At 42.8% G+C, this 941,156-nt stretch overlaps 10 protein-coding genes, 2 long non-coding RNA genes and 1 pseudogene across 30 annotated transcripts; 5 read left to right on the top strand and 8 right to left on the bottom strand.

Annotated features, from left to right (window-relative positions):
• The first annotated feature begins 4,632 nt into the window (after positions 1 to 4,632).
• On the top strand, positions 4,633 to 45,935 carry SLC1A3 (solute carrier family 1 member 3). The gene is made up of 10 exons (XM_079994919.1): positions 4,633 to 4,858; positions 6,491 to 6,780; positions 23,091 to 23,228; positions 36,420 to 36,624; positions 38,936 to 38,978; positions 39,134 to 39,429; positions 39,783 to 40,016; positions 41,503 to 41,697; positions 44,351 to 44,485; positions 45,060 to 45,935. Exons 2-10 carry the CDS (start codon positions 6,600 to 6,602, stop codon positions 45,262 to 45,264), a joined length of 1,632 nt encoding a protein of 543 aa, XP_079851045.1. The 5' UTR covers positions 4,633 to 4,858; positions 6,491 to 6,599; the 3' UTR covers positions 45,265 to 45,935.
• Positions 45,936 to 50,689: 4,754 nt separating this feature from the next.
• LOC307226383 (ragulator complex protein LAMTOR5 pseudogene) lies at positions 50,690 to 51,400 on the bottom strand (annotated as a pseudogene). The gene has a single exon. The product of its transcript is annotated as a ragulator complex protein LAMTOR5 pseudogene (transcript).
• An 8,514-nt stretch (positions 51,401 to 59,914) lies between these two features.
• On the bottom strand, positions 59,915 to 93,275 carry LOC307226402. Of its 3 annotated transcripts, XR_013843371.1 has the most exons (6): positions 92,580 to 93,275; positions 83,392 to 83,614; positions 80,113 to 80,184; positions 77,343 to 77,451; positions 65,541 to 65,639; positions 59,915 to 60,434 (listed from the first exon to the last, which is right to left on the bottom strand). It is a non-coding gene; the product is annotated as an uncharacterized lncRNA (long non-coding RNA). The 3 variants fall into 3 exon arrangements; XR_013843372.1 differs by lacking the exons at positions 59,915 to 60,434; positions 65,541 to 65,639; positions 77,343 to 77,451 and having other exon boundaries at positions 78,784 to 80,184; XR_013843373.1 differs by lacking the exons at positions 59,915 to 60,434; positions 65,541 to 65,639; positions 77,343 to 77,451; positions 92,580 to 93,275 and adding an exon at positions 86,916 to 87,603 and having other exon boundaries at positions 78,784 to 80,184.
• Positions 93,276 to 93,620: 345 nt separating this feature from the next.
• Positions 93,621 to 216,847, top strand: NIPBL (NIPBL cohesin loading factor). Of its 3 annotated transcripts, none has more exons than XM_079994647.1 (47): positions 93,621 to 94,253; positions 148,455 to 148,598; positions 149,491 to 149,656; positions 151,098 to 151,228; positions 152,999 to 153,098; positions 154,503 to 154,654; positions 156,343 to 156,494; positions 157,759 to 157,852; positions 167,486 to 168,118; positions 175,170 to 176,678; positions 179,522 to 179,704; positions 181,787 to 181,990; positions 182,806 to 182,877; positions 182,983 to 183,072; positions 184,338 to 184,441; positions 185,068 to 185,154; positions 187,649 to 187,880; positions 189,286 to 189,437; positions 189,870 to 189,950; positions 191,257 to 191,357; positions 192,603 to 192,741; positions 193,607 to 193,689; positions 194,691 to 194,823; positions 195,409 to 195,552; positions 196,122 to 196,211; positions 197,684 to 197,898; positions 198,015 to 198,117; positions 199,678 to 199,776; positions 199,878 to 200,024; positions 200,367 to 200,501; positions 201,003 to 201,101; positions 202,445 to 202,498; positions 203,467 to 203,575; positions 204,683 to 204,819; positions 205,739 to 205,879; positions 206,197 to 206,290; positions 206,390 to 206,544; positions 206,713 to 206,803; positions 207,638 to 207,811; positions 209,118 to 209,308; positions 209,829 to 209,936; positions 210,582 to 210,782; positions 211,839 to 211,985; positions 212,995 to 213,287; positions 213,912 to 214,086; positions 215,150 to 215,376; positions 215,877 to 216,020. In XM_079994647.1, exons 2-47 carry the CDS (start codon positions 148,535 to 148,537, stop codon positions 215,881 to 215,883), a joined length of 7,998 nt encoding a protein of 2,665 aa, XP_079850773.1. In that variant the 5' UTR covers positions 93,621 to 94,253; positions 148,455 to 148,534; the 3' UTR covers positions 215,884 to 216,020. The 3 variants fall into 3 exon arrangements, with proteins under 3 accessions (XP_079850773.1, XP_079850772.1, XP_079850774.1); XM_079994646.1 differs by having other exon boundaries at positions 93,627 to 94,253; positions 215,150 to 215,335; positions 215,877 to 216,847; XM_079994648.1 differs by lacking the exon at positions 167,486 to 168,118 and having other exon boundaries at positions 93,630 to 94,253; positions 215,150 to 215,335; positions 215,877 to 216,847.
• Positions 216,848 to 220,368: 3,521 nt separating this feature from the next.
• On the bottom strand, positions 220,369 to 242,489 carry LOC307226184 (ciliogenesis and planar polarity effector 1-like). 7 transcript variants are annotated; one of them, XM_079994718.1, is made up of 26 exons: positions 242,361 to 242,489; positions 241,419 to 241,499; positions 240,412 to 240,592; positions 239,110 to 239,400; positions 238,267 to 238,995; positions 237,484 to 237,653; positions 236,522 to 236,636; positions 236,070 to 236,150; positions 233,373 to 233,424; positions 232,279 to 232,377; positions 231,782 to 231,880; positions 230,822 to 230,920; positions 229,561 to 229,673; positions 229,225 to 229,420; positions 228,777 to 229,018; positions 228,579 to 228,660; positions 227,820 to 227,978; positions 226,903 to 226,936; positions 226,505 to 226,636; positions 225,729 to 225,894; positions 224,793 to 224,854; positions 223,932 to 224,096; positions 223,213 to 223,310; positions 222,954 to 223,076; positions 221,420 to 221,562; positions 220,369 to 220,845 (listed from the first exon to the last, which is right to left on the bottom strand). In XM_079994718.1, the coding sequence occupies exons 2-26, from the start codon at positions 241,436 to 241,438 to the stop codon at positions 220,705 to 220,707; spliced, it is 3,792 nt and encodes a 1,263-aa protein (XP_079850844.1). In that variant the 5' UTR covers positions 241,439 to 241,499; positions 242,361 to 242,489; the 3' UTR covers positions 220,369 to 220,704. The 7 variants fall into 7 exon arrangements, with proteins under 7 accessions (XP_079850844.1, XP_079850843.1, XP_079850848.1 ...); XM_079994717.1 differs by having other exon boundaries at positions 228,777 to 229,021; positions 242,361 to 242,488; XM_079994722.1 differs by lacking the exon at positions 227,820 to 227,978 and having other exon boundaries at positions 228,777 to 229,021.
• A 122-nt stretch (positions 242,490 to 242,611) lies between these two features.
• On the bottom strand, positions 242,612 to 265,246 carry LOC307226172 (ciliogenesis and planar polarity effector 1-like). The gene is made up of 21 exons (XM_079994678.1): positions 265,228 to 265,246; positions 264,572 to 264,821; positions 263,609 to 263,767; positions 261,881 to 262,626; positions 260,444 to 260,655; positions 258,682 to 258,762; positions 257,722 to 257,880; positions 256,818 to 256,973; positions 256,024 to 256,252; positions 255,016 to 255,155; positions 253,797 to 254,014; positions 253,367 to 253,531; positions 252,158 to 252,296; positions 251,006 to 251,115; positions 250,004 to 250,165; positions 249,745 to 249,853; positions 249,178 to 249,496; positions 246,518 to 247,436; positions 244,514 to 244,665; positions 244,239 to 244,396; positions 242,612 to 243,081 (listed from the first exon to the last, which is right to left on the bottom strand). Exons 2-21 carry the CDS (start codon positions 264,803 to 264,805, stop codon positions 242,981 to 242,983), a joined length of 4,668 nt encoding a protein of 1,555 aa, XP_079850804.1. The 5' UTR covers positions 264,806 to 264,821; positions 265,228 to 265,246; the 3' UTR covers positions 242,612 to 242,980.
• Positions 264,808 to 270,753, bottom strand: LOC307226302 (ciliogenesis and planar polarity effector 1-like). Its single transcript, XM_079995027.1, has 9 exons — positions 270,614 to 270,753; positions 269,311 to 269,443; positions 268,823 to 268,942; positions 267,776 to 268,002; positions 266,879 to 266,985; positions 266,178 to 266,334; positions 265,706 to 265,809; positions 265,434 to 265,616; positions 264,808 to 265,283 (listed from the first exon to the last, which is right to left on the bottom strand). The coding sequence occupies exons 1-9, from the start codon at positions 270,692 to 270,694 to the stop codon at positions 265,178 to 265,180; spliced, it is 1,218 nt and encodes a 405-aa protein (XP_079851153.1). The 5' UTR covers positions 270,695 to 270,753; the 3' UTR covers positions 264,808 to 265,177.
• Positions 270,754 to 273,658: 2,905 nt separating this feature from the next.
• On the bottom strand, positions 273,659 to 311,370 carry NUP155 (nucleoporin 155). Of its 2 annotated transcripts, XM_079994685.1 has the most exons (35): positions 311,120 to 311,362; positions 307,403 to 307,540; positions 305,794 to 305,890; positions 305,551 to 305,621; positions 305,061 to 305,153; positions 303,787 to 303,957; positions 302,884 to 302,985; positions 302,398 to 302,471; positions 301,789 to 301,880; positions 301,554 to 301,651; positions 300,503 to 300,655; positions 300,254 to 300,354; positions 299,211 to 299,381; positions 296,833 to 296,943; positions 295,810 to 295,904; positions 293,653 to 293,741; positions 291,189 to 291,251; positions 290,950 to 291,100; positions 290,626 to 290,692; positions 288,886 to 289,004; positions 288,115 to 288,218; positions 286,891 to 287,024; positions 285,689 to 285,880; positions 285,058 to 285,196; positions 283,729 to 283,864; positions 282,270 to 282,423; positions 281,287 to 281,391; positions 280,998 to 281,152; positions 279,363 to 279,492; positions 278,666 to 278,779; positions 278,143 to 278,263; positions 277,449 to 277,559; positions 275,648 to 275,784; positions 274,689 to 274,795; positions 273,659 to 274,065 (listed from the first exon to the last, which is right to left on the bottom strand). In XM_079994685.1, the coding sequence occupies exons 1-35, from the start codon at positions 311,256 to 311,258 to the stop codon at positions 273,927 to 273,929; spliced, it is 4,173 nt and encodes a 1,390-aa protein (XP_079850811.1). In that variant the 5' UTR covers positions 311,259 to 311,362; the 3' UTR covers positions 273,659 to 273,926. The 2 variants fall into 2 exon arrangements, with proteins under 2 accessions (XP_079850811.1, XP_079850812.1); XM_079994686.1 differs by lacking the exons at positions 273,659 to 274,065; positions 274,689 to 274,795; positions 275,648 to 275,784; ... (2 more) ...; positions 278,666 to 278,779; positions 279,363 to 279,492 and adding an exon at positions 279,499 to 279,694 and having other exon boundaries at positions 311,120 to 311,370.
• A 1,006-nt stretch (positions 311,371 to 312,376) lies between these two features.
• WDR70 (WD repeat domain 70) lies at positions 312,377 to 432,244 on the top strand. The gene is made up of 18 exons (XM_079994872.1): positions 312,377 to 312,479; positions 313,347 to 313,409; positions 315,154 to 315,237; positions 316,932 to 317,040; positions 319,199 to 319,376; positions 337,508 to 337,567; positions 339,343 to 339,476; positions 343,710 to 343,863; positions 344,936 to 345,012; positions 383,105 to 383,279; positions 393,779 to 393,878; positions 398,407 to 398,491; positions 400,541 to 400,679; positions 419,825 to 419,925; positions 422,426 to 422,505; positions 423,856 to 423,972; positions 425,159 to 425,321; positions 431,952 to 432,244. Exons 1-18 carry the CDS (start codon positions 312,455 to 312,457, stop codon positions 432,037 to 432,039), a joined length of 1,932 nt encoding a protein of 643 aa, XP_079850998.1. The 5' UTR covers positions 312,377 to 312,454; the 3' UTR covers positions 432,040 to 432,244.
• Positions 432,245 to 445,339: 13,095 nt separating this feature from the next.
• GDNF (glial cell derived neurotrophic factor) lies at positions 445,340 to 477,745 on the bottom strand. 2 transcript variants are annotated; one of them, XR_013843356.1, is made up of 4 exons: positions 477,487 to 477,620; positions 460,702 to 460,884; positions 448,954 to 451,907; positions 445,340 to 448,848 (listed from the first exon to the last, which is right to left on the bottom strand). XR_013843356.1 is itself a non-coding variant. In XM_079995135.1 (3 exons), exons 2-3 carry the CDS (start codon positions 460,856 to 460,858, stop codon positions 451,414 to 451,416), a joined length of 651 nt encoding a protein of 216 aa, XP_079851261.1. In that variant the 5' UTR covers positions 460,859 to 460,884; positions 477,487 to 477,745; the 3' UTR covers positions 445,340 to 451,413. The 2 variants fall into 2 exon arrangements, 1 of the variants encoding a protein (XP_079851261.1); XM_079995135.1 differs by having other exon boundaries at positions 445,340 to 451,907; positions 477,487 to 477,745.
• Positions 477,746 to 673,027: 195,282 nt separating this feature from the next.
• EGFLAM (EGF like, fibronectin type III and laminin G domains) lies at positions 673,028 to 785,472 on the top strand. Of its 2 annotated transcripts, XM_079994757.1 has the most exons (23): positions 673,028 to 673,503; positions 707,377 to 707,486; positions 709,433 to 709,516; positions 713,056 to 713,082; positions 715,382 to 715,499; positions 716,160 to 716,295; positions 724,009 to 724,175; positions 731,310 to 731,425; positions 736,010 to 736,352; positions 736,698 to 736,798; positions 740,264 to 740,364; positions 741,477 to 741,621; positions 743,441 to 743,630; positions 752,344 to 752,469; positions 754,172 to 754,415; positions 760,216 to 760,327; positions 760,616 to 760,732; positions 763,221 to 763,401; positions 771,644 to 771,722; positions 778,969 to 779,112; positions 781,274 to 781,357; positions 782,661 to 782,764; positions 783,422 to 785,472. In XM_079994757.1, exons 1-23 carry the CDS (start codon positions 673,392 to 673,394, stop codon positions 783,574 to 783,576), a joined length of 3,096 nt encoding a protein of 1,031 aa, XP_079850883.1. In that variant the 5' UTR covers positions 673,028 to 673,391; the 3' UTR covers positions 783,577 to 785,472. The 2 variants fall into 2 exon arrangements, with proteins under 2 accessions (XP_079850883.1, XP_079850884.1); XM_079994758.1 differs by lacking the exons at positions 673,028 to 673,503; positions 707,377 to 707,486 and adding an exon at positions 708,285 to 708,524.
• Positions 785,473 to 786,160: 688 nt separating this feature from the next.
• On the bottom strand, positions 786,161 to 890,981 carry LIFR (LIF receptor subunit alpha). Of its 5 annotated transcripts, none has more exons than XM_079994743.1 (20): positions 890,882 to 890,981; positions 840,753 to 840,915; positions 833,929 to 834,052; positions 830,401 to 830,546; positions 828,129 to 828,292; positions 827,380 to 827,554; positions 826,569 to 826,832; positions 824,833 to 824,965; positions 822,637 to 822,800; positions 820,137 to 820,273; positions 819,005 to 819,185; positions 812,155 to 812,225; positions 810,753 to 810,966; positions 806,392 to 806,568; positions 804,223 to 804,324; positions 801,973 to 802,140; positions 796,531 to 796,689; positions 795,342 to 795,435; positions 794,190 to 794,265; positions 786,161 to 793,155 (listed from the first exon to the last, which is right to left on the bottom strand). In XM_079994743.1, the coding sequence occupies exons 2-20, from the start codon at positions 840,835 to 840,837 to the stop codon at positions 792,517 to 792,519; spliced, it is 3,273 nt and encodes a 1,090-aa protein (XP_079850869.1). In that variant the 5' UTR covers positions 840,838 to 840,915; positions 890,882 to 890,981; the 3' UTR covers positions 786,161 to 792,516. The 5 variants fall into 5 exon arrangements, with proteins under 5 accessions (XP_079850869.1, XP_079850872.1, XP_079850868.1 ...); XM_079994746.1 differs by lacking the exon at positions 890,882 to 890,981 and adding an exon at positions 883,808 to 884,236 and having other exon boundaries at positions 819,005 to 819,176; positions 820,131 to 820,273; XM_079994742.1 differs by lacking the exon at positions 890,882 to 890,981 and adding an exon at positions 883,808 to 884,235.
• A 2,757-nt stretch (positions 890,982 to 893,738) lies between these two features.
• Positions 893,739 to 904,587, top strand: LOC307226468. The gene is made up of 2 exons (XR_013843455.1): positions 893,739 to 893,899; positions 904,121 to 904,587. It is a non-coding gene; the product is annotated as an uncharacterized lncRNA (long non-coding RNA).
• Positions 904,588 to 941,156: the final 36,569 nt, after the last annotated feature.

Here is a 941,156-nt window from a genome sequence, read left to right as displayed (position 1 = left end):
GCATACAATGAACTTTTCCCCTTTTTGGCTGAGTAGTTTAAATGACTTGTGTAGTTTAAATGACTTGGCTGAGTAGTTTAAATGACTTGTGTCCTTTACATACACAACATTGTCGCTGCTCAAAAAAGCAAATTGCATTCAAGAAGAATCTGAGTCCCCCTCCACTACTCTAACTAGTTCACACCATTACATGCATAAACTGCAATTCTCAACAGATTTGTCTCAAATTTGTCCACCTTGTGTCACAGTCAACATGCAGATATTCCACACCAAACTTGAGATCAGTTGGCCACATCATCTGGGTATGGTAAACAATTAGAGGTTATTGGGGGTTTGTGTGTGTGTGTGTGTGTGTGTGTGTGTGTTCAAATGGTGCCTCTAAACTTGACATGAGCCCACAGTGTGACGCGGCAGCTAAAAAAGCCAATGCAATTCTGGGCTGCATCAATAGGAGTATAGCATCTAGATCAAGGGAAGTAATAGTGCCACTGTATTCTGCTCTGGTCAGACCTCACCTGGAGTACTGTGTCCAGTTCTGGGCACCACAGTTCAAGAAGGACACTGACAAACTGGAACGTGTCCAGAGGAGGGCAACCAAAATGGTCAAAGGCCTGGAAACGATGCCTTATGAGGAATGGCTAAGGGAGCTGGGCATGTTTAGCCTGGAGAAGAGGAGGTTAAGGGGTGATATGATAGCCATGTTCAAATATATAAAAGGATGTCACATAGAGGAGGGAGAAAGGTTGTTTTCTGCTGCTCCAGAGAAGCGGACACGGAGCAATGGCTCCAAACTACAAGAAAGAAGATTCCACCTAAACATTAGGAAGAACTTCCTGACAGTAAGAGCTGTTCGACAGTGGAATTTGCTGCCAAGGAGTGTGGTGGAGTCTCCTTCTTTGGAGGTCTTTAAGCAGAGGCTTGACAACCATACGTCAGGAGTGCTCTGATGGTGTTTCCTGCTTGGCAGGGGGTTGGACTCAATGGCCCTTGTGGTCTCTTCCAACTCTATGATTCTATGATTCTAAAGCACAGGGATGGGCCCTGCAGATGGTGTTGGAGTACAACTCCCATCATTCCTAAGCATTACCCATGCTGGCTGGGGATGAAGGGAGTTGGAGTCCAGCGACATCTAGAGTGTTACTGGTTCATCATCCCTGTTCCCACAGACTTTCAATGGGTTGCACACTTCCAATTTCAATTATGACTGCTAGCGAAAAGTATTGTTTGCTAGCTTCCTAGTCTAAAATCATTCCATCTATTGGTAAATTCATGTGGCACTTTCTGATTTTGCAGTCCATTCTGATTGCTTCCTAAATCCTCCATAGTTTACCATCTTATCTGTAACGCACCAGCACCTTTGCAAATGACTTTGTCAACAAACATTGTTAAAGAAATCAGTAAATAATGCCAATGCCAGATTTTTAAAAATTGATCTTATCAGCCAATACTGTCAGTGATGCTGTCAGGGATGGTGTATAGGGAGATTTTTAATGTTTGATGTTGATGTTTTACTGTGTTTGATGTTTTGATTTGGTTCGCCAGATACTCCATTCCTTTCCCACCCATGGCCAGCCCAATACATTTTGCTGCCTGAGCCTGAGACATTCTATATACACAAAATTCTATATACAGAGGCCAACTGGGCTAGCATTTAATCTGGCTTCAACACTAACATAGCAGCACATATGAGGCTTGCCTTTGCCATGCAGAGCTATCTGTATGGTACACACACTTTGCTGATGCTTGAGCTACCTCACTCTGCCTAACAATAGAGCTGGCCCCACACCTACCCCAGTTCTGATTCAGTTTGATTATTTTCTGGACAGACACTCAGGTTGCAATCCTGTGCCCTTACCTGGGAGTGAACCTTACTGAACTTCTAAGTAGGCATATCTAGGGTTGTTTTGTCAGTGTCTTTTGGCTACTGGGCAAACTGGAAAAGGTTTGGAAAAGGGCAATCAAAATTATCACCTTCCCTGTAAGGAAAGCTTACAACATTTCAGGCTTTTTGAGTTTAGACATGATAGAGGCATACACAATTACTTCTCCGTATCCACTTTCTTCACTTCATGCATAATGTTCTTCTATAAGACTCAGGGACATGCAGTGAAGCTGAAGTATGGAAGATTCAGGGCAGACAAAATAAATTAATTCTTAACGCAGTGCATACTGCTTTGGGGGGTTTTGCTTTTGTTTTACTGTCAAGTAGTATATAAACATTATGAAATAAATAAATAAATAAATAAATAAATAAATAAAATAGTAAAACTATGACATTTGCTCTCACAAGGGGTAGTAATGGCCCCCAACATAGCTTAAACTGAGAGAAACCTTCCTCCCTCTTACCTTCCTTGACTCTGCCCATTAACTATGTTGCCATCCTCTTGACTTTTGTGCTACCTTTCCTGATCTGCAATATACATTCTTCCATTATTGCGAACAACAAAACTCTGGTTATATGTCTACTGCTATTTTAGGATTCATTCTACTGCTATTTGCTAGTTAGGTAAAGGTAAAGGGACCCCTGACCATTAGGTCCAGTCGTGGGCCGACTCTGGGGTTGCGGTACTCATCTCACTTTATTGGCCGAGGGAGCCGGCGTACAGCTTCCGGGTCATGTGGCCAGCATGACTAAGCCGCTTCTGGCGAACCAGAGCAGCGCACGGAAACGCCGTTTACCTTCCCGCCGGAGCGGTACCTATTTATCTACTTGCACTTTGACATGCTTTCGAATTGCTAGGTTGGCAGGAGCAGGGACCGAGCAATGGGAGCTCACCCCGTCACGGGGATTCAAACTGCCGACCTTCTGATCGGCAAGTCCTAGGCTCTGTGGTTTAACCCACAGTGCCACCCGCGTCCCTATTTGCTAGTTAAAAAGGTAAAGGTACCCCTGCCCGTACGGGCCAGTCTTGACAGACTCTGGGGTTGTGCGCCCATCTCACTTAAGAGGCCAGGGGCCAGCGCTGTCCAGAGACACTTCCGGGTCACGTGGCCAGTGTGACATCGCTGCTCTGGCCAGAGCCAGAGCCAGAGCCGCACACGGAAACGCCGTTTACCTTCCCGCTGGTAAGCGGTCCCTATTTATCTACTTGCACCCGGAGGTGCTTTCGAACTGCTAGGTTGGCAGGCGCTGGGACCGAGCCTTTGGCTAAAACTGTGATACTCCAGAAACAAGCACTATGATTGTTATAGATCTTTATTTTGTGAACCACACTGAGAACTACGAGTGAAAGGGTGGCATGCAAATTTAATAAATGAAATTCAGGGCAGGTAAGGCTATCTCTCCATGGCTCCTAGCCACAATGGCTATACTCTGCCTCCATGATTGAGGACAGTATGTTTCTGAATACCAGTTGCCAGAAACTGCAGAAAGGGCGAGTGCTGGTGCCTATTGGATTCCCATAAATATCTGGTTGGCCACTGTGAGAACAGGATACTTATCCAGATGAGCCATTGACCAGATCCATCAGAACTAGTCTTGTGTTCTTACATAAAGCACTCTTATATCAGTTTAGCAGTCGTGGAGAAGCCCGGGAACTGTAGTTTGTGATGAATGTTGGGAAATATAGCGCTCTTAACAAACCACAGTTCCCAAGATTCTTTGGGGGGAATCAATGACTTCTTAAGTGATATGAGAGTGCTTTAAATGTATGGTATGGATGTGACCTCAGGGAAGAAGTTTGCAGTTATAGAGGTATGCATTTTTTTTCCATGACTCAGAGAGTAAAAATAAATATGGAAATGTCTTATGAGTGGCCTGAAGGAGCCACCAGCATTCCTCTTAAACTTTGTGCAACGTCTCACTAGGCATCTTCAAACGCGCTCATTCTTTGGAAGTCTGCATCCTGGGTGCGCAGTAAATTAAAGCAAAAGAGAAACTTCGAAGCAGCTGTCCTTTCCCTGGTTACCTTTCACGCCTTCCTAAAGCGCTGAAAGTTTCGGCTGGGCTTGAATTTGCTTCGGGAGGCTTTTAAAAGAAAACGTTGACAGAACAAGCCCTGTCTTGAATGCAGCGTAACGACGAGTCACGGGAGAGGGCAGGGAGACCAAAAGGAAGAAGAGCCCTCTGTGCTTCTGTTGACTTTTCCCTTGTCCTGGTCCTGCTCACTCCTGAGAAATCGCAGACAGGTTACTCGCCCTCTGGGGCAGCTTTCACAGAGCACTGATTTCACACGCACACACAAATAAAAATACCAACACGTTTCCTGACCTCCTACAGGAAGGCTTGAAAAGAGAGCGCACACTTGCACCACATTATTATTATTATTATTATTATTATTATTAATAATAAATAATAATAATAATAATAATAATAATAATAATAATAATAATAATAATAATAATAATAATAATAATCCTAAAAGGATAGCTGCATGTATATAATGCTGCATAACGCTATCTGGAGACCCAGAAATCTCGTTTGGCAAGGCGACGAAAGAAAGAGGAGAGGCTTGCGCGCTCGCCATTCTCTCCCAGGTCCAGAGTTTGCATTTCCAAGGAAGCTGAACTGACAAAGCGTGAAAGTGGCCTAAAAGTGGGGCGGGGGGCGCACAAAGGAAAGCCACCCCGACTGCGGAGCGCGGAGGCTCATCAGTATTCGCCAGGCTCGCTTCCCAGCGCCCCTCGGCGCCGCCGCCGCCGCCTGCGCGCACACAGATTTGCCCGGCGCGGCTCCTCCCCTTTCCTTAACTTGCTGCGCTTCTAAGTTGCCTCCGGCAGAGTCCCAGCCTGCGCCCCCGGCCCACCTTCTCGCTCCCGCTTCCCCGGACAGCTTCCGACCCTCTCCTCGTGGACTCCGCTCGATCCGGAGGGAATCTCGCCTCTTGCCTCCCGCCCGCTTCGCTCGGAGTCTGGAAAGGTGAGCGCGCGCTCTCGATCTCGAATTGTAAGGTTGCAAAGGGGTCCGAAGCCCCTTTAGTGCGTTGATCTTTTGCGCGACGTGGGGCTCGAACCCGCGACCCCGAGGTTAAGAGTCTCGCTGTGCTATCCCTTCTCCAGTTGCATATGCCTTCCTCTCCCCTTGGCACCCCCCCCGGTCCTTTCCTGCCTCAGTGGATGCTGTCTTCCTTTGGGGTACTCCTTGCACCCTGGGTATCGATACGGACAGGTTAGGAGGGGGGGCTCCTGATTTGGGAGATGCGGGAGAAGAGCGACTGTTTCTTTAACAGCGTAATAACCTGTGAAGTGTTGCCTTGGAAAGGTAAGTTCCCCGAAGTTCAGTGGGACCGGTTTCCAAAAAAAGGTGTATAGGGTTGCAGCTCTGGTTAAAAAAATAAACACCTTACAAATAGTTCTGCACAGGATTTCCCCGCCCCAAAACATATCCTTCCATAACCAGCTGACAGAGGGAAACTTTAATTTGTTCTAAATAATGCAGAAATTAATATTTCAATGTGGCTGAGAGGATGAATGTTTCAGCGGGTACTTGTGAGAAACTTTATTAAAACTTCTATGGTTTGCGGTAGCTGGGAACCAGCAGCTACTAGAGATGTTAAGCAGTTGATACAATTGGAAAATCATGTTGTCTGTGCCCAGCTTCTCATCATTTCTAATCTTTTGTGAGTCAGCCTCATAACTTTTGCAGTGGGAGACGCGAACAGCTGTCTTAAATACTATGATCAAACGTGGAAGGTGAAGTTGGATTTAAGTCAAAGATTAAAAAAACAAACCAATCACGCACACCTTTAGAATCAGGTGTTTGATGTGTGGGCTGCAGTACAGCAAAATATTAGTATTTGTGAGTGTAAATGTGTAATAAGCAAGCAGTGTCCCTCTAATAGGGGTTTAAACTCTAATTTGTCCTGTTTTGAGTTGATATGCAGACTACAGGATACCTGTGGGTGGGAAAATGTCTAAGAGCAACCTTCTTAAATACAGCAGATGAATGGATTGCATGCTTTTGTTTGGTGTCATGTACAAGATAATGCAAATTACTCATATACTGTCAACAGAGAACTAAAAATGATTTGCACAAAAGCTGTGAAATTTGGCTAAAGTGTGGTATGATTTCCCCCCCCCAATAAACAATAATAAGTAATTTGATCTGAAATAGATTTTTAAAGCAACCATAAGATATCCTGACGCAACGCAGCCAAATTTAAGTCCTGTTGCATTTAGTGGGGGTGCTAAACCAGTTATTTAATCTAAGCACTGGAACTTTGAGGATGCATTGATATGCTGCTTAGCTGAGCTCCAATGAACACAGTGCAGTTCATATCTGAATAAACACGCATACCGTTGTGCCCTAAAATAGCTGGATTGTGTCCGCGCCCCTCTTCATACAAGTGACTCTATTCTGCTATGTTGTGATGTACCGGTAAATTATTCGATATTGGCTACAATGCCTTTATTTTTTTTATTATTATTATTATTAGTTTGTTTTTTAAAAAATGTTTGCATAAAAGAGTTGAAAGTTGGGTTTCTACTGCATGGTTTTGAAGGCAGTTATTGAAAACTCGGCTTTCTCAATCTCTCTCTCTCTCTCTTTTAGGATTTTTGTTGTCACTGATCAAGGAAAAGGAGTTTTCACACACACCCCTCCCCACCACAGAGATTTTAACAGCAGCAAATCTATAAAGTAGAGGCGTTGTGAGCTATAGATGACTAAAAGTAACGGTGAAGACACGAGGTCAGGCAACAGGATGGAGCGCATTCAGCAAGGAGTCCGGAAACGTACTCTCCTGGCAAAGAAGAAAGTGCAGAGCATCACAAAGGATGATGTCAAAAGTTACTTACTGAGGAATTTTTTTGTGCTCTTCACCATCATTGCTGTCATTGTCGGTGAGTAATTTTGACTGAGGCAACAAATCTTGAAAAAACATCACCTTTCTTCCCCGTTGAGAAGAACTTGCCGGCTTGGAAAGTTTTCTATCCAAACACTCTGGGTTGTTCAGGAGTTGGTGAAAGTTTCCCTGTTGATGCTCAGGTTTGCAGTTCTGACTGCAGTTGCACTGCTCCGTGTTTTAAGTCAGTAGAGCTCAAAGGGGGTTGAATCAGAAGGAAAATGGTTGAGTTATTTTACTGATTCCTTTAAAAAAAGCCCTTAATTAGAAGCAGCTTTTTATGAGCCCTTAATCCGTCTTAACAATTAAAGAAAATTGGCTACTGCCTCAGCGCAATTTCCCAAGGGTGTGTTTCTCTTACGTATTTATTTACTATATTTTTATCCTGCTTCTCAGACCTTTTCAGACAACTATTGTCTCCCCAAGCAGCTCACTTCAATAAAAAGAGAGTGAAAGAGGCCAGCCATCAGACTTGCAATCTAAAAAGGCAGGACTCAAAAGGGAAGAGGAGTAAAGGGAAAGAAAGGCAGAGGAGAGGAAATCAGTTACTTGAGGCCAGAACGAAGTGTTGAGTTATAAGCATTTGTTATACCCTGTTTGGGTCAGGCTGATCTTGCTTTGCTGGTGTTTGTGCTTAAATTCCAGTTGGTAGCTCTTAGAGCAAAGTTTCCAGTGTCTCTTAATTTTGAACAAAGTCAAGATCCAAAAATGAGAACATAACAGCCTTAATATTAAGCTATTTCCCCCCTCACAGTTAAAGAATTACAGCCACAAAGCCAAGGTCAGGAGTTTATGGTTTGTTTGGTTTTGGATTTATTTTTAGAAATCTGTGTGTTACTCATGCAATTCAGTAGCTATTAAGATATATACCTGCATAATGGTTATGCAAGGTAACCTGATTGGGTTTTGTTTACCAAGCCAATTAGGGCAATGTTTGCACTTTTTATATATTTTGAATATCTCCGGTGAGATGAAAGAAAAAAGTTGGCTTGGGAATTTTCCTTGCTGTGTTTACAATCCATCCAAATATATATATATATATATTTTTTAAAAAAACCTTCAGATAAGAATTTATAGTGGCCTGAATCCACAGAACTGTGTGGTCGCTAGTTTTACAAGGCAAGGAGACTTTGGGCTGGTAGTCCCCATTTGCCTCATGGCAAATCTCTTTTTGAAACATTAAAAAGATACAGCGTTCTCATCCACCATTCAAATGAAAAACCATTTTGATCCCACCAGGCCCGTCCAACTCCTTAGGCACGCCTAAAGTAGCTCTCTGAGCCATCGCTGTCGGGTTCCTTTTGTGAGAAAATATTTTTATAGGAAGAAAAGAATTCACGAAAGTGTGGTGTGTATGAAAATATTTGATTTATGGGGTTCTGCTTTCTGCAAACAAAAATCATTTGCACTCTGGAGAGTCGCATTCTTTATTTTGGAGAGCATCAGGTGTTGGCTATTATTAAAAGCAAGACAGAAAGGCTGTCGAATACAGCGAAAGAGGCTGACCCAGCTTGCTTCCCAAACCTCTGCAAAGATTGCACATCACGGATATATTCCTGTGGGAATTTCACAAGGATATTAATAGGGGTGTCTGGTTCGGTGAGAAGACGCACAGAATCCCAGACCACTTTCCCAAAGTTTGCACTACGTGCAGATTGTGTCCCAAGCTTTCCACCCTTTTCTTCATTACATTTTAATGGCCCAGTTGGGTGTGAACCAATGCAGTTGGGCTTCCAAGCGAAAACTTCTAGTTAATTTTAATTTTAGAAAAATTAGTACCCCCAAGGATGGGTATTGGAACTTGTTCTTTTAACTTGTTCGTGAATGACTTAAGAGTTCCACGCTGGGAATAATTAGAAAAAGGAATTTAAAATAAAACTACTGATATCATAATGTTGTTATACAAATGTATGGTGTGGCTGCACTAGGAATACTATTTATAATTCTGGTCACCTCACCGCAAAAGGGATATTGTAGAGTTGGGAAAGGTTCAGAAATGGGCAACCAAAATGGTCAAGGGGATAGGGTGACTCCCCTAGATTGCAGTGTGTGTGACGTTTTGATTTGGTTTAGAGAAAAGGCAAGTAAGAGGTGTCATGAAAGAAGTTTATAAAAAGGATGCATAACATGGAGAAAATGGGGGGGGGGGGTTATCCCATTCATAAGACTAGAAGAGGCACGTCCAACAGGTAGATCGTGATCTACCAGTAGATCACTGGACATCTTTGGTAGATCACTGGTAGATCACTGGCTCCCCTCAAACAACTTTGACCTGAACCCCACAAAAACAGGGCTTCCCCACCTAAGAAAAGCTAAACAACTTTGACCCGAACCCCGCAAAAGGGAGTAGATCACTGCCAGTTTTTAACTGTGAGTAGATTGCAGCTTCTTGGGAGTTGGCTACCCCTTCTCTAGAACATAGACCTCCAATGAGGCTGATCATTGGAAGATTCAGCACAAATAAAATGAATACTTCTTCATGTGGTGCATAGTTAAACTATGAAACTTGTTCCCACAGGAGGCCGTGGTGGCTACCAACTTAGACGGCTTTAAAAGGGTTCGGAAAATTTGTGGAGGTGACAGCTATTGATGGCTACCAGCCATGATGGTTTTTCTCTGCCTCCATGGTTGGAGACAGTAATGTCATTGAATCCCAGTTGCTGGAAACAACAGGAGTGGAGAACGTTCTTGTGTTTGGGTCCCGTTCCCTGGTTTCCCACTGGCATCTGGTTTGCTAGACTAGATGGGCCATTGGCCTGAACCTGCAGTCTCTTCTTCTTGTACCTGGGAACGTGCCTCACTGAATTCAGTGGGGCTTGAATAGACCTATGTAAGGCTATTCTGCAAATAAGGTCTACAGGATGTCACTGTTTAGGTATTGGAAATGGAACCATCAGAATCCTAATTGTTTCTATGTGGATACACCCTTCTTTAAAAAAAAATATTGGTGAGCAATTTTAAGAATTGCATTTCCCTCAGAATGCAAAGACTGTCTCACACGCCTTTCAGGAAATCTCTCTTCGGGCATTGAATAGGCTTAGATTTGCATGGTTTTAACAGATTCTCAATCTAGCACCATCATATATATATGCCCTTAGATTGGTCCCCTATAGAATCATAGACTAATGGATGGATATTATCTAACACACACACACACATTTTGTTGTGGAACTCTAAGCAATCACAAAAATTGTCTGGAAATCTATACCAACAATTATTAAGAGTGGCTACAGAATTAGGGGTGATAGCTTCAATGGGCAAAACTTTCTGCATTATAAAAAGGAACCAAAAGGACAGGTGGGTTCGCTTAAAGAAAGTCCTTTCGTGCCCAGTTCCTCTAAGGATAACTTAGATTCACCTGCTGTGCACTCCCCCCGCCCAAAAAAAGAGAGATTCTGTAAGCTCTGTATGGGGTGTGGGATGAGCCGTTGTTTTCCCCAGAACCAAGCTGCAAGCTGAACATCAGAACCAACAGCTATTTTTGTTTGGTCGCAGTAAAACAGAAAGCGACATTGTACATGTTTGAGAAACCACTGGGAATGATTTCGTATGAGCTGCTTCCTGTCTTGTCAGTCATATTGGACAGCATGGAACCTTGAATTGCAGCATTCGAAGTTTTGATGTGCAATCTTTCTAGCGTGCTAACATATTCTGAAATGTCTATTACAATTTGGAAATGAGCCTTTCTAGTGCCCCCCCCTCCAAAAAAAACCAGAATGATGTTGGTAGAATTGCAGGTCTTGGCATACAATCTCACAGAAAGACTTCTTCAAATGGTTCACTGGAGGACTTAGTTTAAGTAACTTAACTTTGCGGGGCGGGATCCATACAGTAGCAGTGCCTATACAGTGATTTAACTTTTGAATTTTGCGGAAATCTTCCTCCTCTTTAAGAAAAAGAGAGGGAGAAAGAAGACGAGAAAAAGAATGTTTCTGATACAAGGACTTATTTGTTGAATTTAATTGTGTGTTGGAATTTCTATACCGCTTAACGTTTTAAAATACATGAGCAATGTGCATTTTAAAACCTGGAATTACGGTATATGCAAAATACAAAACGGAAAAAGAGCAAAATATCTTCAACAGCATGGGCAACTATGGCAGGGAAGGCCTACATGAATAAGAAAGCTTGAAGCATAGGTCTAAAACATAGCAATGTAGACACTGGTCAGATATCCATTCTATAAAATAGTGTAATAAAGTCCAATCAGCAATATATGATAGTCTTAAGATGTTTATTTGCAGACTAATTTAGTTTGTTTCACTTGTAAAATATATAATTTTGTACCATGGACGTTTTGTAAATGGATCAACCGCGCCAATTGCAATGCAATCTTACACTGTCATCTTCTGGAATCCTATGAGTTTGGGTTTTCTCTCTCTTTCTGCATGGATATTGTCTATTTTAATCAGGAATGCATCGAGCAAGAATGGGGGACCCGCGGGCCATCAGGTGGTGTTAGACTCAGCTCCTATCAGCCTTAGATTTGTGGTCAGTGGTCAGGGATGATGGAAGTTGGAGTCCAACAGCTTCTGTAGGGTCACAGGTTCTGTAACCTTGGTGCAGAGCATTGAGAATTCCTTTCTGAAAAGGAGAACCTTTCCTACTGGTCATGATTCTTTGGGGTGAAGGGATGAAAACTGGAAAGAAGTGGTGAGGGAAAGGATGGATATTTATACTTCACAGAGGAGCGCTATTTCTAAATAGAGGGCTGAGCTTGAGTTAAGGGCACTTTGCACCGTCAGGCAAAACCAAAGAGGAGGAGGAGACCTAAAGGTTAACATCAGGATGAAAATATTTTTCTCATATAAGGAATATTTTGGTGGGTTTCATAAATGCACAGTAAAATGGAAGCAAAGATGCTGTGTGTGATGAGCAATCTGAATTGTGAGTGCCAGCAGCATGATAACTATGTAAATATTCAGCCAGGCAATCCTCATTACAGCCACTGCTAATTCATGGTGACTAGCAGGATCAGTACAGTGGTACCTCTGGTTACATACTTAATTTGTTCTGGAGGTCCGTTCTTAACCTGAAAGTGTTCTTAACCTGAAACACCACTTTAGCTAATGGGGCCTCCTGCTGCCATCGCGCCGTCGGAGCACGATTTCTGTTCTCATCCTGAAGCAAAGTTCTTAACCCGAGGTACTATTTCTGGGTTAGCGGAGTCTGTAACCTAAAGTGTATGTATCCTGAGGTACCACTGTATAGGGAAAAGTCTCATGTTCCTGTGGCTAGACCCAGCACCAAGCAGCAATGGTAGCATAGAACTTGAAGCACCTAAAGCAAGGGGCACTTCATTTTGCAGATGCTTTAAGGGATAGCAGTTCTGCTGTGATGAGGCTGTAGCTGCCACCTGTAATGATTCTTCTATCTTGTCTGGTCTAGCAGTGAACAACAGAATCATAGAATCGTAGAATTGGAAGGGACCCTGAGGATCATCTGGTCCAGCGGTTCTCAACCTGTGGGTCCCCAGATGTTGCTGGACTACAACTCCCATCATCCCTGAGCTCTGGCCCCACAGGTTGAGAAAGGCTGATCTAGTCCAACCCCTTGCAATTCTCAACTAAAGCATCCATGACAGATGGCCACCCAACCTCTGCTTAAAAAGGAAGGAGATTCCGCCACCTTCCGAGGGAGTCCCAGCCAGCATGGCAATGGTCTGGGCAGATGGGATCCAATCGCATCTAGAGAGTCACGGGTTTCTCATCTATGCTCTAGCCAAAACTTTGCCATTTTTCTCTTTCTTTGGACCAGGTAGTAATAAACTCCACCTACAATCAGTAAGAAATACCTCCTCCATTTTATAATCACTAACCTGCTGTGAGGCAAAGTGAGGCTAAGAGGCAGTGAGGGGCTCAAGGAGACCACATGAACTTTATGGCTGAACATAGATTTGGACATGGATCGCCTTGTGTGACACTTATCATCTGCACCACATTGATTCTCTAAATTTTAATGCGCCATGATTCCTATAAATACCTCCCAGATAGCCAGGTCAGTTCCGTCTCAACTTATCTAAGAGATGTTGCCTTTAGCAGCTCTTGTTTTGATTTACTGCTTGCCTCGTCTCCAACCAGCTGACCTCCAACATAGTTTATTTTTGCTTACTCTGTATGGAGAAAGCTCTGACTTCAGTGTGAGACTTAAGTTTGGCATCATGTTTTGCTCAGATTTTAGCACCTGGTTTCACTTAGGGCTTAAGGCCTCAAAAGAGCATTAGAACTGGTTACCTTTCTGGAACAATTTGCCTTAGCTCCAGTTTAACCAATTAGCACAGACTGATTGCAAGCTTAATTTAAGTAACTCCTTTCATCGTTTGTGAAAGGTTGAAAACTATTACAGCTGAACTAGAAACATCAAGTTGTACATTCAGTTAACTTAGTATAACATTGTAATCCTTTGAGTTCTGTCTCTTGTGCCTTCTTCCTTTCCCCCTTGATGTACATTACAAAGGCTCAATCCATTAAGGCTCCCCAGAACTTGTTGGACTCCTTCTCCCACCAGCCTCATTCAGCATGGTCAATGGTCAGGATTCATGGGCATTGGTCCAGTTTGGTGGGTACTTGAGGCTCCCAGGGGAAGCTGGCAATGCTGAGGTAAAGAAGAGAGAGTGTGTACAGAACCTTGGACAGCTCCAAGGGGCCCTACTAATGCAGCTACTGGAGATGATGTCCCTTGTGGGGCCAACCAGAACCTTATGTAGGCTGACCAGACCTGTCGTGTGCTAGGCTTTACCTCCCTGAAAGAGCAGGCTGTCTGGTTGAAGAGTCGTCACCTTATATTGCAGTCTATGGCTTCTGTGAGACTAGGGAGACAGATGTTCTGCAGGGGCTTTTCCTCTGAGTCAAGGTATGGTGGTAGAGATGTGTTCTCTGGGGCCCTGAATGAGGTGCTGGTGTTCTTCCCTCAAGGAAGATGCCAGAACCTTCTCCTCAACAGTCCCCACTATGCATGGCTGGGTCCCCAAGTCATTAGTTATGACAGAGTTCAAGTCCAGTAATATTTAGAGGGATGCAAGTTCCCCATCAAGAGCTTGGACTAGCTTCCTTATGAAGAAACATTTGGGATGCTTCTTAGTTTAGGGGCGGCAACTACATCACTGAAGTTTATGACATTATGAAAATTCTGGAGTGAGTTTATTTGGTGGTTTAGAGGGAGGCAAAGAGGAAGAGCCCCTGCTTATGAAATGCACCAACACTACAATATTTTCAGTACCAGCTCAAGACTTTCCTTTTCTCACAAGTATTTGATGTCACTGTCTTTTGTGCCAGCTATTTTTTTCAGATTTTGGTTTGGTTCTTTGGATGATGTTCCTAGCAGGGCATGGTTACATTTTTCTTTCCTTGTCTAGTTATTCTTCACATGGAATAACATACAGAACTGATCCCAAGATGGTGCTGTGTTGCTAAATAAGACAGATTGTTCGAGATTGGGTTTTGACAGAGAACAGCCTTGCAATAGCTATTAGCTAGGAAAGTTAGCAAGATGTTAACGATCTTTGTATTACCTACTATCTAGAGGTATACTATCCTGTTTTTGTAATATACATATGATTACTGAATGCTGGAACAAACAGTAACAGAGAACAGTCATGTTAGGTTTCCAGGGGTATCATCTTGGCTGCTGAGTGAGATGATAATTTAGCACCACCAGCAATTATTATATTATTAGTTTCCACAGAAAGCCCTTCAATTGCCCTAATAAGGAGGGAGTTGTTTTATTGCAAGCTCATGCTTATTTGTGTGATACTTGACTTCATACAGTATATTTTGATTATTTTTCATAATGAATAAGAAGAATGCAATAGTTTGCTAATAGTGGCCTGGTTCACAACCACACCGTGGGTGGTCTTCAGGGCCATGTCTTGGCTTTGCATGCTGTGGTTCCCTCTCTCATTTCCTGCTTCATGATAACTATAAATTGCCATGATGACTAATAGGGCAAACTAATGGGGTTTCTAAAATACTGCTATCTTATTGGAACTCCCAGCAATCTCCTAACCAAAGTCTACACCTTCTTAGCTCCAGAAAAACAGTAGCCTATTGGGCACTCCCAGATCATTCCCTGGGCTTTGAGCAAACTATTGTTATTATCAGAATTGGAAAGTCAGTTCAAATTGATATCCCATTCTCAAAACCAAGCTGTAGTTTGAAACCACCATAATTTTAAAAAATTGGGATGTCTTGTCAAACTGTAGTTATTGCAAACCAAAGAGGGAATTGGTGCATAAAAAGGCAGGAAAGAAAGGAGGGGGTTACACAAAAGCCTGAAGAACAGTCCGGGTAGACAAAGCTTGGTTTGGCTGCAACATCTGAACTTATCCACTGAATTGGATGTGTATGTTTATCAAAGGGAGTGAAAAGAATTGGGCAAAACTGAAATAAAACCAAGCTAAATCTTACTGGTATTGGACTTCCTTAAAGGATCTAAGTGGGTTATATGTGTAATAAATAAATGGCGCAAGGAGGTATTATATTATATTACCCTTTCATTCTCTCTGCATAGTGCACCTCTTTTAAATAGTTTATCCTTCCAGCCATAAATTGATCTTTCTCGTTAGTTTTTGTCCATGTTCTTCCAGCTGGTTTATTTTGGATAGGAAGCATCATTATTTCTACTAAGATAACACATCTCTGACACTTCCCTGCACAAGAGGACATCATTTTGGATGACATATCAAAACGAATTCCATCTCAAGTTTGCATTGCTTTTAAAAACCACTCCTCCTTTTGCTTCCTGTCTCCCATTGTATCCTACCTGGATCCTTTGGGTCTTATGAGAGTTCCAAAAATCTAGACCAGTCAGCTGCTAAATACATTTTATTGTGGTAAAATAATTATTTTAAATTATGTAGGACTGCTAGCTTTACTCATCATAATCAGTAGATTAACAAACTAAGCAATCCTACACAATGCTTTCCGGGAAGTAAGCCCTATTGAAGTTGGTGAGACTTACAAATCTAAGATTGTCCTGCACAGGTTTAACTGATGTGAATTAGTGCCACAAATTTAAACAGATGCAGGACAACTCAAAGAGGCATGTATTTTTTAAAAATAAAAATCCAGACTGAAAAAACAAGCAACAATAAACAAAATCGGCAGGATTACATCTTGTAATTACTAACAGAAGGCAATGCATGTAACATATTTTTCATCTCTGTGTAGGTAAACATTTATGTAACCTCCATTGGCAACTTGGACCTTTTCTGTATTCTTCATCATAATATTACAGTGTATATTTAGTCTCTTTTCCATCATTTGGAGAGAGGCTGTAATAAATGCTGCTGCATGTGTCCCTGATTTGCATGTGAGATAAAATCAAACTACACTATATGAAAATATAATATTTTATCTTTGCCTCCAGCTAATTTAAGTTGGTACATGATTATTATTTTTTCTGCCAGGGCTTTTTGCCACAGCTCACTGTACCAAGAAGACACTGTTAAAAGTTCTGCAGTTGCCCAATTTTGTGCTTATTACCCTGCAAGCAGCCATGTAGTCTTTGGGCTCAGATGTGTTGTTGAAATATGAAAGGAAAAAGAAAACATTAAAAATAGCCTTCTGAGCTGTAGTTTTGGTTTTTTTGACTTTAAATTATATTCCCCTTTTCTTGGGTCAGAAAGAAAAGCTGGTTTTAGTTCATTGGATAGGTGGTAGACACCTAAAAGAGGGATCAGACAATGTGGTTCCTTCTATGTAATGTTGAACTACAACTCCCAGGCAGCATGGCCAGTGGCCAAAGATGATATGGGTTGTAGTCCAACAACATATGGAGGGCACCCTATTGGTTAAAGGTAAAGGTAAAGGTACCCCTGCCCATATGGGCCAGTCTTGACAGACTCTGGGGTTGTGCGCCCATCTCACTCAAGAGGCCAGGGGCCAGCGCTGTCCGGAGACACTTCCGGGTCACGTGGCCAGCGTGACATCACTGCTCTGGCGAGCCAGAGCCGCACACGGAAACGCCGTTTACCTTCCTGCTGGTAAGCGGTCCCTATTTATCTACTTGCACCCGGAGGTGCTTTCGAACTGCTAGGTTGGCAGGCGCTGGGACCGAGCAGCGGGAGCGCACCCCGCCACAGGGATTTGAACCGCCGACCTTTCGATCGGCAAGTCCTAGGCACTGAGGCTTTAACCCACAGCGCCACCTGCGTCCCACCCTATTGGTTACCTTGATCTAAATGTATATGAGGCTGTTCAGAGGTTTGGGCTAAAGTGTCACCAACAGATCACTAAAATGCAGGACTCCGTTATCACCTATTCATCTGAGTCAGATGGGGTGATGGATGTGCTGAATGGGTGCCTGGAATCAGTAATGGTCTGAATGATGGGGTAAGAAACTGAAGCAAAATACCAATGTTGGAAATCCTGCCAATTGAGTGTTTTAATGGATCTGGATGGGGTTGCACTTCCCCTGAAAGACCAGTTTTGCAGCTTAGGAGGACTGTTAGCTCTGGCCCTTACTTTAGATGCCCAAGTGCTATCAGGGGAATGATTTTGCTTTCTCCAGCTCCAGACCCTCTTGTCACACTTACCCATTGCCCTAGGTGAAGATTTGGCTGCTACGATGTATTGGGGCTCTCCTTGGAAACATCCCCGTGTTCAGAACATGGCCACCACATAATTGATCGGCATGGGTAGCTTTCTGTTGTTAAAACAATGCTTACCGGTTTCCGGTTACCAGATTCAGTTCAAGGAGCTGATGTTAACATATAAAGTCCTATATGTCTTGTCACCTGAATCCATTGGCTCAGGTTGGGTTCTGTGTATTTTTATCGCCACAGTTGTGTTTCAGACAGTGTTGTATCGGGAAATAAATAAATGGCACCTACACCAAAATAGGGCTCAAATGCTAGACATTGCCTGCAACTTTGGAATATAAAGGGGCAAAGTTGACATGACATTTATCACATTGTTTAAAGGGGGGGAATCTTCCATGTCTTGGGCTCATGTTATCTGAAGGACTGCCCGTTCCAAACCTCCCTGTTCTTTAAAGTCCACCCCTGAGGCCCTGTTCTCAGTGCCATCACCATCACAGGTGAGGCAGGTATCAATCAGATATACCACAGAAACACCATATAGATTTTAACATTAATAATTATTTTTAAATGCTGTGTATGGTTGGAGAAAGCCAGGTACCTTCAAATGCCTTGTAAGGATCATGTTTGGTATTTCTAGAAAGAGTCCATTAATAAAACGTTGTGCCTGCTAGACCAAGTCTTTTGTGTGACCTCAGTCCTGTTCCCTCCTTCTCCGTCATGAAATTCTCTTCATGATCAAGCTTTTAAATTGTGCAGAGTCCAGCAGACTCTGCACTGCAGACATTCAGCCGGAAGCCATGTTGGGCTGACATTGATAACAAGATGGAGGGTGGAGAATCGAGGAGCATCCCCCCCCCCACTTTTCACAAGTGGGTAGGGTTTTAGTAAGGTATTTGTGGCAGAGGGTAAGGTGCAAATAAGTGGGCTAGTAATGTTTGTGTGAATGTGGACGGGCAAGGGTTTTTTGTCATATAGTCTTGCTAATGATGCACAGCTCTGTTACTTCCCCCCCCCCCACCTGAGTTAGGAGAGGCAAGGCAACTTCTTGGTCAGTTTGTGGTTCCAGTAATAGACTGTAAACTGAGGGCCAATGAGCTGATAAGATGGTGGCCCTGTGAATTGAAGGTTCCAGCGTCTGGGAATTGGGCAGGTTCTGAATGGGGTTGCAGCCCCCTATAAGGAATAGCTACGTAGTCTGTTGGTACTCTTCAATCTAGCATTGCCAATGGAAATGCTGGTAGCCTCCATAGGGTTTGAAGCGCTCTTGGCTAGCTTTAGCTGGTGTGCCATCTTGGGCCATTCCTAGCCAGGGATAACTTGGCCACAGTGATCCATGCAGTGGTAACTTCACAAATTGATTATTGCAGTGCACTCTGTGTGGGGCTGCCGACTGAAGCAGGCTGGTGAGTACATGTCACACCAGTTCTAAAATAGCTGCAATGGCTACCAGTGTACTACCAAGCCACGTTCAAGGTGCTTGTGTTGACATAAAGCCCTACACTGCTTCAGACCAGGATACCCGATGGAGTCCTTATGCACCTTATGCACCTGCCCTTGCTGTAAAACTGGCTGGGATGCTCTCCTTTGCCAAGTATGCATTGTGCAGCAACAAGTGAGGGGGCTTTGTCATCTGTGGCACCTCGATTTGTGGAGTGCTCTCCCCTCAGTGACAGGTGGCTTCTCGTCTGTGGAATGCTTTCCTCAGTTAGGTCTGCCTGGTGCCTTCATCAACATCCTTTAGGCTACCAGGCTAAAATGTCTATCATCTCTCATTGTAATCAAAAGATGGATGATGGACAAGTTGGCTGAAGGACTATTGGAGAAAAGGTTCTAGGTGCTTTAGTTTTCATTATTTCTCTGCTGGGTTTCCATGTGGGTTATTGAAATGGTTTTATTGACATTTATTGTTTTGTACATTATCCCTCCTCCCTTCGTGTGAGTCTCTTAGAGACTTTTTTGGACTAAGAGACTAGCAAGTCAATTCAAATAAATAAATGTTAAAAACAACAACCTTGATCGTTATCCACCACCTATTATAAACATTTTAATTTACATAGACTGGGTTAATTGGAGGTGGAATTAGCTGGATTATTTTCACAGATGTGATAATTTTGTTACTGTTGTATGTAGATGGTTATTTTCATTGCTTGTCTACTTCTTTTTTAATTATTTGCTCTTGGATTTGTTTTAAATGAAAAATGTGATACGATTTTAATAGAATAAAAGAGGATGCAATGTAGCCACATGGTTTCATTGCTGTTCAGGAGTCTCACAGAACCCAGTTGTTTGACCCATAGACGTTTCATAGGATAGAAAAAGCAAATATTCAGCCAGGCATCCCCAACCTGCAGCCCTCCAGATGTTTTGGCCTACAACTCCCATGATCCCTAGCTAACAGGACCAGTGGTCAGGGATGATGGGAATTGTAGTCCAAAACATCTGGAGGGCTGAAGGTTGGGGATGCCTGGGATAGGCTTTTAGGTGTGATCAGAGTTTGGTAAAAGATCTGATTTTGGATAAGCAAGTTTACATGCAGCAATCTATTGAATGCTTGCCTCGAAATTGGCTTATAGTTCTGTAGTTGTATCATTCTGTAATTATTCAAATGATGTGCTTATTGTTTGTCATCATCTTGCATGGCCTATGGTCAAGCAAATAGAAGTATTACCAAGCTGTAACTAATAACATAGCAGAGCTGCCTTTTAAAAACTCACTTAAACCTAATATCTGTCCATTAACATGAAAAAGTATAAAATGGAATAATAAGGCTTTATATTTTATTCTGTTCTTTTTGGTGGTTATATACAGCTAAATCTTTTAAGTGCATTTATAATTCTGCATTATATTAAAACTGGAATAAATTGTTCTCCAGAAAACAATCAGGGCATGGATTGGTGTTTTTTTTTTTTAATTATATGAAAATATGTGCTTCTTCTGTGCTCTCTCGGAATATTTTCTACCCCACTGATGTGAAAGGTCAAGGCAAAGCCTGTAGAACAGCTTTGGGGTATTTCTTACAAGCCTTTGTTCCTTTGAAAGGCTCACAAATTATTTGGAAACCTGAAACTCTTACTGAAAAGGGCTTGCTCCAGGTCTAGTCAATTTACGTCTGATACTTTAGTGTGCTAAGTTCCTCTTAAGTGATACTCAGCACCTCCATTTTTCTGTAGAGTACAGTTGTACTGTTGAGGGTCAAACAGCTCATGACAATTATCATGTTGTTTGCTCCTGAGTGCAGGATTTCTTTTTGCAGAAATAGCCAGCATAAGGGGTCCAGTCTGGGTTGGGATCCCAGAGCAGAAGACAGGGTGCTTTAGTCCTTTATCTCCTGCTGTGTTCCAGATCTGGATTTAGGGACTTTTTTCATCCTGAGGGCCGTATACTCTCCCAGGCACTCTTCTGAGGGCCACATGCCCATGGCGGGCCAAGGACAGAGGAAACAACAGGTGGAGCGATGCATTCAAAATTTACCTATGCGCAGTAGGCTAGTTTCTACAAGCACATACCCAGGAAACAGGATGAGCTACAGCTCAGCTATGAAATCTGAAGTGTGTTATCTATGTTGTGCAGAAAGGTGTGCTGTGAGAGTTGTTGTTGTTTAGTCATTTAGTCGTGTCCGACTCTTCGTGACCCCATGGACCAGAGCACTCCAGCCACTCCTGTCTTCCACTGCCTCCCGCAGTTTGGTCAAAACTTTTATATGCCTGTTGTCTTTGTCCATGGAGTTTTCTTGGCAGGGATACTGGAGTGGCTTTCCGGTTCCTGCTCCAGGTGGATCACGTTTGGTCAAAACTCTCCACTATGACCTGTCCATCTTGGGTGACCCTGCACGGCATAGCTCCCAGCTTCTCTGAGTTATTCAAGCCCCTTCGCCACGGCAAGGCAGTGATCCATGAAGGGGGCTATGAGAGAGACTGTAGCAAAAGGAAATTTGTAACAAAGCATCCATCAGCATCCAACATCTTCAGATGGGTGAAGCCCTTCTTACGCACAAACTGTGTTCACATCAGCAAGATGCAAAAAAAAAAAAAAGCTTATGGACCCTGAATTTGCTAAGAGTTTTCTGCATATCTGGGCTATTTCTGGATTCTGTCTGAAACACACACTGATATGTGGGAGTGGAAATGCACGCAGCATCTTTTTGCTCTTCTGCCCAAAGTTGCACATTTAGCATAGTTAGGAACTTAGCACACAGCTGTTGCACATTGCAGAGTTTGTAATTTAAAGTTGTCCTTCCATAGCCACTGGAGCAAGTTGCCCATTACACTTGGCACAGATATATGTCCTTGGGGGCAATCCAGGCTGGTGCACAGGACCACCTTGCGTGTGCTGGCCATAGTGCTGAGCAAAACATCAAGGATTCCTTGAGGTGAACGTGCCTCATGACCTATTTAGGATGAGAAGGGAGAATCACTACAGAGAGGTCTGAAAAGATTATTTCCAAGCTTCTGTAAGCAGGGCACTCATGTGTGGTGACCTTCAGTGCAAGTCAAGTTACTGTAATGAAATAAAAGTTTGTGAGGTTTTGTCTTCAGGGGCAAGCCCCATGCAAGTGAACTCAGAGCATGCTTGTACTATGGACAAGCAGGTTTAATGGCCACTGCCTTGGTCCAAGGAACCTTGCATAAATAGCATAACTAGAGGAAGGTCAGGATTGTGGTTCATGATTGCTAAGGTGTTGATGAGGAAATACAAAGTTACCTTAAATGTGTTCAGGTCTAGTGTAAGGAAGGAATTTGCTGGGTATGCCCGGAACATTTGTCCACCTTCTTTGAGAAATCTTGGAGAACAGGTGAGGTAGCACAGGACTGGAGACAGGTAAATGTTGTCCCAGTCTCCAAAAAGGGGAGAAGGGAAGAGTTAAAGGAAAATATTTTGATACTGGTGGAGAATATAATGGAATGGCAGATGAAGGTGATGGACTTCATGGAATTGGCAGAAATGACTGGCAGAATCCGAGACCAGGGAGAAGAGTTGGTGGAAGAAGATTGGAAGAAATTTAAAGATTATCTACAGAAATATTGTAAAATTAAGGAATGTTAGAAAGATGTTGGAATGAAGTTACATTTCTTTAGCAGAAATGTTATAAAGAATTAAGTACAATAGATTGTAATTGGATTAAAGGAAAAAAATAATGTTAGAATTTGTTAAGTTAAATGATAGGACAGAAATTTGAGGAAGATGGAAAGGATTTGCTGAAACAATTAATCGAAGTGGAAGACAAAAAAAGGGAGGTGTGAGGAGGTCGCTGAAACAAGTAAAAGAAAGTTAATAACATTGAAAGTATTGGTTGTATTTCTTTTTTCTTTTTTTCTTTTTTAATTGTTTTTGTTTTATTTTTGTTATGTATATGTAATATTTTTGTCTTTGTATTGTATTGTATGGCTTTGTTATGTTTAATTCTTTTTTCTTTTTTCTTTCTGTAACTTTCAAAACTTTAATAAATATTAATTTTTTTTAAAAAAAGAGAATATAATGGAGACAATTTATAAGCATATTGATAATAATGCAGTGATTGGTAGGAGTCAGCATGGATTTGTATCCCAACAGATTAATGTTACCTTCCTTTTTATTGGGTTACTAGTTTAGTGGATTGTAGGAATTCTGTGGATATAATTTATCTTGATTTCAGCAAAGTATTTGATAGTTTGAAAGTTTGTTGAGTCTATGCTCAGAGCTTCCGTGAGCCTCCTTTCAGTTGACCCTGAATACATGCAATTTGTGACAAAGATGGTAGTCTCATTTTTTTTTCCTTACTTTCTCCCCAGGTATCATCCTTGGATTTGGTCTTCGGTCATACCACTTCAGCTACCGAGAAGTGAAGTACTTTTCCTTCCCAGGCGAACTCTTAATGAGAATGTTGCAGATGCTGGTTTTGCCTCTCATTGTATCCAGCTTAGTAACAGGTACACCCTTACCTTTTCCCTTTTTCTGTTTTGCAGCAGCTGCTGCTTTCTCTTTCCCTTTTGCCAATGTGTTGATAAAGAGAAAGAAATGCTTACAGCCGAGTGCATGAAAGATGGCAAACTCCAGGATTCAGATACTTGGTAAAATAATTCAGGGGCCATCAACATGGTACCTCTGGGTGCAGTGGTCCCCTTGGGGTCTTCCCTTGGCACAACAAAGCCTTTGAGTACCCCCTCTCAATGAGCACCCCTTGGTGACAAAGTGGTGGTTACCTTTTTATCCCTTGAAAAATACATAGAGCTGAAGGAGGGAGTTGTAAGAGTGATGCTCTTTCCCACTTCCTCTTTCAGCTCATTAACTCCACTGGGTCTGACTTTTACGCAGCTCCCTTGGAAAGGTGAGGTGTGGGCTGATTCAAGGAAGGGGGAAAGAATTGACCAAAATGAGGAGTAGCTTAAAAAAACCAAATGTGCCCACTGGCTTAAAAGTATTGGTGACCTCTGCAGTAATACACCATGAGAATTATGAGGAAAGAAATTGAAAATAAAATTCCTTTATATATAGATGCTTTACATGCAGAAGGTCCCATGTTGAGTTTCTGACATCATTTAAAAGGGCAAATTATACTTGATGAGAAAGATCTCTCTCTGCCTGAGATCTTAGAAAGTGGCTACCATTCAAAGGAACGATATTGAGACAGGTGAGTAAATTGTCTGACCTGGTCTAAGCTTCTTTGTCTAAAAACACTGACAGTCAGCAGCAAGGCTGGCTGATTTCACAGAAATTGCTCGGAAACATACCTGCACATTTTGCTTCATAACTTTCTTTCTAAGAGAGCTATAGACCTACTTGCTGAAAAAAGTAAATCTCAGAATCAGGGCCTCCTCCCTGGGGCTGCCAATGAAGGCCTTTGCAAGGCCATGGCAACCCTTACAACAACAACAACAACAACAACAACAAGAACAACAACAACAAGAACAACAACAATAATAATAATAATAATAATAATAATAATAATAATAAATTTTATTTATATCCCGCCCTCCCCAGCCGAAGCCGGGCTCAGGGCGGCTAACAACACTAAAACAGTACAACATTAAAAACATTATAAAAATTAATTAAAATCAAAATTGATGGCAACCATAAACTAAAGTTTTGTAAAGATTGCCAAAGGAGGGAGTCAGGCTGTGCCCTGACCAAAGGCCAGGTGGAACAGCTCTGTCTTGCAGGCCCTGCGGAAAGATGTCAAGTCCTGCAGGGCCCTTGTTTCTTGTGACAGAGCGTTCCACCAAGTCGGGGCCAGTACTGAAAAGGCCCTGGCTCTGGTTGAGGCCAGCCTAACCTCTCTGAGGCCTGGGACCTTCAAGGTGTTTTTATTTGAAGACCATAAGTTCCTCTGTGGGGCATACCAGGAGAGGCGGTCCCGTAGGTACGAGCGCCCTAGGCCATATAGGGCTTTGAAGGTTAAAACCAGCACCTTAAACCTGATCCTGTACTCCACCGGGAGCCAGTGCAGCTGGTATAGCACCGGATGAATGTGATCTCTAAGCGAAGACCCCGTAAGGAGTCTCGCTGCGACATTCTGCACCCGCTGGAGTTTCTGGGTCAGTCTCGAGGGCAGCCCCACGTAGAGCGAGTTACAATAATCCAGTCTGGAGGTGACCGTTGCGTGGATCACAGTGGCTAGGTCAGGGCGAGAGAGGTAAGGAGCCAACTGCTTAGCTTGGCGGAGATGAAAAAATGCCGCCTTTGTTATAGCTGCAATCTGCGCCTCCATGGAGAGGGAGGTATCGAAGATTACACCCAAACTCTTAACGGACGGTGCTGGCACTAATTGCACCCCCGCAAGAGATGGGAGTTGCCCCCTCAGTCCCATGTCGTCCCGTCCCAGCCAGAGGACCTCTGTCTTCGAAGGATTTAACTTCAACCGGCTCCCACGTAACCATCCAGCCACAGCCTCCAAGCATCTGATCAGTGTGTCTGGGGCCGAGTCAGGGTGGCCGTCCATCAACAGATAGAGTTGGGTGTCATCAGCATACTGATAGCAGCCCAGCCCAAAACTCCGGACAAGCTGGGCGAGGGGGCGCATAAAGATGTTAAAAAGCATCGGGGAGAGTATCGCACCCTGGGGCACACCACACACCAAGGAGTGGCGGGATGACAATTCCCCCCCAAGCGCCACCCTCTGTCGCCGACCAGAGAGAAACGAGCGCAGCCTTTGAAGGACTGTGCCCTGGATCCCCACGTCGGCAAGGCGGTGGTCCAGGAGTTCGTGATCGACCATGTCGAAGGCTGCTGACAGGTCTAGAAGAATCAGCAGCCCCGATCCGCCTCGATCCAGCTGCCTGCGGAGATCATCTGTTAGGGCGACCAGAGCCGTCTCGGTCCCATGACCAACGCGGAAGCCAGACTGGAATGGATCCAGAGCTGATGTTTCATCCAGAAACCTACCAAGCTGTTCAGCAACCGCTCTCTCAATCACCTTACCCAGGAATGGAAGATTCGAAACCGGGCGGTAATTGGATAGATCTAAGGGATCTAATGATGTTTTCTTTAAGAGCGGGCGCACCACTGCCTCCTTCAGTTCCCCTGGGAATGTCCCAGTGCCAAGGGACAGATTGATGATATCCCCCAGTGGGGGCCCGCACCTCGTCTGGACACGCTCTAATCAGCCAGGACGGGCACGGGTCGAGAGGACAAGTGGTGGGCTTTCCAGCTCGGAGGAGTCTGTCCACATCGGCTGGGGATATCCGGTCAAAGTGGTCCAATACTGAACCCGAGGACAGTCGAGGGGCCTCCAGTTCCTTTATTGTATCCAAATTGGCAGGGAGGTCATGGCGGAGCAACAGGACCTTCTCCGCAAAAAAGCTCGCAAATGCCTCAAAGCTGTGTGTCAAATTGTTATTTAAATTTGGCTGTCCTTCGAGGGACGTTAAAGACCGAATTATGCTAAATAATTGCGCAGGGTGAGAGCTAGCGGATGCAATGGAGGCCGAGAAGTAGGACTTCTTAGCGGCCTTCACTGCCATCTCGTAGGTTTTCATAAAAACCCTATAAGATGTTCTTGAAGCTCCGTCATGGACACCCCGCCATACTCGCTCTAGCCGTCCGAGGTCCCGCTTCATTTTCCGGAGCTCCTCGGTAAACCAGGGAGCCCGGTTTCTGCGGGGTCGCAGAGGGCGCTTAGGTGCGATCTCATTGATGGCTGCCAGGAGCTGGGTGTTCCAGGCCTCAACAAGCTCAGTCAATGAGTCGCCAGGGGGAGAAAGGTCCCGCAAGGCTTGACAGAATCTATCAGGGTCCATCAGCCTCTGCGGGCGAGCCCAAATCGGCTCGCCACCTAAGCAGGGTGGGGGTGGAACGTCAATCCTGGCTTTCAGAGCATAGTGATCAGACCATGGCACCTTCATCGAAGGAAACATGATCACATCTATACCGACGCCAAAGATCAGATCCAGCGTGTGGCCTGCTTGATGTGTGGGGCCCGAAACAAACTGGGAGAGCCCTAGTGTCGCCATGGAAGACACCAGGTCCAGAGCCTGTGAGGAGGGAGTGGCATCAGCATGGATGTTGAAGTCCCCCAATACCAATAGGTTAGGGAACTCCAAGGCCCAGCCGGCCACCGCCTCCAGCAGGCCTGACAGGGTGGCTGCTGGTGCGCTAGGTGGCCAGTACACCAGCCAGACAGCCAAGCTCACCTCGGAGCCCCACACTAGGCCAACACATTCAATGCCGGGGATCGATGGCGATGGTAGAGCCCTGAAAGAACAATCTTCCCGGATTAATAACGCCACCCCTCCCCCCCGGCCCACAGTCCGCGACTGGTGGAAGACGGAGAAACTTGGGGGCGCCATCTCTCGTAAGGTAACAGTATCCCCTTCGCGCACCCAGGTCTCAGTCACACATGCCAGGTCAACCCCCTGCGAGGTGAAGAAATCTCGCAGGGTGGCGGTTTTGTTGCCTATAGACCTGGCATTGCACAACACCAGTGACGGAGGTGAGTAATCCTTGCTCACCCTACCCTCGTCTCTCGGGATGGGGCGCAGATTGGAAGGGGTACGAGCATATCCGTATCTCGATCCCCTTCGCCTATGACATCTGCCCCCACCGCCATACAAGAGAAGGAAATATTTTTTCAGAGCTGAAGTTGTCTTTGGTCATACCAAATATGCTCATGTTTTACTCCTCTGCTTTATTTCATATTGTTACACATACCCCAGTCTCTGAGTAGTGAGAGGTTTCGGGGGTTCTAGTGTGAGCCCTGGGGTTAGTTATCTTGGAATGAAGGCCGCAAGAGAATGATGGCATTTCTGTGATAGCAAGGTTTTGTTTATACATACAGTGGTACCTCGGGTTACAAACACCTCGGGTTACAAACACTTTGAGTTACAGACTCCACTAACCTGGAAGTAGCACCTCGGGTTAAGAACTTTACCTCAGGATGAGAACAGAAATCACGCAGCAGCAGGAGGCCCCATTAGCTAAAGTGGTACCTCAGGTTAAGAACGGTTTCAGGTTAAGAATGGACCTCCGGAACGAATTAAGTTCGTAACCAGAGGTGCCGCTGTATTTATACAGGCTGAGCGTAAGTAGAAGAATGGAAGAATGTGGAAGACATTTTAGCCACAACAAACCCTCTCTGCTGCCACAAATGACAAAGCCAGGGAAATTAGGATTTATACACCCCTCCTAAAAATAAATTAATAAATAGGTCTGCTGCGTAGATAGTGCTTTGAGTATTTTGACTTGTAACAAAAATATAAGACTATTTTATGATACTGCATAAAAATCTTCTCATCTGCTTTGTGTGACTGCAATAATATTTTTAAAACAGAAAATATCCTTCCCTCCTTCCTCCACCCTTTTATAAATACAACAAATATCAGAGGGAGGAAAAAGACCCATCGCTGAACCAAGAATGGTGCGAGGGATGAGTGGCAGTGGGGTGGTTGGCAAGAAAACAGGATGGTTTCCACTTTCCTTGAGCAGGGAGGACAGAGTGGCTTTATCAATGGCTAGAAGTATCTTTGTAGACAGTATTGATGTCCATATGCTGTTGTCTGCAGAAGGCAGCTAGTTTGTAAAGGGAATGAGGTCAGTTGTCCAGTGTGAATAGGTAAGGATTCTTCGTTCTGATGTTTCAACACAAGTTGTTTGGCTGCTTCGCATGGTGCAAAGAATCCATTTCTTTTGTCTGGATACAAAGTCTCATTGAGGCAATACAACTTAGCAGTAAGTCTTTTGAGGGCCATTGGATTGTGGCCCATCTCTCCTCACAAACTACCTTCTCAAAGTGATTCTCTATGAAAAGATAGATGGATCAGTCTATTTTGGCTCCATGTCATTTTTGCATCTGTTCCTTCATAAGCTTATTCCATTTCTGCACTAATCTGTGTTTTTTTTAATTGCATCAGAAGTCATGTTTAAATACATATTGGAATATGAATCTTTGGATGCATTTTCTCACAAAGTACACATTTATACTTGTATAAATGCTTTACAAAAATAGCTGAGAACTGTGTTGCAATATTCAGAGCAGTGTGAAATCTGAAAGATAACTGTCCTGTTCTCATTTTGCAGAGGCTGGGGGTAGGCGAGTGAAAATCAACTCTGTTTTTAAATAGAGCATTCCTCAAGCACCCCCACCTCTGAGAAATCTAGTTGCTAACCTTGGGCATATGTTAGATTCCCCCCCCCCCCGAACTTGATTTTTTATTTTTTTATTTTTTTTAAATGCAAGTTACTTGCATGAAATGGCAGATCTTTGCTCATTTCTGTTTGTTTTGTGGTGTTCTATACTAATCTTGATACAAGGTGTTTCTGAGATATAGCAATAGATATGCAACCTGTTCCCCACATTCCCATTCAGTGAGAAACTCCAGAACCAGCACTTCAGGACTGAGAGTTGAGCTAGTCATGACAATAAATGTCATGCATTGCATTTCAGCCTTTTGAACTCCACTGGTGGAGAGAGCAAGTTTAACCACGATGCAGGGAAGAGGTCCTGTACTGTTGAAAGTCCTGCCCCTGGAAAGCTGTTTTTTTTTTCCCTTAAGCAGAGGGACATTTAATTATTAAAACATTTTTATATGGTGCTCCACGTTTTTCCTCCCATACCAAATAGCAGCTTGAGATGGAGCTCTCCCAGTGGTTGTTCTCAGGAGCAGTTTGTGTGTCATTTGACCAATTCTGAGACCATGAAGTTTCAAGTCACTGCACTGAGGCATGAAGACTAGGGTATTTCTTTCCTTTCTCCTGCACCCTGCGATTGTTCTGCCTTCTCACTGCACCTTCGTGTTTCCCCATTCCATGCACTCTCAGATGCTCCAGCAATGATTACTCTTTTTCTGAGAGTAAGTGATGAGTGTCATTGTGGCCACAAAACTCCCTTCCCTTATGCCACGTGACTCTACCGGACCTAAATTTCTCTCCCAGGAACAGCAGGAGTTCCTTGCTGAACTTGATGTGTGGCTGCATTCAGAAAGCACCGTTGCCGCAACCGACAGCATTTCCAACAAGGCCATGAACTCTGACCCTCATTTCCAGGGGTCAGAAAGTTGCGCCTGATTCTGGAGTGGGAAATCTGGTTTTTCTGTGACACCATGACCCCTGCCTGCAGCTATAGGAGAAAAATTCCATGGCTCATGTTTCAGGGGAATGACATCTTGCTGGTTTTAGTTCTGAGTCCATCTCTAAGCATCAGTCTTATCATCAGCGAAAATCTAGACCTGGAAGAACCAACAGCATTTGGAAGAGATTGTCCAGGGCTGAGCTGAAATGGCCTCCCCAGTTTTGCCACCTCATTCAGAAGCTTTGCATTCAGGAAGGTCATTTTGATGATTTCTGTGGCACAGAAGTGAGGGGGCTGACATAGAGAGTAATTGCTATTGGTGACCAGACTGTTTCCTAGTGTGGGGCGATCCCCATTTTGCCTCCAGGACTTCCTAGATTGAGGGCAGTAGGTCACCACATAGTGTCACCATTGAGTCAATGAGAGTGAGGGCAATACTTCCTGCTGTGACTCTTGGAAGTTGGAGGATGGCAATGCCAGCAACCAGCCACTGGAATTCCAAGGAACACCATTGTCATCATCACCAGGACAGTAAAACAGATGATGGGTAAACCAAGAAGGATGGTGGTCTTGGGAAATCTCGGCCCTCACTCAGAGCTCCCAAATCCTGAGCCAAGAGTTCTTTTAAAAGAATGTTTGACTTGGCCCTTGTTAATGTGGAAGTCCCAAATTTATACCCTGTCCCAGTATCACGGTCCAGTTCAAGGGCGATCAAAGTCCTGGCAGGGAACGTCAGGACCGGGGGCAAGATGGCGGGGTGGGAGCAGGAACGAGGGTCCAGAAGCCAGGAGTCAGGAAGTCAAGGGTCCGAAGATCAAGAAGCCATGAAGTCAAAGGTCCGAGGATCAAGAAGCAAGGAGTTATGAAGTCAAGGGTCTGAGGATCAAGAAGCAAGAAGTCACAAAGTCAAGGGTCTGAGGATCAAGAAGCAGGGAGTCAAGAAGCCAAGGTTCAAGGATCAGGAAGCAAGAAGCCAAACTCAGCAAGGCAGGAAGCGTGTTGCTGTGGCAAAGAGCCAAAGGGAAATGCTGACCTTATATCCCTTCCCAGCTCTTGCCACCAGGTTCTGTGAGTTACCAATTGGCCTCACCTGTGCGGCCATGCCTTGCCTCTTCAGAACAAACTTAGGAAGGCCCCAGTCCTGCAAAGCCCTATTGGTCACAGGGCCTGGCTCCTGCACGCACACCTGACACCCAGTCTCAAACTTACTAAGTAGTCTTAGCCAAGCTTTTATCTTTCAGCCTCAACCACTCATCTTCAGCATGAGGATAATAATGCTAATCTATCTTTTAGAGTTCTTGTAATAATTATTAGTATAAGATATACTAATCCTTGCAATTTATGGTCCTCTGAGCATAAGAAAGCCCATCAGCTGCATATTGCAATATGCTCCACTTTCCATTGAAACCTCCTGCTTTGTGTTTTGCAGTTCCAGAAACTTTATTTTTTTATTTTCTTTGAGAAAATGTGCATCCTGCACTTTCACTGGAAAAACAGTGCTCAGTTTATGGTGGACTGCAGTACACAGAGGGTGCACTGCTTTCAGCCTGTCGAGTTGCAAGTTGTGTGAGTTGTACAATTGGAGCATTTTGAGAAAGCATTTCATAGATACGAAGCTGACTCTATAGTTTGGTCATACAAATCCATCACTGGTTGCAACTCCAGCAAGCCCTGGGGGCTCGCTCAGCACCCACTCTGTGGGGCCTTGTACGCAACTTCTGGGTCTCATCTGAGGCCTTGGGGGGGCCTTGAAAGGGGTGTCCTAGGCTTCGCAGGGCCTCCAACATCACTTCCGGGGGTGATGTAAAGCCATGACTTCATGTTATAACAACACCGCTGGGCACCCATGATCTGGGGCCCAAGTCAGCGCCCCGAAATCCTTTTGTTCCTGACTGGGGAATTTGATGTGGGAGAGAGGGTAACCCCAGCCAAATGAACATAATGATCTTTCAAGCCAAAGATGGCTACCCTTGCAGATATTGTTGAACATTGACTCCCAGCAGCCCTAGCTAGAATGATCAATGGTCAGGGATGATGGGAGTTGTAGTCTAACAACACGTACAAGTGTCTGCTATTTCCATGCATCAAGAATCTGCTTCTGATGTATTATTTTTACAAGTGTATTAATTTTCTGCTTTAATTGCTCTGCATCCCAAGTGACCATGCCGTTTGACTGGCTTAATAAGTTACTATGATGAACTCTCCTCTAATTAAACTAAAGCAATTCACCGCATTACATCATGCTTATTTAGCATTAGGAGGGCCAACAAAATCATCAACTGGAAGTTCTTTTTTCAGAAGCAAATCGCCTTTAATAGTGGGTGACTGGTGTGAGTGTGCATGCGCCCCTTTCCCCCCTCCCTGCCAACACTCATTTCTTCTTCTTTTTGTGAATGAGCAACTTTAAACCTTCTTGTGAGATGGGGGGGAAATGCTAATCAAGATGTCACGTCCATAAAAGGATGGCCTTTTCAGGTCTCCACTAAGCAGGTATCAGCTGTGTTTTGTTCCTGTAAAAAAAATAAAATTGTGCTGCTATTCTCTGTGCTCCTGCACTTCTGATTCTTGGCACTGGGACAGTAAGTTCTTTGTGCTCTGGTATTACAATGAGGCTCCCAAAGAGAAAGAGCCTTGGTCCGAGGCTGTCAGCTGTTACTAATCACTGTTCTATGGCTTGCTGTGAATCTCTGCGAGTCCTTACCTCTTGCTCTGCTTAGCACACATAAAGAAGATAAATTACGCCTTTAGTTTCCCTTCAAAAAGCATATTGTGTGGCACATTCCAATACAGTGAGCAAAAGACGGAATCATGCAAAGAGTTAAATTAGTATCTAAACAGCCCCCGCAGCAGGGCTTTGCCCTGGCAGATGTGAGGAACAGGAAATGTACTGTTGGGCTGGGCATCCAAAAAGTTCCTTGTTGCTTTGCACTTGACAAGTTTCAGAGGATAAATCAGTTGCAGCTCAAAGCACAGCATGTCTGGATTTTATTTGGAGCCTGCCTATGCTCTTCAGCTATAGAACCTGGCTTCAGTGCCAAGGGCAGAGTTACGGAAGGTGATGATAAAAAGACAAGAGTGAATCTGAGCATGTACAAAATTATCTCTAAGTAATCACAGTCTCTCCACAAAACATGGCATTGGGGAACCTGTCTGAGGGCAAGAGGCCTTGACCCCGGTGAAAGATTCCTGAACCGTGGTCCAAATGAAAATATCTCTACATCATCTTCATTGGAGCTCTCTTTGTATTACATAGCGTACATGGCTAATGCCAAGTTCGTTTTGCTTTGTTTATATTAAACAGGGTTAACAATGACAGCAATTAAAATTAAAATACCTGGCTAAATAACGTTTTTGTCTGGCACCAAAATATAGCAACTTAGGCACCTAGTGAGCCTTTTAAGGGAGGGCATTCCAGAATTGGGTTTCTATTAGCAAATTAGTAGCTGCTTTGTCATTAATCCTCCAAATAATTCGGAAATACAGTTTGCAGATCAAATTTTACACTGACTGCTTACTATTTGATAATTTCCTCTACACCTGGATCCCATAAGTATAGGGAACACTTCAGCATGTCAACCTGGCATTTTCAGCAGCTAAAAGTGTTGGTTTTTAAAATTTTGTTGGACGCTATAGGTATAATATGCCAGCGATACAATATCCATAGGTTTATCATGAGAGCTCAGTGAAGAATATTACAGGTGGACCATCACACTCCACTGGTGGGCCGCCAACTAATTTCTTTTCACTTGATAGTTGCTGAGATTTTGATCCTGCCAAGGCACTTTTAATGTTCTTATACAGTGGTACCTCGGGTTAAGTACTTAATTCATTCCAGAGGTCCGTACTTAACCTGAAACTGTTCTTAACCTGAAGCACCACTTTAGCTAATGGGGCCTCCCACTGCCGCCACGCCGCTAGAGCACGATTTCTGTTCTCATCCTGAAGCAAAGTTCTTAACCTGAAGCACTATTTCTGGGTTAGGTGAGTCTGTAAGCTGAAGCGTATGTAACCTGAAGCGTATGTAACCTGAGGTACCACTGTACACCTTTCAGGAATGTTTACTGAGGAAATAGGAAACATACAATGATCTACCAGTCTTCTGAAGAGTTTCAAACAACCCTATTAAAAAAAATCTAGAGTAATTAGGAGCATCCCAGGGAAACAAGGGACTTACATTAAAAATATATGGCATACACTAAAAACAGTAAAGCAATTCAGGTGCTATGAATAAGGGACAGTGAACACGTGATGGGGGCAAGTTTGGTTGAGCACACTAGCTGCATCCCATCTCTCATCCTCTTCATCACCTTCCAACTGCTGGAATGTGGTTGTCTAAAGCATGGACCTTTTTATATCTGCAGAGGCTCCCTGTGTATCTTAAAATGCTTTTGTTTTGTTTTTTAAAATGCTATCAGAGGACTGTTGTCCTTTGTCTGGAATGACAACAGACCTCCTGGTTGACAGAGTCTAGGCTAGGATTAGCTAGCTGTGATAGGTGTTCCTTCAGACTTGTACTAGCTGTGTTCTTCACATCCTGCTCTGATCATGAGCAGAAGTCCACAAGGATGGATAGTCTACCACAGCCTTTCCCCAACTGAAGTCCTCTAGATGTTGTGGACTGCAGTTCCCATCATCCATGACCATTGTCCCTTCTACTGGGAGCTGAAAGGAGGTGGCATCCAAAACATCTGGAGGGCACCAGCTTGGACAAGGCTGGTCTAGCAGACCAGGTCAGAGTCACTGGATCTCATATACTTCCCAAAAAATCAGCAAAGCCTTTACTGCTCCTGGAGCTGATTACCTCTCCCATGCTTTACCCACTTCCTGAAAAGTGGCAGTTCTTAACACTACTCTGCTTCTCACTTAACTCCCACCTGGTGCCCTGCCTGCAGCAATAAGCAGGAATCAGGGAGCAGAAGACCCCACTAATAACTCAAGGGGCTGATTAGTTCAGATAGAACTCTTGTCCTGTGTCTCTTTCATCTCTATTTAAATGTGGAATTTCCTCTGCACCTGTAATCAAGTATCTGCTGGAGCACTGATGAAGGTTTCACTCCCACAAGTTAAGATGCTTGAAGGATGGGTATGAAGCCAGAGGAAGAGAGGACAGAGGGTGAAGAAAGAGCCGTGAGTGGAAGGGAGCATTTTCCCCATCCTTTGGACCACCTGGGAAACTCATCAAATCTGCTGCACCTGGAACTGGGTGTGGAGAGTGCAGCTGTGGGCAGCCTAAGGAGGTACCATCCTCCTTGGGTATGTCCATAAAAAGCAAGTCCAGAGTGAGAGACTAGGGTGATGTCAGCTGTTTCCAGGAACTCTTTTCATTGTGAGACTTTTGTGGGTGAGCTGAGAGTTTCTTTGGACCCTGGGCGAGAACCTGGAGGCAGAGAGGAAGGGGTGTCAGAAGGAAAATGAATTGATATTTTTATATATTACAAACTTTATATTAATGTAACATTTTTATGTGTAGCTGTGTGTTTTTGTAATATCTGCTTAAGTTGCCTGTTGTTTCAGCTTTCTGTACACTGCTTGGAGATATTTTTTAATATATTAAGCACTATAGAAATTAAATAATCAATACATATATTAGAAAGTATATGGAAATAGTAAAAGATTATACCAGCTCAATATTTTTGGGTAATAGCATCTACAGCCTGTGTATAATGTGATGTTTTTACTATATGTTTTTAATATATATTCATGCATTTCTTTGTACAATTTTTAAATTACAATTTGTGAATTATAATAGTTTGTACAATTTTTGGGAACCAGTTCTTTCGTAAATAAGAAATTACAACATAAGAAGTTCGAGCACAAAATAATTGTGTTATATAGCATTTGCAACGCATTCCGAAAACAGACATACCATCTCTCCCAATCCAAGGGAAGTTCATGTGTATCAAGGGAGAGAGGAGAAGCTTTTATCTCCCCTGCAGTTGTGCTGTTATAAAGCACCCCATGTCTCAAATTTCAAGGGAGAAATGTAACATAAGAGGGAAGGAAGTCACTTTATATCAAGCCAGACCATTGGGCCATCTACATCAGCACCGTCAACACTGAAGTGGGATAGCTCAGTCGGTAGAGCACAAGACTCTTAATCTCAGCGTTGTGGGTTTGAGCCCCATGTTGGGCAAAACACTCCTGCATTGCCGGGGGCTGGACTACATGATCCATGTGGTCCCTTCCAAATCCATGATTCTATGATACCTGAAGTTGCTTGGGATTGAATCTGTGGGTGGGGAGCCAGTTGCTCTATCACTGAACTATGATCCTTCCCTCTTTGGACTGTAGCTCCATGAGAGAACATCTGCTTTCATGTTCAGAAGCATTCTATCTTTGATACTGTTGATAATATAGCCATCGTGACTAGTAGTCACGGATAGCTTTATTCTTCCATTTGTCTCATCCTCTTTTAAAGCCATCAGAGCTGGTGGCTGTAAGTTGTGGGAGCAAATTCCGTAATTTAACAACACGCTCTGAGAAGAAATACTTATTTTTCTGAAAGCCACGCCATTCCTCAGGGTTCTAGTATTACAAGAATGCTTATTCTAGTATGTGTATTCACAGTTTTTTTGTGATGTACAGACTCTAGTTTCACTCTCGTGCTTCTATTTGCTAGGAGTTGCTGCCCTGGACAGCAAAGCATCAGGGAAGATGGGGCTCCGAGCCGTCGTCTACTACATGAGCACCACGATCATTGCTGTCCTGATTGGAATTATCATGGTGGTCATCATCCATCCAGGGAAAGGATCGAAGGAAAAAATGCATCGAGAAGGCAAGATTGTGCGAGTGACAGCCGCAGATGCCTTTCTGGACTTGATCAGGTAAAAATGCATTTTCTGTCGCATAAGCAGGATAATGAAAGTTACAGCATATGACTGAATTTATTAACACCCAGAGCTATCAATCTCTTTTCTCTTCAAAATGACATCCCCGGCTCAGAAATAACTTGTAAACATAGACAACCCCCCCCCCAAGGCTTATTGATCAGGCTTTTTAAGCTTCTTAACAATGTCCTGTGGGGTTTACTAATGAGATTTGAAGCAATTCATAATTCCCCCATTCGGGGTCAGCCCTACTATTAGGCAGAGTAATATGGCTGCCTCAGGAAACATAATTGAGGAGGTGGTATTCACCCACCATTTCCCCTGAGTTCCCTAAGCTGGTCTACTCTGCACTATTGAAACTCTCCTGCTATGCTCAGTGTGGTGGAGGATATTGTCCCATCAACAGTATTGAAGTAAGATTCAGGGGCCAGCCACCTTTGATCTCAATAGTAGAGCAATGGCTTTCCATGCGGACAGTACCAGGCTCAATCCCTGGCATTTCCAAGCAAAGCTGGGAATGTCCCATCTGGAACCATGGAGAGGTGCTGCATGTTGATGCTAGATGGACCTATGGCCTGACTTGTTTAAATAGCAGCTTCCTATGTTCCAGGGCTGGGACGCGGGTGGCGCTGTGGGTTAAACCACAGAGCCTAGGATTTGCTGATCAGAAGGTCAGCGGTTCGAATCCCCGTGACGGGGTGAGCTCCCATTGCTCGGTCCCTGCTCCTGCCAACCTAGCAGTTCGAAAGCATGTCAAAGTGCAAGTAGATAAATAGGTACTGCTCTGGAGGGAAGGTAAATGGCGTTTCCGTGCGCTACTCTGGTTCGCCAGAAGCAGCTTAGTCATGCTGGCCACATGACCCGGAAGCTGCATGCCAGCTCCCTCGGCCAGTCAAGCGAGATGAGCGCCGCAACCCCAGAGTCGGTCACAACTGGACCTAATGGTCAGGGGTCCCTTTACCTTTACCTTTATGTTCCAGGGCTCCAGTCTGATTCTGTATGTAGAATGGAAAAGTAAAAGAAGAAGGTAGTTAGCGTAGGACTCATTGACATAATAAAAGGATGTCTGTGGCTTTTTTTAAGTTTAGAATTTTATAGTACTGACTCAAATAAAATTTCACATAGAATTTTTAATATGGAAAGATTACAGTAGGACTTGGTTCTAACTTCCTGTTGTGGACATTTCATTCTGGAAATCATTAAGGCCAGTGTACAAAAATGTTGTGGATTGTGATATGTGGATTTGGGGGACACCATCTTATCCTTTGTGTTAGCAAAACGCCTTAGGCAGACCTGCCCCAATTCTCCCCACAGCTGTGCCTTCGAAAAGCATGTGAGGAATTTGAGAATTTCTTCTGTGGGTTGACTGTGAACCTGTTGGAACTGTGATTTCAAACAATGTTCTGGCTCTAAGTTTTGGAGAGCCTCTTTCTATACCCTTCTCCTTCAGCGGCGTTACTTTCTCACTGCAAAAGTGTTGTTTATATTCTGAATCAAGGAAGACATGTATTTATTATTTCTACTGTCTAACCAAGGTAAACTTGAGGCGGGGTAGATTTGCAGCATGCTCCTGCGCAAAAGGTTGAGGAGAAAATTCGCTGAGATTAATTTGGTGAATTGCAAAGAAGTAGCAGTCTTTTTAAAAAAGAAAAGAAAAAAGAGAGAGTAAATTGATGCTAGTTCAGTGTGTGCTAAGCCAGTGTGGTGTAGTGGTTGAGAGCGGTAGTCTTGTAATCTGGGGAACTGGGTTCGCGTCCCCGCTCCTCCACATGCAGCTGCTGGGTGACCTTGGGCCAGTCACACTTCCTTGAAGTCTCTCAGCCCCACTCACCTCACAGAGTGTTTGTTGTGGGGGAGGAAGGGAAAGGAGAATGTTAGCCGCTTTGAGACTCCTTAAAGGGAGTGAAAGGCGGGATATCAAATCCAAACTCTTCTTCTTCTTCTAGTTCAATATACTGCTGAGACCATATGCCTGTGGTAGAATACATGTCTCATATTCAGTCCCTGACATCCTCCATTAAGAGGATCAAGTAGCAAATGATGGGAAACACCTCTGCCCAAAGAACCACTGCAAGTCACTATAGATCATCACTAGGTGGACAAACAATCTGACCTAGTATGTTATGGAAGCTTCTTATGAGAAGAACGTAAGAAGAATCCTATTGGGTCAGGCCAAATAGATGACCATGGAGCCCCACCCTATACATAGTGCCTTTGATGTAAACCCCACCAGCTTCAATAGGGCTTCATCTTGAAATGATAGAAGATGTGTACTATTCCTCAAATAGTTGTTGTTCTTTCTTCACAGAAACATGTTCCCTCCGAATCTGGTGGAAGCCTGCTTTAAACAGGTAACAATGTGTGGTTTTAATTACACCTATCTCCATCCGGGAGCTTCAAGTAAATCTTCTGATCAGATGCAACTGAGTAGTCTTAGCCATTATGTTTTTGTAATGCCTAGAAAAGACACGGCTATAACGTCTCTCCTTTTCCCCATCTCTCACAGTTCAAAACAAACTATGAGGAACGGACACCTAGTATAGCAGTTGACTCAAACGAAACATCTGTCCTTGCTGGCATTATAAACAATGTGTCCGAAGCAATGGAAAACCTAACTCAGTTGAAAAAGGAGATGATCCCTGTTCCAGGGGCTGTAAATGGAGTAAATGCACTTGGACTGGTTGTGTTCTCAATCAGCTTTGGACTGGTGATAGGGAACATGAAGGAGCAAGGACGAGCATTGAGAGAATTCTTTGATAGCCTTAATGAGGCTATCATGCGCCTCGTATCACTAATCATGTGGTAGGTGTTGAATGCTACGTTTGTTGATCTATCTAGCACCATCCGTGTGCATGGCATTTTACAGAATACAAGAGGAAATATCCCTTCCCTGCCTAACGTTCTCCATTTATTTGCCATTAATTTCCAGTGCATCTAAATAACAGAACAATCTCATGCATGTTTGCTTGGAAGTAAGTTCCTCTCTATTCGGTGAAGCTTACTCTCATGTAAATGTGTTTAGGATTTCAGCCTTAGCCCCCTTGGAATGTGTCAGGAAATTTCTGAGTGTGTGCAAATAGCACCACCAAAATATACACTCCTAGGCTTCTCATTGGATAGTCGTATATTATATTAACTGTGTGATTTGTTTGTAGGTATGCACCACTTGGTATCCTGTTTTTGATTGCTGGAAAAATTGTTGAGATGGAAGATATGGGTGTGATTGGAGGGCAGCTTGCCATGTATACTGTTACTGTCATCATTGGCTTGCTCATCCATGCTATTGTAGTGCTGCCTTTACTCTACTTCCTCATCACTCGAAAGAACCCTTGGGTTTTCATTGGAGGATTGCTGCAAGCTCTCATCACAGCCCTGGGAACATCTTCAAGGTAGGAATATTCATAGCCAGATCGAGTTTGATTTTGAGTAGAATTTTGAGTTACTGAGTTTGAGTTACTGAGGTAAAGGGACCCCTGACCATTAGGTCCAGTCGTGGCCGACTGTGGGATTGTGGCGCTCATCTCGCTTTACTGGCTGAAGGAGCCGGCGTACAGCTTCCGGGTCATGTGGCCAGCATGACTAAGCCGCTTCTGGCGAACCAGAGCAGCTCACGGAAACACCGTTTACCTTCCCGCCAGAGTGGTACCTATTGATCTACTTGCACTTTGATGTGCATTTGAACTGCTAGGTGGGCAGGAGCAGGGACTGATAAGCGGGAGCTCACCCCGTCGCGGGGATTCGAACCGTACACCATTTTAATAACTCCACTTTTGCCTCAACCCAGCTCTAGTCATGTTTTACAAAGGGAATTAAACATGACAAGCTGTACCAGTGTATGGACAGGGAACTGCATTTCAGTTCACATAACGTTTACAGCGGTGCATTGAGTTTAGGCCAGGAGTGGAGAACCTGATGCCTTCCAGGTGTTGGTGGACTATAGCGCCCATCAAACCTGACCACTGACTATGCTGGCTTGGGCTAATGGAAGCTGAAGCCCAGCAACTTCTGGAGGGCCAGAGATTTCACATTTGGGTGCACATACCAATAATAATAATAATAATTAATAATAATAATTTATTATTTATACCCCGCCCATCTGGCTGGGCCTCCCCAGCCACTCTGGGCGGCTTCCATAGAAACCAAAAACACAGTAAAATATCACACGTTAAAAACTTCCCTGAACAGGGCTGCCTTAAGATGTCTTCTGAATGTCAGGTAGTTGTTTATCGCTTTGACATCTGCTGGAAGGGCGTTCCACAGGGCGGGCGCCACTACCGAGAAGGCCCTCTGCCTGGTTCCCTGTAACTTGGCCTCTCGCAGTGAGGGAACTGCCAGAAGGCCCTCGGCGCTGGACCTCAGCGTCCGGGCAGAATGATGGGGGTGGAGACATCCAATTTACACTCATGGGTCTACTCTGAGATGGACTAGCATTGGATACAGCCCATGGTTCCTGATCCAGTAAGTGAGCATCTGGAGCTACTTTATATCCAGTGCTATCTACTTTGGCACTAGCTTTCCAAATCTAAGGCTTTCAACTGAAATGACAGGGTGTGAACCAGGACACATCTGCAGGCAGCTCATGAGATTCACCACTGAGGTATGGGCTCTACCAATAACACACAGGCACCCAACTATGTGGGGAGATGCTCTTAGCTAGATTGGGGCACTGGCACACAGTTGAACATGTGAACTAATTTCATTTAAATAATAATATTTTTGTAGGTAATTTGAGGAGACAGGAAATCTCTGTCTGCCATCCTTATTCTGGGTGGCTCCATAATGTCAACAATAATGTGTATAACCATCATCCATATCAATGTTACCTGCCATTTTCGATGAGTTAATTTTTCTCCATTTCCCCCCTTTTGGCTTTAGTTCTGCCACCTTGCCGATCACATTTAGGTGTTTGGAAGAGAATAATGGAGTAGATAAACGCATTACAAGATTTGTGCTTCCTGTGGGTGCAACTATTAACATGGATGGTACAGCTTTGTATGAGGCACTGGCTGCAATTTTCATTGCACAGGTTAATAACATGGACCTCAACTTTGGACAGATTATCACAATCAGGTTTGTAAATGTTGCAAAACCTTAGACGTTTGCATGGGCTGCTTTTTGCATCACATGGTAGTGGGAAAGACATGTGATAGGAGCCGCAGTATATTTCAGCTGCGCTCTCTGTGTACCTCATTATGCCCATGATTGAAAACATTGTCTGTCAGAGCTGCCTCTAGGTCCCAGCTCACAGAGGACCAATGCTAGGCTGTAGTTATGTACAAAAGTCTTTATTGAGGTTCAGTTTCCATTTCAAAGCCGTAGCGCGCAGCTCTACGTCTTAAAGCCTAGACCGGCGAAGTACCGTCTGAGTCTCCTCCCCTATGACACCAGTTTAAGATCCTAGCTCTGCTCCACCTTTTACGCTGCTCTCTCCTCCTCTGGGTCCTCCTGCCCGCTGGGGCATTGCCCTTTCTGGACTCTTCCGACGCTGAGTCGCTTAGCTCCTCCCCCTCCCTCCTGCGGGCTTTAGGACCCGGTTCCCAATCCTCACTCTCTGCTGTCCCGCGCTCCTGTACATTTGAACTTGCCTCTCGCGCCAGCCCAGTGACCTTTCTCCTAACCGTTACACTGCTTCTGTCACTGCTTCCCTCTTCCGGGATACTGGCCGGATCTGACCTCTCCTCCGTTGTCTGACTCCCTGATGGAGGTGTGGTCAGCCCTGCCTTATCTTCTCTCCCTGGTGGGGAATGCACTGGCCCCGATCCTTGGGACTCTTCCCCCCCACTCTGCTCTGGTGGGGAAGCTGGTCCTGATTTCCAACTACTGCTCTGGGAGTCCCTGCTGCCCCCTTGCTCCTGGGGCGTTCCCCTTGGGAACCCCCTACCCCTGGCCACTGGCGCCCCCTTCTGTGAATCTTCCGATTCGCTGGAGAGGCTCGTGGAATCCCTCGGTCCACTGTCCTCTTCTCCTATGCTCCCCTCGGATTCCTTCCCCTCGCTCTCCATCTCCTCTCCTCCCTGTGCCTCTGCTCCTGAACCCCTGACATTGTCATTATGAGTTAGCTCCAGATTTTGTAAATCCACTGAAAGCAATCGGATTTAAATCATCACTTAACATAGTGAAGTATCTCACTTCCAGGGTATCACAATATAGCCCTCACAAGCTAGACTGCACAAGGAAGAAGAAAGAAAAGGATTGCCATAATGTTGAATAAAATGGGGGTCCTTGAATAACTTAATGATTCAGGCTGAAATTTTATGCACATTTACCTGGGAGCAAGTCCCATTGAACTCACTTCTGAGTAGGCATGCATAGGATTGGGCTATAATTCTCTCCCATTGAAATAGATCCCTTTTTATCAACACAGTTCAGCATACTTCATTGAGCTTGTTCTATATTCATTTGAGAAAATCTTCAGTAATTCCTGTAACTTTAGTACTTTTCCATAAGTATAATCAGGGGTAAAGAGTAAATGATCATTCCTTGAATATCGTTGTTATCATCAGATTTTATTGGTCAACCAAATACAGGTTATAGGCAAAAGCAAGCACACGTCTCAAAAACATATTATAGCACATATGTTTAAAGCATTATAATACACATATCAGTTTAATCTGCACTTTGCACCACAAGTGTATGCATGTTTGCTCAGAAGTAAGTCCCAGTGAGTTCAGTGAGACTTGCCTCCAGATAAGTGTATATAGGATTACTGCACAGTCTTAATCAGCTACAGCAGGGGTGGTGGAGAACCTCCAGTCTGTGGGACAAATCTGGCCATTCCTAACAAACCACACCCATCTGATGTCATATGCAGTATTACATCAGGTGTGGGGTAGCTCTGCATGTGACTACAAAGGAACATTTGGGAGCTTGAAGTGAGCTCCTGGTTGTTCCTTTGCAGAAGCTAGGTGTGCCCCAATCAGTCATCAGCCGAGTTTTTCCCCTCCGTTTTATTAGCAGTTTCAATGTAAACCACTTTGTGCTACTAATCCCTGCACAAAGCAGGCTTGAATTAACCACCCATCAGCTGAGTTCAGGGACACAGGAAAGTGCTTTGCCAGCCTTCTGCTCAGTGCAACAACTGGATGGCACCACATCGTGGAGCAGAGAGGTGTCCTTGATGACTGATCTGGCTCAGGCTTTTTGAACTTGTTGCCTTCCAGCTGGCTGTGCTGGCTAGAGAGCCAGTGTGGTGTAGTGGTTAAGAGCGGTAGTCTCGTAATCTGGTAAACCGGGTTCGCTTCCCCACTCCTCCACATGCAGCTGCTGGGTGACCTTGGGCTAGTCACACTTCTCTGAAGTCTCTCAGCCCCACTCACCTCGCAGAGTGTTTGTTGTTGGGGAGGAAGGAAAAGGAGAATGTTAGCCACTTTGAGACTCCTTCGGGTAGTGATTTAGCGGGATATCAAATCAAAACCCTTCTTCTTCTAGATGGGAGTTTTAGTCTAAAACATCTGGACAGCTCCAGGTTAGGAAAGGCTGGTCTAAACTATGTGCAAATTTTTCTCATAAGACATGAAGGAAGGCGGTGGAAACATTTTTGTAAGATGATAGATAGATAGATAGATAGATAGATAGATAGATGATAGATAGATAGATAGATAGATAGATAGATAGATAGATAGATGATAGATAGATGACAGATAGAACAAAAACACAACCTATGTGTGTGTTTAAAAATTAAAAGCTCTGTGTGATTGTTTTGGTGTCTCCTTTCTCTGAACAGCATTACGGCTACAGCAGCCAGCATTGGTGCAGCAGGAATTCCTCAGGCTGGCCTCGTCACTATGGTGATCGTATTGACATCTGTTGGTTTGCCTACAGACGATATCACCCTTATCATTGCAGTGGATTGGTTTTTGTGAGTATTTCTGCAGTGTAAAGTATAGGCTAGTGGGCATTCATGAAAACTGAACTTGCAAGTCATTTTAGTTCATTTCCCCATGAATGTTTTACCAATATTCAGTTGTATTGCATAGGATATAAAAAATTACCATTTTAACTGCAAAGCAAGCCAGCACCCATTAGGATGTTCTCCATGCCCTGAAAGTATTGTGTTTCTCAAATCTCTGCTCACTCAAGAAGCTTTCTGGATGACGTTGTGCCAGAAACATACTTTGTTTCATCTGTCCTACTTCATAGGGTTGTTGTGCTGGGGGAAAGGATAGCCCCTTCGCACCACTCCATGGGCCACAGGTTAAGATCAGGTGGAAGTGTTACAAATAAATTTATTTATATACAATTGCATGTTTTGTTTTGTTTTGTTTTGTTTTGTTTTGTTACTTGAGTATAGAATTGCAATGTTAAATACACTGCAGATTACATCTCCCTTTCCTAATTTCAGTGAATCAGTGTAATAATGTACTGTGTAATCTGTTGGGGTTTTGGAGGGCTGGGACTGCCTAGCTTGTTTAAATCTGCAAATTGTTCTATAGGGATCGTCTGCGTACCACCACCAACGTTTTGGGAGACTCTATCGGCGCAGGGATTGTAGAACACTTATCGCGGCATGAGTTGAGGAGCAAGGATGCTGAGATGGGTAACTCTGTGATAGAGGAGAATGAAATGAAGAAGCCTTACCAGCTGATCTCCCAAGAGAACGAGAATGAAAAGCCCTTAGACAGTGAAACCAAGATGTAATGTAGAGGAACGATACAAAGCACTAGATACGCAGAAAGCGTACAATTCCTCCAATCTTTTCTGTAACTTGTCCGTTTGTTCCTCATCTCTCTCTATATATACAAGCAGAGCACTGAAGAAGTTTAGGGCTTAACTAGACATGATGAGAGACGTGAGGTTATATCCAGTGGTGTCACTCAGCTCTTGTTAAGGCTTCCATCAGCAAGAAGGGAAGCTATTTTCAGCCATTTCCTCATAGGTCTAGAGCCCCTCTCACACCCTATATCTGCTCCTGAGAGTTGTGGAACCCTCCAGTGCAGCTTAGGGAAGTGCGTCCTTCCTCATTTCGCTGATGGAAGCTTCACTGTCAGTTCAGTGACTTTACTGGATAAAACCCATGGTGGCTACATGCAAGGTCTCTTCGCTCCCTTCTCCTTGTGCTTGCATCTAGGTAAGCACGACACGTATTGTGATGTCATCACTGTGTGCATCGCCCTGCATTCAGTCCTGTGTGGCCAGAGGAGGGCAATGCACAGCACAATGACATCATTCCACGTGGTATGTTTACCTGGATAAAGGTTTCAGGTGGCATGTGGAAGGAGAGGGGAAAGAAGATTGAATGGCTCCAGCGCTACAGCTACTGTAATGTCTAGTTAAGTTCTTGCTGAAAAATATACCCTATTACTTAGTAATGAATGTGTTATATGATTGTATCCCATTAAAATAATAATAAGACAAAATACCAAGCATACAACATTATGATATGATGTGATGTGCTATGGGGATGGGATATATTGTGTAATCAAATTACCAAGAATATTCAAATGCACATGTTGCATAGTCCTGTAAATGTGATCTCACTTTATGTAAGCTGAAGCAGCAAAGCAGACAAGAAATCTTGAAAAGGGGGGTTGTTTGTTTGTTTGACTGTTACACATTCTTCACACCAGGAAGGCTGTAATCCTATACACATTTATCTGGGAGTAAGTCCTACTGAATTTAATGGACCTTACTCCTGAGTAGACACATATAGGATTGCATTGTAAATTTACTTTTTTAAACCTGATGCTATTCTCCAGAAAAGTGAGTAGCAAATTTTGGTTTCTCTTTTTAAATATATTATTTCCTTATTTTATTGCTATTGGAGCACTAAAAATAGGGACACTGATTTTTGTTTTAAATACATGGACAATATGTCCCACAACTTGCTCTAGTTACCATCTAAGCAGAAAAGGATGTATCATAGTTTCATTTCTACCTAATGGGATATTTTAGGATCAGGAAAGGCTTCCTGGTACTGTGCACCTTCAAGTCCCATTTAATTCCTAGATCATGAACCTAGAAAAATGCATTTGTGTATGTGTAACATTACTGTTCCTCTTTTGGATTATGGCATTACTACTTAACACAAGTACTGTTACCTATGCGCACTGTCTTTTCAGGATCAGAGATCTAATATACGCATGCACTTTGGAACATAAACTGTCTTCATCCCTTCATTACAGGGGGCGGGATATTAAACTGTTGATACCACATCAGTGTGGGCATTTTTGAAATAACCTAGGTGTCCCCCTCCCACCGGACATAATTATCCAGCCACTTACCTAACTCTGAACATTCCATTGATTTAACTAGATCAGGCCTGCACAAGTTGTGATCCACCAAACTGAATGTAGCCCACCAGTAATGATAGTTCAAGAAACTTGTTGCTGTTGCTGCACACGACAGATCACAGAAACAGGGGGATTATCAAGCATCAGACCGATAGCGAGCTACGTTTGGCTTTGTCGTGAAGGCCTGTCCTAAATCTCTAGCTGCCCAGTGAGTTGAGTTTGACATGCATTTTAACTTTCGATGGGAGTTGGGATCCTAAGTGACACTTTATAAAGGCATATCAGTTTTATACCCACTCAAGTGTGTACTTTAGCTGGTGCTGATAATTCTATTAAAGATCCCTAGCCCCCGCCCCCTCAAAAAGAGGTACTTATTAGGATAGTTTAAGTCTGTGTGACACAGATACAACCTGCTTATCATCTCACTTCTAACTGCTGTACAGGGCTCATTAAAGCTGGCCACCTAAAGGTGAAAAGATAGTGGTTTTTCCGAACCATTTGTTTTCAGGGCAGGCACTGTGAGTTCGAGCCACTTCTGCACAGTTAAAATGTTTGCCCGTCTTCACCCTTGCCTATCTACTTTGTGTCAGAGATTTTCCGATTGAAAGAAGCACTTATAGACTAAGAGGTAGAAAGCAGAACGCACAGAGCATCTGACAGGGTTCAGTAACATTTCCACTGTCATATTGGAACTGCAGGGGACAGGAGAATGCTTTCAAACAGGGTGATTTTCCAATTAATTTGGTCTGTTTCGTTGTCTTGCTAAACAAAAGAAATTGTTGCCAAATGCATTTTTTCCCAACATTGGGGTTACAAGGGAAGAGGGGGGGTTTTTTTCCATTCCACTGCCAAGTTCTCCATACTAGCAACACCCCTGATGTAGGGGGAGTAATAGAATAGTGAAGCTAATGTGGTGCTCAATTACTTTTAGTAGGAAGAATATTAAAAAAAAACAAAAACACAGCAGGATAGCAAATACGTTGAATAAATATTGAAAATATAAGAGAGGATTTTTAAAGAGCAATATTATAAGTCTTCTTCTGGGAGTAAGAGGCAGGGCAGATTTTACACACTGAGGTGAGATCCATATATTATCATTGATTATTTTTCCTGCTCCAATCTTTACTCCCCGATGAAGCCCATTTATGAAAAAGAAAAGAATGATTTATATATATATATATATTTACATGCATTGCCATAGCAGTCAAACGGGAAAGGTTTATGGATGTGAAACAGGGATGGTGTGCTGTACTGTAGATATATATACACACACAAACTAGTTGCATAGTCTATGGGGGTTGGGGAATTAATAGTAGTTCTGTGAGGTAGGTACAATATATTTCTTGTGTTACAGCTGCCACTCAACCATTTCAATGTAATTTTTGTCCCTGAGAGTTCATTATTCATATGGTCACAGATTTTGAAGGCAAAGAACCCTGAGAATTGCAAGACCGTCTCAGCTAAATCTTAATAGGCTATGAAGTTAAACTTTGATTTTTTTGTTACCTCGCTTCCCTTCACAAAGTGGCCAGAATTAACCTAACACTACAGTCTTCCTTAATTTGTATGGGAGAAGGGGGGTTTGAAGCAGTAGTGAAGGTGGTCTGTATAGATACAGATTTGTGAATTAGATGCAAACTGGGTGTGCAGCTGAGGCTGGATGCTGGAGACCTCCATTGTTATACACATTCTACTGCAATGCACACATGTGTTTGTGTGCAAAACAGATGAGTTCAAATGTATGTGTAATCATGGCATCAGTATCACAAGAGCATTGTGAAGGCAGAGGTCCTTCCTCACCACAAAATTCCTAGTAGTTTTGCCCCATAAACCATCCTTTCCTCCTTGTCCCATGTTGGATCTGTGCATCTGTAGAAACCAAAAGTATGTTCAGGATAGACTGGCAGATAGTGCATGCTTCCTGCATGCACTTCCATGGGAGTGCAGAAGGTAGCATCAGAAAGCTGGACCATCAGAGAGCAATTCAATATGAGGCTCCTCCCTATGCCAACAGTGCCACTGTTTCCGGAAGTGAGGAGGAGCCTTACTATCAGCTCTTTCCACTTGGCCCAAACCCATCTCATATCCTCTTTTCACTGTACGAAATTGCCTTGCCAAGCTGATAAGAAGCCCGTCTGATGAATGGCCCACGGACACCAGTTGTGCAGTTAGGCAATCACTGATCTTATGGGATGTAGTTCTTTAGAAGATAACAGGTTGTATCCAGTAGAGCATGAAGTGAATCGTTCCATCAGCATAAGGATTGACACTTGTGCAATAGAACTTCCCCCCCCCCTCCCACCATGCACCCACTAAATCTGTCCTGGAGGTTTTTCCCCAACCCTCTGGAGCAGATTTGGGGATGGCACAGGGCATGCACAGGAGGAGAACATTAGACAAGCCCACTGGATCAAGCCAGTGGACCATCTGGTTCTGCATGCTGTTCTCAGAGGGGCCGACCAGATACCTGTGGGAAGCCTGCAAGTTGGACAGCACTCTGCCCACCTCCAATTCCCAGCAACTGGAGGAGGGGGAAAGTTCTGTTGCACAAGTGTCAATCGTTACGCTAACAGAACAAGTGCATTGGATGCTGCTCAATGTATACTGCTTCACTTCAGAATGTGGTAAACCAGCTCAGCTGCATCTGAAAGCCCTCCTGGTGTAGTGGTTAAGAGCGGTGGACTCGTAATCTGGTGAACTGGGTTCGATTCCCCGCTCCTCCACATGCAGCTGCTGGGTGACCTTGGGCTAGACACACTTCTCTGAAGTCTCTCAGCCTCACTCACCTCACAGAGTGTTTGTTGTGGGGGAGGAAGGGAAAGGAGATTGGGTAGTGATAAAGCGGGATATCAACTCCAAACTCTTCTTCTTCTACTACTTACTCTGCTGAATGGGACGATGGACTTCTCCAAAATCCTGCCCTGACAAAACCACTGACCACCAAGGGTTTTCTGGAATGTAGAGGAGATCTTTGGTTCAAAAATGTGACCTGTGAATAAAACTTGCAGACACACATCCTACAAAATGTGAAGTGGACAAATTCTCAGAATGCTGGACACAGGCGGTCTTTCTTTGGACTGATGAGGCAGGCTCCTTATTCCACAAGTTGCAGATCCTACTCACTTAGCTTGTCCTTGAGCACTTTCCTTATAGAAAGTGGATAGGAGTTAACCCAGTGCATTCAGGAATTGGAGGTGTTTTAAACAATGCAAAGCTCTTGGGTCATCTCTAACTGAATGCAGTAATGGATGCTCCTTTTTATTATATTTCTTACTTGTGCTAACAGAAAGGAAAACTAGATTACAGACAGGCATCTTCTGACATGTAACTAGAGATATTTTTTATAGAAATACTGTATTCAGTATGTGTGTACAAAAGTTAATATTAGATTATATGGAGTAACTTTTTAATTACATTTTTGCTTTTGATTGGATACTATTTTTTTGGAAATACACTGCAAAGAAGATTTCGTGTTAAAGGTTGTCCTTCCGTAACATCACTGTAGGGGGGGGGATGTGTTACAAAGCATGACAGCTTTTAAAATATTTTTTACACTAACTTTGTTTCTTACAGAAATCAGGTACCATAGAACAATCTCTATTCCCTGCCCACTCTGGGTTGGCAGCTGGGTGCACCCAGTGTGGCTTGAGAAATATTACTTTGTAGATGTATTTTCAATAAAAAAAATAGTTTTACATTTTTATTTTTGAACTGTGTGGTGTTTTGCCTTTCAGAGAATAATGGGACTCTTCGCCTTGTTGTGCATAAATTAATTCCAGTTCTTCTTCTTTTTAAGCCAAACAGTAGTGAACAAGCAGTCTGTTCTGGTTTATTTATTGATTTATTTAGTATTGGGAACACCTGAGAAGGTGCTCTCCCAAGCCACGTAACAGGAAAACAGTCCACATCTGATAATATGAAATGGCACAAGTTCAGAACAATTAATATTCCATACCAACTTGGGAGAATGTTTACAGTCCAATCCCAACTAGATTCTGCCTAGTGATACTGGATATTCAACCTATACTAATCTGCAGAAGAGTATTCCACAAAGGTGCATTGTTGAAGAGCAAGGAGTATTGTGGATGTATTGTGGTTAAGATGCCATTTTGTGAACTGCCACTGTGATGCCATCATGCTTCTGGATCATGATATTGCCATGATCCAGAAATTCATGATATTCTGGATCATGATATTGCCAGTATCTGACTCAAGGCACACTATAGGAATATCTGTTGGATCAGACGTCAACTTGGGTGTTTGCTGGGATAGAACAGATATCACACCTGCATGTTCATCTGAGAGGGTACCACGACAGTCCAGGTTTAGGCCCCAGGAATCAGTGCACAGGGCTCCTGCAATTGAGGGGTTCTTCATTGTGATTTCTAAACGATGCTCCAACACCCCCTCCATCTTGCTGAGCACCACCTCCCAGTTCTTCTATTGAAGTGAATCTTAGACTTTTCACGATGTTAGGCACCAAGATGGAAAATGAGGTGTAATGTTGCCACATATCTTATTTTCTCTAAACAAGTCTTGTATACCATATAGTAGGAAAGAGGGACTTTTTTGGCTCCACAGGCCAGATCGTTATCTGGCTCCACCCCTACAGGCCAACTTTGACAGGTGGGTGGGAGAATCCAACTGTCAATCAGATGGTGTCATTATGACATCATAAAAATGATGTCATGATTCCCAAGCACCTAGGACAGGGGCAGGAATAAAAAGCCCACTTTTTGCAGACATCCGCTCTGAGAGAACATCCCCTGTTTATGGCATTCCCCCCACACCCCTGTAAAACATGACCATTTTTGTTGAGGGTGGGGCTTTTAACTATAGTGCAGAGATATATCCCATCAGAAATAGGTGGTATTGAAATGAAAGTTTTCAATTGAAATGGAAGTCTCTTTCCATAGTGTCTGTCCTTAACTAATATGGCCACTCTTATTTAGCCACATTTATGATTCTCACCTTTCATGCGAGTGCTTTAACAGGCAACCACAGAGGAACAGAGAGCAAAGTTGTCTCTGCAGAATTGGCTGCTCTTGCCACCACACAAACTGATCTGGCAAACCAAGCCTCGCCTCACATGAACTTAATGTAAAACTACACTTACGCAAGTAGAATAGCACACCAAACTATCATAGAATTGATGAGCTGGATTCCTGAGGTGGAAAGTGGGAGACTCCAAACACCACTCAAACTTGGCATATGTTCTGAATGCATCACATGAGAATGGCAGACAACATGAGGTGAGTGTAATGTTTCAGCTCAGCATAATTTCCAAGTACTTGCATTTTGAGATCATGAGTCGACTCACTGGACTTCACCTACAACTGGGAATGTATATCCCACACCTGGGAACCCTGGTTGTTATACAAAGCTTGTTGTATGGAACTACAGCTGGACTGGGACCATATTTTAAATGCAAAAGAGATTAAGTTGGTTGGTACAAGGCATAGATTCTGTATGTTAAAACCTTAATTTTATTAATGTTGAAGATATACTGCTCTCCGTGCTATTAAAATGTTTGCGGGTGTTGGGGAAGCATTTTCAGTCTAAGGGCTGCAACTCTTTGGGGTCAACCTTCTGGACTGCATGCCAGAGGCAAAAATGAGCAGAACTGATTTGACTTTTACCTTGTATACTAGTCTACATTCCACCCATGCAGAATCCAGCAGTTTCTACACACATACACACACCTCCATCCAGGCAAGAAAGAGGCATTATTATAAATTAATGCCATGTTCTATTCAGGCAAAAAAAACCTGTTGAATAGTGTGTGGAGCAGAACCATGGTGTGTGTGTGTGTGTGTGTGTGTGTGTGTGTGTGTGTGTGTAGTCCTGTGGAGGGTGGGGGTGGGCCTAGGAAGATGACATGGCTTGAGAAGATGCTTGAGGGCTCGATGTAGAGGCTGGGAGGGTTGCATTCAGCCTGTGGACCAGAGGTTCATCACCCTTGAACTAAACCTTGGAGAATCATATGACAGCTTTGCTGACACTGGGCTGTAGACATCAGCCATCGTTAATAGTTATATATAATTTGTTAATAGTTATATATAATTATCTGTTTTTGTGTCTGTGATGGTTCTAGGGGTTGCTCGTGCGTAAATCGGCGCCACACCTGGCTGGGTTGCCTGAGTGAACCTTTTCTGTCCGGACAGCCACTCGCCCGTGGCTGTCTCAATTGCTGGCAGAATCCATCAGTGGGCGTTTCTTGAACTTCCAGCAAAGAAGCTCTTTGACGCCTAGTCTCCGCCTACTCTCCCTGCGCGGAAGCCTTCTGCGCAAGGAGGGTGTGGGCAGCGGAGGACGCGTGCTCTCCCCGCTGGTCCCCGGCAAGGAGTCGTGGGACCGCCTCGCTGACTCCCCCATCTGCCCCCCTTCTCCTGACAGTGTCTGTAACCTGAAACAAGAAAAGTGCACTCTCTCACTTGGACTAATTAAATTATGGTTCATGATGACAACCAACAAGATAATGTACAACTAATGAATGTGGGGAGGGAGAGCTAACATATCCCAATATATGTGGAGCCCTTGAATTGCTTACCAACATTCTGTTGTACTGTTGTATATCATATTTTGACAACTCTGTAAAAGAAATTTTCTTCACAGTCTATATAACCCATCATATAGTGACAGTAAATTTCAGGAGCAGCCTTTTTACCAGGTCTGTTTCCATATAATAAGAGAGCACATGTTCTGTGCTTGTTAAGAACATAAGAGAAGCCCTGCTGAATTGAATCAAACGCATATCTAGGTCAACATTCTGTTTCCCCCAGTGGCCAACCAGATGCCAATGGGACGCTTACTCAGAAGTAAGTCTCACTAGTCCAATGGGACTTGTTCTCAAGTTACTGAACATGCACAGGACTGGGATGCATGTAGTGATGGGTGAATCCCCCCCCCAGTTCACTTCAGAATTGGATCATCAGTTGTGTGCGTCATGCGAGAGCCTACAAGAAAAGTTACCTCCCTCCCAAGTGTGCTGAAATGACACACAGTATTGGTTGTAACTTATCATTTCTGTAAAGTTAATCTATTTTTTGCCCAAGTCATGGACACTAATCACAGCTCAGAACATAAGAGCCTGCTGGATCAGACCAACAGATCTTCTGGTTCAGCCTCTTGCTCTTATGGTGGGCCACCTGGGGGAAGCTTGCAAGGAGGACCGAACAGAGCTCCGACAGAACCACATGTGCAAAATCTTGTTTTTCCATTCCAATATACTGAAGTATTGGGGAGGACATGGTGCTACAGGAACGTTGCCAGCAGCTGAATTTTGTACAGCAAACTTGATGAAGATTAACCTTGCTAGCATCAGTTGCTCAACATGTTTCCATCCAGTTCCATTTTCTTGTGTTAGAGTTCAAGCTATTCTTACTCCTTCAGATAAATCTCAGCAAGGTATCTTTGGACAAAAGACAGTAGTCAAGGGCTTGCCTAAATTATCGTTTAAATGTGTTGTATAAAATTGGGTTAGCTCTGATGTGCACTTTTTTAATTGGTTCATTCCCACTACATGGAAGGGTTTTGCCTATTAAATTGTCTAATGCATAAATCACTTGTGGCAGGCGGAAACCCCCTGGCTGCCTTGTCATGGCTTTTTGTTTTGTTTTGTTTTTTGGATAAGGTTCAAAAAAAGATATCAAATTCAGATTCCTGAATGCTAACTGCAGATGCAGACAAGCAACAACGTCTTCACAAGAAATTGTACCCCAGAAAAACCCTTTGTTTAAAAGAGCAGCTACAATTCTACAGATGTGTGTTCGGCCAACTAAAGAACAACAAAAAGGAGGAAAGTCTTCGTTCAAAGCCAACAGTGCTTTCAGTGGCCGTCAATCTCTGCTCTCTTCCAGACGACCTGTGTTTTGAGCATTCAGCCTGACTTGCTCGCACAAAACTGGCACAGGGGTTAGACTGTGTGTGGTCTTTAGTGAACGTTCATTTGCATTTGCTTGCAGAAAAGTTGTACAACAATGAACATTCATCCTTAGCTCTTTGTGCAATGTTTATACATCTTCCCACTATTCATTCAGCCCAAGATTTCCAGTGCATTTCCCTATCACTTTCCTAACTGAAAAAAGTCCATTTTTAAGAAGTGGATTTGTTGCACCAGAGCAAAGGTAACAAACGTGATGCCCTCCAGATGCTGTTGGACTCCAATGCCTACCAGCCCCAGCTAGCATGGTCAATGGTCAGGGAAGTAGTCCAACAATATCTGGAGGGCACCCTGTTGCACGTGAGCAACAGGGCATATTAATCCAATTTAATTGGGCGGTTCGAATCCCTGCAATGGGGTGAGCTCCCATTGCTCAGTCCCTGCTCCTGCCAACCTAGCAGTTCGAAAACATGTCAAAGTGCAAGTAGATAAATAGGTACCACTCCAGCGGGTGTTTCCGTGTGCTGCTCTCATTCGCCAGAAGTGGCTTAGTCATGCTGGCCACATGACCCAGAAGCTGTACGCCAGCTCCCTCGGCCAATAAAGCGAGATGAGCAACGCAACCCCCGAGTCGGTCACGACTGGGCCTAATAGTCAGGGGCCCCTTTACCTTTAAATGTCCAAAAAGGTATTGGAAACTCTTCTGCATAATACTGATAGTCTATAAGTGACCTTATACTTATACCACAGACTTTACCTACCTGATGCCTTCCAGATGTTTTGAATTACAGACTCCCCTCAGCACCAACCAGCATGGAATCAGGTTGGTAAAGGCTACCATACAATATATGTTTAATTTTTCTCTAAGAACACTATTTTCAGTTATACTGACTGATTGATAGGATTTATATTCCCCTTTTCAACTAAGACAGGTTCCCAAAGCAATGAAAATTACATTTGCTATGTAACTGACAAGAGCACTTCCTTGTCAGAAAGCAGAATTCATATGGATGGTTTGAATTAAACTGGAAGCAAGTTTACTGGTGACACACACAAACCTGAACATAGAGCTCCCCATCATTTAGTTATTTATTTTATTGTATTATTTATTACCCTGATCTTCCTCTGAAGAGCTTTCCAAGCAGCTTATGGTATAGTTCCAAAGTGGGCTATCTGGAATACCCCCTATCAGGGATAAGAAAGCTGTAGCCCATCAGATGTTGCTAGATTCCCAGTCAGTCCCAGTCAGCATGACCAGTGATGAGGGATGAATGGAACTGTAGTCCAATAACATAAGAAGGGCCACAGATTCTCCACCTCTAAGGTTAGTAGATGCCTAGACCTGCTTAAGTTAATAGTCGAACATCATCATGTGACTTCAGAGGAGTTGATGGAGAAAATGGGTGGAACAGTTCCACTTCTGAAAATATACATTTGCTAGAATGTAATGGATGGGGTTTGGCTTACAAGAACTCTGTGTCAAAATGTGGGATATTAATAAGAAAGAAAGAAAGCAAACAAACAAACAAACAAACAAACAAACAAATGAGCATGAGCTTACCTTACCTACTGAACTTTAAGTAACTTTAAAAATCCGTTGTGTGCCATATACTAGGGCAGACTATCTGTCCATTTAGCTTAGGATGGTGACTAGCAGTGACTCTGTGGAGTCTCAGGAAGAAGCTTTTTCTTAATACCTTCTACCTGTTTCCTTTTTCCTCCTTAAGTGCCAGGGATTCCAAAGCTGGGAGATTCTGCATTCAATGCATATGCTGTACCACTAATCTTCAGTCATTCCCTTTTGCTGGATGCAGCATGAACTTAAAAAAAAATGTCCCTCCTTTCCCAGAGTGCATACATGCAACTAAGCAGAGCCCCAGCAGTGCAAGTATACCTCCAATCTATTACTTGTGGATGTGGTAGCATGTCTATTGTCATTAAGAGGGAATTTGTAGGGGTCTGGTATAAAGCATGCAGGCTGGGTCATGCTTTGGCTGATTCCGGGGGTGTGGATGACATAGTTAATGCTGTGGGATAATTCACAAAAACAGTTAACATGAATAACCACTGAGCATGTTATGAGACACTCCCACCCTGCTAGGCTGTTCTCTGGTTTAGGAGCATGCTTCCTCCTATGTATATATATATGAAAGACAGGTGATGAAACAGCCATTTTCCCCTCCAGAAAGCATTTATTCCATCTCAATTAAGAAGACTATTAACAGGCCCCACCTCTTCTCTAAACAGAAATGCTAGCTCTCACTAGTTCACTGAAACAACCATATCCTGCTGTGCCATTGCAGTTCACTTAAAGGAACAGAGGAAAGAACTGGAAGATGAAACACAGCAAACTGAATCCATCACTGATTCTATGTGTACTGTCAGTCAAGTGTGTTGTTGCTGCTGTTAATTAAATTTGTATACCGTCCTTCATCTGAAGATCACAGGCAGTTAACAACATAAAAGTATAAAATGAGAACACAAAATACACAACCACCATCACCACCAATAACCTCCTCCCACAAGCACACTTAAAAGGCCATAGGATGTTAATCAGCCAAAGGCCTGGTTGTAAAGAAATGTTTTTGTTATACATACATATTGTTGCATACCTGGCATTTGTGGTATAGTAGAGAAGTGAGGCTCCTTCCTGGATCAGTGTTGTGGCAAAGGGGCTTTAATAACTCAGAGAAGCTATGAGCTATGCCGTGCAGGGCCACCCAAGACGGACAGGTCGTAGTGGAGAGTTTCGACTAAATGTGATGCACCTGGAGCAGGAACCGGCAAGCCACTCCAGTATCCCTGCCAAGAAAACTCCATGGACAAAGACAACAGGCCAACATGAGTTTGAGCTACCAACACGAGTTTGACCAAACTGCGGGAGGCAGTAGAAGACAGGAGTGCCTGGAGTGCTCTGGTCCATGGGGGTCACGAAGAGTCGGACACGACTAAACGACTAAACAACAACAACAAAGAGAAGTGAGGAGGACCTTAACACACAGCCACAGGGAAACATAATGTGCTGATACAAAGGAGCAACAAAAAACATATGGACATAGTAACAAAAGAAGCTGCCTTAGACTGAGCTGGATCAATTGGTCCATCTAGTTCAGTCTTGTCTGCAATGGCTGGCAGTAACTCTCCATAATTCCAAGCAGGTGAGATGCTGGAGATTGAATCTGTGACATTCTGTTCTACCCCTTGAGCTATAACTTTCCCCCCCACAGGACTTGCAATATAAGGATTGCATATAACCAACAGTCAAGAAGCAAGGTGCAGTGCACCCAATAATGAGTGTTTGGCTTGCATCCTTGGCTCCTTGTGCCTTTGCATCACATGTCTTCTGTGTACACAGAAAGCCTGATACATGTCTAGTCCTCCCTTGCTGGACTCAAGTTATTATGCTGAATTTTGTTTGCAGTGGCCGGGTTGAGAAGTAGCAAATTTTACCTACAAACCAACTACATAGTATTCTGAAAACTGGGTTGCTGTTAGCGTTTGGCCCAACTTTAAAAAGTGGGTGGTTGTCAGTATGAGGATGAGTGGCAGACGCTTTTTAGATACAATCACTGTACCTGTTAAACAGTTAAACTCCTAAACAGTCCCTCCTTCCTGGAATAAAGGGCTCAAGCAATTCTGTTGTGTTTCAATAGGGCTTTTATGTGGGAGCAGGGGTACATAATGAGCACCCTATTCAGAACAAGAGTTTGTGTCTGTGTAACAGCATGCGGGAAGGATAAAGGAGAGAGCTCATTCATGTGGAAAAATCAATTATGGGCCCAGCAAAGTGCTTCTGTTCCCCGGTGTGAAGGACTGTACTTGAGAGAGAGGGAAATCAAGAATGAGGCTTGTGCTCCAGTGTAGTTGCAAATGCTGAGATATTCCGTTTTACTCCTCTTCTGCCATATAACATCCCACCGCAACAGGGAAATTCAACATGCACATGCCAAACACTTATTAGCATCCGCTTTCTTACTTGCTGTGTGATCTGTGTTGTTCAGTATAGAGCCCCTGCTCCCCTTTGCATTTCCCTTCAGTGTACAGGGGTGGGGAAATGTTCAGAGTGTCAGAACAGAGTAAAGAGAAGGAGGAAGGCAGAGGTCACAAGGTGTAAGCTGAGCCTGGACAGAGTTACTTTCCGTCACCACTGAGTAACTGCAAACACACCCTCCAGAAGACTGTCATTTCTCTCTAATCAAGAAGAATGGAAGTTGTCACTTGCAGGTAGCCTTCAGTCCTGGCACATCCTCAGTTCAGGAGTGCAAACAATGGTGTGTGTGTTAATTACCTGCCGTTTTGGAACTATGTATTATCTTGTGCTGTTTTTGCATATTACTTAGATCAGGTCAAACTTTTATTGCTTGTGGCCAAAGGCCTTTGCAAACGTCCAAACAGGCTTAAAAACAGACAAAGAATCACATTTGCAATTGTAAATACTGTACTGAAAACACTATGTATATAAAATATAGTAAATATAAGCCAGAACCAAGGGATTTTTTTAAAGCAATACAAGAAATATTTTTTTAAAAAACCTAATAGAATCATCATCAAGTTATCATCAAATACAATTATCATCAAATCTCTGAAGCACTTATTCACAGATCCTACTCAGTATCTGACAAAACCTATAATATCTTCTGGGATCTGTGTGTGTTTGTGTGTAATTCCATTAAAACAGTATCCTGAAACTTGAAAAGGGGTCCCAAAGCATACTTGAGAGTGTGTTGGTTTAGCAGGGGCTTTGCATTAATGTAAAGTTAAGGGGTCACCTGTCCATATGAAATCTTAGCGTATGGAATTCTGTGCTATGAAAATATTGTTCATATTATTTAGCAAATCACTGAAAACAGTCCAATATGCAATTAACTATTTTGTATTTTTCAAAATATTTTAAATAAATAATTTTAAAATGTTTAATAGACTATTTATCTTTGCATTAAGCCAAGGCGAAGCAAACCACCCAAACAACAGCCAAATAATACAACCTAACTTACACGAGGTTGATATGAGTATAACTGCAAGAAAGGAGAACAATGTACACCACTTTGAGCTTTTTGCAGAAATGAGAAAAAGTTATACCCTACTGGAGGAAGTTAACTATAGTAATGTAACATGTAAATATAAAATCACCACTAAAACCATTAGTGATTTATTGTAAATAACTGCAAGTAAAATTATTACTTATTTATTGCTGTATATACAGGATGATACTGTATGATCAAGCCATTGCTCACTTGTACAGAAATTTCTGGTTGCTGCCAGAATAATCTGGGGCTGCTGATGTGCAGAAGGAATTAAAACAGACATTTTCTAAATGACTTTTAAAAGGGAAGCAACCTAAAGTTGTATTTGAAGATACATAGCAATGAGTTCGGGAACAATGTCCTAATTTTACAGCACTTTCTTCCTTGACAAATAACTTGCACTGCCTTGTATAATTTATACATTTTTGAAAAGGGCTGAACTTGGCCCGGAAGAACAATGAGACAAGATGTTAGAATGTTTCCCAAGTTCCTTGAACTGAGTTAGTGATGATGAGCGTCAGTCTCTCCAGCTTGGTCAGAACAGGTGCACGGTTTCCTTCACCTTTCTGTGCCAGTTCTCATTTATCTTCAACTTCGTGGCCTCATAGTCTCTTCTAATCCTGTCTCTGCCAAACTGCATAGTTATTTCATGACTTGCATGAATGAAGGAGCCTAGTAGAAAGAGACCACCCATTATGCATTAATTTATGGACGAAATCCAGGATGTAAAACCAGGACTTGGGTAGAAAAAGGGCTATGACACTGAACCACTGTAGCTCCTGTAAAGAGGTCAGGGGGTGGGAGTGGGGAGAAACTATTCAATCTCTGCCAGGGTTTCATTCCCCCTGCTCCACCCCCACATATCCCACAATATCATTCAGCTTCAAAACCATCAGCTGCGACTACCCGCTCCCCCTGCCCTCCATATCCCTGCCACATTTCCCAACAAGTTGGTTTATACTGCCACCATGTGGCAAACTGCTTTTATCTCAAAGCAAACTGAAAATCAAGGCAGACAGACATTCTATACTTCAGGTTAAGAACTTAATTCATTCCGGAGGTCCATTCTTAACCTGAAACTGTTCTTAACCTGAGGTACCACTTTAGCTAATGGGACCTCCCGCTGCTGCCACACGATTTCTGTTCTCATCCTGAAGCAAAGTTCTTAACCCGAGGTACTATTTCTGGGTTAGCGGAGTCTGTAACCTGAAGCGTCTGTAACCCGAGGTACCACTGTACTGAAAAGCAGCAGAAACCAGAGAGAGTTCTGGAGAGCTCAAAACTTTATGCAATAATTTGTGACATATTGGCTAATAAGGGAGTAAAATTTCTGCAATCGTCTGAGAGAAGTTGCAAAGTCATTATTATATTTTTATTCCATGCTTCCACCAAATAGCTTTGGGAGGGATAGATGGTGTCCTCTACAGATGGACAGATCCATCTATTTCTGGTCCTTGCCAATTTCACAAGTGTTGGTGAAATTCTTATGGCTTTTCTGATGTTCTTAAGTTTATTCATAAGTGTGTTGCATTGCATTCCTGCATGTATGTGCAATTTAAATTTAAAGAAGAAATATAATTAAAGTACATTATTCCAACCTTTGGTCTCTGTTAAAAACCACAATTTTCCTCTTGGTTCCCTCACTCCCAGCTTTACTCAAACTTCTGCCATTGTTTTAAACCACCACTTTCCCTCGCTCACTCCCATGCCATGGCTACTGCTGTTGTGCAACCTTCACTTTTGCTCTCCTACCGCATTCTGTAGTCATGCAAATCCAGAATTGTGATGAGACACTACAAATCCTCTGATGTGGGCTGCATTCTGACTTTTTTTGATATAGAGAGAGACTTTTTTTGAACCAACTGCATCACAAAATTAATAGAACTGAAGATAATTTGATTCTGATGTACACATTAGCCCAGGAGATACATACCAGATCGGTTCACCTTGGAATTTAAGGAAATCAAATTCCTCAAGCATCCCTAGAGTTACAGGGGCAGGCAACCCAGGCCCAAAAGGCACTGCACTAAGGAACCACAGGCTATTTACTCAATCTCACTTGCAACCTCACCACCACCACAAACATTATTTCATCTGAACCTCCCCATATAAAGGAGTTAGTACCTGAATTTGCTTATTTTTCTCTTCCATCGTTTCTTTTTCTTTTTGTATCATGTCTTTTTGATTCTGTACATTAAATCCATGCAATATCACACATAGTTTTACCTGATCTTGGCTGTGAGTTGTGGAAGACCTGTTCCCTGCCTTATAGGCCTTTTCTCTGGCCTTGGAGGGCAAGGCCCTGACTGGCTCCAGCTACAAAAGCTGCTGAACACACTCTTAGGCTGTGGCATTGTTTAAGGTGGTTAGTTGGCATTTTTTGAGGGGGGTTTGATAAGTTAATGATATTGATGTCCGTATCATTATTTTTAGATCTTATTATTTATGTGGAAATTGCTTCAATTTGGTTGTGTACTTTTTGATGTGTTTTATTTATTCTTTATTACTTTTTATGTTTGTAGTTGTTTAGTCATTTAGTCATGTCCGACTCTTCGTGACCCCATGGACCAGAGCACGCCGGGCACTGCCTCCCGCAGTTTGGTCAAACTCATGCTGGTAGCTTCGAGAACACTGTCCAACCAATCTCGTCTTCTGTCGTCCCCTTCTCCTTGTGCCCTCCATCTTTCCCAACATCAGGGTCTTTTCCAGGGAGTCTTCTCTTCTCATGAGGTGGCCAAAGTATTAGAGTCTCAGCTTCAGGATCTGTCCTTCCAGTGAACACTCAGGGCTGATTTCCTTGCAGCAGGGGACTCTCTGATCTTCTTGCAGCAGCCGACTCTCAAAAGTCTCCTCCAGCACCATAATTCAAAAGCATCAATTCTTCGGCAATCAGTTTGGGATTGTGCAAATCTTGTCATGTTGTAAGCCAACTTGAGCACAGTTTTAACTATGGAAAGGTGGCATATAAATAAAATGATGACAATAAATGGGAAAAATAGTAGCAGCAGAGGTACAACCTTGAACTGCTGCACCAGCAATAGCCATTAGTGCCAAATGTAGCATAGCACTAAGAGAAAGAGGGACATGCAGAATCAGAAAAAGGGACAACACACACCTCCACATGGGGTGACCAGAAGCGAAAGTGCTAGACTCCATTGGTTTCCTTGGTTTCCTTGATGCTGGGATTTTTTTTTGTCCCCCCCCCCCCAAGTGCCCTCATGATGCTTTCTCTGGATTTCTTGGACGATGATCACTGGATGAATAAGCAGCAGTGGCTGTATGGAGCCTGCATTTCACAGAGGAGATCTATTCTTAATTGATCGTATCAAGGAGCCAATCAGAGTGGGCGAAATTGTGGTCTTTAGCAGAGTCAGCAAACCTTGGGGGGGCAGTCCACTGTCCCTCAGACCTTGTAGGGGGCTGGACTATATTTTTTGGTGGGGATGAACGAATTCCTATGCCCCACAAATAACCCAGAGATGCATTTTAAATAAAACGACACATTCTACTCATGTAAAAACACACTGATTCCCGGACCATCTGCAGTCCGGATTTAGAAGGCAATTGGGCCAGATCCGGCCCCCAGGCCTTAGTTTGCCTATCCATGGTCTTTAGGATAGAAGGAAGCAGCATCTTAGCAACCCCTGCCGGTGCCTGAGGCAGACCAGCACTCTCCCGCCCCCCCCCCCAACTGCCCCCGCCGCTGGCTAGCTACCCTACTGGAAGGAAGGGCAATTCCAATAGCGCATCAGGCTTAGAAAATTCATGAAAAACAAAACGGAGACATCAACTTATTGACGAAGAGTGATAATAACACTGTTGATGACAGAGACTTGTACAAGCAAGGCCAGCACTTGGTGGAGAAGAAAGACATAGTGGGGTGAGCAAGAGAATTTGTGGCATACATTGCAACAGTGACCACTCTCCTTTTTCTACTGAGCTTGTTTGTGCTATAGTGCACTGAGAGTAGCCTGCAACCCAGGGAGGCCAACTGGAGATGTCGTTTACTCTGAGTAGACAGTGGGGTGTGATGTATGCACATTTCACTGCTTCTTAACCAAGCTCGGTTTGGCTTTTGTTTTTGTTTTTCTACAGCAGTGTAACAGCAGAGTTGATCTCGGTATTTTCGACAGTTTGCCACGTTTTAGCATTTTTGTACATCAGTGAATTTTTATATTAAAAGATTTAAGAAAAAACAATACCCCTCTACCGTTAGGATATTCCAGCATCCCAACATCTACATCATAAAAAAAAAAAAAAAACATTTTGGCTGCCATTCCACCTAATTTCTGCAGGACCAGGCAACCAGCAATTACAGTGTTTTATTGCAGCCCTTGTGGGCCACGATATACAACTGCTGGGATTCATTTAGCTTGGTAGGTAGGTCACCATTTTTGTAGGCCTGGAGCATATTAATAACTGCAAGATAACTCTAAGCACAGTATCTATGAAACAGTGGAATACGGTGACATTTTTCATAGGGGAACAGTTAGGGCCAGAGGTGCCAGCTTGTGAGGGCGATGGAGGGGGTGGGGCATGTGGGCACCGCACCTCCCTCCCTAAGCCAGACAGAAGCTTCCCAGGAAGGAGGCACTAAGCTTTAATATTTTAATACTCTTAATTTACCAGGAACATTTAGGGGACAAGCCTAGTCCCCCTAGTCCACTGACCGCACACCACTGCTATGAAACTAAGCAAACTCTTGAAATCACCTACACATTTCTGTTCAAGAGCTATTTTTAAGTCTACTATTCTGTTGTAGCTATTTCTAATACTCTTGTTCATGGTTACATCTCATAGGAATTCAGCTGTTCCCTGCTCCCCCCGCCCCCAAAGACACAGCTGTGGGCCTTCCTCCTTACTGTCATTATATTATTTTACCAAACTTAGCCCATGGAGTCCATAGGCTGTTATGCAAAAATAAAAATATTACTTTACTGCTCTCTTATCTTGCCACGCGGATGTTTTCATGATCTTTTCTGTTGTGGCAATTTTACCTTTGAAAATTGGTTTCTCCACTTCACTATGGCAGGGCCTAAAGGATATTTTGTTTATAAACTTCCCCTCTCCATCCATTCCTTCCCAGAGGGGCACCAAGCTCCCTTGCTAACAGCTTTGTAACTGCTCTTGCATCAGTTCAGCAACCTAAGTCTGTACACCTATTGACAGAATGTGATGAAATTGCTGGTGCTTCTGATGCAAGGCCTTAGGCCCTTGGTGGCCAACGGCATCAATCCACTGTTTCAATGGTTGCAGCTGAGCCTGGTTTGGTACAAGTTAATGGCACAGAAAAGGCACTCCCAGGGACCTTACACTTCTCATTAACAAGCTTGCTGCCTTGTTACTGGCCCTTCTGTGTGCCTTTAACAGCAGGCAGACACACAGAGAGATGAAGCTTTTCCTACCATTTATCTCCCAGCCAGGAAAAGCTGTATTTTCCCCCCTGACAGCAGAGTGCCAGTTCCCCTTAGCAACAACAGTCTCTCTACAGCAGAAAAGATGCTGTGAATGTGGTTCCAGAATGGCAGGATCCATGCATATGAAATACCAAATGCAATGTCTTTAGTGTTTGCAACAGGTTCAAGTCAGCAAAGCCCCTACTATTCCATCTTTATTCATTTTTACTTATTTCACAGCTGGGGTTGGGCTTTTGAGGGACACTGCGCTTCCTCACATTGTCACCCTGGGCAACTAACTCTTTTGACTTCCTGTAAATAAATCTTTGGCTGTCTCACCTTCCATCAGGAAAAATCCTATACAAAGTGGGGAATCCTATACAAATTGGTCTTGTTCTCACCATCATTCCTGGTTCCTGGGCCAATTAGACTTCAGCAAGCCCTGAATGACATAAGGCACCAGAGCAGAGCAACTACACCTCTGTTAAATAACAAACAACATTAGCATTTAAATGGAGATTGCCCAGGAGCCAGGCAGCCCAGTCAGAATACACAAACAGTTCCTAGAAGGGCCTGTTCAGGAGAAAGGTATGATTGTGTGAGAAGTACCAGTAATTAATAAAAGCTAAGCATACAGACATACAGGTTAAGCTCCTCAAAAGTAGTTCGGATACTGTAGAAAAAAGCCTGGACCAACAAACAGAGAATCATTGCAATTAAATAATAAATCAGCACAGACCTCCCAGTGCTTAGATTTTTGGCAACCTTCTCCTACTTTAGGTACAGGGAACTTCTCTGGCCAATGCTCACAGATGATGGGAAGACATACTCTGTCCATCATTAGCTAAACAGCTATAGGTTTCCTGATCTACTTGCAGTGTCTACCCTACCTCTGTCATGAAAGAAGGCTGGTCTTTGGTTAAAGAGGGGAGGGACAAGGGTGAGTAGTTAATGCTGAACACCCTCTGCAGGCAGAAAATAGCCTACACCCTTCCAGGGTGTCCAAATTCTCTGACTACCCTCCCCTTCAAATATCAACTTGTTAGATGCATAATTGTTTTTATCTTAACTTTAAAAATAATAATCTTGACCCAAACAAAGCCCCTTCTGGAGGTTCCCTCACTGCGAGAAGCCAAGTTACAGGGAACCAGGCAGAGGGCCTTCTCGGTAGTGGCGCCCTCCCACCAAATGTCAAAGAGAACAACAACTACCAGACTTTTAGAAGACATCTGAAGGCAGCCCTGTTTAGGGAAGCTTTTAATGTTTGATGCATTACGGTATTTTAATATTTTGTTGGAAGCCGCCCAGAGTGGCTGGGGAAGTCCAGCCAGATGGGTAGGATATAAATTATTATTATTATTATTATTATTATACAAGTCAGGCTGTGGTTCCATCTGGCTCATTATTGCCTGCACTGACTGCAGAGGCTTTCCAGGGTTCCAAACAAGGAACATCCCCAGCCCTGTCTGGGACTGATCATGGGATCTTCTGCAGATGCTCTACCAATGAGCTACAGTCCTTCCCCTAAAAAACAATAGTGGAAATCAGTATATGGCCACTTCCAAACATAAAACGTGTATAATTCAGTGTATGCTCTCGTCACCAAGTAGAATGATATGTTCTGAAATGTGAACAAATGAATACCTCTCAGTTGATGGATTAGAACTATCAGATGCACAAGCAGCAACTGAAAAGGAATGCCGTGCATTCAAGAAGTTCCTGAACAAAGGTCTGCAAATTTGCAAGGGTGATCTAAAATGGAGCTAACTTTAATCAAAACTTAAGCTAAATCTAATGAAAACCTAATGATGGTAAGATCCCCCCCCCTGTTTTTTCTTTCTCTTTTTGCTGTGGTAGAATGCAAAAAACAAACAAACCTGACTCCATATTTATCAAAGGCAAAAGTTTTCATTCTCCAGCCAACAACCTCCCCCATTTCAATTCCTGAAGAAAACACTGCTTGCAAGGGACTTGGTCATTTTACATTTATTTTAAAGACCTGAAATGCACCTAGGCCTTGAGGAGTGTGATGCTGGTGTTGTTTTATAAAAAGCAAAAGCACACATTTTGTTTGGACTTTATTCAGAAGCCTTAAGCGATGAAGCTTTATACTGGGAGACAAAAGTGTTAAAATTCAGTTTGATTGAATGGTTACCAGAAATTCAATTTACTTTCAGGGAAATACCGTATTTTTCGCTCTATAAGACGCACCAGACCATAAGACGCACCTAGTTTTTGGAGGAGGAAAACAAGAAAAAATAAATAATATTCTGCATCTCAGAAGCCAGAACAGCAAGAGGGATCGCTGCGTAGTGAAAGCAGCGCTCCCTCTCGCTGTTCTGGCTTCTGGGATAGCTGTGCAGCCTGCATTTGCTCCATAAGACGCACACATATTTCCCCTTACTTTTTGGGAGGGAAAAAGTGAGTCTTATAGAGCAAAAAATACGGTACTCTTAAGGAAATGTGTGCACATGCACCAACCAACAGTCTTCCAAGTCTACCATTTCTGCCCTGTACTTTCTCCCCTTCTTGTCTAGTCACTCTCCTGATAGTGGAAATCATAGTCACCAATCCACTTTCAACCAAGCGTGACAAATTAGTCAAATCCCAACACAACTTTTTCTTACTGACAAAAGAAACAGTGGAGTACAGTATTAAGCAGCACACTAGAATGGACTCATTAAACAAATATAGCCACCAGTCAATTGGAAACAGCATCATCTTCATTAAAACAGAGGCCTAAAATTGGGAGATGTAAAAAGAGGTCATATTGAGGGCATGGCCTGCTGTCACAGTTTACATTAAGTAAGTACATTATTTTGTCTCTAATGTGGGGTTGTGGGGTGTGTGTGTGGATGCATATGGCTGCATGTGGTATGTAATCGGGGAAAGAGCCATTTTGAAAAATATTGATAATTTCTATAAATGAACTGGTGAATTCCTACTTCAGGCTCAGGACTGCAATACCTCAAGGACTGCTTATCTCCATATGAAGCTGCCCAGACCCTGAGATCATCTTCTAAGGCCCTCTTCATGTGCCTCCTCCATAAGAGGTCTGGAGGGTGGCAACATGAGAACGGGCCTTTTCGACAGTGGTTCCTCACTTCTGGAATGCCCTCCCCAGGGAGATTTGGTTGGCATCTTCATTATACACAATTAGGGACCAAGCAAAAACATTCCTCTTTAACCAGGCTGAAAAAACATCTTATGCCCTTTTAAAATGTGTTGTGAGAGGGGGGATTATTGGGTTGTCTTTCTTTTTATTATGTATTTTGTGTTTTTTATATTGTGATTTTATGTTGTGAACCACTCTAAGATCTACAGGTATAGGGTGGTATAATAAACAAACAAACAAACAAACAAACAAACAAACAAACATCTCAAACTCAGAGCTACTTCACACATGCATTTTACCACTGGGTAACTGCTTCATCAAGTGATGGCTGGGTTGTTTATTTAATATTATTTATTAAATATTAAAAATATTTTTAACTATTGATTTTAGTGTTGATTTTTGTGCACAGGCATGGTCCTCACAATAAACGGATTTGATTTAATATTATCTATCTATCTATCTATCTAACTACCAATAGACTGCCTTCTCAAAAAACAGATTTCTTTAAGTAGTTTACACAAAATAACTACCCTTCTCCAAATGACTCCACAGTAGTGTACAAAAGCTTGAATAAATGTAATTCTCATAGCATAAATAAGTTTAAAAACAACAAATGAGCAAAAAGCAGCAGCAGCAGAATAAGTGTTATACATGCAAGTGAACTACATGGTTTGGGGGCAAAGGGGGGAGATACCCCTTTGTTACCGTATATGCTGGGGGGTGTCTTCCAGTCATTCATTCATTCATTCATTCATTCATACAAAAAGTGCAATAGTCTTTTACCAACTTGCCATATTATCATCCCAGTGAATTCTGAGCAACAAAATCTCTTTTTGGGGAGGGCAGAGTCCACTGTGCTCACTAGCAGGCTGCAGTGCAAGATGCTTGGCTGAGATCACAGAGATAACTAGGAGAGGTATCATAGCTCAGTGGCAGAGCATGTGCCTTGCATGCAAAAAATGTCTCTGGCATCTCCAGCTAATGGATCAGATAAACAGGTAGGTGGTGGGAAATACTTCTGCCAAGCACCCTGGAGAACCTTAACCAGTCGGAGTAAACAATTCTGGGCTAGACTGGCAAGTAGTCCAGCCCGGCAGCTGCCCATGCTGCATACAGTATGGGCTTCCAACTAGCTCCAGATGACCACAATAACTTTAAAAAAGCCAAAGAACCCTAACATTTAAATAGGCCATTAAGGTAAAGGTAAAAGGACCCCTGGCCATTAGGTCCAGTCATGGCTGACTCTGGGGTTGCGGCGCTCATCTTGCTTTATTGGCTGAGGGAGCCGGCGTACAGCTTCCGGGTCATGTGGCCAGCATGACTAAGCAGCTTCTGGTGAACCAGAGCAGCGCACGGAAATGCCGTTTACCTTCCCGCCGGAGTGGTACCTATTGATCTACTTGCACTTTGATGTGCTTTCGAACTGCTAGGTTGGCAGGAGCAGGGCTGAGCAACGGGAGCTCACCCCGTCGCAGGGATTCGAACCGCCGACCTTCTGATCGGCAAGTCCTAGGCTCTGTGGTTTAACCCACAGCGCCACCCACGTCCCTAAATAGGCCATTAGAACAGGACAAAAGCCTTTCTTGGAATCAACACGTTAATGCCTCTTAGAGTATTATGCACAGCATTAGGCATACACAGTGGGAGTAAATCCTACTTGCATGGGGAGCTGACCACACATTGTTGCACACCAAAGAACTCTCTTCCTGCTGTACAGGCTCAGTGGGGTTTTTTACATTTCAAATGACAGCAAACCTATTGATGCACCCAGACACTTAATTTTCCATATACTGTAGCAACTGGCAGAATGAGGTATTTAATACAATTGTGAAAAGGTGATAAGATCACACACAGAAACAGACATTTTGGGTACTGATTGCATGGTATTGCAGAGAAATTCAATTGAGCAGAATTCTGATGGGAACAAAGGCTTAGTTTCTTCATCAAGAAAGCTGTTTGTTAATACCATACTGGAAGGCAACTGAGTGGGGAGGACAGGACTGAACTGGTGTCCAATGTTGCCTTCTGACTGCTTTGCAAGCAAATGCTCTCCACTTCTGTTAAAATTAGTTTTGAAATACCAAGATGCACCACCAGAGGGCAATGATAAAGGATGCTTGGCATTTCACTCCCCACTGCATCCCGAATCAATCTGGGTTTAACTTCTCTTTCAAAATTATTTAAATATCAGCTTTTCCCTATTCAGCTAATGGGCTCTCTGTCCAGCTTCACCTAGGACTGAAAAGACCCTGATATCACCTTGCTAGAGACTTTTCCATATAGAGTTAAAAAGCAGCAGAATAACAGGAACAATTTAAAAGGATGGCAATCAAGGCACCCCAGGTTGTGACAAAACTGCAAGGCTTTAACAATTCCTTCTGATGACTAATCACCGGTTTTGCATCCTGAGGAGACAACCAGGTACTTGCAGTATATGTTTACTGAGAGTTGTGGGGCTATCTGAAGCCTCTGCAAAGAAAGCTTCTATACCTGTGCTCCTAGGAAAGTAAAATCTGATTATATGCACCCAAAAATGTGTTCTTTTCTTTAAATTGATTCAGATATATTTCTTTCAGCCTGATTGGGTCATTTCCACTTTTGTAGAAGCTCATTTAGAAATGAGCTTCTACCCCCACCCCACCCCATTTTGGATCTGCCCTGTAGACTCCTTCCCCACTCCCACCTGTACCTAAGTTGTTAACTTATTTAAAGACCTTCCCCCCCTGCTTTCAGCTCAATAAACAGAAATGAAGCAGTTGAAATGCCCCCTCTGGCATGGAGATAAGTGATGGGAGAAAATTTCCTGCCAAATCTGAGTGCCCTTTTGCTGTTCAAGGCACAGGAACAGAGGCAGTAAGAAATTTGGTGATTCTTCCCTCATCCAACCTTGGTTGCATTTTAATTTTGGATTTTGACGGCTACATGTTTGATTTTGTTATTCACCATTTAGAATTTTGGGAATATTTCTTTGTTACTTTCTGCCTCAACAAAATTGGACTTATCAACTAATTTCCATATATTCCACCTCCCTTTTTATCAGAGTCAGTCCCCATTTTCTGGGGTTTCTCCTAGGTGAGACACTGCTCATGTTTTGCCCCATCAGAGAAATGTTGCAGGATACATTTACATTTTTATTTGTTAATGTGTATACATACACATGTGCTACAGTGTATACTCTCCCACCCAGACAAAACATACTTTTTGCTATAAGAAAAGCGACAGGAAAAAAGGCACTGGAAAGTGTGGGGTTACACTTGCTTGATACAATATTGTCTAACCTCCCCGCAGACAAATCAGAATGAATGCTAGGTTATCTGGAAGTGACCAGAATCTCAGAGCAGATGCATCTCAATAATAGCACATTCAGGAAGCTCCCTTACTCTAGATCCAAATATCTTTCTTAGAATCATAGAGTTGGAAGAGACCACAAGGGCCATCGAGTCCAACCCCCTGCCAAGCAGGAAACACCATCAGAGCACTCCTGACATATGGTTGTCAAGCCTCTGCTTAAAGACCTCCAAAGAAGGAGACTCCACCACACTCCTTGGCAGCAAATTCCACTGTCGAACAGCTCTTGCTGTCAGGAAGTTCTTCCTAATGTTTAGGTGGAATCTTTTTTCTTGTAGTTTGGATCCATTGCTCCGTGTCCGCTTTTCTGGAGCAGCAGAAAACAACCTTTCTCCCTCCTCTATGTGACATCCTTTTATATATTTGAACATGGCTATCATATCACCCCTTTCTAGTCCAGTATTGTCTACTTTGACAAATGGTGGTTTCACAAGGTCTTTCCCATCACCTGCTACTGGGTCTCCTGTGCTATCCCTTGGTTGGAGATGCCAGAGATTGCATGGGAATTTCATGGAAAGTATGTATTCTGCTAGGGAGCTATGACCCTTCCTCAATGCACACACATTAATTAAAGATGTCAGCATATAGCTTTCCTTATATCTTCTGCATTGTTATATTTATAGTTAGCTAATATTGCTACGGTGACCCCTGTTAAGAAACAGGGGGTTTGTCAATTTCTCAACCAACTCTTGCCCCATTGTCTAATAGTCATTGGGGACGCAGGTGGCGCTGTGGGTTAAAGCCTCAGCGCCTAGGGCTTGCCGATCGAAAAGTCGGCGGTTCGAATCCCTGCGGCGGGGTGCGCTCCCGCTGCTCGGTCCCAGCGCCTGCCAACCTAGCAGTTCGAAAGCACCTCCGGGTGCAAGTAGAAAAATAGGGACCGCTTACCAGCGGGAAGGTAAACAGCGTTTCCGTGTGCGGCTCTGGCTCTGGCTCTGGCTCTGGCCAGAGCAGCGATGTCACGCTGGCCACGTGACCCGGAAGTGTCTCCGGACAGCGCTGGCCCCTGGCCTCTTAAGTGAGATGGGCGCACAACCCCAGAGTCTGTCAAGACTGGCCCGTACGGGCAGGGGTACCTTTACCTTTTACCTTTAATGCAGACATGGGAACCTCAGATATAGCAAGCAAGCTATTTCTTTGTTCCTGTGCTGGGCTATCCAGTGCAAGGTACTTCTGCATAAGGCAAAGATAGGCATTGTGTAATCCTAACCATGTATAAAAAGGTAAAGGTAAAGGGACCCCTGACCATTAGGTCCAGTCGCGGACGACTCTGGGGTTGCGGTGCTCATCTCACTTTATTGGCCGAGGGAGACGGTGTACAGCTTCTGGGTTATGTGGCCAGCATGACTAAGCCGCTTCTGGCGAACCAGAGCTGCACATGGAAATGCTGTTTACCTTCCCGCTGGAGCGGTACCTATTTATCTACTTGCACTTTGACGTGCTTTTGAACTGCTAGGTTGGCAGGAGCTGGGACCGAGTAATGGGAGTTCACCCCTTCACGGGGATTCGAACCACCAACCTTCTGATCAGCAAGCCCTAAGCTCTGTGGTTTAACCCACAGCACTACCCACGTCCCCTTTCCATGTATACTCAAATATAAATCCTGTCGAATTCCATGGGGCTTACTCCCAGATAAAGAGAGTTAGTAATGTAGCCTAAGACAATAGAGAGACATCTACTTCTCCCCTTCAGTTATATAATTTCAACCTAGGCACTCCTTTAACCTGTTCTAAAAGTTAGATAGCTAGAACACACCTGTCATCTGAAGCAGCCACTCTTCTCCTGGTGAGGGACTTTTGTTGTTAAGGGAAACCTGCCAGGAGAAGCACACCTGACAGGTGCAGATGGCTCCCTAATCCTCTTTTATCTTGCAGAGGCAAGCAGGCACCTGGCCTGCTGACTTCTCCCTCTCCATTGTCACAGCCCTTAATACATTTGACCCCCACCCATCCCAAGCTGTTAACACCCCCTGCTCTGCCCTGCTATTTGAGTCTTTGGAAAGAAAGCCAGTAGCCTGAGGGCGAGGCCATTCAAAGCCAAACACGCAGGTGTCTGAGCAGTTTTATCTGTTCTGCCTCAGGGCCATCAAATGTGATGGGGACAGCTATGTTTGTCGTTCATGTGTAAAAGGGGCATATTGAAATGAATGACAGTGGATGGCCATTGGGATGTGTTGATTGCTTCCAAATAGCTATGGGAATATACTGGGTTTCTGAATGGCTAGAAATGAAAGTAAACTGAGTGGCCACTGGGAAAGAAGAAAGGCATTCTAAAGGCCAGGATTAGCCAAAAATAATTATGGTGATGGGCTTCCCCTGTTGTGAGGAGGAAATGAATGGATGAAGCTTTGAAGTGGTCTGTGACTAGTAGCTCAAATTCAAAAGGTGTGGCAAGACAAGGAATGCGTGATTGTTTAGTTTTCTTACCTATGCTTATCAATTAGAGCAAGCTGGAGTGTGATCGTCTCTTTTGCTGTGTAACCCCTTTGTAGTTATTTGGTTCTAACATTTCAAACTGCTTACTTCAACTGTCAAGCAGGGACAGAATACCCAAAATAAGAAGAGTGACTGCTGAAGAGAATCAGTAGAAGCACTTATCTCCTTTTATGTAAGGAGTTTTCTACTTCACACCAGCAGGCGTAAATGGTAAAATGTCTCTAAGATTGTTTGCTTTTGCAAAAGGCTACATTTCAGCTGGCTGAATAAGAGCCTTTATTAGGCATGTGTTTAACAAGTTGAACCTACACATATTTACTCAGAAGGTGCTGTGGGTTAAACAACAAAGCCTAGGGCTTGCAGATCAGAAGGTCGGCAGTTCGAATCCCTGCGACGGGGTGAGCTCCTGTTGCTAAAACCCTGCTCCTGCCAACCTAGCAATTCGAAAGCATGAAGGACAAGTAGATAAATAGGTACTGCTCTGGCAGAAAGATAAACGGCATTTCTGTGCACTGCTCTGGTTCGCCAGAAGCTGCTTAGTCATGCTGGCCACATGACCTGGAAGCTGTACGCCGGCTCCCTTGGCCAATAAAGCGAGATGAGTGCCGCAACCCCAGGGTCGCCCGCGACTGGACCTAATGGTCAGGGGTCCCTTTACCTTTTACTATGGAGTTCACTGGAGATTACTTTCAAATAAGCATCCATAGGATTGCAGTCATACAATCAAAATATAGTTATGAGCAGCTGGAAGTTAGACTGCTTTGTAATTGGAATATGGCAGTTTCCCCATCCACCCATTGTTTGAACTGAACAATGAACTGTGTACTGACGACCTTCTGATCAGCAAGCCTAAGAGGCTCAGTGGTTTAGACCACAGTGCCATCCGCTCGCAAGCTCTTTTACCTTTACCTAGACTGCTTTGTAATTGGAATATGGCAGTTTTCCCATCCACCCATTGTTTGAACTGAACTGAACTGAGAGTTTTATTTTCTCTCTCTCTCTCTCTTTTTTAAAATGAAACTTTCTGGGCTAATGCAGTGGTTCTCAAACTCTTTTTCTCTGGGGCAAGCTTTCAGAATAAAACTGTGCTTGTGCCACAGTGAATTTTTTTTTATTGATAAGATAAACATTGGAGAACGCAATGCCACCCAATGCTATTCCTGTTTGCATTAAAATCATAGTAGTCATAGCCAGATTATTTGTATTCAGCTTTTTGGTATATTAAGTGTGCTGGGATTTCTGGTTATGCGAGGGGTCTCCTAACAACTCTCAGTGCCCTTAAACTACGGTTCCCAGGATTCTTTAGGGGAAGCCACTTTCGTTCATATGGTATAAGAGTCTTGGGGGGGGGGGGTGAGCCATGATTGTTCAAGTAGTATAAAAGTGCCCCAAATTTACAGTGTGAATGCGATCCCAATTATAGTCAAGGTCTCTCATACACAAACACATGCCTGTTACTATATAAAAGACAATTCAGAACAATTTAGTAATAAATGACTAATAAAATAACATAGCTAGACAATTAAGAATGCTTATTACCAGCAAGGGCAAAGTGAAGCTCACTCTGGCCTGAGCAGTAGTAGCAACTGCAGAAGCAAGTCCTTAGCACCTGGTGTAATAATAATAATAATAATAATAATAATTTATTTATACCCTGCCCACTCTGGGCGGCTTCCAACAAAACACTAAAATACAATAACCTATTGAACATTAAAAGCTTCCCTAAACAGGGCTGCCTTCAGATGTCTTCTAAAAGTTTGTTTTAAAAGTTTGTTACTAGGAAAAGAATGAGAAAGACTTCAGGCTTAACGTAAAATGTCTGGTAGCAAAGCTCTCTCTTCTGGTGATGGTGGGAAAAGCAGCAGCAGAATGAGCCCTTTAGAAAAACTGTGAAGAGGGCAAATATTAATAGGAACAGGGTAAAACACCCTGTGTCCATGGGAGTAGCTAAGGGGGGGCCAGGGGGGCAGCTGCCTCTGAATCAATATAAAGGTAAAGGGACCCCTGACCATTAGGTCCAGTCATGGCCGACTCTGGGGTTGCGGCGCTCATCTTGCTTTATTGGCCGAGGGAGCCGGCGTACAGCTTTCGGGTCTTGTGGCCAGCATGACTAAGCCGCTTCTGGCAAACCAGAGCAGCGCACGGAAATGCCGTTTACCTTCCCACCGGAGCAGTACCTATTTATCTACTTGCACTTTGACATGCTTTCGAACTGCTAGGTTGGCAGGAGCAGGGACCGAGCAATGGGAGCTCACCCTGTTGCGGGGATTCGAACCACCGACCTTCTGATCGGCAAGTCCTAGGCTCTGTGGTTTAGACCACAACGCCACCTGCATCCCCTGAATCAATATAAATCAATACAAATCTGAGGTTCTGCCCCCCCAAAAAAAACCTGCCCCCTAAGAAAAAATCCTGGCTATGCCCATGCTGCGCTCTATGATTAGTGGCAGGTTGCAATGGTGATGGTAAACCACAGCGTTCTTAAGAAGAGTATCCCTAGGTAACTGTGCACAGGAATCCAGCCTTATTGTCTAAATGTGCTTAGGACTGCAACCTTGAGTTCTGATCCTATATATGTTTACTCATAGAAGCAAATCCAGTTGAGTTTAGCATGGTTATACGCAAGTAAGTAGCTCTAGAAATGTATTGGGCATCAGGTTCTGAATATGTTTTCCTAGGAGAGGATCCCTATGGATAATGTGGTAAGGCTTTGTGCCACTTGAAAACAATGGACAGCTCATATAAAATATGCCAACATTTAATTTTCTAAATTATAGAGGAATGTATGATATGAAGGCATTTGTACTTTGCCAGTGGAAGTCAAAAGCTACAGCTGATGGAGCATGTGTGAAAAGAACATGTTATTTCCATAGTTGCTACTTTTGATCCATGTTATTTCCACAGTTGATATGTCACCCTAACTGTATCTACTCAGCTGTGGCAATGTGCAGGAAGCATCCAGTACATACAAAACAGTAAATTACATCCTTAACACAATTCTGTAATGCCCACAGAGAAAGCATTAAGCGAAAAACAAACCAAGCATTAGCATGTTATGAAATAAAAATGGGAGAAATTAAGCCTGCATCACTGAAGTGCAAATAAACACAAAAGGAACAGATGCTCAGACCAAAAATGGGTTGTAGGCACAAGAATATGGGCACAATTAACTGCAGGTGCAAAACCAGAGACCCAGCTGCAAAACTCCCATGTTTTCACACTGAGATATATATTTTTGTCGGGGTACTCAGTCCCATGCAACATATTAGCAAGTGTTAATATTCACCAAACATGATCTTGGGCAGCCAGGTCCTATGGTCCAGCTAAAATGGAAATCCTTGGGAACCAATGTTTCTTCATTTCAAAATCTCTCTCTTGTGCTAATGATCAGAAAGCTGTTGAGTAAGATAATGTGTATTATTATTATTATTATTATTATTATTATTATTATTATTAATATACTGCCCTAAACCCTGAGGTTTCAGGGCAGTTCACATAAAAAGATCACAGTATATAAAATTAAAATAAAAGCAAAAACCAAATAATACCTCCTGTATCACAGGAGTAGAAATTTGACAACTTTTCAGCAGGCTAAAGGTGGAGTGGCAAGGGCTACAGGCAGGGAGCCTTTTACAGAAGGTTGCTTCTCCTACTATGCAACCCCAATTTTTGAATTGTGGCAGGGGAATCATGCACACAGGACACATTTGTGCATGCAGTTTCCTATCCAGATGGGAAAAGGCACATGGAAGCCAGCTTCCATGTATATAGAGCTCTAGCTGGCTCCGGGTAAAGGGATTCAGATATAGATTAATAACTGATAAAGTTAATCAGATTTTGAAATAATAATTATGAAGTTTGTCAGATCCCCTATTATATTGTCCAGATATTGAACTGTATCCAATTGTGATTTGTAAATAATCTCTATCTCTCTTGTGGCTACCACTATTGCATCATGTGAGCACACACGTGTAATACATGAAGAATGATGTATATTGCTGGCAATCTATTTATCTAACCCAGAGATCAGCAAACTTTTTCCACTGTCCCTCAGAGCTTGTGGGGGGCCAGAATAAATTTTGGGGGGAAATCCCCCTGACTCGCCCCTCCCTTCTCCACAGCACTGGACGAGCCCCGGTGGCTGTTTACCTGTGCCTTGCGAGTGGCAGGGGCTGGCGGCTGCACGATGAGTGGTGTGAAAGGGCTGTCTCCGGAGAGGGGCTGCTAAAAATGGCACTCAGCCAACCGCGGTTCAACAAAGCCCAGCCTCCTTCCTCCTCTAGGCAGGGCGGGGAGAAGCCAGGAGGGAGGGAGGAGATGCCGCTGCCATGGTGTGTATGAGGGAAGGGGGGTAATGGAGCAGCCTCAATGATCAGAATCCCCACACTGATCCACGCGGCGATTCCTGGACTGTCCGTGGGCCAGATCCACAAGGCAATTGGGCCGGCTCCGGCTCCGGCTCCCGGGCCTTAGCTTGCCAACCCATGATCTAACCCCCTGCTGTAGAGCACCTTATGCCTGCACAAGCGACGCTGACACAAAACCCCACACATAAAGTAAAATAGAAACATCGCCACCCAACCCACCATGGCCCCTCCACCTCTTCCCCCCTTTTTCTTCCTAATGTAACACTAATGTCTCAACAAATGAATCTGATCTGTAGAAAATGTAACTTGGAAAAAAAGAGACATTGCACATACTTTTGTAAACCAAGAAATCTTTAATAAAAAATACATTTTAAAAAATGGAGGTGAGGTATGAAGAAGTGTGAGATTAAAACAAATGTTCAATATAACAACAAGGCAAGAAATGGTTCTTGTTTCTTCTGGAATGATGTTGTCCATCAATGAGTTTTTAGAATCTAATTGATGCCATAAGGTTTCAGGGTGGGGGGATAGTAATAATGATCTACTATGCTACCAAGAGCAATAGAATGAAGAAATCAAAGTCTGCAGGAGGTGATAATAGAACTGTAACAACAATAGTTTCTCAGCACCCCAATAACCAAATAACCCATTTATAAATTAGTGCAGACTGTTAATATAGAATGTATGCTCTACATTGTATGTCAGACAAGTTATCGTGTGGATTCTAGCTTAATTCAGTGCCCTTATGTACACTTTTAATTCAACGTCCTTTTCTACTTGCTGACTCTTGAGACTATTAGCTCTACAAATGTCATGCATTATTTGCACAGCCAAATAGAACTTTGCTTTGTTCATCTTATCAGATATACTATTCTCTTCTGGTCTCTATTAAGCATTCAAATTCACATGACTTTGTTTACACAAAGCTGTGACATACTGATCTATCAATGTCTCTCTTGAGAATTGATTTCATGTACAAACAATGCTAGCTTTGGACACAGATTACACCATTCTTTTCCTCTTTATATACTGGGCTTTTAGCTTTTGCTGCAGGTATGAAGTTCCTAAACTGAAGAGAATAAAGCTACCTGGAAAGTTAATAAAAGAAAACAAATCTAGACCAGGGGTACCCAATTTATGTATTTTTGAAGGCGTTTCTATCATCAAATATGTATGTTTGCAAACATATATAACCTAAAAGCAAGATAGGATAGAACACTGAAGTTGAAAACATTCGTCTTTTCCTTACAAATTAAAATGTGGGTAAACTTTTTATGTTGCTGCTTAATTAAAATTGGGTAGGGGCAGCAACATTCACCATCAGCATGGCAAAACACGTCTGCAGTGTATTCATGTCCATGTGTGATGACAAGGCTTGCCCTATAATGAGAAATGAATCTGAGGAATCTAATGCTGCTCATCCAAGCTCACTGTGGAAAAATAAAGGAAGTAGGAGTTCATGAGCATTCTCCAGTGACATCTTCTGCTGTCTCATATCTAAGTCGTTGGCTAAGTTGTTGGCAGAGGGATAGTGGCTTGCTGGACTAAAGCAAGCACAACCCTGCTTGAAACAGGCTGTGAGCAGGGCTGTCCTTGCACCAATCCAGCTTGTAGCAGCTTTTGGTGATCACTCCTGCTTGAAATGTGCACATCACCTCTACTAACAACTGAACAAGGCTCCAGCCTCACATGATGTATCTGTTGCATTTGTCAACCCTCCATGAGTGCTGAACTGAGGCTGTATTCATATAACTATGTTATCTGCAAAAAATCAATAAATAACATTTTTAAAGGCTTGTCCTAGTCAATATCATTAAAGTGAAATATTTGCAGTGACACTGTCATTGTTTTTTAGTGTGTGTTGTTGTTTGTCTTTTCAAATTTTACAAAAGAAAATGTAATACTTATAACATTGATTATCCTTTCTCCCGAGGCCAGCATAAAATGTGTGAATATGCTAGCAAAATTAATATTTCATTAAAGGAAGGATTACATTTCTCATACAGTTACAGCTACACATGTAAGTTAAATTATTTGAACTATGATTTTGGCAATGTTATATGCTTGGGTAATTTTCAGCTTCTGGTTGCATAGTGCAAGGTAATGAATCAGCATTAGAACAGGCTGTCAGAATGCTTTCACATGGTTCTAGAACACACATTATTTAGGACAGGTTCTGAAGACAGGCTTATTAAAGCTAAGGCATCTACATCTGGGCAGTGCCTGAATGAGAAGACCATTTGCATTCCTAACCAATTTCACTGGCTGGCACAGAAATAGGACTTCAGACACAGATCTTAGATTGCCAGCAGGATCACGCGGATGCAGGGTGCAAACTATTTAAGAATTAAAAGTTAATGACGAGAGCCCGGGTGCTGGTGAACAGCTGGAAGTGAAGCCCCACCATGGGCAAGAACGAGGCATGGAGACCCCCCCCCCCCCCGGATGGAGGCAGTCCTGGAGCAGCGCTCCAACCTGATTTCCTGCTTCCTGGTGACTCAAGCCCTGACACCCAGGTGGCTGTGTTTTGCATTAAGTTTCTGAATCATCTTTGAGAGACTGCCACCACCCCCAACCCCCAGCACTGAAGCAACCAAAGCTAAGCCATGCTGCTCCAGATAGGGCCGCAGCTGTCTTAGCTGTCAACTTTTCCCTTTTCTTGCGAGGAATCCTATTATGAATGAGGGAATTTCCCTTTAAAAAAGCAAAATGTTGACAGCTATGGCTGATATACAAGCCTGAGAAGGTAGAATGCACTCCTTGCCACAACTGCTACCTGTACCTCCCAGACAGTAATGATACCTAGATACCTGTTTGTCTTGTTAACTATAAAACACCTAGATACCTGATTAAGAAACAATTTTCCAAATTAATTGATATTGTTATAATTTGGCTATCATTGGGGGGAATATTGGAAAATTAATAAAAACTTATTTGTCGAAGAAGAAACAATTTTCCATATGCCATAAACTAGTGTTTCTGGGGGAATAATAATTGTTGCTGTAACGTGAGCACTTCTACAAGGCTTTTAAAATAGTCCTCAGTTTCTTATATGCCTTATTTATACACTGCACTTTCTGAATAAATAAAAATTACTGCTGAAGGAAATCACTAAAGGGCTATTACTATTTAAAGTACTTTTGTCAACATTTTATCTACTTTCAACAGACATGGCTATTCCTTAAAATAGTATGTTGTATAATAGAAACAGCTATTAATCACAATATGTAATTATAAAGATGTACTGCCAGACCAGTACTTAAATGTACCATTGAACCATTATTTAAACCTCATTGGAATTAATGAGAAGTACAGAATAATATTTAAATTGTATAAAAGCTCAAATTCTTGTCACTTTTTTGCCTCTCTCAGTATTAAAACTTTTATTCAGAAGTATGTTGCCAACCTCACAGATTATCAGATACTATGTTGGAATATGGCTGCAAGGAGGACCCATACTGATTTCATTAGACATTGAGTTAATGAGTTTTGCTATAATTCAGTGGATCTAGTGACAAATAGGTATAGCTTCCTAGCATTTATAATTAATACACTGGGAATCCATGACTTTCTGTATGTATGATATTCAGCAACATACACATTCAGATTATATGCTTTTGATGACACACTCTTTGATCACATGCTATGGAAGGAAGAGCATAAACAATCTGAGTGAATAGTGAAAAAATCACTGATACAGTAATTGTATTCTCCAGTGTCTTAAATTGGTGGTTTTCAAACTATTCCTAAGAACCCTGGGATTCCTCGGGATCTTCTCAGGAGGTTCTTAGTGTGAAAATCAGCAATGTCAGAAAGACATCTTATTCACCACTACTGAACTTCCTCTATGACCAGGGAAGGGGGACCTGTCACTGACTTCAGTTCCCATCAGCTCCAGCCAGCATGTTCAGGGATGATGGGAGTTGTAGTCCAGCAATATCTGTTGAGCTGTAAATTCCCCACCCATATCCTACAATGTCTTATATTGAGAAAACACTGGACACATTATAGTGCTCAAGAGTCCATTTTGAGGATGAGCAATTACCTAAACCTTTGTGGCTTCACTGGCACTCTAGAACAGGATAGCAATGGAATGCTCTCCAGATATTGTTCTATTACAACTCCTATCAGCCCCAGCCAGCATAGCCAATGGGTCAGGGATGAAAAGAGTTGTAGTCCAACAACATCTGGTAGACAAAATATTGGCTACCCCTGTTCTAGAATGCTTTGCCACATATAGGGCTTCTGCAAGCAGGACCCAGCAACAAAATTATGCAGTATGGACATCTTCTGTTCATGGTTTCAGCTACTCCAATCCATTCTTCCTTCCAGTTTTCTGTCCCCCCCCCAACTGACCCCAAAGTCTGTATTTAGTGTCTAGTGAGCATTCTCAGTCCTCATTGACTTGGGTTTCTTCCTCCATTTTTATGTTTTTTTTAGGGCAGGTACTACATCAAAGTCATTGATTTCTCCATTGATGTCTATGGCAGCTATCTGAAGTTCCTTGGAACATTTTCAAATCATTTTTTTGGTGTGGAACAGGAATAATAATAATAATTTTATTATTTATACCCACCCATCTGGCTGGGTTTCCTCAGCCACTCTGGGCGGCTTCCAACAGGATGTTAAAAACACACTAAAAGGTCAACATTAAAAACTTCCCTAAACAGGGCTGCTTTCAGATGTCTTCCAAAAGTCTGGTAGTTGTTTATTTCCTTGACATCTGATGGGCATTCCACAGGGTGGGCGCCACTACCAATAAGACCCTCTGCCTGGTTCCCTGTAACCTCATGTCTCGCAGTGAGGACTAGTCCTGTCCTATGACAACTTGCAAAGGTTGCAGTACTCTGAAAATACCACGGCTTGTCTTTCTACACCATTGGTTTTGCTTTATTTATTTGACATTTCTGCCTCCTCCTCCCCCCAGTTGGCATGTATGGTAGGTTAGGGAAAGAGGTCATGACTTACCCCAGGCTATGCGGTGGCTATGTGACTAAGCAGGGACTTGAATGCGGGTCTCACCCACTCTTGCCCAACATTTATCCACTTCATCCAAGTTGGTTCTTGTATAGTTATCAAGATTATTTGATGAATGCAAATCTTCTCTCTAGAAGGTGAATGTCACTACAAAGCTAGCAGAAGTGCTGATATATTTGCAATCAATGTTTCCCATCACAGAATGGGGATTTCCCTAATCAGAAGAAAGGTATAAATATAGCATTGAGCTGGTGAACCATTGCAGCTAAGAATATGAACAATGAACTTAGGTCCCCTGCTTCAAATTTCACCTTGGCCTTAAACTCTCTAGGCTACATTAGGCAAACCACAACCTCTCAGCCTCTGCCCTGCATCTGCAATATGGGGATAACTGACCTACTTAGAGAGTTGTTTTAAGAATAGGGTATGAAACAATTCACCCATGGAAGATGTTTTATTCTACTTTAGTTTGTTATTTTGATCTAAATGGGAATATATTGCTTTTCTATAACTTCTGCAACTTTTAAAACCATTTTCCATCTTAAAACTATTTTCCATCATCAGCCTAGATAGCTCAGTTGGTTAGAGCGTGGTGGTGACAACGCCAAAGTTGCAGGTTCAATCCTCATATGGGACAGTTGCATATTCCTGCATTGCAGATGTAGGACTAAATGATCCTCAGGTTTCCTTCCAACTCTATGATTCTAATAAACTTTTATCTTCTTTCATAAACCTATGTAGTCTCAGCTTGCTGTAAGCACTCTCATGCCTGGAAACCATATCTTGTGTTACCTTGAGAGGCTTCAGGGAGACCCCAGGGGAGAGTTTAAGCTGATTCATAAGGGGTAGCCTGGTATATACACTCTCCCCTTTTATCTGGTAGCAATGACTTGTTTAAAGTGGAAGAGTGGACTGAGCATAGGGGTACACTGTGTTTGCTAGGAACACTTTCCCCTCAGACAGAACAGGACGTAGGGTGGCCCACCACTTCTAATACTCCCTTTCCAATACCCCTTTCCCTGAGTAGCACAGGAAATAGGGGATCCTGCAGGAGGCACCATCACAATGGTACGCAATGCGCTCTGGGATCCTTCAGGTGAGCAAAACTTTTTTGCAATTCAATATGTTATGTATCTTCAGGTAGAACAGAATCATGAGTGCTGATAGCATCTTTATCTGTTTAACGTTATAGCTGGGAGCTGTTATGCTCTGAAGCTGCTCACTGGCACTGTCTGTCAAACCCACTGCCTCAGCTTTCAAAAAGCTGTACTTGTCAGTTTTCATATTAAGCACATATCACATGGTAAATCAGATGGTTGAAGAAAAACAATCAGTACCAACCCCCCCTCAAAAAAACCCCAGATTTTGTTGCCAAGCAGTGGTGATTCAGCCAAAGCAGAAAACCTATGAAACATTATAAAAGGTAAAGGGACCCCTGACCATTAGGTCCAGTCGTGACCAACTCTGGGGTTACGGCACTCATCTCACTTTATTGGCCAAGGGAGCCGGCATACAGCTTCCGGGTCATGTGGCCAGCATGACTAAGCCGCTTCTGGCGAACCAGAGCAGCACACGGAAACGTCATTTACCTTCCCGCTAGAGCGGTACCTATTTATCTACTCGCACTTTGATGTGCTTTTGAACTGCTAGGTCGGAAGGAGCAGGGACCGAGCAACGGGAGCTCACCATGTCACGGGGATTTGAACCGCTGACCTTCTGATCGGCAAGCCCTAGGCTCTGTGGTTTAACCCGCAGTGCCACCTGCGTCCCCATGAAACATTATAGAATGGTATAAAAGCATATGTGGGGTTTTCTTTTTTAAGCCAGTTTGTCTGTCACTTGCTCTCACTGCTCATTTGCAGCTGTGGATCTCCTTTATCAGGACAGTTAAGGATTTAACATTCCATACAACTGCTACTAGCACTGATTATTTTTCATATTGTAATGGCAGGTTAGATACTTCACAAAACAACAAATGATGTGCTCCCTCTTCCATTTCAACCCCCTTTCACAAAACTCTACTTTCTCTATCCTTCATGCTCCCCATCCATCACTGTGGTCATTGCTTCAGTTAGAAGTGAGATTGCAGCCACATATAACGTTTTCATTAGATTGTATCACCTATATATGGACTGTTGGCAATTTAGACTGCAATTCAAAGTCCACTTACCCATGAATAAGCCCTACTGAATTCAATTGGACTTACTTCTGAGTAGACATGGTTCAGATTGCAGCTTGCATGATGAGACCTTGTTGGAGGGGTTTGTCAAACATTTGGACATTGGAAAGAGTGTAAATGCAAAGTATAATTAAGCCATACTAGTAACCTTTGATGAAAGGTATTTAGGCCCTGCTCCAGGTTTTAGGAACACTGGATGAGTTTCTATTGGTGGTACTGCCAGACTTCCCCTCTCCCAAACAAGTAAACAGTCAGGTAGGCTTACCTGTTGGCAGTGATGTAAAGAGCTAGGAGACAAGTGACCACTGATTAGCAGCTTGTAGCTGACACATTTTATCTTCCACAGCACTGTTAGAGATTAAATGTGGCAGCTGCCAGGCACCCACCTGAGCTAAGTATCCCTTTAGCTCCCAGGCCATTACAGTGATACCCTGGCAGGTAAGCACACCTGGTGGAGTCGCTGCCAAGTGATGGCTGGGGATGGTGACAGACATCTAGGCAAAGCATCAGCTCAGCTATCCCCTGCTGGAGTGTGTGGCTGGTAGCAATTGCCCCCGTATGCTGAACACCAATGCTGGGCTTGTAGATGCTGTTGCTGGCCAAAAAAACTTCAGTATTTTTTTTTTAAGATTCAGCATTTGATTTTTAAAAGACTATTCTAAAAGAGTCAGGATAGTATAGTGGTTAGAGTGTCAGACTAGGGCTCAGGAGACCCCCAATCAAATCCCCCCTCAGCCATGAAGCTCACTAGGTGTCCTTGGCCAGCTACTATTTCTCAGCCTAACCTACCTCACAGGGTTATTATGAGGATAAAGTGTGTGGGGGGGAGTCAACACTGTCTTGAGCTCCTACCAGGAAAAGTGGGATGTGAAAATCTAATTAATAAAATGGGGGATAAATAAATAAAAAAACTCTGAAGAAAGTTAGATGAAAACGAATTGTTCCATCTGTAATACATGTTAACACCCCCCCTTACATATTTGTAGTTATTTGTAACATCCAAAGGGATGTCAAAAGATTTGAGTTTCCCCACCCCATTAGCTATGGCTGTTCATATGCCATGTGTTCTGCTAAAGTAAAAGGCATTACCAAACACCTCTCATCTTTTGTTTATTATAATTAAACTGGAGTCACTTTTACATAAATATCTGCAGTTTCCCCTTCAGTGATTTGAAGTTACAGGTACACGATTCATGGAATATAGCCTAACAGCTCAATCCTCTGTCTTTCTCAGATAAAAAGTCCCATCATGTTCAGTGGGACTGACTGTTAGCCAAGTGTGGCTAATGAGTTGAGCCTGACTTGAGAGTAGACTCCATTTCTTAGTGGTACTTACTTTTGAGTAAACAAGCATGGGATCAGGTTGCACGTCTGATATGAATTACTGGGTACCAGACTTTTCATCTTATTTTCTTAATTTACTTTTTAAAGAACTGAAACTTAGTTAATGGGAGATATAAAGTACTGTCTGCCTAAGGAAAATGTGTCCTAGTGGTGATATTAGACAAAAAGCATGAAAAATGTTTTTCAAAACACTAGAGTGCATAAAGCATTAATGAACATTAATGTCTAGAACTGCATATATTACATGAAAAAGGATGTGTATGTGTTTAAATTACAAATCACATTCTTTATGTTGTTATGGTTTTTTGGGTTTATTTTTTTTAAATAGCAGTTCTGTTTTTTAAAAAATCACATCATGGAGTGACATATGTTTCTGAATACACAAATTAATGTTTAAAAGACTATGAGAATCTTTAAAAGCCAATAATTTCTTTAAAATCTCATATTAAGTGTGATCTAGCTGTCTGATTCTTGGGTTCTGTATGCTTTGGCACAACAGAAGAAACAGAATCATTTTTCTTCATACTCCTGAGAGAAACTTCACTGGACCGTACCATTACCCAGATAAAAAAGGAAGATGGCTTATTGTTACCCATTAATTTGCATATTTCTTTTTTAAAAAATGTTATAAATGAATCCATAATACCATTGTAAAAATGTTAAAGTATACATCTATGAAATAAAATGGTCAAACCTGAGGTAAATATTTGAGGGCAAATATGGACTCTTTCCTAAAAGGAGTTCAGTGGCCCAGTCCGTAGTCTGAGGGGAATAGAAAGGCGAAGGATTTCTTCAAGTCAAAGGGCCACTCTGGAAATCTTACAGGGCTTCATAGTTATATCTTAGGAGACTTTATGAGTCCCTCTTAATTATTTTGAGGATATAGCATATTGTAAGGTCTGTTGGGAGCGCCATTTGACATCAATATCACTATTCCCGCCGCCCCCCCCCCCCTACAATTCAAGCAAGGGTAATTTCCAGATTTTCTTCGTGATAATGAGATAAAAAAGGGAACTATCAAGAGGGACATTTGCTTAAATGTTGTTCACTGCTTTGCGTATTTGTAATTAAAAGGTGGTTTTGAAGTGTATTTAATGAGCAAGCATTAGATATTCAGCCCATATGAGAGATAAGGATTACCTTCTGAGTAAATGAAGGCAATGAGCAGGTGAGGAGAGAGTAATTTCTAAACACACCTAATATAAAATGAGTAAAACACATAGTTGTGGGTTTCGTTTTTTTAAAAAAATGATTAATCACGTGAAATTAGTTCTCTGAAGTCCTATGGGGCAGTTGTTCTCTTAATCCTTGCTAAGTTCTATAGGATTTAAATATTTTTGATTTTTTTTTAAAGGTACTCTGAGATGTTTGGCTGGATCATATGGGTTTACCTAATGATGGGCCTTTTGTTTATGTGCTTCCAGAATGGCTGAAAATTTTAATAATGTAGTGCTATGGATGTCTACTCAGAAGTAAGACCCATTAAGAACCATTAAATTCAATGGAGCTTACCATCATGCAAGTGTATATAGAATTTCAGACTTAAATCAATTCAGGATTTTAATGTTTGTATGTTGTTTTATCGTATATTTGAATGCTGCTTATTTTTTTATGATATTATGCAATCTAGAATTTTTCTCAGATAAAAAATTTATAGGTACTAGATGCAGAATAGACTCACTGAAATAAATGGACAAGTTACTGGACTCGATTTATTTCAGTACATCTACTCTGAGAATGACTAAAATCTCACCATTATTAGCAATTGGTGACTGGTTTTTCATTGTTCAAGGGAAATTGAGAGTCGGTTATAAGCACTGTTATCACATATTAAAACTTTTAAACATTCTATTTTAGGTATTATTACCTAAAACATGGATTTGCAGTGCAGCATTTTTGTGGAAGAATAAAGAATCACAAATTTATGACAAGGTAAGGAGGAAGCAAGAAAAGGTAAGAAAATACAAATGTTTTTCTGTCTGAAACTTCCAACATTCAGCTTCATAGGATGGCCCCAAGTATTATGAGAAAGTGAGAAAAATTTCACTTTCTCCACAGTATGCATAATATAATGTCTCCTAATAACCCTTCCTTTTCAAATGAAAAAAGCCCAAAATGATGTTTTCAACACAGGGGAATTGCTCCAGCCGCTTGATAATTTCAATTGTCCTTTTCCAGTTGCATGAATTCAGGAGAAGGTGTCACCCCCCCCCCCCGGGCATGGAGGGTGGTAAAGTAGGCCCAGACCCAAGGACATGATAGAGTCCTACTCCTTCTCATGGGATATTAATTGTGTGGGGAAATTAAATGTCCAAAGAGGGTTATTGTATTCTAAAAACATTACACCATGACAAATAGAAGAATGTGTTCAAAATGCAAAAAAAAAGAAAAAAAAAGAATATTTTTCTGCTCCGCTGCATGAATATTTTGACATATTTACACAAAGTAACTATGAAACTATCTTAGATAACACTCAATTCTTATTACTTTAAATTATTCCATTAACCCAAGTATTTCCTAAACTTGCAAAACGCTATACAAATGCAAATTAATCATCTTCAATTCCAGATTATATTCCAGTCTAAAAAGCTATTTGTTGATACATTTGTACATGTAAGGCAAGCAAAGCAGGTATGCAATGAGTGAAAACCTTATTATAAAATATTGGACATGTAGGTTTGTACCAGTCAAGTTGTCACTGTAGTAGTTGAAAAGCATTAGAGTAGTATATGGATTAGCTATTTACCATCTAAATAAAAGTTAAATGTATTTTAACTTGTTAGTCTTTATGGCGCCAGAAAACTCTTTGTTGCACTTAAATTGCTCCATTTGTATCCCAAGGTTAGAATAGCACTTTATCCTGTGAAATTGCAAATTCCAGTGGGTTAGGTGTGTTAGTGTATAAAAGCAAATACAAAAAGGATCATGTGACACCTTAAAGACTAAAAAAATGTATTGTGTTCATGAATGCTGTTGCCTGAGTCTTTACCTTTAAAGTAAAGGACTATTATTTGGGCTTCTTGCAAGCTAGGCTTGGTTAACTTGCCCAAGGCTACACTGTGAATTTCAGAGTCAAGTAAGAATTTGAACCCAGATTTTGGTATTCCAACTCAACACTCTCTTAGTGAGGGTATTACTCATTTTGTACTACTGATACGACTGGTGTAATGTTTCTGACATCTAGAAGTAACAAAAGGCTCAGTAGTTTAGATCAGGGGTCGGCAACCTAAGGCCCATGGGCTGGAAGCAGCCCGCAGAGGTCGTTCAAGCGGCCCACAAACAGAGCTGCCCGCTCACGTGCTGTGATAAACTGGCGCAGTGTGGCACAGGGACCCGCTTCTGCGGTGCCAGAAATTAAACCTGCGCATGCGCAGAAATTCAAAATTGTGTCTGCGCAGACACAGATGCCGAAAATTGCACGGGCGCATGATCCAGCCCAGGGAGGGATCTCTGCCGGACCGATCCGGCCCAGGCAAGATAAACCTTGCTGACCCCTGGTTTAGACCGCAGCACCACCCACTTGGTGGTTTGAATCCGAGTGACGGAGTTTGCTCTTGCTGCTCTGTCCCAGCTCCCGCCAACCTTAGCAGTTCAAAGCATGCCAACGTGAGTAGATAAGTAGGAACCGCTGCAGCGGGATGGTAAGCAGCATTTCTGTGCACTCTGGCACTCGTCACAGTGTCCTGCTGTGCCAGAAGTGGTATAGTCATGCTGGCCACATGACCCTTAATGCTGTCTGTGGACAAATGCCAGCTACCTTGGCCTGAAGCGAGATGAGCGTCGCACCCCATAGTCAAATTTGACTGGACTTAACCGTCCAGTGGTCCTTTACCTTTAGAAGTATCAATTTCAATAGAATTTTTTTTTAAATTGAAATTCTTATATTAAATTATGCAAAAGGTATAACAGGTCTAGGAGCTTTGGTCACCAGGTAATAATATGCTTAATACATTCAGAAACAACTTTGTAAATAGGCTGTAGCTCTGCAACTCATGATATTATATATGATGCTCAGTACAGTATTTATGTTGTTCACCCTGCATCTAAACTTTCAGAGCGGTGCTGATTTCTGTATTAATTACAGGGCAGCATGGATATGTTAGTGTCTGTTTCTGGATTCATTTTCAGAATACAGTTCTGCAAATAAGGGAATTTCCTGCTAAGGTTGCCTAGAAATAACTCAAAAGTTTTCTGGGCTTTTTGTGCTTTTTCCACAGGAGGGCACAATTTGGCTCTTTACATTTATACTTAGTATGAACAGTCTACATTTTAAAAAGGAAATCCTGACTGCACAAGGCAAAGTGTATCTGAGCAGATATTTTTTGGATCTGCCTTATTAAAATATATTAATATTTCAATATTTGAGAAAACCACATTTAACTAAACTTGTTTTGTTATAGTCTTCAAACTATGTTTTAATGTATAGACCTGACTGAATGAAAACCTGTAGAGGGTGGTACTACTCAGAGTAGACCCACTGAAATTAATGAATATGACTAAGTTAGGTCCATGAATTTACTTAGGTTTATTTAAGTAACACCCTAAATTTAAATTTAAGAGCACAACTACATACGGTTTATGACCAAACAAGTATTTAGCTTGTAAATAATTTACAGATGAAATATGAGATTAATTCTTATGCTTTTTTTGCAACATACTTTAAATTGCCCGCAAATACTTTTTACCAACATTTTTCTCAGAATACATCTTATGTGAAGAAATTAAATTCATAACATTTTAACCTATATATTTTATACAAGACAGGTATTCTGGATTTTTTATCAAAAAAATTCACCATACCATAATTCCCAAACATATAGTAAACGAAGAATTTAATGACACTTTTAGTTAATGGAGAAATACGTTACCCCTAAGTTTCTGCACCGAAACAATCTGCTTGTGGGTATACTACTGCTTTGGTATCTAGGACCTGCTACCTGTAATAATACTTGAAAACACATACAATTTAAAAAGTTAGTCTCTTCTCTACAAACTGTGCAATTATTTTTCAGGATAAATGATACCTAACACGTTTGGGTCACTACCTGGCAAATATGTCTAATTTTGTCTTTACTAAATCTCTTTGAAACAAATGAAACTGAATTTTCATGTCCAATATGATCCTACACATATTTAGTCAGGAAGTCCTACTGTGTTCAGTGGGAATCATTCCCAGGTAAGTGTGTATGGCATTAGTCATGACTAACTGTAGCAGGATTCTAGGTCTTTAAATCTGGAGTATATGTATATTTATTTCCTTATATTCAAAGACTTACAACCCAGAATGTTACAAGTAGCTAAAATCATATTCCTATAGCACAATATGCATAATCTTAAAACTATACCCTTAAAACTATACCCATCTACACACAAGAACATCTTGTTTGTATGTGCTCTTTTGAAACAGGGCCATAGTGCCTAATTTCTGGCAGAGGGTGGCCCTGGATTACTACATTCAAACAACTACATGAGGTTGAGCTCTGAGCATTATGGAAAACTGACTCAAGTAGAAATACTGTATTTAAAAATTGGCACCTTGATTATATTTGGGGAGTTTGAGAGCTCCAAAGCACTGGAAAAAAGCAGGCATTTAAGCCAATTTATATGAATTCCATTTCGTTCCTATTCCATAATCTCACAAACTAAAACAATTTACCTGAAGAGAAAATAGATAGGCTTTCAAGTCCGTCAATGTCCCCTTCTTCCAAGGCTGCCTTCTCAACCCATTATTACACTATTTGCAAGAAATCTGTCAACAACCATCTCAATTTTCCAGCGAAGGAGCCTTCATTTCAATATCACGGATTCCCCCCTCAACGCTATTTCAGAAAACACGGTTTTGGAAAAGCATGCCCATCTGGAAACCAGAATTTTCAGCAGTGAGAACTTCAAATCCGACGATATGGCGATCAGGATCAACACCTTATAAAAGCACACATGCAAGCACGAACGAGAAATTTAATAAAAGAAAACCAGGCGTAAGCAGAAACAAGCTTCCAATATTCCATCTGGATATGAAAGAATGCAGCAGGTATTCCCCCACCCCCCTTTTCTAAATTTCCACTCATCCTCTTCCTTGGGAGTTCTTCGTATTTTCAATCCTCTTCATGTGGCTTTTATCATTTTTAAAAGATAGAAAAAAATGGACAATTTATTTTGCTGAAGTATTTCAGTCGTGTGCCTCATCTTGACAGTTCGTAGATCTTCTCCTCGTAACATCAGGCCTTTATTTGCAAACTCCAGCCTTCCGTATATACATACAGCAAAAGAGAGGAGTGGGGGAAAGAAAGAAAGAAAGAAAAACGGATAAAAAGAGAACAGCAAAGCACCCATATACGCAACTCGGAGCTGCCATCAGACTGAAAAGGCTCCCCAGCGAGTGCATGGATGGATCTCTCGGCTTAGGCAGGCAGGAAAGCAGTGAGCAAGCGAAACAGAAGCAGCAACAGAAGAAGGAGAGGGAGAGAGAAAAAGGGGAGGTTGTTGGTGTTTGGCGCCGGTGGAGGGAGTCATTCCTACAGCTGCACTTCCGGTCGGCATTTTGTTCTGAGAGGGAGCGAGACCGACGCTCACATTCACGCAGGCTCCTTTTCCCCTCTCTCTCTTCTCTCTCTCCTCCCTCCCCATCTCCTCCCTCCCCGGTACCGACTCACCGTGGCCTAAGCAGTCCCCTCCCTGCCCCGCCCCACCCGCCCGCGTACACAGAGGAGGCGGAGAGGCGGCGGCGGTGGTGACGGCGGCGGAAGAGAAGGAACAAGCCGCGGCAGAGGAGATTCCCCCTCCTCCCTCCTCCCTCCCTCCCGCTCGCTCGCTCCTCTCCTCCCTCCCTTCCCGGGGTTGGTCGGTCGGTCGGTCGGTCGTTCGGTGCGTGAGGTGTTTATCGAATCCGGCTCGGCCCCGGCCCGTGTGGATGTTGGCGGCGTGAATCGGGCTTGGTGGGAGGACGACGGCAAGGAGGGGAAGGAAGAAGAAGAAGAAGAGGAGGAGGAGGAGGAAGAAGAAGAAGAAGAAGAAGAGGACGGCGGCGGCGGCGGCGGCGGGGAGGACGGCAAAGACGACGACGGCGGCGGCGACTTAAGGGATTCGCTTCGGCCGCTCCCGCCCGTCCCCGGCTCTACATGTTCGCTGCACTGAGGAGGAGACGGAAGAGGAGCCAGCCCCCCTCCCGGCCCGGATTATTGTTGTTATATTATCTCCCCTCCTCCTCTCGCTCCGCGGCGGCCCAGCGGCGGATCCTCTGAGGAGGGAGGGGGGCGGATTTTTCTCCTTCCTCCTTCCCCCCCCCGCCACCGCTTGGCTTTCGGTTGGCTTCAGACGGTGTTTTGCTCAGGTAAAAGCCCCCCTCTTCCCCCCCTTTCAGGTTTCTCCTCTTCCTCCTCCTCCGCGAAAGGGAAGCCGCGAGCTGGGCCTCCTCTTAGGCGAGGCGGCCCAGTCAGGGGAATTAGCCTTTTCGGCCGGTGTGGGAAAAAGGAGAGGAGTGGGGCGGCGGGGGTGAGGGGAAGAGAAATAATGAGTGGCAGCCGAGGGGTGGGGGGTGTTTTCACGTTTCTCCCCGCCTCCGCCTCCTCCCGGGGTTTGGCGGAGGAGAGAATGGTTTCTGCCGAGCTGCTGGAGGAGCCCAAGCCCGGAGGAGGGCGCAGGCCCAGCGGCCAGCGCGTTCACTCCAGCTCGGGGATTAGAGAGGCGAGGTGGCTCCTGTGTGACAGGCCTCGGCGCCCGAGAGCAAGAGCGGGGAGGAGGAAACAATACAGTTGGAGCAGAGGCCGGGGCACCGAACCTGTGCCATATTTACAACTTCACACCGGCGGGCTGAGCTGAGGGAGGAAGGAGGGGAAAGAAAAGGTCCCAGCCAAATCGCGCGGGGTGGCGGAGAGAGAGAGAGACGGGCGCTCCCACGCGCTCCCTGTGTATGGTTGGCAGCAACTATGTTTCCTTCGAACCTTCGTTGCTCAATCCCGACGGTTCAGATAGTTGGAGTGTACACGGCAAATTTGTTTGGCTGGAGAGGTGATTAATTGTCGCTGGCTCTGTGCAAGGCCTTTCGAATGCGTTCACTACTACTACTGCTACTACTACTGCGTTGATAAAATAAAGGTAGCCCTTTCTGGATGACTGACAGAACGCAAACACCTGCCCAACTCTCAACGTACACTGGCTGCAGCGTGTGCCACCTTTATTTCCCTTTTTTCCATCTCGCTTTCCATAAAAAGATAAATAGTTAGCTGTTGTTGCTCCATGGGAACTAAAACGTTGATACTTTGCAACCACGGATGCCTAAACATCTATGTGGTTGATTGCCACTGTAAAGGCCAAAAACCTTAAATTTGGAATCTCCTCATCAATTGTAGTTAAGCCTGCGGTCCTAAAACATACATGTTGAAGGAAGTGCTACTGAAGTCGATGCAGCATACTTCTGAGTAAACATGTTTAGGATTGGGCTGAGAAATGGGTCAAAATTGTGCAGAATTAGACTGAAGTTTTAATATTTTAAAAACGAAAGTAGATCAATTTCAAATCCATAGGTATTGATTGCGTCCAGGCTGTTTGTGTAATTGGGTGATGCCTCTGTCACTTATCTGAAAGTTTGTTAAGCCTCCTAACATTAAACGGTAGCATATGTAGCATTTTAAAAGATACATATAGAATATTTTGGAAATTATAGATTTATAAATGTTGTTTTAATAGAATGAAATTGTTCCGCATAGCTATGAAGAACTACATTTCATCTGGTTGTGATAGCTATTTTTATATTGCTAGTTGCCAAATGATGTCTTTCAATGATGGTTAGAGCATAGCAACATTTCATAGTGCTAGCTTTCATGATGTTGTAAGTGTTGTATTTGTATTGGAAGTTAGCTGTTATTTAGTGCTTCTCATAAGTAAAGTAACTTTTGTTGTTGTTCATAGAGTACTATTGTGAATTTATGGCTCCTCATACATGTTAATATAGTGACGTTAATATAGCTGTCACACAGAAGGCGTGTTTTTAATGCTGTGAATCTGTGTAGTAGTCAGCAATGTGTCCGTGATTTGTATTGGTCAGGCAGCAGTTTGAATTTTAAAAAGCTTGAAGATCCTGCTGAGCCCCAAACCTGGCCTCCCTCCCTCCCACTAATCTGCCATTCCTGTCTTTGTGCTGCCTGGGCCTGTTAGACACTGTTTGCAACAGGGCCTCAGGCCTATATGCACGGGAGAGGAACCATTTTCAGTTTGAAAAAGCAGCTTTTATTTCTGAACTTTATGAATTGCTGAGCGAGACATGTCGTTTCTAATTGTGCCCGTGTGTGTAACTGAATCTTTGTTTTCCCTAAGCTGTGGTGTATGTAGAGGCATAGGTCTAGTTTACAGGAAAGAAAGGACTGTATGGAAAATAGTTGTACTTGATTGTTTTTCATCATCAGAAAGCGACACTAGATCTGATAATTCTTTTGTCACTTAAGTTACACACAATATGATTTTGCTTAAATTGCGAGATGTTTCTGATCACATTTTGTATAATTCCAGCAAGTTATTTATTTTAGTTCAAGATTTAATTATGAACTAATTTCCTATAGCCACACATTCTCCTACTGCTGTCTTTTACTTTATTCAAAGATTTTGTGTGTTTTGAAGGTGATCATGTAATATATGGAATATGGAAAATTCAGCAGACTTTTTCTACATGTATTCTATGATTTGTATTATTATTTGACCATATTTTTATTTTTATTTATATGAGATTACAAAGTCTCCAGCTTTTTTAAAAAATACCAAGCAGTGGACAGAAAACTTAAAATAGTCTCTAGAAATACTGAACAATTATTTCTTCATTGAATTTCTTGGTTAAATATGTGTGATTAGGATGCCTTAGCTAATAAGCAAATCTTTGTTTCTTGCTTCCTAAAAATTTATATATGATGTACACTTTCCATTTTTTTAGTTCTTGAATAGTTTTTTAATGAAAAGTTCATAAAATAAAATAAGTGCTAAAACACTTACTGTACTTTGTTTTAACAAAGTATAAAACATATCTAATTTTGCAAATATATAATCTTAAATTGAAACTGATTCAGTTCTGTTAAAATTAATGAAAAGGAGATGATTCATATACTGGCTTGTGAACAGGATTTTACTTGTGTAAGCCTTACATTTTATCAAAAAGACACTGCTCTCTCTCCCCCCCCCCCAATTTCTCTAAGCATTTGGGAATGGTGAATGTGTTTTTTGAAAACTGCACATATAGGGATGCATTTTAAATGGTGTGTAAAACTTTAAATTGTGTCACAGGTAACTGCATTTTAGCAGAGTATTACATGTGTTCTATTTTTAATAGTTTTAATTTAAGAAAAAAGTTAACAAATTAGTTTAAACCTTTATTCTAACATTGGAGCTACACATTCTGGCACTACCATATGCCCACACACTTTTGCTCCCCATTTACTTTGTTGAAATGACATACATTCTAACTGCATGGATTAAGTGTGGAATCAATGCCATATATGCACTCAATCTAGGTCAAGGACAATGCCCCTTTATTGTATCTGGTGCCCAGGACAATGCACTTCTAATCCTAAATGGGCAATAAGATGTGCCCATTCACATCTTGTATACTTTATACATATGATGAAACTAGTTAATGCTGAGTAGGGTGAATAATTTACTGTGAATAAAATTATTTCATTAACCTACATTGGCATTTTTAGAGATTAGTAATTTAGTGTTATACTGTACTTTGCAGTATAGAAATCTTTACTGGACTTAAGTATGCAAGTTAGTGATTCTTCGAAATGCTTTCTTAAGCATTGGTTCTGAACAGATCTGCTTAGAAATAGGTTCCATTGGAACTGGTGTGACTTGCTTCCATGTTTTCAAGTCAGAATTGGAGTTTTCCATTGTAAGGCATTTGTATATATGACTGTGGACAGGGCTGGGGAAATTGCATGGGTTGGATGCAGAATTGCTCTTCCATTATCTGAAAGTCTTCTGTTAGAGGAAGAGGGGAGGTGATCTTTGCCCATTTCCCACCCACCCACCCACCCACCCCACCAGCCACCATCACTTCATTTTCCCAGGGAGTCTCCTGACCTTCCAGAACAGATGTTTTGAAGGTACAGATGACTGCAGGGGGAATTAGCAAAAATAATCTCACCCTCTTTTGCCTTCAAAAGCATCCAGTTAGCATAATTCCATTCTGCTGCAAGTTTGCATGAGCTTAGGAACTTTTTAGCCCTGCTGAAAGCTTGGGGCTTAAATTTGCATTGACTGCTAAATATTGCTGAAGTTTGGGAATAATAATAATTTTTCAAATAAGTTGAGTGTGGTAGTTTTCTTCATATCATTCTTGGTTTTAGATTTTCCAGACTTACTATTTTGTTTTCCCAGATGTAGCTATTGAAAAATTAGGCATTTCACCAGGCTTGGAAATGACACAAGTTGCTAGTGCAGTACTCAGCAAAAGTTTTACTAACCTGTCTGTCACTGCCTGAAAGCAAAATGAAGAAACTAACTTCTGGCTTACAGAGCTCCCCTGCCTGATCACCTTCTGGAATTTATTTTACTTATTTATAAAAAATATTGATGAGTTGCCTTTTGGTCAAAAACAGCTTGCAAGGCAGGTTATAGTTTATTTATTTTTAAATAGCTTCTAATTATTAGCTTTAGTAATTAATGAGAGCCAGTGTGGTGTAGTGGTTAAGAGCAGTAGACTCGTAATCTGGGGAACTGGGTTCGCGTCTCAACTCCTCCACATGCAGCTGCTGGGCGACCTTGGGCCAGTCACACTTCTCTGATGTCTCTCAGCCCCAATCACCTCACAGAGTGTTTGTTGTGGGGGAGGAAGGGAAAGGAGAATGTTAGCTGCTTTGAGACTCCTTTGGGTAGTGATAAAGCGGGATATCAAATCCAAACTCCTCTTCTTCTTCATAACAATTCTATAACAGTGCTTTAAATTTTGGGTTTTTATACATTCTTATTCAGCCTTACTTTTGAATGACTGTTGATATCACTGTCATCTAGCATTGGAGCCAAGAAATGAAAAAAAGAGCTAGGGCTAGGCTATGGAGGAGGCAGTCACTGCTCTATCATAGGAGGGTAGTATGCCACTCAGGACTTCTCCTTATGCAGCTTCAGCAGGCTAGTGGAAAACTGTGCAGATGGTATAAATACTTTTTGGGGCATGGGATGTTTCGGAATTTGAGTTGTAGACCAACAGTTTGCAAGCCTGGCCTCCTGGAGTGGGTAGTAGTTGTCCCTTGAGGAGCATCTGAACTGTATGTGCAGTTGGCCAAGCACTACTGCTGGCTCTGCATGCAGCCCTAAATTAAATACTCTCCTTTGAGGCTGTGTGCACTTTTTTTTACCCTTTTCTCAAGGGTTCACAGCTCTTTAGAGGAGGTGAAAAGTAGGAAGAGCCATACTTTCAACTTAAAATGGCAGCAACTTGTCCACGCCCCCTGCTGTGTTTTCCTTTTTGCTCTCTCTTCCATCTGGTTCTGAACCAGAACACCCATAAGCTAAGATCCATGATAGCACCATACTGTTTGTCTGTAGGAAACACAGCATGTGTCTGTCTTTTCTATACCAGTATGGCAGAAATGTTGACAATAGTGGCCTTCCCTGGCTTTTTAAATGCCTTCTGGGCTTGACTGATGGCATGGTTAACTTGTGACAACCTACCTCTTTAGCATAACACCTTGGGCACACAGCAGAGTCTTGAGGCAGCAGTATTGTGTTGACTATGTCCAGAAGGTAAAAGCCCAACAATATTCAGTGAATTTTCAACTTGGCAATGTTAGTGGGTGGGGAGGGAGATTGGGATTGAGCAGAACAATAGAATCTTAATACTGTACAATTCTTAAAAAGAGGGAAATGCTGAAGCCCTTCCCATGGCCATCTACAACGAATAGCAAATTGAAATACAACTCCTTCTGCAGTCTGATGCAACTATACTGAACGTGTGGAGTGAAGGAGAAACAGTACTTGGTAGCAGCAGGTATTGGATTAGTTCATGCTTCTCATTACTGACACATGCTTCAGTCAAAACCACTATTCAGCTATTCACTGTGCGGAGCCTCTGAAAATGCTGCCATGTAGTAGTGTTTGAAATGTGAGCAGTGTCTGAAAACACCCCACAGTGGGGGAGATTCAAATGATCAGCTTTCACCCAGGAGTTGAACCTTGGGAAAAAATAGGTTTCACTACTCTTTGGTTTGACCCATATTTTCTAATGTTCTGGTTTAGTTCCAGTTCAGTATCAGTTTTTGCACACTACCAAGACTAGACATTAGCTTTAAATAATAAGTAATGTGTTGTAGTACTTTAAACTAGCTCAAAAGCATTTCATGCAGATTAATGTTATCTACTCTTATGCTTACAATGCAGCTTTTGTGCAATGCTGAATAACTTCATTTTAAAACAAAAACACATCCAGTGGGCCTTTTGAACCACTCCCTCCAATTTCCACTGCAGTCCTTGGATCATTCAAAAAGCTGTCCTTGATAGTAAGGGGTGCCTCTCAAGTAAAGCTCCAGCTGATTGGATGGAAAAACTGGAATACTTTGTGTGCCCATAATTGCTTATGTATGTGAATAGTGTCTTTTGTTTTCAGTTGCTTGTGTGCATTAATATATATATTTTATTATTTATTAAATTTGTATGCCAGCCCTCATCCATAGATTTCAGGGTGCTTCACAACATAAAGTTACAATATTAAAACCACAAAATGCATAGTAAAAATAAGAGCAACAACAAATCAAGAATCCTCCCTTCCACAACACATTTGAAAGGTCATCAGATGTCAATCAGCCAAAGGCCTGGTTGAAAAGGAATGTTTTTCCCCTGGTAGCTAAAGGTATATAATGAAGACACCAGCTGAATCTCCCTGGAGAGAGCATTCCACAAACAGGGAGCCACTGCAGAAAAGGCCTATTCTTGTGTGGCCACCCTCAGAACATTTTGTGGAGGAGGCACACAAAGAAGGGGTACATATGCTTCAGGTTACATACGCTAAAGAGGATGTTCTCAGTATTCGAAACTCCCATTGTTCTAGGCACATTTTGCGACAGGGAATTTCATTAGTGCGAGCAGTTTCTGACCTCTGGGCACAGTACTGCTCCTAAGATTTCAGATTAAAACTGCAGAGTGCTTCCGCACTTAAAACAGCTTCCCTACTTCCAGCTTCTCTCTGAAGACTGGAGAAGAGACCCTCTTAAGAATATTAGTGAGGTGGATGGGGGAAGGACTAGCCCATGTGAAAAGTGAACATATTTTAGTTGAGGTTCATTCATTTTCAACTTTGTATTGTTATTTAAAAAGTGCACCTGCACATTCCGTTGTTGCACCCTAACCTATGGCTTGTTTTAACATTGGTTTCGTATTATGTCTGAACCCCCCCTTTTTTTAAACCAGCATACCCTAGCTAGAAAGGCACAGAACAAGAGTGCTTGCATGGCCAAGTGATGCTTTCTGGTTCTGTTCCAGATAAGTCCTTGTCCTGACTCTGCCAGGCAACAGGTCTTTTTCCTGCCTACCTCTTCCAGATCAAGCCTTTCCTCTCCAACCAGACCATGACTGCTTTTCAAGGAGAGGGGAAAATTTAAAGGAATTGTTATTCTATCTTACTAACACCTATGCAAGGCTGCATGTCAAAGCACTAATAAAATGATACCAAGCTATCCCAGTAGTTAAGGCTACTTACATTAAAATTAATAACTTTTTGTAGGGACAATATAGTGTCCTTTCTTACCATACATATATGTGCATGCACACAGATGAGAAGAATGTGCTGGCAGGTATCCTTCCAAGATGATGGGCTATCATTCCACTAGAGTTCTAGCAGAACCTGCCTGTCAATCATCTGATGTAAAAATAATCCCACCTGTCAAAGTTGTGGGGACAGATTACAGTCTAACCTGTTGGACTTCTGAAACAATTGCAAGAGAGGTTTATTTCCTTCATGTTTTGCATGTGGGCTTCTCAGCAGTATTGCGGTTGGCCACCATGGGAAATAGGATGCTGGACTAGACAGATTTTTGTCTGAGCAGGATTCTTATGAAGTCGCTGGGATATGAATAGTAAAATTATTTACTGCAAAGTAAACTCTATGGAATTGCTTCAGACTTGGTATGTTTCATGCAAAGAACACTATAGTGACCTAGATCTAGCACAGAGGCAAAATGTGGTGAGACAGTTTTTCAGGTATGCGTAAGTTTTTGAACTCTTGTGTTGGAGGCAGGTTAGCTATTGCCTCTCAAGGTACTTAAAAAACTATTAAAATTTTTCAATCAGAAAAAATGTTTCTGCTTGCATAGGTACAGAAGAAGCTATGTGGTTCTAAATTTACTTACCGTAATCAATGGCCAAGACATATCACTTTATGTTATTATATGCTGTTAACCATCTTAACTTTTCTTTGCACCTCCCATTATAACTAAATATTTTCACAAGGATAAATGTCAATACAAGAACACATTAGAGGAATCATGATGTGGTGTTTAAAAATGGGTTGCTAAAGAGTCAACTCCTTAGCACACTCCCCCCACCACCTCCAACTGCACTGATTTTATCAGCAGATAAAAAAAATTAAAGTAGAGGCAGCAATGGATTGCAAAAACTCTCCAGACAGCTCAGCATTCTGAGGGGGCAAATCATCCCCTTCCTGGTCATCAGACTGATCACTTGAAAAGTAGGGAGGGGCATTAACCCATCCAGCTGATCCGCATGTATCTGAGGAGGGGAGACTGTGCAGGACTAGCATGCAGCTGCAAACGTGTACAGTGGTACCTCGGGTTACATATGCTTCAGGTTACAGACTCCGCTAACCCAGAAATAGTACATCGGGTTAAGAACTTTGCTTCAGGATGAGAACATAAATTGTGCTCTGGCGGCGCGGCAGCAGCAGGAGGCCCCACTAGTTAAAGTGGTGCTTCAGGTTAAGAACAGTTTCAGGTTAAGAACGAACCTCCAGAAGGAATTAAGTACTTAACCCGAGGCTGAGGGTGATTATGACCCTAGAGCCAGAAAGTTTAGCTACCCCTGCTCTAAAATATCTGTTATGATCCCTGTGAAGCTTTTGAAGTGAATTTTTAATTTACTAGGAACCTCTTTATAAATAGAATTTTCTGCACAAAGTGAGCATACGTATAAATAAATACCCTCCTGCAATACCTGTTAAGTGAGTAAGTAGACAGGCTTATGTGGTGGTATATACTACAGTATAGTTAAACTGGTATGTCTTTTTGTTGCACTTCTTTCTAAGGTATCCAAGAACTGCTTCATAACCTTACTTGCTCGAGTTTATTTTGTCCTCTTTTGATACAGTAGTTTTTGTTTGTTACCAGCCTCTTCTGTGCCTTTAGCTGTAATTAAAGTAGGAAATGTGCACTATAAGAATTGGGAATTCTCTTCAGAAACTGGTATAGTTAGATTAAAACTTTAGCTGTATGGAACATCAGATTGCATGTGCATTAATGAACATGGTAGATGCAACAAGATACTTACTGCATGGTTTCATGCATGGTTTTTTTCAATCTCAAATCTTGTTAGGGGTCATACAATTTGAGAGAAATAGAATTCTTATTTATATTGACATTTTTGACATTTTTACAGAGTTTTGAAATGTTCTTGGCAGTCCCATGAAGTTGATGGGTACTCTTATTTCAGTTATGGGAACAACTTTCTGAGAATTAACAAAGGCCAGCAAGGTCCACTGCCTATAGTGGGTTGTACTACAGGCTTTTGTTACTAATAACATGTTTGAGTTTCTGAACAACTGTGACGTCTGGAAACAATTTTCTTACTAAAAATATCTTAAATCAAAGGTGCAATTCTTTGCATTCTAATATGAGAAAGTAGATGAAAAAATGTTGAATTTGTATTTACTTAGATTACAATAAGGTGAATGTTTTCAGGCTAATTATTTTCTGAGCTTTACATGGTCCCTAGTTGCTCTATATAAGAACCCTGATTAGGGTTAAATGTCTGCCTTTAGTTTATAAAAAGGCATATATCTTACAGAGAAGATAGATATTCACTATTACTGGGTGAGAAAGTGTTAACTCTACATTTCCCTAAATGGTATATTGAAAATCTACTTGACATCCATTACTTTTAAAAATTTTGCTGGCTGCAACTTGGTAGACGCCTCCTTCAGTAAATGTTGAGGTGAATTCTTCTGCAATTAAACAGATGCTTCTGCAAGGACAGGTGTAAATCTTACACCAGTCCCAGCTTGCAAAACACACATTACAGGTCTTTATTACAGGATATCAAGGGCACATGCTCCTGTGTATATGTTGAAGTTAGAGGGTGGCATGCATATGAAGGATTTTTGCTTTGTGTAGAAATATATTAAAGGAATTACATGAACACATATTAAGAGATTTAAGAGTTTAGTCTTCATGATTTTCAGATTCAGAGTTCACTTTTAATCAGAAGCTGCAGTATGGACTTTCTCTATTTTATTGTACACAGCCATTTTTTCTCTAAGGTAATGAGATACAAAGGAGGGTAGAATCCTCTAGTTATATACAAGATATCACTTTTAACAGGGAAAGCATAATATGTGTACAGTAGATATACAGTCTTCCACACAGAAGAAGGGGCAAATCATACATTGCACATTGCCTCATAAACCATAAAAATAGGACCAAGCCTACTTTTTCAGGCCTGGTCTTGGCTCTGGTTTCCCCAGGCTTTTGTAGGGATGGGAGTGGGAGCATCAGAAGTACGTTTTGTGAGTGTGTAGGGGAAGCTGACAGGAGCTGCGAAGCATCCAGATCATAAACATTTTCAATCTTACTTCTGGGGAATGATTTGGTCTGATCATTCAAAAGAGGAAGACATAGTTCTATGCACTGAGACTGCAGGGGCACATGAGAGCAATTCAGAGAAGCCAAAGCGCTGTAGGGTAAAACATATCTGCCTAAGATATTTGGAAAGAGACAGTGTGTAGAGGTAGGCCAAATGCTAGAAGCTTGTGAGCCAAGATGGGTGAGCTGGAGTCATTGGCATAATAAATATAGTAGGCCTAATATAAAGTATAACAAGCTAGAAATCCCAAAACGGGTGGACTTCACATAATTGCTGAGAAGTGATTGGGTGGAGTAGTTAGGACTGGAAATATACTATTGTCTATCTTTTCAAAATGTCCAGGGTAGACTTGAGATGGAGAATGAAATCAAAGAAGTGTGGTAGTAATGGGTGACCTGCATAGACTTGTACATGCATGTTCTATTCATGACAGGTAACATTTCTAGATGCCCTGAATGACTGCGCTTGAGCCATTAGTTGGGGCAACCAACCAGTGGTGATTCTGGACGTAAGTCTTAAGTGATGCCTAGGAGGACCTGGTGCAAGATGTAAGTGTTGAACCTATTGTAACAGTAACCATAGTGCTATTAAATTCAACATACTTGTTGAATTTTGCCAACATACATGTTGGACAGGTTGTCAAGAAAATCAAACAGGCATTTTCGACTTGAGGAAACTTCCCCAAAATGACAGGATTGATTAAAAAAAAGGAAGTTCAAAGGAAAAGTGGAGGGACAGTCTCTCTGAAATGCTTGGGCTGTGTTAAAAAATCAGTAATAGAAGCTAAGCTCTAATGTATATCACAAATCAGGAAATATTCCACCACAGCCAAAAGCATACCAGCATGTATAATGAGCAGAGTCCTGGAAACCTAACAGAGGCAAGAAGGTTTCCTTCAGTAGCATCCTGTGTGAGAGGCAGGGAAGGGAAGATCTCCCAGGGTGGGAGGCTGGGAGAAGAAAGGGAAGCTCCCAGGTGAGAGCAGGGAGGGTCCACCCCCTTTTTTGTGGGACAAGGAATAAGATCTGCCTCTGCTAGAGGCAGCCCTGCTCAGAGAGGTTTTTAATGTTTTGAGTATTTTTGTGTGTTTTAATACAGTCGTACCTTGCTTTTCAAACAGCTTAGTTCCTGAATATTTTGGCTCCCGAACGTCACAAACCTGGAAGTGACTGTTCCAGTTTGCGAACTATTTTTGGAAGCCGAACGTCTCCCGGGGCTTCTGCGGCTTCTGATTGGCTGCAGGAGCTTCCTGCAGCCAATAAGAAGCTGCGGTTTGGTTTTCGAACGTTTTGGAAGTCGAACAGACTTCCGGAATGGATTCTGTTTGACTTCCAAGGTATGACTGTACTTCGTTGAAAGCTGCCCAGAGTAGCTGGGGCAACCCAGTCAGATGGGCAGCATATAAATACTAAAATAATAATAAGTGTGTCCCTGAGGACAGAAGGGCTCAAAAAGTTCTTCCTGTGGTGACTTCTCCCTGCTCTCCATTTATTTACAGATAGGTAGCCGTGTTGGTCTGCCATAGTCAAAACGTTTTGTCCATTTATTTATTTATCTTTCAACCATGCTCCCAAGGTTGTAATTGCGTGAGTAAATTGTGTATGTGGCAGGCACAGTGTACTCCCCCCCCTTTTTTTTGTGCACTGTACTTATACATAAACATGCAAAGGATTCTGGTCACTTGTGGTGCACAGTCAGACTGTGATTTTAATAACAGGAAATTATGAAGCTGTACCATTGAGCTGTTCTGGAGCATCTAACATTCTTGCAGTTAATATTCTAATATTTACACTCAGTCAGTGTTTGAAGTTCACCAGGCGCCAGGCGCATTTTGCTCCTGGTTGTTAGCCACTTGCAACCAAGTGAAGATGTCAGGGCACCAGGCGTCTGACTTCTCTACCATCTGGAGGTGCAAGCCTGGGGGTCCTTGCATTTTGGCTGGTTTCCCACACTAGTAACACATCCTGTAGAATTCTATCTGTTATTTTTTATCTGCACAATGAATTCTAGGAATTAAAAAGTTGTATTGAAAAATACAGCTTTCAAGCCATCTAGCCCATAAATGGAAACCAGGCATTCTGTTTTGGCGACTGTAACCCTGCTTTAGGGAATCATTTGGTGCCTATCTTATAAATCTGTTTTTCTAACACTGCACACAGCATAACACTGGTAGGGAAACTGAAGAAACTGTGTCTGTGCAATGCAATTACTTTCCATTTTTTAATGTTCCAATCTAATGAATAAAAATATGGGTTCATTCGCTTTAATAATTTTCACATGCTATATAAATACTCTGCATGTACACATGTGCATATCATATAATTTTCAGTTGGAAAAATAACCACAAAACATGCATAGATAAATTTAATATAACAAGTCAGTGGCTTCAGTAGGTTAACAGCAAAGCAGCAGATTACTTTGTAGGAGGCAGTGTACATTTCTTTTTTCTCTAAAAAAGCTTGAACTTTTTCCTAACAGAGACAACAACTTTAAAGAAATAGGAAAATGATTTATTGACCTCTTTGAAACAATTCTGTTATCAGTCTGAGTAAACAGAATGTCATATACCATTTAATTCCCTAAACAAAGAACCAGGATGTAGCACAGCAGTAATGCATGGTGGTTGGAGGGGGAATAGCCAGTAACTATAGTGGTCAGGCTATAGCATCCACACTAGTAAGACAGAGCCTCTATCATGGTTATCTGCTTTGCTGAAGTTAACTACACTTAAAACACATTTAAGTAGTGGACATACTGTGGTGTTTGTCATTGTAACCAACTTGTACAGGTTTGTATATTATGAGATAGGCAGTACAATTCTGTGCTGGGAGATATTTATATAAGGTAAGGTGGAAGAGGGGGACGCAGGTGGCGCTGTGGGTTAAAGCCTCAGCGCCTAGGGCTTGCCGATCGAAAGGTTGGTGGTTCGAATCCCTGCGGTGGGGTGCGCTCCCGCTGCTCGGTCCCAGCGCCTGCCAACCTAGCAGTTCGAAAGCACCTACGGGTGCAAGTAGATAAATAGGGACCGCTTACCAGCGGGAAGGTAAACGGCGTTTCCGTGTGCGGCTCTGGCTTGCCAGAGCAGCGATGTCACGCTGGCCACGTGACCCGGAAGTGTCTTCGGACAGCGCTGGCCCCTGGCCTCTTAAGTGAGATGGGCGCACAACCCCAGAGTCTGTCAAGACTGGCCCGTACGGGCAGGGGTACCTTTACCTTTACTAAGGTGGAAGAGAATGAGAAAGGGATGGATTTCTGGAGTGTGTTGTGTGCTTGTTTGGATATTCAAGACAGCTGGATTTGGAGGGAGAAAGAGAAGGGTGACTAGTGTAAATGCTGAGGGGTAGTGGGTAGAGTAGGCAGAATAGGATAGGATTAGGATTTGCAGTAGGGATAGAGTTATAAGCATGTGTTAGGAAATCTTCTTTGGCGATAACCCGTAGTCGAGTAAGATTGTCTTCCATGAACATGGTCTTAACAGTGAGGTTATGAAATATAAAGTATGCAAACACTGTTATGGAAAACAAACCATACAGCTTTTGCTATAATAAGGATTTCTTCATTCAAACCACTTCTCAAATTTGGCCAAGCTATTAAGGCTGTGACAAAGTCAGCCAGAGATATTTGTATCTGTATGGTGGCAGCAGAATACAAGTAGTTAGGAGATTGTTTAAGGTTATAGAAGCTTGCTGCTGGGAGCCCTATAAGGCAAATAGGTACGGTATGTGGGACACAGGAATATTGAGAGAACCCTTGCCAGGCAAAAAGGGGATTGGCAATTTGAATTAGTACCCACTTGCTCTAAGTGGTAGGCTTGGGCAAGGGAGGGTTATGACTCATGCTTTCACACATTGAGGTTATGGGACTTGGTTGTCTGTATCCATCCTATGAAACAAAATATTGGGACATATATATGTACACACACACACACACACACATTGCAGCATATTCTCAGTCCCTAGCCAGCCTAGAAAAGGAGTTCATCCTGTTCAGGCCTCTGAGAAATTCAGCAAAACAGAAAGGAGAGGAAATCTTTCTTATTTCCTAACCCTTTGAGGCCTTCCTCTTTTGTGCTATATAGTGCTCAGGGTTGGTTGCCAGTGCCAAACGTGAATATTTTTAATAGCTATATAGCAAATGTGGGAAAGTTCTATTGAGTAGGAAAGGAAAACTATCCTTCCACTGAAATTTCCATGTAATGGCTATCTATACTGAACCAAAACACCTTTTGTGATTTTTATGACGAGATAAAGTCCTGCATTCAGATCATCATTTGGGTGAGGCTCAGGGTTTCAAAATGCGCAGGTAGCATTCATGAATACAGGAAGCTCATATAGGAAGCTTCATATAGTTGCCCACTGCAACTGGAGGATGATGGTAAGCATGAGTGGATAGAGCTTGGGTGCTCATCCCTGCTGCCTCCTCACATTTTTCTTTGCAGTATATGTCCACAGCAGCCATTACATTTAGCCAGAGGTAGCCAGCATAGTGCTATTGAGATGTTGCTTGACTACAACTCCAATCAACTCTTACCATTGGTCATGCTAGGAAAGCTTGATGGCAGTTGTAGTCCAACAGTTGGAGGGTCCCCTGTTGGCTACTCCTGCAGTCTATTGGCGTGGGAGAGAGATGGGACTGTAGGCCCTTTGCATCTGCTGTGCTGAAACCAGCAGCGTTTAGCTCCACTTCTTGAAATATATCTTTTTCAGTTGGATATTATAAGAACTCTCTAAGGAATAATGTCTGAGATTATTTTTATTATTTTCTTCCACTCAATCCCATTTTGTTTCTGTAATGTTTTTAGACAATCCTTTCCTTCAGGTTTCTAGTCTTATCACTGATATTTGTATGCTCCGCTATGAGTCTTTTTGGCTGAAGAGCAGGATAAAAATGTTTCAAATAATTAAATAGTTGGTAAGCCCACAGTGGGTTTGAATCTCCATGTCAAACTTTACATCTGATCACACAGACTCTCATTGGTATTATGCATTAATGGATATTCATGATAGCCATAATTAATTTGCAAATATTATGGCTATAGATTATCAACATTTGAAAATTGAACTAAAAGAGATGTAATCTGTTGCCATGCCTGTAATGAGAGAAGTGACGCTAGAGGGTCATTAAGGACAGTCCATGCCTTAAACTAGGACTAGGCCAGTGAAAACCTGTTTTTTACCTTATTAAGTCATAGTAACTCCTGAAGTGAGTGAGGATTAGAAGTGAAAAATGCACTGTGCTTCTTAACCATGATTTGGAACACCTTCAATGTTTAGCATCTAATTCTGTATATTGTATCTTAATTACTTGAAAGTGTAAAATTGCAGGACTTACTAATGAGCTATGTTGCCAATTTGATTCCTGTGAGATGAATGGAATACAGATAGCAAAACTCCCTGTTTATTTACATAAACATCATTGTACAGAAAGTGTGTAGGTGTACTAATGCATTAGTAATGCTGAATATACTAAAAGTTTGAGCCCTCTTGATTTTTCTTAGAAGTGCTTGCAGTCTTCTGCAAATTTACAATCCTGATTCACCTAGTTACCGGTGATGTCTTAAGTTGATGGCTACCTCTGAAAATATAGGCAGGCTTCTCTCCCTGTGAAAGCTGAGTATAGCAGTGTTTTAGCTATTAACTGCATGCCTGGTTTCTGTCTCTTCAAACTCAGTCTTTTATGTACAAAATGTACAGATACAGTTTTCAAGTTTGAGAGTCTTGCTGAAAGCAGATTAGCAAAATATAGTAATTGATGATGGGGCAAAGCTCCTGAGACATTATTGGTAGGAAGCAAATAATGGGTTGAGATGGAAAAGTTAACACTGCATGCATTCCCACTCCCCCCCCCCCCAAAAAAAAAATTAAGTATACTGAGGGGTTGAATGATTTTTCTTGCTATGCTGTGGTTGTAAATAAAAAATGGGGCCAGTGAAAGAGTATGCCAAGTGCATTGTCACAGCAAGTAATATCAGCAGAGTTCTGAAACTGGGTATATGTGCAGAAAGAAACTTAAGTGTGAGAAATATATGTAACCAAAGCTGCAGTTCTGTGCATACTCCATTGAATAACATGGGGCTTGCTTCTGAGTAAATATGATAAGTTAGTTAGACCAGTCTTTCCCAAACTGCTGCCCTCCAGTTGTTTAAAGATTTAAGATGTAAATACATTGCTGTATAACAAATCAGAAATAGTCTAAACTAGATAAGTGGCAGAAATAAGCAGCAATTAAAATTAATAGAACAAATCAATATTATTTACGGTTAAAGACTGAGAAGTGCAGGCCAGTTCTAACCTGGCATCTAGAAGGCAGTACAGCGGATAGCAAATATTTAAGGGCAGGGAGTTCCGTGGTTGGTATGCCACTGCAGAGAAAACCCTGTCCCTGTGAACAACCATCCCATCTCTGTAGATGTGTGATCTTGAATAAGGATCTTGGCTAATGAGTGTGTTCACATGGAAACAAATTCCAAAACTATAGTCGTAGAATGTCTAAGCCTTCTCTTGCTGCTTCTTTACGTAGCATTTTACTGACTTTGAGTAGCTTTTTGCTTTTAGGGTAAAGTTAATAATGTCTTGCCTCTGATTTAATATAACTGCAGAAGGAGTAGGTGGTGACAGCTGGAAATGTAAACTTAAGTTTGCAAGGTTCATCATTTCAGTAGCCATGATTCTAACCAGGTTGGATTATAATTGTTTGTGACCATAGATTTTTGTTTGTTTGTTTGTTTATGGATATATGTATCAGGCCTGGGCGATGTATCGATAAATCGCCCAGGACCAGTATGAGTGCGATGGTGTCTTTACCTGGTGGTATATCGTGGGTGAAACTGATGCCGTTCCTGAGTCCCTCTGCTACCAGCATTCCTTTCAGTATTGGGCTGCTGGTAGCAGAGGGACTCAGGAGCAGCAGTGGTTGCATGCACGACATACTGCCAGATGAAGCCGCCATCACACTCTGTTCCTCATACTGCAGAGGGAGGACAAAGTTGCATCAGAGGGCCGCTACAGCTTGTTCCTTCCTCAGCTTCTTTAAACTGCTCTGCTAAGGCATGGGCAGCCATGCACTCCTCAGTGGAGCAGTTTAAAGAAGCCACCAACTGCCTCCGGTTTGTGAGAGCCAGAGGTGTTTGTGGGCTCTCCATTAAACTGCTCCCCCTCAGCTAAGTGAGCCTTGATGCCTTGCATGTGAGCTGGAGAGGCACCAGGGCTCACTCAGCTGGGGGGAGGAGCTTTCAAGCCCCCCCCCCCCCCAGATAAGCAGCGCAAATAAGCCCCGATGTCCCTCTAGCTCACCTCATGTTGTCCTACAACATTGAGTGTGGCCCAGATAAATGATCTTCATTTAGGAGTTCCTGGTCAGAGCACTGGAATAGAGCTGATCCCTATGGAAAGTAGGACTTGCAATCAATGCTGAATTTAAATTCAGTGCCAGATGCCAAGTGCATTTGAAGCACACTCCTGATTCTTCCTTTGAAGTCTTGAGTTGCCTCCAGCCGAACCCAGTTTCCCACTGCAGCCCTGTTGTTAATGTTTTGCAAGACATCAGTTGCTTGGGAAATTTCTGAAGAATATTGTTATTACTGAGTTAGATTTTCTTTTCCTATATTAGACATTAATATCAGTGGTGTATTCTGTATGGAATAGTGAGTAGACATCTGGCTGTGGTCTCTGTAGAAATTGAAGGCCTGGGAAAATCCAGAAGGCAGGCTGAGTGATGTTAAATTCTCAAGAATAATCTTTTGGAGAATATTCTCTAGAATATTCTGGATTAATGAGAATTTTCATTTAAAATAGGAGAATATTCATCTGAATGCATTGAAAATGATATAATTTTAATGCATTGAAATTGATATAATTAGTTAACATACATGTTTATTCGTGGGTAAACTTGTTCAGATGGCAACCAAAAACTGTACAGTCATACCTCTTGTTACGTTTGCTTCAGGTTGCGAGTTTTCAGGTTGCATCCTGCGGTGACCCGGAAGTACCGGAAAGGGTTACTTCCGGGTTTCGCTGCTCGCGCATGTGCAGACGTGCAAAATGACATCACGCACATGCGCAGAAGCGGGGAATCGCGACACATACAGACGCGGGTTGTGTTCCTTTCATGTTGCGAACGGGGCTCCAGAACGGATCCCATTGACAACCAGAGGTACCACTGTACAGATACTTTTATTCAATGGGGCAATGCAGTAAATTCATATTCTTTGATTTTTTGCACCAAACTTGAAATTTAAAATTCAACATGAATGACTCATGTTAATCTGTAAGCCTGCCACTAACTGTATATTTACCATCAACTTTGAATTCTAATTATGTTGTGTATGTATGAAAAGCAGCTTTTAAAGTAAAAGGAATATTAAAAAAAACTCAGGTCTGCATCTACATGGTACAGTATTTTTAGTCCAACATTAATAAAATCAATATAAAGTTTAAAATAAATGCTATTATTTCCAGAAAATAAAACACAAATAACCAGTAATGACATATAAAAAAGAAGCCATTAACATTAAATATATTATCATTATATGATAATATATTTCAGTATGTCAGTCTCTGGTGAATGGCACCTTGTACCATTGAATGGCACTGCAAAAACCAGTTACTGGCAGTAAATAAAAATATAGAAAAGCCAACTGTTTAAATCAAGGCCACCTCACATGCTGTTACACATAATTGTATAAGCCTAGGTACTTGAAGTGTATAAAGCATTAAAGCTACTTTCTGTAGAAAAAAAAGTCACATTGTATGGCCAAGGGTATAGAATTGCTAAGAATAAGGTCACACCAAAATAGAAAATTGGGACGCGGGTGGCGCTGTGGTCTAAATCACTGAGCCTAGGGCCTGCTGATTGGAAGGTCGGTGGTTTGAATCCCTGCAACGGGGTGAGCTCCCATTGCTCAGTCCCAGCTTCTGCCAACCTAGCAATGTGAAAGCATGTCAAAGTGCAAGTAGTTAAATAGGTACCGCTCCAGCGGGAAGGTAAACAGCGTTTCCATGCGCTGCTCTGGTTTCGCCAGAAGCGGCTTAGTCACGCTGGCCACGTGACCCGGAAAAACTGTCTGCGGACAAACGTCAGCTCCCTTAGCCAGTAAAGCAAGATGAGCGCCGCAACCCCAGAGTCGTTCGCGACTGGATTTAACTGTCAGGGGTCCTTTACCTTTACCTTTTTAAAATAGAGAAAAGACTAGTTGAAATACATACGAATTCAAATGTTCATCAAATTAAATGAATAGCATTTTTAAAACTAAAAAAAAAAGTTTTCTGTAGCTCACATTTCAGAACTGCCAATGGTGAATGACACAATGCCCAGTAATGCAACTGAATAATAATAAAAAATTGCTCATTACTTACACTGGAAATATCACAGCTTGACTTACTATTTACTAGATTTTTTAAATGTGGGTTGTAAAACTGGGTCTTACATTAGAATTTACAGTTTGTGGAGAATATTCACCGGAGAATTTTCTAGCAGAGAGTATTCTCGAGAATATTCTCATTCTCAAGAATATTCTCACCTCGCATCAATAGGCAGGCTGTCCCCATCTTTTTCCAGAGCCATGAAGGGCTAAATAGAGAAGAACATGAATGAAGTTAATCTTTTTGTAAAGCAGTGTCTGAAAATAATACTGAGCTGTGGAAAAACTCTTAGATCAAAATTCAAATGTAGTAATTTTGGTGATAAACAGTGTTTCTCCTGCATTTGACAGAGTTTACCAGCAATCAACAAACTCTTGATCCTGGAAAAGTACTTTCTAATGTTACAGAATGCAAAGCATCTTCGGGTATTTGACCCAGGGGTGCAATCTATGAGCATGTGGAACATTGGTTGTGTCACCTGCTGGCAAGGTGTTCTATAATACAGCCCCTCTCTTATCTTGCCTCAAAATCTTTCACCTTTTTCATTAAGTTAAAGAAAGAAGCTGATGAATGTTTATAAATGTTCATACATAATTAAAGAATAGTATAAATTAACATGTGAATGAGTTAGGAATATCTTTAATTCATGCAAACTTTATTTTTTCTAAAATCCCATGAAGCTCAGCATGAAAATTTAGTATCTAATCTTTCAGATGCTGATCCATAACACACCATGTTAAACCATAGTTTAAAAACAAGCTATGATTTCATGATTATGCATGCTGCTCAAAAGCTTCTTTGAAATATCCCCCTCCCCCTAATTCCTGCTTCTGCTGATTTTCAGACAAAATAATACAGAACCTTTGTTGTTGCATTGCTCAAAACCAGGCTCATGGTTTGAGCAGTAAACCCAAAACAACCCTTGGTTACTGCTTACGGATTTTTTTTTTTTGGGGGGGGGAGCAAACTATGAGTCTGGGTTCAGATGATGTGAAAAGCTGGATTGAGTCTTGTTTTTTCCAGTGCTTCAGAAGTGGAGAAGGAGCACTGTAGAAACTTTCAAGTAGCATGCATGAGAATGCTGTTCACTTTAAGCCATTAGCTTTAAACTATGGTTAAATGTGATGTGTGAACTGGCCACTGATTGAAATTAGACACATAGCTATTTCTTTTCAGTGATTCTAGTATTTCTCCCCAATGATATATTTACTGGGATGGAGGGAAGTATAAATAATAAGGGTTCAGGATAGCTAGATTTTTCTACAGTTATTACGATATTTGCAGCCTCATCCCAGAAGCTGTCCCAGAAACTCCAGCGTGTGCAGAATGCTGCAGCGAGGCTCCTCACGGGGTCTCTGCCATGGGAGCATATTCACCCAGTGCTTTTCAAGCTGCACTGGCTCCTGGTGGAGTACAGGGTCAGATTTAAGGTGCTGCTTTTGACTTTAAAGCCCTTCACGGCCTAGGACCCTCGTACTTATGGGACCGCCTCTCCTGGTATGCCCCACGGAGAGCCTCAAGGTCCATAAATAGCAACACCCTAGTGGTCCCGGGCCCCAAGGAAGTTAGATTAGCTTCAACCAGAGCCAGGGCCTTTTCAACTCTGGCTCCGGCCTGGTGGAACGCTCTGTCTCATGAGACCAGGGCCCTGCGGGATCTGATTTCTTTCCGCAGGGCCTGTAAGACAGAGTTGTTCCGCCTGACCTTTGGCTTGGAGGAATTTGATTCCCTCCCTCTCTTTCTTTTTTCTTTTCCTTCTCCTTCTGCGATAAGGCTACATTTTAATATTTTAATGTTTCAATATTTTAATGTATTTTAATTTTGTTTTTAAGTTGTAATCATTCAACTTGTTTTTATTATTGCTTGTAAGTCGCTCTGAGCCCAGCCTTGGCTGGGGAGGGCAGGGTATAAATAAAAATTATTATTATTATTATTATCCATGTATACTTATTCTGAAGCAAGTTCCACTGAGTTCAGTGATGCTTATTCATAAGTACAGTGGTACCTCAGGTTACAGACGCTAACCCGGAAGTAGTACCTCAGGTTAAGAACTTTGCTTCAGGATGAGAACAAATTGTGCAGCGGTGACGGCGTGGCAGCAGCGAGAGGCCCCATTAGCTAAAGTGGTACCTCAGGTTAAGAACAGTTTCAGGTTAAGAACGGACCTCCAAAATGAATTACGTTCTTAACCCGAGGTACCACTGTAATCGTAGTCTTTCAGTGTGTTGTGGTGGTATACCAGGGAAGAGTTCAGTGGTAATTGTAACATTTTTAGTAAATACTCAAACTTATGGCTGTTGCTTAATTATGTTTAAAGGATTTTTATTTTCCGAGCCTTTTCCTCTAAAAGCATAATTTTCTTTAGCTACTGCATGACAACACTTAGCTTTCTCTATTACTGTTTACATTAAGAGTTAATACAGTATCCCCTGACAATGTCAGGGTTTTTTTTGGATGGGGAGTGAAGAATTGGGCGGCATTTTTCTCAATGGTTTAACAATTCTGGAAGTTACTTGGAATACATCTTAATCCCAAACAACAGTACAATCCTTTATAACTCTACTAAATCCCGTTGTATTGAATGAGGATTACTCAAATATTAGTGCTGTATAGGATTACAGCCTAAATATACTTTAAACAAAATGTAAATATTTATAAACTCATTGGAACTATGCTTATGTTAATTTGTCTAAAACCATCTAGAACAGATATGAATAGCAAAATTCTTGTAGGCAGAGCATGACAATAACCGTGTAGGCTATTGTCACCTGGTCACTTTAATCCATTTGAATCTCCTTTGTTCTGCAGCTTAACCAGCTGGAAATGGGTATCCATTTTGCGCAAATGGAGAATTTTAGAGTGCCTAGCTGTAGTAAAAGCCACACAAATATTCTTCTGTGCTTTCCGGTGCACCTGAATGATGGTAGTTTGGTGGCTCAGGGCCAGTTTTGATCTTTCAGTAATTCATGCATCATACATCAAGTCATCTGAAATCATATATTACTTGAGGTTTAAATATGTAAGAGAAAGTGTATAACACTTGGATCTGTATTGCCCAGATACATTAACAAATAAATACATATATAATAAAACACCAAATAATTCATTGTATGCCACAGCCTGTCTTTTTAAAGTTTTGGTGCTTAGCCATCTCTTAGATTTCTCTCAGCAGCTATATTTTCTTACTATTCCTTCTGGAATAATTCCCCCTCAGCACAATTTGGAATCTTTTCAACAACTAATTATTCTTGCTTGAGTATTTTGAAGCCACACTGTCAGGGAATGTATTTGCCATTCTGTTCTTTTAAAATGTTATTTAACTAGCTTTAAGTAAAGATGGATAACATTAATAAACTTGTTTCTTTTCCATAAAGGTAAGTGAGCACTGGCTTTTTATTCAGAAGCTGAATTCTTGCATGGTGAGCTTTTCCCTTTATTTGTGCAGCACGTGCGTGCGTGCGTACACACACACATTTATGATGTTACATGCTTTTGGGAAATATCTACTGCAGCTGTTTCCATTTCCCCAGTTATTAAAAATATTTATTACCTGAAACTTTTGAAACTTTGGGTGCTGGATTCATGTTGGGTTTAAGATGACATACGAAGGCATGAATATAAATATAAGGACACATTTGGAGTACTGTGTCTAGTTTTTGATGTCACTGCCTTTGAGAAGAGCTGCATAATAGGCAGTTATATGGGAAAACAATGAAGGAGCTGGTTATGTTAAGCTCAGAAAAGGTTAGCAGTTTACCAAATAAGATTGTAGGATTTTTTTTGCTCATACATTCCATGCAAAAGCTGGGCAAGTGTCTGCTGAATATAATTGATATATGTGGTACTCTGCCTCTACCAGAACTTTGGACTGGTGGAATCCCTTTAACAATTTTTCTTTCTTTCTGTGTTGATCACTAAAACGTTAGGATAATATAAGAATTTAAAACTGACATGGCATTCCCTTTTGTTTGTTGTTGTTGTTTAGTTGTTTAGTCGTGTCCAACTCTTCATGACCCCATGGACCAGAGCACGCCAGGCCCTCCTGTCTTCCCTTTTATTAGGCCAACCTAAATATCACAAAGTAGTGTGCAGATTTTCAAGTTCTTCAGAACTCTTTAGCAAACTGGATGGTAAATGGGGGCAGGAATGTGGGGAGCAAAAAACAAAACAAAAACAAACACTTATTGGCTGATGTTGAAGCCATGGAGTCTCTATCAAGTCATAGTCTTAAAATGGAATTGGAAGGAGGTAGTACACATACAAATAAGGTGAAGCTATTTAGGTGCTCTGCAGGTATCTGGTTGCAAAAGGCATGTTGGGAACAAGCATAAAATGACTGATTCCACATCTTTGAAAATAAAAAGAATGGCTGTTACCCATATTGTCTCATTAGCCAAACACATTTCTGTTTTAATTTGATTTTATTTGGGAGTATTTATAGACCTACGAATCAAAGTTCTTGAGGTGTCTTATAGTATACTTAAAATTCACCTAAGTTTTCAAAAAGGTAGAAAAAGTTGTTAATACCTGGGAAAATATAAACTCATTGGTGCATTTGTGCCTTTTGTGAATGGTTGTCTCTTAGTGAAATTATTTTTATTGAGCTTAGACCATTTTTCACTTCATGACTTCTAAAATAGTGGCATATGTTGAATATAGGATGTAGTAAAGTTGCCTGGCGTGCTCTGGTCCATGGGGTAACGAAGTCGGACACGACTAAACTACTAAACAACAACAAAGGTTGCGCTGTGTGTGTTGCTGCTCTGAGTTTTTCCACTTTATTTTTTAAAAACAATTTGGCATGCAATTATTCTGTCATCAAATGTTGATTTTATTGTAGTGAGAGGATTAGTAGTGGTATTCTAATGTAGGTATGTTCTGATATTGCACTACAGGAAGGCAAACAACTCTATTCCAGTTCCCAATATGCGGTGTCACTTTAGTGTGTTCAAGAAAGACTATCTGAGGCATAGTTGTGGGAGGACATCTATCTCCACTCCCTAGATGCTGGAGTCCGGGCACACCCATACACAGACACCACAATGACAGGCACTTTGCTAGTTGTAAATAAAACTAGTAGCTGAGTCATCAGGGGGAAGGGCTACATGTGTAACACTTTGTGTCACTGGTTTCCTGTCACTTTCTCCTGTATTTTTGAAAGTCTCAAAGTTGCCTAGTTGTATGATCCAGCAAGATATTGCATAGAAGCTTACTTTACCAGCAGCTGAAGACTTTTACTTCAGAATAGCAAGGGCACTGAATTGAGATCTGCTGAATAAAAGTGAATTCTCATTTTCTAGTACATTTCCACGAAACATGTTTAGAGTGGAAAAACCACCCAAGGTTGAAGGTTATATCTAATGTAAATGAAGGAAGAATTTGGTTCTGGTTTTTTTGTTTTTGTTTTTTTCAGTGCAGTCTTAAGTGCTAAAGCAGTGTCAGTACAAAAGTTTATTGTTCCTGGGGCCAGTTAAAGTTACCAAGCTTACTATATAAAGCACAATATACATTCATGGTACTGTTAAAAAACTAAATTAACAAACATTTTAATTAGCAGTTCTCTGTTTAAAAAGCTGTGAATTGTTCTTGTGAAAGAGCCTTGTCTGTCCTGCATCATTGTTATTATTGTTGTTGTTATTTTATTTATTTATGCCCCACCTTTTCCCCAGACTAGGAATCAAGACAGCTCGAACAAATTAAAACACAAATAAAATACAAAAAGCTAAAAACCACATAAAATATAGGCATTAAAAAGTAATTAAACTCTAATAGAATTGATACAATAAAATTATTAAAATACAAATAATAAAAACAAAAATAGTACAGTACTATTAAAAACCCATTCCTTTAAAAAAAACCATGTCATTTTATGTTATATAGTGTATGTACAGTACTTGGTATCCATTATCTTCTGCAATCTGAAACTGCCTTTGATTTAGTACTTACTGCTTGCTAATAACATGACTAGAAATGGAAATTATATAGCTGGTTTTTGAATTTTCTTACTTTTATAAGAAACTAGGGCAGCCTTTTGGAGATTGTGCAGACAGTGGAAATTGTATAGTAGTATATGATTTTGTTCCTTAAACTGGGTGAAAAACTTACTCCTTGTTAGACTGTGTAGAAGTGATGAATGGTTTCTTAATTCTGCAACCTCTGTGGGGCTATTTGTATGGGGTTAGTGCACAACATACATACAGCTCCAGTGGGGAAACCCTTACAACCAATCCAGCTGGTTACACAAAACCTCAAAAGAAAGGGAAAGAGTTTCACATGCTATTTCTTCATGCTTCCTATAGTTTTGAGGAGCTCAGCAGATTCCTTCCTTATCTGCCTCTTTCTCCTCCTGACCCTTTTAGGTACATCTCAAAGCCACATCTTACTTCTTTCACCCCCACCTGTAAGCTCCTCTCCTGGCTGGGAACTGTTTCAGGCTTCTGCAGTTGTAACCTTGGGGGCCCTTTCTCAGAGTTCAGTTGCTATAAAGTTGCTACTTCCGTTGCTGGGCCTGTTCCTGCATCCCAGGATCTCCTTAGAATGCATGTACTTCTGATGTCCCACAAGAGCTAAAAAATACTCTTGAAATATTACCTTTCATTATTACTTTTATTCCATTAAAAATAGAAGTACAATCTATTTCAGTATAAATCAGAGAGAGATGGAGTGAAATTGATGTTTTGGATGGGGGAAGTGCCTGAGTGACAACCTTAGCCAAATCATAGTCTCCTCGTCTAGGCTTTTTCACAAGGCTATTTTGAGATAAACGACATTAAAGATGACAAAGCTTTTTCAATACTGTACTAGAAAGTGACATTCTTTGACCAGTATCCTATATAGCAGTGATGGGGAATCTGTGGCCCTCTAGATGTTGTTTCAGTGGGTATGGCTAGGGAAAAAGGGAGTAGGAATCCCAGCAACATGTAGACTCTGAAAAGTCTCAATACTTCAATTAAGATATTGTCAATAGCAGGAAAGGTTTAAGGATGGGAATATATGACAGCAGAGAACAACACCAGCTGCAGCAGTTACTAATATACCTTTTTGAAAATATTTGGTAGTATTTCCATTTACCTTTCTGAATGATTTCAAACTATCCAGCTTTGAAATATCTGCTTTTGCTACTTCCCTTATAAGCTTATTTCATTGCTAGAAATATCCACAATAGGGCAACATCCACAGCTTGTGCTGATAATCATAAAAAGCAGCCTGCTTTCTGAAATGAGCCTCTGCAGGGGCACAAACTCTGTTTTCTGTTAGTTAAGATGACTGATGTGTCTTAGTCCAGTGGGCAGGGGCAGTGGCGTAGCGTGGGTTGTCAGCACCCGGGGCAAGGCAAGTAATTTGCACCCCCTAACCCGTGGATTTGCGCCCCCTAACCCTAACCCTAACCCCCAGATGTTGCGCCCGGTGCGGCCGGGCCCCCCTGCACCCCCCACGCTACGCCACTGGGCAGGGGTGACACACATTTTCATGATCTTCCTTAAAAAGCTCTTTGGAATGTGAACAGCGGGAGACCAGGGTCCCTTCAGTGTTTTGCTAGTTAATCTGTTCTGAGGGTACATGCTGTTAACAGGAACAAGAGAGTCTTGTGGTACTCCTTGGACTTCGTCTGAAACCAGTCTCCCTCTTTTTGGTGAAGTTGCTTGGAAGCAATAGAGACTACTTTCTCTGTATTGGAGATTAGCAAATTTAACTCTTAAGCGGCAGGTAGAAATTAAGAGAGGTTTGGTTTATTCATAAAAATGGAAACATTCAGCCCTGGGTTGTGTATACTCCATTTTCAAAATACTTTTTATCCTGTACAAAGGAAATTGAACAGATTTACACAATTTCTCCTATATAATTCTTTAATATGTCACATAATTCTGGTTTTGCTACTGATGGAGGAGAAAAAATTCTTAGAAAGTTGATGTGCATTCTGACCTGTTTAAGTATTTTAAATTTTTGTATGTTTTAAACTATTGTTGTAAATCGTCCAGGGATGTTATTGTTTTGTATTTTTGTAAACTGCTTTGAGGTGGTGGTGGTGGTTGTTTTGTTTTTACTATCAAACTGTGTAGATTTTATGAAATAGATAAATAAAATGCTGTGCAGAGAGAATTCCTGCCTCTTGGAGGAAAGTAATTTATTTATTTAAAGACTTTATACCCCATCCTTCAATATATATATTTTCATAGCAGCTTAGCATAACTAATCATTCTAAAAAGATAAATCTTTTCTAACGCAACCCAGCAGTAAAGCAGGAAGGGAAAATAGTTAGCAATGATGAAACCATCACAGAATGGTTAAAAATTAAGTGTGGGTAGTTTTGGCTGATGCTAAAAATACATCTGTAGACACAAGGTAAAACCTTCCTGGGGAGAGCTTTCCACAAGTGAAAGCTGTAAAGTTGGGGAATCTAGAAATAGGGCCTTGCATGAATATTTTATTTATTTGTATACTTCATTTTATTCTACTAGTAAAATACATAGTTTGCTTTCAGATTTCAAATGCAAGGCCACTCTTGGGAACATTGATTGATCTAAGAGTAGAATCTGAATGGCTTGAATACTTAGGAATAAAAATAATAAAAACAATACTTTTGTTTTACAGAGGAAATATTTTTATCTTAGAAAATTGCAAGTTAGATGTACTGACTCCCTTTAAAATCAAGTTATAAATGACAATTTCTCCCATCAGTGTTATAATTTGAATACTATTTTAAACTATAATTTTGAAGTATTTTAATAACCAATCAGTTTAGTTGTGTGTGTGATTGAGTGCAGTACAGATATGGCGCAGTTCTTGAAAACATTATAAATGTATATTTCTGGGCTGGTACTACAAATAATGCTTCAAGAATGATAGTACTTGTTTCTAGAATGTGCTATTAATGGGACAGTATATGTTAATTGTTGGCAATTAGTTGGCCAGTGGTCCAGTCTAGTACCAAGTATTGGAGAAGTGGGCTCATTCTTTCCTGTGACTGTTCACCTGCATCAAATAGAATGATGGATGAGCTTAGCAGGTAGAATGATCTTCAGGCAGCCCTCCCCCCTTTTTTTTACTTCTGGCTACCAGGTGCATATTGTAGGTAGAAGTTACAATCATGTGGAATGCAATCCAGTGGTCAGTGGGATTACTCACACACAAAATGTTCATCAAACGTATCTTTCCAAACACCTTTGCTACACAGACATCAATGCCAACAGAACCAAACTGAAAAAGCAACTTCTCACATTCATTCAATTCCCTTTTGAATATAATCTTGGCTGAGAAGTTGTGCTTGTAGTTGAAGAAGGATGTCTACAATACCATTCAGTGCATGTGAAATTAGTTATAAATTATCAATATGGGATCCTTTAGCCTGTGCAGTAGCAATTCTTCAGGAGAATATTAAAACAAGTTAATTAGGTATTTTATTTAAAAATGCTCATTTGCAAATTACTCATAAGTAGGCCCATTGACCTCTGTGGGACCTGCATGCCTCATCAGGGCTCTGTGAACAGGTTACTTGCAAACTTCCATGCAACTTCTACCTGCAGTATGCAGGTATTTTGGCCCTATCCAGTGCAAAGCTTTCAAATTATTCTTCATGGTGTTGGGTGATAAGTGAATTTTTAATTTTTTTGCTCTATAACAGCCTATTGTCTGATGTTTTATCAATATTATTTATTTATTTATTTATTTATTTATTTATTTATTTCTGTTGGGAGCCACCCAGAGTGGCTCAGGAAGCCCAGCCAGATGGGCAGGTTATAAATTTTAGCTGTACTAATTGTGTCAACTAGAGATAGTCCCAACCCTGCAAGATTCCCTGAATTGAGATGCAGAGTATATGTTGTACCATGTACTTAAAACTGGTGTTCGTGCACTAAGACTTGGCTTCTGTTGCTTCCCCTTCCCTATGACCATTCATTCATTGCTGTTGTGGAATCTTATTATTGGAGCTTCTTTGAGGGACTTCTGCAAACCTGATACCTTTCATGCTGTGCCTTCATATTCATAGGAGGTACAGCTGCTTTCTTACTCAATCATCATTTCATTTCCCTTACTCCTCAATATTTTCATAGATACTTTACTCTTCCCCATATTATTAGTAAAGCCTGTATTTTGCAGAGATGGGGGTATAAATGTAAGGTAAAGGTAAAGGACCCTTGACAGTTAAGTCCAGTCACAAACAACTCTGGGGTTGTGGCGCTCATCTTGCTTTACTGGCCGAGGGAGCCGACGTTTGTCCGCAGACAGTTTTTCCGGGTCATGTGGCCAGCATGACTAAGCTGCTTCTGGCAAAACCAGAGCAGCGCATGGAAACGCCGTTTACCTTCCCGTTGGAGTGGTACCTATTTACCTACTTGCACTTTGACGTGCTTTCAAACTGCTAGGTTGGCAGGAGCTGGGACTGAGCAATTGGAGCTCACCCCATCGCGAGAATTCGAACCGCCGACCTTCCGATCAGCAACCCCTAGGCTCAGTGGTTTAGACCACAGTGAAAAGTGTATACCCAAGCTTATGACAAGCTTATGATGAAATCTTGTGTCCCCCCCCCCCAGTAAATTAATTGGTTTAATGCTAGAAGTAGTACTGCATGTTTTAGTGACAATTCTGTGATTGTTGCAGAACGTGGAAATTTGAAAGTACATAAGAGTTTCTCATTTGGGTTAAATATTAGGTAGCAGATAATGATTTAAATACTCCTAAATCTGGCAGTGATTTCCTGTTTTCTTGGCTTTTGAAAAAAAAAAAAAACCTTCCTACAAGAGTGGCATGACTGAATAAAAAATAATACATTTCAAAGTGTCCAGAAGGTGGAGGATTTTAATAGTACTGTAGCATGAAACTGCCTGCCTGCCTGCCCTACGGTGTACTAAGAATTTGCTCATTAGATGCATGCTTGTAGGAAACTTGCTTCAACTCTTGAGAAGGTTGGCAGAAAGTAAAGAGGTTCTATGGCTTTCTGGTTGTTGTAACTTATAAAGTGGAGTTTAAAGCAGAAATAAACTTATTTTAAGGGAGCTAAATATGTGACCCCCCCTCTCTGTGTGTGTGTATGAGAGAGGGGTGGGGGAGAGAAAGAAAGAAAGAGAAAGAAAGAGCCCCAGTGGTATCTCAGGTTACATACGCTTACAGATGCTTCAGGTTACAAACTCCGCTAACCCAGAAATAGTACCTTGGGTTAAGAACTTTGCTTCAGGATGAGAACAGAAATTGTGCTCTGGTGGTGCGGTGGCAGCAGGAGGCCCCATTAGCTAAAGTGGTGCTTCAAGTTAAGAACAGTTTCAGGTTAAGAACGGACCTCCGGAACGAATTAAGTACTTAACCCGAGGTACCACTGTATTGTATAAACCAGTGGTTTTCAAAGGGTTTGGTGTGCCACACTGGCAAGGATGGCAAGGCGAGGATGGCAAGTGTGGTAGGAAGTTTCAAGGACAAAGAAACATATAAACATTTTAATGTAGTATAGTATAGTTTCAAAATATATTTTTAATTTGCAAAATATGGATAAACATCTTTTCAACATGAGAGCATCAAATGATACTGAGGACAATCCTAGATGTGATCTAGAATCACTATTCAAACAGTGTTGGAGAAGGTGCATTTATAACTATACTTTGGGAATGATTCATGTTCTTGTGTAACCACATTGTTTTATACTTTCTGGATGTCCAACCATCATATTAGTAAGTAGTTTTGTTCTATGTAATAAATCAACCACTGCCAGTAGTTGTTTCTTTTTGTTTTCCAATGTATTTCTTATCAATAAAACAGTCAGTGTGCCACAAGCAAATTTTTATTCTGAAAGTGTGGCCTGTAGAGAAAAGTTAGAGAAGCAGTGGTATAAACAAAGGTTATAATACAGATTCAGCCTGTGAAACTTATTTCCTGTGATGTTGTGATTACAACTGGTGTATATTGTTTAGAAAGGATTAGATGGCTACTATCCATCATAGTCAAAAGCACAATCTCAATACAGTGGACCCTCTGGATACGAACCTAATTTGTCCCGGGGGTCTGTACTTACCCCAAAAAGTCTGTATCAAGAGGCACCGTTTCTGCGCATGTGTGTGATGCAATAGAGCGCTTCTGTGCATGCGCACGGGGCGAAACCCGTAAGTATACACTTCCATGTTTTCCACGTTCGTAACTCGAACATTACCCGAAGGTGATGTAACCCGAGGTACCACTGTATTCAGAGAGTAAATACCTCTAGACATCAAAGCTGTTATGCCAGGCATGGCCAAACTTGGCCCTCCGCTGTTTTGGGACTACAATAATAATAATAATAATAATTTATTATTTATACCCCGCCCATCTGGCTGGGCCTCCCCAGCCACTCTGGGCGGCTTCCATAGAAAGCAAAAATACAATAAAATATCACACGTTAAAAACTTCCCTGAACAGGGCTGCCTTAAGATGTCTTCTGAATGTCAGGTAGTTGTTAATCGCTTTGACATCTGCTGGAAGGGCGTTCCACAGGGCGGGCGCCACTACCGAGAAGGCCCTCTGCCTGGTTCCCTGTAGCTTTACTTCTCGCAGTGAGGGAACCGCCAGAAGGCCCTCGGCGCTAGACCTCAGCGTCCGGGCAGAATGATGGGGGTGGAGACGCTCCTTCAGGTATACTGGACCGAGGCCGTTTAGGGCTTTAAAGGTCAGCACCAACACTTTGAATTGTGCTCGGAAACGTACTGGGAGCCAATGTAGGTCTTTCAAGACCGGTGTTATATGGTCTCGGCGGCCGCTCCCAGTCACCAGTCTAGCTGCCGCATTCTGGATTAGTTGTAGTTTCCGAGTCACCTTCAAAGGTAGCCCCACGTAGAGTGCATTGCAGTAGTCCAAGCGGGAGATAACCAGAGCATGCACCACTCTGGCGAGACAGTCCACAGGCAGATAGGGTCTCAGCCTACGTACCAGATGGAGCTGGTAAACAGCTGCCCTGGACACAGATTTGATCTGTGCCTCCATGGACAGCTGTGAGTCCAAAATGACTCCCAGGCTGCGCACCTGGTCCTTCAGGGGCACAGTTACCCCATTCAGGACCAGGGAATTCTCCACACCTGCCCGCCTCCTGTCCCCCAAAAACAGCACTTCTGTCTTGTCAGGATTCAACCTCAATCTGTTAGCCGCCATCCATCCTCCAACCGCCTCCAGACACTCACAATTCCCATCATCCCTGACCACTGGTCCTGTTAGTTAGGGATGATTGGAGTTGTAGTCCCAAAACATCTGGAGGGCCAAGTTTGGCCATGCCTGTGTTATGCCATTAATGAGATTGGTATGTCAATCTTCTTCCTCTGTATTTTCTCTGCTGCATATACTTGAATACTACGTGTGTGCAGTGGCTTGCCTGACAACTTTTTATTAATTAGAAACCTTATATACAACACTGAGTTGTATCCACATTGTATGTACCTTGGCTGCCACTTTGACAGAAACACTGTTCCTGTGCACAAATGTGTGGAAGGTATTCCTGAGGTTTAGCAGTCAGTTGGTGTCTTACCTAGGTTTTTTTTTTGAAAAAATGCTTTTCATGTTGTTGATTATGGTATATTGAAAAATGTAATAGATTTGCAAAAAATCAATAAAAATATAAACAGTAAAGTACACAGTCGGCAAAAGTTGGTTGGCGTTCTGATTGACTGAATTAAGAACTGGCATTTCAGTAAATGTGGTGGTATAAAGTTCTGGACTGCAGTCTTGTACTAAAGATTTGTAAGAAGTTATTGTTGCTAAGGTTTAATTCCAAAGCTCACTGTATCATATTTAGAATTCTGAATACTGCTACTTTGTCTGTCTGTCTGTCTGTCTGTCTGTCTATCTGTCTATCTGTCTATCTATCTATCTATCTATCTATCTGCAGTGTAAATGTTTACTTCGGCCAATTTAATTCTGCCTCTTGTGCTTTTAAGGGCTGACCAGTCTAACTAATTTTATAGACTTGTGAGGAAGTTTAAACACTTGAAAACTAAATGTATAAAAGTTACCAAAAATAGAAAATTATACTAGTCTAAGGCCCTGGTGTTCTAAATTTAGTCCTGGATAGATGCCAGAGGACTTGTGGCAGTTTTAAATATGATGATACCTTGACAAGTTGTTTGTAAAAGACACCCATTTCAGTATAACCTACTTCTGGCCACTTAGCTTTTACTACATTTTGCATTGATATGCAAGACTAACACAGCCTCAAGAGACTTAGGTTTTTAAAACACCTTTTTAAAGATGTGCATCTGTATCCTGCCCCAGGCATGTTTACTCAAAGAATTCCATTGGACTTGCTCCCAGGTATTTCTGCATAGGGTTAAAGCCTTAGGCTGAGATAGTTACATCTTGTGTGTAAAGTTCATTGAATATGAATTTCAGGGTATGAAGAAGACATTATAAAACTCTTTCAGATTGTAGGAGCAGAAGGAATATTAAAATAATGAGGTAACACAAGTTGGAGAGTATAAAAAGATAAAGCAAAGTTATTACACGGAGAAGAACAGTTGCTGAGTTTTTTCTTAGTGCAAGATGCACAGAATTAATACTCATTTGAATGAATAGTGCCCTTTTGAAATCATTTGTGTTTTGTGATGGTGTGTTCATAGGACTTTTTATGCTGAAGAATGCTAGGAAAAGGTTTCACTGCAATCCTATGCATGTTAGCTCTGTAGTAAGTCCCATTGTGTTCAATAAAGCTTAGTCTCTTGTAAGTGTGTCTAAGATAGCAGCTTTGTTTACATGCCTGTTCCTTTAACAGAAAAGGTGTTATCTTGTTTGTTGTATGGTGTATTTTAGCTCTTTTCTTGCATTCTCTTTCTAACATGAAATACCACATTATGCATCTGCCAGAAATTCACAGGTCATTGCAATGTAGCTTCCATAGACCTTTTTCTTTTGTTTATGTGAGCAGCCTTGTTTCCTCTTCCACAAGGGGGCAGAGTAATATTTCAATTCAAAAGAGCCTAGTGAACAGCTGCTGCATTTCAAAGTTGTAAGAATGCCCTGCCCACTTAAGAAACAGGCAGCTGAGCCAGGCTGGAACTTAAAGGAGAATGTTACAGGAGGAATCAAAGATGAAAAACTCAGTCTTATTTGTGTCTCCTTATGATTGCATGTATGTGGTTAGGGCTTAATTTAAAGTTTGCATGTTAAGTCTATCAAATTATGGGTAAATAGTGAATTGAGTTGCCCAGTTAATCATAGTGAATCTGAGAGAGATTAATTTATTCTGTTGATAAGCAAATGCAAGCTTTCAAGCATCTAAGATGTTGTCTAGAGGAAAAGTAAAATAAATAATTACAGTGCAATAATAAGCATGTTTATTCAGAATTAAGTCCCATTGAATTCACAGTGGGATTTACTCCCAACTGAGTTTGTTAGAGTTGCTGCCTAAGCGTTAGACTTAATGCATGGGGGGGGGGCTTTCTTATGAATAGATATGCATAGGATTGTAGCCTGCTGCAGATTTTGTTCAGTGGCGTGACCATGATCCAGTACATCTATAAAACTAGTTTCATGTACCCAAGGGAACTTGAGTTATATGTTTATTAAAACAGTAGCCTTCCCCCCACCATATGACATTTTGGGGGTTCTGATACTCTGCTGCTTCTTTCCTAAGCAATGAGTACATATTTTTGAATGGCTTTCATTATATACCTTACCCTTCTGAACAGGATGTATCTGTCTAGTATGAATGGGTGGGAGAGACAATGGCAAGAGACTCTCTAGATGTAGTGGGACTCCATTTCCCATCAGCCCCAGCCGGCATGACCAATGGTCAGGCATGATGAGTTGTATCTAACCCTTCGCAAGCAGAGTTCTACTTATATAATGAGATTTCCTCTTTCCCTTCCAATCCTTTATCTGCACCTGCCCAAAATCTGATCTGGAGAGCTCCGCACCTCCCTGGAGCAGATTTTGAGGCACAAGCAGGAGAGAGAAGTTCCATAGCACAAACTGTTGTGTGGGTTGAATGGCAGTGTTAGATGCAACTCAACAACATCTGGCAATGGATTCTCTACGCCTGCTCTAGACTTAAGTTCTAGCAGTGAGTTTTAGGATACCACATGCCTCTGTACAATCACTCTAATTATTTATATTATGTGTCCTTGTTTATTCCCTAAATTCACTAGGTTTGCATATAGACTTGTGAGAATTTCCCACTGCACCATCAATATCTGTATGCTCCCTTTTTAGTTCTTAAGGTATCACCACATTCTTCCCTGTTTTGAATTTGTTACATTGGTCATCTAGCTTGTTCTTGCATGGCTTTTCTTTTACAAATAGCCTGATGAGGTAGGGAATCTGGATCAGCCTCATGACACAAGAAAGGGGAATTTTAAACATCTGTCCCTGCCATGGTACCAGCTGGAATTGCTCCCCCACACCATAACTTTGCACCTATTGTAGATAGCAAGCCGGGGGGGGGGGATTCTGATAGTGACCACAGCATGGGTAAAAAGTTCAATCCTCTTTCTCTCACACCACCGTCCCATTCAGATCCCCACTACTACCTACTTTTTACTGAAAAATGAACAAACACACAAAGGCAAATTCATTGGCAACTCTTGTATCTTGTCTGTCCCTAAATGAAGGCTTTCCCCTGAGATTTTTGGTTCTGTGTCATGTCTTTATCTAGGCCAAAGCCTTATTCTGCTCCAAAAGCACGCTTCATTGGAATTAAATTTGATTTCAGTTTTGTATTCCAAGTTTAATTCATCAGATTGCAGTTTTAGGCTGGTATCCTATCCATTTTTACTTGGAAATAAGTCTTATTGAAGTAAGTGGGACACATAGTTGCATATTGTTATACTGTAAGTCTTTAAAAATGCAACTTTAAGTAGCAGGCCTCTTGAGTTGAATAAGGGTGGGAAGTGTTAGCAGCTTTGTGCTAACATAGTACATTGGTTCTTTTCTCCCTTTGGGATAGGTTTGATTTAAATGTATGTGAAATGATGGGGGGCTTAGATAACAGCCTGCCTAGAGAGCCAGGCCTAGGACCTGAGAGACCAGGGTTAACATTCTTACTCTGCTTGAATATCACTGGGTGATGTTGGTTTAGCCTTGCCTCTCAACCTAACTTACCTCACAGGGTAGTGTGAGGATAAAATGAGGAACAGGAGAATCATGTGTGCTAGCTTGAGGTCTTTGGAAGGAAGGTGGGATATAAAGGTATTTATAAAATAAGACTTTTAGCTCTAAAGTGTTTAGAAACTAGTAATACTGTAAGGTACAGTTGTTAGCATTTTGTCTCTTTGGGAAATGTAAAATCTGCATCTGTTTATCTATAAAAGGTACAATAATCATAATGTGGTGTGTGTAAAATCTCAAATTAGGGTAACCTCATAACGTCTTAACTCACTTTGGAAAGTGCTTGAGTGAGGAAGCCTGGTTGACGTTAAAACAGAAATAGAAATAAATTTCTGAATGTATTTTGCTGATTAACTTGGTGGCAAATCTTATTGTCTTAAACTTTTGGGGAGAATGAAGTGCCATCAGTATGAGACCAGCTGCTTGTTTGTCCTTAGTTTCCAGGCTACATAGGTGTATTCTGTGTGTCTGAGATTTCATTGCTGATGACACTGTGAGGTTTTCACATTGCAGGCTAAAACAGCTTGTGTTTTGTTGTTGTTGTTGTTGTACAAATGCTTAATTTTTTTCAGTACTCTTTAGTGAGTAAAATGTGTTTATATTAGTCATTTTTTCTTTGTTGTTTATAATACTTTTAGTTCCCATACATATTTTAACTGGATGTTCCAATGCAGCCATGGATGGTATTTCCTGACATGTTTTCATATCTGATCAGAATTTTTCATTTTTATTTCATAGATTGGTCATTAGCTTTGTAAAATATGAAGAAAATATTCTATTTTGAATAAATCAATTTGATTAAAAAAGCTATGAGATTGTAAATGTTTTCATGTTCCTTATCTTTGCTGCTGCTGATACTATATCTATTGGACAGATGTTACAAAATTCCTGAGATATGTTTGCAGGCTGGATATATTTGCAAGCTCTTTATTTTGCCATTTAAAGTGTTTAAATACTTGAAATATGTTTCCAAGTATTTGAACTGCTTCTGGATTCATGCATCCATCTTTGAACATGTAAAGTGCACTTCTTAAAAAAAAAAGTTTTTATTTTAAAATGACCTGACACCATCTGATCCACTGGTAAAACACTGGCCTATAGAAAATTTTGGCCAGAACAAAAAGTTAGAGGGAGAAGCAAACCATAACTCTGGTTCGAATGTCATGCTGAGCTAAACTGCATGGCTTGTTCGTACTACTAGCATAGGGACAAAGTCCTGCTCATTCAGAGTAATCTATTAATTACGGCTTGCTTCGACATGCGATGTGTCGTTTTTTAAGTGTTGGGTTTCAGTTTCACGTAGGCCTCTTATCTGTTTAAGTTTATCATCAATAATAGTTAAATGGCAAGAGGAAAATCTTTATTAAAACGATTGTAGGCTTTTCGTTTGCATGTTTTTTCAAGGGAGGAAAGCATGACCACTGCTTAGTGGTGGTAAAAATAGGTATATTTTATAGCATCATGATGTGTGCTTAGTTTTAGTAAATGAATACTTGTTAGTAAACACTGCAACTGTTTATATATATGATTAAACTATATATTTAGAAACAAAGTGCAGATGGGGGTCCATTTTGCATGCATTCAGTTGACATCCAACCTCTGATGTATGAGTTCTATTGAACCCAGAAAAGGACAGAATGGGGTGGGGCATGGGCATAGCCAGGATTTTTGTCAGGGGGCAGGCTTTTGTTAGGGGGGAGGCAGAACCTCAGATTTGTATTGATTTTGATTGATTTTGAGGGGCAGCTGCCACCCTGCTCTCCGGCTAAGCCATTGGGTGGGGTATAAAGAGGCATAATGGGGCAGGGTGGACTTACATGTGCTCTGCTGAAACACATGGGGGGCCAGGAGTGTAACCCCCAAACAAATTGGGGGTTGCCTATATACATACATGTATATTTTAATATTCAATAAATGAACCGTATTCAATTATTTGGGTCTAACCAGAGGATTCAGTTGTTCTGCCAGTTCCAGTATGGAAAGCTAATTTTGCAACATGAACATGATTTTTGCAAGTATGAACATAAATTGTGTAAATCAATCTAATCTCATAAATATTTCACTCTTTGAGCTAGTCAGGAAACAATGCTGTTCATATTAGAAGAGATGCTCATGAAAATCAAAGGGGCAGGTTACTGTAAAGAGTGAGACATTTTGCTTGGCTGTTGAAAATCCCTGGTTTCCTGCTACATGTATGAGCCTTCATGAGCTGTACGGAAGAAGGCTAAGGAAAGCTTTTATTCTGCTTGAAATAACCAGCAGTTCCTTGTTAAGTCTGGACTCAGGAGCGTTGGTTTCTTTAAGTCAGGGTGGCTAACCTGTGGTCTGTGGATGTTCCATTCCCAGCTAACTTCAGCCAGCATGGCCAGCCTTCAGGGATTATGGAAGCTGTAACTTAGCAACATATGAAACGGCCACAGGTTAGCCAGTCCTGCTTTAAACATTGGTTTGTTAGAAGAAATTGTGATACCAAAAGGTTTACCCAGATGTGGTGAAGGAAAAGAGGGTCTGTGATGCTACAGTATGTGTTGTTATCTAGGGAGTGGTTGTAGAGCATGCATAGCTCCAAGCAGTAGAAGTCAGCAGGGTAGCACAAGTAGAGTGGTGTTGCTTACCTGCCTTGTCACTGCCAGTAACTGAGAGGGGGAGCAGTGAAGCTTTGGGATCTTAGTACAGTGTGGCATGGTGGCAGGAGTATTGGATTGGCTCTGCCACTGCCTCAGCTGCCTGCACCTCACCCCTCTCAGGAACTGGGAGTGACACCAGTGTTTAGAAGGCAGGTGAGCTGCATTGTCCTGTTTGTGCCACCTCACCAACTGCTACTGGCTCCAAGCAATATTTGCCAGGAGACTGCAGTGTTGAGGTAACCAGAGGGTAGTTAAATTGTGGAGAAGGAAGGGAGACACATGAAGCTGGGAAAGCGGGGGGTTGGGGTGGGGAATCCAGTTCTCCCATGATCTATCAAAGTGTATTTTATTGATGCAGAAGCCCATCCCACCAAAGCAGCTGCGATTTGTAATCAGAAACTAGTGGACTGGGTTTAGTTTATAGACTGAACAGTCCAACTAAATAGGGAATGAAGGCAAGAATTCCTTGCTGTCTGAGGCTCCTTGTTTCTAGGGCATATGTCAGTGGGGTGGCCTAAAAGAAACATTAGCTGCAGGAGACAGTATGGCATTGAGGCACAGGGGAACTGATAGCTTGCCATTCAGAACTATCATGGAAGCTTTGCATAATCCTGGCACCCAGGCAACACCTGTAGCTCCTACTAGGAGTTAGCTAGTATATTATGATTACTTTTTGTTTGATTTATTTGTCTCCTAATACAAAATGTTTCTGGTGACTTACATACACAGTTTTAACAAACAACAACCATAAAGTTTGACAATAGAAGAAAATACGGACTTTTAAATTGCTAAATATATCAAAGGGATTGCTTACCTTTTATAAAGTTGTTTAAACCCTATGTGTGTTTGGATTTCAGACTCTCATACTAGATCATTACATGATTGAACTTTTGTGGTTTTAGATTGTGGCTTGGTCAGAAACCAAAGCTTCAAGAAAATGTAGCTCACTGAGTTCATGCATGATGGAGAACAAGTGGTTAGTTTAGAAGTAGAAGCAGAAGCTTCCAGTTGCAAAAGGAGGGGAGAGTGCTTAAGGCCAAGGCTTGTTCATGCATTGGGTGATCATGGTTTCCTATTCTGTCTGAAACAGCCCTATATCACCTCTATCCAAGAAATCAAGACATCAGTGAGTCTGAGAGATGCAGGAATAATCTTGGCAGCCAACAGTGTTCCCTCCCATACAACGTTACATCCTTTTATTGTCTCCCTACCCCCTTATGAACTGGCAGAATCATGGAGCCCTGTGGGGAGAGTATCTCACAGAAGATTTGCAATCCTTTCTTATAGAGGAAGAAAAAAGCCCAATGGACGGAGCTGACTTCTTCCTTACCTGGATAGCTTTGAGAATGGAAAGGAGGGCATCCGATCAGAGGTGTGGCAGGCATGTTCAAACTTCATGCAGGGGCAGCAGAGCAAGGAGGAATTTCTTTAAGCATGGAAAGCAGGAAATAAACCTATAGCTGCCTCCCCCCCATGCTTTCATAGCATCTCAAGTTCTGGTGGGTGTCTGTGAGCATGTTGGGGATCTCAGCTTTACTGGCAGTTGTTCTCAAAAGTTTCAGACTAGAGTGTTTCCCAGCACTATCTGGAGTTGATAGAGTTAAGGGATAGAAAAACAAATTTGGGAATTGTAAGCGTAAATGGAGTATCTGAAGCATGGTAAAAAAAAAAAAATCATTCATTTAAGTCACCTTTCCAAACTCTTAGTATTGTATATCGAAAGCATGTAAAAAATAACAAAATAGCAGCAAACAACAGAATTGTGTACAAGACTGCATAGACAGTAATATCAAAAATGTTCCTGAGCCAAGTGCAACTCTGCACTGTTTGAAAAGGAAAATTTGAGAGGTTAGGAAGAGAATCCAGGAGGTTTAGGTGGGTTTAATAGGTCAGGCATTATTAGGAATAAATGGAAATCTGTACTCTGCTGGTTCAACCCCCACTCCCTTTCTAGATCAGATCCTGCTTGCATGCGTCTCACAAGCATCTTGTGCCTGTGCTTTTCCTATCTGCATTTACTTAGGAATAAGTCCCACTAGTAGAGTTTACTTCTGTGAAGGCATATGGAGGAAGAGTCTCAGCTCAGTGGTAAAGCATCTACTTTGCATGCAGAATGTCGGAGATTCAGTCCCCAGCATTCCTAGGTAGGGCTGGGAGAGAACTCTGTCTGAAATCCTGGAGAAAACTGCCAGTCAAGTGATTCATCTGCCAAGAGTGAGATGTTTAGTTTGGCCATTGAAAGTCCCTTATTTCCTGCTACATCTGTCAAGTGGAACATCTGTGTCTCTGTCATTAGAAACAGAGTGCATGGTCTAATGCTATATCAGAAAAAAAAACAAAGAGATTACATGCATTGGATAATAGAAATGATGTAGACAATTTTGTTGAAATATGGCCTCCATTTATAAAATACTTTCCTGATGATCCTGAAGAATAGCAATTATTAAAATCACAGATTGGACTTTGGCAAACTTGGCTCCTCTCTTTTTGGTAATTGTTATATATAAAACGATATATTAAATAATATAAAATAAATATATAATATATAAAACTATATATTAAATCAATAAATCTATATATTTATTGAAACGAAAAAGAAAAAGAAAGAAAGAAAGTGTGTACTGTATATATGTCAGTTCCCTCCCCCAACTCCTCCCCTCTTGAGCATTTTCTTTTGGGTGTATGGTAATTGTCTTAAATCTCTTGAGTCAAAGGCTTTTTAATTGCCTTCTAAGGTGGCAGACACCTTCCTTTCATGCAGTGATGCAGTTACTGAACCCTGCACCCACCTGGTAAGCCCTCCTTAATTGGCTCTTGAAAAGCCACGCTAGGTAAGGGTCAAGAGGGCCAGCCAAGGCACAACTCCAAGTACCCTGTCCACATCATCCAGCCCCAAGGTCTTAAATGACTTTCATAAATCTGGATAAGGTTTTGGAGACTTCAGCAGGACCCATCAAATGCTTGAAATCCACATTGTTATGGAGATGAGTGATTTTCAAAGTGCCTAGGTTACAGAAGGCTGCAGTGGAAAGCAACGTAAGCCTTGGCTTCCACACCATAGGCAGAATTATGTGCTCTAATGTATTTTGGGTCATCTTCATTGCAGGTTTTCTGCCATTTGTGCTCTAGCTATTGTCCACCCTGTTTCATTGGGAGTACCAAAGACAGCATTGGTGTGGTGGGAGGTCTACAACGTTGGTTCAGTTGTGCTGTTGGCCTATCACATCTCACTATTCCACAGTTGAGACTAGGGCATGTTAAAATATCTTAAATGACCAGAAGCCAAAATCAGTTTCTTCCAGTTCTCTTTGTATTTTCCAGTCTATTTAAATATGCCAGCATAATTCGCCCCCCCCCGGCACTAAGCTATCTGGAGCCATGTTTAACTACTCTACCATATTTACAGTGGGGTACTAAGAATAGATCTTCCCAACTGTTTCATTTATGCTAATTGGATGAAGCTGGTGGATGACATTGTTCTATGTTAGCAACTGAGTAGAGAAACAAGTTGTAAAACTTACAACAGATTAGCATGGAGTATATGTTTGTGTCACAGGGCTCAAAAAGGGGACCCCTGACCATTAGGTCCAGTCACAGACGACTCTGGGGTTGCAGTGCTCATCTCGCTTTACTGGCTGCTTCTGGCGAAACCAGAGCAGCACACGGAAACGCTGTTTACCTTCCCACCAGAGCGGTACCTATTTATCTGTTTGCACTTTGATGTGCGTTCGAACTGCTAGGTGGGCAGGAGCTGGGACCGAGCAATGGGAGCTCATCCCATCGCAGGGATTTGAACCGCTGACCTTCTGATCGGCAAGCCCTAGGCTCTGTGGTTTAGACCACAGTGCCAACCCCCGCAGGGCTCATAAGCATACCTAAATGTGCAGTCTTCAATGAGTTGTTCTCTGCTTTCCTTTGTTGCATGGTAAGATTACACAGCATTTGTAAGTGGTGTTACATCTAGGACTTCCATGGAGGTTCCATGGAAATTTTTTTGCTGAATATTCTCACTCTCATTTCTCTGCTTTTTAACTGGGGTAAAAATATCCCTTGCTCCTGTCTATAAAAGACAAATGATTGATCTGTCTGCCATTCCATGAAATATGATTATGAAAATCAATTTAGAGATTGGCAATTGGGGAATTTGAAGCATTTAGATTCTGAAAGGGAGGAAGATGACAAAAAAGGGGAGGGGAATCGTCTGTGGGCAACGCATGGGGCAAAAGGAAAGAGTATTGTGTAGAAGACACACAAAATGCAGAAGATAGTTAAGTAGACTTTCAGTACTATAGTGCAGAGTGTACATCTGTTATACCCACTAAGACTTTATAAAACACACTGAGGCATCACAGAGAATGGCTAGAAAAACTGCCACTTACCTCTTGGGGAATCGTGCAACAATATATTCAGAGGCATCAAAATAGGTGCAGGGTGGACCTGTCATGCCAAACTTGATGATGTTCCACCCAGTGGGATGGTGATATCTTGACACTGTTTGGAACTGTCATGCTAAGTTATATTTTGGTCCACATTCTTGATTTAAAAAGGTGGTTGGCACCATTAACAAAGACTGCCACCTTCACCTTGGGAACCCTTGTTCATAAACATGAATGCACATATTTTGAAGATGGTGGTACAAATAAAATATTTATATTTACATTCCTGAAATAATAGAATTCTTAGACTGGTTGAGAACCGGAGAAGCATGAAAGGAACTCTGCTGTTGCAGTGAGGTTTCTTTGACTTCCCGCATTATCCTACTGCATACTCCTAAAAGCCAGTCCAGAAATTTGAAGGACCCTCTAGGGGATTGCAGTGGGACAGGGCAGAATTTGGGGTTGGGCTGCCTTCCTTGAGTAGTTGTTCTTGTTGTTAGCAGTATCCATCTGTCTCTGGAGACAGTAGAGGAGTGTGCTTTTGGGGGGATGTGTGTGTAAAATCTAACTGTTGGAAGGTTGAAGTATCTGCTGTGGCTGTAGAGACCAATATGGGAAAGACATATTTTGTTGCAGCTGTGGCAGATGAAAGCGTTCAGTTCTGTTGTTGCAGGTGTACTATGACGTTTCTTCTTTCTGTGCTCTTCCCAGTAGTCATTCCTCCTCTAGTCTCTGGTGTGGATACATGACCTGACTATCTGCCGCCAGGCACTGAGGTCATCTGCAAGGGGTTCCCATAGGGTTGGCTTGGTGTTGGCAGCCTTCATGTCACATGCTTTGTAGACATATTTGTAATGCAGAGTTGGTTTGCCAGTGGGCCTGATGCCTGAAACCTGCTCCCCGTAAAGCACATCCTTTGGGATCCTGCCATCCTTGGGAACTTTGCCATCAGAAAGGCACGTAAATTTATGCAAGATCCAAACCATTGTGTTCTAAATGTACTGAGTGCTGTTCATATTTTTAAAATTGTAAAATTGTTTTATTTTACATCAGGTACATAGCTAGATTATATTACAGTTGGACCAGTTCAATATAACACAATCTTTATCTTGTTTAGAAACTACTACACAGGTGTATTTCAAATGTGCTACCTGGATATACAATATTTTGAATGTATAATCACATGACACTTCTTTTTATTCTAGTAATTTTCCTTATATTATCTGAAACTTAAAATAAGATGGTAGCCTGGGATCTCTCCTTTTAATATGTTGTTGGTATCTGGTAGCTTTTCACTTGAGCTTTTATAAGGTTGTATTTGAAAAATAATTAGGAGTCTCAAAACAAGTAATGCAGAAATGTTCTGAATATTTACCAGGATCTACAAATAAAAGTATTTATTCCTTTTTGTCTTTTAAATTGATCCCTTGACAAAGATTGGAAGAGTAACATCTTTTGATATATGTATAGACTAGATATTGATCCTTGAATGGCCACCAGGGGGCATTGCTGCATTCATTGGAATAGAACTTGCCGTGAAGTTTTCACAATAGTTGTAGCTGCTCTATTTGATGTTTAATATGGTGAAAAGGAAGTTGTTACTGCTTTTGCAGCACTGGCAAATCTGAAAAGTGACCAAAGGTTAGAGTGGCAAAGGAATTAACAGATATGAGTAAAGTATCTTATGCAATTCTATATAAGAATTGTATGGTTTCATCCATAGAGACATGTGGAAGGTGCCTATGAATCTGTGAGCAAAGGTGTGAAATTATTTTGACTCTGATTGCCACTGTATAGATTTGTAGTAAGCCAATTATTGAGATTGTGGTTTGATATGGGATATGATATAGCATCTGTTTACAATTTTTCCATCCTTGTGTGCAGTGCTCTGCAGAGGCCCCCGTTCTACCTTAACTCTCATTAAACAACTCTCCTTTCCCCTGCATACTCCTTTCTACCATATATCAGGTGCTGCGCCTCCCTTTGTTTAATTGTTGTTAGATAGTACTGTTTTATTCTGATGTGATTTTAACCAGTCTAAACTGCATTGAATGATGTATTCACATTTAATGTGAGGCAATTGTTTTTGTTAGTTTGCTTAATACATTTACTTTGAAGACTATTTAAAGATTTAGCAAATCTTTTTGCCTTTATGAAAATAGTATCATTTTCAGTATTGGTGTTTTCATTTGTTTTCAAGTACAGTAAAAAATAAAAAATGACTAAATCTATGTTCTGTTCTCACCCCTCCCCATTATTATGACAGTAGAGTGCCTTAGAGGCTAGCTGTGATTCTGAGAACTTGGAAGGATAACAGCTGTCTGTGGATCTCCCTATCCACTGAACACTGATAGATGGGCTCCAACTGCTTCAGATAATACTTGGGGCTGCTTATATATTCCTAGCAACAAATTACAGAGGCGTAGCTCTGTTAGTCTGTTTTTAACCAGAGCTCACTTTGACAAATACATCTTTGTAAATAAGATGACTCTTCATTGTTCATGGTGGTTGTGTCCTAGCTGAAATAGTGGTTTCTTTCAATGATTTTTGGAGTTGCATCACTGAGTAGCATGCCTAGATAGGAACTCTCCAATTTACACTAGGTGTCGTACTGGCTTAAACAACAACAACCACCACTAATGACATAATTTGTTTAAAAAGTTACATTTTCTGGTACAGGCAAATTTGAAACAGGTAGGGATTTCCTATATTCAATATAAAATTGAATTGTTCTAGAAATTATCATGTAGCTAGCAGTGTGATCAGACTGGAACTGCCTGGTAGAAAATAACAAATAGAGACCTTGTAACAAAGTGTTGCAATGTATCCCTGCAAGGCCTGTGCAGAGCTCTGTCTGAAGCCTGGGGTGGGCTTCTTGGCTGCAAGGGCCTGATCCCTGTTGTGCATAATGCTTGTAGCAAAGGGAACTAGACACCCCTGCCCCCAGCAAAAAGAGAGTTAGCATCAAATATAGTATCCCCTGTTGTTCTTGTGTGAACATTATTTTTTTTAATTTTTGAACGTTTTAAAGTGCAACCCAGCTTATTATACATGTGACTGATTGTTGAATTTGTTTTGAGCAGAAATCTTAGAGGGTTAATTTTAAGAGGATTACATTGGTTGTGACATCTAATGCAGGCTAGATAAGGTTTGCAAACCTCAAAATTATAAGAGAATATGGACTATATACATTAATAATAATAATAATAATTCATTACTGCTAATCAAATAACTAGTTTTCTATGTAAAAGAAAAGCATTGAAAACAATAACTGACTGAGTTTGTTTTATATTTAGTTATTTATTTACCTGCTCATCATTTAAACCAATTCCACAGCAGGATACACCATAAAAATATGTAATATGTAATAAAATACACAATCTGAAAATCAAACCGCTGCAATAATACATCACATTTTCATAGCAGCACTATGGAAACAGTAAAACATCTCCAGTCATTTTAACTAAATGCCTGAATAAATAAATAAATAAATCTTTAAAAGAAAGCTAAACATATCAGGGTTTGCATCAACCTGATTCTTGAGGGGAGGGCATTCCAGTTATGATTAGGGCTTGGTGATGTCTGGTTTTCAATATCACAATATATCACTAGCTAAACACTGCAGTATCTCAATATATCATGATGTCTGAAATAAGGCTGGAACTTTTGGGGAAAAATAAAAATCTAAATTTGATGCATTTAATTAAATGAAAATTTACTCAGTGATAGCATGTTAAACTAAATCATTAAAGACTTCTGGAGAATATATTACTGTTCTGTTAAGGGTCTTATATACCCATAGCAACACCCTGTACTTGGCTCCATAACACATTGGGAACTGTTGTAGATCAGTGTTAGAAAGTCAGGTGGACAATCTAGGTGCCACCTGGCACCTGAAAACCAGGTCACAGGTGGCCAGCCAGCCTCTGCTTCAAAACCTCCGAGGGAGGACAATGTACCACCTACCAAGGGAGTCATTTCCATCTTCGAACAGCTCTTACTGTCAGAAAGTTCTTCCTGTTGATTGGCCAGAATCTCCTTTCTTGTTACTTGAAGCCATTCATTTGGATCCTGCCCCCTCCAGAACAAGAGAAAACATACTGCCCCATCTTCCATGTGACACTCCATCAGATATTTGAAAGTGGCTACCCTGTTTCCTTTCAGTCTCCTCTTTTCCAGGCTAAACATACCCAGCTCCCTTAACCATTCCTTATAAGGCTTGGTTTCCAGACCCTTGATAATCTTGGTTGACCTCCTTTGCAGTTATTCCAGCTTGTTAATATCCTTCTTAAATGGTGGCACCCAGAACACCCAGGACACAGTACTCCAGGCATGGTCTGACCAAGACAGAATAGAGTGGGACTATGACACTATAGAGGGACGCAGGTGGCGCTGTGGGTTAAAGCCTCAGCGCCTAGGACTTGCCGATCGAAAGGTCGGCGGTTCGAATCCCTGCGGCGGGGTGCGCTCCCGCTGCTCGGTCCCAGCGCCTGCCAACCTAGCAGTTCGAAAGCACCTCCGGGTGCAAGTAGATAAATAGGGACTGCTTACCAGCGGGAAGGTAAACGGCGTTTCCGTGTGCGGCTCTGGCTCGCCAGAGCAGCGATGTCACGCTGGCCACGTGACCCGGAAGTGTCTCCGGACAGCGCTGGCCCCTGGCCTCTTAAGTGAGATGGGCGCACAACCCCAGAGTCTGTCAAGACTGGCCCGTACGGGCAGGGGTACCTTTACCTTTTATGACACTATATTTTTGTTGGTGCAGCCTAGAATAGCCTTAGCTTTTTGCTGTTGCATCACACTGTTGACTCATTTTAAGCTTGTGGTCTACTAACACCCGTAGATCCTTTTTGCATGTACTACTGGCAAGCCAGGTGTCCCCCATCTTATATTTGTGCAGTTGGTTCTTCCTAAGTGCAGAACCTTACATTTGTCCCCAATGAAATTCATTCTTGTGTGTATGTAGCTCTGCATGTATGTAGCTCTACTCACTACTATAATATAGTGTATATATATTTATATATTTTGTGCTTTTTTAAAAAATTAAAAATATGTATTCTTTATATTGAGCCACACTAATAAAAAAGATGTCAAATTATGTGTTACTTACTAAGTCTTTATAGTGTTTATCCTCCAAGAAACTCAAAATAATTTCATGGATGCCTCTCATATTATTTTATTTATTATGTACTATATTTATATCCTGCCAAGTTGGAATTCAAGGCGGCTTACAACATTTAAAAACATCAGTTGTAGAATAAATAATAGTAAAAATGATACTTAAAATACACCACAATATATCTAAAACCAGCAATTTGAACTGACAGCAGCCCAGACATCAGCATTGTCTGCACCTTAGTTTCCAAATGCATAAAGCCTTTACTGTAGAAGTAAATTGATGCATCCTTGCCTGAACAGAAGCAGGAGCCAAGCCACATTGATCTTATCCATTGATCTTATCCGAAGAGGAAACTTTGTTTGCTGATCGGAATCTCCATACCACAGGAAGAGTCTAATAAACATGGCTTTAAGGCACACACCTTGCCTCTTGCTAGGCAGAGTAGAGACCCTGATAATCGTTCTTAGCCTGATACCTGTGCTGCATCTCTGTTCTGCCTAGCAAGAGGCATGGGTGTGTGCCTTAAAGCCGCATGGATCTTTTGGGGGGAAAGCAGGGAAGCTGGGTCTCTACTTTGCCTAGCAAGAGAAGGGAAACTTATTATTAATGCTGGGTCTGTCTCTACCAAGAGGCATGGGATTTATTCCTTGCAGACTGTGCAGGCAGAAAGCAGCTTTTACTGCAAAGAGGTGGCAGGGGCTTATGCTGCTTAGAGGTAGCAAGGGCTTATGCCTTGCAGATCTGGCAGGAAAGGGCCATTTACTTTGCAGTAAAGGCTTTACTTTGCTGTAAAGTGCTGCTTCCTGCCTGCTAGGTCTGCAAGGCCAGCTGGGCAGTGCATTCTTGATACAGGGTGAAAAAATATGAAAACTTTATCACAGTCTGGAGTTCATACCTGTAAGGAACAAAGTATGGATATATTGCTCACCTCTAGTTATGATGCCACTGTACATCTTTGTGGCACAATTAAGAGATATCAGATAACGGATTGGTATATAGTGGAAAAGGTGATCTAGCAAATATCCTAGGCCCAGTGTTAGAAAAGAATACAAAGATGAAAAATGGATGAACTGCAGCTAAAATATCATGTTCATTTTTCGCATGGTCTAGTCCTTCCCTTGCCTACCCCCCTAATATTCTTAAGAGGGTCTCTTCTCCAGTCTTCAGAGAGTAACTGGAAGTGAGGAGGCAGAAAAAGCTCCTCCTTTCTTTCCACTTTGCAGTTTTAAATTGAAATCTTAGGTGCAGTGCACCCAGAACTCAGAAACTGCTCGTGCTAATGAAATTCCCTGTTGCAAAATGCACCTAGAACAATGGGAATTTCAAATACTGCCTAGGCCCTAAGTTGCATTGGGCTTTGTAAGTCACCTCAGGCACCTTGAACCTGGATTTGTAGCTAACTGGCAGCCAGTGCAGTTTCTGTAGTACTGGTGTTATGTTTGTGACTAGACACCTGCCTTGCCACAGTGTTCTGCACCAGTTACAACTTTTTGAACCAAATCAAAAGACTCCCCCATATAAAACACCTTGCAATAATCTAGTCATAAAGTAACCAATGGAAGAACCACTGTAGCTATGAAACAGAAACAGTTACAGATGAAGTACTAACCGGAGGTGGTAAAAAGGCACTTCTCACCATGGAAGTAGCTTGTGCCTTCATGGGCGATTCTAGATTTATAGGTGACACAATAGTTGCACATTTATTACTGAGGAAAATTATTTATAAATAGCATAGACATCTTGTTTTACCTGATGGAAAAACACTGTTCTGCTCTGTCGCTGCAGAACTTCTATAAAGTTCTGGGCATTCCGTATCAAAGTAAGGGATTTTGCTTAGCACCCTCATGTGGGTAGAGGGAAAGCAAAAACAAACAATTTATTTTACAATTCTATCCCTGATCTCTCAGAAAATAATATTTGAAATACAAAACAGGGATCTGGATTGCATAATGCCAAAGTTTTGGACAATGCTCTTAACTAGTATAAAAGTTATATTCAGTTGCAAATCAATATGTGTCAACTGTTATAGCAAACAATTGGAATATGTGTTTGTTCAGGAACTTGTATTATATGGTGGCGGGGGGGCAGGGCGGGGGGGGGGAGATACTTGATTTATACCAATTATTATTTGATGTACTTTTCTGATATTCACTGATTTTAAATATATTGATCTATTCACTTTTGAGTTTTTGTACTGACAGCAGTTGCTTATACCTCTTTAAGATGACTGCTAGTGCTGCCTCATGCCATGTTTGCTAACAGTTTTGTCTTATTTCACCTGTTGCATTCAGAATTTCACACAAGTATTACAAGAATTGCTGTACAGTAACTTTGATCTGAGACTATAGTATAGCATGCGCCCTCTTGTGGACAAATCCATATTTATACTTAGACACGTGCATGTGTAAGGATTATACTTTTGAATGATATAATTAAATGGAAGCCCTTTTCCTATAACTTGTTTTATGAAAAGAAGATGACTTAATTTCTGTCTTATATGGATCAAAATGGATCAAAATAACCACAGAGAATCAGCTGTATCAGTAAAACTGCTTACATTCTTACATATTAAAAAAATATTTTCCTCAATCTTCAAATTTATTTCTTCTTCTTAAAAATACACAGTTCTAGCTGCAGAAGGTATACTGTGATAGTGAAGGGCATATGGAAATCTGCTTTAATACTGTCTGCTCTGATGACTGGCCAGGTTCTCCAGCAGAGGTCTTTCCCATTACATTCAATTTAATCATGTAACTGGAGATTGAATTAGGAACCTTCTGCGTGCTAAACCTTTGCTCTGCTACTGAACAACAGCCTTTTTCTTTACCCTCAGATGTCTCTAGCGCAGTTATATTTGTTATATTGTAAATTCAAAGCCTACCAGCAACTGGACAAAAATAAGAGCAAAATAAGCTGTCATTTTTCATCATATAACTGATTCTTATGTATGTTATACTTTTGTTTGGATCTGTAATTGCCTTGTTCATTTTTGGGTAACAGCCTTTAAAGCTGCCAGTTGTAATTAGCATCCTGAATTAGGAATTTACGTAGCAATGAGATGGATATGGTCCATGCCAAGTAAGTCTTGAATAGTAAGGTGAAACCCAGCATTGAGATGGAATATAACAGCATTTTCTCTTAGTACATTTTAATTATTTACAACAAAATACCTTCATGTTGGTTGATTACTGTGTAAAATTACAGTAATGATTGGTCTGGCATCATCATTGGAGACAGCAAACACTGACCTTTGGGGGGCTGGAAGCATTTGAGGAATCTAATGCACCCTACTTTGTCCTATCAAGACTTTGATCTTAAACTGGTGGGCTGGGACCCACTCCTGGGTCATGGCATGATCTAAGGTGGGTCACAAGAGCAGCACTACCACTGTATAAATATATGGGAGGGGATTCTTTAGTGTTTCATTTCTAATGGGTGTTGAAATGTGGTATTCATCTGGTTATCTCCTGCTTGGACTACTGCAATGCGCTCTACGTGGGGCTACCTTTGAAGGTGACCCGGAAACTACAACTAATCCAGAATGCAACAGCCAGACTGGTGACTGGGAGCGGCCGCCGAGACCATATAACACTGGTCTTGAAAAACCTACATTGGCTCCCAGTACGTTTCCGAGCACAATTCAAAGTTTTGGTGCTGACCTTTAAAGCCCTAAACGGTCTCGGTCCAGTATACCTGAAGGAGCGTCTCCACCCCCATCGTTCTACCCGGACACTGAGGTCCAGCACCGAGGGCCTTCTGGCGGTTCCCTCACTGCGAGAAGCCAAGTTACAGGGAACCAGGCAGAGGGCCTTCTCAGTAGTGGCGCCCTCCCTGTGGAACGCCCTCCCACCAGATGTCAAAGAGAACAACAACTACCAGACTTTTAGAAGACATCTGAAGGCAGCCCTGTTTAGGGAAGCTTTTAATGTTTAATGTATCACAGTATTTTAATATTCTTTTGGAAGCCGCCCAGAGTGGCTGGGGAAACCCAGCCAGATGGGCGGCGTATAAATAATAAATAATAATAATAATAATAATAATTATTATTATTATTATTATTATTATTAACTGTATGAAACTGAATGTGACTTGTCTAGATGAACATTCTCTAATTAGCCCCCATCCTGAAATTACACTATATTTGTTCTGTAAGTTGTCTGCAGAAAGGTAATCTAAACAGTTTCTGTTATAACACCATTGTCCTGATCTAGCTACGATCTTCAGCTGTTAAAAAATAGAGATAAATGCGGCATATACAGTTCCCCAATCTGATCTGTCTTCCCTTTGCTAGTCAGTAACTGGCCTGTGTGATGTATGGTGTATGTATTTTTGTGCTTTATGGTTTATTAACTTCTAAATAGCAGTAGATCGCCATCTCCCTGTAAGTTCCACAGTGATTATTGTGCAAAAGTTGCCTTTTGATATTCTAGAAGACATTCTGCAGATGTGTGGAGATTAGTGAAACTAGCTAGGCATTAACTATAGATGTAAAAACAAATGCTCTTATTTCCAGCCTTTCACTTATTTCGATTTGTCATGTGCTCTGTATGGCTAAGAAACTTCATAGTATTGTGTTTTGTTAAATGGTCAGAATGTATAATTAAAACTTACTCGACATTAAAGGCTTTATTTCACACTATGTAGAGATAAACCCAAGTTTGTGACCAAGCGTATGTACATCAGGGCCCAAGTGATTTCCAATACTTTTTTAAGAGTCACATTTACACTTCAGATGTGCAATTAACTTACTTTATCTGCACATTAAAGAAAACAAATGTGTGAAAGGAAACTTTTTTACCTTGCTGATTTATAGTAATGGTTCATCAAGAAGTAACTGCTTTCACATGTTAATTATTTAATCTAGAGGATCACTAGAGGCATGTGATTAGATTTTTCTAATTTCCGAACTGTGCAGGTAAATACACAAAACTGAATAACCTACACAAATTTTAATTGGCCACATGTTGTTGGGTTTTTTTTGGGAGGGGGGGTCGACTGGTGACTTTACAAACCTAGAAGAAGGTGTCATCCATGTAATGTCTATCTACAAAATCATGGCAGTTGTTTTCCTTGTGTTGATGAAATCAATAGATTCTTTACTTCTTTTTTTTACTATAGTTGCTGTAAGAATAATAAAGTTCAGTAAAATTATTTTTTTACATACTTGGGAACTTCTTGGTGGTTCTTTGCAAAATAAGTATTTCTTTCTCATTCCAGTGCTTGGGAGATGGGAAGTAATGATAGCTGGCATCCGAACTAAGATCTGTGTGTAGGCACTACCATCCCAACATTTCAGGATGAATGGGGATATGCCTCATGTTCCCATCACTACTCTTGCAGGGATTGCTAGTCTCACAGACCGTAAGTATCTCTCTTGAGTTTTGTTGCAATTCATTAATTAACCCATTTGGGGAGCAAAATTCTGAATTGCACATTTATTTTTATGGTGGGGTGGGTTTAGTTTCTTTAAACTCTCTCAGCCCTTTGGCATTTTATGGGTTTCTCTTTGTCTGTGAATAAAAGTTGGAGGGGTATTGGGCAGATGACCATATGGCCTTTGTGGAATCTGGTTCCTACTAAAGAATGCTTTATTCATAATTTAATAAAAACTTTGAGATTGAAACCTGCATAGTGAAATTCAGCTGCTACTCTATAATCTCTAAACTGCCTACCTTCTTCTTGGGCAGAAGGATGACATTAAAGGTTCCTTTGTTCTGGTTTGAAATGAAAGCTGCAGCACCTTACTAGGCTCCCTTTGTGGGTGGGTGGTCACCTGCACACTCCTAGGTTCTTCATGTGAGAAGATAGTAGGGATTAGGAAATGCCTTGTTTAGAGCATTGTTGATTTAGCTTTTGTGAAGTGAAATTGACAGGACATATGAAACAAAATATATTCCAGGGATATATTTACTGAAGTAAGGAGAGTGCCTAAACACCCCCCAAATTCATTTTTGAAGGTCTATGCAACAGGGCACTGGTGCAGGTGGAACTGATAGTTTGACTGGTATGCATTTTTCTTAATAGTGAAACTAGTTTTGAAATTAATGCATCTAGTTCAGTTATGGCATAGGTTTTGGCACTGGCAAAATACTGATTGTCATTAATGATGTACTAGGCACTGTAACTGAGCACATTGCCAATCACAATCTGCACAATGCTCAAATTAGCAATGGGAAGTGGGGAGAAATGCTTTCTAAAACATTTATGTATTGGTGGAATCATGCAATTTTTTTTTTTACTCTTTTCAAAATAGTTTTGAACCAGCTTCCTCTTCCATCACCTTTACCTGCTACAACTACAAAAAGCTTGCTCTTTAATGGACGAATTGCAGAAGAGGTGAACTGCCTTTTGGCCTGTAGAGATGAAAATCTGGTTTCACAGCTTGTGCACAGCCTCAACCAGGTTTCAACAGATCATATGTACGTATTAAAAGTCACTTCACAAATTAATGTCAAAAAGTTTCAGTATAAACTATAGTAGAGGCAGGTTATAGATATTACTGTGTTGTTCTGTCCTAATAGAATGCAAGATTCTGTAATTATTGAACATGGCTGTATATTTTTCAGCAACAGATGGCCACTTATCTATTATTGTGCTGGATTGGATGCCAGCAATAAACTTCAGATTTGGTGCTGTAGAAACTAATTTCAAAGAAGGTGGTTCGAATGGATTTTAAACGTAAGAATTATTTTAGAGAACAGGGCACTTAATCAGTGGCCTTGTACTGACAAGATTAAACATCTCACCAGGGTCTTCACCCAATTATAATTTATTTGGGGAGATGCAGAAGAGGTCTGGATAAAAATGTACGTATTAGTTCTGAACAATTTTTAAGGTTTCATAGAGAAAAAATTCTACTTAGGAAAGAGTTCTGGTCTGGGGAAAAGTGGCCCTAACATGAACTCCTAATGAATGTGTGGCTTATTGACCTGATGAAAATAGAGTGAAGACAATATATTAAGTGTTTAAGCAAAGTAATCTTATGGGCAGGAGATAGAACAGTAGTGTAGGTGAGCTTAAGTATCCTGTCCGTTGACCTGCTTTTGGCATGTGAAAGCTGTATTTAATTTAGAGATGTATAATCCATATTTTTTTAAAGCTTGCTTTGAAGAGGAGGTCATAACCAGCTGGCACAGTGTGTTCCCATGACCCTGAGCTGGGCCTAATCATAACAACTTGATCAAAAGTCCTGTAGGCATTTTTCATAGCTTCTCAAATAAAATAGATCAGATCTGGTGCTCAGTTCTAAAGACAGCCAAGATGGTTGCTCTGATGCCAATTATTGACAGGCAAAATTGAGACAGGCGAAGTGTCTTTCTAATCAGAAACACAGTTGCCAGTATCGAGCCCAAAAGAACAATATAAAGTTGAAAATTTAGCTTCAGAATAAATTGGACAGAGGAATTGGTCAGACAAAACAAGATAACAGGTAGCAACACAAAACTGGTTGTGTAGAGAAAATTGAGTAGATTCCATCCATAATTTACAGGATAGCTTACACAAAGATTTAGAGTGACTCTTCATCTTGTAGGATTGCTGTATTATTCATTGATACATCACATTAACCACGATGAGCAAAGGATTATTTATTTTTGACAATTTACATACTGCTTAATTACAATTGTCTCTCAGTGATGTACAAGTAACAATACAATGATTTCCAGAACTCACTGATTCTGGTTGTAACTGTCCAGAGTGCTGCCCGTGTACTCTGCCATAGAAACATGAGTTGCAACAGTTCCCATTGGAAAGAAAATAGGATATGTGTTAATAATCTTGTACAAATTGCCAGTTTAGTAACTTCCTGTATTTTTGAAAAAAAAATCTCATCAGTCCCTGTTTGTTTATCTCCAATGCCAGAGAACTGAAAGATAACCTTGGCAGTGATGATCCAGAAGGAGATATACCAGTCTTGCTGCAGGCTGTCCTGGCAAGGAATCCTAATGTTTTCAGGGAGAAAAGCATGCAAAACAGATACGGGGTACAAAGTGGTGAGAGTTTTTATTCATTTTATTATTTCTAAGCAAGATATTATGCAGCTGTGTTACTTTTCATTGTGATACTCTAAACTGATTGTGGATACAATTCAGATTCTTATAGTTGGTTTTCTGTTATTATATGAAAATGTGCTGTGATTCAGATGAATCATAGAATCATAGAGTTGGAAGAGACCACAAGGGCCATCGAGTCCAACCCCCTGCCAAGCAGGAAACACCATCAGAGCACTCCTGACATATGGTTGTCAAGCCTCTGCTTAAAGACCTCCAAAGAAGGAGACTCCACCACACTCCTTGGCAGCAAATTCCACTGTCGAACAGCTCTTACTGTCAGGAAGTTCTTCCTAATGTTTAGGTGGAATCTTTTTTCTTGTAGCTTGGAACCATTGCTCCGTGTCCGCTTCTCTGGAGCAGCAGAAAACAACCTTTCTCCCTCCTCTATGTGACATCCTTTTATATATTTGAACATGGTATCATATCACCCCTTAACCTCCTCTTCTCCAGGCTAAACATGCCCAGCTCCCTTAGCCATTCCTCATAAGGCATCGTTTCCAGGCCTTTGACCATTTTGGTTGCCCTCCTCTGGACACGTTCCAGTTTGTCAGTGTCCTTCTTGAACTGTGGTGCCCAGAACTGGACACAGTACTCCAGGTGAGGTCTGACCAGAGCAGAATACAGTGGCACTATTACTTCCCTTGATCTAGATGCTATACTCCTATTGATGCAGCCCAGAATTGCATTGGCTTTTTTAGCTGCCGCGTCACACTGTGGGCTCATGTCAAGTTTGTGGTCAACCAAGACTCCTAGATCCTTTTCACATGTACTGCTCTCAAGCCAGGTGTCACCCATCTTGTATTTGTGCCTCTCATTTTTTTTGCCCAAGTGCAATACTTTACATTTCTCCCTGTTAAAATTCATCTTGTTTGTTTTGGTCCAGTTCTCTAATCTGTCAGATGAATTAGACACAAGAGCATTCAGTTTCAAACAAGTGCATCTGTTCCTAGGGGAGTTACTTTTTTATGTTCTTCTGCAGTGCCTAGTATACCACTGGATCTAAGTAAATGTTAAGTAGTACAGCCACTTGAGGTTTATCCCGAGCCAAGTGTTTCAAGGTAGCAACCCAGTCAGATGGTCAGGGTGCTAATAATAATAATAATAACAATAATAATAATAGTAATAATAATAATAATAATAATAATAATGTGATTATTATTAGCATAATATCTGACAAACTTTTGCTTTGGCCATTGCTCCATTTCCTCTGGAAGTACTGAGGAGATGAAAAGATGTAGCAAAGTGGTAGCTCTAAACTTGCCCATACATTAGTAAGTTTAAATTATGGTGTGGATTCGAAACTATGCACATTATGATTTTGTGTGTATTGTCTGAATGGAACTATTGCTTTCTGACCTGTAAAATAAAGGGGAGGTATAGTATATTACTTTTTCTTTCAGCAGTAATCCAGTATTTCATGTGTGCTACATTAAGATAAGCACCTGTAACTGCTCTGAAAAATTGCAGAAAGCTGTAGGGCTATGTATGCTGCTGAGAATGGATTTTGAGATGCTGGCCAATTGTGTGTGTGTGTGTGTGTGAGAGAGAGAGAGAGAGAGAGAGATGTTGCTCAGATACCATTGTCATATGCACAAATGTGCATAGATATTTTGTAGTAGTTATGACAACTGGAAAACAAAGCATTGGATTAAATATACAAGTAAGTAGATACTTTGATGTGACTTCTAAAACCTTTTGTTTTGTTTTAAGGAATGATGATGCCGCAGTACAAACTGTCTCAGAATTCCATGCATGGTAGTCCTGCATCTTCCAATTATCAGCAAACCACTATCTCTCATAGCCCTTCCAGGTAAATGAAGTTTGTAACATAGGATTATAATTTTTTAAGCCTGTATATAAAACCTATTTAATATTTTGAGTAAGGACTACTGTTTTTCTAAATATTGAAGTGAGGCACTTTGAACCCCAGACAAAACGCATAACTAGATGAACCATAAAAATGGCATACAGTATGATGCCAGGCTGTAGGGGTAGGATTCAGTAGAGTGTGCATCCAGAATTCAGATACTCAACACTGAGTCCCCAAACTCTCAGAACTGTCTCAGTTACACCTGAAGTAATCCCCGCCCCCCCAGCAAACGTCCTTATTGGCAGTTCTCATTTCAACCTTTCCCTTAACAATTGATGCAATATGGGGGTTTAAGCAGCAGTTCACAAGATTATTGCAGGGATGTACATAAACAGAAATTCTGATAGATTTTACGAAATTGCAATTGATTCTCTGTTAAGAAATGTCAGTGAAATAGTAATTTGGACTGCAAAAATTAAAATGAACTTATGAAACGCACAAGGACTGTTCTCCAAATATTTGGCAATAAAAGGAATTATTTGATATTTAATGCAAGGTGTGTTGACTTACTAAGGTCTTGGTATTATGCATACAATGCACTTAAAATGCCAGGAAAACTTTTTAGTGCCTTCAATTATAATTTGAGGAGTTATTAGGAAATGCATAGTGTAATCAGTTAGAAAAGGTTGCTAGTATATACATGGACAAGGAAAGTAGTTAAGCACAGTTTATGACATTGGTTTTGAGATTTTCTGTAAGCAGCTTTTACTCAACAGCAGTGCTCACAATTTTATAGTGCTTGCACTTCTTTTTCCAATTTTCATTTACTTGTGTAAAGAAAAGGAGGAAGTTTCTTAATCTTTATAAATTCATTAGTCAGACTTGGTTTTTCTAAAATTTTATACAGGGTTCATTACAGATATTAATGAATAATATATGGTGATATTTAAACAAATCTATTTTAGATTCTCACAGTCTGATCCCCTTGCTCTATCTAAATTATTCGAGGCATATTTGAAAAACCAGTCTGCCAGTAGACGCTCCACAAGGACTTTCACTAGTGCAACCGGACCCCTCCCCCCATTGACTCTTGGGGTGTGGGATGGAAGAGCTCTCCAGACTGTGTCAGGGGAGGAGACTGTGAACCATTCCTCCCTGGGATAATACTGGTCTTTCCAACAGTACAGGACTATTTTAAGAATTTCCTCCTCTGGGAGATCTATATGGCCCTACCATGAGTTGAAGAAGCTTTCTCCTCATGGAAGAGCACCTGTGAATCCAATCCATTAATTACTAGGAATTGTATTATCTGTTTATTGCATTGCATAACATCTGTGAAACTATTTGAGGAAAATCATGTTTAGATTGATGTTCATATATGCTTTGTTTGGATTTTATTTACAGTCGATTTGTGCCACCACAAACAAGCTCTGGTAATAGATTTATGGCACCACAAAACAGCCCTGTGCCTAGTCCATATGCTCCTCAAAGCCCTGCAGGATATTTGCCATATTCACACCCTCCAAGTTACACGCCTCACCCGCAGATACAGCAAGGTATTTATTTTCTCTGTGTCTTTGGAATATATATATGTACAGAGTTGGTTTTTGTCACTGTATCACATTCTGATATACTATTCAATCTAAGTACTTCTTCTTACATCAGAAATTCATACCTTACAACTGGTGAGCATATGGATAATGAAGAAAATATTCAAATGTGCTGCTGGTGACTGATTGTACTTCTAAGAATTAATCTTGAGCATTAAAACTCTTTCAGTTGCACTCTAAAACAAAATACCAATACCAAAATACCAAAATACCAAAATACAGACAATAAGATGGAATAATTGCTCCCATTTTTATTTCATAGAATGTATTATGTGTACACAAATTATTCTCTTTAAAATAGAGAGTTATAGTTAGCTAATTTTTCTCTAAACCTTTATTTCCACCTATTTGATAACACAACTTGCAGTTTATAAACTACAGTAAGTGTAAAACTTTAATCTTCAGAATAATTAATTTTATAACTATGAGTTAAAGCTTGAAGACACGAATTAGTTATGTCAGACCTTTATTTTAACAGTGTTACTATTAACAGAATTGTAAGTAAAACAACAACAATTTTAATTACAATTCTGTAAGTTTATATTATATTATATTAATTATATTATATTATGTTATTATTATTATTATACCCTGTGTTTCTGGGGGGCTTCCGACACATATAAAAACATAGTAAAACAAAAGCTGGTGCAACGAAAGTATAGGCTGCAAACAGGTGATTTTTTAATAAATATTCAAAACAATTCCAATGGAAATTCGTACTTTATATGCTGTTCCTGATCATATGTTTCACACAAACATTAAAGTGTACATGTCAGCAATGGATGCAAAATTTTAAATGTTCATGGGCTGTTGTCATGCACTTCAGTTATATGGTGAAATAGCAAAGAACAGAGTTCCAGTTTGGGTGAAGATAGAAAATGTGTTGCTACAAAAATAGGAAAGTGGCTTAAACAGTTATATGTGTATGAGAGGGTAGGGGATGGAAGTGGGGAAAAGCTCACATTTTCCATTTAATGAATGGGGAGCAGTGCTTGTGATCCAGAAAGCTACAGTGGAGGCCTAAGTGCAGTGGAGAAACTCAAAATACAGTTGTTTTGGGTCAAAGAAGGGTAGAATGAATGGCAAGGTCAGGGAAACAGAGAAGACAGCAAAAGGGGAAAGTAGAAATGTTAATAATTATCTCTCCAAAGCAGGGAGATGGCATAGGAATGGACTTCCTGGGATTCACAGTGACTCAAAAGTTAAGGTTTGGGGTTCTTTTTTAAAGTTTTTGAAGCAGTGAAATACAATATATGGTATTGCCATACACTCTTGAGTTTCTTAACATCAAGAGGATGCCGAGGATGACTTCAAGGCAGAACACCTTAGTAACCATTAAGCAGACGGAATTGACATACAGAAAAAAACCCACAACTCTCCCATGCCTCACAGGTGTATTGGGGTCAAAGTCTGTGTGGAGCTTAGGGAAAATTTAGTTTAGGAACCATATTCATCTAGTCAGTCTTACAATTTGTGGAATACTAGTTCTCAAAATCTGATCTCTGAAATATGTTTTTAGTTAAAGAAAACATAGAAACCACACTGATTAAATATAAATATGAAATCTGTGCTTGAAAATTTATGCTAGAAAATATTTAAACGTATGCATTCACTCTTCTCTTCTCTTATTTCAGCTTCAGTATCCAGTCCCATTGGGATGAGGAATATACATGAAAATAAAGTTACAAGTCAGTTGTCAGGCAATTCAGCTAATCACCATGCTGATAATTCTAGACATGGCTCAAGTGAAGACTACCTGCAAATGGTGCACAGAATAAGCAGTGAAGTATGTAACAGAACATTTTAATGTTTTATAAACATTAAGGCACTGTTCCCTGAAAATAAATAAGTGTGTGTGTGTGTCTATGTGTCTATCATGTATTGTGAGTGTGTCTGTGTGCGTGTGTGTTAGGTACCTATGCTGTACATTAATTTTTGAAAGATGGAAAATTTTGTGCATACAGTTAAAACTTTAGCCCAACTTCAGACTTTGTCTCCAGTCTGATTTTATAAATTAGTTTACTGAAAATGATACAGAGCAGTAGAAACATTGCCTTTGGGTGCTTCTGTTTAATACTGTGCTTGAATGACATATATTTTATGGTAAAGCATTCCTGTAATACTTTTGGTCAAGTAACCTACAAAATGAGATTAGTATTGCTGATCCATAGTATGATGGTTTTTAAAGGAATACTTAAGCTTGTGTGATAACTTGTTGAATTCTTAGTTCCTCTCACTTTCTGGTATGTTTCACATATTTTGAAAGCTTTTTTGGGTGCAGGGAGGGCATGATGCAATGTGAAACTGTTTTCAGATTCTCAGGGAAATAGCTCCACATTGCATTTACTTTGAAAATGCATCACTGTAGCCTTAAACTGTTGATGGTGAGCCAGAGCCTTTTCATTCCCCTGGATGTGAGAAAAATGGAGTATCCCTCCTCGTCCTCTTGTAGTACTGGTTTTCCTCCCCAGCTTCCTCCAAGCTCTTAAAAAAAAGCGGGAGAAAGAGATGGAGGAGTCTTTTCTTCTCAATTGAGACTAAGAAATGTTTTTCTCTTTAGCCTATGATTTGAACCACAAAATTTAGTAATGCTTTGTTCATAATTCTTAACTTTCATAGCTTGATTGTACTACTGTCTGATGAATGCTTTTATTTTCATATACAGTGGTACCTTGGGTTACAAACACCTTTGGTTACAAACACTTCAGTTACAGATTCCTCTAACCCGGAAGTAATACCTCGGGTTAAGAACTTTACCTCAGGATGAGAACAGAAATCGCGCACCAGTGGCGTGATGGCAGTGGGAGGCCCCATTAGCTAAAGTGGTACCTCAGGTTAAGAACGGTTTCAGGTTAAGAACAGACCTCCAGAACGAATTAAGTTCATAACCAGAGGTACCACTGTAAAATGAAGTCCTTGTTGTTGCTAATATGTGGCATGACAGAGAAATTGCACTGGTAATTATCCTTGTGGCAACTTCATAAAAAACAAAAACTGGAAGTCATTGAAAAAATTGCTCCTTTCTAATAATCCACTAATATGATCCCTAGGAGGGTGATTCTTCAGTAAGGAACACTGCATCATTTTCCTTGAGATCACCACAGTCCGTATGTTCTCCTGCTGGAAGTGATGGAACCCCTAAAGGTAACTGTATGACTCTTTGATACTGTTGTAGATAAGAAACCTAGATCTGTGCCAAAAGTTCAGGACAAAGAAAGTTCAGGACAGAAAACTTTTGGATTTCTAACAAGAACAGGACTATGTTAGATGAAAGACTAACTCAATAATAACTTTTGATACACCTTGAAAATTGACAGTCTTTCAGCACATTGCCCATGTGGAGGGCTAAAGTGTATTTCAAGAGAGAGGCTGTTTCACTGTATCATAGTTTATAGTTTATTTTTAAGAAAATATAAATAATATGGCGCATTTATTCTGGATATTCCTGGTTACCTTCTACATAAAAAAAACCTCCAGGTTTCAGATTCATAACTGTTTATACCTTTCATAACCCTCATACTGCTTAGAGTTTTGGCCTATCAAGCAGAATGCAGCTTGCAAAGCCATCTGTTTTTCCTCCCTCCCTCTTTTCTTTTTATTTTACAGTGATGGGAAGGGCTTGGAGGGCCACCTGGTCTGATGCCTATAACTTAAATGAAGCCTTTTCCAATATGCCTTTTACTACAGCTCCCATCAGCTCTAATCATCATGGTCGGAGTTGGAGTTGATGGGAGTTTTAGAGGTTGGGCACGTCTGGCTTTAGTGGGTCACAGGTTTTGCAGGCCTGCCTCACAGAGTTGGAAAAAATAAATATCAGGATTCTTTACCCTACTTCCTGCCCTCAAAAATTGTTATTCACGCTTGGTCAACACTAATTCCTGATGAAACTGAAAATCCAAAAAGTTGAAAAAATAATTCCAATTAGAAGTTTCAAAAAACTAAGAACATGTACTTTTTGTCAGTTCATGTTCACTATGTACTTTCTTCTTCATGATACCATTAATTTTTTAGTCACATTGTTGGGAAAGAAACATGTTTAGACCACTTGTTGGCTTAATAGTTTAGCTGAGCTCATATATAGTTAGTTGCTGTACAACCTGAAGAATTTATAATATTCGGTTACATCTTTTGTTGAATGCAACTCCTCTTTCTTTCCTTTACATCATAAAGATATTGTATGTGGGAAATGTCTTCTATGTACATTAATGTGTTTGAATGTGTGGCAGACTGCTTTCTAATATTTTCTGAAGTTACAGAACTCCAGCACTGCCTGTCTTAAATAAAACCTTTATCTCTATTGTTGATGTATAGTGCTATAATCCCCCCCCCCATAGTATTGCTGCCCTTCTACCAGTGTTAATTAATTTTTGCGATGATAGATAAAGCTCCCTTTATCCCTGGCAGTTAAATGCATCACTAAATAAGAAGGTCACCCGTGCAATCTAGGCAAGGAGAAGGGTGTTCCATAACATGAGAATCCCAACACCAAGAGCACGTTTTGTTCTTCATCCTATTTATTTTCAACCTGTTTAGTGACAAGATGTACATTAAGAGTGCTAGTAAGGGGCAGATTGAGTTGACCGTAGAGATTATTACTGGACAAAGAAGGCAGCCCCTTAGGTAATACCAGTCAGATATAGATAGTATCTAAAAAAGAAATTATTCTATGTTTATAATGTTTATGTTTTTGTTTATAATCTGCACTTTCATAAAATATAGCTGTGTAGATTACAACACATAAAATATGATGAAATCAATCTTAAAAACAGACATAATGCATAATTAAAAATATCGACAGATACTGGTTGATTAAAAAGAAAAAATCAGCCTGCCTAAACAGTACTGTTTTCAGAATACTTCTGAAGGCAAGCGGGAATGGTTCTCCTTGAACTGCTACAGGTGTGCAGTTTAAAGGACAGGGCCTCCCACACTAAAGGCTTTGACTTTGAGGCCCTCCTGTTGAGGCCCTCCATCTCACTGTGGAATGATTGCAAAGGGCCGTTGACACAATTTTTACCAAGTTAACTCAAAGCGACTTACAATATATAAACAAATGCATACATTAAAACTGGAATAAAAAAAACTCCAAAAATATGAAAGTCAGTTTTTCAAAAGCTGGAAAAAAACATCCCACCCATTCAAGGAAGCCATAGATAATTAAAACCCAAATGCCTTTTTTTTTTTTTTGGCTGGAGCCTAAAGATATGTGATGGTAGCACCAGCTGAGTTTCTCTGGGGAGAGCATTCCACAAGTGAGGAACTACTACTGAGAAGGCCCATTCTCATGATTCCACTCTCTGGACCTCCCATGGAGCAGGGTGGATGGGTGGGTACCTGAAGAAGGGCCTCAGATTATGATTACATGTTCCAGGTCAGTACATATGGGGAAAGGTGGTCCTTAGTCACATAAAGCTTTATAGGTCAAAACCAGCACTTCGAATTGGGCCTGGAAACTAATTGGGAGCCAGTAAAGTTGGGTCAGGATTGGTTTTATGGGCTCAGATTGTCGTGTACTTGTGAGCAAATTGGTTGCTAAATTGTGCACCAGCTGCAGTTTCCAAACTGCATTCAAAGGCAGCCCCACATATAATGCATGGTAGTAATCTAATGTATAGATCAACAGAGCATAGACAACAGAAGTTGGACTAAAGGTAAAAGGTAAAGGACCCCTGGACGGTTAAGTCCAGTCAAAGGTGTCTATGTGGTGCAGCGCTCATTTCGTTCCAGCCAAGGTAGCCGGCATTTGTCTACTAGCACTGGTGTGCTTTCGAACTGCTATGTTGGCAGAAGCAGGGACAGAACAATTGGATCTCACCCCATTGCACGGATTCGAACCACCGACCAACTGATCGGCAAGCCCAAGAAGCTCAGTGATTCAGACCACAGTGCTACCCGCTGTTGGACTATCCATGTCCAGATAGGGGAGTAACTGGACCTCCTGTTGAAACTGATGGAAGCAGCATGACCAAGACCACTTGAGCTTCAAGTGAAAGTAATGGATCCAGAAGTACCACCAAGCTATGAACCTGCTCCTTCAGAGGGAATGTAACCCTATCCAGAGCAGGCTACCTTCCATTCACCAGTCTAGGTAACCACCCACTAATGGTGCTTCAGTCTTCTCTGGTTTGAGCTTCAGTTTATTGGCTCTCATCCAGTCTATTAATGAGGCAAGACATTGGTCCAGCATATCCACTGCTGCAGCTGAAGATATAAAGATGAGCTGTGCGTCAATAGCATATTGCTGATAATGCACTCAAGACTTGAGATGACCCCACTCAGTGATTTCCTGCAGATGTCGAACAACATGGGGGATTAATCTGAACTCTGTGGAACCCCACATTGAAGACTCCATGGGACCGGATGACACTCTCCAAGCACCACCTTCTGGAAACAATCATCCAAGTAGTATTGGAACTACTACACAGTGATGCCACCTACCCCCAACTCATACAGCCATTCCAGAAAGATAACGTGGTCAGTGGTATTGAAAGCTGAGATTAAAGACAAATAATGGGCACACACACTCCATTCTCCCAACAGAAGTCAAAATACAGGATGACCAAAGCAGTTTCCATCAGGATCCCTAAGTCTCAAAAGGCAGACTATCTTAATCGCTCCCTCACCCTTGCAGTGGGGATACTGCTAGCTTCACTAGGAAGTCCAATCTTCACAAGGAAGTGGTCTGACCATGACAACAGAGTCACAGAGACACCTACTCGCTGCTATTTGTAGACCACCCCTTTCCCCACTTGGAGCAAAGACAAAGTAAAGGGTATCTGAGACAGCTGCCTTGGAGGCCATGAAATTGTGAGCTGCTCCAACTGCAGGCTTGGCATGGTTGTTGAAATCATCCAGAATTATTGTCTGAGATTCCTACAACACCAAGTCCAAGACTTGCTCAGTCAGGGCAGCTTGGTGGGTGGTACAACAACAGCATGCCTAATGTGTCCCTAAGACCCAGAGTCAGATGCAGACCCTCTGGTCCAGCCCTGGGGCATAGAGATTTCCCGAAGAGGGAGAATGAACTTTGATGAACCACAGTAATCCCATCTCTCTAGCCTGGGTTGGTGCTGCACTGAGTACACAGTGGGACAGAACTGGGAAAGATATGGCTCACCCTTCTCTCCTGCTCACACCTTATTGTGAAAAGGATTTTGTGGAGTTGGAAAACATTCAGAAAAGGGCAACCAAAATGATCAAGGGGATAGAGCGAATCCTCTATGAGGAAAGGTTCAAGATTTGGGACTTCATAGTTTACAAAAAATGTGACTAAGAGGTTCCATGATAGAAGTTTATAAAATTATGCATGGCATGGAGAAAGTGGATATAGGAAAGTTTTTCTCCCTCTCTCATAACATTAGAACTTGTAGACATACAAAGAAGCTGAATGCTGGAAGATTCAGGAAATGTAAAACGAGTACTTCTTTACATATTGCACCATTAAACTAAGGAATTAACTTCCACAGGAGGCAGTGATGGCTATCATCTTGGATGGCTTTAAAAGAGGATTTGACAAGTTCAGGAGAGGGAGTCAGTAGAGCTTTCAATGGTACTAGCGATGATGGCTGTGCCATCAGTAATGGTTATGAATACTAGTTTTTGGAAACTACAGGAGGGAATGGTGCTCTTGTGCTTGGGTCCTGCTTGTTGGTTTCCCACAGGCATCTGATTGGCTACTGTGAGAACAGGTTGCTGGACTAGATAGGTCATTTAACTGATCCAGCAGGCTCTTCTTATATTCTTTTTTCTTGGTAATGCACACCCTGGTCAGCACCTTTATCAACAATTAGATCATGTGTGAGCATGGTCTTATTATTCATTAACCTAGAATTTAGCAACAGCACCACTTAGCTATTGAGCACAGTGGATAAGCACCCAACAGTGTCATGGGGCTGTGGAGAGGCAGATACAAGCACCAGATGCAATCTGTCTCCATTGTCTGCACCCTTTGTGATGCCTACCATTCCCTTCGATTCCCATTATTAAATGGTGCGTGTTTATTCCATACTTTTAAAAAGCATCTTCCATTATTTTCTTTGCCTTAGCTTGTTTAACTGATACTTTCTGAGAAGTGGTTGAAAAATGGAATAGTTGTGATTTGATACCAAGTTCCAGCATTAAAAGTCCAGCTATTTGACATCCAAGAATAGGTGGGCACTAGATGAAGAAATAAAGCCTAAATAATCACAAGCTAATCAAATGGTTAGCATTTGTCCTAACATATTTGCAGATCTTGCATGATAGGAGCCATATATGTTGATCATATTTTACAGTTGGCATTAGAAGAAGCTTAATGGGAATGGATAACCACTACTTTGCTTGTAGGTGGCAGACAATCTTTTTTCTTCAAAGGCTTGACTATTAGTTTAAATTTATATCACCCTTTTGTTGCACTGTATTAGACCAAGGCATGCCTTTAATACCATTATTTTAAAAAATGGCAGGCTAGTTCTTACCCCTAAAATATTAGAGAGGGATGTGTGTGTGTATTCATTCATCCACGCCTGGTTGGCTCTTTCAACAATCCAGTGGTACCTCGTGTTACGTACCGTCCCCCTTACAAATGCTGCAGGTTATGCACTCTGCTAACCCGGAAGTAGATGCCCCTTGTTGTGACCTTTGCCCCGGGATGCGAGTGGAAGTTGCGCTCCGGCGGCACGACAGCAGCGGGAGGCGCCATTAGAGAAAGCACGCCTCATGTTACAAGCGGTTTCCTGTTACGAATGGACCTCCGGAACGGATTAAGTGTGTAACACGAGGTACCACTGTACTTCTATTCTGCCCTAATAATTTGCTACGGGTAAGTAATTTCTATTTCAGGAATTAGATCTATTCCTGATCATTCTTGAAAAGAAGTAAAAGTGTTGATGCTAACAAACCCAATTTTTTGACTTTAAGAATGTTTCCGTTTGTCCTGATTCAGGGAAAATTCTGAAACGGACTTCTGTATGTTAATGTTATGCAGAGGCTCATCCAGGCTCACTCAAACTGGCTGAATTTTTATACACACATTGGGATGTGGATGTTCACTGAGGCACCACTTGCTATGCGTGACTAGTTTTCTGTGGGTAGAGCTGGAACCAGGGCCTTTAGCTCTTGTGTTTCCTTTATAAGGAAAGTTTGAATTGGTTAACCAGTGTATGAAGACTGATAGCAAACTTTAAATGCTTATTAATTTTGTTTCAACCCTTGAGTGGCATTAAGTTTATAATATGCTGCCTTGTAAATTAGATCTTTACAGTGTCTGTTATGCTGCATGTATGCTGCAGAGATGATCCGTTCTCTAGCTCAACGTGATCGTCAGGTGTATTTAAATTGTTATGCCTTGAAATGGAGGCAAGGTTGACTAGATTGATTATCTCCATAGGGTTTGTATTCTGCAAATCTGCTGATCTTCTAGAATTTCTAGACTGGTGGAAACCATTCTGCCTTGGAAAAAGTTGTTAGGGATGGAATAAGAATATCAACACTTTGTAGGGGTCACACTTTTTTCAAGAGTGAAGAGCAGCATCAGTCCACAAACATGAAGAATGATCAGGCGTTTTCCTCATGATAAAAATAAAGGAGAAATAAAAGAAAATCCTGTATGGCATGTAAAACTTTGTTTCTTGGTGCCTTGCCTTCACCTTATATCACATTTTAAATAGAAGATGGGCCTTTTCAATGAACTTATATATTTACTTGGAGACTCTTGAACAGGTCTTTGGCCGTAATAAATTATTATTATTATTATTATTATTATTATTATTATTATTATTACTATTACTATTACTATTACTATTACTATTATTACTATTATTACTATTATTACTATTATTAGACATTAAATATTGCCCCTAGAAGTTTCTGGCTTGCCTGAGGACCACTTAGTTATTAATACTAGATAAACTTTGTTATACTTTTATTCCAAATAATTAAAAAAAGGACTTGTACTAATATAATTGAGAAGGCATTTAACTGACTATAGAATAATAACTCATTTAACTCTATGGAATAATAGTTTGGGGGTCATCTGTACTTGGACAATATACTCACTGAAACATATTGTAATAGTTTGTGTGACTAGTGACTCCTCAATACTAAATCAACAAAGTTTTTATTCTTTCATTCATTGCCATGCAGAAAAAGCTGACATGTTTTGGATTCCAGTGTGTTGTTACATGGGATATTCAATGTTCTATATATACAAGTCTGTGAATTAATTTCCGGATACTAGGTGAGGGCTTGAAAAGTCCCTTCCAACTGTGACCAGTCCCATCTAAAGGGGGAAAAGAAAAATGAAGGCGCCATCTGGAGTGATTTGTTTCTTCAATTAGTGGAAATATCAATATAGTGGCAAAACTTACACTTTTAGGATCCCCAAATATGTACTATATTGTCACACTTTTATGGATGGGGAAACATCACAGTGAAGGTGAATTTCAACTATAGAGACTGCAGAACATTTGCTTAATAGAGGTGAAGCACCATCCTGAGACTCACAGGATCATCTTAAGAGAAGACTTATTAGTAATTTGGGGAAAAGAAGCATAAATACCAAAGTGATGTAGATTTACTACCTGACTAGTGGATTATCTATTAACAAGCAAACTGATGGAGCAGTGAGCCTTTGCAAAGTTTTGGATTATTCCTGAACTTGAAAGTTGCTGATACCAAAGAAGCTGAGTCACCTGTTGTTGGATGTATTGAGGCTGCACATGAACATGAGGCTAGAGAAGCAATTGAAAATGTCCCTGCTCATGGGAGAGTGCTTGGCTAAGGATAAATCACTCATAGACGCTATCAGACAGATCATGCTTCCTAGTGAAATATCTGGAAAAGGGGGCTCTTGCATCTCTGTAGAGTATACTTACAAGTTGAATTGATGCCTGGTCATCAACACAATCCAAATTTCTGCAAGCCCCACCTACAATCATCTGCAAAAGCATTCTTCAGAAGACAAGACTGTTTATAACCATCCTAAATTCAGCAAAATTCTCTACTGGTAACTTAAATAACAAATATTGCAACAGCTCAGAGTTAGATGGGACCTAACTGAGTCAACTAGCCCAACTCGCTTTCTGGTAAAAGATAACTGTATGTAAAGCATCCTTATTTGATGCTTATCATTGAAAAAAATAATAATAGGAGAGGAATTCTTCAATCTTCCTCTTCAGCTTTTTAAATTGCTGGATTTATTGTATCACAAAATAGCGGAGCAGTAAGGATCCCTAATTAAAAAAAAGCTAATTGCTTTCTGAGAATGAGTTCATATAAGTACTTTGAGTGCTGTTATATTAAATAGTGTGTGTTTATCTGATGTTCTAACTGTGCAGCCTTCTCAGATGTACTTAAAAAACACACACACACCCTAAGATGTAGAGCAAAATTTAGAATGTGGTTGGTGATTCCTGAAGTTCAGCGCTAGTGGGTAATCCCTGTGACACTTCCCCCTGGGGCTGCAAGCCCTTTTTGCAGCAACAGTTCTGCCCTAGAGAAGTAAATGATTCCTTTGGAATATAGAGTTTGGGGCATTACAGATTAATCACTATTAATAGATTGTGTCTCATGCAGAAACATGTTATCAAGGCTCACAAATTTACAGGCTGGAAGAAATGCTGGAAAAATGGCAGTAAATAACTACAAAAATGCAAAGGGAAAGAAGATGAATAAAGCACACACAGAGAGGCAGAGATCCATGTTTTTAATGTGGACTCTATTTTAAATTTAACATTATTGCATTACTTAATTTGAGTTTGAATATGACTTCTGTTAGTTACTTCACAGAATGTGACCTATCTGCTACTGTGTTAAAGCATTCAGTTGCTGGCAGTACCATGAACTACTACAGGTTCTCTATCACTGTGCTTCACTAGCTGAAAATACAGCAGTGGCATACAATTTAATCACCTTTTCTACCTCTGTACTTAAGTAGAGGAAGAACCTTATATGAGGAAATTGTTGTGGATGTTAAACTTTGTGTGTTACTTCAGACACTTTTTAGATATCACAGGAGGGTAGTGGGTAGTGTGTCAGTGCAAATGAATGCTTTTAATTAGTATAGGATGTAATGGCAAATGGACTTTACCAACATCTTTCACATAACTGGGCAATCTTGGGGGGTGGGGGTTAGTTAACAAACAATAACAGTAGGCAACATGGCAAAAGCAATACTTTCAGCTGTTTGTAAGTAGAAAATGTATTGGTATGTAAAAATTATGCCAGACTCATGTGAGAGGCCTGTTCCAGTTGCTGAAAGAGGCAAAACCAGCTAATCTATTAGAGTCATTTTCCTTTCTCAGATCCTTAAGAGTAGGGAACTCACATGATGCTGCATGTGTGTATGTGTGTATGGATGTGTGTTAGTTGCAATCCGATTTGCCTGTCTACAGCTCATTATTTTGGGCTTTGATCACTGGACCATAGTGAGAAGCTAGCTATCTTTAAACTTTGTTCTCCCCTATGGCCTTGGATGCATTTTGATTAACTCCATTCTTTAATAGTTGAAGCCCTGCCCCGGTTGAGCACAGTCCCAAAATGTTTTCTACCTCTTGGTACCTCTCATGTTAGATGTGGATTGCTAAATTGCTAGGAGTTACAGGCATCTTTTACTGCAGATATTATAGGTGGGTTGTAGTGAATATTACAGACCTCAATATTCCTCTAAACTGAGTTTTTGCCATTTTGTAAGTGCAAATATCTGTACAAGTACAAATTACTAATAAAGACTATTTTTGTGTGCTTTCATAGAAATGTGAACCAACATAACTGTTCAGTTTTTCTGAATTATTATTCTAGGATCAAGACCACCTTTAATACTTCAGTCTCAGCCTCCACCTTACTCATCACCTAGAGATGTTCCCCCAGACATATTATTAGATTCTCCTGAAAGAAAGCAAAAGAAACAAAAGAAAATGAAGTTAGGCAAGGATGAAAAAGACCAGACTGAAAAAGCTGCAATGTATGATATCATTAGCTCTCCATCTAAGGACTCTACTAAACTTACGTTAAGACTTACTCGTGTAAGATCTTCAGATATGGACCAGCAGGATGATATGCTTTCTGGTTTGGAAAACAGTAACGTGTCAGAAGGGGACATTTCCTTTAATGTGCAGTATCCAGGACAGACTTCTAAAACACCAGTTACTCCACAGGATATTAATCGCCCATTAAATGCTGCTCAGTGTTTGCCGCAGCATGAACAAACAGCATTCCTTCAGGCACAACAAGTGCCTGTTTTACAACCGAACACTTCAGTTTCTGCAAAACAACCTCAAAATCCTTTGGTACAGACGCATCAACAGGTTTCACAACATGGAACTATCACGCCATATGATGAAGTAGAATTGGATGCATTGGCTGAAATTGAACGGATAGAACGGGAATCAGCTATTGAAAGGGAACGGTTTTCAAAAGAAGTGCAAGACAAAGGTAAAACTGTTGCGTATGTGCTGTATTTATATTTAATCAAATTTCCTATCCCCTAGAAGTCCTTGAAAATAAACCATAATCTCCATATAAAATCACATTCTTAGTACAAAGTTGGTGATTAGTGGTGTCTGAATATTTAGAGAACAAACTTGTAGTGTGACAAATCTCTCTTAAACCGAAAAGGAATACAATTTAGGTTGTAATCTTGTGTATACTCACTTGGAGATAAGTGCTACTGAACTCAATTGGATTGACATAGGATAGGGCTGTTTACTGTAACTTGCATTTCTCTTCTCAAGAGTAGAGCAGGGGATAAGGGAAAAGCTTTGTAATTGATGATAGCCACTTTTTGCAGCATTCATCCTGTAATGCATTTGTTAAGGTGGGCAGACTTTCAGCTTGCAGGATCTGGTTTTTGTGTGTGTATATTTGCCAGAGCCAGTTACAACATACTGGTGGTGAATCTAGTTGGAAAAAATGTGGCTGGAGCTGGACAAAATTGCAGTGACCTTCCTTTATCAGTAGACATTTACATCTGAACCACACACCAGAGACTTAACATCACACAAAGATCTTGTTACAGTGATTGCATTTAGTATATTATTTTTCTAAACATCATAATCCAATGCTGATCGATTCTCCCTTGTACTCCCCCCTCATTACCTCAAGTGATGAGAAATAAGAAGAAAAGAAGGGAGGGAGAGAATGGAACTAATATCAATCCTGTGCTTGTTTAACCACAAATAAAACTAGTAACATCTTGCATTATCAAAATAACAGACTTGCGAACCTACTCTACTTGTAAAACTAAATTAATTCATTTTAGGAGATACATCTAATATCTACCCAATGCATATATAGTCAGAAATGTCACCAAGATATGAGTGATTGAAAGCCATACTAGAACTAGGTTGAACAATTTCATAAAAGTAAGATAGCAGATCACCAGAGTTCGTCGCCATCAGTCCTGGAGAGCAATTATTTGCATGTTTACTTAGAAATGTAACTTTGTATTCAGTTGAGCTTAGTTTCAAGTAAGTGTGCTATTCCCCCCCCCCCAGATTTTTAGTTAGTAGATAGAGTGGGAGTTATATTTAGGGGGGAAGTAGGATTTTTTTGAGGAAGGAAGTGGAAGAGTAGGAAGAGAAGAAGAAAATATGAAATAGGCAGCTCCTAAGTTGGTACAAGTTTAGCTCTGTCACCAAGAGGGTAGAACTGCATGCACTTTGGGCAAGTTATTGGTGGGGAGGCAGGTGCAAAGAGAGGAAAAGTTTATGGGCAGCACTTCTCTCAAATAGAACAAACTCTCAAGTTTCATCACAATTAAGGCTGCAGGCACAGCTCTCCAACTTCTCCAGGCTAGTGCAAGGCAAACTTTCTCCTTGCAAGGGGGAGAAGATAGGGAGGCAAAAGAGAGGGAAAACAGCTGTGGCTCCTGCATATGGATTCTCACTTCTGTTCTATGGATGGATGCTTAACATGCTTGGGAATGAGAGGGGAATTTGATCAAATAGTTGCTCTCACCTCAGAATTTTGCTAGTTGGTACCCCAAGCAATTTTTTTGTCTCCATCTGGGCTGCTAACTTTGCCTCATCAGAAGCAACTTAGTTACTCTTATTCTGGCCTTTTGAACAGGTGCAGATCCGCAGTTAGGGTAAAAATGCTGTTGGACATGTGCACAAAGCAGCAATAAAAGAAAGATCATGCCAAGTCTCTCAGGGGAGACTATTGGCAGGCAAAAATCATCATGATTGACATTTTACCTTGCAGTGTTCTGCTTGCCTCCACACTGAGATAATAGAAATGGCTGTTGCTGTTCAGTATGGGAATATCCATGTAGCCTACTTACATTTCATTGTTAAATCATTTTGGCAGCATTTCCTCAACATTTGCTTCATGGAGAAATGGAAAGACAACCAAATCTACTGAATTGTTGGATAGTCAATACTAGTAAAAGACATAGGAAAAGGGCTCCTTCTTTATTTTAAAAGTTGTCTGAACGCTAGCTTATACCTTTGAAATTCTTTTTTCCAATAGCTTGTGATACATATTTGGGCTGACACCAATAAGTTAATCACCAGTTCTAGTTGCAAACAGGGATATCTTCAAATAGCATAGAGCCGTCTAAGGGTCCATTGACAAAGAGTTGCCTGCAATTTCAGTTGTTACGTTTTATCCATAATTCGTTAAAATTGGACATCTTAAGTAATTCGGCAGAGCATTGTTAACATACATCACCACCAGTTTTCTAAATCTGAAATATCTAGGCGGTATAAGATATCAGTGATACCGTGGTTTGTAAATACAAACACTTACATTAGTTCTTCTGAAATCAGTGTAGATGACATATTGTTTTAGTTCCATTGGTCCAGTGAAATAGTCCAATCAGCATACATGCTGCCTCTTTTTTTCTTTGAAATGACAGCTCAGTAAATTTTATAGCACCTGATAAGACCATGGGAATTGCCCTTGTTTGTTGTGTCTTTGCCAGTATGGACAATGGAGGAATGTTTCTCTCTTCTGGGTTAAACCTAGAGCTGGGACAATGGGTGCAATGCACACATTCCTTGCAGCTGCTGCAGATGTGGGAGAGAGGTGTCAGATGCTATAGTAAAAGGAATGCTTTCCATACCCTGTGAGATTGAGAAGATGTTAAATAGATGGTGCTATGGGAAGGATAGGTAGCAGGTAGAGCAGAACTTTTCAAACTGTGTGTTGTGACACGTCAGCATATTGGCTGTGGTGTGTCTCGTGAATGCTCTCCGTGCTCCTACCGGGGCTGGAAAGTGGTTAGTTTAACCTCCAATTTGTTAAAAAAACTGATTTACTGTGTTGCAAAATTATGCATGTCTAAAAAGTGTGTCACCAACATGAAAAGTTTGGGAGTGCCTTTCCCTAATAATCTGATGCAATCACTGTTGTGCCATAGATAAGAATGCCATGTCCTGCATAATTTACTACAACAGTAGAGCTATATTTCAGTAATGGAAGCCCGTACCATACCAGGTCACTATTTCAGCTGTCAGAATACACCAAGTGTGTGATACAAAGTCTAAAATTCCTTTTCCCTTTAATGAAGCTTTAATCTGTTTTAATGGTTTAGCATAATTATGTTTCAAAGTGTTGATTGGCATTACTTGTATACAAATCCAGTGTTTCTTTTTTCTCTTTTAAATCTAATACTTTTACTAAATTTATCAGATCATTCTCACTTATGTATTCTTACAGCTGGTTCAGAAACGTGTGTTACATCTTAATGTTAGTGACACAATATAAAGGTGTCCTGAAATCGGCTTCCTAATCATTACAAATCCATATTTACCTTTTTTTGCTTTTTTATAAACATTTTTTTTAAAAAAAACATTCTGCTTTCCCCTTCCCCCAACCCATTCCCAGATATTTGGGATATGTAAACTAAAAATGCTACTGTAATGTGTGGGTTGCGCTTTTCAAGGTATGTTGAGGAAAGCTTAACAGTCAGAACAAATCTTGTGCCCAGTTAGATATACTTAAAAGATCTAGTAGCCCAGGAGATCTGATTTATATCTGTATCATAGCAGCTTTTAGCCTTGCCACATTGTCTACTAGTGAGAGCTTGAGAAAAATGAACTGGAAGATACCACTGTAAGTTTGATACTGTTAATTGAAAATTCATTTACTGAGTAAAAATACACAGATCATCATCAAATTGTTTGACTATCCATCAACATTCTGCATGAGTCAGTGCAGCTTCTATTAATTATGTGGCTCAAGGAATGGATAATATATAAAATCTGATTCATAAATTACAGAACATAGGATAAGTTGAGATTCTGGATGATCTCAGATTGGAGGGCTGGTTGTTGTTGTTTTAGTGAGGTAAATCCAGGGGTCCGTAATGATTGAATAGATCCTGGAGATAGTGGGCTAGGCAACATAACTCGAGCAAATAATGAACAAATAATAATGAGCAAAGTTTTAGGTGGGCATTGATGGACTGTGAGTCAGTATGTGTAAAAATGCATGCATTTAGAATAACATAGTTCCAAGCCATGATTGAAGTCCTGTGCTGAGATTCCTTATCCAATGAAAGGAGAAGAAATTGGTTTGACTTACAGAAATGTAGATCTGATTTAAAACAACTGAAAAGCTACATATGTCCACAACCTTTTTGAATGGTTCGATCCACCGAGTGTGTGTTGAAGTCTCCACACACCTTTCACACACAAAGCCAGACAGTTGCATCATCACTGTTTTAAGCTTCTTCCAGTTTTCTGTTGTATGTAGGAAATTCTATCCAAAATTCCACAAATTAAGAAATTTCTAGAGATTATAAGACTTCTCTTAATTTCATTCTGGTATGCACATGCCTATAAGTGAACAAAAAGGAAGTGGCCATGTTTTATGTTGTGCTGTTTTCTGTGGTGTGTTTGCCATCTTTAAATATTGAGCTTCAAGGATCTCATTTCCTAGGATTATATATGATCTGATTTGAGTCACTTTGATCTTTGATTCAATGAAAAGTCAAAGAATCTGATTACATCCTTCAGAGGTAATTGTTTAACTATTAACTATTTCCTTCTACTAGTGTCTCACTCTTTTTCTTATCAGGAGATGGATTTAATGCATATTTTTTTAAAGACAGTTTAAAAGTCCACTATTGGTAGTTTTGTAATCTAAACTAGTTGTATGCAAATGATCTATTGTAATTCTCAACCCTATTTATGGACAGAGAAATTGGGGATGGGAAAGGGGGAATAAGCATTTCATCATCTTTCTGGAGAGAGGAGAAATGGGATTAGGGTTGCCATTATAAATTTAGTTATATCTATTGAAACACAACCGCAACATGTTGCTAATGAATGTGATAAATATATTATAATTGGTAGTAGAATGTCATCCAGAGTTTACAATTTCCAAGTAATATCCAAATAATATATATTGGTTCATAACCAAACAGTTACTGTAAAGAGTTACTGGTGAGGAACACCATGATGCAGGCAGGATGCCTTTCAATGCCCAAGAAGTATTGTGGTGGGTGCTCCAACGTAACGAATTCAACAGCAATAAGCAAACAAGCAGTACAGTATTGGATCAACTGTTTTGAACTAGACACTTCGTCAGCTGATAATGAAATTAAAGACATTACTTACAGTGAATGACAACAAAAATAATACTGAGCAACCTGCATATTAAATAAGGAATAAGGAATACATACCAAGTAGTTTTTTTAGAATATCCATACAGGTAAATATAGTACTTGTGGATCAGAGCTCACTAATCAGTGTAGCTAACGGATACTGATACAACCTATGTAAGAACTTACAAAGCAGTAGTATAGCTTGTTTTTCTCATTAATACCCCCACTGCTGTTGCAAGAAACTGTTGGCAGCCTGGCCACCATTTTGCATTCTTAACATTGCCTGGACCTAACACCATTCCAAGGCATTGTAGAAGGAAAAAGTGTTCACCACAAAAAATGGTGGAGAGCATTCAGATAAAATTTTCAAAGTGACATATTTTTCTGGGTGAAATCTCCAAGTTCTTTCAGAAAAAAAGGCTTTTGAGAAATTTTGGTTCAACTAAAATTGTTGTAATTAGGGATACAAACAAATGCATGCCAGGAGAACCAAAATAATGAGGTTTTACATGTACAGGTGTATAATGTCTGTTTACCTTCTGATTCCCCAAGCCACTCTGCCTTGGCAAAACTCGTTCTCCTGAGGACTGTAAAAATAGGTGGGTTGTCATGCTGACCACAAGACATGGCTGATGGTCTGAGTTCTGATTGCTGGACTATAATTTCTGTAGTCCTAAAAATCTGCACAAGAGCTATAGATTTATTAATGAACTTTGTGACTGTTGAATACTAGTAATTTCTTTCTTTGGCACTATCCAATCACCCAGACACTGGCGTACTCTATGCTCAGTCAAGTAGGAGGCAGGATTTCTCTGTGCAATGATTTTCTTTCCACCTTCACTTTTATAGTGCTATGGTACTTGTCTTTCAGAAATTGGGTTTTCCTCCACCTTTTCCACCACTGCTGCAGTGGCCAGGACTAAAGAGACCTAGTTTAGCTACCTTTAGTTTTTTAAGTTCCTTACTTTGGGGGCAGGGGAGGGTTTACTAGAGAATGATGGATGGTGTTCCTCATAGAGATGGCACTGCCTACTGGAAGGAACAGGCAGGTTCACTGAAGCCTTTTGCCTCCTCTCCAGTGGGAGGAGTGATCCCTCACACCAGACTGACTTTTCCTGCCTGCAGTTGGTGATGATTGAGTCTCCTTGCTCTCTGTTGAGTACTTGCCTTTTCTTGGTCTGGTGCTTTTCCTATTGTATATTTTTGAATTGGTGATGTTTTTGTTTTTGTTTTTATTTTTACTTTGCTTCCTCCTCTCCCTCTTTGGTGCTACTACAGTTGGTTGTTTGTTTACTTCCCTTTTGTTGCCCCAAATTGTGGGCTGTTTGTTTAGGAATAAGCAGCCACAGAACTAAAATAGAAAATGAAAGTAACCACCAGAACAGGTGAAGTCTTAGCTCAACCCCATGCAAGGGGGCGGGGGAGGAGGGAATCAAATCCTATCATTTCCCACTGATACATTTGGAAATAAGCATTGCCTAGCAGTTCTTGCATTGGCAGGCAGCAGAACTCAGGGCTCCCCCTGGTGGATGTCAGGAATTTTGTAAAAGCTCATTGCTAACCACAAATCTTTTAGACAGAATACAGTGGTACCTCAGGTTACAGATGCTTCAGGTTACAGATGTAATTCAGAATCATATTTATTCCTCAAAGAATATTTATTTAATGAATGTTGAATGAAATTTAATTATTTCCTGTTCTTGCTGGTATAATTGGTTCTATCTTGCTGTAGATGATTCAAACATAATTTAGTGTGACTGTTTTGTTTTTAAATCTCAGTAGCTTTCCCTAATTCATTTTAAGTTATATTGTTTTCTACAGCAGTCCAGTTATGTGGCATAGTCAATGAACATACAAAAATGCATATTTTTCATTTCCTTGATATATTCACTAAAATGAAGATTTTTAATTTATTCTTTCTTTGATTTGCAGATAAGCCTTTGAAGAAACGAAAACAAGATTCCTATCCACAGGAGGCTGGAGGTGCTACTGGAGGAAATAAACCAGCTTCTCAGGAGACAGGTTCTGCAGGAAATGGGTCGAGGCCAGCCTTGATGGTTAGTATTGATCTACAACAAGCAGGACGGGCGGACTCTCAGGCAACTGCTACTCAGGACTCTGACATCATCAAAAAGCCTGAAGAGATAAAGCAGTGTAACGATGGTTCTGTTTTTGTTCCTCAAGAGGATGTTATTGGAGTACTTAAACTAAAATCTGAAAACCACCCTGACATCCCTAGGAAAAAGTCAGATTCCGAAGGTGTAAAGGTGGAAATACAACACAATGAAAACAAACAAGCAGAAGTGCAGCAAAATGAGAGTAAACGGATAGAAACTAAACACACTGAAAGCAAGCAAGCAGAAATTAAACATGAGAGCAAACATGAGAGTAGACAGGTGGATGTGAAACCAAATGAGAGCAAGCAGAATAATGGCAAACAGGAAATAAGGCAACGACCTGAGACTCCAAAACAGAAAAATGAAGTGAGGCCAGATACTCCAAAACAGAAAAATGAAGGCAGGCCAGAAACCCCAAAGCAGAAGAATGAAGGCAGGCCAGAAACCCCCAAACACAGACATGAAAACAGGCGGGATTCTGGTAAATCATCTTCAGAAAAGAAGCCTGATATATCTAAATATAAAATGGACATGAAATCTGATCCTTCCAGAGTGAAATCTGAAAGGCCTGATGCATTAAAACAGAGGACAGATGGACGTTCAGTTTCTGACTCTCTAAGACGGGATCATGATAACCTTAAACAAAAATCTGAGGACAGGGGTGAATCAGAAAGACACAGAGGAGATTCATCCAAGCTGAGAAGACCTGAGTATTTGAGGTCTTCGAGTAAGGGCGAGCATGACTCTAAATATATCATTAAATGTGATAACACAAAACCTGAAAAACTAGACAGAAAACACAGGCATGAGTCTGGTGAGTCCCGGGATAGGCTGTCATCTGGGGATCAGAGACCAAGACCTGACAGCCCTCGTATTAAACAAGAAAGTAAAAGTGATATTGGTAAATTAAGGCCAGATAGACCGGGTTTTAAATCACACAACAGTAAAGATGAACGAAGGACAGATGGTAATAAGAGCAAAATGGATAGTAACAAAGCACACACAGACAATAAAGCGGAATTTCCCAGTTATTTGTTGGGGGGAAGATCAGGGGCTTTGAAACACTTTATCATTCCAAAAATCAAACGTGATAAAGATGGTAATGTCATGCACGAAGCAAGGAAATCAGAAATTAAGGGTGAACCGAAGGACAAAGTTGAGAAGATTGGGCTTGTGGAGGATCTAACTAAAGGAGCTAAACCAGTTGTTGTTCTGCAGAAGCTTTCTTTGGATGATGTACAAAAAATTATTAAAGATAGAGAAGACAAATCTAGAAGCTCTTGTTTTAAACCTAACAAGAACAAGTCATCCAGATCAAACAAAGGTAAGTTTTCAAGTTTTTATCCATTATGTTTAATATCGTGGTGTGTTTTATTCTAAATTTTAATTTTGGTAGAGAGGGTTTTTCTTCTTGTTGTTGCTGTTGTTGCGAGCCATGACTTTCCTAAATCATTTTGTGTAAACATATTAGGGATTGTTTTGTATTAGATTGTACTTACATAGCTTGATTATCCAAAAAGGTTGTTTAACAAAGATAAAAGTATTGTAGGTGTTGATTTTCTACCCCACAGGAAAAGTACATGTTTTTATTTCAGCCTAGCTGTGGAATCGAGTTTATTATATATTTACTTGGGCGTTATTTCTTAGGGTTCCTAGCTTTCATCTTTGGTGGTAACCTGCTGCATTTTTCAGAAAAATAGTAAAATACAATACTATGTTTTATCCAGCTAAGTATAACCAATGTGGATTTTTAATGGGTCTAAATTAGTCATGTCTTTAAATTTCAGTGGGTCTACACTGAGTATGACCAATATTAGCTTGGTATAATGAAACAAACATGGCTCTAAAAATTCCAGGTGTAGTCTTGTCCTAAAGTTGGAATTTCACAGAAGTCACCAATCTGCCTAGATTTCGGGAAATAATGATTACACAATCATTTCCCTGTTTAATACTTTATCAACAAAGTATACTTGGATCAAAACAGATAAAAGAAAACAAAGAGGGAAAAAATCATGATTTAGTAGGTTTGTGAAAATAAAATGGTATTTGGTGCTGAGAAGGCATTGCAGTAAGTGCCAGCTGGAATTCTTTGTGGAGGAAGTATGCCACTATCAAGAAGATTCTTTCACTTGTAGCCACCTGCTGAATGAAGCTCAGTTGACAGAAGCACACAAAGAAGAGCCACAGATGAAGATTTAGTGCTAACTGTTTAATTCTGCATATCAACCTAAAAAGTGGAACTTAATTTGTTTTTGTAGATATTGTACAGTATAAGCAGATGATCAGCCATGTACACCTAGTTAACCATGTTCAGCTTGTTTTGCCTTTCTGTTCTTGTCCAGGTTGTAGCTAATTTACTCATTTCTATACATGGTAGTCCTTTCTCAGTTATTAGTATCCTTTCCTTTAAAGGTTTTTGCTCAACATGATACTATTATATTGCACACATGTGTAACTATAATTAATGCAAATTTCAAAAATATATATATGAAGGCATCAATGTATTATATGTCTTTATTTCTGTAAACATTAGCTGAATGTAGAAGAGTGGCTAGCTTTCAATCTATGTTTGGTTGCAAAATATTGATCTATACTTAAACAGAGCAATTACTGTATGGTCACTGATGCTGGAACTACAACTCCCATTTTAGCATTAAAAAATTTGGCTATATTCACATGTCCATGATAAGCTATGTTCCTCAGCACAAGGAGGGAGGAGCAGAGTAGGTATAATGGGCTTATGCATGGTACACCATGGTTTCTGGCTCACTGTGATATGTGAATGTTGTCATTATTGTCCTCATTTAAGGCCTACAGTTGGGATTATTTATTTATTTCATTGTCACTTCAAAAAATGAACTGTTTCCTTTCACAGATGTGCCTGAGACAATAGTAACTAAGCTGTAAAACAAGCATACTTCGATAGTTAGTGTAAAACTGGTTTATTTAAATAGTTCTTGATCTATAACTAATATCTGGGTCAGAGACTTTAATTTGAGCACATGAACGGATTTCATGACAGATGTGTTAAACATTTTAGATAACTGAACAATCTAGAGGGTGGAGGTATGCATCAGGTGGTCAAAGTGGGAGAAGAGGTGTCTGTGAGTTTTATCTCAACCTCAGTCATTTGTTCTGTTAGAGAAGGGTAATGCCTCATTTCTCATAACTGGAGAAAGATCCTTGTTTTCACAGTGGTTATGTTGCAGCTCACTGTGGATAAATAGTACAGGAGAGGAGCAGAGACTAGAGAGGATGATCTGATTTAGCATGCTTACTTTGCTTGTATTCAGTAAACAAAGTTAAAAACTTTGAAACTGCCAAGCTTACCTTATGCCTTCTTTGCATTTGACATTCTTTCATTGCTCTTAATGAACATATGAAATAGAAAATTTTCCAACGCTTTCTTTTTCTCTAGGAAATTTTTCATTTCCCACATCATTCGAAGGTGACTCCCAGAAAGTTTTTATGGGGGCGGGGAGGCTCACCAAAAGTTGGAGAGAGGCACCTTTTGTGAGCAGAAACTTGTGGGAGGCACCTTCACCCAGTGTTCAGCAGTTACTGTCAGCTGCTTGCAACATAGCTCACTGTGTTAAGGCTTTGCTGAGGGCAGGAGGGGGCATGTCCTTGAATTGAACCATAGTATTGATGTATTTGCCACTTGTTTGTACAGTATGCTTGTTATAAATGATGCCAGCGTATCTAAAGATGCACATAAAATTGCTCTGCTATAAGTTGGGAATATCCATTTTGTCAACATAACTAGCTTTTCAAAGTTGCCTTCATCTGATTACATGCACAGTCTGCTTATATATGCAAATATGAAATGGGTAATGAATGGGTGCAAATAAAACATTGTGTATTGTGCTTATGAAGAGTCATGCTGAAGCAGGCTGCTTCTGAGAGGGAGATGATCTTTTAAAGTTTTATTTTTTGCAAACAAGAGCTGTTGATTGATTTGATATTTTAATTAACAATTTGTACTTTAAAGTTTGAATTAGGTCTTTTTGCTGATAATGCTGTGTGTTGCTAGTTGCTATAACTTTTTAAGTTTTAGAAACTATATTGTGATACCGTGTGAAAGGACAGGTGAAAGTGCTAATCAATACATGCAAATATTAATTTGTTTAGAACCTTATTCACTCACAGTGTACTCTTCATTGATAGGTAGCATAGATCAGTCAGTGTTAAAGGAATTACCTCCAGAACTCCTAGCAGAAATTGAATCTACCATGCCTCTCTGTGAACGAGTGAAAATGAACAAACGTAAGCGTAGCACAGTAAATGAAAAACCAAAATACGCTGAAATCAGTTCTGATGATGACAATGACAGTGAAGTGGCTTTTGAAAGTAAGTAGAGTGGTGATTTCTCATTTTGATAATGGTGATATATTGTGTTAAAAATGGTTTGTGGTGTCTTCCTAATCAGTCCTGCCAGATGAGCAAGGATGAGGCCAGGGTAGTTCACATGGGGGGGGGGGTACCAAGTAGGTGTACACACTCCCAGCATTCTGTGGTCTTCATTGAGTAACCCAGTGTCTGAAGTAAATCACTTCCTGATTCAGCTATGTAACCTGCAGTCTCACATTTTGAGTACCTTAGATAAAAGCAAATAGGAGCTGAGACAGAATTTAGCCACTGGCTCTCCTTCACAAGTCTGGATGGTTTTCTTGTGTGTAGGGTACTGTAGACATATTGAGGAAACTATAGTAGGCTGTGTTGAGGTATGCTGGTGTAGTATGGCAACTCTTGGGGAGATAACTTAGACAAGGCATAGGCAAACTCAGCCCTCCAGATGTTTTGGGACTACAATTCCCATCATCCCTGACCACTGGTCCTCTTAGCTAGGGATGATGAGAGTTGTAGTCCCAAAACATCTGGAGAGCTGAGTTTGCCTATGCCTGACTTAGACAAAGGTCACTTAATAGGAACTCACTACAGTACAGAGATAAACGCAGTCATGGAAATCATACATGGCTCTTTTTCTTTAAACAGTAAACAAATTTATTTTGAGAACTCATCTGTGGTGCTTCAGGAAATTGTGTTTTATAGAAAAATTAATCACCTTTAATGAACTAGTTGGGCTGAAAAAGATGGCTTACTATGTTTTCCTTCCCTTCCTAGAAACTGAGCAAAAAGTGAACAAAATGTAAAGAAACATCAGAAGAAAGGTTTTATGGTTCAGTGGAAGGGTTTGAAAAATTTTGGAGTGGAAAATAACATGCACATTTCTACTTCTGGGTTCCTGTCCTACTACTTTCATGGTGCTACAGATATGCTTTATTTACAAGAAGATAAAATGAATAGGCCCCTAAACAAAGTGTTTAGGAATTTAATTGTATTTCCAAAACAAAATTAAAAGAATTAGGGGAAAATGGAAAATAATAATACAGATAATGGTGTCCTTGGTCTTGAAATGAAAATCAGAGTTTTAGCTAAAAAGTATACCTTTCAGTAACTGAAGCTAGAGATACACAGTTTTATCCAGTCAAGGAACACTAATTTCAACCAATAGGCAATTTATAAAGAGTAAGAGGGAGAAAAGGCATAGGAGAGAAATTCAAACTTACATTTTGAAACTTTTCTGGAACATACTAATTTTCTTATTAAGGGAGAGGCAAAAGAAGAAAGGTTGCAGAAGTTTGATGGAATAAGAGACATTAGGTCTATCAAGAAGAGGGTCAGATTAATGTAGAGTCCAGGCAGGAACATCAATATATATATTTTTAAGGGCCCCCCGCCAACTTTTGAGAGCCTGAAAAGTGAGAATCAGACATATAAACTGAACACCTGATGAGATTTGGAGCCAGGGATGAAAACGGTAAAGAAGAGAGAACATGTTTGTTTCAGTGAGCAAGAGAAATAATGTAAGTAAAGGAATTCTGGAACAGCATCAAGGTTTCAGAGAAGTGGCTGGCACACAAGTCAGTTCTGCATGCACATCTGGGATGTTGCTGCTTAATTAAAAAAAAAAAAAAACTACCACTAGCACTAACTCAAACAAACAAACAAACAAAAACAACCCACACTTCAGCCTATATATTTAGCTGTGGGAATTTCTGAAGTGAAAACAGCAAATGAAAGTCAGACATCAACCATAATAATAGTTCATACAGATCTTGACCCAAAAATCGAAGGTGAGAGATGAAGCCCAGGTAAGCACAGCAATATGTTAGACAAGAAATAAAAGGTTGAAAAAGCTTTTGGGAGCAGAAACAGGAAAGGATGGGCTTCCGTGTTTCTGTATATTGAATACTGTGCTTGAAAACTTTCAGTACAATTTAGCAACTTGAGCTTTATCAGTTTGTCCTCCATGATTACTACTGCACCAAGAAAGAAGTGAAAACATGCTTGTGAATTGCTCCTAGCTGGAAGATAAGTTGAGTTTCTTTAAACTGGACTTTGCATTCATAACAGTGTGTTAATTTCTAGCTTCTCGGAAAAGGCATAAAAAGGATAGAGAGGATGATAAAGCTTGGCAATATGAAGAACATGACAGACGAGCTTCTGGAGAACATAAAAGGAGTAGCCACTATCATGAAGGAAGGAGGAGCTCTGGTAGCAGTCGATATCGCAATCGTAGTCCAGAAGACTCAGATGTAGATGATTATTCTCCCCCTCCTAGCCTCAGTGAGGGTAATTATCACACCACTGTTAAACTTGCTCTCACATTAGTGATAATTTTTTTCTAAGGCTTAATTTTTAAAAAAGTATTCTTAAAAAGCTGACTTATTGACAGATAGTTTTAAAGTTGTATTGGTCATATTGAATGTCATGATAAACTATACTTTATAGTGACAGGAAGAAGCCTAGTCTCCCCTGGCTTGTATTCCCCTCTACTTCAGTATGTCCCCAAGAAGGAGTGTGGAAGTTTTTGAGATTGATTAAATGTGACATCTACCTGAACCTAAGAATTACTGCATTCACACGATGAAATCTTGGCTTAATAAGCCACAATAATACATGAGCTGCATGTACTTACACATAGCCCCCGTGTCACTTCTCCTTTTATGTAGGCAACAAAACAAACCAGGAAGCTGCAATTGCCCATAGCTTTCCATTCATGTGAACCAGGAACTATGGTTAATGACTTTGAAAAAAGTCAGGATTTGGAAGTCAAACATGGTTTGAATTTGGATTGTGATCCTGGCTTGCTTGGAAGCTGTTAACCTTGGCTGTGAAGCTAGTTTATTTCAACAACCCATAATTAAGATTAACTTCAGTTTAGGGTTTGGACATAATGCTAAGCTTCAGGTAACTGAAAGCGGAAGCAAAAGTTTCCTGTCTCCTCTCACAGCCATGCAGCAGGAGGAGAGGAGAGCATATGAGCCAGGGAGGAGGCTGGGCTCATTCCCATCTCCATAAACCATGATTATAGTGATGTCTGAACACAATCTTTGCATTACCATATAAGAAAGCATTTGTGGAAATGTTCCATTTTGTATTTTAAGTGGCTAGAAAAATGAAGAAAAGAGAGAAACAAAAGAAGAGGAAAGCTTATGAACCAAAGCTAACACCAGAAGGTAAAGTTGCTGCCGCTGTTGTTTACTACCTTTAATGTCTTTGCCATTGTTAGTTGCCATTAATTGATCATGGCTCAAATATACTATACTTCATATTTTTATTAGAAATGATGGATTCGTCTACCTTCAAGAGGTTCAGCGCTTCAGTAGAAAATATTTTGGACAATTTGGAAGACATGGATTATACTGCGTTTGGTAAATAACCCTTTTCCTATCAAATGATACATAGATGACTATATATATTGGCCTTTTTTGACTGACAGATTTAGTGGACTTGAACATTATTTTCCTAAAACTCCCCCTCCCCATGGCACCGCTTGAGAATTCAAGAAAGAATAGTCATTGCAACCAGCACAAAAATTCCTGTTTAGACAGGGTGGAATGTGTTGCTTAGACTTTTGTTCTGAAATTCAGGGTTTTTTTTACCCAACTTTTGCCAGGGATCTCTAACTGCTGTACTTGCAGACATTGGCTATGTTTAAACATCATTTACACCTTAATTGTTTTATGCAATTGAGCATTGTACCGGTGGAGTCACCACTTCACTCCTCCTGCTTTCTTGGCTGCACCAGGAGCAGCTTGTTGTGTCATCTAGACCCAGGCTTGTGGTTTGTTTCTCACTAAATAAACCATGAATAGTAGCTAAGTCATCTTTCTGTGTACCACTTGTGTTTCGTCAGGGGGGAAACAAAATGTGAGCCAAGGTTTGCTTGACAACATGCCAATGCTTATGATTTGTTTCCAGCATTCAAGTCACACAGAAGGATCAAAGCCAAGACTTTTGAGCAGCATGCAGAAGCACACTGCTCATTCATATTAAACCATGGAATGGCATAGGGGGTCCCCCTGGATCACGAACCTTAGATTGTGGTCTTGTTAGCCTGCTTGATAATTCAACCCTGCTCAAAATAGCTTCAGTTTCTGTCATCACAAAAATTTAAAGTTCATAACTTCTCAATTCCTCTGCAGTGTTTCAGTGGACCAATTGAATGGAGCTGATCTATGGAGCAGTTTGAGAAATTCTGAGCTAGGTTTTGAGAGACAATCTTCTAGCCTATACTTCTGTAGTTGAGAGGGATGGAGAAAATAGCTGGGCTCACATTCTTCGTAATCACATCTCCCAAACTGTGATGCATTTCTGCAACAAAAATATGCTTATTAAAAAGCATATATTTGGGGAGACTGTGCACAAAAATGCGTATATTAAGAAAAATTGCATACAAAAAGTATATATTAGGTGAAATGCACATGAAAATGCACACAGATTATTAGTGGACTTTAAAAAAATGCAAACTGATACACAACTAAGGTGAATGGAAGACTGGAAAAATAAGGAGCAAAGATAAAATAAAAACAGCAGCTCTAACTTTCTTGAGATATTGATGTCTATCTTTAAAATGGCTCTGTCATGCTGCTGCATTGAAAAGAAAAACTAAATCTTTCAATTTCTTCTTCTTTAGGAGACGATGATGAAATTCCTCAGGAGTTTTTATTGGGAAAGCATCAACTTAGTGAATTGGGCAGTGAATCTGCTAAAATTAAGGCAATGGGCATTATGGACAGGGTAAGTTATTGCTGCCTTAAAAATGAAGAATGCAGCAGATTTTTGTTCACAGAGGGATTCTTCAACAAATATTTTTCATCTGGAAGAGATGTTACCTGAGACCTCTTTTAATCTCCAGGGCATTTGGGACGAAATGTAAAAGACAAGTGTGCATTTATTATTTGTTTTGGTAACTCACAACTTATACACATTCAGCTTTATGCTCTTGGCAAATTAAGAAATTAAAATAAATTAAAAAGATGGCAAAAATGGGGTGAGCATCCAGGAAAAACCCGTTTGGGAAGCCCACCCACTCAAGAACCCCATGGGTTTTTACAATACATTATTTTGGCTTTAGGCACTATCTGGAACGTAATCCCAATGTAACGTGAGAGTTGCCCGCAGTCTAGTCCGAGCTCTGTCTGGGCACTAGGAGACAGTCCCTGCCCTCCAAATCCTAACCTTGAGCTGAACTAGGATCTACTTCCAATTTTATTTGGAGCCATTACTTTTTTAATTGGCAAGTGAAAGGAAGGATACGCAATTTGAGGATGAAAGACACTACTCTGTTTATAAGTCCAAATGGTGGACATAGAGATTATCATATCCATGAAGGATAATTGGTAGATAAAATGTTCTGTTTTTAGCTTTCAACAGAAAAAACAGTGAAAGTCCTGAACATATTGGAGAAGAACATTCAAGATGGTTCAAAGCTTTCTACTCTTCTTAACCATGTAAGTTGCTAAATGATGCTAGTATCATTGTATTTATTTTATACATTAATTGAGAGGCTAGAAATAGCCTCTCCAGCTCTCCTTCTGAACTGGAGACTGCACCTGAGGAATCCTAATAAGGCTGGTTCAGATGGCATGGAGTATACTGTGACATTGCTACCAACCTCAGCTGAGAATGTCACATAGAGAAAATAATATCTAGTCTAAGTAACTTACTAGGAAGTCATTTCTACAGAGAGCCTCTTTAAATTGAAATAGAGGTTCCACTAGTCTAGGTATGCACAACTCAAATAACCACAAAGGATTTGTTTATATTTTATCAACAGGACATCACTGATACGTTAACTGAAGACAAGCATCATGTTATAATTTTAACTAGCCAGTGTTCTCTTTAGCTAATTTTTTGACCTTTCTTTTCTCCATGTCCCATACTGCTGTTTATTATCTCTCTCCAAGTAGAGACTTTTCTCTTTCTTTATACCACCATAGAACTTCATTCTCCTCTCTAGCCTCCCCACTTTCTGCTCCCATTTCCAAATACCTTTGTATCCCATTTGTTACCTTTCTGTTTTCTCTGCAGTCTGTATACTTTTCTGTATTCCCTCTGTACCCGATGTATTACTTCCCCCACCAACTTTCTCTTCCCATTACCTAGGCTTCTGTGCATCACATTTTGTTACTTTTTTCTGCCTCAAATCTGTTTCCTTCTCCCTACCCCCCTCCATTCCATTTACTTCTCCCTGACCTCTTCTACTCTTCCTTCTTAATGTTGGTGGCTGCAGTGCAAAAGGCTTTCACTCACTTAGCAATGCACACACTGAGGGAATCACAGATGCTAACCAGAGCTATTTGTATTTACTCTAGCAGAAGACTGGGGCTACCTTTCTTGAATTTGACACTGAAAGTGTAAAGTCTAAACATAAAGGTAAAGGTAAAGGTACCCCTGCCCGTACGGGCCAGTCTTGACAGACTCTGGGGTTGTGCGCCCATCTCACTTAAGAGGCCAGGGGCCAGCGCTGTCCGGAGACACTTCCGGGTCACGTGGCCAGCGTGACATCGCTGCTCTGGCCAGAGCCAGAGCCAGAGCCGCACACGGAAACGCCGTTTACCTTCCCGCTGGTAAGCGGTCCCTATTTATCTACTTGCACCCGGAGGTGCTTTCGAACTGCTAGGTTGGCAGGCACTGGGACCGAGCAGCGGGAGCGCACCCCGCCGCAGGGATTCGAACCGCCGACCTTTCGATCGGCAAGTCCTAGGCGCTGAGGCTTTAACCCACAGCGCCACCTGCGTCCCTAAAGTCTAAACATACATCTGTGGAAAACAGGAATTCTGGACCTCTCAAGTCTAGAGTTGGCACATGCCTGCCCTCTAGTGTCCAATTTTTATTTTGAAATGTAAACTCACCTGAAGGCTTGGGATGGACAATTTACATACATGCATATTGCTCTATATTTCTCAATCAGTGATATGTCTGCATGTTTTTTTGTTCTCAAAGGCCTTTTTCCATTATTGTAACTAACTTCTGTGACTGACTTGGGTCAAGATCTACATTCTATTTTTTCTCTTTCTGTTGGTTTGCCTAGAGCAGTGGTAGTTAGCCTTTTTATACCTACCGGCCACTAATGCATCTTTCTTGATGGTAAAATTTCCTTACCACCCACCAGTGCTCAGTGGAAGGAGGATTCAGCTTGTGCCGTAGAACCCCCTACCGCCCACCTAGAATCCTGAAACGCCCACTTGTGGGCAGCAGGGACCAGGTTGACAACCCCTGGCCTAAAGGAATACTGTAGCAAAGTGCTGTGACCTCTATATAATGCCTTATCCACATTATGCTAAATTCCACAGAATTAGACTTTAGAGTGACTTGTTTACCTTCCACTTTGAGAGAGAGTTAATGCTCTTACTTTCCTGTTACTGGAAATAGCTGAATGCTCTTGCATTGGAAATTCAGATTCCTTAGTTGGAACAGGAGCTCTTCCAGAGTGACTTTTCCCTGTTTTTGTGTTGCTTCTTCCTTCCTGACATGGTTTCCTACTTGGTTAACAGAAGATGGAAAAGAGCAGAATTTTTTAAATCAGAAATGATGCTCTATAAGAGTTCATCTCAATGGGTGAAGAAATACTGAGTAAGGCTCCAATACTGCCATGAACAGTGTGAGCCTCACTCACTGTTGTCATTCTGCAGGGTCATTTTGGGTGACGGTTACTAACCAGAAAAAAATCCCTGGCTGATTAGATGCAAGAGCACAGCTGGTGAAAAAGTTGGCAACTGTACTTCAGGAAGAGTTTTTCTGAGATTGTAGCATTGTGCAATATATCACAGAGATTCCTGGTTTGTATTTGGCTATTAGGAGGTTTTAAAATACGAGTAATCACTAAACTTTTTCATATTGATATATTAACTATTTCTGCGTAAACTTTGCTCACATTTATTTTCTCTGATTGCTTTTTAAAAATGTTTTCTTTTAAACTTAGCACTCTGAATTTTTCTGCAGAATAACGACACTGAAGATGAGGAAAGATTATGGAGAGACTTGATCATGGAGAGAGTCACAAAATCTGCAGATGCCTGTCTTACAGCTATCAACATTATGACATCACCCAACATGCCCAAAGCTGTATATATTGAAGATGTAATAGAAAGAGTTATTCAATACACTAAATTTCACTTACAGAACACACTTTATCCTCAGTATGATCCTGTTTACCGATTGGACCCTCATGGTGGTTAGTATAACAGATATATTTCTTGCTTTTTGAAATCATACTATTGTAGAGAATATACAGGCAGATCCAAAATCATCATCTCCTCCTCCTTCCTCCTCCTCCTCCTCCTTTATACTCCGCCCATCTGGCTGGGTTTCCCCAAACACTCTAATGTAAAGTAAGCCTTCTCAAATTTACTTAGATATATTTTGTTTACAGTATTGATATCCCGCCTTTCTGTTCCACCACTGGTGTGCCCAGAGTGTCTGCCAACAACAAATTTAAAAATATAGAGAGAGATCTGCTAAAATAAATTAATACTGCCAAGTATATGTGGTGTAATGGAAAAAAGGGAACTGTTGATATTCTGGTCCCAGATTGCTTGGAGTTTTAAAGGTCACTATCAATACCTTGAATTGAGACTGGCAACAAGTGAAGCTCAGACAAGTGTAAAACAATTTGATTGACTACCTGGCAGCTCATTTTGGAGCAATTGAAAGGACAGCCCCATAAGAACATATGAATGGCCTTGCTGGAACAGACCAGTGGTTCATCTCGTCCAGCATCCTCTGCTCAGAGTTACCAATCAGATGCCCATAGGAAGCTCACAAGCAGAATCTGAACACAATACCACTATCTCCTCCTGTGGTTTCCAGCAACTGGTACTGAGAAGCCTATTGCTTCCAACTGTGTAGACATTCCAGCTAGATGGTCTATCAATATATAGCTGTTGATAGACCCATGCAAAGCACATCACAGCAGTCTCTTTTCTTTTTCATGATGCTCTTCTTGTATTTTTCAAAATACTGGCTTGTGCTTTAGAGGGTTCCCATTGCTATCTGTGCCAGCTGCAACTTAAAGTATAAGTTGCATTTTCCCTGAAAATGTTGACTGGGAAAATCCTGTTGGGATCTGAATAGTCTGAAATTATTTGGTGTCCTGTCATAATTGATTTGAGTAAATTTAATTTGCATACTTAATGGTGTAAAAGCTTCATTAAGTGTTCCCTTCAGAAGGTCTCTTTCCTCTCATACATACAATACATATAATCAACTTGATTTATTATAGTCAACTTGGTTGACTATACAGTGGTACCTCTGGTTACGAACTTAATTTGTTCCGGAGGTCCATTCTTAACCTGAAACTGTTCTTAACCTGAGGTACCACTTTAGCTAATGGGGCTTCGCACTGCGGATACGTGATTTTTGTTCTCATCCTGGGGCAAAGTTCTTAACCTAAGGTACTACTTCTGGGTTAGCAGAGTTTGTAACCCGAAGTGTTTGTAACCTGAGGTGTTTGTAACCCGAGGTACCACTGTATTTCATCTTGGGAGATAAGAGAAATATATGAGCTTGGTGAGGAGCAGCTTTATATCTAATACGGTGCTAAATTTCTAAAAAATGTGTCTTGTTTTAAAATTTACTAGGTGGTGTATTAAGCTCAAAAGCAAAGCGTGCCAAGTGTTCTACCCATAAGCAAAGAGTAATCGTGATGTTATACAACAAAATTTGTGATATTGTTAGCAGTTTGGCTGAACTGTTGGAGATACAGCTTCTTACTGACACCACTATTCTTCAGGTAAGTTTGATCCATTTTATCCAGATTTCTCTTCCCCCTTCTGCACACACACAGGTCTAAAGTTCTTCTCCAGTGGATATTTTTTTTCTTTTACAAGCAGTAATGATGAAACTTCTTAAATTTAAGCTACTAGATTTTAAAAATTATTTTATAAGGCAACTTGGACAGTCAGTTATGAATATATATTATATGGAAAATATATGAATCTTTGAAGAACAATAACTACAAAATACCCAAGGAAAACAAATGTGTTTTTCTGTCTTAAATCTGAGGTCCTTTTCATCCCTGTTGTATGCTACTGCGACTAGTATGGGAATTGGAGAACACAATTAAAAAGATGATGATCAGAGGTCTTTTTCTGTTGAAAAGATTTTATTTTCGTTTTTCAAGCATTATGAGAATTTATGTATATATTTCCTTTTCTGTTAATAGGTTTCTTCAATGGGGATAACACCTTTTTTTGTAGAAAATGTCAGTGAACTTCAGTTATGCGCCATCAAACTTGTCACTGCAGTAAGCACACCTTTTAACCAATATTTAATTGTACAGAAATGAATGACTTCTTGTGGTGTTGTTGGTTTTTAAAGGAACCTTTGTGGGGGGTGGCTTTCATGAATTACTTAATCTGGTCCTGATCATGCCCTCACTTCTAACTTTGCCTGGCAACAGGTTCTTTTCCCCACTGAACTACTTCTCAATAAGCTTTGCCTCATAACCCAGATTGCTGCTGGTTTGTGAGAAAAGTATAACAACGCCACTGATCTTTCATGCCATTATTTACCTTAATTGTTACAAGGAAGGATATGATGGCAGGAGCACTGCCGATCAAACAAATCTATTACTTTGATAGTAGGCAAGGGTTAAGGAATTATGTTACTGAGACCATGTCTGATGTGTCTATGATGGGACACTAACTTGATTTGGGGCATGCTGAGAGTAGCTGAAAACCTGCAAGGAGATATCCCTGAGAGAGAAATCTCATTGCTATAGCAAATGCAGATTGGTCTGATTTTTAATTTCTTTTGAAGCAGTGTAGATTAGGACAGCAGCTTTAAAGCAGCTACTGTATTTTTCCATGTATAACACGCCCCCATATATAAGACGACCTCTATTTTGGGGGACTCCAATGTAAGAAAATGGGGGGATTGCCTAGGGTTGCTGAGCTTTTTTGGGGGGAGTGCCAAAAATCACTAACCTGACTGACAAATGCTACAAATGCTACAAATCGCAAGTGTCGCCAAAGCCACAAAGCGTCTGTTCACTTGCCGACAGAAGCCGGCATTCGCACGCCCAATTGCCGCAGCGACAGCCCATCCACAGCAGCCCTTGCCGCAGCCACCAGTCACCCACCAAATCGCCGTTGACAAGCTCCTGCTCGTGGCTGCAACCAATAGCCCATCTCCCCTCTGCACTATGCATGTATAAGACGACCCCAGATTTTTAACATTATTTTAGAGTAAAAAAACCTTGTCTTATTCACGAAAAAGTACGGTGATTAGTCCAGCCTGATGGCTCAGTGTGTGAACAACTTGGTGAGCCTCACTAGGTTTGAAAGTTTACTTAGAAAACAATTTGAGTTGGTATTTTAAACTAATGTTAGTAGTACCTTTTCCAAAATAATTTTAAACCATTTAATACATTTACATTAATACCACTTTTCTGGATTCATACCTCTTGGCTATAGATATTGATTGGTAATAGGAAAATAACTTTATGTTTTAATAAGTGTGTATGTGTGTTTGTAATATGTTTTGTATTTTGGACAGCAAAATAAACAGGAAATAAAATACATATAATAACCATAATGAACTTTTTTCAGGTCTTCTCAAGATATGAAAAGCATAGGCAGTTGATATTAGAAGAAATTTTCACTTCACTTGCAAGGTTACCAACCAGCAAAAGAAGTCTGAGGAACTTCAGGTAATGTACAGTGCTAATTTCTCTCTCCCTCTCCTCCCATCTTTTGAAGAAGTCTGGATTTTTAAAGACATTTTATTGTTAACTGCCTGCTTCAAGGGGCATGCTAAGCCAAACTATGTCTTCATAATTGCAGGGTTGGGATTTGAATCTAAGGTGCAATTTCAGATTTTGCATACAAGGTTTGTGGCTGTTGGGAGAGTAGAAAACACATCAAATGTCAGATGAGGGAAAACTCCTACCATCCCCTACTTTTTGCTTGATTTTTTTCATTTTTTTGTTAATATGGCTTAACTGAATATTGGTTAACGAAATGCCAGTGAGGTTTAGTGGACTAAGACTAGGCAAGCATCTATTCCAATCCCCACTCCACCATGAAACTTCCTGGGTGACCTGCACTAGCTACTATTACAGCCCAATGTACATCACAGATTTGATGAGATGATAAAAGAGGGGTGGAGCATAGCATAGGATCAAGCCATGCAAAGCATGCCATTCTGAATGCTATAAAAGAAGGGTGGGATAACATTGAAGGAAGGAGATGTATGAGTGTGAGGCGGGAATGCTTAAATCAGGCATGGGGAAAGTTTGGCCTGCTGACCAAATTAGACCCAGCAGGTCTAGTTTGGCCTACAAGGCTGTTTTCCCCATGCCATACACCTCCTGTCAATCTGTATCTACACCCAGTATTAGGTTTAGGACAGGTAAAGACATTACTGCAAAGGAACAACCAAAAGCCTTGAAGAGCACTCCCAGTTGTTCCATAGCACTTGGGAGCTGCTGATCCCTTCTGAAGGTGTGGGTTGCTGTCATAGCTCAAGGGTGATGACTGCAATCTCCACTGGGGTTCCTGATTCAAAGCTTTCACATGCAGTTGATGCATGCTGAAATTGGGGCTTGAATTCAGCATCAACTCCAAGTCCTGCTTTTGTCAGGGGTCTTCCTCTACAACCTTGCTTGTAGTCAAGCTGGGCTGTAGAGGAAAAAAGTTCCCACCCCTGGCTTAAATCATGTAGCTTCAAAGAAAAGTGATACACTTCTGTTGGATCAACTTTTGTTCCAGAAATGTACTGCTCTTTGGGGGAAGCTTATTGCTTAGTTTGAATGCAAAATCACATCTCTATTGTGGGAATAAGATTTGAGATCATTGTAATAATTGAAGCCAATTGAAAAAAATGCCAGGGGTTTTAGTGTTTTCCACTGGGTTCATTTTTAACGTTAGTAAAATAGGTTTGTGTTTTTCAACAGACTGAACAGCAGTGACACTGATGGTGAACCTATGTATATTCAAATGGTGACTGCACTGGTGCTACAACTAATTCAGTGTGTTGTGCATCTACCATCAGGCGAGAAGGACTCTAATTCTGAAGAGGAGTCAAATAAGAAGGTGAAAAATGCTTTAGATTTATGAAGATATATGTATTTAGCATATGTTCATATAGTTCTTACCGTTATCATCATGAATTCATGGAATGCTGGGCCAGTGATGGGTCGGGCATGGAATGTGGGGAAAGAGCAAAGGGGGAAATCTCAGTTGGTGACACTTGAAGGAGAAGTTGAAAAGGCACTGAAGAGAGAGGAAGCAAGTAAACACAATATATCAGAGAGGAAGAAAAGTGAACCTGGGCAACAGAGCAGATAGACTGAAAGAACTGTGAGAAATGAATATTCAACTAACTGTGTTAACTGAGGTTGAGCTATTTGATGACATTGTTCGTTGGCTGAGTGAATTATATTTTGTTTTTAAGATAATGAAGTAGCGGATTTACCGAGTCTAATGCACCATCGAATCTAATGAGCGCCTCAGTTTTCAGAACATTGAAACCAAAAAAAGTATTTGCTGGTGAATGTACTGTATTGGCCTGAATTTAAGCTTCACTTTCCCCCCAAATTCCAACCATGAAAAGTTAAGGTGCAGCTTAGATTCGCAACCTGCAGTATGCAGCCAGGAGCGCAGGGCAAACAGCGCCCGCCTCGCGCGTAGTGCAGCTTATATTCGGGTGTGGCTTATATTCAGGCCAATATGGTAAATGTGCCATCAAATCTAATGTGCACCTTAATTTTCACAGTGTAATTTGTCCAAAAAAGGTGAGCGTTAGGTTCAAGTAAATACGGTATTGTTCATGTTCATTACTCAAAAGTGATTGCAGGGTTGCATCTCCTTGTTCATAGTTGAGAAACGTATGTATTATACTTGCTGTTGCATAAATCACAACACACATTCAGTAAGCAGGCGCTGTGTTCATTTTCAGGTGGACCAGGATGTCCTCATTACAAACTCATATGAAACAGCCATGAGAACAGCACAAAACTTCCTTTCCATTTTTCTCAAGAAGTGAGTAGAATTCAACTGTTCATCTGTTATAAGTTTTATTTCTGTGTTGCTGTCCATGCAGGGCTTTGTCTCCTTCCACTTGCTCAAGAGGCAGGGATCATGCTAAATATTACCCTTACCTCCCTTATTAAACTCTTACAATTCTATAATTCTTTCTTTCTCCCTGGAGAATATCAGGAATTATCCCACTCTACCAAAGACCTATGGCATAAATTGGTTGTGTTCAGAGCTCTCAAAATAGACATCTTAACACACATCATTGTTCAGAAAATTTTATAGCCTTTTTGTTTCCTTCCACCCTCCCTGGTGAAAGAAGTATCTACTTCCACCATTGCTTAGTAGATCAAGTTTTGCATTCCTCTAGCATACAAAGCAGAACACATCCCTGTTTCATTCATCATCATCGTACTTTCCATCAGGGCTGCAGTTCCCTCAGCATCCCTGTCATCAAATGCTCCAATGTCAGATCTGTTGGACAGTTATCACAGTCTGGATATCTGCCTACACAGAGAAAGGAACATTGGGACTTTCCTTCTCAAAATGTCCAGAGGCATTCAGAATCAATCCAAAACACTCATTCAGTGGCTGGCATTCAGTGGCAATAATCTATTTTCTAGGACTACATGCAGACACTTCTGCATCATAAACAACCCTTCCCTCGTAGTTTCTCTTACCTTTGTCCCTCCCTCAATTCCGGATAACTCTTGACATTTATGAGCTTGTCCATGGTGAAACTGGGAGGGGCTTGTTCCGGGGAGGCAAAAATGTGTGAGTGCTTTTATATTTAGCGCTCATTAACCTGGCATCAAAAGGATGTTAAGGCATACTTCTTTTCCCCGATATGATTATCAGGCTTGCTACTGTTATATTGTTCCACATTTATGATTATATATATAGTGCCAGAAAATTCTCACTTAAAATGTAAAAGAAAAATCTAGGATTGATTGAAAGGTGAATTCACTATGTCTTATTTTCCCCTTTTCATTGCTTTCTTCAAACAGATGTGGTAGCAAGCAAGGGGAAGAAGATTATAGGCCACTCTTTGAGAACTTTGTTCAGGATCTCCTTTCCACGGTCAACAAACCAGAGTGGCCAGCTGCGGAGTTACTACTTAGTCTATTGGGAAGACTGTTGGTAAGATGCTTGGATTTTTGAAGCAATAATTCTGCTTCACTTTTAATAATGGCTTGCTTATTTTGATGTAAGTTGTGAAAATAGTCTTATTGTACTGAATCTGCGTGTTGCATGCAGTGCAATGTGCTTTGAGCTGGTGTAGACTTAATATAAGAGTGATCCTTAACTAGGATGAGGGATGAAGAACAGGCAATTTCACTCCTTTTCCTACCATTTCTTCTTTTAGACTTTGAATTTTTCTCCCTCCTTCTCTATTATCACTGTTCCATGTTAAGTCTCACCAGTGTTAAACATGGTTACAGAAATGGACTCCAGATTTCAAAAGCTGTGTTTGAAGTATCCTTGAGTTAATGTTGGTCAACTGTAAATATATGCTAAATGAGAAGCAGAAGAAATTTTCTTACAAATGGAGAGAGGATGGGGAAGTTCAGGCTTTTGATATGAAGTGGCCTGAATTATATGTGAAATGCTAAATAATGTTACTGAACTCTTCCCATTATTGTAGGAGAGGATCAAGCAATATTGTCTTGAAATGTGAGGGGAATAAAAATGAAGTTTATATATTTTTTTCTTTCGTTTTCTTAGGTCCATCAATTTAGTAATAAATCTACAGAGATGGCTTTGAGGGTGGCATCTCTCGACTATCTTGGTACCGTAGCAGCACGGCTGCGGAAAGATGCAGTCACTAGCAAAATGGATCAAGGATCTATAGCTCGAATTTTAAAACAGGTTTGAGTGAAGTTATTGTTGATTATTTTAAGGCAGGTTTCAGTGTAGAGATTAGTGTCCATAAAATATTTGGAGTAACATCCCATACAAAACACTAATGAGAAAAAATAGCATTGTGAGATTTCTTCTTTGTGTTACTCTCAAAAATCAAGAGTGCTTTTGACCTCTCATTTTGATTAGTTTACCCTTAAAATATAAGTCTGTGGCAGTTGCCTCTGGGAGCATTCAGCTGTTAGCTGGGGTGATGTGGGAGGTGGAGGGTGAGGGGGAAGAGACAACATTTAATTTCATGGCAAAATAAAAATTTGCTGCAGAAGAAGCAGCCCAACAGGTTTGCTGGGAGATGGTGTTTCACACACTTACTACTAATTGATTGTGCGTATGACGACTTTGTTTGATACCTTTTATTTTTGTTGTGTGTTAACATGTTGTGTGTGACATATTGATGCTCCCAGGGTGTTTTGTAATTTGTTTACATTAAAGTGTGTTTAGATCAAATTGATCCAAGTTAGTGTGTTCTGATATTGGAAAGGGTGTGAATTTTATTTAAAATATATTGTGTATTACAGGTCTCAGGAGGGGATGATGAAATCCAGCAACTGCAAAAGGCACTGTTAGATTATTTGGAAGAAAATACAGAAACTGATGCAGCACTAGTGGTATGTTGTAGTTGTTTAAGTGAAAGTCTGCTTAACCCTTTCTGTCTTGAAGGCCACATCAATTGTAGGCCAACCCCTTGAGGGTGGTATGTCCATGTTGGGCATAGCCAAAGTTTGCAGAAAGAAATCACATGCACGCGCACACCCACCCACACACCATGGTGCTGCATTGGAAAGGAAGGTCTTTTGCTTACCTTGCAAATGTGCTGTCTTGTTCCCTTTTAAGCTGAGTGAGTAAGGTCTTGGGAGACCTTAAGCCTTTCTCCCTTAGCACACCAATAGAGGAGGTGGCACAAAGGCTACTGCCTTTGAAACTTTGAAACTGCAACTAAGTTAGATACACAGGCATCAAAAGTTAAACATATAGATGTATGGACATCTAAAAGGTTATGTAGAGATTGATACCAACAGTTATAAAGTTCATGTTACTTGTAGCTTTCTGATATGAGGCAAAAAACTGGCAAATTGTATTACTCTAGTGTTTTTCCCTGCTGAGCTTTACATGTCAGTGTTTTAGTATTACATGCAAATTGCCTCTTTTTACTATAAACTGTTTTCTGCTTCATACACACCCAGTGTTAGGAAGTTTGGGGGCAGTCCTGACAAGCTCCTGCACTAAAAATTTACCACTACACCACTGTTCAGTATAAAAATGCTCGTTCTTCCAATTTGGCAATACTTTTCTTCTTTTTAAAGTTTGTGGGGTTGTAATATAACCTAAGAAAGAGATGACAGAACCACATTTGAGTGCCTCTGTCCATGATAATACAGGACTGCTTACATGATAGGAAGCAGAGTCAATGACAATTGTGGTATATTCCCCATAAAGGAGAAGGGCCACATCTCAAGGCATAGCACATGCTTTACATTCAGAAGACCCCAGGTTGAATTTGTCATTGACTCTGCTTCCTATCATGTAAGCAGTTCTGTATTATCATGGACAGAGGCACTCTGGGTAGGTGAAGAGTAGGCCCTAACACTTTTATGATGGTCACATTTAATAAGCAGTTGAGGAACACATTCATTTATCATAGACTCTAAAAATCAATTTATAATTGTTTTATCATGTTTTGTAGTGTAAATAATCCAGGAGTTAAAGTGTGTTTGCAAACTGAAAATGACTTTGTACATGAAAATGACTTTGGAGTAAATTCAACTATATGCAACTCAAAATACAGTTGATAAATTCAGCTATATGTAATTCAAAATGTAGTTGGCTTGGAATATGGAAATGCCCTGCTTCATTTCCAGTAACAAGAACTTAGATCAATATATTCTAAAATACTAGTGTCTTACTTATTGAAGAAAATCTATATCCCTCCTTTCTGTTGCTGTAAAAATACTCAAGGCATCTTTCATCAATTAAAAATATACTAAATAAGCATATCCAACAAACAATATGAGGAATGAAACACTTTCTGACATTGTCCTTTTTGGGATTTATTTTCCCACACTCTCTCCTGCTGCACCAGTTTTCTCGGAAATTTTATATAGCACAGTGGTTTCGGGACACTACTATGGAGACTGAGAAAGCAATGAAAACTCAGAAGGATGATGATTCATCTGAAGGAACACACCATGCAAAAGAAATCGAGACAACGGGACAAATCATGCACAGAGCAGAAAGTCGCAAAAAATTTCTTCGCAACATCATTAAAACGGCACCTTCTCAGTTCAGTACATTAAGGTGAGTTCCACAGATAGCTCATTTTTATTTACTAAACAACATTTGGTGTTCATGTATTGCCATATTCTTCTGTTGATAAGCAAATGCTAAAGTAATATTCTACCACTTCATTACAGGATGAATTCTGATACTGTGGACTATGAAGATGCTTGCTTGATTGTTCGCTACTTGGCCTCTATGAGGCCGTTTGCCCAGAGCTTCGATATTTATTTGACACAGGTAAACTGTGCCAGAAGTCTTAGTGAAATACAGTTGGCTTCCTGGTTCCAAACGCTTATGCGGTAGTGTGCAATATCTGTTCATTGTTAAGCGCAGGTATTTAATAGGTCGTGGTAACACCACATGCTTCCATAATTATGTATCAATTCCACAACATTTTTCTTTATCCTGCATGCATTTCACACCTCCTTGAACTCTTTATTTCATCTTTGCATTTTTGTAACAAGAACCTTAAGTTAAAAAGGTGTCTTAAAAGGATAATGGTCCTTTGCCTACATATACTTTATTTGCATTCTTGAATTTTAAGGATATTACCTCATAAAGTGTATATTCACACATCATAGTAGAGCAGCTTAATAACTCAAAATAGAAAATAGTTTTAGTAGTTTGCTTGCAGTGCATGGTACTGCCATGATGAATGTTGTAATTTAGTAGCTTGATTATATTAATACTTAATAGGAATGCAAGCATGTTTGAATGGGTCACCACGTTAGGCCTCCAGAAATACAAGCGTACTCCTACTTTGTTTAATTTTTTGGCCTTCATTGTGGTTCTTGACCAGAGTGGATTAAAAAAGCAGAAAGAATAATGAAATAGCTACTATGGAGGACTTGATCCAAAATTATCACAAAAAAATCAAAAGAAAACACATATTTAGATGCCTCTTTAACGAAGGCATTATCAACAAGCAAGCAGTTATATTTTATATCACTCTGGGCACAATCCACCTAACATTGCTATTGCACAGCCTCCATTCATTTCAAGGGGCAGGCCCTCCACAAATCCACTTACAAATGTCCCTCACCCAGGCTCAGTGCTGTGGCCTAGATGTTCTCTTTACCTTCTTCCTGACCATATTTGATACAAGCAGCCAAGGCTCACTGTAGTGAGTTCCAATGCACTGCTGCATCTGCCCAACAGTGGTATAGACAGGATAGTCTATTTTCCTTGCCCCAAAATCATGCATCTTTGGTGAGGAGGAAGTGCTTTCTCTGTGATGGCCAATGAAAATCCTACCCTCTTACAGTTCAGCCAGCCGTAATATTCTCTGGAGTGGTCTTCAATTCACATCATTCTTGAGAAGTGTCACAGGTAATGGATGCACCTGCCCACCCCATAAGTGAATCAAGTGGGACACAGGGTGCCCCTACCCAGTCTCCTTTTAGAATAAGCTGGGCTTTGGAGCAGGCAAACACTTTCTGCTTCTGCCAGTTTCAAATGTCAGCAAGACGTAAGGCACCTCTTGCCCCCAGTCCTCCACATATGCAAGTGTGCACATGTTCAAGGATTTGAAGGAGGGGAATATTGGCTATTTCAAATAATGGCTTGGCTACTGAATTGTGGCAAAACATGTGGACCTTTCACATGGAGTGAAATGGGGTGGTGCAATTAATATGTTTGACTGAGTGCCCCTTTGGTGAGGTTATATTAGATTTCTGGTAGCTGGTTTTTCATTTTACTTCAATTCTAGCATGTTTCCTCACTTCATTTTTGTTCGTTAAACATTGTGTGCTACTTTTCAAAAGCAAATAAAATGCCATTTTTTTGTTTTCTTATTAGATTCTGCGTGTGCTTGGTGAAAATGCAATTGCTGTTCGAACAAAAGCCATGAAGTGTTTGTCTGAGGTTGTTGCTGTAGATCCCAGCATTCTAGCCAGGGTAAACAAAGAAAACACTCTGTAACCATACACACATTTTTCTCACAAGCATCTTTTATGGTTTCCCTCACTTTGTGTTTCTTTCTTGCTTGTTGCTTATAGCTTGACATGCAACGTGGTGTCCATGGACGGTTGATGGACAATTCCACTAGTGTACGAGAAGCAGCCGTGGAATTACTTGGTCGGTTTGTGCTTTGTCGACCACAGCTTGCTGAACAGTATTATGACATGCTGATTGAGCGAATACTGGTATGGCTACTTTTAAATACTAACATTTTATAAGTTCAATTTTTACATAGCTCTTTATAATGAAGATAAATATGATGGTCCTCTGTTCACCTCTGTTGAAACATAGTTTCTGACAAGCATCTCAAATGGTGATAGTGAGCATTAAGAAGATTTTTTCTCCATTTGTAAGGATTTTACACTAAGTGTTTTAGTTTATTAATCATGGTACTGTGTGGTCATGTTTTAATAGACATTATATTCGTTATCTGTTGCTAATCAGCTTATTATAGCTGCCCTATGTGTTGGGTAACATGCTTATTTTTTTTTTCAGTATTAAATTTTTTCTTTCTTCTCCTTCTTCAGGATACTGGTATTAGTGTCAGAAAAAGAGTCATAAAGATTCTTAGGGATATCTGCATTGAACAACCAACATTTCCCAAAATTACAGAAATGTGTGTGAAAATGATTCGCAGAGTCAACGATGAAGAAGGCATTAAGGTACAGTAAACAAATCACTTACTACAGGGGTGAGCAGCCTCTGACCTGTGGGCCCATCTTGGTCGGCAGGGGTTCCAGTTTTGCCTGTGAGGCCATTTCCCTCAAACCAGGCCCACCTTTCCATCTGCTGAAGTCATGGCATGCTGCTAAGGCAGGATTAAACCCTGTCCTCATGCCTATCAGCTGACATCCTGCCTTAGCAGCATGCCATGTTTCCAGCAAGTAACAGGATTGTGCAGCAGGGACAGTGGGACTGAGCAGGGATTAAAGCACTTCTCAAAAGCAGTGTTTGAATCTCCTGTGAGCAGTGGGTGGTTGCTGCTTCAGCAAGGTGGAGGTTGCTTGACTGAGGCTATATTGGTGCTGATTTCCCTTTCATTCAAGTTGAGCTGCTAGTGATGTGTGTCTAGTGGATTGTGCTTTTTGTAGACTCTTGTTGGTAGTTTAGAGACGGTGGCAAGCTACTTTTACCTAATCAATAGCTATCCATTTTATTTCCAGAAACTGGTAAATGAGACATTCCAGAAGCTGTGGTTTACTCCAACTCCCCATAATGACAAAGAAGCAATGACCAGGAAAATATTGAACATTACAGATGTGGTATGAGAGTTCTATTGTTCGCATTGACTAATGTATCAATTGTGATAAATTGAGTTGTATCTGACATGTTCTAATTTTGTTATTGTCCTTGACATGATTGGTGATTATACTCTGTCCCTAGTATTGGTTTATTCATTGAAGGCTGAGAGTTCTCATACTGTAGCGCTTAAGCAAATGTTGCAGTTTGTAGCACACATCTCTCTTGATACTTGTAAAATACTCTGGGTCTTGTGAGGTTCCCTATAACTGATCAACTATTTTAGTATAGCATGTATGTAGGATTGAAGTTGATTAAGTAAACATAACGTTAAATAGATTCGAATGTTTTCAAGAGAATTTAACAATACTCCTACAGTACAGTGGTACCTCGAGTTACAAACGCCTCAGGTTACAAATGCTTCAGGTTACAAACTCCGCTAACCTGAAAGAATTACTTCGAGTTGCCCCAGAATGAGAACGGAAATCGTGTGCCGGTGGCGCAGTGGTAGCAAGAGGCCCCATTAGTGGAAGCACGCCTCTAGTTAAGAACAGTTTCAGGTTAAGAATGGACCTCCGGAGCGAATTAAGTTCATAACTAGAGGTACCACTGTACTTACAATATTTTTATAGTTTTCATTTATATAAAGCAGATTTTGTGTTTATTTGACATTGTTTCCAAAAACATATTTGGTCTGCATTGGTCTTAAGTTGATGATTAATGAACCTAGATGGTGTTTCAAATATTTGAGATGCTATTCAGAAATCTATTAGTACTATGAATGAGCATGTCACTTTACAGAGCCTAATAGGAAAGAGAGCCCTGCTCCAAAAATATTGTAGGTTAGACAGAGTGAAGGGACAGTAACATAAAGCAATAGCCATAAGGTTAGAAAAAACTTACATTTGGTATATTACTATTGTGGTTGGCGCTTTGGTCTAAACCACTGAGCCTCTTGGGCTTGCCGATAGAAGGTCAGCAGTTCAAATCTGCGTGACAGGGTGAGCTCCCGTTGCTCTCTCCCAGCTTCTGCCAACCCAGCAGTTCTAAAGCACACTAGCACAAGTAGATAAATAGGTACCACTGCGGTGGGAAGGTAAATGGAGTTTACGTGCGTTTTGGCTTCCATCATGGTGTTCTGTTGTGCCAGAAGCGGTTTAGTCATGTTGGCCACATGACCCGGAAAGCTGTCTGTGGACAAACACTGACTCCCTTGGCCTGAAGCGAGATGAGAGCCGCACCCCATAGTCACCTTTGACTGGACTTAACTGTCCAGGAGTCCTTTACCTTTTCTTATTGATGTTTTAATATTCACATATGTTACTGTAGAAAAGTTACATGCAAATGAATTTTCATTTTCTCTTAGGTTGCAGCTTGTAGAGATACAGGGTATGATTGGTTTGAACAGCTTCTTCAAAATGTAAGTAACTGTTCAGATAACTTAATTTTTTCTAAAAATGGAACTCCCTCAGTTTGAGGTTTATACTGAATGGGGTAGGCTGTGGAGTGGGAATTTGAAGGCGAAGGTGGATTCTTGAGGTTGCTTTCACAAATGGGAGCAAGACCTTTTTGGGAAGCCATTTCAGAGAGGGGGGGGGGTTGCCAGGAGGGTGTGAGGAAATTCACCCTCCTCCAACCCCACTACGCACACTTTTCTTTTGCTCCAGTGCACTGCTTGCAAATTATTGGCCTATTGACAGTTGCTTCCCATGTGTGGCAGAAATATACCATATTTTTCGCCCTATAGGACACACTTTTTCCCCTCCAAAAATGAAGGGGAAATGTGTGTGCGTCCTATGGGGCGAATGCAGACTTTCGCTGAAGCCTGGAGAGCGAGAGGGGTCGGTGCGCACCAACCCCTCTGCTCTGCAGGCTTCGCGGACCTCTCCACAAGCAGCGGGAGTGCTCCCGCTGCTTGCGGAGAGTTGCTTGCATGCAGAAGCCTGCGCGCGCTGAGCTCAGCGCGTCCAGGCTTCGCGGATCTCTCCACAAGCAGCGGGAGCGCTCCCACTGCTTGCGGAGAGTTGCTTGCATGCAGAAGCCTGTGCGCGCTGAGCTCAGCGTGTCCAGGCTTCGCGGACCTCTCCGCAAGCAGCGGGAGCCAGCGCTGGGCTCCCACGGCTTGCAGAGAGCTGCCTGTTTGGGGGCTGGGGCGGGGGAAGCTCGGGCCTCCCCCGCCCCAGCCCCACGCCTGGGGGGGGAAAATAATTTTTTCCTCTTTATTTCCCCCCCAAAAAACTAGGTGCGCCTTATGGGACGGTGCGTCCTATAGGGCGAAAAATACGGTAGTTCTTTGCTATTTTTACATGCTTTCTTATGAAGATGGCTTGTATATTCTCAGAATCTATCCATGAGTATCAACATTGTCCACATTGTTTATCTTTGTAGTTGCTAAAATCTGAAGAAGATGCTTCATATAAGCCTGTAAAGAAAGCCTGTACTCAGCTTGTGGATAATTTGGTTGAACACATTCTGAAGTATGAAGAATCTCTGGCAGGTAAAACAGTTATTTACATTCCATTCATAAGCTATGTAGAATTTTTGGTGGGTAGCAGAGCTCCAGGTGGAATTCAAATTACCCTTCCACATGACTGTATGAATTATTGCAGAAGTGTGTTCATATATAAACCTCATGTAGTGAGGTGTGTGCCTCCAACACTCTTAGCTTTCAGGAGGAATTGGAGAACATTCCTGTCTACCCAGGCATTTGGTGGCTAAAGAATACTGTATGGGCCAGCCTGAGATCACTGGATTAAATATTTTTACCTGTAACTTTTTAGGTATTTTTAACGGTAACTGTTTTAGAATGCTTTTTAAAATTTGTTGTGGATGAGTTTGTTGTCTTGGTCCCCTTAGAGGGGAAGAGTGGCAGATAAAGTCAATAAATGAAATACACTTGATCATGTGATTGTGTAGCTAGAAAGCAGGTACAGGAGGACTTGTTCACATTGAGCGAAAGCTTCTTATGACCCAGCCTTCAGAACTATATCCATTACAAAATGAAGCACACAGTGCACATTTTATGGTCTTAAACTGAATTGCAATAGTTCTGTACTTGTGAAATCAAAATAATGTTCCCATGGAAGCTTTGAGTGTTGCAGGGGAAGCAGATGTTGTCATGTCAAACCAGAAAGTAGACAGGAACAGGATAATAGACAGCTCCAAGGGGGCACTGTTGGATGAAACATTCTCCTCCTAAGGCATCTACACCTTGCTGGTGGAGCTGGCTGGTTTGTTAAAGGGCCCTTGCCTTATTTTGTAGCCTTTGACTTCTGCAAGACGGAAGTACAGTAGGGCACTCATCCTCGAGTCAGAGGAGGATGGTAGCACTGTGCCCTCTGATGGGTGAAGGGGGGCAAATGAGATATTCACAGTTCTCCCCTCCCCAGGAAGCAGCATATGGACCTGGCCATTGCAAGCAGCTTCGGTTCTAATTCTGCTTGTTGATTTAATTGTCCATAATATATCCAGGACACACATGATACTAAATAATACTAACAACAGTTTTTGTATATTTGAACATCTTAATGGAATATTAGTTAAGTGTGTTTGTGTGTGCATATGTATATACATGTATGCTTACATTTTTTTCTTTATTTTTCAGATTCCGATAATAAGGGTGTGAATTCAAGTTGCTTGGTAGCTTGCATAACCACTTTGTTCTTATTCAGCAAAATCAGGCCCCAGTTAATGGTCAAACATGCCATGACCATGCAGCCATATCTTACCACTAAATGCAGTGTAAGTACTCCCTACTGTTTCCCCACATTGCCTCTGCTTATGTTATATGAAACTCATGATTTGAAGTGAAAATTGGAAGCAACAAAGTTATTGGCTTTCCCTATTGGCTTTTAGGCACCAGGCGTAGGTAACCTATTTCCAGGGGAATTTGGGGTTGCCCTGATTTACTCCTTTTTTATATATATTGGTTAGCTGCATAGGAAACAGTTGCAAACATCTTGCTGCTTTTAAATTTGCAAACTGGAGATCACGGGTTGGGGAAAAGGTTGATAGTCCTCTTGTGCCTCAGAAAGCATTCCTTTTCAGGCAGATGACTCTTCTTTAATTCAGGGTAGTTTCAAACCTTATGTGCCCAATAAGTTTGTATGGTCTCCAATACTTCCCTCGGCAAATGGGTAAAGTGTGATAACATGCAGAGTGTGTGTGTACACATCAGAAGGGACCTTATTAGACAAATATCTCTACATGTTAGTCATATATGCCTTTTATGTTTGCTTCAGGGCAGTTTCAGCTCCAGGTTTTGGAGATGGTTTCCAAGCCCCACGCCCAGTAAGCCTACCTCCTCACTGCAGCAGGTCTAGGGGGCCCTTTACAGTGAGCTCTGTTGGCGTGTTGGCCCTTGTCATATGCCCATTTGTGTCAACCCTTGCTGATGATAGTTTAACATTTATTTATTTATTTATTTATTTATTTATTTATTTATTTATTTATTATAAAGTTGCTAACTGTTTAAACTCACATACTGGCAACTGTTTTTTCTATCTGCAATATAATTTTTAATATTCCATTCAAGGTGTATTTGTAAACAGATGGAATTGATCACTAGGAGTGATTGTTACTCACTTTATTCAGATAACGTAGTAGTATAACAGAACATGAAGAGTGTAGAAGCTTAACCATATGCAATGTTTTTCTGTAGAGTCAAAATGATTTCATGGTGATCTGCAACGTTGCAAAAATTTTAGAATTAGTAGTGCCACTGATGGAACATCCGAGTGAGACTTTCCTTGCTACTATTGAAGAAGATCTCATGAAGCTTATAATCAAATATGGCATGACAGTAAGGTTTAATTTCTACTTCAAACTCATTTTGCATTAGCATGGTACTCATGTTAAATATGACTTGACTTCATATTTTTGTAATGGTTTTTACTGCACTTTATTATCATTAGTCTTCTTATAGAGATGTTAGTTTTCGTATAGAAAAGAAAGCTAGAAATATAGTAGAATAAAATTGTATTCTCATAATAGCCGCAGGGCTTTCAGCTTTTGGCATTTGCTAAAATAAGAGCAAGATGTTGATTTCTCCACTGACTGCTTTGTATTGTCTTAGAAATTACTTCTAACAAAATCTAATGTGTTCTGCTTTGTTTCTAGGTAGTGCAACACTGTGTCAGCTGTCTTGGGGCTGTTGTAAACAAGGTCACTCAGAATTACAAATTTGTATGGGCCTGCTTTAATAGATACTATGGTGAGTAAATTTTTATGCAGAATTTTCATTATTTTAAAGTTAATTAAACATCTAATAGGAAAAGAAACTATGAAGACAAGTATTCTTCATTTTTTGCAGGTGCACTTTCAAAATTAAAAAGTCAGCATCAAGAAGACCCAAACAGCACTATACTTACAGCAAATAAACCAGCACTCCTTAGATCCCTTTTCACTGTTGGTGCACTGTGTCGGCATTTTGATTTTGATCAAGAAGATTTTAAAGGCAACAGCAAGGTAAACATTCAGTATTTATTTGCTTACTACTACATTTGGATAGACTGACATTTTGGGGAAAAATAAACTTAGATGAGCAGATTTTCCTATGTGATTACTTTTTAAATGAATGAAAATTTTCTCAAGCTTTCCCCCCTGAATTATCCACATTGTTTCCCCTTTAAATAGGTTAACATTAAGGATAAAGTACTTGAGCTGCTGATGTATTTTACCAAACATTCAGATGAGGAGGTACAAACAAAAGCCATTATTGGTCTAGGTAAGAACATCAAAATACTGTGGTATTAGATGCACACAGATTTGCCTATAGTGGAATTCTGCTACCAAAGTTTGGTTGATGGAAGTAGGAAAGAGAGCTTCTGCTGATTTCTGCTTTCCCCTGCAGCCTCCTACATGCCCCTCCATCTGCTCCAGAGAGTTGGTGGATGGCAGGTGGAATTGGAAATTTGCAAGGGAAAGGGGAAATTGGTGGGAAAATGCCTCCTGTCTCCTCCTCCAGAAGTAACCTGCACTGGATTGAAGTTGCTTTGATGAATAGCAATTACCTTTGCATTTGTTGAACAGACACTCAGGATTACTTATGAGTTCTTGGTTATGATGATTCAGAGCAATTGCTAATTAAATATAGGCAGTGACCATTTTGTGCTGACATGAGGTCCTTTTGGATCCAGAAGGGGGCGGAACAGGGGCAGGACAGGATAATATGCACTCTGCTGACACACACAGGGGCCAGGAATGGAACCCCTATGCAGAATGGTCGCCACCTGTACAGTATTCCATGAGGATTTGCTTCTGTGTTGAAATAGATTATTGTAAGGGTTTGATTCTATGCAAGCAAGTTTTACACTTCAGATAAATTCTAATGCTTCTAAAATGGGTTAGTACCCACTTTATGTATCTATATACTTTTTGTGTCCTGTCGTAAGGCAGCTGATACTATTCCACAATTTGGCACAGTATCTTTTCAAAAGGAATTTGAAATTAAGGTTCCTGCAAATATGAATGTGGCCCCATTATAAACACTCAGGACTTTCTTTTAAAATCTGCTTCAGTAAAAGGATATACCAAATTGTATCATCTTATTTTCTTTCAGGGTTTGCATTCATACAACACCCAGGTCTAATGTTTGAACAAGAAGTGAAAACATTATACAACAGCATACTCTCTGATAAGAACAGCTCAGTAAACTTAAAAATCCAGGTGTTAAAAAATCTCCAAACATACCTCCAAGAGGAAGATACACGGATGCAGCAGGCAGATAGAGAATGTGAGTGATGAGCATTGTTGCACTTTAAGTAAACATTTTAAAGAAGTAATTAATATCAAGTAACTGCAACTTAGTTTTCAGTTCCATCTCTGATGTTGTTTTCACAAAGAGCTTTCTGTGCATTGAAAACTTTACAGATAATGGGATAACAAATTAGGAAAGATCTATACGTGCAGCAGAATGAAATGGTTGAATGCAGTTTAAGCAGTAAACCTCAGGTGTATAATCACATTTTGAATGCACCCCCAAAGTAAAAACATATTTGCAAGAAGAAAAGTGGCATAGCAGTGAAAGGGCTGTGCCAGAACCATATGTGTGTTGCTTTTCAGAGAAGGTTTCTTGAGAGGGAGCATTAAAAGCATAGCAACTACCACCTGAAGTATGAAGTGGTACAGTCTGCTCTTCCACTTTAGCCTTTTTCATATGTAGAAAAGGACTTAAACAATGGCTGTTAAAAGTAGTTTCTCCATCATTGGAGGCAGCTACCCTGGAGTGGATTACTCCTCCCACTTGCTTCAGCAGGCGGGGCTTATGCAAATTATTCAAAGAACCTTTGTCAATGGCAGTTGCAAAAGTAACTGCTGTTTTCCAGTTTCTCACCTACTTGCTCTAGAGTGATGGGGCTTCTGAGGAGCTCTGGCTCAGTTTTCAACGATACTTAGATTTTTTTCGAGCAATTGCTTCAAACTTTTCCTTCCCTCCTAAACTTGGAATTGGCAGTTTCTTTTAGAAGAAAGACTTGTCTGGATAGTTAAACTAGAAGGCACTTCCCCTTCCAGTCTTTCTGCTACCTCTGTAGTAAACCACAACAGAAATGATATTGTGTGGCTTCATATGCTGAAATAAGCAATGCTTTTCTCCTGTAGCGGTAATGAAACTTTAAGCATTTGCAGCTGAAAACAACCAAGAAGTTTATGCGCCTCCATGTTTTTGACACAGGTATCAAGCTTGGGCTTAAACTGTATCTTTTGATCTTCAGCGGTGATGGTGTTTCTCAAGAGGCCTTTCAGTCATCCCAATTAGTGAGGAGGCACATGCTGAAATGTTGTCATGTTATGCTGATGAAATGAGTTAGTAGGGAAGAAGGAGATGCTGTTTCTGTGTTTCCAGCAAAGCATACAAATATTGGACCAGGGATTTGGTTAGGAAGGAGTTAAGCAGTACCACTAAAAATTGCTGCCCATACCTTAGGAAGGCTGTTTCCAACCTGTGTTCCATATAGTAGGAAAAACCATATACTTGTATGTATATAATGTGATAAAAAGTGTTGATAAAACATCTCCTTTGGTTTCTGTTTTTTTCATAGGGAAAAAGGTAGCAAAGCAGGAAGATCTGAAAGAAATGGGTGATATTTCCTCAGGGATGAGCAGCTCTATCATGCAGCTCTATCTCAAACAGGTCCTTGAGGCATTCTTTCACACGCAGTCCAGCGTTCGTCATTTCGCACTCAATGTTATTGCACTGACATTAAACCAGGGTCTTATCCATCCAGTTCAGGTATGCAATTGCATAATTTGGGCTGCTATCCTATATACACCTGCTTTGGAGTAAAATAAAAAAACGTATTCACAAAAACCTTTTGGACTTCTTAATCTGCAAATTGATTTACGTTTTCAGTAATACATCAATGAGCTGTTTACTTGCAGACTTATAGACAATGACACAGGAACTGGTGGTTTTCTTTCATAGAATCTGTAATCTTTTAAGAGGTGCTCCAGAAAAGGTTCAAAGTTTCAAAAACTACCACCTGGTTAAACTGTTGTGCTATTATTTGAGTGACTTCGTCAGATATTTTTGTTTCTACCTTGCGGTTCTTAACTGAAATCAAGAAGTAAATTACACAGTTTTCACAGTGTAGCTTTGTGGTGTTCACATAGCCTTTCCAGACCTCTTTTTATGGTGCTCTGCAGGCTATGGATATTTGTAGCATGTCAAACATGTACAATATAAAAGGAGGAAAATATAGACATTTGCAGGCATATGTGAAGATTTTACAATGTTTCTATCTCTCTTTCAGTGTGTGCCATACTTAATAGCTATGGGCACAGATCCAGAGCCTTCTATGAGGAACAAAGCAGACCAGCAGCTGGTGGAGATTGACAAAAAATATGCTGGATTTATTCATGTATGTATGCTTCTGTTTGTTGTGCTTATTTTTGTTCCTTTCCAGTGAAGCCATTCAGTAATTACTTCCAAAATGGGGAACCAACCAACAAACCAGTCATTTATTATATGGTCACAGACCTGCTAATAAAATGGGGAACGGTGGTGGAATGTATTTACTGACTAGGATCTTCAAGTACAATTTGATCTGACGTTAAATCCTCTTTTGGAAGTAATGACCAACTGTAGTTTACATTTATCAAGATCTGTGCACAGGGAAGAGATGATGCCTGATGCACAATCCTAGCTTGCTAAATTGTGGTTAACAAACTGGGAATGTAGATATGAACTCTGCCTCAATTCACAGTATAACAAAAATGCTTGCATTGCAACTAGAATAGCTTTGGAAAACACACATATATTTTCTCTTCCTTGGCCTAGAAAGTCTACAAATATTAAAAACACAAATAATCCCCCTAACTGCAACATGTATACCAATGTGTCAAAATTGTGCATGTTTGCTATAAAAAAGCAAATGATTTGTAAATTGTTCAGTAGAAAGCTATTGGGGAAACTGAAACAGGTAACTTTGAGCTCAAATCTTTGTGGCAACCTCTTTCTGTTTGTCCTAAGCAAAATTAAGACTTATAAATGTTTTTAACTTCAGATGAAAGCAGTGGCTGGTATGAAGATGTCATACCAGGTACAGCAAGCAATCAACACTTGCCGTAAAGATCCTGTGAGGGGCTTTAGGCATGATGAATCCAGCAGTGCTTTGTGCTCACACCTTTACTCCATGATCCGAGGAAACCGACAACACCGACGAGCCTTTCTCATTTCCTTACTCAACCTCTTTGATGACACAGCTGTGAGTCTAATGCAGACCTTTTCTATACGCTTTTAAAAAAGTGCTTTTGATGAAGTATGATCTGCTTTGGAGAGGATATTTGGTTTTGAAAATAGTATAAAAGTTGCAGTATAATAGCTACATAGAAATTAAGTAGTGACATGTTGAATTTTGGCATTTTTTTATTTCTTTCATTGTCTTGAGCAGCCGTCCCCAATCATGTGCCCTCCAGATGTTTTAGACTACAATTCCCATCATCCTTAACCATTGGTTATGCTAGCTGGGGTTGATGGGAATCCAAATCATCTGGAGGGCACCAGGTTGGGGGAGGCTGGCCTGGAGAATTGCTAACAAAAATGAAGATGCATTCCCCCTACACAGTGCTAAACTTGATTCAATAATATTCATAGGTTTTCCTAAATGTGGGATTCCATCCTTAGGGTTAACAAGGCAGTTGCTTGGTCAGATTTAAGTTTTCACTTCTTCTCCTTGACAGGAGTGAAACCCATCCCTCTCTCTTCCCACAATGCTTTGTGGCTTTCCTGGTTCATCTTAGCTTCCTTCCAATGCCAAAAGAGCTCTCTGTTTTTTTTGGCACAGCCCCTGTATTTATAGATGGAGTGGGTAGAGGCACCAGGAGACAGAATCCATTCCTTCTGTGATGTTTCAGTGGTTACAATTGCAAGAGTTTTTCATGCTCATAACTTGGAATAGGCATAATGGTTAGTATTCAAAGTAGTGGGAATCCACTACTTTGCCTTTGCACAACGGAATCTCCTCCATGCCGTCTAAATGTGCCAACTCTGTAGGGCTGAGATGTCTTCAGCCACCCCCCAAAAAAGAATCTATTGGGACAGGGCTGAGTCTACCAATCTTGAGGGGCCAGGTCTTGCAATGGTGGTGGGCCTTGTGGCACACGCGATGAAACACGTGGAAATCCCCCCTCCCCCAAAAAATGTTGGGTGGAACTCACTGGATACTGTATTCAAGGAGCAAGAATGTGGCATGGAGCTCATTGAGCACAGAAATGATTGTATATGTGTATCTGTCTATTATTATTTTCTTCTACTTCCACAGAAAACGGAGGTGAATCAGCTTTTGTACATAGCAGACAATCTAGCCTGTTTTCCTTACCAAACCCAGGAAGAGCCACTTTTTATAATGCACCATATAGACATCACATTATCAGTTTCTGGTAGTAACCTTCTCCAGTCATTTAAGGAGGTAAGTGGAGTTATATTATACAACATTACCTCCCTCTTCCACAAAAATAGCTGTTTACTTGGCCGTTTTCCTATGTCCTGAAGGCTGAAATTTCAATTCAGTGGAGCTGGGTCAAGATATTAACTAATATGCATGAAATTTCAGATATAGCTATATAATCCCTAGTTTAGTAAGATAAGACCTTCGGAGCAGGCACTTAAAAAAAAAAGTTTATGAACCACCCTACTGCCCTATACTCCACTGGGCTTCCTGGGTCCTGGAAAGTCTGTCTATGTGAAGAAAATGAGACTAGGCCGAGTAGATTAGGCCTTGCCTTGCCTTCACCCCATCCCCTGCGTGCAGCCGATTTTTCTTCATTTTATTGCTGTGGGTGTTTTCTTTGTTTTGTCTTGGTAAACCACTTTGCAGGTTTTTTAAAAATAATTTTTATTAAATAAATAAACAATAAATAAATATAAGCCAAAACACAACCCATCCTGTAGATTTAAGTATCTGTCCATAGTTGACTACTTGTTGTCAGAGGCCCAGAATCCACATTCCTTTGTAAGAAAATATGAAATAACAGAAAACTATTTTTGCAGGGGGGGGGGAGAAAAGAAAAAAAAATCAGTGGGGGGGGGGAGTGACAATGAACCCTATTGCTGTTTTCCGAATGTGCCACGAATCTTGTGCCTACCAGCTGGGGCCCTGCACCCCCACTGCAGATTTACCACCCATACATTAAAAAAGAAATGCTGCAACCATGCAAGGGGCTGCTGATAATCAAGTTAAGCAGTCCTTTGTCTTGTAGGATGCATTGACTGTATTCTGAGTTGAATATTTAATAGCTTAGATGTGCGTGTAGTTCATCCTTTGAGTCTGCTTTCCCAAAATCTCGCCACTTATTTCCCTTGATTGGTAGTTCATACTGGTGAATGACTACATGTCAGAACGGTCTTCAAATCCCTTTTTATAATATATTGATAATGGTGTTTGCTATTTTTCTAAACTACCTGCCATTTTCTTTCAGTCTATGGTGAAATATAAAAAAGAAAGGAAGCAATCATCTGATGAAGAGAGTGAGAGTGAAAGTAACAGTGAAAGTGACAGCGACAGTGAGGAGGAAGTTCACAAACCCCGAAAGTTGCGAAAACGTGCAGAGTCTGATTCAGATACTGATGAAGAGAATGATATAAATGCTGTCATGAAATGTTTGCCAGACAATTCAGCTCCTCTCATTGAATTTGCAAATGTTTCCCAGGGCATATTGTTGCTGTTGATGTTAAAACAGCATTTGAAGAACCTCTGTGGATTTTCTGACAGGTGAGGAGCATTCAAGTTTTGCTTACTTTATCTCAGGAGTGGGGAAGCTTTTCAGTTTGCATTCTTCTGCGAGCAACTTCTAGGGTGTGCATGGCAGTGATGGGTGGGGCTGGAAGCAAAACTTGGAGCAAGAGATGTGACTCTTACAATAGGCTACATTCCAGCCATGCGAAAGTCAGATCTTTCCTCTTGTACACCCAGCCCATCTCTCCAACCTTTATTCAGGCAAGCAAGAACTATTATCACAGTTCAGGTGCATTTTAGCCAAGTGAAAGCTCTCAAGAAAGGCATGCAGTAAGGCTGGCGAGGAGTGTGGCTGAGGAGAGGCCTGGGGACTGGAAGGCCACATTTTGCTGGTGGGCTTGAGGTTTCCTACATCTGTTTTATCTGATCATTCCCTGTGATCACATTATTGAGGTTTTGTTACGGATTGAACTCAAAACTTGGGTGAATTCTGCATAATGCAGATGCATCTAGCAAAACCTAGTGCCATAATGTTTGTGTTATATAACACTAAGAATTTTGACCTAAGGGACTCAGTAGAATTGCTTATAGATTCTACTTTCAAAGGATGTGGGGAAATCTTACTAACTTCAAGCATTCGTTTTGTTTTCTTGATAACAGTAAAATTCAGAAATACTCTCCCTCTGAATCGGCAAAAGTATACGATAAAACAATAAACAGGAAGGCAGGAATTCATTTCCATCCAAAACAGACGCTAGACTTCCTTCGAAGTGATATGGCTCATTCCAAGCTCACAGATGAAGTGAAGAGGAATATAGTCAAACAGTACTTAGATGTAAGTATTGAGAGCCTGCACAATTTTACTGCCTATCAACTTCATTATAAAAACGCTTGAACTCTGTTCTGAAATACTTTTAAGTTTTTGTTATTTAGAAGGTGAAATATGAAGAGCAGTGGCTGCAGGCTGAAATTGTTTTTTTTCTTCAGAGGTGAGGAATGGAGTATGCTGACTTCTTCCACTGCAAGTTGCCCTCTTCAGTTTGCTTGCTGAAGATATGTGTATCTAATGCACAGAACTAGGCAAATTAGAGGCTGTTGGATGAGCTGCAGGTTGCATCATTTTTCCATTGACAGTGCAATGTCATTGGGTTGGGCTGTCACAGTGAGCTTGAGATGGTCCATGCAAAAATTAAAGTGTAGGCTCAAGCTACATGTGACATCACAGAATTTGCCACTGAGCACAAGCTTTTGCTTTCACACATTACCAGCATACACTAGTGTGCTGTTGTCCCGATCTGGGTTGGGGCGCCCCATGCCTTCAATCTGCATTATGGGCTGCAGGGGAGTCTGTTCATTCTACTGGGATTTTTCTACCTAATGCAAATTTCATACATGGGCCTGGCCCAGAAATGGACCACAGAGCAGGCAAAGAATCAAAAGACTCCCTCTTGGGTTTGAGTTGGTGTGGTGCTAGCAAAATTTCCCCACAATTGCCAACATTGAGGCTCTAACAGTGGAGTAGCGTGGGGGGTGCAGGGGGGGCCGGCCGCACCGGGCGCAACATCTGGGCGTTAGCGATAGGGATAGGGTTAGGGGGCGCAAATCCAGGGTTAGGGGACGCAAATTACTTGCCTTGCCCCGGGTGCTGACAACCCACGCTACGCCACTGGGCTCTAATATGTAAGAAATCTAAAACCTTACCCCTTTAAGGCCTATTAAGGAAGAGAACAATCTTTGCTTTCTCCAAGAAAAGATGTGTCACATGCTACTAAATTGATAGTGTACTCCACAAATTGTCTTAAGGTCACTCCCATAAGGCTTCCTTCCTTTTTTTCTTTTCTGTTTTCATAACTCATTTTAAGGTGGCGCCTAATCTTCTTTCCAATATCCTTTCTTAGTTCAAACTTCTCATGGAACACTTGGATCCTGATGAAGAAGAGGAAGACGGAGAAGTGTCAGCTAGCACAAATGCTCGCAACAAAGCTATTACCTCGCTGCTCGGAGGAGGCAGCCCTAAAAACAATGCAGCTGAGACAGAGGATGATGAGAGTGATGGGGAGGATAGAGGAGGAGGCACTTCAGGGGTGAGGCGGAGGAGGAGTCAACGTATTTCGCAGCGTATTACGTAAAATGATTTTATGTGCTTATAAATGTCAGTCTATAATAAAATGTACACTGAGTAATGTAATCAATATGGAAAAAAAAAACCATTTTGTAGATAGAAATTCTTAACCGTTTATACACCTTTTTGTAGAAAGTTCTAACAAAAACAATAAAAAACATAGAAGAGATTTTATCTAGCATAAAGTTTAATTTTCCTTTGGAATGTACTGTGTGTATCCTTTTTATTGTTGCCAAGTTTTTATGTAGCTTTATGATTCATTTGTACATATAATTTTATATATCAATAAGAGTTAAAAGACACGGGTACAATTTAATATGTGATTTTGCAAGGATGTTAACCCCTTGGCGCTGGCGGTCGCGGTGCGTCTCATTGCCGGCAATGGAATGTGTGCCGGGAAATCCCAACTCCCGGCGTCAAGGGATTAAAAGCAATAAAAGCAATAATTTCACTCAAGTTCTTTTGTGTAACACTTGGTCTTTTTTCCCCTCCCAATGTTTTAGTCATTGAGAAGGTCAAAACGAAATTCAGACTCTACGGAGTTGGCAGCACAGATGAATGAAAGTGTTGATGTCATGGATGTCATCGCTATTTGCTGTCCAAAGTACAAAGATCGACCACAAATTGCAAGAGTAGTACAGAAAACCAGCAATGGCTTCAGTGTTCAGTGGATGGCAGGCTCCTACAGTGGCTCCTGGACTGAGGCTAAGCGCCGTGATGGCCGCAAACTGGTGCCTTGGGTAGACACTATTAAAGAGTCAGACATTATTTACAAAAAAATTGCTCTAACGAGTGCTAATAAGCTGACTAATAAAGTGGTTCAGACTTTACGATCGTTGTATGCCGCCAAGGATGGAACTTCCAGCTAATGCATTTGTACATGCAGCCAAATTTTACAGGAAATGAAATAACAGAAAAAAACTTGAAATATCAACTTTCTGGCAAAAAAAAATCATTTTAATGAAGAGTAAGAATGACACCTGGGATGCAGGAAACAGAAGGAAATGTTTGGTAAACATTTTTGTGGGAGCTTCCTTCGCTGTTGTGCAGCAGAAACTTCTCAGTTCATTTTTACTCCCACTGTATAATAGTTTAACAAAAATTGTTTATATCTTGGAAAAAAACCTTTCTGTTTTAAAAAAAAATAAACAAGTGAATGTTGGAAATTAGTCTGTTAATGTTCTTAATAAAGTGTTCTTGGAGTTTAACCTAGCAGCGGATGGCTTTCTTTAGCTTAGCCCAGTTTCCAGGGAAGCATTGTTTTTCCAGGCTGTAAAATGGCAGAATCTCCTGGATATATAATTTATTCTGTTGGGGGGGAAAGCATGCAGTATCTATGACCTATCTGCAGGAGGAGTTTTTGTAAATGTAGATTTTGATGTATTAGGTCACCCTGAAATAATACAAGAAAAGGGATCCCCAGCAAATCTGGTGGAACGAATACTGCAATAAATTTTTTTACTTCTCTTTGTTACTTGTCTGTTTCCATTTGAATTTCTTATTGTAAAGATCTGTTTAAATCCATTTATATTATTTTGCAGTCTTTTATGTAAAATTTACTATATCAGTGGTTTTCAAAGCAAGACATAAATATTGTTTATACAGTTTGTATAGGCTGACTTCTGAATAATTGGTATCTTTTATTTTTATCCCTTAAAAGGGTGTAAACACAAGTTAACTCCAGGGTTTTATTGTATCCTGCAATATTTAGTATTAACTATATATGATTTAGCACTGTGCCAAACACATTTTCAAGAGTACATTTTGATATAAAAAGAAACTATAGTTTATGCCTTGTATGCTTCAATTTCTTTCTAATGCTGTCTATATAGCAATGTTCAAAATTTGAGTGGGGGTGGGAACAGCCATCACACTCGCCTGAGAAACTAGCAATGGATATATTTCACTTGGTTAGGAGATCAGACTGCTCTTGACCAGGAACAATGTATGTGACCCAAGAACACCACCTGTGCGTTAGGATCCTATTGTTGGATATATTTTTATGTGAACCAGAAAATCCTAGCTGCACTAGTGGTATTTTCACTTAACTGAATTACAGTAATAGGGTGCAAATATCAGAGGAGTAAATACGGATTTGTAACTGATTAATTGTGCTAATATGTTCGTAAGTTATTCTCTAAAAGTTAGGGGTCAGAACACTTGGTTGTATTGTAGTTACCTGAAATATCTTTTCACCTTTTACACAGCAGAAATACTACTTAAAACTCTGGAGTGGTTGCTTCAATATCTCTCATCACCAGGTTTAAAAGCAGCTTGACTTTCTGGATAGTAATATCTCCCCCCTCCCCATATTAACGTACAGAAAAGAAATTAATAGCATCCAAATAATTAGCAGAGAACTACTTTAAAGTCTTTGTTTTCAAGCTTGTATAGAAGTGGATGTTCATCAAACAAACAATTTTGGGATGCATTTATTTTATTCTGCAAAATTGGAGATATGGTGGGGTGGGATTTTTATTACATCAGTTTACAGAACTCTAGTGTGCTACTTGATCTGTTAGGAACAGTAGAATAATATTCAAATCCTACATTTTCTTAAACAGAATTCAAGAATTAAACCAACATGACTAATTCTTCATCAGAATCCATTTAATAATTTTCATTTCCTCCTATTTGTTTTCTGTTGTACTGCAGTTTAGTGCTAATTTAGTCTTTTAAGTTGGGAAAGCAAATGTTATTTTAGTCAATGGGTTTCTTTTACTTGTTCTTTATAAAACCATGCTGATGGTTAGTAAGTCAAATCTACCCTGTAGGTCTGCTTTCCCCAACCCTAGTGCCTTCTAGATGTTTTGGTTTACAGTTTTTGAGTTTTAGATGGAAGTTGCAGTGCAAAACATATAGAGGGATCGACGGGGAAGGCTTCTCTCTAGGTGCTCACAAATTGGTTTTAATACTTCCTTATTACTTTATTATTCCTTATTACCTTCCTGGGTAGAATTAATATCTTAGTGGTTAAACTTGTGTTTCTCTGGAATACAATTTAACAGCAAAAATGTTTGGAATTTCATGTTAATATATTCCCATTGCTAATTAAGATTGTTCCTTGCAGCAACTATTCCAGGATATTTTGAGTTTACACAGAACTGATTCAAAGTTGTTTACTGTGTTTCCAGCACAAGCTCCTAAGGGGAGCAGGTATTGTTAATGGTGAGTGGATTATATGTTGTCTTGCTTCTGGAGGGGCATCAAAAATTGTAATAAATTCCACCTACTCCTTTTACATATACAAGCAAAACTGTTGAATAAGAAAATATGGATGTTTGATATATCTTTATACAGTCTGAATCTTGCAATCTCTGACCATTGATGAGCGCTTGACAAGAGAAATCAATCTTTGGAGAATTTGATAAGGACAGCAATACTATTTTCAGGAATGGTGCCTTGGAACTGGGCAGAGCAAAGGGTATTCCTCCCTTCTGAGTTAAAGTTTACTTTTTATTAAAGGTTGGCTTATGTTTTTCTTCAAATATACCCCTTCAGCCTCCAGGTAATTTCTGCAAAGATAGCAAGTACCACTGGAGGCAAACAGCAATTCTGTACAGGGTTATATGCTTTGGGATGCCACCTGAGTACTCCTCACAGGTAAGAATGTGAGTCCAACAGACACTCTTAAACTCTTCGTTTAGATGATTTATAACATGAATAGGAAAACATGTTGCCCTCCAGATATTGTCAAGACTCTAGCTCTCATCAACACCAGCTAGCATGGCCAATAGGGATTGTGGGAGTTGTTGTCAAGCACACACGGTTTCTAACTTGTTGCCCTGTATATATTGCTGAACATCCCTCTATTAATCTGGATTTTCCTTTTAAGAATGTTGTTTCAAAGATCAAGTTCCGACTCTTAGTTATTCAGAATTCCCTCTTTGGGGACTTCCTGCCTCACAGCCTGTAATCCCATTTTAAATGTAAACAGGTGGCACAATGGCTCTTAACCTGAAGGCTGGTGGCCTGAGCCCACCCAGGGACAGCTATGGGCAGGATTCCTGCATTGAATGGGGGGGGGGGGTTTGGACTAGATGACCCTCCATGGTCCCTTCCAACTCTATACTTATAGGAGGTTGTGTTGTATATACTGTAGGGTATATAGGGATGAAATGAGATCCAAGGGAAGATAGATTGCCCAGCTGAGGATAGAGGTACTTTTACAAGACTTCTCTCCCCCCCCCCCCACCGCTATCTCTTGTGCTAATGTTTTGTGTGTGTAGTATCACAGCCTAAATTTTAACTCCCATTCTACCAATTTCTGTCTCAGATGTAATTCTTGCACATCTGCCCTTCTAATGGAGTAAGGTACAATCGGTGTTGTGCCTTGCATTCACAGCACAGTGGACTGTAGGAACTAGTATTTTGTAAATGGTCACGGGAGACACGTGGCGCTGTGGGTTAAACTGCAGAGCATAGGGCTTGCTGATCAGAAGGTTGGTGGTTCGAATCCCGGCGACGGGGTGAGCTCCTGTTGCTCGGTCCCTGCTCCTGCCCACCTAGCGGTTCGAAAGCACGTCAAAGTGCAAGTAGATAAATAGGTACCGCTCTGGCGGGAAGGTAAACGGCGTTTCCGTGCACTGCTCTGGTTCGCCAGAAGCGGCTTAGTCATGCTGGCCACATGACCCGGAAGCTGTACGCCGGCTCCCTCAGCCAACAAAGCAAGATGAGCGTCGCAACCCCAGTCCGCAACTGGACCTAACAGTCAGGGGTCCCTTTACCTAAATGGTCACAGTAGGCCTAACATAGAAGGTGACTATGGACTAGGTGGGCAGCATCAGTCATAGTCTTCAAAGCAACTGAACAACAAAACCTTGTTGCGTCATTCAATTGTAATGGCCTTTGAGGACATACAATAAAGCTGTGACTGTGATTGACCTGCCAGAATCATCTTCTGCAAAAACACCATTTGAAAGTATTAAACAGCAAAAAAATTATTACATTACTACAAACTGCTACTTAAATAATTATAAAACATGATTCAGGATCTTAGGTATGAATTATCTTTTTAATCACTGTGCAACTATGGCTATTTAAATTTTGCTATTTAAATACTGCTTTCAGAAACTATGAATCTTGTCTTCTTTGCCCAATATACCAAACATAAGTATGTTCCAAGAAGCCTAAGTATATGTGGTATTGTACTGGTCTGCATAATTCCGTGATTTTGCTTTTATATGCTAGCTTATTGGTTAGGAAAGAAGTGTTATTTGCTTAGAATTTTGCCATAATATTATGCCATGATGGTCAGCTATCAGATATTTTTCCAAATAATATTGGGCCTACTTTCCTTTTAAAGGGCAGAACATCCAAGAAATTCTGGTTTTATTTTTCTTCCACATTTGCTACCATAGCCTCCACTGCATTCCAGTCAAGCTTACTGAGGATGCTGCTAGTACTTTCAGACACACTGTCCAAGTTATTAAGGCTGGCAATGGAGCAAGCATCTTCATGAGGCAAAGACTCCTGTGGAGATATAAAAGGTAATCAATGACAGGAGTGTGTGAGATACAGCTTAGCGAGCCAGACTAAGCTCCCCAAAGTGCTTTCTTCACCAACTTTATACTGACACCACCAACTGCCAGGATCTCATTTCCCCCCTCTCCTCCTCTACTCTGACTTACAGTCTACCAAATTCCATATTTCCTCTCAGAGGGTGGTCGAAACATTCAAGATAGCCACTCCTTTGGAGCAGCAGCCAGGTCCTGCTTTAACAGCAGGAGAATAATTATTCTGCCTGCCCAGCATTGCTGTCCATAATGCCAGCAAAGACCACCTTATTTGGAGTTTCTGTGAGCTCACACCGTTTCAGCTTCTCTTCCCCCTCTCCCAGAAACCCACCAGGGACAGTAGGGTGGGTGCATCCTATGCTGCCATGATCCCTTCCACCAGTGGCTTGGGCTGGCACCTTCCTCCAGTTATCATGTCTGCATTTTTAGCCAGCAGTGTCGGGTGCATTTGCATAGAAGAGGGGATTAAAACAAAGTGACTGTCCCATATACGCAGAATGAGTAATGGCTAATTATGTTTCCACCCTTGCCTTGAAATGGGAATTAGAACCGCCATACAGTATCCTCTGGATCTCATCAGGAATGCTCCAAACACTCATGACATCGTCTTCACTCTCCTCATTTGTGCGAGTTGTTGTGTCAGTGTCTTGGAACTTTCTCTGCTCATCAGAAGCTGCAAGAGAGCACATTCTTTATTTGCAAGTATTTCTTTCCTTCAGTTATCTCTTGTTAATTGGTGTTCTGGACCTAAATTCTGCAACCTTTATCCCCCTTGCTCCCAAAGTCAGATTTTCCACCTGCTCTAGAATATCTAATATGGGCTACTGAGTCCTCTTATTCATTCTACCCAATTATAACTGTCTTAGAGTCACCCCTGCCATGGTACACTTTGGGGCCTACTGTTCTCTGCTTATAGTTCCAAGTTCACAGAAGAGAGATGCAGCAAAATGAATCTGTTACAAATGGAAAGAATAAAGAGTCTGTAATCAGTGCATGCTAGCGGGACGCAGGTGGCGCTGTGGGTTAAAGCCTCAGCGCCTAGGACTTGCCGATCGAAAGGTCGGCGGTTCGAATCCCTGCGGCGGGGTGCGCTCCCACTGCTCGGTCCCAGCGCCTGCCAACCTAGCAGTTCGAAAGCACCTCCGGGTGCAAGTAGATAAATAGGGACCGCTTACCAGCGGGAAGGTAAACGGCATTTCCGTGTGTGGCTCTGGCTCGCCAGAGCAGCGATGTCACGCTGGCCACGTGACCCGGAAGTGTCTCCGGACAGCGCTGGCCCCTGGCCTCTTAAGTGAGATGGGCGCACAACCCCAGAGTCTGTCAAGACTGGCCCGTACGGGCAGGGGTACCTTTACCTTTACCTTTAATCAGTGCATGCAGTATTACAACTTAACCCTCAACCGTTTACTATTTGAAGCAAGATGTGCTACAAAGCGATGCAATATAAACTTCTCAACACAGCAAACTTTACTGTATTGAACGAAGTCAAAAGCCCTCAATCTCTAATCAAGGGACTGCACCACAAAGCTCTGCTCCCATAGCCTCCTCCATTATGTTGGTCTTGACAGTGATGCCCACTGGACATGCCTCTAAATGGTGTAATTACCAAGTACAAATTTGGCTACTTTGTTACGTTGAAATGGTATTCATCTCAAACATCATTATTTTCCTCAAAGGCTCAGAAGGTTCTGCACAGGCACAAAAAGTGCTTTTGAATTTATCTATTGTTACACCAAGTTCAAGACCCTAGTTACGGCTTGCACAGCTAGTCAAATACAGCAAACATTTTTAAAACTCCTTCAACTGTTGGGAAGTTCACTCGCATTTCCAAGTCTTGGGGAAGCTGTCCAGACCAAGTTCTGGAAAGGCTCCCAACTCCAGCAAACAGCATTGGTAAAGACTTTTCATTATCCAGCTCTTTAGTTAAACCCCTAACCTATGTATTTTGGACTTTTTAAGCTTATAATAAGACAAAAAACTTTCCTTCCAGAAGTTTCAGTGTTCACTGCAGGAAAGCAGAGATGAGCAGCAATGAACAGTGTGAGAACTGGTTCAATAACAAACCTTGACTTTTCAAGTCAAGCCTGTGACTTGACCACTGTTGCAGGTGTCTTCTGCTTTTCCACCACATCTCCCCTTGATGGGATTCTGGTCCCTTTCTTCTGTATGGAGTTTGGGATAGTCGGCCTTGAGCAGAAATGACACAAAATACCCAATTTATGGATCAGGAATTGGAAAGCACAACTATATAACAACCCCCCCCCCCCCGCCCAAATAGTTCAGTGCAATCTGGGCATTGTGGCCATCTCATTTCCATTCTTACCTTTCCTTGGAGTTATGCCACAAGACAGACTGGAAAAGGATCTCGTCTGACTCAAACTACCTTTGGAAGCAACCTTCCTCCTTGCACCGTGGCAACTTCTACAAGGGATATACCATATTTCTATCATAGCAATACTGGTTTCAGAAATAATATACAAAAGTGCATGAAAATGGCTTCTCATAACATTAGCAGGGTCCATGCTGGGGCTAATCATGTAACATTACAATACCATTGTGTCTGTAATGACAACCATGTGCCACCGCCGTGTTTAAATGGTTCATTTTTGCAATGAGGAGTTGGCATAAGGCAGATTTCCAACTACTGAGAAAACCATATCAAACTATTTGGCTTTCTATGCAAGTATTATCTACAGCAAATAACTGATTCCATCATCTTACCAATTCAACTTGAGATGACAGGGATTGAACCTGGGATCTTTACATATAAAGTAGATCCTCTACCACTAAGTTAGGTTCCCTTTTGGCTGTTAGCACTGGAAGTAGCACAGATATCCACAACAATCTCCATTTGCTGAAGAGCAAACTACTAACATGCATATTTGAGTGTGTGTGTGTGCGTAGTTAACTCTAGCCATCCATGCTGCGGTTCTGACCCAGATGGTGGGGGAAGCAGCAGCTAATATTTTTGTCTATTGGCCTCAATTGGTCTTACTTCTGAGCTGGGGAAATTAAAGACATTGGGGAGCTTGTATACTTTACCCTCCAGCGGAAGCAATATGTGGTCTCTTGAAATCATGAGGTGATCTTGTTTTAGATAGTGAGTCAAAGTCACTTGAAGGAAGTTTCACAGTGTCAGACAACAGCTCATGCATCAGAGTGAGGGCTTCAGAGACTCTAATGTTATGATGCTCAGAAAACAAGGCTCTGAAGGGAGTAAAAACAAGATGCCTATTATTTAAGCCTATTACAAGTTTTGTTTCTTTACTGACATTTCGTCTAGTTTAAAGAAGAAAACAGCCTATCTAACATTTGGGGGAAAGCAGAGAGGGATCCAAATTCATCTATGGGCCTTAAACTGTACAACCCTGCTGTATAACTTCCCCAGAGAAACAGTACAGACAGCAATATACAACTTTTAGATGTACCATCTTTCCCCCTTTTCTGAGTCATAAGTTTCTGCCCAAGGCCTTTTTTTCAGCAGATCATCAGGGCTAGAGCTTCATATCCAGGCCTAAGACAATTGTCCTTATGTATTCGATCTTATTTCCGGGCAGGTGACTGAAAGGTCTATATGGAGAAATCCCATGTTTTCTCCCCCACACCAACAGGGCTTTACAGAATGACAGGGCGACATCACAGTTGGGCCCAATGCTTAGGATCCAGCAGCCAGTGGCATTTCTGCCCATCCACACGTCCAGTGAGTGGGCAGAAGGGGAGCTCCATGCCAATAGAGTGACATCAGCTGGTGGCTGCTGGGAAGCTACAGAGGCCAGCAGGGCTGACATAGACACCTCAGCCGGATCCAAACTCCATCCCCTGCCCAGGGTAAAGGGATTGGCAGTCACATACACCAGAACAAAATAAAGGGAAAGGCTGGAATGGCACCGAGTGATAACTTACTTATTTTTTTCACATTTCTTTTTCTGCTGTAATTTAATATCCTGTGTTGTGATTCCAAGTGGCTATACAAGAAAGGTAAACGGTTACTAAAATTATCTTCTCTTTCCAGTCTTCATAATTGGTTACACATTCATCATAAGTGCTTTTTCAGAGCTAGGATTTTGGAACTGTGCCCAAATGGAAAAGTGAGGTGTGGCCACTCGACAAATAAAAACTATGCAACTGGTTGCCTCCGAACATTTCAAGCCAACAAACGTGGTCCACAACTATACTTTCAACTGACACAACCTATGAGAATTTTCAGACAACTGCTGGGGTGGGGTGGGGGTGACTGAATGGGTCAGAGGTCTGGTAAATGCATCTTTGCATGATGGAGTGATGTCTGCTGCCCTTACAGAATCACAGAATTGTAGAGTTGGAAGAGACCCCAGTGGTCATCTAGTCTAAAGCTCGGCATAGACAACCCCCCCTCCCAAATTTGGCTGCATGTTCCCTGTCTTTCTTGGGCTGTAGGAGAAGCTAATCCATACTCAATGCACTGTTCACTCCAACCAGAAAATAAATGAATGGAATGTGTGAAGGACAAAGAGAAAAGAGTATCTCTACTCATTTTGGTCTACCCACTATTGGTATGTTAGGCCACCCTTGGATTAAAGGATCAGGCTATGTGATCAACCCCTCCCCCCACTCCCCACCCCTTCTCATATTTTATCCCACAAATAAATAAGCTTTGATCATTTCTGTATCTGAACCAGCCTCAAATGAATCCAGTTAATTTTAAATCTGTAATAGATTGTACAGAAAAATGTAGAATTTGCAGCGGACGCTGATTAGGGCATTCATATTTGAGAACGACGTCTTAACACATTTTAAAAATGCTTTTCTACATTGAATTGTTACAGCCACATGATCACAATACAATGTAAGTAGTCTTACCATTTTTCTTCTAAAATGAAATGGATTGTGTTCTTTTGCCCTTTGTTCAGCCAGCGTTTGCAGATACTCAGCTAGCCTTTCCTTTCGCTTTCTTTTCATCCAAGTGTGTAACTCTTTTCTCTCCTTTTCTGTTTTACGTGAATGCCCACTCACTACACTGGAGAGGCTGGAATACAGGACAAAACTCAGACATAATTAACACATACTTCAAATAATTAGATGAAACAACATTTAAAAGCATGTAAAAGTAGCATAGCAATATATATGTCTGTTTTGATCTCAAAGGACTACCAAGTTTCCAAAAATATCAAGTACATGGAAAACAAAAGTTAGTCCACAACTCAAATTGGATTTGGACCTCTCTCAAGGTAACACTATTAAATCCACATCCACGGATGGCATGGAGACCATTTTTGGTGTTGCGCTGGCTGGGACATGCGCCCCCCCCCCAAAGTCATGGTCCATCGCTGGATAATGGTGGGGATGGGGTGGGGATGTTGTCCCACAATGCCACCTGACCGGTTAAGGTAAACAGACATCTATCACAAATCTCAGTAAAGGTTTAGCTGTTATTATTTACTTACTGCCTGCCTTCCAGTGAGCTCAATGTGGCATACATGGTTCTACCCTACAAGGTAGGTTAGATATAGATAATGACAGGTCCAAATTCACCCAGTGAACTTTATGGCTGAGTGGAGATTTGAACCTTGATTTTCCAAGGTGTATCCTAACCTCTAACCACTCTACCACAATGTCACAGGTCATGTAGCAATTACCTGGATATTTTTTTTGCTTGTGTTTCTGTGAGACCCAGCTCTGAAGCAGAAATGCCACCCTCAAGTAGAAGGTCGGCAATGATGTCAGAAACACCACTCAAGCCAGTGATCTGCAGAGGATCTTCTGAAAAACTATTTTAAAAAAGCAATTACATTATTGCAAATAGGAAAAATATACCACTTCTAGAAAAAACTAGGGAGTCAAATTTGATGGTACATTAAATGTATAATTGCAATTTCATACCTTTACTTAAACAAACAAAAGCATCTATGGAGACTTTCAATTTGGATCAGGACTTTGGGAGGGCAGGTGTTTTTTAACCCTTCCTCCCAAAGGCTATTTTCCCATGTCCAGTTCTCCAGACAAATCTCCTGTTTCAATATTTTCTCATACATACCTCTCATCCAATTCTTCTGATCTAACATTAATATCTGCAAAAAGAAACAGAATTTATTGACAGCATAGATTGTAGAAGAGAAATGCACCATAAGATACAACCAACATGGGATACTGTACAAATACATTAGGACAGAAATAGGAAAGGTGTGATCCTGTAGATGCTGTTGGATGGTAACTCCCGTCAGCCTAATGTCAGGGATCTTGGGAGTTGCAGTGTTTGGATTTGCTAAGTAGTCATGAATAGTTTATACCTTTGTATTTAGACAGTATTACAGTATTCAGGACAACTACCAAGTTTAGTGTTAAAACCATAGCATAAGTCATCACTAAAAAAGCACTGTGAGGACACTACTCTAAAATAAACCATTAAAGCATTGCAGGGCCAGCCCACATAATTTAAAAAGCCACACTTCAAATGCCTCTCATTAGATGATGAACAGCACAATCCTACAGACCTTAGTGATCCTACAATTATGTTTTACAAGGGCTCAACCATCCATCTGTGGTACAATGCCATTAAGAAAAATGATTTATGCAACGCTCTCATGCCAAGCCTTTGTCTAGCTCTGTAAGGAATAGAGGTAAAACAGGGCACCTCATATGGGGGATTATGGAGGAGTAAATATAATATTCTGCCCATTTCTTTTTAATATGCAAAGATCAGAGAAAGCAGAATGCAGAACAGAGGTAACAGCATAGGAAAGAACAATTTCCCAACCAGGCTCAACTTTACTATCTCACACAGATCCATGCCACTTTCCTCATATATGACTAAATGAAATGGCAAAGTCAGAAATGTCATGGAAGCAGAACTATTCCACATATCATGATGAAATGAGGCTACTATACAAAGAATGCTAACTAAAAATAGTAAGCAGCATGATTATAGAATAATCAACAAGTAGGGAATGGTACCAGAAGATGATTTTTTGATTCTGGGAAGATTAGAAGCTGATGCTGAAGGAGAAGCAGAGGGTGTTTGCAAAGCAATGTAGTTAGTTTGAAATGATTCCGTTCCTAAACTCCTTTCCTCCTCTGTATAATTCTCCACAATCACACGGGTTGAATAGCGCTCTGTTTCAACAAAAGGATAATTGAAGCCAAATGAGTGCACATTGATTTTTAGAAGCAATAAAACACATTTTTACAATATGTTCAGAGGAGCAACCGTGTGAATCTCTTGTAGCAAAAACAGGAAAGGGTCTTGTGACACTTACAAGGGTTTTTAAAAACAAAAATCCAGTGTTAATCATGCTCAGAGTTTACCCATTGAACTTAATGGACTTAAGTCTATTAAACTTACATAGATCTGCTCTGTGTGACTTAGGGTATTATCCAACTACCAAGTTCATTATGGGCATAAGCTTTTGTTGGCAATAGTCTCATTCAGATGCATGAAATGAACCAATACATTTATTAGGTCTTGAAGGTATCATAAGACACTTCCTTATTTTTGCAGTATTTCGATACATTTGGAATATTTTACCCTTTCCCAATGCTCCCTACACTGTTTTATTCATTTCAAAATATTTTATCCAGCAAAACCTCTCCCCATCCATCTCATCCTCACAAACTCCTACCATTCTCACCCTGAGCCCACATCCCTTCCACTCCTGCTGCTGACAATTATTTTCAACTTTCCATAGATCAGCCAGTAGAACCAACAAGACCCACCTTCTTTGGAAACTTTAACACCTGGGGCAAAGAATGAGATGTCATCCTCTCCTGTACCTACATCTTCTACAGTGTCCACAACCTGAAAAAAAGGAGAGAGACCACAAAGCCACACTTGAAACATAAATATTTCTCCAATCTTTAACACAGGCACAAAAAAGTTTTGAGCAGAAGGAAGCATATAAAACATAAACCTACCAGTTTAGTACTGCTAAATTCTTTTTCTATTCTTTCTGCCACGTTCTGTAGGGCCAGTAGCTGCCTATCCATTTCCTGTAGCTTGGCAGAAATGTGCTTTCTGCTCATTTTTCTGGCCAATGGTCCAGTGGAGGAAGCAGTGCTGAAATCCTCGTTCAGGAGGTTCAATGTTAGACGATCACCAGGAATCTCTGTCTCTGCTGGCTTGGGTGGCGCTTGGGGTGATTCCGTTTGAAGAAGATCTCCTTTGTATCAAAAAAGTGGGGGAAATGCTTTTTCATTAACTGCTAGAAACACAATATACAACAATGAACGCTACAGCTTTGCAGGAAGAACTTAAAGTGTGTTTTGAAGGGGTGCACATTCTCAGAGGAATTGTTCAATTAACAACATCAAAAGGATCCGGTTTTAAAAGTGAATATTTTGAAATAAAATGAAAATTGTTCACCTTCTGTCTCAAATTCTTCAGGTGGAATTGTATTGGTAACAGATGCTGCCATGTGATGCAATTTTGCAGAAGCTGGGAATTCAGACTTCATAGGCTGAGTGGCAATGTGTTTTGGAACAGACTCAGAAATATCTGGCATGTTTTTCAGAAGATCACCATCTTCTATATCAATCACATTGATAAACTTCCGTCCAGTCTAAACCGCATCAAAAAGACCAATATTAAATTATTAAATGAAATTAGTGAACGACTCCCCCTTCAGTGGATGCATGAATATAACACACATGTTGTATCTATGTACTGCTGCATTAGCAGCACATATTTCTCATAACTTACCAAATCAGATGTAATATCAGATGAGGATTCCTCATTTCCTGATTCAGCAGGGAAAGTAAGGTTCAAGTACACATCTGGTGGCAATGCCTGGGGAACACTTGCAGGTAAAAGGTCTGTGTGAAGAAAAAGAAACTGCTAAGTCACCATGGGCAGTAAATATCCAGGAATGCTGGAAAATATATTTGGACACAGTAGCAATAGGACTGATAAGAACATTGAAAACCTGAATATCCTATGACAGTAATGTATTTTCCTCCTGTGCTGAGCAGTGGGGGTTAGTTACCATATTGTCTCCCGCATACCACTGGGCATACTGGCTGAGGCTGATGGGAGCTGAAGTCCAACAACACATGAAGAGTCACAGGTTCCCCATCCTTGTACTACAAGTGGGAATGAGCCTCATGCGTCTCTCCCAGAAGAGGGATTCTGGCAGAGTTTACTTGACTGATGGTGCTCATTTCCATCAGAAAAACTTTAATTAGGTTTTCAAGGGCCTAACTGCACTAGATGCAGCAAAAGCCTCATTTGAGCGCTAGTATTTCTTCCTTTTTTTGGTTAAAAGCAACCATAGAGGACCTGTGATTCTGTTTGGAGCAGCAGCCCTGGGGGAGTGGGTTAACCCTTTACCTATCAAGACAAATACAGTGGTACCTCGGTTTAAGAACAGCCCTGTTTACGAACTCCGCAAAACCGGAATCCAAACGGTGGAAGGTGGAAGTACGCCTCGGTTTCAGAACGGATTCGGTTTAAGAATGGACTTCAGGAATGGATTAAGTTCGTAAACCGAGGTACCACTGTAACTGCTTTCAAAGGGAGAAAAGACTGCTTTCAAAGACAGAAAATTAAATGGGAAAGTTAAACCCTCTCCTCCACAAGCACGTTCTCAGTAGAAAACAACAACATGATGTGTGATGGGGAGTCCATTCACTTAATAATAACATATGAAATACAAATACAAAATTTGCTCAAAAGTTTTTTTTCTAAGGTCTTCACAGAAGGCAAAGACTAAATATTAACTTCTTAGCTATCTCTGAAAAACAAATGACAATAAAAGAGGGTACGTAAGTGAAAAACGTGGTTCATCAACATTTCTTTGCCAATAAAAATCAACATGAACTTTATGTCCATATTAACTGGGGGGGGGGCAGTCTCATACTATAAATATATATGGATTCTAAATCAGTAAAATAAAGTTTCTTTTCTAAAGGAAGATACAATGTACACATATAAAAAAATCAACATGGACAGACTGATGGCACACCTGCTACAGACGCAGAAGCAGGAGTGATTGGTTGATTTTTACCAGATTCAGAAACGACTTCTTCCGAGATGGTTTGCATATCCTCAAAAGGTTTAACAACTTGATTGATAAAATAAAGAAAAGTCAAGATGAATCAATAGCAGGAAAACACATTCTATTCTTTATTAAAATACAGGGATTTCTGAGGATATTTTGAATAATTTGGCCTTAGGCGAGCAAGTGAATTACTTGAAAATTAATTTAAGATAAAAAGAAATTAAAAATAACTCTAAAGATACATGGTTGGATCCAGAGGAGTCCCTACAGGGACTGTCAGTTCAACAGATCTGTCTACTCATTTGCCAGTTCTTCCTCCACCCTACAGCAGGGTTGGCTAACCTGTAGGGCATGTCTGACTTCCCAAGCAGTTTCTGGTGTTCTTCAATTTATCTTATTAAAAGGCAATGCTGAGAAACTTTTCAAAAATTATTTTTCACCAGCACGTGGCGCTGTTGAACACCACACCTAATAGGCTGAACCCCATCCTCAGATCTCATAAGCAAGGAGGGGACATTATAGCACCACATTTTATTTTTCCAAAGGGCCCTTCTCCCTCTGGTGTGGAAACTTGGCTACTGTGACAACAGGATGCTGGACTAGATGGGCCACTGGTCTGATCCAGCAGGTTAGTCTTGCATTCCGGAGTTCCTGTTTCCTCTCCTTCTAACAACAGCACCACAGATTTGTGCATGCACTGACATATGGTCCTTGGAGGGGCAGCAAACAATGTGGCCCATCTTCAAAAAAGGTTAGTTCCTTGCAACACCTCCCACACTATTCTCCAACACCCAGAGCAAATTTTTAGTCATCCCAGGAGACTTTGGGAAAAGTGGAACCCACCCAGAATGAACACATTTGAAAAACAAACAAGCAAGCAAAAAACCCCAACATTTCATACAAACAGACTGAAAGAAAGCACACCTGTTACAGACGCAGAAGCAGTGGTGATTGGTTGATTTTTATCAGGTTCAGAAACTATTTCATCTGAGACAGTTTGTACATCTTGATGTGATTTATTAACTTGATTGGTAAGAAAAAAGTAAAATCAAGATCAATCAAGTAAGAAAAAAGTAAAATCAAGATCAATCAACAGAAAGGCAAAACAAAACATTGTTACTTATTGAAGGAGGATTATTTCTGGTGGAAGGATCGAAGGACTTGGTCTGACGAGGACAAATTTCATACACAATGCTTAACATTGCAAAAATGATTGATTGCTATTTCTTCCACAATTCTTAGGCTGTAATCCTAAACACACCCAGAAGTCACACTGAACTCAATGTGACTTAGTTCTGAGTAGACATGCATAGGATTATGCTGCTAGGAGATATTCTAATATAAATTAACTTAGAGGAAAGCAATTTAGCTGCAAATGCTAAAAAAGCAACAACATAACAATTTCCGGGAGGTTATTTTACCAGGATCTGTATTTGTAGAGGCATCTTGAAGATCTGCAATTCTTTTTCTTACAGAAGCTAAGTAATGTAGTCCTGCTGAAGAAATAACTGCCTCCGGGTCTAAGAGGGAGGAATACATAATTACTATCCACATCAAAATTAGTAGGGGAAAAAAACTATTTCAATAGCTTTTGCTAATTTCATTGTCTCAGCTGTACAATTAAAAATGAAGAAAACATAAAATTATATTTAATAATGATTAGAGAAACATTTTTGCATATGTAGGTGCGTTAGGTGAATCCTGCTCTTATATCCATTATAAATTTAATCATATTTCTACAGATAGGAAACTGATGCCAGGAAATAGTGGTTTATTTCAAAATGAATCCACAAAAGCAGTGAATGCATGTAAAGTTATGACTGCCAATTCATTCCAAAGTTCTTTGTATCTACTGGATCATGCTAAATATCACTGTCATTCAAGATGAATACCACAGGTTGTTTTCCATCTTACTCCTATTCAGAGCAGGCCAATAGAAATTACCGCATTTTTGCTCTATAAGACGCACCAGACCTAGTTTTTTGGAAGCGGAAAACAAGGAGAAAAAAATTCTGAATCCCATAAGCCAGGACAGCCAGTGGGATCGCTGCGCTACGATCCCGCTGGCTGTCCTGGCTTCTTGCTTAGCCGCGTGCAGCCTCTCCCAGGCAAGGGGAGCCTTCATCCCCTGCCTGGGAGAGGCTGCATGCGGCTAAGGCTCCCCAAAGAGCCGCACTCCCTTTAAAGAGCGTGCAGAGTGTGTGTGCGGCTCTTGGGGGCTTTTCCCCGAGGAGGGAAAAGGGCAGTCCTTCCACGCGGCGCTTTAAAGGGAGCACTGAGCAGAGCCTCCCGCCTGCATTCGCTCCATAAGACACACACACATTTCCCCTTACTTTTTACGAGGAGAAAAGTGCGTCTTATAGAGCGAAAAATACGGTAACAGGTATGACTAAATTCATTTATTTCAATGGATCTACTCTAAGTAGGACTTAATTGGATACAACCTCATATTTCAATAGAATGGACAGGTCATAACTGGATCTTCCATTTTTAACAGTTTTGTTGAAATACTCACTCAGTAAGGAGCCACCATCATTGAGGTCATAGCTGAATTCTGTTTGATTATCCTGACAGAAGAATAAATATGATTAAATTCATATAGGTTCAACTGCTGCTAACATATTTCAAGATACTAATATTATTTCAATACAGTATGCTTAAATAAGAAACAGATAAGTGTGCAACTCCTTTTGATTAAGAGATCATACATAACTTTCTATAACTTTCTTACAAATTATTATTTTAAATTCGATTTGCTTCTGTGATTCCCATCATCGTTTTAAAATATACCTAGGAAGCATTTGAGGGAGGGAAATTAAATAGGTTTTGTTCTGATTAGTCCATCCTATCTGGAAGATCTACTGGATACACAATTGAAAAAATATGTATGTTAACATTGCTTACTTCATAGAGTCTTATAATTGTTCTGCCAGAGTATAATAATAATAATTTTATTATTTATACCCTGCTCATCTGGCTGGGTTTCCCAGCTGGGCTGTTCTGTTGGCTGAGCTGTTTTGTCTATATGCCTTCCCTTTTTCTTTATCCAGAGTTAACTTTAACAGGTCGGCATCCAAGTTTGTCTCCTACTCAGAATAGGCAGGAACATGTGGGGCTACCTTTGAAGGTGACCCGGAAACTACAACTAATCCAGAATGTGGCAGCTGGACTGATGACTGGGAGTGGCCACCAAGACCACACAGCACCGGTCCTGAAAGACCTACATTGGCTCCCAGTACGTTTCCAAGCACAATTCAAAGTGCTGGTGTTGACCTTTAAAGCCCTAAATGGCCTTGGCCCAGTATACCTGAAGGAGCGTCTCCACCCCCATCATTCAGCCCGGACACTGAGATCCAGCTCCGAGGGCCTTCTGGCAGTTCCCTCCCTGCGAGAAGTAAGGTTACAGGGAACCAGGCAGAGGGCCTTCTTGGTAGTGGCACCTGGCCTGTGGAACGCCCTCCCAGCAGATGTGAAGGAAATAAACAACTACAGTGGTGCCTCGCAAGACGAAAAGAATCCGTTCCGCGATTCTCTTCGTCTAGCGGTTTTTTCATCTTGCGAAGCAAGCCCATTGACGGCTTAGCGGATTAGCGCTATTAGCGGCTTAGCGGCTTATCAGCTTAGCGGATCAGCTGATAAGCGGCTTAGCGGCTTAGAAAAAGGGGGGGGAGGAAAAAAAAGTCGGAAAAACTCGCAAGACATTTCGTCTTGCAAAGCAAGCCCATAGAGAAATTCGTTTTGCGAAGCACCTCCAAAATGGAAAACCCTTTCGTCTAGCAGGTTTTTCGTCTTGCGAGGCGTTCGTCTTGCGGGGCACCACTGTATCTGACTTTTAGAAGACATCTGAAGGCAGCCCTGCTTAGGGAAGTTGTTAATGTTTGATGTTTTATCGTGTTTTTAATATTCTGTTGGGAGCTGCCCAGAGTGGCTGGGGAAACCCAGCCAGATGGGCGGGGTATAAATAATAATTATATTATTATTATTATTATTATTATTATTATTATTATTATTATTATTATTATTATTATTTCTTGGTTCTGGAGGCGCTACCCCTGCTTCCTTTTCTGCCCTGCCCAGGATCAGACCTATTATCATATCAGTGTCATTTCTGCTCAGAATTTAGCTGCTCTTTTCTCACTATGAGACTCTATACAGTGGTGCCTCGCAAGACGAAATTAATTCGTTCCGCAAGTTTTTTCTTCTTGCGAGTTTTTCGTCTTGCGAAGCACGGTTTCCCATAGGAATGCATTGAAAATTAATCAATGCGTTCCTATGGAAACCGCCTTCAGACCAGGTCCGGGGACAGTCTGTCCCCCAACCTCTTCTGAAGGCTGGGAGGGGGGGGGGGACAAGAGCTTTTCTTCCCACCGCCAGCCTTCAGAAGGCTGTTCTGAAGGCTGCCGGGGGGAAGAAAAGCCCTTCTCCCCACCTCCTGCCCCGCAAGCTCCGGGGACAGGAGGGCTTTGCTGCCGCCCGCCAGCATTTTAAAAGCCCCCAGGACAGCAAAGACTTTCGCCCACCGGCTGCCTTCAGAAGACCTCCGCTGTCCCGGGGGCTTTTAAAATGCTGGCGGGCGGCAGCAAAGCCTTCGCTGCCGCCCGCCAGCATTTTAAAATCGCCCCGGGACAGCGGAGGTCTTCTGAAGGCAGGCGGTGGGCGAAAGTCTTTGCTCCCCCCCGCCTGCCTTCAAAAGCCGTCCGGGATAGCGGAGAAATGCGCTGCACTTCTCCGCTATCCCGGGAAGGCAGGCGGGGGGGAGCAAAGACTTTTGCCCCCCGCCGGCCTTCAGAAGAGGTCCAGGACCTCTTCTGAAGGCCGGCGGTGGGCGAAAGTCTTTGCTCCCGACGGCCAGCATTTTAAAAGCGGTCCGGGATAGCGGGAAAGCGCAGCGCGCGCCTCCCTGCTATCCCGAAACGCTTTTCAAATGCTGGCGGTGGGGATCAAAGCCTTTCGGCCCCCGCCGGCCTTCCTGGACCTCTTCTGAAGGCCGGAGGGGGGTGAAAGGCTTTGATCCCCACCGCCAGCATTTAAAAGAGGTCCCCGGAGATTTCCCGGGGAAAGCAAGCCCATAGGGAAATTCGTCTTGCGGAACGACTCAAAAACGGAAAACTCTTTCGTCTTGCGAGTTTTTCGTTTTGCGAGGCGTTCGTCTTGCGAGGCACCACTGTACTTAATCTGTATAGTTTTTTGTGTTGCTGTTGTTGTTGTTAACCTTTTCACTAGCTGCACATATCTCTTGTTCTCCCTTCATCTGCTCCACAGCCGTTATTGGCAGGACAATGTCACCTGAAACCTAAGGAAAAGAAATGCAGACATGTTCACATGGGTGGTAGCTCAGGCAGACCTATTTACTGAGCATTTGTGCTGATTTGTTAGCAGGGAGGTTATATGACAATAAGCTTTGAACCTGGTTTCCTCACAGGGTCTTCATCCCACACTTTTCAATGAATTTTCTCGTTACTTTCCTAACCACAAAAAGCCTGTTTCTTTTTTATAGTGGATTTGTTGCGCTAGGGCAGAAGAGCATTTCAATTGTGCAAATCTAAATCTCCCACTATGTGCTTGAATCCCTCTTGCTGAATACCGACAGCTTGGAAGTGCTCATTAAAGCAAATAAGACAGTCAACAAGATAATTATGAGTCAGAATTGCTGTATCACTATACCTTTGCTTGCTCGACAATATCAGCTGAAACAACGGAGCCATCTTGTTGAAAAGTCACAGTTGCTTTCTTCCTTTCTTGCTTTTCTTTGATCTGTTTCTTGACACGCCTCCTCTGCCTATTATTACATTAGCATTTCAACAACATTCTGATAATTCTCTCTTTGTATTTAGGCAAATAGCAAAGTCCATCAACTGAGCAACCTAGGGATGGCACTAGTATTAAGGGACTCGCAGAAAATACAAATACCACCTGGTAAGCCTCTTTATATGTCCAAGTGTTCCCTGAGATGGACTCATCTGAAAACAGCAGCAGGCAGCTGGGAAGTGGCTGTTTTATTTACTTTTACCACTTAATACCACAGTACAACAGAGATACAAATAATTAATTTTGTGTCTCAGGAGCATGTTTAAAAAAAGGAAGCAAAAATGGGCAAGTTATACACACTCAAATGACCATGAAACTGGAGCACAATACCCTGCCTGCCTCACCCTGTGGTGTTTTGCACGGTAAATTGTGCCTATGGAGGTTTCAATATTTGATAGGAGAATTACTGTGAGTAGTTCCTCTCCAGGCTCATTAGGGATCAGAGACAATTCCCACACTTTTAAGAAGCAGGGAACTTGTGGGGCTGAAGCCTCCTTCTTTAAAACAAAACATGTAAAATAACAAAAGAGAAACAAGACTGATGCTTAAGCTTGGTGGGCTAAAAGGAACAAGAGACAGCAAACCAGAGTTTATGAAGTTTCTGTGGATCCTAATCCAGACTAAAGCTTGCTATCTTGCCTCTGATTTTGCAGAAGAAACCCCTGTTTCTGAACCACTATAACTAGAAGGGATAAATTATATGTGTTTTGTAATTTATTATCAGCCCATAGTCACTGCCTTTTTTTTACGTTAAGTTCACCAAAACTGATATGATCACATTTAGATAGATTGGTATGATCAGTACTATTTGTTCTTACCTTTTTTTATTATTCATATCTTGTCTCACTTCACGCGGTTTAAAGTTAGCTTTTAATAACTGAATCTTTTCAGGATGGTCTTTAACCCCAATGTGGGGGACTTGGACAACCTGGCGGCTTTGCTCAAATGCAATGAGATTCTGAAGTGGGATGAGTTTTGGCGTTTGAAACTGTTTAGGAAAGAAAGCAGAATTTGATAATTATGTGAATAATGTATTTTTCCCAAATTGGATGATGACTTTGAAAAGCAAAAGAGGTCAGACTCTGATAATACTGAAAGACGTTCAAATTCCACTAATGTAAATGAAAACAACAATCAAAGGAAGGAGGAATGTTTATTAAGACATACTTAATTCTTATGCATACTTAATTCTTTTAAAGCAGAGATGGAGACTCTGTGCCCCTCCAGATGTTGCTGGATTCCAGCTCCCATCAGTCACAGCCAACATGGTCATTGCTCAAGGATAATGGGAGTCAAAGTCAGCGACATCTAGAGGGCTACCAATTCCCCATCCCTGTTTTAAAGGAAAGGTTAAATTATTTAACTAAAATATTTGTTATTTCTTAAGTTGATATCCTCCAAAGGATGCCCAGCAGCAAACAGTTCACTAATAAAAATACAAATGAAAATAAAAAACATAACATCGAAAACCAACAAAACATATAAAACATCTGAAGCAAATTTCAGAGTGGATATAACCAAATCATGTGTCTAGACAGGCTGATCAAAACACAAAAATTTTCAAAAGATATCTTTATGCATGCTTATATAGAATCAATTACCTTGGTGAGTGGAGGTAAATTAGTGTAAAGCAATGGCATTCCTGTCTGCGAAAAGGGGTCTATGGAATCAAAGTTCTTTTCCGAAAGTTTAGCAGGCGGCATAGTGGATGGATGCTTGTATTGTGAGTAGGGCTTCAGATAAAGCAAAGGAATTGGTGCAAAATTTTGGTAAGTTTTATGCAAGGGAATCCCATTGTCAACCAGTGGCTTCTCTGCCTTTAGATGTGCATGAAGGTGTTGAGAAGGCGCCATATTTTCTTTTTTCTCATATTCATCCAAATTAACATGGTTGGAATGACCCTTATTTACAGTTTCTAACCAACGGCCTGCCTGATCATAGTTGTTCAAATTTATGTGTTCTGTTGTTCCTTTGTACTCTGGCATCTGTACACCTTGAGGACTCTTCACCAGAGGAGGAGGTACACCCCAGGCTTCTCTTTGTTTTGGGAATGGTCCATTGAAAACTTTTGGGGTTTTTACTGGGCAGATATTGAGCGGCTGGAACTGAAAGTCAGGTTTAAGTTTAAGCAAAGGAAGCCCACTTGCATTATTTAAGGGTTTTGAAACTGGAATAAGCTTAGGTATCTTCTCAGCATTTAGGGAAACGGATAATAAAGGTAATGGTCTGGCTGGAACCTGATGAAGCAAGTTTTGAAATGGTGGAATCTGGCTTGTTCCATTGGTCTGGCCCTCTGGTAAGCTTGAAGAATCACTGATGTGCAGTGGATTCTAAATGAGAGAAAAATATACTGTCACAAGGTGAAGAGACATTGGCTTAATGTAGTAGATGAAGACCCTAAATGAATTATAACTTTACATTTAAAAGGGCAACTCTCTACTTACTGAAGTATCTCCATTATGACTTTGATAATGCAAGCTGTTTTTCTCCTGAGAACTGGTGTTTTTCTTAGTGACATCACTACTGTTTTCTAGAGTTGTCATCTCTTTTACTGGCAAGTCATACGTTACAAGTTTTGGAGGAGTCCTATTGACATCAGTGCTGCCAGTGTTTGAAGCCTGGTTTCTTCCCAACTGAAAGGACTGTGATTGTTGCATCTGCTGTGACATATTTGGCAAGTTGGCAAATGATGATCCTACTACTTGCATGAGACTCATAAAGTTGATCTGCTGCAGCTAGAATATAAACCGAAATCATGACAAAAAAACCCCTACGAATTCATAATATTCTTATTCTATTGCACTGACTCAGCAAAGTGCAGTTATCTAGGAAGGCAAAAGTTTCTATATTTTAGTGAAATAATACCAGCTGAATAATACCAAGCATTCTGCTCAGGAACATCATATTTCACAAGCACAATTTTGTCCTGTGCAATTATTGCAAGTAATTTATTGTAGATGCAGAATTTTCACCAATATATGAATAAATGAAACAGTACACAGTCTTGCTCAACAGGTCATCTCAAGTCACATCAGACTCCCACACTGCTCAAAAACGCCTCCTTCATGTGCATAGTTAAACCTCAGTTGTCAAACATAATCCGTTCTGGATGCCCCTTCGGCTTCCAAAACATTCAACAACTGAGGCGTCACTTCCGATTGGTTGCAAGAGCTTCTTGCACTCAAGCGGAAGCCCCGTCGGACGTTCGACTTCTGAAAAATGTTTGAAAACCAGAGCATTTACATCCAGGCTTTTGGCATTCGGGAGCCGAAATGTTCCAAAACCTCAGGAGCCAAGGTCTGACTGTACTTAAAGTGTGGATTGTACCCATTCGCCCCACTCCCAAGAGGGCTGCCACCAGCTCTAACCCAACCTCTTAACATTCAGCAGAGCACTGGAAAGAAGTTCCTATGTGCATAAAGCTGAAAGTGCCTACAGGGAACCCTGATCTCATAGGATTCATGCAAATGCACAAAGCACAGGCAAGTATTGCAAGGACAGTAGCCACAGTCCCCCTCCCTGCATTAAACAAATATGTGGGGAGGCGAGTATTTGAACCCCCATCTGTGTCTGCCCCAGAAGCTGCCCGAGTACCATATGTAACCCACTCTGAGGAACAACCTGATGAATTAGTGAATCGTACACAAACAAACAAGGAACTTCTTCTGCTATAAGTGTTTCGGACATGTCCCCCAGAAGAATTCTAGCAGGATCTGGAGCACTTTTTCATAATGAATATTTTTTACCTGAACCAATTTAAACATTTCATCTTGCAGCATTTGCCTAACAGCATCTGAAACGTTCGGTGGTTGTTCCGTCGGTAAAGTAGTGTTAACTTCTTCGTTCTTTGGAACAAGAGGACTACTTGGAGGAACACTTGACACTGCAGTGAAAGAAGCCCGTTCATCTGAGACCGCAAGCTGTACGCTGCAGAAGCAGAGGGGAAATATACCTGAGGCAAACTAACTTGTAAAATACCTAGATTCTGATCACTTCACATAAATACTCCTAATCTGATATATTGTTTGCCCCCCAATCTTTCTACTGCTGGAGACAGTAACTTTGGCCATTTAGAGGAATATAAAGATGTGACTAAGAGTTTTGTTTTGTCTGACAGCTTGTCATTTGCATACTTAACACAGTAGACTAGGAAATATTTTTAGTGATTTTTCTCATTAACAATTAGAAATGTGCTTATAAATATACAATCAATATGTCATACCATGCTGTCTTTTACGGGCTCAAAATGGCTAATAGTTTTTTCTTTAAAGCATATTATCTACAAAATTGCTACTTTAATCAACCACTGTGAAAAAGACAGAAAAAGTAGGCTGTACTTAAGATACTTGATCCTTAATGCTGATAAGACATGAGATGTTAAATGAGTATTGACACAAGGAAATGGAGTTCAATTTGGAATTTAGTACTGGTAGTACCTACTAGAATACCTAGCAGTTCCTTAAACATCTACCAACCTAAAATCAAGCAGATAGTGCCTGTTTAGAATGTGTGGCCTGGGAGACTCAATCCCCTGCCTTAAGTGCCACTGACATTGAAAAGCAGGTTATCTGACTGAACCCTTATGAATCCAGGCTCAAAAGTAAATTGAATTGCTTAGCCACTACCTGTATGCAGTACCAGACAATGGGTTGCAAAACGTATGAAGCAGCCAACGTATCTTTAATTATAACTTCAACTTGTGACAGATGACCTTATGCTCAATATTTAAAAAGAGCTTCTTAGTTTCTTTTACCTAGTAGTTTCTGACTTCATTTCAGGGCAAAATGAGCATGGAGTGTTACTGGGAGTTGTCTCGCATTTTGTATGGTAAATACTGTAAAGAGAGAAAATATATCAGGATTTTTTCATCACGTTAGGTATCTTGATTTGAATGCATGTCAATTATTTTAAGAGAAGTTATACTTCTTTATTCCTTTGATCCTACTTAAAACAGAATCGGCCAATTCAGAGGGTGCTTGCTGGCCCCACATATTCAAGTGGGGGTGGAATGTCTGTATTATGTCATATGCTCATAAAAGCTGGCCTGCTTTGTTGGATCAAATGAAGTAGTTCTGTTCAGACTAGTGCAACTGATTTTCTCCTCCATCTTTTCCCTCTGTGCACTCCCTAATTCTCTTCTAGGTTGCCACCCACTCCACTGCCAAAGCTCTGAAAACAATTTTGGGAGAGACACAGGGAGAGGAAGTTCCGTTGGCAGAGTGGAAGTCCTTGCACAAACAGAAGGACTGCAACTTTCACTGCAACATCTGAAGGAAAGTGACACAGTATGGTGTCCCAGGAAATAGAATTACTGAAAGTTCTAATAAAATCAGAGGAAGGGGTAGAGGAGGGAAGGGAATCTCCAAGAGATACAGTTCTTTGTACACATTAACTGGTTTTTTTTTGGACTGGGGCCCTTGCAAACAAGGAAGTGACCAATGGCCAAGATACCAAAGCAAAGAGGTGTCTTTTGAGCACCCTTCCAATAATTTTTGTGCTAGGTTGTTTTTTCAAAAAATCAAGTTTAGATTCATGTAAATCTGCAGGAGTCTGATAAAACTAAACTGCACTTTTAAGTAGTACATTCTTTCTTTGATGACAAATTTAATGTCAGGTATCTAAACTTCCATTAAACTAGAAAATAGTTAAAGCACAATTTTATTTTATTTTAAATTAAGGATATAATTTCTCTCACTTATCCAGCTTGGTAAATTTTTCCTCCAATGTTTCTGTCAATGGATCTTCTTGTGGATATTCAACATCTGATGCAGATGGCTGCTGTAATTTTAAAAAAGGCTTTTAAGTGCATTTGAGCATGTTAGCATGCAATTGTCTCACAGAAACACCTTATTTAAATCTATATAGTCCAATGGTGACTGCTTGGATCCTTACGGCTTCCGCTGATGAGTGCCCAGCACTAGAAATGTGTCTGGTTTTCTTTGTTACTAGTGGTGGGGAAATTCTTAAGACCTGCTTCAAGACCCAGAAGGAGCAGAAAAAGATGTTGGGGGTGGAGTGGGAAAAGGAGGAGCTGCTGAGGTAAAAAATGAGCTTTTTGGTTTTATACGGTTAAATGGAAAATATCCAGGTAAAACTCAGGAGAGGGAGAGAGAGAAAACAAAAGGTAAGGTGAAGATCCCAAGGAGGATGTGCTCTGAGCTGACACAGGAAACAGACTGAGCCTCAACAGGCAGAAAAGAGCAAAGACTTTGAAGTTTAGGTATTATTTGTTTGCAAGCTTTAGGGCATGCAATGCAACCTGCTTAGAGACCTCTGGCAACCATAAGAGAATGTGCACGTTCAAGTGAATATATTTTACTCATTGCTGTGGTAACTTGCCTCTTTCTTTCGTTGTACTGATTTAATGCTGACAGAAATGGTAGGGCTCTTTGAAACTGCAAACGGATCTTCATGCTCTTTAAAATAAAAGGCACATAAAGAGAAACTAAATCACTATGGGAACAATCCAGTCTATTGCCATCCCTTCCCAGCTGTAAACACCCCTGCTCCATGCAGATTATCAACTGATTATCCCTTAAAAGTGTGTATATTTCAAGGCCAGTGGGATCTGCTACAAAATATCCTAAGAAGAGTACTCTTCTTAGGCCTGGAGCAGGAACCTGGTAGTACTGTTCTGGCTGCTTGTGGGATAGGGTGTTTCAGGAGTGGGGAAGGAATAAAGAGCACTTCCTATTTTCCTTCCAGCTCTCCCAAGCCTTCCCCTCAAACCTACTGTACAGTGATATACTGGGAGCAGGGGCATATCATTCTGAAAAAGACACTAACCCCCCACTACCATTTACTAGAAACTGCCAAGGGCTTCCTCTGCCCTTTATTTTCCTTCATTCCACTTCCTTTTAACTGACATATGAACAATATGTGCCTCCAATTGCTCTCAGCCACGTTTTATATTTTCATAATGGTTGCAGGGACCACCTGAAAGTGCTGTGAGAGCCACTATTTGTAAGCAACTGGCTTAGGCTTTAACTATAGATAAAAAGCATAGCTAGAGGCTGAATATTAGAGTATGAATTCTGGAGAAACAGCAGGCTTTTGTGTTATTCTAGCAGTTTTACTAGTTTAAGCAGATATATAGGTCTTTGTTACAGGAAGGTATTGTATTAAAATTTGTGTAAAATAGCAACGTAATATTATGTATGTGGATATCTGTAGAATTAAAAGGTAAAGGACTCCTGACAGTTCAGTTGCGAACAACTCTGGGGTTGCGGTGCTCATCTCGCTTTACTGGCCGAGGGAGCTGATGTTTGTCCACAGACAGTTTTTCGGGGTCATGTGGCCAGTATGACTAAGCCGCTTCTGGCAAAACCAGAGCAGTGCACGGAAACGCCGTTTACCTTCCCGCCGGAGCGGTACCTATTTATCTACTTGCACTTTGACATGCTTTTGAACTGCTAGGTTGGCAGGAGCTGGGACAGAGCAACGGAGCTCACCCCGTTGTGGGGATTTGAACCGCCAACCTTTCGATCGGCAAGTCCAAGAAGGCTCAGTGGTTTAGACCACAGCGCCACCTGCGTTAAAAAGAATTATTTTAATTAATTTAAATTTAACTAACCTTCATTTTCAGATGTCACATCTTCATTTGATATGTATCCCCCTATTTCTTCTGTCAGAAGTTTGACAGGATTTCTTTCTTCAATCTCCACACCACGTGTCAAAGGATGATCCTTGAAATTAATTTCTTTCTTCTCAGACTGCTTTTCATGTAAGGTCCTATACATGGGAAAAGATTGCAAGAACTGAAGACTTCAGACTGTAGACAGCCTTTCTTAGCATCATGCTCCAGCTCCTGACATTCTAAGCTCTTACATGAGACTGAACAATTATTACCCTGAAAGACTTTCAAAAGGTTCGCCAAAGGCATGTCCATCTTGGATACCAACTGGAGTCCCAACTGATGGAGAATAGCCTGTATCCACACTGATGTCTTTCTCTAGTTTGGTTCTAATAGCTGAAGTACTTGCATACTGTTTGTGTCGTTTCTAAACACAAAACAAAACAGAACACACATATAATTTCTATGTAAATACATGACTAGCAATAATGTTTCATCACCAGCAATGCCCCACAATCTCTCTATATATATTAATGCCTTTATCTAGCAAGGAAGATCTGCCTGCCTAAGGAGAATGGTGAGCATGCAACCAATTTGGATCCACAGAACTGGATGTGGACTTCTGATATAGATTCCCCTCTGTGGCATTAACAGTGGAGTACAACTTGCTATATGCTACTAGATCTAGATAGAGTTTGAAGTTGATGTCCCTCCCATATCAAATTTGTTCCTGCGAGCATGTTAAGCGTATCAAACTTGTTCTTTATACAAGGCTTTGCTCTACTTAGTTATTATTAAACTTCTCAAATTAAATGCAAAGCAATGAGTTCAATGGCCAAATTGTTCATATAGTATGGTATTTAGATACATTAGAAATATTACATGTCAAAACTTTAATTATATAAATACCATAGCCCTAGTATTTCTCACTCAGGTCTTCAAGGCAGTCAAAGTGCATCACAGAAAGAACTTGTATGTTTATGGAATGTCTGTGATCTCCTAGCAACGGAACTATAGGCAGTTACTTCACATTCTAAACACTCAGCCAGCATAAAAGCATGTTATGCAATCAACAACAAAGAAAGCATGACAGCATTTGCTATAAGTATTTTGAATTATATTTCAACACTGAGGCAGACCTATCTACAGTGCATTCACCTAAAATACGTCTCTCATGAAATATGTGATTATCTACATTGTCTCCTAAAGATACAGCTGAACATTATAGTATTTTCATGTTCCTCATCCCTGTTGGTGACTCCACTTTCCTTTTTTATAAACAATTCTAGAATCCTAGAATTGTTGGATTAATAGATTTGGCAGGTACCCCAAAGATAATCTAATCCAACCTCCTGCAGTGCAGGAATCTCAACTACAGCATCCATGAGAGACGGCTACACAACCTCTGCTTCAAAACATCCAAGGAAGGAGAGTCCATCACCTTCCGAGGGGGGTCCTATTCCACTTTCTAACAGCTCTTACTGTCAGAAAGTTCTTTCTGATGTTCAGTCAGCATGTGTTGCCTTGTGCTACTCTCTCAAGATGGAACAGGGCTTAATACATGCAACTGGGAACATACAAGAACATTGTACAGACAGTTTAGCACATCATAATTTTCTACCACTCCTGGGGGGTGGGGAATTGTATCCATATTTCCAACACATCGCAAGAACAGTGTGCACTAGTTGCTCCAAGTGGTTGCCGACTGGACAATTAGAAGTCAGCTCATTGTGGGATCTGGTAGGAGTGTGGATTCTGAAAATGACCCATGTCCGATTCGTACAACAGTCCAGGAAATGCAAGTCTGATGAGTCTGCTTCATGAGTCACATTTTCTAAATTCATCCCTCACCCCGACACAGAAATGAGTCCAACTGAGTTCAGTGTTGTTTACTCCCAAGAATGTGTGAATAGGTTTGCAGCCTAAATATGGCACAGTGTGGAACAAATAATAAATTAAAGCCCCCCAACTACACTACAGCTTAGAAAGTGTTTATCCCCCTTAATACATACAAAAAGTTGGGGAGAAGTCTGAGTGACTGTATACATTGTTGCTCACAATGGATATTATTAATGAGATTCTTACATTTGGGAGATTCTTACATTTGGGAGAAGTTACATTTAAAATAAGATAAAGAGTGCAAATATTCCCAAGGCAAGTATTTGGAGCTAGGAAATGTCCACTCTAAATTTGTGGTCTTTCTGTATCCAGATTTTATTTGTACATTGATGCATATTAGCTAGCAACCAAACCTGGTGGGTTTAATTTCTCTTACTTACCCAAAGATGGATATTTTGATTTTGTGATTCACTGGAGAAATTTTGCTCTAAAAGCCACAACGATGTAAGTATGGCAGATGCAGATGTTTTTACATGCATCATTGGCTGGCATTCCTGAAATGGCTCTGTGGAGATGGGATCATAAAGCAGTCTTCTATCAGACCATCTGATCATCCATTCAAGCAAGCGAGCTACGTTGTTAAATTTAAAGTTCATGTCTGGAGTTGGTTCTGTTCTTTGTAGAATATTGGTTACCTGAACTGCTTTGTAGATATATCTATTAACAGGAGCTGTTTGGGAGGAAGAAGTTTGTTCAGACAAACGCTGAGTGAATACAGGCGCAAGAGTTTTTTCTTTACAGGAATCTCGTGCACCATAAATTGATTGCTGGCTTAGACCAAATAATCCTCTTCTTGCAGTGAGTCTCATCACTGAGTCACAAACAGAAGTCTCAAGCACAGCTGGTTTATTAGAAACCTTTTTCTTATCATCACACAAAGGATCCAGATTAGCAGCACTGGGATCAAAAACAGGAGCGTAGCAAGAACCAGCCCTAAAAACTTGTTGGCCTTTATTTCTGATCTGTCGACGTTTCAGTGTTGTATGAACATCAAAAAGGAAAGAGTTGAGTTCATGTTCCCTAAGGAGTGTGGAAAAGCTCCTCAGAAAAGGAATCATAGAGTCTTTATGATTGATCAGATCTCTTTCAAGCATGTATGTTAAAAAGAGATCTAAAAACTTAACGTATTCGTCATCATCACGTTCAAATTCCCATTCACCGACTAGAGGCAAAACATGTTGATTGGTTAAGTCTTTGCAGTTCTCTTTTATAATACTTTTCCCTTCTACATTTAAGTCTTTTAGCTTTTCAGTACTTCTATCGTATCCAGTCAATTCTCCTGCACAGTTGGACACTTCTCTACAAGAAATCACAACAAACAGATTAGAAAGGGCAATCCACTAACAAATTACCTCTTTTTCTTGAAAAACACAAGGGCCACCAACCTGGTAGCCACAGATTCTGCGTTAGAAATCCTTACACTATTATTAGAATACCAGATGAAAATAGTCCTGCACCAATTATAGTGGTACTTCAGGTTACAAATACCTCGGGATACAAACACTTCAGGTTACAGACTCCACTAACCCGGAAGTAGTACCTCGGGTTAAGAACTTTATCTCAGGACGAGAACAGAAATTGCGCGCCAGCCGTGGCAGACCCCATTAGATAAAGTGGTAACTCAGATTAAGAACGGTTTAAGGTTAAGAACGGACCTCTGGAACGAATTAAGTTCATAACCAGAGGTACCACTGTATAGCTATCAAACTAATGTCAACTAATTGTGTGGAATCCAATTGTTAACTGAAACTGAAAGGATTATTAATTATACCTTAATATGATCATTTCATAACATTTTTAAAATGTCTTTCTGGTAGGGAAACAACATTTTTCAATCCATGGAGGCTGACAGTAGACTCACACAATGTTGGGCAGGCTACAAATAAAATTATTATTATTATTATTATTATTAATAATAATAATAATAATAATAATAATTGTCAGGGGCTCAGGAGCAGAGGCACAGGGAAGAGAGGAGATGGAGAGCGAAGGGGAAGAATCCGAGGGGAGCGTAGGAGAAGAGGACAGTGGACCGAGGGATTCCATGAGCCTCTCCAGCGAATCGGAAGATTCACAGAAGGGGGCGCCAGTGGCCAGGGGTAGGGGGTTCCCAAGGGGAACGCCCCAGGAGCAAGGGGGCAGCAGGGACTCCCAGAGCAGTAGTTGGAAATCAGGACCAGCTTCCCCACCAGAGCAGAGTGGGGGGGAAGAGTCCCAAGTATCGGGGCCAGTGCATTCCCCACCAGGGAGAGAAGACGAGGCAGGGCTGACCACGCCTCCATCAGAAAGTCGGACAACGGAGGGGAGGTCAGATCCGGCCAGTATCCCGGAAGAGGGAAGCAGTGACCGAAGTAGTGTAACGGTTAGGAGAAAGGTCACTGGGTTGGCGCGAGAGGCAAGTTCAAATGTACAGGAGCGCGGGACAGCAGAGAATGAGGATTGGGAACCGGGTCCTAAAGCCCGCAGGAGGCAGGGGGAGGAGCTAAGCGACTCAGCGTCGGAAGAGTCCAGAAAGGGCAATGCCCCAGCGGGCAGGAGGACCCAGAGGAGGAGAGAGCAGCGTAAAAGGTGGAGCAGAGCTAGGATCTTAAACTGGTGTCAGAGGGGAGGAGACTCAGATGGGACTTCGCCGATCTAGGGTTTAAGACGTAGGGCTGCGCGCTGCGGCTTTGAAATGGAAATTGAACTTCAATAAAGACTTTTGTACATTACGACAGCCTAGCGTTGGTCCTCTGAGCTGGGACCTAGAGGCAGCTCTGACAATAATAATAATAATAATAATAATAATAATAATAATAATTACTCCTCTGCTAAGTTTCCATGTAGTTCCCACACTGATGGAGCTACAGAAGCAGAATTGCTTGTTACTATCCAATGCACCCCTACCTGGGAATACACTCCACTGAATACAGTGCAGCTTATTTCCAATTAACCATGCAGAGAAGTTACATTGGACTTTTCTTGACTGCCCAAGTATTAACTGGCTATGAAGGGCTGGAAGGTGAAATGAACTATATTCAGCAGTATCATAAACTCATACTTGTGATGTTCTTGCATCTGAGAAGAAATGTGCCTTCTTGTTTCTTCCATCAGCAAAGCTTCTGAGATTGAGTCTGCTGTTTCAGCATCACTATAAACCTGAGAGTTTCCCAGATCTGAAATTGTGCTTCTGCTTAGACTAGTTCCCAAAGAAAATCTATCATAGCAATAAGCTTCAGGATCTTGTGTCTCCTCTTCTGGTGGCTCCCAGATGCTTCTTTGATGGGGTCCTATATTCCTTATCACACGCTTTAATGTTTTCATATTCACTTTGTGCGAAGCCTGTATTACAACAGACATTATTTCTTCATTGTTGGGACCTAATCAAAGAGACATGAGATTTGTTACTATGCTTTTTCTACAGAGACTACAGTATATGTAAACAAATACATACAAAATGCCTTTCAAATAACATATGACCCTTTGAACATTTCCACCCTTTGAACATTCCACCACTTTCCAAGGAAGGGGTGGTTTTTTGGTTTGCTTTGTGTTTTTTTTTTTTTTAAAAGAAAAATGCGGATAAGTTAGTTGTCCACTTTGTTTTCTTCATCACCACTAATGGTACCTTTGACTACGCAGTGTCTAAGTCGCTGGTGCAGAGCATTATATTTATCTCTTAATGGGACTCTTACATCATCAGGGTTTGGAAATGCTTTCACCAAAATTTCTGCCACCTGTACAAAAGAACAATGTCAATATAATTTTAAGCTACTTAACATAGGTTCTGGAAGATCTACACACAACAACAAACACGAAAAAGAAAATATTAATAAAGGAAGCTAAACTCTGTAATCCCCTATAATTTCTGATCTAGGTAATATTACCTTTTTGGTTGGTGGTAATTCTCCAGTAAGGCTTAAAATGATATCCTGTACAAGTTCTTCAACATTCATGAACCTAGCAAAAGGGAGCATTCGGCAAGCCCACTCCAATGCACTGAAAGAGTGTTCAAGTATACAGGCATCAAATTCAGTTGTCTTACATTCCTAAAGAAATAACACAAAGCAATAGGTGTAAAAGTCTCAAACTACCTGTGATGGCAGCAGACCTGTTTGTTTAAACCTCGGTATGTCCCAATAACATATAAAATGTGGAATTGGGTTCAAGTCCCAACTTTAGGAGCAAAAAGGAGAGCATAGGTTAGGAAAACTAAACTCTCCCCCTCCACAAGCTTCCCTTCCTCCACATTTCCCCCAGATGATACTCAACACTAGAAGCAAGTTCAACTGGAAGATACATGAACATGTTCTCTGTTTCTTTTGGGTCCTTGAGAGATGTGTGCAGCTTCTCACCTGGCAAGCCCCAGGTAAACAGAGGACATGCCTGAAGACTTGGAGACTGTCTTCAGTTCTGATGCTTCTATGTCCCCCACCCCACAAACACTCAGAAAATTTAGAGGAAGGGCTATAGCTCAGGGGAATAACATCTACTTTGAATGCAGAAGGTGGTAGGTTCAATCCTCAGCATCTCCAGGTAGGATTGTAAGAGACTACTGACAATAGTGAGCTAGATGGACTACTGGTTTCACTCAGCATAAGGCAGCTTCCTAAGCATGCCTGAGAGTGCAGGCTGTGGAAAGAGTTCAGCACTGCTACAAACTCTGCTTTGGCTTTTAAAACTGGACACATACACCCATTTTACAAGTGAGTGGGGTGGATCTGGGCTAAAACTAAGATGTCTGCATTGTATCTATATTCTGAGCCTCAGTCCTGGCTGTTGTTTTTTTTTAGCACAAACATGTCATTTATAAGATGGCCATTTAAGAGCAATGGAGAGATGACAGTATAGTTGCCTATGATGTTAAAGTTCTATGCTATTAATATTACCTTCTGATTTTCCAAGTTCTCTCTTGCAGTTTGGTACCGTCTGCAACTGTCAGATAATCTTTCACGAACATGAAACATCCAACACAATGCACATAGTTCTCTGAAGCATGCTGTGAGAGGAAGCCAGTGAGATAAAGTTTTGATCAAGCAAGAGAACAAGAATGTTGTAAAATAAATATAAATTATCAACATTTTCACTAAAAATCATTAACTTATAAGTGGCAGTATCTAAACAAAATGTTGGTTTTAAAAAATGATCTTTGCTCACAGACTATTGTAGCAGCATGTTTTGTCAATAAGCTTCAATTGGAAATACTAATTTTTAAGTATATTCCTCATCCTATGGGCAAGCAATATTTGATAGACTTTCCTGGGGGAAAAGACAGGATTAGTACATAAAAGGGAAACAAAGATTTAGGTGATAAAGTGGTTCATTGCACCTTCCAGGTTCTTAAATAAATCTGACCACATTCCCAGATTTGGGGTAAATTAAAGTAGCCTACAAACTCCTATAGCTTATAATGGTGCATTCATGTTGGAATACAATTTTGCATCAGGTGGCATTTCATCAAGGGAGAGGAAAATCAAATGTTTTTCTGCAAAATTCACATTGATCAGACTACATTCACTTTAGATGTCTTCAGGAAGCTTCATGAACTTCAATTCAGCACTGTTTCATGACATAAAAGCCCCCAAAGAAAAAATGATTCTTTACATGTGGGGACTGAACTGGCTGTGCTTCGCAAGAGGTTCCTTCTAACTTTGATGAATACACCCTTAAAGTACTTCTAGTGGACAGACCTGTCTATTGACTGAAAGTCAACATGAAAAGAACTGGAGCTGAGAATCTGACTCTTTGTTTTTATACTCTTTTCAACAACAGGTCAAATATTATATTTAGTACATCATTTTCAAGTCTTAGGAGAACAAAGGTAGCTTTCACAGTAAGTGATCAGTAAAATGGCAAGGAGCTGGAACAAAGGGTCTTTGCTATTTTCTAGGCTCATTGGCTAAACTAGTAGACAAATACCTTCAGAACGAAGGGTGGGTGTTTCAAAAGGACCATTGTGAATAGGCATTGCCACTCCAACTTGACCTTTTACTCCATTTCAACAATTTACAGCATCTGTGCACTTTTCTCTAGATACAAACCTATAGTTTTACATGAAACACTGTCAAGTTCATGATCACCAGAAGATGTAGGCCTTAAGAACACCGTATGACATTTAGAATAATTAAGCAAATTTTCTGGAAGAGCACCTAATGAGGGAAGAGCACCTTTCTTGCGAATCTGAAAGAGTGGAAAAAGCAAAGGTTACAAGAGAGCAATTTAGATCAGTGTTTCCCAACCTTGATGCTCCAGCTGTTTTTGAACTACAACTCCCATAATCCCTAGCTAGCAGGACCAGTGGTCAGGGATGATGGAAAGTGTAGTCCGAAAACAGCTGGAGACTCAAGGTTAGGAAACACTGATTTAGATAAACAAGTGTTCCTGAAAAGACAGAGGTGTTATGTGTCCCAAGTTCTCATTTCTGAGACGTCTGGACATTGTTACATGGCGAGCCAGCACCAGCGCAGCACACGGAAACACCATTTACCTTACCACTTTAAAGCGGTACCTATTTAACTACTTGCACTTAGAGGTGCTTTTGAACTGCTAGGTGGGCAGGAGCTGGGACTGAAAGACGGGAGCTCACCCCGCCGCGGGGATTCGAACCGCCGACCATTACAATTGGCAAGTCCTAGGCACTGAGGTTTTACCCATAGCGCCACCCGTGTCCCTCTCCATGCTTTACTTTGTTGCATATTTTAATTTTAAATCTTTGCTGGGGTTCTCACACCAAAGAGTTCTTGCCCCAAACCTGGATCTAGGGAACCAGGAATTCTCCTTTTTATAACATTCCCCCCCTTTCCAACCAACATTTAAAGCCCCAAATATCTGAAAGACTTGCCTCCCTCCTTACAGACCCTTTTGAGTGCCAAGATTGACAGAGGGGGCCCACTTGGTACTTTCTCTGCCCTCATAGGCTTGAGGGCTAGAAGCCCAGGAGAGGGCATTTTCTGCAGTGGCCCCTAAGCTGTGGAACTCACTCCCCCCCCCCCCGAGGTGCATCTGGCACTTCATTATACACCTCCCACCAAATGCTAAATCTGCACCACTTTACCCTGGCTATTGACACTTGAGGTGCATTTTATAGATCCCACCTTACATTTATTTCATAAAATTTATTCACCACGTAAAGTGGTTTACAAAAAGATAAAACAATAAAATCAATAAAAAATCACAACCACACTTAGCAGCTTACAAAAGTTAGTTATTATCAGTTATAAGAAAAGTTTAAAGCAATTTCATCAGTATACCTTTTGCATTATTTTCCATGCCCGTTTCAGCTGCACAATATACCACTGAGCAGCAGGGAAAGAACAGTGTGCTGCCCGAAAAAGGAGAAGAATTCGCTGAACAACTCCAGACACCTTCTGCCGACAAACTCTCTCCATTCTTAATGCTAAATCAATGTGTTCTTCCTAAATATTGCAAAATTAAAAGGGGATAAAGGGTATGGCAATGAACAATGAAAATGAGTGCAATGCAGATTCTCCACTCAATTATCTCCACCCTAACCCTTTTTCTTTATTTATGGCTGGAATTCTAAGAAAAGCTTAATGGGCTCCCCCAAAAATACACCCCCCCCAAAAGCAGGATGGATTCAAAATCCAAAAGCAAAAGAAACAGTGGGTCAAGTGTAGACAAAATAGAAGAAACAACCAATTGGCTTCCAAATATACTTACTTCACCAGGAAATGATGGTTGAGGACAATATAAGGGTGGTGCAGGAAGATATAAGCCATCAGGCACCAAACCACAAAACTTTTTGCTCAGGTCTTTGGCAGAGTCCAGCAAAAGTTGAAATGTCTCTGACAGTATGTCTGTTTCTGCCATAACAGCTGCTTTCAGTATTTCTTCTATTGAACTAAAAATTACATTTACATCTTCCTCTTCAATAGGATCTAAAGACAGACAGCAGAGGAAGTAATAAAGCAAATGCAATAATAATGCTTCCTATCAATGCTTAATAGCACTGGGGGGATAGTGCTCTATGGGACCCTATAACATAACCACCATGGGCTCAAAGAGCAGTTTGCTAATACTAATCTCTGGACATGAGTTTGCAAGTAGGATGAAAACCAAGGTGACACAATGCCCTGGATGCTCCAGCAGGATACTGTGGTTAATGGTATCAAAATCTCAGGTAGAAGAAACAGTCACACTCCTCCTGTCTCATCTCTCTCCTGATGAAGGTAATTCCTCAGGGCAACTAATGATGATTCAGTCCCAAATCTGAGCCTAAACCCAGAATGAAATGGATCTATTCTAGACAATTTGCTTCCTCCAGAAACATCTGTAGATAGATGCTCTGCCATGACCCAAGATACCTTATTCCAAAATGGAGTGTTAGCATGTTGATGACAGCTGCTGCATTTCATTGGGTCCAGGGCTGGCTTTTCAATGAGTGGACAGAGTATTGCTTCTTTCAAGACTGTGGGTACCATGCCATCAATATGTCACCCAGGCCTACTGCTATCTTACAAAGTTCTATATGCATGCATGAGGCAATCTCTGAGTATGTGCATGGTACTCTTGCTTGCACACAGATTTACCTTATTACAACCTATTGAGGCTACTTCATATAATTTTTTTGGCTAGGCTAGAGCCTTTCTTCCATACAGCTACGTGAGTCCCACATAAAGACAGATCTTCCATCTCAATGAGAATTGAATCATAGTTCATATAAAAAATGCAGAAGAGTGGAAAGGAATAACATGGACACGCAGAAACTCTGACTAGATAATTAAACAAATGGCATTCACATTAGCATCTCTGGCCTAGCATCTCTGGTGATTCCCTGGTCATGGAAAAGGGTCATATATTTGCATGAAATCATAGCATTTCCACAAATGTGTTAAAAAACAACTTCAAGAAAATGAACTCAGATGTATAAATTGCACACCTGTGAACTGTTTGCATTTGGGGTCTCCTTCATTTGATGTTTCACTGTTGACTGGCTTGCCCAAAAAAGATTGTAATTTTTCTTGAAAGATTTGTGTTGGAGTCAAGTGCAATGGCATGCAGAATTCGACTTTTTGTGACCTGAGAGTGAATCAAGAAAAAGTGATTAGCTTGTCTCTAACTGTTGTTCTCTGAATGACTTTTGTGCAGTCATATATGGGATCTATGGAAGTACAGTGACAATTCAAAGTTTGAGAGGCACAGAGAACATCTGTATTGTGTAATGATCTGAAGGGCTTTAGGACTAGTTCTTTCCCACTTGGTATTTTTGATACTTTCAAATGGCGGACACAGATACTTCATAATTGGTGACCAGAGGGCTAATGACTGCTTTGCTCAACTGATGTTACAATAAGGATACGAGACATCCCTGTTTCCCAGGGACAGTTCTCGGATTTACAAATCAGTCCGCATACAAAATCCATTGAAGTTGAGAAGTGTCCCCGAATTCATTGAAAAAAATCTAGTAACCTTATGTTACAATTACTGCAGCTATCATGTTACAATTACTACAGCTATCAGTTAGATGCACCACCACTGGAATTATAGAATGGAAGGCACCACTGTCATTATCAAGCTATGTCCATATGGCACTCCTGGGAACTATGCCTTTCAGTTAATAGATGTAAATTATCTGTCCTAATCATTCCACCACCCAATAATACTGCACTCCTTGCAGAGCCCTCCTATCTCTATGTGAAAGAATCAGGTTGAGGGCAGGAGTCAAAGAAGCAAAGAACATATCTTTTTCCAAACTACTATTGTCCAAATCACCAACACAAGACAATGTCATCTTTCTTCTTTTACAAAAATAGGGATAATAAAAGATAGATATAAAGACATTCAGTTAATTTTATTGTAAATAGTAGATATTATATGTCTATAACATGACAAACAACGAAATAACACTGCAGCATGCAGTTCTGTAATTTATACACACACAACTTACGTTGGGAAGCCACTGCTACTTTGACAATACAGTTGATAAGCCACCCCAACTGAAACAGCCATTTTCCAGTCTCCAAGTTTATGTGCTAGCCACACAGCTTCCGGAATTAGTCCACCAACAAGCAACAAATCAAGAGCATATTCAACCGTCCAGACGCACGAGAGACCATGGTCCCTAACTGCATTGGTGACTATGGAGTGCTGCAGTGGAACAATACGAAGACACCTGTCTAAGATACAAAGGAAGTTTATTAGTTATCTATGTTTGCTTTGTTGTATAACTGATTCCTGTATGATTTCCAAAGGAGTTCTACACATCTTTAAGTGGAAAATCCCCTGCGTTCCACGCAAATTATTACTCGCAAGTAAGTGTGAATTACAGTCTTCATAATGCAATGTATCATTCAGACCATGCTTTTTGTGGGAATTACCATGACTCTTGATTTTTGCTGTTCTTCCCTTTCCCCACTTATTTTTAATTGTTTGTGCTAGAACAGAAATGTGAATGCACCTCAAAAACTCATAATGAGAAATGCATTCATAAAGGAAAGTCAATCTTCACTCAAAAAATTACACAAGAGAAGGAAGGATTATCACTCCAATGTGTGTGGGGGGGGGGCAAGGTTAGAGTTTTTATAAGATGAGCCTGAGACAAGAGACTCTAAACTAATATAAAAATGGCAGATATGAAATTTTGAGGAAAACTCTTCTCCCACTAACATCAATGGAGCTTAGAAATCCTAACTCTGTCTGGATGATAGTAAACCAGAACATGTGACAGCATTAACAGAATACCTTGTCTGATATGAAGCGGGGGTAAAACATCAACATTATGTGGAGGAAGCACATAAAGTGGTTCATTAGTGAAGTAAGCTGCCATGAATCGTGCCAGAGACCGAACCACTGCTAATATAGCTTCAGTATGAACATCTGTTATCATCTGCTCAGCACCTAAAAAGAGTTTAAAGAGTCTTATATAAACAAAATATCTGCTATAGAAATAAAAAGTTATAACTGATAAATTCAAGCCTATCAACCCTCATTGCTACTGAAGGCAAAGGTACATTATATATTGTGCTGAAATAATTCTTTGATCTTTCCAAAATAAAACCCTAGAAGCCTCTTTCGTACATCAACTTTGCCTTCCTGCATGATGACAACTCATACGTAAGCTTCACTCTGTAGAATTCCTTTAGTAAGAATTCAATGACAATAAAACTTGATTAACTGTGCAATCTTACATATATTTACTGAGGTACAAGTCCCACTAAGTCCAACAGGACTTACTTTTTAAAAAGTGTATATATGATTACAATGTTATACTTGATTACACCAAACTATAGTTATTAAATCACAGCCAGATATTAAGCTTGAAGGACAATATCTCATTCAAACTAATGGGACTTTTAAATCTGACCTTTTAACCAGCTTGCTAACTATAAAAGACAGCTGTTTGTCACCATACCTCTACAATTCTGAGGGAAAGATATATTTAAAATAAAGGGTTCTTAAAGGGACTTTTAAAAATTAAGCAACTAACAGATGCTTAGTCAAGTCTTAAATAAAAATTCTATAATCACTATAAAACAACAAACCACTCTATTGCAATAATGTTACAGTTTTAAATAATGGGATAAAATGACAAATTTTGTTACACATCATTCATTTAACTATACTAGGATATTCCACATTCACATACCTGACACATCATCCCTTTCAGAAATTTGAGTTCTTTTTAGAAGCTCGCTTACTAGATGATCGCACAGACCCTGAGCCTCATTTACATTGTAGTGATATAGATGGCAATATAATATAGCAAGATAATATCGAGTTTGAAGAAAAGGTATTCTCTTTCCTCCTGTATTAAAAAGCGAAATAATTATCCAGTTAAAAATATAAACCCTGGAGATGTAATGAAAAATAAACCCAACCTATATGAGTGTACTAAGGTCTCCTCACCCACCCACAGATATACTATCACATTCAGAAGGAATAAATAAGGTGAATAGGATTATACAGGACCAAAATCAACTCCACTGAATTTTTTTTCAGAGTTAATGTTAACAGTAACTCAAACATGAATGGGTCCATATTGTTTGAATAATGCTCTTCAACTCCAGTACTTCAAAAGACACAAAGCAAAGAGAAGTTGAACAGGTAAAGGTTCTCTAGTTACTGTGACAGAAGAAATGCAACTGTCAAACCTAACATTTGCTTTAATTTATTGCATTTATATCCCAGCCTTCCTCCAAGAAGCTCAGAACGCTGTATGTGGGATCCCTCTACAAACAACAACACCTTAACGAATGCTAAGGTGATAAGCAGTGATTGGCACAACATCACATATGAAGCTTTGTAGTTGAGTGGACATTTGAATATGAATCTTCCCAGTTTTACTCTTAATACTGTAAAGTAGGGTTGCCATTTTTCAAAAAGTTAAAACTCAGATACAAATGTTGTTGAGCTTCTCTTGCAAAATCTATAACAACAACAATGAAGTTATTGCGCTATTTCGCAGGAAATTCGCCAAAATCTAGACTTCTGACATTGGTTGCCATATATCCGGATTTCTCCAGATATTTCAGTGATTTCTGCCCAGACACTGCTTCTGACTGCAGTATTCCAGTGAGAATAAGCTTAGAGTTTCTTATTACCTTACCTTTTCCTTTTATTTCTTGAAGAGCTCTCTCCCATGCCTCCACTGATTCTTTATAAGACCCTATTAGAAATTGCTCCTCACCTAAATAAATAAATAAATTTCAGCCAATATTCAATACATTTCTTAACATATAATAAAAGGGTAAGGCTGTTGTCACACAGCAGTTCACTTGACTGCTAAGGGATGCTGCTGCTAACTAATGTGATGTCGAACTACTGAGAGCTGCTGGACCATGACAGCAGCATTGGAGACTGTCTTGTCTTAAGGTGGAAGAGAGACAGAATCAAGCGGACAAGCAATCCAGGGAGGAATATTCAGGATAGTCTAGGGCAGCTCCCAAGCAACTATCCTACTCTGCTGCTGTCCACCTCACAGTGATGACAGCATTTTGGCCTCAGCACTGGAGTGTGTGGATGAAAGAGAAGAGAGAAATTGATGTAGCATGAAGGCCCCAGTGAAATGCAGAGGAACTCTTCCAAGGGAGCTGGAGGGGAGTGGAGAGTGGTCTGCAGTGCTCTAAAGGGAGTAGGTGGATTTGGCAAGATCCAAGAGGGTGGAGGATTTGGATACATAAAAAGCATCATAAAACTGCCACAATGTTCAATGCTACCCTCAGCTGCAAGCTGTAAAACATATTATTTTAATCACAGTATATTTTTGGAGAAAGGAAACAAATTTTAAATTGTCAGGTTTCTAGACCAGAAATTTTGTTATTTATTAATTAGAAATGTTTCTAATTAATCAGGTTTATTAGTTAATTAGAAATGTTTGGGACAATGTCCCTACAAAGCAGTTTCTAGCAACAGGGAAAATAATTACAATAAAACGTGTAAACTACAAATAAAAGCTAAAGAAAAAGTAAAATACAATCTTTATTAAGAGTCATCTTATTTGCCCTTATTGAAATCAGAACTGCCTCGAGAAATCAGTTCAGGGATTACACAACCTCCCCAGGATTAGTTCACTCAAACATATCACAGTGGTGTGTCATTTGCATAATAACAACAGCTTGGCACAAACACCAGATGACCTTTCCAAGCAGTTTTATGCAGATGTTAAAATGTATAAGGAACAAGCTAAAAAAACAACCCTGCAGCCAAGGGATAGAGTAGTCTCCCAGCCCCACCTTCTGGACATGCTCCCCCAGAAGGGATCAGAGCACTGTAACATCCTTGCCGCAATTCCTACTCTGGCAAAGCAACTCATAAGCATACAATAGTCAATGGTATTGAAAATCATTGGTTCCAGGAGAACCAGCAGGGCCACATTAGGGTGATGGAGGCAGCTGCAAACTGAGCTGAAATAGAATGAAGAATTCAGTATAATGCCACACTCTCTGGACTTGAGATGCCACCACCTTTTCAAGTACCTTGCTAAGAAACTTGATACTGGATAATAACTATTAATTTCAGTAAAATCTAAATTGCTTTTTTTAAGAGAAGTAAAATTATTGCCACTTCAAAGCAGTATGGACATCTTTACCCAAACAGGATAAACCATCTGAAGGTTCAAAATGGAAGGTCACTTCCGTTATGTATCACAACAACGTAATGCTTCCCAACTATTGGCTAAGCAAACTCTAAATGCTAATTTAACTGACATACTAAAACATGTGCAATTACAAAATTAATAAAATACGGAGCTGACTTTTTGTCCCACTCATTATTATTGCAGAAGAATAGTATCAAAATTAAGTTGAAGCTCAGGAAATTGTCCACTGTTACAAAAATCAACTGATCACAGTGTTCTGCATGATACTAACCAATCACAGAGTTGAGTTTCAGTATTCGTTCTAATCTTTCTCCTGAAGACTGTAAAATTGCCTGTGTATGACTTGCCAGTGCTTCAACGGTTGGTCCTTCATATGTAATTTGTATTTCAGTTACTGGCTTGCTTGACTTATGCGCTTTTCTCCTTAACTGTGTCCAGTACCAAAGGACATGCTTATATAACAGTTGCCACATTACAATTACCCTGAAGTTCAAAAAGAATCAAATATTTACAATAAAAGTCAGATCAGAGAAAATTAGTGATGCTAATATGCTAGGAAATAATGCCTTAATATTTGCAGATTATGTTTTAAATCACTTATCAGTGAATTAAACTAGTAAATCAGTTTATTAACCCTATCAGATACTTCAGTGCATTATCACAATTTTAATGGTGTCCTACTTTTATTTACCTTCTGTTAAATTTATTATTACTAATTGTGGTGAAAAAAATAACTCCCAAGATTTCCCTGCTAAATATACTGTACATAAATTTACTATGATCAAGATAGATAAAAGTTAAAAAAAACTTAATAACTCAACAACACTAAACTTCTATAGAATGTGGATTTCTGAGGTGTTAATGTTTATGTAAAGGACACAGAAAAAGTCTACTTAAACATTAATTACATTGTATCTGCAACATTTTTCCTTAGCCATAAAGTAATCTCTTATAAGATTGGATACCACTGACAACTGTAGCCCATTTAACTAAAAGCCAGATAAGGAAGCTATTATCCAAGTAATAATTAACAATGGCATATGTATGGTGGGTGCAACTTTTTGAATTTTTGCGTTGACCATCTAGGCCTAAGTAAGAACTTTTAAGATCCTATGAAAAAACTCCTCTCCCATCCCTTAGAAATCCAGCAAAGTCTAATATCACACAATGTCACAAAAAAGCTTTAGAACTATCCCTCTTAGAATGGCAGTCAATGACTAGCACATACTGTATGCAATATCTTTAATTTGATTGGGTGTTTTATTTTAATTGCAATAGCTACCCAAGACCCTGGAAAGGAGTAGGAAAGAAACTGAATAAACAAAGGCAATAATATATTTTGCAACTCCCATTTTATGCAATACAGCACAATGGTTGGGATCCAAAGAACCATGGAAATAATTCTGAGCCCAATAAAGGGTGAACACAGATTCTTTTGAGCAGCAGCTTTGAATGAGATGAGGGGAGAGTTATAACACAGCATGAAGACCAACTGTTAAAAAAAATGTTATATTTGATTGGTACGTGTAAACCACACCTAAAATACCCTTACCTTTAAAAAAAAATCTGGCCAATGGCAGTCTTCTTATTTTGTTCAGAATTCAAGTAATCCAATAATCTCTATTTCTTTCATTCAATACAAATTTTAAAAAATATTTAAATACAATTACAAATTATAAAAATAAGTTTTCAAACAGATAATAAATACCTCTTTTCTGAATTGTTGGACAGGTTTACAGCTGGAGGAGAGAGCTTCAGTATGCAATTCAATGCACAGAAATGCTGGTGGCTGCTCCAATCTATAGCTTGAAACACAGACACAATTATGGAATCAAACTCCACCTGATTATTAACATCTGGGGCTGCTGGAAGTATCTCATACTGAGGTGCGTTCTTGCCATTTAAAAAATGAGTAACCATCTTCAGCAGAGAGAAGCCTCCCAAAAGATTATTGGAGAACAGTTGGTTTTGTTGTTCCACAAGCATCAGTTTTAGGGCCTGAAATGTGAACTTCATCAAATGTCCCAGAATTTGTCTATGCTTACCCTCCCAACTTAGAAGAGACAAAAATTGCTGGAAACATTTTAACACTGACTGTATCCAGGTACAATTCCGGACAGGGTGATCTAAATGTGCAACATTAAGTTTTGCATACTGGAGAATGTTAAAAAAGTATATAATGCAACGTATGGTACAATTTAACAAAGTGTCTCTTTCTTGCACGTTTCTTGAAATCCCTACTCTCCAAGCTGCAATTAGATTTTTTTGGATATGGTTCAGTTCCAAAGCTGTGTCATCTTCTTCTCCTGTTGCATCCATTGCGTGAATGGTGTCAAACATGGATGCAAATTCCAACCGGCCTTCATCAGTGACAAAAGTATCTCCTTTTTGGCTCCCCAAAATAAAGGAATAACTCTGAATCAACTTGTCACAATCTGATTCTTCTTCATAATCCTAAATTGAAGATAACATTACTCATTATCTGATACATGTGAATTTTATCACACATTTGTATAAAGAAGTATCCCACATAACTGTTTCACAGGTACTAGTGAAAAATGTTGCACAATAAATATGTGGAGCTATGTCACTCAATGTAAAACTTAACATATAATCCAGGCTACTGTTATGGTCCATTTTGACATGTCTTGTATCGTATAGAGATGGATGAGGATCCATAGATCTTTCCCAATGCAAACTAAACCTTAACAGCTAGGCTGCAGATACATGTCAAACCAAACTCAAAACAACTGCAATCATTTCACCAGAACAAAGCAATCCCAGTGTTTGGGGCACATACAGTTCCACATTACAGACTTTGCCATGAAATGGGGAACTGTTTGCACCCTAGTCATTAGTATTTGCTTTGTGAACATATAAGGGATTTATGGTTGCATCTCACAGTAGTTCTACTAGTCTACTAGTAGACCAATTAAAATTAATGGACATGACAGATCTATTAATTTCAATGGGTCTAATCCTGAGCATAATTCAGCTGGCTACAATAGCTATTATTCCATAATACCCATCAATTAACAAGATAAATCAATTATATGAGATGGAGGCTGATAACTCAAAATGAGGTGAAGGGTAGGTTTCTTGTCTTGTTGGTGATGTGAAGTACATAATGGTTTGACATGCATTCAAGAAAATGAAGGGCATATTTCTACTTAGAACAAAAGTGAAATTGCCATCACAAGCCAAGCTAGGAGTCCCAAGTCATAAATTGGCTTATAAGCACATATATGGAGGAAGTGGGAACCTTATTTTATTATTATAGGTATCATATCAGGATTTATTTATTTTTAAAGATGTCTTCCATGCAACAGAGCCGACATCTATGCAGATCAGAAGAACAAATATATGTGTTATATACTATTATTCTAATTCATGTTGCATTATATCAAGAAACTAGCATCAAAGGAAACTTGAATACCTGCAAGTGTGTTACTTCTCCATTTAGCTCTACGGTTTCCTCCTCTTCTTGCAGAAATTTTGGAATGGTAGAGAAAGCAGAGCTCTGACTTTGATTGTGTTGTAACAGATTAGCTTTTAAGGAGGACAGTGATTGCAATGGCAGCCTTTTCTCCTTGGACTGTGGGAAACAATGTGTTAGTTTTATTATCCTATTTTTATATTCTGAACATCTGAAAGATATTGATGAATGTGATGCTGAAGCTGACAGTGCAGATGGATCACAAAAAATATTTCAAGAGATGAAACTTTTAAAAGAACATGATTAAGATGGACTTGCTGGGCAGTAAAAACAGCCTAATCTATATTTAATATCTAAGATGTTTATAAATACAGACTGCAGTTTTATACACTTATAATTGGAAATTTTGTCTTATTTCTCAGTACATACACAGAGAATGATTTGACAGGGTCAAGGAAGAGGAACTTGTTGGAAACATCTTAGCAAAATATCAATAAATATATACTAGACTACCAGGAGATAAGCATGCGAAAACAGAAACTTTTAAAGACTTCAGATTATTATTGAGATTATATTTGTGTTTGTGTGTGTGGCGGCATTGATTTGCTTGGATGTCATTACCGAAAAACCCTTCTCGCTCTTACCAACCTTGCTTCTGATGTTATTTTGAGAAGGGCACTGGACAATGATCTTGGCAGATAGGCTGGCTAGTGTGAACATTGTGGGTGCTTTATTCCACATCACACAATTGAAGAGATTCAAACACTTCATTCTGAACAGAAACCTAAAATTAACTTTCCTTCTCAACACTGAGTAGGCTAAAGCAATGTAAGTATTTAATTATGGAATAAGTGAATTGTCCTAATGTGACTAATTAATAATGTCTAGAACCAATTCCAGGCAAGAATCTAAGAACTATACTATTAAACCTATGTTGCAGTAGAAAACCAAATGAAACAATACCTTAGATTTAATCAAGCTGTGGTGCAGTTTTTCAAGCCTCTGGGCTGAATCAAGCAGCAAAGACCTCATATATGCCGAGGGTGAGAAACCATCATAAAATTTAAGAACGGTGATTATATACCCATCAGAGGCAATGAAGAAGGGTAAACTTGGATGTGATGCTACAGAAAATCTCTGCCTCATTAGATCCCCTTCAGAGGCTGATGAATCATTAGAATGATTCAGGTCTTGCATCAAAGAGTTCTGTGATCTAACAGATAAAATACTAAATTATCAGAAAAGTAAAGTAAATGCAGTTCTGTAACACAAAAGACCCTGATGTTGGGAAAGATTAAGGGCACAAGGAGAATGGGACGACAGAGGATGAGATGGTTGGACAGTGTTCTTGAAGCTACCAACATGAGTCTGACCAAACTGCGGGAGGCAGTGGAAGACAGGAGTGCCTGGTCCATGGGGTCACAAAGAGTCGGACATGACTAAACAATGTAACACAAAATCCAGCTCAGATTAATATCTTCTCCTACACTAGCACAGCAGTTGCCAATCTGGTGCCCTTGAAATGTTTTGGGCTACAACCCTCATTAACTCCACTCAGTACAGTCATGCTTAAAAATACATAATTGATCCTAATAGTGGCTTAAATAATTTGTACTTACATGATGAAAATGTCATTTGTTCAGCAGGAAAAGCCATTATAAGAAATAGGAGAGAACTATGAATGAGAAACAAGATATTGAGAAGAAAGACACAGAAAAAGCAAAAGAATTATTTGAAAGGTGAAACATTTAAAAGAGAAGAAATGAACGAAAGAAAGAAAGATATGAGCAAATGAATTTAATAAACCACATTATGACTGTCTCACCTGTATGTTATTAGTGGATGTAGAGGAATAAATTCTGCTGGTCCAAATTCTACAGAGCAACCATATGTTACTAAAGTAAGCAATTCACCCAAACAAGTCATTAAGATCAGTGACCCACGTTTTAACATACAAGCCAAAAAAAAGCTATCATGAGTCCAGCTCATGTCAGCAATCCAATAGGATCTAAAACAAAAGAACAAATATCACCTTCAGACACCAGTATCCAGCTATCCAAATATGATTCTGAAAATTCTGAAAAATACTATACTAACCTTATAAACTTTGACTGAATTTTGTGTTTCTTACTACCACAACCTTTAAGGCTACCAGAAACTGCAATGAAATTTGCTGTGCTCATAAACAAAATCTGAGTTGCCTGAATTTAAAAAAAAAAATGACAAAAGAAAGAATGGTTAAACTGCATGCAAACCAAGCAACATAAATTATAATGATTAATTAACACTTCACAGCACATATATAGCTTTCATTAGAAACTTACTGGAATAATCTAACATATATAGCACATATAACTTCAATTGCTGAATGTGCTGATCTGAAGCACTGATGTACGGTAAATAACACAATACAAAAGTACTGCAGACTCCTTCTCTAATTCCTTGTTTTTATTACTAGCCCCTTGCTGAAGTATGAAGGTAACCCAGAAGACTGATTTGCAGCATCACACTTAATATACTTTACAGTATTAACAAGATCACTTTTGCTTTATACTACTAATATTTGTACCTGTAAATCCTTCTGGTTGACACCTATTGCTAGAACAAGCCCATCATTTGAAAATGCAGTAAGCAAAGCACCTCTTGATTTTATTGGCTTACAATGGGGAGCCAAACTAGACAAAGAACATGTCCGCTGTGTCCAGTGTATCAGAAATGGAAAAGAGCTACATAAAACAAAAATATATATAGATAAGAACATAAAAGGAAACATTATTTCTGTAAGTTAAGTGGCTGGTTTCCCTGTAACACTAAAGCATAGATACATGACCTTGAACAGGCTTGAACAAAGCCTCTGTCCTCCTGTCTGGCCAGGAGAACTTTGGTAGAGTTTAGTTTAGCAGTATGCACCAACCACATGACTCAGCTCAAATCCTGATTCAGTGCTTTGGAAAACAGCACACTTTAGCATGGACTATTTCATGCCCAATTTGGCTCGGGTACAAATCCCAGTTTCGAAAAATAAAAGAATCTTGTATCCCTGTTCCATATTATGGGGAAATTTTAAAAACATCAACCTTTTTCAGCATAAGTTGCAATCCTACTGTACATTCAATCCCTGCACAAATAAAAACACCTTAATTAATGCAGAATTATTTTTCTTGAATAAACTATCTACATGTTATTCAAATGATGTGGCAGCAAACATTGAAGTTTTAAAACCAAGTCTTAAAAACCTATATTAAAATTGAATTAATGATTTAATCTTACCAAGCAATCTTTAAACCGTTCTCTTGCCATTTAATTTCCAAAAGTGTCAGCATTAAATGCTCCTGAGAATAAAATGCAAAACAACACAAGCAGCAGTCCCCCAGCATCTGCAAATGAATCAAAATAATGCTTAATAACTCTACTTGGATTTCTTAAATGACTCATATACAAGCCATATTTTAAGGTCAAATCAGCTGAAAGCAATTAACATTTCACCACATGGTTTATATAATTCGCATGGAGCAAGAGAATATATAAAACATAAGCTTTCACATCTTACACCTTGATGATTTAAGCAAAAATTACATTGAGATTTTGTGTTCATGCAGTATTATAGTGAGGTCTATTTTTTGTTGTCTAGGCATAAATAGGATAGGGTATATTTACTATTGCCCTGTGCACAAATCATGAGGACACTTCTACTGCAGGCACATATGGTGAGGATCAAGATACCAGACACTGATTTGTCATAGACCATCCTTGTCCCACAGAAGCCTCAAAATTAAAAGCAAATGTTCACTTAAGGTGTTGTTGTTGTTTAGTCGTTTAGTCATGTCCAACTCTTCGTGACACCATGGACCAGAGCATGCCAGGCACTTCTGTCTTCCACTGCCTCCCGCAGTTTACTTAAGGTAAACTTAAGGTAGCTAGTAACAAATGCACACTGCCTTTTGGGATTGTGCACCACCAACTCAAGATGCCTTGTTAAGGACTCAATCCAACCCAGGCCATGTGAAAATCTCACCTAAATCACCCTTATTTGCCTCATAATTCAGAAAGTACATAGAGCTGGTGAACTTCTACTTTCCACTACTTTTCCATAACAGAAAGGTCACTATGCATTTTACATACACAGCTTACTGAATCTATATAAACTAGACCGATTTTATTGTTTACCTCATTTTGGATGAAGTCAACACTCACTGACGTTTCTTTCTCTTCAACAGATGGTAATACAACTGACGCGTCAGGAATAATTTGTGACCACTGTCCCATTACACAACCTTTAGATGGTGTACTTTTACATTCCTCACTTTCCCATAGAAAGATACTGGCAGTTGGCGTAGTGAGAAGAACCTTATTTCCATCACCAGAAACATATAGGTATAATCTCATTGAACAGTCTAGAAAATAATGTTGTGTTAATGCAGCATCTCATTCTTTACATGATCTATCCAAAAAACATTGACAGTTTTAATAGTTTTTGACATTAGCTACTGTGCTAACTTTTTATTGTATAAAAGTCAATGAACACAATACAAAGATTAAACCTAGGATATCATGTTTAGTACTTATAATAGCACAGAACAAAGAAAGCCTAGCATATTTCACTAAGAAGCAGTATAATATTTTTATTGCCCTAAACATGATTATGATTACCTTCTAAAACAGGGGTATGGAACCTCTCAACCATGGGTCAATCTTGGCCTGCCAAAGGGTCCAAATAAGGCCCATTATGCCATTTCCCGCCAAACACACCCATCAGACCATTGGCTGATGTCAGCTGATATGTGGGGTTCAATCCTGCTAGGTGCTGCGTCCTCAGCACATTCCCTGGTATGAATGCCCTGGTGGGTGGAACTGCCCAACTATCAGTCACGTGACATCATGACAGCTGATCATTGATAGGTGGGTGGCCATGCCCACTAACCAAAGTTGGCCCATGAGCGACAGGGGTGATAAAGATCTGGCCCACTGGGCCAAAAAGCTTCTCTATCCCTGTTCTATAAAAAATACATTATATATGCTAAGGTTTAGCTTAACATGTCATTTCTCTTTGAAATATAAACACTATTAAATAACTCAGAAAGTCATGAATAAAAGCAACATTTTCATTTTTAGTTGTTAAATGATAAGCAAAATTGTAATGTTTGATAAAACCTTTTTTTTAACAAAATAAACGGGAGAAAGGAAAATGTTAATCAAAATATTGAATATTCCTACCTTGTGCTGCTAAAACCACCTTTTTACATTCTTCAGCTGCCGAGACAGTTTTTATAGTGTCTTGGTCTTTGTTCCAAAGAAAGAGTTCTCCTGTTTTAACTATTCCTGCCAACCAAGCTCCTGTTTGATTAAGGAGAATTTTGTTGTTCAAAGTGCAACATTTTAGACAAATAGTACTATTTCATGCATATTTACTCAGATGGGAGTAAACTAGGTTCAGTTAGCTTACTCCCAGGGAAACATGCATTAGACTACACTATTCCCCCCCCCCCTTTCGTCCCAAGTCGTTACATAGTTTTAAATCAGAACTATATTGAAGGTAAAGTGGTAGCAGTGGAAACCCTTTACTTGTTTATTTATTTAAGATACTTAGATACTGCCCTCACAAAGTAGAGAGCCAGTACATTTTTAATTGTCAGAAACACAATTCATTTAAATAAATTCAAAAAATAAAATCATGCAACAACTTGTTAGTGCTAATACTTAACCATTTCTTGAAGTTGTTAAGACAACAACATTCTTCAGCAAGGGATGTAACTGGGGGATCTTCTTTGTCCTCCCCGAAAGCAGATTAATTTCATTTATACTTTTGTCATCTAAAAGAAAAACAGCCTCCTTTTCCTATTATAAAGAAAGAAAGCCTTTTATTCAGGTACCTACTTCCACATTTTTCCTGAAAACTAATACCTGAATAAGCACAACTACTGTATACAGTGGTACCTTGGGTTACGAACTTAATTCGTCCTGGAGGTCCGTTCTTAACCCGAAAGCATTCTTAACCTCAGGCATGCTTTCGCTAATGGGACCTCCCGCTGTTGCTGTGCCACCAGCGCACAATTTACATTCTTATCCTGGGGCAAAGTTTATAACCCGAGGTACTACTTCCGGGCTAGCGGAGCTTGTAACCCAAAGTGTTTGTAACCTGAGGTACTACTGTAATGCTAGAATTACAGAAACAGAAGCACAAAATTGTAAAAAAAAAACCACACCATGCTTGCATTCCAATGCCTTATGTATACAGAACTTTTGCTCACGCTTACAAAAAGACAGTTCCCCACTGCTAAAAGGGTCTTTTGCATATCACAGAAAAGATGTAACATAGAAGTTCCTACATAGGAGGACTAAGAGAACACTGCAGCTGCTTCCCCGAGTGGCTGAGACTTGTTTGACAACAAAGAGAAACCATGTCATTAGTGTAATCAGCCCAGACCTCTACCAATAGATTCAGTGATCACCTTCTGCGACAATTTTTGAACACCTGCTGAAAATTCTTCTATTCCACCAGGCCTATGCAGGCAATTAAGAATTAATCCTTCCACAATGTTTATTGATACTTGTTTTTAACTTTTTACACTTTTATTGTATGGTTTTTATCTTTTTAATCTTGTAAAGTGCATTGATGTATTTTTATAATTTAGCTGTATACTTTTTTTTGTATAAATAGATGAATAAAGGAATGGACAGTGTCTTTTAACATATGGAAACAAATCATATGAAAACTAAGATTAACAGAATTCCTACACATTTATTTATTTATTTTATATGTAAAGAATTTAAATCCTGTGAAACGAAGTGGCAGTTGCAGACATAACCATAATACGTCCCTGTATTTCCTAACAAATCTGTATTTTTATTACTGGTCTCTAAAGGATGAGTTCTTTGCAATATAACCAAACACAGAACACAATTTAATCAAGCACTTTTAAGTACTATTTACTTCAGCCAGGAGGCGGAATTCTAGAGGTGTTGTGCCCCTACTGTATCATACAAAAATAGCAGATGATTGATTACCTGTCCCAGCCAAGTGATTTGAGGCCATGGCTTCCTTTGCTTGATACATGTAGAAGTTAGAACTTCCAGTTTAATTTCCATGATTATTAAAAGGTAGGTTAGCCATTAAACTTTTCAAAAAGGGAACGTCGTTTTACATGACTGTAAAAAAAAGAAGCACATAACTATAGAGACATTCAAATTTATAGAACAACTTCTATCACATTAATGTACACCATTGTAAAAAGAATGTAAGAGAAACTGTTGGATCAGACCAAAGGCCTATGTAGTGTAGCATCTTGTCTCACATAGAACATCTTGTCTCCTGCTGTTGTTCTCCAATGACTGCATACCGCCTCTAATCCTGGAAGCAGCATATGGTCATAATGACTAATAACCGTTATCCACCATCAATTAGTCTAATCCTTAAAGCAAAATTGGTGGCAGTCACTACATCTTATGCTAGTGAAGGGTGAAATTTAACTATGAGTTGCCGCTGTGTTAAAAAGCATTTCACACCCTGGGGTTCGAGCACTGAGAAAAGGATACTTGATACACCTTTATCATGTCCCACCCTTGCTCATCTCCTCCCCGCTAACTTTTCCTCATAAGGAAATTGCTCTAGCCTTGATTATTTTGATGTTATTTTCGGGGACAGAGGCATTTGCTGTTATCAAGCGCAGTCTGTCTACTTTCACGTAGGGGGTTGGGGAGTGTGGGCAAAAACAAAACAAAGAGCGGTTAAGAGGGACCACAAAACCCATAACTGGATCGGGGAGCAGGATAAGCATCCGTTCCCTACACAGGGGAGGTTGGTACTTCTGTCAGCAATGAACCTTTCCCAGCTCCGCGATATCCCTTCCGAGAGACAGCAACAGATTTATTATATACTGTATTCCAAGTGCTATCAGTATTATCAATATTTATTCAATTTATATGCCGCCCTTCACCTGAGGATCCCAGGGCGGTTTCCAGCATCCAGGCACAGAAATACGTAACAATAAAGCAATGATCCACCAGGTCACAGATTGTTTAGTTAGAATAACTGCACCATTAGAGATTTTAGACAATATACAAAGCTGCCGACCAGCTTTGTCTGCCTACCCCCTCTCTCCATACATACAGTAGATAGATAGACAGACAGACAGACAGACAGATGAAGCTGCCGACCAGCTTTGCCTGCCCCCCCCCCCCCATATAAAGGAAGCTTTGCCTGCCTCCCCCACTCAACCTTGGGCATGTAGGTTCAGTCCACCCCCGGCTGGATAAGGGATAAGCGCATTTTTGTGGGAAATAGAGAGGTCGAGCAGGGTCGGGGGGGGGGGAGAGCTCTTCCCTAGCCGCCTCCTTTTCCTCATAGCGGGCGCCGCCTTCGCGGACCCACCGTGCGCGTCGTCGTCTCGTCACCGTCTCCCTGCCCCCCCTCAGCACCAACGGTTATCCCAACTGCCTCCCGAGCGTCCAACCGCTGGGGTGGGGGAGGAGCTGAGCGACCGAATGCGCATGCGTCGCTCGGCGACCGTTGAAACGGGAGTCAAGAGTCGGCGGTTAACGGGCGGAGATGGGAGGCTGCGCCGCCCCGTCTTTTATATCGTTTGGGTCGTCGCTCCAGCCCGCTTTCTAGCCCCCTGCGCTGGGTTCGCAGGGCTTGCAGATTCCAGACGCGCCTCCTCTCCAAAAAGGCTTTGTGGCACCTTAAAAAGCTGGGTTAGGATGCTAGTGGTTTCTCAGACGCCGTTGAACTACAACTCCCATCATCCTTGCTGCGCGCAGGGCTTGATGGGAGCTGGAGTCCAACGATATCTGAAGGGATTTCCCCATCCTTGGTCTCAAGAGACTTAAATTTTGGCTTCGACCCTCGAAAGCCTTGCGTCGGAATAAAATTTGCTTAGCTTTTAAGGTGCCACAGGACTGTGCAAGTCAGGGATCAGCAAACTTTTTCAGCAAGCGCCAGAAGAAGGAAAAAATGAACAAATTCCGATGCCCCACAAATAACCCAGAGATGCAATATATATAAAAGGACATATTTTACTCATTTCCGGACCGTCCGCGGGCCGGATTTAGGAGATTGAGCCGGAGCCGCCCCTGGGCCTTAGTTTGCCTACCCATGGTGTGTAAGTTATGCAGGGCTCCTTTAAGACACGCCCCCACCCGTAACATTTTCTTAATTGTTGTAGGGACTCGTGTGTTTCAGAAAGCCCATGCAGTGAAGTACAGTTTGCCTCTCTGGTAAGTGTGCACAAGATTTCTATCCTATGTATATTCTATATATGCATATATATATATATATATATATATAGGAGCAAGTCTTACTGAGTTTAATTAAGTTTGGTCTAAGGTAAGTGGATATATAAGCAATACATACAGCAACATATACAAATACATAAAACACACACACAAACCTTACTAGTTCACCCAATATAGGCCTTAAGAGCAGCCTTGTTAAAATATTTAAATCTCCCAGCTGAGACAATGATCGGGTATTTGATTAACTTTTTACTAAAGGACAGGTGCTCTGGCACCTTCTAAAAAAGTGACATGCTTTGCCTTTAGAGCAGCAATTTTAAGGAGAAAAAAATGTGGGGATTATAAATTAAATTATTCAGGAAAGCAAACTTAAACACATCTTAAAAAATGATTTCCTGTTCTCAATGTCTTCTACCTGAGGCCACTAGGGTTGGAGTTCTTAATCAATTAAAGATATATCCTGATTGAGTACATGTGCTTATAAAAACTGCAGATTTCAGGCCTGTTCTCACTTTCTTACTCCTAAGAGAATAACTTTTCTAAGATTATGCATGATACAGCATGTGTGCAACATCTAAACCAGGGCCCTCCAAGATGTTGGGTTTCCTCGCAAGCCACACTTTCCAGCTCTCCCACCACTTCCAATTTCCCGGCACCATACGTGTCCAGTCGTGCCCAAGTGGGGAGTTGCCTGTAATTGCCATTTATAATCCTAAACCTCTTTTTCATAGCAAACTCTCAAATACATAGCTGTATGATTTCCACTTTTATGTCTAAGCACGTTGTGTAAATTCTATGCAAAATTAATAGAGAAACCCATTTTAAAAATAATTTTAATTGCCAGGGCAAGATTATACAATGCATTTTAATCCAAAGCATATAAAACTGTTTCACTGCTAGAAAAATTTAGTAGTAAAAAAAGAGAAACAACCTGCCATTCTGCATTCTATGTGAGGTTAGTTAAGAACAGACAACACAGAACTATGATAAGCTCCACAGCTTGTTTTAATGCTTTAATAAGCATTTGCCTTTTCAGATTCCAGTGCAGTGACAGTTCATTCCACCTGAAGAAATAGTTGTGCATCACTCAATGAAGCCGTTCTAATTTAGCCTGTAGAGATTTAAAGTTTCCTGTAATTGTCTGTACAGCGAGTGTTGGACTTATGGACTGCAGTTCAACAAGGTAACAGCTAACAGCATCCAAGCAAATATTTGTGAATCGCCGCCTAAAGAGAAAGAAAGAAAGCAATTAGTTTTAGTTTATTGTTAGGATACAGAGGCCCAAAACTATAGTTAGGGTCAGTGATCTTCTGCAACAAAGCTGGCAATGGGATATGCTGGTGGTTGTAGCGAGATGTGTCAGTTCTGAGCGAGATGTATACAATTTAGTATGGTAAGCTCCTTCAGCAGTCTGCCTTCTTTGCTTATGTTACTTTATAAATCACCACTTACATTATTTATTAATTAAATTTCTATACTGCCCCTCATATAAGGTTTACAGGGCTGTTTATAATATAAAAACACAGAGTAACAAACAAAAACACAAACCCCACCACAAACACAATTTAAAAGGCAATAGATTGTTTAACTGGCCAAATGCCAGGCAGAAGAGGAATATTTTTCCTCGCGCCTAAAGATATGTAATGAAGATGCCTGGTGAGTCACCCTGGTGAGAGCATTCCACAAGCGGTAAAGGTCCGTTCTCTTGAGGCCACCCTCCAGGCCTCTTGCAGAAAAGGCACACATAGAAGGGTCTCAGATGATGATAGCAGAGTCCAGATCAGTTCATCTGGCAACCATTTCCAGCATATGTTAAGTCTATTTACAGCATCTGCATTCAAAGAAGTACCTTTCAAAGGCAAGAATTTTGTTAGGCTCTTGCACAAATGCTGATAATAACACATGGATGCATTCCAAAAGGTGCAAAGGCTTCTTCATTTTACTCCAGTATGGATCCTGTAAAGAAAAAAGAAAAATACATGACAATTTGGAAATTATTCATCAACATCTTGAGTGTACTACAGAGTGCCTCATAATACCCATTCTGCATTTGAAAGAACTTAATTATTTGCCTAGTGAGATCAAGCAGGCTCCAATTTAAAATGGCTCCTGCTTGTGGCATCACCAGTCTTGTTTTTAAAGAAAATGAAAGAAACTGAGTAGGGGGAGGGGTAGAAATGGGGGTAAAAAAAGAGTAACAAGGTATTTTTAAACCTTTAATCATTGTATACAAGGCCAGTATGTTGGTAGGTGTGGCATTTTCACCCATTGGGTGAACTGCACTTGTAAAATTCAAGTCTTATATATAGCTATTAAAAATACAGGAGCCTGTGGAAAAGTAGGTGGCAATAGGCTTGACAGCTGGACCTTACTAGATATGATACAGATGAGTGTAAATACAGCTGTGCCAGATAAGATGTGACTTGGCTGCAAAAGCAGACTGAAGGGGCTAACTTGGTCCCCACCTGCATATAAGACAATGGGGGGGGGGGGAGAGGCAGCAACAAATGAAGTAGTAGCGAACAAAGGTCCTCAACACAACCTCAGAAGCAGCCGAGGCAGCAAGTTGGTATTCTACGGACCAATTTAATGAGCTCATAGAGTCACAATCTACTACATGAGGATCAATGCCTACTAACTACAAACACATTTTGAATGTCTGGCCCAGTACAAACCTAGAATTTTCTTCCTGTTAGTATCTCAGCAGTGATATGCCTTTAAAAAACTGGTATTCTGTGGTGCACCCCCATCATTTGTGATGATATGGAATTTAAACAACAAGAAAATATGCCAAGTTTTTCCTCTTACCCGTGCTTTGAATAGGTGATCATATACTTCAAGAAGTCTTGGTAGCGGCACACCAATTTCTTGCATTGTGTAAGTTACAAAACCTACATCCCAGTTCAAAGAACAAACTTGTTGTTCTAGATATTGCACTAAGAAATCTAAGGAGGAAGAATAGTGGCCAGTGAGATGCAAATCATTTGTTGCAAAGTTTAGTTGCTATTCTTTCTTTTATATACCTGTGAATTCGTTCACTTAGTCAACCTGACAGGAAATCTACTCAGTAGATGTTTTAAAAAACAGGACACAGTGCAATACAGAAAGTTCTGAAGAGACTGTTTGAGGACTGACCATTTGACTTCCTAGTTCACAACAACAACTAGTTCTAGTTCAGCGATAACCAAAGGCATTCTGCTCTTTTCAAGTTTGGCTTGAGAGAAATGACTGTAAAAGCTGTTTGCCTCACCTCCATGTGTACAGAGTGATGACTATAGGCGAGGACAAAATCCCTGCTACCCTAAGTTCAAGAAAAATGGGACCTATGCAACTGCATACCCATTTCTGGGACCTATGGAGGCCATAAAGAAGAATGTGTATTTTCAATACTCAGGGTATGACTCAACTGCATATGAGGGCATTACCTCTAAATGGAAAATTGTGTGCACCTTCCACATACCGTATTTTTCGCCCCATAGGACGCACCTAGTTTTTTTTTGGGGGGGGGGGAAATGAAGGAAAAAAAATTATTTCCCCCCCAGGCATGGGGCTGGCGTGGGGGAAGCCCGAGCTTCCCCCGACCCCAGACCCCAAAACAGCCTACTATCCGTAAGCCTGGGGAGACCAGCGAGCCCGAGGCTTTGGAATGCAGGCAGCCCGGGAGCGCAGGCAGCTCTGCGCAACCCTCCGGAGCCCGCACAGAGCTTCCTGAAGCCTGGAGAGCGAGAGGGATCGGTGCACACCAACACCTCTCTCTCCAGTTTTCAGCGAAAGTCTGTATTCGCCCCATAGGACGCACACACATTTCCCCTTCATTTTTGGAGGGGAAAAATGCGTCCTATAGGGCGAAAAATACGGTACTTATAACACTGCTCCTGTGCTCCACATGGTCACTGCCTACAGTTACTTCTAATTCTGTTCAGAGTAATTCAGATGTTGCTTTGAGCCTGGGTACATGCAGAATCTATTTGAAACTAATGGATATGCACAGAAGCCTCCTCACAATCAAAGCACATTCTTCCTTCTATTTTGCAGTCTTCTAAGAGCATTCAGTCAAATGCATATTCAAGGTGCTTTTGGGAGGGCTCCAAGTGGAGTTTATATGTCTCAGGACAGGCCTTGTGTGGAAGCTACATCCTTCATCATGCATCCTTTTTATTTCTATGCTGCCTTTTCATAGTTAAAGCCATGTTCAAGGCAACTTACAATATGAAAATAATTACATAATTACAAACATAGCAAAAGTAGTCTAAACAATAAAACAGCAAAAACAACACATCAAAATTGAACAATTTCCATATAAATAATAAGATCTAAAAGACAGAAATAAATTAATATAAATAACAGCAACACCACCCCAAACCCCAGCCCAAGTCTTTTAAATCTCACACATTCAGGCAAATTCTTAAGTAGGGCTTCTCCTCCCACCCACCCTTTTAATAAATATTTTATATGGAATTTGACAGCTCAGTACTTGATAATACAGAAGGTACTGACTTTGATCTAACATAGACTCTTGGAAGAATTATTGCATTTATTTCCTATTTTTGTTTTATTCTGTTCTTTTATTTTTCAGTATCTCCAAATATATTTAATTTGAATTATATACCTAATGGAAAATAGCGAGGTGTCCCAGCATAGATTTTGCCAAGCATTACCATCTTCAGGCTAAGAGCCTGCATTCTGTCAGGAGCACTCATAGTCACACTGTCACTCAGCGCTGAAATAGAAAAGACACTCTTTTAGAAGATCAATTAAATGCTTGCATTTATGTTATTTCCATTTTCAACATGCAGAACCAACTAAAAAAAATAATCATGTCAATTTACCCTCCTACAGGTAGGCTATGAATGAGTTTCCAGTTTCATAGGACTCTAGATGGTTTTTTAAAAAAAATTCTGGTGTTACAAATTATGCTCTCTCTGGGCTAAGAACACAGAAACCATGACACCAAGCTTTTTGGGAGAGTTGTGGAATGTTTACTGTTAATAATAAAAGAAGTAGGATGTAATGAACTCATAAATAAAGCCTAGACCCTTCCTTTGCAAGGTGTTTGTGTTTTTTTTTTGCTAATGAATTTGACAGCCTGCTTGCTGAAGAAGGTTAAGCTACTCCGCCAAGTCTATGCAGATCATATTCTTGCTAATAAACAGTTGACTCCAACTTGCATGGTGTGATTTACTCCCAGCTCACTCCTGTCAATTCCTTCCCACCCCACAAACTGGACTGAAGAGCAACACAGAAGTGAGTCATTCCATAATGTTGTGTGCTTTTAGGCATCTCTTCTAAGTACTTGAACCTACCTTTATCAATTATTTCTTGCCAAAGTGTCTGCACTAAGATAGGATCCGAATGACCAGCGCAATGAATAATAGCCAGTTTACATTCCGAGAGTTTGAATGGATCAGCAAATTCCCCATAAAGCTGCAATTTAAAAACAAGTTTGATCATTCACATAGATCAAATGCAGAATGAAGTATAAATGGATTAACAGGCAGTTTACAGACATTAAACAAAATATTGAATAGCATACCTATACCCTAAATAACAAATAACAGATAGTGCATATTTCTTGTGGAGTTCCGTTATGTATATGAGTGTTTTTCACACACAAAAGTGATGACTGCTAAAGACAGCACACAACAGTGTATTATAAAAGAACTAAAATGAAATGAAATATGTAAAATAAAAGACTTTTAAAAAACCTGGTGAGGCAGAGCAATTTTTCTTGATTAAGTGGAAAACATGGTTTGCGAGATATCAGATGAATTTTTTGCACAATACAGAGAAGCCTGGGAATGTTCGTTATTATTACTATAAGATCACCTTGCTAATTTCCATCAACTCGGAATCCAGCTGGGAAATGGCATCTTGTACTGAGGAATGATGAGAACACTGACGGAGTAATGCTTCCTGTATTTGAAACTGAATCCTTGCAACCTGGTTAAAAATTACAATAGTCTTTAATTAAAAGCTCAGTGAACGTCAGCAGCCACCTACAATTAGTTCCAACACAAAACATTTCACTTCTTACAATGACTATATATGCACACAACACATATGGACTCTGAACTCGGCAATTCAAAATAGCTGACTAGGTCTATATAGGCAAAGTTATTCCTTCAGATTAACAGGATACCAAGATGTTTGGGGCTTTATAAGTCAACTAAACCATAAACTAGGCCAGTAGCAAACTGGAAGCCATTTCAGCCACTGTGTTACACAATAATGGTAGGTTGCTTGAGTTAGAATGAAGCCGACACAATTGAGGTGGCCTCGTTATGAGTGCTTATTTTAGCTACCTAAATACCACATAGTTACCAAAGTTTGTAAGTGCTGCCCATAAACAGTACATAGACATATTTACAGATAAAATCAATTAATTATTAAAAACAGGAAGCTGATCTAAAATGCCTATTTTAATATTTTATTTCAGCTGTTGAAATCTCCCAGGAACACAGTCCTGGGTTCTCCAGCATCACCCCTGACCACCTCCACCAGCTAAATTAATTATCGTACTTACTTCCATTTTCTCTTCCAATTCATGCAAAAATTCACCATCTGCAGCTATTGGTGAGATGGCTGTGGAACTCTTAGCACTCAAAATGGCACGCGCAATATATTCAAGACGCTGCTGAAGTGAGATCTCAGTGCTGTTAAATGACATAATGATGTGACTAATATGGTAGCTTCTATGAGCAATTATCACAAGAATGTTAGCCGTTTTCAATATTTTAATCTAGTTCTTCAGTCTGTCTATTTCTCTGCAGTACGTTATTCTTTGTCTAACTGCTCTAACACCATTACTCCTGTATCTCCTCGCATCTTGCACCTTGGTCATTTCTTCTATACCATCTAGAAATACATAGAAACCAATAAAAATTCAGTTTTAGAAATGTTACATACAGATGCATGGTCTGATAACGTGGTCAAAACTTATCAACTGCTATCAACAATAAATTTCCTCAAATGTAAATGCTTTTATGTTAGCAGCTACAGCCACATCCTATGCTACTGGAGTCCCGCACACTGTATGCCCTGGAAAAAATGCTTCCTTGTTGGTGTCTTTAAGAAAACATTGCTACTTCTTTAAGGCTAGTTGAGATTATACCTTGGGCATGATCGGGAGTAAGTTTGAATCACTCTCCTCACCCATAGATAGCCAAAAGAATCTCCAGAGGGGGGCTGCAATCTCTCTTCCTCCTATTTCAGGTGGGGCGCTGAAAAAAGGTCATTCCCAGTATAGAAACAAGGTGATCTCTTCCTCCACTGGCAGCAGCTCAGGACCAGGAAAGAGAGGTTGCAGGATGGATAGGAACCTTCCACAAGCCACATCTGGCCCATAGGCTGGAACAGGCATAGTCAAACTTGGCCCTAGCTAACAGGACCAGGGGTCAGGGATGATGGGAACTGTAGTCCCAAAACATCTGGAGGGCCGAGTTTGCCTATGCCTGGGCTGAAGAGTCTCCATCCCCCTCTACATGCATACTCAGAAAAAGCTCTTATAAGTTCAAGGTGTGCCTAGGATTGCAGCCTGAACCCTAAGTCCAGTTCTGCACAACATGAATTGCATAATTAATTTTATGTTCATATACGTGATTGCATTCAAACAGAATTAAGCCCCTGATTTACCTGCAGATCCATTTCAAAGCTTTCAATAACGCTACACAATTTGTGGATCCACCAGTCAAACACAGCTCAACAGCCAGCCATGTATGACGACTCATCGGGGGGTCAGTAATCTTGTTTTTCAGGCAAACATGGGGATGCAATCACAGGAAGATCGTCAAACACGTTGAGCCCCCAATACCTGGTCAGTAGGCTTGTTCAGTTTGATCAGGCATGGCCAAACTTGGCCCTCCAGCTGTTTTGGAACTACAACTCCCACCATCCCTAGCTAACAGGACCAGTAGTCAGGGATGATAGGAATTGTAGTCCCAAAACAGCTGGAGGGCCAAGTTTGGCCATGCCTGAGTTTGATGGATCACAAGTTCTGTTCTACCTTAGTGTCATAAAGATTTGTTTTTGCAAAAATTGTAGCATAAGTAAATAACTAAAGAAGATAGGAAGTACTTCAGCCTGCCCTGGGACCTTACAGTGAAGACTGAGCAATCAATCAATAAATAAGATGCAATTACTGATAACGAGCTACCCTTACCTATGCATGTCTGCCAATTTTGCAAGTACTCTGGCTGCATTACTAAAACTTCCATTTTTCTCAAAAAACCTCCACAGAAGATCCATATAGCGAACTTTGTTTTGATCAACTTTGGCCATACGTGCCAAATATGGCTCCAGAAAGGGAGAGTTTATCTGCAGGAATCAAGGGAGTAAAGGGAAAGTCCTATTAGCTTGCTAATGCAGTGCTTTATGAAATGTGACGATGAAGTTGTGTATCTACATTGTATTTATTTATCTTCATCAACTTGGTCTGTGACCTTACTTACTTGCAGCAGTTTATCTGACAGATCAGCTTGGACCAACCAGCTGTAAAGAGCAATACTAAAAAGTTCATCCGTAGAACGCTGGGCCAATTTTAGCATTTGTTCAAACTGCAATGAGAGAAGGGGAGGGAATTGAAAAAGATCTCTAGCAGTATATTTTTATTACACTTCTAGTACTACTAGGTGTTTCCTATGCACTAGTTTAAATTCCTCTAATGAATAATACAGGTGAAGGTTTTTATAATCTTTTTATATGCAACAACAGCTGCCAGGGTAGTGATTGCTACTAAATGAAAATCTCAGGACACACCAACAATGGAAGAGTGGATTTGTAAATTAAATGAGTATATAGAATTGGCAAAATTAACTTCAATTATAAGATATCAATCAAATCAAGTTAAGAATGGAGTGGAAGTATTTCGAAGATTATATGTCAAAATATTGTTCTAAAAATGACATGCTAAGAGGCTTAGAATAAAAATGTAGCAATAACAAAACCAATAAAGAAAGAAGGAAGAATCAGAATTTAACAAAAATATTTTATTAAAGAATGCAAGGGGAGAAAGGTAGAAAGAAATAAAGAAGTCGAATTGCTGTGGAGGGAAGTAGAGGGTTTTATAATTAGGTGTATAATTATGCAGCTGTTGTTTTATGTGAGGGAATCATTGGGAATTTTGGTTGTTATGTATATATGTTAAGTTTCAATAATGATCTTTGAAAAAATAATAATAAAGCTGAAGGTTATTAAACTGTACTAACAGCTTCACAATAAATTTGCAGTAAGTTAGTAGTCTGGATCTGAAAAAACATACATGTCCTGAAGGGAATTTTATCGAATAGCAGGCCCTTCCTGGGCCTACTCAAGGCCTTCCTTCGGCTTAGCTAAAGCAGTTCTTTGACTCCTGGATATTAGATTTATGACTAGTTTAAAAGTACTTCCTGGGCAAAGTTAATGGCAATTCAGTGTATGCCATGTTTTTTCTTACATGATGTCCTGCTTCTTCATTGCTTAGCATATTGGGATCTGATGTCAAGACAGGAGGACCAGGTTTTTTGGGCACGCTGGGAGACTGCGGAGCAGCTTTACTTTGATTGACTAACTCCTGGAGAGTGTCCGTGATGCACTTATAGCTGTTTAGCCTGCAAAAAAGTAGAAACCACAGGAAAATTACTCGTAAGCAAAAACTTCCAAGCACCCACAGCAACAATTTACTGTCTTGCATATGCATGTTATTTTGTGCAAGACAGTAGAAGCTTTGACTCTTAACATCACTTCCTAGATTGCCAGAGGCTGGAATGGCTGTAGAAAATATGCAGGAATTTGTCTGCAATTCAAAATAATTAGTGGATAAAGCAACATAAAAAAACACACACCGAGGACCTACTCTGTCACTCTTCCTTGGTTACACATCTGTGGGGGCGGGGGGGGGGGAATGACAATGGTGAATCTTAAAAATTTGGACCCTTTCCATTTCTCAGGAAGGTAAAAAATAAACATCACAATTGGTCACTTTTTATTTTGACATTAAAAAAACCCCTCTACAAGATATTAAAGTGTATGTAGTTTTTGTAATTTTAAGTAGCCATTTTTACCATCAATGTGCCTTTTTTCTATTTGTGCTCACAAATACAGCTTTTGTTGTATTTAAGGCTACAAAGCCTGGAGAGGGGAGTCCCGGTGCCTCAGGTTAAGCCCAGCCCAGGTAGAGGGAACCTTAAGGCACTCCACTCTTCCTTTTGGCTACTTTATTTCCAAAAATCCACAACCTCGTAAAACAACTGCTAACATCTCTGTCCTAAAACTCACTTTGGGTTTTAGTAAAGCAAACAGTCTAATTTGTCAGCGCCTAAATGTTATCGAGCATCAGAACAACTTGGCCACAATAAGGAAATTTTGCCCATGGTATGAATATTTTCCACCTACCCATTTCGACTCTCTGGCACCCTATCTGCATAACCTAGCAATTCTAAAATACAGATGTGCCTTTACTCTCGCAAGATTGAATGTGTTGCCCTCGGCTGTACTTGAGGGATGATTCCAAGAGATTCCACACGAAAAACGCTTATGTCCCTGTGGAGATGGCAGCACCAAATCGGTGGCGCATGCCTTTCTTTATAAAGATTTGAGGAATGAGATTATCACCCCTCTTTTATTGTCCATTCCAGGTCGCCCAGTCACTGCCACAGTGTCCTTTCTCTTGGCAGATCAAGATGAGCAAGTGACAGCAAAGGCTGCAAGGTTTTTAGCTGGGACAATTAGAATAAGATCCACTGCTTGACTATTGATTCAAAACCTAAAATGTGTTTTATATAATTGACTTTTTATTTTTTGTATAACATATTGTTGTTTTATTGCTATGGCCGATGGCTGACGCAAATAAAGATTCATTCATTCATTCATTCATTCTGTCCTGAAGAACATTTCAATTGTATCCCCAAACTTGCCTTTCCTGGAAAGCCTGACATCCAACAACATCTTCCTCTGGTTCTCCATTTTTGTAATAATGGAGTCCAAGACCTTGGGGATCTTTCTTCTCTGCAGCCATGAGAGAAAGCTCTACCACACCCTCATAGAAACGTACTTGAGATTAAAAAGAAAAGAAAAATACATTAACAGAGATAAGAGTGAACATAATACTACAGAACATTGACAAAATGAATACAACCTATTTCAAATTAGAAAATGTGAAGTCCTAATTCTAATTATCTGATGCTGTGGGCTGCAGGGGCAGCTGTGCATCTACCCACATTCTGAAAACTACATATGTCCCTCTGTGAAGCCCGGAAAACTAGGTTTTCTCAATTTTTCAGTATTTTCTGCAAGGACAGTATAATTCGAACAAATGCAAAACCACGAGTACTGTGTGATTAGTTTCCGAAACCCTCAATTCACGTATTAAGTGTTACACAAATGATATCAGATTTCTCAAATGATAAAATATGCCTGTTGCACACAAACATAAAAATTACAGGGAATCTGAATTTTATTTGAAGGTCGAGGAGGAAATGGTGTCTGGCCATGAAACCAAACAAAAGTCACAGTTACCCTGCTTGCAACTTCATTCTTCCAGGAAAGAGACAGGAGTTAAGGAGTGGGAGAGGGTGAAACGCAGACATCAGGTTGGTTTGGAGTAGCCAAAGTTGGCAGCTGGAGCACACTCTCGCTCCGTGATTCCTATCTCTTCCTCTTATTTTAAAAAATCTGTTCTGCAAAAAGCAGGAGACCTGCATCTGTTCACTGCAGAGGCAGAAGAAAGAATAGTTTCAGAGAAGACGTGGGAAGGTGCCTCCAGTTGCAAGGACCCAGCCAGTCTTTCTTCAGAAGAGCCTGTCTCCTGGTGAAGAGCGCAGAAAGCACATCAGCGTTCTGGGCCACTGGGTGGCAGCAGATAGGGAAAAATATGTGTTCTTTAGTGTTGTATTGCATTTTTTTCTAACTGTGATGTATGTGCATCACTTCCTATACTGTTTAATACTGATATTCCTGTAGCAGTTGGTCTGCAGAAAGAAAGATAAGTTGATCAGTAGACCCACTGAAATTATGCTCCTAAATCATGTCCCTTTCTTTCAATGGGTGGGATTCAACTAAGTTATACTCAGAGTACACCCACTGAAATTAAAGAACATGACTAAGCTAGGTCCATTACTTTCAATGGGTCTACTCTGAGTAAAACCTAGCTGAATACCACCCACTGGGTCTACTCCAAGGATGACTTAACACTGGAAACAACACTATATTCATAAAGTTAAAGTTCAGTGATGCTTGTAACTCACCTTGCCTGTACTGTGCACAGACATTGGCAAGATCTACCTGTGTGCTAATCTGTTGATATTCTTTCAGTGACTCTCTTAGCATCTTCTCTTTTTCAGATTTGTTCTGAACTTGTCGGGATCGCTGAAGTAGTTCATTTGCCTAGTAAGACACAAGTATAGATCAAAGTCTGCATTCTTCATTTGAACTTCACACACTGAACATTCAGTGGGAAGCCAAGGCCTATAGCAGCTTTGCACTGCATGTTGATTTACTGAGATGGAGGTTGAAGCATCCCTCACACTTAACAAAGTCAATAAATTCTTCTACTTCCTGGCCAGAAGTGATACTTTTTGTCTAGGAAATTATTATTGTGCTAAGCAGTTCCCTTATCCTTCTACAAATTGTAACACTCATCTTTCAATTATTTTCTTAAAATGAGCGCAGTAGTTTAATATTAAATATTTTCCAGTGACAACTGATAAATCTTAACACTTCTATATGTGTATTATTCTGAGCACAGCATGACACAATGCAATTCTCATATTATATTGCCCTCACTAGATGCAGAAATAGCATGCTAATGCACACACACAACCAAACAAAAAAAACCCTACACCCTTACTTCTTCTCATATTGGTTACTATACCATACCTTGGAACAGATAGCATCATCTGTGCTGTAGAGCAGCGGGCAGATGTCTTGTAAATGTGAACTAATCCCATCAACAGCAGCATGGTCTCTGATGTAACAGTTGATGAGGGATGCAATAAGGGCTCCAGTTAGCTCTCTATCTCTAATTACCAAGTCTCTGAAAGTAGTCACCTTCAGGTGTTCCTGAAGCTCCTATGGAAAAAGCACATCCCCAATTTTTACTGTAAATGCTTTTTTCTTGTTTAAATTTCATAAGAGAGAAATCCTGCTGCATTTACATTACAACAAACCATCAAGGACAGCATAACTTACAGCACACGTTATCTTTTTTTAAAATATGCATAAGATTAAAATAACTTTGATAATGTCAGCAGAGAAGGGCACAACCTGCAAACCACCCTCTACATCTGTGTGAAACTCTGTTTTAATAAACCAATATAAGAACTCGCATCATAATTAAAAATGATTTTGGTACTTTCCAGGTTGCCTTTTAAAATAGTGAGGCACTCTGAAATACTTAAAAGACTGCAAAACCACTAAGTGATCCCTATTGTCCAGAATATCCCAATGTTCTGCTTTGAGCAATAAAACTCCTATGTCTTCCAGGTCAAGAAGCAATGAGTGATCAAAGGCTGATCAATCGCCAAATATTTGTGGAATAGTTTATCTGCATTGTAATATTGCAAACAGTTTTGCCTAACAATTTAACTTGGAAGGTACTGGTTCAATAAAGCTCAAAAGGAAGGTTTGGACAATTAATGATTGGGAGTTGCTGCGCCATTAAACTTCAGGTAACAGACTTGGACAACATCTCGGATTGGAATGGAGTCAGAGGAAGCTGCGCTGATAAAAATACAGTTGGAAAAATATATACTAACAAAGCTGTATTCGATGGATGAAAGTACATGATGTTTGACATGATTGAGAATCGTGGACTCGGGGACGGAGAATTACAAAGTGTCAAAATCGAGATGTGGAAAATATGGCAACAACGAGAGGTAGGACTGAGATGTGGAGAGATGCTTCAGAGATCCAGACTGTGGAGAGCTCCGAAAAATTAATAACTATAATTTGGTCTTTTTTCTTTTAGTTTTTTAATTGGAGTATTATGATTGGATATATTAATTGGATGTTTTTAATTGGAAAATCAGTAAAAATGATTTAAAAATAAAAGAAGAAGCAAGGAGTGTTGTGGCACATACCTTCTGAAGTTCACCCACAACAATGTTGAACTGATGCTCACAAAGAAGCTTCCACAGTGCCAAAGCCTGGCAGGTCTTCCGAACAAGTTGCTGGATGCCTTGAAGGGAGGCCTTCTCTGCTAATTGTGCCTCCGCTGTAAAAGTGAAATGGACACAGCTGAATTATAACTTATTTCTATCCCCTGAACATGTCTCTCACACACAAGGGTGAATGTGTCAAGTAACAGGTGCTTTCACAAAACGTTTTCAAGCACTAGAAACAAAGAACTATGTGGCATGAAGGGATTGCTAGGCTTAACCAGCTCTAACACTTCTCTACTAGGTAGGGTTTAAGCAATCCCTAATACGGTAATGCAAGGGACGCGGGTGGCGCTGTGGGTTAAACCATAAAGCCTAGGACTTGCCAATCAGAAGGTCGGTGGTTCGAATCCCTGCGACAGGGTGAGCTCCCGCTGCTCGGTCCCTGCTCCTGCCAACCTGGCAGTTCGAAAGCACGTCAATATGCAAGTAGATAAATAGGTACCGCTCCGGCGGGAAGGTAAACGGCGTTTCCATGTGCTGCTCTGGTTCGCCAGAAGCAGCTTAGTCATGCTGGCCACATGACCCGGAAGCTGTCTGCAGACAAATGCAGGCTCCCTCGCCCTATAGAGCGAGATGAGCGCGCAACCCCAGAGTCGGTCACGACTGGACCTAATGGTCAGGGGTCCCTTTACCTTTACCTTAATATGGTAATGCAGTCATAATAAATAACAAGATGGAAAAAAATCTTTATTAATAATTCCAATGGCACCTTGAAGATCAATTAAATATAAGCTTTCAAGGTATGAGCTTTCATGTGTAATACACACTTCGTCAGATACTCTGAAGCAGAGGTTGCTTCAACCTTATAACTGTTGATGACTGTTATGGCAGTTGGTTCCACAGTGAAGGACAAGGAATTTTTAAAGGGATAGATGACCAAAATTAGCTTTAGTATGTATAATGGGACATGAATCCAATATCTCTATTCAGATCAGGTCTCTCCATAGTTTTTAGTTTGGTAATGAGTTGTAATTCAGCAACTTCTCTTTCAAGTTGCTATTTCTATTTCTAGCCTCTCTCTTTCAAACAGTCTCAAAATATTCACTGTTTACTATTAAAGCTAGAAAGAAATTGTCCCCATGTATTTTTCTTCAAAGATACATGCTAAAGAAGAGAGAAAATAAAAAAGAGCTATTTATCTACCATGAAACTTTCTCTGGAGCTCTTGCTGCAGTTGCTGAGAACTTCCACCATCAGACCGCATGAATCCGAGTAATCGCTGCTGCAGGTTAGCTGAGGTGGCAAAGCTTTTTCATGAAAAACAAGGGGAAAACGTATACAGTGTATAAATAGGGTATGGTGTGTTGGGGCCGTCGCATGCGAAATATACAGTAGTAAAATCTGGTTTAGATAGCAGAAGCTGTTTAATATGTTAACAGTGAACTCAGATTCACCATCCTTTTAAGCATCCTTCAAAGCACCTAAGTCCGGTTATCTTAATTTTGTCAGGGAAAGGCCCTCTAATAAGAAGACTTAGAGACAGGTAGGGCAAACGAGTTCTACTTTGTATTTGCTGACCTTGAGTCTCCCATAGGGCTGTGAGCCCTAAATTAAAGTGCTCTGGGAGTTATTAGGAAGCTATTCTAGACCAGGAGTCTGGCGTAAGTCAGTTTAGTACCTATGGCCTGAGGATTGGCAGGTTAATGCACAGTCCCTTTTTGGTCCCCCAAAGTCCTCATTTGTGGTTTCTGATTAAACTGTGGCTGAAAACTGGCCTAAGCTGTATTTTGTAAGCTGCTATAGAGACCTATCAAGTTGGATAATATATCTGCTATAAAGACCACAAATATCCATCCATAAATACTGGAGATACACATGTTTTCTAAGGGAACAACTCAAACTTTCATACCAGTTATCTGTACAACACAACTGTCAACCACCAATGCTTGTTTTCCTCAACACCCTTAATCTTACCTGGGATTTCTAAGGGATCCTAGTGCTGCAAATTGTGAATTCCTATCCAAAAATTCCTGCAGCCCTTTTAATTCTTGTAGTACAGTTTCTAACACTTGTGGTGGAACACTGCTTTCAACCTAAACAAGAAAGAGGTTAACTGAAATGAACATATTTGAAACTAACCAATTTTAACTTATTCTAAATTTCTGTTCTTGGAGGTTTCTGGGTAGATGACTAGGAAGTGAATCCTCCTGTAACCAGGAAAAGTCACTGTTAGGAAATGTTGCTTTTCAAAACCTTTTGAGCTGCAGTCAGACAGGGGAAAAAGGGAAGACCACAAGTTTCTCCTTTCCCCTGTGCATGAAAACAGAACTGCAGAGGAAGCCACTCCTTACGAGGGAGATGGGGGATAAAAAGGCAAACCTTTTAGTTGCTGCTGAACCAATTCTGTGCAGCTCTGGACAAGCTGAGAAAGCTCTTTGCTGTGATGATCAGGAAGAGCTGGTGTTGGGCCTGAATCTCCCTTTATGGTGCAACTTCCTGATACCAGCCTTGCCTAGTTACTAGTTACACTTCCCAATCATCAAGACTGCCCTATCCCAGAACCTCCAGAGAAACACACCTGACAACAGGTAAACAGAATCCAGATCTATGTTTACACAAATAACTGCTTTTCTAAGCTTACACATTGTGAAGAATCAAGAGATTAACTTTCAAACTGGTCCTTTCTCCAAAAATTGGGTTTCGTAGTAATGGGGTTTTTTTTGAGATCACCAAGAGGGAGAATTCAAATTTGCAACCACCACCACCTTGAAGTGGAAAACCTACCACTTGATTCTGCAAAATTAAGCTACTAATATTTTTGGGAGAGGGATGGTTGAACCCTTCTATATGACAAGCTGTTTTTCTATCTGAAGAGAATTTGGGCGAGGAGTAGAATTCAAAGATGAAACTTGCTATTCATCTTTATCAGGAGTTGGCAAAGTTTTTGTGGCTTGGGTCTGTTCACTGTCCCGCAGACACAGCAGTGGGCTGGAGTGCGCGCATGCACACATGCGCAACCGCTATTTCCGGCACTCCTTGCAGCGAGGAGGAGGCATGCACAGCTTCCCATTGGTTGCAGGAGCTTCCTGCAGCCAATGGGAAGCCGGCCAGCGTCGCGGAAGGCGGTCCCTGTTCTGCTCTGCACCGGTTTAGCGCAGCGCACAGGAGCCGACTAAGCGGGCGGCGGGGTTCCATGGGCCAGTCAGACCCCTATGGGCCACTTGTGGCCCATGGGCCTTAGGTTGCTGACCCCTGATCTTTATTATCATCAGCATTTGAGTTTAAAGGCTTGCACTTACTATGAATATATTACTCACCCGCCCCCCCAAGCTCTAAATACGCCTATACTAAGAATGGCACAACAGTGAAGTGATGGGTTTGGATCTGGCACCCACTGTTATCAAAGAAGATCAAAGGTTACAGTCATCTCCGCTGATTCATGCTGGTACAAAGTTCCAGCCAAACCTATTAAACCCAATGATTACAGGGACAAACATGTTCTTCCCTTCTAAATCCATCTTCCTGAAAGGAAGAAAATAATAATACGGTTCTTATGCAGTGTGGTGCTTTGTGATGGCACACTGACCAATAGTCACCATGTTGATTTCCTTCATATATAGACATCAACACCAGTATTAACCCCAAACTACCAACTACCCCTAGAAACTTCATGTAAGATTCCAAAAACAGCCATTAATACTCATCAGTACTTACAGCTACAACCTCTCGATTGCCACTCTTGAAAACTCTCTCCACAACTATACTTCCATCCCAAATGTTTCTGGAAAGCAAGAAAATACAGTTTTGAAGTTTCATGTAATCAGCACATGATGACACTGGAAGCTTCTGCTTCCCTTTTAAGTTTAACCACAGCTTAGTGTGCTGTGAAACCCTAAACCGTGATTAATCTTATCCATATTTAGTGGAAGCATACCAACACCATTTGAAGTTGGTTGTTTCCACCAACCACAGTTAAGATAAACTTCGTTTTGTCAGGTTATAACAACATGTATCCTCACCTTTCCATAAATAACTTACCCTATGATCCGAGAGAAATATATGCAGATACCATTGTGCTTTCCAGAAAACACTATCTCGGGGCACATTATGCCACTAAGAGAAGCACTGGGTTGAGACATATGACTGCTTGAAGTGAACACTGGAGTTGACATGGTTGGAGGATGCAGACCTGGAACATAAACTCAATTTTTAAAAAAAAGACAGAAGCAAGATTATAAGTATTAGAGAAATACATTTAAATAATTAAAAGGAAATACCTTGGGCTGGTGTTGCCAAAAAGCTTGGATTAGGGTAGGGGCTACTAGCAGACATAGGAGAACCTAATATAAGAAGAGCAATGCATACTATAAAGCAACCATAAAGCAGTAATACACAGTCCAACAAGAAAACAGGAACCCACCAATAGCATACAAATTGATCCAACAGCCCCCTCAAGCACACAAACATTGCGGTCAACTATAGGCAACCATCCACACCCTACCCCCCCATGTCTATCTCACCACCCACAAAAACCAATAAATGAACAGAAATAGAACTGACCCACGTGAAGCTAACGAAAAACCCTTATGCATACACGATGTAGAAGAATGAGTTTACTATCCCCCTTCTCCCCTCCCCCAACTTTATACTGTCCATAACGAGTCTCACATCAAATATGAATGATCTGTAGAAAGTATTCTATGAACTGAAAGAAGAGATGCTGTATGTACTTTTGTAACCCAAGAAAATCTTCAATAAAAACAATTGTCAAAAAGCAATAATCAGAGCACAGCTTTAAGAGATTACAATATAAAACCAGGGAGTTTGAGGCAGGGAGAAGGGATCATTTTTATTCAGTAATTGTCTGCCATCCACAGTTTGCTATGAGATGCCACTGGCAGAGATGGATTACAGTTCAAGACATACTGAAAGAATTTAGAGGGATGGGCATATCTTTGCATCAGGCGTGGGAAAGGGTGAAGGAAAGAGAAAATTAGTTCCCCCCCTCAAATCTTCATTTATTGTTATCACTATTTCAACGCTTACATATTGTAGATATAAAATATGAAGGTTTATGTTGCTAAATTGATCTGTATACTAAAACAGTTCAAAGTACTGCCAATTTCCTCTTCTTTCAGCATGGGAAGGGCATTTGTACAGTAAGTATAAATGCACTTCTGAATCATGAACTCAACAGTAGTGAATGACTACTAAAGCTACACGAGTGGGTGCAAGTGGATGGAATGCGTTTAATAATAATAATAATAATAATAATAATAATTTATTATTTGTACCCCGCCCATCTGGCTGGGTTTCCGCAGCCACTCTGGGCGGCTTCCAACAAAGATGAAAAATACACTAAAATGTCACATATTAAAAACTTCCCTGAACAGGGCTGCCTTCAGATGTCTTCTGAATGTTAGGTAGTTGTTTATCGCTTTGACATCTGATGGGAGGGCATTCCACAGGGTGGACGCCACTACCGAGAAGGCCCTCTGCCTGGTTCCCTGTAACTTGGCCTCTCGCAGTGAGAGAACCGCCAGAAGGCCCTCGGAGCTGGACCTCAGTGTCCGGGCAGAACGATGGGGGAGGAGACGCTCCTTCAGATATACTGGACCGAGGCCATTTAGGGCTTTAAAGGTCAGCACGAACACTTTGAATTGTGCTCGGAAACGTACTGGGAGCCAATGTAGGTCTTTCAAGACCGGTGTTATATGGTCTCGGCGGCCGCTCCCAGTCACCAGTCTAGCTGCCGCATTCTGGATTAGTTGTAGTTTCCGGGTCACCTTCAAAGGTAGCCCCACGTAGAGCGCATTGCAGTAGTCCAAGCGGGAGATAACCAGAGCATGTACCACTCTGGCGAGACAGTCTGCAGGCAGATAGGGTCTCAGCCTACGTACCAGATGGAGCTGGTAAACAGCTGCCCTGGATACAGATTTGACCTGTGCCTCCATGGACAGCTGTGAGTCCAAAATGACTCCCAGGCTGCGCACCTGGTCCTTCAGGGGCACAGTTACCCCATTCAGGACCAGGGAATCCTCCACACCTGCCCGCCTCCTGTCCCCCAAAAACAGTACTTCTGTCTTGTCAGGATTCAACCTCAATCTGTTAGCCGCCATCCATCCTCCAACCGCTTCCAGACACTCACGCAGGACCTTCACCGCCTTCACTGGTTCTGATTTAAAAGAGAGGTAGAGCTGGGTATCATCTGCATACTGATGAACACCCAGCCCAAACCTCCTGATGATCTCTCCCAGTGGCTGCATGTAAATGTTGAAAAGCATGGGGGAGAGGACAGAACCCTGAGGCACCCCACAAGTGAGAGCCCAGGGGTCTGAACACTCATCCCCCACCACCACTTTCTGAACACGGCCCAGGAGGAAGGAGCGGAACCACTGTATGACAGTGCCCCCAGCTCCCAGCCCCTCAAGACGGTCCAGAAGGATGTTATGGTCGATGGTATCAAACGCCGCTGAGAGATCCAGCAGAACTAGGAAACAGCTCTCACCTTTGTCCCTAGCCCGCCGGAGATCATCAACCAGTGCGACCAAGGCAGTTTCAGTCCCATGATGAGGCCTGAATCCCGACTGGAAGGGATCCAAATGGTCCGCTTCTTCCAGGCGTGCCTGGAGTTGTTCAGCAACCACTCGCTCAATCACCTTGCCCAAGAATGGAAGGTTTGCAAAATAAAAGGTAAAAAAAACCTCTTGCCTAAAAGTACTGACTATATTTGCTGCTTACCAGGTGGAACAGGAGATTCCAGTGCGTACCCAACATTACTTGGAGGCGGCAGGGTGGATGGAAATCGCATCTGTGTTTCACCACCATATCTGAGATTCACAAAATTAAAACAACTGTATCAACGCTGCAATCAGTTCTCAGATTATTTTTAAGCAGTCAAACAGTCAATAAATACTTCTTTAGGTGGTTGAATTGTGAAGCATATGTAAAAAAATAGCTTGTCCACTGTTTAATGTTATGTCTAAACCCTATAATGGTGTGTCAAGGGGACCCTCTGGCCCATGGGCCAAATTAGTAAGGTAAAGGGACCCCTGACCATTAGGTCCAGTCATGGCCGACTCTGGGGTTGTGGCACTCATCTCGCTTTACTGGCCGAGGGAGCTTCCGGGTCATGTGGCCAGCATGACTAAGCTGCTTCTGGCGAACCAGAGCTGCGCACGGAAACGCCGTTAAACTTCCCGCTGGAGTGGTACCTATTTATCTATTTGCACTTTGACATGCTTTCGAACTGCTAGGTTGGCAGGAGCAGGGACCAAGCAACAGGAGCTCACCCCGTCATGGGGATTCGAACCACCGACCTTCTGATCGGCAAGTCCTAGGCTCTGTGGTTTAACCCACAGCGTCACCCACGTCCCTTATGGGCCAAATTAGGACTGCCAAAACAGTTTTTCCTTAACCATGCCCACCTGCCCCACAGCTAACCATCAGGTGTGAAACAGGACAAAAGGGTGGCAGCAAAGGAACAACTGGAAGTTTAAAGTGTGCTTTCAAGTGCTCTTTGGCAAGCAGCACTCAATCAAGCCCTGCTGGGATTGGCTGCACTAGGGAGCTCCCCATGTGTAGATCAGCTGGTGAATGCTGATAGCAAGCCCCCTTGAAACTTTTAGTTCCTGCCATAATAACCCTGCTAATAAGCCCTAGCTCCATTCCACATGCTGCTGTGCCAGAGCCTTGCTGTTCATGACATCTGAACTAGGGTTTGTGGTTTGCTTCCCTCAAAGAAACCACATGAAGTAAGCCATGAACAAACCTTGGTTACTATTCACAAACCATTAGGCTGGCTTTGGGTGTCACAACAAATCAGACCCTGACATAGGAGCCAACTCCTAGGGGCCACGAGGGCTTTGGCCCCCACAAAGTTGATGGGCATTGCCATTAAAATGGTGTATGTGAACTGTGTAATGTGATCAATTATGCAGGGTGGGGCTTACCGGGGCCCCACAATATTTCATTCAAGTTGGCACCCCTGAACCCTGACTTTGTTTTACAGTTGGACAGCAGCAGAAGTGGAGCAAGAACTTTTCAGCAGTGTGCATTAGCATTCTGTGGGTTCATGCTAAACAAAAGTTTGTTTTTACCTACAGTTTAATGTGACACGCAGATTGGGCCTCTGTGGCTAACCTTAAAAGGTAAAGGGACCCCTGACCATTAGGTCCAGTCGTGACCGACTCTGGGGTTGCGGCGCTCATCTCGCTTTATTGGCTGAGGGAGCTGGCGTACAGCTTCCGGGTCATGTGGCCAGCATGACTAAGCCGCTTCTGGTGAACCAGAGCAGCGCATGGAAATGCCATTTACCTTCCTGCCGGAGCGGTACCTATTTATCTACTTGCACTTTGATGTGCTTTCGAACTGCTAGGTTGGCAGGAGCGGGGACCGAGCAACGGGAGCTCACCCCGTCGCGGGGATTCAAACCACCGACCTTCTGATCAGCAAGTCCTAGGCTCTGTGGTTTAACCCACAGTGCCACCTGTGTCCCTATGGCTAACCTTAGCTATGGTTTATTAAAGCAAGTCAGTTTCATAAACCATGGTTTGAAGTTGGCTTGTTTTATTAAACAAGGCCACTGTGTGCCTACTAATTAAATATGAAAAATGTAATTTCAACACAAATTAGAACTAAGATGCTGCTTTCCCTAAACTATTTTTCTCAAGAGTGAGGTACAAAGAGGCATGATCATATCTTAAATCTATAATGACAAAATGAAACATAGCACAATAGTTACTGAGAAACAGGAATCAGCCATGAAACTTTATGCAATGCTTAGTTTTAACAGTTCATATGTTCCAACCAGAGTCCAGCGCAACCCATTTACTGCTGGGATACCATAGATTTTTAAAGTATAATCTCTTGGCATAATGCAGATATGAATAATTTTACCTGAAAAATGCTCGAGTGGCCCAAACAGATACTTCTCTATCACAAGCAGCAGAAGAACAGGCAAGTATTAGGCAAGTAGCACAAGCCTGCTCTTCCTGTAAGAACCATCATTAAAAAATATCAGTAAAAATGACAGAACAATCTTGGTGCAGTTTTAATGAAATGAGGAGCAAGGGGACTAAAGGGTAACTTGTCTATTTAGAAGGAAGTCCTACTGACACCAATGGGGCCCATATAAGGGTGTAAATAACTGCAGCCAGTAACATGGTGTTGCTACCAGATGTTAGGTATATATCTAGAAGTCATCACTATAGTGGAGAAGCATGCTGAACAGGTACATTTTTAACTGTCTTACTTGTCCAACACAATTAATAACACACTTACAGAATCTATTAAGATAAAATAGGGTGATGGCCACTAATCAAGACAGCGTCAAAACAAACGAACAAACAAAAACATAATGGAGGCTAACTATTAACTACTGGTAAAGGTAAAGGGACCCCTGAACATTAGGTCCAGTCATGGCCGACTCTGGGGTTGTGGCGCTCATCTTGCTTTATTGGCTGAGGGAGCCGGCGTACAGCTTCCGGGTCATGTGGCCAGCATGACTAAGCCGCTTCTGGTGAACCAGAGCACTGCACGGAAACGCCGTTTACCTTCCCACCGGAGCGGTACCTATTTATCTACTTGCACTTTGACGTGCTTTCAAACTGCTAGGTTGGCAGGAGCGGGGACCGAGCAACGGGAGCTCACCCCGTCGCAGGGATTCGAACCGCCGACCTTCTGATCGGCAAGTCCTAGGCTCTGTGGTTTAACCCACAACGCCACCCGCGTCCCTTATTAGCCACTGAGAGACACCTAAACTGAGTCTCAGATGGCCCCCCCCCCAGTTTCTTACATAGCCAGCAAGGGATCACTATCACTATCATAACTTGCTTCTGAGCTCCCCACTGCTAGAGGTAGCATGTTGAACCCCTAGTTCTATCTTTGGCCTAATATAGGAAGGAAAAGTTAAATTCTCACCGGGTGCAGTTTGAAAAATCTTTCAATCTCTTCTCCATCACCTCCTGCATTGCACACAAAAAGATGTCGCAGCTGATCTACTGGTCTGAGTTTATGAAACATAAAACTCCCCTAAAGAAAAACAGAACATTTTTTATTTATTTCATGGTGATTTCTATAGCATTTTTATTGGCCAAAATAATTTACACTTCTTACACCTTATTCATCTTTATGACAGCCCTATAAGGAAAGTCATTAATAATTATATTTTTAAAAAATGCAGAACGGTTTATAAAGAAGTGGCATGCTCCAGGCCAGGCACCCCCAAACTCAGCCCTCCAGATGTTTTGGGACTACAATTCCCATCATCCCTGACCACTGGTCCTGTTAGCTAGGGATGATGGGAGTTGTAGTCCCAAAACACCTGGAGGGCCAAGTTTGAGGATGCCTGCTCCAGGCTGTCCAGAAAGTCCTTGGCCAAGGTTTGAACCTGTAATGTTCCCAAGCAGCTATAATATACAACGAAGAACAATATTTAAGCTACAGTAAAGGGCTGGGGGGGGGGGGAATCTTCTCCCATGCCTTTATTTGAGGTAAAGGTAGAGCCTAGTTTCAGAGATATTTGAAACAACCTCAATATATCAGAGCTGTACCTCAAACCTTTTCATAGCTAGGTAATTAACATAGCCACTTGTGCTACATACAGGACTGGAGGGTAGGGCTTAAGCTTGATCTTCTCACTTTTAGAAATTAAGTACAGTCCTCTCATGTCTGAATTCTCTATCATATAGAGCCAGCATATTAAGAAAGTTTTATTTTGCATCTACATTTTGCATCTACAAAATAAATACAATGTTCCATGTTTAACAATTATGATTAACACATATACATTAAAAGGCTCTAACAAAGATGTTTCAAAGGAATAAATTACTGGAGTAAGAAAGAATAATACATCAGTATAGAGTCATAGAAGTGTAGAGTTGGAATGAAGAAGAGTTTGGATTTGATATCCCGCCTTTCACTCCCTTTCAGGAGTCTCAAAGCGGCTAACATTCTCCTTTCCCTTCCTCCCCCACAACAAACACTCTGTGAGGTGAGTGGGGCAGAGAGACTTCAAAGAAGTGTGACTAGCCCAAGGTCACCCAGCAGCTGCATGTGGAGGAGCGGAGACTCGAACCCGGTTCCCCAGATTACAAGACTACCGCTCTTAACCACTACACCACACCGAGGGTCCTCTAGTCTAACCCCTGCAATACAGGAATCTTTTTGCCCAGCTTGGGGCCTGAACCCACGACCCTGATCTTAAGAGTCTCATGTTCTACCAGCCTGAGTAGACAATTAATCCAGATTATGTATGTACACATATGAAGTTACCGTATTGGCCTGAATATAAGCCGCACCCGAATATAAGCCGTACCTTTGAAACTGGAGGGGAGGGGGAGAAAATACCCAAATATAAGCTGCTCCATTCCTCGCTGCTCCTGTCTGCATACCGTAAGGTCATGAATATAAGCCACACTTTAACTTTTCATGGTCAGAATTTGGGGGGAAAGTGAGGCTTATATTCAGGCCAGTAAAAGGTAAAGGTAAAGGTACCTGACAGACTCTGGGGTTGTGCGCCCATCTCACTTAAGAGGCCAGGGGCCAGCGCTGTCCGGAGACACTTCCGGGTCACGTGGCCAGCGTGACATCGCTGCTCTGGCGAGCCAGAGCCGCACACGGAAACGCCGTTTACCTTCCCGCTGGTAAGCGGTCCCTATTTATCTACTTGCACCCGGAGGTGCTTTCGAACTGCTAGGTTGGCAGGCGCTGGGACCGAGCAGCGGGAGCGCACCCCGCCGCAGGGATTCGAACCGCCGACCTTTCGATCGGCAAGTCCTAGGCGCTGAGGCTTTAACCCACAGCGCCACCTGCGTCAGGCCAGTACTTCCCCCCAATTCCTTCCCAGAAAAGGTAGTTTGCAAAGTCAGTGGCTTATATCCACTGTCACTCATCTGATGGTACTGCTTCAGTCAGTGGAAGAAGGAGAGAGGCAATTTTAAGAGATTCCTTCCTATAATTCATCCACATCCAAAATATGCTCTGGAAGGTTCCCCATTACCTCTGAGCAGATTTCAGAAGTGGGGTGTGGGATAAATGGCCAAAGGTGCTTCTCTCTTACTTTTACCGATGAAAGCCTTACTATCAGCTGACCCGACAACATGGGATACAACCAAGTGGTAGGACGCCAGAATGATTTCAGACAAGAAGAAAAAAAAAACCACATCAGGATGTAAGAGATCAAATTAATTTCTAAACAGAGATTAAGAGCTTCTGAAAATGTCACGTGAGGTTCAGTTTCATCTTCCTCCTCTTTCTCTATTTTTATTTTATTTTAAGCAAGCAGTTGTACTACAAACCTGTGCCGAAAGGAGAACAAATTTCTTTGGCGGTAGCATATGCTGTTGTACAACTACAGGATAGTCAGTTATGGGAATTAGATCTTTATTCAGAGGTGTTACTATCTTCTGAGCTTTGTGATCATCTATCGCAGAAAGAGCCCAAGAATGTCCATCCACATGTGTCTTTGTCTGAAATAAGACAGTAAAGAGTAAAAAAATTATAAAAGAGTAACTTGCTTTCCAATCATATGCTTCAGCTATAACAAGATTATTGTACCTCTGACTGCAGCAGAGGAAGCTAGTTGTCCTATCTTTCCAGCTGCCAATTATAATTCTATCCTTCATAGCCTCTGCAGTATTACTGTACCATAGCTGGATCAGGATGTAAAAATATAAAGGTAAGCTAAAGGTCCTCTGGACGGTTAAGTCCAGTCAAAGGCGACTATGGGGTTGTGGTGCTCATCTCGTTTTCAGGCTGAGGGAGCCGGTGTTTGTCCACAGACAACTTTCTGGGTCATGTGCCCAGCATGACTAAACTGCTTCTGGCACAACGGAACACTGTGACAAAAACCAGAGCACATGGAAACACTGTTTACCTTCCTGCCACAGAGGTACCTATTTATCTACTTGCACTGCATGCTTTTGAACTGCTAAGTTGGCAGGAGCTGGGACAGAGCAACAGGAGCTCACTTTGTTGTGGGGATTCGAACTGCCAACCTTCCGATCGGCAAGCCCAAGAGGCTCAGTGGTTTAGATCATAGCGCCATCCATGTCCCTGAATCAGGATGTACTTCCCACCAGGCAATTAAATCTATGGCTGCATCCCCCCCCCCAATAATTTGAAGTCAGTATCAGAAAGGTGAAAAGCTGGTCACAACTTGTGATATGGCCTTGCAACAAGAAGCAGTAAGGTGTCAAAAGGGGAAGTATCAGAAGTAGAAAACATTTGAACTCTTACACAGATTTATGAAGAGAGAATAAAGAAATCTAGGTAGGCAAAACTATCATCTCTCACAACAGCTATTACTTTCAAAATAACCTAGCAAAATATAAAGAATTACCTGTGTTTCCATCATTGGCTTTTGGAAAGGAAAAGAATCATGATTAACACACCACAATATATCATTATCCTCATTTTCTGAAGCAGCCATTAGCAGAACACCTGAAAATATAATAATAATTTATTAAGAAATGCTGAATCTGAAACCTAAAATCGAGTCTTATGATTCATCACTTTCTATAGGACAAAATAGCCTAAATTGGACAAAGGACTCTTAAATTACTGATAAAAACTCATCTCCAGAAATTACCTTTGCTATAAAGAGCTTGGTGCACCTTTGATGGCTTTTCCACATTAGAAGCAGCAGAAAATCCTGGAGGCAGGCGGATGTGAACCAACGTTAATGTTGAAGGACGTGAAAAAGGATGCTTGAATGGGCATGTACTAAAATACATCCGTACACCTAAGAAAAAAACACAAGATACTCCATTAACAGTATAAACGTATTTCATAAAAGGGTTGCAGTACAATCCCATACCTGTCTACTCAGCGCTTTTTTTCTAGAAACCATGAAGTTGTTACAGTAAGTGACACACTTTTTAACAACAACAAAGAAGAAGTGCCGTACTGCATAACCTTCAAAACCCCCTGAAAAGCATTGTGTCTACTTCAAAATTAGTCCCATTGAGTTGAATGGGGCTTGCCTTCCAGTTAATAGTCTTGGATCACAGCATTAATGTGTCTGAAGTATTCTGTTCAGATACGGAACTATTGAACAGCAACGACACAGACTGCTTCATTTTCCCCATTTAAAGGTAATGACATGAATGATAATAGAAACCTGGTTATTTCTAATTTATCCACACTTTTTAATTCCTCTTCACACAAGCTTCTTGACCCCCCCAGACCCTTTAGGATTACTAGGATACTATGATGCTGTGATCCTATACCCTATTGGCTCCCTTCTTTGCCTATCTTCTTCCTTTCAGTACCCTGTTGCTAGTTAGTTTCTTCCAGTTTGCAGGCACTCCACTCTCTAGGCCAGTTCAGATTCTAGACTGGGTAGAGATACTAACTGGGTTGTGATACTACCCACTTCCCCACCAACATGTTATCCATGTCTCCCTTCTACCATGCACCAGAAATGATTGCATGAATCAAGCTATTCTACATAGAGGCCACCACATGCAGTGCCTGCCTTATGTAGCACGTTATGTTCCTGACGTTATGTTATATAGAATAGAGGGGAGGGACATGTACCTGCTCATTCACCATGTGAGCAGGCTTGCCACCCAGTAAGTTTTTGAACCAGGGCACAGACACGGTACGTAGCGTTATAGAAAAGGATACTGAATTCTTACCTGCATGAGTGATTGCCAATAACTGGCAATCAATGGATTCAGAATTTTCAATCACTGCTATCTGAACAATAGGCTTAAACACAGAACGGTCTATGGTCCTAAAAGAAAACCAAGATATCAGCATGTGTACATGCAAGATCTTTTTCCAAGTAAACAAAATGATCTAATAATAAGAAATGTAATAAGAGATTAAAGTCAGCTCCTCAAGCATAATACCTTTTTGTAGATATTTTACCTGGCAATCTTTCCAGCTGCAGCCACAATAGCATTCTGAGAAACAGAAGCAACCCTCACCATCCCTTGACCATCTGGACCTAAATCATAAACCTGCAATTTAATTATATTGCTTTTAGTGGGTTTACTATGAATTCACTTAACATTATCTTTTGCAATGCCTACCGCAAATACGTCAGGAGGCAAGTTAGTTCTGAAATGAAAGATGGCAGCTGCACTGCACTCCAAGGTGAGTAGTTCATTGGACAGAAACACAAGAGAATCTTCTTTTATTGAATGCAGGTGGGATGTTGGAATAAGCTTGGATAGAGTACAAAGCCATAAAAACAAATAGAGGAGGTGAAAGGATGCAGAGTGAAGGAACTTGTAGTACATTTGCATAGTGAACAGGAAAATAGCAGGCACAGGACTGACAGCTAAAAGGAAGAGGATAACTTTATGTTGGGCAGGTGAGACAAAGAATAAGTGCGCAAAGTACAGACAATGGTATTTGCAAGGCTGGATTAGAACTGTGTTATACGGTAAGTTCCCATCAATGTAATGAAGTTAGCATTGATGTGAACCTAAATTTGTGAATAACAGGGGAAACAGAATGTATCAAAAGGCATACCTGTATCACACCTTTCTCAGAGCGTGTGTATAAGATGTTTCGGGAATTGTCAATGGCAATTTGAACAATGGGATCTGCAATTTGAGAATAAAAACCCAGAATCAACTGCTTAAAGTCTGTCAACATTTGGTATTGAGAAATAGAGACTTTCATTCATAATGTCCAGAAGATATCAGTGGACGATCAAAACTTTTTTTTCTTACCTAAGCACTTCAAATTTCAAACTTAAGACTAGCCGAATTACCCAAGTGTCTTAAGAGCATGTTTGTATTGTATTTGCATTGGTTAAACTGCTTTAGCAATAAAAGGCAGTAATTTAGTAGCACAAATCTTGAAAGAAAGCAATCAACCTAATGATTCATTTATGTAAATGAAACATTTAAGTGAGCTAGAGGTGCCAGACATTTGTAACATATTATCAAACACAAATACATCTTTATTTTATTTTAATATTGGTATTTTAAACATGGATTTTACATCCCTTACCATCTTCTGAGAATGTGAACTGGAGCAACGATGGAACAAGGAAAGAAAGGGTGCTCTTTGAATGATTGATCTTCCTACAACGCTGGCTAAACCAGCCAGCCTCTGCCTACAAAAATAAAAAAAAACCCACTAGAATTGGATTATTATGCAAACCCATAGAATACTTTACTTGACCCATCTAGTTATCATTGAATTCCCAACATTATTAAGCAGCCTAACTAGTCCTGGCCCCCAGATCTTTGCAGATAAACAGTGTGCTCTACTCCAGCACCAGCAGTCTGTACTTTGAAAGAGAAGTCATTTTATAAAGTTCCATTTTAAAAGTTCCAAATCCTCAAGAGTTTATAACTCCATATTTTTCTTTCACTTTGACTGGACCCCAATCTTACATAAGGACAACTGTAAATCTGCTTTATATCACAGAGTAAGCCAGCATAATATTACTGTACTTCAGATTCAATAGCACATGTGTTGATGTGCCAGCTCTAAGCACATGTGTGTTGATGAAGCAGGTATGAGACTTGACCTTTTGATTGCTGGCAGAATTCAAGAAGGAAGCTTGGTCTTTTGAGAACTAGCCAGTTTGTGGCCTCTTTGATGCAGGCCATAGAATAAACTCAACAGTATTGAGTTATTGTCTGCCACTAACAAAAATACTTAAACATCAGATGCTTCTTTGCTAGGATTCCTAAGATAATTGAAGATGACTCAGATTCAGTACATTCTTTGCAATGAACAAGAATATTTATTAAGTTAGCAGGAGTTCCAGACTAACATTTATGCACTAAGAAACTCACTACTCTCTTTCAAATAAATGAAGCAATATAGAAGAGAAAGAAGTGAGGCATCAAGAGCAATGTACTTTCCATCCATCCCCCAGTATCCATCTCTAGCAGATTTCACTTGCCTGATAAGCAATTTCATACAAACAACCATCTTTGCCAGCCAAGAAGATACGCCCATTTTCAGAAGAAGTTATCGTCAGCAGATAGGTGTTATCGGTAGGCAGTGAGTAGAGCGGGTCTGGAAGAAGCTGCATTCCACCAGACATGCTATCATTGAGGGATCCAGAACCTGATTATATATATATATATATGTTATTTTATTTGTTGACTACTTTAACTAAAATGATTTCAAGAAATAAGGAAGACCTAACATTGAGTTTGTATATCATGAACTCTTAAGTGCTATTTTCTAAAAGTTGATAGGTTTGCTACTAAGGCACCAATCCTAAATCCTCAGAATAAATGAGATTGAGCCAAAATTCTCTTATGTTGAAAAACATAGTTCTTAAGAGTTCAAATTTCATTTCTCCCCAGTAATCAAACATGCTTAATTCACAATGCCAATTTCCCCCCCCCCCCTATTTATGCTATTAAAAGTATATACTCCAGATATAACAAAGTAGTAAATTTTCTAAAAACACGTTATCTTGAGCATGTATGTGTGTTTTTACACGAAGACTTATCTCAGCGTAAAACTTATTTACTCTCAGGCCTCATCTACACTACGCGTTTAAAGCTGTAACATACCACTTTAAACAGTCATAGTTTCCTCCAAGGCATGTTGGGAACTGCATTTTGTTAAAGGTGTTGAGAGTTGCTAGAACAGGCTTCCTCAACCTCAGCCCTCCAGATGTTTTTTGCCTACAACTCCCATGATCCCTAGCTAACAGGACCAGTGGTCAGGGATGATGGGAATTGTAGTCTCAAAAAACATCTGGAGGGCCGAGGTTGAGGAAGCCTGCGCTAAAAGATCCCTATTCCATTCACAGGACTACATTTCCCAGAGTTCCCTGGGAAGACAGCTTGATTGAGAAACCACTCTGGAAACTGCAGCTCTGTGAGAGGAATAGGGGTCTCATAACTCTCAGCTTCCTTAACAAATTACATTTTCCATGATACTTTAAAGTGGCATGATACTGTTTTATATGTATAGTTCAGGTGGGGCCTCTAAAAGCTTAATCGGCCATTATTTCATTCTACCACCGCCTCATTCCCGCAGCTCCACCAACGATCAAGTTGGTTGTGTCTAGCCAGGCACTTGTGTTGGTAAGGTAGCGAGCTGAATCAAAGAGGAGCCAGTTGCATTAAACAGTCACCAGCTGGTAGCAGCAAGTTCCTCCAAATTTCTTTCCCTATCTCTTCATGAAAGCAAGCATGTGAATACCCAATTACCTCCTTGCAAGGTTGCATAGCTTAGTCCTAGAATGACTATATCCACAGGAGTAGCCAAAACGAGCAGGTGCCGTATATGTGGTTGAAAGACTCCTGTGAGTAAAGAAAGCAGAAGACGACTTGTCAATATAAGGGGGGGGGGGAACCACCTCTAAATAACATGCTACTTGTCATAATCAAGATCTAGGAGAGTGAAGAGGTATATGCACTAATTCCTGTCAGTCAGGAAATATCATTTCATGTCTTTTAACTGCTATTTTCCCAATCCTACAGTAATTTCAGCAATGAAACCTCAAAAATAGAAGGTATATTTATGCAACATTTATCTTTGGGGTAATTATGCGCACAGCATGATAATATTCAAAAGGCCGAGTATGTAAGACACTTTCTAATACAGAACAGACACCAACAAAGCAGACAAATGAAAGCTTGTTCTCAGGATAAAGATAAAATGATTTTTCCCAAGCGTATCTTGTCCACAGCCTATTACCTGCTTTTGGTTTCACCAGTCCCACTGCAAGGATGGTTTCACTAAGGCCATCAAAATAAGCGAGGTCCCCACTGCAATGAACAGAAAAGGTTACATGAAATCATTGAGTACTTAATTTCTCAAACAGTGAATGAAATTGTTAAAAGCAGCAATCCATTACTTACACAAACCTTTTCTTATTAACCAATTTTGAGATTACCATACCCAAAAACTCCCTAGACAAAAATCATTTATCTTACATACCCATCTTCGTACTGCCACATAAAAATGTCACTGTCAATGGTCAGCCAGGCCCTGCTAATTTCAGGAAACACTCCCATCATACAATTGCATTGCATATCTGAAGTATCCAGATTTAAGGATAAAATGCACCAAGGCAAGATATGCAATTCTGCATTACGTTACGTTTGCAATCAGGGAAGGGGAGGGGAGGATAGGGATAAGTGTAGAATTCCACAGCTCAGTATTATAAATGTAAAGTCACAACATACGTAGCAATTATTTTATTACGCAAATGCTCAGTTGATAAGACTCCCGAATCTTGATTTGTATGAACATAAAAGAACATTCATGTCTTTCCACAGAGAAAGAATGAATTTATTTCAAGCTAGGAGATAGTATGACCAGGAGCCTTGATTTCTTTTTTACAATGTTTAATTTACATTTAGCAATCCAGGGATGGATAGAGAGAATGTCAAACAGAATAAATGGAGGTTCTTTTACATGACACTAAGCAGTCTGAAGTGCAGTCATACCTCTAGTTGCAATAGGTTCATGTTGCGGATTTTTGGGTTGCGAACACGGCAAACCCAGAAGCGTTCTGCGTGCTTCATGCATGCGCACTCTGTGCAGGAGCACTCTATTGCGTCACACGCACAAGCGGCACTCTACTTACGGACTTTTCGGGGTGCGAATGGCACCCTGGAACAGTTCAGATCCGTAAGTAGAGGTACCACTGTAGTACCAAGCATTTTTTATTACTGTTTAAAACACAGAATTCCAAGCAATAAAATTAAATTTTAACAGCAGAATGCCATACTGATTATTATGCAAATGTTTCCTAATAATCATTTGTGTGCACAAAAGCCATGTTCTATTCCATTTCTATCATTTCATTCATCATGCCTGGAAGCCCCAGCACAGTACAGATCACAGATGGGGAATCTGTGGCCTTCCAATATGTTGCTGAAGTACAATTCCCATAACTCCTGGCTGTTGGCCATGGTGGCTGGGGTTGACAGGAGCTTGAATCCAACTATATTGGAAAGGCCACAGCTTCACCACTTCTGCCCTAAATGAAAGGCTGAGAATGGATGGAGGGCAAAGTGTGAAAAGCCAACACCTTTGGAGCAAGAGGCTGGCTGCCATCCACTTTTTACTGCTCCAGTCCCTCACCATGCTGTGCTTCTTGGTCTGCTGCTATTGCAACCTCTTTTGATACTGAAGGGGAAAAAGCGACATTGGAAACTAAAAATTGGGGTTCTTTAAAAAAGAGACTACCTTAGGCCACACATCCAATGATCATTTAACTGCTATAACTGTACTAGTGTCTAGGCAGCAACAACTACCTGTAGTAGAATTGGAGGCAACAGCAGAGGTGTAATGGTGGGTGAAATAAAGTAGAAGGGATGCCCAATTCCCAGCTGGGCACAAGTAGCTATGAGGAAGAGAAAAGGGAGAAAGATGGGTGGGGGAGAAGAAAACAGCAACCAACAAGAGATGACCTTGTCAGATGGGAAGAAGGCTGGAATGAATAGGGATTAGCCAGCAGCCTAAAGCCCATCCTTTATCCCCCATGGCCTTCATCTCACAAGATTTAATGTGCCTTTCACTTGTATTAAAATTAGGATACGTCCAAATTGCTCAACCAGTTCAGGGGGCAGAGGAACTCTCCGAATTGAACTTATCTCTGGAAGATTGGGAATTGAAAGAAAGCCAGGTCCTTGTAATGGGTAATCCATATCTGACATCCCAGAAACAGTGGGGCTACCTGCAAATGTGAAAAAGTAAAATAATTAGAAGTAATAGAAACAAACAAAATGCTTGGATATTTTCACTTTAATTGAATACAGTATTTTCTTTAACCCCTAGAGACTTATTCCCCCCCCCCAGTATATGAAATGCAAGTGCTTTTCTCTATAAACCTAGGAATCAATTAATGCTCATACATCTTTAAGAAAATCAAGGGCTGTTAAACAAGGGCTGTTTGGAGTGAAACCATTTCCAGTACAGAAGTTCTACTATATTTGCATAGCTTTGACATACTATTTTAAAGTTGCTTGATAGAGATTAAATGCTAGTTATTGCCTTCAAACGAACCAACTAATGATTATAATGTATTCTTGTTTCTATTTGTTATCATCAAGATAAGCATGAATGACTATTGAAAGCTTTATATTTGTTTTATCAATTCTGTTTAGCCTGGAAGGAAAAGGTAAGGCTGCCTGAAAATACACCGCTCTCCTGATCTTAACTGAAAAAAACCTAAAGATTTTTGAATACTGAATTTTATTGCCCTAATTTTAGTCTTATAAAAAGGAACGCATCAGAAGATGGCAGTTGAATAACATAAGGTACGGCAAGATAATGGCTTATTGTATATATCGTAAGTGGAATATTGGGGAATGAAGGGAGGAAGATTTTTGTAGAATCTTAAGCTATTAAAGACAAAGCACCTGTCCCCAAAATAACCTAGTAATGAGACCATTACTGTACATTCATATGTGTATAACCAGTATAGAACAAATGTACCTGGTAGTAGCACTATAACATTTGGTGTGAACCCCAGCTTGCAAGAAGTACAAAATGATTAGCACTAGACATTAGAGATTAACCAGATTATTGCCAGCACAATGAATTAAAATAGCAGCAGGTAAAACATAGTGACAAAGGATTCCATCAATACAAAGCTAAGTGGACTAAATACTGTATATATTAAAATCTGCTAAAAAGCCACCAATGAAGAGGCCAGGATGTGGGGCCAACAATGAAAGGGACCTGTCCTTGGTACCCATCAATCTATGTTCTTGGTGGTAGAAAAGAGAGTAGCGCCTATGAGGCTAATCTCAGGGCCTGGGCAAGTTCACACAGCTGCAGGTGGCCCTCCAAGTTACATGGCCACAAACCTTTCATGGCTTTAAAAGTTACCTTAAGTTTGAACTCTAAAGCATATTACTATAGCCCTATCTAGTCTAGTTTGTGCAACAGACCCCGATCTATTTGTTCAAATAGACCAGTTCTCCATTTACAATCAAAAGCTGATGAAGGGCTTTACTATATACCTGGATATATACAGCAGTCTTCCTTACTAAGAACATTTCCATCATGTCTGGGTACCAAAAGAGTTGCAGGATGGAGCAGAAGGCCCCACCACCTTCATTTAGGCCCAACTCTTCAGAAAGAATCAGAGCCACAGTAAGTCTTACTTTGGAAGTGGTGATAACACTGATTTGCAATGCTTTTACCATTGCTATTATGACAGTATTCTACTTCAATCATACCTCGGGTTACAGACGCATCAGGTTGCATTTTTTTTGGGGGGGTTACGGACTGCTGAAACCCGGAAGTACTGGAATGGGTTACTTCCGGGTTTCGGTGGTTGTGCATGCGCAGAAGCGCTAAATCGTGCTTTGCACATGCACCGAATCGCAACCCGCGTGTGAGCAGATGCGCCGCTGCGGGTTGCGAACGCTGCGGGTTGCGAATGTGCATCCTGCACGGATCACATTCGCAACCTGAGCGTCCACTGTACTGCCAGGCAAAAACGTTCTTCAGCCAGGCCTTGGGCTGGTTAACATTCTATGTCCTTTTAAATGTGTTTGTGGAAGGGGGTGTTATGAGTCTGTCTTGTTTTCGTTCTTGTTTTTATTGTGTATGCTGTGTTTTTATGTTGTGAACCTCGCTGAGTTCTTCAGATGATGACAATTTGATGACAATTCTTCAGATGATGACAATTCTTCAGATGTATACAATTTTAAAAAGAATATTTTAACTTGTTTTAAATGTTACTATTACTTACTGAATTTGTTGGCCACTTTATTTAGCACAAGGAAACGCAAAGCGACTTACAAATGCTGCAAGCCTCCATTGGTATTTGTCCATCTCAAAGGGACAGCTAACAAATTCCCTCACTAAACAGTGATTCAACAAAGTCATGAACCTTTTTCTGCCTTTTTCCAGCTATTTTCTGAAAACTGGAGAAGAGACCTTTTTAAGAATATTAAGGGGGTGGGCAGGGGAAGGACTAGACCACGTGAAAAATGAACATAATATTCGAGCTGCAGTTCATTCATGTTCAGGTTTGTACTGTATTCTTATTATGCGAAAAACACATTGCTGCACCCATAACCTAGGTTTAAGGTGCCATTTAGCTCCTAGTTTCATGGCTGGGAAACCCAGCCAGATGGGCAGAGTATTATTATTAAGAATAATAATGGTACAGTGGTACCTTGGTTCTCAAACACCTTGGTACTCAAACAACTTGGAACCTGAACACTGCAAACCCGGAAGTGTTCCGGTTCGCAAACCTTTTTCGGAAGCCGAACATGCTCCGTTTTGAGTGCCACACTTCCGTTTTGAGTGTTACGCTGCGGTCTGGCTGTTTTTGCTATTTATTTTACGTTTTTGTGGCTCTTTTTGTTTTGTTTTTGTGACTGTGTGGAACCCAGTTCATCTACTGACTGATTGTGTGGCTGCAGTACATTGTTTACTACTTTCACTTTATGGATCAACAGTTTCGTTAAGATAGTAAAATTCATGTTTAACTGCTGTTTTAGGGGTGGTTTTTAAATGTTTGGAATGGATCGATCCATTTTGCATTACATTGGACGCTTGGGTTGTGAACGTGATCCGTGCGGGATGCACGTTCGCAACCCAGTGGTGCGTCTGCGCACGAGCGGGTTGCATTTTGGCATTTCTGCGCATGCGCAAAGCACGATTTAGCACTCCTGTGCATGCGCGACTGCCGGTACTTCCGGGTTTCGGCAGTCTGTAACCTGAAAAAATGCAACCTGAAGTGTCTGAAACTCGAGGTATGACTGTACTTTCTATGGGAAAGCGTGCCTTGGTTTTAGAACACTTTGGTTTTGGAACAGACTTCCAGAACGGATTAAGTTTGAGAACCAACGTACCACTGTACAGTGGTACCTCAGGTTTAGAACTTGATTTGTCCTGGAGGTCTGTTCTTAACCTGAAACTGTACTTAACCTGAAGCACCACTTTAGCTAATGGGGCCTCCTGCTGCTGCTACGCTGCCGCTGCACGATTTCTGTTCTCATCCTGAAGCAAAGTTCTTAACCCGAGGTACTATTTCTGGGTTAGTGGAGTCTGTAACATGAAGCGTATGTAACCCGAGGTACTACTGTACAAGTATCTCAGTTCCTAACCCTGGGCTACAGTTCCCGCCAGCCCTGCAACTTCAGGAGGGCACCAGGGGGTGTGGGGTGAAGTGGGCGGGTGGGAGCCTGGCACTGAGGCTGGCAGCGCACACGGGAGACCGTAAAGGGGGAGGAGGGCAGAAAAGGAGAGAGAGAGAGACCCCCCCCCCCCGAGCCTTTCCCGCCCGGCTTACTAGGCGCCGGCACCGCCAGCAACTCGGAGAGGTCTGGGTAGCAGCGGTCTTCTTGGATCTGCCGGTCGATGATGCGCCCCGCATTCTCCAGCGCCTCCTGCAAGGCCGGAGCGGCCGCCGGGCTGAGAGCGACCGGCATGGCGAGATGGAGGTGGAGAAGGCGGCGGCGGCGGCGGCGACGTCGAACCCAAGCCGAGCTTTCCTTCCCCCCTCAGCAGAGCCGAAGCAAGGCCAGGACTGCGCTCCGTCGCGCCCGCGCGCCCAATCCCGGCATCCACCGCGCGGGCGCGGGAGACACGAAGACGCGACCCGTAGAGATAGGAAGAAAAAGGGGTAGAGTGATCCTCGTACGTACACTTCCGGGCTTCCGATACTGTGTGGATTTTTGGGGGGGTTGGGGTTGGGTGCGGCGGGGAATATCTCTCACGAGAGAGAAAGCGACCGTAGAGAAATAAGTATTCTGAGTAAAATGAACGCGAGGAAACGATTTCGTTTATTCAGGAGAAAATGCACAGTAACTGATTTCAGTGGAGCTTACTTGTTGCAGCCCATTCATATCCATGTGTTCATTCAGAAATCCAGCCGAGAAAGTGTGGCATTACTGCATAGGATTGCATACACGACAGGTGTTGGGTTTGACGTTGTCTTTCTGATGTTCTTCCCCCTGCCCCCGAGTCTATGCTGCGGTTTTTAAATTTGATGTAACGCCCTGAGCCCTAGGGTAGGCTAAAACAAATGTAGATTTATTTAGTTTTTGAATTTCAGCGAGGCTCGCTGCACAACAAATGCGCATCGCATGAAGCGCGATCCTGTGCCCACTCACAAGTAATCCTAGGTCAGCCTCACTGAATTGCGCTGTCAAATAAGGTTGCAGCCTTGTATATGGTGCATTGCTTACAAAAGAATACTGATATTTTGGGAAAGGGGGTCTTGCGTGCGGGGTAAATAGTTATTTGTTCTACTGTTGCTCGACGTTACGTGTTGCTTTCGCCACCTTTTGCAGTAAGAGTTACAGACCCAAAAATGACAAATACCTGCACAGCTGAATACATTTTTGTTATTCTAGATACTACCCTCGAAAATAAATAAACATATGCAAACGAAATATACCAGGGTTGTAACCCTGAAACTGAAACTAAGCAGTACGTAGTTCGATTATCAACCCCGCAAGTCCTGGGCATACAGTAGTTATTTCTCCCTCCGACCACCAGGGGTCTCACTCTGGCAGCCATCGAGCGGAAGTGGCTTTCTCTCGCTCAGCCGCCGCTTCCTGCTGGTCGGGCAACTTGCCTGTGTTGATGTTCCTGGAGAAGGGAAGTGCGGGTTGCTTTCTGGATGGAGCAGGTGGGAGCAGAGAACGGTGAGTAGCGGGCCCGGCCAGGCTTCCCTTGGAGGTTCTGCCGGTCTTGGGTAGGAAGAGGAAGCACTGAGCGCTCATCTGGTCCTGAATGGGGTAACTGTGCCACTGAAGAACCAGGTGCGCAGCCTGGGAGGCATTCTGGACTCACAGCTGTCCATGGAGGCGCAGGTCATTTCTGTGTCCAGGGCAGCTGTTTATCAGCTCCATCTGGTACGCAGGCTGAGACCCTATCTGCCTGCAGACTGTCTCGCCAAAGTGGTGCATGCTCTGGTTATCTCTCGCTTGGACTACTGCAACGGGCTCTATGTGGGGCCACCTTTGAAGGTGACCTGGAAGCTACAACTAATCCAGAATGCGGCAGCTAGACTGTGACTGGGAGCGGCCGCCGAGACCACATAACACCAGTCTTGAAAGACCTACACTGGCTCCCAGTACGTTTCCGAGCACAATTCAAAGTGTTGGTGTTGACCTTTAAAGCCCTAAACGGCCTCGGTCCAGTATACCTGAAGGAGCGTCTCCACCCCCATCGTTCTACCCAGACACTGAGGTCCAGCGCCGAGGGCCTTCTGGCGGTTCCCTCGCTACAAGAAGCCAAGTTACAGGGAACCAGGCAGAGGGCCTTCTCGGTAGTGGCACCAGCCCTGTGGAACGTCCTCCCACCAGATGTCAAAGAGAAAAATAACTACCAAACTTTTAGAAGACATCTGAAGGCAGCCCTGTTTAGGGAAGTTTTTAATGTTTAAAAGGTTATTGTATTTTAGTGTTCTGTTGGAAGCCACCCAGAGTGGCTGGGGAAACCCAGTCAGATGGGCGGGGTATAAATAATAAATTGTTATTATTATATTACGTATTATTCTTTCTTCGCAGATGCTGAGCCGGTGGCAGGACCCGACCCAGAGCTGGCAGCTACGATGGGCTTCTCAGGCTTCGGTGAGTGAGAGGCTTCCCTTGAGGCAGAGCTTTGCATGCTGTGGATCCCAGGTTCAGTCTAGTTATCATCATCATAATTTATATCCGTGATTCCCAACGTGGGGTACACGCCCCATGAGGGGGCAATTAGATTTTTAAGGGGTGCAATTCGAGAATGAGTTATTAACAGTTAATAACCCTTTCGGCTTCCTCCACGTGAATAGTTCACTTTTTGAATAATAAGAATTATATGTCACGGGGGGCATCAGGATTTTAGAGATGCTTAGGTGGGGCATGGCCAAAAAAAGGTTGGGAACCACTGATTTATATACTGCACCTCCCTTCGTACGTGGATCACAGGGTGCTTTACAGTATGAAAATGAAGTCGGGTCAAGGTGCAGTTATGTTTAGGAGTATCCCCTGGAGAGCCACTGCATGTTAGTGAGGGAAATACTGAGGTAGGGCAGTAAGGCAGTTTCCTACATTTCTCCCACATCCATATGGGTCTACAACTGTGAGGTTGCAATTCTGCACAAGGCACATGGAGGGTGGTGCAAGCTTTCAGACGTGTAGATGTCACCAGCTGCGTACTGTCACCACCTCACTTTTGCTGAGGGTCAACATCTTGCCTCTGACCTTGTGCTGAGCTTCAGAGAAGTCCAGGAACGTTGCTGAATTGCCTGTGAAATGCTGCACAGTGTCAGCATTTGAACACTTGGCCTTATCCTGATGTGAGAGTGTGTATCTCAGAAGGTGGTGAACTCCACTTCGTTGGAGGATTTTAAACAGAGATTGGATGGCCATCTGTCAGGGATCCTTTAGAGATGATTCCTGCATTGCAGGAGGCTGGACCCTACAATTCTATGATTTTATGACCTGTAGTTGTACTGAACTACAGAATGTTTCTAAAGCTTATTCCAAAGTAGAGTGTTCCACCTATCAGTTTGTGCTGGAGCAGGTGTTGGCCAATTATATATATATATAGAGAGAGAGAGAGAGAGAGAGAGTTGATGCCTATTGTCCTGGCAAATGTCATAATGGCTACCTTTTAGTACCACAAGGTTTCTTACTGGTGGAGACAAGACAAACTGTTCCTCCTGGTCCTTCTTCCCAGAATGTTCTTCTGCTTCCTCTCAATGTTCCTCTTATATGTGTGGCCACAACAAATAAAACTGAGAGTTGTATATACAGTGTGCGCATGTACATTTTCTCTAATCTATGTGTCATGTTGGAGACAATGGTGGGAGCTGCTCAGTTAAGGTGCGTGGGGGACATTTTACTTTATGGATGTTTCCAGGCATAAGGAACCCCCAGAACAGGTTTAGGAGGCATATGGAGGGGTGAGAAGTGGGGAAATGGCCTGTTGCATGAGCAGGCCTTGTTCCGTGCACATACACTTCACTTATCGCTAGGTTCAATTCCACCCAATATGTTTGATCATTAAAATACTATTGCAAAAGTGTAGTAAGCTTATACACAGCTTATAATGCCCTCTGTACACAGCTTGTAGACTTTTGGGAGGCATCTGGTTGGAAACAAGATGTTGGACTAGATGGCACTTTGGTCTTGTCCAACAGGACTCTTGTGTACTTAAGAGTAAGTTGTTGCATACAAATGTTTTCTCATGTCAATGCATTCAGTTCTCACTGATTTTCATGCTTTCATTTGTATTTTTATAAATTTCTCAGGAATACTCCGCCTGCCCCTTTTCATGTAAGCTAAACGCTTAGGAAATCACTTCCTTATTTTTTCCCTCATCCCTTAGGAAAGAAAGCTCGAACATTTGACTTCAATGCAATGTTTGAACAAACTCGAAGAACTGCTGTGGAAAGAAGTAGGAAGATCCTGGGTGAGAGAGGCTATTTCATATCAAGGGTTTGATTTGCCCTTCATTTAATTTATAGCTCAGAGTACCTTCTGGCAGTTTTCCTTAAATGTTAATAGCTTTGTTAATAGCTCACAACGTAAGGAAATATAAAGTGGTTTGAAGGGTGACTGAATAAAAATGGCACGGTAAACACGGAATGAGTAAAAATTGCATGGTAAACATTATTTATTAAATCATTACCCACCTTTCACCTTAACGTCTCAGGGCAGCTTACAACATTAAAACACAACATTAAAATCATTTTAAAATAACTTTAAAAACAACAACAGCACAGACCAAAGCAATCCACACCTCGCCACAAATAAATGTTCCAAAAAGGTTGTAAAGTAATACTTTTTATAGGCAGCTTTGCGCTAAGTGCCTGCTTCTTAAAGAGGTGCTGCAAAGTTAAAAGGGATGGGAGGTAGTTTCTTTGGGGCAGTGCCTGGGAGGTAGAGGGACTTTGGTTCCTGGGTCCTGGAACTTTTCTCCTCTGCCTCCAGCTGCACCAGCTGTCAGTAGAAATCCTTGCAAAAAGATCTAGCAGCCATGTTCTTTTAGCTGTTGGCAGAGGCCAGAGTATCTCAATTGCACTCATTTTTGTGAGCCCAACATAAAAGTACATCAAACCCATGCTCACAGCTGCATACTTTCCTTCCTTTTACAGACAGTAGTCTCAGGGCTTCAGGATGTGATTTTTTTTTCAGTGGGAAAACAATGTAGTGAGAAAAGGCTTAAGCTCCAGAATGAGCTCCCCTCCACACTTTCTGTGGCTGTTTTATGTAAAAGAATGGGCAGTTGGATACATCTCTTCAACCACATGCTTAACAGAAGAGTGTATTTTTTTTTAAAGGGGGGTAGTAACCATTTCCTCAGTCTTCCTTGGCTCTAGCTACCAGAAAGCAGCTGAAATGAAAACATCCTAAAAGGTGCAGAATCTTTGGCAAGTTCCCCAGTTAAGGAATAGACTAAATAACTTGACATTTTTGATTTTCCAGGCAAACCTAAAGCCTTTCAGTTCTCTGGAGGGGTTGGTTTTACTGTAGCCTGGTTCTGAAAATGAAAGGTAGCTGATTTAATTCATAGACTTTCTAAGTAGAAAATCTCTCTGCAAAAGATAGGAGAGTGATACCAAACTATGGCATACCACTTGTACATCTCACTTTCCTTCCCTTCCCCCTGCAGCAGTTCATGAGCCCCCTCTGAAATGGATGAGGGAATGGACAGATGGCTTCAGAGAGCAGGGAGGAGAGGAATGGGAGGTCCTATGACATCTGTTATGATGTTGGATCTTGCCCAGAAACTTGAAAGACTCTGTTTTCTTTTCTTGTGAAGCTTACCTTTATGGGCAGGGGTAGGCAACGTGTGGCCCTCCAATGTTGTTAAAAACTCCTTTAAGCCATACCCACCATGGCCAGTGACCAAGGATGATGGGAGATGAAGTCCAGCAACATCTGGAGGGCCAAAGGTTTGCCACCACTGCCTTATATCAGCAGATACCATGAAAACTAGGGCATGTTAGTCTATGACTGTTTGATCTTCAGTGTTAAAGGTTGGGTTTTTAAAAAAAAAAAAATGAGTTGAATTATCATCATTCCAGACATCTTAAAACCCATCTTAAAACCCAAGACTTCAGAATTGGCACCAAATTTCTTCTTTGTACTTTATTTATTCAGAAGAGCGTGAGAAAAAGGCAGCTGAGAAAGAAAAAGAAATTGAAAGCCGGTGTGAAGGTATTGATTCTTCAGCCGCATCCTTATGCCCAGTAGTGAAAACATCTTCTAAGTAAGTAGATATAATAGAAACATTTGGCTCTATATCTTTTTTCTGGTAGAATGAGAGACACTTTTCATGCAAGATGGCACTGCGTTGTATACCATATTACTTAACAACCAATGTTTGGAGTTAGCTGACACACTTTTCAAGAACAGTCTGGTTTGATTTTCAAGTGTTTCGTATGCCTGGACATTCTCTGGGCAGGCAGCAATAGCTGTTGCCAGCAGTGATAGAAAAAGGCTGTAGTCTTTATGTGCACTTACTAGGAAATAAGCTCCAATAAGTGTGAATGTCAACAGTGCAAACCTATGCGTGGTCAAAGCTTTGCTTTAGCATTTAAAGCCATGAGCAACTTGAATCCAGGTTATCGAAGGGACCACCACACCCGATACAGTGGTACCTCGGGTTAAGTACTTAATTCGTTCCAGAGGTCTGTTCTTAACCTGAAACACCACTTTAGCTAATGGGGCCTCCTGCTGCTGCCACGGAGCCTGATTTCTGTTCTCATCCTGAAGCAAAGTTCTTAACCCGAGGTAATATTTCTGGGTTAGCGGAGTATGTAACCTGAAGCGTATGTAACCCGAGCTACCACTGTATATGCCTGTCTGACAACTGCATTTCTCAGATAGGGCATTGCCAAGAGTACCACCTGCTGGCACCGTTCTCCTTCTTGCTGAAAAGGTGCTGGCTGGAAAGCTAGGACACAGAAGCTCTTTTACCACATTTGCAGCCATTTTGGTTTATACAGCGGTACCTCTGGATGCGAACAGGATCCGTTCCGGAGCCCCGTTCACATCCTGAAGTTAATGCGTGTGACGTCATTTTGAGCGTCTGCACATGCGCGAGCGGCGAAACCCGGAAGTAACGCGTTCCGTTACTTCCGGGTCACCACGGAGCATAACCTGAAAACGCTCAACCTGAAGCGACTTCAACCCGAGGTATGACTGTACTTTGCTACTCGCAGGATTGAGGCCAGGGGCTACTGCCACCGAGGCAGAAGGAGATGATCACACATCTTGCGAGAAGGGTCATAGCTCAGTGGTAGAGCACCTGCTTTGCTTGCAGAAGGTCCTAGGTTCAACCCAGCATCTCCAGGTAGGGCTGAGAAACATTTCCTGCCTGAATCCCTGGAGAGGCACTGCTAGTTAGTGCTGACCAGTGTTCTTTAACTTTCAGTGCTCACATGATGTTGAATGAATTCCTATGCCCCACAAATCACCCAGAGATGCATTTTAAATAAAAGGACACATTCTACTCATGTAAAAACACGAGGCAGGCCCCACAAATAACCCAGAGATGCATTTTAAATAAAAGGAAACATTCTGCTCGTGTAAAAACACGCTGATTCCTGGACCGTCTGTGGGCCGGATTTAGAAGGCAATTGGGCTGGATCCGGCCCCTGGGCCTTAGTTTGCCTACCTGTGATCTTAAGGTTAGTAAAGGTAAAGGGACCCCTGACCATTAGGTCCAGTCGTGGCCGACTCTGGGGTTGCGGTGCTCATCTCACTTTATTGGCCAAGGGAGCCGGCGTACAGCTTCCGGGTCATGTGGCCAGCATGACTAAGCCGCTCCTGGCGAACCAGAGCAGCGCATGGAAACGGCGTTTACCTTCCCGCCGGAGCAGTACCTATTTATCTACTTGCACTTTGACGTGCTTTCGAACTGCTAGGTTGGCAGGAGCAGGGACTGAGCAACGGGAGCTCACCCCATCGCGGGGATTCGAACCGCCAACCTTCTGATCGGCAAGTCCTAGGCTCTGTGGTTTAACCCACAGCACCACCCGTGTCCCCGATTTTAAGGTTAACTAGCCACTTAAGGTTAAAGAACACTTGTCTACACAAACTGGCAGTGGCTCTCCAGGGTTCCATACAGGATATCTAACCACATCTGGGGACCCAAAGTTGAAGAATATTAGTATAGACAATACTGAGCTTCATAGAAAAATGCTTTGATTCCATATAAGGCAGTTCCCTACATTCCTACCCCTCTCGCCCACCCTGCACTGGCTGCCAGATACGGTGTCCTCCGTTCACCAGTCTGTGGCACAACGTAGGCAAATGTGTTGGGGAGAAAATGGTAGGCTGGGGACTTCAGCAATGAGCCCACAGAGGCAGGTGCCATGAAAAAGACCCCTGCCACTATACATCTCATATTTTTGTTCGCCTAGGGATTCATCTGGTAGTGAAAGTGACGACAGCTCAGATGAAGAACCAATTGGCCCCCCTTTGCCACCCCAAGGGTCAGTGGAAGATTCCGATGATGAACTCATTGGCCCTCCGCTGCCTCCTGGATATAAGGGCAGTGATGAGGAGGATGACGAGGACAACATCCTGGAAGAAGATGAGGTCAGTTTTTATTCTCTGCTGTGTCGTCTTCTGTTTTTGTGTTGATTGCTTGCACTTTGCATCTGATTTGCAAAGGAGATAATCACCTGGGAATTGTAAAGGTAAAGGGACTCCTGACCATTAGGTCCAATCGTGGACGACTCTGGGGTTGCGGCGCTCATCTCGCTTTATTGGCCGAGGGAGCCGGCGTACAGCTTCTGGGTCATGTGGCCAGCATGACTAAGCCACTTCTGGCAAACCAGAGCAGCGCACGGAAACGCTGTTTACCTTCCCGCCGGAGCAGTACCTATTTATCTACTTGCACTTTGAGGTGCTTTCGAACTGCTAGGTTGGCAGGAGCAGGGACCGAGCAACAGGAGCTCACCCCGTCGCGGGGATTCGAACCGCTGACCTTCTGATCGACAAGTCCTTCTTACTAAACTTATGGGAAATTGAGACTGTTGGGAGTCAGCTCCAGGCAGCTTGATCAGTGGTCAGGGTTGATGGGAGTTGTAGTTCAGGAACATATGGCAGGCCACAGGTTCCCCTCCCTGCTCTAGGTGGTGCTGTTGATCTATTTTGGGATGTAGGAGTTCACCACAGTTTCATATTGCAAAGTTTCTCAAACTGTTAATTGTTTGTAGTTCTTGTTTTGGACTCTTAATTTGTTCCCTTTTATTTCCATGTAGTGGTTCATATGGATGTTTCCTTAGGACATCCATAGTATTGTAATGCTTGCTTCGAGAAATAATTCAACAAGTGTTTGCTTCTTTAAAGACCAATGGTTTTAAGTTTTAGGTAGATTTATACTAGCTACTCACTTTTAGGTGTTCACATTTCGAAGAAGAGAAGTTTTGCTTAGTTTCCTTAGAAAAGCAGGTTTCCGCTTCTTGAGCATTATTTTAATACGGTTTGATCCTCAGTTGAAGGGACATTAAACGTAAAAGAAATTGTTAGTTTTGCAGCTGTTCTCTAATACTTTAACACACATATATTGTTTATAGGTGGATTCAACTGATTTCCTTTTCCTTTTTCTTTGTTTCTCCCTCTCCTGGATTGTAATTCATTGAACATTCTCCCATGAACAGAATTTTTGAGCTCTCTTTAAGATATGGGTAAATGTCTGCAGTCATCATTCACAGCTGTATAAAGTAATATGTGCACCTTTTAAAAAAAGGAATACAAAAACCTTATAAGCGAAAAGTAACATGTTCAACTTCCTTTCACAAATCATACCAAATTGCTTTCCCCAAAGGAACACAGCAGTCATAAAGTTAAGATTCATTTTTTAAACATCACTTTTATGAGGCTGTTACTTGATTGAATCATATGTAAACCTTTCAATTTAACCCCCGACGGGTATTCTGAGTGACAATTTTGAACGTTAGTGCTATTTAACATTTTTGCTACATTTTTGGAAATACCATTTGTGAAGATTTATTGATGGTATGTTGTTTTACTGTGTAGGTATTATAGAAAAAAAATGTTTGAATGCAATGAAGCCTTAAAGGGATAGCCATTCATTTACTGTACAGTGGTACCTCGGTTTACATACGCTTCAGGTTACATACGCTTCAGGTTACAGACTCCACTAACCCAGAAATATTACCTCAGGTTAAGAACTTTGCTTCAGGATGAGAACAGAAATTGTGCAGCAGCGGCACGGCAGCAGCAGGAGGCCCCATTAGCTAAAGTGGTGCTTCAGGTTAAGAACAGTTTCAGGTTAAGAACAGACCTACAGGTACCACTGTATTTTTAATACTTAAAAGTAGTTGTGTATAATCTGATGCAAAACTGATGTCAGTGTTTGACGCAACATGGTTTAATTCTGTTCCTTTTGCACAACAAAGGAACTAAATGGCTTGGAAGCCACAGTTTTTAGTTATTTTGCTTTTCTTTTCTTTATAAAGTCACTGGTAACAGTTAAAAAAGATTTTTATCCCTGTAACCAGTGCTTTTTTCCTTAAAAAAAAAAGTTTCATATTCCTACTCATATTGAAATACTGCCCCTCAATGAGGCCAAACTTAGATTCGCAAAATGTTTAGTGGTATGCGTACCCCTGTGTCCCCCCCAGACAAAAAAGCACTGCCTGTAACAGTCACTAAACTAGTTTTCTTAATTTTTGCTTTCAGCTAACAAATTTGTTTCATAACCTTTGCATGGAGTGTTTTCAGTTTTTCTCTGCTCAAATATGTGCCGAAATTGGTACTAAAGATGAAGGCTGTGACTGTCATTTGGTAGTGATGTGGGCAGGAGTTAGTGGGACAGGCTGGCTATGTGGGTAAAGATGCAAGGATGCTCACTTATTTATTTTTTATTCTTTTTTTAAAGAAAGATGTCTGTATTTCCATCTTAGAAGTGTAGGTGGCTTTCTATCTGTCTATCTAAAACCATGGCATAAAACAGAGAAAGAGAGACTGACAAACACATCAAGTATAATAAGGCAGGGAGATTTTAAATTAGTGGATTGGCAAAGAAGAAAGATCTTATGCAGGTTTTATTCTTCACTAGTTGAAAGATTTATTATTACTATTATTGCATAATATCATCAACATTAATCTCCATGAGAACAAGGTTGAATGGTTTGTCATTCAACATTTTTCTTTCCATCCCCAAAACAGATTCAGATCGACCCACGTTGTCACTGCAGTTGTCTCATCCGTACGATTTTTGTCAGGAGTTTAGTGGAAAAGGAATTCTACGTCTGTTTACAATCAGCTGTGCCGTTTTGACCCTACAATAATCAGATCAATTCCTGTTTTCTGCTGTTCAGAAAAAAGGCACTTTCTTATTGTAAGGCTGGTACGCAAATGCGTTTCAGGCTGCCTGTTTCTGAGGAGTTTTGCTCCTCATTCAGTAGGTTAGTTTGCAATAAGTTGCTTGTAGCATTGGGGCTGGGTGCTAGGGTTGGTTCTACAGCTCTAAACAACTACTATTAAGAACTATATCAGTTTCACTTTGTTCATTATTATTAGTTTTAAAGCTGTAATGCATGCAAAATTATTTTACCCGAAGTGTTATTTTAAGTACCCTCATAGCTGACTTGCACAAAAATGCACAATGCGGTGGAATGTGTATCCTAGGTGTGATTTTCACATATGCATTTCATTTAAGATACGGCTGAAAGATTGAAAGAAGCATTGAGGACAAAGCTGGCGTTTGTCCAGGGTGGCATTTGCTGTTTGCTGTGGCTTTGAAGTTGAATAAACCTGCAATCATTTATTGATTGAAAACATGTTACTCTGGGAATGTGGAGAGATTTGGAAGTAGGACTTACTTGAGTGGAACACTAGGATTTTCACTGAACAGGGAAGTGATGGTGGTGAACAGGGCATAACAGGAAGATTGTTTGGTAGTACTCAGGGTTGTACCTCAGAGTGGGTACAAAACCAAGGAGAAGCCTAGGAAGGAAAGCAGCTCTTCCTAGACTGTAGAAGATGTTCAAGGAGGGTAGACTAGAAGCTACCTTCAGCCTGATGCTGTGGGGCTCAAGGGCAGATGCTTAGCCATCTAGCAGTCCCTATTCCTTCTCTTCTCCAAGTGAGGTTCAAGCACTTTATCATTTCAGCAGAAGAAAGGCCCTGTTGGATCAGGCCAAAGGTCCATCTAGTCCAGTATCCTGTTCCCACAGTGGCCAACCAGATACCCATGCAGGACATGAGTGCCATAGCAGTCTCCCCACTTGTGCTCCCCAAAAACTGGTACTCAGAGGCATACCTCATCCAGCTGTGGATGAAAAGCATGGCCATCATGGATGGTAACCCCTGATGGAATTATATTCCATGAATCTATCTAATCCATGTTTTTTAAAGCAATCCAAGTTGGTGGCCATCACTACCACTTGTAAGAGCAAGTTCCAGAGTTTTAACTATGTTAACTTTTGTCTGTCCTGAATCTTTCAACATTCAGTTTACTTGGATATCTGAATTCTAGTAAAATGAGAGCAGGAGAAAAAATTAACACTATTCACTTTGTTCATTCCATGCACAATCTTATACACTTCTATCATTATATCCCTCCTTACCTCCCCCCCTAAATCCATATGTTCCACATAGAGGGAGTTGCTCCAGCCCCTTGATCATTCTGGTTGTCCTTTTCTGAACCTTTTCCAGCTCCACAACATCCTTTGGGAGGTGAGGCAACTAGAACTGGGATTCTTGACTAACACAGTCTAGGGCAGTCTCCACACACATGCTTTGTTCTCTTCCTCCTCCACCATGTCGCCTCATTAGGGTCTGAAAACAGTCCTGCCATTCCACTCAAGTCTGAATTCCAAATTCCCATCCCTTTCAAGCTTGTCACATTTACAAGAAAGGACTGGATCATACTAAGCTTGGTCCATGCCTTCCCATAACTAAAGGAATCAAAGAACTTAATAGCAAGAATAAATTAAAAAAATTGTCCAGTAGCACCTTAGAGACCAACTAAGTTTGTTCTGGGTATACTAAGCTTTCGTGTGCATGCACATTTATTCAGATACCAAGCTTATACCCAGAACAAACTTAGTTGGTCTCTAAGGTGCTACAGGACAATGTTATTATTTATGTTGACTGCGTCAGACCAACACGGCGACCTACATGAATGTAATAGCAGGAAGTTTGCATTTGACCCTGATTCTCAGCTAATGTGGATCAAGTCCACCAGGGCTGCAAACAACTTGCAGCCTCTGAGAGGTAACAACCCTGTAAATGCAGAAGTGGGACCCTGAGTTAATGGGGGTTCCAGAGAGGGTCATATTCAGCTATGATAATTTGCCAAAATAACACTTGCATGAGATGCTTGTTATGTACAGTAGGAGGAGAACATCACTGGTGGGGTGTGGTAATGATGGAAGGGAATGATTGGTACACCAGTCAGCAGTGTGGGCCCCAGACTAAGGGCTGGTATGTAGTGTTAAAACTAAAGATCAGTGTGCATGGAATATAAATACATTTGTTAATCCTGCATCTGCTACCCCTTATCTTTCATCGAAAGAACCAAGCCCATATCCAAACATGCACAGCTCTGGCAAGCTGGAGTTGTAATGGTGCTTGGTAATACAGTCCACAATGATCAAACTGAACCTGTGTCATTGTTCTCATTGAAGTGGCATTTGCAGAGATGAGGAGCTCAGAATAAAACACCAGTATCACTTGACCTGGTCTTTGTGAAGACGAGATGGCTTACGGTACAAGCACTGGGCTTGAAATACTGCACTTGGATAACCTAGAAATTATTTTACTCCATATGGAGTAGGATAGGCCATGCTGTACAGTGTTTGAAACTCCCATTGTTCTAGACATACTATGCAATAGAGAATTTTATTAGTGCGAGCTGTTTCTGAGCTCTGGGTGCAGTACTGTGCCTAAGATTTCAGGTTAAAACAGCAGAGTGGAAGGAAAGGAGGACTTTTTTTCTGCCTCCCCACTTCCAGCTACTCTCTGAAGACTAGAGAAGAGACCCTCTTAAGAATATTGGAGGGGGGGGGTGAGTGAGCAGGGAAAGGACTAGATCATGTGAAAAATTAGCATAATATTTTAGCTGCAGTTCGTTCATTTTCAGTTTTGTATTCTTGTTATAAGAAAAGCACGCCTAGACATTCTGTTGTTGCACCCATAACCTAGGTTTAAGGTGCCATTTAGCTCCTAGCTTTCATATCTCAGTTTCTAACACTGATGCTGTATAGAAGTTCTGGCAGAAGAGTCTGTGCTTGTGTATGCATGAATAAGTGATACAGAAAGGTAGGAATGGGCTGCTTTAAGGCCATTATTGTATGATTCAGTACAGGGCAGGAGTAGGGAACCTGCAGCTATCCAAATGTTGGTGGACGCTGGTCCATGTTGGTCCATGCTGGCTGAGACTGTTGGAGGCTGGAGTGGGACAGGACCTCCAGCCCTGGCTCCAATATCAGATTCTTAACAAATAATGTGAATTTACAGGTGAAACTCGGAAAATTAGAATATCGTGGAAAAGTTCATTTATTTCAGTAATTCAACTTAAAAGGTGAAACTAATATATGAGATAGACTCATGACATGCAAAGCGAGATATGTCAAGCCTGTATTTGTTAATAATTGTGATGATCATGGCATACAGCTGATGAAAACCCCAAATTAATAATCTCAGAAAATTAGAATATTAAATGAAATCAGCAAAACAAGGATTGCAAATAGACCAATATTGGACATTTGAGAAGTAGAAGCATGCATATGTACTCAGTACTTCGTTTGGGCCCCTTTTGCATCAATTACTGCCTCAATGCGGCGTGGCATGGATGCTATCAGCCTGTGGCACTGCTGAAGTGTTATGGAAGACCAGGATGCTTCAATAGCAGCCTTCAGCTCTTCTGCATTGCTCGGTCTCATGTCTCTCATCTGTCTCTTGGCAATTCCCCATAGATTCTCTATGGGGTTCAGGTCAGGTGAGTTGGCTGGCCAATCAAGCACAGTAATCCCATGGGCATTGAACCAGGTTTTGGTACTTTTGGCAGTGTGGGCAGGTGCCAAAGTCCTGCTGGAAATGAAGTCAGCATCCCCATAAAGCTCATCTGTGGAGGGAAGCATGAAGTGCTCCAAAATCTTCTGGTAGACGGCTGTGTTGACCCCGGACTTAATGAAGCACAGTGGACCAACACCAGCTGATGACATTATCTGAGATTGTTAATTTGGGGTTTTCATCAGCTGTACGCCATGTTCATCACAATTATAACAAATAAAGGCTTGACATATCTCGCTTTGCATGTCATGAGTCTATCTCATATATTAGTTTCACCTTTTAAGTTGAATTACTGAAATAAATGAACTTTTCCACGATATTCTAATTTCCACCTGTATGTAGCATAGTGGTTAAGCCGACGCTCACATAATTGAGACTGAGCTACATTGAATATAGGGGGACATATTTCTGAGTGCACAGGATTGGGCTTCACAAAACTGAATCGAACCAGGAAGTTTCTGATTCAAATATCACCCTATTTATTAATTAGTTAATCAAAGTACTAAACTCTTCTCCCTCTCCCATGTGCAATGTGAGGATAATGGTTACCTAACTTTACAAGGCTGTTGTCAGGATCGCTGAGATGATGTTTTAGAGCAGGGATGGGAAACTTGTGGTCCTCCAGATGTTGGACTACAGCTGCTGTCATCACTGACCATTGGCCATGCTGATTAGAGTTGGAGTTGAACAACATCTGGAAAGTCACAAGTTCCCCATTGGTGCTTTAAACACTCTAAAGTACTATAAATGTAAAATAGGCTCTCCGGATATGGGATTTTGAGTTCTTCAAAGGAAAAGTAGGGTATTGGAGGAATAAACAAATAAGAGAAATAACAAAATAATTATGTTTATGGCATAACTAATATAACTAATTACTTAAAAAGGTAAAGGACCCCTGACAGTTAAGTCCAGTCGCGAACGACTCTGGGGTTGTGGCGCTCATCTCGCTTTACTGGCCGAGGGAGGCGACGTTTGTCTGCAGACAGTTTTTCTGGGTCATGTGGCCAGCATGACTAAGCCACTTCTCATGAAACCAGAGCAGTGCAGGGAAACACCGTTTACCCTTTCGCCAGAGTGGTACTTATTTATCTATTTGCACTTTGACGTGCTTTCAAACTGCTAAACTAATTACTTACCTACAGATTAAAATATAGCAATATTTGAACAGCAATTATTCCCAATTAATTTTGCTCCACTCAGAGAGATACCTGTTTTTAAAAACGTTTAAGAAAAACTGCAAGTTCCACAGGGCAAATGAAATTTATAAAATGAAATTATGGATTTCCATAATGCAAATGGGCAGAAATCATTTGGTGTCAACCCCTGTAACATCACTGATGGAAATAAATGAGAATCTGGAACCTCAGGCCTGAGGGTCATAGGCATCTCTGTCTGACCCTCTGCACTTTTTCCAGACTACACCGTTCTCCTTCTAGTCCTGCTTTTCATTCTCCTTGAGTGTTTTTGCATGGCTGGAATGTGTCCTTGAATTCTTGATAATTCTGCTTGCTTCTTGGATGCAGGATGGAGAGGAGTATGTGCTTTCTATCGGCCTATATGGGACCAGCACGGGTGACCGGGCCTGGCAAATATTTAATATTCCTACCTTCATGGCTATGATTCGTGGGTTGGCCACTTAATTTTATTTTGATTTTACTGTGATTTTGAGCTGTGTTTTAATCAATTGTTTGATTTTGTGTTTTTAATGTATTATATATTTGGTGTTAGCCTCCCTGAGCCCGGCCTTGGCCGGGGAGGGCGGGGTATAAATAAAATTTATTATTGTTGTTGTTATTATTATTATCATTATTATGTGTGGAAGCTAGCTTACTGTACAAAGGTAACGTTGAAATGTGTTGCTTTCTCCAATTTTGCATGTCCCCATGCCCAGTAGATTAGCCAAAAGGGAATGGTTCCCCACCCCTGTACGAGAGGATTGCAGCCTTAAAGAGTTTTTTTGTGTGAAGCTTGGGCCTCGCAGGTCTATAACAATATTTCCCTTCTATACAGACAATGCTGGTCATCTAGCCATTTATTTTGTCATATCCCATTACATAGAAATGTGCTGTTATACGGCTGTTCATAATGTGGGTTAAATATTAATGTTTTGAAGGCAATTTATGGGTGGCATGGGAGAATTACTAATCAAAACAGTAATAGGATTGGAACCAGCTGTGCATGCTCCACATGAAATTGCCCTTCCTTCCTTCCTTCCTGCAGTATGTCAGGCATTTTTCCAAGGGTTTAAAAATACCTGTGAGAGGTTTTGTGAATTTGCCATTTAAATCTTTCCACTTAGCTCTGATATCTTACTTGATGAACTGAAATGTATTTCTGTCGCTAGTTTCTGTCAGGGCTGGAATGGGTAATTGGGTAGATTTAATTAGAAACCTTTTGAGTTTTTTAGGGTTTCTTTAAGGTGTCCCAGATAAACCGTGGAGCAGAATTTTACAATACTGAACCTGTATGCATGTAATGCCACACTAAACCATGGTTTTGCATGAACAAGTGAATGTGTGGATTCCCAGAGCAAAGAGTGCTATGCTCCTTCCCCAGTCCTGCTGCTGTTGCCATACTACCAGGCTAAGGCATAGTTTGGCTTAGGGTTGTGTCTGAACCCAGGCTTTTGGTTTGTCTCCTCCGACAAACCACCAGTGGTAAACCAAGAACAAACTCTGATTACAGCTCATAGATTGCCCGGAGCAAAACAAGTCACCAAACGCCCTTGGGCGCATGTACTTTCCCCTTCCTTCCATTACTGTTACCCTCTGTTTGTGAAAATTAGTCCATTGCCATTCGGGCTAACTTACTTCTATCTGATAAAAGTGTGTGAATCGCCCCCTTTTAATTTGCGGAAATAGCTTACAGATAACCTTTGGTCTGTTTCTTGTTTATCATATAGGAGGGAATCAGGAGCAGCAGTGGCCCCAAAGCAATAATTTCAGCCTGGTCTTTGACCACATCTTCCTTCCTACTTTTTGGTTTAGTTCAGGCACCCCCAAACTCAGCCCTCCAGATGTTTTGGGACTACAATTCCCATCATCCCTGACCACTGGTCCTGTTAGCTAGGGATGATGGGAGTTGTAGTCCCAAAACATCTGGAGGGCTGAGTTTGAAGATACCTGGTTTAGTTAATAGCTGTCTATAGCTATTGGCTTGCGGCTCATACTCTTCTAGCTGCTAGGAATTCACATTAATGCCTCAACAGTTTGCTCCTTCCCTTGCTCCTATGCTTAAACACAGCTTAATTGTTTTGTTTTCCAAGCTTTGATCAGTTTTAGCAGGAAGTTCTATTTGTGATCATGCATCAGCTGTGTCTGATAAAGCAGAGAAGAATGGTTATTAGCCTTGGAATTATATAAAGCATTGATCACTGCAGTACCGTAGTACAGACTGAAAGCATTTTAAATTAGATTTTATTTTTGATGTCCACCCCAAAACATAATTTAATATAAGTTAATGGGGTTAGCAAGAAATTAGGTGATACAGTGCCAGTTATTTAGAATGGCAAACAAAAACAGTCTGGTTACGATTGCTGGTATGTTCAAACCTTGCCTCTGCGTCAGAGCCTTTTTGACTCCAGAGGCCAGATCCTTATTAGAATCTAGGCTTTTGGGCCAAATTTGACAGATGGGTGCTGCTATTCAGCCCCAATCAACATCATATTAGGAAAATTATAAGTATGTTGCATGTGGGGTTGGATCATTTTCTGTTGGTGACTGGAAGTAGACACTTTCTTGAGCTTGTTCGCACATAGCAATAATGTATGTTCAGTTTGTTACATGAACAAGTTGGTGTGATCCTCTGGCTTATGCGATCCTATTCGTCTTCATGGGAATAAGAGATTGAAAGTATCTGTTCCTGGATTGTGGCAAACCATGATTTGAGGGTGTGTCCAAACTTGGAAAATGAGAGGTAGCCCCAACCATAGTTCAAATGAACAGTGGTAGTGTGCTACCTCGCAAGACGAATGCCTTGTAAGACGAAAAACTCGCAAGACGGAAGAGTTTTTCGTTTTTTGAGTTGCTTCGCAAGACGGATTTCCCTATGGGCTTGCTTCGCAAGACGAAAACGTCTTGCAAGTTTGTTTCCTTTGTCTTGCAAGTTTGTTTCCTTTTTCTTGAAACTGTGCATTCAGGGGGTGCAGTTGCGACTTGACTTTGAGGAGCAACTCATAGCACGCGGTGTGGTAGCCTTTTTTGAGGTTTTTGAAGACTTTGGTGATTTTTGAAGCTTTTCCAAAATCCGTGCTTCGCAAGACGAAAAACATCGCAAGACGAAAAAACTCGCAGAACGAATTAATTTCGTCTTGCGAGGTACCACTGTATACAAATTTAACAAATAAAATAAAACATTCCAGGATATCAGGTTTCAGGATGGTAGACTATAGGTTAACATTAGTAGAGCATTGGTAACAGTAAGATCGCTTTGTAGAAGGTTATTAAGCAATGACTGGGCAGCCATATGTTAAGAGTTTTCTACCTCTGGATATTCTTCACTGAGCCTGGAATTCATTGATACATTTCCTCAGATATATTTCATCAGTTAAAGCACAACAGCAAACCATGGTTTGTTACTATTCCAGAACAGTAAAAAGGTAAAGGTAAAGGACCCTTGGACAGTTAAGTCCACTCAAAGGCGACTATGGTGTTGTGGCGCTCATCTCACTTTCAGGCCCAGGGAACCGGCGTTTGTCCACAGACAGCTTTCCGGGTCATGTGGCCAGCATGACTAAACCGCTTCTGGCACAACGGAACACCGTGACAGAAACCAAAGAGCACGGAACGCTGTTTACCTTCCTGCCACAGCTGTACCCATTTATCTACTTGCACTGGTGTGCTTCCATACTGCTAGGTTGGCAGGAGCTGGGGCAGAGCAACGGGAGCTCACCCCGTTGCGGGGATTCAAACCACCAACCTTCTGATCAGCAAGCCCAAGAGGCTCAGTGGTTTAGATCACAGTGCCACCCATGTCCCTTTTTCAGGAACAGTAGCTTCAATAGTCTTATGTGCCAGCCCAGGGCTCGTACTGACGCTGTAACAGTCAACTAAGGTGGATTGCTATGTCTGAACCAGACCACTAAAATGTGATAGATATTTGTAAACCCCCCAGTCCTGCATTGTATGCATCTCTCTATATATCTGGCATGTGAGGTATATGATCAGTGAGATGTGACCTGGCTTCTGGTTGTGACCTCTGCTACTGTATTAGTTGGTTTGGCTAATGCTGTGTAGTCAGTGTGTTTTGATGTGCCCTCTGTTTGAATTCCACCAGAAGCATTGGACAAGAGTGGCTGATTTAACCCTTCTTTTAATAATAATAATAATAATAATAATAATTTATTATTTGTACCCCGCCCATCTGGCTGGGTTTCCCCAGCCACTCTGGGCGGCTTCCAACAGAGATGAAAAATACACTAAAATGTCACATATTAAAAACTTCCCTGAACAGGGCTGCCTTCAGATGTTTTCTGAATGTTAGGTAGTTGTCCATCGCCTTGACATCCGATGGGAGGGCATTCCACAGGGCGGGCGCCACCACCGAGAAGGCCCTCTGCCTGGTTCCCTGCAACTTGGCCTCTCGCAGTGAGGGAACCGCCAGAAGGCCCTCGGAGCTGGACCTCAGTGTCCGGGCAGACCGATGGGGGAGGAGACGCTCCTTCAGATATACTGGACCGAGGCCATTTAGGGCTTTAAAGGTCAGCACCAACACTTTGAATTGTGCTCGGAAATGTACTGGGAGCCAATGTAGGTCTTTCAAGACCGGTGTTATATGGTCTCGGCGGCCACTCCCAGTCACCAGTCTAGCTGCCGCATTCTGGATTAGTTGTAGTTTCCGGGTCACCTTCAAAGGTAGCCCCACGTAGAGCGCATTGCAGTAGTCCAAGCGGGAGATAACCAGAGCATGTACCACTCTGGCGAGACAGTCTGCAGGCAGATAGGGTCTCAGCCTACGTACCAGATGGAGCTGGTAAACAGCTGCCCTGGATACAGATTTGACCTGTGCCTCCATGGACAGCTGTGAGTCCAAAATGACTCCCAGGCTGCGCACCTGGTCCTTCAGGGGCACAGTTACCCCATTCAGGACCAGGGAATCCTCCACACCTGCCCGCCTCCTGTCCCCCAAAAACAGTACTTCTGTCTTGTCAGGATTCAACCTCAATCTGTTAGCCGCCATCCATCCTCCAACCGCTTCCAGACACTCACACAGGACCTTTACCGCCTTCACTGGTTCTGATTTAAAAGAGAGGTAGAGCTGGGTATCATCTGCATACTGATGAACACCCAGCCCAAACCTCCTGATGATCCCTCCCAGCGGCTGCATGTAGATGTTGAAAAGCATGGGGGAGAGGACAGAACCCTGAGGCACCCCACAAGTGAGAGCCCAGGGGTCTGAACACTCATCCCCCACCACCACTTTCTGAACACGGCCCAGGAGGAAGGAGCGGAACCACTGTATGACAGTGCCCCCAGCTCCCAGCCCCTCAAGACGGTCCAGAAGGATGTCATGGACGATGGTATCAAACGCCGCTGAGAGATCCAGCAGAACTAGGAAACAGCTCTCACCTTTGTCCCTAGCCCGCCGGAGATCATCAACCAGTGCGACCAAGGCAGTTTCAGTCCCATGATGAGGCCTGAATCCCGACTGGAAGGGATCCAAATGGTCCGCTTCTTCCAGGCGTGCCTGGAGTTGTTCAGCAACCACTCGCTCAATCACCTTGCCCAAGAATGGAAGATTTGAGACTGGGCGATAATTGGCCATCGTGGCCGCATCTAGAGATGGTTTTTTAAGAAGCGGTTTGATAACCGCCTCTTTCAGCGGGTCTGGGAAGGCTCCCTCACGGAGGGAAGCATTCACCACCTCACGAAGCCCATCGCCCAGTCCTTCCCGGCTAGCTTTTATAAGCCAGGATGGGCAAGGATCCAGGAGACAGGTGGTTGGCTTCACTCGTCCAAGCAGCCTGTCCACATCCTCGGAGGTAACAGATTGGAATTGATCCCACTCAACTTGACTAGACAGAACTCTAGCACTCTCCCGCCCTGGCCCTGCTCCCACGGTGGATCTGAGCGATTTTATCTGCGATTTTATCTGCGATTTTATCTGCAAAAAACTTTGCAAAATCATTGCAGGAGAACATGTGGCGCGTACTGGGCCCCGATGTTACAGGTGGTTCCGCTAAATTGTGAACCACCTGAAAGAGTCTCCTGCTGCTGTTTTCTGCAGATGCAATAGAGGCGGTGAAGAAAGTCTTCTTCGCCGTCGCTATCGCCACTTGGTAGGCTCGACGTTGAGCTCTAACCTGTGTCCGGTCAGATTCAGAATGGGTTATCCGCCACCGGCGCTCTAGCCGTCTCAACGATTGTTTCATTGCCCTCAGATCCGTGGAAAACCACGGGGCTCTCCGGGCTCCATGCAATCGGAGAGGGCGCTTCGGAGCCAAACAGTCAATAGCCCTGGTTAACTCCACATTCCAGCGGGCCACCAGGGAATCGGCTGAAAGGCCATCAACATGGGATAAAGCATCCCCTACCACTCTCTGGAAACCATTTGGATCCATTAAGTGGCGGGGGCGGACCATCCGAATCGGTCCCACCTCCCTGCAGAGGGGATGGGTCGCAGAGAAGTCCAGTTGCACCAGGAAGTGGTCTGACCATGGCACTTCTTTCATTTCACTTTTACTTAGTGTCAGATCACCAACATCCGTAGAGGTAAACACCAGGTCCAAGGCATGTCCGCGGCTATGGGTTGGGCCAGACTTATTCAGGGACAGCCCCATGGAGGCCATGCTTTCCACGAAGTCCCGAGCGGCCCCTTGTAAGGTCGTGTCGGCATGGATGTTAAAATCCCCTAGGACGACCAAGCTAGGTGTCTCCAGGAGAACATCCGCCACGACCTGAAGCAGCTCGGGCAGGGAATCCTTGGTGCAGCGGGGAGGTCGGTACACCAAAAGGAATCCTGTACTGCCCCTATTGCCCAGCTTCCAGAACATGCACTCAGAAAACTGGGTCTTCCCAATAGGACGCCTGGTGCAAACTAATGACTTCCTAAAAATCACTGCAACCCCCCCTCCCCGCCCACATGACCTGGGTTGCTGTGCGTAAGAGAAACCTGGTGGACAAGCAGCGGCAAGGACAGGCCCATCTGCTTCATCCAACCAAGTCTCTGTTACACATGCCAGGTCAAGTCCTCCATCCATGATCAAGTCATGGATGGCAGTGGTCTTATGAATCATTGACCTGGCATTGCACAGCAACACTTTCAGGTCATGTGGGTATAAAACTCAGTTGCTTGATGTTAAAGGCCAAGGCCACGGAGATGCTCATCCTTTCTACCAACTTGCAACCTATGATACTGTGTTTTGTTCCCTGCCCACAGCCCGCCAGCATTCTGTGGCCACTAAGCATACTCAGTCCTCCTTGGGGTCCCTATTTCCAGGGTTTGATTTTTCAGTCAAGGGTTTTGTTTTGTTTTGTTTTCAACAACTGCAAACCTTGGTGCTTCCTTGTGCCACCTCATGTGGACAATGGAAATAGAAGGATCATGTGAAATTATAAGTGACCTCAATAGAGGTTCTTACCACTGTTAGTCAGGCTAATGGCAACACTCACTGGAAGAGAGTACCTTCTGTCACAGAAGTCATCACTCGTTAAAATATACTACCTAAATGTTTTCCTTGGGATCCCAATATATTCTCCTTTTGGATACATCTCAACTTGCAACTGAAATTCTGTTCATATATAGGCATTTTTTGGGTGGGCATGGAGATATTTATAGTATATTCTATAATTTAGGAACTTTGGAGTTACTAAAAGGGAACGGGTCACGCCGATTCTTCATAAATATTTGGCTGTTATTAAGAGATGTTTTGCCAAGCCATGTCCTGGGAGGTTGTTATCTTAATTTTTGTTTTGATTGAACAGTTTTGTTTAAAACTCCGGAATCCCTTGGACTGTGCAGCTAATGTTCTCTCTCTCAAGAATGTACTTCAGGCAACTTGCTCTTGGAATTCCAGGGATAAATTTGCATGTTTGGGGTTGTTGTTTTTTATGACGTGCAGGTGGCAGTTGCAGATGTCGCTTGATATCTGTATGATGGGATTTGATCCTTGGCACAGCTTAAAAGGTCTATTACTTGAGCTTCTTTGCTCCCTTTGGCTCCAGCCTCCTCACAGTGCATGGAGCTATTGGCAAGCTAGTCAAAGGCACCTGTTTAGAGCTCATTCTTCTGTCATGTTTGCTTTCTGTACTTATTTATATAAAGTTTTATAACCCACCGTTCTTGCCCTGTCGTCTTTTCAAATACTTGTGTGTGTTCTTATTTCCTGCCTCTTACTTTCCCCCGGGTTCACCTGGGCCTGCCTTCCCCATTATGGTGCCTTGCAGATGTTTCAGATTACAACTCCCATCAATTCCAGTCATGATCATGCTGGCTAGAGATGTTATAGTCCAAGATATCTGAAGGGCATCACATTGGGGAAGGCTGACCTGAGTTTCCTCTGACACTGTACTTTTTGAAGATTCTTGTTGGTAGCCATCAGTTGGCAAGTAACCATAGCCATACAACTTTGCATTAGTATACTGGGCGTATGCATGCAGGTGAACGAAGTGGTCTGCGCTGCTTTCAGCCTGGAGGTGGGGTACATATAACTTTTGAAGGCTCTCACATTTTTGAAGGCAAAAAAACTTGAGCTGATTCTACGGTAAAGTCCAATTTGCTGGTTAAATGTTGTTTTTGTTGTGGCCCTGGTTTGTTGTAATTGATTGTATGACTGGCTTGCTGAGGGGTAGCACAAAGAATTAGGAGACAAGATGGAGGAGAAGAGAGAATTGAGAAAGCTTAGGTTCTGTTTGGATTAAAAGCAACAATCTGAAGATGTCTAAATGTGTTTGGCTGGAAGAGCTTGTGATTCAAGGCCCCGCCACCCGCTTGGGGATGAGAAAGACACATGGACACAGTATATTAGGTTAATGGGCTAAAAAAAGGCCACAACTTTATTGATTACCGCATGTGAGGGGTATTGGATAAAACAACAGAGCGTGACTCCACCCCCTCAGGGAGGGGTGAGTCTAACAAGGGTTAACCACCAGTGGGAGGAGCCTGTTGATTCAAATACAACTGAAAGCTCCCCCTGATGTCACCGGGGGTCGTGCCATGGCCCTAGCCACCAGCAAGGGCGTCGGACAGGATCCACGACCGCCGGATTCCTTTACTGGAATACCCATAAAGCGGAGAGGTAGGCGATGGCCACACCCTGCCCTCCTATACACAAACATAATTCAATGCCTAACCGCCAACACCTAAAAGTTGTGACAATTTGCTACGAGGTAGGCGAAAAACCAAGTGGCTGGTGCCAATTTGCCAGTTGGATAAAAACTCCTACAGGCCCCTTGAACAACCAAGACGACCAACCACAGGTCCATATCAATGTCAAGAACCAAGCAATGAACTACAGTGGTACCTCGGGTTACATACGCTTCAGGTTACATACACTTCAGGTTACACAGTCCACTAAGCCAGAAATAGTGCTTCGGGTTAAGAACTTTGCTTCAGGATAAGAACAGAAATCGTGCTCCGGCGGCACGGCGGCAGCAGGAGGCCCCATTAGCTAAAGTGGTGCTTCAGGTTAAGAACAGTTTCAGGTTAAGTACGGACCTCTGGAACGAATTAAGTACTTAACCCGAGGTACCACTGTAAAGGGAGGGTGGGTGGGTGATCTGACGAAAACCAGAAGCAAAATGAAAGGGAAGTGCTGCTGCGGCCACATTTGAGTGGCTCAACCCTCCACCTGATTGGTTGGCTACCTGGGGGCGAGGCGTGGCAGCCAGGCCAGCTGGGCCAGGGGCCGGAACGCCCCCTGCCAATGTGGGAAATGGCTCCTGCTCACAACTCCTTCCCTCTGTGAGGAGGAGAGGCTTTCTCAGTCTGGATTGGTGGGAAGTGAATAGGGGTTCTTTTTCAGTTAGGTGCTAGTGAGCTGTTTATTCAGTTGGAGGGATTGGGCTGTTAGCGAAGGAAGTGGAAAGAAGAGCTTTTTTGAGGGACAGATATGAGAAAGGGCTGTATTTCACTAGCAAGCAACCCAGGTTCAATCCCTGGCATCTCCAGGTAGGGTTGGAACAGACTCCTGACTAAAGCAGTGGTGAAGTGTGCGAGAAGGCCACGGGGCAGTTGCCCTGGGCACAAAATGAATAGGGTGTCAACATTTCAACACTCCAGTGCTGCTCTCTTCTGTTGCTGAGCTCCACTGAAAACAGCTTCTCCATGCGAACCAGGAAGTGACCTCTCCAGACAACCAAACTTCTTTTCTTATCTCTCTCTCACAGACATGTGCACAAACACTTATGTTGATCATAGGTAATTGCGACAATCCTGAAATAAAAGATCCACCAAAATCTGCACTCATTATTTATGAAGCTGGGAAAGGCAATCATGACTTTGAAAGGCATTGGAAATGTACTTGAGGCTGCAAGCCAGTTCCTATTTACCTGGGAGTAAGCCAATTGAGCTCATTGGATCTTACTTTTGAGTAGACATGTATAGGCGTACACTTTGGTATTCCATGAGAATTCGTAAACCCCCCCCCCCCCAAAAAAAAAATTCTGTAATGTGTTTTATCGTGCAGAAGACCTTTTATGTGTATAAATAAATATTTTTCTTAACGGTATTATCCTCCTTAGGATCCTGTCAAGAAGATTCCTGACTCACATGAAATTACACTGCATCATGGGACAAAAACAGTAAGTGTCTTGGCATCTATGTTGTCCATCCATGTTGACCAGCTGACATAATTAATATTATTGTATTAATTAATTAATTTTCCCTCCCTTCATCAGGAGGTTCAGAGCAGGTTAGAACAATTGAAAATTAGGTTACAGTCACAGGAATAGGGTGGGCCCTGAAAACACACTTCTTGGGAGTAAAGAGGTATGTCTTTTGTACTCGCTGAAAGCTGTATAGTGAAGAAGACACACCTCTGTTGGAGAGGGAACTCTACAGGTAAAGGTAAAGGACCCCTGGATGGCTAAGTCCAGTCAAAGGCGACTATGGGGTGTGGCACTCATCTCGCTTTCAGGCTGAGGGATTCGGTGTTTCTCCACAGACAGCTTTCCGGGTCATGTGGCCAACATGACTAAACCGCTTCTGGTGCAATGGAACATCGTGACGGAAGCCAGAACTCATGGAAACACTGTTTACTTTTCTGCCGCAGCAGTACCTATTTATCTATTTGCACTGGCATGCTTTCGAACTGCTAGGTTGGCAGAAGCTGGGACAGAGCAGTGGGAGCTCACCCTGTCACGGGGATTTGAACCACCATTCTTCTGATCAGCAAGCCCAAGAGGCTCAGTGGTTTAGACTACAGCACCATCCACGTCCCATGGAAACTCTACAACTTGGGGTCTGGTCAGGCCTGGATGGGTGATGTGACTTCCTGGGGACCACACCTACATTGGCTTGGGTTCCATGATGGGGAAAAAAAAGATGGGATGTTAATTGAAGATAGATGGATACTTTTTGTGAATAGTTCTCACTGTGCTTGGTAGTCAAACCAAGTTTGCTGCTAACCTCCCCACACACCCCACTCCATGATTTGCTACCCAGAGGCAAGTTTTAAGGACCACTGTTTCCTTCAGCCGACTCTCCGACTCTCATGTAAGGTCCATTTGCTGAGACTCCCATCTGTATCTCTTCAAACTAATGAATTTAAGCTGTTGATGACTGTGTTCCTGTGCAGCTGAGAAATATCAGAAAAGATTTCCCACGTTGAAGATCCTTTCCAGAAACCTAATTAATTTTCCAGTTGCCTTGCCTGTAACAGGAGTGGTTTTCCCACTGAAACTGCAGGGATAAATTTTCTCCTGACAGTTTTGACATGTAGGTGAGCAGTGGAAAGTGTTACATAATCAGCTGAGATACTATAAGTGTCATGTTTTCTGTACTTACAGTTTACAGCTGCTTCAGCTGTATACGCAGTGATTGTCTAATGTGGTTTTGTCATCTGTGGCGCTCAGTATATAGTGCGCTCCATTTGGAATAGTCTAATTTGCAAGCCATTTTGTGTCACAAAAGGAAGAGGCAGGATGGTGCTGGCCTAAGGAGTATTGTAATATTAAAGGTGCCACATTCTTTTAGCAAATGAAAATAACAGGATAAGTCAGACCAGAATTTTTTGTATTGTGTTCAATACTCTGCAGTACGATAAGGGCAACTGAGTACATTCCCATCTTCTGCATTTATGGGGTGCCTTGCAGGGATCTTCAGAGGGCCCAAGTGAAGCTTTAATTCCTCACTCATGCAGGATTGAAACTATCAGAAACATGAATTAAACCCCCCATTTCAGACATAACATGAGTGCACACACTGGAGGAGAGAATGAATCATGCAGGACATTTTCTAAAATATGCCATTGATGCAAGCTTTCGTTTACTTAAAATATTACATCGAAAGGCTCCTGAAAGCTAAATGGATCTCTTCTTGGATGTTCAGGTAATGGTTTGTTTGCTTTGCTTTCTAGGTCTCTGCTTTAGGACTGGATCCCTCGGGTGCTCGTTTGATAACTGGAGGCTACGACTATGATGTTAGATTTTGGGATTTTGCTGGAATGGATGCATCTCTTCAAGCTTTTCGATCTTTGCAACCATGCGAATGGTACATCCTGATGTTTCTCTCTTCCAACTCCCTCCCAACTTACACCAGAACAATTTAATAGCAACTCTGTGTAGCAGTATTCACCAAACTGGTGCCCTTTTGATGTTGTTGGACTACATCTGCCTCGGGCAGCATAATGCATAAATCTGAGGTGGTGCAACTTGTATTTGATCACTACTACTAGGTTGGTGGTAGAGTCTGGAACAACTTTTCAAAAATTACTTGTTGCAGTTCTCATAGCTGCCAAACTAAGTTTGAAGAAACGCTACCAGGGTGGATAAAAATCAACGATTTAAAAATATATATATATTAAAAATCAGATTCTTTTAAGTTTAATTTGGATTTTTGTATTTAAATTGGATTTTTAAAATAAAATGCTTTGGGAGGAAAAATCTTTCTAAAGATAGTTTTCTATTTAAGTTACATTATACTCCAAAGACTATTCATCAGGAAATAAGGATTTATTTTAAGTTTTTCATGTGTCCTAAAACTCAGTCTAAGTTTTGTTTTTAAAAAAATGTTTAACCACATCAGTTAAACATGGATACATATGCTATAATGTTATCGTTTTAGTTAAATAAATTGTTTAAATTGTTGTTAAAGAAATGATTAGTTTTCTCCTTCCAATAAAATACAGCAGAAAAGTTGTCCAAATATAAACAGATAACTTGTTAAACCTCACAATAATTTCATAATTATCTGCCTATGTATTTCTAATAGTATAACCATATCAATAATTTTTGATATAACTGTAAAAACTACTCTGAAAATTTATCATTCAAAAAATGAAACCTTCATCTGGTTGTAAATATTAAGATTATACCAGCAGGAATGAGTGTTTTGTTAAAAAAAAAAATGATTTAAATCAAGACTTACTGACAAGTGATTTAAATCATGATTTAAATTGATTTGATTTAAATGAAATCCACCCTGAGTGCTACTAAACATTTCAGACACAGCCCTCCTTTGCAGAGTGTATATTGCCTCTCCTTTTACCCGCAGAACTGATCTTATAAATCCTTACTGCTTTATTTACTCCTCAATTTAGGGAAAAATATATATAAAAAGGCCTAAGGAAAAAAGAGTAAGCAAACGCACTGAATTTACTTGAGTATTTTTTTTTTTAAGTGAAATAATTATAACAGCAGTAGTTCTGATAAATCTGGTGCAAGTTCATACCATGTGCTTTTCATTTGTGGGATCCTTTACAGGGGCGTTTAGAGGTTTTTCTATGGCCCAGCTAGTTAGGAGAATTCGTTCATAGGCCTGCAATTTTTTTTTTCCTTAAGGGAAAGCTTTTGGTTTTTGTGGTTCCCTCGGTAGCACAGGCTTGTATTTCATGCAAGACATGGTTTGTTTGGGAAATAATCTTCAGGAGAGGAACGGTTGCTTCCTCATCCACTTTGCACCTGACACTGTACCGTACTTGTTACAAGGGATTTCCATTCTTCTATACTGGAGGTGAGGATGTCTGTATTCTTTTATACTAGGGCCACCATGCCCAATGGTTAGCAATAGCAAGAGTTGTCCAGCAACATCTGAAGGGCCACAGGATCTCTATCCCTATTTGGGAGCTTGCTTTCATCTTCTGCAGAAGCTTCTGAATGAACACTTACCGTATTTTTTGCTCTGTAAGATGCACTTTTCCCCACCTAAAAAGTAATGGGAAATGTGTGTGCGCCTTATGGAGCGAATGCAGGCTGCGCGGCTATCCCAGAAGCTAGAACAGCGAGAGGGATCGCTGCGTAGCGCTCCCTCTCTTTGTTCTAGCTTCTGGCTTAGCCCCTCAGTCCCTTCCCCCACCTCCCGGGAAAGCCCCCAAGAGCTGCGCTCCCTTTAAAGAGCCGTGCGGAGCTTGTGTCCCCAAGGAGAAAAAGCCTGCAAGCGCGCCGCACACATGCTCCACGTGGCTCATGAAAGGGAGCGCTTTTTCCCCCTTGCATTTCCCCTCTAAAAAATAGGTGCCTCTTATGGTCAGGTGTGTCTTATGGAGCGAAAAATACGGTAAATATTTTTGGGCCAGTTGTGTGATGGAAGACCCTCTTTGGACTTAAGTAGTAAAACAGGGACACGGGCGGCTCTGTGAGTTAAACCACAGAGCCTAGGGCTTGCTGATCAGAAGGTTGGCAGTTCGAATCCCTGCGACGGGGTGAGCTCCCGTTGCTCAGTCCCTGCTCCTGCCAACCTAGCAGTTCGAAAGCATGTCAAAGTGCAAGTAGATAAATAGGTACCGCTCCCGCAGGGAGGTAAACGGCGTTTCCGTGCGCTACTCTGGTTCACCAGAAGCAGCTTAGTCATGCTGGCCACATGACCCGGAAACTGTACAGTACGCCAGCTCCCTTGGCCAATAAAGCGAGATGAGCGCCGCAACCCCAGAGTTGGCCATGACTGGACCTAATGGTCAGGGGTCCCTTTACCTTTACTAGTAAAACAGTCCTCATGATTCCAGAGCAGAGCCGCACGTGCTAGTATTGTAGTGGAGGAATGTGGATTGCCATCACTTTATTCTAGCAACATTTTCACACCAAATCCTCAAACTTCTTGTTGAACCAAAGAAAACTTTGGTAGCATTGCAGGAGCGCCTTCCAAGAGGGGGAAGCTCAGTAAATGAATATGGCAATGTATGAGACCTTTAGGGCTTTCATTGTCTGTACTTAATGTCAACATTAAATATTGATTTAATGGTTTTAATTTCGGCTGACGGGTATAAGATGAGTAGCATCCTGCACCAAAACTTGGCTAGTCCAGCTGACTTCATTCTACATTTTTCTTAAGTTTGGAAAACTGGTGAGGGGGGTGGAATTAAGCATGAACGTAGCTTTTAAGGGGGGGAAAGGGTTTTTAAAAGCTACAGTCGACTCACAACTTGCAAACATTTAACTTGCACAATCACAGCTTTATGCACTTGGCAGCCAACTGGCTGTGATCACACAAATTAAATTTACGCAAGGTGGAGAGCGGCTCCCATCATCCCCAGCCAATGTGGCCAATAGTTAAGGGAAAAAAGGGGGTTGTGGTTCAAAACATCTGACTGTCAGTGGATCCCCAACATCTCTAGTAGTAGTCTTTCTCAGGCCTAGCAGGGATGCAACCTGGGACTTTTTGCATGCGAAGCATGGGCTCTGCCATTGAGATATGGCCTTCGTCTTGTTGGATCACTGTTGGGAAGGTCTTTTTTAATTGTGCTTGTTAGGAGCAAGTCCAAGATAAAACAATTTTGATTTCAGTTAGTTGGCCTAGAATAGTGACTGCCATTCTTGAAGGAATTGGCACAAAGGGTGGTACACAGCACAAATGAACTTCCCCTCCCTTTCCTCTCTCCCCCCCAAATCTGTTCTGGGTTTCCCCCCGGATTTCAGTAGGGGCACAGGAAGAGGAGAGGGGAAAGTAAGTTGCGCTGAGCAAGCAGAAATCCTTGTGCTAGCACAACTACTTTATTGGATACCATCCCAAATGTCAGCCTGCAATTCCGGGAAGAAGAAATGTATATATTTTGTGACATCAATTGAGGATTAGTAATGTGATAGCGACGTACATAAAATGTAATTTGACATCTGTTGGTAGAGGAGCCTAAACAAATGGTTGTTGAGATTGCAGGTTAGCTTTTTAATATGGTTTTGGGTCTCATAGCTTATGATGCATTTGCTGTTGTTTGTCCCTTTGAATTGCTGTTGTGTTAATTTGGGGTCCAGTCTTGTCTACATGCAGGTGGGTTAAGCTAGGGAGTGAATTAACTGTCCACAGGGATACGCAACTAGGTTTCCATCATCCTGTGGGCTTCACTAAACAGCAGATGTCTATTAACACGGCTCTAATTGTGTGTGTTAATTGCATTGCATAGATTTATATTGTTATTGGCTGAAATCCAGGGATTCGCATGTGTACTAGAGTCTTCAGACCCACTGGAAGCTCGTTTGAGTTTAGAAAGCAAACTTCTTTCTTCAAAGTATTCAACCTGAAAGAAGTTTGGGGAATTTTGGCTGCTGGGAGCTTCCACAGGAAACATTCATTGGATTACGGTCAGTGTAGCTACATTCAAGTAGTTAGATCTTACCATTTATGATCCAGGTTTTTTGTTAGTGGGTTGCTTTCAAATGAAGTACTATTTCCTGGTAGAAAAGTGGTGGCAAACATTACTTCGTTTTATGTTTTCGAAAATGGGCACAGCCCTCCAGTGCTCTGACACAGTGTAAACAGTAATGCTGTTTGAAACTTCATCCCTTAATTTTTCAGCCACCAGATCAAGTCTCTGCAGTACAGCAGCACAGGGGATGTCATTCTTGTTGTTGCGGGCAACTCCCAAGCCAAAGTCCTTGACAGAGATGGCTTCCCTGTAATGGAGTGTGTAAAAGGAGACCAGTACATTGTAGACATGGCAAACACCAAGGTAAGCAAAGGAATGCTGAACTTGAGCAGTGTGACTTTCCATACCATTTCCCTGTTCTCAGGGGAGGTTAAGGAAATGCTTCTTGCTCCTCTGAATGAAGGATAGTGAGGAACTTGCAGGAGCATGTAGAAACTATTCTGCTGGGCATGTTTGCTGCTCCACTCATTTTTGCCTTTGGGGGTGAAAAAGTGTCCCTTTTCCTGCATTAAGAGGAACCAGCTAAATACAGATTAGTTACACAGTCCTGGCACGTTTGTAGGGAAATACAGTGGTACCTCGCATTGAGAACTTAATTCGTTCTGGAGGTCCGTTCTTAACCTGAAACTGTTCTTAACCTGAAGCACCACTTTAGCTAATGGGGCCTCCCACTGCCGCCACAACGCTGGAGCACAATTTCTGTTCTCATCCTGAAGCAAAGTTCTTAACCCGAGGTACTATTTCTGGGTTAGCGGAGCCTGGAACCTGAGGCGTCTGTAACCTGAGCTACCACTGTAATCAAACAACTGCAAAAGGGTGTGAAAAGGGCAAAAACAGCATGAGCAGAGCAGGAAAACTGCAAAAATGGCGGGAAAAGAGCGGGAAAATGGCTAGCAATCCCAGGAGGCTTTGCACCAAACTTTGAGACCTGTGGAGAGTTGGAAGTTTGAGGAAGGAGGTTTTGAGGCAATTGGAGGGCGCTTACAGGCTTTTTAGATTGTGTTCCCCACTATATTCACGTATATGTGTGGTACCCCAGAATGTAATCTCCATGTTATTGAGGAAACACCTGTATAGTTGTAGTGATTTATATATACTACTACTAGTAGTAGTGCTTTATATAGATGTTGAAATGGAATAAGCAGAGATGAAAGAAGGTACAGCTTGGGGCGGAAAAGTTGACAACTCTTAAATGTAAAATACCTGTGTATTGTAGCTTTGGTGTGGGCTATTGATGAAACAGTTTGCAGAACACATCATTGTATTTAATAATGAGGGTACCCAGTGCCTGCCAACTGAAATGTCAAAAAAGGAAGGCAACAAAAATAATTCTGCCTGGAGTTTTAATATGCACACCTTTGCTTCCCTTTTCTAGGGACACACAGCAATGCTGAATTCAGGATGTTGGCATCCCAAAATAAAGGAGGAATTTTTGACATGTTCCAATGATGGGTGAGTGTTGCTGCCAGACTTTGTTTTCTCTTTTGGCTTTCTATTTCTGTGCTGAATTCCTCCCACTCAGTCATTCACTCGGCAGAATTTATTATAGAGGTCAAGGATTAACTAGACCTGGTGTCTAAGCTGTGTTATCAGTATTTGTACTCTGAAGCCGTCTTAAAAATTCCTCATAGATTGTAGCCCTTAAGTTATAAAGTGCAGTTCATACATTGCATCAAGGCAAGGTTCGAGTTTAGAAGTTTTTAGTATTTAATGCTGTATTGTTTTTAACACTTGATTGGAAGCCGCCCAGAGTGGCTGGGGAAACTCAGCCAGATGGGCGGGGTATAAATAATAAATTATTATTATTATTAGAAATGCGTAGGCCAAGCCTGGTTTCTCTGCTTTGTTTCTCCATCCACTTAGCCCTTGCTTCTGTGATGTAGGAGCTCATAGGAGCAGTGTGAGAGCCATAACTTAAAACCATGGTTTATCATTTCAAAACCATGGTTTTTTTTATTTCAACCATTAGTCCAAATCATAGTTTGAAAATCCTGTTTTCTGAAGCGCTCTTCAGTTGCTCACCCCACCCCTCTGTTCTCTGTTGCCTATTCCCAACACTTTCCTTTTGTGGGGGAGGTGTGTGTATGTGTGTGAATGTCAATTGAGGTAGAGAAGGTTTCCTGTTGCAGGTGTTCAGCTTCCAATGCATGGAGGGTGGTTGTGCAAAGGAGAGGGACCTGAATGTCCCTGTTTTCCTCCTCACTCAAAGGGCATAAAACCCGAAGAGGGTTTGATTCTGGTTTGCCAACTAAATACAATGCTGAAATAATATTTAAGCTCATTTTAACCATGTTTTTCAGTTATGTCTGGGGAGAATGGTGGGGGTTGTTTTTAAAGATGGTTTCCCCAACCTGGAGCTCCATATTAGCTCCAATATACACATGGAACTCCTGTTCTCAAGGGCTTCGTTTAGCTTCAGTGGTGTGTACCACTACTATGGGTGGCGCTGTGGGTAAAACCTCAGTGGCTAGGACTTGCTGATCGTATGGTCGGCGGTTCGAATCCCTGCGGCGGGGTGAGCTCCCGTCGTTCGGTCCCAGCTCCTGCCCACCTAGCAGTTCGAAAGCACCCCTTATTTATCACCCAAGTAGATAAATAAGTACCGCTTTATAGCGGGAAGGTAAACGGCGTTTTCGTGTGCTGCGCTGGTGCCGGCTCACCAGCTGCAGCTTCGTCACGCTGGCCACGTGACCCGGAAGTGTCTTCGGATGGCGCCGGCTCATGGCCTCTAGAGCGAGATGAGCACACAATCCTAGAGGCGGACACGACTGGCCCGTACAGGCAGAGGTACCTTTACCTTACTTACCACTACTAGTGTGCAAAAGGATGCTCTGTCCATTAAAATGAAGGAGGCAACCCTGTGTTCAGGAATCCCTATGTCTGAAAAGCTAAGTACCTAAAATACTGTGATGGGAAAGTTTGAGGTGACTGTTATAAATCAATAACAAAACTGAGTGTGTTTGGAGTACCTCTTCTTTTAAAATTCAGATATAAAGAGCATCTGCTGTGCCCTGGTAGCACAAGGATATCCACTTGCACAACAGGACTACCACCCCCACCCCCATTCCTCCTATCTATGCATGTCCCACACCATCCCAAAATCTGCTCCAGAGGGTTGAGGGAACCCCTAGAACAGATTTAATGGACTCATAGGGGGAGGAGAGGTGGAGAACATTGTATTGCTGTAGGAGAAGTCCTTGTTCTGACAGAACGAAAGACTTAGCACTACGTTGGATTCCACCCAAAAGAAATTCAGTTCCAAGCACAGAAAGTGAGGGGGAAGTTTAACATCTCAATAGCTGCTAAGATTAGATCTTATAACTTCTGTCTCTTAGGATTACAAGTAGTAAAGTATTTTTCTATTCCGTCACTTTTTAAAAAGTGGACATTTTTCTTAGCAGGGCTGCTCTTGACAGTGAAAAATAAGAAACTGTATAGTCCAGACTTTCCCGTTTTCTCCGTATAAGCATGTCTTTAGCAGTTATACCAAATATGGGTTCAAGGAACGCTTAATGTTGAAACTGCTATCCTGATAAAGTGACTAAAATACATGGGAGCAGTGATATAAATGGATGTATAATTATGTTTCCAAAGACACTAAATTGCATTACTTAATAAGAAAGGTATTTGAAACTATTCTCTGCTAGCAGTAAGTGTCTCTTGTGCCAAGAATTGGGACTTAAGGTGCAAAAATGTAAAACCATAACAGACCTTTTATAGATTAACAGTAGTCATTTGTCACAGTGACAGAGCTACTTTCCGTACTAATTGGAGTGCAATGTTCTTGCTCAGAAATTAGCTGTGCCCTATGCAGGGATCTGTCCAAGCACTGCTGGAAGAAACAGTATACTGAAGGGGGGGGGGGTGTTGGGGTTTTTTTGCCAGGGAGGCATGTTATCATGTCTTCTAAGCTGCAAATGATCTGATACTTAGTCAATTTAATATGAGAATTGGGAAACAATAGGATTGGATGCAAAGACTTTGTTAGGAGTGCGGAAACTTAGGATTCATCCCATGGCTTCTAGCCAATGGGTGTCCTTCCATGATGGCTTCAGTGGAGCCTTCTGCAAGTGAAAGAGCCGTTTCCCTTCCTCCTGCAATCTCCTCTAACACACCTGGCACTGTTCTGTGTAGAGTTCTCAAACTGGAGCAGATTATTGGGGAGCGAAGGTGGCCCAAAATCACCTTGGCCCCTATTCTACCGACAGAAGCCTCCACCTGATCAAAAAAAACCCCTTCAGTTGGTGGGACACTGGTTGGATACAAATTATCGTTCTTACTCAAATCTTCAAATATCTAAAGGGCTTTCACATGGAAGATGGAGCAAGCTTGTTTTCTCCTGCTTTGGAGGGTAGGACCAAACCGATGGATCCAAGTTTCAAGGAGATTCCAACTAAGGATCAGGAAGAACTTTCTGACAGTAAGAGCTGTTCAGCTGCGGAACGGACTCCCTCAGACTCTCCTTCCTTGGAGAGTTTTTAAGTAGAGGTTGGATGGCCATCTGTCATGGATGCTTTAGTTGAGTTTACTGCATTGCAGAGGGTTGGACTAGATGACTCTCAGGGTCCCTTCCAAATCTACAATTCTATAATTTTACTTGTTGACATTTATATTGACGGTATAATCAACAGCAGAAAGAGCATTAAGGCTGCAGTTTATAAAAGGTCTCGGATCAAAAGAGTGTGGCTATTTCTGAAGCTGGTCTGCCCAAGACTTAGCATGTAAGCTGTATACATGGTGCAGCATCTCTCTGGTTCCCACAGTGCTGTGCTTTCATTGCAGTTATATCTTCATATGGGACAAAGTAGAATAATCAAGTTCTGAATGTGTGTTCTTGTGTGCGTTTGCATAGATAGATAGCTAATAGCTAAACTTACGCTTTGTCATTCATTCAGTCCTTTACATAGGGCTGCAAGGTTCCTTATTAAAATGATTTGACTTGGTCGCCTGCAACTTGCAATTACTATGGCTCCTTCCTTCTCCATTTTCACCACTGCCTTAATCTGTGGCCTGGTCTGCACAGCACATTCAGCCAAGCTATGGCTCACCAGTACCACAGAGAAATGCTTGCAGCTGCTTCGCTCTTTCCTGGGACTGTTTACTTCTGCACCAATCTGAACCTAAGTATGAGCCGTAGCCAAGAAATACTTCAGCAGGTCATGCGAACCAGATCAATGTAAAAAACCCAATCCCCCCCCTTTGAGGTTTGTTTATGGATAAACCTAGTTTCATATCCTGATTATTAATGCAGTTACTGCAATTTGAACAGCATTGTCTGTACCTGCATGCTATACCTGCAAGGGCAAATGAATCTTTCTATATATTCATAGTGTACGTATTATTCCTTTAGCCCTGAGCTGAGGATTTGCCTTTGCAGACAATTTTCACACCAACTACTGCAGCCCTAGCCCTGGAAGTGGTGCAGAAATGATTGGTAACAAATTGGACTTCCCTTTTTTCATTTGGGCATTTCATTATATTCAAACTGAGTATTGCATATTATTTTTGGATTAATTCATACAGGATGAGCCACAATATACCTTCCATTTTGTGTGTCAATTATGTGTAAGTTTCTTTATCATTGAAGCCTATATGAGGAGTGTTATTTCATATGCTGGCTACTGGGTGGTGCTCAAGCATTAAAAATCAGTTCTCACTTTTCCCAGGGAACTAGTCTCAACACGGCAAAGCCTTCTGGTTTCCATCGGCCACAGGAATCGAAATCTCAGAGTTGTTCCCAAAGTCTCTATTTTTCTTGGCAGTCTGTTCTCAGAGGGGCTAATGGAAACAAATGCCTACTTACAATGTTCCTTGAGTTAATGTGGTTACTGTTCCAGCAAATTAGGCTTCATTATTATTATTATAACCTATAATCTATGGGATGTGGCTTTTGTTTTGAAGGACACAATCAATTTTATCTTGTTTTCAGAAATATAACTACAGCTAATGTTTAATAAGGCAACAGAAAACAAACAGGAACTGGCTAGCATTTGGGTCACATATATCAAATAGTCATGGAGCAGGCAGGTGTGTGTGCATAGATGCACACATATAGCCACATACATACCTACAGTACCTATGTTGCGTTGTGATGCCTATGTAGTTAAAGCTGGACTGCTGACAAACAAAATGGGGATATGCTGAGTGACAACATAATGTTGAGTGATGGTTAGAGAGAGACAACCTGGATGGGAGTTGGAATGGAGTATCCTAGAAATGGGTAGGGCTAATTGGCTGAAACTTCAACAGGAATACTCCCTCCCCACTGCAATATGAATTAGTACCTCTGATGTTCAAGCAGGGTAGTAAAGGTAAAGGGACCCCTGACCATTAGGTCCAGTCGTGGACAACTCTGGGGTTGCGGCGTTCATCTCGCTTTATTGGCCGAGGGAGCCGGCGAACAGCTTCCGGGTCATATGGCCAGCAAGACTAAGCCACTTCTAGTGAATCAGAGCAGCACACGGAAATGCCGTTTACCTTCCCGCCAGAGTGGTACCTATTTATCTACCGTATTTTTCGCCCTATAGGACGCACCGGCCCATAGGACACACCTAGGTTTTTTTTGGGGGGGGGGGGAATAAAGTAAAAAAAAAATTATTCCCCCCCCCCCAGCCTCGGATATCTGCCCGAAGTACAGGGCACTCTGCTTCAGCGCACCCCGCTCGCCATGCAGCAGGCTGCTATCTGCAGCCTAGGGAGCCCGGCGAGAACTCCCACAGGGCTCCCTAGGCTGCGGATGTCTGCCCGAAGCGTGGGCGCTTGCTTCGGCACGGTCCGGGCAGCAGGCTGCTATCCGCAGCCTAGGGAGCCCTGTGGGAACTCCCGCAGGCTCCCCAGGCTTGCTGATAGCTTCCTGAAGCGTGGAGAGCGAGAGGGGTCAGTGCGCACCGACCCCTCTCTCTCTCCATGTTTCAGTGAAAGCCTGCATTCGCCCGATAGGACGCACACAGATTTCCCCTTCATTTTTGGAGGGGAAAAAGTGCGTCCTATAGGGCGAAAAATATGGTACTTGCACTTTGACGTGCTTTCGGACTGCTAGGTTGGCAGAAGCAGGGACCGAGCAATGGGAACTCACCCCGTCGTGGGGATTCAAACCACCGACCTTCTGATCAGCAAGTCCTAGGCTCTGTGGTTTAACCCACAGCGTCACCCGCGTCCCTTCAAGCAGGGTAAATGTGTGCAAATTTTTTGGAAACGGAAGTCATTAAGGTCCATATTCCCTAAGCTTTTCTCTTGCCATTATTTTAAATTGGCAGCCATTTAAGATGAGCAGAAAATTCATCCATATGGCAAAGACCCATACTCTCTCACTAAAACAGCGGAAGGAGAAACTTCACAAGTGAAGGGGTGCTGTGTGTGTTTGTTGTCAGCATTTATAGAGCTTTGTGCAATGTCCAAATTACGTTGTCTGCTGTCCTTGCCCATAAGGAGTTGTAGTCCGTGTACTGCAGTTAGAATGGCTCACAGAGAACAGCTTGTCTAAGGCCACCTGTTGAGCTCACTAGCAGAGGTGAGATTCATCTGGGAGAATTTCAGATTTGTAGCTCAAACTGCTGATTGCTATGCTACACCCTACTTTTTTCTAAGGGGCGTACATAGAATTTCCCAGTTACCTCCCATCTAGGTAGCTTGTAGCATCAGGCACACTTAGCTTCAGCAGCAGAACTGTAACATGGGCCAAGACTTGAGCAGCTTCTTGTGGTCTTCATATATTGTGATAAAAATAGTGGGTGGTGCATTGTGGAAGGTATGGGACACCTTGGGCCTAGAAGACAAATACAACCCTCTGGGGTCTCTGCATGGCTCTTGGGCCTCTTCCCAGGTTATGCCTCTCGCTCCCCAGGCTGCCTCTCTCACTGGTCCTGTTTCCCACCCCAAGTAGTTTAGCCAGGCTGGTATGTGACCTTGAACTCTGACAGTGCCTCCTACTTGTCCAGATGGAGGATGGAGAGGGGTGTGTGTAGAAACAAGCCTACTGTACAATGGTAAAATTGCCATTCGTTGCTCCACCCGCCACCAACATGTGGCCCTTGGAAAGTTGCCCAGAAAGGAATGTGTCTGAAAAAGATTCCCCAGTCTTGCATTGTGGCCCAGCATCTACTGCCGCTGTAACAAACACAGCACAGACACAACATCTCTATATAATGGTGCTATACTGCACTACCAAAACAATGATGCAGCCTAACTGTTGCTGTGCCATAAACTTTTGTACCTATCCAGTTACTTCTCTTTCAGGTTCCCAATCAGGATCAGATGATCCCAGGATCAAGTGATCCTAGGCCATCAAACGATCCCAGACAGAAGCTGATGTGTTCTAAAACTTGTGCTCATATGCTTGAATTGCGAGACTAACATGGTTGAGAAGGAAATGGCGAAGCGTCCCTGGAACAGACCTGTTTTGTTTTTGTTTTGACATTTAAGGGTTAGAACTGAGAGACGTAGCAACTAGTTAAAAAGGGGGAGGGGGAATAAAACTGGGTCCAAGCACAGCTGTTGCAGTGCACACGTGTCAGTCATTTTTGAATTTGGTTTAATCCCACCTGCTTTTGCTCTAGCGGTAATAGTACGCTTATTCTGTGCTGTATTAAATTAAAATGCAACATCAGCTCATTTCTTCTTTTTAACATAGACTAATGTTTTTCTGTTGGACATCAGCAAGCGTGGACAACGAAACCTTCTGCACGTAGCATAGGTTAGTTTCTCACATTACCAGCTGAGGGCCCCCCAGTGTTGTAAATGATTGCTGATGAACTTAAACATGCCCAGAATAAAACAGCACCTGTTTAAATATTGAAAGTTAACCAGATGCTGGTTCTGAGAGTTGCTCGGTGGCGGCTGGGGAGAACCTTCAGTACCTTTCTGTCTGTAAGTTTTTAATCGATGGCCACCCAAGTTCTTAGTAATAAATCAGATACTTTGATGCATAGCTCTTTTACTCACCATTGATTTTGTCCTTGTAAGCATTTCAGATAATGACTTTCCTAGCTAACAATGGCTTTAATACCCAAAAGTTGTGCTGCCGTAAAATCTCTGACAAAGTCGGACTTCAGCACGTTAATATTTATAGCTCTTCTAGCATGTAATCATCCCTGAAGTCTTTCCACTGTTTTCTGGACTGGGCCAGTGAAGATCTGCACAGGATCTTGCAGCTGGGCCAGCAAATATCTCACCAACTATAGCAGGGGTGAGAAACCTCTGGCCCTCCAGATATTGCTGGACTACACTCCCATCATCCTCTGACCACCAACCATGCTACCTGAGGCTACCATCACAGGTTCCTCATCTCTAAATCTGAGAACTGGAATGTAAATGTAGCAGGCTTTAGCCAGAATGAATTGTTTTTGTTTGTTTTATTTACCTTATCATCAGAATTAAAATGATTTTCTTCAGTGGTTTGCAAACTACCTTGTGTAGTAGCATAAGGACTCCTATAACAGCAAAATGGGCATCGCTATGATCAGAACGCTGCTATGTTTCCTCAAAATTTTCACAAAAGGTGCCTATCACCAGCTTGCTAGTCAGAGTTATAGGAAATAATAGCAGCTTACAAATGTATGCACAGTAAGCAGTTGTTTTATTAAGTGGGAAAGTGTTTATAGGTGCTACCTGTTTTTCACAGGAAAAGTTGGCTTCTATTTATATGGAAAAATATTTCGAGATGTTTCTGCGGGGCGTTGATTTTGTGCATGTTGAAAATCCTCGTATATTTGAAATGTTTAATGTGATTTGGCCTATTTTCCTTTCCAGACATGACATCAAGCTCCTCAGTGAGGAGAATACGCTCATGTCCCCAGCACATCCAATCCTGGAAAGTGTGGAATTTTCCAAACTTTGTGTGTGAGGTTATATTTAGGACTGCACCAGTAATGAATGTGTGTTTCTTGGGAATTGGTAAACATCTTTAAGTGCTGCTATTTGAAACACAGCAATAAACAAAATAATTTATAGAGTTCTAAAAGTCCCAGGCTTTCATGTAAAAACAAAATTGGAATATGAGATGAATCATCAGGGGTTTTTCGATTTTTATCTGGCTTTTTTCTTACCACACATGGGATGTCTATTTTTGTGAATAAGCAAGATGGAGCTGAGTGATATTAAATTCCCACACAGCAGGTGTTCTATGTCCCTAGCCTCTCTCTCCTTGCCCTCACCCCCTCTTTCAGAAATGGAATTGCAGCCAACCTTGAAATTTAGCAGTCTTGAGTTTTGTGATTTGTCATCGGAGCCAGTAGTGTGGTTTATCTTGCAGCTGGTTTATTGTAAGAAAGTTCCTTTACCGGATCTCGCTCTTTCCATCTCTTAGCCACCCAACTTAACACTTGGACTTCTTTTTTTAATAGCATTCCTTGAAAATGTTTATCTCCAACTTCCGAGGACTGTATCAATAATGGCATCTGGAACTAGGGTTTTCATATATGTGTGTGTATGTATTTAATTTAATTTAATACATTTGTTAGTAAAGGTAAATGTACCCCTAACCATTAGGTCCAGTCGCAGATGACTCTGGGGTTGCGGCGCTCATCTCACTCTGTAGGCTGAGGGAGCCGGCGTTTATCCGCAGACAGCTTCCAGGTCATGTGGCCAGCATGACTAAGCTGCTTCTGGCAAAACCAGAGCTCCCGGAAGCCGTTTACCTTCCCGCCGGAGCTACTTGCACTTGACATGCTTTCGAACTGCTAGGTGGGCAGGAGCAGGGACCGAACAATGGGAGCTCACCCTGTCGCAGGGATTTGAACCGCCGACCTTCTGATCAGCAAGCCCTAGGCTCTGTGGTTTAGACCACAGGGCCACCCAGGTCCCTCTAGTACATTTGTTACCTCTCAAGGAATTATGGGGTATACACATGCTTCCCTGTACCCTTCCATGTTACCTCACAACTCTCCTGTGAGATAGACAAGAACTGTATCTCCAGGTGAAGGGAGCAGGTTTAGTCCCCATTTGCTTTCTTCCATACCAGCGACCGATTTCATAGAAAGCTACCTTATACCAGATCAAACTACTTGCTCTTCCCCTGGTTGTCATTCATATCTGAAGTAAAGAGAAGTAAAGCACTGTATTTGGGTACAGTTCTGCTTTGGCTGCAAAACTCATCCTGTACCCGTGGCAGTGAGTTTCTTGGCTGCCTATGACAAGGATCCTTCAAAAGATACAGCGGAAGTGATGTGCACTGCAACCCCCCAGGGGCTCTTTGCAGTGCACTAACCCCTCCCACCACAAACTTAGGAAAGTGCTGCAGCTCAATTTTAGATGATAGGATTTGTGTGTGGAATGTCCCGACTTCCCATAAATAGGCAACAGGGGATGTGAAATACCTCTTCCAGAAAGCCTGGAGAGCTACTTGTTTTCAGGACAGACAACACTGGGATAAATGTATAAAGCATCTAGAATCATACAGTGTTAGAGTTGGAAGGGACCCCAAAGGTCATCTAGTCCAACCCCCTGCAAAGCAAGAATCTCAGCTAAAGCATCCATGACAGATGGCCATCCAACCCTCCAAGGATGGAGAGTCTACCAACTTCTGGGGGAGTCAACAGCTCTCATTGTCAGAAAGTTCTTCCGGACGTTTAGTCAGAATCTCATTTCTTGTAACTTGAATCCATTGGTTCAGGGCCTACCCTCCAGAGCAGGAGAAAACAAGCGTGCTCCATCTTCCATGTGATAGCCCTTGAGATATTTGAAGATGGAGTCCAGATCTCTCCTCGGTTTCCTCTTTTCCAGGCTAAGCATACCCAGCTCCCTCAACCGTTCCTCATAAGTTTTAGTTTCCAGACCCTTGAGCATCTTGGTCAACCTCCCCTGCACACATTCCAGCTTGTCAATGACTTGCTATATGGCAACTTCCTATCTTCACGACTTTTGACCTATCATAAAAATGGACATTTTGCTAGCATTTGAGCCAGTGGACACTGGCCTCTTGGGGTGTATGGGGCACTGCCCCACAAACCTCAGTCTCCCCTCCATTAGCCCTCACCTGCCAGGCTTACCATCAGTTCAGCAGATGGTACTGCCTGTCACCTTGTGCCTCTTAGGTCTCAGTGTCACCCCTTGTGGAGCCCAGGAGGGAGGAGAACAAGGACAAAACTAGGATGAGTTGCCTCTGACGCTCATTGTCTCTGTCTCTGTCCATTGGCTCTGACTTCATTTACCCTACCTTCCACCCTACCAATTCCTGTGGGCACAATCCACCGCTGCTTTGAATAAGGATGCTCTTTTCTGAGTGTCCCCTCAATCTGAAGTTTAGAGGGTAGCCTCAAGAGAGGGCCTTTTTTAGTGGCATCCCCTTCCAAGTTGCCCTTAGGAAACTGTCTGACATCCACTTTGTCTGACTTCTCAGTGCCGTTCTAAGACATTTTTGTTCATTCTCATTATTTTAGTCGCTCTGGTATGGTTATTGGTTCAGTTCCGTCAGTTGTTGGATGTTTTTAGCTCCTTCCAATATCATTGTGCTGGTGTTTTTGTATTTGGGTTTTATGCTGAGTTGGATTAATTGTGCATTGTAGCATGGTTAAATTACACTTTATTTCTTAAATGCCTAAATTGTTAATTTGATGAGGCATTTAACACGTATAAGTAGCAAACAGATACCTGATCCTAAAGGGAAAACCTCCAGTGCATCTTCATCGAAAACGAAAGCCATTTTGCTTCATTCATTGTGGTCAGGTGTCTAAAATCAGTCCCCAATACAGCACCACCCTCATAATTGTTTGCAAAGCGAGGCAAGTTTAGAACAGTCAAGTGAATTAGATTGTGACAGTCTCGGAAAGAGAAAACAAAACTTTCAGTTTGCTGTTGCTCCATTTTCACCATGCAGATGATTTCTGCAACCATGACCATGGTGCACAAAAGCTGGAGATGAAAGTTATTAGTCTGAACACCTCCTGCGTCATCACAGTGTTATACAAACATTTTGTGCTCTGTACACAGCTAATGCTGGCCAGGCTGTAGTTTTCTGAGCAGCTGGACTAGTAGAGAAGTCACGCCAAGGCCAATACCAGACATTTGAATAAACAGCACATATCATTGGTTTTTGTTTAGATTACAGCATTTGTCTTCACCATTTCAAGACCACCTGACAAGGAGCACAGGCAGTTAAACTACTACATGTCTGTTGGTACTCTAAGCTTTTGTTTTTAAGAGGAAGATCACTTTGATTTAATGGGCAATCCTGAAGTTCTTTGCACTTCTCCATTTATTCCCATTTGGGCCAATGATAGTATTGAGAGGCATCTGTGTGATCTAAACCAGCATCTGTGTGATCTATTTAAGGCTTCCGTCTTGCCTGGGAGTAAGTCCCATTCGGCTCATGAGACTTATCTCTAGAGAAAATATGCTTGGGATTGTGTTTAGACCTTGGAGATTGAAAGACCACTAGGTCCTACAGTGTGAAAATGGTTCATTTGCTATGTTTTTCAATCTCTTGCTTCTTCCAAAAAAGATTAGGGTGGCATGCACAATTCCCTCCCTCCCTCCCTCCCTCCTTCCAGCACTCATTGATCCTTACAGCAATGCTGTAAAGTAGTTTAGGTTGAGAGAGAGGGTGACAGGCTCAAGGTCACTCAGTCAACTTCATGGTTAAGTGGAGTTTTGAACCTGGGGCTTCCCAGTCATAGTTAGACACTTGAACCACTATGCTACACTCACTCATGTAGCTCACAGATTGATTTAGAACCGAACCCAGTGGGAGGTTTCTCTTTGATACCTCTGCAAAGAGTATTCTTGCAAATGAATCATAGCAAGAAATTTGAAGGTAACAAGGATGATCAAGCAATGGGACATGGTGTTATTGCAATTCAATGAGAATCAGCAAAACCTGAATATAAGTGCTGTGATGTTTTAGAGCTTTATGTTTAGCTCTTTGTTAAATAATTTTAAAGAATCTTACTAAAATGAAAATTTTTAAAAAGGGTCCCACCAAGTGCCCCATAAGCCAGGAAACTGAAGCCCACACTGCAAGGTGAGCATCCATCTGTCTCAGGAGAGAATGGAGGAGTGCGCCCAGTTGTGCTCCTGAAGATGTGTTATGGCGTTGCTTCTCTCTGAGCTTTTCCCAGCAGTCATTCTTCCTGCAAGACAAGATTGTAATACAGGGATGGTAAGATGGAGCAAAAATTACTGACAAACCCCGGCTTTCTATGTGGTTAACATGCAGAGAAAGATATTATGTAGGCCATCACTGCTTCCCTTGCTTGTGTGTTACATCTTGCATCCATTGGTTAGGACACTGGTGGGAGCAAGTTGCGCTACTTATCAGCCGTTGGGTGGAGTGATGCCAGCAGGCTTTCCTTTTATTGTCACCAAAAGGGATAGGTGGTTTTTCTAAGCAAAAAACAGAAAATTCCTCAGCAGCCTCAGCAGGCTCTCTGTGGCTGTAGCACGGAGACCAATAAGCAGTCGAGAGCAGTTAACCCAGCTGCAGTTCTGAGCCTCTCTGCTCTCCAGGACCAGAAGGACCAGGAATTGGAAACATGTGTTCTACTACTGAGTTACGGCTTCCTTTGAGTCCTAAAGGATGTGAGTCCGATACTTTCTTTCCAGAAGTGTGCTAAGGAATTGCAAAGTGGAATGTGTTAATGCCCTATAAAAGGTTGGGTTCTTTAGCTTTAAACACCCTTGGTGCCTGGTTCATTTTATGTTTAATGCACACATGTTTTAACTTGCCTCTTGTAGGACCACTGTGTGACTCAAATGTATACACCAAGACCCCTTTACATCAGTGGTTCAGACAGCTTTGTGCACCCAGCAGGGACCCTGGATAGAGTTGTCTCCTCTGCTGAAGTAACCTGAAAAGCCCTTTCACATGCTAGACCTTCTGGACTGGCACTGCATTTCTTACCGACCCATTGCTGAGTTAGACACAGACATATCTCTACAGAATCCTTTTTCCTGACCCTCTAAGGCTTCATTCTAGCTGAATCTAAGTTTTAGCAGTTTGCAGCTGCAGTCGTGGTGAAGAAACTTGAGTCAACCACTATTGCTGGTTGATCTTACCTTAGATTCTGCATTACAAGTCTAACTATTATATGTTCATCAGATAGCAAAGCACAAAAATAGAATTTTAGTTTTTCAGTTTTGAAGTTATAGCTGAAGCCTTAGAGGACATTGTTTTGATTTGGAAACAGCAGAGAAAGAGTTAATTTCACAAAATGCAATTTTTGAAATGACATTAAATAGTATTCCTGGAGGCCCTTGGCTTAATGCTATGAAAATTCAGTGTGTGTGTGTATCTCTGCTTTTTATCTCCGGTTGTCTTACTGAGGCTTTATTCGTTCTGCATATTTTAATCATGCATTTGGGAACACTTTCCCAGGATTTGCAGTACTTTTTTCAGTGGTCCTGAAGAATATATACAACTGTTGCTGAAAAGATGAGCAAGTTCTTGTTTTTAAAGGGCGGGGGTTAGCCTTGGAATGATTTTGTTGGGTTTTTTATATATCAAAAAGTATGTGCATTAGGTTAGGTGCAGTCCAGAGAACGATAAGTACACTCGCCCCATTGAAATACATGCTAGATCTTTAAAAGTCTGCTTCTAAGCATTGTCACTGCAGAATGTCCCCGTCCCCGTCCCCCCGACCCCAATCATACCTGTTAGTAGTAGTATAACTTGTTCATCTAATCAAATTCTCAAGTGTATCAGGAAAATAAATGCAATTGCCAGCATGGCAAAAGAGCATATTCTCACTTCAAATGGGAAAGTTCTGGTAGATTGCATGTTGCACCAACACTCTGATCCCTGTTTAGAAATCTTAAGAGCTACAGGCTTAAATACAAACACAAACTTATGTGTTAACCTAAATATCGTGGCCTTTCTCTAGGTGATAGTCACACTGTGTATTTTTCTTCCTTTTAACATGTATGACTACATCCAAACATTTGCTGATTGAATTCAGTGTGTTAACTTTGTTTGAAAACTATAAGTTAGTTTGCATGCATCTAAAAACTAGTTAGCCTATTCTTTGCCAGAGATGCATATGGGGTCTACTATTGCCAGCATGCTCTGTACCTCTTATTGCCAATAAGGCAATATGGCAGGTGGAATGCATGGTGAATCTATTTGAAAAAAAGAATAGAAGGAAAAAGCTCGCAGTTCTGTGTGAGTTCTATGCCTGAGGTGGTTGCAAGTGCAAGGGAACATCCCCCTTGGCACTCCAACGACTCAGGACCCAGAATCTTGAAGAATTGCACCTCTGTAGTGACATGTGGTTATATGCAGATTTACATAGAATACATGCTTGGGGCTATGTATAGGCTTGGTAACAATTTTATACACACACAAAATAGGTTTGGGGTCAATCTAAAGCTTCAAACAACTTTGCAATTCTTGAAATCTCAGATCTGGGGAAAAACCAGACCAAATTGTTTTGCCAAATAAATTGGTAATCTAGAGATTATTACCAAGCCTACGCATGTTCTGATCACACATTACAGGCAGAGGGCCTTCTCGGTAGTGGCGCCCACCCTGCAAAACACCCTCCCATCAGATGTCAAGGAAATAAACAAGTACCTGACTTTTGGAAGACATCTGAAGGCAGCCCTATTTAGGGAGATTTTTAATGTTTGATGTTTTGTTGTATTTTTAATACCTGTTGGAAGCCACCCAGGGTGGCTGGGGAGACGCGGCCAGATGGGCAGAGTGTAAGTAATAAATTATTATTACTATTATTATTACATGTAAACGTGCATGCAAACAAATGTCACAATGGAGGTGTGTTTTTTCCAAGATCCTAGCGTCATGACGCACCAGGAAGACGTTGCCTTGCATTTTATTCACAGAGGGGAAATTACAGAGTCTGATCTGACTAAAAGTCAGTTTTCCATTTACTGAAAAAGGTAGAAAAAGTAAGTGCAAAATACCAAGGCAGTTAATCAGTGTAATGTTCATGCAGAGTTCCCATATATCACCTGCTTAAACTTGTTTATTTCTTTGGGGAGGGTGACAGACAGACAGACAGACAGACAGACAGTAGGGAAGCTTATAGGTACCATTACAATGGGAGGCAAGAAGCACTAGACGTCTTGCAGGTTGTACACAATAAGAAAACTTGAAATCCAAATTGCATGGGTTTGGACCACGTGAGAGCAGCAAGGCAGAGCACCTCAGTAGCAAGATGAAATGCTTTTAATAGTACATCATGTTCTTCTTTATTTTTTATTGTATTGCTGCCTAAAATACTGTGTTAGGTGTCTTAGGGAGGTGTTAACAGTTTTACTGGCCTTTCTGCACCTTAGGATGTTTCTAGTCTAAACCCTCAAATTACTCTACACGGCCTTTTGAAACAAAAGCGATATGATGGATGCTCTGCACTTTGGTTCATTCTGCGGCAGTGGAAACTTTACGGTCAAATCTCTCCTTATTGAGATGTACGTCCATGGGTGTCAGTGTGATTTAGCATCTACTGGCAAATGTTCCGCTCTCCCAGAGTTGAACTCTGAGATAAGATGCAGATCTTCCTTCATCATCGTAAAACTACTAGACTGTGTCCGTTCTTTCTACCCAAAATAAATACCTGGCTTGTAGTACTTTATTTCTTCTGTTGTGCAAATGATCAGGCACAAGGTTAGTAGGAAACACAAAGTGAGTAAGTGTATGAAAGCACCAAATAGTGCTTTCAAGACCAACCACTGTGTGTGTGTGTGTGTGTGTGTGTGTGTGTATGCACACGCTAAAATGCTGGAACCAAACACACTTGTAGCTGAGAATTAAAGTGAAAGCTAGATGACTGCTGTGTTGTCATCTAAATTCACATACCCTGAGCCAAAGCAGGCCAGAGCCCTGACCGCGCTGAGTGCAAGTGGTTTCTGTACAAGTGGTTGGTAGGGCAAACTGCAACAGTCGGGTGCAGAAACCAGAGTAGTGATTCACATCTGAGAGAGGAAATATTCATCCACTATAAAGATCGGTAGCATATAACCTCTAATATTTGTGCTTACGCAAGGCACATCTTGAGTAGAGCAGTGGATAGCCCCAAGCAGTTCCAGTTTTCTGCACATAGTGGGGTTCTGTGTGTTGACTGGATGCAACTTTGTGATTATAGACCAGAAGAAGACCATATTTTCCTCTTTTTTAATCACATAAACATCTGCTGGATCTGGCCATTGGCCCATTTGTCCAACACCTGGATCTCACAGTGGCCAACCAGATGCCTATGGAAAACCTGAAAGTAGGGCCACAGCACTGTAGCACTCTTCTCACTTGTGAAAGGCATGCTCTGGCAGTGGAACATTGATTTGGTGACTAGTAGCCATTGATAGCCTCTCCTGGATAGTGTTGTTAGCTGTTTGCCACTATCCACCTCTCTCCTGCCAGAATGGCATAGGAAAAAGTATTTGGGAAACATCATAAGCTATAGCGTGTTGGTTAAATCTCTCTCTTACACACACATGCACACACACACACACACACACACACACAAACAAACAAACACATACACGCAACAATTATTAACACTCCCATGTTTTGTTGTTGTTCCTCAGATGCACCTACCTCTAAGGCCATTATGAGATAGTACGTTGCTTTTTGCAACTATCTGCTGGCAGCTGCTTCAGCCTTGCTGTGTGAATCTTGCACTTTCCTTTCCTGAAATATGAAACCGCAGCCTGGTCTTGTTTTTTGTCATTTATATCAATTCACACACACACACACACACACACACACCCTGACCACAGCTCCTGAAGGTTTCTGCCAAAGTTCCCTTAAATGGAGATCACAGCCTAGCAGGTGGTGTAGACAATTGCCATTGGAATTGCAGGAGTGGACAGCTGCAAACTCTCCCTCCCCATGATCTGTCCCCCCAGTTCTCCCCACACCTCCAATGGCTTTTTAAAAAGTGTAAATAGCCATTGTGCTTTTAACATTACATCTAGTTTGGCTTGGAGCAGCTTGCTGGGTAATACAGGAAGTTGCTTTCAGAAAGGGATAGAGGTTTTCACACAGTCTTCAGATGCCAGCTATTATATGGAAATCAAGCCACAAACCACTCCATTAACTTGCCCGAAAAGAGAACATTTGAAGCTGGGTGGTAATTACCCAGAGCCTCGCTACTGCCTTCTTAAGGGCAGCTGTCAGCACTCCCTCGAGGAGGTGGTCACAACTTCTGAGGTTCACGCACGCAGCCCAGACTTGAAATATTTCAGCAGCTGGGAAGGACAGGGATCAAGGAGACAAGCGATAGGTCTCATCCTCCCAAGCAGATAGGCCGTATCGTCAGGTTCTAGAACTTAAAGCCACTGGGTAGCTTCCAACAAGAGATTAAAAATACATTAAAAAATCAGTCATTAAAAAGCTTCCCTAAGCAGGGCTGCCTTCAGATGTCTTCTAAAAGTCAGATAGTTGTTTATTTCCTTGACACCTGATGGGAGGGTGTTTCACAGGGCGGGCGCCACCACCAAGAAGGCCCTCTGCCTGGTTCCCTGTAACATCACTTCTCACAGTGAGGGAACCGCCAGAAGGCCCTCGGAGCTAGGGGGTGGAGATCATGGATGTGATCAGCTTTATCTGCAAAATACATAGCTAATCCTTCACAGCAGACCTTTGGATTTTGCTTCCCCCATTTATATGTACATTTAGCAGAGAACTCATTAAGACTGCATACCCAACAAGCTGTCCTGGTGCACAGAACTGTGAATCATTACTCACTTTCACTGTTTTGGCCGTTGTTGAGTGTTGCATGTTTACAAAAGGTTTAGTAAAGCTATTTTTGTCTTTATAAACTATGTATGTTTATGTGATTTTCTAAGGTTTGCCTTGATTAAAATGTTAGCTGCTGGACTGAAAAAGGTCCTTATGGAACAGCTTGCATTTTGAGATAGTTACATACTTTGAACTGCACATTTTTTATATAGAAAAATACACACATTAAAGACTGTAAAGGGGGGGAGAGACCTTCTCCATCATGCTTCATGAAAACGATCTTTCTAAATACAGTAATGTGAGAGAAGGCTCAGACTGATGAGAAGTCCATTGAGCTGGATCTTTTCCCTAACAAAATCACCAAGCGCTTGCCTCTGTGCATGTTTTGTTTTCAAGCCACGTGAAAGAAATGTAGTCATGTCATTTTAAATAGTTGCATTTATAAATATCAAAGGCACAGTTGATCCCTTCCATGCATGCACAGTTCTTAGAGGAGGAGCAGATACCAACAGAGGACTTTCCCTGTTGAGTTCTTTCCCTGTTGACCCTTGTCTGAGCACATGTACTTCCAGGCACACTGTAATGCATGCCGGGAAGCCTATGAACGTCCCCTGTTCTGGTAGCACTGTGTGGGCATAACCTGTACATACATAAGTTTCTGTAGGAGGTTTGCCTGGACTTCCCTTTGCTGATAATGACTGGGTACATTGTCATGCACCCAGCACAATGTGCACCTTCCCAAAGGAAGTAAGGTAAAAGGACTGTGTTTGTTACCTAGAATGTCTCCTTTTTAAGGGACAGGTCAGCTAAGTTGTAGATAGGGTATTGATATGAGATTTTAGCTAATGATTAGTGGTTTGGAAAACGAGTCAATCGTAGTAAACTTAATAAATAATAAAATTAGCATATTGTGTTACTCTTCTTTTCTGGAAAGGTGTCCAGTACTAACTACATCAAGCAGACTAATCAACATGGTGGTGGTTGCTCTTATAAATAAGTTAATGGCTGGAGTAACACGATGACATATACTCAGTACTCGGATTAATAAATGATAAACCCTTTTTCTATTGCCAAAGGGAAGTAAACTATCTTATAGTGATGGCAACCAGCAGGGCATTTGACTGGATTATATCGAGGATCATTGCTTCAGTCCTGGTTGGGTGTAGTTATGACCACCTCGGTCATATCATCATCTTCTTCTTTTGGCAATGCTTTTATTTTCACTTCATTATGCATCAAAAGCAATAGTAACGGCAACAAAGAGAAAGAGAAATATCAGAGCAAAAAAGGAAGAAAAAGAAAGGAGGGCTATGAGGAGAGAGAGGGAAAGGAATCATATTTAAATACAATTGCCCTTCATAAGCATAGCATCCAGGAATGTTTTTCCAAAGGAATCAATGAGAAGAGGGCAGCATGATTGTTTTCCTTTTCTTTAATATATTCAATAAATGGATGCCAAACTTTAAAAAAAGTTGTCCATTTTTGGCATGGTGTAGTGGTTAAGAGTGGTGGACTCGTAATCTGGGGAACCGGATTCGCTTCTCCGCTCCTCCACATGCAGCTGCAGGGTGACCTTAGGCTAGTCACACTTCTTTGAAGTCTCTCAGCCTCACTCACCTCACAGAGTGTTTGTTGTGGTGGAGGAAGAAGGGAAAGGAGAATGTTAGCCACTTTGAGACTCCTTAGGGTAGTGAGAAAGCGGGATATCAAATCCAAACTCTTCTTCGGTTTCTGAGCCATCCAGTAAGGATAAAAGGGTCATCATCAGGTCCATAGGTAAAGAATGGGATGTGATGTGGCCTATTTCATAAAATATTTTCTTCCAGAAACACTGAATAACAGGGCAAATCCATCACATATGGGAACATGTACACATCCCTCCATACCCCCTACAGGAAGCTGGACTTGTTTAAGTAATTCTTCTCAGGGTGTGGGAGGGCACAGGTACCACTTGTGGATAACCTTATATGCATTCTCCAAATGCATGCCGAGATGGTGTGAAATAAAGGTTTGTCCCACTTTTCTGAGTCAATAGTTTCCCATAGTTGTTTTACGGTATCTGTGGAACCCAATGAGGCTGCCAATAGAATCCAATATATATTGCAGAGCAATCCTGTATCACATACTGAATTTTGTCTTAACATATTTTCAGAACTAGTCACGTTGCATGAGCCCAGACTTCAGGGTTAGAAAGTCTGATGGAGAATTTCATGGTTCTGAATCCATGAATGTGGTATTCTTGAATATTTTTCTTTCAGTAATTCTCTTGTCACTGGAGTAGTGTTTCTGTAGAAATCACTGATTCTGTTATAACCAGAAATCACTGATTCTGTTATATCCCGGGCTTTAAATTGTTGCATCTTATCTTGGAAGTAAAATCCTGGATTATGTAAAAAAGGAGATTCATTCGGTTATTGTATGCAACTGGTAGCAAGTACTGCCAATCTCTCAGGCAAGATGTGGGGAAAGGTTTTGTATCTATGTTTAATGATAATATTTGCCTGTAAGAATCCAGTTGTTCATCATCTTCATCTGGTTTGGGTAGCATTGTAATGATAAGAGTACCTGGGATGGGTCCACCTCACCTAATAGCATTAAACAAAACACCTAGAAAGCGGGAGAGCTCCGTGTTGTATTTTTTTATTATATTCTCCTATATAGCCATCACTGCCAGGAGCCTTTCCAGGTTTCAGATTCTTTATTGCGCTGAGGATATCTGAATGATCGGTTTAAATATTCCATGTGGACTCTGTCCAGTTAACATACCCTCAATTTGTCCAGGCATATACTTGCTGTCTCCAAATTTGTATCAAAATTTTAATATAATTTTCCAAAACGTTGTGTAAAACAATTCACTATATGTTTGGTTTGATATACTTTCCCACCCCACCCCCATTTTTCAAAGGGCATAAATGGTGCGATTTTTCATTTCTGTTTTAATTTATTCTCTCCAGCACTGTTGTTTGCTTGCTGCATCCACATAAGTCCTGGTGTTAGTTCTAGATTGCCCATTTACCCATGTAAAGGACTCTGAAGTTGGGACTAAAGTGAGTGGCATTAGAGGAGATATACGGTAGTTCTGCTGCCTGTAGCTTTCTGTGAAATGTCCTATTTTCTAGCAGTGCATCAAAAGCCACCATGTTAATCCTTTAATTTAATTCAGATGCTAAATGTTAGCCATGTGTGTTGATTTCATGGCCAGACTCATTTTGTTTGCTAAAACGATAAATATAATGTTTTCCTTTTGATCCAGGTTTGTAGTTTACATATCTGGAGCATTCTCCGTTTATCAGCGGTAGATTTTTTAAAGCTGCTATTGGAAAACAAGAGAACCCACTTAGCCTGAATCACAGAATCAAGCCTTTTTATAATTGGATCCCAGATGTCTTCATATAGAGCTCTGAAAAACATGCCTCTTGAAAACTCAGTGACGTCGTCAACATTCAGTCGCACATTTAATCAAAAGCTTTCGGGTGCCTTTTGTATTTTCATTGGTGGTTGCATTTTTTAAAGTTGTGGATTGGACTTTGCAGCACATAGTTTTCCCCATTCATTCAGCTGTAAATGGAGACATGATGAATTGCTGGGATAGCCAAAAACAGTGGGGATCTCTTTGTGAACAGAACAGAGAGCCCTGATGTATGCTGAGTGTACCAGCCCATAAATGGTCCATGTTACTCTGGACAGATTTTTATAGGGAGACCCGATATGCAAGAAAGAGTGAGAAAAGGTGTCTCTCTTCGGCTGATTGCTTTCAGCTTTAAGCCACGGCTGCTTTACTCTGTTCTCTTTCCCATTCTTGTGAATGACACCTGGAGCAGAATGTTCTTTGTCAAAGATGGTGCAAAACATAACACAGCAAGGGCCAGGCTATTCTTGCTGTGTAAATAGCACTGGCACGGAGTGTCCCAGTTTGATTGGCCATCTAGGTCAACCAAGTAGGACTCCAGTTCTGCCTCACCACCTGTGGGAAAGGAAGGAGGCACCATGGAAATGCAGCATTGCCAGGGCAAAAGACAGTGGAAGAGTCCGATAATATCAAATAGCAATTTCAGTTTTCTGAGCACTGCTGCTTATGTAGCCAAAATGGCACCTTCCCCACCCCACACTCAAATGAGAGGTTTTTAGCCTGGTTGAAGGAACATGAGACCTACAGAAGTACAGGAGATTGCAATAAAGAATTTTCAGGCGAACCTCCTTTTCAACCACCCAATGAGGACTGAGTGCTGTGCAATACTGACTGTTCTGGGAGGGCAGAAAACCAGTGGAGAGGGGGAGTGGAATGGAATATTTTAAGGAGTCTGGGTGCAAGCCAGCTAGCCATGAATCAGAGCATCCTGGACTGCAAAATCTTATGGCAGATACCACTTCATTACTAAGAATATTTATGCTACTTGGGGAGGTGGTTCTCATAATTGTGATTATTTTCTTGTGATTTGGCTGATTGTACTGTGTTTTTACTTTTCTTATCTTTTATTGATTGCAATCAACGCTTATTCTTTTCTCTATCTCTGCAAGTTGTTTTGAAGCTTTGGTGTAAGGGGATAAATGAATTGAATTAATAATAAATAATAACCGTGTCAAGATAATTGCAGTATCAAATCAAAAGAGATTAAGGGATCTCCTCCAGATTCCTAAAAGATGCCGTTGTCCTTATTTAGGTGGACTAACTGGACTGTCAACTGGGAAAATGTAAATAAGGTCCTGGGTTTTGTTATCTGGACAAGAATTCTCCAATGCTGCTGCTGCTGATAATAATTATAATAATGATTATTTTATTGTTTATATGCCACCCATCTGACTGGGTTGCCCCAGCCACTCTGGACAGCTTGCAGCAAAGTATAAGTACACCATAAGGCATCAAACAAGAAAAACTTCCTTATGCAGGGCTGTCTTCAATGTTGACTTTTCCATATGTAGTTGGTACATTTTAGACAGTGCTTAATTGCTGTCAATGATGGCACTTTACTAGTAAGCCTCAGTGAAATGTACTAATGCAGTGATATGGTTGAGTTGTAAGTATTTATACTGGCTTATGTCAGCATCTGGGTGGCATTAAACCTGTTTAATCATTGGAGATGCCCAGGACGTGTATTTGCTTAACGAAAGAAAGAATAAAGAAAGTGGTAGACATTTGCTTTTAATTATTGGCAAAAGACACACTAAGGCCAGTGTCCAAGCATGATTTCTCTGGCTTGGTACAAACTTGTAAAATGGACCACTCTTTCCCTTGGGATCCTGTGTCTGAAAAACTGGAAAATCAGTTGCTGGCCACCTGATTTGTATTTCTAGACAAACCCTGGCAGTATGGCATGTTTTGTATATTCATCATACACAATGCCCTTTGGGTGCTGTTTCCTGACCTTAGGATCTAGTGTCAATTCTTCTGTGCCCCTTGGAGACCAGAGGTCTATAACATTTGCTCACATACAGCCTGGTACCCATGAATCCTGATAGCAACCGTGGCTCTAATTGGCCCTCAAGCCTCAGTGTCCCTGATGCTTATAGTGCTTGTTCCTCCATCTTGCTACTGGTCAGCTTCAACATCCCTTTGGTTTCTTCTGCTTATGCAGAGAAAATGGCCGGTGAAACTATAGGGATTTGTAATCTTTCAGAGAGCACATAAGGGGGCACACATTTTCTCTCGCCGTCCTTTTCCTTTGCTTCTTCTGACATTGCTCTTGATTTTGTTTCTAACGGAGTGTTGTTTTTTTGGAGACCTGAGCACCCCATATAGATACAGGGAAACAGATTTGAATATCCTCAAGCATCACCTACAATTTGGCCTCATGTTAATGGGGTTGTAGTCTCACCCATCTCCCCAAACCTAGCAAAGTGTACCCACACTAGTTCTTGCTCGATCCCTGCATGAGGGTGGAAGCATGTGCACAAGGACTTTCGCATGTTTTCGTTTCACAGAATTGCGCTTCCCCTTGCCTTCTGCACTTCTTCAGATGGTTTGCTGGATGCAGAACCCACGTTTAATCTCAAACTGCAATAAGGAACTCCTTTTAAAAAAAATTTTTAATCATGCATGCGTGTTTTTCTCCCATGTACGAAGGAGGGCAGGCTAGGATTTGTGCATTTTCAGTTGCTGAATTTTATGACAGGAGCAGGTTGCCATGCACAGCCCAAAAAGCAATGGCTACCAAAATAGCTTTGTCTACACAACTACCTAAAAACAAAGAATTTTTTTCTTCCTTTTCATCTGGTCACTTCTCCCTCTCCCCTCCCCCCCTCTCCCTCTCCCTATCTTTTTCTTTGGATTTCTTTTTAAAGAAATAAAAATAATAATTAGTGGTGGTAACGCCAGTGTGGCTCACTTTTGCAATGGGGCAGGGGCACAGCCCACTTGTAGACCGTCTCCCAGCCACTGAAAACCAGTCTTCTTCCATATTTATTTATTTATTTAGAAAATCTATTGGCTGTCTTTTACACTATAAACAGCACTCACTCACAAAAATTAAAAGAGTAATACAAATAAATAAATAAATTACTCCTTTAAAGGTACCCCTGCCCGTACGGGCCAGTCTTGACAGACTCTGGGGTTGTGCGCCCATCTCACTTAAGAGGTCAGGGGCCAGCGCTGTCCGGAGACACTTCTGGGTCACGTGGCCAGCGTGACATCGCTGCTCTGGCCAGAGCCAGAGCCAGAGCCAGAACCGCACACGGAAACGCTGTTTACCTTCCCGCTGGTAAGCGGTCCCTATTTATCTACTTGCACCCGGAGGTGCTTTCGAACTGCTAGGTTGGCAGGCGCTGGGACCGAGCAGCGGGAGCGCACCCCGCCGCAGGGATTCGAACCGCTGACCTTTCGATCGGCAAGCCCTAGGCGCTGAGGCTTTAACCCACAGCGCCACCTGCATCCCCACACAGTTATATACCTACTGCTATATGGATTGAATGGCTCATATTTTGATTTCATTTCAAATAGCTAGAAACGGTTGGCTCTTCTTTTGGCTGAAGACATACTCTGAATGAACTCTTTTCTTGTGTGGCTGGTTTCAAGGTGGAAGAAGGCTGTGCAGTGAACTGAGAGGGATTTGGGAACAGATGAGATTTTAGGGCTAGAGGCAAACAAAACCCTGGCACATCACAAAAATAATGTGTTTCCTCTCCAGGGACAGTAGCAGACACATTGCTTAGGGCCCTACGAGGACCTATTTCCATTTTATATCTTTTTAAAATGTGGCTGTGTGAAACTGGGAACTTTATTTTTCAACAAAGTGTATTTACCTTAATGAATAACAAGAGTAGTGGTGATTATGCTATTGATAATAGTGTGTGTATGCTATTGATAATAGTGTGGGACGCGGGTGGCGCTGTGGGTTAAACCACAGAACCTAGGACTTGCTGATCAGAAGGTCGGTGGTTCGAATCCCCATGACGGGGTGAGCTCCCATTGCTCGGTCCCTGCTCCTGCCAACCTAGCAGTTCGAAAGCACGTCAAAGTGCAAATAGATCAATAGGTACCGCTTCAGCGGGAAGGTAAATGGCGTTTCCTTTCGCTGCTCTGGTTCACCAGAAGCAGCTTAGTCATGCTGGCCACATGACCCGGAAGATGTACGCCGGCTCCCTCGGCCAATAAAGCGAGATGAGCGCCGCAACCCCAGAGTTGGCCACGACTGGACCTAATGGTCAGGGGTCCCTTTACCCTTTACCTTTAATGGTGCACGCGCGCGCGCACACACACACACACACACACACATTTCCCAATTCCTTTTAAACCTTAAAATCTCTTAAGCTTGGACATACAGTTTAGATTTGCCCTCTAAAAACTGGAATAAATCTGGGTGGGTGTTTGTTCAAGCTTGAGTTAAGTAAGGCACGCGTTCTATAATGTAGCAGTATGATCAAGTGTTGTCAAAAATATGCTTTTCTCTTCTTAGCCTTTAGCAACTCTCGCCATTGCTTTTGACAGCCCTTCTGTTTATCTTCATTCCAAAGCTCTTCTGCATTTGGGATCAATTCACTGGAGACTCCAGATCCTGTGGAGATCTTCTAGAGACAATATTTGGCTTTTGAGAATATAAATGTTGATAATTATCCATTTGAATTCTTGCCTTTGTGCTTCAGGCGACAATCCTGAAGCTACTCCTGCCAAAGTAGGATCTGTTTCAGGAATGTAGCCTTAGGAGCTCTCTTGATCTTCCAGGCTCTCAAGGTCTTTCTACACAAAGCATGCTCTAAATTCATTGTGCAGTAAGCCATCCATACAGCACCAACCGTGCCCTGCTCAGATGTAAAGGAGGCAAGTGATAGTTATACTGCTGTTTGACCCCCCCCCCCCCACTTTTTCATAAACTTATACCAGCACAGTGGGGAGGATGTACATCCTGCCATTAACTTTAAAAGGAAGAGGATTGTCATTTGATTTAAATAATTTTTAGTTGCTTAATCACATTCCTGCTGACTGGTTAAATTTAAATGAATGTTCTTTTGGGGATATTGAAAAAAGTGTTGTTGGTGCTGTCTGTCTGAGAATTCCTGGATGACAGGATTCAAGTTTGGGGCAAGTCCTCTTTGGTGAGACAACTCCAGCAGAGATTTAGAGTCACTAAGTATTCAGCAAAATAAAGCATGGAAATATAGGCTGTTAGACCTTTAAAATAGGCCCTTTTAAGTGAGTTCCAAAATTACCCTCTTCCCCCAACATAGGAAAAACCCACATGTTCGGCAAATTGAAAACTGGTTTACCTACAGACTCTTCAAAGGTCATGTTCATGTGCTTTTCCATGCATTAGTCAGAAAAGTTGCACAGGCAGTAAAACTTAGCTTAGTTACAAAGTGATGAAAGTTCCTAGATCAGTGGTACAGGAATTCAGTAGTAGCTGCTTGAGCTTGTGGTTGAGCACGAGCAACCAGCTTCAACCTCTTCACATGCTAAACTTCTCAGGTAGACTTGGGTTACAACAATAAGCTTGATTACCCCTTTCCTCGCAAGGTAAGCGCACACTAAGAGGATGATCTTCAGACCATCCTAAATATCTTCACAGAGGCTTATAAAAAGCTTGGCCTATCGCTCAACATCCAAAAAACCAAAGTTCTACACCAACAAGCACAAAACAACCCCTCTGCAGTGCCACAAATCCAATTCAATGGTGCATCCATCACTACTTCTACCTGAGCAGTTATCTTTCCACAAGGGCTGACATTGATGCTGAAATCCAGCATCGCCTGAGCTCTGCGAGTGCAGCTTTTTCCCAACTGAAGCACAGAATGTTTGAGGACCAAGACATTCGCAGGGAAATCAAAATGCTTGTTTACAAAGCTATTGTACCACCAACCATACTGTATGCTTGTGAAACATGGACCACTTATCAATGCCAACTACAACTCCTTGAAAGATTCCATCAACAGTGTCTCCAAAAAAGTTTACATATCACTTAGGAAGACAGACAAAGTAATGACAGTGTATTGGAAGAAGCAAAGATCACCAGTGTCATAGCAATGATTCTTCAACGTCAACTTCATTAGACTGGTCATGTTGTTTGGATGTCTGATTATCATCTTCCAAACCAACTACTCTGTTATGAACTGGTGGTCAACAAAAGAGGTTTAAAGACTCTCTCAAGTCAAATCTTTAAAAATGTAGTATAAACACCGACAACTGAGAAACATTGGCCTGTGAGTGCTCCAATTGGAAAACAGCCTTTACCAAAGGTGTCATAGGCTTTGATGACGCTTGTACTCAGGACGAAAGGGAGAAACGTGCTAAGAGGAAGGAACGCTTGGCAAACCCTCACCATGATCAACTCCCGCCCGGAAACCTATGTCCACACTGTGGAATGACTTGTGAATCCACAATTGTCCTCTGCAGTCACTTACAGACTCCCTGTGTTCATGGAAGACAATCTTACTCAGTTATGAGTGGAAGAAGAAGGAAGGGAACATTATATCGCCAAGCCTGACACAACAGCTTACTCTATGGTATTATCCCCTTCATGCATTAATTGGACTTAATCATGTTGTTTAAACAAGAATTTACAACTTAATGAACCAATGGTGCTGCTCATTGTTAAAAAAGAAATATCATATTTCATATTTCCTTCTTTTTCCATTGCAATAACACCATAATTAAATAATGGTAAATAATTTCTCTCTTTATGTAAAATAATTGATTTCACTAGGTTAGCATCTACTTTGGGTTGTAATCTGGTATGTATGTACACAAACCACTGACCCAAAAGAAAAGAAAAAAGTATACAGTACTGCAGAATGTTATTCTTCTATTGCCTTCACCCCCTTGGTGGAGTTCTTGATTTCTGCTCATTGTTAGCATAATTGCCTGTGATGTTGAGTTATAAGATGGCAGCATATGGGGCTGAAAAAACAAATTGCTAATGCCTACATTTGTTGGCTTACAGAATTCCTTTTGAGAGCTTTCTGTTATCGCCTATGGTAATGGCTGTTTCATGTTATCCTCAGTCAAAAGTTCTGATCTGGGTGGTGATAATTCTAAACCCAGATGAACTGCAAAACTATTTACAGCCTTAACTAATTGGGATCTTTAGAAGCCATCCTGTTTTTTCAGTGATTCACTCTTACTTTCTCTGCCTCACGCAAAGCTATATCTGAGTAACTTCCCACTGTTGATGGTAACCAGAGCTGAACTTCCTGTATCAAACTTCCCCTTTGACCAAAGCTTAATGTATCCCTTATAGAGATGACTTACATCCTATTTTTCTTATCCAGAAGATTCGTTTTAAATATGTTGACCTCTCTTGCGTCCCTTTACCCAAAATCAAATCACTGCATCTCTTTCTGGGAGGCATTAGCCAAACTCCATGTATTTTACAGCAATAATAATAATAAAACAATAGATTTCAGGAGTACTGATTTATAGATTGAGAAGGCATGCTTTTTTCCTATATGGAGTGTTACTGGCAAAGATCTCCAAAGCAGACAGTGCCCTTTAGTAATTTGTCTCATATAGCAAATAATGCCAAACACAAGTATATCAAAGGATTTGGTTGATCAGATTTGATGACTAGGTGAATAAAATTGGAGTAGAAGAGAGCTGTATCAAACTAAAAGTTGAGCTATAAAAAGAGGATACAAAAGTTCAGCTTCAACAGTAAATCTTTGAAGGCTAAAAATCTGAAAATTGCTGTAATACACAAAAGAATGGCAGCATGTAGTGTGTCAGAAAGTATTTGAAATCTTAAATGCAAATCATCTTTATGGTTGTTTCTGTCATCTGGTGACCCCTTCCATTATTTTCTGTAAACCTTGCTGCTGGGTGAGTCAATATCTTCACTGGTATGAAAATTGGGTTGGTCATAAAAGGGCAAAGTTAGAATATACATTACACTTAGTCAAATAAAACATTAGCGTAGCAGTCCGTCCAGATGTTGCGGAACAACAGCTCCCATCAGCCCTAGCAATCGTGGCCAATGGCCAGTGGTGGTTGGGTTTCAGTTTAGCAACCTCTGGTGGACCAAAGATTCCCCACACTTGCATCAATGAATGGGAGATGGTGTGTGGCAACAATAAATATTTCAGGAGTTGTCTGTAACATTTTTATCATTTTGCACCTGCAGACCATGCCAAGAATAATAAAGAGTATCCTTTAATTATATATAGAAGCTCATTTGCCTCTTATGTTAACATTGGGGTAGTCTTTGTAGATTTCAAAGGATCAGTGTAGCTTGTCGAATGGGAATTCACAGTTAGTTGCAGCTTCTGTAACCCCAGATGTATATTATGGCCTATTTGCATGTCGTATTAAACTGAGGGTGGGGAAACTATTATAGGCCAAGAGCCAAATTTGCTCACTGGCAACTCTCACCTTTATACTTACTCCATCTTTTTTCTTAGTGTTTCAAGGCAACTTGATAGCTAGCACCATTGTATCGGTTGAAAAGAGATTGGAGGGGCAGTTGCCCATCCAGCTCAAACCTTAAGCCACACTGGTGAAAGATTGAGTTCTGGTGATCAACTAAAAATGTTTTATCACTAGTTCTTCTAATTTTAAAGATGCACTCCATGCAGTTCTCATAAAGCATGGCACATTTGTGAGTTTCAGTTAATTACTTACTTTGTTTAAGGCATTCCTTAGAAGTTTTATTGACTATTTCTCTGTAGTTGTCACCACTCCATTAGACTTTATGACTCTCTTTGGTGTAATAAAACTAATTAGCTATATAAAACAAGCAAGTGGATCCTGTTCTGTAAAGTCTTCTCATAAATAACCATCCTTTTAAAGCCTCTTAAGGCGTCTCTGCTCTGTGTGTTTTTCTTCAGATAAATGTGAAGAATTGACAAATACATTTTGTCATCCTTATCTCCTAAGAATTCCTCTATCCAAAGCCTATGAAACTCTGCACTTGAATGTTTGTGGGAGCTGTTAAATGAACCGATGGTGTTGAATGTTTGTGGCTGACTTAGAAGTTCCCCATTTTGAGACCATATTGAATGCTGCCTTACTCAACTGCAGTTCATGACCAGAGTGGCCCATATGCTAACAAAGCCTGTTGCAGTGTTTGGGGGACTTCGGAAGTCCACAGTTGTGCAGGAGGAGTAATCCCAAGGCAGCTTTGGTCCAGTTTTTGAAAGGGCTCTTCTAGCAAGGAAAGATGCAACATCATGGACATATCCCATTTGGACCACTATCTAACACGCATCTCCTTTATCTTCAGCTTGTGCAGAAGATGCTGAGTTAATTTGGGGGCCTAGTAGTGAACAAGTGTCAGATATGTTTCACCAGTTGTCTGATTTGGCTGCCTTGTTCAAAGACTAAAACTGGGTTAGGCATTATACTGTTAAGATTATTCTTAAGCAGTGGTTCTGATTTACTGTAACTGTTGAGGTTGTCTCCTTGGACGGAATATCTTACTGCTGTTCTGTTCTGTTCTGTTTTTTCTTAACCTGTTTTGCATATGGTTAGGAATGGGTTTTTCTTTTCTAATATGGTTCAAATTAGCTTAATTTCAATCAGATGCATCATTTTTGGGTATGTAGTTTACTCAGAGTATCTATTGCCAGACAAGTATGGAAAGCTCCTCTGGCGTTTACTGTAGTTTCAGGGTATTTATTCCTTCTGTCCTGAGTGCAGAACAGCATCCTGCAAGTGGGTTTAAAAATGGGTTTAAAAAAATAACAACAAATGAATATTGGAAGACCATTTCATAAAAAATTCTCACTACTTTGGGGCAGTTAGGGAACATCTCCCGTTGATCCTTTTGTGGTATTCGAAAAGGAACGTGTAGACTGAAACGTCAGATCTCTGAAAACCAAATGCTAAAATACAGCAGCTTTCCAAACTGAAGAGTGCTTGGAGCAAATTGTAATACATTGTATAGTGGTTAGTGTCGGACTAGGACCTGAGAAACCATGACTCAACCTTGAAGCTCATTTCTCAGCCTGACCTACCTCAAAGGGTTCTTGTGGAGATAAGATGAGATGGGGAGAACCATGTACAGTGGTACCTCAGGTTACATACGCTTCAGGTTACAGACTCCACTAACCCAGAAATAGTGCTTCAGGTTAAGAACTTTGCTTCAGGAGGAGAACAGAAATTATGCTCCGGCGGCCAAGCAGCAGCAGGAGGCCCCATTAGCTAAAGTGGTGCTTCAGGTTAAGAACAGTTTCAGGTTAAGTACGGACCTCCGGAACAAATTAAGTACTCAACCCGAGGTACCACTGTATATTATCTTGAGCTCCTTGGAGAAAAAGTGGAATAGGAATGTGAGAAATAAATAGTGTGGCCTGCGTTGTTTGCAACTTGCATCACACCATTTACTATTCACCCATTTGCATTCTAGTACTTTTCACCTTTCTGTGATACACTCAAACCAGCTCCCAGGAATCTTCTGCAACCTTGTCCCTAGCATCATCTGTCTATTTCCCAATTACACAGGTGTTTCAGTTGGCTTACAGTTTTCCATCTCATTATGTTTAGTTGTATGTGGGCTTGATTAAATTTATGTTGGGGTGGGTGGGAGGAGAGTCACACTTTGGCAGTGAGAAAATAAAGCTCCATAAATCCAGGGCATACTGGACATATGTCTTTTTATTGTGTCTCTTTTATACATTACAGTATGCGGAGTATGCTACATGGGTAATGGGTCTTTGTAAAATCAAAAGAAACACAAATTTGAAGAGCTTAAAACTGAACTCAGTAAGAGAGTCAGCTGTTTCCAGAAATTATTTACATTCTCTGATCATGAATATGTCCCCATTACCTTCCAAGAGAGCATTTCAATCCCTTTTAAAATTGCTTTGAATCACTCTTTGGCAATAAGAAGCATTTCACAAAATCTGTTTTGCAGATGTGGAATCTACCGCTTTTAAAAAGCCAGTTACACGTAAAATGGGTTTGCATTGTGGATTACGTGTCAGCCCTTCCAGCTGAAGAGTAATTTTGTAGATCTTCAGACTTTTCAATGTGAGTTTTTGTTTTCAGTCCGTGACACAGGCGCAAAATTGAATTTAAATGCCCTCTGTTTTGATGACTGCCTTCAATCGAATGTGTGATTAATTTTGGCATATTTTTCTGATGTTTACTTTTCAGCAATGCGGGCATCACCCCCATGCCTCATTTTCTTTTGAGCAGTGCATGAGCTTTATTAATTCCTTTACTAATCCTCTTTACAAAACAACAGACTCCAGTGGTTTGGCCTTCGTCCGTTCAGTAACAAATTTATTATGCTTTATTTATTTCTAGTTTCGCTGCATTCTGCTTGTTTATTTATTTGATATGTTTATATACCACTTTTCCACCATGGAACTGAAGGAGAAGACCCAGGCTGGTTTAGCCTCAGGAAGGTAGTTGCATCCTCTCAAAGTTTAAGGAGACAAGCATCAGTTGCACACTAAGAGAAATGAGCGTGGGCAGGGCAGTGTGTTAAATGTATGAGAAAGCAAAGGTGGGTGTGGGGGTGCTGCACCCTCAGACCCTATTTTTTACCTTCCTCAGTCCCATCCTTATAACTGTTGGTCACCATGGGGATATGGACTGGAAGTGTAGACCATGAGCATTGGCCCCATGCCCACAGCATCTGCAAGGCAGCTGATTACAGAAGGGAACTGCAAATTGACCAGCAGAACTTGCTGGTCAGTACCTCCTTGGGCTGAGGAATCAGGTGGCCTTGGGAAGGCAGTGATGCTCTTCTTCTGGCTGATAAGTGTATGGCTGAAGTAAGCCTTTGAGCGGTTTCTTCTCTTCCCTTAAGCTGGTTCCTCTTTCATTTATCTTATGCCTGCTGTGCTGGCTTGGTTTGTATCTTCTTCATGCTTTTTGAAGTGCCCCCCCATACCCATAACTTCCTCTGGACCCTGAGTGAGAGGCAAGAAAGGGAAAATCTCCCCGGTTAAGAGACTGGGAGATGAAAGGAAAGTTCTCAGGTGAGAGCTGGAAGAGCCTGCCTCCTTCTGTGTGGGACAAGGGTTACCTTTGAGAGAGGGCTCTGCATTTTCTTTTCCCTTTCTCTTTCTCTATTTTGTTTTTATTTAGATTAGCTACTTTTATTTTATTGTGTTGTGAAAGATCTTTGATAAAATCTTAGGAGAAGAAAGAAAGAAAGAAAGAAAGAAAGAAAGAAAGAAAGAAACTTCCTCCATAGACCAATAGGTATGGATGTACAGTGGTGCCCCGCAAGACGAATGCCTCGCAAGATGGAAAACTCGCTAGACGAAAGAGTTTTCCGTTTTGGAAGTGCTTCGCAAAACGAATTTCCTATGGGCTTGCTTCGCAAGACGAAAATGTCTTGCGAGTTCCTGCGGTTTTTCCCGCCTCCCCCCCTTTTTCTAAGCCGCTTATCCGCTAAACCGCTAAAAGCCACTAAGCCGCTAATAGCGCTAAGCCGCTAAGCCGTCAATGGGCTTGCTTTGCAAGACGAAAAAACCGCTAGACGAAGAGACTAGCGGAACGGATTCTTTTCGTCTTGTGAGGCACCACTGTAACTCCCAGTGATACTCCTGTAGCTTCCTGGAGTAATAGGCATTGCCTGTTGGTATGTCAAAACAATAGCTTTTGTCATTGACTGGAAGATCCATCATTAATGGCTTCATTTTTCAGGATGCCCATATATGAAATGCATAGTAGTTGCGCCTCATGTACAGATTATGAAGGGCTGAAATGCATATACTGTATGGGTTGCCAGAGGCTTTTCTGTTTGGCCAGCCCAAATAATTCTTGGCATCTAACTATATACAGTTTGTGTGCCTCATAACTTGTATGAATTTGCTAGTGTGTGGTCCAGCTGTTGGGTATGCCCAATTTTGTTTTGCAAAACCTACTAGAAATCCGACTCTTGGTCTTTGCTCAGACAGCCTTATCTTCTTGGTAGATGGCTGCCTTGATACAGTAGTAGCATTTGACTTGGCAAAATACCTGATAAACTGTATTCTTGGATCCCAAGTCTTGGTTGTGTAGTCTAAACAAATGACCTTTGTCCAACGTGCTCTTTGATTCATTTCTTTATAATTAATTATCTCCTCTCCCTGCCAAATATTGAAATGTTTTTATTCATTGGATGCCAGAAGACGTTTGAGTTAAAGTCTGGAAGAAATTCAGCATTCTGAAAGGATGGAAGTCTGTTGTGTATAGGAATATTTAGCCAGTCCACCTGTATTTATGTCCTTCTCCATTCCCATTCCTGCTCTTTCAGCTGTTTTATGTAAGAAACAGTAAAATCTGGCGGTGGGGGTATGTCTATATATCTCTTCATAAAGCTTATATCTTGCCATTTGCCTAAGGTCCCAGAGTGGATTACAGCACTGAAAATATAAAACAGTGCACATAAAATAATAGAATATCAGCAATACAGTTATATCTGAGTGGTGTGTACACCTTTACTAACCTAGAGTTCTCAGGATATTTGGGGCCATAACTCCTATAATTCCCAACCATTATGTTAAAGTTCTTTATGAACTCGTTGTCAAATATATAAACCCAGTATTGCTCCACAACTCTCCTGTTCAGTTCTCTCCATTCCCCACTGAAAGCAGTCTTTGTCCACATCCCTCCATCCATCCCCCACCCCAGTAACATTTTGCTGGATTCCTGGGCATGTTGAAAAGATAAGCAGCTAGCAGGCCCACACATGTTGCCAAAATGGCAACTTGCCTGGCCATTAGGCCAGCGCAGATACTTTTCAGTGATTTTTTAAAATCTAAATTGGCATTGGATGACTAGTTTGCGACAGTGGCGTAGCATGGGTTGTCAGCACCCGGGGCAAGGCGAGTAATTTGCGCCCCCTAACCCGTGGATTTGCGCCCCCTAACCCTAACCCCAGATGTTGCGCCCGGTGCGGCCGGCCCCCCCTGCACCCCCCACACTACGCCACTGGTTTGCGAGAAGGACAAATGAGCAGTAAGTGGTTTGAACTGCTGCAGATGTGATGAAAAGCATCTCCTAAGGGTCACAGGCAAGATGCTACCCATGGGTAGCTATGCTTCACAATCCTCTAAGCTTTGCGCAGCTCCATCCTACTTATTTGTTTATTCATCTAATATTTCTGAGCCCTACCTTTTATGAAAAGCTTCATTGCAAGACAGCTCACAAAAACAAATTAATAAATAATATCTGATGCCGTACATTCCTTGGGTATAACAATATTTATGCATGAAGATGTTGATCTGTATGAGAGCCAGTGTGGTGTAGTGGTTAAGAGCGGTAGCCTCAGAATCTGGTGAACCAGGTTCGCGTCTCCGCTCCTCCACATGCAGCTGCTGGGTGACCTTGGGCCAGTCACACTTCTCTGAAGTCTCTCAGCCCCACTCACCTCACAGAGTGTTTGTTGTGGGGGAGGAAGGGAAAGGAGAATGTTAGCCGCTTTGAGACTCCTTTGGGTAGTGATAAAGCAGGATATCAAATCCAAACTACTACTACTACTACTACTACTACTACTACTACTCTTCTTCTTCTTCTTCTTCTTCTTCTTCTTCTTCTTCTTCTTCTTCTTCTCGTTATGTACCCCCTTCATGTGAAACTAATGCATTACTAGGTCCTTGGGCAGTCTCTGTTTTCTGGTATGCAGCTCTGAGTATATCACTAAGTATATTTTCCCTGTTGGGGGGGGGGATAGCTTTTGGATATACCTTTCAGTATATACTCGATTCCCTTTTCTTTCAGCAGCCTATCCAGATATAAAAGGTTGATGGATGGGTTTTGAGTTTGCAGCTGCTCTATAATAAGCACACCTGATTCATGGTGAGGTGGTTTGAACTGAAGCCTTGGCATTCTGTTGCAAATTCTTAAAACAGTCACAGGGTGCTTCCAGATGTGCTGCTTACGCAGAGAAAATGCAGTTGTAACAACACACTTCCTGATGTAATTATGCCATCATTTTTCTAATCACAAAACGCCTGGGAAGTTGCACTGGAAAGTGTGAGATAATAACCACTAGCTGGCATTGTTGAATGACCCTCATGTGAACATATCAGCTGAGTTGTATAACCTCCACACAAGTTTTGTGTGAGCGGACCAACATGAATGCTCAACGAACAGCTGGTCTGGACACTCCCACAATCCATACTACTCATATAGCTTACTTCGGCAGCCAATGAAGGACAGGTTGTTACAGGGCTTTTGGGTACATCTAAGGCCATCTTAAGGGACGCGGGTGGCACTGTGGGTTAAACCACAGAGCCTAGGGCTTGCTGATCAGAAGGTTGGCGGTTCGAATCCCCGCAACGGGGTGAGCTCCCGTTGCTCGGTCCCTGCTCCTTCCAACCTAGCAGTTCAAAAGCACGTCAAAGTGCAAGTAGATAAATAGGTACTGCTCCGGCGGGAAGGTAAACAGTGTTTCTGTGCGCTGCTCTGGTTCGCCAGAAGCGGCTTAGTCATGCTGGCCACATAACCCGGAAGCTGTACGCCGGCTCCCTCAGCCAATAAAGCAAGATGAGCGCCCCAACCCCAGAGTTGACCACGACTGGACCTGATGGTCAGGGGTCCCTTTACCTTTAAGGCCATCTTGCCCATCTGTGGAACTTCAGGTCCTCTGTTGGAGCAATCCATGGTGGGTGTGGTGACCCTTGAGAACTATTGTACTACTCCCACCTTGTAGCAGCAAATATTCCCTGGGCAATCGCCAGGGCTACCTTGCTTACAATGCCTTATTCTCTGTGGGTCATTCTTTAGATTGAAGTGCCAACAGTGACCCAGAGAGCCCTTAGGAGTGCCGCCGTCACTTGGATGCAGCTGTCTTAGGCAGCTGCTGCCATCTGGAACTAGTAGCTAGCTAGATACCAAAAACACTAATCCACTGCCCCTCCTGATCTGCTGCTTGCGACAAGGGAATTACCTGGGCAGCCTTAACCAGTTTGCCTTTATTTTTGTACTTGGTGGAATATGGTCTACCTTCTGTAGCACAGCAAAGCAGACCATCTAACCAGACCTGCTAGATCAGCACTGTTCAATTACAGTAATGTTCTGTGTCTGCAGCAGGCCATTACAGCCTAATGAGGAATAATTGGTCAACTTTGCACTTAATCTCACAGGCATAGATTGATCACTGCAACATCAAACTAAGTAATTATTCAAGTTAATGTAAACAGAGAAGAGGTGGGGGAGGGAGGCATTGTAGCTATTTTCACACACACTGAACACATGGAGAGGTGAGCAGGATTGCACCCACTGCCCCTGCTCTCAACTGCCACATGTTCAACTGGTGCTGTGAATAGATACGTTCTCTGCACTATTGTAAATAAATTTCTTAGTAACTTCCTTTCTTTGCAATTTTATTCTCCTCTTCTCTTAACATTACAGGCTGGGAGATGCATTGTTTTATTATGCACTCCTAGGTTTTCAGTATTAAGCATGCATTTAAAAGAATTACCGGTACATAAAATGACATTGCGGTTGTGGTTTGTTTGCATCATAAAGAAATTGGGCTTTTCAAAACAACTAGGATTAATTTCACCTTTTAAACTGTTTGGCAAACCATTATTTTCTGTTGATCTCTTCCTTAGGACTGTGAGGACATGGGATGTTACCAATGACAAAAAGCACAAAGGTGTGTTTAAACCACGGTCAGCCCAAGGTAAACGGGTGATTCCCACAAGCTGCACCTACAGCAGAGATGGCAAACTCATTGCAGCTGGTTGCCAAGATGGGTCCATACAGATCTGGGATAGGAATATGAATGTAAGTGGCCATCTTTTTTCATACACCAACTGTGAAAATGGGAAGTGCTGAATGTGTAACCTGGTGAAATCCCTTAAGGCTTTTTTTTTTTGACTTAAAGTTATGCAGTCCCTTCCAACTATACCACCTTCATATATGCTGGCAAACAAATGTTATTGATTCAGGTGGCTATTCTTTTCAAGCAATATTCAATAAAATGAAGGTTTTTTTGGCGTTTTCCATCTTAACAATGGCCATTTCAAACATCCATTGCTGGCAAACGTTGGGGCTATACACTCCCTCTCCCCTTCCCCATGCCCTCAAGATCTTCATGTGTTTCCAAACCAAGTTCTTCATTATGTCTGGAATGGGAAAATATTTTTTAAAACTTTGCTAACTAATCAGGATTAGTTTCAAATGTGAAATTGCAGAACTAGAATGCATCTGCAGACTTGACTCTATGAAATTCAGATTTAACAGACTTAACTTTTTGTTGCTGTTTTTTTGTCCCCACTGCTATCCGCACTAAAATTTGCTCACTAAAACTAGAAGCAGGCTGGAACCCCTGTATTTCCTTGTGAAGTTGTGTACAATGATGCTGAAAAGTCTCTGGTTGAAAATGCACTATGGATTAAATTACACAAGCAAAGATAGAGAGGGTGATTTTTTTCATTAAGGGGCATCTGCAGTAGCCTGACCATCAGATGATACTCTGGCCAAATGGCGCTGAAATTTCACGTCTTTTCTGCTTATACATAAACACCTGAAAAGGTGAGCATGCACACCTGTGTACGGTGTCATTCCTAAGGCACACAGAAGTTCATGCAGAGAAAGACATGAATAAGCAGACTATTAGGAATGCCACTGTTAACTCTACACCAGGAAACTTAATATTTGAATACTGTCTGCATTTACATCAACAGCCGCACAGGTGATGAAAGCCAGCCTCTGAAAAAATTATTATTCTGTTGGAACAAGTTTACACTTCCTTAAAGCTTCATGCCATTAAGAAGTTTTACTAGGTTTATACTCGAAATAATAACAGAAATAAAAAGCTGGCAATCAAAATTAGTCAGAATTTAGCTGGACTAACGTTATTGTAGGCTTGTGGCTGAATATTTATGATAATGTAACCCCTTTCACTTCCTGTACACCTCCCTTTTTGAAACAGTATGAAAGATTGAATAGGTTGATATTGCCGTACTAAATTATGTGACATCATTGTTCTCCCAGATCATTTACTTTAACAGCCAGTGTTGTGGAGAAGCTTTGCCCTACCTTCAAGGATTTACTGTGTACACTTTTTATTATTTAAAGAGGAAGGATTCTTGCTTAATTATCGGGATCAAAAGGTTTGTTATAATAAATGAAACACAGTTAACCTGCAGACAGTGCAAGTAGTTGGGAAGTAGAGCACTGCTACAAGTCAAAGGGAAGGGTAATAGCCATGCTAAAGAGTCAGGGATTGCCTCCTTGCTCATTTGAAATTTACGTACTGAGTTTTTTTTTTAAAATGCTTTGAGCTTCTTTTTTACAATCAATCAAAATGATTGATTGATTGATTGATTGATTGATTGAATTTATATACCGCCCTATACCCAGAAGTCTCAGGGCGGTTCACATAAAAAGATCACAGTATACAAAATAAAAATAAATGCAATAATGCAATAATACACCCCCCCCCCAAGAGCCACATTTTAAAAGGATATTGGATGTTGATCAGGTCAACCAAAGGCCTGGTTAAAAAGGAAGGTTTTTTGCCTGGCACCCGAAGCTGTATAATGAAGGTGCCAGGCGAGCTTTCCTAAATGTCTAAAGTGGCAAACAATAATAAAACACAATAAAATAAAATAACGAAGCAAACTATTTTTTTTAAGTCATGCTCTTCAGTAACGCGTAGCCTACAAGTTGTAAAAAGCAAGGGAATGGTCTCACTCAATGATCAAGCACTGAGGAGAAGGCAACCTTGCTGACTTGTAGCCCATTACTAGGGCTTGAGTCATGCACCAGAAATATTTATTCTGTCGTGAAGCTTCACTGTTACAGAAAAGAGAATGGCTGGGAGGAGGGGGCTTACTGAAGCAGTTCTCATAGAGTGCCTTCCCCTATTGCTCCATTTTCCATTGACCTCTGGCCCATCAGCCTGGAATAAATTCAAGACTTTCTTGAATTTTAATAAAGGAAGGATAATATGACATCAAGAGGAGATAACCAAGAAGCTAACCAGAGTTCTGTTATATGTGTGCTTCTCTTCAAAGAAGAATGCCTCTTTGCAAAACTTTCTCTGATAGTTCACATCCAGGTTTTCCATTGTGTCACAAAAACTTCATTAGTTTTACTTCTGGTTCACCAAGAGCACAGTTGTGCGCATGCATAGTTTATGAAAGCATTCTGTATAACGAAATAATAAACCGTATGTGAAAAGTTCGAACAGTCTCCACAGACTTCGCATTTTCGTTTTCATTGAGTCATCGACGTTTTTTGGAAACTTGATTCACCCATTTTTTACCCTTGTGTAAAATAATACCTGTTAAGTCATTATTTTTATTATTATTGCAATTCCCCCAATTTCTATGTTACAGTTAAAATTAGGTGACAACTCTCCCCTTCTGACCTCCTAGAGAATAGAGAGGCAAACCTGTGGTGTTTCTCTTTTCCCCTCCAAAAGGGTAAAGAGAACACTTCTTGTTACAGATCCCAAACATGAGAAGATTCCTTTCAGATGCAGAGGATCATCTAGTCTAACATCCTGTTTGAGAGCAATCTGCCGGATGCCTCTGGGAAACGCATAAGCAGAGCATTGAAGAGCAATAGCCCTTGCCCGCTGCTGGCATTTTGTGACATACTGCCTTGACATACAGTGGTACCTCAGGTTACATACACTTCAGGTTACAGACTCCGTTAACCCAGAAATAGTGCTTCAGGTTAAGAACTTTGCTTCAGGATGAGAACAGAAATCGTGTTCCGGCGGTGCGGCGGCAGCAGGAGGCCCCATTAGCTAAAGTGGTGTTTCAGGTTAAGAACAGTTTCAGGTTAAGTACGGACCTCCGGAACGAATTAAGTACTTAACCTGAGGTACCACTGTACTGCAGGCTCCACATAGCCAGCATGAGACGTGGCCAATGATATACCATGAATTTGTATAAACATCTCTTATTTCATCATGTGGGTGGCCATCACCAGATCTTGTAGGTGTGAATTCCACAAATTAATTGTGCATCATATGAATTATTTCCCTTTGTCCTGCCCTAAATAAACTGAGGAGGAAACACCTCTCTCCTATATATACATCTGATTTTTAAAAGAGTTGTAAATTTGTAGATGTGGCAGATGTGTCGTAACTGGACAGCACACAAACATGTACAGTGCTATGCATTTTTAATTATGCTTTCTCTGTATAGTTTATAGTTTTGGTGGGCTCCATAATATTATAATGGTTACAGAAATGAGTCTGCCACTTGTGTTCCGCTTCGTTTCATTTCTTTTTTTAATGATAAAATAACACAAAAAATAGGAATGTAAATACTTCAAATACTTTCATCAGATTGTTCTTGAGTTTTCCTTCAGGTTGAATTTTGCCTTGCATCACCCAGTTGGAAATACTATTATTTACAATGCAAATTATCCAGTAAATTAACAAGGTGTTTGACTGTTGGTCAGGTTTACTGCAGTCAAAACTACTAACAATGAGGAAAAACACCCTTTCTGCCTTTGTTTGCATGACAAACTGATGGTTTCATAGAGCCTTTGAAGAGTACCTAGCTACATCTGGAAATTTCTTGAGTAAATATAAGATGAAAGGCATCCAAATAGACAGTATATTTTCCTCGCAAGCTCAAGGTAAAGTTTCCATATCCACAATTATCCCACACTTCTTTTTCCAGAGGTATGTGTGCCAGACCTCTGCTACAGAACCTGAAAAATTGCATACAGCATGCCAGAAGCAAATATTAACATTTTTTCCCCTGCATACATCTGGTCCGGCTTCTACTTCCTAGCCTGAAAATAATGCCATATGATCATCCTATGCTCCTCCCTCTGGCTAAGATTAAAAAGGACACTGTTCTATTTCTAAATGCATTCTCTCTTATATAATAAACAGTTTACACTAAGGTGCTATCCAACTGTTTGTATTAGCTAATACAGTGACAAGAGGCAGTGCCGAAGCTTGAGCTCTGTCGCCTCGTAACAAAAATAACTCAGTCAGACCTCTTTAAGCACTATCCGAGAGCAGTGCAGGTTCCCCTTTGTTTTCAGCTACAAATAACCTCCCTTGGGAAAGGAAGCAATGTTTATACCTTTCTGTGTCCAGTTCATACATGGAGAGGGGAGGGAGAATGATATTTTGGCTTTTCAGCCCTTTTCTTGTTTTGGATTTGAGAATAAAATGGATCGAGAGAGAAAAAAGAAAAGTGAGACCTTAGATTCACATGGAGGGAACCTGCCATAACCCAATCACTGAAGATGATGGTTATTCAGTTATCTTTCCCAAACTGACAACATAACTCGTTGTACGCTTCATGTCCTTGGGTGATAGCTTTGGGCAGGTTTTGGGTGGTATCCAACTGCTGTATTTTTCGCTCCATAAGACACATTTTTTCCTCCTAAAAAGTAAGGGAAAATGTCTGTGCGTCTTATGGAGTGAATGCGTGGTCCCTGGAGCCGAATTGCCCAGGGGCAAAAAGCAGATCATGCTTCTTCTTTTTTTAGAAAGAGGGAAGGGGGTGTTGAAACAAAGCCGCTGAGCAGCTGATCAGCAAGCAATCAGGAGGGGAGATAAGGGACTCTAGCATTAAAGGAGGCTGCCATAGCATGAACTACAAAAACCATACATCCACTGTTTCGATCAGAATATTATTTTTCTTGTTTTCCTCCTCTAAAAACTAGGTGCGTCTTATGGTCGGGTGCGTCTTATGGAGCGAAAAATACGGTGTCTTGTTCCATCAGTGCAATGATCTTTGTTTATGCAGCAGAGCTTCCCCCTCCCCTCCTTCTGTTCTAGGGATTCCCCAAATCCATTGAAGGATTTTGAGTGGGAGTGCAGGGCATACACAGGGATTGGAAAGGAGAGTTTCCTGCACAAGTGAAAATCCTTGCACCTATGGAATGAGCTAGTTCCATTCCCAGCCCCCACACGTGTTGGCAGAGCATGGATATGCATGCCCCGCCCCATTCTGTCCTCTTCCTGGTCCAAAAAGACCCACACACCAGCAATCACACGTCAGTTGGACATGCCTAAAATGGCCATCGCCTGTATAGCACCGAGCCCAGTGAGCAGAGAGGTCTTGTGTTCTTAGGACTCTTGTTGAGAGAAAGAGGATGCAGACAGAAACCTGGCCTGCTAAGTCCTACATCTTTTTAAGGCATTGGTGGCTCAACCATGCAAGCAAATTGGGCAAGCGCTTGGGGTGCCAAAATTCCAGGGGTGCCTTCTTCAGCTTTACCTACATGTCTTAGAGAGATCAATGTGCATTTGTACACAGAGGCTGCTTGGCAGCTCATCCACTGAGCAATCTGCCTTGGATTCCAGAAGATAATACTGAGATACAGCTGCTCTATACTGGCCACAGTTGCAAAGGAAGGCAGTGAAGGTGATGAGCATTACCAGTGAAAATAAGACAAATAAGATTTGGGTCACCTCTTGATCTTGAATGGACTTTTGTTATACTACGCAGTGTGTAGTATTTGCTCAAGGCAGTGATGGCCAAACAGCCCTCTAGCTGTTTTTGGACTACAACTCCCATCATCCCTAGCTAACAGGACTAGTGGTGAGGGATGATGGGAACTGTAGTCCCAAAACAGCTGGAGGGCCAAGTTTGGTCATCACTGGTTTAAGGTAACAAAAAGCTGTGGGTTAGCCCTGCTTTAAGAGGCCCACCATAGTGTATAAGAACATAGGCTGATGTGTGAGAATACACAGAGCGTGACAGTGTTCAACACCAACCCAAACAGAGGCATGTTTGTAAAATAGCATATAAATAAAGTAGCTCAGACCTCTGCTACATAGAAACTCAAGAACTGGGAATAATGACTTTGGCGTTTGGACTGTTGATAACGGTTTTAGGTTCACACTTTTTGTTTTTTCACACAATAACGAGAAACATTCCCTGAGAGCTGAGGTGGAATGTACAGTATCGTTTCCAGATTTTGCTGCAAACGGTGGCCTATAAAAATTGATGTTTCAAAATAACAGCTCTTAACATATTCTGATGAAGTTGTTGGGCTTGTATTTTGTTTTAATGAGTTTTTAAAACATATTTTAGTTGTGTGCTTCAGATTATTTGAACTTTTATAATTTAGGTTAGCGGGTATTTAACCCAAAAGCAAGCAGATTAGAGAATTCAGCTTAGTGCTACAAGAGGAGAAAATGACATGGCTTGATATGTCTATTTCCTGAATATTGATTTACAGCAGGGAGTGAGGATCCTATGGCTCTCCATATGTTGTTGAACAGCAACTCCCATCATCCCTGACCAGAGGCCATGCTGGCTGGGGTTGATGGGAGTTGTAGTTCCAATCTGGAGGTTCCTCATCCCAGGTTCCCCATCCCAGTTTTGCAACATCAGTCAGTTCGTTTGCTAGTTCCCATTTTGTGGGGAAATGAAAGAGACCACAAGGTGTTTTATCCGCCATCTCAGTTTGTACGCGGCACTGTGGTCTAAACCACTGAGCCTCTTGGGCTTGCCAATCAGAAGGTTGGTGATTCAAATCCCCGCAACGGGGTGAGCTCCCATTGCGTGGTCCCAGCTCCTGCCAACCTAGCAGTTCGAAAGCACACCCCTTCCAAAAAGTGCAAGTAGATAAATAGGTACCACTCCAGTGGGAAGGTAAACGGCGTTTCCGTGCACTGCTCTGGTTTCGCCAGAAGCGGCTTAGTCATACTGGCCACATGACCTGGAAAAACTGTCTGCAGACAAATGCCAGCTCCCTCAGCCTGTAAAGCAAGATGAGCGCCGCAACCCCAGAGTTGTCTGTGACCTGACTTAACTGTCAGGGGTCCTTTACCTTTACCTTAAAAGGACTAGCACATCTAACACGTCCCTCTCAGTTTTGTGAGAAAGGTTCAGCTGAGAGGCAATGAGCTTCTTGGCTGAGTGGGACTTTGAGTCCACTCCTCTAACTAATACACTACACTGGCTGCCAGTATGATGAGTAAAGCTATGTATGATTTTATATATGATGTGATACTATATGATGACATCCGAGGTTTTTTATATTGTAAACTTTTTCCAAAATAATCTTTTGAAAATAGTAGTGTCTTAGAACTGATAGATGGGATGTGGGTGGCGCGGTGGGTTAAACCACAGAGCCTAGGACTTGCCGATCGGAAGGTCAGCGGTTCGAATCCCCACGACAGGGTGAGCTCCCGTTGCTCAGTCCCTGCTCCTGCCAACCTAGCAGTTCAAAAGCACGTCAAAGTGCAAGTAGATAAATAGGTACCGTTCCGGCGGGAAGGTAAACGGCATCTCCGTGCACTGCTCTGGTTTGCCAGAAGTGGCTTAGTCATGCTGGCCACATGACCTGGAAGCTGTACGCCTGCTCCCTCGGCCAATAAAGCAAGATGAGCACCGCAACCCCAGAGTCAGCCATGACTGGACCTAATGGTCAGGCGTCCCTTTACCTTAGAACTGATAGATAAGGATCTTGCTAGAGAAGTAATTGTTTTTGCTATAAAATGAATTATTTCTGAATGCTCATATTCTAGTTACTCATCAAACTACAGTAGCAGAAACAAAACTCTTCCTTGTGTAACTATTCCTTCATGTGCCCCCCTTTTGCTAAATATAACAAAGCATTTCTCCCCACGATGTTGCTACTACATGAAGCTTGCTTTTCAGCAGATGTTGATTCTAGGCAGAGAGGTGGAAGGGACAGAGTGTTTTCCAGCTGTCTTTTATTTAACATATGACTTGTAGTGATGCTACGCAGACTGAAACCAGATAGAACTCTTTCTAGAAGCAAGTTATTCTTTCCCTTAGATACAGAGTTAAATGTAGTGCTGTATGTAATCCATGTATGTATAGCCCATGTATGCTTAAATGCAGCATGGACTTAGGCTCATGACATTAGGCCCCTAATTCACCAAGGCTGGCAGACATAGGAGCCAGGTCCTTGGACCAGTAGGAAGGAAGGAAGAATGTGAAACTCTGATTGGAGAACTGAGCTGTAGGTGAAGCCAGGAGTGGGGAACCTCACTAATGTGGCCATCCAGACTTCTCTACATGGTTCTCGGAACTCTTTCAAGGCCACACCCCCTCTTCCCAGGCCACACCCCTTACTGGCATGGCTTTCCATCTTCCTTGAGTTTTTTGGCCTGGCTAGAATATGTCCTTGAACTCTGCTAATGCCTCTCGCTGGTCTGGATGGAGGTCAGAGAAGGACCTGTGAGTTTGTGTAGAAACTAATTTACTGTAAAAGGTAAAAATTACATTCATCACTCCACCTATTTTTGCACGTGGCCTTCAGAAGATTGTCCCACCCTGCCTTAAGCCTAAGGGAAGCCTCCTCATAAACAGCAAGCCAGCCAAATTCTTAAAGAGAGCAGAAATAACTGTATTTTGCTGCCAAGTAGAAATGAGAATCTAACCATTTCTTCACTCTCTGGATTTTGATTCAGTGGAGCAGATTCTCCTCATCACTGGATAGGACAATGGACTTGCCAAATTTTTCTGCATGTAGTATGTGGTAAGCTAATCTGAACTTGCCCAGTGGCGCAATGCCCATGAGAAGCATTTTATATAAAGTATTTAAACCACAGTATATCATAGGACTGGATTTCCATAATAATGGCCAAACAAAAGGTTAAACTGGGGATTAAAAGCATAATTTAGAGAGGGAATGGTGAGAACTTGCTACTTTTATGTGTGCGGACATTTTTCATGTAGAGTGCAAAAATAAAGAAAGGCCAGTTGAACACTTTCCAGAAACTCTATTTTTTATTAATGATATTTATTGTTTCATGTTGGCCAATTAGCATTATCATTTTTTAGAGATACAGACGCTTTACGAGACATCCAAATATTTTACATAGGATTTCATTTTTAAAAAAACTGCACAGATGATATTTCACCCGGCTGTTTGGAGAACATTTCCCCATAAAATAGTTTTGGCTGCTTAACTATCAATAGTCAGCCATATTTTTTCTTGGATATGAATTTACAAATATTGCAAAATGGTGGACTTTTGGGGGCAGTAATATATTTTCTCTTGTCTCTTTTACAGATAACTTGCTTCTCAGCTGGTAATTTTCTATATCAGGGTAGTCAACATGGCATTCTCCCGATGTTCCTTGACTACAATGCCCATCACCCCTGACTATTGACCATTCTAGCAGAGTGTGATGGGAGTTGTAGTCAAGCAACATATTGAGGGCACCACATTGACTACCTCTGCTCCTTTGCAGCTTCACCCATTACACAATGATAACTAATGACACTCATTCATTTTAATTTATCGTATTTCTATCCCACACAGTGCAGCCTATATGGGCCTGTCTCAAGTTCTCCCAGCAGCATATGAGATAATTTGGGCTTCCATGTGGCCAAGATGTAAACCATGGTTTGAAGTTAACTGAAAGTTGTAACGTATTCCAAAGCTGTTAACCATGGTTTTCCAGTTTAGATGAGATGGGAAACTACAGTTAATGGAAGTCTTTTTAAGTTTGCTTGCTCCCACTGCGAATGAAGCATGTGCAGCCAAAAAACTTATCAAGAATAAGCCAAGATATGATCATCTTAACTCTCTTAATAACTCAATTTAAGTGTTCGGGATTATTCTTAGATAAAAATTCAGAGACCTTTCTAAATGAGAGGTCTGGTAAAAATGAGTTTATAAATGAATAGTTCACCTTCTAATTAGTATGAGACTTATTGTTTGAAATATATTTTAGTACTGCTTAGGAGAACATCATTTTTCAAGACAAAGGAAGTATTCCCAAAGTTGCATACTGCTGAAGCCAAATGGCATTCAAACTCAAGAATATTTGTTCTAAATCTTTAACCCAGGCTTTTTGGCAGGTCTTGGTTTGGCATGTGAATTTCCCCCGTCTTTTGCTGCTTTCAAGATACATCCAAAAAGACAGATGATATATTTTGTAATCTTAAATCTTATAAACCTGGTGTAGGAAGGATGAGAATACTGTCTCTTGATTAAAAAAAAGAAGTATTTTTGTATCTTAGTCATGCATACTTGCCTTTAACTCACATAAAAGGGAGTGATATCCAGGTATTAATATCACTTGGTTGCATTACTTTTTTCTGGACTGTAAAGCTAAATAATTGGAAATGTTACAACTTCTTCCCACCCCAAATATACTAAAAGTACATAAAAGGTGTTGGACAAGTATTGATGGACATCAGCTGTAGCTCTGTTCCCCCGTCTCACCCAAGATTTTTACATTGCTTGGCTGTTTTTTTTAATCCAGCAAATGCAATAAAGGGCATTTGATGTTCTGAAGGAACCAGGTGTGTACAATCTAAAAGTAGCAAAGCTTTTTAATATTTTATTTTCTTCACAAACAGGTTCATACCAAGTTCCACTGCAGGCAGGCACATGCTCCAGGCAGTGACACTTCATGCTTGACATTTTCCTATGATGGTACAGTTCTTGCCAGTCGCGGAGGTAAGTGACCATATTTCCTTCCATGTGTGCTGCTGAATACAAATGAGGCTAAAGTTTGTGCTTAACACGTGCAGCAGAACTTGGTGCTGCTTGCAGATTTTGGTGGGATCTTATCCACCATTTCTTATTCATTTGTCTTTTTCCCCTGGGCCTGGTCCTCACAACTATCAAGAGGGAGAGCACAAGGCCGGTGCGCCATCTCCTCAATCTTATCACTGTTTGCATGCTAAGAAAGGGCAGGTAACTGTGCAAAAACGGTAAAGTGGTGGTAGAGGAGGTCAGGGGTCATCAGTGAGACCTCTTGTCAGGTGCCAGCATGGTTGCGTGTAAACTGACTGCGCAGAGAGGGCGTGGGCAAAGGGGGACCTGCCTCCCCCTCACTTTGCTCAGGCTCGGCGTTGCAGCTCTCTCTAGCATCCTCCTAGCCCTGCATCCCTTCCCCACTGGAGGCGTGGCTTCCCTCCTCTCCGGAGGAAGAGCTGCTTCGCAGGATCTTCGGAGGCTCCCTGTAACACAACTGCTCTTCCACCTCTTGCCTCTGAGCTGATGGCAGTTCCCTGACATCCCTGCAGTCGTGTGGCCCTTGTTGTTGTTTAGTCGTGTCCGACTCTTTGTGACCCCATGGACCAGAGCACGCCAGGCACTCCTGTCTTCCACTGCCTCCCACAGTTTGGTCAAACTCATGCTGGTAGCTTCGAGAACACTATCCAACCATCTTGTCTTCTGTCGTCCCCTTCTCCTTGTGCCCTCCATCTTTCCCAGCATCAGGGTCTTTTCCAGGGAGTCTTCTCTTCTCATGAGGTGGCCAAAGTATTGGAGCCTCAGCTTCACAATCTGTCCTTCCAGTGAGCACTCAGGGCTGATTTCCTTAAGAATGGATAGGTTTGATCTTCTTGCAGTCCATGGGACTCTCAAGAGTCTCCTCCAGCACCATAATTCAAAAGCTTCGATTCTTTGGCGATCAGCCTTCTTTATGGTCCAGCTTTCACTTCCATACATCACTACAGGGAAAACCATAGCTTTTACTGTACGGACCTTTGTTGGCAAGGTGATGTCTCTACTTTTTAAGATGCTTAAAAAGTACCTATGGCCTTAAAAAGTACCTTTGGCCCTTAACAAATACCAAAGGAAGCTGATGTTGGGCCTGGCAGGACATGTTACCAGAAACACAGGGTACAACCAAAACAAAAGACCCATGTTAAGTTCCTCCTTCCCCACGCTTGCAACTATCCAAATGGCATTATGATGAACCTTTCCCCAGCAGCACTGGTGTTGTCTGGTGTCAGGACGTGAGCAAAGTTTAACTAGTTACAGAGTGAGGTATGGCAGACCACACCAGGCTGCCATTTTCAGCAGCAACCCTGTGTCTCTGATTACACACACTTCAGTTGTGCAACAGGGTAGAACAGTAAGACGTGCTCATAATTCATCTTGAAGGTAGTGTGTGCCGAATTAATTTACTTTCGCGGATGTCCTGTCAAATTTTGCATTTATAGTTTCTAAAGAATTGTGACTGTTTTATTTCACCTCTGTTGATTCCCGCCCCGCTCCAAACCCCCATGCTGCAACCCTCAACCATCCCCAGAATGTCGTAGGTAGCCAGGTGGCTGTTCATAAATAAATTAGGATCTAACCCAGATGCTTTGCTTTGATCTAAAATCATTTTGAAATTGGGTGTTTAGTGTGCAGGTTCAAAAGCTGCTTTAAAAATCACGCTGCCTCAGATTGGTAAGCGTAATAGTAGGTCATTTTTAATACGTACTAAAAAAAAAAGTGAGAGCGCATTTGTGCTTTTGGTAATGTAAGTATTTCTCTGGACCTTTACCAGCAAAAGCAGATGTGTATTCAGCAGTCAGTCTTAGATTAGCGCACCTGCCCAAATGCAAGGGATCAAAGAGGAGATCATGTTTGGGGGAATAGGAACTTGCAGTGAAACCCTGATTATATTCCTTGGTCTGCGATGCAGTTTGCCTGTCGGATATGAGAGAACTAAGACAGAGCTCAGCTGCAGACACAAGGGAGAAGGAACAACAGAAGAATTGCTTATGAATGTTCCCAGTTTCATTACCATTGAGAGTATGCTTGTAACTTGACAGAAATGCAAGAAAGTGATGTCTAAAGATCCACTTCTGACCCTGAGAATAGGTCTTAGAAAGCATCTTTGGATATGTTTTTTGCAGCACAGTAATAAAAGATGATTCAGTAATGAATGAGTAGCTTGATCATAAAAGCGAGGCTGGATTAATTGTTAGGTGTCCTATCTTCTTGCTGACATGATAAAAATTTACAAAGTTTACATGTCTTGTCGCTTTACATTAAAATTATCATGTATCATGTATCATGGCCATAGCCCTGTCTGGTAGTTTTTATTATTTATTAATTTAGAGCGTTTGTATCCCACTCTTCTGCCCAAATGGCTCCTGGAGTAATTTACCCGTAATCAACAATGTATACAGTTTGATGTGATGCAGAACAAAGAAGCTTTTCCTAACATATTTGTTTAAACGTTAGTAACAATCGTCCCATAAGTCCTCCAGAGAGACGATTGTGTCAAGGTTTAGTCTGTCAAGGCCAAAGAACCCTTGATTGCAGTTTGTTACTCTGAGAAGCATATTTGAACAGTTGCCAGATAGGCTGTTGTTCTGCAAACATTTTTTTTAAGCTGAATTACTTAGCTTTTATGTTGCAATGTGGGATGCAGTTAGAAATTGTAACCCGAATTGCTATTAGGATTAAGACATAAGTTACATGTTGTCATTCTGTCATACTCAGTTGCTTGGTCAGTAAGAGGATTTGTCATGTCCTTGCCTCGCATGTAGAGCCTTTCTTCCTTAGTCTGCATTCCCTTGCCCCGCTCATGGGCTCTGGGATCTCAGAATCAATATTTTTTCCACGAACTGCCAGATCGGGACAAGCTCTGAGGGTACTGTAGGGCCTCTGCTAGCAAGAAAACCTGGCTAGAGCAATGACTCGGCTGTCCTGGATTTAGGATTGCTACTGATTGAGGTAGAGTCCCACTCTACAATTATGTGCCCTTAATAGCTGTGTCCCCAACCTATTCTTGGGGAACCCCCCAAAGTGACACCTTTTGTCTGGAGTCAAGAGGGTAAAGGTAAAGGACCCCTGGACGGTTAAGTCCAGGCAAAGGCGACTATGGGGTTGCGGCGCTCATCTCGCTTTCAGGCCGAGGGAGCCGACGTTTGTCCACAGACAGTTTTCCGGGTCATGTCGCCTGTATGACTAAACCGCTACTGGTGCACGGAGGACTGTGACGAGTGCCAGAGCGCACAGAAACACTGTTTACCTTCCTGTCGCAGCGGTACCTATTTATCTACTAGCACTGGTGTGCTTTCAAACTGTTAGGTTGGCAGAAGCTGTGACAGAGCTCACCCTGTCATGCGTATTCAAACCGCTGACCTTCCGATCGGCAAACCCAAGCGGCTCAGTGGTTTAGAGCACAGCGCCACCCGTGACCCTGGTGAGGGTTATGCCTGCTTTATGAAGGGAAGCAGCATCCCTTAAGCAATTGTCCACCACAGTGATGGGATCATTCTCCTACCCACCCTTCTCTATGCAAGAAGGGAGCCCTTTCAGATATTTGATGCTTAATTCATTTAGCTTTTTTAAAAAAGTTTTTGTTTCTATATGCCTCCTGAAAATATAGTAAGTTCACCAGCAATTCAAAATTTCCATGTACTCCTATCAGAGTTCCTGTCAGTCTTCCATTGTGTCATTAGCCAGGAGACCTCAGAATTAATGGCACTGAAGAACTGCCCAGCAGAATAGAGAATTTGGAGAGGGTCTATGACTTGGTTCAGACATAATGGGAAACCATGGTTTTCCCATTATAAGTAAAAATTCTAGGCTGCTTCTTTCATTTTTTAAACTAATTACAGTCTCTTGAGATGTCTGAAGTCAAAACTACAGGTTCTTTAAGAACAAACCAGGCTCTGAAACTATGGTTTGAACCTGCTATTTTTCTCATCAAACATTGTTTAAACAAACCACCAGGAAATCTTTAAATCTTTCACTTTAAATTTAATTTTAAAGTGAAAGCAGACACATTCAGTCACCTAATCACAGATACGAAAGAGGAGGGGCAGAGAATTTCTAGAAACCACAGCTCTCTATGACTTGAACTTGCAACAGGAAGCTGCGGTTTCCCAGTATGCCTGGACTGACACATATCCCAGTGTGGAGAGCAAGAAATCAGAAATACTTTTGGCTGAAAAGAATTCAAAACTCCAACTTCCTCACTTGCCTTGAACAAATAAATGTCTGTTATATGGCAATTTTTGATAAATTGATTTAAAAAAATGTTGTTTTGCTTTTACTGATCTCTCTTTCTCTCTTTGCTGAGGGTATTGGGAAATAAAGAATGCCATTCCTCTAAAAGTTTGGGAGAAAACCATTAGAAATATTGGTGGGGCAGGGGCAGTTTCTACATTGGCCTTTGTAATATTATAGGAAAGGAATAGAGTGTTTTTCTTCATCGTTGCTTATTAGGTCTTCATTTTATATTTCATAGGTGATGATACTTTAAAAACGTGGGACATCAGGAAGTTTAAAACACCTCTGAATTCAGTTGTTGGTCTACCTAGCTTCTTCCCAATGTAAGTACCTTTTTGATTTAAGATACAAGGAATTACGTGCTGGTGTCAGTGAAGATTGATTCAGTGAGGTACAGCTTCTTGTTGAACCAATCTTGTTGAATAGATTGCACTCACCATGTGCCCAGCTCACCAAAAAACTTGAGTAGTAACTTGTGATAGTGATTTTGTCTAGACCTCCGACTGTTGGTGCCCAGAAATGTTAAGGATTTGGCCTTTGATTTCCCCCTTGCTCTTATTTCTAATACTGATGCCATGTTCTGTTAATTGTTTGTGCCTGAGATAGTGGACTTCTCCTTCCTCTCCCCAATGTCCCCTTAATCTACTCTAGAAATTAATCCAGAGAATCTGTCCTGCTGAACAGATTTTGCTCCTCTTGCTGATATTCACCTCTTAATTTATTAAGTTCTACTGTCGTGGTTATTCAGTGGTATGACATATATGTCATGGAACTAGCTCCCTTGTAATTCTGGGTTTGTTGGGGTTGGGATACATTTGTCCATGGAAAAGTGCATGATATTATTAAAAACGTTAGCAGGGTTGACATAAACATGAGCAGTAAGAAATTTAAAGGAATTTTAAAGGATAATTTCGTAAAAAAAAAAAAATTGGATGTGCAGTATGAATACAATAGAAAAATAAGAAATCGCAGAAAGGGAGGGGGGAAGTAGTAGAAAACATTATATGTTTTGTGTAGATTTATATTCATTGCTAAAGGTTGTAAAATGGGAAAACTAAAAATTATATATGTGTTTGTGCATGATACAGTGGTACCTTGGTTCTCAAACTTAATCTGTTCCAGATGTCCGTTCCAGAACCAAAGCATTCCAAAACCAAGGCATGCTTCCCCATAGAAAGTAATGCAAAATGGATTAATCCGCTCAGACTTTTAAAAACAACCCCTAAAACAGCAATTTTAACATGAATTTTACTATCTAACGAGAACAGTGATCCATAAAATGAAAGCAATAAACAATGTACTGTAGTCACACAATCAATCATTATCAGTCAATCAGTAGATGAACTGGGTTCTACACAGTCACAAAAACAAAACAAAAAAGCCGCAAAAACAAAAAGCAAAATAAATAGCAAAAACAGACAGACCTCAGCGTAACACTCAAAACGGAAGTGTAACACTCAAAACGGAAGCGTGGCACTAAAAACGGAGCACGTTTGGTTTGCAAACCAGAAGACTTACTGCTGGGTTTGCAGTGTTTGGGTTCCAAGTTGTTTGAGTACCAAGGCGTTTGAGAACCAAGGTACCACTGTATTAGGTCCAGTGTAGACCCACCTCTCACTCCCTCCAAAGCTGACCTGCAAGTTAAGAAACAGCCTCAGGAGTCTTCCCTCTCCTTTTCCCTTGTTGATCTTAACTATGGTTTGCCATTTTACTTGCATCCTGGGTTTAAAATCTGTGCTACATCTTTAAAGCCAACTAGACAAGGGAATTGACATTGGGAGAGGAAGACTGGCTTCCAGCTTGCATTTTTCAGGAAGTCAGAATTACATCTCCACAGTACACTAGGGTTACTGTGCTAGAGCTCTTTAAGCTTGTAATGCAAATTGATTTTTGCATGCTGTTTTTGCTCCCTGCTTTAGCTCATGTACACCACTTATCTCAAAGTCTGAGATTAATTTTGAAGAATGTAAAAAGAAAGCACTATTTAGTCTTGAGAGTGGACTTTGACATTTTGGAACATTTGTTCCTTGCTTTGAGAGAAGAGAAGGGAAACAATATTGGAAAATACCCCTGTTTACAAGTTCACATTGTTATGTAAAATAGATGGGTATGATGTTGAAAATGGATATTTTGACCTACTTATTCAGATTTTGAAATTTTCTGATTGTTGTACGCTAGACCTTACCCCCTTTCCAGTGCTGAAATCTTTTCGAGACATCTCATTCTGTTGGTTTTGCCAATTTTGCATATTGGAACACAGCTGTGATTTTAGTTGTCATACATAATTAAGGGTTTGCCACAGAGTTTGACATAATACATAAATAAGATTTCAAGGAAACCAATTCATCTGTTCTATACTTTATTTTCAACAGGGCCGACTGCTGTTTCAGCCCAGATGATAAACTACTTGTTACTGGTACTTCTGTTAAGAAAGGAGTTGGAAATGGAAAACTTCTCTTTTTTGAGCGTGAGACATTTAAGAAAGTGTATGAGATAGATGTCACAGATGCGGTAAGCCAGAGTTCACTGTATTACTTGATTTGTTGCTTTTATTCATACATGAAAAAGGATTATGTTGTCACTTTGGTATGTATAATTATAATTGATGTCGTTTTTAGCATATAGGCATATAATTAAATGCATAGTTGAGATTCTGTAAGATCAGGATACCCTAGTGGTACCTCGGGTTATAGACGCTTCAGGTTACAGACGCTTCAAGTTACAGACTCCGCTAACCCAGAAATAGTACCTGGGGTTAAGAACTTTGCTTCAGCATGAGAACAGAAATCGTGTGGCGGCAGCGGGAGGCCCCATTAGCTAAAGTGGTACCTCAGGTTAAGAACAGTTTCAGGTTAAGAACGGACCTCCAGAACGAATTAAGTTATTAACCCAAGATACCACTGTACCATGCTAGTTTTGGTAACTGCATAGTCTCTTACGATAAAAAAAAAATTAACAATAATAAATGATTTCAATAAGATAAGCAACAGGCACAATACCTGAGTCCCACAAATCGTGGGCAGTCATGGGACTTCAGAGGGCTCTTGCTCTTTTGTAAACTAGATCACATTAGCAGGCATATATGTGAGTTTGGGTGCATAAGTACAGTTACTCAAATTCAGCATTTTACATTTATTCTTGTCCTGCTTGCCTCGCACTGCACCGTAGGATTGTACAAGTGCAGAATTGTATATCATACTGCATTTACAATAATTTTTCAAACTGTCCCTCTTTGCTGGTGCCTTTGAGCAGAGGGGGAACTGATTAAATAAATAAGTTAAGAAAGCCAAATTGTGCTTGGATGATTATAATGGTGATGATTATAAATCTAGCTTTATATAAAGAGATGAAGGAATATCCTGGATTTAAATTACAGAACAGTTCCTTTAGCAGTTGGTATGAACAATTTCTAAACCCCACGCTCATTCCTACCTCCATAATCAGATCAGTTAGTGACATGAGAGGGTTTTTTCCCCACCCTTGCCTACCAATATATGTTGCCCTATTCACTGGACTAAGTATTTTGTAGACACCTTAATGCTACGTACCTTGTTTTCCCCTCTTCTTTACTTGTGATAATTTCTGAATTGTGGAATTTGTATTCTTGGGGCACTCTACCTGGGAACCAAGGGACTTGTTGGGGGTAGCTAGAAGGTTGAATTCTATACCCATTCAGTACCTTTCAGCCATACATAGCTCTTCAGGCTTCCACAATAACTTAATAACTAAACTAGAATTAAGATTTAGTGCAAGAGAAGGGAGGGCAGGAGAATGCCAGTGAACTGTGCATTTAATCTATGAGCAAAACAGCAGGGCTTATTAAATTAAATGATAAACCATCCTAATGGGTTCAGCACATGAAATGGGATGCAAGAGAACATTATTGTGTCACATTCAAACATTATAGGAAATACTCTTTGAACAGCTGTTTAGTTTTACCCAATCAGACTGGGGAGAGGGGGGTGGGTCCAGACAATATAGATAATTTTAAAATGCTTAAAGGCAGTAAACTTAATCTTTAAAACTGCTTGGTAAATAGCCAGTAGATTTTGGCCTGCAAATGAACCTGATGTTTAATAGAAGCTTAATGGCTACTTTAAATGCTTGACCAAAGTGATGTCTAGCATTCCTTTCTGTCATACCAAGCAAGCCTTTGTTCACCTCTTTTCTTTTTTTTTGGGGGGGGGGAGTACATTATTATTCCAGGCTTCTGTTGTTTTCTTTGTATAGGCTAGCTTGAGTGCTTGCAGGCCTATCCAGAAGACACTTTGCCAGTGCAGTCTATTCTGAAGTGAATAGGGCATGAACAAAGCTAAGCCAAACCATGGCATATTATGAATGAGCAAACATGCAGGCTTCCATAGAGAAGATGACAGCCGCTTTGCTGCTCCTCTGGTCCTGTTGCTGCTGTGTGCTAAGCCATGGCTTGACTTCACAGTACAGTGGCACCTCGGGTTAAGTACTTAATTCGTTCTGGAAGTCCGTACTTAACCTGAAACTGTTCTTAACCTGAAGCACCACTTTAGCTAATGGGACTTCTTGCTGCTGCTGCTGCCACACTGCCGGAGCACGATTTCTGTTCTCATCCTGAAGCAAAGTTCTTAACCTGAAGCTATATTTCTGGGTTAGCAGAGTCTGTAACCTGAAGTGTATGTAACCTGAAGCATATGTAATGATCTTGGGTTCATGGTCTGTCTCACTCCACACAAACTATGAGCTATAGCCAATGTTTGTTCTATGACTTACCATGTCTGTAGCTTGAACACCATCGTCATTGCATGACTGTGGTACAAATTCATAGTACTACTTGTAAGAAATGGCAAAAACTTGTTAAGCAGCCTTATATCAAGTCATGCCGCTGATAATAACCTTTTATAGAGGATATTCTCATCTGTACCAAATAAGGTAACGTTTGTTTCCTAGCTCTTTTATTAGTTCGAAATACTTACAGGCCAGGGCTCAGCCTCAGTTTTGAAGACAGTTTTCAATGTACAGTGGTACCTCAGATTAAGTACTTAATTCGTTCCGGAGGTCCGTACTTAACCTGAAACTGTTCTTAACCTGAAGCACCACTTTAGCTAATGGGGCCTCCTGCTGCTGCTATGCCGCTGGAGCACGATTTCTGTTCTCATCCTGAAGCAAAGTTCTTAACCTGAAGCACTATTTCTAGGTTAGCGGAGTGTGTAACCTGAAGCGTATGTAACCTGAAACGTATGTAACCTGAAGCGTATGTAACCTGAGGTACCACTGTATAGTAAAAACCCATACAAGATGTTAACTCCTAAAACCAGAGTAATAAAAGCAGCAGCAGCAAGAACAACTGTTTGAAAATGCACTTAAAACCAGAAAAAGACACACTTAAAATGTCCTAAGCTCCAGTAAAAGGTGGCATAGATAAATGCTCTGAGATCCTTCTCTGCATGCTACCTCCAAGGGAGGTTGGAAGTGAAAGATCAGGCCTTTTCTGTGTGGCCCCCTTTCTGTGAAATTCCCTCCCCAAGGAGGCCTGCTTAGTGTCAACTTTGTCATTGTTTTGATGCCAAGCAAAGCTGGTTTTCCCCCACCCCCAACCGCGATCAGTTGTTTGTGTTGTTTTGGTATTCCATCTAAGATGGGGCTTGGGTGGTTATGTCATGGTACTGTATTTTTGAATATGTTTTCAGCATGTGTATGTGGTGTTACTCTGTTTTTACTTTGTGTAAATCCCAGTGCAAAAAATCCTGAAGGGAAGTGATACATAAATTTAATAAACTTAACCTCTGAGGAAGATCTTAATTAATCAGGCAGATAAAATGCAAGTATGTAACATTTCTTCAAACAGATACTTGATGAAGCATATATACATATATTTATTTCATAAAATTTATATATCGCTTGATTGTAGAAAACCTCAAAGCAGTTTACAAAAGATTAAGATCAAGAAAATTCACAACCATACAGTACTTTATAACATTCAAAAGTTAAAATACTAAAACAAATTAAAATTACCTCAACTTTTCTTGTAGGCATATAAGTTCATTATATAAGACCTACAGTTCCCAGTGTTGCTGAATGCAATTAAAATGTTCCCCATATTGTTGGTTCTAAGAGTTCGAAGGATAGTGTGTTTTACAAAAAAAATTCCTAAGACAGATACGCTGGTGTTTTTTCCTAGCCGTTGAACATTTTAAAGCTGGTGAGAGTATTGTGGATAACTTTTCAACTCCCACCTTATTTATTGTAGTTGGCTAATTGCATAGGATGGGCTCCAAAGGAGCTTCACACTTGAGTTATTTGGTTTGTCCATTTCTAGGCAAAGGTTTAGCATAATATTTTAATGTGCAGACAGTCTGTCTATTCCACAGGGGTAATAATGGACATTCCTACTCATCTCAATGGACTAGTCATGCATTTTGGGAACAGAATGATGGTGGTATATTTTTTCCAGCCTTACGTTACAAGTATTTTAAAATGAATCCATTTAAAATAAATTATTTTACAATCTTGGAAGCTTTGTATGCCAATGGGAGTTGGAAGAGTGACTGAAAAAAATAGTTTCTAGCCAGCTTTAGGACAGATAACAGCAGCATTGAAATGTTAGTTGTATGAAGTACAGAACATTAAAGTGCTGTTAGTTAAATTAATTATTCTTGTGCACATCTGTTTGATTTAAAGCTATTGTCTACTCTGGAAGCAGTGCTGTTAACCACGTAAGAGCAATTACTGTCTCTTACAAGATAATGTAAAACACGGATGGCATGCTGTGGCCAGTTGGATTAGGGCGCCCATCGTGTCTGACCTTTGGCCTTGTGGGTGGGGCTGATTGGAGCTGCAGTCCATCAACTGGAGGGCCACAAGGTCACCATTGCTGATGTAAAAGGTGCTGTTGAGAGGTCTTATTGGCTGACTGGAGAGACCAGCTGGTTTGTAATTGCTAATGTATATGGCCCATGTCACTGTGGTGTCCGGCCATGCCATTTTAGGCACTTAAGATATCTGCTTTCTCGTTGCTGACTACGTCAGACTCAGCAGCACAACTGCCATAGTTTGGAAGTAAAGACAACCAGGGCAAAGGTATTGCTTGTAACTGGGCACCCTAGCACAATATTGTTGTTGTTGTTGTTATTAAAATTTATTTATACATACAGTGGTACCTCGCAAGACGAATGCCTCGAAAGACGAAAAACTCGCAAAACGAAAGAGTTTTTTGTTTTTTGAGTTGCTTCGCAAGACAGATTTCCCTATGGGCTTGCTTCGCAAGACGAAAACATCTTGCAAGTTTGCTTCCTTTGTCTTGCAAGCTTGTTTCCTTTTTCTTAAAACCGTGCATTCACTTCGAGGAGCAACTCATAGCACGTGGTGTGGTAGCCTTTTTTGAGGTTTTTGAAGACTTTGGTGATTTTTGAAGCTTTTCCAAAGTCCGTGCTTCGCAAGACGAAAAAATCGCAAGACGAAAAAATTCACGGAACGAATTAATTTCGTCTTGCGAGGCACCACTTTACATACATACATGGGGACACGGATGGCGCGGTGGGTTAAACCACAGAGCCTAGGACTTGCTGATCAGAAGGTTGGCGGTTCGAATCCCCGCAACAGGGTGAGCTCCTGTTACTGGGTCCCTGCTCTTGCCAACCTAGCAGTTCGAAAGCACGTCAAAGTGCAAGTAGATAAATAGGTACCACTCCGGTGGGAAGGTAAATGGCGTTTCTGTGCGCTGCTCTGGTTCGCCAGAAGTGGCTTAGTCATGGCCACATGACCCGGAAGTTGTACGCCGGCTCCCCTTTACCCTTTACATACATGCATACATACATACCCCACCCATCTGGCTGGGTTTCCCCAGCCACTCTGGACAGTTCCCAACAGTGGTACCTAGTGTCACGTACCGTCCCCCTTACGAATGCTTCAGATTATGAGTAAATGCTCCCAGTTGCAAACTTTGCCCTGGGATGTGAGCGGTAGTCGCACGCCGGCAGCAGCGGGAAGTGCCATTAGTGAAGGTGCACCTCATGTTACGAGCAGTTTCGGGCTACAAATGGACCTCCGGAACGGATTACCATATTTTTCACACCATAGGATGCACCGGACAATAGGACGCACCTTGTTTTAGAGGGGGGAGAACAAGAAAAAAAAATCTCCCCCTCTCTGCCCAGCGTCCCTTCAGCGAAGCGGCAGGGGGCGCTGCGCAGAGAGGGGGAGAATTTTCCCCCTCTTGTTTTCACGCTCTAAAACAAGGTGCCGTTCAGGCGGCTACCCTGGAAGCCTGGAGAGCCAGGAAGCCTGTGCACCGACCCCTCTCCCTCTCCAGGCTTCAGGTTCCTTTCGACCTGCTCTTTGGGGCTGGCGGGGGAAGCCCACCACCAGCCCCAAAGAGCAGGTCAGGGAGCTGCGGAAAGACGCAGCGGAGAGGCTGCTGCCATAGTCGCGCGTCACCTCTCCAGCTGGGAGAGGGTCGTGGGGCTATGGCTTCTTTAGCCCCTCACATGCTCTCCCAGCTGGAGAGGTGGCGCGCGGCTAAAGAGGATCCTGCCATAGCCGTGCGTCACCTCTCCAGCCGGGAGAGGGTCACGGGGGGCTTCTTTAGCCCCGCGCACTCTCTCCCGGCTGGAGAGGTGATGCACGGCTATAGAGGCTCCTTCCATAGCCGCGCGTCACCTCTCCAGCCAGGAGAGGGTCGCGGGGCTATGGTGTCTTCGCTCCATAGGACGCACACACATTTCCCCTTCATTTTTGAAGGGGAAAAAGTGCGTCCTATAGAGCAAAAAATACAGTAAGTTTGTAACCGGAGGTACCACTGTATTAATGATAATAATAATAATAATAATAATAATAATAATAATAATAATTAAAAAAAAAAAAAAAACATCAAACTTCCCTAAACAGGGCTGCCTTCAGATGTCTTCTAAGAGTCAGTTAGTTGTTTATTTCCTTGACGTCTGATGGGAGGGTGTTCCCATGTTCTTGGGAGCTGTAAACACGGACACACAGTTGACTTGAATGGGGAGTGAATGAGGGAGAGGGTTGGATCTTAGAGGAGCCCAAGCCACAAATGTGTCTGTTGCACACTAGAAGAAGCTCACATTTTCTGCTGGAAGAAATTCTACTCTATCCAGAAGAGAAAGAGTTAAGGGCAGGGGGAACAGTAGGGGTTCTAGGTGCCCAGAGAGGGGCTGCTGAGCCTTCCTCTGCAGCACAGGAAGGAATGAGACTTACTACTACCTTCATTCAGAGCAGAGAAAGTTGTATAAATGAATATACCTCTCCTCTTCCTGAATATCTCAAAGCACAATCCATGTGATTATCTCATTTTAAGCTGACTGCAAACCTGTGAGATAAGATGTTCTCACAGACAGAAGCTTCTCAAAGGCCTTGCAATGATCTTAATGGCTGATTGGGGACTTGAATCTAATTTTCCCAATTCTGGACGAAACTTTTTGGTCAGCTTACTACACTAGCTACAGGATTATGCCATGCCAGGGCCTAACTGGAATCTCATCTGTGTTACAGCATGTCTTAGCACCTTACAATGTTTTATTTTCTTTCATTCATAACTTGCCCATTCCACAGACATTTTTTAAAACCTGAATTTGTAGTATGTAAAAGTGAGGGCTGAATACATGTTTCCTATCATAAAATTCCCCTTCATGGATCACTGCCTTGCCGTGGCGAAGGGGCTTGAAGAACTCAGAGAAGCTATGAACTATGCCGAGCAGGGCACCCAAGATGAACAGGTCATAGTGGAGAGTTTTGACCAAATGTGATCCACCTGGAGGAGGAACATTATATAGGAGGCAGCAACGAAAACCATCCCAATGAAAAGGAAATGCAAGAAAGCAAAGTGGCTGTCCAATGAGGCCTTACAAATAGCGGGGGAGAGAAGGCAAGCAAAATGCAAGGGAGATCGTGAAACATACAGGAAATTGAATGCAGATTTCCAAAGAATAGCAAGGAGAGACAAGAAGACCTTCTTAAACAAGCAATGCAAAGAAATAGAGGAAAGCAATAGAATGGGAAGAACCAGAGATCTGTTCAAGAAAATTGGAGATATGAAAGGAACATTTCGTACAAAGATTTCCATAATAAAGGACAAAAGTGGAAAGGACCTAACAGAAGCAGAAGACATCAAGAAGAGGTGGCAAGAATACACAGAGGAATTATACCAGAAAGAAACGGATGTCTCATATACCACAGGTAGTGTGGTTGCTGACCTTGAGCCAGACATCCTGGAGAGTGAAGTCAAATGGGCCTTAGAAAGCACTGCAAATAACAAGGCCAGTGGAAGTGATGGTATTCCAGCTGAACTATTTAAAATTTTAAAAGATGATGCTGTTAAGGTGCTACACTCAATATGCCAGCAAGTTTGGAAAACTCAGCAGTGGCCAGAAGATTGGAGAAGATCAGTCTACATCCCAATCCCAAAGAAGGGCAGTGCCAAAGAATGCTCCAACTATCGCACAATTGCACTAATTTCTCACGCTAGCAAGGTTATGCTTAAAATTCTACAAGGAAGGCTCAAGCAGTATGTGGACCGAGAACTCCCAGAAGTGCAAGCTGGATTTAGAAGAGGCAGAGGAACCAGAGACCAAATTGCAAACATGCGCTGGATTATGGAGAAAGCTAGAGAGTTCCAGAAAGACATTTACTTCTGCTTCATTGACTATGCAAAAGCCTTTGACTGTGTCGACCATGGCAAACTATGGCAAGTTCTTAAAGAAATGGGAGTGCCTGATCACCTCATCTGTCTCCTGAGAAATCTCTATGTGGGACAAGAAGCTACAGTTAGAACTGGATATGGAACAACTGACTGGTTCAAAATTGGGAAAGGAGTACGACAAGGCTGCATTTTGTCTCCCTGCTTATTTAACTTATATGCAGAATTCATCATGCGAAAGGCTGGGCTGGATGAATCCCTAGCCGGAATTAAGATTGCCGGAAGAAATATCAACAACCTCAGATATGCAGATGACACAACCTTGATGGCAGAAAGTGAGGAGGAATTAAAGAACCTTTTATTGAGGGTGAAAGAGGAGAGTGCAAAATATGGTCTGAAGCTCAACATCAAAAAAACGAAGATCATGGCTACTGGTCCCATCACCTCCTGGCAAATAGAAGGGGAAGAAATGGAGGCAGTGAGAGATTTTACTTTCTTGGGCTCCATGATCACTGCAGATGGTGACAGCAGCCACGAAATTAAAAGACGCCTGCTTCTTGGGAGAAGGGCAATGACAGGCCTAGACAGCATCTTGAGAAGTAGAGACATCACCTTGCCAACAAAGGTCCGTATAGTTAAAGCTATGGTTTTCCCAGTAGTGATGTATGGAAGTGAGAGCTGGACCATAAAGAAGGCTGATCGCCGAAGAATTGATGCTTTTGAATTATGGTGCTGGAGGAGACTCTTGAGAGTCCCTTGGACTGCAAGAAGATCAAACCTCTCCATTCTGAAGGAAATCAGCCCTGAGTGCTCACTGGAAGGACAGATTGTGAAGCTGAGGCTCCAGTACTTTGGCCACCTCATGAGAAGAGAAGACTCCCTGGAGAAGACCCTGATGTTGGGAAAGATGGAGGGCACAAGGAGAAGGGGGCGACAGAGGACGAGATGGTTGGATAGTGTTTTCGAGGTTACCAGCATGAGTCTGACCAAGCTGCGGGGGGCAGTGGAGGACAGGAGTGCCTGGCGTTCTCTGGTCCATGGGGTCACGAAGAGTCGGACACGACTAAATGACTAAACAATAACAACATCATAAAATTACTATGAAATGTTAGGTTCTTTCAGGTTTTTTCATCCCCTTGTAACCACTACAGCAATATTAAATAGTGAAATACTATCATACTGGTATGCTTGCTTATGATTCTGATGCCGCAGTTTCTCTGAGGAGCATTAAATTCTGTGGCTAACATATGAAACGATTGTATGCAGTGTTAGTGAACATTCTAGAGCTCCTCAGACTTCCATAATCCATTGAGGCTCATTGTGCTCCCTGGAAGACTACTCCGGGAGGTTGAGGGATTTTCCTAAGCACAAGGGACTGCAGTGGGCAGGAAAACACCAGCCCATCTTGGAATATGCCTAAGGTGTTTCCAGGCATGCACAGGACTCTTGGATCCCTGCCTATAAAAACCGTGTTTAAATCTAGAGTTCATTTACTGTCCTCCTGTTCACCCAAGGAAAGTTCAACGTGTGTATATGTGTGTATGTGTATATATAAAGCAGAATGTCAATGCTTGATCATCGCTGTCAAAATGTCTCTTTACGTGTTCCGAGTCTTTGGCGCTTATCTCACTGCACGGGCAGCCAAGTGCAGCAAATCAGAACAGTCTTCTTCAAACAGGCCCCACCACATTGCCTCATCACCACTGAGGCAGAAAGCAAAATTGGCACTTGTAAGGCAAGCGTGTAAAGCCGAAACGTTTTCTTAGCAGCAGTTGTTGCTGACAGTTTTATGTCTTTCCGATCCATGGTGGAGACCTAAACTAGACATCTTAAACCATCAAACCAGTGCCAGATAAGCCACAGTGCTAATGGGTTTTTCCTTTTAAGAAAAACAAATGACTTATCAAAGACAGTAGATATAGACTGTTTGGGATAGGTGGAGCAGTCAAATGTGACAAAGTTCTGTATTCCTAAACTTCAAAGAGCCTATGTGTTCAGCCCCACAAAGTTCAGGATTGTCATTAGGCCAAAGGTCTAGTGCTGCCTTCTCCTGACATCAGCATTCCTCCTTCCTTTGGTTTGGTCCGATCCCTGTTTTGTCTGGCAATGGCAGCTTGGGTGCTGTTTTTTTCAGATAGAGGAAGGCTTTTAGGTAGAGCTGGTGTACCATTAGTCTCCATTTCACAAGTTTTCCCACAAAATTGTCATCCTCTCACAGCATCTTAGCACTGTGTCCTCTCTGTGCTTGAAATGCAGGCTGATCCATACATAACACTAAGCCATGGTTTGCTTAACAGATCACCAGTTAACCATGAGCTGTCCACAGGCAATAAAAGAAACCATGGCGTCTTTCTTCTTAATCTGGTTTCTTTTTCAGCTGCTCATGCCCTTGTAGTTTGAGTATCTGGAGTGGGGTGGCCCAACAAACCATGGTTAAGGAAGGCGCTGAGTCTGCATGTAAAACCAAACCATAGTAAAACAAACAAAAGTTTGTAACCCAATAAATAAACTATGGCTTCAGATCACGTTTTGTTGGCAGTGAAGATGCTGGACAAGGCACATAACACATTATATGCAAACCAGTCCCCTGAAATCTACAGAAAACTTAAAGGAGGGAATTTGTGTACTGTTTGACATCTCTGCCAGAGAGCATAGGTGCTTGTGTTGCTGGCAAGCAGAACAAAATAAATACCTAATGCAAAGACTTTTTCATCTGGCTGGAAATGCTTCTTAAATTAAAAATGTATTCTGTTGTTTCCAACTGTATATGCATACATACCTCCACAAGTCAGCTATATTACTATCTTAAGGCTGCAATCCTATATCCACTTTTCAGGGTGTTCCCCACAGGACTTAATTCTGAGCAGATAAATATAGGATTGCTCTGTAAGAGTGGTATACTATTCCCACCCCCCCTTTACTGATAAATCTTGCTATATTCCAATTTCAGTCCAAGTTTTCATAGTTATCTCCCACTCTCCTCTCTTTGGCTTGGTTGTCTTTTACCACTGGAACATTTCAGCCAATACTGACAGCAGGATGGAAGAGTGAGCAAATTTCATAATCCCTTTCCATCACATTTAGATTTTAAGGCCATCTGTAACGGAAAGGAGTCAAATAGAACAAACATGCTTTCTCCAAAATGCAGACTACTGCAGCTGAAAAAAAGCCTCAGGCCTTTGCTTCTTGGCTCATAGCCTAAGCTTAAGGCAAGTGTGGCTGTCATATGACATCACCAGTAGGTTTTTTTAATAAAAAACAACAACGTGTTTAGTATAGACTTCAGCCAAATGTGAATGGACATATTTTTTTAAAAAATCATTTCAAAGCCAGCTAATCCAACTTCTTTAAGCAGTTGACAAGTTCCGCATGTATGACTACAACTATTAGTTAAGTTTATAAATTCAGTTAATTCTCAACTTATTTCTCATTGTAGAGATTTAACAGATTATCCTCTTCCAAATTCTCGCTGTAGATTTTTTTACCATGAGTAGTCTAGACTCTTGAGCTCTGGGTGATGTTTTCTTTTTAGGGTAGAGTTTGACACCAGATTCTCCCAGATGTCAGCCTTAAACAATACTGGGCTGGACAAACAAGCATAGCTGTCAACTTTCAGATTTGAAAATAAGGGATCAGCAGCCTCACCTGTCCCAGGGACAGTCTATGGGATATCTAACAATCTGGGATAGCAGTGGGAAGCTGTGGGAAACGGCGCTGGAATAAGGGAATTTCCCGCAAAAAAAGGCAAGGTTGACAGCTATGCAGACAAGGAAAGAGAAAATGAATACAAGACTAATTCCTGTAGTACCATTCTATATCCCAGTGTTAAATGTGAACTGATTCAGTGTCTTTTATTAAACCAATTTCTCTTTAAAATCAATGAAGCAAGTTTTTTCATTTAATGAAAACTGACAGTTTTCACTCTTAAAATCATTTTTTCCTTCAATGCTAGGTGATGTTTAACAAACGTTCATGCCCCTGCTGTAGAACTATGAAGGGTTAGTAGTGCTCTGCAGATGTTGTAGGACTCTTTAACTCCCATAATCCTGGCTGTTGACTTTCCTAGCTGGGGTTGATCAGTGTTGGAGGCCAAGAATATCTGGAGGCATACCCCGGGGGGGAGGGGGGAACCAATGGCAAGTTACAGTAGGTACTTTGACCTAGTTTTCACAAACAGGCAGAGATCGACCTGTGCATGGACTGTACCAATTCAGATTGGAAGTGGGACTTTGGTGATCAGCATGCACCTCCACTTTCTTCTCTCCCCCTCCCCAAATCTCTGCATTTTGGAAACTGTGAAGATAGCTGGAAGACTTAGCGAAAGCCTTTTCCCCGACTTGCTAGCTTTCTGCATTCAGGGATTCAAAAAGAGAAGAGAAACATTGAAACATGTGGAATGGTACAATCCTCTGCCCATCTGTGAGAACTAAGCCTCTGTTAATTGGATTACAGAAGGTTCCGCCTTGCCAGTAGGAGTCAACTTACAAAAGTCCTTCTTGAGACAAGGCAGTAAAAGAGAGAACTATTCCCTTTGGGAATGTAATGATGAAGCATAAAAATGCCCTGCATTTTACAGGCTTGTCAGCCCAATAAAAGGTATCAACTTGCTTGTTTTACAAGCTTATCCTTCTGTGGGAGCAACACATCTCTTGAGACCCTTTTATACAGTGAAGGCTAAACTATTTGGTATTTTAACACGGAGCCACTTTAGCATTCAAATAACTTAACTTCCACTGATGGGTGATGCTCACATGGGATGAAAATGCTGTTGGGCTATACATGAAGGAAGTTGCAAAAGTCAATACATATGGGAGATTTTCAATTGGTTTTACCCTTCCAGCTGCAGCTCCCTGCATGTAATGTCCAGAAGGTCTTCTGGGGTTGCTTTTTGAAGGGTGCCAGGGGAATATTGCCAGATGGGGAAGATGCAGCCCTTTAGATCAGCTTTCTCCAAGCTGGTGCCTTTCAGATACTTTGGACTACAGTCCCATAAGCCCCAGCTAGCACAACTATGGCTTGGGTAATAATAATAATAAATTTTATTTATACCCCCCCTCCCCGGCCAGAGCCGGGCTCAGGGCGGCTAACACCAGTAAAATTACAGTAAGAACATAATGGGGGGGGGAACCAATTTAAAATACAGGTTAAAATGCAGTTTAAAATGCACCCTCATTTTAAAAGTAGCCCATAGATCACAACCATAAGGGGAGGGAAACATAAGGGTCAGACTGAGTCCAAGCCAAAGGCCAGGCGGAACAGCTTTGTCTTGCAGGCCCTGCGGAAAGATGTCAAGTCCTGCAGGGCCCTAGTCTCTTGTGACAGAGTGTTCCAGCAAGTCAGGGCCAGTACTGAAAAGGCCCTGGCCCTAGTTGAGACCAATCTAACCACCTTGCGGCTTGGGACCTCCAAAATGTTGTCATTTGTGGACCTTAAGGTCCTCTGCGGGGCATACCAGGAGAGGCGGTCCCATAGGTATGTGGTAGCAAGCTAATAGACACAAATGAGCACAGAACCTATGCTCTGTGGTAGCATATGATGCCTTTCTAAAACATGGCAGGAGAATCACAAAAATCCAGTACATTTTGCATAGAGAAGCATGTGCATATTGCTTGCATAGTGGGTTAGATCAGGTACAGTAGAGGTACAATATTTCTTTCTCTTAAACAGCTGGGTAGTATTCAGAAACTAGCTAGCAAAGTGTTTGGGGTTGTTACTGGATTCCGCCATAGTTAAACTGGGAAACACTTGTGGCTGGGGCTGCTTCAAGATGAAAGGTTAGCAGAACTGATACTGGCGCAACTGCAAATTGGGGTGGAGAACCCTTTTCACCCGGAGGGCTGCATTTCCTTCTGGGCAACCATTCGGGGGCCACATGCTAATTGCAGTAGGCTAGTTTTGACACACACTTAACAGATTTCTCCCTGTCCTCCATCCACAGCAGCAAAAGACATTAGCAAAGGGCAAATTATAGCCAGGCAAAACCACACAAAGCAAGGCCAGAGAAGGGTGTAGCCCGAGAGAGTTCTGAGGGCCAGAGGGAGATGTCTGGAGAGCCATGCTTCGCCCCCAGCAATGAAGCTCCCTTTTGTTCCTTTCAGGAGCTGGAATTGTCCTCATTCACAATCCCCAGAATATTTTATAGTATTAGAGCTATATTAGGAAACAGTCAATCCATGTATGTTTGAAACACAACAGTAGTGTCATTTATACTATGAGAGGAAATGGTAAAAGGGCACTTTTAAACCACTGGAAAAGCACAGCAATAATCTGCTTTAAGGAAATCTGTAATAGCATTCTGACAATAGAATTTTACACTGCATCTTCAGGTATAGCTAATACTTACTGTTTCTGAGTTCCAAATTCGCAGAGCCGCAAACTAACAAGTGGGGCCAGAGGGTTAACCAAATGTTTTGCGCTGGTTTATGCAAAACACTATAAATCTTCCTCCAGTTGATTTTGCACAAGAAGGAAAATCTGATTGCAGAAGTGCCTCGGATCCTGTGACTTGCTTTTAATTACAGTGCTTACAATTCTGACTCAGCTCATTTGTCTCTTGGGTGCAGTTGAAATTCAAACATCAGCTGCCTCATTTGCAGCATTATTACAGAACTCCCAAGTAAAAAGGAAGTAAAGCATTTCACTCTTCCTAACACACTGCTATAGGCTTAAATGGAGTACAGATTCAAGACTGTAATTTATTTGTTGTTTAAATTTATGACTCGCTTCACATGAGACATCAGGAAGTGATTTACAGTATAATAATGTATGTAAAAAAGATGGATGGGTAGGTAGGTAGATATTTAAAACAATTGCATACATTAAACTTTTTCTAAGGTAAAGGTAAAGGTACCCCTGCCCGTACGGGCCAGTCTTGACAGACTCTGGGGTTGTGCGCCCATCTCACTTAAGAGGCCAGGGGCCAGCGCTGTCCGGAGACACTTCCGGGTCACGTGGCCAGCGTGACATCGCTGCTCTGGCCAGAGCCAGAGCCAGAGCTGCACACGGAAACGCCGTTTACCTTCCCGCCGGTAAGCGGTCCCTATTTATCTACTTGCACCCGGAGGTGCTTTCGAACTGCTAGGTTGGCAGGCGCTGGGACCGAGCAGCGGGAGCGCACCCCGCCGCAGGGATTCGAACCGCCAACCTTTCGATCGGCAAGCCCTAGGCGCTGAGGCTTTAACCCACAGCACCACCTGCGTCCCTAAACTTTTTCTAGAAAACACTTAAAACATTTGGAAACAACAATACAGTGGTTAAGTACTTAATTCGTTCCGGACGTCCATTTTTAACCTGAAACTGTTCTTAACCTGAAGCACCACTTTAGCTAATGGGGCCTCCTGCTGCTGCCACGCGATTTCTGTTCTCATGCTGAAGCAAAGTTCTTAAACCGAGGTACTATTTCTGGGTTAGCGGAGTCTGTAACCTATAGCGTCTGTAACCTGAAGCGTATGTAACCCGAGGTACCACTGTAGCACATACATAAAATCAGTTTTAATCCAAAACAATATCCAGTTGGGATGGAGATTTTACCAGGTTAGTTGAAAGAGGAACATCTTTCGTATGCACCAAAAATACAACAGAGATCTCCAGGATGCCTTCTGTAGAACACAGTGTCTGTAGGGACTAAGGCAATATTTCTCGACACAAGCTATATGGGGCTTTGTACAACAATACCAGCACTTCGAACCTAGCCTGGGACCTGATTGGCAGCCAGTGCAATTCTTTCAACCATTGCACAATACAGTGGCAACATTTCGCCCCAGTGAGCAGTCAGTTCACTACAGGGCTGCCTCAAGTGCAGCCCCACTTACAGCACATTGGAGTAATCCAATCTGGAGGTTATCAGTCCATGGACAAGAGTGGTCAGGCTATTGCCATCCAGAAATGAGCATAGCAGTATTACCAACTGCAGGCACTCCTGAGGTCATCTGGGCCTCTAGTGACAGAGATGGGTCCTGGTGCATTTCCAGACTACAAACCTGCTCCTTCAGGGGGAATACAACCCCACCGAAAGCAGGCAATTGGCCAACTGTCCAGTAAACAAACAGAAATGGGAGGTCTTTCTACCAGTTCCTGTTAATTCTGTTACCATAAGATGCCTCACTAAAATACATTGAATAACATCAATGAACTGACGACACCTAGCTCTGTGTTTTTAACTTTTTATGAAGTCCGGGAACACTAATCTGGTCTTGAACCTGTGCCTGACAGCTGTATTTATCTGGAAGAGGGTGTTAAGGGAGGCTTTGCAGTGGTAGAAAAGGCTGGTCACTTCAAAGCAATTCTTAATCATCATGGGCAAACCAGGAAAGGGACCATTTGCAAGACTACAGTACAGTGGTACCTCGGGTTACATATGCTTCAGGTTACATACACTTCAGGTTACAGACTCCACTAACCCAGAAATAGTACCTCGAGTTAAGAACTTTGCTTCAGGATGAGAACAGAAATCGTGCTCCAGCAGCACGGCAGCAGCAGGAGGCCCCATTAGCTAAAGTGGTGCTTCAGGTTAAGAACAGTTTCAGGTTAAGAACAGACCTCCAGAACGAATTAAGTACTTAACCCGAGGTACCACTGTACATATTAAGAAAAGGCACACTTTCCTTTTTTGCATTTCCTAATGTTCCATTTTATTTTATTAGAATATTTGCATCCCACACTTTCAGGCAGGAAGCGCTACATAGCTGAAATCCCAGTGCACATCTAAAGAAACAGCCACAACAGTGTTGTTCAATGAGTTGCAAGCAGAAGCAACCATTTTAGGCTCAAGAGGTCCACAGTTTCTCTTGTTGTGCTTGCAGTGGAAAGTGTTCCACCAGCCTAAGCTTCCTCCTCGCTTTGGAGATGGAGAGGTGCAGGGATTGTGGAGGACATCAGAGTGGGTGGTGCAACTATGGGGATGATCCTTGCCTTCTTCATGGATGAGAGGAAGGCTGGAGTTTTTGGTGGTGCACTTCAGAGATGCTCAGAAGCATAGTGTTAAAACGACAAACAACGAGCTTCCTCCTGATCTTGGAACTGGAGACAGAAGCTGGAAATTTTCTTCAGGTTGCATGAGGCCTTATGAGATTAGTTTTGTCCCTTTTTTGGTTTGAAGCTGGGGAAGAGAGGCCTGGTATGGTGTTCTTCCTGTGCCTCTGAAGTGCTCTAAGTGCACTAACTTCAGAAGTGCAACATGATTCCAGAAATGATGTCACCACAACTGTCTCAAGCTCAAAGGTAGGGAGGGAACCAGGGGATTGTGTCAGGGAACTGCCATCAGCTCAGAGACGAGAGATGGAAGGGCAGTTGTGTTATAGGGAGCCTCCGAAAATCTTGCGAAGCAGTTCCTCTTCCGGCGAGGAGGAAAGCCCCACCTCCAGTGGAGAAGAAGTGCAGGGCAAGGGGATGCTAGGGAGAGCCTTAACGCTGAGCCTGAGCAAGCCGGAGAGGCGGGAAGCACGCCCTTGCCAATGCCCATTCTGCGCAGTAGTCTTTGGCGCAGGGAGGGGTGGAAAAGGCTGGTGGTGACGTGACTTTTATGCTGGGGGAGGTACAAAAACCAACCACTCCCAGATTCTGCTAGCGATTGAGACAGACATGAACTTACGATGCTCTTCACTGTAAATAGTTTGCACCAAGAATAAAGCCTGTAAAAAACAGGTCGGGGTCCTGCCTCGTTACTCTCGAGCAACCACCACAGCCATCTGACAGATTGTCTCTGATTTTACACTGCAAATCCAAGAGACAGTGCAAGTTGAGAGAGCTACCCCTACCTTTTGGGGAAGGGGCAAATGTCAGGAAACAACAGGGTTGGCCAAAATGTGTAGAACCTTTTTAGGTAATTAATAATAGTCTTCATACTGTGTATAATTACATCATTAAAGCAAAGCCATTAAAGCAAAGCAGCACGGGACTGGAAGAAAAAGAACTCGTATCTAAAACAGATATCCCTATACTTCAAACATTCCCAGCAGATTCTTGCATGAGTGCCCAGTTGCAAACACAGATTATGCTTTACTACTCCAAATTTTGAAGAATATTTGATAGGATAGCAAAAGCTGTTCTCTAATATCACTTTTTTTTTAAACAAGCATATTTTAGCTGACCTGATTATTCACATAAATATTTTCTGGGAGAATATTAACAGAACTATTTCCATATTTTTTTTTAAAAAAAATGTTTTTATTGAATTTCCAAATTAACAAATGCAAGAGAGAGAAAACAAATTTCTCGAACATACACAAACAAGAGTAAACAGAAATAATTGGGATCTAGGAATTCATCCATTTCATGTCTGTTTCCTTATTGTTATATATTATGTCTAAATTAATTTACTTTGCTGTACATGCAAGCAAATGAACCATATTTAACATTCAAACAAACTAGAAATGAGGTCAAAATTGGGGAAAGGTAGGATTGTTGGCCAAATGGTTTAGAAATTGGCAATATGATATGCCTACAGAGTCCCTTTGGTCTACAAAGTGGGAATCCTATAACAGAATGCCTTAAAAGGCTCCAAAGTCGTATTAAATTTAATTTAGGCTTCCCAGTTAGAATAAAATTGTATTTTATGTTCCCTTATTAAATAAGTTATGTGGCTTTTACAATCTAGCTTGTTACCCTAAATTTGGAAGCCCCCTTTTCCTTTCCATCTGGCACAAGATCATGGTTAGTGGTGCATATTGTATTTCCAAATGGTCTGCTTGCTTACTACTGCTGGTTTAGGAATTTCCTATCTTGCAGAGGGAAAAAAGGATCCCTTGGAGGGGGGTGGTTGTTTTAGACTTTTATTTGCCACCTGAACAGCAGTTGCTGTGGAAGTATGTTGTATGGTGTAGAAGTAAGTAAGTAAATGATCATTGGTTTCTACACATGTAATTGACTGAGTCTTTGTGGCTTAAGGGTCTTGTGCACCTCTTGAGTATTACCTGAAGATAAATATAGGTGAAATGTGATAAAATAAAAGGGAAGCTCCCCCTAAAACTGGGTATTGTCCTGGCTTTCAGAACTAAAAAATCGCTAACCAAGAACTAATGTTACTTTTCAGAGTGTTGTCCGTTGTCTCTGGCATCCAAAGCTGAATCAAATCATGGTTGGTACAGGGAATGGATTGGCTAAAGTATACTATGACCCCTTCAAGAGTCAAAGGTATTTAATTAATTGCATCTGAACCTTATTTCTTAAAATGTATAAATGCTTGCTTAGATGCGAGATTTCTTTGAATTCACTGTTTCTTCTTAAAAGGTGAGGAGCGGGGAATGGTCGCTTGTGTTTTCCAGTTTTCCTTTTTTGTATATTTATTTATTCAGTTTTACATATAAAGGAAAGCCAACAGTCCCAGATGACTGAGAGTCGTGGTCAAAAAGATAATTACAAATCATTTTCAGTAGTTTGTGTTTTCAAACTGGCCGTGTTTCCCATTGGAACTTAGTATTGCTTTTTTTTAAATTTCTGGAATCCCGTTTCTGAAATGTTGCACCGCTGACACATTGTGCCTGCTCCAATTCAGCGATCCCAACTTTATAAACTATGGTTTATTAAGCTGAGAATGAGCATCGTGTGCATGCATTCCCTATGCACTCCTCCTGTCTCAACCTGGCTTCAGTGCTTGTATCTTGGTTACTTTAAACAAGAGTTTTCCGTTATGAAATTGGAAACTGTGGTTTAATCTTGGACTCCAAACCATGATACGAAACCAGGATGTTTACAGTCTGATGCTGTCTCTGAGGAGGCCCTCCTGGAGACCTCACTGCTATCATTTAGGCGCCAGACAAAAATTCCTGTTTTCCCAAAGCTTTTTAAGAGCTGCTAATGTGAGCATTTAAAAGAAAAAAAAAGAAAAAAAATCTTAGAGCTGTTTTGATTTTCCTGTCTAAATAGGCTGCTGCTGTTTTAGTTTGCCATATTAGTTTGTGTGCTTTATTTAATTATTTTTATCATTACTCTTAAATTGTATTTTTGTTTTGTATCTTGCACCTCTGTTGGCCACCATGGGAACATGCATTTATGTTGAAGGCGCAGGGTATAAATTACGTAAATAGATTTACATGCGTTATAAAAGAATTGCAAGAGGGTGCAAAGCATTTTGATACACCCTTAATTTGTCGACTTAATATATAACTAAATAAACTTACTCAGTGGATTTAGGCTAAGCAGCAAGTGCTCCCAGTTTGCATGTTTGTGATCTACATATGCAGCTGTGCTCTTACTCAAGAAGACATTAAGGAAACATGGGCAAATTCCTGTTCTTTCCCACTGTTTTGGCAGCCTCTTCTCATTAGCTTTGCATCAAAAAGGCAGTAAACGTGAAAGTGAAATATAGATGGTTCAGCTGACTCCCCCCCCCCACTACTCTTTCCTCCTTTTAGTGTAAATTTTTAATATTCTCCCTGATTCTGGACAAAAAGGTCTGTCTGCAAAGCCTTACTAGCATCCCTTAGTCTTGTCCCCTCTAGCAACCACAAAAATAAGTTTTTATTTGCCCAGGTGCTGCTTTGCAACCCAGACTGCAAAAAAAAAAAAAAAAAATGTTTTCTCCAGCATAACGGACAGCCCCCTTTAACGACCTGAACTTTATGGGTCGAAAGGAACCTGCTTCTACAATAAGCCTGACCGAAGATGCAAATATAACCCAACTTCATGGTCTCTAACGTTGTCTCAAATATGTGACTCTGCAAGCCAGACACCCAGCCGTCCTTTGTTCTTACGAGGATTATATATAGTTCTACTTTAGGGATAAAAGGGACGCAGGTGGCGCTGTGGGTTAAACCACAGAGCCTAGGACTTGCCGATCAGAAGGTCAGCGGTTCGAATCCCCACGATGGTGTGAGCTCCCGTTGCTTGGCCCCTGCTCCTGCCAACCTAGCAGTTCGAAAGTACGTCAAAGTGCAAGTAGATAAATAGGTACCGCTCCAGTGGGAAGGTAAATCGCATTTCCGTGCTCTGGTTTGCCAGACGAGGCTTAGTCATGCTGGCCACATGACCCAGAAGCTGTATGCCGGCTCCCTTGGCCAATAAAGCGAGATGAGCGCCGCAACCCCAGAGTCGGCCACGACTGGACCTGATGGTCAGGGGTCCCTTTACCTTTACTTTAGGGATAGGACACTTGCGGCCCTCCAGTGTTGCTGGTGCTCAACAATTCCCACCAGCCCCAGCCAGCATGGCCAAAGGTCAGGAATGGTGAGCACATCCAAACAGCCACAGATTCGGATCACACACACACACACACACACACACACAGAGAGAGAGAGAGAGAGAGAGAGAGAGAGAGAGAGACTACAACTAACAATAAGATGACTGCACACCCATGTATTTACATGGAGGAAGGGAGAGATGAAAAGGAACAGAGAGTTGATAGATGCTTTACCCTGGCCGTTCTCCACCTGCAGTGGGGTGAGCCTAAAGGAAGAGATTCAAGAGGGTTCTTGGCAGACAGATTACCTCAAAATACTGATTTAAGATCAAATTCATTTTGTGACAAAAAATTTGCCACTCATATTTAGAGGGGTGAGTCCCAGTGGGGACTTGCTTCCAAGTAAACGTATATTACGATGGTCCTGTAAAAACAGCTTCTGAACTTCGCCAGTACTTCTTTTCAACTCTTTGCATGCAAGTTCTTGTACTATTATTCTTTTTTAATCCTCTCTAGGGGAGCAAAATTGTGTGTTGTAAAGACAAAAAGAAAAGAAAGGCAGGCTGAGACCCTCACGCAGGATTACATTATAACACGTAAGTAACTCTTAAAGTAACTGTTTATTTAAATACATAATTTTAACTCTCTGTACATTATGGCTCAGATCTAGTGGGCTACAAGGCCCTTGTTTAAAACCAGAATCCTGCCAATCAGCAGGAAGGAGTCAGGGAAGACTTAAATTGGCCACACTCCTCCCCAAAACCCAAATGTTGGCTTTTTAGCTTTTAAAGGGTGCTCTGCTCATTTCGTCCCAATGACAGGACTGAACAACAGAGCAGAGCAGCAACTTAGCCTGACATTCTTCAGTCTTTCTGAGAAGTGGTGACGGCTGTGCTATGAGCCCCATCCTCTAAGTGGGACTTAACCCCACCAGCAAAAGTGTATTGCCACTCTAGCAAAGTAAATTGTAAGTGGGAATCTCAGTTTTTCATCCTCCGGCTACTTAAGATGCATCATTTTCACCTGTGGAGATGAGGCATTGACTTTTCAAGGAGAGCCGTTTTACTTCATTATTCCTCAGGAAGCCTTCGTTCCACATATGGAAATGGTTTTTATAGTTAACCTCAAATGTTTTATGCAAAATTGTGTAGCTTGCCACTTGCCAGCAAAAGTTTGACTTTTCACGCTTCACGTAACGTGCAGATGTAAGAAATAACTGTTTATTCCTAAGGTTCTGAAGCCGTCCAAAGCCAGAATGTACTTTTATTAAGGGTAATAAACTTAAGAAAAGCTGAATTAGGCTGCATCAGCAACACTTGCGTATCAGATTTGTGCCCATGCATAACCATTCTGAGCGTTCCTGAATGAAAACACCAGAGCTTTTTATCCCTTTATCTATGTAAGCAAGAGGAATTATCAGAGTTCAAGGGCATATTCCATCCAGACCAAAGCCCTTGAGGGCAGCATGGAGCAGGGCTGGTAAAAGCTGGGGCCTGGGGAGAAGGGGTATGGCCTGGGATAGGGCTGTTGCTAGGGAGAGTCTTAAAGTTCAGATTTAAGAGAGTCCCCAGGCCTGAGGTTTCCACTCCTGAATTATGGGGAGATGTGGAGAACCAGACACCAGGGCTTCTGTAATGTTTGGCTTTATTTTCTTTTAACTAACCATTTCACTTGCACCTGAGCATACCTGCCAAGTTTGTATATACAGTTACCAAGCCATGTATGATTGTCCGTGCACAGGTGAGGAATCTGTGGCATTAGACTACAGGTCCTATCATCCTATCCTCTAGCTGCTATACTACAGCTCCTATTATCCCTGGCTTTTGACTATGCTGGCTCAGGCTGGTGAAAGTTGTTCAAGGTCATCTGGAGGGCCATAGGTCCCCTTCCAACTTCTTTAAGTTCACTATCTCTTAAGTAAAATAATAATATTATTATTATTTTAGCTCATGCACTTCCGATGTTTCGCGAACCACGCCAGCGGAGTACAAGAAAGCAGCTGGAAAAGGATAGACTGGATCCCATGAAATCTCACAAACCTGAACCTCCGGTAGCAGGACCAGGTAACCAGAATTTCTACATTTTGAAAGCAAAACATTGCTAAGGCCATTTGTGTGTTTCTTTGCGGAAGACTGAATCATCTCTGTAACTCTGTTACAGGCTTGTAGATGCTGATGCAACTTCTCATTTGTGTAGACGCGGGTGGCGCTGTGGGTAAAAGCCTCGGCGCCTAGGGCTTGCTGATCAAAAGGTCGGCGGTTCGAATCCCCGCGGCGGGGTGCGCTCCCGCTGCTCGGTCCCAGCACCTGCCAACCTAGCAGTTCGAAAGCACCCCCGGGTGCAAGTAGATAAATAGGGACCACTTACTGGTGGGAAGGTAAACGGCGTTTCCGTGTGCTGCGCTGGCTCACCAGATGCAGCTTTGTCACGCTGGCCACGTGACCCGGAAGTGTCTTTGGACAGCGCTGGCCCCCGGCCTCTTGAGTGAGATGGGCGCACAACCCCAGAGTCTGTCAAGACTGGCCTGTACGGGCAGGGGTACCTTTACCTTTACCTTACAGTCGTAAGGGACATGGGTGGCGCTGTGGGTTAAACCACAGAGCCTTGGGCTTGCTGATCAGAAGGTCGGCGGTTCGAATCCCCACAATGGGGTGAGCTCCTGTTGCTCGGTCCCAGCTCCTGCCAACCTAGCAGTTCAAACGCACATCAAAGTGCAAGTAGATAAATAGGTACCGCTCCGGCGGGAAGGTAAACGGCGTTTCCGTGCACTGCTCTGGTTCACCAGAAGCAGCTTAGTCATGCTGGCCACATGACCTGGAAGCTGTACACCAGCTCCCTCTGCCAATAAAGCGAGATGAGCACCGCAACCCCAGAGTCGGCCACGACTGGACCTAATGGTCAGGGGTCCCTTTACCTTTACCTTTACAGTCGTACCTTGGAAGTCGAACGGAATCTGTTCTGGAAGGCCGTTTGACTTCCAAAACGTTCGGAAACCAAAGTACGGCTTCTGATTGACTGCAGGAAGCTCCTGCAACCAATCGGAAGCCCAGTCGGACGTTTGGCTTCCAAAAATAGTTCACAAACTGGAACAGTCACTTCTGGGTTTGCGACGTTCAGGAGCCAAACGTTTGACTGCTAAGCTGTTTGGAAACCAATGTACGACTGTAGTTTTCCCTTCATCTTTTCTGTTTGCTCTTTTTTTTTCTTCGCTTGCCACTTTGCACATCTGTTCATTCTCTCCTATTTTAGGTCGTGGTGGGCGTGTCGGAACTCATGGCGGGACTCTGTCTTCATACATAGTCAAGAATATTGCACTGGATAAAACCGATGATAGCAACCCCCGGGAGGCCATTTTACGGCACGCAAAGGAAGCGGAGGAGAGCCCGTATTGGGTTGCTCCAGCATATTCTAAGTAAGGAACCTTTCTTAAGTGTGGGGGGCGGGGGGTAAAACCCATATGCAAATATGTCTTAAAGCCCTGGTGAGCTTGAACATAAGCAGAAGACCTGTTTAACAACACTATTCTCTGCCTCTTTTTTTGGAGTGTTGCCACTAATGTAGAAAACGGATAGGATGTCAGCTTTTTTTTAAAAAAAAGGAAACCTAGTTTCTAACCCATTTGAATGCTACTTGAGTAAAATAGAATTAGAACTTAAAAATATATATTTGTGTTTTTTTAAAAAAACCCACCCAGATAGTTGTCTGTGGACAAACGCCGGCTCCCTCAGCCTGAAAGCAAGATGAGCGTCGCAACCCCATAGTCGCCTTTGACTGGACTTAACCATCCAGGGATCCTTTACCTTTTACATATGTTATTTAATTTTTGCATAAACTGGCCATCACTTTTGCAGATACGGGGATGTTGCAGAAATTAGGATGTTTTTCTCACAGAACCGTACGCCACACCATGCTCACAAAGCACTGCATGGTTTTTACAGAAGCATGAATGACCAGTTGAACGAATTTGCTGCTTGTAAATTATTTCTCTCCTCTGTGACATGTCCAGCAATCTTTTCGTAAAAACAGTGGGTTTTGCATTTGCTGGATTTCAGCAAGAATTTGCTTTTCTTAGCCTTCTACAATGCCGAGTGCATAGCCAGTTCTGTATAGATAAATAATATATATGAATATTTACATATAAACACCTCAGACTATGGTGCCCCTTTAGTCTTTATCACTTTAAGTCCCTTTTTCTTGGGTTCATCCCAAGGCACTGCTGCAATACAGTGGTGCCCCGCAAGACGAACGCCTCGCAAGATGAAAAACTCGCTAGACGAAAGAGTTTTCCGTCTTTTGAGGTGCTTCGCAAGACGAATTTCCCTATGGGCTTGCTTTGCAAGACGAAATGTCTTGCGAGTTCTTGCGAGTTTTTTCCCTCCCCCCCTTTTTCTAAGCCGCTAATAGCCGCTAAACCGCTAATAGTGCTAATCCGCTAAGCCGCTAATAGCCGTGCTTCGCAAGACGAAAAAACTGCAAGACGAAGAGACTTGCGGAACGGATTAATTTCGTCTTGCAAGGCACCACTGTATTTAAAAGCCAGCGCCAGTATGGCCCGGACCAATCAAACGACTCTTTACCAGTTAACCTGCCACTCAGCTTGACCCTGATTGGGTGATAAGAACTCATCCAACGGTCGCCACCTATAGTGTGGTGCAGCTGTTAACTTTATAACCGTTGTGGACTGGGCCCTACACTGCTCATGTAAAGAGCTAAAGGATGCTTATGAAAACCATTGCAATGGAAGCTGTTCATAAGGCCCAGTCATACTTTTCTTCCTGCCACAGCTATTTCCTCTTGACTTTCCTTGAGTGCACCCTTAACAAACGACAGTTCTCCGAATCTTGCGGGGGTGAAAATATGCTTTAAATGTGTGGCGTGTATGCCACCTATATTTTGGTAGTTTTATTGTGCCTGCTTCATTTCAAAATGTGTGGGTTCTATTGGTATTTTTGATAAATATTTTTTCCTATTTATGTAAAGCACTTGGACTAAGACGATGAGGCGGTCCGTACTATTTGTTAAATAGAAATAACAAGTCCCCTCACTCAAGAACTAAGCTAGCAGATAACTCAGGCTTCAATTATATACCCTCCTAAACTGAATCGCCATGTATAGGATAGCACAGTTAATGAATAAGACTCTGAAGGGCAATTTGATTGACCTAGTAAGACTTTGTGTTTCCAGTGGTGGGGAACCGCTCACTTGCTCCAACAGACAGGACTATGCAAGTAAGACGTATCTGCCATCCTCTGTGTGAGAAAAAGCCTCTCCCAGTTCAAGTCTTGCCTAGCTATAAGGGGCACGCTGCCTCTAAGGACATCGCTGGTGCAGCTACTGTTTCTTACGGGGGAGATAAAATGTACCAATGCCTTAATTTTCTTCTCGTTAAGAACATAATTTGCACGTCCCCTTATCTGAAAAACCGTGCGTCCATTTCATTCCATCGCATTAATAGAGATCCCTAGTGTGTGTTTGGTGTCGCATCTTCCTCAATGATTAGATTTCATCCTTGACACCTGCAGTGTAATGAACATGAAAGTTTTAAAACGCAGAAGTAATTCAGAAGGCTCACTGTGCCCAGTGGGTGGCTCACATTACGGTTTCTTGTTAGGAGTGTAGCTAGGCGTGAAGTAGACAGGAGGCAAGTTGAGCACACTGCTCATGCACACATCAGATAGCAACACTGGGCGGGTGTGGGTGTGCTGCTGTTGGGACAATAACTAGCAGGTAGGATATGCAGCCTCGTTGCAAAAAAACTACCATGATTTCTGCATTGTAGAGCTTGTTTTAGGACTTGCCGATCAGAAAGTCGGCGGTTCGAATCTCCACGATGGGGTGAGCTCCCGTTGCTCGGTCCCTGCTCCTGCCAACCTAGCAGTTCGAAAGCACATCAAAGTGCAAGTAGATAAATAGGTACCGCTCTGGCGCGAAGGTAAACGGCATTTCCGTGTGCTGCTCTGGTTCGCCAGAAGCGGCTTAGTCATGACCCGGAAGCTGTACGCCAGCTCCCTCGGCCAATAAAGCGAGATGAATGCCACAACCCCAGAGTCGGCCACGACTGAACGTAATGGTCAGGGGCCCCTTTACCTTTACCTTTAACTAATCTCTCTGGTGTCCAGGTTATACAAATTACATGCAATGAAAAGCATAAGTGTCAGGGAACTGCCATTGGAGCTTCAGGTGGTGGAGGGGCTCCAGGAAGCTAGGAGACCCTCGGATGCTGAGGAGGGAACCAGCAGGGGGAGAGGGAGAGTTTCAGCTGAAACCGAGTCGGAGGAACGGCTCCGAGACGCTTCCAGTGAGAACAGCGGGGAGAGCTCAGGACCTCCCCTTGGGATGCCTACTCTGCGCAGGAAGCTGTCACGTAGAGAATCAAGGCGTAGAGTTTCTGTCAAGGAACTCTTACGTTGGAAGAAATTCCGGAAACGCCCACTGACGGATTCTGCCAGCGATTAAGGGAGCCATGCACCGATGGCTCCGCGGAGAGGGAGAGTTTTGAAACTGATTACAAAACTCTGAGAGTCTAAGCGCTCACGCACAAGCAGCCCCATATCTCATTACAATAAGCAAAGTTTCTTATGGTCTTTCTTGCGCACTTTTTCAGCTGTTATGGGTATTCACCAAGCCCCACTTACTAACGGAGAAGACTTGAAATCCCCCAGTGAAGATTTTGAATTAAGCCCAGGTGCCAAAACATTAAGGGGTGTGAGTCAGTGGCGTAGGACTGATTCTCTTGTGATCTATTCCTCCCACAACTGAACCAAGTTGGTGAATTACAATGGCAAAAAGAATCCATTTTGGGGATCATTAGTAATGGGATCAAAAATAAAACAGCCAATATCAAAATGCCTTCATGTTAATCTATGGTGCAACCACACTTGGAATATAGTACACAGTATTTGGTTGCTTGCATATAAAAAATGATATTGTTTAGCACAAAGTGGGGAGAAGAGGTGGGGCAGCAGTGAGCCATCTCCCAGCTTCTTCCAAATCTGTTAAATGTTTTTGAGAGATCCCTGCAATTACTTTTGCACTGACCCTTAATGAGAAAGCATGATCAGATTTTAAGGAATTTTTATCCTTACCTTTTTAATTGCCTTGTGTTTTGCCCATTTCTTAAAGTTTGGGCAGGGCACTAATAGTTCCGCTTTTGTCATTTCTGTTAGAAATTATGTGTGAATTCTGGAGGAAAGTCCCCTTTCCCCCAATTCATAGCAGTAGCACCAAATTATTGAACCATGGCTTTAATTGACAAAGGCTCCCCTGTAGGCTCACCGCCAAGAAAGTTGTGGTTTACTCTTGCATATTAACTCTCAAGTAGCGGAAGCAACTTATGAATGCTAAACCAAGTGAGCAGCAATAACCTATGGCTTTGAAATTACCCTAAAGCATCTGATCTGATTTCATCCTCTGAAATACTAGAGGAAGATGTATGTGTTCTCTCCCTCAGGTGTGATACAGCCTGCTGAAGCGTTGCTCACATTTCCCATCTGTGGCAGGCCAAAAAGTAGGCAGTGTGGACCAACTCATTCTTAGAAGTGTCAGTGAATAAGAATTGCAGCTCGATGTGTTTCGGAATCTAGGTTCCTTTTTCAGTAGCAATCATTCAAGTCCTATGGAATTGCAGAAGCAGCTTGCACTAATACTGCTCCTGATCTGGCACCATGAGAACAAATTTTTGCATTGTTTTTGGTTTGTCTCCCTCCTTTTCTTTTTTGTTTGGGCAAAGGTGGCAGCAGGGTTGGTACCAGTGGTAGATCATCAGTGCTCTTGGTGTAGAGGCCAAGGGGGGAGGAAGAAGCTGCTCTATGACGAGTCAGATTATGGTCCAGCCAAATGGATCAAAGCTTTCTGTGCTGGCTCTTAGAGGTCATTAGTGGACATAATCTGGCAATATTGCACATCCTCTGCCCTGCCTAAGAGTTCTGAGATTTATCCTCTGTGCAGCAGTCTTGTGGTTTGCACAGATTGCATCCTGCAGAATAGTCTGCACCCAGAAGTTTCCTTTAATGCCTGAGCAGGCCTTGCTGAATCTGAGTGAAGGTCTTTCATTACTGGGGTTCAGTATGTCAAGTTGGCTACAGTGCTTTTTTTCCTTTTTAATCGCAGCACTTAGATACTTAGTTGTTCGAAAGCGGCAAGTGGTGAGTTCAGGGTGGGGTCCTTATCAAATCTGTTTGGCAAAAGCAGTCCTTAGCCAGAGAGAAAAGCACAGTCTTGGGCTCTTATTGTCCTTACAGACTGCCAAGGTAACTGAAACTACTTAGTACTTTATGTCCTTCTGATGTTGTAAAAAATACTACTGCGCAAAAGCCAAAACAACACTAGCTTGCCTTTTATTAATTACATGCTGGAGTGTGTTCAGCAACGATGCAGTTTTGTAGTAACATTCTGCGCTGCTTGGAGATTCCTGACCAATTTTTAAGTGTGAAAATTAACTAAGCACTGGTTAAAATGGAAAATGTTTGTGGAATCAAAGTATTAAAAAATAGTTTGCTGAGCATGTAATGCTTTCGTTGTTGTCGTTGTTTTCAAACATCCGGTGGTGACTTGGTGTAAATTTATTTATATGCTGGCAGTGTCTTGGTCCAACTTCCAATCCGTTGAGTTTGTGTGCTGGGTACAATATGTGTTCATATGAAATTAGTTGTTTTCGTTTTCCAGCAGCTGCCAAAACGCAGTGCAATTAGTGAGCAAATGCCATGAGACGTGTGCACTGTTTCTAATGTGCACCTTTAATGTGTATTTCCGTCTCTTCTCTTAACTGCATTCCAACTGGAAAGTCAACAGAGTTCAGCAGGCGAGGAGTAGAAACTTCTCATTCAACCAGAACAGTGGTACCTCTAGATACGAACGGGATCCATTCCGGAGCCCCATTCGCATCTAGAGGTAAATGTATCTAGCGACGGCACGTCTGTGCATGCGTGCGTCGCTTTTCGCAGCTTCTGTGCATGCACGTGACGTCATTTTGAGCATCTGCGCATGTGCAAGCGGTGAAACTCGGAAGTAACGCACTCCATTACTTCCGGGTTGCCACGGAGCGCAACTCAAACATGCTCAACTCGAAGCATATTTAACCCGAGGTATGACTGTACAGTGGTACCTTGGGTTACATACACTTCAGGTTACAGACACCGCTAACCCAGAAATAGTGCTTCAGGTTAAGAACTTTGCTTCAGGATGAGAACAGAAATTGTGCTCTGGCAGCGCGGTGGCAGTAGGAGGTCTCATTAGCTAAAGTGGTGCTTCAGGTTAAGAACAGTTTCAGGTTAAGTACAGACCTCTGGAACGAATTAAGTACTTAACCTGAGGTACCACTGTAGTTCAACTTGCCCTGGGCAGAGACTAGACCAGGGATGGGGAATCCTTGGCTCTCCAGAAGATGTTGGAGTTTCAACTCCCATCAGTCCCTGACATCATAACCAACAGGGATGAAAGGAACTGTAGTCCAGCTTCATCTGGAGGGCATCAGGTTAGCTACCCTTGAACGAGACTGAGGAAGTGTGGTATATCTTGGAAGCTGTATAGCAAGCAGTGCAGTTGTATATGTAATTGGCTGTCTGAGACCACCAGATTTCCAGGAGGACTCCAATCGGTGTTGTGTCATGACCCTAGAGTTAGATTCCCCTTTGCCAGGGGGTGAAGGACTCTGAATAAGAAGGGGAATTGTGAGGAGGGGCACTTCCAGAAGATGAGTCTGTGGTACCAGTGCCACTCCATTTTCCCCATCCCTGGCTGAGATAGTGAACAAACTTTAAAGAGCTGTCCCACAAAAATAAAAACCCTGGAAGACTGGAAAAATACCAGAGACAACAGTGCAATTAAATAACTTGAATGAGATACAAAATTGAAATGAGGCAGATTGCCCCAATCACACCACACAGCAGTACTGAAAGATCTTTGTTGGTTTGCAGCGCGTTTGTTTCCAGACTCCATTCAAAGCACTGGTTTTGGCCTCTGAAGCCCTGCATGGGTAAACACAAAGTTGTTAACTTCTGCAGAGCTCCTTTTTAATCGTCATTCTTCTTTAATATCTTTTTAGGACCCAGCCAAAAGCAGTTTTTGCAGAAGTAGAATCAGACGAAGATGAAACAGATGACAAGCCAGAGTGGAAAAAACGTAAAATTTGAAGAATTTAAATTGGAAAAGGCTCACAAAGGATTTGGTTTCTTTTTCCTTATGCAAGAGCAGATTCCTGCTTTTCTCGCACAAGGCTATTTTCACCAATGTGAAAGACTATAATTGCCGTAAAGTGACATAGATTTGTTTAGCATTACATTTGCATTTTGTAAGGGAGCTGAGTTCATAAATAAAAGCTTATTTTTAAACTATGAATTCTTTAAAAGCCTATGTGGTGTTTTTTTATATATAAAAAAATACTAGACTAGATAATCCCTGTCTTGGAAAAAAAATGGATGCTATAGTTATCTTCTTACCCTCATGTGACTTTTCAGGTGGTGTGACATATCTCCTAAAGACTACAGGGTACTTGTCATAATGATAGTATCAGCTAGAACAATTTAAGTGGCAGTCTTATACACACTTATCTGAGATAAAATCCGATTAATGGGGCTTGCCTTTGAGTAGATATGTATTGGATTACACTCCATATTTGTTTTTAATAACAGATATGCTTTTATTTATTCTAATGCATATAAAATGTGCATCAAGAATTGTATAGAATATTGTATCATTGACAAATGTGTTTATATCAACTATATCAGAACTAAATATTTCTTCAATAGAATGTATATTTTCATTTTCTATGTGCAGCATATATTGTATCAGACCTATAAATTATTACTCTGTACCAGGAGGCAATAACATCTTTTCTGCATTGCTTATATTTAGTGTATGGCTCTGCCTCAGATTGTGTGTGTGTGTGTGTACACACACTGATAACACTAAGTTTTGAGTTGTGATAGCAATTGCCCTATTTATGTTGAAAGTGCTGTAACATCTATCAGAATTTCCAGTGTGTCCATATTTTCTCCCTCAAGTTGATGCTTCCAGCAGTATATGAAACTGCATAAGGCATAGGGCATTACCACTTCTGGGGGGCAAAGAATGGTGGATACATCCAAGAGGCTGGCTTAATTTAAAAAAAATATATTAAATTAATTTATTTTTAATTTTAGTTTTTTTAAAAAAAAAATTCCAAGGCACATACATGCCAGTTCTTTGCATGGTGCATTAGTGTGCCCTAGCATAGTTTGGGTATCAAAGAATAATAGAATTGTAGAGTTGAAAGGGACCCCAATGGTCATCTAGTTGAACCCCCTGCAATGCAGGAATCTCAGCTAAAGCATCAATGGCAGATGGTCAGCCAACCTCTGCTTAAAAACCTCCATGTAAGGAAGAAACCGTTCCACTGTTGAGCAGCTCTTACTGTCAGAAAGTTCTTCCCAATGTTTAGTCGGAATCTCCTTTCTGGTTAATTGAAGCCATTGGTTTTAGTCCTACCCTCCTGAGCAGCAGAAAACAAGCTTGTTCCCTCTTCCATGTGACAGCCCTTGAGATATTTAAAGATGGCTATCATATCTCCTTTTCCAGGCTAAACATACGCAGCTCCTTCAACAGGGCACCTGGTTAAATACACAAAGCAGAAGATAGAAAGGGTAGTTTTCTAGTTGGCTAATACTTTATACAGTAGCATAATATACATGATCAATGTTTCATGTAAGCTATTATCTTTCTGTGTTTGTTGTCCAAATGGAACAAGATGGAATCATGATGCTTTTCGAGTTTTCATTTGTTTAGAACAAGTTGTCCCTCCATTTTAAATAGTTCCAATCCCACAAAAGCATATGGAGGTGACTTGAGGACTACATTAACTGGGTCTGACGTGAAACAGCGTAGTTCAAGGTCCCTAATTATCCTTCTGTTTCTTAGAACATTTACACTTAATTCACTTACAATGATTAGTGGTTCATCAAGTGCTCTTTCTCTTCACTTTTGGAATTAGGATTGCCTGTTTTCCTAAAGACCGTCTTCCAGCTGGATGGATCTTTGATCTAAAAGGCTGCATCACTTAACCCAGTTTCCTTGTTAGTTTTTGGCAAGCAGTTCTCCTTAAAACCTTGAAAATAAGATTCCTGACAGCTAAAACAACCTGAAAGGTGGGTTCACTAGAAGTTCAAGTTTCCCTTTTACTTATTGATAAGATCAACTAAAATGCAAGGAGCAGGGAAGTTAGTGTCAACCACACGTGCATCTTGGACTTCTAAAATCCTTAGCAAAGCACTTGACCCTCCAAAAAAATAATAATCTGAAGGCCCTTTCAGGTGCATGTATGGCCTGAGGAACAGCAGGTCTGCCTGTTTTCTGGCCACAAATTGGTGAACACATCTGCAACTTGCCTACAAACTTACATACTTCATATCATCAGAAATCCAGTGTCATTTGTGGATGTCGGAGGTCCCCTAGAGTTGTGTTGCAGCCACATGAAGGCACATGATCCGGAAAAATTGTCTGTGGAGCAGGCAAACACTTGCTCCCTCGGCCTGTAAAGCGAGATGAGCACCGCAACCCCAGAGTTGTTCGTGACTGGACTTAACTGGGGTCCCTTTACTTTACCTTTTACTTGAGACAGATTGACAGTCCTGCTTCTTGAAATGTGACAGAATGCTTTTCTATTGCTCTGGTATGAAGTGCATAGTAGAATATCGTATTAAGAACTTTGCCCCCCACCCCCGGTATAATTAGAGAGCAAGCAAGCCAGTTTTGGAACTGTGCATTGTCTTTGGCGATCAAACTTATTTGTTCAAAGTTGCACATACAGTCTGCGAGAAAACAGGTGCCCCCAGAAAGCCTCACAACACCACCCTTGTTTGGTAATATCCTTGTTTCTAGGTCAGCACTTGGTGCTATGTTGTCATGACACATGTACATGTGTTATTTATCCTAGAACTTCCTATTACTGTTTTTCACAGTTGGAAATGCAGTGTTGGAAGGCTTTGCTTCGCATCATGTAAACAGTTTCACGGATGCTTCGAACGAAACAATATGCAATTGTTTGTAAAGGTTGGTTGGATACTTGGCTTGCCAACTGCATTAAAACCCTGCACGCTTTTGTGGGAAAATACATTTTTACCCAAACAATTAGGGGAAAGCAACATTGATGGGTTGTTATGAAACTACAGCAGTTGGGGCCGGCACACCCATGAGGCAAAGTGAGGTGACTGCCTCAGACAGCAGGAATCACAGGGGCAGTATCCTGGTGTAGATCTATATTCCCCACCCCACCCCCACTTGTTCAGCAGAAATGTGAAGCCCTGCATAGAAATTGGGAAGGAGGAGACAGAGGTGCCATTTTGTGTTCGCTTCAACAGTCAACACTATTGCATTTTAAGAATTAACTCAATGCACATAGTTTGTCATGAAGTAATTCTGAAAGTGTGTTCCATCATGCACCAATGTAAAAAAATAAGGGTAAGTTTCAAAGTAAAGGGTTGAATCTAATGGCGCCCTTAAAAAGCTTTCCTTTTTGGAATTATAGGGACAGAACTACACAAAATGTATAGAAATTTATTCTTGTATGCGACTACAATGGTAAGAATGTTACTTGCCCAAAAATGGAAAAAAGAAGAAGTCCCGGCAAAAGAAGAATGGATACAAAAAATTATGGAACATGGAGAAATGGCAAACCTTACTGGAAGAATGAGGAAGCAAGATAACAAACTTTTCATAAAAGAATGAAAATGGTTTATTGAATATTTACAAATAAACTGTAAACAGATAAGAACATTGGCAGGATTATTGTAATAACCTGCAGTTTTATAAGAGTATATATGCGAAGTAGATGAATAAATGAGTAAGTTAAGTCAATTTGAAATATGTAGAAAATGTAAAAAATAAATTTAAGGAACCGCAGAAAGAGAGGAAAGGATGTTGAATTTTGAAATGTTAAAATGATTGTAAAATTATTAAAATGTATAAAATTGAAAATCACAAATATTAATAATAAAGAATTAAATTAAAAAAGAAAATATATAATGGCACCTTTTCTGCTCATGGAAAGGAGCCTTCTGAATCCACCTCATGGTATTATTTTTAAACTTTTAAGTTACTATTTTCCCTATGAGCCAATGCTTCTAAGCCAAGAGTGTTTGGTTTGAAAGCTATCTGGGAATGATTCTGTGTGATGTAACTTTGTTCCCAGAGGATGGCAAAAGCAGCAAGCACCTCTTTGGCACTGATGGTAAGTCCCCCTTACTCCAATTTCACCCATGTAGCACACAGCCCCAAATCACAGAAATGATCCTCCTTTTTACCTGCTCACAAATAAGGTAGCAAAATGCAGGAGGCCTTGGGTTCAGCCCCAGCATGCAGCAGAATGAGGACTACCAGTGGGGAGATCAATTTTTTGAGAGCTTCCCTATGGAAGAAAATCAAGGACAGCAAGGAGGAGGCTGGAATGGAACTTTTCTCTACGATGTGCTACCTTGGGGGGGGGGGTTGCAAGGAGGATTTACATATATTTTAAAAATGTGATCCCCCACCATAATTTGCAGTTTGAAGTGGTACAATGTGTATTCTAAGCATCTGGTTCATTTGCATGTGTAATAGACCAGGTCTTCATCTAAGGAAGATGTACAGCAAAAGTGAAAGAATAATGAAAGGCTGTGTCTCAGGGTATCCGGTCCCAAGTTCAATGCCTGGCATCTGTAGTCTTGAAACCTCGGCTTGTCCTTATTGAGCTAGCTGGATCATTGATCTGACTCAGAATAAGGCAACTTCCTGTGCTTCTAAGAATCAATCCTTTCCCCTCTTCCTTTTAGGTTAGCATTAGTCATTTCCATGCAGCTGTTAAGACTTACATATTCTCATATTGTTCAGATGAAAATAATGAACGAACGACGACAATGATGATAGTATCCAAGTATCACTGCAATGCTGTGGGAAAAGAAAAGGATACTAGATGGAAATCAAGAGAGAGGATGGCTTATCTGTTGTTTTTTTAATTTTTTTATTGATTTTCACAAAATTATAAACAAAACAAACAAGTAAACAAATATGGATCATAACCTTATTAAAATTACACTTATTAACATTGTTAAGTGACTTCCTCGCTTCCCCTTGGTTGAATTTCCATGCACTTCCTTTTAATGGTTTTCCAAATCAAAGTTCTTATGAAATTTAACTAAAACATTAACATCCTTATATCTTTTAATTTTAAAATTAAACATATTGATTCATCACTTAACTTATATGAAATCCTAAGCCAATTAAATATCTGCAAGCTATTTCCAATTAATTTAATTTTACATATTTAACTAAATAATCATTAAATTTTGTCCATTCTTCCTGATACTCCTCCTCCTTCTGGTCGCGGACTCTTCCGGTTAGGTTGGCTAGCTCCGAAAACGCCATCCTCTTCATCTGCCATTCTTCCACCGTAGGTAATTCTTGCGTTTTCCACTTTTTCACTAATAAAATTTGAGCGGCAGTTGTGGCATACAAAAATAAATTAACATCTTTCTTGGGCAATTCCAAACCTGTTATTCCAAGAAGAAAGGCCTCTGGTTTCTTTATAAATGTATATTTCAACATTTTTTTCAATTCAGAAGCCTTTCACCTTGGGGCAGGTCCACCACATGTGATAAAAAGTTCCTTCAAGAGGATGGCTTATCTGAAACATGGGGAGCAGGACTGGCATCACCACCTGTTTATTTGGGTACCTGCCTGAGCCCTGCAGGTCAACCATTGACTCCTGTTCTGAACCCTCTTTTAGATCCTTTTTTAAAGACAGGTGCTAGCTACCTTTTAAAATTTCTCACAGTATCCCTGGCACAGCATCCCTCTAGATCATTATGGAAAATGCAAATGGTAGCTAATCCCAGCCAGCCGCCGCCGCTGCTGAAAACATTGCTGCCTCTGCTACCTCTGCTCACTACCTGCTTCCATTTGCCGTTGCTCCCAGGTAAGCTCCCAGGGGCCACTGATGAAGGAAGTGCCCACTTTGCCAAGGACTCTCAAATTTGGAGCCTGCCCTGATGAGGAAAGACTAAACTCAAGAGTACCCTAAACTCATCTGAAAATAAATTTTGGGTTTTGAGGGTCCCGTTTCCGAACATCCTGCACCAGCGGTTCAAACCTATACTGATCACACATAATATTTGCGTGAAAGCAAATGCAATAATTTGTTTTTGTTTTTTTGCATGGAGCACATCAAACAAAGCTATAACAAGACATAAAAAACATCACCGGAGACAGATGAGTCTCAGCTTTTTAAGCCATTTCCCTGTTTTTTACTCGGCACCAAATGTGGATAAGAAATAAGAATATTGTGACTATTTATTAAACACATTTCTGACCTATCCTTCATTCGAAACATTTGACACAGAAATAGATAAAACTACAGCTGATACAATAAAGCCTTCAAAACAGCTAAAATAACACACCAAAAGCAAGGTGAAACCAAGCAGGAGACTTTAAATACTCAATTCACATATCTCCTTCTTAACTCGGTCCTCTAAAAAACCAACAACAACCTGGGAGAACAGGTACAATTGGGCTGTTGCTTTTTCTCCTGGAGGCTGGTCTAATTGAGTTGCTTCATTTTAACTAGAAACCCATTATAGGCTGGTCTGCATATTCTGTTTGCAAGTACTGTACTGTGAACTGCGAGATGTAGGGGCAATGGCATGTGAGCACATCTCAGAGGTGAGGCCATCGATAACACATGGAGAAAGGGCAGGGTTCCAACTCTTGCACATGAAGGCTACTTTTCACAGGTAGCAAGAGATGAGGGATGCGGGTGGTGCTGTGGGTTAAACCACAGAGCCTAGGACTTGCTGATCAGAAGGTCGGCAGTTCGAATCCCTGCAACGGGGTGAGCTTCCGTTGCTCAGTCCCTGCTCCTGCCAACCTAGCAGTTTGAAAGCATGTCAAAAGTGCAAGTAGATAAATAGGTACCGCTCCGGCGGGAAGGTAAACGGCGTTTCCGTGCAGTGCTCTGGTTCACCAGAAGTGGCTTAGTCATGCTGGCCACATGACCTGGAAGCTGTATGCCGGCTCCCTCGGCCAATAAAGCGAGATGAGCGCCGCAACCCCAGAGTCGGTCACGACTGGACCTAATGGTCAGGGATCCCTTTACCTTTAAGAGATGAGAGGACTCCGTGTCAACATTTGTCTTGTCCTTTGCCCCTCATATTTAAGAAAGAGATGAGCAAGCAGGAAGATAAGACCGTTGCATGAAATTCAACCTCCTCTTCCACATCCACGATTTTAAACCGACTAATGTTACAGTTATGAGGATAGCTAAGAGTGGAAGAAAAGTGTCAGGGACATATTTTGATAACATACAAAAAAACCCCACCACCACCCCTAACTTTGTATTGGAAAATGGGAGCAGCCCTATCGCTTTATACAGATGAACATAAAGTGAAATTGAAATCAACAAATTAGGAACAGCCACTCGTGACTTGTAAGACATTGTCCAATTGTACAACAATAACTCAGAGCCTAAAATTAGGGGGTTGCGTAAGAGATCCACGTTTGCTTGAATAGCTCCTGTGTTGGGTTGCTGATGTCACCCATCTGTACTGATCCCTTCATTATTGTAGGGCTTAGTCAGGGAACAGGGCAGATTGAAGAGTCATGAAATCATAGCCCAATTAAGCATCAGCGAAGTACCAAGCAGACGACTGATATTTAACAGACATGAGCGATAACACCATTGCGATGAGCCAAAGGTCTCCCAGCTTGCCCATTACTGGAATTGCTTCAGGGGCTGGTGCTCTCTTTGTTTCATGTTTGAAATATGGAATATTTTTGCTATTTTTGCAATTTTGAACTATCAAACAGAAGCAGGGATTGGCTTCTGTGAATGATGTGGGTTTATTGGGTTATTATGTAGGTTATTGAGGTGGTTTTGGGGGCGCATAGTACCCAATACCCAGTTACAGAGACCCCAAATCCCCTTTCCAAGAATTTCCCAAGATTTTAATAGGATGTTTGTTCCCACAATAGATCATTATTGTTGAGTTGCATTTCAAGCACACTAGGAGGGGGGTGCTTATCCTGAGAGCTGATTATGCTGGGGGACAGGACAAGAAACCCTGGGCAGGCATTTTGTATCCATGTATCCCCCGTTGAAATTCACATGCTCTAGAGATGCATTGAACCCACCACCCAGATATGACCTCTAGTGCATATCTGTGTGCATGCTGTCAATACCATAAATAGCCATTCCCAACACCCATCGAAAAGCAAAATAGGGACAATGTCATATCAGGTGGCAGAAAACAGGGATTTCCCCTGGTTAGCAAGGACAGCAGAAGCATATAAAAACTTGAAGTGACTATGATACCCCCCCCTCTTTAAAATTTACAATTGCCACTCTCTTCACAAGTATTTTGAAGTGCAACTGGGATAAAATATCGATGCCTGCATCCTTCATATTTGATACCCAGCATGTACAATCTGATAGTCATAGCCAACTATTTAAAATGCCTTAAGCACGAGCTTTTAGGAAAGCAACTAGGTTAGAGTGAGTGCAGAAGGAGGGGAAATTCTGTGGTATTGAGTAATGAACAGGGAATTAAAAAGAAGTAAGTCAGCTCCTCCACTTCCTGAGGAATGAGACTTGACAGTTTACAAAGAGCTGGTAATAAAACCCATGACTGAATGAGCACCAGAGGATGGGCTTTGACATGAAGCAATGCATTAGTGGTGAAGCCATCGCAATATTCGGTAACTGAGCCCAAGGAATATATTGGCAGAGGGGGGTACATTTGCATTTGGGGCAGGTGTTACTATACATTGGAGAAAAAAACTTGATGTGGTTTAGTTTTAAAGTACATTTTAGGGTTCGGTGTTAAGGTGTCTGGAAGCGTAAATGAAATCTATGTTTTGGGTTCCCAAGACAAGTTAACTTAAGGAAATCCATGGAAAGAAATGTTGCTATTCAGACCTCCCACCTGCAGTCCCCTGAGTCAATTCTGTGCAACATTTCTCTGATGGAAATAGGGACAATCTTGTTCAACAACAACAACAAATTGTATTATTTATACCCCGCCCATCTGACTGGGTTGCCCCATCCACTCTGGGCGATTTCCAACTTATATAAACATAATAAAACATTAAACATTTTTTTAAAAATCCCTATATAGGACTGTTTCTAGATGTCTGCTAATGGTTGTATAGTTACTTGTCTTCTTGGCTCGGGGGTTGCACAACTCCACACATTTCTCTGATGAAAATAGGGACGTCCTAAGGAAAACGGCAATAGGGACGTCCTAAGGAAAATAGAGTCACTTTGAAGGTCTGTGAGGCCCCTCCCACATTGCTAAGGAGGGCTCCCTGACCCTCTGGAGAGGCTTTTCTGAAGGTGCAACAGGAAGGATGTTGTCAGAAACTTTCCTTTTATGGACTTCCTGAAGCTAACATCTAAAGATCCAAGCATATGAGTCTCATGTTGAAGAACATCACAGTTTAGAAGATCCCAAACCCATGTTTTAATATAGTTATTTAGGTAGCTAGATGTTTTTATCATGCCCTTCCTCCAAGGAGTTCGGGGTAGCATAGACTATCTCCCTTCTTATCCTTACAGCAACCCTGTGAGGTAGGCAAGTCCAAGAGATTGGGTGATTTTGGGCCAGCCACCATGGGTTTCATGGCTGAGCTAATCACTCAACTCAAAGCCCAGTTCTAATATGTTCTGATTGCAACTGAAGGGAATTAGACACATGCTTAACTCTCTAGCTGATTTTAATGGGACTTTAAAAAGCTTGCTTTGTCTGAAATGTTCCCTATGTTGATATTTGTAAGTCCTGGAAATAGAAAACTTAAACTTACTTTGGTCAGATTTCGTACATATCTTTTGTTGCTGTGATTTCCCATTGGAAAGCCTTCCACCTGCCTACTCAAGAGTAATGTCTTGGGAGGATATGGGACACAGCATTGTTGTAGTAAGCATTTTATTTTCCCTCTTCCTTCTTCCTTTCTCCCCTTTCCCTTCATTCCGTCTTTACACTTATTACATACATTATATTTCTGTCCTTTGCATGTAAATGTTCTCTCATGTGAAAATAACAGTAACGGTCTTTTTGAAAGGAAAAGGAGAAAAGGTTTATAGACGACAAATTGCCTGCAACAAGGAAACCATATGTCTTTTGCTGCCCTGTAGCGTAGTACAAATGAATGGTTGTGTTTGTGTTTTGTTTAGACATTTTTGTCACCACCTCCTGTCCCCTTTAGACAAAGGCGCTTTAAAACAACTAACACAATACGAGGAGTAGAACAGAATCAGATCAAATAATCTAAGCGCACCACAAAAACAATACAAATCAGGAGGTCAAAGAACATAAATAAATTGGGAAGAGGCCTGTGAAACTACAAACAAAAATGTTCAGATGTTGGTGGAATTCAATGTATAAGGGCACTAGTTGGGTCTTTCAAAGGGGAGAAATCTTGAAAACTGCAGCTGACACAGCACTTTACCTTGTACCAACTTTACTTCAGATTGTGGTGTGAAATGCTGATCTGAGTATATGTCAGGGGTGGGGAGTCTGAACACTCCCCAGGCCAGGCACCGCACCTCTCTGATCCTTCTTTGCACCCCATGTTTTTGCCTGACTGGAATGTGCCCTTAAACTTTTATGGATGGGATCTAGAAAGGAGGGGAGGGAGGGAGGGAGGGAGGGAGGGAGAGGGAGAGGGAGAGGGAGAGGGAGAGAGAGAGAGAGAGAGAGAGAGAGCCTTCAATGCAAAGATAAATTTTGCATTTACTGCCCTTCCCACATTTTGCAGCAATTTGTGCATTTTTACAAAAATCCTTATGAAAAGCTATCGGCGTTTTAGTGTTGATTTCTAATAAACACATTTTATATGCAGTTTTGACTAATGTGCACATGTTAGCAAGCAGTTTCCTCTAACACAACACATTTCTCTCTGCTATTGTCAATAATATATATTTGTGCACTTTCCCGTGATCTATGCATTGTTGGTAAACGTTGTTTGCTTGGCAAACTGCATAGCAAATTTCAGATAAGTGTGAATTTCGCCTAAGCGTGGATTTTGAAGAATGGTTGCGTTTCGCTTCTCCTGCCGTTTTACAATGTGCAGATTCGCTTGGCTTGGCTTCAAAGGAGTTGAATTTTGCCCCCCATCCCTAAATGACACACAGGTGTCCAGAGCCATTTCTCTTGTTCTACTGTCACCTCTGCTCAAGCAGGGTTTTGCAGCTTTATGGAAAGAAACCTGCAGAACTGATTTGCTAGAGATGCTCTAGGCGGACGCTGCACACTCTGAGCAAATAACAATGTCCATTTCATGCCACCATCAATTATCTGAAAGAAAGCTGGTGGGGTGGAACCAGCAACAACTATCATTTAGTCCTAGCCTGGCAGCACGAGATCAAAGGAACAGCTTGAATTTAACTTGGAAATAATTCATCAGGAGCCATTTATGTAACTGAAGAGTTTTACTTGTCAGGCCCAGCAAAGGACAAACGAGATGTGTTTGGCATTGACCCAATCCCACCCCCATCTTTTGAAGGACAGAACAAGGTAGTGCCTGGTGAAGGCCAGTGATTTCATAATAGGAGAATCCAAGGGCTTAAATGCTGTCCTAATACACACACAAACACACACACACACACACACACACACACACGCCCCTGAGCAACACTTTGGAACTTGGGAAAGCTCCTTTTTAACTGTTGGTTTCAAAGCTGCCAATTGTCAGAGCTCCCTGGAAAGTTCACAACGCACTTTAGCAGGCATGTCCATTTCCAGTGTCGGCCTCCTCCGAATATTAAGGAATTTGAAACGTAGTTCCTTGAACGTGACAGCACTTTATGTTCCAGAGTCCTAATTACACTCACACACAAACACTGCTACTTGCCAAATGAAAACCAGAGCAAATGCATATATCATGACAGCGTTAAAACTGCAGGAGGTGCATTTGAGTTGACTGTTTCAAGCCTATCTTGGCTTGGGTCTCTGGCTTCGGCTGTCTTGCCCGAATTCTGCGGCAAAACCTCTTTGGGATCAGTGTCTTTAAGCAGTGTCTGAGCTGGGGAATGATTAGCTGCTGCATAAATCTGATTCTCACAAATATTATTTTTGAATTCTTTAGGATCTGAATTGGACCTGATGGTGTCAGTCAACCAAGCGTGAGATCATTCTTCCTTCATTGCATCATTTCACAGTTCTGCAAAGAACTGCTTTAAAATGGCCCAGTCAAATGGAATGGCCTCAATGTGCCATTCATGAGGCACTAATTTTTAGTGATTTGTGATCACTATTCCACTTGAATCCTACATGGAGCACTCATTATGAGCTTTCACCACAAATGACTTGTGGGATATATAACCAACATGCTTAAGTCTACTTAATGCATTAAGGGGTTAAGACCATAGAGTAAGCTCTCCTGCCAGACTTGGCTCACCTTGGGAGGGACTAGGTAATGAAGCCTTTGTTCTTCAGTCTGAGAAGCTCAACGTGTGGTTGCTCCAAGCTCAGATCGCATGGCTCTCACAAACCATTCTTGAGTTCTATTCCCAATAATTTAGAAACTTTTACCACTTTGGAACTAAACTAAGTTTTACTGCCTCTGCAGCTTTTTCTGACTGCTGCATGGACAAGCACATGAACCTGACCTTTGAAGAGTTTGTAAGTAAACCATTTTTTAACTTACTAAAGGTGTGGTTGTTTCCTATGCTGGGGAAAAAGGGGAGTTTCTAACTCAGAAAGGTATGTTTTGAAGGTCTGACAGCCTATATCCCACATTTTACTTCACTGCACATTTTGTGGTTTTAAACCTCTGCTGGAGTTCTCTCACCAAAGACCACTTGTCCCAAACTTGAATCTTGGCATCCAGGAAATTTTCTCTTTTATATCTACTTTTATCTTGAACCAACATGACTGGGGCTGGGGTGAACTATAGATTTTGGGTTGTTTTAAAATGGTTTACATTGCCTCAAAATATCTTGGTCCATATACTTTATTGCAGTGTTGTTGTTTTTTTGTTGGGAACAGTAATACATGAATTAGCAGGTAGGAATGTGTTGCCTAAGATCCTCTTCAGTGTCTGCCAAGGGTCCTGAAGGCACTTGACCTCTGACTATTGCCCTATCTGCTCTATGCATTTAAGGCAGTATCACACTGTTGTAAATAGTCATGGCTTCCCCCAAAGACTCCAGGGAACATAAGAAGATGCCTTACACTGAATCAGACCCAGTGGTCCATCTAGTTCAGTGTTGTCTGCACGGACTGGCAGCAGCTCTCCAAGATTTCAAGCAGGATTCTCTCCCAACCCTACCTGTGATTGGGCATTCTCATACTTCTCATCTGTAGCAGAAGGGGAATGGTGGAAAAAGACAGAAATCTGGCTGGACTTGATACTCTGCTCACATCTCAGATTGAAAAAGGACAAAGAAAAGTCATTAGTAAAGTAGTGCATGAATGAAGATTAAGGCCCATGTAACAATAGAAATGAGCTTTATTTCATAAAAAGTTTATAAAATGCATATTGTACAAAAATAAAGTCTGTAGAGAACTTTGGTTGGTTAACACAAATGTTTGAGACGTAAATTGGTGGTAAAGTTAAAATCCCAAAAGAAAAATGCTCTCTTGTTTTTGACGTTGATTTTACGCGGAGAAAAAAAATCACAAACTTTACCCTTTTTGTAGTTTCCGAATGTTAGCATTAGGCTGCCATTAGAGGTTGAGACCCTGGAAGAAAAGCTGATGGAGCAAACTATCAACTGTTAGCGAAGGCTCACTGAAAATGCTCAACTGACTCTGGTTAAGGTGCTGAAAGCTAATCTGAGCAAACAGTATGACTCAGCGATCAGGCTTTGTGCAGCCAGCACTATGCTAAGTGGCCAATGCAGACTAGAGTGAAGGTGAACATAAGAGTACGAACCAATATTCTTACACTATCAGACTGCATGTTCTAAGCGGAGCATTTATTCTAATTTAAAGCAAGTGTTGTCCTACACTTCCCAGTACATTTCTCCCAAGCAGCCATAATTTCACAACCTGAATTTGCTCATATGACACTGAATCCCACCCCAAAATAGTCACAGTCTGGAAGTGCCCAAATGTTGCCTAAAGGACTGCTATTAACATCACACACATTAATTTCAAACTGAATGTGAGTGACCTTGTCTGAGTTGCAGCCTGATGTGTTGACTTAGGACAGGCATAGAGAAACTCGGCCCTCCAGATGTTTTTGGTCTACAACGCCCATGATCCCTAGATAACAGGACCAGTGGTCAGGGATGATGGGAACTGTAGTCCCAAAACATCTGGAGGACCAAGTTTGCCTATGCCTGACTTAGGAGAACAAGTCATTTAAGCACAACACATCCCAAAAGGACAATTGATCAGAAAACACCCTGGCTGAATCTGGGTTTTCTATGGGTTCATCTTAGGAAGCAAAACAATCTTGGCTTGCTAAAAAGAACAAGCAGGATTTGTGATATGTCTAGACCAACATTTTTTCATGCAATTGGATGCAAATATAATTTTTTTGCAGGAAGGAGTGTGTGTGCATGATCTGTGTTGTCTGGATGGTGCAAAAGTGTGTGTCTGGTTGTCTGGTGCATTGTCTGTCCTCATGACCATTGTCTATTTTTGACATCAGAGTCTTTCCTTGGACAGAGTCCAGCTTAATTAAGGGCCCTTGGTTTCAGTGGAGTGTTAAGCATGTGTATAAATGCCACCCACTGAAACCAATGGAACAGGATCAAAGATGTGATCCACAGCAAAGAGAAGCAAAACTAGTAAAAAAAAAAGAAATGTGAAAAGAGTTCCTGACCTGGATGCACTCTTGGTGACTTTTTTCAATATATTTAGAGCTCTTGCTATAGAAACCATCTCTTTTCTTTTGTAAAAAAAAGTTCATTATGCAACCCTTGCATACCAAAGAATGCTGCTGTAGATTCAGCAAAGCACATGCATACTCTGATGCTCTTTGACTTAAAAATAACATGCTTACATGTATTTTTCCACATAGGACTAATTGCCGTTGAATATATCTTAGTTCTAAATTAGATCATTCATCTCTCTGCTTCATGCACCATCTTGGAAGGCCATATAAAACCTGGTGGTCTTCTGCTTTGACTACTAAACTCATTAAATACAGGAGACATTGATTTGATACCTTGTAAGGGATTGCTTTCTCCAAGGTTAGGCAATTGCCAATAAATAGATGCTTTTGCTGCAACAAAGGGGGTTTGTGAATTTCTACCAGAAGGATAGAATGAGTTGGTCCTCCTAGTATGAAATGCCCCAAAAGCTGCAAGATTTAAGAGGCATCCCAGTTTTAACTTGGGGGGTGGTGAGCCTGGATGTACATGCAGTTCATACCTGCACTCCATAGCCAACTCATGCTGGCAAAATAAATGTGTGAGTGGCTTTGCTGTCACCTCCCTCTGCACATCAACCCTGGGCAGCAATTAATGCAAGCCAGAGGCAAGTAAGAAAAAGTGCTTGCTTCGTGTCCTGTTAAGTGATAGGGAGCTGCTACGTACATTTGCTGAAAGAGACAACTTTAAGAAGGGCAGGGAGGGAAATTTCATTAAGGACTAAATCGGAATTAATTATTGACATTAATGAGGACTGCCCATAGCTCAGTGGTAGCGTCAAGGTTTTGAATGCACAACATCTCAGGTTCAATTTCTTTCTCATCTAGGGCGACAACTTATGCATCACCAAAAACAGAAAAGAAAGAGGAACTCTGAAAAAGGGGGGGGGGAGGAGATAGGTTTGCATAACATTTGCATATGCTAATTGATATGTATAGATGAGGTATAGCAGCAATACATCAATAGGTACAATACCTAGTGTCATAAAATGAGAAGGCAAAAAGAGCCCTATTAGAAATATATATATATTAAATTACTCTGCTTTTTAGAATAACATTTTCAGCAACTAACGCCATATTTTAAAGCCCAAGCCTTTTGCAAGGCTGCAGAAACATGTCAAATTTATCAGCACAGGTATAAAGCTTAAGTGCTCTGGAATCTTTCCAGCCATATTATGCTCTTCATTAAGGGTGATGTAACAGTAACTTTAAAACAAAACAAAACTATCAACTCTCTGCAAACCTGCTTCATTGGTGATAAAATAAAGCTTATGGGGACTGGTTAAATTCCATCTGACGAAGAAAATGGTTCAAAATCTGTTGATGGGGACCATCCAGCCAAAAAGTGAGGACTTTCAACTCCAGGTCAGTGCAGTGGGGACAAGGTTTTAAATACATGCTTAATTCTCCCATTGAAGTCAATGGGAATTCCATTTAACAGGATTATACTTTCCCCTACCCATTATTCTAGCTAATGTTACATAGTATTTTGGGGGGTGTTAATGATGAGGTTGTGGACTCTGATCCAAGCTCTAATCAGCTGCAATTGTTTGTGGTCCTGGATGGGGATTTGCATTCAAATATGTTTCAAAAAGACTTAGGTGAGCATCACTTCTAAATACGCTTGAGCATCCAGAGTTTCATCTACAGAAGCTTCATGCACATAAGCCTGAATTCATGGTTACATCTCCTTATTTTGGATTGGGGTGATCAATCATCGATTGATTGATGGCGCTCCCCGCTCCAGCAGAACTTGCAACTAGTTGAATGAGTTCAGTAATGAAACACATCGCCATGTACGGGGGAGGGATGACGAAGATGCAAAGGACTTGAACCCAAGTCTTTTTCCGTGCTCCCCAGATCTTCCTCCTCTGCTGCCCTTTTTTAATCTAAAAAAAACACCAACACTTTACTTTGCTTACAGGGCTGCTGCACTTGCTGTAAAGTACTCTGTTGGTGATACCCTAGGCATCCATCATCTTAATTTGCTCATAAACCTAAATTTTCATCTATACATATCAATTAGCATATGCAAATTTTATGTACTTTTCTGTCACAGGCCTGTGTCTTGAGTATTTAAAGTACCTAGGACTGCATTCAATAGTTCCAGGAGTGCAACACTAGCAGACAGATGAATTTTAATGTTGTACGACAGAGGGATTCTCCATACCAACTAGTGGAAACCTATTGCACAGTCTATTGTGCACCAGATTTGATTGTGCAACAAAGCTACCAGCAATCTGCTTATGCTTTCTCTTGCACAACAATGCTCCACTGACACCAAACAAGAATACCGCCAAGACCGTGTGTGTGTGTGTGTGTGTGTGTGTGTGTGTGTGTGTGTAGAGGTACTACAGAACTGGCCTATCAGTTGTGAGGTGGTTCTGTGCTTTTCATTTAAAAGGTAAAGTAAGTGATTTTTTTTTTAAAGTTAGCATTTCATATATCAACCATGGACCGTTGTTCCCAGCATCTGTGTCTCATTGTTAACTTTGGCACCTGTTTTGAAGAAAGAAGCTTTAATAAATAAAGGAAAGGAAACTCAAGACCGAACCATAATAAATAATCATCATCATAATAACTTAAATCTCAATAAATATTTTCTCTAGATTTGTCTCTGACCGGATGCATTGCACCAAGTAGTCTTTGTTCACTCACGACGACCTCAAATAGAAATGTAGTCCTTTAAGTAAGTGACCTTTAGTCCTTTTTGTAAACCAAGAAGAAAAAAAGATCCACACTTTTTTTTCATGGCGCGGCCGAGGCAGGAGCAAGTGGTTAAAAACACAACTTGTATTCAGAGAGAAGATGAAAAGAAAACTCTTATTTCTCCCCCAATTCCGATAATCGTGCTTGAGTTCAATTCACAACCTTTGTGTTGGAACTGCTTTTCAAGAGTGTGTGGAATTTTAGCTAGCTAACTGGAAGCCCTGCTCTCCAATATACCAACAGTGCAATCCTCTTCATATCTACTAAAAAAACCAAATCTCAACAAGATCAATGGGCCTTATCCCCACGTAAGCAGGTATCGAATGGCAGGCTAAAAATATTTTTGCTGACACCTTAGGCTTGCTACTCAGGTTACCTCTGTGGTGTGAGAGCTTTGAGAGTGCCACGACTTCCTGCTCCACCAGGTAACATGAGACACCCAGTACAGTGGTACCTCAGGTTACATACGCTTCAGATTACATATGCTTCAGGTTACAGACTCCACTAACCCAGAAATATTACCTCAGGTTAAGAACTTTGCTTTAGGATGAGAACACAAATCATGCTCTGGTGGCACGGCGGCAGCAGGAGGCCCCATTAGCTAAAGTGGTGCTTCAGGTTAAGAACAGTTTCAGGTGAAGAACGGACCTCCGGAACGAGGTACTTAACCTGAGGTACTACTGTACATGGAAAGTCTGTTCCTCTCCATTCTCACGTTAACCTAGTTTTGTGAAAGCTGATACTGTTGAGCAGAGAAGCTACAGCATAGCTGGGGGGGTTCTCCTGACTCTGACGGTGCAAGAAGGAGAGGACTTCATAATATCCTGGTGGGAACATACAGGAGTGCTGCTGCTGTGGTTTCTATAATACCAGGGGATGCTGCAGGCACGCCAACTCTAGGGAGCAGAGGTGCCATCAGCCCCCTCAATATTCCTTAGCGGGGAGTTCAGCCCCCCAAATATTAAAGGGATGGAAGAGGCTAAGCCGCCAAGCATGGTCAAAAGGCAGGTTCCTTCTGGGCATGAGAGAGAGGAGGAGCTGCAGCCAGCGAAGCTGTACAGCACTGGGCAAGGCCTCCTGCCAATGATGCCTCACCTCCTGGTGATGCGTGTCGCACGCACATGACATCACAGGCACGCGCCTGAACCTCCCCAATTGTTGACCCAAGGCAGTGCCTGGGGCAAGCTGAGTAGCAGGCTTAAGAGTCCCACATTCTACTACCTTGCTACTTAACTTCTTTCCATTTTCCCACCTGCTCTGCCTCAAGTGGCAAATCCGCCATTGATATTTGCCGTTGAAATTCGCCGGCAGGTATTTGCACCTGTCGTTTTAACTGCTTTTTGTGTTTTAACTTTTTTCTATGCTTTAAATCATTGTTGTATTTTTTTTTTTTTTAGCGAACATCTTATCTTTTTTTGTAAACCACTTTGAGGATTCTGTGACAATCTAGCCGTGTATAAATTTTTATGGAATAAATAAATAAATAAAGGATCCCCCGCCCCTCTGCCCAATATTTTAGGGTCAAGGCCAGTGGTGGGTGGTTGTTACTTCCAATTCCATAACAGGAAAAAAAAACAAAGAGGAGCAGAGCAAGTTATCTGACAGAGATTGTGTTGTTAAGCACCTGCTTTGCCAGGGTTTGCTAACAGTGGATCGCCTTAAAGCAAATGTTGTAAGTCTCTTCCATCCATCTTGGATCTCTGCCCCTGAGCATTGATGCTTATTTGCCTTCCTGTAGAAACAAAACGCCCCAGCGGTTGTATCCTATCCAATTCTCCTGTGTTGGATTTCTAACAACCAGGCTCCCACAATTATTATCATCATTATTATATTTAGATTGATTTATATCCCGTCTTCTTCTTGTTGTTCTCCCATATGCTTGGTCCTCTTGCCTTCCTCTGAAGCCATCATTCCATCATCTTGGGAGCCTTGGACCCTTCTTTAGCAGGAATGCAATATCAAACCCAAAAAGGATGTCAGACACACCCACATCTTTTTGCGGAATGTTTTTTCAGTATGTGGTAAGTGGATAGGTCATCATCCAAAAACGAAACATCATCATCGTACGCAATGGGTCTGCAACAAGGCTGTGGTCTGATTTTGTCACTGGCCAACTTTCTGTTTTGGGTTAAATTGTTTAAAATTTGGTCATACACGGTTACAGCGGACTCGCAGGAACCACTACAATACCGGAAAATCAACTCTTCTTTGGTGTTGTATCCCAAGCCCAAGTCAGTCACATTTAAGTGCATCTCAGTTAAGACACAATCCCGGTTTCTTCCCTTCGGATCTCTCCGTCCTTTTCTGCTGCTGGAATTATTATTGTTCTTTGCTGCACGTTGACGGTTTCTTTCCCTTTTGGAGCTATATGGCGTTGGTTTATCTGGTGACCTCTTCAGGATTTTTATAGTGGCTTGAATGAAATCTTCTACGTCACCAAGCCGCTTGGGATAATCCTCAGAAATATTAGCTGTTTTGAAAATACAGAAAGAAAATAGTTTGTCAGATGAACGTATATTGGGAAGAAGAACCTCTTTTTTTATACAGGCGTGTATATATGTATATGTGTGTATGTGTGTCTATCTGTCTGTCTGTCTGTCTGTCTGTCTGTCTGTCTATACAGTCGCATCTTGGTTGTCGAACAGAATCCATTCTGGAAATCCGTTCGACTTCCAAAGATGTTTGAAAATGAAGGCACAGCTTCTGATTGGCTGAAGGAGCTTCCTGCAGCCAATCAGAAGCCACGTAAGCTGTGTCGGACGTTCAGGTTCCAAAGAACATTGGCAAACTGGAACACTCACTCTGGGTTTGTGGCGTTCAGGAGCCAAAACGTTCAAGTCGCAAGGCATTTGGAATCAAGGTATGACTGTAGTACACACACACACACACACACACACACACACACACACACACAGAGAGAGAGTGTGGTGTAGTGGTTAAGAGTGGTGGACTCGTAATCTGGGGAACAGGGTTTGCATCTCTGCTCCTCCACATGCAGCTGCTGGGTGGCCTTGGGCTAGTAACACTTCTTTGAAGTCTCTCAGCCCCAATCACCTCACAGAGTGTTTGTTGTGGGGGAAGAAGGGAAAGGAGAATGTTAGCCGCTTTGAGACTCCTTCGGGTAATGATAAAGCTGGATATCAAATTCAAACTCTTCACACACACACACACACACACAGAGAGAGAGAGAGAGAGAGAGAGAGAGAGAGAGAGAGGCATATTTTATATTCTTGCATGCTTTCTCTCTGAATGCATAATTCTTCTCAGAACATTATTTAAATGCATCTTTTGATAATTGCGGCTGCGATCCTATGCACACTCACCTGGGAGCAAGTCTGAATGAGCTCAATGCATAGGACTGGTTTGTAGCTCAGTTCAGACCTGCACGTTAGAGCAAGAGGAGCAGGCCAGCTCACCTAGAAATTCACCATGGTAGCATTCCTCAAGCATCCTTTCTCTGCAATGTATGAACCATGTTCCCCATCATGCATTGGGAGGTTGTATTTGGATCCAACCCATCTTCCCTCTGCATCTTCCATTCTTCTTGGTGTGCCATGAGCAGAATAGCTTTAGAGAGGACTGTACCCTAAATCAAAAGAGGCTTGGGGGCTGAATGTGGCTCTGCAAGCCTCTCTAGCGGACCTTTGGGCACATCCACTTCTGGCCCTACCTTACATTCCCTTGCATGCTTTTCCTTGGACACTGATAATGTCTCTTTGTTGAATATGGTTAAAGTGAGAAGTGCCATCTTCTTAGTTACTCTGAAAGATTTTGAAGCATTTTGTAAGGCACCAACCAGATCTTAAGCACATTTGGGCTTGTAAATGTGACCATCCTTTTATCAGTGGGAAAAAGCCCTCTTTGCACTACACTCAGGCTAACCCTATCTTGTTAAATATGTGTTTGCCTAGCTTAACATTAAGAGAGATAATTTGCTTTATGAACAAAACTTGATTGTCCCCCTCTTAAAAGAGCAAATCCAAACAAAGTTGTGTTGGGGTGTGTGTGTTATAGTTATTGTTTTTGACATTGATACGTATTTTTGTGTTTTTATGTTGTAAACCGCCATGAGATCCTCAGATAGAGAATTAGTGTAGAAAATAAAATAAAATAAAATAAAATAAAATAAAATAAAATAAAATAAAATAAAATAAAATAAATAAATAAATAAATAAATAAATAAATAAATGGGACTGCACTTTCTTCAAAGAAAATGCTTTTTAAAAGAAAAAATATTGCATGGTCATGGTGAGGAATGTGTGCTGGTCTTTAATTGGGGTACAGTTTAGGGAGGGTTGTAGCAGGGGAGATTGTTGCTGTTACTGATTAATTTTTTGTATCCTTATTTTGAAACCTTGCTTTGATTTATGTGGAAATTGTTCAGTTTGGTTGTGTACTTTTTGATGTGTTTTGTTCATTGTTTTTGACTACCATGGTTATATTTGTAACTATGTAATTTGTTTCATGCTGTAAGCCACCTTGAGCATGGTTTTAGCTGTGGAAAGGTGGCATACAAATACATGCGGCCCCCAAGAAGTTGTGCAGAAGAGAATCTGGCCCTTGAGCTGAAAAAGTGCTCCCCGGCCTTGCCTTAAACAAATATCCTTCCTGCCCTCCCTGACCCCAGTATATTTAGATGTTCATCAACCGCTGGCCTGTGAAAGTGCATGAAATCAATGAGCCGTTCTCATCTTTTCACCTTCCCGCAGCCTGGTTTGAAATGAGCAGACGTAGCAGGCTAGGAAGCAGAATATAATACTCGCGTTACAAGCCCTTCTCAGTAATGGACGTTACCAGAAAGGAATCAAAATTCACCTGTTGGCCTTCTGAAATGGTGACGGGGCTTAAGCAATTAAAGGAACTTCTCGTATTAAGAAGAGGCTTCGTGCACGGCTTGGGTGAAATGGAGACCCATCAGCGGCATTCGTTAACGGAATATAACATCAAAGATGCTGAGATCAAATAATCTTTAAATGATTAATGGTGTTCAGGTTCATTATCTTCCTTGCTGGCTCACCAGTGTGTCAGAGGAAGAACAGAGGGCAACCTTTCCTCCATCTTAGAATTCCCACAAAATCTGACACTCTCCCTGGTTTCCTCTCTCTCTCGCTCTCTCAGGTGGCATGTTTAATGTCCTGAGGCAGGACTGGAACAAGCCAATACTTTGGGGCGGGAGGAATCAGAACTGAAGTCGCTTAGTTAGTTGTCCCCCTCCACCATTATGGTTCCAGTTGCATCTCCCTTATCAGGTGAGAGGGAGAGGCAGAAACAGGCTGGTTTTAAACTCCAGCCTACAGATTATTTTGAAACATTCATTATATCTGGAGTTTAAAACCAGCCTGTTTCTGCCTCTCCCTCTCACCTGATAAGGGAGATGCAACTGGAACTGCAACTTTAAAGCTCATACATTTAAAGAACCATGGGAACTGTAGTTTATCCCTTGGAGAGCTATGATTCTCAGGACCATTAGTATAAACTGCAGTTCCCAGGGGAAGTTGTGCGTTTTAAATACCTGGTGTGTAAGCAGCCATAATCTCACACTTTAGTCCAAGAAAATTGGAGGGGGGGGGTCTACAAGAGCTGGGTTTAAATCTCTCCTCAACCACTGTCTAAAATCTCCATCTGCATGAATTATATTCTTATGTTATTTATTTATTGAATTTCTTAACTGCCCTTCACCATAAGATCAAAGGGCAGGTGTGTAGGTAGGTAGGTAGATACAGATAAATCTCAACACATTAAAATCAGATTATGATTGCAGGGTCCAGGTCAGTTCATATGGGGGAGGTGTTCCTTGGGGTATTTATTACAGGTAAGATGGCCCTGAAAACACTTCTCGGATGTCAATGGCCAGGTAAAGAGATGTGTCTTTTGTACTCACTGAAAGCTGTATATTGAAGAAGTGAGACACACCTCTGTTGGAGAGGGAACTCTACAGGTAAAGGTAAAGGACCTCTGGATGGTTAGGTCCAGTTCAAAGGCAACTATGGGGTATGGCACTCATCTCGCTTCAGGCCGAGGGAGCCAGAGTTTGTCCACAGACAGCTTTCCAGGTCATGTGGCCAGCATGACTAAACCACGTCTGGTGCAATGGGACTCCGTGACAGGTTCCAGAGTGCATGGGAACACTGTTTACCTAACACACCACAGTGGTACCTATTTATCTATTTGCACTGGTCTGCTTTCGAACTGCTAGGTTGGCAGAAGCTAGGAGAGAGCAATGGGAACTCACCACCGTTGAGCGGATTCAAATCGGCAAGCCCAAGAGGCTCAGTGGTTAAGACCTATATTTACCTTTTACTTATGACATCATCCAGCATGAACGACCCTTAATTTAAACCTACCCAGACCCGATGACCATTATCTGAGAACTTTCTTCATGTGCCTTCTCTACAAGAGGTCCAAAGGGTGGCAACACAAGAACAGGCCGTTTCTGCAGTGGCTCCCCATTTGTGAAAAGGTTTCCCCAGGGATGTTTGGATTTTTATCTTGTATTTTTATGAACTGCCCTGAAATCTACAGATGAAGGGCAGTATACAAATGTAATACAGTGGTACCTCAGGTTAAGTACTTAATTCGTTCCGGAGGTCCGTTCTTAACCTGAAACTGTTCTTAACCTGAAGCACCACTTTAGCTAATGGGGCCTCCTGCTGTCGCCACGCCGCCAGAGAATGATTTCTGTTCTCATCCTGAAGCAAAGTTCTTAACCTGAAGCACTATTTCTGGAGTCTGTAACCTGAAGCGTATGTAACCCAAAAGTACCACTGTAAATACTAATAAAATAACCTGAAGCACTATTTCTGGAGTCTGTAACCTGAAGCGTACATAACCCAAAAGTACCACTGTAAATACTAATAAAATAATTTTAAATAGAAGCAGGGGAACTATCTGGAGGTTAATATTGATGGAAATATTTTACATTTATAAATCTCAAATGATATCTGACAATGGAAGAACCCGCCATCTAAAGCTGAGACAACCCCAGCGACACCTCAAGTGTGGCGATGGTGGAGATGTCTGATTTTCATGAAAGGGCCGGGCAAGGGAGAAAGTGATAAAATATCCCCACTCCTCCCAGTTTTCTTCAGGTATCAGAGCCCAGGTACAGGAAGGAGGTGGCATTGGGGATACAGACCGTAAGATGCAGGAGGCCTTGGTACTTTTCACACCCCTAAAAATTGCCCCTCCACACCCAATATATCCTACTTGGGCAGACCAGGGTTTAAACAAAAATACAGTGTACAGTGGTACCTTGGGATGCGAACGGGATCCATTCCGGAGCCCCGTTCGCATCCTGAACAGAACGTAAGACACGACTGCAAGTGCTGCGTTTTGCTGCCTCTGCGCATGCAAACGATGTCTGCGCATGCGTGAGCAGCAAAACCCGGAAGTAACGCGCTCCGTTACTTCCAGGTTGCTGCGGAGCGCAACCCAAAAAATACTTATTCTGAAGCGTATTTATCCCGAGGTATTACTGTACTGAATTTCCATATTGGAAACCAACATCCAAATCCCCGCTCTGTTATGAAGCTTAATTTCCTAAGCACAAGCAGGATCTCATTCAGGAAGTGAGAGGGTATTTATATCTGCCCAATCAAGCCACGGTCTACCCGCAGGTGGATGCATATAGCCCTAGTTGGATGAGCGCTTAGCGGCTGCAAGCGCTGCTGCCCATGCAGTTCCTCCCCTCGATCTGGCTGCCAGGACTGCATGCACAGAGCCCTGTTAGGAAATAAGCGATAATGCCAGGCAGCTATTTGGGGGGATGCCGGACAGGGGAGGGGAGGGGAAGCACTGGATTTAGTTCTGCTTCTGCCTACTGAACAGCTGATCGGCATGATTCTTTCATTGTGCACGGACAGACTTGGCCGCCCGGTGAAAATGCCGTCTGATATGTGCCTATGTGTGTGTGGTCTTCACCTGTTGCCCGCTACTTCCTCCCAGAGTACACTTGATTCCCCCTCGGACACGCAGCCGCCGGACTGCATGTCGGCCTGCATGGCGCAGGAAAGGGCTTTGATGAAGCACTGAAGGAAGTTGCCACCTGTCCGCCTCTGCTCCTTGCAAGCCATTGTGAGAGGCAAAGGAAGCTTTCGACACATGGCGAAGAACGGTATCTTCAGGCCGCTTATGCGAATGGCAAACAGAATAACAGAATTTTGCAAGGCGACCCAAATTCTGCTTGCAGAATAAATTGCGCACGCAGGAAACACTATGCAGATGTGCGTCCTTTTTTTTGCATAGGCAGGTCAGTCAGCCATGAGTAAAAGAAAGAAATTCAGTAGCTGAGAGCTACAAAACTGGAATGTTTGATTTTGCAGTAAAACAGTTTAGGGAGCAAAGGCCCATTAATGGTTCTGCACCAATCCAGAGGCAGATCTCGGTTGGAGTGCGGCAGGACTCTGTCCTAGACCCTGTGCTTGTCAACTTTTTTTTAATGACATGATTTGGATAAGAGTATAAAGGGAATGCTTTTCAAATTTCCAATGACATGAAGCTGGGGAGGGACAGAAAACAGAGACCAAATGGCCTTGACTGGCTGGCACGCCACGCCAAGGCCAACAGGATGAACTTTGAGAAGGCTGCTCCATCACCTTTTATATGGGGAGCGAATTTGACCCACAGAGCAGCAGTTCTCAACCTGTGGGTTCCCAGATGTTGTTGGACTACAACTCCCATCATCCCTGAGCTCTGGCCTTGCTAGCTAGGGGTGATGGGAGTAGCTGGCCTTCCATAGAGGAAGACTCTTGGGCTCCCTTTTGCATAGAGAAGGGTGGGTATGACAACGATCCCATCACTGTGGTGGACAATTGCTTAAGGGAAGCTGCTTCCCTTCATAGAGCAGGCATTACTCTCACAAGGGTCGTGGGTGGCGCTGTGCTCTAAACCACTGAGCCCCTTGGGTTTGCTGATCAGAAGGTCGGCGGTTTGAATCCGCATGACAGGGTGAGCTCCCGCTGCTCTGTCACAGCTTCTGCCAACCTAGCAGTTTGAAAGCACACCAGTGCAAGTAGATAAATAGGTACCACTGCGGTGGGAAGGTAAATGGTGTTTCCGTGCATTCTGGCTTCTGTCAGTGTTCCGTTGTGCCAGAAGTGGTTTAGCCTCTGCAATGACCCATTCACCCCACTTTTGGAGCCATGAAGAAAGAACCAGTCACTTGGGGGCCAAGTAGGAATTTTGGGATCAACCTCCTATTGGCCTTGATATTTTGTGTGAGACAGTGGTATATAAATACTTTTATGAATTAAAATAAGGCTGCCAAAGGTGGCTTCTGAAGGAAGGGCGACATGAGATTACATAGGATCTCCTATCTACTTTCATAAGAAAAGAAAAGCGAGTTCACAAGACACCAAAGCATTCCTTCGTCTACGCTCTGGGGCAGAGGGTGAGCAGGGTGGAAGGAGAAGGGAATGGAGACAGTTAGGTCTTTTGGTCAACGTGCATCATTCCTTGAAAGGAAATGTGGCTTCTCTCCAAAACGTGAAGAGGGAAACCCAGGAAAGATTCCAGTGGGAAGAGAGCGAGAGAGGAGGAGGATCAGACGAGGCAGAAAGCGAAAGAATGCAGATGTGGTTTTGCATCTGCTGGGAAGATGCTGAGAAGGCAAAAGAGGCTTGAGAATCCCTCTCTCTCACAGGAAAGCAACAGTGGAGAGGATTGTGTGATTTGCAGCAACAATAATTACCCTGGGAGCACAGTGCCCTATGCGCTGCAATGAGCATGGGTGGCCTGCGGAGAAGGGAAGTGGGCGTATGTGGCATATTCTGGGCAGGCCCGTGAACCTGACTGTGGCCCGCTCAGTCTTGTAGTCTGCTGCGTGCTTCTTTCCATCTTCTTTATATGTCCAACTGTCCTTTGTCAACAACAAATTGTCACTGTTTTTTGTGTTGAATATATGCTAAATGGTAATTTATGGACCTAATAGGTATCTAAAGCACTTTGCACATATGATGTTTCATATGAGCCTACACAACACAAAACACTGTTGCTGTATGTAGGTATGTGGGTTTTATTTTATTTGTTTTTTATCTTATATTTTGGAAATGTACATCCCGTTTTTTATTCCTTTAACTTTTTTGGGGGGCCCCAAGAGAGTGGGGCCCTAAGCTATAGCTTGTTTAGCTTATACACAAATCCGGCACTAGGCCGCTGGACATTAGGGACCAGCTTTCAACTTCACATTTAGATACTACTACTAAATGTAGCTAACCCTTTTGGTCTCCTACTCATTTTGCTCCACTGATGTGGAGGGGAACTGGACTGTCAGTAATTTGCGGCAATCCTATTTCTGGTATCTGGCGCTTCTAGGTGATTTGGCATATTGATATGCTAGAGACACAGTTTGCTTATTGCACCCTGAAAAGCATCAAATCTGCACAAGCCTTCAGTTTGCACCTAGATGTGGGATTCTTTGTCATAGCCTAATTGAGCCCAGTTAGCTGATGGACTTTGAATTTAAGCCCAAGAAGCATTGTTCCGCCTCCCAGCCATTGGTGTGTCTCCTTCCGCTTGGTGAGCTCTGACTCATTCTCCACGAACAAAAGCTGCCACCTCATTGACTTCATTAGGGATGCTTTGCACTCAGCAGTGCCGCCAGATTTCAAAACAAACAGACAGAGGTTTGCCCTTCCTTGTATTCATGCAGAGGAAGCGGCAAGTATACTGAAAGTACACATGTTCCTGATTATTCGCAATGGCAAGAATGCTGATGGAATCACTAGAGTTAAGGAATCCCAGCACTCCTTTGGAACCAGGCATGTAGAGACTTCTGGTTCACATCCAACCTCCTCATAAGAAAGAGGAGAGGGCAAGCAAGTAGAGAAGTCAGTGGTGGCCCCACAAGAGGACACCTGTGAATCTTTTTGGTTTTATAGCAATTGGACTACCATGGCGTCTAATCTCTAGTAAGGTATCCTCAACAACCTCACCAGGCTACCATTCCCAAAGTCTAAAACCACCAAACACAGTGATAACCATATGTGTGAACACTCAGACCCAATGAGTTTCATGGTGAATGAGTCAGCCTAGTCCTCTTAACTCCCAGTGGCTTCTGCACGACTAGGCCTGAGCCGTCAGTCATGCTTGCAACATTTCTGCTTTTAGGTTTAGCTCTCTCTCAGCTCTAGGCTGGGAAAGGAGTAACCCTCCCAGGAGAGCTGGTTAAACAAATGTCCAGACCTGGTGCCAGGACAACCAAAAGCATTTTTTTCAGCAGTTAAGACAGATAGAAGTTGAAAGGAGGAAAGGGAACTTTTTCTTACAGTCCATTTGGCCAGCATAAGGAGTCAGCAGCCGGTTGGAGGTGTGATCGTCTTCAGTTCCCTCTAGCACTGAGCGGGTCTGGCCATCAGGAAGAGGAAAGGTGGAGATTGTGTTGAGTAGCAACATGCAGACAGCCACCACATCCCATAACTTCATCTTAGATTTCCTTCCAGCACAGGACCCTGGCAAACAGGAGAGAGACATGACATTAGCTTTTGCATCTTCTCCATTCATCCCATCCACACTGCTCCATGGCTCAGTGGCAGAGCATCTGAACGCAGAGAAAATTCTTCAATGCCCAGCATCTCCAAGTAGGGCTGGGGGAGACTTCCTGCCTGAAACCCCAGAAAGCCGCTGCCTGTCTGTGCACTATACTGAGCTAGATAGACCAGTAGTGTGGCTTATATGTTCTTATGCCATGTGCCAATCCCTGGCCTCTATCTCATATCCCCATCTTGGCAGTCTGCTTTAAAGCACCAAGTCTTCTGGGGCTAGAACGCTGCCGTTTCCATCTTCCCTTACAATAACAAACACAGTGCTTGGCGCTGAGGCCATGTTTATTAGAAGCAAGCAATAACTCGTCTTGCTGGCCCTGGTTCTGTGACTCAGCTGCTGGTCAGGGAGGAGAAAGGAGGTGGGCACTCGCTTTAAAGAGCCATTGAAAGGAACCCAACAATGTCTTCTCAAAGGCTGCTGCCAGACAGTGGATCTGTTCAGGTGCTAACTGTTGATGGCAAACCTCAAAGGCCTTCCCTGGTCTCTGTTTCTATGTTCCAAACCTTACGCTTTGTCTTTAAACCGAGCTTGGAGCAGACAACCCTTCAGATACACAGCAAACACCAACACACACACACACACACACCCTGCTCCATCAACAGCACCCTCCCAAGTGACACGAGCGCTTGAGTTTCCCTCACACCCATTGCCAGCATGTCTGGTTACTGTGTTCATACAGGAGAGAAAGTGTCATGAATACTATTTTTGAAAAATCAACCGTACCTTTTAGTATCATTGTTTATTCATTTCCACTCCACCTTCCTCCCTTGCAAGGAGCTCAAGGTGGTGTACATGTCTCTCCCCTTCCTCATTTAATTCTCACAACAACCCTGTGAGGTAGGTTAGCTAAGAGGCAGTGACAGCCCAAGGCCACCCAGCGAATGGGGATTCAAACCCTGGTCTCCCAGCTCTGACACTCGAACCAGGCAGTGGCGTAGCGTGGGGGGTGCAGGGGGGGCCGGCCGCACCGGGCGCAACATCTGGGGGTTAGGGTTAGGGGGCGCAAATCCACGGGTTAGGGGGCGCAAATCCATGGGTTAGGGGGCGCAAATTACTTGCCTTGCCCCGGGTGCTGACAACCCACACTACGCCACTGTAACCAGGCTGCACATTTATATTAGAGACACAGGAAATCTAAAAGCTAACGAACAAAAAGCAGCCGAGGTAAATGTCACGTGTAAAAACAATCATGCAGAGCTTTCTGCAGCACTTGACTGGCCTGTCTTCAGCCCCATGAAGTAATAATTGAGCGCACACAGAGCATCCTTCTCTCATAATGAGCAGCCCACTCAGGGCCGCCCAAGGCACTGGGCTGCCTGAGGCCTCTCCCCGGCCTTAAGGGTGCATTCATGATTATTTATGCTCAGGATTATATCAGGTTGGAGGAGGGAAGAATGATTATTGGTTTGTAGGGTTTTTTGTTCTTGCTTTTATCATGTATTTTGTGCTTTTATATTGTATTTTTTTACGTTGTGAACCATCCTGAGATCTGAGGCTGATGGGTGGCATAGAAATTTAATAAATAATAATAATAATCAATCTGCTTCAAAATAGCATTTGTATGGGCAAAAGTTTCAGGGTGGACATACCGCTTCATTTCCAATCAGAACATGGCAGCAGGACATTTTGCATATTAAGTTTTAATCCAAACATGCATGTAGAACCTTTTCTTCAATTACATGGGATTGGAAATGGGGGGGGGGGACCCAACACCCCCCAAATGCAACCAAACAAGAGAGATTTAAACATCATATACATAAAAACATGGAACTTGTTTCAGCCATGTTTAAGCATAGTGCTTAAAAATCACTATTCTTTTTTAAAAAATCATTGTATTTTGCAGAATTTTAGCACAATTTTCTCCTATTACAGACATTTCTGTAAGACTTCTACCCAATATATTCATATTTGTGCAAACAATTTTGCCCAACAGAATGCATTTTTGTCCATCATATTTTTACTAACGCCTGCATTTTAAAGTGCAGCTCCCTGATACATGCATTTTGGACTCACTGTTTAGTTAGAGGACTGTTACAAAATACAGAGAAGTGCAAATTTCAATTGATAGCTGTGTTTCAGTTCTTGTACTGGTTCGAGAAGTGCAAATTACAGTGGTACCTCGGGTTAAGTACCGGTACTTAATTCATTCCGGAGGTCTGTACTTAACATGAAACTGTTCTTAACCCGAAGCACCACTTTAGCTCATGAGGCCTCCTGCTGCCACCGCTGCACGATTTCTGTTCTCATCCTGAAGCAAAGTTCTTAACCCGAGGTACTATTTCTGGGTTAGCGGAGTCTGTAACCTGAAGCGTATGTAACCTGAAGCGTATGTAACCCGAGGTACCACTGTACATGCTTCCTCGTTAAAATGCAAAATGTTAGAATATCTCTTCTGCCCCATTGCCAGTAGTGGGTTGGGCAACATGTGTGTGTTGCAACAACTAATGTGGTTTTAAGTGCTTTAGCCGAAAGCTTCCAAGTTTGTGGCGAACAAGAAAAAGGAAGAGTTGGGAATGGCCCAATGGAAATAATCAGTAGAAAGGCTCTGACCTGGGTCTTCTTACTCTCATGGTAGAAATGACCCCCTCCTGAGTAGGATGCCTGCTCAGAACTGTGCAGATAATCTTGCTCTCTCAGCAAGTGGAAGCAACGTAATACTGTACTGGCAAGGCAGGTAAGCCAAAAAGCCCCATTGTGTCCCACTGACCGCTACTGTTAGTTGCTATGGGAGAGACCCTTTGCACATGCTCAAACTGGACTCCCCACTGTGCATTAGCACTGGGATTCAGAACAGCTTCCGTAGCTTAAGGTTTGCCCCTGGTTCCGCATGTTTTCGATATTTTTTTTTTTTTATAAAAGGGGGAATTCAGATTGGGTTACATTTAAAGGGCCTTTGATACGTAAACTTTACAGAAAGTGGGATACTTTGGCTTTCACATCAAAGTAGCAGTGATTTGGCAACTTTCAGTCATAAAGTGTTATATAGGCACCAGTCGGGCCTGGTAAAGTGAAGAGAGAAAGAGGGAGGGAGGGAAGGGAAGGGAGAACAGGAGGAGGCATCTGCAAAACTGGAAGGACGTGTAACTGTCTCTTGGCTGAGTTTTCCTATCCTAGTTGAAACTATTATCCGCCTTGCAAACGGGCAATCTGGGACCAATCAGGCATTTCCCATCCTTTCAGCTTGCTCACCAAGAGCAGGCTGGTGTGTGGACTGCATTAAATTCCACTGTAAATATTTCAGAACATAGTTCTAGCAGAGAGGCATTTCTGTCTTTCTTGGAAAGTTCTGCCCAAGCGGATCTGAGGTCAGGGGCAAAGGAAACCGGAGCACTTGCAGGTGCTTAATTAGAGCCAGGGTGGATCCCCTCCCCACCCCTGCAAGCAAACCTGTTTACACTGTAAAAAAAAAAAAAAAAGAGGACTCATTTCTGCAAGGCTTAGTTAGTTCTGCCACAATAAAAAAATCAGCACTATTACGCTTGTGCAGAGTGCCTTTCCCTCACCACTGGGTAACCACAAGCAGTATCCTTGGAGCTCTGATTAGGGCTTCTAAGGCAAAGGACACAAATGAATTCTACACGAACAGGAGATCCGACACTTCTGGATTTCAGCGGGATTACAGCATTATCTACAGCCCCTTGAAGATGAGACATTTGGATTTGACCACTTTGGCAGCACATCCTGAACAAATTTTGTTGTTGTTGTTGTTTAGTCGTTTAGTCGTGTCCGACTCTTCGTGACCCCATGGACCAGAGAACGCCAGGCCTGAACAAATTAGACTAGCATAAATGACACATGGCACGTAAAGGCAGCTTTCCCCCTCTGTGGGATTTCAAACACCCGTGTTTACCCTTGCTAGTCTTATTAATTCTGGTAGAATTCTACCACATATTGGGTTAAGAGTTCCTTTTGGTGCTGCCCTGGAATCTTTATGTATGTAACATTGGGGGAAGAGGCCCATTTGCACATTTGGGATGTGCATTTGGGTGGCACCAGAGAAGACACAATGGGTCGATTTTCATGCAGCTGACACCAGTAAGTGAAGGCCTGTGCATCTTTTATGCACAAAAAGTGTCACTGTGTTTAAAAGGGCTGGGACATCCATGAAGCAGACTGAGGTAATCACCTTGAGTGGCAGAAGCCAATGGACATTGTCAGGGCCGGATTTAGGTTGAATGAGGCCCTAAGCTACTGGAGGTAATGGGGCCCTTTATATGCCCAGCTGCCCTTCGTCAACAACAAATTGCCGCTGTTTTTTGTGTTGAATATATGCTATATGATGATTTATGGACCTAATAGGTATCTAAAGCCATTGGCACATGCAAAATGTAGGCACCCTATATATAGAAATGAGAAACCAGTGATATTTTATAGAGCAGGACTAGCCCATTACTGACATCACAGGAGCCTACACAACAGGATACACTGTTGCTGTATGTAGCTTTTATTTTATTTGTTTTTTATCTTATATTTTGGAAATGTACATCCAGTTTTTTTTCTTTATTTTTTGGGGGGGCCCCCCAAGAGACTGGGGCCCTAAGCTATTGCTTGTTTAGCTTATACATAAGTCTGGCACTGGATACTGCCATGGGCATTATGTTCCACTGCCATCATGCGCCCTTCTCCTTCAGCTGCTGCCCCTCTCTGGATTCGGCGGCAGCAGCTTCCAACCTCTGGCCTGTCTTTTGGCTGCGGCTTTCAGCTGCGGCTTTCGGTAATCCAAAGCTGGAAACTGAAGCCAAAGCCAAGCCAAAGCTGGAGATGAGGTCTAAAGGTGCTTTTGGCTTGGTCTCAGGCTTTGGGTTTCTGAAAGCCTAAGCTTAAGCCCACAGCATAGATGTCAACATTTCCCTTTTTTTAAGGGAAATTCCCTTATTCCGAATAGTATTCCTTGCAAGAAAAGGGAAAAGTTGACAGCTATGGCCCACAGTCCAAGCTGGCTTGGCACATTTCCATATCAGTTTGCATTTTTAAAAAAATCCTCGTGGAACTATATCAGCTATTTAGTGTACGTTTCCTAACATACACATCTTTCTACACAATTGTGCCCAATTCCACTGCCCCAAATCTTTGGATCTAGCCCTCCACATCAGGGTTAATGAACAAGATTCCTGGTGTCTTGAGCTGCACTGTAAATCAGGCACTATGTCTGTGAGGTGAAAGCAGGTGGAAGAAGCTGTGGGTTCCTTGTCTCCTCCTGCATAAAGGAATTTAAAGTAAAAGCTATGCTGGTCACTAACTCTTAGTACAAGTATCACTTTTTGAGTTCTGGTCTGGCAACTCTGAGACCTTGTGCAAGAATAAAAACTCCCAAGTCTTTAACAGGTGTAAGTCTCCTTCATCTCCAGGCAGCCAGAATTAAAACAGATCATCTTGAATTTGCATGCATTGTGTTATGTGTGTCAATAAAAAATCAAAACCCACCAAAAAACCAACACCTCCATTGGCAGACTGCATAGTAAACAAAAAAACCTGTACATCTCCAGTGCTCATCAACACTTCAAAAATGCTCAGTCAATGTATAGATCCTTGCTGCTTCTTCATATAAAACCAAGGATGACAACAAAACTAACCACCGTACACATTTGTGGTCATCAAGGTGACCTATGATTCCATGGTTAATTTTATTCATTTTTATTTATTGAATTTGTATACCGCCCTTCTTCTGAGGGACACAGGGCAGTTCACAATATAAAAACACAAATATAATATAGTAACGAACAAAAACTAACAATCTGTTTCCCTTTCATGACACTCAAAATCAACTCCCTGGTCTCCTCACTCTCCCTAACAGGTTTACTTTGGCTTACTTTGGACCAATCATCTTCAAAAGCACTAAAGCTTTTAAAAATTAATTTAAACTCCCAGTTCTTCTTAACTGGCTAGTGGGGTGGGCTGTCTGACTAAGAACATCTGTACACTCCCAAAAATACATTATCTGCCTTATCCAAGTTTAACCATCATGGCTGGACCAAAGGATTCCGGGAACTGTCACCTGGTGGTTGTGCTGAGGATTTTACATTAATGTTCCCTAGTCCCAACTCACAGAACTGCACTTTCTAGGAATTGTTATTTAAAGCTGTCTGAGCTGTGGATATAGCCTATCAAAGTCAATGAGATCATTTGTCTCCTCAAAAGAGGCTCTGCAAAGAAAGTGGGAAAGAACACCAATCAGCTGCAGCTTTGCTGTAAAGACAGTGATGATGGAAGCTGCAGTTGCTGAATTTTTAGCCATGATGCAGTTGATCTTTTACCCATCAGGTGGCAACTCTAAGCAGCTCCAGTGATAGCAGGCAGTGACAAAGACAGAATGCTGCCTTGTATTGATTCTTATCCTATCTACAGTGGTATCTCGGGTTACATACGCTTCAGGTTACAGACTCCGCTAACCCAGAAATAGTGCTTCAGGTTAAGAACTTTGCTTCAGGATGAGAACAGAAATCGTGCTCCGGAGGCGCAGCAGGAGGCCCCATTAGCTAAAGTGGTGCTTCAGGTTAAGAACAGTTTCAGGTTAAGTACGGACCTCCGGAACGAATTAAGTACTTAACCTGAGGTACCACTGTAACACAGTACACTGTAACACAGTACAGTGGTACCTCTACTTACAAACTTAATTCATTCCAGAGGTCCGTTCTTCACCTGAAACTGTTCTTAACTAGAGTTGTGCTTCTGTTAATGGGGCCTCTTGCTGCTGCTGTGCTGCTGGCACACGATTTCCGTTCTCATCCTGAGGCAAAGTTCTCAACTTGAGGTAACTCTTCCAGGTTAGCGGAGTTTGTAACCTGAAGCGTTTGTAACCTGAGGCATTTGTAACTTGGGGTATCATTGTATTGTGCCAGGCAGAAGCTCTCTGGGTCTTTGGGCAGAGGTCTTTCCTTTATCAACTACCTGGTCATCGATCTGGAGATGCCACAGAATGAACTTGGGTTCTTCTGCAATGCAAAGCGACATGGCCTTTCTCCTTATATAAATGACTGGTTTTTGGTGCTCCCCCTCAAAAAAGGGGGGCATTAAGGTACCAGATGTCCTTATCAACATGCCACTTGAAATTAAGTCCTACATTTCCAAGTACGGTAACATGTTTAGGGCCAAAAAAAGCAAGAACTGCGCATCTTTTCATTGTTCACATGAGAAACTCTGCAAAAATTGGTGGATCTACTTGACAGTACACAACTTGAAGCATCACTTCACACAGTATGCATAAGATCGCTTTTGCATTTCATAGTATTTGATCTAGAAGAAGTACCGTTCTCTTGGTCTTTATACTTAAAATGACCATGGTATACTAGACCATGGGTAGGCAACCTAAGGCCTGGGGGCCGGATCTGGCCCAATCACCTTCTAAATCTGGCCTGCGGGCGGTCCAGGAATCAAGGTGTTTTTACATGAGAAGAATGTGCCCTTTTATTTAAAATGCATCTCTGAGTTATTTGTGGGGCCTGCCTGGTGTTTTTACATGAGTAGAATGTGTGCTTTTATTTAAAATGCCTCTCTGAGTTATTTGTGGGGCATAGGAATTTGTTCATATTTTTTTTCAAAATACAGTCCGGCCCCCCACAAGGTCTGAGGGACAGTGGACCGGCCCCCTGCTGAAAAAGTTTGCTGACCCCTGTGACTAGACTATCTGCCTTTATAATGGAAAACACTTGATAACAGAGCATGTCTTCTAGGGCTCCTGGTGAATCAGGGGAAGCCACATTGATCCATTCAAAATCCTTCTTTGCAAAAGCCTTAGGACAGGGGTGCCCAAACTTTTTTCAAAGAGGGCCAGATTTGATGAAGTGAACATGTGTGAGGGCCGACCAAAGTTGACCTTTTTTTAGGATTGAAGTTTACCCCAAAGTTGTGGAGCTTTCTTTTGGATTTAACCCCAAAGTTGTTGAGGGTTTTTTTAAAGATTGAACTTGTTGAACTTTTTCTACAATTTTGCCCCAAAGTTGTTGAGCTTTTTTTTAGAATTTTACCCCAGGACATATACTCCCATGGGGGCCAGATTAAATAGACTGGCAGGCCGGATAAGCCCCTATATTTAATCTCAACAACTCTCTACTTCAGGTGAAGGTCAAGATGGTGTCTCCCATGCCATGGATGAACATGGACTGCCTGGGAGTTCAGCGCTGGTGATGAGGCAGAGTTCTCCACTAAACCTAAAGGCAGCAGGCTAGCTTAAGCTACTGTAGGGCAGGGGAATTGGCACCTGTCTGTTGCTGGGAATCATAAGCAGGGGTGGTGCTGATGGGCTGAAGTCCTGCTTTTGGGCATCTGGTTGGCCACCATGACAGCAGGATGCTGGACTCAATGGGTCATTACTGACCTGATCCAGCAGACTCTGCTTATGTTCACCTGCAGGACCCTGTCCGATAGCACCTTGCTGCTGTCCCTCATTGTCTGCCACCTGAGATTGCCAGCTGACTTTGCCTAATAAGAAGGCTGGCCCTACCCTAGAATAATTTTGTGGAAAAGAAAAAGGGTATACAGTAGTTTAAACCCCAGCACCCCTGTTTAACAGGTTGTGGTTACAGCTCTAGAAAGACAACCTCTCAGGTCATCTGAAATGAAAACTTAGGAGAAAGCTCAGTGGTAAGCTAGTTCTTTGCATTGTTCAGCATTGCTTAGCCTGAAATGTCCATAGAATGCAATGTCATAGCTTTCCTGGACAACTGGTCCCATTATTCAATAGTTTGCATAGTTAGGATACCCAATCCAATCCTGCTGTGGAGCCCACTGATGAAATGCTGACATGTCTAACATTTGACCAATGCTCTCTGGCACAGTTTTGCAGAGTAGAACTTCCTGGGAATGTGTGCCCTGTGCTATTTCCCCCAGTATATTTACCTCCCCCTTTTTACCTTCTTTTTGCAAACAAGCTATCCAGTTATTTCCCTGATCTGGTTCATCAAATGGAACAACCAAGAGCCACCTGAAAACAAATACATATCAAGAGGACAAGGCTGTGAATAGACCTTGGATGGAACAAACTATTGGTTAAGTTGAACTCCTCTTGGAAGCTCAAACATTGATCTTTATTGTTTTAATAATAAAATAATAATAGTAATTTATTATTCCAACAAAATATTAAAAATACAATAAGATGTTCACTTGAAAATGTTGTATGGGCATGACAAAATGTCTGCTTTCAGCCACTAATATGAAAGATGCATCTTTCTAAAGATGTTAATTTCTAAAGATGTTACCGTATTTTTCACTCTATAGGACGCACCGGACCATAGGAGGGGGAGAACAGGAAAAAAATAATTCTCCCCCTCTCTGCTCAGTGCCCCTTCAGCGAAGTGGGGGGAGAAACAGAGCCCCTTCCATTTCTCCTCCCTCTTCACTGAAGGGGCGCTGCGCAGAGAGGGAAAACTGTGCAGCGCCTCTCCAGCGAAGCCTGGAGAGCAAGAGGGATCGGTGTGCACCGACCCCTTTCACTCTCCAGACTTCAGGCGCCTATCCACAAGCCTTTGGAGTGCAGCAGAAACTCCTGCTGCGCTCCGGGGGCTTCAGGCAGCTTCAGCGAAAGCAATGTGAAGCCTCCGGAGCGTGCGGGGAGCTCTCCCTCTGCGCTTCAGAGGCTCCGCGTTGCTATCGCTGAAGCCAAGGAGCCTGCATTCGCTCCATAGGATGCGCACACATTTCCCCTTCATTTTTGGAGGGGGAAAAGTGTGTCCTATAGAGCGAAAAATACGGTAATCTTTAGAGCTCAACATGGGCCGGTGTTTCATAAGCTCAATCTTTGCTTTGTATGAATGCTCCTTTACAACAGTATAAATGGATGGTCTTGACTCCAACCTCTTCTTAATAGTGTGGAGCAAAACAGGATTGCCCTTTATCACCACTTTTCTTTGTTCTCTCTATCAAGCCACTAGCAATGTTTGTTAGAAACAATGCGAAAATAGTGGGTGTAACAATAAATGGGAGATTGCATACTATCAGCTTTTTCGTCGATGACATCGCCCTTATGTTATCTAAACCAGAAACCAGAAACTGCAACACCTGGGCTTGCAAAGGAACAGAAGTACTATGGCAAGGTTACAAGACTGCAAATAAATGAGCCTAAATCTGAAATTATGTGTTTAGGTACTCCATTGCAATCTCAGGCTAATACAAAGCACATTACTGGTTTTAAAAGTTGTCCTCAAAAACTTAAGTACTTGGGGGACTTCCGGGTCGGCGCCATCGCCGAATGGCGGACTCCCTCCGAGCTCCGGAGGGAGTCGGCTGGGTAGGGGTCGGGTCCTGCCGTGCCGGCGACGCGGGGACCCTCAAAAACCATGGGCGGAGATGCCCATGGACTTGGTGACTCGGCGGGCACCGTTTGCGCCCCCCCGACCCGCGAAGGAGCCTTTTTAAAGGCTGTGGAGCGGGTAACAGGGGGTGTGTGGTGTGGTGCTGTGAGTCCAATGCTTCCCCTGCCCAGCGAAGCCGCATGCCATTCGGCGGAGAGCAACGACTTCTTCTTTGAAAATTTCGGATTTGGACTAAAAGGAACAACCCGTGAGTAAATTGATTGGACTTAAAAGGGAAATTTGATCTTTGAATTTGGAGCGAGCGGGGGGAGTGCAAAAAGAAAGTCCGCCCCCCCTGTTGTAGATGGCTCAACGCAAGGATTTGACAACTAAGATCGAGAGATGAACTTGTTTACCTGAAAAAAAAAAATTAACTTCACGAAGGGAAATTACAATAATTGTGCTGGAGGAGAAGACTGATTTGTGGGAACTAAAATGCAACCCCCCCGGGAACCGGGAACGATCCGCTATGAGAGACTGGTGAAGAGACACAGAAACTTTGACAGCTGTCAAAGTAGCTGTCAAAGCAGGAAAATAAAAGAGAACTTTGTTACGATGGCTTTGCTGGTTAGATTTGTTACAATTTGGACATAAATTATTGGAAATAAAGGCAACAAGTTATTTGACTTTTGGGTCTGATTTTGAAAGAAATTAAGTTACCATATTCCCTCTAGAGGGAGGCTGGGACATTGCAACAGTAGCAGCAAGTGGAAAAATACTATGAATTTGAGCAGGATCTGTTATCTCTTGGGAAAGCTGCAAAAACGAAGCATTATTTTGTCTACAGAGGTTTCTATACTAAAGGAGACAATGGATTTATCTATTGAAGAAAGGAAGGGACTTGACGCAAGTTATGTTCCTGAATAACAAAAGCCTCTGTGGAGAACAAGAAGTTTCTGAATTAGAAGGTTTCTGCAGCAGAACAGGAAAAAGCAACCTGAGGAATAAGAGCTGGACCAAATTTGAAGCCGGAGTATTTGGAACATCCAGACTTTAAAAGGACCAAGAAATAGAATTTAAGTTAGACTCTTAAACATAGAGGTCTGAATGGAAGAACAATGACTTTTTCTGAGAGTTTTTTCGAGATTGGACTTTCTGAAATTAAAAGCTATCAAAAGACGGCAAAGTGGAGTTGAGATATAGACGTGGATACACCAGGCTGGCAGTAGACAATGGATGAACTTTGGGGATTGGAACCGGGGAATGGGGGGGGGGGGGAGATTTGGAATCCAAAGGCTGTAAAATTATATATTATTTCTTTCTTTTCTTTTTTCATGTTTGTTGTTTGAAAATAGGGGAATTCGTGGAAGGGAAATGGGGTCGATCTTAGGGAATTATATAAAATATAAGGAGAAATGGTTCATTAAGATAAATAAGATAAATTAATTTGGAATAAATGGGTTATTTAAAATTACAAATAAGGTTTTAAAATTTGGGGTAAGAATCTGTGGAATCAATTTAAGGGAAATGGAATACAAGAGGGGGAGGGGGGGGGGAAGTCCGGGAAAGATGCCACTGAAACCAAGTGTAAATCATATTTGTTTTTTCTTTCTTTCTTGCTATCTTTCCTTTTTATTCTGGAAATTTTTTAATAAATATTATTAAAAAAAAAAACTTAAGTACTTGGTACTAAAAACCTGCATTCCTCAAAGAGGGCAAATTTTGCACTTCTGCTAACACAAATCAGACAGGAATTGAAGTCTTGGGAAGAGCTACACCTTTCTTGGGCTGACCACATTCCAAAGTTCCCCTATCTGTTTCAACTTTGGCCAATAGCTACAATGCCTAAAGAACTTAAGGCCTGACAATGCCTACTAGGCAAATTCACCAAGACAAGACAGCTTGTCTGTGTGATAGAATTCTATACAGTAACAGAAGCTGAGCTGATTTGGGAGTGCCACACTTAGAACATGCATTATAGGGTGATTTAGCTAAATTTTCCAATGTGATCCTACTTTATATATTATAGGCTGTTAATAGGTTGTTTCTTAATGTTGTTGTAAATGTGGTAAACATTTGGGGAAAATGTTTCATTTTCATTCTTTTTTTAAAAAAGAGCAAGCTTTAAAGAGTAACACAGGGCTCTCAAAATAAAGTGAACAAGAGACTGCATATCTAAACTACTAGGAACTAGGGCACTCAAATCCAGTGCGTATTTACTGCTTGTAGCCATAGACCTTTGCAAACAAGGGCATTCATCAGTGGGCCAGTGTATATATTCATATTTGCAATGAGGTAGTTAAACATGCAAAAAACACTGCAAAAAGCTTCCTTCAAGGCTCGCCTTGGCAATCTACAGTTTCTAAAAGTTCTGCTCTGGTCCAGAATGCCTGCCAGGATATCTGCTTCCTCATCCAATCCCACTGCTTTCCAGCCAAGGTGTTGCAAGGGCTAGTTGTGGTTGGTGGGTGATGAGGGGAAAGCGTTCTGTACAGACTCAGAGCTGCTGTCCTCCTTTGCCATCCTTTCATATCCCATGGCTGAGCCACCGAGTCCAGCACAGAGATGCACTTCAAAGGGAGGCAGCCCTTGGACCCAACCAGGACTTTTTGCTCTCTGAAGTGGAGCCCTAGGGCACCTCCCTTCACCCCTCCCAGCTAGGGCCAACACTTTAAAAAAGCCTTAATGCACTATTCAGACACCAGTTCATGCCTTCAGTGCTTTTATGGTGTGTCACTATCCCTCATGTATACCTCAGTAACTCTCCAGGCAGGCCTAGTAACCAAACCAAACACAGCTATTCTTTTTTTATTGCACTTATATTCCACCTTTTCCTCCAAGGAGCTAAAAGCGATGCACATGGTTCTCCCTCCCCTCGTTTGATTCTCTGCAATGACCCTGAGAGGTAAGTGACTGGCCCAAGGTCACCCAGTGAGTATCATGGCAGAGAGGGGAATCAAACTCAGCTCTCCCAGGTCCTAATCAAGACACTCTAATCGGCTCTTGACCTCCTATGTGCTTGACAACTCTCCTGTTCTTGCAGCTTCAGACAAGCAACAAACACCAGAACTTGACCGCGTTCCTGATGGGCCGCCGCACACTTTGTGGACCACAAGTTGTGCAATCCTGCTTCGGTTAGTGCTCAGGTGAAATTACCATTTCAAGCCTATCACTAGAGGGCAGTCCACACCTACTTTGGCTTTGCTGGGTTTGCAGCATCCGGCCCCTCCCCTTTCCTCAATATTTTTGGAGGGATGTCCCTGCTCCCCCCCCCCATTGTATAACTTTGGGAAGCCAAGCTGCCCCATCACCATGGAAACCATTTAAAAAACCCCAACCCTAATCAAATTATTACAGTACTCTTTTGCACATGCAAATCTCTTAACAGGGCAAAGAGAGGGAGAGAGATACCTTTGACCAATTCCGGACTTAATACCTCAAGCAGGTTAAATCTATATAAACAAATTGCACGCAATCTTCTCACAAAAGCCTATCTGTGTGAATGGCTCTTATTTTCAGCCCACCTCTTGGTGGTGCGGTCTTATACATTTCCCAATATGAGTCTATTGCAGGGGGAGGGGAGAATTAAAAAAAAATATATATTGTGGCACTTTAAAGACCAGCTCATTTTATTTATGACAAATAAATAGCTTTCATCCAATGCACCTGGCCAAGTGTAGTCCATGAAAGTGTCTGCCTTAATTATGTAAATATATTATTATTGGTCTTTAAGATGCGACTAGACCTTTTGGTGATTTTATGCGTATATACTCCCAAGAAAGAGTTACTACTCTTGAATTCTGGGTAACATGCCCAAGCAGCTTATAACTCTCCGCATTCCAAGTCAAATGGCAGTAGACCCCCTCCCACCTGTCACTGGCCCTAAAATCGAAAACATCCCTGGATGGGATCAGTGGGAAGATTCTGATGCAGGATGGAACCCAGTTTTGGGCTCCTTCTCTGGGCATTTCCTACCCTCTCCTGCTCTAGGGTGCTAATAACCTGTGCCCAACAACTTTGAATATGCATTAACTACCTCCTCCAGATTCACACCTCTAACGAACTACCTTCTTTAATTCCGGGGGGGGGGAATCGTGTCCCTTCTCTCTCTCCAGAGAGATCACGCACCTCTCCAAAATGTGTTGCCTCTGCGTCGCTCGGTGGCGGCTCCTGATCTCCTACCAACCCCACGGAAATCTTTAGGGAAATAAGGTGGCTCGGGCAATTGCAACCCAAGCTCGCTTTCCCTTGGGATCGCGACGCTCCCAGAGCATTCCCGACCTTTGCCGAGGATTTCTCCTCGGAGGGGAAAGGTGAGCGAGTCCCTGCCTCGATGCAAGGCGGCGATGCTGGGCGTGTTCCCCATTCCCAGTGGGAGGAGAAGAGGGCGATCGAAGCGCGCGTCGCCGTCGGATAAGCGCTGCTTCGGACACGTTTCTAGGCGCAAGAAGAGGCGCTGGCTCGGCGGGGCTGATGTTGCCGTCCCAGCACGAGCAGGATCGGGATCAGGAAACTCTGGGCCTCTGGAGAGAGGCGATTATGGGAGCAAGCTCGGTTCTCGATTCCCACAAGAGGTGCCCAGCTCACGTCTGGGGAAAACCCGTCCAGCGCACTTTTTCTTTCTTTCCATGAGCTTTGGTTTCTTTTCCCCACACGATCGGCGGACGCTAGTCGGAGGCTGCTAGTTTAAGGGAAAGGACAATCCACGGTGAGACGGCAGAGCTGACAGCCAGGGAAAAGTTTAGGCGACCGCTTAAGCGTCTATCCCTCTTGAGGGTTTTCGTGGCACTAAGCTGGTTTGCGATTTAAATGCTTTGTGGAGCGCACGGTCCCTTGACTCGCCTTTCCGCAGCCCTTCCGTTCAGCACCGACGCTCGGCACTGGAAAAGTCTTATTTTACGCATTTCCAGGATCAATTCCCCCAGGGACACCTTAAGCCCCTTACATCCTAGCGAAACCAGAGAGATATTTTCCAGGGACACCAAGGATGGACGAACCTGGCTGAAAACCTAGAACGATTTACCTGGGAGTACGTCCCACTGAACTCAGTGTGGTCCTACTTCTGTGTAAACATGTCTTGTTATTCAAGGATGCAAAAAATGTCGCCCTTCACTCTTGAAGCTGAGGAAAACCTTGGCATAACAGGGAGGATCTGAGAGACAAGTGTTCAAACCCCCCACTCAACTTGAAACTCTCACCAGGCGACCCTTTGGCCGGTAACGGTCTCTCAGTCTAATCTACCTCACAGGGATGTTGTTAGACTAAAGCGGGAGAGGTAAACCATATATATCGCTTTGGTCCAAGGGAGAATAAGGAGACAAATTTAATTCCTCCACATTTGAAGCTCTCCAGAGGAAGCGTCTTTTCAGGTGAGCAGACCGACGGCAAAATATTTAGAGCTGCAGGGCGAGGACTTATTGTAATTGCACACTTTCCTGGGAGTAAGCCCCACTGAAGACAGTGGGTCTCCCTTCTGAATAAATAGACATAGGATCCGGGTTCAGATAACCCCAGCCATACTGATTTGGATCTGAGGTGGTGTTGCGAGTGGCCTTATATAGCAAAGAAGCGCATTCTCCAGAAATCTAAGCAACCGTTGCGTCTGGCTGCCAGAGGCGCACCAGTGGAGAGCTATGGGGGCAGGACCCCAGTTCTGTCCAGATCTCACAAGGCTTTCTCTCAACTTCGGCCCGACGTAACTGCGTAAGGACTGCCAAACAGTTATTTGGAACGCGCTCATCACCTTCACTATTTTTTTTTGAGAAGTTCAACAGTGAAGTTAAACTAACCCGCTTGAAATGACCAGAGGATGAGTCTATACTTCTAAAACGAGCTGGTGCCATAAGACCTCCCTGGGGATTTCCCAAATGCCCCCCCCCCCCGGCAGGCAAAGGAGCCCACTTAACCAACGCGAGATGGCGGGATGGAGACAGAAACAACCCACTCTCCAAGAAAATAATGATAAAAAACCCCACTTTTAACTCTTGCAAGTTTCCCCTCCTTTTTTGTTAGAGGGCCCTCGCTACTGGCGCTCTTGAAATGTTACCACCCGACTCTTCTGGTTTAGACCCCTGGATTGCGGCGGAGCCAGAATAACCAGGGCGGAGTTCTCAAGGTGGGGGAGGTGGGGATAAGCCGCCCCAAAACTCCTCTCCTCGGAGCAGGCGAGTCTCTCCCCGCCCCCATCCCAGGCCCCTCAACCAGCCAGACCATCGCTGCGCAACTCCCTGAGCTCCCCAGCCCAGAGGGGCGGTTTCCCTGGAGAGCCCTCCCCCTGCTTACCTCGGATCTGGTCTCTTCCGACCCAAGGGTGACATGAACGCCCGGGATCCACGGCTCTCCGGCTCAGAGATGCATGTGGAGCCCGGGGCGCGGAGATCCTCGAAGTGGGTGGGCGATGTGGGGTGGGGTGGGGAGAAGAGCCTTGCTCGCAATCCAGGCGGGGGAGGGAGCTGTTGCCGCCGCCGCCGCCCCGCGCCCTCCCCCCGCCGCAGCCCCGCAGGTGCAGCCGGGGGGCGCCGCGCCTTCCCCACGCCTTGCGCTGCGCCCGATCCAAAGCTTCAAGGTAGACGGCGCGAGAAACTCGCCTGGCCGCGGGGCGCGCCGCCTGTCAGTCGCAACTGGCCCTGGAGCCTACAGTTCAGAAGGAGAAGAAGCAGCAGCAGCCGCTGGCCGGACGCCGGAGAGAGACACCCCACCCACAGCGGCGGGGAGTCCAGTGAAGACATCGGGGGGCCCCGGCCACGCCGGCTGCTCCAGGGAGAAGAGGTGGGGAGGGGAGAGGGCGGGGCGCGGGGCGCACCCAAGGGAGACAAGGGCCCCGGAAGTGGAGGGTCCCAGGAAGGCTGGGCGGGGAGAAAGGGGACTCAGAAGCCAGCAAAGCTGCGTCCTCCCCGAGGGCAAGTCAAAGCTTGGCAGATAGATCCATGTGGAGTGATGCGCTGCGCCACCAGAGGCTCGTGCAAAATCCAGACGCCGAGTCTTTCCCGCCCTCCCCTCGCGTCCTCCTCTTCCAACACCACCAAGCACCACCACCAGGTCACTGTAAGATCCTCTGGAATCGACGTGGAGGGGGCAAGCGAGAGAAGAAGAAAGGCTCTCCTGCCGCCGGAGGTCTAGCTCCGCTCGCACGCCAGGGGGCAGAGGAGGGCGCGCTCGAGCCGTCCCAAGCGCACGCCGAGAGCTCTCTTTGCCAGGGGGAGACGGCCCGCGAGATGCCTTTATAGGCTTGGCGCTCGGTGACGCGGCCCCCATCGCCGCCTCTGATTCGCCTGCGGACCTAAACACACGCACACTCACACACACACACACACGCGAGAGCGCTTCTCCTTTCTCTTGCTGGCGCTCCCCCGCCTCCCCCGCGCGCGCCCCGTCCAGCATCAAACAACACCAGGAGATCCAGCGAATAGCTCTTGGCTGAAGTCAGCGGCTCGACATAGCGTGCGTATTCCATGGCCAGCCGCGCGAAGGAGGCTTCTGAAGTTGGCCCGGCGTCTTGGGCTCGCATTTGCTTTGCTGATGTAACCCAACGCCGCACTTTGGTGCAAGCCGCCCGAGGGGCGTTGGGCAGCCGGACTCCCCCTCCCGCCCGCCCGCCCGCCCGCCGCAGGCAGCCCTGTCCCCAATTCCAGAGCGCTCGCATCATTCATGGCTAAAGGGGCAGGTCGACGGAGACGGCTGCTGCCATCGCTTGCTGCCACCGAAGATATGCTTCTTTCCTGTCGCCTCTTCAATATCTTATTGTTCTCCGGTTGGGGGGGGGGATACACAGGTAGATGGGACGGAGAGAAGAGGCAAGATCAATAAAGTTGCACAAATGGGGAAAGCCCAGGAATAAACTTCTTTGCAAAGCCTCGCCCATGTCCAGGAAACCCCGCCCCTAATCGCAGATGGTGCATAAATCAGTGGCTTGTGTTGCACGTGGCCAGAGGCATTGCAACAAGCCCTTGGGCTAAGTTGGAGGAGGAGTGGGGAAGAGAAAATTAAAGAAAGACTCATCTAACCATCACCTGGGAGTTTCTGCCCAGGTTGTTTGAAAGCACTTTTGGATTTGCACACACTGTTTTGCATGCAGGGTTAAGCATTGATTGAAAGAAGGAGATACTTTGAAACTGAATGCTAACTGCTTGGTGTTTACACCAGGGAGATGACCAGAGGGGAAGGACAAAACTACCTCAACAAGCTCCAAAGCTTGTATCCAACACTCATCCCATAAACTACTATTGCTCTGATGGACCTTGGTGAACTATTAGGGTTCCATAACCCTGAAGGACAAATATTAGTATTTGAAATGGACAGAATAGTCTGAGCAGGTGTGGTGTAGTGGTTAGTATTGGACTAGGACCTGGGAGACCAGGGTTCAAATCCCCACTCAGGCCGTGAAGCTCCCTAGGTGACTGTGGTCCATTCACTGCCTCTCAGCCTTGCCTACGTTACAGGGTTTCTATAGGAATTAAAAGAGGAAAGGTGGGCTATGAATGCAATAAATAAATGCAAAAATAAATAAGCAGTCTGGGGGAGTGTTATCAAGACTCTTGGTCCCAAAGAATCCACCCTCTCGTTTCTTGCCGTGTGACACAGCTCCATGCCAACATTGTCTTGATGGCAAAATGACATTTTGGGACCTTGTGTATGTAAGGCAGATGTTCTACCACTGATCTACAACCCTAATGCAGTTTTTCTTTTTAAAACTTAGCTTCTTTTTTTTAAAAAAAAAAACCCTAAAGGCTGTAATCCTATAACGCTTTCCTTGGAGTAAGTCTCATTGAACTCATGTGTCCATTCATAGAACTGCACCTTAAGTCGCTCAGCATGCGATGTATAGAAAGTCTGGAGAATCAGGCAGCTTATTCTCGTCACACACTTTAAAGAACTTTCTACTGCAACAATGTTTAAAAGTGACTAATTGAATATAACTGTAAACAGCTGCCAAATGTTGCTACTGTTCTAGTTGCCATTTGCCTCTGCCACATCGTTGCCTTTTCACTGCTGCCTCAAACTCCATAGGGATCTTGGCACTTTTGCTGGGAATTCGTCGCAATCCCTCCCACAGGATAGCTGTTGCGATACCACCATCACACAGAAGTCTGGGGAATATTCCTTTACAGAGTTCAGAAAGAGAGCAGGAAGTATATCAAGGGGCAATGGAAATTAGTGGAATAGTTTTTAAAATATGTGTTGATGTCTTGCTAGAATGCATGATTTGGGTGATTGCTGTACCATCACTTAAAGTGCATGTTGATTGCACAAAAAGCTTTCTGAGGCAGAATCAATTTATGGCAGCCTAGCTCAGTCCTGAACCCTCCAGATGCTTTGACCCATACTTCCCGTCATCCCTGGCTATTAACCATGCTGGCTAGGGCCTGATGGGAGTTGTGGTCCAACAACATCTGAAGGGCACCAAGTTGCTTAACTGAGTTGAGTAAGAGCTATTCCACCCTTTATAAAACACCTAGCCCTGGTCAGCTGCAGCTAGGCTCGTGTACTTGTACATTTGACACAATTCTTTACAATTTTAGGGCTATTCATGCATATTATGAAAAGATCTCAGGGAATGTCTTAAATTAGGGCAATTTGTGTGACTGGAGAAAACAAGAATGAGTCAAAAGAAATGAGTGTGCACACGCTTATGATCAATGATGCCTCCGTCGTACCACTTTCAGCTCTCTGAAAAAAGCTATTGTCTGTCTCCAGACATACCCTGAATGCAGTGGATTTTTGAGGGACATGGGCTGTGAATGAACAGAGCCTTTTTGGGGTCATCACTAAGGCTAGATCAGGAGGTTTACTTCATGTTGAAAATGCTGTATAACTAAGTCCTCCATCACCAGTGGGAAATTTGGGGAAGCAGAGGTGGTGGTGCTCAGTTTAACAATGTCCAGAGGTGGGAAACCTCTCCAGATGTTCCTGGACTCCAGCTCCCATCAGCTTTCACTATTGACCAGGCTAGCTGGGGCTGATGGGAACTGGAGCCCAGCAACTTATGGAGGTGTCACAGGTTCCTCACCCCTACTTTAGCTGAAAATTTTCCTACTATCTTTTAAGAGCAAGACAGTGAACAATGCATACGGAATACTGAAATAATAGGCAGTCTAATTAGTAGCTGTTATGCAACCACAGTAATGCAAAAAATGGCATTTGGTTTCCTGGAAAGACCTCTAGCACAAGTACCCAGTATCCTCACAGACAATGGAGAAAAATACATTATATAACTCTGTAGTCTTGAGCAGACATAATCCTGGCATTAATCAAATTGGGTATTAAAAATCTGGGAGCGGGCTATGGACTACCCCCCTCCCTACCATCTTCCCATCTCCAAGTCTGGCATGAATTCTTTCCTCTTTTTCTTATCAGCCTCAATCATGGTTCAGGGTTCCAACAGCACCCTAAAGTCTGTTTTTAAACCCAGGTTAAAATGGGGGAGCTGATTAGAATAGATGCACAGGTAATGCTGAACCATTACCGCCTCCTTTGGAAGTGAGTTCCGTAGTTTAACTTTGTGCAGTGTGAGAAAGTACCTTCTTTTGTGCTGAATCTTCCAACATTCAGCTTTATTGGATGTCTACAAGTTCTAGCATTATGGGGGAGGGATGAATACTTTTCTCGATCCATTGTCTCTTATGCCGTGCTTTGTTTTACAAACTTCAGTGATGTCACCCCTTACTTGGTTTTCCTCTAAACCAGCCTTTCTCAACTTGTGGGTCCCCAGATCTTGTTGAACTACAACTCCCATCACCCCTAGCTAGCAAGGCCAGAGCTCAAGGATGATGGGAGTTGTAGTCCAACAACATCTGGGGACCCACAGGTTGAGAACCGCTGCAACTAAAAAGGTCAACTGCTGCCACCTTTCCTCATAGGGGAAATACCTGAGGTTGAGGCATTCCCAAGGGCCAGTTTGTGATGTAAGAGAACAATGGATTTTGTGGTGCAATGGAATGGGGACACACGCATACTAAATCCTGCCCATTTGTGACACTCGCTTGGTAATCTGAGGCTAGTCACTGTCTCTCAGTTTAAGATGTATCTCAGCCTCACTGGGAGGATAATCAGTTCTTTTCTTGGAGAAAATCTAGGTTATTAATGTCAAAACCAATAACTATGTTTGCATGGACTAAGCACCCAATCTCCAGAATGATCATTGTCTGGACTGGAGATGTGCTACTGAAATGCTTTGCAAACTACTAGCCTTAACTTGGAACTAGCATAGAAGGCAATAAAAGCATTGATCTTCCTCCATTTTTATGCTGGGAGGGAAGGAGTGGGTTTATCTCCTCTGGTAGCCTGCTTGCAATCTGTCCCTTCTCTGCCAGCACACTTATTCGCCTACGTGGAATTCCTTGTCACCTGCGGCTACCAGGCTAGTGGTTAATTACAAGGCTGCCGTAATACAATAGCGGTGATTTGTTTCTGGTCTTGTGGAAGGGTTTTAATGGTATTTGAATCAAGGAAGCAGAGAGATAATTTAGGCTGTTCAGGAGAGCACCGTAGATCCAGACAGATGAGCCAAGCAGAAGACCCCCTAAACAAAAGATGAGATAATCTGTTATTCATGGCACCATTTTCATACTGTTCTCATCCTAAGCCAATGGTCGGAGTTTGACAGATCTGAAGTTTGACAGATCATGCAAAGCCAAGTACCATTCTGTGGAATGCAGGTAACGTTATATCTCCCAGGCCACTTAGGACTAGAGCTGCCAAGAATTCTCCAAAATGTTCCTCTGCAAATTTTAATGTTAAATTTTCCAGAAGTTCTCTGAGTGCTCCAATATTTGGTGGAAAATACGACAACAATCTGATGTCTTTCTTTTACACAATAGGTGGTGCAATCCCATACTCACCTGCCTGGGAATAAGTACCACTGAAGTCAATGGGAGTTAGGTTAAAATAGACATGTATATGATGGCACTGTTAATAACCATATTTGACAGGACTTTATAGCCGACAAGCAATGGCGTGTTGGGATGCGGGTGGCGCTGTGGGTTAAACCACAGAGCCTAGGACTTGCCAATCAAAAGGTCACGGTTCGAATCCCTGCGACGGGGTGAGCTCCCATTGCTTGGTCCCTGCTCCTGCCAACCTAGCAGTTCGAAAGCACGTCAAAGTGCAAGTAGATAAATAGATACCGCTCCGGCGGGAAGGTAAACGACGTTTCCGTGCGCTGCTCTGGTTCGCCAGAAGCTGCTTAGTCATGCTGGCCACATGACCCAGAAGCTGTACGCTGGCTCCCTCAGCCAATAAAGCGAGATGAGCGCCACAACCCCAGAGTCGGCCACGACTGGACCTAATGGTCAGGGGTCCCTTTACCTTTACCTATCTTATAGACATACCATCTTATAGGCATACCATTTCATCACTGCTAGTTGCGTGCCAAGGCCCTGTGCCCCACAGTTCCCCATTAATTAATAACACAGAGAGACAAGTATTTAGGATTGCTTACAAACTCAAATGATTACAAACATAGTCCATTTTGGGTGGCCTTCCACTTCTGTGCAAGTATGGTCATTTTCTGGCAGGTGCATAGCTGACCAAGGTCTTCATTTTTTAATCCCTTGCTCTCTCTTACATGAATTGGTTTGTCTCATTGACAAACCATATTTTGGAAATTCTGCTTTATTACAGTTTCAAGACAGGTGTATCGTGAGCAGGTAGGGCTGTGAGAATTGCACCTATGACTGTCATGAAGAGACTCTGCACTTCTGAATTTGCCACTACACTACTGACTGAGACTAAGGAGGAGGAGGAGGCTGACACGCAGTTCCTTCCCTGGACTGGAAGTACGTCATAAGGCAGACAGCTGGGGTCTGGCTGGGGGTCAGTGGAGGTTGCTTGGGCAGTGCCCCACTTGTCATGGTTTTTTTTTTCCAATTCATGGAAGGGCATTTTGCCAAGTTGCCTTTGTCCATTGGTGCTCTTTCAGTCCCAATGTTCTTTATTCTAGCCTTCCTTCCCTTTCATGGAATTTCTTAAAAATGCTATTTGATCTCCATGGTGTTTTAACATTACTTTTCCCCATTGAGTACAAAGCATTATTATTTTACTGCATATCAGTGACAAGACATTTGGAGAGTTTCCTTGTCTTTGCTTTGCTGTGAGGAGCTTGACCCCTGGCTCTGAGAGGGTGTGTATTCAGAAAACAAACTTCATACTTTGTTATGGCAGCTGAGATGATTAGATGCCAGAAGGAGTGAGTATGTAGAATAAAATGAGGTGGGGCTTCACTAAGGATGGCTATTATATGGTGGACACCAAGGCTCCTTTGAAAGTACAGATAGTGGACACCTGCCATATTTCAACAGGGAAATTGTTCCACAGAACAGGGGCAGCCACACTAAAAGCCCTGCTCTTAGATACCGCAGGGTGGGCTTTTGAGATCTTTGGAAACACTCCTCTATCTGAAGCACTCTCAGGTCTTCATAAAACAGTATATAAATGTTGGAATTGGTTGTTATTTTGAAACCACAGATAGTACCATACATGGATATTTGACAAGCGGAAACATTGCAAAATGTAGGTGTCCTTACACATGGATATAGATTTGCCTGAACAGTAATGCACCATAAGAAATGATTCTTGCATAGCAAAAGTGGCAGTGTCTTTACACAGGCTGGCTTTCCAAATTCTCCAGCCCGTGGGGCGTCAGTGGGTCTTTAATGACTTATCGTGCCACAACATGCGACTGCTTGGCCCCTGGGAGCGTCTCCTCATTCATGGTCGTTAAGCCAGAATGAGGTGATGCTGGTTAAACAGAAATAGCAGGTTCTAAATAGCTGGCCTATTAAAACATCTTCATTCAGAATAGTCCGTGATAGGATTTGTCATATGATCGTCCCCTGGCTTTAAAACACAGGTGTGAGAAATGATCTTCCGTATTGCCAATGTGAGCTTGATTTAGACTCGTTTTGTCCACAGTAGCTGTGGACAAAAGAAGGGCTTCTACTTCTGATAGATGCAGTGACGCAAATTGAATATACGGTTCTTTGGATAAACACAATAGGATACTCTTGATTTTTTAAATGCGTGCAGTTAAAACAGCAACGAATAGATATCTCAAGGTGCCATATCTTTAAATATTCCAAAAACAAGATGTGTATTTATTATTATTTCTCTAAAATGTTATTATAAGCATTAGGAGAAACTTTCTAATGGTAAGGGCTGTTGATGATGGAGCAGATTGCCTTGGGAGATGTTGGGCTCTCCTTGCCTGGAGTTTTCTTTAAGGAGGTTGTTGGCTACCCTGCTGCCAGGGATGCTGTAAAGTTACAACCATGCATTGCAGATGCTGGAAGAGAGACCAGTGGCATCCCTGTTCTTCTGTTGCCACCCTCCAGACCTATAGTGGAAGGGGCACACAAAGAAGGGCCTCAGATGATGGTTGCAGGGTCTAGGTTGGTTCATATGGAGAGAGGTGGTCCTTGAGGTATTGCGGTCCTGAGCCATTTATGGCTTTATAGGTCAAAATCAACTAATTGGCAGCCAGTGTTGGTGTTATATGCTCAGATACAATTGTTGGGAATCAACAGCAGGAATGGGCCATTGTGGTTCTGCTTAGAGGTTTCCTATGGGGACCTGGTTGGTCAGTGTGATGCTAAACTGGACAAGCCTTTGGTCTAATGCAGCAGGGCTCTTCTTACATCCTTGTTTCTCAGGTTGCACTTGTCCTTCATCAGTAGCCATCATGCCTGAAAACAAGGGTGTCAGCACATTTCCCATAATTTGTTACTTCTCTTGGCAATATTCTCTCATTTGGCAATGGACTGTTGCTGAATTCTTGTCATTTCTGATTATACTGACCATGGGGCTTCTTTCACATTCCTCAGCTGCTCATTCACGTTATTTGGAGTTTCTTCCAATAATCACTAGAAGAGAGTTTACTCTATTGTTCAACAACTGTTGCTCTTCGTGGCAAAGTTCCTGATCTTTTGCTACCCTCTGTGCTTGTTCTTCCTCTGTTTTTCTGTCTGCTGTTATGGCAGCCTCAATCAGCAGACTTCTTGTCTCCTTTGCTAAAACACCAAGATCCACCTTCTGTTTTTATATCTATGGAAAGCTCTCAGCCATTTGCTGTGCTGCTTGGTTCATCTGACACAGCAGGCCAAGTGCAAACATTGGACGATCTCCTTGTATCTGTTCTTTCCTCTCGTGTATTTGAAACCTGGGGTTTGCCACAGGCTGAAAGGAGCACATACAGAACCAGCCAAAAATGGTCAATAGCAATGGGGGAGAAATTTGATTCACTTTGCACTTTCTGAAACCATTTGCAGACTGAAACACAGTCATCTTTCAAAATCCCCATTTCTACATATGTTTTAATGCAGTTCTCCAGTCAAATGTGGATAAAAATGCATGCAAAGTGTCCATAAAAATGCATATGTTAGTGAAAACAACATACAGGAATGCATTCTATTTGTGAAAATTATACAGATATCTATGATCTTAATAGTGTCCAATGAGTGGTGTATGGTCTCATGTTTAAATGCAGATGCTGTAACTCAGCAGTGGTAGTTCATTTTGGATTCTGGGCTTAATGATGCTATGGGAACTCTTCTTTAGATTATAACATATTTTACTCCCCACTTCAAATTGCGGAAAACCAGCCCTGCTGTGCTTGGTGGGGGCGGGGCACTGGACCTCAGCCCCAAACGCCTGCTCCAATGGCATTACTGCAGCTAAGAAGAAGACTTGCTTTATCAGCCAACAGTCCCAGGTTGAATCCCTGCATCTCCAGTTAAAGAGCTCAGATACTGATGTGATGGCAAAGACCTCTTGAAATATACTCAGAGTTGAGTGTGAATTTCATGCTCTTTATTCAGCTCATAGTAGCAATGAATGAATCTTTCCCCAAAACGTCTAGCTATATATACATTATTTACACAATGGGCCCTGCGTGATTGGCTAATTCCAGGCTGCTCCTGTAGGCCAATCAGGTTGCGGATTCACCTCCTCCAGAAGCCTGATTGGCTGCTCCTGCAGGCCAATCAGGTCACTGATTCACTTCCATCTGGAGCTGGATTGGGTGGCTCCTGCAGACCAATCAGACTGCTGCATTCTAGATCCTATTGTTCTAAGATTCAACCCTTCTATTGTTCTAGGATTGCAACCCTGAACTTACAAAACTACTGGGTCTTGGGGAGAAGATTCCAATCTCATGTCTACCCTCACAGCAGTTCTGAATGTGCTGAGAGGTATAGATGGATGTATAGATTTTTTTAAGGCAGGGGTGGCGACTTGCAGCTCTCTCCAGCTATGTTTGATGTTTTATTGTGTTTTTAATATTCTGTTGGGAGCTGCTCAGAGTGGCTGGGGAAACCCAGCCAGATGGACAGGGTATAAATAATAAATTATATCATCATCATCATTATTCCTGGAATACAAGTCCCAGCAGCCCCAGGCAGCATTCCCAGTGGTCAGGTGGACCTGTAAAAGGGTAAAAGAGTACTGGGAAATAATTCATAATGAATTTAAAAAATGTACTTTTCCAACAACAACAACAGCACAGAGTCCTTTTTGTTGGGGATAATTCAGATGGAAATTCCCAGGTGTCAAAAAAGGTTATTTATGTATGCCACTACTGTGGCCCGTGTTTTGCTAGCCCAAAAATGGAAAACGAACGAGGTCTCAACTAAAGAAGAATGGCAACTTAAACTGATGGAATATGTGCAGCTTGTGGACCTAACACATAGAATAAGAGAAAAAGAACATATGTTTAGAGAAGACTGGAAAATGCTTATTGAATATATGGGGGGAAATTGTATACACTTGAAAACGTTGGAAGCATTAAGATAAATTCAACAGTGTAAACAAGTTTTGATGGATGTAATAATGGAATATTGAATGGTTTAGTTAATGTAAAATATGCAGGGATTTATGATATGCAAAATGAACCATGGAAAGAGAAGCAGGGAAGTCACTGACATTTTAAGGTTGTTTAAATGAATATTCCAAATTGTAAAATTTAATTTAAAAAATATACAAAAAAAGGAATGGTGTGAACATTCCAAAATTTAGGGTGGTGCAGGAGGTTCTTCTGCACAGGGCACTGAGCTAAGGGGGTTCAAAATTGAGAAGATCCACAATAGAGAAGATCCATTTGGAGGCGCCAAAATTTGGTCTCGGACAGGGTGCCATATTATGAAAGATTACCCAAGTCTGCCCCTGGGAGTGAATTGTTGTCTAGCGACATCTGGAGGGTCCCTGGTTCCCGAACGCTGATTTGGAGGCCAACACTGATTTCCCACCCTGCCTTTCAACAGGTTCTGAAGGCGGCTTACGTTGAAGCATTGAATTTACCTCAGCCGCTGTCTGAAGTTGTCTTGTCCAGTAACAGAAACATCACATGAAGCTGCTGGTTGTGTGTGTTTATCTCTTAGTCTATCATTCTAAGTATAGGGTGAGCCAAAACAGCCCATTCGTATAGATTACATTGTGGTTGTGCCTCCCCCTCCCCCACCACTTCTCCTTCATGTAGCTTCATGGAATGGCCAGTTCTGTACTGACATTGTTCACATTAACCTGCTCAAGAGGAACAAGGCAGTTTATAAGCAACTGTTTTGGGCAGAAAGAAAAGAAAACAAAAAACCCCAAAACAGTCAACGCAGGGGGCAAATCTCTGCAATTAGTGCCGATCCCAAAATTTGGACTTTTTTGACATTAAACATGGACTTTCATTTGGCATACGGTGGCTTGACCACTAATGACGGAAAAAGCCATTGGCTTTTGGGTTGCTTTTCATTTTCCACCAGTGTTTGGGTAGAATTTGCACTTCCCCTCTAAATCTGGAGCTGTTCCTGGAATTAATGAGGGAAAAGAGAAAGACTCAAATCAGAAGACTACATATTTTGTTTGTCTACATGACTGAGCCATTTTTATTTCCTTACATACCAACCATTTAACCTCAAGATGACCTTAATGTAGGCAAAAAGGAGTACTTATATACAAGAGTTAGCAAGCAATAAACAAGAAGCCTAGTTTTGAACAATAAGAGAGAGGAAAAGGAAGAAGCACTCTCTTCCTTGACTTCACAAACCCTATATTTTACTGGATACAAGTAAACGGCTTTGAGACTAACCATAATGTGGAAATTAGACAGTGGGAAGCTCTGATGACAGTGTCCTTTAGTTCGGTGATCACTCGTGATATAGCTTCTGCTACATCTGTATAGTAAAGCATGAGAGACAGAGATTACAGTAAGTGTCAAGGAATGTTCTAGCTATATATACATATACATATATGTTGTGGAAGGATGCAATGCAGCAAAAATGAACAGCGCCATCTAAGTGTGCTTTGTTAATCCAGGTTTCTTGATTGTCTACATTATCCAAAACACATAAAAACCATTGGCAACCGTGCTGTTCCGTTAGAAAACACTCCAAATACCACAATACTTGTATTAGGACCAGGTAGGAACATAGGGACGCGGGTGGCGCTGTGGGTGAAACCACAGAGCCTAGGACTTGCCGATCAGAAGGTCGGTGGTTCGAATCCCTGCGACGGGGTGAGCTCCCATTGCTTGGTCCCTGCTCCTGCCAACCTAGCAGTTCGAAAGCACGTCAAAGTGCAAATAGATAAATAGGTATCGCTCTGGCGGGAAGGTAAAGGCTTTTCCATGCGCTGTTCTGGTTCGCCAGAAGCAGCTTAGTCATGCTGGCCACATAACCTGGAAGCTGTATGCTGGCTCCCTCGACCAGTAATGAGATGAGCGCTGCAATCCCAGAGTTGGCCATGACTGGACCTAATAGTCAGGGGTCCCTTTACCTTTACCTTTACCTAGGAACATAGGAAGTTACCTGACTAGAGGATAGCTCAGTCAGTAGAGCATGAGATTCTTAATCTCAGGGTCCTTGGTTTCAGCCCCATGTTGGGCAAAATATTCCTGCATTGCAGGCATTTGGACTAGATAATCCTCATGGTCCCTTCCAACTCAATGGACCAGTTTGCACATCACATTTAACAAGCCATGGTTTAATGCTGGACTAGATGGGCCATTGGCCTGATCCAGCAAACTCTTCTTATATTCTTATGCTAAACAAACAAACAAACAAACACAATTCTACCATGAATCACTTCAGACAGAATGTTTTCATGTAGATGAAATCAAGTGATCTCTCTCTCTCTCCCTTCCTATGCATTCATGTGAACCAGCTATGCTGTTTACCATTAAAGCACCAGACCGAGAGTGTGGGAATATTCCATAGATGCACCCTCAGTGAACTGGGAACATTGTGGGATGGTACTAGAGCTGCAGCAGGGAGGCACCAGCTGAGAGGCTTCCTTTGGAGTGTGGAAGACCCCCACCGTGTGCCAGAAGACATAAGGCTCCCATTGTGTCCTCAATTGGCCTCATTATGGAGTGAAGCCTGCGCTTAATTTTTTAGTCAACATGAGCATACCCAGATAATAAGGCACTCACTTGAAATGTCTGTAAGCAGCTTCTTTTGTAATCTATTTGCCCTTTCTGCCTGTGGTTTAAACTTTGGCATATACTGTAGCAAATGTAACCAAATGTCAGTTATGTGCCCCGAGGCAAAACCCGAAAAATTAAACTTGATACCCATGCACTGATTGATCTGGCTGCAGACATACACATCTGCTGGAGTGAATTGCATCAATGAAGGCGACAGCATTTTGCTTCTTTCCTGTATTAATGACGGGCAGGATTAATTTATCACCATGTAAAAATGGATTGATTGCTTTGCCACACCAATTTATGGAAGATTTCGAGGTTTTATGACTTCAAACTGATCCCTTTTCGACATAATCACCCAGAATTATCGGACCTGAATACTTCTTGTCATTAAAATAATCACTTCCAATCAAAACAATTATTCGACATGGCATTTTACCCCCACCAACTTCTTCTAAAATACTCCACACAACCGTACATGTGAACAAAAACGTAAAAAAAGACATGTGGCCATAGCTCAAAAACTTGACCTGATTGAGCAAAACCAATGTGATTTTTCGATTCAGTGCATCAGATTCGTCCTAAATCAACTGAAAAAACGCAGACAACAAATTTGTTGTTGACCAGTGTTACAAAAGGCGTGTAAAGGACAGATAAAATGAAGATCTGTCACTTGTAGGAGCTGATAATTTAATTGACAATTTTTGAATTACAGCATTATTTTAACCAACTGGAACAGTGAAAACAATTGAGTGAAAGCTTGATCTTATGCATATGCTATTGGAAATAAATCTCCCTGATTTCAGTGGGGCTTCCCTCAAACTAAAAAGAACTAAAAAGGGATTTCAGCCTGAGACCTTTTCCGAGCATTGGAATGAAATTGAGACGGATTTTAGGCATGAGGCTTTAATTGGTGCTGAACGTCTCTTGAGCAATTTATGCTGATGGCTGGTAGTGTGGAAAAGAGAGATCTGTAATGCAAATTAGCATTATTACTAGTGTAGGTTTCAGATGCACCTTACAAAGTAATTTTTGCAGCAAGGATTGTTTTAAGCCTTTTGTGTGGAAAAGCTCTTCATCACAATTTATGTATGGTTTTTTTTTGTTTTTTTAAAAATGAATATACAACCATGCTTTCAAATAAATGCAAAGAAAACAGAAATAAGAATAAGAACCAGAGAGTATAAATAGGAAGAATATAATGAAAAATCACACTAGCAGCAGCAAGAACTTAGAACTTAGAGCTAGCATTAGAACTTTAAAAGTCCTGGGAGAATGAAAGTGTTTTTATGACACAAAAAATATACCAATATTGGTTCCAGGCAAATAATGTTAAGTGGTATGGGTGGCTTAATTTCTGGTTCCATCTGCCTTACATGACCTGGCAAAGGCACAGTGAAGGTGTGTCCAGTACTTTGGTGTGGTTTTTTTTTGGAAATCATTTTTATTGGTTTTACAAATACAAAGTTACAAACAAAAAAATCAAAAAAGTATATCCATATAAAGAGATTCCTCCGAAACTCAAGTCTGCCCCCCATCTCCTTGCCATTTTAAACATATTCTTCCATACTCCAATTTTTATACTCCATGGTAATTATTACACTACAAGTGAAATCAAATTCCTGCCAATGTTTCCATCTGCTTACAGTGGTCTCCTAAGTAACTTATAATTTTGTCCCATTCTTTTATAAAGTTTTTGTCCTCTTGGTTTCTGAGTTTTCCAGTCAGCTTTGCCATCTCAGCATAGTCCATCAGCTTGGTTTGCCATTCCTCTCTGCTAGAGACTTTGTCTTCTTTCCATCTCTGGGCTAGTAACATCCAGGCATCAGCTGGTCCATACACAAAAAAGTCTTTTCTGCTTCTTTGGAATGCTGATACCTGTACTTCCTAACAAAAATGCTTCTGGTTTTATAACAAAGGTTATTTTAAACATCCCCCCCCACACATTTGATTATATATCATCTCCCAGAAAGCTTTTGTTACCTTACAAGTCCACCACACATGATAAAAGGTACATTCCTTTTCTAGTACTTGTGGCAAGTTGATACAGGTCTTTCTTCTGGTTCAGTTAACTAAATCACATGGATTTCTTTTTTTTTTCTGCATAATTTTTATTGTTTTTTAAATCATAACAAACAAGAAAGTAAAACAATTTACGCCTTGTTATCACAGATTTCTTTCTATAAGACTTCCTTCAGCTCCCCCTGAAATCATCCATACGCTAATTTAACAAATTCACACAAATCCTAGCTTATATTGACATTATTTTCTCTTTCCTTCTTTTTCTCTTTAGACAATATTCCAACCTTTTCACAGAGCTTTTTTAAACCCAACTAGCGTTATCTGACCTTCACTTATATTTTCCAGATATTCCACAAATTTCCCCCAGTCCTCAATGAACCTTTGGTCTTTTAAATATCTAATTTTCCCCGTCAATCTGTCCATCTCCGCGTATTCTAGTAGTTTTGCTCTCCATTCCTCAAGCGTCGGTATGGATTTCATTGGGACGCAGAGGCAGCGGGAATATGGATGATTATTTTCCATAAGGTAAATTTCCCCACAAGTGTGCACATTACTGACATTACGGGTAGAGCTGCTGACATTCTCTACATCAGGGGTAGGCAACCTAAGGTCTGTGGGCCAGATGTGGTCCAATCACATTCTCAGTCTGGTCTATGATGGTCCGGGAATCATCATGTTTTTACATGAGTAGAATGTGTCCTTTTATTTAAAATGCATCTCTGGGTTATTTGTGGGGCCTGCCTGGTGTTTTTACATGAGTAGAATGTGTGCTTTTATTTAAAATGCATCTCTGGGTTATTTGTGGGGCATAGGAATTCGTTCACCCCCCCCAAAAAAAAATATAGTCCGGCCCACCACATGGTCTGAGGGATGGTGGACCGGCACATGGCTGAAAAAGGTTGCTGACCCCTGCTCTACATGCTGCAAAGCAGTTAGCAGAATTCCCAATGTGATCTTGCTGCTTCTTTTGTTTAAGTCTGCCTTGACACCATTAGAGGGTGGCGAAACTGCCTCTGGGTAGCTGTCCATCTGGGTGATATGGTCAGTGTTTTCCTGAATGTAAAGATTTTGGTGCACATATAAAACTCTTCTTCATCAGCTGAGTTAAGGTAGCAGAAGAAAGGGTTTTATTGTTGTTGTTTTAAAAAAAATACTTTTTAAATGACATTCAGGTCTAAGGGTTGTTGCTCTGTTAATAAGCAAAAGCTTCCCATGGTAGCTGGATATTGGCCTATGCCTGACAACATACAGGGAATTCAAGTCTTTGTTTAAAATCCCTTATTTTAGAGGTAGTCAAATTATTGGCAGCAAGAGCTGTGTGGGTGTTGAGAAGCAGTGAAGAAAAAGAAATCCTGGGTTATTAGACTTTTATCTCTGTTACGCTGGCATAAATCTGGAGTAATTTCCTGGAAGGCAATGGAATTTGCTCCAGGTTAATGTGGAGCAGAATCCACTTCTTAGTCTCAAACTATCGTTTTCACTAAGTGAATATATTAGATAATTATATGACTTCCCATAAAGTGATGGAGTAGTCTTCTAGCTGTAATTACACCAAACTCTGTAAGAGTTAAGAGTTAGAGTTAGAGTTAGTTAGAGTTAGAAAGGGAGAGAGAGAAAGAGAAAGAGAAAAAAAAAATGAAGGGCAGTTTTCTCTCTCTCTGTGTTTTTTTTTTTTAAAAAAACACTAAACCCACACAATAGAAGTTCCAAACAGAAAATTCAAAAAATTGCAAAATGTCTGACAGGATTGATGCTGTGACAGGGTACAGTGTGAGGGCTGGGCTGTGACCAGCAATCTGAGGTAAGCCAGGAGCCAAGAATAAGAAGCTGTGGGACAAGCCAGAAACAAGGGCCAAAAGAACTAAGTTGGAACTGAAGGACAAACCAGAGTCAAAGAACAAGCCAGGGTTGAGGAACAAACCATAGGTCAGAACTGAAGAACAAACCAGAAGTTAAGAAAGCGGAGCGAGCCAGAATGCAGGATGAAAGAGTAACCAGGCTATAATATTCAAGCAAGTTCCAACTGTAACGGGAAGTCATTTATTTATTGAGCCCCATGTTGGGCAAAAAGATTCCTGCATTTCAGGGGGTTGGACTGGATGACCCTCAGGGTCCCTTCCAGCTCCAGAGTTCAATGATTCTATGAAAACAGAGTAAATCAAGAGGAAGGAGTCCAAAAATCCATCAAAACAAATGGCATGCAATCAGCAAATTCACTGGGTTAATAATAATATTTTTTTGGGGGGCCTTTTTATGATTTTGGGGAATGCAGGTGGCGCTGTGAGTTAAAGCCTCAGCGCCTAGGGCTTGCCGATCGAAAGGTCGGCGGTTCGAATCCCTGCGGCGGGGTGCGCTCCCGCTGCTCGGTCCCAGCGCCTGCCAACCTAGCAGTTCGAAAGCACCTCCGGGTGCAAGTAGATAAATAGGGACCGCTTACCAGCGGGAAGGTAAACGGTGTTTCCGTGTGCGGCTCTGGCTCGCCAGAGCAGCGATGTCACGCTGGCCACGTGACCCGGAAGTGTCTCCGGACAGCGCTGGCCCCTGGCCTCTTAAGTGAGATGGGCGCACAACCCCAGAGTCTGTCAAGACTGGCCCGTACGGGCAGGGGTACCTTTACCTTTACCTTTACCTTTTATGATTTTGTGTGCCACACTGAGCACAGATCATGTAGATGAGCAGGACAAAAATAAGAGCAAAAAGATACATAAATAAAATGGACCAAAACACCACCTTACCTGCATTTCATGTCAGTTCTGAAGGATGGGTACATGTAGAAATTTCTTAACACACATTAGTAAGGGGGGGGGGGACGCTGTTCTTTCCTACAGAACTGGTCCTTATATCTGAATAGGGGTGGGGACTTGCTTAATTCTCTTGTCTATCTCCCACACAGCTGCTCTTCATAACTTGCACCATATACGTGCGTTTTGTACTTGGGTATCAGAATTCGAAGGCAAATGTCACCCCTTTAAATTAAGAAAAGATTTAACGGCAGGGCATGGCTATGCTATACTATATGTAGTAATGTATACCGAGTGAGTGCAAGATCTAAAAATACATTGAATGTTGATCCGTATTTTGGATAAGTACAGAGTAATGCCCGAACTATTTACATAGTGTTTTGTTTCACTTTGCCTGGGAGGAAGTTAGTTTTTAAAAAATAAAAATTAAATGAACTTTGTGCTGGTTGGATTCATAGGGCATTCTTTTCCTATATGTGCAATCATCTGACTTGCTCTTGAACAAATGGAAAGGAGGGTAGGATTGATATGTGGACTATGTGTGTCAGGAGAAATGGCTTCCTAGAATATGTTCTGCGATCATAGCTGTAAACCAGGAATCCTGTAGGTCAGAGGCTGGCTTTCTGTGCCAACCAGGGTTCTTTCAGGAGGATGGGACTGTGGGAACACTTGCACAAAAATCTCCAGAATCTTCCTAGTAGAGGAGTCAGGTGACATTAGATGGCCAATCCCATGCCACTGTGTGAAACCAAGCTCTTTGAGCTGGTCCCTTCCCTTAGACTGGACAACTTCTTGCTGAAGGAGTACACCAGGTCCTCTTTGAGCTGCCAGATCTGCCTTTCACCCCAGTTGGCTTCCGCCTGCCTACTGCCTGTCCTTGGGCCTGAGCACTTGGCAGAATTCTGAAAAGAGAAGAGAACCTATAAGGCAGGGGTCAGCAAACTTTTTCAGCAGGGGGCCGGTCCACTGTCCCTCAGACCTTATGGGGGGCCGGACTATATTTTGAAAAATAATAATGAATGAATTCCTATGCCCCACAAATCACCCAAAGATGCATTTTAAATAAAAGCACACATTCTACTCATGTAAAAACACACTGATTCCTGGACCATCCACGGGCCGGATTTAGAAGGCGATTGGGCCGGATCTGGCCCCTGGGCCTTAGTTTGCCCACCCATGCTATAAGGTATGCATTGTACGGTTGACTCCCAGTAGGGCGCAGAAGGGGATTGGATCAGGGAGTGCTTCCTGAAATAGACCTTGATTTGAGCTGTCAAAATGGGATTCTCAAAATGGAGTTTATGCTGTACAACCTGGGTAAATTGGAACATGGCAAGGACACATGGCAGGCAACTATTTGGCACCCTTTCCAGGAATGGCCAAAATGTTTGGACAGTCCTGATGTAAGCTGGAACAATCTGCTTGGAAGACATTACTAACTCCATGTTTTCCCTTTCAGGACAGGGTGAAAGCCAGTCTAGCAGTCTCTTCAGATTGATGCTGAAGAGTGTGTGGATAGTGTCATTTCATAGTTTGGTCGCTAGGTGGTGCTGGACTTAGTTGTATCTGGGTGGCATCAGAAATATTGTATAGTTATTATACTCTTGTTTAAGAGAGACCATAAAGTTCTTGTCTAGCTTCCATGACAAGTAGATTGTGAGGATATTAAAGGGGAAGGGGAAAGGAACTCAGAAGGGGGCAGAATAGGGCAGGGCAGAACGGGCTTATGCACGACCACTGATGTACACAATGACCCAAAATGAAATCCCAGTACAAATGGGGACTTGCCTGTAGTCCTGTTATTCAAGGCCTTATTACTATTGTCAGAAAGAAAATTCTTGTGCCATTTTAAAAAGACCTGTGCGATTAACCAAAATGGTGTAAAAAGGGGATCTTGTTATTGTGACGGCAAAAATTTGGGAGTGAGAATTTGCGTTTAGTGTTTTTTTTTAAAGGATTGGAGGTACATCAGGCTAGGATGTCATAGCCTACACGCAACATGCTCAGAAGCCACAACACGTACTATTAAGAATTTTGATAAGGTGCCAGCCAGGCACCACTGGCAGAATAATTTACTGTAATTCAGAGGATGAAACAAACTTGGATTAGGAAACACTGGGATGCGTGTATATTGTGATCTCAGCAGAGAAGGCAGGTAAGAATGGAAACCAGTAATTGCCTAGCAAATAGACAGAGGAAGGATCTTCTAGGCAACACGGGCTGTACTATATACTTTATACACATTGTTTTCCATTCCTTTCCTGCATGCAATTTGTGTACCATTTGCCTGAATGAAGCAGGTGCCAAAGGACAGCTGATACTGCAGACTTGAACCAGAAGGACCTAATTAAGTGGCACATCATTCCTTCCTGGCCAGTAGAAGCTGCAGACAAGTCTGAGTTGCCTGGAGTAGCAGGGAGAATGAATGGGCCTCTGAGTGGTTTCCTGGCCCAAGTTCCTCCCCTACGATTCCTGACACCAGTAGGGTGGCTGGATTAAAGGTCGTGGAAGCAAAATTGAAGAGACGTGGGCTTTTGTCTTGAGTGTGTGTGGTGGTGGTCCAAAGCAGGCCTTTTGCATGGAGAACTGAAGCTTCTCTCTCGGCCTTTACAGTCTTCCAGTCTGTAAAATGGAAATAATAGTCAGCTACTCCCCAGATTGGGACACGGGTGGCATAGTGGGTTAAACCACAGAGCCTAGGACTTGCTGATCAGAAGGTTGGCAGTTTGAATCCCCGCGACGGGGTGAGCTCCCATTGCTCAGTCCCTGCTCCTGCCAACCTAGCAGTTCGAAAGCACGTCAAAGTGCAAGTAGATAAATTGGTACCGCTCGAGCGGGAAGGTAAATGGCATTTCTGTGCACTGCTCTGGTTCACCAGAAGCGGCTTAGTCATGCTGGCCACATGACCCGGAAGCTGTACACCAGCTCCCTTGGCCAATAAAGCAAGATGAGTGCCGCAACCCCAGAGTCGGCCACGACTGGACCTAACGGTCAGGGGTCCCTTTACCTTTACCTTTACTCCCCAGACTGGTTGCCATACTACTGTTAATAACTTCATAGGCTAGCTTTCTTTTCACTGATTTTAACTTAGTTTGTCAGCTAGTGCTTTCAACATTATGCACTGAGTTTGTTCGAATGGGATTTTATTGATTTCATATATCTATAATATTAAGAGCTGTATGGAAGTCATGCTTTGCTCTCATTCAAAAGCAGGACCCCTCCCTTAAGCATCCATCCAGAGGTCCCATGTGTGTGTGGAGGGGGGGGGGGCTGTGAGTCATAGCATGGCTGGGACAGGCAGATGAAGAGGCCTTTTGAGTCTCTGGTGTCTGCCCTGGCCTATTATTTCAGCATGTTGGTGCAGGTCTCACTTTTCCCATTACAATTTTGCATTCAGTGCTTCTCAAACTTATCCGAAACCGCAGAAGCTAGGAAACTTTCCTGTTTTAAATTCCAGCAAGTCCCTGGAACTAATCTCACTTCTCTCACAAACTCATCAGCACCATCTTCATCTCAGCAGATCGTACAAGATTATTGGATACACACATAATCCTTAACAAAGAACAGTATAGAGCAGCTAAAACCACAGATCAGGCTTACCTCTTGCCAACGCATGACTGAGCTGCCTGAGCAAATAACTATTTGCTTCATGCCGAAATGATAATGGAGAAGGTGTTCCATGTCACAAAGCACCTCCATCACCATATAATGTGCCTCTACCAACAATGGGAAGCAGGGAAGAGGCTCCTGTGAAGATCTGCTTTCCAAGGGCTAAACTATGGGTGGCAGTGGCAGAGATGTGCGTTTAAAAACGGATCCGTTGAAGTGTTGAAAATGGGGGACTGCTTTTAATAGTGAAAGGATGGAGGATGGGAAGTTGCAGAAACTTCATCCCACTCATAATTTGCCTCCTCCTCCCCACACTTCTCTTGCATACCTCAATGGCAGAGCTTGGCTGCAGGAAAAAAGACGTCTATAGGCCTCACCTAAATACCATTTTGATGCTAAAAACAGACACACACCCCTTTTGAAACAAATCTATGTTTAGGCTGACATACTACCTCAGTCGTTCAGTCTTTAAGGAGATAAGATAGCTGGACAGGGTTATTATAGTTATTATAATGTTGTAACTGGGACCTTGGGGTGAAGGGCGGGCAATAAACAAACAAACAATTTTGTTATTTGTACCCTGCCCATCTGAATGGGTTGCTCCAGACACTTTGGGCAGCTTCCAGCATATACATGAAATATAGTAAGATCAAAAACTTTTTTTATACAGGGCTGCCTTCAGATGTCTTCTAACAATTGTATGGTTAATCAATGAATTCACAAAATAATAATATTTCTCAAGCTGTATAAAAAAATAAAATAATTGTCCAGTAGCACCTTGGAGACCAGCTAAGTTTGTTCTGGGTATAAGCTTTTGTGTGCATGTGGCGCTGTGGGTTAAACCACAGAGCCTAGGACTTGCCGATCAGAAGGTTGGCGATTCGAATCCCCACGACGGGGTGAGCTCCCGTTGCTCAGTCCCTGCTCCTGCCAACCTAGCAGTTCGAAAGCATGCCAAAGTGCAAGTAGATAAATAGGTACCACTCCAGCAGGAAGGTAAACGGCGTTTCCGTGCGCCGCTCTGGTTCGCCAGAAGCGGCTTAGTCATGCTGGCCGCATGACCCGGAAGCTGTACGCTGGCTCCCTCGGCCAATAAGGCGAGATGAGCGCTGCAACCCCAGAGTCGGCCACGACTGGACCTGATGGTCAGGGGTCCCTTTAGTTTAATAAGTTTGTTCTGGGTATAAACTTTCGTGTTCATGTACACTTCTTCAGATACACTGAAACAGAAGACAGCAGACCCGCCCTCCCACTATATATAAGAGTCTGGTGACTTCTGTTTCAGTGTTGGTCTCTAAGGTGCTACTGGACAATTTATAATTTTTTAAAATATATTTTGACTGCGTCAGACCAACACGGCTACCTACCTGAATCTATTTCTCAAGCTGTCTGTCTGTCAGCAGAATAGTGGGCTGCCCATTCTTCCATCTAGATCACTGGCAGGTCAGTGCAGGGCCACTTGGAGGAGGGGTGGAGATGTAAAGAAGTGAGCAATTCCTCCTCACCCAAAATAGCCTAATAACAAATCCCAGTACCAGAGCCTCCACTCTTTCCACACCCTTCTCTAGCACCTGGGCTGGTAATTGGAAGGAAGATTTTACTTTGAAATGGAATCAGATTTGCCACTGGAGAGCCTCCAAACTGATTCATAATCTAGACCTGGGACAATGGGGGAATGTGACCCTCTAGATATTGTTGGACTTCAACTCACATCAGCAACAGCCATTGAGAGGATGGAAGATGGACTCAATAACAATATCGGGAGGGCAACAGATTCCTTGCCTAGATAATATGCGGTTGTGAAATACCTAAACCTAGGAAAATATTTATTTAAGTATTTATGTCCAGCTTTTTCAGGCAAATAACCTCCACAATGCAGCTTGCAATAGAGTCAAACTGGCGTAGCTAACTTTTTAAATGGTATGACGAACGCTTGCCATAAAAACTATTTTATACATAGGAAAGACATTAAACTTAAGAAAACAGCATTAAAAAACCTGAACGCATTATTTAATGTCTTGCTGACTTGCACCGGATTTGTAGTTTACCGCCAGAATAAAGCAAACATTTCCTGACGCAATCTGTGTGGGAAGATAAGATAATGGGAACAAGGAAGAACTACAAGGAAACCAGGTTCTAAAGTATTTTGTAAGTGTGAATGGTGGTGGAAAGAATTTAGATTCTTTTATTCTCTTTGCATGAACTGGATTGGGATTCTCCTTTTAATCACTCCATGATGTAACTTTCTGCTTTCTGCTTGCATTTATTTATGAGTGCTAGACAGTTACCACATAAGAACCCATAGGCTGCCACAACAGCAACATACACAAACAAGTGAGCATTCCTAGGACCTCCAACAGGAGGCAGCAGGAGGCACCTGAGTTGCCCCCAAAGATGTCACCCAGCACCTTGGTGAAAAGTGGTGCAGAATTTGGGACCAGAAGTCCAGGTGACCATTCCACAGAATGAGTAGGAGGGTCCCAAAATGCACCAGAGCTGACTTACTGCACACTGAAGTATGTGAAATAACCCACATTGCTATCTAAAAGGGGGCATTTGAAATAAGTACTGTAGCATATATTTCCATCTGCATCTCCCATAGGACCACTAGCATCAATAGATACTGGATGGTCAAGAGGTGTTGGGATTGCAGTATTCCCTGACTCTTCTGACTAGCTTACCAGGAGACCATTTGGGGGGTTCGTCTTGAGTAGTACAGTGGTACCTCGGGTTAAGAACTTAATTCGTTTCGGAGGTCCATTCTTAACCTGAAACTGTTCTTAACCTGAAGCACCACTTTAGCTAATGGGGCCTCCTGCTGCCGCCGTGCTGCTGCTGAATGATTTCTGTTCTCACCCTGAAGCAAAGTTCTTAACCCAAGGTACTATTTCTGGGTTAGCGGAGTCTGTAACCTGAAGCATATGTAACCTGAAGTGTATGTAACCTGAGGTACCACTGTAGTAATAATACAGGTCATCTACAGGTCAACAAAATCAGTATGGATTTCACCTCTGCACCTGAGGCAGAGAGAACGAAGGTGAAAGAGATGTGGGGAAATAGAAATGTCATCTCTTCAGGTCAAAGTTGGTTTGCCATTTTGCTGAAGATCTTGCTGTGTAGTTAAACTGTGTAGTTGGATGCCAAGAGATTTACCAGAAAGAGCAGGTCATTCCAGTGCTCTGTGTAAAGGCCAGCAATGATTACGATAGCTACTGTTCTGGCATGGGCTGATAGGAGGGGAAATGGATTTAGGCCTCCTAATGGAAACCCCCAAAGAGAAAAGTGTCTGTTGTGACACGCAACAGATTTAACTTAAGCTTGTGCCCCATGCCACGGATAGCTCTGCTTAATATCTGCAGAGCTGCTGGACTCCTGTCAGACTGCCCCAGGCAGATCTCCTGGATTCCAACGGACGCAGGGTGTGTTGGAGCTTCGAGGCACCAACTTTATGACGGTCTCAGCAAAGGGATTTCTGGGTTTCTGTTGTTGTGTTTTGAAAGTGACCTATCTGGTCTCGGGATTAGTTTTTAATGCCCATGAAAGAAATTACTGAAGCATGTGGCATCCTGATAACAGACATGCAATTCTCCACAAAGTAGAAGATATTCTGGCTATCTGGACCCAGGCAGCAAGTGTTTGAAGTCTCGGCTTCAACTGAAAAATGTCGTCCCGTGTTTTCCCACTTCCCTGAGATGTAGGAATTTCTAAGAGCAGCATTTTATGGAGTCAGTTTCTTTGAGACAAGAGAGTGCTGGAGACTTACAATGGTCTCATGTGACTCCCAAGTCAAGGAGATAAGTAACCATGCAACCTTTAGAAGACATATGAAGGCAGCCCTATATAGAGATTTTTTTTTTTTAAGTGTAATGTTTTATTATATTTTTATATATGTTGGAAGCTGCCCAGAGTGGCTGGGACAACCCAGTCAGATGGGTAGGATATAAATAATAAAATGATGATGATGATGGATTAGGACGTCCCTATTATCATTGGAGAAATGTTGGAGGGTATGTAACATCTGTTTATTGTTCGTCATATAGAGTACAGGGAAAGCAAGCAAGCATCCAGACAATGCTAGAAAGTACTCCAATAATTAAGGACTGTTTGCCAATAATCTGGTTATTTTTTTAAGTTTTGGTTAAGGATATGTGATTGTGAGTCTGGCTCTACTCACTTTTGAGTCAGGCCCTTCCCAGCTCTGGGTTTGGCTCCACTTTCTGCTCGAGTGCAGCTCTCTTGCATTGAAAATGGTATCCTACTCCTGAGATAGCAGCTAACTTTAACTTTAAAAGGCCCAGGTCTGGCAGTATGGCTCACACCTTTTCATGTTCTGATCCAATTCCAGAGTGCATAGGGAAAGTGGCAAGGCTGGAGGCGAGGCGAGGCTAGCTGAAGGTTGCTGGACCATGGACAGCTCCAAATGAGCAACTTGTTCCAACAAAGGTTTGGATCAGACTAAGGCTTTTAATGTCTCAGTCTCCAGACTACCTCGTCCAGGCTCCACCCCTTGAGAGAACTTAAAGGGCCAACCCTGTGGCCTGAAGACAGGCACTCCTCCTTCATTCCTTGACCTCCCTCCTGATGTGCTTCCAGCATGAGGGGACTGCTGGTGTGCAATGGGAGGCATCTGGTTCTCAAGTGTCCACGAGGGCCAGACACTGGACCTATATGCCCTGGTGGTCTTGGAGGTTCCACTTGGAGTTCTTGTCCAACCCCCTCCAGCACAATGGCATCCCTATCTTCTGCAATCAGCTGTGAGACCTGACTCAGAACTGGCTCCCCACCTGGTGCTCCTGAAACCCCTGACTCTGTGTCCAGTTCACTGTTGGATACAGGGTTCTTGACACCTTTAAAGTGTATTTGTGTGTCTTATAAACCAGTGCAGAGGAAAAGAATACCCAACTTCTTCAAGATATTTAGCTGTTGGAAGCTGATCGGAAGAGGGCTTCACCAGTGAAATCTGGTGTCAGCAAGAGATCAGGTGGAAATCGATGGTGTTAGAAGCTTATGAAGTGGAAGAGGAGAAAAATATAGACAAGATACATAGTTGGTTTCAATATCAATGCAGGACCTCAAGTACCAAGAAGCCAGATTTGTGTAGTAGCAATCAGAGTGTCAGGCTAGGACTGTGGAGACTCAGGTTCACGTTCCCACTCAGCCATTAAGCTTACTTGGGGTGCTATTCAAATAAACAATTGTGTGAGCAGAACAACTTCTGCTTGTGCAACAGGACTTTACACCCTATTCCTCCCATACCTGTTTTCTTTTTATGCAAAGCCAGTCAGTTCTCTTGCATTGGCTACCCAGGGGACTAGAATTATTGAATGATTAATGTCAGCTGAGTATTTTGCATGTGACTTTCTGTTGTTTTGAAAAATGAAATATTGGCCCACGTATTCTGAATTTCCTAAATTAAAAAGGTAAGAAACTTTTCTTGCAACAACATTTCCTATTCCAGACCCCATTTTCCTCATTTGCCTTGGCATTCCCTTTGACTTTCGGAAAAGGGAAGGCCTGGTTTTCTGATATCGTTCTGCTAATTCATTTTAAATCAATTGCTCTTTGCTGGCTGTCCTAAGTGAAACTATTCTTTGATATACTGCCATTGCCAATTCCATTTATTTTAATGAAAATATTGTGCCCCATGTAGTCCATGGTAACAATTTATAATATTTTGGTTTCTGAATTACCGAGTGAAGGAGGGACATATTCTACGGGGCTGCAATTCCACCTAGCACCCATTAACCTTGTCATAGGAGCCTCCAGCATACTTGCTAAGTTTACTGGCTCTCTGGAGAATGGCTGTCAGGCCATTGTCCTCATGCTCAGCCAGTTTCCTCACAGGCATTAAAATTAAAAATAGAGGGAGATAGACAAACCGGGAGACTGGCAAGCCTCTTTCCCTGCTTCCAGAATGGATTTCTCTCTCTCTTCCTCTTCACATAGAAAGGTCTGGCTTGGCAGCCCTAAACCATGTGGAATAAATTAAGGGTACATGTATGGTTTTTAGGGATGTACTCTTGGTGCATATTTCAGTTCCATGTGCTGTCCACCCCATATAGTTTCAGAGAATATCAGACCATCAGCACATCTATTGCAATCCACATTCCAGAAGGATATTATCAAAACCCACACTGAAGCCCTTTTTGCTTCTTGCTTTTCGAGGGCTGATTCTACTATTAGAGTGAAAGCTGCTTTATACTGAGTCCCATATGCTGACCCCACTCCTGTGTTTTCTGTTGCAGATATTAAAACTACACAGCATGAAGCAATCGTATGCATAAAGGTTGACTCCTTTTGGAATAAAAATAGTCCCAACCCATAAGTATTATTCAAAGCTTTACTAACCAGAACTTCTTCAAAAACAGGTACAAATCAAACAGTGATACACCCAGAAAGTTGTACATATAATTGAATCACAATTGGAGCTGAAATCAATTGTCTGTCTCTCCCACAGCCTGCATTAGCTTGCATCTAGCCTAAGGCTATGCAGTTCCTTGAGAGGCTTCATTATGCCATCCTTCTCTCACTGTGCCAGGGAACAAAAGATGCAAAGGCCAACTCTCCTCATAATGGCAGATTTGCAACTGAGTACTTTACTCACATGATCTAAGGTTAAACACACATGTGAAGGCTAACAGAGAACATCAACAGTTGATTATAAACTCAGCCAGAAGCTAAGAGAGAGATCTTTTTAGCTTAGCATACTCCAATGGAATTTTCCAACGTTAAACCCTTAGCAACATACATTCTCCATTTCAGTGTGCAATTAAACTTAGCATTTCCCACCACCTCCCTTGCTATCCATGTCTTGTGGAAGAAGGGAAATCTGCCAATTATGTGTAGGTTAGCTGGAACCTTGACTGCAGGGTGCCAGCTCATGTTGAGTAAGCTTCTGCTCTGCAGGCATGCCTTGAGTGTGTGGACAGAGAGGCACATGACAGCAGTGGCAGGACTGGGTAGGGATGGGAGAGGAAGTTTGCATTTAAATGCAAGTCTACCTAATATTCGGTGGGTGGTGCTGTGGGTTAAACCACAGAGCCAAGGACTTGCCGATCAGAAGGTCGGTGGTTCAATTCCCCACGACGGGGTGAGCTCCCGTTGCTCGGTCCCCGCTCCTGCCAACCTAGCAGTTCGAAAGCACACCAAAGTGCAAGTAGATAAATAGGTACCGCTCCGGCGGGAAGGTAAATGGTGTTTCCGTGCGCTGCTCTGGTTCGCCAGAAGCGGCTTAGTCATGCTGGCCACATGACCTGGAAGCTGTATGCCGGCTCTCTCAGCCAGTAAAGCGAGATGAGCGACGCAACCCCAGAGTCGGTCACAACTGGACCCAATGGTCAGGGGTCCCTTTACTTTACCTACCTAACATTCACTTCTAAAACATTAGGTGAACCAAAACATAGCCACCCATCAAAATTCACACACCTCTGAAATTTGCAATGTAGTTTTTCAGTCAAGTAAGGAGTACACAAATGCATATACTAAGATTAAGTGTACATAGTAATACTGGTTTCTGGGGGAAGCAGAATGGAGCTGGCTGAAGGTAAACTGAGATTGGTAGGGCAATGTCCTAATGAGGTAGGCTCCCCGATTTCAACCCTTTCAGGGGGTAGCGCCCCAGGAGTTGCCCCAGGGTGCTGCATGCGGACTTGGGACCTGTGCATATGAGTCCTAAGACACCACAGCTTGCTATTTCACACATCACAGCTGCTGAGGTATATTTTGAGCTGTTGGTGATATATTATGTTTTTGCAGCGCATCTTCCACTTAAGGGACAAATGCTATGACGGCTTTCGGTGCCAGGGAGGCTGTTGCAGAGTAAATGGGAACAGCATACACCAGGTAGCAAAGAGCCCTTCAGCAACAAGTAATATTGGAGGGAATGGCAGTCTTGTTGAAACAATATATGTGAAATGTTTTGAATGCTCAGGTAAGCTGCTCTATAGATAAACAATCTCTTCGAGAAACAAGTATCCTTTAACATGCACATTTAGTGGAATTTTTCTCTCTGGGATTAGTAACTTCTGTGGTGGATGGTTGAGGACAAAGCTTGATTTATCTTAATTTTCTCCCTTCAAGTTCCCCCTTACTCGTTACTGGCCTTTCCGGTGGAGAAAAACTAGAACGGCGGAGGAAGAGACCCCATGTAAAACCGAACATGTGATTTCAGTAATCGTTGCTGAGTCTCCCTTCATTATTATTGTACAAATAGAGACATTTGAGCTTGGCACCAGCAATCCAGAGCTGATATGTGTATTGTTGCCTTCTGCTCTATGATGGCACCATCCTTGGAATAACTTCTCACTCAGCGATGATGTGGATGGTGTCTCCTGTCAGTGTGATGGATGAATCTTAGTTGCTTTTATGGGCATGCAGACGAGAGAAAGTCCAGCTCTGAATGCACATGTGCAGTCACAGACGCCAGTTGTAACGATGAGAGAGGAGGGCACAAGGTGCCTTATATGCCGGGCGCCTCGCAGCCCGACAAGCATGACGCCTTTAGTCCATCAGTAACTATGCCTTGCAAGGTGATAATTCTGCTGGACTTCAGGGTGGCCTTTACTGCATCCTTATAATGCTTCAGCTGCTCACCTCTCTTTATGCTAATCAGACTGTAACTCAGGGGAGGCATGTGAGCTGACTTTTCAGTCAAGCAGCTTCATGATTCCTTACGTCACGTTTCCAATTCCGAGATATCACCGTTACCCCGAAACTTTGGCTCAATTCAGGCATTACCTAAGCAACTTGGCTACTGCCTGAAAAAAATGCTTCTGTGTGGTTGGGGGATCCCAACCTGTTGCAGCCATAACATATGCAAGAGCCAATCACTGTGGGTTTACTTGATCATGTGGTAACTTCCCATGCCAACCAAGGTGAGGATTACTGTTCTGGGGAGTGACCGGGTGAGCTGGGTTAAAAGATGACTGGTGTCAGACGAGCATGCTCAGGGCTATTTTTTCAGCTGGAAATCGCCAGAACTAAGGGACGCGGGTGGCGCTGTGGTCTAAACCACAGAGCCTAGGGCTTGCCGATCAGAAGGTCGGTGGTTTGAATCCCCGCGACGGGGTTGCTCGGTCCCTGCTCCTGTCCACCTAGCAGTTCGAAAGCACGTCAAAGTGCAAGTAGATAAATAGGTACGGCTCCGGCGGGAAGGTAAACGGCATTTCCGTGCGCTGCTCTGGTTCGCCAGAAGCGGCTTAGTCATGCTGGCCACATGACCCGGGAGTGGTATGCCAGCTCCCTTGGCCAGTAAAGTGAGATGAGCGCCGCAACCCCAGAGTCGTCTGCCACTGGACCCTTAACCCTTAACCTTAAAGTTCTGACACCTCTCAGGTGGGTGCCATTGCCATAGGAGAACAAGAGAAGTGTTCATGGTGAGTTCTGGCACCCCTTTTTCTTGAATAATAGCACTGAGCATGCTTATTACGACCTCTTCTCTCCCTCCCCACCAAGCACTGTGGGATCGAATCCCAAGAAATCATCTACACACATACGTACACAAAGTTCACATATTGAATCAACCATGTTTCTATTGCCATGCCTAGAGGAAGACCAACAACTGGATAGTTTAGACACACACAACTGGTCCTGGCCAAGTACTGGCAGGACCCCAGCAGACTCCATTGCCAATGCCTGGTTAATTCCCCGCTTAAAAGAAATTGGTGCTCTGACCAACACCAGGTGGCTGGGTCTGGCAGCAGCTGTTTTAATGTAATGTACCATCACTCCAGAAGATTGCCGGAAATTAAAATGGCAGCTCCCCACCTGGCACGGATTGAAGCACTAATACTGCTGTCACTGCTGCCAGGTAAAAGCTAGGGTTCACCCACGAAGGAGCGGAGAACCACTGGCATAGGGGGGAGCTTACAAGAAGATGCTTTGGAGCCAGCACTACCCTCTCCTCTCCCCTGCACTCTCCCCAAATTGACTTAGAGGTGGTGGTTGGGAGAACCCTTGGAACAGCATGCCGGGGGAGGAGAGGGCAGAATGTTCCTCCAGGCAAGCAGAAATGTTCATCCTGGCAGAGCAATCTGCTTAGCGCTGTGCTATATTCCTCCCATTAATTTCAGTGGGTCTGCTGTGAGTAAAACTTAGTTGAACACCACCCAATATCAACTGCATGTTTGTCTGATTTTCATCAGGACAGTAGCATTCATGGAAAGGAGATTTAATCCTTCCCTCCCTGGCCATGATTCTGAAAAAAGGGGCTCCTGTGTTGCTATGGGCATCAGGGAAAGAGCTCTCATTGGTGTCAGTGGGAACCTTCCCCCTGCTAAGGTGCATAGCAGTGCAGGGATGACTGTTGTTAGGATTTTGGCAGGGAAGTGAAGGGTTTATCCTCCCACCCATGTACCCTGCAGTACTGATGAAAATTGTCCCCCATGCTTGCTGTTAAGTTGTAAAAAATGCACCCTGATGTAGCTCTGTTTTAGCATCACACACAATTAAGCTTGTAAATATGCTTACATATGCTTCTGGCCGCTACTTCTGTTGCAAAGACAGAAGTAGCGGACAGAGGCATATGTAAGCATATTTACAAGTGTTTATTAAGCATTACAACAAAGGAAAAACATGTCTGTTTCCCTTCGTGTCCAAGCAAACAGCATAGGCAAAAGCTATATACAACAGAAGTTCCCAGCAGACTGTGCTGGAAGTAAACAGACATGTGACACACAACAACTCCACATGCCTGTTCTAAAGGTGGAACGGATATCCTAACAGTTTGGTCCTTATAGTCCCCCTCAACCCTTTCTATTTGTGGTTTGCCCTACAGCAGCCTTCCCAAACCTGGTACCTTCCAAATGCTTTGGACTACAACTCCTTTCAGTCCTAGTCAGAATGACCAACGGTGAGAGATGATGGGAGTTGTGGTCCAAAACATCTGGGGAACATTGGGAAGGTTTATAAAGCCAAAGAAATGCTGTAAGAAGAAGGACCTGGAAAGAACCAAGAGAGCCTGAGTCAGCTATTGTTTTGAGAACTTCTTTTACCTTAGGATGACAAGCATTTAGATAAAGTCACTTTCACTCATGAGCTGACCATCCATTCTTGAGTGAGCATAATTAAGCTTACTAAAAGCAGAACTACCCTGGCCAATGTTAAGGACGTTGTCAATCATAACAGCATTCTACAAAAGAAGACTGCCAATGGTGCAAAATTTTGTCTGCGACCTTGAGTGGTACATTATTAACGAAATACAAGAATGGCCTAAAAAATGCCCTGGCAGGCAGGTTCAATTGATCCTTAACCGATTCTAAAAGGTCAAAGGCATTATCGTCCCCCGAGCAGTGTGACTGGCTGGTTACTGAATCTCTTCTCAGATTATGCATCAGCAATGGGCAACTCTGGGTAGAAACCAATTCATAAACAATTGATGTGCTGGACGCACCTCTTGTTTCTCATGTGACGTTTCCATTGAAAAAAAATGACTGTTGCTGCATGCTGGAGTCAAAGGTACAACTAAATGAGTACATTTAGCTGTGCAGAAGATATTTGCTCCATTACAAAGTAAATTTTAGTAGGGTGATGCTTTGCTGAATAGAAACTGCGAGAAGGAAATCCTTATCCAATTTCCCAGTGCAGCAAGACTATGTGTTTCCCATGTTTGCTTTCACATTTGGATGACTTTGCCACAGTGATGTAAAGCTAAGTGAGCAAGCTGGAAGACACGACCAGAAAACAATGCTATGTCTTGATTTCCTAAGAAACCCATTCATTTCAGCATCATTATTGCTCACTAAGACTTAGTCTGCATTCCTTCCTCATTGAAAAATCACTGCTGTTGCGGTGGTGGATTCAGAAAATATTTTGAGGTGAGCTGATCAAAACTGTACCCAGCATAGTCGCTGCACCATATATTTGTACAGGCATTATGATATTGGCAGTTTCACTTTCAGTCCCTTCCTAACAATGCCTAAAAATGGAATTTGCCACAGTTTCAATGAGCTATTCGCCCCAGCCTCAATATATTTTTCCTGGTCAGACCCAACTTGTTCAGACCTAATTACGGTAGCATTTATGTGAAATTAGGACCTCTTGTCCCAATATATATCATATTCCACTCAAATACATTGAGTCACACCTACCTCTGGGTCATTTATGAGCAGATGAAAAAGCACCAGTCCCCATATAGATCCTATGGGGGCCCTACTTGTTACATCCCTCCATTGTGGGAACTGCCCATTTATTCTGAGACTCTGCTCTTTAACTAGTTGCTGATTCATAAGAAGGGATGTAAGAAGGCATTGCTTTTTCTTTCTGCCCTGCATTTGTTGCAAGCGGAACTCTTTCTATTCCGCTGCAGTTCATATTCCTCCAAAACCAACATTATTGGTCTCATTGTGTGCTGTGATGAAATTACAGTGGACACTCAGGTTGTGAACATGATCCATGCGGGATGCACATTCACAACCCACAGCGTCCGCAACCCACAGCGGCGCTTCTGCGCACGTGCGGGTTGTGATTCGGTGCTTCTGTGCATGCGCAAAGCGCAATTTAGTGCTTCTGTGCATGCACGACTGCCGAAACCTGGAAGTAACCTGTTCTGGTACTTCTGGGTTTCGGCAGTCTGCAACCTGAAGCATCTGTGACCTGAGGTAACCTGAGGACTGAACACAATTAATGTAATTTATGCAGTTTATTATGGGAATGACATAAGTTGCGTTGTCATGTTATTCCACCTCATGTATTTCAGTGCAAAGGAAACACAATGCAATGGGAGAGAAAACAAAACCAACTGCATGTTGTTTGTGTCCAGACAGCAGCAACAGAAGCAGCAGCAGCAGCAACAACAGTGAATGCCGATTGTTTTTGCTAGATTCATTTCCATTCTGGACACAGCACAAATAAGCAAACATTGGCAATTTCTGCTCCCATTTCTGTTTTCATCAAAAATTCTCTGTTATCCCTATCAATAAGAGGATCTGTTCTTTTATCCCATGATTCGCTGAGCTTGCAGAGGAGTCTTTGGTGACGGATTCTATCGAAAGTGTTTTGAAAGTCCCTAGTACACAATGTATACTGGGTCAACCTTTTCCACATTTGACTGGGGAGGAAGGTTGGCTGCTTTTTGGTTTTTATAAAACACATAATTTTGTGCTGCATTCCTCAGCATCACCCAAGCATGTAGATACCTCCCTGTTGATTCTAAGCAACCCTGTTTGGCTCCGGTTCTGCTGGGATTTAGCGAATTTGGCCTGTTGTGAGAGGATGCCTCCTATTTATTTAGTATATCTAGATATGCTTTGGCAGAGAAGCATCTACATTCTGTTTATACACCAGGCCTTCCATATCTATGGTTTCTAACAAGAGCAGGTTCCTTTGCTCATCAGACCAATTGCAGCCACTGTTTCACTTCGGTCTCCTCCCCACAGGACCTGTGTATTTATGAAAGGGCAGCGAAAAGATCGCTACAAGAAAAATGGCCACTCTTTTAACAAAAACCTTGATAAAAAACTAGGTATCTACAAGCCAGTGTTAGCGGAGGTTAGATGAAAACGCACAGAGCTGATTAATATTCTGCTCAAATTCTCAAATAGATTTAGGTAGGCAAGTCCACCAATTAAGGTGTGTAATTTGAGGTGATCAGGTGATGCATAAATATTCTCTCCCCATGACATGATAGGCTTGCAAGCAGGCCTAAGGGGATAATCACTCTTTAATTTCATTCTCCTGCTCTAGCACTGCCTCGCCGCATGACCTTGGGTAAAGCAACAGAGCTTTCCCCCAGAGATAAAACCAGATCCAGCTGTCCCAGACTGTAGTCTGTCTGTCTTTGCTGCTGTCGGAATCCTGTGTGCATTCAGGTAGCAATTTCATACAAAGCCCCCCATTCAAGTGAACGGGATGTCAGGACAAGCCGAGTGTATCCAGTTGCACCGAGTAAGTGCACTGATTTGGCTCTGCAGGGCACGACACTTCAATAGGCAGCAACACTGTTAACATTGTTGATACTACTGCGGCTGTAATTAGAGGTCTGGATATAGAGTTCCATTAGGACAAATGTGGGAAATGTACAGCTCCATCCCAATGCAATTGTTTTAGGTCCTCGTCCGTGTGCTTCAAGAGAAGAACGAAATTCAGTGTGGACTTAAAAAAATCAAATAAACTAGGGGATTTCATTAGAGTTGCAGGTGGTTGCTTGGCTTCTTATTTCCACCCCCTCCACTTCAAACTCAAAAGTTCCTCCCACTCTTGATTGATGCAGAAGAGCGAAGGAAGCTGCGCCCTCTAGGGTCTCAGGCAGCGGTCCTTCCCATCACCTGCTACTAGATCCTTTGAACTGGAGATGCCAGGATTTGACATTGGGCAGGGGTCGGCAAAGTTTTTGTGGCTTGGGCCGATTCACGGTCCCGCAGACGCCACGGTGGGCTGGAGTGAGCGTGTAACACGCATGTGCAAACCCTATTTTCGCCGTCCCTTCTGGTGCAGAGGAGGCGTGCAAAGCTTCCCATTGGCTGCAGGAAGTCCCTGCTGCCAATGGAAAGCCAGCAAGCATCATGGAAGGCGGTCCCCGCTCTGCTCCGTGCCAGTTTAGCGTGGTGCACGGGAGCCAACCGAGCAGGCGGCGGGGGCACCGAGTGGGTGGCTGGGATCCATGAGCCGCTTAAACGACCCTCATGGGCCGCTTGTGGCCCATGGGCCTTAGGTTGCTGACCCCTGACCTTGTGCTTTCTGCTTGCAAAGTATGAGCTTGACCAGTGAACTAGGGTCAGTCACTTCCTTTTTAATCTTCTTTGCTGCTGCTCACTTTCTCCGGTTCTTCCAAGATGCCTCCTTGAGGCTGGAACGAAACAATTCATCAAGTGCAGCAATTGAACAAAAGTCCAGTTGCATGTCGTTCCCACCACCACCTCATGAGGGGAAGATTAGGGATTTCGTCTGCAATTGAATAAGAAGCAGCCTAATCCGCACTTCTCAAATGCAAAGCAAAGCACAATTATCCTTTGAAATTGCACTTCTCTGAATTTTGTGATGTGGTTCCCCAACCAAATGATTTGTACAGAACTGCATATATTGGTGGAAAGTCTGAAATGTACATATTAGAGGAAAATTACAAACAAAAATGCATCATATTAAATGCACCACATTGCAAAATTGCTTGGGGAAAAATGTTCACAATAGTCAGAACTGCACAAAAAATGTGTACATGTGGAGAAATTTGTACAAAAATGTTGCTGAATTTCCACAAGGACTTTCTTTTTAAAATGCAGAAATGTGGAGATCCGAACTTGAGATAGGAAAAATGAGAAAGTGAGAGAAACCAAAACTGACAAATTCATGCATCGCTCAGGAAAATCATGTAAGCTTGGTTGCCATGTGAGCAGATGCTCATGCAGAATGCCCAATTTATTTAATTAAAACATTTATAGCCTTCATTTTTGGTCTGGGTTCCACAAACTAACAGAACCAATGTTAAAAACAGTACATAAAATCAATAACCATATGACTTAAGGAAACAACAATCAAACAAACCAGTAGCACAAAGCCAAGAAAAAGAATGTAATGGAAGATTATTTGAACAAAAACCAACCCAGCATAACTCAAAAAATCCAGAAGGAATCTTCTTCAGCCTCAAGCTGAGATAGGTAAGACAATGAGGAGGGGGTTAGAGAAAATGTCCCCCAAGAAAGAGTTATTGTTGTCATTGCTGGTGCCACTACCTGTGTAGGGACAAGGTTCCTCTGCCAAACTATTTCAGTGCTGTCCCCTCTCACTTTCAGCTGAACTTATGGGTTGCATCTAGAAAGCCCATCAAGTTCCTTGCATCTCTAGCTGAAAAGCTTCCCTAGACATTGGAGAGCTACTACAACTAGGACTAGATAGGGTTGTGTCAGGGACCGTGCTGAGGAGGGCTGTGCTGAGGAAGAATGATGGGAGCCACCCCCTCCTCCTGATCCTGATCCTGAATCTTCCCAGGAGCAGGAGGACAGTATAGATTTGGAACTGTGGTTTGCAGAGGGGCATAGTTCAGAAGGCAGAAGCTGGGAAAGACCGGATGGGGAACAGCAAGCAGAAGAAAAAACTAGAAGAGAGAGAGAGTTAACAGATTCACAGTCTCTGGATAGTATCCACCCCACTTCCCCAAGGTCACGGAGAGCTCAGAAAGTGTCAGAACAGAAAGTTCAGAGGCTACAAGCTCAGGTTAAAAGACATAGGAGTGATGTAGATTAATAGGGATGGAAGGGGGAGTGAACCTTAACTGGGAGCACCGCCATTCTGGGTAGATGCTTTCGCTGTGTTTATTAAAGAAACTAATTGGCAGGAAATCCCTTTCATTTGATCTGCTCATTTACAGTCACGGGGGAGGAAGCTGATTCCCTGAAGCCTGGCAGGTTGGCTAGACAGGGCAATGGGCTTAAGGCAGCTCCTTATACATCTGCTTTGGTTACTATCAAATATAGAGACGTGGGTGGCGCTGTGGGTAAAACCTCAGTGCCTAGGACTTGCCGATCGTATAGTCGGTGGTTCGAATCCCCATGGCGGGGTGAGCTCCCGTCTTTCGGTCCCAGCTCCTGCCCACCTAGCAGTTCGAAAGCACCCCTAAGTGCAAGTAGATAAATAGGGACCGCTTTATAGTGGGAAGGTAAACGGTGTTTCCGTGTGGTGCGCTGGTGCTGGCTCGCCAGAGCAGCTTCTTCACGCTGGCCACGTGACCTGGAAGTGTCTGCGGACAGCGCTGGCTCCTGGCCTCTTAAGTGAGATGAGCGTGCAACCCTAGAGTTGGACACGGCTGGCCCGTACGGGTAGGGGTACCTTTTTATACATCTGCTTTGGTTACTATCTCCTATTAAAGTAAAGACAAGGGGTGGTATTCAACAAAGTTTGACTTAGAGTGGACCCATTGGAATGAATGAACCTAAGTTAGGTCCATTAATTTCAACAGGTCTACTCAATAGTAAAACTTAGTTGAATACTCCTCATACGCCTAAAGCCTTTCCAGAATATGTCCACCTCCTCCCTCTGTATGAAATATAGGATAGATTACTTGCATCCTGATGTCACAGTGTTGTGTGTTTCCTCACCTTCTACCTGTGGCAGCCAATAATAACATGATGACTTCAATATCCTGCATTGATTTGCACCTGTGAATGGGCCATTGCAGCTATGTCACCACAGACAGTATTGCCACACAACACTTTTCAATGGAGTCAGTTCACGGATTCAGCTGCTGCCAATTAAGTGCACATGGTAAAGAAGTGTTGTGATATCCAGCTCTGTATACATTCATGTGTGAACCAAGTCAAGTGCACACAAATCACATGGCATATGCAAATAAATCATGTGCAGTGTCCAACCAACTTGTTTCATCAGGGCAAGAATTTACAATTGCACAACAGAACTCCCTCCCAGCGGCCATTAAATATGTTCTGGGGCTCCCCCCCACAACTCTCCGAAGCAGAAATGGGGCACCCATAGTGAGGGGTGGGGGGAAAGCATAAATCCTTGTGCCAATGGATTGAGCTAGGTATAGATGTTGTTGTTTAGTCGTTTAGTCATGTCCGACTCTTTGTGACTCCATGGACCAGAGCATGCCAGGCCCTCATGGCATACAGACACATGAAACCCAATTTCATCTTTCCTCAAGTAATCTTTGGGTTCTTGGCAGTTACCTGTGACACTGGGTTTGGGACCAGTTCTGAGAAAGAATCTTTTGTCCTTACAAGGAAGTGTTAAGGCAAGGGTAAGTTAATCATGAATAATTATGCCTTGAACAAGCTAAGTGATATTGCAAAAGGCTAGTCAAAGCAGCCATGCTCTTTGTTAACAGTATTTATTAATTTAGCATTTGACCAAAGTCCTTGCTTAAAACGACAGAATACGTTCCCTGGGGTATTGTTGGCCAAAAAAATAACAGCGCAAAAGCTCTTTCCAGTCCTCCTGCTTTATTTACTCTCTCTCTCTCTTTTCACATGGCAGAGAAAAGGAAAAGATTTATACTGTGGTTTCAAAGAACAAACCCCAAATGTGTGATGAGGGAGATGCAGAATGGAGAGGGGAGGATTAGCGGTTACTGCCTTTCCTGCCACCATCCTTCTCCACTCACTCAGAAAATAAAGAAATATTTGGACAGGAAGTGCTTAACTTCCCTAAGGGAGGACTACTTCCACCCTGAGCCAATGAGGTATTACAGGTCATGTCAAGTGAGGTCAAGCAAGTGCTTCTAACCTCTAGTGTTCTGTTGATTTATTCTGTCAGCTGTTAGTTGACAGGCAGCTCAAGATCCCAAGTGCAGGAGTATTAGAGCAGTGTAAAATGACGGGAGGATGTTGGTTTAAATAAGGCTGTGCCACGTTAAACTGGAAGACACACTGTGTGTCCTGCTGGGTGATTATGGATATCATTATGTATGATGAATGAATGGTATTTAACACAGTCACATGTTGTTGTTGTTGTTGTTGTCGTTAAAACTATCTTCTAAGGAGCCTCAAGGCAATTCCACTAAAGTTGAGTAAAAGCAGTTAAAAACAAAAAAAAAAAATGAATGCATTTACCATACAAAGTAGACACTCATGGTAAAGACCCATTCATCCAGTTGGGAAAGCCTGTCAACACATAATTGTTGCAGGTAGTGGGGTCCTTCCTGTATCCTGATGGGAATGATATTCCACAAAACAGAGGCAGCCACCCTAAAAGCCCTGCTTCAAGTTACTGTGGAGCGTGGCCAATGTATTGTGCCATATCCTCCTCTGAGGAACACCGTTTTGCAACAACGCATCCTTTCATTTGTTCACATCCCATGGAGGACAAAGGAGGGGAGAAATGATGGCGAGGAGAGGGAGGGAAGACACACTAGATACCTGTCACTGTGGTGATGATGACTGGGGGACAAAGATCCATGTGTCCGGTCTGACCTATCAAGACACTTGAGGCACCTGAGGTGAACCACAAAATGGCAACCCATACCCTAGGTCAGGGAAGAAGAGATGAGTGAAGATCATCACAAAGGGGAAGGGGTCAAATCAACCTTACCCAATGGTTGAAGTGGGAACCAGAGGCCATTACAAGAGGGAAGGGGATTCACTCTGAATCACCCTGGGCAGGTGCAGACCCCAGCAGACCCCAGAGGGCACACCCCCATTTCCTCTCTAGGGGGAGTGGGAGAAGACCAGCAGACCTCCTATTCACCAAGAGGCTACTGTAGAAGCAGCATGGGGAGCTGCCAAGGAGGCAGCAGAACATGCCACAAAAGCAGCAGGCGATGCTTTGGGGCCAAATTTGCAGACACCTCACCTTGCTTCTCGGTGGATCAGCTCTGAAACAAATTTGGTTTGGTCAGTCAGATATCGGAACCTATGGACTTGAGTGAGGATATAGTTAAAAATAACAATCATAATCATCACTAGGGAGTAGGTTCCACAAATGGGGAGGCAAGACCAAAAAGGCACTACCTTCCCTGCTGATTGTAGGGCCAGTCATAAGGGCATAATTGATGTATGCACATACTTAAGTGTTTTCCCAGTGTTTTCCAATGAACTTTAAATTGGTTCAGCATGTCTGGATTGTGACCAATGTGCATTTAAAAATGAAAGACAGTCCACCGTTTTATGTTTTTTTATTTCATAGACCTAAGAACACTGGTGGCCTAGAAACAGCTCTACAGCAGAATATTGCAAGACTGGGATCATTTTGTGAACTATATTTTATTACTCAGCAGAAAATGCATGCACTGAGAACAAATGCTGTCATGACCAGGTCATAGTACAAAACAATGCATTTCCAGAAGACCTGACAAGACTGGTCTTTAGAAGCGTTTTCAATGTGGTTAAAATAAACAAGGTATTTCCTGCAACCAGGGAAAAAAAGATGCCTTATGAATTGTACGACCACTAATTAATTGTCATTGTTGAAGTTTCCCCAAACCCTATTCCTACTAAGAGACTTACCGTATTTTTCGCTCTATAAGATGCACCAGACCACAAGACACATCTAGTTTTTGGAGGAGGAAAACAAGAAAAATAATAATCTGAATCTCAGAAGCCAGAACAGCAAGAGGGATCACTGCCCAGTGAAAGCAGCGATCCCTCTTGCTGTTCTGACTTCTGGGATAGCTGTGTAGCCTGCATTCACTCCATAAGACGCACATACATTTCCCCTTACTTTTTAGGAGGGAAAAAGTGAGTCTTATAGAGCAAAAAATACGGTAAATTGCAAGTATCCACAATCTTATTCATATGGACCAGTCACATCAGTAATTAATGCTTGTGGAACTGTAAGCATATTTGATGTAGAAATGAAAAGTCATTGGATCACAAAGTTATTGTTTGAAGGTGCTGTGCACAAAGACTATTGGCCTCGGCTATCTTATGCCACATGCCTCTGAGCTTTTCCTTCTGCACAACCATTGTAAATGGTGCTATACTGTGCTATACTGTGTTAGGCTGCAAGGCCATTCAACAGAATCGACCTGCTATGCTGACCTGACCCCACCACTGAGTTCAACCTCATTGCTGAGCGATTTGATACCTGGTTTTTCACCTGCATTCTTGGATGGAGGCTTAATTATTCCACACTGAAAGGTAACACTATATAACATTATATTAATAACAGACAGGTTCTGACATTATCTTTGGCCATTGCGCCTTGAACCCAGCGGAAGGGCCCCTCACACCCCATCCTAGAAACACTGCGAGAAATTGTTGGTACCTAAGCTTTGAGTGGCATTAAAGAAATCATGTAGACATCAGACAATAGATCAGATAAAAGCAATCTGAATGCTGACTAAGTGCTCAGATACCTAGGTGACGGGAGCAGAACAGGAAGGGGTCCACTTAGAATGGGGTAATATTGAGTGGGTAAAGAATGCCTGGTATTGTTGCAGTGCCAAGATTTCAGTCTCACCTGCCAATCTGAAACATTGTCGACTTTGTTCCTTGATCAAGTGTTTTCATTGTTATATTAGGAGAATGTCTCTTTCTCGGGGAGAAAGTCACCAGATGGCCTATTTTAAGTTGCAATCTCCTCTGCTACAGTACATTAATGTGGGTATATGAGTGTTTATTTCCCCATTGACTGCCAAATCAGCAGGCCCCACTCGTGTGAGGATCTCCTCCAGTGCATCTCCTCCCCTGTCAGTGGGACCTGTTGTCAGGGATGAGTCTAGGCTTGGTCACTGCCAGTGGCCTCTAGCACAAATTCCCAAGGTTGTGTTCACACGGCAGATTTTAAAATGGCTGAGCAGCAATTCTATTTCCCCAGGAAATGTAGATTTGTGAACAGGGCTAATGATCTGTGTGAAGGAGAATTATTGCCCAAGGAATGCCTGATGCATCAGCTCAGGGACATTTGGCTGCACAAGATCATTTCCTTTCTCTCTCTCCTGTCCCTGTGGGCCCCACACCCTTCTCCAAACCTGTGGAGCAGATTTGGGGAGGGTGTGGGACATATGGGGACAGGAGATGAGGAAGCTGCATTGCAGAAGTGGACATTGCTGTCCTAAAAAAATTGAATGCATTGGTTACCGCCTAATAGTAATACTAATAATACCAAAACACTATTCTTTGCAGATAAAGTCACAGTGCTTAACATGAGATAAAAACTCATCTCTGCCCTCAATCTGTTCTAGAAATAAGATGCATGTGTGCTTTGTTCAAAACCCTAGGCATATCCAGATTTGGTGGCAACTTCCTATTTTCTCCAACTGTTAAGATTTCTTATTATTCTTTGAAGGCTTGCTGTAATTGTTGCTTTTCTTTTTACTGTACAGTAAGGGGGTTCACATAGACTCCCTCACTTGTTGAAAGAACCCGTGAGAGGGTTGCAGGACTGCCACACTCCTCAAACTCAGGCTAACACCATGCACAGAACATTCCATCATCCCAGTGATTTGTAACAATATTTTGACTTATGTGCTTTATCTGCAGCAGCTAGACTGGTGACTGGGAGCGGCTGCCGAGACCATATAACACTGGTCTTGAAAGACCTACATTGGCTCTCAGTATGTTTCCGAGCACAATTCAAAGTGCTGGTGCTGACCTTTAAAGCCCTAAACGGCCTCAGCCCAGTATACCTGAAGGAATGTCTCCACCCCCATCGTTCTGTCCGGACACTGAGATCCAGCGCCGAGGGCCTTCTGGCGGTTCCCTCACTGCGAGAAGCAAAGTTACAGGGAACCAGGCAGAAGGCTTTCTTGGTAGTGGCACCCACCCTGTGGAACACCCTCCCACCAGGTGTAAAAGAGAACAACTACTACCAGACTTTAAGAAAACATCTGAAGGCAGCCCTGTTTAGGGAAGCTTTTAATGTTTGATGGATTACTGTATTTTAATATTTTGTTGGAAGCCGCCCAGAGTGGCTGGGGAAACCCAGCCAGCTGGGCGGGGTAATAATAATAATAATAATAATAATAATAATAATCATCATCATCATCTGGGTCATTTGCTTCCAGGCCCATTAAAATAAGCAGTTTTAATTGTGTTCACCTGCTGCTATTACATTACATTACATTTCAATTGTCCTTTTTTCAGTTTTACATTCTTCCATCAAGGGAAACCCCAGTCTTTCATATGAACTTCATTGTCAGATATCTCTTTCTCCTGCTTCTGGCTTAGCATTGTTGTACGCAACTAACCCTGAAGGAAGCTGTTTCCTGGAGAGACCAAACAATGACCATACTTGTCAGTAGTCACCACAACCTCATTGCTGGATCTTTTAGGGCCTTGCGTAAGTCATCTTCTGCCTGCATGCTGATAAACAAATGACTCAGTGAGTAATTATCCCTCCATTCCATAATCCCTACCCCTCTCCATGGTCTACTCTGTTTCTTATTACACAGCTGCTGGGGTAGGGGTTGCACAATAACTCCTTACTGGTGTCATGGGTCCATATGTAAAAGCTGTGGATATCTGTGACTCAAGTTCCTTACCAATATGTATTAAAAAGTCATTAATGACCTTTCAGAATGCCTGTGGTGGCCTTGCAATTTTTAATCTGTAACTCACCATCTAGTTTTCCCCCTTAATTATAAGAAATATGTGGCCTATTTTAACTACATTGAAAAAATATCTGGGCATCATTGTTGTCTTCTGAGCGGACAAGCTTTTATTAATACTATTTATTCTTTGTGCTTTAACTTACAACTGATTGATAAATACAATGATTGCAATTGTGTAATATTATTGCAAGAGCTGGTGGAATCTCTACACATTTGTACCTTATGAAAAGGAATTATTACCTCTCCTTTTGATTATTCATCCCAACTATGTCAGATGCTCTCTTGTAGCTCTCTATTTACTCTTGCATCTTTGACCTTAGTTACACAATAGCAAGCAAGTTTAAATGCCATGGCTTCCTTGAAAGAACACTGGGAACTGTAATTTTGTAAGGGTGCTAAGTATTCCTTTAGGGACGCGGGTGGCATTGTGGGTTAAACCACAGAGCCTAGGACTTGCCGATCAGAAGGTTGGTGGTTCAAATCCCCGCAACGGGGTGAGCTCCCGTTGCTCGGTCCCTGCTCCCGCCAACCTAGCGGTTCGAAAGCACGTCAAAGTGCAAGTAGATAAATAGGTACTGCTCCGACAGGAAGGTAAACGGTGTTTCCATGCGCTGCTCTGGTTTGCCAGAAGTAGCTTAGTCATGCTGGCCACATGACCCAGAAGCTGTACGCTGGCTCCCTCGGCCAATAAAGTGAGATGAGTGCCGCAACCCCAGAGTTGGCCACGACTGGACCTAATGGTCAGGGGTCCCTTTACCTTTATCTTTAAGTATTCCCTTTATCTTCAGCTCCCCAACCGAAATATCAGTTCCCAGAGTTCCCAGGGTTCAAATTACTTTAAGCCTTAACTACCAACCAAGTGCTCTCCAGACTCCCATCAGGGCTGGGGAAGCTGTGAACCTCCTGATGTTGTTGGACTCTGATTCCCATCAGCCCTAGCAGCATGACCAGTGTTCAGGCATGATGGGGTTGTGGTCCAAAACTTCTGAAGGCTACACTGCACTGTAAATGAGGAATGGGGACCCACTGACCCTTCAGATGCTGACGGACTACAACTCTCACCATCCCTGACCAGTATAATGGACAAAGGTTGGAATCTAGAAACATCTAGAGGGCACCATGTTGACTACCCCTATTGTAGGTGTGCACTTTGTTTTCTAGCCTCAAAGTAAATACATATCTTAAGTAGGCCCAAGAGTAATAGCTATGTCACTGTACATTTGTTAGCCTGTCATTTTTCCAGGGATGGGCTAACACAGCTATATCTCATGCCTCCACCACTGCTGTTAGGCCCCCACATCATATCCTAAAAGCACAGCTCTAGACTGCAGATATCAATGGAGATGACTGTGCAATTGAATTTGTAGAAGAAAAAAATAGAATTCGCAGAGCCTGCAAGATGAAATAACAGAATTAACAGCAAACTGGCGGTTGGGCAAAGTCCAGGATAGAAAACCAAGGATAAGGCAGTTTCTTCAAAGTCACTGCAAGATTAGTCAATAAAGAGTTTCCTTTCCATGTAGAAGGTCAAACATCAAGACAGGAATTTAATTTGGGCTGCAGTGAAGACGCATTGACCTGAAGATGTTTGTGTCATCTTGATAGAGTCAGCTGATGTAGCTGGTTCAAATGTGCTGTTTTCTAATGTAATATACAGTCTTCTCATGTGGAACATAGGAAGCTGTCTTGTACTAAGGCAGGCCATTGGTCATCTAGCTCAATTTTGTCTACACTATCTGGAGATGATGGGGATTGAATCTGGGATTCTTAGCACCCAAAGCATGGGCTCTGCCACTGATCCATGACCCTTCTCCAACCAATGTGATATTTCTGCCTCAAAACTTGACTGTGTGTGCCTATGTGGTTGGTGATTTGAAACCTCTCACATGGCCCACACAAAAAGCTTATATGTTTGAGAGAATGTCTGCCCTAGCTTTCAGTCAGGTCCTGATCCACACAGATATTTTCATGTATTCACCTCTTCCTCCGAGTAGCCTCATGAGCAACTAGCCAGACATATTGTTGTGATGACTCTGAAGTTCCTGGCTTGGCTTGATTGTCCCCTGCTCCCATAGTCCTGGAGAAGCTGATGGGAGAGTCTGTGAGCCAGTTAGGTACCTCCAGTCCTGGGGCAGGAATGACCAGGTCTGCTATCTCCTCAGGATCATTCTGGACAGTGTGAAGATCTGCAGGAGACTCAAACTCCCCTTGCTCATCATCTGAGGAGACCTTCTGTTCAAGGTCTGGGCAGCGCTAAACTCTGACATCAGTTCTGGGTCTGGTCAGCAGTGCAACCCAGGAACCACATGTGCATTGTCTTGGGCTCCATGATGAAAAAAAGCTAGGATATAAATATAAAATAATAATAATAATAATAATAATAATAATAATAATAATGCTTACTTCACCTGATGGGCACTGGAGTTCAACAGCATTTGGAATTTACCACTTGGCTATCCCTGCTCTAGATCAACCATCCACAACCTTGAGCCCTCCAGATGTTTTGAACTATCAGCCCTAGTCAGCATGGCAATTGTCAGGGATGATGGGAGCTATAGTACCAAAACAGCTGGAGCACATCAGGTTGGGAAAGGCCGCTCTAGAAACACACTGAATCAATTTCACAGCTCTCTTGCCACAAGCCTAGGTCATCTCAAATGCACCATGCCTGCAATTTGTACCCTATTATATTGTAATTCATTTAGCAGCAAGGGCTTTTACTATTTCAAGAGGGAGCACAAGCAGTTCCCATCAGAAGTGACTTGACTTGTCAAATGTAAGTGCTATCATTATCATCATTATTTCAATGGTAAGATGAGCTGCTGATATTGTCAACCAGGCATTTTTCTCCTGGAGTTAGACTGCAAGAAAACATTCAAGAAAGTGAAATAATAATGTTGAATGTTATCAAGTTTAAATTAGACTTTGTGTAATATTGATTTTGGTGCTGGAAGAGACTCTTGAGAGTCCCATGGAATGCAAGAAGATCAAACCTATCCATTCTTAAGGAAATCAGCCCTGAGTGCTTACTGGAAGGACAGATCGTGAAGCTGAGGCTCCAATACTTTGGCCACCTCATGAGAAGAGAAGACTCCCTGGAAAAGACCCTGATGTTGGGAAAGATGGAGGGCACAAGGAGAAGGGGACGACAGAGGACGAGATGGTTGGACAGCATTCTCAAAGCTACAAACATGAGTCTGACCAAACTGCAGGAGGCAATGGAAGACAGGAGTGCCTGGCGTGCTCTGGTCCATGGGGTCAAGAAGAGTCGGACATGGCTAAACGACTAAACAACAACATAATATTGATTTTGGTAAGTTTAATCAAGAAGAGGCCACACTGAAGAGATGGGTTTTTTCACCCTTGGAGTGGACAACAATTTGTAATGCATGCAACTTTTCTTCTCCTCCCATTGATCTTAAAAAATGGCAAATCATAGGGAGCCATGTTTTGGAGGAAGATATAATTTTTAAAAAAACAAATGCCTGGCTGAAACCCTGTCCTATCCCAGAATTCTTCATTCCATTCTCTCCCCCCTCCAACAGCCAGTCAATATCCCATAGCCACTGGCATGCTGTTTTTGAGTGTCCTCCCAGGTTTATTTTCCTAAAGATTTGTTGTACGTCTGCAAATACTGGAGTTCCCCTAAACACAGGAGGAGGAGTTTGGATTTGATATCCTGCTTTATCACTACCCTAAGGAGTCTCAAAGTGGCTAACAAGCTCCTTTCCCCTCCTCGCCCACAACAAACACTCTGTGAGGTGTGTGAGGCTGAGAGACTTCAGAGAAGTGTGACTAGCCCAAGGTCACCCAGCAGCTGCATGTGGAGGAGCGGGGAATCAAACCCAGTTCACCAGATTACGAGTCCACTGCTCTTAACCACTACACCACACTGGCTCTCTATAGGAACATAGGGAACTGCTTTATGCTGAGTCAGGCCACTGGTACATTTAGCTTAATATTGTCTACACTGACTGGCAGCCGCTCTCCATGATTTTAGACAGCGGACATTCCTAGCCCTATCTGGAGATGCTGTGAATTGAACCCAGGATTTTTGCAGACAAAGCAGCTGCTCACCCATACCTCTCTTGTGTCTGTTGATCTCGCTCTCTTGAGCATGGTTGGTGTCATTCTGGCTACATAAGCAACGCCACTCACAGCCTGGACACTGAAAATATACAGAATTATGATTGGATTTTGCTCCGTGTTTAAGGGCTGGCTTCCTGGAAGAAGGATTATCGTCACTACAAACAAGGCAATTGATTTCCCTCCAAATTCTGTCCTGCACAAATGCGCCGACATAAATATTTGCACCAGCACAGCAGTTTGGAGGATTACAGCTGAGGAAGTTTTGAGTTAAAGTCCCAATTTTGGTTTGTCATATGGGAAAGATCAATCATTAGATTTTGGGAGGAAACCTCTGAGGAAATGCTGATCATTTGACAAATCAGATTACTAGAATGAGTTTTCCGTTGAGTCCTGAGATAAGTTGTGTGGAGTGTCTCTCTGCTTCTTAGAATGTTTTGTAGATTTCCAAGTCATAGCAAAGCCATTCCAATAAATAATAACTTTTCTTTAACAGATTCATGCAGTGTCAACAGTAAATGGAACCTCCATCTTTGAACGGCCAACTGTGGATTAACAACTAAACCAGGGAAGGGGAACTTGTGGCTTCCAGAAGTGTTGGATAACAACCTGCAAAAGTCCCAGCCAGCATGACCATTGGTCAAGGAACAGGTGATGGGAGATATAATCTAACTTTAGGAGAAAAACAAATACATTCCCTTCTCTTGAGTTTGTAGCAGTGGGGCAGTGGTGGGGGTGGGAGGGAATGGATGGATGGATGGATGGATGGATGCTGACGAAGCAACAGGCTTTAATGAGCAAGGAGAGCTTGTGACAGGGAGCAGCTCAGACTTAGCAGCTGAAGGGGAGGAGGCAAGAGGCTACAGGAGAATCCTAGGAATCTGCCTCTCCTACTGTGAGAAGCTTCCTTCCTCCCTTGACTCCAAGGACACACAAGACAATGCGTAAGGGGGAACAGAGATTACAGGTGCCCCAATGCAGTTTAAGGCTGCTTGGGAAACATCAGGCAGAGAAGGAGACCTAGAGAAAGTAGAAGGCTACTGGAGGGACACACAGTGGCAAGTCTCGAGGTCCCAAATTTCAGCAGCACCCTGTGCAGCACCAAAATTTGGTGCCCCTCCTCCTCTTGCACTCCATTCTAAAACGTAGTTGGGGTGCCCCAAGGATTGGCGCCCAGTGCAATTGAACTGGTTGCACTCCCCAAAATCAGCCCTTTGGGGACACAGTTCTCAAGCAGGAACAGGAAAAAAAATGATACAAAATAAAGAAGCATAGTTCCTTGATTTTGCAGTCAAAGTGGCAGCCTCCAGACAGGCCCAGAAAGCATAGTCAATGGACAGAAGTGATGGGAGTTGTAGTGCAGCAACATCGGGAAGGCATCCTATTGGCTCCCCTTGTCATAATTTATTCAGCTCGCAGAATTCAGCTAGACTTGGCAGAGAACACATTTCAGTGCATTTGGCTTCTGCGTGTAAAAAGTAGCTGCAGGAATAAGGTCTCAGCACAGTGGAATGGAAGACATCAGCTGATTTCTTGGACACTATGGGACTGACACCATCAGCTGAATCTGTGGAAGGGGGAATACAGTGAAATGCTACTACAGTTACATTCCAGTAGTACGTCTGCTCATTTGCCAAAAGGGGGAAATTCATGAATAATATGATTGTGTTGATGTCCATTCTAAACGCTTCTTTGTCTCTGCTCCAACTCTGAGATAATAAAAATGAGGGAGTTTATTTCTGGCAGCATTCCCCCATCATTTTGTGGATGCTCTGGGGATTAAAATTGTATTTATTAAGAAGTGCTATAAATTCTAGCCGTTAAAACTGGTGACTGGCTTGTTAACCGCAAAAGCTGGCTGCTTTCTCATGCCATTTTAAACTGCTAGCGGGACGGGGGAGGAATCTTTTTGTTCCATGCAATTATTCCTTCTGTTTTTTTTAATGTAAATATTACACAAGGAAACTCTCGTAAGTATTTGCACTATTTGGTTTCCTTAACTTTTGGGTAGATATTACAATTTTCATGAGATTCAAATAGAATTCACCAACCATTCTGAAAATTCAATAGTTTTATATTCCATTGCTTCTTGGTGATCACTATCTGAACACATTTTCAGCCGACTGAAGTGTAGCATAGTTACAGTTGCCAGTGATTATATGTGTTCAGAATATAAGGTATTTCTTGGGCATGAGTTTGCTTTGAACAGTTTCCTTGATCAAATATATCCCAGCCACTCTCCAAAGAAACCTAGGCAGCATACATGGAGGCTTAACATTCAGGTTATGAAAATGACAAATTTCCTCTTCAAAAAGCATAGATGTTTTCAGATTGATATTTCTGAGGGCCCCAGCTTCAAACTTAATCCTGCTCTTCCCCTCACCGCAGAGAGGTCCCATTGAAAATGTCCCCCCACTCTAGAAAGCTGCTATTAGAACCAGAAAACAAGCTATTTCCTCATGTGACAAATAGCAGCTTCTGGGATGAGGGTTCCCACACATCAGGAAGAGGAGAACTAACCCTTGTTGTTTAGTTGTTTAGTCGTGTCCGACTCTTCGTGAGCCCCTGGACCAGAGCACGCCAGGCACTCCTGTCTTCCACTGCCTCCCGCAGTTTGGTCAAACTCATGCTGGTAGCTTCAAGAACACTATCCAACCATCTTGTCCTCTGTCGTCTCCTTCTCCTCGTGCCCTCAATCTTCCCCAACATCAGGGTCTTTTCCAGGGAGTCTTCTCTTCTCATGAGGTGGCCAAAGTATTGGAGCCTCAGCTTCAGGATCTGTCCTTCCAGTGAGCATTCAGGGCTGATTTCCTTAAGAATGGATCGGTTTGATCTTCTTGCAGTTTATGGGACTCTCAAGAGTCTCCTCCAGCACCATAATTCAAAAGCATCTATTCTTCGGCGATCAGCCTTCCTAACCCTACCCATGGCCATTATCATTAAAGGGGGAAAAACAAGACATGTTAAAATGCAATCATTCATTTAACCTCATGCTCTTTGGGTCTTATGTCTGGTTTTCATCTAGCAAAACAGCATGCATGGGTCGCAGCAAGGCGAAAACTCCAGAATCTCCTGATGCAGTGGAAGAGAAGGCAAATGTATCCAATCCCTGCATAGTCCTGCTCTTCATCCACATAGTCTCTCTTACCTGTTTATGCAAGTAGGTTTCCAAGCATGCCACAAAGTTGGGAGAAAAGGGAGTATGACATCACCAGGCTGGGAACAAAACAAAGCAAAACCAGGGTGGGAACAAGTGGGAGCAGCCATCACAGCCTTATTTCCCCCTTTTTAGTATTATTTTTCACTTTTCCATTGAGCTCAGTGGGAAGGAAATTCCTTGCACCAGTTCCAAGGTCAATGTAAAGTTGGGGGTATGGTCATGGTTTGGAGGGGCATAGGATGTGGTGCAAGTTTGCTTCCCCAATTTCCTCTGCAGTGTGTTCACCTTGCCCGTAACTCTGGCCCATTTATCTGTTCTGCCAGTGCATTTTCACCGGTGCAGCAAATGTACCAACAGAGCGTTCCACTGGCATATTGTGTTAGTGGTAGAGGTATATCTGGTGTTGCCGTATCCTATAGTTCATCAGATGGTGCATCTCAAGTTTAGGACCATACCCTTAATCCATTAACCACTTAGACTGCAGTCCTATTCATGCTTGCCTGCGAGTAATCCACATCTACCCTTCTTCTGAGTAGACAGCTGTAGGATTGCACTGTGCATCAATGAAAACACACCTGAGTTATTGACTAAGCTTTCTTTAATTGGATGACAGTCCTAAAACACAAAGATCTGAAGAATGTTTTATCTTTTCCTATATTTTCAGTTACTAATATGCCCACAAAGCGGGATGTCTGGTCTTGAATTCAATATAACTTCTGTGACACGATCCCCCAAAGTCCTTTGGCTGCTTTCTTAAGTCATATAAACCTTTCAGATTTCACAAGCCATTTATATTTATTTGCACGTTCTCTGAAACATTTCCCATTCCTACCACTTTTATCCTCAATGACTAACCAACAGATAATTCATCCCACTCTATATCATCAGACTCTTTGATCTACACTGTTGCAACAGCTATCATACCCCCATCAGTCTTCTCTATATTACGTACCCATGGCCCTTTTAAATTCTCATTTAACCTTGTATTCCAGGTCATTTATCATTTTTGCTGCTCTTCTTTGAACTGCCTCCAATTCATCTTTCTCATTTTCTTTCAGCCAGAATGTAAAGAAGCAGCACGGCAAACAAACATGTTGACTTGATGAGAATATTTACCTGATATGCTTTGTGTTTCTTACCACTGTAATAAAATAGAAGCCTTCCTTTTTATTTGCTCCTGAATTGTTGAGTGACTCCAGGTAATTTATCACATGTTGAAGCCCACAGACATTGTTGCGGCCGATCTGCTCAGGATGAGGTCTTGCATTCTCTGTTTATTGCCTAGGATAGGATACTTGGCTTGCTATGAGCCTGATAAACCACTTCCTCCCTTAACTTCCTTCCTGGACTTTAAGCTCTGCTGAAGAGAATACCTGTGTCTTGACTCAAAACTTTCAGGCACCAAGTCTTGTGCAAGGACTCATGGAAGAATCAGCAAAGTTTGAAAATTCTGCCCACCCATTAAGATATTGGGGGAGGGGGGTTCTGCTCCACATCCTATAACCAGTACCTGGCCCTGAAATCTGCTCTTTTGGAAATCCTATTTAGCTCCTTCTGTCTTTGCCTCCAGATTCTAGAAAAATTGTCGAAACTGTTGTTTTCAGATGTACTGCCTGATCTATCGAGCAGTTGCTCGTTTGGGTCTGGATATCAGAATGTATATATCTTCTAAGTAAGTAAGTAAGTAAGTAAGTAAGTAAGAAGTAAGTAAGTAAATAAGTAAGTAAGTAAGTAAGTAAGTAAATAGACAGACAGACAGACAGACAGATAGATGGATGGATGGATGGATTTATGGTGTATGCACTGTTAAAAGACTTAAGCAAATGCATTTATGCCTTGCAGGCAATCAGCAGCCCAAGCAGTAGGCGGATATGATTATGCATATCTTCTTCTTCTTCTTCTTCTTCTTCTTCTTCTTCTTCTTCTTCTTCTTCTTCTTCTTCTTCTTCATTTTATTTGTATGCTGCCTTTCCACAGTTAAAACAATGCTCAAGGTGGCTTACGATATGAAAAGCTTTACATAGTTACAAACATAGCAAAGTAGTCATAAAGCTAAATAAAACACATCAAAAACTACATAACCAAACCGAACAATTTCCACATAAAAATAAAGATACAAAAAAATTGAATTGAAAGGTTAGTGGGCAATGACATTGTATGTCTCACATCGAATCTGAGCATCATTCCCAGTGCTTGGGATGCTACTTCCTCTTAAGGGATTCAGAAAACCCCCATCACACTTTCTAAAAACACTAGGTGGGCTCATCCTTTCTGAAGTCTCCAAGAAATCCCACAGTTTCCTGGAACTCCTCTTAAAAATCACCACCCTAGAACCAAGTCCACTGAACCCTAGTGAGGGTGGTTTCAGCCTGGCTTATCAGCTTTCCCCCCAGCTGATGGGCTCTTTCAGTGTCTCCTAACATCAAGTCAATTTTAAACCACTGGTCAGATCATAGAGATGCTGCTGTACTTTTTATTACCTCCTTCACCTTGTTTCAGAAGTATCATTACGCAAGAAGTCCTTTTTATAAAATCTTCCAGAAACATCTGGAATCAGTCATCTGAGATTAATTATGTAAAAAAAAAAAAATGTTGCATTTCAAAGCCCAGCTTCCCAGACTCCTGCAATATGAATGGCTTTGTGCTGCCCTCTGCATGCTGGCATCGTCTTAAAAAGCCAAATCGTTCTGGAAAACATTGTTCAAACTTAATAGGCAAATCATTATTTTCCTTTGAAATGAGATACAAAGCAATATCTTTCATTTGAGCAAGTTTCTCCCTCCCCTTAAAAAGGCTTCCAGTAAACTGATTCGTTTTTCATTGGAATTGAAATGTATTAGTTAAATATTATATTTAAAACACCAACACGCACGCACACACAATATTTAACTAATAAATTACAATGGTTTAGCAGATCAAAGTATCTCAGTTTATGTGACATATGAGGGTATCACTATTGATGGCCCTGATCCAAAATATTATATAAGGAGCAGGGATTCCAACCTCCCTGTAAAAAGCTATCTGCTACAAACAACATCAGATGTGTTCGGTTACACGAGTCAGAAATCTGAAATCTTTTGTCATGACTTTTGCTTTTGTCCTGAGCTTCTGTTGCATGAAGTCAGAAAGAGAAGCCTCATTTCCCCATAAACTGTTCCATGTTAAACCAAGCTGCATAACACAGAGATAAAATTCATGGCACATTGTACTTCAGCCCACACAGAGGATTTTCTTGAGGAAATTTGAAAATGCGTCTTTCATAATTTTGGAAACTGAAGTGTGCAAATGATAAGAAATTGAGGATTTTAAGGTTTCTTCTTCCCTATAAGATCTACATTCTGCTTCTCCACTGTGCTGTAAGTTACAGTCCAGTGTATTTGTCATTTTTGCAGTGCAAATAAATAAATAAATGCATAAATAATGGCATTATCAGGGGAACCCCCCCCCATTAAAGTCAGCAATTTATATCCTGCACTTAATCTAAAGATCTCAGGAAGGGTAAGAGCATTCTGTAAAATAACCAGAATGATAGAATAAAACAATAAAAGTCCCTCCACATAAAATCACATTTGTGTTTCACACCTCACAGCTGAACTTGTCCACTAAAGTACCAAATGCTTGCACGAAGAGCTGTTTTTAGCCGGCTTAAATGAAGCTGTTTTGAAAGAGCTGTGGATTTCACTGTGTGGTGAAAATTGTCTGTAGGAAAAGTAGAATGAACTGCTAATAGCAGTTTTTTTCTATTATGGTGAGGAGTCATGTTGTCAGTGTAGTCATTGGCTTCTTCCAAAAAAATATTTTATTCATTTTTGGGTTGCATTTTTGTCAGCATCCCAGCTTAAGCGTGGATGTTTTGTGCTGAGGCTAATTCGTTTCAGCTGATATTTATTGGCAAACGGTTCCCGAACTCAGTGAAAATAAACACAAATGTAAGGGCAGGACTTTTGATGTAGGAGTATTCATTTTTTAAAAAAATAGCAGTTCGTAAAGAGCAACAACCACTGCAGCCACACAACGTTATCTTATTATCACTCGCTCAGATAAGATTTAGTTGTGCATCATATCAACAAAGTCAAGTGCAAAGGAGTCAGACAAGGGGAACACATTGCAACAATACCAGCAGACTCTTGCTATCCTCCACCCCTTGTTTGGTGGGAATAGCTTTTGATGGGGCTCAAAGGTCCACGTATGCAACATCTAGTTTGCTCTGTCAAGCAGTGTCTGGGTTGCATCATAGCCACAAGTCTGGATTGAACCAGGAACTGGCAGTCATGGGACCAGCCTGTAGTCAAGACTGAAGACCAGGGGAGGACTGAAGGGCAAACCAAGATCACAGCATAATCCGGAACTCAGGACTTGCACCCATTTCAAAGAGCTGTATTAGCGCCCCCAAACCACTTCTCCCGTGTTTGATCCCACCATGACAATGGCATTGTGTCACCACACACATATACTCCATATACTCCATAGTCCCCAGTGGTCTACCTTCATGCTGCCTTGCCTTTTCTCCTACCGCTCAGCTCCCAGCTCTCGTCTAAACTCACAACCTTACCCAGATAATTGGAGACAGTTTTATAGGGTAAATTTTGCCTATTTTGCCAACCCCTACACACACCTCTAATAATCAAGGGTGAAGGGACACAGCAGAGCTCAGGAACAATTTATTGCTCAAGCAGTGCCCAAGAGGAAGCCCTCTTAGATGCCTTCTTGATGAGGAAGTTCAAATGTAATGCAGCCTTATAGCTAGCTTTTCTTGTTAGGTGGGATAGCCACATTCTAGGTGGAGTCCTTTTGTAGCAAAGATGGATAGCACTAGCCAACCCCCCCCCCCCTAATGGAAAGGATGGGAGGGCCGGGCCAGGAGATGAGAAAGGCAATGACTTCCCCCCTCACTCCTCCTCCATGTAAAGAGTGTGTTGACTATGTCATAACCTAATGGGCTATGCCAGAGGTGCAGAAAATCCAGCCCGTGAGCAAATTTGGGGCCAGCAGGCTTCCCCATTTGGCCTGCAAGGCTGTTTTGAGCAAGCCACACCCATCCTCCCTATACTTATGTCATAATTGATTAACCAAAATGGCGGGTTGTTGGGAGCCTTTGAAGCACGGCACAAAGCAGGGACCCTGTACTTAGCAGAATTGTTCCCCATTCCAATCAGCGAACGTGAAGGCAGAGTGTGGGCACACCAAAACTGCTGTCATGTTTGTGTTTTTCCCCATAATTGTCTGATTATTCTGCTGTAACCTACTCTGAGGGCTTGATCTTGAATGAGGAAAAAACTAGACAAGGAAGAGAGACAGACAGATTGATTGATTAATGGGCTCTCTTTCTGCCACTCCCCCAGTAATCATAACAAGGGGCAATTTGCTAGTCTTCACATAGCAAGGACAGTGAGCAGCTGACACACTAAACCAATGTCAGCCATGAAGAGTTCTGAATTTTCAATGGATTTTGTTTACTTGAAAGAACCAAACCAAACCAAGAAGTGATAGCCAGTTTAAATTCCCCAAAGCTAAAAGTGTGTTATTCTTGGGGTTAGGTTAAGAAACAGCATAATCTGGCATTCATTAAGCTTAAAGTGAAAACTAACATCTGTCTCTTATGAGTGAGGGATAGGGTCTCATTTTTATATCTCTTCATATTTGGAAACAATACTTTCCCTAGAAAATTATGGTTTTGTGCCGTTCAGGAAAATGACATGAAACACGACAGTAATTCAGCAATACCATATTAGCTACACCATATTAGTAGGATCTGCTTAATGGAAAATGCAAACATGTGAAGTGCTCAGTTTAGAATTTCTCTTAAAAACCCAAGCCTGTATGTGACCCGCTGGGATAGTTCTAACTCCTTTGTTTCATATTCCGTTAAAACCCACATGCACCTACTACAGGAACTTTGGCTGACCTGTTCCCTGATTCATCACTGACAAGAAAATCAAGAGACAAATACAGTGTTAATAGAATTCGTTTTGCTACTGGAGCACCTGAAGTACAGGCAAAATGCCAATGGCCTCACAAGTAAGGATGTAAGAAGGCATGGTTTTCTTGCATGTGGCACTGTTTCCCTCCCACTGCAGTTCATCTTTCCTCCAAAACTTCACCATTTGCGTCGCTGTTCCTCTATGGCAAAATTGCATAACTTACAGAATTTACATAATACTTAAGTTATGTTGTCATTGCGTTACTCTACCCCATTCATTTCAGTGCAGAAGAACTACATTGCAGATGTGTGTGTGTGTGTGTGTGTGGCATAATCAAGTACGTATCATTTGCAGACTAGAAGCAACAACAGCAGTAAATACCAATTTTCTTCACTGGACTGATTTCCGTTCCAGACATGGAACGAATAAACAAACATTGGCAATTTCTGCTTCTGTTTTCATTGGAATTCTCCCACAGCCCTACTCCCAAGAGATGCTGAGCATAGAGTGCATAGAGCACATTGCAGTCATCTAAGCGGGAGATAACCAGAGTGTGTACCACTCTGGTGAGAGGTATGCAGGCAGGTAGGGTCTCAATTGGAGAACAGCCTTTACCAAAGGTGTCATGGGCTTTGAAGACACTCGAACTCAGGAAGCAAGGGAGAAACGTGCTAAGAGGAAGGCACGCTTGGCAAATCCACACTATGATCAACTCCCACCTGGAAACCTATGTCCCCACAGTGGAAGGACGTGTGGATCCAGAATTGGCCTCCATAGTCACTTACGGACTCATTGTTAAAACCGTGTTTATGGATGACAATCTTACTCGGCTACGAGTGATTGCCAAAGAAGAAGAAGAGAAGAAGACCAGATGGAGCTTGTAGACAGAACTGACCTGCACCTTCATGGACAGCTGTGAGTCCAAAACTTCACCCAGGCTGTGCACCTGGTCATTCAGGGGCACAGTTACCCCATTAAGGACCAGGGAGTGCTGGGAGGAGCTGGGAGGACCACGGGGAGGAGCGAATGCCATGAGAGAGAAGAAATGCCATGGTGCATTTGTAACAGTGAAACTGGGCACCTTCATCTGCCCCAGTTGCAATAAAACATGTCTCTTCCGCATTGGTCTCTACAGCCATAAAGTTAAAGGTAAAGGGACCCCTGACCATTAGGTCCAGTTTGTGACCGACTCTGGGGTTGCAGCGCTCATCTTGCTTTATTGGCCAAGGGAGCTGGCGTTTGTCTGCAGACAGTTTCCGGGTCATGTGGCAAGCATGACTAAGCCGCTTCTGGTGGACCAGAGCAGCGCACAGAAACGCCGTTTACCTTCCCGCCGGAGCGGTACCTATTTATCTACTTGCACTTTGACATGCTTTCGAACTGCTAGGTTGGCAGGAGCACGGACTGAGCAACGGGAGCTCACCCCATCGTGGGGATTTGAACCACCGACCTTCTCATTGGCAAGTCCTAGGCTCTGTGGTTTAACCCACAGCGCCACCTGCATCCCTTCTCTACAGCCATAGGAGGCATTGTAACTCTCCAATGGTTTCACTTTACCTTGGATGGTGTATTCTTCCATTTTCTTTTGAGAAAGATGGATGTCAACAACTCTCCTCACTGAAATGCCCCCCTCCTGAAGCTTCTATTTGCTTTGCTGAGCAAATCGAACAAATGCCCCATTTCCCCTAAAAACATGCCCTCAGTTCCATTTTGGAAATGAAACACTGTCCAAGATTTAGAAAGCATTTTGCACCTTCTTCTCTTCTGACTCAATGTGAAGCTGGCCTCAAAGCTCAGGCCGTTCCAGTAACACAAAAGTTACATTTTAAAACTTGGAGAGAGGCTAAAACACTATACAACCGCTGCGTAATACAGACCAGTGGATTTGGCTCAATTCTTGGAAAACAGCTTGTTAAGGAACAAGCTATTTTGATTAAGAGTTTTCGCTCTCAATAGATGTTTCTGTATGTTTTCAATTGCATTGGTAAAATGTACTCGGATGCCTTTGAAGGAACTATTCAAATCCGTCCTGTCAAAATGTATTTGGGGTTCCTGTTATCTCAACAATCCTGGGATATTTTTTTTTTTATTAAAAAAACAACACATCAGAGTTTCAGAGGTTTTTTGCTCATATTTTGGAAGTAAGGCTGTATTGGTAAATCCTGACTTCTCTGGTTTCTTCAAATTATGCACCATGCATATGAAGTCTAGAATGTTCAGCGTGTCTTTTACACTTAGGGCTATGTATAGCCGGCACAAGGGGGATCTGCAACAAAATGTTGCCCCTCTTCAGGTTTCTAGGCAGCCAGCCAGGACCTCCATTCCTTCTCCAGCTTGGTTTCCCATGTCTTTCTCCACAACTGGCACTCAGCATTCTCTAGCCACTGAGCAGCTTGTTGCTGGAGGTTTCTTGTTTTCTTTTGTTTGACTCTTGAAGGGGGTCTTTGCCACTTCTGCAATCTTCAGGGCAGCCCTGAGCATGCTGATACTAGACCAAAATCCCTTCCTCATTTTGTGAAGCTATTCTCTCCACCACCACCTGCCCCTGGCAGCCAGATGAGGAGGGGTTTTTGGTTTCGTTCAAGGTGGCAGGAGAAATTTATCTGAAATTCTTCGTGTGGAGGGTTTAGTCCACCTTGCACTTTCAAAGACCCTTCCTGCTTTAAAAGCAAAGGTGTCACCAGAGGCAAAATAACTACAGTGCTACTTTGGGTTACAGACGCTTCAGGTTACAGACACTTCAGGTTACAGACTCCGCTAACCCAGAAATAGTACCTCAGGTTAAGAACTTTGCTTCAGGATGAGACAGAAATCGTGTGGTGGTGGTGCAGCGGCAGCGGGAGGCCCCATTAGCTAAAGTGGTATCTCAGGTTAAGAACAGTTTCAGGTTAAGAACGGACCTCCAGAACGAAGTCCTTAACCCGAGGTACCACTGTACTTGAAGGGGAGGGGAGGTGGTGCGAGTGTTTATATTCAATAATACAACTTCACGGTGGCGTGAACTCATAATACAACTTCATGAACTCATGAACCAACTTCATGGTGGCAAAAGATGAAATTAAAGAAGGGTTCGTCTTGTATAGAGTAGCAGAACCATGGAAATCAATGTGACTGAAGTTAGCCATTGGTTTCAATGGGTTTTGCTCTAAACATAATGGTTAAGTCTGCATCCAACCTGACATTATTTTATACTACTACTACTAATAATAATAAATCTTAATACTAGCCAAAACTACTTGGGGTGTCTTGGATGCCTTTATTTTGCTATTAGTGTACCAAATTACTGCTGAGCGATTGGCTTCCTGTTCTTCCTAAACATTTTAAAGATCTCAGCTCCAAACTGATTTAATTAAAGGTGGATCAACTTCCAGTAGCAGTGGCAGAGCTGAAATTACATAGGGAAAGGATTTGTGATGCAGCCACTGAAATATCATGAACAAACCATACACCTGTTTTCAATATACCTAATGGCTGGCTTTTATTCGTGTGTGTGTGTGTGTGTGTGTGTGTGTGTGTGTGTGTATCACATAACTTAAACTGGGGAATTGTCCCTTCAGCATATTTTCCCTGTAAATGGATGAAGAGTATAGACAGGCAGAAATGAGGAAATGTTCATTCCAATTTGAAGATGAAGGATGGGAAGAACAATAGCATTTGACGTGCCAAACAGCAGAGATTGAAAGTTGGCTTGAAATGTATGATGGAAAGGGAACAGGAAATATTGTTGCTGAAAGTGGAACTGAAAAAGGTCAGCAGCCTGAGCTAAATTCAGACATTCAGATCCTACTTCCAATAAATGTGCATAGGGAGGGCAAGCGCCCAGCATGTACATTAACATAATCCCTGAGTGGAGCCCCTGCAGGTATATCTGTACTTGGAGAGGGCTATTTTCATGTGAAGAAGACAATACATCTTAACTGATCCAGCCTAATGTGTTCGGGGAGGGAGTGTGCACAACTGTCCCCCCACAGGGGCGGACTTTGGTAAACTTTGATAGAATGGCACCCTGAGTGAGGCCAAAATTTGGTGCCCCAAAATGGATCTTCTCTGTGATGGCTTCTCAATGTTGTGCCCCCTTGGCTTGACACGGTGTACAAGGGAACAGCCTGCACCACCCTACATCTGGCGCTGCTCCTCACAAATCCCATTTGCAGGTACACACATTAAACTACTAAATCATTCCATCGTGTTATTTCACTCCCATCTCTTCAGATTGAACCATTAAGAGGGCTGGCTGCATCCAGATGCATCCATCCCCATGAATACTTGTAAGGCTAACAGAGGCAGGGTAAAATTCTTGCAGATTTTTGATCAGAATTAACACATTGAATTGGGCCCCAAAAACTATTGGCGAAATTGTTGCCACAGAAATTTGCACTATCTGCAATTTCTGGACCATCTTTGAGGGCACTCCTGCACACCACACAGAGTGTATTATAGCAGTACAAGCTGGAGAAGCTCAGTTAGCTTCTATAGTGGCATGGGCAGAGAAGTTTACATACACTGACTGTGCTGTCTTAACATCTGAAAGGGGCCTTGATGAAAATCGATTTTGTGTCCCATTTTGTGTCCATGTTGGTCCCAATAGGAACATATAATAACTGCATTCAAAGGGATGGCAGGGATCAGTGCCGGATTTACGTATAAGCTAAACAAGCTATAGCTTAGGGCCCCCCTCCCCCCCATATACTTCTTCTTAATTGTATTTCACTGTTAATATACTTCTTAATTGCATTTCAGCTCAACAATTACTCTGATAAAATACATATTTTGTTATGTGCAAATGGCTTAGATACCTATTAGGACCATAAATTACCATATAGCATATATTCAACACAAAAACCAGCAACAATTTGTTGTTGACAAAGGACAGCTGGACATATAAAGGGCCCCATTAGCTTCAGTAGCTTAGGGCCTCACCAAACCTAAATCCAGCCCTGGCAAGGGTCATGAACTGTTTAATACTGGATGAGGGATTCGTCCTTGTTGCACAGAGGAACAGGCATATTTGCTGTTGTATTTTGGCAAACCTCCTCTTTCTACATGTCCTTGGTCAAGAATCGAACCAATGATGTAGTAAGAAAAAGCAACTAGCCCTGCAGTTCTTTTCTAGTTAATATGACGATATCTTACCCAAGCAGGGACACAGGTGGCACTGTGGTCTAAACCACTGAGCCTCTTGGGCTTAACGACTAGAAGTTTGGCGGTTTGAATCCGCACGATGGGGTGAGCTCCCGTTGCTCTGTCCTAGCTTCTGCCAACCTAGCAGTTCAAAAGCACACAAGTACAAGTAGATAAATTGGTACCGCTGCGACGAGAAGGTAAATGGTGTTTCCATGTGCGCTGGCACTCGTCACAGTGTCCCATTGTGCCAGAAACAGTTTAGTCATGCTGGCCACATGACCCGCTAAGCTGTCTGTGGACAAACACCGGCTACCTCGGCCTGAAAGCGAGATGAGCGCCATACCCCATAGTCACCCTTGACTGGACTTAACCATCCAGGGGTCCTTACCTTTTTTTTAACCCTTTTTACCTTTTTTTTTTACCCTAGTATCAGAAATGGTTCCAGTGGCATAGATAGTGAAGAAACTGAGTTGTTGCACTGACTCTGATAAACAGCAATAGCAAATGCAGACAGTAGTCATGACAATCAAGACTGAGCAGTAGACTTCAAAGGGAGACGAACATTCTGGGACTCTGAGATCACAGCAGATCAGGAAGAATTGTAGGGTTTTTTTCCTTATTATTATTTCTTTTGGAACAATGAGGAAAATAGGCCACATATTGGTTCCTGGCTCACAGATTGGGTGTTGCTGGCTGCAAAATTTTCAAATCTTAAAAATATTTTTATTCTATTGTTATTATGTCATGAGCATGTTTTGTTTGATCTTGGCGGAGAGATACTCAGAGAGGGTGGGGGACACAACTCAACCATTCAAGCACATTCAACAATTGGAAACATATTGAAAATCCTTTTTATTTCCTTCCAGAAAGACCAGTAAGAGCCTACTGACTCTAACCAGTGGAGCTATCCACTTGGATTAAACATAGCAACAGTCGAATCTTGGGGTTACCAATGCATGGATGTGCATTGTGGCCAGACCATCCCTATCCAACAACAGTTGTAGTTGGCAGACGAGCCATAGCCGGTGAAAGGCACTCCTGGGCACAGAGGCCTGTTATGGGATGTTATGGAGGTTCAAGCTGTAGTCTGAAAGAATGGTTTGCCTTGCCAGTAGTGCATTTTGGCAAGGTCTCAGTGGTCAACATACTATCAGAAGAAAAAGGAAGAAGCCGGAATTTATCGTCCTTAATCATCGCTCTTTTTCATTTAGAAAAAATGTACTTTTTTGGGGGGTGGGGGGAATTACACTGCAGATCAAATAGTGAATGATAATTCATTCCAGGCCACTGCGGGGAATTAAAATGCCAACTCCGAGCTGCCCTTGGAGCACTGTCGCCACCATGGCCAAATATGCTTGAAGGGAACACACAAGGCAGCACTTTGCTTAAACCAGGACTTGGCCCTGCAAATTCTGGCTGAATGTTGCTACTTGGCCAATTCTCTTGGTTCCAGTCTGGAACCAATATCCAGCCCTGCTTCTCTGCATGCCTGGAGGGGTCCTTGCCCGTTACATCACCATCCTGTTTTGGCGTGCCAGACTTTTAGCAGAGGCTGTTGTGACGCATCATGCGCATGAAATATTGAAAGAAAACTTTTGATTTCTTGTGAAATGGTAGGTTACTTTGAAGAGGACAATTGGCATTGACATTCCTTGTAGGAGAAACCCCTAATTTAGTGTAGGTGTGTGATTTTGGCCACAGTATTTCAAAGATGAACTGGATCAGATTTTGGGCACAACTGAATTTGGATATATCAGGGTATTTTGGGAGGTTGGTGCAACTGGTGCTATAACTGACATGAAATTTCATTCACAGCCGTTATTCTATCCCCAAACAAATGGTGCAAGTGTCCTATGGGATATTTTACATATTACAATTTCAATAGAGGAGCCTAATCAGTTGTCCCCTATGCTAGAAGAGTCCACGTCACAAATATGGTTCAATTCATTACTGAGTTACTATTGTCACCCATACAAACAAAAAACTTAAACAAGGGCGAAACTCATTTATCCTTTTTAGAATGACCCGCCTTTTAGTAAGAAATCAATAGTTTTAATATTCTGTGCAGGTGGAATTGCAAAACAGGCCCTAATGAGGTTAACAAATGTTCACTTCATTTGATCACAAGGCTAGTAAATCCCCAAAATGGCAAAAAAGCCAAACCTACACACTTTTCTCCAAAGGATCAACACAACACATTCATGCAATGAACACAATTTGAGCATTCCATGCACACAAACCACCATATATGGACACAACTGCCCTCGCTATACAGTCCAGAACAGAGATGGGTGGATGGGTTTTCCAGTATCAAAACATCTCGGAAGAGGCAGTTTTTGGATCTGCAGAGGCAGACCGACCAACAAAATCCAGTCATCTCCAGATTTTGGCATTCTCTCTACTCACTACAGATATTAGGCATCCACACACACTTTTAAAGAAACACTAAAGTTGATGGTACAGTATCTCTGGAAGTCTTCCTTTTATAGAAGCCTTTTGTAAAGCTTACAGTGTGTCTTGATTAATAGGCTTTCTCTGTATTGTGTCATGATTTCTATGTATTGTATGGGTTTTCTTTGTGATTTTTTTCATGCTTTATGAAAGAAGGCTGTGTAAACACAGGTGGGCTGGATGAATGATCTCATATTAGTTAACATATACAGGGATTTTTATAGGGGGGAAAAAGATCAAATGACAGGACACTATCATAATTATTTCTCATTTTGTTGTAGCTGAGACTACCCTTTTCACGACTGGCATAGATAACACTTGCAAGGGAAGCCAGATATGCCCTGCCACGGACGTGACTGTGATGCAAATACGATACACCTGCTGTTCTGAGAATAAAGTAGCTGTCAGCAGATCTGCACATGCCTTTCTTTAATATCTACCTGAGTTTCCTCGGCAGTCTACAGGCCATTGAAACAGAAATATGATACAAAAATTAAATGATTAAAAAAAACTCCAAACCCAATGAAACCAATGATTATGAGCTAAAACAAACTCAAGCATAACAACTGAAAACATAATGCACTAAAGCAGATGATTGTATTGTAAGTAAAAGGCCTGCATACCTAAAAGTTTATAGAGTGGATGGGTAATCCATAAATTGGATGCCACCACTTGAAAGGTCCTGATTGCCAGTCACCTCACGTCATTAGGAGGAAGGACCACATGAAGGTTTTCTGATGAAGATCTCAAGACCTGGACAAGTATATATCGGAGAAGGCAATTTCATACCAATGAAAATAGGGACGTCCTTTTCAACTACTACTAATACTTATTATTATTATTATTAGCCCATCCATCTGACTCAGTTGCCCCAGCTACTCTGGGCAGCTATCAACATATATAAAAACATAATAAAACATTAAACATTAAAAAAAACTTTCCTATGCAGGACTGCCTTCAGATGTCTTCTAAAGGTTGTATAGCTACTTATCTCCTTGGCTTGGGGAGGGGGGAGTGTCACATAATTCCATACCCTCCAACATTCCTCTGATGAAAATAGGGACGTCCTAAGGAAAAGCGGGACATTCCAGGATAAAATCAGAAACCGGGACTGTCCTGGAAAATAGAGACACTTGGAGAGACTGAATAACTATTCAGAAGACCACTGGTACACTGCTTGTCCCACCACATGAGAGCCAGTGTGGTGTAGTGGTTAAGAGCGGTAGTCTCGTAATCTGGGGAACCGGGTTCACGTCTCCGCTCCTCCACATGCAGCTGCTGGGTGACCTTGGGCCAGTCACACTTCTTTGAAGTCTCTCAGCCCCACTCACCTCACAGAGTGTTTGTTGTGGGGGAGGAAGGGAAAGGAGAATGTTAGCCGCTTTGAGACTCCTGAAGGGGAGTGAAAGGCGGGATATCAAATCCAAAACTCTTCTTCACATCCCCACAGGAAAACCAGGACACAGGAGAAACAACATTCTCCCCACTTGACCTGCACAGCAACTGGAATGCAGAGGAGCTAGACCTGTGGAGATAGCATGAGGTAGCTGAGGTAGCGCAAAGCAAGATACACTCTCTCCCCTCCCTCATGTGGATTCAGGAGAGGTGAGGGTAGCAGTGAAGTCCTCCCTCTTGGCAGAAGCAGCAGGAGAGACTCGCCATACATCTGCTGACTCCAGTGCTAAACGCAATACGAGAGCATTACTAGCTGCTGCTCCTGCAAGTCCTTCACATGTGCCAGAGGACTCTGGAGAGGAGGGAGGTGGAGGTGGAAGCTTCAGAGAAGGCAGAAGCAGCTCCCCGCTCAAAAATCTAGAATGAAACAGCACCTCTCTAGATCTGCCTGCAATTCGCAGGCAGTTTCAGGAAAGGGGAGGTAGGCTACGAGCTGCTGGTTGTTTTCACCAGTGGGCTTGAAATATACTCGGAGTCGAGGGTGGATTTCATGCTCTTTATTCAGCTCATAGTGGTGAGGAGGAATGGAAGTTCCCCCACAATATCTGGTTTATATACATTATTTACACAATGGGCTGCACGTGACTGGCTAATTCCGGGATTCTCCTGTAGGCCAATCAGGTTGTGGATTCACTTCCACCTGGAGCTGGATTGGGTGGCTCCTGCTGACCAATCATACTGCTGCATTGTTCTAGGACCAATCAGACTGCTGCATTCTGAATCCTATTGTTCTAGGACCCATAAGACTGCTGCATTTTGGATCCTATTGTTCTAGGACCAATCAGACTGCTGCATTTTGGATCCTATTCAATTCAGTACATAACAGGGCTGGAGAGCTCCTGGGGTGGTTGCATGTAGATTTGTTAAGATCTGGCATGATCTTAAGCTCTTTGCATTTTCTTTGTCTGGAAAACTGTTACATGCTCTTTTGAATGGTGTGTGGATACACAGGAGATAACGTATCTTTTCTCCATGCTCCTCTTCCTCCTCTCTCAGCTGCCTGCTTTGGGACTATTTAAGCATTCTGCATTTCTTTTGCGGGCTCAACATACAATGGGAAGGTTGCAATCCCATCCCGCAAAGGTCATGGCGGAATTGGTTTTACATCATTTTAATTGTTTCTCCTATTTCAGAGAGTGATTTTGTTGACTTTTGGCCTTACAGCTTCGGTGCTCATATTTAGACAGATGTGAAAAGCAATGGGGACTTCGGCCGGCATTTAAGACGGCCAGGAAGACCCAGACATTCTTGCAAACTGACGCAATCGAGTCATTACTGCTGATTGCAAAAAGAGACCCCCAAAGACCCTCTTATCTCATTGTCTCTTCCTTTTCCTAAAAATGCATGGCTGTAATTGCAAGAAGCCACCAAACACCATCTGGTTGTTTGGTCGGATTGCTGTTCACAGGTAAAGCAGGAGATAAGGGACTTTGGGTGGGTGGGAGGACACACAATTCAAACAACACTAAAAATCACAACTACAACTACTGGTGAAGCTTTTTTTAAGTTTAGAAAGAAAAGGTGGAACACGACTAAAGTCTGTAAAATTGGTCAAGGGGGTGCAGAAAATGTACATGTTAAAAAGGACTGCATGTTAAAAAGCAAGAGTTTTTCTAGAAATATTTAGAGCATCCAAATTTGCAACTTGCCCATCTAAGCAATAGGAAACACAGTTGTGATACAGTTGTGACTTGTGGCAGAAGTAGGATTGGAAACCAAGCTTGTTCAGCTCAGAGCAGCAACTTTGCCAAATGCGTAGACCCTAAACCCGCACTGAGGTTGAATTGCACCCGGGTGCCCTTCTACGGATCGGGGGTACATTTGTGCATAATTTGCATTATTTCTTGCAGGTGTAGCACTTCAGATGCACCACAGCGGCCTGCTAAGTCTGCACAGTGATGTGACTGTGGTGTGTTAATCTGTGCCGTGACACAGCCTTGGTCCTGCACCACATTGTTCCCTTTAAAACAGGTACATTTCATCCCAGGACAGTCTGTCCCATCACAACACCAGGCCAGGCGCAGGTGCAGGGACAACTTATGCTCCCTTTTCCTTTCTTCATCAGCTGTGACCACAGAACCTTGGAACGCGATGAAAACCGTTCTCCAGGCAACTTTCCCCCCCTCCAGACCCAACCCTTTCCAAATTCCCGTTTTCCTTCTGCGGTCTGATGCCATTTACTTGCACTTTGAAATGCATCTGCATGCAATCCTCTTTTGTAACGCAAACAAGGGTGAAGCTATGAAACATCGTATAGCTGTCATAATAGCACAAGATGCCTCTTGCCTCATGGGCTCGCTTTTTTGTTTTTGTTTCTGAAGCAATGCGTGCATCTGAGAGGCGTTTCTCTTGGGGAGACAGCTGCACATCTATGCAGCCATTAGTCAGGCGTGTTAAGGATAGGACTGAAGACAAAGAGGGAACTTTGAGAGAACAATATCAGACAGGCGGGAAGAAAAAGGTCATGGTGTGCTTTCGAACAGCAGAAAAAGACCAAAGGAAAAATGGCACGTGCTGAACAGGACAATGAATTTCCCCCAAGTTCTCTTCAGGGCTTCCCTTTAGTTTTTTATTATTATTATTATTATTATTATTATTATTATTATTATTATTATTCAGAATGCATGAACCACCTGAATGGTGTGCGAAAACACACCTGGAAACCAATGTCCCCACTGTGGAAGGACAGGTGGATACAGAATTGGCCTCCACAGTCACTTACGGACTCACTGTTAAAACCGTGTTTATGGAAGACAATCTTACTCGGCTACGAGTGATTGCCAAAGAAGAAGAAGAAAAGTTAATACGAGTAACAAAAAAATATTGAAAACATGAATTCATCAAGAAGCAAAAACTGACAGGGGGAAACCCTCAAAACAGCCCATTGAGGACTGAGCATTCTCCATGCCCATGAAATGCTGTTGGGGGGAAGAGAACATTAAATGGAATATCCTGGAAAAGGGGGCAGCTGGCTAGATCCCTGAACAGGAGCATTCTGTACTGCAACATTTTGTTGTAGGTCCCCTTTTTATATATATGCGCACCAGAAACAGTTAAGTTACGCATCCCCACTCCACCCCCGCATTCTGAAGTGGAACAGTCCAGGAACAGTTCTGTGACCTCTTCTGCCTTTATGAGGACAGATGCAACGGTCCCATTTTATTTCAGTGCTACTTCTTCCCAAGAAAGTGTGCTTAGGATTGTTGCTGCTGCAGCAGCAGGCCCACCAAAATCAGCAGTAGGAAGGCTCTAAAATAAGGGGCTGGAAGATTGCAGAGATGAATTGGGTCCTGATTGACGGAGGAGACCATGTTAAAAATAATTAGTAGCAAATGCTAACTGTCTGTGCTCTGCAAAAAAAAAAAAAGTAAATAAAAAATAGCAACATATCCTTCCTGTGAGGAGAACATATAATATGCAACAGAACACATAATATGCAACAGAGGTTTGTCAGAAAAGAATGAAAGCAAAATTCAATGAGCAGCCTCCGCAGCTAAAGATTATGCCAGGATGTCTTCTGGTTTAGGAGAGCAAGTCATCAAAAGTGTACAGCAGGTTCAGATGTTTGCAGACAAGCACTCATGATTAGAGTGTGTGGAAAGAACCCCCACACTGCTCAAACTGATGGCATTTGTTTTGGAAGATGTGTACTGCTTATGAAATACAGTGGTACCTCAGGTTACAGATGCTTCAGGTTACAGACGCTTCAGGTTACAGACTCTGCTAACCCAGAAATAGTAAAAGGTAAAGGTAAAGGGACCCCTGACCATTAGGTCCAGTCGTGGCCGACTCTGGGAATGCGGCGCTCATCTCACTCTAAAGGCCGATGGAGCTGGTGTACAGCTTCCGGGTCATGTGGCCAGCATGACTAAGCCACTTCTGGCAAACCAGAGCAGCACACGGAAATGCCGTTTACCTTCGAACCAGAGCGGTACCTATTTATCTACTTGCACTTGGACGTGCTTTCGAACTGCTAGGTTGGCAGGAGCAGGGACCGAGCAATGGGAACTCACCTCATTGCAGGGAATCGAACCGCCAACCTTCTGATCGGCAAGCCCTAAGCTCTGTGGTTTAACCCACAGTGCCAACCCAGAAATAGTACCTTGGGTTAAAAACGTTGCTTCAGGATGGGAACAGAAATTGCACGGCAGCAGCGGGAGGCCCCATTAGCTAAAGTGGTGCTTCAGGTTAAGAACAGTTTCAGATTAAGAACGGACCTCCGGAACGAATTAAGTACTTAAGATGAGGTACCACTGTAGTTAACATGTGTTAGATGGGTGAGATGCAATCAGTACAGAAGGATGGAAAGAATTTAGCGCTAGGATTATACAGCCTTTAATCTGGCAAATTACAATTTCTTTCTAGCCCCAAATCCATTAGTTGACCTCATGTCACTGCAACCACAGCTACAACCATTGAAATATTTATTATGATTAAATATGGAGTTGGTAAACAGTTCAATAATGCCTGATTATTCAGTAATGCCTTATTACTGCCATTCACAGTTTTACTCAGCAATTTCAGTTTTCAGAATGGGGGCGGAAAGCAAAATCCCAACATTGGTTTTGAAAGTAAACCATGCCACACTTTATTGGGAGATCATATAATTAGTAGTAGTAGTAGTTGTAACAACAACAACAACAACAACAACAACAATAATTTTATTATTTATGCACCGCCCATCTGGTTTGCATTTCCCCAGCCATTCTGGGTGGCTTAAAACATACCTAAAAACATAATAAAAACCTCAATCCTTAAAAACTTCCCTAAACAGGGCTGCCTTCAGATGTCTTCTAAAAATCAGATAGTTGTTTATTTCCTTAACATCTGAAGGGAAGGCATTCCACAGAAATAATAATAATAATAATAATAATAATAATAATAATAATTGCTTTTAAATGGGGCTATTAGATATCTTGCTTGAGCACTGAGCTGAAAAGAGAGCATGTGGAAGCCAAGCTTCAATTTCCCTCCTGTGTGCACAGCAATTTCGTCCTCTCAATTATTTCCACTCCTCTGAATTTACAAAGCCTCTGTTGTGTACAGCCTCACTTTCTAGATAAAAATAAATCCAGTGCTCTTTGTCACTTAAGATCTATCAGCATATTAACGGGATCAGTTGTGAAGTTTGGATAATACTTAATTGCTCTTCATAATTTTTTTAAAATCCTAATTGACATGCAACTGAGGCACTGCAAAGTTCAGAGCTCAGAAATAGTTGCTTAGCTCCCTCTTGAGTCCACATGGAAGCTTTTAGATAGAAATAATTCTCTTCTTCTTCCTTCCATGGGCTGCTGTCTGGTTTTGTTTAATTTTGTTATACAGTGAGTAAGTGTTCTAATACGACTGAGTTCCAAAGCTTCTTTATTCCATTCCTGAAGTTGCAGCCCTTCAAACTTAAGGCTTCACTGATGAAATTCTGAGCACTTCTAGCAAGTATTATTATTAATAATAATAATAATAATCACTTATATCATTCCAGGGCTAAAGAACTCAGCCTAGTGCTTTTTTTCTAATTGTGGCTGGTGGGGCGGCTGGAGTGGGGGGAGAAGATTGCCAAATCACAATTTTAAGGTGGGTGGCAAAAATAACAATAAATCAAGGGGAAGGAGTGCCACTATTTTGTAGAGAAGGTGGCAGAGGGTTCAGCTAGTGGAGGCAGCCTCCCCTGCATCATTCCCGCTCCCTGCCACCCCAGCGATGGGAATGGACATAGCCTCATTCCCGCTGGACATTTTGCAGAAAGAGAATGCCCTGCCACTAGGCTGCTCTTTGTAGCTCTGCTGCTGGATTATTTAGAAAAGAAAAGAAAGGGGGAACCTGCTACCAACAATTTGAAAAATGGCACACCTCCATCGCCCCCACATTTTTATTTTTCACCACCCAAAAGGGGGCGCTCCTATGCCTGCCTCTTCTCTTGATATTCACTTGTGCCTGTGGTGGGAAGAATGCTACCTCTGTTCGGAAAATTCTCCCTCCTACACTCTGGCCAGTGACCAAAATAAATCAACTCATTAATTCATTCTCCCTCCTGTCACATGCAAGACAGGTGCCATCTTCTTGCCACTTCCTGAAGTCCATCCTTTCGCAATAAGGCTTTGAGGCGAATGTCTTTGTCCCGATCTTTTTCTGCATTGGATTTGAAGGGACCCTGAAGGCCATGTACTCCAAACCTCTGCAAAAATCTCAACTAGAGCACCCCTGACAGTTGGCCATCCAACCTCTGCTTAAAAACATCCAATGAAAGAGACTCCACAACCTCCTGGGGGAGACCATTTCTCTGCCAAATAACTCTCATTGCCAGAAAGTTCTTCCTGATGTTTAGTTGCAATCTCCTTTCTTGCTAATTGAATCCATTGGTTCGGGTCCGACCCTCTGGAGCAGGAGAAAACGAGCTTGTTCCCTCTTCTAGTTATTTGAAGAAAGCTATCACATCTCCTCTCAGTCTCCTCTTTCCCAGGCTAAACATACGCAGCTCCCTCAACAGTTCCTCGTAAGGCTTGGTTTCCAGACTCTCCTCTGCACCTTCCTCTGCACACGTTCCAGCTTGTCAATATACTTCTTAAATTGTGGTGCCCAGAACTGGATACAGTATTTCATCTGTGATCTGACCAAGGCAGAATAGAGTGGGACAAAGACTTCCCCTGAACTGGACACTATACTTCTGTTGATGCAGCCTAGAATAGCATGAGCTTTTTTTTGCTGCTGCATCACACTGGTGACTCATGTTTAAGCTTGTGGTCTACTAAGACACCTAAGACACCTACTGGCAAGTCTATATCTATATCTATCTATCTATCATCTATCTATCTATATCTATCTATCTATCTATCATCTATCTATCTATCTATCTATCTATCTATCTATCTATATCTATCTATCTATCTATCATCTATCTATCTATCTATCATCTATCTATCTATCTATCTATCTATCATCTATCTATCTATCTATCTAACATCTATCATCTATCTATCTATCTATCATCTATCTATCATCTATCTATCTATCATCTATAACTATCTATCTAGCTATCTATTTATCTATATCTATCTATCTATCTATCTATCTATCTATCTATCTATCATCATCTATCTATCTATCTATCTATCTATCTATCTATCAATCATCTATCATCTATATATCTTCTATCTATCCAAATATTGTTTTAATTGTTTTTAGGTATGTTTTTATTGTCAAATTGCACTGAGATTTTTCAGAGTAAAGTGATTCACAAATTAAACAAACAAATAAATAATATCGCCTCCCCCTCCCTGTTCTTCTCTCTCCCTCCCTCCCTCCCTCCCTCCCTCCCTCCCTTTCTCTCTCTGTCTCTCTCTCTCTCTCTCATACACACCATGCAAGTATGGTAAGTACTGAAACTCAACACCCACACTCCCAAGGCTCTTTGCCTCTCTGAATGTTACATAAAGAATTCAAATGAGAAGGTGCTCCGTGATCAGAATGAACAAGATGGCTGAGCCGTTTCCCGCCCCTCCCCTCCCCAGCCCTGCTACCCCCAATTCTCTCTCCTGTATGATCATATCAGGGCTGTATGCCGGGCCCTTGCAAATAGACAAGAAATTGGCAAAAGGGTTAATTCCATTATAGCCTGAAACAGATGGACAGGACAAAAGCTGAGGCACTTGTTGCCTGTCAGCCCAGAGGACAAGAGATTGCCTTGGGGAAGAACAAGCTCTACACCTGGGCTAGAGAACTGGAATCAGTCCCAGACACAGATTTTTTTTTTTTTAATGTTTCCTCTTTCCACTCTCCCTCCACCCCTTTCAACAAGCATGATTATTTTTCCCAAGTGGGGGGGAAAAAAGCTGTCTTTTAATTTTTGTTGTTGTTGTTCCATTCAATCTTGCTATCGTTTAGAAAAAAATCAGTTCCCATATGCATAATCTTTATGCATCCTGAAAAGAGTCAGATAGATGTATAGGCTTCAGAGAAATTCATTCCTTAATTCTTACGTCTGCTTTTGCATCTGCATTCTGTTGCTGCCTGACAACTATGGAAACATTTTGATGTTATTATGCCAGGGTTGATGAGGGGCCTTTTTTTTTTTTAGCCTATATCAGGGTTGCGGAAAACAGAAGTGAAAGGAATGAAACCCAACCAGCAGTCATGGCATTCATTATGCAAAATAAGTAATGCAATATTTTCTCTAATAGGCTAATGGCTGCTGAGGTGTTCTTGGCAGCCATTCTTTTCTCCAGGGGCCCAGTCAGCCCGTTCATGAGTGATCAGACTCTCTAATACATTTGGTGCCACCTAGGTAAAAGGTAAAGGACCCCTGGACGGTTAAGTCCAGTCAATGGCGACTATGGTGTTGCGGCGCTCATCGTGCTTTCAGGCCGAGGGAGCCGGCATTTGTTCACAGACAGCTTTCCGGGTCATGTGGCCAGCAGGACTAAACCACTACTGGCGCATGGAGGAGGACCGTGACGGAAGCCAGAGTGCACGGAAACACCATTTACCTTCCTGCCACAGCAGCACCTATTTATTTGCTACTTGCACTGGCGTGCTTTCAAACTGCTAGGTTGGCAGGAGCTGGGACCAAGCAACAGGAGCTCACTCCATCTAGGGGATTCGAACTGCCGACCTTCCGATCGGCAAGCCCAAGTGGTTTAGACTAGGGGACTCATGGGGGTCGTTTAACCAGCCCACGAGCTGCCCGCTCGGTGAGTCCCCGTGCACTGCGCTAAACCAGCGCAACACAGAGTGGGGATTCGTTTCTGCAGCGCTGGAAATCGCGTCTGCGCATGCACAGATGCCGGAGATCGCGTCTACACAGATGCCAGAAATCACGGGCAGGTGCGATCTGGCCCACAGAAGGATCTCTGCTGGAGTGAACTGGCCAGGGGTGGCAAACCTTGCCGACCCCTGGTTTAGACCACAGCACCACCTAGAAAAAAGAGATACTCAGTTATACAGCACACCCAATTGGACACAGCCAGGCCATTGCATACAGCACCAAAAGAGAGGTAATATTTTAAGTTACACCAGCAACAACTCTACCTGACCATGTATCCATTCGCCTGCTAAATGATCACTGTCATTTATTTTACTACTACAGATTTTTACCAATATTAGTTCTTTTGGCTCTTTTTTTTAAAAAAAGGAAGATTTTAAGAATTTTATAAGCATGGGGTGAAAAGTTGCTGAAAAGTGTAAATAAAGTAATTACTGCAAATGCTGCCACTATGCCAAAGTCTGAAAAGGGGGTCCTTAAGGAATTTGTTATTTGCAAATTCTGATTGGATCTGTATCTAATATTGTGGACACAGTTATCAAAACACAGTTACAAACCATGCAAAAATGCTTATTTTAGGACGGAGATTGGGAATTTGACCGGGCTGGAAGGCTGGAGGGTTTGGGTCCCCCACCCCTTGCAGGCCAATTTGATAGAAGCCACCTGTCAATCATCTGACATAACATCAGGTATACCATAACATCAGATAAAGCATCTCCCATTGCAGACAGACTTGAATTCAGCGTTGGCAAAGGAAAAAATGATTTCCTTTGCAGCCTGGCTTATGTTGTGGTGCCGAGGATGATGATGGGTTATAACAATTTAAAATTCATAATTAAAAACATTTAAAAGAAATTTCACATATATATCAGGTGTCAAAGGCCAGGGTAAAGAGGTGTGTTTTCACCAAAAGCTGTATAGTAAAGATGCCAGGAATATCTCTACATTCAAGTCAGGCTTAAAAAAATAAAAAATAAAAATGATTCTTTGCACAGTTCAGCTTCACTTGTAAGTCTCTGAGAGTGTCAGTTGCTGAGGCCAGTCTTAGGTTCAAATCTTCTCTCATTCATGAAGTTTAGTGACCTTGGTCTGTCTGTCTGTCTGTCTGTCTGTCTGTCTGTCTGTCTGTCTGTCTTTCTCTCTTTCTCTGCCTAAAGCTATTTCTACAACTCTGAACTTCTCAGGGAAATGGGAGTGTGGGGTGTGGAGAATCAAAATTCTATAAACAAAACTGAAACACACCTATCCTTCAAAATCCAGATTTTTCTGAATTTTGCTATGCTGCTTTCCAGCCAGGTGGTGAGTACAAACAATGCATATTCGTGGGTAAAGTGAGCATTAAAAATACACACAGGTGTATACAACATAAAAAACAAATTACATTATGGGAAACTGCTTTGCAACAAATGTGTATGTCAGGCAAAATTGCTGACAGGAGGAAAAAATCACACTAAAATGGGTGATGAATTTTCATGATTCATTAGCATTTTCATGAGGACTATTCTTCTTCTTCTTCTTCTTCTTCTTCTTCTTCTTCTTCAGCAAAATAATAGAGAAATACAGAGAACTGAACTTAAGATAGGAAAAATGAGAAACCAAAATCGTCAGATTTGCCTATTCCTACTTCTGAGTAAATGTGTCATGAGTGTCCAGACAGTGGTGGTGAAATTACTTGGTGCAATAATGCCCTGAGAGATTGTATGTTGAGCTAGACATTAATGTGTGACGGGGTTACATGATGGGAGGCTGCCATACTCAGCAATAACCCCACCAAAAACACACATCATTAATTGTGGCATTGCTCGACAATGGAAACAGCAGGGCTCATCAGCTTTTGTATGTGGGTAAGTTCTAATGAGTTTTCAGAAACTAGATTCAGAGGCAAAAGCCTGGCCAAGTTATGTAAATGAGACTTTGAGTAGACAGTTTAATGCCAGCCAGCTTTCATTGCAGCAAAGTTAAAACCAAAATTCAATTATACTTCTGAGGCTTGGGGAGAAGCCATAGCTCCATGGTAGAGTGCATTATTTGCATGTATAAGGACCTAGTCCTTGACATCTTCATCAAATGGATCTAGGCAGGACTTCTTGGAGTGCTACTGCTAATCGGTGCAGCCACCACTGGGTTAAAACCTAATGGACAAATGGCGTGACTCAGTAGAAGACCTTTTTTATTTCATGACTCAGAAGTCAGTAAATTAAATGTGCATGGGTTTCCTGGTAATAGTAACAGCAAGTGAGTTTGGAGCCATTCCATATCCTGTGTAGATGATGCTTTGCATTAAACATGCATGGAAATATATTAGTGGCTTCAGGGAAAGACATGAGATAGGTATGTCGCTGCATCAATGGTGGGAAGATGATGCAGTAATGGTGAGTTGTGGAATTTCTGGGTTTTTTTTATAAAGAGTTATATGCATGTAGGTCTCTTTGTTGGATAGACTTGGGGAATTGTGGAAGCTAATTTGACACCTAGCTTGGGACTGGCTTGTATTTCTTTTTTATGAATGTTGCTCTTTGATTCCTTTAGTCATCTGAAGCCAGACTTTTGGGTCATTTTGGGCATGACTAGAGTGATCATTTATATGATACAATATAACCTTGTGAGTAGTTGTGGACTTCAAAATGAGAATTTGGATAGATGATCAGCGACATCATCCCTGGATGACTATAAGGAAATAATGATTCTCATCTGCCAACCTGATGCCCTCTAGATATTTTTGGGTGACCCCAACCAGCATGGCTAATGGTTAAGCTGCAGCCCAAATCATCTCAAGGGCACCAGGTTGGTGATGTTTGCTGTACCTGATTAGTTATATAGGTCACAACCTGGCTGTGCAAACCGGAAGTATGAATTCATTATGGATCTTTCTATCCAACTGTGGTCTGAACATTTTGGGCCCATGTGATAAAGATGCAACCTTTCTTTTTTTTGAATAGGTGTTTACTGAGTTTTAGAAAGCAACATACGAAAAAGACAAATGATAAAGAAACAAAGAACGACGACTGTGTGGAGCACATTATTGCAGCTAGAATAAAATAAGCAGAAGGTTCAATACACTCTTGCATACACACTAATAAAATAGATTCCTTGAAGGGATGTTTTGGAAGTAAGTCACATGTTGATAAGGTAGCCTTGTCACGCAGATGAATGTGTTATTAGGGGCTTATGTAGTGTGCTGCTTTTATTTATAAAGATATAAACTGAGAACATACAACATCAAAATGGACTTGTTTCATAATCCCTCTTAGAACCCTTCTATGATGGGAGGAATGCTCAGATGAGGCGATGTCTTACTGTACATTAAAAGTGCTAAGTTGTATTCTCCATGTATTTCCCAAGTTTATGAAATATTTCAGATAACTCCATTCATGTTGCAGATTGAAGGCTGATTTCATGTAGTCACTGTTCACATTTCATATTCCCAGAATTCAAAAAGTATTAAAATTGGCTTCCGATTTTTCTTTCCCTTTTTTTGTTTCACTACCCAGTTCCAAGACTTCCCTGCTAGATTCTGCTGCCACCCCCTCCCTTGACTAATCTATTCCCCAAAGATAACTGTACTACATTTTCTTGCCAACTTGGTTGGTTTTCTTTTCTTTTCTTGGCATTTTGTGCCCCCCACCACCTATTGGGGAATCTCATTAGCTTCTTCGCTGTTTCATCTTCTTTTTCTAAAGGTGAGGATAAAAAGCAACAAGGTTTCCTATGTGCCCTGATAACGCGGGTATAAATGAATCTGAATTTATTCTCAATGTCGTCAGAACAGTTATTGCAAGGTGAATAACCTGTGTGTCTGGAGTCCTGGTCTCATTAAAACACAGATTATTCTCCTCCCCCTTCCAAAAGGCAGGGAAAGGTTGGCAAGTGAGGGGGGGGGGAGGCGATTGATTGATGGATTGCATTTATATACCGCCTTTCTGCCAAACCTCCCAAGATAGTTTGCAATTTGAATACTGCAAAAGTATTTTTAGGCCCCCTTTAGGAGCTGATAGCACCAACTCTCTGGCCTGGGCTTTCTCACAACACCTGCCATTTTTGAAGATTGATCCGGACAAGGTTCTGGATTGGCTTGAAATAGATCAGTGCTCCCCTCCATGTAATTCCCCATATCTTGTGACAGGCTGTGTATGGCTTGGAAAGTCATAAGTTGTGCAGGCCTGCCTGCCGTTGGAGATGATTTTGCATGGATTTAAACTAGTTGGCAAACTAGTTTGGCTGTACAAACATGCCAGCCTGATGGTTAAAGGTTAAGATGTTTGAGGCAGCATGTCTGAAGCAAGGGTCTTGTTGCTTATCATTGCAAAGAATTGAGGAATCTCAGAGGCTTGGGACAAAACTCTGGGGCCATTTAAAGTCATTATAGGGTCCTTAAAAAAAACACCAATAACAAGAATATTGACGTCAATAAAATACTTGAGCTATGTGAACTAATCCTCAGGAGAGCAAAAATGTCATATGAATGGAGCTGATTAGAAAAGGGGAAAAATGTTAAGGACTAATTGTCTTGCTATGTCAAATAGCTGACCTTTGAAAGGGGCACCCAAAATATAATTGAGAAATATTTGATGGATGAAAGCTTGTTCTATTTGGCTTTTGCTATTAATCAGATTTCTCGTACAAAAAGCAAGATTTACTTGCCTATAATGAAATGCAGCTTTGCTGATCACTATTTTCAACTTAAAATAGTCTCTGGTTTAGGTCAAACTGTGCTGGGCATTTTGACATTTCCACAATATTTAATTAACTAGAGTGGACAGAGCACTTAAAGAGAGGGGGCAAACAAGGTAAGTGGTGTAAACAAATTCTATGGTAGTTTATTGTATTCTTTTAGTATTCTCTGTGTGTTTATTAAAGGCTGATTGCTACAGATGAGTTTTCTGAGCAGGACTTGTTTGTTCTTCATTGACTTTTACGCCATCAAAATGTTGAGGCATTTTGTGCATGCTGACTTTGCGTGACAGTAAATCTGGCCCTGGCTTCATCCTTCTTCGTACATTACAAGCTGTGGATCCGTCTTGTTGTGAAGGTGTCTTGAGCATGTGATTCAGGCAGCGTAAAAGAACAAGAAAGGAAGAGTTCCTTTACATCACACCAATGTGTTAGCTTTTGCTATCTATTGACATTTTATTTTCCCACATGGTTATGAAAAGCGCGAGTTCAAATTTCTCAGTCCCCATTGCCCATCTGCCCTTCATGCTGATGGACCTCTGACAGAAACCTTGCAACCATGCCAAAATGCTGAGCTATTTAAAAGCTTGCTAGGTTAACAACAACCCTAAGATTCCTTTTCTCTGTGTACATGGCATGTTGATTTGAGAAAAATGAAGCTTAAAAGCAGTCTTTGGTGCCTGATTATGTACTGAGGCCTTGCAAAAGAGGGCCCTCAAGATGTTTTGGACTATAACTACCATCAACCTCTTCCAGCAGAGCTGGATTGGACCAGGGTTGGTGAGACCTGGCCTCAAACCCTTCTGCTGTCATGAAACTGGTTGACCTGCAGCCAGGTGCTGTCTGTTAGTACAGTGGTACCTTGGGTTACATACGCTTCAGGTTACAAACGCTTAAGCTTACAGACTCCACTAACCCAGAAATAGTACCTCGGGTTAAGAACAGTTTCAGGTTAAGCATGGACCTCCGAAACGAATTAAGTTCTTAACCTGAGGTACCACTGTATTAGTATTAGTATTAGTATTAGTATTAGTATTAGTATTAGTATTAGTATTAATATTAGTATTAGTATTAGTATTAGTAAGTGCTTTTTTCAGCTGGAGAGCGCAGTTCCGTCACCTTTCAGATGGACACCATTACAGGCCAGTGCTTTCCCTACCTGCTCCTTGCCTTTACGTACTTATGAGAAGCCCAAAATGAACATTTCAAGTCAAAACGAAAGCTGGCCAGCATGTACAAGTCTACACTTTCTTTAGATCTATGACTCCAACTAGCTCCTAGCTGCTCCTAGTCATGATTGGTCAAGCTATGGGATGGGGCCAATTCTTATTTCCTTTTCTTCATTCTGAAACAGCGTCAGCTTGGATTCTGAAGTCCTCCAGCACTTCAAGGTTTGCTTAGCAAGGTTGTAGCGCAGTATGGCGAATGTCACACTAACAACACCCCCATTATTTACCTGACAGGGTTGTTGTATAGAGCTATAAAATGAAGAGATAAAATGAAGACCACCCTAACTGGTCTATACTGTCTGCAGAATTTCTATGTATATGATGTTCCACATTTGTAACATGTGTCCCCCAACAACTCTGCCAAGAAAAGCCAGAAGTGTTGTTCAAAATCTGAGGAAGTAAGAAAGGTAATAGACTGTGTTTGGGGAATCTGGAACACCTTGTCTGGGAAAAAGCTCCCTAATAATATCTCTTTCTCTTAGGAATTGCAATGGAGAAAACACAAATAAGTGTGTTTGTGGCAGCCGCCATCAAATAACTGAATCCCTTCACACCTATTTGCATCTTTATAATGCCCACCAACTGACATGTAGCTCCTAAGCTCATTCAGACTGTTACCTAGCAACCAAGAGACCTCAGTACTGAAGGCTGAAATACTCATGTTTGGAGGGGCCATGCGTAAGGGCCAGTGATTGCCATGTGTGAGGCTTGAGAGAAGTATCATAAGCCTGGCTTCTGTCTAAATCCGAGGCCCCTCTTCTTCCAGAAGTCTTATATAAATAGACAGGACAGGTTGAGTTAAATCAGTTTATCCAAATGTATACAACAGGTTCAGAGCATCTGATATTTATTTTATCACTTCAGCACTCTGATTATGGTGGTTACAGAATGAGAAGAGGCAGCAGGTCCTTATGGGTTGAGGGTCTGAGATGCTCATAGGCTGATGCTCACAGGAAAGAAAGTAATGGAGAGGAACTGTGGGACTTGACTGAGAGGGGGTGGCTGTGCTCAGAAGGGGTGAGGAGGAGCATTGGGCAGAAGCTTGGAGAAGGTTGTCCAGCGGAACATAAGAAGAACCCTACAGAACCACAAAACACAGCATCTTGTTTCCCCTGATGGTCAATCACCTGTCTCTTGAAAGTCCATAAGCAGGACATGGGGGCAGTGGACTCATCCTGATCTCTGAGCCTGCAGATAGCTACCATTCATGGAGGATAAAACCATTAAGGACATTAAGTCATGATGGCTATATTTCCTCCATTATCAGAGGCAATATGCCTTTGAATGTCAGTTGCAGAGGAGAATGTTGCTGTACTCATGTCCTACCTTTGGGCTTCATATGGTCTGATCCAGCAAGTATAGCCATCTTATAGCCATCATGATCAGTAGCCTATGGGTATTTCCAGATGGGTGGCTCCTAGCAGCACTATTCAAATAGTGACCCTACAAGAAGAATCTCACTTGACTCTCTACACCATTGGGAGTATTCCACTTTTTCTATGTGTGTGTCCCACTATGTTCCATCCACACCAGTGGGTTTGACATAACTGGTGTAGGTAGAGCCATCTGAAGCTTACCACATATTCACTCTGAGAATATTACCTTGCGGTGGGCACCGTATTATAGCCATTTTTTGTTTAATATCGCTCTTTTAAGCATCACAAAAACATCATTGCTTTTATTGTTGTTTTTCAGTGAAGGTGAGATAGACCACTATAACACCATATGACTATAATGTTATTTAATACAACAACAACCTTTATTGTCACTGCCATTTTAGCCACAATGGTTAACGATGTTTTGATTTGCTGGAAGCTGCCCAGAGTGCTTGGGGCAACCCAGTCAGGTGTATGGCATCTAAATAAATTGTAGTTGTTGTTTTTAATATACCGCCCTTCATCATAAGATCCCTTCCCACAGACACATTTAAAAGCTTGCAGAATATTTAATCAGCCAAAGGCCTGTTTGAAGAGGCATGTTATCTAGCCTGGCACCTAAAAATATAATAAATATTATTATGGGGGTAATCGTGGAGGACTTTAAAATTTTTCTTAAAAACAAAACACATTATAATGTTATTGATTTTTATCTTTTATTAAAAGAAGACATTTATATATATTATTTTAGCACTGGTCTGAAGATGCAGAAAATAAACAACAGCAGCAAGAATACTTATCGCAAAACATTGGAAGACACAAGATTTGCCCACCCGGGAAGAATGGCAGATGCAAGTAATAGACTACATGGAGATGGCAGAAATGACTGGCAGAATCCAAGACCTGGGAGAAGAGGCGGTGGAAGAGGACTGGAAGAAGTTTAAAGACTACCTGCAGAGACATTGTAAAATTTATGAATGCTAAAATGATGTTGGATTTAAAAATAATATGGCATTAGTGATACAGGTTGAAAAGTTATGTAAAAAATGTAAATTGAAGAAGGGTGAAAGACTAAAGTTATATTATGTCAAAAGTAAATAATACGTCAAAGGCGTTTAAATAGAAGGAGGAAGGATTGGAGACATAATAGAATGATTCTAATAATCAGAAATGAGTTTTGAAAGAGGGTAAGGATTTGCTGTATCTGACTGGGTAAAGAGGAACACAAAAAAAGGGAGGTGTGAGGAAGTCAAGAAAGAAAGTTCTGTAAACATGAATTTAAAAGCTGGAATTTTTATTTCTAATTTTTTCTTTTAATTTTTTTTTCTTTTCTTTTGTATTTCTGTATTTTATTTTTCTTATCTGTTCTACGTGATTGTTTTTGTTTTTCTTACTTTTGTGGTTGTTATGTTTTTTCTATTTTGTAAAAGCAAATAAATATATATTTTTTTTAAAAAAAAATGAAGATGCAGAAAATATATCAAATGCCTGCTAAACTCTTACAGAAAGATGAAAGAGTGTGGCAATAGTGCTACTCTTCTGTTCTTCTAGGCTGGACTTTCTGTGACCTGAAGAAATGTGGAAGAAACACAGGGAAAGGACGCCCCGCAAGATAGTGAATGAAGCATTGCAATTCACAGTAAATTCCTAGCTGGTTGTACTAACAGAAGCCAGGACAAGGATTTCCACTAGTGCAATAGGACTTCCCTCCTACTTCCTCCAGTGCCGTCCTCAAATCTGTTCTGGAAGGTAGGGGAAACACCCAAAACAACATGCAGGAAGATGAGAGGTGAGATTGCTCCATAGGGTACTGACAGATCCATCTTTTTAGTGCTATTTTGAATATAACCTCTAGCATGGAAGTAGCTATTGACAGCTGTGTCTTCCAAGGATATCTGTGTCTTCCAGACACAACAAGAGGGAGGAAAACCTCATGTACTGCGTAATCTCACTTCCTTTTTTGGTTTCTCCCAGTTCATGATGACACCCTACAAAGACGCACATGCCAACATATCTCAGACATAATTATCCTTTATCTACTTACATTCCAGACAATTGCTCATCATCGGACCAATTCAGTGTTGGCTTTCCAGCAGAATGCACAAAGAAATAGCGTGGCTAACTTCAGCATGGAATTTTAGCAGGTTTAATAATCATTATTAATGTCATAACTTCTTTCTTAAATGAAGCTGGTGTTCTTTAGTTGTTGTAGTAGCAGTTGCCGAGACATTACTCAAAATGAAGCGTGTTAATGTACTTATGTAGCTGAAGTTGCAGAATGCTGATGAGTAATAGCACTGAGATGGGAGAGAAATTCCTCTCTTATCACTGTTCCAAAATACACACTTGGTGGAACTTGCAGATCCTATGATTATACTCCCTTCTGCAAGTCTCTTTGTTTTATTCATATTGGGTTGATCTATGGATCCATGAAAAGCTGGTTTCTGAAGGGTCAGGGAACACCACAGAACAAGATTTAAGATGGTACCAAGGGTGGCAGTTGAAAAGAAACAATGAATGGAAGTGCATTTCACTTGGATATAGGGCTCTGTGGGTCTCAGCTCTGGATTTATTCTGTTTATTATGGAAAAGTTGTTTGTGGGCACTGGAGAACCAGAAGAAAATTGAAACCTCTAATGTCCACAAGAAGTTGTGCTATGCAATGGAATTAAATGTGTTTTGAGTTGAACTTTACATAATTGCGATGCTTTCAAAGCAACAATAAAGGCTGTGCGTTTCATTCATAGACACTTTACCAATTAGTCATAACACCAAACACATAAATGCACCAAAATAATATAACCAGTTCATAAACAATTTAAATGGTTTTTAACATGAAATTACATGAAATACTGGATTGTATTCAATGTTGCAAAGGTGAATGTTCTATAAACACAAGGATTTCTCTTTGCGTGGACAGGGGGAGTCCCCCAAACCCTGGGCGGCCCCCGTGTGGAATAACGACTCAAGACAACGTGCTATGGGATTAAAATTGGCCTCAACTTTATTATGTTTCAGATGTGGGTAGACCTTGGCTCAGGGACTGGGCGTTTATCCTTCCCATTCCACCACCGGGGATTTGGGGAACATCAGGGTTATCCAGAGTGTGTGGGGGGGATGGGCTGGCTCTGGAAAACATATGTTCAAGCAGAGAGAGCCTGCCCCTGTTATGCCGCTGTTGCAGGGTAGAGCAATGATGACCTCTAGGTGTACGGCCAAACCCTCACCTCAAAACAACCTCTTTAATGGGGAACCCTGGTTTCGCCGCCGCGAAGAGAAGGGGGGGGCGTGGGTCACTGCTACACGCCCACCCCCATTTAGGGAAGATAGACTAAAGGATTCTACCCAAGGCCTGATACTGCCAAAGTTGTGACATTTTGCTACGGAAAAGGCAAACCTGCCAATGCAGGAGAATTCCTTTCCGGCCCTTCAACAGTGACCTTGACGTAGAGCGCCTGCGTACCTGTGGAGAAAAGGTTAACCTGCAAAAGAATTGAGGGTGGGAGAGGCTCTGGAGCCAACTGACGACTCCCAGGTAAGATCCTCCCCCCATTGTGTGGGCAGGTGGTCCCTCCCCCTACCTGGCCTGATCACCTTGGCAATGCCTCCCCAGGCAGGATTGGGCAACTGGCCGAGGTAGGCGGAGACCTCCAGGTATCCCACCTGGGGGAAGGTGAAGCCAAGCCTGTGCTAATGGTGCCGCATAGGGTCCTGGGGACTGCACACGATCTCGCAAAGGGTGCCCCCCATTTAATGTGGGGAGCGATCATTCTGCAATAGAATATTTCCCCCTTATCTCCTTCCCCCACCATCTGAATCTGTCCAGGGTTTCCCCCCAACTCTCCAGAACAGATCTGGAGATGGCATGGGGAGCACATGGGAGAGGAAGGGAGGAAATCCCATTCCATTAATGCTAATCCTTGTGTCAGCACAAATATTTTGTTAAATACTGCCCATCAGCAACCAATCAATTAACGAATTAAGCTTGTTCCACAAAAAGTTCTTCAAGTGACTCACAACATATTTAAAGACATAAGCATACATTAAAATTTAACATTTAATATAAACACATTTACACAAAATATACAGTCGCACAAAAACAATGCTATTCATAAAAAATAAACAATGCAACCCACACATGCCTACCTATATCAGCAACAGAAAGCTTTGGCGGCAGAGCTGACAACAGAAAACTTCATTGCAGTCCACCTTCCATATTAAAACAAGAATCAAATTTAATAACAGGCACATGGTTTTAATCTAGTAGTCAGCAAACAATCCCCTTTAACTTCTAACATGTTCAGATCTGCCTAATCCCATGGCTTCAGCTTTGAGGAGTCATTAGCCAAAATAGTAGGAGCAGGTCCATCTAATCTTCACCATCATTGCTGCCAGTTCCTTTGTTACTTTCATGACCCATGCTTAGGGGGCCATTACCATATCAAGAAGCTGCCCCGCTTGGACTACTGCAATGCGCTCTACGTGGGGCTACCTTTGAAGGTGACCCGGAACCTACAACTAATCCAGAATGCAGCAGCTAGACTGGTGACTGGGGGCGGCCACTGAGACCACATAACACCGGTCTTGAAAGACCTACATTGGCTCCCTGTATGTTTCCGAGCACAATTCAAAGTGTTGGTGCTGACCTTTAAAGCCCTAAATGGCCTTGGCCCAGTATACCTGAAGGAGCGTATCCACCCCCATCGTTCTGCCCGGATGCTGAGGTCCAGCTCCAAGGGCCTTCTGGCGGTTCCCTCACTGCGAGAAGCAAAGCTACAGGGAACCTGGCAGAGGGCCTTCTCGGTAGTGGTGCCTGCCCTGTGGAACGCCCTCCCATCAGATGTCAAAGAGATAAACAACTACCTGACATTTAGAAGACATCTGAAGTTTTTAGAAGACATCTGAAGTTCAGGGAAGTTTTTAATGTGTGACATTTTGATGTATTTTTAATCTTTGTTGGAAGCCGCCCAGAGCGGCTGGGGAAACCCAGCCAGATGCCTGTGGTACAAATAATAAATTATTATTATTATTATTATTATTATTATTATTATTATTATTATTATTATTTTCCCCTGCAATCAGGGCTTTATCTGGCTGCAACTCACCAGAACTCAGTTCTGGCACCTCTCAGGTGGGCACCACTGCCATAATAAGAGAAGGGAGGTGTTCACCTCTTTTTCTAGAAAAATAGCTCTGCTGGCAATCAAATCCTTGCTGGATCCAAGAATTAGCATATAGACTCTCTCTCTCTCTCTCTCTCTCTCTCTCTCTCTCTCTCTCTCTCTCACACACACACACACACACACACACCACTGCAACTCATAACACTATAGACTATTGCTACTTAGAATCATAGCAATGGAAAGGATCCCGGGACTCATCTAGTTCAACCCTCTACAATTCAGGAATCCCAGCTAAAGCATCCATGACAGATGGCCATCCAACCTCTGCCGAAAAACCTCTACTAAAAAGCATACTCCTGTGTTTTCAGAACAGAACATAGACCCTGCTGGTCATAGAGAAAAAACAGCGGGGAGAAATGGATGTTTGGTACTAGTACCGTATTAGTGATGATTGTGGCACATAAACTGTAGTGATATTGGCAGCCTGTGAAATAACCAACGGTGCCGAGGGAACCTCGAGTGTAGCAACTGTCAGCATCGCCCTTGAGCCAGTGTACCAACTGGACTCATGCACTACAGCCCCGACTGGGCTAGGCGAGCTGGGTAGCACTGCCAGAGACCTCCTTTCCCACAGGAACAGGTCACAGTGCTGTGGACTCACAGCTTGGAGCTGAGAGCACCGGATTCACTGTCTCAATAATGCAGTCGTTGCGCAGCAGCGTTTTGCAGAGTCTTGCAGACTATAAACCACTCGGAGAGCAGCTCTGTAAAATATCTTCCTTTATTCTATAACTACAGCTATAATGCTATACTCTGAGTGCCTGCAGCTGCTCTTAGCAGCAATCTTATCTATAAACACGATCTCTTGCACTCTCTCTCCGACACACTGACTGACTCTCTCTCTCACACACACCGATGTGGTGCTGGGCAGAATAAGTAGATAGCAGGACACGCCTCCTCCTCTCTGGAGAGTCAGCAGAGACCTCAGGAGATTCTTGGATATGGGAGGGGTGAAATCGTCCTTGATCCGTGCCTCAGGCCTCACATTCCAAGGCCACCATCCAGCTCAGTGTTAGGCACACTTAAGCCCATTGATTTCAATGGGCTTAAAGCATGCTTAACTCTGGGTTGGGTTCTGGTCCAACTGTATAGCAACCTATTTGCTTTTCTTCCTCCTCCATTTTTTCACTGCCTCTTTAAAGAAATGTGTCTAAAAATATCATGCAAGATAAAAAGAAACCAGTCAGCTACTGTAAACAGCCAGTAGTTCAAAAGGTTCCCAATACAGTGGTACCTCGGTTTACATACGCTTCAGGTTACAGACACTTCAGGTTACAGACTCCGCTAACCCAGAAATAGTACCTCAGGTTAAGAACTTTGCTTCAGGATGAGAACAGAAATCGTGTGGCGGCAGTGGGAGGCCCCATTAGCTAAAGTGGTACCTCAGCTTAAGAATAGTTTCAGGTTAAGAATGGACCTCCAGAACGAATTAAGTTCTTAACACGAGGTACTACTGTACTACACTTTCCCTCAGTACAGACACTCTCCTCTGCCTCAGCATCCTTTTTTAGGACACTGTTGGTCCTAAATAAAATGAATGTTGACCCAAAGCAGCAAATCACCTTCCTCAGTAAGTACAGAAGCCTGCAGACTCTTACTTGTAATGGGCAATATTGAATGCTTCCTTGGGCCACATTCAGAGCTCCTATATCTTCAGTTAATTCTTAGTTGCCAACCCAAATCTCACTTCTTCCTCTATGCTGCCTAGAAACAACCTTTTCAAGAAATGGGAAAGGAGGGCATAAGAGAGAGAGAGGCGCACACAAGTGTGCCATGATCAGTGCCGGCCCTACCATTAGTCAAAGTGGGGCAAATGACTCAGGTTTGAGGGAGCTAAGGGGTAGGGGTGGGAGCAGCAGGGAGCTGGAAGAGGACAGAACAATGTGTTCCCTGTGGCCTGCTCCATGTCCCCTAAGCTAGCCTGCTTTTCCTGAGGTGCCATGGAGGAAACTGCTGCACCACCAGTGCTGAAGTTAATATTTAACTTTGAGTCTGTGGGTGGGGGTGTCATATTGAAAATGTTTTAGGTAAGGGATACTTTAATGTGACTGTAACCAGGTGTTTTTGCTTCATTTATTTGCTCAATGATATTCCTTTGCACTGCATCACCATAAACCTCTGTACAGTCTGTGGTAGTACACTTTCCTTATTTGTCTGTAACACATACAGACTGAAATACTTGAATTGTGTTGTTGCAGCTACGCGGGTGGTGCTGTGGGTTAAACCACAGAGCCTAGGACTTGCCGATCAGAAGGTCAGCGGTTTGAATCCCTGCGACGGGGTGAGCTCCCATTGCTCGGTCCCTGCTCCTGTCAACCTAGCAGTTCGAAAGCACGTCAAAGTGCAAGTAGATAAATAGGTATCGCTCTGGCAGGAAGGTAAACAGCGTTTCCGTGCGCTGCTCCGGTTTGCCAGAAGCGGCTTAGTCATGCTGGCTACATGACCCGGAAGCTGTACACTGGCTCCCTGTGCCAATGAAGCGAGATGAGCGCAACAACCCCAGAGTCGGCCACGACTGGACCCAATGGTCAGGGGTCCTTTAGCTATCTGTAAGTTTTTCTTAAAAAAATTGTGCATCTGTTTGCCACCCTGAGCTTCTTCGGGAGGAAGAGTGGGATATAAATTAATAACAATAGCAATAATATATATAAAAATAATGAAGCACTCACTCTACAACTTGTACACACAAAAACTGAGCTAAGTAGGTAAAAGTTGAATGATTCAATATTCATTAGGAATGTTGCAGCTTACTCAATGTATGCTTTCCTTTAGATGTGCAGGAAGACAATCTGGCTAAAACATGTTAATGTGCTGGATGTAATGACTATAACAAGTGGTTTATGGGCTTTTAAACTACATCATTTTTTTTGTGTTTTGTTTTCAACTGCCTGGTCATTAGACTGCAGAGATAACCCTTAAGTGGTTTGAGCTGATGATGAAGACAATTAATCCAATATTTATCTTTGGCATAAAGCACTGGAGACAAATAGTGACTTTGGCTCAAAGCTCACACATCCCTCCAATTTTTTAAGAAGGTTAAGCCCAAAGACTTCAAGTAAAAGCCCTATAAAAATATATTTCCATTTGTACGGTATTTGCTGATTTATGATGAAATCCAGTCTGTAGTCTTAGCAGATTTAACACAGCTGTGTGATCCTGGAAAATGTCATATCCTGAGTATTCTTAATTTTTTTGCTCATTGGATTTTTATGAAAACGTATGTCCTACTATGGTACGCAAGGAAGCTTGTTCTACCCTATTAATCTCTCTCTCTCCGTCCTTCTCCCCACCCCTCAATTACTTGAATGTTGTAAGAGTCTGTCATCAATGAGATGGACCAGTCTGGTTGATGGCAAATCCTAGAGGAAACTGCTCAGAATAACATGCAAAGCTAAAGCATTTTAAAAGGAAAGGAAAGGACATTATGTTTGCTTTCTTTTTAAGATGGTTGTCGCTAGTTTTTAATTTATCCCACAGCCTAAATTCCCAAGGAAGCCAAGACCGCAAACACTTGGCATATCAATAAAGTTCTACAAGAATGGCCCACACATGGAAATTTTAAAAGAAAATGTTTTTCCTCACAATGAGCAGAGAGGGAATATAATTGGTACTGGAGGTATCTGCTGTTATAATTCCAAACTGAGTGTCCAATCTAAATGAATGAGTTCCATCATTAATGATGTTTTCCAGAGTGGTTTCTTTTGATTAGGTGTGACTAACACACTTGACACTTAATTGCTCATCTTGGCTAAACAGAGGATGAGCCAAAGTGAAATGTTAAATGTCTGTGCCATCCATGAACTTTAATTAGAGTCAGTATGGCATCGTGGTTAGAGTGTTGGATTAGGACCTGGGAGACTAGGGTTCAAATCCCCACAAAACCATGAAGTCCACTGGGTGATCTAGGGCCAGCAATCATCTCTCAGCCTAACCTACCTCACAGGGTTACTGCGAGGATCAAATGAGAAGGTGTGAACTATGCACACCTTCAGCTCCTTGGTGGAAAGGTGGAGTGGAAAGGCAAGCAATCAACCATTCATAGAGTCATAGAACTGTAGAGTTGGAAGGGATACCAAGAGTCATGCAGAAATCTCAACTAAAGCATCCATGGCAGATGGCCATCCAAGCTCTGCTTAAAAACTTGCAGTGAAGGAGAGTCTACAACCTCCTGAGGGACTCTGTCCTGCTGTCAAACAGCTCTTTCTGATGTTTAATCAGAATCTCCTTTCTTGTAACGTGAAGCTACTGGTTCAGTCCTACACCCAAGAACAGGAGAAATCAAGCTTGCTCCATCTTCCATGTGACAACCCTTAAGATAATTGAAGATGGCTATCATATCTCCTCTCAGTTTTCTCTTTTCCAAGCTAAACATACCTAGCTCCTTCAACCATTCCTCATAAAGCTTGGTTTCCAGACCCAGTTCCCTACTGTACACATGTTCCAACTTGTCAATATCCTACTTAAATAGTGGCGTCCAGAACTGGACACAGTATTCCAGGTGTGGTCTGACCCAGGCAGAATACAATGGTTCTATTTTTTCCTTTAATCTGGACACTATACTTCTATTGATGCAGCCTAGAATAGCATTGGCTTTTTGATGCTGGATCACATTGTTGACTTATGTTAAACTTGTGGTCCACCAAGACCTCTAGATCTTTTTCACATGGACTGCTAGTAAGCCAGGTGTCCCCATCTGCAGCTGGTTCTTCCTGCCTAAATGCAGAACCTGGCATTTGTCCCTATTGAAATTTATTTTCTTAGTTTGGGCCCAGTTAAGGTCATTTTGAATCACAATTCTGTATTCTGCAGCATTAGCTACCCCTTCCAGTTTGGTGTCATCTGCAGATTTGATGAGCATCCCCTCAATTCCTCCATCCAAATTGTTTATAAAGATTTTGAAAAACAATAGGCTCAGTTTCACACATCTGCTAGCCAATCAGGGAAATGAGGCAGAATCAGGAAGTAGGAAAAGTACAAAACCATCTCTATGGTAAGATGATTGTAATGTAAATCTGTGTGTGTGTCCTCAGCCTTAGAGGCTGAATTCAGCCCTCCAGGTTTCTCTGTTCAGGAGCCTCACCAGGCCACATCTTACACTGGCGCTGCTCCATACTGACCCAGATTGCTTTTGACTGCATAGAATGTATCCATTACAAAGAATGTGTCCTAAGAATCCCTCTTGCTTGCTTGGGTGCATGTGGAAACTTCTGACTTCTGTATGGCTGCTGCTCTGCCCACTTTTGTCTCTGGCCAAATCCGCCACTGGCCTGCAACCTCTGGAAGTTTGCCCATGCAAGACGAAGAAGGTTCTCAACCAATAATAAAATGGTTAAGTGGCTGCCCGAGGAGCAAGATATGGTGAGCAGAGGCCGTTTTAGGGGGCGCTGCAGGGGACACCACCGTTACTATTTAGAATGGGGTATGAGAGGCAGGGGGCGCCAAATTTCTCACTGGGCACCCCTGAAATTTCAGACCCTCAAAGTCTTCCACTGTACTGAGAAATAGCATTGGGCAAACTGTCAAGATTTGTCAATCATCACCAGGCCAAGTAATCCATTGTGGAAGCTGAAGATGGACCTACAACGATACACATGGAAGCATGGAACTACTTACTGATATTTTTTGTGGTAGGTAGGGAATGGTGAAATAATTGGAAAGATTGGAGATGCACTTACATAAATGCTAAAACAAAATACATAGGAAAACTGCTTATTCTTCCCTAGCAAGAGCCATTTCCTTCCCCCAATAGTTCACATTTGTCTCCATCTTTTTTAAAAATACTACTACTACTACTACTACTACTACTACTATGTTCTGTGTAATTGTATCCAGGTTTTCCTCTTTTCCTCTTGTGCTCCCCCAAATTGTGTTTTTGACTAATTCCCTTCAATCTTGTTTGATCATATAGACTAGAATCTCATCAGATTTTTGTGTGCTTCCATTTAAAAATCCATTGGGTGACCAGTTGCTCCAGAAATTCAAAGGATGTTACATTTCCTTTTAAGAAAATACAAGAAAGTGTAGTAAGCTTTATATCATGTAAAGACAGCATGGTGCTGGAATGATTCATACCTGTTCTGTATAAACTGTGTTACTTAAGTTTAAATATTTTGATTTACACTATATTTAGAACTGGCAAGCTGCCAATCAAGCTAATTCCTGTTGCCATTCTAAAAAGGGCACAATAAAGGTCAGGTAATTCACTTGATCCAAGAAAACAAGTGTAACTGCAAAAATCCAAGAGTTGTGCTTTAAAAAATAATAACTCAATGCATGTCAATTTATGAAGCTTGATGAAAATCTGCAAAAGATAGTTTATCAAAATGGAGTTTGGTGTCAAAATCTGTAACTCTGCTGAGTACTTTTACTTAGGCCAGTTTAGGCTACCATGGGGCAACAATCTGATCCTAATCAATCTGAATTTGATTCACAGATCTGTGTGAGCAGTAGTACTCAGGTAATATGAATCTTTTCTTCCTCCTGAACAGATTGTCATTGGTAAACAGGAAAATGTACTGAGCAAAACTCAGAGTTAAGTGCACTCAAATGTCTCGTTGAAATTGTATTGATTACAACAAAAGTCCTAACCAATTGCAATTCTAATGTTAATTGGTAGCATATGACTCTGAGCTGATTTTTACTAAATCAGTTTCTAAATTGTGTAATGTGTTTATCTGCATATCTAGCGTGCTTGCAAAATCACATGCCGGCAAACTGAGGTTGTGCAATTAAAGTTGATTTGGAGGTCTTGCTCCCCCCCCCCCCAAAGACTGGGCTACTTTTTGCTATAAAGAAAGTGATAGCAATATGCACTTGAAAGCACTTGCTTGGTGCGTGATGAAGCAGCATATACTCTCCCTGCAAACGAAGACTGATTTATTCTCAATAAAAAGGTTCCCTGGAAGTGACCACAGTTCTAGAAGGGAGGAAGTGGAGAATAGTTGATGCAGCCCCGATTATTTAAAGTCGCACCTTGGCTAAAGATGTAAGAAAGTGTCATGGGTCCTGTGAAGGTGGCGGTCAGATCTGAGAGTTAGATTTGGAGGACTCTAGAGAGGGTTCCAACATGGAGGTGGTTAGCAGATGCCAAACCCCAAGGGATGTCTGATCCCGGGGGAAGGTCCCAGCAGGATAGGCTTAGGCAAACTCTCAGACGTGTCAGAGAAGAGTGGAGGAACACACAAGGCCAAGACTTGCCTGGCCTCATTCCTTTCACCATAAACTGTGGCTTATTGTGAAGTCTGAACTCCATATAGTGGGTCTGTTAGCAATTATTATATTTTAGATACCCACCCTGCCTTACACACACATATATGAGCAAACTGAATACAGTTGTACCTTGGATCCCAAAAGCCCTGGAACTTGGATGTTTTGGCTCCTGAACACTGCAAACCCGGAAACTGATTGTTTCAGTTTGCAAACGTTCTTTTGGAACCTGAACATCTGACAGGACTTCCATGGCTTCTGATTGGCTGCAAGAGCTTCCTGCAGCCAATCAGAAGCCATGATTTGGTTTTCAAACGTTTTGGAAGTCGAATGGATATCTGGAATGGATTCCATTCGACTTCCAAGGTCCGACTGTACTGGTTCACCAGCCAGCTCCTTTAACGGAAAAATGACTAAAAGTTGTGTATTTCATCCTTCAACTTCTAAAAACCCATTTTCCCCCAGAAGGTCTGATAACTACTAAAGAGACTGAAGTTTTGGAGGTGTGATTCTGATACTATGGGATGCTAGGCAATAGGGACCCTCAACTACTACTCCCCACCCCCACCCCTGTCAAACTGAACTACACTGAAAACTTGCAGAACTTGTTTTTCAGAGCTCACCTCAGGAGAGTAAAAGGTATGTTTGAATTCAGTGCGGTGAGGATACTTTCAGCATACTTCCACTGTTCTTGAAATGTTATGTCTGACTTCACCGCAGAAGTAAACATTGGGACCTTGCTAGCAATTTGCCTTATTGACTCCTGAATAAACCAGAAATAGCCTCTATGTGAGCATTTCATCTAATGAAATTTAGGGTTGCAATCATCATGAAATTAGACACTAATGTGAGTCAGGAGAAAAGAGGTGTTTAATGGACTTTTCAACATGTAACAAAAATAATAGGGAAGATACATGAGAATACAACAAAAGCATATATCATACCCATATCTGTGCCAGTTGTTTCTTTGTTTGTTTGTCACTTTATTCAAAACTTTCCCAGGCTATCACCTCACACAGTTACTTTCCTGAAGTTTGACGTCTGCCAAAATGTGTTCTTCCTTAAGACTTGGCAGCTTGTGAAAATGCCATTTGAACAATTTAACTGTATGTAAACATAAAAGACCAGCTCCCCCATTCCGGCTTTCCACAATTAAAAAACAACAACACAAAAAACACCATCACTTTCTCCACTATGGCATGTGTGAAGATTTGAAAGCTACCTTTTAAATTAACACGCTATGCAGGTTAAAAACAAAAACAAAAAACACACAACCAAACAACAACAGCATGTGGGATTAAAATGTACTTTTTGAAATAATGCTCCAAGAATGGAGATTCTGTGGGCATTGCAGAAAATTCCACAAAATGTCCATTCTGTATGATGCAGCAGACAGAAGTAATTGAATGAGTTCCAGTCTGAACATCTCCAGATGTTTCAAAGCCATTGTGTAGAGTATCTTGCAAGCAAAAGAGAGGACATGCTATAAAAAGTAATGATATGTTGCAGCTTCTTTTCCACGTGTAGTTTCCTATTTTTGTAATATTTTGTACATTCTCGGTCTTCTGTTTGTTTCAGCAACCACAAACACTCCCCTGGAGTTTCCTAGCTTGCTCTGGGAGAGGACCAAGTCAATTTCGAAATGCTCTGCAACATGTAACACTCTGCAGTGAAGGTAGAGGAACTTTGCAGTCCCATTTTGATTCATTGTGGGATGCCAGATGCCAAAGGAGGGCAGGATACCTGCATGTGCAATACTTTTGCAGAAGGGAGAATTTCCATTTCAGCAACTTCAGGTTTCCTTACCATTGCTTCACCTTCCAACCCAGGAGCTACTTTATACTGCGTCATTGGTCTATCCAGCTCTACTGAGTCTACCCTGGGTGTGGCTGAAAGCCCACAATGCCATTGCCTGGTTGAACCTAAGGAGGTTTGGGACTGTGACACTTCCTGGGGAGCACTTCTATGATGCCTTCAGTTCCATAATGGAAAGAAGGTAGAATATAAATGTAAGAAAATAACATAAATGAATTACATTGGCTGGTAGCAGCTCTCTGGGTTTTTAGGTAGGTGTACTTCCTAGCCCAGAGGACACAGGTGGCGCTGTGGTCTAAACCACAGAGCCTAGGGCTTGCTGATCAGAAGGTCGGCGGTTTGAATCCCCGTGAAGGGGTGAGCTCCTGTTGCTCGGTCCCTGCTCCTGCCAACCTAGCAGTTCGAAAGCACGTCAAAGTGCAAGTAAATAAATAGGAACCGCTCCGGCGGGAAGGTAAACGGTGTTTCTGTGCGTTGCTCTGGTTTGCCAGAAGCAGCTTAGTCATGCTGGCCACATGACCCGGAAACTGTACGCCAGCTCCCTCAGCCAATAAAGCGAGATGAGCGCCGCAACCCCAGAGTCGGTCACAACTGGACCTAATGGTCAGGGGTCCCTTTACTTCCTAGCCCGTTGTTGAAAGACTGGATATTGCACTAAAGGTGGAGGAACTATGTCATCAGTTGCAGCTGATCCCACTACCATTGCCCAAAAGATTTCAGTGGGATTATTGGCAGCCAGCCTCATCCTGAAGGGGTGTCTCCACCTCCATCGTTCAGCCTGGACACTGAGGTCCAGCTCCAAGGGCATCTGCCCTGTGGAACGCCCTCCCATCAGATGTCAAGGAAATAAACAATTATCTGACTTTTAGAAGACATCTGAAGGCAGCCCTATTTAGGGAAGTTTTTAATGTTGGATGTTTTATTGTGCTTGTTTTGCTGGAAGCTACCCAGAGTGGCTGGGGCAACCCAGTCAGATGGGCGGCATATAAATAATAAAATTATTAGAATCATAGAATCATAGAGTTGGAAGAGACCACAAGGGCCATCGAGTCCAACCCCCTGCCAAGCAGGAAACTATAAAGGAAACATGGAATCATAGAATTGTAGAGTTGGAAGGGACCACCAAGGGTCATCTAGTCCAACCCCTGCAATGCAGGAATCTTTCACCCAGCATGGGGCTCAAACCCACAACCCTGTTATCCTTGCAGCAACTAAAGACTTTGCCAGAGGGGGCCCTTTGAAATCCCTGGAACGGCTTGCATTGACTTGAGCAGGCTTTGAATAAGTCTGTGATGGCTTCACTTTGACTAAACATAGAAAAGAGATTCCAAACAACCCTGTTATCGTTGCAGCAACTAAAGACTCCCAGCACCAGATCATGCTGTCGGGCACTCTTTCATCTTCTTCAGAAGACACCAGGCAAGAAGAGCAATACCAGCCACCTTTGTTTGTTGGTATTATCATATTTATATCCCATTTTTCATTAAAGGTAGTACAGTGGATGCTCAGGTTGCGAACGTGATCCGTGCAGCAGGCACGTTAGCAACCTGCAGTGTTCGCAACCTGCAGCACCACGTCTGCACACATGCAGGTTGTGATTCGGTGCTTCTGTGCATGCGCAAAGCGCGATTTAGTGTTTCTGTGCATGCGTGAGCACCGAAACCTGGAAGTAACCCATTCCAGTATTTCCAGGTTCGGCGCAGTGCACAACCTGAAAGTGCGCAAGAAGCATCTGTAACCCGAGGTATGACTGCATATGTGCTTTCATCTCGCTCCCATAAAAATGATTTCAGGTTCTGACAGATGTGCAGGGACAAAGATGAAAAATGGCAATGCTGAATTGGAACGGATGCTTTTGATGTTGTTGTTTAAATCCACATGGTCAGGTTGACTGGTGTGATGGAACCAAAGGAAGGCTCTGGATAGTGGCTTACGCCATTGATAAGATCTGTGATTTTTGCTGCCAGCTGGTTACATGAAACACCACCCAGCTCACACCTGAATTTCCTTTCACTTCAAGCCTTTGCCAGAGGGGGCCCTTTGAAATCCCTGGAATGGCTTGCATTGACTTGAGCAGGCTTTGAATAAGTCTGTGATGGCTTCACTTTGACTAAACATAGAAAAGAGATTCCAAACAGTCCAGCCTGGAAGAGTGATAGAATTTGTTCCCATAACTGTCATCCTTACGATAAACCGAATTAGCGTGGTTCTGCAGCCACCGGGCATCTTGTAAACTGCAGCGAACACGAAAGCTGCACAAGTATTAATATTTACATACCGCCCGGACACTCGGCATGATTGCCGTGTGCTGTGCTTGCTTGGGCTCTGTTCTTTCCAAGAAATGCCAGAGGGAATTATTTGAGCACTACCCCTACCACCATTGCCCCTGTCAAATCTGGGCAGAGATAAGAGTCCGCCTCCTTGTACAGAATCCAAGGGCATTGCTGAAATGCCAGGGCTGTGAGGGAGAACGGGAGGGGAAATGTTACTGTGCTCTGAGTCTGGGCAGTAAGGCAAAAGATTGAGCTAAGGTACAATGAACAGCAACAACTGGGACCTGCAACAAAATCTTGCCTGTGACAGAACACCACCATCCCTCTCCACATCAGAAAGTTGTCAAGCCCAGTCTGAGCAAGGGATGGGCCAATTTGACTGTTCATTTGTGGGTGAACATATCAGACGACACAGCGATTCTTCAAACAGCTCTTAGAATCATAGAATCATAGAATCATAGAGTTGGAAGAGACCACAAGGGCCATTGAGTCCAACCCCCTGCCAAGCAGGAAACACCATCAGAGCACTCCTGACATATGGTTGTCAAGCCTCTGTTTAAAGACCTCCAAAGAAGGAGACTCCACCACACTCCTTGGCAGCAAATTCCACTGTCGAACAGCTCTTACTGTCAGGAAGTTCTTCCTAATGTTTAGGTGGAATCTTCTTTCTTGTAGCTTGGAACCATTGCTCCGTGTCCGCTTCTCTGGAGCAGCAGAATACAACCTTTCTCCCTCCTCTATGTGACATCCTTTTATATATTTGAACATGGCTATCATATCACCCCTTAACCTCCTCTTCTCCAGGCTAAACATGCCCAGCTCCCTTAGCCGTTCCTCATAAGGCATCGTTTCCAGGCCTTTGACCATTTTGGTTGCCCTCCTCTGGACACGTTCCAGTTTGTCAGTGTCCTTCTTGAACTGTGGTGCCCAGAACTGGACACAGTACTCCAGGTGAGGTCTGACCAGAGCAGAATACAGTGGCACTATTACTTCCCTTGATCTCGATGCTATACTCCTTGTTTATTCTTGTTTATTCACAGGCCAGAACAGAACTGAACTGAAGGGTTCAGCCAGCCTGCTTATATAGAGCTCCACTAGAACGCAACAGTAACCATTTTCTGTAACTATCCAATCACTGAACGTCACTTTCAATCCCTTATTTGCATATGTGGACCTGAGTGAAAACTATCTACAGTATCCCCCTGCTGGCCCAGGGGGAGATCTTCAGTACATAACATTGACAATTCAGGCTTCTCTCACTTTCTCACATTATAATGCAGGGGTCATTTTAAAGTCCTCATGAAAATCCATTAGCATTTTGGTGCAAATTTCTCCTAATTTGCACATTTTTGTATGCTACTGTCCCCAACACAAACATTTTTTTGCAAAGCCATTTCCCCTAATATACAGTACTAGAAGTTTTAATATTATATTTACTACATATCTCTGCAACCCACCACATGCATTTTTGCACACATTACTTGGCTGCAGAATTCAGAGAAGTGTGAATTTCAGAGGGCGGTTGTGTCTCAGTTTGGCGCATGCCCATTGGGTAAGTTCCCCTTTAAATGCAAACTGAATCAAAATTCTCCCCCATTCCTAGACTCTGAGCAACTTGTTCCTTGAATGGAGGTCCAGCTGCTCTCATACTGGACTTCCCTGCAAAACCCCCAGCCTCAACACGTCCTCTGAATCTGCAGTTTTCCAAAAGAAGAACAAGCATGTCTCTTTTTCTTTGTCAAATGTTAAGAAGGTCTGCACTTCTAACTGTCTCGATGTTTAAAAGGGAAAGGTTTACCCCCAGGAAAGGGTTGCAGTGAGTGGCAGTTTCCTCTCTTCCGCTACTTTCACAACAGTAAAATATTTCTGTGGAAATTCTATAGTCGCATTCTGCAAGGCATTCTGGGTAAACATGGGTCACAGACAAATTATAAACACCGTGACCTTTGTGAGGGAATGGCTAGAAAAACTATGGGAGGGAGGCCTTTTATCAGGGGGCAGAGAGTTCGCCACATCACATACTCTAAGCTTTTATATATACATTCCTAAAAGAGGTTTAGTGACGGCAGTCTTCCATTATAGGTAGAGCCTGGGTACTCATCATGTGTTGAAGGTAAACACCCAGACCAGATATTTGACCACCAAAGCACTGCTTTTTTTTCATGCACTGAGTGGGTATTTCATTTCACACTTCATGCACAGCTTCCTCCTTTGAGAGGAAAGTTGGTTTTGTTTTGTAAAGAGAAAACAGGTTTCACTTTGGATATCTTTTCCAAAGCATGTCTGTTAATGTGTGCCAACCTGCCCTGAAGGCATTTAGAGTGGTCTACTAAGTTTCATCTTCACAACAACCCTATAAAGTAGGCAAGGCTGAGAGAGGACAACTTGCCCCAAAGCCCCAAATAATCTCCCTAGTCCTAGTCCAGAATACTGCCCACTGTCTCACCATAGACATCTGTAGGCATTTGCTCATTTATGGCAGAGATACTCTTGCTGTTTTGGTGTTGCAGATTTTTTTTTTGTTCAATTAACTAGATTTATATACTGCTTTATTTTATATTTTTATATTTATTTTAAACTAATATTGCCTTGCATGAAACAATAAAAAGATTCATTAAAATACTGATAAAATCAAATTGAAGAAACAAGTAGATACAATAAAATATAAACATAAAATATAAACTCAAGAGTTTTAAAAGCAAATACTCATCATGAAATTACATGTCCGAGTCGGCTTGCCTAAGCAAAAAGGGCTTTAGCAGGTGTTGAAAAGGGTAGAATTATTACTATACAGCCTTCAGATATTTGCTAATCCACCACCTGTGTCATTTCCCCTAGGTATCCTTACACTGGGTGACACACAGCCATATACAGTGGTACCTCATGTTACATGCGCTTCAGGTTACATACGCTTCAGGTTACAGACTCCGCTAACCCAGAAATATTACCTCAGGTTAAGAACTTTGCTTCAGGATGAGAACAGAAATCGTGCAGCGGCAGCAGGAGGCCCCATTAGAGAAAGTGGTGCTTCAGGTTAAGAACAGTTTCAGGTTAAGAACAGACCTCTGGAACGAATTAAGTTCTTAACCTGAGGTACCACTGTACTGTATATCCATGGCAGGCTTCTCCACACGAATTAGGATGCCTGAACACATGGTACAGTCTCTGTGCATAAATTTGCATTTGCACAGGCTTCCCCTTTGGAGGAAAGACGGCAACAGTTTATCATTGTCACTTATGCATGTATCATCACAAATTAATCTCTCCTCCCTACTGCTGCCTTGTTACAGAATGCTTCTAGTGAGAAAACTGCAGGAAGAACAGAGTGGACCAGGGACCCCACTGGGTGAAATAAATGGCCTAACAACCATCCCTGTGGTTGACAGAGTCAGCCAAGAATCCCAGATGGTCTCAGCTTAGAACTCAGCTATGAGAAGGTGAGCAATAGATGTTCACGAAGACTTGAAAGTCATCGAAGAACCCAATCAAACTTGTTGATGTGCATGTCTGTGTTTGGGAGGGATTTCTTGTCTTTCGGTTAAGATAACCTTTCTAGACCTGAGGTGTCTAATTCCAGTGGTTTAGTCAAGTTTCTTATTTCCTAATTACGGTTAATCGCATTCAGTCTGTAGGTCAATTTATGCACCTTAGTGTGCTTTCGACAGAGATTTGCTCTGTTTGTAATATGCTGAACTAAGGCGATTGATCCAAATAATCCCAGATGTTGGGATGCGAAGAATAAAATAGCATCTGCAATGGGGCGATATTCTTTTGGTTTTTCCCAAGACAAAATGGTGAGAGCAATTGCTTTTAAATGTGTGAAATTTTGATGCTCCTTTGAAACATTTGTCAGGCAAGTCAGAACCGGTGATTTCCCTTGAAAATACAAATCAGATATCAAGACTTCGAAATAAAAATAGACTTCATGCTGTCTGCTTCTCCTTTTTGTTAGTTATTTCAAAGTGTCAACATTACCTATCAAGCTTTGAAATGAACACCCTCCTAGGATAAATGGCTGAAGTTAACACCTCTGTAGGCACTGGTGATGTCTGCTTTAGATCCCTGAACTACCGAATGGATTGCTTTAAAGGTTGGAGGTTATCTTCCCATGCAACAGAGCAAATCGCTCTCTTTCTTCAAAGAAGTTCTGCTTTCTGTGGTGAAAAATGTTGGGAGGGAAGCCCCCGTTGGGCACCTTTTTCAATTGTTTAGCTTGAACATAACAGGTTGCAGCACTCAGCTCGATAATCTGTGATGGAATTAGACATTTGCTTCTTTGCTGCAAACAGGCATTGCTATTAGGAGCGTCTCCACCCCCATCGTTCAGCCCAGACAAAGATCCAGCACCGAGGGCCTTCTGGCGGTTCCCTCATTGCAGGAAGTGAGGTTACAGGGAACCAGACAGAGGGCCTTCTCGGTAGTGGCGCCCGCCCTGTAGGACACCTTCCCTTCAGATGTGAAGGAAATAAGCAGCTATCTTCTTTTTTAAAGACATCTGAAGGCAGCCCTGTTTAGGAAAGTTTTTAATATTTAATGCTGTATTGTTTTTAACACTTGATTGGAAGCCGCCCAGAGTGGCTGGGGAAACTCAGCCAGATGGGTGGGGTATAAATAATAAATTGTTACTATTATTATTATTATTATTATTATTATTAGACAACATGCAATGTAAAGACCATCATGTCCCACCGAGTTATAGCGCTATGGTTCGCTTTCCTCTTGAACCGGGGTTCTCTCCTTTTTTTTAGTGGTTGTCTAAAGCAAGATTCAAAGCAAATTTGGAGGCTCCCCCTCAGGGCAGTCAGTTACAGAAACTCTGAGGGCTAAAACAAGAGTTTTGACAATACTTGGTAGATTTCTCAGTGAAGTTTTGTCACCCATAAAACAACAATACCATCAAGAATAGAGAGGCACCCGCTTCAGGCAAATGATTTGGTGTGTCTGGAAAAGGCAGCAAATTGGTAATACTTTATTGTATATGTATCTTTTCTGCAAAGGAGGGGGAGAAGTCCTTTTTGGACCTGGGGAACTGTGCAACTTGACTTGTGGAGGGGTGCACAGCACCATTTGCTGGGTCTCAGGCCAGGCCAGCAAATACATATTTGAAACCTGCCTGCTTCTCTGTCCCACCCACTTCACTTCAGTCATCTGTCCCTCTATCTCTTTCTCTCTCTCTCCAGTAGGAATGGGAGGGAAAGTTGATTCCGTTTGCGTTAAAAGGCAAATCCAACTAATTTGCATGTTCTGAAACAACATGCAAACTGAAACACATTCATCCTCTGAAATTCATACTTCTCTGAATTTTGCAATGCAGTTCTGCAGCCAAGCAATGTGTACACCAATGCATAGAAATACAAAGTAGTCAAAATAACGTATTATATTGGGGGAAATTGAGTTGCCTAAATGGAAACGCTGCCATACAACAATGGGTATATGAGGATACATGTGCCCTAAAACGCGGGTAACTTCCATGGGGACTATTTTTTAAGCAAACTGTTCTGCAAATGTGGAGAACTGCAGTTAAGAAACTGAAAGAAACCAAAATATTTGCCCACCCCTGCTCCTCCGAGTGAGTCATGTGTCAATTCCCAGCCCCCACCTCACACCTCTTAAAAGTAAGCAAATTTCCCTGTCCTTTCCCTGCTCATCAGAAAATGTATCTCATCTCTCAGAGCTGACAGGTATCTGTCAGAAGTACCAAGATATGTGGAGCCAAGGGACTCTGAATGCCTAGTTTTCATCCGCCCAATACCACTTAAAGCACCTAGAATTCACAGAAAAATAAACAGGGAAACGAGTAAGAGCAAGTAGCTATGGAATAGGCAGGGATGAGGCAGGAATGATACTATTTACAAAAAATAAAATAAATAAAAGCAATCTGCCGGAAGGAAACTGCACCGAGTAATAGGGCTTACTCCCAGGTAAGTATAGGATTGTAGTCTAATTTGTGGTTTCTAGCTTACTCTTAGAACCAGACTAGATATTCAGCTAAGCCCTGGAGCCCAGGTCTCCAAGGAGCGTCTGACAGAGGCAGTGGTGCAGTATGGAGGAGTTTGGAGGAGCGAGTTGCATGGAGAAGTGCTTAATCCATGTACCACCCGCTGCATTCCTCCAGTGTTCCCCTCTCCAGCCATTTCCCCCCCTCAGCTGCAGTTCCCATGTGTGTTTCCTGTGTGGGTGGGAAAAGCAGCTGGGGTAAGTTGCATGGGAAAAGCAATGGATATGAGAATGCCTCTGCTTCCTTGCCTCTGCTTCTCCATTCTAAGTCACCAGGGTTGTGCATAGCCCTCTCCTATCTAGATGGTCACCCCGGACTGAGCCAGATGATACCCAACCTGGATCCAGCCCAGATCAGTTTGCGTTGGGTGGGTATAATGTTTAGTGCACTGGAAGAAGCAAAGATCACCAGTGTTGAAGCAAGGATACTTCAACATCAACATCGTTGGACTGGCCATGTTGTGCAGATGCCTGATGATCGTCTTCCAAAGCAACTACAGTGGTACTTCGGGTTAAGTACTTAATTCGTTCTGCATGTCCATTCTTCCCCTGAAACTGTTCTTAACCTGAAGCACCACTTTAGCTAATGGGGCCTCCTGCTGCCACCACACTGCTGGAGCACTATTTCTGTTCTCATCCTGAAGCAAAGTTCTTAACCTGAGGTACTATTTCTGGGTTAGCGGAGTCTGTAACCTGAAGTGTATGTAACCCGAGGTAATCTACTCCAAACTTAAAAACGGTAAGTGTAATGCTGATGGTCAACAAAGACTCTCTTAAAAATGTAGTATAAACACTGACAACTGGGAAACACTGGCCTGCGAGCGCTCCAATTAGAGAACACCCTTTACCAAAGGTGTCATGGGTTTTGGAGACGCTTGAACTCAGGACGAAAGGGAGAAATGCGCTAAGAGGAAGGTACATTTGGCAAACCCTCACCATGATCAACTCCCACCTGGAAACCTATGTCCCCACTGTGGAAGGACGTGTGGATCCAGAATTGGCCTCCACACAGGGGCGAATGAAGGCGTCATGACACCCGGGGTGGCAAACCGCTATGTACAGCGCATGTGCGATGTCACTACATACAGTGCATGTGCTGTATGTAGCGCCACAGCACATGTGGCATACATAGTGGTTTGCTGCCGCCGCTCCAGCCATGAACGGAGGATCCTCCACATGCAGCTGCGCGATGGCTGCTCAAGATGCCGTGAGCCCCCACGGGGTGCCTTATTGTCACCCCCCCAGACATGGCAACCAGGGCGCCCCGCCCCCCATTGCAATGCCACTGCTTCCACAGTCACTTACGGACTCACTGTTAAAACCATGTTCATGGAAGACAATCTTACTCGGCTACGAGTGATCGCCAAAGAAGAAGAAGAATGCTTAATAAAGGTTTTTAAGCCCTAATTAAACATATAGGTGGGAGTGGCCAGGGAAGAAGGAAGCGCTACATCTCTTTCCATATCTCTTGACCTCACTGCAAGCAGGAGGCTTGAGTCCTTCTGAGTGCAATTTGTAATGTGCAATTTCAAGAAACACACACACACACACACATGCACACAGTATTGCTGGATCATATGAAAAAAGTAAAACTACATTAGGGCTATACCTTTACAAAGCACGCTAAGATATCACAAAACAACGTGCAAGCGTTTGAGTACTCCAGCATTCTTCTTCATACTAGGTGGTAAACAGTGCAGAGATAGAACATCTTGGTTTAATACACACCCAGTGCTGGCTCAAGGTGTCCCACAGCAGCCAAGATTTTCTCCTCACACGTGCTTTCTTTGCCCTCTAGCCCAGGGGTCAGCAAACTTTTTCAGCAGGGGCTGGTCCACTGTCCCTCAGACCTTGTGGGGGGCCAGACTATATTTTGAAAAAAAGAAGAATAATGAATTCCTATGCCCCACAAATTACCCAGAGATGCATTTTAAATAAAAGGACACTTTCTACTCTTGTAAAAACACGCTGATTCCTGGACTGTCTGCGGACCGGATTGAGAAGATGATTGGGCCAGATCCGGCCCCTGGGCCTTAGTTTGCCTACCCATGCTCTAGCCTGATGAAGAGTTCTGGAGAACTCAAAAACTTTCTACTTTGTGGTATTTTGGTTGACCTAATAATACCCACCAATATATTGCCCTAATGTGTTTTGTTGTTGTTGTTTATTTCAAGGGGGAGGATGTTTAGACTGAGCTAAATGGGAACCTGGGACGCAGGTGGCGCTGTGGGTTAAAGCCTCAGCGCCTAGGGCTTGCCGATCGAAAGGTCGGCGGTTCGAATCCCTGCGGCGGGGTGCGCTCCCGCTGCTCGGTCCCAGCGCCTGCCAACCTAGCAGTTCAAAAGCACCTCCGGGTGCAAGTAGATAAATAGGGACTGCTTACCAGCGGGAAGGTAAACGGCGTTTCCGTGTGCGGCTCTGGCTCTGGCTCTGGCTCTGGCCAGAGCAGCGATGTCACGCTGGCCACGTGACCCGGAAGTGTCTCCGGACAGCGCTGGCCCCTGGCCTCTTAAGTGAGATGGGCGCACAACCCCAGAGTCTGTCAAGACTGGCCCGTATGGAAAGAAAACATTATGAAAATGATCTATCGGTGGTACATGACCCCAGTCAAGCTTGCAAAAATTTATCACTTGCCTAACAATAAGTGTTGGAAATGTAATGAGACTGAAGGCACTTTTTACCACCTTTGGTGGACCTGCCCAAAGGTTAAAGCTTTCTGGGAAATGATCTATAATGAAATTAAGAAGGTCCTTAGGTGGACTTTTCCTAAGAAACCAGAGGCTTTTCTCTTGGGCATGGTTGGCCAATTGGTGTTAAAGAAGGATAGGATTTTCTTTATGTATGCCACTACAGCAGCAAGAATTCTACTGGCAAAGTATTGGAAGATGCAAGAACTACCTACTCTGGAAGAATGGCAAGCAAAGGTGATGGACTTTATGGGACTGGCTGAGATGACGGGCAGAATCCGCGACCAGGGGAAGGAGACAGTGGAAGAGGACTGGAAGAAATTTAAAATATATCTTAAAAACTATTGCAAAATTGAGGAATGTTAAGATGTCAGGGGCTAAGAGGTAGAGAATTGCAGCAGTAACTAAAAAACTAAAGGAAATTTTATGAAAGGGAATTAAGATAATTGACTAAAGGGTTGCTAGAGAATCACTAAACAAGGATGCAGAGATGGGGAGGTATGGGGAAGTCAAAAGAAAGAAGGGTATGAAATGATGATTTTGAAGTTATATTGGTTTAATTGTTTTGTGTGTTTTGATTTTCTTGTTTTTCTTCTGTTTGTCTTGTTTTGTTTTTATTATGTGTTTGAAAAACGAATAAAAATTATTTTAAAAAAAAAAGACTGGCCCGTATGGGCAGGGGTACCTTTACCTTTACCTTTAAATGGGAACCTCAAGAAAAGGCTGCCTTATATTTTTATAGTGATTTTGATATTGCTCATTTATTGCATTTTGATATTACTATTTGTTTTTTTCATGCAGGATAATGTTTTGTTATGGGGCAGCACAGAGATGAAACATATTATCATCAATAAAACACATGCATAGAAAAACACCCAAATTATTTCTGTTTGGAGACAAACTGACCTATCTTATATTTTGGAAGGGCCTTCGATCATTGCTGCGTCGTCCTTTATGAAACTGCCAGAGAGAGACAGTCATTTGCTTGGTGAGCTCAGCCCATCCAGAGTGTAAGCTAGAAAAGGCTTTGCAGTGACCCACAACAGCCTTTTCCAGATGGCATCTTGTACCCGCTGGAGGGACTTCTCATTAAATGGCTGATTGGGTGCTAGCTGGTGTGCTGGGGAAGGGGAAGCTGTTTTTTTATTGCTGGCTGGAGATCAAGGGCTTTTTTGAATATTGCAGTGTCTATTTAGGAAGCGTATTTGTTTACACAGCCCTTGACAGCTGTGGTGTTAACAGGAGGGCAGCTCTCACTTAAAGGCACAGGATGAAGCAGACTTTGTGGGACTGCTTGTTCCCTATCACTCTTCTGTGCCTCTGTGATATGCGGGAATGAAGGACGTACCTTTAAAAAAATGAGATGCAAAGGTATTGCGAGACTTTGAGGATTCCGGGTTTTAGGAAACAGTGCAGAAATCCATTCAAAACAATATAGAATCACAGAGTCGAACCTTAATGATGGTACAGTTACGGAAGGGTGAGAAATTTTGTTCACTTTGCAGTTAAAGGCAAACCTAACCAAATTCACATTTCCTGAAACAGTATACAAATGTTGTACAGTATATTGCAATGCAGCCACCTTTTGAAATTCTCTGGGTTTTGCAATGCAGGTAGTCATCCAGGTAATATATACGAAGTTGCTATAGTAGGGTAAACTCAAATGAAGTGAAAAAGCATACATTAGTAAGCATAACATACAAAATGCATTATATTAGGGAATTTGGCTTGCAAAAATATTCACAGTGGGCAATACTGCACACACACACACACACACACACACACACAAACACACACACACACACACACACACAGAGCTTTTTTCTGAGGAGATGCAGGGGTACGCATACCCCTAAACATTTTTTGAATATTTGTACTTTTGTCCATTTACTGTATTTATTTTTCCCAATTTGAACTACAAAATGGTGATTTTCTTGAGTCAAAATGAGAGCACCCCTAAACATTTTTTTAGAAAAAAAGTGCTAAATAAATTTGCACTAAAATGCTGATGAATATTCATAAGGCCCATGATTTTTAAAAAATTGCAAACTGATATGGAAATATGAATTGGTATTGCAGCACTTTAAACTATTATTATTATTATTATTATTATTATTATTATTATTATTCCAATTTATATACTGCCCTTTATCCAAAGATCTTATGGCAGTGTGCAGCATAAGAAACAAATTACAAAACATCAGTGCAAAAAACATAAAAAAACATAGTAAAGGGCATACCGGCAGAGTAAAATAATCATCATAAAAACAGTCCTCTCCCCCACACTTTCGCAAATGTATGGTGTGAATGTGGCCCTGGTCTTCGCAGATCACATCCGTCCATGGCTGACCCATTTCCCATACCCTCTTCAAGTGCTTTTGCCTGGCTGAAATATATTCTGGAACCGCAATAATGCCTCTTTTCTTACCTGGTTGGAGACACGTAGAAACCACTTATTTTTGTATTGCTGGAATATTGCTTCATGTGCAAGGGTAAGGATCACATCTTTTGCTCTGCCCACTGTTTGCCACTGTATGTGTCACCCAATTCTCCAAACGATGAAATACTCTGGGGGTACCTGCACTTTACCCAAGGTTTGGTTTCCTTGGAATGAAGGTCAGTGGAGACTGTGATGTCTTTATGATATATTGCTTTATGTACACATGTAGACAACCTGAACATAGCATTCCAATAAATATTGCTTCTCTATTAGATTTCCAGAGAAGCCCCAAAGCCCAGCAAAGGACAAGACATGTTTCTGTGTCCTCCAGCATTCAGCTTCGACCTTTCACACACACAACAATCCTGGCTATTGTTTTTTCTACAAACCAACCAGCTGAGGGGTGGGAGAAAGGCTCACCCATTTATTCTATGGCACAGAACAACTTCTTTGGATATTCTCAATTGTGGTACTTAACTAGCCAGCCAAAGCCATTACTTTGACAAACAAAGTGGTCTGCCAGGCTTCCTCTACCCTCACAATCCCTGGTTTTGGAAGGATCCCAGGGTGTCATTCAGACAGACCTCCCCAAACTCATAACACTATCACAAAGTTTTTATTATTAAACGCTGTGCAGTGGTACCTTGGATTAAGTACTTAATTTGTTCCGGAGGTCCGTTCTTAACCTGAAACTGTTCTTAACTTGAAGCACCACATTAGCTAATGGGGCCTCCTGCTGCTGCCACGCCACTGCTCATCCTGAAGCAAAATTCTTAACCTGAGGTACTATTTCTGGGTTAGCGGAGTCTGTAACCTGAAGCGTCTGTAACCTGAAGTGTATGTAACCTGAGGTACCACTGTAGTCACCTTTCTACAGGAAACCTGTCCACAAGGTGAGTTTAGAAATAACATAAAAATGCTTCCACATGGTAAAAACCATGACTGTAAAATGAGTGAAAATATTAAAACAATAAAGGCAAGAAAGTTCTCCTAGGCTCAGGGGGGCTGGCTGCTAAGTAAGTGTGTGAAAGCGTGCAGTCTCTCTGGGATTCAAGAAACTTATTTTTTAAACTTATGACTGTTATAATTGGGGGGGGACACACCTGCAACTAGAACCCACGTCCAACTTCTGCCGCCTTTCCCCTCCTGCTCCTGACAACCTTGAACAAGAGCAGAACATATAGCAGAAGAAAAAAATGGCGGGAAATGGTTTGCTTGTTATTTGTGTGCACGAGTCTGCTAAGGCTGCAAGAGCGGGGCGAGTTGAAACCCTGTGAATTTTTTCATCGCAGGTGTCAGCCCCTTTAGGGTTTTCCAGAGTCCCAAAGGAATTCTTCCACTCAAAACCTGATAGTTTCCCCCCCTCGTCAACCTTCTGCCCTTCTCTTTAAGGCAGTTACAGATCAGACCGAATGTTTGTGCAACAGCAGACAAAGAGCACATGCCTGCGTTAAGAAACCTTTTGGGGAATGATTTATATCCTAGACACATTACGCAGTGACCCACAAAAGTCACTGATATATTACTGCAAGACTGGAGGCAAATGGAGCATTTTGGAATGATCTGCCAAGTGATTTATACTTCGAGGCCCAAAGGAGGTCAGAGCCTGAGAGGTTCATTTGATATAATCCAAGAGCAGCTGATTGTGAGTTATTATTAATTAATTATTATTACTAACAATAATTGTTCCTTTTAAAACAACATTTCTTTATTTTAGACCTGTTGTTTTCCATCTTTTCCCCATCGGAGACCCTTTTCCACACAAACTCAACTGCTGAGAAACCCTGCGATATCTGCCGTAGAAACCACAGGGCAGAGGATTCTGGGTGATATAATAATAATAATAATAATAATAATAATAATAATAATAATAATAATTTATTTATACCCCACCCATCTGGCTGGGCTTCCCCAGCCCCTCTGGGTGGCTTCCAACAAAATATTAAAATACAGTAATGCATCAAACATTAAAAGCGTCCCTAAACAGGGCTGCCTTCAGATGTCTTCTAAAAGTCTGATAGCTGTTGTTCTCTTTGACATCTGGTGGGAGGGCGTTCCACAGGGAGGGCGCCACTACCAAGAAGGCCCTCTGCCTGGTTCCCTGTAACTTGGCTTCTTGCAGTGAGGGAACCGCCAGAAGGCCCTTGGCGCTGGACCTCAGTGTCCGGGTAGAACAATGGGACTGGAGACTCTCCTTCAGATATATTCTGAGGTCCATATTTTGTTCCTCCGGAGTATTGCTAGAATCTTCTCACCCTCACCATCACCTTCTGCAAACTAAGGGTCAAACTATACATTGTGTTTAATATGTAGCCTTGGACCACAGCTTATCGGGGAGTTTTGATCCTCCTCAGGCATGACATCCCAAATCTCGCACCACATGTAGGAATGGGGGAGAAATTCATTTGCATGCCACTGGGTCAAGTTTAAGATCTTGCAATTGGCATAGAAAGCCCTGAACAACTTGGGACCTGGCTACCTTGGTACCAGGTCTTGCTCTGTATACCCTTCTTACTTCAGTCCTAAGGAGAGATATGCTTAGTGGTGCTGTGTGCTCCTGAGGTGCCTCTTATGTCCACTAAACCCCAGACTTTTAGGGAGGCTGTGTCTGCCCTTTGGAATGCACTCCCAGTGAACACCAGACAGGCACCTACAGTACTGGCATTCAGGTACCTGCTCAAAGCTCATCTATTCACCCAGGCTTTCCTGAGGTGTGATAACAGCTATGCTGATGTATTGATTTCATCTATTGATTTGTCATGCATTTTGTATATGCTTTAGATATGGAAGGTTATTGTTGATTTTGCGCTGTTCACCGCCATGGTATTTCCCCCCTAATGTTGGCAGTACAGACTCCCCCTCTTTCTGCAAATTAATAAAAATATATGTCCAAGCAGAGCAAAGAAAGCCCTTAACGCACATAATTCACGCTATCCTGAAACAGATGGGGAAGGCAATTCATACCCTTCATCTGGAAGTGTTTGGGAGAGTTTTAGCTCATGTAAAGCTTTTCCACAAATGCTGCTGTTTCTTGGGACTGCCACAAATCAGTTTGTGACAAACTGTGCACTGTGTCCTTGGCAGGAGGTGGGGAAATGACTTGTGTGACTCATTTAAAAGTGCTTGTAAAAAGATTTAAAACAAAACAAAAACCACCTCTGGCTGTTTAAGAAAAGTGTTGTCTAGGTATCTTTTAGCATCTCTTCATTGCTATGTAAATTGGCTAGACACAAACCCTAGACATAAGCTATCATGGCAGCAAAAATATGTTTTGCCTAAAGTATCTAGGTCAAATCAAATCAAGCCTGGAGCGTTATTTTGGGTGTATTCTGTGACATGTTATTGAAACAATAATAGTGATTTTATGGTGGATTTATTTTGTCTCTTTGTTGTTCTCTATTGTTTCCCCAATGCTACCATATTATTTCTGCCTGGAGGTGCTATAGCATAACAAAAGTGGAGTGGGGGGGGGAACCCCACTTGCCCCCCAAATTTATGGAATTTCAGCAGGAAGTTACAGGGCACACTCGGACTGGAAATGAAGCAGCTTGACCACCTCAAAACCTTTGAAGGCACAAAGAGTTTTGAAAGAGGGATCGTGTTTGACCACTTTGAAATCATCATGAGCACACATAATCAAGAATGCATAATTTTTAAAAAGTCTACTGGGGCCCAGGGTAGTACAGAGCCAGTGGAGACAGAGTATTTAGACAGATTTCTAACATTTCTTTTGCAATACAGTACCTGTTGCATTCTAGAATTATGTCTTTTTCCATTCATATACCACAATATCACACTAACTTTTCAATGGCGGAAATGAACTGTATGCTGGGATAAAAAAAAAAAAAAAGGTAAAGGATGCCTGACAGTTAAGTCCAGTCATAGACGACTCTGGGGTTGCAGCGCTCATCTCGCTTTACAGGCCATGGAAGCCGGCGTTTGTCCGCAGACAGTTTTTCCGGGTCATGTGGCCAGCATGACTAAGCCACTTCTGGCGCAACGGAACACCGAAACCGGAGCGGCGCATGGAAACACCGTTTACCTTCATGCCAGAGCAGTACCTATTTATCTACTTGCACTTATATCTTTATTTTGGCATGCTTTCTAACTGCTAGGTTGGCAGGAACAGGGACTGAGCAACAGGAGCTCACCCTGTTGCGGGGATTCAAACTGCCGACCTTCTGATGACAAGCCCAAGAGGCTCAGTGGTTTAGACCACAGCGCCACCCATGTCCCTATTTATGCTGGGATACCTCCTCCTATTTTGTCAATGTGAAATTCCTGCGATTTTCTGAGTTAGGGATATTATAAACATATTTTTTTCTGGAAACAACACGGAAATGAGTGCAAACCTTCTGATTCCACTGGATTTCCAGAAGTGGCTCTTATGTCATGTGGAAGATCACATAAAACACGAAAATGCACATGTAAGGAAATTTGAAGATGGAGTAAAATGTATCTGAATGCATCCATTGTCTATCTACACTGCAATGCTTTCAATGAATAAGTGTGTGAGTGCATATTGGAATGTGCATCAGCTATCCTAAATATAATTTAGTTTGGATTGTGGCTGAATCGGGCTTTGAAGGGCAGGAATTTTTAAAAATTGCATTATTTGCATAAAGATCTCATTAAAAATCTGATGCGAAAGCCACAAAGACCTTGCAGGATTAGCTGCCTGAAATGTTAAAATACCTGCATACAGTGAGAGATTTATCCATAGAAAACTGAATGCTTGTTAGATAGGTGCTATGGCTTCTGCACCAACTCTTTGACCACTTGACAATGAAAAATAATAATAATAATAATAATAATAATAATAATAATAATAATAATAATATCGCATCCCTCAAAGCAAACACAATGCAAGCATGTAAAACACTGCAGGGTGAATTTTACTACCTCAAATGATCACGAAGATGGGGAGGTGGATTCCTGATGTGGGAAGCAGAAGATCTCAACTGCCTGAGATGGAGATTACAAGCAAATATAAATACAATGTAAAAATGGACTTGCACACATGGTAAGTCCACATCTAGACTGACTCGTGTAGGGTTGATGTGAGGATAAAATGAAATAAGGACATAATGTAACCTTCCTGGAGCACTTGGAATAGGAGAAGAAAGTGCTCTGAATAAATTATTTCATAGCTACAGCATGCATGCACATAACACACTTATTTTTGGCTTATACTAGTAGGCCTTCTAGTTATTCCCATGAAACTCATGCAGTACCTATTTGCCAATCATGAATACTGATTGCTGGCATTTACTAGATTCAATCCCTTGCCTTTTTGACTGTTTCTCTTTGGCTGGCTCAATGATGCCTGTGTTAGGCTGGAATCCTATATGTAAAGTGGGACTGTGGACTTTCTGAGTAGAAACACACAGCATGGCTTGTTAAAGTGTTTTCTTCAGGTGCGGTAGCGTTTTAATTTCAAACGTGCTAGCATCTACGCTTGGTTAAAAAGTGGATTTCGCAATGCTGTTTGACATGACACAAATCTGGAAATTTCAAACAAATGATTACGTGATAATCCAAAACTACATGTGTCTAACACCTAAATATCTCTTTATGTTATTATTTTTTTTAAAGGATGAGCTATGTCCAGAATATGCCCCTTTCAAAGAGATATTTCAGCCCCAGCTCCTCCAAGGCCACAGAAGAATGCCTTATATCAATTAAATATAGTCTCTGCAGATTGATTCTCCACTAGAACCATAGGTGCCAGTTCCAGGTGGCTGAGTGCAGGATCCTACCATAACATTGCTTTGTACACCCAAGGAGATGCTTAGGTCAGATTTCATGCTTGGGCCGACTATGTAATAAAACTTTGGCTGACAGCTGTGTTTCTTGGATATGATTAAAACAAGGCAGCTCCTAGGAAAGCCATTTTTTGCAGCTTCCTTTAAACTTTTCTAATGTTTGTTAGGTTCCATATTCAAAAAACTATCCAAGCACCTGCTTAATTGCTCCTGGCGTCATCTGGATGTGTATTTTAAGTGCTTTTCTGAACCAAGGCCTAAGAAGCTTTCAGCACCAGCAAGTTCGAATTCTGTTGTCACAAGTTTGCTTAATTACTTTGGCAAATCAAGAAATGTGTCCAAATCTCTTTTCAGCATTCTTTATTCAGCCTCCCCCACAGCTGATTCCTCTTAAACTAGAAGGAGCCTCAGATGTGCCTAAAATATATGCGGGTATTCTTGAGATTCTCCTGCCAAGATTGAGCCATAAATAGTTTTTCTTTGACCAACTAAATCTTACAGACAGGACAAAAAGGAAGATGGGCATTTGCCAGAGATGGTCATATAATGAACTCTCTGATGTCATCTTTTACAAAATAAATTAAGTTGCTCAACTTTTATGGATTGTCAAGCCCAGTATAATGCTCAAGGCTAGTTTCCACCTCTTTGTCACTTGCTACTTTAATATCAAGTGATGACTCACTCACATTTGGTGAATGAATGGTCCCACATGAGTAGTCACAACTGACACACAAAAAAGAGGAAATACATCATAAAAAGGACACTGATTTGCATAAAATTTGCAATGCTGTTGAACATTTAGAAATCATTACTGTGATTTAAATGGATACATGCCCTGACTCTTACCCCAAGACATGCAAGCAGAGGCTCTTAATTGTAAATAAGAAAGATTTTTTTCCAGGCAAATATAGTTAACGGGCTCAGCAGCAGATGCAAACCTTAGGAGTGGTGATTGAGGATTTCAAGAGCAGGGCAAGAGGTTCAGAACCGGGTGGAAGCAATGAAGATGTCCCAACAAGTTTCCCTGCCCCTCCTGCCAACTTCTACGGATGAGGCGTGCTGCACTCACTCGTAATACTCTCTTGCTTTATGGGAATGTCACTATTGGAAGCATGTAGTCCTGTGGGTGGGTGGGTGGATCTGCTCCTATCTGCAAAGATGGCACCTGGTTCTACGTGACAAAGCTGCACCCTCCTGTTCAGGCTCTTGTTGAGTCATGGCCACCTCCAGTTTAGCTTCCCACCTTGGGTGATCAAAGCCCCCTCCAGCTCCAGTGAGACCCTCTGTCCCACAGGAAGGGGAGAGCCAGCATCCCTGCTCACCTTTCCAAAGTGACTGGAAGGGAGAGGTCCCCTCCCCATCTTTAATCCAGACATCCATCATCCTCTTTCTCCTTCTCCTTCTCCTGCTTTGGAGCCCCTGTTGAGAGGTAGTGTGGTGTATGTCAGGAGTTCAGCCTACACTCGAGTAGGACTCTGGCAGACTGGCATGTTCCCTCCCTCCTGGTCAATTGTTCGGGAGCTTCATAAGCTTTCTTCAGCCCGAACATCACAGCGACCAATGCCAACCAACACCGGCACACTTAGAGATCTTCAGAGTCTTCACAGCTTTTCATAACAGACCTCAGCAACTCAGATTTGGCTAATCTACTTTATTTACATATAAACACACACAGAGCACTGCAACATGGCTCCCTCTCTCTCTAGCATCAGACAGCAAAGAGAAAAGGAACAAAGGACAATAGTCCCACTTCACGGAACACAGTAACATAAACATCCTGTCTCCATCACATCCCAGTCTGTGGAGTCAAAACATACACCGTCATGTGATAGACAAAAATCCCATGACTCCAATCATGGATCAGATTACTGGAGTAGACCAGGGTTCAAATCCCCACTCAAGCCACAAAGCCCACTTGGGTGACCTTGGGCCAGTCACACTCTCTCAGCCTGACCAACCTCACAGGGTTGTTGTCAGGATAAAAATGGAGAAGGGAATTGTGTACTACCTTAGACTCCTTTGAGAAAAGGCAGGGTGTGACTGTAAGAAGTAAGTAAATAAATAAATAGTAAGCTAATTGTGTGTGGGGTTTTTTTTGGGGGGGGGACTGTTGGGTCACAGGTGTGGCACAGGGGGACTGTTGGGTCACAGGTGTGGCACCAAGGATTAGCCCTGCCCATGTGTTGCAACCCTGAATCAAAAATGGGGGAAAGTGGAAGAAATACTGCTAGGGGGGAGGCTGACAAAAGAAGAAATGATCACCAAAAATCAGGCAGGGGAACTACTACCAACAGTGGTTGCTTCTGCTGAATTTCCTAGATTCCCCTCTCCCCAATCAGAGAGCCAGTGTGGTGTAGTGGCCTCGGAATCTGGTGAACCGGGTTCGCGTCTCAGCTCCTCCACATGCAGCTGCTGGGTGATCTTGGGCCAGTCACACTTCTTTGAAGTCTCTCAGCCCCACTCACCTCACAGAGTGTTTGTTGTGGGGGAGGAAGGGAAAGGAGAATGTTAGCAGCTTTGAGACTCCTTAGGGTAGTGATAAAGCGAGATATCAAATCCAAACTCCAAACTCCTCCCCATGCCACAGCCCACCTCATACAGCAAGGCCCACCAACCCTCAGGGGATCCTTTCGGGAGAGGCTGTGGGGACTCCCAATAGATGAGGGAATGGGAAATTCAGTTCCAATTTGCCCCGTGACACTCGCATTTCCCTGGATCCATCCCATTTAAAATATACATTAAGTAGTAGCAATTGTAATGTTAGTTTCAGCAGCAGGAATAAATCACGGCCCTTTCCTAACTGAGATCTCTTCCACTCATTCATCCTTGTTGATTTCTCCCCTTAGGAAGGGGTGGTGGGAATACTTAGTACTTTCTAAAACAAACTTGCGCAGTGGGTGAGAGGAAGCTGTCGTTTAAACCTCTAATTTATAGGCAGGCAACACCTCCCCTAAATATTAGCTGTATTTTGCATCTGAACATGTGCAATCTATTAAAAGAGAAGATTCAGAGACCTTGGCCTGCGTATTCTTCTCACATGGACAGGAAATGGAAAGAAGAATTTTCTACATACTCTATTGGTTATAATACTTTTATTAGATTCCAAGATAAATGTATATATATAATCGATGGTGCCTGCTTCATCCCACGAAGGGGCTATTGTAAGTCATGCAATTCTTATAAAACAGTCAGTGAAGGGAGCAGACTTGAGACACAAATGGTTTTATTGGAGGATTGTTTTTTAAAAAAAGAATTTGTACTTTTTGTATTTAGTTTCGTCTGTACAGTATCTTGTACACGTCTTTGGTGGCTTATAAGAGTTGTTTATAAATTAACGGTGGTTTATAAATTAATGGTGTAGAGTGGTTTATAAATTAATGAAATAAATAAATAATACTCAGCTTTCCTGCATCAGAAAAGGCGTCGGTTCTTAATGTATACAAAAGTCCCAGCGTGAAGAACAACAATTTCAATACAACAACAATATCAGTATCCACAAAATCAGAAAAACACAAATATAAAAACAGTTTAACATCATGAGTCTATCAGCTGAATACCACTGGGATCTTCTGAAAACCTGCATAAAAACGCCATTAAAATGCCAACTAAATTTCGAGGGGCAAGGAGTTCCAAAGCCACATCTAGAGCCTGTTCTGCTACATGTGTTGGGTCACTGAGAAGTTGAGAAGGCCCTGTGGTTGTCATGTCAAGCACGCTATTAAGCATGTGTTTTTGCCCTTTTCTGTAGTGTGAAGTATATTGGTTGATAGACATGCAAATAGATATGAGGTAAGAATGGGTGTCAGGGAGGAAGGGGACATTGAATTTACCGTATGTACTGCCCTATACCCCCCCGGGGGTCTCAGGGCGGCTCACAGAATAAAATCAAGACATAAAATCACCAAACACCCAACAAAAATAAAACAACAACCCAATAGCCCCCCCCCAGGTGAAAGGGTTCAGGTTTTCCAAATATGGGCTATCACCTCTCCACCCTTTTCAGCTTTCTGGTGGTATTTCTCCCACCTGCAATGGATGAGAAGTTAAGGAATACAGTAGATGGACAGGTCAACTGGCTAAGGCCCATGCTGCATGAAAGACCTTATTCCCTCATATGAACCTGCCCAGGTTTTGAGATCTTCAGGGAAGACCCTTCTCTCGCTCCCACGCCCCTCACAAACATGTTTGGTGGAGACATAGGAGAAGACCTTCTTGGTAGCTGCTTCCAGACTTTGGGACTCCTTCCTGAGAGAAGCTAGACTGGCTTGCTCCTAGTCCTTCCACTGGTAGGGGAAGACTTTCTTGTTCCAACAGGCTTTGGGGTACTATGATATTTTTTTAAATTTGTTTGATTTTGATGGGGATAGATGATAGATAGATAGATAGATAGATAGATAGATGGATGATAGATGATAGATGAAAGATAGATAGATAGTTTTAATTCTATCAATATTTAACTGGGTTTTTTAAAAAATGATTTCCCCTTTATGTCTTTAGTTGTTCTTATTTTTATCTGTAAGCCACCTTCAGTACCTGTAAAGCAAAATGTGGGGTCTAAAACAACAACAACATTAACAACAATAACTTGCATAGGTTTAGAATGTTAATCCAGACCTAAGTGGGCATGAACTGTCAAAATGTAAACCTCTTTGAGATACATTCCATTTACTAGGTTTCCAGACTTTGTTATAGTAAGCATTCTCAAGGCAAAAAAACAACCATTCTTAAGTTACATGATCTAAGATACACTTTATTTTTATCCCACTAGAAAAGAATAGAGGAATGTGCTGAAGATTCAGTTCATTTGGCCCACATTCAATTGGCTCTGAATATTCGAATCTTGACTCGCAACCCTACTGTTTCTGTGACATTGGTCGTTCCCAAACTTAGCAACACCTACTTAGCAATTTCCCTCTCCCCTTTCCCTTCTCATAACATTTTTGGGCAAGGTTCTTGAGAGGGTAGCTGCCAACTAGATCTAGCTACTTTTGGAAGAGACAGATTTTCTAGATCCCTTTCGATCAGAATTCAGGTGTGGTTTGGGTACAGAAACTGTCTTGGTCACCCTGTACAATGACTTGTGTTGGGAAGAAGACAGAGGGGGTACGACTCAGTTGATGCTCACTGATCTCTTGGCAGCTTTCAATACCACTGACTATGGTACCCTTTTGGAAAAAAAACTGTTTGAATTGGGTACGAGAGACACTGCATTGTGGTAGTTCCATTCTTACTTAGATGACCGATTCCATAAGGTGGTTGGAAATCTTGTCACACTGTTGGTTAAAATGTTTAAGGAACATCTTTTGTCTCAATCCTAATGAACCAATAAATTCCAATACACTTATAATTACCAGTTTGGTCCAGAGTCTGTATTTCAGTCCCATCATGTACCCCAGAGTTTGGTACTGAGTATCCTTTCTTCCAGACTTAATGTGTAACATTAAACATTTTTTCAAATCAACATCACATCTGGACATCATTGCTAATAATTTGGTAACTTCCAGAAATCCTTTTGTTGCATTGTTCCCTTGGAATGGTTGTTAACATTTTTGTTTTATGTCTCCTAACAGCTAAATGTTCTTGGTTATTTTATTAATGACTGAATTTTAAATTCAAATTTGTAATATTTTTACTTTCTTATTGAAAGGAATGGAAGAGTAATGTGATTCACTTTAATGGACTGTGACCGTACAATTTCCCCACAGCTTCCTTGTGTAAAGGGAACACATTGAAGGGAAATACCAATGACTGCCTCTTTCCACATGAGCTTACCCAGACTCTGAGATCATCCTCTGAGGCCCTTCTTCATGTGCCTCCTCCATGAGAGGTCCAGAGTATGGCCACACGAAAATGGGCCTTTTCTGCAGTGGCTCCCTGTAAGTTTGACTGGCACCTTCATTATACACCTTTAGGTTCTGGGCAAAAACGTTCCTCTTTAACCAGGCCTTTGGCTGATTGACATCAGATGCCCTTTTAAATATGCTTTGGAAGGGAGGGGGAGGGTGTTTTGGATGTCTTTGTCTTTGTCTTTATTATTCTTATTATGTATTTTGTATTTTTTAATATTGTAGTTTTATATTGTGAACAGCCCTGAGATCTACGGGTATAAGGTGTTATACAATTTGTAATCGTCATCATCATCAGGGCTGTCTTAAGTATATGCGGCGCTGAGGTACGAAGATCTGCCCGATGCCCCCCCCCCGGTTGCCCAGTCCCAGGCGCGCAGGAGGGCGGAGCCAGCTGGCCACCTCAGCGTCTTGCTGGCTCAGTCGCCCCCAAACTCACAGCAGCAGAAGAGCCCGCTGCTGTGCTCCAACTGATGGGTGGGCTCTTCCCTGGACTCAACTCTCAGGCCCTGGACTCTTGGCCTGGCACCCCTGAGAGCCCGGCATCTAGGTGCCCTGCACCCCTAGCGCCTATGGATAAGACGGCCCTCATCATCATCATCATCATCATCATCATCTTTACTTTTGTGAAGTAGGCTAGTTTCTACTCACTTACAAGCCTCTCTCTGTTCTCCATCCAAGGCAAGGGACATCATTAGAGTTTGAGGACACATTCCAGCTGTTTCAATGGTGCTTGACTACTGGTCCTTATATGTCACAGTGCTGCAGCAGAGCTGCTTAAGTAGGCAAGCATAGATCCTGCATTGCTATGAAAGATTTCCCGGGATAAAATCTTTAAAAAGCATTTAACAATATCCCTGAAAGAGGGCATCGCAACTCTTGAACAATGCGTTCCAGGAAATAAAACACCAAAATGATCCTGATATTTGTTTTGTTAGGTTTCCCTTCGCTTTTGACCTTTAAAGGGACACTGCTGCCACCCTCTGGGTGGGCGGAGGAGAAAATCTCAAAGCCATAATTTCCCCTCAGCTCTTCTTTTTTGTTTTCCCCCCACAAATGAATTGCAAGCAAGTTAGAGGGGATGTGAACTGAAACGACCCCCAGACACATTTGATTTTCATTAGGCTAAAAAGCTGTCAGCGGTTGTTATTAAAAGAGAAACAGTTTTGCTGTGGAAAACCTAAGAGTTGTTTACTTCTCCTTCATTCAATAGGGTTCCCAGCTTTTAAAAGGCAAAATTTCTGATATCTGGGTGTGGGCTGAGTCACAGAAAACTCTCCCTATTTTATTTCTTTATTTTTATGCCTTACAAATCCCCTGTTATTAAGCAATGCCATTTCATTGACAAATAACAGGTGGAGCCAAAGCAACAGACAGGACATTATGAAGCAGAAGGATGAGATCAAACTCTGAATCATGTACACTTGATCAAGAATCCAATGAAAATAGTTTTAAATAAGAAATTTGAATAGAAATACCTCAGTAACATATAATAGATAAACCTGGAAAAACACTGTAGCTGGATAAATAAACAACTTATAAAAACTGTACAAAACGTTGATCTTCAAAGCATTTTGACTTTGAAGTCTTCTTCAGTGTTCCTAATCGCATGTACAGTGGTACCTCGGGTTACATACGCTTCAGGTTACATACGCTTCAGGTTACAGACTCCGCTAACCCAGAAATAGTGCTTCAGGTTAAGAACTTTGCTTCAGGATGAGAACAGAAATTGTGCTCCGGTGGCACGGCAGCAGCAGGAGGTCCCATTAGCTAAAGTGGTGCTTCAGGTTAAGAACAGTTTCAGGTTAAGTACGGACCTCCGGAACGAATTAAGTACTTAACCCGAGGTACCACTGTATATTTATTTGTCCACTGTTTAGCACAAATACCAAATATCAAATGGCTATTAAAAAGGGAGTGGGCAACTAAGAAATAAGATAAGTGAGAAAAATATGTGAAGTAACATTACCAGTCATGGCTAACAATAATGCTATCTGTCTATAAAGCACCTTGTACACATATATTCTTCAGAATAAATGCTCAAACAATTGTGGTTACAATAGGAGCCTCCAAAGTTTGTCCAAAATTAGACCAAATGCTTACCTAACTGTTCATTATTATTTTTGTTCCTCTTTATTAAATTTGTATACCACCAGCCGTAGATCTCAGGGTGGTTCACAACATAAAAACACAAGATAAAAGCACAAAATACATAATAAAAACAATAAAAGAAAACACAAACCAATAACCCCTGCCTGGTTTATAATGTCATTTTGCTGTCTACGGACAAGTGACTCTTTGAGCTAATTTTGGATAATCTTTAGATGTTCCTATTGGCAGTGGGGAAATCGAAAAGAAGATTAGAAGAAAAGAAAAACGGAAGATTCACTTATTTTTGAATTGTCCCCTGAATTCTTGCCTGAGCTTTGTGTTCCGTTATTTATAATTTCTAGCCGTTGCTTGGCTTTGGCACAATTTTTGTTTTTTAACAACCACCCATTCATTTCCCTAAAAACCACACATTCAGTCTGAAACTGTCCAACTCAACTCATTTTCTGGTTTATACCTAGCTCTCAAAATCCATTGAATAAAATCTGTCCCGCAGGGTTTTTAAAGGAAGCTCACTGATTGCCTCTACTTTTCACTGACAGTGAGTCATATATTAAATGTCCTCAGAGACGAGAGGAACACGTGCAGAACTGTTGCTTTTCGAGGTCCTAGAAGTCTGGTCAGGAATGCGATGAAACCAAACCTTGTAATTTCCTTGAATGAATTCAGAGCGATAGAGCAGTAACATTAAGTATTTCAGAGGATTACTGGATTTTGGATCCTCTGCATGTGAGTTCTTAAATGGTTTCCTCACACATTTGTGGAATCTCCCCCAGCCATGCTACGTTCAAAGAGTGTACAGTATACCTGTGTAGGCAACAGCCGAGCTGTACAACAGAACAGGTGAAACACACTTTTACACAAACACTTGGGTGTGTGTAGAGACAGCTTGAACTTAAGCTATGTGTAACATTTTCACACCCTCCGTATCTCTCCAAAAACGATTCTATTATTTTTCCTCAGACTGGTTTTCCCTCAGGATATCCCTACCACCTACATAAAGTATGATAATTAATGGATATTATTATTATTGTTGTGAGAAAGCAGAACCCTCTGAACAGTGACCAGATGAGGGACCACCTGGGAACCACATGTCTGTTGAATTGGATTCCATGATGGAAGAAAGCAGGATATAAATGTAAGAAAATAAATAGCACAATCCAATGCAATGCAATTATTGCTTAGCAATCTTTTACCCAACGGAGATCAAAAGGAAGCTTAATTTATTTGAAAGTCATTGCTGGAGGTCTAATCCCCAAAGAATGGATCATAATTATTATTTTTTTTGTGGGTGTGTCTGATTATATCACTCTGGCATTGAATACAGAGATGGATTAACAAACTGTTACTGTAATTTTGTGCTTCCATTAAATCCAGCAGGAATCTTTACAGTTTCTCATTTTCCCACTCTTAAGTTCCCCGCATTCCCACATCACTTTGTGATAGGCTGGAGAATTGCATTGCAAAATCTGGAAAAGTACAAAATTTGTTTCACATATTTTTTCCAGAAAGTGTGAATTAGGTAGATTTGCTTTTAAATGCTAACTGAATCAAATTTATCCCCCGTCCCTATAAAGCAATGCCTATATTTGCATTATAACAACTGATAAACACAGAGGATGATCTAGCGGGCTGATGAAGTGCATGACAAATTAGACGCGGCTCACACTTTAAAGTTGAATAGCGCCATTGACATCAAGGAGACTTTTCTGGAAGAGTTTGAGACTTGTAGCCCACAGCCATTTTCAGAAAGCTCTAAGGCTCTGAGACCACCTTCAGGAAGCTCTTTGTAATACGAAACTCTTTGTTCCATGCAAAGCTTTGGCTTCCCAAGAGCATCTCTCCAGCGGAAGTTCAGCATTGTCAGGTGGTGTGAAAGGACATTCCACAGTCCAGTGATCTGCATCTGTTCTTACACAGCAATTCATTTGGGTATTAATATTTGCTGAACAAAGGGCAATATATTTTACCTTTTTTAAAAAATAATAACCATCATTTTTAAACCCGTCCATGTAAAGGAAGAGGTTTTTCTGAGTCTGGGGTGATGGATTTATTTAATTAACACAGAGGCTGAACACACTTACTAGCGAGTAAGCCCCTCTGAACACAGAGTTGTGTTGCATATTTCATCTACTTTTCATCTAGTTTTTAGCAAACATTTATTGAATATTGTTCTTTCTGTTCTTTATTGTTTTTAAGTTAACTGCTAATATATATTTACTTTATTGAGTGGTGTGTTTTAATTAATTAATTAATGTGCATAGGATTCTGCTGTCAGAAAACTTGGTCTGGAAATGCTTTATATAAATGATAAATTTAGCAAAATGACAGATGTCTTTAATTCAGTTTTTGAATCTCACAGGTCTTCTAAAAGAAAGAGTATAGAAATACCTCTGTATTTTCAGAGGTTACTAAACATGGTCGAGGGACCTAAGGATACATGTGACCTATTCATTTTTAAAGGGTAGTATCCAATTGGTGTCACCCTGTTGATGGAATAAATCCATCAGTAGGACATCTCTCTCTCTCTCTCTCTCTCTCTCTCTCTCTCTCTCTCTCTCTCTCTGTGTGTGTGTGTGTGTGTGTGTGTGTGTCTAGCATCTTTTAGTAATTCTTCCTCTCAACCTTTAAATCCCTTTTCTGTCCCAAAAATCTTCTCTGGAAGATCCCTCTAACCCTCTAGAGTAGATTTAGAAGGGCTGGGGGTGGCGTGGGGGGAGAGGGTACAGTGGAGACGATCCCTGAAAAGTGCCTTCTCCACAGTTCTGTTGCCTTCTGCTGGCAGTATACTGTTTTTGTGGAAAACACAGTTTTCGCAAGTTTTGCATCAACAATGTTTGGGTGGGTCAAGGGCCATTCTGTTGTCTCTGCATGAGGTGGCATTGAGCTACAGCCCGATTCGCTCCCTTCTCTTCTGTCTCAAGTTGTTGCTCTCCCCTCTGATGAACACTGGGCTTTGATTCCTAGACTCACAACACAATGAGCCACATTGTTGCTTCAAAGCAAACTTGCGGGTCAATTCGATGAACACTGCCGGGGTGGAGGGTGAGGGGAGCTCTCTCTCTCTGTGTGTTTGAGTGTGTGTGTTTAGGGGGTAGGAAACTCCTTCACAGAGAAGCCCTTACAGAGCTGAGACGACTGAGTCACCAGCTAACCCACACAAACAACTTGCGTTTGCAAAAGTCCCATTGACTATGGCGGGATTACTCCATGGGTTGAGAGGACAGAAGCTATAATGAGTCAGGAAGTAAACACAGGACTGGTGTCTCAGAAGAGTAGGGCTGCTATATTTATCCTCCGTCTCATGATTTGCAAGACTGTATTATTATTTTTATTAGTGCTGCCCACTGTTTTGCACCACGGCACACAACCAGAGGACAAGAAACTTGATTCAGCCATTGTGTGCAGAGCCTATTTTTAACATCTTTAGTACTAGACCCGCATGGGTCAGGCGGAGAGGAGGAGGGACTCAGTCAGCAGAAGAAGTTGCTGATGGCATGCAAATACTGCTGATGCTTGCCCTGGAATTTATTTAATTTATTAAATGTTCCTCCTACCCTTCCTTCCAAAGGAGTCCAGGCCAGCAAACCATCAAACGATGCCATTAAATATTCCGTATATTTAAAGCCATGGTTTTCCCAGTAGTGATGTATGGAAGTGAGAGCTGGACCATAAAGAAGGCTGATCGCCAAAGTATTGATGCTTTTGAATTATGGTGCTGGAGGAGACTCTTGAGAGTCCCATGGACTGCAAGAAGATCAAACCTATCCATTCTGAAGGAAATCAGCCCTGAGTGCTCACTGGAAGGACAGATAGTGAAGCTGAGGCTCCAATACTTTGGCCACCTCATGAGAAGAGAAGACTCCCTGGAAAAGACCCTGATGCTGGGAAAGATGGAGGGCACAAGGGGAAGGGGACGACAGAAGACAAGATGGTTGGGTAGTGTTCTCGAAGCTACCAGCATGAGTCTGGCCAAACTGCGGGAGGCAGTGGAAGATAGGAGTGCCTGGCGCGCTCTGGTCCATGGGGTCATGAAGACTAAACGACTAAACAACAACAACAACAACAAATATTTCAGCAGTGGCGAAGGAGGAAAGCAAGCAAGCAAATCAGTTCTTGAATTCATAGGTGTGCTTTAGGAAGCTCTCCCCCCCCTAAAAAAAAACCCCTAGCATTTTTGAAAAACACATTTGTGAAGATATACAGGCGTTATTGAGGACCAAACACATTTACTAGGAAGCACAGTTTGGTCAATGGCCCTCATTCTGTTAATGGCAGCTCTGAATATAGGGAGTTGGAAACAGACTAGAAATGGCCCTATCAGAGTAGGTCACTGGGGCAGCACTGAAATGAAACCCCCCTTTTAGCTTTTAAACAATCAATAGAAAGTCATTACTGGCTTTGGGCAGCGCTCTGCGGATTTCCCACTGGTGACTGTAGCCAACAGAGTATTTCAGCTCGCAACACATTGTGTGCCCTGGAAAGACTTTTGAGAGAGATTGAGTAGTTGTGAGACTCTTCTTCCTCACAACTACTTCACCCCCAGCAGCGTTCTGGATGAGGCAGGGGGTTCCACTCCTTAGGTGTGGCCACAGACCTCCTCCTCCTGTGTCCCAACCAACCATGCATGCCACCATCATGACACAAATAAGAGCTTTGCCATCTTAGAGAATGAGTATGTATGAACGGAGAATGTGATCCCAAGCTGCTTAGGTTTTTAAAGATAATTGCTAGGCCTCCAACTCCTATCGACCCCAACTAGCCAGGACAAAGGCTGAAGATTGTGGAAGTTGTAGTCCACCGACATCTGGCGCGCCAAGGGTTTTCCATTCCCATTGTTGCTGTTATTTAATGTTTTGCTTTGAAAATCTAAGCCTGAAGTATTCTATATATGTGAACCGCCCTGAGACTTGCAGGTATAGGGCGATTTATAAACTCAACAAATAAATAAATAAAATTATATGTTTCAAAAGCAGTGTCGTAGCTACAGGGAAGGGGGCGTGCTGGCCAGGTTTTTTGCCCTGGGTGAAGCCTCCAGAGGGGTGCCATTGAAGCTCCCAGCCTCTGTGTGTGTGTGTGTGTGTGTGTGTGTGTGTGTGTGTATGTATGCAAATGCACATGGGTGGGTGTGCCAAACTGGGTTTTGACCCGGGTGAAAGAAAGCCCAGTTTCACCCCTGTCAAAAGCTCATCTCTTGATGATTCTGATGTGCCCCCTATAAAATACTGTCAGTGTCACTGCATATTTCTGCCCCTGCCCCATTTTTCTTAAACATTAAAAACTAACATTTGTAGATGCAGGTGGCACTGTGGGTTAAACCACAGAGCCTAGACTTGCCGATCAGAAGGTTGGCAGTTCGAATCCCCGCAGCGGGGTGAGCTCCCATTGCTCGGTCCCAGCTCCTGCCAACCTAACAGTTCGAAAGCACATCAAAGTGCAAGTAGATAAATAGGTACTGCTCTGGTGGGAAGGTAAATGGCATTTCCGTGCGCTGCTCTGGTTCGCCAGAAGTGGCTTAGTCATGCTTGCCACATGATCCGGAAGCTCCTTCAGCCAATAAAGCGAGATGAGCGCCGCAACCCTAGAGTCGGTCATGACTGGACCTAATGGTCAAGGGTCCCTTTACCTTTTCTAATCCTATCATACTGAAATAAAATATCAGGTGTCAAACATTTGAAACTCACTGTTGGCTGGAAAACCCACAGAATCCTTGCCCAATATTTGAATATTCAGATATTTTTAAACAATGTTACAGAGGAAAATATGTGGGAACAAATCCCACTGGCTTTATATTTTTCATTGTGTGGTCCTACCATGGATTTTACTACCGCTCTTATCTCCATGCTGACAGCATGCTCAGCAGTGCCTGTCTTTCCCATTCCCCAAAAAACTTCACAAAAACTTCGTTAAGAGGTCTTAGCAGGCTCACTGAGAATTTTCAGAGGACTTAAAGAGGAAAAAACGAAACAAAAACACAAAGCTGTCTTTATTCATATGGGCCACCAAGTCTGCCACAAACATGACACCTCCAGCTAATGTACATTTCCTCTGAGATAATGTGGGAGATCTCCTCATTGCCCTCTCCCAAGCAAAATCTATATTTATAATGCACAGTATCAAATTTAGAGACAACTGCAAGAATTGAAGCAGCAGTCCAACACAATATTTTAATTCTTGTCCGATGTTAGCGCACGAGTTTAAGCAAAACAAGACCCTTCTGTCGGATCCCCCCCCCTCCTTTGCCCCCATTCCTGGGGCAAAATATAATGCTCAACTAGCGTTCTCTTTGCCTGGGGATTGCTTTTGTGGAATCAGGATAAAATGTGGTGCTCAGTTGCTAAACTAATGGAGAACTAAGTAGAGAAAACCATTAGTTGCTGTGTGCAATATAGATTTGCTGGGACTTTCGTAGAAGAGTCATTTAGCATGACGCATGCTGACTGCGAGTGGGATTAAGGCTTCTCCTGGCATTCCTTTGTAAATACCAGCCCACGTTCTTGCAGCCAGACTCATGCGCTGATGACTGGAGCATCTGTAACGAGACAAAGGATTTCCATACCCCAAAACACTTTCATTCATTTTCAGAAACTAATGACAGGCATTTCTGGGAATGGACTCACAATTTCTGACTCAATTATGGAAGAAATTAGATTAGAAGGTAGGCTGTCCTTCAAGGAGAGGATTGAACGGTGCCATTGTTGTTAAGCGTTCAGAGACAGACTGTCAACAACCCCATCCGTGACCCAGGAGACTTCCATGGAGCCGTGTGCTCTGGCTTAGCACTGTTGTGAACCACAAGCCCAAAGTTTCACAACCAATTAGGTCCTGCATTTCTCTGATTGACAACGTAAGTCTTAATCTTGGATGGGAAAACCCAGCTGTTTCCCATGAAGACTGGATACGTTTACAGAGATTCTGGCAAGTTGCTTCTTGTCATCAGAGGATGGTAGCTCAAGAACCACCCCTGACCATATGAACCTACCTGGACCATGAGATAATATTTCGAGGCCCTTCACATGAGAGCTCCAGAGGGTGACAACATGAGAACAAGGACATGGGGAATGCACTTCCTGGGAAGGTTTGGCTGCCACTTTCATTACACACCTTTAGGTGTCCGGCAAAAACATTCCTGTTTATCCAGACCTTTGGCTGATATACTCCCAATGCCCTTTTAAATGTGCTGTGGAAGGGGGGTTATTGGTTTGTTTCTGTTCCTATTTTATTATTAATTTTGTGCTTTTATATTATAATTTAGGAAAGTTTTTAATGTTTGATGTTTTATTCTGTTTAATATTCTGTTGGGAGCTGCCGAAAGTAGCTGGGGAAACCCAGCCAGATGGGTGGGGTATAAATAATAATAATAATAATAGTAATAATAATAATAATAATAATGATGATGATGATGATGATGATGTTGTTCCCTGAGATCTTGGGATATAGGGCAGCATGCAAATTTGATAAATAAAATAAATAATAATAGGGGTAGAATATGGCCAGCAGACTTATTGCCACCATGGACAGCCCTATCCTCCGTGAATTTATCTAATTATTATTTTATTATTTATTCCCTAAATCTGGACAGATTTGTTGAGCTTTTTCTTTTTCTTTTCTTTTTTGAGGGGAACACATTTGGTTTTCCCAGACATTATGCCAAATTGGCTGAGACATGTCTGGGAAAACCCAAACACATGGCAACCCTAATTTATTGAATTTATATACTGCTTTATACCCGCAGGTCTCTGGGCAGTTCACAGAATGATCCTCTTTTAAAGTCATCCAAGTTGGTGGCTGTCACTGCCTTTTGTGGGAGTGAATTCCATAGTGTAACTATGTGCTGCGTGAACAAGTCTTTTGTTTGTCCTGAACCTCCCGGCATTCATCTTCATTGGATGCCTGCTTGTTGGCTTCCTTGATAGTGCATCTGTTTGGCCACTATGGAAAATAGGATGCTGGATTAGAGAATATTTTGTCTGATCCAACAGGGCTGTTCTTTTCTTCTAAGCTATGTTGAGAAAAAGTTCACCAGAACAAGACAGTTTGAGCATATAACACCAATCCTGGCACAATTGCACTGGCTGCCGATTAGTTTCTTCTTTTCTTATCTCTGCGGCTACGATCTCCTGGGTGACGTGGATGTTAGAATTCCTGCTCCATGATTGCAGTCATGGGATTGTTGTCTATCACATGACGGTGTATGTTTTGACTCCACAGAGTGGGAAGTGACAGAGAGAGGATGTTTGTGTTACTGTGTTCCGTGAAGTGGGACTATTGTCCTTTGTTCTTTCTCTTTGCTGCTTGATGCTAGCAAGAGAGAGGGAGCCATGTTGCAGTGCTCGGTGTGTGTTTATATGTAAATAAAGTAGATTAGCCAAAATGCTGAGTTGCTGAGGTCTGTTACGCAAGCTGCGAAGACTCTGCGGATCCCTAAGTGTTGGCATCGGTCGCTGTGATGTTCAGGCAGAAGAAAGCTTTTGAAGCTCCCTAACGATTGACCAGGACGGAGGGAACATGCCAGTCGGGCATGTGTCTCTGCCAGGGTCCTTCTCGAGAATAGGATAAGCTCCTGACAACGGACATTGTTAGGCAGTTGAATGTGCAGGCATACTCCATTTCCCTCCCACCCCCTCCACATGGCCCCAGGCACTGGCGACCCATGCTGTGCCACTGGCTGAAGATCAGATTAGCCCACGGTTACCAAATTAGTCCATGGCTAAGTTAGGATTCATAACTCTTCTAACTGGATTCCAGCGCACATCAGTTAATAAATATGTCATGCAATGTTTTGGCAGTAACCCTGTGGAAACTTGTCTCCAAAGCCTTTCTCTAAAGCAGTGGTGGGAAACATGTGGTCTTCTAGATAGTCAGTATCCCTGAACATTTGCCATGCTGATGGGCAGTTGAGTCCAACAAGATCTAGAAGGCCACAAGGTTCCTCAACCCATCTTCAAAGAAAGCTCCCATGGGAGCAAGCCAATTCCAGGATTTGGAGATGCGTATTAAGCTACAGTTCACTGTGTCAGACCATTTGTCCCAGGTACTGATTGACAGAGACTCTTCAGGCTCTCAGCAGAATTCGTTTGCCGTGCTGCTATACAAGAACCTTTCAACTGGAGATTGAACTTAGCACTTCCTGCATGCGGAATAAATGCTCTAAAATGGAATTATGTCTCTCCATGATATATTTTGCTTTTACTTTCATTGCTTCGTGATGTGTACGCATATGACACTGTATTAATTATAACACTATCTTGGAAAGGCAGAGATACTTCAAAGCAAATTGAGGTATTGCCAGGAACATAACGATTTTGTACTTGAGACCAGTGTCATTTAGCAACTCTTGCTTAATTCAAGACAACAACTGGCTCCAAACTCAGTAGATAAAGGAATTTCCATACGTGTGTGTGTGTGTGTGTGTGTGTGTGTGTGTAGGATCTAGATATCATTTCTCAAGGACACGCTGTCTTGTGTGCGTTTTCCAAACATTCAAAAAGCAACATTTTGCACATGGAAAAATGCAATTAGGAAAACAGGAAGCTGCCTTGTTCTGTGCCAGATCATTGGTTCATCCAGTTTAGTCATGTCTGTGCTGGACTGGAGATTTCCCAGATGTAGGGCACTGGACCTCAAGAACTTCTGTATGCAAAGCAGATGCTTAGGCTACAGCCCTTTTTGCTGAAGATGGTGCACATGCAATGGTATGAGTGTCACTCGTGTATATCAGATATGAAGAGACTACATAAGAAATTTGCTGCTGCATCAAGCGAAGGATCTATCTCACCCAGATGAGTCTGGGATATTTAAAAGCAGGAGATAAAGACAACTACGCTCCCTGTTTGTTGCTAACATTTGACATTCAGAGACATAGTGCTCCTGTTCTCATTCCTTTCTGATTTATTTTGTTCAAATCTTTGAAGCTGAAGTCTCACCCCATACCAGAGAACTCAGCAAAGTATACATCCAGCTGCCTATTGTCTAGTGACTGGCTGCTTCCTCTGCATGTGACAATTTGTGCAGGCTTGCTCCAAACCATGTTATACCTGCTTTGAAAGGTGAGTTGTTGTTGTTTAGTCATTTGGTCGTGTCCGACTCTTCGTGACCCCATGGACCAGAGCACGCCAGGCACTCCTATCTTCCACTGCCTCCCGCAATTTGGTCAAACTCATGCTGGTAGCTTCGAGAACACTGTCCAACCATCTTGTCCTCTGTCGTCCCCTTCTCCTTGTGCCCTCCATATTTCCCAACATCAGGGTCTTTTCCAGGGAGTCTTCTCTTCTCATGAGGTGGCCAAAGTATTGGAGTCTCAGCTTCAGGTTCTGTCCTTCCAGTGAGCACTCAGGGCTGATTTCCTTCAGAATGGATAGGTTTGATCTTCTTGCAGTCCATGGGACTCTCAAGAGTCTCCTCCAGCACCATAATTCAAAAGCATCAATTCTTCGGCAATCAGCCTTCTTTATGGTCCAGCTCTCACTTCCATACATCACTACTGGGAAAACCATAGCTTTAACTATATGGACCTTTGTTGGCAAGGTGATGTCTCTGCCTTTTCTTTTTTAATGTATGAGTAGTCATACATCAATGTAACCAATAAACAATGCTGAAATCTTACAGCCTCTTACCTAAGAGCCTTGCTGTACTCTGTGGGATTTATTTCTGAGAAGGCGTGTCATGTATGGCACTGCATGGTAAAACTACATGCTATACCACAGGTAAGCATTAAGAACATAAGAAGAGCCTGTTGGATCAGGCCAAATAGCATTTAAAACTGAAGTATCTTAAACCAATTATTCCAAATTAAAATGTGCTGTATTTGCAACGTTCATGATAAAACACATTTGCGATGCAGCTGTTTAGAATTGTCAGAAAGCATACCCGGGGCGCAGTGTGTCCTTTTTGATTTTCATTGTGTTTTTATATGTTGTGTTTTAAATTCAGTTTAGAAAACAATTTATAATAGCAATTAAAGGCAGCAAAATGAAAAGAGTACAAAAATGAAACTAGTCCATCATGTTGTTGTTGTTGTTGTTGTTGTTGTTGTTTCATACCCCGTCTTTTTCCCTGATGGGACTCAAGGTGACTTACAGAGAAAAACAAGAATTGCCAAAAAGATAGAAAAACCAATAATTAAAAACTAATTAAACATGAATAGAATTAAAGCTATATACATATATAAAATCTGTTTAAAACATACAAATAATTACAATAAAAGCAGAATGGGGCCCTTTAATTAAAAGTAGCCAGTTCCCGAAAGCCTGTTGGAACAAGAATGTAGAGCTGTACGTAAGTCGAAGTTCCATTGTAATGCAAAATGGATCAATCCATTCCAGACTTTTAAAAACAACCCCTAAGTCAGCAATTTAACATGCATTTTACTATCTAACGAGACCACTGATCCATAAAATGAAAGCAAGAAACAATGTACTACAGCCACACCATCAATCTATCAGTAGCTGAACTGGGTTCCACACAGTCACAAAAACAAAACGAAGAAGCCACAAAAACAAAAACGCAAAATAAATAGCAAAAACAGACAGACCTCAGCGTAACACTCAAAATGGAATTGTGGCACTCAAATCGGAAGCGTAACACTCAAAACGGAGGATGTTCGGCTTCTGAAAAAAGAGTTCGCAAACCGGAACACTTACTTCCGGGTTTGCAGTGTTTGGGTTCCAAGTTGTTTGAGTACCAAGGCGTTTGAGAACCAAAGTATCACTGTACACCACATCTACTTTAAGGGCAACCAACAGTAAATTGGGAACACCTTATGATGTCCCCCCAACCCTGTCCTGAATGCTACCATCCCCTTGTACCATATTTTAAACGGCATATGAAATGCCTTCGTTTCAAAAGAGAGTTTGCCACCCAGGGCTGTTGCTTTTTGACATTGTGGGGCAGCCCCCCCTTTTTGTTTACTTTTAGAGATGGAGAGGGAGGTGTTTGGCTGATATGCGGTCAGTCTTAAATATGTTTTATTGAGATGCTGCTGCTTTAAATTGTAAGGGTTATTTTTACTGTCTTCTTTGCATTTGCACTGACCTTTGTGAGCTGCTGCAGGGAGGGACTCTTTTTTTTAAAAGTCTACAGAGAAATAAACTCTAATTAAAACTATAACATGATAGGCACTCCCCTGCCTGAAACTCTCCTGAGCCCATGAAACTAGTTGGGTAGTTCTTTGGCTCTAGGCCAGAGCCTTACGCCACCATATTAGGATGATGTGATACGTGCCTTTATTGCTGATTAAAAATAAGTGTTCCGTAAGCGAAAACAAAGCTGAAAACTGTGGAGCGTCCTAGCAAGCACCTAATTAGCTCCTCTGTGAACTATAATAGGTTTACACATGCTAAGGAGGAAATATTCAGGATTGGTGAGGTTTTCTTTTGTGTTTTGCGAGGATCATCGTTTGTGTTCTGTAAGGGTGTCACCCATATCAAAACGTGGTTGTATGTACCCATCTGCCCTTGTGTCACCATTTTGACCCACCGGACCCCCCCCTTTCCCCTGCCATCTCTAGAGAGGCTGGGAGAGTGTTTCGGATCGCTGGCCTGCAATGTGATTCATCCTGGGATAAGCTAAAGTCAGATGCAAGGGGATATGGTCCCGCCGCTGAGAGCTATGTTATCATGGTCTATGCCTATAATGCTATCCCTTACAACCATCTCAATTTGATCTGTACATCCGGATTTTGTAACCTCATTTTATAACTGTTCCTCTGTCCCTAATTCCATCCTGTAGAGTTCTGAGGACATGTAACAAGAAGCCACTCAACTACTTTCCCCTCGCTGCTCTGGGCCAGTGTCACCTGCTGTTTTGGCATCACCACCCAGGCATGCGCTGCCGCACTCCCCACTGGAATGTCAGCTCGACGTTTGAGATTCACACCCGCACTCGGAGTGCAGGGAGGGTTGGCTTCTGGAGCCAGGGCTGGTGTTTGGGAGCACATAAAAGCCCCGGAGTCCCCTCGCTCTTTGGCAGGACTTCAAGGGCTCTCTCAACGAAGAGGATCTTGACAGCATACTTGTAAACTCCACAGGCCCCAGGGGGGCTCAAACGCCACAATATTTATGCTAGGCGGTTGGGATCGTCCAAATGCTTGGCCTGTTATGCAGACATAGGTCTCCTGGTAAGAACCAGCATTTCTGACACCTGTTAATTGGCATTTAAAAGCATAAAGACTGTCAGAAGTCAATAAGGGGAAACGGAGCACAGCGACATTTGTTCTTCCTCTACTCGATGAAACAAAGGGGGAGGGGGAAAATATTGTTTTAGAACTCTTTGCATAAGTGAGGGACCTGTCATAACAAACTGGAGAAAATAGGTTTCCCAATATCTTTTCTGCCAGGGTCAGAAAAAATATATATATAGGCTGCAGTCATCCTACACCCATTTAACTGGAAGCTAGCCCCATTGAGAACAACCGGATTTCTTTGTGGATAGATATGTATGAGGTTTCTTTCTCATTGGGCATGTAATTGTTCACTTTGATAGTAAACAGATGGCGTGAAAGTACTTCCATATGGACAAAATAGTTAATCTATTAAAGCTGGGTTTTGTATGTTTGTCTTTTTTAAAAAAAATAATTTTCTTCATAAGCATTCTGTGAACTAACCTAGTGTTTGCCCCATTTGACAGAAGTGGACTGAGTCTGGGAGACAGTGGACTGATCACAGACACACATAGGTGAACTGGACTTTGAATCCAGGTTTACATGTCTGAGGTTGCTCCAAGGCCAAATGAACAAAAGGCTGTGCCCATTTAGAGGGACTCTTTTGCACTCAAGCACAAAAACTGCCCTTCTGCTAATGATGCCATTACAACAAGGCCATAGCTAGTGAGTGACAGGGATGCAAAACCCAATAAGCCAATCATCAATAGGGTGATCAGATGGGGGAAAGGACTGAGGTACAGCCCCTCTTCAGCACCCTGGGTGCCAACAGGGTGGCCAGGTGGGAAAAGGACAGGGCACAAGTTCAACATCTGGCACTTCCAGTGAAAAGGATCAGGTGGTGAGAAAGGCCTGGAGACCTAATGCCAGCCAGAGTGACCAGTACTGAGTTAGAAAGGTTCTTGCTGAATATACAGTAGCTTCATCTGAGGGTCCCAGGATGTATTCTGAACCTTGTGTGTTTTGTGCAAGACATGGCCGCCACCTTCTTTTTAAAAATATGATTTTCTATGTTATCATCCTCCATGTCCCCCACTTCCTTTTCTGTTTTATTTTTGCTGCAGCTTTTTAGGTTTTCTTATTTGCAATGCATTGTTTAATTCACTGTGGTGGCGGGATAAAAACAGCCTGTCCACAAATCATTTTCAAGGGCTGTTCACCACCGATATATATAAAATTCACATATCTTAATACCAGTGAGTAACAAAAAACAATGTTTCCTTTTGGTTTAAATACCCAGTGCTGGATGTAGGACTTGATGTGAGCCAGGGCAAGGTTCTCAAGGTTTGGAAGATATAAAGCAGTAATAATAATAATAATAATAATAATAATAATAATAATAAATTTTATTTATATCCCGCCCTCCCCAGCCGAAGCCGGGCTCAGGGCGGCTAACAACATTAAAACAGTGTGACATTATAAAACGTTATAAAATGAATTAAAATCAAAATTGATGGCAACCATAAACTAAAGCTTTGTAAAGATTGCCAGAGGAGGGGGTCAGGCTGCGCCCTGACCAAATGCCAGGTGGAACAGCTCTGTCTTGCAGGCCCTGCGGAAAGATGTCAAGTCCTGCAGGGCCCTTGTCTCTTGTGACAGAGCGTTCCACCAGGTTGGAGCCGCAGCCGAAAAAGCCCTGGCTCTAGTTGAGGCCAGCCTAACCTCTCTGAGGCCTGGGACCCTCAAGGTGTTTTTATTTGAAGATCGTAAGTTCCTCTGTGGGGCATACCAGGAGAGGCGGTCCCGTAGGTACGAGGGCCCTAGGCCGTATAGGGCTTTGAAGGTTAAAACCAGCACCTTAAACCTGATCCTGTACTCCACCGGGAGCCAGTGCAGCTGGTATAGCACCGGATGAATGTGATCTCTAGGCGAGGACCCCGTAAGGAGTCTCGCTGCGGCATTCTGCACCCGCTGGAGTTTCTGGGTCAGTCTCAAGGGCAGCCCCACGTAGAGCGAGTTACAATAATCCAGTCTGGAGGTGACCGTCGCGTGGATCACAGTGGCTAGGTCAGGGCGAGAGAGGTAAGGAGCCAACTGCTTAGCTTGGCGGAGATGAAAAAATGCCGCCTTTGTTGTAGCTGCAATCTGCGCCTCCATGGAGAGGGAGGTATCGAAGATTACACCCAAACTCTTAACGGACGGTGCTGGCACTAATTGCACCCCCGCAAGAGATGGGAGTTGCCCCCTCAGTCCCATGTCGTCCCGTCCCAGCCAGAGGACCTCTGTCTTCGAAGGATTTAACTTCAGCCGGCTCCCACGTAACCATCCAGCCACAGCCTCCAAGCATCTGATCAGTGTGTCTGGGGCCGAGTCCGGGTGGCCGTCCATCAACAAATAGAGTTGGGTGTCATCAGCATACTGATGGCAGCCCAGCCCAAAACTGCGTCCGTAGGCAAAGCACATTTTCACCACCTCTGAGAAACCAGTCACATGGCACATAGTCAAACTATGGTATTCACGACCACAATATGTGGTGATAAAGGGAATGCATGAATAAGATAGTGAGGTTGTACATGCCAACCCTGCCAACATTCCTACTACGATTCTTCTTCTTCTTTACCCTTTATCCTACGGTCCCCGGACAGGTTACAACAATTATAACCCAATGCTAATATCAATGTTAAAAGACTTAAAACCACAGAAATAAGGTAGGTTTAGTGCTTTTCTTCTGGCAGTACTCAATGGTACACAGTACCGGCACCTTCCCCCCGTTCCCCCAAATCTTGCAGCAGTGGACAAGGCCCAGAGCTTTTGGTGTGTGTGGAAAGAGGGGAAAAGAAGAAAACTGGGACGCAGGGGTGGATGTAGCCTTGCTGCTGTGAGGGGATGGGACAGGGCGTCTGTCTGTCTGTCTGGTTTGTTGGGCAGCGGACATTTTTTTGTATGGGGAGTGTCCTTCTATGTGCCTCCTGTAAATAGGGCAGCAGAAGGCAAATTAGGAACCCGGTGAGTACGGGCATATTTTTTTCTAGAAAAAAATTACATCCTAAAAAATCACATCATGGCTAAGGGTAGGGTGGGTGCATGGGGAATGTGAGGTTTAATGTGAGGTCAAGGTGGCACAAACCAGAGGGGCAGCACACATGTCCCCATGTCCCCTACATGTGTCTTCCCCCCCTCACAGCCCCCATGGTTTGCTTGAGGGCCTGGAGAAAGCTATAGATGGTTTTAGGTAAAGGTAAAGGGACCCCTGACCATTAGGAGCAGTCGTGGCCAACTCTGGGGTAGTAGCAACTTATCTCACTTTATTGGCCGAGGGAGCCGGCGTACAGCTTCCGGGTGGCCAGCATGACTAAGCCGCTTCTGGCGAACCAGAGCAGCGCACGGAAACGCCGTTTACCTTCCCACTGGAGCAGTACTTATTTATCTACTTGCACTTTGACGTGCTTTCGAACTGCTAGGTTGGCAGGAGCAGGGACTGAGTAATGGGAGCTCACCCCGTTGTGGGGATTCGAACCACTGACCTTCTGTTCGGCAAGTCCTAGGCTCTGTGGTTTAACCCACAGCACCACCTGCGTCCCCCATGGATGGTTTTAAAAGGGGATTCAATGGCTACCCATGGCCAGGGTCAAAGGTTAGCATGGGTGAGAGGTCAGAAATGGTGCAGGGTAAAAGGATTCACCTCAGACCACCAATACTGACTCTCTCATGCCTTTTATTTTAATGTGTGCGTTTTAAAGCTCACACTATCCAATTCTATACAAGCGGTTGGTGTTAATTTTTGGCCCTGTGTTTCGGCAGGGCAATTTGTACTTGGGCTTTGCGCAGCTAGGCCTGACTTTGTTTTTGTTTTGTTTTTTGCCCTGCCCATGGGTTTGCTCCACGCTGCACCAGTGGAAGCCTATCTTCAGCTGAAGTTTTGTTTTTGCAGAAAGGAGGGAGGTGGGGTTACCCATGTCCTCCTGGCCATAGATTGGGTGAGCTGCTGATGCTGTAAGTGGAGGACAAGCTGTGGGGCTGGCCTTCAAGTAAAGGCATGTTAGTCTCTGGGCCTCCTTGAGTTACAGCTTGCTGAGCAACAGAGGCTGAATAGGTCTGCAGGAAAGTCAGGTAAGCTTATGGGTCTAGCAGGCGGTTAACCTGACCATTTGGATGGAACAATGCGAGAATCCTTAAATCCTTAAAAATCCTTAAAAAAACAAAACCCACAGCAATTCTACATAGGTGGGGAAGTGAAGATTGATTTCACAAACTGGAAGTTGAGAGAGAGCAGATGTGGAGTAGGGCAGAGCAGCTTACCGGGGGGGAGAGAAGATTGGGATGTTGGCTGGTAGGTCTTAGCCGAATAATAATAAAAAAGTTGCAGATGTGACTAGGAATGGTGGGACTAACAAAGCAGAAACCATTCAGCAAAGCAACCTGTTTTCGGTCGCATCGTGAGGTGATGGTGGTGGGAAGGAAAAGATGGACAAGATTGGTATCTGTATGGGACAAGGTAACTTGCTAAAATGTTGACCCCAGCAAGGGGTGCGGAAAAGAGAAATACATTTGGCTAGTATTGTATTAAAGGGAATCTTTCTCAAGCCTTAGTTTAGGACCATTGACTTTCACATCTCCCCTATTGCTGTTGCCCCTCCCCGTTTTCTATCACCTCGGTGTTAAGGTTCCCCATTCACCAGCGTGCTGTGAACTATGAAGCCATTTAAAACAGAGGCAGACCACAAGCACATCAATTGCACCTGGATACGATTCTCCCGGGTCTCAGGAAGAGGCCTTTCACATCTCTCTGAGATTCGGTGGTCATCAAAATTGATCAGCATGCAGGTCAGGGGTTTTTACTTCTCAGTTCTGGCCCCTCCTTAAGCTCTTGTGAAGTCCCACGGGCAACGAGTGTGTGTTTACCTCTACCTAAAAGCTAGCAGGTGACGACCAAGTTAAAATACACTTTGTGATATAATGTAGCATGCAGAGTTAGTGTTTCCCTATCCCTTGGGGAGTTAGGGAGGAAAAGGGGAAAAGGACAAAATGGACATTTAAAGGAGTAGAAAACAAGCAGGGAAAAAAGACAACCTAAGCATCCCATTTTGGCTTAAGTGAAATAAGCTAAATAATTCTCCAAACTGCATCGATAGTCCAGGTTGACAAAGAAATCATTGCAACTTCAGTTGTCAGAATCAACTGTTGGAATGAACCGTGCATTTGGCCTCTCGTAAAGAGATCCTGTTTCAAGCTGTGTGCAAACTTTGGAAAGCTTTCCCGCGCTGGTTTCCCATCGGCTCAAATTTTCTGGGTACGCAAAAGACTAAATATATTCTTTTGAAACGAAAGCTAGGAATTTGGAGCATGGATTTGGAACCGTCGTTCTGCAGCTAGGATAAAAACCCCAACATCTGAATGTATGTACCACCAGCACTCCTACTCCTACTACTACCACTACTACAATTACACTTAACCCCACTTAGGAAAAATCAACCCATTCATTGAACTGATGCACCTCTCACTGCAGTGGAATTGCACTCTCGAAAAACCTGTTTGAGTGACAACGAGATGCAGAGCCTAAGTATAGTTGGGCCTCAAGCCATCTTCTCAGTCATCTAATCTCATAAAATGCATCCAAAGTATGTCTTACTATGAAAACCATCTTGTAACTTTGATCACTGAAAAACAGCTACGTGGAAGTCCCCGAGACTCCTGAAATAAATCTACCCTGTCCCAGATTTTTTTCTGGCTCAGTAGGAGCATGAAACCTTTGAACAGGGAGAGTGCTATTTCTTAAAGTTACACCTGCAAACACAGTCCTATCCCAGTTATGTCCGCTCAACAATATTGAGACTGTATTTGTGTACTGCTTTCCTTTACTTCTGAAAACAAGATGCTTCACTCAAGATGCTACCAGTATGTTCTTGTGTTAAACTAAGGTAAAGGTAAAGGGACCCCTGACCATTAGGTCCAGTCGTGACCAACTCTGGGGTTGTGGCGCTCATCTTGCTTTACTGGCTGAGGGAGCCGGCGTTTGTCCGCAGACAGCTTCCGGGTCATGTGGCCAGCATGACTAAGCCGCTTCTGGCGAACCAGAGCAGTGCACGGAAATGCCATTTACCTTCCCACTGGAGCGGTACTGTCAGGGAACTGACATCGTAGCGAGAGGTGGAGGCAAGGCTCCCGAGCGATGCAGGAGAGGGGACCAGCAGAGGGGAAGGAATTCAGCGCAACACCAGCAGAGAAGGGAGGGAGACGGAGGATTCGGAGAGGGGTCTCCAAGACTCTTCGCCCGAAACTAGTGGAGAGAGCGCAGGCACACCTCTGCCCAGTCCTTCCTTGCGCAGAAGAGTTCCGCGCAGGGAGAGTAGGCGGAGATTGGGTGTCAAACAGCTTCTATGCTGGAAGAGGTTCAAGAAACGCCCACTCACGGATTCTGCAAGCGACTGACCGGCCACGGAGTGGAGGGCTGTCAGCCAAAGCATGGTTGGCCAGGCAATATAACTAAAACTGAAGGCAACTTACGCACAAGTAACCCCTTATAACCATTACAGGTACCTATTTATCTACTTACACTTTGACGTGCTTTCGAACTGGCAGGAGCAGGGACCGAGCAACGGAAGCTCACCCTGTCGCGGGGATTTGAACTGCTGATCTTCTGATCGGCAAGCCCTAGCCTCTGTGGTTTAACCCACAGCGCCACCCACGTTAAAATCCTAAGCATATATAATTGGAAGACGTTTGCACTATACTCTCAACTATTAAGTTATAAATTTGCATTTATACCCCACTTCTCCAAGGAACTCAAGTGGCAAGCATTTGTTTTTCTCTCCACCCCCCTCCAATAATACAAACTTTCCCCTCACAATAATCCTGTGAGGTGCATCAGACTGAGAGAGAAAATGATTGGCCCAGTGTCACTCTGTGAGCTCAATCCAATCCAAGGAAGAAATCAGAGGGCAAGTGCACTCCCTTCCGCACTTAACCAAGAATTGCAAGTAGACACAGTTTTTGTACTAATAATTGCAAATATTAGTAGAATCATTAGTGTCCTGCTGGGTTTAATCTATTAAACCTTGCGGGCATGGTAATAACTGATTCTTCTTCTGTGTTGCTCTGTTGAGTGACCTCCCTTATCAACCAACAGTAACCTCTGAGCTTTATAAGGCTAAAGTCGCTCAATGCACCTTCTGAGAAAACGTATATAAGATTCCACTGTTGGGCTTTGATCCTGGCACACTTACCTGAGCCGAGTAAGTCCTATTAAACACACTGGGATTTACAGCTAAGTGTAGATACGGATAGGGTTGCACCCAAAGTTAAGAGATTTTATGTATTTTAATTTATGTAGTCTTATTAGAGCACATTATAAATGGTTTTCGTTAGGTTCATTAATAAGATTTCTGAAGCATTACAAGATTTGCCTGTTTCTGTTCTTCTGAGGAAAAGTTCTCACCTTGATTTGAAATCACCTGTCAAATCTTGAACAGTGGGCTGAAAGAGTACCTTCACTACCTAAATAACTCCATGCAGATGTAGCATACAAAACCTGTGTCTTTGACTCAGGAATCCTTCAACACTTGCGTGAGAGACTCTGTAAGTTCTGAAGGAACAAACATGCATTATTCCTGATAGCTATTTCCATAGGGAATATACATTTCAGACCTGTTGTTGTTGTTGTTTTATTAAAATTTGTATACTGCCCTAATCCAAAGATCCCAGGGTGGTTCACAAAAGAAAAATACAAAATGAGAATTCAAAATATCTTTGGGGGGAATTTTTGTAACTTGTAACTTTAAGTGCAATATAGGCATAGATATATCTAATCAACTAATTAGACAACTTCCAGCTTCAATGTGATTTACGAGACAGCACACACATGGCTTGTCAGAATACAATAGGTTTTTCCCCTTTGTCTTTCTTGGTCTTAATTTTTGCTTGAACCTGTAAGCATAATAGACACATTTATTTCCAGCTGTTCAGTCACTGGTTGAACCAATGCTTATTATCTCATTGGATCAGTGTCCATGAAAAGAACACACTTCTCATTCAGGGTTTAAGAATAGACAAGCAGGTGCGGGGAAAGAACCACACAAACAACCAGAACTTTGACTGCTCTTTTTCTTTCCAGCAATTTCCACTACCAAAGAGACTAACCACCTTTGAAGAACGTCCCTTATCTCTTCAGCACAGGGAACCCAAGCGGCAAGTAGAGTAAGCAAAAGCCGCTGTGCATTTCTGTCTGTTTGGGAGAGGAGTTTAACTCAGTCTCCCACACTGCTTTCAGTGTGGATTCCTGTGAAATACAGATGACACATTGGAGAGGCAATTTTTGATGGAGTCATGACAAGGATAGAAAGAGAGAGGGGGACTTAACTATTGACTCCTCAGTCCCCACATTTGGAGGACTGTGTACATTACAAGGGACACGGGTGGCACTGTGGGTGAAACCACAGAGCCTAGGACTTGCCGATCAGAAGGTCGGCGGTTTGAATCCCCGCAACGGGGTGAGCTCCCGTTGCTTGGTCCCAGGTCCTGCCAACCTAGCAGTTTGAAAGCACGTCAAAATGCAAGTAGATAAATAGGTACCACTCTGGTGGGAAGGTAAACGGCATTTCCATGCGCTGCTCTGGTTCACCAGAAGCGGCTTAGTCATGCTGGCCACATGACCCGGAAGCTATACGCCGGCTCCCTCAGCCAATAAAGCGAGATGAGCGCTGCAACCCCAGAGTCGGTCATGACCGGACCTAACGGGCAGGGGTCCCTTTACCTTTACCTTACTTCCTAGCCCATTGTTGAAAGACTGGAAATTGCACAACTGGATCTAATGGTCAGGGGTCCATTTACCTTTACCTTATACATTACAAACCAAGCATGTTAACTGTGTCCACACAATTAATGTTGTGCCTAGTTTGAACCCATCTCTCGGCTTTTAATCGTGGCCTATCAATATTGGTATCTTGGGCCAGGTGGTGGATGGAGAAGACTTTGGTGGTCAGCGACCCAACTTGCACATAACCCCACAGCTAGGTATGAATGCTCCTGCCAACCTAGCAGTTCAAAAGCATGCCCCAAAGTGCAAGTAGATAAACAGGTACCGCTCCGGTGGGAAGGTAAACGGCGTTTCCGTGAGCTGCTCTGGTTTCGGTGTTCCATTTTGCCAGAAGTGGCTTAGTCATGCTGGCCACATGACCCAGAAAAACTGTCTGCGGACAAAGGCCGGCTTCCTTGGCCTGTAAAGCAAGATGATCGCCACAACCCCAGAGTCATCTGTGACTGGACTTAACTGTCAGGGGTCACCTTTACCTTTTTAAGTATGAATGAGGAGGTGCACAGGGTGAAAAATCATAGTCGTATTGCTCCTCCCGTGAACCCGCTGCCATGGTTTGGCTTGTCATTAGGTGCTAGCCCAGACTCATTGTCCCTCTTGCTCCTTACAAACCACGAGTGATAAGCCAAGAGCAAACCTTGGCTGTAGCTTATGGTTTGTTTGTCTCACAATGGAGCGAGACAAACCATGAGCCTAGGTTCACATGTAATGGCTTGGCTGTGACATGGCAGCGGCAGGACAAAATAAAGGGCAAGACAGTTCCATGGTGCTCAGTGAATAAGGAGTGCCCCTAGGCGGTGGCCAATGAAACCTCTGGCACATAGTGGCTTAGCTAACTAATATATGGCAGCTGTTGAGTGCTTGTTTATCATATGTTAGATCCTTTCACCTGTTTCTGTGCCTTCCACGTGAATCCCACTGTGGGAGCAAAAGCTGTGGTGCTGTGGGAAAGAACGGGCTTCTGAATCCACCGAGGCTTAAAACCATTCCCATGCGCTGCTCATGTTTACTGTGGATAATCAGTGCCCTCTAGTGAGCTGGAACAGCAAAGGCAGCGTCACCTTTCAATCGCTGTCGCTTGTTTTATCAAAGTGGCTTAGTGCCACTTGGGGAAGGTTTGCAGTTCAGTGGTAGAGTATCTGCTTTGAATACAGCAGGTCTCTTTTCCCTTTGGGAAATGATTTATAACGAGCTTAAGAAAATGTTCAAATGCTCCTTCCCTAAAAAACCTGGAGCCTTCCTGCTAGGAATTATGGGTAATGAAATCCCAAAAAAGTTCAGGAGAGTCTTTATGTATGTTACAGTCGCTGCCAGAATCCTAATCGCAAAAGGCTGGAAGGGAGAGGATATCCCATCTAAATTAGACTGGCAAAATAAAATAAGAGAGTACGCTGAACTGGCGAGATTATCAGCAAGGCTAAGAGACGTTACAGATGAAAAATTTACTAGAGAGTGGGGTATATACAGAGTCTATGTAAAAGAACATTGTCAATAGATCAATCTGTTGGTGGGTTTCTATTGAGCTTCGGTGTGTAAATAGGATAATTTTACAAAATAAAATCTATAGTAAGTTAAATAACATGGAGAAAGTAAAGTTTAAGTACGTTTTTAAGGAAATTAATTTGGGAACGCAAGGGGAAGATTGGAGGTCTTGTCAAATCTAATCACAAATGGATGTACAAAGCAAGTATTAGTTAAAGAATGAATAATTTTTTATTTTTTATTTCTCATTTTGTGTATAACATCTATGATACATTTCTGTTATAAAGTTTTCAACTTCAACTATTCTAAATGCAAAAAAGAAAAAAAAATGCAGCAAGTCTCAGGTTCAAAACCCAGTATTCCTGTGTTCCTAATGCCAATCCTGTCTCTGCCTGTGCCAGGGAAACCTGTGGCAGTTTGCAATTGCCTTTCACCCTCCACTGTTCCCCTTCCAATAATCCCATTAGCTTTATTATTATTATCATTATTATTACATACTATAATCATTACATTTTGCAGTAGTCTCAGAAATAAATTCAATTCAAGTTCTTAGATGTTGTTGTTACAGATCAATTTTTATTAAAGGGAGGGGCGATACGGGGCCCTCCAGATGTTGCTGGACTCCAACTTTCATCAGCTTTGACCATTGGTCATGCTGGCTGGGACGGATGGGAGTTGTCAGGTCTGCCCCACACTCACTTTTGCACTTACTAATTCTCTGCAACATGTTTCCGCCAAGAAGAGAGGCCAGTGTGCAAGGTGTGATCACACGCTTTGTTCACAATCACATTTCTATTTTTACTGGTGTTGATAATATACAGAATAAGCTGCATGTACGTTGTCACAAATTGCTTTCCATTCGTGCCCTCCTGTCTTTCGGTTAACTTCACTTCGAGATTACTTTATCTCACTGGCCATTGCTTTCTGCCAAACCATTCCGAAGAAGGCCAGAAGGGCTTTGTCTCAAACCAGGAGACAGCTTGAGTCTCTCCCCACTCCTGGTGTCAGATCATGCCCTGAGCCTTTGCTGTGTCCTGAAACCTGCCCAATCTTGCGGTTTGGGTGCTGTCTGCCCTGCGTTTCTCTGTTCCTCATCCGGTCCAAACTTACATCCCTGGCTCTTGGTCCAGCTATTCGGCTTATGTCCCCATGAGCCCCTGGCACGTACATATGTGCTTCCGCAGGATGACGATGGAGGGCGAAATTAATCAGCCTGATTTAGCCTATCATTAAGTTTCTCTGCTGTTTTTCTCTGCTGGCCCCTGTTTGAATCATCTTACCTGATGTACTCTGTGTCGTCCTGTGGAGATTTTCAGGTGCTTTCCCCTTAGGGAACCTTCCTCTGCGAAGGAACCCCCAGTACTGATTCTGGGGCATAGTTTAAGGTGTGTGCTCACTTTACACGACGCAGCATTAAACAAAAGAGTCACACACATGCAAGGATTACTACTCTCGCAACAGGACTTTCCTCATCCTGTACGTGCCCTTTCCCATCTAAATATGTTCTGGAGGGTTAGCGGAAAACCTCAGAACAGATTTAGAGAGGGAGAGAGAATGTTTTGTTTCGTAAAGATAATTCCTTGCCCTGACAGAACCAGCAACGTAGAGTTAATGTTGAATGCAGGTTCTGGCGACACCATTTCCCTTCATGAACTGAGACAGCCTCCATAGAAAACACCCAACATGCTTCTCTATTCCTACTTATAGCAGAGTAGGAACTTTTAGATTCCAAGCCTCTCAGAAGCCAAAGCCCTCTGTTTTTCTACTTAGTAAAGTGCCATGCATGTTGATGGTCCAGTTCATCTGTAAGATCCTGTAGTAAGGCAGCTGCAGTCAGACAGCTTTTCAGAGATTCTCATCTGCTATTGCTGAAAAGCTTCCAAGGTACCCATGTTTCCTTGAACCACACTTGGGGAGCCCCTGTCAAATAAGAAATCACATTTTAATTTTGTGTGATACTCCATTATCCTATTATTGATTTTTCTGTAAGGAATGAACTTGCACATTCTTGCTGCCTCATTCAAAATTGGTGGATTAGATGACTTGAGGTCTTATGATTCTCCAGGGCTTCCTCCCAATTACCTGTTTATTGAACATTCGTCCTGGTTTGGTTTTTTTTTTGCCCAAACTTACGCAGAGGTCATCCAATGTCTGCACTTTACTGAGCATTCATTTTGATTTGTTGGTGGGGATTCTACAGCAGTGAGCACTCACCCTGATTTGTTTGCCCATTGGTTATGCACCTTCCCATCAAGCATCCATTTATTCCACACTTTTTAGTGAACTGAATTTTCCTATCACTGACAACAAAAAGCCTGTGGCCCCCCCTCGAAGTTGATAACTTGCACCCAGTCACTTTAATCTATTTTAATTGCACAAATCTAAATTTCCAGTGTGCAACAGAATCCCTCCCATAAAATACTGACAGTCTGGAGGTGATCCAGGACTAAAAAGGGAACAGGATCCAATCAGTTTTGCATATATGCTACTAGGAGTCCTGAAGGACATGGTTCCTAACTTGAAATGAACATCCTTGAGACCTTTGTACTCACAGACTCATTTGTATTTAGCAATAGAAATGGTCAGATCGTAAATAAAACCTTAGAAGGTTGTGAAGAGAGGAAAAGGCTGTGTAGTTCAATTTCTCACTGCAAGATGGAACCTTTGACCACAGACTGAGCTGTGTGATCCAGAACACGGCCTTTGGAACTAAATGTGTATCAGTGCACATGCTGGAAGGCTGTGCTTCTCCAGATCTCTCATGCAAATGAGCCACCTCTCATCCTACAGCAGAAGGTGGGGAAAAATCATTTAAAAGCCTAAGATTATTAGCTAATTTGTGTTGGGCAACGAGAGTCATGCCCAGTCCTAAATATGGCAGTAAGCCTGAACTTAAGGGACGCGGGTGGCACTGTGGGTAAAACCTCAGCACCTAGGACTTGCCGATCGTATGGTCGGCGGTTCGAATCCCCGCAGCGGAGTGAGCTCCCGTCATTCGGTCCCAGCTCCTGCCCACCTAGCAGTTCGAAAGGACCCTTAAGTGCAAGTAGGACCCTTAAGTGCTGGCCACGTGACCCGGAAGTGTCTTCGGACAGCACTGGCCCCCGGCCTCTTAAGCGAGATGGGCACACAACCCCAGAGTCGGTCACGACTGGCCCGTACGGGCAGGGGTACCTTTACCTTTACCTTTAAGCCTGAACTTGAGCAGAACTCATCCATGTGTGCTAGTCCAAACCAACTAGCGTTATGTAGCTGTGGCTGTTTCTGAAGCCCCAGAGGAAGTAAGCACACATCTACTGCAAAAGATAAGTGACATATAATGCAAGGCTAAATCTCAGTTTAATATACCAAGATACGAATGAGCATTTTGCCTGTACATTAAGCTCCTTCATTCCTGGCACAAAACAAGTGAACCAGGAAGTCTCTAATTAACCATAGGTTCTCATTTTTTTTGAAGCAAGAAACAATGGTCTAACCAACTTCAAAATGTGGTTTAATACCCTGGCTAGTCTGAAGCTAGAATAATAGTTTCTTGGTTTGGATGAAACAGGAAACCGTGGTTAATTAGAGGCTTCCTGGTTTGATTGTTTGTGTTGCAAATGGGCTGCCTCTGCAGTCAAAAGTCTTGTTCATATCTCAGCATCTTAAGCTGAGATGCGATTGTCCGAACTGGGCCAATGACATCGCTTTAACTCAGGAAGTTCAAGATTATCCTCCCATGGCATTTAAGGAACCTAGGCAGGCATTCCTGATTCCAGTTGCCGCATACATGAGATACTTCCAGCAGCTGGCCCTCATACCTTTTATAGGATCGGATTCAGCCTTCCTTGCATGGTGCACAGAATGAAAGTCCGGTCTAGGATTTAACTGTACCTGGTAGGGATCCAGTCTGCAAACAATAACGTCTGTGTGAAGCTCGGCCAGCCTTGCTGGAGCTTGCTGAACACGGTCTTGGTTGCCATTTCTGCAAGCTGTTCACTCTGCACATTGCTCTGCAAATCCCTATCCCTGATCTCAGATTGCATCCCCTAAATAACATAGTGGGGGGTGGGGGCTGAGATCTAGTGGCATGTCCTGAATGCTGTTTTGCTAGAAGAAAGATGACTATCTTATCGGGTAAAGTTTCTTTTTCTCTCTGCATCCTACACTGGGCTGCTTTAAGTGCCTGGATAAATCACTCAGCCAAGCCATTAGTTCCTGGGTGGCAAGAAGACAGATATCATGTGCTTAGCTGTCAGTCTGGAGGTGAGAACATCGGACAACTGTGCGGGCAGGACATCCTCAGCTAAGGACCTTACACTGTGGAACTCACTTCCTCTGGCAGAAGATCAAAGGCAGATCTTTATCCCTCAGGGCATGGCACCGGGTTTATCTTTTGGGCCAAGTCTTTGAATTATTTTAATGTGTTGTTTATTGGTGGCTTGCAATATGTTGCAAGCCCAAAAAAGGTTTCAGATACATCTAACACATTGGGATTATAGCTGAGCCTGGGGTGGAGTTAGGATTTCGCTGAGATAATTTCTGAAAAGATTCCAAGAATGTTAGAAATTGGCCGGGGTGGGCGGGGTGTTTGGTGCATTAGAATGAGCGGTTATTTCATACCGATTTTGGAGGGGAGGGGGCGGAAGGAAGGTGGAGAGTGGAGGAACGTGCTGAAGTAAATACGGTGGGACCTCAGGCACTGGCTGCGTCGACACAAGTAGTTTTCTTCTTCAAAGTATACAGTCTTCTATGCTCATTAACTCATTTTTTTCTGTTCTTACTGGGAAATCACCCAAGAAACACTAATAGCATGCTGAACATTGTGACTTGATGCTATGTAGTTCTGAGTCCTGCGCACAGGGCCACCCGCCTGTCCACATTGTTGTTTCACTACACTCCTCAAAGTGTATTATGGGCTAGTACCCCACCATGACAGCATCTTAAAAAGCAGAGACATCACTTTGCCAGCAAAGGTCCGTATAGTTAAAGCTATGGTTTTCCCAGTAGTGATGTATGGAAGTGAGAGCTGGACCATAAAGAAGGCTGACCGCCGAAGAATTGATGCTTTTGAATTACGGTGCTGGAGGAGACTCTTGAGAGTCCCATGGACTGCAAGAAGATCAAACCTATTCATTCTGAAGGAAATCAGTACTGAGTGCTCACTGGGAGGACAGATTGTGAAGCTGAGGCTCCAATACTTTGGCCACCTCATGAGAAGAGAAAACTCCCTAGAAAAGACCCTGATGTTGGGAAAGATTGAGGGCACAAGGAGAAGGGGACGACAGAGGACGAGATGGTTGGATAGTGTTCTCGAAGCTACCAGCATGAGTTTGACCAAACTGTGGGACGCGGGAGAAGACAGGAGTGCCTGGCGTGCTCTGGTCCATGGGGTCACGAAGAGTCGGACACGACTAAACAACTAAACAACAACACCCCACCATGGCTGAGTACTGTGCACACTTTGCACCTCCACGTGTTGACTAGGGCTAATGGGATGTAGAGTCCAACCATGCCTGGGGAGCCGTAGTCTAGCCACCCCTTCCGTATGGTGTCTGCATTCATTGCAGGGGCAAAGAAAATTGGACTTCGTTGGCCACGTGGAACAATCCCACAGTCTCCTCATTGCATATCCACACTTCTGCCTTGTTGACATTAAGCCATGTTTGAAGATGCTTCCATGATCATGTGTTTCTTTGGTTAGAGAAGAGAGAAGGGGACTGCCAGCACATGAAAGCATCCTGACACACAGAAGGTGTTGCATATGCAGGCTCCTACTGTTTGTTTAAATCTGTCTTGTTAGTTGCTAAAAAGATGGGGCTATTGGGCTATAAAGGCAACTGCTTGCAAATGACTGCTGACTGTCATTGAAAAGCTGGGTCCTTTGCTGTTTTATGAATGGGCAACTGCATTTGAGGCTGTGAACAGTAGCAAACCAGTGAGGGAAAAGATGAGACTGTAGCTAATCCATGAGACTTGTTTCTCTGTTAATCTGCATTTTTTATTTATTTAAAAATTCCACATTTTAGTGCTTTTTTTCTAAACACTCACCCTCAAAAATACACATCTCTAAATGTATTTTCCACCAATATATTCACAGTCACAAGTTTTTAAGGCTTATAGTTCAATTTTCTTATTCTTTAAATTATTAAATGGAGTTCTTATTTCCTTGGATACACATTTTAAGTCTATTTAATTAATATATTGATTGGGCTATTGGGCTATAAAGGCAACTGCTTGCAAATGACTGCTGACTGTCATTGAAAAGCTGGGTCCCTTGCTGTTTTATGAATGGGCAACTGCATTTGAGGCTGTGAACAGTAGCAAACCAGTGAGGGAAAAGATGAGACTGTAGCTAATCCATGAGACTTGTTTCTCTGTTAATCTGCATTTTTTATTTATTTAAAAATTCCACATTTTAGTGCTTTTTTTCTAAACACTCACCCTCAAAAATACACATCCCTAAATGTATTTTCCACCAATATATTCACAGTCACAAGTTTTTAAGGCTTATAGTTCAATTTTCTTATTCTTTAAATTATTAAATGGAGTTCTTATTTCCTTGGATACACATTTTAAGTCTATTTAATTAATATATTGATTGTTAAATTCCACTCTGATCATTTCTATCATTTTTGTAAAGAGCTATGCAGAAATTCTGGTTTTAGTATGCTGGCTGTTTGGCTGTAATAATAAACATTCATTCGCTTCTGAATTTATTTCGTCTTGAAATACACATTTTAAAATATAGTTTGGTAATTTTGTTTTGAGTCTTGTGTGTTGGTGCATTTGGGAGTTGTAAAACCTGGGCGGGTAAGTTCCAGTTTGCACATTAAGTCTGGGACGTGTGGAATGGGTCAGTTCATGTTGCAATTTTTATCTTTTAACCAGCTCTAGGAAAATATGAAATTTTGGGGAGCGCTGAAAGGAACTTCTTTGGCTCTCAAAGGCATATCCATATTTTTGGTATATTGTAAGCAAAAGTACAGACAATAAAAATGTGCACCAATTAAATACGTAAATGACAATGAATAGCTAAGTATAATATAGTATTACACACACACACACACACACACACACACTGTATTTTTCCGTGTATAAGACTATATTTTCCCCTTTAATTTTTAAAGTTTAAAATTGGGGGGTGTCTTATACACAGAAAAATACAGTATATCTATATATATCTATATGTATAATATATAGTATAGTATATAGAATATATAGTATATTCAGTCTATATACAGTCTATATATACTATACTATATATATAGTATGTAGTCTAGTCTAGTCTAGTCTATAGAATATATAGGGTATTCAGCCAATGGGTATAATTTTTTTTTTATAAAGCTAGACTATTTTTATAATCCAAATAAAGTAAAAGTTCACTGGCGCTGAATAGGCATTTGCTAATCCTTGTACTTTCTTATTCCAGTTAGAACTAAACTTTCTTCTATGCAATTGTTATCTTTGTCTGCCTTCTGTCAAAAGTTTGTCAGGAACTTTTGCCATCCAAGAATCTACGGATGATGTTAAAGAGCTTTTCCATTATTATTTTTTTACACATCACCACAGCAGGAAAGGCCCATTCTCGTGTTGCCACCCTCCAGACCTCTCACAGGGGAACCACATGAAGAAGAGTTTCTGGTTGGTTCATATGGGGAGAGGGGGTCCTTGAGGTACTGCGATCCTGAGCTGACTTAATCACTCAAAACCAGCACTTTGAATTGAGACCAGAAACTGACATCTAAAGATCTCTGATGCCAATGGTATAGAATGGATTGTGTTGCATATTTCTGCAGCTGTTGCTACCCTTGGTTATGAACATGCGAGAAAGAAATAGGATGAGAACAACATAATATTGATAGCACTGATCACTGCCTCAAAAATGGTTCCCCAAGAATGGGGAAACCCAGCCAGGGGCAGGGTATAAATAATAAAATTATTATTATTATTATTATTATTATTATTATTATTATTATTATTATTATTATTATTCCATCCCAAATATACGGTATGGTTTTTAAAAATAAAAAATAAAAATAAAAAATAAAAATCTCTTAGGCTTTTTTTGTAACTTTATGTATCACTTCCCACAAGAAGTCTCAAAGTGATTACAACAAGATTAAAATACAATAACAAAAACACATAAACATGTTTTTAAAATGCGTTCTCTCTCTTTCTGTTTACAACGTACAATGCATATTCATTACGGCTGTTTCAAGTGCAGCAACACAGTACTAATATTGTGTATTAATCTTCGATGAGGCATTGAAGATGTTGGCTTGCGGGAGTGTGAAGTTGGTGAGGAGGCAACAACATTTTGCAGGAGGAATTTGGTGTTGGTTTTTGGCTTGGGCATGTACACAAACACTGCTGAAGGCCTCTGAGGGCTGGACTCAGTCCACACCTTGCAGGTTACCCACAAGCGATTCAGGATATAGCTATTCCACAGACATTTAATCTGTTTTCCTTCTTGGGAGACACTGTGAATTGCTTGTCCTGGAAGGAAGCTGGTGATTACTCATTAAAAATTCTCATTAGCTTTCCCAAACTGCAGTTCCCAGGTCAGATTCTTTCAGAGAAGCCATGGCTATTAAATTGGTATAAAGCCAAATACAGTGGTACCTCGGGTTAAGAACTTAATTTGTTCCAGAGGTCCATTCTTAACCTGAAACTGTTCTTAACCTGAGGTACCACTTTAGCTAATGGGGCCGCCGCCGTGTGATTTCTGTTCTCATCCTGAAGCAAAGTTCTTAACCCGAGGTATTATTTCTGGGTTAGCTGAGTCTGTAACCTGAAACGTCTGTAACCTGTTGTTGTTGTTGTTTAGTCGTTTAGTTCGTGACCCCATGGACCAGAGCACGCCAGGCACTCCTGTCTTCTACCACGTCCCACAGTTTGGTCAAACTCATGCTGGTAGCTTCCAGAACACTATCCAACCATCTCGTCCTCTGTCGTCTGCTTCTCCTTGTGCCCTCAATCTTTCCCAACATCAGGGTCTTTTCTAGGGAGTTTTCTCTTCTCATGAGGTGGCCAAAGTATTGGAGCCTCAGCTTCAGGATCTGTCCTCCCAGTGAGCACTCAGGACTGATTTCCTTCAGAATGAATAGGTTTGATCTTCTTGCAGTCCATGGGACTCTCAAGAGTCTCCTCCAGCACCATAATTCAAAAGCATCAGTTCTTCGGCGATCAGCCTTCTTTATGGTCCAGCTCTCACTTCCATACATCACTACTGGGAAAACTGTATATGTTTGTAGAATGGCTCCCCCCTTATTCTCTCTCTCTCTCTCTCTCTCAACACACACACACACACACACACACACACACACTTCCATCTATATTTCTCTTACAGTGGTATATTGGGTTATGAACTTAATTAATTCCAGAGCTCTGTTCTTAACCCAAAGCCGTTCTTAACTTGAGGTGCGCTTTCGCTAATGGGGCCTCTTGTTGCTGCTGAGCCGCTGGCGTGCGATTTCTGTTCTCGTTCTGGGGCAAAGTTCTCAACCCGAGGTACTACTTCCGGGTTAGTGGAGTTTGTAACCCGAAGTGTTTGTAACCTGAAGCGAGGTACCACTGTATTGTGGTTCTAAACAGGGGGTCAATATTGCAAATGGCTCTTGGGGTACATTTCCATTTATTTATTAAATCTATCAGATTTTCCTTGGAAAGGGAAAACCTGGATAGATGGGGCAAAATGTGGGCTGGCATTGTGTGGATGTGGCAAAAAACCCCCCAAAACCCCCACACCTGTGCATGCGTGAGGAGCACCCATGCCAAAACTGACATCCTTTGGGAAGCACCCTTAGTAGCAGATCCTGCAGCTGATATTTTTCATTTCTGTCCACTAGATGTCAGACAAAGGCAACAGATCTCTGCCATTCCCTTGCTTAGACTCTCCTTTCATTCATTAGGTCCGTTGATGACTTTTTTTAAAAATAATTTTTATTAAGTTTTGCAATTTTATATTCATCACAATAACACTAGATCAAGAAAAAAGAAACCTACAATTCCCAATCTCCCCCACCCGCCTCACGACTTCCCTCAACTTCCTCTTCTGGTTCTTTTCACAATAACTTCTACTGTCTGGTGTTTGTGTGTGTGTGTGTGTGTGTGTGTGTATAAAAATATCGTAATTATTTTCACATTGTCTCTTACACTTTACTTAAATTCATATTATCACATCTTAATCTCTATGTTTGTTTTGTTAATTCTAAGTGTTTACTCAAACCATGCTATTGAGTCCACTTCTTTACAATGCTTCTGTAAGTACAACATAAATGGTTCCCAGTCTTTTTTAAAGTCTCTATTGTCCTTGTCTCTAAGTTTTCCAGTTAACATTGCCATTTCAGCATACTCCATCAGTTTTTCTTGCCATTCTTCTTTAGTTGGTATCTTGTGATTTTTCCATTTTTGTGCTAGTAATATTCTGGCCGCTGTTGTAGCATACATAAATAATTTCTTCTGCTCTTTTTGCAAGTGTTGACCTGTAATGCCTAACAAAAACGCTCAAAAGTTATCTTAAGCATTCTTTTCATTTCATTATAAACCATTTCCCTTTTTTATTATATTTTACCATTCCACCACATATGGAAAACGTGCCTTCTTTTTCTTTACACTTCCAACACTTATTGGAGCCTGTTTTGTACATTTCTTGCCATTTTTACAGACATCATATACCATCGATACATCATTTTCATATAATTCTCTTTCAACAATATACAGTCAGTAAATTTTAGATTCACTTACCAAAATTTTCCCCAGTCTTCCATTAGTATGTTATGTCCTAAGTCTTGTGCCAGGTCTGTTGATAAATCTTGCCCAGTGCGATGAACATGAGTTTCCATCCATCTATATGTAGGCACAACAAACCTGGCATGAAAAAGATGGCAACGCCTTTGAATCTGCTGTTGCAACAGATGTGGTAGAGTTTATGAACAACTTTGACGAAGGAGAAGAAGCCCCTCCCAATTCTACAATGGCAGAGAGTAGTGTCTATAATAATCAGTTCAAATGCACAGCAAACAAGTTATTGGTCTTTTTTTTGTAGGAACTTGCTAGATATAGTTTTGCATCAAATCACTCTTGCCCTTGTGACTGAAATAAAACATTGCGTTTTTTTACTGAAACAATGGAGATTAGGGGGAAGCTCTGTCAATAGCAAAACACCTGTGTTCAAAATCGCTTCTTCCTGGTGTGGATTTCGGTTCGTGTTCTTAGCATTTCCATTGACAGAGCTTTCTTCCATTGGTAGACTAAACCATTTCTTAACCAGCTGTACTCAGAAGTAAGTCCTATTGAATTTAATGGTGCTTATTCCTAGGTAATCAGGATTAGGATTCCAGCCCCTGTTACCTGCTTCTGAGTAGTAGTGCAGTAGGGTGAGTATGGATTCTATGCATTACATGGTTTTATGGTAATGTGCTTGACTTTGCTTATTCCAAAATGTAGTAAGCCAGTCTTGTTCATGCTTCTGAGTGTCTATAACCCTGCACTTCTGTCCTGAAGTCCTGCCTTGATGGCACCACTGTCTCTGAATATCAGATGCCAAGGAGACCTATCAGGGGTTGGCAGTATCTCATATTCTGCTCGTGAGCTTGAATAGGCACCTAGTTGAATGCTGCTGCTCTGATCCATCAAGTTATTTTGTTTGCTTGCCGTAAGTTAGAATAGGTGCTGTAAGAAAGCTGTTTTTTGAGAGATGCAACTGCAGCCAGTAACCTTTGACAGATAAACTTCGATATAACCCCGTTGGCATTTTCCAGCCAAAGATGAGGATTTCAGTTTTCCATTGCAGCTATAGGTGTTTCATCAGGCATATGGATAATTATATAATTACATGTTTTTCTCTGTACTCGCTGAGCTGCAAATTGTGACAAAATGTCAGCTTTCTCGATGCCGCATAGCTGGCACTTACAGTAATTGGAACTATCTTGGCTATGGTGTTGTGGTACAGCCATTTTATGTGTTGGTATTTTTCAGTATTTTCACTTTTTCAGTTCATAGATTTAATTTAATAAATTTCATTGTCTCTCTCTGGTCTCTTCTCCCACACACACAGAAGATGGACTGTAGGTAGTTTAGTGCTTTGCAAAAGATTCCGGATTCAAACTGAACATCTATATGGAGGATTGGAAAATGTTCTGGTCTGAAACATTGAAGAATTGCTGGCAAACAATACAGGCCTAGGTTTTCCCAAACTTGAGTGCTGACAAAGATTATTGCCCCTGAGGTAGGGATTTCTGGTTCATAAAATCTGTCAAACAACTGTAAAATATTATAGGCACTTTGAAAATTTATCTCTCTCTTGTTTTATTATTGTATTCTGTGCCTCTCTCCATTTTTATTTCCTTTTCCTTTTGAACTGCAGCTCCCATCCTCTCTGACCATTGGCCATGCTGGCTAGTGCTGATGGGAGATTGAGTTCAAGAACTTGTGGGTGGCCACAGATTTCCCACCCCTTTTGGACCAGTTGCCATTTTTCTAGGTTCAAAGTCATGTTGTTGTTGTTTAGTCGTTTAGTCGTGTCCGACTCTTCGTGAGCCCATGGACCAGAGCACGCCAGGCACTCCTGTCTTCCACTGCCTCCTGCAGTTTGGTGAAACCCATGCTGGTAGCTTTGAGAACACTGTCCAACCATCTTGTCCTCTGTCATCGACTTCTCCTTGTGCCCTCCATCTTTCCCAACATCAGGGTCTTTTCCAGGGAGTCTTCTTTTCTCATGAGGTGGCCAAAGTATTGGAGTCTTAGCTTCAGGATCTGTCCTTCCAGTGAGCACTCAAGGCTGATTTCCTTCAGAATGGATAGGTTTGATCTTCTTGCAGTCCATGGGACTCTCAAGAGTCTCCTCCAGCACCATAATTCAAAAGCATCAATTCTTTAGCGATCAGCCTTCTTTATGCAAAAGTCATTACACCTCTAAATACCAGCTGCTGGAGAACAACTGAGCGAAAGCTGTTGCCCTTGTGTCCTGCTTGTGGTCTTTCCAAAAGCATCCATTTCACCTTTATCAGAAGCAGGAGCTGTGGGCTAGACGTGCAAGAATCTGATCAGGCAGGGATCAGCTTATCACTTTTCCAAAAGTAAGAAAAGTATAATCTTTATTGGTTTTCAACAAAATAAAATGTAACAACTTTAATAACAACCCCACAGAGTATTTGAACATTTCATATACAGCTTTATTAACTTTTCTCCCCCCCTCCCCAGAACTGTAGCACCAAAGATTTGCCAGAAGCATCGTCCAATGGTGAGATATCAAATCAATAATAATGTTTCCAAAAGGGTTTCTGTATGCTCAGAGGCCATCCAGAAATCAGAAATTCAGAGAATGGAACCATGTTTTTATAAAGTCATCATTTTGTTGCTGTTTTTGCAGCCCCTCTGATTGTGGTGCATATTAACCTCTCAAATAGAACTAATTTCCAAACCCACACAACCCCTTCATTGATCGTAGGGCCCAGCTGAGACACCCAGTGTTGTGAAATTGTAATTCTTGCTTTCAGCCCAAGGAAGCTCATTAGCTCCCTAGTTCTTGTGGTTTTATTAAGTTGCTCCCTGGTAGCTATTTACATGAACTTTGGCGTCCTTGAGCTCGGTCACAAGTTTTCTCACTCGATAGTTAACGCTGGCCATCTGCCTTTGTCATTTTATCTTTTTCACTTCCATCACAGAACGCATCCTTGTTTATTTGCACTTGTTTATTTGCAATAAAGCCTGCTGGTTTTCTAATTTTAACACGGCTTGCTTTACATGTTGGTAGGCCGAGCTTCTTCTGCTGTTGATAAGATCTATGCATGATTAATACTGAATGTGATGCTACGTTTGTCCTCAATTCTTGGAGCAGATTTAAATTTTGCTGAGGTTTACTTCAAATGGGAAAGCGCCAAGTTTGTGGAACTCCAATATGTATTGGGAAATATATTCATAACTGGCACCCTCAGTCACATCACTCTGTTTTTTGATCTCACTGGGCTTTGAAGTTTTTCATTCCTTTTACACTGGCAAATCTCACTCTCTGTCCACAAAAATGAAATGCTATTATCACTGCATGGTTGATCTGCTGTAAGACAAACGAGCCTTATTTTCTTTGCTGCAGATGTCACGTTGATTTGAGAACATTACCTGCTCATTAAAACTACTGGTTTAATTGCAAACTTGATATTGTTCAGAAATTAACAAAATTAATCAACACATGCTTCCAAACCAAGTTCTTAAGCATCACTGGTGCATAACCCATGATTAGCATGCAGTTCGAAAATAGGATTGGCTCCATTTTAATAGGTTAGCTGCAGGCAAAATACTATGTTTGAGCAATCATCTCCAGATGGACCGTTTTGGAAAATGGCAGCTGTTGCCAAATGAAGTCCACTGCAATTTGGTCCTATTTTGACCAGCGTAACAAACATGACATTTCACCCAAAAGGAGCATTTTCCCATAAGCTTAGCTATATGGCACTCCTGTTTTGCAGCCACTAGAGCTGAAAGCATATTTCGACAGTAAGGATCCTTCCATAATGTCACAATTTTTGGTTGGGATTCAATCACATACCGGCAATTTACGATTGCACAATTTGGAGCTTTTGTGCAGCAAATATGCTTCCCCTACCCCCAGAGGGGGAAAATAATTTTTTGTATTAAGGAAATCCCCTGAAAAGTATGGGAAGATGCTTCCTTGATGCAACATAGCTTCCCTGCACATGAATCAGAATGAATGCCCAATAAACATCCAGCATTGCTTAACGTCCCATTAATCTTTGTGCAAACAAATCAGGGTGGATACTCAATAAGCAGGTTATCTGTGGCCCCTAAAAACTCAACCTTCTCTGTAGGCTTTCTGCATAGCTCCTACTAGCAGGTGCAAATATTTTAATATCAAAAAGCTTTCCCTGGCTATCAGTTGTACTTGCTGACCTGCAGAAATGCTGCTTTTAGTTGGCTTTGGGATTCTGTCTCCCTTTTTACTGTGCCAATTCTGTTGTGTTTAGTCAATAAACATATTTTAATATTTTTATTTTCTGCATGTCCATGACCGTACTGTATGTAGTGTGTGTTTTTGCCATCTTCGTATATATCCAAAAATTTCTACCTGTCTGGATCTCATTCAGCCCAGGTACAGAAGTTTATTCAGAAGACATCTTAAGGCAGCCCTGTTCAGGGAAGTTTTTAACGTGTGATATTTGAGTGTATTTTTTGTTTCTATGGAAGCCGCCCAGAGTGGCTGGGGAGGCCCAGCCATATGGGCGGGGTATAAATTATAATTATAATTATAATTATAATTATAATTATAATTATAATTATAATTATAATTATAACTATTATTGTTGTTGTTGTTGTTGTTGTTGTTATTGTTGTTGTTGTTGTTGTTGTTGTTGTTGTTATTATTATTTTGGAGGGCTGGGTTTCAAAACCTTTGCATCTGGTGATCTGCTGCCTATACACATAATCTTTTCCATTTCATGACTAGTAAGCTGATGAAGGCAATCCTTATCTTCTTCTCATGGGTGGTTATAAATTGCTTTTTGTCAGGATTCTTTTCCTTTCTTTGTTTTGAAAATTTACACATCTTCCAATCAAGCCATTCTCAAGCCTGCTTACAAGTGATAGGTCATAAAACAGAATCTGCAAAACTCATTCATACACACACAACACTCAGCAACCATTAGTCTCTTGACTGATGGATGGTCTGGGGTGTCCTTTCCACCTCTCTCTGGTCCTTGAATTCTCTGATCCTTGAGCAACTGGAGGTTGTAGTGAGCATCTTTCTGGCAAGCCTCAGGGAACCAATTTCCTTGGAGCTGCTCCTTCTCTGGCCATGGCATTCATTCTGGGAGAAGCAGAGGCCACGTTCTAGTGGTGGTGGGGAGCCAGACTCCAGAGGCAAAATGGGCAGAGCAATAAATGCAAATGTTAACTTTGTACAGTAGGCTAGTTTCTGTCAGGAATAGGACCCTGGCAGAGACACATGCCCAACTGGCATGTTCTCTCCCTCCTGGTCGATCGTTCAGGAGCTTCAAAAGCTTTCTTCTGCCCAAACATCACAGCAACTGATGCCAACAGACATCGGCACATTTAGGGATCCACAGAGTCTTTGCAGCTTGCGTAACAGACCCCAGCAACTTAGCATTTTGGCTAATCTACTTTATTTACATATAAACATACACGGAGCACTGCAACATGGCTACCTCTCTCTCGAGCATCAGACAGCAAAGAGAATGAACAAAGGACAATAGTCCCACTTCATGGAACACAGTAACACAAACATCCTGTCTCCATCACTTCCCACTTTGTCGAGTCAAAACATATACTGTCATGTGATAGACAACAATCCCATGACTGCAATCACGGAGCAGGAATTCTAACAGTTTCTACACATGCTCAAACGTCCATCTCTTTTCTCCATTCAGACAAGCAGGAGACACCAGCGTTCAATAATTCATTTGAGCCAGGCAAAAACACCCAATGAGGGCGTGAAGCTGCATCAGTTAGGGGTGTGTCTTGGGGAAAGTCCTAAAGGATGGACAGAGAGACCTTCAGCCCCCAGGTTTATAGTACCCTGGAGGCTGCATAGCTGGCTGATTGGGAGGAACCCCCCCCAAAAAAAAATCCGGTCTCCTAGGAGGAGGGGATCTGTTGCAGGATTTTGTTGCACTGCTACTTAAGAAAGGCACATTTTGAAGCTAGTTTATATGTTCTGCACTTCAGGGGTAGCAAAATAATGTTGGGGGCATGAAGTACAAATATGAGTGCAGTCGCTTCATTGTTACAAAGTGAGGTGCGCAATACTACATGGAAAGTTAGCTGAATGTTATTGTCTAGCCAGATGGAACCCTTTGGAATAAAGAAAATAATAAAACGAGGAAAACTGTGGCAGGGGGGCAATTAAACCACAATATCTTGTATCTCTGGTGGAGAGAAGCTTTGCAATGTATAATGTACATCAATTGCTGCAGGATTCTACCAACCTGTAATCACTACAGATGATTATCTTGGCTGCAATATTGCATATTAGAGGGATGGTTGGCAGTATATATGTTGCTTTCCTCTGACTGCTGCATCCTTTTAATTTCCCTTTCCTTTTATTTATCTATGCTTAAATCGTTGTCCCTCTTTGTGTGCTGAAAAGCCCATTGAGATTTGGTTCGCAGGGAAAACGCTAGAAGAAATAAACGTTTTTATCAAAAAAAAGTGTTGTTTTTAAATGTTAGTCATATTGCCCATTGATTTGATTTTTATTGCTCTCCAAACTCACAAGCCACTTTAAAAGCAAATTCTTATATCCTTAACACCAAATAAACAAGAAAGGAATGAATAATATATTTTATTTATGTTGCTTTCCACAAGTTCAGTCTGAGCCCACTGGGCACTGATTTAATTTTCATTGCGCTGTGTTGCTAGCAGTTATACATCTATAATCTCCCACGCAGTGAGATGTTTGTATTGATGCTGGTTCCCTGTCTGCCCCACAGTTCCGCACTCCCATCATATTCACAGATGTTGATCTGAGTTCACCCTGACAATAAACTTCTGAAACAATGCCATATTATACACCCATCACTGTATTTTCACCCACAGCTCTTGAAATACCTACACATAAATGTGGGAATGGAGTGAAGAGGCTGTCCACAGGCCCCCTCAGCTTGTGTGTATATGAGAGGGAATAAATGCCCTGTTGTTTGGCTCCAGCACCTGATCGCCAGAAGCAAGACCTGCATTAAAATAAAAAGTTGCAGGACAGAGTTTCTCAGCAGTCCAGCCACTCAATTCCACAGCCACTGAGCATTCTCGGTTCTTATTGAGCTGCTTTTGTTTGGGGTTCCTCTCTCTGGTTGAGGAAGAGCCTTGGCTTATTGGCAGAACATCTGCTTTGCATGAGGAGCATGTCAGGAGTTCAGCTTACACTCGAGTAGGACCCTGGCGGAGACACATGCCCGACTGGCATGTTCCCTTCCTCCTGGTTGATCATTCGGGAGCTTCATAAGCTTTCTTCAGCCCGAACATCACAGCGACCGATGCCAACCGACACCGGCACACTTAGGGATCCGCAGAGTTTGCACAACTTGTGTGACAGACCACAGCAACTCAGCATTTTGGCTAATTTACTTTATTTACATATAAACACACATGGAGCTCTGCAACATGGCTCCCTCTCTCTCTAGCATCAGACAGCAAAGAGAAAAAGAACAAAGGACAATAGTCTCACTTCACAGAACACAGTAACACAAACATCCTGTCTCCGTCACTTCCCACTCTGTGGAGTCAAAACATATACCATCATGTGATAGACAACAATCCCATGACTGCAATCATGGAGCAGGAATTCTAACAGAGCATTCCTGGTTCAACCACTGGCATCTCCAGGTAAGGCAGAGAGGAACCCTGGGCTGAAATGCCAGAGAGCCAGTCAGCCAGTGTAGACCGTGCTGAGACTAATGGATCAAGAGCTTTGTTATAAGGCAGCTTCCTATGCTCCTGTGTGATTTTTGTTTCTAAAGCCTTGTACTTCAGCAATCCCAGACAGCTGACAGTGTTGAGGGGTGGATGGAATAGAATTGGCTGTATCTTTGAACAGGAGCTCTCTGTAGCACAATGCATGGTTCAGATCCCACTTCTGACTTCCACCCCACCAACACGACAGCTATCTTGGTTTTAGCTGGCTTTTCTACACGGCATCCCATTCGGAGGGGAAGTTGAGTGACAATTTTGTACTTAAGGCAATGGCTCAGTTACTTCCCACCTCCCTTGCTCCCCGTAGCCTTTTATCATATTTTCGGACAAGTTTCAGAGAAGCTGCTGCTGTAAAAGGTTTCGTTTCAATTGCCTGCCACTGATCAGCATAGTTGAGGGGGCTACAGTTTATGAGGAGAGCTAATTGCCTTTCACACTGTGCGGGGATGATGTTAATTTAGGAGATGCTGCTGAGACAAAAAGCTGGCTGATCAAGGAGTGAAACTGATCGAGATACTTTAGATCCATACGGTTGGGATTTTAGTCTATCGCTGGGAAGTTTAAAGTTCATCTTTGATAACATTCCCTCTCAGTCACAGGCTGTAGAATAATTTTTTTTTTTTAAAAAAAAGAAAATTAAACTAAACTCGCCATATGATTGCATTATTTAAGCAAGTTAGTTTCTACATATAAGTCCATTCAGATTTTGCTTGCATATTTTGCCCCCGTGTGAAACTCCCTTTTGGAGAACAAAGTCAACTTTTTAATGACTGTTAGGACTGAAGCTGAATTTTGCAGTGAGTGGTTCTAGAATGCAACTCATCTCAGCCTATTGATGGAGTGTTCTGCGGGCTCCAACATCCCACATTTCCTCCTCCAATCATACCCTGCCCCTGTTTGAGACAAAAACATCTGTCTCAGCCTCTTATATTTCAGTGCAGTCCTAGCCCAAACGAAGCCAATGAATGCCATTAATTTTAATGGACCAGAATGGTATCCTGGCTGCACTAGTATCTCATTTTTCCAGTTTCTGCCGTGTTCTTTTGGGAGTAGCCAAGGTGGTGTTCGTGGGTGCCAAAATGCCTGCCAGGGCCTCCAATGACAGCTGTGAAAGGGTCTCAGTAAAAAAATCCACTCAAAGTCTACAATCCATAAGATAATGTTTGCTTTTCCTGCTCAGTTTTTGTTTGCACTGGCTCAGCCTATCCTACATTCAACACACACAGAAACTTAAACATGCCAAATTTCATTCGATGTCAGGATTGGACACCCACCTTCCCCTTCATTTTGAACTGAGGAGAGATGCAAAGAACTTCTGTGAGCAAGTGTGGCGTGGGAGGGGCTATCATTCATTTGGTGACCCTTTTGTGTTCTGCATGCTGCCATGGTAGACCATTTTTTGACTGATGCCCACGGCACATTCTTAAAATCCCAGATGTTCCCAACTTGCTCCAAAAGGTCAGCTACCCTCTATCTTGATATTATCTCTGTTCTTGATGGGTTGCTATCATTGTTGCCTGTCATTGTGGGCACCCAGATCAGCGCTTTTTCTGTGGTGGCACCCCAGTAGTAGAACACCCTTCATTTGGAGGCACAGATTAATCAGGCTGGGATAGCTGGGATAGCAGGCTTGTTGGTTTTTGAATGTCTGGTGTAGATTTTTTCAATTTCGTTGTTTTGTATGGGACAATGACAATAAAGATTATCGTATCATATTGTATCGTAGATGACCATGTCACTGATGGGCATCCATCACATAACTCACTTACCGGTATTTCCTCAATTCTTTGGAGGTATATTATTATTATTATTATTATTATTATTATTATTATTATTAATTGCTGATTGTTAGCATACCTTAACAAATGTGTTATTCCCATCTGTATTTTATTAGATATTAGGAATATGGAAGCTGTTTTTGACAACCAATGAGTATACCAATCAACAGTTCTACTATACATTATATTCTCCAGCGAAAGAGTTTTTTTGCAAAACAATGACTCCTCTCACCACACCAAGCATGTACAGATGCAGAATACAATGTGGGATTGTGTTGAAGGGATGCTTAATAGTGCTGGTCTATGTATTTCATCAGCTATATGTGGAAAAGGAGGAGGGGAATGAACTATGAAATTTATACCAAGAACAAGACACGTTTCTCAAATTCAGAAGCTGTTATTAAATAGGGATCAGGGTGCAAAATCCTATTTTATTCAAGGAAATGAGCTCTTGTTGGAGGGAAATAATACAGAAAATACAGCACTATTGTGCAAAATAAGAGTTACTAAGATGAACATATGGGAATAGCTAGCCAGCTCCTTAACTCTTTAATGGGTAGGCCTTCCATAAGCCATGCAATGTGATATTGTGGTGTGTTCAGACCTGCCTTTCTGTAATCTGCTAAAATAAAGCATATGAGATCTCTCATTTGCTGCACTTCTCAGCTTTAATTTAAAGAAATATCTTTTTATTCTCTCAAGACCCTGTGCATTTTTTTTCTTGCTTTTACATTGAGCCGTAGACTTTTACTCTGTTTTTATTGAGATATGATGAGATTACCAAACCCAGTCAAGCCCTGTTCAGGAGGATAGGAGGCTGTTCCTATAATGTTCATCTGTCTAGGGTACTGATGGAGAACCTGTGACCTTCCGGCATCCTGACTAGGACTGAGGAGAGTTGAGAGACCAACAACATCTGGAAGGCTATGGGTTCTTCATCCCTGGTGTAGTGTCATGTTTCCTACTCTGGGTGCAAGAGGGCCTGGATTCAAATCCTGAGCGTGCTCACGTGCCCTGTGGAAAAGAGAGTCAAATCAGAGTATACAACACTGTTCTTGATGTGCTTCAGAATCCGTGATATGGAGAAAGTGGGGAAAGCTGTGGGTGAAGTCAAGTATTGCTGCACATCCAGTGTAATGCTGCTCCTTCATGGTTATTTTTTTTTTATAATATATTTTTATTTAATTATCCAAAAACAGGTACATATGTATTTGTAACAATAAATAAATAAAAATTTCAAAATAATAGAAAGAAAAAGGGTGACCCTTCTCTGAGAAACAATACAGTGCTACCTCAGGTTAAGTACATAATTCGTTCCGGAGGTCCGTTCTTAACCTGAAACTGTTCTTAACCTGAAGCACCACTTTAGCTAATGGGGCCTCCTGCTGCTGCCGCACCGCCGGAGCACGGTTTCTGTTCTCATCCTGAAGCAAAGTTCTTATCCTGAAGCACTATTTCTGGGTTAGCGGAGTCTGTAACCTGAAGTGTATGTAACCTGAAGCGTATGTAACCGGAGGTACCACTGTATGCTGTTGCCATAAACTTTTATTCTATTCATCATCAATCATAGAATCACAGAACTGTAGAGTTGGAAGGGACCCTGTGAGTCATCTAGTCCTACCCCCTGGAATGCAGGAGTCTCAGCGAAAGCATCCATGACAGATGGCCATCCAACCGCTGCTTAAAAATTTGTCACCACTTGTCCTGAACTGGCAGGATGACAGGGAGGAGGAAGAGGAACCCAGCGAGAGGTTTAGCCATGACTGGGACACACTGGGGTAAGCAGAGAGGATGGGGAAGGAAGTACAGGATGACAGAGAATGGTGATGGGATCAGTGCACAGGAACCAGAGCAGCAGGTCCCAGAGCCAGGGGATCCCTGAGCCCACAAACACGACAGGCTCAGAAGCATAGGGGAGGAGTGCTCTAGAAGGCTGAGGCAGCCAAGCTCATTAGCTGGCCAGGTGGGGCTCGCTAGCTCTGTGAAATATACTTGGAGTCGAGAGTGGATTTCATGCTCTTTATTCAGCTCATAGTGGTGAGGAGGAATGGAAGTTCCCCCAGGATGTCTGCTTTATATACATTATTTACACAATGGGCCCCACGTGATTGGCTAATTCCGGGATTCTCCTGTAGGCCAATCAGGTTGAGGATTCACTTCTACCTGGAGCTGGATTGGGTGGCTTGTGTGGACCAATCAGACTGCTGCATTCTGGATCCTACTGTTCTAGGAGACCAATCAGACTGCTGCATTTTGGATCCTATTCAACTCAGTACATAACACTCTGGGAGGTGGGTTGTGATTCCTCAGCTAGAGTAGGCTTGGAACAGGTGAGGGTCATATACCTCATCAAGCGCAGATGCTGCAATCAGCATGCAAAGTATAAAGGAAAGCAGAGCTGAGCTGAGGTGCCTGCTCAACTGCCCATGTTGATGGACCTTGGCTTGGTTGCTCCTGGACCTTTCTGGGACTGTGTTTGGTGTTTGACTCTCGGCTGTATCCTGACTGCTAGACTTCAGACTTGGGCTACTTGGATTGACCCTGGACTGTGTTTCCTGACCCTTGGACCTTGGAATTTGCTTGGGCGGATTGACCCCTAGTTTTTGAACTTTGGTCTTGGCATACAGGCTTGCTGCCGGGTAGGCCGGGGGTTCAGGACATTGCTGCTCGTTGTCAGGTATCAGGTGATCTAAATACTGGCAGATCTTGCTGGGAGAGTCTCTCGTGCCCTCCTTGGAGATACTGCGGGTTCAACTTGGGTCCTTCTACCTGCAAAGGAAGTTGCCACCGAGCTGCAGCCCTTTCCTGACACAACATGCCATGCTCTAGTTTCTCCCATGTCTGGTGTGGCAGCAACAGGAGAAGGGGAGAAGTGGGAACTTTTAAGCACAGCTCTTGCCGCTTCAAGCTGCATCAGACCACGGTTAGTTCTAAACAATGGTTTCGTTTACTGGAGTGAGACATCACCTAAAAACTGTAGCTGCTTGTAGTCAGGCAGAGATTGAGCGTAATGAGGCACTAGGTTAAGCTTCATTTGCAAATCATCTTCCCATGGCAACTGCAAAGCAGTCCAATTGCCAGTGTCCAGCACCATTAAGACTGTATACATCTGTGACACTTGACCTCTGGTATTGTGGCCATAAGAAGTAATCATATGTTCAGAAGCAGTTGGACTTCAAGCAGCCTGCTTCTTAATAACTTACTTGGCTATAAAGGAGCCCACTTGCTGAAGCGGCAGCCAGCTGCCCTCTGTCCCTCCAGGATTTATTATTTCATCATTTGTGTTGCATTGTTGAGTTTCTGCTGGGGAGGAAACATTATAAAGGGTAGGCTATTACCATCCATGATACGATGCAAGCAGCTACTACAGCACCTTGCTGGTACCATAGCATCAGACTGATCGTGTTTCTAACTGCAATGTCTTTCAGACCTACACCAACTCCCAGTACGTTTCCGAGCACAATTCAAAGTGTTGGTGCTTACCTTTAAAGCCCTAAACAGCCTCGGTCCAGTATACCTGAAGGAGCGTCTCCACTCCCGTCGTTCTGCCTGGACACTGAGGTCCAGTGCCGAGGGCTTTCTGGCGGTTCCCTCACTGCGAGAAGCCAAGTTACAGGGAACCAGGCAGAGGGCCTTCTCGGTAGTGGCACCTGCCCTGTGGAACACCCTCCCACCAGATGTCAAAGAGAAAAACAACTACCAGACTTTTAGAAGACATCTGAACGCAGCCCTGTTTAGGGAAGCTTTTAATGCTTAATAGGTTATTGTATTTTAGTGTTCTGCTGGAAGCCGCCCAGAGTGGCTGGGGTATAAATAAATAAATTATTATTATTATTATTATTAGTCCTATAAGTTCTTACCTAAAAATTACTGATATTGCTGCACCATTAGCCACCCACAGCTCTCTGGCCTTTCACAGTCCATAAGTCTATTCAGTGCAGAGCCTATCTTTTCTTCCTCATTCCGTATTTCAGATTTGCTGGGGAATCTGGTATATCGGATGCATCTCAGTAACAATAAGGGAAATACAGGGGAAGGAATGTGGCTCAGTGGGAGAGCATCTGCTTTGCATGCAGAAGGTCTCAGGTTCGATCCCCGGTAATGACCCCTGCTTGAAACCCCGGAGAGCTGCTGCCAGTCAGTGTCGACAAAATTCTGACCTAGATTGATCAATGGCTTGTCTCAGTACAAAGCAGCTTTGAGAGAGGAAGAGGAGATGATTGTTGTATGTGCATCCTCCCTAAAGCAGAAAAAAGGGGTTTCTTACACAGAGAAGCAAAGGAGTGGGGTTGGGAGACAGTAAACAATTACTATTATAACTTGATTTGGCAGTATGTACCACTGAGAAGTTATGACCCTCAGTGACCCCCTTATGGGAAAATGAGAGTGATTTGTTTGTTTGCTTGCTTGCTTACGTTCCTTACAAGGGCTCCTGCAGTGGAGTGCAACATTGCTAACATTAAAAGAATAGAAAACAATTTAAAACCATAGATTAAATGCCTATAGCATAATCAACCGAACCAGCATGTTTTAAATCAAACAGCAACAACAAACTGCCAGGAAACTCTGTAGCTCCCTAACAAGATCTGACTCTAAATCTAGGATCTGGGAGGCGTGAGGGTTCAAATCCCCACTCAGCCATAAAGCACACTGGCAGACCTTGAGCCAATCACAGCCTTCCCCAAAGGTGTTACAATGCTACAATAAAAATAAAAATAACTGACTGAAATTTGTAAGACATTCAGCCATGCTTACTTCTCTGGGAGTGAGTTTCAAAGGGAGGCTTCTTGGTGGTACCACATAGGTTTCTAGTTTAAAGTTCAGATCTCTGCTATTCCATAACAGTTGGCAGTTTGTCTGTTGTTGTTTTTTTAAAGTTGTTATAAAAATTCAACTGCATTTTAGTGAACATCTCTCCAGGTATACATTTTTTTAAAAGCATTTTTTCCTAATATAATATTTTTTTCTATTATATTTTCACTAAAATGCCCATTGTGAGGCTGGGACAAGGGATAAGATCTATGTTTGATAGATGGCTTTGTATTTTTTTTTTATTCCCTTCCACTTTCTCTCTTCGTTTATTTCCTATTTTCTTTCTTTTTATTTAGATTAGTTTGGTTTTTATTGGACGTCAAAAAGTTTCAATGCAAACATTATTATTTTTTTTAAAAAGTCCAAATGCTTGTGCACATGCCTGGGAAAAATAAGGCCTCAATCGTAAACAGATTTTTAAAGGAATGATTCCCATTGAACTCGGTGCGAATGACTTCTCAGTTTTAAGATGTGTCAGAATATTGTGTACTTCTCTAGGTTAAAAGCCAATGAAGATTTAGGCTGCTGACACAAATGGGAAAGGGAAAGAATGCCCCACCCTAACAATGACCCTCCGGAAAAGGTAAGCAAGCAAGACACTCTTTTATGTTGCATTTTCGGCTGCGCATGGTGTGTTGGCCATTTCCAGTCTCCAGCAGGGAAGTGTGTTAGAACTCCCTCTGGCTTAACCTCCCGATGATCATATATCTGCACTGACTCTGACCTTCCACAGATCCCCTTGGGATGAAAGGGGATTAATTCTCCCTGCTAACTTCAGTCTCTGAGGCAGTTGCTCGAACGCTAGTGAGCTGTACGAGATGAGGGGCTCCACTCTGACACCAGATATCAGTTCTCATCTGTTCTGACACCAGATCACTCTGTATATTTGAAATAGCTTTGGGGGATATGACCCCAGCTTATGTGGCTTAGCAATCTGTCTCTGTGAATAATGGATTTCTTTGAAATTATAGTCCTTTAAAAGAAATTAATTGAATGTGCTTTAAGGAAGTTTGGGTGCCTGTGCGGTGTGCATGTGCGTTCGAAATCCTGCTGTGCAAGGTTGGGAAAAGTCACTGTGCGAAGACTACATCACCCAGTTAATTTCCGCCTACCTGCCTGGGAGCACCCTTATTTTTCTTTGAATGTAGGAATACTGGTATACCTGATCCAATGAGAAATGGGTTACACAAGTGCACATCAGTTATGTTCCAAAATGTAGATATCAGCTCACAGTAGCCTAACAGGAGACCAGAATGATTGGTGACATTATTCACCAGGGTTAGAATAAAGAATATGGGGACATTAGCAGAACTGTAATCTGACGCTCATTTCTCTACACACTGCACTCGGAAATGTGGCTAGATAACTATTCTCCTATGCAGGTGGCGCTGTGGACTAAACCACAGAACCTAGGACTTGCCGATCAGAAGGTCGGCGGTTCAAATCCCCGCGACGGGGTGAGCTCCTGTTGCTCGGTCCCAGCTCCTGCCAACATAGCAGTTCGAAAGCACGTCAAAGTGCAAGTAGATAAATAGGTACCGCTCCGGCGGGAAGATAAACGGCGTTTCCATGCGCTGCTCTGGTTTGCCAGAAGCGGCTTAGTCATGCTGGCCACATGACCCGGAAGCCATACGCCGGCTCCCTCGGCCAATAAAGCGAGATGAGCGCCACAACCCCAGAGTCAGTCACGACTGCTCCTAATGGTCAGGGGTCCCTTTACCTTTACCTATTCTTGCCTCTTAAGTGCTGCCTTCAATCCAGGGGCGGAGCAAGGTGGGGGTGGATCGTCCCGGGTGGTGTCATCTCCGAGGGGAGGGGGTGACATTCAGCGTGCCAATCCATCTGGGGAGGGGGGGAGCTGCGGTGTTCCCCCCTTCCCCCTTTAGTTTGACAGCCTTGTGCTCCGAGCTGCTGGAGGACCAACTACCAACTTTGGCCAACCCTCCCCAACAACTCCTGGCAAGATCAACAACTCCTGGCAAGATCACAGGCCGTCTTTTTATACTGTGAGTAGATTGCAGTCTCTTGGGAGTCCAACTAGATTACAGTGTGTAGGGGGGTGGGTGACAAGAAATTTTCGACACCGGGTACCCCCTGACCTTGCTACACCACTGCTTCAATTCCGCCTCACTTGAGTGGCAATGAAATGGGTTGTTTCTTATTCCACTTTATGAATCCCATTCCCCCCACCACAAACACACTTTTGTTCCTGTTTTGGCTGCTCTTTTTCTCTCTCCCTTGCCCTCATTTGCCTGAAGGTTGTTTTTGGTAATGAATTTTTTTTGGAAAGAGTTTTATCACACTTTATCATTTGCAGCGATCACTTTTATTAGTTATTATGCTAAAATGTACCTTGTGCATATTGAGCTCTCTATAAAACCTCAAGGTCCTAAAATTGTTATTGTTAACAGAGAAGCAAACCAACACACACAGTGTACAAGACCCTGAAAGTGAGAAGGAGTTTATATACGTTATATGACAACAATACTTACGGCGTAGTCCTGCAGCACAGCCTGCAAATCTATTCCTTAGAGAGCACGAGGGAGGTGTATAATATGTGTGCTCATTTATCTTTTAGTGTTTTCAACAACAGGAAGACCAAATCGAATCCCGGAATGTTTGTTATTGAGTGGGCCCCTGCAAGAGAACAAGACCATTTTAAACATTTCTTCCTATCCCTCTAAAGTTTATTGCCCATCCAAACAAGAAGTTGCAACTCTGTCCATATGTTAGGTCTGTGAAGGGGTAAAAGTAAAGGGTAAAGGGACCCCTGACCATTAGGTCCAGTCGTGGCCGACTCTGGGGTTGCGGTGCTCATCTCGCTTTATTGGCCAAGGGAGCCGGCGTACAGCTTCCGGGTCATGTGGGCAGCATGACTAAGCCACTTCTGGCGAACCAGAGCAGTGCACGGAAACGCCGTTTACGTTCCCGCCAAAGCGGTACCTATTTATCTACTTGCACTTTGACATGCTTTTGAACTGCTAGGTTGGCAGGAGCTGGGACCAAACAACAGGAGCTCACCCCGTCATGGGGTTTCGAACCGCGACCTTCTGATCAGCAAGTCCTAGGCTCTGTGGTTTAACCCACAGCGCCACCCGCGTTGCTTAGCCCATCCAAACAAGAAGTTGCAACTCTGTCCATATGTTAGGTCTGTGAAGGCGTAACATACCTTGATGATGCCTGGCTTCCCATGGCCCACACCCTGCAAACCCACACTTTAGCATGGACATCTGGGTTGAGAAACCCTATTCTCGCCCAGCCTTCCAGGATCTGAGGATGCCTATGTTGCTGTTCTACCTCCACTTTCCATCTGTTAAGTATAATTAACTGGCACTGAAATGGAAAATGCTTGTATGTATGTTGCTTTGGTGGGTGCACAGTTCATTAATGCACAAGCAGCAGCATCGCAATGGTACCTTTAATAGTTTATAGACGAGGGGCAGAAGCATGGGAAGGGCCTACAGCTCAATGGCAGAGCACCTCCTTTGCATTCAGAAGGTCCCAGGTTCAGTCCTTGTCATCTCCTCTTAAAATACAGGTGATGGGAATGACATCTTCCTCAAACTCTGGAGAGCCACTGCTAATCAGAGAAGATAATGCTGGTCTAGATGGATTAATAGTCTGATTCAGCATTACAGGGCAATTTCCTATGTTCCATCTCCCTGTATTTTACAATCCGCAGAGCTTTTCCCGTGTCCTTCAGAAATCAATAGTTTCACTAGTAAGTTCACTCTGCAAAACAGCACTTCTTGCATCTCAACAGCATCTAAATGTGTTGCCCTGAGTGCTTGATTTTTAGAAACGTGGCTGCATTTGTCAATGCAAAATTCTGCCAGTGGAAACTTGCACCTTGCAGTATAGCACACACTTCACTTTCTCCCTCTGAGAATGGACAAGCGGTTTCAAAAATACACCAGGACATTTTTAACATATGCACAGCCCCACCATGAACTGTACAAAGACAAAAAAAAATTGAGATCATGTCATCTCATTTATGTTTAATTATAGGTGCCTTCAAATAACCGTTGTACATCTGTGTCATACCACTGTGGTCCTCTCCATCTTAGCACTGGGAGCTCCTCCTTGCCCTCTCTGAAACATAAAATGAATACTGTAGAGTTAATTCCGCCTGTCCCTGGAACTCGATAAAGCCTCCGAGAAGCTTTTGAAATATCATAAAACTGAAAAAGGACCTTTTTTTATTTATAAAAAAGTAGTTTTTCATGTTTGCCTCAAAAGAGTAATAATGCCTTTTTAAAAAGAAATAGTTGGTTGCAAGATCTAATCAATACACCATTAAGTTACTGACAGAACTGAGATAAGATTACATGGTGAAGAAATTGTGAAACCTTTTACTTTTCCCATTTTCAGAAAGGAGAACCTAGGAAAGCATTTACTTTTTTTGCAAAAACTTCATATCAGCAACCCAAGGTAATCTCGCTTCTTTACTCGCACCAGAAGAGTCCATCTGGGGTTCAGGTGGCGCAAAAGGACAAGGATTGTAATAGTTTCAGTATATCTGATTTCCCCAACCTGGTGCCCTCCAGATAATTTGGACCACAACTGCATCAATAGGAGTATAGCATCTAGATCAAGGGAAGTAATAGTGCCACTGTATTCTGCTCTGGTCAGACCTCACCTGGAGTACTGTGTCCAGTTCTGGGCACCACAGTTCAAGAAGGACACTGACAAACTGGAACTGGAGGGCAACCAAAATGGTCAAAGGCCTGGAAACGATGCCTTATGAGGAACGGCTAAGGGAGCTGGGCATGTTTAGCCTGGAGAAGAGGAGGTTAAGGGGTGATATGATAGCCATGTTCAAATATATAAAAGGATGTCACATAGAGGAGGGAGAAAGGTTGTTTTCTGCTGCTCCAGAGAAGCGGACATGGAGCAATGGTTCCAAGCTACAAGAAAGAAGATTCCACCTAAACATTAGGAAGAACTTCCTGACAGTAAGAGCTGTTCGACAGTGGAATTTGCTGGCAAGGAGTGTGGTGGAGTCTCCTTCTTTGGAGGTCCTTAAGCAGAGGCTTGACAACCATATGTCAGGAGTGCTCTGATGGTGTTTTCTGCTTGGCAGGGGGTTGGACTCAATGGCCCTTGTGGTCTCTTCCAACTCTATGATTCTATGATTCCCATCAACCCCGCTGGCCACTGTTATTTGGGATGGGTAAAATCATTTTTTGAGCTTCCCAACTGGCTATGAATTGGTACTTTCAATAAATAAAAGCCAGTTTCAGCCAGTTTACAGTTAATTCAAATATTTTAGCAGAGTATTTTGTTTGTTTTCATTTATATCCAACCTTTTCCCCCACCCTGAAACCAAAGGCTGGTTCCCTGGTGGTCACCCATCTTGACACTGACCAGATGCAGACCTGCTTAGCTTTAACTTAGTGATGTTTGCATGTGCCCTCACACCCAATTGTGGGATGTTTTATGCGTTAGTTCCTTGGCATAACAGAATGAGATGAAGATTTCATTGGGTAAACTAATACTCAAAATGCTAGAAAGAAAACCTCCTGCTTTCACATACATAGACCTTCAGTTGTGGGCATGGAAAATAGGAAAGGAGAGATTTAATTGGCCACTGTGGGTGGGTGTTGGCAGAATGTGGCTCTATTTTCAGAAGAAAAGAAAGGCAAACCCACCTTACTCCTCCTCCTTCTCCTCCCCAAAATTCTTCTGTGGCTTTTTGCAATCTCACCCACAAAGAGGAGCAGAAAGATTACTCAGGAGCATCTCAACTGAGGTTGCCTACAGAGGAACAGATCTGCTGGGAAAACATGCATATGCAATGTTCCCATGGTGTAGGGATGGACTGTGAAATTTGAATGTGTCCACATTTAAAGTCAAACCTACCCAGTGCTTTTTTTCTGGGGGTACGCATGCCCCTAAACATTTTGTGAATCTTTGTACTTTTGTCCATTTACTGTACAGTGGTACCTCTGGTTACGTACTTAATTCATTCCGGAGGTCCGTTCTTAACCTGAAACTGTTCTTAACCTGAAGAACCACTTTAGCTAATGGAGCCTCCTGCTGCTGCGATTTCTGTTCTCATCCTGAAGCAAAGTTCTTAACCCGAGGTAGCAATGATTAGTAGCAATGATGGGTGATGAACAGGGTGATGGGTTAGGGGAGTCTGTAACCTGAAGCGTATGTAACCTGAAGCGTATGTAACCCGAGGTACCACTGTATTAATTTTTCCCAATTTGAAGTATAAAATGGTGATTTTCTTGAGTCAAAATGAGAGTACTCCTAAACATATTTTTTTTTAGAAAAAAGCACTGTACCTATCTAAATCAGTTTCTGAAACAATATAAGAACCAAAACACAATTGTCTTTCAAAATTTGCATTTCTCTGAATTTTGTAATGCATTTTTACCTCCCGCAAAGTAATATGTTAAAAAAAATGTGTATGCTAGGGTAAAGTGTGCATAAAAATGCATATGGTATTGAATATGACATACAAAAATCCATTATACTAGGGAAAATTGCTTTGCAAAAAGTTGTATATTAAGCTAAAGTGTATACAAAAAATGTGCATGTTAGAAATTTGCACTAAAATAATGATGAATGTTCAAGAGGACCTTTGGGGGACAGGGAAGAGGACATATCTCAGGAAAATACCTGCAGCATTTGCATGGGCTATTATTATGAATGTAAGAAGGCAGTGATTTCTGTTCTGGCTGATATTTGTCACCGACGTTTCCATTCTGCTGCAGTTTGGCTTCCTCCCAAAGCCCCATTATTTGTCTTACTGCCTACTGTGATGTCATTAATTACAAAATTCCACACCATTCATTTAATTGCAAAGGAGATTTCAGAAAAAATGGGGGAGGGGAGTCAATACTTGCGTATAATTCACAGATTATTATTATTATTATTATTATTATTAAGAAACCAACAGCTAATATAGATCATGTTTGCTTGACTGACTTCTGTTATTGACTGCCAGTCAACAAGCAAACTACAGCTTGTTTCTGCTCCTAAGTCCATTTAGAATGGAGTTTTCTGTTATCCTGAGCTGTAATATTTGTCTTACAAATTCCCTGGCCTTTTTAGAGGAATTGGGTTTCAGGACCCTCCAACTTTTTTTTTACAACCTGCAACCATCACATATAAACTCCAGCACTACTGCGTCTACAGACTGCCCTACGGTTATAGTTTTAAGAGTTTAAAGCTGCTTTGAGGGTGGAACTGCATTATGCCCTAGTAAAAATGTATTTCCAAATTTCATAGCTGCCAAGGTAACATGAATACAGGGCATTTGGTAATTTACAGGGGAGGATTGGCACTAAGAAACTGTGCCTAACTCTCTTCCATCCACTAGCAATGGTAGGCGATTAGTAGCAATGATGGGTGATGAACAGATGACTGACAGACGCTATCAGACATGTTAAGTCTTGTGGCAGAAATAGAATACAACTGGTATAAAACCTTCAGGTCATGCTGTGATGTAGGCTGTACAATGGTGGGAACAATCTTCTGAACTGAATTTGCTGTCAACTCTTAGAGCAACGGAGCCAGGAACTCTTGCTGGTACACTAGCCTATTTCTTCAGTTTGAGGAGGGCCAGGAAGAGAATGGAGAGAGAGGAAAGAGGGCTGCGCCTTGTCATCTGTTCAGAATGGGGCAACAGAGCTCTTTCACCAAGCATTCTGGACGTAAGGGACTCCTTACACAGAGACATTTATTTCAGCTTTGCTTAGTATGAACTCTGGGAAATGGAAATTGGTTTCCAAAGCAAGAAAAGTAAATAACAAAGGTAAAGGTAAAGGGGCCCCTGACCATCAGGTCCAGTTGTGGATGACTCTGGGGTTGCGGTGCTCATCTCGCTTTATTGGCCGAGGGAGTCGGCGTACAGCTTCCAGGTCATGTGGCCAGCATGACTAAGCCGCTTCTGGCGAACCAGAGCAGCACACGGAAACGCCGTTTACCTTCCCGCCGGAGCAGTACCTATTTATCTACTTGCACTCTGATGTGGTTTCGAACTGCTAGGTTGGCAGGAGCAGGGACCGAGCAACGGCAGCTCACCCCGTCGCGGGGATTCGAACTGCCAACCTTCTGATCGGCAAGCCCTAGACTCTGTGGTTTAGACCACAGTGCCACCCGGGTCCCTAAGCTAAGCTCATCTAAAAAAACAAAAACAAAAATCCAAACCCTCAACAACAACAAACACTTTGTCAGTTCTTTGCAGCTCGAGAAGAAGAAATAACAGACAGAAGCTTGCTTTTTGAGTCACATATCTGAGATACCATGCTGTGCTTTGGATGAAACTAATTTGAAGCTTATTGAACCTTCCTTTTTTCATTGCTGTTGGCATATCCAAGTTCAGGTCCTACAGACACAATATTCTGCATCTACCTCATTCTTTGATTTTATTTCTTGCCTTTCCTGGTCCCAGAGGTAAATAGTGGACTTGTACCAGCAGATTTAAAAATAAATAAATAAAGACAACCTTTTAATGTATGACAGTAGAACTCTAAAGCTTCTCAAGAGACTTACTATTATTAGGGACCTTAAGTTCTGCAAAGACCTCAATTGCATCTTTTGCTTTCTGCTGAGAGCATTCTCCTACCCCCACCCCATTCTCACATTACACTGGTGATGTAGGAAATGCTGCATTGCTGATCCTTCACCATTTGGGTAACATTATGTGTCCTGGGACACAGGGGAGGGCCTATTTTGCTGCATCTCCCTACACCAACATCTCTCCTCCAGGTTAATGTTGGCATGGGATGGATCTGCAGCTTAGGTTCTACCTACAGAGCCTGGGACTTCTGGCAGAGCAAGGATCAGCCCTGCCATTGTAACTTGAGCCCAGTTTGTGTTGTCCTGTCTGTATACCAAGCAACAGCAGCAAGGGAATGCAGGAAGGCCTTATCTGTGATAGCTCCTGAGCTTGTCTAAGGAAACCTGGATGTTCTCCAGAAGCACTAAAAGGTTGCTCAGTTTGGCCAAGCATTTAGTTGCAGGAGATTGGCAAGTGATTCCTTTTGATGTAGTGTATTAGAATCTTAGAAATTTATGAAGCTGCTTTCTGCTGAATCAGACCACAGGTCTCAGTAGTCTGCTCTGGCTCAGTAGTCTGCTCTGGCTGGCAGTAGTTCTCCAGGGTTTCAGGCAACCCTACCTGGAAAAGCCACGGATTGAACCTCAGATCTTGCACATGCAAGGCTATGCTCTTAACACTAAGCTACAGTCCTTCCAATGAAACATATGTTTTCTCTCTTTATACAATGTTCTGGTCTTCTATTATTTTTAAGTTGTTACATGCCCTGAACCTTTGAGTTGATTATTTTTTTTAAAAAAAAACTAAAACTAAATTTTGTGCAGGGGAAATATTATTGCAAAGAGGTGGATCAACTTGGTATCACTGCAGATCTCTGGAATCAAGTAATTTGTAGGACTCCCTTGTTCTGTCTGTCTTTTTGCCTGAGCCCTCTGCAGTGGTGATGGAGGCTGGCTCACATTGCAGGTTTCCCTGTATTAGTCACATTGACATAATCTTCACCATCCTGAGTCCAAGGTTTGTGACAACTCAATGAAAGATGTTCATGCAATGTGCAAGTACACACATATATTGTATTAACACAGACCATAATAGAAGATGGGGATACGGAATAGGGAGCAGTTAATGAGCCTTCAACCAAACCTCTCGGTTGTGCGTGTGTCCACCACTCCACTCCACTGTATGCTAAAGTTGTTGCCTGCTAGGGATGTAGACTGTGTCCTGGAGAATGCTGGACTTCCTCAGTAAGTAACGTTAGGGCAGGACTCAGGCTGATGTCCAGAGCCCCACCTAGCAGGAGAGCTTTCTGGCTCACAACATTATGAGGAAGTGAAGAAATACATGACCATCTGCCCTGCCTCCCCACACAGCTAGTAAGACCATTATCAGCAGACCCTAAAATCACTTAGCTCCACCACTGCACGTGATAGGCAACAGTGGAAGCCAACAAGCCTAGCCAGGGCCAGCCTAAGGCATTTTGGCACCTGAGGCGAACCACTAAATGGCAACTGCTGGGGAAGAAGATCTACATCAGGAGCAAGGAGACAGCAGCACCTCCCATTTGCCAAGAGGCCATTGTAGAGATGGCATTGGGGCAGCTGTCAAAGAACAGCAGGCAGTGTATTTGTGAGATGCCAGATCTACTGCCCTTGTGGATCTTGCCACCTGAGACGGTTGTCTCACCTTGCCTCATGGGTGGACTGGCCCTGGGCCTAGCCTACAGTCTGCGTAAACTTTGTGAGATGTGAAACAAGAGAGCAGTCAAGTACAACATTTCTAGAGTTTACACATGGGGAGGAATGTTTGTCCAGCCAGCAGGTAAACTTCCTGTTTCCTTCTGGGCTGGGACAGACTTCCTCTGCATGTGACTAGAGGTGGACGTGGCCTCACCTGTGCAGGTAACGACAAAAGCACAGGGCAGGGCAGCCATCTTTCTCTCTTTGACTACATGCATTGAAGAAGCAACATCTGCTTAGCTTCCAGCCAAGAGAGGACAAAGGGACTGTCTTCTTATGAGATAGTTTCCAGGTTTATGTTACTTTTCTAAGCTAAGTCTGCCTTCTGGGATCTGAATGTGAACAGAATGTGAGTAAACTCTTTTTATAATTTTATAGAAGACTGTGTCGTGTCTTGTCTTTTATGAGGGAATAAAGGGAAAATACCAGAACAGTTATTATAGAGGCTTTAGCGAGCTTGAGCAAATGCATTCGCTGCAAGTTTAAAAAGGGGAATGTTACTCTGCTAAATTGTAAATTTGTTAACACAAGTTGGAAAGGCTATAATCAAACAATATATCCTCCCCTGCATCCCTGAACATTCCCACAAACTTTGTGTGTGATCTCAAACAGTAGTAAGGAACTTCAGGCTCAGGCCTTTTCATCTGGCTCCTGGGGCTCTCTCCAGGAGTCTCAACTCAAGCATCCATGACAGAAGAAGAAGAAGAGGAGGAGGAGGAGGAGTTTGGATTTGATATCCCACTTTATCACTACCCAAAGGAGTCTCAAAGCGGCTAACATTCCACTTTCCCTTCCTCCCCCACAACAAACACTGTGAGGTGAGTGGGGCTGAGAGACCTCAGAGAAGTGTGACTAGCCCAAGGTTACCCAGCAGCTGCATGTGGAGGAGCGGAGACACAAACCCGGTTCCCCAGATTACGAGACTACCGCTCTTAACCACTATACCACACTGGCTCTCCAACAGGTGGCTATCCAACCTCTGCTTAAAAACCTCCAAGGAAGGAGAGCCCACCACCTCCCAATGAAGTCCATTCCACTGTCAAACGGCTCTTACCGCCAGAAAGCTCTCCCTGAAGTTTAGTCTTCCTGATGTTTACATGAATCAAATGTGCCTTTGAACCCTGATAATGCCTCTTATCTGCATGGATGAGGATAGAGATGTGTCGGTACAAACTACCATATTAAAGGGGGAAAACTACATTCAGTGCTCCACCCCCTTTTTTCTGTGGGCTCGGCCTACACTTGAGTAGGACCCTGCCAAAGACACATGCCCGACTGGCATGTTCTCTCCCTCCTGGTCAATCGTTCGGGAGCTTCAAAAGCTTTCTTCAGCCCAAACATCACAGCGACTGATGCCAACCGACACCGGTACACTTAGGGATCCGTAGAGTTTGTGCAACTTGTGTGACAGACCTCAGCAACTCAGCATTTTGACTAATCTACTTTATTTACATATAAACACACATGGAGCACTGCAACATGGCTCCCTCTCTCTCTAGCATCGGACAGCAAAGAGAAAAAGATAAAGGACAATAGTCCCACTTCACGGAACACAGTAACACATACATCCTGTCTCCTTCCACTCTGAGGAGTCAAAACATATACTGTCATGTGACAGACAATCCCATGACTTCAATCATGGAACAGGAATTCTAACAGCCTACAGTCTGTGTAAACTTTGTTTGTGCTCTCAAACAGGCCCACCCATCACTGGGTGACACACCCAGCTCTGAAGATTGCCCAAAAGTAAATGCAACCCATGAGCTGAAAAGTGTTCTCCACTCCTTCTCTAGAGCATTCCCCAGAATCTTTTGCAAAATATAAGGGATACATGACAGATACGCAGAGGTTGACAAGTTGGATGTGGAAAGGATTCCCTGAAGCTAGGAAGTTCGAAAACCACTTCCCCATTTTTGTGCCTGAGTGCAAGAGTGACTAATTCATTTCATCTAATAGTTTTTTTTTTACTCTCAGTGCTTTAGTGCAATGAATAGCGTAAGATAAACTCCACCTGTGTTTATAGCACTGACTCAGACGGTTCTTTCACCAAGCTCTTTCCCAAGACAGAGATGTGCCTGTTTTTCCATCCATCACAAAATGAAATTTCTTGTAAGCCTGCTGGACACACTGCTATTCCTTTTAAGCCACAGGCTGCCCACTTAGCCACCCACAGGATAAGACTTCCTGATTTTGCCGGACTGTTTTCAACTAAATATCCTGTTGTGTGGGATTAAAAGCAAGCCCTTCCAGAGCAAACAGTCTCCAAAACGTTGAGGGATAAAACCAGGTGTACAGCGCTGAAATAAAGCAATTAATATGCAGCCGGATAACAGCTCAAGCTTTTGTTTTTTTAAAAAATTGCTTTATGAAAAAAACATTATTGAACTCTGCAGAATGAAATGGAAATTAGGGGGTTTGGTAATTGGTATCACTCCTCCCCCAAATATACAGCTCTGGCATCTTTCTTTTTTTTTTTTTTAAATATATTTTTGCTGCTTGCTTCTACAAATGCTGTTATTTTAATTGGCACTGTGGAAACGCACTGACTTTTGGAATGGCACTAGCATTTCCTGTGCAATGATTATTGCAGGTCTAATGTAGCCAGACAGAAGGTCGTGCGTGCATCAACTTCAGAGGCTATGAGTCAGGTCTGTGAGGCAAGGAGCCTATACCAGTAAGGCTTGGAGAAGCCTATTAACATACATTTTGAGCTGCTGTTTCGCTGTGACTCGGTGGCAGAACACATGCTCTGAATGCAGAAGGTTCCAGGTTCAATCCCTAGCATATTCAGGGAGCACTGGGAAAGATTTCTGCCTGAAACCCTGCCAGTCAGTGTTGACTAATGCTGTGATTTTTTCCTCCCTGCATTCTCCGCTGTTTCTTCTCCCATCAATCAATTAATATCACATTCAAAAATATCAAAGGGGGGATCCTCACAGGTGGGGAACAGGGTTTTTGTCATATTTCTGCTGCTTTTGGGGGTGCTTGTGATTGTCCTTTCTCTCATTCTGCAGACATCTCACCAGGCCTGTGGCTCAATGGTAGAGCATCCATTTTGCAGGCCTAAGGTGCCAGGTTCAATCCTAGGCTGGAAATGTCCCTTGTCTTAAATCTCTCACCTGAAACTGCCCCTTGCCCGCTACAGCCTGCAAGATGGGTGAAATATACTCAGAGTCGCAAAGTGATTTCATGCTCTTTATTCAGCTCATAGTGGTGAGGAGGAATGAATGAAAGTCCCCTCAAGGTATCTGCTTTATATACATTATTTACACAATGGGCTGCACATGATTGGCTAATTCCGGAATTCTACTGTAAGCCAATCAGGTTGTGGATTCACTTCTATCTGGAGCATGATTGGGTAGTTCCTGCCAACCAATCATACTGCTGCATTGTTCTAGGACCAATCAGACTGCTGCATTCTGAATCCTATTGTTCTAGGACCAATCAGGCTGCTGCCTTTTGGATCCTATTGTTCTAGGGCCAATCAGACTGCTGCAGTTTGGATCCTATTCAACCCAGTACATAACACCCCTCCCCTCTAAGTTCCAGTCCTGCCCGGGAGGTCGCATTCATAGTCCTCGAGGTACGCCAGCGGCCTACGTGTGCGTTGCGGCCTGGGGTGTTCCCTGGTCCGGGGTTCAGGTTCTGGCTCGTGTTCCAAGGATGCTGGCTGTGATGGGGCTGTTTGGTCTGGCGCAACCGGCTCACTCAGTCGTGGTTCTGGTTCCAGTGTCCTTTCGGCCTCGCAGGTCCTCTCTGTATTTACTGATTCTGCCTCTCCTGCTGGCCCCTCGTGCTCTATGGGCCTCACTGCCCCTCTGTTCCCTTGGGACTCCTCTGCCCTTTCCTCCTCCTGGTTTTCTCCTGGGAATCGTCGCCGTATCTGGTCGCAGTGGCGGCGCCAGCATTGCCCCCCATCCGTTAGCACCTCATACGACACAGGGCCAGTGACCCTGGTGACTGTGGCGGGTACCCATGCTGGGCCTGCCCCAAAATTCTTTGCGTACACTGGGTCCTGAGCCTCGAAGGTCCGGGGGTTCTTGCCTTCCCCCACCACTGCCTCATCCTGAGCTCTATCGGGGTGAAGGCGGTCCAATCTGATTGCAAGGTGCCGACCCATTAGTAGTTCAGCGGGGCTCCGGCCAGTCGTTGAGCTGGGGGTGCTGTGCTGTGCTAGAAGGAATGTGGCAAGGCGGTACTCCCAATCCCCTTGTGTCATACGGCGAAGGGTGTCCTTGGTGGTCCGCACCATGCGTTCTGCTTGGCCATTGGTGGCAGGGTGGAATGGCGCCGAACGGATGTGGCGGATGGCGTTCTTCGTTGTGAAGGTTTGGAATTCTCCTGACGTAAATGCAGTCCCATTGTCTGAGACGAGAGTGTCAGGGAGCCCGTGGGTTGCAAACAGCCTGCGTAGTACCCGGATGGCTGCGGACGTAGAAGTGGACGGTACCAGTGCGACTTCCAGCCATTTGGTGTAGGAGTCCACCACTATGAAGAATGTTTTCCCCTGAAAGGGGCCAGCGAAGTCCACATGCAGGCGTGACCATGGTGCTCGGGCGGACTCCCAGGACTGGACTGGGGCCCTTGGGGGATCTGGGTGGGATTCTTGGCAGGCCTGGCAGTGTTTGACCCAGGCCTCTATCTCTCCGTCGATCTCCGGCCACCACACATAACTCCTGGCAAGGGCCTTCATTCTTACTACCCCTGGGTGTGTCTCGTGTAGGGCTGTGAGGACCCTTTTGCGGAGGGGCTGGGGAACAACGACCCTGCTTCCCCATAACAGGCACCCCTTGTGGGCCGACAGTTCATGTTTGCGGGTTGTGTAGCCGGCGAATTCTGGCCCAGGGCTGCTGCTGGGCCATCCCCTCCACACCCAGTCCAGGACCCGGGAGATGGCCCTATCTTTCTTGGAATGGTGTGCAACTTCTTGTGCCTGAATGGGGCGGTCAGGAAGCAGCTCCAGGCTCATAACCTCTTGTGCAGGTGCTGGGTCGGGGCCTGTTTCCAGTAGTGGTAGCCTGCTGAGGGCGTCCGCATGGCCCATCGCCTTCCCCGGACGGTGAATCAGTGCATACTGGTAGCTGGCAAGGAAAATTGACCACCTGAGGACGCGAGGAGACAGCACTTGGGGGGTCTGCTTTTCAGGGGCAAACAAGCCAAGCAACGGCTTGTGGTCAGTCACCACGGTGAAGGGCCGCCCGTACAAGAAATCATGGAATTTTTTTACTCCCTTCATGATTGCCAGACCCTCCTTGTCGATTTGCGAGTAGTTCCGCTCGGTTGCGTTGAGTGTCTGGGAAAAGTATGCCACTGGTACCTCTCTTCCATCCGGGAGTTGGTGTCCCAGGACAGCGCCAATTCCATAGGGCGAGGCGTCGCATGCTAGCACCACCGGCAGCCTCTCGTCAAAGTGTGCCAAGACCGAGTTTGAGACAAGCAAGTCCTTGACTGCCTGGAATGCGGCCTCCTGGCGCTGGCCCCACACCCAAGGGGCCCGCTTGTCCAGGAGTCTGTGTAGGGGCTCCGCTACCGCCGCCTTGTGGGGAAGGAAGGAATGGTAAAAGTTCAATAGTCCCAAGAAGGCCTGAAGTTCAGTCTTGTTCTTGGGCGCTGGGGCATCACAAATGGCCCGTACCTTGTCCCCAGTCGGGTGGACCCCTTCTGCGTCCACCATAAATCCCAGAAAGTCCACCTGAGGCACTCCTAGTAGACATTTTTCCCGCTTCACCTTGAGACCCGCCGTCTGGAAACGGTGCAGAACGGTGCGGAGGCGGTCCTCAAACTCCTCTGGTGTGGGCCCGGCAATCAACACATCATCGAAGAAGGGGGCGACGCCAGGAATCCCTTTAAGTAGAGAGTCCATTAGATTCTGGAATATGCCTGGTGCCACGCTGATACCGAATTGCAGCCGCTTTACCCTGAATGCTCCTCTGTGCGTCACAATCATCTGTGCCTCTGCTGTGGCCTCATCTACTGGCAGCTGTTGATATGCTTGGGCCAAGTCCAGCTTGCCAAAAATTTTCGACCCAGCCAGGGTGGCAAGAACATGGCTGACCACTGGCACTGGGTATGCATGGGCCGTAAGGGCCTTGTTTATGGTACATTTGTAGTCTGCGCAGATGCGGACCGAACCATTAGGCTTGACGGGTGTGACAATTGGGGTTTCCCAGGGGGCATTAGGCACCGGCTCCAGCACTCCTTGCTCCACAAGCCGGTCCAATTCCTCGTCTATACGGGGTTTCAGGGCGAACGGGACCCGGCGGGCCTTGAGCCTGACCGGTCGTACTGCGGGGTCAAGCTGTAGAGCAATGGGGGGGCCCGTATACTGTCCCAATTTCCCATCAAAAACCCCCGGAAATTCCTTGCATATGGCGTCCACGTCCACTTGTAAGCTAGTGTGGTTCACCCCGGTGACGGCTAGCCCCAGTGGTCCAAACCATGCCAATCCCAGTAAGCTAATGTAGGGGCCCTTGACCACCAGCAATTCCAGTTGCCGCGTCCGCCCTCGGTATTGCACCCTGAAGGTCCCCACCCCCATTGTGGGGACCTTACGTTTCTGGAAGTCCCGGAGGGTGAATGGGGCCGGCCTGAGTTTGGGACCCCCAGTAGGACACAGTTTCCTTAAGGTCCTTGCCGAGATTATGGATAGAGTTGAACCCGTGTCAAGCTCCATGCGGCATGGGGCCCCCTCTATCTGTACGTCAACATAAATTTTCTCTACGTTGGGGTGGGGCAACTGGTATACCTGGAAGTCCGTGAGCTCAGTCGAGTTGCCTTGGTGCGTTGGGCCCCGGGACCTGGGGCTCTTGGATTGGTCATCTGATGCCTGGTGTCGGGTGGGCCGAGCCCGACACACCCGGGCGATGTGTCCCGATTTTCTGCACTGCCTGCACTCTGCGTTGCGGAAACGGCAGGTCCTCCTCTCGTGACTTTCTCCGCAGCTTGCGCAGTTCCCTCCTTCTCGTCGAGGCAGCTGTGGTATGTGGGCTGCTTGAGTGTGCTGCTGTACTCGGTGCACCTCCTCCCTGTTGGATCCTGAGTCGTCGGTGAGGTCTTCATGGTGGACCCTCGGTTGGGATGGCTGGCTCGGCCGTGCCACTTGCGTCGACCTCTCGGCAGCTTCCGTTGCCAGGGCCTCCTCCAGAGCGACCTGGAACGTTAGGTCCTTCTTAGCGTAGAGGCGTCGTTGCAGCTTCTCATCCCTCAGGCCACCGACGAGGCGGTCACGAAGCATGTTCTCCAGCTCTGAGAAGTTGCAGAACCGGGCGGCTTGGTGGAGAGAGGTCACAAACCCAGTTATGGTTTCCCCAGGGGCTTGCCGCTTTGCGTAGAAGGCATTTCGACGAGCCACCACTGAGGGCTGCGGCGAAAAGTGCCCCTTCAGCTGTTCCATTATTGTTTTGTATGGAACAGTAGCGACGTCTTCAGGCGCAAGGAGAGCCCGGGCGATTTCAAACGTCTCCTCTCCGCAGACGCTGAAGAATATTGCCCTCTTCTTGGCGTCTTCTTCATCGGTGACCCCTTTGGCTTCTAGGAGGAAGGTGAAACGGGAGGCGTATGCTTCCCAGTCTCCAGATGCTGGGTTGAACGGTGAAAAGCTGCTGTTGGTTGCCATTCTGAGTTCCTTGTGTCCCGGAGCTGAAGCCTGGATACACGGTGCGAGGCAGCGATGCAGCAGGTGGCGGTGCTGCGGTGCTGTGTGTGGCAGTCAGCTCAGCGGGATCCCACCTTCGTCGCCAGTGAAATATACTCAGAGTCGCAAAGTGATTTCATGCTCTTTATTCAGCTCATAGTGGTGAGGAGGAATGAATGAAAGTCCCCTCAAGGTATCTGCTTTATATACATTATTTACACAATGGGCTGCACATGATTGGCTAATTCCGGAATTCTACTGTAAGCCAATCAGGTTGTGGATTCACTTCTATCTGGAGCATGATTGGGTAGTTCCTGCCAACCAATCATACTGCTGCATTGTTCTAGGACCAATCAGACTGCTGCATTCTGAATCCTATTGTTCTAGGACCAATCAGGCTGCTGCCTTTTGGATCCTATTGTTCTAGGGCCAATCAGACTGCTGCAGTTTGGATCCCATTCAACCCAGTACATAACAATGGGACTAGCTTTTTAACCATAAATTGGTTTACCTGCTTTTGTATTTCATTTTAGCCTGAATCAGTTTTGTGTACCGAAATGTCTGTCCTACAGTTTAATCTGCTTTTGGAGGTTCCACTCTAAATATGATGTGTAGGGTAGCTTAATGTTTTCCCCATCAATTGTTTATGCAGTAATTTTCTTTACGACGACAACAAAAAGGGAAAACTTTTAAAAAGTTGTGATTAAGGAGCTGTGGTGGAGATGGGTTAGTGACATCACAGGTAGCAGCCAACAGGTACCCGCTTCAACAGTTTCCCCCCAAGCTGTTGGAAACAGGCCAAATCAGGTTTGTTTCTTAGTTTTTGCATTCAACTTGGAGCAGAAAAATATATGTCCATTTGCAGAGCAGTAAAATGATCACCCCATTTACAGCTATACATCTTACAAGTGAGAGGGGAAGATGGTTAGCTGTTTACTTTGTGGAAAGGGACTAGCAGGAGACTTCCGCTCCGACACAGCTTTCTGTGCAGTGCAATCACTTCTGCGCTTGCATCTGGCTGCCAGCTGGATTCCCTGCTGGAGCAATGTTGTGAAGATTCCCTGGGAGCCTTGCAAAGTGGCTGTGTGTGCAGCCACCTAGGGAATTGGTGCTTTTCAAACACCGGGAATGTATTTCCACAGGAACCTCGGCAGTAAAATATTTCACCTCTTGTACCGTTTGAAAATCGCCACTACGGTAGCGATCAGATGGCTGCTGTCCATTTCAGCATTTTGCCTACATGCTGAGATGAAAGGCAGCTTTTGTCCTATTGTCAGTGTTGACTGGTGCCCACAGGACCTGGTAGAACCTGCTAGACTATAATGGTGTGTTTTTGGCCAATGAGGTCATGGACTGTGTTCAGGCTGTTCAGTCCTGTCCCCTGTCTCTCCCCCCCCCCATCCTTCCTTGCAAAGATACTGTGGGTACTCAATTTTTACTGGCTTGCAGGCATGTTTTTAGGAGCTGGTTTGGAGGCCCACACCCTAGCTCTTTCGTACCAGACCCCAGATCTTTTGCTCCTCATTCCCTCTTCAAACTTATTTTTACAACTGGGCTTAGAACAATGAACTTGACTATTCCCCATCTCCCTTCCTTTCTGCTAGATGCATCTGAAATTTGAGCAAGATTATGATGGCATAATTCCACTGGTAGCTTACATTAATTAGCAGAAGGTTAGGGACTGAAAATCCAACGGTCTTGTCTACTTGATCATCACTTCTGAGGGATGTCAATTTACAAGCAAGAGATGTAAAGGTATTATATGAGGATAATGCATCCTCTTAAGCTTGAGGTAAGCTTCCTCCTTAAAGGGACATCCCCCTACTCATGTTTTAGTCTGCACAAACAGCAGATGAGGTGGTTCCTGAGCTGACTGACCACTTCAGAAGGCCCTTGGGAGATCATATTATTGAATTCTGCTCTCATTGTGCTGTCTAAGGGGGATTAACAAATGGCACCTGCTACCTCAATTCAAGGTCAATTTGCTTTGGCACCTGAGACACAAAATCCTACAAGCACCTCCCTCTCCCTGGCAACAGAAATATAGCAATAATACATTAAATAACCAACAATTTGTTCCCTTTTCCTGACACTCCAAATCTGCAACCACTTCGCCTTACCTCATAGTAGGGCTGGTCTAAGGGATGCAGGTGGCGTTGTGGTCTAAACCACTGAGCCTAGGGCTTGCCAATCGAAAGGTCGGCAGTTTGAATCCCTGTGACGGGGTGAGCTCCCGTTGTTTGGTCCCTGCTCCTGCCAACCTAGCAGTTTGAAAGCAAGTGCAAGTAGATAAATAGGTACCACTCCGGCGGGAAGGTAAACAGTGTTTCCGTGTGCTGCTCTGGTTTCGCCAGAAGTGGCTTAGTCATGCTGGCCACATGACCCGGAAAAACTGTTTGCGGACAAACGTCGGCTCCCTCGGCCAGTAAAGCAAGATGAGCGACGCAACCCCACAGTCATCCGCGACTGGACTTAATGGTCAGGGGTCCCTTTACCTTTACTTTTAGGGCTGGTCTAGTCTCCTTTTGATACAAACACTCCCCGTATAGAAAACTAAATGTCAGGAACGAGTATGCTAATTTTGTATGAACAAAATAAACCTGCAGTTTGAAATCATTCTGCTAATGTACAGCGTTACCACATCTCCAGTTGCACATGTGAGCTTGGTTTGTCTTGCCAACTTTCATTTCCCCCCCTTGCCTTCCCCATCTTGTTCATGCAGCATGGGGGTCTATTCCTGAGTGGCATTCAATTAGGTTTTAGTCGTAGCAGACCTACTGAAATTAATGGACATAACTTAAGCTGGGTACACACTCCTGCTTATTCTGCATCCAGTGTGCTCTTACCACTGGATTGCGAAGTGGTGTACACATATGGCTAGCCACAATCCATATCTATTCTGTATCTATCCTGTTGTTTCCCATACTGTATTTTTATGTCTCTCCCACCCTGCCCCCCGGAAACCAGCTTCAAACCGAACTGAAGAACAACCCACCTGTGTTTTAAGCTGGTAATGTGTACACAACCATAGTCAATGGGTCTGCTCTGATGAGTTAAAGCTTAATTGAATACCACTCCTGGTTCCCTATGGATTCAGGTTACCTTCCCCCATTCCTATTCTCCAGCTTGTTGTTGTTGTCCTCCTTGCTACTAATCTGTATGGAAGTTACTATATTAGTCTGAGTGGCCAAAGTGGATTCAGCTTCCATCTGGAAAGATTAAACCTCGTTTATCTGCTTAACTCAGTATCCGCTAGGACACTTAACAACTCAATTCCCTAACCATATTTACTTGGGCATCAGCCCCATTCATTTCAATGGGACTTATTTGCAAGTATTTGAGCTTACGGTTGCAACCCTAGCCTTCTGTCGCTCATATCCCTGTGCCAAAAGTTAGCAGAATCTCAAATCCAAGATAAACTCAGTGGTAAAAATTTGCTATTAAAAATCCCAGTGGGTTCAGGTCTAGAGCAGAGGTAAGGAACTTCTGGGTCATGGGCTGGATGCAACCCTTGGAGGATTCACACCTGACCCACAGGGCCTCTCCTGCTTTACCCTGTTCCTCATCCTCAGCATCCGTTTCTTCTCATTCAGCCGGAAAACAACAAATTACAGGTTCCTGGAAAGGATTGGAGAAACAGAAGAACACTTGAGACAACTTAAAAAAGTGTAATCCCTTCCTCTCCCATGTGAAGTGATATAGCCCACTCTATCACCACAAGACTCTACCACGTTCTTCAGCTGCAAGCTCAGAACAGGCTTCAAATTAAGCCCAGGAGAGATGGGAGCTGATTGTGCATTCTCTGTTTTGCAGGAAGTATTTTAGATCAGATCTTCTGCAGAGAAGGTGGGGGAGGGCGGTGGAACCCAGAGTATGTTACGGATTGAGTGGCAGGTTCACAATTCTAATAATGCCCTTTGGGAAGTGATCTGAGCTTTTCTGAAGGAGTGGCATTGCAGAGCTTCTGGGCAGGAAAAAAAAAAAGGTAATTTCATTTCAAACAGTGAGGGGCTGATACTTCCACAACTAGTAAGTGTCCCTTATTGTGTGGGGAAGTTTCTAATGTGCAATATGGCTCATTGTCCACAAGATTTATAGTACAATCCTATACGTGTCTACTTACAAGTAGGTCCCACTGAGTTCAACAGGGCATATTCCCATATAAATGGGTAATGGACTGCAACCTTGAAAGTGCTATAATTTCAGCTTGTTTAATTCAGCACAATATTTTTCACTTAGGAAGTTTATTTTGTGTTGCCTGCAGCGTGAATACTTTATTATTATTTTATTTAAGGCTCGCTTCTGCTTTCTGTCCCATGCTTGCAGTTATGCAGACATAGTGCAAGAGAAACTCAAAAACATGTTTTAATATCATGTGTGATGTAGAAAATGCCTACAATTTCCCCTAGGGGGTAGACTATTATGAAAGCCTCTCTGAGAAGTTTGGTTTGGCTCTGGGAGACTGTGGTTTAAAAAAGCCAGGCGCATAAATCCACTTCTGCCACTGGATTCCACTAGCAGCCTTGGGCAAGTCTCATTACCTTTCCGAGTTGCGAGCTGGAAAGAGAGACTAAAAAAAATTATTCTGAAGGTAAATGTCATATGGTCCTAAAAATCATTAGCCACCTTTGTTTTGTTTATTTTCCTAAGGGGGGATACATATTTAAATAAAAATAATGAATTAAACTAGCCCCATGGGCGTAGCCAAGGGGGCAAGGAGGGGCAGCTCTCCCCCAATCAATAAAAACACGTATCAAACTGAGGTTCTGGCCCCCTAACAAAAAGTCTGCCCCCCCTAAAAGCCTGGCTACGCCCATGAATAACCCTTTGAAACTGGAACGTTTCAAATGAAGAGTAGGGAGGGGGCATTAATTTGGCAATTGTTCTACGGGGAAACTGGAGGAGCGGAGGAGAAATCTAAGGGAACGTTTGAGGAGAGGCAGCGTGTTTTTGGAGAAGGGACTCTGCCACGGAAAGTGGGGGGCTCGGGGAAAGAGCCGGGTGTGGTGGTGGAAAGGGCAGCCAACGGCTCTGCTCTTACTGCGAGAGGGAACCGGCCGTTTTGCGCGGTGAGCGTTTGGAAATGCGCGCTCCGCTGCGGCGCACAGTGATCGACGGGTCATCTTCCGCAGGGGGGCGTCGCTGGATCGCTCCTCAGAGGGAGGTGGGCGTCGTGTTGGATCCATCCTCTCAGAGACGATCCCGGGGGCGGAGTGGGGCGCAAGTGTGTGTGTGGAAAGGCAGTTAAGAGGCGCCTCATCCATTCGTTATAGTCGCTGTGCGCCTTCGCATTACTGGGGATTCTTCTAATCCCATCAAAGGGCAGGTCCCCGCCCTGTTGCGTGCGTAAAAACCGTGCTGGTTGCTCCGTGCCAGACCCACTTAAACCCGTCTGGCTTCCACAGACGCCGGACTCGCGACTGATCGTCCTCGCCCCCGCTTGCAACCCAGCACAAAGCTCCTCCCCGATTACCATAATCTCTAGGATCTTTTGGAGCGTCGTTACCACGGATTGCAAAACCAGCCCTTCAGCGCGCTCTGCTCAACTTGCTCAAACTTTGCTTAAAATCATAATCATCCCCCCCCCACACACATCGCAGCCGGTGTGTTTTGTTGGAAACAGGCCAATCCGATTTGAGCCAAAATGGATTTACACTGCCGGTCTCGTTGCAGCTCCCGCCGCCTGCTTTGGGTCCTGCTGGCTTGTTGCATCGGACCCTTAACCGCAAACAGAAGAAACATCCCAAGGAGGCAAGGTAAGAAAGAAAGAAAGAAAGAAAGAAAGAAAGAAGGAAAGAAAGAAAGAGGGGCGCGCCAAACTCTCGCCGACTCCACTGTCCTTTCTCGTTTCTGAGTCCCTGGGCATCTTTTGGGAAGATCAAAAAAGTGCGAAGGAATCGCAGGCACGCGCCTGCTTGCCCTGCTACGTGGTGCGCATAGGTGGTGGGTGGACGGGGAAAAGTTAAAAATAAAAACAAATTAAAAATAAAGGGCTCCCCCGCCCTGCCAAGTAACGCGCGCGCTCTTAAGAGACGCACTTAAGCCCATTCGATCCCGTATCCTCGAACACCTACTCGCCACCACCAGCTCCTGCTGCGTAAATCTTAGCGGTCTGGGGAAGCCACTGTTTTGGGTTTCGTTTTCATTTTAGCCCCCCGAAGAACGGCTGAGAGTTCAGACAGAGTCCATGTGATCTCAATTACTAGGCATTGGCGAGGGAGAGAGCAAAAGGTGGGGCGGGGAGTTCCATGCCTTTAAAAGACCCATTATTTAATCCATATTGTCAAAACAGCTTCTCCATTTCCTGTTGGGAAAAGAACAATCGGACGAGTCATCTCTCCCCCCCCCCCACAAATTCCACCCCCCCCCCGGTTTATTACGCGTAAAACAAATGAAAAAGGAGCCGAGGCAAATTGTAGGAAAGAACATCCATTTGTTTTAGGTCATTTCCACCCCAAAAATTCCTGAGTTCATCAGCGACTCCCGGGAGAAGAGTATGTTTATGGTTTTAACTAAAATTCATTAAAAAGAAAAGGCATTAGCAGATGTGTCTTATGGTATTAATGATCTATGCGAACACTGGGAAAATATGCTGCTAGTTCAGAGTTTACATCAAGCTTTGAGACAGACAAGTCAGGCTTATTCCAATGTGATGTTTTACTAGAAAGAAAAGTTGAAGGGATTTGTAATCTTCCTGTCCTCTGTCTCCCAGTGGTGCTCCTTTGCCTTTTAAAAAATAACAGCTGAGTCTTTGTAAGGCAGAAATTCAACCAGGTAAGTTTCTCCCCACCAACACCCCTCTTGTGGAAAAAGTTGACCCTGTTGAATTTCTGTCTGACTTCAGTTGCTAAAGAAGCAGAAACTCCACTCTGTGGTCTGATCCGTTTTACTCCAGCTGATTTCTTTCTAGCTAGCAAGTTCTGCTTTAAAAGTAAGTGGCTTTTTTGTCAAAAGTTATTTGTCATTTTCTCCTTTAATTGGAAGCGAGAATGCTCTGGGTATTAGAAACATTAGTACCTGGCTGATTAATATTTTAGTGGTTCATGATACTCCATTTAAAAATTAACTTTTTCTCCTGCCCTCTCATTAAAGACAGGCTCATTATACCACTTGCTTTTCCTGTTACTTGTTTCCATGCTAAACGGAGTCTGTGTAACACAAGCTCTTGGGAGACATGCCCCTTATTCTGTTTCATTCATTTCAAAAGTGATAGCTGATGTGAATGCCTGCCTGCCTAGTATTAGGTTCTCTGTCATCTTATTGTACAAAATGTCAGTGTGTTAATTGGATAGGGCTTCTGTACTCGCCTTCCGTACAATCCGTGTTTCCTTTTGCAGATAGCAACAGAAAGTCTGGGATGATTAGGCAAATAGAAATATTAACAAAAATAGTAGGACTTCAGAAATGTAGATTGTTCCACTAGAAAGTAAGGTATCTCATAGACGTTGCCTAGCCCAACTCTTTAGAGTTATGCCTAAGTGGTAGAGCAATGGTCTACATAGAGGTTTTAGGTTCAACCCCTGAAATCTGCAGGTAGGTGTAGGAACCCAGCATGGAGAGTTACTGCCAGTCACTGAAAACCCTTTTGGACCTGGCATTGCCAAACCATCCCCATGGCTCAACTTCGACAGGTGGGTGGGGCAACCTTTCTGCCAATCACCTGGTGCCATTCTTGTTCTGTCAGCTGGGTTTTCCCATCCACCTGTCTGTGTGACTTGTGCAACACACCCCAAGCACCCTATAGCCAGCTAGTTGCCAGGTGCTTGGGAACCACAGCACAAGGGGCTTTGCTAGCCCTATGGAAGCCGCGAATATAGGGTCACACAACTAATCCAGCAGGGTTAACTGTCCGGCAGTTGATGGGTGGTTACCTCAGTGCTGCTTTTTGCAGGGATGGCCTGTGCACTCAAATTTCCCATGGCTCAGCCTGTCACATGTAATTTCAGATGTAGGGCAGATGGGCATTGTTTGGAGTAAACAAGCTTTGTGGGCCAAATTGCGCAGTGCCAAATTTGGTCCATGGGCCAGATATTCCGCACCCTAGGTGAACACCATGGGTAGCCAACCTAGTGCCTTCTAGATGTTGTTGGCCAGCTCTCCCTTCATCCCTCACCATTGGCATGGGAGCTGTAGTTTTGTTGAACAATATCTAGAGCCCAGCCATATTGTGCTGGATGGACCAGTGGTCTGACTTAAACTATACCTGGGAAATGTTGAGCTCAGATGAGCTCACAAAGCAGTCTTGCGGATGGCACCAGTATATGCTTATTCTGAAGTGCAGTATTGTTGATGCACCTGTTACTTATTCAGACAGCATCTCCACTTTGGACTCAAATGTGGAGAATTAGGACATCCATGCTTATAGACCTCCCATATGAGGGAGAACCCTAACCGGGTCAGGAGCTCAATGCATTCGTGTTGGCATGCAGATAGACACCCTTCTCACATGTGCAAAATGGATGGGGTGTTTATTTGGCCATTAGGTACATTGTTGGGTACAAAGTTAAGCTGCATGACTTTCATGCATCCTTTAAACATCTGAGGGATTGTCTGAAATCCCTTCATTATGGACAAGAATTCTACCACTTGGTCTTACCTGTTCTTATATTTAAAAACTCTTTCCTGTTATGCAACTTAAAAGCGTGTTGTGTTGAAACTTGAGATTCTTGCTTTTCCATCAGCTTCTTTCAGTAAATATAATGCAAGTTCTCTGTTTTCTTTATGGAGACATTTGAAAACTACTCGTTTGGATACTTTGTAAGCAGCTGTGAAGGGAGGAACACATAATAACTTCTGCACATTTGTTAAGTGATTCAGTACCCCTCTTTCAAAAAATTGTGGTTGGTTACTGCTGCATTCATGGAGTTGGACTTATTGATGACCCTTGGGGTCCCTTCCAGCACTACAGTTCTGTGATTCTATGTAGCCAAACTCTTGTTTGGGGAGGGGGGGGGTCATACTTAACCAAGGATAGCTCAGTTGGTAGAGCAGGAGGCTCTGGATCTCAGGGTCATAGGTTCAAGCCCCACGTTGGGCAGAAGATTCCTGTGTTGGACTATAGATAACCCTTGTGGTCCCTTTCAACACTACAATTCTATGATTCAGTGGTAGAGCACATGTTTTGCATGCAGAAGGTCCTATGCTCAATCTCGAGCATCTCCTGTTAAAAGGATCAAGTAGCCAATGATGGGAAAGTCCACTTGCTGAGACCCTGGAAGGCTATTTCACTAATGGTCTGACTCAGTACAGTGGTACCTCCGGTTGTGCACAGGATCCGTTCCAGAGCTCCGGTCGGATCCCGAGGAATTTGCAACCGGAGGTGCTTGTTCTGTGCATGTGCGTGCTTCTGCGCATGTGCGCGTGGTGAAACTCGGAAAAATAATTCCGGGATTGCTGCATACATAACCCGAAGGATATGCAATCACAGGTGTGCGTATCCAGAGGTACCACTGTATAATGCTTTTCTTACTGTATGCGCTCACATTACAGCCTACGAGGCTTCTAGGCTTTTGCGTCTAGTCCAAACTTTACTGTAATTTCCCTAGAGACCATGAGTTAGCACATCCCGTCATGCAGCTGCAATATTAGTATTATTGCTGGTGAAATGCCCACCAGATAACATAAGGCAAGTTTATGTTTTAAAGCTGGAGAATGTCTCTTGACTAACAAGTAGACTTTGCTGTTTGTGCAAAACCTTTGACAATTAAGAAGCCTACACATTTAACCCCTTCCCAGGGAATCAGTACTGTACTTATCTACCCTGATTGTTGCCCATTTCTGAAGGACTATGTTCAATCTTAGCCATTTGATTACAGGCCTGTTCAGCGGGGCAGTCATTTCCTCCCACTTTTAAAAAGAGTGAACTGTTTTGACATGCAAATAGGTACAGTTGTACCTTGGTTTACAACCACAATCCATTCCGGAGGTCTGTTTGTAAACCAAAACAGGTTATAACCCAAGGTGCGCTTTTGCCAATGGGGCCTCCCAAAAATTTTTGTTCGTAATCCCCCCCCCCAAAGGGTTGTAGTCCAAAAAAAAAAAAAAAGGTTGCAAATGGGACACGCACTTCTGGGTTTGACATGTTTGTAATCCAAAGCGTATGCAAACCAAGACGTATGCAAACCAAGGTACCACTGTACTGAGAAGAGGACAAAGATTGGGATAATGGCTGTTGATGCCCTGATGGTTGCCCTAAATCAGCTACTTGCTGTAGTGCTTTCATATGAAGTTCCTAAAAAGGGCGTAGGGTTTCAAATGACTCTCATGTGTTGACAAATAGAGAGAGGACTCATGTCTGCTGACCATGCTCCTTGCTGGCTGCTTGTTTGACAGAAGTGTGAAGGCGCCATATGCGCTTCTCCACCTGAGCAGAACCTTGGACCACTTAAGCCCTTTCCTGTTCTTACTGTTTCACAGCTGGTCTTCGGTAGCATGCTGGATTTGCAATCCATTTAGGAAGACTGAGGGGGACCACTTGCATGGGCTTATTCAGAAGTGCTTAATTTCTTTTCTTTTTAAGTGCTTGGCTTGGAAGTCAGGTCGTACCTCCTGATCCCAGACGTGTGCTGTCTAGCAACAGCCACCTATTGGGATGGGAGAAAGTGTACATTTGTATATATTCAGAAACATTTTATTTTGCCTTGCTGCTTCACACGAATAACGTCTTTTTGAACCCAAGTTCCACGGGACTGAGCTGTGTTGATCTCTGGCACAAATCAAGCCCCGCTTTTAAGCCTCAATACTTGCACATAACACACACATAATCATATTGATCATCTGAGGGTCCAGACTGGATGACATGATGCGTACACTCTGGTTTAAGTGGCCTGTGCTTTGGTGACTGCAGAATTGAACCCTGGAGCATTTGGGATGCTAAACAATGAGGATTTTTATGTCCATGTACAGCAGCTCCTTTAAAGCATAAAGATGGGGCTTTCATGGACGGGCAGTTTTTGTAAACTTCGTTGGGGCTCTTGAAAGAGACTCTTAAGGATACATAAAAGGCCTTCAGAATCTAATGCTACTTTTGATCTGTAGCAGAATCCCTACTGACGTCAGTGAGTCTTTTGCATAGGGATCAAGGGCACGGGGTTTGGTCCTTGATGTTGAAATAGTAGAGAGCCAGATTAAAATGATCTTTGCACTTGGAATGAATAGATTTGGAGGCAAAATGCAGGCTCTGATGAAACATCTGAGGAGGATGCTCACTGCCATAGTTGGGGGCCCACTGCACTGGGCACATATTTGCAAGCATGAGTTAAATGCATGAGAGCTGCATAAGAGCATGGTGGTTTAAAGAAATATATACATTAGTTAGTTAGGAAGTATAGGGAAGTTTTTAAAAATGTTTTATTGTGTTTTTATATATGTTGGAAGCCGCCCAGAGTGTCTGGGGGAACCGCCCAGTCAGATGGGTCTCTATTTTTACAAATAATAAGATGATGATGACGACGATGAACATTTAAAGCTTTGCTTCATGCAGGGATGTCACAGGCTCAGTACAGTGGTACCTCGGGTTACATACGCTTCAGGTTACAGACTCCGCTAACCCAGAAATAGTACCTCGGGTTAAGAACTTTGCTTCAGGATGAGAACAGAAATTGCGCGGCGTGGCGGCAGCGGGAGGCCCCATTAGCTAAAGTGGTGTCTCAGGTTAAGAACAGTTTCAGGTTAAGAACGGACCTCCAGAACGAATTAAGTTCTGTACACACAAACTGTGGCTTAGTGTGACTGCGCAAGCTCTTATATGAGATATTGAGGCTGCTTCACTCATCCAGTTCTTCTGCTGTGCTGCTGTGAGATAAGCCATGGCTTAGCATGTTGTCTGAACCCAGCCTCCTGTTTCCTCTAGACAGACCATGAATCCAGGTTTGGATGACATGCTAACCCAAACCTTGGCTTAGTTTATAGCAGCAGCAGGACTAGAAGGGGAGTAAAGTGGCTTCTACCTCCTTTTCCGTGAGCCCACATACTCACATGTTCATGCTAAGCCTTGGGTTTTTCCCCTTTATACATACATGCTTCCTTCCAGCTGAGGCTACATTTCACGCAGAGGGCTTTAGTCCACAAAGGCAGATGCTGCAATAAATTGGTTTGTCTTTAAGGTGCTGCAAGATGATTATTTTTCTGTTACACCATCCCTCTGAAATTTAAAAATTATGGCATTCCGGTGTACTGTTTGCTTGTGACTTCTGCTAGTTTCAAATCCTAGGCTCCGTGAAGTGAGCCAAAAGTCTTAATGGATCAGTCAGCGTAATTAATTGGGTCAGGTCATTCATTAATTTGCAGGATAAAATATGCATTTCAGTCGGATTCTGTTTGGAGATTCATCTGTTGTGAAGGGGTGCTGAGATAACCTATATTCATCTTCCTGAATCGAGTGAAGGGATAGAGTGGGCCATGTTCCAATCAACGATACTATGAATTGAAAGATTGTATCTTAATGTCTTTAGGATGATTTTCTACATACTAAGCATTTTGTTTGGGATATTAAGAGAAACTTTGCGGATTTTTAAAGAAATGTACTTGACTTTCCTTGAAATAGTTTAATTTTTTACTTGGAATAACTAAGTGGTTGATTAAAAAGAAGACAGTTAATCAGTCAGTCATCAGTAGCTGTGATAGCATTGCAATGAGAAAGGAAAGACTCACCTGTTGCATGAAAACAGCATTTTTTTTTTAATAGGCTGATGTAACCCAGTGATTAGTTTGTGCAAATTCTACACAAGAACTCTGCAGAAAAGACAGCAATCTCCTGTAATATAGTACTATCACACATTATGCTTTTATACATAAGCCTGAAACTTTAATATGAAAAAGTGTGAATTAAACAAACACATATTTGCAAACAGGCGTATTAAACAGGATTTCTCGGCAGAGAGCCAGGATTGATGGCAGCTCATTGTTCATACACAGCCTTGTACTTTTCCCCTTATCTTCAATGCACCAGAGGATTAGATCAAAACTTCTACTTCCACTTTTAAATAAGCCACAGTTCCTTGTGATGTGTGAACTCAGAGAACTGTGTTTTGCTTAAATTATGAGTGCCAAAAAGCCAAGGGTTTAAGCCGCAGCAAACCATAGCTCTCTAAGTTGTGAAACCACAGTTTAGTTTAAAACCAGAGGTGGATTCTTCCAGTGCTCTCGTTTGGTGCATCAAAGAGGTGAGGGAAGGAGGGTTTGCTGTGGAAACCATGGAATCTCATAAACATCTAAACTGTGGCAACATGTAAAATGGCCCCAAGTTAACATGAAATGCTGGTGCAAGGACTTAAGGGCTTGGGTGCAGGGAAGTTTTATTGGTAAAGGTTAAAAGGTAAAGGACCCCTGGATGGTTAAGTCCAGTGCTCATCTCGCTTTCAGGCCAAGGGAGCTGGCGTTTGTCCACAGACTTCTTTCCGGGTTATGTGGCCAGCATGACTAAACTGCTTCTGGGGCAGCAGAACACCGTGACAGAAACCAGAGCATATGGAAATGCTGTTTACCTCCCCACCACAGCAGTACCTATTTATGCCCTAGCATGCTTTTGAACTGCTAAGTTGGCAGGAGCTGGGACAGAGCAATGGGAGCTCACTCTGTCACGGGGATTCAAACTGCCGACCTTCTGATCGGTAAGCCCAAGAGGCTCGTGGTTTAGACCACAGCGCCACCCACACCATGAATTGTATTACCAGGCAAGGATCCATGCAAGGAGATTGGAGTTAGGGTATTAATGATGCAGAGGAACAACACAATTGCTGGAGAGCAAAGTTGCTCCATTATGCATTGTCTGTGAGTTTCTCATAGTTGAGTTTCTATGGTTCTCATAGTGAGTTTCTCATAGTTGGCGATTGCTGAATGCCCCAGAGGGGTCCTTGGTCTGATGTTGAAATGCATGGTTTCTGAATTAGAGGTTTCTTCTTCAACCTAGCCACAATGCTTTGCAAAATGTGTACACCTTTTTCAGAGGTCTCAGAATGGGATTAGCTCCATAATGACAGGTCCTCAGTTGTTTTCCCAACACCCTCCTCTCCTACCAACTGCCACACACCTTGCCCAATGTGAGGTTGGAAAGAGCTGCTACTTACAGTGGTACCTCAGGTTACAGACACTTCAGGTTACAGACACTTCAGGTTACAGACTCCGCTAACCCAGAAATAGTACCTTGGGTTAAGAACTTTGCTTCAGGATGAGAACAGAAATTGTGCGGCAGTGGCGCAGTGGCAGTGGGAGGCCCCATTAGCTAAAGTGGTACCTCTGGTTAAGAACAGTTTCAGGTTAAGAATGGACCTCCAGAACAAATTAAGTTCGTAACCTGAGGTACCACTGTATTCTTTTTTTCTGACACCTCACAGACTGCACCAAGGAAAATAATGGCAGTTAAAATTGCTTATCGCAAGCTTGAGTAGTCACTCTGAATTCCAATTCTGTGAGATTACTCCAGAGTAAGAGGTTTACAGATTGACAGTTCTATTTCAGTGGAAGTTTGTATTAGTTGAGCTCATCATAATTTGGCTTATCCAGAGTACCAAGCCTTATTCCCAGTCTGGTAAATTTGGCCTATTTTGCTCATTAGGGCATAACTTGCTTGCAAAGTTCAGGTCCTTTCAAAAAATGTTTTGGTCAAACAATAGTGTAAAGGAAGAAACAAAATTATAAGCTGAGTCATATTGTTGGTCATTTGCTGTTGTGCAAACAGCACAGTTGGAGGCATAATACTTAAGAGCAGGCTGAGCTTAAAGCTTTTATTGGACAGATGGCTAATTTTACTGGCCTGACCTCAAGGATCTAGCTCTGTGATCCCTGGTTAGCTCAATAGATGCCAGTAAATACTAGGATAATTGAGATGGACAGTGTTTGTGAATTAAATGGCCATCAGCTGCAGAGACAGGCAGTAAAATAAAGGGACAAATGAGAAACTGCTTTTAACGTTTCTCTAGCTTCTGATGTATTAAAAATACACTTTTTGGGGGAGGAGGGGAAAGGCCCATATTTGAGCATTGTCCACTAAAAAAAGATATGTTAGCTGGTTGATGCCAAAGTGTTGCTGTAAGTCAGAGAGATGCTTTGGGGCTGTAACGCAGGCTTGCCTACGGCCACCTGTCAGTTTAAGATGCCCCTGTATCTCTTTTCCCCCTCCATCCTATCTTAGCAGAGAAGTCATTTTGCTGTCAATCACAAGAATGGGTCCCATCTAGCAGGGAGGTGGAGGAATCCAATGGTAGTTAACACTGTGATAACCCATCTCCCAACTTCCCAAAGGTGTGAAACCATCAAAACCATTGTATTACACACGAGGAGACCAGTACCCTGTTTGTAAGTCACTGAAATTCATAGAATCATACAGTTGGAAGGGACTCCATGGGACAACCAGCCCAGGCCTTTTGCAATGCAGGAATTCTGACCATAGCTGTCCCTGTGTGGGCTGGAACCACTAACCTTCTGGTTAGATGCACTGACCCACTGCACCACAGTAGGATTAAACTGAATGTCTGTGTTTTAAAGTACCATTCTGGTTTTACATTCCTCCTGCCTTTTCTATTCTAAATAATCTTCACACCAAGGGATACTGCCAGACTCATGTGCCTAGATAGTCACGATTCCTGCTATGTCATGGGCATATGAGTGGGGTTGGGCAGAGAAAATTCAGCCACCTTGGGCTCTGGAGAAAGGTAAGCTGGATGCTCTCTCTGTTTCCCCTTTTAAGATTCCTGGAAAGTTCTCCTGTCCAGGGACAGAGGGAACTTAAAAGGGAGTGGCAACCTACTTGAAAGCACACAACTGGCCTACGCAGACTGGCTGTCATGGAAATAAATGAGGAGAAAAGGTATTCCCCACTCTGCCACCACTAGAAGATGGACATACAGTGTGACCTGACCTAGGGCAGCATCCTTTGTTCTTGGGGTGGTCTGATATTTAAGAGAAGGTGCTTGTGTTGACATGGACTTATCTGTCCATCTGCTTCATCTGTTCATCATGAATGGGTCACAAAAAGGATGTCTGGGAAGGACTTTCCAGACGTCCTTTTTGTGGCCCATTCATGATGATTCGTGCCCACAGTGCTGTCAGGGCTGTCAGAAACAATCCCACTGTCAACACTGTGGGTTATATTCAACTAAGTCATAAGAACAGAAGAGGAGCCTACTGGATCAGGCCAGTGATCCACTTAGTCCAACGTCCTGTTCTCACAGCGTCCATCCAGATGTCTGTGGGAATGTCTGCAAGCTGCCATGATTGCGACAACACTCTGCTCACCTCCGATTCCCAGCATCGTTGTCCACCATGAATTTGTCCAATCCTCTCTTAAAATCATCCAGGTTGGTGGCTATCCTTAGTTTAACTGTGTTTCAGCCCTACTCAGAGTAGACCCATTGCAACTACAGTCATACCTCAGGTTGAATATGCTTCAGGTTGAGCGTTTTCAGGTTACGCTCCATGGCGACCCAGAAGTAACGGAATTCGTTACTTCCGGGTTTCGCCGCATGTACAGACGCTCAAAATGACATCACGCGCATGTGCGGAAGTGGTGAATCGTGGCCTCTGCAGATGCGGGTTGCGTTCACTTCAGGATGCGAACAGGGCTCCGGAACGGATCCCGTTCGCATCCAGAGGTACCACTGTAATGGACTAAAGTTAGGCTCTACTCTGAGCAGTCTTCACATTGGATGCAACCCTGTTTGTGCCTACAGATGTTTGGGGAGCAGTCTAACTGCTTCATTTCCAATTAGTGTGTGTCCCATAACATCCTGCTGGAATCCCATAACTTTTCCTACTAGAAATGTTCTGCTTTCATTGCACTGTAGTCCCTCTGGACAACCATAACATGACAGCCCTGGGGAAGCACTGCAGCACAAACTAAAGCGGGATAAATCCACCACTAAGGCGCTATTCTTGTGTCAAAAACACGTAGCAGAAAACACCCGCAATAAAACACTTTTCTGGTGGAGCCCATAAAGCAGCTTCTTATAGAAGATTCCTTCCTTGGAGGGGGTTCGACTAGATAACCCTCATGGTCTCTTCCAACTGTACAATTGTATGGTTCTGCTATCCATTTCTTCTCATGCCAGCTTCAATCCAAATTTAGGAAAAACTGAAATTTAAACTGGTAATGTGTACAGAGCCAAAGTGTGTGTGTGTGTTCCTTCTTTGCAGAGGTTTGCTTCATTGCATACTCTGTATATAATACCACAGCACTTATCTACTGGAGCCATTATCCCTTAAGACACCTGTTTTCTCCTATTTGTCTTTAATTTTGTTTCTGCTTTGTTTACCTTCTTGGCTCCGCTTCCAGTGAAGTCCTTATGAGTGGCAGAAAAACATTTAGAAGACTCTTTGCAGATGAAGGCTGCAACCTGCCCTCGTCTCCCCCACTTGCAGCTCAATTTAGGGAAGGCTAAACCCCAGGAGAGAAACTGCAGCCGTGTGCAATTTAAATCCCACCTACACTATTCCAAAGGCTATTGGAATTGTGGGGTTTTCTGAGAAGGCTTCGATTGAGTCCCTGCTGTGAAATATCGTTTTCAATAAGCTGAGTACAGAGATCATTCAGGTAGCTACGCAGCTCTGTTTCAGTCCTGCTGTTTATCATATGTTGAATGGTTAAAAAAAAGTGAAAGGCACCTATCATTTACCTGGAGGAGAGGCAGCCCCAGAAAACAGGGGAAAGCAGCAACAAGTGAAGAGGTAGTACCTAATTCTGAAAAATAATAATTGTTGAATGTAAATTGCCCAATGCATTTTATTTCTTCCTCACAAATAACAAATAGCAAGGCGAAAGAGATGTTGAAATGAGTGCAGGTAATTGCTTTAGGGTGGTTTTTTGGTTTTTTTGCATTATTTTCAAAATCTGCATGTTTATTTGAGAGCCTCGGTTTGAGATTCTGCTTCTACTTTCTTTTAAACAACAACAACAAAAATCTCATGTACAGAGACATCAAAAGGAAGTGGGCGGACAGACAAGACAGCAAGGACTGTTGCTTCCCTGGTTTGCTCTTTTAATACTGATAGACAAAGTGAGTTAATGCAGGAATTGCATCTGGAAAAGGTCAAATTGAGAGTGGCAATAAAACTAGTCCCTTTTCAGTAATGAGATTTGACCTTGAAAGGGCTTGATGGAGTAAAAGGAGTAGCCAAGCTCACCTTGTAGTTTTTCTCTCGCTCCCCCTCCCCCCATAAGTTCTTCTGCTCAGAATCTTGCTGGCGTACACAGATCAATTTTGTAACCCCCAAGAAACAAGCGACTGAGAGAGAAATCTATTTCTGAAGGTGGGGGGAGGGGGAAAATCAGCTGTAAAAATAAATGCCACAAATGCAGCTTGCTAAAATTAAACTCCAAGATCAAAAACCCTTGTGGGTCCGATTCGAAACCTCTTGATGGCTGCTGGACTCATTCTGAACATTTATTTATAGTCATATTTGAAATGCATTATGGATGAGGAAAAAGGAAGTCAAGCACAATTTTAAAAAGGGCAAAATGAAACTGTAGCTGTCAGGAATCTGGCTATATCAATAAGTGAAATAGACTTAAGTTCCCCAAAGACTAGAATATTTCTATCCTTATTTCCACCGTGTTTCTATATAATTGCCAGTGGTGTTCATTGCTTAATATTCATGCTGTTCCTTCACTTTAGCTTTGCGCTCGGCTGCCGTTTTGCGCATTCTTTCCAAATCTCATTGGATGGTTTGTTGAAGTAGTTGAAAAACACAGCATTCACCATGTGTAATAATAATCACAATAATCATAATAATGAGGCTTAATAGTGCTGTAATTGTGTGCAGGCAGTGAGAGAACAGTTCCCTTAGGGTGACTTAAACTGTACACTGTTCACTCTCTAGCTCATTGCAGTTTCCTCCATAACAAAATATTCTAATGTTAAAACCACAACAGGGCAAGGTAAAGAAAATGCAAACCATATTAAGGCACTCAAGAGCAACTGTGTATTAGAGATAATGGACACACAGCAAAGCCTCAAAATTAACTTCCAAGCTTCTCAGGAATGAATCCCAATAGCTAAGAAGGAATTACAACACACCAAGGGAGGATGCTCGCACTCCAGATATGCCCTGATTGTATGTTCACCCCTTTATTTGTGGTGATCGGTACCCAAATCAACAACTAGGTTTGTCTGTGCAGGTACAGTGTGATTCCATGGGGCTATTTTAGCCCCTGGGCAACTTAACTGTTGCTCCTATCAATGAACAGTAGTTGCTCCTTTCTAGTGATGCTTGAGGAATTCAAGTTCTGTGAATTTCATCGTGAATTGACCTGATATACACTTCCCAGACTGGTAGGCAGATTGTAAGATACCAATTCTTCAGATCTCACTTTTTTCTGAATTCTTGTGGTGGAAAAGAAAAAAGTACCAAAATGTCTTTTAAAAACGTGCAATTTAGGACAAACCATGTTTAGAAACGTGTGCATTGGTATTTAAATGTGCATTTTCTGATATTTAAGTATGATTTTTAATGCAGATTTCTTTGGGGTTTTTTTATAATCACGGTTAAACGGGAAAGAACAGGCTTAGGAATGAACACTTGTGAAATTGACAGGGCCAAGAAATAGATGGATGAGTCAGTCCCTACTCCTTACTGCAGCTCCATAGGTTAGTTCTCCCCTCTTGTGGGAGCACGGGTGGTGCTGTGGTCTAAACCACTGAGCCTCTTGGGCTTGCCGATTGGAAGGTCAGTGGTTTGAATCCCTGCAACGGGGTGAGCTCCCATTGCTCTGTCCCAGCTCCTGCCAACCTAGCAGTTTGAAAGCACACCAGTGCAAGTAGATAAATAGGTACTTCTATGGCAGGAAGGTAAACAGCGTTTCTGTGCATTCTGGTTGCTGTCACGGTGTCCCATTGTGCCAGAAGCGGTTTAGTCATGTTGGCCTCATGACCCGGAAAGCTGTCTGTGGACAAAACACCGGTTCCCTTGACCTGAAAGCAAGATGAACGCCACAACCTCAGTTGCCTTTGACTGGACTTAACCATCCAGGGGTCCTTTACCTCTCACCTCTTGTGGTTTCCAGCAACTGGTATTCAGAAGCAGTGTTGCCTCTGCCATGGGTACCAACTTGAATAAAACAGCACAGGCAGGTAAGCCCTGCTCCACAAAATCGATGAGAAGATGCATACCATTTGAATGGCAATGCCCATCAACGTTTGGGGCCCCAGTCCCCTCAGTTTGGGGGGGATTGCAGGGACCTCGACCCCTAGGAATTAGCTCTTGTGCCTCTGGCTGTGGAGGCAGAGCCTGACCATCATGGTTAGTAGCCACTGATAGTCTCACCCTCTGCTGCTTTGCTGTGTCAGGTGGGTTATTGGGTGTTGTAATCCAAGATCCCCGGAGGATAACCCAGTTGGGGAAGGCTCCTGTAAGTGGTACAGCCCTAGTTCAAACTGTTCCTGTACTGCAGGGATGTCCAACCGGTCAACTGCGATCTACCAGTTGATCGCAGGTCATCCCTGGTTGATCTCGTGATCCTGATTGATATCCCAAAAACAACAACAACAAAACAACTCTGGTTGATACAATGGGTAGATAACTGCCAGGTTTTTTCCCCTAGTGGGAGTAGTTTTCCCAGTAGTGATGTATGGAAGTAAGAGCTGGACCATAAAGAAGGCTGATCGCCGAAGAATTGATGCCTTTGAATTATGGTGCTGGAGGAGACTCTTGAGAGTCCCATGGACTGCAAGAAGATCAAACCTATCCATGCTTAAGGAAATCAGCCCTGACTGCTCACTGGACGGACAGATCGTGAAGCTGAGACTCCAATACTTTAGCCACCTCATGAGAAGAGAAGACTCCCTGGAAAAGATCCTGATGTTGGGAAAGATGGAGGGCACAAGGAGAAGGGGATAACAGAGGACGAGATGGTTGGACAGTGTTCTCAAAGCTACCAGCATGAGTCTGACCAAACTGCAGGAGGCAGTGGAAGACAGGCGTGCCTGGCGTGCTCTGGTCCATGGGGTCAAGAAGAGTCGGACACAACTAAATGACTAAACAACAACAACAACAGATTGCAGTCTCTTGGAAGTTGGACATCCTTGCTGTACTGTATCACTTCATACTACAGGTGAAGGGAGGATGATATGATTTCACGCTCCTCCACATAAAAACACCTTGCACACCCACAAAAAGCAGCTAGGATAAGGGTTATAGCCCTTTTGTCCACCTGGCACACCAGTATTCTATGGCCAATGATTTGCTTTAATGGGGAAGTCTTCCAGTTTAATGGGAGAATGGCTCCGCCACCTGCAATTCAAAGCTGTGCTACCAAAGAGCAGTTGACGTAGATCAGGCCACAGGAGGAGACTTTTAGCAACCTTTGCTGACACACTCAAGTCACAGCTTCTTCTCTTAAAAATTACATTCGCTTTCTATTCCTTAGGTTTGTAAGTTTCCACCGGCTGTCCTCCTAGTTGTCATCTTGAGAGATCTTGAGTAGCAGAGCTGGGAAAGGCCTTCCCCAGAGAGAGAATAAGTTTCACGATGTGCTGCCAATTAGGGCTGACAGTCGTGTCCTAGCTGGAGTCTTGGTCTAACTTTGCTTATGTCACAAATGGCCTTTGTTCCAAAGGGAGTGGGTGACGGGTGGAAGCCACAATGTTCGGACTGTAAAGCAGCACCCAGTAATACTTCATGGTTAGAACTGTTCTCCGTTCTCAGACGAGTGGCAGGAAATTATGTGGTGAGTGTGAAAAAATGCCACATCGGAGGTGGGCGAGAAAATGGCCTCTGCTGCAGAAATGCTCAAGAACAGCTTCTAGTGACTGATGTTTGCTTGGGAGTGTCGCTCCTTTGTGTCAGCTGAGACTTTGGGTCTGAGGCGAATGCCTGTTAAAAAACAAACAAGACAGACAAATGTCATTCCAGCATTGATTTTGGCATTCAGGTGGAGTTCTACAACTTATTCTAGTGAGGTTGCAGATTGGTTCTTGTTGCTATGTTTGTTTATTCTGCACGCTGACTTTGCTTCCTATCATGTCAATGTTAGAATTCCTGCTCCATGATTGCAGTCATGGGATTGTTGTCTTTCACATGACGGTGTATGTTTTGACTCCACAGAGCGGGAAGTGATGGAGACAGGATGTTTGTGTTACTGTGTCCCATGAAGTGGGACTATTGTCCTTTGTTCATTCTCTTTGCTGTCTGCTGCTAGAGAGAGAGGGAGCCATGTTGCAATGTTCCGTGTCTGTTTATATGTAAATAGATTAGCCAAAATGCTGAGTTGCTGAGGTCTGTAACGCAAGCTGCGAAGACTCTGCGGATCCCTAAGTGTGCCGATGTCTGTTGGCATTGGTTGCTGTGATGTTTGGGCTGAAGAAAGTTTTTGAAGCTCCCGAACGATCGACCAGGAGGGAGAGAACATGTCAGTTGGGCGTGTGTCTCTTACTCAAGAGTAGGACTAGTTCCTGACAGTCACATGCATGCTACTTATCTGTATACAGTTTGTGGAATATATATATATATATATATATATATATATATATATATATAATTTTCACTGTTACAAATTTTTCACATTCACACTGAGGCGAAACAGGAATGTGCGCCCCCACCGTGCCCCCCCTGCAGCCTGAAATTGGTGAGAGGAGGGTGTTCCAGTGGAAGCGGCGGAGCAGGTGGGGCTCCGCCTAAGGCAGCCTCTTACCCCACCTCATGGGTGGGCCGGTGCTGTTCTACACACGCCCCTCCCCGCCTCCAGGCAAGCAAGAATGACCAGAGTTCATGGAAACAGCCCATCCAGATAAAAACACTCAAGGAGGATGCCAACCAGGTGTGTGACTTGGGGAGAGCCCTGAGGATCATGTAGAGAAGCCTGGGTGAGCTGTGCTTGGTTCCTGAGCCTGAGGTTCCCCATCTCAGATTCAGAGGAAGATGGAGAGAAAAGCCCATAAACTTGATAGCCAATGTCAACGTGTGAGGAACTTAATAAGAACATTTATGAAATGTCTTACAGGTTCATCCATAACCCAAGATAGCCGATTTCTGTATTTACTCATGGGTAGTTCTAAGCTTCAGTGTTCAGGAAGTCATAATTACGTTTCGCAGCGCAACCTCCCTCCCTTGTAGGAAGTCGGGCTTTGTAATAAAATCAGCACCTCTAGCAGTGAGGGCTTTGGGGCTGTGGAGTTTTGGCATGGCAGGCAGCATTTTCCAAAAAGAGATGTAACATTTTTAACATCTCTCATCTTTTTTTAAAAAAAGTAATTTTCTTTTCATATAGTGAAACCGTGGGCAATATATTTTATGACAACTTAATTAGAGTTTGGCTGAGCCTCTGAGACTAGATGAAATTGCTTTGTAGGCCAGATTTGGCCTTTGGACTGCAAATTAACCATCCCTAGTGTAAAGATTTTTTATTATTATTATATAGGAAATTACTGAAATCTATTATTTCTTATGTATTGTAGCGGATTAATTATTTAGCACTACAGTATATAATATGGCATGCTTTACATCCCTTTTTCTCAGTCAGGCTGCAATGCTATGTCCACCTATCCAGGAATAGGCACCATTAAACTCAATAGGGCTTTGTTGTTGTTGTTGTTTAGTCGTTTAGTCGTGTCAGACTCTTCGTGACCCCATGGACCAGAGCACGCCAGGCACTCCTGTTTTCCACTGCCTCCCGCAGTTTGGTCAGACTCATGTTTGTAGCTTCAAGAACACTGTCCAACCATCTTGTCCTCTGTCGTCCCCTTCTCCTTGTGCCCTCCATCTTTCCCAACACCAGGGTCTTTTCCAGGGAGCCTTCTCTTCTCATGAGGTGGCCAAAGTATTGGAGCCTCAGCTTCAGGATCTGTCCTTCCAGTGAGCACCCAGGGCTGATTTCCTTCAGAATGGATAGGTTTGATCTTCTTGCAGTCCATGGGACTCTCAAGAGTCTCCTCCAGCACCATAATTCAAAAGCATCAATTCTTCGGCGATTAGCCTTCTTTATGGTCCAGCTCTCACTTCCATACATCGCTACTGGGAAAACCATAGCTTTTACTATACGGACCTTTGCTGGCAAGGTGATGTCTCTGCTTTTTAAGATGCTGTCTAGGTTTGTCATTGCTTTTCTCCCAAGAATCGGGCGTCTTTTAATTTTGTGGCTGCTGTCACCATCTGCAGTGATCATGGAGCCCAAGAAAGTAAAGTCACTCACTGCCTCCATTTCTTCCCCTTCTATTTGCCAGGAGGTGATCGGCCCAGTGGCCATGATCTTTGTTTTTTTGATGTTGAGCTTCAGACCATATTTTGCACTTTCCTCTTTCACCCTCATTAAAAGGTTCTTTAATTCCTCCTCACTTTCTGCCATCAAGGTTGTGTCATCTGCATATCTGAGGTTGTTGATATTTCTTCCGGCAATCTTAATTCCTGCTAGGGATTCATCCAGCCTAGCCTTTCGTATGATGAATTCTGCATATAAGTGGTAGAAATCTGCAGAAGGTCGCAGGTTCAATTCCTGGCACCTCCCAGGTAGGGCTGAGAATGTTCTCTGTCTGATAACCCAGAGAACGACTGCTTCCCAATGTAGGCAGCACTGAACTAGACAGATCTGTTTAAGACAGCTTTCTAGGTTCCTTGTGACTGCACTACAAGTATCTTTCTTTGTTTAAGGTTAGGAGTCTAATTCACCTGAAGAAGAAGAGAAGAGTTTGGATTTTATATCCCGCCTTTCACTCCCTTTAAGGAGTCTCAAAGCGGCTAACATTCTCCTTTCCCTTCCTCCCCCACAACAAACACTCTGTGAGGTGAGTGGGGCTGAGAGACTTCAAAGAAGTGTGACTGGCCCAAGGTCACCCAGCAGCTGCATGTGGAGGAGCGGAGACGCGAACCTGGTTCCCCAGGATTACGAGACTACCGCTCTTAACCACTACACCACACTGGCTCACCAACAGATAAATCGTATCAGTTGTTTGCTGATTGGCTATTTGGAAATATTTGACCATGGTCAAATATTCCATGGAACTAAGACAGGGCTTGCAAGTGATGCAAGTCTGTTTTGTTACTATTAGAAACGCATGGCTTACACTTGTTGGCTACTTTTCTAATTTAGAAATGTACGATGCTGTAGGAAATAGCAGCAGGGAAGCCTGGGATTTGTAAACTACTCTACCTCCTTATTCAGGTTGGGAAACAGTTTTCGTTTTACAGTGGTACCTCGGGTTGAGTACTTAATTCGTTCCGGAGGTCTGTTCTTAACCTGAAACTGTTCTTAACCTGAGGTACCACTTTAGCTAATGGGGCCTCCCGCTGCCGCTGCTCGATTTCTGTTCTCATCCTGAAGCAAAGTTCTTAACCCGAGGTACTATTTCTGGGTTAGCGGAGTCTGTAACCTGAAGCGTACGTAAGCTGAAGCGTATGTAATCCGAGGTACCACTGTATTTTCATTTCGCTTTTAATTTGCATACCACCTTTCTATATTACTAGACACAAGGCGATTTACAAGCTGAAGAAACAACGATCACACACCTTATAGCAATCTGATGCAATACAAAAAAGGTCATATTAAAAACATTACTTTGAAATAAACAACTTACATCAAATTAAGTATTCTTCAATAATTCATTAGAATAAAACAGTACACGATAAAATTAAATATCAGGAAATAATTAAACAACTTCAATCTCAGCAGTTACAATAAATAATTATGAAACTATAATCAAAAAAACCAGCAGCAAGTCGCAAAGCATAAATACCACAATGCATACAAAACCATGTAGAAGGATCAGATTGAGAAACAAAGACACATACATTTATCAAAACAGGAAATTACAGGTGGCTCATTAGCAAATGACTGGGCAGAGCTTTTCAAACTTTTCCTGTTGGTGGTACACTTTTTAGACCTGTATCATTTCACAGCACAGTAATTTAGTTTTACTAGCAAACCAGAGGTTAAACTAACCCCTTTCCAGCCCTGGGAGGAGTGCAGGGAGTGGTCGCACAACACACCTACACACTGCAGCCGACACACTAACGTGTCGCGATACACAGTTTGGAAAGCTCTGCTCTAGTGAGTAAAGGAGTAAGAAGACACCAATTTCCTTTCTGCTTGGCATTTGTTGCATGCAGTGCTGTTTCCATTTTGCTGCAGTTTGGCTTCTTCTGACAAAAACTTCATTATTCACCCTGCTTTCCACGATGGCGAAATTTTACATAATTGATTGCACAGTTAATTTTGTTGTCATTACATTATTCCACACTATTCATTTTACTGCGAAGGAAAGGCAGTGCAAATTGGTAATAATAATAATAATCAGTCACATATTGTTATGTATTGCTTGCAGACTGAAAACAGCAGCAGTGATTACTGATCCTATTTGCTAGATTAGTTTCCATTCTGAACATGAGAGGAACAAGCAAATGCTGGCAATTTGCACAGCTGTTTTCATCAGAATTCCCCAGCACTGCTATTAGTGATCATCCCCTATTATTATTATTATTATTATTATTATTATTTATTTGCAAAGGGGTTGAGACTAGAAGGACAATGTAGCACCAGAGCCTTTTAAACCTAGAACTGATTCCAGGGTGGTCTGGTTCCAGTTTGCAATGGGTATGTTCGAATTTTAATTGCAAAGCATTGCATTTGAGGTGAGAGACTGCATCTTCCGTTAGGACCGCTTCGTATATGCGATTAACCACTTGATGTTGCAGTAGCCAAGGCAAGAACAGTCATGTGCGAACCAGTCCTAAGAAGCCAGGTCACTCTTTTACCACCAAAGCAGCTCCTTAGCTGCTGCTTCCTCTGTTGAGCTCCCTGTAGCTGCACTCATGTGGAAAAGGGTTTACAGAACTGGAGGCACTGAATGAAGAAATACGTTTTCTGTGATGAATTCATTTCAGTAAAATACTGCTCCGTGGAGCCCTGTATCGCTACTTGCCAAGCCTGTGAAGAACTGTTTCTGTCAGCTGGTAATCTTATCTGAGCCCTTTCAGAAACTGGGAGCTTAAAAGATGCATGCACACCACAGACTCCAATGTTATTATTGCCAGAGGCAACTCTTTCTAGATTTGAAAATCCAGTACCAGCTAAGTCAGATATGTACCTCAGAAACATGGTTTACCATGGTCTCCCGAACTCTTCCCATAAAACAGTTTAAGAGATTAACCTTTCTGAGGAGCAAGGGGCAGTTAAAGGGAAAGACATTGGTGTTGTTCCTCTCCTCAATGGGTTTTTTTTTTTTTTTAGCAGTGCCCTGTAGTGGCTAGAGGGTTAAATTTGGCTTTGGGACTGAATTCAAACCCCTCTTCAACCACAAAGCTTGTTTGTTGACCTTGGACAGAGAGGATTGCCAATGCAACACCTACGGGTGCCCGGGTGCCCACCGCTACTTCCTATGGCACGCACAAAAGAGGTTAGCAAATACCCCCTCAGAAATTCACAATGCATGACAGACGGTTGGCTCTTCCTGTTCCTTTCCTGTTTGCACTGGTTTGGCATCTCTTACACTGAAATCAGCACCTGCTTCCATATGCCCACATTAAATCTAGCAGAGGGTGGCCAACTATTTGAGTCCAGAGCATTGATATATACAGTGGTACTTCGGGTTAAGTACTTAATTTGTTCTGGAGGTCCGTTCTTAACCTGAAACTGTTCTTAACCTGAAGCACCACTTTAGCTAATGGGGCCTCCTGCTGCCACCGCGCCGCCGGAGCACAGTTTCTGTTCTCATCCTGAAGCAAAGTTCTTAACCTGAAGCACTGTTTCTGAGTTAGTGGAGTCTGTAACCTGAAGCGTATGTAACCTGAAGCGTATGTAACCCGAGGTACCACTGTATATAAAATTGAGCCCATTACATCTTGGGGGCGGGGGCAGGCAGTTTACCTGTGAGAGCACCTTACCCCATATATGCCCACTTGACCACTTTGATCCGCAAAACTGGCACTGTTACAGGTGCCACATAATACCCCATCCATCTTTGTAAGAAATCACTTGTTTAGTGGGGCAGCAAATACATTTTGGAACTCCCTTGCCTACAGCCATCCTGCTAAAAATCCTGTTTCCGTCTACCCAGTCTAAGTCTACCCAGACATGTGGAGAGTGTTTTTTGTTTATTGCTGATCTTAATCTTTTATATGTTCTAAATAGTTGTTTTTAACTGTTTTTACCCACAATTTTGACGGGACGCGGGTGGCGCTGTGGGTAAAACCTCAGCGCCTAGGACTTGCCGATCGCATGGTCAGCGGTTCGAATCCCCGTGGCGGGGTGCGCTCCCATCGCTCAGTCCCAGCGCCTGCCAACCTAGCAGTTCGAAAGCACCCCCGGGTGCAAGCAGATAAATAAGGACCGCTTACTAGCAGGAAGGTAAATGGCATTTCCGTGTGATGTGCTGGCTCGCCAGATGCAGCTTCGTCACGCTGGCCACGTGACCCGGAAGTGTCTGCAGACAGCGCTGGCTCCCGGCCTCTAGAGTTAGATGATCGCACAACTCTAGAGTCTGGCAAGACTGGCCCGTACGGGCAGGGGTACCTTTACCTTTACCTTACCCACAATTTTATTGCCTCACTCATTTGTAAACTGCTTGGAGGGTTGTTGCTTTTTTGTTTGTTTTTACAGTCAAGCAGTGTATAAATTTATTGAAATGAATACATAAATAATTTCGCTAGGTGCCAGGATTGGATCCCAACCCTCACATCTTTGTTCTGAACAGAGAAGGGACACAAAGAGCTTCTCTCTGCCTTCCCAACCCATCCAAGTGATGGCATGGCTAGTGGAGAGGTGCCCTCACCATTTTTCAGTCCTCTCTCTCTCTCTCTCGCTGCTTCTTTAGGTGCAGTAGTAGTAGTAGTAGTAGTAGTAGTAATGATGATAGTAAAATTTATTTATACCCTATCCATCTGGCTGGGTTTCCCCAGCTACTCTGGGTGGCTTCCAACAAAATATTAAAAATACAATAAAACATCAGACATTAAAAACTTCCCTAAACAGGGCTGCCTTCAGATGTCTTCTAAAAGTCAGATAGTTTATTTTCTTGACATCTGATGGGAGGGCATTCCACAGGGTGGGTGCCACTACCAAAAAGGTCTTGTGCCTGGTTCCCTGCAACCTCACTACTCACAGTGAGGGAACTGCCAGAAGGCCCTCGGAACTGGACCTCAGTGTCCGGGCTGAACAATGGGGGGTGGAGACGCTCCTTCAGGTATACTGGTAGGCTTCTTGTGTTACGCCACACACCCAAAGCAGCCATTTTGTATCATGGACCATCTGTCTAACTTGGCATAAGGCGCCTTCCTATATTCCTGCTGGTACTACAAAGAGTAGACATTCTTCCAAGGGGAAAAAAAGCTCAGCTTATCATAGAATCATAGAGTTGGAAAGGACCGTAAGGGTCATTTAGTCCAGCCCCCTGCAATGCAGGAATCGTTTGCCCAACGTGGGGCTTGAACCCACAACCTTGAGATCCAGAGCTCTACCAATTGAGCTAGCCAAAAAACTACAACAACAAAACACCTAGACAAACTTGTGGAAACTGCAAACTTTACATATCTCATGAAGATACACAACTTCTGAAATGAATTTCAAGTTTTAATTATACCCTATGCTGTTTGAACAAGAAAAATAGGCACTTAAAATTGCTAGCACCTGTTTGTGTGAAATCTCCTGCTACCTAATGTGCATTAGGAACATTAGGGAATTCTGTAGATTGGTGAATATTTTCTCAAAATAGAAGAGGCACTGCGAGTGTACACAGTGTGTTGTTTTCAAATTCACGAGACGATGGCATGCCAAAAACATTAGTCTAAGTATCTTTTGGAAAAAAAACAGAGCTAGCTTCAACCTCCCAAAACACATTGGAGATGTTCTTAGAACTTACACAGCTAAATATGATCATTAACGGGAAAAGGTTACAAGTATAGCAGAACTCTGAACTTTACTACTGCAACTAGAGATAATTTCAAGCCATGGAGTTTAGATATTTCAAGAGATTCTCTGTTGCTGGTTGACTGACCAAACCCAAAGAGACCCACTAACCCAAACTCACTCATGGTTCCTCATCATCCTAGGAAATATGAAAAGTGAGGTGTCGCAGAGTTCTGTCTGGGTCTTGTTGTTCAACATCTTTATAAATGACTTGGATAAAGATATTAAGGAGATGCTCATCCAATTTGCAGATGACACCAAACCGGGAGGGGTAGCTAATGTCACTGTAGACAGAGTTAGGATTCAAGATGACCTTAACAGGTTGGAGAACTGGACCACAGCTAATGAAATAAATTTCAATAGGGAAAAATGTCACATTCTACTCTTAGGCAGGAAGAACCAGCTGCACAAATCGAAGATGGGGGACACCTGACTTGGCAGTAGTACATGTGAAAAGGATCTGGGGGCTTAGTAGACCACAAGCTTTGCATGAGTCCACTGTGTAATGCAGCAGCAAAAAAAAAGCTAATGCTATTCTAGGCTGCACCATCAGAAGTATAGTATTCAAGATCAAGAAAAGTCATAATACTGCTCTATTCTGTCTTGGTCAGACCACACTTGAAGTACTGTGTCCAGGTGCCACAATTTAAGAAGGATATCGACAAGCTGGAAAGTGTGTAGAAGAGGGCTACCAAAATGGTGAAGGGTCTGGAAGCCAGGCATTATGAGGAACGGTTGAGGGAGTTGGGTATGTTTAGCCTGGACAAGAGGATACCAAGAAGTGATATGATAGCCATCTTCAAATACCTAAAGGGAAGATGGAGCAAGCTTGTTAGATCCTGCTCCAAACCAATGGATTCAAGTTACAAGAAAGGAGATTCCATCTGAACATCAGGTAGAACTTTATGATGGTAATTGCTGTTCAACAGTGGAATGGACTCCCATGGGAGGTTGTGGACTCTGCTTCATTGAAGGTTTTCAAGCAGAGGTTGGATGACCATCTGTCATGGATGCTTTAGTTGAGATTCCTGCATTGCGGGGGGTTGGACTTGATGCTCTTTGGGGTTGCTTCCAACTCTGTGATTCTTGGAATTTGAAGGTTTGATGCAGCTTCATTTGTTAAGCACTCAACCTTCCTACCTCAACCATGAAAACTAGTCACTGTCTGGATTTAACATGGAGATTGCCCAGCCTTACAACATTTCAAGTCTTCCATTAAACAGGCTTTCAAATTATAACAATATGATTAAAGGGGATGGCAGTCATGTAAAAGGTTAAAGCATGTGCTGCCTGTTTTCAAATTGCTTATTTCCTAGCTAAGAATGGAATTATGCAATCATGTTTTTTAAGTTGGTCTATTACAGCTGTCTGGCTGCCATCAACATGCTTTGCAGCAGCAGCAGTGTCTGAGAAATCTTTGGGATTTTCTTCTTACTCATTACATCTGAGCTGTGGTCATTCAAAGACACGCAGGAGAAGAGAACATTTCACATCCCCTGCTCCATTTTGGATTTCTGGACCTTAATTTCTGCCCCACCCCGCTATTTTGCCTTGGAATCTCCATCTTTGTTTCTTTAACCCAGCCGGATGTGTTTTTACTTTCACATTTTATTGAAATGCTTTCGTCTCCTCTCCATCTCCCTTCCCTCTTTACTTCTATTTTCTACTCTCCATCTCCCTTCCCTCTTTACTTCTATTTTCTACTGTTATTGTTGAAAACTGCTGTGCTGCAGCAGAAGGGTGAGGTGGAAGTTTAACAAGCACAATAAATAAACAAATAAACTACCGTAAATAAACTGCTGTACTAAATAAACTGTTGTACTAAACTTACCCACTGCCAGAAGTGTTGTAATACTGGTATACTAGGTCCAGTCGTGACCGACTCTGGGGTTGCGGCACTCATCTCGCTTTATTGGCCAAGAGAGCCGGCGTACAGCTTCCGGGTCATGTGGCCAGCATGACTAAGCCACTTCTGGCGAATCAGAGCAGTGCACGGAAACACCTTTTACCTTCCCGCAAGAGCAGTACCTATTTATCTACTTGCACTTTGACGTGCTTTCAAATTGCTAGGTTGCCAGGAGCAGGGACCAAACAAGGGGAGCTCACCCCGTCGCGGGGATTCGAACCACCGACCTTCTGGTCATCAAGTCCTAGGCTCTGTGGTTTAACCCACAGCGCCACCCGTGTCCCGCTATACACACCTCATTAATCAAGAATATTCTTGAGAATATTCTCCAAAAGATTATTCTCAGGAATTTAACATCACTACCCATGGGGAGTCTCAAGGGCCAGACAGAGAAGCATGGGGAATCACATTTGTCTTTGGAGTGTGAGGTTTCCAACCTCTAAATTGAAGACACCCCCCCCCCCCGGCCCCATTGGCCTGTGAACAAATTTGGGAAAGTTTGATAAAGCTCGTACTACATTGATAGCTCAGATTAAGAACTTAATTCATTCTGGAGGTCCGTTCTTAACCTGAAACTGTTCTTAACCTGAAGCACCACTTTAGCTAATGGGGCCTCCTGCTGCTGCCATGCTACTGGAACACGATTTCTGTTCTCATCCTGAAGCAAAATTCTTAACCTGAGGTAATATTTCTGGGTTAGAGGAGTCTGCAACCTGAAGCGTCTGTAACCTGAAGCATATGTAACCCGAGGTACCACTGTACATTTGAGACTGGCACAGCAATCATGTTTCTCCTTAATCCTTTGCTGCAGCTCACTTCCATCCCTCTAAGCTCCCTTCCCACAAATTCTCCCATAGCAGTAAACAATCAGATAAATTATTTAAAAGTCCCAAATGTCATCTCTCTGCTTGCTTTCCCTCCCCATCTCCGAACATCTTGTTGCTGATCAATACCGGTGAGTATTTGTATGGTGTTAAGTTTTGTGTTTAGCTGAAGATCAAATGTTTGTGGAAATGACAAGAGCAAACCTGATGGAAGCCTCATCTCACGTTTTCCAAAGTGACCTTTAAGATAACTTCATTTCACCTGGCATTTTTGTTAGAATTGGTTGAAAAGCCCTCTCTTTGCAGCTTTCCACCTCTGTCACAACAGATAAGGTCGGCAATATCATTAGCTTGCAGAAAATAAAAGTGGTGTTTGTGTACCTATAAAGACCTTTTGCCAAGAAAATTGTTATCTAAGAGGTCTCTATAGAATGTGCTTTTGGTTCTGAGATCATATTCTTTGATCACTTTTAAGTCCTTTTAAAGAAATGTAAGCCCTTTATTTTGGTTTCACTTCCTATTAAATATAAACCTCCCATTCTATGGATTAATACTGAAATATTTAAAGAACAGAGAAGAGTAGCCTTGACTCTTTAGTTACTTGGTCTCCATATATCAAGATGCTCATGCTCTAAGATCAGCATATGAGGTGATGGTCAATATGAGGAAGGTCGGGTAATAGGGCCTTTTCAGTGGTGGCTCCTTGCATGTGGAATTCTCCCTGAAGTGCATCTGGCTCCACCTCTTTATAGTTTTAGGCAGCTATGCTCCTGCTCCTGGAAGGCATTTGAAGGCAAAGAGACCTGACTGCCCCTGCTGTTCTCAATAATTGTTCTTTACTGACGTGTTATATGTTTTTAAGGATTGTGACTTTTCTATAATCTGTTTTCCTGCTGTAAACTGCCCTTATGCAAATGGCAGAATATATATTATGTAATTACATAAAAATCGTAAATGAGGGGTGGGAAATCTCAGGGCTTGGCACCAAAGGTGGCCCTCCAAACTTCTTTATCTGGCCCTCAGGACTCACCCCAGGCACCTACTCTCACTGCCCTTGGGATGATAAATTTTTTGGCCCAGTATACCTGAAGGAGTGTCTCCACCCCCATTGTTCAGCCCGGACACTGAGGTCCAGCTCCGAGGGCCTTCTGGCGGATCCCTCCCTGCAAGAAGTGAAGCTACAGGGAACCAGGCAGAGGGCCTTCTCGGTGGTGGCGCCCGCCCTGTGGAATGCCCTCCCATCACATGTCAAGGAAATAAACTACTGTATCTGACTTTTAGAAGACATCTGAAGGCAGCCCTGTTTTGAGATGTTGTTAATGTTTGATCTTTTATTGTGTTTTTAATATCCTGTTGGAAGCCGCCCAGAATGGCAAGCCAGCCAGATGGGCAGGGAATAAATAATAAAAATACTATTATCATTTATAGGAGGTTAGAACATCCAACCAGAGCCACACATGAAGTCTTGCAATATGTCAACAGGTTAAGTGTTTGTTTGCATATGCTATATCAGGATACTAGCTTATGGCGAAATTGTCACTATGCAATTACCAGGTGAAGACTTTGAATTTGTGTTTCATAAACAAAGCTAACATCTGCCAGCCCTGCCCAATATTTGCAGTTGACATCCATTCATTGTTCCTAATGTACTGATGCAATAGAAGATTTCACACCCCAAAAATTACGCACTGGAAATTTTTCCACTTTACATCACTGGGCAGGGCTTCTGTTGGTTGCTGTATTATTAAACTTGATGGAACAATGGTCTTAATTGGTATAAGGCAGCTTCCTCTGTATTGGAACATTAGCTTCCAGTATTTTAACTTGGTATTAAAGGTAAAGGTAAAGGGACCCCTGACCATTAGGTCCAGTCGTGGCCGACTCTGGGGTTGCGGCACTCATCTCGCTTTATTGGCCGAGGGAGCCGGCGTACAGCTTCTGGGTCATGTGGCCAGCATGACTAAGCCGCTTCTGGCAAACCAGAGCAGCTCACGGAAACGGCGTTTACCTTCCTGCTGGAGCAGTACCTATTTATCTACTTGCACTTTGATGTGCTTTCGATTTTCACCCACCAAATGCACAAGGACATTTCTCCTAACCCTGCCATGCTGTTCCTATGCTGTTGAAAGAAGAGGCTGTTGATAGTACTGTTGTAAATAGCACCATCTGTATTTTCAGATTGGTCCAAGAGAAATAAATTTTAAAATAAAGTATGTAAAACATGCCTGTACCTGTGACCTACTAGTCACCTGTGGCGAGTAAGAATTGTGCCCTGGCAATCAGGCAGAGAACCGTTTGTGTATCGGAAAACAGCTATGAAATAATGGGGATTAGTTTGAGGTCTGATCAATTTAATTCATTGCTGAAGTTATTTTGATGAGAACTGTCTATGTGCTGGATAGATTCCCTGCCTTAATTTTTTTTTTAATTATTAGCTGCTAAAATTGGACTAATCCGGCACAGCAGTAATTCCAGCAATCGTGGAGGGGCCAAAATGGTCAAATTGATAGATGAGGTTTACCAAAGAAGCAGATCTAATCTCTTGCTGAACCGAGAGAACATTGGACTCATTCATTTTATACCAGAAGCACACATTGGATTGGATACCTGTTCCCTGATCCCACTTGTTCTGTGAAGGGAAATAGGTGTACACACACATCTGTGCAGGGGTGGAAAGTCTGAATAGAGCCTGCACAGGTAGGCTAAGCTCCTGCAATCGACCTGAAAGGTGAGGGTGGAACACCCATTAAAAAGCCACCCAGATTTACTCCAAGGATTTCAGATGCTATATGCATGCTATATACCATGCATAGGTCTATCAAATGGGTGAGCAGGACAGGCTAATAATAATAATAATAATAATAATAATAATAATAATAATAATGCTCTCTCTCTATATATGTATACACACACAATAATAATTTTATTAATAATAATTGATATACAGCTTAATACCATGTCTTAGTTCCTAAGCAGTGTACAATATGGATAGAGCACACATCATAAAAGCAGTTCTAATGAACTGTAACATCGTAAAAAGATTCCAGTGTGATGGGCAGGATCATCCAATCCAACCTATGATTATATAAAGATCGGAATCTCTCTTGATAATATAAATCTTTTTGATTGATTTTTTAAAAAAGAATTAGTATCTATTCTCCTTTTACTCACCTAATATAAACATGTGTGTTGACTAGCAATGGTTTTAATGGGCTACTAATGTTTGAGCATTTTATTTCCAAGACAGGAAAATAAATAAATGTGCAGGTAGATGGAACTTGTGATATGAACAGCTTTAAGCTTTCTTCTAGCCGGAAAATAACTGGACAAGCTCTACTGATTCTTTACTAGCTGAGGATGTGTGTGTGTGTTGCATAATCTCTCCCTCACCCCCAATATTCATTCTTTCTTTGATGGTCTTGCCAAGGATAACCAGCAATTAACCAGGAAGGTCTGTTAGCTTCAGCAACAAAGGGGTCCTATGATAAAAATCATAAAAGATCCATGGCAATGATGAAATGAACACCCATGGCAAACCTTTCAGACCGAAAAAAAGCTGAAACACTGGGCAAGCTGCTCCTATGATTGCAGTTGATGTGCATCAGGGATAGCCAACCTGGTGCCCTCCTGATGTTAAGATTACAGCTCCCATAGCCACTGACCATTGGATAAGTTGGCAGCAGCTGATGGGATCTGGAGTTCAACAAAATCTGAAGGGCATATGTTGGTTAAGCCTGATGTACAGGGTAGAGTGGCTACATTCTGGAAACATGATGGGATATGTGGATGTCTGAGTTTGAACAATCTATCTCTCTTCCCAGGGATCGGTAGCTCTGTTAGTGTTGTAGCTCTGTGAAAGGAATAGGAGCCTCCTAACATCTCTCAGTAAGGGTGGCGCTGTGGGTTAAACCAGAGAGCCTAGGGCTTGCTGATCAGAAGGTCGACGGTTCGAACCCCCGCAACGGGGTGAGCTCCCATTGCTCGGTCCCTGCTCCTGCCAACCTAGCAGTTTGAAAGCACGTCAAAGTGCAAGTAGATAAATGGGTACCGCTCCGGCAGGAAGGTAAACGTCATTTCCGTGCACTGCTCTGGTTCACCAGAAGCGGCTTAGTCATGCTGGCCACATGATCCGGAAGCTGTACGCCGGTTCCTTCAGCCAATAAAGCGAGATGAGTGCCGCAACCCCAGAGTCATCCGCAACTGGACCTAATGGTCAGGGGTCCCTTTGCCTTTACCTAGCATCTCTCAGTATCCTTGACAAACTGCAGCTTGGAGGAAGCTGTGGCTGTTTAAAGCGGTATCATAGGGCTTTAAAGGTATGGTGTGAACATGGTCTTTGGCTGTGTACAGATTACCGGCTTGAAATGCAGTGAGGTCGCTTTTCCACGGTGAATTTCAAGTTAAATTTGCTTGTCACCGTGTGCATCGGAGTGGTATTCAGTGCAGCCTGAACGAGGATATCATGCTCAAGTCAGATTGGACTGCATCGAAACAGCATTTCACCAGAGACTACAGGATAGCTCTGTGTCCCTGGGTAACGCCATGTGTTCACAGATTCAAAAACAAACAGTGGGAGCGGAGGACTGGTGCCACAGTAACTGGTAATGTGTACACAGCTTTAGGATTACTAGGAAAGTGGCAACTCTGCACCATATGGTTCTAAAACGAGAGCTGAGCATTTTAGAATTCTGAGTACAGTTAACAGAATAACTCAAATATGGCTCGAGGATATTGGATGGATTCGGTTCATATGATCACTTTGCATCCACTGTGAGATAATTATTACTCAATCAAATCTCAAAACTTCATGTAAGCTAAATAGATATCACAGCAAGTGTGTTATGTCTTTAGGCTTCTGTGCGTAAGAAAAGGTAATACATATCTACCCACTGAGTGAGTCCAATATGGTGCTTGGGCAAGGACGATTATTAAATGTAGGGGCCAGATTGAGACTACCAGCCCAGCTGTCCAAGACGCATGTGTCAGAGCTGCCTCCAGGTCCCAGCTCACAGAGGACCAACGCTAGGCTGTAGTTCTGTACAAAAGTCTTTATTGAGGTTCAGTTTCCATTTTAAAGCCGCAGCGCGCAGCTCTACGTCTCAACCCTAGACCGGCGAAGTCCCGTCTGAGTCTCCGCCCCTTCCACACCAGTTTAAGACTCTCGCCTTGCTCCACCTCTTCCTAAGTTCCTTTCTCCTCTGGGCCCTCCTGCCCGCTAGGGTTTCATCCTTCCTGGACTCCTCTGACGCTGACCCTGATGATTCTTCCCCCTCCTTCCGGCGGGCTTTAGGACCTGGTTCCCTATCCGGGCTACCTTCTGTGCCGCTCGCCTGTACATTTGAACTTGGCGTGCGCGCCCAGCCTGCAACTTTCCTCTTGACCGTTCCCTCGCTCTCCGATGGAGGCGTGGCCACCCCTGACTCCTCTTCTCTCGCTGGTGGTGAATATGTGGGCTCTGATACCTGGGACTCCTCCCCCCCACTACGCTCTGGTGGGGAAGCTGGTCCTGATTTCCAACTGCTGCTCTGGGAGTCCCCGCTGGCCCCTTGTTTCTGGGGTGTCCCCCTTGGGTCCCCCCTTGCCCTGCCCATCGGCGCCCCCTTCTGTGAATCTTCCGATTCGCTGGAGAGGCTCATGGAATCTCTCGGGCTGCTGTCATCTTCTCCTACGCTGCCCTCGGATTGCTCCCCCTCGCTCTCCATCTCCTCTCCTCCCTGCGCTCCCGCTGAGTCCCTGACAGCATGGTTCTGCTCTGCTTGTCTTTTTCCATTGACACGTCCCACATGGTGGTTTGGGGTGTGAACGAAAATAAATCCCAGTTCAGGGTATTGTCTACTGCACCTCTTGGGTAAGCTGTTAAAATCTGAAACTTCCAGTGTAAAGAAGCAGCACCACTGTACAAGTCTAGGAACACATGAAGCAGCCTTATGCTGAGTCTCAGACTATTGGTCCATCTAGTTCAGTATTGTCTACATGGAGTGGCAAGGTCTCTCTGGAGTTTAAGATAGGACATTCCCAGCCCCTTCCTGGAGAAGCTTTGGACCTTTTGGACCTGGGACCTTCTACATGCAGAGCAGATGGTCTACCACCAAGCTTTGACCTAGTTTGAAAGCTGCTGCTCTACCCCTGAGCTACAGTCCAGTCTATCCCATTCAGTTTAGTGGTCCTCCAAGGTAGGTTTAAGTATGCAGGCTGCCATATCTGCAGCTCCACAGCTTGCAACACGAAGGATGGAGTGGGGTGGTTCTTCTTGGGTTGTTGTTGGTTTTTTTTGGCTACAGTAGCTCTCTGACTAGGGGACACGGGTGGCTCTGTGGGTTAAACCACAGAGCCTAGGACTTGCTGATCAGAAGGTCGGCGGTTCAAATCCCCGCGACAGAGTGAGCTCCCATTTCTCGGTCCCAGCTCCTGCCAACCTAGCAGTTCGAAAGCATGTCAAAGTGCAAGTAGATAAATAGGTACCACTCTGGTGGGAAGGTAAACGGTGTTTCCATGCGCTGCTCTGGTTCGCCGGAAGCGATTTAGTCATGCTGGCCACATGACCTGGAAGCTGTACGCTGGCTCCCTCGGGCCAATAAAGCGAGATGAGCGCCGCAACCCCAGAGTCGGTCATGACTGGACCTAATGGTCAGGGGTCCCTTTACCTTTACCTAGCTCTCTGACTGGTGCAACAACAGGCCTAGATAAGGCTCCTTGCTGACACTTGCCAGAACCCAGCAACTTTAACCTCTCACAACCCCCCAAATGCCCCATTTGGGTGGTTTACACTAGTTTTCACCCATCCACAGTTTGGGCAGGTGCATCAAGGAGTTCCAGGGTGGCAAAGGCCTTACACTGGCACAGCAGGGCAAGGCTGGATGGAGCAGTATTGCCACCTTGTCGAAATGCCCCCCAGTCCAGCAATTCTGGGGTCTGAGCTGCTCTGCCCACATCTTAATTTTTTTTCCGGGAGGGCTTTCCTAAAAATAGAGGAGATTCAGCTGCCTGCCCCCCCCCGCCGTGCACTTTTTGTCCTCAGTATACAAACAATATTTTTATACCCTACAGCTTCTTGTGCTTTGCTATTTCTTTGCCACAGATAGGCTGGGGCCACCTCTGGATATAACCCTGGATTCGCTGAACTGCACGGCATTTAGTATACAATGGAGAATGCCTCGGCAGCATGCAAGTTCCATCACCGGGTATACTGTGAGTACCTTTCTATTTTGGCTATGCAAGGAGGTATTCCTGTGTCTCCAGGGCTCCAGGGCTGGATTTTGGTTTGATGAGGCCCTAAGCTACTGAAGGTAATGGGGCCCTTTCTATGCCCAGCTGTCCTTTGTCAACAACAAATTGTCACTGTTTTTTGTGTTGAATATATGCTACATGGTAATTTATGGACCTAATAGGTATCTAAAGCCATTTGCACATAACAAAATATGTACATCATAGGAGCCTACACAACACAAAACACTGTTCCTGTATGTAGGCTTTATTTTATTTGTTTTTTATCTTATATTTTGGAAAAGTACATTTGGTTTTTTGCCCTTTAAATTTTGGGGGGACCCCCAAGAGAGTGGGGCCCTAAGCTATAGCTTGTTTAGCTTATACGTAAATGCGGCACTGAGTGTCTCAATAGCTCATGGTGTCATGTTTATGTGACTACAGAATTTGAATTCCCAGTGATACACATTCAGGGAGGAATTCGGCGTCATGCTCTTGTGACCATTCTTTGGCACAAGTTGCATATACTTTGAACCCTGAGCTTGTTGTGGATGTGCAGCCAGCTTTTTTTAGCTGAATGAGCCCAGGAGCAACCCCTTCTTCTCTTTCCAGTAAAAGCTGGCTGTGCCGAGTTCTGATTGGCTGGACCTTGTGACCAATCAGAATACCTCTTCTGTGCAGACTGCAGATTGGCTGGCTCTCAGAGGAATCACAAAAGTGCTTTCCTAACCAGAGCAATGTTTCCAGTTTGGCCAGTGATCAAGGACAGTAGGAACTGTATTCCAACAACATCTGGAAGGCTGCAGGCTCTCCACCCCTGATTTAAACTGTTAAAGGAAAAAGAGTCCTGTTCCTTGCAGAATTTGGTACTCCAATTGAAGAACTGACTCTGTGCATACTTTTAAATAATTATGATATCATGGGCACAATGTTATTCCTAAAGCGCTCTCCAATAAATAAGAAACAAGACAAACCCTGACCTCCAGGCTTGCAGTAAACATAGGGAAAGGACACACAGGAAAGGTCATGCCTGATTTTGTGTAGGGCTGCCACCTGCAGTTCTGCCTAAGATACTGTCACTTTAAAATCTGCAGGGCTAAGAAAAAGCCCAGCAGGTCTGGGTTTCTTTGCTGCTGTATATGCAGCCGAAGTCTTTGGTGGTCCAGCTGTCCAAACTCTCCTGGGCATGTTTAAGCTGGGTTGGATTTCAAGCAGATGGGATGTAGCACACAGCAGGCAGCATTAATCTGAAAATCTAAGGGCAGGGGAATCCAAAACTACCATACGTTTTGCCTTTCAAAGGATTATGGTGCAGTAGCCTAGTAAAGGGTGTGAGAACCCTGATCTTGTTTTGTTAAGTATGGTTTGGTTTCCTGTTCGCTTTCGTATTTTATCTGTCTAATAGTTCTTACAGAGCCAGGCAACCACACTCCACAGTATCTTTAGGCTTAGGTATCCCCCTTTCCCCTCTGACCCTTTCAAAACTAGCACCTCCCCTATATTTTGATGAAATGAGAGAGTTAACACTTCGCTCTCCCAACTGCAAGTTTTCCTCCGTAAAGGGCCCTCCAGGATCACAATTTGGCTTGAAAAAATGTTGCTGTGATATAAACCCAAATCAGTGTTATTTTTTTAGAAAAACAATGTTGGAGCTCACCTGCTCTCTTAGAATCTGGCAACCTAAAAGCAACACACTCCTCCACTCCTTTTGCGCCAAGAAGAGTATCCCACCACAATTGGACATGTGTGTGTGTGTGTGTGTGTGTGTGTGTAGAGGTACTCCGCCTGTCAGAGCCAATAAAAGGCTCCTTTCAAGCCTAATTGCCTTGGGGGTAAAAGCTGAGTTGAACGTCGATATTGCTTATACTCGCAATGCTTCATTTCACTGCCATTCTTACTAGTTTACCTAACCTAACCAATATATTTTAAAGGTCTATTACACCGAGTTCAAGGCAGATAAACCAATTAAACAGCAGTCCCATGATGTGCCTCTTAGCCTGGACATGCTCAGTATGGTGAGTATTTGATATTAAGCATATACAAATGCTTGGGGGTTCTTGTAGGTCAGTTTAACTGATCAATGGAATTTTTTCAACACATGGGCTCTGCTTAGATCAATAAAGTCTGGAGCAGTGTTTCTCAAACTTGGGTCCCCAGCAGTTTCTGGACTACAACACCCATCATCCCTAGCCAGCAGGACCAGTAGTGAGGGATGATGGGAGTTGTAGTCCAAAACACCTGGAACAACGCCATTTTGTTCCCATAGACTTGAGTATCATGGCTAAATGACAGCTTTCCATTTGCTCTGGAAGGTCAGACCATGGCCTGGCTCACCCATCACATTAAACCATAGTTTAAAATAAACTATGCAGCATGCTAGTGCATTCTTTTGAAAAGTTCCTGCTCCTCCACTCCTGCTGCTACCGCTCCACAAGGAAACAAACCAATGTTTGGCCCTGCTGCGATATCAAAAACTTCTGGAGGGAGAGAGGGGAACCTGCCCTGTTGTATATCGGGGGGGGGGGGGGCTGTGTGGAGAGAGTCTCCTTCTTTAAATTCCTGGGAGTTTATCTTAGTGAGGACCTCACTTGGAAAATCTACATAACTCAGGTGGTCAGAAAGGCCCAACAGAGACTCCATTTCCTCAGGATCTTGCAAAAGAATAATGTTAAACAACTGATAAACTCCTTTTACCGGTCTGCAATAGAAAGTGTCCTTTCATATTGTATAACAGTGTGGTATGCTGGCCTTACAGCCATGGACAGAAAGTCTCTACAGAGGGTGGTGAATACAGCACATGATATCATGGGGCAGGAGATATAGAAGTATAATCAGCCGTACCAACAGGCTAAAAAATAGCTTCTATCCGTGGGCTGTTAGGCTGTTGAACGAAAAATAACAGCGAAATTGACTTGCGAGGTGGTGTGTTGTTTGATAAGACATTGAGGGTTTGGGGGGGAGCTCGTTTAATTTCATTGTACACAGGTTGTACAATGACAATAAAGGTATTTATTATCATCATCATCATCATCATCATCATCATCATCATTAGGTCCTGGTTTGTTTCTCTCTAAACAAACCAAGAGGTAGTAACCAAGGTTTCTTCTTGGCTTAGTACTCTTGCTTTTTTCAGGGAAATGAAATCACAAGCCCAGCTATGTCACAGCAAGAGAGATATCTCCGTGACACTATGCAGCAGGGCTGCATAGGGAACTTTTAAACAGCATACACAAGCACTCCACTTGTTCACTTAAACCATGGTTTAATGTGCCAGGTAAAGTGGGCTTGTTTGCCACTCTAGCCTGTTTCTGTCTCTGTGACAGTACCTGCAAAGTTAGGGTGACCAAGTGCAAAACAGGGTGCCTGCATCTTTTAATAGGTGTGCAAAACAGCATATTCTAGCTCTCATGACAAGCAATACTTGCTGAATTTCCCTTATCATGCACAACTCTCAAAGGTACTGGTGTCTTGTCCTTTTTTGCAGCTGACCACCCTATTCAATGTAGAGTTGCCATCTGCATCTACTCCACTCTTATGACATTTGTTGTTGCATAATATGGAGAAATCCAACAAGTTTCTCTCTCTGCATCCCTCTGTTTTGGGAGGAGCTGCACCTACTGCATCTCTCGGTGCCATGCAACTGTTAAAAAGCCCCAGCAGACTTGACATTACTAGACATAATTGTGTGTTCTATAAGAAAACTAATGTCTGACTTTACTATTATCTTCCATTTTTGTTTTTTTCTATTCTCTCTCTCTCTCTCTCTCTCTCTCTCTCTCTCACACACACACACACACACACACACACAGACAGTATAGTTTCAGAAATTGTAATCTGGGGAACATGGCTTTCTAAATTAAAAACATGTGGTAGCCTTGTTACAAATTGACTTTAAGTATGGCATTTTAATTAAAGAGACATCTGCATGTGTGTGGAAAAATATACGAGTAAGTGAACAGCTCTGTTGGTCCTTCCCAGTGAACTGTGCCATGTGGGACCGATCAGAGCTCTTCCGTGCACAAAGTCTTTCTATTATATTATATATTATATATTATATTATATATATAATATTATATATTATATTATATTATATTATATTGTATTGTTTTAATTAGTGTTTTCATAGTTGTTCTGATTTTGTGTGGAGTGCCCTACCTGGGTGGATGGAGCTGCCAAGTAATTTTCGTTGTCCCCGAGAGGGGGCAATGACAATAAAGATTATTATCTTATTATTAGATTATTATCTTAGGGTGTGCTCAGGCCCATTTTTATGCAGCAGGAATGGAAAAGTAAGTGGGTGAACAAAAGCAAGCTATGAACTGCAATCCTGCTTGCTTTGTGTGCTAACAGGACTTGATCCTTGTGGGTGGAATTTTAAAATAGCAGACACCGATGCTCCTGTTTGCTAGTGTATAATTCCTGTCTTATAAGTTTATTATTTGAAGAGAAATTCTCATACCCCTAAAAGTAGTGAGGCCTTTAAAAGAGGATTAGACAAATTCATTCAGGGTAAGTTTGTGTTCTGCCTCAGCTGTCAGAGGCAGTATATATCCCTGAATAACAGTTGCTGAGAACCACAAGTGAGAAGAAGAAGTAGAGGAGTTTGGATTTGATATCCCGCTTTATCACTACCCGAAGGAGTCTCAAAGTCTCCTTTCCCTTCCTCCCCCACAATAAACACTCTGTGAGCTGAGTGAGGCTGAGAGACTTCAGAGAAGTGTGACTAGCCCAAGGTCACCCAGCAGCTGCATGTGGAGGAGCGGGGAAGTGAACCCAGTTCACCAGATTACGAGTCTACCACTCTTAACCACTACACCAGTTGTGTTGTTGCAGTTAGGTATTGTTTTGGGGCTTCCCATAGGCATCTGGTTGGCCACACTGAGAACAGGATTCCGGGCTAGATGCCTTATTCTTAGAGACACCAAGCCTTGCGTGAGCATATGTTGCAAAATGGCAAGTGATGGAAATACCCCAGGGAAGACCAGGCCCCAAATTTCTGCATTTCCGTCTCTTGGCACCTTCTTTTCTTTGCATTGTGTTTTCTTGTGTCTTTTTCGGCATCCTTGCTCCCTTCTCAGGGTCCCACTTCAGAAGGAAAGGGGGTTTGCTTCACTCTTTTCTGCTGCCTCCTCTTGTTCTGACCTAGGGTTGCCAGCTGGTTGGCTCCTGTGCATTTGCTATGCAGAAATCAGTGGCTGACACTTCAGTGGCGTGGAGTTAAATATTGCCACTTGCCTGGAAGTTTGATTCAGCTCACATTTAAAAGTGAGCTTATCTAATATTCACTTTCAGGAACCATTCGTGAGCCATCCTTCAGTGTTCATTCTTTTCTTACTTTTGAGATACAGTTCTCCAGCCAAGTAATGTGTACAAAAACACAATTTCTAGGGTAAATGTAAATGTATATGTTTTTTGAAAATAGCATATAACATGTATTATATTAGGGAATACTGCTTTGCAAAAACATGCGTATTGCAGCCAATATGTTTAATCCGATATGTTTATTTAATTATGGCACTTCATTAAGAAGTTCTTTTTCTTTTCCTTCTACCAGGGTCAAATGGATGGGCAAGCCATTTTTGTAAGTATTATATTTCCGGAGATTATTTTTTTGCATTTCTGGGCAAAGTGGCCAATTTCCACTTACCTTTTCCAAACCCAGGCACAGCATTCATGCCCAGTATTCTCCATTCTGGTAAATGACTAGATAGAAATGCCTCTGTTGTTCTTCCTCCTTCCTCCCTCAAGAGAGATGGATGGTTGTTGCTGGTGGAAAAAACAAGGGGTCTCAGTAGCCAGAACATGTGTGCCTGAGAACTTGGACCGTGGAGTCCAAATCCCGACTTTAGTAGAGAAAGCCATTTTCTTTTCTCTCCATCCCTCATTGACCTGGGGGTGAAAATGAAGAAGCCATGGCAAGGTCTTCATGTGAATCTTTCTGACAAATGCAAAGAGAGAGAGTTAAAAGAAGGGGGGTGGAGAGAAGAACACAATGAGATTTGGCAGACAAATCATTAGTTTTCTGCACCTGGAAATAGAATTTCAAGCTGTTCTGAAGTTTTATGCAATTTTCCATGTACTGTGAGTAAGATTTTAGGTATCTGCAAACAAGAGGAAGAGCACTGACAAAGTTTGCAGAAATGATTCTGATGTGTCATAACTGAATTTTCCAAGTGCTCTTACTTCAAGTCATTTTAGCCATCAATATGCATCCGTTAGACTAGTCCTAGACTGTGATTTACCACTGACAGAGACTGGGACACAGGGACTCTCCATGGCAAGTAGGGGCAGAATGCCTATGACATTCACCTCAGATTTAGCAGTGCTGAGCTCTGTTATCCAAAGGACAGACTAAAACGTACAACCTGGGTTCTGTTTGGTAAAAATGTCAGCACATCTGTTTCCATTGTGTCCTTGTGGGCGTCAGTGAAGTTAGAATTTCTCTTCGCACTGCTGTGGGTTTAAAATTAAACTAGATCGTGCACTCAGTTGCCTTTGATGCTGTAGGAGGATGTGGCGTAACTTTGCTTTTGACAGCAAACCTCTGTCAGTGGCAAATTTACTTCCAGCACAGACGTCGGAACTGTGCTGAGAGATGGGTGTAGGTCAAACAGATACGACTCCCTCAGGAGAATTTTTCAGGGGAAATGCTTGACCTTACTTGTAGTTGTTTACACACTCAAAAAGAAAAGAAAAGGCACCCTCTAATTGGAACCCAGAACTGGATGAAGTGCTGATCATGGGATTGCTACCAACAACACCAGTCCTGTGTTGAATTTCTCTTTCCTTCCTTAACCTAGTATCCTCCTGATGTTTTCGATTACAACTCTCATAATTCCTGGCTGGGGCTTATGGGAGTTGTAGTTGAAAACAGCAAGAAGGTGCCAGATTTGGGAAGGTTGCACTAGCCATCACATAGTTAAGGAAATAATAATAACAATTTATTATTTATACCCCACCCATCTGGCTGGGTTTCCCCAGCCCCTCTGGGCGGCTCCCAACAGAGTATTAAAAACACGATAAAAGATCAGACATTAAAAACTTCCCTAAACAGGGCTGTCTTCAGGTGTCTTCTGAAAGCCCGGTAGTTGTTCATTTCCTTGATGGGAGGGCGTTCACAAGGTGGGCGCCACTACTGAGAAGGCCCTCTGCCTGAAATCTAGGATGTGACCTCATCATACACATTTTGGCACTCTGGTCTATATTTTTGGCTGCTGCTTGCATTGGGAAGAGACCTGCAGAAACTCACAATGTGATGATATCATGTCTTGCATTTCCTTTACTACCCATTATGGGGAGAAGGCGAGGACATAAAGGACTTGGGGATGGTGATCCAAAGGACTGCCTTCCTCCACATGAGCCTTCTTGAACTTTATTTAAGTCCTACTTCCAGGCCCACTGCCATTTGAGAGAGGCCTTCTTGGTTGTGGCCCTTTACATTTTGGAATACCCTCTCCTGAGAAGTTGAGATTTTTAAAAAAAGCTTTGCCTAGACATTTCCTCAAGTCAGATAGTTACAATTTTTATTGCTGTTTTAGCCTGGGTTTATTCTTGGTTGGTGCTGCTCCTGTACTTTAATGTTGTTTTATAGTGGAAGACTTCTTATTGGATAGTTTTGTTCTTTTAAGTGTGGAAGTTTTAGTTGCTTAGTGTTATTCTTAACTGTGTGCTGCCTTGGTTGCTGAAGGGTGGCTTAAACATCCCCTTAATAAGAAAATGAACAAATTCAGCCTGAAGTTGCCATTTCTAGCAGAAAGAGGATTTGTCTAACTCTGCTGGACCACACAAGATTTTACTTATAATCAAACAGTTATTTGTATTTTTTAAAAAATACATATATACATATATATATATTTCTCCCCAATTTATATTTCAAACAGGAAGTTGTCATTGGAGATTTGAAGCCGGGCACTTTCCACCGTGTAAGTGTAGGAGCTTACGGCTGGGCAGGAAAAGGCAGACCCAGCATGCCCAGAAATGTAACGACTTTATCGCAAGGTAAAAGCTGTGCGAATAGCTTGCTATTGTGGATGCCGGTTGGGGCAGAGATAATCCCAGGCATTGTGTTTTGCTGGCAGGCGAATGCATGCTGACAACGAGAGGGTACAGCGTGCAAATTGCGGATGGGGATGGAGGGGATGAAGATTTCAGAAGTACTGCTGGTGAGAGGGCAAGATGTAGATGTATTGGCAAAACAGCCAGGAGTGCTATTAAAGATTTAAAAGGAGAAATGCAGCCTGATGTGGTTTCTTGGCACCTTCGTAAACTTCCTTGAAATGTCTCCACAAGGGCATCGAAGCATTTGCTTTGCTTCATACAGTTTCTGGTCTGCAAGGCTGCCTCCTTGTCACAGCCAGGCACTTCGTTGACCTGGAGATGCCAGGAGTTGGACCTGGGACCTTTGGAATGAAAAAAATGCGCTCTCTCACTGTCCTGTGGCACTAACTACAGCCACTAGGTGTAGGGGAAAGAAAGTGGGTTGTAGGTACTGGAAGTAATAGTGAACTATGGAAGCCAACAAAAGATTCTGATGAGATGTCCAGTTCCTTTAAAAATATAGTTGTATAGATGTGTTTGCCACAGCAAGAAGTACTTTCTGGGATTCTCCAAAGTGACCGATGACATCCATATGGTATGATTGCTCTTCTTCTGTTTTAGATAAGTGCATGCCTCCAGATCCACCATACCAGCCTCAAGTGCTGGTCGTTTCTGACTCAGAAGTTGCTCTGTCGTGGAAACCAGGACCCAGTGAAGGAAGTTCCCCAATTCAGTACTACACAGTGGAATTCATAAGGTGATTTTGCTTACAGGATGCACATTTGCGTACACTCTTGGCTCACACGGGTTGAAATCTATTTCAGACTGGTATCCTTATTCTAGGTGGAAGTTGGTTCTCATTTATTCATTCATTCAAATGGCTGGGTCCCAAAGAAAGCTCCTTCCCTTCTTATGTCCTTTTGATGCTTTTCATGTGCTCCTCTTTGGACAGCGAGAGCATACAGAGGACATAATCAGAGTCCTGCTGGATCAGACCAAAGGCTCAACTAGTCCAGCCTTCTGGACTGACCAGCCACGGGCCTATGGTAAGCCCGCAAGCAAGACCAGAGGCATAGTGCCTCTGATAATGGAGGTAATTTGTAGCCATTGGGACCATCAGCCATTTCTGTTGCTCTCTACAACTCCTTTTCCTCTGGAGACTCCTGGAAACCTCAGCATCCTTCCAAAGCTTTGCAAAACTATGTTATTTCTCCTAGCTTTCAGTGGTTGTGAGTTTAGGGATATATAACTCCATGCTCTAGTTGTTTGAAATAGGTGTTTCATATTATTGCATTCACCTGTGAGCATCAGCAAGCTCACCTGTTTAGATGTCATGCTGGAAATGAGCAGGAAGTGGATTCATGGCCCCTTGGCTGCCAAATCTTCTGAGGTCTCAGTTGTCCTTGGCAGCCTTATGCCAGGCAGGTGAGTGGGAACTTAGAAAAGAGTGAATGGGTACATTTTGTTAAGTTCAATATACAGATGATTGCCTTGACACCTTGTTTATGCAAGTCAGTTAAGCAGGTGTGGTGCCATTTGGTGAACACAGATGGACAACAGCTGTGCTTTTCATGAATGTGATTTATTTTGTTAACCACCTTCAGGATAGCCATTTTATGTTTGTTTGCAAATCGTTGTCTGGGTCACGGTCATCTTGCATTTCCAGGAAAATGTGAAATGCTCAAAGCCATCATAATAACGTTTTGCTTAGAAATGCGACTTTCGCATTTCATTACATGATTTACCTGAATGCATATGGTGCTAAATACTAGTCAAGGCAGCTTGCCTTCTGCAAGACATATATTTGTGGTCACTGCTAGAGATGTTTCTTCTCCCGTTGTGATGATTGTTAAAGGTGTAATGGCCATTTGCTATGAAAAGTAAAAATCTGTTAGACCGATTCTGGAAGGTGTTTGGTGGAAAGGCACTCCTACGCACTTTCATTATATCTTACATGAGACTATCTTGTTTCTGACTCGTGTTCCTGGCTGCCACTGCAGATCACCTCCCAGTCTGAGCATCAATCAGCTATGTGAAACAGGGAACTCCCCCACATATACACCTGCATCCCATTGTATATCTATATTGTCTTGTTCCCTACCAAAGTGCTGGCTCTTATTGTGCATTTGACTATTAGATGGAAAAATATCCAAGGTTCAGACTTACATAGTAATTAGGTTACCTTGGACAAATTTCAGCTTTCTATCCATTTTGGAAATGTCCTAACCATTTTGCTATATCCATGAGCCATTCATGTTGAATACATCTATTTATATATCTCTCTATGTATTTCATTCTTGGTTTATTTGTGTAAGACAGTTGCCATCTTAAAGCAAGTTAAATATTCTCCATTTGAATTAAGATATTTTGTTCTGACTTGTTTTTATTTTTTAAAAATTATGTTTATTATGTGTACCACCCAGAACGCCAGTAAATCACTTCTAAATGCTTGTCCCCATTGTGTTCATAAGAGGAGCTTTGGTGCTTTTGCGCAGTTTTCTCTGCTATCAATTCAGATATATTCAAGTCAGCTTAAGACATTTTAGTTTTGCGAATGACTTTATCTAAGTGGTTTCCAAATTCACCCTGTGTGTATGTAACCCCATTCTGAAACTTGTGTTTTCCCATGACCCAAGGCTGCATCTTGTTTTGGAAGCCAAGAAACTGTAAATTAAACGTGTTTTACTGCACTGACATTATTCTCTTGTGCAACTCATGGCTTTTTGGTGGTCTGTAGGGATTAGACTGGATTTCATGTGGATCCTGTATCTTTGACCCCCCAAATTGTTACCCTACCATCCAGAAATTCATTGTGTGCTGTAACATTAAATCAGTTGTCCTGAAACCCCCCTTTTAAAAACACAATGCACATAATGGCTGAGACAAAAAGACAGTTAAGTAGCCATAGAATGGGACATGGACAGGATGTTGGGAGATGAAGGGTTGTGTGTGGGGTGTGTGGGTGGATGTGTGGGTGTGAGAGAGAGGTTCTGAAATTTTCTCTATTAGAATAAGGTCTGGAAACATTTGCATCTTCTGCAGTTTCATGTCCATTCTGAGGTACATATGAAACTCCTAAGCATGCAAGTGCTTCGTGTCCATTGATAGGGAGCATATGCAAACAGATCCTTATGTAGAGCTGCATGATTTGTAATTTATTTTTATTTCACAAGATTTATATACAGCTTGGTTGTAATGTAGACACAGGTTTGAGGATCGGGACATTCGCAAGGAAACCAAAATGCTTGTTTACAAAGCTATTGTACTTACTGTACGCTTGTGAAACACGAACCACTTCTAAATGCCATCTCCAGCTCCTCGAAAGATTCCATCAATGGTGTCTCCGAAAAAATGTACACATCGCTTGGGAAGACAGGTGAACTAATGCCAGTGTACTGGAAGAAGCAAAGATCACCAGTGTCGAAGTAATGATTCTTCAACATCAACTTCGTTGGACTGGTCATGATGTGTGGATACCTGACTATTGTCTTCCAAAGCTACTACTCTATTCCGAACTTAAAAATGGAAAGTGTAATGGTGGTGGTCAACAAAAGAGGTTTAAGGACTCTCTCAGTGCAAAAAAAAAAAAGTAGCATAAACACCGGTAACTGGGAAACACTGGCCTGCGAGCGCTCCAATTGGAGAACAGCCTTTACCAAAGGTGTCATGGGCTTTGAAGACGCTTGAACTCAGGACGAAAAGGAGAAATGTGCTAAGAGGAAGGCACACTTGGCAAACCCTCACCGTGATGAACTCCCACCCAGAAACGTATGACCCCACTGTGGAAGGACGTGTGGATCCAGAATTGGCCTCCACAGTCACTTACGGACTCACTTTTAAAACCATGTTTATGGAAGACAATTTTACCCAGCTACGAGTGATCGCCTAAGAAGACGTAGTAGACACATGTGCATTCATGACTGTGATAGCATATGTGCTTTTTTTGCTACATATGAATTTTAGATTTCTTTTATGTGTAGTGCAACCTTATACATGTCTACTGAAGCAACTCCTGTTGAACTTAATTGGACTTCTAGGTTTAGAACTGTACCCTAGTAAAGCAGCAGAGACAGGATATCATAATTAGGCTTTGGAAGTCTGGGATCACACCCTGTAAAGCCATGATTTTTTCCACTTTTGGTCTTTGTTCAGAAAATACTATACCCTACTGACTGTCTGGGTAGACAAATAAGACGAGGGCTAAAGTGTGCATATGTACTCTAAGCTATATGAAGATTGATGAAAACGAAAGGAAACTGTACAAGATGAGATGGATGCTGACATTGTTAGCATAATTTCCATCTTCCTTGCCCAGCTTTGGAGAAACAGGTCTAATAAAATATGGGAATATGTAATTTGTAACATTCTGTGAATTACACCATAGGCAGAGTATTTTTCATAGTTGTGAATTCACCGTTACTGACATTCAACTAATTACTAGGATTCATAGAAGTGCAAGAACAGGGCCCTCCCCAAACTGAGCTTGTTGGTTCAGCTAAGCGTAAGCCCTGCATTATGGACTTGAGAATTATATGTATCAGATTGCTAGCAGATGTTTTTACAGGGAAATTATTCTCCCACATTTCCAAAAGGAAGAATAAAGAAGTCTAAACATTGCACTTTTGCATCAGGGGAAAAAAAAGAACCTCTTTCCAAATTTTCAGTTGGACATTAATCAGAAGGAATGGTTGTAAAGGGAAAAAGCAGATGGTACGTGTAAGATAAAATGGTAGGAGATAAAATTCTCCTCCCAGATACACCTGCAGGTGTTTGGTATGTTGTAGTTCATATATTTGTAGTTGGCGCTTCAACACTGTTACAGAATTTCTATCAAGGCCATTTGAGAGCCAAAATTGTTCCTCAAAGCCTTCTGGATGATTTGTTCAGTGGGGCGTCTTAAGATGCTATATTATAGTATTTTGGCCTTAAAGCTTTATAGGCTGTTTGGTGCATATATATATATATATAGAGAGAGAGAGAGAGAGAGATATCAAACAGCAGCTTAAAATGGGGCTGCATGCACACATTTTATTCTAGAATCAAAGTAAACCACATACAGTGGTACCTTGGTTAACGAACTTAATCCGTTCCGGAAGTCTGTTCTTACACCAAAGCGTTCTTAAACCAAGGCATGCTTTCGCATAGCAGCAGGGGACTCAATTTAAAAATGGAACACGCTCAACAGGAAGCGGAACATGTTCTGCTTCCAAGACAAAGTTTACAAACCAAAACACCTACTTCCAGGTTTGCAGCGTTCTTAATCCAAGTTGTTCATAAGCTAAGCTGTTCTTAAACCAAGGTACCACTGTACTTGTATTTTCCATGTAGTCCGCAGACAATCTAAATCAACTGCATAGTTTTTGCCCCCCAAAAGCACCTTATGAGAAACTGGCTTCATTCCGAAAGCAGAAGCTGATGGGAGATTGATTTACATTTCTTCACAGTGTGCCCATTTGAGAACAGATGAAAAATGATATAGGTGTTCCCGGCAATGGGAGTTGTATCCACAGCAGCCCAGTGACATGGGTGGCCATATACCAAGATTGCCATCACCGCTTCCGCTTTGCATGTGCAAGGAAAAATAGGCATGCATAACCTAATCAAGGAGAGAGTGTTCAAACATGTATCAAGTAGCCAGGCCCACCCTTGTGGACAGCTGGATCTAGATTGGAATCAGCACATTGAGGATAAATGTGAATGATTCTGGATTGAGAAAAACTACATTTTTGTGTCCCCAACGGTTTAGTGTGTAAATGACCACAGATTGCCTTCAGTTATCTGTTTCCTTCCTGTCCCATGAGCAGTTGGCATTGTATGTAGAATGCCATTTTAAGAAGAAGCTGTATTAAAGAGTGGGGGGGGGGACCATCCACCTATAAAAACGAAGACTGCTGTTAAACAAATAAAAGTGAACAGATGCTCTTAATTAGTAGAAATGGTGGAGGCCCTCAGTTTGTATAAAAATTAAAAGTTGAGTGTTCAGGTAGGTGCACATCATTAGGCCATCTTTTTCTTCTTAGCATTGGGGAAGCAACATGTCTGGAGAACATTTATTTTCTTAGAACCGCCACAGAGGTTTAAGACAAGACAATATTTTAGAGGTGAGTCATCCTTCCTTGGGCTGTTGTGTAGAGGTTTTTCCTTTGGTCTCCTGTGACCAGAGAATTTGGTTTCTCCAGTTCACAGAGTACTGACCAAGCTGAAACAGAACAGTTCCAAATTAGGTCCACCCTTCTTGCTCAACTGAAATGACCCTCGAGGAGTGATACTGGCCGATAAAAGAATTTTGGCAGCCCTTGCTAGGCTCCAAATAAATAAGGAATACACAGCCTGCCTGCCTTGGACTGTTGTTTTCATTAGAATATTGCCAGAGTTGTTTGCAACTAGTTCTGCATATAAACAATAGTAGATCTGAACCTTGGAGGTTATTTCCTGCCATAAATATTACAAGGATATGGGGTGGACAGCAGCTTTATTTTCCCTTTAGATGTCATTTCAGTCCTTGTTATTTTCAAGCACTTCAACTGGAAAGACTTCAGTGGGATGATGTGGGGTGTTCTCCTGTTTGCCTCCCTGCCCCATAAAAGTGTGGGAGATGCCCCATAGAAGACAGTATAGCCCCTCCAGCATTGTAGCTGGGTTCCTGACGTGCCAGTCCTCCTTCATTTCTCCCATTAACATCTCCCAGCCGCTGCTGCTTTTTTGAATAAAATTTTATTAAAGCTTTTCCATGATACAATAAAAGAAAAGGAACTGATCTAAATGAAAACAAAAGCAAGGAGAGAAAGAGAAAATAAGCCACCAAAGGAAAATAAAAATATTCAAATCAAAAAGGAAAGTGAAGATCAGAAGAAAAACAAAAAGGGACTTCCAGTTTTCCATCTGTTTGTTACATAAAAGAAATGATTCAAAATATTCACTCTAGAACAGGGGTTGGCAAGGTTTACCTCGCTTGGGCTGGTTCACTCCTGCAAAGATCGCTCTGTGGGCTGGATCGTGTCTGTGCAGATGCGATTTCCAGCATTGCAGAAGCAAGTCCCCGCTCCGTGCTGCGCCAGTTTAGCGCAGCGCGCAGGGACTCACTGAGTGGGCGGCTCAGTTCGGGGGTGGCTTGTGGGCCATTTAAACGACCCCCATGGGCTGCAGGTTGCTGACCCCTGCTCTAGTATGACACCTAGTTGATCTGCTTTCTGTTAGGCAATATTTTCCCAGCCTTCAACCTAATTTGATTGATTTATTTTCCTTTTTGAACAAAAAGCCCAAGAGGGCTTCTCTAATTATTATTAACAAATGTCAGCAGTAATTTTCTCTAATCAATCAACTTTGTCTCCAATAACTTCAATCATTCCTCCAAGTCTTTCCATCTTTCTCTCTGCTGTGATCCTATATTAAAATAATGTTCCACCGTTCTTTACTTAGTATGTATTCATTAGTTCACACCCAGTTCTGTATGTTCCATTCCCATTTCTAATTACACCATTTCCCTGTGTGGTTTCTCTTCTGTTTCTTCCTGGGAATATCCCACATACTGTAGCCTGGTTGGCATTGTCCCATGGCAGGGCCTTCTTAGTGATGGCTCCCCATTAGTGGCATGCCCTCCTTGGTAAGGTGTGTGCACCCCTCTTTTGCACACTATTGACATTCAGGAGAAAGTTAAAAGCATTCCTGTTCACCCAGGCATGTGATGGATGAAAGAGACTCTTCCTGGCAACCTCAGCATTCTTAGTTCTAAGGTTATGTGGTTGTGAGCTGCACAACTTTGCAATGGCATCCCTTGGAGGTTGTTCTTAATCTTTTTGCCTCCATGGTAGGAATTTGTTCATTTTTAGAGTTCCCTTATTTTGACATTTCTCATTGAAATGAAGGGTCTGGGAGTTGAGAGAGGTCCCTCTCCTCTTTACAGAGCAGCTGGAGGCTGTTTCCAAGTCCCAAGGACCCTAATCCCCATGCTAGCTATCTTCCTTTCTTTGAGAAGAACAGACATTCACTGGCAAGTACAACATTTCTGTTCTGGTAGGCAGAATGGATCAAAGTATATTTCTGTAGCTACAGTCATAGCTAAATCAATACCGTACACGCCTGTATCATAAGTCACAGGGGATCATTTTTACATTTTGAACCTGGGTACAAAAAATATCCAATGATGTTTGATTTCAGTATTTCATATTTGGCATAGGTGGTATGCAGTATTTTACCATCATATTTGGTAGCTTATAGGAAATGTTCACTGTCTGGGTTTTTTCCTTTTTTGACATGGAATTGTTCGTGGGATTTAATGTGTGGTGTTTACTTAATATCAGAACATCCAGGAGACACCAGTATATTTACAGCAGTCAAATTTCATAGCTGTAATTCCAGTTAGAATGACAAGTTCGGTAAATCTCTTAACATTTGCAAATATTTGGCTTCAGCTGATTCAACTTGGCCGATTTGAATTACACCTTGTGTCTTCTTTGCTCATCCTAATCAGACCTGATCTCGACGCCAATTGGACAGTAATTAGAGAGCAGATCCAAATGGACTCCATGGTTCTGAAGGGTCTCACTCCAAACAACAAGTACCAGTTTGCAGTCCGAGCGGCAAATTCATATGGATCCAGCCTGCCTAGTACTCCCAGTGACGCTATCAGAATGTTCAGTGAGTAGAATATCCTTCTTTGATTGTTTGGCTCTTAAAATATTCACCGTGGCGGAGAACTCTCTTTAGCCACTGATGGTATTTTTTAAACACTCCCTTCTTCCCTGTTCCTTTGCTCCCTGAATCTGGCCTCGCCGACTACCTGGAGGTTAGCAGCTTCCAGAATTCTGTAAAAGTGAAGCCATGGGTGCAATTAAAGGAAGCCCCAGGCTAAAAAACAGTCTCACGCTTCTCCCTTGCAACCACAGAATTCTCATTTTTTTGTTTTATAGCAGCTACATACGGAATTGATAAGCAAGCATCTTAGGGAGAAGGAACACAGACAGCCCTGGCATTCACTTTCTCCTGCAGTTCTTTAAAACGGAATTGTATATATTGCGTGCACAATTTGAAAACGACTACAGAAAAAGACCAAAGTAAATCTGTAATGCTGCGATAGAAGGTTGGAGGTACTTGCACAACTCTGAGCACTGACTGAGGGGCGGGTAATGGGATGAGCCAGTTTGCGTCTGTTTTTGGATCAGATGTTGTGGAGTGAACATTGGACTCTTTTATTGTTGTTGTTGTTGTGTGCGCATGTGCGAGGGTTCTTGTCTCTTCAGCCTTTGGCTATCCTGCCTGCATGCCTTGAATTTTGAAAACCCCCACACTCTTTGAGGATGCAAGAGCAGAAATAAAAGCTATGTGAAGTATAACTACCTGCTACCAAAACCAGCAGTCCATTCTTGTATAGCTTACCCCGGGGCCCCCTGATGACTCTATTCTGGTTGTTTCCCTACCCCACTTCATGTCACTGGCTGTCTTTGCTGTGAGGAAAGTCGACTGTAGTGCATGGCCAGCCCTACCATTAGACAGAGGGACCGAGGTTCTTCAAGTGGCAGATTCTGCAGGCAGGGAGAAGGGTTGTGGAACAGAACGGTGTGTGTCATGTGACTCACCCTGTGCACCATTAGCTGGTATGCAGTGAAAGATGCTGTCCCATTACCTGTGTAGGAGGTGAGGTCGCATCTGCTTCCCGTCCGGCTTCCGAAACGTTCAAAAACCGAGGTGCGGCTTCCCATTGATTGTAAGAGCTTCTTGCACTCAGGGGAAGCCGTGTTGCACGTTCAGGTTCCGAAAAACGTTCAAAAATGGAAGCATTGACTTCCAGGTTTTCGGCGTTCGAGAACTGAAATGTACAACAACAGAGGCATTCACAAACTGAGATTCCACTGTACATTTAAAACACTCTTGTACCATTTTAACAGTCATGGAGAAACCTGGGAACTGCAATTTGTTGAGGGTGCTGAGAAGTACAGATCTGTGAGGTCATCACCCTTAGCTCCCAGGACTCTTTGGGGGAAGCCATGGCTGTTAAAGTGGTGTCAGAGTGCTTTAAATGGTTTACAGATATGGAACCAGGGGAGCCTCCATCTTGTCCTTCATTGCAGGCAGGAAATCGCTAGGGGTATCCCTGACGTAATGGCGTCAAAACACAGAGAAGTTCATGGAGGAGTGGGGAGTTTTGACGGGGGTACCATTTCTTGTTGAATACCATCCTCTGTGTGGACAAAAATGAAAACTGGCCACAGGTTCAGGATGAAGCTGAGCAGAAGGATTCATTAAAAAACCATGGTGAGTTTGGGAAGGGGAGCAGTATTCTGAATTATCAGACTTGCAATGTTAAACCTCAATTCTGTTGGGGTGGGTTTTGTTAGCAGTGCTATTTTTTAATCCAAGCTTCCTTTTCATGCCAGCCTCTTTCATCTCCTGTGGTCTTGGCCTTCATTCCTTGGTCCCAGTGGGACAACTTCGTTGCAAGTTGTGCAGAATCTTTAGAATTATGGTACTCGTTGAAGTTTCTTGGGTTTAAATTTAACTTCTGAACAGAATGTTTATGGAAACCTCTTCCAGGTACAGTCTGCTCCATGGAATTTGTAGTCTGGAATTCCTCACGGAAGGTCATCTGTCTTTGTTGCTGGACACATGCTCTTCCCACATCCTGTTTATCTTTAGACATAATTTTTTCAAATCCTTCTGTATCCAAAGATAGATGTCTTTTCCTCTGCTGTTTTGGGTATGATTGGCTCCTCTTAACACAGAAGCTCAGTTATAGCTTATCACAATAACAATAATAATGCTGTACAGTGGTACATTGGGTTACATACGCTTCAGGTTACATACGCTTCAGATTACAGACTCCGCTAACCCACAAATATTGCTTCAGGTTAAGAACTTTGCTTCAGGATGAGAACAGAAATTGTGCTTCGGCGGTGCGGCAGCAGCAGGAGGCCCCATTAGCTAAAGTGGTGCTTCAGGTAAAGAACAGTTTCAGGTTAAGTACGGACCTCCAGAACGAATTAAGTACTTAACCCGAGGTACCACTGTATAACAACAATAATATTGATATGTATGATATATAAAAAGCCACTTTCTGTTAGGTGCTCGTATAGTGGCGGCCCATGAACTGGAGCAGGCATCCCCAAACTCAGCCCTCCAGATGTTTTGGGACTACAATTTCCATCATCCCTGCCCACTGGTCCTGTTAGCTAGGGATGATGGGAGTTGCAGTCCCAAAACATCTGGAGGGCCGAGTCTGGGGGTGCCTGAACTAGAGGGAACCTGCCAGATCTCTCCCATGAATCTGCAATCTGGGCCCAGAGCTATCTTGAACCATGCATTCTGACTATGCAAGAATATCTAGATTGCTTTGTTGTGTGTGTGGTCTGGGAGAGAATGGAGTGTTGTGGTGTTCTTCACAGGACCACAACCTCTGAGTGTTCTCAGTTCCCTCCCATGTTAAGAAACAGGGCTTGTAGCCACTCTTGGTCTCTGCTCTTGGATCTAAGCCCCCTGATTCATCATGGAGGAAGATTGAGGACAACCTATCGTTCCCTGTCTTTTTCTAAAAGCCAAATAACAATTATTACAATCTTTTCCCAGGTTTTTTTTTTGTTTGTTTTTTTGCTCCTCCTCTTGCACCCAGGCTGTTTCTCTTTGTTTGGCCCTTCCTCAGCTTCTTCTGTTACTTATGAAGCAGAATCAGCCCCAGTCATTCCCTTGCTTCTCTAGACTCACATTCTTTCATCACACCTGAGCTTAATTTTAGGCAGCTGCTGTCGGTGGGGAGCCAAAATGCACTGGCATCTCTTGGACGTATCACAGGCATATTTATTCATATATTAATTTTTTCTGTTAGGTATTTATTATTCTCTCCCCAGTTGGGATTCAGGGTGGCTTCCAACATTTAAAAATAGCATTCTAAAACACAAAGTAATGAAAGCAAACTAGCTCAGAACAATAGCTAAAATACACCAAAACCTGCAATTACAATACTTTTTTTTGCCCTGACAGCAGCCCAGTGATCAACACTGTCTGCTCCTTAGTTTTCAAAGACCTGAACAGGATAGGGAAAGGATAGCAAAAAGGGAGTCAGTCTTATTTCTCCTGGGAGAGAATTCCATAATATGAAAGCAGCCCCGTTCTCAGCTGAGGATCCTAGCACCCGGGCAGGTGTGAACAGGGAGAGGCAATCTCACAGGTAGCCTGGGCCCAAGTGTTTGAGTGTGTCTTGTGTGTATGTGTTTTGCTACTTTGGATATGCAGCCTTCTGACCATTTTACCCTTGCTTGTGTAACTTAGAGATAAGCCACTTGGGGCTATGGAGAAACAGGTTTTGTTCTCAAAGGCTGGAATCAGAAAGTCACTGTGTGCAGGAGGGGCATTTAACTCATTCTGAGTCATATCTCCATGCTAATCCATACATTTGCTTTCTAGAGAGAGGAATAGTTGCCATTCACTCCTATAGGGAATAGTAACAAGCAGCTCATGGAAACTTGATTATAAGGAAGGAAGAAGCTGCCTTCTGTCACTGATTCTTGATAGCTTGGCCTTCAGGGACTATGTGTGTTTGTGAAACATATCTCTGTCCATTGCATTTGCCCAGAGGTCTTTGCAGTGTACAAGCCCCTAGCCTCTGCTTTTGTTTTGGTGGGGTAAGCAGTATTTGGTGGTGGTGGTTTGGTTTTATTGACATTTAAGTTAATCATTACCAGATAGCTCAGTTGGTTAGAGCATGGTGCTGATAATGCCAAGGTTGCAGGATTGATCCCCATATAGGACAGCTGCATTGCAATGAGTTGGAGTAGGTGGAGCCTTCCAATTCTTCCAACCCCTTCCAACAATTCTATGAAGGACCTGGTGCGCAACCTGGGAGTCATTCTGGACTCACAGCTGTCCATGGAGGTGCAGGTCGATTCTGTGTCCAAGGCAGCTGTTTACCAGCTCCATCTGGTACGCAGGCTGAGACTCTACCTGCCTGCAGACTGTCTCCCAGAGTGGTGCATGCTCTGGTTATCTCTCGCTTGGAGTACTGCAATGCGCTCTATGTGCGGCTACCTTTGAAGGTGACCCGGAAACTACAACTAATCCAGAATGCGGCAGCTAGACTGGTGACTGGGAGCGGCCGCTGAGACCATATAACATTGGTCTTGAAAGATCTACATTGGCTCCCAGTATGTTTTGGAGCACAATTCAAACCAATGGTGCTGACCTTTAAAGCCCTAAACGGCCTCGGTCCAGCATACCTGAAGGGGCGTCTCCACCCCCATCATTCTGCCCGGACACTGAGGTCTAGCGCCAAGGGCCTTCTGGCGGTTCCCTCACTGTGAGAAGCCAAATTACAGGGAACCAGGCAGAGGGCCTTCTCGGTAGTGGCGCCTGCCCTGTGGAACGCCCTCCCATCAGATGTCGAAGAAATAAACAAATATATGACATTTAGAAGACATCTGAAGGCAGCCCTGTTTAGGGAAGTTTTCAATGACTGAGGTTTTAATGCATTTTTAATCTTTTGTTGGAAGCTGCCCAGAGTGGCTGGGGAAGCCCAGCCAGATGGGTGGGGTATTAAATAATAAATTATTATTATGATTATGATTCTGTGTCCTCTGAGCAGTTCACATAGCAGAGCAGGACATCTGGCTTCTTCTCCACTGTCAAGGCCAGTAAATTACCCATCAACTGGAGTAGAAGAGGCTGGTCTTTCTGCTTAGTTTTAGCCATGAAGCAAAGCTACCTTGTATAGACTTAAAACGCAATGATTTCCCAGACGTAAGTGGTGTAAGCTTGTGACATTGGACTCTTCATGAAAAGGCATTGTAAGCTGTTGATCAATACTCAGTTGCCACCTAATTAGCATCAGCACGAGGTTTTTTCAGCTCCCTATTTATTTTAACAGGGTTGATTTGCTATAACCTAATCCTTGATTATTTGGAGAGAGGCTTCCTTTCTCAATGTCTCCCCTGCAGGGCTTTCAATTAATTACGGGCGCAGGATTACAAGGATGGTAGGACATCTTAGGTTGGTGTCGGGTCATTGCAAGATCAAGACTTTGTAAATGAAATACTGCATGCCCTTAACAGCTGTCGCCCACTTTTTTTGGATTTCTGGAATTGCCATTACTTTAACAGTTAACCGATCAGTTGCCCATTATGATCTAGTGAGCTCTTCCATCAGTTGCATAAAACTTCATCTCATTCTCACTCTAGGAATAATAGTAGAGCCTTTTACAAATATCCCTGCTTTCTTACAGAGACAGGGCTATTTTATGGCACTGTTGCGTTGCATGACATGATCCGAGAGAGGAAATGAGAGAACACAAAGAGCTGAAAACACTACGGGGGGTTAGATAGCTTCATCTTCATGTGTGAAGACACCAAAATAGGAGGAGACTGTAAAAACACATGGCCATGACACTTACAAGCTGCATCATTGCTTGCGTTAAAAAAAAAAATCTCTTCAGCTAACAACATAAAGAGTTGATGTATTCTTTGCAGCTGAAACTTTTTCCGCAGGCTTGGAGAAGTAAGATGAAAACTATTTCTGACTGTGGGTCCATGTTTTCCAACTTACATTGGTCTGAAACAGTATTATTCTCATCATTATAATAAAACTGAGTACAGTGGTACCTCTGGTTACGAACTTAATTTGTTCCGGAGGTCCGTTTCTGGTTGTTGTTTTTTTTAATGTACCGCTTTTCTTAAATGTAATCGAAAGCCCACAAGTAAAAACACAACTGAAAATATAACAGTACAATAAAGGATCAAAAGGCAGCTAAAGAGATAAAAGTTGTAAAAAGCAGAATTAATGCAGCCATATGTAAGAGAGAGAAATGTTAACATCTAGAAATGCTTTGTGCACAGGTACTTGGCTATCAGAAAAATGAATGAAATGAATAAATTTCCTGCTCCTGAAAAAAATCATCAGGATTTTGAAATGAGGAATGAAATGAGACATTTTAGGCTGTTCTAATGCTCTATCAATATCCAAAAGTGAAATATTCCCCTGTGAGCTAAGGCTGTCTTGCAGGGCTCTACCCTCACTTGATGTTCTCTTCAAGGAGCAAAGGCCTGATATTTAAGGACATTTGAGTAGAAATTAGGCAGCCGTCAGCAGAGCTGTAGCTACCGGGGGGATGGGGACGCTAGCTGGGTTTTTTGAAACCTCCAGAGGCTCCCAGCCTGTTTGTGTGTGTATATGTGTAATGGTTCTAGGGGTTGCTCGTGCGTAAATCAACGCCACACCTGGCTGGGTTGCCTGAGTGAACCCTTTCTGTCCGGACAGCCACTCATCCGTGGCTGTCTCAATCACTGGCAGAATCCGTCAGTGGGCGTTTCTTGAACTTCTTCCAGCAAAGAAGCTCTTTGACGCCTAGTCTCCGCCTACTCTCCCTGCGCGGAAGCCTTCTGCGCAGGGAGGGTGTGGGCAGCGGAGGACCCGTGCTCTCCCCGCTGGTCTCTGGCGAAGAGTCATGGAGCCACCTCGCCGATTCCCGTATCTGCCCCCCTTCTCCACTGGTGCTACGCTGATTTCCTTCCCCAGAAGATGGGCTGCTTCTCTCCCTCCCGGGACGCTCTCCAGAATCCCTCTGGAGCCCTCCCTCTCCCTCTGGCTCCGATGGCAGTTCCCTGACAATATGCAAATGCAAGGGTGTGTGTGTGTGTGTGTGTGTGTGTGTGTCAAACTGGGTCTTTGACCCGGGTGAAATAAAGCCTAGTTTCGCCCTGTCTTCAGGACCCTTTAACCACATTGTTCTATTTCACATATACCATGTGACTGAAACAATATGTGTATGTGGCTATACCAACTTTATCTTCACAGACCTGGAAGAGTTAGGGAGTGGAAGCTACGGTCATCGTTACATTACAGAATCTGGACTTGGAGACGACGAAGGAGCTGACCTCGATGATTCAGACTACGATATTTACATTGACGAGGTAAAGCTAAAAGTGCCACTCTGGTCTTTAGGTCCCTCAAAATATTTTGGGGGGAGGTTAAAGTGTTTAGGTCTGAAAAAAAATAGGGTAAAAATGTATAATCTCATGCACATTCCGATGACATAATACGTCTTTCTCTGTATGTTGGGGGTGAGGAACCTTTTTTGTCCTGAGGGCCGCAATCCTCCAAGGGACAACCTTCTGTGGGCCACATGCCACTGGTGGGCGTGGCCAGAGGCAAAAGTGGGTGTGTCAGAGATTCTTGTCTTTGTTTTGTCGGTTGTTGCATGCTGGCCATGCAAAAGCCAGAGGTTTTTAACACACACATAACGGCCTCCATTCTCCATCCAGGCAACAAAATGCATTACAGTGGTACCCCGGGTTACATATGCTTCAGGTTACAGACTCTGCTAACCCAGAAATATTACCTCGGGTTAAGAACTTTGCTTCAGGATGAGAACAGAAATCGTGCTCCAGTGGCACGGCAGCAGCAGGAGGCCCCATTAGCTAAAGTGGTGCTTCAGGTTAAGAACAGTTTCAGGTGAAGAATGGACCTCCGGAATGAATTAAGTACTTAACCCGAGGTACCACTGTATTACAATGCAGAGGCACATTCCTTCCATGCAAAAGCACTCTAGAAGGGTGCTGTTCAGGGATGGGGCAGCAGTTCCAAGAGACAGATAAGAGAGACGTATTTGTCTCCTGGCCTGAGTTTTCCCACCCCGCTGTATGTCTTCATTTGCTTTGGTCTCACTGACTCCTTTTGCTTCCTCGTGTGATCACATGAAGCCATATCCTTTTTCAGAAAACAATGTGTGTTCACTGGGTGTGTGGAGGAGAGCCTGTTTGAGTGCAGCAGAAGGACTGTGAAGAACCTACTCTGTACATGCAGTTGGGGAGCCTGCTTTTTGCCAGACATGTAAAGCTGCCTGGCCATGGATCTTTGTCACAAAATGTAGAGAAAGGGGGAAGTCTGAGGAAGATGCATGGAAGATCCAGTATATAGGATCTGGAGTGGCCCAATTAGTTCTAGTGAAAATTGAGGGGAAACGTTTTTAAAACTGGAATAGTCTTAGCCTTGCAAGGGAATACAGAAAACAAAGAGGAAAGTATTTTTAAAGATAATAAAAGCCTGTATAACTGTATCTAACCAAAACTGTTCATGGGACCAGTCTTCTGGCTCAAAACAGCAGGCTCAAAATAAAAGTAAGAGAGAGAAAGGAATGCCAGGAACAGCTTTAAAAACTGGAGGTGAAGCATCCTCAAAGCAAGACATCACTTCTTCTTGCAAAGAGAAGGCAAACAGCCAAGCTGAGCTCTAGGAATCCCCAGCACAAACAGAAACCTGCCAGCAAAATCGGAGTGAAGCAATAATAAGAGGAAGAAGAAAGGAGCTCAAATGCTGAAGGGTAGCCATTTTGATCTCCCCAACACATCCAAATGTTATACTGGTTTGCTTTATCTTGCCCCTTCTTTTTCTCACATAAGTTCAGTTTTTCTCTGTTAGATTCAGGGGGGAAGACACCTGCAGAAACAGTTTTCCATTATTTTGGGGTATCAGGGTATTCTTGAGGCTAATCAGGGTACATGGAGACTCATGAAACTGGCTGAAAGCCACTAGCCATAATTCTTGTATCTTCTTCACACGGGTAAATGATCTCAGCTCAACTAAGGCTGGGCCAGACTTCCTGCTTCCCACGCTCTAGAAAGGCCACCCCAGCGCAGCCAGCCATGCAACTTGAATAATCTTCACACTGGCCCATGATCTCAGTTTGACTAAATCCTGGCCAGCTTTTCTGCTTCTCATGTATCAATGGGGCAGAAGATGCAATTCTACCCTTAAAGGTAAAGGTAAAAGGACCCCTGACCATTAGGTCCAGTCGCGGACGACTCTGGGGTTGTGGCCTTCATCTCGCTTTACTGGCTGAGGGAGCCGGCATACAGCTTCTGGGTCATGTGGCCAGCATGACTAAGCCTCTTCTGGCTAACCAGAGCAGCGCATGGAAATGCCATGTACCTTCCCACCGGAGCGGTACCTATTTATCTATTTGCACTTTGACATGCTTTTGAACTGCTAGGTTTGCAGGAGCAGGGACCAAGCAATGGGAGCTCATCCCATCATGAGGATTCGAACCGCGATCTTCTGATCAGCAAGCCCTAGGCTCTGTGGTTTAGACCACAGTGCCACCCGCATCCCAATTCTGCCCTTAAACTTGCTTAGACAAGGGTTCGTGAGCAAACACTGCTCCCATTCCACTCCATAGCTCTCTAGGGCTCTTGACTTCATCTTGCATGCAAACAACAACAACAAGGTTTTTCAAAAGGATCCTTCCAGTCCGAATGACTGGGCATTAAAATGGTCAATGTGGTTCTGTGTTGGTCAGTGCAAAGTGATGTGCTCTGGGGCAAAATATTTAAATTTCACATGTAAACAAATGAGGTCTCAACTGGGCTTGACAAACCAGGAACAAGATGGAGTTGTGGTGGATAGCTCAGTGAAATCATTGTCCGTTTTGGAGAGACCCCTTTGGCGCTTCCCCTGATCCCTCTCTGTTTATATCAACTTGTCAGGGGTTCAGGAGCAGAGACACAGGGGAGAGAGGAAACGGAGAGCGAAGGGGAAGAATCTGAGGGCAGCGTAGGGGAGTATGACAGTGGCCCGAGAGATTCCATGAGCTTCTCCAGCGATTCAGAAGATTCCCAGAGGGGGGCGCCGATGGCCAGGGCAAGGGGGGTCCCAGGGGGGACACACCAGAAGCAAGGGGCCAGCGGGGACTCCCAAAGCAGCAGCGGGAGATCAGGACCAGTTCCCCCACCAGAGCGGAGTGGGGGGGAAGAGTCCCATGAATCAGGGCCAGCGTCTCCTCCAGTAGGGAGAGAAGATGAGTCAGAGCTGGCCACGCCTCCATCGCAGAGTGAGGGAATGGAGGGGAAGTCAGGTCCAGCTAGCCCCCCCCCCCCGAGGGGGGAAGCAGTGACAGGAGCAGTGTAACGGTCAGGAGGAAGGTTGCTGGCTGGGCGCGCGCGCCAAGTTCAAATGTACAGGCGCGCGGGACAGCAGGAAGCACGGATTGGGAGCCAGGTCCTAAAGCACGCCGGAGGCAGGGGGAAGAATCCGGGGACTCAGCATCAGAAGAGTCCAGAAAGGGCAACACCCCAGCGGACAGGCGGACCCAGAGGAGGAAAGAGCAGAGGAGGTGGTGGAGCAAGGCTAGAGTCTTAAACTGGTGTCTGGGGGGGTGGAGATTCAGACGGAGCTTCAGCGGTCTAGGGTTTAAGACGTAGGGCTGCACGCCACGGCTTTGAAATCGAAACTGCGTTTCAATAAAGACTTTTGTATATAACAACAGACTGGCGTTGGTCCTTTGTGAGCTGGGACCTAGGGCAGCCCTGACACAACTGGAATCATTTTGTGTTTTTTGCCTGCTGTACGGCAGCTGTGGTGGTGGGGAAACAACAGGTTTCATGCCAGGTATCATTAGGCAAGAGATCAAAATAAAGATGCCAGTATCACAAGGCCTGTGCACAAGTCTACGGCATGACCACACTTTGAATCCTGTGTATCATTTTTGTTTGTTGCGTCTCAAAAAGGATATTGTAGAGCCAGGACAAGTGCAGAAAAGGGATACTAAAGAAATCAAGTCTCTGGAGCAACTTCCCCTACAAGGAAAGGTTATGACATTTGGAGTTAGTTTAGAAGAAGGTGAGTGAGGAAGGAAATTATAATGCTGTATAAAATTATGCACGGTTTGTAGAAGTGGATATAGAGGGGTAGGAGAGCTGGGGGGGGGGCGGGAATCACATTTGCCAGCCAATACACACTTTTGGTTTCAGACAGTACATGGGTAGACAAGTCTAAAAAGCCTGGGGCACAAATTTTCATGGCCCTCTAGTGGCTATGGTGGCTCATTTACCAGAAGTAATGTATTTAGTATACATTACTCTGGTAGTGAAGGGACGCGGGTGGTGCTGTGGGTTAAACCACAGAACCTAGGACTTGCTGATCAGAAGGTTGGCGGTTCGAAAGCACATCAAAGTGCAAGTAGATGAATAGGTACCGCTCTGGTGGGAAGGTAAACGGTGTTTCCGTGCACTGCTCTGGTTCGCCAGAAGCTGCTTAGTCATGCTGGCCACATGACCCAGAAGCTGTACGCCGGCTCCTTCAGCCAGTAAAGTGAGATGAGCGCCACAACCCAAGAGTTGGCCACAACTGGACCTAATGGTCAGGGGTCACTTTACCTTTACCTTACTCTGGAAGTGTATACAGTGGTACCTTGGTTTTCAAGTGTCTTGGAAGCCGAACATTTTGGTTTTCAAACGCCAAAAATGCAGAAGTAAATGCTTCCATTTTTGAACGCACCTAGGAAGTCGAACAGCTTTCTCTGCATGTTTTTCGATTTTCTCAATTGAACTTGCAGCCAGCCCTTTGCGCCTGGGTTTTTGAATGTTTCGGAAGTCGAGCGGTCTTCCAGAATGGATTACGTTCGAGAACCGAGGTACCACTGTACTTGATTCTGACCAAACTAAACCAAAATCTGTAGTTAATTATGCTAAACTTACTTTTACCTTTCCGTCTTTCATCAGCTGAAACCACTTCCTGCTATCAAAGGTGGCAACAGGAAATTTTTGGTTGAAACCAAGCTCACGCAGGAGTCTAACGCAAGGCTTCTTTCTAGACTGCTTTCATCGACTTCCTCTCCTATTAGTTCCCCTACAACAACTACTCTGCCGCCACGTACCACCACAGCAACCAGCATTACTGCCAAGGCCACCAGGTGGAACAATGGAGCTTCGGTGGTGCGGCAGTCTGACCTGTCCTGCGATGAAACCATCTGCTCTACCGACAGCTTCTGTGTCAATGATTACGAGCGGAGTGGTTCTCGCTGCCACTGCAACCTTGGCAAAGGAGGAGAAAGTTGCTCAGAAGGTTGGTTTACTTTGGTATTTGCAGTGTATGCTCTGCAAGTTGTTTTTACCCGGGGAGATTTGCAAAAGAGCATCCTGTATGTTTGGTTTAGGAGTAGTGGACATACAGGGAACAGTTGGGAAAGGGTTATGGGCAGGTGGTAAGCTATAGAAAAATCTTGGGCGTTAGCTGGTGTGGGTTCTTTGAAACCTAAGGCTGTGAAAAGCTAAAGGGAAGGCAGAGCCAGACTGTCAGATGTGGCTGAGAAAGAAAATTTCAATAGAAAATGCCTTTTCTAATTCTTAAATGTGTCTATTTATTTGGAGGTGAACTGCTAAGCAATATGTTCTTATTGTTCTCTTCCAGATGTTAGTATTCAGTATCCTCAGTTCTTTGGCTACTCATACATGACCTTTGAACCTCTGAAAAATTCCTACCAGACATTCCAAATTACTCTCGAATTTCGGGTAAGTGTGTATGACCTTGAATCCACAAAGCCCTGTTAAATAATGGGTTACATTTTGACTCCTGGGAAGAATAGTCAACTGGAAAGTTTTGCAAAGCACCCCTTCTCCTGAAGCAGCAAGGTTTTAAGGAATGAAATAAAGGAGAGCTGTGGAACAGTGGCTTGGCGCTCCTCGTGCTTATTGAGAAAGAAAGAAATTTGAAGCTTATTGGAGAAATTGTATCAAACTAGAACCAGTAGAATATTGTGCTGGAAGCCATTTGAGGCCAAGTTAGGATTCTCTCAAGGAGACTCAAAACGTGACTGGGCTGGGGTGTGATGATGCAATTGCTTTGATATGATGATGATGATGATGATGATGATGATGATGATTTAATCAGCTTCTTACTTGCCCTTTACCATGGGGTCTCAGGACAGGTTACAACAATATTAAAATACTGTACTAAAAACAGTTAAAGCATATTGCCATAAAAATAACAAGCGTGAGTTCTCAAATATTTATCACAAGCATCAAATGCCAGGGGTAAAGAGGTGAGTCTTCAGAATCTGACAAAAACTACTTAATGAGAGGGCCAGGTGTATCTCTGTGGAGAGGGAGTTCCTCTCCGAGGCCGCCATCCCTGAACATCTGAAGGCAGTGAAACAACCAAGATGGCCCCTTCTGCGGAATGTAACACCTGAGAAGGGTTTGTAGGGATAGAGATGCACTGCCAGAGATTTCAGTTTGTTTACGATTTTTTTAATAATCTTTTTTATTGATTTTCAAAAATATAAACAACATAAAACAGTTCAGAATCCAAATATTGAGATTACTCTGAATCTCCTGACTTCCCCCCTCCATCCCTTCCATGGGTCCTTTTGATTCTATTTTCAGCTGCATATCAATACTTCTCAGTGTTTTCATCTTCCTAGGTTATCTATACGTTCTGTTAGATTACAAGTGTATTTAAAATCCTGCTAATGTTTTGGCCAGCTTACAATGATTTTGTATATACGTTACAGTGGTATCTCGGGTTACATACGCTTCAGGTTACATACGCTTCAGGTTACAGACTCTGCTAACCCAGAAATAGTACCTCAGGTTAAGAACTTTGCTTCAGGATGAGAATAGAAATCGGGCTCCAGCGGCGCAGCAGCGGGAGGCCCCTTTAGCTTAAGTGGTGCTTCAGGTTAAGAACAGTTTCAGGTTAAGAACGGAATGAATTAAGTACTTAACCCGAGGTACCACTGTACAAGCATTTCCCATTCTTTTTAAAATTTCTTGCCTGGAGCTTCCCAGTTAATTTTGCCATTTTGGCATAGTCCATCAACTTGATTTGCCATTCTTCTCTGGTCGGGGCTGCCTCTTCCTTCCATCTAGTTGTTTAAGACTTTAAAAACTTCGATGTGAGCACCTTGAATTGTGCCTGAACAACCTCCTCAGATCAGGGTGGTGCTGGCAATGCTGATTCCTCTTGTGCTTGGAGCGTGTTGCCTGAGGGTGTTTCTTTGGTCATATCTCGTCCTAATACGTCCTCCAAATCTCCAGACTTGTTGTCTTGAAGATGGGGAATCAGACCCCCCCCCACCTGTGTATAAACGTTGAAGTCAGTCACAGGTCCCAAATATTAGAAACAGTGTTTTAACTTACATATCTGACCAATCACACTGTTGCTTTATTGCTATGGCCCTAGAAACACGTGTTTGTGTGTGTGTGTGTGTGTGTGTGTGTGTGTACTGATTGAATTATATTTTAAGGGTGTTACTGTTTTTCCCCCTTTTGTTTTCAGCATTTTTTGGAATCATACTGGTCCGTTACCATATTATTGAATTTTTATGCTTGTATTTTCTCCAGCGCTTTAACTGGACATCATTCAGAAAGGTGACTTTTAAACATTTAAATAAATAGAGTAACATATAATAGGTTAGTAAGAAAAGCAGGGCCAAGGAAGCATAAAGGCACAAGCCATCCATGTTGAAGGTCTCCCGTTCAAGAGCTTTTGAGGGGCAGTAACCGACCCTTTGAGCTTTAGCAGTTATAGGCAGGAGCACAGTTAACACAGAGACATTGCTTTAGCAACTGTTAAGACTAACCTTTTCACGCATCATTTTACTCCCAATTTTGTCAGATGATGATGATTATTTTTTGCCCCAAAGTCAGATCATTTATTTGAAGCAGCTTTGGTATTGCTGGTTTTTCTTAAATAGAATATTGAACAGTTATGAATGTAACTTTGCATCTTATTTGCATTCAAGGGGAGTTAATGGAAGCAAAACTGAGTTCCCGGTGCAAATCTGAGATGCGCATCTCTGTACATCCCTTGTATAAAGCATGCGCTCCTTTGTTTGGAGAGCATTCTGAGACGTCATAGCAACCATCAGTCCGTTTTTGCTTGGTTCACTACCCATGAGACTCAAACCTGAGTCACCTTAGCTTTGATAGTCTAGTGAGAAGCAAGAAATGGCAGACCCATTCCTTTCAAAACAAAATCACTCCCCATCTCTCATACTTTTTGTATTTTAGGGCATGTATTTTAGGGTCCTGTGTCTTAGCTATTTTTGTTTTTATCTGTAAGCCACCTTGAGTCCCATCAAAGAAAACAGTGGATATATGTGTGTGTGTGTGTGTGTGTGTGTGCGCGCGCATGTATGTAACAATATGAAATATAATAATAGCAATCACTCCAAGCAGAGAGTTGCAATTGCTGCAGCATCAGAAGGGATCCTGGGACATGTTTCTTTGGTTATGTGACCAAGCTATCACTATGCTGTGGTGGCTAGAAGGACTGGGCTTGTGACCAAGCTCAAATCCTTTCTCAGCTGTGGAATTCCTATTGATGTTGCCTAACCTACCCTTGCCAACAAAGGTCCGTATAGTTAAAGCTGTGGTTTTCCCAGTAGTGGTGTATGGAAGTGAAAGCTGGACCATAAAGAAGGCTGATCACCAAAGAATTGATGCTTTTGAATTATGGTGCTGGAGGAGACTCTTGAGAGTCCCATGGACTGCAAGAAGATCAAACCTCTCCATTCTGAAGGAAACCAGCCCTGAGTGCTCACTGGAAGGACAGATCGTGAAGCTGAGGCTCCAATACTTTGGCCACCTCATGAGAAGAGAAAACTCCCTGGAAAAGACCCTGATGTTGGGAAAGATGGAGGGCACAAGGAGAAGGGGACGACAGAGGACGAGATGGTTGGATAGTGTTCTCGAAGCTACCAGCATGAGTTTGACCAAAGTGCAGGAGGCAGTGGAAGACAGGAATGCTTGGTGTGCTCTGGTCCATGGGGTCACAAAGAGTCGGACACGACTAAACAACTAAACAACAACAACACAACAACAAACCTACCTCAAGTGGCAGTTACTAGGATCAAAATAGGGTGCTGTGTGCACTGCTCTGAGCAATTTAGAAGAGTTTTGGAATAAACAACAAATGAATAGAACAACTTGGGCTGACCTCATTTATATTTTTGTGTGCTTCTGTATTCCCAGGCTGAAGCGGAAGATGGTTTGCTTCTGTACTGTGGAGAGAATGAACATGGGCGTGGGGACTTCATGTCTGTGGCAGTCATCAGACGAAGCATTCAGTTCAGGTAAGAACTACAGAACGATGCCAGTGGAACTTTGGAGGCTTGGCTCCATGTCTGTAATACAAACATTGTCATATCCTTAGTGAAGCTTTGGAGAGAGCTCCTCAGGTGATGCCTTGGCCAAGCTTCTATTTAGCTACTCTCCTGGCTGCCCCTGGTTGGGTACACATTGCCTGGAGGCAACCAAGCAGAGATGTTTTTAATAACTGAGAGGGAGGAAGAGAAAACAGGCTCCTGCTCCCTTTTCAGACTTCTAGAGTGCCACAAATGAGTAGCAATTGGCATGGGCGATGTTGCTGATGTTGCCTGTTTTGAGCATATACAGCTAGATTCTTTTCAGGAGGACGTCTCTGTGAATGAGATATGTTGCAAGTATAAGGGCGCAGGCAGTGATCTCTCAGAAACCTACTTATTTTCTTTTAATCACACCCAAGTGATGGATGCCAAGCAAAGGGGGAAAGAGCACATTTCACACATGTGTGTCTTTGTGTTGGCTGGCTGCTGAAGCCTCCTTGTCAGTCAGCTCCACCAGCAGCTTGAGTTTCATATAAAGAAAGCTGGTATTATTAATACAGGCCTACCTCTCACCAGGGAGCCAGGAGAATTCCCAAGATAAATTATTGTGATAGCAGTAAGTCAGATTCTAATCCTGTGCATCTCCAAAACCATTTTTGAAATGTGTTGGTTTCTTGTTTATATATGTGATATATTTTCCTGTCTGTAGCCAGAGGATGTGAAAAGCTCAAACTCCTCTCTGTGGGGAAAGGAAAGAGATTAAAGAAAACTCCCTCTCTTTCTCCTTCTCCCTCTCCCTTTTTGTCCATAATAAAAGAAGGTTAGATATAAGCGTCCAGTGAACAGCCTTGGAGTACGAGAGAAGATTGCATCATCAAAGCTAAATAGGTGTGGACCCGGTTACTAATCTGGATGGGAGACCACTTAGTGTGTTGTTTTAAATTAAAATATATGCTTAGTTGTTATAAAGAGATAAATGTGATCTCATACACTGCTTTTGAATGTTAAAAAGAAGTGGAGCACAGTCTTGAGGGAAGATCCTTTAGAGTGAGCTAAGTTTGGTCATTTCCTGAGAGGTTGTCCTATTGTCCTGTTGTCAGGTTCAACTGTGGTACTGGAATTGCAGTAATTACAAGCGAGAACAAAGTGAAGCTGGGTAATTGGCACAGTGTGACTGTGTTCAGAGATGGACTGGATGGATGGCTTAGGCTGGATAACAACCGTCCAGTTTCTGGTAAATCCCAGGTGAGTCATATACCGTTTATGAAAGGGAATACTCTTTTTAAAGTGTTTTGGCAGTGGGAAGGTGCTGGAGTGCCAGGGAGTCCCCAGAGCCAGGAATGGCCAACTCACCCCTTATTCTGGGAACCAGAGCAGCCCAATGTAGTTGTGTCTTGTGACTCTTCCGGGGATGTTTGGAGAGTCCTTAGTGGTCTCCGTCCCCCATCTTCCCACATGTCACTACGTACACCTGTTGCTTCATTTTTACCTCTAGGATTAAATCACTCTAAAATATCCCAAAATCAACAGCTGCACCCACCTACCAAATTGAAGAGTCTGTCAAATATTATAAATGGTGAAATGTATGCAAGGTACCACCTTATAAGTCTGCTGGCTTCCAATGTCTAAATCGGCCGACGACCCTAGAATGTTAAAAAGACTGTTTGCAGTAACTTTGCTGGATAATTGAGATGTTAATGTAGGGGTGAGATAAGCCTAATTTGAATTTGTTTATCAAAAAATAATTAATGGTTTATTAAGCAACTGCAGAGAATTGCCATCAGGGAGCTAAATTGTGAAAACCTGTTTGGTTCAAGCTTTGAATGCCTTTCCTAGCTGATATTATAGTCAGCCTGTTTCATTTAATTCTATTTTATTTTTCATTTCACTTCACTTTATTTTTACTTCACTTCACTTCACTTTACATGGCTATGAAGAATCCATAGCAAAAGGCTCAGGGGTTTGACGTGCGGCTCTCTAGCTGCTGTTGGACTTTAACCTCCATCCACGCCAGCCGCCATGTGCAACGGTCAGGGCTAGTGGAAGTTGCAGTCCAGCAACACCTGCGGCCTACAGGTTCCACACCTGTGCATTAGCTGAAGCAGGGATCAAAGCCCGTCTCTCCAGCTTCCTGACAGAAGAGGCAGTGTGTCATCCGGAGAGCACACCTTCTCCTCACCCCAAATGAAAACATTTTAACACACTTCAATGTATATGTATAGGGTCTTGCTTCCAGAACTAATGCAGTGTATTGGACCTGCATGTTTCTTTTCCTTAGAAACAAAACTTCGAGCCATTAAAACTATATCTGGATTACAATTTGCTTGGGGCATCTGAGAACCAGGTAAAACTGCTTGGAAGGTTTTCTGTGGTTTTCCTTCTCTGCCCCGGATGTGTGACTAGTAAATTGCCTCCCTTCCTCAAATCCTGGAGGTGGGCGTGTTTTGAAGCTGTTTCTTATCGCAAGGCACTGAATTCTCTAGTTATGATGTTGCCCAAGGCATGGACTGAAGGCACATTATGCAGCATAATTGCTAAAGCTAAGGAAGTTCTGAGTTTGGTCAGGCTAAGAACATAAGACAAGCTCTGCTGGATCAGACCAAAGGCCCATCTGGCCAGCATTCTGTACTCGGAGTGGCCAACGAGAAACACATGGGAAGCACACAACTGGGGTCAGAGCACTACCCCACTCTCCTTCTCATGATCACCACCCAGTAAGTGGTATTCACTATCACAGACGGGGCCAGCCCTATCGTTGGACAGAGTGATGCAGCTGTGGCACATAGTGATGGAGGAAGAGCAGACAGGAGAGTGTGAGCCATGCAGCCACCTAAGCTTAGCCCCCTGCTCTCAGGTGTAACTCTTGTCTCCAGTTTTGAAATAAGAGCTATTCTGGCCAATTTCTGCACATGGAATGGGGAGTTTCCATCTTGGTTTCTACCTTAACGTCTTGGGCCAGCCCTGGAAAGAAAAGTGAGATCTCTAAAAGCTCTAAATAAATTAACAGGTCTAATTATCCTCCTTCAGCCAAATTTCCTATCAGTGTTTCCACCCCACTTTCTAGGGTCAATACAGCAAAATTACTTTCCGGACTCCCTTCTATCTTGGAGGTGCTCCTACTGCCTACTGGCTAGTGAGGTCTGCAGGCATCAATCGTGGCTTTCAAGGCTGTGTCCAGGCACTCACAATCAATGGGAAGATCATGGACATGCGGCCCTGGCCTCTGGGGAAAGCTCTTAGTGGGGCAGATGTCGGTAAGTGTGGTCTTATTCTCATCCTTGTCCATGAGAGAGAGAAACGGGTTGCTTCCTTCTATATAGAAAAGCTAACCATCTCTGTCCAGTCATGGTTTAAGTTTAACCTTGCCCTGCCTTAGAGCTACATTTTGTTTGCTTTCGTAAATTTTAAAATGGGCACAACAGGAAGCCTTGACAACAGAGCCTTGACAAAATGGGAGCTTTCTTAGAAAGGGGGCTGGCTGTTGCAGGTAACTAATAATATTTTTATTTTATTTTCTTTTTCTAAGTGCACAAGCTAAAATAAGACGTGAAAAAACCAAAAATCTTATAGACATTTCATGATTGTTATTGCAGCTTAAACTTAACCTAATGCTGCATTTGTAAAAATGAATTCTAAATACCATTCAATTTGTCTATGGCGAGTCTACTTTTGTACGCAATTTGTTTGTGTGTTTGCAAGATTGTACATATCTTCTATCCATTCATTGAAGGGAGCTGCATTTTTATTTTTCCAGTTCATCAATACCTGTCTTTTTGCTGGAGTAAGGGCGCAGAGAGTCCCTTTGTTAGGTTCCATGTACTGGATATAAAATTCAGAAAATGAATAATCTTGACTGAGATAGGCCAGCATGCACACGGCACCCCAAACTCACTTGCTCTCAGGTTCCCTGTGTCCAGCCTGATTTGTACCCCACTCCATGGTAAACCTCACTAGCCTAGACTCCTGCTGACATTTGCCAGCACCTTTTGTGGTCTCTAGCCTGGAAAAGAAGTCCTTGGTGAGCCACAGCTTCCTGTACATGCTGCTCAGGCCTGGTCTGCCCATGAGGCAGACTGAAGCATCTCCCTCAGGATGCAGAATCCCATGGGCTGGTGCCCCCACAGGCACCCTGCCCTGACACCACTGGGATCACATGATCCCATCTTCCCTTTTCTCCTCAGCCTGCAGAATGGAATGGGGCATGCTTGGTGCTTCTACTCAGGCCAAATGTCTTTCGTCCTAACCTGCCTCATGAAACCTGACCTGAGCCATTGGGTCGAGGCAACCAAGAAATATAAATTAACAAAAGCCTCACATTGCTCACCTGACTGAAAGGTTTGCCCAAGTGACTGCACCTTGTTAGTGGTAGAAATGGCTGTAAATCCTGGTTTCAAGTCTAATGTTTCTTAGGTAACAAGCTCAACCTTCCCCACCCCCTTCTTTATTTTTACAGCTGGCCTCAAAAGAGGCCACTGGCCTGCGTCAGACATAATAGCAGTTGCTGCACTACCTTCTGGATAAAAACACCAGAGATCTATGAGATACAAAAATAAAGCTAATAGATTGGCCTGGAAAGGAGGCAGTGAAGAAAACAAGGTCTTGGAGAAGCACGAAGGGTCGATTTCATGACAGAGTGAGAATCTGTGGAATACATGCAGAGTTTGGAACATATCAAAAGTTCCTTCTGATCTGTATTGGTTCCTAGATTTCAGCTTTTGCAGCCCCCAATACCACAGTTGCTTCAGCAGCTGCTTTCACTTCAAACTAACAACTCTTTTGGGGTGTTTTTATGTGTGGCCATCGGTGACCTGATGCCAAATAACGAAAAGGAAAAGTGTGAACGATGCTACTTGCAGCAGCAATGTGGTGGGGGAGCACATTAGGGTGATCTTGGTACTTCCCAGGGGATGGTGCTGAATTAATTTCTCTTTAAAAAGATGCTGAGCACCAGTGGTGGCCTCACCTCCTTCATAGCCATGGCTGCCAAAGGCAATGGCATGCTCCTCAGTCATGTGGCCTTCACTGAGCTATCAATGGCTACTAGTCATGATGGCTATCCTCTGCCTCCCTGGTTGGAATACCAGTTGCCGGAAGAGGGCTCTTGTGTTTGAGGGTTTCCCACGGGCATCTGGTTGGCCACTGTGAGAACAGGATGCTGGACTAGATGGGCCATTCGTCCAATACAGCAGACCCCTCTTTGGAGCTGCTGGTGCTGTGTGAAAGACCGGCACTGTTGGGGTCACCACCACCAAACTCTCCTTTGCCAGGCTGAGCATGTGCCACAGCAGTATCTGCAGCAACCTCCATCTCTCACTCCAGTGCTGCAGAAGGTGTTCCATTGCTGATAAGGGCAGTTTCCTAATCCGTTCCCCCAACCCCATTTTCCCTGGGAGACACCGTTATACGTAGGGCTTGCCTCTGAAGATGGTTCAGAAACTTCAGCTAGTGCAGAATTCAGCGACCAGGTCGCTCACCGGAACAAGGCGGTTTGGGCATATTACACCGATCCTGGTCCGACTGCACTGGTGTATCTTCTAGGGCCAGATCTGATCCTCAAAGGAGTATGCACTTGCCCTCCAGTTGCCAGTCTCATAAGTTCTTTCAGAAGAAGTCAAGGGCATTAGCTATGGGTCTTTGGAAGTGGGGCTGAAGCCAGTGACCCATTCACATCCTTCCCATTGGCCCTCCCATGAAGCTAGTTTTATTTAGGTAAAGGTAAAGGTACCCCTGCCCGTACGGGCCAGTCTTGCCAGACTCTGGGGTTGATGCGCCCATCTCACTCAAGAGGCCGGGGGCCAGCGCTGTCCGGAGACACTTCCGGGTCACGTGGCCAGCGTGACATCGCTGCTCTGGCGAGCCAGAGCCGCACACGGAAACGCCGTTTACCTTCCCACTAGTAAGCGGTCCCTATTTATCTACTTGCACCCGGGGGTGCTTTCGAACTGCTAGGCTGGCAGGCGCTGGGACCGAACGACGGGAGCGCTCCCCGCCGCAGGGATTCGAACCACCGACCTTTCGATCGGCAAGCCCTAGGCACTGAGGCTTTTACCCACAGCGCCACCTGCGTCCCCCAGTTTTATTTAGTTACTTATTAAAAGGGTATATACAGTCCCATTTTTTTCTCCAGTGCTCTTGGAGTTCGGGGAGGGGGTATTCTTAGGCTGGATACTTAAGGTAAAATGGTAAGATCTGAGAAACCCACCTCTTCACAGCGACAGTTTTCTTAGATTTGGAAGAATTTCATTCTTTATAGAAAGCACGTAGGGCTGCGAAGGTTGTCTTTCAAAATTCAGACAGCCGTTCAGTTTAGCTTCTTGCAGCATTCATTAAATTAAGAATGAGATTGTATACAGCTCATGTTTTGCATTGTCCAAGAAGTCCTGAATGCCCCGGTTTGAAGATTAAAGTGATAATGTTGATTTGAGTGAACAGATGGGAAGAGAAGAGTGATCAATTGATGGCATGTCTCTCGAAAAGGTCTTTGATTGGATTAATGGGCTTTTATTCGTAAACCCTGATAACTCAATTCAGTCCCCTCAACGCTTCCTTTTCAGCAAGTTGTCAAGGCTGTCTTTCAGTCTTTAGAATTTCTTGCTAGTGGCATTTCTATCAACTCATTCATCAGTCTTTAGGGAAGAGATGAGTTGGGATTTTATTAGCATAGAAGTCAAGACAGGTTGGTTGACAGGCTCTGCACACTTACCTGGGATGAAGCCACACTGGAACTCAGTGGAGCTTACATCTGAGGAGACAGGCCTGGGGTTTCACTGTCAAGTCATTCATTGTTGCCTGAAATGGGTGGGGATCCTGTGGATTATCACCACAAACAGTTTTTTAATAGAGCCCCAGACGGAATTTTGGAGATAATTCAAATTCTCTGGCAATGTTAACAGCTACAGATGGACCCTGAAGCCAGACTTATGGGCTTCTAAGCCCAAGGAGCCTCCAAATGACTACTCAGTGGGTGGGGCCTGTGACAAACAGCCCCACATGGCTGCAAGACCTCATGCTGGTTGCCTGGGGTCCAAGACTACCCAGGGCCCACAAAGTGTTTTGTTAGTTGTTACAAAATTCTTCCTTCTTCTTTTAAATATAGTATAGTCAGAGTGGCCAGCTAAGCATCTAGAGAGGCTATTTTATTTTATTTTATTTTATTTATTTTAAATAATATGTTCTTAGGCACTTCTGCAATGGAAGAGTGTTTATTCCCAAGTAAATGCATTCAGTTAAAGCTATGGTTTTCCCAGTAGTGATGTATGGAAGTGAGAGCTAGACCATAAAGAAGGCTGATCGCCGAAGAATTGATGCTTTTGAATTATGGTGCTGGAGGAGACTCTTGAGTACTGCAAGAAGATCAAACCTATCCATTCTGAAGGAAACCAGCCCTGAGTGCTCACTGGAAGGACAGATTGTGAAGCTGAGGCTCCAATACTTTGGCCACCTCATGAGAAGGGAAGACTCCCTGGAAAAGACCCTGGTGTCGCGAAAGATGGAGGGCACAACAAATGCATTCAGCACAAGGGAGGAGGAAGCAAACTCTGCATGATGGTGGAAATCTGGATTGACAAACCTTATTGATTGATTGTCTCTGATATAACAGGAATGTAGGAGCAATTAAAAAGCATGGGATGTTGGAGCAGATGGGAGAAGAGAAGTGTTAATTGTATGCTGTCTTCAGACACAGCTCTCTGACATTATGCAGTGAGGACCTTTCGGTGCCACAGCAGAGAGAGAGAGAACCTTCATCTCTTCCAATGCCCACGATCACTGCCGCCCATGCCAACCCTTGGATGCCCAGTGACTGTGTTGGTTCCTGGAAGGGCGGGCTGGGTGACCAGACCAGATGGAGAACCTGCTTTATTTTGTCTATGCCTGTCCTATAAAGCTCAGCAGGGACTGTGGTGCAGCTCATTCTTCTCACTGTCTGGAGGTGTCACACTATGGCATCCACCTAAGCTTAGCAGCTGCCACTAACCCTGGTACTGCTGCATCCCATAGAGTTGTGGTGATTTCCAACTCATGCCTGGACTTCATGTGTGGGATGGGAGTCTCCTGAACCACATGCCAGGATTCACGTTGGCCCCAAAGGGCTCTGTCACCCTGGTAAGGCCCCAAAGCCCAGGGTCTATGTTTACCTAACTGCACCACTGTCCTCTGGGAACCATCTGAGGAGACATTGCCAAGACTGCTTGTCCTTCCTGCTTTTGGGGAGAGAGGCACTGCAAAAATCCTTCTTCCTATCCTGAAAGAAGCTCTTCTTCTTCTTCAAAGGTTAAATTGCAGACCCTGCCTCTTGAGAGTTTTGAGAAATCTGGGTAGTGGCTTAGCTTTAAAGTTACTAGCAACTCCCATAGGTGACAAGCCCCAATCCACTTGTGATATAATTATGGAATATCCTCAGGGGGGGGAAAACCTTTTCATTGCCAAGAACAAAGTTGCTTCTCTAAGGAATTCAGCCTTGCTTCATGTTTGTGATCGATCCTGGAAATCAGTTAGGGGAGAGCATGAGCTCTGTTGTTGCTGCCACATGTGTGCAAAAGGAATTCAAAAAGGAATTCAAGTCTAGTCCTTATAGTTGCCAGAGCTGGGGCTTAACTCCTGCGTTGGAGAAGCAAACTCTCTCTGTATTTTATTTCTCCCATTTTTTTATGTTCCCATTCAAGCTATGTCCGTGGGTCGTCTATAGCTGGACATAGGCTTCTAATAGATTTTGAGAGCCAGTGTGGTGTGATGGTTAGAGTGTTGCACTAGGAGCTGGGGGAGCAGGGTTCGAATCCCCACTCAGCCATGAAGCTCACTGGGTGACCTTGGGCCAGTCACCATCTCTTAGCCTAACCTATCTCACAGGGTTGTTGTGAGGATGAAATGGGGAGCAGGAGAACCTAGGAGAGCCTAGGAAGATAAAGGTGACATAATACTATTAATACTAATAATGCCAAGGCAGGTTTGTATAGATGCAGGCAGTTCGCTGTGGGTTAAATCACAGAGCCTAGGACTTGCTGATCAGAAGGTCGGCGGTTTGAATCCCCGTGATGGGGTGAGCTCCCGTTGCTCGGTCCCTGCTCCTGCCAACCTAGCAGTTCGAAAGCATGAAGTGCAAGTAGATAAATAGGTACCGCTCCAGCGGGAAGGTAAACGGCATTTCCGTGCTCTCGCCAGAAGCGGCTTAGTCATGCTGGCCACATGACCAGCATGACATGTGGCCAGTCATGCTGGCCACATGTATGCCAGCTTCCTTGGCCAATAAAGCAAGATGAGCGCCGCAACCCCAGAGTCGGCCATGACTGGACCTAATGGTCAGGGGTCCCTTTACCTTTCCCTTTATCATTGAGATACTGGCAAGTCTTAAGATGCAAGCTGCACATGACAAGTGTGGTCCATGATTAGATTGCCTGATAACTTCTACATTCACTAAAAGCAGCCATGACTGCTCCACGAACTATTTGGTCTGGGGCCATGGTGCAAGGCAGATTGTTGCATGACTGACAGATTCCCATGACAAAAGTAACTTCCCCTGCACACATAACTGTGGGTCAGGGAGAAGGATTCTAGCCTAGACCTGTGCCAAGTTAAGGCTAACTTGAGCTGTTATGGCACCAAGTCTGGTTGTTAAAGATGTAACATACTCCTCCTAGTGTCTCTAGTACTAACTAATACACATACTTTACTGCAGCTAAATACTTTGTGATGCTAATTATTCTTTCGGAATTGAAATACAGTGGTGCCCCGCAAGACGAACGCCTCGCAAGATGGAAAACCCGCTAGACGAAAGGGTTTTCTGTTTTGGAGGCGCTTCGCAAAACGAATTTCCCTATGGGCTTGCTTCGCAGGACGAAAATGTCTTGCGAGTTCCTGCGGGTTTTTTTCCCTTTCCCCCCACCTTTTCCTAAGCCGCTAAGCCGCTTATCAGCTGATCCGCTGATAAGCCGCTTAACAGCTGATCGCTAAAAGCCGCTAAACCGCTAAAAGCGCCAATCCGCTAAGCTGTCAATGGGCTTGCTTTGCAAGACGAAAAAACCGCTATACGAAGAGCCTCACAGAACGGATTAATTTCGTCTTGCGAGGCACCACTGTAATGCAGATTTGCGGCAATGGGTTTGAACTATACCTATGTTTTTTCAAGTGATACCAGGAGTTTGGGCCTCTCCCTTCAATTGGCTTGATATTCTAGGTTAGATATCGTCTGAACCCATGCATTCAGTCATGTTACACTGACTCTTGGAAGATGCCACTTCCAAGCTATTCTGGTGGTGCCTTTCGAGATTTTCATTTAAGCAGCCTAAATATAGAGACTTAAAAATGAATAGGCTGTAGAAATGCTGCTGTTTGTGCAGATTTCTGCTTGCACAACAGATACTCCCCTTCCTGACCTCTCCCCTGCAGCCCCCAGCACACCCTCAAAATCTGCTCCAGAGAAATGAGGGACTCTCTGGAGCAGATTTTCAGGGAACACAGGGAGAAGAGGGGAAGGAGAAGTCTTGTTGTGCAAGCAGAACTCCACTCATGACCCAGTGGTCAACTGGGTGAGCATAAATTGCAGCAGACTATTGTTGGACTAAGGGACGTGGGGGGCGCTGTGAGTTAAACCACAGAGCCTAGGGCTTGCCGATCAGAAGGTCGGTGGTTCGAATCCCCACGATGGGGTGAGCTCCCGTTGCTCGGTCCCTGCTCCTGCCAACCTAGCAGTTCGAAAGCACGTCAAAGGGCAAGTAGATAAATAGGTACCGCTCCAGTGGGAAGGTAAACGGCGTTTCCATGCACTGCTCTGGTTTGCCAGAAGCGGCTTAGTCGTGCTGGCCACATGACCCGGAAGCTGTACACCGGCTCCTTCGGCCAATAAAGCGAGATGAGTTCTGCAACCCCAGAGTTGGTCACGACTGGACCTAATGGTCAGGGGTCTCTTTACCTTTTATTGTTGGACTTGTGTTCCTCCTTGACTATGAAGCTCCCTTTGTGGCTTTGTGCCAGTCACTCTCTGCAGCTGTCATTCAACTTTTCACCTTCTCAAGTGTTTTAGGGGAATTATTTGGTTATTACGTTTTAATTCCTACCTCTTAAAACCCCTTTGAGGCATTATTTATCACAAGGAAACAAATTGCTTACCGTATTCATATTTCTTTTGCTAGGATGTTTATCTGTGGATCTGTGTCTTCTTTAACTCAGCTCTCTACTGTGCTGTGGGGAAGAACAGTGTAAATTACTACCGCATATTTTTTTTTTTAAAAAAAGAGAAACACCTTAACTGCACATTTCACAAGATGATGTGTGCTGAAATATTTAAATGCTCCTCAGAAGTATCTTTGAGGCATTCTCATCTGTCAGTCTTCTGACAGTTTCTGTGCTGTTACCTCCAGCCATCTTCCTGTGAGATGGCAAGATGATAGAGATGTTGATTATAAAAGCCCGTATGTTGACAATATGGATTACCTGCCACACAGATGGAACTGTTAACAGTGTAGCAGCAGCTAATAAGCTTAGACCCTGCTGCTTAACACCTCCAGCTCTTACTACAGCTTCCCCCAAATGCAGAAGGAACAAAACAGCACTTAAGATAATTGAGGTTAAACAACAGAGAGAGAGAGAGAGAGAGAGAGAGAGAGAGAGAGAGATGGTACTTGCGTTGTAAACAGTCTGGCAGTGTGTGGAGATTTGAGCAACCTGACCAAGAAAAAAAAAACCTAATGAAAAGTGGGAGACACCACCAGTCTGTTTGGCAAGTGATCACTTCTGGAAAGTCAATGCAATTAGTTCCTGTTGCTGCCATTTTGTAAAGCCTCGGTGGCCTGCAGCTCAGCCACTTAATCCGGTGCTTAGACTTAACGCGTTGCCTGGGAAAAGATGCATTTACGTGGCAGATCTGGCGCAGATCTCTGTGTGCGTAAGTGATCAAAAACAAGTAGCTCAATTAACCCATCCTTCGGGTACCTTGAATGACAAATCAGTGCGTGTGTTGTTTTCTCCTTTTAGGTGAATGCAGCAGTGGAATTTGCGATGAGGCTTCCTGCATAAATGGTGGCACTTGCACAGCGAGCAAGGCGGACAGGTACATCTGCCTGTGCCCGCTTGGATTTAAAGGGCGCCACTGCGAAGAAGGTGAGAGGAGGACTTGCTGTGGATCTCTGCAGTTGGATGCCAGCATTTGGTGTGTTTTATGGCAGTGGTGTCTTAAGCGATGCCTCCAGATGTTGTTGGACTACAAATCCCATCACCCACCTCCGTTGACCCTTTATGCTTTGGGTGATCATAGTTGGAGTTCAACAAAGTCTGGAGGTCTTTTCACTGGCTACCCCCTGTTACTACAGGCTGTGTCTGCACCCAGTTTAATCAGGAACTGTTTGACTGACTTGCACAACTAACATCCCATAGTTGAAACAAAATAAAAAAATTCCTTCCAGTAGCACCTTAAAGACCAACTAAGTTAGTTCTTGGTATGAGCTTTCGTGTGCATGCATACTTCTTCAGATACACTGAAACAGAAGTCACCAGACCCTTCTATATAGTGAGAAGGTGGGGAGGGGTATTACTCAGAAGGGTGGTGGGATTGGGTGATTGGCAGATAGCTGTGATGAGCCTGTTGACGACTCTTAACGACTGCAATAGGTCTTACAGGAAAAAGCAAGGGGTGAGAAGGTGAAAATTGGCTTTGTCATGTATAATGAGATAAGAATCCAATGTCTTTGTTCAGACCAGGTTTCTCCATGGTTTTAAGTTTGGTAATAAGTTGCAATTCAGCAGCTTCTCTTTCCAGTCTATTTCTGAAATTCCTTTGTAATAGAACAGCTACTTTGAGATCTTGTATAGAATGTCCTGGGAGATTGAAGTGTTCTCCTACTGGTTTCTCTGTCTTGTGGTTCCTGATGTCAGATTTATGTCCATTTATTCTTTGGCGTAAGGTTTGGCCTGTTTGTCCAATACAGAGAGCTCCCATAGTTGGTTGGCTACACACTGGTTTAATGCTGCTTTGTACCTCACCACTGTGGTTTGCTTGCAATTTAGAATCTCTTACATTATTTCTGCTTTCTGAAGTCCTGCTTTCTTTCCTCTTCCTGCCTTCTCTTTTGTTACTCAAGTGTGGAATGCTACACACACAAACTTCCCTACATTCATGGCATCCCTGTCCAAAACAACGTCATACGCGAGTGATCATACTGACCTGGTAGTTTTCTATTGTTTCCAGGCCTAAGCAAGTGATTTCTCTGCTACATTTTCACATCATTCAGTTCTGTATCAATTGGGGGAACTTTCATAAATGCCTGTTTATATCCCTTTGCCTCCCAGTTACGATTGAAATGGAGCTTGCTTCACTTGTGGTTAAGAAAAAAAATCTACGGAAACCATACTGACCATAAATGGGTAAGGTGGAGTACCTGATGTCCGTGTGGACAAACCCCGGTTTCCTACATAATGGATAGCAAAGTGCTATAAGTGACATGGCCTTCTCTAGCCTGCTGCCTTTGAGATATTTTGGACTACAGCTCCCATCATCCCTGACATGCTGTCTGATACTGATTGGAATTGTAAACATCTGGAGGACCCTAGGTTGTGGAAAGCTAGACTACACAGATGTGTGCTATTAAAAATTATTATTAGTTGTATAATAAACCATCTCATTTGTAGGTTTCTGAAACAGCTTTGGGCTGTTTTGTAAGTTCTTTATCACTATTTGTGATAGTGTTTCAATTTTATATGTGGTATGGTTTCTAGTATTGCTTTCTACAATGAAGTTTGAAGTTGAAGTAGACTTTGTTTTCTTGAGGGATTTTAAGTAATGTGTTTGCTTGCCCTGGTTTTTCAGCTTTCATTCTCATCATACCTCAGTTCAACGAGACTTTGAAATCCTTTGCCACCATCCCCTGGCCTTTGGAACCACAGAACTACCTTTCCTTCATGGAGTTTGAGGTCACCTTTCGTCCCGATTCGGCCGATGGTGCCCTTTTGTACAGCTTTGACACAGGCAGCAAAGACTTCCTGTCCATTAGCATGGCAGACGGCTATGTGGAGTTCAGGTTTGACTGTGGTTCAGGAACTGCTGTAATCAGGTAAATGCAATTTACTAATTATTTCTAGAATTAATTAGCCATAATTTTTTTTGGCTGTAAAAAGTATCTGTAATTCTATACTAAAAATAAAAATACGATGGGTGGAATCCAAAGTAGCGCATCCCCCCGAAATTTTTTCTTTGGGTTACCACAACCCTTTGTAGCAAATTTGGGGAGGAGAGGGGCACAGTTCCCATTGCACAAATGGAAATACATGTGCTGATGGGATGGGCTAGACGAATACCTCCCCTGGAATGCAAGTTGTCCACCAATGTCATAAACTGTGGTTATTTTCATGGGAAGAAGCTTCCCCTGGTCTCATGTGCTCCTTCCTCTTCCAGCACAGCAATGATAAGTACCATATTTTTCACTCCATAAGATGCACTTTCCTCCTCCTAAAAAGCAAGGGGAAATGTGTGTGCGTCTTACGGAGCGAATGCAGGCGGGAGGCTCTGCTCAGCGCTCCCTTTAAAGAGCCGCATGGAGCGTGTGTGTGGCTCTTGGGGGCTTTTCCTGAGGAGGGAGAAGGGCTGCCTTGGGGGAGCCTTAGCCGCACACAGCCTCTCGTGGGCAGGGGATGAAGGCTCCCCTTGCCCGGAAGAGGCTGTGCGTGGCCAAGCAAGAAGCCAGGAGATCAGGTAGAACCTTGTGCACCTGAGTAATTGGGGCATGGGGATTGCCTTGTTTCCTTCATGAGAAACCAGGTCATCATAAACCATGGATATTCATGGCATCCCCCAAAGCATCCAGTTTATTGTGAAGTGGCCTGCCCCTATTCCTTACTGCTTCCTTTGTGCTAGCAAATATGAAATTATTAAGCGTTCATAACCTGAATTTTCAGCACACACATCCACTAGTGCACTTCACAGAGAACCAATGGCCCATATGACTCTTCAACTCATAGAACTTCCTACAGAACATTCTATCTAGTCATTATGTAACCACTAGGTAATACTATGGAAGACCCACGTTTTCTTATTTTTCTCTTCCCTCCTTGTTTCTTTTTGTTTTGTATCATAACTGCTAGTCTTTATTTCGAACTGTAAACTGCCTTGTCAGAAAGGCAGTATATAAATTAAAAAATGCAAATCGCCATAGTGTCATGGTGTGCACAAGTTTTCAACATATTTCACACCACCTGAACCTTTTAACTTGAAGATGTCGAGGACTGAACACGGGATCTTTTGCATACAAAACATGGTGTGTGGTCCTCACCCCCGTCTTAGCTATGGCCTTGGATAATTGTAACACTAATTGCTGAAAGCGGACGCCTTCCATGACAGAGATCTGTGCAGGAAAGAGGACATAATGTGCATATTGCTCATTATTAAGTAGTCAGCCCCATCTGGCTTTTTAATTACATATCGATCTGAGGTGATTATTACCCTATTATGTATCGATTTATCTTAGGTAATTAAAGCCTAATTGTTATTAAACGTAGACCGCGAGTGGAAAGGCTGGATGACATTGGCAGATGATGATTATTACTTTTTTTCCCAAGAAAAAGAGATGGCGGGAGGATTATTTAGTAAAATGTTTTTCTAGCATTTCCGAGTAGATATTTACTTGAAGAAATGTTAAGAGCTCATCAGTGACAAGGTGTAAAATGTGACATGCATTTGAAATCCAAATTTGTGCACTGTTAAAATTGACATGACATTTCAGCATCTTTCATAAGTCTTTGCTGAAAGTAACATGTCTGGCGGGAATTTAATTTGCATCTATCCATTCTATTTCAGCTGTTTTTCTGTTTTCTCAGATTAGTGACAATTTGTAAAGATTACTGCAGTGCTTTTCAAATTTTTCCTTTGGGATGCATGGAAACGCAGTTGCGAATTACGATTCTTTCTCGTGGTCTCTCTTCATAATTAGGCTTATGGTTACAATGGCGCCTGATGTATGAGAAACATTGCTTGAAATTTAACTGTAACAGGTTGTGTAAAACATACAGCACGATTCATACACTCCTGCAGATCTCCATGGAATGTTCTTGGATCTTTCAATTCATTCTGCTTCCAGCCTACTTGTTGCCAGTCCTCAGCTGGTTCTTCCATGACTCACATAATTTTTCCCATCTACCCTGCTCTCTGGGCCGACCCACCCATGAGGCAAGGTGAGGTGACTGCCTTGGGCGGCAGGATCCACAGGGGCATAAAATCCCGATATAGATAATTGTGTCCCCTCTTGTTCCTGATGTAGATCTTCATGCACCCCTTCTTCCTTATTGGGGGGGAGCGCCATTTTGTGGTTAGACTTGGGTGCCAAAATGTATTGGATCATCCCTGCCTACTCCTTTCTATGGCTTTTATACATTCACAAAGAGATTTTTTAGTATTATTAACATTTCTATCCTTTCCTTCCCCCCAAAGGAACCTGGAAGGGCCAGCAGCAAAACAATAAAAACAACTTTTAAAAACCATTAAAGGTAAAGGTAAAGGGACCCCTGATCATTAGGTCCAGTCGCGGAAACTCTTGGGTTGCGGTGCTCATCTCGCTTATTGGCCGAGGGAGCCGGTGTACAGCTTCCGGGTCATGTGGCCAGCATGACTAAGCCGCTTCTGGCAAACCAGAGCAGCGCACGAAAATGCCGTTTACCTTCCCGCCGGAGCAGTACCTATTTATCTACTTGCACTTTGACGTGCTTTCGAACGGCTATGTTGGCAGGAGCAGGGACCGAGCAACAGGAGCTCACCCCGTCACGGGGATTCAAACCACTGACTTTCTGATCTGCAAGTCCTAGGCTCTGTGGTTTAACCCACAGCGCCACCCGCGGCCAGCAGCAAAACAATAAAAAAACTTTTAAAAACCATTAGGAACATCTACCGTATTTTTCGCCCTATAGGACGCACCGTCCCATAAGGCGCACCTAGTTTTTTGGGGGGAAAATAAAGGGGAAAAATTATTTCCCCCCCCCAGGCGCGGGGCTGGGGCGGGGGAGGCCCGAGCTTCCCCCGACCCCAGTCCCCAAACAGGCAGCTCTCTGCAAGCCGTGGGTGCCCAGGGCTGGCTCCCGCTGCTTGCGGAGAGGTCCGCGAAGCCTGGACGCGCTGATATCAGCGGGCGCAGGCTTCGGCGTGCAGGCACCTCTCCGCAAGCAGCGGGAGCGCTCCCGTCGCTTGCGGAGAGGTCCGCGAAGCTTGGACGCGCTGAGCTCACCTCTCAGCGCGCCCAGGCTTCGGCATGCAGGCACCTCTCCGCAAGCAGCGGGAGCGCTCCCGCCGCTTGCGGAGAGGTCTGCGAAGCCTGGACGCGCTGAGCTCAGCGCGCGCAGGCTTCAGCCTGCAGGCACCTCTCCGCAAGCAGCGGGAGCGCTCCCGCCGCTTGCAGAGAGGTCCGCGAAGCCTGGAGGCGCTGAACTCAGCGCACGCAGGCTTCGGCATGCAGGCACCTCTCCGCAAGCAGCGGGAGCGCTCCCGCCGCTTGCGGAGAGGTCCGCGAAGCCTGGACGCGCTGAGCTTGGCGGGAGTGCTCCCGCTGCTTGCGGAGAGGTCCACGAAGCCTGGAGAGCGAGAGGGGTCTGTGCGCACCAACCCCTCTCGCTCTCCAGGCTTCAGCGAAAGCCTGCATTCGCCCCATAGGACGCACACACATTTCCCCTTCATTTTTTGAGGGGGAAAAGTGCGTCCTATAGGGCGAAAAATACGGTAAATACACTTGAAAATATTAAGAGCATCTAAATGATTAAGCATAATTACATACTTTTGGTTTATTCTATACTGATTTGGTGAGTGAGTTGTACAGTAGCTTAGATCTCCTTAGAAGTCATGGCTTTGGTGTAAAATGCTAGCCATTGCACCTGCTGCTCACTCCAGACACAATACAGTTGGCATGCTAAACATCTGAGCACCTGAACTTTGGAGAATGACAGTGTTTGCAAAGCAAACTGCCTTCATAGCCCTCTAGATTGTAGAGATGCACGGAGCTGGGATGGGAACTTATTCTAAAGCTGGCTTGGCGAACTGGGAGCCCATGAGCCACATTTGGTGCATGAAGCGTTTTCAGCTGGGTCCCAATTGCAACACCAAGTTTTAATTGTGGTGTGGTAAAGAGTTTACCTGTAATTTCACGGCAAATTTATTTTAAGAAGTTAAAAGCAAAATGTATACTCCATATGTTAGCATTGACTTCTCTCTTGGTGGTGATGGAAGGGGCACCATAACTGTGAAATGTGTCTCACGGGCTAACTATTATAGAGGCTAAGCATCTGTGAAGTAGCAAAATACATTTCTGGCACCTAAATCAGGTAAAGTCCTTGTAATCCTACTTTTGCTAAGTATCGCCAGGGGAGAAAGTACAGGCAACTCTCAGCTTACATGGGGGCACAGTCTGGATATATAAAGCCAAAATTGTGTATACTCAAAACATATTGGGTTCAATAGCGGGTGGGATTGCCAAATACTTTCCCCCTGGATGCCAACCTCCTTTCCTGTTCTATGGGTGTCAGGTGCTGTAGTGGTTCTAAGGGAGTTGCTCGTGCTTAAGTTGCCACCACTCCTGGCTAGATTGCCTGGTTGAACCATTTCCCTCTGGACAGCCTTGCACTTGTGGCTGTCTCAGTCGCTGGCAGAATCCGTCAGTGGGCGTTTCTTGAACTTCTTCCAGCAAAGAAGTTCTTTGACACCCAGTCGCCTCCTACTCTCCCTGCGCGGAAGTCTTCTGCGCAGGAAGGGTGTGGGCAGCGGAGGACCCGTGCTCTCCCCGCTGGTCTCCGATGTGGAGTCCAGGAGCCTTTTCTCCGATTCCCCCATCTGCCCCCCTTCTCCACTGGTGCTACGCTGATTTCCTTCCCCAGCGGATGGGCTGCCTCTCTCCTTACTGGGACCCTCTCCGGCATCCCTCTGGAGCCCTCTCTCCTCCCTTGGCTCCGATGGCAGTTCCCTGACAGGTATCCATGGGGTCAAGGTAGGCTGGTGGTTGCAGCACCATGGATAGCTCCATGGCTTGGCGGTGAACTGAAACCTTATGGGTCTCTCCCTCCAGTCCACCTTTCCTAAACTCCACCCCTTGGCCTGAGGAATGGGTTCTTAAAGGGCTGACCCACTGGCCTGAATATGCGTTCTTCATCTTTCTGTGGGCTTCTTTCTAGTGCACTCCTTGTGCCATTGGGTAGGCATAATAGGCTAGGAAGCACTTGGTTCCTTTGCTGGCTCAGAGTCAGGAGACAGCATCTTTGAGGATCGTCTCAGGCTCTGGACCACCAGCCTCAGATTGTATGGGCTTGGCCAGTTCCTCCTCCTCCAATTCCAAGCTTTCCATGGAAGAGTGTAACTGTTTGATTCAAATCTAGGACCCACGTACCTATGGGACCACTTCTCCTGGTATGCCCCACAGAGGACCTTAAGGTCCACAAATGACAACATTTTGGAGGTCCCACGTCACAAGGTGGTTAGATTGGTCTCAGCTAGGGATAGGGCCTTTTCAATACTGGCCCCGACTTGGTGGAACACTCTGTCACAAGAGACTAGGGCCCTGCGGGACTTGACATCTTTCTGCAGGACCTGTAAGACAGAGTTGTTCTGCCTGGCCTTTGGTTTGGACTCAGTCTGACCCTTATGTCTTTCCCTACCCTTACGGTTTTGATGGTTTGGGCTGCATTTTAAATTGCATTTTAACCTGCATTTTAAATTGGTTTTTTCCCCCCTATTGTGCTTTTACTGTAATTTTACTGGTGTTAGCCACCCTGAACCCAGCTCTGGCTAGGGAGGGCAGGGTATAAATAAAATTTATTGTTATTAAATGTAGGAAGATACAAACATCTTTGGGCCTCTGGCCTTTTTGTTCCATTTCCTTTTTTAAATAGGAGTGAAGAACCCATCAGTTTGAACCAGTGGCATGAGCTCAAAGTGTCTCGCACCGCAAAAAATGGCATATTGCAGGTTGATCAGCAAAGGCCAGTTGAAGGAATGGCAGAGGTAAAAAAAAGTTTTATTTATATATTTATATGTACATGGAATGGCTTGGTTTTAAATATTGGATTTATTCGGGTTTTGGATGTTTGGTTTACTTATTTTCTTGTTCACTGTCCAAAAACAAAGTAAGTGGTTGAACAGAAATTCAGCTATGTTGTAGCAAAACAATGCCAGTGGCACTGTCCCCCATGTAGATATAAAATACTTGGGAGGTATAAAAAATGTTTGGGAACATAACCTAAAGCAATCTGACCCCCTGATTAATTCTGATGCATTTTTTCCCCCTGATAGGGAGCTTTCACACAGATTAAGTGCAACCCTGACATATTCATTGGTGGAGTACCAAGTTATGACAGTGTAAAGAAGAACTCTGGCGTCCTGAAACCTTTCTCTGGGAGTATTCAAAAGGCATGTGTGTGTTTGTCTGTATTTATATAATCTGTCCTTCCTGCAAAGAATTCAGACCTGTCTTTCAGAGAAGTGGTAGAGCATTCCTCAGTTGTCTCCCATCCACAGGTACTCAGCTAGCCCAAGACTGGATTAACTTCAGAGATGGACCAATAAGAGGTGCCTTCAGATCTTTCTGTGCTATCCACACTCTCTGTGTGCAAATGCATTCTGGCTGTTGCTCAAGCTGCCTCGGAACATTTATTTTTGGCGCTTGAAATTCTAGCACCCTAGCAGAGCAACCCAAAGCCCTTTGAGGCTGAGCTGAGCTTGAATGGAACAGAAATGTCCCTCCCCTTACCTCTGCTGGTTGAACTGCTGCTGGCAGTCAATGGCAGGAAGGAAGCCCACTAGCAGCACTCCCAGAGAGCCAGTGTGGTGTAGTGGTTAAGAGCGATAGACTCGTAATCTGGGGAACCGGGTTCGCGTCTCCGCTCCTCCACATGCAGCTGCTGGGTGTCCTTGGGCTAGTCACACTTCTTTGAAGTCTCTCAGCCCCACTCACCTCACAGAGTGTTTGTTGTGGGGGAGGAAGGGAAAGGAGAATGTTAGCCGCTTTGAGACTCCTTAAAAAGGTAAAGGTAAAGGTACCCCTGCCCGTACGGGCCAGTCTTGACAGACTCTGGGGTTGTGCGCCCATCTCACTTAAGAGGCCAGGGGCCAGCGCTGTCCGGAGACACTTCCGGGTCACGTGGCCAGCGTGACATTGCTGCTCTGGCGAGCCAGAGCCGCACACGGAAACGCCGTTTACCTTCCCGCCGGTAAGCGGTCCCTATTTATCTACTTGCACCCGGAGGTGCTTTCGAACTGCTAGGTTGGCAGGCGCTGGGACCGAGCAGCGGGAGCGCACCCTGCCGCAGGGATTCGAACCGCCGACCTTTCGATCGGCAAGCCCTAGGCGCTGAGGCTTTTAACCCACAGCGCCACCTGCGTCCCTTAGGGACTCCTTAGGGTAGTGATAAAGCGGGATATCAAATCCAAACTCTTCTTCTTCTTCTCTCCCACTGACTGGGGCCAGCAGAAAGCCCTGAAACAGGCTGTTTGGAAGGAGGGCCTGAGCTGAGCAGCTACTGGATTCCATGTGTCAGCACTGAACCTGATTCAGATATAATCTAGCACAGGGATAAGGCCCAGTCATTCCACCCCTGCCTTCCACCGTGACTTCCATGAGTAGCCAAGGTCTAGGTGAGGCAGTGGCTAAACCTCTCTGGAAAGCCCCATTGTGGAGTGGAGGATTGGACTGCACCTGAAAGTATCTTCTCAATACATTCTTTTAGGATTCAGAAAAACAAGTGAACTAATGATGGTGGCAGGTTTTATCAGGTTTTAGGTTTATTTCGCTTTTTCCAAAGTGCATGGAGATAATCCGTATGAAGTGGCTGCAATATTCTGTTTGATTGCAAGTGCCTCTTGAAATGGGGAGTTAAGCACTTGCTTTATATGAAATTCTGAGCTGCCCGTAGGAGCTAAGCTACTTGGAGCACTCCCTTGGGCTTGTAAATTGCCAAATGCTTGATCATCTGGAAACTTTAGAAAATAGTGAGAGGTTCTGTGGTTGTTGTTTTTCCTTTCAGATACTGTGATCTCTATACAGCTGAGTGGCATAGCTACTTTAGGAGGACAAGTATGCTCCATAAAATTGGGGTACACAGAGCAGTCTCTTTTGCATACACCCAATAATAGGTCCATTCCTTTTCTTTCTTTCTTTCTTTCTTTCTTTCTTTCTTTCTTACTTAGATTTTAATCCCCCCTCAACACTCACATTTACAGTTCAGAGTTTTCCCTAAGGTGCACATTTTGTACAGTCTTACCCTTAAGTATTATTTTTTTATGCATTTTCCCTAAAATAAAGTTTTGTGTGAATGTTTTAAACTAGAATTTGCATTGCTAAATGTGGAGAAGTGTGTCATCTGATTGAAAGCTGTGTTCCAATCCAGGTATAAGTCAGGGAGTGGAGAATTGGGTCAGTTCACTTTAAAACATAGACTGAACAAATTTCTCCTTCCTCCTTAGTATAAAGCTAACTCAGGAGGAATTCTCCTCTTTTAAGGTGAAATTGGTTTCCGTCAAGAAACTTCTTTTATATCTCAGATTTGGCTCAGAGCAGAGCCATAAAATGTGCTCTAAAGTTCAGGCACAGTGCTAATAAATCTGACTCAACTTTTTTTTTTTAAAAAAATAGAGGTTAAATAGTTTTGAGCTACATGGCTCAAAAGAACTCATCCTACTTCCCTTTGAGGATAAACAACAGAATCCTCTGGAAGGCTGTTCTCAGGAAACATACTGTTGAAAATAAACAGATGTTAAAGTGATCTCTTCATATAAAACTTACCTCCTCCAATTTTGGTCTTTTTAAAAAATAAGAAAACACTTTTAGCTTATGATACTGAGTAATAAACTAAAGTATTGAAAAAACTCTTCAACTTCTAACCTTGTCTCTTACACAAAGATTGTTCTGAATGACCGGACAATAGATGTGAGGCAGGATTTCGCATCTGGAGTCAACCTGGAGAATACTGTCCATTCCTGTGTGAATTCCCCCTGTGCCAATGGGGGAACCTGCGTGCCCAAAAAAGATGGCTATGAATGTGATTGCCCATTGGGTTTTGATGGGCAGCACTGCCAGAAAGGTAAAGCTTTTATTTTGTGTTGGAACTGCAAAATCTCCTTGATTGTAGAGAGTAGTCTTGCTCAGATAATGAACTTGCGGCAGCAAAGCCGACAGGGGAATGTCAGTACAAGGTATTGTTTCTTGGTTATTTGTGATTATTTCTTGGCTATTATTGCTGTAATTATTTCTTGGTTATTTGCTCTCATAAATGTGCTCTTCTGTAGCAGAGCAAAGAGAGGAGGCACAGTTGGCACTAATAACAATTGAAAGACACAGTTTGCTTCTTTCTTTATTATCTTACATCCCACTTTTCCTAAGCAGCCCAGGTGGTGTATATGGTTCTTCCCCCTCACAATAACCCTGTGAGGTAGGTTAAGGTAAGAAGCAGCACCTGGCCTAAGGTCACTCACTGAGTTTCATGACTGAGTCAAAAGTTGAACCTTGTTCTCCCAGGTCCTTAGGCTGATGCTCTAACCACACATAATTCATTCTTGAACTCTTCAAACTGGTTTCCATCACCACATTCTGTAGTAATGCGTTTAAAAATCCCATTATCCTGTTTGTGATCAAGTATCTTCTTTTATCACTCATTTGCCCACAGTTTGATGAATGGGGTTGACCACAATTTCTAATATTATATTTTTACTACACCATTATTTTATAAAGCTCTATGATTTGTCATGCCCCTTCCTGGTGGTGTGCCAGGAGTGACCTGAGAAGCCTTCTCTCTTCTTTCATACATAATAATCACCATAATCATTATTATTTATACCCTGCCCATCTGGCTGGGTTTCCCCAGCCACTCTGGGCAGCCTCCAACAAAATATAAAAAATGCTTTAAAACATCAGTCATTAAAAACTTCCGTAAACAGGGCTGCCCTCAGATGTTTTCTAAATGTCATATAGTTGTTTATTTTTTTGACATCTGATGGGAGGGCATTCCACAGGGTGGGTGCCACTACCGAGAAGGCCCTCTGCTTGATTCCCTGTAACTTCGCTTCTCACAGTGAGGGGACTGCCAGAAGGCCCTTGGCACTGGACCTCAGTGTCCTGGCTGAATGATGGGGGTGGAGACGCTCCTTCAGGTATACTGGGCCAAGGCCGTTTAGGGCTTTAAAGGTCAGCACCAACACTTTGAATTGTGCTGGAAACGTACTGGGAGCAAGTGTAGGTCTTTCAAGACCAGTGTTATGTGGTCTCGGTGGCCGCTCCCAGTCACCAGTCTAGCTGCTGCATTCTGGATTAGTTGTAGTTTCTGGGTCACCTTCAAAGGTAGCCCCACGTAGAGCACATTGCAGTAGTCCAAGCGGGAGATAACCAGAGCATGCACTACTCTTGCGAGAAAGTCTGCGGGCAGGTAGGGTCTCAGCCTTTTAAAAGGTTTCTATCCTCTGTCCTCTCAGATCATGTTGGACTCCAACTCCCATCAGCCCCAGCCAGGATAGCCAACAGTCAGGGATGATGTGAGATGTAGTCCAGCAACATTTGGTGGACATGAGCTACATTTTCATTATACAACGCTAAGTCCCTGACCTGCTCTCTTCTGCAATGATAGTGGTAGCAGTGGGTTGTGTTGAGGTTTGAGTACAAGTGAAGCGATCATACAACCACTTGAACACATGCTTAACTTAATAACAAACTAACTGATTCAGCATCCCAGTTTGCATTGTGTGAACTGGCCTTTTGGGGAGGAAATTGCTGTTAACAAAGATTAAATACAAATCCCGAACACAAGATTCCTGTGTCGAAGGATTTGTTTGCTTGTCTGCTGTTGCTGTTGGGTTTTTTGTTTTTGTTTGCTGCATCCATAAAACTTGCATTTTGCCGTTGGGCTTACAGTGTCACCCACACCCCAAAATTTTTTTGTTTCTTTTCTGGGACTTGCGAAACTCTGGTTTTGATGGGCACAACTTAACAACAACAAAAAGACACATGTGAATCCTGCACTTCAGTGGGTTAGACTAGATGACCCTACAACTCTACAATTCTACATGCAAGATAGCCCTTTGACACTTGAGAATTACAAATCCCCATGATTAAATGGTTACAGCTCCCTATATACACTAGGCGAAGTGCCTTCACTCTTTCATAGCAGTTTGGAGTCTAAAAAGCTTCCATTGCTAGAATTAAAAATCTCTGTTGCCTCACACAAGAGATGGAAGCTCCATGTTGTCTTATTCAGTGGGACTTAGCTCATGCCCTTAAGCAAGGGGATTTATAGGCCTTGTAACTTTATCCTCATTTGTGTTAACCGCCAGTGCTGCAATGCAGCCTCTAATCCTCAGCTACACTTTGGCTCCCTTGTAATTTGACAGCAAGAACAAATCCTCCCTCAGTCACACACCAGAGACCACCAAAGAATTCTTTACAAAAGTAAAGGGTCTCCTTTTTGTTGTTGTTCCTCAGAGGAGCTAAGAACCGATATACTTCAATCCAGTGGGTTTCTTAAACCGGCTGAAATTCTCAGTGACTTAAACCGCATGCAGATTTATTCCACTAGGTGGTAGCATCCTTCTTCCATATCTGCCTGGCTCCGCTGAACAGGAGCGGAAAAATATGTTGCTCTCCAAGTGGTGTCTGAGTTTAGGGGCATCCGCAAGCGTGAGTTTACTGTGGACTCTGTTATCATGTGTGCAGGTTTTTCACAATGTCCATATGACATTGTTCTCATCCAAGTAGGCTGGACTATGGCACTTCGGCTGTGGGCCTCACAGTCTAGTGACAAACCCCAATGACTACCCAGAGAGCACCAGGTGATGAGGTCAGTGGCTAACAGGTCTCATGCTGGCACCTGGGCTGGCTTCTCCCTGCCGCTGATCTTTTAACTGCAACAAAATGTTGCTTATTCTTCAGTAATGTGTTTAGCATCAGGGCAGAAGAAGCCAAGCTCCACTATTTTCCTGCAGATAGGTAGCCATGTTGGTCTGCCGTAGTCAAAAAAAAATAAAAAAAAAATCCTTCCAGTAGCACCTTAGAGACCAACTAAGTTTGTTATTGGTATGAGCTTTCATGTGCATAACAGCAGTCTTGCTGCTGTAGTGGCATACAAAAATAATTTAACATCTTCTTTGGGCAATTCCATTCCTATTATTCCAAGTAGAAAGGCCTCTGGTTTCTTAGTAAATGTATTTTTCAACATTTTTTTTCAGTTCATTATATATTTTTTCCCCAGAAGTCGTTCACCTTGGGACACGTCCACCACATATGAAAAAAGTACCTTCTTTCTCTCTACATTTCCAACATGTATTATCATTCTTGTGGTAGATCTTTGCCAATTTTACTGGGGTTAAGTACCATCTATACATCATTTTCATGATGTTTTCTTTTAATACCGTACATGCAGTAAACTTATCCCCTTTCTTCCATAACCTTTCCCAATCTTCAAACATTATATTATGTCCAACATCTCTTGCCCAATCAATCATTACCGATTTAACTTGTTCATCCTTTGTATGCCACTCCAAAAACAAATTATACATTTTAAACAAATTCTTAACTTTAGTATCTAACAACTCCATTTCCAATTTCGTTTTTTCTGTTGCAAAACTATTTTTCTTATCAAGCTTATATAATTCATTAATTTGGTAATATTGTAATCAATAACAAACTTAGTTGGTCTCTAAGGTGCTACTGGAAGGAATTTTTTTTATTTTCCTGCAGTCACAAGAAGCACTTAATTGAATGCTGCGTTTTAAAACTTGAGGTGGACCTACCCCCTTTTGTCAACTTACTCTGATAGCTAATGCCAGGTTCAATAATTATGAAAGCAAAAAAATGCTGAGATTTTGCATAGTTAAAGCTGGGTGCTCCTTTACAAAGATGGGGAGAAGGGTTATTTTGCTGCTGAAAAGTAAAATCTAAATGTTCCTTCCGTTTTATGCTGCTGCACTGCAGAATGTGGAAATTACTGCTTGAACAGTAAGTAACAACTGTCAGACATGTTCTGTAACTGTGAGTGTATGATCTGTGTGTGTTCCTACCTCCATCAAGCTAATGGTGTGATTTAGGCTGCTTTTTGCAAATGTCTGTAGATAACGGCATAATCTGTAGTCATTTCCTGGATTGCACTGCAATGCTACAGCACTATTACGATGAAACTCATAAAGTAGTCTCCTTCCTTGCAGACTGTGACTAGTGAGAATTGCCTCCAGGTTAATATGAGTATATGTGACACCAAGTGGTTTTATAAACATTGATGGAAGTGGTGATTTTGTGGGGTTACTTGCATGGCTGATTTAAAACAAGAACTACAACAACAAGATTATGAGAGAAGAAGAGATAGAGAGCTAGTTTGACAACCAACCAGAAATCCATTGGCTTGCATTGCAAACATGCGAAATCTTTTAATTTGCAAAGGGTGGAAGAAAGCTTGAAACTATGTGTCTCCTATTCTCCAAATTTAATTCCTGCCATTTTCTTTCCAAAGAATTCAAATCACGTGGGGGCAGGAGGCAGAAGGAAGAGTCCCTAATTTGTGTTTCAGAGCCTAGTTGCAGCATTTAAAGTGGATAGAATTGGTCCTTGGCATAATTAATTTTAAAGTCCTCTTTATTTTAGAAGGAGAGTTTTTAAAAAATGTATCAGTTTCTCCATTGCAATCAATGGAATGTGCCTGTTGATTCAAGACCAAGCCTCACTGCATTCAATGCAACTTTGTGGGCCAGCATTATGCATTATGTTTGGCTGGACTGTGCTCAGACAGAATGAAAGTTTCTTATTCCTTTCTGCTGAATAGTTCTCTTGTATCCATACCACGATAAGTTGATTGAGAAATAGTATCTGAGCTGTGTTTTGCCTCTTGGTCCTAAACCAAGCTTCAAATAATTTCCTGCCTTCATTGCCTTGTCCATATAATCTGTGACAGAGATGGGCAAGCCCATCTACAACTCCCTTCATCCTTGACCACTGGTCATATTACCTGAAGCTGATGGGGTTGGAGATGAATACCACTAGTTCTGCAACAAAGGCATCTTTGTGCTGCATTGGGCTGAAATGGATTATGGGGTTTATATCTAGGGAGGGTGGCATCCTCCATCCTCATATTCTTGCTAGTAAGGTAAAGGTAAAGGGACCCCTGACCATTAGGTCCAGTCGTGTCCGACTCTGGGGTTGCGGTGCTCATCTCGCTTTATTGGCTGAGGGAGCCGGCTTACAGCTTCTGGGTCATGTGGCCAGCATGACTAAGCCGCTTCTGGCAAACCAGAGCAGCACACGGAAACTCCGTTTACCTTCCCGCCCGAGCGGTACCTATTTATCTACTTGCACTTGATGTGCTTTCGAACTGCTAGGTTGACAGGAGCTGAGACTGAGTAACGGGAGCTCACCCCGTCACGGATTCGAACCGCTGACCTTCTGATTGGCAAGTCCTAGGCTCTGTGGTTTAACCCACAGCACCACCTGCGTCCCTGGTATTTTTGCTAGTAAATACCATTAAATTCAGTGGTATGTGGTTCCAAGAATTATGATGTTCGTAATTACATAACTGCAGCAGGATCGAATCCAGCAGGTACAAGGTAGACAAACCTAAGGGTTTGTCTCTATGTTATGCTCACTGACCCAGCTCATATGTAGTGCTAAGGCAAAGCATGGAAGTTGGAGCATGTGGATGCTCACAGTCAAAATTAGTGCCTGAGTCACTCTTCCTTCAGTCAACCTGCTGCCAATCTACTACCTATAGCTAAGCCATGGTTTGGATTAGCATTACATCTGAACCCAGGCTTGTGTTTTGGAGAGAAACAAACCATGAACCCAGGTTTGTACATAATGCTAATCCAAATCACGTCTTAGCTGCAGGTATCACATCAGCTGATTGACTGTGGGCGGTGTCAGGCAGCTGCAATTTTTACTGTGAGTGCCTTTGCATTTACATTTTCATTTAGCCATGATTTGGTCTTGGGTTACTTGCAATCTGGATTGCTGTGTAGAAGCCCCTGAGTCCAGTCCCCACACAGTCTGAAATAGATGGCTCAGGTTATAGGGTTTGTCTTTGAGGCACACCTAATTTTCACTGGATTGCACCCAAGACATTCATTTGCAGGAACTAGCAGGGTGATGCTGGGAAATCCTGGTGAGGAATCAAATCAATGTATAAGAGAAACCACTTGGGTGCTTGCCCATGCCTGCCCATGCCAGACCATAGTCTCACAGAGTTTGGCATGCTTAAAGCCTTTCATTTCAGTGGGTTTATATGTGCTGAATGTATAGGATGCCTTTAGCACATCTAGTGCAAGGCACACCTAGGAAGGTTGGAATGTGCTTGGCCCAGAGTGCTGCTCTAGATGTAGAAAATGGCTGGCTCCATACAGCCCAGGCCTTCCTTTGAAGCCTGAAAAGAGTGATGCACAGCACTGCTTGTGTCGCGGGTTGCATTGCATTGTGAGCGGCAGGGTGCAAGACTTGGGTTCCTGCTTCAGCCACACTGGACATTTTCCCTAATTTCATTTGCAGATGAAACAGCCATTTGCCTACCAGGTATTTTTCATATTTTGTTACCGTGCCTTTTATCCCCTGCTTTTCCTCCTTAGCTATTCAGGGAAAGACAGTATTCGCTGTCAAGAGAAAACCAGGAGCTGCTGCGGCAACAGGCAAAAGCAAAAATCAGTGACCACTGAGGGCCGAAACCATACATGATGCAGGATTTCAATTATGGGTCTCCTGTATATTTTTAGGATTTTTTTCAAAAAAAAATACAAGTGTAGGGGTGGGTTCCAAATTGGGCCTCATCTGCACTATAGATTTGAAGGAGTATCATCCCGCTGTAAACATTCATGGCCTCCCTCAAAGAATCCTAGGAACTGTACAGTGGTGCCCCGCAAGACGAATGCCTCGCAAGACGAAAAACCCGCTAGACGAAAGGGTTTTCTGTTTTTCGAGGTGCTTCGCAAGACGAATTTCCCTATGGGCTTGCTTCGCAAGACGAAAACGTCTTGCGAGTCTTGCGATTTTTTTCGCTTTCCCCCCCTTTTGCTAAGCCGCTAATAGCCGCTTTGCCGCTAAGCCGCTAATAGCGCTAATCCGCTAAGCTGCTAATAGGGTTGCTTCGCAAGACGAAAAAAACCACAAGACGAAGAGACTCGCGGAACGGATTCTTTTCGTCTTGCGAGGCACCACTGTAGATTGTAAGGGGTGCTGAGATCAGTTAGGAGACCTCCTGTTCCTCTCACAGAACTACAAGTCTCAGAATGGGTTAACAGCCAATCCCTTTTATCAGGGAACTCTCAGAATTCTAGCTCCATAAGGGAAATCAGGGCCTCCTAACATTGGTGCCAAGGATTGAAACTGTGTCCAGGATGTGTGCTTTGCTGCTGAGCTACACAGGCACAGCTTCTGGGTCTGTCTTTTGCTCCCACCACCCAGGGGGGCTATCAGCAGCTCTGTGGGCATCAGGGAGGGGGTTGGAGAGGTTTAGATTGGACAAATAGCATGGGGGTAAAGGTAAAAGGACCCCTCACCATTAAGTCCAGTCACGGACGACTCTGAGGTTGTGGGACTTATCTCGCTTTACTGGTCGAGGGAGCCAGCGTCTGTCCAAAGACAGCTTCCAGGTCATGTGGCTAGCATGACTAAGCCGCTTCTGGTGAACCAGAGCAGCACATGGAAACACCGTTTACTTTCCCACCACAGTGGTACCTATTTATCTACTTGCACTTTGACATGCTTTCGAACTGCTAGGTGGGCAGAAGCAGGGACCGAGCAAAGGGAGCTCACCCCATCGCGGGGATTTGAACCGCTGACCTTCTGATCGCAAGCCCTAGGCTCAGTGGTTTAGACCACAGTGCCACCCACTGCACACAGCATGGGGGTAGGGAAGGCTTAATATCCGCACACTCTGCTGTTGCCCAAGCAGATTTGGATCACCTTGCATTAACAGCCCTCCCACAAAAATGAGGGGAAGCTGTCCTTGAAATATTGAATGGGTCTCATTTTTTGTTCTCCTCCTCTTTACTCGTAACTGAGCCTTGCTCAAAGGGCACTATAAGAAATGTATAGGAAATGCTCGCCATGAATTGTGTTAGCTGTCTCGTTGAGAAGCCAGAGGTAAAAAAACAACGGCTCATTCTCAATGTATTGCTAATGACAGTCAGCCTTGATAGATTGAGGTGGACAAACCCCAATGAGCCATGATAAATACCTGTCTCACTTCAAAGGAAGATTGCATTGGTACTGCATGTCGTTGTACTTTCTTCTTTAATGCTGTTGAAGGGAACGTTTTTATATGCAGATCCTGCCACCTTAACGTTGGGTTTTCCTTCATTTCCCAGCTGTTATGGAAGCCATCGAAATACCACAGTTCATTGGCCGCAGCTACCTCACCTATGATAGCCCAGATATTCTTAAAAGGTAAAAAAAAGTTAACGGTGGGATAGCACTTATTTATAGAGACTCGATCTGAGGAACCCTTTGTGTGGGTATCTGGTTGTAGAAAGAAAGCAGTGTCACTTTGTGACATGCAGACAAATGGCAGATGCTAAAATGGGATTATAAATGGTCATAATGAACAAAAATGAAATAATACATGTGTCAGAGCTGCCTCTAGGTCCCAGCTCACAGAGGACCAACGCCAGGCTGTCGTTATGTACAAAAGTCTTTATTGAGGTTTAGTTTCCATTTCAAAGCCGCAGCGCGCAGCTCTACGTCTTAAAGCCTAGACCGGCGAAGTACCGTCTGAGTCTCCTCCCCTATGACATCAGTTTAAGATCCTAGCCCGGCTCCACCTTTTACGTTGCTCTCTCCTCCTCTGGGTCCTCCTGCCCGCTGGGGCATTGCCCTTTCTGGACTCTTCCGACGCTGAGTCGCTTAGCTCCTCCCCCTCCCTCCGGCGGGCTTTAGGACCTGGTTCCCAATCCTCATTCTCTGCTGTCCCGCGCTCCTGTACATTTGAACTTGCCTCTCGCGCCAACCCAGTGACCTTCCTCCTGACCGTTACACTACTTCTGTCACTGCTTCCCTCTTCCAGGATACTGGCCGGATCTGACCTCCCCTCCGTTGTCTGACTCTCCGATGGAGGTGTGGTCAGCCCTGCCTTATCTTCTCTCCCTGGTGGGGAATGCACTGGCCCTGATCCTTGGGACTCTTCCCCCCCCACTCTGCTCTGGTGGGGAAGCTGGTCCTGATTTCCAACTACTGCTCTGGGAGTCCCTGCTGCCCCCTTGCTCCTGGGACGTTCCCCTTGGGAACCCCCTACCCCTGGCCACTGGCGCCCCCTTCTGTGAATCTTCCGATTCGCTGGAGAGGCTCATGGAATCCCTCGGTCCACTGTCCTCTTCTCCTACGCTCCCCTCGGATTCTTCCCCTTCGCTCTCCATCTCCTCTCTTCCCTGTGCCTCTGCTCCTGAACCCCTGACATCCATCCCCCCCTCGAAGCCCCCCCTTCCCCCCTCCCCCTCTTCTGGCGTGGGTTCTGGGTGCTCCAATGTTGTGGGGGTGAGTGCAGGATACAGTTCTTCCCCTGTGGTGTGCCTCCAGCCGGGTAGATCCAGCCAGTCCTCAACGGGCTCGTCGACGTCGATCTCCTCCGCTTCCATCTCTCTGCCAGTGTGTTCGAACCCCGGATCCTCCCCCAACACATCCATGACCCCCTCTCCTCCTGTCACCTGGGGTGACGCTGCGTGCGCTGGCCCGCTTGGCAGTTCTGTGCGCCACCCCACCACAGGTTGATCTTCCCACCAATAAGAGCCGCTTGTGCCAAACCCTGAGAGGGACCCCTCTGGGGAGCTAGTCTCCGGCGCCGTGTCCTCCTCTGAAGAGAAGGGAAACGTGCTGGCTGAAAGTGTGGGTGTGAAAAGATATTCGTCAAAATAATCCTCCGGCATGGGCCTGTGTGGGCAGAGTGCGTGGAACTCGTCTTTGAGGTAGTGCTCCTCCACCGCATAGTACGGCACCCAGCTGTTGGCGCTGGCTGGGGTACCTTCCCTTGCGAGGAGATATTCAACCCCCTCTTCCCCCCATCTTGAGTCCAAAATCTCCGTGACCTCGTTGAGCGGCTCCACCCTCGGCGACCCCCCTGTCGTGGGTGCGTCTCTAAGCGGACTAGGAGCTGTCCCTGGCGCCTGAAACCTGTGAGGTGCCTTGTAGGGCGTGAGCACCGATCTATGAAAGACCGGGTGCATTCTGGATCCCTCCGGTAGTGTCAACCGGAAGGCCACTGGGTTGATCTGTGCCTCGACTTGGTACGGGCCTAGCTGCTTGTGTCCGAGCTTCTTCTTAGCTAAGGATCTGGCCGGCACTGCCTGGGCTGCTAACCAGACCCAGTCCCCTACCCGTATGTCCTCCCCAACTCTCCTGTGTCTGTCTGCCTGCATCTTGTACATGTGTTTAGCTAGCTCCAACTGCCTTCGGAGCTGTTCATGGACCTCCTGTAACTCCTCTGCCAATGCCTCTGCTCCCTGCGGCTCCCCTTCCCCCTCTTTCTCTAAGCCCGGGAAGGTCCTGGGATGTCGCCCATTGTTGGCGAAAAACGGTGTCACCCCCGTGGACACGTGTTTCGTGTTGTTGTAGGCAAACTCAGCCAGCGGTAGGTAGTCCACCCAGGTCAAGGGCTGCTGGTTCGCGTAGCATCTCAGGTACTGCTGCATGATGGCGTTGACCCTCTCCGCTTGTCCGTTGGTCTGCGGGTGTCTTGCCGACGCTAGGTTGACCTTGACGTTCAGGATCCCCATCAGCTTCTGCCAGAAACTCGAGATGAACTGGCGCCCCCGGTCGGACAGGATAGACCGTGGCAGGCCGTGCACCTTGAACACGTGGTCTATGAACAGCTTGGCTGTCTGTTCCGCTGTGGCCACCTTCACGCAAGGAATGAAGTGCGCCATCTTGGTGAACGACTACCACGAGTACTGCTGTTTTGCCCCTCGAGCTGGGCAGATCAGTGACAAAGTCCAAGGCCACCCTCTCCCATGGTTCGGACGGGGTCTGTAGCGGTTCCAACAGTCCCGCTGGCGGTCTGTGTACTGGCTTGGCCCTTTGGCATGTGTCGTACCTCGTGACGTAATCCGCGACTTCTCCCCGCATCTTGGGCCACCAAAAGTCTCTGGCTACTAATTCCACCGTCTTTTCCTTGCCGAAATGTCCGGCGCTGGGTGCGTCGTGTAGCTGTTGCAGTACTCTCGCGCGGAGTTCATCTCCCGGCACGTAGATGGCCCCTTTGCGGAGGAGCAGTCCGTCGCGTATCTGGAACTCGTCGTCCTTCGCTGTGCCACTGCGCACCTCCTCCATCTTGGATCGTGCGAAGGAATCCGTTCGAAGCTCGCGCCGTATTGCTTCCAGGTCCACGGTGGCTGAAGCGCATGCCCACGCCTTAGGTGCGAAAATGTGTTTGGCCGCTACCGGTGCTGCTTCCTCCAGATACTGCGGCTTCCTGGATAGCGCATCAGCCATGATGTTGTTGTCTCCGGGGATATATTCTATCCTGAAGTCGAAATCCGCAAAGAACTCCGCCCAGCGGATGTGTCTCTGGTTCAGGAACCGCGCCGTGCGCCAGTATTCCAGGTTCTTATGGTCCGTGCTAACTTGCACCGTGTGTTTGGCTCCGATGAGGAAGTGCCGCCACGCCTTGAAGGCTGCATGAATGGCCAGCAACTCTCTGTCCCAGATGGTGTAGTTCTGCTCCGACTTGCTGAGTTTCCTGGAGTAGAAAGCGCACGGCCTCCAATCCCCTTGCGGGTCTTTCTGCAACAGGACTGCCCCCACGGCTCTGTCGGAGGCATCCGTCTCAACCCTCATGGGTCTGCTGGGGTTCACATGTAGCAGTTGTTCTTCGGAAGCGAAGAGACGCTTGAGTTTCTGAAAGGACTGCTCCGCCTGCTCCGTCCAGATGAACTTCTTCTTCTTGGAGCTGAGGGTGTCCGTGATGGCCGCCGTCTGCATAGCGAAACCCTTGATAAACTTGCGATAAAAGTTGGCAAAGCCGACAAACTTCTGGACCTCCTTCCGATTGCGCGGGCTTTTCCAGTCCAGTACCGATCGTACCTTGGCGCTGTCCATGGCGATTCCCTTGTCGGACAGCATGTAGCCCAGGAAATCCACCTCCGTCATGTCGAACTGGCACTTCTCCAGTTTGGCGTAAAGCCTGTGCTCCCGTAGTCTTTGCAGGACTTCCTTGACATCTCTCTCGTGAGCCTCCTGTGATTCCGAGAAGATCAGAATGTCGTCCAGGAAGCAGACGCACTTCTTGTAGAGGAGCCCCGCTAACACGTGATGCATGAAGGCTTGGAAGCAGTGGGAGCCATTTTGTAAACCGAACGGCATAACCCTATATTCATAGGTGCCCAAGGGCGTAAACATGGCCGTCTTCCACTCGTTGCCCTCCCGCATGCGTATAAGATTGTACGCCCCTCGTAGATCCAACTTGGTGAAGATGCATCCCTTCCTCACCGTCGCGAGCAAGTCGTCGATCTTGGGCATCGGGAAAGCCGTGGGCTTGGTTTTCGAGTTTAAGATTCTGAAATCAACTACCAACCTCTTTTGGGGCGTGTCTTTTTTCTTCACGAAGAACACAGGACTGCCCCCCACTGCTTTGGATTCCCGGATGAATCCCCGCTTCAAGTTGTGATCTATGAACTCCCTGAGCTCTTGCAGTTCGTCTTCAGACATGGAATACAGTTTTCCCGTCGGCAGCGTCGCCCCCGGCAGGAGGTCAATCTTGCAGTCGTAGGGTCTGTGGGGAGGCAGCTTGTCCGCTTCCTTCTCGCAGAAGACCTCCAAAAACGCCTTGTACTTGTCGGGTACCGCTTGCAGCATGCCCAGTTGTAGCTGTGGGTCATCCTCTTGCCCCTCGTCCTCCTGGTTAGTCATGATGCAATGTTCTGCGCAGTAGGAGGAGCAGAAGGTCAATTTACGCTGGTACCATGCCAATGCCGGGCTGTGCCTGTCCAACCAGCTCATGCCCAATACTATGGGCGTGTCTGACAGGTGGGTGACATTGAAGCTGATGACTTCGCGGTGATTTCCAATTCGCATCACCATTGGCGGCGTTTGCTGTACCACCTGTCCCCCCAGCAATTCTCTTCCATCGACTGTCACTACTTTCAGGGGCATCGTGGCAGGCAGGAGCGCTATGCTATGTTGCTTGATGAAATCCACTCCTATAAAGTCTGCATTGCTACCAGAGTCAATGGTAATAGGGACTTCCATGGTGAGCCCATTGGGAAGCTGGAGTGCTGCGGTGAGCTGCACCACTTGTTTGGGCGGGAGAGGGTCTGTGGGCTGTAAGATTCCTGGGGACTGCTTCACTGACTCGTCTGGCTGGGCCCCAGTGGCTCTGCTTCCAGCCAGACTTCGTCGTTTCCCTGCTGTGGTTCTCTCTGCTGAACTGCTTCTGTTACTGTTGCTGAGGCTGCAGTGTGCTTGTGGAGCCTCTGGGGGCACTCTCTTGCCATGTGCTGAGCACTGTCGCAGATGTAACACTTCCTGTTCCCTCTAGGAGGCTTCACTTTGGCTGCTCCCGGTGTTAGGGCTCTGGTTGCTGACTGAGCCTTGGCACCACCTATCTCCATCGGCTCCTCTCCCCCTCCCAGTGGAGGCGTGGATTGAGCGTGCGCTGAGTCCCTGGGAAAGAAAGGAGGTGCTCTTGCTGGTGTGCGTCCCCAACGCCCTTCGTCTTTGCTCCAGGGACGTTCTTCCAGACGCACACCAATCGTTAGCGCTCTCTGGACCACTTCTTGAGTGCTCTGGGGTCTCTCCCCCCTTGCGATTTCGTCTTTCACAGCCCCGTTCAGCCCCTCCCAGAACAGGTCCCTGACGGCCGCTGAATCTTTTTCCCATCCCAGCGCGTTGACCAATGCAAAAAAGCGGGAGTGATATTGCCTCACAGTGGCTCTGCCTTGTTTCAATCCATGTATCTCTCTTCTAGCGACATCTCCATCTGTCACTGATAAAAAACAAGCATCCATTGCCTTAATGAAGGCATTCGCATTTTGGAGGGCTGGATCATTATCTCTCCACAGATTGCGCAACCACGCTTTAGCTTCTCCATGGAGATGCGTTAGTATGAAGCCTACTTTCTCCTGCTCATCTCTAAAGTCCTTCTCCAGTAACTTTAGCGCAAAAACCACGTCTGCTCTGAAGTTAGGATAGTGCTGCAGACTCCCATCGAAATGAGAAATGCCTCCTCTCTTTCCCAGCCCAATCCCCTCTTGTCTGGCTCCTGGTAGCCCCTGTTTAGTCAACATTTCCAACCTGGCTTGCAGATCCTTGCAGACAGCAGCTGCTTCCGTTTCTCTCCTCCTGGACGCTAGTATTTCTGCGTTGAGTTGTGTCACTGCGTTTTGCAGAGCTGTCATTTGCTCTTCGGTAGTCATCTTGTGCTGCTTTCGTGAGCTCGCGAAGTACCAATCTTCGCCCCTCGCTGCGTCCACTCACGTTGCGAGGTTTTTATGAGACGGTACTTACTGTCAGAGCTGCCTCTAGGTCCCAGCTCACAGAGGACCAACGCCAGGCTGTCGTTATGTACAAAAGTCTTTATTGAGGTTTAGTTTCCATTTCAAAGCCGCAGCGCGCAGCCCTACGTCTTAAAGCCTAGACCGGCGAAGTACCGTCTGAGTCTCCTTCCCTCAGTTTAAGATCCTAGCCCGGCTCCACCTTTTACGCTGCTCTCTCCTCCTCTGGGTCCTCCTGCCCGCTGGGGCATTGCCCTTTCTGGACTCTTCCGACGCTGAGTCGCTTAGCTCCTCCCCCTGCCTCCGGCGGGCTTTAGGACCCGGTTCCCAATCCTCATTCTCTGCTGTCCCGCGCTCCTGTACATTTGAACTTGCCTCTCGCGCCAACCCAGTGACCTTCCTCCTGACCGTTACACTACTTCTGTCACTGCTTCCTTCTTCCGGGATACTGGCCGGATCTGACCTCCCCTCCGTTGTCTGACTCTCCAATGGAGGCGTGGTCAGCCCTGCCTTATCTTCTCTCCCTGGTGGGGAATGCACTGGCCCCGATCCTTGGGACTCTTCCCCCCCCACTCTGGCCAATGACTGTGTAATTTTACCCCACCAACCTGATTTGAGAAGATAGCAGAAGTAAGAACACTGCTGCCACCTACAGCTACATTCCTGTACTTTGGTCAGCCAGTAGTTAATATGGTCCCTTTATGTTAGTTGTTTTCCTTTATATTGGTGTTTAAGAGGATCTTATCTGAGGCGGGCTTACCTAATTGTTCTGTGCCACTTAAAATGTGAATTTCTATTGCATTTTTGTGGTGTTTTTAAACACTGCAAACCACTTAGAGACATCTTTGAAGTTTGAAGCAGTATATAAATTGCCCAAACAAACCTCATAAATAAATAGATGGCGACAAGAGCTGTACCCAGTCAGATGGGCGAGGTACAAATAATAAATTTAGTATTATTAAAAATCCAAATATTTGGCACTTTTCAAATCAAGTGGTACTTCGTTGTCCTGGAAGCTAAACTGATAAATGTGGATTTATAGGGAGAGTAGATTCAGCTAGAATTGTAGCAAAAATATACATTTATGAGTTAGAGTTGGTATGTTCAACTATGTGTGGGAGGGGGAGATTATTGATCATAGAGCTTCAGAGGTGCATTATTTTCACTGTACCATCCAGATGTTGTTTTGTACAATGTGCCTCTCCCCTAAACAGAGTAGCGGGATCAAGAACAAATGTCTTCATGAGGTTTAAGACTACCCTGATGGATGGCCTCTTGCTGTGGAGGGGAGACAGCCCCATGAGACCAAACAGTGACTTCATCTCCCTAGGTCTTCAAGATGGTGCCTTGGTCTTCAGGTAAGCTGCCTGCATTCCCACCCCTACCCCTTGCTTCAGCAGGGGACTTCTGACTAGGAATGGAATATAAATTTGGTCCAGTTTGCAGACCTCTCTGAATTTTGCAGTGCAGTTCTCCAGCCAACCATGTTCACTAAAAAGCATACATTGCAGGAAAGCGTGTATAAAAATGAATGCATCAGTGAAAATTACGTACAAAAATGGATTATACTGGAAGAAATTGCTCATGAAAATATGTACAGTTGGCAAAAACTGCCTATGAAAATTTGCTTCTTGGGACTAAAATGTTGCAGAAATGTCGGGAACTGAATTTGAGATTAGAACGATGAGAAACAGAGAGAACTAAAACATCTCTACTTCTGACTCAAGCATACTTGCAGCTCTGCTACTTATCAGACGGCTCCATTTACTTCAATAGAGAGGAGGAGCTCCATGTGCATAAATTCATTTGCATATATTGAAGCAAATGAGAGCAAGTGTCTTGTGAGGACACTTTGCTTAAAGAAGGCTTATCTTCACCAGATCAGAGGGCATCTAGCATTTGAATAAACCTGGATATTTAAGATTTGGTTGCTCACTTCCTGCAGTGAGAGAAACCAAGGATGCGACTGGAACGAAGGTTAGGAAAGTGAGCAGACCCCGTTTCTCCCTGGGTACAATCTTAGGGGAAGATAATTTGTGAACGGGAGCACAAGAAGAAGAATTATTACTTTTAATAGGACAAGAATATACAATTTTGTTTAGTGTCATGGGAAAGCGGAGGCAAGATCTACCTTGCTCTTTGGGTTTTCTCTTTAATCCACTCACTGCCTCCATAATGTAGTGGAGCATTTCCCGACTTGTTATTCTCAAAAGCAAATGTTCCGTCTGCCAAAAATGAAATGTAAACCCAGGGAATGATAGACAAAAAAACTAGCTGTTTGTCGTCTGGGGATTACTCCCCTGTACTTGAGTGCCTCGGGAAGTTTTCAAATGTACTTCTTCCTCCCCCACCTCCCGGTCAAATTACGAGTTTGTCAAAAAGCCTGCTGTTTCTTTTTGTTACTTTCCTTTATTCAGATAAAGTAACAACAGAGCATTTTGAGAAAGCAGTTGTCACTCCCGGTATGATTGTACATGGATACAATGCAGCAAAGTGCTATTTTCACAGTGCAGTAGAACACACAATAGGAGACACCTCAGGCAACATACAGAGACATATTATGAGCAGCTGGTATTCCGAACGAGGGTAATTATATTCAGATAGTGTTAGGCTACCCAACAAATGGGACGCGGGTGGCGCTGTGGGTTAAACCACAGAGCCTAGGACTTGCCAATCAGAAGGTCGGCGGTTCGAATCCCCACGATGGGGTGAGCTCCCATTGCTCAGTCCCTGCTCCTGCCAACCTAGCAGTTCGAAAGCACATCAAAGTGCAAGTAGATAAATAGGTATCGCTCCGGCGGGAAGGTAAATGGCATTTCTGTGCGCTGCTCTGGTTCGCCAGAAGCGGCTTAGTCATGCTGGCCACATGACCCGGAAGCCGTACGCTGGCTCCCTCGGCCAATAAATCAAGACTGACCCCAGAGTCAGTCACGACTGGACCTAATGGTCAAGGGTACCTTTACAAAAGCTTCCTCATAACAAACCATCCACAACACCTTTTTGAAATCTGCCTGATGTTCGCTTCCATTTGGGCAATCGCAATTTGCCCTTCTCACTTTTATCGAGAACTCTTTTGCCCAAAACATTCACACGGTATCCCTTTCTTAAACCCCCACAGTTAGCTTCCAGCACAAACCCTGTGCCCTTACCCTTTATTACCCTTCGGCGTCCTTGTCTGCCCCCTCTCCCCATCCCCCATTATATATGGATGGGCTGTAGCTCAGTTCTAGAGCAGGTATTTTATGAAGAAAGTCCTGGTCTTTAACCCCCAACATCTCCAGTTAGAGCAAGGAGAGTCACTTTACAACTCTCAGAATGGGTTAACAGTCAATCCCTTTTACAACTCCCAACGGCCAGGAGTCAAGGATGATGGGAGCTGTATTACAACATCATCTGGAAGGCGCCATGTTGGCTACCCCAAACTTTTTGTCCAGCTACACTTGACTAATAAAAACGATTCAGGTGAATCATGATTGTGAACTCTCCAGAACATGATGAACTTCTCTCCTTTGGTTTCAGCTATAATCTGGGCAGCGGCATTGCTACCATAACGGTGAATGGCTCCTTCAATGATGGCAGGTGGCATAGAGTAAAGGCAGTTCGGTAAGTTGTTTGTTGTTATCATCAACGTCCTATGTGGGGCTTTGAGGAATATTGGCAAGAAGTCAGGTTCAATTTTCAATTATCAATTTTATTATTGTATTGGTTTTTATCTACTTTTTGTTAATTGCCTTGAGTGCCGGTAAAACAGAAGGCAGGATATTAAACCTTCTAAATGAATAAGTCAATCTGGCATCATATTGACTGGGGCATGTGAACCAAGTGACTATGCCAAAGCCTTTGCAGAAAAATGGGGTTTGAGCGGAAAGTTGCCAGGGTGGCCAGGTTTCTTGAGAGAGCATCTTATCCCCTATATATACTCAGTAGGTCACTACATTCTACCAGAGAGTTTCTCCTTCAAACCCTCCCCCCCAAATCAGAAGCCTGCTACACTGTCACTCAGAGCTGCCCATTCTGTGGAAGAAAATTTCTGTTGTGATGCAACAGGCACCCACAATCTCTACTTTCCAGAGCCAACTGAAGTCATTTTTTCCCCCACAAGCTTTTCCAGCTGGACACCTTTGATGTCCATTTTGTATTGTTTTAAAAGCTATCTTCAGTTGTTGTTTTAATACTGAATTACTTTTCGATATTTTTATGGCATGTCTGTAAGTTGCCTTGAGACATGAGACAATTCGTAAATTTAACAGCAGCAGCAGCAACAAAAACATGAACAAACAAATAATATGAAGCCCATGAATGTTTAGATTAGAATCCAAGCTGGAGAATCCACATTTTACCCATCCATTTCTCAGACACCCCAACTCTCACCCAGCCTCCCACAATCTCCAACCCCACCAGCCATTCCATATTAAAGACCACCAGGTATTGGAATGATCAGCTTCTGTTTAGGCTGTGTACACACCATACATTGAAAGCCTATTATTCCCCCACCCCAATAATCCCGGGAACTGTTGTTTGTTAATGATACTGGAAATAGTAGCTCTGTGAGGGGTAAACCACAGTTCTGAGGATCATTGTGGGGAAATGATGTGCTTTCAAGGTGCTTTAAATCTATGGGGCTGGATTCAACTAACTGGTCCTGTTTGTGGAAGCCCAATGCAAGGACTTCTGCTAGCACAACAGGGCTTTCCCCCCACATACCCAGTGGTCAGAATAACCCCCAGAAGAAGAGTTCACGGGTGGAAGAGAGGAAGAATGCTTGCACCGATGATAGTGTTTGTAGCAGTGTGACATGGAATTCCTCCCTTGGAGTGTATATTAACATGGTGCAGCTGCACAACTCATATGATACTACTTATCCATGTTACGATAGTAACAATGTGAAAATGTGCATGTATTTAAGGGATGGGCAGTCTGGGAAAGTAACGGTGGACGACTATGGTGCTAGAACTGGCAAATCACCAGGAATGATGAGACAGTTGAATATCAATGGGGACCTCTTCGTTGGTAAGTTCCTCCTAAATTCTGTTACCTACCTTTCTTAAGAGTTGTAGAGAGGCTGGTTCACGCACACAAGCCATTCAATACAGTTGTTTACTGTAGGACGAGTACTGCTTATGCATGCAGTTGTTGTTTTTCAGTGTCCACACAGCACTGTTGGGGTCAACATGCCAGTCTGCACTGTATTCCCTCCCCCCTCAAATTAATATGGATTTTTATTTTCTGGGGGAAATCTAATTACACTGGAACCTCAGTTGTCAAACACTTCAGAAGTCAAACGTTTTGGCTTTCGACCGCCGACAACCCAGAAGTGAATGCTTCCGTTTCTCCATTTTCTTCAATGGATTTTGCCGACCAGCAATCGCACCTCGGTTGTCGAATGGTCTTCCGGAATGGATTACGTTCGACAACTGAGTTTCCACTGTATTTATCTACCTAACAAAAACAACCTGTGGCCAATGTCCTATTTACAATGCTTGGTTGGCCCCCATGGGAAAGAGATGCAAGACAAGGTAGGCCTTTGGCCTGATGGAGAAGGGCTACCCTTTGGTTATCGTGAGCTGCTGAGAGGACTTTTTAAGGGCCCTCAAAAGAAGCATATAAACCTTTTAAAATAAGCACATCTTTACTTACTTAGTTTCTCCATCTCTCTCTCTCTGGCAGGTGGAATGAAAGAGATAGCTCTGCATACAAACAGACAGTATATGAGGGGCTTGGTGGGCTGCATTTCCCACTTCACTCTTTCTACGGATTACCATATTTCACTGGTTGAAGATGCGGCTGATGGGAAGAACATCAACACTTGCGGGGCAAAGTAACAGGTGGGAAATAGTCAGAGGGAAGAGCCTTTCACCACTGTTCTTGCACACAGAGGACTTGCCTTCGGAGTGAGGCCTGGAAGCAAGAAACAACCTGAAGCAAAAATCACAGAAGGGGACCATTTGCCACTCTCCTTTCCTTTGGATAACATGCTCTCTCTGTCAGTGCAGGAGCACAGTGCAGGAGCGCCACCCTTTAAACTGCAAATAGTTGTAGAGTCCCGTGCAGCAGAGCACCTATGCTCTTGTCTACGGCCGCTCCCTGCCCATTAACATGCATCCTCCGCAGCAGGGCTGCCTTCAAGCCCACTTGCCTTCGCAGTAGCCTCCTCACGCAGTGAGCAAAAGCTGGGCAGGTTGGGTAGCAACATGCCCCATTTTGCTGGCAAGTGGAGCTTTTGGCTTTTGTGGCTGGGAACAAGAGCTCTGCTGCATTGCAGAGAGAGAAAGATTGGAAGCCTCCATCTTGGTTCCTGCTGTGCCCCTAGGCCCTTCCCTGTAGTAAGAATGTGCAGAATTAAGAGGGGGGAAATGGTAGCAGCGCTTGTTGTGACCACCTCATCGTTTCAGCCACAGAATGTCTACTAGCATCCATGGCTGGAGAATAGTATAGTCTGCTTTCTTGTGCTTTGAAGAACAGATCCACCTCCCTCTGAATATGCCGTCGTGCAGCACGTTGTATCGATCACTATTCTAGTCTCATTCATAGGCTGGGCCCAGGAGAGGCAAACAGTAGATCACAGCATCAGATTTGTACTGCTCATCTTCAGGCTGCAGACAGAAAGGCTTTGTTTGCTTGAACCCCCAGAATCTCTGCACCTAGCATGGTAAGGATTATAGCTTTCCATCTGCAGGGACTTTTTTTTTTTTAACATAGAAAGAATGATCATTTATGCAATATCCTGCTGAAGTAGTACAATCCAGGAAGAGCTTTAACCATGCAATATGCTGGTTTTGTACACAAAAGGCTATTGCTTTACTCCCATTTTCTCTCTGCCTGGGGAGCAGCACCAGAGCAGGAAGTTCCCTTAGGTCTTTAAACCTAGTGCCCTGCTACAAATCTGCTAACAGAGAAGGGATGGTATTCGGCATTGGTGTTGACGCTCACATGGACTGTGTTGCTGGCCAACAGTGACGGTTCTGCATCAGTCCAGCTTATCAAACAAGCAAAAAGAGGGGGAGAGGGGATGTAATGAGTTACAGACCATACCCTTGGCTCACACAGTGTGTCTTTATGACCTATGGGTCGGTTCTGAAATTGTGGTAACTTATGCAGCCTTAATGGCACAGCAACTGTATCATCCGCACCACTGAGTGGCATATTTTGAAAGTGCTGTATTTATGCATTCCTTTATCCTATTCCAGCCTCAAAATCAGTTGCAGGTATTTGCAGCTCCAGTCTACCCAGTGTAAATACTCACAAGAAGTTATACTCTATTCCAGAGTTCTGTTGTTTCCCAAAGAGAATCCTCCTTACTATTTTGAAAACTCTACTTTTTTATTACATGCAATTGGGGGGGCGGCGGGGGGGGGGGGACCGGGACCCAACAACCACATTTTATAGCAGTAATTTTGCACCTGTATTTTTATATAGCAGAGGCAGCGGCAGTGATTGGCTAGTTTTGTAAAAGGATTAGGCGTCTCACACAGAGTTTAGCATGCTGCAGATCTTTCCCTAAAGGAATAAGGAGTGCTAAGATTCTTACGTTTGGGGTGGGCAAGGGATGTTTTGCTTGTGCTTATTCTACAGTTTTAGTGGGAAATATTTGTGAAATGTAACTGGTTTTACAATCATCATCTTTGTTTTTGTAAATTTAGACTGCTGAAAATGTACATTAATGAAGCTTTTCTGGCTTGAAGTATTGAAAAGATGTTAAAAGTTCTGTTCTACTATGATATTTGGCCATCGAGTATCATTTATTTTTTTTTAAAATTGAGCACCGTAAGCTTAGGTAGAAGTTAAGATTCATGGGGTAACTTCAGAAGGTGCCTGTAATGCGTCATGAATTCATAGTACAAGAAAAAAAAAAGGACACGGGTGGCACTGTGGTCTAAACCACTGAGTGTTTTGGGCTTGCTGATCAGGTTGGTGGTTTGAATCCATGCAATGGTGGTGAGCTCCCATTGCTCTGTCCCAGCTCCTGCCAACCTAGCAATTCAAAAGCATGCCAGTGCAAGTAGATAAATTGGTACCTCTGTGGCGGGAAAGTAAAAGGCGTTCCGTGTGTTCTGGCACTTGTCACAAAGTCCAGTTGTGCCAAAAGCAGTTTAGTCATGCTGGCCACATGACCCAGAAAGCAGTCTGTGGACAAATGCTGACTTCCTTGGCCCAAAAAGCGAGATGAGCGCCACAACCCCATGATCACCTTAGACTGGACTTAACTGTCCAGGGGTCCTTTACCTTTTTACCTTAGTAAAGAAAGTGGAACAATGTCAGGATAAGAGTTTAGATACACATAGCGCAAAGTCATGGTGTCTAAAACAGACCATAGTTTATCACAAACTTGCTGCTTGTATGAATTGAGAAGACTATGTGCAAAAAAATGGAATAAAAACAGGTTTGCAAGGGGAAAGTAGTACAAACTTCTGAAGAGTAAGAAAATACACATTTATTTAACTCCATGACAGTATTCTGCCAAATTCTTAATACATGCATATTACAGGCATAAGCAGTACATTGCCATTTATGTTCATGCTAAAGTCAGTATATCAATACTATATCACTTAAACTTTGCCACTCCCTCCTCCCCAGTTGTGTTCCACAATATTATCCTCCACTAAAGTTGCCTACTTGGGAAATTTCACCAAGGCTAAATATTTAGCTGCTAAAGTACTGTTTCTATCATTTGGATGTTTAGGGGAGGAAACATTGCCCTTTCCCAGGCTTGCTTTGCGCAAATACTCAAGATGCTCATTACTATAAAGTCCCCCTAACCCCAAGGAGGTTTATTGGCTTTGGAATGGATGCACTTTTATCACAGGATGGCTGGGTTTTCACTCATGCACTTCAAATTTTGCAGCTTTCCCAAAGTAAGCACGCCCTCCTTTCACTGGTGCGCAATGTTTCTAAATTCCAAGGGCACTGTGTGAGATTGAAAGTAGTCTCAAAAAGACATCCCCGAGATTTAAATATGCACAACATAAGTACATTCATTTGCATACATCACATAGGTTTGCTTAAGAGACACAACATTACCTGAGCTGTTTTGGCTTCAAATCACCAAATTCAGCAATCCAAAGTACAAAGATAGGAAGCAAGGCTAAGTTAGGGCAAACTGGTTGCATAGGAATTAAAACACAGGCAATGGTTCAGTCTTCCAGTCAGTTCAATATTATAATGCTCATTTAATATTTTAAAAAGTATTGAGATTAGCTTCACATCTATTACACATTATCCATTTAATATGCTATGTACACTTTTAATAAAAACCATCATAATGTACTGAACTATAAAAACACAGCATATATCATACAAGTAACGGCTTTACTTACAAAGTCCCTCCCCTAACCCCATTTATGCTCCCACCCAACACAACTCCCCATCCTTACTTCCTTCGAGTCTATGCTTCATCTCACTGCAGGAGATTTCACATTCACAATGAAGGCCTAAAGGAGACCACACAGCCACGTGGAAAGTTCTCTCCGCCCTCTACTATACACAGAGGGGACAATCCACAAACCAGCCACAGTGGTGTGGTTCTTTCAAAATCGGTGCAAATCAGTGGTTTGCAAGCATCCTACCCATTAAGAAACACACTCCACGCCAACAGGTCTGCTGAGCAATCCCGCTGAGCCTCTCAGAGGATCTTACAGCACATTTTAATGCATGGATGCGCGCTTGGACTATCCAGCGCACAGCACCTGTTTGGCATCGCCCCATGTGAACTAACAGTGCCCCCTAAAATAACAAAACAACTCTGCATATGCACATCACCTGTAAGATGAGTAGTGGATCTTCAGATAAGATGGGCTGTCACTGCTGATCTTTGAACTGTGGTTTGAACACCACTGCTCCCTCTTCAGACAGTTCTTTGCCAGGTCCCTGCATCTTAACACACCAATGACTTGCAGCATGGCTAACCCACAGCCACAATCTAAACAGCAAGTGTGGGGTCTTCTCAGTGCACAGCACAACTGAAATTCGTGCATACAGCCTAAGGCCTTTCCCTCCTTTAAATCTGGGGTTTAAAGGGGGGAAGGACCGAGACAACACTGGGATAGGGAGGACAGGTGGCTGCAACATCTTGCTCTGGTTGGGCCAGACCCCTAGATCACGAGGAGCCCATTAACCTTTAGTGGCTTGAAGCGCTAGAGGCACATTCCTGCTGAACCCTCTTAAGTACAATTGCACAAGCCCTACTGAAATAAATGGAGGCTGCCAAGCAGAGTCCTTTAGAGGAAAATCAAATATTTCAAGCAGGGCTTTTCCAAAACAGCAGGCAGCCCCAAACTCCTGCCCATTTCCCTTCCATACGAGAAAAAGCTTTTCAGAGACAAGTCACAACGGATCTTTGGGTGTTCCTCTACAGTAGCTTCCACATACTTTGTTTTGCACTTCAGCAGTCATGCTGCATTACAGGAAGCATTCTAGAGCAGCAAGACATAAGCGCCTTTCCCCTTCAGATGCTCCCTCCTAGCCAGAAAATACCTAGTTGTCTGCCATGGAAATTGATGGCTTGTGCTCGTCGCCCACAGTGCCCCATGCTACTGACAGGCAGGGGATAGCAGCTTTTTGACATCAGGCATCAGAAACACTCTAATCCCTTCCCAACTGCTTTGGGGCAGTGTACTCTAAAAGACAATAATGGGCACCCAAATGGAGATATAAATACACACTGGTGGTGTCCCTGCTGCTTCGCCTGACAAGAGCCGCACTTTGCAAGCATTTTAGGGAAGAATCCACCTGCCCCCTCCTCTTGCATAGTCACCACTGGATGGAATTGCCACGCAGCAAAATTATTCCAAGATCTTCACATAAAGGGAAGAAAGTGATTCAGAGGGTGAGAAGAAACCACTCCTATGTTTTCAGCATTATAGCTTACTCTTATCTGCTAAATCAGGTTTCCTCAACCTGATGCCCTCCTGAAGGCCTTGCATACAACTCGCATCAACCACTAGGGCTGATGGTAGTTGTTGTGGTGCAAAGCAGCTGGAAAGCAACAGGTTGAGGAAGCCGGCAATAAATCATGTTTATGAGGTATATTGTATGCAAAAGTTCTAAAAAAAAAAAAAATGTACATCCTACAACACTTCAAAAGTGCCATCTCTCTCACACATACAACACACACACACAGAAGGATTCACAGTCCCTTTCCTCCCATTCAGTCAGCACAAAACAACAAATATGACTTAAATGCCATGATGCCCTTCAAAAATTCTGCTCTTAAAAACAAAATTACCAAAACAAAGTATTAAAAACATATGGCTCAAATTAAAAGCAAAAGGAAGGAACCCTCCAGAAAAAAATGAACATTATATACTAAACAGGACAAAACGGTTTAAAATGTTAAAACAAAAAGAGTGATTAGACTCTTTAATTTCCCCCACCTTCTGAAATAGGTGCCATACCTCTGCCTCAGAAATACTTATCAGAACTGCTCTAGAAAAGATGGTTTAACGTTTTAGTTGAACCTATATGAAACATACTCCAGACGCTAGAAGACCACTCAAGCTAATCTTTCACTTTTAAGGGCAGAAAGCACAAGATAATTAAGGCCTCAGCCTTCACATGAACACAGAAGCAGACTTCCTAACCTACAGATGCCTATTGTAGCACCACAGGAGGTAGGGGGCCTTGTTGGGATTGTGGCAGGGAGAGGAAGCGCTATCCTTCCCTTTCCCAACCGCTTATTCTTAGACAGCACAGGTTTCCCCCAGAGCTGCTTGTTACATAACAAACTTCATGCACATTAATGGTTGGCATTCACATGACGTGTTACATCTAGTTGAGAGCACTATCAGGGTGCAGCATGGGAAAAGGATGCAAGTGAGCAAGGGCAATGCTGCTTGTTTGCCCTAGTGGCAACGCCATGTAATAAGCACATCCAATTGGCTATGTAGTGTCTAAACCCTGATAGGCTAGCCTGTATGTAGCATCTCACCATTCCAGCTTGCTATCTAAACCCTAATAGACTGGAATGGCATCATGAGGGGAAACCAAAATGGTACTGGAGAAGCAGCAGAATGGGAAAAGTGTAGCTTTGCAGATGAAAGCTCAGTGCAAAATTCAGGGACGGCGATTTAAAAAAAGAAAGAAAACACCACGTGCGTTATTTACCCAACAATATGTTGTTCCAAAAAGTTTTAGTTCAGTTTGTGGTTTTGCAGTTACTACATGTTTCAGGGCATTTTTCTCATGTGTTTCTGCATTTCAAGATCTCTGATAAGCTGCAATGGACTACTTCTTGATATGAGGCAATTACAAAATTCGAGGGTGGGACAGGATGATGGAGGGGGAATACTACCATGATATTCAGCTGGAAAGAAGTCACTCCTATCCGCTTAACGGACCAAAACAAATCCACATGGTAATCTCACACTGGTAGATAACAGGCTGCCATTGCACCACATGTTTTACCACAGAAATGCAGCAAATGTGTGGTCAAAATTCTCTTGTAACACTTTGCAGGATGATACAAACAACCTCATATAAGACATATTGTTTTACCACATGCCAGGGATCAGAAGAAACCAAATCTAATTCCTGAGGGAAAAGCCTTGAAAAAGCAGCTTAAGAAAATAATAGGCACTCTGCTAATTAAACAAAACCCCATCAGCGCCACACACACCCCTGTCTAGATTTTAAGGAATGTTTGGTGTCACGACTAGCCAACGTTACGGCCTATTTACAGTCCTTGAAAATATGGTAAACAAGACTACTGCGTTTAGCACCTGAGGGACGAGCACTATTGCCACGTGGGGAAAAAAAGGGATAGTGATTAATACTAGAAACACCCTTGTGTTTTTTTGTGTATGTGTCAGGGGGGAGGTCCCAGTTACCAAAGTAATAAAGGAAGACTCCTCCATATTGAAAGGCACTCTACAAGTGTGACTTCCTTCTGACAACAGTGAATCAAACCTATAAAACACCTCCACCAAATTTTGCACTTAAAATGGACATTTGAAATATAATAGACCTGAATTATTTCAAATTCTTTCAAAGTAGCTGGAAAACTCAGGACCATTCCATGAAAAATCCCCATCACAGTCGAGCTAACATGTAGGCTTCAGTAGCTCAGAGTAGGCCTATTACATTGGTCCCTTGACTCGATTTCTAAAGAATTTGCTACATACAAAGTGTTCAACAGGCAGTTGCCAATGAGGGCATCTGAAATAAGTTTATATACCACAAACATATATTATTCTATGTGTATGTGAATGTCACTTCCATAAGTAGTGTGTAATTATAGACTTGCATGAGCAAGAAATATACTGTAAATGCATGGATCTGATTTAGCTTTGCTTTAAGGCTGCAACCCGGGGGGGGGGGGAATATGTTGTGGTTTTAAAGAAGAGCTTAAATGTGCAAATTCCAGAGTATTATGTATACAAAACAAGACATCCTCTCCACTTGTTTTCTGGGCAAATATTTGCAAATAAATTCAGGAGAGGGAAACTCCATTTGCATGGAAACATAACCATGCATGAAAAAAATTGTATTCATGCATGAAATGTATTGCATGGAAATGTATTCATTGCAATACACACGCAAACATATTCACAGATGGCCACTCCCCCATCCATGAGTAACAGTTTCCCACAGATATGATGGACGGAAAACCGTTCTCAAGTTTGCCCTGATTATGATTTCGGTGCTCAAGCAGGGGAAGAGCTTTGGAAGACTAAATCTAAAGACTCAAGACCCAGGATGGTAAATCTGCCTCTGCAAAAATGGTGCCTTCACTCTGCACTTCAGGTTGCAGGAGGGCGATGACATGACTGGATGATCCTCAACAAAGAAACCAAAAAAAATGCCCCCACAGAAAATAAAAAATAGCATGTCAGGGAGGTGGATTCCTGCCTAGCATGACTACTTGAGGTCAAGATGATTTTATATTTAAAAAAACATTGCTTAAAAAGCTGGAAGCTTCACACATTTATCTATTCCTGACTGAGATTTTAAAATCAGTGTTACACTTTTGTTTTTGCACCCCTGAGTCATCTATTGCAAATTGGTTTATACAGTAGGTACAGGAACTCGCGTCCAGGCTTGTCAAACTCAGCCACCCCACAGATCAGCTGTCGCCATGGCTGATCAGCTGTTTGAAGATGGAGCTCTTCCACACAAACCGGTTTAAGTCCCATTGAAATCAAAGGGAATGCTGTGCCTGAAGCAGTAAGGTGCTTCTACAAAGCAGGTTGAGGAACGCAGCCTTCAAACCGTCAGCAACTGCAAAATGGTAGTGTTTGGGTACTGTAGTGTTTGGTTGCTCAGAATCATAGAAAAATGGATTAAAAAAAGAAAAAATATATACCTTTGACCAAGCAGCAAGCCCCTGATCCTGCACATACCTGACGTGCGTCAATGCCTTTAAAAGCCTAACGATCCAAGTGCGTGATATTTGTAATAATTTCTCCCTGCTATTCAAAATGGAAAACCAGAAAAAAAAAACAGTCGCAAAAGGAGAGCGCTATGCTCTACTGACAAGGCAGATTTTAGGAGGGGACTGCCCCTCCCCCAACAGATACAGACCTCCTGCTACTTTTTGGTTTCATAAAGGGTTACCTCAGAGCACCTGTTCCCCCATTGGGGCACAATAAATTAGCATCTCTGTCGTCCGAAACGAATATTGCCACTTCCACTGTTAACTTAAAACAAGGCCAGCGTTCCATTTCAGCAAATGACATTATAAACCCTCCAGTATAGTGTCTCCAAGGCTGATAAGCAATTTCTGCAGCAATTTCTGCTTTCCAGAGAAACTTGTTACCACCTCAAGGCTGCTAAGCATTTGGTTTGTTGTGAAAGAAGTTAGCAAAGGACCACCCTGTGTTGGTGGCTTTGGGGGAGTCTTCGTCCTCTTTGGGTGGGATCAAAAACTGCCGAGAATTAATGGAACAAGGGCTCCCAAAGGAGGTGTTTTCATTGTTGCTGCCAGTAGATGCAGGGGAATCTGGGCAGTCTGTATTCCAGGAGGAAGTATTCACTTGAGGTCTGTAGCCTGCAGCCTTGTCCAAGTCCTCTTCGACGGATGACGAGTCCTCCATTTTTATCAAGCTATTCACCGGCAGCTGCATTTGGGGTTTATAGCCTGCTGCCGCCACACAGTCAACTTCTGGTCCTTCCTTCAGCTTCACTGGAGCTGGGTACATAGTCTGGATGTCAATGTAGACAACTTGGGAAGACCCCGCCGATTCGTCGTTTGGTGGGTTAGAGATCTCCTCCTCGATGATTGGCGGGCAGTAGGAGACGACAATGTGGCTCTCCGTGTCAGAGTCAGCGCCATCTTCCGGAAGCTCTTCTGCTACGGGCGATGTAATGGCTGTATCTTCAATCTTCAGGCAAGGGGACTGTGTTTCAACCACTTCAATGTTGTTGGGGGTACAGGGATTCATCTCCAGGGTTTTGGAATTGGGGTTTCCCTATAAATCGGAAAACAAAGCAAAGAACGTTTAGCATTTGCAAGTTTAAAGGAACTGGATTCTTCTGGGTTAGGGAGGAAAATCACAGAACCTAATTTTGAAAACTTTCTATTTCGTTATTCAAATAACCTGTTCGTATACAGATTGTTCCTATGAATATTTCTAATTCATAGCCATCAGCATTAAGAACATAAGCAGAGCTTGCTGGATCAGGGCAATGGCTGATTTAATCCAGGATCCTGGCCGACCAGTGCGAACCAGTCCCCTCTCTGCCTGCCCCTGATTTCAGTCTTGCACAAAAGCTAACTAAATACTGTGAATCTCACATCACCAATTACTAGCCCTATTCCTTTCTCTCCAAAGGTTGATGGCAGGTAACAAAAACAAAAATTAAAAATGCTGCTAAGAACTCTTAAAAGAACAAGAAAGTAGGGTACTTTTAACGTAACCCATACAGTCATAAACTCTGCCAAGTCCTACTCCCTAAAAACAAGCTGCCTAGGCTGTAAATCGAAGGAGTTGCTTCAGAATATCTCATAAAAATGAAAGAGACCTTAAAAACAACACAACTTTCTCCAACAATCACTGCCTTTCCATATTTCACACAGGGCAGCCCTAGGCTGGGAGAATCTGGATCCAAACCAGGGATGGGTGGAATCTGTCTATTTTGGTTTCAGTTTAGAATTTCACCAGCCTTCAATTCAGTTTCCCACATTTCTGCACCAGTCTGGGGTTCTTTAAGTCCTCATGAAAATTCATCCAACGTTTGGGTGAGAATATCCAGTAACTCTTTGTTAGAACTGGACCCATCTTTTCCAGGTGGGGATGGACTCCCTCAAAAGCTGGTGGACTCTCCTTCCTTGGGGGGTTTTAAGCAGAGGTTGGATGACCAATGGTCATGGATGCTTTAGCTGAGATTCCTGCATCGCAGGGAGCTGGGACTATATGACTCTCGGGTTCCCTTCCAACTCAACAATTCTATTAATCTATGTGCTAAACATCTAATCAGTCAATGGTAAAATGTGTAAGGTTACCTCTGGATCCTTCGGGAACTCTAAAGCTTTGCAGTTTTCTGGGTTTGGAATGTCAGGATAGAAGGTTTCTTTAATCCTTTGGAAAGAGGAACACAGATATTAATGTCAGGAATCACCGGCAAGCTGCTGGGGGAGGGGATGCTTTTCAGCTTGAGGGCCACATTCCCACAGGGTAAACATTCTGGGGGCCGTATGTTAGTGTGGGGCTGGGGCATAGAAGCAAAAAGGGGATGAGTCGGGGCACCTGCCTTTTGTACAACAGGCTATATTCTAATCTTGCTGAAATCAGAGATTCACACACACACACAAACTGCACAAATCGAGGCAAGCAAGAGGAATCATCATTATGAGAGCACAGCCAGTCAAGAACATGGAGGTCCGCATTTGCTGCACAAGCCAGAGGTTTTACAGCCCTGTTCTACAGTATTGTGTGGGTCATATTCAAGGAGTGTCTTGGCATTTTTATGCTGTAGCATCCAACACCACATTTCAAAAGGAAATAGAAAAAATTCCAGCATATAATTTAGTTACACGTGAGGAATTTCCTCTGCTCCCACAAATATAGGCTTCAATATGTGTTGAGAGCCACACATCCCCTTACATTTTCCTAATTTACTTCAGAGTAGGATGTGGATTCTGCACCCTTCTCTATAGACCGTGTCCCTCAATTGGCCTTTTGCCTCAGTCATTATTATTATTTTTCCCTCTTGTTCTGTACATCACTGAAAGAACACCCCTGGATTGAGGCCCTTTGGCTAAAAATGTCCTCCACCCCTGGTGTAGCAGTTTAGCATTAAGGGCTAACAGATCACAGGGCCGTTTACAGTGTTTACAGACTAATATTCCACTTATTAAAAAATAACCTTTAATTTGAAACTCATTCCCCAAAAATTTGGGGTTTATTAAGAGTGTGGAACAGATAGCATCAGCCAAACAAAAAAAGCAGAACTACTGCCTATCCTTGTTTGACAAGAAAATAAAGTTTGCTGAATACCAAATATTAATTATTATTGTTGTTATTGTTATTTTAACACATTACCCACACTTCACTCTAAGGGCCCAGGGCAGATCACAAGCCATTTAAAATTACAACATTAAAAACAGATACAAAGCTTACAATTAAAAAGATGTGATCACAAAAAATAAAGTTACCATTCTCTCTTCCTGTAGCAAAGGATGCTGGTCACCACTCCCAACACAATAACAATAATTACTGGGACAAGGATGGCAATGATTAATCCCACAGCTGAAAAATTAAGAGAGAGAAAAGCTAATACAATCAACTAACAGTCCTGCTGCACCTGAATTTTTTTTTAAAAAAAAATATACAGCAGAAGCTTTCATGGACTGCACTTGGGGTGGAGGGGACTAGCAAAGCAGAAATAATTCAAGTAACCAGCAGCGGCTCTTAGTGACCCAGGATCAAGTTACAGGCTTCCGATGGGGGTGGCTTGTAATATATAGTAAAGAAGGCTTCCAGGAAATGGCTGGTCTCCCATTAGACATTGCTTATTGGAAACAGAAGAGATTGATGGGAAGCTGCACAATTTTGCTCCTGCTGCCTGTGCACAAAAAAAAACCAAACCCACATTGAACTACTGCATTATTCTCAAGGCTCAGCCCCACATCCGTTTGCCCTGCCGATTTCCCCCTGGAAAACCCATGGCATAGAGCTGAATCGGAACAAACTGCGACTGGGTTTCCCACGGATTGCTGTTTGTTCTGATTTAGCACTAAAGAGCAGGTCTTCCAGGGGAACGTTGGTGGGGCAAAGGTAAAATTGCTCAGACCTTTACCTTGAAAGCATGGGAGAAGCAGAAGTGTGGGCAACCCCGGAGTCAGGGTTGCAAGACCTTTGCTATCACCAGTTTCTTTTAAACATCTTTGCCTTTGTCCAAGCACCTGTTAATTCTATTTGGAATTGAAAAAATTTTGTGCATGTGGTGGTGTGTTTTTTGTACACCACCTTAAAAAAAACAAACCCTCAACAACCTCCTGTTCTGCAGGATTTTGGCTTAATCTTTGCCCCATATGCTGCAGCCAATCATATGCACACACTGATCTCTACCCACCCTCCCTTACTGACTATAAACTCAGTAAGGTCCATGGGGCAGAGACCCACCCAACATTTGCTTCTGAAATCCTGCAAAGTATTCTCTACACCAATGGTGCCTGAACACGACCGCCGATAATCTTTGAGGGTTATTCAGGAATTTGAGAGGTGTTCATTGTGCATTGCGCCATTATCCGGCGAGAATTAAATATGTCACCCCAAAACAACCCTCCCCCACAAAAAAAGACCCCCAACAAAATACACCTTCCTTCACCCCAAAAAACTTACAATTCTCCTTTGTAACCACAGACAAGCTGCTTGGTGGACCAATTCCACCAGCTGTGTAGGCTCTTAAGTTCAGGTGGTAGTTTGTTTTCCCTTGAAGGCTTGATATTTTTAAGGTGTTTTGCTTTAAGTCAGTAATATTCATGTAGGTCTCCGAGTGGCCTGGTGTTAGGGGGGAAAGAAAAGAAGAATTAGGGTGGGGGGGATTTTAAGAAAAGCACCAGTTATCACAGGGCAGATTCACACATGCTGTTTTGTAAAATGAACTTTCAAAGGGGAAGGGAGTAAATGCATATAGATTAAAGGACAATCCAGTCCTATCACCTCACATACATATTTATTCAAATACTACTATCTTGCCCCTTTTCACAATATTCCATTCTATTCCCGCCCCCCTAAAAAACCCCCAAACTCCACATCTCATTAGGCTGCTTTGGGTGTTCCTCCTGCCACAAACAAACAAACAAATCCATTCCCTGCACTCCTCTTGCTGCAAGCTGTATGGTTTAAAGCCAAACTTACTCTACCCTCCCCATTCAGAGGATAGATACCCCTTCTTGTAAAAGGGCAGCAAGACAAAGCCCCATAATTGACTTTGAGAATAGATTGGCAAAGACCACTGACTGTGGCTGTGCATTGCAGTACTTGAACGTTTCCCCCTAGAAAATTCTAAGTAAGTAAATAAATAATAATAATAATAATAATAATAATAATAATAATAATAATTTTTATTTTTACCCTACCCTCCCTGGCCAAAGCCGGGTTCAGGGTGGCTAACACCGGTAAAATTACAATGGAAACATAATTGGGGGGGGGGGACAAAACCCCAATTTAAAATACAGGTTAAAATGCAATTTAAAAAGCAGCCTCATTTTAAAAGTAGCCCATAAATCAAAACCGTAAGGGGAGGAAAGACATAAGGGTCAGACTGAGTCCAAACCAAAGGCCAGGCGGAACAGCTCTGTCTTGCAGGAAAGATGTCAAGTCCCACAGGGCCCTAGTCTCTTGTGACAGAGCGTTCCACCAAGTCGGGGCCAGTACTGAAAAGGCCCTGGCCCTAGCTGAGACTAATCTAACCACCTTGCAACCTGGGACCTCCAAGGTGTTGTCATTTGTGGACCTTAAGGTCCTCCGCGGGGCATACCAGGAGAGGCGGTCGCATAGGTACGTGGGTCCTAGGCCGCTTGTTAAAGAGTTAGTTGGGTGCTGCTGTGCTTCCAGATTTAGGAGGAGTTCTGAGTACTTCTACCAATGGAAAATGACAGAGGGACTAAATACTAACAGGAAAATACCCCCCCCCCCAAAGAACCCATCACCAGACACTTCCTGTGCAAAATAGGTTGACCTTGAAATGTGCTGTCAAGCTGCTGTTATCTAGCTCCGCGGGGAATGATTCCTCCCAGCTGTATTTTCCAAAACAGAAATAAGTTTATTTCCCATAAGACACCCAGTCACAAAGCAGCTATCAAGGGCAGGGCTAACAGAATCCCAAAGGTGGCTCTTTCTTGTTCCCAGGCTCATCCTGTTCTACAGGAGCTGGGATGGATGTGGTTGCTTTTCTGTGCTTGCACACCAGAGATGCTTCATTTATTGCAATGGTGGGAATAATTGGGGACGATCATCGATCAAGTATTCAGGGCATCAGCAACACACTTCCAATTGAGTTGTCTTTTCAAGTGGTGTTGGCCATTGTGTGGCTAGAGTCCCATAGAACTCAAAAATCTGAATGCTGGAAGATTCAGGACAGACAATAGAGAGCACTTCTTCACATAGTGCATTCTTTAAAAAAATGCAACCTGCTCTCGCAAGAGGGAGTGATGGTGACCAATGCAGTGTGGTTTTAGAAGAGGATTCGGCAAATTAATGGAGAATATAGCTTTCAGTAAAAAGGGACGCGGGTGGCGCTGTGGGTTAAACCACAGAGACTAGGACTTGCCAATCAGAAGGTCGGCAGTTCGAATCCCCGCAACGGGGTGAGCTCCCGTTGCTTGATCCCTGCTCTGCCAACCTAGCAGTTCAAAAGCACGTCAAAGGGCAAGTAGATAAATAGGTACCGCTCTGGCGGGAAGGTAAACGGCATTTCCGTGCACTGCTCTGGTTTGCCAGAAGCGGCTTAGTCATGCTGGCCACATGACCTGGAAGCTGTACGCCGGCTCCCTCAGCCAATAAAGCGAGATGAGCCCCGCAACCCCAGAGTCGGCCACGACTGGATCTAATGGTCAGGGGTCCCTTTACCTTTACCTTTATAGGTTTCAGTGGATCCAAGCCCTAATGGCTATGTTTGAACGCTCTGCCCCACACCAAGTTCCAGGGTCACACTTTGGTCAGCAAGGTGTTAAAGATGGCTGAGCCAAGAAAATGACTTTCCCAGTAACATAAAATGACTTAAAGTGTGAAGGTCAAAGATCAGTATTGTACACATCCTTTCAAGGTCTCTGCGATATTGTGTCAGTTGGTGGGGGAGGGGGCATGTTGCCGAGAACAGAGCTGTGCTTTCAACAAGTATTCCTGGAAAGATGCAATTAAGCTGTCCTGAGGTCCCTTTAAATATTATTCCCGTTGCAAGGCTGCTACTGAGCTATGCAGGCAGACAAGATTATCAATGAGTGGGAAGTTGGGGTGGGGTGGGGTGGCTGTTTCCAGGCAGAATGAGACCAGAGGGCAAGTTCTGGGGAAAATGACAGTGAGACCGGCAGGTTTTATTTTCTATTAACTCTGTAGTTGAGTGCAACATACCACAACAAGCTAGGATTAAGACAAGAAAGAAGTTTCAGGTGTAATGGCAAACCTGGGTTAACACAAGAAAATGATCTCCACCCCCATCGTTCAGCCCGGACACTGAGATCCAGCGCCGAGGGCCTTCTGGCAGTTCCCTCATTGCGAGAAGTGAGGCTACAGGGAACCAGGCAGAGGGCCTTCTCGGTAGTGGCGCCCGACCTGTGGAACGCCCTCCCATCAGATGTCAAAGAGATAAAGAATTACCTGACATTCAGAAGACATCTTAAGGCAGCCCTGTTCAGGGAAGTTTTTAATATGTAATGCTGTACTGTTTTTAACACTGATTGGGAGCTGCCCAGAGTGGCTGGGGAAACTCAGCCAGATGGGCGGGGTATAAATAATAAATTATTATTATTATTATTATTATTATTATTATTATTATTATGTTGTTGTTGTTGTTGTTGTTGTTGTTGTTGTTGTTGTTGTTGTTGTTGTTGTTTAGTCGTGTCCGACTCTTCGTGAACCCATGGACCAGAGCACGCCAGGCACTTCTGTCTTCCACTGCCTCCCGCAGTTTGGTCAGACTCATGCTGGTAGCTTCAAGAACACCGTCCAACCATCTCGTCCTCTGTCGTCCCCTTCTCCTTGTGGCCTCCATCTTTCCCAACAGCAGGGTCTTTTCCAGGGAGTCTTCTCTTCTCATGAGGTGGCCAAAGTACTGGAGCCTCAGCTTCAGGATCTGTCCTTCCAGTGAGCACTCAGGGCTGATTTCCTTCAGAATGGATAGGTTTGATCTTCTTGCAGTCCATGGGACTCTCAAGAGTCTCCTCCAGCACCATAATTCAAAAGCATCAATTCCCATGATCTTTGTTTTTTTGATGCTGAGCTTCAGACCATATTTTGCGCTCTCCTCTTTCACCCTCATTAAAAGGTTCTCCTCACTTTCTGCCATCAAGGTTGTGTCATTTGCATATCTGAGGTTGTTGATATTTCTTCCGGCAATCTTAATTCCAGCTTGGGATTCATCCAGTCCAGCCTTTCGCATGATGAATTCTGCATATAAGTTAAATAAGCAGGGAGACAATATACAGCCTTGCCATACTCCTTTCCCAATTTTGAACCAATCAGTTGTTCCATATCCAGTTCTAACTGTAGCTTCTTGTCCCACATAGAGATTTCTCAGGAGACAGATGAGGTGATCAGGCACTCCCATTTCTTTAAGAACTTGCCATAGTTTGCTGTGGTCGACACAGTCAAAGGCTTTTGCATAGTCAATGAAGCAGAAGTAGATGTCTTTCTGGAACTCTCTAGCTTTCTCCATAATCCAGTGCATGTTTGCAATTTGATCTCTGGTTCCTCGGCCCCTTCGAAATCCAGCTTGCACTTCTGGGAGTTCTCGGTCCACATACTGCTTAAGCCTGCCTTGTAGAATTTTAAGCATAACCTTGCTAGCGTGTGAAATGAGTGCAATTGTGCGGTAGTTGGAGCATTCTTTGGCACTGCCCTTCTTTGTGATTGGGATGTAGACTGATCTTCTCCAATCCTCTGGCCACTGCTGAGTTTCCCAAACTTGCTGGCATATTGAGTGTAGCACCTTAACAGCATCATCGTTTAAAATTTTCAATAGTTCAGCTGGAATACCATCACTTCCACTGGCCTTGTGGAAAAGAAAATATTCACTAGCTAATGTCACACCATAGCATCAGAGCATGGTTTGTTGCCCCAAAACAAACCATAGCTAGTTGGCCAGGGCAGGTTCAGATGTATAAAACCAACCAAACCATGGCTTAGTGTTGGGTCTGAACACTGCCAACAGGAATACAGATTTATTGGTGTTTTGATCGCACTCATGAGTTTTCTCTTCCCTCTGCCAAATTATTTTTATATTTAAAAACTTTGCTTTTTGTTTGTGAGTGCCATATTATAGTCACATCAGAGCTTGGTCAGAGCATGGGGAGCTACCTTATATCAGGTCAGAGTGTTGATCCATCAAGCTAGTCCAGCATTATGTACTTTCTAGGGTCTCAGGTAAAAGTCTTTCATTTCATCTACTACTTGATCTTCTGACCTGATATACACTGTATCCCTAAGCTACAGGATGCATTCAAAAACGGGTGATTTATAGCCACCTGAACTAGAACACAAAGACCAGAGTACAAGATACATTTGGCAGGGTTACGCTGCCAAAACCAGACATACCCTGCTGAACTCTTATACCTTGATCGTATCAAGCACCATCATCATATTTGGATTTGGCAGTGCAGCTGGCACGGCAACTAAGATAATAAATGTGACAGCACTGCCTCTCATGATAAAGCACTCGCAAACCTTGCAGTGGGGCTAAAATTACAGAATTGTCGAGTTGGAAGGAAGATCATCTAGTCCAACCATATCTTGACTAGATCATATAAGACAGATGGCCATCCAACCTCTGCTTAAAAACTCCAAGGAACGAGAGTCCACTGCCTCCTGAGGGAGACTATTCCACTGTCAAACAGCTCTTCCTGTCAGAAAGTTCTTCCTCAGAATCTCCTTTCTTGTAACTTGAACCATGAAAGGGTTTATTGATAGCCAAGCTATTAACCTGTTCCCCCCCCCTTTTTGCATTTTTCTGCCTCCCTCTTTTGCCAATGAATGCCACCCAACTTTGCTGCCTTGCCTGAAAGGAGATTTCTAACGAAGCGCATTTGGCCAGTGGTGAGAGACAGTCAAAAACGCATCATTTACCTGGCTCAAAAGCTTTTGGCTTTGTGGTGCTTTCGTCGCCTTTCCCAAAGTGAAGCAGATAACCTTTTAAAAAGCCCCGGCAATCTTCAACAGACATGTTCTCCCATCTTATGATGATGGAATCTGAGGTGGCACGCTCCACTTTGAAAACTGGTGCAGCGCTAGGTTCTAGACGGAAAGCAAGAAGGAAGGGAAAACATTTTTTTTAACAAACCCGAGATAGGTGTATTTTGACAAATAGATATGTTACATGCAAACATTACTGTAGAGGCTTTGTTGAACCTAGGGGTCTACAACCTCTATGTCTGGGTCTGGCTGGATGACATTGAGTGGTGTTGAGACCCCGACCCAAGAACTCCCACCCACCCACCCACCCACCCACCCAAGGGATGGAACAGAGGAAGAAAGACCCAGGACAGTGGTGGTGGGACACTGAGGACCAATCTGCAGAAGGGACAAGCTGGGATGTGACAGACCAGTATAAAGTAAGCAGCACATAAGCGGCACACAAAATGCTACCAAACCATTCTACATTCTAAATCTTATATTAATAATCCCAAAACAGAGAGCTATGTACAAGATCTACTACTGAAGCCTCAAACAGAAAACTAATTCAAATTGTATCCAAAAGGAAGATTCAGTCTTTAAAGTTCCTTTAGCCAGGCTCCTGAAGATATCAACAAAGGTAAGTTTGATCAAACGAAGTGTCGGCGATGTTGCTCTCAAGGGTTAGATATAAACGAGGATAAGTTTGATCAAACGAAGTGTCGGTGATGTTACACACAAGAGTTAGACAAGGTGCCGGCGTTTGTCACCTGTTTTGCCCATGAAGAGTCTCGGGCTTCTTCAGTAAATTCTCACAGTTTTGATATATTTAGAAACATTCAACTTCATATGCTAAGTTTTTTCTTGACTTAAGCATTTATTCATTTACTAAGCAAAATTTACTGTGTTTGGATCAGATGTGACAGAAGCAGGAGGTTTGAGTGAACACAGGGGGTCAGAAGAAGAAACCCGTTCCAGGCTAGGTGTCAAGGGTCGTGCTGCTTCAGTTGCCCAACAGCTGGGCAGTCCCTCTTCAGCTAGCTCTCTGCTTCCACTGACACTCAGATCACGGAGAGCCTTGCATGCTGCTGAGCAACAAGCCAGACAGGCCTAGAGGTGATTCCTCCATCTTGCCATAGTTTATGTCTGCTTGGAAGGAGGAGTCAGAGAGAGAGAGAGAGAGACTACTGGAAAGGAAAGGAGGGGCCAGATGCCAGTCCCAGCAACATCTTCAACTAGGCCAGATTAGCCTAGTTGTGTTTTTACTTTTATGAATAAAAACCGATTCCATTTTTGTGTCTTGAGTCTTTTCCTGACCTGCGGATGAACCTGCATTCCTGACAGCCCCTTGACTGTCTTCCCTCATCACTGGCCATCCAGGCTGGGGCTGACAAGAGCTGTAGTCCAACTCCTGGAGGCCATCACAATGGCTACCCCGACGTAAATGCAAGACTGCTAGATCAAACTACAGGTCCATATTATCCAGGATCTTGTTCTCACAGTGGCTAACCAGATGCCAATGGGAAGCCTGAAAGTACGACCTGGGGTGCAACAGCACTCTTCCTACTTGTGCTCCCCAGCAACTGACATCTAGACAGAAAGATATGCCATTGAACCATCTTCAGCAGGAGAATCTATCATGTAAGTAACAAAGGGAACAGGAATGCAATCCAGAAACAACTGACGTGGTAATGCACACCGAAGGTTATTTCAGACAAAGTTGAACCCTGCACATTTTAGGGGAAAATATTGATAGAACTGCATATATTGGAGAAAAATGCATATTATTAGGGAAATTTGACTGCAAAAATGTGAATAGTAGTCAAAACGGATTACAGAAAGGAGCTGATTAACAGAAATGTGTACAGATTTTCGTTAAGTTTGTATGATGCAAGTTGTTGCAGAAATGTGGAACGTTGCAGAAATTTAAGATGGGGGAAAATTAGAAATGGAGAGAGACTAATATTGACAGTTGCAATCCTGCTGGTGCAACTCACCTTAGGATATATTTACACAATTGACTAACTCACCTTGTTGGTCTTGATCCAAAACTAGGCTATGAACCTTCCTAAGATAATTGGCAAAGATAATGTACTTTCAGTCTGTCCCTATTTCCCTCTTTTCTTTTGGTTCAATAAGCCCTAGAAGTATTAACACATTTTCTCTTGCATCTGAATAACCTTTAGCAAAATTAAAGGCACTTACGCAGCTCTTGTGTGTAGCCATTTATATATTTCAGTAGCTGATATCCATTGTCCTTGCAGCCATGGACAGAAAATCTGTATCTGATTCCTGGCTGAAAGAGATCTGTGGGACAAAATAATCATTAAATATCTTATTTTACAGTACACTACATTCTGAGAAGAAATAGAGAAATTCAATCCTTTACAAGAAGGGAGTTGCTCCTTTATGGCTACATCTGGCCACAATTCAACTCTTAAAACCATGAAAATAATGTGTCTCAGTTTCCCCAAATCAAATCTGAGAGTTCCTTCTTGTATTATTTATATTATCAGGCACCAGCAAGTAAATTATAATTTATGTGCAACAACCCTACTACGACTTTAATGTTTTGATACATTGCAAAATGTGTCCGTTTCTCAATAAAGTGATTTTCCACCAAGGGATTCAAAGGTAAATCCCAACCCATCATATTCTTCATCCTATCAAGATTCATGCTCCCAAAGATTCCAACCTTGGGGCAGTTGTAATAAATATGCTCAATATCCACTTCTATGCAACAAGCCTTTAAGTGACTCCAATATTTCCTGGCTGGCCAACTCTATCCAATGTGTCATTTATTTAATGGCTGGGTATCCATCACCATCATAATACCAGTTTCACTCACCTAAAGCCTAAAAAGCAAGGTGAATGGATGGCAGCATGATGATAAAATGCTTATTTACAAACTGACCTTGACCTTCAGATACAGGCTCTTAAGATCTCCACCAACAACACACTAAAGTTCAGAAGCAGCTCTAAAGACACACAGACCATTTGCAAATGCAAAGCCAAACCACAGTTTTTAGAATTACATGCATGAGACTTCCACACACCCAACCTCAGCCTCCGTAGCAGTCACAAGGAGATTGGAAGCTTTGACTTCTGCATTCAAGTTCCACAGAATTGCCTGTGATAGTTAAGCAAACCAGAGTCCCCCCCCCAAGTCTGAACTATGATTAGATTGATCCTGGATTGCTTGAGTTTAAACCAACCAGAGATGCCAAGCTTTGAACAAGGTGTGGCAGGCCCTGTTCTGTGGAACTGCTTGCCTCCAGAAGTTTGGCAGGAATCATCTCTAATCATTTCTACATCTCTTCTAAAAACTGTACTGCTCAGACAGGGCTTTCAAACCTAGTATGCTTTTGCCAACCAGATTCTACAGATACATCTGGCATTTTTAATTTCTTTTTACCGTGTTTCCTTGATTGCATACCATATGCTGATATTTTTACATGAAAGCATGGTTTATCAATATTTTACATAAATAAGCAAATTTTAAAGAAAAGAAATAAAGGAGTTTATCCTTGCAGCCAAGGAATAAACTCCATTTGGAGAACAAAAGTGCTCTCCTGAGACAAATGTGGATAGGTACCCAAACTTTACAAGTGAGCTACCATTAAAAGGGTAATTTCTATCTCAACATAGGAATAGATAAAACAGAAAATCATGGAGGGGGGTGGTCAGGAAGAAGCTCTAGCTACGGCAGCTTGAAATGCAAACTCTCCTGCTCAAAAACAGTGGAGTCCCAAACACATGCCCTGTCTATCGCTGTCAACTTACAGATTTGAAAATAAGGGACCAGCAGCCTCGAAAATAAGGGATCAGCAGCCAAAATAAGGGATTTTCCGGGCACAGGTATGTTCAACTTCTGAGCCGCTCCGAGCCAAAGGCAGAAAGCCCAGCCAGCAGCCAAGCAAAGCCCAAGCAGTGGTTCCCACAGTGCAGCAACCCGGCAAAGGGGATGCAGCAAGGAAAACCACCATCACCTCTCTGCTGGGAAGCGCTGAGAAAAGGCGAAACCCCAGGCAACGCGGCCGATTTGATTGGCACAAGATATGCAAGCTCCACCCCCCCAGTCGTTCTTAGACTCCTTATTGGGGGAGCAATGCAGCCAAGCAACACAGCTGGAGCCTCCCTCCTCCCTGGCCGGCAGGGAGGGAAGGAGAAGAGCTGCTTCCTTTGAAACCCAGGAAATGTAAGGGACATCATCCATAAGGGACAGCAGCGGGACACGGCACTGGGATAAGGGAGTTTCCCGCCAAATAAGGGACGGTTGACAGCTATAGCCCTGTCCCTAAATCATGGTGATTCTCACTTTCACATGCAAGCACAGTTCTTTGCAGAAACAAATGTTAAGCAGTTATTTCCTACCAGATTTGATCACAGCATCTGACACGCCTGATGGAAACGTTTCCCAACTCACAGCGGCACTGGGCTCAGGCCCCTGAAGCCACCTCACGGTATAGCCACAGGTGACGTTGGGGTCAAGCTCCCAAGCAACGTAAATACCATCTCCTTTGGCAACTCCGATCTCTGTTGGGGCATCGCCTGCAACATTGATAATGTCAAAAGTTAGTTCCTGGGGCATTCTTAATGCATTTCATAATACCTTCCCTATCCCCCCCCTCCAATTTGTTTGAAGACACATGCAATAAAACTACACATATAAAAATACAGAAGAACCTAATTGGTCCAGAATAAACATACACAAATTTATCATTGGTAACATATAGATAGATAAATGAAGGATCTTTACAATTTTATAATATGCAGAGAATAACACGTGCTGAAAAAACAGAGAGAGTAGCTGAGGGAAGGCTGGGGGGTGGGAGGGTGGGTTTTTCTTTTAGGGAGGGGGTGGGTAAAATAGGGGAGAAATGAAGATGACATGTTTTTGATAAATTGTTATGTTGAAATTCCTAATAAAAATATTTTTAAAAAAGAACCTAATTGGTCCAACTGCTCTCGTTAAAGAGAAACAAATCCAAACTATGCTTAATTCGGGTCTTCCCAACTTCATTCATCCTTCCTCATAAAGATTATTTATTTCCTTTAACCCATTAATAATAATAATATTATTATTTGCACCCTGCCCATCTTGATTGGGTTGCCCCAGCCACGCTGGGCAGCTTCCAACAAATATAAAGCATAATAAAACATCAAAAACTTCCCTATACAGGGCTGCCCTTCAGATGTCTGCTAAAATTGTATAGTTATTTATCTCCTTGACAATTGATGGGAGGCTGTTCCACAGGGTGGCTGCCACTACCAACGAGTCCCTTTTGTCTTCTTAGACAACCACAGAAAGAAAGCTGGAAACATCTGGCAGTAATGGGAGGTGCAGCATCATGCCCTCTTGAAGACAACCAGAATTTAAGAGAGACCAGCTCCTGGGATCTCTGTAATCTCAGTCTAAGCTTTGCTGTTCAGTTTGGAGCACCTCCAGAAATATTGGTCGATGGACTGATTGACTTGACCAGGAGCCTCAGTTTTGCATGCCAGCACATCCTAGAAAGATTTAAGCTTTATCTTTCCTCACAAAATATCTAATAAAATCTTATGGGGAATATCGTATTGATCTTTGGGTGGCGGTGTAAGAGAGTGTGAGAGAGATAAGCAAGACACTGGTTTTGAGTCTTAAGAGCACACTAGACTGGTCTATCTAATACATGTCTATCTAAAATCTGTTTACATTGGAGGACCTGCTGATAATTGGATTAAGTTCTGTGAGAAGTTCAATGGGATACAGCAGCATAAAATCAGGTTCTCCAAATCAGCATGACAAATCAGCCTGGATGAACTGGACTGTGGCTCTCACAATATAAGTGCATGAAACGGAAATCAGGTCCAACAAAATCAATAGATCTTCCATGAAAAACACCTCCGGGTTACATTAACTGTATAATTACATTTTCTCCCCATATGGCTTGGGCTAGTAGTGAACGACTGCCAAGTCACAAGCTGCTCAACTTGGAACAGCATCAAATACCAAATATAGAACTGAGCTGGCTTACTACAGAGAAAGGGGGGGGGGGAGGCAGCAGAGGAGAAATACTGCTGAGTGAGAAATGCAATGAATAAATGTTTTACTTTGGCACCAAACTGCCGATTGCAGGTGCACAATTCCAGGTGGAAGCTAAGAAATCTCCCAAGGAGAGAAACTCCCCAAATGTATGGAACAAGGAGGAGGAAACACACCTGAAGCAAACGATTTCACCTTCCTTATAATACAGTGGTGCCTCGCAAGACGAAATTAATCCGTTCCGCGAGTCTCTTCGTCTTGCGGTTTTTTCATCTTGCGAAGCACGGCTATTAGCAGCTTAGCGGCTCTTAGCAGCTATTAACGGCTTAGTGGCTATTAACGGCTTAGCGGCTTTAAGAAAAAGGAAACAAACTCGCAAGAACTTGCAAGATGTTTCGTCTTGCGAAGCAAGCCCATAGGGAAATTCGTCTTGCGAAGCACCTCAAAAAACGGAAAACTCTTTCGTCTAGCGAGTTTTTCGTCTTGCGAGGCATTCGTCTTGCGGGGCACCACTGTAATGGCCTATGATTGGAATGTTGCCATCTGCAACCCACTGCAATATCAGAGGGTGATGAATGTAAGAGCCTGCACTGAAATGATTTCTGCAGCCTGGATCCCTGGCTTTCTTTACGCAGGTGTGCCAGATCTAGCATCAACTGGCAGATCAACCTGGAGCTGTATGTCTCCTATGTGTATCTCTAACCAAGGAAAAAAATTAGAGAATACTTTGCCTCTTCTCATATTTACAGTTATTTATACCTCTATAAAATGCTATTCACAATAAAGGAGTGAAATGAAAGATATCAGAAAAAAGAAAAAAAGAACAAAGAAAAAATAAAGTAGTAAAAGAAAAGGATCATAAGTGAAAAATTTTAAAAGTAGGTAAGTATTCACTATACATAGCCGTTTCCCATCTATATAATCATATTCAACTGTATAATTTCATCTTGTCTTTATCTACCTTAAAAAGTGTAATTCTTTTTTTTAAAGACTTTTTTAAAAGACTGTTTGCCTCACACATTTTTAATAATTCGTTCCATCAGATCCTCCGTTCTTCATATTTTCCCTTTGGATTTCCTTGATGTCTCAGTTTGTATTTTTTATATTACGCACATGATTATTCTAAGCACAACTAAATTTTTATAGTAAAAAATAAAATACAAAATACAAAATCTCTATTAACTTTCTACATGCTATACATAATTTTATAAACCTCTATCATGCCACCTCTTTCTTGACTGTTCTCTAAACTAAGAAATCCCAAATGCTGTATTTTTCCCCCTCAGAGGGGGTTGCTCCACTCCCCCGCCCTGATAATTTTGGCTGCCCTTTTCTGAACCTTTTTCAACTCTACAATATCCTTTTCCAAGGTGAGGAACACACAAATACACTATTATCTCTTCCAGGCATCCAAAGCATTTGCAGAATGTAACAGAGCCCAGGCTGAAAGGACCTGCTTATTATTCCTCGTGCTGCTTTCCGGATGAGTCACCCTCCATGACTACGATCTGTGACTCACAATGCCTCAGAACTGAGTTGTGCTGCGGGTAACGCAAAGCAAGGCATCCAGCCATTCAAAAAGTTCTTTTCTAAGAAGAGTCTGAGGAGGCGTAAGAACTGCCAGCTGCTCGCTTCAGTCAGAGCCACAGAAGTGCATGACCTGGAGCAGCCTACAAGTCTGTATTACTCACCAAGAGTGCTTACATAACTCCATAAAAGTTGCATCAACTTGTTCAGCCAATGAGCGTGAACAACAAAAAAAGTAACCCTGAAATCTTGAACAGCATGAAGACTGTGTATCTTGGATCATATTCAGTTATACCAGCAAGTCCAAACCTTTTCACCCCTACCCTAGAACCAATAAACAAATACAACTAAGGCCCCACCTGCACTATAAATTTAAAGCAGTATTATACCACTTTGAACAGCCATGGCTTTTCCCAAAGACTCCTGGGAACTGTAGTTCAAGAGCGCTGAAAGTTGTTTGGAGACTACTATTTCCCTCATGAAGCTGCAAATTTCAGAATTGACTGTTAAAAACCACTCTGGGAATTGTAGTTCTGGAAAGGGACTGGGGGGAGCTCCCAGCAGCGTAGCATCCTTAAACTACAGTTCCCAGGCTTCTTCATTGCTTTAAATGTATAGTTCAGATGGGGCCTAAGGGCGTACGTATAAATTTCAACCATATATTCTCCGGCGTATTACCCCATCCCAATTGGCGGCTTCCAACACATATTAAAACACAATAAAAAGATGAAACAGTAGCAGTTTGATCCAATACAAAAAGTCACAATAACTTTAAAACAATTTATATCAAACAAAGCATCGTTCAACAATCCATCAGAACTTAACAGTATACAGTGGTACCTCGGGTTAAGTACTTAATTCGTTCTGGAGGTCCATTCTTAATCTGAAACTGTTCTTAACCTGAAGCACCACTTTAGCTAATGGGGCCTCCTGCTGCTGCCGTGCTGCTGGAGCACGATTTCTGTTCTCATCCTGAAGCAAAGTTCTTAACCTGAGGTAATATTTCTGGGTTAGCCGAGTCTGTAGCCTGAAGCGTATGTAACCTGAAGTGTATGTAACCCGAGGTACCACTGTATTAGGAGATAGGTACACAAAGTACACACATTTCATGCACCCCCCCCCAAAAAAAATGGGGCATACAGATAGAAACCACAATTGACAAAGAGTTTTATCTCATACTTACTGACTGGAATATCTGCACTGTTTATCTGAGAAGGAGGAGAGTGGCCAGCCTTGTTTTTCGCCACCACCGAGAATGCACAATCATTTTCCCCAAGCTTTATTGAGATGTTGCTGGCAGGTGCAGAAACCGACCTGTTGTAAGTGGAGCCCTCTGGTAGGGACCAAGACACTTCGTAAGCCTCTATCAAGCCATTTGTGTCGGAAACGGGTAGTGGCTGTTGTAAAAAGAAAGAGAGAGAGAGAGATAGCAGGTTCAAGGGAAATAGAAAGGAAGTATGCAAGAAAAGCATGCTTTCACAAAGCCATTTTCAGAAAGGTACTTAAAACAGCCCTATAAGCTGGGCCTCGTTGCAGTTTACTCGCTGACTGCTGGGCAACCCATTTATATATTTCTAGCAAACCAGCCATCAAAGAAAGGCTCATAGGAAGCTGCCTCCTACAGAGCCAGACCATTGGTCCATCCATCTCAGTTTTGTCTGCACTGACTGGCAGAGGCTTTCCAGGGTTTCAGACAGGAGGCATGCCCTGGAGATGTCAGAGATTGAATTTGGACCTTCTGCATGGAAAGCAGATGCTCTAACACTGATCTTACCAGCTCCATCTGGTACGTAGGCTGCGGACTGCCTCGCCAGAGTGGTGCATGCTCTGGTTATCTCCCGCTTGGACTACTGCAATGCGTTTTACGTGGAGCTACCTTTGAAGGTGACCCGGAAACTACAACTAATCCGGAATGCGGCAGCTAGACTGGTGACTGGGAGCGGCCGCCGAGACCATATAACACTGGTCTTGAAAGACCTACATTGGCTCCCAATACGTTTCCGAGCACAATTCAAAGTGTTGGTGCTGACCTTTAAAGCCCTAAACGGCCTCGGTCCAGTATATCTGAAGGAGCGTCTCCACCCCCATTGTTCTACCCGGACACTGAGGTCCAACGCTGAGGGCCTTCTGGCGGTTCCCTCACTGCGAGAAGCCAAGTTACAGGGAACCAGGCAGAGGGCCTTCTCGGTAGTGGCGCCCTCCCTGTGGAATTGCCCTCCCACCAGATGTCAAAGAGAACAACAACTACCAGACTGCGAGAATTATTTCATAACAGCAGCAATAATAAAAACAGCAGCATATAACAAATGCAAGAGCATACAGATAACAACATTTCAGTACTATAAATGTAGCAATAATGATACCATAACTTTCCATCTTACCACATGGATTGTGGGTTGTTTTTTACAAAACCATTTTGTGTGTGACTGGGAGGAGAAAGTTCACCTTATGGCCAATTTTGCACTGCAAAATGAGTTGTGTGAATTGGCTCAGAAGGAGCAAAGTTTGCAAGCAACAAGCAGTATTGTCTGGGAGGCAGTAATTTAAGGACAAATTAAAAGCAAAAACAGCAGCTGAACACATACCTTCCAAAAGAGGTTTACAGTCTCACCATCAATACTTCTCTCTCTCCAGAGATCTAGACTTCTCGTTGGAGCTGGAAGAGGAGATTTTCGATTATACTCAAGAAAATATTCATTGCTATCAGCTGACGTATATAGAATTGTCAAATTGTAACAATGACCAAGAGAGACAGCTGCTTAAGAAGACGACCCACAATTTCCAGCACTCTTACATTTTAGAAACATCTCAAACAGCTGATACTTCTTTATCCCCAAACCTATCCAAGCCTGCACAATGTCTTATCAACTTTTGTAATTATTATAAAGTGCAGAGTGGGGTTTTTTTTCATCATGGCAAAAAAAACCTCTCCTCCCCTCCTCATCCAAACTGGAAAAAAGAGTTATTGCTATATATTTTTAAAAGTTTTTTTTTTTTAAACAATGTTAGGTTATGAAGAAAAGGAGGAAGAGGGGGAGGGGGGAATTATGAGTGGGGTGGGGTTGCAATGCTTCTTTTCTTCTACTTAGTGTATGTGTGGGGTTTTGTGTCAGCATCACTTGTGTGGGTTCTCTTTACTATTCGCTTGTAATTCTTTGGTGGTGAGAGAGATGTGGGTGGCCTAGCTCTAGGGTGTGGTTGGTTGTCTTTGATTGGCTTAAGTCATGGGTAGGCAAACTAAGGCCCGGGGGCTGGAGCTGGCCCAATCACCTTTTAAATCCAGCCCACGAACAGTCCGGGAATCAGTGTGTTTTTACATGAGTAGAATGTGTGCTTTTATTTACAATGCATCTCTGGGTTATTTGTGGGGCATGGGAATTTGTTCATTTATTTATTTATTATTTTTTCATTTTTTTCATTTTTTTTTTCCAAAATATAGTCTGGCCCCCAACAAGGTCTGAGGGACAGTGTTGAAAAAGTTTGCTGACCCCTGGCTTAAATAAAATTTGCTTTTGTGTGTGAGTGGAGTGTGTGTGCGTTTTTGGATCAGGTTAGCCATATTGATTTGAATGCTATTGGTGGGTCCTCGCTGTCATGCTGGGCTATGTATGTGATAAAGGGGAACCATACCGGGGTGAAGGCGCCTTCTTCTATTTGTCCCCGTGTCAGTGTCAGTTTATTGGTTAGTTTTTCTAATAAGGATGTTTCCCATACTATTTGATACCATTGGGCCATGCTAACTCCTGACAGGTCTCTCTAGTGTCTGGCTATGATGCTTCTGGCTGCTGAGAGTAGCTGGGTTATGAGCTCCTTATGATGTGAGTGGGCATTATTACCTTGGAAGATGTTTAGTAGGGCCATCTTCTCTTAGTTCTGGGGTGACTTCTAATACTTTGCTTAGTTATTTTGCATATTTCTTGTATGACTGATGTTCAGAAGATTTGGATTTTAGGACATTCCCACCACATGTGGAGGTATGTATGTTCCGATGGAGGTGCATCCTCTTCACCATTTTGGTGAGGTTCCTGGACATATTAGCATTAGTTTCCATAGTGTTAGGTACCACCTGTAAGTGAGTTTCAGAGTGCGTTCTTTTCTTTTCGCTGATATGGATTTAAAGGGAGGTTTAGACCACATTCTGGTCTATTGGGTGGGGTTAATCTCATAGCCTATTGTCATCCTCCCATTGTTTTTTTGATTACGTTGAGGGGTCATTTTGGAGTAGTATTTTGTATATTGTGGATACCATCTCTTTGCCGTATCCCTTTGCTGTTAGGTTTTTGAAGGTTGTCAAGGGCCTAGTTGCAGCTGATTTTACTACTGGGTTGTTTTTTAAGAGGGCATGTAATTGGTGGTGTGTTAGCCAGGATATTTGGGTGTCCCATAGTTTGTCTTGTGTTGATATGGGTTTGTAATTTTTTGTAGAAGTCTGCTAGGCAGTATAAGCCTTTGGCTTGCCAGGTGGTTTTATCTGGAAGTTTTGTGCTGCATGGTGAAATAGTGGGTGGTGTGCTAGGGGAAATAGTGAGGATGGGGTTGGGGACAGTTTACCTACTTCTCTCCATGCTTTAAGCATGGTCTGTGTGACGTGTTGTGGGGATTTGCCTTAGTTTGTTTGGGAGAAATGGGTATGCAGAGGTACGGGTATTTTCAATTGTGTCTCTCTCCAGGTGTACCCATTTTTTCGTCTCGTCTTCTAGGATATACGGGATTTTGTGGCGTACTTGGTTGGTGATGTAGTATGCTTTTATGTTGGGGATTCCCCATCCTCCTGCTGAAGAGGGGAGGTGCAGGTATTTGGGGCTTATTCTCAGTTTTTTGTGTGAAAAGATAAATAAGTGTCATTTTTTCTGCCATTTGTGAAGTTGGGCTGGGAGAATCCAAATTGGGAGGGTGGTCATTTTGAGCATGGCTATTGTGTCAGAGAGTGAAGCTGCGGTGCTGTTCCATTTCCTCAAGTCTTTGTTGATTTGTCGTCACAAGGGGTTCTAGTTGTGGAGCTATAATTTGTTGGTTATTTGTACCCCTAGGTATCTGAACATGGTGCAGCAAAGTTTTATCTTGGTGATGTTGGCGAATTCTTTTTGGGTATGAAGAGGGTGTTGAAGCACATAGCCTCAGATTTTGCAAAATTTACCTGTAAGCCCAACCACATTGCAAACATGTTGAGTTCTCTGATTAGGGAGGCTGCTGTGTTTATGGGGTCTGGTGTTGTGACCATTAGGTCGTCTGCAAAGAGCCCTAATTTATAGGTTCTGCCACTTCCGGGTTAGCGCGATCCGAGTAATGGCGGATTCCCTCCGAGCTCCGGAGGGAATCGGCTCCATTGCAGACGGGTCTCACCGCGACGGCGACGCGGGGACCCTTAGAAACCGCAGGCGCGGAAGCCTGCGGACCTGGTGACTCGGCGGGCACCTAAAGCGCCCCCCCGACCCACGAAGAGCCTTTTTAAAGGCTGCGGAGAGGGTACGGGGAGTGGCGTGGTGCTGTGAGTAGACCGCTACTGCAGTGGAGCGAAGCCGCGAGCCATGGCCGGAGACCGCTGACTTTCTTCCCTGAAATTCGGACTCTAATTAATCCGTGAGTAGATTGGAATTTGGACTTTAAAAAGCTTATCCTTGAATTCGGCACGATCGGGGGATGTGCTAAAGGGAAGTCCGCACCCCCCTGCCTACAGAAAATTTAAAGCAAAGATCGGAGAACTAAGGTGGAGAGTTCTTTCCTTGGTGTTCTGTAAAAGATAAGATTTGCATGAATTTGACAGAAGAAGATGTGTGCTGGAGAGTAAGAGTGATTTTTTAGAAGTTTGTCTTTTTTGAACCCCCCCAGACCCGGGGGTGTCCTTTTATGTGAGCTGGAGAACAAGGAACGAGGAGTTTGACAGCTGTCAAAGGAGCTGTCAAACGGGCAGCGAAAGTGAAAAACTCTATTATTTAACACTTTTTGGACTTAATTTGTTACATTTGAACTAAAGTGGTTGGAAACAAAGTAGGGAAATAACAAAGTAAAGGACTATTGGAAAAGATTACTAAGTAACTAGAATCCCCCTAGGGGAAACATTGAAACATTGCAATGGCTGCAGATGGAAAACTACAGGCAGAGCTAGAAAGAATGTTTTTTCTTGTGGGAAAACTGGAGGAGCAGACTACGGTCATGAGTAAACAACTCATAACCTTGAACTCTAAAATAAATGACTCTGCTGAAGGTACAATGGATTTGACTGGGGAAAAGTCTGCAGCTGAATCAGAAGAGATAACCTCGGAACAGGGGGAGAGCGAGCAAGGGCTAGTACAGATGGAGACTACCAACCACAAGCCTACATTGTTAGAATACAAAGAAGAAGACCCTTGGATTACAAATCTGCGAAAGATGCGAAAGAGGAGGGAGGAAGCCCCTGGAACATCTGGAATACCTGATTTTAAAAGAAATAAGAAATACGACTGGGGCTTCCTATTTGAGTATGGACTGGTTGATCTTCTGCAGCAGCTGGTGTCAAGTACTTTGGATGGAAGAAATTCTGATGAGACTGAGCTGAAATTTCCCCGAAACCTGAGGACCAATGAGGAGGGTTACCAACAAGATCGGCAAAGAGAGACTGACAAGGACTTAAAGGCCTCAGATGTGAGGAACCCAGGCTAAAAACTGTTGTTATGGATGGGGGGACATTTGGAAGGGACAGAAACCGGGGCTGGGGGGGGGGGAAGGAGAATTTGTTTTTAAATCTTTATGACTTTTGTGTTTGATTATTATGACCTATTTTTAAGATTAAAGGGAAATTCGTGGAAGGAACTCGAGACGACCTTAGGAAAGGCTTTAATGTTTTATAAGAAAATTGGATAAGTAAAATCTGGCTAAGTAAATGGTTTTTTTTTTTTTTAAAAAAAAAAAAACATATATATATAGATATAGTAATAATACGCAATGGATGAGAGATTTGAATTTGCTGAGTTAATGTAACTGAACTAGGATGTATGAAGGGGGGATGGGGGGAGGTCAAGAACTGGGGTTAGGAAAGTAAGGTTATGAAATTTTTATACGTGTTGTCTTTGTCTTTGTGTGTGTATGTTTGTCTTTATAAAATGTGAAAATTTAATAAAAATATTAAAAAAAAAAAACCCATCACACACAATGAAGGATGCTTGAGCCCACCTTTAAAAGTAAACTGATCCAATTTACATTTCCTGAACTAATTCATGAATTGGAATGCAGCTATCCTTTGGTTTTTGCACTTCTCCAAATATTTAGTCTCCAAAAAGTGCCAAAAATTGTATTTTAGGCTCAAGTGGATATAAAAATGTGCATTTTGAATTAAGATGTGTACAAAAAATGCATGTCTTAAAACTTTAAAAAAATAAAAATAAAAAAAATAATTTATAGGTTCTGCCTTTTATTTCCACTCCCTTGTCTGTGGCTGCTCAGATTCAGATTGCTAGAGGTTCCAGAGCCAGGATGAATAGGAAGAGACAGTGGGCATCCTTGTTTTGTGTCTCTTTGGATTGCTATGGCATTAGAGTCTATACCGTTAGTCCTGCATTTTGCTGAGACTCAGGGGTATATTTGTTTGTGGGTTTGTAAGAAGTTGGGACCAAATTTCATGTTAGTACTGCTAATAAGTATTTCCACTCTAAGCAATCAAAAGCTTTGAGGCTGTCTAGGGACATAATTGTCAGTGGGAGCTTAGTTGCCTTGCTGTGTTCTATCAGATTCAGTAGTTTCCTGATGGGGTCTGTTATATTGTGACCAGGGACAAAGTGAGTCTGGTCTGGGGCTATAAACTTGTGTAGGAAATTTTTTAGGCAGTTGGCCAAGATTAATATGAATATATTATAGTCTTGGTTTATTAATGAGATTGGGCGGTATGATTCTACTTTGAGGCTGTCTTTGAGTGGTTTTGGGATGGAGACTATCTTTGAGGAGATCCAGGTTTTAGGAATGGGGGCCCCTTTTATGATGTCATTGAACAGGCGGGTCATGTAGGGCATCAGAGGTTCTTTGAATTTCTTACAGAATTCTGCTGTAAAGCAGTCTGGGTCTGGGGCTTTGTGTGGCTTCAGGTTTTTGAGGATCGTATCTATTTCCTCCGGGGTGATAGGACTGTCCATGAATTCCTGTTCCTCATCAGTTAAGGTTGGCATGGTCAGTCCTGCTAGGAATTTTCTGATTTCCTCCTTGGGTGAGTTATGGGAGGTGTATAGGTTGGAGTGAAATTCTGAGGGGCAGAATGTTAAGTTGCCGTCTTTTTTGGTGATGCAATATATTCTTGTTTTGAGTGATTTTTTCCTACATAACAGTTTGGAGTTTTCCCCTCCATACTTGTAGAAGCGTTGTTTTGAGCATAGAATGTTGATCATTGTTTTGTTGATTTCTAGGGAGTCTAGTTCCCTCCTTTTTTGTTCTATAAGTTTAAGGAGTTTTTTAAGCTCCTGTTTGTAGCATGATGAGAGGGCCATGATGTCTTGTTCTATTTTGCTAATTTTTGAGGTGGTTTGTTTTTTAAGGATTGTTTTCTCTTTTATGCAAGCTCCTCTGGTGACCACTTTCATTGCATCCCATAGCGGGGGGGGGGGTTGTTATATTGTCGATATCATTTTCTTTGAAGTAGTTTGAGAGTTTTTGTGAGACTCTCTCCAATTTGTTTATTTGTGGTTAGAATGGGACTGAAGGACCATGGTGGGGTGGTTTGTGTTTCTTCTCCTATTTTAAGGGTAACTTCTACTGGGTCATGATCTGTGATTTTAATGCTACCTATGTTTGTTGATTCAACCAAGGGTATCAAATCTAATCTGGACACTGTGTCATGGCGCCCGGTCAGGCTGGTGTCTCCTGGGTTTTCTTCACCCCAAATGTCATAGAGACCCCTATTTGTTTGTTTTTTAGCAACTTGTAAGAGTCCCTAATTGTTTGAGGTTTCCTTCGGAGGAAGGTTGCCCATGAGGTTGTAGGGTGGGTGTAGAAAAAAAGTGTTATGATGAACTCAAAGGCTTGCCCACTGCTTTGTAACATTTTAATTGGTTCCGGTAAGTTTATTACGCAACTATTAGTTTTGTAATTCTTAGAACGGACCGATGAAGATAGTTTGCAATTTAAGTTTGCACTGGAGCTATGGTTTCAATCTCAGAATTTTATAAGCTATAAAATGTACAAAAAAGAAGAAAAAATGAAGCTCTGGGGGCAGATATTTGTAATCTGAAAATTCACACTTGTATATTCCGGGTGTGTTTTCATTAAGGAATAGATTTTGAATGGTCTTCCCAAAGCTTCTTGCTCACTTTTCCTGACTCATTAAGAGGACTGATGAAGCCTATACTTCAGAATGTTCCATTACTCCAGGGATCCAGATGTTGTTGGACTCCAGCTCTCTCCATCCCTGATGGGACATGTCACTTCTGCAACATCTGGAGGGCCGTGGATTCTCCCATTATGCAATAAACTTACGGGCTTGCAGGGTTGTGTGCCGCGTTTTCTCGACCCAGTCGCTCCACTTCCAGAAGAGGGGTGGAGCAGCTGAGCAGCGAACTTTGAAAGTGTATGTTGTGTAGGGACGCAACTTGCTCACGGAGGTTGTGTAAAAGGAGTTTTCTGCACCATCCAGCAGCACATTCAGGGTCTTTCTCGTCTTAAACAAACAAATGAAATTTCTTTATGACAAAAAGTACTGGGCTGCTATAAATCACTATTACTATTACTGCTACAAGTAAATAATAATAATAATAATAATTTTTATTTATACCCCGCCCTCCCCAGCCAAGGCCGGGCTCAGGGCGGCTAACAAGCAATAATAAAAACAAGTTGAATGAATACAACTTAAAAACAAGATTAAAATACAACAATTAAAATATTGAAACATTAAAATATTAAAATGCAGCCTCATCACAGGAGAAAGGAAAAGAAAGAAGAAAGAGGGGGAGGGAATTAAATTGGCTCCAAGCCAAAGGCCAGGCGGATCAACTCTGTCTTACAGGCCCTGCGGAAAGAAATCAGATCCTGCAGGGCCCTGGTCTCATGAGACAGAGCGTTCCACCAGGCCGGAGCCAGTGTTGAAAAGGCCCTGGCTCTGGTTGAAGCTAATCTAACTTCCTTAGGGCCCTAGGGTGTTGCTATTTATGGACCTTGAGACAGTTATCATTTCTATACATCGTGCTTTAGATTGAACAAAAAAGGGGAGGGAGGGAGGTTGCAGCAAGACGGGTTCGGAATAGATTCTGGACCCATGAAGCTTATAGGCTTATTTCTTATATAATGCAGCAATGTGGTAAACTGTCTTCAATCCCACAATTGTGGGCTTTCTGCAAATGATGAATGCTATTACATGGGCATGGATCCTACACAGGTCTTTCCCAGCCAATAGGTACCCAGCGGTAAGAGGCAACACTGGAACAGGCTGGCCTCTAGGCTTTGATTGATTTTAGACTTTCTACTTTATCTCACATTTCACATTGCTGCAGACTGCTTTGACTTGTGTTAGGCTGCGAAGCAGCTTATAAATTTGTAAAAACAACAACAAAACCCCACAACCCAGTTATTATAAAACACCATTGATGTACAAGGCAAACCAGAAAACACCTACCTGTTTCTCCTCGCAAATAACTTCAACCTGACACTGCAGCTTGATTTGCTTAAAATTGCCATCCAAGTGCCATGACAAAGTGACATTAGTTGGGCTTTCGTTCCGCACAGTGAACCGGGAAGGTGGTCTTGGATGAACTGGTGAAAAAAAAGATGCAAAGTGTTAAAAACAAATCCTTGTTTTTATTTATTTCATGCCAAACATGTGCTAGGTGCAGTATGGAAAGGTGGGCTAAAGGAGGGCCAGTGTGGTGTAGTGGTTTAGAGTTTTGGATGAGGACTTGGGACACTAGGGTTCAAATCAGGGTGGATAAAAATGAATGATTAAAAAAAAAAAGTAAAACAAATCAGTTTTTTTTTATTTTAATCGGATTTTTTTTATTTAAATTGGATTTTTAAAATCAAATGCTTTTGGAGGAAAAAAAATTCTAAAGATAATTTTCTATTTAAGTTACATTATAGTCCAAAGGCGATACATCAGGAAATAAGGATTTGTTTAAGTTTTTCATGTGTTTAACCACATCAGTCAACAAACATGAATGCATATGCTATAATGTTATTGTTTTGGTTAAATAAATTGTTTAAATTGTTACTAAGGAAATGATTGTTTTCTCCTTCCAATAAAGCACAGCAGAAAAACAGTGAACCTGTTAAACCTCACAAAAATTCCATAATTATTGGTCTATGTATTTCTAATAGTATAACCAAATCAGTAATTTTTGATATACAGTAACTGTAAAAACAGGGACGCAGGTGGCGCTGTGGGTTAAAGCCTCAGCGCCTAGGGCTTGCCGATCGAAAGGTCGGCGGTTCGAATCCCTGCGGCGGGGTGCGCTCCCGCTGCTTGGTCCCAGCGCCTGCCAACCTAGCAGTTCGAAAGCACCTCCGGGTGCAAGTAGATAAATAGGGACCGCTTACCAGCGGGAAGGTAAACGGCGTTTCCGTGTGCGGCTCTGGCTCGCCAGAGCAGCGATGTCACGCTGGCCACGTGACCCGGAAGTGTCTCCGGACAGCGCTGGCCCCTGGCCTCTTAAGTGAGATGGGCGCACAACCCCAGAGTCTGTCAAGACTGGCCCGTACGGGCAGGGGTACCTTTACCTTTACCTTTAACTGTAAAAACTACTCTGAAAATTTATTATTCCAAAAATGAAACCTTCATCTGGTTGTCAACATTAAGATTATATTAGCAAGAATGAGTCTTTCTATAAAAAATGATTTAAATCAAGTCTTACTGACTAGTGATTTAAATCAAATCCACCCTTGTTCAAATACCCACCGAGTCATGAAAGTTGCTGGTTGACCTTGAGTCATTCAGTCTCTCAGCCCAGCCTAATGCACAGGGTTATTGTTGCAATGATAAAACAGGGAACAGGAGAATCACATAAGCCACTTGGTGCAGTATCGCTTGCCTGACTTCTCTCTGCCTTAGCCACCGCTGGACACCAGGACACAGAAGGGTAGCAGCAAGGGAGCAATGATGTCAACAGGATGCAAACATCCTGGCAGCAACATCAGATAGGTTCTGCTGGTGTGTTTGCCCTGCACTCACCTTGCTCCTCTCCATTCCAGTATTCAGAAGTATGCTCCCAAGGGCAGAACAACCTAACACCGAGTAAAAAATGATCCACAGAAAACATCTGGCTTGGAGTTGGGAGTGTGGCGGAAGGGAGCCACCAATTGCCTGGTAATAAAGGTATATAAGGACATAATTTGTGGGACCAGGACACTGCTGCCACCTCTGGGTGGGTGCCATTATAGTGAAATGACACTTTGCGATGAGGTCATTTCACTAATGGCATCTACCAACAGAATTTCACCTCTGATGGTGCCTGAAATGCCCTGATTTTCTGGTCTGCAAATTAGGCTGCCCAATTAGAAGGGCCATTTCAAGGCAGCCTTAGAGAATATATGAATAAGGTAAAAGGTAAAGGACCCCTAGACAGTTAAGTCCAGTCATAGGAGACTATGGGGTTGCGGCGCTCATCTTGCTTCAAGGCCAAGGGAGCTGGCATTTGTCCACAGACAGTTTTCTGGGTCGTGTGGCCAGCTACCGGCACACGGAGGACCATGACGAACAGAAACGCTGTTCCCCTTCTCACCACAGTGGTGCCTATTTATCTACTTGCACTGGTGTGCTTTTGAACTGCTAGGTTGGCAGGAGCTGGGACAGAGCAATGGGAGCTCACCCCGTTACGGGGATTTGAACTGCCGAACTTCTGATTGGCAAGCCCAAGAGGCTCAGTAGTTTGGACCACAGCGCCACCTGCATCCTGAATGTATGAATAGGATGCCCCTATAATGATCAGATTAAATCCAGCGGTTAAAACAAACAGTTAAAATAAGCTTTAGTTCTGACTGAGACAGAGAAGAACTACATAATGAATGTTGAATACGTGCATGGGATATCCCTGGGTTTTTGTAAAATGATCATTATAGGGTTGCGCACTGATTACTGAATGGGAACTTCTAAAATACAGTAAGCCCAAGAAACAGATTCTTACCTTTACGATGTATATCAAATAAGAGGGAGGTTGCTGACCGACCAAGTAGATTGGAAGCTTGGACTGTGAAATTATAGACTGTCTGGTTGTTCAGAACTTGAATCGTATAGTTATATTCTACGTTGGATTTTATATGGAAAAGTGTAACATTAATCCCAGATACACTGCAAATTTAAAATTTAAAGGGGGGAAAAGATCAATATCCAAGCAATACCTTTGATAAAAAGTTAATTCAAAGCCTTTTGTTATTTGCTGAAGATGTATATAGTTAGATTACGTCAGATCAGCTTTAAGAAAATTGGGGAACGTTCATGAAAAGATGTTGAATTTAAGTGTGAAAGAACCTAGAAGTCCTGGGTTCCTCTCAACTAAACCCCCAATTGTAGAAAGTACATCTTTACTTTCATTTTTAAGGATGCAGAGTAATTATCTTGGCTCAGCTAATGTACTCACAAAATATTTTTAATATTTACTTCCTCTTCATTTTTCCTTTCCTCCATTCTTACTAAGTAAACCCAAATTAAAAACTTAGCTGAGCCCCAGGGACTATCAATGGGCCTTGTTAGCAGCGGCTAGATTTTGACTACTAAAGGTTTCGTAGAATTCTTCCCAGCATTGCCAAGAGGGCCTTATCTTTTAAACCATTTTTTGGCACAACGATTTTGTTGTTGTTTATATTGTCCTAAGTGCTGTTACCGCACAGCAAAGTTTGACTGACTAGATGTCATCAGGGCATACTTCTGTTCTCTGATGGAGTAGGATCACTCAAGTGAACAAGGCCAGGAAAAAGCAGCAGCTGGGATTGGGGTGGAGAGGTCAACACAGCCAGAAAAGCAGCAGCTATAGGAACATATGAAGCTGCCTTATGCACACCTAAGAGGTGACTTAATGTGCCTCATAGAGGCCAACTCCCAGGGGCTTTCCCCCCCCCCTCAATGAAATATTTGAGGGGGCCGTGGCCCCTCAAAGTTGATGGAAGCTGCCTTTCAAATGATTATGCAGGGTAGGGTTACTTGGGCTGCCCCTGATGTGCCTTATTTAGATATGGGAAGACGTTCCTTCATTCCCATAGCATTAGTTCAGAAAAGAAGTAAGTAAATAAAATAAATAAATAAAATAATTTATTACTTATACCCCGCCCATCTGGCCAGCTTCCAACAGAATTTTAAAAACATGATAGAATATCAAACATTAACAACTTCCCTAAACAGGGCTGCCTTCAGATGCCTTCTAAAAGTCAGTTGTTTATTTCCTTGACATCTGATGGGAGGGCGTTCCACGGGGAGGCAACCACTACTGTGAAAGCCCTCTGCCTGGTTCCCTGTAACCTCACTTCCCACAGGGAGGGAACTGCCAGAAGGCCCTTGGAGGTGGACCTCAGTGTCCAGGTTGAACAATGGGGGTGGAGGTACACTGGGCCAAGGCCATTTAGGGCTTTAAAGATCAGCACCAACACTTTGAATTGTGCTCGGAAACATACTGGGAACCAGTGTAGGTCTTTCAGGACCAGTGTTATATGGTCTCGGTGGCCACTTCCATATCTCTATTCATTACTTTGAATATCTACTTTGTGGTGGGAGATGGGGAATGGTGGTAGCCAGAATCTAACCCCCATGGGCAATTCTTATTCCAAGGAGGGGAGGGTGTGTGTGTTTTTGAGAGAGCTGCTGTGTTGGTTTGTGAGGAAGACTGTTTGAATAGCCATCTGCAAGGAAAACTTGGACCAGAGGGCAAACATCTTCTCCTCTGTGGAGGATGCTTGGGTTAACTGGGTCTCCTTTTGGGGTGGCCACTGGTTCCAACCCATCAGTTCTCCTGTGATTCCCTCCTTAAGTCTTCTCATGACGACAACTTCAGCTGAGCTACAGAAGAATTCAGGGGCCTCTCATGCTCGACTCTCCTCTAAGGTGAGCATTACTAACTCCCTGAGATTTGTTTCTGATCCTGAGCTTAGCAAAAAAGAATCAGCACGAATAATTTCCACCCATCATAGTTCAGATATGTGGAACATATAGCACTATGAACTGTGCAAGCAAACTCTACTGCTGGGATTTTAGATTTCTTGTTTTTAGACAAGCCCCATTCTGTAGACTTAAAAAGCAGTTTAAAACAAATGGCACTTTTTATCCATAAAAGGGTATCTCACAAGACATGTCTGCAAACTGTACCATGTTTAAGGAGACCATTAACATTCACCTTTCAGAAAATCTGTAATGTGTTCCTCTTTTTGGGCCGAATAACCAAGTGGACCTTCCACGTTTCCAAGAGCAGGTTATTTTTTTCAAGTCCCTGGTTTCGCAACTAAAATTCTGAGGAACATCGGGAGGGTCTATAAGGAAAGAAGAAAGGAGGGGTGTGTGTTAGCAGTTAAAATATACATGCACACACTTGCTGAACCCTTTTCAACATTCATCTTCAGAAGTTAGTGTTTAAGTCAGAAGGTCTCTTCTGTGATATCACAGAAATCTGAAATTTGCTTATTTATTTATATACTACTATTCACAAAAGAAATGAGAGCAGTTTACAAGTGCACATAAAATCATGCAATAAAAAACATATGAAGAAATCAGAAATCAGCTAGCTATCATGGAAATATGTAATAGTAATAGTAATAATAATAATTTATACCCCACCCATCTGGCTGGGTTGGCCCAGCCACTCTGTGCGGCTTCCAACACACATAAAAACATATTAAAATGTCCTGATACAGGGCTGCCTTCAGATGCCTTCTAAAATTTGTGTAGTTCTTTGAAGCAGAAAGATTTTCATTGGGCGTTTAAAAGTTGAAACAGAAGGCACTTGCTGAATCTCTATTGGCAAAGCATTCCAGAAAATAACAACTCTAAAGGCCCTTTCTCTTGTTTTTGTTAAACTTGAGCCTCGCCAGCTCAGGGAATGGCTCACAATGCTCTTGCAGATGATCTCAATGATCAAGCTGGAATATCAGGATTCAGGCGGTTCCTGAAGTACCTATGACCAAGGTTGTTTAGAGCTTTGTAGAATAAAACAAGGCCCTTGGAACCTGGCTCAGTAGCAGATGGGCAGCCAGTGTGAATGTTTTAGCAATGGCGTCCAATGTTGCCAACCAGATGCCCACCCCAGCAATATGTCTGCCACATTCTGCACCAGCTGGACCTTCTAAAACAAGCCAAGGGCAGCACATTACAGTAATCTAGCCTCAAGGTTGCCAGGGCATGGACTAGAGTAGCTAGTCTATCCCCATTTAAGCTGGGGAACCAGACAATGCTGGTAAAAAGGAACTGCTAGCCACATGGGACACTTGGGCCTCTAGTCACACAGATACAGGTGAAACTCAAAAGATTAGAAAATGGTGAAAAAGTTCCTTTATTTCACTAATTCAACTTCAAAGGGGAAACTAATATATGAGATAGACTCATGGCATGCAAAGCGAGATATGTCAAGCCTAGATTTGTTATCATTGTGATGAGCATGGCGTACAGCTGATGAAAGCCCCAAATTAACAATCTCAGAAAATTAGAATATTCAATGAAATCAGCAAAACAAGGATTGCAAATTGAGCAAGATTGGACCTCTGAGAAGTAGAAGCACATCTCGCTCTGCATGTCATGAGTCGATCTCATATATTAGTTTCACCATTCAAGTTGAATTCCTGAAACCAATGAACCTTCCCACGGTATTCTAATTTTTTGAGTTTCACCTGTATATCCAGGAGGATCCCCAAGTTATCCCCATGCTCCTTCAGAGGGAGTGAAACCCAATCCAGAACAGCTAAGCTTGCCCATCTCCCAGACACAAGAACCACCCGCCCAAAGAGTCTCCAGGATTCATGCAATTTATTGGGCCTTCTCCAATTCAACCACCAATCCAGAGTTTTCACAGCCTCTCCCGATTCAGATGTTACTTGCAGCTATCACTAGAGAAGCGACCATTCCGAAAGTTTATATACTTACAGCCAGCAAAGAGAACGCTTCCTTCATATTTAATCCCATCCAGTCGACAAACTACATTTTTGCCAGAACCCCCAGGTATGGCGTTTTGGACGTGGCCTGACACGCTCCAGTTGGAGAGTCGAGTGTAATTCAAGACCTGAATGTCATATGTCAGGTAGTCCAGGTGTTCTCCTTTCTTCCACACACAACAGAACGTCATATTGGAACCTACTGGCACCACTCTGTCTTCAGGAAACACTGCTCTGTAAGAGCCCGTATCATTCCCTAAAAACAGAAAGGAACAGAGATGACCACATCCTCTAGGTAATTTAAGTTCAGTTCAGCAGCAGCAGCCACAATCTCTCAGGAATTGTTCTGAGGTAAGCAGCAGGGACAAGAAGAAAGTGTGCCAGAAGACAGAGGAAGGAATTGTTTCCAATCAGCAGTTTTCAAACAACTGCATTCTTGGTCCTCGTTTTCTCTACAGATTGAGTGTTTGAGGAGTCGTTTCATTTCATCTCAGGAAAAGGGAATGGGTCCTTTGTCAATATAGTAGAAAAAATATGGAGCCCACACCCAGCAAGACATTCTGAAATACCCGGTCAGGCAAACAAATATTGCTTACCCATTTACATTGTGAAAAAGGAGGGCAATACACTCTCAAATCTGCAAGAGGTCACCAGCCCTCACCTCAGGGATGCTTGAGGGTTTTCACAGAATCATAGAAACATAACAACTTATTTTGCAGCACCCTTCATTCATTCAACACACCAATCATCCTGTGCATCGGGATCAGGACTCACAATTTTTGTTCCCATTTTGAGCATCTTACCGGGAATATTTGCGAGCTGGCTCCATTCACTCCACTTCTTGTCCCCAGGATATGTGTCCTCACGGAAAAAACAGCGGATCTTGACATAGTGTGTGGTGCACTGAAAATCCAGGTCTGATTTCCAGCTCCACCGGAGGAGGCTGTCCTCACGAGTTAAGTTGGAGTGATAGGTCTCCTAAAGATGTAAAAGAAATGTCACTGTGTGCCTTTGTGTATAGAAAACCTGCACATTTCTGCTTCCTATTGGTATTTTCAGATTAGGTTTAAGATTCTGGCTAATAAGCTGCAGATATTTACTTACTTATTTATTTAAACAATGTATATACTCAGTTTAATTACAGTAACTTCTAAGCAGTGTATGAAAAAAGCTCTCAATTCAATGAAACTGAATTGAGCATGAATCTGACATGCTGTTTGGTGTGTTTCTCCACCCATATAAAGTAGGTTAGGCTGACAGGCCACAATTGTTCCAAGATCACCTAGTGAGTTTCGTGTGTGTATGTAGAGAGAGAGAGAGAGAGAGAGAGATTTGAATCCAGATCTTCCTAGCCCATATCTGACATTAACCACAATCTCTACATATACAAAGAATGAATTCAAGCAATACAATTGGCACTTCATTTTTTGGAAAGCATTGGAATATAAAGTTGAGAAAAAGAGATAGGCCATCAGACACACACACACACACACACACACACACACAGAGAGAGAGAGAGAGAGAGAGAGAGAGAGAGAGATGGACCACGTACTAGTGCAACTTCTTCCATGGGATCTTTACGCAGGATCTGAATTTGCCAAGTAGCTTCCATCTCCATTGGAAAGGCTGAGCCACCATCGTACCACTCCAGAGTCAATATGTCAGTTGAGAAGTTGGCAGTCAGGTTGTGAATCAGTGGGGTGGGAGGGACAAAGGCTGTGTGGGGAAGAGAAAGGGACAGGAACCCAATTCAGAACTAATTCAGTGCCAATAACAGTTGCAAGAACACCACATAATTCCTGCTTCTCCTCCCCAATCTGAGTTTAATTTTTTTTTTTTTACATGAAACCTTTGTGCTTATTCATAAGGTTGGATGTCCTCAGCTGTTTTTCTACCACAAGGAGAGTTCCACTTATTGCCCAGTGCGGAAAAACATGAATTCCCCAAACTGGTTTTTTTAAGGTTTTCCCAATATGTATTTTTTCACAGTGTGCCTGACCCTTTACATGAGCCAGGTTGATGCAACTCTCAAAAGGAATGTATCAGCTGATGAGAGCAACTCAGGATAGACTTAAAAAGCGGAGAAAAAAACATGCAATAGGTGGATCTTCTGGTATAGAAATAAAGTAGATCTCACTAGTCTGAAGTTGGCCCATCCCTGCCCTACAGTAAGTTTCCTATTAAATAGGGGGCACAGCCCAGGAGAAGTTTAAAGCACAGCTAAGTTCCACTGATTCCAACAGAAGAGAGTTATGCACATGGTTGGCGACTATGGAATTTGCAAGCGCTCAGCTCTGGCCAGACTGCACTCAAAGAGCACAATAGCTTCTTTCAACTTAGATCTGCTATAAGTACCTCAAGGCAGGCAGCAGCGTCCAAGCCATGCTCTTATATAGCAAGACCCTGAAAAACCTGTACTGTTGAACATTACAGCATTGTCAAACATTACTGTTTCAAAAGCTAGAGAGAGCGGTGGGGAAGAGAGAGCGCTTTATGCTCACACAATATTGGGCTACTTCCAAACATATAATTAGAGGCCAAATTATTATGAAAGATGAGGTGCTTTTGTGGAAGATTACTGCCTGGCTGAATTCCAAGACAGAAAATCACTTCTAGTTAATCCCATTACCTCTGTATTCTCAACATGGAGAACTCTCCCTTTCCATTCTTAAACAGAAATTGCAATATGGTTTTATGCAGAGCAAAGCCCCAAAGCAGATTATACTTCTGGGGTTATGATGATTACATACAAACACACTCACATACTTTGTGCTACACACTGAAATCCGAGACCATCAAATTTAAAAACCCCAACAAATAACTTTTTTATGCAACACCCTATGCCCTGAACGACAGACAGAGATTGAGAAAAGGCATGGCTGAACACTAATTTTTTATTTATTTATCAGATGTGTAAACCTGCCCATCAATAAACATTCCCCAGTTGTAACTTAACAAGCTTTGTAGCTTACAAGCAAAATATTACATCCACATCATTAAAAACCAATCAGAAGAAGGTTTTCTGTCATCTGTGTCAGACACAGCATAAAATAATTGTACAGTCTGGATGAATAAAAAGGTTGTCAGTTGGTGCCTAAAATATCACAGAGAAGACACACAGGAGATCCTATCTGGGGAGGCTGTTCCAAAGCTGAGGTGCCACCACCAGTGAGGCCCTCTGCTTGTTAGCCACCCTGCTTCACTTCACATGTGTATGAGTTAGAAGACCAGGAACAGTCACCTTCCATATGGATAGAGAGATCCAAACTAGCCTGGCTTAGAATTCTGTACCCACATGAAAAAGCCCACAGGGAGGGAGTTGCACAGGGAACTCTGCATAACATCTACAGTTCATGGGACCCTAACCCATGCAACTATCTCAAACGTGGCTGTTACATTTTTATATAGGCTCACAGTGAGCCAAAATATGGCTCTCACAGCCATAACATTATTCATCATGTTAACTAGGCCAGATAGAAATTGGGAGTCTAACAACCTATGGATGGCCATAGGTCCCCTATCCAAAAACTAGGCCTTTAGGTGAAATATAGCCTCTACTTCATTTATGTTCCCCTGGTTGTTTGACCCACAGGGTGTATTGTAGATTTTCTGATTAAAGGAAACATGGTTTAAAGGAAACTTCAGTGCTCTAACTTATTATAGGAGCTCAGAGCAAAGAGGAGGAATGGAAAGGTTCTGTGAGCTGCCCAAAGGCTTGGATGTATCTTGGGCTTAATGATGAACTGAGATGTCATCAGCCTGAGCCAGCTTGTTAACAGTGTAGAAGAAAGGCCAGACTTTGTATAAAGACAGCATAAGCTTACCAATTTCCTTATCAGTCAGCTCAAATGTGTTTTCGGCTATCACTTTTCCAGACTGACTCACGGTGGATATCTTTATTTGATTAGAGGCAAATGAGATCAGTTTATCAATCTGTGCCGTTTTCTCCTTTGTTGTTAAGCAGGAAGTCCTGCAGGGGTGGGGGAAATGAAGATGAAATTAGTCATGTCACAACTCAGGTAGGGACGGGCTGCAATCAAGCATTTTAAAAACAGTTCATGGAAGAACAGCAAAATCAACAACAGAGTAGCCTGCAGAGCGCCAGTCTTCCCTGTCATGGTATCTCCATATCAAGGCCTGCCAAAATAAAAAAATAAAAAATAAAATAAAAATAAAAATATTATTTATTTATTTATACCCCGCCTATCTGACTGGGTTAAAACAAACATATTGCAATGATTTATAATTCAGAATTGAAACTTACTGTGTATGAGCAAACACCTTCACCACCCAAATTATGAACTTAGCGGTGTTAAAGCGAAAGTTTAAAATGTATAAGTGTGTTGTTGTAAATGTATGAACAAAGCAGAAATTGCATTTATGTGGCAATATGTTCCAGCTGTCTCCTTCATTTTTGTTTTGTTTTTAAATCAGAGCAGCTAACGAGGGAAGAAGCCAGAAAATTTTGCCACAGGAATAAAATCTATGTTTATTTCATCATGGTGATTAACCAAATCCCAAAAGAGATCTAGGAAAACTTGTGCAAAATGCTGGGTGTGTGCATGTGTGAGTACCCACCTATCCCAAGTTATTCTCCCCCCCCCACCGTCATTGATACCCCCCCATACTAATATCTGGGGATGGGAGCCATAGTTCAGGGTGCACAGCAAGGGATGGGCAAATCTATCTCAGTCTGTACTGCCGTGCTTCCACTTGTGGATGTGTTGAAGCGGGCCTTGCACCTTCTTGTGCCGATTTTTTAAGGATAACTCCAGAGAAATCCTTTAAAAATCTGCGGGGGGCGGGGGGGCGGGGACACACTAAAAAACAACACAAATTGAGGTATATGTACAGCACATTGTTCTCTTTCACTTGCTTGAACACTGCAGCCCTGACACACGATGTACACAGCCATTTTTAAAATATTTGGAAAAAAGCGCAGAAAGCCATTTCACAGTTTCTTATGTAATTTTACATACAAAGGGCCTATTGTAGGTAGAAAATGTTGTACTGCTGAGACATTTATTTATTTTTTGTATTGCTGAGCCCTTTTTAAGAAGACATACATTTCCCTTTAATATATGTTCAATTACAGAGGAAGCTTCCTATGCATTTCCCCCCCTTTCCCTACACCATTTTAAAAGTATTAAAAAAAATAAAACAAAAACCTGCAGGTGCTGTACTTTGGAGCTGCTCTTCAAGCAGTTTTACAATGTTCCAGGAAGAAAAAGAGTGAGCGAGCAATCCCTCAGTAAATATTTCCCCTTGCTCAGCTTGTAAATGTTGCACTCGAAAAGTCCTCAGAAAGGGTTTAGACTGAATTGCAGACCCTTGCCATGGACTGGTTTGATAGCGTGGATAAAAATCATTGATTTTAAAAAATAAATTTTTAAAAAATCAGATTTTTAAAAATTTAAATCAACCTTTTTTGGTTTAAATCGGATTTTTAAAATAAAATGCTTTTGAGGAAAAATCTTCCTAAAGATAGTTTTCTAATTAAGTTACATTATAGTCCAAAGGAAATAAGGATTTGTTTTAAGTTTTTAATGTGTGCTAAAACTCTGTCTAAGGTTTTTTTTTAAATAAAAAAACTGTTTAACCACATCAATTAGAAAACATGGATACATATGCTATGATGTTATTGTTTTAGTTAAATAAATGGTTTAAATTGTTATTAAGGAAATGATATTTTTCTCCTTCCAGCAGAAAGTACAGCAGAAAAGTTGTCCAAATATAAACAGTTAACTTATTAAACCTCACAATAATTTCATAATTATCAGTCTATGTAATTCTAATAGTATAACCAAATCAGTAATTTTTGATATAACTGTAAAAGCTACTCTGAAAATTTACTATTCCAAAAATGAAACCTTCATCTGGTTGTAAATATTAAGATTATACCAGCAAGAATGAGTCTTTCTGTGAAAAAATGATTTAAATCAAGTCTTGCTGACTAGTGATTTAAATTGTGATTTATATCAATTTGATTTAAATCAGATCCACACTGTTTGATAGGACAAATGAGATGGGGTTTGCAGCAGACTCTGGCCTAGATCAAACTTTTCTTGTCATATCTAGATAATAGCCCATACATGTGCATGTAAGAAAGTCCCAGATTCACCCCTCAACACAGGCTGCATATAGCCATTCAGATCCTTGCCTCTCTTTTAGTTATTTATGGCTGTGGTCCCAAAAGGTTCTGAGAATGGCTTACAGAAAATGCTGACAATAAAGTCATATTAAAATGTAGGAATGGAAATAACTTGGTGTCCATATGATGCCAGGAGTACTAAGTATTCCCTATACTTCACACCAAAGTTTCTCTTCTGCTGCTGTGATTCCTCTTCATCGCCATTCCCACCTGCTCAGTGTCATACAGTGGAACGAGTAGCGTGAGATTTAATCGGAACCAAGCCCTTATCTGACAAAGTCGGGCTGCTCGGCAACTGTGCTGCGGCTTGTTTGCTAAACACACTTGAACTCGCACTTGACTTGTCTCGACTTGGCCAGTTGGTTGATAATGCAGAGGTATACTCAGGTTGCATTACTGCTGTCGCTTGGGTGAGTTTAGCCAGTGGATGGGGATGAAAGTTCTGGGAAAGGCCAAATGGATCTGTTCCAATGATCTTTATCTTTGCAAGTTTGCAGTGTTGTTTTTCTAGAAAAAGAGGTGCCAGAACTCAACATGAACACCTCCCTCGTTCTTAGAATGGCAATGGTGCTCACCTGAGAGATGCCAGAACTGGGGGGGGGGGGAGCCCTGGATGTTTGTTCTTCCTGGTTGGCACTGGGCTGGTTTTGAGTATGTTTCCCAAGAGAAGGAATGGTTAAAACAGGTATGAGGAAACCCTAGCCTATAGGTCAGACTTGAACCGGCAGGCTATTCCTCACAAGCCATGCCCACCTGTTCCACAACTAACATCGTCTACAGTAAGTCAAGACAGCACTGCTTTTCCATATGTTGCAGATTGGGGGGTTGAGGCCTAAAGCCACCTTCGGGGTTCATGACAGAGATGAGATCCAAGTTGTGGATCTATAGTTCAGCTCTTCTCTACTCCAGCTTAGGAACACTGTAAGCTGCCTTATATTGAGTCAGACCATTGGGTCCATCTAGCTCAGGACTGTCTACACTGACTGACAGCAGCCCTCCAAAATATCAGGCAAGAGTCTCTTCCAGGCCTACCTGGAGATTCTGGGGATTGAACCTGAGACCTTCTGCTCACAAGGCAGATGTTCCTCCACTGAGCTATGGCTCTTCCATCCTCTAGCTTACTAAACAATGACTACAAATTTCACCCAGGAACATAGCTTATATGGCCTCATGCCCAAGAAAGAAAGGATATCAGTGTTACCTGCCACTGTGACAGAAAGAATACTCCACTCCATGACTAGCTGTGGAGGCAGTTGTCCATGTGCAGATAACCGTTTTGAAGTCGTGTGTTACACATGTCAAATTCTGAGGTGTGTGTGACGGATCTGGAATTACAACACAAATGAGGTTGAACATGAATGTTACTGAACAGTATCATTATTATTTCCCCCTATAGATAATTGAACATTAATGGAACAGCAGTAGAAATCCATGCTCTGAAATCTGAAATAAAATCAAACTCAAATCCGACATTCCTGTTTACAAACACATTTTCCAAGAGGAGGAAATGAAGGACAGTCTGCAACTTTAAAAAACACTTGCAGCTGTTTAGCAGTCTAGCCAGGACGCTCAAATATTCCAAACACATTTGAAACATATTTACACCATAGACAAGCTGCTTGGATAGTCGTTCCCTGTCCTGGGGGAACCCTGTGAGTTGCAACTGTGACGGGGTGCTAGTGATCCCTAAGCGATAATACTCAGCCCACTTGCCATATTCTTTTAGCTTCCAGGATTCTTTGGGGAAAGCTGTAATAAAAAAACAATTATTGAACAAGTAAACACAGTTCTAATTATTTTAGTGTCTAAAGTCATGGTGCTTTAAAGGAATTTGACTTGGGGGGAAATGGCCACAGAAGTGCAGAATTATTCCATGCAGGATTGGGCAATATATGGGTCCCACCCAAATTTCCAGCAACAACTGTGACTGGCTGTGTTCCAGGCCTGGCTTCCTAACACCCTGTGTCACTGCCATTTACTGAGAAGGAGAGGGGCAAGCCAGTGGGGAACTTGGTGCAGTGCAGGTGCAGAGCCTGAGCCAATCCAACCCTCCAGATGCTACGTCAACACCATGCCAAACTCCATTTCCCCTCCCCTTTTCGGTAACTGGTAGCAACATGCACCACTGGGAAGCCTGGGAAGCAACACAGCCCAAACCATTCCTGCTGCTAAATTCAAGTGGATGGGAGGTTGGGGGTGGGGCTGGGGAAATAGGTGGCAAAAAAGAGGGGAAGGGGGTTCCCCAATGTAACAAAGCACCCCTGAGAAGATACCTCTATTTTGGCCTGGAGAAGAGAAGAGAAGAGACTTCATCACATTCCTAGCCAGCTGATTTGTAACACCCGATAGGCCCAGGCGATTGTCTCCTTCCAGATTTCTCTGATCATCCTTCCCTTATGTGTAAATTTGAAGTAAACAAAAGAACACTGGACTTCTTCTAGAGGTGTTAAGGCATGGTATGAGAACCCTAAATAGCACTCTTTACTTTTTCTCCGCCTCGTAATTACTAAGCAAGCAGTTTCAGTGAGCGTGAGGCTCCCATCAGAAGAGTTTGAGAGACAGGTGGATTTCTTTCCCCCTTACTCACCTAGAAAGATGCATTTTTAAAAGCCATAGTTCAGCTGGTCAGAACATGGGGCTGACAATGCCATGGTTGCAGGTTCAATCCCCGTAAGGGACAGCTACATATTCCTGCAGTGCAGTGGGTTGGACTAGATCAGCGGTTCTCAACCTGTGGGTCCCCAGATGTTAACTCCCATTACCCCTAGCTAGCAAGGCCAGAGCTCAGGGGTGTTGGGAGTTGTAGTCCAACATCATCTGGGAACCCACAGGTTGAAAACTGCTGGACTAGATGATCCCCAGGGTCCCTTCCAACTCCACAATTTCAATTTAGACAAACTGTTGCTGACTGGCACCATTTTAAACCTTTCATGTCCCTCCACTGCCAGGACAGCAACCTTCTTGAGCATTTAAGATGGCACTTTTCTCCTTAGAAAAGCTTTGGGCTCCTTTAAAGAGGCCTCACTTTTCCCCTCACATGAACATTTCTTGTGGAGTCCCACCTCAATCTCTCTCTTCCATCCTTTGCTTTCTTTCACTCTGTCCCTGAATGGATCTCCATTCTACCACCAACAGTTTCGTAAGACTTCCAAATGTGTCCCAACGGGCTGCAAAGGGTTGGAAGTTGCTGCTTGGACTCTAAATACCAACCAACACTGGTAGCTAATGGGGGGGGGGACACAAGTTACTATATTGTAGCAGAAGCCACAAACCGCCAAGCCACAAACCACAACCAAAAAGTAGAATAAAATACAGGAAGTATTTTACTATCTGCTTTATGTGTAATCTCATCTGTGTGCGCCAAAGTTCCTTTAAGTTTATCTAGAACTGAAACTTTCTTCAATTAAAGGAACCAATTGACTATTTGTACCTTGTTTAAGAAAAAGTACAGTGGTTAAATGAGCAGCTCTCAGCTCCCATTCTACATATAGCCCCAACCCAAATTAGTTCAGTATGGTTTTAATTGTTTTTAGAGTTTGTAGAAATGGTTTTGTTTCTAGAATTTGTTTGTGTCTGTATATATAGATAGATATCACTTTAAGATTCTTGCTGCACACCAGCAAGATGTCCTCGGGCTTTGATGTGGTTTTAAATTTGCAAAATAAAACAGAAATAAAATGCATGCCACTATAGTGAGGAAGGCTTGTGACCTGCTGTCAATCTGCTGTCTAAATTCTGACTTTGATTGCGTACACTCCACCAGTTTAAAACATAGCTGGGTATGGCATGATAAAAGTCTGTGATTTCATCAGGACAAGTTATTTGTTGTTTACTGCTGTAATAATTGTTTTCTCAGAATTTATCTGCTGTACCATGAGCAAAAATAACATTATAATTAATAAATAAATAAAACATAGCTGGGCTGTTCTTTTTCTCCATTGAGATTGCATCTGATTTAGGGGGGAAACTCATCAAAACACAGTAGTCCATATGGATTGTGGCTGACATTGTGTGCCCACTGTTTCCCAAACCAGAAATCAAAGCACACTGGATGCAAAGTAAACAGGAGCATATTCACAGCCAATCAATGGACCCTTGGCTCTTCCTCCATAAATATCGTTATTTATATTTAAGCCAGAACTGGACCAGTTAACCCTTCAAATATAGGATGCCTTCACATAGAGAATTGCCTTCTGTAAACTAGGCCACATGGAGACTTCTGACATGAAGCCAGGAAAACCATTTTGTTCAGTTTTGTTTAAGAGCTAAAAAAAGAGTGTCCTTTATACCCATGAGGACAGCTGCCTGATCTTTTCAATATGTTGCTACAGAATGCATTCACCAAGCATCTCAACCCAGGGAAACGGCTGGACAGGAATGTGTTTTGGCTTCTTGTGCCTTGTAAAATGCCTCATTCCTTTTAAACACAGCTAGAAGCTTGACTATAATCCAAGTGGTCAATCTTCAGCTGCACTGAATAAAGTTTCATGGTTTGGGGGGGGGCAGGCTGGGAGTAAAACAACTGAGGATGTACTGAAAGTTCACCTCGCTCCCCACGTAACTCAAAGGCTCCCACCCTGCAGCTTTTAGTTTTTTTAGTACTACAAAAAAGAAATAAGATAAAAAAAACACACTGTAGTACAGTGGTACCTCAGGTTAAGAACTTAATTCGTTCCGGAGGTCTGTTCTTAACCTGAGGTACCACTTTAGCTAATGGGGCCACTGCCACACGATTTCTGTTCTCATCCTGAAGCAAAGTTCTTAACCTGAGGTACTATTTCTGGGGTAGCGGAGTCTGTAACCTGAAGCGTCTGTAACCCAAGATACCACTGTGGTTGGTTTCCTTTTTCTTGTTTTCTAATGTTGATTATATTTTTAATTCATTACCCAGGTTTTCTTCATCTTCTATTGTACTTACTTATATTGCCTAAATCTATAAACTAGCTAGGCCAGTGGTTTTCAACCAGTGTGCCATGGCACCCTGGGGTGCCTTGAATGAGGGTCAGGGGTGCTGTGGACAACACTGGCCCTCTTTCCTTCCCTCCCTCATCTGATGCCCTCTTGCATCTCTGCCTCTCAGAGGCTTGCACAGCTGTTTGTTGCAGCAGCCCTGGCTACATACTCCACAGGCGAATGGTGCCTCTGGCCAGGGGGTGCTGGTTGCCAGGAGCTGAGGCGGCCTCAGAGTAAGCAAGCAAGCGGGTGAGGGAGCCCAGCCAGCCAGCCTGCAGCCCTTGCTGTTGGGAATGACCAGACAAGTCCAGGGGGACTTGTCAGTCTCCTGTGGGGCAGTGTGAGGAGACACCTTTCTTTGGTGCAGGCGGAGCAGCTCAGAGACTCAGAGACCCAAGCAGAGTGGAGAGGAGAGGAGACTGAGGAAACACTCCACAAGGGAGGGTGTTCGAAAAAGGGTGAGAGGCTGCCAGCTCTGCAGGCAAGGAGTGACATAACTGGGCTCCCGAGCCCCACAGGGGTGCTGCAGAAAGAAAGTAGAGTGGTACCTCAGTTTAAGTACTTAATTCGTTCCAGAGGTACATACTTAACCTGAAACTGTTCTTAACCTGAAGCACCACTTTAGCTAATGGAGCCTCCCGCTGCTACCGCGCCGCCGGAGCCCGATTTCTGTTCTGATCCTGAAGCAAAGTTCTTAACCTGAAGCACTATTTCTGGGTTAGTGGAGTCTTCTATAACCTGAAGTGTATGTAACCTGAGGTACCACTGTAATTGGTCAAGGGGGCCGTGGACTCAATAAGGTTGAAAACCTCTGAGCTAAGCAATATCTCCAAGCTCAGAAGGAGCCAAGGCAGTCTTAAGCATATCCAGCAGTGTGGTGCAAAGCTCCCCCACGTTTCCCAGAGTTTTTTAGGGAGGACGGCGCTGCCGGTGGGGCTAGAGGAGGCAGGCAGCAGCTGGAGGGTGGCTCCTCTGATGGGGAAGAGGCGGAGGCTGGATGCGATGCCTCCCAGCTCAGCTGGTCGCTTTGTGCCATGGTGGGCACGGCAGATGAAGGCGCTGCTTTGGTGCAGCATGGCAGAGGCGGGCGAGGGCAGCGAGCTGATGCCAGGAGGCACTGCGTCCAGCCTCTGTCTCTTCCCTGGCGCCCTCCAAAACTTGGTGCACTGGCGCCCCGCACCACTAGGCTCTATGGGTAAGAAGCCCCTGGAAGGAGCACATCTCCAGACTTTGGATGCTGGAGAAATAGGGGAGGTTAGGGCTGGGCAATATCAGCTTTTCAACATCGCGATGTATCACCAACTAAACATCTCACATCTTATGTTTTACATAAAAGAAAAACATGCATATTCCCAAAAATGAAGGCTTTTCTTCGTCTCTGAAAAAGTCTTCAGAGCTCAAAAGCAAGCTGGCAAGAGGAAGCGAAGCATTACCTCTAATGTACAACTGACCACATCATTAGGTCTTAAAAATAATCCAAGGCACCACAATGAGTCACTACCAATTACATGGCTTCCCCACAATGACTTTTGATGTGCGCTGTGCAAACCAAGTAAGGTAGTGAACTCGGTTGAACTCCTTTTCCTCCTGGCATTCAGATGCTGTTGGTGCCACGAGGGGCACAGCAACCTTGGCAGCTGCCGTCCACTAAACCAGACACACAGAACATGCACGCATGCCCAAAAATCATTCAAAACGGAACTGGGCTTTCCGTAAGGTAAACTACACAAGCCACATGAGAAGCCACAGGAGGGGAGGGTCATCTTGAATCATGCTTGCTGGTTTGCCACAAGTATCTGGTCTGCCAGGATGCTGTCTTAGATGGGCCATTAGCCCAATACAGCAGGTTTTTCAAGAAGAAGAAGAAGAAGAAGAAGAGGAAGAGGAGGAGTTTGGATTTGATATCCCGCTTTATCACTACCCAAAGGAGTCTCAAAGCGGCTAACATTCTCCTTTCCCTTCCTCCCCCACAACAAACACTCTGAGGTGAGTGGGGATGAGAGACTTCAAAGAAGTGTGACTAGCCCAAGGTCACCCAGCAGCTGCATGTGGAGGAGCAGGGAAGCGAACCCGGTTCCCCATATTACGAGTCTACCGCTCTTAACCACTACACCACATTGGCTCTCAGCAGATTTAAAGGTAAATATAAAGGGACCCCTGACCGTTAGGTCCAGTCGTGTATGACTCTGGGGTTGTGGCGCTCATCTTGCTTTATTGGCCAAGGGAGCCGGCGTACAACTTACGGGTCATGTGGCCAGCATGACTAAGCTGCTTCTGGCAAACCAGAGCAGCGCACAGAAACACCGGTTACCTTCCCGCCAGAGTGGTGCCTATTTATCTACTTGCACTTTGACGTGCTTTCGAATTGCTAGGTTGGCAGGAGCAGGGACTGAGCAAAAAGGAGCTCACCGACCTTCTGATCAGCAAGCCCTAAGGCTCTGTGGTTTAGACCATAGCGCCTCCCGCATGGTCTTAAGCAGATTTAGGGGACGGCAGATTTCATCTCAGGAGCTGCTGACCTGGCTGCCCCATTTAGTGGGGGGAGAGGAGATAAGGTGGTAGAGAGAAACCAACATGTCAGGGGAGCCATGTACCTTTTTAGCTTTCTGTACTTCATCTACATTTCATTATAAGGTTATTGCAAATCTGCACTTTTAAAAAAATCTGGGCAAAGTATATCCAAAACATCTATATCCAAAAAAGATTACATGGAACTTGAAAATTAAGTGGCTTTACGTTGATTTTCTTATGCATCTATTTACTCAACTGGTGATACAGATCAAAAAGCTAGAGAGACTATACTGAATCTCTGCCCACTTAAAAGCCTCTCAACCACCTTCCCTACAACTCCCATTAAATTCCTGGCTTGTAGCATTATCCACCCTCTTTCAATATCATCTTTACAGTCTTTTTTTTTTCTTTTTAAAGATAATCTTTATAGTCTTATGGCCTAGAACCTTGACTTTTGAAAACAAACAAGGAAAACAGAGATTCATTCAAAACTGCAAACCCTACATTGCAATGTATGTACAAAATGTAATGAGAGAGGGAGAGATATCAGATTATACCAACCTGTTTCCCGACACTGGGCCAGTTGGTTCAGGACACACAAATGCACTACTGCCAATAGACAGCAGGGAATTTGGTTAATCCACATTCTTCTACAATTCACTATGGAGATGGAGAATCGGTCACTTCAAGCAGCAAAGATCATCCTCTTTCACACAGACAGGCTCTAAAAATTGATGAGAGAGAGAATGAATTGTAGATATTCAGGCAACATCACTAGTTTATATACTTGAAATATACACAATGCCAATGGATTGCACAATGCCTGTACAATTCTGAACAGCAGCCTGTGGGGAGAAAAATGTTTAAAAGTAGGTATTGGAGCCTATTTCTGGCTGGAAGCCGCCTCATAGGGAGAAACAACTTTAGACAAAATCTGTTCCTTATTGTCTGCTCAGGAATTGTTTCTGCAGAAGCAGCAAGGCAAATTAGTACCAATTTAGTGCAGGACGATGTTGTGCCAGGGTTATGGAGGTAGTTGTTTTTTTTTAAGTGTTTTCATTTTAATCTTCTGTGATGCCTGATGGTTTGATGCCAAAAAAAGAGAAAAAGCTGAACTGAACAGAAATCACCTGGCATTACCGGAAGAAGTTTCCCATTATAAAGCGAAAGCCAAAGTGGGCATAGATCTGGTTACCAGACAGAAATAAATAATAATAAATAAATTTATATTTATACCCCGCCCTTCCCAGTTCAAAAACTGGGCTCAGGGTGGCTGCTAACAAATTTAAAACACTTAATTGTAAAAGCAGCATAAAATACAGTTTAGAAACATGAATAACAATAAAATTCAAAATTCAGCAATCAATTTAGGGGAAATAAGCATTAGATAATCCCCAGGGACCAGTGAGGAGGCCAGGGGAGAATTAGCTGTGGGGTCTCAGAGCAGGTAATCTTCATAAAAGGGGAGGGGGAGGGAAGAAAAGGGAAATAAAAGAATATAAATAAAAGAAATGCTGCTAAATTGGTTCAAACAGTTAGTGACCGTATTAAAAAGGCATGACCCGAACCAGTATGGAATGGAATAAGAAAGGACTTGGAGGTGTGGGGAAGAATGAAACTGTCATTTTGGGGTAGGATATCCACAATTAAGATGAATGTGCTTCCAAAGATGTTATTTCTATTTCAGACTATCCCCATAATTAAAGGGAATAGGATTTTCAAAGAGTGGCAAAGAGTTATTTCAAGATATGTTTGGCAGGGCAAAAAGCCGAGAATTCAATTTAAGTTACTAACAGATGTGAGAGAAAGAGGAGGCTATGCCCTGCCTGACTTGAAATTATATTATGAGGCATCTTGCCTTTGCTGGTTGAAAGACTGGATAAAATTAGAAAATAAGGAATTATTGGACTTAGAGGGGTTTGACAACAGATTTGGATGGCATGCGTATTTATGGTATGAGAAAAAGAAAATCCATAAAGGTTTTGAGAACCACATCTTCCGAGGTCCTTTAATTGAAGTATGGGATAGGTATAAAAACCTGTTAGAATGTAGAGTACCACACTGGTTATCTCCATTAGAAGTTATGAGTATAAAGAAAATTAATATGAGAGGCAATTGGATCACATACGGTCAATTGTTATTTAAAGAAGGGGGGAAATGGAAAATGAAATCATACGAACAGGTTAAAGAACATGTATATGATTGGTTGCATTACTTTCAAATAAATGAAATGTTTAGGAAAGATATTAAAGAAGGCGGTTATGCTGACAAGGATTCAAAATTTCAGATTGAAATAATAAATAATGATTTTAACATTTTATCCAAAATGTATAAGTTGCTGCTAGAATGGAATTTGAAGGATGAGGAAGTTAAGTCGGTAATGATACATTGGGCCAGATATTTTGGCTATAACATACAATTTGAGGATTGGGAAAAATTATGGAAAGAAAATTTAAAATTTACAGCATGTATGACGTTAAAAGAAAATGTTATGAAAATGTTTTACAGATGGTATATAACACCGGTAAAATTAGCGAAAATGTATAAGACATGTAACAAGTGTTGGAAATGTAAAGATAAAGAAGGCTCTTTTTACCATATGTGGTGGGAATGTAAGAAAGTGAAAGGCTTTTGGGAAAGGATATATAACGAATTGAAGAAGATTCTAAAATATACTTTTATAAAGAAACCAGAGGCCTTTCTGTTAGGAATACTAGGAAATGAGATAAAGAGAAAGGATTGTAAATTTTTCCAATATGCAGTGACAGCTGCAAGAGTGTTACTGGCCAAGAAATGGAAACAATAGAGACTTCCGGAGGCGGCGCGAACGGCAATGGCTGCCCTTTCCTAGTCGGGGAAGGGAAGCTCCGCCGAAAAAGGGTCTCCCGCTGCGGCGAAGCGGGGACCCATTCTGGAAAACCACAGGCAGCAGAAGCCTGTGGTCTTGGGGTCCGGCGGGCGCCAGGAGCAGCCCCCAAAGCGTTGAAGGAACCCCGTAAGGGGCTCCGGATCGCGGAGGGGGTTGCGGCGCTGAGGATCGTTCCGCAATCGGCGGAGTGAAGCCGCGTTGCTGCTGCCGGTGAGCGCTGTCCTTTCTTCCTAAACTTCAGATTCGGAAAACAACAACCCGTGAGTAAACGGACTTTAAAAGTTTCGGGACTTTAAGTATTAATTTGGCTGAAAGCGGAGTGACGAAAAATAGGAAGTCCGTCTTCCGCTGTCATTGGATCATTAAGCAAAGAGCCGGAGGAGTGAAGGCAAAGAGTGAACTTTTAATCTAACTGATCTGGACATCCGTGGAAATTATCTTTAAGCTGAATAAGGACTTTAAGCAATTGATTATATGACTTTTATGTGGACTTTGATACCTTTCTTCTATTTGGATTATAATTAAAGTAAGAATCCCAGGTGCTGGAACTGCCTGAGTAACTGAGTAGCCAGCTTGCAGGGCTGGATACTTTTGAACTTAAACTTTGAAACAATCTGAGGGAGTTTGAACTGGTTACTTTGAAGCATCTTTTGGAATACCAGCAAGCACTGTCTGAAACACTGTGACTTTTTAAACACTAACTCTGCTAAAAATTACCTTATTGAAGGCTCTCGGACATTAAATGGGATTATAATAGTTTTAATGAAATTGTCTTCTTCCCTAAAGACATCTTAAGTTCCCCCTAGAGGATTTGGGATTAATAGCAGTGACATTGTTTTACTTTCCCTTTCCCGGCCTCCTGTTTGACTATTACCATCTGGGCCGCTGCTTTTCTCATGAGAACAACTCAGCTTGACCTTGAATTTTAGATAACTCTGGAATGAGTGGCGCAAGAAGAAAGGGACCGAGAACCAGACAAACAACTCTAACCGCAGTCTCCCAGGCACGCAGATCATCTGTGCCTACTGTGCTTACTTTGCCTACTCTGACTTCTGAGAAAGAAGCTGCTTTTCTGCCAAGGGCAGAAACTGAGGAATTTCAATTGGAAGAGATGGCCTCAGGAGAAATTAGTTCTACTTTAGAGAAAATTCTTGAAAAACTGGAATCTTTGGATAAAAAAGTGGAATCTTTGGATAAAAAAGCTGATCAGCAAACAGCTAAAATTGAACAAAATACTGAATGTTTAAATAGACTAACTGGACAAGTTGCACAAAATGTGCAAGCAATTGGAGAACTGAAGGAGACTGCAGGTGAAAATCGGAAATTGGCTGAAGATACCAGCCAAAGATTGGGAAATTTAGAGAAAGAGGTAAGACCACTCAGCAAACAAGTAGGTGAACATCAGACCTATCTTTCTATGATAGAACTACAGAATAGACAGACTAATTTAAGGATAAGGTCGATACCAGAGGTGGAAGAAGGCAACTTAGCTGAGTTCCTGTCTAAAGAATTTTCCAAGTTTTGGAACCTAGAGGAAAAAGACTTCAAAATTACATCAGCCTTCAGACTTGGAAGACTTATAAAGAGAGAGAAGCCCAGAGATTGCTTAATAATACTGAGATCAAAGGAGGAAAGGGACAAGATTTTGGGTTTACATTACGGAAAGTCACTGGACATTCTGGACAAAAGAATTGAAATTTTTAAGGATATTCCTAAACAACTTTTGGACCTTAGATCTGATTATTTGGAACTAACAAGACTGTTAAGGAGCAACACAATTATCTTCAGGTGGGACTTTCCTCAAGGATTATCTTTTACTTTTAGAGGGAAGAAGATTAAAATTAGATCATTGGAAGATAGAAAACCCAAGATCTACCCACACTGGAAGAGTGGCAGATGCAGCTGATGGACTATATGCAACTGGCCGAGATGACGGGCAGAATCCGAGACCTGGGAGAAGAGAGGGTTGAAGAAGACTGGAAGAAATTCAAGATATATCTACAAAAGTATTGTAATTTGGTTGAAGGCTAAGAAGGATGCTAGATCATAAATAATTGCCTATCATTGAATTAGATTTGAAATTGACGATAAGTGAGATTGAGGGAAATATAAAACTTGTGGAGAATAGATCAAATTAATTGAACAAAATTTAAGAATATAAACAAGATGATAAATTGCTGGGAAAAATTTATAACGATGTAAGTGGGAGTGGGAGACGTGAGGGAGTCCAAAGAAGTTCTGGAAAAAATGTCATGACCCATGTTATATTGTTTATTATTTTTGCATTTTGTATTTTAAAAAAAATCTTAATAAATATTTATTAAAAAAGAAAAAAAAGAAAAAAAAGAAATGGAAACAACAGGAAATACCAACGGTGGAAGAATGGAGAATGAAGCTGTTAGACTATGCTGAGTTGGATAAATTGACTGGGAAGATTAGATATTTAAGAGACCAAAAGTTCATCGAGGACTGGGGGAAATTTGTGGAATATCTGGAAAGTATAAGTGAGGGACAGATAACGCTAAAGGGATTTAAAGAAGCACTGTGAAAAATTGAGAAGTATTGTTTAAAGGGAATAGAAAAGAAGGGTATAAACAATGACAATACAAACCTAAGGAATGCGTAATTTGAATAATGACTATGGATGATTTACGGAAAAGCTGAAGGAAGTCCAGAAAAGAAACAATTTGTGAAAAATTGGATGTGAAATTAGTATGCGTTTTTGTTTTTGTTGTAAACTAATAAAAAATATTTCAAAAAAGAAAAGGCATGACCCTGAAGGAGTCCATTTATTAGAATGGGGAAGCTGGGAACCACAGGGAGGCAGAGCGTTCCTGTGCTGGGGGGTCCCTGCTTGCAGGTTTCCTACAGGTACCTGGGTTGGCCGCTGTGAGAAGCGGATGCTGGAACAAATGGGCCCATTGGCCCATGCAGAATCATAGCATCACAAAATGGTAGAATGGGAAGGGACCCTGAGGGTCATCAAGGCCAACCTGCTGCAATGCAAGAATCTCAGTTAAAGCATCCATGCCAGATGGCCATCTGCTTAAAATCCTCCAAAACACCCACACACCCAGGAAGCTGCATCATTACAGACCAAGGCATAGGTCTGTAAGCCTGGCCCTGTCTACTCTGACTAGTTTCCTCTTTCCAGATTCTTGAGTGGGATCTTTTCCAAGACTTCTTCCCATGGAGCCTCTGGCCTGATTCAGATGAGGCAAGATATTCACAAGTGTTGTGTGTTGTGTGCTCTCCCCGCCTCTTTTTCTCCCCACATCACCCCTCCCCACCCTGTACAACAATTAACCCAGGAAAATTGTCACGCAACCATCCAAACTAGAAACTGGCATTGGCAAGATCAGAACAAGTCAGGATTTCAAAACAAGTTCAAACTGTCTAAGCCAGGCAGGCATCTCACGGAAGAGACCAGGGACAACTGGTCTATCTGTATCCTAGGGGTAGTCTAGTCTAACTACCAGCACCATAAGGAAAAACAACAGAAGTAAAAGCATTCATTGCAAGCATTGGTTGCAGTGGAGTGGCAGCTGGCTGCATCGTAGTTTCTCCACTGTGTTTATTCTATTTTACAGTCATACCTTGGATCTTGAACACCTTGGCTCCCGAACAAATCAACTCCCTAACGATCAAAACCCGGAAAAGACTGTTCCGGTTTTCAAACATTATTTTGGAAGCCGAATGTCCAATGGGGCTTCCTTGGCTTCCGATTGGCTTTAGGAAGCTCGTGCAGCCAATAAGAAGCTGCACTTTGGTTTCTGACTGTTTTGGAAGTTGAACGGACTTCCAGAACGGACTCTGTCCTGCTTCCAAGGTATGACTGTATTTTCGTTTGAACTGAACAACACTTCTAAACCAGCGTTGAAAGAAAGCTAGAGCAAGTCAGCCTTTTGACATATTCAAACACCTCGCCAGGCTGTGCCCTTTTTCACAAACACCAAACATAGGGACATGTCTTATTCAGAGCCAGGTCCAGCCAGCTCAGTAACTGTCGACACAGGCTGGTACTATCTTTCCAGAGTTTCAGGCTGGAAGCCTCTCCCAGTGTTTTCTGGAGATTCCAAGGATTAAATCTGGGACATTCTGCATGCAAGCTGCACCACTGAGCTACACCCTTCCCCAGACACACAACAGTTGGAAGGGGGCAGGAAGAAACCTAGCACAGAACTGTGGCAGCTACTGGACCCATGTGGAAACAGGCAATTTCTTCATGATCCTCTTATTAACACCAAGGGGCAGGAAGGAAAACAGTTACAACATAATTCTGAGGGAAGAAGGGTAAACATCTGTTCCAGCTGCCCCACTGCCTCAGTCTAAATTCTCCCATGCTCTTGGTTTTTAAAAAGAAAACTAAATGCATCAGGAGATCCAATCCAGTACTTTCCACATCACATCTGTTTTGACCATCCTTTCTAAGACTGCACTACAGTGCATTATAAAATTTTATGTGCAAGGTATATGTTTACTTTTTAACACCATTGCCAGCAAAGCAAGTGCACTGTGGTTGGGTCTTATGGGCCAAAGCATTTCTTTGCAATTAGTTGAATCAGTCTTTGGCTTCAAAGAGAGTCATCTGAGCAGAGGAATGAACATTATGCTATTTTTTAAAAGAACCACAGCTTCATAAAATTCAATTATTTGGCAGCACCTCCCATTTGACCACACTCATTTTAACCCAAATGTCCCCTGCAAATTTTCCAAAAGCAAAAAAACTCTGGACCTCCTGTTGCTCCTCATAAGACAACAAGAGTCTTTCTAAAGGCTAGAAAAAGGCTGGGGAATGTTTTGTCTTGCAGAGGAACAAAATTGGTTATCAATATTTTTTTACAAAGACTGCAGAAGGAAGCAGAAAGCAGCATTCAGCTATGCAATTATATATTGCAAGAATGCAACACTCAGACCCATTTTTAGATCCACTTTAGAAAGTTCAGATAAATTTCACTCTTGTTCAAAGTCCATCGGGTATCATCAGCATGAACAAACACATAGCAGTGCCCTGTTGTTCAAAACAAGATGCCTAAGGCCAGATGCATGTCTGACATGACCTGGAATTCTCCCTAAAGTATGGAAAACTAGGGCTGCTTACACCCAATACCTTTAAAGCACTTTTGAAGCAAATCCTTTTCCCCAAGGAATTCTGGGCACTGTGGTTTACCATCATATCATGCTTCCTTTACATAATGTTAGTTCTTGCAATGGGAAGCAGCTCTCCAACCTATAAAGCAGAGATTTCCCCCCACCCTTCTACCTGAAGAAATTGGGCATAGAGAAACTGGAACCACCTGCATTTTTTCAACACATGAAGCTGCTATAGCAAGTCAAATCACTGGACCACGTAGCCTAGAGCTGTATTGTTCCAGCTGAGGGTTGACCTTCCAGTTCTTGGGACCAAAAAGCCCTTCCCAGTCCCCAAATTCAAAACAGTTAATGGGAGGTGCTGGGGCCTGGACTTTGGACATTTTGCAAAACATGCACTCCACCTGTGAGCTACGGCAAGCACTGGCCAGCTGCAGTCCTGAAAACAGAGTCAACAAACACACCACATTGTAAAAGACATCATTCGACCTGGATGCAATGCACATGCTCTCAGCTTACCTTAAGGCAGATCAGACAATACATTTAAAGCACTAAGAATGCAGCTTAAATAGTAACGGGTTTCCCCAAAGAATTCTGGGAGTTGCAACTTGTTAAGGGTGTTGAGAGTTGTTAGGAAACCCTTCATCCTCTTAATCAGCTACATCTGCCAGAGTTTCCCAGTGAATAACTTATTTGGGGGAAGCCATGGTGGTTTAAAGTGGTATCGTAGTACTTTAAATGTAAGGTGCGAATGTGGAGTTAGAAGGGAAAATGCTAAGTTGCCACAGGGTGGTGATTATGTGGCTACCTCCTCAGCAGAGGAAGCAGCAAAAACAGCCTCTCCTAATTCACTGTAAATCAGCCAGAATGGGATGCAGTTGTGATGGAGGAAGAAGGTGCAAGCAAGGAGGAAGGAACCTTCTGTAAAAGGAGGGTATGAGTAGTTTCAGACTCAGATACCTTCTTGAGGAAAAAACTATACCCCCCCCCCCCCACTCACACACGTAGCACAACTGATCTGTTATCAGGAATGGATAGATGCCAATAATATTTTCAGAAGCCAGGATGAAACTTAAAGGCACCCATCACATGGCGTTTTCCAGATCTGTTTCCTGAGTCTTTTGGCTGTGGAACTGATTTGGGAAGGCAGAGCTTGAGCAAACTGGAAACCTGGATGGCGTGGGCACTTCAAAAGTTACATCATTTCATTTGTATTTTTTTTATATCTAATGGCTCCTGCCAAGCCAGATAGTACTAACAGTACATAGCTACAATACATGATACTTCAAGCGGGACATTTTTCTGTTTGCTGAAGCACAGACAAGATGAGGCAAGAGTGAAATAACTCATCAGCTGCGTGCTGTCACTCAATGCAGCAGGTAGGCTTTGAATATATGCTTTTGAATATATATTTGGCCTCAGCACAGCATGTCAGAACAAGAGCAGTTAGAAAGAGAAATTCAGCAAACCGATAATGAACTTGTGTTGCTATTTACTTGCTTTTTTTAAGTGCTTGCCTACACAGAACCTTAGCACTGGATACAGGGAGCCTGCTTTTTAGCTTGACAGTGATGTGACAAATGCAGGCTTGATTACAAGCGAGGCAATGCGATTAGCAGTCATAGAAACATGAGAAAGTGCTTTATAATGAGTCAGACCATTGGTCTGACAGAGTGCTCTCCCAGTCCTACCTGGCAATGCCAGGGAATGGTTCAGACCTCTTCTCCCTGCAAAGCAAGATCATCTGCCATTGAGTTACTGGGCTTTGTGGTCTTGGGACAGTGGGTGGAAAAGACGACTGTGTAATTTTGCCTCCAACTCACAGATGGTTTATACCCCTCAGGCCAAGATTGGCTAAATTTCTATGGTCCAAGTTTGCAACTATGGGGGGGGGGGTTTGCATGTTGCTGAGGGGGGGGGAGGGAGAGGGTGCAAGGCCATGAGTGGGGCCAAATGTGCAGGACCACCCCATAATCACCCACACTGTTCCCATATGGTGAGCAAGGCTGAGACCTGCATCCTCGCTGTTGCACTTGTCTAGGCAAGTGGTTGAAGGCTATCAATACTGTCAACGTGGCTACAGCCAAGGCCTGGTCTTTACCTCTTTTGGCTCCTATCCTTCTTCCCATTCTTTCTCTCTTCTTGTCACACAGGAGCTAAACCATCACCATTAGGATGATGCGCACCACTGCTGTTTGACAACCACAGCTGGAATTCAAACAACCATTTCCAAACCTTGGTTTCACATGCAGTTTAGTGCCAACCATGGTTAGTGAAAATGGTGGTGCCCAACCGTTGCAACAACACTTTAGTAGAGGAACCGTTGCATGACAGCACATGGGAACCCATGAGGCCACTGGGAGCTCCCATTTCCTTAAGCATACTTCAGCCACCAAGAAACATCACATATGTACTGGGCTCTTGCGTCTAGTCGAGAGGGAGAGCTGCAAAAAGCCCGATTCTCTAAATTGTTGGAAACCCAGCTCAGTACAGTTTCTGAGATTTCAGGTGACATGGCTCCTCAACTTTCCTCATGGACTCAGGAGGCATGATGTGGTAGTTAAGTTGAACAAGAGCTGGCAAGTTTAGGGTTCAAATCCTGCATAGCTATGAAGCTCATTGAGTGATCATTCTCCAACTGAGACTACCTCAGAGGGTTATTGCAAGAAAATGGGAGAGACATGCCCAAGGAATCCTGCTTTGTGGGGAGGGCAGGATAACAACCACACAACTGCTATCTATTTTCACTGCTATAAGGCAGAGGAGTTTGGTTTTCTTTAAAGAATCCCTGCACACACACACACACACACACACACCCCAAAAAACCCAGCCTCTCTTTTTCATAATTCAGCTCACACTTACCTTTACTGAGGACTTAGAAACACAGATAAATAAAATATGTAAGCTGTAATGAGCATATGGCACTGCTATCAGCACAATAAAAGGTAAAGGTAAAGGTACCCCTGCCCGTACGGGCCAGTCTTGACAGACTCTGGGGTTGTGCGCCCATCTCACTTAAGAGGCCAGGGGCCAGCGCTGTCCGGAGACACTTCCGGGTCACGTGGCCAGCGTGACATCACTGCTCTGACGAGCCAGAGCCGCACACGGAAACGCCGTTTACCTTCCCGCTGGTAAGCGGTCCCTATTTATCTACTTGCACCCGGAGGTGCTTTCGAACTGCTAGGTTGGCAGGCGCTGGGACCGAGCAGCGGGAGCGCACCCCGCCGCAGGGATTCGAATCGCCGACCTTTCGATCGGCAAGTCCTAGGCGCTGAGGCTTTAACCCACAGCGCCACCTGCGTCCCTCAGCACAATACTACCGGTCAACTCAACACCAACCAGCACCACATTTATCACAACAGTTCCTGCGCAAAAACAGCCCATGACAGCAATATGCCGACTGAACACACAGAGCAGTTTCCCACTCAGCTCTGACTCACAAAAGCTGTTGAAGGATAGCAAGAGACAGATGTGTAAACTATAGAGGAAATGGATAATGAGCAGCCAGGGCCACCAACATACACACAGTGCAAGATATAGAGAGAAAGATCGATGATGGATTGTAATGGGTGGCCAGTCCATGCTAGTGCCTCACTTTGGTCCTGGCTCAGAAATAAGCCAAATAAAGTTACTGCCAAGACATACCAGAGAACATTTCAGCTTATTTCTAAGCCAAAGTCACACACTCAAAAAAGCTAGGCCTACTTAACCCCTTCCTCTCTTCCCTCTAAGCATCACTTACTGCCCCCGTGGAGTGGCAGCAACACTCCAACCACAGGGGAAAGGGAGATCTCTCTAACACACCTCTATGGTTTCTGGTAAATTGTGCAGTAGTGTGGCATGACAAAAGGTTGTGGTTGCCTTGAGAAATGTCTTACTTTATTGTTTTTATTCATTTGTATTGTCTTTTGTATTATATGTTATGTATATTTGTCTATGTGAAAATTAATAAAGATTTTCTAAAAAGAGAGAGAGAGAGAGAAATGTCATTTCCCTCAAAGAGCTGCTGACATTCCGCTAGATCTTGGGGAAACCTTTCATCCTGGCCCCAGAGAGGGGATACAGAGGAAACTCTTCCTCTCCACACCACTGGGATATTGTTTTTTTGTTTTTTTGCCACCTCCAGGCTGGCCAGTAAGTGGAGTTATAGGGGGGCAGAATTTGGGGTTGGGGGTTCAACTTGGGGTAAGCCAGGAATTCTTCTCTGGCTCAGATTTAAAATCCAATCCGAAAAATTCAAGGCTTGAAATACTTACCTCTCAAGCTTATTTTATTGGAGTCCTGGGTTAATGAGTTTTCCCTGACATCTCTCATTTCTGCCAAGCCTTTTAAAAAACTGTGCTGAGTTGGATAAGAAGGTTTACATTTTTGTTGTATCCGTGTTATCTGTTTGGGATTACTAAAAGCAGTGCATTCCACAGGCGGATAATTAGGGAGTCACATACAATAATATTTATCTAAGACTGTGTTGGAAGCAGAGCATTTCTGAGGGAACAGGGCAAATTCACAAGGGAGAAGAGCTCAGACCAAGTGCACATAAACGTCTCTCCCTGCAGAGATTTCTCCCCCTCTCAGCAAACCTGCTGCCTGACCCATAATCAGAACCTGCCCTCCAAGTGTGCCAGAATGAGTCAGAAGACTTATAGGGGGCCCCCAGGAGAGAAAGCTGGTGTGCTTCCATCTTTAAAATTACATGCTTGGAAAAATCACCCTCTTCCTTCCCTTTTCCAAGCAGTTCAGCTCAGGGCTGCCAAGTTGATCCCACTTGCAAAAAACGTGTGTCAGGAAGCCACGACCCATCGCAGGGAACTACTGCAGCCTTCCCCGGAGGAATGGAAAAAGATAGACTTGAGGCTGAAATGAGGGGTGGTCAGGGAAAGGGTTGGGGCCCATAAAGATTTGCTTGCTGAGAATATCTCAGTCCGATTCCTGGATACACCACAGATATGACCAGGGGAACCGTTTCTCCAAACAGCATGACACAGAGTCAGACCACTGGCATCTAGCTCAGTACAGTGGTACCTCGGGTTAAGTACTTAGTTCCTTCTGGAGGTCCGTTCTTAACCTGAAACTGTTCTTAACCTGAAGCACCACTTTAGCTAATGGGGCCTCCTGCTGCCGCCACGCTGCCGGAGCACGATTGCTGTTCTCATCCTGAAGCAAAGTTCTTAACCCGAGGTACTATTTCTGGGTTAGCAGAGTGTGTAACCTGAAGCGTATGTAACCTGAGGTACCACTGTATTGCCTACAGCAGTGTTCCTTTAACTTGGGTCCCCAGCTGTTGTTGGACTACAACTCCCATCATCCCTGGCCACTGGTCCTGCTACCTAGGGATGATGGGAGTTGTAGTCCACCAACATGAAGACTGCTGATCCACAAACACACCCATTTGTCCAACCTGAGCAAGTTCTGAAAAGAAACAGCTCAGTGATAAAATGTATCCATGCTCCCATATTCCTGTAAGAGTTTTGCAATTGTTTTTGAAATGTTTCTGGATTTGTTTCATTTTGTGATTGCAAAAGCCAGAACTAAGGGTCGCCATTTCTCACATTCCTGAAAGGATCTGAGCTGGCACCCGATATAGGAAAAGGAAAAATAGGTGCTAAGACCAGAGATGCTATCAAACCCTTTCAGAAAAGTCTCTCATATGAAAGAGGGTAATATAGAATTGCATGCAGGCGTATGTATCGAGTAGACATTGTTTCAGCAGGAAAAGGAAGGCACTCAAGAGATACAAGTATCATATTACACATCCTGTTATTATTGCCAGCATAAAAAGCTTCCAAAATTTCCCCCTAATTAGAAGTCCACGCCAGAAGTAGCGCACATTTCTGGGAAACTAAAGCAAATTGCCAATTTGGCTGACAGCAACAATAGCGATACAGAAATAGAAGAGGAACTTGTTTTCTTAAGAGCAAACTGTGCTGACCTACAGCTTTCAGCCCCTGACTTCCATCACATCAAACTTGGTTTTGTACTCTAAGCTGTCAGGACAATGCCTTCCCTCTTATCTTTTATAATAAAGAGATTGTGCTACTTCAAAACAAGTCCCCTGGGTAAAAAAAAAGGAAAAGGCAATTCTACTTTACCACCTACATTTTCCTCCTTTTTTCTGCAACATAGTTTAGTCATTTGAGACAGAATAAAAGTTAGTCAATCAAAAAAAACTGAAATAGAAATAATTGCTCCACTGGCAACAGAGGTCCACTAATGTACTGACTCTCAAAGAGGCTCATTGAAAGAGGTTTTAAAAGAAGATTTGGGTGTGCATGAAAGTACAATGAAAGTACAATGTGATCATGCTCATCACGTATCATCTAGTTTGGTCTTAAGGCTAAAGAGAATCAGGGCCAAGCTCCTGTTTAGTCACGCAACTTACTGAGCAACCTTGAGCCAATTATTGACTGCATTTGGACAATCATCTCTCTGCTCTATAAGCCAAGATATATGTGTGAGCCTTTTTGCACACACCCCCAAGTCTCTTTATAGTGCAAGCAATCAAACCAGAGAGATGCTAATCATAGTTTCTCTAGCCAGGAAACCATGGTTTGTTTCAGACTTTCTGGGAGGACCAAAAAGGCAGAGATATGATGATCTGAACCAGAATACTCTCCCATATCACCCCTAGTAATACACTTTGCAGTGGTGCTAAAAGAGCAAGACCACTTACGATGCTGTCAGCTACTTGGAGGAAGGATAAAGAGAGAGAGAGAAAGAGAGAGATTGGTAACTTATTTAACAGGACAAGCTAATATTCCAGAACATATTTAACAGGGTAAACTATCAGGCCCCATGAAAAAAGTGTGTGAATTTGGCTTGTTCTGTTACCATACTACAAGCCAGACATAAGTCAAAGTGGCATACCACTTACCTGTCGTCACAACAACAACCATTTATTACCAACCATGCAGTAAAAGAATCCAAGGGCACATTTTTGGAATGAACTGGCATTCACACAACTTGAGGCCACCGAAGTCAAAGCCATTCGCTTATGACACAAACTCCAAAACATAGCCAGGACAATAAAGCAGCCCGAGTTAAGCAACCGTTTAATATTTTACCCAGCATTTTCTCGCTTTCCTAATTTCCCCCCTTTCCTTCCCCAGTGTTTCCTGTGAGTTAAGATAAACTAATCTGTCACCAGGCTTGTCTCTGACAGAGGATCGATAACAGCTAATTATAGCCATGATAAGACAATCTGCCTCAGGTCCCCAGGGAAGGGTGATTGACATGCAAACACACAGTTGCTAAGACCAGATGTGGAGGGGGGCAGGGGAATGAGAGCAGATGGCCCTAAACCTAGCACCTGGTTTACTTCAATAAGAGACCCATGATAGCAGGGCAATAGTGGACTCTTCTTGTTTTATCTTTAAAACCAAATGGGTCAGACAAATAAAAGGAATTCAAGGATTTGGCAACCTGGGAGCCTTTTGTGAGTAGCCTGAGGATGCATAGCGCACCCCTGTGGTCTTCTTTCCCCAGATTCCTCAATTACATGGCATGCCAGGCAATTTCTCTCTTCTAAAGATTACAAGTGGGACGCGGGTGGCGCTGTGGGTTAAACCACAGAGCCTAGGACTTGCCGATCAGAAGGTCGGCGGTTCGAATCCCTACCACGGGGTGAGCTCCCGTTGCTCCTGCCAACCTAGCAGTTCAAAAGCACATCAAAGTGCAAGTAGATAAATAGGTACCTCTCTGGCGGGAAGGTAAACAGCGTTTCCGTGCGCTGCTCTGGTTTGCCAGAAGCAGCTTAGTCATGCTGGCCACATGACCTGGAAGCTGTACGCCAGCTCCCTCGGCCAATAAAGCAAGATGAGCGCCGCAACCCCATGACTGGACCTAATGGTCAGGGGTCCCTTTACTTTAAAGATTACAAACCGCATAGCATGCCAGAGGTGTCCCAAGACTGATTTCAAGAATGCACAAAAATACTCTAGAATAGGTCCATTAATAAGCACATGAAAGTAATGGTAGCCGCATCTGAGAGATTGATTTCCAAGCTGAAAAGGCAATGTTCTGCTGAAACAAGCCCAGATGGCAGAGATAGTGAACCTCCCTCTGGCAGGGAGCACTGGGGGTGGAATGTGGCCCTGCAGATGTCTCTATTGGCCCTCAGAGCTGGGACTCTTCCCAGGTCACACCGCCCTTCCTCAGCCCACCAATTCCTTGAGTGCTTCTGCAGGATGGAATGTGTCTTTGAACTGCGATCATACCTCTTGCTTGCCTGGGGAAGCATGTTTGCATACATACAAACCTCTGAATTCTACATGGCTGGAATGTGTAGAAATGGTAAGAGTCATAGCCATTTGCTCTGAGCATTTTGGCATCTGGCCCCAACCACCACAGATATGTGGCCCTCCAGAAGGCTGTCCATGAGGAAATGTGTGGTCCTCGGGGTGAAAAGGGTTCCCCCACACCCCTGCTGTGTTAGAAGTCCAATGGACCATGGGACATTTTGTTCCAATGGCTAGAGTCCCGCATTAACTAATGCCAACCACTTTGAAGGCTACGAAAGCTAAGCCAAAAGAACAAAGACAAGCAAAGGTATTAAGAATAATATGTGCCGAGCTAAAATATCACCTTGGCACAACTCCAAAGCAACATGTTGAGGGGGAATGGTTTCTTAAAGGACCTTGCAGATTTGTCAAATGAAAAAATGGGAGGGCAGGGTGCCAGCTCTCCAAGGCTCATTCTCAAATCTAAATTTCTCTATGGTTTTAAAGGTAAAGGTAAAGGGACCCCTGACCATTAGGTCCAGTCATGGCCGATTCTGGGGTTGCGCCGCTCATCTTGCTTTATTGGCAGAGGGAGCCGGCGTACAGCTTCTGGGTCATGTGATCAGCATGACTAAGAGCAGCGCACAGAAACACTGTTTACCTTCCCACCAGAGTGGTACCTATTTATCTACTTGCACTTTGACGTGCTTTCGTTTTTTATATATATATATAAATATTTATTAGCATTTTCAATAATAAACATAGACACACCGAAAAAGAAAAAATAACAAAAAATACAAATTTTTTTTAAAAAAAACAAATAAAAACAAATGGGATTTCAATTGCTTATTTTCATATAACTTCTTTCTTAGACCTCCTCTCCCCTCCCCTTCTTGTATTCCAGTTCAAGTTATTAATCCTGCAAATCCTTATTACTTAATTCTCAACCTTAACTTAATGATTTTTACATACTGTAATTTTACCTTTCCTCATTCTTCCATTAAATTATTTTTGCATTCCTCATTTTCATTTCATTTTAACCATTTTAGACACCAATTTTAACTTATCTAATCTTAAACATCTTATGCATCATTTCTTATTCTTTAACATATTTCTTAAAGTCAGTCAATATTTCCCTTCCACGGCTTTCCCAACTTCCATACAAATAACAAAACAAATTAAAACAAAGTAATTAATAATTATGTACCCTTTGGATTACCAAACTCCAACCCCCCTTTCCCGGTTTTGGTCCCCAATAAGTGTTCATCAGTCAATACTGTTTAACCTGGAGATCTCACATCCGAGGCTCTCAAGTCATCCTCAGTTCCTCTCTGCCGGCTTCTTGGATAGTCCTTTAGGTTAAGCCCCAAGGCTCAAAGGGGCTCTGACCCAACAAAATCCATGATTTTTCCAGTTGGCCCTCCATATTTAAAATTAGTGCTAATGAGGTGCTCCACTCTCACATTTACAATTTCCAGCTCAGTCCAAACTTTCCACCTCAAATTTTTATTCTCCTTTGTTGTCTGCATGCCAGGCCCCAAACTATAATTCTCCCTTGACATCTGCAAAGTTACCAGTCCACCTTCCTTTTCCTCAAAAACAACGTGTGTCTCTTCCATAGTCTCATGGCTCTCAAATTTCTCTTGTTGTTGATATGTGTAAACTTCTTGCCTCCACTCCCTGTCAGCTTCAACAATGTTGTTTACTGCCAGGGCCAGAGTGTTCGCACTTGTAGTCAAAACATTTGTCTGATCTTGTAACTTTCCCAGGAGAGCCAGTATTTTGTTGAGTTTAGTCTGATTTTTGCTTCTTTCAGCCATTCTTGTAGTGTCTCTGTCCCCCAGAAGGGGGATTTTAATCCTTCAATGTCTTTCAGTTTAAAAACCAGTAAGCAAGTTAATTTGTAGCAGCTCTCTCTTATTTTCCAGAAATTGCAACAAATATAGCCAGCAGATGCAACAAAGACAAAGTTCCCTTTATCCTTTCCTTTTGACAGCTATTTTGACAGCTGTCAAAATCTTCAATGGTTCCTCAGCAGGTTCTCTCGCGGGACACCCCCGGGTTCGGGGGGGTGAAACTTTAGCTCCTAACGTTAGGTTTATCCTCCGGTAAAATTCTATAGCGTCAAGCCGTGAAGGTTTTTTTTATAAAAAGAAAAGAGTTCTCTCGACCTTAAGTTGCAAGCTCTTTGCGTTAGAGTATCTACACAGAGGGGGGGGGGCGACTTCCTTTTTGACCCTTCCCCGCTCGTTCCCAATTCAACAAAAATTTGTTTGAATTCCAAATTCCATATTTACTCACGGGTTCTTGTTTTTGAGTCCGAATGTTCCAAGGAAAAAGTCAGCGCTTCTCCGACAATGGCATGCGGCTTCACTCCGCAGAAGGAGCAATCTACTCACAGCACCGCGCCGTCCCCCGTCCCCGTTCCTGAGCCTTTAAAAAGGCTCCTTCGCGGTTTGGGGGGGCGCAAATGGTGCCCGCCGAGTCACCACGCTCACAGGCATCAGCGCCTGTGATTTTTAAGGGTCCCCGCGTCGCCGGCGCGGACAAGACCCGATCCTGCGGAGCCGATTCCCTCCGGAGCTCGGAGGGAATCCGCCATTAGTCGATGGCGCTAACCCGGAAGTCCCCTTTGACGTGCTTTCGAACTGCTAGGTTGGCAGCAGCAGGGACTGAGCAACGGGAGCTCACCCCGTCGCGGGGATTCGAACTGCCAACCTTCTGATCTGCAAGTCCTAGGCGCCACCCGCGTCCCTTCTATGGTTTTAGTATGATGTTAAAACACAAGCTGTTTTGTTGCATCAGGCTATACCTCAGAACTATGGTTATTTCCATATTTCCACAATGTGTTTCAAGCATTTATTAAACTTCTGAGTTTTCTGGGAAAGCAGGATTGATCAGCTCACAATCAAAATCCCTGTGTGTCTCCCATCCAAGCACTGATGAGCTTTCAACAATGCTAAGCAGAGTTAGAACTTATGAAAACAATATTGTCATTCCAGTCACTCTTCTCCCACTTAGTCCAATTTAGATTAACTTCTTCAACAGTTTTCCAAAGATTAAGGGAATGGAAAAAAGAAGAAGAGAGAAATAAAGAGTGTATTCTATTCAAACATGCAGATTATAAAAGAAATGGCTTTCCCCAAGCTTGGCTAGCCTAAATAGATACGAGCCAAGCCTGGAGAGAGTATGTTTTACAGTCAATAAATACTACATCTTTTTACAACTGCAAAACTGTTGGAACGTGTTCCATCTACACTGCAGTAAAGTAGAGGAGATTCAGATTTGATCAAAATATTGTTCTCATAAAGTAACTGCAAAGTGATCTCCTCCAAGGAGGTACACATATGTTCAAAACATGTCAAGATCAGCTTGTATCTCCTGTCTTTTTCAGCTTGTATCACGTGTATCTGCTGTCTTTTTCATCATCCTATTGAATGATGGGACTTTCCTGGTTGTTTTGTTTATTTAAAACATTTTTATCCCAACTTTTCTGCCTCAACGTAGAAGCAGCTCAAGGCAGCTCAAAAGATTTAATCAAAGGTACAAAAATTACAAACTAACTCACAAGATTAATCAAATATACAAAAATTACAAACTTTAAGAGATGTAGGAGAATACAATAAAATAAATCCAAAATACAAAAAGAGATCAAGGCAAGACACCAGGAAACGGAATTGGATCATTCCACCAGCAAAAAGCCTGGTGGAACAAAAAGACTTAAATTTTGTCCAGAACATCAACAGGGAAGGAACCTAAAGGGTGGTTGCTATCTACAGATAAAGAGTAAGAGAAAAAATGTACAGGGTTGGAAGTGAACTAGAACTTACATCTACAGCAAGAGGAGTCCTTTGCATTAGTTGCTTCCAACCACCTGCGTGGACGAAAAGCCATCCTAGCATAAAATGATGAGTGCCCACAAAAATAGTTTGAAGGCTGGCTGTTAGAGGTGTGTCAGGTAAGAACTAAATAGGCCACTTCTCTTCCTCTGAAATTAATAAATGAACAGTGAACAGAGAAGCTATTGAAAACTAAAAAGGAGCTATTATTCAACTTCAGGCAAGAACTGGAAGTTCACAATTTTTATTACTGCTGGGTAAAGCAGATGGGGAAAGGGGAAAGCGTAGAATAATAGAAAACAATAAAGCTTAATAAGAGAATACTTCCATAAATCAATCAACAATGAGGTGCTTATGCCCAGTTCAGGACTCCCTCAAACATCTCTTGAACTCTAGTCTCCTTCTGAATTTACTCTACTCCCTGGGCTTCCCAGCCACTGCCTCTTTTGCAGACAAAAATTTAGAATTATTGTGCATTGTGTACAATACATAGATGTATCAGATTGGGGAACATTCAATCTCCTATCAGTAATTTATTTTATTTTCTTTTTTTGTAGTGCATATTTTTTGCTGTTGTTCTGTTTTGGTTTTTTTACATGAGTATTATTTCTTTTCTTCCTTTCCCTGTGCATTTGCAATTATGTACTTTTTAATCTTTCAATAAAGCATGTATGCAAAAACACGTACACACACACACACACACTTCTGGAGGGCCTCAGACTCCTGAGGCCTGAAATTAAAGTAAGGGTGTGTTTTCTGGGACACTAACCCAACTCTCAAGCTTTAGAAGAGAAGTAGGACAGGGTATCTCAGCTTGGCTCCTGAAACCAACCAGAAATGGAGTCATGAGAGGGAGGAGCTACTGCAGCCAGAAATTCCAGAACACTCCCTGCTTTCCCCCAGCTTCCAGGTTTAGCAGCACAGTGCTATCATAACATGGGGACACGGGTGGCACTGTGGGTTAAACCACAGAGCCTAGGACTTGCCGATCAGAAGGTCGGTGGTTCAAATCCCCGCGATGGGGTGAGCTCCCATTGCTTGATCCCTGCTCCTGCAAACCTAGCAGTTCGAAAGCATGAAGTGCAAGTAGATAAATAGGTACCGCTCCGGCAGGAAGGTAAACAGCGTTTCCGTGCGCTGCTCTGGTTTGCCAGAAGCGGCTTAGTCATGCTGGCCACATGAGCTGTACACCGGCTCCCTCGGCCAATAAAGCGAGATGAGCGCCGCAACCCCAGAGTCGGTCACGACTGGACCTAATGGTCAGGGGTCCCTTTACCTTTACCTTTTACTATCATAACAATGCATTATATTTCATGTCATCCACTTCAGGCGAAAGCCTTGGGGAATGATGTACAGTAAGCGATGGAACAATCAAAGCATTCAACAAAAAGTCTGTAAGAAAGCTAAGCTGGCTCCACTTCAGTTCTGGCACAACCTTATAAAACTAAAAAGAAGAGGAAATTAAGAACAATAATGAGAAAGTGCTTTATACTGAGCCAAGCCTTTGGTCTTTCTTAACAGAAGCTCCAGAGTTCTAGACAGGGTTCCAGACAACCCTACCTGGAGATGACAGAGATTGAACCCGATAACTCCTGCATGCAATGTGCATGCTCAGCCACCAAGCTACACCCGTTAACCTGGCACCATCAGTTTAAGGAGAGGATAAAATATACCGTATTTTTCGCCCTATAGGACGCACTTTTCCCCCTCCAAAAATGAAGGGGAAATGTGTGTGCGTCCTATGGGGCGAATGCAGGGGGGGAGGCAGGCAGGAAAAGCTCCCCAAAGCCGCACACAAGCTCCGCACGGCTCTTGCGGGCTTTTCCCCAGCAGGGACAAGGGACTGACGGGGCCAGTCAGTCCCTTCTCCCTCCTCGTAGAAAAGCCCACAGGAGCCGCGTGCTCCTTAAAGGGTGTGCGGCTCCTGTGGGCTTTTGCGGGAGGTGGGGGTATTGCCATAGCCCCGCGACCCTCTCCCAGCTGGAGAGGTGACGCGCAGCTATGCCAGCAGCTTCTTCTGTTCCTCCTCCAGTTTCGCTTGAAGGGCCCTGCGCAGTTCTCCCTCTCCACGCAGCGCCTCTCCTTCGCAGGAGAGGTGTTGCGCAGAGAGGGAGAACTGCACAGCGCCCCTTCAGCCAGGCGCCTGCCTGGAAGCTGGAGGAGGAACAGAAGGGTCTTCCTCTGCATCCCGAAGCCTGGGGCGAGCTGAGCTCAGCACGCCCCAGGCTTCGAGCTTCGCACAGCTCTCCGCAAGCCATGGGAGCCCAGTGCGAGCTGCCTGTTCTGGGGGCTGGGGTCGGGGGAAGCTCGGGCTTCCCCTGATCCAGCCCCGCGCCTGGGGAAAAAAATAATTCCCCCCCCTTTATTTCCCCCCCCCAAAAAAAACTAGGTGCGTCCTATGGGCCGGTAAGTGTTGAAACTAAGGTTAAAATGAAGTCAAAAACCTGAGACTGAAACATGATCAAAGGTACCAAGTGAGCCTCTATAAGGAGGGCAAGGGACACCTGCTTTCAGAATGCCATCATGCTAAAACTTTGCTTCTGGGAAGGAAATATTCCAGCTCCGCCTCATTCAGAAACCTCTCCTTTTCCTAGAACTCACACTTTACCTTTCCGCCTACTTTAGAAAAAAGGGTTTTGCAAAGGTGTATAAATTGTGTGTTGCATGGAGGATATGAAAGAGGTTTTCTCCCTGTTTTAGACTAACGGGGAACTAGTGAAGCTGAACGTTGGGAGATTCAGAAGAGACAAAAGGAAGTTCTTCTTCAATGATAAAAGACCCTTCTCTGCATGCCACCACCAAAGGGTGGTGATGAGAATCAGAGAGTTGGAAGGGACCACATGAATCATCTCGTGCTACCCCCTGCAATGCAGGGGGGGGGGTTTGCCCAAGGTGGGGCTCAAACCCACAACCCTGTAATTAAGAGTCTCATGAGCTGTCCCACAGAATGGGCTTTCTCTGTAGTAGCTCCTAATTTATGGAATACTCTACCCAAAGAGGCCTATGTCTTGTCATCATTTCAGAGCCAAGCAAAGGCGTTTTTGTTTCCCTGGACATTTGGGCAGCACTAATGATACAGTGTACTGCTAAATCTGTTTTTATTATGTTTTATGAAATATTATTGTGGGGTTTTGGTTTTTTTATTTGTATTGTAAATTGTTTCGGAACTTTCTATTTTACTGCAAAGTGACATGTTAAACTATGGAATTCACTGCCACAAGATACAGTCACCAGTTTAAAGACAGATTTAAAAGGGGGAATGTGGCAAATTCAAGGAGAATGAGGCACGGCGGCTCCATGAGGGGCTATATTTCTGAATACCAGTTTACTGGGGATTATGAACAAAAGAGTGCTATTGCCCTGTTTATTGCTTCCTGTGGACATTTGGTTGACCATGATGGGATCCAGTAGGGCTCTCCCTCTGTTCCTCTGTTACTAACATAAATCAATAGCCATAAAAGCATGATGGTAAAGAAACACAATTGATTTTGTCTAACTTAAACTCCACTCCTTCAAAACAGGTAAGCATAACTTTCAAGCTCTGGGAAGAAACTGGGAAAAAAATAATAATCCAACAATATATTAAGCCAGCAGCGATTTACCAGAAAGCATAGACCTATGCTTTCAGGAATCGTAGAATATCAAGAAATCAATTTAAATTACTGTAAATGGCTCTCGTTTCTGCTAATAAAACTCTAAAAACCATTTTCAGCTAGAAGGATATTCCATGACCACAATGCCCCGTACACAATAAATTACTTAGAATTTAATGCATGCACAAGTTGGGAGTTATCTATACAGTACACTGACCATGCCAAGATGCCTTAAAAGTAAGGGACCGGCATATTTTCTGAAGTAGACGTATTCCAAATTGGTATTAAAGTCAGCAAGTGCCCATCAAATTGACCCTATACTACATCTGCTTAAGCTAAGAATCTCATCTGCCACACGTTCCTGTATGGCTGTTGTTCTGTAAGTACGCATTTGTGCTCTTTCCCACTGGTTTACACAGTTACCCCTACTGGTGTGGAATCTGCAGCTGACCAGTGGTTACTTGGTGTTAAGGGCTCGGCTATGTGTTCTGTAGAACCAGGTAAAAAGTAAATGACCCCTGGACAGTTAAGTCCAGTCAAAGGCAACTATGGGGTTACGGCACTCATCTCGCTTTAAGACTGAGAGAACCAGCATTTGTCCACAGACAACTTTCTGGGTCATGTGACCAGCATGACTAAACTGCTTCTGGTGCAATGGAACACTGTGACAGAAACCAGAGTGCACGGAAATGCCGTTTACCTTCCTGCCGCAACAGTACCTATTTATCTACTTGCACTGGTGTGCTTTCGAACTGCTAGGTTGGCAGGAGCTGGGACAAGGGGAGCTCACTCCATCGCGGGGATTCGAACCGCCGACCTTCCAATCAGCAAGCTCAAGAGGCTCAGTGGTTTAGGCCACGGTAGTCATGCTGGCCACATGACCCAGAAAGCTGGCTCTGGACAAACGCCAGCTCCCACGGCCTGAAAGCAAGATGAGCGCCGCAACCCCATAGTCGCCTTTGACTGGACTTAGCGGTCCATGGGTCCCTTACCTTTACCTTTACCTCTGTGGAACCTCTTTCCTGGGATCGCACCACTTTAGAATACAGGCTGAGCATCAGAATGGATGCTCTTGCACACACACAAACTAGTACATCAAGCAAGGCATTATGTAGCTTACTCATCGCCTCCATAGGCTGCTTTTCAAAGTTTAAGAACTTCTGGTATATTTTTATGTTTTATGTTCCCCTGTATACAATTTAACCCCGCTATCTCTCCACTGAAATAATGAAGCAATATAATCTGAGGAGAGTGTTGCTATGAGAGGCAGCAAAATGGTCATATGAACACCAGGTTAACGCACTAGGGAAAGGCTTCAAAAACAGAAGAACTAAACCAACAAGGGAGGCTACAGAGGCTGTGAAAGCTAATTTTCTGGAGGTTTCTAAATAAACAACATTATTTGTTACACATATTTAGTAAGGGAGAAATTTCAAGTGTAAAAAAAAAGATTTTTTTTTAACAAAATGCATGCACCAGTTACTAAAAGCAAAAAGACCTCTACCCATTTTTCATCAGTCTAAAATATTCATTTAAAATATTGATAAATAAACCAGAACAGGTTGTTTTTTTTAATGCTTATAAGCCTGTGTGGTGTAGTGGTTAGAGTGTTGGACTAGGCCCTGGGAGACTGGGGTTCAAATCCCCACCAGGTGACCTTTGGGTCAGTTACGCACTCCCAGCCTGACCTACCTCACAGGGTTGTTGTGAGGCTAAAACGGGGAGGAGAACTATGCATGCCTCCTCAAGCTCCTCAGAGGAATGGCGGGATATAAATGCAAATGATACCTACTAGAATCATGTGTTATCACCCCATGGTTTCAATTTATCTCCTTCATTGAAGCAAGTCAAGCTTCTGAACATATTCCAGTAAAATACAGACGCATACATCACACCCCCCCACCTGTGATTTGCTTTCATAAACTTTACACATCCAAATTCTCTCTCAACAGTTAGTGAGATTTCCTTTGGTGTTTTTTTTTTGCTCTTAACTCTCCCATGAGCTCAGCTATAACAGACTGTGAAGTGCAATTAGTGAGTTTCCTTTTCCATCCAAATTAATGGCAGCGTTGCATTGTGCCCTATTCCTCCTCTTCATTGCCAGCATTTACCGTATTTTTTGCTCTATAACTCACTTTTTCCCTCCTAAAAAGTAAGGGGAAATGTGTGTGCGTCTTATGGAGCGAATGCAGGCTGCGCAGCTATCCCAGAAGCCAGAACAGCAAGAGGGATTGTTGCTTTCACTGCGCAGTGATCCCTCTTGCTGTTCTGGCTTCTGAGATTCAGAATATATATATTTTTTCTCCTCCAAAAACTAGGTGCGTCTTGTGGTCTGGTATGTCTTATAGAGCGAAAAATATGGTAACTTTACTTCAAGTGTGTGTGTGTGTGTGTACACATAAACGTTTTCAGCAAGCATTAATTGGAAATACCGGTACTTTCAGTATAGAATTAAAAAACATACAGAATCATATTTAGGGTGAATACAAATGCAATACTTAAAAAGAGACACACACACCCCACATGCAAAGACAGGCTCTGAAGGATTGAGCAGATGAGACCAACAGTGTGTGATGGCCTGGGACTCGGGCTCAGACTCAGAACCAGAGGGGTCTCAGTCTGAACCAGATCCTTTACCTCAGGCATCATCTGGGGCCTGATCCTGAAGAGTGCCAGTCTGCACAGGTGCCCCTGCAGCAAACACCAGCTGGGACGAGTCAGGGGCCTCAGCCTGCCCTGGCTCCAGATGCGGGAATTACCTCGTTGCCTTCAGCTGGGCCATCACTTACAGCTACTCCACTACCGGTTGGGTCAGGGGAGGCTGAGGCGGCCCCTGGGTCTAATAACCCACTGATAGCTCCCAAGCTGCAGAGACTAAGGTCTGAGAGAAGGAGAGACCTGAGTACTCGCAGGAGGAGTGCTCACCTTTGGGCGAAACAGGGAGGTGAGTCACTGGGGGATCAGGACCAGCCACTTCCATGACGAAAAGGCTGTCGGACCCCGCCCCAGGTTGCGGGAGCAACATTGCTGTATGCCAGATCCTGCCTGAGATCCTGTACCCGTCCTTGCCTGGTTTCCTGCCTCGCTTCCTGCCTTGGCCCCATCAGACTGACTCCTAGTGGAACCTTCAGATTTTGGACCAGACCTGGACCACATTTCTCAGGTTACCCCTGGGGCTAGCACATGGAGTCCAATGGTCAAGAAGGCGGTTATTGCATGTGTTGTGGGGGGAAGTGAGGGGCAAATGGGGCTCATCTACCTGGGAAGGTAGCCTATCTAGAAGAAGGAAAACTCTGATCCTAAACCTCTGCTGCCTTGTGTTGTAAACAAAAATTGCCCTTTTCCCTTATGGGGTACCCAAGAGCCCATATAGAGTCCTTACATAGGTTCCCTATTGGTAGGAGAAGATAAGAGGCCAACCAGAGAATATTGAGAAGCAAAGCAGCTAGTAAGCCTGATCTTTATTGATCTGTTGCAACAGGGTGCTCGCCTCACCCGCAGGAGAGCAGAGGAACCCAGAAAAATGGCGTGCAAGGCCTTATAAAGACTTTTGAAATTGCCATCCTGTAGATCAAGACCACCCCCAGAAACATCATGCATACATCACAGAAGGGGTGTAACCTAAGACCACTTCCCAGATACATCACACCTACATCACAGAAAAGGCGGTCTAAAACAGAAATTTGAATATTGTTTTTCTCATGTTGTTGTTTATCTCCTGTCTGTCAGGTTACTTGATTGGATTGCCTGGGGAGCCTGGCCAGCCTTTTGTAGTGATAAATACTTAGTTCCTGGGCCAGGTCACAGGCTCACACCCTATTCATATCTTAAATATTTCCTTAAGACAGGATTTGTGAGGAAAGAGACAATGGGGAGGTTTCCCACTTTGACCTTGCAGAGAAAACATTTGGTCAGTTGAGGAATCAAAATGGTTCCAGGTTGGCCTTCCTGTGCTGATCCATGTATGTGCTTGGTTGGTCCACTTATGAACATTACCATATATCTAAGACCATAAAATTCCTATCACACTTGCAGGACATTTTCCGGGGGAGGGGGGAGCTAAGGAGTAAACCCACACAAGTCCAGAGTGGAGTCCGTAAGGTGGTTGGATGGCACCTCATACGCCTCTTTCCAACATCTCCTGCAGCCAAGCTGGTGCCAAACATACGGCTGTGCTTTCCTTTGGACCACATCCATGCCCAGGCTTGTGCCCTGAGGAGGTCACTTTGGTGATGCTAATACAGTGGTTTGACTTCACCAATGGAAGTGGGTGCACTCCATTGTCTCTTGAGACAGACAGGTGCCAATAACTTCAAAGAGAAGAACCAACGGGCTCATTCCCCAACATCACAATTTGAATGACAGAGGAAGCTGCCTTAAGATTGCCTCAGATCCATGCCTCAGATCTAGCTCAGTATTGTCTATTGCATGGACAGGCAGCAGCCCTCTAGAGTTTCAGACAGGAATTTCTCCCAGCCATAGCTGGAGACACTAGAGTTTCGAACCTGGGACATTCTCCATGCAAGGCAGAGCTTCTACCACTGCACTATGGCCCTTCCCCCAAAACAGGTATTCTAGCAAATCCAGTGATAGAAGAAGAGGAGGAGTTTGGATTTGATATCCCGCTTTATCACTACCCAAAGGAGTCTCAAAGTGGCTAATATTCTCCTTTCCCTTCCTCCCCCACATCAAACACTCTGTGAGGTGAATGGGGCTGAGAGATTTCAAGAAGTGTGACTAGCCAAGGTCACCCAGCAGCTGCATGTGGAGGAGCAGAGACGCGAACCCTGTTCCCCAGATTACGAGTCTACTGCTCTTAACCACTACACCACACTGGCTCTCCAACCTGCCTCACAATGAGATGTTTTGTGGGTTAAATGGAAAGGGGGGTGGAGGGAGAACCATGTGTGCTACCTTGAGCCCTTGGACAAAAAAGCCAGGATACAAATGCAATAAATAAATAAATAAATAAATATCCACCCATCTATCCCGCTCCTCCATGCATCAGATGGGAAGGCTAGTCTACCTTTTTTTTTTTCTTTTTAAGAAAAATAGTTTGTATGTGTGTTGAACAATCTTAAGCGATCCACCTGCAACTTACTGAAGAAAACCAGGAATAAGTTACACAACAGCTTGTATTTTCCAGAGCTTGAGCCTGCAGGTAGTGTGGTATATTTGTAACAAATCAAGGGGCAATGAGTCCACAGAAGCAGCAGTGGCCAGCAAGTGTTGCTATATAAGTTTCCTCATGGAAGAAAAGATCTGTAGACTCTGACATGGCAAAAACATGGACCCTAAGGCGGGATTTAACTACAAACCACTTGATCGGCTAGGATTCCTGTTTGCCAGGCTTTGCCATTAATAGCACTAGGTGGCAATATTTTGACATCTCAGGTACACGTTAACTAAACTGATACTCGAAAACTTTAACCCCCTGAAGTGTTTTGGCACAACCTTCTCTTTGCTGACTAGCTACCGTGCAAGGTGAATTCAACCTTGGGCCACACCAAGTCTAACAGGATTAAAGAGTTCGTTTCTGTAGCATGAAGGTCTGCAATTATTTTCTTCTTTGAAGCTGAATTTCACGTGGCGATTTTGCAAAAAGGAAAAAGGTGAAAGAAAGCAGGAATGTAACAGCCAGCTGGAAAAGAATGCAGGTTAACAAATGTAGTCTGGACAAATATAAGACTTTGAGTTACATCCAGATAAATCAGGACTTATCCATTGATTTCAGTGAGTCTGCTCACTGACTAAGTTAGGTATCACGGTTCATCATTACCTCCACATTTCAGAAGGCAGTACTATGCTATTAGTTTTATTCTAGCCAGTAATACACTTTTGTTGTTGTTTAGTCGTTTAGTCATGTACGACTCTTTGTGACCCCATGGACCAGAGCATGCCAGGCACTCCTATCTTCCACTGCCTACTGCAGTTTGGTCAAACTCATGCTGGTAGCTTCAAGAACACTATCCAACCATCTCGACCTCTGCCATCCCCTTCTCCTTGTGCATCAGGGTCTTTTCCAGGGAGTCTTCTCTTCTCATGAGGTGGCCAAAATATTGGAGCCTCAGCCTCACGATCTGTCCTTCCAGTGAGCACTCAGGGCTGATTTCCTTCAGAATGGAGAGGTTTGATCTTCTTGCAGTCCATGGGACTCTCAAGAGTCTCCTCCAGCACCATAATTCAAAAGCATCAATTCTTCGGCGATCAGCCTTCTTTATGGTCCAGCTTTCACTTCCATACATCACTACTGGGAAAACCATAGCTTTTACTATATGGACCTTTGTTGGCAAGGTGATGTCTCTACTTTTTAAGATGCTGTCTATACACTAAAAGACTTCATTTACACTAAAAGACTTCATTACACTTCATTTATTTCTTCACTGTTGAAATAGCCAGTGTTGCTCAGGAAATCAGTGTGAAATATTATTTCACATATGGGACAACCAAACAAAAAGTGATATACCAACTTTGTATCTTTGACGATTTAAAAATAAAACAAGGCTAACTGTTCAAATCTAACTACTCAGGAAAATGTTTGAAACTGATGCAAGTCTGAACTGTTATAATCGACATCAAAATAGGATTAAGAACATTACTGTCCAGTTGACTATAAACCTGATGCCAGTGGCCATATTTCAAGATGTGGTGAATGATACAATACAATAAATATGGAGAGAAAAAGGCAACAGTAGTAAAAAGGAACAGTCCTTCTAATGAAACCTCATAAGGCTGAGATTCCATAATAATTATTCCATTTATGAAAATATTTGACTATTTTATAGCATTCCGCCATTTATTTGAAAGGTTTTTCCTCTGAAATCTATCCTAAGGGGGTGTGCACACCAACTGTTTTTCTCAGAATACATCTATAGTGCATTGCGGAGGCTGTTGGTGTAATCACAATCTTAGAGCTGGTGGCAAGAAATGCCTGCATTCACATAATCCAAAATCCCATCTTAGCAAACTGGGATATGCACAAACTGTTTATACAAATGCAGGCCTCCACATGAGTGGCAATAGAAAAACTAGGAAGCCATAACTGGCCATAGTTCTTCATTCACATATAACAGAAAACCATGGTTAACAGCTTCAAAATAAGCCAGGATTCAAAAGCTACATGATGCACCCTCTGACCACCCTAGTAGTTTATTTTTTATTTAAGCAGACTGCTCACGGTGATGGCAAATCTGAAAAAGGCCTAATTTTTACCATATGAAGAAGTAAAAGAATATGTTAAGGACTGGCTGCATTATTTTCAGTTAAATGAAATGTTTAAAAAAGAGGTTTTAGAGAGGGGATATTCTGAAAAAGAATCTAGATTTCAACAAGAAATCTTAAACAATGAAGTGAAAATTTTATCTAAAATGTATAAAATATTGTTGGAATGGAATACTGTGGACGAAGAGGTTAAATCTGTTATGATTAGTTGGGCTAGAGATTTCGGATACAATATAAAATTTGAGAAATGGACTAAATTATGGAAGGATGGGTTAAAGTTTACAGCTTGTACAACGATTAAGGAAAATGTTATGAAGATGTTATATAGATGGTATATAACACCAGTAAAACTGGGTACAATGTATAAAGTGTGTAATAAATGTTGGAAGTGTAAGGAGACAGAAGGAACATTTTACCATATGTGGTGGGAATGTAAGAAGGTAAAAAGCTTCTGGGGGATGATCTGTAATGAGTTAAAGAAAATGTTGAAATATACTTTTGTTAAAAAACCAGAAGCTCTCTTGTTGGGAATACTAGATAATGAAATTAGTAAAAAAGATGTGAAATTAGTTTTGTATGCAGTAACAGCAGCCAGAATTTTGCTGGCACAGAAATGGAAACAGGAAGAGATGCCCACGAAAGAAGAATGGAGGATGAAACTGATGGAATATGCAGAAATGGACAGATTGACGGGGAGAATTAGGAACCAACGTGACCAGAGATTCTCCGAGGACTGGAAGAAATTTACAGAGTATATCAAAAATTTCTGTGGTGAGCAAATAACGTTCATTGGCTTTCAAGAAGCTCTGTGAAATTACTGTTAGAAATATTGTTTAAAAAATATGATGTGATTAAGAGTATTTGAGTGCAATATAATATTGGGAAATGTGAGACGAGGATAAAAAATAAACGGAAAATTATCAGACAAGCTGAGGGAAGTTCTGGAAAAAAGGGTTTAAGTTAAAAATGGATGTATAATTTTGTAAAAATGTTTTTTTTATGGAAAATCTAATAAAAAATATTCATTAAAAAAAGAAAAGAAAAAGGCTTAATTTTTGAAAATAATAAGGCACGGTATTAAGAAATGCATCAATAGTATACAGAGCTCCTCACCCATCTCACTGATTCTAAATAACTTTTGCAAGACAGAGTCATTCAATACCCAAAGCGTTCCTTTGCAATCTCTGCACGAGTCAGAAGAAAGAAAAAGTTTAGAACTACCGTTAGCCTGCTGGCCCATCAGAAAAAGTTTCAAAAGTAACAGTCAAATTTTATCATGTTGTTAATGCTAAAATAAAATTGAGTAAGCTTTTCAAAGTTTGCTTACCTTTCTGACCTTTTTTGTGGGCTCTAACAAATCCATTACCTTGTTACTTATTATTCAAAGTTGACATTCTGGGAGGATACAACAGTCTAAGGCTTGATTAAAATCTTTACCATAGAAAGAAAGAAAGAAAGAAAGAAAGAAAGAAAGAAAGAAAGAAAGAAAGAAACGAAAAAAAGAAACCAAGATGCAACAGTGGATACAGTCCCAGATGTATGCATACTGTGTATCTCACAAGTTTGAATCTGTAGGCAATTGATACCATGTAATACTAACACTTTAGATGTCATACAAAACTTTCGGGACATCAAGGCTGAATACACAAACAAGAAAACTTACAAGGGACAGTTCTGTGTGTACTTACCTAGAAGAAAGTCAAGTTGAACTCACAGCAGCTTAGTTCCAGATAAAATGTATTAAAAGGACCCAAGGAAGCTGCACAGATCTGAATATATTCACCAGCATTAGGTGTAAATTAAGTACATGTCACCAAGGTACACAAAGTCCAGTTACATGAATCGGCACCTTCAACTGACCGTTTGTGTGCCTTATTCCAAGCCAGATATGCAGGGATGAAAAAATGAGAGCGCTATGTCTATTAAGACAGACGCTTTACAAAATACACTGCACGGTTCAGTAAGATTAACATCGTTGGCTCGGTTGCCTTTTGAGCATTGGCCGGATTGAAAGCTTTGCTACAGAAGAAGAAGAAAAACGCCGTCCTTCATGGGAAGAGCGCTGCTTTCATAATCGGCAGAGCCACATTGCTACAGCAACCCTGTACTCCATGTACCCAAAAATTCTAGGCAGCAAAAATAACAAAGCACTGGAGGCCAAGGGAAAATATTCCCCGGCTCTCAAAATACTACAGTGCTCATTACATGCTACTCCGTATTTTCCGTAGCTTAGAGTTGCCTGCAGACCTCAGAAGGGTGGCTAAGCTTCTTTTCACCATAATTACCATGACCATTCTTAAAATGTACGTACTGTATTATATATAAATATATATGGTACGTACAAATCCATTTTTGGCTTTATACCAACTCTAAAAATAATTATTCTGAGTTTCCTGCATAGAATGCAGCTCATTTTAATGACCACTGCCTATAGGATTGGGGACCTCCTCCAAAACAAATGGTTCTCTCCAAACCAGCAATGAGCATTTCCCTAGTTTCTGCCCCCCAGTAACCAACACCAGTGATCTTTCAACTCCGTATTTAAGAAGGATCACCAAGGTTAATGAGGCCCACGTGTACACTGTCAAAAACAGCACTCCTGGCTGTGAAAACATAAGAAAGCTGAAACTCTGTGCTGTAAAGTGCCCAATGTATGGATAGCCATGAAGCAAATAAACACGGCTCCTCCTGGCTTTTTGGGGTGGGGCGGGGATACTTAACTCACCTGCTGGGACTTATTTCTGAGTAGACATGACTATGATTGCACTGGAATTCTCTTGAAATTAAGAGGACAGGGTTGTTGCAGTCCTACAACATCCTCTCGACAGCCGGGAAAATGAAAGGGCAACACACATACCCTAGACCTTTGTTATTTACCATCTCACACATTTTGGAATCATTAACTAGTCGCCTTTGTCAGGCCTGCAGTATCATTGCAAACTGAGGAAGAAATGCTTTTCTGGACTCTTACCAGCAGGCAGAGTACGATAAGTCATTCTCAGTTTTTTGCCTTGAAAGTTTGGAGAAGGAACGGAGAACCTGTGCCCCCACTCTGATGTTGTTGGGACTCTCAAACCCTCTGGGTCAGAAACGATGGCAGCTGGAGTCCAGCAGCATTCAGGTTCCCCACTCGTGGTCCAGAGCAGGCTTCCTCAAACTCGGCCCTCCAGATGTTTTTGGCCTACAACTCCCATGATCCCTAGCTAGCAGGACCAGTGGTCAGGGATGATGGGAACTGTAGTCTCAAACTATCTGGAGGGCTGAGGTTGAGGAAGCCTCTTCAGAGTACAGTCAGAGTACAGACTGACTGGTTAGGCAATGCAAGACCCCACCACATCCCACCTCCAGCGTTCTTTTCTTTTTTCTAAGAATTAAAACAAAAAAATCTTATTTAGATCAGTATAGGAGAGAGGAAGAAAACAGAGAGCTGCTTTAAGAGAAAGAAAGCATGTCTAAGGAAGACCTAGTAACTTACAAAACCTCTTCAGCCAACAAAGCAGCATGAGTCACCCTAGGCATGTTCTAGGATGCATTGATGGAAGATATTGAGAACATTGAAAGCTTAATCCTTTTATCTCAGAGGGTCAGGAAATGACCATGTGTGAAGGAGATCCACCAATCAGGGGAAGCCAGCTCTACTTGGAATCTCTGACACTAGCATTAGCCAACAGCCCAATCAGGTGGGACAAGAGGTGCAAATGGTGCCAACTTCCTCTTGATGTGTGTGTGTGTAGGGGGAGAGACATCCCTTATGATGGAGGAGATGCTTTGAGCATAACATGCACTCAGCATGGAGCACCAATAGGAACCCAAAGGTTCTCTTAAAAGGACAGAAATTGTGGGTGGGTGCTGCCTTTTTGTTACTGGACCTCATTCATTACAAAAAGCAATTGCAGGATAAGCAGATGTTCAAAGCACACATTTGATGGCTGGATTCACTCTGAGCCACTTTATCTTTATGGCCTTACACTGTGCACAGATTAGCAACTTCCAAGAATAGGTCCTCAACCTTGCCAGATTCCTTCTACCTCCAGAACTGTCAGATAAGAAAAGAAAAAGAACACTTTCAAATAGCACAGGATGAGGAACTTATGGCCGGCCAGATGTCGATGGCTGTGCTGGCTGAGGCAGATGGGAGTTGTAGTTCATCAGAAGGGAGGATGGGCAAAGGTTAGGTGCCTACTCACTCATTATTGGCCACCAGCTTGGGAAAGGGGGAGTACTGCTGTCTTATCTAAGTCCTCCCTAAATATGGAGCTGAAACAGACTCAAATTTTCATGAACACACTATCTGGACTTAGACAAGTCACTTCTCTGCAGTATGGAGATAAAATTACTACTGACCTGTCTTACAGGGCTATTGCAAGGATTACAAATGATACAAAGTTAAGTGCTTTGAACACTTGCAAGAGCTGCTACATAAATGCCGAGGCCAATTCTCATCACCGAAAGTTGTTGTGAAACTATCGTAATTTTTTCTATGTGTTTATGGAATTCATGCTAGGGCCACCCCCCCCCAAAAAAAATATTGCCCCTCTTTGTTTTTGCAGCAAGATTTTTTCCCCAATCAAAATGGGAAAGGTGGAGAGAAATTTCAGAAAATTTTGAAGACTGTCTTACCTTAGTTTTAATTTTTCAAGACAATGTGCAAAAATGGGGGGGGGCAGGCAGGTGTGTGTGTGTGAGAGAGAGAGAGTGTGTGCACTCATGCACACACACTTTGTAAACTTTCAAAAGCTTTACAAACTTTAAAAGCATTGCCTCCCTCCTACTTTCTCTTAAAACTCCTGAAATTCTCTGAACATTCTCCTGCACCCCTCAGTCTTTGGGGTGCTCTTTTCACCTGTCCTCCTGCTAAATTTTGGGGTGCTCTTTTCACCTATCCTCCTATTCTAAATAGGCTGATATTTCTGGTCCAGCTCTGTCTCTCATTATCAGCCCGGCTTCAATTCCTTCCATCAGATATTTGCCTGCCTCAAGAGTTTGATTTGTTTAGACAAGCAGTTAAGCCTTTCCTATTCAAGCAGACATTTGGCCTTTCCTAAACTCTGGAGTGTTTCTCTGGTTTTTGGAATTTCCCTGCAAATGTTTGCTTTTAGATCACATTGTTTCCTTTAAAATCTTAATTTTCTTGGAGGGTTACATTTTACATTAGTTTCCAATCATTTTGCCCTTTGAGAATCAGTATAAACAGAAAAGAGAGCTTTATACATTTCTAAACAAAAACAATAAAGACCAACAAATTGAGTCTAGTAGCTCATCTGATGCAAAAGAAAACAGCAACATACAACCCAGTTGGACAAATAGTAATTTGCGCAATTCTCGTAAGTTTTTTTTTATAAAAAAAATCTAAACAAATTACTCCACCATTCATTTTTACAGTACAAGTGGCAATTTGAACTAATGAAAATGAAACAAATTCATTCTTAACTGCTTTACACGGCAGGCATTGTTTTGCATTTTAGAAATAGGCTAGAATGCTATGTACAGTTCACAGAAAGGTCATGTAAAGGGTGGAGAGGAAAAAGAAGAGATACGTGAAACTGACAGAACAGACATCTCTATTTTAGTTTAGGTTGGGGTGACCAAACTTTGAGGGCCCAGTGGCCCTTTTGCAAACAAGAGAAACTGCTATGGACACCGCACACAAACCACATCCCAATGCTATTGGCTACAGCAGACGGCTTTTTTCAAGCCTAATTTCAGCATGGGGGGAACACTTTAGGCACCACAAAATGCCACTTCAAGCCCTTTATCATTAAATGCCCTTCATTTTGCCATACACAGAACGGAAGCCATCAGTTGCTTCACACATCCTTATTTTGTGCAGGTGTTTTCTGACCCATAAGATCATTCAAGACCCTGTTTTGCATGTCAGAATCCCCCAAATTCTTATTCTATATGCTTTTAACATTGCTGTCTTATTGGTTTGGGGCTGCATTTTTAACTACATTGTGTGTGTTTTTTAAATATGGTGCACTGTCGAGTGGTTTATATAAATGTTTTTAAATAAATAAAATTTGATTTATTTACGTAATTAAGGCCACCATGTTGACAACTCCTGGTTTAGACAGCTGTTAGGCCGCATTTGTGCCCTATAAAATTGCGACCTCTGGTCCAATCCATCTTAGATTTAGAAAGTCTGATGTTCAGGGGTGAACCTGATTGGACTGAACATACCAGAGTTAGCCACAGCAGAAGGATGGCCAAATCTTTCACTGAAATCGACAAGAAAACAAAGTGATATTTGCACTCCCTCATTAATTCCCATAAAACCACATAAAATAGTGGTGCTGGCTGCCAACCAGTTCACCGAATATACTTTAAGATTTATACCAGCAGATTAGAAAATGGCCATAGTAGTGAAGTGACTGAATGTACATTTTGCATGCAGAAGATTCTAACCAGAAAGGGCTAGGAAGACTTGCCCAAGACCCCAATAAGTGTAGACATGTACTGAGCTAGATGGACCAATAATCTGCCATAGCAGAGTCCTCTGTTCCTCAGATTCAAGTATACACACGGTTAGAAAACTGCTGCAACCATTACATGTGCTGCATGCCATTAACATTTCTACTGCAGCAGTCTCTGCTGAGAAGTATCACTGACTTTGGTTCACAGAGGTCTGCCTAATGTGCAGACGTATGGTATTAAAAATGTCTGGAGGAAAGCATCATGACATACAAAGGTGCCGAAGAACATAAATTTGAAGGAGAAAATGTTCATTCTGCATATGCTCTTGGAAAATAAACACCAACATTTTGATTGCATCCATTGTTTTTACCAGTGCACTGGAGTTTTCAGTTACATGTTAAGAAGCTGAGAAAAATGACTAAACTTTGATTCCATCATCGTACATTTTTATAAACAGTCTCATTGCTAAATCCACGTCAGCCCAACCCAAACACTGTTTTTCTCCGGACACAGAGGCAACTGAACCAGAAAGGGAATGTGGCAACATGGCAAAGTGAGGAAGATGATCACAATTAAGACCCTTGCAACTAGACAACTAGAATGTTGCATTGTCCCGAGAAAGTCATAGAATCAGAGAATTGTAGATATGGAAGGGACAATGAGGGTTGGGGGGGTTATCTAGTCCAACTCCCTGCAATGCAGGAATTTTCTGCACAATTTCATATGGGAGGGAATGTTCAATATGGAATTAGGACACAAAGGAAGTTTTATTCCTTTTCCTCTTTTCTCCAGTACAAGAGGCATTTAATTTCCAAAGTCAATTTCTGCTGTTGCAAGGTAACAATATCAGGCTTCTGACCCTATTTGGTTGATTACATTGCCAAGGATGAAAATACAGATTTCTATTTAATCAAGAGGTTTTCTTTTCCTGCAGTAGCTGAGAGAAGTATATATAGGGTCCCCTCTGGCACCGGGACCCAAGGTCACCCAAAGAGGCTCAAGGCACAGAAAAAAACTGAATCCAATCCATACCTAACATTCTATTCATTTCAACAGCACAGCAAGCTTCCCTGGAAAAAGTACTAAGCTCCTAGGCAAATTTCAGCACTATATTTAGAGAGCCACGGCTTAATGCAGGGACAAAGCCAGCATCCAAACCGATACACAGCCAGAATCATGTTTCACTTGTTTGCATAGAAACATCTCCAGTCACTATACAGTTACACCATTTTATAACGTTCCTTTCTTTCTCTCTTTTTTCTACAATCCAGACACGGAGCATCCCAGAACCAAAGAATCAACACAGGGTTCAAAGAGAACAAGAACAATTTCATTTTGGGCACAATTCTAAGTGCCAGCTTTCACCTCCAAAGCTCTAAGGCTGTGGCCCTCCAGATGTTACAGGTGAACTACAACTCCCCATCATCCCTTACCATTGGTCAAACACGTTGGGAATGATGAGAGTTGGAGGCCAGAGGTTCCCCATCTCCGCCTTCAATTTGCTGAGTTTTCTCAGGAATCATCTAATCCTGCATGAATCAGCCTGGAAACTCCACTCAGCTTCTGGAAGTCCTTCTTCCAGCTCCAGAACTGGCATGAATGGATGCTTTAGTTGAGTTGCTGCTACAATTGACTTTAAACAGATATTAACAACCAAGGCTATTTTCATAAGATGGATCTCATTGTCTACATTTCCTTCCTCCTAAATTCAAATCTAATACACATTTGTTGGCCGAAAGTGCATACGGTTTCAAAGCCCTTCACTTCTTCAATACCCTACTCTGAATTCTAAACATTCAATACAAGTTCTTATGGGTTTTCTGTTCAATTTTGTCACAGGTGAGCAGAAATGGGGGGGTGGAACCTTCCAGAAATTCAAAACACCTCTGCAGTTCCATGGCAATTGCTCACACCTCTACACTAGTATTTTGAGCCAAATAAACCTTGTTGTATTTATCTAAGCAAGACGTAAACAGGAAAAAAAGAAAAGGCGGCGTGAGTAATCGTTCTGAATTTCATCTGCAATCAAAACATATCTACAAATATTTCAACTTAAGGTGTCTTCTGTATTCAGAGAGGGAGAAACTCCACACAGTAAGCCCACACAGATCATGAAACGACCACACGGCCAGCTAAATCATTTCCACTTTCAACGGCCTCTTCCCACATGCAAACCTCAATTTGATTTCATATTTGCTTATTACATGCATACATATCCTGCCTTTCACCCATACAACTCAGGCAGCAAAGAGACCCAAACATGCTCTGATTCAGCAAACCTGTTGCATCATGTAGATTCAGGTATGTGTTAGTACAATGGATGAGGGCTGATCAACATAAACTCAATCCAGACAAGGTGGGAGATTCCTGTTGCTGGGTGGTTCATCTCACCAGGTTAGTGACAGTCAATGGAAACGTGAAGGTCTCCAAATTTTGGGAAACAATTTGTTCTGGTTTTTCTTCCAGGCCTTCACATCTGTAATGGTCATCCCAGCACTGGAGAGGGTTGCACACCCCCTGAAGAAAGGCATTCCCAGTCTGGGGGTGCTCTGCTCATTGATCCACCTTTGTCATTGGAGGTGCAGGTTACTGCCATAGACTAGACCATTTCCTACCAGGTTATGATGGCATTACAGCTTCCGCTGATACACCAACCAAGGGCATCCCCAACTGGTTGGCCACATTATCCAGATTAGACTGCTGCAATTCATGACACATGGGACTGCTCCTCACAGATGGCCTGGAAGCTTAACTCAATGCAAAATGAAGCCGATAGGGTCTTAAATGGAACTACATGTTACAATCGTATTACACCTGGGCTTTGCTAGCTGTACTGGCTCCCAGTTAGATATCCACACTCAACCGAAAGTGCTGTTTTGGCCTTTAAAGAACTTCATGGCTTGCAATGAGGGCACCTAAAGGACTCTCTTTCTCCACATGTGGCTGCCCATATGCTAAGGTCTTTCTTCAGGTGCCCCTCCATCTAAGATATGACCACAGGGTCCACTTCGTAATGGCATCTCCAGGCTGCCTACCTTAATGCAATTTCAGTACATAGCAAACCCTTCTAACCTCTGTGCATTGCCATAATGCTGTTCCCTGCTTTGTTTTTAAAGCCTTTCAACTGCCACTCCTGATATTGTGTATTTAATGTTGCTTAATGTTCTTGTTTTAAAATGGCAACTGGACCAAATTGTCCTGGGAATGCACTGAAAGGTGAAGTACAAATGAAATAAAGTGCAAATATAAAACTTATGCTGGCGAGACTACACATTCAGTTCTCCCGTCATGAACATTATTTACATGTGCTCAGTATGCTTTTTTTTACAGCCTGATCCTACACATGCTTACTTTAAGAATAAGCCCATTTGAGGGGCAGGATCCCAGAATTTCCCTACAAACTTTATTGCTGCCTAGTGCCATTTTTTTAAAAAAACAACAACATTCTCCATCAATTAACTGTATTAAAAATTAGCAAAAGGGAGAGAAACTTTTCACAAAGTACTCAGTGGCGCAGTGCAGGGGTCTGCTGCAAAGTAATATCTTTTGAGGGAGCTTGCAAGCTCATTTCTTTCATTCAACAAGCCATCTCTCCAGTGGTCTAAATTCTGCTGGCTTCTCAAGGGCCCTGCGCTTCCTGAAAAGTTCATGAAGTCCCAGGCTGGGCTTTCCTGTAGGTGTGGGAATGTGGGGGAGCTACATTTCATGTACTTGGCAGCCAGCTGTTGCTGCTTTTATGTTAAGACTTTATTCAAAAAGAAACCACCATGGAAAAGGTATATAAAACAACTTGCTTTAAATAGAAAATCAGCTCATCCACTGCTCTCAGGCACTCTGTACCAACTGTACAAGCACTCTGTACCAACTTCCCCAAGGCTTCAGTTAAAGCCCAGGGGAAGAATCCCAGGGGGCTTCAGGGGCGCCGACTTATAAAAAATATTGGGGAGGCGGGGGCCCATACCGACTTATAAAAAATATTGGGGGGGGCCAAGACCTCCAAACCGCTGCTGCTGGGGGAACGAAAGGGGCGAGCCCCGGGCTGCCCCGACCTTAAGTGAACCTGTGAGGGCCCGCCCTTTGCGGCAGCCGATTGGCTGCCGCCGTGGGCGGTGAATATTAATGAGCTAGGGGGAAGCCCCGCGAGATTGTTGATGGGTCAAGAGCCCGCAACCCCACCCCCTCTCTAGATCGGGAGTGGCTTTGTTTTTCTTAAATTATTGGGGGGGCAGAGCCCCCCCCAAACGAATTTTTGAGGGGGCTCGGGCCCCCTCAGGCCCCATGGAGTCGGCGCCTATGGGGGGCTTTATCAGGTAAGAATTCTGCAGCCTTCCCAGGGGACCATGCTTCCTGAAAGGCACATGAACTCTGAAGCTAGGGAGGCTATGGAGCACCGGAGAAGTCTTTTCTAGAAAGAAAACATGCACCACCTGCAGCCCTCTCACAATATAAGGTTTGCTCAAGACTGTACACACAGTATGCAAAGTTCAAAACTGCCCTGAGAAGGCAGTTTGGCAAATCTGCCAAATTCTCATTCCCCCACTTTTAAGTTCAGTTCTCTGCAGTTCCGTTAACCATTTTCATTTTTTTCTTTGTTTAGGTCCTCATGGAAATCCACCAGCATTTTCGTGCTACTGTCCTTTGCTATTAACGGATGGGTGCAACTTTGCTCGATATACTCATTTCCACAGAGCAAATCAAATGCATGTTTGCAATTTCATTTAATACCTGCATTTTCACACCCATTACTCAGCTTGGGAGCTGCACTGCAGAATTCAGAAAAGTGTTGATTTTCGAAGAAGGCCTTCGAAAATCGCCTATTGTTTTGAAAAGTGAGAATTAGGTTGGTTTGCCTTTAAATGCAAAGTGAATTGAATTCCCTGCCCCAAATCTCTAGAAAACCCCAACACCTCTTTTGCAGGGGTGGAATTGGGGTGACTTTTGGGGGCAGAGGGCTTAACCGCCTTTTTCTCTTACCTGAAACCCTTCCTGGGCAATTAAAACAAACTGGTTCGAAGTGGCCAAAAATTGCTTTCAAGCAACTCTGTTGGAGCCAGATACTCCTGGCAATGACCTTGGATTACTTTCACTGGATGTTCTGCCAATACCACCTCCAGATGATCTCTCCAGAGAGGAAAAGGAATAGCTCTGAGTCACTCTTTGCCCTCTCACTCTCTCCAATGTATCACAGGCCATCTGCAATCCGCAACTGTGATAACTCAAACAAAATCCAATATTCCCAAAGGCTTAACTTGGGAAAGAAAGGGGGGAAAAGATGGGGGGAAACCAGGCAAGGGTCTTCAGCAGCCTTTTCCAACTTTGGGTCCCCATATTTTTTTGGACTACAACTTTCATCAACCCTAGCTAGCAGCAACTGTGGTGGGTTGCTGGGTCCCCAGTTGTCGTCGGACTACAACTCCTATCATATCCAAACTAGCAGGTTAGGGATTGATGGGAGTTGTAGTCCAACAATATCTGGGGACCCAAGGTTGTGAAAGGCTGGTCTACAGGTATAGACAAGAGAGAACACAAATATCTTTCTCTGGGTTCGCTGCCATTACACTGAAAACAACTAATCAGAACCGAAACCAACATACTATACTGGCAAACTGAAGTGCTGATTTACTCTCCCACGGTCCTAAACGCTTTTTGAATAAATACAAATTTAAAAGCAACTCTCAGTGGGATCGAGGGTGCTTAGGGAACCGCCGATTGGCGGATCCCGGAATTCAAACGGAGAAATCGATTATCCAGCTGCGGCTGCCAATTCTAGACCACGTCTCTGAGCAGCGTCTCGACCTTTAGGAGAGCCCAGCTTAGACCGGGTCGTCTCTCCGGCTTCCCCTCCAAAGGCTTTGATCCAACAGCCGGGGTGGGAGGAAAATGGGAATCGGTTTCCCTTCTGGGAAAATAATCACAGCTGGGGGCGGGGAAAGGGGGGGGGGGAGAAGTCGCTGTTAAGAAAAAAAAGGGGGAGAGGCAAAAAGGACTCAGCTGTGAGCAAGCAACTTTGGGAATAGCGTCCCAAATAGGGAGAGATGTTGGGGGTGCAATGAAAGAGGAGGGAGTGTCAAGCTGCGTCTCTAAGCATTCCTCCCGTCCCAAAAGTGGAATCCGAATCAATGGAAGACGCTGCCCAATAATTTCGGGTCGAAGTGTCCTTCCCCACGAACCCAGGTATCACCAAGCTTGTCTGGACGCAAATCCCATTGGAGTCCTGGGTACTTACTCCCGAGTAAGCCGCTTCAAGACCGAAAGCCGTACCAGCGCCGGCGAGACCGGGATCGCCCTGCCATTCCCACGGCTTTCCAAGCCCGACACCCGCTTTGAAACACACCCGCCCACCCCAAAGAACTCCCCCGGTTGCGCCCCTCACCTTCTCACGCTGCCTCTCCTCCTCCCCCCCGGCGCGCTTCTCCATAACCCGCGGTGCCAGGCGTGCTGGGCCGGGCCGGCCCCACCTCCGCTGGGCTCGGCTCCTGCGCAGCCCCAACAGGAAGCCGGAGACTGGCGGGGAGGCAGCGGGAGCAGCCCGGCGCCCTCCGAGAGGGATGGGCGCGCGGGGACCGAGGAGACGGTCTGTGCGCTTTGGCGCCGGGCCTCGTGCGCCCTGGAGCTGGGGAGCCTTTTTGGAGAGGTGGTGACGGGCGGATGGGTCCGAGCGAGAGGCTCCGAGGCCTGGCAGGCGGCGAGCGCAGTTCAGAAGAGCAGCAGCAGCAGCCTATGGAAAAGGTTCGGCTTGTGGCTCCGGCGGCGGGAGGAGGAGCTGGAGAGGGACAAGCAACAAGCGCCTTCTGTGCGGCTGCCTGCGAGCTGCCAAGTGTCGCGCTGCCCCTGGCCGCCCCTTGATCCCAGTGGTGGGGCCTTCAGGGGCAGGACCTGGAGGGCAGGACTAGCCCAGGGGTCCGCTCAGCAGAAGGGGCCCCCCAAAACTCAACTGGGCACATTTTGAAGTACAACTAAAGTCTTCCCCACCCCCGCTGTCAGACCAAGCAGTGCAAAGTCTAAAATTACCACTTAAGCTGCGCCACTGTGGGATAACGCCACAGGGCTAACTAATCCCGTATTTCATATCGGATCATCTTTTTCCGCCGGAGCGCCCACGTGTCTGGATACCTAGGCACGGGCGGCAAGAAAAGCTGCGTTCTTATCATTAGTTGTATTGGGAGTAAGACTCCTTGCATTTATTTTCTGAGTAAAACAAAAAAAAACCTTGTGATCATAGTGCACGTGCGTGTGAAAAGCACATAATCCCTTACAGTGAACTGGAAACATCATACAGTACCTTTCATGTTCAGGTGGTGCCCTGCTGTTAAATAGGCAAATTGGATAGGTCTCTGCCCTCAAGGAGTCTACAGGCTAAAATAAGGGACAAAGGAGGAATCAATGTGCTGAAATGCTTTTACATGTACTTTAAAAGTTTCACTGCAACTTTCCAGAGCAACGTTCAATGGGTCTTGCTCCCAGTTACAGTAACTGTGCATACACAGTAACAGGTTTAAGCTCTGCTGAACTGAATGGGTGTTACAAGCAAGCAAGCAAGCAAGCAAGCATGGAGATTGCTCCCCCAGCTTTATCCCCTCACACTTTTGTCCTATGTTATCTATTTTGTGGCATTTTGGTGGTCCAAATAAAGGTACTGCCTGACTGTGGATTTTCTCCCTTCTGGACTGGCATGCCTTCTTTTGCATTTGTACATTTTCTTCATTTAGGGGGGAAGTAGATAATCACAACACAGATCCACAGTTGGAACTTGGAGAAACTTCTTGCTCCATGCTGAAATCTCTTGGCCTGGTTACTCAGAAGTAAGATCCACCAAGTTCAATGGGACTTAATCCTGGGTATGTGGGTGTGAACACCAGTGGAGAGTTGGTGTTGCAAAGTAGCTGAACAGCAGAATATGAGGGGTCTTTAGTTCAAAGGGATTAACTAAGAACTCCATAGGCAAATTCCTGAGCAAGTGATTCTTCTCCCAGGCTTCGCACTGCAAATATGGGGGATGATCATAAGAGCGGCCTGCCCTGCTGGGTTGTTGTAAATATTGCTGGGATAAGGTACATCAAGCATGGGAAGGGTTGTAGCTCATTGGCTGAGCACAAGCTTTGCATGTCACAGATTTGCAGGTTTGGTTCCCAAAGCAGTCTAATGAAAAACACCTGGACAGTCACTGCCAGCCAGTGTCATGTAACACTGAGCTAGATGGATCTATGGTCTGACTTGATGGAAGACAGCTTCCCGTGGGGCTTTCTTGCAGGAGAGTAAGGGATGCAGCTCGGTGGTAGGGCACATGCCCTGCATGCAGAAGGTACCGGGTTCAATTTCTGTTATCTCCGGACAGGGCTGGGAAACTCTTCCCTCTCTGAGAAACCCTAGATAATCGTTGCCGATGTTAGATGGATCAATGTCTAAGGCCGCCTCCAGGCTGCCGCTATTTTGTGGGAATGATTCAATCACATATCAAAACTGTAGGTTTGGGGCAATTAAAATATATTACAGCTCTGCGTCGTCCAAGCACAACACAACCACTTTTTTAATACTTTCTGTGGTTTGGAAAAGCAACGGAGAGAGCATTGAAAAGTGGGATGAATGAATGACTAATGCGAAGATGAGCAAATACTGCCCCCTCCGCAGACCAGGGTGGCTGCTCATTGTCATCCAAGAGCCCCATAAAGAAATCAGAAGAAATGCTCAATAAAGATTGGGTGTAATCTAAGCTCCACATAAACCTCAAGCAAGCAAATCAGGATGTATTCTCAATAAATAGCTCACCTGGAGGGGCCCCTAAGCAGCTTCATATATTCCTGTTAGGAATACTTGAAATGTGCTATTTACGTTATGTTGGAATCCCTAATTATTTTTTTTAAAAAAAAGAAAGAAATGTGCTATTTAAATGTGCTCTGTGTTTTTCTTAGAGCTGAAATGTTCAGTCAGTCGGTCAGTTAGCTTAATCAATTAAAGTAAGAGTAAGCTCTGTTGAACACAGTAGGGTTTACTTCCCAGTAAATATGCACAGGAGAGCACTGTTGGTCATAGGGGGGGGTGCCCTGGTTAATCAGGCAGTGGATTTTTAAAAAATAAGAAATATAATTTTAATACATGACCTAATCAAAACTGCATGTGGTGGGACCCATCTTATAGCCTGCAATGGCACATGTTTGCATTAAAGGTAAAGGTAAAGGTACCCCTGCCCGTACGGGCCAGTCTTGACAGACTCTGGGGTTGTGCGCCCATCTCACTTAAGAGGCCAGGGGCCAGCGCTGTCCGGAGACACTTCCGGGTCACGTGGCCAGCGTGACATCGCTGCTCTGGCCAGAGCCAGAGCCAGAGCCAGAGCCAGAGCCGCACACGGAAACGCCGTTTACCTTCCCGCTGGTAAGCGGTCCCTATTTATCTACTTGCACCCGGAGGTGCTTTCGAACTGCTAGGTTGGCAGGCGCTGGGACCGAGCAGCGGGAGCGCACCCCGCCGCAGGGATTCGAACCGCCGACCTTTCGATCGGCAAGCCCTAGGCGCTGAGGCTTTAACCCACAGCGCCACCTGCGTCCCATGTTTGCATTAGCTAAGAACAATAGAAATATTTTTGAGAAATAAGATTTTAACCAAGTGAAATTTTATAGATTCAATCCATTAAACCTCTTATGATGAATTGATTAAAATGTATTTACTCGGTTGCAGCCCTTTCTTCTTATTTTTGAACTTTCATAGGTGGAAGAAAATTAAACAGGACCTGAAACTTTAAAATCAAATCCCCACGCAGCTGATCACTGGGTGACCATGAGCCAGCTACTATCTATCACTCAGCTTACCTAATCTGCCTCACAGGGTCGTTTTTAAAGATAAAAATGGAGAAGGGTGTAGGGAGAACCATATATGTTGCCTTGAGCTCCTTGGAAGATAGGTGGGATAGAATTGTAATAAGTACAATAAAACCCTCAGACTGTGACTGAATTAGCCAAGGGTAAATAGATTTGCCCTCTGATAGAAGTGTCCCTTCTCAGTGTATCAGAAGTCTGGTTTGCAACACACATTGCTGCGATAATGGTATTAATGGGCTTCTGGTGCTGAAGCAAGAACGGGCAAATAAAAGGGTTTCTTCTTATCACTTACGTCCTGCTCCTCCTGATCTGCAACAAATAAGCTCTCCCTTTATTCTCCCCTTTGCATCCTCCAACCTCTCCCATCACAACTGCCGCACTTCCTGCCAAGATGATGTACTGTCGATGTCAGAAGAAAAGAGCCAAAATAATATATTTACTGTTTATTTACCTTTTCCTCCAATAAGCTCAATGTGGCATTGCATGGCTCTCCTCTCCTGATTTTATCATCTCAACAACCCTCTGAAGTAGGTTATGCTGGGAGAGAATCACTGATCTAAGTTCATCCACTCATGTGGACTCATGGCTGAGTGGGGATTTGAACCCTGGTCTCCTTGCATCAGAGCCCAACACTCTAACCATTACACCACACTGGCTCTCGAAGAAAGACAGACATGCTGGGCTGCTGCTGCTGCAGAACAAAGCGATACGTGGGGCTACCTTTGAAGGTGACCCAGAAACTACAACTAGTCCAGAATGCAGCAACTAGACTGGTGATTGGAGGCGGCTGCCGAGACCACATAACACCGGTCTTGAAAGACCAACATTGGCTTCCAGTACGTTTCTGAGCACAATTCAAAATGTTGGTGCTGACCTTTAAAGCCCTAAATAGCCTCGGTCCAGTATACTTGAAGGAGTGTCTCCACCCCCATTGTTCTGCCCGGACGCTGGGGTCCAGTGCCGAGGGCCTTCTGGTGCTTCCCTCATTGCAAGAAGCAAAGCTACAGGGAACCAGGCAGAGGGCCTTCTCGGTAGTGGCACCCGCCCTGTGGAACGCTTTCCCATCAGATGTCAAAGAGATAAACAACTACCTGACATTTAGAAGACATCTGAAGGCAGTCCTATAATGTGACTATTTTATTTTATTTTTAAACCTGAACTGTGGTTAATCAAAAAATGGAAAGAAAAGCCCAGGGTGAAGGAGGGGAGCTTGCCTAGGCTCATTCCCAAAATTGAGCCACCGTGACATCCAAAGAAAGCAGTGAGATCAAAGCATTAAAATGGGTTAAAGACCAGTGTTAAAGGTGGGTCCTCCTGGGCCAGAAAAGAACGTATGGACGGAGCCTGTCCTGCTGGAGCCTGTCCTCACAGTGGCTATAACCAGACTCTCGTGAGAATCGCGAAAGCAGGACTTGAGCTCAACACTCTCCCCCACGTGTGATTCCCAGAAACTGGCAGTCAGAGGCATACTTCCTTAGATAGTGGATGCAGAACATAGCTATTAGCCTTCAAGAGCCTCCATGATTTTGTCTAATCCACTTTAAAGGCCACCCAAATCGGTGGCCATCAATACTTCTTGCTGGCTGAAGATTGGTTGCTCTGCTACAGGGGTGGGGAACATGTGGTCCTCCACATATGCCTGGACTACAACTCCCATCATCGCAAACCACTGGCCATGCTAGCTTAAGGTTACCAGATTTTTTTCAAAGAATTTGGGGACACTTTTTTTTTGTAAAGAGAAAATAAAGTTATTTTTAAAAAATTATTTAAAAATATATATTAAGAAGTAATATCTTCTCTTCTGTGGTCTCCTCTGTCGTGCAGCCTTCCTCTGGGCCCCAGCCTGCTCTCTTGGAGTGCTAGCCGCCATGGAGTAGACTCGGGTTGGACCTGGGCTCGGCCATGTGTCCTTGCCCTCCCAGTGCTCTCCTACCTCTTCTTCAGTGACAGTGGCGGCAGCGGAGCGGCAAGGTCAGGGCTCCCCTCTTTTTTCTCCTTCCTCTTTCTTTCTCTTTCTCTTCCATCTCCTTCTCCTCTCCTTCTTCTCCCTGCGTCAGCTCCAGGGTTTTCCTAGAGTGCCGCTGGGTGGGTGGCCGGGCGCTCTCGCTCCCAGTTTGATTTGGGTCAATCACGCAACATTCATTGCTTACTAATAAATCTAATAAACACTTAAAATATGAATCCGGGGACATCCCGTGGACGGATTTTGTCCGGGGACAGATTTGTAAATCTGGTGTCTGTCCCTGGGAAATGGGGACATCTGGTAACCATATGCTAGCTGGGGCTGATGGGAGTCCCCAATGACATCTGGATGGTCTGAACTTTGCTGTGGTAAGTCAGAGGAACCTTCTCCGTTGTACAGTCATTTCAAAGGAAAGCGAGAAACACAGGGTACTTCGCATTGCAAGAATTCCTCTGAGACATTTTGTCCTGGCTTTTAAAGGCATGTGGATTTCAAGATTTATTTAAAGAGGGGAAGGGGGGGAGAAGCGGATGCCTTCACAGAGTGTGGGACTCCCCACCTCCCCCCAGTAAGTAATTGTTTCCCATTTCCGCAATTTTTACTTGGTACCTCCTTTCCGCGCGATAACGAAGGATATGGGAAGCCTATTCTTCAGCAACACTCCTGTCACAAACTCACTTCTGTGTTTCCTGTTAGGGTTTTCAAGACACAAAGGGCCTGGTTTGCTCAAAAGTCTTTCTGCCCAAGACCCAGATAAATGACTAGGAGATGCAAAACCACACAGATATTTTCATTTCCATAGGGCTTTCACAGGACAAAGTTCTGGTGGGATGTCATTGGGCTGGGAGTGGGAGTCATAAAACGGTTAAACCTGGAACATCTTGAGCTGGTCAAGAACCCTTTTTCAAAATCTTAACCTTCCAAAAAATAATAATAATGGAGCTGCAGGGTGTTTTTTTTTTAAAAAAACACAAAATCTATGGCCTTGTTCTTTCTCAGCTCTTGCCTGTACTTTTGCTTTTTGCAACAAGAAGAGCTGCAATCAAGTTAATGGCCTTATGTGACTACATTCCTCCTGGGTGCTCTAGATGAAATTCTGGGGGTTGGACTAGATGACCCTCAAGGTCCCTTCCAAGTCTACAGTTCTATGATTCTATGAATCTGTGTTGGAAAGGGGCAGGGAAATAGTAAATTTAGGAGGGGAGCCACTGGCAGGCACTGTGCCAAAGGCCCTCTCAGGAGATTTGTAAAATCCTATAGCCCCTGGAACATCGTCCCAACTACTTTAGAACTGTCTCCTTTATTAGAATTGCCGTCTAATCCCTGGAAAGGCAAAAGCAGTGGCTAGAGTTTCCTCAAATTCTTTTTCACTTTAATATTTTATCATCCATTTAAATGTTAAAACTCAAGCATCCGTTTTCAACCTTAAACGTTTCCCAATGACTGGCAGTAACGAAAGAAGATGCACGAGTGATATTGAAAACATATATTCCGGAGTCTACATCTGAACAGCTCTGCAAGTAACAAAAATTTTCAAAGTTATATTCTAATACAATTAGGGCATCCCAAACAGAAGAAAAATGTATGGTGACGAAATCCTGGCAATGAGACATTAAAATGAATTCTTCACAATGTTATCAGTGGTTGAAGGACAATTTGAAGCCAGACTTACGATTCTGGAGGTTTACAGCTCAGCAAATCCTGTGCTGGATGGACTGCATGTGTTGTGTTTCATTCACAAGGAAACAGCTTTTGCCCAAGGGGGTGCAGAAGTATTGGAAACAACAAGTGTTGTCAGGCTGGGCCCAGAAGGAACCTCTGCAAGATTGCTCTTACCTCCAGGGGATTCTAGCACTGAAGTGAATATTTTTTAAAGGACTGGGAACAAATTGTACATCAGATGTCACCTTATTCTGCCAAAGATTGTGATACGATTGTCCAGTGTGATTAAAAGGAGCATTCCAGTTCCCTGCCCCACCCCCCCATAATTTCCTTCCTTACTAAGTAAAACAATTTCCTTTGGAAATAAATGTGCATGTTCAAGGAAACGGCAACAGGCTCCTTAATTAGAAACCAGGTGGAGTTGGGGGAGCAGAGAAGAACTTCTCTTGAAGTTTTATTTTATTTCGTTTTTCAAATTAGAATTTTACAATCACATATCCAACCTACAACACAGAAACAAGATTCCCAAGAATCTCCTGGACTTCCCTCCTCCCCTTTGTGGGTCCTATTATTAATCACTTTCTCCTGCATCTTTTATAATAATCCAAATCTTTTACATCTCCATTATATCCAAAATTCAGCATTAAACTACAAGCATTATTCCAATCCTACTCACAATTTTAACTGCTTACAATGGTTTTTAAGATAATTTATGAATTTTCCCCATTCCTTGTTAAAATTTTGGTCTTCCTGATTTCTGATTCTTCCGGTCATTTTTGCCATTTTGGCATAATCTGCCAACTTAATCTGCCATTCTTCTCTGGTCGGGACTTTGTCTTCTTTCCATCTCTGGGCCAACAACATCTGCTGAAGTTTTATTTTTATGTGCTTTCTTATTCATGTCTAGCCCACCCAGTTTCAAGATCTCAGAGGGGTTGTTTCTTCCCCACCCCCTTTTTATTTGGTGACCCTGCAAACTGCTCTTCGCAGAGGCGGATTTATGGCAGCACAGCCTAGGGGGCGTTGTAGGGCATTGCAACTATGACGTAGTGCAGGTGAGGCATCTAATCATAAGCTTGCATTTTTATTAAAGCTTATATGTTTAATCAGGGCTTGTATCTTAAAAAGCTTAAAGATTTTCAAATGTTTTATGCCAGGCAGAAGACCAGCTGCCTAAGAACCTTGGCAATGTTTTTCTCCTAGACAAGGGGCCCCCCTGATTTATAGCAGAAAACAATTCTCAAAGTCGTAAAAAGGGAATTACAGGCTGACAGCCAAGGTTACACTGACCCTACAAATTAAGGGTTGATAAATAGTAAAATGAGCCATATCTTCTTCCTAAGGTTGAAAGGTCAAGAGCAGTGAAAAAGACAACTGGCTTGGCTGGAGAAAGAGAACATTTTTGGGAAGTCTTTTCTAAAGCTGTTTCTTTCTTAAACTAAGATCCTTTTAAGATTTCTTTTCCTTTTAAAAGGTTATTTATGTATTAAATATATTAGCTTAAATATAATTATGCAAAGGATTTAAGAAATGCTAGATTCTTATTTCATATAGTTGTAAGAGTTGTAACTATCCTGAAATTAAGTCAGCCACCAGCCCAACCTCCTGTCAGACAGGAGACGCCATCGAGCACTCCTGATATATGGTTGTCAGGCCTTTTGTTTAGAAACCTTCAAATGAAGGAGATCTCTCAATGTTGATGTGAACTCAAAATCCTTGACATATGTTTAAGATAAAAATTCAAGATTAACCATCTGTTTTGGAAGGCAATAGGGCAAGGAGGGCAAGAGGTGAGCTGATAATTAAGATTCCTTGTTGAGACACATGTAAGATATATTACTACTTATTTGTCATTTATAGATAGAAGAATATATAGCTTTTTGATTCCCATAAAAGGGCAAGAGGAAATGGGTGTATCTTCTGTGATTGGTTCTAGCAAACAGCCAATAGGAATTTCAACCAGGCTGATTGGACAGAGGCAGCCACAGGAGGAGCAAGGGGGCTGGATTAAGGAAATATAAGTGCTGGCCAGAATGGCAGGAGGCCAGGCCAGAGCTTGGTAACCATATACCACTGTGCCTCATATTTATTTGTCTGACAAATAAATTATTATTTTAATTTCTCTATTGCTGCGTTGAATATTTCATTCCAGCTAAGTGTTAACCACAAGCAGGGTGCTACACAGGGATGTCTAACCGGTTGATCATCCTCTACCTGTCGATCGTTGGGTGTCTCTGGTTGATCCTGGTCGATCGCAGGACCCTGATCAATCACCCCCCCCAAAAAAAGCTGCACAACTCTAGTTGATCCTCCCCCCCAAAGAGCTTAGAAACTTTGATGAAGTTTCTCCCCCAAAAGCTCAGCAACTCTGGTCAATCCAATAGGTAGATCACTGCCAGATTTTTAATAGTGGGAGTAGACTGTAGTCTCTTGGAATTTAGACATAGTGAATTGAGCAGAACTAAAAGGGGGCAGGACTCCAAATTTGGGCAGCGCTGAAATTTAAATACCAAAGTCCACCCCGCTCTTTGCCTGATGTTCTCAAAATGAATCACAGTATTAATAAATGCTAGGAATACATTCCAAGCCTGATATTTACAGTACAACAGAAAAGGTTGCCTGACATTTCTCTTACTTGCCTGTTTGCATCCAGCCACCCCCATTATTTCTATAGGCAGGGGCGTCGCATGGGGGTAATAGGGTGCCGTGACCCCAGGCACAACATTTTTGTGGGGGCCTGGCTGAAAAGCTTAAAGCCTCCTACACAGGAGATGGATTGAAGAAAAGGAAATATGAATTGGCCCCACCCATCACAGCTAGGAGCTGGGTGGAGTTATAGTTCTGAAGAAAAGCGTAGACTCGTACACGCCGGCCAGCTTCTGTTTTGACATGAAATGTTTGTTTTGGGCTTCTCAGAAGTGTGTAAAGGCAAGAAGGGGGCAGGGGGAGTGCTGGCCCACAACGGCGCCCAACTGAGAGGTGCCAGAACTGTGCTGCAGCATGCTCTGGCTGAAAACAACACTGCATAGTAGAGACTTAAACTCAGATCCTCCTCAGCCTATTTTGAGTTAAGCATCAACTCTTGTAATAAGTTACTTCAACCGGGTGTGAGGGTGGGGGATAGACAGAAAGGCAACTTGTTCTTCATCCTCACTTGTTCATTCCCTTTTAGTAACTGTTCATTGGTAGAGTAGATTTCTTCCAGGCTTTTACTTACTTCCTGCTTCTTCTCCAAATTTAGTTAATGCAAGTCAGTTAAAGCATGAGTCAACATGCTCTGGTCTTAAATTCTTGGCTCTACCTCGGCCCCGTGTAAAACCTGTACTTAGAATGGCCTTTTTTGATATGAGTAATGAATCTAAAATTTTCCTTATCCTTTCAATCATCAGCCTTGCCAAACTATTTCTTTCTGCGTACCACTGCGATACATTTCCCAAACTCCAACACATCCAAGTCTTACACATTAACCTGTTTATTAATTTATTCATGCAGTCAAATTTACATCCCATCTTTCCATCCAAAGACATCCAGAGTGGCTTAAAATATGAAATCCATTAAGAATAACAACACATTGGAGCTGCAATCCTATATACACTTGCCTGGGAGTAAGTCCCATTGAACTCGTCAGGTCTTGCTTCTGAGTAGACATGTGTAAGATTGCATTGTTAGCATGCGATCATACTCATGCTTAACTAGGAGGAGGAGTAATTATAATAATGATGATGATGATGATGATGATGATGATGATGATAATTTATTTATACCCTGCCCATCTGGCTGGGTTTCCCCAGCCACTGAATATTAAAACACAATACAGCATTAAACATTAAAAACTTCCCTAAACAGGGTTGCCTTCAGATGTCTTTTAAAAGTAAGATAGTTGCTTATTGCCTTGACATCTGATGGGAGGGCATTCCACAGGGCAGGCGCCACTACCAAGAAGGCCCTCTGCCTGGTTCCCTGTAACCTCACTTCTTATAGTGAGGGAACCGCCAGAAGGCTCTTGGCACTGGACCTTACTTCTGAGAAAACATGCATAGGATTGCAGCATTAGTTTATTAAAGAATACAAAGCTAAAAACTGAGACAAAACAGGCTTTACAGTTTAATGACCTGCAGTGTTACTATTCTCTCAGTTCTAGAACTGCAGACTTTCAGATGAATCTAATTTGTGATTGCTAAAAATCAACACAGTGTTATTTTTCAAGGTGAAAAAGGTTAAAACATGTTCTCTCTTGTGTGAGAAAGCTAGGCACCTCCCCTTTCAACAATTCAAGGATGTCATAGTCATAATATACTTTTCCCCACCCGGTGATCACTCATGTATGGCTGTCAAAGTAGCAGTCTCCTTGCTCAAATGCTGAAGAATGCAACATTCCAGTCCTTCCCATGGAGTCCTCCTGAGATATCATCTTCAGATCAGGCCTTCACCTTTCCATTGCTTGACAGCTCTGCCTCTCCCACCAGCTTATCCGTTCTTGCATTGTCTCTAGCGTTTTCTGCCTGTTTGCCAGCAACTCACAGCACAGCTTTCCTCACCACTTTCCCAACTGCATGGCATGTCCAATGTGGTTGGCTGACATCCATGCACTTAATTATTTCCCAGAGGAATGGCTTGGAACGGAAAGCGCTTGGATGGGATCACTCCTTATGAACTGAAAGGGGAGGCTGTGGTTTTCTGCTGAAGAAAGTACAGTGGTACCTCTGGTTACATACGCTTCAGGTTACAGACTCCGCTAACCCATAAATAGTACCTCGGGTTAAGAACTTTGCTTCAGGATGAGAACAGAAATCGTGCTGTGATGGCGCGGCGGCAGCAGGAGGCCCCATTGCTAAAGTGGTTCCTCAGGTTAAGAACAATATCAGGTTAAGAATGGACCTCCGGAACAAATTAAGTACTTAATCCGAGGTACCACTGTATTTCCATTTGCTTCTCCAAGTACAATCATACATTGGATTCCGAATGCCTTGGTACTCTGACGTTTCGGCTCCTGAATGCCACAAACCTGGAAGTGAGTGTTCCGGTTTGTGGACATTCTTTGGAACCCAAACGTTCAACGGGAAGTCACTCTTTGGTTTCCAAACATTTTGGAAGTTGGACAGACTTCCAGAACGGATTCCATTTGACTTCCAAGGTACGACTGTAGTTGGTTTATCCTCCTCCTCCACTGTACACAAGTGAACACAAACAGCTGGGCTATACACTCATACAGTTATTCACATGTAATGTTCAATGAGTATACAAACTGTGTACACAATAGTTGAGTGCCATGGACTGGCTGGAATGGTGGGAGGCACCAGCTGGGAAACCCCCAAGGGATGAAGGCTCAGAGCCTGGGGATTGGTGGTGGGACAACGATGGCTGGTCAGAGGGAGAAGAGAGAGCAGAATGGGAGGAGGAGGAGTTGTCAGAAGCTGAAGGGGCAACAGGGTTTAGTGAGCAGGAAGAGGCTGGGGCAGTAATCAGTTCAGGCTGAGAGGCAGAAGAAGAGGTTGGAGAAGAGTGGGGCCAAGAGGCAGAGATGAGGGAGGCTGCTGAAGATGAGGTAGGGAGTCCTCGCCTCCTGTTGTGACAAGTTCCCTTTCCCCCTGGTCTCCCAGGACCCAAAGAGGCATGAAGAGGCTGGAGCAGAGACAGATGTGCCGTCAGCGTCTCAGATTGCCTAGGAGAAACTCGGGAGAGGAGGAGGCTTAGGCAGCTATGGGAAGGCAAGACCTATCAGGAAGAGTTATTGTGCTCACTAGGCCTGCCACTACTGAGCAGCCTGTTTCTTCTAATAAAGAGTTAATTTCACTTACTCCATGTGATTTATTGCTGACCCACTCCCAACATTGAGCTACACAAATCAACAAGTATATACACTTCCACACAATCACTTGTGTGTGTGTAGAGACAGCTTGTTCAACAGAATATGTGAACAAGTCTAAGGATAATAGAGTTGTGGGTGGGAGGGACTAATAAGGATTTTCAAGGTCTGGGACCAGCAGAAACACAGCTTTCATTCTTCAAAATCCCATTGTGCAAAAAGATAAATGGAACTGAAATTAGAGAGCTTTACTTTAGAAAAAAAAGGCAATTAAGTTCTTTCCCACCCTGAGTCATTGCCAGTCCTTCTTGCCATCTTCCCCATCTCTTTATTGCAATTCAGATAGATCCTAAAAGCCAATTAGTTTGTTTTAAAGATGATGCTTCAACATCTGGTCCTGGAAACACAGTTAATTTGTGTAATCTGACACAAACCAAGAGCATACAGACGATGCATTAGCAATTAACACTCAGTTTAGGCAGTCATTAGCTCTGCTATCAATGGCTCATTTTACATTTAATATCATTTACTAGATCAGCAGAATGCTGCCTTCTCTTGAGGAAATATGGAGCCATTTGTTTCAGCACAACTTTTACATCCAGCAGGAAACTGAGAAAGTCAGACCTAAAGAGGATAAATTGACTCTGAAGATGAAATGAAGTAATAATAATAATAATAATAATAATAATAATAATAATAGCCACCATGTTCTCTTGACCATAATTTGTTTTAACTGATTTTAATATTGCATTTTAAAAATTACTGTAATCTGCTCTGAGACCTCATGGTGAAGGCTGGCTAAGAAATACAACAACAGAAATGTGTAAATGCTGACAAGTACATACTATATGTAGAGCTGAGCAAAAAGATATACCTTCATTTCTCACAAGCCTTTTAAGTGGACATCTTCATCGCTGTATCTGTCTTGGATTTGTAATCCCCCCCTATAACATTGCTTTTATATACGGAATTGTTTTTGCAAAATATTGTTGTGTGGGGATGAAGTTCTCCCAACAAATTTTCTCAGAAAAGTCTTTTGAAAATATACTCCTTTTATATAAAATGTGTAATTTTATATAACCCTCCCACTCCTGGAGGCATGAATCTGGATTACCACTTTCAGATGTGTGGTGACAGTGAATACTGTAACCAATCATACCAGCCAAAATATATGTTAATATGAGTAAGGGGACCCTCTTCCCTGATGATAGATGGAATAATAATAAAGGGATACCAGTTTGCAGAAGAAGAAGAAGAAGAAGAAGAGTTTAGATTTGATATCCTGCTTTATCACTACCCGAAGGAGTCTCAAAGCGGCCAACATTCTCCTTTCCCTTCCTCCCCCACAACAAACACTCTGTGAGGTGAGTGGGGCTGAGAGAAGTGTGACTAGCCCAAGGTCACCCAGCAGCTGCATGTGGAGGAGCGGAGACGCGAACCTGGTTCACCAGATTACGAATCTACCGCTCTTAACCACTACACCACACTGGCTCTCTCGTTTGACAAAAAGGAGGCTATTGTTTCCATTCCCATTCCCATTTTTATTTTGTTGGTTAGATTATCTGTTAATGCTAGTTGCAAGACCTTTTTTTGTACCATGAAATCTGCGTGGCACCCTAGGCAACTTTGCAGCAATACCTGGTCATCATGCTGCTCACAACAATTGTCCAATAAGGTTTTCATTCTGCAGATCCATATTATCTCCCAAATAAAGGTTGAATAAGGCCAACTCTGGATAACATTTCCCCCTGCTATTGCTTTGATTTCTCTGAATCCCTCCTCCGAAAATGTGCTTCCCTTTGTACAGGTCCATCACAGGAGTCTCTTGGGCTCAACATGAATTTCATGTTGAATGAAACCCCGTTGTCAGTGTGCAGACCAGCAAACTTTGTGGCCATACCGTTGCTCTGTGCCCCCAGATCTACTGTGTCTGCTATATCCTGTAGCCTTTCACAATTAGCACAACCCCTGATTTAAACAGATAAGATAGTTTTGTGCTTGAAACTGTGTTAATAATTGGAGGCATCTCAGATATTCTCTGGGTAATTTTTAACTTGCACAATTGCTAAGTATGCAGGTGATAAACCCACACCTCCTGTCTTACTTAGCATAATGGTAGGACAGTTTCTAGATAACATAGAACCAGTTCTCCATTAAACAAGCAACTTTTTGTTGATTTAGAAGCCATTTTATTGGGAAAGAGAAAAAAAATCCCAGTTAGACCTGCTCATTTGCCATTGTTGCACTACAGAAGCAGTTTCCCCACAATATTGTGCAACCCATGTGTGCAATTTTGGCACATAGAGTCCTGTATCAGTATGGGCTGATTTAAAGATGAATGAATCTGTAATTTTGGTCTCTCTCTCTCTCTCTCTCTGTCCCCCTCCCTCCCTCCCTCCCTCCTTCCCTCCTTCCCTCCCTCTCTCTCATCCTAAGTTCAGTTTGCCCCATTTTGGTATGTTGTTGTTGTTTAGTCGTGTCCGACTCTTCCTGACCTCATGGACCAGAGCATGCCAGGCACTCCTGTCTTCCACTGCCTCCTGTAGTTTGGTCAAACTCATGCTGGTAGCTTCGAGAACACTGTCCAACCATCTCGTCCTCTGTCGTCCCCTTCTCCTTGTGCCCTCCATCTTTCCCAACATCAGGGTCTTTTCCAGGGAGTCTTCTCTTCTCATGAGGTGGCCAAAGTTTTGGAGTCTCAGCTTCACAATCTGTCCTTCCAGGGCTGATTTCCTTCAGAATGGATAAGTTTGATCTTCTTGCAGTCCATGGGACTCTCAAGAGTCTCCTCCAGCACCATAATTCAAAAGCATCAATTCTTTGGTGATCAGCCTTCTTTATGGTCCAGCTCTCACTTCCATACATCACTACTGGGAAAACCATAGCTTTAAGTATACGGACCTTTGTTGGCAAGGTGATGTCTCTACTTTTTAAGATGCTGTATACGTTTTGGTATATGTTGGCTATTTTTTATTTTGGAAAGTCATCTGCAATTCTGTCCACTTCTCCCAATGCACAAATTAATTTCTCCTCCATCCCTAATTGTTTTGTTTTGAACTGTAAGTTGATTTTGGGTAAGTGATACATTAATTCAATAAATCACTCTCATCATGCCAATTGGATTTGGGGAGAAATGCTGAATTGCTTCGTTGTTGCTTCCCTGTGTGTGCGGTTTTTGGTAAGGACAGAGATATCTTGTTAAAAATTCCTTTTCTAATGGCAGTGTTGGATTGGTGCCACAACAACCCACACCTCCTTGCAGTCAGCTGCAGCTATGTGTAGTGTCCTGGTAAGCTTACCAGTGGAAACAGATATCTGGATCCTAGGTGGGGAGATTTCAACCTCCCCCAAGAGTGTTTATTTTTGTTCAAAGCATAACGGTCCTATCTGCAAATTAAAACATACCGGCAATCTGAGAAATGGCACGGTGTGCATTTCATTGAGTCTTAGTACGCATAAGCATATGTGTATGGCCTCATCTGCCCTGTCCAAAAACCCCAAACAGTGTTATACCACTTTAAACAACCATGGCTTCCCCAGAAGAACCCTTGGAACTGTTAGCTCAGGGTAAGGAGAGCCAGTGTGGTGTAGTGGCTAAGAGCGGTAGTCTCGTAATCTGGGGAACCGGGTTCGCGTCTCCGCTCCTCCACATGCAGTTGCTGGGTGACCTTGGGCTAGTCACACTTCTTTGAAGTCTCTCAGCCCCACTCACCTCACAGAGTGTTTGTTGTGGGGGAGGAAGGGAAAGGAGAATGTTAGCCGCTTTGAGACTCCTTCGGATAGTGATAAAGTGGGATATCAAATCCAAACTCTTCTTCTTCTTCTTCTTCTTCTTCTTCTTCTTCTTCTTCTTCTTCTTCTTCTTAAAAGAACCCTATTCTCTTCACAGAGCTACAATTCCCAGGGTGCTTTAACAATCAATCCCTCTTCCCAGGGAACTCTGGGAAATGTAGCTGCTTTGTATTATCGTTCAGCCCAGACACTGAGATCCACCGCCAAGGGCCTTCTGGCAGTTCCCTCATTGCAAGAATGAGGTTACAGGGAACTAGACAGAGGGCCTTCTCGGTAGTGGCGCCTGCCCTGTGGAACGCCCTCCCTTCAGATGTGAAGGAAATAAGCAGCTATCTTCTCTTTAAAAGACATCTGAAGGCAGCCCTGTTTAGGGAAGTTTTTAATACTTGATGCTGTATTGTTTTTAACACTTGATTGGAAGCTGGCCAGAGTGGCTGGGGAAACTCAGGCAGATGGGCGGGGTATAAATAATAAATTATTATTATTATTGTTATTATTATTATTATTACTTAAGATAACAATTGGATACCCATAATCCATTGACTCTAGGTGGCATTCACTGCAGCACCAAGGAGATTGTTCTTTCAGCGCAATTATTGCTGCTTGCTCAGTGGAAACATTTACCCTCTCCTCCCCATGAATGCTATCGTGTGGTTTTCCCCAACCCTTCAGAGCAGACTGGGGGTGGGGTCAGATGAGGTGAGGGGGGAAAGCCCCATTGTGCTAGCAGGCAGGAGTGCCAACTTGGCTCTGTGACCGTGGGTGCTTAGGACTGTGAGTGCCATGCTGAGTGTATGACCGTGGCACTGAAATTAGTGGACGCCCAGCCACTTCATGGGGAATTTTGTGGGTGCTCAGGCCCCAGGGAGTTGGCACCTATGCTAGCAGGAGTCCTGGCATTGGCTTCCACTAGCAGAATGGCTTAGTTGAATCCAGCACATTTTCAAGGTACAATCCAGTACAAGCCACTTTTAAAACCTTGCTGGATTTCGCTTGACCAGTTTAGCATGTGCTTAAATGTTCCTCCTAAATGGGACCTTAAATGTTTTTAGCATTGATTGGGGCCATGCCCGCCCCGTACAAAACTGTATCATTTATTTTTTCCAATCAATAAGAATTAGATCAACAAACTGATTCTTATCTATGTCATCTGCAGTTGTATAAAATATTAACAAGAGTCCATATCAACAAACCATAAGAGCTTTTACAGGAAAATAGCAAGTTGGCGTTAAAAACATGTTCTGGCAGACAGGACCCTCGATGAAGTGTAAACAATAAATGACTTTTATAAGTAGCTTCTTCCCCTACATTGATTGACTGACTAGTTCTGTTGGTTCCCTTTGATTTTTTATTTTTTTATTTTTGCTTATTTGTGCGATACGAGAATATGCATCTCGAATTTTGCAATGCATTTACTGTCATTGGGGGAGGAAAACCACCCTGGCAAATTGTTGGTATATATCCACAAAGGGGATAGAATAACTTGTCCTGTTTTCAGATTTGGCTGCCACTGAAAGTCTCCCCTCACCCCCATCACAACATAAGATTTTGTCAAAGGTAGGAATGGGCAACCTCCAATTTTCCATTGGAGATACCATCAGGACATGACTTTAATGTAGAGGAGATGGCACCTGAAATGCCAAACAGAAACCTGCCCCATCTGGAGATGTGCCTGGATGTAGGCAAGGAATCACTGGAAGTCAAGGCCTCCTCAGGAGTAAGATCCTCCTCTTGAGGGCAAAGAGTCAAGTGAGGTCAGGGTTCCAGCAGCTCCAGCTCAAGAGCCCCAGTGCTAGCCTGGAAAAAGCTGCTGGGACCAGATATGTGTACTGTTATAGAAAAAAAAATGCTCCTTTTTTCCTTATAGAGTCCTTAAGTGAGTTCCCTATCAGTAGGAGAAAATAAGAGGCCAACCAGATAATATTGAGAAGCAAAGCAGCTAGTAAGCCTGGTCTTTATTAAACTGTTGCAACAGGGTCCTAACTCACCATATGCAGGAGGCAGAAGGAACCCCGAACAACAGTGCACAAGCCCCTTATATAGACTTTTGAAATTGCCCACTCTGTAGCTCACCACCCCCCAAAAAAACATCATACATACATCACAGAAGGGGGCAATCTACAGCAGAAATCCTGTTTGTTGTTTGTTTGTTAATGGTCACTGATTGCTTTACCTGGGCAGCCTGGCCATTCTTTTGTGATGGTAAATACTTTCTGAATCCAGGTCACAGGCTCACCCTATTCATACACAAAATTGCCCTTAAGACAAGTGAGCAAAAGACAATGGAGAGGCTTTCCCATTTCCTTCCTCCTTGCAGAAAAATATTTGAGGTCAGTTTGGGAGAGACAAAATGGCTTCAGGATTGCTCTCCTGTACTATTTCAGACACATGGTATATATGCTTAAGTAAGTGTTTGCATTGTACATTTATGAACATTTATTTTATATTAGGGACCTTAGAATTCTTATTACAGTGTGTGTGGTGTTTTGTTGAATACAAGTAAAGGTAAAGGTAAAGGTACCCCTGCCCGTACGGGCCAGTCTTGACAGACTCTGGGGTTGTGCGCCCATCTCACTTAAGAGGCCAGGGGCCAGTGCTGTCCGGAGACACTTCCGGGTCACGTGGCCAGCGTGACATCGCTGCTCTGGCCAGAGCCAGAGCCGCACACGGAAACGCCGTTTACCTTCCCGCTGGTAAGCGGTCCCTATTTATCTACTTGCACCCGGAGGTGCTTTCGAACTGCTAGGTTGGCAGGCGCTGGGACCGAGCAGCGGGAGCGCACCCCGCCGCAGGGATTCGAACCGCCGACCTTTCGATCGGCAAGCCCTAGGCGCTGAGGCTTTAACCCACAGCGCCCCCTGCGTCCCTTGAATACAAGTAGCCAAGTCTAAAATGTGACATGGGAAACAACAGACAAAGTGAATAGTTAAATGGGAAAGGGGTCAGCTGTTGTTGTTGTTTAGTTGTTTAGTCGTGTCCGACTCTTCGTGACCCCATGGACCAGAGCACGCCAGGCACTTCTGTCTTCTACTGCCTCCCACAGTTTGGTCAAACTCATGCTGGTGGCTTCGAGAACACTATCCAAGCAACTCGTCCTCTGTCGTCCCCTTCTCCTTTTTTTCCATTCTTAAGGAAATTCCATTCTTAAGGAATTCCATTCTTAAGGAAATCAGCTCTGAGTGCTCACTGGAAGGACAGATCCTGAAGCTGAGGCTCCAATACTTTGGCTACCCCATGAGAAGAGAAGACTCCCTGGAAAAGACCCTGATGTTGGGAAAGATGGAGGGCACAAGGAGAAGGGGACGACAAGGGGTCAGCTAGGAAGCAGCATTTAGTTTTATTTTCAGTTACATGTGCTTAGGCTCAGTCATGCGTCTTGAACTCAAAACATGGCCACGTAGAAAGCTAAGAAATTGCACTCTGTTATATGCACATTTCATTGCTGCTCATTGGACCTGCTCCCATGGAAGCCTGAACTTTCAAAACCAGTGAAAAATTAAAGGTTTGAGCACTAACATTAAGATTACCCAGTAATCTGCTCATACTTTGTGGCTGCCTTTGATGGGCCACTGACTCACCAGGAGATGTTTTTAAATTCCAGAAATACAGTTTTTAAGCTGCCACTTCATGTTTACATTTCTCATTTCACAGCACAGAGCAACGCTGAGATGGGCAGCAGATGGCTTGAGCTCTGTCCTCATGGAATAGCTGTATGCAGCGGTCTTTCGACCCAGCTTCCGGAATGGATCACAAACCCTACATTTCATGTATCACAGTTCCTGGCCAAATCAGGACCCACAGAGCCTCAATTTAGCAGCTAAGCATACATTACAGTTGGGGTGATGATCTTGGGGCTCTCTGGATGTGGTTGGACTCCAGTCCCCATCAGCCAGTGGTCAGGGAAGATGGGAGTTGTAGTCTAGTACATCTGAAGAGCCACAGGTCCCCCATCCCTGCTTTCCAGCTGAGCTTGTGGATCTGGACATGCACAAAAAACCTCTCCACCTGGAATGCAGAGCTGTCAAAATGTAGCAGGATCAGACCATGTTGAGCTGCCTAGTCCTGCCCGTGATTGTCCTGCTGTTTTTGGAGGTATAAAACGGCACCCCACAAGCCTCTTCCATGGTTCAGGGTCTTTTCTAAACAATGTGAGTCTGGGGCACAGGGGCTGAAGGGAAAGAAGGGGACAAGAAAGTTTCCTACAATGAACTTCCTTTAAGTTAACCTATTTTAGGATCCAAGCCAATGTACCGTATTTTTCGCTCTATAACACGCACCTGACCATAACACGCACATAGTTTTTAGAGGAGGAAAATCCGTAGGCATGCCACCCGTAGGCATTCCATCCATAACACGCACAGACATTTCCCCTTACTTTTTAGGAGGAAAAAAGTGAGTGTTATGGTGCAAAAAATACGGTACTTAAAGTAACCCTTCACTGCATAAGGCTTCCTTTCACACGGTTAATGCTGACTAAGTTGGAGTCTTCGGACAGGTCATCTGAGAAATAAACAAACAAGACCAGTTCTTTGGCCTCTGTTATGTAGGCCTTCTGCATGGTCTTCGGGAATTTCTGCTGGAAATTCCAAGCTGGAAACTATGATATCAGCTTCTCTGGACAACGGAGTGCACCTCAGAGAGAGTTTCTTGAAGTTTCATATTGGTAAAAGGATGCATGCAAACCCAGGTACACTGCCTTAAGTAGCTTCTAGCCAGGCAAACCTTTGCACTTCAAATCTAGAGCAAATAATGGCAAGACGTAAGGCTGTTCAAGGTGAGGGGCAAAGTTGAGTCAGGTTCATTCATGTTTATCAGTGGGGCAAGGGCAAGTCTGGGTGAGCCCTTTATTGAATCCCACTCCAAGCTTCTAGTCATTATGGAATTAAGATTGAAAGGGACCTGGAGAACTATCAGAAACCAGAAGGGGCACATTCCCAGTAAACAGTGGATAGAGTTTCTGTGCCTTGTACGATTTTGGCTACAGTCTAGCCAATGAGTTGAAGCAGTCTTGATCCACGGTTGCATTTATGCTATTACCTATAGGTACTTCATGGGGTTTGGTTCACAAAGTTTATTTAACGGCCGACTGAATGTGAAGTTTTGCTCGATCTGTTTTATTCCTTTAAATGGAAATAAACTATGTGGCAGAATTTAGGAGATAAATACTCCCCACCTCCTAATTTCTATACACTCAGATCTGTGTTTGAATATGAGTATGCATGTAATGCAACAATAATCCTACAAATTTTCTTTTTGGGGTCTGGTACGTAGGTATTATGATTAGACCTATGAGAGGGACAGTGCATGGATGAAGAGCCTTTCAGCACTGCTGGGTGAAACCAAATGTCCAATATAAATCAGGCCCCTTGTCTACATGATAACTGGAATTAGAGACCTCCTTTTTTCCTGCGGTTTCAGTGTTTGTTTACCGACGCAAATTACAGTTGCTCAGATCGTGCTCTTACAAGAAGCTGTCGTGCGCTTTGTAATGTGAATCTTGCAGAAAATATGCAGCGCATGTTTGGCTAATGTTCCTGTCTGGCTTTTGTCATGCTATGCGAGAAGGGAATTCAATACTGGAACTTTAGGGCAAAGACAAATGTGACATTTTTAGAGCAGCTGAGGACACTTTGAAAGCAACCTTGGTGTGCTCAGATCAAATGCAACTTTCCTTTCCCAAGCTGAGCTCTGGAACAAAAGCAAGCTCGGAGCAGAAGCTGGCTGTGCGTGGTACATATTGACTGCCCCACTGTGATTCCGAAAGCAGTAGAGTAGTGAACCAGGAATGCTGGGAGTGGGTGATATGGGGAAGCGTAGCTGGAGCAATGACATCATAAACTGGAGTACCAGGATGATTCCTGGTCACATACACACACCACCTTGATCTGGCAAGTGAATGAAGTGATAACAAGGCTTTCAAGTTTTGCTATTTACTATTAGCATGGAGTTTTGCTATTTACTATTAGCATGGAGGATATCAGAGAAAGAGGAAAACAAAGAAGCAGGGGCATTTACCGTATTTTTCGCTCCATAAGACGCACCTGACCACAAGATGCACCTAGTTTTTAGAGGAGGAAAGGGGGAAAGCCATGTTTTTTGGGGGATCAGCTCACAGTTATGCAGCTTCTTTTGCAAAGGGGAAAAGCCCTGGTTTTTTGAGGATTAGCTCAAAGTTGTGCAGCTGCTTTTGCAAAGGGGGAAAGCCCCATTTTTTTGAGGATCAGTTCACAATTGTTGAGCTTACTTTGCAAAGGGAAAAAAAATCCTGTTTTTATGGGGTTCAACTCACAGTTCTGCAGCTTCTTTAGGAAAGGAAAGGGAGCCCTTTCTACTATTTCCAGACAGATAATCTAATCAGCCAGTCACATGTCGCTGGGGAAAGAAACAGCCTCCGTCTGCAGAACATTTAACAATGGAGGCCTGGGCAAGGGGGTGGGGCCGGAAAGGGAGCCAGCGATCGACCACACATTCGCTCCACAAGACGCACAGACATTTCCCTTTACTTTTTAGGTAGAAAAAGTGTGTCTTATTGAGCAAAAAATACGGCATTTCCTTTGGTGGGTTATTACTTCCTGTTAGCAATTTAAATACTTGAATTTCTTGCATGTCTAATTAAAAGTTAAAGGTTCAAGTTAACCAGGCTGAAGATCTTTTGTTAAGACTTGATGTATTTAGTAAATTGAACTTATGTTGTCAGAAATTAGTCCTACTGAGCCCCATGTAGCTGTGCAGAGGATTTTGGTTGTGCCCATGAAAGATGGCTGATCGAGGATGTGAAACCAGCACACCTCAGATATGTGCTATCCATTGCATTGCCCTTTGCCAGCTCACTATTCTTTGACTTGGTATTACTGCTTCCCTTGATGGGACCTATAGCCATATAAAATGGATCAACACAGCTGCTTGCATTTTTGGATCCTCCTCAGGGCTATGAGGGCTGTTGGGATGAGCTCCTGCATTTTAAATTTGACCACTGCAGCACACTCCTCCTTCTTTACACCTGTTTTGCCCCTTAAAACAAAAGTATCCTGAAGAGAGGTGCAAGGTAGCTAAGCTGGCATTTGATACCTTGGTGTATAGTGAATAAATTCAACTTTCTTTGCGTTTTGGCAAGAAGCAGTCTAATTAGCACTTCTTAAATCAATACGAGAACCAAAGCGCTATTACCCTGTGAAATTTGTACTGCTCTGAATTTTGCAATGCATTTCTCCAACCGGACAATGCATACATTTGAGGAAAGCGTGCATAAATGTGAATGCATTCTTTCTTTCTTTTCAAAAAAAACCAGACAAATGTGCTAAATGTTAGGGGAAATTGCTTGCATTTCCACTAAAATGCTGGTGAATTTTCATGAGGATTTAAAACCAAGCAACCAACCCCAAATTACTGTGGAAGCGTGGAGAACTGAATTTAAGATTAGAAAAATGAGAAACTGTGATTGACGGATTTGACCGTCCCCGCTGGTAAATATGCCAGCCATGCATTAGTGATTTATTCATCACCCCCACTTTCACCTTAAGCTCACAGGGCAGGTTGCAGCATTAAAAAACAATGTTGAAAAGAGTTCAGTTTTTAGCGGGCCCTAAAAATGTACACCGCATGAGTCAAAATCCAGGTTAAAGAGGTGTCTCTTCAACATTCTTTGGAAGCTGTACAATGAAGGTGCTTGGCACATCTCTGTGGGGAAGGAGTTCCAATTTAATTATAAAGCCTGGAGGATTCTGGGTTTTCTCAGGTCCTCTCTGTACTCTCTGTTGTCATATTAATTTTGTCTTCTTCACCTTTAGTTAACCTAGTCTATTCATTTACCATTTACCTCCTGTTCTAGCAATTACTTTTTAACTGGGTGTATGTGTGTGTCATACTTCGAACTGAGGAAAAGGGGAAGGGGCCAGCGATGTTAGTTCTATCCACTGGATGGAACCAGTTCTAACCAGGATGGAGTCAAAGTACTTTATACCCCCTTCCTTTCTGGTGTGAGCAACAACTGAGCCTCTCTGGTAAAGCTCTCCCCTTGTGCACTGCAGCCACCTCACGTCAAAACTCAGGACAAGGGGACTTTATCTGGCCCTCCCCTCATGCTAAGAGAACCATAGGCATATAAGAAGCTACCTTCTACCAGGGAAAGCTATCAATGGCTGTTAGCAATGATGTCTACTGTTATGTATAAAGTGGTCTGTGTTTGCCTGAGCTTGAGTCTGGACTAAGGAGTCTGAGCCCCTGTGTTCTGATTCGATACATGATATCCAATCACAGAACAGTTCAGGATTTGGGCCTCTGCCATTGGCCCCTGAACTCTTGAGTTACGATTTGCAGCTTGGAAGTTTAGATAGCCAAGAACTCAGTGTCATTTGACCCTAAGGCCATGTGAAATAGCTAAAATCTTTGGCCTCAAGGGCTATGTGGATGCCAGATCTGAAACCCCTTGAGTCTTAACTGGACCACCCAGCTTCCAGCCGCTTGACTTTAATTCTTGTGCATTGCTTACATATGTACCAAACTGACAGTCCTCCTAAGAATAAACTTACAGAGCAATTCTATATGTATTTCCTCAGAATCCGTCCCACTGAGTTCACTGGGATTCACTCCCAGCTAATAATACTAGGGATCATTGGGAAAGAAATTGAAAATGAAACTGTTGACATCCTAATGCCATTGTGATGGCCTGGGATTCAGACTTGGAGGCTGAACCTGAGGGATCCCAGCCTGCACAGGAGTCCCCGCCTCCAGAACCAGCTGAGCCACGGCTGGGGCCTGAGCCTGAAGGGTCCTCACCTGTGCTGGATCCTCAGGTGCAGGCACCAGCTGAGTCTGCTCTGGCCCCTGAGGTGATGGAGGACCCATTGCCTGCAGGTGCTCCACTCTCAGCCCTGTCAGGGGAAGCTGAGGTTGCCTCTGGATCCGGTAGCCCTCCAGCCTCTCCTGAGCTGCAGAGGCTCAGGGCAGAGAGGCAGAGGGAACTAAGTTCCTGCAGGAGGAGTGCTCACCTCCAGGCCAGGAGAGGCGAGTCACCTGTGGACCGGGGCTGCCCTATGCCTCGGGGCAGATAAGAGCCAGGCAGCCGCAGTCCCAGGTTGCAGGAGCAACATTGTTGGTAGCCTGTTCCTGCCTGCACCCTGCCCTGCTCTTCTGCCAGAGTCCCTGACCCCACCCGACTCCCTGCCTTGGACCCCGCTTCAGCTTTGACAGACAGCCTCCATACCGCACCCTCGACCTTGGACTGGACTCGGACCTCGCCGCATGGTTAACCCTCGGGACCAGCACAGCCATTCTACAAACCTGCTGTGCGAATGCATTTGAAGTACTGTGTGCAGTTCTGGTTGCCACACCTCAAAAACAATATTGTTGAGTGGGGAAGGGTTCAGAAAGGGGCCACCTAAATGATTGAGGGGATAGAGCGATCCCTTTTTTTAAAAAAAGTTGCATTTGGGACTATTTAGAGAAAAGGTGAGTAAAAGGTGACATGATTTATAGCATTTATAGCATAATGCATGGCATGGAGAAAGAGGAAAGAGAAATGCCTAGAGAAATAGTCAAAAAAGACTATTTATGTATGCTACTACTGCAATCCATGTTTTATTAGCCCCAAAATGGTAGACAAGTGAGGTCCCAACCAAAGAAGAATGGCAACTTTAACTGATGTAATATGTGCAGCTTGCAGACTTAACATATAGAATAAAAGAACAAGAAGAACGTATGTTTAAAGAAGACTGGAAAATGTTTACTGAATATATGGGTGAAAATTGTGTTTATTTAAAAACACTGGTAGCATTAAGATAAAATCAACAGTGTAAATAAGTTTTGATGGATGTAACAATGGATTACTGAACGGTTTAGTTCATGTAAAATATGCAGGGATGTATGGTATGCTATGCAAAAGGGACGCGGGTGGCTCTGTGGGTTAAACCACAGAGCCTAGGACTTGCTGATCAGAAGGTTGGCGGTTCGAATCCCCGCGACGGGGTGAGCTCCCGTTGCTCAGTCCCTGCTCCTGCCAACCTAGCAGTTTGAAAGCATGTCAAAGTCCAAGTAGATAAACAGGTACAGCTCCGGCGGGAAGGTAAACGACATTTCCGTGAGCTGCTCTGGTTCGCCAGAAGCGGCTTAGTCATGCTGGCCACATGACCCGGAAGCTGTATGCTGGCTTCCTCAGCCAATAAAGCGAGATGAGCGCCACAAACCCAGAGTTGGCCACGACTGGACCTAATGGTCAGGGGTCCCTTTACCTTTACCTTTATGGTATTCAAAATGAACCATGGAAAGAGAAGAAGGGAAGTCATTGATTTAAGGTTGTTTAAATGAATATTTTGAAACGTAAATTAGAAAATTTAATTATTATTTTTTATAAAAAATATAAAAGTTTTCATCCCTCTGGAACTAGCAGACATCCAGGGAAGCTGAATTCTGGAACAATTAGGACAGATAAAATAAAGTACGCAGCGCATGGTCAAATTATGGAACTAGGGGCAGATCTACACTCATGGTTTTTAATGTTATTTTACAAGTATGCCCTGTGTCATTGTAGAACCCTATATCTAATTTTGTTCTAATAACGCTAAACAGGTCAGTGTAGATCCAGCCTTGCTCCCCCAGGAGGCAGTGAAGACCATCAACTTGGATGGCTTTAAAAGAGGATTAGACAAATTCATGGTGGGTAAAGGTATCAATGGCTACTAGGTATGCTAGGTCAGAGGCTTCCGAATTCCAGAAGGGGAGAGTGGGCTTGTGCCCAGGTCCTGCTGGCTGCTTTGCCAAAAGTATCTGGTTGGCCACTGTGAGAACAGGTTGCTAGACTAGATGATTCTGTAAACTCATCTTGGATTCTTAATGTGGCATTGAGTTCACAGTTTTTACTGAACTATAACGCACATCAGCTGAAGAAAGAAATGCGACCATTAAAAGGGCTTGGAAAGGCATGCTTGACTTAACCATACATTTGCGTGTCGAGACCTCGCAGCCACCCCCTCATTGGAAGTAACTCACACAAGGACACAGATATTAGGTTTATGTTATTGGGCAAATTTTGGCCACAATTTTATTGAAATTACAGAATGTGAGCGGTATTGGCTTAGGCACTGATTGGACCTGACTATATCTGACTCCTGCCCATTGTGCAGGAAGTCCAGTAAGGGGGAGCCACCGGTAGGGGGAGCCCTGTCGATGCGAACCAACTCAGGTTCCCCCCTGGTGTTCCCGTCAGGGTCGTTTCAAGGCCTTAGCCCCCCAGCCAGGCTTCAGACTAGATCAACAACCCTGGATTCCTTTAATGGAATACCCTTAAGCATGGAGGGGCAGGTGATGGCCACACCTCCCCTCCCCCACACAAGGTCAAACAATGCCTAACCGCAACCCTAACAAAGTTGTGACGATTGCTACAAGGTAGGCGAAAACCAAGTGGCCAGTGCCAATTTGCCAAGTGGAAAAATTCCTACCAGGCCCCTTCGACAACCAAGGCGACCAACCGAAGTCCATAGCAAGGTCATTGCCTAACCTACAAAATAGGGAGGGAGTGCGGGTGATTGAGGAAGCGAGCCAAAGAGGAAGTCCTCTGGCTCGCTCCTCCGTTAAAATGGCTCCAGCCACACACCCCAGCCAGCGGATTGGCTGGCCGGGCTCTGATGTGGCCGGGATCCCCCAGGCAATGGGGGACAAAGTCCCCCGCCCCCAGTGGGGAGTGGGTGGCCACGCGGTCCACCGCAACTCCTCCTCACTGGGAAGTGGAGCGGATTTCCAGAGCTTGGGATTTGCAAGTGTTGGGTGCACTGAATCAACAAGCCAAACATTCACAAGCTACAGGGGGACGGTGAAATACCAGCAGCTTATTGCTATGCGTTCAGGTGGACACAGCAATAGCCCAATCAAGCCCTCAGATCCTGGCAGGAAGCAAGAGAGAGGAGGAAAGAGAAGAAAGGATGGAGAACTTGGCGAAGCCAGAAGTAAAGAAGCTGTTGGATGGAGCAAGGGCTTTATCTGCAAAATTCTCAGGTTGCAAGAAACAGCATGATTAAAAAAAGAGAGCAAAGTGTAACTGGGTCAATGGCAAGAACCTTATGCAACTCGAGTAAACAGGATTAGCTATTATGAGATTATCACTTCATTCTGGGTGCAAAAGTAAAACAGGAAAACGGAAGCAGCGGGGATCATGGTTGAATTTCTGGCATCCCGGCAGTTTGAAGCAACCAAACTTTACATATGTAGCACCTCTGGTTGTTTATTTTCCCTGCCCAGATTTAGAGGAGGAAAATGAATCCCCGGACTGTGCTAAATCAGAGCACCCAAACTCCTATCCCTTTCCTCTACTCCTACTCAGATTTCTTCTCTCTCTATCCAACAAGCTTTCTCCGAAGCAGGTCATACAGGGGAACAAATAATACAGCTGTAGTTGAACATAAGAGGTGTTTTATTGACCTTCTGATTACAATCTTGACACAAGAATTAATCTGCAAGAATGACTGCGCAGTCAAATCCTTGTGGGCTGCCAGGGTGTCACAATTATGTGAAAGCACAAAAAGTTGCAAAATGTTCCAAGAATCTCAGGTTTCTTTTAAAAAAAACCAACCTGCTTCACAGTCCTTACGGCTGTGAAAATATGCTTGGCTGTGTTTAATCAATGCGTTGTGCATTCTCTGGTGCCAGAAACATTGCTGTCAGAGCTGCCTCTAGGTCCCAGCTCACAGAGGACCAACGCCAGGCTGTCGTTATGTACAAAAGTCTTTATTGAGGTTTAGTTTCCATTTCAAAGCCGCAGCGCGCAGCTCTACGTCTTAAAGCCTAGACCGGCGAAGTCCCGTCTGAGTCTCCGCCCCTTCCACACCAGTTTAAGACCCTCGCTTTGCTCCACCTCTTCCTAAGTTCCTTTCTCCTCTGGGCCCTCCTGCCCGCTAGGGTTTCATCCTTTCTGGACTCCTCTGACGCTGACCCCCCTGATTCTTCCCCCTCCTTCCGGCAGGCTTTAGGACCTGGTTCCCTATCCGGGCTACCTGCTGTGCCGCTCGCCTGTACATTTGAACTTGGTGAATACGTTGGCCCTGATACCTGGGACTCCTCCCCCCCACTACGCTCTGGTGGGGAAGCTGGTCCTGATTTCCAACTGCTGCTCTGGGAGTCCCCGCTGGCCCCTTGCTTCTGGGGTGTCCCCCTTGGGTCCCCCCTTGCCCTGGCCATAGGCGCCCCCTTCTGAGAATCTTCCGATTCGCTGGAGAGGCTCATGGAATCTCTCGGGCTGCTGTCATCTTCTCCTACGCTGCCCTCGGATTGCTCCCCCTCGCTCTCCATCTCCTCCCCTCCCTGCGCTCCCGCTGAGTCCCTGACAATTGCTAAACAATATTTATGGCTCGTGAGAAGCTGCTTTATACCACATTGGACCATGAGTCTTTCTAGTTCAGTGATGTCTAACACTGGCTGGCAGCTGCAGGGTTTCAGGCAGAAGTACCTCTGTGTGGAGTTGCCAGAGTTTTGAAACTGGTGCCTGTTGCATGCAACACATGTGCTCTACTAATACAGTCCTTCTCCAGAATCGCTCTTTGCACCTCTGTCTGTCTAGTTAGCAAGCAAAATAAAATAGCCAAGACACTAAAAATGCAGAATGAATTATGTGGAATAAGTCTAGTCCTGACGATTTGCTTAATTTACATAAATACATGTTGCATTCTATATGCAGACTATGAAATTCAACTTGGGCAGTTTGTAGATTATATTTATTTTTATTTTTTAAATACTACATACATTTTTATTAATTTTAACATGTCATTTCCAACAGTCATTTAACATAATTTCATATTTTATACAATATTTTAGACTTCCGTCAACAACTGCTGAAGATTTTCCATTCTTTATCACTTATTCTGCATTTCTTAATTTCTCTATTACTTTTAGTTATCATTAACTAATAGTTCTCTTCATAGTCTTCCTGGCAATATTTCACCTAATCCTCCTTACAGAACTTCTTGCAGTCCTACTAGCATGATCTGTTTATTACAATTGCTTTTCAAATAGTTCAAATATGTACTCCAGTCTTCTAAGAATCTCTGGTCCTGCAGGTTTCGAATCCTTCCTGTTAATTTATCTAATTCTGCATAGTCCATTAATTTCATTTGCCACTCTTCTTTCATTGGTAATTCTTCTTGCTTCCATTTTTGTGCCAATAGTATTCTTGCTGCCGTTATTGCATATAAAAACAATTTAAAGTCCTGTCTGTTAATGTTCTCCCCTACACTGCCAAGTAAAAATGCATCTGGTTTTTTAATAAATGTATATTTCAACATCTTTTTCATCTCATTATATATCATTTCCCAGAAGTTTTTCACTTTCTTACATTCCCACCACATGTGATAAAACGTTAGTTTGTGGATTATATTTATATCTCATCCCTTCCCCAAGGATCTCAGAGCAGGGTGCATAGACTTTCCAGCACAGACACACATGCCTTTCCATGTGAGGAAGGTTGAGCTCAGAGAAAACGATAGGTTTAAAGTCACCAGTTGAGCTTCTGGCCTGAGGGAGCCGGCATTTGTCCACAGGCAGCTTTCTGGGTCATGTGGCCAGCATGACTAAACAGCTTCTGGAGCAACGGGACACCGTGATGGAAACCAGAGCACACGGAAACAGTGTTAACAACAACTACAACGTATTATTTATACCCCGCCCATCTGGCTGGGTTTCCGCAGCCACTCTGGTCATCTTCCAACAAAACACTAAGATACAATAACCTATTAAACATTAAAAGCTTCCCTAAACAGGGCTGCCTTCAGATGTCTTCTAAAAGTTTGGTAGTTACTTCCCTCTTTGACATCTGGTGGGAGGGCGTTCCACAGGGCTGGTGCCACTACCGAGAAAGCCATCTGCCTGGTTCCCTGTAACTTGGCTTCTTGCAGCAAGGGAACCACCAGAAGGCCCTCGGTGCTGGACCTCAGTGTCCAGGCAGAATGATGGAGGTGGTACCTATTATCTACTTGCATTGGCATGCTTTCGAATGGCTAGGTTGCAGGAGCTGGGACAGAGCAATGGGAGCTCACCCCGTCATGGGGATTCGAACCACCAACCTTCTGATTAGCAAGCCCAAGAGGCTCAGTGGCTTAGACCACAGCGCCACCCACATCCTAGAGAGCAGAAGGAAGTAGTCACTCTGGTGGAACTCCACTTTTCAGTAGTGGACAGCAAAAAATAAAGATGTATATATTTCAGGAGTAACTTTCTGACAGTAAGAGCTGTTTGACAGTGGAATGGTCTCCCTTGGGAATTTGTGAACTCTCCTTCCTTGGATGTTTTTAAGCAAAGGTTGGATGGTCATCTGTCATGGATGCTTTAGTTGAGATTCCTGCATTGCAGGGGGATGATGACCCTCAGGGTCCCTTCCAACTCTTCAGTTCTATGATTCATACACGCACACATCTAACAGAAGTGGTTAAGAGCAGCTGACTCATAATCTGGTGAACTGGGTTCGCTTCCCCGCTCCTCCACATGCAGCTGCTGGGTGACCTTGGGCTAGTCACACTTCTCTAAAGTCTCTCAGCCTCACTCACCTCAAAGAGTGTTTGTTGAGGGGGAGGAAGGGAAAGGAGATTGTTAGCCGCTTTGAGACTACTTAAGGAAAGTGAAAGGTGGGGTATCAAATCCAAATCCAAACTCCTCAAGATAAAGGTTTATGAAAACCTTTATGTGATTTTCATAAAATATCATGCCAAACAACGTAACTTATTCTGACTGCAGAATTTGAAGTTCCTTGGTACAAGACTTGGGTGGTATGGTTTTGCAAGGTACATGCAGCCCTGTGCAATAAAGGACATACCACTTAATCACTACGACCTAAAATATTATGCTTGTGCAACCTATAAAATTTATTCTGATTGCAGGATTTCTTGGTGCAATATTTGAGTGGCATGGTTTGCAAGGTACACAGGGGTCTATGCCAATAAAGCTGATGAGTGGAAGTCAGAATTAGGCAGGCTGTGCACATGGACGGAGTGGGCATGATAATGAGCACGGTGTGATCCAGGCACCTCCACCCACTACGCCACTTTGCACCTGCCAGCTGCTCATTTTTACCAGCTGCTGAACCTGTTCCCACGGGGCTCTGATTACTTATTTGTGCCTGAGGCTGTGCACTTCAGGCAGTCCAATTACAGAGCACTAAGTGTACACCATTGTCTTTGCACGCTTTCATCAGGCCTGGCTTCTCAGCTGATCCTGAACATTGTGTTTCTTCTCAGTCCAACTGCAAATTAGAACAGAGGGAATGGGCTGGTACACACACACACACCTACCCTGCAACTTAATGCATAAGAAAGCTCTCCACCATAATCTCATGGGAAGTTGCTTATTTGGTTAGAGTGGAAGTTTCCTGAGGGACACCCAGAAGAAATTCGCTGAAATAATTTCACTTACCTTGCAACCCTATGTGCACTTACCTAGGAGTAAGCACCACTGAACATTAGGGATGGGCGGGGGGGGGGAGGGGGAAATTCAGTTTGGTCTGCATTTTAATGTGATTTCCTAGACTACACTTCCTGGGCAAACGAAAACAAAGCAAGCAAAAAAATATCATTCGATATCCACATTTTGCTGAATCTCCAACCAAAATGCATATATGGCAGGGGCACATATGAAAATGCCTTAAAGTTACCCTTAGGAAAGCAATGAAAGCAAGAAATGAAAGTTAAATACTGAAAGGGATGGTTGAGCCAGTTGACTCCCCTTCTACAATCAGGGTGGTCCTCCGCTGCACTTCAGACAAGTAGGAATCCACAACCAGTGAATGGAGGGGAGTGTTGATTTATTCGTATTTAAATATTATCTTACCTAATTCACACATTCTGAAACAATACCCAAAGCAAAGCACAGCTGTTGTTTGAAATTCACACTTCTCTGAATTTTGCAATGCAGTTCTCCAGCCAAGTAATGTGTACAAAAATGTGCTTTACTGGGGCAAAGTTTGCCTATGGATGCACATGCTAATGAAAACAACATACCAAAAATGCAGGACATTAAAGGAAATTGCTTCACAAAGCAAAGTGTTTATTAGACCAAATTGCATGGAAAAATGTCTACACTGGGAGAGGGTTGCACTAATATGCTGATAGGTTTTCAAGAAGACTGCAGACTGGTGTGGAAATGTGGGGAAGCAAAGACTGGAAAAATAAGAAACCGAGATAAACCAAAAGGGACAGATTTGCCTATCCCTACCCACAACGAAATGCAGCTTGGTTTAATAAGAGACGCTGTCCTTTTAAGGGTTGGCCACTTAAGGGAAGAGCACTTCAGAAGCTTGCTCTTACTGCTCTGCTTGGCCTCTGCTTGTTCTCTTCCTCCTGGCATCCCTTTTGGTCTCCAGCTCACAAGAGAGCAGAAATGTTGCATGTGTTTTGAAGAGGCCCTGTGCTTCCCAAGCTGCAGAGAGGTGAAAGTTTGGATATTATAACTAATGCAATGTTGTATATTATGTTTTATATATTCTGTAAGCTGCCCAGAGTGGCTAGGGGAACCCAGCCAGATGGGCAGGATATAAATAATAAAATGATGATGGTGATAGTGATGCAATGGCTATGTGTTTTTTCTTTCTCTTCAAATGCTTGCAGATGGGTCATCAAGATACAGGCCACTGATGTGTACAGCATGTATTGCACAACTGAAAACAGAGAATGTGCTTGTAAGTAATGACCCTATAGTCTCAAGATGATTTTGTGAGTCCCACACTCTGGTCAACTACCCAGTGTGGAAGAATCTCAGCTGTAGGCTGTATCCATTTACCCTTCAACAGCCTATTCTCCCTTGATTTAAATGTTCAAAGTGTTCAGTTGGTTAAGCAAGATACACTAGCAAAGGCAACACATTGTAGGATATTTGTCCTTTATGGCATGGCCAACAGTTCAAAATATATGTTGATGTCAACAGTGTGTGAAATGACAGGTTGTGAGCACTGTATGTAGCCAGTGTATCTATGCATAGCTTTACATACATGGGTGATGAGAGACAGTGTGCTTTCACTCACTCAGAACTTCTGGAGAAATGAACCTTAAAGAATGACACTAGTAGCTTGCACTCATCACCAAAAGTCTATCAGACAGGCAAAATGGGGTGAGTGATTTACAACTGACAGGTGTCAAAAACCCAAGACTGTCCTTGGTTACAGCATGCTGGTACAACCCTCTTGTTTGTCAGTGTCTCTGTTTCGGTTAGAATCAGGAGGAAGTGATGTCAAAGCACAAGCCTTTGAATCATTGACGTTATAAGAGACCCAGGAAACTGTTATCAATGCAGGAAATTAGTGAAGGAAACCACCCTGACAGTAGAGAGATTGTGATGTCACTTTAGTTCAATGGAGTGTGATTTCCAGGTGAGGTGAGGACTGATGCCCAGCCAAAGTCTGCTTTTGGACCTTGCTTGGTCAAACATCTGGGAACTACGGCCTAATGCATCTTCCTCCAATCTGTTGTCTTCATGATGTTTTGAACTATAGCTCCCATTCTGCCTAACCAATGGCCAAATGGAGGGCACCAAATTGGGGAAGGCTGGACTGGATGAATCCCAAGCCAGAATTAAGGTTGCCGGAAGAAATATCAACAACATCAGATATGCAGATGATACAACCTTAATGGCAGAAAGTGGTCTGAAGCTCAACATCAAAAAAACCAAGATCATGGCCACTGGTCCCATCACCTCCTGGCAAATAGAAGGGGAAGAAATGGAGGAAGTGAGAAATTTTACTTTCTTGGGTTCCATGATCACTGTAGATGGTGACAGCAGTCACAAAATTAAAAGATGCCTGCTTCTTGGGAGAAAAGCAATGACAAACCTAGACAGCATCTTAAAAAGCAGAGACATCACCTTGCCGACAAAGGTCCACATAGTTAATGCTATGGTTTTCCCAGTAGTGATGTATGGAAGTGAGAGCTGGACCATAAAGAAGGCTGATCGCCAAAGAATTGATGCTTTTGAATTATGGTGCTGGACTTCCGGAGGCGGCGCGAACGGCAATGGCTGCCCTTTCCTAGTCGGGAAAGGGAAGCTCCGCCGAAAAAGGGTCTCCCGCTGCGGCGAAGCGGGGACCCATTAAGGAAAACCACAGGCAGCAGAAGCCTGTGGTCTTGGGGTCCGGCGGGCGCCAGGAGCAGCCCCCAAAACGTTGAAGGAGCCCCGTAAGGGGCTCCGGATCGCGGAGGGGGTTGCGGCGCTGAGGATCGTTCCGCAATCGGCGGAGTGAAGCCGCGTTGCTGCTGTCGGTGAGCGCTGTCCTTTCTTCCTAAACTACAGATTCGGAAAACAACAACCCGTGAGTAAACGGACTTTAAAAGTTTCGGGACTTTAAGTACTCAATTTGGCTGAAAGCGGAGTGACGAAAAATAGGAAGTCCGTCTTCCGCTGTCATTGAAGCATTAAGCAAAGAGCCGGAGGAGTGGAGGCAAAGAGTGGACTTTTAATTTAACAGATCTGGGCATTCATGGAAATTATTTTTAAGCTGAATAAGGACTCTAAGTAATTGATTATATGACTTTTATGTGGACTTTGATACCTTTCTTCTATTTGGATTACAATTAAAGCAAGAAACCCAGGTGCTGGAACTGCCTGAGTAATTGAGTTGCCAGCTTGCAGGGCTGGATACTTTTGAACTTAAACTTTGAAACAATCTGAGGGAGTTTGAATTGGTTACTTTGAAGCATCTTTTGGAATACCAGCAAGCACTGTCTGAAACACTGAAACACTGTGACTTTTTAAACACCAACTCTGCTAAAAATTACCTTATTGAAGGCTCTCGGACATTAAATGGGATTACAATATTTTTATGGAAATTGTCTTCTTTTCTAAAGGCATTCTAAGTTCCCCCTAGAGGATTTGGGATTAATAGCAGTGACATTGTTTTACTTTCCCTTTCCCGGCCTCCTGTTTGACTATTACCATCTGGGCCGCTGTTTCTCTCATGGGAACAACTCAGCTTGACCTTGAATTTTAGATAACTCTGGAATGAGTGGCGCAAGAAGAAAGGGACCGAGAACTAGACAAACAACTCTAACCGCAGTCTCCCAGGCACGTAGATCATCTGTGCCTACTGTGCTTACTTTGCCTACTCTGACTTCTGAGAAAGAAGCTGCCTTTCTGCCAAGGGCAGAAACTGAGGAATTTCAATTGGAAGAGATGGCCTCAGGAGGAATTAGCTCTACTTTAGAGAAAATTCTTGAAAAACTGGAATCTTTGGAAAAAAAAGTGGAATCCTTGGATAAAAAAGCTGATCAACAAACAGCTAAAATTGAACAAAATACTGAATGTTTAAATAGACTAACTGGACAAGTTGCACAAAATGTGCAAGCAATTGGAGAACTGAAGGAGACTGCAGGTGAAAATCGGAAATTGGCTGAAGATACCAGCCAAAGATTGGGAAATTTAGAGAAAGAGGTAAGACCACTCAGCAAACAAGTAGCTGAACATCAGACCTATCTTTCTATGATAGAACTACAGAATAGACAGACTAATTTAAGGATAAGGTCGATACCAGAGGTGGAAGAAGGCAACTTAGCTGAGTTCCTGACTAAAGAATTTTCCAAGTTTTGGAACCTAGAGGAAAAGGACTTCAAAATTACATCAGCCTTCAGACTTGGAAGACTTATAAAGAGAGAGAAGCCCAGAGACTGTTTAATAATATTGAGATCAAAGGAGGAAAGGGACAAGATTTTGGGTTTACATTACGGAAAGTCACTGGACATTCTGGATAAAAGAATCGAAATTTTTAAGGATATTCCTAAACAACTGTTGGATCTTAGAGCTGACTATTTGGAACTAACAAGACTGTTAAGGAGCAATACAATTATCTTCAGGTGGGACTTTCCTCAAGGATTATCTTTTACTTTTAGAGGGAAGAAGATTAAAATTAGATCACTGGAAGATAGAGACAAATTTTTGATTGCGTACGGAGAGGACCTTCAAAAAGGACTGGAATTACCCTCGGGGCCTGAAGTACCAGAGGTGCCTGCACCCTCGGATTCTGAAGACCCAGCGAACAAGGTACTACCCCTAGAAAAATAACCAGACTTATCCAGGATGTCTCTGCAACTTTTGAGCTGGAATATAAATGGCTGTAACATTCCGGAAAAAAGAAGGAAATTTTTTCATATATTGAAAAAGGAACAATTGGACATTATTTGCTTACAAGAAACACATGTGACTAGGCTCCACCGGAAAGTACTAATAAACAAAAGACTTGGTCAGGAATTTATATCTTCAGACAAAGTAAAGAAGAGAGGCGTGGTGATATATGCAAAAGAGAGCCTGTCACCCAAATTCTTATTTAAAGATGAATATGGAAGAATTTTGGCAATTGAAATACAACATCAAGGAGAAAAGATTCTGATATTAGGAATTTATGCACCAAATGAAGGGAAGTCGGAATTTTTCAAGAAGTTGCATGAGACTATGCTGGAACATCTGGATTATGACAACATCATCATGATGGGAGATATGAACGGGGTTGTATCAACAAATATGGATAAGTCACAAAGCCAGAATGTTACTAAAGATGGCAGACTACCAAAGACCTTTTTTGAAATGACTGACAATATGGACTGGATAGATATTTGGAGAACGAAGAATCCCTTGGGAAAAGAAGGAACATTCTTCTCTGAAGCTCAGCTGACTTGGACAAGAATCGACCAAATATGGATAACTAGAGGTCTGGCACCGAAGGTCAGAAAGGTGGAAATCTGCCCGAAAACCTGCTACGACCATAATGCACTGAAAATGGATATGATACTATTACCAACTGGCTCCTTCAGATGGAAGATGAATGACAATTTGTTTAGAGATCAGGAGATTACTAAGAAGGCCCAGAAAGCATTGAAGGATTACTTTGAAATAAATATGAACACTGCGGTGGAAAAAAGAATTATTTGGGATGCAAGTAAAGCTGTGATGAGGGGGTTCTTGATACAACAGAACGTGGCAAGGAAGAGGAAACAAAATGACAGAAAAGATAAGATTTTGGAGAAAATAAAAGAATTGGAGAAGAAGTTAAGATCAAACCCGAAGTCCCTGCCGATCTTGAGAGAAATCAAACTCTATCAAGCACAGTATTCTAAACTGATAAATCAGGAAATAGAGTGGAAGATTAAATTAATGAAACAAAAAACTTTTGAATCGGCAAACAAATGTGGGAAACTGCTAGCTTGGCAGTTGAAGAAGAGACAAAAATTGAATACAGTTACAAATTTGGAAATTGAAGGAAGAAACATTCAGAACCCCACGGAGATTAGAAAGTGTTTCCAGAAATATTTCAAAAAATTATATACTCAAGGGCCGCAGAATGAGGATGAGATAAAGCAATTTTTGGAGAAAAATGGACTTAAAAGGCTGTCACAAGAAAATAGATCTCTCCTGAACAGTAAAATAACATGTCAAGAAATTGAACAAGCCATTCAAAACATGAAACCGGGCAAAGCTCCAGGGCCAGACGGGCTAACCTCCAAGTATTATAAGATATTAAAAGACCATTTGATTCAACCACTGATGGAGGTTAGCAATGAAATTATGGAGGGGAGGAGGGCGCCGGAATCGTGGAAGGAAGCTTTCATCACATTGATACCAAAATCGGAAGCTGAAAAGACACAACTTAAGAACTACCGTCCCATCTCCCTTTTAAATGTGGATTACAAAATCTTTGCAGATGTTTTGGCAAGTAGACTTAAAAAAGTTTTAAATGAAGTAATTCATAAAGACCAGGCAGGCTTTCTCCCAGGTAGACACATGTTTGCAAATACAAGAAACATTATTGACATTTTGGAACTTTTGCAAACTGATATAAATACAAAAGCAGTGTTAATCTTTATAGATGCGGAGAAGGCCTTTGATAATATCTCTTGGAAATTTATGAAGGGAAATTTAAAAGAAATGGGAGTGGGTCGGGGTTTTGAGAATGGGATTGATGCAATATATTCAGAACAAAAGGCTAAATTGATAGTAAACAATGTGGTCACTGAAGAGTTTAAAATTGAAAAAGGAACACGACAAGGCTGCCCGATTTCCCCTTTGTTATTTATATCAGTTCTGGAGGTGCTCTTGAATATGATTAGAGGGGACCGGTTGGTGGAAGGGATTCAGGTCGGAGCGAAACAATATAAACTTAAAGCTTTTGCAGATGACCTAGTTTTGACCCTGCAGGAGCCAGAATCTAGTACAAAAAGAGTATTACAACTGATTCAAGATTTTGGTCGGGTGGCAGGATTTAAACTAAATAAACAGAAAACTAAGGTGTTGGGGAAAAATCTGACAGATGTAGAGTCGGAACAGTTTCAGAGAGAAACGGAACTAAATGTGGTTAAAAAAGTAAAGTACCTAGGGGTAAACATAACAGCAAAAAATCTGAGTCTATTTAAGGATAATTACGAAAAATGTTGGGCTGAAATTAAGAGAGATTTGGATAGTTGGACAAAATTGAAGCTTTCTCTGTCAGGCCGAATCGCTGCTGTCAAGATGACTGTATTGCCAAAGATGTTGTTTTTGTTTCAAACATTGCAGATTGTGGACAAGACAGAGTGTTTCCGGAAGTGGCAGAGAGATATATCTAGATTTGTCTGGCAGGGCAAAAAGCCCAGAATTAAGTTCAAGATACTAACTGATGTAAAAGAAAGAGGGGGCTTTGCCCTGCCAGACCTAAAGTTGTATTATGAAGCCGCAGCCTTTTGCTGGCTAAAAGACTGGCTACTTCTTGAGGACACTGACGTATTGGACTTGGAAGGGTTTAATAATGCCTTTGGTTGGCATGCATATCTATGGTATGATAAGGTTAAGATTAATAAGGTCTTTAAGAACCATATTGTCAGGAAAGCAGTTTTTAAAGTCTGGACAAAATACAAAGACTTATTGGAAAGTAAAACTCCGAGGTGGCTTTCACCTCTGGAAGCTAAGGCCCGAAAAAGACTCAATATGGAGGCCAACTGGCCAAAATATTGGGAAATATTAGAAAAAGATGGAGACAATTGGAAATTGCAGAGTTTGGAGAAAATGAAGGATAAAGTGCGAGACTGGTTACATTACGCTCAGATTAAAGAAGTTTTTAAAAATGACAAAAAGCTAGGGTTCCAGGTGGAGAAATCGAAGTTGGAAACAGAATTGTTAGAGCCAAAAACTAAGGTTTTATCAAGAATGTATAACTTGCTGCTGAAATGGAATACACAAGACGAAATGGTTAAATCGGTTATGATAAAGTGGGCTCAGGATATTGGGCATAATATTATGTTTGAGGACTGGGAAAGGTTGTGGACCACTGGGCTGAACTTCACTGCATGTAATGCTTTGAAGGAAAATGTAATGAAAATGATGTATAGATGGTACATGACCCCAGTTAAACTTGCCAAAATATACCATTTGTCTGATAATAAATGTTGGAAATGTAAAGAACATGAAGGAACATTCTTTCACCTCTGGTGGACTTGCCCTAGAGTGAAGGCCTTCTGGGAAATGATTTATAACGAGTTGAAAAAGGTATTTAAGTATACCTTTACTAAGAAACCAGAGGCCTTCCTTCTGGGCATTGTCGGCCAGAAGGTGTTAAAGAAGGACCGAACATTTTTTATGTATGCAACAACGGCAGCAAGGATACTCATTGCCAAGAGCTGGAAAACTCAAGATCTACCCACACTGGAAGAATGGCAGATGCAGCTGATGGACTATATGCAACTGGCCGAGATGACTGGCAGAATCCGAGACCTGGGAGAAGAGAGGGTTGAAGAAGACTGGAAGAAATTCAAGATTTATCTACAAAAGTATTGTAATTTGGTTGAATGCTAAGAAGGATGCTAGATCATAAATAATTGCCTACCACTGAATTAGATTGAACCTGACGATAAGTGAGATTGAGGGAAACATAAAATTTGTGGAGAATAGATTAAATTAACTGAACAAAACTTAAGAATATAAACAAGATGATAAATTGCTGGAAAAAATTTATAACGATGTAAGTGGGAGTGGGAGACGTGAGGGAGTCCAAAGAAGTTCTGAAAAATGTGTTATGATCCATGTTATATTGTTTATTATTTTTGCATTTTGTATTTTAAAAAAAATCTCAATAAATATTTAAAAAAAAAAAAAATAGGTTCATGAGTCAGGACTTAACCTGTTAGAAGCCGTACTGACTCTGTTCAGCAATGCTTGTTCTTCTATAAAAAAAAAAAAAAATGAATTATGGTGCTGGAGGAGACTCTTGAGAGTCCCATGGACTGCAAGAAGATCAAACCTATCCATTCTGAAGGAAATCAGCCCTGAGTGCTGACTGGAAGGACAGATCGTGAAGCTGAGGCTCCAATACTTTGGCCACCTCATGAGAAGAGAAGACTCCCTGGAAAAGACCCTGATGTTGGGTCTCATTAAAATTGATTTCATTTCATTTTTCCATTGTGAAATAGTGCCATAAAAGCAGTGGGGAGGGGAAATAGAGGAAATCATTAGGTAAGTTTACCTTTAAATGCGAACTGAATTGAATTCCTGCCCTGTACAGCAGAAGGCAGGATTTAGCCCTTTTCTCATCCTGTATCTTGATATCCCAGTTATATAATCTTTGTGATGGTATCATCTTTGCATTGGCTTAGGGAACAGTGTGTAGCTAGATGAACTGGAATGGCTGTGAAGGGTTGCTAAATCCTCAGCTGTATTTAGTGTGCAAAGTCATAGCGTTAAGCTTTCCTTTGGCTTTTCTCCCGCTCCTGCCTAGGGATGTGAGTGAGCTATTTTGAAACTGTCTCCTTTACCCATTTTGTTTAAGAAGTCAATGGCACTAAAGTTAAAAACACGCTAAGGCATGAAATGCACTTAGTTAATAACACGGGTGAAAAAACGTGATGGAGCACAGGAAGCTGCTTTATACTGAGTCAGACCATTGGTCCATCTAGCTCAGTATCATCTACACTGATTGGCAGAGGCTCTCCAGGTGGGGGATGTTCCCAGTCCTACCTGGAGGTGCCAGTAATTGATCCTTCAGCAAATGAAGCAGATGCTCAACCACTGACCTATGGCCCTTCCCCAGTTTGAAGGCCTCGTTGTTGTTTAGTCGTTTAGTCGTGTCCGACTCTTTGTGACCCCATGGACCAGAGCACGCCAGGCACTCCTGTCTTCCACTGCCTCTTGCAGTTAGGTCAAACTCATGCTGGTAGCTTTGAGAACACTATCCAACCATCTCGTCCTCTGTCGTCCCCTTCTCCTGTGAGATATACAGATAATAAATGAATAAAACGACCAAAATATAAATTGCACATTATGGTTCTGATTCATGGGGGTTCTGTGCTCTCTCGGTCTCCAGAAAAGTCCTCTGTCTCCTTCCTATGATGCCCGTAGACATTGTGGCACCAACAAGGGACTCTCTTGTGGTATTTCCCATTGCTAGTTAAGTATTTATACAATCAAAACAAGTGTTAACTTCCTGTGTGTGTTTTTTTTTTTTAAAGAAAAACAGGCAAAATTAGTAGTTGATTATTATAGGTTTGTTAGAATCCAGCATAACAAAATAACATTATAGCCAAGAACGTCACAATACCTGGAAAATCAGTCCATTTATAACTTGAGCTATTAATTCCTTTCATTCTTTTGGAAACAGCCATCAATATTTATTTATTGCCACAAGGCATGGTCATAAACCACAATCCAGGTTTGTTTGAGTAACCTTGATTTTGATGTTCTAAAATAGAAGCAAATTTCAAATAGCACTCAGGGTGGTATATGACTCTCCTAATCGACTTGCATAACCTCTAATATTAATCAGGTCCAGCTAGAAATGATTCTTCTTCTCCCAGGTTAAGGGAATTGGTGGCAGAATCATGAGCAAGCCGATTTCATAAAATCCAGCACTAGGCAAGAATTATGCTATCCCCTTAGAGTTGCTAATCAAACAGCATTTGATTTCCCCAGCTTATAAATCTGATATGGGGAGCCTATCGCCCTGTACTGCTGGAGCAGAACTCGCAACATCCCCAACCATTGGCTGACTAGGCCTGATGGGAGCTGGATGCAGTACAGAAAAGCCAGCAAAATGCAGATTCTGGTTGGGAATTCTGTAACAAAGGAGATAATCCCTTACACTTCCTTCTGCCTCTGAGGAGACCCTCTCTTTCCACCACGCCTCCAAGCTGACCAGGCATGCATGGCCTATAGCTTCTGCTTACAGTCATGTTAGCTAAAAATACCAACTTTTATTTTACTGTAACTTAGATCTACTTTTTTCTTCACACTCCCTTGCAGCATTTGCTGCCTGCATTGAAATGTAAGTAAACCTGGGGTGGCAGCAGTAGGGGGTAATGCATTCCTTGGAGGCCTGATTTGCTGTGCCTGTGGATCCTGCTACCTGATGTGGTAGCCTCATCTTGTCTCATGGGTGAGCTGGCCCTGATGGCAGCTATTGACCCCTCATTGCCTCAATTTTTCATTGTATATTGTTGTTGTAAATTCTGTTGAAATCCTGTTAGGTGTTTCTGTGTATCTACGGACACTCAAGTGGATTAGAACACCAAACACTGTGTTTCCAAAATGCAGAATTCTTAACAGATCATGCGAAAGCCTACCTGTTTGTGCAGAGGCCTCTTCATTACAGGTGACCATGCTGAATCAGGGATGTCTGTAAGGATAGTTAGGCAGCAGGACTCACACCAGATGCAGGACCAGAAGTGCTGCCCCAATAATCAGAATCACTCAAGTAATGTGTGAATGGTGCCTACATTGTAGGAAAATCTGTATTTAAAAGATTTTTCAGAATTGTGTAGACCTTAAGAGACATCCTTTGATCTGGGAAGAAGTGGAGGAATAGACAGACTCATCCATCCCACTCCATCTAGACAATTCAGAGGAATCATCAGAGTTCAAGGATCCCTTTCAGCTTGGAAAAAACACACTCTCAAGGAGGATATGGAGCTAGCGGGTGTGGCCTGGGAGAGCCCCCAGGGTTCTTATCTATAGAATCAACTCATTAAATGCAATGTGTGCAGTTACTATCTCCCCAGTACCGTGGAAGCTGCAGATCAGTTAACTTCAGATTAATCAAATTAATGCTCAGGTATAAAGCACAATGTATTATTACACTCTCTGTCACTGTAGCAAGCGCATGGAAAGAGAAAGGACCTGTCTCCACCCCTTGCTAACACCTGGTGAGTGGTGTGGCCCAGTAGGAGCATTAATAAATCTAAATACTCTGGCACATGGAGGAAAGCCATCGCACATTGCGAAACACAACAACACAAAAGGGTATATTCCCAACCTTAGAATCAACTCCATGATCAGCAGCTGGTATCCTCAGGCAGCTGTTAGGAATCACAGCCAATGGTGAGGCCTCTTGGGGCCTCTGGTTCGACTTGAAAAGGTTGCTCCTTAATGTGCACGTGTGCACGCTCTACAGCTCAAGTAATGTGTGTTAACTGAAAATGCAGCTGACTCTAAGGCAAACATTCCAGCTTCACACAAACAGATAAGAGCTGGCAACCTGCTCCAGATTGTGGCTTTTGCATGTTCAATTCTGTCAATGGTAAAAGCTAGTACAGTAGTAGTTGTTATTTCTGATGTGAGCTCCAATGTGGGGATTTTGTGTGTGTGTGTGTATCTTTCCTGGTCCTTAGCTAACCCTAAACCTGCAGCATAATGGCCATGGCTCAGCAGTAGAGCATATGCTCTGCATGCAAAAAGGTCCCAGATTTAATCCCTAGTATCTCTAGGTAAGGGACGCAGGTGGCGCTGTGGGTTAAACCACAGAGCCTAGGACTTGCCGATCAGAAGGTCAGCGGTTCGAATCCCCGCATCGGGGTGAGCTCCTGTTGCTCGGTCCCTGCTCCTGCCAACCTAGCAGTTCAAAAGCACGTCAAAGTGCAAGTAGATAAATAGGTACCACTCTGGCAGGAAGGTAAATGCGTTTCTGTGCGCTGCTCTGGTTCGCCAGAAGCGGCTTAGTCATGCTGGCCACATGACCCGGAAGCTGTATGCCGGCTCCCTCGGCCAATAAGGCGAGATGAGCACTGCAACCCCAGAGTCGGCCACGACTGGACCTAATGGTCAGGGGTCCCTTTACCTTTATCTCTAGGTAGTGCTGGAAAGTACTCCTGCCTGGAACTCTGGAGGGGTGCTGCCAATTAGTGCAGACAATACTAAGCTTGATGGACCCAATAGACATGTTTTTACAGCTTCATATCCCATTTCTAGTACTTCAGGGCAGTGTTACAAAGATCCCTCCTCACTTCTACACACACTGCGCAAAGAACCCCTAGTTATCAGGTGCAACAGTTCTGACCTAGCTTCCCTGTGATATGTACGCTTTATATGTGCATAGGATACCGTATGTTTCATAGGAAAACACTCCACTAAATCATTTCCCTCTGCTCTGGAGGCTGCAACAATATGAACTGGGAACAGTTTTACCATTTTTCTGCAACTTTTTATTTTTTGCAAATTCTCCATGCGGGTGTAGATGCCCCAGGCTGTGTCTATATTTATCACAACTTTTTGTTTCCACCTTGGTAGCAGGTGGCAAAAGAGGAGGGTGTCAAAATGAGCGAGAGCCCGGGCATTTAAAATGCAAGAGTAATAGGCTTGGTATAATAGGTGACGATCACCAATTAAACCTGCCTGGCAAGGGACTCTTGATCTCCCCTTTATCAACCTGTCATGGGTGCCTATTATGGAGGTGAAAGAGCCTTGGGCTTGAAAGGGGAGTCGAAACACAGGCTGGAGCTTTGGGATTCTGTAAAAAGACTTATCTCCGAAAGCTGACAAAGAGCAGATGTGGGCGGGTTGTCATAGTGAGAAGGCCCCTAGTCAGAAAATGTGCCCGGAGGTGCCTAACCGTATACTGTAGAAACAAAGGACTGTGTAGGGAAAAATAAAAGGAAGATAATGGAACCAAACGTTTTTGTTATGGGCGGGGCGGGTGCATTAATCGCTATTTGATTTTCAGCTAAACATAAGCAGAGTCTTACTGGATCAGACTAAAAGCCCATTGAGTTCAGGGTTATATTATTATTATTATTATTATTATTATTATTATTATTATTATTATTAATGCACTGTGGCTTGCCGTTGGCTTGCCATTGTTTTATTGACTGTAGTTTAGAAATTATTTATTGTAATTGTTAAGAGTGGATTTCTGATTAATTTTTATGTGCTGATAATATTATTCTATATGATTGTAATGATTGTTGAATGTTACTTTATTTGATGTAGGTTGCTTATTTTAAAGTTATGTTTTATTATCACATTTTTGTATTGCAGTATTGCATTAGATTGTTATAAGGTGTACCTTCTTTGTTTCTTCAGCTTGTAAACCGCCTTGGGTATTGTAAGACAGAAAGACGGTATACAATTTAAAAGTGATGATGATTATGATGTTCTCATAGTGGCCAACCAGAGACCGCTTGGAAGCCTGTAAGCAGCTCATGAATGCAACAGCCCCCTCTTGGTCATAATTAGAGGTGTCTGAGAATCCCAACAGAAAGAGAAGCAAAAATGTTCACTTCTTTGCCCCCTGTTCAGAACACAAATCCCGCAAGTACAATTGGTATTTACTGCTGCTGCTATTTCAGGTTACAAACAGTACGCAATGGATGATTTCCCCCCCTTATTTATATGACATTTGCTTTGCTCAGAAATGAATGGTGTGAAATAGTGTAATGAATTGCATAACGATACGCACAATATTGTGCCACAGTGGACAGTGAGACAAATAATGGAATGAACTGCAGCAAAGCAGAAATCCCATTGCATGTGATGAGCGCAAGTTGGAAGAGAAAGTGATGTCATCAAGGTCCTCAGAAACTGTCATTTAGAGGCTACTACCTCTCATTTCAGGGACGCAGGTGGCGCTGTGGGTTAAACCACAGAGCCTAGGACTTGCCGATCAGAAGGTCAGCGGTTTGAATCCCCACGCCAGGGTGAGCTCCCGTTGCTCGGTCCCTGCTTCTGCCAACTTAGCAGTTTGAAAGCACGCCAAAGTGCAAGTAGATAAATAGGTACCGCTCTGGCGGGAAGGTAAACGGCGTTTCCGTGTGCTGCTCTGGTTCACCAGAAGCGGCTTAGTCATGCTGGCCACATGACCTGGAAGCTGTATGCCGGCTCCCTTGGCCAATAAAGCGAGATGAGCGCCGCAACCCCAGAGCCAGTCACGACTGGACCTAATGGTCAGGGGTCCCTTTACCTTTACCTCTCATTTCGGAGGTTGTATAGCCAGCATGACTAGATAAGACTAAATGCTGCACTGGTATTTTGTATTCCTTTTGTGCCACTGAAGAACACTGATTAATCAAAACATGTCTGCTTACAGTTACTGGCTTTGGAAATAATTTGGTTCGTGCAACTGCACATGACATTTCATTGTAATTTATTTATATATCCGCATGTATCCAGTTTGTCAATATCATTGCATATGGAGATGAATCCATTAGCCATTGGACTATGCTACTGGGTTTTTTAAAGTTACAGTATCATTTTGAAGTTGTTTTATGTATGTAATAGATTTTGGTGGCAGTCAGCTATGTTTTACCCAGAGTACACCTATGAAAATTCACGAACCTAAGTTAGTCACATTCATTAGTTTCCATTCTGAGCAAGACTTCACTGAACACCACTCTCTAAATGTATTTTGTTTTGTTTTTGTTTTTTTGTATCCATGCGATTCCATCTTCCACCAGTGCTTTTTTCAGGGGGTGCTTGTTGTTAAAAAGTATAGCACTTTAATAACTTCATGGTGAATACCGGCACCTCTTTTTTTGTTGTTGTTTTGTTAAAAAGTGTGACACTTACTATAACAACTTCATGGTAAGTACTGGTACCTATTTTTCAAGGGGGGAAAGCCTTGTCTTTGACACATTGTTATTAACAACTATTTCTCAATTTTGGGTTGTTGTTTGGCTGTTTTATTTGTCATTCATATGCGTGATCTCCCTCCCCATCCCTGTTGCTGTTTTTCCATTTTCTGGCACTGTGTGCAACACTCCCTAAAAGCAAGCCAATGCCTTCTGCCATATGAAACTTGGCACTTGAAAGTCAGCTCTGCAACTTGGCCAATTAATCACAAATGAGAACATTTCATTTGTTGTTGTTTGTCAGTTTGGGGTGGCCACTGAAGCACAGGGTATATATTTGAACAGTTCAGCTTTTTAAAAAAGCACTCTCATTTCCATCCATCTTCTCCCTCTTGAAAACTTTTGCAAGTGCCCAAGTATTGTAAAATACGTTGGGTATATTATAGATCTATATTTGCATATCTATGTAGAGTGATAATCTGTGCCAAATGAGAACTGACAATTTCCCTTTAAGAAAGGTCATGCTGAATAAACAGAAAATGTTTAGACAGCTAAATCAAGGAATTATACATGTTTTCATTTGAACACAGAGGCCAAGTTCTTGCTTACTACTTGATGGTAATAGATCTGTCCGCTGTATAACCCATTCAAAGGGCAAAGGGCAGGGGGATGATAAGGTCTTTGGAAGAATGGACCAGTATTCTTCAATGAAAATAGGGACACTGTATTCCATAATACTAATAATAAGAACAACAACAACAATTGTTATATTCTGAGTTGAATGGGATCCTAAAACTTAGAGGGGAGGTGTGTTATGTACTGAGTTGAATAGGATCCAAAATGCAGCAGTCTGATTGGTCCTAGAACAATAGGATTCAGAATGCAGCAGTCTGATTGGTCCACCGGAGCCACCCAATCCAGCTCCAGGTTGAAGTGAATCCGCAACCTGATTGGCCTACAGGAGAATCCCAGAATTAGCCAATCACGTGGGGCTCATTGTGTAAATAATGTATATAAAGCATTCCTCCTCACCACTATGAGCTGAATAAAGAGCATGAAATCCACTCTCGACTCCGAGTATATTTCAATAATACTTTTATTATTTATACCCCACCCATCTGACTGGGTTGCCCCAGCCATTCTGAGCAGCTTCCTGCGTACAGTGGTGCCTCGCAAGACGAAAAGAATCCGTTCCGTGAGTCTCTTCGTCTTGCGGTTTTTTTGTCTTGCGAAGCAACCCTATTAGCGGCTTAGCGGATTAGCGCTATTAGCGGCTTAGCGGCTATTAGCGGCAAAGCGGCTAAGTGGCTATTAGCTGCTTAGCGGCTTAGAAAAAGGGGGGGAGCGAAAAAAATCACAAGCCCATAGAGAAATTCGTCTTGCGAAGTGCCTTGAAAAATGGAAAACCCTTTCGTCTAGCGGGTTTTTCGTCTTGCGAGGCATTCGTCTTGCGGGGCACCACTGTATCTAAAAACACAATAAAACATTAAACATTTAAAAACTTCCCTATAAAGAGCTGCCTTCAGATTTCTTCTAAAGGTTGTCTCCTTATCTCCTTAGCTTGGGGGTTGCATAACTCCATACCCTCCAACATTTCTCCGATGAAAATAGAGACGTCCTCAGGAAAAGTGGGATATTCTGGGATCAATTCAGAAATTGAGATGGCTTCTGAAAATCTGGAGCTGTCCCTGGAAAATAGGGACACGTGGAGGGTCTGTGACTATATGCTGGTACACTGGGGTTCACTGTGTGTTTGCCTATACCCAAAAGTGCTACTGGCTTCCGTATTCGTCTGTCTCCAGGCCTTTCCAAAGCCACTGCTAAAATTCTCATTCTCTGCAGTTGGACTGAAGCCAGCTTCTCAAGAATGATGCTTATTTACTTGCTTGTAGTTGAGAGCTCTACAAGGACCCCAAGTGCCACATTCCACAGCCTGCAGTTAATAATCCTTTCATGGGGATTCATTGGAACGGCACTCCACTGAGCCTGTTGGATCTCTTGGACTTGTTGGTTTTCTTTCTGATGACTTTTTTTAAAAGAGGTATCTTTAACTTCAGACATATTCCTGTTAACTGTTTGCAAGCACAGAGGTGAAATGTGAATGCATAAACCTCACTGTGAAACTTCATGGTTGTTATTTGACAACATAGGTGAATGCGTGATTCCTTTGGTAGGTGTTAATGCTTAGGCTGATTGTGTGAGGTCTTAGATATATGGCAATGTTCATAAGCGTAGCAACCAAGCACGTACATAGATCAGCACAGGAAGACTGACCTGGAACCATTTTGATTCCTAAACTGAGCAAATGTTTTCTCTGCAAGGTCAAAGTGGGAAACCTCCACATTGTCTCTTTCCTCACAAATCCTGTCTTAAGGGCACATTTAAGATATGAAAAGGGTGTGAGCCTGTGACATGGCCCAGGAACTAAGTATTTATCATTACAAAAGACTGGCCAGGCTCCCCAGGCAATCCAATCAAGTAACCTGCCAGACAGGAGTTAAACAATGACAGGAGAAAAAAAACATTCAAATTTCTGTTTTAGATGGCCTTTTCTGTGATGTAGGTATGATGTACCTGAGGGGTGGTCTTAGGTTACACCCCTTCTGGGATGTATGTATGATGTTTCTGGGGGTGGCCTTGATCTACAGGGTGGCAATTTCAAAAGTCTTTATAAGGCCTTGCGCGCCATTTTTCTGGGTTCCTCCTCCTTTCCTGCAGGTGAGGGGAGCACCCTGTTGCAACAGATCAATAAAGATCAGGCTTTGCTGCTTTGCTTCTCAATATTCTCTGGTTGGCCTCTGTTATTTTCTCCTACCAATAGGGAACTTATATAAGGACTCTATATGGGCTCTTGGATACCCCATAAGGGAAAAGGGCAATTTTTGTTTACAACAATTGACCTGTGATGATGCACTCATAGAATCATTGAACTATAGAGCTGGAAGGGACCATGAGGGTTATGGTCCAATCCCCTGCAGTGTAGGAATCTGTTGCCCAATGTGGGGCTAGAACCCACGACCCTGAGATTAAGAATCTCATGCTGTCCTGACCGAACTAACCCTTGGAAATCACATAGATAAAAGCCATTCTTTGATGCTGATGTCACAATCATAAACACATGCAAAGCTGCCTTATGCTGAATCAGACAATGGTCCATCTAATTCAGTATTGTCTTCAGCAGGGATGGCTAACCTATTGGCCTCCAGATGATGTTGGAACCTGATAAAATCTCCTATCAGTCCTGGCCATCATAGGAAATGCTGTAGTTTGTAGTCCATCATCATCTAGAGGCCCACAGGTGAGCCATGTTGGTCCACATGGGCAGGTAGCTGCTCTCCAGGGTTTGAGACAGGTGATGCTTGCATGTTGCTAGTCTTCCTTGCCTTGCCTATTCTTCCCAACTCATCACAGGTAGCAACATCATTAGGGAACGCCCCTGAAAGAAGGAGCAGGCAGAGAGGCAGCCAACACATTCCGGGAAGCATCGAAAATGTGTCTAGTTGTTCTATTAAATGTCGCAGCATTGAGTTGAGTGGGCAACAAGTGGCTGGAGTGGTGAGCACATGGTAACCAAGTGATGGGTATAGTGTGAGTTTGTGTGTCTTATGCCCTGCATCCCGGTAGCTTAGCCTGCTGCCCTCGGGTATAACAGAGGATGGTCTCCTGTTGCTAGTGTTGAAGCTTCAAGTGCTGCACATTGATATTTGAGGTAAGGGGGTGGGGAGAGAGGGAGAGAGTCTTGCCCATTGCCAAAATGTCTTGAGCTGGTTTTGCACATTGAAACAGTCAAAATAAAACTGGAGTTGTTATTAGGAATGTTGACATGCCCGACACACACAAATCTTGCCAACGTGCCAGCACAAAATCTTAAGGTGGCTGCTTTCTCTGCCAACTCCCACATTTGGCTATTTTCATACAACATTAAATCAGTGCCAAATTATCCTGTTTATACCCTAATAAGGACTTTGAAGGGAGGGCAGACAAGCACCCCATGGGAAAGTGCTGGTATTTTAAACAATATCAGTGCCTCCCCCCAGCAAACCGCCTGCTTTTGGAGCACCTCCAAGGGACCTTCTTGGCATTCAGCAACAAAACCTGGACACCACCTTTGCTGGCTGGCTATAGTCCAGCTTTCCGAACCGTTCTTCCCTACTGAAGAAGAACAATCTTTAATTATTTGTGAAAACAGAATATAGCAAGCAGAAGAGCATAGAAGTTGCATGACTGGGTTCTACGAGTGTTCTTGCAACTTGGTGACATTGATGGAATTAAACTGTGGAACTTGCTAGCACAAGATGTAGTGATGTAGAGAGATATCTGTGCCAAATGAGAGGTGACAATTTCCCTTTAAGAAGGGTCATGCTGAATAAACAGAAAATGTTTAGAGAGCTAAATTAAGGAATTATACATATTTTCATTTGAAGACAGAGGCCAAGTTCTTCCTTATTTGATGGTAGATCTGTCTGTTGTATAACCCATTCAAAGGGCAAAGGGCAGGGGGATGATGAGGTTCTTGGAAGAATGGACCAGTATTGAAATGAAAATAGGGACACTCTATTCCATAACAACAACAACAACAACAACAACAACAACAACAACAACAACAACAACAACAACAACAATTTTATTATTTACACCCTGCCCATCTGACTGGGTTGCCCAGTCATTCTGGGGTGCTTCCTGCATATCTGAAAACATAATAAAAACATAACATATAAAAACTTCCCTATACAGGGCTGCCTTCAGATTTCTTCTAAAGGTTGTACAGTATAGTTATTTATCTCATTAGTTTGGGGGCTGCATAACTCCATACCCTCCAACATTTCTTTGATGAAAATAGGCACCTCCTAAGGACACGGGTGGCACTGTGGTCTAAACCACACAGCCTAGGGCATGCCGATCAGAAGGTTGGCGGGTTGAATCCCAGCGATGGGGTGAGCTCCCGTTGTTTGGTCCCAGCTCCTGCCCACCTAGCAGTTCGAAAGCACATCAGTGCAAGTAGATAAATAGGTACTGCTCCGATAGGAAAGTAAATGGCGTTTCTGTGCGCTGCTCTGGTTTGCCAGAAGTGGCTTAGTCATGCTGGCCACATGACCTGGAATCTGTCTGCAGACAAATGCTGGCTCCCTCGGCCTATAGAGCGCAACCCCATAGTCGTCCGCAACTGGACCTAATGGCCAGGGGTACCTTTGCCTTTACCTTTAAGGAAAAGCAGGATATTCTGGGATCAAATAAAAAACCAGGATGGCTTCTGTAAATCTGGGACTTTCCCTGGGGAAAAGGGACATGTGGAGGGTCTGAGTTTGGCAGTTATTTGCTGGGAATGGTTTAGACATGCTGTGGAGCCTTTCACTGTAGCACACAGAAATTAAGTGCATGAAAGGTTTCCTACCCAGCATAGGCAAAACTTTGCTTGCTAAATGTTTGTGTTGGGCAGATATCAAAGGCAGCCCTAAAAACAATGGTTATCTGGAATGCTACGATTGTGTAAAGGGATTTGCATCAGCAGAAAACAATTCACCTGTCTCCTCAAGAGTAAGGGCTGTTTTTAAGTTAATAACTAACTATGAAAGAATTGGCTTTGTGTTTAGCTGTTAATTTTTAATTAATCTGTTTTCCTTTTCCTCTCCAAGTTCTCTTCCGGCACTTTGGCTAATTATTAATAGACTTGGAAATCGTATTCTATCCATTAGGTGAATTCAGAGTCCTAACAAGAGGTAGCCTCATTGAATTTTGGGGTACACGCTTACTGCTTCCCCCCCTTTGGTATCTTAGCTCACTATTGCTGCTTTTGTGCATGATTTATTATTTTATCTGCTGCATTCTATTAGTTTTATTATTGGAGAACTTCATTGTGAACTGCTCTGGGAGTTGTTTTGCTGAAGTGTGGTACACAAATAAACGAACCAATTTCCAGACTTGAGACAACTTGCTATAATGGTAGTAGAAATCAAAGTTTTTGGGAGCACATGCAAAGAAGGAAGTAGTTTTGTGGGATGCTAGCAGAGAACTTAGACAGCAGCCATGTTGTTGTATGGCTCTTCGGCATAATAAAAAATAATTTCACTTGTAACAGAAATGACATCTTGTTAAGTAAGGTTTGTTCTAGCCTTTGGTGGTTTGAAGTAGCAAATATTACAGACCCCATCTGTGACAAGAATATATAGTTAGTTATCACATTTACCGTATTCTTTGCTCTATAAGACTCACTTTTTCCCTTCTAAAAAGTAAGGGGAAATGTGTGTGCGTCTTATGGAGCGAATGCAGGCTGCTTTCACTGCACAGAGATCCCTCTTGCTGTTCTGGCTTCTGAGATTCAGAATATTTTTTTTCTTGTTTTCCTCCTCCAAAAACTAGGTGCGTCTTGTGGTCTGGTGCATCTTATAAAGCAAAAAATACAGTATTGTCAGAGCTGCCTCTAGGTCCCAGCTCACAGAGGACCAACGCTAGGCTGTAGTTATGTACAAAAGTCTTTATTGAAGTTCAGTTTCCATTTCAAAGCCACAGCGTGCAGCCCTACGTCTTAAACCCTAGATCGGCGAAGTCCCGTCTGAGTCTTCTCCCCTATGACACCAGTTTAAGATCCTAGCCCTGCTCCACCTTTTACGCTGCTCTCTCCTCCTCTGGGTCCTCCTGCCCGCTGGGGCATTGCCCTTTCTGGACTCTTCCGACGCTGAGTCGCTTAGCTCCTCCCCCTCCCTCCGGCGGGCTTTAGGACCCGGTTCCCAATCCTCATTCTCTGCTGTCCCGCGCTCCTGTACATTTGAACTTGCCTCTCGCGCCAGCCCAGTGACCTTTCTCCTAACCGTTACACTACTTCGGTCACTGCTTCCCTCTTCCGGGACACTGGCCGGATCTGACCTCTCCTCCGTTGTCCGACTTTCTGATGGAGGCGTGGTCAGCCCTGCCTTATCTTCTCTCCCTGGTGGGGAATGCACTGGCCCCGATCCTTGGGACTCTTCCCCCCCACTCTGCTCTGGTGGGGAAGCTGGTCCTGATTTCCAGCTACTGCTCTGGGAGTCCCTGCTGCCCCCTTGCTCCTGGGGCGTTCCCCTTGGGAACCCCCTACCCCTGGCCACTGGCGCCCCCTTCTGTGAATCTTCCGATTCGCTGGAGAGGCTCATGGAATCCCTCGGTCCACTGTCCTCTTCTACGCTCCCCTCGGATTCTTCCCCTTCGCTCTCCATCTCCTCTCTTCCCTGTGCCTCTGCTCCTGAGCCCCTGACAGGTATATTCCAATTTTTCTGCCAAGGAGCTCAAGTTGGCATACATGGTTCTCTACCTTCCCATTTTATCCTCACAACAACCCTGTGAGGTAGGTTAGGCTGAGAGACCGTGAGTAGCCCAAGGTCACCCTGTGTGGTTCATGGCTGAGAAAGGATTCAAACTCTGGTCTCCCAGATCCTAGTCCAACAGTCTAATCACTACACTACCTTTAGGGATAGCAACATAGCTGAGTGGTATACCACATGTTTTAAATTCAGGAGGCCACACATTCATTCCCTGATATCTCTTAAAAGATCTCAGCTAGGAGGTCTTGGAAACACCTCTGGCCCAGATGCTGGACAGATGTTTGGTGTCATCTGCAAATTTGATGAGCATCCCCTCGATTCTTTTATCCAAGTCAATTATAAAACATTGAACAACAACAAGTTCAGGACAGAACCCTGAGGCACTCCACTTGTCACTTTTTTTCTGGGAAGCATTAATGAGTGCTCTTTGGGTTCAATCAGTCAACCAGCTACAAATCCACCTAACAGTTACCTCATCCAGCCCAGATTTTACCAGCCTCTCCATTTTTACTCCTCTCTTTGGCTGAAAAATCAGGCCTATTCCATCACCTCTGCCAGAAGGCATTGGGCCTCCCCCCAATGGTAATCTACTGGCATCCATTCCATCAGGCTACCATCCCACCAAGTCACTGTAAAACTGTAAGGCATGGGGCCTGATCTTGCTTTCTTTCCTCCTCCTCCTCCCTCCCCATTCTTTTTTCCTTGTATGCCAATGACTTTTGTATGCCAATGACTAATGACTTTTATAGGTTGCTATGGGAGCTTTTTCAGCCAAAGAAAGGAGTAAAAATGCTTTAAATGAATCTATCCGCAGTGTCACTGGGAAAGAGCATGGAGCAGGTGAACGGAGTATGGAAAACAAGCCCTGCGAGGGAAGATTGAAGCATGTTTAGGCTGAGGAAAGAAGACTGGGGTGAGGTGAGCATGACAGCAGTCTTCACATACCTGAAGGGCTGACACACTGAAGAGGATAAAGACTTAGGCTGTGTACATACCATACATTTAAAACAAATGGCTTCTCCCAAAGAATATTGAGAGCTGTCATGCCAGACAAATCTCATTTTTCTTTCTTTCTTTTTGTTAAAGTCACAAGTTTGGTGGATCAGGGGAATGCTGTGGACATAGTGTATCTTGATTTCAGTCAGGCTTTTGACAAAGAACCCCCCCCCCCCGATATTCTCTGTGCTCTGTAGCCCGATGGAATGCCTGCCATTAGGTGCTTTGACATGTTATTAATTAATGGCATATTGACTTCACTAAATTGACTGCTCTGCCTCTGTGGTCAGAGGCAGGCCGAACTGCTTCTGAATACCAGTTGTTGGAAATGGCGGGAGAGGAGGGTGCTCCCGAGTTCAGATTCTGCTTGCAGGTTTTCCAAAGGCATCAGGTTGACCACTTTGAGAACAGGACTAGATGGGCTACTGGCTCTTATGCTCCTATGTCTGCAGTGATATGCGCTGTGGTTTAAACCACAGAGCCTAGGGCTTGCTGATCAGAAGGTCGGCGGTTCAAATCCCTGCGACGGGGTGAGCTCCCGTTGCTCGGTCCCTGCTCCTGCCAACCTAGCAATTCGAAAGCACATCAAAGTGCAAGTAGATAAATAGGTACCGCTCCGGTGGGAGGGTAAATGGCGTTTCTGTGTGCTGCTCTGGT

Source organism: Podarcis cretensis, assembly GCF_951804945.1.
Source record: "Podarcis cretensis genome assembly, chromosome: 11".
NCBI classification, from domain to species: domain Eukaryota; kingdom Metazoa; phylum Chordata; class Lepidosauria; order Squamata; family Lacertidae; genus Podarcis; species Podarcis cretensis.
The sequence above is the reverse complement of the archived record's forward strand: the minus strand, read 5'-3'. Positions and strand labels throughout refer to the sequence as shown.

Coding starts and splice junctions, on each gene's coding strand:
- LOC307226302 (XM_079995027.1), bottom strand. CDS start 270,694: ATGGAAATTAAACTGGAAGTTCTAACTTCTACATGTATCAAGCAAAGG. Junction 266,986..267,775: donor TTGACTTCATCCAAAATGAG/GTAAACAATAAA, acceptor ATTCATTTGCAG/ATGCTGGGGGACTGCTGCTT. Junction 265,617..265,705: donor ATTCAGTCAAAGTTTATAAG/GTTAGTATAGTA, acceptor CTTTTGTTTTAG/ATCCTATTGGATTGCTGACA.
- EGFLAM (XM_079994757.1), top strand. CDS start 673,392: ATGGATTTACACTGCCGGTCTCGTTGCAGCTCCCGCCGCCTGCTTTGG. Junction 731,426..736,009: donor ACGATATTTACATTGACGAG/GTAAAGCTAAAA, acceptor GTCTTTCATCAG/CTGAAACCACTTCCTGCTAT. Junction 743,631..752,343: donor TCTTAGTGGGGCAGATGTCG/GTAAGTGTGGTC, acceptor TTCTCCTTTTAG/GTGAATGCAGCAGTGGAATT.
- NUP155 (XM_079994685.1), bottom strand. CDS start 311,258: ATGCCGGTCGCTCTCAGCCCGGCGGCCGCTCCGGCCTTGCAGGAGGCG. Junction 301,881..302,397: donor CTGAGAAAGGTGTGATACAG/GTATGCCTTTTG, acceptor ATTAAATTGCAG/GTTTATGATTTAGGTCCAGA. Junction 293,742..295,809: donor GCCACTCGAGCATTTTTCAG/GTAAAATTATTC, acceptor TGTGAATCTCAG/ATATGGTGGTGAAACACAGA.
- LOC307226172 (XM_079994678.1), bottom strand. CDS start 264,805: ATGCAAGACCTGAATCATTCTAATGATTCATCAGCCTCTGAAGGGGAT. Junction 258,763..260,443: donor GAAACTCAACTCTGTGATTG/GTTAGTATCATG, acceptor TTATTTATTTAG/GTGAGGAGCAATTTCTAATA. Junction 250,166..251,005: donor AGAACTTGGAAAATCAGAAG/GTAATATTAATA, acceptor TTATTTCTTTAG/GAATGTAAGACAACTGAATT.
- LOC307226184 (XM_079994717.1), bottom strand. CDS start 241,438: ATGAAGTCAGAAACTACTAG. Junction 231,881..232,278: donor CTCTACAAATACAGATCCTG/GTAAAATAACCT, acceptor TTACCAATCAAG/TTAATAAATCACATCAAGAT. Junction 223,311..223,931: donor CATATTGCTTCCGCTGGAGG/GTAAAGTATACA, acceptor TATCCCTTGTAG/AAGTTGCCACGGTGCAAGGA.
- SLC1A3 (XM_079994919.1), top strand. CDS start 6,600: ATGACTAAAAGTAACGGTGAAGACACGAGGTCAGGCAACAGGATGGAG. Junction 39,430..39,782: donor CTCGTATCACTAATCATGTG/GTAGGTGTTGAA, acceptor ATTTGTTTGTAG/GTATGCACCACTTGGTATCC. Junction 44,486..45,059: donor ATTGCAGTGGATTGGTTTTT/GTGAGTATTTCT, acceptor ATTGTTCTATAG/GGATCGTCTGCGTACCACCA.
- GDNF (XM_079995135.1), bottom strand. CDS start 460,858: ATGAAGTTATGGGATGTGGTGGCTGTCTGCATGTTGCTACTCAACACA. Junction 451,908..460,701: donor TTATGCTGGCCAAATGGACT/GTAAGAAAAAGT, acceptor TTTTCAAAACAG/CTAATATTTCTGAGGATTAT.
- WDR70 (XM_079994872.1), top strand. CDS start 312,455: ATGGAGCAGGTGGGAGCAGAGAACG. Junction 312,480..313,346: donor GCAGGTGGGAGCAGAGAACG/GTGAGTAGCGGG, acceptor CTTTCTTCGCAG/ATGCTGAGCCGGTGGCAGGA. Junction 343,864..344,935: donor TAGACATGGCAAACACCAAG/GTAAGCAAAGGA, acceptor TCCCTTTTCTAG/GGACACACAGCAATGCTGAA.
- LIFR (XM_079994743.1), bottom strand. CDS start 840,837: ATGTGGATTAACCAAATTCCCTGCTGTCTATTGGCAGTAGTGCATTTG. Junction 828,293..830,400: donor GCTGACTGATAAGGAAATTG/GTAAGCTTATGC, acceptor TTCCCCACACAG/CCTTTGTCCCTCCCACCCCA. Junction 793,156..794,189: donor AGTTCCCGAAGGATCCAGAG/GTAACCTTACAC, acceptor TCCGATTTATAG/GGAAACCCCAATTCCAAAAC.
- NIPBL (XM_079994646.1), top strand. CDS start 148,535: ATGAATGGGGATATGCCTCATGTTCCCATCACTACTCTTGCAGGGATT. Junction 153,099..154,502: donor ATCTCTCATAGCCCTTCCAG/GTAAATGAAGTT, acceptor TTTTATTTACAG/TCGATTTGTGCCACCACAAA. Junction 183,073..184,337: donor CATGGATTATACTGCGTTTG/GTAAATAACCCT, acceptor CTTCTTCTTTAG/GAGACGATGATGAAATTCCT.